Here is a 1,153,433-nt window from a genome sequence, read left to right as displayed (position 1 = left end):
TCACTTCGTCTTCAGGATACAACAAAATAGCAAACAGATATAGCTTTTATACATACCAGATCCCCTTGGAACAAGGACGCCAGCTGCGTGCGTATCCGGGTCACATGGCGCCATGACGTCGTCATCCGGCTGCCGTTGCTATGGAACACCAAGCAAGCGGCGCACAGAACACGCGTCTTCCGCTGTTACCCTAGTTAGAGGTCATCTCAGCTTGGAGCGTCCAAGCTGAGATGACATCTGACCAGGGTAACGGTGGGAGACGCGTCTTCTGTGCTTCTTCTTTATATATATATATATATATAAGCATACACGGGTGGAGTCGGCACTCTTCTAATAAATGGACCTTGGCACCGGTGCCCTCCAAGCCAGCTCTGGCAGTGGTGGCAAAGTATACTTCCAACAGGTGGCACTCGGTTCCCCCAAAAAACAAACTCAGAGGCGTGGGTCACATCAACGTTTCATTTCGCAATCAGGAAATTTCGTCAGGATACAATGAAGCAAGTACAGAAGCTTACCTTTATACCTCCTTGATTAATCAGGTGCAGCTCCGTCCCGTCGCGTCCTCCGCAACGCCATCATCATACGTAGCTCATCTGCGGCGTCACCACGCAGCCAGCATGTCGTGATGACGTCATCGCGTCCGTGCGTCTGTTTGCTATGCGCTGACGGGGCACAAGACGGGACGGGTGCGTCCTGTAACCATAGGAACAAATTACACATATATAAACAAACCGGAAAAAGTGCTCAAATACAAGTGTCAAAAAGAACAGCAGTTACACATAATGTACAGAGTGTATAGTAGGCTTGCAACATACGGCAGATAACATTGCACAATCAAAAGTGCAAAGCTCAGCCATTAATGATAACAATAAAGATACTGAATAAAAAAAATATAGTGAATAAAAAAAAGTCAGTCAGAGAGAAAAGTATGAACTACATCTAAAAAGATGAAAGACCAATATATCTATATACAGTAAGCTTGCAGCAGGGCCCTCCTACCTCCAAGTCTGTCTGTTGTTACCCAGTTTGTCTTATCACTGTCTACTATTGTAAAGCGCAACGGAATCTGCTGCGCTATATAAGAAACTGTAAATAAATAAATAAATAAATCAGCATCAGAAATCACCGAAGGCATGCTAATGAAGTATCCAGGAATAATAATATAGGCATGTAGACATAGAAGCTGGACTAAGAATGATGTATGCAGTGACCAATAAAATTTAAGAAAAACATGATAAGAGGACCATCTCATTCAGGCCTTTTGGGTGGATAACATCTAGCCGATGTATCCATTTGGCCTCACATTTTAATAGGGCATTATCTCTATCGCCACCGCGGCGTGATCGTGCAATATGATCAATCATGCGGTATTTCAGGCAGGATATATTGTGTCTGGCCAACAAAAAATGACGGGCAACAGGTTGTTCACTGTTGCCTGTGGTCAGTGCTGCCTTAATGGCAGAGCGGTGAGCAGCCATCCTCTCCTTAAATTTCCTAGTGGTCTTCCCAATGTAGGAGAGGCCACAAAATCTGATAAACAACATGGCTGCTCTCGCAGGTGAGGTGATGTCTAATGTAATACACATGGCCGTCATGAGGATGATAAAATTTGTCACCTGGAATAAGGAATTTGCAGGTGGTACAGGGACATCTAAAGCATCCCCATTGTTTTTTGGAAAGAAAATTGGTGGATGGAGGAACACCTTTCCCAGATATGTCTGATTTAACTAACAGATCCCTCAGATTCTTGGGTCTAGAAAAACATGGCATCAGTTTAGTCTGCTCCAGGCCTAGAGCAGGGTCAGTTTGCACAATACGCCAATGCTGTTTTGCTACCTTATTGATTCTGTCAGTATGTGGATTATACTGACAGACCCAGGGGATGATTTCTGATGTCTTGTTAGACTGAGCCTCAACACATTTGGACAGCAGATTAGGTCTAGGTATAGTAAGTGCCTTTGCTTTAGTGGCCAACAGATCATGGAGGTGGTAACCCCTATCCAGAAAGCGGCAAATAAGGTTATCAATTTGTACAATAGCTGACTCAGTATTACTATTGATGCGCAAAATGCGGAGCATTTGAGAATATGGTAAGCTCTGTTTAAATTTTTTGGGGTGGAAACTTTTATTATGCAGAAAGGTATTCCGGTCTGTGTCCTTAGAGAACACCGTAGTTACAATAACAGAGTTCTGAATGGAGATCCTCACATCCAGAAAATCTATCTGCTCTTGATGCATGGTATAAGTAAATTTGACGGGGCTAGTGCTATTATTGTGATCAAACAGGACTTTCTCAAAATGATCACGTGTACCCCGCCAAAACAAGAGCAGATCATCAATGTATCTTGTGAAAAATACAATATTATCAGCAATTTCCTTATTGGCAAAAAACAAATCATCCTCCACCTCAAACATGAAAATGTTGGCATATGTGGGTGCCACGAATGATCCCATGGCACACCCCCGGGTCTGGAGAAAAAATTTGCTGTCAAATAAAAAGAAATTTTTGGTCAAGATCAGCTCCAAAAGATGTACAATAATGTCGGTGGATTCTGGACTGAACTCTTCTGAGGAGCGTAGCGAAGCTCTCTTCTTTTTGTTTTTCATATCCTACAAAAATACTGCAAGAGACTTGCACTGGATACATCCCCAATAAGATGTTTCTTAAAAATAATGTTATTTTTAGCGCTCTAATGAGGTGAAGGGCTTCCTTTTTTACATTCAATCCAGGATTGTACCCGTTTCTTGAATAAAAGCACTTTGTTTAAAACACTGAGTGACGCCCCTCATTCTACAGTGGACTGACTGACATATATGGGCTTGGGAAGGCACTGGAGTGAGTAACCTATCATTGGTTTGGAGTGCCGGATACTTCTTTATATATATATATATATATATATATATATATATGTTTTGTTAGAGAAACGCACACTCTTCAGATGAAGGTATCAGAGTGCCAGGTCAATAATCAATAAAGTCTTATACCACTAGCAGTCAGCCAATGATAGGACCAGCACATCCACTTTGTGAATAAAGCAAAAAAGCATACATTTATTTACAGGCAATGTATAAGGCCATGATACTTAACACGGGCAGCAGCAGTTCTACATGAATACAGCATGGATCTTGGAATGTGGCAGAAGCCGTGGGTCACACCAATACCCTGACGGGCCGTTTCGGCGCACAGTGCCTTTCTCAAAGGGTATCAACAGGTATATGCCCAATCTAGCCTTAAATAGCAGTGGAAGAAGCCATACTCACATGTCAGATGCGCCGCAGACGCCATCCTCGCTGTGCCGCTGTAGCCCCGCCTCCCCACTTCCGCCCAGCGTCAAGCACCAGCACCCGGAACCAAGTCACAGGGGCAGGAACCAAAACGCACGTATCCGGAACATAGGGGGCTGTTCAAACAGATGCACCGCACAGGATGTTGTCACTGTGACACATCTATCACCATGGAGACCCGGCGTTTCAATTCAGCATATTATACACACAAAATCATAAGCATACTATAAACATAAAAGCAAGAATAAACGGATATGCAATGTCCAGCGTATCACAGTGGCCAGATGTAAATGGGTGGATGAACTACAATAAGTCAAATCTAACATCCAATTATATCTCCCATAATCTCCTATTAGCGCCACATAATACACTGGGCATGCATTATCAAAATTAATAAAAACCAAAAGGAAACTTACAGAAGGCACATCTAGGTAACAATAAAGATATATAGACGCAATATTTACATAATCAAGGCCAGAGGTCCTAAATACCTACAGGCTCCATTATATGGTCCCACACACACATCTAAATGAATACTGACAGATTCAATTCCTCATTAAGGCCTGAAGGGGCAAGTGACTGCAGGTTGTAGATCCATTGGCTCTCGCGTTGAAGCAATCTCTTATGCAGATCACCCCCTCTTCTCAACGGGGGGATGTGGTCAATTGGCATAAACTTAAACTCGTTCATACGATGGCCACAGCTGGCATAATGCCTCGCAACAGGAGGAGTGGTGTTATCTACTTTGATAAGTGCTTTTTTTATAGAGGAGCGGTGTGCCGCTATTCTCTCCTTCAAAGTTCGGACAGTTTTGCCCACGTATACCATGTGGCAGGGGCAAACCACAATGTACACAACACATTTAGTGTCACAATCCATCCGGTGCTTCAATCCATAAGTTTGGCCAGTGATTTTATGCTGCCAATTGCTGCCCGTGATAATAAATTTGCAATTGAGCACCTGAATGAACCTTTTTTGGTGTCCAGCCATGTACCCACTTTATCCACTCTAGGACTAATGTCCGAGTATACAATTTGCTGTTTAATGTTCTGACTGCGTTTATAGCAGAAGAGTGGTGGTCTCCGGCATGAATCTCCCAATGCAGGGTCTGTGCTCAGTATGTGCCAATGAGACATTATTGCAGATCGCACCAAACCGGATGTGATGGAATATGTATTGGAGAAAACCATTCTGTCCATTTTCTCCTCCTTCTTAGTTGCAGTCTTCAAGAGTTCATCTCTATTTAGAGCCAAACATTTGGATCTGGCATCATTAATCTCTTTGATGCCATATCCCCGCGTCTTAAAGCATTCGCCCATTTTATCAAGAACCTCAATTAGTTCTCCTCGTTGCGATGTAATTCGTACTGCCCTCAGCGACTGGGCGTATGGAAGCCCACGTTTTAGGGGTTGTGGGTGGAAGCTGGTTGCCAAGAGTAAACTATTCTTATCTGTTGGTTTTTGGAACAGTTTCGTAACAAATTGTCCATCCACAATAGATACAGACACATCAAGGAAATCTATGGTTTCACGACTATACGTGTGTGTGAACCGAATGGAGCCTGGGAGGGAGTTTAACAGCAAAACAAACTCATCCAGCAAGTCCTCTCCTCCAGTCCAAACAAAAAACAAATCATCTATGTATCTAACGTACATAGAAATAAAACGAGAAAACTTAACATTGGACATAATGAACTTGCTCTCAAAATCATACATAAACAGGTTCGCATACGATGGGGCCATATTTAACCCCATCGCGGTCCCCTTAAGCTGTAAATAAAAACTATTATCGAAAAGAAAATAATTTTTATGTAAAATAACCTCAATGAGCAAAATCAAAAATTCAATAGCTGGACCAGAGTAATGAGGACTTGCACAGATGGTTCTCCTGATTGCCTCAACTCCCTCCTCATGGCCAATATTTGTATACAGGCTGGCGACATCCATTGTCACCAGCATGCTGTTGGAGAGTGGCTCACCAAATTCGGATAACTTGTTAAGAAAGTGTGTGGTGTCTCTTAGCCAGTATGGAGTATTTTGAACAACAGCTTGTACATGAAAATCTACATACTGGGAGATGGGCTGGCATAATGATCCAATAGATGAAATTATGGGTCTCCCAGGTGGAGACTCCATGGACTTATGTATCTTGGGTAGCACATAGATGAGGGGTATACGCGGATACTCCTGTGTCAGGAAATCAGCTATCCCCTCATCTATCCACCCAGTAGTGAGTCCCAGACCATTGATGGAATCAATCTCCACTTTATAACTGGCGGTGGAGTCAAAACGTAATTTCTTTTAGCAGGTGGCATCCATTAGCTGGCGTAAAACCTCCTTAACATATTCAGCGTAATCCAACACTACTATACCCCCGCCTTTGTCGGCGGGGCGGATGATAATTTCTTTGTTCTCACGCAGAGACCGTAAGGCCAATAGCTCATCATGCGTGAGGTTAGACTGCTGAATATGTGCCTTTTTCAAGGTGGGAATCACTCATTACGTACTAATCTCATGAACGTCTCTATGGATGCATTGTTACTCGGGGGGGGTCGAATGTTTATAAACCAACAAAGGTGGTGTGCCAGAAGACACACACAGTAGTATCCAGATCTCCTGCGCTCTGTATGTTGGAGATCTGGATACTACTGTGTGTGTCTTCTGGCACACCACCTTTGTTGGTTCATTTTCCTGGTGTAGGGTCACCTATTTTGTGTCCAGATCCCCAGCTGACCTGAAGCGCGATTAGTATAACATTTCAAATATTTTCCATTGTGGTCGAATGTTTATAGTATGCTTATGATTTTTTGTGTATAATATGCTGAATTGAAACGCCGGGTCTCCATGGTGATAGATGTGTCACAGTGTAAAAATACAGAATATTTATTCTCTTGTGTGAGTGCTTTAGATGGTGATGTGGTCTCCACGCTGACTGTGATTCCGGCAGGTAGACTCAGAACTGACGGTAACGTTGAAAAGGACATCAGCTGAAGAGGCGTTATATTGCGCTCTGAATTTTGAAATCGCTGCCATCCATTGAGTGGACCAGCACAGGACTGGTATACCTACAACGGTGACCACATCACCATCTAAAGCACTCACACAAGAGTGTATTCCCATATTTACATACTTAACCAAGGTTTAAAAAGCAAATCGATCTTGGTGTACTACCCCTGAAGAAGTCCCTAGGGGACGAAACGCGTAGGGTTTCCTGTATGATCATGTTGCACCTGTGATTGAAGTCATGTACTGAACCACAAAATTGATTATAAACGATTTCAAAACTTGTACATTTTTAAAACTGTTTTATTGTAAAGAATAAATATTCTGTATTTTTACAAATTGTGGACTGGTGAAACCACCCCCTGAGCGCACCTCTACATCTTTCTTATATATATATATATATATATATATATATATATATATATATATATATATATATATATATATATATATATATATATATATAGCTTTTGGTGATGGCCTGGCACTCCACCCAGCTGGGTTCAGCTACCCTGGTGCCCTCCAGAACAGATGGGTAAAGAGGTGAAATAAGGCGGCACTCAGACGGGTTTTCTTTCAACATGTGTATTCAAAAAAAGGACCAACGTTTCGGGGTCTTTATCACCCTTTTGTCAAGGTGCACCTTGACAAAGGGGTGATAAAGACCCCGAAACATTGGTCCTTTTTTTGAATACACACGTTGAAAGAAAACCCGTCTGAGTGCCGCCTTATTTCACCTCTTTATATATATATATATATATATACATAGAAACATAGAATTTGACGGCAGATAAGAACCACTTGGCCTATCCAGTCTGCCCCTTTTTTTAAACATGTTACCTCAAACCATATTTGATCCTTATTTTTTTGTAAGGATATCAATATGCGTATATTCTAGTATAGATGTAATGCATCCCCATGCCAGCCCCATCCACACCAAAAGACCCCGTGCATTGCCCAACCACGGAGGTTTGTCTACGCCCACCACCACCCAGACAACTCACTGAAGGGAGGCACGGCACATACCTATACCTGCAGAAGACACTCCGGTGAGATCTGCAGCAGTATTGGTCCCTGTGACACCCATCCACCAGTGAGGTCACCCCCACCTCCACCCCACCCTGCATCCCTATATTACCTGTGTACGACTTTGTACAAAGTATCAAATAAAGCATTTGTTTTACATTACAGTCTTGCATTACATCTATACTAGAATTAACCAGAGGTCCACAATCATTGGACATATCAGCGAGTGCGCAATTCACCGAAAAATAGATGTATGTAACCCCCGGGTTCTATAGGCAAGAGAACCCAGAATTTGCTGCACCGCAAACACATTACTAATAGTGGAGCGCAATACCAACCCCACAAAACCATAGCCATGAGGTCATACCTTGAAGAAAAACATATATACATGTACAACAGTACAGCACAGCAGTGCAGGTATCACGGAACAATGTAAATACTGTCCAGTCAGAACTGGATACAAATGAATAAGCTAAGTAAAGGGACAGGGAGTCATTCTGCAGATAGAGGGGCGGGCTCGAATGAATGGGAAATTAACCAGTACAATATAGTACTGGCAAGGTAAGTGAATGAGCGGAATGGGAGCTAATGAGCTGACAGCGCAAAGAACTCAAAGGAAGCATCCTAAATAGATGCTATCATTCATGATGATGAATGATAGGTTGAGGTGCCCTGATGCACGGATTAGGCTATCGGGATAATATTACAGATTGGCACGTATAGGGAAGACAGTGGTGTTGAGGTAGTGACATCGCATAGGTGGACAGATGAGACATCTGTCCTGTCTAGATTCCTCATAAATTTATTAGTAAAAAGGCCTTTTTAAGGTTTCCCAAAAAGGTTTTCCTAAATATGCTGAAAGGAAGTACGCCAGCTCAGCTTTTTAATATTTGAATACATTTGTTTTGCACAGGGTCCTGGGTGCTGCCAACTTTGGCTGCATCCCAGTCCCCTTTAAGCACTAGAGCACTTTAGAGAATTTTCATTCTCATCTTTAAGCACTTTTTCATGTTTATAAATATTAATATGAGGTTGTAATTTCTGAATATGATGCCACTTACCAGTAGGGGAGCACAATATAGACGACCAGACAACAGGAGCTGGTCACACAAGAGTGTGTAGATAGGTGCTTCCTTTTTTCACTCGAGTAAGGTACAAGATAGTGTGGAGAGTTGTCCAGGCACTTGGACACTAGTTGATGTTACACATGCACTATAAAATGCTTTTTTATATAGAATGATGATATCCACATGTATGCTATATGCACATTATATGTAAAAGTTTTTAGATTACTGACAATGTTGTACATGGTTATTTGACAGTCTGTGTTTACATTACAGGAGCGTCCCAGGTCACCCTGACAACCACCCCGGAAACCTACGGGCGGCCAGCATATCAGATGCGGCAGGAGCGGTGACGCAGGAGGGGGGCCGGACCAGCCAGTGGAGTGAGAGACCACGGGTTGCCCGGGTAACCGCCGGCATCACTGAGAGGCGGGCCAGTGTGGAAGGCAGAAGCCGGAGAGGTCAGAGGAGTGAGAGTCCTCTGGTCACCCGGGCAACGGCACGAAGCAACTGACGTACATCCGCCCTGCAGCAAAACATACCTGTATGATTGCCGGAAGTCCGGGGCAGGACCATGGAGACACGGGAACGCCGGGGGGCGTGGGTGAGTTGTTTGAAGTGTATTTATTGTGTACCATGTATTTGTCCTGATGAAGGGGTGATATCCCCGAAACTGTAGACCAGTAAAGTTTTCACTTTTTTCACCGTTTAAAGACTCAGAGTGCCGCTGTTTTCCACAAAGGTGATTTATCCCAGCCTCTGGATACCACTGTGAATGCTCCCCTATATTGTGGACATCATTTCACTTCTTATTCCACTCCTTGGACACTTTCATTGGCGGACACCGTGCACAGCTACTCCAGGTTAACAACATCTACACCAGTGAGAACCACCACTGTGCACGGAAGCCACATTCTACATCTGTGCTGAAACATCTACCGGGTACACCGCTCCAGAGACTCCTCCAGGTGATTTGAGTCAATCATCCTTCTCTCACCCCAAAAAGAGGACCGGAAAAACACCAAGTGAGCGACATTTCCTCCAGTGGCAAATATATACAGCCGCAGATATCGTGAGGACCCCCGGTTCTGTCAATCTCAAAGGATCCATATCCACCAATTGGTAACGTGCACTTACCTGCCCCCCAAATAAAGTGATCACTCACAAGGCAAAGTTGGACAAACATTTACTGGAGAAAAACATCCATGGGTACAAATAAGAAATATAATTTGTCTGTAAAATACCAGAACCTACCAAATCAGCAATGGATATCTATACCAGGTTGAACTAGATGGACGCAAGTCTTTTTTCAGCCTTACCTACTATGTAACTATGTAATATATTCCAAACGTATCCATTGAGGCGTGGCTATCATATTCCTTATTTTATTCATTCCAATTTACTTTTACTTCCCCACCCTACCTGTTATATTACTGTTTTTATGCATTATTGTAATTTTCATGTGAATTTTTTATAGTAAAATTTGTAATACTTTTCCAAATATTTGGTATTGTCAATCATTATAAGCGCTGCTCGACCCGCCTAGTATGTGTCTTTTCTCGGGTTTTCCACAAAGGTCTGCATACTTCTGGCTTTCCAGCCAGCACAGAAGGGCAACTGAGCAAGTTACCCCATGGGGGAGTCTGAGTGCCGGGCATACTGGATTGCTATATATATATATATAGATATATATATCTATATATATATATAGATATATATATTTTATATATCTATATATATATATATATATATATATATACTTGATAGAATGACCCGGCACTGGGATAAGGATAGTAGCTTGGTCCCGTGCCCCACATCCACTCGCAGTGGGAGAGGAGAAACAGGCAGGTATAAAATGCGGCACTCTGGACAACTTATAAAAGAATTACTGGACACAAAGCTCCGTTCGTATCAACGTTTCAATTGTATTTTCACAATTTTCGTCAGGATAACAAAAAAGAAGAGACACGCTTACCTTATATCCCTAAGAACCCACACGCCCCGAGTGGACGCCAGCCTCCAGGTGCACGGTCCCGCCGTGTAGTGCGTGACGTCATCGGCTGCGCCGTCGTCGCACAGCGTCTTCGATTGCCAGGTTGCCATGACAAAGACGCCAGCTACGTCTGACGTATCCCCGGCTCCCCACGCAGCGGGCGGGTAACCATGGTGACCATGGAAGCGGCATCTGGAAATATTAAAAACATAGTGAATCACCTCATTTAGGTACATAATAGAAGTAGTAGGTGAAACAGTAATGCAGGATATCAAAATAGTCAGCAATTTAAAAATATACAATTTGTCTAAAGAGTTGTGTAACACAGATAACAAGGAGATCGTATCACAGTATATAAAATAGTGCTATGCTGCAGTGACTGGTATATAGCGAATAACAACATCATACATGAGCCAATATTAAAAAATATAAAGAGATCATGTTTTACTGGAAACAGGAAAGAGTAATATTCTCATTTAAGCCCAACGGGGCAATCACTTTTAAACGGTGTATCCAGGTTCCCTCACGGCGGAGCAATGCTGCTCCTCTGTCCCCACCTCTTAAAGAGGGTGCTATCCAGTCAATTATTCTGTAACGTATAGAATGTAAATTATGACCAGCTACCAGGAAATGACGCGCCACAGGCTGCTCACTAGTGCCATTAGTGATGGCTGCCTTAATGGCAGACCTGTGGGCCGTCATTCTTTCCTTAAATTTACACACGGTCTTGCCAATATAGGCAAGACCGCATGGACAAATAATCTGATACACAACATGAGAGGTCTCACATGTAAAATGCTCCTTAATCGAATATTTAAAGCCATTATGTGTAAAGGAGTCACCAGGTAGTAAGTATTTACAAGTGGTGCAAGGACATTTAAAACATCCAGGACGTTTATTAGATAAAAAATTTTTGGGATCAAGTCCCTTATTCTTTTTCTGGGTTACATCAGCCCTTACCAGTAGGTCACGTAAATTGTTGGGTCTGGAATAGCAAGGCATTATCTGAGTCTGGCTTAGACCCAGGTCCTTGTCAGACTGTACTAGTGGCCACGATTTCCTGGTGTTCTTAAGTATTAGATCAGATTGAACATGGTATTGATTGACCCAAGGAAATTTGTTGGAAAGAGTTTTGGGTGGTTTTTTAACCAAAAGTTGTTCACGTGGTAGCCCCAAAACCTTGGTTTTAGTATTAATAAGCTCTTGTTTCCTATACCCTCTGTCAACAAAACGGTCAATCAATACATCCATTTGGTCAGCTGCTCTGACCGCATCATCATTGATTCGCATAATCCGAAGCATCTGTGAATACGGGAGGCTATATTTAAATTTCTTGGGATGGCAACTTGTGCTATGTAAAAAAGAGTTACGATCTGTCTCTTTTGAAAATACTGTAGTATGTATGTTACCTTCAACCAATGAAATTCTTACATCAAGGAAATCAATGGTATCCCGTTCCATTTTGTAAGTTAATTTAACAGGGCTGTCCCCCAAGTTATGTGCATCCACTAAATTAGTAAATTCAGATTTAGATCCCCTCCAGATTAACATCAGGTCGTCTATATATCTCGTGTAAAAGACGACCCTGCTGGCCATCTGGGTGTCAGTAAAGAACAAATCTTCCTCAACCCCAAACATGTAGGCGTTGGCATATGTGGGTGCCACGGAAGACCCCATGGCACAGCCCCGTGTCTGGAGGAAGAAACTCCCATCAAAAATAAAGAAATTTTTGGTTAAGATCATTTCTAACAACAATAATAATATCTCAACCTGTACACCATCAAACTTGTTGGCAGAAGTGAGCAATGATCTAACTGCCCCCAATCCCGCATGGTGAGGGATTATAGTGTATAGGCTGGTTACATCAGCCGTGATCAACCACACTTCCTCATTACCAATATCAAGGGTGTTCAATTTATTAAGTAAAGAGGTGGTGTCCAATAAAAAGTTAGGTGTTGCTGTACAAGCGGTTGCAATACAGTATCAAGGAAAACAGATGTTGGCTGGAATAAACTGCCACGTGCCGAAATTATCGGCCGGCCCGGAGGGGGATTTACCCCCTTATGAATTTTGGGCAAGGTATAGATTAGGGGTGCCAATGGGAATGCTGGTATCAAGACATCATGTATATCTTGCGATATCAATTTTGAGTCTTTAGCCATCAGGAGTAATTCTTTCAAGTCCTTGGTGAAGGTGAATATATATATATATATCTGTAGAAAAAGTACAGAAGGAAGCGCTCCTTAGTGCAATATCGTTTTTATTAAAAGGCAATCAGCCACTTCATAAAAGGTAAAACGATATACAAGTACTCGTACCCCACAATTCATCAGTGTGGGCTTAGGTACCACATGATATATAAAACATCCATAAGGCAAACGTCACCGTCAGTCTGTGAAGCTGGGGAACCACGCTGGTCTCGATACACTGGATTATGCGTTTCGGCGTGCCTCACCAGACGCTAAAATTCAAACCTGTCACTGATCGGGAGAGGGAGAGCCGCTGCTGACTGGAAGATCCTGGTAAAAATTGCTAATCCAGTGTATCGAGACCGGCGTGGTTTCCCAGCTTCACAGACTGACGGTGACGTTTGCCTTATGGATGTTTTATATATCATGTGGTACCTAAGCCCACACTGATGAATTGTAGGGTAAAAGTACTTGTATATCGTTTTACTTTTTATGAAGTGGCTGATTGCTTTTTAATAAAAACGTTATTGCACTAAGGAGCGCTTCCTTCTGTACTTTTTCTACAGATTGCTTTAATCCCTATGGATCCAGGGATTCCTTACTAGTTGGAAGCTGCGGTTCTGAAGGATTAAGGATCTAGTGCCCTTTAAGCAGACCCTGAGAAAGGACTGTGACTGTTATCAGACCCTAACACTCAGGTGTAGTGGTTTTAAAAAAAGACTTCTAAGCCAGAAAAACCAAGCGCACCTCCTTCCTTTGTCTATATATATATATATATATATATAGATTGTCTTTGTAGGGTGGCACTCTTGGTCGTATGTAGATTTAGGGATATAAGAAAGCTCCTAAGATATCAAAGTTCATTTCAACGTTTCAATTTTATTAATCTTCATCAGGAATAACAAGTGAATGTGAAGGTACAGGTATTTATACAGGTAAGGTAACCTCGTGCTCAGGGTGTAGGTGCATGGTAGTGACATCATCAGTGAGAGACACCTCTGTCAGCTGCCACGTAAAGTACAAATGATTAGCATATATTTACAACACAATGGAGACAATGTACAATAAAAGCATTAGCTGGTTTCATTACAAGGTCTGAAAGCAGACAAAAGAAATAGCATTGCATGGTGATGTGCAGACTTTGTTAATTGACAGAATACAATGTTACAACAAATGGTATAAAGAAGTTGCAATATAAATAAACAACAGAAAAAGCAACATTTTACAGAAAGCAGTTCAAAGACAGATACTCATTTAAATCATATGGTGCTACTGTATTTAAGTTGTGAATCTATTTGGTTTCTAATTGTAATAGTTTTCTTGCACGATCACCGCCCCTTTTATCTTCAGGGACAGTGTCAATCATTTCATATCGTAGGGATGCCAGCGTATGTTTATGCTGCTGAAAATGCTGAGCTACCGGTTGGTCTATTTTCTTCCCTTCTAGGGCAAGTCTGATAGCACTGCGGTGCTGGGCCATACGTTCTTTGAACGTGCAAATATATAACCACACACATCGAGGGTGGCACTCCAGCATAAAAAGAACTCTGCAGTCAAGCTTCGTGAACCAACGCTTCAAATGTATTGATACATTTTTCATCAGGGTGTAATATATATATATATATATATATATATACAATTGGGGGTTTGGATTCTGTATTGCGCTAAATCCTAATGCAGCACCTCCAAAATTCCTCCTGTTAGTGAGGAATAACAAGAAATATAAGGAAAAAAGGGTGATTGGAGTGCGCAACCTAATTGTCTCTATGGTCACGTGAATAACATGTACCACCCAGTTTGTCCAATCAGTATTCAGAAGTCCTTTCTGAAGGTATTTTCTGTGTGTCCAATATTGGATTTGTTTGCAGTAATCATGCGATTTTCTTTTTTGAAAAAACTTTTTATTTCGAAAAGCAACCCGACGCGTTTCGTCTTTACGACTTCATCAGGGGTACAACCGATGTATGATTATATAGATAACCATCCATACAGTAGATATTGCCGATTGAAATAGATTTAAATGTATCAATATGGTATTGAAGATATAGCCAACCTTTTATAAAGAGTTGGGTATTCCAATAAAATTGTGGTGGATCTATTTAGGATATTCCCAATTGGAGGGCGATTAATCGGTCACCAGTTTAGATCAATATAATACTGTGGGTGTATCCCACTTTATACGGACTGTTGAATATTCGTTGGTTTGTGGGTGATAAATCGGTCACCAACTTGGATCTGTTTTTGGAATAGTAACTACCATTAGCGATCTGTTTCAGGAACTCTTCCAAAATGACTACCTCCTCCTCATATATACTCCTATATGGAGTATATATATAAATATAGAGAGAGAAATAAAACTCTGAGCCAAAGTCAATCACTAAATATGTCAAACCGACCCTTGTTAAAGGGTTAAAAGCACCAAAGTCTGTAGATAAGAACTGCATCTGCTTTTCTCTAGTATGGAGCCTCTGGAATCCATAGAGAAAGAGATCTAGATGGGAGCAGAGAAAAGGCGCTTCATGGTGCATTAACCAACAATAAAATTTAATAGAAGAAAAATATCTCCAAGGTATACAAAGCAAGGGCTCGCACCATATAAAATCACACTGTGGACTGGGTACCACACGATATTATATATAGCCAAAGGCAAAACTGCTTGCGAATCACCTGGAAGGATGACCGGACTGACCACACAGGAGCCGCAGGAGCTTGCTTGCTATGCGTCAGACAGGGACGTCACGGACCGGGGGGAAGGCCGCAGCTGAGGGAGCGCCGTAGGCCATATATATCCAGTGTAGTCAATTGCCCCGCTGAAAGGTGCCTATGCTGTGTCCAAATTATCAGTCAGTCGAAGATGCTGAGAATTTTACCCTGCTTAAGCCCCAGCCAGCACATACTACAGGTATGCTCAACATGCCTTAACAACCACTTGCTCTGATCATGGTAGATACTGGTACTTTGGAGTTCACTTGCATATACAGGCAATGACAAAACTCTGTAAGTGGGAAGATGGCATTGATGAGTATATGGAAGTCCACACATTGCAAGGGGAGAAAGAACGCCCCTGCCTGTTTGTTGTCTTGTGCTCATACAGCTGGTCACACAAAACTTTCCTTCAGTCCAAATGCCTCTAGCTTTAATGTGTGTTTCTCAGCCTTTTGTATCTGACAGGTACCTCAGAAGGCATCAGTAAATTTAAAAAAAAACTTGAATCTTATCAACACCCCAAGAAACAAAAATACCACATTCATCATTTCAAAGTCGGTAACCTTCTTTTATCCAAATTGAGAGTGGAGTATTTGAGAAACAGAAACCTTTTTATTTTTAAGAGTACACTAGTACTGCTGTATAAGACTTTAGGGTACTGCTGCTAAAGTGCCTCTAAATCTGCCAATCCAATAATTCTAAGATTAATTTACTGAAATAGATTTCCTACATCTTCGACCCAAGTGTACTCTTACATAGAATGGATAGAATGATTTCTTGCAAGAAATGGTAATGGTAGCTATTATTAATAAAGCACACAATAATTAGAGATTGAGCCCAATTGCCAGAGCTAGAAAATAACTTTATTTTTCCTGTGAGGTTAAATCATCCACTGCGGCACTTATGATTCTTTTTTTGATTGGTCTAGATCAATGCAATTAGAACATATGAAGCGTTGACCTTAATAAACCCTTGTCCTTTTCTGACTATCATGTAGAAATGTAACACTGAACAATATACTTTCAATTCATGGTCCATATTTTAATTAAACTTTGGGTATTACAGTCCCATTGGGCTTGACTCCCGGCTCTGTGGTGACGTGTCATCCCTTATCAGATCATTTAGTTCTGTCCTATACTGAGATGGACAGCCATCTTAAATATATACTAGTAGACACTCAGTTTAGTGATATCACTCAGGTGCGTGAAAGGGAGGAGTGATACTAAGTAAGAGAAAAATACATTGTTTCCCCCAGCACACTGAATAATATCAGTAACCAGATTGAAACACTTGAACCATGATAATGGGGTTGCTCCAAGGTAGGCAGCTCTTAGTTTAGGTATATTTAATAATAGCCATGTTCATGTGGCTCTATACGAGTTCATTATAGATTGGGGCAACATGGGTTTGGGGTGCAGTGCCCATTGATTGGTGTGGCTGGATGGCTTTGAGTGGGCACACTATTACATTATATTTAACACTTTTATCTTACTTTAATATTTTAATTACATGGATTACCTTTGCAGCAATTTTTGTGTATATCTTTGGTTTCTTAAGACAAACATTTATTAGCACTTTAGTTTTTCACTGGTGTGCAGCTCTGGGCTTTCTGGCTTATGCTGCTTTTTGGGGTTCCGCAAACCCACACCGAGATATTGCAATAGGGACCTGCAATACCCAGAGACGCCTATGATGGCTTGGGGTTTAATCATATATTTGCAAATATATGTAACCAAGATCTCTGAATTCTATTATCATGTACAGTAGTGTTTAAATTCTGGTTACTGATATTATTCAGTGTTTTGGGGAAAACAATGTATTTTTCTCTTACATGGTCAGCCATCTTGAAAGTGGTTTCTCCTATTTGGCCACTAGTGCCCCCGTTTTGTTAGAGCCCACTCATATAACCTTGGGGCAACTCTCTATTAGCCATTCTGAAATATGCTTCTCTCTTTTTGATTGGACTCCCCATTCTTTCATACAGCACAGTGTCAGATCCTTGCCTCCAACTGTGCAAGACATCCGGACTGCTACAGCTTTGCACTGTGCTTCTGGTTTGATCTATATTGTGAATTTTCTGCTGCATTCTCATGATATTTTTTCCTAACCAATGTGTTCGCTCTATCCACTTCCCATAGTGTCTCAATTGTTAGAAAATCCTCACTCTTCTTAGGTTTTGCAATTTCTCCTCACACTTGAATTGTTTTCCTGTGTTTCCCACACTCCCTGCTAGTTGAGCCTGAGTTTTCCCAATGAGGCCATGACCTGTGTAAATGATGCAGAGTCCAAATTGCATTGTGGATATCCCTGTTGATTACCAATACTCCACAGTCCAGGAATTGTAACTTGCATACTACTAAAGGAAATGCAATCTACTCCAGCTAGTCCTGATAACTCTAGAATTGCACATGGTGCAATTCTAGAGTTATCCCAAAGGTACTTGAAAGGGAGGGGTTATTCTAAGCAAGAAAAAAATACACAAAACAGGTTTTCCCCAGCACAGCAAATATTAGCAATACAATTTGCCCAAAACGTAGAGGCGGAATATTTAGAGATATTAACAAAAGCCTCCAGGACATCATCAAGTCTTACCTGATGCTGGAGTGGAGTAAACCTGTTTTGGGTATTTTTCTTGTCATGTGTAATTGCACTGGCAAAGCCAGAAGTCATACTGTACCTCAACATGAACAGTGTAATCTGATGCAATTAAAAAAACCATGAGGTGTGATCTACTAGGACATTGATCTTGCAGCACTTTGGTTGTCTTCTGGATTGGCCCAGACCTTGCTGCTTCAATTAGCCTCCAGGCTTCACCCAGGCAACAGCCATAATATGTGAGTAAGTGTCTTGTAATGGATATACCGATACTTGGCAAGTTTGTATAAAAATTTTAATAGTGATTCTACAGAATGTTATTGATTAACATTGTCCCAGTGGAAACATAAGAAGTGGATATTTTAGGTCTTCGCTCTATTTAAATCTTCTTTCTGTGAATATTTCTAAGGGCATTTGCCCACTGGTGGTTCTCATGTGGTTCACATGTAGCTTTCATTTATTTGTGGCTTCAGATGTATTTAGAAATTAATCTGAGTAATTAATGTTTTCCAGTAGGATTCCAAAGGAAAATAAGAGTCATAAAATTGTAGTCATGTTATATAGATAGATACTGTACCATATTGGACTTACTGTACATTGCATTATCTGTTTTTTTTTCATGTACTACTGTTACATTTTAATAAGTTTCTGTTGCAGCCTATACTGAAATTTGTTAATAAAAGTTTATTTAAAAAGTGCAGCATTGCAGTTACAAAGTAAGAACAGATGTTAGAAAATCACAGCACTGCATGTTTATTTAGGTAAATTGGAAAACATATGGTATATTCAGTGCAGAAAAAATGAGAACGATAATTAAAGTAACCTAGTTTTAGTAGAAAGACAGAATACACCTGTAAAATCTGTCTCATTAAGTATTATTTCAGTGTTATTAATAGATTACTCTTGTACAGAAGTTGTGTTTAAGTTATCGTGCACATAAAAGTTATAATTCTAAAACTGTTACAGATCATCAGACACATATTTCTTTTACTGACAAATAATTTAACAAGTTAGTTATGAGAGCAGGTCTTTCAATTTACAGTATATTTGTCTTACCTCCACATCTTCACTAATTCAGTTATGCTCTCTGCCAAGAAATTAAACAAAAGCAATGAAGCGCTGACGAAGCATGGCAGGCTTAAGCCTTATACTATACTGTATGGACTGATTTTGTAAAAAAAAATGATGATGATGACACATGACTGAACATTGTAATGTTGTGGTAGAACTATAATTATTGGCCTAAGTCAGGGATGGGGAACCTTCAGCCCTCCAGCTGTTGTTCAACTACACATCCCAGGATGCCCTGCTCCAGTTTTGCTATTTGGCCATGCTAAAACTGTTGCAGGGCATGCTGGGATATGTAGTTCAACAACAGCTGGCGCACTGAAGGTTCCCCATCCCTGGCCTAAGTGTATAACATTTTTATTACAAACCCATGTCAATACATATGTCTTGGTCTTCTTCAAACCCTAATGAGAAATGACAGCTATAGATTTACTGTAAAATAACTTTCCATCTGGGTTTGTTGGCAGAGCAGTAGACTAATGTAGGCCACAGTGCAGTGTTAAGCTGGTACACATAACAATGTGTGTACCAAGCAACATCACCTGCAGTAGGAGCCAACATCAGCAAGTACACATACACCCGGCAGCATGGCCCTCACTAGTCATGTAGTTTGATGAGGCACGGGAGTGTGCATCATCAGCGACTGAATGGGTACACAATAGACAATGTGCCCAATATGTCGGACCGATCCGCTAGAATGGATGACATATCGTCTTGTGCATTGGTGACCAAAGCTGTTCTCAAATCTACCAACAGTTCATGTTTTTCTGGAAACATGTGGATCTATAAAATGTCAGTTAGGAAAGAATGTAGCATGTTTGAAAATGTGACAGATAGCAATGACTATAGCTGTGCACCAGCTAGGTGATTTGAAAAAGTGAAACATTGGTAGATCTTGAGGACCGGTTTAGCCAGCCCTGGTCTCGTGTGTACCCAGTTTAAGACCAGTCACACACTCCCATGTAGGAGTGAAAAACGCTTGGGATCTTCAAAAGGTCCTGTTTCAAAAAAAATGAAAGCAGGTGAAATATATAGTCATAAGGGCTTAGCATAGTTAAATTACAGTAACTTAACTTATACAGTATATCTTTCTGGTGTTGAGGACATGGATTACATTAAAAATAGACAAGAAAGTGCTTGTGACCCACTCCCAGCCTAACTCCCAGCCTAACCTTGCCATGCATAACTCCACCACCTATATTTTTGAGTATTGGGCTGAGGGCACCTGCCCGTGTTATTTGTATTTCACCACCACAGATACAATAATATGAAAGTGTAAACCAGTGAATATCTTGGTTAGTAAATATCTTTTTATCATTTAATAAATATGATTGGCAAAAAGTAAAGCTGCATATACAACAATAACATTGTAAAAACTGGAACCATTTACCTCCCTTGTTCACAAGACTATTAGTCTGCAATTCCTTGGATATGTTACAAATACATATAGCAATGTTGTAAGATTAATTAACCTGTTTTATTTATTTTACAGACAGTAGAACTTCATAGGACAATAAAAGACCAATCATACTTAAAAGTGATAAACCAGCAATCAAAATGTAATGCTACTAAAAATGAGCTAAGCTTTAATGGGAATTTGTTCAGTGTGTTTCATTCTTTCTGCGAAGATATTATACAGTACAACATTTTTTGGGAAATGAAAGGGGTACAGTGCAGAACAATAAGATTAAAATCAGGATTAGCTGCTGACCAGAATGGCAAAGAGTGTAAACACATTTTCTTGTACAATGTGATGAACGATATTCAACTGGACCAATAAATCACGGAGACAGTCTACTCTTCAATGACACTTGGGGCTATTCATCAAAAGAGAACACTACATTATTTCAGATAAAACCAAGCTGGTGGCAGTAAAACTATTCCAAAATTTAAAATTCCCTCTATTCATTTTGGCTTAAGATGCTATGAATCCACCCTGCTGAGACATCCCAGTGATAACATTTGGAATCCCATTGATTAATGTCTCATCTTCTTAAAGCACATTTGGTCCTTTTAAAAATTGTTACAAGGCATTAACACCAGTTTACAGCAAATACAAGTTTTTACTTTTTTTTTATTCACTGCAAATCTTAATACCAAAGATGTTCAAAGTTTCAAACATAGATATATGCAATCAATGTCAGTGAGAAATTACAATTATTTCTGTTTACAGTATGTGACATATGAATTATCTAAAATGTAAACATACGATCAAAACCAAAAGATCATCCAGAAATATATTTTGTTTTGTATTGCCGAGTGACTGGGCAATTTGACTAATCATGAGTATGTTTTGTTTGGCTGAGCATGCTTAGAATCTCAAATATATTGTTTCGGTAATTTCCTTTGTGTATAGATTAGTGTGTGATTACATAGGACAAAACTGAAATAGTTTGAATAAAATGCAGTTATTTTGTGTGTGTTAACAGCTTTATGACATTACATAATCAACTGGCATACAAAATTTATGATTAACTGAAATTCTGACCGTGTTCTTTATTGATCTCAGTTAAATCTACGTACAATAACCCAAACCAAAATGACCCATTTCAGTTTTCCAGAAAAGTTACATTTGCTCCAACATATTTTTATTCTAACATGCTGTTCGACCCTTTAAGATGATATTTTTTTTTCTTCAAGATGATCTTTTCTCTTTTTATAAAAGATTTAAAAAGCTGGATAACTCTATAGTTTGATGAACACTGTACTGACTATTTGGACTACTCTACAATGTATGAGGCATGTATAATGTATGTCCCCAGTCTATCATTAATAGTTTAATATAGACTTTGAGATTTACTAAGTGAAATTTAAACCAATGCTGCAGAATGTGGATTTTTAAAAATCACTTATTCTAATCAAACATATTGGAAAAGGGAAAGTAGAGTGAAAGTATTACCATGTATAATGGAGGAATGCTCAAACACTACAGGGGTGTATCTTGTGTCACAGAAGTGTGGTCTTGCGGCATGCCACATATCAGCATGACAGCCAAGAAGAGTGCAGGGAGGTGGAACTGACCGGGTTTCAGGCACAGGACCTAGAAGCAATGTGTTAAGTAAACATTGCAGAATGTGGGCCAATTAAATACTAGACAACAAGAGGTGTGGTGGTTACTCGTACAAAAAGGTTTCCCCTGTTCACAGTACATACATTCTTCAGATGTACTGTATATAACATGTAAAAATTTTCCTTATGTATAGTGTCATTGATTCAATATTATCAGAGAGGTGAGAGAAAATAATACCCCTTTTCCACTAGCAAATATAACCTGGGTTTCTGCGCAGAAGCGTAAATGCTCTGACCCGGGACATGAGACCTGGGATTTCTACCCAGCAAATGTTCAGGGTTGAACGCGAGTCAACCCGGATCAGAGTGCAGGGTAACCTTGGTCGATGCGACCCGGGATCCGTTCACTGCAATGGAAAAGTTGCTGTCATCTCCCAGCTAAGGTTCTGGCTCAGGCTCCACCTCCAGTGACGTCAACTGCCTGGCATTATGCCAGGTGGGGGCGCCGTGTAAAAGGGGTCCAAAGCCTGGTCACATTTGGGTTGGAGCCGAGTCCAAAAACCCAGGTGCAATCCAGCTCAAAAAAGGCTGAAAAGCAAATGAGAGAAATCAAAGGTTTATGACCGATTCCAATGCTCTTACTTATTACCATGAAATATCTCAAACTGCATGAAGCCTGCTTGTAATTATAAGTTAGGAACAGTCAGTCTTAATGCAGATGATAGCAAATACTAAATCTGGAATATATTGAAGAGACCACTTGTATTTTGTATATATGTACTCAATATAACTGTGTTTATGATTAAAGAGAGTGCTTGTGCATAATGACAATCCCTCTTAAGAATACATTTCCCATCCATAATGAGAACATTATTATACCGTAGGTTAGTCTAGCAAAACAACTAAGATCCTTGTACATTTTAATTCAACTTCAGCCTCCAATATTTAACTCATTTTGTTTGATAACACAATGGATCTGCAAATGCTAGGAGTTGCAGGAAAAATAGAAGCATGTCATTTGTAAAAAGGGGTCTATTAGGAAATGTAAGTGGCCTTGGAAAAAAATTCAAAAAGGGACCACATAAATTGAAAGTGGGACCATCCAAAAAACCTGATTCTACATACATACTCTCTAATTCAGGGTTCACACAAGATATAAAAATTAAGCACACAGTGTACCTATTTTCGCTCTGTTTGCAAAATGTGACCAAGACCGTAGAAAGCAGACCGTAGCACTGTCTTTATTGTATTACAATACTGTATGTATGTTTTGTATTGTTTGTATTGAGTGTCAAACCTTACATCTATAGATGTTTTGTTGCCCTTTCTCCTACGATAATGGAGACTTTTTAACCCCTTCACGACATTTGACGTATATATACGTCATGGCCGGGAAGTACTTCCCGACACATGACGTATATATACGTCATGACTTTAAACTGTCACTGCGTCTCGAGACGCAGTGACAGAGGGACGATGTCTGCTGTCCCTGACAGCAGACATGTCCCTGCATGCCCAGGGGGGGCTGCGATGCCGCCCCCCCGTCGGCGATCGCTGTGATTGGCTGTTCAGTGTGAACAGCCATTCACAGCGTTTTCCTGTGTTACCAGCGAATCAGACGCTTGGTAACACAGGTGTCAATCACCGCCGGGCGTCAGGGGGCATGAGGGGGTCATCGGTGACGATGACACCTCACCCCACCCTCACCCCACCTGCCCCCAAGGCTGTGATTGGTCCGTGGGACCCACGGACCAATCACAGCCAAGGCGCGACATTTAAACTACCGGTGACTGCGCTGCAGACGCCATTCCGGTCTGGAGTAGCGTGCAGAGCGGTCACCGTGCCTATCTGCCGTGATACTGACCTGATCCTTGCTCATACTTACCTGATCCTTGCAAATACCTTACCTGATCACTTGATCACTGCTTGTAGCGTGCTGGACGCTTCCTGGATCTGACTTCCTGAGACTTCCTGCTGCTGCTGCAGTGTGATAGAGAGATAGAGAGATAGAGAGAGAGAGATAGAGAGAGATAGAGAGATAGTGACAGAGAGAGCTATATTTTGTGTCTGCTACCCCCCCTTTTTGGGGGTGCAGGGTTTTTTTATATATAAATAACTGTCGCTGCTGCTGCAGTGTCATAGTGAGAGATAGTGAGAGATAGTGATAGATAGTGATAGATAGTGAGAGATAGAGAGATTTGTGTCTGCTACCCCCCCTTTTTGGGGGTGCAGGTTTTTTTTCTATATATATAACTGTCAGTGCTGCTGCTGCAGTGTCATAGTGATAGATAGTGATAGATAGTGAGAGATAGAGAGATAGAGAGAGATAGTGACAGAGAGTGATAGAGAGTGTATATTTTGAGTCTGCTACCCCCCCTTTTTGGGGGTGCAGGTTTTTTTTTATACATATAACTGTCAGTGCTGCTGCTGCAGTGTGATAGATAGTGATAGATAGTGATAGATAGTGAGAGATAGAGAGAGATAGTGACAGAGAGTGTATATTTTGTGTCTGCTACCCCCGCCTTTTGTGCTGATCACTATATCTGAGGTGATCAGCAACTTTTTGGGGGCGCAGAGGTTTTTTTTTTTTTATATATACCTGTCAGTTGCTGCCAGTTGCACCAAAGGTTGTGCACCTGCTGCCCCTCACTGGTAATCAGTGTCGCATCACTGATCACCTTTTTTTTTTTTTTGTGGGTGCTGTGTGGTCTTTTTTTAATTTTTTTTTTACACACACTGTGATTTTGTGGGTGTCCTGTGGCCACTGTGCGCTGATCAGTGACGTACATCACTGATCAGCTTTTTCGGCACAGGGTTGATCTATTTTTTTTTTTTTATCAAATTCCTGTTGCCTTTGAGCGCTGTTCAGTGACAGACGTTACTGACCAACATCTGTGCTCAATTTTTGGCGCAGGACCTTTTTTTTTGTTTTTTTAACCCCTTCATTTTTTTTTTTTTAACCCCTTCAATTTTTTTTTTTTTAACCCCTTCAATTTTTTTTTTTTTGTATAAAGTATTTTTTTTTTCTGCACTACATACACACAACACACTACATACCCCCCGGGTTGAAATAAAGTTTGTACCCCCCCCCCTACACTATACACGTGTTGAAACATTTCACTACCAGTAACACAAAAATAAAAATGTCATCCCAAATGTCATCCCAAATGTCATCCCAGTCATCCAGAAGAATGTATTCAGTGGAGGAGGCATATGCCATGCTTGCTTCTGATTCTGACACAGCCAGTGAGGCAAGCGGGGAATTTGAAGGATTCGTCTTAAGCTCCTCTTCCTCCTCTGGTGATGAGGGACCCCCTAAAAGACGCCCCCGTAGAGCAGCTGAGACCCCCCCCCCAATAATTGATCTCGTATGGACCCCACCACCAGACAATTTTGAGCCCCAGGTTCCTGAGTTTTTGGCCATGCCAGGAATCCAATTTGATTCCACAGGTCTCAGAGAAATTGACTTTTTCAAATTATTTTTCTCTGATGATTTTATAAATTTAATGGTGGACCAAACTAATTTATATGCCCAGCAGTTTATTGCTCAAAACCCCACGTCATCATTTGCTAGGTGGACCCCTGTAGATGCAGTAGAGATGATGACGTTTTGGGGTCTGGTGTTTCATATGGGCATAGTAAAAAAGCCACAAATTAGGCAATATTGGAGTACAGATGTTCTGTACAGCACCCCATTTTACCGTATGGCCATGACTCGGACTCGTTTTGAGGCAATCCATAAATTTATACATTACACCGATAATGCACAGTGCCCACCCAGAGATGATCCCACCTTTGACAGGCTATTCAAAGTCAGGCCGGTCATTGATCATTTCAGTGCCAAATTTGCAGAGCTGTACATCCCTGATAAATGTATTAGCATCGACGAGTCCCTTATACATTTTAAAGGAAGGGTTAAATTCCGCCAGTACCTTCCCAGTAAGAGGGCAAGGTATGGCATAAAAATGTATAAGCTGTGTGAAAGCACCACAGGGTACACCCACAAGTTTAGGGTATATGAAGGGAAGGATTCAAGAATTGAACCGCCAGAATGCCCCCCCTCCCTCGTAGGTGTTAGTGGCAAAATTGTCTGGGATTTAATGCACCCCTTCCTGGATAAGGGTTATCACCTCTATGTGGATAACTTTTACACCAGCATCCCCCTGTTTAAGGCCCTTGGTTCAAGAGGTACAGCAGCTTGCGGTACTGTGCGCAAGAACCAAAGAGGCCTCCCCAAAACGCACATTGCCCAAGTAATGAGAAGGGGTGAAAGCAGGGGAATATGCACCGAAAATATGTTGTTGGTCAAATATAAGGACAAGAGGGATGTCCTTATACTGACAACAATTCATGGAGACAGTACCACCTCCATCCCTGTACGAGGTACCAGTACCCACACCTCAAAACCAAATTGTATCCTAGATTACAATAAGTACATGGGCGGAGTGGATCTTTCAGATCAGGTACTGAAGCCGTACAGTGCCCTGCGGAAAACAAATATCTGGTACAAGAAGCTGGCTGTGTATATCATCCAGATGGCACTGTATAACGCTTACGTGCTATTCCGTTCTACCGGCCAGAGGGGGACATTTATGCACTTTCAAGAGGAAGTCATAAAGGGCCTAATATTTGGGAACCAGCAGGCAGAGGGCCCCAGTACTTCTAGTACTGGCCCCCGTATTGTACCAGGGCAGCATTTTCCCAACGAAATCCCCTCCACTGCAAGAAAGGGCAGGACACAAAAAAGGTGCAAAGTTTGCTATAAAAAGGGAATAAGAAAGGAAACTATTTTCCACTGTGAAACTTGCCCCGACAAACCCGGCCTATGTATAAAGGAGTGTTTCAAAATATACCACACATCGATGGATTATTAGGTTCATCATTTCACCGTCCATCGGGGGTCTTGCTAATGCCACATAGCACCCACCATTCATTCCACCAGAATCTGAGCTGCAAAATCCAAAAATTACTCCTTCCCTTCTGAGTCCTGCCATGCACCCAACTGGTATTTTTTGTTCTCATGTGAGGCATTGCCGTACTCTGGAGAAATGGGGGCACATATTTTGGGGTGCTTTGTCTCCTTCATTCCTTGTGAAAATGAAAAATTTTGAGCCAGAAGTACATTTTTGTGTAAAAAAATGTAATTTTTCATTTTCACAGCCCAGTTGTACCAAAATTGGTGAAACCCCTGGGGGTTTGAAATGTACACTATACCCCTAGATGAATTCCCTGAGGGGTGTACTTTGCAAAATGGGGTCACTTGTGGGGGGGTTCCACTGTATTGGCAATGCAACATAGCACCCACCATTCATTCCACCAAAATCTGTGCTGCCAAATCCAAAAATCACTCCTTCCCTTCTGAGTCCTGCTATGCGCCCCACTGGTATTTTTTGGTCACATGTGAGGCATTGCCGTACTCGGGAGAAATGGGGGCACAGATTTTGGGGTGCTTTGTCTCCTTCATTCCTTGTGAAAATGAAAAATTTTGAGCCAGAAGTACATTTTTGTGTAAAAAAATGTAATTTTTCATTTTCACAGCCCAGTTGTACCAAAATTGGTGAAACCCCTGGGGGTTTGAAATGTACACTATACCCCTAGATGAATTCCCTGAGGGGTGTAGTTTGCAAAATGGGGTCACTTGTGGGGGGGTTCCACTGTATTGGCAATGCAACATAGCACCCACCATTCATTCCACCAAAATCTGTGCTGCCAAATCCAAAAATCACTCCTTCCCTTCTGAGTCCTGCTATGCGCCCCACTGGTATTTTTTGGTCACATGTGAGGCATTGCCGTACTCGGGAGAAATGGGGGCACAGATTTTGTGGTGCTTTGTCTCCTTCATTCCTTGTGAAAATGAAAAATTTTGAGCCAGAACTGCATTTTTGTGTAAAAAAATGTAATTTTTCATTTTCACTGCCCAGTTGTATCAAAATTGGTGAAACCCCTGGGGGTTTGAAATGTACACTATACCCCTAGATGAATTCCCTGAGGGGTGTACTTTGCAAAATGGGGTGACTTGTGGGGGGGTTCCACTGTATTGGTGCAACATAGCACCCACCATGTATTCCACCAAAATCTGTGCTGCAAAATCCAAAAATCACTCCTTCCCTTCTGAGTCCTGCCATGCGCCCAACTGGTATTTTTTGGTCACATGTGAGGCATTGCCGTACTCGGGAGAAATTGGGGCACAGATTTTGGGGTGCTTTGTCTCCTTCATTCCTTGTGAAAATGAAAAATTTTGAGCCAGAACTGCATTTTTGTGTAAAAAAATGTAATTTTTCATTTTCACTGCCCAGTTGTACCAAAATTGGTGAAACCCCTGGGGGTTTGAAATGTACACTATACCCCTAGATGAATTCCCTGAGGGGTGTAGTTTGCAAAATGGGGTGACTTGTGGGGGGGTTCTACTGTATTGGTGCTTTGGGAGTCTTGATAATGCAACATGGCACCCACCATTCATTCCACCAAAATCTGTGCTGCCAAATCCAAAAATCACTCCTTCCCTTCTGAGTCCTGCCATGCGCCCAACTGGTATTTTTTGGTCACATGTGAGGCATTGCCGTACTCGGGAGAAATTGGGGCACAGATTTTGGGGTGCTTTGTCTCCTTCATTCCTTGTGAAAATGAAAAATTTTGAGCCAGAACTGCATTTTTGTGTAAAAAAATGTAATTTTTCATTTTCACTGCCCAGTTGTACCAAAATTGGTGAAACCCCTGGGGGTTTGAAATGTACACTATACCCCTAGATGAATTCCCTGAGGGGTGTAGTTTGCAAAATGGGGTGACTTGTGGGGGGGTTCCACTGTATTGGTGCTTTGGGAGTCTTGATAATGCAACATGGCACCCACCATTCATTCCACCAAAATCTGTGCTGCCAAATCCAAAAATCACTCCTTCCCTTCTGAGTCCTGCCATGCGCCCAACTGGTATTTTTTGGTCACATGTGAGGCATTGCCGTACTCGGGAGAAATTGGGGCACAGATTTTGGGGTGCTTTGTCTCCTTCATTCCTTGTGAAAATGAAAAATTTTGAGCCAGAACTGCATTTTTGTGTAAAAAAATGTAATTTTTCATTTTCACTGCCCAGTTGTATCAAAATTGGTGAAACCCCTGGGGGTTTGAAATGTACACTATACCCCTAGATGAATTCCCTGAGGGGTGTACTTTGCAAAATGGGGTGACTTGTGGGGGGGTTCCACTGTATTGGTGCTTTGGGAGTCTTGCTAATGCAACATGGCACCCACTATTCATTCCACCAAAATCTGTGCTGCCAAATCCAAAAATCACTCCTTCCCTTCTGAGTCCTGCCATGCGCCCAACTGGTATTTTTTGGTCACATGTGAGGCATTGCCGTACTCGGGAGAAATTGGGGCACAGATTTTGGGGTGCTTTGTCTCCTTCATTCCTTGTGAAAATGAAAAATTTTGAGCCAGAACTGCATTTTTGTGTAAAAAAATGTAATTTTTCATTTTCACTGCCCAGTTGTATCAAAATTGGTGAAACCCCTGGGGGTTTGAAATGTACACTATACCCCTAGATGAATTCCCTGAGGGGTGTACTTTGCAAAATGGGGTGACTTGTGGGGGGGTTCCACTGTATTGGTGCAACATAGCACCCACCATTTATTCCACCAAAATCTGTGCTGCAAAATCCAAAAATCACTCCTTCCCTTCTGAGTCCTGCCATGCGCCCAACTGGTATTTTTTGGTCACATGTGAGGCATTGCCGTACTCGGGAGAAATTGGGGCACAGATTTTGGGGTGCTTTGTCTCCTTCATTCCTTGTGAAAATGAAAAATTTTGAGCCAGAACTGCATTTTTGTGTAAAAAAATGTAATTTTTCATTTTCACTGCCCAGTTGTACCAAAATTGGTGAAACCCCTGGGGGTTTGAAATGTACACTATACCCCTAGATGAATTCCCTGAGGGGTGTAGTTTGCAAAATGGGGTGACTTGTGGGGGGGTTCCACTGTATTGGTGCTTTGGGAGTCTTGATAATGCAACATGGCACCCACCATTCATTCCACCAAAATCTGTGCTGCCAAATCCAAAAATCACTCCTTCCCTTCTGAGTCCTGCCATGCGCCCAACTGGTATTTTTTGGTCACATGTGAGGCATTGCCGTACTCGGGAGAAATTGGGGCACAGATTTTGGGGTGCTTTGTCTCCTTCATTCCTTGTGAAAATGAAAAATTTTGAGCCAGAACTGCATTTTTGTGTAAAAAAATGTAATTTTTCATTTTCACTGCCCAGTTGTATCAAAATTGGTGAAACCCCTGGGGGTTTGAAATGTACACTATACCCCTAGATGAATTCCCTGAGGGGTGTACTTTGCAAAATGGGGTGACTTGTGGGGGGGTTCCACTGTATTGGTGCTTTGGGAGTCTTGCTAATGCAACATGGCACCCACTATTCATTCCACCAAAATCTGTGCTGCCAAATCCAAAAATCACTCCTTCCCTTCTGAGTCCTGCCATGCGCCCAACTGGTATTTTTTGGTCACATGTGAGGCATTGCCGTACTCGGGAGAAATTGGGGCACAGATTTTGGGGTGCTTTGTCTCCTTCATTCCTTGTGAAAATGAAAAATTTTGAGCCAGAACTGCATTTTTGTGTAAAAAAATGTAATTTTTCATTTTCACTGCCCAGTTGTATCAAAATTGGTGAAACCCCTGGGGGTTTGAAATGTACACTATACCCCTAGATGAATTCCCTGAGGGGTGTACTTTGCAAAATGGGGTGACTTGTGGGGGGGTTCCACTGTATTGGTGCTTTGGGAGTCTTGCTAATGCAACATGGCACCCACCATTCATTCCACCAAAATCTGTGCTGCCAAATCCAAAAATCACTCCTTCCCTTCTGAGTCCTGCCATGCGCCCAACTGGTATTTTTTGGTCACATGTGAGGCATTGCCGTACTCGGGAGAATCTGGGGCACAGATTTTGGGGTGCTTTGTCTCCTTCATTCCTTGTGAAAATGAAAAATTTTGAGCCAGAACTGCATGTTTGTGTAAAAAAATGTAATTTTCCATTTTCACATCCCAGTTGTACCAAAATTGGTGAAACCCCTGGGGGTTTGAAATGTACACTATACCCCTAGATGAATTCCCTGAGGGGTGTAGATTGCAAAATGGGGTGACTTGTGGGGGAGGTTCCTAACTTTTAGCACTTATGGTGCCTAGAATCCTACATGGTGCCTAAAAAAAAATCTCATAAAAAGGAGGCTCCAAAATCAAGTAGGTGCTCCTTCTATTATGAAGCCTGTGGTTTGGTCAACGTGCACACTAGGGCCACATATAGGATATTTTTGAAAACAAAAGAATTGGGGGAATCAATTTTTAGTCACATTTCTCTAGTAAAATCTACTGTATTCGTTAGAAAAATGTATTAAAATTGAAACTCTGCAAAAAAAAAGAAATTTTGAAATTTCACCTACACTTTGTTTTAATTCCTGTGAAACACCTAAAGGGTTAACAAACTTCCAAACTGCTGTTTTGAATACTGTGAGGGGTGCAGTTTTTGAAATGGCATCATTTATGGGGGTGTCTCACATACAAGTCCCTCAAAGTCACATCAGAACTGAACTGGTCCCTAAAAAAATCAGTGTTTGAAATTTTCTTGAAAATTTGAGAATTTGCTAGTCATATTTGAAGCCTCCTAGTGTCCAAAAAAATGAAAAGGAAGTTGAAATAATGATTGCTACATAAAGTAGACATATGGTCTTTGTTAGTTATTAACTATTTTGAGTGGTATGATTATTTGTCTCACAAGCAGAAAATGTGACATTTTGCATATTGCTAAATTTTCCATTTTTTCACGATATTTTGGTATTTTTCACAAAAAAACACAGACTGTATCGACCAAAATTTACCACTAACTTGAAGTACAATGTGTCACGAAAAAACAATCTCAAAATCACTGGGATAAGTAAAAGCAAAAAAAAGTTATCCCCACTTAAGTGAGACATGTCAGATTTGAAAAAAAGGGCTCTGTCATGAAGGCACAAACTGGCTCTGTCATGAAGGGGTTAATTAATCAATCATTTTACAACCTAAAGATGTCAATGGAGTTAGGTCACTAGGCAAGGTGGATAACAAAAGAAAAATGACACGTTAAGGCAATTACAAGAGGCATAAAATATAAATAATTGACATGGATGGTTTGAATTTCAAAGGAAAAATAATTGAATGGAGATGCATTCAACATGACACATGAGGGTAAAACCACAAGGATAGAGAACGGTGGAGATGACAAAACACAAATATATGAACAATATCACAGAGGCCATAACTGTAAGTAGGTCCTTGTAGTAATTGTCAAATAGAGGCTGCTGAAGTTTAAACCACCTAATATACATTTCCCTAAGAGAACAACAGGGACAGAATTCTAGGCTTGTCACAGCCTTTCAGTTTCAGATATAAAAGTGTGTGTACCTGACAGGTACACACTTAAAGTATTTGCCTGCATATCTCTATATAATGGGGTCTTCTCAACAGATTTCTATGTAAATTTAGGCTATATCCCATCTTATTTTGCTCTGGCATCTAGATGCAGACCAAGTTGTATCTTTGTGGATGAAGTTGAGGCATCCAAAGATCACTGCACTTGGTCTCCTATCTGAGGATTTATGTTGTGGACCTACGTGCATAGTATCCTGTACTGCTTGTGTCGGTTTAACAGAGATTGAGTCCAAGATAGGACATATGTTGTAATGAGGCGTTCTGATGGTAGAGCATAGGATAAGGGGGGGAGAGACTGGCTGCTTTATAGAATGGTCAGGGAAGGAGTCTCCCTCTTCACTTACTAGTGCTGTGGTGGCCATGTTGAATCCCATCCTCAGGTTTGAGGAACGCTGTCTCTGCTGCTTTTTCTGGAGCCTGTATATAGTACTCCATCAAAGGCAATGGATGTTTCACTCCAGCCATGTCTGTCATGGGTGGGTGAGCAAGTCTGCAGTGCGACACTGAGGCTGGGTCTGCCATGGAGCTCAGGCTGCTGCAGCTGCGCACATCGACGCCGGAACAAAAGTCCTGATTTTAGCTTTTTTGGCCATTGTTTTTTTTTTAAACACAGATCTTAAACCATAACCAATCACGTGCAGTGGTTTTGAAAAAACTAAAACTAGGAAAAATGGGCCAACGCACATCCATATTAGGGTTCAGTATAATTTCCTAATATTAAAAATACCAAAATACTGACAAGCTTTGTCAGACAGTGAAAACACTGACATGTGCACTTCAGGTGGTGCAGGTGCAGTGGCACCGGCAGGTCAGCGGGGCCCAAGTAAAATGAAGTGGGCATGGTCACATGAGGGGGCATGTCTCTCGTGAAGGGGCATGACCATGCTCCTGTGGAAAAAACTTTGTATATGTGGGCAGGTGCCAGTGTTGGTACGGATGTGATTGCATCCCAATGCAGAAGGGAGAGCTCAGCACACAGCAGTGAGCAGCATCTACTGGGCTGGGGAGAGAGGCTGTGCTGCAGTGGCAGCCTACCATTTCTCTCCAATGGCCCGGCTCTGCAAGTCACTGTTTTTCTGTTTTGCTTATTTGTTTATGTACTATTTAATGGGCAACCATCAGCAAATTCATTTGTTTTAATCATATATTTTTGTCCTTTACTTCATCCAGGTGCATTGGAAAATCATGTATGGCTTTACAGTATGTATCCAAGTTCAAAGTCTTGCATCTTCTTCAGAAATCAGTTATGGTCGTGGCCCCGTTTTTAAAAATGACTTTTCCTGTAAGTATGTTGTGTAAACTGCCTTTTGAAATGTTGGAATCTTGACTTTCCGTGCCACCAATAATCTACTCCAAAGTAGTAAACAGTGCTTCTTTGTTGTTAAATGCTTGTAGACTGTGTCGAAATAGTCGACCCCAAAATCGATCTGTTTGAAAAGAAAGAAATACTGTAGGTTAAGAATTTAAAACCTCTGAGAAAATACAACCCAGTCAAGGAACAAATATTGGGGGTGATTCTGGTTGACCCGTGAAGCTGCGAGATTCTCAGCATTTCCTGTCATCTATGCGCTGCCCACGCGGACGCTCGCCGAATATCCCCGCATGATTGTGAATAGATGTTTAGACATACATTCTCAGCCTTGTGTGCGGAGACAAAATCATTCGATGGTCACCAAGTGATCTAAGACCACCTCTATGTCGATGGTCGATTATTCTTCTAGATCTTTCTGCTGCGTTTGACACTGTGGATCACACTCTCCTTTTACAAACACTACACTCCCTAGGTCTTAATGATACAGCCCTTTCCTGGTTCACATCTTACCTATCTGATCGCTCTTTCACTGTTCGCTTCTCTGACTCTACTTCCTCTTCACTACCTCTGTCAGTCGGAGTTCCGCAAGGCTCAGTCTTAGGTCCTCTGCTTTTCTCAATCTATACCTCCTCGCTTGGCAAACTAATCAGCTCCTTCGGATTTCAGTATCACTTATATGCGGATGATACTCAAATCTATCTATCAACCCCAGAGTTGTCACCAGTGGTTTTGGGCCGAGTCTCTGAATGTCTCTCTGCCATCTCACTTTGGATGTCTTCTCGCCAACTCAAACTCAATATTTCCAAAACTGAATTACTTATATTCCCGCCAACTAAGAACAGTTACCATCCTGATATCTCCATCACTGTTGACAACTCGACAATCTACCCTACCCAACAAGCTCGTTGCTTAGGGGTCACCCTCGACTCTGACCTGTCCTTTGTTCCCCACATTCAATCTGTCTCCAAATCATGTTACATGCATCTAAAAAACATATCCAAAATACGACCGTATCTCACACAAGACACTACTAAATCTCTTATCCATGCACTCATTATATCCCGCATTGATTATTGCAATAGTCTCCTAACTGGACTTCCCAAGAACAGACTCTCACCACTGCAATCCATTTTAAATGCTGCTGCTAGGCTGATCTTCCTTGCAAGACGCTCATCGTCTGCTGATCCGCTCTGCCAGTCCCTCCATTGGTTGCCTGTATATTACCGTATTCAATATAAAACACTTCTACTTGCATATAAAGCTATTAACCATACTGCACCAGCATATATCTCTGCACTTATCACACAATATCTCCCATCTCGACCACTCCGCTCTGCACAAGATTTGCGTCTCTCATCTGAGCGGATCACTAGCTCCCATTCACTATTACAGGACTTTCATCGGGCTGCTCCCATCCTATGGAATGCCCTTCCATGCACAATTAGACTCTCCGCTAGCCTCCAAACTTTCAAGCGTTCCCTGAAAACTCACCTCTTCAGGCAAGCCTATCATATTTAAGTTCTACATGCATAACCCTCCGAGGCACTTATGTATTATATAGCTTCCCTTCTGGACTTGTAACTTGTTGGGACTGCTATGCTATTACTGGTGCCTGTCCTTGTGTTTCCCTCCTATATCCCTATAGATTGTAAGCTTGCAGCAGGGCCCTCCTACCTCCATGTCTGTCTGTTGTTACCCAGTTTGTTTTATCACTGTTTACTATTGTAAAGCGCAACGGAATCTGTTGCGCTATATAAGAAACTGCAAATAAATAAATAAATAAATAATGGTCAGCAAACGCATGTGCAGTTGCTGACCATCACTACCCTGTGCGATTGCACAGGGGAGCGAATGGATCTGAATAAGGTCCATTATCCAGTGTTGAATAACTGACTAAATTAAATATTTTGTTATTTAGTTAAGTTTTTCCATTTGGTATAACTGAAGTCAATTGACCTTGATTTTGTAGAATAAACAACAATAATCTGTAAATTTAAATAAATTCACAATTTGGTCATTTACTGAAAAAGCTGATGGTGTCATTACTGAATTGAACACCTCCTTTACTTCATCCAAGGCCATCCACGTTCTGTAGTTGTTTACCTCAGAGTATCAAATTCTCACACTTTCAAAGCCTTTACCCAAATGCAATGAGGTTTAAAAACTGTATATTGTTGATATTTTGCAACATTATTAGTACAAATTAGGCTGTGCATTACCCTAGTATTTTGAGACAGAAACAGAACAGACTCACTCAAATCACAAACAGAAATTTATTAGCAACCTAGTCATGTGGCTATAGGATCCAATCAAAATCCTCTTGTCACAAGATGGCGTCTAAGCATACAGTGGCATGCTTCTGAGAAAATTAAAGCTTGTTTTAATACTATAAAACTACAAATGTTCATTCATTGGTAGCATAGGCGTGCTCACATTGAGTGTTAAGGTTGCACAGGCACCCCCTAATGCTGTGCCCCCACCCCACACTTATTGCTGCTAGTAATACCAGTAATACCTTTTACCAAAGACTTTTGCTTTTTAGACCTGTATTCCAATAACATAAGCGCCCATCAATCAATTATGTGTGTTTTGCATTATTAATTGTATTACACCATTGTCATATCACTACATATCTGTGCCATCCAGATATGATTTTGACTTTATTTGCACGTACTGTTACACAGAGTAATTAGAAGATTACAACTGAAATAGGCAGGAGATTATGGTGTGGCTGAGAAAAGTTTCATATTGTAGTGAGTGCACGCCTGATTAGCGGTGTTAGACAGACCCAATGGTGGTGTTAGACATGCCCAATAGGTGGTGCTAGGCACACCGCTTTAACAGTGCACCCCCTAATAAAATGTGCTGCGCACGCCTATGATTGGTAGTATTCATTATCTAGTTGATTCACCCAGTGGCATAACTTCATCACTGTTTCCAGGAGGCAAGACAAATGTTGGTAAACCCCCATCCCCTCACACACAGGCCATCCCTCCCCTTGCCCATTCATGGACTTTATAAACCAATTTTAAAACTGACAAGGATTAGGTTAATAATGTACCAGCTATTGGTCATATTTTTACCAATGCATTTGCGGTCTTGCCAACCTATGCCATATTTTTGTATCCCCTACCCCAAAAAGTATACGTATCTTTTTTTCTCCATCCATTAAACCCCACGTCATAGTTACATAGAATTGATAGCAGATAGAAACACTTGGCCCATCAAGTCTTCCCTAAACACATGTATACACACTTACACATAGGGCCGGTAAAAGGTTTTCCTGCAACCTAGGCAAAACTTCAGCTTACTACTTCCACCACCCACACACCTACGAAGACTTTCTAGAACATCAGGTGAAAGTGTGGAAGTGGCATCTTAGAAGTTTAACACCTTCCATTTTGAATAAAGTTCAACAGGGATGCATAAAGCTGATGCCCTATAGATAACCTGTCTACCTAAACAGAAACTGAAAAAAGAAAAATGGAGCAACACTAATCATATATCAATTAAGCAAAACTGACTTAAAAAAAGGGGTGAAAGAGACCACAAGCAAAAGTGTAAAACTAAACAGTTTAATTAAAATAGTAAAAATGCACAAACAATTCATACAAAACAAATGATGTATCCAATTTGAAATACATACTGAGGACCAGCAGTGGGAATGCTAACATTTAGAATACTGACTCCGGTACCCCGAAGAAGGGAATCTCAAAAGGTGTACGGTATGTATACTTACCTTCATCCTGTCCCCCAATCCTCCCTCCCACACAGCCTAACCCTAATCCCCCCTCTGTAGCCTATCCCTAAGTACCCCTCCCTAGTGCCTAAATCTACCTCCCCCACCACCACAAACACACAGCCTACTTAACATTAACCTGCTCTGCAAACTTTCGATTTGGATGCGGGCAGTCGGCATCCTAGTGTTGACATCCTCAGCGATGTCGCCATTCCAGCACCGGTCATCTGGCCCCTAGTTGGGATGCCGACATTGGTATTCTAACTGCTGGCATCCTGTCTACTGTGATCAGCAGCACATCCTGGAAATACAATTTAGAGCAATAATTGAATAGTGCTACCAAAGAATTTATAGGTAAAGCTCCATTTTTAAAACAGCTCATTAGCAGTCAATAGAATTGTAACAGCTAACCTCCAGTAGATATGGGAATATAATACCAGTGACAGTGATTCACACTGAGATGTGCAGCAAACTGCCAGTAAATTCCAAAACTCTGTGCAGGTAAACTGTCTAAGCTGAACGAGCAAAAAAGTAATTAGGAAGCTGTGAGACTACCGCAGGGGCTGGAGCTGCTCAAGCTCTCTTCCAGGCTATTCCCTGCTCTCAGTGCACACCTGCACTGATCTTTTACAGGAAAACAGCCCCCTGTGCAACAGCATCAAAATCCCCAGCATTATACTGCTGTAGCTGGGGCTAAAATCTCTCACTGTCCGAGTCCTTGTCTGTGCCACAGGAATGTTGCAGAATGCCATAGTGCTACAAGCATGTGGCTGGCTTTCATGATGCTGGCCCCATTATAGTGAGTAACAGCTGGCCAGGCAGTGGAGAAATGGCTACTACAGTATGCCATACTTAGTCATGGTCATGGGAGATAGTGGAGGAACTGCCCCCTTCAGGGCTGGAACCTGGCAGCAACTGACTCCATTGTCTCCCACAGTTTCGCCTCTGATTCACCCTATGTACTTTGAAACTGAATAAAGATAATTAATAGATAAGAGAATATTAAAGTTGAATTTAAATATGAAAGAAATACCGGTTTTATGGAACACTCATCCTCTTACGATCAGGAATTAAGGCCAACAACAAACACAACAGAGAAGTTGTAGTGCAGAAATCCAAAATATTTGAAAACATAAAATACAATATTAAAAACTCGTACCTCAATAAAAATATAAATGCACATATAACCATAAATGACTAATTAGTGTAAACAACATGCTTTACAGCGGAGAAATATCCATAGAAACAGTATTTCAAAAGTTCCTTAAATGTAAAATAATAAAGATGAACAAATAATCTCACGGTTAAGAAAACAGATGCACATAATTGTTCTCTAGAAAAATCCAGCAAACATAATAATATTATTTTTGACTCATTTATAAAGCACTGATATAATACTCTGTACAGTGAAGTGGGTGTAACAAGGAGACACAACAGAAGTTAGAGACACGAAACAAAAAACAGTCAGTCATGTAGAAACCATAAAATAGAAAAATCTGTCTTTTACCTTTTATAATAGTTTTACCTCCATCACAATATAATCTATAATATAATCTTGTTCCAACAAAAGCAGTCATGTTACTTGTATTTTGAGTTTCAAAAATAAAAATTCACATAGAAATGAGCATGCAGAAAATGTCATTTTAAAATGTATTAACTATTTTACAATGTAGTATCAAAGTTTAACTATAACATTGTAGTTAAACTACAAAGTACCCACAGACTTATAACAGACAGAAATATTATGGGCCACATCTGCTTGTTAGGCTTCGTACAGGTCAATATTCAATATATATATACTATATTAATATATATGGTACGTGGTATTTCACAGCATATTATTGCTGGACCATTTAAAATAAATGGAAACTGAATATAAATTTAAAAAGAAAGGGGATAGAAAATATGAAAGTTATTACTGATGCTGAAAGTAATATAGCATATGGTATATATGCACAAGCCAATTGAAAACTCAGGGGTAAATTTACTATCATTCAATCAGGGGAATATGCGCTGTCCCCATGCGTTAAGGCAGGGGATAGCGCTTCCCCTGATCTATGAAACCTGCGATGCGGGTGTTTAAAGTGCGGCGGTGTGGGGCAGGAGGCATAACGCTGAGAAGATATTTTAAAAAGAGTGCCTGCACCTTACCTTATGTATGATCCGGCGATGTGGGGCTTCATTCTTTATGGAGCCCCATCCCGGTTCGCCATCTTTTTCTGGTGCTGTGAGTATCCTGCTTCTAAAGTTCAGCGCCACTTGCTGATCTCTGGCATCTTCGAATTAAAACAGCACCAGGTATACAACATCCCCGGCGAACATTACCCGGTGCATGCACAGTTTTTATGAAACACTGTGCATACGCCAGTGACATATCGTGTTTCAGGGAAACAGGCGCATGCGCAGAACACACAGCCGGGGAGGAGCGCACATACATTATGGGAGGATGCATATCCCTATCGGGAGGGGATAACACACTCCCATAAAGAACAATTGAAATATAATACATTCGGGCAAATTTCAGGGCAGCTTCACCATGATAAAATGGTGAAGCAAAAATAGATCAATAAGGAACGTTATCAACCGGTTAATAAATCTACCCCTCAATACCAACTCTGTATGTCACTGGTATTTATATATTAACTAAACAAATAAGGAAATTAACAAAATGAACTAATATTAACTAATTAACTCAATTATGATTTGCTAAAACACCAATAATAAAGTCAAAATACACACAATACCTGAATAGATTATTTAACAGCTATTCCGATTTGGATAAATACATAGGTTATATGTTCTTTCATATAGCAGTTAGCAATGTCATGGCAACATAATGGCATTGCATAAGCATCATAATTATTCTAACAGCCATAGAAATCTCAAATGTACTTCACTAACATTATTATCTATATAACAGTTAGTGAACTGCTGTATTATTTATTTATTATTTATTACCAGTTATTTATATAGCGCACACATATTCCGCAGCGCTTTACAGAGAATATTTGAACATTCACATCAGTCCCTGCCCCAGTGGAGCTTACAATCTATATTCTCTACCACATGATGTACACGCACACAGACAATCAATCTAGGGTTAATTTTGGAGCCAATTAACCTACCAGTATATTTTTGGAATGTGGGAGGAAACTGGAGTACCCGGAGGAAACCCACGCAAGCACAGGGAGAAGATACAAACTCCGCACAGTTAGGGCCAAGGTGGGAATCGAACCCATGACCTCAGTGCTGTGAGGCAGTAATGCTAATTATTACACCATCCCTACTGCCCCTGTATGAATTCCTATTAAATATTAACAAATATTTAAAATAAGTGTGAAATCTGTCATATTGTAATAGAATGAATGATGTAGGAATGATATACAGTAGCTCTATAATGGGTGCTGGGTTTGTGGTGCAAATATTTCATCCATATACTTCCCCTATCTGGAGTCCTGCATTGGTAGGACTGCAAAATCCCAAGTACTGCACAGTTATGCAGCGGACATTTTCATAGCAATCTGAGTATGTGCAGTAGGAAAAAATCCCTGCAAAAATGGCCACTGCTACCCACCAGCATCGCTGGTTAGAAAGCTGGGGGCCCAAAGGAGACTGCTCAATGGCAAATGTTTACAGTAATTGGACTGAATTTTTCTACGGTCACCACACAGGTACAAGTATTATTTATTTATTAACAGTTTCTTATATAGCGCAGCAATTTCCATTGTGCTTTACAATTGGTAATAGGGAAAAAGTAAGACCGCCGACTATAAGGATTTGCAATTTCAGATATAAACTGTCACAATCCCAACAAACTCTTTATTCATTTATTTGCCATTTTTCTGTAAGTTATGCTGGCTACACATCAGACCAACTTTCCTCCAACCATCCAACTAGTTGGTTGGATGGAATAAAAACCTGGCACTGGATAGGAGCAAATGTAAATTGCAATTAAGTCATTTGTTTCCTAAATCGGAAAATGGACAACATCTGTCAGTCAGACACGGTACTGTAGTTGGACCTATTTGATTTAAACAATTTCAGTGAATGTTTTTTGTCCATCCTCCTGAGTTTGTGAGCAAAATTGCTTACCGGCATTTGCCCCATACAGTACCAGATTTTTAGTCCAACCAACCAAATAGTTGGATGAAAGTTGGTCTGGTGTTTGGCCAGCCTTAATGTATTTGCTGATTGCTATCTTTATAAAGTGAAAACAAATGCATTAGAAATTATTGTCTTTCTTTAATTTTCTGTGGAGTTTGCCCTGCCCAAGATCAGAACATGGGACCCACTGGGCTAGTATAACTACATCTATCCACGTAGCCATCCATTGTCACCAGTGAACTTGCCCATAGTGTGGCAAGCACAGAGAGGCCGCGGAGGTACAGTATGCATTTTAATATCCTGAACAAGTTTAGTGTTGTTCTGAAGCAGTTTAGCTATACTAAGCCAGGGGTCCCATGTCCTGAAATTGAACCAGATTGCACTTTTCAAATATATACATTTTTAAATTGCCCAAAAATGATTGATAAAAAACTACAATTTTAACAAATCTAGGGTCAGCGAACATCTAATGATTTTCCTGCTACCGGCTGCGTGTGATGGGACGTGTTCTCCTACAGACACCCTCGCACGTTATCGCTGGGATTTGGCGACTGGTGTTTGGGCGAGCAGCGTTAAGCCGCTCGTTAAGCAGCGAGTGACCGCTGCTTAACAAGCAGTGTTGAATTAGGCCTTAGGTCCTGGAACTTAAAACATCATGTGCTATTACTGGCAGAAACGTTGTTGAATTTAAGGTAATTAAACTCAGTAATGTCTAATTTCCATATTTTTGCGCTAATCATAATTTACATGTTTTTCTAACTACTGAACAGCAAGCATTACTTTACTTTGCTGCTTTGATTGGGCTACCTGTGCTGGTATGTAACGAAATACTTCAGTTCTGACCTGTCTGTGACCACCTAGGTATGTAGTTGAAAAACACAAATCTTCAAACATCTGTTTGCCTTTAATTAGTACATATATTTCCTAATTGCAATAATTTTTGTGAGTCTGGATCCATTTTAATTGAAAGACTGTCTGAAAGAGCAGATGAACAGGTTAGCTCTTGTAATTATTTTGGAAGGTGGTTTCTGTAAAGGCCTGACTTAAAGGTTTCTAAGCAACATTACACAGACCGTGATGTATTGCTTGCAAGTTCTCTTTCATTTAAGACACCCTTTAGCTGATGTAGAATTAGCACTACAATAGTATCCCAGTGGTTCCCAAACTTTGCGCCTAGGCTCCCTGGGGTGCCTCGGAGCACTTGCAGGGGTGCCTCGGTTTGGTTGTCCAGAACCAATTCAAATGATTTATGGTCAATGTAATAGGCAAAACCAGAGCTTGTAGCTTCCGGTTTTAAAATATGTAGATAAACAGAAGTGAATTCTGTCCCTCACCACAAAACTGGACCTAAGGATGACAGATAAGCATAACTTATTTAATTTAATATTGTTTTCTGAAATTCTCGGTAGCAAACTTTGCACCTAGGGGTGCCTTGACAAATATTCTGATAATCTAGTGTGCCGTGAAGCAAAAAAGTTTGGGAACCACTGAGTTATCCTATTGTACTTTGTAAGTTTGTACTGAGCATTATCAGAAAGCGACTTCGTACAAATACATGGTTGCAGAGTGTGATGCATTATTGATGCACCAATGCCTTACCATCAGTCAGGTAATACATGGCTGGCATGGGGCATTGGGGCTAATGTATTAAGCCTGGCGAAGAAATAAACTGGAGATAAAGTTGAGATAATGTGTAAGGAGATAATACACCCACCAATCACCTCCTAACTGACATATTTCAAACACAGCTGATTGGCTGGTGCATTATCTCCTTCCACTTTATCTCAACTTTATCTGCAGTTTATCTCTTCGCCAGGCTTAATACATCTGCCCCAATGTCATCTAGGTAAAGTTCAGTTAGTGTGTGTATCTTATTCTGATCAGTCATTAGGTACATATACCGTAGGTTTGTCAGAGTCAGACTGGTGCATGAAGGGCCCACAAGGGAATTGTAATGGTAGACCACTACTGAAGGAAGGAAGCTGAAGAGGTGTGGTTAGCTGATTGAAGGGGCGTGTCAGAGAGCATCACAGTATGTTTTGATCTGCAGAAAGATGTTTAGGCGACATTCCTTCTGTCATTTCTTAATTGAGATTGTCTTTCTTGTTCAGTTTCATTATTATGGGATAACCAAATTCTTTTAGCATCTATTTTTTTTGTGATTTTTGGTAACGTTTATGGCCAACGAAATTGGCTGTTTTTTGACCAGAAATCACGCATGTCTAAAAAATCACACATCGGGAAAAACATTTCTCCTCTATGACCTGCATTGGCTTTCCTTCTCAGGATAATTTTTACACAATATTAACACTTTAGTCAAAGAGTTTCTCAAAGACATCTTAATACAATAATGCATTCACTAAGCTTGAGTAACTTGTATACCAACATGTATGCATCTCCTATTGCTCCAGTTTTTTCTTTGTACACTAAGGCCCTCATTCTAGTCTGTTCGGAACGTGGCAAATTCGTCTCGTTTTGATGTTTAGGCTCTGCGCATGATCATGTGTAACATAGAAACATAGATGCATAGAATTTGATGGCAGATAAGAACCATTTGGCCCATCTAGTCTGCCCCTTTTTATCCTTCAGGTAATCTCAACCCTTTTTAACCCTTATTTCTTTGTAAGGATATTCATATGCCTATCCCAAGCATGTTTAAATTGTTCTATTGTCTTAGCCTCTGATGGGAGGCTATTCCACTTATCCACTACCCTTTCTGTGAAGTAATTTTTTCTAACATTTCCCCTGAACCTACCTCCCTCCAGTTTCAGTGCATGTCCTCGTGTTCTATTACTTCTTTCCCTTTGAAGAAAATTTCCCTCCTGTACAGGGGCGCTGGAACGTTTTTAGGTTGGGGGGGGCAAGATATAATCTCATTTTGGCGCCCCCTAAATTGCTATATGTTACCCCCTGATAGTTAATACATACATATATATTACACATATACTTCTTTAAAATGTATTTATATCATTGCAAGTCAAAACACACCTCTGCTTTTACAATGCTGCTGCCTGAATTTCTGGGTCGACTGTCTGGGACACTGCAACTGCAAGGCAACCTGCCTCCCTCCCTGCTCAGCTTCCCGGGCTCCTCTGTCTGGCCGTGGCATGGCCTCTCCGGCGTGTGACGTCATCACGTCACACGCATAGGAGAAGCTGAGGCAGAGTAACCAGCAGTCACTGCTGCTTACCCTGTCACTCAGACTCCCAGGCCACTCCCCCGCCCGCCCTCTCATTCCCCAGCCAATTCCCCAGCCGCGCACGGCGCAACCATCCCTCATTGGACAGCCGCCCGCCCCGCAATGTGACTGACTGACGGAGATTGGAGTACCTGGTGTAAGATGCCAGCTCCAGCTGGGGTTCACGGGTCTTCACCGGTGCTGTGTACCCTCCAGGGAATGCTAGTGTGGGCGCCAGGCGTTGCCACACTCAGCTACACAGGATGGCCGGCAGGTACTGTCACTGGGGTTTCCGTGGTGCCTCGCACTCTCTCTGCGGACATCTGTGATGCGGTACCTTGTCGCTGCTCTTTCTGTGTGGCTTGGTCTCACAGCTGCTGGGTTCACGATGCTGCCTCTGTCTGCTGGGCTCTCACAGCTGCTGGGCTCCCAATGCTGCTTCTAGACTACTGGGCTCCTCTCCCCTCAGTGTGGCCGGTTGAGTAGGCCCACACGGCTGCGGTTACGGCCAGGCAGGTGCTATCCCTTAGAGAGAGGGGGGGGGCTGCTTCACTGCCCGTCTCCCTCACTCATGCCCCCTTGCGCAGCTGTCCCTCTCCTCTCTGGGTGCCGCACCTCCCATCTCCCTCTCTTCCCCGCCAAAGGTCGGCGGGGGTCACAGTCTTCTGTGCGCAGTGGCTGCTGGGCGCTGAGGGATTCTTCCCTCTCTCGCCTCCTCAGTGCGTGGCCGGCGCGGCTGACAGGCAGGGAGGTCAGCGGGGGTCACAAGCCTCTCCGCGCTCCTTCTCTGCTGCTGCGGCAGTCTCTCCCCGCCGCGTCTTCTCTCCCTGCAGCTCCGGGTCGGCGGGGGGTCACCGCTGACGTCACCCGCTTCTCCGGCCTCCTCTCAGTTCAGCCGCGGCACTTCTACTACACGCCGGGCGTTGCTCGCTGCTGCTGGGCTTACTCCTCCACGCTTCCCCCGGCTCGCTCCTTCCATCCCCGGCTTCAGCACCCCTCACGTGAGTCCCTACCTCCTCCTCTTCCTCCCTCCTGGCCAATTGGAACTGCTCTGGCACTGTCAGTCACAGGCTGATGGGGCCGCTGGGTTAACCCCCCACGCGCCGGCATTAACCCCTTCACTCCTGGGGCTTACACAGGTTTAGCGCCTCAGTAATTTTGGGGTTGCCTCGCCCCCCCCCCGTTCCGGCGCCACTGCTCCTGTACTATGTTAAAACCCCTGATATATTTGAAGATTTCTATCATGTCCCCCCTTTCCCTTCTCTGCTCCAAACTATACATGTTAAGATCTTTTAATCTTTCCAGGTAAGTTTTGTGATGTAGGCCATGCACCATTTTAGTTGCCCTTCTTTGTACACTCTCTAATGTGTAGCTCCTATTTGCGAACGGAAATCCACTATATTCTAGTGTTAAACTTGGCGCTAATATGACATATAAACATAAAAATAATATTTATATATTTGTAATAATATAGATTTAACTACAACAATATAATGTATTTCAGCTGCGGTCCTCTAAGTGTACCAGTGTGTGTACACAAAAACTGCCTACCTCCTGAACCAATACTACACAGGCACAGGGTATAGACAGAAAAAGCCATGTATAGGAAAAAACTGAGTTTCTGCGCTATTTGTATTTTATTTATTTATTGATAGACACCACGGATGAAGACACTTCACATACACAGTCAACGTTTTAATTAATTTGCTTTTTATAATTTTATTATATAAATAAAAAATCAATGTATTGTTATTATTAATTTGTAGGTGGCTGCCTATATTATGTGTATTGATTTTTTTATTTTTATAATAAATTTATATAGAGCACATTAATTAAAACTTTGACTGTGTATGTGAAGTTTATTCATCCGTGGTGCCTATCAATAAATAAATAAAATACAAATAGTGCAGAAACTCAGTTTTTTCCTATTTGCAAAGTCGCAGAGCCGTTTACAGGGATCCGGGCGGGCCGGCGGCGGGTACGGGGTCGCCCATGGAAACGCCCAATGTTTTATGGGCGTTTTATGGGCGTACACACCCACTCAGGATCAATTCATGTTTTGTAATTTCACTGTTTTATCATTTTTTTTGTAAAGTATTAGCATATTTGTAGCATTTTAGCATTATATTTGGTACATTAGTAGCATATTTATAAAATGGTGGGTGGCAGAGACTTTTAGCCATGAAGGAGCCCACCCTTACAGAGCTGAGTTCAGCATACATTTCCTTTCAGAGTACCTGGAGATATTTGAATGATACGTGACCAGTTTACAAAATGGCAGCAGGATGAGACTACTACTTACGGCAGCATTTACAGTTAATATAGTTTTTTATACAAAAATATTGCATACTTTGTGACAAACCCCGAGCATAGCCTTAAATTCCATCTGCCATCTGGAATTTCTGGCCACCTAATTACACAAGACTTCAGGGTTCCTGCATCAGGTGTGCATGAGATGAGAGGCCTGTGGTCAAGTAGCCATAATGGCCTAGCAGTTAAGGCCAAAGCATGTCATGTACAGAGCCTCCAGGAACAGCTATTTTTTTGATTGTTTCAATGTACTTTTTTTTGTTCATTAAAATGTGTTTATAATATATTCTTTACTGGTGCAAATAATTTGGTGTGCAAATAAAATGCCCGGTCAGTTTCAGACAGAACGAGTTCTTCTGTATGTGTGTGGAATTTGCTTCTCCATCTCCATAGCTAGGCTCCTACTCCCAGACCTTAAACTCTATGCTTTGCCACTCATCCTACATTGGACGCTAAACTACTATTTAAAAGGAAAGTGGTAAATAAACTGCCAGTCAGCTGCATCAGGTGTGAACTGCACATGCGTATACTCTGCACCATGGTCGTGTCATGATTGCATCTCACATGGTAATCCACTTTCAAAATAGCTCCCAGAACGAGGAGGTACAGTGGAGCAGAGCTCCTCATTCTGGTTAGGTACCATGACCGGGGTGGGCAAAAATTGCCTAAAACTGTGGACATACTCCAGGGCCGGCAGAGAGATACCGGATCAGCTGGAGACCAAAGCATTCTTATTTAATATTCTTATTCTTATAAAAAATGTAGCAAATTACCACTCAAAATAATTATCGGCTGCGGCAGTACCTCATCACCACTTTGCACAGAGCCTCTGCAGCATCCTCTGTCCCTGCTGCATCAGGTTGCCCCAGCGTCTTTGAAGCGATTTGATGCGCCGGGGACAGAGGATGCTGCAGAGGCTCAGTGTGAAGCTGCGACAAGGTACAGCCACATCCAGTCATCTCCGGTACATTTTGAATGGTGATTCACTACATTTTTATGTAAATAAGATGCAAATTTCAAGTACAACATCGTATGCTACACCTCTCAGAGTGGTTTGGTTACACTGTATGGTGTATGAATGCTAGTGGTATGAGGACACATCTGTGGGTATGGATTTATAGTGTGGTAAAAGTTCCATGATTGACTGCATAGATGGAAGTCTATTTTTGGGCATGACATTTGGAGGTTGTGGATTATCCAGCTATATACTGTAAATAGGGAGTTTTGAGAGATAAAACTTGGTACACCTGGCTGTTGCCCTACATTGCATAAAGATACTCCTGATGCATTTAGCACAGTTGTAGAGATCGATATAAGAGTTTTATCTTTCCTTATCATACTCTTTAGTATGTATTCATACCTCCCAACTTGTGTCCGGATGAAATAGGGACACTCGCGCGGCGAAGCCCCGCCCGAAAAGGGGACGGGGCGTATGCAAATGAGGGTGTGGCTTATGCTAATTAGCCGCGACCTCATTTTCATACGAGAATAGACGCTGTGCGCATGCGCACAGCGTCTATTCTACTAGATTGGGGGGTCTCCCAACTGCCACCCCCCGCAGCGGGACAATGCCTGCCGCGGGTGGGACGTCGGGACAGGACCCGAAAATCGGGACTGTCCTGACGGAATCGTGACAGTTGGGAGGTATGTGTATTTGTGTTTAGTGCTTCACTAACATAGAATGCTAACAGAAAAAGTTTCCTGTAATACTGCACTAGTTGCCATGGAGACCAGCATCAGGTATTGTTAATAGATGGCCACTCTACTTTATTTTCATCTACTATACAAAAAAAGTAATTAAGGAAAAATTACATTAAACACATGCAAATAACGGCTAGACTTATCAAATGTTTTACATCCTTTAACTCCATATTCGCTAAAATCAGTAAAATGACATGTTCAGATGCTTTTTTTACACGGTTTATTTCAACATACCTGTAAGTTCTTTAACAACGTCAGTCTTTTGGGCTGATTCAGTTGTTTTGTGGATGTCTAAATGCAATAGGCGCCCACAAGAGTAATTCAATTGTGTGTGCCCCTCCATGGCAGCTGCGTCATAGTGCATGGATTGTATTTAGGGGTGATTCTGGTTGGCTCAGTTAGCTGTGAGGACAGCAGCTTACCAAGCACCAAAGACGCCGCCCGCTACCTGTCCAAGCGCCCCATATCCCCCCACCTGCTGCCGATGATTCCCCTCTTTAACTTGCGAGGGGATGTGTAATGAACACAGATCCTCTTGCATGTCTCTGCAGCAGGAGAAATCATTTGATGGAAACTGGCTTTATTTGTGGTTGCCGGGCAGCAGGCATCAGCCACCTGCGTACCCATGGGAACAGCCCCAACAGGCATCAACCCACCTGCATGCCCATGGGAACGGACAGCATTTTCATGGGTACGACCATAAAATGCTGGCTGAGAGGCGCTTCATCTGTATAAACAATGTATAAATGTATATATAAAATGCCCCAGACACTTGCAATTGAATGGTGATACGAGGCACCACTATCAAGTCTCCCGGAAGTTGCTCACTGTGTGGACAAAAAGGCTATTGAGTGCCTTTTTGAGCCACTATTGAGCATCCCTGTGAACAGCAGCACAGCTACATATAGGTGAAGAAAGTGTAGATGCATAGAGTTAGACAGTAGACAGAATATTATAAGAAATTAAGCAAGATGTTTGTGGGAGCTGAATGTGTACTCTGCATGACATGGATGCATGGAGTGAGAAGGATGTTGCTACCCAGTGGGATTGTTGTGGTGTGGAACTGAGTGGGAGTGAAAGTGGGAGTGACAGAGTGGGATGATGATTATGTGAGTGACAGCAATCTCACTTTGTAAAAGTGCTGAATCTGCATTTATACACGTAATGTGCCCAGTAGCAGCAGTGCCCAAACTGGACATTTTGGTGCCCTACCAAAAAGGAATTGTCTCCTCCCCCCCCACACACACACACAAAAAAAGGAACAGTGCACTTTATGCCACAAACCATAATGCCAATTTCGTATTATGCCACACACTGTCATGCATATGACATATTATACCTCACACCATAATGTCTATTACATATTATACCACACATTATAATGCCCATAACTCATTATGCCACACACCATATTTCACTTTACATATCATGCTACACACTGTAATGCCTATTGCATATTATGCCACACATGATAATGCCTATTACATATTATACCACACACAATAATGCCTATTACACATTATAATACACACCATAATGCCTATTACATTTTATACCACACACCATAATGCCCTTTACACATTATATCACACACCATAATGCTTATTACATATTATGCCACATAAGTGCAGATTACCAACATGCTCATCTACCAGGACTTACATGTACATTGCCAGAGTAACATGCTCATTACCAGGGGTTTCTTGCTGGATACCAGGGTTTACAAGCTCAATACCAGGGGTTAAATTTCCAGGGGTAACATGCTCGCTGCCCAGGGGGTGTTACATGCTTATTGCCCTGGGCTGCAGGCTCCCTGACAGATGATAGCATCTGTCTCCTATAAGGCATTGACCATTTTTAAATGGGTGCCCACTTATCCCTGCCAATTTAAACATCAGACACTGGTGATCCAGCAGGGGATAGCCGAAGGAGGGGATTGCCTCTATTCCTTTACCCCCCCTGCCAAGCTTACCCCGAGAACATCTCTCCAGCACAGTGCCTACCTGAGTACCTCGCTGAGCAGGTAGTGCCGGCCCTGGGTATACTATAACTGTATTGAGCAAGAAACACATCCATTAAGGCGTCAGCTAAGATAAAGCATCTCAATATAAACTGTGATACTTGCTTTATTGTGTGAGGTCATTATTACTGGTTACTGGTAGCAGACAGTACAGTTTCCATAACAAATAATAGTCCCAATACATTATACTGTGACAGACTGAGTTACCATCCACTCTTCTTACTTCAAGAAATTGTCTCTGCTATATATGACATTAGCCATCTTCAAATGTCCTTACAAATAATACTTTTGAAATTATAGGGATAACTAGTTTCTACAGAAATGGTAAATTAGCCTGGAAACTAGTGAATAAATCAACCTGAAGTTGCTAATAATGACAACTCTCTTACAGCAGGAATCACAAATGGTAAAGCAGTCTTGGCAGCATTTACGTTTTATATCTTAAACCTAAAGTAAATTCACTGTGATTTTATTACATCTACAGTATTACAGTATTCCAGGGCAGAGCTGATAACTAAAGAGTAAAATACATGTTCAATGCCAATGTGGTGGTAGAAATATAAAGCAAACATCTTAGCAGGGCCATCTTAACAGTAGTGTGGGCCCCTGGGCAAAGCAATGCACTAGGGCCCTTACCCATTCTCCCCTCCTAGGGGTGGGGGGGTGCTATCAGCAGCTTTGATGTCCCACGGGTGGCAGGGGGGGCTCTATCTTCCATTCAACATGTAGGACCTGGAGCAGTAACTTCTGCTAATTACTCCTTTACTGCACAGGTGGTGGGAGGTAGAACACTAACGTGTGGAAGGGGGCACTAAGCTGAATGAAGGGTCCCTTGTAAATGACTTCCAGGGAGGTAGGGGGTATTTTATACGCAGGGGAGGGTTGGATAATGGAGTGGGCATAATATTTGTCATTTTCCGGTGGAAGGCCAGCTTGTTTGACTGCAGATATCGCCATTATCTGGAAATAGATTTCTTAGCCTTTAATAGTATAAAAACTTAGAGACCCAACTTTCAGGAGGTGCTGGGAACTTGGATCAGAGATCAGGAGCCAGAGCAATCCATTGACAAAAATATAAAACTGTACACCAGACGTTTGGAGCTGGAGCAGGGAAGGCTGATATCTCTGGTTCTGGGCATGATAGAGACAAGTTGAAACATGATAGAGACAAGTTGCTAGGTGTGGCCGGAGAGCCCGGCACACGGGGTTAATGGCGGCTACAGCACTGAAGGGGTTAACTCTCCGTGCTTTGCCGTTATCCAGGACAAGGGCACTTGACATGTTTTAAACTGTATGAGTAGCACTGAGCTAGGACTGCATCATATATTGGGTATATTGTATTGAATATTGAGGAGTGCATTCTGGACTTACAATGCACCTTGTACATTTCTGGGGGGAAGAAATTTAGCAAATCTTGGTGATGAGGAAATGAAATGCTAATCTGCCAAACTTGTCAGAAGGTCTGTGAGTGTCCAAAACACAGCAGGGAGTAGGCTCTGTGTCTGAAGCCCTGTGTAAAAGGTGATAAGGAAACAAATTTATGTACTGTCTGTGATGGGTCACTGAACCCAGGCCATCCTGTGTGCCAGGTGTTGGTAATGCAGACATTTGTGTTTCTTTATGTAAACATGTCCAGGAGATTAATATCTCCCCTGTTCCTGGAGGTTATATATTCTAAGGAAATTGGACTCATCCTTTGTAGTATGTAATCTTGGTTCGTTATGCACTGGAAGTAACATGTCAGATTGAGATGCAAATTGTAAATGTATGTGGGAGGATCTGACAATGCCAGTGTGTTTTCTGTCTTTATAAGCAGGGCCTGTGAGCCCAAGTTGTTGTACTTCTGCCTGTATCTGAATGCTGTAACATCACTTGTATGCTGTACCTAATAGGGACCTAGGAGAGGGCTCTTTTCATAGCTTCTACTTGAGCAAATAAACCATCTTTTGCCCAAGAAGTCTGCTTCATCTGCGACCAACAGAATTAATTACAATAATTCCGTTCTCCGGCTGTTCTGGGCATAGCATCCAGCGTCTCCGAGTCTCCGCTCTGCCAGCTACCAAAGCAGAGGTCTGGTCCGTGACCAGTGGGGGACCAGTCGACACCAGCAGCGTGTCGACGCAGGTAGTACTCAGGTGCCAGCGATTGGACCTGAGGAGGTATCCGTGGTTCCAGACACCACGTAGGAGGAGTCTGGTGGTGGCAGCGATAACCCCGCCCACTGCGTAGTGGGTGGAGTCAGTAATAGGCGGTTACTGACGGTAACAGGGAATCCCCTATTGGCCAGGTCCCGTGAGACCAGGAACCGCTATCTGTGGACCCAAAGGGCGTAGCCAGAGCTAAGGGCAGGCGTCCGGTCACACTAGTGTCGACAGAAAGGGGAGATTCACAGCTTTTGAAAAAACTCTAAGTCAGAGAGAACCTGAGAAATATGACTGGGAATTGCAATTAACAGGTCGGATGTGGACTGCTGCTTTGAAGTTGGATATCTCCAGTTCCCCAGTGCCGATTTTCAAAATTCTGGTATCCCTGGAAAAAGGGGATCTTTAGCAATCAGCATAGGGCCCTTGTACACCTGGGGCCCCTGGGCAAGTGCCAATTAAGCCCATACGAAAAGACGGCCCTGCATCTTAGGGCACTATTATAGCCAATAATCAGCTATGATTTGTTTAACTTCTTCAATGTGTCTATACTCTGTACATGGACAGTTCATTTTTTTTTTGGGGGGGGGGGGGGGCTACAAACAATGAGAAAACAGGTGGATAGTGCTGAGCTTAGCTCCTTGGTGATTCTATGTGAATAGTGATCAACAATGTGGTGTAATGGGTAAACAAAGTTGACTTACTGTAATAATCAATACACAAGCATGCATAAAATGTTACAATGTAGGGTGTACAATTAGATAGGATACAATTAGAATACAATAGCTATGTCAATACAGATCGTACAAAAAAATGAGAGATCTGATCTCTGCCTCAGTGTAGTTAGTTCACTTGTTGCAATTAGCCAAGGATATTGGTGAATGGAGAATGGGATAAACTATGGTCCGGTTGGTTATTGGGTGTGTGGTGGTGGCATCCAACACACCTAGTTTGACCACGGTGTCACGCTGGTCTGGACCTGTTTGCACAGATTCTGTGGTAAATATGTTTGGGGTCCAGTGTCGGTACGTGGTGTAGTGACGTTGCTGAGAGGGGGGACGGATGTTGGAAAGCCCAGTGCTGACATCTGGTGGCGGGGGTGCTTTGCGGGATATGGATAAGGGTATGGGAGAAGATGGTACTGTGGACAGTTCCGGATCTGCCGTGGTGTCAGACCGGTAGGGGGAGCGCAGCGGCACCATGGGGGACGAAGACAGTCTAGCGGTCGGCGTGTACGGTAGGCACCCCGTGAAGGGACCAGCCGACCAACCACTCATGGTACACCCTGACAGATCTGCCCTAACTTACCTACTTCTTCTCCATCCCCATTGCGTCCACACTGGCGGTACTTGCTTCTCGGCTAGGCAGGGGCTGTGAACTGCTCGCTTCTCTCCATGGACTCTCTTGCCGTTTGATGTTGGCGTTCACTTCCGGGTTCATAGTGCTCTGTGGTAGAGTTCCTGAACCTATTTTCCAGGAAAATAAGTACTGGTGTGGCATAATGTTAACTATCTCCCGCTGTGTACACATGAAGCAATTAAGGCAAGCCTACTAAGCGATTTTGATGATGTAGTCAAAATCGCTTTGAATTATTGCCCCATGTGTACACCCCTTTAGACTACTTTGGGGGATAGGTCAGTTACACCATTTAGCATGATATGCTCAGTTGCATGCATATTAAGATGCCATTCATTAAATACTATTTTTTTTGTCACACTTTATATCTTTATTTAGAGCATACTGAAAATGAACCTAACTCTACATGAAGATCCATGCAAATAACCTATATACTTTTTATTTCAATATTCATATTCACTTTATAATGCACAGTATGCTCATTGCTCCTTTCCTGGATTGCTGCTACTACTGTAAATGATGTTAGACTGCAATGTACAGATGCTAAATTTGCATTCTAAATACAGAGCTAAACATTTCAATCTAATTTAATCCTTATTAAACTAATCTAATGTCATGTCAGGCCAGCTCCCCTCAGCAAAATGGATTAGCTAAAATGACTAATCAAGCACAGGGCTCACTATTTCAGCCTTCGTCTAACGTTTCTTTCTGTCTTTATTTACAACATATGAAGATACAATAACTGCTGCCGTTCAATACCTTGCAATACTTTGCAAAACACAATGCATAAAAGGATATGCAATAGACTAGAGCAAAAGTTAAAATATCTACATAACAATAATAATGTCATACTATGCAACAAATGCCTCTGGAAAGATGAACTTTTAGGGGCTCATTCTGAATCACAAGCAAAGTGGCCGTGGCTGTCACACATGGGAACTGATCACGGGGCAAGGACACATCTGTATTAGTTGTACATCGTGCTCCATTCTGTGTCTACATGTGCTGTATACGAATACTCACCCTTTGGCGATTGCAGGATGGGAAGTGAGTGCCATCCTGATCCAAGATATATATATAGATATATATATATGAATCCAAATGACTGGCACTCCGGTACTTATAACAACGATGCAGGTGCCCCTCCAAAGAAACTGTAGATATATGTCCAGGGAACGGGACGGCCTCAGCAACACTCAGTTAGGACGGGTGAAAGTATACGCCCCCTTCCCCTTGGCAACCCCAGATGCCGGTGTGAGCACGCCCCCCTACGATGCTGGGCCGTCAGTGCTGATGCGCAGCAATGACGTCACCTGACTCCGGGACGGAGCATGGTTGGTAGAGTGCCACCCGTTCCCTGGACATATATATATATATATATACGTGGGTAGGTGGGCGGCACTCTTGGACCTTGAAAGCATGTGGGGTATGTCGAATAATGACCCCCACAGCCATGTTGTGATACAACATTTAGATTTTATTATCTTCCTCAGGTACCTGAGGAAGATAATAAAATCGAAACGTTGTATCACATGCTTTCAAGGTCCGAGAGTGCCGCCCACCTACCCACGTATATCCAAATTCTTTGGAGAGGGCACCCGGCAGATTACCACCTTTACTTGAGTGCCGAGTACCACTATCGTGTATATATATATATATATATATATATATATATATAGTTTATAAATATATATAAATAGAGTTTCGTATTACTTGCAACCTTTTCAATACATGATCAATCAATGTTTTGGCCAGGCACTGGCCTTCTTCAGGATAGGGCACCACCAAAAGAAACATATAACACAACATCCTTTTGCAAGGTATTATGTATCCACATGAAGTGAGCTGATTTTTTTGCATTCAAGCTTTACTTAGGTTCATTATTACAGATAGAGCAGCTCCCATCAGTTTTGATAAGATATGTGTGGACAAAGTAGGAAGATGAGGCACTGCCTCACCTGCAATAGACTTTTTACTCTAGAGTTTTGACTATAAAAATTATTAGAATCATACAAATAATACATTTTTAACATAGTCTTTGTATTTTCCATATAATATATACAGTATATGCAAATATCCAGCATTCAAATGGAGCCAGCCTCATCTAGCCCTTTAATAGGATTAAGAGAGTTATGGGATTACTCTACTAATCCCCTATTGAATTGTTCTATGTATTGTATTGCAACTGAGAAAAGTAGGCCTTGGCTCAGCATGGCTCACCATGGCTATCCAAAGACAACTAGATGAGGCTGGCTCCATCTGTATATGTGAGTATGCCAGGAAAGGGTCTGCCTCACCTACCTCACCCCACCGCACGCTACTGCCCCAGACTCCCACTGACTCTTTTCATAGGAGTCTGGTGGCGGGCCTAGAAGGAGCGTAAAGCCTTATGCTGGGTCCTTCGATTCCTGGAGATTCCCCCCCACACCTTCATGTGCGCTACCAGAAAAGTGGGCGTAGCTTTGTAAAACGGGCATGACCTCTTCAGAAAAGTGGGCATGGCCTCTAATACAGACATGTATTGAAGTCCTTATTGTTACATTTAATAACACATTTCCCCTACTGACAACTCCTACACAGAGATACCTCATACATCCTCCCCTCACCTTGACACCAGTGACAACAACTTCACATCAACCTCCCCCACCCCCTCACTTCTCTAACATGCATATCTGCCCCAAACACTGACCATCCACACACACAAATCCCCCCCTCCATACTGGTCTCACCATTTCCTCGCCTGACAGTACAGAGGGCTCTGCTGTGGGACGGACAGCAATTCGCAAGTGCTGGAGACACACTGTGCATGCCCTGTGGCCTTTCTGGTGCCCGGAGCTCGCGCTCCGCTGGAATCACCCTCCCTTTGCCCCTGACAATATGCACACTCAGATGGGAGGCTGTGAAGGCTTTCAAAGTCACCCGGTTTCCAGGAGAATCCCAGAATCTGGGAGACTGCAAAAACATCCTGGAGGGTTGCCACCAATCGAGGGAGAATCCAGGAAATCCTGAAGAGGTGGCAACCCTTGCTACTGCTGTGTGTGTGTGTGTGTGTGTGTGTGTGTGTGTGTGTGTGTGTGACCTAATTACACAAACATTTTTCGTTTTTTAGCTCATAACATTTTTTTCATAACATTTTATGTTACCAAGGTTGTTTTCTATGAAAACCATGATGGAACAAGGAAAGTAAAGTGTCAATATTTTACAACATTTCTACTTGTATTCTAAGCACGTGACAGAAGAGAAGCAAAGACTTCAGCACTGTTTTTTCCTCACATCAAATATTACTTTCTCTTACCTAGAGCTCTAACTGCTCGGCATATATTGACCTCCGTCCTAAAATGTCTATTTTTCTCTCTTTTTTTTAAAGGGAAAAATAGCTAAACTTTATTCAATCACATGTTAGATATCAATGATAAGAATCCAGTTATGTTCCAGAAACTGTATTTATTATAGGTGATTAAAGTTGACATTTTCTCATGTCTTCATTATTGGCATTAAACAGTGAGACAACATCTTTCACCACCTCCGCTTGCAGTAGGGCAGTGTCTGACAATATTATCAACAAAATCCTTGCTTCCTTCATCAGAAATCTGTTCTACAAATATGTGTCTGTTCATTTATATTTTATTTTTTTGAAATATAAAGGAAGTAAAAAGCCCACACACACATGTACAGCATCATGAAGCTAGAAAACTAATTGCACTATTAAATAAACACACAAAAAAGTGACTGAAATCAGTGCGATGAGTGCAGGACTTCTGGTGAGATATAGCTCACAGACAATGTACAGGTCAACATTCATTAGGTCAACAGCTAAAGGTGGACATGCAAAAGGTTGACACATGAAAAGGTGTTTTTCACTTTTTGTTGTGCACCAGCGACCAGCTATTTCTAGTCATAATGAGGTAGAGACAGAGGGCCAGATGTATCAAGCTTCAAAAAGTGATAAAGTGGGGAGTGATAAAGAGCCAGTCACTCACCTCCAACCGGTCATTTTTCAAATCCAGCCTGTAACATGGCAGGTAGGAGCTGATTGGCTGGCTGGTTATCCCTCTCTGTTTTATTAAGATTGATCTGAAGATTGATCCATCTGGCCCATTATGAGAAAGAATTGCTTGCAATTTTCAGCCAAAATCGCTGGTCGCTGATGAAAACAGTACACTGAGCCCAAAATTGCTGAGCACCGTGCGTACACAACCTAACTCTCTGCATATGTTACATTTGTTCCACCTGCAAAGCAGAATGGTTTTGTCCATTTGCTAAAATATGTGCTTTGCGATCAAGTCTGAGTTAGGCACTTACAATTGGCTGCTTCGTTTCGGTGTTATGTGTAAAAATGTCCACCTGCCATTTACAATGCATCACCAGTTGGCGAATTCTCCTTTTGCACATGCAGGCTGTCTTGGAACATGTGACCTGCTGGGTGGCCTGGAAACTGTGACAGTTATTTGCAGGCACTCAATAAGCTGGGATTCTTCCAAATTTGGCCCCTAAGGGGGTGTAAAGGGCTAGAATGATCCACCCAGCAAACCTTTGCCCATTTGATACAGGGCACATCAGCTATTCATTGTTATTACACTATGGCCAGAGTTTTTCATCCTCTTTAAAAGAGTTGAATGCTCTATTCCAAGTAAGTGATTAAGTGAAAAATGCTTTTGTCTCAATATTTCGTTTTTTATTGATTTTGTTGACTAATATGTGATGTTGAAACACTTCTTCCTAAACACAGATCTTTCAGCTGTTATTTTTTCTCAAAAACATACTATTGATTAACTGTCACTTCTGAATTTAATTGGAAAACACATTTCCCAACAACCAACAATAAAGATTTATGACTAATAAAATTGTGACTAAACCTGGTTTAATATCATATTTGTGTTGTGAATAAATTCAAGTAGATGCAATGTTTTCAAAACAATAAACTTAAGATATTAGCTAGATTGAAGTGTTTTCCATTTCAGTAATCCTTTAGAAAGACATGATTTAAAAACAAGGTAAAATGAACTTATTGGGAATAATTATCTTAAATGTGCTAGAATCGTAATATGTGTTTGTGTTGTGTTTGTCATTTATTTGCCTATTATTAAGTCATACATTATAAGAAAGCTTTGTGTAGTATTGTGAAAGGATTTAAAAGTATAAGGTCGCGTAGTGAGTACATTCGATAATGCTGCAGGACTAATATACTTTGACATCTATTTCAGTTGTGTTCATTTTATAGGCACATCTAATGCTAAAATTATTAATACAAAAACAGAAGTGGGTTGGTTTGAAATCTAAACTGGGAGACTGTTATAGAATTTGTGACACGAGGTCACACAGGAACGCTGATCTTTATATTGGTGGCAAGTCTCATATTTTAATCTGAGCAAGGTTGCAGCCCCTTATAAAACGATATGTGGACCTCTAGATAGAACACTATGGGAATGGAATCAGTGAAATATTTACTGATACCTGTTAGAGGGCGCAGCTATGCTCAGTGTAATGATCACAACAATGTATATAGTCATAATATTTTTATTAAAAATTAGTAATAATTAGTAAAAATATAGAGAACAGTATCAATCTTGAAGTGCACTTCTAACATAAAAAAAAATGGAAATACAAGACTCACAACATATAACATATAGTCACTGTCATTATTTCTTTATTTATGAGGATGAATAGGCTTAATGGCTTATACTGTAGTCTCAGAACTCCTGCTGATGGTTTTGTTAAGGAGGCAGTACATTTCTATAGTTACCAGTCCCGCATCCTATTTTTGCATCACCAACAACCATATGTTGATGTAACAACAAGTCCTTTCCTGGTGTTTAAAGGCAGTCTTTGGTATGGGTTATAAACGGCCCCTTGCATTCGGATGGACTCCAGACACCAATTATTAGCAATGCAGCGGCCAAATGTAATAGAGACAAGGAACCTCTCAAGTTAAATTCATCCCAGCGGCAGTTATGCAACTTGGCGGTAACCGGACTGTGCAGGGCTCACATACATATTTCTTCGCCTGTAAGATAAATCAGCGGCTTCCTTCTGAGGCCGCTGAATTGCTGTGAGTCTTGTATGTCCATTATTTTATGTTAGAAGTGCACTTCAAGATTGATACTGTTCTCTATATATTTTTACTGATTATTACTAATCTTTTATAAAAATATTGTGACTATATACATTGTTGTGATCATTACACTGAGCATAGCTGTGCCCTTTAACAGGTATCAGTGAATATTTCACAGATTCCATTCCCATAGTGTTATAGAATTTACTTAAATCTATCTTTATAATAAAATGATAAGATAAGCATGGGTGTCGGCTCAGTGATGGGTTGTACCATGCCCCTAGGTAAGTTGTGCATACCTCCACATTCTGCTCTACATGCTGGTAGGTGTGATTGACCGGTGCTCCTCCCCCCGCTCTGCTCAGCTCCTACACTGTTGTTCCTACCCTGCTCCTGTCGTATTGTATGTCTGTCAGAACGGGAAGCGGTCATCTATTGGAATGAACTTAGGTCTACAGTCATTAGGTCGACCCCACTAAGTCGACTGGCAGGAAGGTCGACCTGACTTAAGGTCGACATGGGCCAAGGTCGACATGACTTAAGGTTGAATTTGCATAAAGGTCGACATGAGGAAGGCCGACTGGTCATAAGGTTGACATGGGGTTTTTCACTGTTTTTTGAGCCGACATGTAGTAGTAGTAGTACGTTTATTTATAGGGCGCCGCAAAGTGTCCGCAGCGCCGTACATAGCAAACAATAGCAATACCGCCTGTCGACATGTGCCGACAGGCGGTATTTCATGCCCTACCATCCACTAGGGCAGGGAGGAGGTTATTAAAGCTGTGGCGAGCGAAGCGAGCCACCGTGCCCGAAGCATTGCGAGCGTCCGATTCTCATTGCCAACTGTGTCCATGTCGTGAAAAACCCATGTCGACCTTATGACCAGTCGACCTTCCTCATGTCGACCTTTATGCAAATTCGACCTTAAGTCATGTCGACTTTGGCCCATGTCGACCTTAAATCAGGTCGACCTTCCTGCCAGTCGACCTAGTGGGGTCGACCTAATGACTGTAGACCTAAGTTCATTCTGACAGATGTACCGATTCAGTCAGAACATGGCTCCAGCCTCCATGCACCAGTGTATATACCCCCTGTCTCCAGTGTGTTTACCTGCATCCCTATGTCCATCCCATCTCCAATGTGTGCATCTCCATGAGAACCCCTGGCCTGCCTCCATGTTGTTCCGTCAGTCAGCAATGTGTAAATGTGTATGTCTCCATTCTCCTCCAATGTCACCAATGTGTTAATATCCATTATGACCCCCCAGTGACCAATATGTCTCCATGCCCTACCAGTCACCAATGTCTATGTCTCCATGTTCCATCAGTCATCAATGTGTATGTCTCCATGCTCCCCCAACATCACCAAAGTGTATGTCTCCGTGCTCTTCCACATTCACCAATGTGTACAGTATGTCTCCATGCTCCCCCACCATCACCAAAGTGTATGTCTCCGTGATCCCCCAACATCACCAAAGTGTATGTCTCCATGCTCTTCCACCATCACCAAAGTGTATGTCTCCATGCTCTTCCACCATCACCAATGTGTACAGTATGTCTCCATGATCCCCCAGCGACCAATATGTATGTCTCTATCCATCTCTAAGTCCACAACCCAGTCTACAGTGTGTATGTCTATGTGCCCCCTTCTCCTATCCCAGTCACCAGTGTGTATGTCTCCATATCCTCCATCACCCACCCCTGTCACCAGTGTGCATGTCTCTATATACAGTAAATATAGAGAGTCAATATTTCCTGGGGGGCATCCTTACGATGTTAAAAAGTTGATCTTGTTCCCATATGCTGTGTGATGTGGAGGTCCTATAAAGCAAAAGACACAGGCAGCACTCTCCAGACTTGTTAGATATCAATGTATTGTGTAAAAATAAACATATTGAAACCACTGACATTTCAAGACTGTGGTTGCTCTTTTTATTAAGGTGCTTGTTGTGCATAATCTTACTAATAAGACTTGCAGTGTACCTTAAATGACAGTGATTTCAATATGCTTTAATTTTGCAAAATACACGAGAGAATGCCATTTGTGTTTTTTGCATATAGGAGCTTCACATCACCCAACACATATATATATATAGGTAAGGTGAGTGCAGATGTTAAGTGTATGTATATATATATATATATATACTGTATGTACTGTATATGTGTGTGTGTTTTCTAGTGTAGACACCAACAACCCCATTGGGGCTGATTCCATAAATTTTCTGGGCTGATTTTCAAACCCAATCGACCCTTACCCACAGCCTAACCCTTAAATGGCCATTCTGAGAATGGTGATATTTCACATGTCAACATTTCAAATTTAAATAGGCAACATGTCAACATTAGCAAGATGTTCACATGATGCATGTTGGCATTTCAATAGTGTTGACATAACAGTGTCAGTTATTACAGTGCCTTTATCTGATCTTAGATTATATTCAGTTAGTTCAAGAAACATAAAATATATATTTTGTAAATATATGTAAACCTAAAATAGTAAAGAAAAAAAAAACGCAAATAAGTAAAACCCCAAAAACTAACAAATGCACTCTCATCCACTCAAGGGCAAACTACTTGGACCTTATAAATGCTATAGTTGTGTACCCAATCATCACCATCATCTGTGTTATTTAAATAATAAAATAAATCATAGGAGCTTTAACAGGCTAGACCTAATTTATAACAATTCTGCTCAGAACTATCCAGACAATATAATAATACAATTATTTAGTTAAATATATACTGTATCTATCAATGCATAGGAGGACAGCAGTAAAAGAAGCTTTACAGGATTCACAAAAATGTATACAGCATATTTTGATGACATATACGATACACATTTCTAATACTAACTAGAAATTTTGAGAACCGCAATCCAAATAATTTATCATATATCATCTACAATACTACTAGCTAAAAAATGTCATCAAATTGATGGCAGTATAAGTATAATGTGCTTCCTATTATTACTGACATGCAAGTGAGTGGTAAATCACCACTGATAGGCACCAGTGGCAAATCATCATTAGTGGGCATGCAGTATACAGATGTAAAACCTGTCTTCTTTACAGGGGCTGGTGATTCCATCAATTCTATCGCCAGCCCTTGCCAGCCACCAGCTGTCGCCAGGGGGCGTGCGTGCACAAGACGCTCATGCGCCATGATGCGATGAAGCTCCCAGCCACCATCCACCGCCATCGCTGGTCCCCCCCACTGCCCCGAATTCCCCCTAACCCTGCCCGTCTCCCTGAAGTGGTCCCACCACCCAGCCGCGTCCCAGTCTGAAGGAGTCCTTCTCCGCCGACACTCGCCAGCGGGGATGTTCTGGTGAGCGCCGGGCAAGCATGAGAAGGGATCCATCTGTATCATGATGTACATTATTGTGCCACTGTAATAGTGAACAAACCAGCAGGTTTAACATCCCTACCATATGGTGATGGAGACTACAGGGGAAAAGGACAGTGGGAACATTGCAGGAGGGTGGGGGTGGGAAAGAAAGGAAAAGGAGGGAAGGAGAGAGAGACACTGCAGGGGACAGGGAGGGAGAGGGAGACCGCAGGAAACAGGGCAGGGAAGACACAGAGGGGGACATGGATAGATAGATGATGCAGGAGACAAGGACACCAACGGGGAAAGGGAGAGAGTGGGAGATACTGCAGGGGACAGGGGTACCTCTGTGTTGGCTGTGCAGCTAGCCGGATGAGTGCCAGGCCCAGCCTTCTTCCTTGTGGTCAGGTGTGAGGTGCCAGCAGATGTAGGGACCAGGGTGGGAGAACTTTGAGAAGAAGATATTTGGGGACGGGCTACTGCAGAGCACGGAGGAAAGGGAAGCTGACTGGTCTAGTGCCTGAGGGGGGAACCTGTTATAGGGGCTTGCCAGAGTAGGCAGACTTTTCATAATCTGCCACTGCTGGAAATGATGTATCCCCTTATGGTGGCCCTGTCTGGATGCTGTCTGATGAACAGGACACAGCAGTGTGCACCAATGTGCAGTAGCCTTACAGCCGAAAAACACGCACAGAGCTTTTCTGCCTGTCGAGTATGAGCACACTCAGCTCACAGATGGCTTTATTGCTGCCCCCCTGCCTAGCCCAGTGAGCCCACCACTGGTCAGTGGTCACTAACATTACACTGAGCACGATATGCAGCAGTGTTTTGGCTGCCTCCTGTGCGGACCCTAGCACTTAACTGCAAGGAGAGAAGCAGCAGTGACAGCAGCTAGTGGGGTATATCCAGGAAGTATAGCAGTGTCAGGAGGGGGGGGGGGGTTTATGTAATGTTCAGGTAAGGAGGGGGACAGGACAGTTGTGTAGCACAGTTCTGCTGTGTGCAACCATGGAGGGGGCGAGTTGCTTTGCTGAATGTATTCAGCTGCTTCCTTCAATTGGTGTCTATCCCTGAGCGGCGGCGGCTGGGCTGCTCACAAGTGGGTGCCTGATGGCTGCATGAACTCCTCACCTGTTAAAGAGGCGGGGTTCAATTCAATGCATATACATTGTCAGTGTGCAGTGCAACCCTCCAGTGGCCGGTACCCAAAGGCAATTGCCTAAAGCTGCCTAATGGTGGTGCTGGTCTTGCTTGCAGGTGTTATAATTACATCTGTAGTGTATGCGATATACTGTATTGTAAAAAAAAAAATTCTGCTGCCTCTGACGTAATGGGAGTAATTCTGTCAATTGTCTTGTGCTATCGCTGCAACAAAATAATAAAACAAACATGAAACTTGATAAAGTAGGCAGTAAAAAAAAAAAACATGGTGAAGAAATAACGTGATTTTCCTACTGTTGCATAACTCCCAGTGATGCCTGCCTTATAACAGTATCACGGAAATTACACTTTAAGCCGTAACCTAGAACACTGCCACGGCACAGTTCACATTATTTTTGCAGTTAACTACTCATTAGGATGCAGCAGTCTTATACATCAAAGTTATAGAAAATTAGATATGAAACATACATTAATTTACTTACTGAATTGCACCTGCAAATTCTAGTTGTTGCATTTCAATACAGTAAAATAAAGAACTTTAATTCTGCTTTACATGCAACTCTAAACTTTATATGATTTAATATTAATTAGACCTGTCGGGCCCAAAATGTAAAACTATGTTGTTTAAGTACATTGCTTTTCTTATTTTAATTATATTTCTAGCCAGTGATTCTGAAGCTTTTCAGTGGTTGCATAAAGTACAGTATATAAAGGAAATAAATAAGTCAGCCAGAGCAGCAGGTTGCAAAGTTTTAATGATTGCTCCCTTATCTCCTCCCACTCAATGTGTTTTCTGTCTCCAAAAACTCCTACTTCCATTTTCCAAGCTTTCTGCACTATGGTACATTTGCACTCAGCTCCATTCTTAAGGGCCTTTGAGACAAAAAGTGCCGTCTGTTCTATAGTACTTGACAAGCAGCTTGGCAAAGAAAAACTCATTTTGATGCAGTCTTCTGCTGTATGTGAAATGACAAGCCTGCCAGTATAGGCAACCTGTAAGCTTTAATAATTAGATTTAAAAAAATCAAGCAAATTCTGTTGAAGTAAAAAAAAAATTGTGATGAATATGCATATTTATAAATCTAAATCAATGATGAGGGTATTTAGATTTGAACAATAGACATATTAACAAATAACTGTTAATACCTCATATACATAATTTATTTTGGGGGCATATATTTCAGCATCTTACATAAGATGCCATGTATCCAAGATTCTCTAAATAGCATTGCTGTATGTTTCACCTGCTAACATAGAATAGATTGTTTTGCAGCATGTTTCAGTACTGCACAGTACACAGAAAATGTATTTTAAAACAATAAATATGCCTAGATATGGCATAATTACTATATGTAATGTAAACCTACAGTACATTACATATTACTGTACATTGCAGTTTACAATAGCACATTCATATTCATGTACATCTGTAAGGAAGTAAAAATAAATGTGAAGTGCTCGGTATATTTTTAGTTATTTATTAAGTTAGTTATATAGCGCATACATATTCCGCAGCACTTTACAGAGAATACTTTATCAATCACATCAATCCCTGCCCCAGTGGAGCTTACAATCTATTTTCCCTACAACATGTACACGCACACACAGACATTCTAGGGTTAATTTTTTTTGTTGGGAGCCAATTAAACAGTATATGTTTGGATTGTGGGAGGAAACCGGAGTACCCGGAGGAAACCCACGCAAGCATGGGTAGAATATACAAACTCCACACAGTTAGGGTCAAGATGGGAATCAAACCCATGACCTCAGTGCTGTGAGGCAGTAATGCTAACCATTACACCATCATTGCTGCTCAACATTATAACATTATAAAAAATAATCTCCACAAAAAAAAAATGCATGCTACGTACTGTAAATCACAATAAAGTTTTGTATACAGTACAATAGGTATATACAGTAATAGGTACTTATGTAGTATCTGGGCGTCCGATTTAGGGATCGAAACGCATCGCATAGCATGCGACCAAATCGTATGCGATGCGATGGTCAAGATTTTTCCATAGGATTCAATGTTAAAATGGTCTGAGTCCATTTTAACATAGAATTCAATGGGAAAAAGGGGTCCTTTTCCTTTCCCCACTATCCAAGTGGGCATGGAGTTGGATATAAACCTGTGGCGAGCGTAGCGAGCCACCGAGCCCGAAGCGTGGCGAGCGCAGCGAGCCCCGCGAGGGGACACAGAATAATTTTTAAGAAATATGCGTTCGCTCGCCACGCTTCGGGCTCGGTGGCTCGCTGCGCTCGCCACGCTATATAAAAACAACTCTATGCCCACTTGGATAGTGGGGAAATGAACAGGACCTTCTTAACATTGAATCCTATGCAAAATCGCATCGCATCGCATCTGATTGTATGCCTTAAGGTAAGGTATACAATCACAAAATCGGACGCCCAGATACTACATAAGTACCCAGTAATACCACACAAGGTAATAATGTTTTATAACCTCAATGTACTGTACTGTACACAAAATACAAGATACACTGGGGGAAATTAAAATAAATATAGTCTAAAACAAAATTTTGTGATACTGTAAGTTAGGTTAGGTTGTGCTAGTATCATGTGCAACCTATTATATCTCATAGAGATTGAGGCAATGCCCACCAAGATTTTAAATATGTGTTACCACACCCATTTGCAGCATTGTGAAAAGCTTACTCGCTATTCATCTAAGTGGGGACTTGTGACGTGTTCACTGGCGGATTCAGGGTAGGGGCACCCGGGCACGTGCCCCCCCTGTCATTTTATTTTGTAGCTGAGGACCAGGGCTTTCCAACGAGCCCAGCCCCGTGTCTCTAGCCCCCTGGGAACTGGAGATATCGCCTGGCAAAGCTATAACGTTTTTCCCCATAGAATAATATGGTACCCGTTAATTCCAACCCCCACCTGGTTCCGACGGCTGCCAGTTCCTCCCCTGGCATCACAGAAGCTTGTGGTTGATCTTATTCAATTTCAAATCGCTGGTCCTTCAATATGATACCAGGCTGGTCCATATCGGTCAATCGGTTAAACATAGAAACATAGAATTTGACGGCAGATAAGAACCACTTGGCCCATTTAGTCTGCCCCTGCCCCAGAGATATTGCATGTAAACCGATTTTTTTTATTTTTGAAATGTAATTTCATGGCTGTTCATGTTCTTTGAGGGCATATTACTCTGGAACCAACATCATTCAAAGCCCACTCAAAAGTTCTTCAATATGATACTTGTCTCATGTAAATGGGTCAGTTGGTACCAGAGATATAGCCGGTTAAATGAGATAACTGGTTAAAGAGGGGAGGGGTGGTTTTCTCTCTCCCTCACACCAGAAAATGCAGGGTCTAGGCTGGTGTAAAAGGGACCAACCTGGGAATGCATTTTCTGGTGCGAAAGGGGTATTATTTCAAATAGCCGGGACCTGCAGTGATCTGAATACAGCCAGGCTCTGCCACTGTCAGTGGCTATCACTTCTGCCTGGCGGCGGCTGTCCCCCATTTACCGCAAGCATGTATTCCCCCTTGGCAATGAGCATGTAATCCCACATGGCAACGAGCATGGAACCCTTGGCAATGAGCATATAGATAAGATGCACTTATGTAGCATAAATTTTAATAGGCATTATGGTGTTTGGCATAATACATAATGGACATAATGGCGTGTAACTTAATGTGTAATGGACATTATGGTGTAAATGTTTAATGCACGCCTTTGGTGCACAATGTCCCTGTTTATGAAGCGCATTGTGAATTTTGGCTTTATCTGTGTGGCATTATGTGAATTCTGGCTCAATCCGTGTGGTATTATGTGAATTTTGTCTCAATCCGTGTGGCATTATGTGAATTTTGGCTCAATCCGTATGACATTTTTTGAATTTGTCTCAATCTGTGTGGCATTATGTGAATTTTGACACAATCCATTTGGCATTATGTGAATTTTGGCTCAATCCATGTGGCATTATGTGAATTTTAGCTCATTCCATTTGGCATCATGTGTAAGGGGCAAGTATAATGGAGTCTAGTATTTTGTTGCATAATGTGTAGAAGTTGTATATGGTGTTGTACACTACACTCAAGGACACGCCCCCTGTTGAGTGGCCACATCCCCTTCTCTGGAGCGCGCCTTCGGCGCGCACACAACTACATCCTTCGCTTTTGTCGCCATGGTGGGTCTGCGTATTTTAAATGCCAGGGCCTATTTTCAATCCCATGCCCACCCTCTCTCTGCCGCTCTCTTAGCATGTACACTGGCACCACTAACACCGCCCCTCCCCCACCTAAACCGTCTTTTATCATGGTGCCCCCCCTGTAATTTTATCCTGGATCCGCCCCTGGACGTGTCCTGCTGGAGGTAGAATAGTTGAGAGCTAGGACTAGTTGGAAGCAGAAAAGAGGTCTTCTCCTTGAGAGCTTATAATTCTGCCACAGAAGAGCCAAGTCATTACTATTGGCACTGAATTTAAAAGCCTAGATATGGCATCAGTTGGAGAGAGGAAGTTGTCATTTGTTGGAGGTGAGAAATAGCCAGATGGGAACTGGAGAGTTTTCTGTCATTTAAGAGATACCTGTCACTATATAAGTGTTACAGTGTCAAATGGAGACATGAGGGAATCCTGACCATAAGTAGCAACAGCCATACGAAGTGCTCACAGCTTCTGGCTAAGGAAATAACATTTACAGAACAAGGACTGTGCATTGTAAAAGTGAAAGTAACGGGGTCAGACATTACATTAGTACTCCCTATAGGCTGGTGGATACCCACTATCTGTACTGCACATACAGTATACATGTATATCCAGACAACACTCACATTTCTAGTTAGGCAATATAGGTGTTGTATATTGCAATGAAAGCATTGGGCTAAGAAGTTACAGTAGCGCTCCTTAAAGGGAGCAGGATACATACTATCTGTACTGCATACAATATACATGCATATCCAGACTAGACTCTAGGTAGGCAATCCAAATAAGCACCTAGGGCCAAGGGCCCCCATTAGACATGCAAGTTGATAGGATTGTCTGTATGATTGTTCTATTGTATAGGGTAGTGCCTATGTTGTGAGGATAGAAGAAGGATAGTGAGGCTGGCAATTTAATTCCACTGTGCTGGCAAAAGACCACTGGCCAGCAGTAGATTTTCCTGCATGATTAGAGTCCCAGTTAGAGGACAGTATGCAGTTACTCCTCTGACTCTGACCAATGAGAAGAGAGGTTAAATAGAAAAGAAGAAGAAAGATTGTCTCTTTTATGATGCACAAATATAAATAGAGTATATTAAAATATAACCTTTATTACATGTCCATAAAAAAGTCTTATATGTGATATATCAAATTGTATACAAATAAACTGATTATTAAAAAGCATGTGTCCCTGTGTCTTACTGCTTGTGTAGAAACTAGAGATGTGCACCGGCCACTTTTCGGGTTTTGGGTTTTGGGTTTTGGGTTCTGATTACCTTGAGGTTTTGGGTTCTAATGGGTTTTGGCAAAACACCTCCTAAGTGTTTTGTGTTTGGATTTTTTTGGGTTTTGGGTTCTGATTTTTTTGTTAAAAATGCATAAAAACAGCTAAAATCGCAGAATTTGGTGGTTTTTTTTTGCTCCTACGCTATATTGACCTCAATAACATTCATTTACACTCATTTCCAGTGTATTCTGAACACCTGACACCTCACAATATTGTTTTTATTGCCAAAGTTTGCACTGAGGTAGCTGGATAACTATGCTAAGCCACACAAGTGTGCGGCACAAACACGTGGCTCATGTAAGAGTGGCACTGCAGCGGCAGACATGATGGCAGTTTTAAAAAATAGGCCCATAAAATATACCTATCTGGCTTGATCATGCACTGTTTATCATGTGCAGCCAAGGAGTGGTGGGCATTTTGTGCAGCACAGAGTTTGTCTGCAAGTGTGTAACTGTTTTGATCACTTTAACATCCAACAAGACCCCTATCTGGCTTGATTGTGTGATAATGTAATCTGATTGTTTAATTTTGTGATTATTATTCATTTATTATTACCAGTCGTCTCTTAAATCATTGCCTAATGGGTGTAGGGGAGTGGGCTAATCAATTTTAAGGTGGCAGATGGAAGATGTAATGTAATGTAAACCATCACTAGCATTGGTTGCAGCAGTGGCAGTAACTGATGGACCCGGCTGTGCAGATAAGGAGGATGCTGACAGCGATGATGTCAAAGGGAGAGCCAGCGAACTGTTGCTCCATGCAGCGCTGGAAAACTTCGCTGCCCGTGGTGATGCCATAGGGCATGCGTAACCATCACTAGCATTGGTTGCAGCAGTGGCAGTAACTGATGGACCCGGCTGTGCAGATAAGGAGGATGCAGACAGCGATGATGTCAAAGGGAGAGCCAGCGAACTGTTGCTCCATGCAGTGCTGGAAAACTTCGCTGCCCGTGGTGATGCCATAGGGCATGCGTAGGAAGACGTAGCACCCAATAGGGGTCATGAAGGCAGTAAGCATGGAAGAGGCTCTGTCCAGAGGGATCTGCCAAAACCCACACTTGGCATTCAGGGTGCTAAAGACCGTTGCACCTGGCATGTCAGTGATCACCTACTCGATGGTGCAGAGTGTGTATCTGTTTTGGTCAGTTTAATATTTCATAAGACCCCTATCTGTCTTGATTGTGATTATGATTATTTATAATTAATTTCATCTGATTTTTAATTCGGTGATTAGTAATATTATTCATTTATTATTTATTATTACCATTCGTCTCGTCAATCATTGCCTAATGGGTGGAGGGGAGGGGGCTAATCAATGACTAGGTGGCAGCTGGAAGAGTTCTATCTGGCTGCGACTTCTGTAACTCTATTGATCGCTAGGGTGGATTCAGGTGATCTGGCTCGCTAGGCGGGTGTTCCCTTTGCTCACTGCTTCACATGCGTCCCTCGTGAAGCTGTGCGCTTTGTCGAGGAGGATGTCCTTTTCCGGTAGAGAAGTACTGATCTTTGCTCAAGGTGTTACGAGTAGCTGCACTCCCCTGCTACAACCTCAAAACAAGTACCAAGACCCCTATCTGGCTTGATTGTGCACTGTTTACACAGTGCAGCTGAGGAGCAGTGGGCGATTGGTGCAGCAATCAATTACTCTCATTAGTGGAATGCAATCAGTTGTATGCATTTACGAATGACTCTCAGCAGTGGGCACCAGACCAGACAGGTAGATGAAGCAGTACTAGACACCACACGGTAGATACTGCAGTACTAGGCACAAGACCGGTAGATAAGGCAGTACTAGGAAGTACTAGGCACAAGACAGGTAGATAAGACAGTAGTACTAGGCACAAGACAGGTAGATACGTCAGCAATACTAGTATTGTGCACCAGCAGAATTTATAATAATTAATTTTATTATTAGCTACTGCTTGGCCGTGGCACTCAGTGGCAGACGTCAGTGCACAAGCAGCATGGAATTCTTTTTTACAGTCCCACACAGCACAAGTATTATTTTTGTTTTTATTAAATTAGATATAGCAGCTGTGTGGTTGGAGGAATATGGCCGACGTGTCGCTGGATGAACTGATCAGGAAACGGGGAATGTCCGTGGGCACCGGGATGTACCGCAGGGTCAGTAACAGGGGAGGTATAGGAAACGTTAAATCCAGACTCCAACCATCTGTGAACAATCGTCCACTTGCCACCAGTTTTCAGAGAACATTTGATGCTCGTCAGAAAATTGGTGTGACTGATGCACGCCAAAAACTAGGGATAAAAGATGCCCGTGAAAAGTTGGTGGCCAAAGATGCTCGCTTCCGCATAAGGGGTAAAGTGCAGGACGCCCGTGAAATGCTGAATTCGAGAAAGCAACAGATCATGGCAGGAGACAAGCCTATCAAAGTGATGGACGCTCGTGAAAAGATTACTTTAAGAGGAGTACTCCAACAGTAGCTGCTAAATCACCTATGGCACAAGGTTCATCAGGAATAAACCTCACAAAAACATCCAGATTCCACAACACAAGACCATTTCAGGTCTGAATAACTCTGTCAAGGGAATGCGAATAAATGTGGTCAACCACCAGCAGCAGGTCTCATCTCAGGATGATGACTATGATGATGAGGATGATGAGATGGAACTTGCTCCCATCCCTTCCAAACAGATGAAATTCACAGCTGCAAATACTTTACAGAAAAGACCAGGAACATTGGGCAACCAATTTTCACTTGGCCAAACATTACCTTTCACTAAAGTTGTACAGAATGATACGTACACTGCTCCCAGTGCTACCCCGCCTGCCCCAACAGTACCTTTACTACGGACTAAAACGCTGACCAATATGTCACGTGTTACAAAGGAGGCCCTACCAGCCGTACCACCTCCAACAGAGTCTGTTTTCAGCCCCCTAGAAGGAACGAAAATGACGGTAAATAATTGCAAAATATTGCGCTCAAGGTCAAGCTCAAGTTTAAGCCCCAGCAGCAGCACCAACACACCCTCTCCCAACCCACTACATGACTGGAGTGAAGATGGCGGGCGCGTCAGCCGCTTATAAAGCCTCGCGAAATCCGGCGCCAGGAGATGACTTTCTAATCACGCGGACGGACCCGAGTCAGGTGGAAATCTCCAAGCGCTGCTCGGAATCGGGCTCGGAATGATGACGTCCGTGGGGGCTCGGATCTCTGAAATCCGAGCCCGCACATCTCTAGCAGTAACTGATGTACCCGGCTGTGCAGATAAGGAGGATGCTGACAGCGATGATGTCAAATGGAAAGCCAGCGAACTGTTGCTCCATGCAGCACTGGAAAACTTTGCTGCCCGTGGTGATGCCATAGGGCATGCGTAACCATCACTAGCATTGGTTGCAGCAGTGGCAGTAACTGATGGACCCGGCTGTGCAGATAAGAGGATTAAAAAAGGAGGATAAAAAAATGTAGCCTCCCAAAAAGAAGTGTAATTGCAGCCGCCCAAAAAGAAGTGTAATTGCAGGCCCCCCCAAAGAAGTTTAATTGCAGCCGCCCAAAAAGAAGTGTAATTGCAGCCGCCCAAAAAGAAGTGTAATTGCAGCCTTCCTGTCCCAGCCCTGACTCCCCAGGTCATGGAGATCACATTCTCACCCATGAAGATGGTGATGGTGACACAAATCCAAAAGAGGACAGAGAACAATCTCTTGCACACGAGACCACTGTGCTGGATACAAGACAGACCAGAGTCCACCTAAAGGTGTCGGCTAGTACAGCATCCTGAAAAGTTTCAAGGCTCCAAAAAAAAAGACTGCAGTGGCAGACTCCCAAATTAATGCAGGGTGAGAGCTGCAACCAGCAGTGGGCGATTGGTGCAGCAATCAAGTGGAATGCAAACAGTTGTATGCATTTAAAAGACAAGTCCCTCATACGAATGACTCTCAGCAGTGGGCACCAGACCAGACAGGTAGATGAGGCAGTACTAGTTGTGTGTGTATCTGTTTTGGTCAGTTTAATATTTAACAAGACCCCATATCTGGCTTGATTCTGGTTATGATTGATTGATTGATTGATTATTAATTAATTTTATGATGTGATTGATTCATGGTCGAAACCCCGTTTAACAACCTGGCTGATCCTGACCCTGATGTGCAGTTGGTCTCTGTGCTGAAAGATTCATATTTAAAAAAATGTGTGGCAGCCCACTACAGGATACCCCCTGTGCCCCTGTGCCCCAAAGAAGTTTAATTGCAGCCGCCCCCAAAGAAGTTTAAATGCAGCCTCCCCCAAAAAAGTTTAGCCGCCCAAAAAGATGTGTAACTAATTGTACCCAACTGGTCATCAAAAAGAAACCAATCTTTATTGTGAAAACAAGGTATCAAGTGGCAAAGAAAAGGAAGCCAGTGATGAGAATTTTGTGAGCTGTGAAAGTATTATCAAGGAAACATAACTTTACTTAAGTTTTGAGGAAAGGCTTTATCGGACCATTTCATGAATAAAGAACAGTTGATGAAGAAATAAAAGAAGTATTCATCGTTCTTGTCATTAAATAAAAAGGAGAGAGATGCGAAGGTCAAATCATTACAAAGGTTATCTGATGAGGAAAAAGCAGTTCTCTCTAAAAGGCTATGCACATATGACAAATACTACAAAATGTTTGCAAATCAATTAAAAATTGAAAAGGGGGGCCAGAAGGTTTGTACAGCTTTATCTCCTAAAAAATTTCGAACAACTTGTTCCGAAGCAACTGTGTCTGTTAGTAGGTCAGCCTGTACAACTAACGGCAAAGAAAGTGACTATCTTCAAAACAAAAGGATTTTTGCCGCTTCAGAAACTGATCGTGCTCAAGGTGAAGGCAGTCAGTGTACACCTCAGAATGCTAACCAAATACACAAAGTCCATGCAAAGATAAAGGATATTGTAAAAGATAATTGCACTGACAAGTCTTCAACTTACAAAAACCAAGCTATGTATAAAACTGCAGTAACTGGAAAACTAAAAAAAACTTTAGCCGCCCACAAAGAACTTTAATTGCAGCCGCCCAGGCTTGATTCTGATTATGATTGATTGATTATGATAGATTGATTGATTATGATTGATTGATTATGATTATGATTGATTGATTGATTGATTATTAATTATGATGTGCCTGATCCTGACCCTGATGTGCATTAAAAATGACTCTCAGCAGTGGGCACCAGACCAGACAGGTAAAAAAAAGTGTAGCCGCCCAAAAAGAAGTGTAATTGAGCCTTCCGGCAACAGCCCTGACTCCTCCAGGTCAGGGAGATCACATTCTCACCCATGAAGGTGCAGCAATGAGGTGGAATGCAAACAGTTGTATGCATTGAAAAGACAAGTCCCACATATGAATGACTCTCAGCAGTAGGAATAATGAATGGTGATGCAAGATGGAATTGTCCTTGGGCCCTCCCACCCACCCTTATGTTGCGAAAATAGGACATGCACACTTTAACAAACCAAACATTTAAGCGACAGGGCCTACAAAACTGTGGCTGAAATGATTGGTTTGTTTGGGCCCCCACAAAAAATAAACCAATTCATAATATCTCTCTGTATAAACTGGCTCTACAGTAACAAGATGTCATCGTCACTCATCATCATCATCATCCTCCTCCTCCTCCTCTGATTCCTCGCCCCCTTCAGTGTGTACTTCCTCATTCTCAGAGATTATCAATTCGTCCCCGCTGGACTCCACAATCACAGGTCCAGTTATAATCTCTGGAGGCAATTCCTGGTCTTCATTGAATAAGTGATAATTCATTTTTATAAACATCATTTTCTCAACATTTTTCGGGAGCAACCTCCTTCGCCGCTCACTGACCAGGTTCCCCGCTGCACTGAATACTCTTTCGGAGTACACACTGGAGGGGGGACAACTCAGGTAAAATAGAGCCAGTTTGTACAGGGGTTTCCAAACTGCCTTTTTTTCCTGCCAGTACAGGTAAGGACTGTCTGACATGTCTACTTGGATGCTGTCACCAAAGTAATCATCCACCATTTTTTCAATGTTGACAGCATCCAATGCACCGACAGTAGACATGTCAGCAATCGTTGGCAGGTCCTTGAGTCCGGACCAGATGTCCAAACTCCCTCCTGCCTGCCCTGCATCCCCGCCAGCGGGTTGTGTGGGAAATCGCAGCTGTTTCCTCACAGGCACAGGTGGGGGAGAAAATGAAGGAGGAGCTGGGGCCGTGTCACGGTCCCCTTCAGATGACAATCTCCTGACCAGCAGGTCTTTGCACCTTTGTAGACTTGTGTCCGCCGGAAACAGAGACACAACATACGCTTTAAACCGAGGATCGAGCACTGTGGCCAAAATGTATTCCTGTGACTTTAACAGACTGACCACCCTCGTATCCTGGCAAAGCGTATGGAGGGCTTCATCCACAATAGCGACATGCTTTGCGGAATCGCTCCGCTTTAGCTCCTCCTTCACTTTCTCCAGCTGCTTTTGTAACAGCCTGATCAGGGAAATCACCTGACTAATGCAGGCAGTGTCGGAACTGACTTCACGTGTGGCTACTTCAAACGGCTGGAGAACCTTGCACAACACGGAAATTAGCCTCCACTGCGCTTGAGTCAGGTGCAGCCCCGCTCCTCTGCCTATGTCGTAGGTGGCTGTGTAGGCTTGAATGGCCTTTTGCTGCTCCTCCATCCTCTGCAGCATATAGAGGGTGGAGTTCCAGCGCGTCACCACCTCTTGTTTCAGCTGATGGCAGGGCAGGTTGCAGAGTTTTTGCTCCCGCTCCAGCCTTTGGCAGGCTGTGGCAGAATGCCGAAAGTGTCCGAAAATTTTGCGTGCCACCGCAAGCATCTCCTGCACACTCCTGTCATTTTTTATGAAATGCTGCACCACCAAATTTATTGTGTGGGCAAAACATGGCACGTGCTGGAAATTGCCCATGTTTAATGCCCGCACAATGTTACTGGCGTTGTCCGACACCACAAATCCCCAGGAGAGTCTAAGGGGGGTAAGCCACAGGGAGATGATTTCCCTCAGTTTCTCTAAGAGGTTGTCGGCGTTGTGCCTCTTCTTGAAACCGGTGATACACAGCGTAGCCTGCCTAAGAAGGAGCTGGCATGCAGGAGATGCTGCTGCTGCTGCTGCTGCGGAAGGCGATGCATCTACCCAGTGGGCTGTCACAGTCATATAGTCCTTAGTTTGCCCTGATCCACTTGTCCACATGTCTGTAGTTAAGTGTACAGTGGGTACAGCCGCATTTTTCAGGGCACTGAGGACACTTTTTCTGACCTCCCTGTACATCGCGGGTATCGCCTGCCTAGTGAAGTGGAATCTAGACGGGATTTGGTACCGGGGACACAATACCTGCATCAACCGTTTAAATCCCACTCCATTGATGGCGGACACCGGACGCACGTCTAACACCAACATAGCTGTCAAGGCCGCTTTGCCATAGGATGACTGCTGTCGTATTTCATCCTCATGGAAAATGACTGTTGGACGGTCAATTGCTTAGTGAAAGACGTAGCGGTCTTACGACTTCCCCTCTGGGATGATGACTGACTTCCCCTCTGGGATGATGACTGACTTCCAGGAGCAGCAGCAGCAGCAGCAGCGGCAGTAGTAGTAGTAGTAGGCGTAGTGCTGCAGGATCCTCCGGAGGAATCTATGGAGTCATCCATGCAGGTGAGATGGACTGCAGGACTCCCCCCTATCCGGATCGAGGAGGAATTTGTCGAGGAGGGAGTTGGTGGTGTGCTTTTCAGGCTTTTGGCTCCAAAAGGAGGACCAAGTGATTTAGGTGTCGCTGGACTGCTAGCCGCACTTTCTGGACTAAACACTGAACCATGACGCGTCTTTAGGTGACGTTGAAGGGAGGTTGTCCCTAGGTGGGCAAGATCCTTACCCCTGCTTATTGGAGTTTTACATGAGCTACAAATGGCAATACTTTTGTTGTACGGATGCGGATAAAAAAAATTCCAGACCGCAGAGGTGGATTTATTGGTCCTTTGTCCAGGCATGACGATGGGCTTTTTTATCCCATGGACAACAACTTTTTCCCCCACAGGTGCCTCATTCCCCCCTGGTGCGTCATTTAAGCAAACCAAGTCTCCATCCTCCTCGACAACTTCCTCCTCAGTGCCAGCTACATCAATATCCTCCTCCTGGTGTACAACATCACCTTCACTAATAAAATCTGGAACTAGACTGTGGGTGATCCTTCCAGCATATGCAGAGGGCATACTGCAAATGGTGGAAGGAGCCACCTCTTCACGTACAGTGATGGGAAGGTCCGGCATCACAACCACCGCCATCCTCGGACTCTTCGTGGGGATTTGGGATATGTCTTTAGAAGGAGGAGTTTTTTCCAGATTTATTTTCTGAATTTTTTTCTGTTTTTTTTCTGAAATTTTTTCAGACTTTTTTGACTCGGTGTCAGCCTAACTCTCTTTGATTTCCTATTGGGCGGGGAGAGCGGAGGAGGACTTTCCTCGTCATCTGAAGCTGCACCACTAGTCATGAAGTTAGGCCATGGCCTTAGCCGTTCCTTGCCACTCCGTGTCGTAAATGGCATATTGCCAAGTTTAAGTTTCTCTTCCAACGATTTACATTTCATAATTTTATTCCTTTTACGGAAGTTTGGTTTCAATTGTACATGCCCTCTGCTTTCACAATGGGCATCGGCCGTGGCAGACGACGTTGTTGGCATTTCATCGTCTATGTCATGACTAGTGGCAGCAGCTTCAGAACTATGAGGAAGTGCATCTTCATCTTTCCTTTGTTTGTTAACCTCCATATTTTGGATCTCCATTATTATTGTGGAGTTATGTCACAGAACAGCACCACTGGAGTGCAATTATATATGTCAGTGAGTATGCACCAGCAGGCAGTTATACAGATACAGCAGTATTAGGCAGTGAGCCACACACCAGACAGGTACGGCAGTATTAGGCAGAGAGCCCCAGACCAGACAGGTAGATAATGATATACGGCAGTATTTAGGCAGTGAGCCCCAGACCAGAGGGTAGATACGGCAGTATTGGGCAGTGAGCCACACACCAGACAGGTACGGCAGTATTAGGCAGAGAGCCCCAGACCAGACAGGTAGATAATGATATACGGCAGTATTTAGGCAGTGAGCCCCAGACCAGAGGGTAGATACGGCAGTATTAGGCAGTGAGCCACACACCAGACAGGTACGGCAGTATTAGGCAGAGAGCCCCAGACCAGACAGGTAGATAATGATATACGGCAGTATTTAGGCAGTGAGCCCCAGACCAGAGGGTAGATACGGCAGTATTGGGCAGTGAGCCACACACCAGACAGGTACGGCAGTATTAGGCAGAGAGCCCCAGACCAGACAGGTAGATAATGATATACGGCAGTATTTAGGCAGTGAGCCCCAGACCAGAGGGTAGATACGGCAGTATTGGGCAGTGAGCCACACACCAGACAGGTACGGCAGTATTAGGCAGAGAGCCCCAGACCAGACAGGTAGATAATGATATACGGCAGTATTTAGGCAGTGAGCCCCAGACCAGATGGTAGATTTGGCAGTATTGGGCAGTGAGCCACACACCACACAGGTACGGCAGTATTAGGCAGAGAGCCCCAGACCAGACAGGTAGATAATGATATACGGCAGTATTTAGGCAGTGAGCCCCAGACCAGAGGGTAGATACGGCAGTATTGGGCAGTGAGCCACACACCAGACAGGTACGGCAGTATTAGGCAGAGAGCCCCAGACCAGACAGGTAGATAATGATATACGGCAGTATTTAGGCAGTGAGCCCCAGACCAGAGGGTAGATACGGCAGTATTGGGCAGTGAGCCACACAACAGACAGGTACGGCAGTATTAGGCAGAGAGCCCCAGACCAGACAGGTAGATAATGATATACGGCAGTATTTAGGCAGTGAGCCCCAGACCAGAGGGTAGATACGGCAGTATTGGGCAGTGAGCCACACACCACACAGGTACGGCAGTATTAGGCAGAGAGCCCCAGACCAGACAGGTAGATAATAATATACGGCAGTATTTAGGCAGTGAGCCCCAGACCAGAGGGTAGATACGGCAGTATTGGGCAGTGAGCCACACACCACACAGGTACGGCAGTATTAGGCAGAGAGCCCCAGACCAGACAGGTAGATAATGATATACGGCAGTATTTAGGCAGTGAGCCCCAGACCAGAGGGTAGATACGGCAGTATTGGGCAGTGAGCCACACACCACACAGGTACGGCAGTATTAGGCAGAGAGCCCCAGACCAGACAGGTAGATAATGATATACAGCAGTATTTAGGCAGTGAGCCCCAGACCAGAGGGTAGATACGGCAGTATTGGGCAGTGAGCCACACACCAGACAGGTACGGCAGTATTAGGCAGAGAGCCCCAGACCAGACAGGTAGATAATGATATACGGCAGTATTTAGGCAGTGAGCCCCAGACCAGAGGGTAGATACGGCAGTATTGGGCAGTGAGACACACACCACACAGGTACGGCAGTATTAGGCAGAGAGCCCCAGACCAGACGGTACATACGGCAGTATAGCCAGTGAGCCCCAGACCACAAAGGTAGAGATATACGGCAGTATTTAATTATTTATTAGGCAGGCAGTATTTAATTATTTATTAGCCAGTGAGCCCCAGACCAGACAGTACATACGGCAGTATAGCCAGTGAGCCCCAGACCACAAAGGTAGAGATATACGGCAGTATTTAATTATTTATTAGCCAGTGAGCCCCAGACCAGACGGTACATACGGCAGTATAGCCAGTGAGCCCCAGACCACAAAGGTAGAGATATATGGCAGTATTTAATTATTTATTAGCCAGTGAGCCCCAGACCAGACGGTACATACGGCAGTATAGCCAGTGAGCCCCAGACCACAAAGGTAGAGATATACGGCAGTTTTTAATTATTTTTTAGCCAGTGAGCCCCAGACCAGACGGTACATACGGCAGTATAGCCAGTGAGCCCCAGACCACAAAGGTAGAGATATACGGCAGTATTTAATTATTTATTAGGCAGGCAGTATTTAATTATTTATTAGCCAGTGAGCCCCAGACCACAGACCGCCAGACTGGCAGATTCAGTGCAGGCAGCAGTGCAGCACCAGTGGACTATATATATTTATATTTAATATAATTAATAATTATATATATAATAAATGGCACAGCACAGCACCAGAGGTATGCCCCAGCACAGAGGAGACTGTAGTACTACAGGCAGGTACACAGTTAGACTGTTCTCCTAAGCAGAGGAGAACACAGTACACAGCAGCACTGAGGGAGACAGCCCTAACAAATAAAATAATTAATTACAGCACAGGTCACCAGAGGTAGACCGCACAGAGGAGACAGTAGTACTGTACAAGTACACAGTTAGACTGTTGTCCTAAGCTGAGAACAGAGTACACAGCAGCACTGAGGGAGACAGCCCCAGCAAATAAAATAATCAATTACAGGCAGCACAGCACACCAGAGGTAGACCGCACAGAGGAGACAGTAGTACTACAAGTACACAGTTAGACTACTACACAGCAGCACTGAGAGACAGCACCAGCGATTGCAAAAGCTCAAGGTCAAGCTCAAGTTTAAGCCCCAGCAGCAGCACCAACACACCCTCTCCCAACCCACTACTTGACTGGAGTGAAGATGGCGGGGCGCGGCAGCTGCTTATAAAGCCTCGCGAAATCCGACGCCGGGAGATGACGTTCTAATCACGCGGACGGACCGAGTCAGGCGGGAATCTCCGAGCGCTGCTCGGAATCGGGCTCGGAATGATGACGTCCGTGGGGGCTCGGATCTCTGAAATCCGAGCCCGCACATCTCTAGTAGAAACTATCAATATTTGTATTTGTTATAATGTATTCAGGATTGTAATTTATCTCTCAAATTGTGGAGAGTAAAGGGTCATATAGTTCCAATATCTGGAGTTGCAGGTCACTGGAATCGTATATAATCAATAAAAAGAAGATGTAATAGTGGGGTACACAAATGGGATAGACGCCTCCTTTTTGTGTTTGGGAGATCCAAGTGCTGCATGTGAAGATGCAGCCTTGGATCACCATAACGATAAGTGGACACATCTTGTCTTTATAATAGGGGTGTCGTCATGAATAACAGTGTCGGTTGTCATCCCCGCTTAACCCTTCAAAGACCAGTACTGCACAGGTACAGAAAGGCCTTCAGTCTGCGCAAATCCGCAAACAATGTATTTGTACTCAAACCATTGAATTTAAGTATATGATTTAGGCCCAGTGTCTGTGATTGTGCCCTATATTTGCAATAATACCTCTAGCTTTACTTCATCCATTGCCTGTTGCTCCATTAATTATAGACAGTTATACCTATCCTGTACATTCAGTGTTAGTTTGCACCTTGGGATTAGGTTCTGACTCAGTTCTTGATAAGGATACAGTACATTTTTAATCAGTACATTTCCATTCCATTTACTGTGATTGAACATATAGTAAGTGCTACTTTATGCAAATCTTATTTCATCCAGAAATGAATTTGTAATTCCAAATAATTTAGAATTTCCCCAAATTGGACAGCACTATTTGGTGGGGGAGAGTTAAGCAGATCATCTCCGATTTAGGGCCTAATTCAGACTTGATTGCAAGGTTGCAGAATCGCAGGCCAGGCGATTATGGATAGACTGCACATGTGTATTGCCCATAGTATGCATGTGCAAGGCCATCTTGTGTCAAAATCCTGCTACTTTTTTGATCGGTGGCCTACAAGGACATTGACAGGATGACCAGGCATTTGAATGGAACTCATGTGATTCCAGCTTTGGCACCGAACAGCCTGTTTCTTTTGCATTTTGGCATAAAATTGGAAGGAATGCAGCACTTTATCAGAGATATAATAATGATTTTTATATCGCCTTTCTCAAGCACAACACAACATCGCTTTACAGGCATCAAAAACTTAAATAGAGAAACAATCTAGGCCAGGGGTGGCCAAACCAGTCCTCAAGATCTACCAACAGTTCATGTGTTTCAGGCAACCTGTGGAGCTATAGTAGGAATGAATGCAGCAGGTTTGAAAATTATTATTATTATTATTATTATTTGATTTATAAGGCGCCACAAGTGTTTCGCAGCGCCGTACAAAGGAACAATACAGGGAGACAAAACTTGGCATAACATCGAATAAATAACAAAAATACAGTACAAATAAAGAGCACCACAGTTCAATACACATTACAGCTTAAATGTAAGTAGTGAGGACCCAATCACAATACAACTAGAGGCTTGAGGCCAATGATGGAGATGAGTATGCAGACGAAGATGGTCACTGAGTGTTGGAGTAAAGGAGAGCTGTGAGTGAAATGTGAAGAGAAGTGGGCTTTGACAACAGGAGGGAAGAGGGCCCTACTCGGAGGAGCTTACAATCTAGTAGGAAGGGGAGACAGACAGATTACAAGAGGTGCAAGCTAGGGGGTGGTGGTTAGATAGCAGGATGTAAACAGGCAAGGGGTCGGAGAACCAGCTGGTTTATGCAGTGGAAGGGTACGCTTTGATGAATAGGTGAGTTTTCAGTGCCCGTTTGAAGCTTTGCAAGGTCGGGGAGAGTCTAATGGAGCGAGGGAGTGCGTTCCACTGAAGGGGTGCAGCACGGGCAAAGTCCTGTACTCTAGCATAGGAAGTAGTGATCAGGGTGGAGGAGAGATGACAGTCGTCAGCTGACCGTAGAGGGCGGGAGGGTGTATGAATGGAGATGAGGTTAGAGATATATGGAGCAATGGAATTAGAGATGGCCCTGTATGTGAGTGTGAGGTGTTTGAAGAGGATTCTGTAGGGGAATGGAAGCCAGTGCAGATTTTGTTGAAGGGGAGTAGCAGAATTAGAGTGGCGGGAGAGGAAGATAAGCCTGGCTGCAGCATTGAGGACAGATTGGAGAGGAGCTAGGCTACAGCTGTGCACCAGCTAGGTGATTTGGAAAATGTGGACCGTTGGTAGATCTTGAGGACCGGTTTGGCCAGCCCTGGTCTAGGCTAATAACAGCAAAAATGCCTTTGTGTAACTTTTAACTTTTGTTAAATGATCATATACTCATATAACTCTTAACTTTTGTTAAATTATCATATAAAACATAACTTTATAAAAAAAATCATCCTTAAAAAAGTGGAGTATGAAGACTATTTAGAAATACACAAATTAATAAAAAGCTTTGAATATTATCATAGATAGAAATCATCTCACGGTGAGAATATTAGTTTTAATACATTAAATTAGTTAGCAGAGAAGTCTTAATAGAATGTTAATTTCAATTGGATCCTACAAAAAAATCATCTCGGTTGCTCTCTTTTATCACAGGATTTCAATATATCTCAGATTTCTCCCTTAGGGGGATATTCAATCTCCCGCCGCCATTCCTGACAGGGGAAATGGCGGCGGGGACCTATTCAATGCTATCTTTCCCGACAATATTGAACAGGGAACTTGGCAGAACGTGCCCGACTTCAAAAGCAGTCGAGCACGTTCTGCCGAGTACGACTGGAAATTGATGAGCTCCAGGCCGCAGCCCTCCACGGGAAAGGGTCACGACTGTGGGGTTAGCCTGACAGTTGTGACCCAACATTGAATACCCCTTAGAGTGAATTAGGTAAGGCAAACAGGAAAGATATATCCTCCCCTGCCCTCCTCTCCCCCCCCTCCTTTTTTTATTCTGCTTCTTCCTTTCCCCCAAAACATTCATTCTCTTGAAGATTCAATAAAAACATTTAAGGAAAAACACAGTAAACATTTTCATAAATAACTGTTAACTGCTTAGGCAATTTATCAATGGATTGTGCCATTTTAGAGAAACCTTTGGCATCGTCATAAATTGACAATCCAGTTACAGTAATGAGTTAGTTAGTTAGTTAGTTAATTCACCAAACTAGTTGGTATGAATGTACGTCAGTTGATAATGCACATGTCCCAAGTATTTGCACGGGTAATGTGCCCAGAATGTATGTACATAAAAAGAGATATGTAATTGGGTGGAACTAATACATAATGCACATCCTTATGTTTAGGATAACACTCTCACCTTTTAGATACAGTATATCCAGAAATGCAGCCCTTGTTGCATAGAAAAATCATCAACCAAATATCTTATAAAATATCCAACACAGTATAGATTTAAAGTGCCAATCACGTGGCTGTCTTAACAGCATTGTAAGCTCTGGGCAAAGCAATGCACTTGGGCCACAAGACACGCATTTAGAGAATGTTGTCTGGCCACTCTGGTCACATGACCTCTACCCGCCTCTGCTCGAAGGCCCGTAGAATTGTGGGGCCTTGGGCAAATGCTCTGTGTGTCTATATACTGTATTAAGATGGCTGTGGCCAATCATTTAAAACATTGTAGTTGAGTCAACATCTCTGTGCTTCAGTCCCTCCATTGTACATACTGGGGATACTAATATTTCTGGGTATAGCCTAAAAATGTGTGTTTTGGAGGGCATACAGTAACCCACAAATATACTTTAATATGTTGTTTAAGTTGTGATAGCATACAGAAATATAAAAATAAATTGGACAATAAAACAATATTTAATAATTCTTATTATAAACAACTAATTATACCATTTCTCAAATTAAAATAATTTAAAGTCCTTATTGCAAACTTCAGTCTTCCAATACTTATTGGCAGGACATTTTCCTTTTTTTTTTTTTTTTTTATAAGTAGGCTCAATCGAAGAGCATTTCTGACTTCTCTCAACCTAATACTGTACCTCTATGACTATTGAGGCTGATCCAAGCTTAATGTACGTAAAAATAATTATGGCCAACACATATAAAAAAATGCTGGTAGAGAGCACATATTTGGTATGCATATAAACTTTAACAACTCTGATTGTGTTACTAGATTGTACTGTTGTAAATAGCACAACTATTATGTCATCAACACAAATATGTGTAAAATAAAATGCCTGCACTGGCTAACGAGTGGCATGCGTGCTGCCATAAATGACACAGGGATAATGTGTTTGCATAGTAACTGCATTAGCCATCTCCCTGGAGAGGCAGCCCCCATCTTTTTTCATCCTGCTCCCAGTGTTCCTCTGACACATTGGGGGGGGCAGTAGTCTACAAAGTGTACATACTAATTTGTTTGTGTGGTTTTAGGCCCTTATTCTGGGTCACTCGCAAAGGCAAATTCCTTCTCAAATGGATGAAACCATGTGCGCTGCAGGGAGCATATGTAACATGTAACAAAGGGCCTTATTTTGGTTCATTCTTTCTGACAAAATCCTTCTTAGATGGGCAAAACCATGTGCACTGCAGGTGGGGCAGGTGTTACTTGTGCAGAGAGAATTAGATTTGGGTGGGGTTTTACTTCAAAGTGAGATCTATATTGCAGTGTAAAAATAAAGCAGTCAGTATTTTCCCTGCACAGAAACAAAATTACTCACCCAAATCTAATTCTCTCTGCACATGTTACATCTGCCCCCCCTGCAGTGCACATGGTTTTGTCCATCTAAGAAGGATTTTGTCAGAAAGAATGAACCAAAATAAGGCTTAAAGTGAGATCTACTGTATATCGCAGCATAAAATAAAGCAGTCAGTATTTCCCATGCACAGAAACAAAATAACTCACCCAAATCTAAATCTCTGCACATGTTACATCTACCCCACCTGTAGTGCAGCATGGTTTTGTCCATTTGAGAAGGAATTTGTCATTGTGAGTGAACCAGAATAAGGGCCTCAGTGTAACATCAATCAAGTTGACACATACTGTATTAGCAGGAGCATTGAGTACAGGGACAATGTATACAATTAAAATAAGTATGCCATAGTTCACAAAATGTATGGTTTCTTGCCTTCATGCCATTTTTTTTTAACAGATGCAGCAAAAATATAAAATAGTCCTGGCAAAATTAGTAAAACAGAAAAGAAGGGGGACGGTGAACCGAATCTTAGCGCTGGAGGTCTGCAGGTGGAAATGGAATGCGTGTGGTAACCCCGTACCACAAGGACAAAGTTTTCAAAGGGTAATGTGTACTAGACACATATGTTGCATTCCAAAAAGGCCCTCCTGCGAGCTTCAGATGTATACACGGATGAAAAGAGACGTCCCTATCTTACAAGGAGCGCTCCTCTTCTCCGCCTCAGGAAAGTTTGATGTGTATTCACCAAAGTGTACCCTTATCACATGAGCATATAGAATGGTGTATGACCCTGCAACACACTTCAGAGTAAGGGAAGAGGTACCATACGTCCCTTGTGAGGGATTAGCGTCTCCTCTTCTCCGAATGGCAATATTTTTCACCAAATGCTGGATTATATCGGCATCCTTTCTTCCTCCATAAAATCAACCATATATCGGGAAACCATATAGGGGCAAAATAGAACCAGATATAGTGTAATAAAATCTTATTTATTGGGTCACAACATTAAAAATAAACAAGTAAAAGAATGTGTCCTATGGTAAGATGGTAAATAAGCCGTGTATGGGGATTCAATCAATTACCAGAGATGGTGGAGAACTCGATGGAAAAGTTCTCAAACGAGCATAGAAGGTGGAAGTCCCGGAAACTTCCTACTTCAGGCAGGTAAACACCATAAGATTCCTGGCAGAGAGGTCCCCAAATCGGCAGGTGACAGCTTGGGTCCAACGCGTTTCAACCGCCTGCTGCGGTCTTTATCAAGGATGAAATAATGTGCTGTCTGTTTCCCTATTTAAGGGAGTAAGTGTCCAATCAGATTGATGCGCTTTCTCGCGCCAAAACGTTCCCCGGCGTGTGTGCCGGAAGTCGTCATCGTCATATATGCCCCACTTCCGTCTCCTCAGAGCGATGTGTTCATGCCACACTTCCGGTTTCGTATTTAGACGTGCGGGAATGGTAGATGGATTTTGACGGATCCTTTCCCCTTCGCTTTGTGTTTTATCTGTGTTGAGATCTTAATCAACAGTCAAGTTCATGACACTGAAGTATATAAAGTGCAAAAACGTGCGGCGTGTTTCCTTCCAGTAGATAATTTATACCCAGAAGGTAAGGACTGCTATGGGTACCAGATTCGCTCCAAGCTACGCCAATATCTTCATGGGACTCTGGGAGGAGGAACATGTGTGGAGCGGGCATAGCTTTGGAGCGGATCTGGTATCCTGATCGAGATATATTGACGACATCATCTTTATATGGAGAGGTAATGATTCCGATTTGAAGGCCTTTTGCGACCACCTGAATCAAAATGATAATAATATCGAACTTACCTTTAATATCAGTCAATCTAATATTGACTGTTTGGACATTACCATATTTGATAACAATGGACGTCTTGGAACCAAAACCTATGCCAAACCCACAGACTGTCTTTCATATATACAGAGAAACAGCTGTCATCACAACACCTGGTTAAATGCCATCCCAGGTGGCCAATTTAAGCGCCTTAGACGGAACTGTTCAGATATCACCTCCTATAAACAACAGGCCAATAAAATGGCAGAGAGATTCGTCCAAAGCGGATACACAACTGAGACCATCTCTCGAACTCTGAAAGAGACGGAAGAAATGGAGAGAGAGACCCTTTTACAACCAAAACAAAGATCAGATACAACACAGGGCGATGAAGATTTCCAATGGGCTTTTATAACTGGCTTCAACGCCCAACACAAAATCATTGAAAACTCTTTTAAAAGAAACTGGAAAATCTTACTAAAAGATCCAATCATAGGTGCTTCACCTCCCAAAAAAACCTAAATTTATATATAAAAAGGCACCCAACATTAAAAACAAATTGGTAAGGAGTGCTTTTAATACAGTCAATCCCAGTGGCAGGATCCGTACGAAGGGTTTCCACAGATGCGGTCTGTGTAAGGGGTGCCAGACAATTAAAAGCAACGGTCACTCCAAAACTACCGATTTAACTATAAACGGAAATTCCTTTGTAATAGAAAATGTTATTACATGTAACACTCCAAATGTCGTTTACGCCATGGAGTGTTCATGTAATCTCTTTTATATAGGCCGCACATCCAGACCTCTTAAGACCCGGATAACAGAACATTTGAATAATATAAGGAAAGGTCTCGATACACACAGCCTGTCTCAGCATTTTAAAACTGTTCATAACTCAAATCCCAACCATATTGTCAGGTTTCTGGGCATCAAAGAAATTAAAGATGACCCAAGAAAAAAGAATAAGGCATCGCAACTGGCAAAAGAGGAAATGAAATGCATTTTTAATCTCAACACATTATACCCCAATGGTCTTAACAAAGATTTCGAGATTAAATGGTTTTTATAGTCTTTTAAGAAATTAGAACATTTTAAGTTCCCCCTTTGTCATAATGTTTACATTGCACATATTTTTATCTATTTATTCTTGTATTTATCATATTCTAATTATGTCCCCCCCTTCTTTTTACTCCGCATAAATTATCTACTGGAAGGAAACACGCCGCAGGTTTTTGCACTTTATATACTTCAGTGTCATGAACTTGACTGTTGATTAAGATCTCAACACAGATAAAACACAAAGCGAAGGGGAAAGGATCCGTCAAAATCCATCTATTATTCCCGCACGTCTAAATACGAAACCGGAAGTGTGGCATGAACACATCGCTCTGAGGAGACGGAAGTGGGGCATATATGACGATGACGACTTCCGGCACACACGCCGGGGAACGTTTTGGCGCGAGAAAGCGCAATAAATCTGATTGGACACTTACTCCCTTAAATAGGGAAACAGACAGCACGTTATTTCATCCTTGATAAAGACCGCAGCAGGCGGTTGAAACGCGTTGGTCCCAAGCTGTCACCTGCTGATTTGGGGACCTCTCTGCCAGGAATCTTATGGTGTTTACCTGCCTGAAGTAGGAAGTTTCCGGGACTTCCACCTTCTATGCTCGTTTGAGAACTTTTCCATCGAGTTCTCCACCATCTCTGGTAATTGATTGAATCCCCATACACAGCTTATTTACCATCTTACCATAGGACACATTCTTTTACTTGTTTATTTTTAATGTTGTGACCCAATAAATAAGATTTTATTACACTATATCTGGTTCTATTTTGCCCCATATGGTTTCCCGATATATGGTTGATTTTATGGAGGAAGGAAGGATGCCGATATAATCCAGCATTTGGTGAAATATATTGCCATTCGGAGAAGAGGAGACGCTAATCCCTCACAAGGGACGTATGGTACCTCTTCCCCTACTCTGAAGTGTGGTGCAGGGTCATACACCATTCTATATGCTCATGTGATAAGGGTACACTTTGGTGAATACACATCAAACTTTCCTGAGGCGGAGAAGAGGAGCGCTCCTTGTAAGATAGGGACGTCTCTTTTCATCTGTGTATACATCTGAAGCTCGCAGGAGGGCCTTTTTGGAATGCAACATATGTGTCTAGTACACATTACCCTTTGAAAATGAGTAAAACGTTTGGTAGCAATTATAGGTAGCATAGAGAATATAAAATATATACATTTTTTAAAGAAAAGAAAAAGCCATTGCTCTGCATTTCACACATGAGCTCCTTCATTGTAAAAACAAGAAAACAATGAGTAAATCTCATAATCATGCTATCATTTAACACAACAGTTTAACACATTTAATAGTTTGACTTTTTGTGACTTTTTACATTCTGCGCTTCATTGGCTATACACATTTCCGCTTTCAGAGGATTCCAGTGATAATTTCCCTAGGCAACAAGCCAACACAATGAGATGTAACCTACAGCACATATAACAAGGACATGGGCTCTGGTCCAGTGTTTGCTGCCAGTATTTTATAATGAATTAAAACATTTGAAAATGTGTTAATCTTACACGAGTTCACTTTTTCCTTCTACTGAGCCTCAGCCTGTGCAACTTTGGCTGAATGTCATCATTGATTTGTTATATGATAAATATTGGTTCTGTAAAGGTGTAACTCCATCTACTGTATATCATTAGCAGTGATGTCTCTATATGACTCACAGTTAATGCAGCTTCTACGTGGGCTGTGCAGTCTGTCTACGTACTTTTATATACTTATAGCCCTAGTAAATTCCTTCCGTATTCCCAAGTAAAACACATTGCCCAGGCCAGATTACGTATTTCCACAGTCTATTGTTAATTAATGTATTATTTACCCTGTACATTGCAAGCTTTATGAGTCTTTTCAGCCTCCACATTTTCAAAGGTACATTTTTCTGTAAGAGTAAGCTTCAGAAAGGGTGATTCATGAATCAGCTTAGATCATAATGCTGGGGTCTAGATAACAAGGAAGTGATAGGGTCAGGAAAAGATGACATCATAATCAGAAGAGAATAATGCTTAAATTCAATGAACTATTTGCGTCTGGAGACAAACACAGGCCTCATAACAGTATTGTGAGTGACCAAGAGGAAGTGCTGGTGCAGCATTTGTAACCAATGGTCTACAGGTGTACTAATTACTCACATACACATTTTATAAGGTCCACAGGTGGAGTTAATTATTTCACTTGTGATTCTGTGAGGAGACCTGCAAAACATGCACCGTGTGAGATCCAGAGGACCGAGTTCCCTGACCACTGGTCTACAAAGACATAGCCAAGCTGAAAGTTGCTTACGTCTTTGAGCTGATATATACTGTATTATGCTTTGGTGTGCTTCTATAATCAAAAGTTTAATTTGTTTATTTACTGTTATAAATGTACTACTTATTACAAATAATATTAAAACCAACACTAAACAATTAAATTATATTGTAAGCAGTATAAACTCTAATAGCAGAAATACTATTATTCTAATAACTTCAAACTACTCTTAAAAAAGAAAACTTGGGCGTACTCTGATATTTTCATTGATAGAAACATACAGTAGAAACATAGAATTTGCCGGCAGATAAGAACCACTTGGCCCATCTAGTCTGCCCCTTTTTTAAACATGTTACCTCAAACCATATTTGATCCTTATTTTTTTGTAAGGATATCAATATGCCTATCCCAAGCATGTTTAAATTGTACTACTGTATTTGCCTCTACCACCTCTGATGGGAGGCTATTCCACTTATCTACTACTCTTTCTGTGAAGTAATTCTTCCTCAGCTTTCCCCTGAATCTTCCTCCCTCTAGTTTCAGTGCATGTCCTTGTGTTCTGTTGCTCCTCTTCCTGTGAAGAATGTCTCCCACCTGTACCTTGTTAAAACCCTTGATATGTTTGAAAGTTTCTATCATGTCCCCCCTTTCCCTTCTCTGCTGTAAAGTATACATATTAAGATCTTTTAGTCTTTCCTGGTACGTTTTGTGATGTAGGCCATGCACCATTTTAGTTGCCCTTCTTTGTACAGTCTCTAATGTATTTATATCCTTCTGGAGATATGGCCTCCAGAACTTAACACAATACTCTAGGTGAGGTCATACCAATGACCTATACAGTGGCATTGTTACTTATTTCGGTACTTTCACGGCGCCACTAGATAGGCTAGATAGGATACTAGATAGGATACGATTTAGAATGCGATTTGACACAGGATATCGCATAAGATATAGTATAAGATTTACTATCCATTTCATTACCCCACTATCCACTAGGGCGTGGAGTTGATTTTATATAGCGTGGCGAGCGCAGCGAGCCCCGCGCGGGTACACGGAATGTATTTTATGGAATTGCATGCAAATGGCATGCGATATTGGTGACTTGCTTTGAAACAACATCCGTGTCCCCTCGCGGGGCTCGCACGCCCTAGTGGATAGTAGGGTAATGAAATGGATAGTAAATCTTATACTATATCTTATGCGATATCTTATGTCAAATCGCATACTAAATCGTATCCTATCTAGTATCCTATCTAGTGGCGCCGTGAAACTACACAAGTATCCTTATTTCTTTCTACTGCTGATACCTCTCCCTATGCAACCAAGCATCTGACTTTGCCTTCTTCATTGCTTTGTTACATTGCCTACCTGCCTTTAAGTCCCCTAAAATAGTGACACCTAGATCCCTCTCTTCCTCAGTAGTTTCCATTATAGTGCCATTTATACTATATTTAGTCTTTGGATTTTTGAGACCCAAGTGCATGATTTTGCATTTTTTGGCATTAAACTGTAGTTGCCATGCTCTTGACCATTCCTCTAATGGATAGGATGATATTTTCTCTATCTAAAAATAAATGGACATTAAAGTCAAATAATTTACACAAGGAACAATAACAATATAAAAACACAATCCCTCTTCCTATTTTTTGCAGCACTACAGGTTTTTTTTAAGGTGTCTATACACAGTACAATGGTGCTGTGCGATGAGATGCGATGCGTGCTCCCGCGGGCATCCCATCGCACAGCACATAAAGTCTCTGCAGCCAGTGCTTTTGAACTAGGTCCTGGTTGCGATGCAATGCGATTTAGTTCAAAATGCATGGGAATAATTGTTCTGTGTATGGGCACCTATAGAAGTGATTGTCCTTATGCTAACAGCCTCAGACTGGGCTCTTATGTCACTTAATTTATAAATCACTCCTTCTCCAGTAGGACATAAGGTGCTTAACCCTTTGAGTGCCAAGTGAACTTGTCAAAATAGGTGTGAAAATTGTCAAGCAAACATTTTTATTCATCATAATGACCTGTAATGCTTACCTTATATAGGAAATATTATATTTGTTTTTTACACAACATTTTTGTTTGAATTTATATAACAAATGTGAGCGACGGCGGCGTTTTTAGCGGATATTTTGCACCTCTCACAGAGATGTTAGCACTTAAAGGATCAATAGATAGAATGAAAATAATACAGTATAGAAACAACAAAGTGCAGAAAAGCTTTTCATACAATACAGACGAAACTAAAGAAACATTAAGGAGACGCAATGTTGTCAAATAATACCTTAAAAGAGAACCTTTTCAATTGGTAAAGGTACATTAATGATATTTTAATTATATGGTAAGCAACATCTAAAATAGGGAATTACATTTTTTTTTTAAATGTCAATATCTGAAATAGCCTAAGCTTGTTGAGTGCAATAATTACATTGCAGCTATAGGTCAATAAATGGTTGAGAATGATCCTGGATGTATATTTGAAATGGCAGAGAACAAATATTCTGTGAGAAATCTTTATACAGAACATGGAAAAGTCTTGGTTAGGGAATTTTGAGTAAGGCAATGATACTGCTTTTGAAGACATCACTAAATTGGCGTGGAAGGTTCTCCTCGCTTACAAAGAAAAAGTGCAGAAAAAAGAATGACTGTACATCTGGTAACACAATACAGTAGTTCAGCTGGGGATTCTAAATAGATTTAGAACTGACAAAAAGCTAAAAAATATCACAAAGATCAGTCTTTACATCAAATAGTCACTGATCATACAGATTCAAGTTTTAGTGTCAAGCATCCTGATAAAATATTAGCCCCTTTTACTTTTGATTTTTTGGTAATGTATTTGATGCACATACTCAATACCAGGGCCGCCATCAATGGGGTACTTCCAATCCTGGACCAAGACAGAGAGGATAGCTCGCTCATGGCTCCTACAGCTAGTAGTGTTTTGCCTGTGTCACTGGACTCCCGAGAGGTGGGTGATGCCACTGAAAACTTACCTATGCTGTGGTGATAAGCAGCAAGTAACTACTTGAAAAACTACAAATTCCCTCAATCCCTGTGTTTAGAGGAGGCATGTTTAGCTCTATTGTGACCAGGTGCAATAGATTTGAGTAGAAGGGACCTGATAGGAGGTGGCAAACTCCCCACATGGAGAGGAGGATGAAAAAATAAGTAGGAGTTAACATTCACAGATCTAAAGAAGGTGATTTGAGCAAATGGAAAACAGTGTAATCAGGCCTACCCCGACAAGGTGAGTCAGAGCTGCCATCAGAAAATGTGGGGCCTGGGACTGCCAAAATAGGCAGCCCCCCCCCCCTATTGTTACAAAAAATATTTTAGCCAGTCTCAAGCAGCAAGGCTATAACATATATTAAGTGACTACATGAAAAAAAAATTGTGATGTTTAGATACTGTAATTATTTATTTTGTTTTACGGGCTCACTTAGGGCCAGATGTACAGTATCAAGCTTCAAAGGTGATAAAATGGAAAGTGATAAACAGCCAACCAATCAGCTCCTGCCTGACATTTTTCAAAGACAGTCTGTGACATGACAGGTATGAGCTGATTGGCTGGCTGCTTATCACTCTCCATTTTATCACAAACTTTGCCACTGTGTAGTGAAGACGGGGTGTGCTGCCGGCCATGCGGGCTGCGGGGACAGAGCGGTCCTGGGCCCTGTCCTCTGTCACAGCGGCCAGACCCGGGACAGCTGTCCCCATAGCACCCCCCTAATGTCGGCCCTGAGGTGAGTACAATTCCTATGCAATCTAGTTGGCAACGAGTCACATGTTCTAACTCTCCTTCTATTTCTCTCTACAATGTCCCCTATTCCTTCTAGTCCTCTTCCTTCATCCTATCACTTTTCCTTCTGCCTCACTTTCACTCTTTCTCTGTTCCTCTTCTATCTCTCTCTGTTCTTCTCTCTCTCTCTCTCTCTCTCTCTCTCTCTCTCCCATAAGTACAGAGTAGCAAAGCCATTTCTGGTACCTTATAAATAAAATAATAATAATTATTAGGTCACCACGTGCATTAAGTCGACATGGGCAAGGTAGACAGTCAAAAGTTCAACATGGGGTTTTTAACTTTTTTTATCCCGGATGTCGACATGAACACTAAAAAAGTACACCGCGTTCCCTCGCCATGCTTTGGGCACGGTGCCTCGCTACACGAGGCACACTATTGTGACAGTGTAGTGGATGGTAGGGCACGAAATACTGCCTGTCGGCACATGTCAGCTCAAAAAAAAGTGAAAACCCCATGTCAACCGTTTCACTATCAACCTAGCCCATGTAGACCTAATGCACATGTCGACCTAATGTCCCTGTCAACCTGACGCTATGTTAGCCTTCAGTCATGTCGACCTTCATGCATGTCAACCTTCAGTGGTCTGGTCGACCCAATGCATGTCGACCTTCCTCTTGGCGACCTTCCTCTTGTCGACCTTCCTCCACACAGTTCGGCCATAGCAGGAATTGAACCCATGATCTCATGCAAGAATACTAACTTTATTAGTGTTTGCAAATAAAACACACACATTATATGCGTTACATGTAACCGTTATATGTTTTTTGCTAACTTTACTTATCATACAGAACCTAATATCATTTATATATTAATATATCACAATATACTTTACTGCCAATAATATTTACATGAAATATTTAGCTTGTTTGTTTGCAATTTGTATTTGTATATTGACCATGTGTTTTAGTGAAACAAATGTTCTACTCTTATCTCTGTAAAGAATATCCACAAGATTCTTCCTTGTAACATTGCAAATCTCATTTGAATTTTCATTTAAATTTAGATAGCATATGTGGTTCACCCAGTGGGAGTATGAAATAAAATAATCTTAAAGGATATTAAAGTTTGTTTATTTTTTCACTATGCTCTGGGAAAGAAAAATATGTTGACATGGTTATACGGGTATATGATTATAATGTTTTACTTTTTTGTAAAGGTTCTATTGGTTAGAAATGATAATGTATTTGTTTATATATTGCTATTATAGTTAGTTGGTTCTATGCTACACTGAATATCATTTCTTTTCATAGGCGTGCGTAGCACATTTTATTAGGGGGTGCACCATCAAAGGGGTGTGCCTAGCATTAACTATTGTGCTTGTATAACACCGCCCATTGGGCGCATCTAACATCGCCAATCAGGCGTGTCTACCATCATCTATTGGCACTCGCTACAATATAAAACTGTCTTAGCCACACCATAATCTCCTGCCTATCTCAGTTTTAATATTCTAATTACTCTGTATTACAGTATAACCACATGAAGTCAAAAAGATATATGGATGACATAAAGTAGGTATGTAGTGATATGATAATGTTCTAATACAATTAACAATGCAAAACACCCATAATTGATTGATGGGCGCTTCTTCTAATGGAAGACAGTTCTACAAAACAAATGTCTTTGGTAAAAGGTATTGCTGTTATTGCTAGCGGCAACAGGGGCGGATCCAGGATAAAATGACAGGGGGGCACCATGATAAAAGAGGGTTTGGGTGGGGGGGGGGCGGTGCTACCACAAATATGGCGCCGCAGAAGGCTGCCTCGGAGCTGTGCAGCTCAACCAAACTACATGTCTCCCCTTGTCTCCCCCTGTCCTTGTCCTCGTTCATCACCCCCTCGAGTGTGATGACCCTGCCAAGTGCGGTAACCAAGCACAGCAGAGAAGCCCTTCTGAAATGGAGCTCACCCCTGGTGCAGACCACCCATATGAACCTGACGGAGCGGGACGTGGGCAGATCGGCAGCCCTCACAGTCCATGCTGCCCTTGCTGCCCTGTGCAGAAAGGATGCAGCAAAGTTGAATGGCAGTTGCTGGAGAGTGGACCGGCGACCAAGGAGAACCATTCACAGAGGTAGCAGAAAAGTAAACCCCCAGGGCCTACTTATGGGGGCCCAAAAAGGAAGTGGTGTGACTCAGTGCCCACCTGAGAAGATAGCCAGAACTGAGCCCCTGACAACAATGAGGGCAATCCCAGCCAGGCCGCTGGCTCCCTCCAGTAGGAACAGACATGCCCCTACCACCGCCAAGTGGCCTGGAGGGGCCCCCCACCTAACAGCTAGGCTGACAGGAAGATATGTGAGGCTCAGGACTCGCAATAGGGGCCGCCGTGCTGGGGCCCTAGTTAAGTGGAGACGCAGAGGTCACAGATCTGCAATCCCAGCTATCCTACTCTCAAACACCCGATCCCTTGTAAACAAGATGGATGAGCTGTCCCTGCTAATAAATGATGCAAGATCAGGCACTGCTGGCTCATCTATCCTATGCTTTACTGAGACATGGCTAGATGAACTCATTGCCGACTCCTCAGTGATGCTGCCGGGCTACAGTCTCCTCAGGGCTGACCGCGACAAGGAGCTCACCGGAAAAACCAAGGGAGGAGGTGTCTGCTTCTTCATAAATGAAGGGTGGTGCACCAGCGTAAAAACTCTGAGTAAATCAAGCAGCCCTCAACTGGAGACACTCATCATTAAATGCAACCCATTCTACTCCCCCCGGGAATTTGCCTCAATAGTCCTGGTGGGGGTGTATATACCTCCCCAAGGAAATGCGAAAGAAGCCCAACTCCAACTGGCCACCAGGATAACAGACACAGAACTCAAACATCCAGAAGCACTGTTTATAGTGATGGGCGACTTCAACAGTGCCAACCTGTCCCAAGAGCTACCGAAGTACAGACAGCAAGTCAGATGCCACACCAGGGAAGGACGTACCTTAGACCACTGCTACACCACTATCAAGTCTTCTTACCGGGCTATCCCCCGGGCAGCTCTGGGCCTCTCTGACCATTGCATAGTCCACCTTCTACCAACTTACACCCAGAAGCTAAGGTCAGCTAAACCAGTGGTCAGATCAGTCAAAAGCTGGACAAACGAGGCAAAAATGAAGCTTCAGGCCTGTCTCGAATGCACAGACTGGGGAGTCTTTGAATCCTCCGCTACAAACCTAGACGATCTGACCGACACAGTGACAGCCTACATCAGCTTCTGCGAGGACCTGTGCGTGCCAATCAAAACAGCACGCACCGTCAACAACAACAAGCCATGGTTCAGCAGTCAACTCAGGAAGCTCCGTCGGGCAAAGGAAGAAGCCTATCGCAGTGGTGATATTGTCCTGTACAAACAGGCCAGGAACTCCCTAACACGGGAAATCAAGCTGGCAAAAAAAAGATTCTCAGACAAGCTGGTGAACAACCTGTCAACCAATGACCCCGCGTCAGCTTGGAGAGGCATGCAAGCTATAACCAACTACAAGATCTCTCGAACCCCCTCCACCATGCACCAGAAACTAGTGAATGAGCTGAACCATTTCTACTGCAGGTTCGAGAAGGAAGCTACCTGCATCAGTCCTACCCCTGACCGGGGCAAGATGGCTTGCCCACCCTCCTTCCAAATCTACCACCCCCAGACTCTCCAGGTGGACCAAACAGAGGTAGAAGGAATGTTCAAGAGGGTCAACCCTAGGAAAGCTGGAGGCCCAGACTGAGTGTCTCCATCTGTCCTCAAGACCTGTGCAACACAGCTCGCCCCTATCTTTACCAGGATTTTCAACACTTCACTAGAAATGTGCAAGGTCCCCACCTGCTTCAAAGGCTCAATTATCGTCCCGGTTCCCAAGAGCTCAACTGCGAAAGACCTCAATGACTACAGGCCGATTGCACTAACATCGGTAGTCATGAAAGTGCTTGAACGTATGGTGCTGAACCACCTGAGAGTTGTTACAAATGCTCACCTTGACCCCCTGCAGTTTGCCTACCGAGCAAACAGAAGTGTTGAGGATGCAGTCAACCTAGGGCTGCACCACATTCTACAGCACCTGGACAGTCCAGGCACCTATGCAAGGATACTATTTGTTGATTTTAGCTCGGCATTCAACACTATCATCCCTCACATCCTGGAGCCAAAACTCCGTTCACTAGGAGTCCCAGAACCTACATGCTCCTGGATTACTGACTTCCTGACTGAAAGGAAACAGGCGGTAAAAGCAGGCGCATTCATTTCAAACACATGCACAATTAGCACCGGTGCCCCTCAAGGATGTGTCCTCTCCCCCCTGCTCTTCTCCCTCTACACAAACGACTGCACCTCAGCAGAACAGTCAGTAAAAATTATAAAATTTGCAGACGACACAACGGTTATTGGCCTGATCATGGATGGAAACGAGTCGGCATACAGACGGGAGGTGGATCGGCTAACTAAATGGTGTAGCGGAAACAACCTTGACCTAAACCCCCTCAAAACGGTGGAGATGGTGGTGGACTTCAGAAGGAAACCAAATGCCATGCACCCACTCATAATATCTGACAGAGTAGTGTCGAGGGTCGACTCCTTCAAATTCCTAGGAACAAAGATTTCCTGCAACCTCAAATGGGGTCCCAACATCATTACAACTGTCAAGAAGGCTCAGCAGCGGTTGTTCTTCCTGAGGCAACTCAAGAAATTCAACATCCCGCAGGAGCTGCTGCTCATCTTCTACACTGCCATAGTAGAGTCTTTCCTTTGCTCCTCGATCACAATCTGGTTCGGAAGAGCAAACGAGAATGACAGACGAAGGTTGCAAAGAGTGGTGAGGATGGCAGAAAAGATCATTGGGGCGGAGCTCCCCACTGTCCAAGAACTATACCTAGCCAGGGTCAATAAGCGTGCAGGAAAGATCTTGGCGGACAAGCTACACCCTGGCCACAACCTGTTTGAACCCCTTCCATCAGGCAGACGTTTTAGGTCCATCCCAGCAAAGATGACAAGAACTACAAAAGGCTTCTTCCCAATATGGATTCTTTGGATTATAAGGAAATGGAAGAAGAAGTAATTGAAAAAGTAGCTAAAAATGAACGCGAGCTCATGCAAAAGAAAAAACGAAAGTACATGAGAGACGTAGAGGACTACAGAGAAGGTAGACAACACCTTATCACTAAAAAAGAACGGAATTTTTTCGGACAATATGGGGGAGATAAACATAGGACCCCATCACGGAGACCCAGATGGCGAGAGACTCGGCCAAGGGTCTATGAAAGGGATACTTCAAGACAAAGGGAGAACCGAGAAACAAATAGAAAATTCAGGTCAAGATTACCTTCTAATCGATATAATGAACATCACGAAAATCGTAGACAAGGTAGATATGAACCCCCACACCGGAGGAATAAAAGAAACCAAATTGATGTTCCTGAAGAAATAGGACCCAATTGTGATAGATCTAATTGGGAGAGGTACCCAGGTAAATACAAAAGATCTGACAGGCAGGAATATAGGAATACACCTAACTATCAATCAAGATGGTCAAATAGATTTGAAGTGTTAAGAGATAAGGAGGAGCGGCGTTTTTTAGATTAGACACCAACCCCCCCGAACATAAGAAGACACGAAGGGGGAAAAGAGCAGGAAAGAAAAGACAACATAAAAAGAGAAAAAGAAAAGGGAAGAGACCCTCTGATTTTCCACCAAATGAAGTAGATAAGGAGGGGGAAAACATTAATACTGAGGGGGAAAACTATACGAAGATTTATAATCTAAGTTCACACGTTTTAACCTCCGAAGAAGAAAACGTATTAAAAAAAGGGTCTTAAGTTTGCCCCAACCAGCAAAATGGATCCTTTCGAAACATATGTGGATCTTCAACGTTTTATAAGGAAGTTAACATTAAAAAAAAATTTCGACGATAAACCAGAGGATGTTGGAATCAATAGAGAAACCATCTTTAAACCCAAATCAATATTTTACCCCGCATTTAAGAAGGGATGTTTTATCGAAACTTTTGAAAAACTAGTCAAAGAAGACTTGGAAAACGTAGGGGAAAAGAAATCGAAGGGACCCAAAATATCTAACCTAACAAAGAAAGAGAGAGACGCATTAAAAGCGTTGAATGAAAATCCTGCTATTATAATTAAGCCCGCCGATAAGGGGGGCGGCGTAGTCGTACAAAACATAGAAGACTACAAGGAAGAAATACAGAGACAACTGGCAGATACAAAGACATATAAGAAATTGAGGGGGAATCCCACGGAGACCATTACGAATAAACTCAGTAATTTCCTATCAAAGTACGAAAAGAAAGGTGTAATCAGTGAGAAAGAACGGAAATATATGATGATACTGAAGCCATCAATACCAGTGATATATACCCTGCCGAAAATACATAAAAATCAAAGCAAACCACCAGGTAGGCCTATTGTGGCAGGTACGGAATCCATTACATCTAACCTGTCACACTACATTGATTTCATCCTACAACCAATAGTAAAGAAAACCCGTTCATACACAAGGGATTCGGTGTATGTCATGAATAAATTAGAGGGCATTGAATGGGATGCAGGGTATACATTAGTTACAGCGGACGTAACTTCGCTGTACACTATCATCAATCACCAACAGGGAGTGGCAGCCACATCATATTATCTAAATAAAGAAGAGATGGAAATTAACAAACTGAATTTCGTACTAGAGGGGATCGAACTGATTTTACAGAACAATTTTTTCTGGTTTGAAGACACCTTTTTTCTACAGATTGAAGGAACTGCGATGGGCACCAGGTTCGCCCCAAGTTATGCTAATTTATTCATGTCCCAGTGGGAAGAAACATCTGTATATGAGGGGCATGAATATGGGGCGAACCTGGTGCTATGGACTAGATATATAGACGATATACTGTTCATATGGAAGGGAGAAGAAGCAGCTCTAGAATCTTTTTGTACACATCTTAACAGTAATGACCAAAATATCGTACTTACATTCCAAACCAGTAAACAATCTGTGAACTTCTTGGATCTGACAATTTTTATAGATGACGGTAGAATTTGCACTAAAACATATTGTAAACCTACTGATTGCAACTCATACATACAAGCTGATAGCAACCACCACCCCAATTGGTTAAGATCTATTCCTTCGGGCCAATTCCATCGGGCCCGTAGGAACTGTACTAGAGTTGAGGACTACAAGGAACAAGGAGCCATCCTCACGGAACAATTTGTGGGGAAGGGATACAGCAGAAAAATAATAGAAAAAACCTGTACTCAGTTTGAGGATAAAAACCGAGACGAGTTGCTGAGAATCGACCTATCGGATCCAGATAAAAATAAAAAGGAAGATTTCGGGATACCATTCATTACCCAATTTAATGGTCAACATCGTGATGTAGAAAAAATAATAAAAAGACATTGGAAAGTACTGCTAAAGGATCCCATCATGAAAAAGCATCTGAAACCTGAACCAAAGTTTATATACAGGAAGGCCAGAACTGTAAGAAATATGGTAGTGAAAAGCACCATAAATAAACCGACAAAACAGGAAGTAAAGTCGACTGGCTTTTACAGGTGCGGCTCCTGCATGATGTGTAGAAATTGCAAAAGCAAAAAATCAGTGATAAAAGAATATACATCTACACACAAGGGAACCACTTATCCAATAAAGGACTTTATCACGTGTGACAGTAAGAATGTTGTTTATCTTTTGACCTGCTCCTGCTCGAAGCAATATATAGGCAAAACGAGTAGGAAATTAAAGGAACGAATGGGTGAACACCTTCGTAACATTCGTAAAGGTCTTCTGACTAGTAATGTATCTGCTCACTTTAAAGACCAACACGAATGCAAAACTGACCAAATAATATCCTTTTGTGGCATAAGAAAAGTAGTAGGGAGCTGGAGAAAGGATATTATAGAAGAATCCCTAGCGAAAACAGAAATGCGTGCCATTTTCAATCTAGGGACTTTACATCCTGATGGGTTAAACATGGATTTTGAAACCAAGTGGTTTCTCTGACTTCCCTCAGCATATAGTAGCAGTTCCCTGTACTTTTAGAATATATTGTATTTTTATAATGTACTTTTATAATATATGTTTATGGTCTTTTTAGAAATTCTCTTCCTATTATGAATTTTACCAGTATTAACGTCCGCTATACTTACCTATCAGGATCTTAAAATATGGTCTTAAATATGGTTATAAACATGTCTTTTTTAGATACTGGTTTTAGACTGTTTTATATGTAATTTTTATTTCATGTGTTTTAGATGAATACATGTATTTTATCAAGGAATATGCAATACTTTGTGTCTGTTACTGCGATCTAGCTGAATGGATGCCTCCGCTTGTGTGCGTTCCATTTAATTAGGTGGAACGCATACATTATGATGTGAATCATGGAAGCACGCATGAGCAATATAGGCCACCATCCTGTATAACGCGATGCGTGTCACCAACCCATTTCCGGGTGAAATATGCGCTCCATTGCACGTTTGATAGAAACTATGGAGCTGTATAATAGACGATCGCTCCCGGCATGTCATATCCGGGATGACGTGTATGCGTGTCACTGACGCACTTCCGGTGGACGCGTGCGTTCCACTGCGGACTTATGTGCTGTTTGGGATAATTATTGGGACCCCAACAGCGCTTTTCACATTTATAAGCTAACGACTATCGCATTACCTAACCCCTTAACGCCACTTAATATAGATACATGGCCAAAGTAATGTTACTTAAACATTCTATACGTTTTTAGTACTTTTCCGGTTTCTGTAGCCGGAAACCCTCCCATAGGAAGGGGAGGGACACTAGGAAGGGTATATAAACCCTACTGTTCATCCAGACTCTCACATCCTGAGGAAGACCTGGCAAGGTTGAAACGCGTTGGTGGAGAGTCTGGGACATAATTGGAGACCTACACTGCACATGCACCCACTTCTATTTCAGGGGTATCAGTCCGGACCTGATCCCCTGAACAAAGTTAAGTGTTTATTTTTTCATCTGTACTGTGCAGTTGGTACTGGCCCGTTGTGACCCACATTTTAATTGTCCTTTCAAATAAATTTGTTACCTGTATTATACCGGCATCTTTACCTTTTTCTTTCTGGTATATAACTATTGATATAAGAAAAGGAGTTCTGAATCAGAAGGAAACCACATAAAAGAAACCGAGATAGGATTGAAGCTGCACTGTATTGTGTAAGTGGGGTACGTCCCCAGTCTTATAATTTGTCTATCTCGCACTGGGTGGAGATTCAGTCTGACCTTGGGGGAGAAAAGGCCCTACCTTTGGGCTTGAAAAGAAACCTTTACGTGAGGAGCACATCCTTTTCTTGGTGTGAGTAGGGTACGCTACCCTTCTGGACTTCTACATATATATACTTCCCACTTCTATTTTTAGGGTGGTGGTTACCAAATAAATCACCACTAGTTCCAGAACATACTACACTATATCTCTCTCTCTTTTTTGCTTCTCTTTTATACTCCCGATACGGAGAGAGGTGGAGCGAAAAGAAAGGAGAAAAATTGAAGAAAGGAAGAAAAGACACGTCTTGGAATACCATTCATCTAGGACTGTCTTTTTATTTTCATTAGTTTGTGAGCGCGGTGTGCGACAGGGGAAAATCTTTCTGTTCTTCCCAATAGCTGTCCACCAACTAAACCGTATTGAACATAACAAATACTAAAAACTAACTCGAACTTTTCTAGATACATGTGAAATGTATGTGATGTATGTTTATGCCTCTCTTCCCACCCCCCCCTTGTGTTCCCTGATTGATGCTGCACTGTTACCACAAAAAATTCCAAGCATACGCAAGTATACCTGGCCAATAAAGATGATTCTGATTCTGATTAGTGGTGCCAGTGTACATGCTAAGAGAGCGACAGAGAAAGGGTGGGAATGGGATTAAAAATAGACCCTGGCATTTAAAGTATGCAAGCTCACCATGGCGACAAAAGTGAAGGATGTAGTTGTGCGCGCGCCGAAGGCATGCTCCGGAAAAGGGGGTGTGGCCACTCAACAGGGGACGTGTCTTTGAGTGTAGTGTACCACACCATATACAACTTCTACACATTATTCAACAAAATACTAGACCCCATTATACTTGCCCCTTACACATGATGCCAAATGGAATGAGCCAAAATTCAAATAATGCCACATGGATTGTGTCAAAATTCACATAATGCCACACGGATTGAGCCAAAACTCACATAATAACACACGGATTGAGCCAAAATTCACATAATGCCAAATGGATTGAGCCAAAATTCACATAATGCCACACGGATTGAGCCAAAATTCATAAAATGCCACACGGACTGAGCCAAAATTCACATAATGCCTCACAGATTGAGTCAAGATTCACATAATGCCACACGGATTGAGCCAGAATTCACATAATGCCATACAGATTAAGCCAAAATTCACAATACGCTTCATTAACAGGGACATTGTGCTCCAAAGGTGCGCATTAAACATTTACACCATAATGTCCATTACACGTTAAGTTACACGCATTGCCAAACACCATAATGCCTATTAAAAATGATGCTACATAAGTGCTGCTTATCTACATGCTCATTGCCAGAGGTTCCATGCTTGTTGCCATGTGGGATTACATGCTCATTGCCAAGGGGGAATACATGCTTGCGGTAAATGGGGGACAGCCACCGCCAGGCAGAAGTGACAGCCACTGACAGTGGCAGAGCCTGGCTGTTTTCAGAGCACTGCAGGTCCCGGCTATTTGAAATAATACTCCTTTCACACCAGAAAATGCATTCCCGGGTTGGCCCCCTTTTACACCAGCCTTGTCCCTGCATTTTCTGGTGTGAGGGGGAAAGAAAAACCACCCCTCGCCCCCTTTAACTTGTTATCTCATTTAACCGGCTTTATCTGACCCAACTGATCCATTTACATGACACAAGTATCATATTGAAGAACTTTTGAGTGGGCTTTAGGAGCCCATACACGCTCCTTTTAAAGAAAACATTGTATCGGATCGCATGCCTTGTGCATGCATTGTGCATGCACTGCGATCTGATACGATGTGTAGCTAGTACAAAATGTATGTGCAGCACATACTTTTTGTACCGTACTATGTGATGCGCGCGAGTAGTACAGAACGGAGCGTGTATGGGCTCCTTTAGAATAATTTTGGTCCCGTGAAACTGGAACGTTTGGTTCCAGAGTAATTTGCCCACAAAACACAAGAACTGCCATGAAATTACATTTAAAATTAAAAAAATTGGTTTACCCGCAATATCTCTGGAACCGACTGACCGATATGGACTAGCCTGGTATCATATTGAGGGCCCAGCGATTTGAAATTAAATCAACCCCAAGCTTCTGCGATGCCAGTGGGGGGAACTGGCAGCCATCGGAACCGGGGGGGGTCGGAATTAACGGGTCCCATATTATCCTATGGGGAAAACGTTACGGCTTTGCCAGGCGATATCTCCGGTTCCCGGGGCTAGAGACACGGGGCAGGGCTTGTTGGAAAGCCCTGGTCCTCAGCTACAAAACGAAATGACAGGGGGGCATGTGCCCAGGTGCCTCCCCCTGAATCTGCCAATGAGCGGCAAGGAGGTGTTAATAAGGGTGGGCACGGAATTAGGGGGTGCCTGTGCACCCCTAACACTCATTGTGCGCACGCCTATGTTTATTTTAATGATTTTTTTAAAGGTTGCCACACGGCTTTGAAAAGGAAAATAATCATAGGCACTGAATGTTGTAGGTTACAGGTGAAACTAAGGCATATGGGTAATTTACTAAGCAGCTATTTGGATTAATTGCAGCTTTCAGTGTGTTTTTGGGGCAGGTTACAAAACCACCAGAATTAATAAAGGCAAATTAATTACCAAGTGAAACAGAGATTACTTGAGTACAGCACAGAAAAACAGAAACAAACAGTTGACCCGATCCCAAAAGGTAGGCTCACTGAAACTACCAGATGGAATAATAAATAAATAAAAAAATAATGTGAAAATTCTTAACAGTATCTGGATTCATTGCCTTCTTATAATATTATTCTTATTAAGTGTCAATTTGATGCATAAAAGAAATAAAAGGAAAACATACACAACATAGGTTGGTATTCAACACCGGATGCCATTTCTGCCGGGGGAAATAGTGCCATTACCGAAAGCATTGAAGACAGAATACTACAAAACAGATACAACTTTAAAGCAAATTTGGATCTGTATTAATGGAAACGGCAGCGCATTGTCGAATTTATGGACATTTTCCAACAATCCGAGGCCATTTTTGAAAATTTGTGGACTTTGCAATACTCGACAGTTGGTACATTGAATACTGACTGTCCAGTTCCTGATGGAAGGAACAAATAAGGTCGGGACATCCTGACAGTCGGTATCCGGGAGTGCAGTATTTTTTTAATCCACTTAGTGTAACAATTGTTGATTTAATAGATGAATGTAGACGTTATCTATCAATGGAGGCTGTAGAGGTGGGGCTGCAGCACAGTTCAAAATGTAGGTAAGTTGCACCAACTGCCATTCCAAACTCACTTACTGGCAGTTGGTGTGACTCCCCTATTTGAATTTTAAACTATGCTGCAGTTTTCCCTCTGGAGCTGCCACTGCACTCTATATTATGTGGTATCAATCACCTCTGTGTGCAAATATTTACTAGATTATAAGAATGTTCATTTGTACACTGGTTTTGCTGATCAGTCCAATATATTTACTATTTTTATCACTTAAATCATTAAATTTGCAAACTATATAGCATAACTCATACTTTGTAAATCCTACACTATTTTCACCAGAATACTTCCAGCTTTAGCAATTAAAGAGTCTGGGGTAAATTGAATGATCTATTGAAGATGGGATGTTGCCCATAGAAACCAATAAGATTTACTTCTTATTTATTTAGCACCTTCTAGGAAATAATAATTGGAATTTTATTAGTTGCCCACAGTAACATCACATACTGTATTCAATAGAACTCCTATCTTAGTATATGTACCCCTGTATAGTAAGAAGAAGCCATGGGTTCCTCATTGCTGCAAAAATGGCTTCTGCAATTTGATGTTCCTAAATGCAGTCAGTACTGGATAGTCAGGAAGTCTCTCACTCAACACATTTTTAAATATCATAAAGACCCATTTACTCGTATATACTCGAGTATAAGTCGACCCGAATATAAGCCGATGCATCTCATTTTACCACAAAAAAACTGGTAAAACTTACTGACTAGAGCAGGGGTGTCCAAACTTTTTGCGACGAGGGACAGATTTGATGAGGTGAAAATGTGGGGGGCCGACCATTCAGCCTGACATTCTTAAAATCATTAATCACATCAGAATGGTCCCCCACCCTGTCCTCATTCATTCTATGTCCCCCAGCCTGCCCCTTCACTGTATTTCTCCCAGCCTGCCCCAATCACTGTATGTCCCCCAGCCTGCCCCTCCTTTACTGTATGTCCCCCATTCACTGTATGACCCCACTCTGCACCCATTCACTCTGTCCCACAGCCTGCCCCCCTTCTCTTAATGTCCATCAGTGCCTCCATTCATTGTATGTCCCCAAGCCTGACCCTCCTTTACTGTATGACTCCCATTCACTATGTACCCAACTCTGCCCCAATTCACAGTATGTCCCCAGCCTGCCCCTGCTCCCCCTTCTCTGAATGGCCATCACTGCCTCCATTCACTGTATGTCCCCCAGCCTGACCCTCCTTCACTGTATGTCCCCCACTCTGCCCCCTCCCTTTTCTGTATGTTTCCCAACCCCTTGTGTTAGGCAGAGGAAGGAGAGGCAAAGCAGGCACTGCAAGGACAGGAGATGCTTGGGCTCCCGCTGCTGCCCTCCTCCACTCTGCATGTTACGGGAGCAAGCTTCCCCATTGCTGCCCCCTCCCCAAACACTGCTATCACTGTGATTGTGGAGTAGGGTGATATACGATTGCAGCAGCAGGGGTAGGACGCAAAACACATCTGACTGTGGCGGCCGGCACCTCCTCACTGCAGCAGACAGCAAGGTAAAGGCGTGCTCGCCGGGGGCCCCACCTTTAGTGTCCTGTGCTGTGCTTCCCACATCTGATGCTCTGCCCGCTTCCAGCTGGAGGCTGCGGGCCACTTGAAATGACAGCACGGGCCGCAATTGGCCCCCGCGCCTGACTTTGGGCATGCCTGGACTAGAGTCTAAGCCTAGGGTGGGAAATGCAGCAGCTACTGGTAAATTTCCCTGTAAATTTCCCAGTATAATAATACCAGGCTCCGCCTGCAAAATAACAGGGCACCACAGGCTGCTCCTCCTGCATAATAACAGGACACCACAGGCTGCTCTCCTTGCATAAGACACCACAGGCTGCAACCCCTGCATAGGACACCACAGGCTGCTCCCCCTGCATAGGACACCACAGGCTGCTCCCCCTGCATAGGATACTACAGCCTGCTCCCCCTGCATAGGACACCACAGGATGCTCCCCCTGCATAGGACACCACAGGCTGCTCCCCCTGCATATGATACCACAGGCTGCTCCCCCTGCATAAGATACTACAGGCTTCTCCCCCTGCATAGGACATCACAGGACACCACAGGCTGCTCCCCCTGCAAATGACACAACAGACTGCTCCCCCTGCATAGGACACCACAGGCTGCTCCCCCTGCATATGATACCACAGGGTGCTCCCCCTGCATAGGACACCACAGGATGCTCCCCCTGCATAGGACACCACAGGATTCTCCCCCTGCATAGGACACCACAGGCTTTGACTCACCGCCTCCTGCTGTCCGGCTTCACGGGGTGGAGGGTTGGGTACACATCTGCCGCTGACCCCCTCCTGTGTCCACCACTGCCCTGCTCCACAGCGGTGAACTGCTTCAGGGAGGTAGGGGGGTTCCCGTGCCGATGATCAGCTCCACGGGAGGGAATTGTGGCTGCTGCTGATCTCCACCTGTGTCCGCCGCTGCCCTGCTACGCTCTGTAGTGGCCTGGCCTCCTGCACTAGACATGTCCTCAGTGCAAGTGGCTGGCGGTCATGTTCCCATAGCCGCGCCCATGTTTCCTAAGCCGTGCCTACATTAGTAAAGCCACTGACTCGAGTATAAGCCGAGGGGGGCTTTTTCAGCAAAAAAAACCTTGGCTTATACTGGAGTATATACGGTACTTTCATTCACAATGGAACACAGATTGTATTTCACTTTTCCAGAATAAAACATCAAATTTGAGAAGTGGTTAGCATTCCGTTGGCTTTTACAAGAAAGTCCATTACTTTCCATAGAACATCACATGTAAAACACATATAACCCAGTAAGTAGCAATTAGAAAAGATTCAGTTAAGAAGTTTTTTTTTTAAATAACACTTTAACATATCTTATTAAATCTTAGCAACCTCTGCTTTATAAAAACCAAATTCCAGCCATGTGGGGATAGTGTTTTAAAATTATACACCAATCGTAGCTCTGTTTTTGCTAATTACATTTCCAAGTCTCCTGACCTCCAATTTGATTTAATTTGTTTTATTCCCTAGTTATTTTATATTCAATTCTAAGCACTCGTGGACAATTTTACTATGGGCTGTTACAGGTTGTGTTTCAAGACCCTTACAAATGTTGTATTTGTTGGTCTAATTCCGAGATGTATGTAATCCCAATGTTTACTTCTAGGACGTTCTTATATCTGCGAATGTGATGTTGCTCACAGTATCCCAAACACTGCAGCATGAGTGACTTACTAGTGACATTCGGGTTGATGACAGGCAGCATCACAGATAAATGTGGCGTATTAGCCCTGTTTTCTGAATGCGCCAAGTCCAGTAGTTGTGTTCTTGAATGCAGGTTCACTGGCTCCAACAGTGTACATTTTTTGGACATCCTCAGCAACCTGAGGCTTTCTGTTAGGGAGAACTGGGTGTGTGGACCCGGTTGACGTGATTCTATGGTCCTGCTGGCCTCCTGCTGGCTAAGGCTTCAGCAATAACAGCCACGTTTGTGGAACTGAATTAAGTTCGGTCCCAGACCGGTGCCGCCTGGTCTTGAGGTCCGAAGGAAGTAGAAAACACATCAAGTTGGGGTGAGATGGCATTCACACCCAGTCTACCAATATGTGGGGAAATGAACCCACGTGTGCAACAATGCACAGCTGGAACCTGGAAATTATACAATTCCCAAAAAACCCAAACTAGTCACTACAAAGACACAGCAGGATGCAACCACAGTATGTCCTGGCTAATGGCATAAATGCTACAGTGCATGAATATGGTAATAATAAACACTATATAACCTGTGTGAAGCTGGATGGCAAAAACCCTAATAAGAGAGGACATATACTCCACACAGCTAAACTCTAACAGGGATAAGCTGAAATACTGAAGGTGGAAAAAACAGCACTTACAGTATCTCTCTCAGACAGGGTTTCTCAGACTGCAGCAATGGAGCACAGGCACAGGCAGGGCTTCACAGGACACCCGGAAGGATCTCTCAGACTACAACAAAGGTACACTGGCGCAGGCAGGACTTCACAGGACATATGGCAGGAGTGCTTGCTGCAATACTCCTGACTATGACAAGACTTTAACCAGACTTAGACAAGGCTTAAACAAAACGCTGACAAGACTAAAGCAGAACTATAACCTGCAGGGTCTGCATGCTGGGAGCCTAACTAAATAACCTTGCATGCAGCCAAACCCAAGCCCAAGGTGTGCACGAAACCAAGGCAAGGTGGATCCGCAAAACCCAGAGTACTGATCCGGGGAAACATACAAACTGTAAACAGAATATATAAACTGCAGATATACATTGATCCGCTGGAGGCAGATCGTAACAGTTACATAGATCAGTGGTTCTCAACCTCAGTCCTCAAGTACCCCAACATTTCACATTTTTCAGGTCTCCACACAGAACCACAGGTGAAATAATTAGCTCCACCTGTGAGCTTTTAAACTGTATACAAGAAAAACAAAGGCGGTCGATTGCACTAGCACTAAAATGTATTTATGCGATATAATATATGCAAAAAATCTGGTCAGGTGTGAATATGAATAACACTTTAATAAGAAAAAGCAATCAATAAAATAATTAAAATCAGGAAGATTATTAAAATAATACGAACAGGAGGTCAATAGTCACCCATTTGTAGTTGAAGTAGTATGCCAGTCCTTGGAAGTAACCCAAATGGCTTTTTTGTTGGGATCCGAGGGTAAACAAATATTTGTAATCCAAACTTTTTCTTTGTGTTTGAAAGGGAATGGATACTCCGGTACTGGTGTCACTTTTTCCACAAAGGAATGCCAGGCCTTTAGGAGGTGGCGTACCTCCAATATGCTCTTTATGCCACGGAGTGTGGTAAATGGACCAGTCCACTTTTGTCTTAAGAGACAATGTCTCAAGATTGTCCCTTTGATAAATCTGTCTCAAGATGTCCCTTTGATAAAGCTGTACATTGTTACAGCGAAACGCGTCAGGCGTAAGGCACTTTGGCGACCTTCTTGCTACCTCCATAACCACTTGGTTCCAGATCAGCCACCCCCGGAGCTCACTATCTTCAAAAAATCCGCAATTTCATGGAACTCCATCAAACTCCATCTGAAGACATCTGCATTTATTGCTTTCCTCAATAAGGATTAAAAATCTTCATTTGGACATCCAACTGCGGTAATTATACATCATTTCCTGAGCTTAAACAGACTTATAGCTGTATCCGGACTTTCTTCAATTAACTATTGGCGGTATACTAGGAATGGACCCTCTCATTAGGTAGCCTCAAATAGGTGCCAGAGCTTTATTGGTTCTTTTATTGTGCTTGTATTTATTAATTTGTTTATTAAATTGTACTTTTAATTTATATGGTCTAGCGCTACTATTTTTTCTGTGTTAAATGACCATATGTCCTTTTAGGATAACACCTACGTGTTTCGCTGACCACAGCAGCTTTTTCAAGGTGACTTGTTCTACTGAATGGTGGGGTTTAAATACCCTCTATGATGGCTAATGTCACACACCTGACCATGGTAATTAGTGTATGATCAATTAAAGTTTACATAAAACACATATAAAAATTATATAGATAAAGCTAATGGAGACAGACCTACTTGTATTTGAACACTTCATAATATGGATAATACCTTCAGAATTATATTCGTAAGGTGCCGGGTATACAGACGCGGTGCCGGAAGTGCATTAATCCCGTCACTTCCGGGACCTGGAACGCACACCTCAAAGCGTGTCTGTTTACCCTTCCGTGTATTCATCAGCGGCGCCCAGCGTCATTGCGGCTTTGTGTATTGACATTTTTAGACCCCCGTCGTAGGTACACGTCGGGGGGGAGGAGAACTATTGGGAGGTGGCCAGATTTTTTGTCTATTACGTGTGAGCGGATATCCTATTTCATGGAACGTTTCACAAATGGAAAGCACAGGAAGTCTCTATCTTTGGAACGCATTTACTTGACTTCCTGGGATTTGACACGCATACACGGCATCTTACTAATACGTTATTAAAACATAATTACAAGAAATCACAGAAAATGTATAAGCATGATTCCTCCATATCAAGAGGGTCTTTGGAAATATATTAACACCGATATATATAACTTTTGAACATGATTGGACATACAGGTTTGTCATTCTAATCAATAGGTACTTATGTTTATAAACGTTTTAAGAGATAAACAATACAAATTGGAAGATGAAATAGTCCCAAGGCGCAAAGCCGGAATCCTGCTGCCTCACAAAGGAAGATGAGGATCACCAAAATCCTCTGGTAGTAGATATATCGAAGGAAAACCAAATGTGGAATGGGCGCTGGATTCCTGTTTATCCACTTAGAGTACCTCAGATGTTATTCATGGGGATTTGATATAAAAGAGAAAGCAAAAGGACATGTATCATTGAAGGGTCAAATTTCTATATGATTGGTATGATGGGGAATGAATAGGGTCCCAGATTGATTACTCGTACCCTCACTCACTCGAAAGTGACATGTGACCAAACATATCAAGGTATCTTTTAGTTCGATCACCTCCGTGCAAATGTATGACAGACAGCCAAAAAGCGATGCATACCGTACTCACATGTACGCACACTGTATTCCTCCTATCAAGGTAACCTTATGGCCAAATGCTGTGAGCCAATCACAATGTGATTTTGACCCATGTGTCCAGGGCGGAGGGTATGGAGGGTATATTTGCCCTAAGTGCCACATTGTCACCGCTAACTGGCTTACACTTTCCGATTTCCTCAATTTTTCATTTTCCAAGATGGCTGTGTGTTACATCTCCCGGATATACATGCGGAATGCGTTTCAGCAAAGTGGAAGTAGCTGTTATAGCACATCTAAAGTGCTCCCATCCTTTATCAAGATACCTGATATAATAGAGTATAATGAAATACTCAAAATCTTTGAAAAATTCTAAAATAGCAGCATGCAAACTTTAATATAATAGGATCCAAGTATAAAACAAAAATTTTATTTTATTTTTATTTTAATAAATCGGAAGTTGTTCACAAAGTTGGCAGATTCAATGGGTGACAATACAGGGTGGTTCATAATGCTGAAAAAAGCAAAAAAACATGATCTATATACAGAAAAGATCATCAAAATAACACCAACACCATTACTGTATAGTGGGGTACCCAAATGGTGAATCTGCCTTATCTCCATCTGTGATAGATGTTAATGTCTATATCTGCAGTATTTTGGTTGAATTTGTTCAATTCACAAAAAAAAATGTTATATAGCATTCCTTAGCTTGGTGAACCACTCTGAAATGTTCAGACACTGTATGTATTTTTAATTGTTTCTGAGTATTGTATACCTGTTCGGCTGCACAGACCTTCAGCTGTTTTGATGTCTTACCGACATACAAAAGTCTGCAGTTGCACAGTAGCACGAATACAATATTTTTAAAATGGCAAATTATAAATTGCGCTATAGGGAAACTTTTATTGTTAACTGTAAATTCTGTAAATGTCCTTTCTTTTATCTTCACCATTTTACATATCAGTCAGGAGTCGCAGTGGTAAAACCCCTTAGTCCTAATACTATGATGGGTATCAACATCAGTCAAACTCTATACTATAGATGGAGCCGCTTATTCCTTAGAATAACCCTTAAGTTAAGTTAACATTAAGTCATTGTGTGACTTCATCTAGTTGGGTATTGCAGACCACTTCATCCGTACAATTGCGTTTTATACATGAGAACTGCCCAAATGGGATGGCATCTAACCAATTTGGATGGTGTTGGCTTGAAGTTGGAACATAACTATTTGAGTCTGGATTTTTCCTAAAAGTTTTTGTTTTGATGTTATCATGTTGCACATAGATTTTAGTCCAAAAAGGAAACTTGCTTTTGGCTCAAACTGAATGTCAACTTAATTGTTATTCAAAAATAAACAAAAAATATCAAGATTTTCCTTACTTCCTGATCCTGACCATATAAAGCAAATATCATCAATGAAATGATTCCAGGACATTAAGTCTGCCCCTAGCATGCCACCAGGCCATACAACTTGATCTTCCCAGTAGGCCATAAACAGGTTGGCGTAACTAGGGGCAAACTGAGTGCCCATTGCTGTACCAGTACATTGAAGGTAGAAATTGCCTTATGAAAAAAATAATTATTGGTCAGTATAAATGATGCTATCCAACATAAATGTTTTTAACAAGTCTGACATGGTACTTTGATTTAGGAAATAGGAGACAACCGCCGAGTCCTTCTCCCTATCAATTATTGTGTAGAGTGTACTTTTGTCTGCAGTACACAACCACAGATTTTTGGCCCATTTAACAGATATAGCTTATTCTCTCGTATCCTTAACATAAGCTTCGGTGTTTATTACCAATGGCTGTAGATATGAGTAAACAATTTCTGACAAATAAACTGGTTAAACTATTATAACCTGAGATTATGGGGTGGCCTGGGGGGTTCAGGGGGTCCTTATGGACTTTGTGGAGAATGTATATTTATGGTATACTGGGGTCTACTATGGTTAAGACATCAAATTCCTGTGTAGTTATCATTTAACGCTTTTGATGTTAGAGCTATTAGGCCCTCCATAATATTACCTTTTTAAGTATCCCCAGCAGATAGTATTTTAAAACATGCCATTATTATTGTACATATTAAAATTGTGATATTATCCCCATTAAGTGTTTGACACCTCCATTTTTAGCACAACGATTCCCTTTTTTCCTGTTATCTGTTTGGGTGTGACATCCCTATTTACCACTTCAACTTGGCACACCAGCATCTGCCATAGTGCCCTGTACTGAAAACTTGTTATCACTCCATTTATCATCTATACCCTGGAAATAAACATTGTAGTCTTAAATCACAATCTTTTTTCGAAGTCAGACACAGCCAAAGCATATGAGGGAGAGAGAATACAGCTTTGTTGTGATTGGATGCCAAAGATATTAAGCAAGATGGTTCTGATGATTAGAACAAAGCTGTATACATTTCAGAAAAATGCAAATTGATTCTCATGTGGCATTTTAACTCATAGTGTCAAAGTATCATTCACCGAACGCAACTTTTGTGGCTTTTTTACCTAACAACATTTATATGACCATCTGTTCTTATGATTAGACCTAATTTATCAAATAACCCATTTGTTGACATGCGAGAATGTTCATAATTTTCTGAGTATCCATCTTTCAAAGTTATATATAATACTTGATACATTTCAATAAAATGCATTAATCATTATGACATATGTTTGTGAGCTGTAATCCTTATTTTTATGCATTCCATAACAAAGCTCTCTACTACTGAGCAGAATAAAGGCTTAATAGCCAAAACCATTATATTATAAATGAGGCAGCATTTGAAAGATAATTCTAACATATAAATACACAGTAGCATAACAAATAGCCTTAACTTATATTTGTAATTATGTATTTAATGATTTGCTCTATATCAACCAAACAAACTGCACTATTACTAGCCCTTACTAACCAATAATAAAAAATCCGGTACTCTTTACCTAGAAGGGCGCCAGCGATTGGAATCGCGGGCGTCGGGGGTAAAAAATCGCGGTCATCGCGGTCATCGCGGGCATCGCGGGTAAATCGCGGGTACATAAAAATCTGCTGCCCGCGATGACCGCGATTTTCCCATAGGGAACAATGTTAAAAAGGCTGATTGACCGCGATTTTCATGTAAAATGCCTCAATGCCCGCGATTTGGCCATAGGAATCAATGTTAAATGGGCTACAGAGCCCAAATAGGCACAATTAACCCTTAAATGTCCCCCCAAATTTTTAACGCCACCCCACGATCCACACCAACCCGAAGCGTGGCGAGCGCAGCGAGCCCGCGAGGGGCGGCGGTACGCGTCCTCCGACCTTTTCATGCCCTACTATCCACGTCGGCGTGGAGTTGAGAATAGAATAGTGTGGCGAGCGCAGCGAGCCACCGAGCCCGAAGCGTGGCGAGCGCAGCGAGCCCCGCGAGGGGACGCGGATACCTTCACAGGTAAACGCGTCCCTTCGCGGACTTCACAGGTGTCCGCGTGGCCACGGACACCTGTGAAGCCCGCGAGGGGACGCGTTTACCTGTGAAGGTATCCACGTCTCCTCGCGGGGCTCGCTGCGCTCGCCACGCTTCGGGCTCGGTGGCTCGCTGCGCTCGCCACACTATTCTATTCTCAACTCCACGCCGACGTGGATAGTAGGGCATGAAAAGGTCGGAGGACGCGTACCGCCGCCCCTCGCGGGCTCGCTGCGCTCGCCACGCTTCGGGTTGACGTTGATCGTGGGGTGGCGGTAAGAATTGGGGGGGCCATTTCCCAGTCAAGGTTGCCTATTTGGCCTCTGTGGCCCATTTAACATTGTTTCCTATGCCCACATCGGGTCCATTGAGGCATTTAACAGTAAAATCGCGTCAGTCGGGCCATTTAACATTGATTCCTATGGGAAATCGGGTGCATCGCGTCGCGGGCATCGCGGGTACATTTATGGCCGGCCGCGACGCGACCGACGCGATTTCCATGTTTAACATGGGTTTCAATGGGAAATCGCGGGCATCGCGTCGGTCGCGTCGCGGCCAGACATAAATGTACCCGCGATCACCACGACGGGCGCCCTTCTAGGTAAAGAGTACCAAAAATCCAATATCAAAAACTTATATCATTTTCAACAACATTGGTGGTTTCTTTTTTTTTTTTCTTTTTTTTCTATAAATCATTAACTCCTTTTCTGCACAATAATGTACTTCAGATGGAGCAATTATGCCAAAACAAATCAGATTTTCAAACCAAATCCATTTTTTTACATTCAGATTTTCTACTTCATGTAAAGAATAAGTATGTCCATCACATGGCAAAGATTCTATATCTAATGGTGCCCATAAACGCTACGCTTTTTTGGTCCTATTTGATTTGATTTGATTTTGACAATACAAGTTTTTTCTTGCAGTATGCAATCCTTTCCAATTGGATTGGATGCAATTTGTACTTTGATGCGTCCGATGAGCTCAGATGCGATTTGATTTGATCAGATTTGAACCTATTTTTTTATTGCAAGTTCAAGAACTTTATTTCTGCTAATGTCCACATAATTAAAACAATAAATAAAGTTGTTTTAAACGTTTTGTATCTAGAAAAAAATGCTCCTGAGGTAAAGGATATAAGGGAGAGCTGTGTGATTATGTACGGGGCGGCGTGCTTTCCTACCCGGGGGCCTCTCCCAGTGCTGCGGCTCACCTTACTGCCGGAAGTGCTGGGAGCTCCTTCTCCTCCGCGTGACAGCCTGGCGCGGAAGAGAAGAGGTGACTGGCAGCGGGTGGGGGTGTGCCAATAATCGCATCGCTTCGCATCGCACTATACTACAAAAGTGCATGCGATTCTATGCGATACAGTACAAAAAGGAAGTGCCTGCACATCCTTTTTGTACTTTACTATATCGGGCTCCCGGGGACGCGCATCGCGTCGGATCTGAACGCGGCAGACACTTAACACGCCGCGATTATCGTATATGCGATGCGTTTTGTACTTAAAAAGTACAAAACGCATACGATAATCGTAGCGTGTATGGGCACCATAAGAAAACAGCTCCCGAACCAATTTTCCAGGAGTTACTTACAGTATAAGCATTTTTTCCATATGTATACAAACACAGACATTAAAGTGTTCAAAATAAATGAATGCATGTTTCAAAAATATTATAGTTGTTCTTGCAAAGTAACAGCAAAATGTCTAACTAAACAATAAAACATTTTTTAAATTAAGCTTTGAAAAAATAAGTTACATTTAAGTATGAAAAAAGAGAAAAATAATGAGATTTTTTTCCCCAGCACACCAAAACGCATCAGCAATAAGACTTGAACACTACATAGTAATAGAAATTCGGATATATCCACTGTACATATATATATATATATACAGTATTTGTAAAGATTAGTTAAGCTGGGCTGCTATAAGGGTTCTCTGATACTGGTGGTGCCTAAAGCATCATGATAATACAGATTTAAATATGGAACAAAAACACAAAAATCTAGCATGAACAATTCTATATGACAAAACATCTGCATTCCTACTTGTGAATAATATCCTGTCCTGTCATACTTTTTGGAACTTCATACATTTCTAAATTATCCAGTTGCTGTGGCACCTTCCCGTGTGCCTTACTTATTCTCTAGAAGAGTTGATACACCTTAGAACTGTCATTCAAAGATAACAATCTTGCTTAGCCCATTTCTGTGCAGATATTCCAAACAAAATATAAACCAGGCATATAGGAAGTACATTGTCTATAAATTCAAGAAAACTAGTGATACAGTACTAGAAGCCGATGTTTGATTAAATGTGATGAGAATGTACTATAGAAATTTGATAATGGATTAGATAATTCTCTATGAATTATTAAGACCTAATGTATCTTTTGTCGCTCAATGTACTAACAATGTAGTATCATGTAGTATTACCTGTTGTATGGAGAATAACAAATTATCTCTTATGCTTATCCCCTTATCACCTTTTGTATAATTTTAATACTGTTATTTTTAAGTAAATTTATGTAATAAAATCTTTGCTGTATTAAATATGCATCACATGTAATAACCATTTATTAAACTAAACATAAAATAATATTAAAACATTTTTGAAACCTTGTTTTTCCATTGGCCAATTCCAATATTGTATTCAATCTGTGCTGCTATTTCCACAGGCGCAAATAGCGGCACTCACCTATTCAATGCTGCCATTAGCGACCGCATTGAAGGGCGTCAGATCCAACATTTTTCAAATCAGAAATTTTTTGTCGGAAATGGCCGTGGATTGTTTAATTCACATCCGTTTTGTTGATAATTCGCGGCCTTTTTGCTGATCCAAAGACATTCCAACACTGTTTACTGTCGGATCAGATGAAAACAGCCTGGGATTCCAACTGTCGGATGTTCCGACAGTCGGAATCCTGGATTGAATACCCCCATAATCAGTCAATCAATTTATTATATATTATATATTATTATTTTGCTAAAGCAAATATTGTATGACACAGTGTTACAACTAGACAAAAATTACTGTATATTTTGTTCTCAAAATGTCTAAAGTACCTTGAAAAATATGATATTTCATACTTGTACACAACTGTGCACATCATAATCACATAATAAAATTTGCAGAGATGAGCCATGGGATTTCAATCAAGGGCATGTCACTACTTATTCCAGCCTGAGGCTGACTCCATGTTGTATGTCCCCCTGCTGTAAGTCCTGGTTGCCCAGTTGGTTCAGCATAGTGCTGTTTATTGGTGGACCCTACAATGTTTCCCTCCCTATTTTGCAATACCACCATATGTGCCAGATAAAAAGCCAATCATCTTGGTCAGGATGAACTAATGCTTGAAGCAATGTTCACTTTAACATTCACAAGTTGTTGCATCTGTAGAAAAGTATTGACCAAATATGAACCTGGTGCTTCTAAGATTCGAACCAACATTCAATGCAACATGCAAGAATCAGCCAGTGTGAGTTGCAGGTGGTTCCCAGAAGGCACTACAAACATCAGATGCTTCTGACTACACCTCCTGGTCACCTTGGATTCCATTACATTTTGTATCTTTGACAATTTTTGTCATATTTTTTCTTCTAAACCTGTTGTCACTGATGGAGGCTCAGCTCTGCTGCTAAGATGATGCTAGTATTAAGAAAGTACTTAGCACATCACTGTAGTTTTCATTTGGAAATGTAATGTGTATTTTTACACTATAATGATTTGGCAGACATTTCATAACTCTGTATATTCTTTACAATTATTGGCGATTATCCATCAGACTTAATGCATTCAAATCTGGTAATATAATACACCACATAAAATGTCATTGCACTTTCTTATTAAAAAAAGAAATCTGTTATACAATATATTGTGAGTCCAGCAATCAGCATTCTCACTGCCATTCACTGACTGGATGCTGACTGGGAGGCAGGAACATTGCAGGGCCACTCTGATTGTGTGCAGCTTGACAGCATTTTCTACCTGCCTCCCAAAAAGCTCCAGAGGCATGTCTGAGGGGCAGGCACAATCCTGGGGGGAAGATGCACCCTCCTCTGGACAAAGACCTCTACAATCGTATGGTCCTGGACAGCTACCCAGTGTGCCTGTACATTAAGGTAATTCTGTACTCAGCTCTTGTCTGACAGCAGCTGTCCTGTGGCTTTGCCTCCTGGGTCCATACAATGGATATGATCACAGATGTATCTGGTGCCAGTACTGTCTCCTCTGTTTACAAGAGTGGGCACATGACTATGGAGAAGTTCTGCAGTTGCAGTTACATACTGCTGATATCAGGGAGTTTGCACTTTTGGAAATGTATTGTTATTTAAGGCTCAATCTACAGCACACTGCGAGAACACTAGGCTCCAGCATTACCACATCTTGCCTATTGATATCTATACAGTATGTGCAGTACATAAAAGCCTAACTATGCATCACCTCTTTTTGAGTCGAACTACCGCTAGTGACCACTAGAGGCCACTCAACGAACCAAATTACTCTCAAACATGCTGGATATGGAGGGAGTGAGCTGTGAAGATAGAGACCACATACAGTAGGAGCAGATGGGGACTAAGCCTTCATTTTGAAGGGCTTTTAACTAGTCCTTCTATGTTTAATCCTTTGCTTATTCTGGACTCTCTATATGCAATATAACTGAGACATATTGGAAATTTTACCTGTGTATGATTATGTCTTATTCCTGGCATCTCTCTGCATTAATTATTGTGGTGAATCCTAGACCTTTCTATATATAATCACTACAAGCCTATAACACTAAGAACACAGTACAGGGGTCTGTGATTTGCGTACTGAGCATATCAAAATCCAAACCTATTTGCAGGTATTTATTGCAAGAATCTGCCGTGCATTAGTGCATTAGACTATTTTTATTGTGGTAGCACTAACTGATACATACAAAATCAATAATATATGCTGACTTCCAACAATATTTTATTTGAAAGACAATTACTAAACAACAGAATGTAGCGATTCTCAAGTGATAAGTACTGTACACACTGTGGCCAGTGAGAAAAACTACTCTTGGAGGACACTCCAGTAGAGTACTTAACACTGGATTATGAGTTTCAGGATATCTAGCTTGAGGGCAGATTAGTATACATGCCCCACTAGTCATTATAGTCAGTACACAGGGCTGGACATTGAAACTGCAAATGGCTCATTAAGGGGCAGATGTATTAAGCCTGGGGAAGAGATAAAGTGGAGAAAAAGAGGAAGGAGATAACGCACCAGCCAATCAACTCCCAACTGTCATTTTTCAAACACAGTTGATTGGCTGGTGCATTATCTCCTTCCACTTTATCTCCACTTTTTCTCAACTTTATCTCTTCCCCAGGCTTAATACATCTGCCCCATTATCAGTTATGGTTCCTCTGATTATGATATTTGAATACATGTGAAATAGAGAAGCCGGTAGGTCAGGAGAAAACTTAGGACTTGATTCAGAGTTGATCACAAAAGCCAAATGATCAAAACCTTGCTGTACTGCAGGAGGGGCATTTGTAACATGTGCAGATAAAAAGTTAGATTTGATTGGGGTGTATTTAAACTGAAATCTAAACTGCAGTGCAAAAATATAGCAGTGTTTACCCTACACCGAAAGAAAAATAACTCATCCAAAACTAACTCTCTCTGCACAAGTTACATTTGCCCTACCTGCAGTGCACATGAATTTGCCCATTAGAGAAAGATTTAGCTTTTTCAATCAACTTAGAATCAGACCCATAGTTATGAAGAGATGGCTGAACATTGAGAATGGTATCCAGACACCAAAGAGAATCACACACATGAACCATGAAACAGTAACTGTAATTGGACAGAGAGAAGGTCACCCTTCTGGGCATAAAAAGGCCACAAATGGAGGAAGATGGCTTACAGGTGAACGTATGCCATCCATTATGGTTAACTGTAATAACCCTCACAGTATACTGAGTTAAGGAGCAAATCTCTAATATAAATTGATAGTTGATGCATTATCCAATGAATACAGTAGATACCTTGCCTTGCAGAGATCTGAGCAGAATGAATGTATAAGCAAGCCTTTTGTATAAAATAATGAGTACTAGTTGTCTCTACCATAGTACACCCAATCATGATCAATTTGGATACATTTTAGCTACTTCCCTGTTGTTTTGCAGCTGCTGACCTACAGTGTATTTTACAGGGGCACCAAGGCAAATGCTCGCTCACATAAGTGGTGAGGTAACATAGATACACCTGATCCGATAGATGATCTCATTGGATTTCCCATCACAGGTAGTTTACATAAGATGCGAGTTCTATTAAAGATGAGATGTTGCAATGGGCAACCAATCAAATTTTATTTATTCTCTTCTAGAACAGGGGTGTCATCAAGGTCTACCAACAACTCGTGTTTTTCAGGCAACCTGTGGATTTATAGTAGGGATGAATACAGCATGTTTGAAAATGTGACAGTTCGTAATGACTACAGCTGTGCACCAGCTACAGTAGGTGATTTGGAAAACATGGACCGTTAGTAGATCTCGAGGACTGGTTTGGCCACCCCTGTTCTAGAAGGTGCTAAATAAATAAGTAGATTGGCTTCTATAGGCAACATCCCATCTTTAATAGAACTCCCATCTCATAGCCCTTTTACACCGAGACAAAAACCCAGGTTTTTGCCTTGTGGACCCAAGTCAGCGTTGGTGTAAAAGGAGCCAACCCCGGCCCATTTACACTGGAATCCTACCTAGGTCCCGACCAGGGTGGAACACTGGAAGGACCTGGTAGTGGGCGGTGTAAACAGGTTGGGACATCCGGGTAGTGCTGAAAGGATACCGGAACCATGCAATGTGCTTTCTAGAAGTCGGTGCCATGCATTCCACAGTGCGTTGCAGAGGCTGGGAAGGATGCGGCCATGAGTGTACAGTGCACACAGGATCTGGGCACCCCTGCTACCTGGCGCTCTACATGTGGACCTGCTACAACCCTTTCCCGCACTAGGAAGCAGTGCTGACACCAAGAGCTTAAAGGAGGAGGGTGTGTGATATGCCTCCCACTCCAGTAACTCCATTTTTGGGGGGCTATATACAATATCTACAGAAATCATAATTGGATGCAGTTTCATTTATGTTCTTTTTTGGGGGGGGAGGGGGCTGGGGGAAGCACATGGGAGATTCGGTCTGCTGCTGCAGGGGAAGGGGGCTGGGGGGAGCACATGGGCGATGCTGCACTTTTATACCGCTATGTGTGCTTGAGCACTGAATAAAACTTTTTAAAAAACATTTTACAAAATAAACAAACCAACATTTTTCAATGCTAACTTGTCATGTATTTTCATTTTTAGGTACTTATGTAGTATCTGGGCGTCCGATTTAGAAATCGGATCGGATCGCATCGCATCGCATGCGACCAAATCGTATGCGATGCGATGGTCAAGATTTTTCCATAGGATTCAATGTTAAAATGGTCTGAGTCCATTTTAACATAAAATTCAATGGGAAAAAGGGGTCCTTTTCCTTTCCCCACTATCCAAGTGGGCATGGAGTTGGATATAAACCTGTGGCGAGCGTAGCGAGCCACCGAGCCCGAAGCGTGGCGAGTGTAGCGAGCCCCGCGAGGGGACGAAGAATACTTTTTAAGAAATATGCGTCCCCTCGCGGGGCTCGCTTCACTCGCCACGCTTCGGGCTCGGTGGCTCGCTGCGCTCGCCACACTATATAAAATCAACTCTATGCCCACTTGGATAGTGGGGAAATGAACAGGACCTTCTTAACATTGAATCCTATGCAAAATCGCATCGAATCGCATCGCATCGCATCTGATTGTATGCCTTAAGGTAAGGCATACAATCACAAAATCGGCAGCCCAGATACTACATAAGTACCCATTTTTATTTTAAATCATTGAGGGAAGGTTGACTGGCAAGTCATCCATAGAGAAAAGCAGGGCTGACCCAGGTTCAGTGTAAACGGCACAGACCTGGGTCTGACCTGGGTCACAGACAGTGCTGTGTAAATAGAGTATGAAGCTGGGCCTGACCCTGGAAGCTCCCGTTTTCAAAGACCAGGGTCCGACCAGGGATTTTGGTGTAAAAGGGGTATTAGTAGTGCCTGCAGACACCCTTTCCTAAACATGAGAAATACAATTACTATTATCACAGTGGTTAGCAGGTCTGTTAGACACTACTAGCCAGTCTGCAAAATATATATATATATATATATATATATATATATATATATATATACTCCTCACCTTTCTGTAACATTCTACTAAACATTCTCAGATTTTCACTTATCTCTAAATAAATGTACCATTGAGAAACAAATATGCTGCATTTTTCTGGATTTCCTGCTTGCTAAACAAATAATGCAGGAAACATACAAAGCTTCAAACTTTGCTTTAAATTTCAAGGTAAAGCATAAGCACAGTATCCTGTAGTAGTTGATTTCCTAGTAACAAGCGTTCAGCTTGGTAGACTGATATGTGTCAGTACCGTTGTTTACTGGCACAGGTAACCCCAACAGGCATCGCCAGTGTGTTTGTTCTGCTTCTAATTGGGTTTTACTGTCACTCACAGTATATTTACTTGGACTAAAATTGAATTTCATATATCATCTTGAAAAGTTTTTAGAGTGCCGCTGGGACTTGTGAGTTGGATAGAAAACATTAAGTTATATAATGTGTGTAGTTAAAGGGAACAAGAACTAAAATACTTGTTCCATATTGAAAGAGAAAAATGTTACAATGGTATATGTATACCAGTGTAATAACATGCTTAGACTGTTTGGTTTGTACCAGAAACATGGGGCATATAATTAAGACAGACTGAAGAACTGGGAAAACTCAGCGGATAAATAATGACAACATAAAAGGGTAAGCTTACATGCTCTGTTCATACCAACCTGTGTGATATAGTATACGGTCACTAGGTCGACAAGAGAAAGGTCAACATGCATTGGGTCGACTACTGAAGGAAGACATGCATTAAGGTTGACATGTCTGAAGGATAAAATGGGGTTAGGTCACCAGGGTCATTAGGTCGACACATGCGTTAGGCCGACATGGGCTAGGTGAACTGTCAAAAGGTCGATATGGAGTTGTTAACTTTCTTTTAGCCAACATCTGCCGACAGGCGGTATTTCACACCCTACCATCCACTAGGGTGTGTGCCAAGCGGAGCAAGGTACAGTTGGAGCCCCTGTCAACTGTGTTCCTTAGGTCATGGCTCACCATGGCTAGCCATGGCTAACCTATTGTTCTCAGCAGCAATACAATACATAGAACAATACAGTAGGGGATTAGCATAGTAATCATATTACTCATTTAATCCAATTAACAGGCTAAATGAGGAGGGCTCCATCTGTACCGTGCCTGAAACGAGGGGATGTGGTGCACTTTTTTAGTGTCTACTGTGTCGACCTTCAGACATGTCGACCTTGATGCATTTCAACCTTTAGTGGTCAACCTAATTCATGTTGACCTTCCTCTTGTAGACCCAATGACCCATACCGATGTTATATGGAATATCAGCTTCTAATGTACACATGGGGCAATGGGAGCAGTGTGCTGAGCGATCTATTTAAGCACAGCTCGCTCAGAAGAGCACAGCTTCATTTCTAAGCAATCTAGACAGATCGCTTGGAAATGGGTTTGTAATCACCCCTTGTTTATGGCCCATTAGGGGTGTGGATTATTAAATAGACAGTGTCTACATAGAGTAGACAGTCAATTGGTCAACACCAAAAGGTCACCATCCAATAGGTCGTCAGGGTCGAAAGGCCAAAAGGGTCAAAGGGTCGGCATAGTCAACAGGTAGACACATGAAATGGGCAGGTAACATTTTGGCATTCATATCACAATAAAAATAAAATATTGCAGGATCAGTAGCGGCAGGTGCCAGGCCTTACTAGTGGAATGAAGCTTTTGTCTCATAAAGGTCAAGATATAATTAACTATTTCTAAATTGATTCTTAAAATAACTTCAAAATATTGCTAAAAACATCTGGAACTTGAGTGGGAGACACAGGAGGCTTCAGAGGGTGTGCATAGTGATGTGTCGGCAAAAAAACATAAAGAAATGGGAGTGAGGCAGGTGGAATTGTCCTTGTCATTGTCAGAAAGATCAATGGTTGCCATGTGGCTCAAAGTCAAACACATCCTTTATAGATAGAATACCTTTCTAATACTAATATTCATATATCAATGTATCTAGGGATGTTGGTTGGGTTGCTCCACAATGGAGTATAGTGATAGGAGTATGGATTTAATCATAAGCGCCTGTTAATATATAAGCCATTGAAGTGCCTCAAGAATACCATTGCAGCAATAACATAAATAAATCTGTGATCTAGGTGTACCGTATGACAAAGAGCCACTGGGGTTTATAGGAAACAAGTGTTGCTTTCAAAGCTGTATTGACAAAGTGGTTTGTATGTAGGAGCCAATGTAATGTATGGTGAAAGAAAGCTGACCTTGCAAATGCTAGAACATTAGGCATACATACTCAAACAATGCTGTGACTCAGGAAGGTAGGTAGATAATATGTCAATTCAGCCCAGGCTTTCTGGAGTGCCAGATTAAGCCAGCAAACTGTGTACTACTAAGACCATCTGTTTTTGTGATCAGTATGGGAGCATCTGAAGGGAAATAGGGAATCTTTGGTTAAACCACATTAATAACAGAGATAACTTACAGTTCCAGTTTGTTTATTGCTGTTGTATAATATACCTCCCAACTGTCCCGCTTTTCAAAGGACCTGAGGAAGGCAGTGTCTGAGGAAGGCAGTGTCCCGTGGTGGTGGGGGGCAGTTGGAAGTCACCCCTGTCACTAGTGAATAGATGCTGTGCGCATGCGCACAACTTTTATTCCTGCAGCCTGAGGGGCTGGGGGCATAGTCAGCAGCTCACAGAGCAGCTAGCTATGCCCCCACAGCAGTGAAAATGTGGCGTGGCCTCATTGAAGGGTCACAATTATAGGCCACAGCCCCTTTCCAGTAGGTCACACCACCAAAATTTGGGCTCCTCCTCCAGATTTAAAAAATCGTAGGGTTATATACAAAAATAGTTTATAATTGGCAAAAAGTGGCAACTTGCTTTCACAAACTTAAAAAACTTAAAAAATGCTACTGCTACAGGTTCCAATGTTCCGAAGGGTGTGGTATGGGACTGCCTGGAGTCAGACAGCATGGCGAGTGCAAAAAAGCCCCTTGCGGGCTCGCTGCGCTCGCCATGCTGCAGGTACGGTCGTGGACCCCCACGAGGGAAAATAGCGGGTGGCCGTCGGGCACCTGGCTGTCGGCATTTTGACAGTCGGGATCCCGACGTCGGGTAAACGACTGTCGGGATCCCAACTGTCTGGAACCCGTCCAGCACCCATTCCGAAAGGGGTGAGAGCATTGGTGTCACAAGGGAAGTGCAAACCTTTCAGGGGGTGACACCAAAATGTGGCTCCTCCTCAGTGACAGGAAGCCGAGTGCTACACTGGGGCATTATCATGCAGCACCCCTCTCCTGCCAGCAGTGCAGTCAGACATTTCAGAGGTAGCCCAAACATTCAATTATATTGTAGGAAACATATAATATAGTTTACAGGCGTTTAAAGATAAGAATTTATAGACGTGATAACTTCACATCAAAGAAAACTATCACCTGCTAACTGACAGATGTATTAAGACTTATTAAGAGATAAATGCAAGGGTGATAAAGAGATATAAACATCCAGCCTATCACCTGCTAACTGCCATGTTACAGGCTGTGTTTGAAAAAAGTCAGTTTAGAGTTGATTGGCTGGACGTTTATCTCTCTTTATCACCATTGCCTTTATCTCTTGCATGCATCTGCCCCAATGTCACTTAAGATTCAGTTATTTTAATCCATCTTGTCAGATTGTGAGGCCTCATATTTCTCCAATAAGTACACCTGGGCATCAACCACATCAGTGAAATCATTGTTCTGTGAGGGGTAAAGAGCTTAAATTTATCCGGACAAGGTAGAGCAAATTTCCTTCTTGCCTACATCAGTTGTAACATATAGGAGACAATTATCTGTAGGCTATCAATACCTCTGCGAATAATCCTGGAAAATAAATATGCACTTGCCATCCCAGTGAAGCTGGCTTTTTTCGCGGGTAACTGACCAGATGATTTCTTTATGAATAAAGTTTAAACACCTGAAAATAACAATCCATAGCCTGGTGTAATGGGAATCACAGAAATACAGTATATGCTTATTCATTTTCCAGATGAGAAACTTCTTCAGAATCCCCCTGGAGAACTGGCAGATCAGAGAAGGGGCATTTCTTGAGATCCTTTAATGAACTCTTTGAGGTCCAGAAGACAAACATTATTGCGAGTGCATTTATTTTCAAAGTCATCAACTTCAGAGTGAAGCTGAAAGTGTTTAGTAGTATGTTAAAAGGCCTGTTGTTTTCAGTCTGATATTTTATTTTGATTAGAACCAATTCTTTATTCATTCCAAAGAATTAACATGAAACAGAGGTTAGATGTGCTTTCAGATAACCCTCACACTTTTTGAAGTAATGGTTCCAGTTTCAAAATTGCCCATATTCTCTGTGGAAATAATAGTCCAAATAAAATGTGTGTATTATTAGTAACAGTGTCATCAGGAGGAGGGTTAAAAGATAGCAGTCAATCATGTAGCAGGGGAAATATGTGAGATAGATATCTTTGAGAGACCCATTCAGCAGATGGGATGTGCACCTGAGGAGCAATAATAGATCATTTGAAGGGTTGCCTTGCAAAAATAGTCACTAATGGCACTGATGTGAGAGTATCTTTTTACATAAAAGTCCTACCAGGTGCTTGCAGCATATACCATGGTCTTGGGTCTCTGGTGAAAGTAATACTGTACCTATGGTGCATATGAGATATACTAGTTGGTGAACAGCAGCTGTCTACTTAAGAGGAAGAGCATTACAACACCTCAAAGACCATGGCTGGTTCAGTGTCAGGCTCAATGTGTGACCAGTTTGCTAACTTTATATTTATATATAGCATTTACTACGACATTCATTGCATCACAGCTGGATCCCATTGAACTCAATGGGAGGCAAGTGCATGCACATACTGACTCCAACTGTATTAAATGACATATAGTCTGGGGGTAGGCATGCAGTAAATTAAGACTACAGTACTGCATGCCTGTATTTTTTCCATTCCTGATAATATTTTAAGTAAAATTTGTTAGATTAAACATTGTGTCAGACCCATTCAATTGTAGTTCAGATCCATCTGAATCACACACATTTTCTAGATTTCACACCCATTTAATTAATCATTTAAATATCACTTATTATTTATTCTCTACCTTCTCCTACCGATACCACAATCCAAAGATTGAGCGCAGCACTACCGCCAGACTATAGAATTTAATCCTTGGGATACAGTCAGATCCCACAGTGCATTTGCAGCTCATCACCCTGACTTTTTCAGTGCGCAGGTATAACCAAAAATTTGTATAGTATTAAATGACATGGTTTGAGTGCCTGAAACATACAACACAAATGGACACAAGTGTAGGTCCATTTTTTAAAAGTTCTCTTATAGAACTGATTTTTTAAATTAATTCTGTGATTTAATATTACCTTGAAGTTTTATTTGTAGAATCATACCTGTAACTTACTACATATAGTAAGAGCTGGACAAATTTGGCATCATAATTACAGGCAGAAATTGATCCTGAGATTTGAGATTAATGCAGATTTAAAAAATCTCAAGATGGGTCCAGCTCATCTAGCGTAGCCAGGGCTGCCACTAGGAATTTTGGGGCCTGAGACTGATTTCCAGTCCGGGGGCCCCTCCCCCCCATCCCCCCCCCCCACCTTCACTTACCACCCGACTCCTGCTGCAGGTCCCAAAGCACAGGCGTCTTCAATGCAGGATGCCGGCGGCCAATTAAAATGCAGCACCGGCTGGTGAGCCAATCAGAGCTCATATACCGGCAGCCGCTCTGATTCGCTAATGGTACACGAGCTCTGATTGTCTCAAAAGCCGGTGCTACATTTTAATTGGCTGCCGGTGTCCTGCATTGAAGAAGCAGGCAGCCCAGCGGAGGCAGTTGGGGGGGGGGGTGGCCAAAATGAGCTGCCCGGGCCCTTCTAGAGGCCAGGGCCTGGGACAGCTGTACCCACAGCACCCCCCTGTCAGCGGCCCTGAGCGTAGCCTAAGTGCCAGTTAAACTCTAGGAGAGTCCAGTGGTATATGTTCCTACAGTGGTTTATGCAAATGGTAGTAAATTATAAAGCTCCAGTACACAATGCATTCATGATAATACCTGAAATTTCATACACAAAAGACAGCCAATCAGAAATAATTAGTGTGGCGAGCGCAGCGAGCCACCGTGCCCGAAGCGTGGCGAGCGCAGTGAGCCCCGCGTGGGGACGCATATTACTTCACATGTATTCCACGTCCCCTCGCTTCGGGCTCGGTGGCTTGCTGCGCTCGCCACACTATATAAAATCAACTCCACACTGACGTGAATAGTTGGGGTATGAAAAGGTTGGAGGACGCGTACCGCCGTCCCTCGCGGGCTCGCTGTGCTCGCCACGCTTCGGGTTGGTGTTGATAATGGTGGTGGTGTTAACAATGGGGGTGCATTTAACATAGTAATCACCCATCAGGGTGCCTGTACAATTAAAAATCTGGTCTGATCGCATCGCATGCCATTGTAATGGCATGCGACGCAATATTAAAATTGTACAGTGCGGCTCTTAGGACCCTTAATTAGTGGTATGCGATGGCATACTATGGGCGCCATGGTAGGAAACAAGTACCAATAAACGTTCTAATTAGTCAAAATAAATACAAACTTTCAATGTCTTCCTATTTAAAATGCATATGGAAGCTTGCTGTCTTGGTGTGAGCAGATTACTGATAAATAAATAATGTGAAAATAATGTGAATTGATCTCAGTTGTTACATTAATTATGCTGGGTACACACCTACAGATTTATCTGTCCAATCTATCTGGTGGGAACAAATATCTGGCAATGTATGGGAGCATATGAGACTCAACCATTTGCTCCTAAATGCTGGAAAACAAACAATAGTCATTTAGATAAATTGGTTTGTTGTTTGATTTATCAAATTAAACCAATAATTGTTATGTATTTTTCAGTGTTTGGGAGCAATTGATCGATTGTTATTTTCTCCCATACATTGCCAGATTTTTTATCCCACCAGACAGATTGGACAGATAAATCTTTGTGTGTGTACCCAGCTTTAATAGGCAGTCATTCCCAACCACAGTCCACAAGGAGCACCAACAATGCAGGATTTAGTGATATCCAGGCTTGAGCACAGATGACTTAATTAGTACCTAAGTTATTTTGGTTTAACCATTTGTGCTGAAGCCTGGTACATTTACCAAACTGTGTGTTTGCTGAGTTTGCAGGAACAGGCATACCTCCCAACTTCTGTGCTGATGAAATAGGGACACACGCGCGGCTTATGCTAATTAGCCGCAACCTCATTTTCATACGAGAATAGACGCTATGCGCATGCGCACAGCGTCTATTCTATTAGATTGGGGGGTCTCCCAACTGCCACCCCCCGCAGCGGGACAATGCCTGCCACGGGTGGGACAGCGGGACAGGACCCGAAAATCGGGACTGTCCCACTGTAATCGTGACAGTTGGGAGGTATGCACAGGGGTGGTTGTCCATCTTTTAAAACATGGAAACAAAGACCAAATATGGGTTTGTTGGCTCAAATAGAACTTCAAAATACAGGTGAATCGACAAATACACCAGCAACTGCGACATTTGACTATCTTCCCATATCCGTTGCCTACAAATGCATTATGTCCATCTCCGAATCAGGCCTGATGTTTCACAACCTCTGGAAAAAACAACTGGAAGGCGGGTATAAGCCTTGCTCTGTTCTCTACAAACAGCTTGTGTCTGGCTTTATATAGAAGTGATAAACAGATATTTGTTTTTTGTTGCAAACATGGATACATTCAGAGGCTACAGCAAGAGCACTACTGTGTGTTAAACTAGTGTGATACTTATTCAATGTCCGTACCATCTTATTCCATATGGAGTAGGGCATACAAACAACATTTTCTGTAACAGGATCTGGTGGTGAGTGCTGCATCCAGAAAATTGGATTTTGCCAGCTACTGTGACAGATTCTTGGGTAACATTTTCTGTACAGTATATGCCATAACATAACGTTGTTTGGAAATGTAAAATATGAAATAGAGATTTAATTTTTCTCTGCCACTTATGATATTTAGCATAAACTATATGTTATGGGGTAAGCTTTCACTGTATAATCTAAATATTGCTGACCTAGACACCTTGGCCCTTATTCAGATCTGATCGCAGTACAAATTTGTTCTCAAAATGGGCAAAACCATGTGCACTGCAGGTGGGGCAGATGTAACATGTATAGAGAGAGTTAGATTTGTATGAGTTATTTTGTTTCTGTGCAGGATAAATACTGGCTGCATTATTTTTACACTGCAATTTAGATTTTAGTTTCAACACACCCCACCCAAATCTGCCCCACCTGCAGTGCACATGATTTTGCCCATTTTGAGAACAAATTTGCCTTTTTTGACTTCACTGAATTCTATATCTAGTATAAGGATTATGCTCACCCCGTATTTAGTGCACCTTCCTACAGATTTATGCAGAGTGCCTACACACAGGGGAGATTCCAGGGCATCTCACTACATCGCTGAGAAATTGCCTCTTCTTCACTCCATGTGTAGGGGCCATAGCAATAGCGATGCACGGCCCCGTGCGTCGCTATTGCACGACAATTAGTATCCTGTATGCTGGATATTAATCTCTTAATCGCCGGTCAGGGCCAGTGTTCTCACCGGAGAACACTGGCCCTAACAGATTGCTCAGCGCACAGCCATGACACATCAGTCAGAAAGCTCAAGCAAATCTCTCTGTGTGTAGGCCCAAAGGAAGAATTGGGTGGTATTCAATTGTTATATTGTGCCTGATCTCAGTGGCATAACTATAATATGTGCACCCTCACCCCCGCCGGAAATTACAAAAGTGCCCCCCTATAAAATAAATACCCCCCCAATCCTGCCTTACCCCTCAAATGTGATACCTCCTCACGGCTGCTGCTTGAAAATGACCATAACAAAATGGCTGCCCCCTAACAGCAGACCATTTTTGAGGATGCTAGAGGAGACCGCCTCCTCTATCATCCTCAAAAAGTGTCTGTTGCAAGGAGGCAGCCATTTTGTTATGGTCATTTTCAAGCAGCAGCCAGGAGGAGCGCCGGAACCTGGACTGCAGACAAGGAGATTTGCGGGTCCCGGCGGCGGCATCACATTTGATGGGTAAGACAGGCTGCTGCTCCTGAGCAGTGCAGCATAACAATAGCCCTGCAGACCCCCGGTGCCCACCCTTAACTCAGCGCCTCCCCGCAACCTCTGGGTCTGTGGGGCTATTGTAACGTCACTGCCTGATCTCCCATCTAAAGTAACAGGAGATCGTCGGGCAATATTCAATTGATCTATTTTTTGGAGTATAGTGCACTTGTAGGCACCCGAAGGAGGTTTACCTTATGGATGCGGTGGGGGTCGTGCTTCCCCGATCTCACGGATCTCAGTAGGGAGTCTTCTCGTGATGCAGGAATGGACACAGAACACTCGACTACCGGGTTAGGTTGACCTTTTATTTTCAAACCGGTCACTGAGAACGTCAACCTCTTTCAGTTAATAACTTATTTTCATAACAAGTGGACAAAGTGCAATAGTGTAGAAATGTTTTACCAGATCTATCAACAATATTAGAAAGGTAGACGTTGCACAATACTAACGGTAAATGTAAGCGACAGGGAATGGTGCAACAATCATTCCTCTACAATGCTAGGGGAGGAAACATGTTCCCAATACTTTTCAGTAGCACAAGGAGAAGGAAATGTTTTACCATAATATTAGACAATACACAGAAGGAAATGTTTTACAGTACTACTCAACAATACTCATTACAATTAAGGCCAATCAGTGCTTCTGACCTCTATTCACGGTAGGCTTTTGGCATTCATACAAACTAAGGTTACCGGTAACCGTTACCACTAACTAGAGTCCCAAACTACAGGTCCTAATGACCTGACCCGTGCACAGGGATTTCGGTGGGGCCCAAGCGGTGATCCTATCTGAAGATGGGTCGGGGGAAAACGACACAAGAAGGACTCTTGGATCACTGTTAGAGGGGTCGCTATATTGGGGCGTGGGTAAACCCCGCTTGGATCCGGAAGGATTAGGTCAGTCTCGGGGGTGGTAAGGAGGCCTCTAGGCCCTTATAGTTACTATGTTTCCTTACCGGCGAGGGGGTGTGAGAAGGGCCACAGACCGGGGCGCTACCCTCCTGACATGCCGCGGTAGTTGCCACGGGTGACCGCAACGGGGACTCTGCAGGGGAGCGGACAGTCCATCTGAGGCGGCTGTTTCTTGTCAGGGTCTGCTGTTAAGGTAGGGGCCAGTGAGGGGTGCAAGGCTTCCTTGCTCGGCTGGGTGATGGTCCCTAGGGTGGGAGCTGTCCTGATGGCTAAACCCTATGTGGGTGCTAGGTTTCTGGGTGCCCCCAAGGGGCGAACTCACGGTTAGATTACTTCTCAGCCTTCCCACGGGGGTGGGTAAGATGGCGGCCGTCCCCTTCTACTCTGGGTGCTGCAAGATGCCGGCCATTTCCTTCCTGGCTAGCGGGTGGCTGTCGGATCCCGCCTGCCTCCTCCTGCTGGTGCTGCACTACTCTCCTTCAGGCTCCTTCTGTGCTGCTGCGGCTCGTGGACAGGGGCAGCAGGGCTCACAGCCTGTTCTCCCTGCGGGCGGCAGGACGAGCAGTGGTGTCAGTGGGGGTCAGGCTACTGCCGCGCTGTGGCATGCGGCTGCTGGCAGTGGGGTCAGCGGGGGTCACCGTTTCCCCGCGCTCTAATTGTGGCTAGTGGGTGCCGGACACTGAGGGATTCTTCCCTCTCTCTATCCCCCTCTATGTGCGTGGCCGGCGCGGCTGCTAGACAGGGAGGTCAGCGGGGGTCACCGACCTCTCCGCGCTCCCTCTCCGGCTCTGTGCGGCAGTCTCTCCTCGCCGTGTCGTTCGTCCCTCTTCTCCGGGCGTGACGTCACTCCCTCACCGCGGCTCTCTGCTCCCGGCGTCAGGTCACGGCTTCTCTGCTGCTGGGCTTCTCCCGTCCGCTCTGCCTGGCTCCAGACTCGGTCTTCCTTTTTTCCCACACGCTGCTCTCGCACTTCTCCTCTCCCCACGCTGCTGCCCGGACCTCCTCTTCCTCTTTTTCCTCTCCTCCAATGCGGTACGGTCCTGGCCCCGTCAGTCACAGGCTGTCGGGGCAGGTTTAGATTAACCCCTTGGGCGCTGGGCGCATTTGTCAGCACTGCCATTAACCCCTGGTTATTCTGGGGCTTACATCCGCCCATACTTTTTTGTGGTCGTGTCCTCACGCCACGCTACCGGAGACACAAGTCCAAACCGTTCAAAAGTTCTGAATCAGTAAAGTCTCTTTCACAGTCCAAATACTTTCAGTAAGAAGAGCAACCTACCGACAGTTAGAACAGTGTCATCGTAAATGAACAATCTACATATATACATAAATATATAACATTAGAACGGCATGAGATTATTACAGCTGGAGCTTATTCTCGGTACCGGGCTGGCAGTGTACCCTTAGTACTTCGGGAGGACCGCCTCACCGGTAATGCTGGCGTTTCTTCTTCTGGCGCCGGGGTCACGTAGTCCTCTACAGGTTCTGCGGTCAGTATAGCCGGGATGGACCGTATGCTCCACCCTACGTTCAACAGCAGTTCCAGCGGGTCCCTGGGCATGCTCCCGGGGGTGATGGTAAGGGTCTCCGTCTGTCGAGGGTATGACTTGGGCTGGTTGCGATGTACCCAGTGCAGTCGAGTCCCGTCCGGTTCTCCGCTTTGGTGGACTTTGATTGCTGCCGTCGGGCTCTTGGTGACCACGTAGGGCTCGGCCTCCCATTTATAGTGGAATTTACGCCGTGGACGACTGTTAACGATAGGGGTGAGGGGCGTCCATTCCTTTTCGGTGGCCGGCTTCTCTTCTCTATTGGCGGGGGCAGTGTTCACTCCTGAGGGTGGATGCCTTGGTACTGGGCTGATGGAAATTGGTGCCTCTATCTGCTCCCCGCTATCCTTCACCTCTCCCTCCGGGTGTAGAGTCCATTAGGAGGGAGCATCGGCGTTGGTGTGGCAGCGCCCACCTCGGCACCGGTAAAAACGCCTGCGGGAAAGACGCCTGTCGGGGACAAACCGGTTTCCTTTTACTGCCACCCCACCTGGACCAGTTATGTTCACCGCTTTGGCAACCTTTTCTCCTTCTACCACATCGAATTCCACCGTCTCGCCCTCTCTGATACTGTGCAGGAACCTCTATGGGTGGTTCTTCTTTATGGCGGTCCGATGGACAAAAACATCATCTTTCGTGTCATTCCGGTTAACGAAGCCATATCCCCTTCGGACATTAAACCACTTGACCGTTCCTTGGGTCCGTGTGGTCAGCACTTTCTTCTCCACCTGACTCCTCTGGATGCAGATGATGTGTTGCAGGGTTACTTCCCCAGCCTGATCTTGGTTAACCTGTTCCTGCTTTAGTGCCACAATCAGCTCTTCAGGGCAATTTCTTAGTATGTTCATGCCCAGGATGATGGGGGAAACCATTCCTTCCCCACAGGTGATCACCAAATACTCCTGTTTGGGTAAGTGTGTTTGTCCGATCTTCAGGTCGGCTTCCCAGTACCTGTTGCAGGTGACCTCTCGGCCGTTGGCAGCGACCACTTTTACTTGCGTGGGGGGCTGTTTAAAGGGGACTTCTTTTCCCCAATATTTTTGGAGAGTGGGTAATTGTATCATAGATACTTGCGACCCGGTGTCGATCATGGCCACTGTCTCTATCCCATTGATTATCCCATTGATTAACACTTTGATCCTCGGGCATTGTCCTACATATTGGGCCCACCACTCCTCCGGGTCTGAGCCTACTCCTGGTGTTCTCCCCAAGGTTCGGCCCTCTCCCTCGGGGCATTGGAGTTTAAATGGTCGGACGAGGGACAGCTTCTCTCGACGTGTCCGGCTTCCTGACAGCGTCGACAGATGGGTTGGCCCTGATGGTCGAATTGGTCGGAGGTTCGTCTCCCATATTCTCGGGGTGGGTCCCATCGATTCCGGTTTGACTGCTGTCTTTCCATCTTCCATCTGGCCTCCCTGCTGTTTGAAGCGGTTTGCCGTGTCAGCTGGCGCATGTCTCGCTGCATTGCAGCCATCCCAAGGGCCAGGTCTTCCACCTGGCGCTGGAGGGATTGGTCTGGATTTCCCGCTGGCGGTTGGCCACTCTGGATGGTCCCGGCCTTTCAGTCGGCCGACTTGTTCAGAGCTCGTGGCCACGGGTCCTCGAGCCCCCGCCATCTCCGGGTATTCTACTTCGGGGTCGGCGTGATTCCCGATGGTCAGGATGGCGACGTTCTTAAAGTCGGCAAAGGACTTCCCCGACATCTGCATCTTTAGCATTCGCAATTGCGTCTTGATGTTGGGGTTCGACGCTCCCTACACGAACTGGAGAGTGAGCGCCTCGTCGCTGTTACGCACCTCATCTTTGTCAGCCGCTTGGATGAGCTTCAGGGTCTTCTGTAGACTTAGGGCGAAATCCCGGAGGGTTTCGCCCGGTCGTTGTTTTCGACCGTAGAGTTGCATCTTCAACTCCGGAAGGGTGGCAGTCTCGAAGATCATGGCCAGCCGATTCAAGATCTGGTCGGTGTCCTTCTTGTGGTCGTCATCCCACGATTCGACCTCACTGAGGGCGGAGCCCATGAGTTGGCCGATTAGGATCTGTACCCTCTGTTCTTCACTCCGGGTGTAGAGCTGGGCCATGGACTTCATCTGCTTCTTGAATGCCGTGAACGTGGCTCCCTTGTTGGGGTCCCCACTGTAGGTCAGCATCCATGGGGCCCCAAAGTAGTAGGGTAGTGTGATGGGAGCATGAGGTGTCGTTGCTGGTGCAGGTATTACCACTGGGGCGGCAACCAGTTGTTCGGCGTTGGGGGGCACAACGGGTGCCTGCCCACCCCCGGCCTGTGGTGCGTCCATCCTGGGATCGGATTATACTCCGCGTCGACTAAATCCTGTTCGTAACGCCAAAGAACTGTAGGCACCCGAAGGAGGGTTACCTTATGGATGCGGTGGGGGTCGTGCTTCCCCGATCTCACGGATCTCAGTCGTAGTCTTCTCGTGATGCAGGAATGGACACAGAACACTCGACTACCGGGTTAGGTTGACCTTTTATTTTCAAACCGGTCACTGAGAACATCAACCTCTTTCAGTTAATAACTTAACAATATTTTCATAACAAGTGGACAAAGTGCAATAGTGTAGAAATGTTTTACCAGATCCATCAACAATATTAGAAAGGTAGACGTTGCACAATACTAACGGTAAATGTAAGCGACAGGGAATGGTGCAACAATCATTCCTCTACAATGCTAGGGGAGGAAACATGTTCCCAATACTTTTCAATAGCACAAGGAGAAGGAAATGTTTTACCATAATATTAGACAATACACAGAAGGAAATGTTTTACAGTACTACTCAACAATACTCATTACAATTAAGGCCAATCAGTGCTTCTGACCTCTATTCACGGTAGGCTTTTGGCATTCATACAAACTAAGGTTACCGGTAACCGTTACCACTAACTAGAGTCCCGAACTACAGGTCCTAATGACCTGACCCGTGCAAAGGGATTTCAGTGGGGCCCAAGCGGTGATCCTATCTGAAGATGGGTCGGGGGAAAACGACACAAGAAGGACTCTTGGATCACTGTTAGAGGGGTCGCTATATTGGGGCGTGGGTAAACCCTGCTTGGATCCGGAAAGATTAGGTCAGTCTCGGGGGTGGTAAGGAGGCCTCTAGGCCCTTATAGTTACTATGTTTCCTTACCGGCGGGGGTGTGAGAAGGGCCACAGACCGGGGCGCTACCCTCCTGACATGCCGCGGTAGTTGCCACGGGTGACCGCAATGGGGACTCTGCAGGGGAGCGGACAGTCCATCTGAGGCGGCTGTTTCTTGTCGGGGTCTGCTGTTAAGGTAGGGGCCAGTGAGGGGTGCAAGGCTTCCTTGCTCGGCTGGGTGATGGTCCCTAGGGTGGGAGCTGTCCTGATGGCTAAACCCTATGTGGGTGCTAGGTTTCTGGGTGCCCCCAAGGGGCGAACTCACGGTTAGATTACTTCTCAGCCTTCCCACGGGGGTGGGTAAGATGGCGGCCGTCCCCTTCTACTCTGGGTGCTGCAAGATGCCGGCCATTTCCTTCCTGGCTTGCGGGTGGCTGTCGGATCCTGCCTGCCTCCTCCTGCTGGTGCTGCACTACTCTCCTTCAGGCTCCTTCTGTGCTGCTGCGGCTCGTGGACAGGGGCAGCAGGGCTCACAGCCCGTTCTCCCTGCGTGCGGCAGGACGAGCAGTGGTGTCAGTGGGGGTCAGGCTACTGCCACGCTGTGGCATGCGGCTGCTGGCAGTGGGGTCAGCGGGGTTCACCGTTTCCCCGCACTCTAATTGTGGCTGGTGGGTGCCGGACACTGAGGGATTTTTCCCTCTCTCTATCCCCCTCTATGTGCATGGCCGGCGCGGCTGCTAGACAGGGAGGTCAGCGGGGGTCACCGACCTCTCCGCGCTCCCTCTCCGGCTCTGTGCAGCAGTCTCTCCTCGCCGCGTCGTTCGTCCCTCTTCTCCGGGCATGACGTCACTCCCTCACCGCGGCTCTCTGCTCCCGGCGTCAGGTCACGGCTTCTCTGCTGCTGGGCTTCTCCCGTCCTGGCTCCAGACTTGGTCTTCCTTTTTTCCCACACGCTGCTCTCGCACTTCTCCTCTCCCCACGCTGCTGCCCGGACCTCCTCTTCCTCTTTTCCTCTCCTCCAATGTGGTACGGTCCTGGCCCCGTCAGTCACAGGCTGTCGGGGCAGGTTTAGATTAACCCCTTGGGCGCTGGGCGCATTTGTCAGCACTGCCATTAACCCCTGGTTATTCTGGGGCTTACACACTCATCATGGTCAGGTTTAGTCACGAATTTATGATTTTCAGCTCACCACCCCCAGGGATAGCAAGCTGAAATTCTGGTGAAAAACAATAGAATACCATCTATTCTGTTTGTGTGAGGTTTGCCTTTAAACTGGGTTATTACTGATCTCTATGCCATACAGGAAAACTGTTTGCAGGAATTGTAAGGCTACTAATATACACAAGTGAACAAAGCTGAAACATTATCTAGTATTATTGGCATCGGTACAGGGAAAGGAGGGTGTTCCACATTACTGTAGAAATTTTACAGCACATGAATAATGGGTAAAGTAAACTAATGATAAAAATGGGTGCTCTGCGAAATATATGTGAGGAGTGTGGTATGAATGTCCACTGTTATTATCATCTCAATATTGGCAATTAAGATGTTGACATGTTCAGAATGTTGATATTTAACATGTCATTCACATAGGTGTGCGGGCAGGGGTGCCGGGGGTACCCAGGCACCTCCTAATTGCTGCCACCTCTTCCATCTGCCACCTGTGGGTAGTGGGCATTTTGGAGGGGTTGTCACCTTCCACATGCAGGCGGGTGACCTGCATGTGGAAGGTGACATCCACCCACCTGCATGTGAAAGGTGACAACCCCTCCAAAAATGCCCACTGCCTTCGAGGAGACAGACACTAGAGGTACTGATATACTTCTAGTGTCTTTCGAAATAGCGTGGCCAACACTACCCGGACTTCAGGTAGCACTGGTGCGCTGTTTGAAAAGAACCCCCTGTGCAATGAGCAAGTCCCCTCCTCCCTTGCAAATAACATATTGCAAACAAGCAGGTAACACTCCACCTCCCCTTCCCTCAGCAATTACCATGTAGGACTCCATAGCAACAAGCATGTATTTTCCCCTAGCCATGAGCATGTAACATTCCCCCTGGCAACGAGCATGTAAATCCACCCTGAGCAACCAGCATGTAATATCGCATGGCAACGAGAATGAAACCCCTGGCAAGAAGCATGTAACCCCTCGCAACAGTCATGTAATTACTAGATTGTAAGCTCTTCAGAGCAGGGCCCTCTTCCCTCCTGTCATCTAAGCCCTCTTCTCTTCACATTTCACTCACAGCTCTACCATACTCAAACACCCAGCATCCATCTTTGACAACCAGCCCCTAGTAGTATGTTGATCAAGTCCTCACTGCTTACATTTAAGCTGTAATGTGTATTGAACTGTGGCATTCATTTTACCTGTAATCTATTTTTGTTATTTATTTGCTGTAATGTTAAGTTTTGTCTCCCTGTACTGTTCCTTTTTACGACGCTGCAAAACACTTGTGGCGCTTATAAATAAAATAATAATAATAATGTATCCCCTGGTATTGAGCAATATACCTCTGACAAGGAGCATGTGGCAGCACTTATGTGGTATAATATGTAATTGGCATTACGGTGTGTGGCATTATGTGTAATGGGCATTACAGTGTAAATTTTTGCAGCGCACGCACTGTCCCCATTTTATGGTGTATGTGTGTGAGGGGGGGATCATTTCTTGTGAAGCCCATATACATAAATAAGTCACCTTCAATTTAGTTTGCATTGATGCCTAGTAGGCAGTGATGGACATGCCCAGTAGGTTTTGATAGACACGCCCAGTAGGCGATGATAGACACGCCATTCCAGTGGTGAACCCCCTAATGAAATGGTCTGTAAATTCCTATGGTCATTCACAATGTCAACTCTGACAACATGTGCTTTGGCCTAGCCCTACCTCCATCCCTTTTTGCAGCACAACCTAACTCTAACCCTAGTTGCAGCCCAACCTAACCCATACCGTTATTGTAGCCTAACCTTAATTGCAGCCTAACCTGTTGACATTTATAATTATTTTAAAATGTCAATATATTAAATGTTAGAATTCTGAACATGTTGACTTGTTGAATGTGAACATACTGACTACATCCCGTCTTCTTTTTACAGATTTGTTAATGTTTAACTCCTATAAAAGTACAAAACTTACTAAACTCATATCCGTGATTAAGGTGCTTGCATTCAACCTTTTAACCCTTTCAGTTCCAACGTCAGACTAGCACGATCAGCAGATCCAATGGTGAGCCACTTTAAAATAAGAGCATTAACATCGTTCAACATTCAGTGTAGACCATTTTTTTAAATAAAATAAATAAATTAAAATTAACTTCTACATTTAAACTAGACCTGGGGTAGCCAACCCTAGTCCTCGAGAGCTACCAACAGTGCATGTTTTGCAGGTCTCCTCACAGAATCATAAGTGAGCTAATTAGCTCCATCTGTGTATCTTTTAAAATGTGTTGGTGATTAATGAGTGCAGCTGTGCAGCAGCTAGGTTGTCTGGAAAATGTGAACTGTTGGTAGCTCTCGTAGGCTAGGGTTGGCTACCACTGAACTAGACTGTTTGAAATGCAAAAAAAAAATTGCGAAAGGTTTAAATAGTTAAGGGTAGATTTATCAAAGCCTGGAGGCAGATAACATGGAGAGCGGCAAAGTACCAACCAATGAGCTCCTAAATTATATTTTATATGTGTTTAAGAGGTTAATGAGGAAAATATTTACGATTGCTAAGGTCATTTATGAATTAATGTTTCTTGATATGCATACACAAAGGGCCTAAACCAGATGCCATACATACAAAGCCTATGGTTTAGCCCTATGCAGAGGCAAAACCTGTTGTGTGCATGTGTAGGGTGGGTCTTGCAATATTGCTCGCAAGTCTCTGTCAGCTGCAGCATAATTAAAATTCTTCAGTGTTTGGGAGACAGAGTAGGGGTGGCACATGGCACAGTTCTTCAAAATGAGGATGTTGCACCAGTGATGAAGGCAAGAACTGCGCCGTTACCACAGATTTTCTGGACTTACTGAACTGAGGTGATTAAAATTCACTCCCAAAAACAACATAAAAATTATGCCCATCCATGTTCCTGTCAGTGAATAATTAAATCACTAGTATTGCAATAATAATTATGAATTATGATAGCAGATTCTCTACAAGCATGTTGATACATACTGTGAAATGAAAATAGTTAAAAGAAATCATATGTGCATCATTTAATTTACTTCATGTTCATATTTAAGTCTTTATTTCTCCATTTGACAAATATTGTCTAGAAACTGTACTGTATATCAGTAGGCAGAATGCCATGCTGCTCTGTAAATGTATTTGGTCTATAACTGCAGCAACAGAAATTGAAAAATCCATACATTTATACCTGACAACTATAAACACAATAGAACTATCTCTGCACATGTTACATCTGCCCCCCTGCAGTGCACATGGTTTTGTCCATTAGAGAGTGAATTTGCCTTTGCGAGTGAACCAGAATAACCCCTATATGCAATTACAGAGCTAAGGCATACCTTTCAACTGTACTGATAACAGCGGGATAGTCCCGCTAATTAGCGACTGTCCCTTCCGCAGGTTAAAGTGTCCCGCATTTGGGGTGGGGGGACATTGGGGGGAGCCATCAGTGCAGCCGGTGTTCACCAAATAGATGCCGCTTGTGCACGGCATCTGTTCAGCATGGGGAAGGAGCAGGGGCTGCCCAGCAGCTCAAGGCACACCACCAAATTGATGAAAGTGGGTGTCAGATTGCTTGGCTGTGCCCCCTTTGTCCGTGGCTCCACCTCTTCTGTCCGTGGCTCTGCCCCTTTTCAAGAACAGGTGCACCAGGTCTATATAATCTAAAAGCTGGGAGGTATGGCTAAAGGGTTGATCTATGGATATGCAGACTGGCCACAGCAGTAGCAACACAGAGGCCCCTAAACTGTTAACATCTCCAAATGGCCACTTCCTGTCAATTGCTCTGCATCAAAGTTCTCACTGGGGGAAGGATCCCAACAGTACACTTACGCACTGCGATTGCCGATAATCAATCCGTTGCATCAGCATTGTCCATTGCTTACAAATATGAATTAGTCCTTTTTTACACAAATAATATATGTGAATAAACATAGCATAATGCTACTGTATTATCTCCACAGTATGTACAGGCCCTATGTAAAAAAAAACATGTTAATAATGAATTATACTGTAATCAGGATATGGAGAGCTTTAAACGTTAAGTAATCATCAACACCATGTGTCATAGGAAACACTCATCCACCAGTGTAGAATGTAAAATAATAATTAGCATTGTTGGCATTGTTGTTAATGTCACACATACTGTAAAAAACAGTTGCCAAGAAATGTGGGAAATGGCATTTATCAAAGTCATCTACAATATTGGATATCTCTATGCAGTATTGAAAGATCGGCAGATGATTTCTGCTACATACGTGTTTTGTTTTAATATGAACAGGAGGGAAGATTAGGAAGAAAACAATAACTAGAATTCCGCGCAAAATTCCACTAAACCAATTTCCCTGTGTTTGCTGATCACTGAGTGACCCTATTCTAGTTCCAGAAACTCTGATGTTTCTATTTATTTGAAAATAACAGCTCATTACTCACTGCATGACAAATGCAAAAACGAAAATGTTTGGTGTAGAATATTTGTTAAAATGTTGCTAGAGATGTGAATGTGCTGTTTTCATTCTATCTACAAGTATTTGACACATTTTCAAATTGAATCTTAAACTTGTTCTGTAACATTTTAAGCCAAAGGTTTATTTTATTTATTTATTTTTTAATATGCTTGAGTTATTTAAAGAAATAACATATGTTTTATTAAGTATGTTTGTCATTTCTACATAGATCCAAATATACAAAAAAAAATGTATACAAATATAACCAAATGCTCAAGTATATAAAAAGTATTGTAGACACAACATAAATCTTATGAGGCAGATTATTCGTTTTCCCATCAACCTCTGACTCCCGGGAAGATAGGGCAGACTATGGGTCATTTATTGTGCCTCCATTCTGGGAACAACTCCAGGTTTGTTAAAGAAGATCCCCCACTCTCGCATCAGGCAGTGTTTTGCAGTACCTATTCCAGGGACAGCTATCACAGTGTTTCTGGCATGCCAACAGATGATAATAATAACTTTAACTCTAGAAAGTTTCAGTCAGCCACAATAAACTGCTTAGAGAACACTATTGCCCATTGTATCTGTCTCAGAGTCTTTGAACCACTTGCACTCTAAGAATTGTTTGGGGAGTCATTTTATTGCCAAATGTAGCCCACACTATTGTAATTTCAAACTCAGTTGATTTATGTCAACTGTAAACCTTAGATTATGAGTAGAGATGAGCGGGCTCAGTGTTCTTAAAATGGAATACACCTGAACTTCTGGGATCACAGGGAATATGAGCAATGACTAGAGTTTTCCCGCCAGAATCTGATTTCAAAATGAGACAAAACATTCACTTCCTGACATCAGATGTCGCATTTGGACTCTAGCTAACCACCTCCTGTGGTGATTTGGGTGCCATTTCTCCTTGGATTGGACTGCTAGGGAGCAGTGTGCTGACCTTCTGTGCTAGGGAACTGATGACTGCTGAGCTGACTTAGCTGTCCACTTTTCACACCCAGACTCCTCAGTGTTAATATTGGGTAGACTAGATATAGTAAACAATAGGCAGTTCGCAAATCATTGTTTGTTCGTTTTTTCATATAGTGCAGGAACTTGAAAGTAACACCTATTGGGGGAAATGTATTAAAATGGGAATTCTGTTACACAGGGGATGTTGCTATGGGCAATCAATCAGATACTATATATTATCTTCTAGAAGGTGATAAATATATAAGTAGATTATGATTGGTTGCACATAAAGTAGTAACATCTCATGTGAAATAAAACTCCCATCTTAGTAAATTTCCCCCATTGTCTGGATATATCACACTGGTGTTGTGTAACCCTAAGTGTCACCTTGGTACAACTGCACACTTGAGTAGTGCAGCTGCAGCCCAGAGTTCCAAATAGGGCAGCATTAATCATTGGTGCTTTGCACATTGGTGTTTTTGCCCAGAGCTAATACAATACAGGGTCAGCAATAATGCTTGCTGCAAATTGGTGGTTTTTGTCACAGCCTAGTTTATATTTATATCCAATTGCATCCCATCCAGTAGCATTTATATCTAATTGCATCCCATCAGGACTGTCTTGCAATCTGATGGGACTGCCATGCTATGTAATTCTATCCCTCCTGTTATCCCTATAGATTGTAAGCTTGCGAGCAGGGCACTCCTACCTCCATGTCGGTTTGTATCTACCTAGTTTGTTTAACCACTGTTGTTTCCAATTGTAAAGCGCAACAGAATATGCTGCGCTATATAAGAAACTGTAAATAAAATAAATTAAAAAAATAATAATGCATTGCAGCCAGAGCGGTTAATGTAGGGATTCAGCATTAATACTTTTTGGTGCACAGTGCTCACAAAAGATTTTTGCAAAAAGAAATAAAAAGCTTGAACAAATTTATAGTAACAATAGTTTTGTTTTTGTGAAACTTATGTGCTGTAGGTGAATAAATCCACTTTGTTCACATAAATATAAAAACTGACTCCGCAGTTAGAGTTGTCATTTGGGAAAACATTTTGGCAAAATAGTTTATGATTGTTGAGGATCATGGTCATTTAAGAGAAGAGCAGAGCAGAAGCAGCAAATATATACTAGCACTGTAAAAAAAAAGGCATTTTTGACTGTCTATATGACAGTTGTGCATGCTCTACTTAGGGCTCATGCTCAAAAAAGCAGCAGATATAGTAAAGGGGTCGTCACTCCCCTATAGGAACAAAAAGGTCAAAAGGAAGAAGCTGCGCTTGGAGGAAATAAACTTATAATGCCACACAACGTGCAGATGAGAAATCTATATACAGTGAAGATAAATAATAAATAATAGAAAAGAATAAAAACAATTCATAATGAATGGATACTGGAAAATAGGTTAGGAACCCCTATTAACTCCTCATTAAAGCCTGGCCTTTGATAAAGCTGGGAACCCCAGTCACAGACACCCCAACTCTTTCCTCCAACTTACAATATGGATTCCTGAACCAGGACTTCAGGAGCAGCCATTCGCTCCAAAAGGACAAACAGACATTGGCACCTCTCCAAACAGCTTTTCATCCATCTGCAATGGATAGGGTGTAAATAGGGTGTAAATGTTTAAAGCGCGCCTTTGGCGCGCACTATCCCTGGTTCTGTTTTGTGTGTGTGTCGGGAATGGAGTGTGGGAAGCAGGGACACCAATTTCTTTTCTGGCACAGGACATCAAAATGTCTAGATACGGCATTGCGTCTACTGGGCACATTGTTTGTATACGAGGCATATTACTACCGGCCTATACATACTTTTATTCAGCATGCGCCTTTGGCAAGCGCTGTCTCTTGGTAACGTATTGGAGGGCGCACATCTATAGTTTGCAAGGGGTAGCCAGACACCCTAGCATCGGCCCTGGCTGTGAGTGAAGTAAGAATATGTGAAATATATGCCACATGTATGTATGTCTGTTTGCCAGCCTATTTGCCTTGATTTGTACATATTTGTCAGGTTTATTAATGTTTAATAAAGCAGTAAAAGAATACAAGTGGAGTAATTAGATTTATATGGAATATCATACATATGCTCATCAGCCTATTGCTGTGATGGAGCCTATTACTTTGATGGACAATGACTCCTGCAAGAAGCTCCACAGGCAACTACTGTATATCACACCTGTTTGAAGCAGTAGAATTTTTGCCACACCCAACACTATTGCTTGGGTACATATTGAATCCAAGCCTTTCGACGTCCATTCTTTTTATTCTGCCTGAGGACTACTCATAGACCTCTTCAATTGAATTCCATCCCCTCAATAAGCTATTTAATGTCATGTCACTTAATTCTGCCTAGGGTCTACTGAAAAAAGTTCTGCCTAGGGACTACTGAAAACACATAGACTTCTTTAATTAAATTCCATCTCCTCAATCAAATGCTGTCTCCCTTTAGGAGATATGAGTAGATTCCATTTTATCCTCAGTAGTTTCCCCTGTTACACTAAAGGCAGGTTAGCATAACAGTAGCATAACATAACATGTACATAATTATTTTAAATATCAGGAAAATATATGCAAAATGTTCTTCTTGTAAGCCCCTTTTCATTACTTTGTCCATATTTGCCGGTTCTGCTTGCGATATCTTGTTGGACTTAACCCTACATTAAAGCTTTACCTAAAGATGCCAACAGACAAATGGATTTATCATTTATTCATTGATGTTATCCATGACTCCCAGTGCCAACATGGTGGCAATGTGGAATCAATTTAGTATGGCCCCTAATGAATCATGCTGGAAGAAGTGAGTGAGGGAATAACTGGTAGCTCAACCTCTACTTAAATAAAAGAAGCTGAAGATGCTGCAAAGGGTAGACGTACTAAAACTTCTGAAATAGACAACTGGTGATGTTGATAGCATCCAGTCAGATTGTGTGTATCATTTCTATATTGCATTCTAAAAAATGAGAGACAGAATCTGATTGGTTGCTTTGGGCAACATAACCACTTATATGTTTTAGAAGCTGTAGTAAATCTACCTATAAGTATATAATATATATATATACACACACACACACACACATCTGACTCTCACAAATTTAATCTGCTAAAATAGCTAATTGAAGATAGACAAAAATACATTTCTACATGTAATAACCTTTTTTTTTATTATTTGCTGAGATCTTTCATTGTGGCTTGGACAATAAAAAATATGTCGTTGTAGTCAAAGTTTACACTTCATTAGATCGCCAATTTGTTGTTGAAATGTTTTGCTGATGTGCTTTTACTGGAGCTTAACAAACTATGCGTCCCTCATTCCTCTCAGGTAAGTGGGGGTTTAATTTGCATAATAATTAAGTCCAATTCTTTGTACATACAGTATATATGTACATACAGTACAATTTACTGTAGAACTGTGGAAACCTGACACCATGCATCCTGATTTTTTATGAAATGTTCTTGATGAGTGCAAGAGCTGCTACATGGTGTACCCTGTACAACTGAGTGACGACTGCTTTTTGATTGAAAAGGCAGATCATTATTGTAAATAAAGAATGCAAAAAACAGATGATAATAATGATAACATATATACCGTGTCGCAGCGCAGCCAAAACACAGCATCTATGCATACAGAATAGTACATATTAGAAAATACAGTACAAGATAAACTCACACTATAGACTATACTATGCCCTATGCATTCTAATGTTAACAGTACACAACAGTATACAAGGTTATGGGTGTGGGGCATAGGGGGACGAGGGAGGGGGTATCACAAGCCCAAAGCTTTATTGATCAGACAGACACATATAAGGAGAGGGCAATAAATAGAAAGACATCAAGAAAACATCAGACATTGTGAAGTGAGGGGGAAGGGGCCACGGTCCCAAAGTCTTATAAAACAGTTCAAACAAGAGGAAAGGACTAGAAGAGCGGGGGTTTAGTCCTTTTCTTCCTCAGGGCTATCCCTAATGGAATAGTCTCTGAGCAGGCTGTGAATAGACTTCTGGCAAACCACAAAGCATTCTTAACACAGTTTATAAGGTGCCAGGCTTCCTGGGTCGCACCATATGTATGGGTGTTGGGGAATAGTCCATAAAGTACCAAAGGTACGAAAGACAGTTCTCCAGTTCCCAGAAGAGGTGCATAGATGTTTTTTCGTGAATGAGGCACCCGAGACAAAGTGCCTTATTCTGGTTCACTCTCAGAGGCAAAATCCTTCTCAGATGGAACCAAACCATGTGCACTGCAGGTGGGGCAAATATAATTTGTGCAGAGAGAGTTAGATTTGGATGAGATTTTATTTCAAAGTAAGATCTATAAAATAAAATAAATCTATATTGCAATTTAAAAAGAAATAATCAGAATTTTCCCTGCACAGAAACAAAATAATTCATCCAGATCTAATTATCTCTGCACATGTTACATATGCCCCACCTGCAGTGCACATTTGAGAAGGAATTTGCCTCTGAGAGTGAACCAGAATAAGGTCCAATGTCTGTACCTACACAAGTTTCATGAGTGCATGAATGTGAGGCAAGCCCCCAGAATGGCCATCCAGGACATGTCCTTGTGTATATTTGTGAGCTTTTTTGGAGGCCACATGCTCCATATCAAACTTGACAGTTGCTGAAGGGACAACTGAAATCGGTTCCATAATGAGTTTGGCTCTGATAAGCTTGTGGATAGTTTTTGGCTTTCACGAGTCGCGGTTTAAATCCCTCCATTTGGTGTTCCCTTACAAACTTGGGCACGTCCAGGTAAAACTCCAGTTGTAAGAGATGGAGCTGTCCCACTTGTCCCATTTAAGGGTCCTCCACAAGGGTAGGAGGAAGCGGGACATGCAGGGCCGGTGCAAGGGCTCTCAGCGCCCTAGGCAAATTTTCAGCTTAACCCCCCCCCCATACCCAGCACCTCAGAAGAACAAGGGCAGACGCTGCATTCTATAAGTTCCCCCTCCATTGCCTGATAAATGAGTTACAGTAGCCATTTCACCAATCTCCTGCATACTCAAGGTGCACACTATGATATATTTTAAACAATATTGCAGGATGCAGGTTAATATGACTATATCATCAAGAACCTTATGTACAGAGTGGGGACAAGTGCTTAAGTGTAACTGTGACATAACAGTCTACAGCATACATACACATTTTCTGGCTGCCATAATTCTCCTTATCAGCAGTCTCCTTTCCCACTCAGGCCAGGTCTGATCTTACAGGCTCTGCACAGGAGCTGAATCGGGGAACCCATGCTGGGACATGTACATTACTACTACCCCTGCTGTAGTGTAGGGGAGGGGGTGCTACCAGCGGCCGCAACTGACCTGCTGCACGGGGGGGCTACAAGCCGCTCTGCCGCCGACCTGCTCCACCAGCGGCCACCACTGACATGCTGTACGGGGAAGGGGGTGCCGCCGACCTGCTCCCCCCAGGGGGGGGGGGGGTGTTACACATGTCCGCCGCCGACCTGCTCCATGCGGGCGGGGAATGCGGGCGCTACCTGTGTCCTTTGCTGACATACTGTCCAGGGGGAAAGGGGGGCTACAAGCCGCTCTGCCGCCGACCTGCTCCACCAGCGGCCACCGCTGACATGCTGTACGGGGAAGGGGGTGCCGACGACCTGCTCCCCCCGGGGGGGGGGGGTGTGTGTTACACATGTCCGCCGCCGACCTGCTCCCCCCGGGGGGGGGATGTGTTACAAGTGTCCGCCGCCGACCTGCTCCATGCGGGCGGGGAATGCAGGCGGGGAATGCGGGCGCTACCTGCGTCCTTTGCTGACATACTGTCGGGGGGGGAAAGGGGTGCTGCAAGCGGCCACCACTGACATGCTCCACCAAGGGGGGTGCAGGTACTATCCGCCGCCACCATTGACTGTAGGGGGGGGGGGGTGCTGCAAGCATCAGTTGCCAACGACCTGATCCACCAAGGGGGGAGGGTGTTACAAGCTGCCGTCACTGACCTATTTTGTTGCCGCCAATGACATGCTCCATGCGGGTGGGGGGATTCTACTTGGCTGGGGACAGGAGACCTTCCAAATTCTTGAAGATAGCGCGCTGGCAGCTGTTTTCCTGCTCCTCGCGCAGAGGGTGGCTTCTTTGTTTCCTGCAACTCAGTGCCGCCCTCTAGTGGCCGGCGCCCTAGGCAAATGCCTAAAGCTGCCTAGTGGTGGCGCCGGCCCTGGGGACATGGCGTTCCCTGCAGAGCCGGTACAAGTGTCAATGAGAGTTCTGCGGATACAGTTACATGCAAAGAAGGCTCTCAGCATTGTTGGAATGTCTTGAATGCCTTTGACACCTTTGAGGGGATCTTTGTACATACTGTAACAATCTGCTTCACTCTGTCTATTTTGGAGCCCCAGATGAAGTGGAACATGGCCTGTGTGATGGTCTTGCAGATCGTGGTCATGGATGGCCAGGCCTGGATGGTGTACTGAAGAATGGGAATAATCTCATTCCACAGCACAAGTGTCTTCCATTCGATGGTAAGGTCTCTCAGAGATGTGGGGTCCATGGGGGCTGGCCCCATGAATATCAGGTGGAGCCACCCCGATGGCTCTGTGTGTTCCCGCATTGACTTTGTGTTCACCTCTCGAGCAGTGCAGCAGGTAAGGCATTTTATGGTTCCCTGCTTCTTCTCTGACCACAGAGCCATTCTCTTCCATCTTTCCATCTGGCCCAGGCTAATGGAAGTTGAACTGTGCCCTGATGGAAAGGGAGAAAGTACTGGCTGAGTTTAAGGATACCTTCATCACATGGAAGAATGACAAATTTTATTTTGTTATTTTGACTGTATGTCTGACTGGTGGGAATATGCGAAATCTAACAAAAGTAATTTATGCCACTGTACAAAGCATTGGTTAGACCTCACCTTGAATATGGAGTACAATTCTGGGCCCCACACTATAAAAAAGACATCATAGAATTAGAAAAAAAACAAAGAAGAGCAACAAAGCTTATTAGGGGAATGGAGAATTTAAGCTACGAGGAGAGATTGAGCAATTTGTGACTATTTACACTAGAGAAGAGACGTTAATTGGGGGAACATGGTCAACATGCAAAAATATATTAGGGGCCAATATAAGGAACTGTCAAACACACTTTTTACTTCAAGAAAGGAATCTAGGACACAAGGGCACAAGTTTAGATTAGAAGAAAGAAGATTTCATTCCCTTAGAAGAAAAAAATTCTTTACCGTCAGAGCATTCAAACTGTGGAACTCTCTTAAATATGTTTAAAATAAGGTTGGATAAGCATTTATTGGTTAAAAACATCCACGGATACAAATAAGAATCATATTCTGTCTTTAAAAATATCAGAACATACTATATAACAAGGGATAAGCTATTAAAACCTAGGTTGAACTCGATGGACGCAAGTCTTTATTCAGCATTATCTACTATGTAACTATGTTACATTCGCAATAAGGGGAGATGCTCAAGGGGCATAGGATGGGAGAGAAGAACAAAGAGAGACACATAGTAATGGGGGGACTTTCGAGTGGGCACAGAGTAATGGATAAATGCTCATGGGGCACAAAGTAAGGGGAACACTTAAGGGGCACAGGATGGAGGCAGGGGATTAGGGGGACACAATGTAAGGGAAGGAATGGTCATTTGGCTCAAGATGGGGTGGGGAGCTCAGGGAAACACAAAGTAAAGGTAGGGATGGGCATGGGGCACAGGATGGGGTTGGTAAGCTCAGTATGAAGGAGACAGAACCATTACAATGTCATGAATGCAGAAGCTCACACCGAGTGACGGTAACTGTAAGGTACTTTGGCCAGTGATAGAGGGAACCCTTTAGTTCGGGTGGGTTTTGTTTCCAGGAAACAAGTATATGACAGATCATTGCAGTAAATGCAGTTTATTAGAGTACAACATAATTAATAGATAATACATATATTGATTTAACACTAGCTGTTCAAATGAAGTTCCACATGCAGATTGTACAAGTTAAATAAATAAAATGGAGATTTACTGTCGCCAGCATGCATAAATAGAAAAATAACAAAAGCCTAGCCCTCATGCAGAGCACTACCTTACTTATTGGACTCTAACTTTAAGGAACAGCTAGTCTGCAAACTTCTCACTTTATTCTCATTGTCCTCCCTTTCTCTTGCAGGAATGAACCATATTTACCAACATTACAGCTGCCACATGCAGCCAATTTGGTGAAACAGGGCACTCTCCTCACAAAGGGGTGCAGTGCAGGGGCATGGACATGTGTTTGTGTCATCGTGAATGGGTGTGGCCTCAAAATGTGTAGATGGTGCAGGGATGTGGATACATGTTGACATCATCATGGCCCCACCGCCCACTGTTCAATGCCAGATTACCAGCATTGTAAAGTGAGGACCCAGCTATAATCATGCAAATCACTTCATCGGCCTCAGCAATCCATCATAGGCGGGTGCACGGGGGTGCCGGTGGTGCACTGGCACCTCCGCATGACCGCCAGCAACCCCCCACACGATAGCACGCTAAATCGTTGATTACCGGCCCGCAGCAGCATCGCAGCACCCATTTACCGGTCGGCGGTGGTCAGGACTGCATCACTTGCCTACAGCGGCCGACCTCCAGCCCACATGCCAATGATACAGATCAACACTGCTGTGGCTGGGTTCAGACCAAGTGCTGTGGCACTGGCTGCATTGATGTCACCCCTGTCCTCGCACCCACCCTCTTGCTCACAATCTGGACTTCCTGCTCACACTCCTGCCTACCGCTGTCCTGCCTTTCAGATCCAGCAAGCTACAGAGCCGGCCCCGTCAGCATAGGCATGCGCAGCACATTTTATTAGGTGGTGCATCATCAAAGGGGTGTGTCTAGCACCACCTATTGGGTATGTCTACCATCATCTATTGGCACTCACTACAATTTAAAATGTCTCTCAGCCACACCATAATCTCCTGCCTATTTTAGATTTACTTTTCTAATTACTCTGTGTAACAGTACACGCAAAAACATATATGGATGGCGTGGGTATGTAGTGATATGACAATGGTCTAGTACAATTAACAATGCAAAACACACATAATTGATTGATGGGCACTTTTTTAATGGAATACAGTTCTTTGGTAAAACATATTGCTGGTATTGCTAGCGGCAGGGCATAAGGGTGAGCAGAGCATTAGCGTGTTCCTGTGCACCCCTAACACTCAATAAGTGCACGCCTATGCACGTCAGCACCTCATCACTTCAGTCACATAGATAGTGACAGATAGTGACAGGAAGCCATTCTCTTCCATCTTTCCATCTGGCCCAGGCTAATGGAAGTTGAACTGTGCCCTGATGGAAAGGGAGAAAGTACTGGCTGAGTTTAAGGATACCTTCATCACATGGAAGAATGACAAATTTTATTTTGTTATTTTGACTGTATGTCTGACTGGTGGGAATATGCGAAATCTAACAAAAGTAATTTATGCCACTGTACAAAGCATTGGTTAGACCTCACCTTGAATATGGAGTACAATTCTGGGCCCCACACTATAAAAAAGACATCATAGAATTAGAAAAAAAACAAAGAAGAGCAACAAAGCTTATTAGGGGAATGGAGAATTTAAGCTACGAGGAGAGATTGAGCAATTTGTGACTATTTACACTAGAGAAGAGACGTTAATTGGGGGAACATGGTCAACATGCAAAAATATATTAGGGGCCAATATAAGGAACTGTCAAACACACTTTTTACTTCAAGAAAGGAATCTAGGACACAAGGGCACAAGTTTAGATTAGAAGAAAGAAGATTTCATTCCCTTAGAAGAAAAAAATTCTTTACCGTCAGAGCATTCAAACTGTGGAACTCTCTTAAATATGTTTAAAATAAGGTTGGATAAGCATTTATTGGTTAAAAACATCCACGGATACAAATAAGAATCATATTCTGTCTTTAAAAATATCAGAACATACTATATAACAAGGGATAAGCTATTAAAACCTAGGTTGAACTCGATGGACGCAAGTCTTTATTCAGCATTATCTACTATGTAACTATGTTACATTCGCAATAAGGGGAGATGCTCAAGGGGCATAGGATGGGAGAGAAGAACAAAGAGAGACACATAGTAATGGGGGGACTTTCGAGTGGGCACAGAGTAATGGATAAATGCTCATGGGGCACAAAGTAAGGGGAACACTTAAGGGGCACAGGATGGAGGCAGGGGATTAGGGGGACACAATGTAAGGGAAGGAATGGTCATTTGGCTCAAGATGGGGTGGGGAGCTCAGGGAAACACAAAGTAAAGGTAGGGATGGGCATGGGGCACAGGATGGGGTTGGTAAGCTCAGTATGAAGGAGACAGAACCATTACAATGTCATGAATGCAGAAGCTCACACCGAGTGACGGTAACTGTAAGGTACTTTGGCCAGTGATAGAGGGAACCCTTTAGTTCGGGTGGGTTTTGTTTCCAGGAAACAAGTATATGACAGATCATTGCAGTAAATGCAGTTTATTAGAGTACAACATAATTAATAGATAATACATATATTGATTTAACACTAGCTGTTCAAATGAAGTTCCACATGCAGATTGTACAAGTTAAATAAATAAAATGGAGATTTACTGTCGCCAGCATGCATAAATAGAAAAATAACAAAAGCCTAGCCCTCATGCAGAGCACTACCTTACTTATTGGACTCTAACTTTAAGGAACAGCTAGTCTGCAAACTTCTCACTTTATTCTCATTGTCCTCCCTTTCTCTTGCAGGAATGAACCATATTTACCAACATTACAGCTGCCACATGCAGCCAATTTGGTGAAACAGGGCACTCTCCTCACAAAGGGGTGCAGTGCAGGGGCATGGACATGTGTTTGTGTCATCGTGAATGGGTGTGGCCTCAAAATGTGTAGATGGTGCAGGGATGTGGATACATGTTGACATCATCATGGCCCCACCGCCCACTGTTCAATGCCAGATTACCAGCATTGTAAAGTGAGGACCCAGCTATAATCATGCAAATCACTTCATCGGCCTCAGCAATCCATCATAGGCGGGTGCACGGGGGTGCCGGTGGTGCACTGGCACCTCCGCATGACCGCCAGCAACCCCCCACACGATAGCACGCTAAATCGTTGATTACCGGCCCGCAGCAGCATTGCAGCACCCATTTACCGGTCGGCGGTGGTCAGGACTGCATCACTTGCCTACAGCGGCCGACCTCCAGCCCACATGCCAATGATACAGATCAACACTGCTGTGGCTGGGTTCAGACCAAGTGCTGTGGCACTGGCTGCATTGATGTCACCCCTGTCCTCGCACCCACCCTCTTGCTCACAATCTGGACTTCCTGCTCACACTCCTGCCTACCGCTGTCCTGCCTTTCAGATCCAGCAAGCTACAGAGCCGGCCCCGTCAGCATAGGCATGCGCAGCACATTTTATTAGGTGGTGCATCATCAAAGGGGTGTGTCTAGCACCACCTATTGGGTATGTCTACCATCATCTATTGGCACTCACTACAATTTAAAATGTCTCTCAGCCACACCATAATCTCCTGCCTATTTTAGATTTACTTTTCTAATTACTCTGTGTAACAGTACACGCAAAAACATATATGGATGGCGTGGGTATGTAGTGATATGACAATGGTCTAGTACAATTAACAATGCAAAACACACATAATTGATTGATGGGCACTTTTTTAATGGAATACAGTTCTTTGGTAAAACATATTGCTGGTATTGCTAGCGGCAGGGCATAAGGGTGAGCAGAGCATTAGCGTGTTCCTGTGCACCCCTAACACTCAATAAGTGCACGCCTATGCACGTCAGCACCTCATCACTTCAGTCACATAGATAGTGACAGGAAGCCAGCCACACCGAGCAGGAGCCACCCTGAGCCGCAGCCAGTGTTACTCCCTGGAGGAAGCAAGATAGTATGCTTCGCTTGGTAAGCAAAATAGTAATAAAATATTAAAGTAAAATAAATGACTCTTTACTGTGGCGCAGTGGCCGTGAGCTGCTGCAGCAGTCACTTATACCACTTTTAAACCAAAACTAGGGTTCTTGGACCCAGGTGCGACCCGGCGTTTGTCCCTTTTACACCGGCATTTCCCTGGCAAATTATCCCTGTGTCCCACCTGGTGGAGGAGGGACCCCCGCAACTTCATTGATGCCTAATTGGCGGTGATATATAAGCCCAGTAGGTGGAGATAGACATGCCAAGTGGGTAGCGATAGACATGCCCCTCCAATTGTGCACTCACTAATAAAATGGGATGTGCACGCCTATGCACACCATCCAGTTTTAAGGACAACTGCTGGAGAGAGTAGGGGACTGAGGCCAGTTCTACGAGACTTGCCTACCCTTCCAGTGTCCAGGAACATCACCCAGTTTTCAGGAGCCTCCTCACCGGTCCGGGTCGATTGTCAAGTATGGTCCGGACAAGGGCCATTCGCATGACATGGTTACCTTAGTTTCATACAAACACAGTCTAGAGCGTTATGAAACTCACTGCCTCCTGCAAGTCTGAACACTGGTCTTTGGCTGTCACAGTTTCATTGGGACTAGCTCTGAAGGGCAGTCTGACTGAACCTAAACTTCCCCACCTCTGCTGTTTACACAGGGCAGACCTTAGGTCTACTGTAAGTACAGCCACCATTTCTTCCATGTGAGCACATTCCTCCTGTCCTGTTCCTCTTGTAAAGTTACTTATATGAGAGACCCATCAGATTCTATCAATGATCTTGTAGAAGGTACTAAATAAATAAGCAGTAGAAACTGATGAGTTGCTATGGGCAACATCCCATCTTCAAAAGAACTCCCATCTTGGGAAATTTTCCTCACATAGAGCCAGATGCACTAAGCTTCAAAAGTGATAAAATGGAGAGTGATAGCCAGCCAATCAGCTCCTACCAGCCATGTCACAGACTGTGTTTGAAAAATGTCAGGTAGGAGCTGATTGGTTGCTTGTTTATCACTCTCCATTTTATCACTTTGAAGCTTAGTGCATCTGGCCTGTAATCTATACATCACTATGGCCAACTAATTTAATACTGACATACTAATGACATGCACGATGTGGCAGACAAAAGTAATATAGTACACATATAGTATATTGCAGTGCACAGTAATTTGCAGGGTACAAATTAGAGTATACACATTATAGTAAACAATATTTTCAAATGCTTGCTAACTGGAGAAGCTAAAAAGCTGAAATGACTGTATTTTTAGGAAATCACTTACATATGCTTCCATAGTATTTTTCAGAATCATGACACTGGCTACCTAGCAACCACGTCTTTCTGTACCAGACAGTTTTATTAAAAAGATTTGTTATTGTGGAGGCAAGAGAGCCTTCCTGCAGATAAGGGATATATAAATGTTATTAGTCATGAGGATAAAACTGCATGGTTTTCATTTTTCAAAAGCAAAAACTAGAGCATATAAAAAATATCAATTTTCTCGAAGTCCTTGTAAACATCAATTGCCAGTGATTTGGCTCGCGGTAACCGCTTACATAATATTTCCTGCAGCAAAGCCACAAATTAACTGATGACAATAGAAAATGCCGTCATTGTCATTGTGTACTAGTGTGGTTGTTTGTATACTAGTTTTATTGTTTATATAAACATGTTTCTAGTTTTGCATGGATGTGAGTGTGAAAGATTATGTCTACATTTTCTGACACTAAATTACAGACAGCATACATTTTCTGACAAAGAAAGGTAAAATGTTGAGCATAATATCATCATGAAAAAGAGAAAGAGTATTTAATAACATGAGGTTATCAAAACTGTCCTCATGCCTAATAGAGAGGTCTATATTTTGAATGACTTCCCAAAAGGACTAAAAAGAATTTGTTCTAAGATATGAAAGTACTGTAGTTGAAATAGGGTATACTGTATATAATGTCGGATAATGCTTAGTGTATTGTTCTATGAGTGGTGGTGTATTGTGTGGTTGCAGTGTAGAGGGGCGGCGCTAAATTATGTACAAATGACAGCACAATCACCACCACCACAAAGCGGTCAGCAGAATTGCATAAACCCACTCTCACAAAAATGAGCTTTGCATAAACATGTAACACACTTCACAGGTAGGATACCCACTTATTTATGCCAATATTGTTGACAAGATCTCTAAGTGTTGGTACTGCAATGATACAAGCTACTCCATAGCCAATGTGCCAGTGCTGCGTGTGTTCTCAGTTTGGGGGAGATTCTCTAAAGCAGAAATGTGGTAAAAACCCCGTTATCAGGGTTTTTAACTGCATTTCTGTATGCTCCAATGGCCCTCCGCAGTAACAGCGCTGCGGAAGGAATCGCCAGCAAAGGCTGGCGATTCCCTGTTGAAGCCTATGGGCTTCTTACTGCATCGCTACTGTAAGGGATCTGTCACGGATCCCTCCCAGCATGCCCCCCGTCTCTGTGCGTATGCGCAGACAGACTTCCGGGTCCCGGCACCGCATTGCAAGGGACAGCTCTTATCACAAGAGCTGTCCCTTGCGTTAGAGCATATGCGATTATTAAGAATGCGGTGGCCGGCGAAGGGGGGCGAAAATGGGCAGCGGATGTTAGAACATCCCGCCCTTTGCCTTTAATCTGTTTATGTGAAACTCCTTCAATATTAATTGATGGTTTTCTATTTATTCTCTTTGATTCACTTTAGCAACAACTTTTATAATTTTTTTTCTGGACCTCTAAATAGTTTCTCTCTTCCTTATTTTCAAATAACTTAAAAAAAATGTTTTATTATTATTAAATAAATATCAAGATGATTTTAAATAATTGACTAAAAAAGATTAGATTTTGTAAAATGATATACAAACTATTTGTTCACAACTTGACTTATGTTGACTTATGTTTACTGATGTAGTCCATAGCACATTAAAGTTTAGAGAATTCCTCTTGGATCATATGCATGATAGTATTAGCATTAACCTTTGTGCAGTAGTACACTATCTCAGGACATGCAGTCATACAGTGCACCAGGCCTACACTGGTTTGTTCTAGAATGCAAAGTTAAGGTTTATGTTTGTGAGTGGACATAACTGCACATGTCCTAGAAAGCACTTGGACAATCCAGAATCCAAATGCACACAGAAATATAGAAATGGAATTACAGTATTCAAAAGACATATAATAGACACTTGACTTTTTTTTTTACAAGGTATTGCTCCGAAGGGCCTTTGGGCCAGATATATCAAGCTTCACAAAGTGATAAAATGGAGAGTGATAAATAGCCAGCCAATCAGCTCCTACCTGCCATGTTAAAGGCTGGGTTTAAAAAATAACAGGTAAGAGCTGATTGGCTGGTTGTTTAGCACGCTCCACTTTATCACTTTGTGAAGCTTAATACATCTGCCCCTTTATGTTTTAAAAACTCATCTGGTGTGTACAGGGCTAAACGGTCCTGGACACTATTTTTATGTACCTCCATGAGTGCTTATGTTATTGATTTTTTCTACAGTCTTTATATCATTACATGGATCCCTTCAGCATTCATGAGGAATACTAGATACAGATGGGAATGGGAATTTTTAGGGATCATATAACCTTTTATATATTAATACACATAGGGTCATTGGCATGATGGTAACACTGCAAAGCGTGAGCAGACAGATGGTGAGTTTGCATTGTTGGCAGTATAGTATATGTTAATCAGCCAGTGAATGTTAGCTATTCAGAGTCTATTCTTAGTAAAGCCAATGTTATCAACATTAATTAGAGATCCAATTACCCTTTTAGTTCTTCTTACTTTATTAGCATATCACCAGAAGCTTGCCCAAAACATGTTCCAGTAATACCCCTTTCACAGCAGAAGCAAATTACCAGGTTAAAGCTTTTCAACCCAGGTATTTGCAGAATTTTTTTTTTTCTTTGCTGTGAAAGGGTCAACACGGGTCTTAAATCCCAGCACTCCAACCCTGCTCTTGACCAGGGTTGGTGAGCCAGGATTTAAGACCCATGTTGACCCTTTCACGCCACAGAAAGCAAATTAGGGGTACCCAATAGGGTTGGAAATGCTGCGCTATTATGTTAGTACTCCTTTAAGAATAAATACGCCAGGAGTGAATACACATACACAGTAACAAGATGGAGACTGTCTTAGAAAAATATCAAAATTATTTATTACATATATGGAAAAGCCTTATTTAACCCCTTCCCGACATTGGACGTACATTTACGTCATGGTCGGGAAGTACTTCCCGACACATGGCATAAATGTACGTCATGGGTTAAAACTGTCACCGCGTCTATAGACGCGGTGACAGTTTGGAGATGTCTGCTGTCCCTGACAGCAGACATGCCCCCCCCGGTCGGCGATCGCTGTGATTGGCTGTTCAAATCTGAACAGCCATTCACAGCGTTTCCTGTGTTACCGGCGGCTAAGCCGCTCGGTAACACAGAAAACGGTGGTGATCGGTGCAGCACCGATCACCACCGAGCGGCAGCACCCCCCTCCCACCCGCCGGGCACTCACCCGGCAGCAGCAGCAGCTCCCCCGGCTCCACCGCTACGTCCGGAGCGCACGCTGCGCTCCCCTCCTCCCCCCTCCCCCCCGCAGCAGCAGCAGCAGCAGCAGCAGCATCATGCTGCTGCTGGAAAAGTTAAAAATAAAATAAAATGAAAAATAATGTGCAAATGTGTATATATATATATATATATATATACACACACATATATATATATATATATATATATGTGTGTGTATATATATGTATATATATGTATATATATATATATATATATATATACACACATATATATATATATATATGTGTGTGTGTGTGTGTGTGTGTGTGTGCGTATACCGCACCGATCACCAACGATCGCCAGCCCCCCCCCCTCCCACCCGGCAGCCCCCCTCCCTCCCACCCACCCGGCTGCCGCAGCGCCAGCACCCCTCCCACCCCCCCGCCAGCCGCAGCGCCAGCCCCCCTCCCAAAGCTGGTGACCAAAATGGGGTCACTTGTGGGGGGGTTCCACTGTATTGGTGCTTCGGGGGTCTTGCTAATGCGACATAGCACCCGCCATTCATTCCACCACCAAAAATCACTCCTTCCCTTCTGAGTCCTGCCATGCACCCAACTGGTATTTTTTGGTCACATGTGAGGCATTGCCGTACCCGGGAGAAATTGGGGCACAGATTTTGGGGTGCTTTGTCTCCTTCATTCCTTGTGAAAATTAAAAATTTTGAGCCAGAACTGCATTTTTGTGTAAAAAAATAAATTTTTTTACACAAAAATGCAGATCTGGCTCAAAATTTTTCATTTTCACAAGGAATGAAGGAGACAAAGCACCCCAAAATCTGTGCCCCAATTTCTCCCGGGTACGGCAATGCCTCACATGTGACCAAAAAATACCAGTTGGGTGCATGGCAGGACTCAGAAGGGAAGGAGTGATTTTTGGATTTTGCAGCACAGATTCTGGTTGAATGACCCCCGAAACACCCATACAGTGGAACCCCCCCCACAAGTGACCCCATTTTGCAAACTACACCCCTCAGGGAATTCATCTAGGGGTATAGAGTACATTTCAAACCCCCCGGGGTTTCACCAATTTTGATACAACTGAGCTGTGAAAATGAAAAATTATTTTTTTTCATTTTCACTGCCCAGTTGTACCACAATTGGTGAAACCCCTGGGGGTTTGAAATGTACACTATACCCCTAGATGAATTCCCTGAGGGGTGTAGTTTGCTAAATGGGGTCACTTGTGGGGGGGTTCCTAACTTTTAGCATCTTATGGTGCCTAGAAACCTACATGGTGCCTAAAAAATAATCTCATAAAAAGGAGGCTCCAAAATCAAGTAGGTGCTCCTTCTATTATGAAGCCGGTGGTTTGGTCACCGTGCACACTAGGGCCACATATAGGATATTTATGAAAACCAAAGAATTGGGGGAATCAATTTTTAGTCACATTTCTCTAGTAAAATCTACTGTGTTCCTTAGAAAAATGTATTAAAATTGAAAATCCGAAAAAAAAAATGAAATTTTGAAATTTCACCTACACTTTGTTTTAATTCCTGTGAAACACCTAAAGGGTTAACAAACTTCCAAAATGCTGTTTTGAATACTGTGAGGGGTGCAGTTTTTGAAATGGCATCATTTATGGGGGTGTCTCACATACAAGTCCCTCAAAGTCACATCAGAACTGAACTGGTCCCTAAAAAAATCAGTGTTTGAAATTTTCTTGAAAATTTGAGAATTTGCTAGTCATATTTGAAGCCTCCTAGTGTCCAAAAAAATGAAAAGGAGGTTGAAATAATAATTGCAACATAAAGTAGACATATGGTCTTTGTTAGTTATTAACTATTTTGAGTGGTATGATTATTTGTCTCACAAGCAGAAAATGTTACATTTTGCATATTGCTAAATTTTCCATTTTTTCACGATATTTTGGTATTTTTCACAAAAAAACACAGACTGTATCGACCCAAATTTACCACTAACTTGAAGTACAATGTGTCACGAGAAAACAATCTCAAAATCACTGGGATAAGTAAAAGCAAAAAAAAGTTATCCCCACTTAAGTGAGACATGTCAGATTTGAAAAAAATGGCTCTGTCAGGAACGCAAAAACTAGCTCTGTCAGGAAGGGGTTAATAGACGGCCACCTATAAGCAGTTTAAATCAATTATACTAATAAAATCATAAGTAATTATAATGTGCATAAATTAAAACAATTGACAATAAGATTTGCATAAAAATGAGCTTTGATAGTGATAGCTATTTTTTATATCCAGCTTCCAAATTTAAGCCACAGAGTTTTTCAAATGATTGGATGATATAAGTAAAAATTGCCAAGTAAAGTTGATGTTCATAGATATAGGTAAGTTGGTCGGGCTGTACCTGCAGGTATGCCGGGCCACGGCACTTCACAGTGGGGAGTCTTTTAGGATGGAAGGTAACTCACACATGGACAGTTCACTGCGGTTACAGCAGTGGCTGTGGAAAATGTTGTAGAAAAGGACTGACATGAGGAGTACCAAAAGCTAAACAAAGGCCCTAGTGGCTGAAACGCGTTGGGACATCCACATCGCTGAACTACAGGCTCAGCACATCTTTCCCATTCAAGCTCAGTCTCCCCCACCATAGAGCTGAGCGCACGGACAATTGCGGAGAGCAGTGACGTCATCAGGGCTGGCCGCGATCTCGCGAGACCGGCAACCCGGACATCACCTCCCGACCACAGAGCCTGTGGAGCCGGGATATCGGAGGGCTGTCAGCGGCTGCTACAGCCTCTCACCCCTCCACTAGCTAGACATAGCACGGACTTCCGCCTGCGCTGATCTGCGACCAACAGGGTAAGCGCTCAGAGAGCGTCACATCTTTCACACCACAAACATTGCACCATCAGTTCGTATCGCTGGTACACTGTATGAGACATAAACCAAGGAGGTTTATGGTAGAAAGGGTTCTGCTGACACCCTCATCCCCACCAGGGCTCATATCAGAACAATTTGTACTTTATCTCTCCCACCATTGCCTAATCAACGCTGAGTATCTGGATGAGACATAAACCGAGGAGGTTTATGGTAAAAAGGGTTCTGCTGATACCCTCATCCCCGCCAGGGCTGATATCAGTTTGACTTGTGTACTTTAACATTTGTACTGTATCACTCTCTCCCACCGGCTCCTTTTTGCATGAGACATAAATCACAGGAGATTTATGGTAAAAGGGGTTCCTCTGACACCCCCATCCCCGCAAGGGCTCATAGCATTCCAGACCATCCCCCCACCCTCTCCCCGCCGCCCCCCCCCCCCCACCAGTAATACTGTGAGACATAAACCAAAGGAGGTTTATGGTAAAAGGGCTCTGCTGAGACCCCCATTCCCGACCAGGGCTCCCAGTCTCCTCACCCACCACAACCACCGCCAAGTCCCAGACTTACCCTCCGGACTTAGCACTCTCACTGCATATATTTCATTTGTGATATACTTAATAAATTTATTTATTTTACATAAACAGACGGTATTTCCACATCATTTTTTCATTTAGCATACACACAAGGTGAGCGCATGACAATTTCCTCATTTTTTACTGCACCAAAAGCTAAAAGAAGATATATCTTTGGCCCCCAAATAAAGAGAATTGGTCCATCTTCAAGGCTGCTTTGCATTGATTTGTAGGGAACAGAAAATTGGTAAAATTCTGTATGTGCCATTGTGATTCAGCATATGGACAAGGACAAGTATAAGGTTGTAGAAAGTCAATTAAGATTCACATTTTACATTCCCATCTAGAGTTTTAAACTGAGAACCTGAGTAGTATAAGGGGAAATGTTTTCGAAACATTCTGACAATGGAGCATTACTACCAAGGACTCTGCAATGATGGGAACTACTGCTGGTTCATTTTTAGAGAGACCAATGAGACACCATAGAGAACAGAACGCGTCAGGATGCTATTTCCCTAGAGCAAAGTGACTTTACATTTTGGGGTGTATGCAATTGGTGCCAAGCCTAGACAAAACTTTTCCACGTTTTTAGGTCGATTTTCAATTTGAAAGTGCTGATTTTTCGACTAGTCTAAAAAATTGGCATGTTTAAAAAACACGTGCAGATGCTTTCGAAAGCTTTTTAGTCATTTTTCACTGATACAGTTTTGAATACAAAAAAAGTGAAACAGCATTAGAGAAAAAGGATTAAAAACCATAAAAAAACTTCCACAATTGAACTATAATGGGTCAAATTGAAAACTCCCTTTAATTTTTTATTAAGAATTATATTACGGCTAATTTGGATTATAAACAGTGTCTGAATCAAAGTATCTGCAGGTTTTAAGTGTTTCTGTAGTTGTATTAGTATTTTATAAATTAAAATAATGAGAATATTTCCATTCAATAGAGATTAGTTGAAATTCTTGCTTTTTATTATTTGTGTGTACCTATGAACTGAGACTGAATTCAGCATCCCTACATTATACCCCTTTCAGGGATAGAACAGTAAAGGTAGAAGGTAAGCGGCAGTTGGTCTAAGGGAAGTATGAGAAGAACAGCAGTGGCGGCATCTTGGGCACGATGTACTAAGCCTTGAAAATTGATAAAGTAGAGAGTAATAAAGTACCAACCAACCAACTGACATTTCAAACTCAGCCTGTAAAATGGTAGTTAGCCATTATCGGCTTGCTGGTACTTTATTACTCTTTACTTTTTGACTTTGTAAGGCGGGAGGTAGCCATACATCTACAGATCGATTGTCAGATTGGGTTGGTTGGTGCAAAAACCTGGTAATATCTGAATGACAGTTTTGGGCAGTTTTCCAGCATTTCAAAGAAAATGGTCAATGGTCATTTGCTCTCATCCATTACCAGGATTTTGTTCCAACCAGCCCAATCTGACAATCGATCTCTAGATGTATTGGGCCCATTAGTACATCTGGTCCAATGGGTGTAGACATCAGGGCCAAATGAAAAAGTCTGTACAAAACCTACACAGAGACTTTCAGAAAGTCGCATGGGTGCCAGTGTAAATCAGAGCTCAGACAATTACAATAAATAAGGTTCAGAGATCAGAGCTTTTGGAGAATGAATCTTACCCTGAGGATTGCTTCATTTGGGTTACAAATAGGTCTATTTACTAAGACTTGGAGAGAGATGACATACCTACCAACCAGCTCCTAACTGTAATATTTTTAAGCACAGCCTTTAATATGGCCATAAAGAACTTAGTGGCTGGTACTGTCTACTTTGTCTCTCTCCAGTGCTTAGCTTATGTACTAAAGGTGCCCATACATGGTACAATTTAACAGGTGCAATGCAATGCGGGCTCTCACGCACATCACCTCAGTACTAGATTGCATTGCATTACATCTCATTGCATTGCAAAACATATGCGATGCAATGCGATCTAGTCCAAACTGCATACAATAATTGTACCGAGTATGGGCACCTTAAGCCTTGGAGAGCAATAAAGTCCCAGTCAAATGGCTAACTGTCAAGTAACAGGATGGGTTTGAAAATGACAGGTAGTTGCTGGTTGGTTGGCACTTTATCCCAGTCAGCATTATTTCTCTCTAAAGCAGCCCATACACGCTGCGATGCCGGGCCGTGCGTTCTGTGCTTTGAGGTGCATGCTCCCGCGGCACCTCATCGCACAGAACAAAAAGTATGTGCTTGCACATACTTTTTGTACTTAGTTCTCATCACATCGCATTGCATTGCATGCACAACGCATGCACATGCAATGCAAAGTGATGTGATCCGTGCTATTTAAGCCCACAACGCACGCCCGTATCGGGGCGTGTATGGGCAGCTTTAGTCTTAGTACAATCATATACGCCACTGTCTGCTAATTAAAAAAATAGTGCTATGTTTACTTTTAAGGTGATGTTGCCCATAGCAACAAATTAAATACTGTATAGGGATCAACAGGGAATTCAATTGTTGCTATGGGCTACATCACCACTTTTTCCATTTTTAAATCCCAATGGATCCCTCTGAGTGAACCATGCGTTAAGAAGCCAATAGTCTTCTATTAGGTAACACCATCCAAGCAGCTTGTACATATGAGATATGCTTCCAACTGAAAACTGCATTTTTGGAGGCTTTACATTTTTGATGCATCCTGACACTGTCTGTTCTGGGCCTGTCTTTACCTTTCTGCTGGGGTGTATGGGAGGAATATCTCAGGTGAAAAAAAGACCACAGTTCCAAAGTTTTACTCACCACATTCAATGCACCTTCACCACAATGGGGTAATCTATTTTTACATAAAGTATATTTGTAAAGAACAACTTAAAGCTTTTAATTGTATCGCACTTTAACTGAACATTAAATTCTTGTTTAGAGTTGTGGTATATAAAAAAGGAAAATAATGACATTTTGATTTATTATGGCTTTATATTTCCTCATTGTCATGTGAAAAAGATCTAAAAGAAGCATGCATGTTGGAAAGCAAGATATTGCTAGATAGACTAAAAGCGAAATGATGATTTGAGGAATTATACTAAATATTTCAGGGACATGCGGTGAGGTCAGTGGCTGGCGAGGCACCCGCACCTGTTCACCCCCCACATGAAGTGGTGTAGCTACAGATGGAGCTAGCCTCCCTCTGGTTGGCGAATCGCCAGATTGTCTCCGCTGACAATCCACCAGCGGCGAGGCGCTCCATCTGAAAATCTGACTGAGACGTGCATGAGTCTCACACGCACGCGCGTCTCAGTTTCCGGGCGGCGGGGCGACGGGAACCCTGTCCGTCTCCGCTTCAGGGAGACGGACAGGGTTAGGTAGGACAGTGGGGAGGCGGTGGGGACCCCGGGTGACCGCCGACAAGCCGGCGGGGACCCGGGGGAAGCGCCGTCAGAAGGGGATGCGCGCGCACAAGAGTGTCCCCTTTCACAGAACAGATCTCGGCGATGGCGGCTGGCGGGGGATGGCGGCTGGCGATTCTTCTGCCATCCCCTACAAGGCTGAGCCCTGCTCCATCTGTAGGTGCCATAGTGCCCGGAGAAAGGGCATGTTTCGTGCCCCCCAATGTGTAGTAGGCATGGCTCTTGCGTGGTGAAAAGGGGGCGCAGCCTAACATTATACCACACACCGTAATGCCCATTGCACATTTTAGCGAACTTCATAATACCCGTTACACATAAAGCCACATGCCATAATACCAATTACACGTAAGGCCACACATGATGCCCATGACATACTATATAACAATCCGTATTGCCCATTACAAACTATATAAAAACCTGTAATGCTCATTACACTTTTGACACATAAGTGCCACTTACCTACATGCTCATTGCTAGGGGCTTCATGCTTGATGCCAAGGGGCTTCATGCTTGATGCCAAGGGGGACTGAAATTGCTTGTTGCCAAGGGGGATTGAAATTGCTCATTGCCAAGGGGTACTGAAATTGCTCGTTGCCAAGGAGGACTGAAATTGCTCGTTGCCAAAGGGGACTGAAATTGCTCATTGCCAAAGGGGACTGAAATTGTTTGTTGCCAAGTGGAGAGTGAAATCCTGCTGCGGCCACGCCGACAGCGGGCAAACAGAGCAATGAATTGTCCATCTGTCCGCCACTATTTTCAAGTCTCCTGCTGGATTGCTAGCCAATAGGTGCTCGGGGTCCAGGAGCCACCAATGCTGCTCCTGATTGGCTGATGGAACGCAAGCGCCTATTGGCCAGTGGTTCAGTGGGAGACTTTAATTTGTACAGCTGATATCATGAGTGGGCTGGTAGGGGAGCAGGTGGCAGAGTTTGCGGTGCACGGCTCCGGCGCCCTGTGATCTTTCGCCACCCGGAGCTTGTGATTGGCTGGCTGCAGCCATTGTTAATTTTTTTTTGCAATTGCCCAGCCTGCTATCCCCAGCCACCAATGCTTGCTATGCCTGCTGCCAATGCCCGCTACCCCTACCCACTACCCCTGCCACCCACTACCGCCAGTGCCACTGCCCGCACCTCTGCCTGCCTGCTCATCAAACTTGTAATGATGAGCAGGCTGTCAGACTGACACTGAGCATCAGGACAGCGGATCAGTCTGTCAGTGTGTGAAAGACTGATTCACTGTCCTATTGTCTTAGTGATAGGGGCTTGCTTTGATGTGGGCTGAAGGCACTTCTCAGTGACTGAGGCAGAGGAGTAGGTGCTGCCTCCCTATTGTTTTTCAATGGGCTTTTCTGACACTTTTTGAGTCCGTGATTACCCCCCTAACCCCCTCACCACTCATTCATGACAGGTGAGGCACTGTCTCCCCTGATTGCACATCCCTGTACTATACTTGAATGATAATTTTCATGCTAAAAAAGGAATTCACTGGCAAATAGAAGACATTGGCAAAATATAAAGCATTGTACATTATATATCACAGAAATAAATTGATCATATGCCAACAGATATTTCTGCTCGGGAGTTTGCCAAAACACGGTGACCTGTTGCAGCTGTCTCATGCAGAAAATTTTAGGGTAAAAACAAGAGAATCAATTGAAAAGTTGACATTATGTTGATTCAAAAGCGCAAGTTGTATTTATCTTGTCAGCAAAAGTTCCAAAATACAAATTACAATATTTGTGTGTTAAATTGCAGACAACTGATATAGAAATGCTTTAGTAGGCTGCAATGGAAATTAAACCATTTGTTTGCCACTTCAGACATCAGTAATAGTAGTGGGTACATTTCAGCATCTAGCAGCTGCATGCTCCAATGGCTTGTGACTGCTTTCCAAAATCAAAGTCCTGAGTGTAACATGATGAGGTGAAAAAAGTTCATGTTAAATATTTCATAATTCAATTACATTTTGAATGTATAACAATAAACGGTGTTCCGAATTATTATTAATAGTAAAGATGCATATTATTCATTAAATTAGTATAAGTAATGTCAAATTAAACATAACGGGAAATTTACTAAGATTGCTGATTACCGCCGTTCCACGGTACAAATGAATACGACCAGGATCCGCCGTAATCGGCCCAAAAATATGAATGAGGAATACAGCAGCTTTACTAAGCTGCCTGGTGCTTGTTATAGATTTAGACATTTGATTTTTCCCTCTGTATTTCTGCAACCAGGACCGGCTGAATTAGCCCAGGGCTGGTCATGCTTGGGAGGGGGGGGGGACCCCGTGCTGATTTAAAAAAAAAAATGATTTATTTATTTTTCTATTTTTTTTACACAGAGAAGCTGACTGGTCTGTGCAGGCTTCGGTCAAATACGCCTGGAAAATTAGGAGTATTTTTGGCTGAATTACAGGCCGAATTCAGCCCTATGAATGATACAGTAAATTAACACACCACAAAGAAATCATGGCCATATACGTCCCTGTTCTAGCGATGGTCTATTCACTCGTAAAGCCGGATTCAGCTGACCTTGCCATATACAAATAGGGCAAATCAGCTGAATTCAGCGAAAGCTAATTTATCGGCCGTATATCACATTAAATGGGTACGAATACGTGTATTCATACCCATTTGATCTTAATACATTTTCTCCAACATAAATAAAAGTTGTACTCGTGAGTTTGAGCATGTCTTTACCTTTTGACTTCTTTGTATTGTGTGTTATATAGAGCAGAACAGTAATAACATGGTAGCACTTATAAATAAACGTACTACTACTAGCACTTACTGTAATTCTTTGACAGACTCCACAAAACACTACCAGGAACAGATGGGACTCAGCTGCATGTCATTTTTCAACTACCATTGAATTGCAGACATAAAATACTGGTCTCTTTGAACTGTTGTAGATGACAAATGGCAACTTGTACTGTTTAGAGAATGTGTATATTGTTTTATTTACAACTTTTGTAAATGAAATCAGCAGTCATGTTTCTTATATCTTCCTACTCCATGACTTTCAATGGAAATTTCTATAATATCAACATGATTTTTTTGTTAGATTACACTGGTGAAAACTTGGCAAAATATCTAGGTGCAATTACAGTTGCAAAAATGCAATTCTTTTAAAAATGTCATCTAGGTTTTCCATTGTGTTAGGCCATTCTGCTGGTTCCATGTACAGGACAGGATACATTATACAACACAAAGCAAGGCAGCAACGAGATCCTAATCTGAAAAAGCTCATCACCACTTCACAAGTTGAGAGGACACACAAGATCTTGCCATCAAGTATGAACTACTCCCTCAGGACACAGCACCGCTTGTAAAGCGTTACAACTATGGAAGCAAAAAAAATTTAAATATATATTTATAGTCTAGTGGAAGCACACCCCCAACTGTCATTCTTGACTTCAGTGATACACACTGCAGCATATTAGGGGGTCCACATTCCTCGAAACTTAAGAGGGTCCTGTGCAATTGACATTCTCCATCTACTCTTAGGTATGCCCCGTTCTTGATTTACCTATGTGGTGGTTCTCTCCAATGTAGAACTTCTCCAGAAATTAAACATACCTGGGTAAAAATAGTTTTGCATCTGTTTTCATTATGCATATAGATGATTATGATGTATTAAAGAAACCGGTTTGCATATAAATAAAGCCACTTTCAGTGGCAGTTGCTCTTTGGGGCTAGCATAGTATAGACCACAAATAGAAGAGCCCTCTTATTAAATAACTCTAACAGTATCTTTAATCTAGTTTTTAATATCTATGGGGGTCTGTCTGTGTCTGGCTATCCCCGGGAATATGCGCAGGGTACTACAGCTGCTGTAGCCAAGACATTGCCATCACCGTCTCCTTCCTGTATTTGCCCATTATTATTATTATTTTAATTTTATTTAAAGGGCACCACAAGTGTTGTGCAGCGCCGTACAAAGGAACAGTACAGGGAGACAAAACTTAGCATTACATTGAATAAATAACAAAAATAGAGTACAGGTAAAAATATAGAACAGGTAAAAATATAGTACAGGTAAAAATAGAGTGCAGGTAAAAATAGAGTACAGGTAAAGAGCACCACAGTTCAATACACATTACAGCTTAAACATATGTAGTAAGGACTCGATCAACGTACTACTAGAGGCTTGTGGCCAATGATGGAGATGAGTATGCGGACAAAGATGGTCACTGAGTGTTTGATTATGGGAGAGCTGTGAGTGAAATGTGAAGAGAAGAGGGCTTTGACAACAGGAGGGAAGAGGGCCCTGCTCTGAGGAGCTTACAATCTAGGATCTAGAACCCCAATTGGCTAGTAACACAGGAGTTTGAAAGGGTAGACATATACTGAGGTTACATCATAATTTGCATTTCTTACCCGATCACTCTGCTTAGAGCAAACAGTCCATCTAGTGGAAACAATGCATCGTATATAATTGCCCTAAGAAAATAAATAATATTGCTTATTGCACAGCTAAAAAATATTAGAGATGCATTAATATTTTTAAAATGTTTGATGATCAATAAAAGCTTTCCTGGATTTGCGGTACTGAAAGGAGTGGCACTCTGCATTAGTGCAAATATGTAATTAGTCCTATTATTACCCATAGTGCTGTGTAAAATGAAATAACTAATGAGGTGAACTTGTGCTATAATTTGGATTGCTTTATGGCAGGGGTCTTCAACCTTTAAGACAGTGTGGGCCACCTAAAAAAATCCAGTGAAGCCCGAGGGCCACTAAAATCGCCTACGGAATTTCGGACAGCCCCATAGAATCACAGCTCCCCTATAACGTCAGCACAGTCCTTCATAGATAGTTGGCACAGCCGCCCATACTCAGCACATAACCCCCACACACACACACACACACACACCCTAATAGTTATCAGCAGCCAATTTGGGTTCCAGTGCAAACAGTAAAATATGTGCCCCCCCATATATAATTTGATATTGAATAAATTGCACGCGCCGTAGGCGCGCTCCCAAAAACGGGTGTGACCTAATTATAAGGGGCGTGGTCTAATTATAACGAGTGTGAACTAGCAGGAAAACAATTACCTGACACCTCTTTTGCAACCTGCATGACCAGACATTGGTTACCGCAGGAATGGTCGTTGTCCTCACACGCTTAAGTTGACTGAAGGCTGCACAATGACATATAAACATGAAGGCCCACACAGTGAAATAGTATGCCTCACAGATCAAACCCAAACAATGAAAGGCTACTTAAATCAATATACACTGTTACACTGTTTATCCGTAATGCCCATTACACATTGTGCATCACACCATAGTGTCCATTAGACATTATGCCACACACCGTAATACCTGTTGTACATTATGTCATACACCATAATGCCCATTACACATTATGCCGCACCGTGATGCCCATTACACATTAATCCACACAAAATTATGCCCATTGCACATTATGCCCCACACTGATGCCCATTATGCCACAGACCATAATGCCAGCAGTACTCCTGCTTATACATATGATGCCCCAGCAGTGCCCCTCACCTAATGCCCCAGCAGTGCCCCTCACAAAATGCCCCAGCAGTGCCCCTCACACAATGCCCCAGCAGTGCCCCTCACACAATGCCCCAGCAGTGCCCCTCACACACAATGCCCCAGCAGTGCCCCTCACACACAATGCCCCAGCAGTGCCCCTCACACACAATTCCCCAGCAGTGCCCCTCACACACAATGCCCCAGCAGTGCCCCTCACACAATGCTCCAGCAGTGCCCCTCACACAATGTCCCAGCAGTGCCCCTCACACAATGCCCCAGCAGTGCCCCTCACACACAATGCCCCAGCAGTGCCCCTCACACACAATGCCCCAGCAGTGCCCCTCACTCACAATGCCCCAGCAGTGCCCCTCACACACAATGCCCCCAGTAATGCCCCACACACAATGCCCCCAGTAATGCCTGCAGCTTTGCCAGGTCCCCTGCTCCCGGCCAGATGTATCTCCTCATCCTGCAGCTTTGACGGGTCACCTGCTTCCACCATCCATGCCTCCTCCTGCAGTTTCGCCGGGTCCCCTCCGCCAGCTGTGCCTCCTCCTGCAGTTCCAGTGCCGGGTCCCCTGCTCCCGCCAGCTGCGTCTCCTCCTCCCGCAGCTTCGCCGGGTCCCAACTCCCCAGCTCGTGACCAGACGTGCCTCCTCCTCCCTCAGCCACGCTGGATCCACTCCTCTGCCCTGCCTGCAGCCAATGGAAATCGGGTAGGCGGCACCCAAGGGGACTCCATTACACTGCCTCCCTCGGCAGCATTTTCTTTTACTTAAAAAAAAAAAAATCCTGTGCATGGCGGGCCGGCGGGCAGAGGGCCACCGAGATCAGCTCCGCGGGCCACTCGTGGCCCGCGGGCCATGGGTTGAAGACCCCTGCTTTATGGTACTTGGGTTCCAGAAAATAGCACAATCATAACGTTTCCTATCTTTTATCCAAATAAGTGATATAATTATCAACTGATTGCAATATTCAAGACAAAACCTAGTTAAGTGCAAAATAATTAATAGATAATTAACTGAGACAGAGTTTACATGTGTGCTATAAATGTAACATAATTAGTAAATGCATTAACGTATCATCACAAAACAATGTCATGTGTGGAGTAAGTGGCTTTCAAACATAATATATTTTTAATTGAGCTTCACAAAAAAATTAAAATAGATTGTGTTGTGCTCACATGATCGCCAATCATTATTTACACTGCATTTGTGTGTCAGACAAATCTTAAATTGTTCTTGTTTATCCTTTTGCCTGTTAACTCCTGCATGAGAATATTTTATACCGCTCAGTTTTGCATATAAACCATCTACCCTTGGAGGCAGGGCCGGATTAACAATGGGCCTGATGGAGCTACAGCTCCAGGCCCACTCTCCAAATAGGCCCATTTTGTAGCTGAGGGCCAGGGCTTTCCAACGAGCCCAGCTCCGCATCGCTAGACCCCCGGGACCCGGAGATACCTCCAGGCAAAGCTGGAACGTTTTCCCCATAGGATATCATGGGACCTGCTAATTCCGACCCCCACCCAGTTCCAACGGCTGGCAGGTCCCCCTCCAGCATCACAGAAGCTCAAGGTTGATCTCAGTCGAACCCAAATAGCTGGGCCTTCAATCTGATACCAGGCTGGTCCATATGGGTTCATTAATTCTAGCGATATTGTGGGTAAACCGATTTTTTCATTTCTGAAATGTAATTTCATGGCTGTTCATGTTGTTTGAGGACAAATTTCTCTGGAACCAAATGGCCCAGTTTCACATGACCAAAATCATTTGAAGCCCACATGTAAATGGGTCAGTTGGTTCCGAAGATATAGCTGGTTGTTTAAAGGGGTGGGGGGGTGGTTTTCTCTCCCCCTCACACCAGAAAATGACTAGGCTGGTGTAAAAGGGGTGTCCCTGCATGATCCTGGGACCATATTCCCAGGTAAGTCCCTGCATTTTCTTGCGTAAAAGGGGTATTATTTCAAATAGCTGGGACATGTAGTGCTCTGTATACAGCCGGGCAGCCCCCTGCTCTCTGCCTGGCTGTCAATGGCTGTCATTTCTGCCCTGCGGTGGCTGTCCCCCAGTTACTGCGAGCATGTATTCCCCCTTGGCAATATGCATGGAACCCCAGGCAATGAGCATGGAACCCCTGGACATGAGCATGTAGGTAAGCAGCACTTATGTAGCATCATTTTTAATAGGCATTATGGTGTTTGGTATAATACATAATGGACATTATGGTGTGTGGCTTAACATGTAATGGGCATTATGGTGTAAATTTTTAATGCATCATTGCTCATTCTGTTTGGTATTGTGTGTATTTTGGCTCAATCCATGTGGCAAAATGAGAATTTTGCCTTAATCCATGGGCCATAGTGTGAATTTTGGCTCATCCCATGTGGCATAATGTGTAAGAGGCAAATACAGTATAAGGGGGTTACTATTGTGTTGCATGATTTGTATAAGGGGTATATGGTGTGGTAATCTTAGGTGACCACATAAAAGGTGCTGAAATGTTGTCTACCAAGTTTCGGCTTTCAGTATTTTTTTTATGACTGGAGTGCTGCCTCACCCTGCAAGTATCTTAGGACATTGACATCCTGCGGGTGGACCTTTGGAGGACACCCGTTAATATATCTCCATGCATTTTTGCAATTCCAGCCACCTGCCTTTTCCAGGCATATATAATTAGTTAAAAGTATTCACACAAATAGAGACACACCCATGAGCAGACCACCCAAACAGAACACTGGTCACGCCCCCCACATTATTAGGTGCTGGCCACAACCCCTATTATTGCGCATAATAGGCCCTTGATAATTTTCAGCTCCTGGCCCATTTAGACCTTAATCTGGCACTGCTTGGAGGTAATTATTCTTTCAACATCGATTCAATATTGCTGCAAAACCTGTGAATAAATCTACCCATGTAAATGATGACAAACCTAAAACATTGTTAACAAAGTTTAAAAAAGAAGGAAATGTCCAGAATGCAATAGAATACATAATAAATGTCTATAGAGTGTCAAAAGCAGATTTCCCCTCACTTCTAGCCGTTAAACCAGGCATTCCCAACCACGGTCCTCAAGGCACACCAACAGTGCAGGTTTTAGTGATATCCAGGCTTCAGCACAGATGGTTTAATCAGAATCAATCAGGTACTAATTAAGTCACCTGTGCTCAAGCCTGGATATCTACAAAACCTGCAATGTTGGTGTGCCTTGAGGACCGTGGTTTGGAATGCCTGCGTTATACTGTAGGTGCCCAAAATTTTAGTAAAATACAAAAACTGAAATAAGTTGTAAATGAGAGCATTTGCTGACTGTTACAGCATCCTATAACAGTCAGAGACAAAGGGCCTAATTCAGACTTGATCACAGATCAAACTTTATATCAAAATGGGCAAAACCATGTGTACTGCAGGTGGGCCAGATATAACATGTGCAGAGAGAGTTACTTTTGGGTGGGGTGTGTTCAAGCTGGAATCTAAATTGCAGTGTTAAAATAAAGCAGCCAGTATTTACCCTGCACAGAAACAAAATAACTTAAAAAATGAACCTGTTTGCTAGGCTGACGGGCGCTGATGTAATGTGACTTTATCGGGGAATGCCTGTGTTTCGTGGGATCCGTCCAGCATTTTTCTTGGTGCATTCACCGTTTTTGTTGGTACGCCCATGATGCACCAGGTGCTCACCCCAAAACACTGTCAATCTGTCAATCGGCCAGCGAGGTCCCCGGCAAATAAAAACTTTGCTGAGAGCTCTCGCTGTGGGGGATTGCACATGTGCATTATCGTGCATGTGCACACCTTCCCCATCTAGGATGGGGAAGATTTCGGACCTGTGCAAACAGGTCTGAATCTGCCCCATGGTTTTGCCCATTTTTAGAACAAATTTGTCCTGCAATCAGATCTGAATAAGACACTAAATCATCTGTACTGGCTTTACTGTGACTGTCAATGACTTTGTCATTCCCTCCCACTAAGACTGCAAGTCCAGGCTGTGATTAGTAGAGATAAGTTACCACTCCCTTCCTTATCGCGCAGCCCAATTCAACTTCTAATTGTATCTATAGAGTCGTTTAAACTGGGAAAGTTTACGGGTGTCTGCCCAATTCAACTTCTATGGGCTCCAGTCAGTGCAGGCCATAGAAGCTGAGGGTTTGTGCATGCAAAGTCACACCACTGTGACTGCACATGCGCCAGTTGTGGCACCTGCCTGATCCATTGCGCAAGTGTCGGATTCCCAGGTCTGGTTACTGAATCCTCTATGGACACATAGGTAGCAGCAAATGTAAGTAGGAGCCACCCCTCCTTTACACTAAGTCAAATGCTAAAGAACCTCAATTTTTCATTTATCTGAAAATACTGCTTATTCCATCTCATTAAAAATTTCAGACGAGCTCTCCACTTCGCCCACCTCTAGTTGTGTCATCTGCCTGGGTACACAGCCCTCCACCACTTTCCAGAGGTCCTTCACCTTTCCCTCTTCCTCCTCCAATAGCTTCACATACAGTAGGGTTTCTTGGGACCTACAAACTTCCTAGAAAGGTCATCCACATTGAGGTGCTGTTTCATCGGACAATGCAGCACCTCAAACTTAAGATGCTGTAATTCCAAAAACCAACAGGTCAGACAAGCGTGCACCTCTTTGTTCTTGAGCATCCATTGCAAGTGCGCATGGTCTGTGACCAACAAAAACTCTCATCCCAACAATTAATATTTTAAGGACTCCACTGCCCACTTAATTGCCAAGCACTCCTGCTCTACAGTTTAATACTTGCACTCTCTGGGCAGTAATTGATATATGATAAGTTAGAGGATCGGCTCCTCCTCTTCATCTAACTCCTAGCGAAAGAATTGCCCATAATCCTGTCCCAGAGGCATCCGTCTGCAGAACAAACTGAGCTTGCAAGATAGGCACTGTACAGAAAGTTTGACTTAAGTCTTGCCAAGTGGTTTCCACTGGTCTAGACCACATAATATTGTCTGGAGACTGTTTTTAAGACATTCAGTTAGTGGAACTGCTCTATAGGCAAAAATCCCATATGAACATCATGTCACGATCCCCATGGCAGTTCCTTCGCTCCCAGTGCTGTTCCCGACCTACAGTGCCCTGGCGCTATGCCCTCCACCTTGGCGCTCACCTCCGCTTCTGGTTCCGGTCATGACCTGCAGTGCCTTGCCACTCTGTCACCCACCATGGCGAGTGTTCCTTCTCTGGGTGTCAGTTCTGGTGCGCAGTGTCCTGGCGTTCTGGCTCCGGGCAGCGTGAGGCAAGAGCCACCATGATGGCGTCCGCGTCCTCCTAGGTCTCAGGTTAGGAAGCGCCGTCTGCAGCGCCTCCGCGTAGTATTCCTCGCCGGCTGAATTGTCGCCCTACAGGCGGCAGCCATCTTGTTGGTTCCTGGAGCCTATGCCTCGCAGCACTAATCGTGATGTCATTCTCCCGGCCAATCACGCCACAGCTCAGTACGTAAATATTGACTAGCCGGGCCAGACCGGCAGTCAGTACAATGTTGTCAAATACATAGCATCTCGCTGTGCATCGCCGGCAATTCCTGCAGCTTCTCACAGCTACAGCCTGACTCCCAGCCCTCCAGGTGAAGCCTTCCCATCTTCCCGCTCCTGCTGGTCGTCCACTGCTATTACTAAGTACTACCACGGATTCTCCATTGCTGCCTATTGGGATTTAATGGACATTAGGGCTAACATCCTAAAAGGTGTGATCCTTTCTCCTTTCATCCCGACGGTTACCTTCTGTGGCCCAGTACCCCTGGTCCTCCTGCAGCCACGACCTCATTCAGCAAATCCTTTTCTTCTTCGCTTCATCAGCTTCAAGTTCTTCATTAATATCTTCAGTCATATTATCGTCTTCAAGTTCTTCATTAATATCTTCAGTCATATTATTGTCTTCAAGTTCTTCATCAATATCTTCAGTTATATTATTGTCTTCAAGTTCTTCATCAATATCTTCAGTTATATTATTGTCTTCAATTCCTTCATCAAATATCTACAGTCATATCATCATTGCCTTCATCATTATCGTTGCTCACATTATCATTGTCATCAGTTCTTTCATTATTATCATCAGTCATAATTATTGTATCATCATCATTACTGCTGTATATCAAAATCCTTCATTAAAAGGTTCAATTTTACTCATTGGCCTCCTTCTTCTCTGTTGTCCGTGCAACAGCCCTACATCAAAGCAACCAGCCTCCGCTACACTCCGGCTGGTGCTTCACCAGGTTCACGGAACGTGACACATCACAGGCGACTGCCATGACGGGACATGTTAATTACCCATCCATGTCCGGCAGCAGCGCAGTGCGGCGGTTGGAGGTGTGGCAGTGGGCATTGTTGCATGGACAGGAGCTGGAGGTGGCCGGAGGGGGGCAGCAGAAAGCTGGTGATGCCGGGAGAGACTTGTCAGCAGGGGGAGCAGTGGTTGTTCCGGACGACGCCGCCTCTTGCTTGAAGGCAAAGCATGATATTTACCATAAGCCTCCTTTCATGTCACAGACTCAGCAGTCATTGGAAGCCACCCTCTGCCTATAAAGGGAATCTGCTTAGGCTGCTCTGAGTCAATGTGAAGAGTCTTCAGTGCTGCATGCATCTCAGAGTCCTGGGCATCTTCATCAGTCTGTTAGACCTTCCTGCCTGGCCTCATTGCTTCCACCCCATTAACGCCCAGTTCCGCTATCTTCTTCACAGCCTGCTCCTCCTCCTCCATTCACCAATATCCAATTCCCTTCAGTTCTTCAACTTGGTTCCAGCTGCTCATCATTCTCAAACCACTTCCAGATCTTCCAAACAGATTCAATCACCTACCAAACATCTAACCTCCTTTAGTTATTTATACCGCATTACGCTACCTGTCGAACATCAACCGGAATCAGCAAGTATCAACCTGTTTCTGTGTTTCTCTATTCCCTGTATTTACCAAGATCCAAACTCCTAACGTATTACACAACCAGTTTCAACATTCCTCCAGCTAATACAAACTCTCCCCGTACCTGACTAGTATTTCCTGGAGTCTACTTCGTAGAGTGAGGTCCTGAGGCCCGAGTTTGAGAACATGTGCTTTAAAACATTGCTTAGCATGTACTGTATGCTCAATACTGTTAACAAAGCAAGCTCATGCACATCATTAACGCACCCTTTTCGTCTATGCTACATACCCAATTGTGAATATATCATCAACAAGCAGTTTGGACTGGGTGACGTCGCTGACAATATTGTTTAACAATATTGTTCCGTTTGTACACACAGTATTGTTTGTCCAGGAGCATAAAGTACAACACTGCTGATATCGCTCATGGAGTATGTCGGCTAGTGTGGATGGGGCTTCACTTAAAAATGTCATCCCACATTATGTAACCTTGCTTTTGCATGCAGGTATAACGCAAGGTGCCCAAGTGCACCTAGCTGAACTGAGAGGCTGGTACATTTAATGCATTTACATATATATGCAAGCATTTTATTCTGGATAGGCAAGATGTTTTATTTACTGTAGAACTTACTAAACTTGATATATGTTTACAAACTTAGTGATACAGGTGGCTTTGATTTTATTTCAAAGTGATGATGCTTATAAGTTTATAGCTTCAGTACAGCATTTATGATTTTGAATAAATCATTTGCAGCAGTTTAGGCTATATATTATCAGTGGAAAATTAGACTTTTTTTCCATTATTAATAATGCAAATAAGATTCTAATCTCGGACCTTCAGTACGTCACTTTAACATGTTTCAACAATTCATCTTGGCTTGGAAAAAATTATTGAGAAAATAATAGCACTTTTAGTTCTAAGGCTTCCTGTAAAAATAAATTCACCAAATGACTTTATACCAGGAAAATTCCTCTAATTATACATAGTAAATCAAGTATACAAATTTCTACTTTGCATTGTCTCCTTTTAGTGAACAGTACTAAAGTCAGCAAGTTCACAGATTAGAAGTTATTACCAGTGGCGGCTTCTACATGGGTGAAAGAGGGGGATGCCGTTGGCCAAGCAGCCCTGTCTGCCTACCTCTACCGGCCAGGTCTCTGCACCTACACAATGTAACTGACCTTCACCTGGACCGTCGCATGCACAGTAGTGGGATCAGTACTGAGCATGCGCAAACCCACAGCTTCTATAGACTGTATCATCTGCAGCCCATAGATGTCAGGTACGACTGATGATCAGGCAGGGAGTGGCTTCCTACAGAACACCAACTCTCTGCTTTTAGCAGCCCAGTCTGGCAGTTCTGGAAGGAGGAAACACCTCTCACTTGGACTGTCTGTCATGTGGGTGACTGGCAGGTAGAAATTTCAATAGGAAGTCAATGCCAGTCACAATTAGCCAGTGCAGTCTCACGGACAGCATCTGGCTCATTTACATGAGCTGAGGTGGCACTTAATTATTTTTATTTTCATATTGCATCATATTTAATCACGTGTACACAATTATTAATATTATTTCCAACATATTCTTCAGACATATACAGTAAATGATAGTCTATTTTAAATAACTTAACATCAAAGCAGGAACATAATACCAAGAAGGAGCAGGGGGGGGGCGTGGCTCCTAGGACTGCTTATCTGCTCCATCCAGCTCACCTCACATCGACACTGCTGAACACTACGGAGACTTTTATATGAAGCAGTGAAAAGACTGGAGAAGTGAGGCAATTGAGACGTTGCCCATGGAAACCAATAAGCTTTGGCGTGACATCTATTAAGTGCATTTTATAAAATTATTCATAGTGGCTGATTGGTTTCCATGGGAAAATTCACTGTTTCACTGAATAGACTCCAATGAGAGTTCTCCCCACATGCTAGTGAGAGGGCCTGATAGGGCCTGATTAAAGTTCCAGACATTTGTATGCTTGATTTACTATGTATAATTAGAGGCATTATTCTGGTAGAAAGTAATTTGGCTAAAACACATGTATGCCACATGTACACACATGTATGGGCACTCAGGTACTTACTGTACCATTCATACTGCCCATGTGTATGTAATGAAGGTTATACAACTGGAATGTGCAGGGCCGGTGCAAGGCACCGGAGCGCCCCAGGCGAGTCGGGGTGGGGGCGCCCCGGTGCCGGGGGGAGGGAGGGGGGGTGGTACCTGTGTAAAAAAATTGCTGCCCCGGGCGTCCCTGCAGTGCTGGGGCGGTCAGGGGTGTCCGTGCCGTAGGGGTACCTGCGGCGCCGTCATGTGTATAAAGCTGGCTGCGGCCGGCGGGGTCCCTGTAGTGAATAGCAAATAACTAGCGCCGCCGCGCGCATAGCGCTAGTTATTTGCTATTCACTACAGGGACCCCGCCGGCCGCAGCCAGCTTTAAACACATGGCAGCGCCGCAGGTACCCCTACGGCACGGACACCCCTGACCGCCCCAGCACTGCAGGGACGCCGGGGCAGCAATTTTTTTACACAGTTTGGGGTGAGGGGCGAACTTCCGCCCTCCAGGTGCCGGCGCACTAGGCAAATGCCTAGAGCTGTCTAGTGGTGGCGCCGGCCCTGGGAATGTGTAGGATCTAATGCTTGTGGTGTGTGAAGGAGACTTCACACAGCTGATGCTCTAGCACAATGTACATAAGTGAATGGTTCCATCCGTTTAATACCTGGACTGTCATCTGCAGTATGTCACCTTACTGTGGACATAGTGCTGACATGCTCACCACATACTGCTCTAAAACAGAGATATGGAAAACATTTAATTCTTGGACTGGATTTTGGGAGACACTAATAATACTAGGGTTACCACCTCATCCCTTTAATTCCGGACACACATTAATTACACAGGTTCTGTGGCAGTTTAAAACCAAGTGAAATGGAGTCTTGAAGTCAGCCAGCCACAGAACCTGTGTAATTAATATGTGTCCGGAATTAAAGGGATGAGGTGGTAACCCTAAATAATACCCCTTTGCTAATGATTTTAATTTGGTACTTTTAGTGCTAGTAAAAAATACATTTCAGAAAGTATTTATGCAGCATTCACCCACATTTTATTTCAGAAAAGGTACATTTCAAAAATGTAGATTAGTTCTCTTATTTCTCTTCACACAGTTTTACTTTTAACCAATATTACCACAGAAGAGGGTTTTCCCTTTGCAAGCAGGCCCTTCGTATCTCTTGTTTGTTGTTATTACCCAGTCATGTTTTGTTCCCATTTTTAAAGTGCAACAAAATATTCTGGCTATGGCCAATCTCAAACAAACTATAGAAACCAAAAATGTACTAAATAAATAATTCAGCTCTGTTTTGTCATCTGTTTCATTTGGCCTTGAATGAGCTCCTCTAAGATGACTTACTGTAGAGGCTTGCTTTGAATTCTTTACCATACACCGTAAGTACACCTTATATATGTTTTATATACAGTCTCATTTGGATAATTCTACATTGTTAATGTGTTCCCCACAACTGTGCTGGATTTCAGTAACTCTCCTAAGTATCCAGATGTCCATCTGGTAGATGTTTGGATTTCATCATTTAGAACATTGCATCATACTGTACATGTGATTGAAATGAGACCATGTTTTGCTGGAAGGCACTGGAGTGTAACGCATACTGTATTTATGCAGTGCTCCAGAATCACAGATAACAGCTGTACTTTAACATCTTTATCCAAGGGAGAATTTTACAGTGGATTTCTATGTATAATTACACACACATTCTACCTCATATTTAATAGTTTGGCTTTGTATAAGATAACATTTTTGTTTAGTAGAAATATTGTAGATTGTAGGATATCAGAAAACAGGTATACATACCTCTGATGCATTTTATACTATATATCAGGCATTCCCAACCACGGTCCTCAAGGCATACCAACAGTGCAGGTTTTGTAGATATCCAGGCTTCAGTTCAGGTGACAATTAGTATCTGAGTGATTCTGATTAAACCATTTGTGCTGAAGCCTGGATATCACCAAAACCTGCACTGTTGGTGTGCCTTGAGGACCGTGGTTGGGAATGCCTGCTGTACATGAACATTTTCAATTACCTGCTGTATTTACCATGTGGGTAATGCTCCAGGTTTATTGCTTAGAGCTGTTACAATTTCCTAGCTCTGTAAACCCGTAGGCAGAGCATGCTACCCCATAGATGCCGGAATTTATGGGTTTTGTCCCGCAGGGTACATTTTAAACCCTGCAGCTAATTGTATCTAGAAACCAAATCCAAAGACACACACATTAATTTGTTTTACACGATTCTTTCCTGATTTGCAGTGTTTTAGGGAATTCTGTTCTTGCAAGTATTATCTTGCATGAACTGTTGTAAACCTTTTTTGGCCAGGTAGACCAAGAAAACCTTATTCAGGCTGCCTAATCAGTTTACCAGAGAATCCACTTATGAAAGTCATTATTTTAAATAAAATATTGGTCAAAAACTTGGAAATCAAGACATAGGACCAATAGAAGCGCCGGGATCTTGACATCGCTCCCAATGATGGCTCCAGAATCCCGACTGTCAGCATCCTGATCATAATGCTGGGTAGGGTTAGGGATAGGCTGCAGTGGGATGAGGGTTAAGTTTAGGCAGAGGCGTAGGGAGCGTGGTTCTGGTGGAGCTTAAGCTCCAGGGGCCAAAAGCTTAAGAGGGCTTCAAGCATCCACTGGAGGGAATCTCATCACGGCTAGGGCTGACTGAACCATTACGTTGCTGATGTGTTGATCTTCTCTGCTCTGCTGCCCTCAATAGCCCTCTCCTCTCTCCAGGCAAAAGCATTCCATTGCACACCATCAGCTCTGCAGTTGTCAACTCTGGCCTGGTCCGTTGTAAAGCAGCAGTTCTGAGTTGCTGCATGCTGCTCCTAGTGGAGCAGATGTATTAATCTGCCCCTAACAGTTTAAAAATAATGGGTTCTGCGTCTCCTGCATAACGTGGAGAAGTGCGTAGCGTGCGAATGTATTAACCCCCCCAGCGCCAATAAGGAGAGCCATTTTGCCCAGCATTAATGGCTCTCCTTAACGGCGCCCCCAGCGCATGCGTGAACCTACTTTCCCCCCAGCCGGCTGTAACGGGCATGTGCGAGATCTCGCTATTACTGTGAGATCTCCAGCGCAGCCAAGAGCCAGCAGCAGGGCTAGGGTTGTCCCCACAGTGGGGATAGGACAACACTAGCCCTAAGCTGGCATTGCGGCTGGGGCGATTTAACGCCTGGGCGGATGTTAATACATCACCCCGGTGACTTAACACTGGGAGGAATTAGAAGGGACAGCCCTGCCGAGCGTTACTCATCAGGCTGTCCCTAGTGCACGTTAGGTGCGCTGTTCATACATTAGAAAAAATGTAATCCCCCCCAGTTTTAACATCTGCCCCAGTGTCTCCAGTTCCTCCACTGCGCTCCTCACATTCCATCCATGGCCAATGCCTCCAAGATTGGCCACTGAGAGTGTCTGTGCATCCAGCAAAAAGCATTGTCACAGAGTTGCTGCTGCATGCCTTCATGGTGCAGGTATGCCTCTGTTCCTCACAGCTCTACCTACATTAACAATGAGGCAGGCACATTTTGATCATACATGTAACAATGTCAAGTACATATATGTAACACTGATGCAGGCTGCAGTGAAAAGTGATGGAGCTGGGGGCTAAGGAAGGAGACCCCAGGCCCTGCTATAGATGGCGCCCGGGCATCCAGCAGACTGCTTTCTGACAGACAGCCATTGACAGACACTGACATCTGAAATGCCAATGCTGTCAGCCAGAGGTTTGTTAAGAGCAGGGCAAGCGGGACATGTGCTCAGTCTCAGCTGGGGTGGCAGGGGTGGTCCTTCAACTGCAGCAGGCCCCTACAAAGACCACTTAATAGAGGACAGGACAACATTTCCGGGGCTCAGTTAGTGTGTTCTGCAATCCCCACCACCACCACCACCACCTCCCCAGTAGCAGCTGCGGCTGCGAATGAAGGAAGGCAGAGAGGCCAGTCAGCATCAAGCTGCACCTACCAGTGCTTAGGCTGATGTCGGAAGCCAGGAATCAGTGCTGCTGAACATAGGATGGGGGTCCTTGTAGCAAGGCTGTCATAAAGCATAGACTAGCAAATGATCCTGCAGAAATTCTGTCCCTGACCTGACCCCCTTCTCTGATCCCTGCCCTGACCCCCTTCTCTGATCCTTGTCCCCTGACAAATTAACTGTGATCCCTGTTCAATGCCCCCCTCTCTAAACCTCCATGCCCCCTTCTCTCTGATCCCTGTCCAGGACTCCTTTCACTGATCCCTGTCCCAAATCCCCTTCTATCTGATTTATACCTCCTTCCCTCTGATCCCTGCCTCCGACCATTTTCTCTCTAATATCTGTCCCAAACCCCCTTTTGTTTTCTTTTTTTTTTGTAGCACAATTATGATAATATGCCGACCATGGATGTACCCACCGTAACTGACTGAACCCCCTCAAGCACACCAGATTTTCTCTTGTTACTATTTAATTCCCCTTTTCAGCCTCCCTAACACCTCTCTTGCTCCCCCCCCCACAAACACACACAAATTCCATCCCAAACCATGCACTTGTGTGTGTTCCAATGATTTCTGATGGCAGCCCTGCATCAGGCTTGGGGCTGAGGATAGTGATGGGCCAGGGGCGGATTGGTACTCGAAACCGGCCCGGGCTCTGTCCACCTCTCTTTGATGGGTGGTGCGGCTGTCCCTTCTGACAGGGGGTGGCTGCTTCTCTCTAGCTGGGCAGCGGTGCTTTACTTCCGTAAGCAGAGGCTGGTGAGCGGCAGGGAAACCGCGCTTCTCCCCCTCTGGACCTGTAGAGTTGACCTGGTTACGCTGCCTCAGTGGTAGCAGAGGGGAAACGGGAGCTGGGGGCCTGGGACGTGCTGTGCGTGAATGCGCAGCAGCCCTCCCGCAGCCATTTTGGATTTGGGCAAAGTGCTGCGGCCACTGCCTGTGGCCCAGCCAGCCCAGGGGCGAGTGCTGCCGGCCCCTTTCTGATTAGTTTTGGCCCGGCCCACCAGGAAATGGCCCGGTTTCCCGGTGGGCCAATCCGCCCCTGGATGGGGCTGAGGATTTTGATGGGTGCTGTGGCTGAGAAAGGTTATGGGTGCTGTGGCTGAGGAAGGTAATGAGGAAATGAGGACGGTGCTGAGTGGCTGAGGAAAGTGATCAGATGCTGAGATGATGAGGACTGAGGACATTGGTATGCGCTTTCTGGAAGCTGGTCTCCAGTAAATAGCTCTACAGCTACAATATTTGTTAAAGCTCAGCATGTGAGATTAGTCTTCTGTAGGGTCTGGGAGAAAAGTTTTCTTCTTCTTTTCTTCTGGCTATAGGCGCAATTACTCAATTAGTTATTTTGTTCCTGTAGGAACAATCATTGTATCTAATTATATTGTGTCGGTCATTTGTTTTCCCCAGTGGGGCCGATGTTTAAGGGTGGTATTCAATCCTGGGTCATGACTGTCCATCCGTCCCGACAGCCATGACCCTGACTTTTCGTTTTGTACTACCACAGATCGCCAGGCCCAATTCAATGTCCGGCCTGCTGATTGACGAAAAGGGGGCTTGTCCACATAACGGACGTGGATTGACGATATTCGCCCGCGATAGCAACAATTCACGGCCGAAATCGACAAAACGGGGCTGACTGCTTTTACAGTCGGGCCCGTTCTGTCCATCTTCCTCTTCAATGCTGTTGTGAAAGACAGCATTGAATAGGCGGTAGCCACTATTTCCCCTGTCACAAATAGCGGCCGGGATTGGATACCCCCTTATTCCCTCTAGGGGACAATGTCTGCGTATTGTTAGGGTTAAGAATTAAGAACGGAGGGTTAGGCCGTGAGGGGTGGTTATAGTTAGGCTCTATGGGGGGTGATTATGGTTAGATTGCAGGTAAAGCATGTTAGGGGGTTAGGAAGGGAGGTTAGTATACTCACTAGGGGTTGGTGTCCTAAACATCAGTCTTCTGGCTGCCAGCATCCCAAGCTATGGTATCCTGATACCAACCCCCTATAATTGCTGAAAGTAGAGATGTTGTAGCAGTTTATCAACTTGATTAAAAGTGATGATCTTTTTTTAAACTGATTTTTTTTTCAAATTGATTTAAGTATTGTTAAATTTACAAAACTTCTGCACTTTCTGCAATCGCAGGCTAATATATTTGCCTCAAAGTTTAAAAATATATATTATTTGGCTTGTAGGACTAACAGGACATTAGATCACTTCCCTTATCTAAATGTGGTTTCCAATTTATATTGCTTTGTTTTTACAATGTAAAATATGTATTCATCTCCATTATGCTAATAATATACAATACATAATACACAATACATAATATACAATACATATAAAGTAATTCATTTGTTAAAGTAATTTGCCCTTCTAAAAAGTCACAACCGACTGTCACAAATACAGGGACAGGTGTACTAAGCCTTGGAGAGTGGCAAAGTGGAACGAGATATAAGGGCAGATGTGCTAAGCCTTGGCGAGTGATAAAGTGGAATGAGATATAAGGGCAGATGTGCTAAGCCTTGCAGAGTTATAAAGTGGAGAGACATAAACTAATAACCAACCAGCTCCTATCATTTCTCAGACAGAGCCTGTAACATGGCAGTTAGGAGCAGACTGGTTGGTACTTTATCTCTCCCCACTTTATCTCTTTCCAAGTATTTCTGCCCCAGTGTTTTAATAAATTCTTAATAATGTGTACATACAGTATGCTGTAGCAAATAAGAGACATGTCCAGCATGTACTGTATAATGTAAATATAACATGATGGACACGGATGTACTTTTAATGTAACACCCATTGGTTTATTGTTTATTCTATTTATAAGTAGGGAAGGAAACATGATCTAAACACCACCGTACACCACAATTGCTTGCAATGGTTTGTGGGTAACATCAGTAACAGATGGCTGATTCTGATTGGCAGGAAACAAAAGGTAGATACTGACTACTGAATGAAGTAAATAAATAGGGAAAATGACAGAGAGAGAGAGAGAGGTGTAATCTTGTTAAGTGTTTCATTGTGCATTCACTTAGGCAATGCTAATTCATGCAGATGAACGTCACAGACAGAAATTGGACTTCCAGCTGAAAAATAATTAAGATATCACGGCCTCTGTGGTTAAAGGTTGAACCATTGTTTGTTAACAACACTAAAGTACCTGGCATCATTATTATATCACTGACTGGTGAACCCCGCCAATGGCGTCATTTGAAATCCGGCGCTATTCATATGCCTATTACATAGTTACATAGTAGGTGAGGCTGAATAAAGACTTGCGTCCATCTAGTTCAACCTATGTTTATAGTAGTTTATCCCTTGTTGTATAGTATGTTCCGATACTTTAAAGACAGATTATGTTACGTATTCGTACCCTTAGTTGTTTTTAACCAATGAATGTTTATCCAACCTTATTTTAAACGTATTTATAACTGTTCTGACTGTAAAGAAATGTTTTCTTCTAGATGAACAAAATCTTTTTTCTTCTAATCTAAACTTGTGCCCTCTCGTCCTAGATTCCTGTCTAGCAGAAAAAAGGGTGTTTGACAGTTCCTTATATTGGCCCCTAATGTATTTATACATATTGAGCATGTCCCCCTTTAAATGTCTCTTCTCTAGTGTAAATAGTCCCAGATTGCTTAATCTTTCCTTGTAGCTTAAATTCTCCATCCTCCTAATAAGCTTTGTTGCTCTTCTTTGGATTTTTTCTAATTCTATGATGTCCTTTTTATAGTGTGGGGCACAGAATTGTACTCTGTATTCAAGGTGCGGTCTAACCAATGATTTGTACAGAGGCATAATTACTTTTGAATCCCTAGTTTCAATGCCCCTTTTAATACATGCTAGAGTTTTGTTGGCCTTTTTGTTGCTATATTACATTGAGCACTACACCCTAGTTTGTTGTCTATTTGGACTCCTAGATCCTTTTCGAGTACTGAATTGCCCAATTCATCCCCGCTAAGGTTATAACTAGCACACTGGTTATGTCTCCCAAGGTGCATGACCTTGCATTTGTCCACATTGAACCTCATCTTCAATATTTTTGCCCACTCATCTAGATTGTCAAGATCATTTTAAAGCGTGGTCACCTTCTGATGATTTAATAACTCTGCTCAGTTTTGTATCGTCCGCAAAGATGGATACAATGCTGAGTAACCCCACCCCAATATCGTTAATAAAAATGTTAAATAAAATGGGCCCTAGAACCGAACCCTGAGGCACCCCACTTAGTACTGATGTCATATTTGATATGGCACTGTTCACGACCACTCTTTGTTCTCTGTTACACAGCCAGTTCCCTACACATGTACAGATATTTGCCCCTAATCCCAGGTCCTCCATTTTATTTATCAACCTCTTGTGTGGTACGGTGTTGAAGGCTTTAGCAAAATATAGGAAAATCACATCGAGGCGTTTCCATTATCAAGGTTTTTGCTAACCTCTTCATAGAAACCAAGTAGATTAGTTTGGCATGAACAATTTTTCACAAACCCATGCTGGTTATTACTGAGAAAACTATGAAGGTCTAAATATTGCTGGATACCATCTCTTAAAAATCCTTCAAATAGTTTACCCACTATTGATGTTAAACTAACAGGTCTGTAATTAGAGGGATCCTCATTTTTTCCTTTTTTGAATAATGGCACTACCTCTGCTATTCTCCAGTCTTTTGGTAACTTTCCTGATGATAGTGAATTATCAAAGATATAATGTAGAGGGGAAGCTAATTCCTCCCTTAAATCCATTAGTACCCTAGGATGAATCCCATCTGGCCCAGGTGATTTATTTGTTTTGATTTTGCTGAGCCTCAATATTATTTCCTCGGTAGAGAAATCAATATTGAGGTCCAGCTTGTTCATCCCATTTGTGGTATGTGTGCATTCCACAGTCTGCTCTCCCTTAGTAAACACTGATGAGAAGAACTCATTTAACAGTTCTGGTTTTCCCTTATCCTCCGTAAAACTTTTTCCAGTGATATCAGTTAGTGGGCCTATGTTGTCCTTAATTATACGTTTATTATTTATGTATTTGAAAAACTTCTTGGGGTTAGGGTACTTATGTACTAACTGGGCTGCCGATTTTGAAATCGGGTCCATCACATCGCATCGCATCCGACCATATCGCATGCGATGCGATGCGATGGACCCGATTTTTCCATAGGATTCAATGTTAAAATGGACTGAGTCCATTTTAACATGGAATTTAATGGGAAAAGGGGTCCTTTTCATACCCCTACTATCCAAGTGGGCACGGAGTTGGATATAAACCTGTGGCGAGCGTAGCGAGCCACCGAGCCCGAAGCGTGGCGAGCGTAGCGTGCCCCGCGAGGGGACACAGAATACCGTCCCCTCGCGGGGCTCGCTTCGCTCGCCACGATTCGGGCTCGCCACAGGTTTATATCCATTTTAACATTGAATCCTATGGAAAAATCGGGTCATCGCATCGCATGCGATATGGTCGTATGCGATGCGATGCGATATTGCATCGCATCGCATCTGATTGTATGCCTTAAGTTAAGGCATACAATCAAAAAATCGGCAGCCCAGATACTACATAAGTACCGGGGTTAGTTTTGCTTTCAGTGGCTATGCGCTCTTCATAATCCCTTTTAGTTACTTTGATTGCCCCTTGGCAAATTGTGTTTGATTCTTTGTAATTGGTGAACGCCTCCTCATTTAATTTATGTTTATAGAATTTAAATGCTCTTGTTTTATTGTTGATTGCTGACCTAACTTTTTTGTCCAACCATGGTGGCTTTTTTTATTGAATTTACCCTTATTTACTTTAGGAATGTATTTAATAGTCAATGATTCGAGTACATTTTTTAGAGTATCCCACATTTCCTCAGCATTTTTCTGAAAACTAGGTGGTCATACTGTATGTAATGCTTTCTCATGAAGCAATAGAGTAAGGTATCCCAACCAAAGTACCACTTGGAAGAAGCTGGAGGACACTAAATAAACAGTTCAGTATATTTAATGAAGATTTAGCAGTACAGTTCAATCAAGGAATGCAATAAAATTTCAAGCATATATAATATATGGAATAAACATAATCACTTGATAACTGCAAAGATTTGTAAATATAAGATTTGTAAATATAAGAAGTCCTAAACTGTGAATTACATGGAAGAAGACTGGTGAACTGTAGAAGACTGTAATTGATGAATATAAACTTAAAACTGTGGTTTTGGCTATAGAAGAATACTGCAGATTAAGCTGTAGAAGAATACACTGTGGCTTTAACTATAGAAGAATACAGTTTAACTGTAGAAGAATACACTGTGACTTAAACTGTATAAGAATACACTGTGGCTTTAACTGTAGAAGAATACACTGTGACTTTATCTATAGAAGAATACACTTTAACTGTAGAAGAATACACTGTGACTTTAACTGTAGAAGAATACACTGTGACTTTATCTATAGAAGAATACACTTTAACTGTAGAAGAATACACTGTGACTTTAACTGTAGAAGAATACTTCAGCTTTATCTGTAGAAGAATACACTGTGATTTTAACTGTAGAATACTGCAGCTGTATTTGTAGAATAATACACTGTGGCTTTAACTGTAGAAGAATACACTTTAACTGTAGAAGAATACACTGTGACTTTAACTGTAGAAGAATACACTGTGGCTTTAACTGTAGAAGAATACACTGTGATTTTAACTGTAGAATACTGCAGCTTTATTTGTTTATCTGTAGAAGAATACACTGTGACTAACTGTAGAATACTGCAGCTTTATTTGTAGAATAATACACTGTGACTAGCCGTAAAAGAATACACTGCAGCTTTATTTGTTTATCTGTAGAATAATACACTGTGACTTTAACTGTAGAATACTGAAACTTTATTTGTAGAATAATACACTGTGACTAACTGTAAAATAATACACTGCAGCTTTATTTGTAGGAGAATACACTTTGGCTTTAACTGAAGAAGAATACACTGTGACTTTAACTGTAGAATACTGAAGCTTTATTTGTAGAATAATACACTGTGACTATCTGTAAAAGAATACACTGCAGCTTTATTTGTAAAAGAATACACTGTGACTTTAACTGTAGAATACTGAAGCTTTATTTGTAGAATAATACACTGTGACTATCTGTAAAAGAATACACTGCAGCTTTATTTGTAAAAGAATACATTGTGACTTTAACTGTAAAATAATATATTGTGGCTTTAATTGTAGAAGAATACACTGTGGCTTTAACTGTAGACTCACTGCGACGGTAGACGCACCCTGCAGCTGTAGAAGAACACTACGGCTGTAGACAAACAAACACTACGGCTGTAGAAGAACACTGCGGCTGTATATGCACGCTGCGGCTGTAGAAGAACACTGCGGCTGTAGACAAACACTGCGGCTGTATATGCACGCTGCGGCTGTAGAAGTACACTGCGGCTGTAGACAAACACTGCAGCTGTATATGCACGCTGCGGCTGTAGAAGAACATTGCGGCTGTAGAAGAACACTGCAGCTGTAGAAGAACACTGGGGCTGTAGAAGAACACTGCGGCTGCAGACGAACACTGCAGTTGTGGAAGAACACAGCAGCTGTAGATGAATACTGCAGCTGTAAACAAACACTGCAGCTGTAGACTCATGAACTGCGACCAAAAGACTGTAGTGAAACTGCACCTTGAAGACTGTACTTGAGGACTGCTACTTTAAAGCAAAGGACTCAGGGACTATGGCTAGGAAGACTTGCAAACTCTCAGAGGTGAAGCACTACCAGATCCAGGTTAATACCCCGCCAAGTAACCTGAAGCACTGACAAGGTACCTAAAGGCTGAACCCCTTTTAACAGGGGAAACTGCTCCGAATTGGTTGGAGAACTAACCTTAACAGCAATTGGGCAATCCTGGTCTCCAACATGGCAGCACCCTGTACAGGAGACACATGTGGAACCAGGACACTTCAACATACTACCCATCCTCACGGCACAGCATGCACCTGCTAAGCCAGACTCCATTGTGGAGTTTTTCCACCGAGACCCGGCATCTGCACTCTGTCTCCTAGCTGCCACTGTACCCCGGCACCGCAAAACCAGCACGCGCCCGACAGGGAGACCGCCAGACCTATGAACGGAGGTAAGCCTCCGAATGCTGACACAAGGGAGGTGACAGTAAGAGATATGAAGAAATCCATTTATAGGGAGGGGTGGTCAATAAAGTTGTGCCTATGGGTGGCTTGACCCCCAAACCCACCTCTGCTGAAACAGCCACAACATGTTTCTCTTCCTTGCCTTTTCACAGTTGCCGTGCAGTTCCCACACAGTTTGTCAGGCGTCTCTTACCCATTCGCTAGGCAGCGAATATAGGTTGCCTAGCGAGCTGGTCTGAATTAGGCCCACAGTTCAGGAATTCTGGGTACTGTACATTCACAATGCTACATATACAGCTCACAACACTTGCACTAATGGAAAAAATAGCTTGATGCTGTCGCATTTGAGTCTACTGTATTACTACACTTCATGTATTTCTAATATACTGTATTATATACTCTGACTGGCCTTGAAGTTATTGTCAGTTTGTTCTTGACTAGATATTTCAGACAGGCAGAAAACGAGAGACAATTAGGGTTGTGCATATATATATATATATATATATATATATATATATATATATATATATATATATATATATATATATATATACAAATACATATATATATATATATATATATATATATAAATTGCATAAAATAAATGTTTAAAAACTATATTGCTGCATGGTCCACTTTATGAAACTGATGTACAGTAGCAGTGAAATCTAAAGGTAGTAGGTCAGCTCCATTTACTGCATGCAAACATGCGAATCATTATTGAAATCCCTTCCAGTGACTTCTGATGTTTATCTATGATGAGCAGTCATATAGTGTTTTCAGATATCATTTCCATGGTAGCAGAATGTCATTGAAAATAAAGAAAAACTATAGATTTGACACTGAATGAGTCAATTATGCCCTTGAGGGGAAACTTTCTTTAAAAATAAACTTTATTTTAACAGATTTAGTGGAGTTTGACAAACTTGTATATTATTTTTTATTTTCTCTGTGTTGCTGGAAGTTTTGTGTTAGAAGCTAATTATATGTAGTGAAGTAGACCTGACAGAGTACTGAGACTTTTATGGCTCATGAGAAAGAAGAGTTATGTGTGCAGCGTTTTACTGGTATAAATGTACTTGGTGAAATACACACAACTTACACACATTTAACAATAAAGGATCATATTAATTATATTCAGTATCGATCTCTCTCTAGATATTTAGGAGACACTCCTATTGGGTGTAAGTTAGCTTGTATAAGCAGGGTTTTTTACAGCAAATGACCACTGCGAATTCAAGTTGCATTCCAATTACAAGCTCGCTATTCATTCTCGCTGGAAAATCGTGATTTGTTGTGTGCATTCCTCTAAACAGCACTGGACTGGGCCGCCGAATTGGCCCTGGCATTTCTGCATGTGCACAACCCTTGCTGCGTGCGTGCACGTGCATGCGCGTGCACACATGCACCACGCATGCGTGCGCTGCCTCTTCTGGCTTGCAGGAGAGAGGGGAATAGCAACGTGTGATGCCCCCCTCTCTCCTGGACCTCAGCAGCGCACAGATAGAGCTGCCAGACCCGTGGCAAGTCCAGCGGCTCTCTGTATGTGCCATCGTGAGGCAGAGCCTCCACTTACAAGAAGAAATCGGCCCACCTGGCAATCAGCCCCTCTGCCATTTGCCAGAAGTGCCAGGTGGCCAGTCCGGCCCTGCCCCTAAGAAGCTGCAAAGCTAGGGAAAAGCTTTATTTTAAGGTAAAAATGTCATGACTTGTTTCAGAACCCATCGGACACCACTCAGAGACAAATTAATAGAGGAGGAGGAGGCCTGTGTGTGCACTCCATGGGGGTTATTCTGGTTGATTCGCAAGGCTGTGAATTCGAAGACTTGCGAGTCCACCAAACTCTGCTTTGCGATTGGTTGGCTGGCACCACATATTTGCAAGGACAACTCACTCGCAGGGCCTTGCAAATGGATGTTACGCAGTGACAACCATTCGCAGGGCAGGGGGAAGGTGCACGTATATACAGTTAAAGTGACTACCAAATGCGTGCACACGGAAGGAAATGGGCGGGCAGCTGACATCCGGTGATGTCAGCTGCCCGCCCCCCGCACCCGCGTCATGGCCTCATTAGCATTAGAAAGCACAGCATTGTCATAGGAATGCCTATGAAACGCTGGGTGTTCCCACGTGCTAATGGGGCTGCCAGTTGCCCCATACCCCTCTCTGCTCCGCGCCCGCTGTCCTGGGTGCGTACACCCATTGAACAGTCTGTTCACGATGGGTGCATGCACCCTGCATATGCACCTGAGCAGAAATGAGCAGGTACAGAGCAAAAACATCGGTACCCATGCGTATGCAGCCCAGCTGCGGATGGACCAGAATAAGGTCCCATTTGTGCACAGAGGCAGATTTTCCACAAGGTAACCTAGGCTCCATCAAAAGGGCCCAGCAGGTCTCAATAGCCCAATAAACATATACTTACCATCCAAAACTTTCCCAGAGGAGCCTTGCAGTACTACTGCATGACATCATGACATCACATGGAACTGATGTTCTTGGACAGGATACTTTTTTTTATGGATGCACCAAATGGTTTTATCCACTGTTTGTGAACAGTCAGTTTACTTTAAATTTCACACAGGTACTAAACCAACTTCAAAAGACCTAGAACCTAATTCAGATTTGTACTCAATGTAGATGTTCACGCAGCTGAGCATTATTCGGTGGATTGTGCCTCTGCCAAGGTACTCTATCAATGCCACCTGCAATAGCAGCAAACATATAGTGCTATGGATTGTTGGAGGGTATCTTACACAGGGCCCTATGAGGTCTAAATTTGCCTCCACCTCTCTAGGGCACCATAGACTCTGTTGAGATGGCGGTATCTAATGCCTATACGCAGGTTCTATAAACGTGGCATCTGCGGTTGAAGTGCTGAATCGAGACTCTGAAAAGTTGAGTATTTAAACATGAGTCCTGTATGTACAGTGTGGGCACACAGCACACAAGGAACCCATTATAGAAATGACAATGACACCATCCGTAATGAGAAATTAGGCAATTGGAAGTTTTCAATTATCTTAATTGAGCCTATACATTATTGGGCTTAAAAAAAATGGCCTCAAATTACCCCAAATCAGCTTTTGGTACTTATATGTTAGTTGGGCGCCCACCAAGGGCATAACTACCATAGGTGCAAGGGGTGCAGCTGCTATGGGGCCCAGAGCTGAAGGGGGCCCATCTTTGCTGTCTAAGTAATATGTATTACATACATTTATCACTATTAGTTGCTAAATAGGGGGCCCTTACAAACTTTTGCTATGGGGCCCACGAATATCTAGGTACGCCTCTGGCGCCCACTATAGTTAGTACGCTCATACCTCTACTATCCATGTCGACATGGAGTTGATTTTATATAGTGTGGTGAGCGCAGAGAGCCACCGAGCCCGAAGCGTGGCGAGCGGACGCAGAAAACTAAGCAAATAGCTTAGTGGGCACCCAAATAAAGTATAAGTACCCCGCTTTTTTTGTTTTTTCTTTAATTAACCCCATATTTTATTATTGTTCAATTAAAAAAAAAAAAAACTGCTTAGAATTTTTTTAGGAACATTTTAGTGCCTCAAATCGCTTTAAAATCACATTCTTTTATACTTTTTGGGGGGCATTTTTATTTCATTTGTATTTAAATGAAAGTTTGCTTTTAATAATTATTTTTTTTACAAAAATTATAAATCAGCCAACTTCTTAAGAAGCTTTAGCACTTTCGTTATGCCCACTATCAGCCAGAAGCACTTATAGAGAGGAGGAGGCCCATGTGCAGAATCCTCCTCTCTAGCCAGAAGCGCTGTTTACTCTGGACATTGGAATCACTAGGGGAACCCTACTGTGCTCAGAGTGTACTACACATGTGCAAAGCTACAGGAAAATGAAAGGTGGCCATTTTCACAATGACTTTCTTCAACACCTAAACCTAACAACCAGATTGCAGAATAAAGCCCATGCCCAGCTTTTAGCTCTGTCATCATTCCAATATAATTATGAAACATAACATGTTATAAGAAATAATAAGATAATGACAGTAGTTATTGGGGAATACATTTGTATGGGCGACCTAAAGATGGTCGACAGTCATTAGGTCAACACCACTAGGTCGATATACTGCAAGGTCGACAAGGGTCTAGGTCGACAGGTTATTAGGTCAACACAAGCATTAGATCGACATGATATAGGTCGACAGTCAAAAGGTCAACATGGGGTTTTTCACTGTTTTTTGAGCTGGCATGTGCCGACAGGCGGTATTTCATGCCCTACCATCCACTAGGGCACGGTGGGAAAATAAAATAGTGTGCCCAAAGCATGGCAAGCTCAGTGAGCCATTGCTAGGGGATGTGGTGCACTTAATTCTGTGTCCATGTCAACTGTGTCGACATTTGAGTAAAAAAAAACAGTGAAAACCCCCATGTTGACCTTTTGACTGTTGATCTAATGCTTGTGCTGATCTAATGACCTGTCGACATTGGCCCATGTCGACCTTGCAGTATGTCAACCTAGTGGTTGACAATATGACCCATACCTGTTATTCAATGGGCCATTGTTTAAATATAATAGTAACATTAAATCATAATAAACCATCACTATATGAGGCAACAATAAAATAATATCTTATCATCCTAGAATGGACATTTTTTTATTGTATCACAATGGATTTGTGTTAATAAAAAAAAAGTATTATATAAGCAATATAGAGCATTCAATACGTCCTGGAAGCTCCCAGAGGCTCCCGATAATTGGGGAATCCTTGCAGACCCATAAGAATCCTACTGCGCATGCACAGATCTCTGGTAAAATATGGCGTGGTGGGCTTTTTTCTGGCGATTTTTGCATTGCCACTGCTGCCAGCATTGTGAACTCTGAGCACTACAGAGCTCAGACTCCAATGCGATCACAGGAAAAATGGAGACTGCACCATTTTTCAGGTGATTTCGACAGTGCTCCTGACCCCGGAGGCTAAGTATCAAAAAAATGGGTGCGTCATGTGTGGTGTGGGGGCCTGTGTGCACCGCACACACTGCACCCATTATAAATATGCCAGCATGCTCAATATCAACATTTTGACAAGGGAGATAAGCAACAAAAACAGCCACAAAACAGTGTCAAAATAAACGTAATAAATTACAATATGTAATAGAACCATCTATTGCTTTCTTAACTATAACAAATCTTGGAATCGAGCAATAGAAAAATGTAAGTAAAGATGTGTGAGCAGGTGAATAATGTGGAACAGTGTGTCACTCTGTCAGTTCAAAAAGGGATGAATATCCAATCAAAAGCGAAAAACATGTTAGATTCTTGCTCCAGTTTTTTGTGTTTTCAATTGTAACATGTCTTGATCTTTTTGTTAAACAAGCAGCACTCTTCCCTGCAGTAAGAGCCACTAGAAGCAAGGGGGTTAGGACACAGGGGGCCAATCAGGGCTGAGCTATGCGTCTCCATGGAGACGCATCGACCAACCACGCCAGCAGCCTCTGTTGGGACAGCACTATAGAAGCTGTGAGCAGCACCAGAGGAAGCCGGGTCACCCCACTGTCAGTGCAGTATAAATCTAACCCAGCGATGGTGATGCCTGGACCTCCCTCTGCTAACCAAATACTTGCATTTGCGGATCTTCTGGGAGGGGGCGGTACTAAAAATACGCAAATCACATCATTTAGTACTAGTCCCTCCCCAAAGACCCGCGAATAGCGCCATTTACCGGAATGGGAATGGGACTTAATGGGGAAAAAGCTGCAGTGAGTCTCCTCTTCGGCCTTCTCTTGAAGAGGAGCCAATCAAAGTAGGCAAGTATGACACAGAGTAATCCATGCTTCATTTCTAAGAAATCTTGTCAGATTGCTTAGAAATTGGTCTACAAATCGCCCCATGTGTATGCCGTATAATTCCTGCTATCTAAACAAGCTCATTTATTCAAACAATGTGCAATGTTTTGGAGTTTAATAAATCGGACTGCTTTACAGACCCATTATAAGCCTATGGGTTTACAGCTGCTGTTGGAAATGGAGGAACCGTCGCAGATATGAAAATATATGCTGCATTCCATCCATGCTACGCGGTGTGCGGATGAGCAGTGCAGAGGCAGATTAGACACAATCTGTGTTGTAAACTGTAATCCCAGACTAAAATTCACTGAATAGCAAAGAACCGTTTATAAACAGCACTGCACACACCCTTCACTGAGGAACCATGATCCTCTATGAGATGGGTCTTCAAACTGTGGCCCTCCAGATGTTTTGGAACTACATGTCCCAGCATGCCCTGACAGTTTTGGCATGCTCTTATAGGAAAAAATGTGGCAATGCATGTTGGAACATGTAGTTTGACAACATCTGGAGGGCCACAGTTTGAAGACCCATGCTCTATGACTATAAGAGTGGTCCGCGACAGCAGAAGAATATTAAGTGAGAAGGAAGCACCATCAGAACCATTGTGCTTAGCTTGTAGAATGATGGCATCGGAGCTGGTCCTTGAAAGAAGAGGAGAACTGTGAACAACCTTTTTTGTGGGTATAGTTTGTCTAAACCCCATGGCTTTTAAACACACCCTTTAGAATATAAAGTAGTCATAAAATGAAGACACTACATAAAATTAAGTATAAATGTTTTTTTTTAAAGAGTGAAATATCGTGGCTGATTTTTCAAGCTTATTACAAACTAACTGCAGTTTTTATTTTACTCAGAATGATCTATGCAAATAACATATTAAATATTTAATGTTTATTACTTAATTGCTGTTATTTAATAAATTAGGGGCAAATTAGCAACATATGTGTTGCTCAAATGTGTGCAGTGTTCATGTATTGAACATATTGGATATCACGGAATCATATAAAGTTACTCTAATACAGTATATACAGTATATTCTATATAATAAAAGACTAGTACTGCTTTATGGGAGGAATTCAAGTGTTGTGTGCAGCAGAAGCCACTAGGTGGTGACCGACACAGCAATAAAAGTGTTGCTCCATTCGGGCACACACAGCTGCTGGTGAATTTACTGTTATGATGTTCTATCAATTTGGCAAGCTGGTAATTATTAATTCCATAAATATACAGTACAACCTATTGTACCAGGGGGAATAGCACATTGTGATATAATGGTAATTCCAGTATTCAACTCAATCCATTATAATTCATTACCAAAGGTTACAGTTTCTTATTTAAATTGTGTACTATTCTATTACTTTAGAGTTGAGTTTATTTAGTTTATGATTTCTTCTACTGTACAAAAACAATTCTGATTAAAGGAAATACTCTATAAATGTGCAGTACCCCATTTGGGCCATTTACGTATAGTTTTCACCTGCAAAGTGATTTTGTATAGATTTCAAGTAAAGTGATTTTTGAAGTTCAATTGAAGCTGACAGGTCATCAGTGTTTCTTTCTTAATGTGCATCATATAACAAAGCTGTTTGTTCTTTTATTGAACCCAACATCTCAGACTGCGAAGGTTTTTTACAATGATTTGACAGTTGACTAATATACAGTAGTGTCTGAAATGACTGTTTTCCTACAAAATGATTGTGTTAGATATAGAAGAGGTAGTGACAGATGTTATGTTTGACATTTTTTTTTAATTTTCCTGTGACATTATACTTCTTTTATTGTTACTAAAGTTTAAACATTCCTAACAAAAACATCTTAACCGAACCACATTTTCTATATCATTTAAAACTTTAAAGTACTTACTGTATATAAGTCGCTACAGAATAAATATGTGTTATTTATTTGTTTTATTTTTGCTGTTTGTTTTAAGGCATCAAAAAATAAATTTGGCACAAAAAGGAAATTAGTCTGCAACATTCTTCTCGCTGAATTTTCAATGAATTAAACACTTGTTGCAAAAACCAGCAAATGAAATATTAGACAGCACATTATATAGACAGTAAATTACAAATTAACAGTATTTTTTTTTAGGGGATATAGAAAATTAATAAAAAAAATAATATTGTGTAAAAGATCGATGAATCCCTTGCTCCTCTGATTTTTTTCAAGAAATGGGAATTTGTATTAGATTTTGTAAATATTTTGTAGCTATGAGCTTTCTTCTAGTTCACGCTTTCTGACAAAATCCTTCTTAAATGGACAAAACCATGTGCACTGCAGGGGCCGCAGATGTTACTTGTGCAGAGAGAATTAGATTTGGGTGGGGTTTTATTCAAAATGAGATCTATATTGCAGTGTAAAAATAAAGCTGTCAGTATTTACCCTGCACAGAAACAAAATAACTCACCCAAATCTAATTCTCTCTGCTCATTTTACATCTGCCCCACCTGCAGTGCACATGGTTTTGTTCATCTAAGAAGGAATTTGCCTCTAAGAGTGAACTAGAATAAGGCCCTATGTCTCCACCAGAGACAACAACTGCTCAGGCTCACACCAACCAAACCTGGTCCTACTCTGGAGCATACCTACACTGCCACTGTGGTATGGGCAACCTTAACATATCACATCCCCCTACAATTTCCTAGAACATTTTTTTAAAACATGTGGGAGAAATGAGTAAAAGTGATGCTTACACACCAGCTCTGTCAAACGGTTCACAAAAACTAAGGGAATGTTTATATCATTTATCACTATTAATATATCTCAGTATAAATGTCACAGCACCTAACCACCGTTCCAGATCCAAGCCACGTGCTGAAAAGGGCCCACTTTGCCTGTCAAAGTATCATGTGCTGTATACAATTTTTAGCATTAGGTGATAAATAGGGGCCTTTACAAACTTTTGCTACAGGGCCCACATGTATCTAGTTACGCCACTGAATATACTATAAACTATGTTATTGAATAACGTGCTTTGAGTGGTACCTGTAAAGTAAACAAGGATTAGCATGAATGTTTACACCCTTTTGGGAAGTATTTGTGTTTAAAGTTTGGAGATAGCCGTACTCCGTTCCCTAGCTCACCCTATGTCCGCGGATGTCAGCTGCCTGCCCTGTCCTCGCACAGGGCGCCCGCAGATCAGAGACACCATAGAGGTGTCTCTGATCTGCGAGCACAAGAGAAATCATTCAATGGTCGCCAACCAGAGAATGATTTCTCCCCGGCTGCAAAGGGATGATTTTGCAAATCATCCCTTTGCAGCTGTGTGGGGATTCACAGGGGATCGACGTGGCGTGCGAGGGTGAGGGGTGGCCGGCACTGCGAGCAACGGGCAGTGTCTGGTGGACTTGCAAGGCTGCGAAATTCACAGCCTTGCGAGTCAACCAGAATAAGGTCCATAATCCTGGCCCATACTATGGCCCAAGCACTGCAGCATCTGCACAAACATCAGAGTTTACTGAGTTCCGCAATTTACCTTAAACTTAAGTGCACATTTATCATTGAGAGAAAAAAATTGTGCAGAGAGAATTACATTATTTTGTTTCTGTGCAGGGTAAATACTGACTGCTTTATTTTTGCACTGCAATATAGATCACACTGCACTGCAATATAGATAACACTTCGAAGTAAACACCCACCCAAATCTAATTCTCTCTGCACTTGTTACATCAAGCCCCCCCCCCCCCCGCCCCCCTGTAGTGCACATGGTTTGGTCCATTTGAGAAGGAATTTGCCTTTGCAAGAATAAGGGCCTATGTTTACTTGTAACGCTTCACCTTGAGAGTAATTCTTGTTTGGGATGGGGTTGGTACAGGTGGAGTGAGGGTTCCTTATGTATGTATATTATTTTGGAATATATACATAAGGTACCCAAATGTGCATATCAGAAGTACACCATGTTTTCCAGTTTTGTGAACAAATAAAAACTATTGTTTCAACATATACACACATGCTGTTATTTGTGGGTGTTCTTTTTTTTGGGGTGCAATATCTAACTAAACTTTAATTAATTGACTTGGCTGTATTTGTATTTATTTATACTAAAAGAACAGTCGCTGTGAGCGATGCTGACATATTTAGCGGCTATTTTGAGGATCGCTCACAGCAATGTTGGCACTCAAAGGGTTAAGTAACATAATCTACAGTACAGTTCATATTGGTAGCTAATGCAGTTAGCCACAAGAAAGGATTTTTTTTAACTTATTTTGGGTGTTTTCACAATTTCACAAAGGCTCATGAAACTGAGCATGGTCAGGAACCCATAGACAGTAACTAATATAGGAGCACTTCAGTGCTAAGTACATCAACCATTAATACATTTTTACATAGTTACATAGTTTTGTTTAAAATTGTCATGTGCTCCAACATATGTTTTTTGTGTAGTGAAAACCCTCATTGTCAGGGGTTAGCCTTAAATTTTAGGTATCATCGGAATTTTTTAAGGGTGTGTTGCAGCATATATCGCATATACTTGCTGCAATCCCTTCATTACTGCCTGCAGCTGCAGCCCCCCGTTTTACGATGCTACCAAATTGAACAATTTCCAGAATACAAAGTATTTCTGATATTGTAGCCAATGGGTACACATTGCAGGTGTAGTTCTGGCAGAAACCATCCACCGGAAATGGACATGGTGCAGGGTTTTCAGTGCCTACCATGCATGCACAGCAGCCCTGCCTACCATGCATGCCACAGTCAGCACATCGCATTGCTCCTGCCTGTGGCAGGTGATACATCACCCAAAATTATCGCATTCTGCGATGTAATTCTGGACACTAATATTGCGCTTAGATTGCATTGAAATTGATGGGGCCTTCAACTTCTAATTCCTCCACATTCACTAACTGCTCAAGTGCCCACAAATTTAGTGTGAACACTTGTCCACTGCCTTTGCCACAATGGTGCAGACTCCAGACCTCCATGTGACCAATGCCCAGTCAAGGCCCCTCCCCCATTATGGACCTGGCCCCACTACCTTGAAACCGAACCTGGCTTAATTTTCTCCCACTCTGACATCCTGAAGTCCTGGTGAGCAAAAAGGGAGTCAATGATTACTGTGAGACTGAGCAGTAGAGGGTGGGGCTCTGAAGCAGTGGGAAGGGCCACAATCAGACAAAGTCCAGCCAGCCCCCTCTCCTCATTTGGCCTGCATTCTCTTCAACCTTCCCCTTCTAATCCAGACCTCCAGCTTTCCTCCTCTCATCTTGCTCTAACAGCATGCTGCAGTGTTTCCTGCTCTGTTGGGATGTCCAACCTCCATCCACATGTGTGCCAGAAGTGTAGGCAGCACTGTAGCAGCTAGTTTCATTGTGTGATACAAGCTGTGGGCCCTATAAGCAACTAAGGCACAGTAGCACCCGTATCCCCTGCACCCATGGTAATTACATCAGTGATCCAAACACTGCCAAACATAATCATCTGGGACTCACTGACAGTTGGTTTGGATCCCCTATTTGAATTTTGGACTGCACTGCAGCCGCACCTCTACAACTTCTACTGGCAAGGAGGTCCAGGAAGACAACATTTTGTACATAATGGAATGGGTCATGTTGGAGGGTAGGTAGATGCTCACAAAAGGATTAAAAAATTAGTGTACCTTTAACACCTAAGCAAAATAAGATTGGACAATGCTAAAATACTAGCAGGAATTCGATTAGATAGTTATAATTTCCAGGCATGTATTCTATGATACACCAGATTTTCCAACATTCCTGACAAAAAAATCGAATCCTTAAGAGTTCGACTGGTTAATTGATATGGGACTGACGTGATGGTCTTCCTGTGCAGTAACACTAGTGTTAAGTGCTGTATAAAGAATATGCCAAAGCAATAAACTTTATATTGTTGAAAACCTGTTTGCTGCCTTGTGTATATGTTCTGTTGGATCCTAGTGTAGCATAATTTATTATGTGCAAAGTTATAATCTCTGCAATACAGTCGTTGGTAGAATGTTGCAAGACACAGCTTTATTGTTGGACTACAGACCTGTAATGAGGCAGTTAACACATTTTATGAAGGTTGTAAAACGTGGAAATACCAATATATCTCTATAGAATTGCTTGTTACCGACAGAACTCATATCTACTTACCATCTGGCATGACAAGGCTGACCCTCCATTTCTACAGAGAAGAAAAAGGTTGCGTGTCTGTATGCAGATGATATATTATGTAATGTATAGATGCATAGATTCTATTTAAGTGAATTATTATAATCGTTCCCTTCATTTGAAGATTTTTTTTTAAATTTCTATGTCCTTATGAGTAGATATATATGATTAAATACGCCAATAAATTACTGGTTGGAGTTTGTCACTAATTATAATATACTGTACAGAAAATCAGCTATTAATTCAAACAGAAAGGACAAAAAAATCAAAGTGGGCTACTTATTATATGTGGTTTAACTACCCAAATCTAAAAGTGAGACACTAAGATTAATGGCTTTTGCAAAGGAAGCAGATTAAAAGAGAACTATTTTCCCCAAGTAATAGAATAGCAATCCAAAAAGAGAGCTCAGTTGGACTCAGAACTATTTAACACATGAGATATTATATCAAACTTACAAGAAAGCGACTATTTGACCTAACAAACATTTTGGAATGATCTTTCATAGTAGTAGAGTATGAGACCAGACATGCATATACATACTGGGTGAAATTTACTATGATGTGAAATACACTTCACAGGTCATGTTGCTGTGGGCAACCAATCAGAAGCTACTTTTTATTTATTTAGCACCCTCTAGAAGATAGTAGACAGGATGTGATTGGTTGCCCATAGCAACATGACCTGTAAAGTGTATTTCACCCACTGTAATATCACATATACAGCTTATACTATACTATATAGTTATATTCCTTACAGCAGGCATTCCCAACCACGGTCCTCAAGGCACACCAACAGTGCTGGTATTAGTGATATCCAGGCTTAAGCACAGGTGACTTAATTAGTACCTGAGTGATTCTGATAAAACCATTTGTGCTGAAGCCTGGATATCACGATAGGTGCCCATACATGGTACAATTATCGTATGCAATTTGGACTAGATTGTATCGCATCGCATATGTTTTGCAATGCAATGCTATGCAATCTAGTCCAAATTGCATACAATAACTGTACCGTGTATGGGCACCTCTGTTGGTGTGCCTTGAGGACCGTGGTTGGGAATGCCTGCCTTACAGTGTCAGCCCTGATTTGGACTATCTCAAAAGTGGTACTGGGTTACAATATGAAGCAGATACATCACCAAGTAAATTTACATTGCAGTGTTGTAATCTCAGCTTTCATTGCTCTTTATTTGGGGAGAACTGTTGGCAAATCTATTCAGCAGGGAAAAACATTTATAAGGACTACTATTGGATACAAGTTTGTAATGGCTGGAGGGAGTTTACTGTCACCATCGCTGCACACAAAATGGTACTGTCAATACAGGCTGCTCTTCCTACTGCAGGACTGCACTATGACAAGATATTAAACCTTCTATTAGATGAGGTGGGTCATGTATGCAATTTAATTAACAACAAAATTATAATAAAAAAATCATTATTATTATTATTATTATTATTATTAATAATAATAACAATACAAATAATAAATAAAGAGGATGTATAAATTTGACAGAAAACTATAAGGTATTTACCTAGATATATAATTATCAGAACGTCCAAGAAAGGACAGACAGAATCAGCACATGCATGATAACAACCAACAATATGCATTGTAGCCATATACTGCACCAGGTGCACAACTCAACTCTAACAGCACAAACAGTATCCACTCATCTTCTAACTTGACTACTCATTCATTTGATTGATGTCAAAGCCCCTGTTAAGGTGGCATAGCCAACTACCAGTCAACGAAGGGAACACACCAAAAAAAAAATAATTGCACCTGGACTGGTGAGCTGCCATTATTTTCCCCAACATCAATGTTCTGTGACAGAACCCCTGCACTACTATTATACTAAGCTAGTGCAACGAAATAAACCTGTAACATACCGTCAATAAACAAGACCTTCCTGGTTCTACTGAACCCTGCAGACCTTCATAAATAGTGAAATTTAATACCGACATGTGGAACCACTCCACCACCATTTTGAATTTAGCCACAGCTGCATTAATCTACTGCCTGGCTGCACCTATGGTAACCTATTACCTCACCACATCAAACCTGTATGGGCACTATAAAGGATAATAAGATATTACAAGATAGCCAGTCCAATCAGTGGCGTAAGTTCATCCAAGTTGCCCGGAGGCAAGATAAGTATTGGTACCCCCCCCCCCCCCAAGTAGCTCAATCAGTAAGGTGTCTGTCTCCAGTAAGGTCATGGGATCTAATACAGGGTGTGATACTTGCAAAAATGATGTCAGAAGGAGGAGTCAGCCACATTAGCAATATCAACTGCTTTCAATTAACTGATTCAAACTTGATGGGGAGGAGAGGTGCCCCCTTGGGAGCAGGAGCCCGGCGGCAGATGACTCCATTGCCTCCCAGAGTTCTGCCTCTGAGTCCAATAATGCAAATGCAAGATCAGCAATAAAAGAGCACCATAAAACTAGTACCGTCCTTTTCCCCAGATCATTGCAAATCAACTGGATAAGTAAAACCTGTGGAACACCAAATGTCTACCTAGCACCAACAATAGCTCAATATCCAATACCGTGCACCTTGTGAGAGCCCAGAAAAGTAGGAGCTCCATAAGCAGCCACAAAATTAAATCCCCAAATTGTAGACGTAGCCAACGAACAAAGCATAAATAGATCAAAATGAACACTAATGGGGGAAATTTACTAAGATGGGAATTCTATTTCACATGGATGTTGCTATGGGCAACCAATCAGTATCTACTTCTTATTTATTTAGCACCTTCTAGAAGAGAATAAATAGTATCTGATTGGTTGCCCATAGCAACATCCCATCTAAAATAGAATTCCCAACAGACAAGAGTGACACATCTAAAAATATTTAAATGAGGATCTGCCCGAAAAAAAAAAAAAATTAAAAAAATATATTATTATTTTGGTTATTATTATTATTATTATTAAATGTCAAAAACAAAATTGACACAAAAAGACAAAGGGAAGGGGCGTGGGGGCAAGGGTGTGACAAATAAAAGACAAATAAACTCGTCAAGAAGTAAAAATAGAAGTGAAGGAAAAGCATTACATACATATATATATATATATATATATATATATATATATATATATATATATATATATATATATATATATATATAGGGAAATAGCAAGGTGGCACTCGGAGACAGTGTTCAAACGCAAAAGTGCTGCTTTATTGCAGATTCAGGTGTAAGCACCAACACAGTGTTTCGAGCCGCAGCTCGTACCCTGACGAGGAGCTGCGGCTCGAAACACTGTGTTGGTGCTTACACCTGAATCTGCAATAACGCAGCACTTTTGCGTTTGAACACTGTCTCCGAGTGCCACCTTGCTATTTCCCTATCGAGGACCTTGCGGTTTGTGGAGGGCACCGGGGCAAGCTGCCAGTGTATTGTGTTGTGGAGTGCCGGATCTACATCTCTGTCTATATATATATATATATAGCAGGCTGGATGGCGCGGCACTCACGACACTCACAAGAAGCTTACAAGTTGCCAATTCTGGTTGTCAACGTTTCAAAATGTAATTTGTCATCAGGATAAAAGACAAAGAAACAGTACTGACCTTAAATAGATGCCACCATGTGTAGGTAGAAGCGGGGAGGACTTCGAAAAGGGGCGGAGACAGGCCCCGCTTATTGCTACAAAAAGAATTATGGTGGATCCATCAGTTGGACTACATCGCACCTAAGGGACTGAATGAACAGATCTCCTTATCTGTTTTTCGCCGTTAATTATGTTATGTATCTCCATATCTGTTTGCATTTATTATGCTTCACCCACTGTTCATTTGATACTTTGCTTTTCATTGCTGGGCATCAGATTCTAACCCTTCTGCTGCTACTTCCTGTTTCTAGCATCTCTTGTTTCCTTGGTGATGGTTCTCTGTCACGGGCTGGCGCGTCCAGTGTGGATGACGTCAGCCTTTTAGAACGGAGGGGCATGTGTGCATCCCATCCTCCCCGCTTCTACCTACATATGGTGGCATCTATTTAAGGTCAATACTGTTTCTTTGTCTTTTATCCTGACGACAAATTACATTTTGAAACGTTGACAACCAGAATTGGCAACTTGTAAGCTTCTTGTGAGTGTCGTGAGTGCCGCGCCATCCAGCCTGCTATACTGCCTTCAGTGTGCTGCGGAGGCACCGAACATATTATACAGCATTGTTTGGAGTGCCGGACCCTTCCTACCCTATATATATATATAGTTCCAGAGAAAGACCGCACTCACACTACACAAAGGTAAATAGTCTGGGGTGCCTGGCAAGGGGAATGTGTTTTGACACACAGCACCAATTATATTCCGGGAGTATCCTCCACACTGTGGGTGGGGGATGTCAGGCACTCGCCTTTATAACAAAGATATCAGACTTGTTATAAAATCCAATTTTTCTCCCTGAAGGAGAGGGTCAGGCTCCTTGATAAAGGTCCGCCATTATGGACCGAAACGTCGGGGCACATATGGAAACGTTAAAATTGTGATTCATGCTGACCAAAATTCACTGGATATAATAAAAAACCCGGATTGGATTTTATAACAAGTCTGATATTTTTGTTATAAAGGCGAGTGCCTGACATCCCCCACCCACAGTGTGGAGGATACTCCCGGAATATATATATATATATAAAAAGAACACAAAAATCTCTAAAGTTGCGCTATTAGTTTATATTTTTACTGGTCGCTGTTAACACTCAATCCCCTACTAGTAGGGATTGTAACACCTTCTATACCACACAGTAGTGTCTTCAGCGCCCTATTTTTGTAATGTCCATATATAATAAAATACAATAAAACAATTGAATAGAATACACTTCCGAAGTAGTTCTTTTGAAGAAATTTTTCTTTTTATTTTGAAAACATGATCTAATACCCAACGCGTTTCGCCTCAATAAGAAGCTTCATCAGGGGTTTGTGATCTTTTTATTAGAAATGTAGTGTTTAATACCCTTCAAAGTCAAGATCTTATTTGACGAGATAGAATTTATCTGTGCAGGCCCAATGGTTTTTTTTACCCAGATAGAACCTTATCTGTATATAGACATTGGATGAAAATAGTGAATTTCTTTCAGAAGAATATCTTTAAACTACGGTGGACTTTCTCCTAGAGCTTACTGCGGAGTATGTCCAATATTAGAGATAGAAATGTATTAGATCCATAAAATAATTCAATCCATATATTTAGAAATTTCAACCATAAATTCCTGGGGTTATGGACTTTTTTTTGTAGCAAAAAATCCCTTAGGTGTGGGACATGTGTGCTCTCCTAGGGATCCAAGCAGCAAGTGAGACAAGGTCACTTGCTGCTTGGATCCCTAGGAGAGCACACATGTCCCACACCTAAGGGATTTTTTGCTACAAAAAAAAGTCCATAACCCCAGGAATTTATGGTTGAAATTTCTAAATATATGGATTGAATTATTTTATGGATCTAATACATTTCTATCTCTAATATTGGACATACTCCGCAGTAAGCTCTAGGAGAAAGTCCACCGTAGTTTAAAGATATTCTTCTGAAAGAAATTCACTATTTTCATCCAATGTCTATATACAGATAAGGTTCTATCTGGGTAAAAAAAACCATTGGGCCTGCACAGATAAATTCTATCTCGTCAAATAAGATCTTGACTTTGAAGGGTATTAAACACTACATTTCTAATAAAAAGGTCACAAACCCCTGATGAAGCTTCTTATCGAGGTGAAACGCGTTGGGTATTAGATCATGTTTTCAAAATAAAAAGAAAAATTTCTTCAAAAGAACTACTTCAGAAGTGTATTCTATTCAATTGTTTTATTGTATTTTATTATATATGGACATTACAAAAATAGGGCGCTGAAGACACTACTGTGTGGTATATATATATATATATATATATATATATATATATATATAGTTATTATATAGGATATACTCTAAAGAAAAAATTATGCTTTAAATGTGGGCTATTTAAAGCATCAATTTTACTTATATAATCAATGCAAAATTATTAGAATGTTAACAGGTACCATATTCCCTGCACCACCTTTTTAAAAACACTCGTAAATGGCCAAAATACCGTACTAAGTAAGTAAGTAATTAGGAAATTTTTGTCATCAGTAGCAATAAAACATATGATTTAAAGTACAGTATGCTTGATAATAAATGCCTGAATCTGGAGATAAAAGTATATTAAAATGGCACAAATCACACCAGCATATATAACACTGTATTTAGCTGCTGCTTCTACAGTATGCTGTTTATTTTTTTAGATTTAACATATTTAAAAAAAAAAATTCCTGTGAGACAGGCTTCATATTTGTGACTCAACTATTTGCATTATTCATGCATTTTTTCAGCTATTTACCAGCAGTTTACAATAAAATTCCACATCTGTTTTCAATTTATGCCCATATTTGCTTACCCTTCACTGTCAGATGGTCCCACAATGTTTTCTTTTTCTATCTTCTATTTCCGTGCAGAGATCTTTGCGTGTAGAAGTATTATCAACTTCACTTTTACAGTGTGCAGATTTAACCTCTACATAGCCAGCTGTCTTGTCAGTCTACAGATTTCGAGAATTTGGCCCTACAAAAGTTGCATAACAAATCCAATTTCTGACAGATATGTTACTGTAAATCAATATTTAATATTTGTCACAAAATAAATGAACTGTAATGTTAATTTAGCAAAATTGTCATGCAGAGGGTCAGTCTCTTTCAAAGAAATATTTCCATGTAAATCAAATATATTGAAAAAGCAATCAACCTCTTTGGTATAAAATAAAGTTTCACATAGCAAATGCAGGTCAAACACTTTACTATCCATGAGCGTATGCAATATTCTTGGGAACATACGAAAATACTAATGCAGCATTTATTTAAATATTTCCACATGGACAAATTATTCTGAGCTCCTGGATTGGAAATTTAAAAATGCACGATAACATCTGAACACATAGGGGATCATTTATTTAGAGTTGGACATATTTGTGCTGCCATGTCATGTAGGGAGAAAAAAATATGGCAAAAGAAAGTACTTATCTTAACATATGTCAGACTCAAAAGCTACAGAACTGTACTAGTGAAGCCGTATGTCAGCCTAAAAGAGTGTAGCTACAGATATATCCTCATTTATCATATATCATATCGTATAGAGAGTTAGATTTGTGTGACTTATTTTGTTTCTGTGTAGGGCAAATACTGGCTGCATTAGTTTTACACTGCAATTTAGATTTCAGTTTCAACACACCCCACCCAACTGTTACTCTCTCTGCACATGTTACATCTGCCCCACCTGCAGTGCACATGGTTTTGCCCATTTTGAGAACAAATTTGTTCTGCGATCAGATCTGAATAAGGGCCCAAGTGCTGAATCACAGTTTGGCCCAACCTACCACATGGTCAGACATGCATCATGAATTGTATTAGAATTGTATTAGAATTGTATTTCTATTTTTACCTACAAAATTATACAATGTTTCTTCATTATAGGACCTATGTACTTGGAGAGGGATAAAGAAAATGGATATAAGACCTGATTCAGACCAGTTTGCTGATCTGCATATTTGCAGAGAATTGTGAGGAGTAACCCGCCGGACAGTCTGAGGGCCTGATGTATCAAGCTTCAAAAAGTGATAAATTAAAGAGTGGTAAACAACCAGCCAATCAGCTCCTCGTCATTTTTCAAACCCAGCCTGTGACAAGGCAGGTAGGAGTTGATTGGCTGTCTGTTTATCACTTCCAAGTTATCACTTTTTGAAGCTTGATACATCTGGCCCTGAAAGAGAAGATGCCCCTTGCCAATTTGTGTAAGAATAGCAAATGGAACACTTTGCGCTATCCACTCGCAAATCATGTCACAATTCACAAACCATGACATTTCTTCCAGTCTGTGCAATAGTGAGTAAGCCTGACACTTCCACAACTCTGCCACTGAGATGTGGTATCACTGACATCACAGACCCTTCTCAAAAACGCCTGGGCACACCTGCATTTTTTCCACCACACCCAGAAAACTTCAGGTTTCCATTCAGGAACACCGGCTTTCTGTCAATCAAACTGCAACTACTGCCACCAAACTGCAAGTACAGATGGGGCAGGCCTTATTATTGCTGGCGGAGCGCCAGGACCGTGTCCCTGGCGATCCGCCAGCAATCTGGCGCTCTGGCTGAATGAGACGCTCGTGCGTCTCCCACGCACGAGCGTCTCAATAGCCGGGCGGCGAGGCGGCGCGGCGGGTGCAGTCCTGCCCGTCCCCAGCCTCAGTGAGACCGACAGGGCTGCGGGGGGCTGCGGGGGGCTGCGGGGGACCGGCGGGGACCCGGGGAAGCCGGCGGGGACCCGGGGAAAAGCACCGTCGGAACGGGACGCGCGTGCACCTCGTGCACGCGCGTCCCCTTCCGACATACAGATGGCGCGGGGCGGGGGATGGCGGGTGGCGAGTCCTCCGCCATCCCCAGCAACGACAAGCCCGGCGCCATCTGTACATAGCGGTCAGGAATTTTGTTGCTATATGCGACTGTGAATGTGCAATGTGGCTGATGTGCTTTTCAATAATCAGATAAATTGCAAAGTCGACGATCACCGGTTAACATTGAATCAGGTGAAAGTGCCAACCAAACAACTCAAGCAATTTCTCAAGCAAAACCTGAACATGACAATTAGGAGTTGGTAGGCTGGTACTTTTGTCCACTTTATCACTCTCTAAAGCTTACCGTGTTTCCCCGATTTTAAGCCCGCCCCCAAAAATAAGACCTCCCCCAGATTTGGGCTGCTGCTCCAATATAAGCCCTCCCCCAAAAATAAGACCACTCCAAATACCTAAATTTTCCGTTTAGAAAATCCCCCTTGATTTAGAAGTCCCCGTCCACCAGCCGTAACTCCCCTCACCTGCATCGTGTCGGTATGGTGTGCAGTGGCTTCTACTGAAGCCACTTCTCCCTTGCTCGCGGTCTCAGTCATGCTTTGCGAGCCGCGCATGACGTCATCGCGCAGATCACGCGGCTGCAGAACGGAGTTCTGTGGCGCAGTTCTGTGCTGTGTGTCCCATTACCCGGATTTATTTTGATTCAGTAAGTTTATTTGATTAGCACTGGGGGCATGTTAATTAAGGAACACTGGGGGCATGTTAAGGAGCTCTGGGGGCATGTTAATTAAGGAGCACTGGGGGCATGTTAAGGAGCTCTGGGGGCATGTTAATTAAGGAGCACTGGGGGCATGTTAATTAAGGAGGATTGGGTGCATGTTAATTAAGGAGGACTGGGGGCATGTTTGTTAAGGAGGATTGGGGGCATGTTAAATGTCTGGCACCTGTTTTAGGACATTTGCTGTCAAGGTCTATTAAAATAAGTCCTCCCCCGAAAATAAGACCTATGGTCTTATTGAGGGTTAAAAAATAAATAAGACAGTGTCTTATTATCGGGGAAACACGGTAGTACATACACCCTTTATAAGGCGATAGTATATGGGGAGTACTGTATATACAAAGAGATACAGATTTCAGAACTGTGCAAAGAGCAGATATAAAAACACACCAAATAAAGAGGTCGCCAGACCTCTTAAGACACAAATATGGTAAACAGAAAATATGATGGTCTTCTAATGGCGCTGATGGGTAAGTAAATAGGATAAAGTTTCTCTTGTTCTTCTTTCCTATCTTCTTTGTTCTCTCAAGGGTATATAAAACAAAGAGAAGAGGAAACAATGGTGTAATATGTTCATGGTTACTGATATCTAATGATATCTAAATTGGGGATATAAGTTCTTTCTCATTATGGGTGGTGTGGCAGAGTTACTGTATGGGGTCACCACAGTGTATGGACTTGACAGACGGCTTACATCAAGCTTACATTCATTCTAATATTAATAGACACATACTGTAAAGGCATCTTTATGTTATTCATGTGCACTATATACACGGGCCAATAACAGATGCTCACACAATCGCTTACACCAGCTGGACGTGTTCCCTCCTATCAAGGTTTCTTTTAAATGATTCCTTCTGGCTCAAAAAAAATCCTTTCCCTCTTTATTCAACAAACAGTTTAAAATACAGGTACCACATATGATGACACACTGTGTTCAAAGGTAAAACTGCATTAAAGGTGAAAATGATCCCGACACGCTCACCTCAAGCACCTCACCCAGACTGTATATGTGGACCTTCTTAAAAACAAACACCAACGCATTTCGACATAAGCACTGTCTTTTTCAAGGTTAATACATTCATCTCTCATGGTTCCCCCTTTTATTCCTACTGGAATGATAGGCCCGCCTATGGGGGGAGAGATTCACTTCAGTGTACCGGAAGTTGCTAAAAGGTTCATAACCACATAATGTACACACAATTGAAAACCAAATTATTAAACAATGAATGGTGTATAGATCCCGTTGTGCAAGAATCCTAATAGCGATATGCGTTCCACTTCCGTGGAACGCATACATTTCTGCCAGAAATTGAATTAGCACCGGCCGGAGGTGCCTCGAGCTTCCTCTAGTGAGACGGTGCGCCGGCTGATAGATCTCCATTTGGTATGCGTTCCATAGCTGTGGAATGCATACACTTCTGCCGGAAATCAGCCCGGTGAAGCAAGCGTTCCAATACACAGGAAGCATGCGTTCCATAGAAGAAATACAGAGGAAACATACAAAGATGCATCCTATATTATGCTCCTACTGTAAAATGATCTAGCTGGACTTATTTCAACATCCTAATACAATAAGGATCCACATTAAACATATATACATGGGCATGAGCCTGGGGCTGATAGTGTAAGGAGATTACATACCCACATGAGCATGGGCTTAAGGCTGAAAGTATAGGGGGAATATGTGCCCCCATGGGCATAAGCCTTGGGCTGATAGAATAGTTCACGTTTTCTAAGTCAGCTGTGGATTTTTAAAATGTGACAGTTGGTGGTACCCAGTGCATTGGGTGGGTGAACTGTTAGGGGCACTTGAGGACCAGGGTTGGGAACCACTGGTGTAGGGGGATTACATGCCCACATGGCATTGAACATACCCACACAGTACTGGTCGCATCTCCTCCATTTCTCACAAGGGGCCCTTGATCATTTTCAGCCCCACTTGGCACGCATTCCAGCCCTGCCTTCCCCAGAATAGGCAAGACATGGAATGTTCTAAAATAGTTTGAGTTTTTAAAGCCTATTGTTGCTGAGAGGTCTGTGTTTGATGTCAACATTTTGTGGATCTCATTTCTATGTAAGTGAAAAATAATTCTACAAAATAAATGCTTTGTATTTCTAATCATGAAAAAATACGGAATTACTGCTCCAAATGTTATCAGACAGCTTTATATTATTAGTCTGGACATTTTATTTTCATTTAATCCTAAGCAATTTTTATGTTTATTTTAACATTTTCATGGGTTAGAACTGTGATATATAAGGCATAATGGGGCAGATGTATTAAGCCTTAACAAGAGATCAATGCCAGGGTGATAAAGAGAGATAAACATCCAGCCAATTACCTGCTAACTGCCATGGTACAGGCTGTGTTTGAAAAAGTCAGTAAGGAGCTGATTGGCTGGACAGTTATCTCTCTTTATCACCCTTGCATTTATCTCTTGTTATGGCTTAATACATCTGCCCCACTGTATTTTAACATTGCCAAGCATATAAACTGCTGTTACCCTTATAATAGCTCTCCTCAGCAGCAAGAAAATATTAATGTTATATCCTCTAAGGAAATAGGTGATATCATTAATATTTATTCACCGTCATAAAAATCTCTTTTGTATACTTCCATGCATGAGTAAAGAGGAACACTTTAATTGCGTGTATAGTATAAAGGACTGAGGTGACCATTCTCTAAATGCCCTCAAGTGAATTCCCTTGCAAATTTAGGGACCTTAGATCTGCTGATCATTATTAAAGTAATTGTTCTAATAAATAACTTTAGCGTAAAAAAAATCTGAATATAATGAAGGTTATTCTCTAGTTTGTGATGTTACTTGAATAACATTAATTAAATGTGAAATGAAGGAAAAAAATATTTTACTTTTTGCAAAACATTACAACAATGTGTAGCAAAATACAACTGGTCAGACTTTATGAAAATCCTGTGTGATGAACATGGCCATAGCCTGATTCTGTATCATACAGGAAAAACCAAGCTAAGAAAAATGTTGCAACGCCCTACTCTAACAGCTAACCCTGGATACCAGCAGTGCTAAGGCTTCACCTTTAACAGCCACGTTTGAAGGGGTGAATTAGGTCTGCCCCAACTCTAGTGCCGCCATGTCTTACAAGGAAACAAGGCACCAGTGGAATCTAAAGGAAGACAAGAGGAAAATTTACTAAATAAAACTAGAAGGCTTCCTGAAACACTAAGAAAAAGTGAGCAATAATTGGCACACCAAAACCAGAAGTGACCTCGTCGCACACCAAAGAACAAAAGTGATCTCATCACAAAAAAGGAAGCAGAAGCAACCTTGCCACTAATAAGCGAGTACCAGAAGTGACCTCATCACATACAAAAGAATATTAGTGACAGATAAGAACCCCTAATAACGTGCAAACGTAAAATAAAAAACCCAGACACAAAATATACGTAGAACAACAGTATACAAACAGAAGACCTAGCAGCAATTTGCAGAAGGCTCTCAGGACTCACGATACCCAGAGTAAGTGACTCGTGGACCGGAGGTACAGACAACCAGGAACACCAGAAGATGCATACAGTTAATGCAGGCTGAGATATACTGGAAACAGGAGGCTGAGCTCATGCTGGGAAATGCACCAAGGAGCTGTGCTGTGTGCAGCTAATACTGAAAACTCACTAGGAGCTCAACAGGAAGTATCACCAGTGAGGAGGGGCTGATCAGAATCACTAATGAAGAGTAACCAGCTTATGAGATATCCAGTGCAGGTGGACTGCTGCACAGAGAACCCTGTCCGGGTTGCTGAACAACAGCTTCATGACAAAACCAGCAGCAGCACAACTGACAGGAGGGCAGTTCGTAGTAGAACAATGCAGTAGTGCAGAGGATTTCCAGTTCCCCATTCCTCACCTATTCACATCTTAGCCGTCTCATGGGTGCAGTCAAAAGCCTCTGATAGTTAAAAAAAAAAGCACATAACTTGGTTTAACACATGTACAAAGTCACAGATGAAGCAAAACAGAACTTGGTGTAAGAATGGCTGTCTGAATCAGACCACTGTCTACACAGATTGTGACACACAGATGTACCAATATCATACACCCTTCCAGCTTCTAGTTGTGTTATTTCCTCAAATAAGATGCACATTTTGCGCAAAAAAAGATGAGAGACCATACAAATGATAATTTGTGCAACTGAAGTTACAATATAAAAGAACACATCTGTAGATATGCAGGCTGCACATGCTATATTTGACCCTGCCTGGAAAGATGACCTTATCTTCAATTAACTTTTCTCCTACACTCTTGTTTTGGGTACTATGAATGGATGGTTAGGGTCCGAATGCTTTGTTTTGCCCAAGGCCAAAAATGCTGTTATGATGGTCTTGATGGTGAGTGAGTAAAGCATTATGGGCTGGAATGGATTAAATACACATTGGCCCTGATTTTGATCTGCATGGTATGCTGCAAAGCTCACAGCTTACCAAGCAGTTTTTGCGCCGCCCCGCCGAATTGCCGCCCTCCCCACCGACATATCCCCTCACAACCATGCGGTGGGGATGCATTATGAAAACATATCCCCTCACATGTGCCCGCTGCAAGAGAAATCATTTGATGGTCGCCGGCCATCAAAATATTTCTCCAGGACTCGCAAATATAAGTCAGTGGAAACTGACTTATTTTTTCTGGCTCTGGAACAAAGACAGGGTAGATGGCTGATGTCCCCTGGCATACCGCATCACTCCCGAATTTACTAGGGGATGCCCATGAAACGCTGGGAGTTCCTATGTAGGGGCTCCACCACCTCCCCTGTCTGCTGTCGTCTCACCACCCACCTGTGCGAGCTGACTACAACCATCCGTCCCCCATACAAACGTGTGGGGGACCGAATGGATTAGAATCAGAGCCATTATGTGGTCATTACCCAGAAAGCAGGTCAGATGGTGCTGAGACAAAGAAAATTACAGGTACTAGCCAGTCGGTACACATAAAGGAAGTGCAAAAGAGGCAGAGAAGGTTAGGGATTAGGTAAACAAGGACTCGATCCAAGGTAATCACCAGCAGTACTGGGGTGTAATCTGGAAGGAATTCTCAACGTACCTGCCCACCCATCTTTCATTCTTGAGTGAGCTCATTTGTGTGCGGCATCATGAACACTTCTGACCCATAGCTCAGAGTCAGCCAGTGATGGAATTGGCTGTGGTCCATGAAGAAGGCAACAATCACTAGGACAAAGTTAGCTGTTTCCAGGACAGACAGAGCTATCACCCAGACAGAGAGAGCCATTGCCACTGTATAAAAGTAAACAAGAGCAGTCCTGTTTCTTTATACATGATCACGGACGGTGCTGTGATGTTTGTAAATATAAACAGGCACATGTAAAGCTTCTTGCTATTAATATGCTTGATGCTGTTTTGCCTAAAATGAGACAAATGGTTTTAGAATAAATTTTCTTGCAACACAAAAATAGTTTTTGATCCAGAGCTTGCAAAGATTTAGTTTAATAACTATAGTTGCAATGGGACACAATTAGCATTGTCCGTTTGCCCTATGGAGGATAAATGCATTTATATGCATTATGCACTCGTTTCCTAATGTGATTAATTAAAACTACAAATACTGTAGGGCTAAACTGGACATTACTTCCCTCTCCAGGGCCATGGAACCCTGGCATCATGCTCCACACTCAAAACAGAAACGTAGACATCTGCCTGGCCTTAGCCAAACTGCTGTTACATGAACTTTTCCTGTAATGACAGTTTTTGGGGCGATTGTTCCTATAAACTATTTTCAGCTACAATATGGACTCATTTTTGTATGCTGCTTGTTTATCATGTCAAACTACCCCTATTAAACCCTAGTTCCTAATTTTAGATATGACGGGTGACATTCTATGCTTTGCGCTAAATGCGCATGTTTTATTCGCGCACCACATCGCCGTAAATCGCATTTTTCTAAATCGCACTTTTCAGTCAAAATTCGATTATTTAATGTGATGCGCATTGGAGGCTGAAAAGTGCGAAGAGGTGCGAATTGCGGCGAAGAGGTGCGATTTTTAGTAACAAAAAAGTGCGATTTTCAGTAACAAAAAAATGCGAGTTCTTCCGCCGGTCATGTGCGAGTTTTGGACCAACCGGAGTACGATTTACTGTCTCCGCATGACTAAGAACCCCCAAACCTATTGGCTCCATTATGCATCACACCCCCTATATAAAGGGCCATTGGCGCCATTTCACTCTTTGATAGGAAGTAAGGAGCATGGAGAGGAGCAGTGGAAGCGTTAGTTCAGGAAGAGGTGTTGGTGGCAGAGTGAGGAGTGGCAGAGGGAGCAGTGGCAGAGTGATGAGTGGCAGAGGGAGCAGTGGCAGAGGAAGCAGTGGCAGAGGAAGCAGTGGCAGAGGGAGCAGTGGCAGCAGCCAGTCAAGTGTGAGAGGCAGCAGTGTGGCAGGCAGCATGGCCACAGCAAGGCCAGCCTCAGCCCAGACCCTGGCCGTCCAGCCCCAGCAGGAGGAGGTGGAGGATCCGCTGGCATCCCCATCCTACAGCCAAGCCCTAGACCATACCCCACACCAGCTGCAGGAGGGCCACATGTCAGAGGTGGAGGAAGATGCTGGTGAGGAGGAGGAAGACACTGGCATGGAGGAGGAGGAGGGCGACATGGCTGGTGCTGAAAATGAGGAGGAGGAGGTGGTAGCTGGTCGCACCAAAAGTGGCCGCATGGTCAGGTTTTCTTATGAAGAAAATGTGGCACTTGTACGGGCTATCATGCCAGTGTTCGAGCGTCTGCTTGGCAAAAGCAATTACAAGACCACTGCCCAGCGCAAGCGTGCTATATGGAAGGACATCACCCAGGCGGTGAACTCTGTCAGTCATCACAAGCGCCTGGTCCGCAATGTTAAAAAGCGCTTTAACGATATAAAACGCCAGTTAAAGCATAAAATGGCCCTGGAGATGGAGGAGGCCACCAGGACTGGAGGAGGAAGCCCCACCACTGTCAGCTACAATGTGTATGAGGTGAAGCTGAAGCGCATCATCCCCCCTGAGGTCCTGCCTGGCATGCATGTGGCGGATTCCGACAGGCCACAAACGCCACTGCGAGCTGGTAAGTGTGACCCCATGCAAACTTTATCATACATGCCAATGTATTATACCTGTAATGTGCACTTGTATTGTTATGCTTTGTAAAGTGCTGCTGTGGAACTACATAGCCCAGCAAGGTCATGTACAAGAAAATGGCTGCTCCGACTTTGAAATTGCTGACAATGCTGGGCCTTGTAGTTCCACAACTACTCATATTGATTAACAGTGTACCATTCTTTGCAGCAGACTAACATGTATGTGTACAAAAACCCTGTGGTGTACTGGTGGTTTAGCTGCCATGCCTACATACCACCGATTAACCAATAGTTGTCATGTGTACACTAGTTTACTACTAATTTTTAAATTGAATATTTGACTTTAAACCAAAAAAAGGTGGTCCAGATATAATGCTGTCCTTTTCCATTGGGTATTGTACATTATTGAGAATTCACTGCATGTTTTCTGTAAATGCTTATCCATTGCAAGGTCCATAATGCCTGCCCATCTTTCCTTGTACAGATTGTCCGTCCCGAAGTGCTGCGGCATCCAAGAGAAGAAGGCCCGTTGCTGCGGAATCTGCGGAAGCAGGTAAATGACTAAACAACACCCCATTACACATACAGTACACACACCCATGTCACATCAACAATATCTCACACTACATTCTGCTCCTGCTGCTACATTGCAACGGAAATGAGTGTAATCTGAGCTAGGCATGTGACATATTATTAATGTCCATGTTGCATGCTGTATCGGGGTACATGTGTAAGTGCATAACACCCCTAGGTATGGGCGTCAGCCATCTATAGCCCTATGTAAAAAAGTGTAGACGACAGTGTGGCCTATATATGCATCAATACTTACCTTTTCATCTGTATCCACAGGTGCTATACAACTAGGGAGCAACACAACAGATTCTTCAATAGTGGTGCTAGACGAAATGGACATCATTCTTGATCCGGTCGACACCTTTGCGGCAGAGGAAGAAATGCATACCTCGTCACAGAGTGATCTTCCCCCAAGTGGGGTGTCTCCCAACCCACCCCCAACCACCCAGCAACCCCATACACCAGCTACAGCTTCCCAAGTAGCTAACTCCTTGGTTAATTTCAAGGACAAGTTCATGGCCTCCCAAAGCCTCCAAATTGGTAATATACAGGGGTACATGCGTGACACCTTCCTTCAGTTACGCAAAATTGCACGTAGTGTACGGGTAGGTGTAGGCACTCAAGTGCGCATTGCCAACAGTATTGACACCCGTTTTGCAGAACTAACTGCTGCAATAAGGGAGCAGAAAAGCCATATTGGGAGCCTGGCCCAAAGTCTCACAGCACTAACCCAAACATGCACAGCGCAGACCAATGCCCTACTAGCTATGCAGGCCCAAATACAGCAGCAGCAGGAAGGCAATGTGGGAGGTGGCACTACCTCAACCCTCAGCAGTGTCTCCAGCACCCCAATAAGTGTCTCCCCCACTTCCCCACCCCGTCGTAGTGTGAGGACCCGTGGTGGGCTTAGTGCCGGCTCTAAAAGTGGTGTAGGGCTGCCTGATGCTGGCCGAAGGTATCTGCTACATGAGTGTCTATACTTATTAAAATGCCAAAGATCTTTGTACATGGCCCCACAGCGGGTATTTAGCACATGTAAAAATGCAGAATGCTTTACACAAAAAAAAGTAAAAGTTGCTAACCGCATACCATTGTGTTTGTGTCTTTTTCTCAATATAAATTAATGTGTGATTTATAACATATTGTAATGGTATATGACTATGGGATTGCAGTAAAGTAGTGTGGTAGAACTCCTTGCCTGGCAAAGGTTGTGGATCTACATATTCCAGCAGGCTCTGACACTCATGGTTTGGACTGTAATGGTTGTAGTGTGTCTGGGCATGCTGGCACATGTAGTTCCACAACACCAGTGAGCCATGTTTCACTGCAAACTTCATTCATACATGTACCAAGAGTACTTAGAAGGTAGATATCAGCAAGGGATAGGTCAGCACCACCATGTGCATCCGTTGTGGACTGGTGTTAGGTTAAATGTGGGTGGAAACAGATGGTATTGGTCAATAATTTGTTAATGAATACACTTACAACACTGGTACATTTTGGAGTATAGGGCACATGTGCTTAGCAGAAAAGTTACGGCTGCTGATGTATGTCCGCAACAACTTCTTTAAATCAAGTAACAGTGGAATCAAATGCTTGGACAAAGTGGCCTGTGATACCACCAAGGGCCATGAGGTCACAGACTGAGTGGAGGCTGTGGACAAATAGGAGAGGGCACACATTAATTTGTGCTGGCCAGACACTGCATAGTTGGCACCCACAAAATGGGAAAAATCATATCTCACCTGCTCATATAACTCCTACAGGGTAATGGGGTTCAGCGTAACCATCCCCACAACCTGTTGATCCGACAGGTAGTCCAGGTACAGGTGAGCACCATACATACGTGGGGTACCCAGTAGTGGGGGGGCTAACAGGATCTTTTGCCCAGCTTCCTCCCTCCTGCGTTGCTCCTCCAAATGGGACACATCACAGATAAGCAAGTTTAAAATAGTCATAAAAATCTACATGATTTAAACCCTCACAGGTGTCCTTACTGATGTTGGGGTTAATGTAGGGGGGTTTGGGAGTGATAATGAAGGCCTGTGTTGAAATGAACCATGTGTGCACTTGACCAAAATGAGTTCTGTGCAAATGCGCCAAACAGAACCAGGTCTGAAATAAGTGCGATAAATAGACACCGAAAACGTGCGAATTGCAAATGCGCATAGCATTAAATAAGCGGTTTGTATACTTTTGCATTGGAAAACATCTGGATGCGATAAAAGTGCGAATTAATCTCGCACTTTTGTTCCGCATACCTTTACGCACATAATATGCGATTTCTGTCACTTAACGCATCACGTTAAATTGGCGATTTCACTGAAAAATGCGATAGCGCCATTTTGTGGTCTAAATAACGCCAAAAAACGGAAATCGCATAGCATAGAATGTCACCCGACGTTTCAAATGTTTTTTCTACTTGTTTCCAGAATTGTCAAAAATCTTTCACTCTTTTAGTGTATTGTTACTGTTTTGGTGTAATCCAGTGGTTCCCAACCTTTTTTGTCTCCCGTACCCCTTGATTAGGCTTTTCATTTAGGAGTACCCCCTCGTGAAATTTTCAGGGGCGTGGCCTAAAAGGGGTGTGGCTTAACAGGGGCAAGTCATACTGGCAATGACGAGAAAAAAAAAAGTGCAACCACTTGACCACAATATAAGCTCAGCCCATTCTGCGGAGGGCATATAAAATAACAGAACCTTGTCAAATCTCTATTACTGAAGCAACAGACATTCCAACGGATCACGTTAGCCTTCCAATAGTGCCAGATACACATATGCCCCCAAAAGTGCCAGATACACATATGCTCCAATGGTGCCAGGTATGCCCGCACAGTGCCAGAAACGGGAATGCCACCACGGTGCCAGGTATGACCCCATGGTACTGGGTATGTGCCCACAGTGCCAACAATGCCCCTACAGTGCCAGCAACAAGTATACCCCCATAGTGCCAGCAACAAGTATGCCCCACAGTGCCAGCAACAAGTATGCCCCACAGTGCCAGCAATGCCCCACAGTGCCAGCAATGCCCCACAGTGCCAGCAACAAGTATGCCCCACAGTGCCATCAATGCCCCACAGTGCCATCAATGCCCCACAGTGCCATCAATGCCCCACAGTGCCAGCAACAAGTATGCCCCACAGTGCCAGCAATGCCCCACAGGGCCATCAATGCCCCACAGTGCCAGCAATGCCCCACAATGCCAGTAACAAGTATGCCCCCACAGTGCCAACAATGCCCCACAGTGCCAGCAATGCCCCACAGTGCCAGCAACAAGTATGCCCCACAGTGCCAGCAACAAGTATGCCCCACAGTGCCAGCAATGCCCCACAGTGCCATCAATGCCCCACAGTGCCAGCAATGCCCCACAATGCCAGTAACAAGTATGCCCCCACAGTGCCAACAATGCCCTCAATTTGTTACTTACATAAATGTAGTCAATCCGACCTCCTGGGCCCTGGCTGAGCTGGCTCCAGGCTACCAAGCAGCGTGTGGAGTCAGTGGGTCTGCTGGCTGTCCTGTGCATAACCGCGCGGGTACCTCCCTCCTCTGTCCCCGGCAGTCACCACTCGCATGTCGCACACACAGTGACATAGTCTCTGAGTGGTCTCCCCGGCTGAGGCTCCCTCTATGCCCGCCTCCGCTCCTTCATTCAGCCGCCCAGAGTGTCCCCACCCTGTGCGCCGCTCGGCACTCACAGACAGTCACTGATGCCTGTTAGTCTACATATCAATGTGACAGGCGGCTGTGACTGAGCGCCGAGCGGGGCACATAATAAAACACAGTCTCCCTGCACGGCCGCCATTACAGGCCGGGCCGCGGCGTACCCCCCAGCGTGTGGACGCGTACCCCCAGGGGTACGCGTACCACAGGTTGGGAACCGCTGGTGTAATCTAACATATTATGCACTACGCTTGTACATTCTGACTAGCTATCCTTATGGGTGGTTATTGTAAATGTTTTCAAGTGGCCTCATTCTACATCATTTGTGTCACCTCCTAGACATTGAGCTGGTTTGTATCTCCATATTTTAAAAAGCTCAGTTTACACCAGTTTTCTTTCTAGCTTTAGTTATTTCGATCTCATTAATATTATTTATCTATCTTTGAGTTTTATTATTTATTGTGTGCGTCCCTTCCTTATCCCATGCCCCTTTTTCTTCCTCCCCTCCCTCCCTCCCTCCCCTCTACACTTCTCAAATTGAAGGGTTCTTATTTATGATCTCAAGTGAGTTAGATTTGGCTTAGCTTTGACCTTGATATCTTATACCTGGTACCTCAAGCGGCCTTCATCACAGACCTAGTAAAGATTATATACCCAAATGTTGAAATTTAAAAGACTTCTGCAGGATGACAAGAAAAGGAAAAAGAGAAGGGAACAGCAAAGTGAAAATTGCTAGATTTGGAACATTTTATTACAAAAATTTGCCAAAATGCATTATCCACTTGTAGGAAAGATTGCAATGCTGAAAGCTATTGGTGAGTTAACTGCACTGTATAATTGTACTCATACATTAATAGTTATAATTATCACCTTATTACCATCTTTGTAGGGATGGGCTAAATGTAACAGCCTCAGAGTTTCAGATGTGAAGGACTTTTGGTTGGATTTGCCTTGTAAACAGAGGAAGCTCTGGGGAGGTGTGAGGGCTGCAGTGCAGTTCAGAGTTACAATAGGGGAGACCCAGCAACTGCCACCAGTTATAAGCACTAATTGGACTCACTGTGACTTGTTACTTATAACTACAAGTGAAATAGTGTTGTGGAGTTATTTGGTTGATGTGTGATTATCAAAAACAGGTTCCCATATTAGACATCAATACTGAGATGATTTAAACTCAGTGATGGCATACCAATATGTGGGACCCTCAATTCGGTTTAATCCCAGATGAATTGATCAGCATTTTACAGTATGACCTAACTAATATATAAATGACAATGCTAAAATAGTGCTGTAATGGCCGACTCTCCACTTACTGAAAATATGCCTGGATGCCCTCCCGGGAGAAACAGAAACAAAGCTCCAAGATAAGGTACAGTATATGACAGCGTTTTAGCCGCATAGGGTATACATTCCAAACCTGCATTCCAGAGGCCACCGCAAGCGACGTGTTGAGCTTTAATGCTCATCTTCACACTCAAAGATATGAAACACAAACTCATCTATATATCACCCCCCTCACTGTGCCATGAGTCGCCTTGCTTCCACCTTCCTTCCAGTCATGTGTGGCGTCACTCAGTAGCAACGTGCACCCGCCGGTGCACATGGACTTCCGGATCAGCTTTCTTCAACCCCTATCAACATAAGTATATACAAATATTAAACATACAAACAGCAGAATCTAAGTAAATTAAAACATGAAATAAAGACCTGCAGTTACATGGGAAGTAGCCGCTACTTTAGTGTGTAATACTCTGCTTGCTACAACAAAATATGCATAATATGCATGGTGTTATGTTAATATGGAGGAAATTAACCTCATATGGGCAGACAATATTGCACTCATGAAGAACAATACACATATACAAAGTTAAAGAAAACAATTGAAACTACAGTACTCATTCAGTCCTGATGGATACAATGTATTCAAACGGTGTATCCACCTTGTTTCTCATTGCAAGAGCAACCTGCTGCGATCACCCCCTCTGATATTATGGGGCCCCTGATCTAAAAGTTTGTATCTTAGGGTGGCCAAACTGTGGCCTCGTTCCCTAAAATGGTGAGGTACAGGTTGTTCGTTGGGACCACCTTTGCCCTCAATGGATTGTCAGATTGTGGATCGGTGGGTCGACATTACAGCAAGCCAGTCTTTTAAATTGCGTTGTCGTTTGAAACTGGGTAAGATAGTACAGCGGGCAAAAGATTTCAAACTGGGGTTGGATTGGACTATAGGCCACAGATCTTTGCCACCTTGACAATCTTATTACTAGCTGAATTAAATTTCTGGACAAAAGGAATTTTGGGGACATCTGATTCAGTGACATGTAATTTTGGAAGAAGAGTACGTTCTTTAGGAATCGCCATCACTTTGACTTTAGCAGCTAATAATTTAGTCTTGTTGTAACCTTCCTGCGTGTCATCACAAATGTGGACACGCAAAATCTGGGAAAAAGGTAGACCTTTTTTAATTGACATTGGATGTTGACTTGAAAAGTAAAGTATAGTGTTCCTATGTGTAGGTTTTTTAAAAAGGTCTATTTTTATAATCCTTTATCCAAGGTAATTTGTACGTCCAGTTAATGAACTAGTGGATGTACTAACTTCATATGTGAACTTAATTGTTGACTCAAGTGAGTTTATCATCTCAATCAATTTTTGCAAATTCATGTCTGGATCCTGTCCAGATCATAAACAGGTCATATATATACCTTTTTAGGAAAAAGAAGGTTGCTGACTATCACTGAAAATAATTTATTTATTTTCTACATCAAACATGTAGCAGTTTGTGAATGCCCGGGCTACACAAGAACCCAAGGGCAGCCCGTACCCCTGCCCATTAAATAAAAAGTCATTTTGGGTGAGGGTTAAAATAAGGAGTTCCAAGAACAGAAACAAATCAGGACCATTATATAAAGAACTGCCAGACAACAATCTTCGTGCAGCCTCTATTCCAGCAGAATGAGCTATACTGATATACAGGCTGATGATGTCTAACATACATAACAGACTATTATCTGAAATGACGGGTACATTTTGCAACTTCAAGATAAGCGAGGTGGTGTCTTTGAGGTAAGTCCCCTGCACTTGAATGTTTGGTTGAAAATGGGATACGTTGACTACTATCGCCAATAACTGGTCAAATTGAAATTAAATACTGTATATTAGAGATAACACAAAGAGATTACACCGCAAATAACGTATATTCCTCGGCTAACAATACTGCACCAGGTTTTGTTTTACAACATTCAGGAATTTTGGTGTTTACCTGAATTGTAAATTCCTGCTGGTTCTGCTCTGCCTTGCTCTGCTCCATGCTGCTAATCAACACTGTGTTAAGGTGCCCATACACTAGTAAGATTTATCTTCAGATCTGGCTGGTTGGAACAAAAACATGGTTATGGATGAGTGACTGTTTGTCAGTTTTCCAGCATTTCCAAGCAAATGGTCAACTGTCATTTGCTCTCATCCATAACCATGTTTTTGTTCCAACCAGCCGGATCTGAAGATAAATCTGCGTGTGTATGGCCACCTTAATTAGTCTGAACATTCCAGAATGATTGCAGCACCTGAGTGAGACATGCTCAGCTCTTACAGATTGAGGCACCTCTTTCAGCCTGGTGCTGGTTACAGCCGTGGGGGGGACCCCACGCTGTACTTTTTTTTCTTTTTTTTTTTACACACTGCAGCCTGCACGGATCTGACTGATTCGTGCAGACTGCCTACACTAATTCGAATTAGCGGTTCGTATATATGTGCCACTCATACAAATTACTACGACGGAGGGTTACAAAGCAGTCGTATATGACTGCTTTGTAAATTCCCCTCCGGAACACGACTTTGCATACGGCTGAAACAGCCGTATGCAGTCGTAGTAAGAATACAGATACGAAATATCGTATTTGTATTCTTCGTAAAATTCAACCATAATGTCCACAACTTCTGAATGGTAAATGCTGCGCATTGCAAACAAACGCCGGAGAGCTGTGTGTGAGAGGCTGATCACATAGATATTAAATATGTCCTGGGGAAATCGTGTATTACCATTAATACTATGTGTAGCAGTGCTCGAAGTGGAAATTTGAAAGTGGGGGTATGGAAAAACAAAGGACTTATTTATGCGCGCGCCGAAGGCGCGCGCTCTGAAAAAGGGGGCGTGGCCACTGAAAAGGGGGCGTGTCTTTAAGTGTAGCGTACCATACCACATACCCCTTATATACCACACTAGTAGGACCCCTTATACTATCTAGTACTAGTGCCCCTTGCACATTGTGCCACACTGTAGGAGCCAAAATTCAAGGACAGCAAGGACAAACGGACAGAGTGACAGAAGAGAGAGACTGACAGCGGGAACACAGAGAGAAAGTGACAGGGACAGCCACATATGTATATTGGGCATCACGGTGTGTGGCAAATGTATAATGAGCATTACTGTGTTTGGCATATGCTCATTATAGATTTGCCACACACCATGATGCACAATATTCATTTGCCACACACCGTGATGCCCAATATACATTTGCTACACACCGTGATGCCCAATATACATTTTCTACACACCGTGATGCCCAATATACATTTGCTACACACCGTGATGCCCAATATACATTTGCTACACACCGTGATGCCCAATATACATTTGCTACACACCGTGATGCCCAATATACATTTGCCACACACCGTGATGCCCAATATACATTTGCCACACACCGTGATGCCCAATATACATGTGCAACACACCGTGATGCCCAATATACATTTGCCACACACCGTGATGCCCAATATACATTTGCCACACACCGTGATGTCCAATATACATTTGCCACACACCGTGATGCCCAATATACATTTGCCACACACCGTGATGCCCAATATACATTTGCCACACACCGTGATGGGTGAGAAGGAGGTTAAGCAGAGGAGAAGAGTAGTGGAAGAGGAGAAGGGGGAGAGGAGGTAGGGGGAAGGGTAGGGGAGGAGGTATGGAGGAAGAGGAGCGGAGAAGGGAGTGCAGTACAAGTGGGCGCTGTGTACCTCCTGTCACGATCAGCAGGTAGTTGCTCCTGTTCCCGGGTCTGCTCCTGTTTTTTTCTGCTCCTGTTCCCAGGTCTGCTACACTCCCCCCCCTTGCAGTGCAGGGTCCCCGGCAGCTTTTGTTCCCTGGCGCCACACTTTCTTCTTGGCACCGGGTATTCTTCTCCTGTACCCCAGGCAGGGTCCCTGGAAATCTAGGAAAGAGAGAGAAGTGTGGTGAAAGTGGTGGGGAGGAGAGAGATAGAGGAGGAAGAGAGAGCGAGGGAAAGAGAGGGGGAGAGGAGGAGGGGGTGAGAAGGAGGGGAAATGAAGGAGGGGGAGTGGAAGAGGAGGACGGAGAGTGGAGGAGGGGAGAGTAGGTGAGGAGGAGGGGGAACAGAGGAGAGGAGGAGAGGAAGAAAGGAGGAGGTGGGGGAGTGGTGGAGGAAGGGGAGCGTAGAGGGGGTGAGGAGGAGGGGAAGTGAAGGAGAGGGGGAGCGGATGCAGAGGAAAGGGGGTGAGGAGGAGGGGAAGCAGAGGAGGAGGTGGTGGGGGAGCTAAGGAGAGGAGGAGGTGGTGGGGGAGCTGAGGAAAGGAGGAGGAGTGGAGGAGAGGAGAAGGGAGAGCAAAGGAGGGGGAGAGGGGGTGCGGAGGATAGGGAGTGAGTATGAGGGAAGCAGAGGAGAGGAGGAGGGGAAGCAGAGGAGCACAGGAAGGGGAGCAGAGCAGGTGGTGGGGGAGCTGAGGAGAGTAGAAGGGAGAGCATGGGAAGGGGAGAGGGCCTGAGGAGGAGGTTAAGCAGAGGAGGGGAAACGTGTAGAAGAGGAAGAATGTAGAAGAGGAGGATGAGGAGGGTGGGGGAGAGGAGGATGAGGAGGGTGGGGGAGAGGAGGATGAGGGGGGTGGAGAGGAGTAGGAGGGAGTCGAGAGGAGTGGACATGCGGTGGATGAGCCTCCTGTCAAGATCAGTAGTGTCATTATTTCTTGCTCCTTCTCCCGGGCCTGCTGCATACTCTCTCCCCCCGGAACTAATCATCTGCATCTCATTCATACATACTACACGCACTGCCGCTCCCATTCATACTCTATACACTGACGCTCTCATTCATACTCTATACACTGATGCTCTCATTCATCCATACTACATGCACTGATGCCCTCATTCATACATACTACACACACTGCCTCCCTCATACATACTACACACACTGCCGCCCTCATACATACTACATGCACTGACGCCCTCATTCATACATACTACACACACTGCCGCCCTCATACATACTACACACACTGCCGCCCTCATACATACTACATGCACGGACGCCCTCATTCATACATACTACACACACTGCCGCCCTCATACATACTACACACACTGCCGCCCTCATACATACTACATGCACTGACGCCCTCATTCATACATACTACACACACTGCCGCCCTCATACATACTACACGCACTGACGCCCTCATTCATACATACTACACACACTGCCGCCCTCATACAATACATACTCTATTCACTGACGCTCTCATTCATCCATACTACACGCACTGACACCCTCATTCATACATACTACACACACTGCTGCCCTCATACATACTACACACTGCTGGCCTCATACACGCTGCACACACTGCCGGCCTCATACACGCTGCACACTCTGCCTGCCTCATACACGCTGCACACACTGCCAGCCTCATACACGCTGCACACACTGCCAGCCTCATACACACTGCACACACTGCCGGCCTCATGCACGCTGCACACACTGCCGGCCTCATACACACTGCACACACTGCCAGCCTCATACACACTGCACACACTGCCGGCCTCATGCACGCTGCACACACTGCCGGCCTCATACACACTGCACACACTGCCAGCCTCATACACGCTGCACACACTGCCGGCCTCATACACGCTGCACACACTGCCGCCCTCATACACACTACACACACTGCCGCCCTCATACATGCTGCACACACTGCCGCCCTCATACATGCTGCACACACTGCCGCCCTCATACATGCTGCACACACTGCCGCCCTCATACATGCTACACACACTGCCGCCCTCATACATGCTGCACACACTGCCGCCCTTATACATGCTGCACACACTGCCGCCCTCATACATGCTGCACACACTGCCGCCCTCATACATGCTGCACACACTGCCGCCCTCATACATGCTGCACACACTGCCGCCCTCATACATGCTGCACACACTGCCGCCCTCATACATGCTGCACACACTGCCGCCCTCATACATACTACACACACTGCCGCCCTCATACATACTACATGCACGGACGCCCTCATTCATACATACTACACACACTGCCGCCCTCATACATACTACACACACTGCCGCCCTCATACATACTACATGCACTGACGCCCTCATTCATACATACTACACACACTGCCGCCCTCATACATACTACACGCACTGACGCCCTCATTCATACATACTACACACACTGCCGCCCTCATACAATACATACTCTATACACTGACGCTCTCATTCATCCATACTACACGCACTGACACCCTCATTCATACATACTACACACACTGCTGCCCTCATACATACTACACACTGCTGGCCTCATACACGCTGCACACACTGCCGGCCTCATACACGCTGCACACTCTGCCTGCCTCATACACGCTGCACACACTGCCAGCCTCATACACGCTGCACACACTGCCAGCCTCATACACACTGCACACACTGCCGGCCTCATGCACGCTGCACACACTGCCGGCCTCATACACACTGCACACACTGCCAGCCTCATACACACTGCACACACTGCCGGCCTCATGCACGCTGCACACACTGCCGGCCTCATACACACTGCACACACTGCCAGCCTCATACACGCTGCACACACTGCCGGCCTCATACACGCTGCACACACTGCCGCCCTCATACACACTACACACACTGCCGCCCTCATACATGCTGCACACACTGCCGCCCTCATACATGCTGCACACACTGCCGCCCTCATACATGCTGCACACACTGCCGCCCTCATACATGCTACACACACTGCCGCCCTCATACATGCTGCACACACTGCCGCCCTCATACATGCTGCACACACTGCCGCCCTCATACATGCTGCACACACTGCCGCCCTCATACATGCTGCACACACTGCCGCCCTCATACATGCTGCACACACTGCCGCCCTCATACATGCTGCACACACTGCCGCCCTCATACATGCTGCACACACTGCCGCCCTCATACATACTACACACACTGCCGCCCTCATACATGCTGCACACACTGCCGCCCTCATACATGCTGCACACACTGCCGCCCTCATACATGCTGCACACACTGCCGCCCTCATACATGCTGCACACACTGCCGCCCTCATACATGCTGCACACACTGCCGCCCTCATACATGCTGCACACACTGCCGCCCTCATACATGCTGCACACACTGCTGCTCTCACTCAAACATACATACACTCACTGCTTCCATACATATATCCATCCCACCACACCACATGTCAAGACACACTGAGACCACTACACTACCTGTTGTCCTCTGGCTTCTGAGGCTGCAGGCCGGGCTCTGGCAGCTGTCTCTGTGGGCTCTGAAAATGGTAGAACCTATTGCTCCTGTATACCACAGAGGGGTCCCTACTGTGGGCGCCCAGAGGGGTTAATAATAAAGGTGCTCCTATAGCACGTGTCCAGCGATTTGTGGGGCAGCATTGGTGGGTTTGTGGAGAATGGGCAGGGGTTTTGGTTGGGGAAGGGTACCTGGTGTCTGCTCCTGCCCGTCACTTTCCTCTCCGCGATGTCTGGTAGCTGGCTGTTCAGTGCTGGCAGCGCTGTCCTCTGATCCGCCGGAGGGCGCACTAGTGCGGGCGCCGCAGCGTTGCCGCACTCAGTCGCCCCTCCGGTTCCCTGGCAGTCCAGTCTGGGGTCCTCTCTCTCTCCAGGGTGGCGGCGGTGTCCTTCTCTCGGCTCCTCTCCAGTCACGTGGCCCAGCCGGCTCTGTCCCCGCCGGCTGCTTCTCCAGTACTCCTGCGCACCCGACTCCGTCTCTGTGAGGACTCGGAGGGCTGCTGCGGGTAAGCGTGCACCCGCCTGGCACTCTTCTCCTCTCGCTCGCCTCGCTGCCCTCTCTCTCCTTCCCGTCCGGGACCCCCCTGACCTCCTAGCATCTCCCCTTCTCTCTCTATACGTCCCCCTGCGCTGTCAATCAGCCTGGGGACATCTCTTTGCGCCCTCCGCCGGGGATTAACCCCTTGGGTCCTGGCACCTGTCGGCTGTCCCTGCTATAACGGATACCCCTGGCTGGGGTGCCACACCCGCACAATCACTTTCTGGCTGTGCTCTGTAGCCGCCGGGTGGGGACCCCTGCAGGAGCACTGTGGAGACTGCTGTCCAAAGAAAAAAAAAAAATAGTGTTCGAAGTGAAGTGCCGGTATGACATACCGTTGTATACCGGCCCACTTCGAGCACTGATGTGTAGCGATATTAAACCATATAACTAGATTGTATTATTTGTGATTGTGGAGTATGGTTCTATGTGTATTAGTATGGCTGCCCTTTGAGTTCCCACAATAGGCCTTATTCTACTGTAGTTCACTCTTTGAGGCAAATTCCTTCTTAGCTGGACAAAACCATGTGCACTGCAGGGGGGCAGATGTAACATGTGCAGAGAGATTTAGCTTTGGGTGAGATATTTTGTTTCTGTGCAGGGAAAATACTGACTGCTTTATTTTTACACTGTAATATACAGTAGATCTCACTTTGAAGAAAAACCCCACCCAAATCTAATTTTCTCTGCACATGTTACATCTGCCCCACCTGCAGTGCACATGGTTTTGTCTAACTAAGAAGGAATTTACCTCTAAGAGTGAACTAGAATAAGGCCTAATATTCCTACTGTACTTACTTCTATACACTATTTATTTATATATTTTTCTATATATTTACACTGCGGACCAAAATGACGGCCATAGGATGCTAGTGCAGCGTGGATGCAACACGACTTTAACTATATATATATATATATATATATATATATATATATATATATATATATATATATATATTGTGCAGTCATATAAGTGGCTGAACAATGGGCCTTATTTTGGTTCATTCTTTCTGACAAAATCCTTCTTAGATGGGCAAAACCATGTGCACTGCAGGTGGGGCAGGTGTTACTTGTGCAGAGAGAATTAGATTTGGGTGGGGTTTTACTTCAAAGTGAGATCTATATTGCAGTGTAAAAATAAAGCAGTCAGTATTTTCCCTGCACAGAAACAAAATTGCTCACCCAAATCTAATTCTCTCTGCACATGTTACATCTGCCCCCCTGCAGTGCACATGGTTTTGTCCATCTAAGAAGGATTTTGTCAGAAAGAATGAACCAAAATAAGGCCCAATATATTGTGTCTTACTGGCATTTGATATATCAGGTATATATGTCAGTAGTCTTTACACATTGCACTGAGCAAAAGGCTCGACTCACAGGAGTGTCCAACAGTGTGTACACTGTTGTGTGTATCATTACCATTCATCCTGGAATGATAAATCATCAAAAAAAATGATCTAGCATGTACCCAGTTTAAATTGTTTACATATATTACATGCACATTGTGTTTGTAGAACACCTATGGCACTGATTCACAACAAACGTTTTAGGCCTCTTAATGTACAATATAGTTCTACGTAAGTATCATTTGCTGATTCTTAATCATGTAGAAAATACATATTACACAGCACATGACTACAAATTGTTCTCTATATACTGTGTTTTCTTTGCAATTGCCCATGATTTGATATGCCTATGAAATTCGATCTAGTAGTTTATCTAAATTAACTAATTAGTCTACAAAACTTTTACAACCAAGGCCATTCTGATTGTCATCAAAACAGAGAAAGGAAGTTACAGTAATAACAAATAATGAGCAATAATTATGATTTTCAGCTTTCACATTTAGTAACAAACATAACAAGTAATAATTATACTGATGAATTTTAATGTTTAGTAAACAATGTATTTAGAAATCTCTTTTAAAATGAAAATATCCAGTTGGTGGAAGTACATTGTTTTACATCAAAATATTTATATTTTATACTGTTGTTCAAAGAATATAGTTTTTTCAAGAATTCCTGCTGTTACAGTATAGCTACATTTTTATCTTAAAGTGGCCATACATCTACAGATCGATTGTCAGATTGGGCTGGTTGGAACAAAATCCTGGTAATGGATGAGAGCAAATGACAGTTGATCATTTGCTTTGAAATGCTGGAAAACTGCCAAAAACTGTCATTCAGATATAACCAGGTTTTTGTTTCAGCCAGCCAGATTTGACAATCGATCTGTAACTGTATGGCCAGCTTTACTCTAGCTACATATGTCAGAAAATATACAGTAGTTTTTTTTTTTTATGTATACTTTATTTAATTTTCAAATAGAAACATAGATACAGGCATACAGGTAATACAGTCTTACAGGAGAATAAACAGGTACACTATTCCGAAGAACATACATGGTCAGTATCTAATGAAACATTCCTAAACCAAAGCCAGTTACAATTAAACATTTCTACACAGAAAAGTCTGGCCTAAGTCTGTGGAGAAGTAGAGTACCTTTTCAAGAAAAAAGATTAGGGCCTCTGTGACGGGGTTCTCCGTCAAGAGTAATATTAAGAATAAGTGACATAGCGCGTATGCCTAGGAAAAAGGGAGCACCGTAACATCTCAGGGTGGTACGGTGGGGACCAAAGGAACCGGGGAGATTAAACTTAGGGGGGGGGATGAAGAGGGTTGAAAGGGGGTCTGGGGGCCTTTATATAACTCATATCCATTGAGACCAAAAGGTGTATCTTGTCAAGTGGGACTCAAGTCTATGTGGACTCATTGCTGAGAGAGCCTCAGGGCGTCTTAATTCACGGAACCTGTTCTTTATATATTGCCGATGATTTAAAGTCTATCCATGATGCCCATGTCGCCATATAGTCTGCCTGTTTATCTAATGCATCGTAATAGATATCTTCCATAGTGCAATTAAAGTCAACTCTACAAAACCATTCCCATATTGTTGGGGGCTCTGTATCTCTCCAGTGTGTCGGTATTACTGCCCTGGCGGCATTGTTCAAGTGTTTTAATATACAGTAGTTTATCCGTGGCAGAAACTGGATGTTAAGACACTTTAGAAAACTGATTCAGAGAGGGAAATTTACTAAGATGTGTATTCTACTTCACATATGATATTGCTATGGGCAACCAATCACAATCTACTTTTTTTTTAATTAGCACCCTCTAGAAGATAGTAGACAGGATCTGATTCATTGCCCATAGCAACATAACATGTGAAGTATAATAGACATCTCAATAAATTTCCACCAGAATGTTATCTTCTAACTCTCCCTAAGGGGTTAATTTACTATGATGGAAGTTCTCTTGAAGATGGGATGTTGCTATGTGCGCTATATAAGAAACTGTGGTACTTATGTAGTATTTGGGCTGCCGATTTTCTGATTGTATGCCTTACCTTAAGGCATACAATCAGATGCGATTCAACGCGATTTTCGGCAAAATCGCATCGCATCGCATGCGATGCGATGCGATTTTGCATAGGATTCAATGTTAACAAGGTCCTGTTCATTTCCCCACTATCCAAGTGGGCATAGAGTTGATTTTATAAAGCATGGCGAACGCAGCGAGCCACCGAGCCCGAAGCGTGGCGAGGGGACGCGGAAAACATTTTACGTAATACGCGGCCCCTCGCGGGGCTCGCTGCGATCGCCATGCTTCGGGCTCGGTGGCGCGATGCACTCTTTATAATTTATAAAATCAACTCTATGCCCACTTGGATAGTGGGGAAATGAACAGGACTATGTTAACATTGAATCCTATGGAAAATTGATCAGATCGCATGCGATATCGCATCCGATATCGCATGCGATATCGGATGCGATTCAATGTGATTTTTCCGACCCGATTTTAAAATCGGGCGCCCAGATACTACATAAGTACCGAAACTGTTAATAATAAATAATAATAATAATGTGGAAACAATCAGAATCTACTACTTATTTATTTAGAATATTCTAGAATATAATTGATGAATCTGATTGGGTACCCATAGCAACATTCCATCTTGAAGAGAACTCCCTTCTTTGTATATAAACCCCGTATTATTAGGGAGACTCCCTGAAATAGTAGCAATCTCCCTGACTCCCTGAATGATCAAGAAATCTCACTGATTGCACCTATCCCCCAATATGTACCTGGGAAACCAAAGGAAATCAGAAATATACATTCAAATTGAATCATCAGGGCAATTTCCCGGTATTCTTTATGAGGCACAATGATCCATAGGACTTAAGTTGGATATGTGAAGGTTAAACAATAAATAATTTAAGGGGTATGAATCAGGAACAAAAAATATAGTTCTGTGGCTTGTTTGAGGATGTGGCACTAAACCAGTATCTTGGCTAGGCCTCCTCGAGGTCTATATGGGGCCAGATGTATCACGTGTCAAAAAGTGATAAAATGGAGAGTGATAAACAGCCAGCCAATCAGCTCCTACCTGCCATATTAGAGGCTGAGTTTGAAAAATAACAGGTAGGAGCTGATTGGCTGGTTGTTTATCACTCTACACTTTTTGAAGCTTGATGCATCTGGCCCTATATCTGACCGACTTTCTTGGCTCCTGATTGGCCGCTAGGCGGCCAATAGAAATCATTCTGAGAAGAGGCGCAGAAGATTAAACATCTCTGCGTGTCTCCTCAGTCCGATGCAGAGAGTGCGGGGAGCGCCGACATGCTGAAGAATACCTGGACTACGGCGGATCAAGAGAAGACATCTTCGCCAGAGGACCAGGTGAGTAGGATTTCCTTCCACAGCTCCACCATGAATTACTTCGGACCCAGACACCGCCATGGACCTGGAGGACGACACGGACGCCGACATGGACATGGAGGACGACACAGGACACCGGACACCAGGACCGAGGGCTACCTACGGGCTCAAGATAGGTAAGTATCAGTATGTATGGGCTTTGGATGAATTAAAGTTGGTACTTATGTAATATCTGGGCTCCCGTTTTTCTTATGAGACCGCATCCCCTCGCGGGGCTCGCTGCGCTCGCCACGCTTCGAGCACGGTGGCTCGCTGCGCTCGCCACACTATATAAAATCAACTCCATGCGTAGTTGGATAGTAGGGGTATGAAAAAAAGGGGTGCATTTAACATGGGAGCCCAGATAATACATAAGTACCTTAAAGTTTTATTTTCATTGTGTCAGTGTGTATTTATTTTATTATTTTTATTACTGTGGAACTACAAGTGCCAGCGGGCCCTTTAATGCCTCACAGGCTGGGACTTGTGATTCTCCAAGTCCCAGCTTGCGGGGGAGGCTTGCTGGGACTCATAGTTCCACAGTTTTAAACAATAGTTTTTTATCTATTTTTTTACACTTCAATCAGCCCGGTGGCCACCGCACAGGGCCACCGGGGACAGCACCAGGCTTCATCCTGGTCAGGTAAGTCCTGGAGGGGGGGACCCCTTTATTGGGGGGGTCCCCACTCCCCCAGGGCTCCTGGCCAGGCTGACTGCTCAGTAGGGATGAATGTTTTGGCCGCGGGACCTTATATAATAAGTGTCGCCCGGCTGTGACATTACCCTGCTGGCTGGTTTGGCCTGGGGCTGGTTCTTAAAATACGGGGGACCCCTAGTCATTTTGTCCCCCGTATTTTGGGAACCAGCCCCGGACCAAGAGCCTGGGGCTGGTTGTTAAAACTCGGGGAACCCCTATTTGTCGGGTTCCCTGATTTTTTTTTTTTGCATCGTATATTTTTATTAGAATTATAAACGTACAGGAGAAGAATAAAACAAAGAGCCGGTTATAACAAGGCAATAGCAGTTTCTAATGAGAACGTCAAGTATAGTAGTCGACAATAGGGAGATGGCAAGTAGGAGACGCTGTGAGGGGGATGCGGCTCAGAGGTCGTCTGAAGGGGGATGATGTGGAAGGTGGCTTTGAGAAGGGGTCAAAGACATCCACACAGTGGGTTGAGGAGTAAGCAAGAAAAGAAGAATAGAAAAAGAAAGGGGTGAGGGGGGATTACAAAAGGTAGGAAGGTAAAAATAATAGGGAGGAAAAGGGACTTAATGAATGTACAGAAAGGGATGGGAGGCAAGCCAGGGGGAAGGTGAGGAGTGATAAGAAGAAGAAGTAATATAAGGAGATAGTTCGGTACTTATGTAGTAACTGGGCTGCCGATTTTGAAATCGGGTCCATCGCATCGCATCGCACCCGACCAAATCGCATGCGATGCGATGCGATGCGATGCGATGGACCCGATTTTTCCATAGGATTCAATGTTAAAATGGACTGAGTCCATTTCAACATGGAATTCAATGGGAAAAGGGGTCCTTTTCATACCCCTACTATCCAAGTGGGCATGGAGTTGGATATAAACCTGTGGCGAGCGTAGCGAGCCACCGAGCCCGAAGCGTGGCGAGCGTAGCGAGCCCCGCGAGGGGACACAGAATACCGTCCCCTCGCGGGGCTCGCTTCGCTCGCCACGCTTCGGGCTCGGTGGCTCGCTACGCTCGCCACAGGTTTATATCCAACTCCATGCCCACTTGGATAGTAGGGGTATGAAAAGGACCCCTTTTTCCCATTGAATTCCATGTTAAAATGGACTCAGTCCATTTTAACATTGAATCCTATGGAAAAATCGGGTCATCGCATCGCATCGCATCGTATCGCATCGTATGCGATGCGATGCGATATCGCATCGCATCGCATCTGATTGTATGCCTTAACTTAAGGCATACAATCAAAAAATCGGCAGCCCAGATACTACATAAGTACCGATAGTTCTGTAAGGAAAGATAGGTGAGGTGGTAGGAGGTTAGTATAACAGAGTTAAGTTGAGCCAGGAAGGGCGACATTGTATAGCCTGTACCATGTAGACGAGGTGGTGTGGAAGTTTTCGATTGTCATTTAGAAGGCTAGTTATATACTCCATTTTAGAAATAAACCAAACACGATTGAGCAGCTCCTGGTGGGTTGGGGGGTCAGCTCGTTTCCAAGATGTAGCAATCTGAAATTTGGCTGCACAGGAGATGTGCATAACCAGTTTGTTGTCATGTTTGGAGAGCTGGGTAACTGGGGCGCAAAGGAGGAGAGAGGCTGGAGAGAGTGGGGGACACAAGGGAATTGCAGAGGATATGAGAGATTGAACGGTCACCCAAAAGGGAGCAATAACAGGACAAGTCCACCAAGTATGAAAAAAGGAACCCACTTGACCACAATGTCGCCAGCATAGATTGGAGGAAGATGGGTACATGTGGTGGAGACGTTCAGGGACAAAGTACCACCGGGTGTAAACTTTGTAAGAATTTTCTTTGATGGAGACACTTATGGAACATTTTGATATGTTGTGGCGGATTGCTTCCCAGGATTCTTCCCCCAGGGGTGTACCCAGATCACGTTCCCAAGCAAGTTCATGGTCCGCTAAGGTTGTGTGATCGTGAGAAAGGACTGAGTGATAGATGTGGGAGATGATGCCGCTATCAGTCGGTCGGTGAATGCAGAGGCGTTCCATCGCTGTGGGAGTGTGCAGGGATTTGGGAGATGGGAGCGATGAGGTAACAAAGTTCCGAATTTGGAGATATTGGTAGAAGCAAGACTGTGGGAGAGAATGTTTAACACTTAGCTCGGAGAAAGGAGGGGGGGCCGGTCCGTTAAGGAAGTGTGGAAAGCGAGTAATGCCGGCTGCCGTCCAGGTGGAAGCCATGTGGGGTGAGTTGCCAGGGAGAAAAGAGGGGTGATTCCATATAGGAGTTTGGGGGGAGGGTTAGGATGACAAGGCAAACTTGGAGGACAGTTGGTCCCAGACAGACAAAGTTAGGGCTATTGTAGGTTTTGAGGTGGCTGAGCGAGGCCTATGGTTGCGGAGGAGCCAAGGAAGATCAGAGACCGAGGTGACCTTGCCTAGTTCAGATTCCAAGTTGACCCAGCGTTTGGAACCTTTAGGAGAGCACCAGGCTACCAGCTGACTAGAAGCTTGGTAGTACTTGTGTATTGAGGGGAGGCCAAGACCTCCATCCTCTGGGCGCCTAAAGAGGACGGGTTCCCTGATTTTTAATTACCGGCTCCGGCTCTTTTAGCCTGGTGCTGGTTTCAGCTGTGGGGGGGGACCCCATGCTGATTTTTTTCATTTATTTTTATATTTTTTTACACTAAAACCTGCACGGATCTGACTAATCCGTGCAGGCTAAAGCCAAATACGACAGGAAAATAAGGTGTATTTTCCTGCCGTATATTCGTGGCTGTTTCACGGCAATTAGCGGCCATATTTTCAATACGGCTGCTTAGTAAATCAGGAACCACCATTCTTTTGAATGGTGATTACTGTCGTATTCTAACAATGGTGTAGACATTCGTATTTGTAAATACAAATACGAATGTCCCATCAATATGAATACGAATATTTGTATTTTTGGCATAGTAAATGCCAAAAATACGAATACACCCCCAAAAAATCGTATTTTCCTAGGAAAATATGATTTTTTTCCCACAAATTCATATTAGTAAATTTCCCCTTTCTTACCAAAAAAGTTAAGCTAGGGCCAGTCCTGGGAACACTGCAAAGTATATATGGCACCAGTATACAGATGATGCACTGTATACTGTACTGTTCTCATGGTGCTTTTATTTTACTTTAAGTATTACTTTTCTAGGATAAATTTGACTGTGGATGTAAAAATATGCTGGCTTCCAGTAAGCCTATAACATTTACTCATATATAAATATTTCTATAAACCAAATCCAAATAGAAAATGTAAGGAAATCTGGTTAATTTACCTTTATGGGAATGCTGAGTAATCTCAAAGGAGATTCCTGTGTTGTTTAAGCATCTGACACATGGCATTTATAGCCATGTCAGCAAATTTTTAGAATCTCTCAGCATTAATGGGCATCCACTGGGCAAACAAAACATCACTGTGTTACAGAGACTTCTGCCCAAAAGCAGCGTACACTGCAACAAATGATCACTTACATTAATTGTTGTAAGAACACATGAAGGTCATAGGAAGATGTTTTCATACCTCCCAACTTTTCAGACCAGGAAAGAGGGACAGCTGTGCGTGCCTGAAAATTGGAGGTGTGGCTTAGCGGAAAGGGGCATGGCCTATAATTCCTGCGAGGCCACTGCCCCGTTTTCGCAGCTGTGGGGTCTGACCAGCGGCTCTGTAAGCTGAAGACCAGCCCCCAGCCTCTCTGCTGTGGGAATAGACACTGTGCGCATGTCAGGGTGGGACTCCCAACTGCCCTCCTGCGGTGGGACACTGCCGTCACTGTGTGGGGGGCGTGGGAACGTCCCCAAAAACCGGGACATTCCCGTGGAAAATGGGACAGTTAGGAGATATGCGTGCACTGCTCACAGCTCTATAATATAAAAAAGGGAGAGGACTTCCAATTTGTAAACACACATAAGGCTGTATTCAATGTGGCTGGGGGTTAAATGGCGGAGATTGCTGAAAGCAAGCGATCCCCGCCGTTTAACCCCCACATCGGACGCTCACCCTATTCAATGTGCCATGGCAATCCTCACTGTCAGAGGACTGGGAGAATTCCCATATACAGGTTCGCGGCAAATGCAAGGAGCCCGCTGCATTTAGCCTCGAGCCTCACTGTTTTAGCGAGGGTAAAATGGTGTGCAGGGGGTCAGTTGAATACTGAACCTGCAAGCTGTGACAGTGAGCTGGATTTCTATTTCAACGTGAGCATGGAAATTTAAGGGCTATTTCACACACTCTGGCTCTAGCCAGACGGCGAAATCCTGCACAGCCAGGAAGCCGTGCCGCACTAAGAAGTTTAGAATGGAGGGGATGGCCACAGCCCGGCAGCCGTCCCTTCCAGTGGTGGGATCCGTCTGCAACCGGACGGCCGGGCCATGGCCGTCCCGTGTGAATGGACACAATAGTGTCCATTGACAACTACTTTGCACGGCACGGCGTGTGGCCGGGCAGGATTTCGCCATCCGGCAGGAGCCGGAGTGTGTGAAATAGCCCTAAGGCAGGTGCCCTGTTGATGATCGAATGACCACGCATGCACATGGTCCACAATACACATTCGCAAGGTCCCCCTGTGAACAAAGCCAGTGATGGCTCGCCATTGTTGGCCGTCCGAAAAATGATTGACAGACAGAAGTCATTTGAGGTCGACACACCAGCATTGTCTGGGAGTGCGCTGGAAAAAGAAGGTGGCACAAAGGAGGGAGTGTGGCTGACGTCAGCGGCCTCCATCTCCCCATGGCTATCGCAGTGCCGAGTTAGTCTGTCACAGTGGCTGCAAACAGGGGGAAATTCATTTGATGGTGAGTGATTGCAAATGGATTTCCCCGGTTGCACAGCTGTAAACACATTCGCACCCATGTACAGGGGCAAAGTGATTGACGCCCTAGATGTACACACAGCCACATGAGCCAATACATCTGACACTCTGGGTGAAATTTAATAGGATGAGAGATTTGGTAAGAAATCTCCAGTTTTTTTAAAGTGACAATCATATACACTGCAGTGCAAAACCAATTTGATTTGCAGTGTAAATGATTGCAGCTTTAAAAAAAACACTGAGATTTCTTACCAAATCTCTCATTTTGTGAATCTCTCATCCTATTAAATTTCCCCTGATATCTCTGTGAATGACGCTGTTCACAGACATTTCAAGGCTACACACCCATCAAAGGGCTTGTAATACAGGGTTGCCGACTTTCTTATTCTCCTCTCCGGGAGAAGCCCGGAGAGGAGAGTTTCCGTAGCCGTTCAGGGGGCGGGGCTTAAGCGTGACATCACTAAGCCCCGCCCCATGCTGATAAACCAGCGAATTCAGGGATCTCCGTTAAGGGGGCGGGGCTAAAATGACGCAATTGTGTCATTTTTGCTCCTCCCCCTCCTCTGAGACCCGAGGATTGCGGCATTTTAATGCCGCGATCCGAGGGTCAACGGGGGTCCCCCCTGAATCCGGGAGGGTTGCCCACCCTTCCGGGGGGCCGGGAGGGGGACCCGATTTTCGGGAGGCTCCCGGAAATTCCGGGAGGGTCGGCAACCCTGTTGTAATATAATCTGTGCAAGATTCTTGCAGTGCCTGTCTGATAAACATATCTCCTGGTTTTAAGGTGACTTTTCCTGGCACTTGTAGAAATTGTTTAATTGTTGAATTATGTGAACAGGTTAACATTATGGCCCACCTAAAAACTGTCCAATTTCTGGCGGTGGCCTAGTGATAGGCCTAGTGCCTCCTAGAATGAGTAAAGGACCCGTGTACCATTGGTTTAAGATCAATTTACCTTTTGAGGGGATCAAGGCCTAACATATACAAAAAAGTTTTCGGTAGATCTATGTACGGCACTCCAGGATTTCTTGGGAAAAAAACTCTTTATTAACCCGACATGTTTCGGGCTTGCACCTGTTCTCAGGGATCAATCAAATATACTCTGTGATAACTATTTCAACATTTTGGAGACCCACCCCCAACCCGCCCCTAACACAAACAAAATCATATTTAACAACCTCACCTGCGGCTTCCATTGCCGGCGTTGTCCCCGCCGTCCATCGCAACGTCGCTCCGCCAACGACGTCACATGGAGAGCCCTCCAGCATAGTCAGCTCAATCCTGTGACCTCATCCGTCAGCGCCCCGCACCATGGATGGGTTCCGGGAACCAAGCTTTATCCTGGATACCGCTGTGTACAGTTGGCATGTACACAATAGTGAATCTGTAACATATAACACAGTGCATTTAAGAGGCTTAATATAAGCCAATTCAGAGGCATTTACAAAAATGCCATTATATAGTGTGCAAAAGTGAAAAGTGATATAAAAATGCATATAACAAAATGACGCTGGATAATGCAGGACTATATTGGGTCACTCATTTGGATAACTTATACAATTCAATACAATACATTTATTTAATAATTATCTGGTAATTGTGACACCACTTTTATAGCCTAAAACAGGAACTGCTGATCCTCCCCCAAGAGGTGTTTAGATATAAACAATCAAATACAATTTTGTAAACCAAAGAGAGTTTTTGGGGTACCACTTTCTGGCTGAGCCAGAGGGAGTGTACCCGTAGGGGTGCAATGTACAAGAGCTGCTTTACTAAGTAGCAGCTGCAAAGAAGCCAGGTATGTCAGTCCTGGAACGGGGAAACCAAAAACAAAAAAAAGACAAGTATGCAGCGCTGGTTTAAAAATGTGCCAATTACGTTGGATTGACTTTACAAATTTTTATATTTCAGAAAATGCATGAAAATTTAATACACAATTGTATGGGATATATCACATAGAAAAACAGTAAAAACACTGTTTACAAAAACATTTTAAATCACATCTAAAAATGTGGTGGAGGGACTCTTTAAATGGGTATTGTATGTCCTCACTGGCCGTTCATAGTATTGCCTGGAAAATTAATGGACCAACTCTATAGTGGTTTAGAGTAGTTATATTTACCATCCACCTGTAGGATTGGGGTCATGGATCCAAGTAGTGTTGTAGGTTGTTCCTTTAATTGGTCCAAATGTCCCTTTTGTATCCAATTGCGGTATGGCTTGCAACATTGATGGTATTTGGTAAGCAAAAAAGTTCTGGTCCGTCCAGGCTGGTTTGGGCAGCTGGTTTGAGGTCGAGGATCCCACTGGGGCTTGTAGTCCTCCTCCACTGTGGCTTGAAAACCACCTCCTAACGCATTTTGCTTATAAAGCTTTCTCAAAGGAAGTATGGGTGATCACAGACGATCATATTCAACAGATGAGTGCCGGACACAACAGGTGATTATATGAGTCAGCCCCCACTCCCAGTAATGCTGCCCAGCTGAACCCGGAAATGACGTGCGGCTGGTGTTGTAGTGGTGTGGATCGACAGCCAGCGTCTCTCCCTTCCAGGCAGACACCGGTGAAGTCTCCAGACTGCAGACAGCGAGGGACTGTGAGGACGCAAGGCTTATTCCAGGGTATCAGGTACGTGTAAGGTGCACCATCGGCGGTGCCTGGGACGTCAGCCTTCGGTGACACCTCTGCTTCCTTGACCCATAGACTGTCTCCTGCAAATCAGTTCACTCCTTGTCACGCCGTCACCACCCGCCCGAGTGATCGGACCGACCCAGGCACCCTGCATCACTTCCCCTCCCCCCCAACCACACACTGTGCTTGGTCCAGACCTAATCACCACAAATTGCATCTGTGTGACCGGCAGCAGGTCTCCCGGATGGGAACGTCACCCGGCACAAGAACAGTGCACAGTGTACATATATTTTTATCTTTAAATAAATCAGTGCTTAATTCATCATTGTGTAGAGAGACATCATTTCATTCCATCTTTGCACACAATTTCACACACACCCCACTCCGGGGGTAATAGTGTCATTTATTTATTTGTAGGGCATGAGCGCAGGTCAATCTACCTATTTGGTAGAATTAGTATCTTACCTCTCTAGAGACTTTGTGCTAGATTCTCTAAGCTTCAAAAGTGATAAAATGGAGAGTGATAAACAGCCAGCCAATCAGCTCCTGCCTGCCATGTCACAGACTGTGTTTAAAAAATGTCAGACAGGAGCTGATTGGCTGGCTGTTTATCACTCTCCATTTTATCACTTTTGAAGATTAGAGAATCTGGTCCTTTATGTGTAATGACTGTGCAAACCAACACCAGCAGCCGGCGTACAGGAATTCCGGGTGACCGGACCGATGATCCGCCTCCAGGGGGAGTGTACCCTTCACCTCACTGTCTGCTGTGGACTAACATAAGTAAAAGCATAGTGATAATAACGTACAATATAATATGTGCTTAATTCGTGATTATAAAATTACACATCTAAAAAAAATAGTCAAATGTATTTAAAAGAAGGGAAAAATTCATTTACTTATATCATTATATTAGGGATGTGCAGGCTCTGATTTACTCTGATTTTACTTTGATTTCAAAGCAGGATCTTATTGGCTATCAACTGTCAACAACTGTCATGTGATTTGGGATAGCCAATAAGATCCTGCTTTGAAATCAGAGTAAATCAGAGTAAATCAGAGCCTGCACATCTCTACATTATATTTACATTTACCGGATAAGACCATCGAATCATATCGAAAAAAACATTGGACGGTCTATCACTCCGATTGGTGTATATGGATAAATTTAATAAATTTAATAATGATAAGAAGGAGAATTGCACCCAATTTTAGAGAGTTTTAAAGGATACCATATAACTATACATTTAAATGTAAATTCATGTAACATTTGTAATTTAAATAATTTAAACATGTAATGGTGATGTAGTATTTCAATGTAGTATGTTTTTACAAGGATAATTTAAGTTAAATAAGTTATTGTCATACCGTGTGATGTTGACAACCCAAATGCGTAATATATTACTACTCGCAATATATATGTAGAAAAAGAATAATTTGTAAGGTATGGATTAAGTTATATATCATATAATCAATTTACTTATATATCATATAATCAATTCTCTTAACTCAGAGGAGTCGTGAGTACAACTTAATAACAACATGTGAATGTTTTCCTATAGCAATCATTATGGCTATCATAATAACAACTTACATACTGACAATTTCTATACAGACCCTTTTGTGCTAGAAAATCTCAACGTCCCTTAACTCTATATAAACGTTCACAAAAATAACTTTTCATTCAGTCCTTTGGGAGCCAATGTGTTTAAGATGTGTATCCATTTGGATTCACAAGAAACATAGAAACATAGAATTTGACGGCAGATAAGAACCACTTGGCCCATCTAGTCTGCCCCTTTTTTAAACATGTTACCTCAAACCATATTTGATCCTTATTTTTTTGTAAGGATATATTTTGAATCTTAAACTTGTCAAAGGATGTCCTGGGTTTTATAAAGTGCTTTGCCACCGATTGTTCCATGCATTTGAAATCCTTCCCTAGGATGGCAGCTCGCATCGCATGATCCTTAGGTTACAAGTTGTCTGCCCCACGTATAATAGCCCACATATAATGATATATATGATGAAAGGGGTAGTACATGTAAGTGTATAATTAATTCAATGGTCATATCCAGAATGTAGATTTTTTACATATGTCCCTGGTTCCATATAATTACACGTAGTGCATGAGGGACATCGCACACCTCCCCATATTTTGGGGGTCAAAAAAGTAGTAGGAGCAATAGGAGTCAAATTGTTTTTTACCAATATATCTCTGATGTTTCTCCCCCTCCTATAAGCTGGCATCATTAGTTTGTTCTTTAAGCATGGTACTGTATGTATATATATATATATATATATATATATATATATATATACACACAGGGGAATACCTAAACCGCGCCCAAGGTAAGAAAATAGCAGCAACTCTAATGGACCCCTGTTAGCCGAGTCCAAAATGACAAATAGAGATACAGAAATGGTTTAGAGTGCGCTAAGGAAAACACAACAATTTAAAATTGAACATTTAATAAGTAGTCTTCAAAGAAGACTTCAATCTTTAAAACATAACAGGTCTGTTATTGGTACAGAAGATGTTGCAGGCCTGCAACATCTTCTGTACCAATAACAGACCTGTTATGTTTTAAAGATTGAAGTCTTTTTTGAAGACTACTTATTAAATGTTCAGTTTTAAATTGTTGTGTTTTCCTTAGCGCACTCTAAACCATTTCTGTATATATATATATATATATATATATATATATATATATATATATATATATATATATATATATATATGGACGGTAGTATAGCGGCACTCACGGGAATTAATGACACGTACTCAGCAATATGCAATGGAGGATAAAATGATCTTCGTCACAGACTTCTCGGACTCAAACAGGAAAGTGATGGGCAGAGCCAAGAGACTATGGCCAGTTGTCAACATGGATCCGGAACTCCCTCTCCTTAAGGACACTACACTTGTCCCTTGCTACCGCAAGAATAAGAGCATTAGGGATTGGCATTGTCAAAACCGGACCCATGAAAGTAAAAAAGGAACAAGCAGCCCATTTTCTAACAAAAAAAACAGGCAACTATCGTTGTCTGGGGTGTGCAACCTGTAATTTTTTAGAAATAGGTGACACATTTTCCCACTCCCGAACAGGTAAAATCTACAAAATTAAACAGGTATATTCTTGTAACTCCACTTATGTCATATATCTTATAAAATGCCCCTGCGGCCTTGCCTATGTGGGTAAAACCACTTGCAAATTAAAGGAGAGAATGGCCCAGCACAGAAGTGCCATTAGGCTAGCAGCAGAGGGCAAAGATACGGAACAGCCTGTAGCAAGGCATTTCCGTCTCATGAGACATAACCCTGCCTCAATCAGATACAAAATCATTGATGGAGTGCCAGCCAATCCTAGGGGTGGAGACCGAGCCAGGACCCTTCTTCAAAGGGAGGCTCAGTGGATTTACACACTAGACACAGTTAGTCCACATGGCTTGAATGAACAGCTCAATTTCAATTGTTTTTTTTAGCTACATATAGTAGCCACTTACTTCTCTATCAGGCCCTGTGGAGATTTAATTTAACTTTACCCGCAATACTCGGGATTATGCATGATAGGTTATCCCTATCATTGATAAATTTGTAGCAATATGTACAGCAATATCACCCTCTAAGCTATCTAATGCCTTATGTTTATTGATTGTGTGACATCTCTCTCAATTTGTAACTGTTTATATTATGTTTTGTATGTACTTACACATATTTGTTTATTACAGACACTGGTCTCCCGGCAACTGATGGACGCCGGCAACTGCGTGTTTCCGGTATACTGAGATGTTGCCAGGCAACCTAGTTGCAGGCAATAGGAGGTCATGTGACATACCCGTTGCCTAGCAGCTGATGGACGCTGGTGACATCATCGGTAAGTGCCGAATTCTACACGTGGACGCCAGCGGAAGTAGGAGCCGTGATTGACCGGCTGTGCACCGTCTTGGATCAGGTATTTATTCGTGTCTGTATGCTCACTAAGTTGTTTCTGATGAAAAATCCTAACAAGATTTGAAACGTCAAGTATATTGCTGAGTGCGTGTCATTAATTCCCGTGAGTGCCGCTATACTACCGTCCATATACTGTCTGCCTGTCGAGGAGGGCACCCGGGGCTATGTCATATTTATCAGGGGTGAGTGCCGATATTCTGGACTATATATATATATATATATATATATATATATATATATATATAACAGACGGTAGATCCGGCACTCGTCTGGGTCATATAGTGAAATGCTCCGGTGCCTACTTTGGATGTCAGACTCCCAAATAAAGTTCGAATTGAAGAGGCACTCGTCAGACTTCATAAGATGCAATCAAAAGATTTTTATTCCTACATGTTTCGGGACAGATACTCCCGTCGTCAGGGAACAATTACAAGTGTAACACAGTGCATTTTTATTCAGGCTAGACACCTTCCTTCACCAATCAGGGGAGACCAATCATCCACATCCCGCCCTGTCTGCACCTGTGTCCGGGTCCCAATCACTTGAGAACACAAACCTGGCTCAGACTACAGGTACCTGTGGGATAATTAGTCTCACCTGTATACAAATAACATATAAAATACAAGTGAAAAAATAAAACATTAAAAACACAGCATGAGAACTGCAGATAGTGTTCAAGGACTAATGTAACAACTCTATATATTCGCTGAGTTATAGCAGAAAAGATTAAAGACATTATCATGTAAAGGGTTAATTTAAATACTTAAAGTATATTTCAAAATATGTTTTATATACATTATGTCTGGTTACATATATGCTGATTATAAAAAACAATGTAGTCCTGTCTTCTCATTTAAGCCCCTGGGTGCTAGTGAATCCAATTTAATAATCCATTTGCTTTCAAGCCTTAGCAATAATTTACCCCTATCTCCCCCTCGCCTCAGGGGGGGGACATGGTCAATTATTCTGGTGCGCAAACTGGCAATAGAATGTCCAGCTGCTGCGCAATGTCTGGCCACCGGTTGATCGCTGACACCCGATGTATGGGCCGCCCGTATGGCTGAGCGATGGTTGGCCAATCTTTCACGTAGTGTGGTCTCTGTTTTGCCAACATATATGTAGCCACAAGGGCAATAGATCAAATAAACAATAAATTTGGTCAAACAGGAAAGTACATGATTGATATAGAACTTTTTGCCGCTATAGGGATGATTAAAAAAACTCCCAGTGAGTAGCGAGCTGCATGTAATGCAGCCCAGACATTTGTAGCAACCATTAGGCTTAGAAAGAAAATGTTGCGTGTCTGTGTGTTTAAGCAAATCAGTTACGTCAAGTTTGACCAATTGGTCCCTTAGATTTCTTGGTCTACTGTAAGCAGGCATCAATCTAGCTTTGTGTAAGGCTGGTAATTCACGATCTGTATTAACTACAGGCCACATTCTTTTTACATACTTGGTTATGCCTGTACTTGCGGTGGAGTATTTATTAATCCAAGGGATGAATTTGTCTTGCTTGTCGACACGTGTCGACTCCGTCAAACACTGTTGATGTGAAATATTTAATGCCTTGGTTTTAGAGGCATTAAGGTCATCCCTGTGGTACCCCCTTTCCACAAATCGCTCAATCATGTTGTCCAATGCTTTGACAGTCTCCACCGGGTCACTAGTGATCCGGCGTACCCGGAGCATCTGCGAAAAGGGGAGACCACGGCGCAAGGACAAAGGGTGACAGCTGCTATGTAAGAGTACAGAGTTCCGGTCTGTGTCCTTGACGAACAGCCCTGTTGATATATTGCCATTCATCAACGTGATCTTTACGTCTAGGAAACAGACCGACTCAGCGCTCACATTAAAGGTGAACTGTACCGGATGTGTTGACTCATTGTGTGCATTCAGTGTGTCGACAAGTATGTCAACCGGCCCAGACCACATAAACAATAGGTCATCTATATAGCGGACGGCTAGTAACAGTTGACCGCTGGTCGACATAGGTGCAAACAGTTGACACTCCAGTGCCCACATGTAGCTATTCGCGTACGATGGGGCCACATTCGACCCCATCGCACACCCCAACAGCTGGAGATAATATCTTCCATTAAAAAAGAAATAGTTACGTGTCAGCACCAATTTTAATAATGACATGAAAAATGAGACCGATGTACCTTTAAATAGCTGATTACCAGTAATCAATTTTTCAACTGCCCGCATCCCCTCCTCGTGTGGGATGCAGGTGTATAAACCAATTACATCTGCACTACAAGCCACTAAATTATCCCTACCAGACGGTATCTCCTGTAGTTTAAGCAGAAGATGTGTGGTATCTCTCAGATAGGAGGGTATAGCTTGTACACATGGGTTTAGCAATGCATCCAAGTACACAGAGATTGGCTGATAGAGAGACCCCCTGGCAGATATGATAGGTCTACCAGGGGGATCAACCAACCTCTTATGTACCTTGGGGAGAGTATAGAACAAAGGTACAATCGGGTATTGTACTGTCAAAGCCAAACACAATTCTTGAGATATAATGCCTTCATTTAATGCAACAGACAACAGATCATCCAATTCTTGCTTATAAATGTTGGTAGGATCCTTATCTAAAGCAGCATACACATTACAGTCATCAAGTTGTCGTTGACATTCGTCAACATAAGCAGTTGTTGACTGCACTACCACTGAGCCCCCTTTATCCGCAGCACGGATCACAATGTCTTTGCGTTTACTAAGGGAGCTCAGGGCTTCTCTCTCAGTCTTAGTGAGGTTAGTGTGGACAGGGTTGTCCTGTGGGCTGTAGTCAGCTGCATTAAGTAAAATACGGGAAAAGGATTTGATCGAAGCAGAATTGGAAGTGGGGTCAAAACAAGAAGAATGCGTTAATTTACGCAATGATGGGGGGATAGTACTCACAGTCTCGGTTTCTGGACGTTTTCCAAAAAAGTCTTTAAGACGCAAGGACCTGGAGAATTTATAAGTGTCAATATTCCATTGAACCGGATCATGAAAGGCAGTTGGTATAAATGTCAGGCCTTTGGATAACACTGTAAGTTCCGGAGCTGTTAGAGGCTTATCGGATAAATTGAACACTAGTGTCTCTGGTACTTGCGTGGTCGCCCGCGTCCTCTGGTTTTGACCACCTCTCCGCGTCCTCCTCTTGCACCTCTGCCGATCGCCCGATCTGGAGGATTGGAGGTAGACACTCTCGGGCGTGGATCTAAAGGGGCAAAGTTGGAGGTACTTGCAGAGCTTGGAACCTCAACGTCGCTTTGTGACGTGCTGGAATCCTGGTGTCGACGGTGAAAGACTCGTTCATTACGAGGACGGCGTAGGGGGGGTCTGTGGTCTCCTGTGGTGCGCGGGTTCAGCCACTGGTATACGGCATTCGTATCATAGTCGTGTTGTACCTTCTTGGCCTTGTCCCGCTTGTATTTGATGAGATCATTGGTGTAAGCATCGATGGCCACTTTCAATTTGTCAACCCAATTGTTGTCTTTATCTTTCATAAGTATTGGTTTTTTCTCACCATCAAATACTGCTAACTTGTCACGGACCAGTTGTAGTTCTCGTGCAGACTCCTCCACTACGAGTACCATTAAGTCCATGGAGCACTTATTAAGAATGCCCACCCATTTCTTGCAGAAGGGGGCATTGTGTCTTCCAATCGTGGGAACGTTACGCACCCGAAAACCTCTGGGAATATGCTTTTGTCTATAATAGTCTGACAGCGTTATTCCGTGGTAGAGGAAATCGGTCTCCCTTTTCTTTAGTATACTATATACTTTAAGTATTTAAATTAACCCTTTACATGATAATGTCTTTAATCTTTTCTGCTATAACTCAGCGAATATATAGAGTTGTTACATTAGTCCTTGAACACTATCTGCAGTTCTCATGCTGTGTTTTTAATGTTTTATTTTTTCACTTGTATTTTATATGTTATTTGTATACAGGTGAGACTAATTATCCCACAGGTACCTGTAGTCTGAGCCAGGTTTGTGTTCTCAAGTGATTGGGACCCGGACACAGGTGCAGACAGGGCGGGATGTGGATGATTGGTCTCCCCTGATTGGTGAAGGAAGGTGTCTAGCCTGAATAAAAATGCACTGTGTTACACTTGTAATTGTTCCCTGACGACGGGAGTATCTGTCGCGAAACATGTAGGAATAAAAATCTTTTGATTGCATCTTATGAAGTCTGACGAGTGCCTCTTCAATTCGAACTTTATTTGGGAGTCTGACATCCAAAGTAGGCACCGGAGCATTTCACTATATGACCCAGACGAGTGCCGGATCTACCGTCTGTTATACATGGTATGTGACTGACTTACAGCTGCATATTAATCAAGGCAACGTCTCCAGTACCGTCAGCAGGATACCTTTTTGTACCAGCTTCAAGGACTGACTTTGTGTCCACATTAAGTTGAACATTATGGCGGACGACTTTGATGCTGATTTGTTCACCAACATTGATTCGGGGGACCACCACAGTTTCACCGATACAGAAGTGGAGCGCATTTTATTCACCAGATCTCTCAAGGATGAAACCTATAAACCTGAATGTGGTGACATCTATAAGGAATGGTTTCAACTAAAGAAAAGGGAGACCGATTTCCTCTACCACGGAATAACGCTGTCAGACTATTATAGACAAAAGCATATTCCCAGAGGTTTTCGGGTGCGTAACGTTCCCACGATTGGAAGACACAATGCCCCCTTCTGCAAGAAATGGGTGGGCATTCTTAATAAGTGCTCCATGGACTTAATGGTACTCGTAGTGGAGGAGTCTGCACGAGAACTACAACTGGTCCGTGACAAGTTAGCAGTATTTGATGGTGAGAAAAAACCAATACTTATGAAAGATAAAGACAACAATTGGGTTGACAAATTGAAAGTGGCCATCGATGCTTACACCAATGATCTCATCAAATACAAGCGGGACAAGGCCAAGAAGGTACAACACGACTATGATACGAATGCCGTATACCAGTGGCTGAACCCGCGCACCACAGGAGACCAAAAACCCCCCTACGCCGTCCTCGTAATGAACGAGTCTTTCACCGTCGACACCAGGATTCCAGCACGTCACAAAGCGACGTTGAGGTTCCAAGCTCTGCAAGTACCTCCAACTTTGCCCCTTTAGATCCACGCCCGAGAGTGTCTACCTCCAATCCTCCAGATCGGGCGATCGGCAGAGGTGCAAGAGGAGGACGCGGAGAGGTGGTCAAAACCAGAGGACGCGGGCGACCACGCAAGTACCAGAGACACTAGTGTTCAATTTATCCGATAAGCCTCTAACAGCTCCGGAACTTACAGTGTTATCCAAAGGCCTGACATTTATACCAACTGCCTTTCATGATCCGGTTCAATGGAATATTGACACTTATAAATTCTCCAGGTCCTTGCGTCTTAAAGACTTTTTTGGAAAACGTCCAGAAACCGAGACTGTGAGTACTATCCCCCCATCATTGCGTAAATTAACGCATTCTTCTTGTTTTGACCCCACTTCCAATTCTGCTTCGATCAAATCCTTTTCCCGTATTTTACTTAATGCAGCTGACTACAGCCCACAGGACAACCCTGTCCACACTAACCTCACTAAGACTGAGAGAGAAGCCCTGAGCTCCCTTAGTAAACGCAAAGACATTGTGATCCGTGCTGCGGATAAAGGGGGCTCAGTGGTAGTGCAGTCAACAACTGCTTATGTTGACGAATGTCAACGACAACTTGATGACTGTAATGTGTATGCTGCTTTAGATAAGGATCCTACCAACATTTATAAGCAAGAATTGGATGATCTGTTGTCTGTTGCATTAAATGAAGGCATTATATCTCAAGAATTGTGTTTGGCTTTGACAGTACAATACCCGATTGTACCTTTGTTCTATACTCTCCCCAAGGTACATAAGAGGTTGGTTGATCCCCCTGGTAGACCTATCATATCTGCCAGGGGGTCTCTCTATCAGCCAATCTCTGTGTACTTGGATGCATTGCTAAACCCATGTGTACAAGCTATACCCTCCTATCTGAGAGATACCACACATCTTCTGCTTAAACTACAGGAGATACCGTCTGGTAGGGATAATTTAGTGGCTTGTAGTGCAGATGTAATTGGTTTATACACCTGCATCCCACACGAGGAGGGGATGCGGGCAGTTGAAAAATTGATTACTGGTAATCAGCTATTTAAAGGTACATCGGTCTCATTTTTCATGTCATTATTAAAATTGGTGCTGACACGTAACTATTTCTTTTTTAATGGAAGATATTATCTCCAGCTGTTGGGGTGTGCGATGGGGTCGAATGTGGCCCCATCGTACGCGAATAGCTACATGTGGGCACTGGAGTGTCAACTGTTTGCACCTATGTCGACCAGCGGTCAACTGTTACTAGCCGTCCGCTATATAGATGACCTATTGTTTATGTGGTCTGGGCCGGTTGACATACTTGTCGACACACTGAATGCACACAATGAGTCAACACATCCGGTACAGTTCACCTTTAATGTGAGCGCTGAGTCGGTCTGTTTCCTAGACGTAAAGATCACGTTGATGAATGGCAATATATCAACAGGGCTGTTCGTCAAGGACACAGACCGGAACTCTGTACTCTTACATAGCAGCTGTCACCCTTTGTCCTTGCGCCGTGGTCTCCCCTTTTCGCAGATGCTCCGGGTACGCCGGATCACTAGTGACCCGGTGGAGACTGTCAAAGCATTGGACAACATGATTGAGCGATTTGTGGAAAGGGGGTACCACAGGGATGACCTTAATGCCTCTAAAACCAAGGCATTAAATATTTCACGTCAACAGTGTTTGACGGAGTCGACAAGTGTCGACAAGCAAGACAAATTCATCCCTTGGATTAATAAATACTCCACCGCAAGTACAGGCATAACCAAGTATGTAAAAAGAATGTGGCCTGTAGTTAATACAGATCGTGAATTACCAGCCTTACACAAAGCTAGATTGATGCCTGCTTACAGTAGACCAAGAAATCTAAGGGACCAATTGGTCAAACTTGACGTAACTGATTTGCTTAAACACACAGACACGCAACATTTTCTTTCTAAGCCTAATGGTTGCTACAAATGTCTGGGCTGCATTACATGCAGCTCGCTACTCACTGGGAGTTTTTTTAATCATCCCTATAGCGGCAAAAAGTTCTATATCAATCATGTACTTTCCTGTTTGACCAAATTTATTGTTTATTTGATCTATTGCCCTTGTGGCTACATATATGTTGGCAAAACAGAGACCACACTACGTGAAAGATTGGCCAACCATCGCTCAGCCATACGGGCGGCCCATACATCGGGTGTCAGCGATCAACCGGTGGCCAGACATTGCGCAGCAGCTGGACATTCTATTGCCAGTTTGCGCACCAGAATAATTGACCATGTCCCCCCCCTGAGGCGAGGGGGAGATAGGGGTAAATTATTGCTAAGGCTTGAAAGCAAATGGATTATTAAATTGGATTCACTAGCACCCAGGGGCTTAAATGAGAAGACAGGACTACATTGTTTTTTATAATCAGCATATATGTAACCAGACATAATGTATATAAAACATATTTTGAAATATACTTTAAGTATTTAAATTAACCCTTTACATGATAATGTCTTTAATCTTTTCTGCTATAACTCAGCGAATATATAGAGTTGTTACATTAGTCCTTGAACACTATCTGCAGTTCTCATGCTGTGTTTTTAATGTTTTATTTTTTCACTTGTATTTTATATGTTATTTGTATACAGGTGAGACTAATTATCCCACAGGTACCTGTAGTCTGAGCCAGGTTTGTGTTCTCAAGTGATTGGGACCCGGACACAGGTGCAGACAGGGCGGGATGTGGATGATTGGTCTCCCCTGATTGGTGAAGGAAGGTGTCTAGCCTGAATAAAAATGCACTGTGTTACACTTGTAATTGTTCCCTGACGACGGGAGTATCTGTCCCGAAACATGTAGGAATAAAAATCTTTTGATTGCATCTTATGAAGTCTGACGAGTGCCTCTTCAATTCGAACTTTATATATATATATATATATATATATTTGGATACCTTGAAAGATCGGGGTTTGGCGGAGGGCTATGGCTAAGGGTTCCAGGGCTAGAGCAAAAAGTAAGGGTGATAGGGGGCATCCCTGTCTGGTCCCTCGTAATATAGGGAATTAATCCAATAAAATACCAATGCATAATATTCTAGATGCTGAATCAGCATATAACGTGTTTAGTAGGGTGATGAATTTGGTGGGAAAAGAAAATTAACATAAAACAGAGTATAGGTGGTCCCAGTGGACCATGTTGAATGTCTTTTCAGCATCAAGTGGTAAAATCGCCAACGGGGCATCCGACACAGACGCCTGGGAGTGGTGCAGTGCGGACAAAATCTTCTTGATATTAGTAAGATTCCTACCCATCACAAATCCTGTTTGGTCGCTATGTATTAGAGTGGGGAAAATTAACTTCAATCTCTCTGCAGTCTATCAAGCTTTGGGTTGGAAATTAGATTAATGTCCCCGCATAAAAGAATGGGCAGATGAAGGTAAGGGGTGAGTAGCCTGATAATAGTAAGGAAGAATGATTTAGAATAGAAGTTAAATATGAGGTATTGGGTGTGTGCTATAGTGATGCGGCATAATGTGTATCTACCTTCTGGGTCAGAGTGTAATGTTTCAGCTGTTAGTGGTGTCTGTCTCTTACTCAGGATCGCGACACCTTGGGCATTGGAATTGAAAAAGGCTGAGGATAGGACCTGCCATGGAAGTATTTGGAGTTTTGGCGTCTCCGCCGGGGTAAGGTGGGTTTCCTGCAGGCACACAGGGGGAAATTTACTAAAGGAAATTTGTAAAAAATAGGTGTATTTGTATCCAGAAATATACTTATTTTTGACATTTACTATCCCGAAAATACGGCAATTCGTATTCGTATTGATAGCACATCAATATGAATACGAATTGCCGTATTTTCAGGATAGTAAATGTCAAAAATAAGTGTATTTCTGGATACAAATACACCTATTTTTTTACAAATTTCCTTTAGTAAATTCCCCCACAATGTCAAGACGGAGCTTATTCAAATACATCAAGATACATTTCCATTTTTTGGGGTAGTTTATCCCACCCACATTCCAGCTACCAATTGACAAGGAAGACATCATGGGACATAAGAGGTGGGGTAAAACATAACATTTTATTCGGAGATGAATACATATATATTGAGATCATAAAAAAGACCAAAATTAGTGGAGTAGATGGGGGGAGAATGGGAGGAGGGGATTTCTATAATAACACTAACACTAACGACTTCCTAGTATAAGGTAGAACCAACACGACTCTAGAGACGTGTGTTAACTTGAAATGGAGGGCTCGCTCCTAAACCAAGGAGCCCAAACCTATGAAATAGTAACAACATATTAAGCAGGTCGCTCACCACAAGCGCTTGAGGGAAGGGAGGGGGAGGGGGAGGGCAGTGAGAAGGAACGGAAGATGGAACAGTTAAAAGAGAAGAAAAGGGAGGTGGGTGAGGATGAATGGAAAGGGGGAGGGGATAAGTAGGGGGAGGATAAAGTGGGGGGGTGAGGGGGAGGGAGGGTTTTGATTTTGTGATATATAGTTGTAGGTAATAATAATTAATCAGCTAATTAAAATTAAGTTAGATTATCTTAGTATGTATGTACCTCTGTTTGAGTAATGCAATAAAAACTATTATTAACATAATGAGTAGTACTTAAGCTCAGGATGTAAATACTTGAAGAAGTCAGCAAAACCGTGTTACCAAAGGTAGCACTTAAACTGGATTCACAAAGAATAAGCTGAAGTGCATTTAGAATAGGAGAACCTACATACCACTATTTCAATAATGTTAAACAAACTAATACTAAAAGAATGAGTGATACTCAAACTTAAAACATAAATATCCACGGAACAACATGGTATATGAAAACATTTTGAATCCTTGTGGCCAAATGAGCCGCGAAGAAATGGGTCAAACCGAGTTGTCAAGGGCAACCCTCATGCAGGATTCATAAAGGATAAGCTGAAATTCTTTTAGGAGGGGGGAGTCATGAGTCATTCGCCCAATCAGCAGCTGATTGTGCTGCTGCATCAGTTTCTTTGAGGTATGCTTCTGCACTATGATGCGACATAAAGTCCTTGTACGAATTACCATTAAAGATGCAAAATTTTGCTGGATAAAGCATTGCAAATGTAATGCCGTCCTGTATCAATTTAGAACAAATTGGGGCAAAGTCTCTGTGTGATTTAGAAAGTTCCGCTTGCCAGGTGACATCACATATTTTACGAGAGGCAGACCACAGAAGTTCCTTATGCAGGAAATTCAAGATTTTAAAAATCACAGCCCTGGGTCTGTGGCCCTCCTGTGGTCTGGGTGAGCCCAGGCGATGGGTCCTTTCAATCACGAAAGGATTGCTGCAGGTTGGCAATTTGTCTATTGTTTGTTCTTTAAGCAAAGGTCCTATGGCAACCCTTATTGCAGTGACCATATCACCAAATGTGACAGGGGAGGTGAGGGGAGGTAGTGAATTATCCAGCTCAGGGTACTTACTGTGGGGCTCCCAGTCCCCAGATATCTGTACCGTTTGGAGTGGAGGAGTTGGTCCCCGGGAGTCTGCTTGGGGAGGCTGGTGCTGCACGGCGAGAGAGAGCGTCCGGCGCCATCTTAGGTCCCGGGGTCTGACGCTCCTTCTCTTTTATTTGGTGGCTGTTGGAGCTGGGCATTGCGCTGTAGTAGCGCTTCATGCAGTGCAGGTCAGCGGGAAGGCAGCAGGGGTGGCAAGCAGTCTGCAGAGAGGCTAGGCCCCGTGGAAAGCTGGAGTTTATGCACCCTGATCTACCGCTATCTCCTGCTACCGCTTCATCACCGGAAGACTCGTTTATACAAATCTTTAATAAACTTTAAAAGGGTTCAACTAGTAATATTGAGTAGGCTTCCTTAATTAGCTTTAAAGTTTGATGGATAGTGCTTTCAGCAATGGGTCTTCCACCTACTGTATATAGATGGAAGGAACCCTGTAATAATAGGGCTTGAAGTCAAGATTTAAAGTGTATCTTCTTTATTCTTTATAATATTCTTTATAATTCTTCTCAATACTGATTTCTAATATGTACCCTTCACAATTGGATTATGGTGACCCTATTTGGCCAAAGGATGTTCCACATACAGTGGGATCCAAACAAAGAGAATTAAATACAATAGAGGATGGTACTCTCTATTGATCCTCTAATTTGTATCAATGGTCTTGTCCTCTAAATAGTTTTAGCTCAAGGCAAGAAATTGACCGCTCCTGTTAAGTAGGTGCAAGTGTGCTCATCAGAGTCCAAACAGCAAGTCTTGCATAAATTTAAATCATTATGCGCATGCACAGATAAAACACTGAATGAATCAAAATTACCCCCAATATGTAGGGGCCCTAAAGGCCTTATGTCACAATGATCTTATGTCACATATTATGGTATGCACATAAAATATATCATGTCCAGGAGAGAAAGGGGACTTGTATACAATATCTTATTGCATCCAATCGTTCTTATGTGTACACTTTCTTAGGTATTGATGGATAACAGCATACAGGTCACCCAGAGCCGGCCCTAGCCTAAATGACGCCCTAGGCAAGATTTTGGCTGGTGCCCCCTAGCACCACCACTAGTTCCGCCTCTGACCCTGCTCCCCTTTCCCAGCACCATCAACCCTCATCATAGCAGTCATCATTTTGGTGCTCCTACCTGCAATATTTTAAATAGAAACAGTGCACACATTCGGTGCGCAGCCCAAACAGGGGTGTGTTCTTGCTCGGAAGGGGCATGGCCACCCGATAGCACCCCCAATTCAAATTATGCCACACAGTAGTGCAACTTTATTCACATTATATCATGCGATTGTGTCCCTTATTCACATTACCTCACACAGTAGTGCAATTTTACCTTATGTACGTTACTCCTCACATTATTCACATTATACCCTTAGCAAAAAATCCTGAGAAAATATTGTATTTTAAGCACCTCCATGGCCACACTGCCACCCAGCACAAAGCAGTGTGTGCTGGGCAGAGGAGAAGAGCTGCTGCTGTCACTTAAGGGGAGGGGGCCCGGGGCCCCCACTGGACCCTTCCATCAGACTTTGGCCTGGATAATTTGAACCCCCTACCCCTTTCTCTTGACACCCCTGATAATACCACACAGTAATGCCCCTTACACATAACACACATTAATAATGTCCTTATAACCATAATGCCCCTTACACATTATGCCAACCTTTATTAATGCCCTTCATACACATAATGACACACATAATGCCCCTTGCACATTATTAATGCCCTTATACACATGACACAGATAATGCCCATTACACATATGTTGCACATTATTAATGCCCTTATACACATGACACACATAATGCCTGTTACACATATGTCGCACATTATTAATGCATTTCTAAATAACACACATAATGCCCCTTACACATATGCCGAACACTATTGCACAACCAACCCACCCGCAGAGAGCACTCACACAGACGCTAACACTGTGACCTCTGCCTCTGCTTGGATACAGATGTTTACTCATACATCTTGACTCAATAAGCCATGCAGCTCCTGGCCAGTTCTGCTAACGTTGGGTGCCTTTTTTGCTGAAAATTTGTCTTATTTGCATTATTATGACCAGCACACACAAGGAGCTTCCGATGATTAAAATGATATGTGGCATGAATATATTCTGTGTGCGACTGTGGCTGTACCTGCATACAGAATGCTATGTTACAGTGATTCCCACGAATACACTATTTCATATGCAGATACAGCCTCACTCACACACAGAATATAGGCATGCTGCATATCATTTTAATCAGCAGAAGCTGCTGATGCCCCTAGACATTCCAAATGCCCTAACCCAGGACAGGCCAACCTGTGGCTCTCCAGATGTTGTGAAACTACAAATCCCAGCATGCCTTGCCACCGTTTTAACACTCCCTTATAGCAAAACTGTGACAAGTCATGATGGGATTTGTAGTTTGACAACATCTGGAGAGCCACAGGTCGGCCAGGCCTGCCCTAGGCAATTGCCTAGTTTGCCTATGCCTAAGGCTGGCTCTGAGGTCACCAACGCGTTAAGCTTTCTTCAGAGCTTTTTCAAGGACAGTAGTTATACAGAGCTGATATTAGAGTCTGTTGCAACTAGGTCTGTGGCACTGTATATAACACACAATTCCCATTACATAAACTTATTCTTTATATGTTCATATTTTTAAAGGATGCCTTTTTAAAGTAAAAAAAACAACCTCAATGACTATATTATAATGAAAGCTATATGTCAATCAAGCTGGTGTCCTTGATATTTTCAAATGTTGGCAACCATACAATATATTCCATTTAAAACCAGTAGCATTTTTTAAATATAATAGTTTCATATCTGTTGTGATAGAGGATAACTTGTAGGTAAAGCCCCATGTCTGTTTATGTCTTGCCATTTCACAATGAACATAAGAACATTTAATTAGTTGTTAATGCCGGACAACAAGACTTTGCCAATTACCAGCAGACTTTTTTTCTTTTAATAATTCTGACTGATAGTGTGAAAAACAAACAGGAAATAATTATAACAGTTCATAAATTGTGGGACTTAATTCATGCTGCCAGCCTAATTTGTTACTGCCAGAAATTAGAAGACAAATTATTTGTTGCATAAAAGTTAAAAAAATGTTTCGATAATATTAACCATTGGGATCAACCCAACATTTTCTGGGGGCCTCCAAAGCTACAATGCGAGGTCACATTATAGATTATGTTTCTAAACTAAACAAAAACAAAACACTGCACATTATCAAAATCTTCACGCTTCGTTAACATCAGCTTTAAGGACATTTTTAACTTTCCCTTCTCTTGACTCCCAAACAAATTACACTCAAGCTAGACAACTCTTAAGGCGCGTACACACGGGTGCAATATTTGCTGAAATCGCTGTAATATATGGTCACTGAGCCATATTGCCAGTGATTTGGAGTGCTGCTGGCGATAAATCGCCAGCTGCGCGCTCCTATGTGTACTCCCTAGTGATCGCTGGTCGCAGGACCAGCGGCTTCCCCTGGCGCTGAGCAGGAGGTCAGCGATGGATGGGCACCCATCCCCAGGCAGAGATCAGCGGTAGAAGGATTTTCATCTGTTGCTGCTCCACCCTCTTCCCTGTCACAACCCGGAAGCTGTAGCGCCGCTTACCTGGCTGTGCGGCTGCCTCTGACTAGCAGGGGGCGGGGTGAGTACAGGGAGGTGTTGTCTCGCCCCCCCTTCCCGATGACAGCAGCAGTGTCTGCTGCTCCCTCCTCCCTTCGGGTCTCTACCCCCCCCCCCCCCCGCCCCGTGACATCAGCAGTGTCTCCTTTTCATCGCTGATGAAAAGGAGACACTGAGCAATATGATTGCTGGCGATATATTGCTAGCAATATATCGCCAGAAATCATATCGCCCTGTGTGTACACACCATTAGATGACTTTTTATTATCACAGACAAGATGTGATTTAACCTTCTCGAGATACAAGTACTTCCCTTGGGGCAATAAAACTGGATGGTTGCTAGCCACTAAGTCAAAGTTGAGCGTGCCGAGAAGGCTAATCCCGGCCATTAAAGACCCACACTCTTCATTGGTTGCTACAGCAACTCCACATATTCCAAAGCACTTTGAATCTTATTTTTCTAATTTATATGATGCTCGTCCATTTGAACAGGTCTCACATAACCGTCTGATAACTGAAGCGGCTCTCCCCCCATTATCGAGTTCCCAGAATGAAATTCTCCAACAGGAGTTACCGTAGATGAATTGACTTGTAGAATCTCTAATTTAAAACTGCATAAATCTCCTGGCCCCGACAGGTTGTCTAATGAATATTACAAAATTTTATAGAGTCATATTGCCCCCGCCCTGGTGGAGATATTTAATGATATTCTTTGCAAAAATACACCTTTTGCATCATTTAAATGATGCATACACAATAATGATTCCCAAACCACAGAGAGATCCTCAGCAGATGGATTCTTACAGACCTATTACGTTACTTAACACAGATATAAAAATTCTTGCTAAAATAATAGCAAATAGACTCCAACTAATTCTTCCAGATCTTCTTACGAATCATCAATTGGGATTTGTTAGAAATAAACATTTAGTTAAGGGGATTAGGCCTGCAATAGCAGCAGTAGTGGCATCCCACAGAGAAAGCTGTACTCAAAATATTCTCTTGAATTTAGACACAACAAAAGCTTTTGACACAGATTTGTGGCCGCATTTATTTGCTGTTCTCCTTACCAGGCAATTTGACCCTACTTTTATTAATTTTATACAATACTTATACACTAACCCCTCTACCTCTCTATTAATAAATGGGTGCTGTAGTGATCCCATCACTATGCACAGGGGAACGAGACAGGGATACCCCCTCTCTCCTATTTTATTTAACCTGGCCATTGACCCTTTGCTCCGTATTTTACAAAATGGTACATGTGTACCTACTTTCGGGGGATTAAAATTGGTAATAAGGAAATCAAATTGACAGCTTTCGCAGACAATGTATTATTATATGTCTCGGACCGTCCGAATCTTTGGGCAAGATATTCAATGTTGAATTTGGTTTAATATCCGGTTTCGAGTTAATACTTCCAACTCAATGGCACTCTGTTTGGGAAACCCTTCCTCTTCTATCCCCTTTCTCTCAAATATCCCAATAACATGGGTTTCGACAACATTTCACATATCTGGGAGTACAGATATCTAACAACCCTCATCTTTTTTATGAACTTACTCTTTCTCCAGTAATACGTTCTATCTCATCAGATCTTGAAGGTTGGAAAAATCTCTTATTATGATACCTAAGTAGAATTAACCTGATAATGATCTCATTTCCTATTGTATTTCTAATAAAGATACACAGTTAATTCATTTTAACTTTAGAAATATTTATCTGGAATGGTAAACAGCCATGAATAGGTCTTCACAAACTACAACAAGCTAAAGCCGATGGTGGAACCAATTTCCCTAATGTTCAATTATATTCTTATGCAGCTCATGCTAGATACATTAAAGACTGGCTGTATGATCGAGATATGTATTTAAACACATCTCGTGAGGGAGAGTTTCTAGAAGGAACCAATCTTACTAGTTTTCTTCATATGCACGATCAAGAAATTCCACCTTTGATACAGGACAACCCATTACTTTGGTATACAAGGAAAACCTGGCATATATTGAGGAACACATTTAGACTGAACGCACACACATCTTTGTATTTCACTTTGTATTGCTTACCCTGAATTTCAAAATAAACAGGCTTCCTATCCATTGAACATTTGGCGAACATACGGAGTGGATATGGTGGGAAAATTAATATGCAAATAAGCATGAAGGCCTCTCACGTTCCAGGAGATCAGGGAGCAATACCTCCCCTTGGCAGCTTTTCCTCTTGCCTTTCTCCAGGCCCAACATTGTGTCAGTTCTGTTATCAGACCTTTTTCAAACTTACAGTAGCCTGGGATACCCAGCTAGATTCCATGTTATAAAATGTAACCCTGTCAGGTGGAGCTATTTCAACAATTTATAATTGTATGCGAGTGGTGTTTATTCCTGATAAATCCCCTACAAACTTAGCCCCTGCAAATCCCCTACAAACTTAGCTCATGCATTTTTTACTAAATATTCAGCCAACGTGCCGACAGGCGGTATTTCATGCCCTACCATGGTGGAAGAATACACTTCAACAGTGTCCATGTTAACCTATATCAACATAGACAAACTAAAAACATTAAAAAAGCATGTCAACCTTTTTCCATGTCGACATTTTGTCTGTCAACCTTTTGACCATGTCGACCTTTTTCATACCGACCTTTTAACCATGTTTAGACAGTGTCCATGTTGACCTATGTCAACATAGACACCCTAAAAACCTTTAAAAAGCATGTCGACCTTTTGACCCTCTCGACCTAGTGACTGTCAAACATTAGTGGTCAACCAGATGACTGTCTATCATGAGTCAGTCTATGTTTTATACCATAACCCTCACAGTAGGGCCTGTACACTATTACCCTATTCTTCTTACACTGCCATGTTTATAAATATATTACATAGGGCTTACTTATCTCCCCATAGAAGGTTCTTAACAGGAGATTCAATCTACAGATTGGGTACAAATATGTTACCCAATCTGTGGATTTACACCATTGTCTTTGGGCTTGCCCAATTATTCGTAGATTCTGGCTTCAGGTTATTAACTATGCTACAATCAATTTAGTCAACTATATCCCTATTATTCCAGAGTGGGCCTTGTTTGGTATACTCGCCCCAATGTTTGCATAACACAGGGCGGTAGACGTCTCCTATTGGCCATTGGAGAGGCAGCCTGTAAAGCTACAGTATCCTGCAGTATTTCTTGCAGCCTCTCCCACCCTCTCTCTCACTTTTCAAAGCTAAATTACATAATCTATTTAGAATGCAATAGGTTGAGGTTATATTAGATAAAGAAATTAAGATAGAGACATTTTTTGTTATGTGGGAAACAGATATAGCCACTCTCTCAACTCCTCTACATACAGATACATGACAACTTGAAAAACTCATCCTGGTATATGACACAAATGGCTGCAAATGATCCAACAATCCAATTAGAAGTTATGAAAAACTGGGACTTATTCCTAATTGTTTCATAATGATGTCCAGAGCCGGCCTTAGGCATAGGCAAACTAGGCAATTGCCTAGGGCATTTGGAATGCCCAGGGGCATCAGCAGCTTCTGCTGATTAAAATGATATGCAGAATGCCTATATTCTGTGTGTGAGTGAGGCTGTATCTGCATATGAAATAGTGTATTCATGGAAATCACTGTAACATAGCATTCCGTATGCAGGTACAGCCACAGTCACTCACAGAATATAGGCATGCCGCATATCATTTTAATAATTTGAAGCTCCTTGTGTGTGCTGGTCATAACAATGCTAATAAGACGAATTTTCAGCAAAAAAGGCACCCAACTTTAGCAGAATTGGCCAGGAGCTGCATGGCTTATTGAGTCAAGATGTATGAGGAAACATCTGTATCCAAGCAGAGGCAGAGGCCACAGTGTTAGCGGCTGTGCGAGTGCTGTCTGCGGGTGGGTTGGTTGTGCAATAGTGTTCGGCATATGTGTAAAGGGCATTATGTGTGTCATGTATAAATGCATTATTAATGTGCGACATATGTGTAACAGGCATTATGTGTGTCATGTGTATAAGGGCATTAATAATGTGCAACATATGTGTAATGGGCATTATGTGTGTCATGTGTATAAGGGCATTAATAATGTGCAACATATGTGTAAGGGGCATTAAGTGTGTCATTATGTGTATGAAGGGCATTAATAAAGGTTGGCATAATTTGTAAGGGGCATTATGGTTATAAGGACATTAATAATGTGTGTCATGTGTAAGGGGCATTACTGTGTGGTATTATCAGGGGTGCCGAGAGAAAGGGGTAGGGGGTACAAATTACCCAGGCCAAAGTCTGATGGAAGGGCCCAGTGGGGGCCCCGGGCCCCCTCCCCTTAAGTGACAGCAGCAGCTGCAGCTCTTCTCCTCTGCCCAACACACACTGCTTTGTGCTGGGTTGCAGTGTGGCCATGGAGGTGCTTAAAATACAATATTTTCTCAGGATTTTTTTCTAAGGGTATAATGTGAATAATGTGAGGAGTAATGTACATAAGGTAAAGTTGTACTACTGTGTGATGTAATGTGAATAAGGGACACAATCGCATGATATAATGTGAATAAAGTTGCACTACTGTGTGGCATAATTTGAATTGGGGGTACTATTGGGTGGCCATGCCCCTTCCGAGCAAGAACACACCCCTGTTTGGGCTGCGCACCGAATGTGTGCACTGTTTCTATTTAAAATATTGCGGGTAGGAGCACCAAAATGATGACTGCTATGATGAGGGTTGATGGTGCTGGGAAAGGGGAGCAGGGTCAGAGGCGGAACTAGTGGCGGTGCTAGGGGGCACCAGCCAAAATCTTGCCTAGGGCGTCATTTAGGCTAGGGCCGGCTCTGATGATGTCTTATGGGCGGGGTTGCGATGGAGGAGGGGGAGATGGCAACTATTCAAAACTTAAACAATTCTGGTTTATCGAGACAAACATTTACTTTCTGTAAATTTTCTATGTATTATCCTTAATCATTCCAAAATCTTACTGCTTTAATGTCCATGAATAAAGAACACATCACTGCCATGTCATTATGTCAATCTTAGTTAATTAGCATATATATATATATATATATATATATATATATATATATATATATATATATATATATACATACATACATACATACACGCACATGTTGAGTATCCCATATCCGAAATGCTCTGGAGCAGGAGCATTTCGGATAGGGGATTACTCAAGATTTTGGAATATCTTTTGTTTTTTCATACTCACCAGGTCGCCAGGTGTCCAGTCTATGTCTGGATAGTTGATATCCCCCAAGATTAGTACCTGCCCCTGGTCTGCTGATTTTTTTATTTGTTCTAAAATAAGGGCTTCATCATTTTCGTGAATTTTAGGTGGTTAGAAACATAGAAACATAGAATTTGATGGCAGATAAGAACCAATTGGCCCATCTAGTCTGCCCCCTTTTAAACATATTATCTCAAATCATATTTTATCCTTATTTCTTTGTAAGGAAATCAATATGCCTATCCCAAGCATGTTTAAATTGCTCTACTGTAGTTGCCTCTACCACCTCTGATACCACTTATCCACTACCCCTGCTTCTGGAAGAAATCACGCTCCCTTGCGGATTATCTCCATTTCAAATTCATTCTTTCCTCCTTCAGCTCTGCCCTTGCTCTGGCCAAGGAATCCTACTTTAAGTCCCTCATCCTTTCCCAATCATCCAATCCCCGCAGGCTCTTCGCCACCTTCAACTCCTTGCTCTCCCCCCCTCCTCCAGCTCTTCCGTCCTCCATCGTAGCCGCTGATTTTGCTACCTACTTTTCAACCAAAATCTCCTCTCTCAGGACTGCCATCACTGCTGCCATGACCTCACCCTCTCCCTCCTCCCCTCCTACATCTCCACTCCCCTCCTTCCAACCCCTGTCCTCATTTTACCCCACCACTGCTGCTGAAGTCCACTCTATCCTTCAATCCGCTTCTCCCTCCACCTGCCCGCTTGATCCTATCCCCTCCAATATTATCCGTCGTCTCAGTCCATCAGTCTGCTCTCACCTGGCTCACCTCTTTAATCTTTCCCTATCCTCTGGGATCTGCCCTTCCTCCTTCAAACACGCTCTTGTCTCCCCAATTCTCAAAAAAACAAATCTGGACCCCAACTCTCCATCCAACTACAGGCCCATCTCCCTCCTCCCTTTTGCCTCCAAACTCCTAGAACGTCTGACCTATAATCGTCTCCTAAGCCACCTTACTGCTAACTCCATTCTAGACCCCCTCCAATCCGGGTTCCGCCCTTTACATTCCACTGAAACTGCCCTGACCAAAGTCACTAACGATCTACTATCGGCTAAATCCAAAGGCCTCTTCTCTATCCTCATCCAGCTTGATCTGTCGGCTGCCTTTGACACTGTTGACCACCCTCTCCTGCTCAACACCCTCCGCTCCTTTGGCATCACTGGCACGGTCTTCTCCTGGTTCACCTCATACCTCTCCGATCGCTCCTTCTCCGTCTCCACTCCGAGCTCCTCCTCTCCTACTACCCCCCAGCCAGTCGGTGTTCCCCAAGGGTCAGTCCTTGGCCCTCTCCTCTTCTCCCTCTACACCACCTCTCTGGGCACCCTCATCAGCTCCTATGGTTTTCATTACCACCTTTATGCTGATGATACCCTAATCTATCTCTCCTCCCCCGACTTATCCCCATCACTTCTGTCCAAGGTCTCCGAATGCCTCACGGCCATCTCAGCCTGGATGACCCAACGCTTCCTGAAACTAAACATGGCTAAAACTGAACTTCTAATCTTCCATCCCCCGAACATCCCCTCTTCTCCCACTATCTCCATCAGCATTGGTGAAACCGAGATCACGTCCACCGACCAAACGCGCTGCCTCGGTGTCATCATTGACTCCTCCCTCTCTTTCACCCCCCACATTCGTGCTCTCTCACAGTCTTGCCGCTTTCACCTACGCAACATCTCACGCATCAGACCATTCCTCTCCACTGACGCGACCAAAATTCTCATTCACTCTCTTGTCATCTCCCGCCTTGACTACTGCAACATCCTTCTCTCTGGGCTACCTCTCACCCGCCTCGCACCTCTCCAATCCATTCTTAACGCTGCTGCTAGGCTCATCTTCCTCTCCCGCCGCTCTACCTCCGCCTCCCCCCTCTGTTTATCTCTTCACTGGCTCCCCATTCCTTTCCGAGTTCTCTTTAAACTCCTCACCACCACCTACAAGGCTCTCTCCTCCTCCACAGCTCCCTACCTCTCTTCACTGATCTCTATCCACACTCCCTCCCGTCCTCTTCGCTCCATCGCTGACCGCCGACTGACCTCTCACCTAATCACCTCCTCCCACTCCCGTGTCCAAGATTTCTCTCGCGCTGCCCCCCTGCACTGGAACAACCTCCCGCCACCCATCAGGCTATCTGATTCCCTTACCTCCTTCAAGCGCTCCCTCAAAACCCACTTTTTTCGACTAGCCTATCCCTCCTCCTAACCTCTTTTGATCCTCCTATCCTGCCTCCGTTCCCCTCCGTTCCTACTTATCCTATTGTATTTCGTTCGTCCACCCACCTATTTTTAGTATGTTAACTCTTATGAGCAGGGCCCTCCTTCCTCACGTACTCACCCTACCTCATTACCTCACCTGTGCTCCTGTCCTGTTCTTCCCTTCCTCTACTTCATCTTCGGTCTCCTTGACTATTTTGACACCTACTTCTGAACTGATGCTGATTTTAGTTCTACCAGCTATACCCCTATTTATACTGTATCTTTCTACACACCCTGTACGTTACCTTGTAATTTTTTTTTTTTTTTGCTATGTACGGCGCTGCAGACACTTTGTGGCGCCTTATAAATAAACATACTACTACTACTACCCCTTCTGTGAAGTAATTATTTCTCAAATTCCCCCTGAATCTTCCTCCCACTAGTGTCAATGCATGTCCTCGTGTTCTGTTGCTCCTCTTCATGGGGGTTATTCTAGTCCATTCTTTCTGACAAAATCCTTCTTAGATGGACAAAACCATGTGCACTGCGGGTGGGGCAGATGTAACTTGTGCAGAGAGAATTAGATTTGGGTGGGGTTTTTCTTCAAAGTGAGATCTATATTGCAGTGTAAAATCATGCAGTCAGTATTTTCCCTGCACAGAAACAAAATAACTCACCCAAATCTAATTCTCTCTGCACATGTTACATCTGCCCCCCTGCAGTGCACATGGGGCCTTATTCTGGTTGATGCGTACTTTCCCGAATACTTTCGGATCGCGTTTTTACGGCGTCTGCGCATGCGTGGGGAACGCAAGGCGCATGTGCCAAGCATGGACTCCGTACCTGTTCGTGCTAATCCCATACAAAACTGTGCACCGCAATCACTCGGGAAATATGGGCGTATTGTGGGCGTCATGCGGAATGACACAGGGGCGTAGTTTCAAAGTGGGCAAAACTGGGTGGAAACATGGGCGGACACGGGGGAGTACACTTATGTTGGGGGGCGTGCATTCGGATAGCACTCCGAATGCACGCGAACAAAACCGATAGAAATGTGCGGTGTCCATAAGCAAGTATTGCTTTGCGGAAACCACTCGGTCCTGCGGTAGGCGAACGGAACGCCTAATGACTACAAGCAGTAACAGCTAAACACAATACAATCGACTCCTTTACTCATTACTCACTAATGACACGCTTGTCAGTGCTTCAATTGAAACCATTGCTGCTTCAAGGAACCTTTACTAAACACACACATATATATATATATGCTGTACTTGTCACACACTTTGAAACTGCTAAGAATGGACATCACTGAATATTAATACTATCAATACACATGTGTATTCTACATGTACTAATTAAACCACACAATGTAGGAAAAAAAAATACATTTATTTAAATAAATGTCACAGAAACTGACACTGTGAATAAATCAAAAAGCATGGCAGGAATGTACATAAATAAATTATAACATAAAATAAATATAATTTTACACATTCATAACCACAGCAGAATCATTTGGAACACAAAGGGACTTAGCAACATCACTTCAAGTACAGCAGACAGTAATGGCAGGCAAAAGAGGGCAACAGGGGAACCAAAACTGACATTTGAAACAAGGGCTAATCTGGTTACCCTCAGCACGTGATTGGACACAAGAAGCTGACACACACAGCACAATGAAAGATTTGGGACCACATAACGGTGGAGATTAATGCACCCACAAGTTCATTTGCGGGCACGTTTGCCCTTGGTAGGCTCCTTGGCATGTGCAGCAGCTCTTCGGCCACGGCCACGGCCACGGACAGATGCTGGCCCAGGTGGAGCAGATGCTGGTGAGGGGGTGGATGGTCTTCCCCCTCTGCCAGCAGGGAGTGTTGCTGGTGGTAATGCACCAGAAACGGATGACATTAGGACCCTATTGCTGCCAACTAGCTCCACCATAAGCTCATTATGGTGGAGGAGGAGATCATTTTGACGCGTGGCTTGCTCGGCCAGCACCTGAACACTTGCAGCCATGGCCTGATGCGCCTCAGCCATGGCCTGCATGCTCACAGCGATGGACTGCTGGGTGCTGGCCAAGCTCGCCATGATCTCCTCTGTCCTACGCATCCGTTCTGATGCCAACTCTCCCTGCTGGTTAATGTCTCCAAGCATCTGGGCCAAGCTGGCATAATCGGCTTGGACCGATGGCTGCTGCTGCACAGGCCTACCACTGGGGCCAGGTGGCACGGACTCCTCCACCTCCTGAGAAGAGTCATCACCAAACAGTGGGGTTTCTGTTGAAAATTATAAACACAATTAGGACACATTCTAAGATAATTACTTCCACAATCTTATGGCATGCCAAATATTTACCTTCCACAAAAGCCGCAAACACTTCAGCTGGGGCCTCGCTGTCCATGGTGCTCACCCCCCTGACCTCCTCAACTGCAACACAGCACTCGGCCATCAACTCCAGGGGGGTGAACTCTAGGCGTGATGGCATGGGCCCGGCCCCAGATCTGTGGCTGTGTTCCCACCGCTTGGTCATCTTCCTCTTCAGGTTGGTTTTGAAGTCGTGCCACCTGCAATGTAAGTTGACATATTAATACATGTCACTCCAGATGTTTGCTGTTGCAGCCATTGCTCTATGCTACATATTACGACATGTGGTTAATGTCAAAAACATAACATTAGATTCAACTATGAAATCAACCCTTACAATACACATTCACACTCACCCTACTATAACTATCAACTAAATGACATGTCAATCATGTCTGTGTATCGTACCAACCTCACAGACCATTTGGAAAATCCATCTAAGCATGAATTCACACATTACTGGTCTATTACTGGTCACATTTAACACAAATGAACTTGCCTCTTCTTGACGTGCTCTGCCTCACGAACTTGTGGCGCCACTGCATTAATCTCCGCTGTTATGTCTTCCCAAATCTTCCATCTGCGTGTGTGTGTCAGCCTCTCCTGTGGACACTCGATCCAATCACGTGCTCGCGGAACCAGGATGGCAAGCTCCTGTGCTTCATATGCCATATTTCTGGAACTTGGTTCCTCTGTTGCCGTCGTTCGCCGACGGCCACGGCCACGCCCACGGCCACGTGTCGCTGTACTTGAAGTGCTGCCCATGCTACTATCTTGGGAAGTCACCGGTTGTGTTCCAAATGATTCTGCTGAGGCTGCATATGAGCCAGCTGCAGATTGGCCTGATGTAGATGGGCCAGCTGCAGGTTGGCCTGATGTAGATGGGCCAGCTGCAGGTTGGCCTGATGTTGATGGCCCAGCTGCAGGTTGGCCTGATGTAGATGGGCCAGCTGCATCATCATTTCCCACTGCCTGCCTGTTTAGTGGCACATAGGAGGTGCTGGAGTCCATGCGGGCAAAGAGTTGCTGCAACTCCTGGTCTCCCTCAGATTGAGATCCAGCCATGTTTGCAGCAACTTTGTCACATTCTAATACACCTTTATATACTGTTTGTGTAATTGGCGTACATCACCGACACCTGCGTTCCGTGCGCGAGCGTAACGGCCGCCAGCGTACGGCGTGCTGCTTTCGCGCCGCATACGCCACGCCCATAGTTGCGGAAATTCCATTGTGCAAAACCTGGCGTAACTTATACATTAAATATCGGTCACCTATTATAAGATTGCATATAATGTTCACCTGTGAGTATCGCACAATATACATGCTATTTGGGAATGTTCATGACTACTGTGGTATTGTTGAGATTGAGTGAAATATAATAGTAACCCATTCCCTTAGAAAATCCAGGCCACAAGTCATGCAATACTCATCACTAATGTTATACACAACACATGTGATAGGCCTATAAATAGTGGTTTGATGCTAGAATCATTTGTCTCCAGATCTGTAGTTGGCCAGGTTCTAAGGTAAGCTCTTCCATGGTCCTTGTAGATATGATATACATTAACAATGTAAGTGTATTAATGTATGCACCATTGGCTCACTGAGTACAGATTGTTGGCCCAGCAAAGGCTTTGTAGCATTATTGAAACATGTCACATGTTCACTATTTCACTCACAGGTGTTAAACCTGTGTGTGTCCATCTATTGCAGGACAACATGTCCCAGCAGTAGTTGAAATGTGTCATAGTACATGATGTCGGCATCAAATGCAGACACCTATAATACTCAAGTAGTGTTTAGTAGTTACATGTTGTAAGCATCTGTGTGTTTCGGACGGTGTGTATTGAGTTCATATTATTGTAACATCATTATAGATTAATATGGATCTTCGGGACTTCACTGGGCGGCTGTCTATTGTACGTATTGAAGCATATAAATATATTCATTGTCGGATATGGCCATTATGTGCATAGGTGCATCATTATTTATGTGCATTTATTTATAGGTTGCTGAAGCAATGATGGGTTTCATGGCTAGGAGGCTAAGGGCACTTGCTGCTCTCCCCACTCGTCGGGCAAGGAGGCCAGGACGTGCTAGAATCTATCGCACACGGGTGACACTCTTTGGGATGCCCGATGATGAGGTACTTACTAGGTACCGGTTACCGCCACATGTCATTCTGGATCTTCTCTCGCTAATTGAGAGTGATCTGGAACCTCTTCATGGGATCACGACAGCAATTCCGACTCACACTCAGCTGCTGGCGGTCTTGCATTTCTGCGCCTCAGGATCATTCCAACAAGTAGTGGCAGTACTTGCTGGAATATCAAGAAAAGGAGAGGGTGGTCACCCGCACAGGATCCTCCTTATAGTAGGAGGAAATTGTGGACCCCCCAAGGTTTTGTAATAACTAGCATGTAGTCAACAGAATCTCATTTGTGGGAGGTGTGCGACCACTGGACACTTAGGGAACAACTTTAATGAAGAGAAAGAAAAAAGCGTGTCCTTAACGGGTGCACCTAAAAGGTCCTTAGCAATAAAATTTAACTTTTATTAAATGTTTATTAAAACTCAAGCGAAATATGACAAACACACAAGTAACATAGACATGTGAATACAAGGGAAAGGATAGGTGTGTTTATTTAAAAACGGTGGCCTACTCGTGTCGCACTAATCTGTATAGCAGGTTGTAATAACCACGTTTGTATCTGCACTTTAAAGGTTAATAAAGATATTACCGCGTCGGTGTCTTATGTCGTGTCTTCAGTCATTAAATCTTAGGTAGTGTCTATATATATCCTCAAATCGAATAATGATTCTCTTAACTGAGATGAGAGAAAAATACACACCTGAGGAGTCAGTGCCTTTGTTAGTATAGGCAAAATCACTTCTGTTGATTCTGTGTCGTCTCACAGGCTGTATGTTAAATCTTAGGCCCCTTTTAAATAGTGCCGTATTTATACATCAGGGTGCCAATACATACTATCCAACAATTTTCTGCAACACCTTTATTAAATTCAGATGTTGAAAAATATGTGGTATGTCCACTACTGCTTGTCGACACCAGGTTTTACGTGTGAATACAACAGAAGATGTAGTTATATTTCTAAGCCACAAAATCTGTGTGTAGGATAAATCTCTTTCCTGCAGCCCAATCTTTAATCTGACAAATAGAAATTTTAAGTCAGATTTGTATAGAGTGTGTCGATCGTCGTATGTCGACACAAAGTATATATATGAATCAGTGAGGTGTGTGCTATCTACATCACACTGTAGATTCCTACACAGGTTTGCAGGGGGGGATAGTTGTTTGTTCAGGAAGACACTTTATTTAGACATTTTGCAACATTGTGTTATACGTAAGATCATGAGCTCATGTGGTTTAATTTTGATAATTGTTTAATACATGGTAGTAATATGTTGCATTTGACAACGGATAGTTACAATATCATTGCTGCCTGTACATTTAAATGGGGTAGACTACAATAGTGTCTCCCATTATATATGCAGACACAGAAAAGTGCAGAAATAATAATGATGAAAATTCCCCGCAGCATACACTGTGCACATATACCGTGGAGGTAGAGGGTTTGATTAGCATATGTCTCAGCTCTATGGCTGTGTGGTCAACCCCCTATCTCGCCAGTAATATGCGGGGTTACGTGGTGAGCTATATAATAGACACAGTTACATTAAAGTGCCAGGTATTGAAGCTAAAGTCAGGCTACCGCAGTTGCCCGTCTGGTAGGTTACGGGAACAACAGCCGGTACTAGAAATTAGCCACGCTCAAGTATAACCTGTGGGTAAAAAATGCATAAATCAAAATACAGTGCTAAGTATTGGCGAACGAGTAGGCACCACCGCTAGCCGTCGCGCGCTTCGCCTCCAGCTTTTTCAAGGCTGGAATATCCCAGCCGGCCTTCTGCCGAATCCTGAGGCGTGTGACGTCAGCCATGTTTAGGCGCAAGGGGCACTTCATGGCCATGTCTTTTGCCCAAGAGACCCTTCGCAGAAGCCAGCAGGCCTTCCATCAAATTGCTGGCTTCCCTAATGTGATAGGGGCTGTGGATGGCACCCATGTACCATTTTTGCCTCCATCAAGAAGTGAGAAGATCTATAGGAACCGAAAATTGTTCCACTCACTGAACGTGATGGTGGTATGTGGCCCATCCATGGAAATTCTCGCCTTCAACTCGAAGTTTCCCGGAAGTGCCCATGACTCTCATGTTATCCGACAAACCGGGATTTGGCAGAGACTCCAAGAGCTAGAAGGCCGTGATGCGTGGGTTCTGGGTGACTCCGGTTACCCATGTACGCCCTGGCTACTTACGCCGTACAGCTCCCCAGCACCTGGCCCACAGGAGGCATTCAATCGGGCGCATGTTGCCACCAGGCAAGTGGTGGAGCACTCAATTGGCCTTTTAAAGGGACGATTTAGAGTGCTCCACCGCACTGGTGGTGACTTACAGTATGCGCCTGAAATGGTGTTGAGGATCGTGGGCCTGTGTGTATGTTTTCATAACATTGCTGTGCGGCGTGAGATACCCTTTGATGAGTGGGAGGTTCCATCTGAGCCGCAAGATCCGGCCCTGCGCCCATCCCGCTCCCCAGAATGCCGTAGGGGATACCAGCTGCGGGACTCTGTGGTCCAAAGATTCTTCAGGTACATTTTATATAGTTGAACAGAACACACCAATTATTGTAAAAATCACCCCTTCAAATATGTACAGTGTGTTAGTTGTCAGTCTTATAAAACAACAATTAGGCAGCCTGCCCTCCTAATGGCAAAGAAATAGGAGATATTTATCATATGGCCTTAGTTTTGTTGGAAGTACAATATAGCTGCTCATAATTATACCTTGTGCAAGGGATCTTATGTGTTTGTTTTATCTTCATTATTGTAGTTGATACTATCACTGATGTCTGGTGAGTACATTGATTTATTCTCTTTTTAACACATGTATGTTTGTTATGTGTTGGTGACTTTTTTATGTGTTGATGTATGATTTGTTTGCAGATATATATATATATGATATTTGAATTTATTAACATGTTTAGACATTTCAAGTAGGAGCCAGGCAGGCAGCCAGGCAGGCAGGCAGGCAGGCAGCCAGCGCTGGTGTATAATGGTGGACTCAGGATACCTGCACGTATGTGTATGTGTCTTTTAAACATAAATGTACGCATACACATAGATGCATAGAGTAAGTAATGCGAAGTACAGCTATGCGTTGCAAAGCTATAGCACGCGTTGCTTGGCGGTGCGATGCGTTATTCGATTGGCAAAGTGCATACACACTGTGTTTTATATATATCAGATTTGTTCATTGCCATACATCAGCACTACCGTTGTTAAGGCATGCGAAGTTTTCGCCATTTGTGTTGGCGCAGAGACGCTGTTCATGTAAAGATGAACAATAAAGTTATTAACACAAATAACTGTGATAAACCAATTACAGCACATGATTGGTTGATTGATGCCAGTGCTAACATGGCGGAGTCACGCAGAGCAGACCTATTTTCGCATGCGGAGCTTCGGGCACTGGTCTCCGTCATGGAGACAAGGCTGGGCCGTGCAGGGCCCTTTATTACCAATGGCCAGAAACGGCGTGCCTATGCTGCGGCAGGGCGCCGTATTTACGCCCGCACCCGGGTGCGGAGGAGCATCGCCCAATTGGAGAGGCGCTGGTCAGACCTCCGCAGGCGCCAGCCAGAGCTACTCCAGGAGATTAGGAGGCAAATAGCTGATTGTGAGTATTTACACAAGGAAATTTCGCACTTACATCATAGCATATATAAACTATAAAAATTGTAGAATGTTAAGTGGGTGTCCATGGGTTTAAAAGTCCATAGACTGTTATGTGTGCTTCTTCCTGGTTAACATGCAGTCATGTGGCTTTTATATGTAATTACATAGCATTATTGATTCTGATGCATACAATGTGCCTGATGTAATATGTGTTAACCATTGATAAATGCAAGGGTTGTCATGATTGAACAAATTACTAACAATCACATAATAACTTAAATTTCAGATTTTTAAGTCCATTAACAGTAAGGAGCAACTTTCAAGCATCATTTTCGATCATTATCACCCTTCCATGTATCTCTTGTTATGGCTTAATACATGTGCCCCAATGACCCTACATTGACAATGATGTTTGTTTTCTCCCACACAGCACGAGCCCAAGCATGACAGGCACGGGAAGAGGCAGAGGCAGCCCAGGCCGAGGAGGAGGTACCTGAGGAGATGGAACAGGATGATGTGGAGGAGGAGGTGCCGGAGGTGGTGGAGGAGGAGGATGTTGTGGAGGAGGAGAAGCAAGTGGAGGAGGAGGTGGTGGAGGAGGAGGATGTTGTGGAGGAGGAGGAGCAAGTGGAGGAGGAGGATGTTGTGGAGGAGGAGGAGCAAGTGGAGGAGGTGGTGGTGGAGGATGTGGAGGAGGTGTTGGTGGCGGAGGAGGATGTGGAGGAGGTGGCTGAGGAGGTGTTGGTGGCGGAGAAGGATGTGGAGGAGGTGGCTGAGGCGGTCGTGCCTATTGAGTAGGCCAGGAATGTCGAGGAGGCGGCCGATTCAGAGGAGGAGGAGGCGTGTGAGGTGGTGGAGGGTGAAGAGATCGGTATGTATACATAATGCATCAGTTATTTGTACTTGTATTTGTTATGTAGCACTGGTGAGGATAATTTTTGTTACAATACTATTAATACATAACACAAAGTGGGTAGCTACAGATACAGGTACGGGTTAGATGGGGTGACCAAGGCATCCCTTTCATCCAGGACACATCTTAATTACACAGGTTTGTGGGATGGCTTGGAGCTCCATTTTGACTGCCACATAACCGTTGTAGTTAAACAGGATCCTGGAGTAAAGGGATGAGTTTATCATTTTTGGATTAAATTCACCAGCTGCAAGCGTAGATTCTGTCCCATCATATAGCTGAATATATGTTTTAGGTGAATGATATTTATAAACTATATGATGTATGCTATAAATGGAGTATGGCCAGGCCTGCCTTAGAATGGAGTCACAAGTTGTCAGTGTCCCTGGAGCCTCCTCTACCTAAACACCCCCTGTGGTTCAGATTGTTTTTTTTCCCCTCACAGAATTGTAGGTTGGTTTAGACTGAATAATGATTTTGAGGATGTGTACTGTGCATTCCTGACATTTGCATAACTCCCATGGCACGAACCATCACTGAACTTAGACTGAGGAGATTGTGACAAGTTGTTATTGACGGAGGACATGACATGCTTGTCATTGCTTAGTCATGGGTGGGTTGTGAATCAGAAGAAACACTATGACTGTTAGGTCTTCTGCAGAATAAAGGGTAGAGGGACAAAAACACAGTATGAATTAAATATGTTTGCATGTATGTATATATGTATGTGTCATATATATTTATCTATGTGTGTGTCTCTCTCTGTGTCTCTCTCTCTCTATCTCTCTACATATATATATATATATATATATATACATACATGTCACCTTGCATTTCTTCGATTTATGTAGCAGTATGTGAAATGTATGCATGAATATCATGACTAATTTTTGCCCCTTTTACATGCCCACAGATGCCACAACACAAGCAGATGAGGGTGTTCGTGGGGCCCTCATGCGGATGCGGCACCACTTACAGCTGCTGATTGCAGACCTGCAGGACCTTAGCGACTTGCTATTGTAAATGTTTTTTTTTTTTATATATATATTTAACTGTTGCAAAGTTGTCTGAATAAATCTTTTATGCAAGTTTGAAGTTGTTGGTTTTCTTTTCACATTAAACAGTATATGTGTAGATTGTTTATAATATTTTACACAGGGACAAATACAAACCATTGCACTTCAATTGATGTAAGGGTTAATGTGTGCAATGGATGTGTTAGGCATGGGTTTAAGTATATATTGGCATTTAAGTGATTCCAATTACAAATAAACATTTATTTAGGAGGATAGGTAATTGAATAAGTGGGTCATGTGATGTATTGCAGAGTAGACATAATAGTGGCTAGTTTTGCGTAAATACACCGCTTCGGTGCGGACGCCCCGCTTGGCATCCATTCGGATGCGGTATCACCGTGCATACTCTGTAATACCGTGCCGAATCTGAGTGTGTCCACCGCACACGCATGGTTTGTATGTCGTCCGTAAACACGCCCTGTTCTTAAAGAGTGAGTCCGTCCGAATGCGGAGGACACGTGGGCGTTTCTACGGACGATGCCCGCACGCTGCCGCACAGCGTGGCGTGCGGCCCGCACCGTAACAATTCGGGAATATCCGCACCGATCAGAATAAGGGCCATGGTTTTGTCCATCTAAGAAGGATTTTGTCAGAAAGAATGAACTAGAATAAACCCCCATGTGAAGAATGTCTCCCACCTGTACCTTGTTAAAACCATTGATATATTTGAAAGTTTCTATCATGTCCCCCCTTTCCCTTCTCTGCTATAAACTATACATATTTAGATATTTTAGTCTTTCCTGGTACGTTTTGTGATGTAGGTCATGAACCATTTTTGTTGCCCTTCTTTGTACAGTCTCTAATGCATTTATATCCTTCTGGAGATATGGCCTCCAGAACTGAACACAGTACTCCAGATGAGGTCGTACCAATGACCTATACAGTGGCATTATTACTTCTTTCTTTCTACTGCTGATTCCTCTCCCTATGAAAACCTAACACCTGACTTGCCTTCTTCATTGCTTTGTTACATTGCCCCATGTGACCAGAGTTTCTAGTTCCCCAATCTTGACTGCCAGGCTTCTTGTGTTTGCCAACAAGCATTTCAATTTATTTTCCCCTTTTCCCCAATTGAGGTTTGTTTATGCTCCTTTGTTGTAGCGATTTCTTACTAATTCTAGGTTTTCTCCCCAATCATCCCCCCTCCAGCCTCCATTCTCTTGCTTACCTGCTCCTCGCTAGTCCGTCTTTCTAGCCCAAAGTTTATTTTAGTATCCCCTCCTTGTCTATTTTAAAGCCTCCTCCAACCTTCTGACCATCCTGCCCCCAGCACGGCCGCCCCCTTACCATTCTGCTGCTGTCTATCACTGCTGTATATCTGGCCTCTGTCTGAGAAGTCTGACCAGTGCACCTCTACAATTTTTCCGGGTCCGCCAATCCGGTGTTGGGGCTGGGACATCAAATCAAGGGTGCAGGCCTCACGTATCAAATTGGTGGTTTTGTTTGATAACGTCAGGTGTCGCTCACAAAATGAAATCTGCCCACGCAAAAATAAAACGCAGAATGGTCAGAAACGTGATGCGACAGCCGTGAAACCAATGTGCTGGACGGAGCCCTGCATGTTTTAATGTGGCAGCCCCACATACACTCCTTATGCTCAAATGCATTGTGTGGCCATTGAGACAGGTTTGCGTCTGTGGCAGCAAATGGTGCTCTTGAAAAAAAGCTACCGACTCCTCCTCCGTCTGCGCCAGGTTAAATATTGTCAGTGATTCAGAAGCCATTCCCAAATTAATTTTAACAAGGAGCTTCAGAAATACAGATGCAGTCACAGACGCTTCACCTTCACCTCTGACTGAGTACGCTGACTGCGTAAGCGTTCTGACTGACTACGCTGACTGCGTAAGCTTTCTGACTGACTACGCTGACTGCGTAAAGTTCCATACACACAGTCGCAGTCACTGTCGCTGTTCTGCTATACACTACGCTGGAGGGACTGCCGCCGCCGTGCTGAAGGGACACCACGCTGAATAGCTGACACTACACTGAATAGGACAGTATGTAAACTACTTAACTGACGCCGTGAACTGCCGCCGTCCTGCTGAAGGGACACTACGCTGAATAGGACTGTACGTAAACTACTTAGCGGGTGCTGTGATAATACACAAGTACCAAATACAATACTGATACTCCTGTACTTCAAATTTTATACTTGCATCTCCAAGCGTCAGTGGTCAAATTAACTTCCAGCAGCTCTGTGCTGCCCTCAGCATCCTCTCCTCTTTCTTCCTCCTCAGGTTTCCACCCCTCACTCATCACTTTGCTCTTCACTCACAGCTCTCCTCTGCTCACCCCCTCCTCGCTTGGTGCCATCTGATGCCCACTCATCTTTGTTCACTATTGGCATCCAGCAAATGCTCGCACCATGCCCAGCGATCTGATTGCACGCATTGCTGGTTCACATAGAGCGTCTCATCACATGTGCACCCCCGCAACCTCAACATACAATGACTCTCCAAACTGTCATACGCACGTCCCGGCTGTTGTCAAGCAACAGGCAGACCAGGAAGGATTAGGGCTGCTGCAGCTGCACTCATCTGTAATTAGTTGCTCATTAGCTGCATGGCCTTTTTAGTCTCTGGCTGTCACTCCCAGAATTGCTGGTGATAGTTCAAGTTTATGTGAACCTGTGAGCTGTGACCTTGCCATTGCTCCAGTTTGTCCCAGCTTCCCTTCAGCCCAGATCCTGGTGTGAAGCTTCCACTCAGGCCGGTTCTAAGCTTATCTTTTGTCCTTACATTTAATGCACTGTTGCATTAACTACATTGCAAAGTGTTTGTATCAATTATTTATAACATCCTATGCATTGTTGCATTTGTCTGCACAAATCCTATCTTATCCAGTTGCTGATAACACTCTATGCAGTATTGCTTGTGTTTTACAAACAGTATTTGGTGTAGTTGCTAATAACACACATTGGGCTAGATTCTCTAAGCTTCAAAAGTGATAAAATGGAGAGTGATAAACAGCCAGCCAATCAGCTCCTACCTGCCATGTCACAGGCTGTGTTTGAAAAATGTCAGACAGGAGCTGATTGGCTGGCTGTTTATCACTCTCCAGTTTATCACTTTTGAAGCTTAGAGAATCTGGCCCATTGTATTGTTTCATTCAGTCCTGTTATTATCTTGTTAGCACACCTGGTGCACAGCTGGACTTTCAGGCTGTGGGTTTCTGAGCATGTCCCACTGGGCACAGTTTCTCCTGCCCAGCCTCCAATAGCCACTTTGTCTTTTGGGAAGACCTGGGGACATCTGGGTACGGGGCGGACCTAATTCACCCTGGAAAGGCGGCTGCTATAGGTGAAGTCTTCCGTTGCAGGAGGCTGGGGGATTGCTGGGCATGGTGGAAATTGTGTGGGCGTAGTCAGAGGCCGCTCAGTCACATCAGCTCAGTGTACCTCTCTGACACAAACAGTGTATAGTGCTCAGCACTGTACGCTGTTTGGAGAGACAGTGCTGAGCACTGTACACTGTCTGGAGAGACATTGTATAATGATCAGCACACTTTCAGTCCTGCGCACAGTCTCTGGTCCTCCACACAGTCACTGGTCCTCCACACAGTCACTGGTCCTCCACACAGCCACTGGTCCTCCACACAGCCACTGGTCCTCACACACAGTCATGCTCAGGCACCACTCTGTCCTTCTTGTAGAATCATTAATGGAGATGTTGACAATTCCTCATCTTAAATTGATATTAATTACTGCTACATTAGGAAGAGCAGGTAACTGCCTCTCTGTGCATGTATTTAGGTGGCTTTAGTTGTTGAAGCTTCTGCTGACATCTCTGCCTTGTTTTATTGTTTTTTATGTCATCAGGGACTGACCTTTGAATGAGGCTTATTGACACAGCTGCATTATATAGCTACTGTACCTGATTAAGACAGGCCTGGTCATAGGGTTCACATTCTAGTCATTCTATGATACAACCTATGCTTTTCTGTATCCTCCCTGCAATCTGGTATTTTACTCTTGCTTGTGAGCTTGACTACTCAGTTTTCTGTTTAGTCTAATTTAACCTTATGAAGCTCATTCTGTGGCACTGCGGTTTGGAGCTGGCCTTATCCCAAATTGGTCAAGGATGACCTTAAAGGGCCTTGTGATAAGCAAAGCCCCTAACCAGTTAACTAGTTACTACTAGTTGTCATTAACTAGTACAACTGCCTTATTTTAACTCATGCAATTGCTGTCTCATCTGAATCATTGTCACAGATCTGGGTTTTTGTGTATGTGGCTGAGGTTTTCCAGAGACAGCAGAATTTGCACTAGAAACCTGTAATACCATGGGCTTGATGTTTTGCTAGTACATGAACCAAGAAATTGGATATTTTGCCATGACCCAGAGCAGGGGCGGGGAATTGAACGCATCAGGGGTCTTTACCAGGGACCTTCGCTAGTAAGTTTGGCTGCCCAACGTGCAGGTTGCGGCTCCATGTCCAGGTCCACCACACTAGTTACCATGCCACAGGAAGGACGAGTTGTAACTTGATTTTCTGGACTGGATTTGGAGAAAACACGGAAGCACACCTTAACTATGAAAGAAACTTGAAGAAAATAAATCACCAGGAAAACCGGACCAAACAGACAAAGACAAAGACATATGGAACTGAAAATAAACAAACAGAAAGGACTGCTGAAGACAATGAACTTGGTGAAGCACTGGAACTGGATAATTATCAAGTGAAATGGACCTGACTGAATAGAGAAACTGAAGAAGATGCTGGACTAGAGCAACACCAGGAGAACTGGACCGTACTGCTGAAGAGACTGAAGAAAACTTTGAACTGAGGAATTACCAGGCTGACTGGTCCGGAATGCTGAAGAAGATGCTGAACTGGGGAATAACCAGGCTGACTGGACCAGAATGCTGAAGAACTAAAGAAGATGCTAAACTGAAGAATTACCATGTGGACTGTACCAGACTGCTGAAGAACTGAAGAAGTTGCTAAAATTGAGAACCACTAGGTGGACTGGACTGGACTACTGAAGAACTGAAGAAGAAAGGGAGCACATACTGTAGCACTTACACACAGGCTGACTGTAAAAAAATGTTGCATTGGCCATTTGGAATCATGGGAAGAATCCTTTTAAACCATTTAGTGTTTTCTTATTGGCTGATTATGAATAGCCTATAGTTAATAGGCTATTCTGTCATCACATGATGATGACAACAATGGCTGTGCCCGTCATCAGCATGCAGTGGGAGCAGCTGCTGCCACCTATAACTGACAACTCCGGGATCTGGTGGAACTCAAGCGTGAGTCTTTACCTGCCAGATTAGTACTGCTCGTTGCCCGAGCAGAAGACAGCATTAGATCATTTGGACAGGTAGGCATCACTCCCGCCGGGCCATGACAGTCGTGTGGGGGCTTTTTTGTGTGTTTTATTTTTCATTGCTTATACAGTATTTCACTGTAGTTTCCATTGTATGTGGAGCATCTAAGAATTTATTTTTAATGGTTGTAGTTCAATCGAGATTCAATTATTTCATGATAACTGTATTATAAGAGAAACAATAATTATTATTGTTATTTTAAAGGGTATATATATATTTACCTCCTGGACCTGTTGGACCTAGTAAGGAGAAGCGGCACTCCACGGGCTTAGAAACAATTTTTTCTTATTTATTTCAATGAAGAAGAAAAGTAGTACACATAGTCAACGTTTCAAGACCTTTCGGTCTTTTCCTCAAGACTTGTACTGTGAGTGCAAAGTGGTGCTGTGCTCGTGAAGAAAGCAGAAGTCAGCTGTTTGTGGTGCGCCGTGTGTTCCCGGTGTCCGGCGGTCACGTTTCCGGAAGTGCCTGTGACATCATCCCGCTTCAGCGTGAGGGTCTCCTAGCAACAATCGGACACTTCTACCGCCTCACTTCCGGGTCTCCACAGACTTCAACTGTTAAGACCAACTATAAATAAAGTTGGAAAAAGTGATTGAATATGTGATCAAATTTTTTTTTAAAAAATTCTTACTTCTGCTAGTGCATAGCGATGGCAGAAATGTGTAAATGTGGAGGCTATTTGACGGGCCTCAATAAATTTATATATACATAAATTGGACACTGTCTCCTTTGTAAAGCGCAACGGAATATGCTGCGCTATATAAGAAACTGTTAATAAATAACTAAAATATGGTCCTGCTGGGAGGAGGAGTGAGCCACAGAAGTGATATTAATGGATTTCATTTAACTGATATTTTACACGGAGGGGATGAGAGTGGCCCCTTGGGAGCAGGAGCCCAGCGGCAGATGACTCTGTTGCAAAAGTTGAAGTATTTGCATATTCAGTAAGAGGAAATGTACAGTAAATGAAAAGTATATTATCAGGAACATATTTGTGGTCTGTTAAAAGTTTATTGTGTGTTCTCATGTACATTCCTGAATAATTTCCCTCTACAGTACATAGGAATAGGTGAACATGCAAACTATCTTTCCTGCAATGTGGAAAACATTACAGGGAAAAAGTAGTTTAATTGTGAAAAGAAAATACATGTCTTATCTCCCCATGTAAAATAATATTTTTTTTTTTATGTTCAGTATTGCAAAATATAATTGTTTAAGTGTTATCATCTGGGTAGAAGAACGTATATATGCTCTGCTATGGTAGGTAGAATACAGACAACTGGTTTGGGAGACCGCCTGACCATGATTTGGGGAGAGTGAATGACCTGTATACAGTAACAGGAATGAGCAGGAGATCTTTATTTTCTGGATTACCTTCTGTAGCGGGCAGATTTCAGGTGGCCACTAGAGACTGCAGTGCTTCAAAATAAGCAAGCTTTTATTCCAGCAAGATGCAAGAGCCAGTGCAATCTCTTTTCACACAGGCATACTAACAGCAATTCAGGAAAATAGAGTAAAGCTTAAAATGAAAAGTCACAACAGCATTCACAGCAAACAGATACAGTATGCCAAGGGTCTGCAGTATCCAGGACCCGTCCCACACAGCAAACAGAGTAATCAAGGTCTGTAGTATATACCAGCATCCTCAAACATTGGCCCTTATTCTGATTGACGCGTACTTTTCCGCATACTTTCGGATCGCGTCTTTACGGCGTCTGCGCATGCGTGGAGAACGCAACGCGCATGTGCCACGCCTTGACTCCGTACCTGTTCGGGCAAATCCCGTACAAAACTGTTCACCGCAATCAGTCGGGAAATATGGGCGTATTAAGGGCGTCATGCGGAATGACACATGGGCGTAGTTTCAAAGTGGGCAAAACGGGGCGGAAACATGGGCGGACACGGGGGAGTACACTTATGTTGGGGGGCGTGCATTCGGATAGCACTCCGAATGCACGCGAACAAAAAGGGAAGAAATGTGCGGTGTCCAAAAGGCTACTATTGCTTTGCGGACACCACTCGTTCCTGCGGTAGGCGAACGGACCGCCTAATGACTACAAGCATTAACACCTGAACCCAATAGAATCGACTCCTTTACTCATTACTCACTAATAGGACGCTTGTCAGTGCTTTAATTGAAAACATTGCTGCTTCAAGGAAACCTTACTAATCACCCACATATGCTGTACTTGTCACACACTTTAAACCTGCTAACAATGGACATGACTGAATATTAATACTAGCAATACACATGTGTATTCGACATGTACTAATGAAACCACACAATTTTTGTAAAGTAAATAAATTTATTTATATACATTTCACAGTCAATGCCACTGTGATGCAATGACAAAAAAATAAAATAACCCAAAAAAAAAAACCATGGCAGGAATGTACCAAAATAAATTATAATACAAAACAAATATAATTGCACACAGATGGACTCCAGCACCTCCTATGTGCCACTGCACATGCAGCCAGTGGGAAATGAGGAGGCTGCTGGCCCTTCTACAGCAGGGCAACCTGCACCTGACCATTCTACAGCAGGCCAACCTGCACCTGGCCCTTCTGCAGCAGGGCAACCTGCAGCTGCCTCATATGCACCATCAGCAGAATCATTTGGAACACAACCGGGGACTTAGCAACATCACTTCAAGTACAGCTGACAGTAATGGCAGGCAAAAGAGGGCAACAGGGGAACCAAAAAGGACATTTGAAGCAAGGGCTCATCTGGTTACCCTCAGCACGTGATTGGACACAAGAAGCTGACACACACAGCACAATGGAAGAGTTGGGATGACATAACGGTCGAGATTAATGCAGCCACAAGTTCATTTGCGACCACGTTTGGCCTTGGTAGGCTCCTTGGCCTGTGCAGCAGCTCTTCGGCCACGGACAGATGCTGGGGCAGGTGGAGCAGATGCTGGTGAGGGGTTGGTTGGTCTACCCCTCCTGCCAGCAGGGAGTGTTGCTGGTGGTAATGCACCAGAAACGGATGACATTAGGACCCTGTTGCTGTTAACTAGCTCCACCATAAGCTCATTATGGTGGAGGAGGAGATCATTTTGGCGGGTGGCTTGCTCGGCCAGCACCTGAGCACTTGCAGCCATGGCCTGATGCGCCTCAGCCATGGCCTGCATGCTCCCAGCGATGGCCTGCTGGGTGCTGACCAAGCTCGCTATGATCTCCTCGGTCCTACGCATCCGTTCTGATGCCAACTCTCCCTGCTGGTTTATGTCCCCAAGCATCTGGGCCAAGGTGGCAAAATCGGCTTGGGCCGATGGCTGCTGCTGCACAGGCCTACCACTGGGGCCAGGTGGCACGGACTCCTCCACCTCCTGAGCAGAGTCGTCACCAAGCAGTGGGGTGTCTGTGGAAAATGATAAACACAATTAGGACACATTCTACGATAATTACTTGCACAAGCTTATGGCATGACAAATATTGACCTTCAATAAAAGACGCAAACACTTCAGCTGGGGCCTCGCTATCCATCGTGCTCACCCCCCTGACCTCCTCAACTGATACACAGCTCTCGGCCATCAACTCCAGGGGGGTGAACTCTAGCCCTGATGGCATGGGCCCGGCCCCAGATCTCTGGCTGTGTTCCCACCGCTTGGTCATCTTCCTCTTCAGGTTGGTTTTGAAGTCCTGCCACCTGCAATGTAAGTTGACATATTAATACATGTCACTCCAGATGTTTGCTGTTGCAGCCATTGCTCTGTGCTCCATATTACGACATGTGCTTAATGTCAAAAAGATAACATTACATGCAACTATGATATCAACCGTTACAATACACATTCACAATCACCCTACTCTAACTCTCCACGAAATAACATGTCAATAATGTCTGTGTATCGTAACAACCTCACCGGCCATTTGCAAAATCCATCTAAGCATGAATTCAATCATTACTTGTCTATTACTGGGCACATGTATCACAAAACAACTTGCCTCTTCTTGACATGGTCCGCCTCACGAACTTGTGGCGCAACTTCATTAATCTCTGCCGTTATGTCTTCCCAAATCTTCCATCTGCGTGTGTGTGTCAGCCTCTCCGATGGACACTCAATCCAATCACGTGCTCGGGGAACCAGGATGGCAAGCTCCTGTGCTTCATATGCCTTATTTCTTGTACTTGGTTCCTCTGTTGCCCTCGTTCTCCCCTTGCCACGCCCACGCCTACTGGCACGTGTCGCTGTACTTGAAGTGCTGGCCATGGTGCTATCTTGTGAAGTCCCCGGTTGTGTTCCAAATGATTCTGCTGATGGTGCATATGAGCCAGCTGCAGGTTGCCCTGCTGCAGAAGGGCCAGGTGCAGGTTGCCCTGCTGTAGAATGGTCAGTTGCAGGTTGCCCTGCTGTAGAAGGGCCAGCAGCCTCCTCATTTCCCACTGGCCGCATGTGCAGTGGCACATAGGAGGTGCTGGAGTCCATGTGGTCAAATAGTTGCTGCAGCTCCTGGTCCACCTCTGATTGTGATCCAGACATGTTAGCAACAACATTGTCACATTCTAATACACCTTTATATACTGTTTGTGTATCCTGTTTGGCGGACATCAGCGGCAGCTGCGTTCCGTGCGCGAGCGTACGTCGCTGTTTTTTCGCGCCGCATACGTGGCGGAAATTCCATTGTGTAAAACCTGGCGAAACTTCGACATGAAATACTGGTCACCAATTCTAACATTGCATAGAATCTTCTGATACACCTGTGACTATCGCACAATACACATGCTATTTGCTAGCATGACATGACATTTGGTTCATGACTACTGTGGTATTGTGGAGTTTGATTGCAAGCTAAAAGTAGCCCAATCCCTTAGAAAATCCAGGCCACAAGTCATGCAATACTCATCACTACTGTTATAGACCACACATGTGAGAGGCCTATAAATAGTGAGTTGCTGCTAGAATCATTTGTCTCCAGATCTGGACTTGTCAGGGTCTAAGGTAAGCTCTTCCATGGTCCTTGTAGATATGATATCCATTAACAATGTAAGTGTATGAATGTATGCACCATTGCCTCACTGACTACAGATTGTTGGGCCAGCAAAGTCTTTGTAGCATTATTGCAACATGTCACATGTTCACTATTTCACTCACAGGTCTTAAACCTGTGTGTGTTCATCTATTGCAGGACAACATGTCCCAGCAATAGCTGAAATGTCTCATAGTACATGATGTCGGCAACAAATGCAGACACCTTTGATACTCAAGTAGTGTTTAGTAGTTCGATGTTGTAAGCATCTGTGTGTTTAGGACGGTGTGTATTGAGTTCATATTATTGTTACATCATTATAGAGTCAAATGGATCTTCGCGATTTGACGGGGCGCCCATCTATTGTACGTATTGAAGGCTACAAATCTATTTGTAGTCGGATATGGCCATTATGTGCATAGGTGCATCAGTATTTATGTTCATTTTTTTATAGGTTGCTGAAGCAATGATGGCGTACATGGAAAGGAGGCTAAGGGCACTTGCGGCTCTCCCCACTCGTCGCCCAAGGAGGCCAGGACGTGCTAGAATCTATCGCACACGGGTGACTCTGTTTGCTATGCCCGATGATGAGGTACTTACTAGGTACCGGTTACCGCCACATGTAATTCTGGATCTGCTCTCGTTAATTGAGAGTGATCTGGAACCTCTACACGGGATCACGACAGCAATTCCGCCTCACACACAGCTGCTGGCGGTGTTGCATTTCTGCGCCTCAGGATCATTCCAACAAGTAGTGGCAGTACTTGCTGGAATATCTCAGCCGGCCTTCTGCCGAATCCTGAGGCGTGTGACGTCGGCCATGTTCAGGCGCAAGGGGCACTTCATGGCCATGACATTTGCCACCGAGACCCTGCGCAGAAGCCAGCAGGCCTTCCATCAAATTGCTGGCTTCCCTAATGTGATAGGGGCTGTGGATGGCACCCATGTACCATTTGTGCCTCCATCTCGAAGTGAGAAGATATATAGGAACCGCAAATTGTTCCACTCACTGAACGTGATGGTGGTATGTGGCCCATCCATGGAAATTCTCGCCTTCAACTCGAAGTTTCCCGGAAGTGCCCATGACTCTCATGTCATCCGACAAACCGGGATATGGCAAAGACTACAAGAGCTGGAAGGCCGTGATGCGTGGGTTCTGGGTGACTCCGGTTACCCATGTACGCCCTGGCTACTTACGCCGTACAGCTACCCAGAACCGGGCCCACAGGAGGCATTCAATCGGGCGCATGTTGCCACCAGGCAAGTGGTGGAGCGCTCAATTGGCCTTTTAAAGGGTCGATTTAGAGTGCTCCACCGCACTGGTGGTGACTTACAGTATGCGCCTGAAATGGTGTCGAGGATCGTGGGCCTGTGTATATTTTTCCATAACATTGCTGTGCGGCGTGAGATACCCTTTGATGAGTGGGAGGTTCCATCTGAGCCGCAAGATCCGCCCATGCGCCCATCCCGCGCCCCTGAATGCCGGAGGGGATACCAGCTGCGGGACTCTGTGGCGCTAAGATTCTTCAGGTACATTTTATCTAGTTGACCAGAACACACCAATTGTGGTAAAAATCACCCCTTTCAAATAAGTACAGTGTGGTAGTTGTCAGTGTTACAAAACGACAATTAGCCAGCCTGCCCTCCTAATGGCAAAGAAATAGTAGATATTTATCATATGTGCTTAGTTTGGGGGGAAGTACAATATAGGTGCTCATTATTATACTTTGTACAAGGGATCTTATTTGTTTGTTATATCTTCATTATTGTAGTTGATACTATCCCTGATGTCTGGTGAGTACATTGATTTATTCTCTAATGTGGTGGGGACTTTTTTCTGTGTTGATGTATGATTTGTTTGCAGATATATAGATATATATATATATATATATATGATATTGGGATTTATTAACATGTTTAAACATTTCAAGGAGCAGGCAGGCAGGCAGCCAGGCAGGCAGGCAGGCAGGCAGCCAGCCAGGCAGGCAGCCAGGCAGCGCTGGTGTATAATGCTGGACTCAGGATACCTGCAAGTATGTGTATGTGTCTTTTAAACATAAATGTACGCATACACATAGATGCATAGAGTAAGTAATGCTAAGTACAGCTATGCGTTGCTAAGCTATAGCACGCGTTGCTTGGCGGAGCGAGGCGTTATTGGATTTGCTAAGTGCATACACACTGTGTTTTATATATATCAGATTTGTTCATTGCCATACATCAGCACTACTGTTTTGAAGGCATGCGAATTTGTCACCATTTGTGTTGGCGCAGAGACGCTGTTCATGTAAAGATGAACAATAAAGTTATTAACACAAATAACTGTGATAAACCAATGCCACCACATGATTGGTTGATTGATGCCATTGTTAACATGGCGGAGACACGCAGGGCAGAGCCGTTTTCGCCTGCGGAACTGAGGGCTCTGGTCTCCGTCATGGAGACAAGGCTGGGCCGTGCGGGGCCCTTTATCACTAATGGCCAGAAGCGCCGGGCCTATGCTGCGGCAGGGCGCCGGATTTTCGCCCGCACTCGGGTGCGGAGGACCATCGGCCAGCTAGAGAGGCGGTGGTCGGACCTCCGCAGGCGCCAGCCCCAGCTTCTACAGCAGATTAGGAGCGAGATAGCTGATTGTGAGTATTTTAGCTATGAAATTTCGCACTTACATCATAGCATATATAAACAATAAAATGTGTCTCATGATAAGTGGGTGTCCATGGGTTTAAAAGTCCATAGACTGTTATGTGTGCTTCTTCCTGGTTAACATGCAGTCATGTGGCTTTTATATGTAATTACATAGCATTCATGATTCTGATGCATACAATGTGCCAGATCTAATATGTGTTAAACATTGATAAATGCCAGGGTTGTAATGATTGAACAAATTACTAACAATCACATCATAACTTAAATGTCACATTTTGGAGTCCATTAACAGTAAGGAGCTACTTTCAAGCATCGTTTGCCAACATTATCACCCTTCCATGTATGTCTTGTTATGGATTAATACATGTGCCCCAATGACCCTACATTGACCATGATTTTGTTTTCTACCACACAGCACGAGCCCGAGCACAACAGGCACGGGAACAGGCCGAGGCAGCCCAGGCCGAGGAGGAGGTCCAAGAGCCTGATGAGGAGGTGCCGGCGAGGGTGGAGGAGGAGCAAGTGGAGGAGGAGGAGGAAATGGTGGAGGAGATGGTGGAGGAGGTGGAGGAGATGGTGGAGGAGGAGTATGTGGTGGAGGAGGTGGTGGAGGAGGAGGAGGTGCCTGAGGAGGTGGTGGTGGAGGAGGTGGAAGAGGAGTTGGTGGCGGAGGAGGAGGTGTTGGTGGCGGAGGAGGAGGAGGTGGAGGAGGTGGTGGTGGTGGAGGAGGTGGTGGTGGCGGATGAGGAGGTGGAGGAGGTAATGGTGGCGGAGGAGGTGGCGGAGGAGCTGGCAGAGGAGGTGGCTGAGGAGGCCACGGTTGCCCCGGAGTTGTCTGAATCCGAGGGGGAGGAGGCGTGTCAGGCGCCGGAGGCCCAACAGATCGGTATGTATACATAATGCATCATTCATGAAGTAGTTGTACTGGTATTTGTTATGTAGCACTGGTGATGATAAATTTTGTTAGAATACTATTAATACAGAACCCAAAGTGGGTAGCTACAGATACAGGTACGGGTTAGATGGGGTGTCCAAGGCATCCCTTTCATCCAGGACACCTCTGAATTACACAGGTTTGTGGGATGGCTTGGAGCACCAGTTTGACTGCCACATAACCGTTGTAGTTAAACAGGATCCTGGAGTAAAGGGATGAGTGGATCATTTGTGGATTAAATTCACCTGCTGCAAGCCTCGATTCTGACCCATCATATAGTGGAATCTATCTTTTTGTTGAATGTTATTTATAAACTATGATGTATGCTATAAATGGAGTATGGGCCAGCCTACCTTGGAATGGAGTCACAAGTTGCCAGTGTCCCTGGAGCCTCCTCTACCTAAACACCCCCTGTAGTTCAGATTGTTTTTTGGCCCTCACAGAATTGGAGGTTGGTTTAGACTGAATTATGATTTTGAGGATGTGTACTGTGCATTCCTGACATTTGCATAACTCCCATGCCACGAACCATCACTGAACTTAGACTGAGGAGATTGTGACAAGTTCTTATTGACGGAGGCCATGACATGCTTGTCATTGGTTAGTCATGGGTGGGTTGTGAATGAGAAGAAACACTATGACTGTTATGTCTTCTGCAGAGTAAAGGGTAGAGGGAAAAAAACACAGTATGTAGTAAATAAGTTTGCATGTATGTATATATGTATGTGTCATATCTATTTATCTATGTGTGTCTCTATCTCTCTACATATATATATATATATATATATATATATATATATATAAAATCATATATATATAAAATCAGATATCTCTAGCTTAGACAATACGTATGATCCTTATGCCAACACGCGTAAGGGATGTATAAGATGTACATGTACAACATGCCAATTCATGCTGCCTGGAGATACATTCCAACACCCTTTGAGTGGTAAAACAATGTTTATTAAACATCGACTCACATGTACATCTAAATATGTTGTCTACCAAATTTTATGTCCCTGCGGCATGTCATACATTGGCAAAACTGATTGCCAATTTAAGGATCGTATGACAGCACATAGGTCGGCTATCAGGACTGCGATAGCTAAAGGACATAGCGAACAGCCGGTTGCCCGGCATTTCTGCAATTATCCACACCCTCTTGCTTCATTAAGGTACCGAATGATTGACCATCAACCAGCCTCTATTAGGGGAGGAGACAGATCCAAAAAATTGATCCAACTAGAAACTAAATGGATCTATCGTTTAGGTACACTGTCCCCTAAAGGACTGAATGAACACCTAGGCTTAGGTGCGTTCCTCTAAATCCTAACAAACTGTAATATATGTAATTATGCGCTCATGTTATTACTATTGTATTATATTTTCTTTCCGTTTTCCATTGCTTTCATCCTGTGCATGATTAATTACATCTGATTTAGTAGATGCAGTATGCTTTGCTTTGTACTAATCAGTTCTGTTCTCCGTTTCCTGCAGTATTGTTGACATGTAACCTTGGTGATGGGCTTCACACACTACCTCCTCTCTTGTGAGGTCATCTTATTGCGTCCTGATCCTGAACAGCGCTTCCCGCTCTAAGGAGATGGCGCGCTCACTGGGTGCTTTATAAGGTAAGACGTTTTGTACTATGCATTCATACCTGACGAAAATGCCAGAATAAAGGCATTGAAACGTTGTAAGTTCAACTAGACTGCTTGTATTTATTTGAACAAGACGCCGCGAGTGCAGCACCTCCCCTGCTACCTTGTCTCTACACTCGCTCCGACGAGTGTTATGTACTGACACCCGGCGCATCAGCTGACTTTAGACGGAGAGCCGGTACACAGGATTATGTACTAAAGGATCCACGTTTGTGCATCGCATCTACAAGGCTCCCTCTACCACTCTAACAACATCAGTGAGTGTGTTATTCCGTGACCTGCGCATCTAGATTATACTGGATGCCGTTTTGCTGTGACACTGTACTCGCTACCATCTGTTGCATGGAACCCTAAACTGCAGAGCTTCGTACAGACTGGGTGATTTCAACATGGATACTGTGCTACCATCTGAGCCAGAAACCAGTGGATATATCCATAATACCCAGTCACTGGGAATACTTCACAGCTATTCAGAAGCTGAAGCCAGTGACATTCTCTACACTGAGATTATTGAGGAGCAAGCTGAGGCTAAATCTAATGAGGATGCCTATCACAAACTACTACATTTGAAGCGGAAAGAAATTGATTACTATTATCATTGTATAACTTTAAGTGACTACTACCGTTCTAAAAAAATACCCCGTGGGTTACGGGTAAAAAACTCGCCTACCATCGGCCGTAATGATCCTGCATTTTGTAAAAAATGGATAGGAATCATGAACAAGTGCTCACTTGATCTTATACTCCTTATAATTGAGCAATCCACAAAAGAAATGAATATAATAAAAACCAAAATCACTGAACTCGAACAGACAGTCAGACCATTATTGGAGGAAGATACTGCTACAGATTGGTACACCAAACTGGACAATCAAATCCAGATTTATAAGCGGGAGCTTATAAAATTTAAAGCAGATAAAAAGGCCAAGGTGGAAAGTGATTATGCCAATTATACGGTATACAGATGGACAGATACGACTTATAAAGGCAATTCCAGGGTGCCATTTTTTAGACGCCGACAGCGCAATCCCCGGCAGCTTGATTCATCTAATGAGAATACCTCCACGGCAAGCGATTCAGAACCAGCACCAGCACCATCTTCTACACAGATGGGCCCTTTATCCGTGGCCACCAGAAACAGGGACAGAAGAAAAGTAGACACCGCTGGTTTACCCGCCGTGGCGGACAATGTAAAAGGCAGAGGGCGACTAGGGAGACCACCGAAAAATTACAGGACCTAGTAATAAATCTGTCCGATTATGAACTCAATCCCACTGAACAAAGAGTTCTCACAAAGGGCTTGTCATTTATCCCCACATATAAACAGGACTCCTTGCAATGGCAAGTAGAGAAATATCGTTTACATCGCCAATTGAAAATCAAAGAATTCTTTGCTAAAACTCCAGTAATTGAGGAACATACCGACCCTATTCCGCCTAAATTAATTAAAATTATGCCAAGATCAACGTTTGATCCGTTATCATCTAATGCATCAGTCCGAACCTTTACAAGAATGCTGGATATTCATACTACAGAAATTACAAAAAAGCCTCCTGTGGTTCGCAACAATCTATCCAAGGATGAAGCTATGGCCCTAAAACACCTGGCATCCAATAAAGGCCTTATTTTTCGCCCGGCTGATAAAGGAGGTGCCCTGGTCATCCAGAACCTCCAAGATTATAAAGAGGAGATCAGCAGACAACTGGAGGATCCTGTTACATACAGACTTTTACCTGGAGACCCTACACCAACTTTCCAAAAAGAGGTAGCACTCCTACTCAAATATGGCTTTGACAATGGCCATCTGTCAGAGAAACTACATAAAGCTCTTTTGCCTGCTTACCCAGTGACTCCGGTGCTTTACACCACCCCAAAGATTCATAAATCTTTAATAAAGCCACCGGGGAGACCCATAATTGCTGCTGTTAAATCACTATTCCAACCGATTGCTCTTTATTTGGATTCTATATTACAGCCCCTGATCCAAATTCACCCCCACTTTCTTCTGGACACTAATACGCTACTTAAGCGATTAGCAGAACTGCCTACCTTCGATTGTGATGTGCTTTTGTGTAGTATCGATGTCCAGAGTCTCTATACCGCAATCCCCCATGAGGGAGGGCTGGCTGCGGTTAGAAGACTGCTGGAAACTTCAGGTACTTTCAGTGGAGATTGCTTGGACTTTCATGTAAAATTACTTGAGTTTGCACTAACTAAGAATTACTTTTTATATGATAATCGTTTTTTCCTGCAATGCCATGGGTGTGCCATGGGATCTGCCATGGCACCAGCATACTCTAATGTGTACATGTTTGAGGTTGAGGATATGATTTTTTTCAATAACATCGATGTATCGGCGGACATCTTGTATTACTGCCGATACATCGATGACCTGTTGGTGTTTTGGAAAGGGTCAGCCGAGCAATTTGATGCTATCATACAGTCCCATAACAGTAGGGATCATCCTATCAAATTAACGTATACTATCAGTCCTGAATTCATCCATTATTTGGATGTGAAAATCTCACTTCAGGAGGGTAAAGTATATACCTCTCTGCATACCAAATCCACTGATAGGAACAACTTGTTAATGTTTGATAGTTTTCATCCTAAACCACTTAAACAGGGATTACCCTACTCTCAGCTGATACGCATCAGACGCATAACATCTGACCCGGTATTGGCTGATAAAGAGATGGATGCTATGATTGCAAAATTCAAACAGAGAGGGTACCCACTTGAATTATTGTTGGCAGCTAAAAGTAGAGCTTTATCCCTGGATAGGGATACGCTGATCAAGATTCCACGTAAAGCCAAAAATAAAATGAAAATACTCCCCTGGGTATGTCAATATAACCCAGCTAGTGAGGGTATTAATAAAATCTCCAAAAACCTTTGGCCCATCATTAAATCTGACCCTGACCTCGGCCTACAGGAAACTAGATTATTATCTTGCTACACTAGAGGACGCAACCTTAGAGATATATTGGTAAAATCAGATATCTCTAGCTTAGACAATACCTATGATCCTTATGCCAACACGCGTAAGGGATGTATAAGATGTACATGTACAACATGCCAATTCATGCTGCCTGGAGATACATTCCAACACCCTTTGAGTGGTAAAACAATGTTTATTAAACATCGACTCACATGTACATCTAAATATGTTGTCTACCAAATTTTATGTCCCTGCGGCATGTCATACATTGGCAAAACTGATTGCCAATTTAAGGATCGTATGACAGCACATAGGTCGGCTATCAGGACTGCGATAGCTAAAGGACATAGCGAACAGCCGGTTGCCCGGCATTTCTGCAATTATCCACACCCTCTTGCTTCATTAAGGTACCGAATGATTGACCATCAACCAGCCTCTATTAGGGGAGGAGACAGATCCAAAAAATTGATCCAACTAGAAACTAAATGGATCTATCGTTTAGGTACACTGTCCCCTAAAAAACTGAATGAACACCTAGGCTTAGGTGCGTTCCTCTAAATCCTAACAAACTGTAATATATGTAATTATGCGCTCATGTTATTACTATTGTATTATATTTTCTTTCCGTTTTCCATTGCTTTCATCCTGTGCATGATTAATTACATCTGATTTAGTAGATGCAGTATGCTTTGCTTTGTACTAATCAGTTCTGTTCTCCGTTTCCTGCAGTATTGTTGACATGTAACCTTGGTGATGGGCTTCACACACTACCTCCTCTCTTGTGAGGTCATCTTATTGCGTCCTGATCCTGAACAGCGCTTCCCGCTCTAAGGAGATGGCGCGCTCACTGGGTGCTTTATAAGGTAAGACGTTTTGTACTATGCATTCATACCTGACGAAAATGCCAGAATAAAGGCATTGAAACGTTGTAAGTTCAACTAGACTGCTTGTATTTATTTGAACAAGACGCCGCGAGTGCAGCACCTCCCCTGCTACCTTATATATATATATACACATGTCACCTAGCATTTCTGAAATTTATGTAGCAGTATGTGAAATGTATGCATGAATATCATGACTAATTTTTGCCCCTTTGACATGCCCACAGATGCCACAACACCGGCAGATGAGGGGGTTCGTGGGGCCCTCCTGCGGATGGGCCACCATTTGCGCCTATTAATAGCCGATCTCCAGGACCTGCGAGATTTACTACTGTAATTTATTATTTTATAGTTTTATATTTAAATGTTAATTTTTCCAGCAAATAAATGGTTTATGCAAGTTCACAGTTGTTGGTTTTATTTGCACATTAAACAGTATATGTGTAGATTGTTTATAATATTTTACACAGGGTCTAATACAAACCATTGCACTTCAATTGCTGTAAGGGTTAATGTGTGCAATGCATGTGTTAGGCATGCTTGTAAGGATATATTGGCATCTAATTGATTCCAATTCCAAATAAGCATTTTTGTATGAGGTGAGGTAATTGAATAAGTGGGTCATGTGATGTATTGCAGAATAGACATAATAGTGGGTTGTTTGGCGAAAATACTCCGCTTACGTGCGGAAGCACCGCTTGACTCCCGTTCGGATGCGGTATTCCCGTGCATACTCTGTAATACTCTGTAATACCGTGCAGAATCGGAGTGTTTCTCCCGCACACGCATGGTTTGTATGTCGTCCGTAAACACGCCCTGTTCTTAAAGAGTGAGTCCGTCCGAATGCGGAGGACACGTGGGCGTTTCTACGGACGATGGCCGCACGCGGCAGCACACCGTGGCGTGCGGACCGCACCGTAAGAATTCGGGAATATCCGCACCGATCAGAATAAGGGCCATTGTCCTCAAGGCACACCAACCCTCAAGGTTTTTTTTGCACAGATGGCATAATCAAGCTGGCTGAAGTACAAATTAAGTCACCTGTGCCTAAGTCTAGATAGCCATATAACCTGGACTGTTGGTGTGCATTGAGAACCACGATTGAGAACCTTGGTATACAGAACTGTGGGGCAAATGTATGAAGCTGTTTTATGGAGTAGTGGTGCACTGATACCACTTCTCCTTCCTATATTAACCCTTTGCAGTCCAAATATACTTTTGCAATTCAAACAGTCTGGTTTAAATGTTTAAATTATTTGTAGTTTTTTTATTTTTTATTAAAAAATGGTCTATATTGAATGTTAAACAATGTTAATATTCTTATTTTAATGTGGCTCACCACTGGATCTGCTACTAGCGCTAGGGCAGTTGAGCCTGACTAGACGTTGGACTTGAAAGGGTTAAGGAGATATGCCCTGTGTTGTTTTCAGCTCTGCTATCAACAATTATCCCTGTTAACTGACCTGATCGCAGGTACTACAAAGCGATTCATCCCTACGTCCATAGCTCCGGGAACTTATTTTGGATTCTTTGGGTTAGCGTACGTTAGAGGGTAAATTGATACATGTGGAAAAGGGACTATGATTGAATCGTTTGCATGTGAGCCCTGTGATTCGCCAGCTGGCGTTCTATCATTGGTTCAATGCAATTTTCATTTCACATTTATTTTTTAGTAAATTTGACCAGACTGCATTTCCCATTGAAAGCATGGGAAATGTGATCTGCTTACTAAAAAAAAAAAATATTAAAGGGTTTGAAGCAGTTTATCACAAAAACTGCTCCAAAAGCCCTTTAATACATTCAGGTAAAAATGAATTCTAGCCAATCAGGAGCCGCCTAGCGGCCAATCAGGAGCCAGTAAAGTCGGCTCCTGATTGGCTAGAATTCATTGTTAGTCCAGACGCAGAGGAGGAAACATCTCTGCAGCTCTGACAGACGGGGAGTTTGCTGGAGTCGCCCGGCAGCTTAAAGAAGAAGCAAGAAGATGGAAGAAGAAGGAAGAATGCCTGGACCAAGCCAGAAAAACTTCCATGGAGGACCTGGGTGAGTTGGATTTCCTTCCACAGGTCCACCATGGATTTCTTCGGACCCGGACCTGACGGCGACGCCGACATGAAGATCGACATGAAAAAGAATGGCGACATGGATCCGGAACCAGGACAAGGCACCGGATCAATACTCTGGGACCTAACTACGGGATCAAGATAGGTAAGTATCAGTGTGTGTGTGTGTAATGTATGTATTAAACTTTTTATTTTACATGTGTCAGTGTGTTTTTATTTAACTATTTTTTTAATACTGTGGATCTACAAGACCCAGCGGGCCATTTAATGCCCCGCAGGCTGGGACTTGTGGTTCACCAAGTCCCAGCTTGCAGGGGGGGCTTGCTGGGACTCATAGTTCTACAGTTTAAAACAATAGTTTATTCTTCTATTTTTTACACCAGAATCAGCCCGATGCCCACCGCCCAGGGGCATCGGGGACAGCACCAGGCTTCAGCCTGGTCAGGTAAGTCCTGGAGGGGGGGGGACCCCTTTATTGGGGGGTCCCCACTCCCCCAGGACCCCTGGCCAGGCTCACTGGCCAGAGGGCTGAATGCTTTGGCCGGGGGGACTTGTATAAAAAGTCTCCCCCCAGCTGTGGCATTACCCTGCTGGCTGGTTTGGCCTGGGGCTGGTTCTTAAAATACGGGGGACCCCTATTTGTCGGGTTCCCTGATTTTTAATTACCGGCCCCGGCTCTTTCAGCCTGGTGCTGGTTATGGCTGTGGGGGGGACCCCACGCCGGTTTTTTTTTTATATACATTTTTTTTTTCTATTTTTTTACACTGAAGCATGCACGGATCTGACTGATCCGTGCAGGCTAAAGCCAAATACGACAGGGAAGGCAAGGTGTATTTTCCTGTCGTATTTGCGTGGGTGTTTTACACCAATTAGCAGCCGTATTATCAATACGGCTGCTTAGTACATCAGGAACCACCATTCTTTTAAATGGTGATTCCTGTCGTATTCTATCGATGGTGTAGACATTTGTATTTGTGAATACAAATACGAATGTTCCATCTTTAGGAATACGAATTGTTGTATTTTCGGCATTGTAAATCCCGAAAATACAAATGTGCAAAAAATAGGTGTATTTCTGCCTACAAATACACCTATTTTTTACTAATCCATTTTAGTAAATTTCCCCCATTATTTCAGTAAAAACAATTTTAGTAAATGGGCCTCTAAAGGTGCGTACACACGGGGCGATATATCGCCCGGCGATATATTGCCTGGCGATATATCTGTGAGTGATATATCGCTCAATACCCCCTTTTCATCAGCGACCAGAGATGGTCGCTGATTAAAAGAAACCTCTGCCGGCGGTGCCGCAGAGGTAATCAGCTGGTCGCAGGAGCAAGCTCCTGCGACCAGCGTTTAGAAGGGGGCTGAAAACGGGAGTGCGCACCCGGCGATTTATCGCCGGGGCACACTCCCATCACTGGCGATATGGTCGCCAGCGACTATATTCCCAGCGATATCAGCCCCTATTGCTGCCGTGTGTACACGGCTTAAGTGAGATACTAATATTATGCAATGAAGCGGTCAGAAATTATAGTTTTTTATTAAAAGAATAAAACTGTTTAATTAAAAAAGTGAATAAACAGTGGTACAAACTTTGATGGGCAGAACATCACAAAAATTGTTGATCGAAACACTGCAACCAATGCAACTTGTGTTTCTTAACACTTGGTTTTCTCTAAAGCCTGCTAGGGCTCTACAGGTAATATAAGGAAGGTAGGAGCTGCTTTTTTTCCCCCAGCAGCAGGGCCGGTGCAAGGCTCCGAAGTGCCCCAGGCGGAGGGGGGTGTGCACTGGCGCTCACCCGCTCCTAGTGGGGGGGGCACTAGGCACTGCAATTCAGCACGGGGGCGGGGGGACGGGTATTGCGGTGGCAGGCCACTGCGTCATTCCATGGGGGGGCAGTTGCCAGGGCCGGGAGGTGTCGGGTGATGCGGCCAGTGCCGCTAAGTGTGCCGGGTGATGTGGCTGCAGTCCGTCGTGTCGGTCCACTGGGGGGGATGCAAGGGGTGTCAGGTGATACGGCGAGTGCTGCTAAGTAAGTCCAGGGGTGGGGAGGGGGAACGGGCGATGCGACGGCACCCACCTAGTCGCTCTGGAGGTGGGGGAGTGGCGGCCGGCGCCACTCACCTCCATCCGGGGGGGGACCTGCTCCAAACTGCCACCCTCCAGTGGCCTAGAACTGCCTAGTGGTGGCGCTGGCCCTGCCCAGCAGTTGCTTATGTCTGCAGTCATTGGCTGGGGGGGTGCTACTGGGCTGACCAATCAGCAGTGATCGGCAGCACGGCATGCACTGGGGGGGGGACAACACCAGATTCTCTTTCTGCAGTCACACAATGACCTTTCTGACAGGATCATCATATGTGACCATGTTAGGGAAAGTACAGCCTGGTATGGTCACACCTGATGTCACCATGCCAGGCAAGTGGTCTACATTCTTTGTCAATTTTTGATCCTTGGTCTTTAATTTGAGGGCTCTATAATGTATTATCTCTCAAACCAGATTGTATAAATAAACATTATTCTTAACATTCTTTATACAAACAGTCTCTGGAATTTTCAAGTGTCTATTTACTAAGGCTTGGACGGAGATAAAGTTGACAGACAAAGTACCAAGCAACAAACTCCATTTTTCAAACACAGCCTGTACATGGCAGTAAGATGCTGGTTGGCTGATACTTTATCTCCATCGATTTGGTCTCTGTCCAAGGCTTATTAACCCCTTCCCGCCGCAGCCTGTTTTTGCCTTCCTGACAGAGCCCTTTTTTTCAAATCTGACAGGTATCACTTAAGTGGGGATAACTTTTTTTTGCTTTTACTTATCCCAGTGATTTTGAGATTGTTTTCTCGTGACACATTGTACTTCAAGTTAGTGGTAAATTTGGGTCGATACAGTCTGTGTTTTTTTGTGAAAAATACCAAAATGTCGCAAAAAAATGGAAAATTTAGCAATTTTCAAAATGTTAAATTTTCTGCTTGTGAGACAAATAATCATACCACTCAAAATAGTTAATAACTAACATAGACCATATGTCTACTTTATATTTCCATCATTATTTCAACTTCCTTTTAATTTTTTTGGACACTAGGAGGCTTAAAATATGAATAGCAAATTCTCAAATTTTCAAGAAAATTTCAAACACTGATTTTTTTAGGGACCAGTTCAGTTCTGATGTGACTTTGAGGGACTTGTATGTGAGACACCCCCATAAATGATGCCATTTCAAAAACTGCACCCCTCACAGTTTTCAAAACAGCATTTTGGAAGTTTGTTAACCCTTTAGGTGTTTCACAGGAATTAAAACAAAGTGTAGGTGAAATTTCAAAATTTCATTTTTTTTGCAGATTTTCAATTTTAATACATTTTTCTAAGGAACACAGTAGATTTTACTAGAGAAATGTGACTAAAAATTGATTCCCCCAATTCTTTTGTTTTCATAAATATCCTATATGTGGCCCTAGTGTGCACGTTGACCAAACCACAGGCTTCATAATAGAAGGAGCACCTACTTGATTTTGGAGCCTCCTTTTTATGAGATTATTTTTTAGGCACCATGTAGGTTTCTAGGCACCATAAGATGCTAAAAGTTAGGAACCCCCCCACAAGTGACCCCATTTTGCAAACTACACCCCTCAGGGAATTCATCTAGGGGTATAGTGTACATTTCAAACCCCCAGGGGTTTCACCAATTTTGATACAACTGGGCTGTGCAAATGAAAAATTACATTTTTTACACAAAAATGCAGTTCTGGCTCCAAATTTGTCATTTTCACAAGGAATGAAGGAGACAAAGCACCCCAAAATCTGTGCACCAATTTCTCCCGAGTACGGCAATGCCTCACATGTGACCAAAAAATACCATTTGGGTGCATGGCAGGACTCAGAAGGGAAGGAGTGATTTTTGGATTTTGCAGCTCAGATTCTGGTGGAATGTTGGTGGGTGCTATGTCGCATTAGCAAGACCCCCAAAGCACCAATACAGTGGAACCCCCCCACAAGTGACCCCATTTTGCAAACTACACCCCTCAGGGAATTCATCTAGGGGTATAGTGTACATTTCAAACCCCCAGGGGTTTCACCAATTTTGATACAACTGGGCTGTGCAAATGAAAAATTAAATTTTTTTACACAAAAATGCAGTTCTGGCTCAAAATTTTTCATTTTCATAAGGTATGAAGGAGAAAAAGTACCCCAAAATCTGTGCCCCAATTTCTCCCGAGTATGGCAATGCCTCACATGTGACCAAAAAATACCAGTTGGGTGCATGGCAGGACTCAGAAGGGAAGGAGTGATTTTTGGATTTTGCAGCTCAGATTCTGGTGGAATTTTGGTGGGTGCTATGTCGCATTAGCAAGACACCTGAAGCACCAATACAGTGGAAGCCCCCCACAAGTGACCCCATTTTGCAAACTACACCCCTCAGGGAATTCATCTAGGGGTATAATGTACATTTCAAACCCCCCGGGGTTTCACCAATTGTGGTACAACTGGGCAGTGAAAATGAAAAATTAAATTTTTTACACAAAAATGCAGTTCTGGCTCAAAATTTTTCATTTTCACAAGGAATGAAGGAGACAAAGCACCCCAAAATCTGTGCCCCAATTTCTCCCGAGTACGGCAATGCCTCACATGTGACCAAAAAATACCATTTGGGTGCATGGCAGGACTCAGAAGGGAAGGAGTGATTTTTGTATTTTGCAGCTCAGATTCTGGTGGAATGTTGGTGGGTGCTATGTCGCATTAGCAAGACCCCCAAAGCACCAATACAGTGGAAGCCCCCCACAAGTGACCCCATTTTGCAAACTACACCCCTCAGGGAATTCATCTAGGGGTATACTGTACATTTCAAACCCCCAGGGGTTTCACCAATTTTGATACAACTGGGCAGTGAAAATGAAAAATTAAATTTTTTACACAAAAATGCAGTTCTGGCTCAAAATTTTTCATTTTCACAAGGAATGAAGGAGACAAAGCACCCCAAAATCTGTGCCCCAATTTCTCCCGAGTACGGCAATGCTTCATGTGTGACCAAAAAATGGCAGGACTCAGAAGGGAAGGAGTGATATTTGGATTTTGCAGCACAGATTCTGGTGGAATGTTGGTGGGTGCTATGTCGCATTAGCAAGACCCCCAAAGCACCAATACAGTGGAACCCCCCCACAAGTGACCCCATTTTGCAAACTACACCCCTCAGGGAATTCATCTAGGGGTATAGTGTACATTTCAAACCCCCAGGGGTTTCACCAATTTTGGTACAACTGGGCTGTGAAAATGAAAAATTACATTTTTTTACACAAAAATGCAGTTCTGGCTCAAAATTTTTCATTTTCATAAGGTATGAAGGAGAAAAAGCACCCCAAAATCTGTGCCCAATTTCTCCCGAGTACGGCAATGCCTCACATGTGACCAAAAAATACCAGTTGGGTGCATGGCAGGACTCAGAAGGGAAGGAGTGATTTTTGGATTTTGCGGCTCAGATTCTGGTGGAATGAATGGTGGGTGCTATGTGGCATTAGCAAGACCCCCGAAGCACGGTGAAATGATGAACCTAATAATCCATAGATGTGTGGTATATTTTAAAACACTCCTTTATACATAGGCCGGGTTTGTCGGGGCAAGTGTCACACTGGAAAATAGTTTGCTTTCTTATTCCCTTTTTATAGCAAACTTTGCACCTTTTTTGTGTCCTGCCCTTTTTTCCAGTGGAGGGGATTTTATCAGGAAAATGCTGCCCTGGTACAATACGGGGGCCAGTACTAGAAGTACTGGGGCCCTCTGCCTGCTGGTTCCCAAATATTAGGCCCTTTATGACTTCCTCTTGAAAGTGCATAAATGTCCCCCTCTGGCTGGTAGAACGGAATAGCACGTAAACGTTATACAGTGCCATCTGGATGATATACACGGCCAGCTTCTTGTACCAGATTTTTGTTTTCCGCAGGGCACTGTACGGCTTCAGTACCTGATCTGAAAGATCCACTCCGCCCATGTACTTATTGTAATCCAGGATACAATTAGGTTTTGAGGTGTGGGTACTGGTACCTCGTACAGGGACAGAGGTGGTACTGTCTCCATGAATTGTTGTCAGTATAAGGACATCCCTCTTGTCCTTATATTTGACCAACAACAAATTTTTGGTGGATTGTGCCCTGCTTTCACCCCTTCTCATTACTTGGGCAATGTGCGTTTTTGGGAGGCCTCTTTGGTTCTTGTGCACAGTACCGCAAGCTGCTGTACCTCTTGAACCAAGGGCCTTAAACAGGGGGATGCTAGTGTAAAAGTTATCCACATAGAGGTGATAACCTTTTTTCCAGGAAGGGGTGCACTAAATCCCAGACAATTTTTCCACTAACACCTACGAGGGAGGGGGGGCATTCTGGCGGTTCAATTCTTGAATCCTTCCCTTCATATACCCTAAACCTGTGAGTGTACCGTGAGGTGCTTTCACACAGCTTATACATTTTTATGCCATACCTTGCCCTCTTATTGGGAAGGTACTGGCGGAATTTAACCCTTCCTTTAAAATGTATAAGGGACTCGTCTATGCAAATGAATTTATCTGGGATGTACATCTCTGCAAATTTGGCACTGAAATGATCAATGACCGGCCTGACTTTGAATAGCCGGTCAAAGGTGGGATCATCTCTGGGTGGGCACTGTGCATTATCGTTGTAATGCAAAAATTTAAGGATTAACTCAAAACGAGTCCGGGTTATGGCCATACGGTAAAATGGGGTGCTGTACAGAACATCTGTACTCCAATATTGCCTAATTTCTGGCTTTTTTACTATGCCCATATGAAACACCAGACCCCAAAACGTCATCATCTCTACTGCATCTACAGGGGTCCACCTAGCAAATGATGACGTGGGGTTTTGAGCAATAAACTGCTGGGCATATAAATTACTTTGGTCCACCATTAAATTTATAAAATCATCAGAGAAAAATAATTTGAAAAAGTCAATTTCTCTGAGACCTGTGGAATCAAATTGGATTCCTGGGATGGCCAAAAACTCAGGAACCTGGGGCTCAAAATTGTCTGGTGGTGGGGTCCATACGAGATCAATTATTGGGGGGGGTCTCAGCTGCTCTACGGGGGCGTCTTTGAGGGGGTCCCTCATCACTAGAGGAGGAAGAGGAGCTTAAGACGAATCCTTCAAATTCCCCGCTTGCATCACTGGCTGTGTCAGAGTCAGAGGCAAGCATGGCATATGCCTCCTCCGCTGAATACATTCTTCTGGATGACTGGGATGACATTTGGGATGACATTTGGGATGCCATTTTTATTTTTGTGTTTCTGGTAGTGAAATGTTTCAACACGTGTATAGTGTAGGGGGGGTACAAACTTTATTTCAACCCGGGGGTATAGTAGTGTGTAGTGTGTATGTAGTGCAGAAAAAAAAAAGGTCCTGCGCCAAAAATTGAGCACAGATGTTGGTCAGTAACGTCCGTCACTGAACAACGCTCAAAGGCAACAGGAATTTGATCAAAAAAAAAAAAAATAGATCAACCCTGTGCCGAAAAAGCTGATCAGTGATGTACGTCACTGATCAGCGCACAGTGGCCACAGGACACCCACAAAATCACAGTGTGTGTAAAAAAAAAAATTAAAAAAAGACCCCACAGCACCCTCAAAAAAAAAAAAAGGTGATCACTGATGCGACACTGATTACCAGTGAGGGGCAGCAGGTGCACAACCTTTGGTGCAACTGACAGTGCAACTGGCAGCAACTGACAGGTATATATATAAAAAAAAAACCTGCACCCCCAAAAAGTTGCTGATCAGCACAGATATACTGATCAGCACAAAAGGGGGGGCAGCAGACACAAAATATAGCACTCTCTATCACTCTCTGTCACTATCTCTCTCTATCTCTCTATCTCTCACTATCTATCACTCTATGACACTGCAGCAGCAGCACTGACAGTTATATATATAAAAAAAAAACCTGCACCCCCAAAAAGTTGCTGATCAGCACAGATATACTGATCAGCACAAAAGGGGGGGCAGCAGACACAAAATATAGCACTCTCTATCACTCTCTGTCACTATCTCTCTCTATCTCTCTATCTCTCACTATCTATCACTCTATGACACTGCAGCAGCAGCACTGACAGGTATATATATAAAAAAAAAAAAACCTGGACCCCCAAAAAGTTGCTGATCAGTTAATTTATACTGATCAGCACAAAAGGGGGGCAGCAGTCAGTTGCACACGCAGCACAGCTGTATATATATATATAAAAAAAAAACCCAGCACCCCCAAAAAGTTGCTGATCAGCACAGATATACTGATCAGCACAACAGGGGGGGGGGCAGCAGACACAAAATATAGCACTCTCTGTCACTATCTCTCTCTATCTCTCTCTATCTCTCTCTATCTCTCTCTATCTCTCTATCTATAACTCTATCACACTGCAGCAGCACAACACAGGAAGTCACAAGAAGTCACAAGATCCAGGAAGCATCCAGCACGCTACAAGCAGTGATCAGGTAAGTATTTGCAAGGATCAGGTCAGTATATCACGGCAGATAGGCACGGTGACTGCACTGCACGCAATTCCAGACCGGAATGACGTCTGCAGTGCAGTCACCGTTAGTTTAAATCACCCTCCATGGCTGTGATTGGTCCGTCGGTCCGACGGACCAATCACGGCCTTTGGGGGCGGGTGGGGTGAGGTGGGGTGACACCAGTGTCACCCTTACACCCCGTGGTGATTGGTGCTGTACTTTACAGCACCAATCACCACCGATCCCTGTGTCACCGGCGAACGTTATTCGCCGGTACACAGAAAACGCTGTAATTGGCTGTTCACATTTGAACAGCCAATCACAGCGATTGCCGAACGGGGGGGGCATCGCTGCCCCCCCTGGGCGGCGAGGGGGGATGTCTGCTGTCAGGGACAGCAGACATCTCCAAACTGTCACCGCGTCTATAAACGCGGGGACAGTTTAAAGCCATGACGTACATGTACGCCATGTGTCGGGAAGTACATCCCGGCCATGACGTACATGTACGTCAAATGTCGGGAAGGGGTTAAAGAGAACCTATTTAGTCTTGAAGAAAGATAAAGTACCAGCACAACTGCCATGTTACAGGCTGTGATCTTCCTCTTCTTTATCTCTTTCCACGGCTTAGTACACAGATCCCTTAGGGGTAGATGTATGAAGTGACTGTATGAGGGTGAAGTGGTATATTGCACACTACAATATAGCGGAATCGGTACATCTGTCAGAATGAACTTAGGTCTACAGTCATTAGGTCGACCCCATTAGGTCGACTGGCTGGAAGGTCGACCTGATTTAAGGTCGACATGGGCCAAGGTCGACATGACTTAAGGTCGAATTTGCATAAAGGTCGACATGAGGAAGGTCGACTGGTCATAAGGTCGACATGGGTTTTTCACTGTTTTTTGATCCGAATGTCGACACAGTCGACATGGACACAGTTGGCAATGAGAATCGGACCCTCGCATCGCTCGCTTCGCTCGCAATGCTTCGGGCACGGTGCCTCGCTGCGCTCGGCACACTATTTTATTCTCCCACCACGCCCTAGTGGATAGTAGGGCATGAAATACTGCCTGTCGGCACATGTCGGCTCAAAAAACAGTGAAAAACCCCATGTCGACCTTATGACCAGTCGACCTTCCTCTTGTCGACCTTCATGCAAATTCGACCTTAAGTCATGTCAACCTTGGCCCATGTCGACCTTAAGTCAGGTCGACCTTCCTGCCAGTCGACCTAGTGGGGTCGACCTAATGACTGTAGACCTAAGTTCATTCTAATAGATGACCGCTTCCCAATATAGCACGCTGATGTGCTGGGCAATGTATGAACAGTCCATGGAGCCTACCGTTCCAACACGATTTGAGCAGCAGTTGATGTTGCCCCCAACACCAATCTGCACAGGAAATCTTGTGACGCTAAGGAGAATCTGGTGAAAGCCCAGAGAGTCAGCCGATAAGAGAGACACATGGTATTAGCACAAAGCAGACAAGATGTTCATTTGTCTTGTGGGTGAACCTTCCTACTTCACCTCGGTAAAGAGGTAAAGCATTAAGAGCTATGTGCCGCTATAATACATATATCCCTAAGTGTGTAAAATGTGCTCCTTCTATTCTTACACACATGCAGGATGTGACATATTAAAATTCTGTTTTACATTTTCAGGCGGGTGATAAGAGGTGCCAGTTCAAGAGTAGAATTCCCTGGTGGTGGCATGTCAGGATAGAATACATACATATGGCTGTTGGATGAGAGTTCGACAGTCAAAAGAACAACAGTGGCAACCCGATACACAGAATCCCGACAGAGGTCCGGTAAGTATGCTGACCTACTACCTGGCTCCTCCCAACCCTAACCCTCCTTTCCTGCAGCTCAGCCTTAACCATCCCACCCCTGAAGCCTAAACATAACCCTCCCTGTTAGTGTCTAACCATAACCTTTGCACCCCACGACATAGTCCTCCCCACTTAGTGCATAACCCTAAGTCCTCTTCTTAGTGCCTAATCCTCCCTCCCTGAAGTCTAAACCTAACCTTCAACCCCCAATACCCTAACCTTAACCGCTCCCTTGGTGTGTAAACCTACTCCCCACCCCCCTTTATCCTTGACCTGACCATAATAATCCTAACCCGTCCCTGTATACTTAAACTCAGGATGCTGGCAATATTCCGGTGCCACTCTTATGGCCACGAGTTAAGTTCTCTCATCTGTATATTGACTGCAGGCACCTCAACTATCAGGATGTTAATCGCATCCTATCAGGACACAATGATGGACAGGCTGTATGATTGCATATCCGCCAAATCAAATGTAAATGGCAATTTTATATATTGTTCTCCATAATTGCAGAATGATTTGTAAACATTGAAATAAAGGCCCTAGGCACTACATCTGTTGTAAATCCTAAATCCCCCACCCCCAACTGTTTAGTGAACCATTTCTAAATCTGATCATATCATGCTTATTATAATTCTTATTCATGATACATTATTTGAACTAGTATTTGCTTAAGAAATTTTGATTATTCCTCTGGGGAACACTTGTTGAGTTTTGCTGTAGAACAAATTATATTTCTTTATTAAATAAAATACAGCTTAATTAGCAATTAAAAAAAGACACAACATACATGCAAATTAGGCTAATATAAAAGCAATATTAGAATGATTATTAATAATAATAATAAATAATGTAAAAAAAAAAATACATACTTTAGAAAATCATGCTGCAAGAACTGTCATGTTATAGGAAAACACTAATATAGAATCAATGACATATTGTTATTTGCATAAAAGCTATTTCTACGCAGGTGCTATTTACGGGAAATGTCATTTAAACACTAATAGATATATCTGCAGATCAATAGATCTGCAGATATATCTACAGACGGATCAGGCAGCGTGTTCTCCATACGCACTATCCGATCTGTCCAGACTGACATCACAAATTGGTGGGTGCATTTGCAATCGCCCGCCCACCGAGCTGTCAATTACCAGCGGCATCGGCTGTGCTGCACAGCCAAAACAATATATCTGTGAGCGACTCCGATCATAAATATATTACTCGTACACACTGGCTGATGGTGCATCAATATATCGGATTATCAAAGGCCTGAAAGGCCAATATAACGGCCAGTGTGTATGTACCTTTACAGGCCCAACCCTTGCAACTGGTCATAATGCAGTAAGATGCTTTTAATATTAAAATATGTTTTTATAAAAAATCTAATTTCATTGTTTGAAAAATGAAGTTTTTGTTTCTATACAAAAAAAAAGCAAAATTAGTTATTAGCTCATTTTTATATAATGTAAAATTAAGAAATACCTGTAGGCGCTGAGTATCAGTGTCACTGCAGTTGTGTCTGCTGTTACCCTAAAAAATCCAAATGGTGCTGGAATGTAGGAACAGATTGGTTTGCAGGGCTTATATTACTCATTTGTGTGTCATATTAGAGTTGGATGTAGTTATGCATGGCATGCTCTTTACTTAGACTTGTCTGTAATTACACCTGACACACAAGGTTACTGATTTTGTACCAGGCATTTATCAAGATTTGTGCTGCGTAAACCATTTTACACCTATACTTTTGACTCAACTGCATCCATCTCTAAAAGAGACTAAATTTGTTTAATCATTTGCAGTAAATTAATTGGGAAATTATACAGTGCCACAGAACAACTTGGGTACATGGCTGAGATGCTGGATGAAATTTACTAAGGTAAAATGGCTACGAATACACCTATTTTGGGAACCAGGACCTGCCCTTGAGCCTGGTGCTGGATTTAGAAATTACCGATAACGATAATTATTTAACCCTGAATTTATAAAACCAAAACCGACTCTTTGAGCCCGGGGCTGTTTATAGCCGTGGGGCTATATTTTTTACACACTGAAGCCTGCACGGATCGGACTGACCCATGTAGGCTGATGATTCATATTTGGATACGTATATACAGCCACCAAATACGAATACGAATGCATATGGCCACCTACCCCATTGGAAATACAAATCCCATATTTAGTAAATCTGCCCTATTTACGAATTTTACTAAATATTAGAGTTGATATCGGTCATATGCATTTGTATCCGGCATGGCCGTATTCATATATTTTTTTGAGTAAATTTCGTACGGTATCAGCTAGTATTTCCACAGCCTGTAACACAGGTGTAGACTTTGACGCACTAGTAGTTTTCACCATGGACTGATACAAGGAGTTTTGGACTTTGATTGCCCCAGTACGCATGTGATGGTCCTCAGAACTACTTATTAACATAGTAGTTGGTAATAGAATAGTCAGCAAGGTGGGGCTTGTTATATGAGCCACTGGGTATATGCCGAGAGAATAGGGTTCCAGTGTCGACAGTGTCCTTTTTGGTGTCAACATATTGACTGTCTATCTAGACACTGATGATTCTTCATTTTCTCTCAGTCACACTCTGTTTATATTGTGTGAATACCTGATACTCTGACATCACCTATGTCAGCTGATCTCAGCAGCCTATAACATGCCTGCAGCTGAGTGATACTCCCTGTGAGAATTCCCACTGGTGCCAGAAGCAAAGTGTTGCTTTCCTGAGCTACATGCTAGTCTTTGTCCCCCATGTACAAGTGAAAGATTCTGCTATCAGCCCAGAATTGCAGTTGCTGTAATTCCCTGCACTTCAGCTTACTTCTCTGCAAGTAATCATCCTGCTGACATCCAGCTAGAAAATACTAGCTTACCAAGTTCGTCCTGCAAACTCCAGTGTTATCTGCTTACACAGCTGACTGCAATCACCATCTGCACAGTACCTGGGGAGATAAACTCTTATGCTGCTTTCACATCGCAAAACCTGCTTAGGCCAGGTATTTAAAAAGTTTTTTTTAAATGGGTCAGAGCAAGTTTAACCCCTTTCACATCGCATGTAAATACCTGGTCTAAAGCAGGTTTGCGGTGTGAAAGCAGCATCACAATCTGTATACTCATCTCTTCTTTTCCCAAGCAATGTAACAATGTCTAGCTCTCTGGATCAGTGACAGAACAGTGTAGCAGGACCAAACATCCAGCTGTGCCGTTCCTGCTGCTTTGTTGTTGGTGACCAGCTGCCGGTGGCCGACTGGCAGCTGTTACAGTCTGCGGAGGGTGAGGGGACAGGTCTTCTCCTCGGCGGAGGTGAGAGTGGATGCCGCTGGGGTGGGGGGATTGTGGTGGTAGGTCTGGGCACTCCTTGTGTCCCCGCCACTCAGCCAACTGCGAAGGTGTCCAGTTGTGCACCGTGTCCCTTTTGCTGTTGCGAGTGGAAGGACGTGGAGCGTCTGACAGCGGCCGTGGGCAGGTGGAGCTTTTGATCACTCCTTCCAGCCCTGGTGCTCTGCCTATGGACCGAACCAACTCACCTACCCATTCCCGGCGTTGTTCTCTCTCTTCTGTCCCGCTGCACGGACTCTCTGGCTTCTTTGCCGCGGCCTCTTTGATGATGTCACCGCTCCATGTACCGCTCCGTCTCTGGGTCTTTCTTCCGTGCTGCGGTCTTCTACTGGATTTCTCCATTTGGTCTGGGGTTGTATGGGATGGGGTGTTGTAGATTCTTGTCTTTCTCCAACGTGTTTCGGCCTAGTGCTGGCCTTCTTCTAGGGAGTTTACAGTGTGTCTCTTCCCTCTCCTATTTGTAGGCTGAGGGCGGGTTCTTGTCCCTTCGCTGATTGGTGTTTTAGTCTCTTCTCTGATTGGTGCTCTTGTTTCCAAGGCTGATTAGGTTGCATCTCTGAGCTGGTTTTGTGTCAGTTTCTTCAAGTTAGGTTGAGTTTTTTTCACTTTTCCCTTTTTGTGCTTTAAAATTGCATTCTGTATTTGTGTTGCCATGGTTATGCTGGTGCCCTACTTGTTACACTGCTGTCCCGGACTCGCTGGGACAGACAGTGGAGACGAGTGCCGGGGGAGACGTCGGGGGCGTCGCTTAGCAACGCCCCTAGCTTCCGTCCCCACGGCATCGTCAGCCAGGCGTCGGGGCGTTGCTAGGCAACGTCCCCGAGCTTCCCCGTCGGCGCGCCGGCGCGCTGACGTAATGCGCCCGGCAGTTCAGCGCACGTCAGCGCCGGCAGGGGTTTTTGAATAAATAGCCGGCGTCTGCCCAGGACAGGTGCCGGTTATAGCTTCTGTACCACCTGGTCTCAAGTGTTCCTGGTTCCCAGCCTTCTCTGCTTCTCTGTCCCAGTATCCTGTATCCAGTCATCCCGTATCCTGTTGTTGGTTCCCAGCTGTGTTCTCCGTCCAGTCTCCAGTTCATCCCAGTGTCCGCATCCAGCATCCCGATCCTACCCGTGTCCGTGTGTCGTCTCTTATCTGTCTCCTGGTTCCTGCTGCCCTTGATCCTCTGTGCACAGATAAGTGGGGTTTACCCCCAAAAAGCCCTTACCTTTATTTTGCTATTTGTGGGACACCTTTGTGTATTGTTACACCTCATTGGGATATTGTTGTGTTACATCATTGCGTATTGTTACGCCCACTCTGTTGTCCACTGAGCAGGGTGGCCTCGCCCTTCTTGGGATAGTTAGCTTCCCCCTTGTTTATCCTTGGCCTTGGCGGCGGCGTTGTCAACCGTAAAGACCTGGTGGCATCGGGGGCGGAGCCTGACTAACGGGCTCTGTCGAACGCGGCTATTATAGGTGAAGCCTAGCTCAGCACGCGTCCGCCAATCCCATTCGGTGACAACGGAGTCAGGGTTGGCGAGGACACCCAGCTATCCTAACATTATAACCGGCCATACTATACTCTGGGACTGTACGCTGCCCCTTCAGCCCAGAGGTTCGGTAGTTTCATTGTGAGCCACTATCATGGATCCGGCACAACAGGTTACTGGTCACTCCCTTATGGGACAGATGCACACGCTGACTCAGAAGCTGCAATAGCTCACCCTACGGGTAAACTCACAGGAGGAACGGTCACAGTCTAGCTCCTCCTCCGTCAGGGGTCCGGAGCCCAAGTTAAATCTTCCCGACCGTTTTTCTGGTGACCGGTCCCAGTTCTTTAATTTCAAACAATCATGTAGGCTTTATTTTAAATTGCGCCCAGTGTCCTCCGGTTCTGAGGCTCAACGGGTAGGAATTGTTATGTCACTCCTGCAGGGAGATCCTCAGACTTGGGCCTTTGGCCTTCCTGATGGTTCTGAGGCTCTCTCTTCTGTGGATGCTTTTTTCTCAGCCATGGGGTTGTTATATGACGACCCTGACCGGGCTGCCTCTGCTGAGGCAAATCTTAGGGCCTTGCGTCAAGGGCAGGACACGGCTGAGGCGTACTGTACCCAGTTCAGACGTTGGGCCATTGATTCTGGCTGGAACGACCCAGCGCTTCGAAGTCAGTTTCGGATTGGTCTGTCCGAATCCCTTAAGGATGCGTTAGTGCATTACCCCACTCCCAACACCATAGATGGGATCATGCAGTTAGCCATTAAGGTGGATAGGAGATTTCGGGAGCGGCAGAGGGAGAGATGGTCTGGAGTGTTGCCTTCCTCATCTCTGGACGAGTCTACCGAGGTACCCAAAGACGAGCCTATGCAATTGGGGGCCACTCGACTATCCTCCTCCGAGAAGAACCGCCGACGTCTCAAGGGCCTCTGTTTGTATTGTGGGGGTCCCGGTCACCATGCTGTTGCTTGTCCTCTGAAGGCGGGAAAAGACAGGGCCTAAGTGATACTTGGGGGGTTCACTTGGGCCTGTCGAGTTTTTCTCCCTCAGATTCCATATTGATTCGAGTATCAGTCTCTGTGACCAACCGTTCTTGGAACGGATCTGCCTTTGTGGATTGTGGGGCGGCCGGCAACTTCATTGATGAAGGCCTGGTGCACCAACTGGGGCTCGTGCCTGTACCGTTGGCCAATCACGTCTCTGTATGTGGGTTGGATGGCCGTCCACTGTCCAAAGGCAGTATATCTTCTAGGACTCCTTCCCTTCGTCTGTCGGTGGGGGCTCTTCACTCCGAAGATATTTAATTTCTTATCTTTCACTGTCCTCTCACTCCTGTTGTCCTAGGGCTGCCTTGGTTGAGAAAACACAACCCTGAATTTAATTGGGGGACTGGGGAAATCACTCGGTGGGGAGGGTCCTGTTCGGATGATTGTCTCACTCTTCCTCTCCGTGTGGTGCACCCTGATCTTCTGTCTCTCCCTCCTCAGTACCGCGATTTTGCGGATGTGTTTTCTAAAAAAGAAGCTGACACCCTGCCTCCTCATCGCCCCTTTGATTGCGCCATTGATTTAGTGCCCAATGCCAGACTCCCTAAGGGTCGTTTATATGCGCTATCAGCACCTGAGTCCCAAGCCGTAGACCTTTACATTAAAGAAAGTCTAGAAAAGGGTTTTATTCGTCCCTCGAAATCTCCGGTAGGGGCGGGGGTTTTCTTTGTGGAGAAAAAAGATGGGTCTTTACGGCCTTGTATTGATTATAGAGCCATTAACAAGATTACGGTTAAAAATTCTTACCCATTACCCCTCATCTCAGTGTTATTTGACCAGATTCGGGAGGCAGTGATTTTTTCCAAAATAGACCTCCGGGGGGCCTACAACTTAATCAGAATTAAAAGTGGAGATGAGTGGAAGACCGCTTTTAATACTCACTCGGGGCATTTTGAATATCTTGTGATGCCTTTTGGTCTAGCCAACGCCCCGGCGGTCTTCCAAGATTTTATTAATGAGGTTCTTCGGCCTTTTTTAGGGGGTTTTGCCGTAGTTTACTTGGATGACATTTTCATTTTTTCCAAATCTCTTCCCGAGCATCGGCAGCACGTTCGCCTGGTGCTGCAGAGGCTACGGGAAAATCATTTGTATGCCAAGTTAGAAAAATGTGAATTTGAAGTGTCACAAGTGACTTTCTTGGGGTATATAATCTCTCCTCAGGGTTTCTCCATGGATCCATCTAAGGTTCAGGCCATCCAATCCTGGGCTCGCCCAACCACTCTCAAGGCCATTCAGCGATTTCTAGGCTTTTCTAATTACTATCGCAAATTTATCCGCTCCTTCTCGGACATCGTGGCCCCCATAGTGGAATTGACCCGCAAAGGAGCTGACCCTGGACAATGGTCTCAGCGGGCGATGGATTATTTTGAGAAATTAAAGAAAGCGTTTTGCTCAGCCCCTATTTTGCATCACCCAGATCCCAGTCTACCTTTTTTAGTCGAAGTCGACGCCTCTGATGTGGGTGCTGGAGCAGTCCTGTCTCAGAAAGAGCTACATGCTCAAAAGATTCATTCCTGTGCTTACTTTTCCCGCAAATTCTCTTCAGCCGAGAGAAATTATGATGTAGGCAATCGTGAATTATTGGCCATCAAATGGGCGTTTGAGGAGTGGCGTCACTGGCTTGAGGGAGCCCAGCATACCATCACTGTGATCACCGACCACAAGAATCTTTCCTATATTGAGTCCGCCAAACGCCTCAATCCACGACAGGCTCGGTGGGCACTCTTCTTCACCAGGTTCCGGTTTGTTATCACCTTTAGGCCAGGTTCTAAGAACGTGAAGGCGGATGCCCTCTCCCGCAGTTTCCAGACTTCCCAGAGATCTGAGGTGGAAGCATCTCCCATCGTCCCTCGCTCGGTCATTATGGCAGGCCTGACCCAAGATTTAGCTACCTTAGTGATTGCTGCCCAAGCATCGGCTCCTCAACAGGCTCCACAGGACCGTCTATTTGTTCCCGAGAAATTACGGGAGGCGGTTCTCAAGGATTTTTACTCTGCCAAAAGCTCCGGGCATCCGGGTATTGCCAAAACTTTGGAACAGTTAGCCAGGACTGTTTGGTGGCCCTCTATGAAGCAGGATGTCGACCAATTTGTGTCCTCTTGTCAGATCTGTGCGCGACACAAATCTTCTCGACAGTCTCCGATTGGGCCGCTGTTTCCCTTATCTTTTTCTGAAAGACCATGGTCCCATATTTCCATGGACTTTGTCGTGGACCTCCCTCCTTCTAGCAAGTTCACTACCATCTGGGTTACTGTTGATAGATTTTCCAAGATGGCTCATTTTACTCCATTACACGGGCTCCCTACAGCTAAACTCCTAGCGAATTTATTAATCACCAGCATTTTTAGGCTTCACGGACTCCCGGTTGATATTGTCTCTGATAGAGGTTCCCAGTTTGTGGCCAGGTTTTGGAAACAGTTTTGTTCAGCCTTAGGGATTCAGGTCAGTCTCTCCTCTGGTTACCACCCGCAGTCTAATGGACAGACCGAGAGGGTCAATCAGGCTTTAGAACAATACCTCCGCTGTTTCGTTTCGAAGTGCCAGGACAATTGGGCTGAGCTTATTCCATTAGCGGAGTTTGCATATAATAACTCTTATCATACTCTTATTTTCTGCAACTCAGGTTTTCACCCTAAATGTAGCTCTTTCATGCCCCCGTTGATCCTTCAAGATCCTCTTCCACTGTCTCGTTTTTTAGAAAGGCCTGGAAGAATGTACATATCGCCCTTAGACAATCCTCAGCTCGGTCTAAGATTTTCTTTGATAGACATAGAAGACCGTGTCTCTTTAAAGTGGGTCAGAGGGTATGGTTGTCCACACGCCATATTTTTTTTTTTATTTTTTTTTTTTATTTCTTTTTTTTTCCAAAGATATAGACATCTTTACATAAACAAAATTTCATTATCTTGCCTTTCAATACCTCTTAACAAAACAGATCGCTTGATCTTTATAAACAATTAGGAATACCCATCAGTTTTTCTAATCATATCCCCTCTACTGATTGTTCTTTCCCTCCTCCTTTCTTTTTATTCTGATGGAAAATCTCTCCTTACTTGATAGGAGCTAATGTGTATTGGCTTGATTCTCTCTCTTATTATTAGTATATTCTTAGTAATTTCTGTGGTGTGATATCTCCGTGAAATATACTTGTATTTACCTCCCCCCCCCCCCCCCCCCCCCCCTTCCTCCCTCCTAATTTTTTTTTTTTTTTTTTTGTGTTCTGTGTATTTATGGTCTGTGTATGTATTTTGTGAGAAAAAAATTAAAAATAAATAAACTATATCTTATTTGTGTTAATATTTTGTGCTTCTTATCCTGTTCCCTTCCGGAACTTTGTATAGTGTTCTTACTCTTATGTGAAATGTGTTTCTCTTCTGTGATTTTTATGTGTAACAAACTAAATAATTAACTTACTAATCACTAAATTTTATTTTTCTCTAGCCTCTGCACTTTCTCCTCTCCCTCCCCTTCCCCCCTTCCCTGTATTCCTAATTGTTTTTACAGTGCTCATAAAAGCAAATAAACCAAACAGACATTTCTTCACATTAATTGTCTATATCTTATTTTTTCTATAACAACATAAACCACTCTAGGGCCACACACAAGGGTAGGGTCACATACAGGGGTGTCGCATTGCTATTTATGCTTTTCTTTACAAGGACTGGTTCACTCTCCTTCTCATTTTAGCCATTTTTATCTAAACCTCCTTATTTCTCGCCTTTCTCTCTTACCAAGTTATTATTTCTCGTCACCTCACTGTCCATTGTGTATTATCAAATAGTTTCCTTATATTTTCTCTTGTAACCATAGGTAATGATTCTATATAAGGTCCCCATTTTTTATAAAACCTGCTATTTCCTGCCTCGATATCTGGATGTATAGCTCTTCTTTCCATAAATATTATTTTCAAGACCATTGTTTCTAGTTCCATTATGGATGGGGCAGATCGTTTAATCCAATGGTATAATATTAGTTTATTCGCTACCCCTAATATCACCGTTAATGCTGGTATTATTTTCTTACTCTCAGGCCCCAAATCCCATCCTTGCATATAGAACAAGATACAGGCCTGTGGATTCTTAGTCACTTTCACATGGAACACTCTATTTATATAGCTAATCACCTTGTTCCAGAATACCGCTATCTTTCCACAACTCCAAAAGTTGTGAAAAAAGGAGGCTTTAATTTTTCTGCATTTCACACAACTATCCGATTCTCCCAAAATCATATGGGCTCTTTGTTCTGGTGAGATATAAGCCCTTGACATTATCTTAAAATATACCTCCTGTAATAGTGCTGAATGTAAATTCTTATAATTAGATACACATTTTTCCATCACTTTATCCCATTCCGCTACTTCTGGTATATCTTTTTTCCATTGTATTATTGATCGCTTCCATTTTTTTTCAAAGTTTGTGTTCTGTAACACCTCATAGTATCTTACTAGTCTATATTTATTATCTCTGGTTATACCCATTATTTTTTCCATCGGGTCATTGTCCTCCACATTTTTCATAGGTTCTTTTTGTGTTTGTATATAATGCCTAACCTGAAGGTACATAAAGAAGTGGCCCTTTTCAAGTTCATATTTCTCTTTTAATTCTGTGAATGACAGCATTCTGCCTCCCGGATCAAAGACATCTTTAATCGCTATTATTCCTTTATTTTTCCATCTCAGGAAATTGGTATTCTCCAATGCTGGTTGGAATTGTGGGTTTCCCCATATTGTATTATATTTTGATACTGTAAACTCTCTTTTTACTTGTTTATTTGTATTCACCCATGCATGGTACGTATCTTTAAATAATATTGAGGTCTGTTTATCTATGGGTATTAGATTTTTTGGGGAATGAATCAGTGCTGCTGGTGTGAATGGATAAAATAGTTCTTCTTCCAACTCAAAATTTGTAAATGTCGATCTCCTCCCAAACCAATCTAGTATGTACCTAAAGCAAATTGCTTTACTATATACCTCCGCATCTGGCATATTTAACCCTCCTTCTTTTCTAGGTAATTGTAATTTACTATATGCCACTCTATTTTTACCTCCTGCCCATAAAAAAGATGAAAACATCTTATTCACTTTTTTATTGTCCCCTTTTGTTAATCTTATAGGTAACATTTGTAATATGTAGGCTAATTTGGGGAAAAGTATATTTTTGATTACCACTGCTCTTCCCATTAGAGAGAGTGGCAATGTCGTCCAATTTTGTAGTGTCTTTGCTATTCCCGTTATCACTGGTGTAATGTTTGCTGTATATATATCTGTCAATTTTACTGGTATGCATACCCCTAGATATTTAAAGTGCTTATCCACAGTCGAAAATTGTTTAATAACTGGGTCTACCCTCCACCCTACTTTTTCCCCCGTCAACATCATCATTTCTGATTTATTATAATTTACTTTATATCCCGCAAAAGATCCGAAGTTTTCAATAATTCCCACTATACATGGAATTGATTCTGAGGGCCTGGAGACGAAAAGTAGCATGTCATCAGCAAACAATGCCAATTTCGCCTCCAGTCCCCCCACCCCAACCCCCTTGTATCCTTCCGCTGACCTTAATGCTATTGCCAAGGGCTCTAATGCCAAGGCAAATAACAGGGGTGACAAGGGGCATCCCTGTCTTGTTCCCCTCTCTATATTAAAGGCCTGAGATGTGTATCCATTTATCACAATTTGTGTGCTGGGGTTAGTATATAATCTTCTTATTAATGCGACAAAGCCTTCTGGTATTCCGAACCTCTTCATTGTGTCCATCAGGTGTTCCCATGTAACCATATCAAAGGCTTTCTCTGCATCCAGAGAAAGCACTACTTTTCTATCTGGTCCCTGATTTAGCCGTACCCATTCCATCACCGTCAGCACCTTTCTTATATTTACCACTGACTGTCTCCCCCATATAAACCCTGACTGATCTTGGTGTACTATGGAGGGCAGGATTACCTTTAGCCTTTCTGATAGAATTTTTGTTAAGATCTTATAATCGGAATTTAATAACGATATAGGTCTATACGCACTAGGCTGTTCTAAATCCCTCCCCTGTTTAGGCAGCACCTTAACCTTGGCTGCATTAAAATATAATGGTAATTCTTTCCCCATCATTATGCTATTATATACCTTACCCACACGCCATATTAAACTTTGGCAGCAATGCCCCAAGCTGGGTCCCAGGTTTATCGGTCCATTCCCGATTATCGGACAAATCAACCCGGTTGCATTTAGACTACAGCTTCCCAAATCTCTGCGCATCAATAATGTCTTTCATTGTTCCCTGCTCAAACCTGTCTTCGGAACCCTTCCATCCAGCTCTACACGTACTCAAAGACCTGTCATGGTTAGGGGGCATAAGGAGTATGTGGTGGAACATATCTTGGATTCCAAGTTTGTCAGAGGTCAGCTCAAGTTTCTTGTCCATTGGAAGGGGTTTGGAGATGAGGAAAGATCTTGGGTTCCAGAGAAATTTTTGCATGCGCCCAGGTTAAGAGCTGAATTTTTTTAAAAATTTCTTTGGAAACCTGGTTCTAAGGGTTCGGTGACCCCTCCTCAAGGGGGGGGTACTGTTACACTGCTGTCCCGGACTCGCCGGGACAGACAGTGGAGACGAGTGCCGGGGGAGACGTCGGGGGCGTCGCTTAGCAACGCCCCTAGCTTCCGTCCCCACGGCATCATCAGCCAGGCGTCGGGGCGTTGCTAGGCAACGTCCCCGAGCTTCCCCGAGCTTATTTGAATAAATAGCCGGCGTCTGCCCAGGACAGGCGCCGGTTATAGCTTCTGTACCACCTGGTCTCAAGTGTTCCTGGTTCCCAGCCTTCTCTGCTTCTCTGTCCCAGTATCCTGTATCCAGTCATCCCGTATCCTGTTGTTGGTTCCCAGCTGTGTTCTCCGTCCAGTCTCCAGTTCATCCCAGTGTCCGCATCCAGCATCCCGATCCTACCCGTGTCCGTGTGTCGTCTCTTATCTGTCTCCAGGTTCCTGCTGCCCTTGATCCTCTGTGCACAGATAAGTGGGGTTTACCCCCAAACAGCCCTTACCTTTATTTTGCTATTTGTGGGACACCTTTGTGTATTGTTACACCTCATTGGGATATTGTTGTGTTACATCATTGCGTATTGTTACGCCCACTCTGTTGTCCACTGAGCAGGGTGGCCTCGCCCTTCTTGGGATAGTTAGCTTCCCCCTTGTTTATCCTTGGCCTTGGCGGCGGCGTTGTCAACCGTAAAGACCTGGTGGCATCGGGGGCGGAGCCTGACTAACGGGCTCTGTCGAACGCGGCTATTATAGGTGAAGCCTAGCTCAGCACGCGTCCGCCAATCCCATTCGGTGACAACGGAGTCAGGGTTGGCGAGGACACCCAGCTATCCTAACACTACTGTTCTTTCAGGTTGATCACCGGGGTGTCTTGGTTTATTGGGTGAAGCACAGGGGTGGTTCCCTTCATTCATGTTCAATACATGTAAAGATAGATGTGTGCTGTCTTTGTTGCTGCTTGGATGCAGCAAGTAGCAACATGCTGTTGGCATGTGTCTTTTTATTTATTGATCTTCGGGGGGGGGGGTTAGTTTGGGCTTTTTTATTTTTATTGTGTTAAGATGAAGTTGGTTTCAGTGGAGTCCACAGTGGATGTGGGTCTCGGTGTACTGGGGGTAAAGATGGATAGCCTTTCCATCTTTACCCCAAACCCTAACCCACATCCCCCCAATACCCACAAAAGTCCAGACCCACAGGAGGCGGCAGTTCTGTCATAAAGACAGAACATCACACCCAGCGAATACCCGCACAATACAAGCACAATAATCTGCAGCATTACTGTATTGTATTACATTGCTTTGTATTAATCTTAAAATCTCGAATTTAGCGCATTATTTCCATATTTTTATTTTTTTGTACCAATACCCTGTATTATCTCCTTAAGAATAATGTATATGTATGTATACCTGCATCATTTAAAGTAAAATTATTTATTCTGCACACAAACCCTTTCATTATTCATGAAACCACGCACCTACCCAAACCAAAAGGAGAGGAGAGCTACACAAAAAATTCACCTTTAAAAACTTGCTCAGTCATAAGGCCCTCTGTCTTGTATTTTGGAGAGTAAATAAAGTTATAGGAATAAATAATGTTTCTCTACATGTCCCACATCAGAGTTTATGGCACCTCTTTTGAAGAACTGCAAATTACAGCTTTCACTCCTAGCCATTATAATGACTAGAATAACGTGCAAGCAAGCTGCAAAACAAGAAAAACAAACCTTAAAAATGGTGGCTAGAATAAAATAGAGAAGTTTAGGGTCAATTCAAATATATTTATATATCTACAGGGTACTTGTGTACTAGCATGGCGCCCACGATATTAGGTCGCAAGACATATAATTGCATCGCATCGCATGCCAACGCATGGCATACACCCGATGCACTGCGATGTGATTTAAAATTGTATAAGCCCCCTATACGATGTTTAATTGTATAAGCACCCCCGCGAGGGGACGCGTATTACTTTACATGTATTCCGTGTCCGCTCGCCACGCTTCGGGCTCAGTGGCTCGCTGCGCTCGCCACACTATATAAAGTCAACTCCACGCCGACATGGACAGTGGGGGTATGAAAAGGTTGTAGGACACGTACCTCCGCCGGTTGGCGTTGATAGTGGGGGTGCCGTTGGGGGTGCTTTTAACATAGTGAGCACCAAACACGTTTAATTAACTTATAGGTGCCACTTTTAACATGGGAAAACCCTTTAGGGTGCTTATACAATTTTAAATCATATGCCATTGTATATGCGATAGAATGGGATACAATGCCATACAATTCGATGGTATACAATTTAAAATTGTATACCATTGGCTGCCATCACGCAGCATCGCATCGCATACCATCGCATGCCTTATGGTCTGCGATGCGATGGGCGCCGTGCTAGTACACAAGTACCATCTACAGTATATATATATATATATATATATATATATATATACAGTATATGTATATGTAGCGGTAACGCCAGTGTAATCTAAAAAGAGTTTGTGCATGACACAGACGAACCGGCACAAATACCTGTAAAAGTGCAGAGAGACAACACTGTTGTATTGAAACATTGTATACAGTAAATTTAGTAACATATAAGAAAATCATTACAATATAATATATTTAGTGACAGAATACAGGAAACATTGCAGAGCAGCATACAGGTAACACAAAATCTAAATACAATGATAATAACAATGACAAAAATATAAAAATACAAATCTACAAAAAAGATCTGAAATAAATATTTAACTAGAAAAGCATACATCAAGACACTACAGTGTGTTAAAAGAACCAATGGAAATATGATCAAAAGGAATTCCAATTATTTTTTTTCCATTGAGGCTACCTGCAAAGGTTGTATTAAACTTCATGATCTATTTAGCTTCTTTTATTAGAAGGTCCTTATTCCTGTCCCTGCCACATAGTGATAAGGGAACATGGTGAATGATAAAGTATTTCAAAGAAGACAATGGCTGATTTTAAAGTGTTTTGCCACAGGTTGGTCAATAGATCTACCTGCCAGAGATAGATGGATTGCCGACCTGCGGGCTGCCATTCTCTCATAGAATTTTTTTTATTGTTTGGCCAACATAATAGAGCCCACAAGGGCACACAATTACATACTGTATACCACAAAGGATGTTGACTAGGTAACTACATAGAGGTTAACATATGTGTTATTGACATGCGGGTGTTTCAGCAATGTACAATTTAATAGATGTCTGCACATAGGCGGTTATTCTGGTTCACTCGCAAAGGCACAATCAATGTCTAATGGACAAAACCACATGCACTGCAGGTGGGGCTGATGTAACAAGTGCAGAGAGAGTTAGATTTGGGTGTTTTATTGCTTCTGTGCAGGGTAAATACGGACTGCTTTATTTTTACACTACAATATAGATATCAGTTTGAAGTACAAACCCCACCCAAATCTAACTCTCTCTGCACATGTTACATCAGCCCCACCTGCAGTGCATATGATTTTGTCCATTAAAGAGTGATTGTGCCTTTTGTGAGTGAACCAGAATAACCCCCACAGTGCAGCCACTACACTTGTAACAGCCAGTGGCCTTCTTATACACATTGGACATAACTGGCATACCATGTCCCATGATATCCGTACATACCAGTCTTTCTCTGAGGTTACTGCTATGTTCAAATGCCACTATAGATTTACAATATTTAAATACAGGGAGTTCTGCTTCTGCACTCACAATAAGCCAAAGGGCCCAAGTATCTCTTATTATAGGGCTAGCAACTGTGTAGTCTCCCAAACTCCTTTAATGTTCCTTGACAGGATAAAAAAAATGTTTGGACACACAAAATGGTTTCATCCACTGCTTGTGGGCGGTTTGTTTACTTTAGATGTTACACAGGTATTAAGCCTACTTTCAAAAGACTGATTCCTATTTGAATGCTGATGTTTAGGTAACTGAGCATTTATTGGTAGTCTGCAATCAGCAGCAAAGAGTTAGTGCTATGGACAGTTCGAGGAACAGGAGCCCCAAACCTGTATCTTGCCTAGAGCCCCATGATGTCTGAATCCAGTTCTGGCATCAGCTTGTATCCTTAAGGAATAAATATGTTGCTTAGGAACACAACATTTTTTTCACAGCTTCTTTTTCCTTATGTTATCTGTAGCTGACCAGCAAGCCCGTGCTGCAGCTTTTCATGGTTTGCTTATTCCATAATGGCAGACCTTTTCCCTTCATCTATACAAGCACGATAAGCACACCATTTGAACTTTTTGTTCATAAGATCTATTTCATCATTTAAAAAAAAATGCTTTAGTAGGTGAGAGACTAACTAAAACATCAAACTGAATTACATTTTATTAACATCCTTTTATTTCCAGGTTGAACTAGATGGACGCAAGTCTTTTTTCAGCCTTACCTACTATGTAACTATGGGGCAGATGTATTAAGCCTGGAGAAGAGATAAACTGGAGATAACGTAGAAGGAGATAAAGCACCAGCCAATCAGCTGTGTTTGAAATATGGCAGTTGGGATTTGATTGGCTGGTGCATTATCTCCTTCCAATTTATCTCCAGCTTATCTCTTCACCAGGCTTAATACATCTGCCCCTATGTAACTATGGGCCTTATTTTGGTTCATTCTTTCTGACAAAATCCTTCTTAGATGGGCAAAACCATGTGCACTGCAGGTGGGGCAGATGTTACTTGTGCAGAGAGAATTAGATTTGGGTGGGGTTTTACTTCAAAGTGAGATCTATATTGCAGTGTAAAAATAAAGCAGTCAGTATTTTCCCTGCACAGAAACAAAATTACTCACCCAAATCTAATTCTCTCTGCACATGTTACATCTGCCCCCCTGCAGTGCACATGGTTTTGTCCATCTAAGAAGGATTTTGTCAGAAAGAATGAAACAAAATAAGGCCCTATGTAACTTGTGCTTCTTGGGGTTATTCAGATGTGGTTGGAGTTGCTGTCACTTCTGTTTTCTTAGAATACTCAGTACTTTGCAAGTTGTATTGCAAGAAAAAACAGGCCATATTGAGAGCCTTTATGCATAAAAACAACATTGTATGCTTTATTTAGTTTGCGGCACCTTGAACAATGCAATGCATTGTATGAATCCAGTGATGCCAGTCAGTTACAGAACTGTACATAAGGGGCCTATTTCATCATGGAATGGTAGTCAGAGAATTTGCAATCCAGGGTTAATCAAATGACTGCGCATGCACAAGATATACATTGCGGGTATTCATGTGAATACATATCCATTTGCATAGCTGTCGCAGTTTGATTGACAGGAAGCCAATATTTAGGGGCTGAAACATGGCATTTTCTGGTTGTGTTTGTGAAATCCCAAAGGTGCCCATGCATTTTTTTGGGTGGGTCTCTGATGTCAACCAGCCTGGTTTCTTTAGCAGATTAGTGAAAGCTTTAGGGATAGTTGTATCAAGCTTGAAAAAGTGGATAAACAACTAGCCAATCAGCCTAAATGTCATTTTTCAATCCCAGCCTGTAACATGGCAGATAGGTGCTGATTGGTTGGCTGCTTATCACTCTCCTCTTTTTCACTTTTTGAAGCTTGATACATCTGGCCCTTAGACTTAAGTTGGCCATGCACCTAAAGATTTATCATCCAATCTGACTGGTAATATCTGAATGACCTGTTTCGTCAGTTTTCCAGCATTTCAAAGCAAATGGTCAACTGTTATTTGCTCCCATAAATTACCAGATTTTTGTTCCAACCAGCCAGATTGGACAATAAATCTTTAGGTCTATGGCCCGCTTTACTCAGATGGAAAAACACTCTTTGATGTTTCGATGTTTGGTAATGGATCTGCAAATGCATCGCTATTTGCAATGCATCTGAAATTTTGCAATTGCCGTTTATTCTTACTTCTATATGTCAACTTATTCATCTCAGGCAACTGCTTTTTCTCTAACTAGTGATTTGTGCTAAATTAGACACAGAGGGTGAAATGTAATAGGATGAGAGAATCAGAAAGTGAGAGATTTGGTTAGAAATCTTAAAATTTTAAAGCGGCAATCATTTACACTGCAAAAAAAAACAGTTTGATTTTGCGTGTAAATGATTGCCGCTTTAAAAAACCTGGAGATTTCTCACCAAATCTCTCATTTTCTAATTCTGTCATCCTATTACATTTCACCCAAGATGTGATGAACCACGTTTATATAGCTCAAACTCAGGGAGTAATTAAATTAGGAGTTTTGTGTCCACTAGGTTAGATATACATTTATTTTAAGAAACTGCATTTCACATTTCTTAAAATATACATAAAAAACACGGTACTTGTTTAGTTTCACGTCGGCCGATATATCGGATGCGATATCGACAGATATATCGGCCGATCCGATGCAATTTTTTACCTCTTCATAACCCCACTATCCACTACACAGAGTTGATTTTATATAGTGTGGCGAGCGCAGTAATCCGCATCCCCTCGCCACGCCTCGGGCTCGCCATACTATATCAATACAACTCCATGCATAGTGGATAGTGGGGTTATGAACAGGTAAAAAATCGGATCGGCCGATATCACATCCGATATTTCGGCCGCCGTGAAACTAAACAAGTACCAAAAATACATATATTTTATCTTCATATTTGATCATAAAAATGTTGCCCTTTATATTGTGGACTTGCCCTTCAACAAATAGAGTTGCAATAAGTAATAAACAGAATATATGAAATCAGCACAATCTAACTCTGTGAGAGAGAGAAAGAGATGTAGTTTCACTTGCTACCAAACAGTGTTTCGGTGACACACAGGGCCAGATGTATCAAGCTTCAAAAAGTTATAAAGTGGAGAGTGATAAACAGCCAGCCAATCAACTCCTACCTGTCATGTTACAGGCTGGGGTTAAAAAATGACAGGTAGGAGCTGATTGGCTGTTTGTTTATCACTCTCCATTTTATCACTTTTTGAAGCTTGATACATCTGGCCCACAGACCCTAAACATATATATAGATGATTTGGGAAATGTTGGCTTTAGGCTGATCAGCTGGTGTTGTAGCACAATGTACATATTTAACTCTCTCTATACATGTTACATCTGCCCCACCTGCAGTGCACATGGTTTTGCCCATTTTGAGAACAAATTTGTACTGCGATCAGATCTGAATAAGGGCCATAAAGTAATGGTTCTATCAGTAAGTTACATTGGCACAGCCATCCAGCAGTCACCTTAAGGACTTAAGTACATCGGGATGGGTGATAGCTAACAAGCATGGAATAAATGAAGTCATAATTTTATTCCATGGCTGCCATCTGCAAACCCCCCCCACCCCCTACTGTAGTTTAAAAAATAGTATTAAATGAATGCATACTTAAGTGAGCAAGTCAGCCCTGCCCCCTAAGGTTACAGGCACCAGTGCCGATTACCATTAAAGAAGAAGAATGAATGAATGCAGAGTCCCATTAAAAAGTATTAGGGCGAGATTCTCTATCACAGAAATGCGGTAAAAACCCCGTTATCTGCAGATATTGTTCCTGTTGTTATAATGTGATACCAGCTGCCACAAGCATAGATCAAGACAGTATTTCTGATGTGAATTAGGCCAGAAAAGAAAAACCATGAGGATGCTAAATTAATAGTTTAACAAAGAAATCCAGTGTATGTTTAGGCATGTTAAGTATTACAATCTGAGCGGGGATTGGCACAGTATCACTTTATGCCATACCAGTAGCTTTAGCAGTTACCATCACAGGCTACTCTTTGTTACTTATTTAGGGGTAGAGAGTTTTTTCTTTTTATTATTTAATTACTTGTTTATCTATTTAAATTAAAAAAAGAACAAAACAAAACAAAGAACACGTGGGGCCAAAATTAGTGGACAAAGTATCACACTTTTGATAAGGCTACAAAATGGTTGTATCCTCCAAGTGAGATACAGGGCAGTATTCAATGCAGGGGCGAGCGGCCGGAGAGGGGGTTAAATGGCGGGGATCGCAGAAAACCAGCAATTCCTCACTGTTTAATCACTGTGTCTTCCACTCTGCATTCGAATGTAAACCAAAATGGGTTGATCTTATAGTTGCGCACTTTAAGTATCGACCTCTTGCAGCCTTTTCATATATTAAGGAGAATAAACACCAACTCCTAGGAAAGTATCAAAATAGAGTAGAATATGAAAAATAGGCGCTGAGGTGATACACAATGTTTCCACTCTGCATTCAACTTTCCGGGGGAACCCTCAGCGAGGATTCCCCCAAACTGTGAGTCTCGTCGCTAATGCAGAATCCAACAACGGAGCGAGGGGGAATCGGCGTATGCAGGGGTCAGCTGAATACTGACCGTGCATGCGGTGACAGTGAGCAGGCAGCACTGCTCGCTGTCACTGCTCGCCCCCGACATTAAATTCACCCCAAAATATACTTCACTTTAAATTTAGTAAATATCTTCTACTGTATTTAAAGGTTCAATTCTGCAAGATCTAATAATTGATTGGTGCTATTAGAAAGGAACAATTGGGTTCTACAACATTCCCCTTATTAATGTTGTTCTACTATAAGTCACTACAGTGCTATGGATTCTCGGCACATTGTACTATTGCTAAATCTGAAAGTGGACTGACTACAAGGCAGGACATCTCCTAACCTGACTGCAATGAGGGGAAACATATGGCAATAATATAGGGAAACAGTAAATTGATCCATGTTTCCTTATGGTAAACATTCCACTAATATTTGAGCACCTCAAGGGATCAATTAATGGCTGGATATTTTATCATTACTGGTAATTGCATAGTACAATTCTGTTGTTAGTGCATATGAAATTAAATGGAATTCAAAAGTTTTTTTATACCTTATATACAATGCAAAAATCATGCTCCTACCTTTTCTTGGTTACCATGGCTTCAGACAGTCCATGTATATAGAAACCATGTACAGGAGCAAATGACAATCAATGATTTGCTCCCAAATGCCAGAAAACAGACAATGGGCCTGATTCTGGTTCACTTGCAAAAGCAAATTTTCTCTGTAATGGACAAAAACATGTGCACTGCAGGTGGGGCAGGTGTAACATAAAGTATGCAGAGATAGTTAAGGTGCCCACACACTAGAAAGATCTGCGATCATAAGATGTGCGCATAAATTAGCCTTAAAATCTTTTGTCTGTCCTGGACAAAAGATTTCAGGCAAGCGCACATCTTTACCAAAGATTTTTCTTAAGATCCCATGTGCATTCCTATGGATCTTTTGTTAAATCTTCTGATCTTTCATGCAGCACGTAAGATCAGATTTAGCAAAAGATCCACGGGAGAGCGCATCAGACCGAAATCGGCCAATTTTCGAACGATTATCGGTAAACATCTATTTTTGGAAATCGGCCAATCAGCCAAAAAATCGTTCTAGTGTGTGGGCACCTTTAGATTTGGAAGATCTATATTGCAGTGTAAAACTAAAGCAGCCAGTATTTACTCAAAGAATTAGAGGGTGACATATAATGAGAACATTTGATTTTTGTAATTGTTTTGGTAAAAAACTGGCAAAATTGCACATTCTGAAAGTGCGATTTTTAGTCGCGCTGGAACTCGCATCCAGATGTTTTCCCATTGAAAAGTATACAATTTGCATATTTAATCAGATGCAAATTTGGGAAAATGTGTCTAAAAATCGCCACACATGCAGACCAGGTTCTGACAGGCGAATTGGCCAGAACCCTTCACATATCTTTGAGATCTGTGCATGGTCCTGTGTAAAAAAATGTGTAAAAGTGTTTTTTTTTCTTCCAATGGCGTGGGGTCCCCCCTCCTGAGCATAACCAGCCCTGGGCTCATTGAGCCGGAACTGGTTCCAAAAATACGGGGGACAAAAAGCGTAGGGGTCTCCAATATTTCTGAAACCAGCCCCGGACTCTTGGACCGGTCCTGGTTCCAAAAATACGGGGAACAAAATATCTGGGGTTCCCCCGTATTTTTGGAACCAGGACCGGTCCAAAAGTCCAGGGCTGGTTTCAGAAATATGGGGGACCCCTATGCTTTTTTCCCCCTGTATTTTTGGAAGCAGGTCCGGCTCAATGAGCCCAGGGCTGGTTATGCTTAGGAGGGGGGACCCCACGCCATTTTTTTTAAAATACAAATTCGCACATTTCCTCAAATTCGCACATTTTCATGCCTACAATTCGCACATTATCGCACTTAATCGCACTTTTTTGGCCAGAATACGCACCTCAATAAATATGCAATTTCGCTGCAAAAAATGCGATTTTAAAAAGTGCGATAATGGGCGAATGACTAAGAAACACATTCTACTAAATGTCACCCATAATAACTCACCAAACCTAACTCTCTCTGCACGTTACTTCTGCCCCACCTGCAGTGCACATGGTTTTGTGCACTGCAGGCCCAATGGTCGTTCACACAAATTGGTTAAACCTAGCACAAGTAAATAAATTGACTCAACCTAATGCTCTACTCCTCTACCTTGAGAAAGATCCCAGTCAGGGTTGAAACATGTTGAATATTGGTGGTGAATCCGGAACAGTAAAGAACTGCAGGGCTTTGCCTTTTGGCTGATCTAAGGAGATTACCCAAGACTCCATTGGGATCCCAGCTCATGCCTTTATAGGTCCTTTACAGGACTGTCTGTTGTCAGTGCAGCTGGCAATGGTTTCATTTCATATATATATATTATACTCCTGGCTAAGTGAGTCTGCATCCCAAAACACCAGAAGGGCAAAAGTACCGTTCTTCCGGCGCCGGAGACCAGAGGCACAGGCCTCTAGTACCTCAGCGAGTGAAACTGAGGACTCCACACAAATAAAATCCACAAAAAAACCATCCATCCCTTTAGAGGTAAAAACCCAGGCCGGGATAGATATAAGCCCCAACGACCAACCAGAAGAGGTGGCCAAACGCACCGGCAGACGCGGGCCCAAAACCACCAAAGCCAAATAGAAACCATCTTTAATTTATCTTCAACCCCTTTATCAGCAGCAGAGCAAAGTGTGCTGAGCAAAGGGTTATCTTTTGTTCCCACCAATTATTTTGATTCGTTCCAATGGAAGATTGACAACTTTCGCCTCAACAGGTCTCTTAAGCTAAGGGAATATTTTGATAAGACAGTGATAAACACTGACAACACAGCCGACATCCCCCAAAGGATCCAAAAATTAGGGCCTACTTCAAGGTTCGACCCCATGTCCTCTAATGCAGCCATACGAACATTTCAGCGAATGCTGAAAAGCGAAGGCCTGAGAGATACCCAGCAAAAGATGTATCCCAATCTCTCACTAGAGGATTGCAAGGCACTTAAAAATCGAAGTAGCCGGCAAGATATTATTATACGTGGAGCTGATAAGGGCGGCTTCATAGTGATCCAGGACTTTACCAGTTACGATCAAGAGTGTAACGGTTGCTCAGTGACTCCAACACGTACCGAAGTCTCACAAATGACCCCACAGGAATCTTTCAGGACAAGTTGCAACAAATATTAAAATCAGCGGTGGACCAAGGCCACATTGACAACAGCATGTACAACAAACTCTTCACTAAACATCCAGTTGTCCCTGTATTTTATACAATTCCTAAAATACACAAACATGCAACTGTTCCGCATGGCCGCCCAATTATATCGGCCAAAAACTCGCTGTGCGAGCCAATAGCGATATTTTTGGACTCATTCCTGCAACCTTGTATACAAGGAACCTTTACACACTTGAAAGATTCCAATATGCTTCTACAAAAGTTGTGGTCCCTGAAATCTGTCCCCAGCCATACCAATATGGCCACATTGGATGTCACGAGTCTCTACACCTGCATACCCCATGATGCGGGGGTGGCAGCGGTGGGGAGACTCGAGACAGGTAATGCTGCGTATAAAGGCCCTGACATAGAGTTCATGCTGACACTACTGGAGTTCACCCTAAAGCATAATTATTTTCTGTATAATGGACAATTTTTCCAACAAATCACAGGATGTGCAACGGGGTCTTCAGTGGCTCCAACTTTCGCCAATACCTTCATGTGGGACACTGAACGTGACTTGTTTTACACCAAACCCTCTATTTCATCGCATATCTTCCTATATTATCGTTACATCAATGATCTCCTGCTATGGTGGACTGAGCCGGTATTAAAATTGTCTAAAGTGATAAAAGAGCATAATAGCTCTACGAGTCCTATTAAATTCACATATACAGTCAGCAGTACAGAGGTCAACTATCTCAATATCACTATTAAATTGCAGAATGGCCTTGTCACAACATGTCTTTTTACTAAACCTACGGACAGAAACACTCTGCTCCGATATGACAGCTTCCATCCCCCGTCTGCCACCAGAGGACTCCCCTACGGGATTGTAGGATCACAAATGATGCTGAGGAGACCAAGAGACAGCTACAACATATGACAGAGAAATTTCTACAGAGGGGATATCCACCTAAATTGTTGAAGGAAGCACAGGACAAGGCCTTGCTTAAATCATGGGAAGACATCCTATTTTCCACCAGGAAGTCCACTAAAAGCACTCAGCAAATAATTCCATGGGTGAACCGATATAATGACAAGAGCCATCAGACGGCAAAAAAAGCCAAACAATGGTGGCCAGCAGTAGCAACGGACCCAGAGCTGAAGTCGTTACAAAAACAAAAAACTGATGCCATGTTACACACGAGGCAATAGTATAAAAGACCTGGTGGTGAAAACCGACGTGACATCCTTTGGTCAAAGTAACATACAAAAAAATCCATGCCAGTTCTTGGGACGAAGAAATGGTTGCTTTAAGTGCCTGCGTTGCACAACCTGCAACTACATGGCAACTGGAGATTATATCCTACACCCCCACACGGGCAAAAAAGTAAACATCAAGTGGCCTCTAATGTGCAGCTCGAACTTCGTGATCTATGCCATAATTTGCCCATGTGGCCTTTATTATATTGGTAAGACTGAGTGCCAGTTCAAGGTGCGGATGGCACAGCACCGAAAAGCCATCAGGGCAGCCCTCAACACAGGGGTTGGAGAGCAGCCTGTGGCCAAGCATTTCCTGGCATTTAAACACGGGATGGCCACTCTAAAACACATGATCATCGACCATGTGCCAGCATCCATCAGGGGAGGAGACCGTGGCAGAAAACTGCTTCAATTGGAGTCCCGGTGGATTGATCGACTTAATACTATACGTCCCAAAGGCTAAAATGACTCTTTGGGTCTCATTAATTTTCTTTAGAATAAAAGATTTATGCTGATCTAGCAGCAAATCCATGCACAGGGGTTACTGGGTGACCCGTGGGCTACACAGGCATTGGTTAGTTATGAAACGCCTGAGCCATAACAAGTGTGGACATATCTCTAGTAAATGGTGTGCTTATAGAGGGGACAGGAGTGGCAGAGGTTAACACCTCTCTTCGGGTATAAATGAGGATTACAAGGTCTTTGTAACTATAAATGTAATAGTTCCAGTAGTGCTCCATTCCAACTTTAGTAAGCATAGTGTTTATATCATCATATGCCTTTCTCCTTATGTTTTTCGTATTTATCATATAGTATACTTTTGCACTATGTATGGGAAGTAAGTTCCCTCTTCTTATTTTTACATGCACTGATCTCACGTTAATGTTTCTATTTTCTCTTATGTTGCTCTTACGACGCAGCCGCTCCTGACACGTCACTGCCGCCGGAAGTCGGAAGGAGGGGATGATGGTGGGGCAGACAGCGCGAACAGGCTCGCGGCCGGACGCCGGGGATTGGTAAGTGATCATATTTAAACTGTTTGATTATCACGATTTGGTTAATCTGATGAAGGGGCTGTTAGCCTCGAAACGTTATTAAAGTTTTTGCACATTCACCGTTATACCGGCTGGTTGGTGTGAGTCTCCGAGTGCCACCCGTCACAGCTGCTATACCTAGAGGACGGATAATCCAGGGAAGGCACCGGGGCAAGTTACCCCGTGAAGGAGCCGGAGTGCCGGGGATCTCCAGAGATATATATATATATATATATATATATAAAGAGAGAGAGAGAGAGCAAATGAAAGGCTGGACCGCACCAACCTCTCTCTCTCTATATATATATATATATATATAGCATCCACTCTTTTATATTCTGTTGTGATGTGATGTATTAAACAGCATTGTGCTATTTTTATTATCTTTCATTTTTTTAAATATGTGCACATGGGGCCTTATTTTGGTTCATTCTTTCTGACAAAATCCTTCTTAGATGGACAAAACCATGTGCATTGCAGGGGGGGCAGATGTAACATGTGCAGAGAGAATTAGATTTGGGTGAGTAATTTTGTTTCTGTGCAGGGAAAATACTGACTGCTTTATTTTTACACTGCAATATAGATCTCACTTTGAAGTAAAACCCCACCCAAATCTAATTCTCTCTGCACATGTTACATCTGCCCCACCTGCAGTGCACATGGTTTTGCCCATCTAAGAAGGATTTTGTCAGAAAGAATGAACCAAAATAAGGCCCCTGGTGACATGAGTATATGATACATGGTGCAATCCGAGAAGGAGCAGAAAGAGGAAGTTTCTAAGGATGTTGGAGAATTTGGGGATCTGTTGGAAAGACTTTGGTGTATAATGAAAAGGACTTACCATCATCTATTAAGATAGATGTGTCAAAGATGATCAAAGGAGAACAAAAAGGGGCACGCTTTTAAGAGTCATGATAAATAGATGAATAATGATTTCATTAAAACATAACATTTATTACAAATTTAAAATGACGTCACAAACACAACAATAAAAAAAGATAATTAAAAGAAAAATTAGTTTTATCCAATGCAAACTATCTTTACAAGGACTTCAAAGTTCTTGGTTGGCCAAAATGGTACTTGATTAGGAGACCATCGTGGAATACCCGGTACTGTAATTTCATAGGTGTCACAGACAGCAGAAGCACAGGAGTAGCCCTCAGCGGAGCAATTCTTGCTGCTAATCTATTTACCCTTCATTTTTCTATGTTTTTTTTGATGCGGTGTCATGTGCAAATACTGATACTCACTTGTCCTTTTCTCCAGCTCCATGTTAGTCATTTGTAGCTTATTATTGTAGTACAACTGTACACATTTTGTTGTTGACAGGCTAAGACTAAGGGGAGTATTCAATGCCGGGGGGAGCGGTGACAGCGAGCAGGGCAACCTGCTCGCTGTCACCACTTGTCCCGTCAGTATTCAACTGACCCCCCCTATTACGCTGATTCCCCTTTGCTTCATTTTTTGAGTTTCGCTGTTTGTGAAAATCCTTGCTGTCACAGGATGGCACATTGAATAGGGTGAGTGGCCAGTGAGGTGGTTAAACAGCAAGGCTTTCAACGATCCTCGCTGTTTAACCCCCTTGCCGGCCGTGGTGACCGGTATTGAATACCTGCCTAAGTATCACTGTATTTACCATTTTCTCCAACCAAGAACATTGAAGACCCTGTAAAGATTGTTTGCATTGAATGTAACTAATTGTACTTTTGATAATCTTTCTTTATTGTTGTGTTTGTGACATCATTTTAAATTTTGTAATGTTATGTTGTATTTGACTAATTATTCATCTTTTTATCATGATTTTTTAAAGTGTGCCCCCAAACAACTTTTTGATCTGCTTTTTTATCTGCTTTGGTCATGTTCTTTACTGTTCTATTTCAGTAGTGGCACTGAACAATTTGGGAGCACCACCAACCAATTACCAGGTAGGATCTCAAACAACGTGGTTTTGATATTGATATTGATATCTGATTGTTTGTCTTCTAATATTATGCCAGTACCAATCCTTTCCCATATTATTTTTCCCTCAGGTGCAAACGCAGGATTTTCAGAAGGGGGTTTCCAGAGAGGGGCGGAGCAAATCAAGGATGGACACTTAGGTGACCCAGTATATGCCGGGTCAGTTAAATTATTATAGACAGATCAAATATGAAATATATATATATATATATACACATAACAGCAGTGTAGACCCCTGGGCAGCATAGCAATGTATTGGGGCCCCTACCTATCCTCCAGCGGTAGGGGGTGCTATGAGCGGAAGCTTTGATGTCCCGCGGGTGGTAGGGGGTATTATATCAACCACTCAGCATGTAGGGCCTGGATCAGTAATTTTCACTAATTACCCCTTTACTGCACAGATGGTGGTCGATGGGGTGGGAGAAGGGGGCATTGGGCTAAATGAAGGGGTCCTGATAAAAAACTTCCAGGGTAGTAGAGGTTGTTTAATATGCAGAGGAGTGGTGTAGAGTGGAGTGGGCTTATTATTCATAATTTTCTGGTGGGAGGACAGCTTGCTTGACTGCAGATATCTCCAGTTCCCAGAACTAGATTTCTTAGCTTTTAATTGAATTAAAAACTAGAGAATCCACCTACCAAATGGTACTGGGGAATAGGGGATCAGGGTTCAGGAGGCAGAGCAATCTGCCAACGAGAATATAAAACTACATACCAGGTATGTGATGCTGGAGCAGTAACCAGCTGCTGGAAGGCTGATATCTCTGGTTTTGGGAACAGTAGAGACAAGCTAATAGTGTCCATCAAAGGGGAGAGTCCCAGCTTTTGGAATATACCCTCAGAAAAACTCTAAGTTAGACAGAACCTGAAATATCTGACTGGGAAGAGCAATTAACAGGCTTGGATGGGGACCACTGCTTTGAAGTCAGATATCTCCGGTTCCCCAGTTCCGATTTTTAAAATTCTTGTACCCATGGAAAGAGGGGACCCTCCGCTTTCAGTCTAGTGCCCTTAGATGGGTGCCCTTAGATGGGTACTCAGAAACCCCCCTGCATGCGCCACTGTCCATCATCCATTAAGGTACTGTAAGTAATGTTACTTTCTCTCTTTATAATAATAGCACAGGTGGGAGAGTATACTTTTCTTAATTTTTGTTTGGCAATTTGGTTAAATCCGTTTTGAAACATTTATCTGAAAAATAGTTTTTTGTCCAACGTTTTGGAGCACATGATTGATTGGAATTTGCTCCCATACATTACTACATTTTTACTACTGCTAGAAAGATTGGACAGATAAATCTTTAGGTCTGTACTCAGCTTTACTGCCATTGTATAGACAGTGCTATCTAAATGACAAAAGCTGACTGGTTACTGTTGGCAACTAAGTACTAATAACTCTAATTAGTGCTGTTTATTTGTCAACATTAATTAACATACCCATTTAGAAATTCAAGACACAATAGCCCCCTCTCTATCTTCACACATCATGCTAGATATTTTCATATCATACATACTTTTTGAAGGATTTTTAAGAGATGGGATCCAGGAATATTTAGACCTTCATAGTTTACTCAGTTATAACCAGCATAGGCTCATGAAAAATCATTCATGCCAAACTAATCTACTTGGTTTCTATGAAGAGGTTAGCAAAAACCTTGATAATGGCAACGCTGTAGATGTGATTTTCCTAGATTTTGCTAAAGACTTTGACACAGTACCACACAAGAGGTTGGAGGACATGGGATTAGGGGCAAATATCTGTAGATGGGTAGGGAACTGGCTGTGTAATAGAGAACAAAGAGTCGTAGTGAACAGTGCCGTATCAAATATGATACCAGTACTAAGTGGAGTGCCACAGGGTTCGGTTCTTGGGCCCATTTTGTTTAACATTTTTATTAACGATATTGGGATGAGGTTACTCAGCAATGTATCCATCTTTGTGGACGATACAAAACTGAGCAGAGTTATTAAATCATCAGAAGATGTTACCATGCTTCAAAATGATCTTGACAATCTAGATCAGTGGGCAAAAAAGTGGATGATGAGGTTCAATGTGAACAAATGCAAGGTCATGCACCTTGGGAGACATAACCAGTGTGCTAGTTATAGCCTAAGCGGGGATGAATTGGGTAAATCAGTACTCGAAAAGGATCTAGGAGTCCAAATAAACAACAAACTGGGGTGTAGTGCTCAATGTAATATAGCAACTAACAAGGCCAACAGAATTGTAGCATGTATTAAAAGGGGCATGGAAACTAGGGACTCAAAAGTAATTATGCCTCTGTACAAATCATTGGTTAGACCGCACCTCGAATACGCAGTGCAGTTCTGGGCCCCGCACTATAAAAAAGACATTGTAGAATTAGAAAAAATCCAAAGAAGAGCAACAAAGCTTATTAGGGGAATGGAGAATTTAAGCTATGAGGAAAGATTAAACAATTTGGGACTATTTACACTAGAGAAAAGACGTTTAAGGGGGGATATGCTCAACATGTATAAATATATTAGGGGCCAATATAAGGAACTGTCAAACACCCTTTTTCTCTAATAGACAGGAATCTAGGACACGAAGGCACGAGTTTAGATTAGAAGAAAAAAGATTTTGTTCAGCTAGAAGAAAGAACTTGGTACTTGTGTAGTTTCACGGCACCGGCATGGCGCCGTGCTTCTTCCGGGTTCTACGCTCGCCACAAACTATGTAAAATAAAGTCTCTTAACTCCATGCCAACATGGATAGTTCATACCTCCACTATCCATGTTGGCATGGAGTTGACTTTATATAGTGTGGCGAGCGTAGCGAGCCAGCGAGCCCGCAGCATGGGCGAGCGAAGTGATATTACATACAATTCTAACATAGCTTTACAAGTCATCCTTTAGTAATGATGGTCAGTAAAAAAAAGTAACATTATTAATATACTGTATAACAATTGGTCTAACATGGCATAATGAGGCCCATTGTGCATCATGGCCCTCTTCTACAAAATATGTGTTTGCAAAAGTATGCAAACCTGTCTGTACTGTGATATATGCTGTTTTATCAATAACTCCTTATACATTTTTCTTTTAATGTTGTTTTACATATTTGAAAACACAAATTAGCCAGCACAAATTAGCATCTGATGTTAAAGCCAAGATGACTCATATATAAGATGCAAAACATAATAAATATTTTCCGAGTAGGATGTTTAAAAACAAACAAACTACTGTACTTGTTACTGCATATGGAACAGTAGAGACAGACAGTGGCATCACTATGGTGCAGGGCCGGATTAAGGCTGGAGGTGGCCCCCATACTAAAATTGCTACCAACCACTTCTGAGCACCCTCCTACTCATGTGCACAAATGTTTAAACTCATACTGGACCCACAAACATATATACATTCTTTACCTGGACAACATTGAACATACTACCCACTATAAAGTGTAGCGAGCCCCCAAGCCGAAGCATGGCGAGTGCAGCGCACCCCGCGAGAGGATGCATATTACTTGACATGTATTCCATGTCTCCTCACGCGGCTCGCTGCGCTCACCACGCTTCGGGCTCATTTTGCGCGTCCGCTCACTACGCTTCGGGCACGGTGGCTCGCTGCGCTTGCCACAATTTATAAAATCAACTCCACGCCGACGTGGATTGTGGGGGTATGAACAGGTCAGGAGAACGCGCAACGCGTGTGCTCGCCACACTTTGGGCTGGTGTGGATAGTGGGGGTTTCAAAAGGAGGCATTTGCCAGTATGTTACATGGAGCTCTGGCATTATTGTGCATGAAATGCACTTGCGCCCGCACCCCCATTTGTGCACACACAAGTGCTACCGAACCCCTAACCCCATCTCCCTGAAGCGGTCATGGGCATGGTTGCCGTTCCCTGCCGCAAGAATTACTGAGACGCACAAGAATCTGAGCCGCTCGTGTGTCTCAGGCAGATGGAGCACCTCTCTGCTGGCGCCCGAAAAATCGCCTCCTGACGGGGACACTACGCTGACTACGCAGGGCTGCCGCTGGGACATTACGCTGACTACGCTAGGCAGACGTTGGGCTATGCTGAAAACGTAGCGTAGGCTGGCATCGTGCTAATACACAAGTACCAAATTGTGTCCCCAGGAGGTCCGGTGAGCTATCAGACTTTGTATATTAACAAAGAATTCTTTGATGTCAATTTATTTTTTTCTGCCAGTTTTTTAGTATTTTATATGTTGGTTTTTCTTTTATGGAAATAAAAAGACTGTGAAATATTTTTAAAGAAGAAAGTCGTGAAAATTGTATTATTCTGAAATCTAAAAGTAATTTTTTTGAGTGAACTCTTATCCTGAATAAGTCCTACATACCCTCAAATATATACTTTCAGCACTACAGACAACCTTTCTTAAAAAACCGTTTATGCTTTATTTGGAAATATTGTAGGATTGAACTTTCCATTTAAGGTTCAGCAGCAGCAGGGATAGTGGTCTAGCTAGGGCTCAGCAGCCCTAGCCATCGCGGGGGGGGGGGGGGGGGGGGAGCTGGTGTTATGGGGGCGCAAGGTCCTGGTGCAGTGACCTGCGGGAGCCGGAGTCAGAGTGAAAGTGGGGGGATGTGGCTGCTCTAGTCTCCGGGAGTGGCGGGCTGGGCCAGGGGGCATGGTGCCATCTGCCCCCCAGGCCACTACAGTCCTGCATCAGTAGGGCCGCCCGCTGCAGCCTGTCAGTGTCAAGCTCCGGCTGCTGCAGGGCAGAGGTAAGGATGGCCATCGACCATCGATGATTCAAAATCATTGATGGTTCATGGCCGATGTCAAATATTTTTGCTATCGATGGGAGATAACCAGATGGTTTCCGTCCATCGATGGTTTTTTTTTTCAAAGTGCCAGGTCACAGAGCATAGCTTTGCCCACAACACCTGCGAAGCCCTGCCCCCGTGTTTTGTTTGGCCCATAAGCCAATCAATCAAACATAATGGAAGACCATCGATATGTAAAAATATTGTGTTTGATTGATGGTCATCCATTGCATAGTTTAGCACTATTGACGTCCAGTTGCAGAACTGCCATTGATGGCAACCATCGATGGCAATGGCAACGATGGCCATCCCTAGGCAGAGGTCACACTGTGTCAGGCAGGCTACGGCAGTCCCCTTCCCCAACCCCTCCATAAGCCTTCCTTCCTGTCTGTGCTTCCTCCATAAGCTTTCCTTCCTGTCTGTGCTCTAGTCTCCACTGCAGTAGCCCCGCCCCCATCACTTCTTGGTAATCTTTTTCCTCCCGGGTTCTACTGGCAGCCCAGAAAAGAAGGCTGTCTCTATCCCTGTAGCGCTAATTGCGCGGAGCACAACAGACACAGGCACTCCCACTCCCCTGCTCTCTCACACTGTGCGTCTGTCTCCTGCTGTCCCTCACTCCTCGTCTATCTTTCACACTGTCTGCCTACCACCTGCTGTCTCCCACACTGTCTGTCTATATCCTGCTGTCTCTTACACTGTCTGCCTCTCCCCCTCTGTTTCTCACACTGTCTGCCTGTCTCCAGATGTCTCTCACACTGTCTGTCTGTCTCCTGATGTCCCTCACACTGCCTCCTGCTGTCTCTCACACTGCCTATCTCCTGCTGTCTCTAACAGTGCCTTTCTCCTGCTGTCTCATACACTATCTGCCTATTTCCTGCTGTCTTTCACTTCTCTGCAGTCTCTCCCACGGTTTCCCTCACCCCTGTGGTGTCTCCCTCTCTCCTGCAGTCTCTCCCACTGTCCCTCTGGTCCCTTGCTGTCTCTCACAGTGTCCCCCTATCCTATGATATCCCTCCTACAATCTCCATCTCCACTGTGGTCTCTGCCACTATCCACCTCTCCTCTGCAGTCTCTCCCACTGTCCTTCTCTCTCATTTGGTCTCTCCCACTGCCCACCTCTCTCCTGTGGTCTCTCCCACTTTTTACCTCTCCCCTGCTGTCTATTCCACTGTCTCCTGCTGTCTCTTCCAGTATCTCTCTGTCCCCTGCGGTCTCTCACACACTCTCCCTCTCTCTCGGTGGGATGTATTAATATACATCGCCGCCCAGCCGCCGCAATGCTACTGCATATGTACGAATATATGCGGCTAGCATCGGGGTGCGGTGACGGAGAGCCCCCGCGATACCTGTAATGTGGTGTGCGGGGGTCACATCCCGGCGGCTGTCAGGGAACCCGGCGTCTCCTCCTCCCCCCCTGCAGCCGGATGTCCTACCGGCTGTGATACCTGCTGGGGGAGGAGGAGATCGATGGAGGACGTGTCGTGCGGACGACGGGCATCGATAGAAGCCCATAGGTTTCTATATGGTATCGCCACCCAGATCATACCCTGCCAGGTGGAGATGGGGCAGATGGGTAATAGAACATAGGAAAATGCGGTAAAACCCCTGTTTTACCGCATTTTCCCTTTAGTACATCCCGCCCTCTCTGCGGTCTCTCCCACTGTTCCCCTGCACTCTCTCAGTGTCCCCCTGTCCCCTGCACTCTCTCACAGTGGTCCCTGCGGTCTCTCCCACTGTTCCCCTGCACTCTCTCACAGTGTCCCCCTGTCCCCTGCAGTCTCTCCCACTGTTCCCCTGCACTCTTCCTGTCCCCCCTGTCCCCTGCGATCTCTCCCACTGTTCCCCTGCACTCTCTCACAATGTCCCCTGTCATCTGTGGTCTCTCCTACTGTTTCCCTTTCTCTGCAGTCTCTTACACTGTTTAATGCCAAATTTGATATGATTTGGCTAATTAAATCACACCCACTTTAGAAAGTACACCGGCTTCTGCACAGGGGAGAGAAGGTGACCCAGCAGCGCTGATTGTACAGGGGTGGATGAGGCGACCCGACTCTGAAGGTATATCTTTCTTGGGGGGGTGGATGAGGTGGCGACACTGAAAATAGCTCTTACTGTGTGTGTGTGGGGGGGGGGGGGGGCATGCTGCCCATCCATCTGATCTTCAGTTGCAGTGAGAGAGAAGACTGACTGCTGCTGCAGCCTCTTTCCACTGCTAAGCAAACTTTGCTGTGTGCTGACTGGGGATAGAGGCAGCATCAGAGGCAGGTAGTCCTCTCTACCTGCTTGATGGAGGGAGCAATCACCCACACACCCCCGCCGCCCATCAGAGCTGCCACCAGCACCCTCTGTGCGGAGCACACGCCCACTTCGCAGCTGCACATATAACATACCTTAAACTATTTTCAAAAGATGGGTTGTGGCCTCATATTTTTTTTTTTCAAAACTTTTTATTAAGACATTCCGTGCACATTACATAGTATACATGCCGTAGTAGTTGTCACATTCTTAACATTCAGATGTGTAGAAATACATTTCCATCAATAATGGCATACGTTTGTGTACAGTCATTTAAGTCTTAATACATTTTTCAGAGAGTCAAATAAAATATTGTGTTAGGTCGCAAGTGATCACTGGATAGGGACTGGGGGGTCCTGTGCAGCCATTTGACTAAGGTACCATGTAGTAGATTGCAGGCTGTCATGTATCATTTTCCTGGTATTCAATGGGAGGGTTGGTATATAAGAGTCCCATAACATAAAAAAATTTCCAACTTTTTTACCCCTGTCTACCATGGCCTCCACCCAGTCCATCCTGAACAGGAAATGTAGTTTAGACAGAAATAGGGGAAATTGTGGGGGTGCAGGGTCAATCCAGCCCTGGAGGATAGTTTTTCTACCCGCTGCACTCAAAGCCAATAGTAATTTTTTGCTTTCTTTTGTCATACGGGTGTTTGGGTCAAATATTCCCAGAATTGCCCACTCTGGAGTAAAGGGAACGAAGGTAACGAGTTTTGCCTCTGCATAGCGTTTCACTAGTAACCAGAAGTAGCGAATGATAGGACATGCCCACAAACAGTGATAGGTATCTGCATTGTCTGAGCGGCATTTTTGGCAAGTGTGTGTGTCTGAGGTTCCCATATGGAAAGGTCTGACAGGGGATAAATAAGAATTGTGATAAATGTTTAGAAATAGCTCAATGTACATATTGGCTTTGAGGGTTTGTCTGGAATATAGGAGGCCCTTCTGCAATTGTGAGATCGAGAGCGCAGAGAAGTGATCTAGCCAAGTGGCCATACCACCTTTGATCTTGGTGTAATCCAAGATCTGTCTCAAAAAAGTATAGTGGATGGATATTGCTCTTGAGGTCGGGACCGTATAGGTGAGCATAGTATCCAGGGTGTTATTCCAGTCCTTATTGGAGAAATGACCTTTCACATGTAATACATAGAAATTGGTTTGCAAAAAGGCCAAAGGGTATGGGCTAACCTTAGGATATTTAGCGGACAGTTCTGAGAAACGTATAACTCGCTTCTCGTCTTTTACCACCAGGGAATCAACCGATTTTATCCCCATCTCCGCCCATGCGGTGTAGGGAAGAGCAGCCATGCCGTCCAAAAATGCTGGGTTTTTAAGGAGGGGTAGGAACAGGGAGTGGTGTTGATTTAGTCCTGTTTTGTGTCTTAATATGTGCCAGATCTTTTTAGTTGACCATAGCAGAGGGTTGGTTCTGATTTGGTCAGGTAGCTCTTGATCATGTTGGTGTAGAAAACTGACAAGGTTCATGTCATTTAGGAAGCCCTGTTCCAGGAGAGTGTTGGTATGCACGGAGCTAGAGTGTAGCCAATCTCGTAGATGTCTAAATAAAGCTGCGTGATTGTAGGTCACTATATCTGGGAAGTTGATGCCTCCATTAAATACAGGTTGTGTCAGTTTCTTTATGGCAATGCGTGGACGGCCCCCTGCCCATATGAATTTGCGGGTGATGCAGGTGATCTGTTGGGCATCTTTTTGGGTTAGTAAAATTGGAAGCATTTGTAATGGGTAAAGCAGCTTCAGAATTGCTACCATCTTTAGCAAATAAGCGCGACCCAAATAAGATAGTGGGAGACGTTCCCATTTGGCTATATCATTTGAAAGGGTAGTGATGGCTTTGGTTATGTTTAGGGCATATAAAGTGGCTGGGTTTCGCGGTATCTGGATGCCTAAGTATGGGATATGTGTGGTTTGCCATTTTAGTTTGTATTGCGGTGCCCACGTAGGAGGAACCTTAGGTCCGTAAAGAAGTAAAGCAGAAGATTTATCCATGTTAATACTAAAGCCAGTAATGAGTTCAAAGGAGGTTAATTTGTCTAAAAGTATAGGTAGAGTATGTTCGGGGTCGGCTATATAAAGAAGAATATCGTCAGCGAAGGCTGATAATTTTAGTTCCTGGGTGCCTATTTTTATTCCCTTAAATTCTGACCAGTTTTCTAATGTTCTTAGGATAGGGTCTAATGCTATGTTGAATAAGAGTGGCGATAAGGGGCATCCTTGTCTAGTTTCTTTTTCTAAATAAAAGCGTGGGCCCTTAGATCCGTTTATCAGCAGTGAGGCTGAGGGGTTGTGATATATTGTTCGTATGAACTTAAGGAAATCCGAGTCAAATGCTCTTTTCTCCAGTACGTTGGACAGGTGGGGCCATAGGATCATATCGAATGCCTTATTTGCATCCAAACTTAAGAGCATGTTTCGGGCATTAGGTGAGTTGTGTGATGCTATGGTCGCTGCCAGGGCTTCACGTACCGCCCTGACAGAGTGTCTATTCCGTACAAAACCCATTTGTGAAGAAGTAAGAATATCTGGTAGGATGGTTTGTAAGCGTAGAGCTATTATTTTTGTCAAGATTTTATAATCTACGTTTAGTAGGCTTATAGGTCTGTATGAGGGCATTAAGGTAGGGTCTCTATCTGGTTTGGGGAGGAGTGTAATGAAAGCTTCATTAAAGAGAGAGGATGCAGTTCCGTCTTTATAAATTTTTTGGTAGAGTTCAAGGAGGGATGGTGTGATGTGAGTTTGGAGTATGCGGTAATAGTCTCCCGTGAGGCCGTCAGGCCCTGGGGACTTACCATGTGGGAGTTTAGATATTACCATGTTGATTTCTTCAAGTGTTATGTTCCCTGCCAGGGCGGATTGTTGATCTGGGGTAAGCAGGGGCAGGGCTTCACTTGAAAAGGGTGTTTCTTGAGTGGCTGGCTTTTCAGATGGCGAGGCAAAGAGGTTTTCAAAGTATGTTTGAAACTTTGTGGCAATTTCAGCTGATTTTGTTATATTTACTTTGGAAATCGGATGCTTTAGCATGGTAATGATATTGCGTTTCTTGGGGGGTTTTGAGATCATTGCCAGCAATCTCCCAGCCTTGCCTCCCCATCTGTAGTATCTATGTCTGGTATGATCTAGTGAGTGTCGTGCCTGGGTGGCTAGGTACGTCTCAAACAGTTGTCTAGCTTCTTTGTATGTTTGAAGGGTGATGTCTGAGGGGTTGGTGGTATATGCTTGGAATGCAGATTTCATTGTGTTATTTAGTTGGTCATGTTTTTATTCTAGCTTCCTTTTTGAAACATATCCTATGATATGACCACGCATTACGGCTTTAGATGCGTCCCAAAAAAGTTCTGGCCTGTCCCAATAGTCTAGGTTTTCATCTATGTAGTTGGTCCAGTTATAAATCAGGTATGACTTAAAATCCTCAGAGGCCGACAGATAGGATGGAAATCGCCAGATATAATCTGTTTGGTGCATAAACGAGTGGTTAAGGGCCACCATAACTGGGGCATGATCCGAAATTAGGATGTCATAAATATCGGCTCTGGAAACCTCAGTCATTAGTTCATCTGCCACTAGGATCCTGTCTATACGTGATGAGGATCTATGGACCATTGAGAGGTGTGTGTGTGTGTTCTGTCTGTGGGATTCAGCAGTCTCCATGGGTCGGTGAGGCCCAAAGTGGCTCTCAGTGATGTTAAAAATCGGCTCTGAAAGTCAGAGGTTCTAGATGTGATAGGGGATCAGCCGGGTTGTGGCCTCATGTTGACCACAACCTCTTCTTTACCCGGGCTTGACAGAGCTGTTAGTGCCCCCGTGGAGTATACTATATGAATGTTTTTTGATGTTATTAAAATGTGTATATCTGTGTGTGTTTGTGTGTGTATGTGATGGTATTAATATCATAATCACTTTATTGGCCATGTATACTCTCGTATACTAGGAATTTTTTGTGGATACAGTGCAGCTTCAAGCATGGTACAAGAGGGATAACAGGACATACATACATTGCATCAGTTGCGCATACAAATGACAATTCACATGTTAGGATTTGCAAGGTTAGCTAGAGCAGTTAGGTGTTTAGATTAGCGGTATCCGAGTACATTGTTCAATAGCTGAATAGCTGCCGGGAAGAAGCTTTTTGCGGTTCTTGACGACTTGGCAGGAATGGACCTGAAGCATCTACCTAATGGGAGAATATCAAACAATGTGTTATATGGCAATATTTTTATATTTTGTGTGTGTTTAATATTATAATATTTTCTATTATTATAATGAGTATTTCATGGTATTCATTTGTTTTTTTGTGGATCGTTGGGTCAACCAGAAATAGGCGGACAGTCAAAAGGTCGATCCCACATGGTCAACAATCAGTAGGTCGGCTGGGTCAGCAGCATTAATGGGTTGAAAATGAAAAAGTAGACATCACAAAATGTCAATTGGTATAAAAGGTCAACACATGCAAAATGTCAACATGGAAATGGTCAACACAGAAAAGGTAGCCAAACATTTTTATCGACCATTTGAACTTGTCAATCTTAAGCACTGACCATGTTTTAGACGTCAATCTACTATAACCAATGTTAACCATATGCTAGTGACCTACTGACTGTTGTCCTATCATCAGGAACCCAATGAGTGTGGGTGTACTGTCGGGAGTGGTTCTATATCCCGGCGGTCGGAATCCAGGCGTTCAAAATCCCGACCGCCGGAATCCCGACAAGGGGGGAACGTGGTCAGGATTCCGCTGTTGGGATTTGGAACGCCGGGATTCCGACTGCCAGGATTGTAACTGCATCCCGTACTGTCAGACATGTAGTTAGGATTATAAGGATTATATATAGCGGGAATATTCATGTAATATTTGTGGACAGGGCTATTTGGGGAAGGATAATTGTTACATCAAACCTCAACTTATGTATTGTTGGAGATGATGGGGGAAGTCCTGAAGTGTTCATCTTTACAGCAAGAAGACCCTGCCCCTCACCTCGGACCCAGCTCCTATTTAGGCCTGCTTCCAGAAACTCCTGCCCTGGTAGCCCTGCTCTTTTCTAAATATGAAATAACCCTGTATTCACCCTGTACCAATGCAAACAATTTTTCTATTAGTTTTTAAAGGTATTTTCTAAATGAGTGTTGTTCCTTTAGAATAGGTGCTGCTATCTCAGTCTATGTTGCCAATAATTTTAAATATTAAAAATGATTTCTAGTTTTTAGTTCAAAGAAATCCATATCGCCGCGAGGCGTTCCCGAGCCTGCTGCAATTCATCAATGTCCTTTGGCAAAAATAAAGTATTATATAAGCATCAGCATTTCTCACCTGTTCTAGAAATGCAATCTGTAGCTCCCCTGTTATACAGTCATATTTATGTAATAGAGGAAAAGTGGAACACTACTTATACCAGTGCAGAGGATCAGCCCAGGACATACTGGAGAAAATTAGATTTAACCTTGTATAAAACCAGCCTCCCTCTTCTCCCAGCCACAGGCTCACCCTAATCTACCATTATCACCAGTGTTTGTTATGCCCTCTTCTGCACACCCAGCACCCAGTGTGCACCAGAATATAATGCTGATATATATATATATATATATGCAAATGTAAAGAATCAGAATAATTATTATTATTATAATGACAGGGTGACTCCAGTATTAATGGGAGATGTTATGTAACACTATTATATGCAGTTCTGGATGTGGTTATGGTAATATGTAGCTGCTATAGCCTGCGTGTTGCTGCCCTGCCTGGATGCCCCCTGTGCCCGCTCCCGGGTATGTGCCAGCGTATGGTTACTTGTTGCGTGCTTGAGTTACTAACAGCACATAATAATCCAACCCTGATCTAGTGTCGGCTCCGCACAAACAGCCGGGCACACTGGGGACTTGCCGCACACCCGACAGCACTTGCGATTGCCATAAGCAGGACAGGGCAGCGATGTTGCATCGTACAGTGACAGTGTGCAGGACGGTAGACCCAAGTGCACTCCCTGCATCTGACACACACAGAGTAGACTAGAGCTGGCTGGGGCGGCTGACTGTAGGAGAGACACACACTGCCGTCGCCGCCACTGTGTACCATGTGACTGGTGGTCATGTGACCCGCCGCCTGCGTCACGCTGACATCACGGCTGCTCTCTCTGCATGTGAGCTAGACACTGGCAGCACCGCGCGCACTAGTCTGCTGCTGCTGTTGGCGGCTGTCACTCAGCTGCTACGCCGCGCCTGCCTGTCACTGGCCGGGAGCAGCGCCGCGCACACAGCCGGCAGCCCGGAGCCAAAGCCTGACAGCAGCCGTGACTCCCGGGAGCTGGGAGGAGATGCGCCCGGCGGTACGGCCAGGGTATGGAAGCGCGGTGCTAGCGGGGAATTAGCACAGACCGGAGGAAAAGTTTTCCAACTCCGCAGAAGCCGCCTCCCCGGGAGCGCGGTAGGGGCAGAGGAGAGCTGCGTGCGGGGAGCCGCTCCCGGAGCCCCGGGCTGTTGGAGGGTGTGACTGCTGGACACGTTGCTGGAGCTGTCATCTCCTGGGGAGCTGTACCGGGGTCAGTGACCGGTGGGACTGCGCTCAGTGCTGGGGGGGGGACCAACCTCCGCTCTCCCCCAGCCCCAGGGTCACTGTGCACAGAACTCCGGCCGGAGGGAGGGAGCCGTCTCCAGCCGCCTGTCATGTCCTAAGGAAGGTGAGTGTGTTCTGTGTGTGTGTTTGTTTGTTTGTGTGTGTGTCTGCTGGGGATGCAATAGTGCAAAGTCCGTGTAGCCGCCGCCGCCAGCCCAGACGCTGCGCCCGTCACCAGGCGGCCAGGTAGCAGCAGCACCCGATTCTCCTCCTACCTCTCCCCACCCCGGGGCTCTACCCTAACTACACAGGTGACAACTCTCATGGCTGCCCCCATGTCACTGCACACACATGATCTGTCACCTGTCCGTCTCATGATGATGGTCTGTATGCAGGAGGTGGGTGCTGACAGTAATGCCATACAGTATGGGATTGGTGGCAATAATCAGACATAGGTCAGACATTAAATAGCTCTGTAGGTTGCGATGCATTATGCTATAGAAGTATTGTTTTCTGTGGACTTTAATGGCAATTGCAGCCCAACCTTTCCCGTGCAGCTGCTCGTGTCTGCAACATGCATTTATGTCTATATAACACCTTGTTTGTGTATGTATGTATGTATGTATGTGTGTGTGTGTGTGTATATGTGTATGTGTGTATATATATATATATATATATATATATATATATATATATATATAGTGATATTTCAGTGCATACTTTTTATTAAGTCTATTGTTTCTTGTCTACCCTGTCATTGCTTTGTCCCTTCTGCTATCCTCTCTGATTTTATTATGTTAGTATTTCATCCCTTTGCAGAATATTTGTTTGTTACCAGGATTGATGGTAATTTGCTCGAGCACTGGCAATGCTGAGGTGTGCTCATTGTCAGTGCTTACCCTTCTGTCTCCCACTCTGTAAAAAAGAAATAAATCTATTGCAAAACCCACTGCAACAAAATAAGATGCAGGATGTCTGTTGTGCGGTTATTAGTGTAGTTTAGGTATACAACCTTTCAATGTGAACTCTTTTTCTTTCTCTCCCAGATCACTAATATCTTCTCCTGATACAGTATATAATCTAAATCCCTCTGGTTCAGTTACTTCCATGGATCCTGAGTACGTTTGACATGTGCAGTAATATGTAAATTTCCATGACACCCACTCGCTCCTGTGCTTGCACCATTGTGACATTTGTGTGATAACATTTGTTTATACTGCGTCCCTGATATACACACACATACTCGGGGTTCTAACACCTGTTGCAGTAAATGGTAATCCATTGTTTAAATCATTTGGACTCCAAAACCATAATATAAATAAAACAGGGCAGTTCTATAAACCGGTGTGGTGTACCTGGCTTAAATATAAGTACTATTAATAAGATGTGCTAATTATACAGCAAAAGTGTCTACTTGGCAAACCTCAAATTGTTATATAACATAAAAGTTCAGAAATATTGTTTGTTGCATCAATAAAAATGGTTGAAGATATTTATATTTGTATACGCTATTGTGACATAGCCAGATGATGAAATATAAATCTATTTACATAATAGTATATTAGAATGTACTTCACAGTTGAGGAGAAAAAAAAAAAAAAACGTATCTTTGGCGACGTGGAAATTTCCAGTTCTGTATATACATGCATTATTGCATGCAAGTACAGAGAGGGTTTGAACTTGATACATAGTGCTGGCCTTGCCAGGTAATGCTGAATAAACCACACAGGGCAACAGGCTGCATGCCAAATAGCTGCAGGCCTGTGTGGCTCACTGTGGTGCTGGTGGAGCTTTTAGCAGCGTCTCCTGGAGACTGACAGTGTTTTCATTTAATTCATCTTTGCCCTTTTATATTCCTTGCTAAACCTGCTAGGTCAGTCATGTATTTCCAGATAACCTTCCAATAACCTACTCTGCCTTTCATTCAAACCATTCTGAATCATGCATCCATTTGGAATGACTTTCCGGGTGGGCAAAGGGTGGTAAAACTTATTTCTGAATCAAGTATGCAATGAAGATACTGTCAAAATGGCTTGAAGACTTTTTATCAAATCTTATTCAAGTTCAGTTGGCGCTTGTATATCAGCAAGAGTGTGTAATTATATTGGTATCAAGTAATTTAACACAAAATAGTTACTCTAGAATATTGTAACTGGTACTGTACATACAGTACTGCTTGCCAAAATGACATGTTATACTTACACACCTGTACACCCCGCCCCCCTAAGGAAAAGGGGACACTGTTAATAAAACAGTGACATATATGCACACAAGTTATCTTCCACAAGTGTTTCTGCATAAACTGTTATGGGTGTGTATTCAGCAAGTTTGTTAATGCAGCTTTTAAAACCAAAATTATATTGCATACGTAGAGTATGTTGTTACCAGGGTAGTATGTCTTGGTATATTCCCTCTTTTACTTAGCCTACGTACTTGGCTGCAGGGTAAGATTGTTAATGCACGAACAGTGTTCTGCTTCAGTATCTAAAGGGTTAGCTTTTGTGTGTCGCAGCAAGTTAATATCAGTCATGCCACCCTCCTTATAACTGACAGGTCAACTGAGCCAGTGAGATGCCTGAAAGCACTGAAGGAGTGTCAGGGAGAGAGGAGCAGGGCAGTGTCCAACCAGCACTTACCATGTGACAGGCATCGCGTTTAACCACTTATATACTGGCTGATGTGTTCTGCACTTCCAGTGAGGTTAAAATAGTGTTTGTCCGAAGAAGCTAATTACCACAGCAAGTATGAAAAACACTAGCAACATGTGTGGATGGATGTTGTACTGTGTGAACACTGCTCTTTAACACCGTTCTGCTGCTAACACATAACCAGACTAAATGCCAGCTCTGCTGTTGACAAACTAGTGCTAATCTCTCTCCACTACTGTACTTACTGCACCTGGAGGATATAAGAAATCGGATGAATTAGATCGGAGGGTGATGAGGAAGGGAAAATGCAAAGTAGGAATTAATGCAGGTAGGGAACAGGTGCAAATGTCAGACTTCGTAAGTGAACCACTGGGTCATTTTACTACCTGACATATTTAAATAGCTTTTGTGGTCCATATGGCAGCTTTATGAGCATAGTTTTTAATGTATATTACAAATGAATTACGGTTGATACATATGAATCTAAAATTTTTTTATAATTTGTAGCGATAGTTTTTGAATGATATTTTTAAAATGAGAACTTGAGACACTGGGGTAAAGTTATCTATAGCAACCAATCAGCTGCTACCTATAATTTCATAGAATGCACTTAATAAATATTACTGTAAATGTTTGGTTGCCATAGGCAACTTCTCCACCTGCACATTTTTAACACACTTCACGGCTTCATACATCTCCCCCACTGTTTGCTATTTCTTGGATTCTGGATCAGGTGAGCAGCTTTATTATGGCTTTGCAGTACCTCAGATGGCGTAATTAGGAATTACAGAGTACTGTATGTGTTATATGTGGTATAGATTATAGGCCATCTACTGGTGCCTAGATAAGGATCCATTACTGATATACCCCTTTCACACAGCACCTCGGACCCGGGTAATTACTGGGTTGCTGACTAGTTTACCTGGGTCAAGGTGCGGTGTGAAAGCACCAACATTTATAACCTGGGTCGACAAACACTGCAATTCGACTTGAATTACAAAAGGGGTTAAACCCACTTTGCCCCCTTATACAGAGGGCGACCCAGGTTTAACCCCTTTGGTTATGTGAATGTATCTGACCCGGGATCGAGATCCCTGGTCTGACCTGGCTAAGCGAATGGAAAAGAACCAATAATACAAAGAAATATCACACTCAACAGTAATTATGGACCCACCTTTTGACCCGAACAATGTTCTGTTGTTATATTAATTAAACAATAGAAACTCAATGATCACTTTTTAGTGAAATGTATTTTTCTTACTGCCTATAAAAAAGCTGCTTTTTTTTAAATTTTATTTTGTATTTTAAACTCTGCTTCTCAAAGTTTACATTTATGAAACGTTACGCTACTTTTAAAATTCCTATGGGTGAAATCTTAATATTTGTTCTTTATCCCACTTCATGAACAGTGCAGATCTAATTATTCTGCTTCATCAATTTTCTTCATGTGACACTACAGTATACTGTCAGTTGCCTGATCTATTTCTGAGCATACTATGTTGTATTGATCAGAACACACCCTTCGTTGCATAGAAAAGTCCTACATCTTCACATGTAGTCATTTTGTCTACAATAAAGAGTTCACATGTTTTCATGTGATTTACAGAATGTCACGCTACAAGCACACGACACACACATGACTTGTGTGGATGATCATTCTTTAAACTCCGTTTGGCACTTTTATCAATCCAAGAATTGCACCCTAAGCAGCTCATAGGTCCGTACATATTGGACTAGATCGCATCCCACCTAGTTCAAAAACACATGCGATGTGCTAAAGCAGTGTGCGTTTTGAACTGGATGCAAAGCGATGTAGTCCAAAAAGTACGTGCAGCACATTTTTTGTGCTATGCGATGTGAGCACGAGCTTGCATCACAAAGCTAAAACACTCTGTGTGTGGGCATTTATATTGCCAACATTTGGGGGTGATTACACAGATGTACTGTAATTGCAGTGAAGTGTTTTTTAATAAATGTGGTTTGAGATTTAGGAAACAAGGCGTTAATATACTTGCTGTTAGCAATCAAATATTTACATAGCTAATTAGTAGGTTTAAGGCAAGCATTGGGTCTGTTTCATTGCATCATATCATAAATAAGTTTCACTTGACATGTATAGTCAAGGCCCGTACACACTATGCGATACAGGCCGACTATATGAATGATGGCGATATCTTCAACAATATTATCATGCATAGCTTTCAGTGTGTATGAGTGATAACAATACGCACTCCCGCGGGTCATTGTCTACCCACTTCCTCACCTGTACATGCAGTCAAATTTTGCACTAGGTGCATATCATTCCGTGTGTACAAACGATAAAGATACATTTATCATAAAACAAGATATCACTGGTAAAGCAAACAATATAACTTACTGTATATTTATTGTATGTCAAATTGTTCAGTGTGTATGCACTATATCGTTCATGCCAGAGCTCTGGGGAATTAAAGGCAAATTGTTAACTATATCGTTGACTGAGCACAAAGTTAAGCCCTGTACACACACATCGATTTGCTTTTGATTCGATGTTAGATTCGATTTTCTATTAGATCTGGCATTAGATCTGTACTTTTGCATTAGATATCAAATTCGATATACATTCCTGGAACATTGTACACATTCGATTTACTAGATCGAATTCGATATTTCCTTGGCTGCACCGTAGATTTTTCTGTTCGATTTTGTGAAAACGGGAGCGCGCATCGAATCAAATGTAGATCGAAAGATACACAAAAACAATTCGATTTCGTTTAGGATTCGAATTTGAAAATCTGGAAAAATCGATGCACGTGTACAGGGCTTTAGATGTGGGTGAGTTATTTTGTTTCTGTGCAGGGTAAATACTGGCTTTATTTTTACACTGCAATTTAAATTTCAGCTTGAACACACCTCACCCATGTTACATTTAACCCACTTGCAGTGCACATGGATTTGCCTATTTGAGAAATATTTTGCTTTTGTAATCAAGTCTGAATCAAGCCCAGTGTGTATACAGCCACTGGCCATAGCATCCCTTTCACCTGGGACACCCATGATTTTCACAGATTCTGTGGCTGATTAACCCTCTAAGTGCCAAGTGAATTTGTCAAAATAGCTGTGCAAATTGGCAGGCAAACCTTTGTATTTGATATATAATGTGTATTTATGTGTGTTTGTTTGTGTCCGTGAGTCTCTGAAACACTGCCATAAGCTGGCAGATAGTGAAACTGCATCTCTTTCTCACACATGCACAAACACAGAAGGTAGCAGATTAGGTTTTTAAGCTTTTGCTTCGAGAGGGCTTACAAGTTCATCATTATGACCTGTAATGTTTACCTTTTTTTTTTATACAGGAAAACCTTCTTTTTTTTTTTTATAACAAATGTGAGCGACGCTGACCTTTTTAGCGGATATTTTGAACATCTCTCACGGATGTTGGCACTCAAAGGGTTAAAACCAGGTGAAGTTTGGGCTTGATTTCCTTCAGCCTCAGAACCTGTTTTTTTAATAGGTGTCTCGAATTAAAGGGATTGTATGGCAAGACCATGTATTGTGCTTAAACATAATGGGGGAAATTTACTAAGATGTGAAATACACTTCACAGGTCATGTTGCTATGGCAACCAATCAGAAGCTACTTATTTATTGACCACCCTCTAGATTCAGTTAGTAGACAGGATGTGATTGGTTGCCCATAGCAACATGTGAAGTGTATTTCACATCTTAGTAAATTTCACCCAATAAGTCTTCCCTAGTGATTAGCCAGGGGTGTGGGCAACCAAAGGTTATTTTATTGGCTCCTTAATTTAGTTGTCTTTTTATTATGTTTGTCAAGTAATAGGGTTTCCTTTTTTACTATAGTATACATGTTATTATGTACTTTGGTTTACATATTTATGTGTACCTTATGCACTTTCAATTTATATTTTTAAAATGTTTTTTTTTTTTCTTTATTCATTTGATAACCGAATGAAATGAAAAATCGAATGTATTAACATATTCGGCTTTGTCACCAGTTTGTGCTGTCGGTATAATGTGTTGTTTTTCTTCATTGCATAATGTTGCATGTTCCTACTGTTACTTTCCTTAATTCATTGAGTTGAAGAGTTCAGATCAACACATGGGAAATGGATCAAATACTCAGGAATGGGGATTTTTGTATCAGTATGCATAAACAATGCAAGTACTGTATAAGTAAACAAGGGCTTCATTTTGGGGTTTATATATTGAACATAAATGCCCAAAATTGACTTCAGGATAAATTGTTAATCCCCATACACACTATTTTGTACAGTGTGTACACGCAATATAGGCTTATACTCGAGTATATATGGTAAGCTTAGTGAGCGCCCAACTAACATATAAGTACCGATCTTCCCATAAGGTATTGAATGTGTGTGCGTGTGTGTTTACGTGTGGTAGGTAATATAGCCTGTAAACTCCATTTGGGATTGATGTATTGATGCTAGCGGACAAATGTTCCAGCCGCCCCCCCCCCCCCCACACACACACACTTATTTACAAATATTAATAAATCCTCTAACCTTCATGATATCAATTAGAATATTGGTATTATTATTAATAATGTTTGCAAGCACAAGGTTCTTTAGCCGAAAAGGTTGCCAGTTACGCACCCGCTAGCGATGTTATATAGAGACATATGTAAGTTTTAAACTCTTGCAGGTGTTAAAAATCATGTACAAAAAGGGAATTCAATTTTTACTCGCTCAGAGCTCCTGTCTAAAGATTGTCCAAAAGCTATTCAATTATTTTTTGACTAGCTTATCGTTGATTTTGCTAAAGTGATAACCGAAATACATCTAAAGTACAGCTTTGCAGGACTCATACCAAGTTCATTTGAATGCAAGAGTTCAAATTGAAGTCCAAGTTCATTTACACTTGTGACAAGCATGCACTAGGCGGCCAAACAGTTAAATAGCCCCCGGGCTAAAAACATAATGTAACTTGTGGGACATGTTCTGAATAAAAAAAAAAAGTCCAGCAGCATTTCAATTGCAGAAAACATCCCCCAACACTCATGCATCTGATTATAACACTACTGCAATGCTCAACTTCTACATAATGGGAATCTACTGACGTCATATACTTATACAATTCTATTTAAAAAATGTTTGCTCACTATCATGAGTAAATAATGTTATGATTGGAATTTTCCCCGCCACTGGGCTATGTACCCTTCTTCTCCTTTTTTTTCTCTTATGTGCCTTTCCACCTTATAAAACCCCAGTAATAACTAATTAAAATAACATTTGTAGGCAATGCAATAGGTGAAACGAGTCCATTTTAGGCAATTCAATTTAACATTAAAATGTTGATCTCCTTCACCATGAGAACATTCAACATCCAGATATTAGTGGCAGGTATACACTGTCCAATTATTGAGCTGATCAGTCAATAATTGGCTGATCGGACCAATGATTGTATAGTGTGTATGTAGAAGCGTTGGTCCATAAATGGCTTTAACCCTGCCAAGCAAACATTAGTATTTATCATAATGACCTGTAATGTGCACCTTATATGGAGACTGTAATCTTTTTTTTTTTTTTTTTTGCACAACATTTTTTATTTGAATTTACATAACAAATGGGAGCGACACTGGCATTTTTAGTGGATATTTTGCACATCTCTCACAGATGGGGAGGTCTGTAACTGGTTAGCTGTACTCGCTATCGTGTTTCCGACCTTCTTTACCCCTTAAATGAGATCCGCAATCTAATCACAGGATTTAGAGCATTTATGGGATTAGTGCACACTATTTGATAGTGTGTACCCAGCATTCGTCTGCTTTAAGTAAATATAATAACCTGTTTAGTAAACAATATATAGTTGCCCTGTACATACTGTATATTCACCTCTTACAGAGCAGAATACGGTACATACATAATGAGTACAGTCTATTTGGCTATTAGTAAGTAGTCTAAACTGACCTTTTACTCTGTGAAGATTTTCTGTTGACTTTGTTATTACATTTTTCAGGTATGGAAACCAAAGGATATCACAGCTTCCAGGAAGGAGATATGGAGAGGCGATGGAGTCAGGTGCCACAGTCCATAGAATTCTCAACTTCCAGGTCGCAGACTTCTGATACGTCTTACATGGAAATTGTAGGTGCGAGCTGTGAACCCGGGGTTTTTTCACAAAATGTAACTGAAACAGAGGGTAAAGCGAAACAAGATCTCCTTCCTTGTCTGCAGCAGGACAGTGATCAGTCTGGTGTGTTAACGCAGGAGCAGGAGCAGAAGCCTGAATTGGAGTCAAAAGAACTCTCCGCAACCGTGGCCGAGTCCATGGGATTGTATATGGACTCTGTGCGGGATGCTGATTTCGCATATGAACAGCATAACCAGCCAGGAGTGATTCGATCTGGAAATATGTATCCAAATGTGGAGCACCTTGTTAAATTTTACAAGCAGAACGCTTGTGGCACTTTCTCATTAGACTGCCAAAATCAATCTGTAAATTCTGTACTAAAATCTGACAATACCATGAATGGTAAATTAAACAGTAATACTTTAAGGAGCCCCTCATCCTGCAATGAAAAAAGTTCGACAACAAGTAGCCCTTCCACTATGGCACTTCCTATTTGCAGTCCTCCTGGAATGGACTCTGTTTCCTCAACTACTTGCTCCGCTAGCTTTGGAAATTTAACAGTACATAGTCCAGTTAACCAAGGCACGTCTATTTCGTGCTCACCAAATATGGATAACAGGTGTCCGATTTCACAGAGTCCTGCACATGCAAGCACTGTGGAGTCACCGTTGTCTAGCCCGTTAAGTAGTTTAAGATCACCTATTTCAAGCCCACCAAGTCACTGCAGTATAAAATCCCCAGTATCAAGTCCTCTAAATTTTGCAGCAAGGCCTAATGTGTCTAGCCCTGGGAATATGAACACCAGATGCTCTCTCTCCAGTCCTTCCAATGCCAATAACAGGTCCGCTATTTCTAGTCCCGCTGCAAGTTCCATGGGGTCTTCTATCTGTAGTCCAGCAAACAACTCATTGGGATTTCCTGTGGCGATCCTGCCTACAGAATGTAGAACTGATGCCAATGTTAGTACAGAAACAAAAGACAAAGGTGCTCAGCCTCTCTTATTTCCCAAAATGGAAGCAATGGAGAGTGAAATTACTGACAGTAGTACAAATAGCTTAGTAAAGTTTATTAAGCCAGACCCAGATGGGAATTTTATTGACTCCTGTTTCGGAGATTGTGGTAAGGTTGGTTCTGATACAACTTTTCCTGTCTCTGTAAAGCAAGAGCCAGGTAAAAACACTTGTTCTAATTCTTTCTTTAAAGGTACCCAATCAGGGAACCCTTTTCCTTTTATGGATGGCTCATATTTTACCTTTATGGATGACAAAGATTATTATTCCTTATCTGGAATTCTTGGACCACCTGTTTCATCATTTGTTGGCAGCTGTGAAGGTAGTGGATTTTCTAATCAAGGCATCTCTATGGGAATTAAACAGGAGGCGGATGACAGCAGTTTTTACCCCGAGAGCACTATACCTTCCTCTGCTGTTGTAGGTATTAACTCAGGTGGACAGTCATTTCATTATCGGATTGGAGCGCAAGGCACTATCTCACTGTCACGCCCTGTCAATAGAGAGCAGCCTTTCCAACATTTGAGTTCGTTCCCTCAAGTAAGCTCACTGGTCGACAGTTGGAAAACACATTCTGAATTGTCTCAGAGCACGTTATCGTCCAGAAGAAATGATGGTTTTCCAGGCCCAGGATACATTCCAGAAAACGTGTCAAGGTGAGTAAGCTAACCGTCACATTGTGAATACACCAGACCGTGAATAGACCAGGACTATAATTGCCACATAGCTCAACAAGAGGAATACATTTATGGGTGTGACATGCTTAGACATATTTTAGCTCATTTTTATGTTTTTTTATTTTATTTATTTTTTTATAAAATTAATTATGTAAATATTCAAGGTTAGTTTTTAGGATTTGTATACTGAACTCTTGTTTTGGTTTGCATATTTTTGTTTAAGTATTTTGGTATACACATGTAACCAGCAGGTTTAAAAGACTACAACATATCAAATTAGCTTCTTTGTATAAAATATCTTTTAATTATAAGCCTAAGCGTGTATGTAAGGAGTCAGCATTTTGCAGAGTTGCTGTACAGAACACTGCAGGGGAACCTTGTGTGGCCAAAGTTTGCCTCTGTATTTAAATTTTTACATATAATGTAACATTTTCCATCTTCTGGGGTTTTCATACTAGAGCAGTATATCTTAGTTGTAGTTGCCTTTAACTCTTGTTTATTGTTTTCTTTGATTTTGATTATATGTTGTGCTATTTTTGATCCAGTCTTGCAGAATCTGTTCTTTTAATGGGATCTATACTGCAGCCAACAAAGTTCCTGTCTGTAGCAAATCACACACTTGTAGGTGCAGTGTTGATACCTGTATAAGCAAGTGTTACATAAATTACATAACTTCACTCTTATGAAAAACTGTTGGATGTCCCATATTTGAAAATCTAATATCCATAATATTCTGAAATTCCATTTTTTTTTTAAGCAAGACTGACCTTGTGACATATTTGCTTTCAAATAGTTCAATGTACAGTACACAAACTTTGTTTTTGTGGATACAATTATTAAATATATTGGAAAAAATGTACCTTCAGGCTATGTGTTTTTGACACATAAATGCCTTTTTGAGTTTTAATATCAAGATATAGGGGGGGTGTTTAATCCCGGGTCCAGACTGCTGGCACTCCCCGACAGTCGGAATCATGGCCCGTATTCGGCCCCCTCTCGACAGCTTATCGGCAGGTGGAATTCAGTGTCCCACCTGTCTGTGAAAAGGGGCCTGTCTGCAAAAAACGTCTGTGGGTTGTCGAGATCCATCCGTTTTCGGCAAAACGGGCCTGACTGCTTTTAAAGTCGGGTCAGTTCTGACAAGCTTCCTCTTCAATGCTATCGGGAATGACAGCATTGAATAGGTGCCCGCCGCTATTTCCTGGTGGAAATAGTGGTGGCGATTGAATACCCCCCCGTAGTGATCCAGGTAGCTTTGCATGAAGTGATCATGTAAGGGGGGCATGGCTGTTAGGGGAGTGGGTGTGTTCTTAAGACATCCTCAATTTGTCACTCTAGGAGGGGGGCGTACACTGCAACGGGGCAAAGCACAATGCTCTACTAACACAGCCTAGCATAAAGACTAAATGGTACTTGTTTCCTAGCACGGCCACACCGATTAAGATCGGGGTGGTCGTGCTGAAAAAAATCGGGTCGATCGCACCGCATGCGATTTGGTCGCATGCGATGCGATCGACGCGACCGACCGATTTTTGAGCCGATTTTTTCATTAAATCCAATGTAAATTGGGTCCCTGGGACCCAATTTTACATTGGATTGAATGAAAAAAATTCCAAACCCCCCCAAATTGAAGCGCGTACACAGCGCCCCACGATAGACGGCAACCCGAAGCGTGGCGAGCGCAGCGAGCCCGCGAGGGGCGGCGGTACGCGTCCTCCGACCTTTTCATGCCCTACTATCCACTAGGGCGTGGAGTGAGAACAGAATAGTGTGGCGAGCGCAGCGGATACCTTCACAGGTAATCGCGTCCCTTCGCGGGCTTCACAGGTGTCCGCGTCGCCACGGACACCTGTGAAGCCCGCGAAGGGACGCGTTTACCTGTGAAGGTATCCGCGTCCCCTCGCGGGGCTCGCTGCGCTCGCCACGCTTCGGGCTCGGTGGCTCGCTGCGCTCGCCACACTATTCTATTCTCACTCCACGCCCTAGTGGATAGTAGGGCATGAAAAGGTCGGAGGACGCGTACCGCCGCCCCTCGCGGGCTCGCTGCGCTCGCCACGCTTCGGGTTGCCGTCTATCGTGGGGCGACGACGGGGACATTTATAATGTGAAATGGGTCATATTGACCCATTTCACATTTTTTTACATTTTTACACCATTTCAATGTTAAAATTTTTTTTAACATTGAATCCTATGTAAAAATCGGGTGCATCGCGTCGCATCGCGTCGGGACCAATGTTAATGGTCCCGACCGACGCGATGCCCCCGATATTTTACCGTTCCCGACAAGATTTCAATGTTAAAATTTTTTTTAACATTGAAGTCAATGCAAATATCGGGGGCATCGCGTCGGTCGCGTCGGGACCAATGTTAATGGTCCCGACCGACGCGATGCCCCCGATTTTTGATTCCTAGCCGTCAAAATGGACCTGATTTCAAAAGAAATCGGGTCCATCGGGGTAATCGTGTCCCTTAATTAAGGGACACAATTACTTAAGATTGTGGCCGTGCTAGGAAACAAGTACCGACTAAATATATCTCATTATGGCATGTTTACACGCTGTATGTGTATATAAGGTGGTATAATAAACTATAACATTATTTTGTGTATGTGCACAAATGTTGTTTTATGCAAAAAATTATTAATGTATAAAATTACTCTAAGCTTATGTTTAGTAAACAAATGCATTTTCTGTTTAGACTCATTCCCAAGATATCTGCTTATCCTATGCAAATATTCCAAAAACATCAAATCCTTCTAGTCCCAAGCATTTTAGATATCGAAAATGAACATCCCATTTACAGTACCCCTTAGTCTGCATAACTCTTCCCACTACCCTGGTTAGATTTCCAGGTTACTGGACCCAAGTTGCTCTTATAATGGCTTTAGAATTACTGTACATGGAAATACCAGACCTCCCTTTTGTTTTGCACTAAATATATTATTATGTTTGTGCATATGTGTAATATAGTGTGTTTATGTTGCTGTAAAGATTACTTTAGAAATAAAATGGTACTATTTTATTCTATCAATAAATGTAGAACAGTACTTTTCGTTGGTGGAATTAAGATAATTATGTGTAAATAGTAGAAATAAATCCCAGGCTGACATGTTGATAAACTATGGACCCTGGCACCTGAAATTTATATGGCAATTTTACATTTACAAGATGGCACAGGGGTAGTTTTAGCCTTTTTTTTTTAAGTATGTGTTTGCTGGCTTGCCTAGGGCAGTTATACAAGGCCGTTTCATGCTGGTGAGGCAGAAATACACATTTTATAGGCATTCTTATTATATATACGGTCCCTAAGAATCTTCCACATGTGCCTTTTTTATGCTTTAAAAATGTAATATTTCTTTTAATATTTGGATCCTGGCTGGTATCTCTGACTTACCTGGCTGTATACTTGAAGTTAAATAGGTAGAGTACCAGTTCTGCAGTGAGTTATCTTCATGGTAAATACTGCCCATTGTGGGCTATACATATGCTGGCTAGTACAGGACACATAAATGTTAGTATGCTGCTCTGGACCCCATACTTTGGGGCTCCTCTTCAGTTGGAAATGGCATTAGAATCGCAAGTGCTCAATGCGCTTAGAATAAAGCTAATTGTAGTAGGCTTGCTGAGCTTGGCAAAGGCAGGATATACACTTACTTTAATCCAGGTGACAACAGTAGTGTGTGTGCCTGGTTTTCAGAGCTGCCATCATTGCAGGGCCCAGGACTGACAAAACAGGCAGCATACCAAGCAGCAGTCACTTGACCACACAGGCAGCCTTCTCTCCATCCTCCTTCACATTCCTATCAATGATAGACTCCTCTCCCCTGCAGCCTTTTACTTCGCACTGCAGGGCAGACACACAGCTGGGGAGGCTCTGCTGGGCTCTGAGTGGGTGGGGGTTAGTAAGGGACAAAGGTGGGAGCGGCAGACATGCTAAAAATAAACTAGTTACATGCTATGCAGCTGCTGCTGCAGAGGTCAGAGCCTATAGGGACTGTGTCACTAGTGAAGTGTAACAGATCTCCAATGAAAGGCCGCAATGGCCGCTATTGACATTGCTTCTGTCTCTTGGCTGGCTTCCCGTTCAGACTGCTACCAGCCTGTGCCTCCCTCTGTCTTTGTCCATGACCTCGTCTCCAAGAGCCGGAACCGCCGGACACTGCTCCGGGTCCCGGATTGTCATGCTGGGGGGCAAGTCCAGCACCAAGGTAAGCTGCTGGGCAGCCCCCGTAGACCCCCCCCCCAACAACCCTCATCCAGGAGGTGAAAGGATGCCGCACGCAGGCATCGATTTACCTCCTCCGCTGCCTCCGTGCTGTCTGCAGAGTACAGCAGACATCAGCGGAGACTGTGTGTGCCTCCCATCCAAGCTGTGGACGATGTGGTTCGCAGGTTGAGATTCCCTCCCATTTATGTAAACGGGAGCCGGGTTGGATGACCCGGCGTACCCATTTACACTGTCCTCTACCCAGGTCCTAGCAGTGTTCAACCCAGGTCAGGACCTGGGTAGAAGTCCTGTGTAAAGGGACACGGCGTGACCCATTTACACCGCCGGGTTTTTGCAGCGGTGTAAAAGGGGTATTAGTAACCGAAAAAAAAGTAATTGTAGAGCTTATAAAAAATAAAATAAATGTACCTTTATTTGCGTAAGGATTGACTGATTGGTCCATATTGCCTGAAGTGTCCTTTTCTAAGGTTCAGCCAGGCACTTGTGTGTATGAATGGCTATCAATGGTTGGTAACTATAATGGTTTACCAATGGTTCCCCACCAGCCTTCAGCACTAATAATGACACAAGGAGCTTGGTCCTACTACCTTCCTTGATTGGCCTGCACCCTCCACTGATTTGGCCTAAACCTATAGTGCAATCAAGCACATTGATGGTTCTCTGACAGCCATGTTGAACAATTTATTGGCCATGCCTTAAGCTGTCAATACATAATACAGATTTATTGTCAGATCTGGTTGTCATTCAGATATTACAAGGTTTTTTAGTTTCCAGCATTTCGAAGCAAATGGTCATCAGTCGTTTGCTCTCATCCATTACCAGGTTTTCGTTTTAACCAGCCAGATCGTACAATAAGGGGGGTATTCAATGTCAGGGTCATGGCAGTCGAACTTGCTCGACCGCCGTGACCCAGTCCCGTTCTCGGTCAGCTCGACCGAGAACACGCAGGCGGGATTCAATGTCCCGCCTGCCGGGAAGCGAAAAGGGGGCGTGGCCGTGAGTTGCGGCCGGGAAGAGGCGAGCTGCAGCCGGCAGCTCGTCACTTCACGGTGGTTCTCGGCAGAACGAGCCCGACAGCTTGTGATGTCGGGCTCGTTCTGCCGAGATACCCTGCTCTATGCTGTCAGGGAAGACAGCATTGAATAGGGCCCAGCGGGCATCTCCCCGATGAGAGGTGCTCGCCGGAGATTGAATATCCCCCTAAATCTGTAGACGTATGGCCAGCTTTACTTGTGTAATCAGTGTCATGAAGCTGAGCAACAGGAAGAGTAGTAGTGACCCTAGTGCAGCTCAGCCTCACATTTGGCAAGGTTGCATCCTAGCTCATATCTAAATTGCATTGTAATAATTTGTGGGCAACATGCAAAAATAGTAATTCTATTTTTATACCTTGCATTGCAACATGGTTTGTTCTAAGTTACTACTTTTCATGCTTTATTGTTAACTGAATTGGTCCTGAAGTTTGTGTTACCTCAATATTGCTAATTTGATTTGTTTTGTGTTCATGCATTTTTACTTGTAGAAACATGACAAAAATGTTTAATATTTAAAATACAAAAAATATCTCAACAAGTCTTCAGTATGGGATGCAGTCAGAATCGCAATGGTCACATTGCCTGCTGATCCTTTTGGTAACAAATAGGGTTAGGCTACTGATAAGGATGGTTACGGTGTAAGCTGCCGGTGGGCTGCGGTTAGGGATTGAATACTTGCTGTGATCAATTGCCATTGTTACCATTGGAATTCTGCTGTCAGGGGTTTTTAACTGTACCCAACGCAGTCAGTATGCACAAATCTGGTACACTACCATGCTACCATTATTTACTAGTAGTTTTCATTTCTAAGCATAGTGTTTCTGATTTCTTAGTGACAGATTTTTCCTCAACATACATTTGTTTAATACAAAACCCTCAGACTTCCAGTTTAGTGCTATATATTTGTAATATTTTATCTGCTGAATGGAGCCATAGTGAAATTGTAACCTGTCAATACTCTGTGTTTTAATTTAACAAATACTTTCATTTATCTCCTGTGGCAGTGTTTTCATTGGCAACCTATATACCATCCGGATTTGGAGGATAGCCACACTTAAGTATAGGTTGTTTCATTAAACTGAGATTTAATCAGGTCAACTGTAGCGATTTGTAGCTCTTCTTAAAACCCAGTGTTAAACTGCATTAAAGATATAGTTTTGGAAATTCTATCCTAGGGATGAATTACGAGCACTTACTGTGGAACAAACTTTTCCGTTATTTACACTGATCCGGAAAGAGCCAGTTATGCTGATAGCACCTCCTTTGCAAATTTTAAAACCATTAAAAAGTACATTTATAGTCAAATAATATGTAAATTTGTCAATTAAACATTGTAGATTTGGTTGGTTTAAAAAAATAAAAACAGAAAAAAGCCTATTGTAAGGAATCCCTGTTGCTTGTAGTCTTCATTTAAGTAAACTGAACCAATGCAGTAAATCCCACTCACACAACAAAGGGGGGGGGGGGTGCGGGTGAGTGAATCAGATAAGAGAGCGATGTTAAACCTGCCTAGCATCAAAATTAATTGATGAGGAAAGCTGAGTACACACTTGTTTGATCCCTGGCTGATCTGGTAAACACTACCGGTAACCTGGCTGTGTGTTTTATCCAGCGCTATGACCCACTTTGTCCCCTGTGAGGAGGGGATTAGGGGCTCTTTCTATGGGGATCAGAAGGTGGCATTAGCAGCACATAAGATGCACCTCCTGGTCCCAACCAGTGCAGGAGCTTTATAAGCTGTTGATCGGTTGACGCTCCTGTATCCCACTGCATAAGAACCTATACAATCCTACAGTTGTTCACCCGATATCGGGAGAACTGGCCAATTGTACTTGACTTAAAACACCACCAACACATTGATCAAAGCTTGGATGCTAGTAAGCAGATTTAGCCCTTATTGAATTTGCCTTTCTATATCATTGTTGGGTATGTGATGTACTGCTTTAGTTAAGCTTACTTAGATGAAGATCACAAGCAACAAGAGTGTGGAATAATACAATGAAGCCTAATAACTTAAAATTATTAATGTTAGAAAGCATTAAAACATGGTTGATTTAAGATTTCTAATACATACCAATGTTTCACAGTATAATTATAAAAGGATTACTATTTTTGTTCTTCATTAAAATGTAAATGCAAATAAAAAAATTGGTTTAAACCAACCCCCCCCCCCCAATATTATATAGAATCTCTAAAGCATACATTCTCAACCTGTGCCCCAATTGGTAGATCCGATACAGGGGGTATTTTCAGTCACTTAAATATCTGTCAAAACATTACTTGTAAATACATAGGAAATTGCTAAGAGTAAATGTAATCAGATTAAAGAGTATACTTGAATAGATTAAAATTATTTTGTGAGTTAGTATAAACAAACACACTTTAGGGGGTGCTTGGTAAATATTTTATAGTATTTAAAAAGCAGATGAGAAACCCTGTACAGTTAATTGAATATTACATATTCAAGAAGACAAAATGTCCTTTCTCATTTGGTACCTTTTTATTATATGGCTGCTGTCTATTATGCAACATATGAAAATTAATTTATTATTAATATTTTATTGTTTCGTGTTCACTATTTTTTTTTGGACTGATTTTTAGTAAGACTACATTACACCTGACAGAGTACAGTAATATTTCTTAAGGCATGCTTGAAATATTTTGATACATTGATTGACATCTGTGATTTAAAAAAAAAAAAACTCTTTTCAAAGAGTAGTATTTTATATTTACTTTTCTAGTACATTACATTGGTGCTTTATGTATAATTGTGCTACTTAAGAATTCAACATAGATATTTACTTCTGATAACTGATTTTTGATAACTCTGTTAAGTCCATAGTTTAGATTACATATACAATTTATCTTCTATAAAATGTTATGATGGCAGTGGAGCCATATTCCAAATGGAAGTCAAAATGGCTGCATGGGGACATAAATGCACAGTGCACTGTATGTATTTTTTGTGAATTATTTTGTTGTCCTTGTAAAACTTGCATAGTGAGTTCTATATTTATAATCCAAAGATAAATCAACATATCTATGTAAACTATGTGTGTATGTATGTACTTACTGTATGTATGTATGTGTGTGTGTGTGTGTGTGTGTGTGTGTGTGTGTGAATGTATGTGTTTCCCGGCTTGTATAATTGCAAGAAATCTGTAATGTTTATATAGTTTTCAAATACTGTATTGTATAATAAATACATGGATCAGTGATTAAGACTTTGCTGTTGATTTTGTGTCTACAAATTGGAAACTGTAAAATAGTTGTAGATTTAAATGAATGACATGATTACCGAGACGTTCTTGGTTTGTTCTTGCAAATAATTTCAAGTGAATATTAACCTGAGCTGTCAGATTTCAGATCAAGGAGTATGCCAGATCTTTGCCAGGAAGCTTCTTGATACTTTGAAATGAGAGATAAGTGTTTTACCCAGCAATTACCCAATTCTGACATGACAGAATTAGCATATAATACATAAATATTTTCTTGCAGTTCAACAGAATATTTCTAGGTATGTCTTACATGAAACAAAAACTTGAATCTTTCCAATTTTTTTGTTTGTTTGAGGGTCTCTCTGCCTTCCCACATTGCTTCCTCTCTTCTTAAACTAACATGCCTTATTATGATATTACTAAAAGAACTCGGTCATAGAAACCTTTCAAAATGAGAGACTTAAATGGGCCTTTTCTCAACTAGAGATTTGCAGACTCATGCAGTCAGAAAAAGAGGCTTTTTCTTTGTCACTATTTTATAACTCCCCACCACTTTCCCTTTTTGCCACTTTTTGGTAGCTGTAGTACAGATGCGTCCTCATGCATATAGCTTCAATACGCCATACAATGGCAAGTCCCTGTGCAGCTCTACTAGTACCAAGCATTTTTTATTCTCCCAAAACAAAGACGCAGCACAATGCAGGTAGGTTGCATCAGGATTATTCTGCTGATTAATTTCATATGCAGCACTTCTATATTTGTTTCTATGACATAATATAGTATACCGTCCCTGAGCTAAGAAAACCGCTCCAGTCCATCGTCTTTCAAAGGCAGCTTTTCTAAGCATTTACCTTTTTATATCAACCATAAGCTTCAGAGTAAATAATGTATGTTTAGTTAACTGTATGGAAAACATTAGGTTGCCTATTGCATGGAAAGGTTTCAGTATCCCCGTGAAGAGGTCATAAATAAATCTAGTTTAAAAAACAAACAAAAATCACCAACCTTGTAACAGCAATTAATTTGTTTGACAAGTATTTTGTCAATAGAAACTGCGTGGTCTAATAACAAGCAAGCCCAACTTGGTTCAGGCTCGATTCTTGTATAAGTACATGGTTGGCTGGGTGACAAAGAACAGTTTTATGAATTGTGGTTGATGTAACTTTCCAAATTCTGTTGGAAAATGTCAGATCTGCTTAGAAAAACAGTGCAACTGAAAGCACAGTGACATTTCTTCTGCCTCATCCACAAGTGAGACACTGTTATATCTTATTAGTGCCACATATTGCCCTTTTTTTTTTTTTTTTGTCGCCAAAACACTTTTTATGTCTATGCACATACAAAGGATTTTTTAAAATAACTTTTAATGTTTAGTGCCAGTTGGGTCTCAGCGATTTGCAAATACATGCAGTCATAGACTTTTATCCATTTAGAGGATGATTTGCACCGTCTGTAGAATAAGGCCCATTACAGTGCAGTAATTTAAGAGCAAACAAATGTTATGTAGAAATAAAGGAATAAACCACCTATCCTATTACTGCAGCATGTTAAACATGGGGGAAGTCAGGTGTTGTTAGGCTCTCATAAGTAATGGGCATCTGGGCAGTATTCAGTTGTTTTGCCAATGGGTTCCCATTACATATAGCTCATGTTTCATGAAAATTCATCAGGTCCAGATTTGTGTGTGTGTATAACTAAACACATGCAAAGGGCTTCCTTTGGCCATCCAAAAGCTTGACTCTTGATGTATTTCTGCTTGCCACCTTAGGAAGGTGCAAATACAAAATGTGTGCCCGCAGCGCACACACCCATCTGCAAAAACTATTGCTATCCCCCATTAGGATGGTCTGTACAATACAAACTAATAAATAGTGTTCATTCTAGCACCCTGTATCTTCCAAAAGCGCTCTGCTGTGGTGCTTCTATCACAGTGTGGTTTTTATTTCAGCACTGATATGCAGACCAGACCTGTGCCCTGAACAGACCAACTCAAGTGCCCCACTGCGATACTGTTTGCTCTGCGCTAGGACCCAAAACCGCATCTCCACCCTAGTTTTGTCTGATCTTCTGCTCGTACTCCAGGATGGGTGCTAGCAGAAATCCACTAGTCTGCAGTAGCAGCGCTCTTATCAGACTATTCCTTGGATCTCCCTCCTGCCGCTATTCACATGGTTTTGACTAGAATTGACCCCAATGATTTTTGGGCTGCGATGTCAGTGAAAGCTATCGTTTATGGTTGAAATTTGGTGAGCTGTGACTTATCAGTGACCTGGCTATGACTAGTGTGATATTCCTCTTCAATTCTTCTGTTCTGTGCACAGGTAGATGGACATCTTAGTACTTGGCGCTATCGGGAGGCAGTCTGTTGGAGCAGTTTTTATTGTGTTCTATTTTACCAGGTGTCGCTACATTCACATACCCACTTTTTCCCCCCTTCATTTTAGTCCCTACAGTTTGTTTCTGTCATTATATATAGAAACAAAAATTTGTAAATGAAGAATGGGTATGATATCAGGCTTGCAAATTATTCTGAAGTCACCAGATTTTTATATTCTCAAATTCGCAAATTTTTGAATACTGAAAAAAATGCTCTTAAAGTTTTAATAAACAATTTTTTGGGCACGGTGGCTCCTAAAATAAAAAAAAAATCTTTGAGTATATGGGTTTGAACTAATGATATGGAGGCACCCATAAAAATAAGATTGTAAGCTCGCAGCAAGGCCCTCCTTCCTCCAAGTCTGTCTGTTGTTACCCAGTTTGTTTTATCACTGTCTACTGCGCAACGGAATCTGCTGCGCTATATAAGAAACTGTAAATATATGTTTTTCTTGCCTATGTTAAGCTTCTCAAATTAAAATTTATTTATGGAACATTACTACCAAAAGAATGTCTTATCTGTCTCGGCAAAAAGAATGTGAAACTTGTTTGGGGAGACAAAAAGAAGTCAAGTTTATTGAAATTTAAAAGAACACATCCCAAAGGTGAAATCTGATCCAAGTCATGGAGGGATGAAAACCTTCTGGTCATCAAGTGCAGATTAATTATTACTTAGGCAATAAAAACTTTGCAGTCCGCAAAGAAGTTTCACTAAGCCTTAAAGTAATAAATAGCTGATGTGCGTGCGGTGAGGAGAAGAAGAGTACAAAGAAAATGGGAGTATCGAAAACTAAAAACGGCATTTTCACAAAAGGAAGTGAGCAAAATATGTTGCTGCAGATAATGTATTTGGATAGAAGTGGGCAATAATTCCTGTGATACTTTATCTTTTACTGCAACGTATGTAGTGTATAATTGATGAACCATGGGCGGTACAAGAAAAGGTATTATATATCAAAATAGAAGTACATTGGTGAATCTTGGGGGTGCTGCCATATGAATAACCATTGGAACTTGTGTTTTGAATTTGTTTAGTAAATAAAGGTGGAAATGTGAGACAAACATATAAGCACAGTGGAATATATGCTAGCATTTTCCTCTCTCATGAGAGATAGATTAATTGGAAAGTCTTAGGTGTCCTGGTGTTTTCCTTAGGGTTCTGGACTTGTAAGAACAGGTTATTTTATTTTTATTCCAAACTGCACATGTAAAGTTTAGAAAATGTATTTCCTAGTGAAGGCAACTTCTAAGCTTTCTAATGTTAGATGTATAGGCAGTCGTAATGCCCTACTTAATCGGCTGCCCTACCACCCCCTTTCCACTACACCCATGGATGCTTCTGAAAACCTCATTAGTTTTTGCTTCCATTTTATTAACCCTTTTTTTATGAGGGAAATATGAATACAGTAAACTAATACCATCTGAATTACATACAAATCTTTTCATTGTCAAATCATAGTTGATTGTTGAGCTCTGATTTGATTACCCCAGTATGTCCTTGCTTTTACGTTTTGTGTGACTGATATATGTAACAAATATGGCATTTGTTCTATGGTAGTGGTAGCAGACATGCACAATATCTTTTTGCACATACGGTGTGGAAGCTCAGTGAGTAAGTGCAGTAATAATAAAAGACCAGACAGATGTTATTTAAATTAAAGTGATTACATAAACTCTTCCTGTGTACTTGGTTGCTGAGCTTGTACACATTTTTTTTTCTACACATTAAACATGTATTACACATAGAACATGCTTTTGTATTCAAGACATACACACACGAACACGCACACACAGCTAACATACACTCGCATTAAAACATTCATGTCATATGCTGCGTATCCCTACCATGTCATATGCTGCGTAGTTTAAAAAAAAATCATGTCACACGTTGTGTAACCCTACCATGAATTTTTTCTCAGGGGTGGCCAAACTGGTCCTCGAGATCTACTGTACCAACAGGCCACATTTTCCAAATCACCTCACTGGTGCACAGCTGCAGTCATTACTAACTGTCACATTTTTAAACCTGCTTCATTCATTCCTACTATAGATCCACAGGTTGCCTTACAGACATGAACTGTAGATCTTGAGGACAGGTTTGGCCATCCATGATCTAGGATCATATTTACGTTGAATGAATTAGCTATCCTCCGGCCACGCCACCGGTGCATCAGCGTAGCTGATTGCGTCAAGAGTCCGGGGCCGCGTCACACTGTCTGCTTAAGCGGCACTGTACTAAGCGTGCGTTGAGTGGGAGGATGGAAGAGGCGGAGCCTGGCCTCCTTTTCTTCCGCCTGTGTCCTCCGCGCATCCAGCACCATTACTGCCCATGCTACCTCTCATTCCTTGCTGTGCCTCCACGGGCCCTCCGGTAGCCTATGGGCGTCAATGACTAAGCTTTAGCGAAACGTACGTTAGGGTGAGGCAGGAAGGGTTCACTGAGAATATGTGACCGACCTTGCCTCGTTTCTCTTGTCCGCTGTGTGTATAATGTATTGTACAGGGACAGCCTGGTAGCTGCGTCAGCGGCGCTAATATAGGGACATCCATATATACTGTTTGCAAACTGTATCAAAGAGGGACAGTTTGGTAGCCACATTAAGCGGCGGTTATATAGGGATATGTACCGCTTACAAAGAGTATCTGAAATGGACGGTTTGATTGCCGCACAGCGGCGGTAATATAGGGACAAGCACCGCATATAAATTAAAAGGGACAGTCCAGTTGCCGCATAGCGGCGGTAATATAGATATACATACTTCCCTTAAGAGACATGCACCGCATGTAAAGTATATCTGACGGTGAAACCTAGCAGATATATCCCTGCGAGCGACTATACAAGTGACAGCGGGAATTGCCAGTATAACAGCCGCACTTACTCTGAAAGGAATAGCATATTTGATATCATAACTATAATCCAAAGTTAATAGCGCCTAACAGAGACAGGAATATAAGGGACATATACCCTTTTCATATGTGACTTGTGAGGCAAAATAGGGGCGCCTAGGTTGCTTGGTGCTTATCCACATCACTGAAAAAGAAATTGTGTACACTGCAGCAGGATAAGATAGCTGCTCACAGAGGTAACAAACTCCCACTAGGAACAGTGGGAAACAATACATACATGGATAAAAAATAAATACAACTATTCATGGTGGGGATATCTATGAGATTTGTCAAAACAACCCACCAATAAAAGTACATTCCCGCTGAATATCATCACTTGTGGTGGTGAATGATTGTGGTGCAGTTAGGATTAGTATAGGGGCTGCAGCTAACAGCCCATATTTGTTTCCTTTCTTCCCTTTACCAAAAACCATACCAACTGTCAACAAACATATCTCTCTGTGTAGACCTCATTTGAGGCTACAATGGATACATTGTTGAAACATTAACATACAGTGATTTAAGATACATTAGTATCTAGCGCTTTTCTTACAACAGAGGAGAATACAGAATAAGGAATCAGAGAGAATATTTTGTGGTACATATCCGTAATATTGAATCTACAAGTACAAACTATCCCTAATATTAAAATTTGAATTTTAAAAACGGATGTCCAGTAATAACCTACACACAGCGGACTTGTTTTAAAATATTTTTTATTATTAGTGTATTGCACTTTGTAATGTCTCACTGATATCACCGTCACATGTGTTTTTCATATTTTGGTAATTTTAAATGTGTAATTAATTAAAAGTTTTATATTTAATGTCATATCGGTAAGATATACAAGAATATAGACGGAGTGGGCAACTATACATAATCCAGAAGCCGATGCGGAATTACTAGTTCTTGGCCGACACTTCTAGGGTCGTTGGTATCCTTGCAAGCGGAGACTTCCAATAAATATCTTGGAACTTCGAGCTATCCACCTGGCGTTACTCCATGTAGACCGTTTCCTCGGGGGACGAGCTGTTCGCATTCAGTACGAAAATGCTACGGTTGTGAGATGTCAACCGCCATAAGGGGACCAGCAGCCGCAGGGCCATACAGGAAGTGCGCCCGATCATATAGTGGGTGGAGCGCTGGGCTCAAGCCTTCTTGGCGGTCTTTATCCCGGGGGTGGACAACTGGGAGGCGGTCTATCTCAGTCGCCTAGATCTCCATCCAGGAGAGTGGGCTCTATACCCGGAAGTGTTCTCCCAGATAGCCCACAGCTGGGGCTGACCTCAAATAGACATGATGGCGTCCAGGAACAATCACAAAATTTTAAAGTATTGTTCGAGGTTTCAGGATCTGGCAGCAGTGGTGACTGATGCCCTGGCTGTCCCGTGGAATTACTCCCTCCTTTATCTAATCCCACCATTACTGTGGATACTCAAACAGATGAAACTGGAGACCACCGTTATTGGCCTTGTCGTCCTTGGTATGCTGACTTTCAGAGGCTCCTGGTAGATCAACATTTGTATCTGCCTCTAAGAGACAACCTCTTACAACAAGGACTGTTCGTCTACCGAGACTTACTGTGTCTACGTTTGGTGGCATGGCTGTTGAGGCCATGATGTTAGGTATACACGGGATTCCAAAATCCACATCATTCCTACCATGTGAAGGGCCAGGAAGGAGGTGACGTCTCGGCATTATTACAGTATCTGGAAGGCCTATGTCTTCTGGTGCGAACGTTGCTCTTTGCCCACCTCAGTGTTTATTTTATCCCTTCTGCTCCGTTTTTTACAAACTGGGTTCAAGGCTGGCCTGTGCTTGGCTCATTGAAGGTGCAAGTATTGGCCTTGCCTGTCTTTTTTTCACAGTCTCCTTGCCACCCTTCCCGAAGTACAGACTTTGCTCAATGGTGTTCTCCGACTGCAACCACCGGTTCGGGCATTGGGACTTGACCTTGGTATTGGATTATCTTAAGTCAAGCACATTTTGAACCTTTTGGAGTCCATTGATTTACAGCCTCCTCACTGCTCAGGCCTGTGTGGGTATGTTATAGAATGTATTCTCTCTCTGTCTGTTTGTCTGTGTCTGTCTCGTCTCTTCTCCTCTCGGGCACAGTTTAGTAAGAGGATAGAGGGGGAGGAGCCATGTTACACTTCAGTGTCTTAAATTGCAGACTCCTCCAAGATGCACCCTATCCACAGTGTAGAGACTTTAGTGTCCCCTATGGATTTGAAGAAAGAGTTAACGGTGAGTACCAAATTCCTATTTTTATTGAAATTGGATGAGATTTCGGCAGCCAAAGAAATGCTGTTTGCGGCAACACTTTTCTGATCACTATTAAAAAAACAACAACAAAAAAAAAACAACAGAAAAACAGATGTATATAAGCAGGAAACTTGGGAATAGATGTAATTGGAACATTAGAACGTTGAAAATGGGTAAAATAAATGAAAAGGTTTGAGGGGAAATGTGTGCCTTGACATCTGCATTTTTACGTTTACAGAACTCACAGATGATATCCGACTTTCTGTTAGCAACATGCTTTAAACCACTTAAGATCTGTTATTGGTATAATGGTCCCATGGCTTTATTTAAAGGATACAGCCTGATGAATAGACATCAGTCAATTACACTTTTTTTCTGTATAACGTATGAATACATTCTTCTCATTACTGTGTATTTAATGAATAATTCTTGTTAATAATAATTTAGAGCTGATAGGTACAAGGAACGGCCATCAATCATAGAAATCTGGCTTTTTGCAGTGAATTCCCACACTTGTTACGCATAGGCTAAATGTTGCTGCAGACAACTGACATTTCGGGATTAATATTACATTTATTGTCAAGTAAGCAACGCTCATGTGGCAATACCTGACAAGTACTTGCCTCGCAATAAAAGCAAGCGAGTGGAATGTTAATTAACTGCTGTTAAAAAAAAACAATGACAGTTTGTAATTCAAATGAAACCAGATACCACATTGGTTGTCCCCCCCCCCCCCCCCCCTACTTTGGCCTACAACCGTTCCTTGTGCATGTTAAGGTATATAGGAATAATATCTGTATCTTTGATCAGTCCTTACACAAATGGCCAATTCTTCTGTGCCAATATTCTTTCAAAATACTGTCAAAGAAAGTCACAGATGGCTACAGTGTGCAACATGAGAAAAATTGTCTGCTGACATATTTTACCTTATCATGGGGAAAATGTAAGTCAACGTTTGTTCACTATGAAGAAGATAAGCCGGTTGGTCCACATTACTGTTTATAGCTAATGTGTTTTTAAAAATTACGTACATTTACAAAACAGAAAAGAAAAAAACATCAATTATAGATATCTGGCAGCTCTAGGGCAGGAGACATTTGTTTGGAAATTAGGACAGAGGCCTGTAGGGGTGGGGATTCTGTTGTTTTTTTTGCATGCCTGGTAAGAAGAAATGTGCGAAGAGTTGGGGTTTTTGGTGCCCGAATGGTGCTTTATATGGGATTCATTTATTTACACGACTAAACTCTGCATTTAGGCACGGCAAGTAAGATAAGTTACGGCCACCCAAACCAATGAATAGCTCTGTCAGGTGCCAATATCGTTGTGCAGAAAGCCATTTTTATCTATCTATATTTACTAGTAAGTCCGCTCAAAGCAAATGCTTTGAAAGCAAGTCTGCTACTTTGTGATTGCCTCTGTGTTTATGTGTGAGAGAAAAGATGTGGTTTCACTCGCTGCCAACAGATGGCAGTGTTTTGGAGACACACAATCAGACTGTGTATCATATATAGAGATATCTATCTATATATAATATATATTATTATACACACAGTCCTTGGCAAGTCACAGTGAGGATCATTCTACTGGACCAAAAATCCTGTTTTTCAGTTGAAATATTCTGTGTCCACATTCTGGTAAAGTATACATGTTGAATTCAAAGCTAAGATTCCAGCTTTGGTCTTTATCTATATTTGGAGTTTATATATTGGCTCAACATCTAAGTGTGTTCTCCACTATATTTTGATAATTGATTCCAGTCTTAGGATCTAAGGTGGATATAATAGTATATCTGAAGCACTCATTTTTACGAAGATTATCACCAATTGATCACTGACTTTGCCCCTGATGAAGTCCTAATGGATAAAATGTGTAGGGTTTTGTTATCTCCATGTTCACAACTAATTCATGACTGTAAAAACGTCTGTGCGATTGATACTATGAAAAACCAAAATGGACATCATTTTTCCCATCCTGTTCAAAATTTGTGTGGTTATTTTTGAAAATAATGTTGTAAAAAATCCAAATGGACATTATGTTTAAATTGTACGTTTATGTGAAAAACAAAAAATCGTGATCTTTTAATTTTAATGTAAATTATTTATTTTGTATGTAAACATTATTTCATAAACCAAGCACACCTCTGTATCTTTTTTTTTTTTCCATTTCTTTTATCCATCCTCGACTAACTTATTCTATTGTTTATTATATATTCATAATTATACACACATTCAAGGTAGCAGCACTCAGCAATGAAGTAAAAGGCGAATGCCTGTTTGTTTACCCAGACACAGGCAATGACCGTGCTGTGTGTAATACAGCCAAATCTGCACCCCAACTTACTGTCAATCCTAGCCAATGAGAAACTAGGGGTGGGCTAATAATGCTGCCTATTCCCAGGGACCTGCAGCCATCACATATGCTACATACAGCTCTGCATGTATATTTATGTGCTGATCAGCTCCCCCTGTACTATGTAGTATAGCCACCACTCTTTACAAAGGTCATCAGCCCTTTATCCATACTGTATGCCTCTTTCTTTGATGTGACTGCTCTCTGCCTATAGATAGAGAAATCATTTTTGCAATCCACAGCTGAATTTGGAATAGAAATGACATATTGTTTAAACATGTTGTAACAAATGTGCAGTTTAAGAAATGATAGGAATGTAAGACAGCAGTACAGGGAAATTCCTCTCGGCCTCATGAGATGTGAACTACATATAGAATGATCAGAGAATCTGATTAGTTAAGAAATATTATGGAGAAAGTATTTGTTTGTATATATTTTGTTGTGAACCTATGCAAGTGGTCCTGGACAATATCTGCTAAATGTCTAAAGACATTGGCTTCTACTAACTTAAGGTCCATACACACTGGGCAATTTTGCCCAGCGTGTATGAACAGCTATGACCGCTGTCATCCCTGGGGGGACAGCCACTCAGTGCATACATACTGAGCGGCTTTTTCCCTGTCCGGCGCAGTCAGCAGTGGAGCGGACGGCTTTGCATAGCGCATCGCTATGCAAAGCTGTCCTCAAAGCCACTCATCTGCTGGTAATACCAGCAGATGAACGGCTTTCCCAGCGATGACGCGGGAGCGTGCAGCAGCGCTCACCGCTAATCGCCGAGCCATACACACTGGGTGGCTTTGAGCTAATAGCTGCTCAAACTTGCTGTTTTGAGCGGCTTTCAGCTAAAAGTCACTCAGTGTGTATGGCCCTTTTAGTTTCAGTTTTGTTAATGTTTTGCTTAAAGGAAATGGCGCCCATGATGCATTATCTGTGAGCACCTCCTTCGCCAAAATGACCAAGATCCCTGAGATCAATGCTCTTAACCCCTCTGATTCACAGACATGTACTCCCTTCTCCCCTGCCTCCCTTTATTGGTGTAATGTCTTTAGACTTTTACGAAAGCCTGAAAACGAATAAACTTTCAGTATCGTCATCATTGTAATTCAAGCTGATTAGACATCTGATGCATGTTGGTTTGTCTTCCAAACTGTTGGCATCTCAGGCATGGAATTCCATGGCCTGGGAGGTTGGTGGGGGGTTTCCTGGTGTTCATTTATACTGGGTTGACATTTAATTTAGCATAACCTTAGCTAGAGCATTTGGAAATGACGGTTGTATTGTTGCTATCCAGTTTAAGTGCAAAAAGATTTGTAGCGAGGCAAACGTGGCTACATTAAACACATCTGAAGTTCTTCTCTAGTCTGTTATTGTCATTATGATAAGATATTAGGTTACCTGCTCATGCTCTCCGGCTCAGATTTGTGACCTGGGCTTAGGGAGGTAATTAACTAAGATGCGAGTTCTATTGAAGGTGTGATATTGTTCAAAGCAACCAATCAAATTCTACATATTTATTTACCACCTTCTAGAAAATAGTACATAGAATCTGATTGGTTTCTATGGGCAACATCCCATCTTTGAAAATTGATCACACTGTGTCCACTTTCATCTTGTTTTGCTGTTTTTTTTTCTCATTATTTTATATTGATGGACACATATTTGCTTATAATAAACATCAAATATCTTATCCAGGTTAACTTGTATTCACATATTCTTTGGTGGCCTGGAGTCTGTGACACCCATTGTGGCCAATAGTATCTTCTCCAAATGAAGTGTAATTATCATGGAAAGGGGCGTAGCCATGCACAAGGTCCTAATATAAGCATGATATCACTGCTGTGGCATGCCAAGCAACCCTGATATGCTGGATTGCTCCCGGAGCCTAGTCTCTGCAATACTGGTTCTTTCTCCATCACAGGAGCAGCCCCCCCCCCCCCCAAACTAAAACTAGTCGGCCTGGGCTGGTAATTTTTCCTGAATTAGGAATCCCCACAATAAAGGGGTCCACCCTCTCTGGTGTTCCCCAGGCCTAGGCTGAAGCTTTGGGCTATCCCCCTATATCCCTTGGAGGTGGGTACAGGGTTGATGGTTGTCAAAGAACCACAAGTGTAAGTACTGTATGCTGGACATTAAGGACCTGCAGACACCAGTAATTCCCAAGTAAAGGAAATATTCAAATAAAGAATAAAAGGGGGTAGTGTCCTGTGAGCCTTTATTTTTTATTTTTATGGCTGCCACCCTCACCATAACTTTCGTCGTCTTCATGTGGCATCTTCACCTAGTGGGCATTGGCCTTATACTTTTTTGCATTGACTGCTGCACCCAGGACTTTTTGCTGTCTCCAGGAGGACTTGCCAGCACCACCTCCTTCTCTTTGATTGGCTGCCCCTGCCTTGCATTGCCTCATATATTCCAGGCAATGCTTGCGGGTTGATGATGCATTGAGCTACAATTCGCTCACCATGGTCATCTTAAAATGAAATGAAAATTAAGCAGTATGCAAGTCAATCACATACCCTCCAAAATGACCCATTCCATTTTGTGCAAAATGCTTGCTCCTGGACTTCCTTACCAGTGACAGTTACAGAGGTAGGGCTGCAGCACAGTCCAATATTCAAAAAGGGGAGCCACACCTAATGCCACCCCAAGCATCACAGTCCTGAACTCACTGGCAGTTGATGTGATCCCCCTCTTTGAATATTGACTGTGCTGGAGTCCAACCTCTGTAACTGCCCATGGCAGGAAAGTCCAGGAACAGAGCATTTTGTACCTAATGGAATGGGTCATGTTGGAGGGTATGCAATCATGGTTTGTTTCTAGATCCCTCCAGATCTGGCCACAGGAGGTTCTCGGTATGCCTTGCTCTTAACAGCCACAATCTCTCAGTTGTTCTATTGGTCAAACATTTGACATTTGGTGGCATACAATATAAATAACAATTACCATCCTGATTTTTTTTTAACCAGGTTAAAAATCTGTTTTACATATCTTATTGTAGATGTATAGGCTCTTTAACATATATCTGCAGCCTTCAAACAATGCTGCTGTTTCTCATTCTTCCTCATCGCATACCACTTTATGATGAAAAGACACCAATAATAACAACCACAACAACATCCACAAGCAGAAAAGTATAACCGTATAGAAAAGAAAAAAGAAGGCACACAAATGCACAGGTCAGATAAAGAAAGAATAAACATTCTTCTTAAGGACAAGAGTTGAGGATGTCCAAAGTACAAGAATAAAGGTGAAAAGATAAAAGGTAATGCTAAGCATACATTAATAGTAAACAGATTTTCTAATCAGAGAAATAGACATGAGGAAGATGGCGTTAAAGAGGGTGTTAAATTAAAAAAGGAGAGAGGGTTGCAGTGTGGAATAGCAAGGTGGAAAGGAAAAAAAAACTGCGGCCCTGTTAGGTGTGTGTGTGTGTGTGTGTATATGTATGTATGTATGTATGTATGTATGTATGTATGTATGAATCGTGGATGTGACTCTCTTGTGCCCATAGGAGGGCACACATAGTGGTGAACCAGTCAAATAGTCTTGGGTGCTATGAGCATATCTGTTGCCTGAGTACAAAGTCTGTCTAATGGTGCATACACACTGTAACATTTTTTTGACCAACTTTGTTGAGACCCAGGGTTTTGGACGAAAGATGTTGACAACAGACGAATGACGAATTATGATGTGCACACCCGCCTGGTGTTAATCAAGATTGTTTGTCAACTGTGCATGCAGCTCAAGATATATTTCAAAAAGAGTCTATAAACTGTAGCTAGATCTTCCATCTTTCGTCTGTCGTCAATATCTTTTGTCAACATCTTTCGTCCAGGACACTGGGTTCAAGGGAAATGTCTTTCAACGAAACTGGTCAAAAAAAATTGTACAGTGTGTATGCACCTTTACCAGCTTCTTGCTGGTGTATCCACAGGCTCCAGCCTGGCTTGGCTGCTTCAGATTCTCATATAAAGTCAGAGTTCACCCTGCTTCTTCAGGTATGAACCCCAGCTTCCTTTGACTGCTGTCTCACCTGGACTGTGTTCTGTCTCCACAGGGCAGCAGATACCTGTGCTCACACACACCAAATTGTCGGGCACTGCACTGTAACATCCCATGCAGCACCCAGATTCTGTCAGTATGTAGAAGTTGGCACTTCAGATAAGGCAATTTCTTGGGAAAGCTTGTGTCTCTCAGACCACAGGTGTGATGGAAACGTGCATCCGGACACTTTGCCGTGCCCCTGTACTGAGAAGCCGGGCCTTGCCCCCAGCAACCCTTTCAACTAACCAATTCAGTTAAGTGACACCGCTGTGTGTGTAATAGTTGGCTTCTCTACATAAATTTAGGGTGTGAGAAGTCATTAGTATCTTGTATAACAAAGGCTAACGCTGCTCCCCACCTGAAGTGTTTTGCACGCTGGCATTCACTAGATATCAAAAGACAGAGCAATGTTGTTGCTCCATTCAACTGCACACAGCTGCTGATATTTCTAGTGTTCATTCTAGCACTCGTTATCTTTGAAAACCCATGCAGTTCCTCTTCCCTATTTGGAGAGTGATGAACTCAGATCACCCTGTGCACCCCTAATATGCTGCCTGGGAATTTCTTGGTATTTTCTCAAAACACCTAGTAGAATGTAGGAAGGATAGATGAGAAAAACCCTTTGGCGCAAAATGTATTAGTACATTTATTCCTTAAAACAAAAACAAAAAAATGCATAAAATCATCAATAAAATCCCCCTTACCCAGTGTTGGGGGTGGAGCCTAGGATGGTGAGCAGAGTGTTCTAGGTACCAGATAAACACCCTGCTGGCTCCACAGGTCTGTACTGGGTAGGGTCCTTGTAGAAGCAGTCCCTCAAGGGGCCACTTGAAGGAGTGTTTGTTTTAAGGAATAAATGTACTAGTTCCTCTTCCCTGTCTGGGGTGTCTGTCTGCTGTAGTGCTTCTAGCACAGTGTGGTCTGTATATGAGTACTGATATGCAAACCAGATCTGTGCTGTAAACACCACAGCAGACAGCGACACCCCAGGCAGGGAAAAGGAACTGCATGGGTTTTCAAAGATAGCGGGTGCTAGAATGAACACTAAATTTCTATTATGGTGTTTGACGGACTTGGAACTAGTATGGTATAAAGATGCATGTTATTCACATGGTATTGAAATGCGCCAATGTGTTTATTACGCATAAAGCATAGTCAAAGATATCAGAAAAGTTTCGGGCATAAATCTGCCCATTATCAAGTCGTATATATTTTTTATTACTCTTCTTGTGACCTTCACATGCATATGGTTTATCTTCCTGTCAGTCAGACAGCAGCCTCATTCACATGCTGACTATTGAGGCAGGACTGTGTCTAAATCACATTATTTATGTCAGTCATGCCCTGGTCACATGTTATCTCCCTCCTTAGTGCATTAAAGGAAATCCTTCCACCAATTAAAAGCTTTCTTTCTTCATTTAGAGCCTGATTCTCAATATTATTAAGTTAAGGAATTTTACTGGTTATTGGTGTAGTAGGGATATCTTTTGATGTAGGAAAGGAAGGCATTGCGGCGCATGTGATCTATTCTGTGACCAGACATTGCTTAACACTTGAATGGCAACTCCAACCCAGACGCACCTCAACAGGATATGGAGTGTCTGTGAGCATAGGCGAATCTAGAATTATGGTAATGGGTGGTCCCAGATCTAGACATAATAGTAGGGGGACCTTTGCGTGGCGTAGCCACGTGTCAAAAAGGGGGTGTGGCCTCATGGGAAGGAGGCATGGCATCACAAAAAGGGGTGTGGTATTACACTTTAGACCATACACAGTAATGCCCATTACACATTTTAGCAAACTCTGTAATACCCATTACACATAAAGCCACACACCATAATGCCCATTACACATTGTGCCACACATCATGATGCCCATTACATACTATATAACAAGCCGTAATGCCCATTACATATTTGCCACACTAGCCTAGTCCCTGCATTTTCTAGTGTGAGGGGGAAGAGACAACCACTCCCCTCTCCCTACCCCCCTTTAACCAACCAGCTATATCTACGGAACCAACTGACCCATTTACATGAACCCAGTATCATATTGAAGAACTTTTGAGTTGGCTTCGAATGATTTTGGTCCCGTGAAACTGGGCTGTTTAGTTCCAGAGAAATCTGCTCTCAAAGAACATAAACGGTCATGAAAATACATTTAAGAAATTAACAAAAACGGTTTAACCTCAATATCCCTGGAACCAATTAACCCATATGGATCCAGCCTGGTATCAGATTGAAGGCCCAGCGATTTGGGTTCGACTGAGATCAACCTCGAGCTTCAGTGATGCCGAAGGGGGAACTGGCAGCCGTTGAACTGGGTGGGGGACGGAATTAGCGGGTCCCATGTTATCCTATAGGGAAAACGTTCCAGCTTTGCCTGGCAGTATCTCCGGTTCCCAGGGGGCTAGAGACACGGGGCTGGGCTTGTTGGAAAGCCCCATCCCTCAGCTACAAAATGGGCTAATGGGTGGTCCTGTGCACCCCCGGACCACCCCCTAGATTCGCCTATGTCTGTGAGGTCTTTTGAGTGGCAGTATTTTTTTAATTTTATTATTATTATTATTATTATCCTTATATTTATATGGAGCCACAAGGGTTCCACAGTGCCAAATAGAAGTATATAAACAAATGAGCTAAACAAGACAACAATCAAATTACAGTATAAGACTATGTTAGGCAAGTAATGTAGTACAAATACAGGTCGAGTATCCCGTATCCGAATATCCGTTATCCGAATTATTCCGAAATACGGACATTCCAGAAAGTGAAAAAAAATTTTTTTTTTGCTAAAAACTCACTGGGGACATTTGTAACAGCCTACTGAGGACATGGTATGTAACTGGCACTATATATGTACAAGAAAATGATTGCTTGGCATTCAAATTCAGTGCTGAGATAGTACACACATTTTGTTTCACATTTTGAAACCTTGTTTTTTGAACAAATAAAATATATTTGTGTGTATTTTATGTGGTAATAAAATATATTTGTGTGTATATTATGTGTTTATACAGCATAAATGCAAGATACTTCAAAATACATCATTGAAATATTAAAATATTCCGAAATACGGAATAATCCGTTATCCAAAATTCTCCTGGTCCCGAGCATTTTGGATACGGGATACTCAACCTGTACATGGTATATAAACACTGACATTAGCAGACATTTCACTGAATGAAGCATTGGGGTACTAGAAACCAAGGATTAGGTGCCATTGTATCTAGTAGTACAATGGTTCCTAACAATGCTTTTCAAAGAACCCCAACAGCCCATGTTATACGGATATCCCTGCTTGTGTACATATGGTATAAGCAAGGTACAAGTCAAGTCATCTGTGCCTAAGCATGGATATTCTTGAGGCATGGACTGTTGGGATGCCTTCAAGACAGTATTTGGGAACCACTGGAGTAGAAGATGATCTAAACACATGGGGCGATAATAGCCTCTAAGTGTTTTGTCTAGATTGCTTAGAAATTAAGCACTGATTGCTACATGTGCATACCCCATGGCGATGCGCGTTTCCACGCGTTACTGGCTCAGAAATTAAGCACATGCAATCAAGATCTAGTCAGATCGCCTGCATGTGCATAATAAACACTAGGCTCGTACAGAGGGGGTAGACATTGAGCATGTAAAAGTGTTAAGATTAGAGATGGATGGAAATAAACAGGGATCTCTGGAAAGGTGATGCGAAATACAATGACCCATTATGTACATACGAGATCCTACTGTGATGAAAAGTGTCTAATTTATATATCTAATCTACATTAATTGATTAGGTCTCTTTTCCCGATGAAGAAAAGATTCGAACAAAGCTGTATACAGATTCACAGGTTGACTGATCACAAGAATGTTAGTTTGCAAATGTAAAAATAGCCAATGCATAACGTGTTTTCCCATGCATGCAGATTCACGTTATTTTCTAACTCCAACAACACGTAATGTTAATTGCCTACATCTGCCTGTAGTATATACATGTGATCTTACAATGCATTATTCAAGTTTGATGTTACGCGAAACAAATTGCCTTTATTTCAAGTTACAGACAAATTTCAAACATTTAAACAAGTAATGCTGGTTATTAATGGAGGAAAAATCCATTATTCCTTTTACTTAGGTTTTAATTTTTTTTTTTTTTTTTTTTTTTTTTACTTGTAGCTATAGTAATTGTAGAAATGGTTCTAGTTAACCAACCATGCATAGGAGAGCTTAATTAAATAGCAAGATGACAGCATGCAAATAGGCAGAAGCTTTTCCCCAAAAAATCTCCAACTATTCTATGGATCAATAAATATTAATATCAACTTTTAAGAGACGATCCATTGAGTTGTAACAAATTATGCATCGTGAGGGGAAGCTAAGCTCATTTCAATATTAGATTAAGCAGAATTAAATCAGAAATCTGGTTTAATGACCTTGTAAACAATTTACAGCAGAGACTCTAATTGTTAGGCTATTACACTATCTGAATCAAAGCTAATTAGATGTTTCTCCAATTATAATAAAACAGAATTCTTTAATAGGAAGTATGCATAATTTTTCACACTGTACATCTTATTTTACCATGATGTTATAATGTGTGTGTGTGTGTGTGTGTGTCATTTCACTACACGATAAAGGCTAATGTAGAAATACATTTTATTTAAAGATTTTATTCTTATCTCCTCTGAAAACCTAAAGGGGCATACACACGTATAGATGTGTGCTAAGCTATTTAGGGTAGGTGATTTCCTGGTGTCCAGATCTCCCATGGGGAGCACATATGGGATGCGGTCGAAATACAGACGCCAGGATCCCGACCACCGCAATGCCGGCATTTTGTCCCTCTATGAGTGTCCACGACGCCCTTCGAGGGAGAATTAAATAGTTTTGCTGAGCGTAGCGAGCACAGCGAGCCTGCAAGGGGGGGGGGGGGGGGGGTGATCCACTGCCCCCCTTGTCAGCATTGCGGCGTTTGGGATTCCAGCGCCGGTATTTCGACCGCCGGGAGTCCAACCGCCGGCATATCATACCGAACCCGCAGATACACATGCAGAGATTTGTGCTAAGCAATTTTACTTAAGCAAAGAAAGGCCGGATAGTTGTTCAGAATGAGAGATTGCGATCAGTATCTCGCATTCTGTACACACAGGGAGATTTGCAGTCACTTGCTAAGCAATTTGACTCGATTTTGACTGAATGCACTGACTTGGTTAGCAAGAGATAATTAATCTCTTGCGGCATACACACAGAGAAATCTGTGCTTTCTAAGCAATCTATTCATATTGCTTAGAAAATGGCACAATCGATCCGTGTGTATGCCCCTTAACTGTAAATGTTTTTTCCATGTATTGCTGCATATTTAAAAATTATGATTTCAGAAGAACTTTGAAACAATGGACCTATAACTTATTACTGGGTTCTAGACAAAACATATACATCCTATTGCTTAGCAACTTGCAGATTTTTATGTACAATAGCTGGAGGCAGTCTGGGGATATTCTACTCACAATGCCACCACCAAGTAGTCTCATGCATGTAGAATTTGTATAACTCCTGTGAAGCCATATGTAGCATTTGGGTCAGTATTTAAAGGTGAAAAGAGTAAATGACAGCTGTTATTAAATATTGTACAGAAAAATCAGCAATGTAGTAAAAAGCATAACATTAAAAACTCACACATTTTGAAAGATCTCACCTCGGTTGTTGCTTTGCATAGGCTATACAGGATGTTTTGGGGTTTTTGATTGCCCTATGTAATGGCCTCTGACATTAGACTAGGCACACCAGTTAAAATTTCTAGAATTTGAACACCATAAGACAGAACCCAACCTATATCCTAGTTAAAACAAACAACCCACACTTTGAACAGGGCAGCACGTTTGCCATTAGAAATCAAGGCTATGCAAAAATTAGGACTGTTGGCAGGTATAATTGTGGCTATTGTGGGATTTTAAGATAGAAACAAACACATTGGGGTCAATTCAATACAGTGCACGTGAAAAGCATCGGGAGGGAGCCACCGCCGCTATCCTAATAAGCGCACTGCTAACTCAGACTAGTGGATTTCTGCTCAAACTTCTCCTGGGGTGCTAGCAGAAGTCTGGCGAAACTAGGGTGGCAATGCTATTTTAAGCCCAGCGCAGCGCAAACCGCATCGCATTGGGCACTTAAGTCAGCAAATGCCGGTACTTGCATCAAAAAACCTGCGAGTACCAGCATTCTCCAACGCTGATTATAATAGCTCCGGAAACTTCCAGGTGCTCTTCGCTGTGCACGGTATTGAATCGACCCACTGATTCTATGCTTGCAGAGCTTACATTGCCTAGAACACGATCTTCCATGAGGACTGGAGGACTGGGTTTCTGAAACAAAAAGTGACCTTCTATGGTTCCTGAAAATGCACGAGAACCACTTGGATAGGCTTAGCCACACATTTGTGTAGATGTAGAGGGTTTAAGTTGGGTGAACACTATGCAGCCTATCATAGCGGCGGTTTGAAACAATAATCTGTACATGTCATATAGTATCCCCGATCTACCATTCCTGGCTGTCGTTCATTGAACCACCCCATTGGATGTTCTACATGTCCAATAGGACAATTCCAGTGCTGACCATGTTGTAGATACCTTGTGCCATTGTACGGTGGTGCAATGTATCCTGGCACTGGTTCGCTGACTCCCAGTTGTTTAATGTGTACCAAGTTTTAGCTGGATTGTGGGCTAACTATTGCATTAATCTCAGCCCTCCACCTTCTGAAATCTAATGAACGGTGGTAGTTTGTTAATGAATTGTTTTCTTTAACAAACTACCATCTGCTGCACCTACAGCCAAAAAGTGTTTCTTTAAAATAGATGTTTGTTGGCATAATATCGTCTATGTAGGCTTATATCATTGTGCATCCTATACTATTAGTTTTTTCTCTCTCACATTTTGTGAATAGCTATGGATTGTTTTGTTTTCTGTTATCTCAAGTAGAAAAATATATATTTTTTTATTCTTTAAATGCTGTACTGTAGCTAAGCAAGCCCTTATTACTAGATATACATACACACTTCTTTACTTTAACCATGCAGCAGTAGATTTGTTAAATGATTATTATCCAGAATGATGCATCCTCACAACAAGGTTTGTTATTGAGTGTTTCTCGGCTGTGCGTTCTGGAAACCTCTGTGACCTACTTTTCTTGCACAGAGCCCGTAGCTCGTAGCTTCATTTTATCTGGATTTTATGCAGTTTATCTGTAGTCCACGTTTACAGTAAAAGTTCCAGTATCCATAATTGGGCCCTGACTTCTCTGAATGCTGAAATTGTGCTGATAAATGAATTTAATTATTTCATTGGAAAATGTGATCATTGTTTAAAGGCGAGTTTTTCAGGTCTAGCTCCATCAGAAACAAAAAAGAATATGGTGAAAAGTTATGAGGCAAAGCTTGGTAAGGTAATGTTGCAAATGTGACCGTCAGCATAGACTGCTGAGGGTTGCAGAATGCCTGAATATTCAGGCTGGGAGCTCTGGGTCCTGCTAGTTTTATTGCTGTTTAATTTTGCTGTCAAAGTGGTAGCTATGTAAAATATGTAAAAATGAATTCCTGGGCATGTTTGGATAGCGTCTAAAGCAGATTATTTTTTTGTATGTATGTGTGCTTTTGACTATTAGATGCAGTAGTTTGATAGTTGTTAGACATGCAACACAAATAAACAACATTAATTTTTTTACTATGAATCCTGACGCACACTAAGGCCCTCATTCTGATTGACCTGCAAAATTCTAAATGCTGCCCGCCGCACGCAACGCAAATCTCCCTGTACTCATGCGAATGGATGTTTTGCATAAACTGAATAATAAATACACCATGCCCATTTGCAAACAGAGCCTGCGCAGTCCCAAACCATCGCTCCCCTGTGCCAACATGCAGGGGAGCATATGGATCAGAATGAGGGCCTATATGTAGCTTGCATACCCTAGATTTGGTAGTTGATTTGTTCCCTAGTATGTATATTGACCGTTTTATCATAGTCTATATTCAATAAAGTTTATGTTCTCTGAAAACATGGATCTGGTTTTGATTAGATGATGCAAGTTGATAGTTTCATTGGTGCATTTGTGTGCATGACTGAAGTGAAATAAAATAATTGTAAGGTACAGTACTTCTGGGAGGATAGGATCATTTGTTTTTGGGCACGTATAAGTAATGGACGCCTGACTGGTGATAACCAATAGTTATGCCGATGGTTGCGAGTGCAAGGGGTGCCCATTATTTGCATCAGGCGACATGTTTTTGCTAGTCACCACAGGAGGGTGCAAGCAGAAATTATAGGCACCCATTGGCACAAACAATTGCATAGCTCCAGCCACTTTAGGAGGGAGATGAGCACCTCACAAAAACAAATGGATTCCCCAAGAGTGTAGAACTGTGGTCACCATTGCTGAAAACCAGGGGTGAAATTTAATAGGATGAGAGATTCAGAAAGTGAGAGATTTGGTGAGAAATCTCCAGTTTTTTTAAAGTGGCAATCATTTACACTGCAATACCAGTTTGATTTTGAAGTGTAAATGATTGCCGCTTTAAAAAAACTGGAGATTTCTTACCAAATCTCTCACTTTCTGAATCTTTCATACTATTAAATCTCACCCCAGGTGTTTACAGTACTTTGGGGGAGATTCATAAAATTTTATGGAGAACATGGAGGTGATGCCCACGGCAACCTATCGGATGCTAGCTAGTGGTTTACAAACTTGGTGCTCAAGGAGCATGACAGGCCAGGTTTTATTAATGTCCATGCTTATCACAGGTGACTTAATAATTAGTACCTCACTCTATATGATTTAACCTTCTATGCTGAGCCATATATATCTTTAAACCCTGGACTGTTAGTGCTTCTTGAGTGATCTGCTACATCCATAAAATAATAGCTAGATTCTGATTGGTTTGTAGGGGCAGCATCATCACATGTCCCCTTTAGAAGGTTTGCATCATATTTTAGGCTCCATTCGGGAGTGTGCAGTGGCCAATATGAACAATGCAAGTAGAGCTGGTAACTAGTTCCATATTTATCAATGTTTTTGACAGTTTTTTTTGTCGAATGACTATAAGATTGTAAATCTTAATTTAATACAATTATTTAATTGAGAGATTTGAAAATTTCCCCCAAACATTAGCTCCTTGGAGCTAGGTTTACATAGACTAGTCTTATTCCCAGATTCCTCTTAATATATTTATTTTATGGAGCATATTTATTCAGTTCCCTCCAATCTGCACAGGATGGCGTCTTATTAAAATGGCATTTACTGCCTGCGTAAGTTTGGGTTGTCCATTTACTTCTAGTAACAATCTTATCACGATAATTAACTTTTTAAATATCATGGAAACTTAAGTCGTAATTATTTCTCCATTGGGTTTTATACATTTGAAATGAGCACTATTGTTGGCTTCTTTTTCGGGGCCTCGGAACCCCATGGCTCAAGCAATTTAAGGCGCTTGTTATACCTTGCAATACGGCATGTGTGGGTTAAAGCCTGTATTAGTCAAAAGGAGTGCTTAGCCCCTCCGAGCATTAGTTTGACATTGTCATTGTTCAGATGGAGATTTCTAAAATTAGATATTGTAAGTATGACTGTTGGCTCCAGACTGTGTGAGTAGGAGTTGAGCAGTTTTCTTCCTATATAATTTTTTTTTTAACATAGTAGTTGCTGTTCAGTTATTGTGTTTATGGAATATTAGCATTCATATAAAACTCTTCAATGTATTTCGGTCACTATAGATTTGTATACACAAATAACTACAGTATACTGCCACTACTTTGCGGCTTTGAATAAAAAAATAATTGTTTTGTTTTAAATTAAAGGCAGAATGACAGCCACTTTTGTGTGCCAACTGCATCTAATATCTTGTGTCCTTTTTACATTTTAGAAGGAAAGGGAAAGTGGTATTTTAGCAGTTATCAGGGAAAGAAAAGTTAGCAAGGTCAAGAGGAGTTGACAGTAACATGTTAGTGAACCCTCCTGCTACTGTATGCCAATAAGTACCTACCCACAAATGTAGCAGTTTAAGGTGGCAATTCAATTTGATGCCATAAAGTGTTCTGCATATCGCACGTTAAGTTAACAGGTGATAGAAGTTATCGTCTGTTATCAGGTGTTAAGTCTTTCACTTGATACTTCCCGTATTAGGTATGGGGAAATCTTCCTGTGCATGAATGAAAAAAACATCAAACAAACTAATATTTGATAACAGTATAGAAGTATATTAGTGACCATAATATAAGTATTTGGAGTTCTTAAATTTGTCAAATGGCTGTTAAAATCATTGTGTAATTTTAATCCACTTTTAAAACCAACCTTAAGTTAACACCTCTTTGGGCATGGTATAACCCTCAGACAGTCAGGATTCCAATAGTCTTTTCTCCAACATCGGAATCCCGATTGCCAGGTGCCTGACCGTTGGATGAGTGCATTGAAGCCTCTTGTGGGCTCGCTGCGCTCGCCACCTATTCTATTCTCACTATATGGGGATTGTGTACCCCCATGAGGGAAAATGGCCTGTGTAAATTGGGATTCCAATGTCTGAGAAACGACTGTCGGAATATCGACTGTCGGTAATTTATCCGGCTCCCATGTGATTTGTGCCCTTTTCATCTAATTCTGATGGATTAGGCCAAGAGATCGTATGATATTGTCAAATCTCACGTGTTTCAGCTCAGATCCCGTTTGTATTGGCTCGGAGCTGAAGATTGCAAGGGCTGCACTATAGATTTATCTGATCCGGTATCCCTTGCTAGCATTGCATACAAAACATTGTATGTAAGAGGACCGCATACAATGTATCGTATGAGTTCCTGTCGCCCAGAAAGCAGCCAGGCGGTTCAAGGAGATTGCATACAAATTCTTCTCTCTGAGAAGTCTCCCTAGTGTATGGTTGCCTTAACACCAACCTGCAGTCTTAAAACCCCCCATCCCATTCGTACAGCACCTCCCGTCCCATCAGTTAACCCATTTCTTTTAAATGCATTTTGCTAATTTTCACTCCAAAACCCACTCTATGTAATCTGTTTATCCAGAACAGTCATATATACCAGCTGCAATTTTGCCTCTGGGTCATTATTCAAAAGAGCATGTTAATTTTGGTTAGTAAAGAATGTCTAATAGGCGTGAGTCTTTGCATAACTTCAATAATTGACTGGTCAGTTGCCGCATGTAGTGCTCAAATTGACCTTTTATGGCATGTCTCGACTCTCATCATGGGTTAAGCTGTTGCTTTGATTGTGAAACCTATATTTTTATGGTACAAAGTGTCATTACCTTCAATGTAGATTGTGTTGCTGCTCAATGTATACGTGCTTCTAGTGTCATCTCTGAATTCCTTTTGCCTGCAGTATATGAAAAATAAAGAAGATTTATAGAATCATGCATGTTCTTTGTACAGAATAAAATGCTGACATTATATGAAGGCCATGTTGACTTTAAAGCAGAACTTTCAGATCACCTGGAACAAGTTTTATATTTTTAGCTATAAAATTACCTGACATTTCTTGATGATAGAATTTACCCTCTGTTTGCAAGTTGTTTAGAAACATTGGTATATTGCATATGTGTCCGCAACAATCAGCTTGACATACAGTACTACAAGCTGCCCATTGAAAATAAAGCAGAGTGCACTCGCCAGGGTCTTAGCATAAAATGAGAGCCACATGTATTGCTTACAGAGAGCAATCATCATTAAAAGTCCCAGTTTTGGCACTTTAAGTGACCTTCACCAGGACATATACCATTTTAAACAAGGCAAACATGCATATACACAGTGCTCAGAGTAAATACCAACAGAAATGAACACTACATGTTCCCGACTGTTTAAAGTTTTTAGTCCAGATATTCAAACTGCGCATCACATCTACCGTAGACTTCCAGTCTGCATTCCATCATGAGTGGAAGTCTACTTCTACTACAACGTCCCCCCAAAAGCCAGAAACAGTGGTCATAGGGCAGATATACCAGCAATACTTCCGTCTAGTGCCAACAAAAGGGGATGAACCAGCAAATAGAAAAGAAATAAAACTCAGTGTGGAAATATACCCCAAACCTAGAAGTGTCCTCTTGCATTGGAACGCTGGCATTAATTTTAACCAAAGAGTTACTGTATATGGAAAAAAATAATATATAAATGTAAATAAACAAAAGGGGCCAGCATACTTAAATCAGTCGTGCCAAACTGGGGACTGAGCCAATAAACATACACACTACTGCCACTAAAATGTAAAGGAAACATCCAGATAAGGCACCGACACTTTTGCACTAGATACATAACCAGTAGTGTCCAATCATGCAATTAGGGAGGTACGTATTTAATATATGAAAGTTACATAAAAAAACATGCATTATCTATCTATATTGCACTCTCCCAACTTTTCCAATGTGTGATTCTTCTTCAAGCTTTACCATTAATGATGCTGAAAGCAGAGTGTGTTCAACCACCCAAAGAGTGTATACATTATAACATAGTGCAACCATGCACCCAAAGACCCCCATACAGTTATCCGATTTGGGACGATTTTGCTTGATTCCGACAGATCGGCAGAGAATCTGATGTGTTTGACACCCCATCATAACCGATTCATAGTCCCGTACGCATTGGGTCAGACCCTACAGACTGAACCTGCTGCAGGTTCAATCTATCAGATTGGACCCATTTAGCACCCACAATGTGTTGGTCCGATCCGTAGGTGTGTACCAGCGGTGAAGCACCGTTGGCACACACCTAGGTTAAGGGGCGGGCAGCATGGGGTCCGGGCTGCATGAAGCGTCCGGGGACTGTGGGTGCAGCGTCAAGGCCGGGCAGGCAGTCTGACTCCGCTCCTCCAGGAAATGCTGCTGAGAGCGGACCTTGAAATGTTTTTTTTTTTTTTTTTTTTTAATATAGGGCGGCCGCTGTTTAGTGGAAAGTGCTCTCTCTCTCTCTCTCCGCCAATCAGCAGCCTTGGGGGTGTCCTGTCTTTTGAAAAAAATAATTATTATTCTCCCATCGCAGGTCTGCTCTCAGCAGCACTTCCTGGAGACTGCCTGCCCCGGCCTAATGTATGGGGGTCTTAGTGGGGCTGTAAGTGAGGATCCTTATAGAACTTTCCTGTGAAAATTCCATACACAATGGGGAAAAATGCCCCTCAATCGGTTCAGTGGTTTTGGAGTTTATCTCTTTGAGACGAGCATTGAAGCAGACAGAATTAAATTTATAAAATGCATAGATTGGGCATCTATAGGGATTTCTGGAAAAAATAAGTCTGAGCCATGGAAAGCCCACCCCACAACTTACGGTACTTGAAGGGTCTAACATTGTGGCGTTTGGACACCTTCAGAGGTGTCCATGTCTCTACAGGTCAGAGCTGGGTTAGTGGCACAAGGGTGACCTTAACAATATGAGGCATTATAGATTTAATGTTATAGCTATATTTCTCGTAAACTTTCTGTAAATTTTAGCTATGGTTAACACATTCTTGTTTTAGCACACGTAAGTAAAAAATAAGCTGTGTTCAGGTGCGGCTTCTCTAATATGTGTAGAGCTAGATTTCCAGGGGTAGGTATTAACATTGCCTTGCATTGCTAAGCAGGATTGGAGAGCTTTGTTGCCTGCAGCTAGGTCACATTTTTGGAAACAGGACTTTTTGGGGGGGGGGAGGTCTGAAAATGTTAACCGCTTGCCAAACTATTTCTAGTGTTACTTTAATTTCACAATGCCTGCTGGCTCCTCTGGAAAGGAGTGGCCCCTGTGAATACATTACTGGCATTTAAAGTGAAAAAACCAGTTTGATGCCCGATGGTATTAAATTGCTTTGAAAACCTTTTCTGCTATACATACTGCATCTGCTGCACTTTTGTGAACTGTTCAATGTAAAAGCTGCAAGGTAATTAGTCCTGATAAATATTGCAGGCATGCATGCAAACTAAAGATAATTGTTACCATCCCTTGGGATGGTAATAAAGCATGCCATTGTTAATCATTCTTCTAAATTGTATTGCTACGCATACATGCTTTTGGGGAAGGAAAATTTCCATCTTTAAATGTGCCTCTTGTTAATCAACGTAACTACTCCTGGGAGAGTAATGCTGTGTACACATGAGATTTTGACTATGTAGTCAAAATCTCATCTGGATCGCATGGGTTTTAACCCTTCTGATCCCGATGCGCGCTCCCGTATCCCAGCCAGAAAGTCTTGGCTGCATAGACTATATAGTGCAGATCTGCACTATATAGTCTAATTTGTATGCAGATAGTCTAAATTGTATATATAGTCTAAATACAATGGGTACAATCCAGCATGAGATTTTGACTATATAGTCAAAATCGTATGCAGATCGCACAGGTTTTTTACCTTGTGACCCCGATGCGCGCTCCCGTGACAGCACAGATCAAAACCAAGACAGACAGGGCAGCAATGACTATATAGGTCAAATCGAATGTAGATAGCATGAATTGTATGTAAAAAGCACAGAGTTGGCAAAGCTTGTATAGCAGTTGAATAGTTGAACTTTGGGCAGGTGCCTCGCTCACACTACCTCTGCACAGACTTTACCAAATATCCCCACAAACTCATGTCGGCCCGCTGTGTAGACCAAGGGGTGCTGAACTTTCAACCATGTCCACCATATGGTGTTGACTGTTTATCTGTCAACCTAGACCTGATCAGTCAGCCATTTGCATACCACTAGAAATTATGATCAAATGATTGGCTTTAATAAAGGAGTGTTTAACATTTGTAAAGTGACCCTTTAGTGCATTTTGTTCAGTTCTTTTTAAAGTATTACGTATTTAAACAATGAGAGCACACTGTGTTGATCTGAATAAAACTTTATTAAATAAAGATTATATTTAATCAATTAAAAACATACACACAAAATATATATATACACACACACACACACACACACACACACACACACACACACACACACACACACACACACACACACACACACACACACACACACACACACACACACATCGACCGGCACTCTGGTCTGCAGCCCCCTCCAATGGGGGTGAAGGTTAAATGCCAGGGTGCCTTCCTCTTGATTTAAATAGATGATAAACTGTTCCTTTAGCAGAAACCAGGCAGCACTCCACGGACTTAGTTCAAATGTGCAAAGTGGTGTTTATTGCAGCATCAACGTTTCAAAACCCAATTGGCCTTTTTACATCAGGATAAAAAAACAAAAGCCCAATTGAGGTTTGAAACGTTGATGCTGCAATAAATACCACTTTGCACATTTGAACTAAGTCCGTGGAGTGCTGCCTGGTTTCTGTGAAAGGAACAGTTGATCTAGATCTATATATATATCTTCCAATTCTGTCGATTCCGGAAATATGCTTAAATATTGTGGAGGATATATACTTTTAAATATAACTCAGCTTTGCGTTGCTTTAATTCACATTAGCGGCAATATATAACGTAATGTTCCTTCTATTAATACAAGGATATAATCAGTTTGTAGTTATGATGATAATATTACCGGCTTACATTACTTGAAAGTGCGATGACTGCAACCACTTATTAATCCGCTTCCACCGGAGTGTCTCCGATGTGGGGGGAGATGGTGCCAGTAGCAGACACAGTGGTGTTGGAGGTGGTTATGAGTCCTGCTGACAACCAGCGTAGCTCCAGTGGATTGGGAGCCGGTGCTGGGAGCTGGCTTGGTCACACGATGTAAGTTACCTCGAAGCGTCTGGATGGAAGCAGACGCCAATCACCGCCTTTTGCTCACAAAGCCGCCACAGAGTTTTCCTTTTTTGTGCTACTGGTCAGGCATGAGTTATCGGTCAAAGTGGATGGTCCAAACCAAAGGAAGAATTTGTTAGAGTAATAGTGGATTTCCTGGATGCAAATAGGCCTTGACGCGTTTCTACGTCCCAACTATACTGATGGTTTCCTCAGAAGAAATGCGTCAAGACTCTGAGCAGGTGAAAAGTTGGGAGAGTCCCTAATTTGGGTTTAAAATGTCAGGACAGGGTTCAGAACCGCTTGGCCATCCCCTTTAACGGGACCGCATGTGCCAGCGATAAGCTGCTTTTTTGTGCTATAAGAGCGATATCATTTCCCGTGATCGCACATTGCATTAACCCCACTAATAGGATAGCCCCATTATGTTAAATGAGTAGAGTGCAATTGTACCTTATAATGCACACATCTGTAATAGTTATCCCACAGAGGAAACCTGCAAGCATTTTATGCAATGGCTGCTTCCCATTTTGAGCTTATAGAAGCTGTAGCACACTGGGTTTTTTTCCCCCGTGAAGCAACATATGTATGCAGCCCATACATTCCAATGTGGTGATCTATATTTTCCCATACTGGAATATAGCGATCAAACCGAAAACACATATATATCATCCAACAGAAACATGCATTGCTCTTTTTTTTTTGCTGTTCTGTAGAAGCAAACATCCAGCAATGTATAGTTTTGTTTTTATTTTGATTACTGTGTAATTGTGGTTCCTATAGAAACAAGTTTGCAGTCCTAAAATATATGCATTATTTAAAGGTTATTCTAGTTCTTAAAACAGATGCAGTATCTTAATTATGTACATTACACGCAAGTGAATGGAAAGGCTGACAGTACACAGAGGATATATATGGGGGTGGGGGGGCGCGGGGGTATGACTGTATTCACATTTATCACCTCAGTGTCAATAGCATACCAAATAACTGTTTTGATCGACAACCTCTTTATGTTAACTGCTACCCCTGCTTTTGTTGTGCTGCTAAGAGGCTTAGAATTAGCTCATTAAATGAGTACAGTTTATTTTAATTTCATATATAAATGCTTATCTTTTTCCATTAAATTTATATTCCCAAGATATTTTAGAGTGAGAACAAGATGGCAAGATCACTAGAGAGCACAGAAATTATATACTGAACGTGCAGCAGGGTTTGATATTGCTATCATTTTCTTTGCAATAAATAAACATTTCTAGTTTGCAATTCTCAAAGGCCCTTCACTTGTTTGTTTGTGATTCTTTTCATTTATAATGCATCAAGCTCAAAGTGTTACTATTTATTTGGTACTTGTTTCCTAGAACGGCCACAATCGTGAGTGATCGTGGCTCTTAATTAAGGGACACGATCCTCACGATGTGGCCGATTTTTTACAATTTTTTCACTTTGATTGACAGAAATCGGGTCAATCGGTCGGTCGCGACCAATTAAAATCGGCCGCGATGCGACCGACCGATTGACCCGATTTTTCCATAGACTTCAATGTTAAAAAATCTTTTAACATTGAAATCGGTCGGTCTTGTGCCATTATAATGGCACAAGATGAGATGGACTTGATTAAGTCCATCTCACATAGGGAAAAATGATAAAAAAGGTGAAATGGGCCAATATGACCCATTTCACATTTTTTATGTGCCCGCCATGACCCCACGATAGACGTGAACCCGAAGCGTGGCGAGCGCAGCGAGCCCGCGAGGGGCGGCGGTGCGCGTCCTCCGACCTTTTCATTCCCCTACTATCCACTAGGGCGTGGAGTGAGAATATAATAGTGTGGCGAGCGCAGCGAGCCACCGAGCCCGAAGCGTGGCGAGCGCAGCGAGCCCCGCGAGGGGACGCGTATACCTGTGAAGTTAGACGCGTCCCCTCGCGGGGCTCGCTGCGCTCGCCACGCTTCGGGCTCGGTGGCTCGCTGCGCTCGCCACACTATTATCATCTCACTCCACGCCCTAGTGGATAGTAGGGGAATGAAAAGGTCGGAGGACGCGCACCGCCGCCCCTCGCGGGCTCGCTGCGCTCGCCACGCTTCGGGTTCACGTCTATCGTGGGGTCTAGCACACTTATTAACATTTGGGGGGGCAATTTAAACAAATCTGGTGAAAAAAAAAAAAAAATCGGGTGAAAAATCGGTCGATCGGATCGGTCGCATCGTATGCGACCAAATCGCATGCGATGCGATCGATCCGATTTTTTATCTTACGACCACAACGATCTAAATCGTTGTGGCCGTTCTAGGAAACAAGTACCATTTATTTATGTATGTATTTTAATAACCGTTACGTTTGCAAAAACAATTGGGCAGCTTTTAGGGTTTTCAAGAAACACGTAGTGATAGAGGTACTATAGTGGCCTTATCGCCAAGATGTTGAAAACTTCTCCCTCCGGCAGTCCCCGTCAAAGCTTATAGCCCATCAGCCTAGTTCTGATGCGCTATGTCTCACTGCCAGGCCAGCTTCTCTGGGCAAGCAAGAGATTTTGTTAATCTCACGAGATCTCCTATGTAGCAGGGAGCTGGCTGACAGCGCATCCAGTAACATGCTGTGTATGGGCATGTCGATATTGATAGCTGAAGGTGTCTGAGCAATCACTGACCGTTAATACGTTGCCTCGTGCCATCTTGAAGATGGTAGTGCCAAAAAGTACAAGGGCGTATAGTGCCCCTGTCACTGAACCCGCTTCTCTTCCTTCATACCTATGGGGGTGGAACAGTTAGGGTTAGGCTGTGGGGGAGGTGGGTGAGGATTAGGGTTAGGAATAAATGTGCAGATGTATTAAGCCTGGTGATGTGATAGTGGACATATAGCAGCCAATTGTCTCCTAAACTCATTTTTTAAACCCATCCTGTAACCTGCCAGTTAGGAGCTGATTGGCTGCTGCATTATCTCCTTTAACTTTATCACCACTTGGACACTTTACCAGGCTTAATACAGCTGCCCGCATATACCAAAATCCATCTGGATTTTCAACAACGCTGTCTGGCATTCTGAACCTTCAGAGTCTGTGTTGCGGGATGTTGATACCAATATCAATATAAAGACAACATACGGGCGTAGTAGATGGACCAGGTTGTTATTATCCACTTTGAAATATTATGCTTAGTTTGTTCGGCTTGCATAAATACTGAGCATTCTTTGCACAGTTATTTAAACCTGGATCTTACTGTAAATTATTGCCTCAGAAGATGTGCTTCTGGATTAAAAGACCATACTCTACCATTCTTGTTTTGTGTAGTACCCTATTCCTTATACTGAGTGGTTGCTTCCCTTATTCTCCGATCATGACCGCATGCATCATTGCCTCCTTCATGTCAGAGGTGCAGAGTGCTGTCTGCCTCCCATAAAACACAAGAACTTGTGATTTGTCTCCTGAAATACATGGTCCTGATGTTTACATTGTTGTTCTGGTAGGCTAAAGGTGGTTATAGTTCTAGTCTGCCCACTTGCAAACTGTTTACACGCAGACATACTGTACAAGTAATGAGAGCTGAATAAAATCGGTGCACGGAAATGTCCTTTAGGGCTTTGTAGGTTGTCAATGGAGAAGAAATAACGGTACGTGTTTAGTTTCACAGCGCCAGCATGGCCACCGGCTACTTCTGGGTTGTTCGCTTGCCAAAGTAACTTAACTCTATGCCAACATGGATAGTTCATACTCCCACTATCCACGTTGGCATGGAGTTGATTTTAGATAGCGTGGTGAGCGTAGCAAGCAACCGAGCCCGCAGAGTAGGTGAGCAGAGCGAGCCCCGCAATGGGACTCAGACGCACGGCCATGCTGCCGCCGTGAAACTAAACAAGTACCGGAATAACCCTTGTGCGTTTTTCACAGTGCTTCTAAATTCCACTGTTATGTTGAGTATACTGCCCAATGTATTGGACAATATATCCTGGTTTGTTCGTGTTTTTTTTAGGAATAACAAACAAAGGTGTTGAGTATACAGAGTAGACAGACGCCCAACTGTTTCACACATAGTCACAAGTGAAAATGTGAATATCATGCCCTATCTTTCTTTAACTTTCTTCATTGATTAGCTACGCTTACCTCACCCACTTTTGAAGACCCAGTATCTGAAACTTGGAACAAAAGTCTATATAGAGTCTGTTTAAGAAAGCTGCCTTCTGTGTTCGAAACTATCACATCTTCTTTTTTTTTTCTTTTTATGGCTCTTGAGAATTCAGTATTTCCAGTTTTATAAAAGCAGGAAGAGACTCTGGAAGTTGTGCTGGCAGTGTCAGGTGCTTTGTTTATCAGCCAGACTATTTCCATGCAGCACAGCAGATATGCACAATGTCCTTGGAAGGTCAGATGCCTGCAATTATCCCGAACCCTAGAGCACAATGGACATTCTGGCTGCATTGTAACCTTCACATTTAAAGACCGGTCCTTTTTAAAGACAACAGTATTGACCAGACCGTACTGTTAGTCATTGTGCCTTTAAAGTCAACATAGACTGTAAAATGAAGAAATGAACAGTTTTATTATTGCAACTAATGCACTTTACCCCTTATGGTAAAATACTGTAAATGTGTTTGCTATAGAAGATTGATCATATGATATCCTTGACTCTTATCCATTATATATTTAGCTGCTTGTAAATGTTAATGTCCGTCGTTACTAGGTGACAGGTAACAAAGGAATAAACAGGGGTTAACAGTGTGCAAGGTTGAAAAAAAAAACAGGTTTCTCATGGTAGATTAGATGTGCATTGTTAAAGTGCGGTTAGTGCATTTGGTTACCATGGAAACCTAAAAGTTTGCATTTAAAAATAATCAACCTAATTCAGTGATGGCTGGCTTCTGGTCCTTCGTGTCGCTAACAGAACAAGCTAAACTCTCCATGTCTGCAGCCAAATTAAAGATTTTCTTTACATTTGTCTTTCTGATGGCACTGACACATGTACGGTCTGAATTAAATCCTTTGAATGGCTGTTTTTGTGTCTGGATTCCTTATCATTGATGACTTAGGGCGGCAAAATGTGCCTTTTGTAGGTTCCAGCATTAAAGCTATATAAGTACTCTATAAATTAGTATGGTATTGTATTTTTTTTTTTTTGATGCACCATGCACACAGCTATCGCTTGTGTTTTTAGGAATTCCAGAGGGTCCATTGCGCATGTATGCTTTTGTCCAGCATCTCCATAAGCCGCACTGGACATACACAGGGATCGTTAAGGTTGTGCATAAAGAAGTCAATAGGCTTCTATAGGCAGTGCTCTCGATAGATGTCAATGTCCATCAGGCACAAGATCAATAAAGTTTTGCTTTCCATAGCTTGATACATATGCGGGTTAGAGCTAACCTCCGAATGGTAGTTTGCTAAAGTTTGACTGCATTTCAGTTCATCTTGCCCTATGGATGATTGGAGGCTGCAAACATATGTACATTGACTGACAACTGATTCTAAGAAATTTAAAATGGGCGCTTAGAGCTTTGACACGAACATGATGTTACGTAGCCAAATAACAATTGCCATGTTCTTCCTTTTACTCTGTCATCTTTATGTCTGCTCCTGGAAAAAACGGGATACAAAAGTGTATTACCACTAGGGTAATTCACAAGGTGCTGCACAGGGCTTTTAAATCCAGCTGCAGTTAATATAAGGGATAGTCAGTCCCCATGAAATAAACAAAAGAAAAAAGTCACAAAGGTTTAACTGCGCTTTTGAGGAAAGATGACCACAATTAATAGTTATAACATTTTTATTCACAATTTAAAAATCACTAAAAAAAACATACAAAGAGAATTAAAAATTGCATGTGATAGTGCTGGCCTGATGGAATATAAAGCTCCACTTTGATATATGGGTTAGCTTTTTTGGAAATTGCACCCCATTGATCCTTCTTTGCGGGCCCTGTTCCTATTGGACTCCAATCACACCTATCTAAATACTACTGCACACTCGGTGACTAATAAGGATTGCAGTAGCCAGGAAGTGGAGAAAAAACAACTGCTCACTGTCACCTTTTCATTGGTAGATAGCGCTGGACTTATGCCCCCATTTATTATGCCGTGTCTCCTCACTTTACTCGCCATGCTTCGGGCACACAGATGAAGTGTTAAAAGTTGAAGAAGAAAAAAATATATAGTGAAAAACTCATGTTGACCATGTTTGCGTGGAACATTACCATGTGAACCTTTTGACCACATTGACCTAATCATGTCGACCAATAGTGTTTGACCTATTGATTGTCTACCTAAAGTCTGGATGCCCGTCAGACTATACGTCTCTGAATGTTACTCTCAGAATAAAGGGCACTTCTGAGCGATGTCTTTTAAAAACAAACGTGCTGTGTCGTCGAAACATGAAAGGCCAATTTCTGGTATGTAGCCAACCACCTGCATGGTTGCAGCGGCTGCAGGTGACGTCTGTGTGTATGCACAATATCATTCAGCAGCAGTGCTAGTGAGTACAGGATGTTAGATTATGCTACAATCAACATTGAAGCACAGAATCACTGTGTTTATTGGGGTAGATTCTAGTCTGAATCTATCATTTATTAACATCTGCATCTGAGCTCCTATTGCCCCATTAATTAAAGGCTTGCATCAGTTCTGCAGGGTGTCTGCGTTTGCCACTTAATGTGTAAAGTCTGTGGATAAATTAAGCAATAATTGTTTGCCCTTGAGACTAAAAATGCAAACAAAGGAGTGCAAAATTGTTATGCTAGCAAGAAAAGCTTGGTGTGGGAAGCTCTTGGCATGGGTAGATTCAAGAGCTGTTGCATTTGGAAGTTTTATGAAACAGATTTTATCCTGTGGGACTTAATAGAAGGATACTGCTTCAGCTTCATGTATTTGAGCTGAGGTCAATCACCCCTGCACCATATGTTGTATTCTCTTCTTCAAATTGTTCAAGAGATTTCAAATATATTTCTGTTACTAAACTGCTATTATATCAGACATAAATAAAAACGGAACCTTTTTGTGCTATGTCTCCTAAAATGCAATTTGTGGGTCTTATCAAATTTTCGCTATTTTTTCAAGTGCATGTTTTTTTTTCCGACAGAATGGAATCCCATATTTTAAATATATTTTAGAAGTTCGATTTGGCAGAGGATTGAGTTCCTGTGTCTGCTTTGTGTTCATTGAAGTATATGCCAAGTACAGTTTTACAGTGTGAGGTATTGTTCACAGACAATGGGCAGTGTTCAATGGAGGGGACCAACGAAAAAAAGTTACCCTCACCGCGCCGCCCCTCACCGTATTCAATGTTCCGGGGGAACCGGTGAGGATTTCCTCAAACAGCCAGGCTCGCAGCTAATGCAAGGAGCCTGCTGCAGTTTGCCGTGAGCCTACCCGGTTTTAGCGGCTGCACACGCCTTTTCCACATTGCTGTAAGAACACAGTGACGTGGAAATGGAGTGTGCAGGGGGGGGGTCACTTGAATACTGACCATGCGAGCTGTGACAGTGAGCAGTCATCACTTCTCACTGCCACAGCTTGCAAAAACCATTGACTATACCCCAATGGGGTTGATACAGTTCAGTGTCCTTTGTCTTAGTGCAAACAGCACTAAGGGGCTGGCATTTAAGTTGGAGAATGCTGGTTCCTGGCACTAAGTACTGGCATTCTCCAACATAACCGTGCACTGAATTGAGGGGCAGATTTATTAAGCTCGGTGAAGTGATAAAATGTCTGTTTTTTATCACCGGCCAATCAGCTCCTACCTGTGAAGTTACAGGCTTGGTTTGAAAAATGACAGGAAGGAGCTGATTGGCCAGTGATAAAAACCAGACACTTGATCACTTCACCGAGCTTGATAAATCTACCCCTCTATCGGCCACAATGGCCATTAGTCATTTGGTTGACAGCAAAATGTCAATAATTGAGAAAAAGGTTGACATGGAGAAGGTTGACACATTAAAAGGTCAACATAAGTCTTTCAAAAACATTTTTTTTGTTAATGTCGACACCTGAGAAAGTGGACTCCCAAATAGTGTTCAGTGTATGTTTTGTGACACTTTTTTTGTTCCCAATCGTCTACTTGGATGGTAAAGTAGGAATAAATAAAATGGAAACCTTAAATGTTATTTTGAATTTTTGTGCATGTCGACTTATTGATTGTTGACATAGACATTGTCTGTCAGCCATCCAGATACCAGCTTTACATGTGTATACTGGCAGCTTTGCGTTCATTGCAGTAGACCTGCATAGTGCATACAGTAGCATGCATTTTTCATACAGTTGGGCAGATTTATTAAGCCTTAACAAGAGATAAATGCAAGGGTGATAAAGAGAGATTAAGTAAGTTTTATTTATATAGCGCACTTTCTCCAACAGGACTCGAGGCCACCAGCCGATTGGAGTGTGCACCAGTGATAATTCGCCGGGTGCACGCTCCCGGTTTTAGCACCCTTATGATCGCTGGTCACAGGAGCTTGCTCCTGCGACCAGCTGATTACCTCTGCTGCTCCTACGGCAGAGGTTCCCTTTCATCAGCGACCATCTCTGGTCACTGATGAAAAGGAGAAACTTAGCAATATATTGCTGAGCAATATATCTCCCCCCGTGTGTACGGGGCTTATCACCCTTGCATTTATCTCTTGTTAAGGCTTAATACATCTGCCCCAATGTATTGTACGGACACAACACATTTGAAAGTGACTTCTTTCATGTACAGAGGCAATAACTGCTTTGCATCATTTATAAAAGATCCACACCCTCTTGGTTACTGTATTTGTTTTCTAGATTAAAAATTGATAAGGCTATATTTGCAGCAAAATACTTACTGAGTTTCACATGCAATAGGCATTCCACAAGAAGCAAAGGTCAAGCAATATATTTTTAAGATATCATTTTCCTTAATTCTAAATGATAGAACAAGAGTGTGGGCTCCCCCAGCTACAGGTCCTACTGCTGTAGCTCCAGGAGTGTACTCCAACAGAAGACTCATTAAGAGGCTGTGTATTTCTGTGTCATAGTCCAAATGCAGGTCTAAACAAATTACCTTGAAAAATCCCCTTAAACACAACCACCTACTCTGCACAATTTCCAAAACTTGGAAATTAGTTTTCTGATCATGTGGAAAGTGGGGTCCTGTCACTTATGTGATATTGTCAGTGGGAGCAGGGCTGCAACGTGGGACAAGTGGAGAGTGTTAAATCACCAGTAAATCAGTTCCTAACTGTCATTTTTAAACCCAGTCTGTAACAGAACAGTTAGCAGCTGATTAGTTTGTTGTTTATTACTCTCCACTCTATCACTTTTTCAAGCTTTGTGCATCGGACCCATTGTCAGGAAAGTAAGAAGTGACTACAGTAGGAAGGAACAGGGATCAGAATAGAGTAAAGTAATACTTTTGTCCAGGCTGCCTTGAGATATATTGGTACAAGCCCCATACACACTAGGCTAGGCAGGCCAATTTTGGCTATTGTTCAGTGGGGTCCCGGAGACATCACTGAATGATATAGTTAATAATGATGTTCCGTGTTTAGGCACAATATTGTGCACCTGAGAGAGTTATCAATATATTGGTGTTTCCATGGGCTGCCTAGTGTGTACGGAGCTTTAGTGTTGAATGTACAGCCTATTGAACCAATTCAGTTGTAGTATGGTCCACTTCAGGGCATGTATGTGAATGAGCGGCTATCGGAGTTAATAAACTTTCTCTAATCCGACACCAATTAGTAGACACCTGACATCTCAGTATTTGACGCTAAGCAGCTAAACCTGTTTTAAAGATCTTGATTGGGAATCTGAAGTCTGGGTTTAGGCGCCCAAACTATCAACTTTTTCACAGATTTTTTTCCTCACAAGTTCAGAACCTGTGAGGAATAATTTCAGTTTGTAATCAAAGTCTGCGCACAGTGTCTATTGTAGAATATCACACTGCCCCTAATTTGCAGGGGCATTCCCAAGTTTTGAATATACTATCTATCTATCTACTACAGTATATAGACAGAAAAATAATCTTAATGCAGTTGTCAGACGTTTAATGAGCATATAAAAGTGGAACTGATACCACCCAAGTGCAGCAAATGCAGCTGTTTTGTGGTTTCATCCGGTACTCGGCCAAGTTCAGTTCTTCAGGATACAGAGTGGAGTCAGTGAGGCAAAGGGAACTTAACAAAGTGGTGAGATGTGTCCAGATATTCGTATGTGCTCTGTAAAGCAGTGCTTTGTATTTCACAGGATCAAAAGTAAAGTACATGAATATTCTGTCAGGAGTTGCTGCACTTGCTTAATGTTTTGAAATATTCATCTACTTACACATTTATAAATCACTCTTCATAATTCCCAAAGGTCTGGATTTATAAACTGGAGCTGGAGACCTTTTATGAACTTTTGTTTAGTTTGTGAGTTTGCCTGGAAAAACAACTTTGTTTTCATGGCCGTATATACATCTTCTGCATAACCAAGCTTTTTGCCTACTAATTTTTGTTGCAGACGATGCAGATGGAAGATTCATACATTTATTAACAGGCTATTGCTTACAGATAATCAGATGTACATGTTTTGTATCCATTTTGTTTGCTTGGTTTCTAAGCGGAGTTTGACTAGGGTCAGAACCAGAACAGTCCTAGGAGTAAAAAGCAGCCATGGCATACAGAGTACACTAAAATCAGTGTACTTTTGTATGCCATGTATGTGACATGTCGACTCAGTGTTGTCTTGCGGTAAAACACTCATCCGGTGCAACTAAAGTCTACTCTCTGCAGTAAACTTTGCTCATTCTGGGTCTAGAAGGCTGAGAATGTATTTATTCGCTTATATAGCACAGATAAAGGAAACTGGTGGTTTCTAGGTGGTCTGCTTGATACCACCTCACAGCAATGATACATTGGGGTCAGTAGGAAAAAAAGTGAAGACAGAAGATCTGTGTCTACTGTAATGTGGGGATATAATTGGATATAAAGAGCTTATGATGGGTAAGTGAGCTATTCTGGGTGCAGCCTGAAAAACGTCCTGCATTGGAGCGAGTAATGAGTGGGCATGAGAGATGTAGATCTTTAGAAAAACGGTGAGGTTGGTTCGGGAGATATTTTGAAAACATAAACATTGGTGGTGTTTAGTTAATGGCCTTGTGTGGTAAGACCAGTAAGAAGGCTGTTGCGGCAGATAATGAGTGCATGGATACAAGTTTTTGCAGTATCTTGTTTAAAGTATGGTCATGTTTTGGAAGTGTTTTTTTAGTTGCGTGTAACATGATTTTGAGACAAATTGAATGTGGGGAGCAAAGGACAGATCTGAGTAGTGTATGACACCTAGGTGGAGAGCTTATTGAGTAATCATTTAAACCAGACTGTTTGAATAATAAAAAAACAAACAAACAAACAATAAACAATTTGTACTGCAAAAGGTTAATAAGAAAATTCTGTCAACTCTGATAAACTCCCTGCCTCTCACCGCATATTTTATATAACCATTACACATTCAGTTAGGTCTGATTTTCCTCTGGATTTTTCCTATTAAATTTGAGGGCTGTTTTTTTTTGTTTGTTTTTTTACCTAGGCGGAAAAATCTTGGATTGCTGGTGAATTGTTGATATTTTCAAGGATTTTTTTGGTCAATGCCTTTTTTGCTGAGTAGTGGCAAAAACGTCCATAATTATATAGTCAGGGAACAAATTAGCTCAGTTTTTTCGCCTTTGTGAAAAAATTTAACTAATTGAATACCAATAAGTATGTTTTTTCATGGTGTTTACCTAGAATAGTGGTTCTCCTCTCCAGTCTTGAAGTACCTCCAACATGTCATGATTTCAGGATCTTGGTCTATGGAAACAGGTGGGATCATTACTTTTCAAATAGATCAACTCATCAGTGCTTGATTAAGTAAGCCATAAACATGACACCTGCGGACTGGTTTAATTTTTTTTTTTTTGTTCCTTTTTATATTGGTGCTAATTATTGATTTTCCTTAAACTTTTATACTTTCACATAATAAATCCAAATCAGTCATTTATTAGTCTTTGTATCTATACTTACACAAGCCGAAACACACCACCATATATTCATTTCACTCACTGATGGCCACAGTAGGACTTATTCATTAAACCGCACCTCCTCCTTTTTCCATCTGCCTGGTGCTTCCACATTACCTACCTTTCACAAGTCTAATCTATTCGTGATTTCCCTGTGGCCCCTAATTCTTCATTCTTCTGTGATATTATTCTTGTAGTTCAGCAAGAGCGCTGACAATGACCATTCATCCCCTTTTTCTATTTTTTTTTCACATTGTATTCTGTTTTTTTGGAATTATTACCAGTGGCGAACACAAAATACAGCTCAATAGCATTTTAAACAAAATACAAATGAAGAAAAAGGGCATTTGTGTAACATCTATATTGCTACCAGGCACTGCAACATTTCATGCCAATTTCATTCAAGGGACCCTTGACTAATTGATTAGAGTATACCGATTTACAATGACTCTGATAGGGGTGACTTTTTATTTACAACACTTACAAACAGGAACTTTTATCAAAAAGTTGAAAACACATTTAGTTGAAAACCGAGACTATTTTTTGACCGTATTTCTTATATTCCCCAGAAACAACTCACAAATAAATGGACAAAACACTGCACAGCTGTCAATGTAGCTACAACAGGTTGTCCTCCCAGCAGTCCATTTATTTTTTTGTCACCTCTTGTCCTGTCCCATCTGCACCCCCTCTTCACCCCCACCACTTTACTTTCACTGTGTTTCTCTCAACACTTCATCTCTATCTAGTATTTCTTCTCACCTTGCCAGATAGGCTACATAGAAAGACGGAAAATCTAGCCCCAATCCTCAGTTGCGACCTTGTGAAGAAGCTGATCTCTCTTGTGAAGGCCTTTGGGTCTGCCATACCAAGAACCATTCCTGTGTTCCTCTGATCAGTACTTACTGGCTGAGGGATCCCAGTGTTTTCCTTATATACACTAACGGCGGCCTCCATTGTCACACCGTTTGAACACTGAATGCGCACGTGGGTTTTATTTAAAAGATGGACTTCAATGAATAAGGTTTTTCTGTCACCCTTTTGATTGAATGATACACTAAGTGCCAGCTTTGCATTCTCCTAGGATTCAGCTTTAGAAATATATGTGCATCTTCTGTGACCTACTTTTGGAATTGTAAATTGCTGTTCTCATCTCAATATTTTTTTATTTTTAAAGTTCAAAATTACCTGCGGACAAAATGTTTACTTCAGCAATTTACTGTTACAATAATATGCATCGATAAGTATTCTTGGCAGGCCAGCATTTTTCTAAAACAAGAAGGTGCACAATAGACCAAAGCGGTACAGTAGCCGTAAGATGGACATTGACATAGTGAAATAAAATACAGCCTAGAGGTTTTGTTAGTGGAGGAGCATTATCTGTTTTTGACATCTGTTATTTTATGTATGCAATGCCAGATGTATGTAGAGTTTAGTATAAATATAACAAAAGGTAAATGTTTGTCTCCTTAGACAGACAGTAGCAAAGTGTTGTGGGGGCAGCATGTGAATGTTTTGGAAGCACTGGTCTCGCACACCAAGCTAATGAGTTTATTGCAGGAGGGCTATGCCTGTATCCCACTGTAACAGCAGCGGTTCTATTTGTGGAGCTCGCTGTAATTTTCATATAGCCACAGGCACAACTAATAAATGTAGCACATAATGGGGGACAGTAATGGAAACTGATGCAAAGGAAAAATAGGTGTTGCCAGTAGCAGCTAGTGAGGCACTTTCATTTTATAAGAAACCCAGTTATCATAACCTGCTTTGTTGTTTCCTGCAACACAACTGTACATCTTTGATCAGACGTTATGACGTTCACAGTGTATTTGAGGTTTAAAAGGACTTCATGCTTACAAATCAGGAATTGCCATTTTTTGCAATATACAGCATACAAATAATTTGGGCTGTTCAGTCAGTGTTCATTTTGATATCTCACTATCTATCATTGGAGGATTGTGGATAAACACTGAGAGAGGGATAATAAAGTGGGAAGTTTTAATGTTAAAGTTTTATAGGAGGTGAGTCAATTGTTTTATCCCGTGGCTGTCGATAGAAAGTACAGACCAATTAAATTTGTTCCTCCATTAGGGTACTTTGAGCTCACCGCCTGCTGAGGTGTCAAGGTAAAATGTGTGAAAACGGGGCTCGCCATGCTGTGGGCAGTATTTTTGTGGGATTTTTTTTGTGACGTCTAAAGAAATGGGTTCACAATCACAGAAACCGTTGAATTGCCCCACACAATGTCCTCAGAAAGGAGTGGCTTGTGTTTAGTGAGCTGATACCAGTGATGGAAATTGGGAATGATAAATTTAATTTATAAAGAAAGAAAAATGATTTCCAATTATTGGTAATTTTTACCGAATTTTTAAATCAACATGTGTTCTAGCTATATTTCATACTTAATAATAAGAAAAAAAGTCTTACACTATTTCCCAAAGAGCAGTGAAAAATAATAAATGTATGACTAGTGGTTTATAGAGAATTGGATTTGACTGGTGTGGTAGACTTGGTCAACGTTATGTCTGTCAGCATGAACGGAAGGTCAGAAGTAATGTAGCAATTTGGCAGTGTCTGCATTGTAAATATGGACACTTGGCATGTAAGGCATGCAGCAGCTGTCTATTCCCGGCAGTCCTCCTACAAAACACTAACCGTAGCACATATGTTTCAAAAATAGTTTGAAATACACAATGTCAACACGATGTTACCTTTGCCTTTGTTAACATTATGAACATTGACATATTAAATGTTGACATTGTCAATGTAGACGATCAAACTGTGGGGTCGATGAAATTCAAAGCAATCTGAATAGTGCTGGGAATACTATCCAGGAACTGTTTATATGTCCTCCCTAGTCGGGAGATGTTAATTCTTATACTTTAAATTGGGTGTACAGATGGAGCTGCTCTCATTAGAGAGGCTCCTGGCGATTGTATCACCACGTGCCATCCCCTGCCAGCCGGCGGAGACTGACAATGGGGCCCGTCTTCCTTAAGCGGAGACGGCCAGGAAAGCACCCTGTCCCCGCTGCCTTGCTGATGGGGACGCGCGATGAGATCTGGCGGGCAGTCTGGCTGATGGCAGCTCTATCTGTGTAGACCTGAGAACTAGTATTTTCCGAATTAAGGGCCTGCTGCAATGCTGCTTGCGCCAAGGGCAGAAAAAAACACATCACTGCAGCCATTTTTTTTTTGTTTTGTTTTTACACAGTCAGTCTTTTATTGAGAAAAAAGATAAAGGGAAATCGAAATGACCTTCCCAAACAACATACATATCAAATAAAATACATATATATAAGATCTTGGATTACTGTATCAATGGAAAAAACAATCTCGCAAAAGAAATCTACAGCATTAGAGGTTGCTACACACAAAGTATACACACAAATAGAAACCAATAACATTAGAACATAGAGGAAAGTTGATATAATATAAAGTGAGAAACAATCTAGAAATAAAGGAAGAACAAAAGAGAGAGCAAGAGTGATACTGTGTTTTTTTATTTATTTATTAACAATTTCTGATATAGCGCACACATATTCCACAGCGCTTTACAGAGATTATTTGAACCTTGACATCAGTCCCTGCCCCAGTGGAGCTTACACTCTATATTCCCTACCACATGTACACAGACATTCTAGGGTTAATTTTGTTGGGAGCCAATTAACCTACCAGTATATTTTTGGATTGTGGGAGGAAACCGGACTACCTGGAGGAAACCCACGCAAGTAAGGGGAGAATATACAAACTCCGCACAGTTAGAGCCATGGTCTTTTAGGTTTATGTGGTGACTGTATGGGCTGTTATGGTAGCATAAGTAGTATATTCTGTACTTTCTTTAAAGATCGGCCAAGAATACCAAGTGGCATAGAAAATTACAGGAGTCAATTTAGGCGACAGTGGGGCAGATGTATTAAGCCTGGTGAAGAGATAAACTGGAGATAAAGTGGAAGGAGATTACGCACCAGTCAATCAGATCCCAACTGTCATATTTCAAACACAGCTGATTGGCTGGTGCGTTATCTCTTCCATGTTATCTCCACTTTATCTCCAGTTTATCTCTTCTCCAGGCTTAATACATCTGCCCCATTGTGAGGTCTTCCATGAGCAGATAACTGTCAAATCTTTGGAACCATCGGGATATAGGGGGACCAGTTGATTATCACCAATAACATGATCTAGTTGTCCTGGCAGCATTAATCAGGTGTATGAGCAGTGATTTTTTTGATCTGAGAAATAGGTATATCAATATAATTAAGTAGCCAGACGTCTGGAGCATTTGGCAATGGGAGACCAGTATTTAACATTGGCAGACTCCTAACTGTCTTCCAGTATTCTTCAGCTAGTTCTGGGCATAGCCACCATACATGTAGCAGGGAGCCCCGAGATTGATTACAGCGCCAGCATAGGTCTGATATAGCAGGAAACAATTGATGTATGTGCACCAGGCATTTATACCATTGTGAAATCATTTTGTATGGAGTCTGTAGAACTTGGACTGAAGAGGAGCTGGCAAACCTTTGGGCCAATTCTGGGTATTTTTCTGGTAATTCAGTCTGCCATGCTTTAACAAAACAAGGTAGATCAGTAGACTGTTTCTGGACATAACTGATAAATAACAGATATCAAATGTCACTGAAGCAGTTTAGTCTGGTTTTTGCTCCCAACTCAGGGGGGATGTGAGAAGAAATCCTCTGGTTGGGAGTAATAGTGTCACCAATTGACTAGCTGTGGGACAACCTTCCCGGCACTATTCATATTGCTGTGAATTGAATAGGCTCCTATGTCTGCATTGTGACACCACCATGAGCATGGATTAGTTTGATCGTTTAGACCAGTGGTAGCCAACCCTAGCCCTCGAGAGCTACCAACAGTTCACATTTTCCAGACAACCTAGCGGCTGCACTCATTAATCACTGACACATTTTAAAAGATCCACAGGTGGAGCTAATTAGCTCACTTGTGATTCTGTGAGGAGACCTGCAAAACATGCACTGTTGGTAGCTCTTGAGGACTAGGGTTGGCTACCCCAGGTTTAGACAGACAAATCATAGGATTATCCTGACTTTTATAAATACTACCCCAGTCATATGCCAAGCAACCCTGTTCTCATTTGCACAAATGTGTATGACCTCTCACAAGATAAGCCTACTCCTTATATTGGTCTCTTTACCTTCATGTAATTCTAACCTATGGAAAACTGGGGATAGACAGACTGTAAAAGATGCATGTTGGATACAGAAACCCCCTCAGAGCCTAATCCAAGTCTTTGACAACCGTAATAGAAATTTTAGAATATTGTGATCATCCTACAAATTGTGTTTCTGAAAGACTAACATAATTCCTAAAGCGAACCCCTCATTCCTGCAATGTATTCTAACTATCTAAGTTTTTTATTTAATGTCCATACTGTTGATTCTTCATGGAACCCACTGTAGGTAAATTTATAATTAATAGATTGCATATACACGCAAAAAAGAATTGTGGCGTGATAAACTAATCACTGTGTAAAAATAGACTTGTGTTTGCTTAACAATAGAATGAGTGGGAGGGATGACTAAATAAAGGTTCTTGCGGAGAGAGAATATAAGGGATGAAATTAGTTTGATGTCCTTATAAGTCCTAACAACATGATGCATTATGCACTAAATTATTTCATTCATTCAGTTGCTCATTTTTTGGAGCAGTTGTATGGTATTGAAGTGAAACTTTATTTTAACCTTGGTTAGTTTATACATTTGCAGTGTTTAATCTCAATATACAAATATTCAAAATGAGCAAATAATATAGGACTCTATACATATGGATAGTTGTAGATGCTCAATTAGTTCATTAATACCACTCGGGTGCATGCAAGGGAACGGTTAATACTGAGTAAGTAAAACAAGACATTGGTTCCCCCAGCTCACTGAATGGTATTAGTAACCAATCTTGAACACTACATGATAATAGAATTCAGAGATATTGGTTACATATACCTGCGCAGGTGTATGTAACCAATATCTCTGAATTCTATTATCATGTAGTGTTCAAGATTGGTTACTAATACCATTCAGTGAGCTGGGGGAACCAATGTCTTGTTTTACTTACTATAGGACTCTGTTCACCTGGAAAATGGAGAGGAGAAATGTATGAAAACTTTGTGTATTCCATACTCTAACCTGGACTGCGGCTAAACCCCATCAGTTTGGGTGCAACCAGTGTAATAATAAGTAACCCGAAGCAATGGAATTGCTCCGTCATGCACCCATTAATTTTTGCAGCGGTCAGAAGAATTTTATCCCCTTCTTAAAGTTTTATACATCATATACAGTACATACATTTTTTTAATCTGTGTACTGTTCTATATTTACTTAAACATGTCAAAGTCCACAGTGCACTATTTAAAAAAATGTATCTCTGTGCCTTCCTTTATTGGAATTTTCTAGTAGGATCTCTTACAAAAAGGAGGGTGTAATGATACGCTGTAGGGTTTAGACTGGAATTTCCCTGTTGCCTTTTGGCAAATTGCTTTGTACAAAAAGGTGTGCTTTGTACACCTAGCTGTTTCTAAAAAGTGAGGTGGGCATCAAAACGGCAAGGCTCGTTGCAGCTGTGAACCTCGTTGATCAGGGGAATCCTCGCTGCGCTTTGACGGTGAGGATTTCCCCAGACCATGCAATAGGGCGAGCGGCCGGGGACGGGATTAAACGGCGAGCATGGCTTGTTTTCAGCAATCCTCGACTAAAACAAGCTATTCTCTCCTTTAAAACCCCCTTCACCGGCCGCATTGAATATGACTATCTGCCTACATTTGTACAAGCTTTTTAACTTTGATGAAATAAAAGTGCTAATAAGCATTGCCATTTGGTACCATGTGTTGATACCTTCTGAAATGGACAAACAGAAACCCAAATGCCGTTTTGAAAGAGATGATTGCATTCTTTGTTTAAAGTAGGATGATAGATCATAATATATATTTATTTTACTTTGGAACACTTCAATGAACAGTGATGTCTATTTAAATACAGTTGTAAATTAAACTAAACCCAATACTCGTATGTGTTCATTTTTAGTGAAAGCACAAGATTTGCATTTTACCTATTGCATGATTTCTATGGTTTTATTTATTTTTTAACAATGTTTATATTCTTGTGACATTTATTTAAATACTGACAAGTGTCCAAACAACACAGGTTGTGAATGATTAAATAAGGTTTAAAAGATAATTGACCCCAAGGGCCAGATTAAAAAATGTTAACATATCGGCAGTCACTAGGCTGCCCAACTGAGCTTTTCAAATGTAGCCATTGCTGCCAGCTCCACCCCTTCCTGGGGTAGTGTGCTAAAATGCTTGAAAAGGTAACAGTTTCAACATGCCAACAGGACTTTTCACATTGCGCTCATTAGTTTGGCTGGGTTTAGCTGCTATGTGCACCTAAGCCTGACTTTATTGGGTGTGAGATGCGTGATAAAATCAGCCGTTTGATTATCGCCACCATCTGGCACCTGAATTACTGTTTTGGCAATCTTTGGGGAAAAAAAGGTGACATTCGACTCTCTTATATTGTGTGGCATCTGAACATTCAGTGGGTCCTTTCTTCTACAAATTAGAGATATTTGCTGGTAAGGACTGCCTTGTACTCAAATTTCCAATTTATGCTATATTTTTATGGTCCTTTCTTTGTGCATAGGGGCATTGACATGGTGAAACTTAAAATGACTTCCCAAAACTGACCATTTGCTAGAATGTAATTGAATGCTGTAGCATTAAAATATACCACCAGGGCAAACCATTAATAATCATATTTCACCAAAATGTAGATGACCTACGCCTTTAAAAACCCCATATTTATCCATCAAATATGGAAACCAATCCATGAAATGCTGCATAGCCATTCTAGTGCTAACGTTGCTTCCAGTGTCAGTTTGGAACTCCGAAGTTAATTTTGCAATTAAAGTTAAACTGTTAACTCGTTGCTTGCGTGAGCTGGTCTGCCTCTGTCAGATTCTGTGCTTTAATGCGTCACAACTGAGGTGTTGGAAACATATATTAAAATATAACCATACCATGTTGAAATTAACTAAACTCTTCAGGAGGACTCATTATACTGCTATTGTTTTGGCTATGAATATTGATTTTATGCACCATTTTATATTTGTAATGCAGTTAATAGGAGCTAATTCACTGGAGAGGTTATATCACTTGGTAATTGTGTGGTCATGCTACACAATAATTAATAGTTTTAGGGGTTTTGGAAACTGTTTTAGGATGACATTGCCCATATGCTTGACCTCCTCTTAAGAAACTGCTGCTAAAGTCAGCTCTGTAACAATTTCATGTTCATTTATGGAAATATATTTGTTCTTTCTGTTAAGATCAATATGGAACTTTTGAAGATTGATACTGAACAGTGTTTCTCAGGGTGGCTTAAAGTTACTGGAATGAACTATTCTTCTATGCATTGACTTACAATAAATTATCTTGTGTGAACTTGTTGACAATATTCTTTCCACTTTAACCTCTCCAATTCTGTTTTCCCCATTTTCTTACATAACTTACTGTCATTGTTTTAGTTCTTTTTTTATTGTTTTTTTTTTATTATAATCATATTGTTCGTGTGCATTAATATGGGTGAGACATTCTGTATGAATAAAGGCCTCCAAAATCCGCGGTTCCCTGACCTATCAGCACAATCAATAGGATGATCAGATGCCCATTGGGAATCGGTAAAATTAAACATGTTGAAATAGTCAATATTGGGGAATCAGGGTTTTTCAACAGGTTTAATATTCCAGGGGGATTGGGACATTGCCCCAATATATCTGTGATAGTCTTTAATGGTGTTGCCATGCTTTGTAGCCAAAGGATTATGCTGGCTCTCTGATGTATTTGCTAGTAGTACTTTAATGTGAAGGTACTGTATCCCGCTGAATGCAGGATCATATCATCTAATGTGTAATTTACATTATTTGATTTAGTGATGATCATGTGCTGGGGCAGCTAGGCTGGATCACTGGGTGGAATTTCATCTTTTTTAACTAGCCATGGATATTTTGGTTACTGCACAAATACCAGACAAACCAATAGAGCTGTGCATAAACAATCTATGCAGATTCAACTGGCTCATGACTTCATTTCTGCAACACCTGCGACCTTGATTTGACACCTGTTCCCATCATGCACGCAAGGGAGCACTTTGCTTAAACAATATGGAATTCTGGTTTATTTGTTTTAGCCTCCTTATCCAATTGTTAATTTATGTTGCATCTCTAGTTGCAATATTAATACATATACAAATTGCTCTTTTGTATTCAGAACTACAAGAAAAGGTTCTTAACAAACCAAACTATTATAAGTTGGAAATAATGGCCAGGACCTATTCCATCCTGGCTGTTTTCGGGACTCTGCTGTAGATTCGACTACTTTAAAAGATGAATCTGCATTGTCGTTAAATTGTTGAATTAGTGTCCGTTTCCTACGAAAAAAGACGTAGATTGGAACTGACATTGAATAGGTTGAAGGTAAAGTCAACCAATTTTTGTCTAAAATGGCTGATATTGCCTACAATTTAATATATCGTCCGGCATTGAATACCACACTTAATCATACCCTGATGCAGATACAAAGGCTATTTGATATTTGGTTGATGCTCGCTCACAATTTTACCTCTTTCCAACCATCTCCTGTCATTTCTTTTTGTAAAATGTCTGTAAAATGTATTGTAGAAGCTGATCAGCGTCTAGTACATTAGCTCTTAGTTTTATCTGTCTTTGATAAATATCCCGCTAAATATTTTCTAGTTCAGATGACTGTACTTTTATATTATTTAGTGGTCCTGCTAGGTAGAGTGCCGGCCTGCCCCAATCCTTCCTTTCCTTGTTAATGGATGCCGGCAGCACCAACTTTTACTGTTATTTAACCCCCGGCAAGCCCGAGAATTTTCCGGGCTGTATCCCAGTGCCCAATCTCAGTATTGCCACTGTTTACTGCCGGGCAGCGTTGCTGAGTTCAATCACTGAACTCAGGCAGCTTCAGCACTGCCCGGCTCCCTCCTCCCCCCTCCTCCTCCCTCCTCCCCACTCCCCTCCGGCTTTTGTATTGAAGTCCCCGGCGCCGGCTTGTGACAAGCCGAGCTGCCGGGGACAGGGACGAGGTGCTGGGGTGCAGGTCCGGGCAGTGGCTGATTGACAGTTCAGCAACGCTGCCCGGACCCAGGGAGGTAGTGTTTTTTTTTTTTAAGGGACAATACAGTCAGTGGTGATATATTATAGATGGAGCGCTTCTCATTCAGTGCCAGCTCTCTCCAGATCCCCCTCCATTGGCAGAGAGGCGCTCCGTCATTCCGCGGCGGGGAGCAGAATCCCTGCTGGTCTCCACTTCAGGGAGATGGGCAGGGTTGGGGGGGGGTTGTTGCGGGCACAGACGGGGAGGCTGCGGGGAAGCAATGGGAGACGGCGGTGAGCTCAGACGGAACGGGGCATGCGAGCACGCCCTTCCGTTTGATGACGGGTCCTGGTGATTGGCAATTAGTATTGCCAGGACCCGCAACAAAGAGAGCGGCTCAATCTGTATGATAATGTCAAGGATAAACAGTTTTAATTCTGTGTACATCTATTTATAATACATTTTTCTATGTACTGATTTCTGCAATATAACATTCTCCCTAGGATGAAAGCTTTCACTTTTTAAAAACAATCTAATTATTTTCACCTTTTTAAACCAAGACCTCCCATTCTTATTTTGAAAGGCACAGCTATAGATTTGTACTGCCGCTTGAGTCTTCGAGAACTAAATACTATTTAATTATCTTAAATTTAATATAAATATTTACAGATCTTCCCATTTTAATCTGAAACCTATGTAAAGAGCTTTCCAACCCTCTCATTAATTAATTTTTCACTAAAACGGTTGGTGGTGTTTTTCCCCTTTTGGTATCCTCAAAATATAATAATGAAAAGGTTCTGCTCTAGTGAATCTTATGTTATTCAGAAACATAAACATTCTTTTTCTGCATTAAGCTTATCTATTTATGGAGAAGTACTAAGCGGCTTAATTAGCAGCTGGAGGTATAAATCTTTGTCTGTAGTGCTCATCAGATTATTGAGACGTTGCTAATCCCATCACAGCCTGCTTTATGTGATGATATGTTCGACATATACCAGGGTGGTCTAGATCACATTATATAAAATAATAGCTGGAAGAAACCCAATATAACTGACTTAAACACTATATGCAATTTTTATTTGTATCCTGGTTAGAAACGACTGATGTATTTGTATTCTAGAACCGAAGTCATGTGAAATGTGCTAACAAGTTTAATGCTCTCAGACAAAATTTCTTGTCTGGTCTTTTAAAATTGCATTGCATGGTTAATTGATCACCGCAACACTGTTTTGAGATTGCACATTGTTAGTAGGCAGTTGGAAAAAAAAATCTGAGTTAATCTAGCATGCTCAGACCGGTATCCTAAATGCAAAAGCAGATCCATGATGAGCATCCATTTTTATGCCGGTCACAGCCACTGAAAAACATAGGCCAACGACATTTCAGTGTTCTGATTACCAATATGCAATTACCTCTGATCAAGGATCTGGGGTAACTGTCTCGCCGCAGGGCTATTCGATTATACCCCATAAACCGAGGCACAAGCCGAATTATCAGGGATCATTTTTTTCAAGCATCAAAATCAGATCTAGAACAAAGAAACAAGTGGCGCTATGAATGAATACATTTATTTTATTAATGTAATAGAATACAATACAAAAACCTCCCGAGGTATAACAGTGAATTCATATGTATATTCAATAAACATCACAATAAAATAAAAATCTGCATACTAATTGTTTCTGCTTGTTCTGCAAAGAACTGAATAGATTGTGTCCAAATACTAGCCATAAATGCTAATGAATAAGCACCTATTGTATATATGTATTTACAGTCTTCTGTATTCCATTATCTCCCAGCGGCAAATGGGAAGCGCCAATGTATAGGCCAATTATCGGTATAGCAGCTCAGATACTGTATGTTGCAAGGGCAAAATTGTATATTGCACAATGCTAGCCACTGGGTTGCTAGTGTATATCACCGGACATAGGGGGTTATTTTAGTTCACTCGCAAAGACACAATCACTCTATTATGGAGAAAACCATAAGCACTGCAGGTGTGGCTGATGTAACATGTGCAGAGAGAGTTAGATTTGGGTGTTTTTTATTGTTTCTGTGCAGGGAAAATACTGGCTGCTTTATTTTTACACTGCAGTATAGATATCAGTTTGAAGTACAAACCCCACCCAAATCTAACTCTCTCTGCACATGTTACATCAGCCCCACCTGCAGTGCATATAGTTTTGTCATAAGAGAGTGATTGTGCCTTTGCGAGTGAACTAGAATAACCCCATAATCCTCTAGAGGGTGGTCGGTGGAAATTAACTCTGATGAGGAACTTAAGGAACATGCATGGCCTTCCGGCCTATGTATTTTTGCACAAAACAATAAATATGTTTGGAGCAGAAAAAATGGGGGCTAATTGAATAATGCATAGTAGTTCTTTTTAAACCATACAAGTACCTATGTGCTTAGATACCTTGAGATTGAAGCGTTAAGGCCACTAATATGCTTTTTATCCTGTGCTGTTAGAAGATTATTACCCATCAGGAATGGAAGCATAAATGTGCTGTGCTATCTTGGAGAGCACAACACACTACATGTCATGACCCTTTGGATTCACATGTAATATTACAGCATCTAGATCCCTCCTGTGACTGCAAACTGTCTAAATGAATATTTAACAGATTCTGAGAATTTATGACAAGCGAGTTCATTTTATTGACTTTTTTGACCTATGCCATTGCTATGTCAGAATATTCATGATAAAGAATTTTATGATTTTCCACACCTTATGGGTTATGGTACTGTATTATGATGGATATTTATTCATTAGATTGTAAGCGGTCAGGGGCAGGGCTTACCCCACCCTTATACAATGCTTAATTGCTTGCTTGTTGGTCATGTTGTATGTATGATGATTTCAAACAACCGCTGTGCATGACTAGGCAGTTTTCAGTTCCACATTGATATTTAGCCTTTAGCACACTAGCTGGTGTGTGAATCGGGTCTACTGTTGGTTGTAACGCAATGGTACCTTTTACTGGCTTTAAGGAACAACCAAAGTTGTTATCAAGTAATGTACTACTTAATCCTATCTGCAGTCATTTTTATGTTTAGTCAAGATAGCCTTATTTTGCTAAAACAGTGATAAAAGAATGTACCAATAACACTGTTAACCTGGTTAGGACAGGGGCTTATCTACCCATTTGCTGCAATTTATAAGGTTCAATTTAGGGTTTCAGAGCATATTAGTCACTTACTGTAGGGTGGGCTGTTCTCCATCACGCCACACATCGCAATGATACTAATCACATATGTACTAACATGTTCGTATCACTAAAGTTGCATACATAGGGCTAGATTTTGGCTATGGCCAATTTTGACTATGCGATTTCCCTTGAACTCCCAAGAGCCTAGAACCGTACAATTTTGACTACTGTATATTTAATTTGGATGATTGTGACTATACTAGACTGACTGTGGATGCAATATAGTCAAAATTGGCTTGCATGCACTGTATTTTTTCTTGCGATGCCAATCCAATGGGGTGCACATCGGCAAGCTGCATACACGCTGTGTGATCTGTGCTAAGCTTTCTCGCAAATCACACTGTGTGTATGCACAATTAAGGACAACTGTCACGAAAAGTGCTGCCCTTTGCGCTGGCAATTACGGGTTACGGCCCTGGTAGTCCTTCTAAGAGCACACTTCAGAAAGAAGCTCATAAGCATTGCGGGGCTTGGTGTTCTCTGTAGTTCATCCCTTCCATAGACTGGTATGGGTCATAGGGTCCACCACTATTGGTCGACACATGCCATAGGTTGACAGGGACAAAAGGTCGATGTGGAAAAAGCCAACATTAGTTTAACTTTTTTTTGTTGTTGTCTGTTGTCATATGTCAACACTGATCTAAATCCATGTCCGCTTGGATAGTAAAGCATTAAAAACTACCAAAACAATAAATTTGAATCCCATGTCAACCTTTTTCATGTTGACCTTTCCCATGTGGACCTATTACACGTGTCGATCTTTCCATGTTGACCTAAGGTATGTTAACTTTTTTTCATGTCAATCTATGGCCTGTTGACCAATAGTGGTCGACTATCAACCCTTTTCTTATTGGCCTGCTGACTGTATCCCCCATAGACACATGTTCTCTTGTGGCACAAAATCCAGCCATCAATTCTCTTGTAACTTGTGGTACACTGGAGCCCTAATTGCATCATGCCTCTCTATGCGGTGTCAATATTTTCTATGGAGTGGATAGGCTGCAGTCCCACGAATATTCATTACTCTCCTAAAATAGGTGCCTCTATTGGCAGTAAGCAGTTGGGCAGTTCCCTAGAAAAAGATACCCTTGGCAGACTTTTATTAGGAAGGCTCAGTTGCAGCCTTGCATACAGTACCTACCTGCACGGAGCTTCACATGACTGGATGTAAGCTGGACATAATTGCATCTTCTTCAACCCAGTACACCCCTCTGTGGTTTTGTTCAGAAAAATAATGCATTTTGGGTAGAGGCGTCAATCTCTTTGAAGGCCGCCTATTGTCACACTTTATCAGGTGCAGGCAGATACAATTTATTGTATATTATATAAAGGACACTCTTCCTTGTAGTATGCATAGCAGCATTACCATCACTCTGAGATCATAATGCAGTGCATGTATGGTGGATAGAGCATTAGTATTGGAGCATTGAGCAGACACTATATAATATCAACTGCACGCCGACGTGGATAGTGGGGGTATGAAAAGGTCGGAGGACGCGTACCGCCGCCCCTCGCGGTCTTGCACTCGCCACGCTTCGGGTTCATGTTCATAGTGGGGGTGCATTTAACATTGTAAGCCCCCATTAGGGTGCTTATACAATATAAAATCGCATCGTATGGCATTGTATGCCATATACAATGGTATACAATTTTAAATTGTATACCTTCGCGTGCCTTATGGTCTGAGATGCGATGGGCGCCATGATAGTACACAAATACCATTTAGGTTATATCCTGCTTGTCTGTAATGACTGTCATGTATCAATATCATGCAAATATCATGCAAAGTCACACATCAAATTACCACTGCCTGCAGTGGTCAAAGTATTCTTTTACGTAGCAGAATGATTGTTTGCATTTACACAGCATTCACTTTTCAGCAGAGAATATTTCAACCTTAGAAGTACTACACCGCTGTTTTATTTATAACACATTTATTTATATCATATATTTTTTATGTGTGTTAATACATCTATTATTAATTTCAGATGATTTGGAGGCTAGTGCGTTCCCATCAGGAGAAAAAACAGTGGCTGTGCTAACACATTGCAGTGGTCAGGGGGAACCCTCATCTTCTGTCACACGTGAGCGCTCAGGAGCCTTGCACGCTGCCGCCATGTGACCAGGGATGAGCATTCCCAGTTTTCCTCAGTATGTCAGCACAGATTGCTAGGAACACTAGTGTATTGTTTTGTTTTTTTTCCCCCATTTCAGATGGCACACTTTTAAGCAGGATTACACAATTTATAAATCTCCCAGCTGGTGTCTTCCTTTGCCTTTAAGGTACCAAGAGTACCAAGACAGAAAAGTATATTCATTTCTACCAGGGTCAGAGGAATGGGACATTATCTCCTTCTGAAAGATAAATCTAATTTATGAAATTGTCAAAGTTGGGTCTGGTAAAGTGATTTATTTAAAGTGCATGACTACTGAGCATCTCACGGCTTTCAGTGTGTGGGAATGTAGTCGTTTCCTGAACATCTGTATGCCATGAATAACTGACAGCATAACACATTTAATTGCTTTCAGAAGAAAATAAAAGTAATAGTATATTATAAAGAAAAAAGGAAAAATAACTAAAATGTGTTCTGTCCTGAAAACTTTAGGGATCCGGAGTTGGACCATTTCAGGTAGGAGAAAGGCGTAGTTGTTGAGATCTTTTTTTCTCTGTTCTGCTATACTACTTAATCTCTTACCTGTCATTTGAGCTAGTAACGCATTGCAATGTAATTTAGGCCGTCTTGGCAGCCAAAGGGCAGTGAGGATAACATTTCAGTCCAGCAGAAGGGCTAAGATGTGGGAGAGAGCAGTAACAGCTACACTTTTGTCCTTCCTGTTGGCTCATACAGCCAATAGTTTACTGTAAATATGGCTGGCTGCCAGTCTGTGGCGCAGTGCCTTTTCTTCTTCTGCTTGTAATACTGTAACCTGGCGTGAAGACAAGAATTACAGTTCTGCTTGTTATTTGTTTCTGTTTTCTTCCTTGGTTTAGATTGTCAGAGCTGTGAGTGTGGGAAGAAGTAAAATGCAACATTGGGATTGGTTAAAAATGAAACAGGCCCCCATCTGAGTCACTGTCGCAGGCAGGAAAGACTGTACAGTATGCTTTTATAGCTTTGTGTACATGCTGACCATGAACCTAGACCATTCAGTTCAGTGCTGTGAGATTCTTACATGGCTGAAGTCGGATGTATCACTGATTTTTATTTAGCAGCAGGCAAAGGGAATAAAGTTATTTTAGCCTTTGGATGTCAGCGATGGCATTCGACGCAGCTTCAAGGTCCTGGGTATAACTATATGACTTATAGGGTGATCATACATTACAAATTATGGCTGATTACTTTTGATCAGAGCGAAATACAATTTAGCACAATTTAATGGACTACTTAACCCAGAAATTGAAATTTTCATATATGAAGCATGAAGGTAAAATGCATTGCTCAATGTTAACCTGATTTGCTCATATTCTGCTACAGTTCTGTTAAATAAAAGGCTTACCTTCTCTCTTTTCTCAACAAATATGGGAAAAGTTCTTACTCAATTCGTGTCAGAAAACTGAGTTGCAGGAGAGACCTCCCCAGTCTCTTATGCCTGTCTATGGATCGACCAATCCCACGCAATGAGTTTCTACAAATCCATGGTGTTAATACAATTGCAGTTGCGCTGCATCCCCTGTAACATGGTATTATCACAATTACGGTTGCGCCGTATCCCCTCGCAATCATGCGAGGGGATGTATTAAGAAAACACATCCCCTCGCATGTGCCCGCAGTAGGAGAAATCATACCCCACCAAGACAGTGCAGGTCGGCGAAGGCACCCACACATAAGCCCTGCACATGCGGGGGGGAGCAGATGTAATTAGAATCAGGGCCATAGTTCCAAGAATGATTGTCTGAAGCTATTCAATTCACTTCATCAGGGTCAGCACTTAAGTCGGGAGATGCAGTTTACTAATACCTGCTTCTTAGTAACTGTAAATTGCAGTTAGTGGCCTGTTCCTGCATGCGCTAGCACTGCCACTAGTCCCAAGGCACTACTAAGCATTGGTTTCTACTTGTACCTCAGAATGGAATGAGGCTAAATCTGCTATTTGCAGTGCAGGGAATAGAATGACTCCAGGCTTTCATCCCAGAAGCTACAGTACATGCCCTTGCTTATAATTTAATTCCCCCCATGAATGCCAGGAAGCCAGTCATCCTCTGTCCTGTTTGATAGCATAGTGCGTTCCTTCTAACATGGTAATTGGCTGCAGTGGAGTACGCAGAGATGTATCTGCTGCAAGAAGAAAATGTGCAGCTGTAAATGCAAGTAAAATAAAACTGGTGCTTCATTTGTGTGTTTTACTATACAAAGCTTTTTGCAGATACTGTTTGGAAATATTTTTAGTTTTAAAATGAACCCATTTTTTCACATCCGATAATTCTACCTTGTTTGTCAAGCCAGAACAAATAATTCTGTATTTGTAAAATGCACTGTATGTATAAATACCATTACACAGTAATTGCTTTTGCCTTCCTTGCTCTCCGTGCAATTGTATTTGCAAACAGCAATGTTTTGTAATTTAAAAAAAAAAAAACTTTTTAGAAAAAAATTGACAGTTAAATTTGTTTTAATATAATCCATTTTATGTATCAAATTTGCACAACTCAGTCTAATTCTTTTAGAACATGCGAACTTCAAGCATTAGTGGGGCTTGACTAATGTCGCTCGACATCATTATTTCAGTACATTAATAAGATAAATTGAAGTAGCATTGGTTCAGAATGGTTGATTTCCTCTGGACGTGATAGCAGTCACTTCTAACACTACAGTGTGGCATATCAGTCAAGCCCAGAGATGATTTCTTTGTCTCTCATCTGATATTGTGGGAAAGACACAGAGGACAATAGAGGCAGTGGCTCTTCAGTATACCGAATGTGGCTGGCCAGGTGTTTTGTATGGCAAGGATGGCTTGTTTTCGGTGAGGATCACCGAAAACAAGCCATCCTCGCCATCTAACCCGCCGTTTACACCTTGCTTTTTCGAAACCGCTAGGTGGAAACGGCAAATGCAGAGGGGTGGGTTGAATACTGAGGGCAGACTATGATGGCAAGCAGTAGGCACTGCTTGTTAAATATTAATTTTGGTTTAACCCTCTATACATAGTAAAACTGTCGAAACTGGGCAAATTTTCATTTTTCTTTTTTACAATACACCCTAAAGTCACAAGTAAGATTGGTAAGATTATGTTTTGGGGTCCTGACCTACCATTCCAAACATCAGGTATTTTCTCCTCACTGTGGAGGCATGTGTGTCCCTCGTTTAAGGGTATGATTGGGTGGCATATGCTTATAATGCGGCCATGCCCTTACAATTTAAGATCATCCCACTTTTTCATCATGCACAGACTTTCCCAGTGTACTCATTTACAATGTTGGGAAATATGCCATAAGGCCGGTTTGATGCCTGTAATGTGTTAAGCAGAAAGTCTAGGGATCCAGCTGTTCTGATTATCACTGACTGCTAACATATGAGAAATGTGCTATAATCACCGAATACAGCATTTACCATAAAACACCCTATTGGAGTAGTTTTTAAGTATTTTGTACATGAAAACACGGACAGCAACTTGCTGGGGTTACTGGGCCCTTAAACACTTGCCTGGTATCAGCATAAGTGATACACCACAGCAAGTAGTGCATTATGTGACCAATCCAATAATGTCCATGCTGCAGTGTTGTGTCTGTATGTGGGAGATATGTTCAGGTGCAGACTTCACCTTTCCTGCTGGGGTGTGGTATATTTTCCAGACAGTCGGGATTCCGACAGTCATTAGTCAGACTTCGGAATCCCGATTGCACAGCGTGGGGAGCGCAATTAAGCCACCAATTTTATTCTCCCTCTATGGGGGTCGTGGACCCCCACGAGGGAGCAGTCGGGATTCCGACGTCGGAGGAATGACTGTCGGAATCCCGAGTTTTGGGGCGCCGTCCGGCACTCTTCCTGCTGTGGCCACCTGGGATTGTAGCTAAGGTCTGTCCCTGACGACAAATATGTGAAATGGCACTCCAGAATGTTGTGCTAGCAACACTCTGGGGCGCATGTGCTGGAACTAGACGTGCTAAGGGGGTATCATCCCCCCCAACACAATTACTGTATGCTGATTTCTGCATGTGAGGAGATCAGTTGAAGCAGTGATGCAATGATGATCAGTGCCATAGTCCCGTCCCCCCCCCCGTCCCACAGCCAACTGTTCTATGTGAGGGAGGTTGTTAATCACCTGGGTGGGTGGGGGGGCGGAGATCTAGTATCATCAGTGGGGAAGGGGTATCATAGCAATAGGAAGGCTGAAGGGACGAGAGTTGTGATCAAATAATACTGATCTCTGGATCTGGGGGGTGCAAATCTACATGGTTTATTCTGGTTTGAAAGTAAAATAATTAAAAGATAGTGGTGGGGAAAATACTGTAACCGCTATTTGGTCCAGCACAATAATTGGCATTGGCAAATGTGTAAGCAGAAATCTACTAGTCACAAGTTTACAACACAGGCAATTTAATAGCTCTGGGCATTTGTCCCCGTATCTTAAAATAAAAGTCACGCAGAATTGAATTTCCCTCTGTAGCTTCATTTTTTGTTCACTTGCAAATTGTTGCATTACCCAGACAGTGCCTTTAAAAATTCTATGGAATGGAAACAGCCTTCAGTTTTGGAGATATATGTCCTCTGCATAATTTCAATAGACATTCAACCTTAAATAAAAATACCTCTAAAATACATATTTTCGGGATTTTCAGACCTTAAAAAGAGCCTTGCACGCACAGCATTTATTATACTTAAAATTCTAGAGTGACTTTTTTCATACCTTTTTAAAAAGAGGCTTACAAGCTCAGATTTATTATACTTAAAATTCTAGCGGGCCAGTTGAAGGTATAGTTGATATGTACAAGTCAAATGAACAGAATACAGCTGTAACGTAAAAAAAATTGAAAGATTTGCATAGTATTCCAAAAAAACATACTATTTTCTACATTCTTTAGAAAATAATTCTATAATCAGAACAGCAACAATCACTTACTACTTATTATATAAAAAATGACTTAAGCAATGAATTTCATCTGTTTCTCCAATGCAAAAATATGGCTGTGCTTCTATGTAGCCCTAATCAACTCTATAACTCTGTCATAATATATCCAAAGTAGTACACTTTCCACAGTGAAAGAATAAGGAAAACTATCCAATATGAGATTTTGGAATAATAAATGTGATTTTGTAATTATTTTTTTTTTTTGAATGATGAAAATATGTGGTAAACAATTTCTGTAGACTATTTTTTAAGTTCTAGATTATTTTGCAATTCTGTAGTATTGTTCTCGCTAAATCTGATGTGGGCAGGGTGCTGGGGTATATGTAAAGGGGATGTGGTTTGGCAGGGAGGGGTGTGGCCTTGGCTAGTGTCACTATAGGGGACGGCGCTCGAAGTCACTGATGAGGACGTGCCCCTGCCATCAGCATCACCTATGGAGGTTCTGGGCTCCCCTCAAACTCTATCTTTAACTTGTATGGATGCCGTGCACGAGTGTGTGGCATCCATTCACACGGCAACGTCAAGACAGTGTGCAGACTGTTTTAGCCTAGCATGAACAATTTTTTTCCCCTTAATACTTACACTGTGTGGCCATTCCCTCCAATAATAGACTTAATAGATCTTTAAGTTAGGACTAATAAACTAATCCAAAATCACATTTCATCATTACTGTCCGGTTTAAAATTCTGTAATATTTGGCATACCATTTGCTTAAGAAAACATACCAGGGGGACTTACTTAAGTCTTAGATTATGAAAGTGCTTACTATAGTAACTGTAGTATGTAATGCGAACAGCCACTTTTTACATCAGCCATCGGACACTAGGAAAGTGACAGGTAATAAAATAAAATTCTAAAATTACTTGTGTCTCACTGTAACACATCTATGAATAACCTTCATTTTCACCCTTTTTGAAAGGAACCTGCAATCATGTAGCCATTTTAATAATAGCATATGTAATTATAGAAAGCTGATTTCTTTGGACAGTGTTGCTTTGATTTACTTGTTTCAATCTATCTCTCACCTAAAATGAGCAACAGTGAATCTGTTGATTTAAGCAAACCATCCTGGGGTTTCACTTATCAACAATTTCTGCTTCTTCTGAGGTGTGAGCAGAAACCTACATAAATAAGGGCTTCAGAGTTGGTTGCAAATACGGGGCCTGTAGTAACTACACTGAAGAAAATGTTTAACATGGATGATGTGCATTCGGGGCACAAAAAAACTGCTTACATACATAACCAACATTTGAATTTCTCCCTTAAGTCAAATTGTTTTCACACCATGCTAAACAAGCTTGTGTGTCAGGACTTATTAAAGACCGTTTATTTTCAAGTAGTGACAGTTTGTGTATACTTTATATGTATTATTTGTATGATGTTATATGTATATTTGCAATCTAAAAATGTACCCAGTGGGGGAAATTGCGTGCCACGATGGGTGCTGAGCAATCTGAGCTTAAGCTCCTCACTCAGCATGGAGGTTGAGTTGCCCTGTATGGACAGGGCTTACGTATATATGTAAATTTAGGATTTGCACCTATAGTACATATACCAGTTTTGTATAGATCGAATGCCTCATATATGCTGCTGATATGAATGAGTTTTAACTGTATCTCATTTGATATCCAGATTTTCTTAATACAAATAATATAACAAATAGGCCATACATTGGCAAATTCTCAGCACTACATAGAAATCCAGATTTATCTTAATATATTAAACTTTATTAATAACACACACACATATATACAAATATACATGAACAATTCATGGAATACATACAGATAGTGGTAGATGCTCAAATTAGTTCAGTAAAACTTCTCAGGTGCATGCAAGGGAGGGGTTAATACTTAGCAAGTAACAAGACATTGGTTCCCCCGGCACACTGAATAGTTTTAGCAACCAATCTTGAACACTACATGATAATAGAATTCAGAGATATTGGTTACATATACCTGCGCAGGTGTATGATATGCCCCCAAGCCGCGTCAAGGCTTCTCTGAATATTGGGGGTCCCTAGCGCTATATCTAGGTGCAGGGCGTGGCACCCCAAAAACTATCATAAGCTAGGAGGCCCAGTGCGGCATGCCAGTGAGATACTAAGTGTTAATAATATGCCATACATTGGCAAATTCTCAGCACTACATAGAAATCCACATTTATCTTAATATATTAAACTTTATTAATAACACATACACATATATACAAATATACATGAACAATTCATGGAATAGGTAGTTTTTTCTAAGGATTTTTCGTTACTTATATGTCAGTTGGGTGCCCACTAAGCTATTTGCTTAGTTTTCCGCGTCCCCTTGCGGGGCTCGCCACGCTTTGGGCATGGTGGCTCGCTGTGCTTGCCACACTATATAAAATCAACTCAACTAACATATAAGTACCGATTTTTCTTTGTTTCCTTATATAGAACTTCTATTTTCAGTTGTATATCTCAAACACTACTGGTATAAATGAGCATAAAAATAAGATGTGTTAATTACATTTTTAGAGGTAATTTCAATTAGGGTCAGTCTTCTGGCCTATGTGAGTACCACAGAACTTGCTGTTTTTTTGTTTGCATCCCCCTAATTGAAGTGATCCCTTAGTATTTGATAACTATACTTGGTCCTATGGAGCTTTATTACAGGATAGGATTGAATAGCTCTGGAAATGTAAACCATTGAGCTAAAAGCAGTAAGTACCGTATATAAATTAATTGCCTCCACTGGTTTATATCTCCGTCTATCTGCTGGCAAAGACCCAAATAAAAATAAATGCTACTTACTGTTCTGATGCATGGCAACAAGCAAGTAATGATTAAAAAATGACCTTGGTATTGCAAATCAAGTTTTTGCAGTAAAAGTATAGGAAACTGAATAAGTAACTGTGTCAGGATCCACATTGAATCCTTTCCTCTAGCTATTATGTGTTTTGTAAGAGGCAAATATTGCTCACCTAAGTCCCCTTTGTGGTCAAATCCCTATGATAATCCTGAATAAAATGAATGGAAAAAAAGAAGAATGGTGAGGATGTTTCGCAGTGGAATACTGACATGCGTTTCGCTATTGTGCTTATGCAAGGCATCAAATTAAAATGAAAGGAATGAGATTAGTCTTTAGCTTTAACTATAAGCAGTACATAAACATCTATTAGTTGTGGAGATATAAGATATGATATTTTGTACACTGTCCTGGTGTATCTTTATTTTATAGTAAGATTTTTTATAATTTGCTACTTTTAAATACCACTTCTAAGCCATCAGAGAAATCAATCATTTATTCTCTGTCCTTATTAATTGATCAGTTGGCATTCATCATTTGACCAAAAAAACTACTTTCTTCTCGCTTACTGATATAATGCAGACTTTTGCCATAAATATCCAGCCTTGTGCATCTCAAGTTTAAGCAGAGCTCTGTGGATATTTTTAGTTCCACTACTACAAATTAGCTGGAGACATCAAGACTCAAATAGCCTTTTTAGTTAGGCGAACAAAAGAAACCGCCATAAGGCACATTAAGACTGCAGTTCATTTCCTTCACAAGGCTCAGGTATCATGTCTAACTTTCCGGGTTCTCATCTATTGGAGACAAGCCACTTCTAAATGTGCTTTCTACCTCCTGGGCACTAAGCACTTGAAAAACAATTACTAAATTATAATTGCTTGTAACCCATGGACATCTGAACAGAAAAAAACCCTTTTCAAAGCCGTAATAATGATTTCTTGATACTGAATTGTTTGTGTATATATGTCTGAGTGTGTAATTAGTATATATACATACTGTACATACACACATACACACATACATACAGTACACACACACACATACACACGTGTCCTCAAGCATGTTTTTTTTATCCTTAGGTACTTTTTCCGTTGATATTTTATCATTTTTTATAAAGGGGTTTAATCTCTCCTGCAGTATGGTTCAGTTCCTTTATATTTATATATAATATATATATATATATATATATATATTTAATGAAATTCCAATTGTGTTCTGGAAGAAAAAATGTAAAAATTAAAACCATATTTTTCCTAAGGACAGAATAATGAATTTGGATTTCTTCTCGTCTGGCGGCTATACTGTAATCATGACTTCTGGAGTCTATGTCTAGAGTGCAGGTTATTCCACAAACTTCAGAGGATAGGTAAAATAGGTTTAATACAGTTTCTGATAATTAGCCTGTATTTTATATTAATAAAAAAAAAAAACTTGTGCTCTTTGGTTTTGTTGACTTTCTCTCTTCTATGTATTGCACTAGGGCTTAAGTAGAACTAACTCTTTAACATATTTTATTGAGGTAGTCAGACAGTATCACATAAAACTTGATTGCTTTTGATTTCACATTCTTGATCATGGATAAGCAGAGGTCATGGTAAAATATAAGCTGTAAGTCAGACTTTTATATGGCTTTAGCTAATATGTAACCTATAATGTTAATATCAAATGCTATGTGACATGCTCATGTTTGTTGCCCTGGGGAAAATGTTTGATAAATATGGTAAAGTCCCTCCCACTTTTCTCCTGCCCCCTCATAAAAGTCTTGTTTATGCCATTGCAAGAAAAACACAATTAAGTTTATAATAAGTTGATAGTCAACCCTAACAAGGCTTTATTTTCGTATTCTTGTTAATCGAAAACCTAGAAATGATTAACTGGCAAGTTCGTAAGTGATTTAACATTTTGTTTCTAGACCTGTATGAATGAGTTCAGTTTATAGTAATGGAATTTTCAAATCGAGAAGGCGCTTATAAATTATATCAGAATACAGTATAACAAAGGGAAAACATCACTTGCTTTAATTAGTCATTATTTGCAATTAAACCGTTCATAACATTTGATAGTGATATATAAATGTAACACTTTTGTGCACCATCTTACCATGCTCTTTCTAAAGGTGCATGCACACTAGTTTAATTGCACAGCGTGTATGCACAGCGATGATGGGGAACATTGCTGTGCTGAAAATTACTGAATGCAGACACACTGAGCGATTTTTTGCGGGGGTGCATGACTTTCCATAGCAGAGCGCTATGGAAAGCCATCCATCCCGCCACTGATCTTGAGTGGTGGGGCCAGCGATGATGCGGAAGCGTGCATCAGCGCTCATAGCTGGCCCTTACACACTGGGCGGCTTTAGAGCTGAAAGCAGCTCAAGCACGAAAACTGCACTGATTTCATCTCCAAAATCTCCCCGTGTGTATGGGCCTTTAGAGCTCTACTTTTATATTCTTGTATGAAAAGGTTTTGGCTGCCTACTGAGGCAATGGACGAAGCTGTGAAGCTGACTGAAGTCAATGCAGCAGCTACAGTTTCTCCCAATAAACATGATTACAGACTACTTAACAGTCTCTGTGGAGTTCTCTTGTTCACTTCTCAGTGAATGGGTATAGCTACTTTGCGGTTATTAAAGGATAACCCATCTTTAAATGATATATGCAAATAAACTAATATTTTTACTATATATATATATATATATATATATATATATATATATATATATATATATATATATATATATATATTTATTATAATTTTTTATTTATTTAACTGTTATTGCATTCAAATACAAACCTAGTGGTGGAAGTGCAGATTGCAGCCAGAAAACTGCATATCTGGTAAAATGATTGGTCTGTGCACCTACACAGCATGCATATACCTGTAAAACTCAAACATGGAGCAATAAGAACTAAAAAAAAAATCAGCTTTACAAGCATGACATGTACCCTCATACCTGGGGAAAGCAAAAATAAAAAAAACTGGGCTAATGTTACTTATTTTGCTCTACAGATTTTTTTGTTACACTATAGATAGCCAGGAACAAAGGAATTAAATATTTCTGAAACAAACACAAATAATAAATAATACACTAATTTTTATAAAATGCAACTAGCAGATGGGAGGCAGAAAAATGTTCATCCACTCTTACGGTCTTTTAAACAGATTACCACAACTGGGCATCATCTACTACTACTAAAGGTCCACTAGTGCTTACACACTGAGCGGCTTTCCCCGCTGTCCTGCACCGTCAGTGGGGAGAGGACGGCTTTGCATAGCGCAGTGCTATACAAAGCTGTCCTCAAAGCCGCTCATCTGCTGGTATTACCAACAGATGAACGGCTTTCCTGGCGATGATGTGGGAGCGCGCAGCAGCACTCACCGCTCATCGCCGGGGCATACACACTCTGGGTGGCTTTGAGCTGGAAGTCGCTCATACCTGCTGCTTTGAGCTACTTTCAGCTCAGTCGGCCAGTGTGTATGGGCCTTTATGAGCAAAAATGCAGCATGTGGGCACTGGTGGATGGCGCTGGATTTGTCACCACTGATAAATATGAATGCTGAAACACTGGCATTAGGCAGGGTACATGGGTGTGGTATAAAAAGTTAAAATACAGTATGCCCATATGTTTTAATTGTTAACAAGATAAATGTTGACCCCTGGCATGTCGATAATTCATTTTTCCTTTGTCGGACAACCCTAAAATCAATTAATAACATTCACACTGTCAACCTCGTCAATGGCGACGTTGTGAATGTCAACATTTAATATGAACATTCTCAATGTATGGCAGGGTTATATCCACAGGAATATGGATTAAACAAAAAAGAGCTAAACAAATAGCAGGTGTACACTTGCACAGATAATTGTTAATGTACTACTAATAAATAAAAAATGTACTTTTAAGTGCGATTCCAGTTTTATATAAGCCGCTATATCCTAGTCTTGTTTTATTCGATTCTACTGCCATCAGTGTAAGAAACCTGTTCTAAGGAGTAGCATATTTCGGGGAGAGGCTGCACCTGATTAACCTTATTCAGCTGGTCTCTGGTCTGGTACCACCACCAGTCCTTGTCCCGTTTCTGTCCATGAATCAATGCCTCTGTTGCTCTACACTGTAGTATTTGACACCTACTGATATTTCCTTTGTAGCAATGCAGTATTTAAGGAAACAGATCAATGAAGCAGCTGCTTACCTTTGGTGATAACTGTAATAACCCTAGTCTTGGAAACCTAAAGTAATGTCTGCTGACTCTCTTTATGCATTATTTTACTTTCCCAATGATTTATTGCTGATCAATATGTTTTTTTGCAAGATATCACGCTGTTTACCGCAAAACTTTGTAACCTAAACATGAGCAGAAGTTTATATACAATGTGTAAAATAGAACCGGACAGTGAATCCCCCCCCCCCCAACTCTAACTCAGATGGAGCGTTAAGAAGTGTTATCAGGTCTGGGCAACTTGGGCACTCCAGCTCTCTTGGCTGAGCTGTAATACATCCTCATAGATAAGATTGTCATCAGCCAGACTGCTGCAACGTACCCGGGGAGCAGGTAAAACTGTCATTTGAATTATGTCCCCTGTATTCAGTGTGGAAGACGTGTTTATATCTATAGTAACGGTCTTTAATCTCCTTGGATTATTTATAAAATAAAGCTTTCTTGTATAATAAACAGTGCCAGAGATGTCCTGCCAATAATAGTCTGCAACAAAGAAGTAATGGAAAGTCTAAAGGCTCGTGTTAGAGCTTTTAATGTACTTCCCGAACATCCACCTTTGAAATAGTACGAAACAAAACACTGTGCATTGTGCAGTTCATGTACTTCAATGGTAACATCACATTAGACTTCTGAATGCAGCAAACTATAGTTTTGGTACTATGTGTTATATTAATCAATCTATTGTACAGAGACGGCAGCAAAAATCTTATAGCTGGGATAATAGTATTTAACAAATATTCTCCAGATTCTGTATTTCTGCAGCACTGACTGTAAAATAATATTTTCTGTGAAAGTTGGTGGCTGTACAATCCGCTGTGACAGAATTCTTATTTGACAGGCATATGGAGCCTATGGATAGGGATATGAAATATAGAAACGATAGTCTTGTGCGGAGACTGTGTGATAACAGCTGCTATGTATGCTTTACAGTAGCTGACAGTGACAGAGCATTTCTGAGGGCGAAGCCTTCTGGAGTACAGTAGACAGTCTAGACAGCACTGCTGAATGCTGCAGTACTGTGGATTTAAACTCCTAATGAGAAAAGAGGAAGGAGGCAGCGAGGGAAAGGCATCAGAGGACAGAGAAACAGGCTTGCCTGAGATAAGGTGACCGTATACTGCATGTGACACACAGAAATAGGCCAGGCTCAACGTGATGGGTGTGGTGGAGCCTGATTAATGTATTATTACTATTTAGCTTTGCCGTGCCTTGATCATTATTGTGTATTAAACAAGTCCCACTGTTTAGTGAGATGTGAAACATTTATGCATTTTCTGCTGCAGACTGAGCTGCAGCAGTGATTGGCCATTTTATTGTAGGTCAGCAGTCTGTGTGGTCCTTGGCAGTCTGTACTTGTTTCCTTTTTAATTAACATGATCATATTTACAGCTGAACATATTATAAATCAGTCTTTGTACCTGATATGCTTTCTGTGCACCCTGACAAGTCACAAGCCGTGTTGCATGCATATACAATTGTATATTCATGTTCTTGAAGCAGAAGGACCTCCCTCCTACAGCATTCACAATAAAGCTATCTATCAAAGGCGTGTTACCGCAAAGTGGAGTGACCATGTATTCCAGAAAGTTAAATAAGAGGAAGGCAAGGATTGTCTATTTGTGATGTACAGTACTCAGATCAAATCTAAAATCATTTTATTCATTAAAATCAAACCTTAAAACAAAAGGTAATCTATACAGTCATTGGAGAATAAGGGGGGTATGCAATGTGGCGCCGCTATTTCCGACCTGGGAAATAGCCACGGCTCCCTATTCAATGCTGTCATTAACGACAGCATTGATGCGGGATCACGGCAGAACGGGCCCGTCTTCAGAAGCTGTCTGGCCCGTTCTGCCGATAACGGCCGTGGATTGTCGTTATCTGGGCCACAGATCGACAATCCACGGCCGTTTTCACGGCCGCACCCCCTTTGCACCCATCGGCAGGCGGGACATTGAATCCCGTCTGTCGTTATGCGTCGATCTGACCGCAAACGGGCCAGGATCACGGCTGTTAGCAGGAATAGACAGCCGTGATCCCAGATTGCATACCCCCCTAAGAGTTTAAAGAGATAATTGAAGAATGAAAAAAAAAATGTCTGTCCTTCATAATATAGATCATTTCATTCATGTGAATAGTGAGCTTTTGTGCAAAAAATTACTGGTATTCTATAAATGTTACTGAAAATGTATTTCCCTATACTGCTTACCTCGCACATTGTAACCAATTTATTCCATCCAAGATAGTGGCCTGGGGTCATGTTTATTCAGGTCAGGGCCCATTGGGCTAGCACATTGGTGAAGCTGAATGGGCAATGCTTCCTGCAAACTATTAGCAGTAGCCAGGATATCACAGACTGCCTGAGGATGGCAGTAGCTGTGTATAGCTGCACGGGTGTGGCTAGCTAAGGTTTTGTAGATACAGATGTGTTCCTTTATGCTGCCACAATGCACCTGTGTCATAGCAATGTTACTCCCCGATAGGCTGCGCCTGATTGCACGTTTCCTGTACAGTTGTGAGCATATGCACTCTACCGGAATGTGCATGCATCATGGCAACAACATAGAGACACCTCTGTATGCAAAGTGCAGGAATTCAGGTTTACAGGATTGCACTATGCAGGATTACAGGATTGTACAGTGCTGGGTATTTGTATTGCATGATGCAGAACAGCAAATGTAGAACAGTAGGATTGCATGATGTGAATTTGCAGGAGTAGCAGGATTTGAAGGATAGAAAACTGAAATCTGGAGCCAAAAGTTGCATTGGCACAGGATTGCCAGTTCCTAGAGCACAGATGCTCTAAGTCGGTTCTCGGTATCTTTTTAAAATGTGTCGGTCAGTAATGAGTGCACCTGTTGGGTGACCTGGAAAATGTGAACTGTGTGGGGGCCTGAGGACAGAGTTTGAGAATCTTCCCTAGGGCACATTAATTACTTCTTTTTGGATTGGCTGTAGATCTAAGTGATGTCATTACATGATGGCAGTGCCCATTGACCGGAGTGGCAGCAGTTGCTAAGTAGTATTCCAGTCCTGCTGCATCAGCTGAGGGCAGCAATAGACACTCCTGGATCAAATAATGGCTCCTCTGGAACTGACATGCCCATAGACAACCATGTTTTGAATAATAATGTTATTTGGATAGCATTTTTCTCCCTATAGGACTCAAAGTCCTTTCCATTTGAACTCAAAATAGGATATAAAATAAACTTCAAAGAAAAGAGAACTATTTATCAACAGGTTCTTACAGTATATAGCGCATTAAATTCCGTTGCACTTTACAATTGAAAATCCTGATAAAACAAACAAAGTTTCAAAGATTGACCCCTAAATTACTTAAGCAAGATTCTAGGTACTTTTAATAAACCTTCAGTTACAGATGGCAGTAACGGAGCTGGGCAGTAAGGTTTCAGAAGCTGCTTCTTGTACCTTGGGTCCTGTTCATGTAAGGCTATGAAACTCTGTAATCCAAATTGGAAAAAATTGCTCGCTTACAGGCAGCCAGTGAAGGGAGTAGAGAATGGGTGTTTGTGGCTGGAGCAGAGCTGATTGGTTAAGAGCCTGTCAACTTCATTTATGCCAGCTGCAAGATGTACAATTCTTTTGCTGGGAGATTAAAAAATTAGTTTTTTTGTTGCAGCTGATGCCAGATGTTGAAGTGTCAAGTCCCCATCCAGGACAATGCCAAAATTCCACAAATGCTCAGTGTGTTGTATTTCTGAACAACAAAGTGTAGGTCCAGTTGGTTGGCTATGTTGCAGTCTTACTTTTTGATGGTTTGCTCCAATCATAAGGACCTCTGAATCCTAATAAATCAGTCTCAGCCACTCCTTGGTCTCTGCTAGACAGCCATTTTAGGATGAGTATTTGGCTCACAGTGAGAAAGGGACAAGTACAGTAGTGTATCATCTGCATAACAATGATTGTCCAGGCTATGAAATAATTATGGATTGATATAAAAGTAACCTGGACTTGTTCAGTCTAGTTAATTGAATGTGTAGATGTATGAGTGGCAGATTTATTAAGCTCGGTGAAGTGATAGTGTCTAGGTTTTATCACCGGCCAATCAGCTCGTAACTGTGAAGGGTACTTATGTATTATCTGGGCTCCCATGTTAAATGCACCCCATTCTTTCATACCCCTACTATCCAACTACGCATGGAGTTGATTTTATATAGTGTGGCGAGCCACCGTGTCCGAAGTGTGGCGAGCGGACGCGGTCTCATAAGAAAAACGGGAGCCAAGATATTACATAAGTACCCTGTGAAGTTACAAGCTTGGTTTGAAAAATGAGAGGTAGGAGCTGATTGGCTGGTGATAAAAACAAGACAATTTATCACTTCACCGAGCTTAATAAATTTACCCTTCAGTTCCTTATTGCATAAACTGATTTTGCTTAATACTCCAAGTACACCATTTATAACTGCATGAGCATTGGTTCTTATGCGACCCGCATTAAGCTACAGTATATAGCATATTGGATACGTTTCCTTACTTTAACATGCTTCAACTTTAACCTCAGTCACAAATACAATATACTATATTTCTACTCATAATGCAGTAACATTTTCATACAATATATTGTACCTATTATGGTTATAGTGCATGTATAGTTACAAAGGCAATCAACATAGAAACAAGTATGCAATATAGGGTTTATTTTGTTATATGAGCATTTATATGCCACTATAAAACAGGAGTGTCCTCTACTTTTTGTGCCTTTTTTATAGTCTACAATACTGGCACTTTATTGTACAATGTTTCAATCATAAGGGAGACCAACCTTGTGTGACATATACTAGGTATATTTAACATATTACTAGTGTGTTTTTTTTTAAATCTTTGCTCCGGCAATGCTGTAAAGTTTTATATATTCTATATAGACATATAGTGAACGATTTGATGCTATAATGTGTCTATTTCAATAACCTAATTCCACTTTTTGCTGTCAAATGATAACTTTTGAGTACTTCTATATAGACACAAGAAGTGAAGTAGTAACGGTAGACTGTAGCTATTTTGTTACTGCTTCATGATTATATTGAACTATGTTAAAATGTAAATGTATGAAAAGTTGGCATAATAGACACAAAATAAGTCAAAGGAAAATGTATCTGTCCGAGTAGCATGATTATATGAAATTAAGTGTTTCATCATGCTGTTTCCAAAATAATCGATCATCTTGGTGATAATTGTGTGTGTGTGTATGTATTACTTTGTCAGAGTTTGATACGAAACGCGTTAGAGCGGGGTTGGTGACATCAGCTCTACCTGTGCCAGGCTTCTCCTGCTGCATCCACGCTCATAGTCTCCAACACGCCGTCTCCCCTGGTGGTCAGCTGGCAGCTCGCCTGAGGTCCTGCGGTGCTTTGGAAGGTGGTAGGAGTCTTGCCTGGGTGTTTAATATTGAACCTTGTGGTAACCAGCCCACAGCGGTTACCCGCTCGGTACGGGTCTTTATTGATTTTATGTACCTTACACAGTTCTGTGTTTTATCAATAAAAAACTGTTTTACACTATGAAGCGCACCTCTGCTTGTTTCTAAACAGGTTGTCCCTACTCCTGGAGTCCAGAGTTCCCTTGGAGGTTGCTGCAGTTTTACCATAGACTTAGTGTTCCTACAATCAGTGGGCCTTCTGGTTGATTACAGCTGGTTGGTGGCTGCTAAACAGCGCAGGTTTACCTATATTCTTTTTTTCTATATATATGTATGTATATGTATGTATATGTATATATATATATATATAGCGTGAACAGGCGGCACTCACCAGATTTGATCACTTTGTAAAAAGCCTTTATTGATCCATAAAGGCTTTTTACAAATTGATCAAGTCTGGTGAGTGCCGCCTGTTCACGCTATCTGATTGAACTGGTGCTTTGCACTATTGGAAGGCTACCCCAGCAAGTATTTGGACATTTACAGCCGAGTCCCGAGCCTCCCCTCGCTTGTGTGTGTATATATCTATCTATCTAGATATCTCTCTCTATCTATTTATCTATCTATATATATATATATATATATATATATATATGTCTTTGTTTGCACCTGCTTGATGATTTTATAAAGTTGTTTTTCCACAAGTCTCCGAGTGCCGCCGCTGTGTTCTTCTAGTTATCTACTGTGTATTGGAAGGCACCGGAGCAGAACAAGCATCTAGGACTGAGTGCCGGTCCGCTCCACCCCGCTATATATATATATATATTCTAGATATAGATATAGATATCGATAGATAGATATATATATGTGTGTGTGTGTGTGTGTGTATGTATGTATGTATGTATGTATATATATATATATATATATATATATATATATATATATATATATATATATATATACACACACATATATACTCACCTTCACAAGAGGTGTTTTTCGGAAGGCACCGGAGCAAGTACTGATCATTGAGGAGTGCTGCCTATCACTGAGACTTATATATAGATATATAGATATAGATATATCTTTAGATAGAGGGAAATAGCTGGCACTCCTTTGCTTGAATAAATGGATGGTGCACAGGTGCCTTCCCCAACTCGACATCAGGGGTGGCATACATGCATTCCTTTTAGGCGGCACTCTGACGTCTTTCAAAAGAACTTAAGACCACACAGGTTTCATAAAGATCTTTCGAGATTTATTCTAGTCATCAGCATCATCCTGATGAGACAAAGGGGCTGGATATCCTCAAAGCAGATACTGACACCAATTGGGTGTCTAAAATTGAGAGTAATCTAGCCCTCTTTCACTCTGAATTATTAGCCTTTAAGAAAGGAAAGTACAAAACAGTCAAGGAGGTCTATAAAGAACAGCGTGTATACGCTTGGCTCCAAGGTGGAGATTATAGACCTCCTTGGCGCAACACCAGCAGGCTTAGTCGTGCCAATTGTGACTTCTCTGAAATTGATACATTGGCAAGTGATTCCGACTTCCCGTGCAGGTCCTCCTTTTTTAGGAAAAAATACCACAAAGAAAAGGAATGCAAAAAAACCCCAAACCCTGCAGAAGGGGAGGAGTCAGGTGGCGTGCGAAGAAATCTGACAAGGGCAATAAAGACTTAATTGTCTTTAACTTGTCGGATTACAATCCGACTACCATTGAAATGGCGGTCTTGTCTAAAGGTTTGTCATTTGTGAGAACTTATAGACCAGGCATGTCCAAACTATGGCCCTCCAGCTGTTGTGAAACTACAAGTCCCATCGTGCCTTGCCACAATTTTGCTATTGAGGAATGCTAAAACTATGGCAAAGCATGCTGGGATGTGTAGTTTCACAACAGCTGGAGGGCCACAGTTTGGACATGCTTGTTGTAGACAATCCTCATTTTGAGATTGAGACTGAATTATTTAAGTTCCACCGCATCCTTAAATTGAGGAATTTTTTCTTAAAAAAGCGGAACCAGAACACATCCCAAGCAAATGCAAACCAGTAAGTACGTTCGATCCACCGGGTACCAACCCATCGATCGATAATTTGTTCGCTTGGTTAAAAGAGATGTGTCCCACTTTATTGATAAACAGAAAGTCTCATATTCTAACTTGACTAAAGAGGAGAATCTGGCGGTCAACTTTTTGATAACCCCCATCTGTATGTATGTATGTATCTCTATCTCTCTCTCTATAGATAGATAGATAGATCTATATATATATATATATATATATATAGACCTGTCCTTTACCAATTATTTATCAACACTAGTTCTCATAACCTTGGCTGGAAGCAGAATGATCAGGTTGCCAGACATTGTTTAGTCATCAGATTTCATGACTTTGATGGTTTCCATTAATAGAGCACCTAATTCCGTTGACCTGTAGATACAGTACATAGATGTGATGGCAGATAAGCGCCATGTGGCCCATCTTTTCTGCCCCTTTGAAGGGGTCCAACTTTAATTGTGATGGAAAGGTTTTGGAGTCCTATTGAAAATAAAAGCTCTAAACCTTTTCCACTAATCAATATAGAGTTGCTTTCATGTGATTGGTCAGGGAGTGCGAAAGCCACTCTGTATTAGTTGGTGGCGTTTTATCTTACCACTAACTGCAATGATTTTACTATGGTGTATTTCATTTATTATATATTATATCCCTACGGGGGTATCTGATTAGCCCTGATGCGTTTTTGACCTCCAACAAATGAGAGGAATGATGGTTATTATTGGGGTATCTGAATACTGCCTTGTTTATCGGGCAATAAGACATGGTATCCAGGACAGGTTTCTGGACCCATGTGTTATATCATGGATCTGCAGTCTGCTTGTTGGGGATTATGCTTCAAGTGCCTAAGAATAATCTCGGTAAGTGCCGGCATCAGAGGATCAGGATGCCAGCATCAGGGCTAATTGGATAGCCCCCGGCGAACCTATTATTACCATTGCTAATAGGATATCTCACTTAGTCTACCATGCCTCTCTGCATTCCCTCATATGTATGTTGCCTGAGATCAAGTTCACCTAATTAAGCCGCGCAAACTCCCTCTGTATCAGGCAACTACTTTTTGTCAAATGTATCTGTACGTTCCATGTTGTAGGTCACCCAAAAAAAAGATAAAAAGAGAAATAATATATGTATGTATGTATGTATGTATGCATGTATGTGTGTGTATGTATGTGTGTATATATATATATGTGTATTTATGTGTGTGTATATATATATATATATATATATGTGTGTATATATATATGTGTGTGTGTGTGTATGTATGTATGTATATATATATATATATATATATATATATATATATATATATATATATATATATATATATATATATATATATATATATATATATATATATAATGTATGTATTATTAAGGAAAAGCAGAAAGTAGAAAATCCCTGCTTGATTCCGGTGTAAGGTGATGTTTTCTCCTGTATCTCAGTCCCATCCCTTTGCCTGCCTAAAATAAGATGCATGCCCCAGTTAGAGAGACTGGAATGGCCTAACTAGTGACCATGGCAAACAGTATAAAACCACAGGGAGACAAGACGAAGGTTTCTAAAAGATAAACAAAGTGAAATGCTTGAAAACCACATCACGTGTTTAATACAATGCAGGCTAGGTTTCTGTGGATTTTCAAAGAATCGGACTTGTATAATAACATAATCTTTTAATAATAATCCACCAAAGGATTGATACAGTATTTCTGCCACATGTAGTAGTGACCTGGCACAGTACTGTTCATGTGTGTGCAGGTACAGTATGACTTGTCTGTCTTCTATAAAAGCAGGCAGGTTGAATGGGGGAGAGCATGCTCTGTTTTACATTAGTTCTCATTTGCTACAGTGTTCTGCCTTTGAATTGCTTCTGAGCCACAGTATCTGGCAGGGCTGAGTGGAAGTCATTTAAGGACAACTACTCATTCTGGATTTCTGCCATGTACAGTATACTTGATGATACTGAACAAAGCTGTATGAATCAGGATTATTTACATAGTGTCAATGTCTGCTTCAAATGAACCAACAGGATAAATAGAGCAGCTTTGTTAATGTACAGTATACAAAACCCCACTTTTACTAGCAAATATTATTTTTGTAAAAAGGAAGAAAAAGGGGCTTGTGTTTTCTCTTTATGTTGACCTTTTGAATTCGTTCTTTGCCTAGTCACCGGAGATTAAAATGCATGAAGCATATTTAGCATAGCCTACATCTGTACTTTTTAATGGTCTCTTTGTCTGTGTATTAACCCTTCAAATGTATGATGGATATTTAGCATTTAGTGACAAAGACATAAGCAGTACTATTTTTCTGGAAAAATGGGTCTAGGAACTCTGGGTCTGGGGGTGGATCGATTTAAATATATAGAGAGAGAGATGTATATATTGTATTTAGAAAATAAGGCACTCACAGGGGACTTTAATATAAAACTTATCTTATGGAAAGTACATTTTGGCCCAGGACAGGTTTAGGAACCCAGTTCCTGATGATGTAATATTTAATTAAGAGGTTCAGGAACTGAGTTCCTACTTGTTCCTGCTGAAAAATAGCACTGGACATAAGGTTTGATTGTTTACAATTTATGACAAAATACTTTTTTCAAAAGTGATAAAATGGAGAATGACAAACAGCCAGCCAATCAGCTCCTACTGTACCTGCCATGTCACAGACTATGTTTGAAAAATGTCAGGCAGGAGCTGATTGGCTGGTTGTTTATCACTCTCCATTTTATCACTTTTGATGCTTAGTGCATCTGGCCCTCAAGCTGGTCATATATCATAAAGATTTTAGGGCCGAATGCACAATTTGGACGAGTCCTGGGATGCTTTGTGTGTGTATATTATTGTACATCGTGAGGTGTTTGGGTACAATGCACGGCCCCGCTGATCATGAGGTAGATTCTCAGATCTTATGTGCTACACAGAAGATGCTGCTATCGACCAGTATGCTGGGAGTTGCAGATCTTCCGATAGATCTTAGGTGAAATGACACACATAAGATGTATCGTGTGTCCGGGCAGCTGCCGTGGAAAGCATTAGATGACTCTGATCTGAAGTATCCTGATGTATGGCCAGGTGTATGTGTGGCTGTGATAGGTGCATTGCATACTGCTGATGTGAGGCTTCATTTCCTTCCCGGGTCTGCACGTTTTCTCTCAGCATATGTGCTATGAAGGTTATCTTCTCTCCAGGGTGTTAGCAGAGTAGTATATGTTGCCTGCGTAGGTGGGAAATGCTGGGGGCTAACAACTATTATTCATTTTAGATTTTGCTAATAAATTGGTCTGCAACACATTCATATATCAGCATATGTAGTTTCTGTATTCATTATGTAACCATATACAAGTCTTGAGAAAATTCAGGGTTTTTTTTGTTAAAGAAAAAGGAATGTTATCCACATTTCTTTCATTTTTTTTTTTACTGTCCTCATCTGACCGCTATTGTAGTGCTGTGTTTTTTTTTTCTGTTGCTCTTTTCCTTACAGTACTGCAGCAAGGCATGACCAGCCTCACTCTGCAGACCACATGTAAGCAAACTTTTGTGCTTGGAGGGTGAGATGCAAATGAGTCACCCCATGTGGATGAATATGCAATTCGGGAAGTCTGAAGCAAGATAGGGACTGGTTTGCTGGTGGATGGCTCCAAGCCTTCTTATCTGTCAGAGGAGATGATTGCTTTAATGTCTAATGTTTACCAGAAGCATAACAAAAAAGGCGGGAATACTTGCATGCAGGGGGAAATATTTGCATATTTTTATGATTTTACATCTTATTTTTATTTCAGATTTATTAATAAATATGTATTGCTGATATTTAAATATATTAAACCATGGGAACCTTTCCCTGTATTTCCAAATTAAAAAATAATTTTAAATTTCCACTAACATATAGTTAGGGCTCTAGTTTCCTATCATGGTTTTTCTTTGTCTAGACCAGGGGTGCTCAAACTATTTTGCTCTGGGACCCTGTCACCTGATAAAAATTATTACAGGACCCCAGCAAGTAAGTTACTACTGAATGAGCACCACATGTGTGGTCAGTGAAGTGACCGCAATTGTGACAGGGAGGCAGTGGGTAATGGGAGGTAGGGGTGGTGGAAAAGGGTGACAGGGGTATGAAAGAGAGAAGCAGTGGGTGTTAACTTGATGAGTTATACCCTGTCCTCCCTCCGCAGACACATTAGTCTGATGATCAGCAACATACAGTAGAGTTGTGACCCCATGCTGAGGTGGTCGTGGACCCAGTTTGAGAACCGCTGGTCTTGACATTTGGTTATTGTTTGTTTTGTTCTGTAATTCAAGTTAATATGTTTTTAGGTCTCTGATATAAAGCTTATGCTATGTAATCTACACATGAATACACCATTTTATTGCGGACCAGTTGGCTCTCAGGATATATTTCAACTCCTAAGTCAGTATTTGTAGGTTGTTTTTTTTTCCGGTACTTATATGTTAGTTGGGCGGCCACTAAGCTATTTGCTTAGTTTTAGGCGTCACCTCGTGGGGCTCGCCACGCTTCGGGCTCGGTGGCTTGCTTGCGCTCACCACACTATATAAAATCAACTCCATGCCGACATGGATAGTGGGGGTATGAGCATGCTTACTATAGTGGGCGCCCAACTAACATATAAGTACCTTTTTTTTTTTTAATAAATAAAAACCGTAAACTGATCTTTGCATACAGGTTTTTATCCCCACAGGCTTAAATAACCGCTCAATTGAGGTAAGCAACACCTAATCCCCGATAAGTGACCCACCCACAACTATCCTATTATCCCCCATGTCAGCAGTTTGCTGCAGTAAACTAATGCACTAGTTAGATACTGCTCATAAGAAGGTTGTATTGCAGTTTCTACTTGTATTTTGCATAACAAATTAGTCCTTTAATTTTAACTAGATGCCCAGTCCCTGCTTATGAACATAATCCCCACAATATGACTCAATACTCCACTGATTGTGGCATGGTTGTTCTAATGCCGCTCATACACGTCCCGATCCCGGCGGTGCGATGTGTGCTTTGAGGTGCGCGCTCCCGCGACACCTCATCGCACAGTACAAAAAGTATGTGCTGCACATACTTTTTATACTCGCTTTTCATCACATCGCATTGCATGCACAACGCATGCAATGCGATGTGATGGATGCTATTTAAGCCCACAACGCACGCCGGGATCGCAGCGTGTATGGGCAGCTTAAGAGTGAGTTGTATCAGGTGGGAGAAGAGCTTTAATAAACACCTGGGTTGTCTGTATTACACCACAAATTATCTTTCCTAATTTGGCCCTCTTCAAGTTACTCATAAGTCACCATTCTTCACACAATACCTCTGTTCTCATCATTCATTGTTCATTCGTCGCTTGTATCGCAGAATCCTGGCATATGATGAGATTTGTATCTGACAAATAATTGTCCTAAAATAAATTCTGTCCGTAAGTGGATTATTTGGTGGTCGCGATTCCCCCTTGATGGATCATTTAGCATCGTACAACATGAAAACATCTTTATTTTTCAATTCTACTCCAATTTTGACTGTCTCATTTGCATCTATTTTTAGCTTTGTATTGACACAGATAATGATTTGCTTACAGCTATTGAATGAGTGCAGACAGTGTGCTCACATCAGATGCTTCTTAAAACTGCTGTCTATGGCCTTATGCAGTTTTTTATTGTCAAACTTAAAAACCATCTCCTGTGAGATTATTTGTGTCACTGTTATATAATCTTAGCAGCTGTTAGTTTGTAAGTAATGCATTTGTATATTATCTATGCTGTACTCTAAGGATTTTAGTCATTTGGCTGGTGTATATTAAACGATGTGGGGATCATTTGCAATGTCACAACAGACATGATATCTGTCAACCGTAAACCAAAAGATATAGCGCATGATCGTTCAAAGCCGCATTCAGCAGTATGATATCTACCACCAAGCCATCCCATGGGCCGTGCAGCACAACAAATGGGGGGACTGACATGTCATCAGATGGGAGGGCACAGTAATGTGTACACACTACTCGATATGCAGGATATGTCAGTCCAAACCTTGGATTAGGACAGGACTTGACAAACCCCAGGCGCCAGATTCCCACGGCGACCAGATTCTGCTTCCTGGCGACCAGATTTTTTGAGGGAGGAAGCAGAACCTGGTCTTGGCCCGGCAGGCTTATAGTGCGGTGTCGTCAAACCCCCGGCATTGCAATCCAATTGAAGTTTGTGGTTCGGGAGCCAATCAGGAGTGGCAGTGGTAGCTTGGTTCCTGATTGGCTGTCGGACCACGCTCCGAATGACTCACGATCTGGTGCGAGTTTTGAAATAGCCGCGCTGCGGTATACCTGCTTTTATACAGGGGGAGCAACTCTAGATGACTGCTCTGCCTGACTGTTGCTGTTACCATGGATGGTAACGGCAGGGTGGAGAAGGCGGCTGCCATTTACCTCTTGGCAACAAGCAAGTTGGCCCTTGACAGAGCATGTAACCCCTTGGCAACGAGCAAGTTAGCTCCTGGCAGAGCAGGTTAACCCCTGGCAGATCATGGTAACCCCATAGCAACAAGCATTTACCCCTGGCAGACCATGGTAACCCCATAGTGGCCGACCATGGTAACCCCATAGCAACAAGTATTTACCCCTGGCAGAGCATATTATCCCCTGGCAGAGTATGTTAACCCCATTGGCAATGCCCATGTTAACCCCTGGCATCAAGCATGAAACTCATAGCAACGAGCTTGTAGGTAAGCAGAACTTATGTGGCATAATATGTAATTACGGCATGTGGTATTATATGAAATGAGCATTATGATATTTGGTATAATGTTTAATGGACATTACGGCATGTGGTATATATAATTGCCATTATGGCATGTGTACATTTTTGGCACGCGCCTGTAATTGTGTGAGTTTCCTTTAGGTACTCTAGTTTCCTCCTACAAAAATAAAAATATAGGTGAATTGGCTCCTAGCAAAAAGAAAAAATTGAATTGCATTTTTTTTTTTACTCAATACCTGTAAATTTTCTTGGGGCAGGCTAGATAGGCCAACGGAAATATTTTTCAACAAATTTTTCATTAACTACTATGGACTGTATTCATATGTTTTTTTGCATCGGCAGCCACTAGAGGGCACCCAACAGAGCTATTGGAATGTAGCTCTGTTTAGGCACGTCAGCTGGCGGCGTCTGCTTTTTAGCACGGCGAGCTGAAATGCACGAAAGTCAATTGTTTGAGCACCCATTAGTTGGGTTGGATTAAGCCACTATTCACAGCTAAACCAGACCATAGTTAGAGCTGTATGTGTGAATAAAAACAATAGAATATCGCCTAGCAATTTTCCATAACTTTAGACGGGACATCGGGCGCAAGTAAACATTGTTTCACTGATTTATCGGTATGATGTAGTTGTACTGTATTTATTGTGAAAAATGTTGCGCTTTTTATAATTTTTCCATTTGAGTATCACTGTAATCCATATTAGATCAACAATGATGTTGAAAGAGTATATAGTGTTTCATATTGAGTTCAAGGACATTAACAAAAAGGTCAAGAAAAGTCCCGAGTAGTCGGTGTGCTCCATTAAGGGAACCGCTGCCATCTCTTATATCACAGATAATCTGTTTTGTACAGTTAAGGTTCTCTTTCGCCTGAGGAAACTACAGGATGGTGCCAGTTTTTCTGTATTCCTGATAACCAATAGGTAGGTAACCTTAGCTCCCTAGGTCCTGGGGGAAATTTTAAACCGGTTCGCTTGCTTTTATGTAGTGCCCCTGTACCCTATATCTCTTATGTAATCTTTGCATTTTTTCATAGTTCTAAATGGTTCCTGGCTGTACCGTATTCACAAAAAACACTTCTGTCTTGTGCTTTGTATTTGCAGCATAAAAGGTTAGTGGAATGCTGTACAATATCTGTGCCATGTACTGTACATTTCTCCAAGGCTGCAATAGACGTCATAGCAAGGAGAAAAGGGGCTGGGTTAAAGCAAATACAATTCTATATTGCATGGTTCACCGCTACACTCCTGTGTAATGAACTGATGTTTCTTCTTTTTATTAGTGTAGGTGCCCACAAATTCACAATTGATGTTGGTCATGTTTCTTCATAAGGAAATTAAAAGGTCAAAATAAATCTATTGGTGATTGACATTACTTTATAGTTATGGCTTTATATTTTATATATCAGTTATTTCTATGGTGCTGCAGGCTGTTGGCCTCATGGGCATAATAGGATTTCTGGGACCCAGTAGCGTCACAAGGGCGGTGCAGGCCACATCCGCCTGTCACAAGACCACGGTTGGCATCTTAGTGACACAGCTGGGTGCAGCATTGTAACATTATTTGCAGTACCTGGCTCCTGTCACTGTGTAGAAGCGAGCATTGCAGCTCCAGCATTTCCCATGGCGTGGGGGGGATTCAAGCTTTGAGGCCCGCACCCTTCTAGCAAAGCCACTGCATACGCCTTTGGAGTGCATAGAGAAGTTTAAGTGCCGCACCAGGTGTCCTCATGGCAGTGATGCCCCTGCTGAGTCATAAAGCAGAAAGTCCTCTCTTTGCAAAGGAAAGATTTTCTTGGGTGAGTTGTCCCAGCGGAACCTACATACGGGCTATCACGTGCAGACAAAAGATGGCATGTGAAAATTGATACATTTAACCGTTACATTTTCTTCCTGCTTTTGACATCATGTAAACTGATACCATAAAACCACCATTACCTCACCCATCAGTGCTTGTTAATGGTGTAACTATTTGTGAGAGACATACATTTATTTAATCATAGAGGCAGAGCAGGAGAAACAGAAGGCCACACAGCCAAGCATTTAGTATAAGTGGCAGTCTGGTAAAATACCTGGCATTGGGGGTACAGGTCCACTTTACGACAGCTTTAATATATGCTTGGAACAGGAGCAAAAAATATTTTTGCACAATTTGGTATTATGGTACTTCAGTTATTGGAAATATGGAAGTTTGCTTAACATAACCAAGGTTATTTTGATCTCTAAGGGCTAAATGTTTTCTCTTGTTTATCCTGACTCGCTTTTAGGTTTTGGGAAGTCTGAGAAGAAATGAGAACGGTCACACTTAGACCTCATGCTCCATAAAGTGAAATAGTGCAGCTAGTGTGACAGACCATGTGCTTTTGTGTGCTAGATTGCCATGATGTTACAGTTAATGAATTTTGGAATTCATATGTCATAGCTTTGCAGTTGTGTATGTAGAAAATATTTCTTTGGATAAGTCACAGCTTTGCATTATCCATGCGCCTGTCACGTTGGTTGTGCTTCAGTAAATCTTAGAATGCACACCCGATTTACATGAGGTGCTATCATGCTGGGACTTGTAGTTCTGCAAAGAAAGACATGTGGTGCAGATGCACACTCCATATTATTAATCAAAATCAATCAATAATAGAGGTTCTTGGTATATTCATTGGCCAAGAGATATTTGCCCACCAACCAGCTTCACGGTAACCTCATTTCTGGTGGGTCCCTAATACTAAGAATCTGGGGCGCGGAACCCCAAAAAGGCCAGCATAAGCCAGTCACCCCAGGGCAGCACACAAGTTAAAAACTAAGCTATAAATGTGTGTTAATAAGAAAGAAGCAGGAGCTAGAGGTTAAAAAGTGTAGTGCTAGGAAGTATAATATTAGTGAAAATAAATAGTGCTAAATAAATGTTAGGGTGTGCCACCCTGAAAGCAACTCTGCTACACCAACCCAAGGGGAGCCGCGCCCCAAATCCATCTCCAAGACTAGCAATTAGTGTGAATTTTTAGGTCTTACCTTCATTGTGCCCTCAGTTTGCAGTCTGTGGCTACCAGGGACCAAACTGGTGACCCACCAGAAATGAGGTTACCGTGAAGCTGGTTGGTGGGCAAATATTTCTTGGCCAATGAATATACCAAGAACCTCTATTATTGATTGATTTTGATTAATAATATGGAGTGTGCATCTACACCACATGTCTTTCTTTGCCGACTTTAAAACAAGTCAGAAATGTTTTGACGGAAACGGCCATGGATTGTCGATTTAACAGACGTTTCTTGACAATTCACGCCCACTTTTCGCCTTTCCACAGGTTGTTTTCCTCCTGTTGAGTTGGCAAGTACAATGGCATATTAGTAAATGAGGAACTATTAAAGTGGCCATTATTAATCAGATGTTTGACAGGACTGGGGGAAAGTAAGGTTAGCAGGTGATTGTAATCTTAGTTTGCATGTACAGAAGTCATTGAGTTGCGCAGCCAGACCTGCCTGTATTAGTTATTTTTGGGAAAGTGTCTGCTAGTTCATTTTTATAAAACCGTTTGTCTAAAGGTGTTGAAAGTTATAATAGTCGCATGTAATATTTTTGTTAACATTTTAGTTTAAATGTTCAGAAAATGACCTACAGTATTAGCTGAAAGGGGTCCACAGTGCCTTACAATGTTGTTTATAAGCAGGAACACAAAAAGAAAAAGAGGAAAAAAGTGACATCTGGTACAAAACACTACATTAGAAGGACACAGTTTATACACAATGCTGTAGCCACAATGCAAGAAATAATGATGGTGTAAGGGAGGGAAGAGCACCCTGCTCATGAGAGATTAGACTTTCAAGTGAAATGGGAGACGGGTGGGAGGGGAGATATAGTAATCATGGAGAAGTAGTTTAGGATAAAAGCTTTGACAAAGAGCCTGGTTTGAGGAGAGTCTAATAGGGAGAGAGAGTTCGAGTTGTAGGGAGCAGCATGGGTAAAATATTGGATGTGTGAGTTTGCCTGAATTATTCAGTTGTGAGGAGATTAGAGCTGTGAGTGTGAGTTGTTTGAATTGGGTTTAACAGGTGCTGGTGTCAGTGTAGGGCTTATAGATGTGGTGATTCAGACAAAGGGTCAGATGTTCTAAATTGTAGAGAGAGAAACTACCAACCAATGAGATCTTTTCTTCATTTTTGAAACCCAGACTATAACATAGTTAGTAACTGGCTGGTATTTTATCTCCTATTTTATCACTCTGAGGCTTTGTACATCTCTCCCATAGTACATCTGGAGAGGAAGAGGAGCTGGGCAGTAGCATTAAAGGCAGTTTGGCATGGAGAAAAGTCAGAAACTGGAAGGCCACATAAGAGCTCCTTGCAGTAATCCACTGAGAAAGAATAGTAGGAGAGAGATAGGAGGGCAGGCAGAAAAGGACATTGTCATTCAGTGTGGAGTGGAGAGGCTGAAGGCCAGACTGAAGACGGCCTAGCAGGAAGTGGGAGGAAAGAAAGACAGTAAGACAGATGTAGATAATTCGCTCAAGGGTTTTGGAGACAAATGATGAGAGATGGGGTGTAATTAAAAAGTGTCTGGATCAATGGTTTGTTACGATTTGGGTAGACAAGGGCATGCTTGAATGAAGAGAGGACAGTCTCTGCTGAAATTGAAAATATTGAAGAAATTGAATATAGAAGAATATTGAAGATAGGAACAGGCAATTGCAGAGAGAGTTGAGGTGGTGGGAGTGGATAGGGTCAAGTGGGTTAGCATAAGGGGCCGAGCACTTAACTGGTGCCATGATTTCTTCTCCAGATAAGTGAGAGAAGATAGTCTGAGTAGATGCAATGGATGGGGCAGAGGCAGGTTTGGAAGGATGTATGTGAAAGAGTCTGAATCATCCCATACCTTGATGTACAAATGTTGTATTTTTCAGTATTCCATAAAATGGTGCTCTTTCTAGCACCCTGCATCTTTCAACACCTGTGCATTTTAGCCATTTCTGCCTGGGCTTTCACTCTATGCTTTGGTGATTCTCATCTGTATCTCCGCATTGATATACAGACCAGAGTGTACTAGACGCATGTATAGAGATTTAAAGGGAAAAGAGAATATTTGAATACTTCTGCACTAGTCTTATATTAGTTTTACTCTTGAGCCTCAATTGTAGTTTATTTGTTAAATACCATTAAATCAGAGTGGGGGTGCTGCCATAGACAATGGGCTTATGCAAGAAAAAGAGAGCAGAAAAAAGGATGGTCTCTTTTGTTGGCACACTGATAAAGAAAAGTATAAAAATAACTCAGGATAAAATATACCTTTTTAATTGCATTTAATTGTATACAATTAAAAGGTATATTTTATTCTGAGTTATTCTTATACTCTACTTCAGACCTTCCCAACCACGGTCCTCAAGGCACACCAACAGTGCAGATTTTAGTGATATCCAGGCTTCAGCACAGATGGTTTAATCAGATTCACTCAGATACTAATTAAGTCACCTGTGCTCAAGCCTGGATATCACTAAAACCTGCACTGTTAGTGTGCCTTGAGGACCGTGGTTGGGAAAGCCTGCTCTACGTTATCAGTGCGCCAGCAAAAGAGAACATCCTTTTTTTCCCCTTTCTTTTTCTTGTACTAGAAGCACCAAAGCATAGAGGCGCCCAGGTAGAAATGAGGAACTGCACAGGTTTTGAAATGTGCAGGGTGCGAGAATGATCACTTTAACAGTAATGAATATCTGTAAATCACTGTTCTGTAAATTGCAAATGATTTTGTTTTTCCACCATGTCTACTATAGTTGCCATCTTGATAATTCTGTATCAATATTTCATATAGCTTTTTTAATTTTACTTGGAGATAATAACCTGCGGTGTCGGACATCAGAGTGGTGAATAGAGTGAAAGAGGAGAATGGCTTTTCCTCTTTCAGTGTCATAGCTCTATGATTCATTATGGCATGAATAGAATGACCTTCAGTAGCAAAAGTTCAATGTCACCAGATACTAGAACACTTCTGCAGAGGTTGTATTTAAATCTCAGCCTTATAAATAGGCAAGAACGATTAAGTGAACAGAAGTAATCTTTTGTGGTCATTCTGGGAACACCATATACCACAACATACAGTAGTTTGATTGTGTAAGTAGGTTGTGAAACAGCACTTAATGTGTTCACACAAGTAAACTGCACATCGTTGAAAAGTTTCAATTTCTAAAAAAAAAAATTCAAATGCAGTAATACTGTAACCATAATTTTGATTTATTTTAGCTGATCTATATGCTTGAGGTTAAAAAACGGAACATTTAAAGTTTCCAAAATTCCCTTTCTTATGGGCTGCTGCACAATAGCAAGTGCACCTTTAACATTTTTCTTACTGATAATGGTAATACTTAAAACAACAAAATTATATCAAATCTTTATTTTAGTGATTTATTATTTTGTAAGGTTAATGATTACATATGTCTGTTCTAGTTTGTTTTTAGATGTATTTAATTTAGTCATTGTTTTAATTGTGAAAATAAAATCTCAAATGTATTGAAAAGCTAAGGGCACATAAAGAATTTGTTTGAAAAAATATTTTTGACCCTACTTTCATTGTAATATTTGAAATCATTAGGGAAAAATTATAATTTACTTGCTGGGCTGTAGCTCTATGGTTAGGTGCTCAGAGCTATCCAGTTGACTGTATAATCCCATTTGAGCCAGAGGGAGGCACATTACAGTGAAGAATGCCTGGCGTTTAGTGGCTGTAAACTGCATCTCCAGGGTTGAATGTAGAGGGTGCAGTGTGTTGACTAGCCCAGAGGCGCTAGCTGGTGTGCATTTCTATTTGCATTTCTATTTGCAAGTTTAATGCATTAACAATTGAATAGCTCTGGCCATGTATCCCATGCAATGTTGCACTACTGTAATTCCTAGTTATTTGCTTACTTACATTTCTTATTTTACTTGACCTCTTTTGTCAAACTAATTTTTGCATACAGCAGTCATAGCTGTACACCACAGCAACATTATAACTTTAGGGACAAATGAAGCTCCCCCTTAAACTTCCACTACACTTCTCTTACCTGAATGAGCCTGCCAAATGTACTGAAGCTGTTTTGCACATCACCACTTATAGAGGTAAAGATCACTATTCTGCTCTACATCTTAGTATATTGTCACACTGTAGGTAGCTAATTCAATTGTATTGCTGACCCCATATATAAAATCGGCGCGGAGGCCAACTTAGCAGTCGTGGAAGCTACACATTGCTCGTCTTGGCAAGGTCTGCTATGTTTGGATGTTGAACACTGCAAAGCATCATTAAAATGTATTTTTAGTGGAATCAAACTTCCACTGGGAAATGAAGCTAGTGCCACAATGTGCTAATGCTCCACAACGGTCAGATGAAAGCCCTACATGACCAGCAATATTGCTTATGCCCCCTTTCATGCCATACTGGCATAGGAAAATAGCTACAATACCAAGCAATACTGTGACGAGCCAAAATTATGACGCAGCTCATTGTGCTCAATTGAATTGCCTCCCTTGAATGTCTTTGTATTGACTCTTAAGCTCTCTCTGTAATTTATCCACTTTATACTTTTTTTTCCCCCCAGTGATTCTTTTATTTTTTTGGGCCAGCATTAAACGAATGGTCACTTGTGATTAACCTTTTCGATCTGCACTCCTTCATTTACCAGAATGATTCCCTTTCTTTTTAATGTACTGTATGTACTTTCAGTATCAGTACTGCTTGCACTCTTTTTTTTATATGACCTGCCTCACTAGATTGCCTGGAGTTGTACATGTAGTGTATATTTGAGTTGTTACTGTACTTGGCAAGTGGTACTTTTCTAAAATTACTTTTTGGCAAGTTACAGTGCTTGCTCTGTACTACAATAGTTTGTGACCTATTTTCAGGAGAAGCCTTTACACGAGTCTTACAGTATTTCTTCTGATGTGTATACAATATTTTTATCAATGCTAATCACCGAGATATAAAATTACGTTTCAAAAGTATCTATGAAATATTTCAGAGAGTATACAATACGTATGTTCTCTTTTGCAGGGTCATTCTCTGTTATAAGTCTCGTCTAAGTCGCCCTTCTGTCTCACATTGTTCAGAGGAATTGAAAGGGAGGGGAGGGGTTTGAAACCAAAGAATTTTAATAATGAAAAATATGTATTCCCAAATAATAACTGTACCTGCTTTTATTTTGAAAAGAGCTGTTGTGGGTAAAAAATGTTTTACTTTTTAGTGGTGCACTTTAACTTAGCTCAGGCTTCCACTTCTTCACAGTGACACATTATGCATCATGCGGTGGTGAGTGGGCCACAATGACCATGCTTGCATTGCTGCCTACTTTTCCTACACTCCATTGTATCTTTAGACTTTCTCGAGGTCGGAAATGATTTCCAGACATGTCATGGGGAAATTTACTAAGCTGGGAGTTCTATTTCAGATGGGATGTTGCAATGGCAACCATTCAATGGCAACCATTCAGATACTATCTATGATCTTCTAGTAGATTGTGGTTGGTTGCCCATAGCTACATCCCATGTGAAATAAAACTCCCATCTTAATAAATTTGCCCCTTAGAGTCTCCACAACAGGGCTCCTTATTGCTTTGTGGCCTTGACTACCGTCTAAAGCACCCACCATATATACTGTAGGTACTCCAAGGGCATTTTTAGCTTTTAAAAGGGTGTGTTTCCGATAAGTACACATTTTAATTCTCTTTATATAATTATAAATATTATTTCACTAACGTCCTTGATGGGATACTGGGAATGGTCTTAAGACATTGGGTATTAGAGGGTATCCGCAGGAGACAGGCACATCTATAACTTTGAAGCTGGGTGTACTGGCTCCTCCCCTCTGATTCCCCTCCCAGGAACCAGTTTAGAAAAATGTGCCCTCAGGAGAAGGATGCACACTGCTGGAGCTCCAGAGAGTTTGTCTTCAGTTTATTTTCTTTTATTATTTTGGGGTTACTGTGTTGGACTTCACAGTATCCCTGCTTCGTGGGAGTCAGTTGAGGAGGGTTCAGCTGCAGGCCTCTTAAGGTACCGAGCTGTCCCTGCTGCAGGACCACTGTCCTGAGAGGGTGTTTGTACTCACGGGCATTGCGCTGCAGTGATACTCACCCCCAGCATGCCGCACACTCCTGACACAGTCCGAAGACGTCTGTGGTGAGTAGAAACCGGGGTCCCCACAGTGGGGTACCCCGGCTCATTGTGCGGCAAGATGGCGGCGGCGGCAGACGCGGTACCCTGCACAGGGGCTGCGCAGACCCCCTGTCACAAACTGGCTGCGGGTGACAGTCCCTGGGCTACCAGGGCAGATCCCACTATAAAACGCTGTTCAGTGTAAGGGCGCCATTAAAACTGACAGCCAGCGCCAGTATAAAGATCAGTGAAGCCCCTGCGCCATCACAGGGGGGCGGGGCTTCAGCGGAGCGAGTCCAGAGCTCTGAGCGCGCATACACTACTTCCTGCTTCTCCCTGGGCGCCATTACTGTCTCCAGATACACTCCTCAGCGGTGAGGTGTTGGACAGAGGAAATCTGCAGAAAACAGCAAGTGTATTTAGCGCTAAGATCGCTTAATTGATCACACTGTTCTGTGTTTATGCGTGTTACCAACTCCTAAATAGGAGTTCAGGTTGTACAGGGTGTGCTGGTCTCCTCAGTGTAATCTGAGCGCTCCCCCACGTGCTTGTTAAGCTACACACTTCCAGTGATAGAGCTCACACATATATAGCTACTATACACTGCACTCTGAATATATACATATTTATTTCATTGTGATTGTGGTGTGTTTGTGGAAGAAAGGTTACTCATTCCTTCAACATGGTGAGGAAGTTAACCTGTCTCATTTGCAGCAGCAAGTTTGTGCCTAAATCCACCTCACAAATTACTTGTGAGGAATGCATGTCCACTCAAACGAGTGGGACAGGGGGTTCATCCCAGATTAATCCTCAATCAGACTCTCAGGAGCCTGAATGGGCGGCAGGCATTAAAACCATGCTGCAGGCAGTGTCAACACAATTGGCTGCAAATACAATGCAGACCAAACAGGTGCAGCAGGACTTAACAGTTTTAGCCGCACGGGTGGATAATATAAGCACCACCACGGGCCAGTCACGGAAGCGTGCTGCGACCGCCATGTTGCCTGATTCAGAAGATCTACAGGCTGGTGACGACACAGATGATAATGTGGACGACGGGGCTCTGATCCCTGATTCACTGTCATCTCTTAGAGGCCCAGAACCTCTTATTACAGCAATAAGAGAAGTGTTAGACCTTCCTTTAGCTGACATGCAGGAAGGTGACCCGTTCTTTGGGTCCCAAAGGAAACAGCAAATTGTTTATCCTGAACAAGTTGACCTTGATGAGACGTTTAAGGAGGCTTGGAAACAACCTGAAAAGCGTTTCCAACTGTCTAAAAGGTTTAAGTCCAATTTTCCCTTTGATCCCGCCACTAGAGCGGTGTGGGAAGAGCCTCCGGTTGTGGATGCATCAGTGTCCAGACTGTCCAAGAAGGTGGTTCTCCCCGTCCCAGGGGCAGCAACACTCAAGGATAGTACAGATGCGAGTGGGGCGTCTCAGAGACCTGTCCTCGCCAGTTGTTGGATGGCCAAGTCCATTTATACATGGGCTTCTCAAATCCAGGAAGGCATGCTGGCCGATATGTCAATGGCGCAGGTCGGAGAGAGACTTCGCCATATCCAGGATACTGCAAAGATCCTGTGTGACACGCAGAAGGAGCTTGGAGCTATAAATGCTCGCTCTTCCGCAATGGCGGTTTCAGGCCGCAGGGCCCTCTGGTTAAGACAGTGGGTAGCTGATCCAGAGTCTAAACGTAGCGTGGAAAGTTTGCCTTTTAAGGGAGAAAAGTTATTTGGTAGCGAACTTGACGACCTTATATCCAAGGCTACAGCCGGCAAGTCGACCTTTCTGCCGACGGCTTCCACTCACGCAAAACGTCCCTTTCAGGGCCATACGTCCCAGTCCTTTCAGGCTTCTCAGTCCTTTCGGCCTTCCAGGCCCAGGCAGAGGGCGAGAGGCTCCAGCTCGGCCACCAGAGGGGGCCGTGGCAGGTTCAGGAAGCCCGCCAGCACAGGATCTCAGGATCGTGCCGCTAATGCCTCCGCCTCTAAGCCGGCAGCATGACTCGGGTTCCGACCCTGGAGTCACTTGCGAGGTGGGGGGTCGCCTGTCAGCTTTCAGCCAAGTATGGTCAGTCTCTCACCTGGATTCCTGGGTGAGAGATCTTATTACCAACGGCTACAGGCTGGAATTCGAAAAACCTCCCCCTCACAGGTTCTTCAAATCAGGTCTGCCGGCTCTACAGGCAGACCGAGTGAACCTGCAGCAGGCAATACAACGCCTGCTGACGTCACGGGTTATCACACCTGTCCCATTGCAGGAACAAGGAAGGGGTTACTACTCCAATCTGTTCCTCGTGCCGAAGCCGGACGGCTCGGTGCGCCCCATTTTAAATTTAAAGTCTCTAAACCCTTTTTTAAGGGTTTACAAATTCAAGATGGAGTCCCTCCGGGCAGTAATAGCAACCCTGGAGGAGGGAGAGTTCTTAGCATCGCTGGATGTAAAGGACGCCTACCTCCACATACCAATTTGGGGTCCACATCAGGCTTTCCTGAGGTTTGCGCTGAAAGATCTGCACTTTCAATTCAGAGCGCTGCCATTCGGCCTGTCATCAGCGCCGCGTGTGTTCACGAAGGTGATGGCAGAAATGATGGTACTGCTCAGGAGGTCGGGTGTCAACATTATCCCTTACCTGGACGACTTGCTGATCAAAGCAAGGTCGGAACAGGTCCTGCTGCAGGATATAGCAAAGACCAGGCAGATTTTATCCGAGCATGGGTGGATCCTAAATATCCCCAAGTCCTCCCTGACGCCGTCGCGTCGTATCCTCTTTCTAGGAATGTTCCTGGATACAGAGTTGAAAAGGATTTTCCTCCCTCGGGAGAAGATGGAAGCCATACAATCCCTGGTGATGGTGATTTTGGCAAAGCCTCAGGTGTCGGTTCACCAATGCATCCAGCTATTGGGCAGGATGGTGGCCACATTCGAGGCCATTCAGTTCGGACGCTTTCACACCAGGGTGTTCCAACTGGATCTGTTGGCAAAATGGTCGGGCTCTCATCTCCTGATGTACAAGAGGATTTCTCTGTCGCATCAGTCCCGGCAGTCCCTTCTATGGTGGACTCAGGAGTCGAACCTGCTTGCAGGTCGGAGATTTGGCATCCAGGATTGGGTGCGACTCACAACAGATGCGAGTCTGCAGGGATGGGGTGCTGTGACCATGGACAGAACCTTTCAAGGTCAGTGGACTCGGTGGGAAGCGAGACTCCACATCAATATCCTGGAGCTGAGAGCTGTATACTATGCAGTGTTACAAGCCCAGGATTTCCTCCAAGGTCGGGCGCTCCAGATACAGTCCGACAATGCCACAACTGTGGCCTACATAAATCGCCAGGGAGGCACAAAAAGCAGGACTTGCATGAAGGAAGCTTCCAAGATCCTGACCTGGGCGGAAACGTACGTGGTGGCTCTGTCGGCCATCTTTATCCCGGGTGTGGACAATTGGGAGGCGGACTTCCTAAGTCGTCACGCTCTCCACCCCGGGGAATGGAGCCTGAATTCACAGGTGTTTGCAGCAATTGTGGACCGTTGGGGCCAGCCATCGATAGATCTGATGGCATCCCGGTTAAACCACAAAGTCCCCATGTACTGCACAAGGACCAGGGATCCCAGCGCAGTGGCAATAGACGCCCTGACAATTCCATGGGTGTTTCCCTTGGTGTACCTGTTTCCACCCATACCACTGCTGACAAGAGTTCTAAAAAGGGTTCGAAGTCAGGGAGTGGAAGCCATTCTTGTGGCTCCGGATTGGCCAAGAAGGGCTTGGTTCTCGGACCTACAGAGCCTGCTGATCAAGGATCCTTGGCCTCTGCCTCTAAGGAGAGATCTTCTCACACAGGGCCCTTGCGTCTTCCAAGATTTAGGGCGGCTACGTTTGTCGGCGTGGAGGCTGAGCGGAAAATCTTAGCTCAGAAGGGTCTGCATTCATCAGTTATCACCACGATGATTCAGGCCAGAAAGCCGGTGACAAACACGCACTACTACAAGATCTGGAGAAAGTACGTGGGTTGGTGTGAGGAACAGAAGGTTCCCCCTGCAAAATTCAACCTGAATAGGTTGTTGTGCTTCTTACAAGCGGGATTGGATTTGGGTCTTCGTCTGGGCTCACTAAAAGTACAGATTTCGGCCCTGTCCATATTCTTCCAAAGAAAATTGGCTGTCATCCCGGAAGTACAGACCTTCCTTCAGGGAGTGCTTCACATCCAGCCTCCTTTTGTACCTCCTACACCTCCTTGGAGTTTGGACGTTGTTCTAAACTTCCTTCAATCCTCCTGGTTTGAACCATTGGAGTCAATTGAGTTGAGGTATATCACCTGGAAGGCAGTGGTCCTTTTGGCCCTAGCCTCGGCTAGGAGAGTGTCGGAATTGGGAGCCCTTTCCTGTAAAAGTCCTTATCTGATTTTCCACTCAGATAGAGCGGAGTTGAGAACAAACCCGCGTTTTCTTCCCAAGGTGATTTCTTCCTTTCACCTAAATCAGCCAATTGTGGTCCCGTCTGCATCTGGTTCGCCGGATATTCCGGTATCCCTGGATGTGGTGCGTGTCTTGCGTGTGTATGTCCAGAGGACGTTAAGAATCAGGAAGACAGATTGTCTATTTATTCTGTATGACGCACAAAAGAAGGGACACCCTGCATCTAAGCAGTCCATTGCTAGATGGATTAGGACTACAATCCAACAAGCCTATGTGACGGCAGGCATGCCGACCCCTCCGGTTTTAAAGGCTCATTCCACCAGATCGGTGGGCGCATCCTGGGCGGCTGCTCGGGGTGTGTCAGCTCTGCAACTCTGTAGAGCTGCTACATGGTCGGGGCAACACACCTTTGTAAAATTTTACAAGTTTGATGCCTTGGCCCAAGAAGATACCCAGTTTGGGCAGGCAGTACTGCAGCAGTCTCCGCACGTACCCTCCCTTTCTGGAAGCTTTGGGACATCCCCAATGTCTTAAGACCATTCCCAGTATCCCATCAAGGACGTTAGTGAAAATAGGAATTTAATACCTACCGGTAATTCCTTTTCACGTAGTCCTTATGGGATACTGGGCGCCCGCCCCGTGCGGGGGTCTGGCTGCAGCTTATTCTGCTGTTTAAGTTCAGACGTTCACCTTAGGGTCTTCTGGTTCAAGGGTCTAGTTCAGTGACCTTGTTAAAGAAAATCCACCCAGTTGGTGGTATTATAGTTGTTTATTGTTTTGTATGAATGCGGGTGTGCTGGCATAAATCTCACCACACTATTCACACTTATGTTTACATAGGTGACATATATGTTATTCCTCTCATATGTACATTCTCCTTCGGGCACAGTTTTTCCATTAACTGGTTCCTGGGAGGGGAATCAGAGGGGAGGAGCCAGTACACCCAGCTTCAAAGTTATAGATGTGCCTGTCTCCTGCGGATACCCTCTAATACCCAATGTCTTAAGACCATTCCCAGTATCCCATAAGGACTACGTGAAAAGGAATTACCGGTAGGTATTAAATTCCTATTTTAAATATTATCCTCCTGCAAAATGAGAACTTTCTTTGTAAGTGGGTTTCTAAGTCAGTCTCCTGTGCTCAGCCTAGTCATGCGTCCTTTTATTGTATATTCTTAGATACATAAAGAACATAGACATTATGTAAAGGGTGTTGACGTACAGTACTTGCCTCTTGCTGGATACAATAACCTTTAAATCTGTGCTAGAGAAGCTGCCCATTAGAAGTTATTATACAGTATGGTATTATTGGCTACAAATTTCAAGTTCTACAGTAGCTCTCGCTGAGCACAGGCTGCTTGAATCAGTGACACAAAGTTACGTATTGGTATAGAGCAGGTGTACTGGAGGAGTCGTCACTTTAAGAATTTAAGACCTGAGTCGTAGAAAAAGTGCCTGGAGGAGTCTGTCTCCTGGGCCTGTTCTCCTAAGGTAGATTCAATTTTATTTTGTCTATTTTTAAATTAAGAGGACAGGCGGACCCTTTAGCAAGACTATGTGGGACCCTGGAGGGGCCCGGTGATGTGTGTTTCCAGGACCCAGCCACCAGTGCTTTCCACTCCGGGGACTCGACGCAGCAGCTTGTGGCTTGCATTACGGGTCCACGGCTCCAGGGACATCAGCTACAGGTAAAGGTGCTCAGCGTCACAGTGGGGCACGGCCATAGAGCGCGATGGCTGGGAAGGAGGGAGACTCTGACTGACAGCGGTGGCACGGAGCGCGCTGTCAGTCTCTTAATTCAGCTACAGAGCTGGGTTATGATAGTCTCAGCTCTGCTGATACAGAGTCTGCCTTATTTCAAAACAGGCGCCATTTTACAGGGCGCGGGCGAACAGAAAAGCTGCGGAGCTTCTTCCTGAAGTGACTGGCGCCCTTTTTCCTTGGCAGACATCTTCACAAGCTGCTAAGTACGAAATTCCTTATTTCAGTTGACTGCTATGTTGGACTAATTATTTTTAAAAATCCTTTCAACTTGGAGTATATCCTTTATGTGTACAAGGCACCTTCATTCCACTCCGACTAGTGCACTGGTTCCCAAACTATATGCTGTGTCACCCTGGGGTAACTTGTGGTGTTGATCCAGTACTAATTCTGTTTATTAATGGTCAATGTGTTAGGCAAAACCAGTGCTGTTGGCTGCCAATTATAAAATGTTACCAAACAGAAGTGACTCAATACTTTCACCAGATAACATATCCTAACAGTGGTATGCTATTATCCCTGATAAAACATTGGGTGTGAAATACTTCTGTTTAAAAAAAAAAAAAAATTCTCTGTTATACCAATGATTTTTTAATCGGCCTATCCAATTTAGGTGAACCCTGTTTTTTTCGGGCTGCATTACTACATTTTTAGATGGAAAACAATGCTGCTAATGGGGATTTTGCTTCACCTGCCTGAGGCAGGGGAAACCATATCCCTGATAATCCACTGCATGCGCCAGACTATCAGGGCTAATTAGATACCCCTGGTGAGCCTATTATCAGCGTTGAGACTAATATAATACTACTGTAAAGCTGTGTACACATGGGGCGATATATTTATGAGCAATATATTGCTCAGTCTCTCCTTTTCATCAGCGACCAGAGATGGTCGCTGATGAAAGGGAACCTCTGCCGGGGGAGCCGCAGAAGGAATCAGCTGGTCGCAGGAGCAAGCTCCTGAGACCAGCGATCATAAGGGGGCTAAACACGGGAGCGCGCACCTGGCGATTTATCGCCGGTGCACACTCCAATCGATGGCAATATGGTCGCTCAGCAACCATATTGCCAGCGATATATGCCCGTGTGTACGCACCTTTAGGATGATGTATAAACACAAGTAACAACATTGTTTTCAACATTTTTTAAGATGAAAATTTTGCCCTAGAGATACTGTAAAAAAAATGTTCTTCAAGAGCACCTTGATTCAGAAAAGTTAGGGAAGAACTGTTCTAGATGACTGACATGCAAACATTTTGCTGTGTTCTGTCCTAATTTTATCATGTTTGTGGCAAGGGTATTTTGTGATTGTGTGCTGGATATGCAAAATAAATACTCACCGTTACCGTTTAACAAACGTGCTATGGATATTCAGGATACGACTGGACCAAGTACTGGGTTTTTCAGTTCAGTGACCCTTACTTTCCTTTACTGATGTAAGGAAGGATTGGTGCTATTGAAAAATGTATTTTTCTTAGTACAAATGTCTAGACTGTACGGTTCTTCTACCATACCTTAAAATCCCTTTTTTACTTTTGTTGGGTTTAAATAAAATTTAAAGTGAATGTGAAATATTCTCCAGCAACAAAAGCTGCCAATGTGTTTGCTTGTTATGAAGATTGGTGCATAGTGTTTTATTACCAGCTGTTTGACTGTAAACATCTTCCCTGCGACTCATTTGAACATGCCAGGGTGATCAAACAAAATGTAAACATTAGACTGTGAAAGGTGCATCAGTTAAATAGTAGAACAGCTTATTCAGTTTGTTTTTTAACATCTTCAAAGTAATATGAAATGGAAATGGCTGATAAATCTGCTTGAAATTTGTACTGTTTAGTTTTGTGTTCCAGAAATATCAGTGTTCAGAACCTGAAGGATTCTAATGTAGAAATATGAGTTGTGTCTTTTGGGCATTTACATTGCCGCAAGATTAGGCTTGTACTGAAATATATTTATGACATGCTAGAACATCACACAAGAACGGAGACTGATCAATGACACATATTTTTGGCTCTCTTTAAATATGTAGGTAATCTTGTTAAAAGGGAATGTTTTAAAATCAAATGCTGTAATTCAGACACTCTTTTAAATAGGGTGCCGTAAACAACATTCACTTTGGTACATTTTGCTGAAGTGTTAGAACTCCTCTCTTAAATTTCCTGCAACCTCCACTGAAGGATATGACTTGTTGCTCTAATTTCTATTGTGTAAAACATTATTGTTCCCCCGTTTTTATACCATTCTTGCATACTTTTCCTCCAAAGGGTTCAAGGTGAAGGGTGGTTTGTGGCACTACAGTATAAAGGGGTAGATGTTTGAAGCAGTGATAAGGCAGAATAAGTGAGCCAGAAGGGAAGTGGCCCATGGCAACCAATGAGCACTTAGGTAACATCTAAATTGAAAAGTATAAAATTATACAGAGCAGCTGATTGGTTGCCATGGGCCACTTCTCTGGTTCACTTCTCCCTTCTCACTGCTTCATAGATTAAGATAAACTGTGAATTGCATTCTAATGCTCCTACACACTGCATTGAAAGTCTCTGGAAAATTTGGTAGAGTATGCATACTAACAATTGTATATGTACGTGGATCATTCCGACTGGGCATAAAGACAATGGGGCAGATGTATTAAGCCTAGTGAAGAGATAAGTTGGAAGGAGATAACGCACCAGCCAATCAACTGTTTAAACAATGACAGTTGGCAGTTGATTGGCTGGTGCCTTCTCCTTTCACTTTGGGAGTTATTCTAGTTCACTCGGAAAGGCACAATCACTCTCTAATGGACAAAACCATATGCACTGCAGGTGGGACTGATGTAACGTGCAGAGAGAGTTAGATTTGGGTGTTTTGTTTATGTGCAGGGTAAATACTGCTTTATTTTTACACTGCAATATAGATATCAGTTTGAAGTACAAACCCCACCCAAATCTAACTCTCTCTGCACATCTTACATCAGCCCCACCTGCAGTGCATATGGTTTTATCCATTAGAGAGTGATTGTGCCTTTCCGAGTGAACTAGAATAACCCCCTTTATCTCTTCACCAGGCTTAATACATCTGCCCCCTTGGGTGCGATAGACTTATGCATATACATTTTCTCTCAATAATATAAGGAAGTGTAAAGCCTGCCATAGCACACACATCCAACTCTAAAAGGATAAATGTATATGGACACATCTGCACTTTTTTTTCACTAAATATATATATAGTATACAGTGCTTTGCCATCAGTACGTTCATGAAAGATGAAGCTTAATGTAGCATTGCATAACAGGACAGGATAACCATATTTGACTGTGTAATGCAAGAACTTTATAACAGTACTAACTATAAGTACTGTACTATAGTACGTATTTATTTTGAGTTAACCATCTATACACAATCATTGATATCCTTAAAACCTGGACTGTTGTGTCTATAGGACCCAAGGTTGGGAAACCGTGGTCTAAGGACTTCAGTAATTAGAAACAGTACCTTTTTCCTATTATTTTAGTACAGTAAGTTTTGATGAATCAATTTAAGGACCCGTTTGTTAAACTAAATGCTTCTTTACCAGTGTTATGACTTATACGTCTTTTAGACAGAGAGAAAACGGTGATTTCCCGGTATCGCCAGGGTTGACCTGGGTTTTCTTTCAGTCTCAAAGGTTCTACCCAGGACTAAATTACAAGGATTTAAATCTTACACTGGTTGTGGGCTGTGTGAAAGGGTCTGATCCGGGTTTTTCTAAATGGGTTGTGGTTAACAGCACTTATTGGTTGAAATGACTGGGCACTGGCTGTTTGGCTAAGCGGCCAGATGTCACTAATTGGTTTAGCAGGTGCGGTACTGGCGTTGGGGTCTGATGTCACAATTTTGCTGCAGGAGAGAGGGACCGCATGGCACATAACTAGAAGGAGGAGATCCGTGTGCTGCTTGGAGGAGATATATAAGCAGATCATTGGGGCATTGAAGGATGCCACAGGTTGGACCTAGTCCAGTGCCCCAAAAATCTGACCTGGGTTATGCTGCAACATAAACTACAGCCAGTTGTTATTAAAACCTTTTGGAAAGCAGGCTAAGTAGCACAGATGTCAACTGCTGGTAGAGGGAAGAGCCACCACCAGGCTGTAGTGCAAATGGAGTTTTAAGATGCTTTGAAATGGCATGAAACCAGTGTTCAGTTACCTGGTTCGACCCAAGTTTTTAGATGGGGAAGGGGTATTGCAGGACTAGTACCTAGTTTAGAATTAATGCTGTCATGGACATAGCACAGTGGTTCACAAACGTTTTTGAATCAAGGTGCCCTATAATATAAAAAAGTTATCTATGGCACCTCTAGGCCAAAAGTTTCTTAAGAAAAAGTATGACTTAAATAGTGTCCATATGTCATCTTTAGGTTTAATTATGTGGTAAGGTACAAGATTTGCTTCTGTTTGTCCACATGTGTTATGATTGGCAGCCACAAGCACTGGTTTTGCCAATTACATTGACAGTAATTAATTTGAATTGGTCCAGGACCACCAACTAGAGGCACCCCTGCAAGGGTCCCAAGCAATGTTCCCTCTAATTTTATGAAGGCTGTGTGCGGCAAAAGATTTTGGCTGTGCAACTTTTGAAGGAAATTTAAATTTTTGTGCGTCACTTATATATAACTGGAAAATGACATTCAGCATTTGTGTTAACTTTACTTCAAAATTATATTAAATATTTAAACATTCAAAACCTAGCAGACAATGTAGTTAATGGATGAAACACACATCAATTGAGTCCACAACTGCAAAAACGGACCACTGCTGCTTTGTGCGCTCTGTTGTAATGTCTGTGCGCACACTCGACGAGTTGTGTGCGCGCGCACGCGCGTACAGCTTAGAGGGAACACTGGTCCCAAGGTGCCGCGACACGCAGTTTGGAAACCACTGGCATAATAATCAAATAAAGAACCGGGAGTCGGAAGCCATGGGTGAGGTGCCAGCTTAGCGAGTATGGAGTAGATGATAATATAAGTAAGGGAAGGAAAAGCATATGAGAGGGCTCGAACGAAGTCTTGTAGAGGGAGTGTGTAGAGAGATAACGTTCCAACCAATCAGGTTTTAGCTGTCACATTAAAAAAAAACATACCATAGCAATTGGAGCTGATTTGGTACTTATCTCTCCTCAAAGCTTAGTAAATAGACCCCTTAATTTTTGTTCGTTTTCTTGTTAAATGGGTCGTTTTATATATGCCCCATGGCATTTTAAGTCACAATTTTAACAGTGGAATTTGGTATTATGACAAGGAAAAAAAATGTTTTAGACCAGGAAATCTGGAGTTTGAAACTGGAAACACTCTGTAGAATACACGCCAAGCTTTTCTAAACACTGTATTTTCCCCTCGGCTACTGTAGCACAGCTGGAAGGTTTGTGTGTCCGAGTTAATTGCGAGAATTTTAGGATGGAAAGTAGTTTCCTGCTTAGGTAAGTTGTGGTATCTCTGGTTTTATATCTTAGTAAGCACTGCTTGTAGTTAAAGACATTTTGTAATGTACAATGTTAGCCCTGGGCTTCTACAAATACCAAAGACCTTGTAATCTGTGATGAATTATCCTTGTCGTTTGCATCACGCTGGTGTATTCTACCCCCTATTGATAAAAATGAAAAGCAAGAAATCAATTGAAGTTTTTATAGACTTATATGAGCCTATTTTAAATCACAGCAGTTTACGGTGTCTTTGAATAGCCACTTAATATGTTTTTTTCTTCATCCAAAGGCGTCAATTAGTATAAATGTGCTACTGATTGAGAGCGTGCAGTAAACAAATGTATCTTTAACTTAAAGTGGGATTTTATATTCAGAAACACCCTTAATACCATCCCACACAAACATGCACACAATACCAGTAAAGATGAGAATTGTAGATTCCATAATAGATTGCACACTGATTATAGATGCTATTTATTTGCTGAATTATTTCAGTATTATAGCCATATTTTACATTGCATTTTAAAAAAGCCTACAGAAATACATTTTATCGTGTATATTAATGACGTTCATTGTGCATATCTGCTTTTATTCATAACATAAATGAACTGAAACCATGAAATACATGGGATAGTATAAACAGTGCTAGATTGTACCAGAGGGGTACAGTGGAAATCCCCAGTGAGCGCCACTGCCTGGGGGTGCTTCCTTCTCCTCTAGGTATCTGGTTCCAGACTGTGTAATTTAATTATGCGTGTTACCTTATACTTAACAGGACTATGCTGTATTTTCTACAGTGCACTGCTATTATTAGTCTGGTACATTCTCATAGCAGCATACATGTGTATACATATATATGTTGATATAAGGCAATTTCCACCAGGAAATGGAATCAACTTTACTGTTGTATGTCTTCATTTTAACCAAGTCATGGCGAGACAATTATTTGAGGCTGTTATATTGCCTTTTTTCCATTATATTAACTTTGATGTTGAGATATTATATAATTTAATCAAAGCCTATATTGCCATTGCTTTATATGCAAATAAACTAAAGCTTGCCTATAATATTGTGTCCATTCCTCTATTAGCAGAACAGAGCACTTCAACTGATTGACCATGCCAACTTGAACTTGTGTTGACTTTTTTATATTTTATGTTCCAATTTTCATGGAATTGACCTATAACAGAGGTGTTTTTTAAAGAAAGCATTTTTTTACGATGTCTTTTCTTCCCTAATGCTGGTCATACACTTTGGTGTCTTTTCTTCCCTAATGCTGGTTAGGCTCTTTGGAATGAAAGCCTGGTAATGGGTGAGAATTTTTAGAACAGCTTGTGATACGCGTGCTACCTTTTGGTGAAAATAGAAGTACAGTATGCAGGAAAGTAAATGTCCTAGGATTGCTACAGGGATCGCAAATATGTTTTACCCGATAATTAACACCAGAAACTCAATTATAAGTATAGGTGCATCCCCTGGAATGCACTGTGGTCAGAACAGCGGGCGCATTGCTTCTATTGTTTTTAGAGGGTTCCACTCTGGCTAAGTCCAGCTGCAGGCACCAGCACACATGGACCTCCAGCCGCACTACCATGGGCTAGTCTCTGGCCCAGCCTGCCCAGCCTGCCTCTGGCCCAGCAGCTGCACCAACACTGGCTCTCTCCCCCGCAACCAGCCCACAGCCGCATCACCAGGGCTCCCCCCCCCCCCCCACCTGCCTTCGGTCCAGCAGCTGCACCAACACTCCCCCCCCACCTTCAGCCCACAACTGCCTCTTCAGGGCTCTCCCACTGCCAACCCAGCACTGCATCACCAGGGCTCAGGCCCGCTGCCACACCAGCATGGGCTTGCCCAGCAGCTGCACCACCACGGGCTGCCTCCGGCCTGCAGCGTTAGCACCTCCCACTACTTGCCTGCCTGCAACCCCCCCCCCCCAATCTTTCCCGCCAACCGCATTGGTCTAGGAAGCAAGTGGGGAAGGCGAGGGGGAGGCCAGGCATGAGAAGCAGCCTTTGTTTTGTAATAATGAATATAATTCCTTTTTGTTTTGCTATGTCCAATTTTGTTCTTTCTGTAATATCTCTTATTATCCACTATTTCCCGGTCACACCTGTATGCCAGTCACCCACTATGTCCCTGTAGCTTCAGATATCCCAACTAAATCCCTGTCACCTGCTAAATCCCTGGCACACCTGCCCACCAGTCACCTGCTATTTCCCTGCCACCCCTGCACACCAGACACCTGCTATGTCCCTTTAGTCTCATCTATCCCAGTTGCCCGCTAAATCCCTGTCACCTGCTATCTCCCTGTCACACTTGCTCCAGAGTCACCTTCTGCCTCCCCAGTTACCCACTATCTCCCAGTTGCCACAGCCTCCCCAGTCACCCGCTATATCGCTGTTGCCCACTATTTCCCAGTACCCTTGAGGGTACTATTATGAAACCACACCCAGTTTCTTGTGAGATCACACCCTTTTTTTATGCATGCTGTCCCTTTAAATCTTTGATGGGACCCACAAACAGTGGAGTAGGACCCCAATTTTTAAAATTGTGGGATCCCTGGGACCCACTTTTTTTTTCACTCACCGCAATCATTGTATCATTTACACAGATTGTTATTGGCTGGATGACACTAAAGAACACAACACATAAAGAACCTCATTCTTTATTTCCACTTGTTTCATAGCAGGGCTGCTCTGTCATGTAATCTATTTTAGTAACCATGCAGGTCCTTTTATCTGGTGCTCAGTAGGTAGTTACAGTAGAGTTATTATCTAAGCTTGGTCAAAGTTATGTCTTATTATTGTACTCTGGTAACAGCAAAACACCAGTACACAGCAAACTAGTATAGTTACTAGTATAGGCTTGTAATTGCCTTTATTTGTTTTAAGAGCCTGAAACCTTTAGGTCAGTGGTTCTTGCATCCTTTTTCAGCAAACCCATAACATGATTTCAAATAAAGGACCCTCCGCATTTTGCTAATAGATAGATGTAAAGCTGCAGTAATTAGCTTTGTGTTTGCATTCACATATCTCTGCTTGTTATATAATTGTCTGATTAGCATGCTGCATACATGCTAGATAAAAGGTAGCATAATCCTATACATGCAAATGCATTCAGTACTAGAAAGAGAAGGCACGATTTATGTATTTTTTTAATAGTTTACATAGCATAGCTATTGTTCTGTTCCTAAGATTAGCACATTCTCCAGAAAAATGATTGCGTTTAATATTGCTTCATATAGTGTAGTGTAGATTATTAATGAATAATTGAATGTTCTAGGTTTCTCTTCATCACTTAGATTCCTAGTCTGGATAATGTCTATACATATGGAGGGCATATCAACAGATTAAGTGATACTTAATTGATAAAACTCAAATCTAATTTAGTTTTACCTCATAACATTGTGCATGGGCATTTTGTTACAACCTGTGACTGCACCTGTGTATTGGTGGGCAGCATACATACAAACATAGGGTGATGTCATACCTTGTGGTGGCACGTGCAGAGCTTCTGAATACTACTAAAAACAAAACCCTTTTTATTTCAGGTCCTTGTTTCCTAGCACGGCGCCCACTAAGCAATTTGATTAGTGGGCTATTCTGCGTAGTGAAATCGCTTCGCATCGCATGGGCCATGCGATTTGTGATGACATTTTCCTCTGTAATTTATTCACTGCTCTCTCAGCCCCGCGCCATCGCATCTGCCGCAAAAATCGCATGCGATTTTATAGGGTGTGTGATGCCATGACATTAGGTATACAATCATATGATTGTATGTCCCAAAAAATAGGTTTAACGCGCCACCCCGAAGCGTGGCAAGCAGCGTTGGGATGCGTCCTCTGACTTTTTCATGAACCCACTATCCACGCCGGCGTGGAGCTGATTTTATATAGTGTGGCGAGCCACCGAGCCCTAAGCGTGGCGAGCGCACGCGGAATATGTGTAAAGTAATCCGCGTCCCCTCGCAGGGCTCGCTGCGCTCGCCTCGCTGCGCTCGCCTCGCTTCGGGCTCGGTGGCTCGCTGCGACCATCACACTATATGATATCAACTCCACACCGACGTGGATAGTGGGGTAATGAAAAAAGTCGGAGGACACGTTCCGCCGCCCCTCGGGGGGGTCGCCGGAACTCGCCACGCTTCGGGGTGGCATGGATAGTGGGGGGGGGGGTGCGTTAAATCTATTTTCTCCCTTGGCCAGCAGGGGACACTGCAGTAATCACATATGGGATAGAGTTGGTGAACCGGAGGAGTCGGCACTTTAAGAAAGTTTAGATGTGGCTGGCTCCTCCCCCCTCTATCCCCACCAGACCTCGCACACCCTATAAAATCGCATGCGATTTTGCAGGACATGCAATGCGATATTGTGCTGTAAAATAAAAAAAATTACATGAAAAAAATCGCATTGCATGCCGCTATAATGGCCCATGCAATGCGATGTGATTTCCCTACGGTGCCGTACGTAGAAAATCTGGGCGCCGTGCTAGGAAACAAATACTGTACATTATTTCACTGGTGTATAGGATAAATCCCCTACGTCTACCGTAGAGTACGTTTTCTGGTACATGGCACAAAATCGGGACTGTCGCACTTAAGTCAGGATACGAAATAGAGATGGTGTACTGTATTGATATAGAATTAAATTCATTAATATTAACTTACTGTACAGTGGTGACAGTTTTTTTTTAACGCTTTGAAATGGCCGCTTAAACATGTCCTTTTGAGAATCCATTAGGTTTTTTAACTTTATTTTTCAGATGGTACAGGTAACACTGGGACATTGGTTAGATAATAGAGTCAGTAAATATAAAGCACAAAGTATCAACATTCTATACATACTATATTATAGAATTGTGTATATAAGGCAATATGTAAATTTGTGCCAATAAGTATAAAATTCTATACTTATGCAAGTAAATATAATGCAATAAGTATAAAGCCACACTTGCCTCCACACTTAGATGGACAAAGTAGCAGACCAGCACACAATAGGAATGAAGCAAAAGGTTGTATTGGTGGTTTACATGTGAGCAGAAAACACAAGTTCCGTAATACAGCAGTCCCAATAACTGCTTTGACTGGCCGCTGCCAGCCGTCATAAGGGGAGCTGTGCACCGAGCCAGAGCTGAGTTTTATTGCCAAGATAAGGGCTCAAACCCGCCCCCAGTGATTTGATTCAGCTAGTGGGGTGATGTCCCCCTATTTCGTCGGCAGGGAGAGAGGTTTAGTCTGCCAGATATATGTACATATAACTAGTGTACATAAAGTGAAGTTCCATAAAAACACATTTTGAAAAGTACCAGTCTCAGGGCCAGATTCTCTAAGCTTCAAAAGTGATAAAAATAGAGAGTGATAAACAGCCAGCCAATCAGCTCCTGGCTGACATTTTTCAAACACAGTCTGTGACATGGCAGGTAGCTGATTGGCTGGCTGTTTATCACTCTCCATTTTATCACTTTTGAAGCTTAGAGAATCTGGCCCCAAGTCTTAAGAGATGGTAATGCCACCACGCTGAGTAATTTCTACAGAGGACGGGAATCAGGTAGTCTCCTGGGTTATAAAGCAGGTGTTTGATGTTAATCGCTGCCACAATAGGGCTGCACTGGAAATATCAATTTTTAGCACATTTGGACCACTGGGACAGTTAGTCCAGCAGTTGTGAAAGACTACTGCATGTGTATGGTCAGGTCTGTGTTCGCACACCAACAGGGATGTGTGGTGCGCTGTACAAATAAACAAGTAGGGTCTGCCGTGTCCGATGATCTGTGCAGTGGCAACAAATCTGGATATACAGGTCGAGTATCCCGTATCCGAATATCCGTTATCCGAATTATTCCGAAATACGGACATTCCAGAAAGTGAAAAAATTTTTTTTTTTTGCTAAAAACTCACTGGGGACATATGTAACAGCATCACTGGGGACATGATATGTAACTGGCACTATATATGTGCAAGACAATGATTGCTTGGCATTCAAATTCAGTGCTGAGATAGTACACACATTTTGTTTCACGTTTTGAAACCTTGTTTTTTGAACAATTAAAATATGTTTGTGTGTATTTTATGTGGTAATAAAATATATGTGTGTGTATATTATGTGTTTATACAGCATAAATGCAAGATACTTCAAAATACATCATTGAAATATTAAAATATTCCGAAATACGGAATAATCCGTTATCCAAAATTCTCCTGGTCCCGAGCATTTTGGATACGGGATACTCAACCTGTATAAACCTGAGGAGACAAAAGGTGTGGGCACCACATGCCTGATGTATAGCAATCCATCATACCTGTGAGAAACCGCGCACAATGTCTGTAGGTAAAGTGCACGACGGCACTGACAAATCTTTCCTAAAACAGTACTGCGGTGCTCGGCTACATACCAGAATTCCAAATAACATGTTAGGCAACCCTTTTCAAATGAGCTCACACAGCGTTCAGATGCCTGTCCTGAGGAGTCCTTCTGTATCTGCCACTGAGTGGTTGCCTCAGTGACAGATGTAACTGACATGGTTTGAATCCATAGGTAGGATATAATATATAGGTAGAAAATAATAGTAAATGTAAAGTAATCTTTTGTTGTAGATTTGCCTTTATACAAAGTTCTGTTACTAGTCATTAAATTGACTGCAACCGGGAAAGTCTTACTGGGAAAATCAATGGAATGTAAAGTTAGCTTTTACTTTCACAATAATCCCAGTTTTAGTGATCATGTTCAGTAGAGGACAATACACCTACATAGACTTTATCTCTCAGTTGGATGTGTGTAAATCTTCAGCAAAAAAGTTATCAGTATTTCTGCTATCAAAGTCTAGTCAGCCGTTTGTGAATCCAAAGCACAGTGTAGTCTTGAATTCTAAAGCGGCAAGTTTATAAAATATTTAGAAAGCAAGCTTGGGGTTGTAGATATGACTCCTCGTTTTTCTTCTCTGCAATGCAGTTTCAGAGTTGTGTGCAGAATATACAGGGGGAAAGCTTTTTCACAGTGTTATAGGAAAATAACAAAGAAACGGCAAAGGAAGACCGCTTCGGAGAAATGAACCATAATAAAGCAATCAAAACTACTGTATATGCAGTAAGTCTGCCGGGTGTGCGTGTGTGCGCGTGTGTGTGTGTGTATGTATATGTATATGTGTATGTATGTATATATATATATATATATATATATATATATATATATATATATATATATATATATGTATATGTATATATATATATATATATATATATATATATATATATATATATATATACACACACACACAGACTTGAGGGGGCTGGCACATTACAATACTGTCGGGGTGCCTTCACACTCGCAGGAGTAGTATGCAAACCATCGGAAGGTGCGGCACTCCACGAATAATGAGCAAGGAGGCAGGTTAAAGTGCAACGTTTCAGTGCCGTTTAATAAGGTGATGAAATGCCTTATTAAACTGCATTGAAACGTTGCACTTTAACCTGCCTCCTTGCTCATTATTCGTGGAGTGCTTCGCCTTCCGATGGTATATATATCCGACGTGGATAGTGGGGATATGAAAAGGTCGTAGGACGCGTACCGCCGCCCCTCGCGGGCTCGCTGCACTCACCACGCTTCGGGTTTGCATTTATAGTGGGGGTGGTACAGCCTGAAAAATGACATTTGGGGGCCATTGAACATGTTTGATACTAATTTCAATGCATTTGGATGCATTTCTGTTAAAAACCGCATGAGATCGCAAGCGATTTTTTTTAAACAAATGCTTAAAAACGGCAAAAATCGCATCCCATCGCATGCCACTACATATGGCATGCGATGGGAGCCGTGAAAGTACACAAGTACCCAAACTTGTAACAGGAAACCACAGGTGATGCTAATCTGCCAAACCATGATTCCATCAGATCACTCTAGAAAAAAACGGAACTGGACCTAGTCAGTCACTACATGTGGAACTATTCTGGCCCTTTCACAGTATATTCACTCTAACTGTATGATCCTATATATTAAATGCTTAGTATTTTAAGAAAACTGGAATGAAATTGAAAGTAGGATTAGTAAGCATTTTCTGATGTTATTTAGTGCATGTAAATTGGTCACTACAATGCATTGTACACCAAGATGAGCAGCATGTTCTCACTGCCTCCCTGCAGTAGTGTACTTACTAGTACTTAAAGTACTCCACCATTTTATTGTACTTTTGCACTTCTTAATAATGTAATTTGATAGTGCAATTATCTGGGCTGAATAAATTGTTGATGAGTTGGGTGTTCTTAAAGATTAATTAATGGAGTCAGCCCTGATCCCTGCAGTAGGAAGTTCAGGAACAGAGTATTCTATTCTAGGTGCAATGAGTCATGTTGCATGTTTTGTACATTATATTAATGAATCATTATTTATGTAATTCACATTAGCCGCAATACATTTGTTTGTTTATCTGTCTAACCCAGAGGTAGCCAACTCCAGTCCTCAAGAGCTACCAACAGTTCCCATTTTCCAGCTCACCTCACAGGTGCACTCATTTATTTATTTATTATTATTTATTAACAGTTTCTTATATAGCGCATACAAATTCCGCATCGCTTTACAGAGCATAGTTATGAGCAAACACATTACAAATTACATTACAAGACAGTTTAGGACAAGTACATGGTTAATACGGATAGTTGCATCAGGGGCCAGGACACTGAAGCAATTATCAGGGTGGCAGAGGTTTATATATTCTAAGAAAGGCACATTAAGGGTGAGGGACCATTACTCACTAACATATTTTAAAAGATCCACAGGTGGAGCTAATTACTTCACTTGTGATTCTGTGAGATCTGTGAAACATTAGTTGGTAGCTCTGGAGGACTGGAGTTGGCTTCCCCAGATCTAACCCATCTACAACTGTCCTACTTATACATCAAACCATTATTGTGTAAGAATTGATTGCTTAAAGTTGTGTAACTAAAATAAACTGTATGATCTCACCCTTTAAGCCTAAACATTAAGTTTTGTTTGCTGGGTGTCAGTCATTAGATGGGAACCAAACGAGCCATTCAATTGTTGCTCTTTTCTGGCACATTGTGCTTCTGGCGCCCAGAAATGGCAAGCTTAAATGAGCAAAAAGTGGCCTATTTGAATGCTCAAACAGGACTTTTTGCATCATGAGCATTATTTGGTCTGGTTTAGCTGCTTTACATGGCTAACGCTGGTCTCTATGTACAATAAGTGCAAAAAAGAAACAATTGTAGTTCCGCCTCCCCTGATTTTAACGTACAGCAGGCATTCCCAACCACGGTCCTCAAGGCACACCAACAGTGCAGGTTTTAGTGATATCCAGGCTTCAGCACAGATGGTTTAATCAGAATCACTAAGATACTAATTAAGTTATGGGCATGTGCCCATCTCTAATTCATCTCTAGGCATGGGTGGCTATGGAATGGGCCCTTGGCACCCACCCGTAGGTCATCTCTAGGCATGAGCTAGGTCTAAGGAAGGGGGTCTCCTCTGGGGTTACAAGCACTGTAGCAACAACCCATCCTGTAGTTACCCCTCTGTATGATTTTATGTACTACCAGATCCTGCAGATGGTAAGAATCTGTTCTACGCACAAATCTGTTCCTTATTACAGTAGAAGTGCAGATAAATTGTTCCATATATTAGTGTTTCGACTACATAAAATACTTTTGCACTCATATTGTATATGAAATCTATTTCTCTACAAGTCTTAGGTGTTTGCTCAGAAAGCATTTGCATGAGATATATAATGCTATTGGCTTCATGTGAAGCCTGTTCACGTTGCTGCTGCTGTCCTCTAAATCAATCTGCCGTGCCCTTGAAGAATCACATAAAACATCCTTTTCCTTTCAGTTATTCTCTGCCACTTCCACCCACTTCCCATATGTACAGTTTCTGCAGCTCCTTGGATGAATTAGATTAGAAAAATAAAACTACAGTATGGTAAAATTCCATCATGTTACATTTTGCAGTGAACAACATTCTAAAGTTAAGATTACATTTTTTTTTAATGTTATTGCTTGTTAATAGTGGAACTTTCATTTGATTAATGTATTGGCATATGGGGCCACATAAATGATTACTGTTAGAAAAGTTTTGCTATGGCCCAGCGGCAGCATCCACCTGGTAATTACTGTATGTCTGAAAGGATCATTCATTCTGCATCCAGTCTCTCTCCGACTTTTTTTTTAGTTCACCCACCGATCCTAATTGTCCCAGGACAGCCTTTTTTTTTGCCAGAAATCAATGATGGGGATCATAGTCTTCACTGCTACTGTGATTGGATGCCTGGCTATATTCTGGCTACGCCCTTCACTGTCGCAGATAGGGATGTGGTCGCACTGGACCTGACCAATATGGGATTCCCTCTTGCCATCAGTAACTGCCTGTTACTGGCTACATTCACTACCAAGTGGGCAGGTATATCGCTGCCACCAGACTACCGCGTGGCATCTGGAACCACAGTTGCTTGCTCCTGAGAGCTGCTTGCTGTGGTCTATGTGTCAACATGCTGCTGACACACCTGGCTGGTGTCAGCTGGTTTCCCCCACTGGTCACTGACCACGGATCACGCCCCTTACAGTGGTAGCTGGAAAAGGGCAGAGCTAGAGATGCTGGGCTCATGCCAGAACATGCGGAGAACGACGCTATGTTTGGCATACCCCTGCTAGTCGCAAGATGATTCAATGGTATTTATTTGCTCAACATTATAAATCCTGAAAAGACCCCTCTACTATGATACGATGATACGAGCAGATGTACAATTTTACAGGCCGACCTTGGAGACTTTTTTTAATCCCAATTCCATACACAATACCGCAGGGGGTAATTGCACCTTGTTCTCTCCAAGCAATCCGTTCCTCTGCTTTATACTGTACATTGAGGATTTGCATATCAATAAGACCATCTTTCTTGCAATGCATAAGTAAATCATAACTAAATCAAGATTATATGCCAAAAGGATGCATCCAATATCCTTAGAATGTTTAATTATCAACAAATGTAGAGATTATTTGATTACCTCTTGGACACTTCACAGAAAGAAACACAGAAGTAACACATTGCAAGCAGGAGCTGCAGACACCAAGGCTATTTAATAATAACAACACCTTGTCCTCAGAAACTGTAGACCGCAAGATCTTGCTGTGTATTGTCTCAGACCTCCTGCGAGGAAATTAGCATGTGTCCCGGTCACAGAGTTAGTGACAACTTCCCCAGTGCATTTTTACTTTTAAAATGCATTTCTCAATACTCTTAAATAGATACAGTGTAGTGGCATCCATTTTGTCACTGTGGGACAAGGATTCTGGCCACAACTGCTATTTACTTTTACTAATTGATTTTATGCCTCTTTTTCATGCATGTTACTACATGGGCTGCTTCAGATGTCTCTTCTAACTGGTAATGGACTGTAGCATGCCACTGCAGATCAGTGCTAATGGACTTTGTATCTAGTTTTTGAAGAGTTTCTTTACTAGAACTTTTGTTGGTAGTTGACGTTTTCCTGCACCTCCAATAAAATAGCAGATTACTATGATAAAGACTGCAGACAATAGACAGCAGGATTTTGTGTGCAGCATGCATAAGTCACATCAAAGCTTGCCTATGCAGCACAAACCTTTTCTTCCTTGAGGTTTTTTTTCCCCTACTCCATGCTTTAGGAAAGGGGTGGCCAACCGGTCAGAGGTAAAGAGACGAAAAATATCGGTAGTCAAGCTAAAGAGCCGACATCATGCGCGCGCCGAAGGCGCATGTGCCAAAAAAAGGGGTGTAGTCTATTTTGACCCCTTGTGTGGGTGTGATACAAATATGCCTCCAATAGTGCAGTGCCATATATACATATGCCCCCCACACGGTGCCAGAAAGCTGGTATGCCCCTACGGTGCCAGAAAGCTGGTATGCCTCCACAGTGCCAAAAAGCTGGTATGCCCCACAGTGCCACAAACTGCTATGCCCCCACAGTGCAAATTTCCCAGCAGCAGCACTCACTGTTGTTGCTGCTGCTGCCGCCAGGCGGGGAGAGGACAGTCTGGCGTCCCCCTGCAGTCCTGTGATGTCACCGAGGGGAGGAGAGCACAGCACACCGCGCGTGTCCTTCCCCCCCACTTCCCTGTGACTGGGCCGTCCACCAATCAAAGCTCGCTGGCCGGCTCCTGATTGGCTGCTGGCCCGCGAGCTCTAATTGGCAGACGGCCCAGTCACAAGGATGCACAGTAAGGGGTAGGAGAGATGCGCGATGCGCACTCTCCTCCCCTCAGAAGGAGAAGGGATTCAGGGAACCGGCAGCAGGGGGGACTGGGACGGACGGACGGTGGGTGGCGGGCAGCAGTGGGACCAGGAGCCACACTTTACAAGGGGGAGAGCCGCATGAGGCTCAAGAGCCACAGGTTGGCCACCACTGCTTTAGGATGTAAACCCCTTATATGGTATATAGATGTACTTTAAGTTATACTCTACATTATGAAAATGTATTAAAACAAAAGGTAAAATAATTAAAATAGAATTTAACTATACATTTCCTGAAGGACCAGACCTAACAGAGCAGAACGTTTTGTTTTTTTGTTGGACTAGAAACATTTTCAGCTGCTCACATAGGCCCTTATTCTGGTTGGTGCGGTAATATCCGCGTGCATTCGTACCGCCGATGTTTTGTGTCTGCGCATGTGCAGAGGCGTCTCTGCGCATGTGCGAGCGGGGCGTACGGCCAAATCCCGCATGAAATGTGAACACTCCGAACAGGGGGTGGAGAGGGGCGTGAAAGGCTATTTGGGCTCATTACCATATGCATACGCCCCGCGTTTCATGTATGGTAATGCAGTCGTGATGCACGTGTAGGGGGCGGACATATGACATCGCCGGATGTCAGCTGCCCGCCCAGATCCCTGCTTTTGCACGGAAAAATGTCCATGTGGTCTGAGGTTGCGGTAGCTGGTGGACCACTCTGCGACCATCGAATGATGGGGGAGGTTCCCTGAGATGGAGGAGGCGTATTCCAAGAAAAATACACGTGCGGTCCGTTCGGCCAGCTTCTTACCGCGTACGGACGGAGTTGGCGATCCGTATGGAAGGCGGGGTTTCGCACGCACGGTCCTGGCCGCATATTCGGATCCGGCCGCACCGATCAGAATAAGGCCCATAGTGACCCAGCCAAACCCTGCATCAGATTTAGAGGCTCAACTCCTTGTGGATTCTATGTACAGTACAGGCCAACTGCTTTGTTCTGCAAGTAGAAGGTGTGCTATATATTTGATGGCTGGAATAAGAGCCTTTCACAAACTATATTTTGTATATACAGTATATGTATGTTCTCACCTTGACAAACTGGCATATTTGGCTCTGAAACATTGGTCAGCAGAGAGGTTTTCATGCTGATGTGAATACAGACGTTTACCCCAGTCCCCTGGTGACGCTGCCTATATATATATATATATATATATATATATATATATATATATATATATATATATATATATATATATATATATATATATATATATATATATATATATATATATATATACACAGCGTTTGTAGGGCGGCACTCACTTAAATAAAGACGCTCACACTTGGAGTATTACAGTCTACGTTTCGGAGCTCTTTTAATTAATTCTTTTAATTACACTCCGTCATCAGGACATATGTCCTGATGACGGAGTGTAATTAAAAGAGCTCCGAAACGTAGACTGTAATACTCCAAGTGTGAGCGTCTTTATTTAAGTGAGTGCCGCCCTACAAACGCTGTGTGTTTGGAATCCTGCCGGAGACCAAGGGAAGGCAACGCTGCAGCTGCTGCTGACGAGGAGTGCTGGCCTGTACTGGTGAATATATATATATATATATATATATATATATATATATATATATATATATATATATATATATATATATATATATATATTTATATATATATATATATATATATATACACACACACACACACTATATGGAAGAAGTAACAATATAATATCAATAATCAAATTCAAATGTATAAAAACTTTGTCTGTGTTTGAAAAATATCCATCATTTGCAAATATGACTTGCTCAAACCCATACAACATACATACCTGTAAGCTCCATGCACGGGTCCCTTACTACTTTATCATGGGGGAAATAGAGTAGTGATAGTGTGTTGGCCGTTTCAGTATGACATTACTGTTCTGATTTGTTATAATAAACAATGGCTGAATTATTGCCTTTGATTTTGAGGTTCCCCCATTGTACCTTGTATGAGCCACTCAAGCTGCTCCTGAACATTAGACCCAATGTCAATTACAAACTCCAATTATCGAGTTCACTCTGTGTCTGTAGTTTTGTATACCGACACCTTAAAAAATCATAGACCATATTCAGGGAAGGATATGTAATTGCAAGTGATCTACCTTAGTAATATAATGTATAGACTTGTTTTCATGGACCCATGAGCATCAGGTCATGCATTCAAGTTTCTTTTGGCATTCTGCCAGTACGGGGATCACTTGTTTTCCTCAGATTTTGTATATGAGTTAATTCAATGCATGTGCTTATATTATGTTCTGGTCACATCTTAACTCGCAAGGCCCAATTAGTCATTTGCATGGTCTCTTCATAACTGAGATGTGAACAGCTCTAGGATTGATGTCTGACCATGTATCTTGCCAAGGCCCCAACTTGATGGCTACTTATTTGTGAATCACATGAGAAATACTGTAACATGGTAAAAGGGATAAACGGCAGAAAATGATTGTAACAAAAATTAAACCGATATGTGCAGTCTAACAACTATATAAATTAAAAGGCAATATTAATATTGGTCAACAATAATATTCATAATTACTTTTATGAACTTTTTGAGATTCATATTTTTGTTCCTTTAAAAGACTGGTTATTTTATATTCCTCTGATTCCACAACTGCACCAATTTCATTGGAGTTCAGGTAATATATTCCCTAGTAGGCAAAACGAATTCTGTCAAATGTATTTTTCAACAGCCTTTCCCAAACTTGGAGATCTTTGTTTCAATGTTAATTACACTGGGGGATTGTCTTATAATACAGTCTTACTACCTTTGATCTGCAAGCTTTACCATTAGGGGTAACAGTTCAAAGGCTGGAAAGTCCACTTTGTGTATTTAAATTAGTAAATGCGTTTGCAAATGTAGAGGAAAAGTATCAATATATCCATGTCATGAATATAGTGTATGGGTTATGACTCCAGACGTCTGGCTTTTAGCTGCAAATTTATTAAAGGGTGTTCAGTTGTAGCTCAGTGTCTGGTTAAGATAATATTTCAAAAGTTTTCCAAAGAACTATTCAATCGCAAAAGTCATGCTACTGTACCACTGTTTTTAGTCATTGTCCAATTTGCCAGGACTTTTGTTTTTAAATTAATTTCTCTCATATTCACTTGGACAAGTTAAAGGAAGCAATGTTCACGGATGGGCATGATCAGCATAAGGTCTGTGGTGGGCTTTATGTACCCCTTCCTCCATTTCCAGAGTTGTAGAGTTGGCATCTATTGCTAGGCAGTCAAAGCTAGGTGTGGAGGCCATTAATGGCAAATGATGTCACTCCGGTAATTCAATGTTTTAGGAAGCCTAAATTCATGTAAATGGTAGTGCATGCGCTTCCAAAAGTCACAAAAACTATTTGTGCTGTTCTGTAAATTGCATGTCGCACATGTCTACAACAGTCTGCATGTCTACAACAGTTTGGTTTGTATCGCAACATTGAGATACAAACTAGACTGTTCTTAAAGTACCACATCAGACAGCGACAGAAAGGAGGAACTACAAGGATTTTACAAGAAACAGGGTACTAAAATGAACACTATAAGCCCGCTCAAAGCAAAAGCGTTGAAAGCTAGTCTGCTACATTGTGATTTTCTCTGTTTGTATGTAGTTTCGCTCTCTGCCAGCAGATGGCAGTGTTTTGGAGACTCACGGACACTACTATATATATATATATATATATATATATATATATATATATATATATACCAGTGGACATGCAGCGGCCCTCCCAGTCAAATAAATGAAGAGACTGTACGCTCAGGTAAGCCAACATTTCAAATGTGTTCATTCACATTTTTCTTCAGGGTGTGCATGAATACATTTGAAACACTGGCTTACCTGAGCGTATAGTCTCTTAATTTATTTCACTGGGAGTGCCGCCGCATGTCCACTGGTATACACGGTGAGCAAGAAATCGATCTACCTAGGAGAGGGTACCCAGATTTTATATCAAAATAAGTTGTTGGAGTGCCGACCATTACTCTCTTGTGTGTGTGTGTGTGTGTGTGTGTATATGTATGTATATATATATATATATATATATATATATATATATATATATATATATATATATATATATATATATATATATATATATATGGATTATTATTTTCTCAAATTAACCTGCTAGTAGTTGTACCTTTTTTTTTTTTGCGAGGGGGGGGGGTCCTCAGCCCTGCACCCAGCTCCAGCCCCTACAGTGGGTGGCTATTTATTTTTCCCTTCTCTGGGACTAGCCATGTGCCCTCCTCCCCCCCTCCACTCCCACGTCATATGTTCCTCGGCTATATAAATCCCAGGATTTTTCACGTGCATGCGCATAATTCATACCTACGACTGTCTCTCTTTCCGCAGGAACGTCCCGGTTTTTGGGGATGTTCCCGCCTCCCTTCTGGGGCTGCTAATGTTCCATGCCGGGGGAAGGGGGGAGATGGCAGTTGGGAGTCCCCCCAGACTAAATAGAATCTATTTAATGCTGCAGAGGGGCGGAAAATGGGGTGTGGCCTTAGGAAGCATACTCCCGTAAGGCCATGCCCCTTCCCATAGGCCACGCCCTTTTTGGGTGCTTGTGGCTCGGCAGCATGAGTGTCCCGCTTGCCAAGCTCTAGATGTTGGGATTGTGGCATTATCCCAGGACTGGCATATGTCTGAATGACTCTACCTGGGATTTTAAATGGACCTGCAATGGATTTGGGATTTTAAAAACCCGGGATTGTACCAGGTTTACAATCCTGGGTGGTGTGTCTGAAAGGGGTATCAGGGGTGCCATAACCAAATAAAATGTTGTGTCTCCGCTTGAATCGGAGAGGACTTTCTCTAGTATTTATACTCTGCTGGCATTTTAGAATGATGCCTATGAGGTCTTATGTCAAAATATTTTCTTTTTCACTTAAAAAAAATATTAATGCATATGCAATACACAGTTCTACCGCCAATGTTTTATCTCGGCAATCATAAATGTAAGGGTCTTAAAGAGTCATAAACATCCAGCCAATCCACTCCCAACTGGCATTTTTTTTTAAACAGCCTATAATGTAACAGGAATTGATTGGCTGGACATTTTCTCACCCTTCAGATTTATCTATTTTTAAGGCCCTTAATACATTTGCACCATTATACCAAATGACCATTTTGTCTTCTATTACTGCATGTTTTACACCCTGCAATGAGATGTCTAGATAATTTCAGGTACACAGGGACAAAAATGCTCCAGAGGGTGTAGAGTACAGATCTTGGTAATTTAGAGAAAATGCCATCTCTGCATGTTCTACCAGAGACTAAGCCACCAAATAAATGAACAAAGAATATTGTTTCTTTTCTCTTTTTTTATTTCTAAATGGGAAGCTCCTCGGGGTTTAATTTCTTTAGTGAAATCTTTTGCATTAAAAGAAAAAAAAATTGAAACCTTAATATTTTCTTGATTGCAATTCAAACCTCCACATAAATCATTGAAATGGTGTGGTGTCCTTAGCTTTTAAGGTCAATAACGTTCATTCATACTGTAGCAAAGGGTTTTTTTTTTTTTATACTTTCTTTTGCATAAGGGAAAAATGAACCTGGAAATAATGTCAGCAATTTGGTATTTTAATGTAGTGACCTCATGGTCTAAGAATAGGTTCTAACATATCACTTTCACTGGTTTGTCCTATTCACATTTTGAAAGTTGGTGTATAACAAAAATGGGCACAATGTCATTTCACACAAAGGTCTTTTTGAGCTCTATGTTCAAAGCTAGCAATATATTCTGGTTCAATGGCAAAAGCAAATTCTCTCTACTGGACAGAACCATGTGCACTGCAGATGTAACATGTGCAGTGAGAGTTAGATTTGGGTGGGGTTTGTACTGTCAAAATATCGACAGCTATTGACTGACGGTCAAAAAGTCAACATGACTTTTGGTCGACAGGTCGCAAGGTCGACATGGGTTTTTTCACTGTTTTTTTTACCCGAATGTCTGAATGTTGACACAGTCGACATGGACACATTTGGGAGTCAACTGCAGCCCCTCGCATCGCTCACGATGCTTCGGGCACAGTGCCTCGCTGCACTCGGCACACTATTTTATTCTCCCACCATGCCCTTGTGGATGGTAGGGCATGAAGTACCGCCTGTCGGCACATGTCGGGTCAAAAAGACTGTCAAAAAACCCATGTCGACCTCGCGACCTGTCGACCGAAAGTCATTTTGACTTTTTCACCTGTCTACATTCTATATGTCGGTTTTTTGACCTTGTCGGGATTTTGACCGTCGGTCAATGGTTGTCGGTATTTTGACTGCAGCCCATCCACAGTATATTGCTCTGTAAAAATAAAGCAGCCAGTATTTTCTGCACAGAAACAAAATAACTCACCCAAATCTAAAGCAAGGTACACACCAGAACGATGCAGAACGTGAGAAAATTGTAAGACAATTGTACGATCGTCTCACGATCTGTTGGAGCACATGATCTGAATCCAGTTGAATGGATCTTTTTCAAATCCTACCTGCTACAGGTAGGATCTGAAAAATGACCAAACAAACAATGCGCATCGGATCGGAAATGGCCCAAAACATGCCCAATTTACAAATATATACATGTGCTCACAAGCTATGAAAGCATTCCATAGGTTTATTCTCTATATAGGTGAAAACCTTAAACACTATAATATCTTCAATGGAGATCAACGGAATCTGCTGCGCTATATAAGAAACTGTAAATAAATAAATAAAATATCTTGGTAATATTACAGAAGAATTGGTTGAAGCTGGCACTCACCGAAGACAATAAATCAAAGTTGAATGAAAGGTTTATTTAGGTCATCACAGCAGTCGACGTTTCGATCCTCGACAGGGATCTTTGTCAAGACACAAGCATAATAAATCCAAGGACAGGAAGCACCAGACAGTGTACCTATGCAGTGTCCCTGACAGCTTTTAATGGCATCACTGAATCAATTAAGGCACACTCCCACTTCCTGCTGGTTATAAACCCGGAAGTGTGCTAAAAAAGGGCTTAGATTATACAAAAAATCTATCAAAACTCCCTTAATAGAGAGATACAATAGCGATTAGCTGATAAATTAAATATGAAGCCACAGACCCCTTGGAAGGCTCAAGATGCACGACTACCCGGATCTAATGCGCTGAATAGGCGCTACCAAAAGTCGTGAGAGCGCACAATGATCAGGGAGATAACATGCGCTCCACCAAATAGAACGCATGTCTAGCCGGAAATAATGCGCCGAATTGCCGCTTTACTCGACTCCGGAAATGCGGTGCGCATCACTCATATGGAACTCACCGAAGGTCACCAAAACCGTAAATAGCATGCGCTCCACACTAGTGGAACGCATGCATCTCAGAGGAGTCCACCAAAGGGCCCCAAAAACGGAAATGACATGCGCTCCACTGCAGTGAAACGCATGCATTCCTAAACTATATATTAGGCACTAAAGATTTATATTGGGATTAATGGATATGCGCACCACATACATAGAAAAAGTTGAATAATATCTGAATCACATCTATAATCAGGAGTTAACTAAAGCACAACTGGGACTAAAAAAGTCCGTACTCAGGATGCCCCAAGAGACCATAGGGAAAAGTGACAAAAAAATGGTAATATTATAGAGAGCTACGCTACGTAATTATTACAATTATTGTGGTACCTGTTAATCATACAGGTACCACTCTATCTAGAACTGCCTATAAGTACTAATCACACCACACATCTGCTCAGTGCGAGCTGATGTAATGAGCTAATTCAGACATGAATTAAAAAAGCACAGATTTTCCACCAATGGACAAAACCATGTGCACTGCATGTGGGGCGAATGTAACATGTGCAGAGAGAGTTAGATTTGGGTGGGGTGTGTTTAAACTGCAATCTAAATTGCAATGTAAATTTAAAGCAGCCAGTATTTACCCTGCACATCAACAAAATACCTCACCCTAATCTAACTCTCTCTGCACATGTTACATGTGCCTCACCTGCATGGTGTTGTCAATTTGAGAAAAAACTATTCTTTGCAATCAGGTTTGAATTATGCCCAATATCTCTCGCTGTGTCGCTTTTCCCTTTAAAATGGATTTTGCTGCCTTCTGTCTGTCACCACACACCCACTGCCTACCTACTGTATCTCCATAAACTGTTGCCTGTCTTTCACCCAAAACCATCTACCAGTTTGTTTGTTATGTGATTTGATTAAAATCTAAAAGCAGCACTGACCAAATAATTAAAAAACACTATTATCTTTATTAACGCTATATTGATCGGGTCTGTACCCATAGCATGGTAAATTATACTATACCGTTTTACTTCAGACTAAATTAAATGGTGTTTTGTATTATAGAGAAAGTATTTTGTAAGCGACAATAGGTCAGATATTGATATTATTATTGTTTGATCTCTGTAAAATGCTTTATAATATGTACGCATTCTATGAATAGTGGTTATTACATATATTAGGTAAATTGTTTGGCAAAAAATTGCATAATTCCAGTCAGTCTATACACGGACAATAACTAGGACACTCTTGATACATTTTTCTTCAAATAATTGAAAAAAAGAAGACGAAGGTCATGGTATTTTTTTTTTTTTTAAGCCATAGGTTGTAAATATTTCTGGTTGGCCTTGTGGCTTTGTTCTGTTAAATTCTGCCAACTCTAATCTTTACTGTATGGCATCGGTATTGTCTACTGTAGGTATTAATCATAAACAGTGTAATTATTTCTCCTGCAGATGTCTATATGAGTAGAATAGCGAGTAGGCAGATGGCAACCTATTCATCATCTTCTGACGTATAACTGAAGGATATCTAATGGATGTAAAGTTAACTGACATTTGCGATGACTTACTGTATACAAGTTTGTCTTTGCAGTCGTGCTTGGTGTCCATAGGCAAAATGAAATTGGCTATATCCACTTTAATCTTTATAGAGATCCACTCAAAACTTGTAAGTTGGAATGGGATGCTGATACGGACAGTGGTACAAGAACTTTATTCCTTTTTACATAAACGTATGTTCTGCCTATTTATTTATATTTAATAATCTCAAAATATTATCTTGTGAACCAAAAAAATGAAATGTCTCCAAAAGTGTGTATGCAATAGTGGTTCAGAATACAACCAAATTATTATGCCCTGAACATGGACCACTCCCGATGTCTACAAAGAAATGGACACAATCTTTTACTGAACAGTACTTCTGTTTTTGTGTGCGTTTATTTGTTTGGGTTATTGAGGGTGAGGCTGCACTGGGAGCAGCTCTGAACAAAAAGATTTATTAAGTCTGAGTGGTACACCTCGTATACCATTTTCACATCGCAGTACCGGGTCAGACCCAGGATCTTGAGCCTGGGTCTGGCATTTTCACACTAAACCTGTGTCACCCATTATACACAGGGCAACCCAGGTTTAACCCTCCTTATAACCTGGGTCACATTGCTGGGTTAATCAACCTATTAGGTTTGGTGCTTTCATACTGCATCTTAACCCCAGTTGACCAGGCAGCATCCCTGCAATACCCCGGTTACAGTATAACAGCGGTGTGATTGTTAGCTATTTTGGGCAGGGCAAACTCAATCTCTTATATCCTCGTATGTCTGTGTATCGTGATTCACTTCCTGTACAGTACCGCGTAGCAGGTTGCTGATTTTTCAGTAAAAAATCAGTTGCAACAAAAAACTTGTTATAAAGCAGCCGAATAGCAGGAGACACCTTGGCTTAGTGATACAAAATAAATGAGTGATATTGAGATGATAAACTATTGAGATGTTGATTGTGCCATATGCTACATTGCATAATATATTCAGGAATGTATTTGCTTGCTCCCACAACTAGTGTTAATTGAAGAACCCTTAAATAAGCATGCACTGCATATTTTCAACATCATCCAGAAAATATTCCTCACGCACAGCAGGGTGTATGGGGACTTCCTTTCACTGCAGTGGTGGCATTGGGGAGTTGTCTGTGTATCCTAGCTGTAGTCACGGTCTGCATGCAATGCCTGCATTGGAGCTTCTCTACTTGCTGAAACCAGAGTGCCTTCTATATGCATTTTGAAAGAGTTGTTAATATATCCTAATGGCCAGCCACCATTGGCATGCTGCATTGAGATCTTGGCAAGTGCGGAATTATGCTTTCTGCGCGCCCGTAATGAAGACACTGTAATTTATGTTTTTAGTCCGTTGAATGGTTGAGTTTCATCAGTGTTCTAATATGAAGCCAACTACTTTATAGAGTTTTAATACTTTTTTTGCGTTGAATTAAATTCAACACTGAAAACCCATTAGTGAATAGATGGGGGGGGGGGGGGGGGGACACAAGTCCGTGTGCACCAGTGTCAACAGCTGGAGCCAAGTGCCTCTATTTCTTAATTTATAAAGTACCCGTCTCATCCATGATCAGTATGCCGCTTTAGATGCCCTATATGTTGAGTGTGGGTCACTGTGTTCACTGATGTCAGGAAGGCATGTCGGTTCTGTGCTATGCGCCATGCTATTGTGGCAGCCAGAATATTATCGATTGGTCTATTTTGTTCAAATGCTGTTTGAAGGATACAGTTCACCTAATATTCACTATAGCTATTGTCGCGCACACATACACCCACAACCATTGTGCCTGGCTGTACAGGAAAAAATTCCTAACTACTGCTGAAGTTTTTAATATTTTCTCTTTACAAATGTTTCACCTGCAGTATGAACTACTCTAGCACATTATACAGAATAACAGCGTGTTTCATCCTGGTTACTCAAATACATTTTTATAAATAGATGTTTTTGTGTTGCTTTTGTAAACACTAGGCTTTACCAATGTAGTGGACATATGACTTCTATGGCATTATCTCTATACAGAGAGAGAAAAATAAATGATATAACTAGGGTTTTAAAATCTAGCTGTTGCCTACACATAGTGGGAGGGAGCCTGTTTCAGGGCCGAGGCAATAGCTATCAAAGTATTCCATATATCTCTATTGTACGTGTCTCTCAAAGCTTTTTTGTTCTATACTAGCTTAACGTTAAGTTTTCATACCTTCCAGGATGACCGATTCCATTTCCAGGAGGGAAGAAATGCTCTCCTGGACTTCCTTGCCAGTAGTAGTTGCAGAGGTGGGATTGCACCACTGTAAAAAATTAAATAGGGGAGCCACACCTGCCAGTGAGTCCCGGACTGTGGTTTTTGGGGTGGCAATGGGGCTCCTGTGTCTGAATTTTAGACAGTGCTGCAGCCATGCAATCCTAAAACTGCCACTGGTATGGAAGGGGAAACGGTCATCTGTCAGATCAGACTTAGGTCGACAGTCATTAGGTCGACCCCGGAAGGTCGACTGGCCCCAAGGTCGACAGGGTTAAAGGTCGACATGACTTAAGGTTGACATGGACCAAGATCGACATGGGTTTAGGTCAACAGTCATTAGGTGGACATGAGGTTTTCACTTTTTTTTTTTTTTAACTGACAGGCGGTATTTCATGCCCTACCATCCATTAGGGCGTGGTGGGAGAATAAAATAGTGTGCCGAGCGTAGCAAGACACCGTTCCCGAAGCATCACGAGTGAAGCGAGCGATGCGGTTCAACTCCAACTGTGTCCATGTCGACATTCGGGTAAAAAAACAGTGAAAAACTCATGTCGTCCTAATGACCAGTTGGCCAGTTGACCTTCCGGGGTCGACCTAATGACTGTTCTGACAGATGTACTGCTTCCTATGGAAGTCCAGGAACAGACTCTGGGGTCGATGTATGAAGCAGTGATAATGGAGGAGAAGCGATAAAGTGCCTAGTTCTTAATCACTGGCCAAAACCCAGTTATAGGCTGGGTTTAAAAAGGGACAGTTAGGAGCTGATTGGCTGGTGATAAAGGACCAGTCACTTTATCACTTCTCCCTTATCACTGCTTCATACATCTACACCAGAGCATCTTGTTGCTCCTGGAATGGGTTATTTTGGAGGTAGGAGTTTGATTAGAAGGAAGAGGCAAAATATTTCTCCATTGTCTTAAGTATTTTTTTCCTTACTCGGTTGCATTAACAATATTTACATATGGATACTAGTTTTCTCATCTTGGTGTTGTACAAATGGATATTTTATTTTTAACTGAACTCTGTGAACATGCCGTACATAGATGCCGGCAGGAAATACAATATTTATGCTGATATTATTAATGGCATTCATGGCAAAACATATTTAGCATATCTTAGGGTTCAAGGCAAAACACCAGCTACAGTATATATGCCAGCGGCAACCTTTTACTTGTGTATGTAACTTGGTGTGCCATAAGCTGTAATAAAAACCCCTGCTAAGGGGTATAGTTGGGCAAGTTTTGCCTTCAATGATTATGTTACTTAGTCTACTGTAATATATGATCTGACAGATTGGTACAGTGTAATGTTTCCAAAAAGGCATCTAAAAATAGTTTTTGCTAACGGCAATGTTATCTACGGTATTTTAAAGGGTTATTTATATTCATTTGTGCCAGGAGGTTTTATATTTGTGTAACCAATAAATTCAAATAGGTTAATACGCGAGCATGTACTATATTTTCCTTTACATAATAAGGCAGTTGCACTCTGAGGAGATGCCATCCGTTTCCATGGGTTTGTGACCTATTTCCAGTGTATTGCTATTCAGTGATATGCAGGAAATTAGGTGTCTCACACCTTATGACGAAGCGTAAGCATGATAATACTTGGCATTTGGACAGAAGAGTTCAAGATTATGTTTTATCCTTACTTTTTTAATTACTCATCATCAACTGATACAAATCAGTTCCTGTGTTCCATTTTCTCGTAATTGTGTTCTAAGCGATCTTGCTGAAGCGTTCTCAGTAATCTAGCTTTGCTCAGAACACTTCATCAAAACCCCCCATGTGTAGGCCCCTGTAATACAGACCTACAGTATGGGACTAGATTTATTTTCTTTATTTTTTTTTTTTCCAGGGGGGTTATCTTGGTGGGATGCTTGCTGCTGGTACACCATGATATCAAACACACTTTTATCTACCTAATAAAATGTTTGAGTTAAAAATAAAACAAGATTTAATTAACTTTGAAAACCACATTTTGAAGGTTATTTGCATGTTTCCTGGAGTAATCATCCTGATAGCAGCACTGATCAGTCAGGTGTAAGTTAACTTAGTAAACACTAGCATCTGATTGGTTTCAGTAGATCTATGTTTGTATAATAATCATGACTGTTGTTCATGATCTATTTTCAAAAATGTATATACCCAGCAATTCACTCTCTGGCACCCTGCTTCCTTCGAAATCCATGCTGTTCCTCTTTCCTTTTTTTGAATGTTGCTTTCTCCTATGGTGTTTCTAGCACAGTCTGGTCTGGATCTCAATACAGACCAGACTGTGCTAGAGGCACCAAAGCAGACATTGATACCCCCTATATGAAAGCCAAATGACACCGATTTATATAAGTTGCAGTGTGCTAAAATGAACTCTATCAATCTGGTGTTAATAGGCTGCGTTTCCCATTTTATTATAATTAAGTTAATAAATAAGCAAGTATTGCATACCATGTGGAATGTGCTTCACACAGCTACAGTATCCCAGACAGCTCCAAGGGGTATTTAAACTATTTATTTTAAACTCAAAATAACAGCTTTCAGTGAGAAATAAAATGGTATACTGTTTTAAACCCTTACCTGGTGTATACAGTAAATATTTAAACACCGTTAATAGTATTTGTTAAGAAAATATTGAATAAGTAGTTTGCACCCAGTGTTTATTTACATTTATTTTTAACTTGGCTTAATTTCCAACACTGGATAATATGGCATATGTTTTATTTGTAGAAGCGGACTATGCAATACATTAAAATATTGTAAATGACTTATGCATACAGTAATGGGTGTCGGGTTTATTTGGGGTTTTGTTTCACATACTGTAATGTCTGTACCACATAGTTTACACAGAAAATGTTATTGCTGTGCAAACAATCTTAACTTCATTTTTTGTCTTCTTTAATTGTTGCCTAGCAGCTGCACAGTGTGTTTATCTATGATCATGTGTAACTAATTGTCTACATAACAAAGTCTTCTTATTGTTGTGGTTAAAAAAAAAACATAATAGAACCATTATTTATTAAAATTCTTCAAATGGTAGGGACGAATACAATGTTGTCTTTGAGTCCCAGCCAGTAAAGACCAGGTGTTATTGTTCCTTCAAAATAAGGGACTGGATGTCGCCTCCAGCGCTTTTTTTTTAACTTAGCGTTGATGGCCAGTGGGGCTTGGCAAAGAAAAGTGACAGTCATTGGCTCGGCTATGTATAAACATCAGAGTGGTTTATTCATAATGCAGTGTTCTAAAATGGTAGGAGCTGGTTCTGATTTACAGGGAAAAGTATTTTACTATCTTATATAATAAGCAATTACCGTTGTTGATCACAGGTATCTCATTATAATCCAATTTAATGAGTAAATGCCCAAAATAAGGAATAGTACTGGCAATTATAAACTACTGTTGGTGCAGTAGAAATCAGCCAGTTATACATTTTGTTTCTGTTTAAGGACATGGCAAGATACTTCACCACTCCTTTTTTTTTTTTTTTTTTTTTTTTAGAACAGTTTTGGTGACACTTATGTACTTTCCAACCTTCACATTACCAAGAGAAAAAAAATGTCACCTTTGAACCCCCATAGGCCCTGTTGACCACCAATATAGAACTTTCTTGTGCAAGAAATCCCTTATATACCCACTTGCTTCTAAATTCTCCCACGTGCTACTCAGTCCTCCCACTTCTCTTGTCACTGACAGATTTATTAGTATATTAATAGTATAGTGTATACTATAATAGTTTATTTCTGGTAACTTAGAATATTATCTTTCTTTGAAGCCAGGCAACACCACTAAACAATGACTATTGCACAGTTATGGCAACAACTTTTGTGTTGATCATCTAATCATCCCCTAAATCTTTATTGAAGAATGCAAAAAGAAAAATGTCTTAATTTGCAATCCTACTGTATATACAGTACACATATTAAAGCAGAAAACAAAGGTTCGATACTACTATGCCAGCCTCCCGGAGGAAGGGTCGGGGCAGCCAACCTCCCGGGGGCTTAGTCTTGGCTCATTTTACCCTTCGTTTTTTCCCAAATTTAAACTTTTGAATATCATTTTGAATACCGTATTTAAACAACCCGTCTGAAAAAGACTGCTTTTACTTGGCATTTAAATGCTGTGTAATAAAGCCTGCTGCAGCGCGGACTCTGTAATTTGCTTGTCAATCCGGGTCCTTTTGTAGTGTTAACGGGTCAACATTTCCGGGTCTTCCACCATTCTTTATTTCCGGGTCAACCTGTTCACACTACAAAAGGACCCACGTTGACATACAAATTAACGAGTAGAAAAACTTCAACCGGTAATTTGCTTAGCAGTTTTAACAGGGTATAATTATGTAGTTTACATAAATGCCAATATTCTAACGTAAACGGCTGATAATTCTCTATTTATAAAATTCAAAATAAAATCAGTAATGAAATAACTAATGTCAAGAGGCTATGGAGTAATATGTACCGATTAAAGTGTGTGCTAATTCTATGTGACCTAGAAGTATTGTTTGTGTAAGAATTAGAAATGAATGGGGGGAATTATTCATTTTACGGAGTACAATGGAAGTTCTTTAGAAGTAGTAAATCTATTAATATGCTTCAGAATTGTTTTCATCTCTCAAAATAAATTTATTGCCATTCAATGCAGGAGTACATGAGTAAAACATAATAGGAAGCCACATTATTACACACTAATATCCACCTTTCTGTTATTTTTTTTATTATAGCTTTTCTAGAGTAACATTAGTTTATAATGCAAACAAAAAAGCCACAACAAATTATGGTGTTAATAAGGGTAAGTAAAGTAATGAATTTCATGTTATAGGTATGGATCTGACAGCCCAGGATGAGAACAAGATTGTAACTAAGGGGTTAAATCTGTGGTTTGCAAAAGCAAACTCCTCCTTTAATGGACAAAACCATGTGCATTGCAGATGGGGCAGATGTTACGTGCATAGAAAGTTACATTTGGGTGAGTTATTTGGTTTCTGTGCAGAGTAAATACTGGCTGCTTTATTCTTACACTGCAATTTAGATTTCAATATGAACACACCCCACCCAAATGTACAGTAACTCTCTCTGCACATGTTACATCTGCCCCGCCTGTAGTTCACATGGTTTTGTCCATTAAAGAAGGAGTTTGCTTTTGCAAACCCAGTGGTTCACAGAAGTTTTTTGAATCATGGGGCTGTCCTATAGTACCAGCATTTCAAGGCACTCTGTCAAAAATAATATTTTTTTTTGCTAAAAGCACTACTGGTACTAAATATGTGCAATACAATGATTGCTTGGCATTTAAATTCAGTATCTGAGATGATAGACACACTTTGGAACCTTGTTTTATGCACAAATAAAATATATGTGTGTGTTTCATGTGTTTGTACAACATAAATGTGAGATACCTCAAGGTACATCATTGAAATATATAAAAATATTCTGGAATACGGAATAAGCCGTTATCCAAAATTCTTTTGGTCCTGAGCATTTTGGATAAGGGATACTCAACCTGTGTATGTGTCAGCACCCGGATTTGCTGTTCTCTGTACCGCGGTGCCCTCCAGAAAATGGCATGCATATCATAGGACAAAAGGCGGCAATTCTGTACTATAATAATATAATAATTTTTTTTTTATAGTAAACTGTGATTGCCAGTGGCCAATTTGGTGGTGGACATGGTTGTGGATCTAATTGTCTACATCTTATGATTAGCAACCACAAGCACTGGTTTTGCCCATCATTTTGATTTGAAATTTGGACCATCAACCCATAGTAGCCCTGCAAGTACCTCACGTAACCCAGAGTACCTATGCACCCAGTTTGGAAATCCCTGGACAGATTTTTTTGGAGTCTCTGGACAGACTATTAACTTGAGGTTATTAGATTCTACAAACTTTTAAGTTGATATACTGGGCCGTAAGCAATTGTCATATTGTGATGTGAGATTGCTGGGTGATATGTAATTGTACTTTTTCTTGCCCTTATTGCAGTCATTATAATGGCTATCGATACACTGTCCATGAGTATGTTTCCCAGTACGCATCTGCTAGGCCATCCTGCAATTAGTCCTGTTCGCAAGGTGATTGACAGGGAGTGGGGGTGTGGGGCTGGAAACCGCCATTTTTTTGGGAGTGGCAAGATAAATACTGGATGTTCCGGGGGCGGTTTAACTACTGGGAGTGTCAGGAAAAAGCAGGGGAGGGGTTCTGCTTTTCATTGCAGCACCGTGTAAGTCTCAGGCTATGCAGTGCATGCGATGACTTATGCGCTATGTAAAAATGATTTGAGGAATGAGCCAGTTACAATGGATTTCGGACATATTTGCATGGTTGCGCGCAGATGTGCCCCAGTACACATCCATTTGCACAGCGAGCACACTAATTTGCACAGAGGGATTTACCTGGAACAGGACAGCGGCTTACCTGATCACTGGCTGCTGTGGATTTGCATCCGTATGATCAGGTCTGAATTACCCCCCTAGTACACGTAGCAAGCTATTTAATTTAATTGTCATGAAAGTAGTACAATTATTTTTTGATGCTAATCTCTTGTCAATAGTTGTTAATAAACAGAGTGCTTGGAGTCCTATTTGGAGTCCTATTATGCTTACTCTCTTGGAATGGGCATCTCCTAAATTTCCTGGAGCTTTCCCAGGCTCCAGGAGAGTAGACCATTGCAGGAAAGATGATGCAATTCTACTTCCTGCTGTGCAGCCCTGCAAACAGTGACATTGTACAGCAGGAGTGCTCTGCTCCACACTCCACTTTATTATTTTAGTTCCATGTGCAGCATTATTTAAAAGGTAACTGCGGTATTAAATACGTGATGTGGTGATTACTAATCTACAAGCATTAGGTCGACCGTCAGTCACTAAGTCGACACATGAAATGGGTCTACGTGGTAATTTGGTCAACAAGAAAAGATCGACATGAGTTTTTATGTGTGTTTTTTTTTGTATTTTTAAAAAGATGGTTTTTCCATACTTTACTATCCAAGTGGGCATAGAGCGAGAATAGTACATGCCCTGAAACATAGCGAGCGAAGTGGTACACTTATACAATATCCATGTCGACTTAGGCCGACATAAACAACAAAAAAACATAAAAAACTCATGTTAACATTTTCCATGTCGACCTAATGCTTTTGTCGACCAATGACCATGTCGACATAATGCATGTATCAACCTAATGACTGTCGAATGACCCATATCCATTAAATACATGCATTTTGTACTATTTCATAATCATTCCTGACTGATTTCCTGTTTTTTTGCTTCTATTGTCTCTGTTATGTAACAACAGTGAGAGGCTTTTAGCAAAGCAATCATATGGTGATCCTCCCTGTGGAAGTGTGCTTGCCCTAGACTTGCTCGGTAGCAATTAGCTGTTCTTTTTAATGAGACATGTGTAGTAAGCTAGACTCCCTGAATACTGCCATCTACAACCAACACAGAAAGACCTGTGTTTTGTAATATGCTGTAACCTGCTCTACAAGTTTCCCGATACACTTGGAAGGTCGGCAGTGACTAGAATAATCAGTGAAAGTGTGCATTTCTTAAGACATTCAGGCAATTAAAATGTCCAAGGAGACTTATTCAACACACTTAAGATGTGCTTGTTTATTCATCCAAGTCTTGGACACCGCTTTCACCCACTTTATTTGTGTTAGGTAATGTTTATGGTGCAATTAAAGCATAATGCATAATTACAAAGAATTGTAGTTATTTTGCTGACCAATCACAGGCGAGCCCATTGAGTTGCTTACCGTGGATATTTTGTTGCACGGTCCAGACCTCTATAGTCTGAATTCTGTTCATTTTATTATGTCGACAGCTATGGTCAAGTGAAGTGATTGGGAATTTATCTGACAGCATGTTGCAGACGTGGTGCAAGAAAATTTAATTTCAAGCCATCTGTGAATCCATGTTGTGTAAGGAACAGCTTTCTTGAACAGACTGACTGAATTTAAAGTTAAAGTGTACAGTTTTAATATTGTCACAAAAAAATAATAGCATTTTCTATTGACACATAAAGGCAATGTTGGAATTCTAGCTTATTTGTAGTAAGGATTATCTGCAAATGTATGTGCTTGTGAGTCTGAATCAGGAGCCTACAGTATTTATCTTTATAGCACCTGGAAGTCTTTTTATTGTGGCAATATGATATTTTATTGCTGCCATTTAGAAATATTCAGCTGTCCCTGCAATACTGTCCCAGTTTTGTTAAGGGGTAAATTCTTCACCGAATCCTTGATACTGTAAATGTATGAAATTGATCAAATGTATTTCATGGATGTAAAACATATATAATTTTTAAACTTTTATCAGGGCCAGATGTATCATACTTCAAAAAGTGATATAATAGAAAGTGAGAAACATCCAGCCAATCAGCTCCTGTCTGCTTGGTACAGGTTGGGTTTTAAAACAGAGAGGCAGGAGCTGATTGGATGGTGGTTTATCACTCTCCACTACAGTATATCACTTTTTTAAGCTTAGTACATCTGGCCTGAAGGAGTAGGTGTATGAAACAGTGAGGAGGGAGGAGAAGTGATATAGTGCCTGGTACTTTATCACCAGCCAATCAGCTCCTGATTGTTAAGTTACAGGCTGGGTTTAAAAAGTCACAGTCAGAAGCTGATTGGACAGTGATTAAGTACCAGGCACTTTATCACTTCTCCTCCCTTATCACTGCTTCTTACATCTACCTCTAAATGAGATAAATGTTTTATTCAAGGAGGTAGTGTTACCTGTTGTTGCTGTACTTGGAAATCGTCTTTCAGATTGTGATTTCTAAGGTCAGGATTGTCACCAGCGATAGTTCTGTTATTACTGCAGGTAACGCTAACCCCTAACATGCCTTTTCACTCCTTAATAAATATATATGTGTGTGTGTGTGTGTGTGTGTGTGTGTGTGGGTATATGTATTAGTGTGTATATGTATTTATTATATAAGAATAGGCATCAAAGCTTCAATTCAAATGGCTAATATAAGCAGCAAACACCTTTAATCATAAATGAATGATACTTTACAGCTCCTGGGTATGTCCCAAAGTACCTTGACGGCTGTTTCGGCACACAAGTGCCTTTCTTAAAAGGGTGGCGTGGGTTAAGGTATTTATATATATATGTATGTATGTGTATGTATATATATATATATATATATATATATATATATTATGTAAATCTAGTATATATTTTTGCATTGTTCATAAAAGTATATTTTTCTCTGCAATTTTTAAATACTAAAATCAATTTAATGTAAGTTCAAAACTGTGTTGTGAACCTGGCAAATGAGATTTATACATTAGATATAGGTTCTCTATTTGGGCACTACTTGGAAACTGCAGCATTATAATTGTGTCCCTTTTGGATCAAACTAGCTTATACATTGCCTGGAATATAATTTTCTCTTTGCATATGGCAGTGATGGTGATGTTGCTGCAAACTGGGCATCTAACCAACTCTCCCATGTTCCTCTTCATTACCAACATGCTGTTGAAGGAACAGCAAGACCACTTGTAGGAAGGGAATTCCTTGGTTAATGAAAAGCCTATTTTAATGGGATGAATTCAGTATCCTGGCAGTCAGGATACTGGTGTTCAGTATACAGACGCTGGAATTCTGACTTCCTTCAAAGGACCAGCACAGGATCTTTGAAAGGATTAGGATGCTGGCAGCAGAATACTGACAGCCGGCATCCCAATTGGTGAGTATGCGGAACAGGTTAGGGTCTGGCCTGGGACAGGGGGATTAGATTTAAGCACAAATGTGAGGACTTAAGGTTAGGCTGCAGGAAGGGGGGATACAGTTAGGCCGCATGGTAAGGGGGGTTAGGCACTAGTGGGACAGGAATAGGGGAACAGGCCGGCGGGTGGGTAGTCTACTAGAAGGTATCATTTTGGGGGCTGGGGGGGGGGGGGGGTGTAAATTTACTTTTCTGTAGGGGTTCTCTCATTCAAGATGCTGGCATCAGTTTTCTGATTGGCTCCCTGACCGCTGGTCATCTGTATATATCCCCTTTTTTTTTTTTTTTTTTTTTTTTTTTTTTTTTTTTTTAGTCTTAACATTAAATATGTATATATTTCAATAGTTTTTTTATTGAGTTTTGCATATAATAAGAAATAAAAATGGTACTTATGTAATATCTGGGCTCCCGTTTTTCTTATGAGACCGCGTCCGCTCGCTGCGCTCGCCACACTATATAAAATCATCTCCATGCGTAGTTGTATAGTAGGGGTATGAAAAAATGGGGTTCATTTAACATGGGTTATATATATATAAACATGTTCTGTATATATCCCATTTTAACAAACCATCATTGATACAAAACTTTTCATTGGCATAGTTAACAAATTATTGATAACTAAGAGATTTATTTTCTTTCTTTCAGCTCCGCACTACGGACCATGTCAACTGGGTCCTCAAGACCTTCCAAAGTTTGTCTGGTTTGTGGGGATGAGGCATCTGGGTGCCATTATGGAGTGGTCACTTGTGGAAGTTGCAAAGTCTTCTTTAAAAGAGCAGTGGAAGGTAAATGTTCAAGTGGGTGATTACTTTTTACTATCTTTTCAATGTTTTTGTGTTTTCAGCGCATGATATATGTGTCAACCCATCTCATGTACTGTATAGTCCACTTTGATTGGTTTTGTTGTCCTTATGTGTGATGTGCTTTAATAAATATACTGTAGTAAATATTTAGCATTTTTTCCCCTGCCACTGTTTTTTTGTTTTAAATTTATTGCAATGTTTGAAATAATGCTTAGTGCTAATTTAGCAATGTTTACACAAATTGTGCAATTTTCTAGTAATCATAACACATTATTGCTTTTCTTCCATAGAATTTAAATTGCTTTAATTGTTGATGAAAGGTGTTTTTTTTTTCTAAACAAAGCATATTCAACTCCTTATTTTTTTATTTATTTTTTGCTTTTGTATTGTCGTAGCACAAATTAAATTTTTTGAAATGTTCTGACATTTTTATCTAACGGGCCAATTGCCCATGTCCTTTCTGAACATCGCCATTCCTTATAAAAGTACAAAATGATTATGGGTTACCTTTTATCTTTACTAAAAGCAACCAAGATACTCAAATCCGTTAATATGAAAAGTTTAATTTGCCCATGTTACTCGTGGGCAGCTCTATTTAGAGGCAAATTATCCACAAGGCAACCCAGCTGACTACATAGGGCCCAGCAGATCCCAAGGGGCCCCATAAAAATATCGTGGTCATCCAAAACTTTCCCAGATGAGCACAATGCTCATTTTGGAACGCTACAACAGCGTGATGTCATGACATCACATGTAGCTGTAAACACTCCCAAAATTCATTTTGATAGGCTAAAATATATTTGTAAAGTAAAGCTGGCAGTCAGGTTGGTTACTTTAATTGAGACGCAGATATTAAACCTACCTGCTAGAGCCTGATTCAAATTCGTATGCAGTGCTAATCACGCAGCTGAGCATTAATCTGTTGACTGTGCACGCATCAAGGTAATCGATGCCACCTGCAATCAGCAGCAAAAATAGAGTTGGAGGGAAGAGGGCCCCAAACAAGTATATTGCCTAGGGCCCCATGAAGGCTTAATCCACCTCTAATTCAGAATACCTGTAGGTCTTGCGCAAAAAGTACATTAAAAAAAATATTTGGAATTATTGTAGATGGAGTTTCACTTCTGTGCAATAAAATATAATACTTTGGACATTGCTGACACTTCACAGTTCTACCATCAGCCACCACAAATGTTCAATTACACTTTCTCTGAAGTCATAAGCAAAACTTCACATACAAGGTTCACCACACATTGTTTTGTGAACCTTTGAGCTGCCATAAACTCAAACAAAACACCTCCCAAATGGGTACCTAATGGTCCTCCATTCAGTGTACATTTAATGGAATTTAAGTAAGTTCTAATGCTGATTTTTGCCCATACACTTATCGGTTGCAGATTATTAGATAAACAGTATCTTGATAGACAGTCAGTCACTCCAAAGGGTCGACAGGGTCAAAAGGTGGACAATGCAATAGGTCGACACGGTCAAAATGTCGACATGCGAACGGTTGACACGTGAAAAGGTAGACATGAGGTTTTCTTTCTTTTTTTGGTGTAAATGTCGACAACTGTTAACATGGCCCCTCAGTTACTGTAAAGTGTACCCTTGCTTGGCTTGCTGCACTCGGCACACAATTATATTCTCCCTCTATGCCAGCATGGATGGTGAAGTAAGAACAAGCCTGTTTAATGTGTAATACATTTTGCTTCATATGTCAGAATAATCTTTGAACAATGCGTCTGTATGTGCATATCCACGTTTTATTGTATTTCCAGGAGAACAGGTGTATCTCTTCCTTTTACACTAAATGCAGCGTGTGCCTACGGTTTTTTTTCCTCAGTTCACTCATCACTTCAGCTAATTAATGGTCCAGGCTGATCCAATTAGTGGTGTGCTTCAGGAGCTGTGAGCAAAAGTCCGCAGGAGAGAGGCACACACATGGGCAACACCCATTGATTCTGTAGTTTATGCTGAGTCAGTGAGTTTCCATTCTGTAATGCCCCATTTTAGGTGTGGGTAAAAATCTATTTAATTGAATAGCCTTTTCCCGCACCGGACAGTTACTAGCCAGTGGGGTGGTGGTCTACAGCATGGTGCCAGCAGGAGCCGGGACAACCTACCCTGAACGATGATGGTGGGAGACTTGACAAATGGGGCCAGTCAGAATGCAGAGAAGTAATACTTTGCACTTTGTATTAGTGTTGATATCGACTTAAGCTAAATGCTCAGTCTTAAAGTTTTGGGCGGGCATGAACTTTTATTGAGTGTTTGTGTCTTTCATTACTAAATATTAGTTGCAATAATAATGTGGCTGCAATGAACATTTGGTCTAAATTTGAGATAACATTTCTTGGAGAATTGTTTTCTTTTTTTCTGCTTCTAACACACAACTGCCGTATTGAGCTACATCTTACTGATAAAAGCTAGGAACCCAGTCAGCCAAGCCAATTAGCTGAGCACTTAATCGTTACAGGACCCTCTAGCAATTATAGGCTTGTAAAGGCAGAACAAAATGGATGTACAAATAAATAAAACACTACAATCCAAAGGTTCCCAACACGATGTCGGCAGTCAGTTATGCTTTGGAAAGAGATAAGACAATATAAATAAGCCAGTCTGTGATGACAATCCATCTGCAGGACATTATAATCACATAAACCCTAGGGTTCTGAAGTAATTTTGAGGAGCTCTTCTAAGTTTTGGACCATTGGTATAACTAGCTAAATCCATACAAAACACTTGCACCTGAAGTATGTATTGTGGTACCCCTTGGTAAAATACATTTTACAGGAAAAATAGTCAAGATAGACTTACCTTGTCCCGCCTGCCAAGCGCCGAAAAGGGGGCCTGACAAATCATCGAGCTGTGGCCGGGAGCTCGACAATTCCCGACCGTTCTTGGCCGAACGTGCCCGACTGCTTGTAAAGTTGGGCACGTTCTGCCGAGATCTCTGTTCAATGCTGTCGAAGACCGCATTGAATAGCACCCTGCCGCTATTTCCCCCATCGGGAATAGCGGACGGGAGATTGAATACCTCCTACAGTGTTCAGATGCATGCACTCCCGATGCCGCAAGGCCACAAATTTAAACCACATACATTTGAATACTGTGTGAATTCAACTAACTTGCTATACGAATTTACTATACTGTATACTCAAAATCGATAGCAAATATCGCTCTGTGTGTACACAGCTTTGCATGGCATTCCTGCTACAGAGAGGAGTAAAGCAGCATGATTGCCATACGTAGCGGAGTATAAATACCTGTAACATAGTTTCATAATTTATGTAAAGTAACACAGAAATGCATATTCTATAGAGGCCTATGGATGATACAGGTCGAGTATCCCGTATCCGAATATCCGTTATCCGAATTATTCCGAAATACGGACATTCCAGAAAGTGAAAAAATTTTTTTTTTTTGCTAGAAACTCACTGGGGACATTTGTAACAGCATCACTGGGGACATGATATGTAACTGGCACTATATATGTACAAGACAATGATTGCTTGGCATTCAAATTCAGTGCTGAGATAGTACACACATTTTGTTTCACGTTTTGAAACCTTGTTTTTTGAACAATTAAAATATATTTGTGTGTATTTTATGTGGTAATAAAATATATTTGTGTGTATATTATGTGTTTATACAGCATTAATGCAAGATACTTCAAAATACATCATTGAAATATTAAAATATTCTGAAATACGGAATAATCCGTTATCCAAAATTCTCCTGGTCCCGAGCATTTTGGATACGGGATACTCAACCTGTAATGTGATGCTCCTGAAACCATTGGCAACTATATGTTCTCTGGATGGGGGCATTGTCATCCTAGACCTTGTTCACAATCAAAGCTACAAAATAGAATCAAGGCAATGTAGCATTGAGTAGTGAATGGCATTGACCTTTGCTTTTAATGGAATTATTAAATCATACAGAAAAATTTGTTAATAATCATTTCACTGTTAATTAAACACAAGTTGTCAGGGCTGTAGAGATCCTTAGGTTAGTGTCAGGAATGTACTCCTCGGTTTCTTCTTTGGACTATAAAGCTCATCCATTGCCATTGCAAATTTTTGATTACTAAACTGAATGCAAGACTGCCAGTTCACTTTATGCCAGTAAGGGCTGGTGCTGCCATTATGCAGCTTGGCAGCTGTCTAGAGTGCCCGCCTATTGGGGGGCCCACCGAGGGTGTGAATATTACTGCATGCTGATTATCTAACATCCATGCAGATCTGATGTTATACACTGCTCTCATTGCCATCCCTCCTCCTCTTTTCTCCCCTCCAGTCAGTCTCACCAGTTTTTCACCCCACCTGCAGCTGCTAATGGTTAGGACAGTGTCCTATAAGTGTGTGTGCACTGTGCAGCATAGCCGTTGTCTGAACACACCTCAGAGATCAATACGGCATCAGTCAGTGAAGGAGATAGGCCTGCACAGAGATAGCTGCAGCAGTGGGTTAAGAAAGAGGGGTCTCTGCCGATTGCTTGTTGTAACCTCAGACTTGCTCTTCATATGCTGGTGTACAGGTGATGCTGCAGCAGTCAGTGTAAAATTGATCATTTTTATTAGGGAAGGTACGGCTGCTCTTATCTTATCTGGATAAACACCTGAACAGCTCTACTGCCCAGTCGGAGTGGACAGTACCATTGTTTTGTGAGTTTTGCTAGATTTTTCCTCCCCATGGGTACCTGCTCTCTGTGTCTGCCCACACCACTCCACACCAAGGACACTTACTTTAAGAAGTGATTGTTTGTATACTTCTCCCACCAGTTTTAAATGACTCTTCTAAATGGCTGGAGTAACCTATAGTTCTTTATTATAATGGCATTTATATGATCTTGTAAATTGACAGTGAGGATATGTGTTAATTTTTTGTTGCTATCTATGGGGCCAATTAAATTCAGCACGCTGTGAATATTTCCAATAGGACGCTCTCTGAGCTATTCAAATCATTGCACTATTATGCTGCAGAGTGCTGGTACTCTCGTGTGTTTAGTTGCGGGAACTGGCATACTCTTACTAAAGTACCCTGCGGCAATGCCATTTGCTCCACTCCAGGGCACAAAACAGCATGACCTGGTAGAAGGGTGCAAGCAGAAATCCTCTAGCCGGAATTAGCAATGTGCTGATTTGAAGCTTCCTCTTGGCTCTATTCACAATACGCTGAGGCAAATAGACTCTGGGCCTTATTCTGGTCGGTGCGGATTTCGCCGCATGGGGTCGTCCCGCCGATGGTTATCGTCTGCGCATGTGCAGAGGTCACTCTGCGCATGTGCAGGCGATTTCGCCGCACGTATTCTTTACACGCCGCACAGGGGGAGTAGAGGGGCGTGAGGGGCTACTTAGCCTCATTACCCTATGCATACGCCCCGCGTTTCATGGGCGTTCCCATGCAAACGCGGGGCGTATGCATGGTAATGAAGCCGTGACGCGTGTGTAGGGGGCGGGCATCTGACATCACCGGATGTCAGCTGCCCGCCCCCATACATGATTTCACACGGACAAGTGTCCGTGTGGTCTTGGGTGGCGGGACCTAGTGGAGCGTGCGGCCCTGCATTCGATGTTCGGCGACCATCGAATGCAGGGGCTGCTCCCAAGACGGAGGAGGCGTATCCCCGTCCACTTTCATGCGGATCGCCACATATCCGCGTACGGACGGAGGTGGCGATCCGTATGGAAGGCGGGGATTCGCCTGCACGGTCGTGGCCGCATATTCTGATCGGGCCGCACCGATCAGAATAAGGCCCTCTGTGAGGGAAATTTTACTAAGATGCGAGTTCTATTTCACATGGGATGTTGCTATGGGTAACCAATCAGAATCTACTTCTTATATAGTTAAGCTAGTTTCAATTATTACAAATGTGTACAGCAATTTTCGAAATAGCAATTATAACAGGTACCATTTTGTAGTACAGGTTGAGTATCCCGTATCCAAAATGCTCGGAACCAGGAGAATTTTGGATAACGGATTATTCCGTATTTTGGAATATATTAATATTTCAATGATGTATTTTGAAGTATCTTGCATTCATGCTGTATAAACACATAAAATAAACACAAATATATTTTATTACCACATAAAATACACACAAATATATTTTATTTGTTCAAAAAACAAGGTTTCAAAACCTGAAACAAAATTTGTGTACTATCTCAGATATTGAATTTGAATGCCAAGCAATCATTTTCTTGTACATATATAGTGCCAGTTACATATCATGTCCTCAGTAGTGCTGTTATAGATGTCCCCAGTGAGTTTTTAGCTACACAAATTTTTTTTTCCACTTTCTGGAAAGTATGGTTTTCGGAATAATTCGGATAACGGATATTCGGATATGGGATACTCAACCTCTATATAAATAGATAATGGCTTTGGAGTGGCACTCTAACCCACCCCCACCCCTCACCACTTCAGTTTGCACTTTTACTCTCAGAGATCTGTCAAATGAAATAAGAGGTGTATATACGCACTAATTAGCATTAAACATATGATTGTTGTAAGTAATATTTAAATTCTATTAAAAGATATCTGATTAAATCAAGTAAATGATAAACAGTGCTGCAGAAACCTCACATATCAAGGTTGAGCTACTACTTACAATGTATTGATCATAGTCCATTCTAGTTCCAGTGTACAGACTATTGGGTTAGTGCCAGAGCAACAAAATTCTTACATCAGCTTATACAGTAAATATAGCCTGGAAATGTAGCCTGCTGACTGCAAAACAATCCAATGTCTAATGGGACTGGTAATTCAGTTCATGGATGTATTATTGTTCTACGTGGCACTTGAACTATCTGTCCCTATGTATGCATCTCCAATATTTAGCAACAGGTTCTAGGACAAAGTCCCCATTTCTAGACATGGCAAATGGTCAGCTGCTGCAGTGTAAATAAAGCAATACTGATTTAAATCTTATCCTGAGCAGTTTCATCAGTGGATGAAACGGTTTGTCTTCATATCTTCGGTAAGGTGAATTGATAAGAAAAGCCAAAAGAGGGTGTGTTGTCATATGTTCACATGAAAATTTAGACATGGTCCTAACGTCAGCACATTGACTATGTCAACATTTATCACGTGGACACTGATGAAATTTCAACGTAAACGAATGTTGACCTATCATGCTCCCATGACTGCAGCAGCTCCAGCTGAATCTTCACGGGTCACGTTAACTGTTCAATTCCAGCGGATTCATCTGATGTGGTGTCATTCCCGTTGAGTATTCCTGCCTTAACTCTAATCTTTTGACCTCATTATATGGCCTACAGCAGGGGTGGGGAACCTTTTTTGAGCCAAGGGCCATTTGGGTACTTATGTATTATCTGGGCTCCCATGTTAAATGCACCCCATTTTTTCATACCCCTACTATCCAACTACGCATGGAGTTAATTTTATATAGTGTGGTGAGCGCAGCAAGCCACCGTGCCCGAAGCGTGGCGAGCGCACGCGGTCTCATAAGAAACACGGGAGCCCAGATATTACATAAGTACCGCCATTTGTAATGGGGAAAAATCCTTTGGGGGCCATATATGAAAATGCCACTTACATATTGCCCTGCTGTAGCCCTCCCATGCTCCGTCAGCTGCCGCTGAATAGGACTCCCCCGTACTTGACTCCCGGCCAAACCGCCGGGTGGGGGGGCGGGCCACTCAGACTGGGTACGGGGGCCATAGATTCTCCACCTCTGGCCTACAGTAACGCTAACCGCCCCCTTGTGGTTAACCCCACAGGCTAACTTATGTCAACAGTTCCCATACATAGTGACAATACTGTCCTTTTACATGTTCATCTTATTAATGACCAGCTAAACACTACATCCCTTCAAATAGGTTATGGTTACTTACAGCATTTAAGTTGTGATCAACCCATAATTTCCACCGTTGTTGTTCATCTAATGAAGGATTAATGACGATGTGGTGCTGGGGTAATGAATAATTGTGTTATATCACTCACTCCTTGCTTTTTAGCTGCAAGTGCCTATTTTACATTATTTTAATTGACTATGTGAAAGAATGCACAGTGGTCTGATAGCATACAGTGAGTGATTCATATTGAACAGATGAAAGACTTCTCACTTCAAGGAAAATTTAATGAGAGAATGTGGTTGGAAGCATTTAATTGATTTGGTATTTCCTCCCTTGCTTCTAAATGCCAAAGAAATGCATCTAAATTTCTATGCAAATGTTATGGCTTTCCAAGAAACACATCCCATACTGTTATATTCTGAGGCAACTGTGGTATGTCAATGGTGTTCAATTGATTTGTGCCCAGTCACACCCTCTTGTGTTAGTGAGAGTAGAAAATGAAATGTTGCATGGTCTTAGGTTGTTATTAAGGGAGAAATGCAGCCACACTTCTGACCTAACATGTGACACTTGGAGAACGCTTTAATTTCCAGTATGACGTTTACTAATCGCTTTGAGCTAATTATTACTAATATTGGTGGAAATTTTGAGGTAAATAAATTGATTTGGTTCCGCCCCGTCTGACACCCACCATTCTGCTTGCCCGCGAAGGTATCACATCCATCCCCCTGCGGCATGTGACCCCCTACCTCCCCACCCCCCTCTAGTTATGGCCCTGGCCAAGCATTGATACAGGCCTCTAGAATACACAATCATTTGTGACATGATGCTATGTCAAACATACATCTTTAAGCCCTGTACACCCATACACATAGATTTGTTTTTGATTCGATGTTAGATTCGATTTTCTATTAGATATGGCATTAGATCTTTCCATTCAATTTGGCATTAGATCTGTACTTTTGCATTAGATATCGAATTCTATATCAAATTCGATAGACATTCATGGTACATTGTACACATTTGATTTACTAGATCGAATTCGATTTTTCCTTGGCTGCACAGGAGATTTTTCTGTTTGATTTTGTGAAAATTGAATCGAATGTAGATTGAAAGTGACACAAAAACCATTCGATTTCATTTTGGATTCGATTTCATTTTGCTTCTATAAGCAAAATCGAATCGAAAATCTGGAAAAATCGATGCATGTGTACAGGGCTTTATTGAGTGTCAAAGTAACCGGCTTCTGAGTCTCTCTTATATAAGTGCAGGATGACCAGCATATACTCTATCAGTGAAGCTTGTGCACAAGTTTGTGCAGTGCTGTGTTATACAGGACATACCAACCACTATTATTTAACAAGACTTTTCTGCACCATCCTCATATTACAACCATTACTTAGGATAGTGCAACCCCCCAAAAAATAAAAAAATACGTTCGCTGGCATCCACCTTTATCACAGCTAGAATGGTTAGAATCTTCACCGATTTTATTTTAATTTGCTCAACCAGTTTATGCAATACTTTGGGCCTGATTCAGACCGGTTAGCAAGGCTGCAATTTTTGAAGAAGGCCAAAACCATGCTGCACTGCAGGTGGGGCATATGTAACATGTGCAGAGAGTCAGATTTGGGACAGTTATTTTGTTTCTCTGCAGGGTAAATACTGGCTGCTTTATTACACTGCAATTTAGATTTCAGTTTCAACACACCCAACCCAAATTTAACTCTCTCTGCACATTAAATCTGCCCCACCTGCAGTGCAGCATGGTATTGTCCATTTGCAAAAATTGCAGCCTTGCACTTATGCTTACAAATGGGGCAGTTTAAACTCAATTTCTTACACAGTTGTCGGTTTCACAAATACAGTACACTGCTTTCAGTAATCAGCTGCTCTTTTAAATCTACTCCATTGTCAGAAAGGAAGCAGCTTCAGACCATTTGGATGGTGGGGTGTCTGATGGCCAAAGTTTTCATAGGTGGAATGGATGATAAAGGGGCTAGTGCGATATACACGCGATTTGGCTACATTTTATGCGATTGCAGCAATCGCATAAAAAGTGTCCAAATTGCATGTATTTTATAGCAAGTCCTATGTGATGCGTGGTATCGCATCGGAGCTACTAGGTTGCACATGCTGCACATAGGATACTGTATGTTGGATCACATTCCATACTTTGTATGCAAAAAGGACCACATACGGTGTATTGTATGTGATTCTGCCCCGGGAAGCTGCTGGGCAGTTCAAGGGGGATTGTGTAATGCTGTGTACACTTGGTGAGATTTGACTGTAGATTTTGACTATATAGTCAAAATCGCATGCAGATCGCACAGGTTTTTTTTACCTTGCGTTCCCGGGACAGCACAAATCGAAACTGATAGACAGGGCAGCAATGACTATATAGTGCAAATCGAATGTAGATTGTATGAATAGTATGTAAATAGTACAGAGTTAGCAAAGACTGCATAGCAATCGAATCTTAAGTCGAATAGCAAGGGAATCTCACCGTGTGTACACACCATTAGACTTCTCTCCGTGGAGAAGTCGCACAAGTGTATTGTCAGCCATAGAAACATGAGCTTTCCAACGACTTAACAAATCTTTACTTTCTACCTATTATATGAAGTTATTAAATTGTGCTTATGTTACTCCCAAATTATGTTTTTTTAATGGGTATCTCTTCTGATTCTGTTTGTTTCAAGTACCATGCTCCAGAGGCAGACCTTTACCACTGTATTTGGAACTGCCCATAACTCAATAAATTCTGGTCTGCTATTCATTCCTATATTTGAGATACAGATGTAGCGGGATTCATCTTTGCAGGTGATGGCGATGGCGTCGCCATCCCCTGCCCCGCCGCCATCTGTATGCTGGAAGGGGACGCGCGCGCATGAGGTGCGCGCGCGCGTCCCCTTCCGACGGTGCTGCCCTAGGTCGCCCGTGCCCACACCGGGCGACCGCACACCCCCCCCAGCCTCCTCGGGTCCCCCCCAGCACTAGCGAGCGGGAGGCGGACAGTATTGCGTCCGCCTCGCCGCCCGGATACTGAGACGCGCGTGCGTGGGGGACGCACGCGCGTCTCAGTCAGATGGAGCACCGTGTTGCTGGCGGATCGCCAGCAGCATGCTGCTGGCGGTTCGCCAGCAAAGATAAAACCGGCCCCATCTGTACTCTAGACCAGTGGTTCCCTACCCTGGTCCTCAAGTACCCCCAACAGTGCATGTTTTGCAGGTCTCCACACAGAATCACAAGTGCTATAATTAGCTCCACCTGTGGATCTTTTCAAATGTGCCTAAATACTGAGTGCACCTGCCGGGTGACCTGGAAAACGTGCACTGTTGGGGGTACTTGAGGACCAGGGTTGGGAACCACTGCTCTAGACATAACCAAAAATATTTCCCCTGAAAGGGCCCTTTATGATATATACACCCGAGCTCCCAGCAGACTAGACGTCCTCTGGGGCATTGCATTTTATTGTTATATATAAGTTGTGGGAGGAAAGAAAACTATCCATTCACAGTGAGTTTTATCTGAAACACTAACTTAAATTTATTGGTGCCCCACGTTTCTTATTTGTTTCATATGGATAAGCTCAAAATGCCACTCAACAAAACAAGTTTTTTGCAATATGGCTGCCATATGTCTCTACTCTGCCCTCTTCAGTGGACACACTTTGGTAGGCAGTAATATTAACCACATGGTCTGATCTGGAAATATTTCAACTGGCAATCCTCCATTTTCTATACCCCTTTGTATGCATCTCTAGAACAGATGGGTTTTTAGCAGCTCTTTAACTCCATTCATATCTTTTAAACAGTCTAATACCAATATATATATTTATCTTGCTCATAAACTATTGTTTCCGCTTTAAGATACGGTACATATTGTATGTTGTTTACCTTTTGTAACCCCTGTGCAGTTCTCCAATAAACTATTTTGAAAAGAAAAAAACATGAATTACATTTTTAATTATCCTTTTTATAGATTTATTTTTCATTCCTATACATTGTTAGTCAAAAATGTAAAAGGATGTTTTTGCATCATATTTTACAATATAGTGTAAATAATACTTGTACACCCTTAAAAACGTATTATTTATCACCTTGGCCTCCATCTGCATTCTTCTGTTCAAACTCTGAAACAAGTTTTAATTAATGTGGACTTATAATGTCGCTAACAATGCGCATCCTCAGTGACATCATCCATTAGGAGATATTGCTAGTGAGGGCCACCATCGGCACTTGTGTATGCACTTGTCGATTTTGGTTCCCCATTGTGTATTATGTTGTTGGGTACACACATACATTTACACTGAAAGCAATATGAAAAATCTTGAAATGAAGGAAATAAAAAATATTCTTTGTTACCCGGTTTTAAATTCCCTTTTTTATTGGGGTAATGGAGAATGATAAAAGTAATTACTGAGCTGAGTAAAAGCATTTCATGTTTTTTATTAGCATTTTCCTTGTGTTCACGAAAGGAGCAAGCTCTTGTAAAATAACATAAGTACTGTTTTGTAAACTTGCAGTAAAAATAATTCGACTAGATTAACTGCAGCTAAAATAATTTTAGTATAGTGCAAGCAAATCTACACATAGAAACATGAAATCAGAAAATAATCTAATAGGATACAAGATAATAATCTCTTGACCCATCTAGTCTGCCCTACACACATATACATGCACACTTACACATTAAGGTGATTTTTTTAAATTGATGTCAGGAGCCAATTAACCTACCAGTATATAGTGGGAGGAAACCAGAATACCTGGAGGAAACCCACACAAGCACAGGGAGAATATACAAACTCCACACACAGTTAAGGCCATGGTAGGAAGTCAACCCATGCCCACAGTGCTGTGAGGCAGTAATACTAACCATTACACCACATGTTATACCCTTCTATATCCTTTACAGTCCCATGGTCCATTTGGAATCGCCAGTTTGCACATATCACCTTGGCATCTACTATTTAGAAGTCTTTTGATTGTGAGGTTTCCGGACCAGGGTTTTTTCTTTTAATTTATAGCAATGTCTAAAACCTACTAAAACATATTTAAGCAGCACCTTGTTTTTCTTCATGTTGCCCCGGGCATTGCTTAGTAGTGCTCCTCGTAGTACCTGAAGGAGGAAACATATATGCAAGTATAGTATATTATCTTTACCTGTAAGATTTTTTTATTTTTTCTCTTTAAAATCCATATAGGAGGTTATATAGTAGAACCATGCCTAACTTGGTTAAAATATGAATTTAAAAAGAAAAGGAAAAAGTTTCTTGTTGGATGAACGAGGATAAGTAATTTTTTAGTTGTATGTTTCTGTTCCTCCAGGCAAAACATTATTTATGTTCACAGGTGCACTTTATTTATAAAACATTAAATATGTTTTATTGTAAGTTTATCAAAGTAAATATTTTTAAATTTAACAATTTTATTAGCACGTAGTGCCGTATTCATATTGTACATGTTAAAGGAGAACTTACCCAAATATTACATACATTTATAAAAGTTTAATGCCTGAGAAATTGCCAGGCACTTTGTTATTAGTGGCCGCAACATTCCTACTTTATTTGAAGTTCAATTTATATATGGCTTCTAACAGTCTTAGCTTGACTTGGCTTTGGTATCATGCAATTTTGAGAATTGGGTTGCCGATGCATTTGCAAGTACAAATTATTCAGTCACTTGAAGATATATCGACCTTTATAACATACTTCAAGCTGCAGACAAACTGCCTAAGAAATAAATTGACTTTCTCAGTTAATAGTTAGTGTTCCTTCTAGGAACCAAACGGGGCAGGGCGCTGGAGGGGCGGACCAGGCACGGTGACGGCACATATGGGGTGTGCCCGGGCCGGCGCGTCACAAATGGGGCGTGCCCAGGCCGGCGCGTCACGAATGGGGGTGTGCCCGGGCCGGCGCATCACAAATGGGGGCGTGCCCGGACTGCCGCGTCACCGAAGGAGGCATGCCCGGGCCACCGCGCCACCGAAGGGGGCGTGCCCGGGCCGCCTCATCACCGAAGGGGGCTTGTGCGGCCGTGACTACGTCCCCGAGCTGCCGGGAAAGCGCCGTGCACTGCAAACTATGGCGGCGCTGGGCTTCACCGGTGCACTCCGGCAGGACAGGCAGCAGGCTGTTTTAGCGGGGCACTGCTAGAGGGGCAGGGCGCATTTTGCCCTTTAAAAATCGGGCAGGGCGCAGCGCCCCACTAAAACAGCCTAGCGGGAACACTAATAGTGACGAATAGCTCTTTATGACCACCTTCATTTAAATAAGTTTATAATAGCCTTGTACCCATTAAATCCTAAAATATTTTGAATTTTTTTTTCTGCTTCTTCATGTTGAATCTGACTGATTTCCGGGTATTATGAACTTTCCTCCATGCAGTCTTAACATTTATATAAAGAACTATTAAGCCAACTCGAAGCAAAAGCTTTGAAAGTTCGTTGGGTACTTGTGTATTTTCTGGACTCCCATGTTAAATGCACCCCATTTTTTCATACCCCTACTATCCAACTACGCATGGAGTTGATTTTATATACTGTAGTGTGGCGAGCGCAGCGAGCCACCGTGCCCGAAGCGTGGTAAACGCAGCGAGCCCCGCGAGGGGACGCGGTCTCATAAGAAAAACGGGAGTCCAGATATTACATAAGTACCGTTCGTTGCCTCTGTGAGCGATAAAAAGATGTAGTTTCACTCGCCACCAACAGATGGCAGTGTATATATATATATATATATAAATGATCCTGATCACAAGTATTCAACAGTGGCTTCCTATGGGCTACAGTAGTTCACACTTAAGCAGTGTTGTACTGGAGAATTAATGTCCCACCAGGAGAAGGCAATGGTAGGGACCCATGCTACACATACAGTAGTGGTAGGTTGGGTATTCCTGACTTTTAAACTTTATTCTAGAACTGCACAACTTGTATATTTTGTACATTGGTGTTGTAATGGTTTGGGTTATTAGGGAGGATGACAAATCCTTGGTTTTAACCCTCTTCTGGCTAACAAGATCACACGACCCTGGAATGTTGCTTCTCGTCCGATAATCTTCCACTTGTTGTCTATATGGGATTATGCTAACAAATTTAAATTTGCCTCTAGTCCCCCGTTATCTTAATTCTTCACAAAGCTGACTACCCTCCAAATAAGAACCAGATCTTCTTTTTTTTTTGTGTGTGTGTGGAAAAAGGGAGATTTTTAAATTGTATCATGAAAGATGAAAATATTCTCCAAAATTCTAGTAGAGTCACTTTTTCAATCTCTACAACTCAGACCCTGAAACAGCTCCCCCTAGTATACTTTGCTTGTTGAAGATTCTTCTTTACACAATTCTCATGACTTAAGTAGTAGTTTGTTTATTTATAAGGCGCCACAAAATGTCCGCAGTACCGTACATAGCAAACAAAAAACAAATTACAAGGTAATGTACAGGATGTGTTGATAAAATAGAGCATAAATAGGGGTATAGCTGGTAGTAATAAAATCAGCATCAGTTCTGAAGTAGGTGTCGAAATTTTTCGAGGAGACTGAAGATGAAGTAGAGGAAGGGAAGAACAGGGCAGGAACGCTGGTGAGGGAAAGAGGTAGGGTGAGTACATGAGGAAGGAGGTTGCATGTGATGCGATTTTTTCCGACCCGATCAAAAAATCAGGCGCCCAGATTTTACACAAGTACCCTCTATTCTGTATGGTCCATATTTTCCTCCCTCTAGGTTTCTCTACTTTGCTCTACTGAAACATACAAACAAATGCTCCATATAGTTGCTTGCCTGTTAGATTGCACAGATAAAGAAGTGGGTTGTTTCCAATCAGTCAGTATTTTTTACAGAATCTGATGCTTCTACCGCATGGTGTATATGATTATTATTAGTCACGCTTTTAAATCATTTGACAAAAATATAAATCCCTTGGTTAGCCATTCAAAATGCGCCCTCCCCTTGCATTGTAACCAACTCTAAACCTTAACTGGGCTGTAGGTCTCAAGGTCACATAGCAACAAAAAAGGCCAACAGAATTCTAGCCATGTATAAAAAGGGGTATGGAAACTAGGGACTCAAAAGTAATTATGCCACTGTACAAGGCATTGGTTAGACCACTCCTTGAATATGGAGTACAATTTTGGGCCCCATACTATAAAATGGACATCATAGAATTGAAAAAAAAAAAAGGAAGAGCAACAAAGCTAATTAAGGGAATGGAGAATTTAAGCTACGAGGACAGATTGAACAAACTGGGACTGTTTACACTAGAGGAGAGAAGTTTAAGGGGGGACATGCTCAACATGTACAAATATATCAGGGGCCAATATAAGGAACTGTCAAGCACCCTTTTTACTGCAAGGAAGGACTCTAGGATACGTGGGCATGAGTTTAGATTTGAAGAAAGAAGATTTCTTTAGTCAGGGCAGCTAAACTTTGGAACTCTCTTCCAGGTGAGGTGGTGTTGGCTGACACAATAAATACATTTAAAATAAGGTTGGACAAACATTTATTGGTTAAAAACATCCAAGGGTACAAATAAGAATCATAATCTGTCTATAAAAAATACCTGAATACACTACATATAACAAGGGATAAGATATTAAAATCAAGGTTGAACTGATGGACACAAGTCTTTATTCAGCCTTATCTACTATGTAACTTATCTACATTTCAATCCTAGGGACTCGCCCCAGAGGTTCTCCTCACGCCTTTCTTTTTCTTCTGTCCTTCTTCTTTTCACCTTTCTTTTCTTCTATGTGCTATCTCATCGTAGTGTATGCTGGAGATTTTGTACAAAGTATTATTATTTAGAAATGGATCAGGAGTTTGATTGTTTTTGTATAGACTATTGAAAATTCAATAAAGTTCTTTCAAATAATGTTTTAGTTATCAGTTGGTTTCAAAGGTCACTACATTTTTATTTGTCTTGATTGCTATAAATATTATACTAATATCTCATTCCATTATCCTTCTATCATTATTATAATTGTTTCCTTTCAACCTTTTTCAGTTCTTATGCCTCTGTAAAAATATTTATAAAACTCCTTTTAAATTTATGAAACCTACTGCTAAACTTTGATTGCCAATGTTGCTGTGAGATGTGCAGACTATTTGGTAAAAATGCCAGGGTCACAGTCAAGGAAGATGAATCAATTTAGTTATTGCCTGCAAAGGACCTGAAGTCAATTAATTAAAGTTTAGGTAAATATTGTGCCAAAACAAGAACAGTTGCTATGAGCGATGTTGCCATTTTTAGCGGATATGTTGCATATCTCATACAGCGACGTTGCACTTAAAGGGTTATTAAACTTATTGACTAATAATTCCTATATAATAAAACGCTATCTCTGCTTCTCAATTTTATAAGGGTAATTCAACAATGGCCACTGCATGACGCAATTTAAGTGTGCTGACATTACTGTTATGATGATCTGTCATTTTGACGGGCTGGTAACTAAATAGTTCTCTGTACAGTTAGTAGTCTGAACAATTACTGGACATTATATTGTATCTATCCAAACTACTGTAAAATAAAAAGTAACCTATGCAGCTTAAGCTATACGGGTAATGGTTGATGAGCTTCATAGAATTCACTTGATCAAAAGAGATGCTTGCTGCAATTGAATAGAACAGGATGAGCAATCCTTTTTGAGTTTCGTTATACTGTAACATTCTGTAGCATATCATCAGATTTTTGACCGTTATGAAGCCAGTTTTCTTTATGTTTAAGTAACTAGGTACACAGGACAAGTAGACACACATTTTAGTGCTTTGATGTTCTTCACATGATTAATGTTTTTATAAACTCTAGTAAAAACTGGTCTGGAGCTATCTTTCAAACAAACCTAATAACCAGTAGATAAAACAAGAACTCCCCTGTTTTCCAAATTCGTAGAGTATGCAATCCATCATTAGATAAGCCATTTGGGTGCTGTCTGAAAGTGTAAGTTTAGAGATTTGATTTCTTTTTAGCTGCGTTAAATTACAAATGTGTCCTCCCTTGAGATTTCTGTCTGTGATGTATGTCATTCTGTGATCTTTTGGGATAGAAATCACACTAATTATAACGTGCTGTATCAGTGGTCTCATTACAAAATAGTATTTTATTCAAAATACATTTCTCCTGTTTCCATCCTTTTTCCCCCTTATCTGATCAGTTGAAGGAGAGCAGATATTGTGTATAAATTAATTATAAAAAGAAGAAAGTAAGTCCACACTCATCTAGAAGATCCTGCTGGGGTGTCACTCCCAAGTGCAACTGAACGTGCCCAATGTAAAATATATTTATATGATATACAGGTGGAGTATCCGTTATCCAAAATGCTCGGAACCAGAAGAATTTTGAATAAGGGATTATTCCGTATTTTGGAATATTTTTATATTTCAATGATGTATCTTGATGTATCTTGCAATTATGTTGTACAAACACATGAAATGCATACAAATATATTTTATTTGAGCATGAATAAAGGTTTCAAAACATGACACAAGTTGTGTACTACAGTATGTCAGGTACTGAATTTAAATGCCAAACAATCATTTTCTTGCACATCTTTAGTGCCAGTTACATATCATGTCCTCAGTAGTGCTGTTACAGATGTCCCTACTACTGTTTTTAGCAAGGAAAAAAAAAACTAAGGGATACTCAACCTATATACATATGAAAAGAGAGAGTTCGTTTTCACCAGGTAAAATTTTTGCCTGTTTTTAGGGCAAATTCGATTTTCCATTTTCAATCTACATGTCAATTTGTCGCCTGGGTAAAAACCAGGTGGATCAATGAATTTAAAGCAAGTACACGTGTATTGGCGAATTTGCAGTCTTTTTCATCCTTTTTGAAGTCTGTTTTCGCCCATACCAATTTGTCCAAAAAATGAAGTGAATTGGCATGGGAGAAAACGTACAAAAAAATTGGTGAAACCACCGGTGATTGAATACTGATCGACGATTCATAGTTTGAATACCCCCCATAGAGAGAGAGTGAGCGAGACCTGTAAGAGTAGTTCCTGAATAGAATGTATATCCTGTTATTAATTTGACATTACTACACTGGCTGTACAGTATGCACTATGATCGTTGTATTGTTTTAATTAAAAAATTTAAAATTATTTTTAAATTACAAATGAAGTCTTTGGACGATTGCTGAGAGGTTTGGAATTGAAGGTGACCACATTTTAAATCTTTTTTGACGCTGCTGACAGTATTAGGCACTTTGCCCCTTTCACTTTTTCAAATGCTTATTTCTGTTGACTACCACCACTCTGTAGTTAGCTGACATTCTGAGATCAGAGAGGAGTGTCCATTTGGTTTCTTGCACTTATATCAGTCACATCAATTCAAATACACTGTTTGTGATACATTGTGGGGGTTATTCAGATTTGTTCGGTCCCCGTAATCTAAGTGTTTCTCTAAGACAGTATAGTATATACAGATGGAGCAGGTCACATTAGAGCTGCTTCTGGCGATTTTATCGCCAGCCACCGCTGCCAGCCACCAGAAGGGGGCAAGCACGTGCCCCGTTCTGGTGGAGCCCGCCTCTGCCGGCTCCCTGCTGCTCCCCCCGTAGCTGCCCACACCCTCACTCGCCCTGCCAGTCTCCCTGTAGTGGAGATGGCAGGGAATACGCTCCCCGTCGCTGTGCTGGCGGAGACGTGCAAGTGTGTGAGATGCTCGCGCATCCCCATCAAATGGTGCTCCTGTCGCCATCCTGCGCCAGCTCATGAGATCTGGCATATAGTACAGGCTGGTTGACAGGTGCTCCATCTGTATCTTCCATGTGCATATAGAAATCAATACATTGAAACCATTCCCAATTGTAGGTGTATAGTAGAGCACCTATATACATGGACAATGGCTCTGGAGGCATTATTTAAATGTTTGAGGAGAGATTGTTTTCTACATTTTCTTTCATTTTGCCCTTTATTTATTAATCCTAGGTGAGAATAATGTATTTTGACAGTAGTTTAAAACCCCCTCTGTATAGAATGAGAATGGCTGTATGAAGACATTATAGAAGACATTCACATATGCATCAGCAATGTGTTAACATTTAGTAAACAGTGGCTGTAAATGTTTTATTTTCACAGCAGTGTAAGAGAACATTTTCAGTTGATGGCATATTTGGATTGCAGTATTCCTGACATTTGCCATTTTAGAACAGGTGTGTTCTCTCAGGAAACTGTGTACTGGGGTCAGCAGGATTAACTGCACTTTCCATATGCTAATCCTTTCACCCTGATAGGACAGACACCCTTTTATGTGAGAGCTTTGAGCTGTCAAATTGTCATTTTATTTCTGTTATAGAACTAATAAGGACACATATAATATATATAAACTGCATTGTTTTCTTATGCATTTGAAATTAGTATTCTGTTATTTAAATTAATTATAAATGTTAGTTAAATAACTGATAGCAATTATAAATAGGGAATGCTAATGTCAATTATTGCAACATTTGTTTAGATGGCTAATTGAACTAAAGTCTTACCCATTTGGTCAGTCCTGCTCTATCACATAGCAACTGCTATTGCATTAGTGTGCAGGAAGCATGTCTTACGTTTAAATAAGACTACAGTAGCTTCCTGCATGCTCATCTGCACACAGGCTTTTAACCCCTTGAGTGGTGGATTTGGTACTTATGTAGTATCTGGGCTGCCGATTTTTTGATTGTATGCCTTAAGTTAAGGCATACAATCAGATGCGATGCGATGCGATATCGCATCGCATCGCATCCGATATCGGATGCGATGACCCGATTTTTCCATAGGAATCAATGTTAAAATGATTCCTATGGAAAAATGGGTCCTTTTCATACCCCTACTATCCAAGTGGGCATGGAGTTGGATATAAACCTGTGGCGAGCGTAGCGAGCCACCGAGCCCGAAGCGTGGCGAGCGAAGCGAGCCCCGCGAGGGGACGGTATTCGTCCCCTCGCGGGGCTCGCTTCGCTCGCCACGCTTCGGGCTCGGTGGCTCGCTACGCTCGCCACAGGTTTATATCCAACTCCATGCCCACTTGGATAGTAGGGGTATGAAAAGGACCCATTTTTCCCATTGAATTCCATGTTAAAATGGACTCAGTCCATTTTAACATTGATTCCTATGGAAAAATCGGGTCATCGCATCGCATCGAATCGCATGGTCGCATGCGATGCGATGCGATCTCCCGATCCGACCCGATTTAGAAATCGGCAGCCCAGATACTACATAAGTACCGTGGATTTTGCTGGTGCAGGGCAAACCTACCAGGGCAGGTTTGTCCTGCCCCAGCAAAACCATCCACAGAGCGTAGCCGAGTGTCCGGGCACCCCCTCACCTCTGCTCTGGCATTTGTACGCCGGAGCTCCTCTGCCACTGCCCCAGCTGTCAGTCACAGCAATGGTCAAATGCTGTTGTAAGGAGTAGAAGATAGTAAGAGAAAGAAAAGCACAGGAGGGAATAGCGCCCTGCTCCTTAGAACTTCTATTCAAAAGGGGAGGAGCAGACCCACACGAGTGACAGATGGGGTAGACTGTGAGCATGGAACAGAGGGTTACCATGAGAGATGCCTGAATGTGATCAAGAAGTGGGTCTTGAGAACCTTTTTTTTGAAGATTTTGGCATTGTCTAATAGGAAGCAGCACATTAAAGGGTAGGAGTGGAAGGCAATCACCAGTAGACAGGAGAGGTGATGTGCATTTATGGAGTGCAGAGGATTGGTGGGAATGAAATGGGAGACTGGTCCAGAGATTTAAGTAGGAGAGGAATGGGTGAGGGCTTTGTAAGTGAGCGTGAGAAGCTTGACTTTGATTCTGAAGGGGTGTCAGTGTCCAATGAAGGGCTTGTAAAAAAGGTAGAGACAGACAGTACTTTTGTAGAGGATAGATTGGAGTAGAGAGAGGCGGTCGTCAGAGAGGCTAGGTAGGGGGAGATTACAGTGGTCCAATCTGGAGATTGCCAGTGAGTGAATGGGCATGTTAGTAGCATTCGGTAAGAAACGGTTTGATGTTAGTGAGAGGTACTGTATGTATGGTTTGATGGAGAGTTGGGACTCAAGGATAAGAATCGGATTTTGATTACAATATGTTGGGACTCAAGGATAACTAATACTGCACAATTTAGGTTAAAGGAGATAGTTTTTTCCATCAACAGATGATGAAATTGTGGGAGGAGAGGTTATGCAGAAGTGTGGGAGATGATCAGCTTAGTGTTAGACATGTGACGTGTAACATGGCTTCATTCTGGTGGAAAGTTGTTACATGGACACTAAGGTGGGTCATTATGGCATGGGTTCATTTTATGCCTGATTTTGCCATTTTAAGGATGACTTTAGAAGATTAAACTTAACCTGGGTGGTACACACCTACAGATTTATCTGTCCAATCTATTTGGTGGGAACAAATATCTGGAAATGTGTGGGAGCAAATGATAATCAAAATTTGCTCTGGAAAACAGACAACAGTCAAGTCAGTAAGTCAACTTGGTTAAATCAATCTGATATAACACATTTATCCAAGAAATAGTTTTTGTCTGTTTTCCAGGGTTTGTGAGGAGAGGTTGATTGTCAATTGCTCCTATACATTTCTACATTATTATTACCACCAGACAGATACTGTCAATCTTTGTGTGTGTACCCAGCTCTAAACGTGAAATCCATTTAGCTTAATTTGCCCCACTGGCCAGTGCAATTAGCACGGTTTACCCAGAGGTGGACTTTTCCTCACAGTTTGTGTATCTGCATGAAAAATATATAAGAAAATATACCCTGATGAGGTTTAATGCCCAGGGAAGCCATTAACTTGCATTTTATGCAGAATTATTTGGTAGCGCATGTTAAATCCTCATTTACTTCTCAGGGAAAAGGCTGTTTTATTGAGGAGCTTCAGGCAAAATATATATATAAAAAAAAAATACTACAAATATTTCAGAGGGATACAATTACACACTCAATAATTTGGAAAAGGTAGATTTCTTAACAGTAATCATTGCTGCAGTGTTCAGCCAAGTCTGTAATGTTTAAATCAATAATTCACTTTATTAAAAAGAAAAAAGAAAAAAAAACCACGAAAAACCATACAGACAAAATAAGGTCAGCCTTTTTTTTATTTGATTGCCTACTCCATTTATTGTGAGAGGGGTGATTGAGAAAAAATGTGCGAATTGATGTGTGCGCGTGTTTGCATTTTATTTGAAAGCTATTTTTTTCCGGAAAGGAAAGAAAAACTGCAGTAAACTGACTTTGACTTTGTTTTCTTTTATTATTTATTTAGAAAAATAAATCAAACCTAGGTCTTCTTTCAGATGAATAGTAGATATGCCGCCTACTGCCAGGAGGCACTCTGTGTTTTGCTTGTGCTGGCATGATGGATAGATAGCTGTGTAAGGCTTAAGGTGCCCACACACTAGAAAGATCTGCGATCTTAAGATGTGTGCATAAATTATCCTTGAAATCTTTTGTCCATCATTGACCAAATATTTCAGGCAAGCGCACATCTTTACTAAAGATTTATTATAAGATCCCATGTGCGTTCCTATGGATGTTTTGTTGAATCTTCGGATCTTTCATGCAAATCAGAAGATTTAGCTAAAGATACGCTGGAGCGCGCATCCAACTGATATTGGACGATAGAAAATCTTTCTAGTGTGTGGGCACCTTTACTTAGTACAGCTCAGTATTAGTAATTACAGAACAGGAAGCCTAGGGCCTTCAACCTAAAGCCCCATACACACGGGACAACGCCAGCCTCCATGCTGAGCAACGGGCTTAAGCTCGATCATTCCGCACACATCGCAGTACATCCACAATGCACACCACAATTTGTGCAGAACGGGTTTTTGTTCATAGCCAAAGCCCCATTATCTAGCAGGAAAAATAGTGCAAGTGCCATCTTTCCCTGTGTGTGATGGTGATGCACGGGACCGCACATCTTCGTCGTCTAGAGCTATACACACGACGCGGTCAGTGCTCCATTTCTAAGTGATCTAGTCAGATTGCTTAGAAGTGAAAATCGCCCTGTGTGTATGCCCCTTGACTCTATGACCATAAACAGAATTCGGCTTACATGAATGTAAGTTCAGTTGAAACCTAAAGATTTTCTCTTTTTCCTCTCTCCTCCTTTGGCAAATACAAATAGAGTTAACAGTTGGCCTGAATAATTTCTGGTATCCAGTCCACAGCGACTATGTCAAAGTAAAGATGGTTAACACATGTAAAGCATATGTTTGTATCTCTCAGGAGAGGTTTTTCCTACTTGATGTTGGAGGGAAACAAATGAATAAGTTAAGAAGTTTCTACTCCACCTGAGTAGAAAAGACCAGGTACTTACATCGCTCAACCATAAGATTAAAACCACAGACAAAGTGGATAACATTGATTATCTTGTTACAATGGCACCTGCAAAAGGGTAGGCTATATTATGCAGCAAGGGAGCACTCTGTTCTTGAAGTTGATATGTTGATAGCATAAATAATGATTCAATAACTTTACAAGGGCCAGATTGTCATGGCTAGATGAGTGGCCTCAGCATGTCCAAAAGGGCAGGTGGTGTGATGTGCACAGATGTACGGATGTGATATTATACCCTATTGCTGCAGTAACGTCAAACAGCCCTTCAAGGAATAACTCTGCTGCGCTAACCATCTTCTCTTCCCAACAATTTATTATGCAGATGTAATTATACCTCATTGCTGCACTCACACCAAGCAGCGCATCCTGGTGTTTCAGGTGCTGCGAGAATCTGCTAGTGTTGGGCATCCTTTATTTTTATTTTTTGCTTTTTATTTTCAGGGGACACTATTTTTATTTGCTAAGCGACACTTGTATGCAAGTATTGCATATCAGCAATACTAAGCAGGTGGTCTCATTGTTATTGCTGATGGGCTGTAGTTTTAATTCCTTTTTGGAAGTCTTGTCTGTAATGGGTGGTATTGGAATTCTGGCACCTGGGGTGCAGGCAGTCAGAAGAGAGCAGCATTCTGATGGTCAGGATCCCAACGCCTCTTAGCTAAGCATTATATTAATTATTAAATGGCAATCCTATTGCTCCACAAGATAAGCCCCAATCCACCATCTCCTTTGAACAGTAGGGTGTAGACTTTGAAAGCCCCTTAGGACCAGCAATCTTGACCCGCACATGCATGAGCTTACTCATAAAAGCTAGCCATGTGATTTGCAATAAATGGCATGCATTGCATTTCTGTATTTGTTCACTGGGGAATGGACACCTGTGTCTAATAAGATCATTTGTAATACTTACGGCCCATACACACTGCGTGATTTTGAGCTGAAAGCCGCTCAAAACACCAAGTTTGAGCGGCTTACAGCTCATAGATGCCCAGTGTGTATGGCCCGGCGGTGAGCGGTGATGCACGCTCCCGCATCATCACCGGGAAAGCTGTTCGTCTGCTTGTATTACCAGCAGATAAGCGGCTTTGTGTGGACGGCTTTCCATAGCGCTGCGCTATGCAAAGCCGTCCTCTCCCCACTGACAGCGCCGGGCAGGGAGAAAGCCGCTCAGTGTGTATGCACTGCGTGGCTTTCCTCACAGCGATGACTGCAATCATCGCTGTCCATACACGCTGGGCAAAATAGCGCAGTGTATATAGACCTTTAGTTAGGTAAAACATAAAGAAAAAATGTAAGTCTCCTTTAAGTTAAACCTGTATTCCGTAGTTTCTCACTTTTAATAGTATACAAATAGAGAGTATATTAAGTTTTGCTTATTATTTTATTGCAGTCTCGTAGATAGACACAGTATAATCGTTATCTACATGGGTAAAAAAGGGGACGATCATGCAGCTTTTGAAAGTCATCTATAATTTTGCAACGAAAGTCTTGATTAAAATCTATTTATCTTGTTTGAAGTAATCAAATTTTAATCACATTGTTTCAGTTTAATAAATGCATCACTGTCAGTAATTCGATTTTGACTTACAAATAACTTCATCATCTGGGGATATGTTTTTGTATTTTCGATTTGTTAAATAATGGAAATTTTCACAGGTAAGGCAGTATGATAAATGCTTGGGCAGTTCCAAATGTCTGAGATTTGAAATGATATGGTCAGTATGTTGACACCATGATATTACCATGATCTAGATGTCAATCTTTAATATGCTGATATTAATAATGTGGGCACAACGTAATGTTGACATACTGTATAAAGTACCATATACTGTGCAAATACAACTCCAATGTACAGTATATTGTTGCATTTGCTCTTGATGCAATGGGGTACAGAATACTTGCCATCTTTGTAGTTCTCCCCTCCCTTATGGCATAATTCTGCAAATTGCAGGTTTATGAAAATAGATGTTTCGGTACTTATGTATTATCTGGGCGCCCAATTTTTATTGCATTGCATCGCATCGCATCGCATGCAATATAGTGGCATACAATGCAATGCAATGCGATTTTTTCATTGTAAAGACCCGATTTTTAATTGTATAGTCACCCATGGGTGATTTCATGCCCCCACTATCCAACTACGCATGGAGTTGATCTTATATAGTGTGGCGAGCGCAGCGAGCCACCGAGCCCGAAGCGTGTCTGCTTCTTTACCACCGGCCAATCAGCTCCTGACTGTTAAGTTACAGGCTGGGTTTAAAAAGGGACAGTTTGGAACGGATTGGCCAGTGATAAAGGACCAAGCACTTTATTACTTCACTGCTTCATACATCTACCCCACAGTGCGATGTGTGCTAGGTGCGATTTGAGCTATACAATGGGGGAAATTTACTAAGATGGGAGTTCTATTTCACATGTGATGTTGCTATGAGCAACCAGTCAGATGCTGATATTTATTTAGCACCTTCTAGAAGATAATAGATAGAATCTGATTGGTTGCTCATAGCAACATCACATCTGAAATAGACCTCCCTTCTTAGTAAATTTCCCCCAATGTGTGCTATGCAATTTGAACTTTATACACTGTGCTATTTGAAGTACCTGTACAGTACATACGATTTGGACTAGACTACACTATGCAAGTACTTTTGCATGCGATTCCCAACACAGGTTGTGATTTGAACTAGACACGATGCGATGTAGTACAGAAATACCTGCCTGCACATACTATTTTGCCTTGCGATATGGACTATACAGGAGCGCTCATTGCAAAGCAAAATCAACACGTGTGTGGGCTCCTTAACTCTAATGGAGTCAGATTACTGCTGAGGTCTCTATAGCATGTAATTTTCTATATGAATATGAAATACTGATATTTGCATGTATGCAGAGCTGTACGCATATGTATAATTGCACCATACTTAAATATGAAATTGGGGTCGGATGTAATGATACCCGAGCTAGACAGCTGTGCAGGTTGTTTTTTTTAAAAGTAGACATCACAAGGCATGATTTTTTTTAAAAAGATTGCCCCTTTAAAAATACATCCAAGTTCTGATGGCATCCCGCACGGCCACCGAACTCGGGCGGCATTATATACCACCAATGGTTTTAGAGAAATCATCATCCATGCAACAGCACTTTCCTTAATACAGAAAATCCATACATAGCCCACACCTGTCTATATGCCATTGACAAACATTCACTTAATCTTTACCTATATGTTACCACTCGGTTATGCCCCTTCACTTGCAAGGGGAGTAAGGTTCTGCATGCCTTACATTTACATAGACTGTGCTCCTCAGCAGGTGAAGAGCAAAAACGCATGTGAGATCCTCAAACCTGAGTTGTGTATACCTTGGTGTCAACCCCATAAAAAAAGCTTATCTCATCTGAACAACTATGTATATGTGGTAGGGATGGCCATAGACCAGGCATGTCCAAACTGTGGCCCTCCAGCTGTTGGGAAACTACACATCCCAGCATGCCTTGACATACTTTTAGCATTCCCTAATAGCAAAATTGTGGCAAGGCATGATGGGACTTGTAGTTTCACAACAGCTGGAGGGCCATAGTTTGGACATGCCTGCCATAGACCATCGATGATTATAAATCATCAATGGTTTATGGCCGATGTTGAATAATTTTGCCATCGATGGGGGAGAACCAGATGGTTTCCCACCATCGATGTGAAGCTTAAACGAATAGTTTCATTTTTGCTTTAAACCAAGGAGCTGGGACACGGCGCTTAGCTCCGCCCCTGACACCCACAAAGCTCCGCCCCTGTATTTTTATTGCCCCACAGGCCAATCAATCAAAGAAAATGGATGACCATCAATATGTAAAAACATTGATGGTCATGCATTAAATAGAAATACACTATCGATGGTCAGTTGCACTTTTGCCATCGATGGCCATCCCTAATATATGGACAGTCAGCGTCTCATTGTTTTATTCGCTCATGGACACGCAAAATACTTATTAAAAATGGTCATATGTTCCTTTTTCTTTTGCAGACATAGCATTTAATAAGCAATTAAGTCACATTGCATTTCTTTATGACACAGGGTTGCAGTTTTCCCTGTCTTATATTTGTCTCTTCTTTCCATTTCATTGGAAATTAACTGTTAATCATTTTGACATTCAATTAGTTATGATGTCTGAATAATTAACGTCCTAGCCAGGAAATGTATTGCCAAATCTGCAGAGATGGAGAAAACTATTTCGGAAGGTTTCTGGTTTCCAAAGTCAAATTCTTTTCAAAAACTAAATGGCTGCACCTGTAGTTATGCTATGTGTCCTTCACCAATCAGCTGTTACTGTGCCTTAGCCCTCAGTGTGCCTGGTTCCCTAACTCTGCTGACCACTCTCCTCCTCTCTGTACTTCCCTAGCCAAACAAAACCATACTCTTTAGAAAATCGATTGTGGGAATTTGCATGACTGTTTGTACTTGATAGCTTACTGGTCTCATGCTTTGGAAAATGTTCTAGGTTACTGTGCATTTAATTCAATTTAAAACCTCAAGTCCACCGGCCGTGTAATAAATGGGGTATGTTTTGTTTCTTACTAGATGCGAAAATATCTCGGAGATGTTACATTGCATCTGTCCTTGCATATGTAAATCATGCACTTACCACAATAATAAATCAGGTTTATCATTCTAATAGATCACATAAACAGTTTTTTATCAGCACAAATGACTGCACATTTCTGTTAGGCGAATGTATTTTATAACTCTCCAGATAGCTTGTATCATCACAGATAGTTTTCAAATGGAAAAATAAGAAAAGCGTCTCCTTATCGGAATCTGAGGTCCCTGAGGTATAAGACAGTAGACTGTTTACAGACAGCTTTTTGAAGTATTACTGCTTTTGTGAATTTAATTTACTTCTACTATATGATGTGGTACCTGGTATACGGAGATGTGGAGAAAATAAACTTCTGTGTAAAGAATTACAGAATGTATTCTAATGAGGGACTACAAATGCACCTGGACTCATAGTGATCTAGCAGAACCACACAAATTGTTTTTACGAGATTTATTCTATTTTAGTTTTACTTGCTATCTCCTGTGGAAGACCTTTGGATATTTTGAGGTCACATCTGGTAAATCCTGTTAAGGAGATATTTTTCAACTGGATTTTATTTCCACGTTGGTTAAGAGGCTTCATATTGTCCTCCTTTGTACATGAAGACCACTTTATTTGTCACTCTGTTAGTCTACAGCTGTAGGGGGAATGCAGTCAGGATCATTCTTGGCAATCAGAATACCAACAGTTGGACCCTGATGGTTAAGATCCCGAAGATGAGTTCTAGAGTTAGGGTTAGGCACTGGTGCAGGCATGACCAAACTATGGCCCTCCAGCTATTGTAAAACTGCATGTCCCATCATGCCTTGCCACAGTTTTGCTGTTAGGGAAGGCTAAAACTATGGCAAGGCATGCTGAGATGTGTAGTTTCACAACAACTGGAGGGCCATAGATTGGACATGCCTGCACTAGTGGTTAGGATTAGGCTCCGGGTGGGGGGTTTAGAGTAGGCTGCAGGAGGGGTAGGGTTAATACTTTACTGGGTCAATTAGGATTCTGACCATCTGGATGCCGCTGTCTGCATCTTCACAATAAGGTTGTCATTCACAATCCCTGTAGAAAAGTCAAGCTATTATTACATTTATTGTAAGACCAACTAATTCATCCTGTGCACATTTACTCTTTATGAGAACACATTTCCCAAACCCTAATGTTGAGGCTTCATGCAATGTGTTTTTCAGCCACCAGATGAAACCGTGACACAATCCTGCTATGCATTGTCAGGTGAATGACTAATACATAGCACCTGTGCACTGAGCTTTTGTGACTTAAATGACTTTAGTGAATGATTCAGCAGCATCTACAGCTGAGTTATGCTGATGCTCAATCACCACAACTGACCGTTTGCTCTGCACATCATACAACTGTTGCACTGTGTAAACACATTTTTTTTAAATGGCGCCCTCTGCTGGTTATCACTATAGGGGAGGTCAGTGGGATTCCCTGATGCACTGAAATCCTGCCACAAGGTGGTCAGAACAGACCTATTGATCCTATGGAATAGAATGCACATACTGAAGATGCAGATTGGTTTAGGTTGCACACATTGTCACCCCTTACTCCCAAATTAATGGCTCATTGTGCCAAAAGGGTAAGTACGGCATAAACAAACACTATACGTCATCATATGAGGGTCAGCTCAGGATTCATATCCATCATGCTATATTATGGGGAATGCCTGTATCTACTGTATCTTACCTGCCATCAGATCCTAGCAGCCACTGAAAGCGTTCTCTGGGGACCACAGATTTACGATACCTGGCACTGAAAATGTCTTTCAGCAAATAAACTGAGCGTAGTCATGAGAACATAATGAAACATTTTGTAATTAGACAACTGACAAGTAATTTTAGGTCTTCTTTTGTACTCCTTATTTGAATCCAGATTTTCTGATCTGAAACATGCACCGCATGCTGCACATTAAACGGCTACATTGAGTTATTTACTGACGTGAAAGTGCCTGATATTTTTAACACAATTTGCTGCTAAGCAGAGAGAGCGAGGGAAAAAAAAAAAACACAACGAAAAACAAGTTTTCCACCCACATAGACTACTCAATCAAATGTCATCTAGCTGTGCATGGTGACGTCTCTGCTCATTTTCTTGCCATAGTGTAGAATAACATTAGGGAAGACAATTTACACAGAAAAAGTGTTTGTAGTTAGTAGCACACCTATGCTACAATTCTTCTAGGTCTGGAAGCATCAACAATTTTGTATCTGTATTGTGTTTCCATTCAGCTCCCAGACAGATCCACTGATGTTAGAGAATGTTAGGCACAGAACTAAAGGCAGTTTGCTTCATTTACGCTTTTATTTAGCAAAATTACATTTGAATGTTTCTCCTGCAATAATGGTTATTTACAGAAGTAAATATATTCAGATGCAGTGTATTTCTTTTTGTGTAAATGGGATGTGCACATACTGAGGGGTACACTGTTTTTGAGAGACATAGAATCACTTGTGGGATTATATGGTTGAAAGCATAAAAGTAGCATTTCTCCGACCTGTCTGCTCAAGTTCGAAATTAAGTCAGAAGGCCGTTATGAACTTAAAAAAGGTGCCGTGTTAGGAGTCATATTAGTGTGTACCGTACCTCAGCAGAGCACGCAAGATGCGGTGCAGAAGTTGAGAAAAAAACCCTAACAAACTTTTAGATATATAGAAAATCTAAACAATTAGTTGCAGTGACACAAATACTAGACTATATACTAATACACTAGCACACACAGGGACATCACCATGACATAAAATAATATATATATGTATGTATGTGTGTGTGTGTGTGTGTGTGTGTATGTGTGTGTATGTGTGTGTATATATATATATATATATATATATATATAAGAGAGAGAGAGATCTATAGTGTTGTTTTATTCAAGTACAACAGCACAGTATTCAAAGGTGTACACCGGTATGTGGGTGGAGGCGGGCAAGAGGGGGTCATTCTGGGTCATGGGGTGCAGTAGAGCACTGAGGGAACTTGTACCACTTGTCTGTTACCTGCATGGGTGTCGGCCATCTCTGCTTTTCTGGGTCTATCTGTTTTGACATTACCTTGAAGTTTGATTGCTGTCTGTATGTTTTGAAAAAGATCTGTGATCAGACCATACCGGTGGTGAACTTTGCTTAGTTGAAAATAAATAATATGAGATGATTGATAGTCTGGCCAGTGCTCTTTCCAATAATGCAATAGAATAGGCATATACAGGTTGAGTATCCTGTATCCAAAATGCTCGGGACCAGGAGAATTTTGGATAACGGATTATTCCGTATTTCGGAATATTTTAATATTTCAATGATGTATTTTGAAGTATCTTGCATTTATGCTGTATAAACACATAATATACACACAAATATATTTTATTACCACATAAAATACACACAAACATATTTTAATTGTTCAAAAAACAAGGTTTCAAAACGTGAAACAAAATGTGTGTACTATCTCAGCACTGAATTTGAATGCCAAGCAATCATTGTCTTGCACATATATAGTGCCAGTTACATATCATGTCCCCAGTGATGCTGTTACATATGTCCCCAGTGAGTTTTTATCAAAAAAAAATTTTTTTTTCACTTTCTGGAATGTCCGTATTTCGGAATAATTCGGATAACGGATATTCGGATACGGGATACTCGACCTGTAATAGACTCATCAATGATAAGCGATTATGGGGTGTATGCCATTACCAGCGATAATTGCTTCACTGAGCAGGTGTATTATTGTGTGAAAAGGTTTTTTTTTTCTTTTGTGCGATGTAGAATAGACTCCTAACAAAATATTTTTGGAGAAAAATTGGTATAATTTGCGAAAACTGTAAATTTCCGCTCTTGGTGTTCTTCAATAATTTAATACTTGTAGGTTTTTTTAGTAATTACTATATGTAGTACAGTTGTTACTGTGCATACTAATAGTGCATAATGCACCTACAATATGACATTATTTATAGTACTTTCTGATCTACTCAATATGAAATTAAGTAACTGTGGCAGATTAATTTAAAAATTCGATATTAAACAGAATGAAAGATAAATTTATAATTAAACTTTTTCGTTACATAGAGGAGTCTCATTTTCACGTTTTTGTTTATTTATGCATTAAAGAGGATGTGGTACTCTCATTTGTCAAGTTGAAAGATGAAGCTCTGGTGAAGTGTCAATCTACAGTGTTGGTTTACCTGTTACAAAAAGTGAAGCATTTGTTTTCGTGTTTTATATGTAAAAGTGAAACCATGTATGTAGGCAGTGCTTTAGTTACATGGTTTAGTTTTCTGTCGGTTATTAACATCAAGATACCCTTTCCACCAATTAATACCATACTTGCCTACCTAACCCTCTCCTTCAGGGAGAAAATGCTCTGTTCCTGGACTCCCCTGGTAATGTGCGATTGCCATCACCTGTGGGGAGCTACTGTTGGTAATTGATAAGAAAGGTGTTTCACCACAGGTGATGGCTAAGGTTAACAGTGTTGGAAGGTTGACACAAGCATAAGATCAACACTCTAGAGAACGAAATGAGGTTTTCACGTTTTTGTCCTGTTGACATAGTGCTCATGGACACTGTCAAAGTGCAGCGTGTCCCCTCGCTTGGATCCCTCATGCTCACCATGCTTTCGGCACACTATTTTGTTCTCCCACCACGCAGTTGTGGATGGTAGGGCATGAAATACCTCCTGTCCGCACATGTCTGCTGAAAACGAAAAAATTGTGAAAAACTCATGTTAGTCTTTTTGACTGTCTACCTTCCCATTTGTCGACCTAATACTTGTGTTGACCTTCCAATCCTGTCGACCTTAGCTTACCTTTTTCATATGTTGACCTTCAGTGTTCGACCCAATGCATGTCGACTTATTGACTGTATCCCATTTCTAGATGAAATAAGGTTTGCCTTCTCTCTTCTCAGATAAGGTATATATTATACCATTCAGTATATATTATACCATTCATTCATATATACCAATGGTATATATTATACCATTCATTCATATATACCAATGGTATATATTATACCATTCAGCTTAAACATTTTGTAGACATGTTTAAGGATCATTTAAATATTTATACTCAAAATTCCAAAGTGGTGTCATCTACAGTGAGTAGGCTAAAGCCCCACACATTTCTTTCCAATACATGTTTGAGCTCTTTTCCATTTGCCATGCTTTAAACTGAGCTGGCAAGAGCTTAGAAGGAAGATTACTTATCTGTTGTAGCAAAAAGACCATACATATCAACTTTTAGAAAACAGTCTTAACAGAGCAGAAATGGTACATGGAATGCCTGATGTGATCCACAGACTGTATTGTCTGAGTGGTGTAGAAATGTGGACAGAATGTCCGAGCGGTAGTGGAAATGGTGCACAGAATGTCTGAGTTGTGGAGTAATAGTGAACGGAACGTCTGAGAGGTGGAGAAATGGTGCATGGGATGTCTGAAAGGTGGAGAAATGGTGCATGGGATGTCTGGTGGAGAACTGGTGCACGGGATGTCTGAGAGGTGGAGAAATGGTGCATGGGATGTCTGAGTGGTGGAGAACTGGTGCACGGGATGTCTGAGAGGTGGAGAACTGGTGCACGGGATGTCTGAGAGGTCGAGAACTGGTGCACGTGATGTCTGAGAGGTGGAGAAATGGTGTATTATTTCTCCAGAAAAGAAATGGTGCAAAGACTGTTCAGGATACATGCAGGGTTATTCCATAAGCAATAAAAGGGAGAGGTCCTGCATGATATAGTTATAGAACATTTGTTGGAACCATAACCACATCTACTATATTTACAAAAGCAAACTTACTTTTGTAGTGTCACACTGGTTGGTGGCATTGTGGTTAGATGATTCAGCAGCAGTGGTAACTTGATGACTGATATGATGCAAGGTGGTCATCTGACATTCATCAAGTTGGGAACCACAAGCTCAGCTGTGTAGAGATCAGTCAGTAGGTACCTTATGTGTAAGTAGAGTGCTGTATACTGTAGGTGTCAATGTATTACAATCCAATGAAAGTCTGACACAGTTATTCCTCAAAGGTCTGTTATTATTACTGTACAACAGTACAGAAGCTTTTATGTTTAATGTAATAGTGTACATCCACATTGAACAATATCGCCAAATTGACCTGAATGATTGGTAGATATCAATTTTCGCTAACGATACGATGAGCGCACATCGTTAACGATATCAGATGATATTGTGAAAAGATATCGTTCAGAAAGCCCTTTCTGAATGCTAGATTTCACTTTATCTTCTAGTGTGTGTGGGCCGTAACAAATGGATCCTCTACTACACAAATGAACAGACAGAATGAAATTAGAGCACTCACTGGCAGTTTTATTGAAAATCACCACCAGATACTATAATCAATAACTAAAAATCGGTAGATGGTGTTCTATCTTCCGGTTTGTGTCAGGTGGTCCGCTGCTTTTTGTCACATGTGATTTTCCAACAAGTTTTTGTGCTCTGTGCTTCCTAGTAATAACCTTCCCCTCCTGTCTCAGCCAGATGGTTATAAAACCATAGCAATATACAACATTTGAGTGTTAGAAACAGTGATGTTAATGGAATACAACAGATTATTCTATATCTGCTGCGATCAAATCAAAATAAAAGCAATGAAATCAGCGATAGTAAATATATTTACAGAGGGAACACAATAGAAACAAGTCACAGAAATTGGTATACGGTCGTTAGGTCGACACATATTAGGTCAACAAAGTTGGAAGGACGACACGAGCATTAGATTGACAATAGCTAAGTCGACAGTCAAAAGGTTGACATGAGTTTTTCACATTTTGTTTGAGCCGACAGTTGGTATTTCATACCCTACCATCCACTGGGGCGCGGAGGGAGAATAGTATAGTGTGCCGAGCGTAGGGTGGAACGTGCCCGAACCGTGGTGAGCGCATTGGTACACTTGCCGACAGTGCCCATGTCGACATTCAGGGCAAAAAAAAAGAAAAACTCCTGTCAACCTCTTGACTGTCAACCTAATGCATGTGTCGACCTTGGCCATGTCAACCTTCAGTGGTCATCCTAATGCATGACTAACTAATATGCATCAACCCAATGTCCCACACCCCAAAAATTATAGTAAAGGTTTACTTCATCTTCAGTCTCCTTGACAATTTTGACACCTACTTCTGAACTGATGCTGATTTTAGTTCTACCAGCTATACCCCTATTTATACTGTATCTTTCAACACACCCTGTACGTTACCTTGTAATTAGTTTTTTTTTGTTTGCTATGTACGGCGCTGCGGACACTTTGCGGCGCCTTATAAATAAACGTACTACTACTAATATAAGCATGTCTATTCCATCCGATTTATGTGACATAAAGTATGATGAACGATCTCCTGCCAGTTGGCATCTATGCTTCAGTAGTGCTACCACACTGTATCATGTAAGAGAACGTGTTGTTCTCATACATGTTGTTGTTGTTGAAGACGGTATCACTAGAGTGTAGGTTTGCAAAGTAAGAATGCAGAACTGGGAATACTGGGCGGTCAGTGGAAGCAGCACTTCCTCTCTCTTTATTCCCCGTGCTCTGAGAGCGATGACATTTATTAATGGGCCTTATATCATACATAATAAAGAGAAATGATTGGGCAGTTAGGAATCCTCTTTGTTAAAGTTTTCCCTTCCAGATATTCTCAGAGTATCTAGAAACTGCCCAGCAACAGCAGGCTGAGCTTTCAGTCTTTCTTTTAGGCCACATCACATGTCTGTTATATAACACTGTTTTACCATTTCTCCACTCCTAATAAGCCATGAAACAGACCTGGGCTGCTCCCATCAGTCATTGTGCCAAGTCAATTGTATGGACCATTTGCTCACCACGACTGAGAGCTTGGTAATATTATTATTTTTTTTTTCTATTTATAGGTCACTTATTAGGAAAGATCGTAACACTGGATAATAAACTTCTTCATTCCAGTTTAAACATGTTCCAACTGTGCTAAAACAAACACAAAAAAGATTCAACCTTGATTGTATAATCAAATGTAGAACAAATCCAAAATGTTTTTTTTTTTGTAATCCACTGAATTTGATACATTTTGAAATAAGTAAATTGGCAAGTGAAGCCAGTATTTGAATTGAATGTTGATCAAAATATTTGTGTTAATGAACTAAATAGTATGCATACAGTATGCTATACAAGCACATGCCACTTCAGATGTTTGCCATATTAGCAGGAAGATGCCCCTGGGAGCAGGCAGACAGTGAATTCCGGGTTTGTGTATTTATACCAAAGAAATACAGTACGTATTGTGCACTGTTAAAATGATAGCAAGGGGGAGAGCCAGTGATATCCCAGCAGTTCAGAAGGGTGTAGTCTTGTGCCTGCTGCTCACTGCAACCATATTGGCACAATTTCTAGTTTCCGGGCAAATCTAATGACATCATGCATGCCATGACATGACATGACATGACATGCTCCACGGACAAAATATATTGCTGACGATGTCATGCTGCTTTATTCTGCATGGCATGTAAGCTTATGCCATTGTACCACTGCATCATGAAGTGTGTGCACAGGGTATGATATGCCTGCCGCCATTTTGGCTGTGAACACCTGGTTCTGATGTGTACTGTACCTGGCCTTAGATTTTTGAACCATTTTGAGATTCCGTAGAACCACCTTCAGATTTTGTTTATGCACTGGTAAAATGTGTCCCAGCATTTCGTTAAGTGGGATTGCATCATTCATTATTTCTCAAAAAATACTACTTGTTCTAGCTTAACCAGGAGTCTTGCAAATATACATGTATTTGTGCATTTGGAGGGCTGGATAATAAACATATCAGGGCAAATCAACTAGCATAGTGCAATAGTTATAGCTGGGTGAGCATAAAATGCATACAAATTCAGGATGTCCAAGATTAATCTGTAATTAGCAAAAAATGGGAGATGACTAAGTAGATGAGTTTGAAGAAACTCAGGGAGCCCGAGGTGTGCTCCCACCACAACCAGTGCTGTGCCTAAACACGTGCAAAGGGGGCAGCCGTACGAACGTTTGGACCCTCTCCCAAAGGAGAAAGGCCCCATGGTTCCCCTAACCCCCCTCAACCATAAGGCCGAGGAAGGGAAAAAAGGGATCGGTGGGTCCTCTTCGCCGAAGCTCAGAGAGACCCGCTTTTCCTCCACCCCCGGAAGGGTTTTGGACGGTGGGTCCTCCGCACCCGAAGGTTTGGAGAGACCCGCTTAGGCTTCCCTCCGCCTTGCGGCTCGGGGTTGCCCTCGAGGGGACCGGGACTCTCCCCAAAAGGTGAAGAGTCCCAGCCACGTTTGGGGAACGGAAGGCCCGTTAGGGACAGCCGCACTACCCAAATCAAAAAAACGTGACAAACTAACGAAAAACGTGAAGTGCTCAAAAGTGCAAATCAAAGAAATAAATAAAAGAGGCCCTAGCCAGAAGGCCGGGGTGGGGGTGTAAAAAATTGTCCTACCCCATCCAAAAGGACGAGGTAAGGACGTGTAGCCTAACCTAGAGGGAAGTGCGCAGTGTGTGTGCCATTCAGTGCATGGTGCTGGACATCACCAGTGCAAATCAGGCACCCCCGAGTTTCCCCGGGGGCACAGTGCAGCCTCGGGCTCCAGGCAGCCGACCCTTCAGCGTCCGACCAAGCTTTTCTCCGTCTCACCAGCAGGCATTTTCCAGCCCCCGGCATGGGAATGGGTACTCCACTGGGCTTTTCGAAAGACTCCCTTAGGGGCTGCACCCCCCTCGGAAGAGCAATCTACTCAGTCCCAGTGTTTCTCTGCTCCCAGGGTTAAGATACTAGGCTGAGCTTTTCGCTGTGCCCAGGCTGGTGGTTAGCCAACCTGGACCAATCTACTCGGTCTCAGCTTTTCTCCGCTCCCTGGGAATGGATACTAGACTGAGCCTTTCGCTGACTCATCCTTCGGGGGCTACGAACCCCGTCAAGAGAGTCTACTAGGCCCAGTGTTTCTCCCCCCCTCTTACCAGTGGATTTACGGAAACAACACCTCCTACCAAAGGCAGAGGTGAAGATACTTAGTGAGACTTTTCACTGCTCCCGGGAAAAAACAGAGGGGTCCCACACCCTCCGCCCATCAGAGCAGCTACTCAGTCCCACCTTTCTCTATTCTCTGCCAGAGGCCAGTCCATACCCACTGATAAGAACAGATACTACACTTGATCTTAGCCAAAAGGCCGATGACTAAGTAGATCTCTATCCTCCAAATATTTTCCATTGAAGAAACTTAGTTATTCTTTTATTAAGACTCCACATAGATGGTATACAGTATAGTCGACAGGCATAAGGAGACATTGCCGATTTATTATATGCACCATAACAGTACATGCAAAAGTTTGGTGGAATTACAATTGGAAATCATCTGGCAAAAAATGTGCCAGAAAGGTGGAAATGGGCCTTGTTAGCTCTCCCTAAGTCCTCTGTCCACCCTTTGAATCTAGTTTAAATATCTCCTTGACATGTATTTCTTTACCTGTAGGCCAAATACCATTAAGTTATTACAGTCTAAGTTTTACAAATATCCATGCTTGATCACAGGTGACTTAATACCTCAGTTCAGTGGTTCCTAAACTGTGTGCTGTGGCTCCCTGGGGTGCCTCGGGACACTTGAAGGGTTGCCCCGGGTTGGTGGTCCAGGACCAATACAAATTATTTACGGTTAATTATTTATGGGCAAAAACAGTGCTGGTGGCTGCCAATCATAAAATATGTACTAACAGAAGCAAATTCTGCCCTTTACCACATAACTGACCCTAAGAATTGCATATAAACCCAATCTACTTAATGTTATATTTATTCTGCTTTTTTTTTGGCCTAGGGATGCTGGGGAAATATTCTGATACTCTAGGGTGCTGTGATTCAAAAAAGATTGGGAACCCCTGCCTCAGTCAGTTTGTTTTTAACCATCTGGACTCGAGCATGGGTATCCCTCAAACCTGCACTGTAATAACGAAGTTTAGAAACAGATGTAAGCACAGCACAAGGCTCATGGGAGTTCCTTAACTTCTTTCAACAACAATAATCCCAGATTTGCTTGTTTCCTCTCATAATAAGAATTGTTATACATCTCTGCAGTGGGTGCCATTAGGATATCTGTACAGAATGACTTGCAGTTTTTGTTGAATATTTATGGGGAAAAGGTAAAATAGTTTGTACTAATGTAGTAAATTGGGTGATATTCTCATTTTACTGCAATACAGAGAACAAACAAAGATACGTCTTTATCATCTACGCTGCAATTACATATGTTATTTATGAGCATGTTCTAATAAATTGAAAGTTGTTATAGATTAGCAGTTTTTTGCTAGATCAACAGGATGTGCTAATTATAAATCTAAAAACCAGCTGTATTCTGAAGACTGGGGTTTCCCCATTTAGTCTTTAATGTTATGTTGACCTTTAAAATTCTGTTACTACATGTAATAATTTCATCATAATTATTACCATACAGTTGATGCCTAACTTATAACAATCAGTCTCCATGAGTTTGTAATGGAGCTGCTTTGTACAAATGGCCGAAATGCTAGCGGGAAACTAGTTTAGGTATGTGGACTGTGTATACACTGCCTCCCATTTTCAGGGAAAAAGCAAGTCAAATTGTTTTGTGTGTATTTATTAATATTTGACCAGAATTAAATGTACATACTTGCCTACTCTCCCAGATTTGCTAGGAGACTCCCGAACGTTGGGTGACTCTCCCGACCACATGGAAGGGTAAACAAGTCTTATGACTTGGGCACCTCCATAACCCGGCCACCCACTTTGCAAGATAGAATCCGGTTGTACACCTCTTAGAGCAAAATGCAAAATAAGCACATGGGTGTTGGACAACACCATCTAAAGAAACGGCATCCATGCCCCAGAATGTCACATTTTAGAGCTTGGTATATATGTGGCAAGCCACCAAATCTCTAAAAACTGAATGTTTAAAGTTTTGAACACCAAATGCATTTGATGCATCTTGTCCAATATCCTGAAGAGCCGACAAAAGACTTACCGATGCACCCATGTGCAGTATCAACCCAGGAATAACCAGGTAGAAATCATGATGTGAAAGACGTCTATGATTGGACAGGGATTGGGATTTTTGTGTGAAAGGGGTGTTGGAGAGCGACATACAGTAGACAGGTTTCTATTTGATTCAACTGGTAAAATTAGTTTTAATCCTATTTTGTAAATTTGCTTTGCAGTTCAGATACTTTGTGGTTGTTTAAGGTTGGTAGAAAACAGATAATTAAAATAGTTTCACAGTAAACGACATAAATTGAAAAGGATCAATCTGTCTACATAACAGTGATGTCTTGTGCATCTGTATTTCCCAGCAAGCTGCAATGCATCCATCAGTGTCTTTATTTTTCTGTACTCCGTCAAAGTTTTTGTTTCAGTGTGACCCCATTTCCCATCGGTTTTGAAAGTCATCTTTTTTAATGTTATTCATGTTGACGTAAAAGTGTATAAAGCAATATATGCTCCGAAATGTGAAAGCATTGTGATGGAAAATAAATGGTCCCTGTGTATTTTTCAGGGCAGCACAGCTATCTGTGTGCAGGAAGGAATGACTGCATTATTGACAAGATTCGGAGGAAGAATTGTCCTGCATGCAGATTACAGAAGTGTCTCCAGGCTGGGATGAATCTAGGAGGTAAGGAGTGCATTAATACACTGTAGATCCTGTGTGTTGCCTGGCGACTGATTGCTTGGCTTAGCGCTGCTATACAATTTACTTATAGGATTGTAAACGTGACTAGCAACACAGTATAGAAAATTGGTTCATAGAACAGCTGTCTGATAAGAAGTCACAAAGAGCTACACTACAAAGCACATGTGACTTCTCCAGACTCTGTGCCTGCAGGTTTGCACAGACACTCAGGTAACAGATTCAGTATAGGTCATATGTATCCGCAGAACACTTAATCTGGGATTCCAAACAGTCTGAACATCCCAACAGTCGGAATCCCGTGCCGTTTTCATCTGACCCGACAGTAACTCTACAGTCGGAATTCAATGTTATGGCTGTCAAATGTCGGAAAGTCCGTGGATCGGTGAAAATAAACTCATATTTTCGAAAAAACGTCTGTGAATTCGACAATCCGCTGCCATTTCTGAACAAAACAGATCTGAGTCAGATCTGTTTTGTCAGAAACTGCCTTCATTGCTGTCGGAATACCCAACATTGTATGTATGAGGGCCACTATTTCCGCCAGCGGAAATAGGGGCCGGGATTGAATACCTCCCTTAATGCTGTAAGCAGATTTTGTAATGTAGAGTCAAACATTGTTCATGTATGATATATTGGGGCAGATGTTTTAAGCCTTAACAAGAGATAAATGCAAGGGTGATAAGGAGAGATAAACGCCCAGCCAATCACCTCCTTACTGACTTTTTTCAAACACAGCCTATAACATGGCAGTTAGCAGGTGATTGGCTGGGCAATTATCTCTCCTTATCACCCTTGGATTTATCTCTTGTTAAAGCTTAATACATCTGCTCCATTGTTTTTATCTCACCCAATCCTTGTTATACAATACAGTTATAAAAGAGTTTCGCTTTTGAAATACTGTATATGCAAGTTCCACCCAGCTTCCGACTGGTGCTGCTACCATTTTATTTGTTTGTCTGGCATGATCATTTTGTTTGTCTACGTACTGTACAAGACCGTTTGTTCTGCCACCATACTACACCTGTTGACTTTGTGGACCGATCAGTTTATTTAGTGTCAAATATAAATTCTATGCAGGTGACTTAGGCCAGTATTCAATTAGCAGTTTGGTCACCCAAAAACACAAAGGTTCAGTGAAACCTGTGTATTTTAGCAAGCCACAGGCCCAAATAGCCCCAGCTATCATGGGTGATTGAATACACCCCTTAATCTATGGACACATTTCAGTTTTACGTGATATGCTAAAGAGTCTTTCCAGAACAGTGTGAGAATGGGCTTCATGTTTACTTACTGATTTTTAGATGTGCCCTCTAGAGCACTGGTTTCCAAACTCTGCACTAAAGGACCCCCCCAAAGTGCATGTTTTGAAGGCATCCTCTCAGAATCACAAGTGAGATAATTAGCTCTACCTGGTTTTTTTTATTTATTTTTTATTGTTAGTGAGAAATGAGTACACGTGCACCTGCCTTGTGACCATGAAAATGTGAAGTTTTTGAGGACCAAGTTTTAGAACCACTGCTCTAGGGTATGCAGCAAAATGTTCAGATTCCTTACCTTATTAAGTGGCAGTGTGCACAGTCTGCCTCACAGTGTTGTCTGGTAATACAGCAGTTAGTAACTGTTTCAATATGTGCAGCAGAAAACCTCAAAATTAATTGTTTATGCCTGAGGTGATCACCATACATGCCAAATGTATTGTAACAAAACCTTCAACTGTCAACAGTAATGATGCTGTATGTCATCCAGTGCCTAAAAATCAGTGTCTGGATGTTATCGCTTAAGCCCCATACACACTAGGTGACCCCACCAACGCCAATATCGCTGGCAGCAGCAGGGACCCAGCCATCTCCAAAGTGAGCAACGGTGGGGGAATCGATGGCCGTCCTGCTGTTGCACTGTTAATGAGGACCTCCCTCATCTGAACATGCTGGATGAGGGAGGAAGTCGTTAACGATGTGTGAGACTGGGCATTGTTAACGATATTGAGTGTACACACTAGAAGATAAAATGAAAGATATCTTTCAGAATGGGCTTATCTGTTACTTTATTTTCTATTGTGTATGGAGCTTTAGTTCTATGTTACTCGTATGTTTGGGGGTTTTTGTTTGCTCAGAAGAGGGCAAACACAAGACAGAAAAAAGGCTTTGTGGGCGCACTCTTGTTTTTGTATATATGAAATTAGTTTAAAACTTTGCATTTATTTTGATCTTTTAATATAGAATAACCAAGGTTTTGAAAAAATATCCAAGGTTTTGAAAAAATAAGGAAGAGAGTACAAAGGGTGAGGAAAGGGCACCAATTGCATGAAACATATAATACATAAAATGTTGTGTGATGGCACTTTTCACTTTTCACACCTTACTCTCCATTCAGCTCATTACGTCCTTATCATTGATATATGGACACTGTGATTATGGGCGAAAATGAATGGTTTTAGTCCCCTGTAGGTTTAGATAACCTGTAGGGATATATGTTGCCCCAGCAACGGTACTTATGGTATTTTCACAGCTTGTATTGCTCATGCAGTAGGCGTGTCCAGTGCAATTTAGTTAGGGATACCTCTACCTTCTATTAATACCACACCAGATGTTCTTCAGGGGTCTCCCACAAGAGTACTATTCTGGCCCGTCACTGCTTAGCTTCCAAGTTCGGGAAGTTTTTGGGCAGTTCCAGTGAGGTATGGTGGTATTTTTTTGAGGATTACTTCCCAAAATTCAAATTGCCTGGTTAACTGCGGTTAGAGCATTAATAGCTGACCGGATACCCGACTTGTATGACAACCAATGGATTTACAGCTAAATACTTGTCCTCAAAATTGCTGCAATTATGAAATAAAAAAGGAAAACAATAAGAGGGGGGAGTATGGGGAGGAGACGGGAAGTTATGGGATTGGGAAGGGGGGGGGGGGTAGAAGCAATTAGTAGTTAATAAGGCAGATATGCTTGGTTGATATAGGTAATGTTATAAATTTGAGGTTCGTTGTATAACTGGAATTAAGGCCTGAGGTGGTATTTGGTAAATGTAGAGTTAAATGCCTCTGCGCTTAGTTTAGCTTGCCTGCTGGTTTCTGGTGGTAAATAGCAAATGGGGTTCTCCATTATCCACAGTTATATCCACAATGCTGCTGCCTCAAAATGTAGCTCAGCTCCAATGCTGGCTACTGCACAAACTTGCTAACAAAGATACAATCACCACTTGTTACAATGTAGACATAAGTGTTTGTACCAGTTTGTTGAAATGAGGAAGTGTCGCTCCACTGCCAGACGCAGATAGAGGACACTTGTACCTGGGACGCCGCCGCCAGGCGTCAGTGTGTGGAGTCCAGGGGAAGTTCTCAAATTTATAACATTACCTATATCAACCAAGCATATCTGCCTTATTAACTACTAATTGCTTCTACCCCCCCTTCCCAATCCCCTAACTTCCCGTCTCCTCCCCACCCTCCCCCCCTCTTATTGTTTTCCTTTGTTATGTCATAATTGCAGCAATTTTGAGGACAAGTATTTAGCTGTAAATCCATTGGTGGCCATACAAGTCGGGTATCCAGTCAGCTATTAATGCTCTAACCGCAGTTAACCAGGCAATTTGAATTTTGGGAAGTAATCCTCAAAAAAATACCACCATACCTCACTGGAACTGCCCAAAAACTTCCCGAACTTGGAAGCTAAGCAGTGACGGGCCAGAATAGTACTCTTGTGGGAGACCCCTGAAGAACATCTGGTGTGGTATTAATAGAAGGTAGAAGTATCCCTAAGTAAATTGCACTGGACACGCCTACTGCATGAGCAATACAAGCTGTGAAAATACCATAAGTACCGTTGCTGGGGCGACATATATCCCTACAGGTTATCTAAACCTACAGGGGACTAAAACCATTAATTTTCGCCCATAATCACATTGTCCATATATCAATGATGATAAGGACGTAACGCGCTGAATGGAGAGTAAGGTGTGAAAAGTGCTATCACACAACATTTTATGTATTATATGTTTCATACAATTGATGCCCTTTCCTCACCCTTTGTACTCTCTTCCTTATTTTTTCAAAACCTTGGATATTTTTTCAAAACCCTGGTTATTCTTTATTAAAAGATCGAAATAAATGCTAAGTTTTAAACTAATTTCATATATACAAAAACAAGAGTGCGCCCACAAAGCCTTTTTTCTGTCTTGTGTTTGCCCTCTTCCGAGCAAACAAAAACCCCCACTCAGTTGCCATACTGAAATCGTGGGCGCACCACCAATCATTGACTATTAGAATTTACTCATTATAGTCCCCATGTTGGTCATCTAAATAATAAATAATAACAACAAATTAATTAACGTCAGTGCGGCTCCAAACCCTACCCTTCACTTCTATGTTTGCCACATAAATTGCGCATAAATGTAACCACCCACTTCCTCTTTTCCAGTATTGGGTAAAGGTCCCCATACACCAGGGCTGGGCAACACCGGCCCTCCAGATGTTAATGAACTACACATCCCAGGATGCTTTGCATTAGTTTTGCTATGTGGCCATGCTGAAACTGATGCAAGGCATGCTGGGATGTGTAGTTCATCAACATCTGGAGGGCCGGTGTTGCCCAGCCCTGCCATACACTTTGCAATTTGGGCCTGATTTCACCTGATTCTGGCGTATCGAGGCGAGAAATGGACCCAAATAGTATGTGACATCCAATACTATGCGTGGTCCCATGCACATTAGACCGGAGTCGGAGGTTGGACAGGCTGTACGTAAAATAACAGTGCAGTCGTTAGCAGATACTTGGTGTGTGCCAGTTGCACCGCACTGCTTGCACACACCTCTCTGCAGAGTGAGAAAGCAGTGGGCAGGAGAGGGTGCTCTGCCCACTCTGCATCTCCGTTGAGCCGGTTTTTTTTAAATTCTCCTAAACACCACATGTAGCTCCCTGGGAGTAGTATTACATGCGATATATCGCATGCGATTTATTGCATTAAAAACTGGTGCCTCGAGTGTCAAATCGTAAGTGAGCCCTCCTGGGGAGCTGCTTGTGGGGAGCTCAACAAAATGTGGGTCTGACTTGTCTTTAGATTGTTTTTTTATTTTATTTTTTAAAGTCTTTGGTCCTTCACTTATTATTTTCTCCTGTTTCAGATTTGCTTCCCAGTGTCATCCTCTTATTTCCCCTTTCAGTCTTGTAAAGATGATATTACAGGAATTCTTCTGTGTCTTTCGTTTTCATCCAATTAAATTATGTCTATGATACTACATCATGCAGCCTTTCACTCTTGCATCTAGTTATTCAGTCCTAATTTCCCATGATAACTCGCAACTTATCATGGGAGTTCTCCACCCAATTATGTATTCTACACAAGCTCCATCTAATCATCACTTACTCAGGGAAGCAGTAACATTATTCTGTATTTCCTGTATCATAAGCCATTTGTTTACACAGAAATATATCTATAATCAACATACTAGTGATACTATTTTATGCATCATTTATGTAGGGCACTTCAGAAATATACAGTAAGGAAAATAGAGTTTACGCAAAACATCTTACAAGGCATTCGAGAAACAGATGTGTCCTAGTATGTGTAGCCTCAATACGCCACGTAGTGTGAGGGTGCTCACAGGCCCCATGCAAACACTATTGGCGTTGAACATCTTTTTTGCCAAAATGGAATCTTAGAAGAGGAAATGTGACTAAGATGAACCAGGAGACTTTGCTGATTAATGTGATATGCAACACTTATATATTGCATGTGACGGAGTCCGTATATGGAGCACAACGGAACTTGGCATGGAAAAATCTACGGTGATGCATTGTAGCCGTTTGTGTTCTGAGACTCGGTCGCACAGATAAGTGTTGCATATCTGCCAGACTCCATTGAGGACCGATGCTGGCAGAGTTCTACCTGGAATTAGCATAAAGCTGATAACAGATAACATACAGATGTGTCTTCATACAACTAGCCTCAGTACACTATGCAGCATGAGATGCCCAGTGTGTGCATGAGCTGCCAGGTCTCATGCAACTCTATTGGAGTTAGTCATCTTTTTATTATTGTTATTTTTATTGTTATTTGGGGGGGGGGGGGGATGCATCATAGACGCAGCACAGTGTGACTAATACCTCTTTCACTCCACAAATGCCGGATCGCACCCGGGAACAACCTCGGCATTTGCACAGTTATAAGCTACCATAGCGACCCAGCAATAATCCGGATCACTGGCTTCAGATGGGGGGTGGGGGAGAGCATCATCAGGGGTGGAGGCAGTGCTTGAAGGGGACACGGTCTCCTCCATAGTGTGAATGGGACCCGGGTCACTCGACCCAGGTTACCGTTCACACTGCACAGCAACCCGGGTCAGGGCTGTGTTCAACCATGGTTGTGTCCAGGGTTGAAATGTCAGGTTACTTGACCCAGGATTTTGATCAGTGGTGCATTCATACCGCAGATCAACTCGAGTTGACTAGGCAATAACGCAGGTTGATTTTGGGGTCTAAAAAAGTTATAGGGATGCACAAGGAGACTGCACTGGGCCCTCCCATCAGACTTTGGGCTGGGTAATTTGTACTCCCTACCCCTTTCTCTCGGCACCCCTGATAATACCACACAGTAATGCCCCTTACACATGACACACATTATTAATGTCCTTATAACCATAATGCCCCTTCATACACATAATGACCCACATAATGCCCCTTACACATATGTTGCACATTATTAATACCCATATACACATGACACACATAATGCCTGTTACACATATGTCGCACATTATTAATGCATTTATACATGACACACATAATGCCCCTTACACATATGCCGAACACTATTGCACAACCAACCCACCTGCACACAGCCGCTAACACTATGACCTCTACCTCTGCTTGGATACAGATGTTTCCTCATACATCTTCTCTCAATAGGCCATGCAGCTCCTGGCCAGTTCTAGTAATGTTGGGTGCCTTTTTTGCTGAAAATTCATCTTATTTGCATTGTTATGACCAGCACACACAAGGAGCTTCCTATGATTAAAATGGTATGTGACATGCCTATATTCTGTGTGCGACTGTGGCTGTACCTGCATACGGAATGCTATGTTACAGTGATTTCCATGAATACACTATTTCATATGCAGATAGAGCCTCACTCGCACACAGAATATAGGCATGCTGCATATCATTTTAATCAGCAGAAGCTGCTGATGCCCCTAGGCATTCCAAATGCCCTAGGCAATTGCCTAGTTTGCCTATGCCTAAGGCCGTCCCTGGGCTGATCTAGTTGGACAACTTCTTGGGTATGCTGTAGTGCAGTGTAACAAGACAGCAGGGTTATTTAGTATTTGTAATCAATCTTGATAACAGAAATATGTTCATGTTTTTTATTTTGTTTGCTTTACTACAGTAATTCATTATTACTTAAATAGATTTTACAAGGAGTAAATATAGCATTCAGTAGTATACTCAGAGAAGCTTTACAAGTGCTTCTGGTTTGTTTGGTTGAAAAAATTCCCATTGAGGGATGATCCAGGGTTGGGAGCAAAAATAAATAGTGTCAACTTTGCACCCTATGGAAAACACTGCAGTTAGGGGAGCTTTGAAAACCCTTTGAGTGCCAATGTAATTTGTCAAAATAGGTGTGAAAATTGGCAAGCAAACCTTTTTTATTAACCCTTTGAGTGCTAACATTGCTATGTGTGATCCTCAAACCATCCTTTAAAAATGCCAGCGTTGCCCATAGCGACTGCTTTTTCTGGGCGCAATATTTAATCTTCAGTTAGTTGACTTTGCTGTTTTTGTATTTATTTATACTATAAAAGTGCAGTCGCTGGCTTTTTTTAGCAGATATTTTGAGGATTGCTCTCAGCAACGCTGGCATTCAAAGGGTTAATGTGCAGAGAGATTTCAGTTTGGGAGGGGGCTCATATATATTGCAGTGTAAAATAAAGCACATTAAGGGGGGTATTCAATGTGGGGGTCACGGCAGTCGAGCTTGCTCGACCGCCGTGACCCAGTCCTGTTCTCGGTCAGCTCGACCGAGAACATGCAGGCAGGATTCAATGTCCCGCCTGCCGGGGAGCGAGAAGGGGGCGTGGCCGTGAGTTGCGGCTGGGTAGAGGCGAGCCGGCAGCTCATCACTTTCTGTCCGTTCTCGGCAGAACGAGCCCGACAGCTTGTGATATCGGGCTCGTTCTGCTGAGATACCTTGCTCAATGCTGTCAGGGAAGACAGCATTTAATAGGGCCCGGCGGGCCTCTCCCCGATTTGGACTCCTCCCATACTAATAATGGTATCTATTTTACATCTTCCATTTGAACTTCAGCATGGGAGAACTTTTCTACTCTACCCATTGTGAAAAATAATAATTTGACATAATTTTTGTCCTCTAAGTCTCTCCCACCCATCTTCACAAAGCTATTTTGTGCATTGACGGGAGGGGAAGTCTGAACAATCGGCTACTAGGGCTATTAAGCACTTTTATATGTAAAATCGGCCCACTGCCAGTGATTATCTGTATTTTAAATCTGTGTATTGCTGAATCTGTCTACACACTCTTATTTATATACTGGAACCACTCTGGCAGTAGACTGAAATTGTTGGGCCAACAAGCATTAAAGAGACTGTAAACATTTCTGTAAAGTGGCAAGCCTTGGCTGTAACCTTTTTATATACTACCACATCAGTAAATGTATGGATTAGGAGAAGACTGTGCCGTTCAGTAGGCTCAGTTTGTTTCAGTTACATTTGGAGTTTTTACAAGGCTTCCAGAATTCAGCGGAAAACCATCAAAATGAAAAAGGAAAATTCTTGGTCACCTTTTGTCTGGGATACATGTACAACCTAGGATCAAAGTGCCTAGAAGTAATAACTACCTGTACTTTGCTATGTACAGTTTACTAGATACTGTAGCTACTGTACCTGAACTATCTTGTCCTTATCTTTGAGGATAGCATTTACAATCTTTTGACATAGCTGCCTCCCAACCTCATTCCAAAACCTCTTCATACTTGCTTCATACTTGGATTTGGGGACAAAGCTAGACTTTCCTTCACCTCGGACAGTAAACCAGAACGGTGCCCAACATTTATTGGTACTCTTTACCTAGCACGGCGCCCGCGATTACAATCGCGGGCGTCGGGGGTAAAAAATCGCGGGCATCGCGGGTAAATCAAAAACGGGTGCGACGCGATGCCCGCGATTTTCCCATAGGGATCAATGTTAAAAGTCAGATTGGTCGCGATTTTAGCGTTAATTGGCTCAATGCCCGCGATTTTTACATAGGAAACAATGTTAAATGGGCCACAGAGCCCTAATAGTCCCCCTGAAGTGTGAAATGGCCCCCACAATTTTTAACGCCACCCCACGATCAACGTGAACCCGAAGCGTGGCGAGCGCAGCAAGCCCGCGAGGGGCGGCGGTACGCGTCCTCCGACCTTTTCATACCCCCACTATCCACGTCGGCGTGGAGTTGAGAATAGAATAGTGTGGCGAGCGCAGCGAGCCACCGAGCCCGAAGTGTGGCGAGCGCACGCGGATACCTTCACAGTTATACGCGTCCCCTCACGGGCTTCACAGGTGTCCGTGGCGACGCGGACACCTGTGAAGCCCGCGAGGGGACGCGTTTACCTGTGAAGGTATCCGCGTCCCCTCGCGGGGCTCGCTGCGCTCGCCACGCTTCGGGCTCGGTGGCTCGCTGCGCTCGCCACACTATTCTATTCTCAACTCCACGCCGACGTGGATAGTGGGGGTATGAAAAGGTCGGAGGACGCGTACCGCCGCCCCTCGCGGGCTCGCTGCGCTCGCCACGCTTCGGGTTCACGTTGATCGTGGGGTGGCGTTAAAAATTGTGGGGGCCATTTCACACTTCAGGGGGACTATTAGGGCTCTGTGGCCCATTTAACATTGATTCCTATGTAAAAATCGCGACCAATCTGACTTTTAACACTAAAATCGCGACCAATCTGATTTTTAACATTGGTCCCTATGGGAAATCGCGGGCATCGCATCGCACCCGTTTTTTAGTGCATGCGATGGTCGCGATGGGCGCCGTGCTAGGTAAAGAGTACCCATTTATTATTTATTTTATTTATTAGCAGTTTCTTATATAGCGCACACATATTACGCAACACTTTACAGAGAATATTTGAACACTCACATCAGTCCCTGCCCCAGTGGAGCTTACAATCTATATTCCCTACCACATATACACGCACACAGACATACTAGGGTTAATTTTGTTGGGAGCCAATTAGCCTACTATTTTTGGATTGTGGGAGGAAACCGGAGTACCCGGAGGAAACCCACACAAGTATGGGGAGAATACAAACTCCACACAGTTAGTCATGGTGGGAAGCGAACCCATGACCTCAGCGCTGTGAGGCAGTAATGCTAACCACTACACCATCTGTACTGCCCAAACATGGCTTTGTTTTGTTTTTTTAAAACCCTTTTGACCCCAAAATAGTGAAATATACAGGTATACAGTCAATATAATACAGGAAAGTGCATCCAACCAACCATAGTCTGAAATCCAGTTTAAACCCCTAGTCAAATAGTTAAGTTACATATGACTGCGGAAGACTAGGTGTATTCAGAAATGGTCACTTCCATATGACTTTCAAATTAACCCTTATAACTGCCAACGTTGCTGTGTGAGATGTGCAAAATATCTGCTTAAAATGCCAGCGTCACTTACAGCGACTGTTCTTTTTTTGGTCCAATATTTAGCCAAACTTCAATTAATTGACTTCAGATCGCTTGCTGGCAATAACGAAATTGATTCACATTCCTCGACTCCAACCTTGGCATTCTTAGAGGATATTTTGCACATCTCTCTCAGCAACGTTGGCACTTTTAAGGGTTAAGGAGACTGCAAAGAAACACTCTGAAGGGTTTCCACTAGGAGGCCATAACCTATACATTCTTTATACTCTAGCTCTCCTTGCCACTTCATAGCTACTGTGTGAAAGGTACAGTATTTCCACTCCTGATTTTACAAACTGTCATCAGTGGTCAAAGTGGAAATGTTGAAGGAGGGGGTATGGAAATATACAAACGCAGGCCCAAATCCGAATCCCTCTTATATTTTCATACCAATCAATTTAAAATGACAGTGACCTGGGCTAGGGTGACAATCTCTCTGACTGCCTTCCAGTGCACCACAAGCCTGACTACACCCACAGGCCCACTACCTAACAACCCTGCTCTTCTTAAGAAGGGTTACATAAGTGAAGGTGACCCGAAGCTGTGTACGATGGTACTGGGAGAAGCTTTCTTATGCTGATCTGATTTGAAATGTGGGCCTGATTCAGAGTTGATCGCCAAAGCAAAATCTTCTTAAATGGACAAAACCATGCACACGGCAGTGATATAACATGTGCAGAGTTAGATTTGGGTGGGGTGTTTACAAACTGAAATCAAATTGCAGCGTAAAAATAAAGCAGCCAGTATTTACCCTGCACAGAAACAAAATTACTCCCCCAAATGTTTTTTTCCATTTGTGAAAGGTTTTGCTTTTGCGATCAATTCTGAATGTCATTGCAGAATAGGTAATTCTACAGAATATTCTAATGCTGCAGTATGTGATCAGTACACTGTATTAGGTAATCTGTTTTGCAAAATCATACATGACCTAAGTTTTAGCTATGCCAATGACATTGGCCCTTATTCTGATCCGATCGCACGGACTGTTCATTCACATGATGTTTGGCGCAGTCGCATTTCTGAGCATGTGCATAGGCCAGGTGCGTGCAGCCATGGCGAACAGATTATACAGAAATGGCTTCCCCTGTCGCACACCGCGCTCACAACCTATATAGAGTATATATCTTTAAATTATCTGTAACTTGATCTGGTTCAGATGTGGAGCTTCTTTTTTCTTATTTTCTATTTTCTTTTTCTCCAAAACGGGAGTATGAAAGAGAAACAAAATAGAATATGGTATAGTACATTTTCACAAGGTCATTAAATAGATATGACGACAACCTTAGATAGAAGTGGGTTTTTATTAGTTCAAAGGGGTAGCGTACCCTACTCACACCAAACAAAGGATGTGCTCCTCACATAAAGGTTTCTTTTATCTGTAAACAGGACCGCAATTCGCTTCAAAATGACATGTGGCCTCTCCTGTTGATATTTATTTCCCAGAAAGTGGATATACCATCACCCAGTGTATATTTTCAATCCTATCTCTGTTTCTTTATAGGAGTGCCCTCCTTCCAATTTCCAATCCTATCTCGGTTTCTTTTTAGAAGTGCCCTCCTTCCGCACCCAAGACTGCGGGCATGGGGCAGCGGGCGGATAGTTGTGCGCATGGGAGTCGGCGGGTGACGGGGTGCGGGCAGCTGACAACACCGGGTTTCAGCTGCCCACCAACTTCCTGCCGAATGTCCATGCAGATCTAAGGTTACCTCAGAGTAACCTTAGATATCCGTGGGCCTTTCACATCATTTGATGGTCGGCGACCATCGAATGATGTGGGAGTTCCCCCTCAGCCTGCAAATGGATGTTTATGTTAAACATCCATTCACACCCCGTGCATAGAAACACGGCAGACGATGGGGGGTGCGTATCGGCATTCGCAGGGCAGCGTTTGGTGGACTCCCAAGGCTGGAAGTACGCAGCCTTGCGAATCAACCAGAATAACCCCCGTTGTGTAGGTTATTATTTTTTTTTTCATGATTCATTTATGAGCCAGTTACACTTTTAGTTTTGGTGATTCATTGATTTACATCTGATTTCTGAAACACGTTGTTTCTTAGTTTGGTTATACTATTGTCTGATAAACTGTATATCTCCTTGGCAGAGATGTGACAGATCCTAGAATTAGGAGTATCCGTGTTTTACTAGGTGGAGTTTCACAGCCCATAACATGCAACACACATAATAATACACTTTGAATAACCACTGCCCTTAAACATACTGTATTTATAGTAGCTAATAATTTTTTAAGCATATTGATCATGTCAAGTGCTTACGTATGGAAGACTATCTGGAGTCCACATATATTCATCATTAAAATACTTACAAAAATACAGTATATACATCTATTTCTATATGTGTTTTCAATCTCCTTTTGAAATGCAATTTTCTGTGACAATTTGTAATTATTGTAACCTATATCTGATGTCTCAATAAAAAATGTAATAAAAAAACGGTACTTGTTTAGTTTCGCAGCGGCCGTGCGTCTGAGTCCCCTTGCGGGGCTCGCTTCGCTCGCCCACGCTGCGGGCTTGGTGGCTCGCTGCGCTCGCCACGCTATCTAAAATTAACTCTATGCCAACGTGGATAGTAGGGGTATGAACTATCTTCATTGGCATAGAGTTCATTTACCTTATTTTTGATAGTTTAGTAAGCGCAGCAGCCAGGAGTTCACGGCGGCCATACTGCCGCTGTGAAACTAAACAAGTACCAAAAAAACTTACAAAAGGAAATGACTAAACTGTAAAATCCAAAAGTAGAAATACTAATACTAAAGTGTTCAAATTAAAATATGATTTTGTTATACAACTTAAGTATCCCTTATCCAAATGCTTTGGATAACTGATTAGTCCGTGTTTTGGAATATTATATTTGAATGCGGTATGTTGCATTTATGTTATATAAACCCATCAAATACATGAAATACACACAATTATATTTTATTTGTGCACGAAACCTGGTCATGAAACAAAATTTGTGTACTATTTCAGACATTGTCCCTTATTCAGATCTGATCGCAGTACAAATTTGTTCTCAAAATGGGCAAAACCATGTGCACTGCAGGTGGGGCAGATGCAACATGTGCAAAAAGAGTTAGATATGGGTGGGGTATGTTGAAACTGAAATCTAAATTGCAGTGTAAAATAATGCAGAATAACTCGCATAAATCTAACTCTATCTATACATGTTACATCTGCCCCAACTGAAGTGCACATGGTTTGGCCAATTTTCAGAACAAATTTGTACTGCGATCAGATCTGAATAAGGGCCATTGAATTTGAAAGCCAAGCAATCATTTTCTTGCACATATTTATTGACCGTTTTATATAATATTTCCCCAGTAGTGCCAGTTATAGATGTACCCAGTAGGTATTTAGCAAAAAAATAAAAGTGCATTTTGAAAACTGTTTTTGGAATAATTTTGATAACGGATATTTGGATAAGGGATACTAAACCTGTATTGCATTATGTAGCGTTATATGGTATAGGGCTTGATGGTATAGTTCCCTAACAAGTATTTTTTTATGTGGTTTCCAGTATGCAAGCCCCCTATATTGCATAAGCCAGAGGTTCCAGAGCACTTGCATGTGTTCCCTGGGTTGGTTGTCCAGGACCAATTCAAATTATCTATGGTCAATATATTCGGCAAAACCAGTTCTTGTGGCTTCGAATAATAAAATATGTAAACATTAGCTAATCCTTTCCCTCACCACATAACTGAGCTTAAGGATGACCTACAAACACAATTTATTTAGTTTAATATTTTTTCGAAAGTACTCAAGGGGGTGCTGATTCAAGCTGCTGTATAAAATGGGGATAATCATTCCCACAGATATTGATACAAATACAAGGAAATGCTATTCCGTGGAAGAATTAATACTTATGGGATGACATTAATAAAAATATTTAATAACTTAATGAAATCACATAACGATAATTAGGCATATTATTGATGATAATTGGGCATATGTATTGATGGTTAGGGACACCAGAATCTGGAATTAATGTGTCTCTTGGGACAATTCTAAACCAATGGGGAGCAATTTTCCCGTTCCTAGGGTAACCTCATAGTGGGACATGACATGGAAATGACAGTCCTGTCACAGCAATCTCAATAGTGGAGGGTCCACGTGGCTATACAACCACATGAGAAGCTGGGTGTCCCTGGAGTGGAAGTAGAGGGCTTGGAACTGTTGAAAGGTTGAGGCCTGGTTCGGGTTGTGCTGTCCTAGTATCCGTTCCAATGAGTAATGATTGTCCAAAAAGTCTCAGTGCTGGGGTATCTCTGACACTTTTCGCTGGGTTACCAGTTTTATCACACATCTTTTCAAATGAGTTTATATCTACCTTAAATTGTTAAATGTTTTCTTTAATTTCATCCCTTGAGTATTAATCCGTGGAATAGCGCTGGCTCATTTCCTTCTATTTGTAATTCGGGCAGCATTAGACGGTGTAATGGTTAGCATTTCTGCCTCACAGTACTGAGGACATGGAGTCGATTCACACCATGGCCCTAACTGTGTTGAGTTTGTATATTCTCCATGTGTTTGCGTGGGTTTCCTCCGGGTTCTCATGTTTCCTCCCACAAACCAAAAATATACTACTAGGTAAGTATTTTGTGTTCACACATGATTCACATCCTCAAGATACCTCATTGAAATATATTCCAAAATACGGAATAACCCATTATCCAAAATGCTTCTGGTCCTGAGCATTTTGGATAAATGATGCTTAACGTGTGTTTTTGTGTGTATATGTGTGTGTGTGTGTGTGTGTATATGTGTATATATATATATATATATATATATATATATATATATATATATATATATATGGTCCAGAACCTCTTTTAATCAGGACACATCAGCTGCTAGGGGGAAGTAAGGCTGTGGGAGGGCTCAGATAGGCTTGGGGCAGCTATGGGAGGGCTCATTTAGGGCTATTTCACATGCTCCGGCTCCTGCCGGGCACCGAATCCCCGCCGTGCCGCACACAGTTGGCCACGGCCCGGCCGCAGCCGGATCCCACCACTGGAAAGGACGGCTGCCGAGCTGTGGCCATCCCCACCATTGTAAACTTCTCAGTGCGGCACGACTTTTTGGCCGCGCGGGGATTCGCGTCCCGGCAGGAGGCGGAGCGTTGAAATAGCCTTTAGTTTTGCTTTCTGTCAGTTGCCAGTCTTATTGCACTAATTGTAGCTTCATTCTTCCAAAGTTGTTTTGCTTCTCCTCCATACCTGATTGGCTGGCAGTGTGGCTCTTGCCTATTGCATCACTGCCTAATGCCAATCTCCAGATCAGGGGATGATGCCCCCTTTCCCACTTGAGCCTTAAGTCACCCGAAACTCTCAGGAGAAGCTATATGTGGTACATTACATTCATTACATTCCCTTATTTTTCTTATTTTTTTTTATAATGTTTGTAAAATATAAATGATTTCACCAGAAGGACTGGAAGATGTCCGCAAAATCTTATGTAAAATCAGTGTTTCTTTTTTTGTAGAACAGATGTTTCTTACCATTACCTTCCAAATTCAATCTTACAAAGACAAATATTTGTTAAATACTAATCATACTGTAAATGAACAAGACAGTCACAAAAATAATGTAATTCTGCAGATAGGCTATTCATTTAGATATGTAATTAACAAAAAAAAAAAATCTTTCTTTGTTTCACAATTGGAATGATAATGTTGGCATGTCTTAAACAATCTCTACAATTACTACATAGAAGGGTATCAGTGATTCAGCCACAATCATGAAACTGTCTATTTTATTAATGAGGCAGAAACCTGAAATACATGTTCCTCATTTCTGCTTTAATATAATATCCCTTATTATCTTCTAGGAGTTCACCTCAAATGCCCTTTCCAACGAGGGCAGATTAAGATGAATACTTTAGTATAAAGAAGACTTTCTAAAAGTATTTCACAAGTTCTTGTAGTCTTCCCGTATTTTACACGATTTAGTGGGTTTGAATAATTTTAGACTTTTTAAAATAGGAATCCCTACATATTATTTTGCAGCTTATAAATAAATAAGTAAATGTGAAGATGAATACCTCAGCAGATCTAATTAAATGAGTATAATTTATTTCTAGTGCACTTTGCTGCGTTCTGCAAATTCCAGATTTGGAGAGTTTATAATGTCAGTGTTTCAGCAGAAGTTCACAAAAATGAACCTCGGGTAAGAAAGAACGTTTGATAAAGACTCTCTAAAGTGATTCTTGAAGGGGCGTTTATAATCTTCTCTTTAGTGAGAACAGTTTAAAAATTCCTGACATTCAGTGTTCAACCACTAATTGGCGAATTCCCCATACTTCTCCCTTATTAGGGGTGAGCCTGTTTACAAATGTGAGGCAAATTCAAATAAACAAATAGAACGTACTCCTTTGCTCTGTGTAGCCATTTTCTCATGAGGTTTGATCTATTTTAAAATCTGAAAACGTATCTAAAAGTTTGTGTTGGAAACCAGTTTTAACAAAAGATACTTTCTTCAGATACGTTGTTTTTATGCTTGAAAGATCTTCTATTAGCAGTTGACGCATTTAAACAAGTGGCTGTGTATATGAATGGTTTCTTCAGTGATTACCAAATTTTCTTACCCCATTGGTTCCACCATTGTATTCCAGTGTTCCATTGAAACCATTACTTCAAACTAATTTCTATGAAAGGGCAAATTTCAACAAATATATTTAGCATTGACAATACCTATCAAGAAAATTGTCTTGTAAATTTATGTGGAAAATTACAATAAATATCAACACTGCTTTCAGGTTGAAACCCTTCCTTAAAGTCGATGCAGGGGAAGAGTACCATGTCACTTGGGACTCTCTTGGGTCTCTTTATATCACTAGTGCTTGTCTGATCTCTAATTAAACTGACTATTCAGATTTTCCTGATTAGTGCTCTCTGTCCCTCTTTCTAGAACTGACCTGCTGCTCCCCCAGCCCACACTGCCTTCCTATTCTTTCTACAACCCCTGCACCCCCTCCCCCGACTCAAGTCTTTCATGCACCCCACCCCACAGTAGCCTGCTCTATTCCCATAATGTCTGGCCTTGGCTCCACCCCTCACAGTCTTTGAGGTTACATCTGTATTTCACGGTTTAGCATCACACAAGCATTCCACCCGTCTGAACGACAGGCAGGATAGTATGATGGGATTAGATTATCTCCGTATGCTGGTGTTTCGTTGCCTTTTATTACTTACTTAGTGCAATCTAGCACCACCCGCAGGTGGTACTGCCTACTTTGAAACTCATTAGTTTACTTGAATTTTTTCAATTATTGCAAATTGAATCTGCGAGACATCGATACCCTTTTTCAATACATACTATCTGCTATGGCAGCCATATATGCCTACGTTGTATATATTAGATTACTTTTCTCAAGAGACAGAATAATTAATGTTTCTTTGTCATGATGTATTGCATCTAATTTTTGTTTCTGAGGAAGCATCCACTTGTAAATATAGGTGATCATTAGGATATATAAACACCAAAAAAACACATTAAGTGACAAACCCTTCGTCACTATATTACACTTCGAAGTTGTGAAGTATGTAATGATTGATATTTAAAATCTGCACAGTGCCATTGATTCTAGGGACTGGATACTGGGTGCTTATTCCCTATATCTACACTTCCAGACATTTGCTAGGTTGGTACTGGCTTGGAAGCACCATCAAAGGGTTTCTGTCTGGAAGGCATCTATTATGGGGTTGTCATGGCCAACTCCAGCCACATGATTTTCTGAAATCACTGTAATTGATGACTTTCGTTCTACATACAAAAGCCCAACCAATACTCGAGCAGCAGAACATAGTTAGGGTGGAGAAGTTAGAGGCCTAAAAATGTATTCCTTTAGTGCAGTGGTAGCCAACCCTAGCCCTCGAGAGCTACCAACAGTGCACATTTTCCAGACAACCTAGCTGCTGCACAGCTGCAATCATTAATCACTGACACATTTTAAAAGATACACAGATGGAGCTAATTAGCTCAATTGTGATTCTGTGAGGAGACCTGCAAAACATGCACTGTTGGTAGCTCTCGAGGACTAGGGATGGCTACCCCAGCTTTAATGCATTTCCTTCTCTAGTGATTTGACAGATAGTTCTGATATCTGTGTTCACTGTGCTTGTGATTAAAAAAAAAAGATGTCTGTCGATCAATGGAATCCAAATGCACTTCTGTACATTCAGGCAGAACATATGTGCATTGCTCACGCTAAACTTTTCCAGGATATGTGACACATGGCTGTGCGGTAAAATTTTGTCCAAAAGTTTTTGGCTCATCACCTGTTTTAACAAACTATGGACAGGTTACATGAGGGAACTTGCCTGCTTTGTACAATTACAGGTACTGCTTTGGCCAGTTTTCCCCATATATTGTTTGTCAGAATCAGGCAGTACTTGCGATGTGCAGTGCACTGGAGGAGCCCTGCTGCTCAGCCAGCCTCAGCCCAGCAGTAAGAAGAAGCGCTGCAGGGCAGGCCTGCAGCAGCCACCCATAAGAGCAGAGACCAGATAATTAACAAACTGGGCGGAGCTGAAGGACGGAAGCTGGTGACGCGGTGACACGAGGTGACGCGGCTGAGTCCAGGAGAGAGACTGTTTGTACAGCGTGCTACGTTCCAGATAGCCCTAGATTGGTGATATATTCATGCGCTTTTGTGTTATTGTGATAACACCTGTACCTTTGTGAGTGAACCTTTTTATGAGTAAAGATTGATGCTTTTAAATAAAAAAATACTACACTATTGTGCGCCTCTTGTTCTTTCTTTTTTCTACAAATCTACAGATTGGGCTGCTTGGAAGGGCCCACACAGGAGAGCTGCACCAGTCTGATTAATTAAAACCTGGGACATTACATGTTTGCTACAGCGATCAGCGCTTTTTGAGGATAAACTGTTGTTGGATATATATATATATGATCTTTATGATTAAAGAGTCCACACATTCACCTTGTTACCCGAGTACCGCTTAATTTACTTTTTATTTGGGAGGACCGCCATATCTTCTCTAAGAGGGCACCAGAGCACAGTACAACTGTGTCCTGATTTGGACGTGACGCTGAGACCTGAGTGCCGGGTCCATCTGTTTGACACACATATGATAAATTTTATTGACTTCACCTGTCAGTGGCTTTAATATTATATCTAAACGGTGTGTGTATCTCAGGGCAATAATCATTTGATGCTGCTGATTACACTCATTGTCGCGTTAAGCCGCGTAAAGCACATAAAACCGACTAAACTAATCGGCACAACCTGAAAGTCCTGTTGAAGCATTCAAACTGCACTTTTTGTTGCTTAATTCAGTGTGAACTGAAATGCCGGCACTGGCAGCCCATCTTGCCCAAATAGAGCAATAATGAAATATTGAAATAATAGCTCCATTGGCTACCATCTCCTGGATACCAGTGTGATCACGATTGAATTCCCCCTTGATTTATATATATAATATAGTGCAGCAGTATGGGGAGATGGTCAGATACTCATTTAAGTAATAAAGCACTGAAGACTTGAGCCCCTTCTATCAAGAATCAATATATAAGGTCAATTATGATAGGGGAACCTAGATCTCGAGGACAGCTACATGATGGTTCTTCTTAAATTACGGTGACATTTATATTGTCTTGTTACTCGTTTACTGTGTCCCAGTCATCACTACTATATACAGTACATGACCTATCTAAATTTTCAAATCTTAATTGAGTTTCCTCTGTAAGTGTAGCAATCTATGGGGCAGATGTATTAAGCCTTAACAAGAGATAAATGCAAGGGTGATAAGGAGAGATAAACGTACAGCCAATCAGCTCGTTACTGACTTTTTTTCAAATACAGGCTGTAACATGGCAGTTAGCAGGTGATTGGCTGGACATTTATCTCTCCTTATCACCCTTGCATTTATCTCTTGTTAAGGCTTAATACATCTGCCCCAATGTATGATACATAGTTTATAATTATCAATAGAGAAAATTGAATGAAACTGTGCTGGACACAATAACTCAAAATGGGGTTAAAAATATCCACCTTATACTGTATGTCTTTTGAGTTTCACTAGATTTTGCCATATCTGCATGCACAAATACTGGTATTTATGATTTGGCAATGAGATTTTTTACTGAATCGGATAGAGAACAGATGCTCCATGACCAAACCCCTGGACAAACTGGAATATTTTTTTTATTTTGAGCATCAGTATTTCAAGAGCAATGAATATAATACTGGAGCTACATCTAGATAGAAGTAAGTGAGGTAACTGGGGTTGTGTATGTCGAAATTAGCATATGCAGTCAAGCTTTTTCCAGAATTTTAGTATTAGACTGATAGTGAGGTGTGGAATACAATGGAAATCCTGCTGTGTGACCTTTGTTGAGAGTAGCGACTGTTCTCAAAGTAAGTATATTATAAATTATGTCACTGCACCTGATGACTTAATGGCCTGCATAATGTATTTAAGTTTTGTTGCTAGAAAATAAGTCTTACAACATTTATGATAACTACATATAAGCATATTGTTATGGTAGTGGAATATGCAGTAACACAAAAAGATTTGACTGTAATAAGATAGGTCCATTAAATGTAATGTACTGTACAAAAAAGTAAAAAAAAAAAATCTTGCTAAAAATACTCCCACACAATACTATATGCATGGACAATAAGGAAAGTGTTAGTCCGCTTCAGTGGCGAATGTGCCGTCAGCCAATCAGAATCTGTTAGCCAGTGCTGGTGAGCGTTCTCCTGTGTGTGTGTTTTCCTCCTGGAACCCACACTTGAGTGAGCTTTTTCCATTCATACTTTTTACATGCGTGTTTGTTCAGGTCTGCAGCTTTTCCCATTTGCACTAATACACCATGACTGTACTCTGCCTGCTTGACTGCCCCATAAAACTTCTCCTTTCATAAGCACGTGCAAGTGTCAGATGAACAACTGTGCCATCTTTTAAGTGGGCAAGCTCAGTACAGTTTAATGGCTTTGTATATGGTTAAACTGATTAACAGATGCTGGTAATAAGATAAAATGATCTGATAAATATATGGACTCTGCAGCATCTGTGGCCTAAGCAGAGGTAATGGTCAGTCAGTTGCAGATAAAAACACATGCAGCAAGGTACTACACTACAAGTAATGGATCCTCTCTTCACTACACTTTGTCGTTAAAATAAATTGCGATTTGCCTCCTCTGTCAGTCCTAGCACAAGTCCATTTGGGCTTCCTTTGAAACTATTTTAAAGTGTGAGGTACTTATCTCTTGTGAAAGCAAAGCCCCGATTCTTCAGTATAGGCTACCATGCCCATACTGAAAGTTGCCATGGTACAATAAAATCCCCCGAGGAGTAGGTGACGATACAATCAAGACAATTGTTCTATCTCCTTAAAAATATAAGACTATATGGCTAGAACCAATCTGTCAGCTACAGTATGAGCAAACACGTCATCTGTCACTATTTGAGAATGATGTTATATTTGAATTGTGTGGTTGATGCAAATAGATGCGCGATCAGGAACCCTCTCCAAACAAACAATCACACACTGTAGGCATCTTTAAGCTGTATGTGCACTTACAGTGTGGTGAACAGGCAACTTATGATGACGACTATGGTGGTATTTTAGCTAATGATGAACGGTGTACAGAACTAGTTATTGATCAGGATGAAACATATGATAATTTAGGTGGGGATTACTTAGCAGCCATTGAACACTCTATGCTATTATGAATGCAAAATGGCAAGCATATTGACATTATGAAGAAGAAATGATTATATAATCACAACCCTTTTTGATATATGTTTTAAGTTAATTATGGGATAGTGCTAGATGAGTGGTAAATTGGATACAGCAAGGAAGTAAAATATGTCAAAGGAGCATAATTAATTTACAAAGTACCATATCCCCTTATGGAAATCTATAACCAATAAAAAAAAAAAAAAAAGTGTAGCTCCATGGGATAATCGCTCTATAGTATGTTACCTGATTATTATATCAACAGCCAAAGCTATATCATTGGCCAAGGTTATCAAGCTTTGCCAATAAGAAGCTTATCTGACTGTTTCCTGGTGTATTGCCATTACAAATGTGTATACAGTGCTACCTGCCAGTGTTCTGTAGCCAAAAAGTGCAGTCTGGGCATATCGATCATCAATAGAAAAATATTTATTTGTATCATTCCATGTGTGATTTGCTAGACCAGGAGTGGGGAACCTCCATCCTGCAGGCTGTAAACGGCCCCCGTAGCCAGTGTGATTGCCCCACCCGGCGGTTTGGCCTGGAGTCAAGTATGGGGGAGTTCTCGCGAGAGGTCGGCAGTTCTCGCTAGATGCCCCTTAATCAGCAGCAGCCGGAGACGGAATCCTATTCAACGGTAGCGGCCGGAGCGTGGGATGGCTGCAGCAGGACAATTTGTAATGGGGAAAAATCCTTCGGAGGCCGAATATGAAAATGCCACTTACAAACGGCCCTTGGCACAAAACAGGTTCCCCACCCCTGCACTAGACCAATAAATGCAACATGTAAAATAGGTTGGTTAAACTAATTTCAGTAGATCTAAAACGCTAAATGCTATTTGTTTTCATAAATTTTTACAGCAGAATGTTCTTAATTTGGATGACTGGTACACCCAACCGTTTATATAAATGCACAGCACTAGCAATGCAAAGGGAAAACTATTGTCTACTGCTTGCAATTTGTGTGTTTTTTTTTTTTTTATTTTATTTTATCATCTATATGCCACCAGCTATTAATGAGTTGTCAGTGAACACAATCTCTGCCCCAGTATCTTAAAAAGTCACCAGACATCTTACGCAATAAGGCTTACTGTTCTTCCTTTAATTTAATCAATGAGATTATATTCCATAACCTGTTTTTGCTATGTATTTGCTAGTGATGTATACAAGATTGGCCATACTAATTATTTTGCTGATGTTTTGTGACGCAGTTGTAAATCGAATAATCTATGTGTTAGAAAGATGTCCGCTGATGATTATGATAATGCACCTACTCAATTAGTATGAATGAGCAATAGTATTCGTACAAAGCAATCCTTATACTGTATATGGGTGAGTCACTGTGCTTTTACTCAGCATGAGAATAAAATCCTTCTTTTATTGGGTTGTATATGCTTTCCTGCTTTAACTTTCAGTATTTGAACCGCATCAAAAATAAATCTAGAAAAAATACAGGTTACAGTGCTTCGTTGTTTCATGTCTTTTTTTCAAGCACAGTTCGTGTGGATATCTTCAAAATAGTACACACAAGTTGCCTGAGCTCACAGACAAAAGCAAGGAGCTTTCATGATGCAAACTATATAGAAAAAACTCCACTCGTGCAGTGTAGAAAATCACTTACTAAACATGAATTTTATCAGACTTTGCATTTTCTCAAAAACTGAGATGTAAAACTTCACTATGGAAGTACCCTCAGGGAACGAAGATGTAAAAGGAACACCGTATGGGCTCTTACCCCTTATTTTTCAGTCCTAATAATTCATACATAAATACATATAAAATCAACATTCTAATAGGTTATTCCTGGACATAGGTTGTATTTGGGTTCTGCACCAGTAAAGATGTAATCACTATGTCTAAATCAGTCCTTAATATAACTGTACCTGGAATGTGGACTGTACTTGGGAAAATGGATAGTGCTTTTATAATTCAGGTTCTTCAAATCACACCAACCGCCATATTTCATAGCGCAGTCTTTCACAACAGACAACGCGTTTCAAGACACAGTACTTTACACGCACAATGTGTTTCAAGGCAGTCCCTCTCAAGAAACATAAAATGTTAATATCAATATAGTATGTTAATAATATTATCTTTCCAGATTAAAGAACCTCTCTGGTTCTTTTCAGCAAGGTGGAAATGGCGAGTGTGCCCATTAAAACGGTGAGGCTTGCCACAAAATGCAGCGATCTCGCCGAACTCGTCGTTTAAGGGAATCGTCGCCGTACTCTGACGAGGATTTCCCTGGAACATTGAACATGGCGAGTGGCCGGCGAGGGGGTTTGAAGGCGTGGATGGCTTGTTTTCAGCGATCCTCCCCCGAAAACAAGCTATCCTCACTACACAAACCCCCTTGCCGGTGGCATTTACTACCACCAGACTTAACAGACCTATTAAACAAACTGACTTTTTTCTCCTCTGTGGCAGCAGTATTTCACGGTTTCTCCTTTCTAGTAGCTCTAGTCACCTGGATTTGATTGAATAATACACATTTTGTATGCCTACCTGCATGGATAAATTTGATGTTTTCCTCCCACTTTCTAAAGTCATTGCAACTATTCATCCACTCAGCACAATACTGGTGCAAGATATACATCCAATATAAGACTGATGTCTGTATCCACTCAACGCCACATACTGTACTCCGCATTTGTAGCTGCATCCCCACAAAATGCCATCATAACACTTTACAGATGGAGCCACTCTCTTCATCGTCGACCTGGGGGGGGGGGGGTTCAATCATAATGGGGCACGTGAGTGTCTCCTGTGTGCACGCCTCCTTCCGACAGCTGGCGATAGAATCACCAGCCCCTGCAATAGAAGCACGCTCAATCTGTATATGGGAGCACCCATTTGCTGGACAGTTACATCCCATCAGCCAGAAGATACATATGACTATTAATTGCCTGTAATTGCTCATAGTCCATAGATCCATCTGTAACACAAACTTGCAGGCAACTCTTAATCATGTAATATGAGTAAGAAAAGTATGGGTTGTGCTAGAAACAAGAAATACTATTTTGCCCTCTTATTCTCATGCTATACAGGTTGAGTATCCCGTATCCGAATATCCGTTATCCGAATTATTCCGAAAACCATACATTCCAGAAAGTGAACAAAAATTTTTTTTTTGCTAAAAACTTACTGGGGACATCTGTAACAGCACTACTGAGGGACATGATATGTAACTGGCACTATATATGTACAAGACAATGATTGCTTGGCATTTTAATTCAGTGCCTGAGATTGTACACAAACTTTGTTTCATGTTTTGAAACCTTGTTTTATGCACAAATAAAATATATTTGTGTTAATTTCAAGTGTTTGATGTATATGTACAACATAAATGCAAGATACCTCAAGATACATAATTGAAATATTAAAATATTCCGCAATACGGAATAATCCATTATCCAAACTTCTCGTGGTCCCGAGCATTTTGGATAAGGGATACTCAACCTGTAGTTCTTATTTTTGTCAGACACCTGTAATACATTTTTGCAAAGCATTAGGATTGTTGTATAGATTACTCAAGTGATGAGCAGGGCCGGATTTGTGCCTAGGCCCGTGAGGCACCTGGCCTCAGGGCGGCACCAATTAAGGGCAGCAGGCAGGCTGACATTCTGTTAAATAGAAGCATGGCACAGCAGGTGGGCAGCGGCGAGTGACAAGCGCCGCCGACGCAGACATGAATTATCATATGTCGGTGGCAGCACCGCTCGTCACCCGCCACTGCCCACCCACTCTGCCATGCACATTACATCATCGGGTACTTGTGGAGTATCACGGCTCCCACGATGGCCATCGCACAGGAAAAATCGCATGCGATCGCATGCGTTTTTTAACAGAAAAGCATCCAAATGCATTGAAATTAGTATCAAACATGTTCAATGGCCCCCAAATGTCATTTTTGAGGCTGCACCACCCCCGCTATCAACGTGAACCCGAAGCGTAGCGAGCCCGCGAGGGGCGGCGGTACGCGTCCTACGACCTTTTCATACCCCCACTATCCACGTCGGCGTGGAGTTGAGAATAGAAAGTGTGGCGAGCGCAGCGAGGCGAGCCCCGTGAGGGGACACGGATACCTTCACAGGTATACGCGTCCCCTCGCGGGCTTCACAGGTGTGCGCTTGCCACACTTTCTATACTCAACTCCACGCCGTCGTGGATAGTGGGGGTATGAAAAGGTCATAGGACGCGTACCGCCGCCCCTCGCGGGCTCGCTTCGCTCGCCACGCTTCGGGTTTGCGTTGATAGTGGGGGTGGTACAGCCTCAAATGACATTTGGGGGCCATTGAACATGTTTGATACTAATTTCAATGCATTTGGATGCTTTTCTGTTAAAAAACGCATGCGATCGTATCGTATGCGATGCGATCGAATGCGATTTTGTAAAAAAAATGGTTAAAACCGGCAAAAATAGTATCCAATCGCATGCCACTATATATGGCATGCGATGGGAGCCGTGATAATCCACAAGTACCCATCATCGCTTAGTGGCTGGGTCCGACGGTCCCCCTGCGCGTCCGGAAATAGCTCAGGCTCACTGCTGCCGGCTCCCGCCCATTGGCTACTCTACACACACACACACAGTCTATTGGCTGCTGTGTATCCAGCAGCTGAGATGAGCAGCACGCAGATCCTCCCTGCGCTCAGTCAGTCACAGTGTGTGAGCCAGAGAGAGACTGACAGAGACACTGTGCTAATCACTGTACTAATAAGTGCCTCCTTCCGGGTCCTCCGTACAGTGAGCAGTCCAGAGTGCTTAAAAAATATTAAGGTGGGCTACAGTTAAATTTTAATGAAATATATAAATAACAATGTATATACATATATGATTACATTAAAATGGGGGGGGGGGGGCTGACCCCTAAATTCGCCCCTGGTGATGAGGCCACATGTTCTCCTTGTGTTTGCTTGGGTTTCCTCCAGATGCTCCAGTTTCCTTAATCTAACTACTATACTGTACAGTACTGGTAGGTTGATTATCTTGTGGCAAAGTGAAATCTAGTGTGTGTGTGGGGTAGGAAATTGTTCATTTACAATGTTGCATGGACTTGGGTTCTTTGTTTTCTAAATTGAGCTGCTGAATAGAATTATGCTGAAACAATAATAAGGTTGGGGGTTAGTAAGCAAGGTAAAAACAGCAGAACATTGGTGTACACATCAGTGGTAGGGTGGTTAGAGTAGATCAGGGGAACACTTAAGGTTCTGGTTTTTTTTATCACTAGCCACATAAACCTTCATGTCATGATGTGGCTGATCTTCAATGTTAGGAGGTACAGTATGTGATGGTAAAATACCAGTAATTAAAAGACAAATAGTGTTAGAGCTTTATTCAAGAATTACATAACCTATCAATTTTTTTCCATGTGTGAATTATGACAAGAGACATGCCCAAATGATATGGTGCAACCACACCAGCTAGACTGCCCTGCTAATTTGGAGTTTTGGGTAATTGAGTTGAACCTTGCTTTATAAAATGGTGGTGGATTTGGCTTGTCCCATATGTGACAACTAAATTGTTTTTGATGATATAGCAGATATTTTTTCTACCTAAAAAAAGCCTAGTTAGGCATTTTACTGTTGCAACCAAGACAAGAACTTCCTTATATTCAGTTGTAACAAATATGGATAAGTTCACTACAAATGTTCTATACATGCCATTGAAATGGCACTAAAACATACTTCCGATTGGTGCAAGATTGCCTGTGGCTTCATTCAAGGAAGGCGGTGTGGGGGTGTTAATGCTTGATCGTGGCTATACCACTGTTATACAATGCCCAGATTAACATCCTTTTAAAGTGCAGGGCTACGATGACAAAATTCTGTGCACTTTTGCGGTCTGGTGCAGGAGAGGGCTATTGGCTGTGGGTGGCTGCGACCGGTGAAGGCAGAATCCAGTTGACTTCTGTTCCTGCAGTGTAGAAAAATATGTCCAGTTCCTTTTTGGGGAAGATGTACTAAGCCTTCTACTGGTTAAAAATTAGATAAACAAAACTACCAGCCAATCAGCTCCTGCCATGATATAGGCTGTGTTTTAAAAATGACTGATATGAGCTGATTGGTTGGTAGTTTATCTCCCTCCATGTTATCACTTTCCAGTATTTTGTAAATCTGCCCCATGTTTTCCAATTCAAATGTTCTGGGCAATGTGTGGATTTATACTTGTTCTTTACAGTTTGTGTTCCCACTTTAACTGTAAAGTAGAGACAGCCATTTTGTTTGCTGAACTGCTATTTCTGAGTGCCACCTCCAATCACCAAATTATTACTATTTCTCATGTTTTGGTCTAAGGTTATTTCACACACAACATGACTAAGGTCATTGAGTGTTGAGCTTTAATTTCACAATTTTCTGATATTCTCAGTGACCCGCCATCTTAATGGTAACCGTATTTCTGTGAACCAATTATAAAATAAAGTATTATTAATGCATACAAAAAGCCTTACTATTGTGGTTATAGGTTAAGTAGTATTTGAGCTGCAGCATAGATAATGAAGTGGCTGGTTCTTTAAATTCAAAACATCCTTCCCAAAGGCCTGGCTCTGTGCACATGACTGAGAGATAGACACCATATGGTCTGTCCTATGCAATCAACCAAGCGCAGCCCAAGGAGATAATTCCGTCTGTCACAAAAAAGAAGGTTGTGCTGATTCACAATTGAGCAGGCTTTTTTTAGACTTATTTGCAGTTCTTTGGTTATAAAACATATATTCAACATTCCATCATTTCTGTTATTAAAGATAATTACATTACTTGAATATTAAACAGCCAGTGATGTCTATAGTTAAACTATTATTATAGTCCATCTACGATATTAATTTAAAGTACACAAACAACTGCTACTGTTTAGTCACTTTTATACTGTTAGATTAATTTTAACATCTGGGCTTGGAAACAGTTCAGACACAACTTGAGATACCAATCATGGGATCGGCGGGATCCCCGGATTTGGGACATTTTGGCTGGGGTTTGAGCAGAGCTCGGCTCAACAGTTGCCCAGAAGACATGCTGTGCAGCTGTGCAGCATGATGATAGAGGTCACGCTGCACAGGCACACACTGGCCGCCCCATCGCTGCTTCTACAGGTCCCCGCCTGCACGGTATCTAGCCGCACATCCCCTTCTCATTCCACTTGTCTGCTGATCTCCCGCCTCGTCCGGTAAGCCACAAAAGGACTGCTTCTAAGCACTCAGGATTCCAATCTGGGAATCCCTGGATTGACCGCTTTTTCAATCCCAGGATTCAAAAAATGGTCCGGGATTGGCCTCCCTACACACAACTATTGGTCCCTTCAATTTTTAAAGATAATTTTTTGTATTCTCACTGCTTTTGTCATACATTTTTTTTAGTACTGCTTTATTATTTTGTTCATCTTAATGTCCAAACTTTTTGTTAACTACTTTTCTAAGTTTGTAGATATCTGTGATAACTTAAGGATGCTGGATGAGCACTTCAATATAAATCATGGTAGTTGCCAGATATCCGTCATATAAAGCAGCCAGCGTATCTCTCCAGTGCTTTTTTGTTTACCAATAAGTCTGCACGGAGGTCAGAACAATCTAAAAGTAATGTATTATAAACTGTACATTTCAACTATGAGATGAACATTTTTACTTCCATGGTCCACTTAAGGCAATATCGAAAAACAACATAACTGAATACCGACAGAATAGACTACATTTAAGTGAAGGATATTATAACTTGTTTTACATGTTTGATTGTTTCTGGCCTCCTATTGTGTTTTTCATTATTCTTACAGACAGGAAGTAAGATGGTTATATTGAGAAATTATTTTCTTACTGTATATATCATGAAAGTTTTCACACAAATATCTCTATGGCTCTGATAAGGTCAGGAAATAAAGTTGGCATTCTCCAGCTCAACGAGAGGACTTAATAGGTCAAAAAGCTTGCCTTAAATAAATGTCACAAAACTTGGTCTCTTATTGAGTTTCTATAGGAATGTCACATCATACTCAATATGTATTTCTTAAAATATGAAGTCAGAAATGCCTGCTAGACTGAAAAGGTAACCTGTTTTCCAAATCGGCTGTGTTCATAATGGTAAAACTGGAAACGTGGGTTGGTCATATTGTACAACTTCTCATGCATGAATGCTCTAAGAATAATTCCAATGGAACAGTAACCCTTTGAGTGCCAACATCTCTGTGAGCAATGCGCAAAATATCTATTAAAAAAAGCTAACATCGCTCCCACATGTTACATAAAAAAAAAAAAATTAGGTTATATTTCCTATAGAACAGTGTTTCTTTACCTTACGGCACACTAAATAAGATTTTAAAATGGCAAAGGCACACCATGAGATTCCCACAGGGCAAAACACATTTGCCCCCATAGAAAAGAAACTACCCTATTGGCCCCCATATAAAAAAAACGATCACACTGGTCCCCACAGGTAACAAAAATAAAATATATTGGCCCCATACATGAAAAGGAGAGACCAGTAATTAACAGTTGATCTGGTGGTGGCTGTAAACTGGTTTGGGCATCTTTAGATCTGGGGGCACACTTGAGAACAGCTCAAGGCACACTAGTGTGCCACGGCACAGTGGTTGAAAAACACTGCTATATAAGGTAAACATTACAGGTCATTATGATGTATAAAAAGGTTTGCTTGCCAATTTTCATACCTATTTTGACAAATTCACTTGGCACTCAAAGGATTAAGTATACTTAAGAAAAGTAGTGGATCAAAGGGGTAACCGCTTCATGAAAGTAACATTAGGGCAGGGAAGGGGAACCTTCGGCCCTCCAGCGGTTGTTGAACTACACATCCCAGCATGCCCTGCAACAGTTTTAGCATGGCCAAATAGCAAAAATGTAGCAGGGCATGCTGGGATGTGTAGTTCAACCACCACTTTAGGGTGGAAGGTTCCCCATCCCTGCATTAGGGCATATTAATCAAAGCACTATAAACCTGTGATGGGGCTTGCCCTAAACTTTGAGGTTTTACTGCCATTTATAACACTGCTATTGCAGGTAGCAATTTTCACCAATGTTAGCTTCTCCATCTAACTAGTTACAATACTAGTCAACAGAATAATTTTTTATTTTTTTTGTAATGGATTAGTATGAAACTATCACCTGGCAAATGGATGTTAACCTATCACTCTGCGGACCTGGCAATGTTTTATTGATCGATAGATAGATAAATAAATCTAAGCAAAGTCCACCCACAAGGGTTCCTGACGAGGAATCTGTTTTAGAACCGGTAATGCCTGAAACCCATGACACATTGTAGTGTTCCCTCTAGAAATGAGGGCGGGCAGGGTGCCGCTGCATGGGGGCAGCGCAAGGGGGGCAGACCGGGCCCACGACGTCACAATTGTGGGCGGTCCCGGGCAGCGACGTCACGAAAAGGGGCGTGCCCAGGCCGCGACATCGCTAAAAGGGGCGGGCCCGGCCGGCGCCATCACTAAAGGAGGTGGGCCCGGCACCGCCGAAGTTACCGTGCTGCCGGGGAAGTGCTGGGAATCGCCGTCTAAGGCGGCGCTGCGCTCCCCGTGCACACAGCCAGGGCAGGCACCACGCTGTTTTAGCGGGACGCTGCTAGCAGGGCAGGGCGCATTTTGCCCTGTAAAAATCAGGCAGGGCGCATCGCCCCGCTAAAACAGCCTAGCGGGAACACTAACATTGTAGGTAAGATCAAGGGTGCAGCTGCCATACTGTAGGTGCAGAGAGAAGTCCACCTTCACTGTCAACTTCACATTTGTTACATATAATTTTCACCATTGCGTGTTTTATAGGGACCCTTATACACTTTGGGGTACTACAATATACAGATGTGTCCCACTACAATCTTGCTGCTTTTAGCTGCTTTCTGTAGTGAAAACGCTATGCCAACACAGCATGGCCTGTCGCAAGCATTTGCATCAGAGCAGGGTCCCAATTAAGTTTATTGGAGCCAGATGCATGTGCACACCGGATCCCATTCGTCTAAAGGTGCCCATACACGTTACAATATTGTGTGGGGCACCTTAAGGCATAGCAGGAGCATGCTATCCACACAATGAAAGGCATTATAATGCTACATTTTATATGAACAGGGGCACAGTAATGTGTCATAATATGAACAGGAGACACTATGTCATAATGTGAATTTGGGTGTAGTGCATAATGTGTATTGGAAGACCTATACTGTGACAGAACTTGAAAGTGGGCACTACTATTCGTCATAAAATTATCCAAGACATAGGCCAGTATTCAATGAGAAATGTTCTCCGTGCATGGCGAGAGATTTTTTCTCTCGCCATGCACTCTCCGTGTTCCGGAGCCTCCTGCTCCCACTATTCAACGTGTTAAAGACTCGCCGCCACTCGCGGCGAGTCTTAACCCCTGCAGCGGACGAGCGTCCGCGGCAGGGAGCTGTCAGGGAGCCGGGGGACGTAGCAGCCAAGAGAGATTAAAGTCTCTCTTGGCTGCTGCAGGGGATATGGGGAGGGGAGCAGGGCTCCCCGGGACCCAGGCAGCACAGGCTGCCCCCCCTATAGCCAGCGGGGGACCCAGTATTCACTGTACCCGAACGTGCTTCGGGTGCAGTGAATATATGAATATCTAATGAGCGGCTCGAGCGCTCCGGCCCCCTGCTGGCTGCACTGTGTAAAAAAAAAAAAAAAATTGTAAAAAAATATTTTTTTTTAAATTAAATATATATTCATGTGCTATAGGCACATGAATAAAAATAACATGGCCCTTCACAGAAAAAAAAACCTGATTTTTTGACACCAAAATTAAAAAAAAACACCCTTTTAGTTTAAAAGTTCACATTCCTGCTCTCCATCAAAAGATGGAGAATTTCTACACGGAGAGAGACGGCGAGAATCACTTAGAAAGACGGAGAATATTTCACATTGAATAGGGTGGCTCACCTTTGGAGAAAAAAAACCTCTCTCCACCGCGTGAAAAGCACAAACTCTCCAGAAATCACAGCGAATTTTTCTCATTGAATACTGGCCAGAATATTAACTGTTACATAGAGGTGTCTCTCTAGAAGGTGAGGACCATTAAAAATTGTTGCTGGAGTGCCCACACAGTTACACCCTTCTAAGACCAGATCCTTACAAGTCCTTATCAGCAGCATACTGTACATTTTTCATTTACACAGAGTAGCAGGTGATTTAGCCATGTTTGTAAGCCTATACGTACTATTAAAGTGTATAATTGTAGTAATTAGACCTATTTCCCTGTATCTGTTTGTGCACATAACCTCGGAAAAGCACTACTTCAGTGGTGGTACTAGGAGGGTTTGAGGCACACCACCGTGACTCCTGCTCAGTAACAGGTCCCTGCATCTCTCGGACCCCACAGTGGGGAAAAAAAATGCTTGTGGACATCTAGGCCAAACTGTAAGAACAAGTGTTCCCTGCAACCTAGACTGTATTCTTTAAGGGTACTCAATGCCACTTGGCTAGAGAACCACCCAGACAGATCTCAGTCAGCTCAGCCATCCATATATGTTAAGGTATCATTATAACTGTTTTTTAGAGATCTTTTAAGGTCAGTTTTTACATTTTTTATAACTGGTATCATATGTGAACACAAAAGTCTTAAACATATGTTCGTCTAAATTGAGAGTGATTGGAGGTACTTAAGAACCATTTTCATGTAAGGATAGAAGTTAACATGAATACCTAATTAGTTCTGTGTGCTTATGTGGGAGTACTATTATTTTATATTAATTGTAATGGTTTCTGTAGTAATGAAAATGTTTTCATTTTGTTTTGGCCTTGTTATTGAGTCGTTCATTTCATTAGCAGATAAACAAAGCATGAGTTTTCCATGTATTTGCTTCCTGTATATATATTTAATTGGTTCCCTGCCAACATTGTAGACTTCCATTAACAAACAATAATATTGAGAAATGAGAGCAAGTCTCTTACAAACATCTCCGGCATGGCACTAGTACTCTGAGGCTTAAGGTCTTTTCATAAACTAGCACTAGTACCATCTTATGTGACCTTCAGCATGGAATTCTAACTGCCTTTGTCATGCACTTATTGGTCACCTAGGTAACCGTTTCAAGATCGCAGTCATTTCAATATTCCTGTATTTAAGTCCATTTCTATATGTTTGGTGAAATCTAAAGTAAAGACAGGAAGTGTGGCTTTTGTGTGTGTGTGTGTGTGTGTGTGTGTGTGTGTGTTTAAAAAAACAACAGGTGAATATAAGGCAAAATACATTTTAAGATTCCCATTTATAATGTGAACAAACAAGTTAGCATATCTGCATATATTCATATTTATTATTAATATTATAGTGAACACAACATGCTTGAAATTGTCACAGGGCCAAGAAATAGGGAAGGAGGGGAGGAACTAACATTTATGACTCATGTATGGATGGTTTTCAAGCATACTTGCCGATTCCTGTGTGACTCCTGAAATAGTGGGTGACTACATCTGTTTTGGAGAAAGCTGGCCATTTTCTTGTTTCAAGGGGAATGAATGCTCAGTTGGGTCTTCTAGACCCCAAAATGGGTCTGTGCTTTGTATCGGACTACAGTGTGCTTACCTGCCTGCTTGTTTGTGGGAGATGCAGGAGGTAGCTAAGAGGTGAAGAAGTGGTTAGTGCTGGAATATAAAGTTTCTGCCATCAAGTGGGTAGGACAAGACCTGCAAATTATTTCCTGTGTGCCATTCTCAAATTTCTCGACCACTCGGTGGTAACCTGCATACAAAATATTTTCATATTATAGAATATTATAGCCATAGGATGGAGCTTATAAGATACTGGGCTTGTTTATCTTGATAAAGGAGAGCTTATGCATGTCACCAGCTTGCCTCAGTTGTAAAATGAGTAATATGTGTATATGTGTGTGCAAGGCTGCTTACCTGGAAAACTGGGTTCTTCACATTTAGGCCTGATTCAGTACTGACACCCACTAAGCAGCGGCCGTTTGCTGCTTTGACCAGTGGCTTAATGCCATCCGGACAATCGCAGGCCCTCACCGCCACCGAATCCCCTCGGTAACATGCAAGGGGATGTATGCAAACACACCCAATCGAATGTGGCCGAAGGGAAGAAAAGTCATTCGAAGGTTGCCGACCAGGCAGGCTTCGGCCAACCTGTGTTCCAAGGGAATGCCTACCGTTTTCATTGGGACCCCAATAAACCGCTAGCCGTTCCTCTGCTCTGGCCCCTGCCCTCCCTCTCCTACCTGTGCGAACACCTCAGCGACTATAACAGGCATTCGCACAGCCGCCCTACACATGCGTATAAGCAGCCATAGGCATATGCAGAGCCACACTATCACTCCCCAGCGCGCATATGCTGGGGACCGATCACTCCGGAATCATCCCCTTTAAGCCTTGCATACCTTTTCAGTTTTGCTTTTGCTGTTGCTGTTGCTCTGCTCCGGCCCTCCCCCAGATGTATGGATTTGCATCGCTTGGAGCCTTGTCACTTCCAAGCCCCATATGAGGCACATGAGCTGCCACATAGTTATGTCACTTAGAAGAATCCTGTCAAGTCACAGTCTGCTTCACCTTTTTCAGCTTCAGTATCACAATGAAAAGTAAATATAATGGCTAGAAAGCAGGAACATTTCCCTATTGGGTTCCTTTCTAAAACTACACCATTGAACAGTTAAAAGGAGAGAAATAGACATGAATGTCCCTGAGCACTGCAGCAGATTTTCAAATAGGCAGTGGGCTGGATTTCCTCCAATACAGACACCACTTTCCCTGCAACTAATATTCTTTGTTCCTCTTTAGAAGTGAAGTGTCACATGGAATTTGCTCGATTACTTTTTGACCGTTGAAAATTTAATTTGGCAAATATTCATCATCGCTTAGTTCTTGTAAAGTTTTCAAGAACACTCATTTGAATCTATTAAGATCACATTCTAAAAATGACATGCAGACATGGCAGTTCACAGAGGAGAAATGAAAACATGCCACTAAGCTGTTCTATATGATTGTCTGTGATTGCCTACCAGGGAAATGCTTGTTATCATTTTTACCAAAGTTTCAAATCAATTAAAGCAGCCCAGAGGACCCTGCGGCTCGTCTCATTGCAAGCAAATGACATGTATGTATATACCCTATAGTTGTTTGTATGCAAAGCACTCCTCAATAGTAGTTCAAGGATATAGAACAGCAAGCGCCCATCATTCATAATTCCCTGTGTAGAGGTCAGATACATAACCCTTCCAAATGCGGCAGCACTCTGATGAAATTGTTATGAGCAAACATTCAAATGTTGGTTACACTGAGCTGCTTATTTGTTTTATTGCATTGTGTGCCGCTGCAATTATAAGAGGTAGGTAAAGGCAGCAAATCTCCACTATTTATTATCAGTTAATTTAGTGTGTGCAGAGCCCCTACAATGTCTGTTTAAACAATGTGGTCACAAGCCATAGGGCACCCCAAAACTAGGAAAGGTGAGTGCCGATGTTTAGTGTGTGTGTGTATGTATGTATATATATAGTGTGTGTGTGTGTGTGTGTAATAAAATATAGAGGTAGGTGCAGCACTCATCTTAATCCAAATAAAACAACGACAATGCTGTCTCTGTTTATCAATGCTGCATTGCTCTTTTATTTGGCTCTATCGTCAGGATACGTATTGACAAAACGTCAATACACCTGATGATCAACAGCCAACGTTTCAATAAGTTTTTTATATATATATATATATATATATATATATATATATTACGCATCTCTTCTTACGTGTGTTCATTCATTTCTACCTCTGACAACCTGACCCTATTAACATGCAGACTGCTCCTCTGCTTCCCTATATCTAAGCTGTATTGCGTACTAAGAATTGTGCTTCTAATTGTAACCTGTGTTCTGTTTGTGTTCTTCAGTTACTGTTATGTTTAGTTCCGTGTACCCTGTATTGTTCTAATGTGCGCTATATGTGCGGTGCTACCAACCACTTGTTGCAGCTTATAAATAAAATGTAATAATATCCCAAAGACTACAAATCTGCCACATGTCCTCTTTTCTTTAGTGACGCAAGATAGACACTTTTACTGCCATGGTAGCTTTTTAATTACTGTATCACAAATAAGTAAAACTGTGATAATTTGCAGACCATGGAAAAAATAATTGTTATATTTTATGTCTACAAAGATTAGGTCTGTTCATTGTACTTCACATCTAACCGCGTTTTATTTTTACCTTTTATATTATCCTTTCAGCTCGAAAGTCGAAAAAGTTAGGAAAATTAAAAGGAGTTCATGAAGAACAGCAGCCACCACCACCACCACATCAACAGCCCCCAACACAAAGTGTGAAGGAGGAAAATACATACAAATCCGCATCAAAAGAGACCTCTGTATCCACAAACACAACTATCGTTCCAATCATATCCGCTGTATCCCCTGAACTTTCCCTGTCAGCAACTGTAATACTTGAAAACATTGAACCTGAAGTAGTGTATGCGGGGTATGACACCGCTCAGCCAGATACAGCGGAACACCTTTTGTCCAGCCTCAACCGTTTGGCAGGAAAACAGATGATACAAGTGGTGAAATGGGCTAAAGTGATTCCAGGTACAAAATTCACTGTTTGGTAGTGTTTTTTTCTACTTGGAAAACAGATTTTTTTTTTTTTAATAGATGACTGGATATTCAAATTACTATACTAAGGAAAATGATATCCTGATTACAGGAAAATATCCTGTAAAATATATAAATTGATTACATACAATTCTGATCATGAATTGTCGTATTCAATGCTCTGACAGAGTTTTCAGCTCTCTCCCCTTCACTCTCTGTTTCCACCTTGCTGGTTTCATTCAGCGAGGTGGAAACGACGAGTGTGACCATTAAACCGGTGCCGCTCGCCACAAAATGCAGCGAACTCGCTGCATTTGCGGCAAACCTCGTAGTTTAAGGGTATCCTTGCAGTCTTCTCACAGGGAGGATTTCTCCCTTGTGTTGAATATGGTGAGAGTGGCTTGATTTCAGTGAGGAAAAGCCATCCTCGCCGTACAAACCCCCTCGCCGGCCCGCATTGAATATTGCCCTATATTATTATAGTATTACACTACATAATTATTTTACTATAACATAGTGGGAGAACACACGTAAAATGTATTAAAATAATTAATGTTATTAAAATAATGCTTTATTTTCTTTTAAATGAATGTGCTTTTATGACCTGTAAATCTCTTCCAACCACTGCCAGTCTGTATCACGGGGAAGCTGGGCATCTCTCTTCTGCCCAAGTGATTATTTTTCATTTTTGTTAAATTGTTGCTGGATAATGCTATTTTCTATATCTACCTTTAAAATGTTTGGGTTTTCTGTAAAAGACTAAAGCCATTCATCTACAGATTTATTGTCTGATCTGGCTGGTTGGAACAAAAATCTGGTAATGGATGAGCGCAAATGACAGTTGACCATTTGCTTTGAAATGCTGGAAAACTGCCAAACTGTCATACAGATATTACCAGGTTTTTCTTCCAACCAGCCAGATCTGATAATCTGTAGATGTATGGCCAGCTTTAGTCCAATGGTTTGGACGCTTAATAATATTATAGAAAAGCCTACATTTTTAGAATATCACCTCTACATGTGGGGCTGTAACTGTACTTTTCTCTATTGCAGAATAGTAATAGCACTCTGGAAACATCATCATAAAGGCATACTCGCCTCTTGTTTGCTTTTTTTGGATTCAACAACTAGTGATTACTAACTGCATTATCAGCAATTTGGCTTTTTGGTTAGATAGTCTTGATGAAAGATTTATGAATGAAAACTGTAGTGTTGGTCTGTAAAAATATTGGGTTATTTGAGCAATCTCAGCCAATCTAATGCTGGGGACACACCAGGACGACAAGGGTCCGATCTCATCAATCTAGATCCAATTCCGACTGATTGGATGTAGATTGTGTGGTGATTGGGCCATTTTCTGTCCTGGTGTGGACCGATACCGATCTGATGCGCGGTCCCTCGGGTCGGTCAGTCAATATTCAGATCCTACCTGCAGCAGGTAGGATCTGAAGAACGACCATACACCCCGGTGCGGGTCGCCGTCGGATCGTGCACATTGTGAGTAAGTTGTCGCCCCCCCCGCGTGTCATCATGAGCAGGTCGGAAGAAACACTGACAACCCGCTCACGATGTGCATCATGAGCGGGTCGTCATGGTGTGTACCCCACATAAGAAGCGATGTCTACAACCAAGTGTAGTAATTGGATGTGTGTAATCATGTCTCCCCTATTGTGGTTTCTTGGAGCTATCTTTGCAATATGCTCACAGCTCTCTAATAGCGCAATTTGCAGCATTACACTTTAATTTCCAGGCATTGTTACAGTCACAGCCACATATGATTTTGTGGAGCAACCGTACTTATCTCCTGGAGGGATGGGCAGAAAAGTCAGCAGTTAGTGCCTACACACAATATTGAACCAACAAGTTACATAGAAACATAGAATTTAACGGCAGATAAGAACCATTTGGCCCATCTAGTCTGCCCCTTTTTATCCTTCAGGTAATCTCAACCCTTTTTAATCCTTGTTTCTTTGAAGGAAATCAATGTGATTACTAGATAAGTTCCTGGTGTGGCCTCGATAGCAGATCAAATTATATTACATTATTAATGATGCTTATAATATACAGTTATTAATAGCTAACTGAATGGGATCATTGGATAGACAGTAACTAGGTCATTAGATCGACATGACTGAAGGTCGACAGTCAAAAGGTTTTTTGTCCCAAATTTCAACACTGTTAACATGGACACTGAAACGTGGCACCACGGCCCCTCGCATGGCTCGCTATGTACGCCTTGCTTCGGACACAATGCGCTCAACACACTATGTCATTCTCCCACCACACCCTAGTGGATGGTAGGGCATGAAATACCACCTGTGGGCTCATGTTTGCTCAAAAATAGGTGAAAAGCCCCATGTCGACCTTTTCACAGTTGACTTTCCCCATGCTGACTTAATGCTTGTGTTGACCTAACACCTGTTGATCTTCAGTCATGTCCACCTTGATGCATGTCGACCTAATGGTGTTGGCCTAATGCTTGTCGACCTAGTTACTGGAGACCTAGAGACTTTAGTGCATACATCCCTACTGTCAAATTTTGAGATTGAAACTATTTCAAGTCAGTTCTCGTTTGAACCTATGTCCCGACTACAGGAAGTTGTGTCCTAATCAATATGTCGCCGACAAGCTGTCAGACTGGTGCCAATGCATGTGGTAATGCAGTTTGTTTGTATTTTTTTTTAATGGCTGAGGCACCCTTACAATGCAGAAGCATTAGGTACGTTGTCAAGAATGGCCCCCAGAGTGGCATGGCCAAGCCCTTTCTTTTTCTCTCTGAGACAGTGTTGGGAGGTCTCATGAAGTGATGCAGTAATCACAGAGATAATGCTGGGTATTTAATGGCAAGCATGGGATATTATATTTTATAGGGTTTACATTGCTCATTTACTGCTGCAATCCTTTGAAATCATGGAGATTAGTGGTTATCCTTCCCTGTTGAACTACGATAGAAAGTATGGCCTTGACATGTCTTAGTAAGTAGCCCTCATGTACATATATAGCCCTGTGCATACAGCGAAAGTACTATAGTAAGCCAGTTCATAAGCAGCAGTTCATGAAATATATAGATTAGTTTGTTATGCAGTCAGTAGATAGACAAGGTTTAGGTTGACCACTAATGGTCGACAATCAAAAGGTTGACATGAGCTTTTCATGATATTCTTCGCAGCTGATGGTTAAAATGGTGTGCAATACTGTTTTCTACAATATATCTATATATAGATATAGATATATATAATCTCGAAAGTGGGGGTGTGGTCCTTTTTCTGCGCTGATGTGCGAGCTGCACTTCTACAGTACCTTGCTGTTAATAAAGGTACAAAGGGTGAAAGATGGAAAGAAGAAGAAATAGAAGTGCGCTCTATATATTTCACCACTTTTGTATATTAATGATCATACAATTATGTGTAAAAACTGTATTTATTCAGATTTTTTACAAAGACAAGATTAAATAAAAACAAATTAGTATATGATTCAATGGGTAATCCCACATTCAGACACGGTTCGTTCAGGTGAATGTCTATTGATCCGACATCTAAGAGCAATTTTATATATATCTATATATATATATAGATATATATAGATATATATATCTATATAGATCTATATCTATAGATATATATCTATAGATATATATCTATAGATATATATCTATATATATATATATAGATATATATCTATAGATATATATCTATATATATCTATATATATAGATATATATCTATAGATATATATAGATATATCTATATAGATATATCTATATAGATATATATATATAGATATATCGATCTATATATATATATCTATATGATGTCCACATCAGTGTGATTACTTAGACCCCAAAAAAGGCATGAAAACTGCACCTTTTGACTATCAACCTGGCCTATGTCAACCATCGGCTTGTGTCAACCTTAGGCATGTCAACCTTTTTTTTTTGGTGTTCACTTAGTCTTTGTAGACCATTAGTGATCGACCTAGTAAATGCCGACCTAGACATTGTCTATCATCTATAGTATAGATTCTATACCGTAACAGGATAGTTAAAGGGGATTAAGCACAGATAATGTTGCCATCATCGCATTTTCATGGCTATAATAGAACTTTAACCCTTTTTTTGTTCCTTGTATTTCTCCCTTTAATAGAGAGTGGTTTCTTCCATAGGAAATGCCTCTCTGCTATCAGAGACCCTTGCCGAGACAAACTGTATAAATTTGCTGGAGTCATGTCTGTTTTACACATTTAGCAGCAGTCAGGTTGGGAGGCATTAAATAAACATTCATTTTCTGCTCCCTGAGCAACAGGAACAATTGCAACATTACTGTTCAGGATTGCTGAGTATTGCCTTGTTTTTCTTGTATGTCGGGTCATTTTATCGCAATGCTGCCAAGCCATCAGGCATTTTTCATCTATTTCAGGTAAATCTCATATATGGTTTTTTTTCAGTTGGCTTCCAAACGCTTCATTTCTAAGTTGGTTATCAAGAAATAAAAGTGCAAGTTCCTTGCATACACAACTTCTAGAACATTGCTATTATAAGTCGAAGGTGTCATATAAAATATATGTATGTATGAGAATATAAAGTACATTGTATAGGATGATTTTGCATTTGAATCGCCTTCCATAATGCTTCATGTGACACAGATAAGCCAGACCTTTCCTTGCAGACTGTTGTCTTTGCGTTATTTTCTCTTTATGTACAGTAGGCTGTATTTTCAGAAATCAGACCCAGCCCACCATGCTTCATTTCAAATAGAGTGCATTTAATTAAGCATTGCCAATCCAGGCTTAAACAGAATATACATATCCGAACATAAGTGATATATCAATAGTGGCCCAACAGCTCCAAATTTGTAAACCTTTGGGAAAGGTGGAAGGCTTAAATGGCTGTTGGTCCAGTGGTGATATGACACTTGATGATTGTTAGATGCCTTTTGTTAATGTGAGTCCTATGATTATGGTGAAAGTAATTATTTCGCACGTCTGCAATTGTGTGTGTGTGTGTGTGTGTGTGTGTGTGTATGTATGTATGTATGTGTGTGTATATGTGTGTATATATATATATATATATATATATGCACAGATGTAGTGTGGCTCGCCAGACCACCCCCGCTGGCGAGTGGACGCTACATCTGACTGGGACGCGCGAGCGTTCCAGTTTCTCGTCAGTGGGGGGTGGGAACCCTGCTAGTCTCCGCTTCAGGGAGACGGGCAGGGTTGGGGGGGGGGGCATGGCAGGGACCGGCAGCGGGGGGAGCTCCGTTGTAAGAGGATGCACACGCGCGTCCCCTTCCGAAGGCTGGCACGTGTCAAATCCACAGCCTGCCCCTGCAAAGATGAGCAGCGCTACATCTGTGTATCTCTTTCTTTCTCTCTCTCTCTCTCTATCTATCTATCTATCTATATATATATATATATATATATATATATATATATAGCTCTATATATATATATATATCTATATATATAATATACCTTTTGCAATCAGCTAAGAAAAGACGGCACTCCACGGTAGGTACAAATGAAAACTTTGTTAAAGACTTTCAGTGATACAGTACATTACAAATTACTCCTACATGATGGAGTCATTTGTAATGTATCACTGAAATTCTTTAACAAAGTTTTCATTTGTAACTAACGTGGAGTGCCGTCTTTTCTTTGCTGATTGCAAAAGGTTCTTGTATACAATGTTGTGGACAGGACACACTGGGCGCTGACTACTAATTTATCCAGAGTGCCAAATAGTGTACCAAAGTACCACTAGTGTACCAAACATAGGGCCTTATTTTGGTTCATTCTTTCTGACAAAATCCTTCTTAGATGGACAAAACCATGTGCACTGCAGGGGGGGCAGATGTAACATGTGCAGAGAGAATTAGATTTGGGTGAGTAATTTTGTTTCTGTGCAGGGAAAATACTGACTGCTTTATTTTTACACTGAAATATAGATCTCACTTTGAAGTAAAACCCCACCCAAATCGAATTCTCCCTGCACATGTTACATCTGCCCCACCTGCAGTGCACATGGTTTTGCCCATCTAAGAAGGATTTTGTCAGAAAGAATGAACCAAAATAAGGCCCATAGTTCCAGGAGGCTGAAGAGAATGAATCAGCCAAGAGAGGGCACACTCCAATAGTCAGCAATAAAAGATTTATTGATACATCACCAATCAAGTGAGAATTTGGTCGAAGTTTCGGACCCCATCAGGTCCTTTATCAAGACCGCATCAAATCAGAACATCAGCTCAACAGCAATGCACACTACCCTCTACTACACTACCCCCATCATGATTGGTGATGTATCAATAAATCTTTTATTGCTGACTATTGAAGTGTGCCCTCTCTTGGCTGATTCGTACTCTTCAACCTCCTGGAAAAAAATAAAAATAAATAAATAAATATATATATATATATATATATATATATATATATATATATATATATATATATAACCACCCATTAGTTTCAATTTTTTTATTTTTGTGATTTTATTTTTTTCCAAGGATGGACGCGAGTAAAAAGCTAGTTTGTGATAAATTCATATCTATTGACGTGGAATAATCACATTTGAATTCATTGACAGGGCTTTCAAACAATAGGAAAGATAATTTACTTACATTTTGCATTCATTAAAGAACCTGCCCTTAGTGGTGCACACAGCAGCGCACACTCGGGGCATTCTAGCTAACAGTTTTTCCAAAGTCTCAGCTCCAATTGCCCTCCACTTCTTTTGCAGTTCCCCCACAGATGATTTTTACTCAAAATTTGCTCGTCTCGGACACATTTGTCAAGGTGATACCACACAAGCAGGACTATCAACATATCATTTGATTTGCTGATGTTGATATTCTTTGTGGTCCGTATGTATCCGTTTTATCTGATTGCAAATACATTTTTATTGAATAATCACTCTCTGCATTACTTTTATATTGCATATGTTTATACAACACAATGAGTTATTTCGGGAAAAGGAGAAGACACTGACCTAAAGTTAAAGATTTTTAATGCTTATGAAATAAATCATGCTCAAAAAAGTATTGTCAATGACCAGCATTCGAGCTGGGACTTGTGGTTCCATTATATAATGTGGAGTGAACTGGTTAAAAGACACCAATCATTGTTGTGTTTTTTATAATGTATGTGTGTATGTACTGTATGCATGTATATAGATATACTATTATATTGTTCATTGTTATTATTTTTTATTCATTTCAGGATTTAGGAACTTGCCTCTTGAGGACCAAATTACTTTAATTCAGTACTCCTGGATGTGCCTGTCATCATTTGCTTTGAGCTGGAGATCCTATAAGCATGCAAACAGCCAATATCTGTATTTTGCTCCAGACCTGATATTTAATGAGTAAGTATTAGATTAAACTACATTCTCTATTCTTTTTCCACTTATACTCCAATAACATGTGTTGCCGATATGTAGTAGGCATGTTTCAGTTATTTTTTACTAATTATTGTGGCAATAAGCAGGTTTTATTTACACTACACCTTCTTGCTATACATCTATATACAGTGCATACTAAAGCACCGCAGGATCCACACACCGTCAAATCCGGAAGACCTCAGGACGCGCCGGACGCACTGTACTGGTTATTTGACTTATAGATCACTAGGATTATTCTAATTATGTTAACAATACAACAGTGTTGACATGATGAATATTGACATGGTCAAAGTCAATATGCTGCATGATGACTTACAACATATACACCCAAAATAATTAATTTAAAAAGAGTATGTATTTGAGGATGATAAATAAGAAATATGCAGGTAAAATGTTTAAATTATACCTGGACTATTTACCCTTTGAGTGCCAAGTGAATTTGTCCAAAAAAAAGTGTGAAATTTCCAAGCAAACCTTTTTATTCATCTTAATGACCTGCGATGTTTACCATATGTGGAAACTGTTTTTTAACACAAAATTTTTGGATTTATATAACAAATGTGAGTGCTGGCATTTATTAGTGGCTTTGTTTTGCATCTCAGAGATGTCGGCACTCAAAGGGTGGAGCGTGACTTGACTGAATTCACATAACGCATAGACGTACACAGTGTATGCGTGTTTGGATTGGTATCTTTTACACCTAAGTAGCGTAGAGCAGGGGTAAGTTTGCACTGATGTCTGCTAGTCAAGAACCAGGAGCACATACCCATCCCATCTAATCTTGAGAAGTGTTCAACCTCACATGCAGTATGTACAGATTTATGTAAATAAATACATGTTAAAATATAATCCTTTTTTCCATAAACACTTATTTTCCCAAAGCTTCAAGCATTGGATATATGCTTTTGGGTGGTACAAATATGAGTGTAACACCTGAAATTGCTTACAGTACATTACACTAATTTGTTTTATAATCATTGGAAAGGATTCCACAGGTTGTTGTTTTTAATCTCTGTAAAAATTAACGGCTGTAAACATATTTCCACTGTAATCAAAATTACTACAGATACTTTACACACAAACATACATGTGTGTGTGTATGTATGTATGTATGTATGTATGTGTGTGTATGTGTGTATATATATATATATATATATATATATATATATATATATATATATAATACTTTTTCGCACACAGAGATATTCTTATATAGCTAAAACCCCACAATGTACTGGAATTCATTGCAGCCCAAGGCAATAAGCTTTTCACAGTTCCAGTGAGTGAATGGGATTTAATGCATACAAGTTAACTTGTGGGAAAACCAATTTCAATCACAAGAGTCTTCCCCCGCCCATCTTTCTTACATGTTAAATATTTGTACTAAAGAGCATCCCACTCAGGGAAATGAGAAATGAAAATAGTGAATAAGCAATAAAATGCATATGCTTCTTAGATAAATGGAAAAATAAAAATCAGCGCTGAAAAAAATATATTTGCTCAGCAAGATTATTTTATACAGAAAAGAGTAAAATTAACTTGAATATATTGGTTTAAACAGATAAAATTCCTACTCATCCTGGGATTCTTAATAAATTAAAAATAATGTATTTTCCATGCCACATTTTTTAACGTAATTTTTTTTTGGGGGGGGGGGGGGGAGGAAAGGTACTTTAAACAGCGGTACTGAAACAATAGATCTTTATGATATGGAAATTATACTGTTGTTTAATTAATCTCTTATAACTCATCATTGGCTTTTTATGATGAAGTCACTGTCCCATTAATGTCTGAACAGTTTTAATAAGACCCATATGGCAAAAACAATGGTCACAAAGACGTGTCATTTATTTGTGAAAACCCATACACACAAAGACAAAAACATTAAATATGGACTATGGTGCATTCTAGAATAAAGTAGACCTATTCACATTAGATATACTTACTGTAAGTAATCATAAAGTGGGGTGAGTACAGGACTCTCATATCTCCCGTTTGCAAAATACTTTTTTTTTTTTTAGCCTTGCACTGGCAGTTGTAGTTTGGCAAATCCTTGTTAAAATACGACTGACTCTGAATATGGCTTTAAAATTTGTAGAAGTGCACACACACACGCACACACACCTGTATGATTGAAAACAGTTGTGTGTATGTGAATATACATAGTCTCCAGCCATGACAAGTCTCCTTCAATAAGTGCAACAATATTAAAGATCAAATAGCTCACAAACTTTATAGAAAAGCCTTGACTTTATAACAGAGTTATGTCTTTGGGATTGTAAAGGATGCATCTTGCTGTATTTTATGATAAAAAGATGGATGTACTGGATGTGGACACATCTGTACAGAGGTTAGAGAACATTTATGGTAAACAAAAGCAGAGATGAGTAGAAATAATTTGGCTGCACAGCTGTTATGAACTACACATCAAATCATCATAAAGTTTATTCCATATCTTAACACGTTTATACAGTTCATTAAAATCAGGCAGAAATTAAATAATGATGGCAATTATTTCTTACAGGGCATATTAATATAGTGCAGGTTGAGTATCCCTTATCCGAAATGCTCGGGACCACGAGCATTCCGGATAAGGGAATATTCCGGTTTTTGGAATATTTTTTTTTTTTTAGCCATACTTACCTGCCCCTGGTGGGTCCCCGATGGTCCCTCGGCATTCATGGAGTCCTCCGGCGTCCACGGCAGGCCACCAGCACTGTCTCCGGCGTCTCCAGCGGTCCCAGGATTGCTTTGCGCAAGTTCCCAGGCACGCCGGTGATGTCACCGGCGCGCGCGCACTCACGCAAAGCACTCCTGGGACCGCCGGAGAGGATGCTGAAGGCCTGCTATGGATGCCGGAGGACTTGGTAAGTATTAAAAGAGGGTTAGGGGGGGGAACAAAAAAAAATTTGAATTATTCCAAAAAAACACGGTTTTTGGAATAATTCGGATACGGGATGCCCGGATACGGGATACCCGACCTGTAGTAATACTGTATATTATGTTGGTTTTACTCTCCAGTGCTTCATATTGTTGTACCTTTTTTTATGATTACAAACTGAACAACTACCCTGAAGAGAGCATGATATATTTGCTTTTCTTTAAAATGACTTAACACAAAGCAGCGCCTCTTAATATCCTACAGTACTGTAGATTACACATGACATATTCAGCATGTTGATGCATACTGTACAAGGGCTCTGGATGAATGTGGTTTTTTGCCTTCCCAAAATAACTTCCTAATATTCAAAGCAATTGACTGCACTAGATTGAGTCATTCAGTCTATTGAGAATAAACGGAAATAAAACATGGTGTAATCGTTAGAGAGATGAACTTACATGAACTGTTTCTTCCATAGGAGGAACACAAGTGTTTTATTTCACCCTGCAGATATTTTTAGTTGAACATATTACCTAAATATTGATCTTATAATGTTCAAAGCTGTGCAAGAAGTTACTTTCCAAATTAAATCAGAGAGCTTAATTATCTGCAAATTCAAGTTTAAAACCAACAGCAATCTGTATGTGTGTGTGTAATTAATATATATATATATATATATATACATATACATACACACACACACACACACACACACACACGCAGGTCAGGCCTCCCATATCTGTGTATTCCAAAACAAAAATATTCCGAAAACCGTGGGGTGTTTTTTTTTTTTTTTTTCGTTTTTTGTTGATAAAGAGTGGCCAATAAAGAATTCGCTTTATTGGTCTGGTATTCTTGCTTATACTAGGAATTAGATTTGGATTGTTGTGCTTCAGCCAGGGTGGAGACAAGTAAACAGTGAAAGTACAGATATGTATCACAGGTACAGATATCCACTAGACCTGGGGTAGCCAACTCCAGTCCTCGAGCGCTACCAACAGTTAATGTTTTGCAGATCTCCTCACAGAATCACATGTGAAGTAATTAGCTCCACCTGTGGATCTTTGAAAATGTTTCAGCTAGTAATGAATGCACCGGTGCAGCAGCTAGGTTGTCTGGAAATGTGAACTGTTGGTAGCTCTCGAGGACCGTAGTTGGCTACCGCTGGTCTAGACTTATCCTAATGAGGGACACGGACGTGGGAACATATATTCGCTGAGCTGTACGGCACCCAGGTAGCTAATCCGCAGCACCACTTGGTGACTACACCAGCCAGGTAGCTAGACAAGTACAAACAGTACAGATATAGGACATGTACAGATATGCAATAGATGTATCCTGGTGAGGGGCATGGACTTGGGGGGGGGGGGTGCGAGAGTCAGTGAGGCCCGGGGCCAATTAAATAATGGGGTTTTAGTTCATGAATTGAGTAATACATTTAAGCTTGAAGCCCATCGCCAAGGGACTCCACTTCACTGCAAGTCTTACACAATTGGTCTCTTAAGAGCCTGGCAACTGCTGACACATGATAGGTGCATTCTCACCTTTAACCCAGGCGTCTGCTGGGGTGCCATTTAGAGAGTACTGTAATGAGTCCGCACTCCCAATTATATACCCAGAGATCCCAAAAGAGAAAAAAAACAGCACTCACCAGTCTTCTCATGAAAGTATAGGTCCAGAGTTTAATCCAAACAAAATGATAGCCTGCTAATGTTTCGGTCCTGGTGCAGACCTTTATCAAGGTGATGGCAATGCAAGCAGCAGTAAACAGCAAACCAAGAGGTACTGGGATGTCATTGTGTATCAAACAAAGGAGTGGGTTTCAGTGGTGGACTCCAATGTGTGTACAGGTCAAAACAAAAGGCAGTGACCCAAGTCTACCTCTACGCCATAAACACTCCAATGAGTTCCAATCCTACATACAGATGTGTCCACATACATCTTTACTCTATAAACTTCAAGTCGCTTTATACATAATGCGTGAGCTCCGAGTTGCTTGGTTGTGTCGAGCGTCTTTGCATGCAACCTGTTCCATTAAAATGCTGAGAGCGCTGTACCATAGCGTTTAGTATGTAGTAGTAGTATAGTACAGCAGCAGTAACACACAAAATACAGTTGATCACCAGAAAATGCTTGTGCATCAAGTTTAATGAATTTTTTTTAAATAAGATGCATTTTAGGAAAAAGGAAAAAGTCGCAAAAAGGAGGCTAGATGTATGTGGATACATCTGTATGTTGTTTTAGTATCTTTAATTATGGTCATCACATTGGTTAATGAAGTTACCACAGCTGCAAATAGTCTTTGGTGCTGGGGAGAAGTCATTCAATGATAGTCTGAGACACCTCATATCTGGTTAAATAAATAATTATATAACATGAGTAAAATATTTTCTGTTTATATTCTGAGCCAATAAGGAAATTAAAATACAGTATATTATACTCTCTGCTCTCACATTCCTTAGTGCCTGGTTTGAATATTGTATAATCTGTTTGGAAATGTTGTATGGCTAGGAATACAAAAACAGCTCACCGTTTGTATTATATATGTAGTCAAATATTTTGTTTTTCTTTTTTTATGTATAATTCCTGAGTTAAAGTATCCATTTTATGTGGCACAACATTACTTATCTCTCCACCCTTCCTCTTACTGCCTGAGCGTAAGGAATCAAATACTATATAAGGCCCTTTTTTAATCACATTTAAACAACATATGTGCTGTAAAATATAACAATCAATTGAAAAATTGCTTTAACAAGGCTGAAAGTTATAGTAATAAAGGTAAACATCTAGTTAGCTGTTAAGGTTAGCGGGATGTTTGCAATTAAACTTTTTTGAATGATTATCTTGAATAATCTGTTACCTTTTTTAAATTTTCACTAAATCATGAGACAGTAGCTACAGTATGCAGTAGTATGTTAGGCCCAAACATGGGTAATGCTATAGACATAGGCCGGTGTTCAATCCACGATTTTGACTGTCAGAACACCCTGACAGTCAGAATCCCAGGCCGTTTTCGCCCAGCTCAATAGTTATTTGACAGACTGAATTCCATGTCGACCCTTGTCGAAAAGGGTGCATGTTGGCAAAAACGGCCGTGGATTGTCGCAAAACGGTGTAAATTTGACATCCCATTGCAGGCGGATCTGTTTTGTTTAATTCCGCCTTAAATGCTGTTGGAAATGCCAGCATTTCATCTGTCGGAAATAGCACCCAGGATTGAATACCCCCCACAGAGTGTATCTTTACATTGACCAGTACACATTATACTTTGCATATACTATATACAGCATTGCCCATATATAGATTGCCCAGAAATTCAGTTTTTCTAGCTGTGACTACATAGCATATGTATCGGAGGTGCACCCTAGAACATGCAAAAGTTAATAAAACAATTGCTTGCATGCATTAAAAAAATGCAGGTTACAAACAACTGCAAGGGATATATGCATAATTAAGAAAAGATCATGAATAATTTGGAGACGATGCATTTTGCAATTAAATGATCAGTTTTAAAATCATCTTGTTTAGAGCAGCTCATTGAGTGTGTAGCTGTGGGGCATAAGAATGGAGCTTGCAAATCGCCAGGTGCAGAAAAGCACACCGCAAATTACTTGACATTATCATCAGAAACGAAATTATGACATGCAGCTAATAAGCAAAGCAAAATTAAAAAGCTGTGTTAACTCTGCAAACTGACATTCAACCACAGTAAATATGATATTCATCATTTACGTGTCTGTGTTTTCAGATGATAATTTGTTTGCAGCCTGAGAAATTTCGGATTAGCATTGCATAATGTTCTATAACACCTCAGCTCCCTTTTAATGACCTTTTAGTTATAAAGCCTGTAATTCTTCTTGGTATTCTGATTTCTATAGTAACGGTAAGCAGGATAAATTCGCACAAGCTGAATGTTGAAATTACTTTATTTTCCATGTTTGCTTACATGTTTCAGACTAATATCTCACCGATTTTATATTTATTGAATTCTAAAAAAAAGTTTTACAAAACTTTTTATTTGGACATTGCACATTAACAGGATTACAAAAGTTACTGCATTGAAAGTTTTTAGGTGTTTTTTTTTTTTTTATATACTCATTGAACTGTAGTCATGTTTGCAAGGAAAGCAAAAAGAAATACCAGCAACTGGGAAAAACAATGTGCAGGTTCGGATTTACTCGGTTCTTATCAAATTATCGTAAATTCGGATTTTTCTGGTTATCGGCTTTCACGTGTTTTGGATAGGCAATAAGATCCCGCTGTAAGGACCGAGTAGATCCGGGTAAAACCAAAACCGCACATCTCTAGTAGAGAGTGATCTATTTGGGTGAGGCACGTTCAAACTGAAATCTAAATTGTAGCATACACATAATGATGTCTAAACATGGGCTACATGTACAGAAGTAGTCAGTATTTGCCCTGCATGGAAACATTATCACCAACCTAAATCTAAACATGTGTACAGATGGGGCCGGTTTTATCTTTGCTGGCGAACCGCCAGCAACAGGGCGCTCCATCTGACTGAGACGCGCGTGCGTCCCCCACGCACGCGCGTCTCAGTATCCGGGCGGCGAGGCGGACGCAATACTGTCCTCCTCCCGCTCGATAGTGCTGGGGGGGACCCGAGGAGGCTGCGGGGGGGGTGCGGTCGCCCGGTGTGGGCACCGGGCGACCGAGGGCAGCACTGTCGGAAGGGGACGCGCGCGCACCTCGTGCACGCGCGTCCCCTTCCGGCATACAGATGGCGGGGATGCAGGTGATGGCGATGGCGACGCCATCACCTGCAAAGATGAATCACAATACATCTGTATGTGTTTTACCCAGTTGTGTGTGTGGTTTTTTTTGTTTTGCTTACAAACATGAATCATACACATTGTGTTTTATGTAATTATGTTCATTATTAATGAGTTAACATACTAAACAGATTCCTGAAAAATTATCCTAAAAATTTAATATCAATATTATGTAAACATTCGTTTTCAAAATTAATTTAAGTAAAACTTAATTATGTGATTGTAGAGAATTAATTCACATGTGTGATAGTTGGTTGCCCAGCCAGCATTGGTAAACAAATAAAATGTAAAAAAATGTTTTGAATTTTATTGGCCCTGTGCACGAATCGGCTAATTTATACATAAGTATATATATATAGGCCATTCTGGCTTCTGTTATGTACAACAGAAGATGGAGGAGTCTACATTTGAAAAGTCACAGAAGCTTCTCGGACTCATTTTTAGACTGGTGAAAAATTGCGGCAAATTTGACGATCCACTAGGGTTTGGCACATACCAGATTATCACACAGATTATCAGACACTTTTGACCAAATTTGCAGGGTTTTTTTTTTTATACTATGGGGTGTATTCACTGTTGGTCGTTAGGTCCATTCTGTCTAAAACAGCATATTTTACGCCTGAAAAAAAAGTCTAGATGAATTGTAGTATTCACTATCATTTTTTCTAGACAGTCTAAAGCATTTCACCTGTCAACTCTTTTCGTTTGCCTCGCCTGTCTAAATGAGTCATTTGGACTTTTTGTTTCACTTTGTCTAAACTCAGCCATGTTAATCTGATTTAGCCTATTCAGTGTCCGATTGTCTAAATGGATTCTACAGTTTTCAGGCAGGCTTTAGACAAAGTGAACTAGACAATTTCTTCTGTCGGGACTAGTCTACAAAACATAAAATATTATTTAATTTATGTAGTTTTTTTAATTAATCAATGTCATTTATTTTCATTTTGCTTATAAATACATTATGTATGTTTATTATTGTCTATATGAATATATTTAGATTTCTTTCATTTTTTTTTTTTTTTTACTCTACCCATGTAGCATTGTGTTTTACTGCAGTGTTGTACCCATGTGATGTTTTTACCCAGGATTCTGTTATCCCTCACTCCCATTTTGAGACTGTCAACTTTTACGTAACCACCATGCCGACCTAACCACCTGTCATCCTAATGACCATGTCGACCTTCCACCATGTCGACCTAATGACCCTGTCAACCCTCCACCTGTCAACCTAACCCCCATGGTCGACCTAACCATGTCGACCTTCCACCATGTCGACCTTCCACCATGTCGACCTAATCCACATGTCAACCTAATCCACTTGTCAACCTAACCCCCATGGTCAACCTAATGACCCAGTCAACCTTCCACCTATCGACCTAACCACCATGCCGACCTAATGACCATGTCGGCCTTCCACACGTCGACCGTCCACCTGTCAACCTAACCCCCATGGTCGACCTAACCATGTCGACCTTCCACCATGTCGACCTAATCCACATGTCAACCTAATCCACATGTCAACCTAATCAGGTGCAGGTGGTCAGCAGGGGGGGGGGGGGGTGTGAAGGAGGCCAGCAGGGGGGGTGAAGGAGGCCATCAGGGCGGGGGGGGGGGGGATGAAGGAGGCCAGCAAACGGGGGGGTGGGGGTGAAGGAGGCAAGCGGGGGGGGGGTAGGCAGAGTACACAGATACAAGGGGAGGGAGCATACAGGCGGGCACTCCAGGAGGCATCCATGCCGAGATCGCGGCTGTGCTATCACAACCCTATATCACCTCCGTCCCCATCCACCCACCATGCAATGCCCGCTCTGCATCTAGTAATCCCCCACCTGCCCTGCAGCTTCTAATCCCCCGCGAGGTGTCTGCCCGCTGACCGGCTGCGCACAGCGTGCGGGCACTTCAGGTGGCTGAGATCGCGGCTGTGCTGTCCTCCTGCTGTCCGCCCACAGCGTCTAGCAATCCCCCGTGAGCTGTCCTCCTGCTGCCCGGCGGTGGCAGCCGGGCAGACAGCGGCCGGACAGCTCACGGGGGATTGTAGACGCTGTCGGCGGACAGCAGGAGGACAGCATAGCCGCGATCTCAGCCACCTGAAGTGCCCGCACACAGCGGTCAGCGGGCAGACACCTCGCGGGGGATTAGAAGCTGCAGGGCAGGTGGGGGATTACTAGATGCAGAGCGGGCATTGCATGGTGGGTGGATGGGGACGGAGGTGATATGGGGTTGTGATAGCAACCAGGCAGCCAGGCAGCCAGTCAGTGGGCAGACACCTTGCAGCGGGGGATTAGTAGATGCAGGGCGGGTGGGGGATTACTAGATTCAGAGCGGCATTGCATGGTGGCTGGACGGGAACGGAGGCAGTTGTACCCGGAGACCCAGCAGGGAGGGAGGTATGGAGGGATTGCTGTCAATTGAACTCCCCTGCATGTGCATGAAAAGAAGCAGGGGAGTTAGAAGAAAATAAAAGTTTACATTCACATAGCACCTCTCCAAAAAACCAAATGGAGTGTGTGTGTGTGACTGTCCAGGGCTGCAGGCGAATTGGACATGCCCCCTTTCGCCTCATTGGTTTTTAACGCCAGGAGGTGTTCTGAACTGATTTCACCCTGAATACACTAAATGGTGAAAGGGTGAAACACAATTCGCCTGTCTAGCTGATGTAAAAGCTAGAACAGGCGGAACTACATCAGCTAACGACGGACCCTGAATATGCCCCTATGTGGGCAAATTAGTGCAGTTTTTTTGGCTAACCAAAAAAAAGGCACTTAATTGAATACCATCCTATACCTTTCAAAAACCATGGATAAATGTGTTTTTAAAAACAGCAACAGTAGCCTTTACCGCTACCAAGATATGTTCCAGGGCCATATTAGAAATGGTTTATTTTCTTTTTCACACACACACATATAGATCAGTACGTGTCACAAAAAACCTGCGTTATAAATTTATTTATTTAATTTTATTAATGTTCTTTATGCATACTGAGTAGTACACATTGGCAAAGTTGACCATTGTGTGCTAATTTTCATCTGACATTTTTTTTAAACAACACTAATGGGACCTACACACGTAGCGAATTAGGGGCATTTTCTAAACCTTCTCAATAGATGGCTTACAAAATGCCCCTACATTGCTCCTTGTGTAGGGGCCATAATAATAGTGATGTGTGACCCTGCCAACAGCGTCGAAACGTGGGGCATGGCCTCTTGGGAACGCTGCTAGTATAGACATGCCCCACATAAGCGGCCTTATCAAAGTTGGGAGGTATGATATCGCCCAGCAATTACTGTCCAGCATGCTGAATCGGTCAGGGCCAGTGTTCTCCTCTGAGCACACTGGCCCTTACAGATCATTTAGCACACAGTGCCTACAAATTACTGTGTGCTGAGTGATCTAGCATCATTTAGCATATCTCCACGTGTGTAGGCCCCTTTACAATAACTGTGCTTTAAAGGACTTTAACCTTTAACACAATTGTGCCTAGCAAAGGAAAATTTGTAAGGTGATCCTTCTATGCTATCAGTTACTGTAGGTAATTATTTGCATGCATACTGTACAAACATACTCACAATGCACATGGTTTATACCGGACACATACAGTAGCTGCTTGGGCACTACGTTTTACTATAAACTTTAAGATCCAAAAATGATGAAAGAGAATTTGCTATTTATTTCAAGAAATAAACAAGGGGAAATAGCTTTTATAGACTGGTAGATGTAATGCAAGGTAAATGCCAACATAGATGTGCAGCACTGTAGAGAATAATGTACATACTGTACTGGGGAATTAAAAAGCGGCTTTCTGGCATGACATCCCATTGCAATATTTATTTAAAGTCATTGTGTGGTCTGTGGTGATATCTCTGTGTCATGCAGTAAAACGCTTTGCCCTTTCTTCCTTTAGAAACCAAACAAGATAATTCATAGAGCCCTTTCCAGTTCAATATAGATTTTATGACTGGAGTTCCTCCCGCTATGAATTTGAGAGCAGCACACTACAGTTCATGTACAATATTGTTTTTGAAGCAAACCATAAACCACTTCCTTATATAAATTAATGAAAATGTATATATATTTTTTATTTTAATATTAGGACTTAACGTCTAACTTTCTTGATCAACGGTGAAACTTTGAGAGCTCATCCTACCCTGGTTTAGGTAGCGCACAGCTATGAGACTGAGTATTATTGTATTTATATGGTGTTATTCTTAGTACCATGTATAATATGGGTGAAACATAACCTAGGAATATGTTCTGGAATATAACAGGATGAAAACTGATCTTTCATTATTATTCTTGGAGATGTGAAATTATCAGTTACTAGTATATTTGAATATGTCTTTGTCTACTTTGGAACTAAACTTGCCCTTCTTTGTCTACATACAGTATGCATACTTTATATGTCATTTTTGGTGCAGCTTTGTTTACATCAATTTTTTTATTCTATTTTACTTTGCAGAGAAAGGATGCGCCAGTCTGCCATGTACGAGCTGTGCCAAAGTATGCAGCATATAAGTCTAGAGTTTAACCGTTTGCAGCTTACCTTTGAGGAATACTCGATAATGAAAGTTTTGCTGCTGCTAAGCACAGGTAAATTAAATTTAATTGCTATCCTACAATGCACAGTTATTTTATTGTAACTATTCTATCCTCCCCCTGTGGGCCATAATCACACTCTCTGAAAGCTTTTCAGCTGCATTTGACTATTTAAAAGTAAGCGGAGTGAAGCACCCAGCTAGCACATGTGCCTGATACAGCCAAGTTTGCAGATTCAAAGCCCACGTCTTATTTTTTGGAGCGCCTTGCAATTTATTTCTTTTAAATATTTTTCTTGATCTAGAACTTTGGTGATGCTGGCACTGGGGAGGCAGAGCTTCAACTGTCATTCTCCAGTATACTGCAGAGATTTGACTATAAAAATTATTGGAAAACAGAAGTAATCTATAACTTAAAAATATCATCTTGGTATTGTGATCATTTTTATATTCAGAACAAATTTGCAATCCTGAGCTGGAAATACAGGGACTGTGGGGTCTATTTACTATACTTTGGTGATGGATGTCTATTTACTAAGCCTTGGGGAGAGAGAAAGTTGAAGGAGATGGTGCTAGCGAATTGGCCCCAACGGCCATTTTACAGGATGTTAGAAAAAGTACAGTTTGGAGGTTGGTGCTTTATCTCTCGCCAAGGCTTTGTAAATAGACCAATGTATCTGGCTTTAATACAAGCCAGGAACTTCCCAACCATTGACCTCACACCATCTCCCTGAGCTAAAAGATGAGAGGTGTTTGCATTTTTTTCAATCCCGGGATTGAAAAATGCTCAATCCCGGGATTGACTTCCCTAAAAAAAAATGCCCTGCATGTTTACTTACATGGAGCCCGGTGGGTGGCTGGGTATGGTGATGTTGCCGGGTGGGGTCGCCGGAAGGGTGGGCGGGGAGCCAGGAGGGGTCTCAGGGAGCAAGGAGCCGGGTGGGTAAGCAGGAGCAGGCAGGAAGCCGGGTGGGGGAGAGAGTTCTTTGTGAGCGGGGTGGGTAGGCATGGTCTCCGGGAGCCAGCCAGCAGCACGTTCAGGACACTTCTTGGCTGTCTGTGCGGCCTGCACAGCGTGACCTATGACCTCGCCACGCTGCGCAGGGCCGCACTGCCGGGTACAGGGGAAGTCGGGCAGTATCTGAGGGATGCTCAGACGCTGTCCGACATTAGACTGTGCATTCTAATCCCGAAATCCTGGGATTGGATACATCAATCCCGGGATTGAAATCCCAGTGTTTTGGGGGCGAAATCCTGGGATCCCGTCAATGTCGGCATTGGCCATCCTACTTATGCGGGAGGCATGTACACTGGATTTGATGTCACAGCCCCAATGCCGGATTGGTGGGCCTGGCAAAATAGTTAAGGTGGATGAAAGCTTATTTGTACAGTGAAAAAATCATGTTGGACACGTCATGCCTCAACAGCGGCTGTTTGGTGGCATATCCCGTGAGATAGGTGAATGTTTTGTAACACCTGTGGCCAGCCGTGACACCAGCACCCTGATGTCCGCCATCCAGACGAATATTGAACCGGGTACCACTTTATACTCTGACTGTTGGCGCGTGTACAACACTCAACAACTTGAACAGGCGGGTTACCATCATGCGCGCGTCAACCACTGCTACAATTTCCTGGACCCAGACACTGGGGGTCATACCCAAAACATTGAAAGGCTCTGGGGGTCATGCAAGTGGAGGGACAAGAGACACAGGGGCACTGCGTGCCAATGCCTTGACTTCTACCTGCAGGAGTTTATTTGGCGCAAAACACTTGGAGCACAGAACGCTTTCCTGCGCATTTTACATGCACTAACTTTGATCCCAGCCGACAAATCAACCGACACAAATGCTGACGCAGCTGCATCAACATTAGCTGCATTTGAAGGCATTGCAGAAAGTGAAGAATGTTTTCTTTATTGTTCACTAAAATCCAGTTACAAGTTAACACATGTCGTCATTACTGTTTCAGATATATGATATGCCAGGTGTGACTGGCATATCCACTATCCACGCCAACCCGAAGCGTGGCGAGCACAATGCATTACGCGTCCTCCCGACCTGTTCATTCCCCCACTATCCACGTTGTCGTGGAGTTGAATTTATAAAGTGTGGCAAGCATAGCGAGCCACCGAGCCCGAAGCATGGAGAGCGCACGCAGACTATATTTGAAGTAATCGGAGTCCCCTTGCATTGCTTCAGGCACTTTATAAAATCAACTCCACGCCGACGTTGGGCTACGATGACGTCACTTAGGCTTCCGACGTGAAACTACACAATTACTATATGCCCTTTAGTAGCACCTGTTACAATCGCAATAGTCCTGTTAAGAAGCAGGCTCCAAGAACTTTTACTGATGAATGTAGACAATAGCAATATAGAAAAAATGTATATTCCTGCTTGATGAAAAGTACAATCAGAAGGCTTGCTTCTGTAAGTATACACTGACCCATTGTATGCAGTGGACCTTTAGTTTGCTCCGACAATGTAGGTGGCTATAAAGTTTTATATCACAAAGGAGTGAAATATGATTGTTGACATCACACATATCTTCTAATAAGTTTACCTTCAATGTATCACATACTGTACTTCCAAACCCATCTGGTATTTTTGATCCATTGTATGGTTGTGGTAAATAATTCCAATTAGAGAATCTTGGCAGTTCTCCATAATGCTACATTTTAAGTTATTTCCGTAGGTTTGTAGAGTTTATTTTACTTTTCATTCTAACCAATGTTGTTGCAACATTTGATAAAAAAAAAAAATGGTTGGAAAAGCAGCAAGAATGTTTCTGTAACAGAGGGGTAACATAAGGAACACTTTTGGGTCCTATTGATGTTTACAATTCAGTTGATCATTAAGAGTTTTTTTTTTTATGGGGGGTTTTTCCTGTCTGTTTTCTATATTTACTGATTTATATTTTGAGTCTCGTAACTGACAGATATATAAATCTAGAGTTAAAGCCTTAATTTAGTTTATAACAAAAATAAGCTACGTGAGTGTGCCTGTCTTTCTATCTCTCTGGAAACACTTGGGTCAGATTCAATTAGCCAAGGGGCTTACTGCATGGCTGTAGCTGTACGCTTACTGTACTTTGCTTATGTCTGTCTTCCACGTCCCATCTGTACTCTGCCTTTCTAAGTAAGGGAAGGTCATAATAATAATATGCAAGTATAAAGGTGCCCGTACACATGTCCAATTTGGCCCAAATCCGACAGTTCGAGACAATATATTGGTGAAATTAGGAGGTCCGATTTGATGCGCATTCTCGTGTGCATCCGATAATAGCCTGGAAATCTCATGTGCAGCAGGTAAGAGGATTTTGACTCAGATCAGAACAGAAACATCTCAGGAGTATCGCACCCGTATAGTATCGCTTCAAATTTCCTTTGAATTCCCCCAGCAGCTCCCTGAGAGTCCTTTTTACATGCGATAAACCTTGTGCGATTTATCAGATTTTAAAAAAAATGGCACATCAAGTGCCTAGTCGGAGTTAGCCCTGCCGGGGGAGTTCAAGGGCAAAACAGGTCCGACTTGTGCCTTTGACAAGTCGGACCTGTGTATGGTCACCTTAACTCTTTTTTGTTTTTGTGCCCAAGCTCTGTATGGAAATGTGTTTTTACACAAAAAAAAATTATTCCATCTTTACATTTTCCTCTTAGACAAATGGGTATCCAGGTAGCAGCTAGTCAGTAGGTTAACACCAGACAGTAGAAGGGGTCAATAGGTAGGCCTTTTCAACCTGTCAACTGAAGACCATGTCAACCACTTAACTGTTGATCTTTTGACCTTGAAAATCTGGTGTTGATCTGTTAACTGTTTCTACTGTTAATTTTTTAATCCACACCCATACAAATTAAGTATTCTATATTTATAGAGAGATTTTAGTTAAAGGTCCATACACATTGGGTAAAGACACCCAGTGTGTATGCGCCTTAACAGTGGGCTTTACCACACAGCTTTCTCTGCCAGGTAAATGGTCGGCGCTATCCCACTTGTCCCCAGGGCTGTATTTGAATTGGATTTCTTCTCACCTCTACAGGGTGCAGGCAGAAACCTGCATTAAGTGCATCTTCCAGGCTAGTCACAGGCTGCTAATTGAATAGCTCTACACAGATAATTAAATTCCCCTCCTTGACTTATGCTGAAAGCTTGTTTCACAAATGTTTTCTTTTACTTATGTCAATAGCTGTAGCTGTTTACATATGGGAATCAAAACCTATTACATAGTTACATAGTAGGTAAGGCTGAAAAAAGACTTGCGTCCATCTAGTTCAACCTGGTATAGATATCCATTGCTGATTTGGTAGGTTCTGGTATTTTACAGACAAATTATATTTCTTATTTGTACCCATGGATGTTTTTCTCAAGTAAATGTTTGTCCAACTTTGCCTTGAACGCATTTAATGAGCCAGCCGTTACCACCTCTCTGGGAAGAGAGTTCCAGAGTTTGACTGTTCTGACCATAAAGAAATTCTTTCTACTAGCTGAATTAAATCTTTTTTCATCTAATCTATACTCATGCCCTCGTGTCCTAGATTCCTGTCTAGTAGAAAATAGGGTGTGTGACAGTTCCTTATATTGGCCCTTGATATACTTGTACATGTTGAGCATGTCCCCCCTTAAACGTCTCTTTTCTAATGTAAATAGTCCCAAATTGCTTAATCTCTCCCCGTAGCTTAAATTCTCCATTCCCCTAATAAGCTTTGTTGCTCGCCTTTGGACTTTTTCTAAATCTATGATGTCCTTTTTATAGTGTGGGGCCCAGAACTGTACTCCGTACTCTATTGATTTGGTGATCACAATAAAGCAGTGGTTCACAAACTTTTTTGAATCCCGGCACTCTAGAGAATCAACAATTTTCATGGCACCCCTTTTAACAATATTAATTTACGTAATTTTTTGTTTTTATGTCATTTTTAGGTTCAATTATTTGGTGAGGGACGGGATTCACTTGTTTGTCCACATAAATTATGATTTGAAGCCACAAGCACTGGTTTGACCATAAATAATTTTAGTTGGTCTTGGACCACCAACCCAAGGCACACCTGCAAGTGTCCTGAGGCACCCCAAGGTGCCACGGCACGCAGTTTGAGTACCACTACAATGAAGTGATCATTACCTACAGTAAATCTATATGAAAATGTGTGATTGCATTTTATGGAGAGAGATCTGTAAGGTGCATGGTTACATTCCATGGGAACACATTACGGTGTCACAGTATGATAAATGACAGAGCAGCATATTGCTGGTCTTTGTCTCATGGTGACATATATGGTACTTTATCGAACTTTTAATTGGTTTACAGTATGAATGAATACTTAACCTTTAGCTCATTTGGTTATTTTTGTTTTTTTTTCTTTTCAACCAAGTACCTAAAGATGGACTTAGATGCCAAGCTGCATTTGAAGAAATGAGAGTGAACTACATTAAAGAACTGAGGAAAATATTAATGAAGAGTCCCCACAGTGCTGGACAGAGCTGGCAGCGATATTTCCACTTAACTAAACTCCTGGACTCCATTCATGATGTAAGTATAGTGGAGACAGCCTGGAGGATAGTCTGGGTGTGTCACGCTCATGATGGTAGCATTAAAGTGACAGCCTGACTAGTGAAGAGGAAAGGGGGGCTGCGTCTGACATGACTCAGCCAGGGAAGACACAACACACCTAGTATCATCTCATGAAAGCAACTTGCTTTGTGTTAAATTGGAATTTGTGTATTACAGGGTAATTGACCCTCTACTGTACAGGTTCTTAAACTCGGTACTCAGGACCCCCACACAGTGTACCAGGTCTCCTCACAGAATCACAAGAGAAATTATAAACTCCACCTGTGGATCTTTTAAAATGTGTGTGCACCTGCCGGGTGCAAAAACCTGTGCAATTGTTGGGTGACCTGGAAAACATGAACTGTGTGGGGTCTTGAGGACCGAGTTTGAAAACACCTGCTCTAGTGTAAGTTTTGTGACTGAGACCACCTGCTTCTAGATGGTCACAGAACTCCTTAGTGGCTTCTAATATACTTCATTTTGTGTCTTGTGTTTTACCCTAGTAAGTTTACTTAAAGATCCTGCTTTTTTATATAGATGTTGTTTGGAGAAAGGCCCATACTGTATTTATTGCAGTGGGAATCACTGGAGTACCGAGGCACTATATATTGAGCGCACCAGCCTGCTTGGGATGTATATAGGGCCTGATTCAGATTTGATCGCTGCTCTGAAAAAGTGCAGAGCCCTGCGATCAGATAGCCGCCACCCCACTAGAGTGAACGCCTGCCCAATCCAAGACTGCAAATGGTTTGCAAAAATAGTGCTGATCGGCGATTTAGCTGCAAATCCATTCCCAACTTACTCACCAGTGCACATTAAAGAAGGAGTTTGCTTTTACACATCAACCAGAATCACCCCCTCAGTGTGATGGATAATCGGCACATATCACTTTCCAGCAAACCACTCTTGAACTACTATTGCAAAGATTGTAGGCTACCACACTGTGCGGCTCATTTATCATCGAGTGATAGTAATTGTGAGTGATAAAACACTGTGTATAATAAACGCTGCTCCAGCCAATCCGCTCCCAACTGACCATTATTATCATGAGTTGATAAATGAGCCCCATATTTTCTATTTACAAATTTTTGTCTAAACTTTGAATTCCATGTCTTGGAATGTGCTGTGTTGATCCCAGAAGTGGATGGATCTGGACTTTTCCTTGTTTTGTAAATTACATCAATATTTTTGGCTGCATTTTCCCTTTAATGCATATCACACTCTATTTTAGAATGTTCAGTGACCAGTTCGTGCAGTTAAGACCCAGAAAAGTGCTTCACGGGGTGTGCACTGTCCCATTGCTGAGGACCAGCATTGCCAGGCCTTCCCCTAAGCATTCACTGAGCTGAGTATTAGAAACACTACAGTATTGTTACTCCTATGCCTTCCGATGTTTTGTTGGATAGGTTAAATCACCTTAATTCAGGAGTCACATGTGTTTCTCATACTGGAGTAACTTTATTTGTATTGTGCATACTTCTATTTGTGGAAACATGATGGCTGTAGATCACTTTTGCTTGAACTTTTTGCAAATGCAAATTTGCAGCCTGAAGAACAGGGGTTGGAAATGTCTGTGATGGCAGTTCAGTAAGTGTAAAATGGAGGATGTTCCTCCTGGTGCTATAAAAATGTGCCCTGCACTTACCCGTCTGTCTTGCCACTATGCATACAGTGCAGCTGTTGGTTCACGCTTTTAATAATAATATATATTCTCTTGCTTCAGACCCAAACTTCTAATTAAAATCCAAAAATGTAATATAATACAGAGCATGATAAAATATTAAAACCAAATGAAATTTAAGCTCCAGCACATCTTTTATTAAAAAAAAAAGTATTAATTTCTGTGCGCCCCTTGGGTCCTCTCATAGTTATTACAGATGACATCAGCATTCTTTATGGGTGACCTAATGTGTCCAATGTTGCCACACCCATTGTCATTGGCTGAGCAAGCTGACATTCTATACTTCTTGGTGACAAACATCTGAGGAAGGGAACAATGATTTTATTGAGAGCTCTTATTATGGGTATTGTTGAGTTTGATTATTTCTGTCTGTTAATTAGAAATATATATGTGCATGTCTATCTCTATAAAGATTTAATATGTGTATATATAGATAAAAAGATGGAGACTGACTCGCATTAATAAAAAAATACAAATAGCGTACGGGTGCCTTCCAGCAATAAACCAATATTACACAGCCATCAAATGGCGGCGCTTAAAGACTAGATGGCCCTGCACCCCAAACGGTATATAGCAGCTGGTCCATGTGCCAGAATCAGTATTATCCTAAAGGCAGCGATGGAAGACAAACAGCAATCATGGTGTGAGATGTGTAACGGTGTAACAATGAGATGTGTAACGATGTTGTGTATACTGCATGTATGGATGTTTTATTGCTGCATTTCTGTAAATAGATAAGGAATTCCGTAATTGTAAACTTCTGTTCAAGTTATTGCAGTGAGTAGTAAAGCGAAAATGGAAACTACCTTCTTAGAGAATGGAAAGGATTATAGTTTGACTGCGCTACCTTCACTCCTTATCACTCTTTCTGGTCATTGCCAAGTTAAATTCATGCGCTAAGACCTTTTATTTCCTTTTCCGTATTTCTAATTCTTTTTTTATTTTCCTTGAATGCAGTTTAACGTTTATGAGAGGTAAAAAAATAAAGCCCAGCACGTTGGTAATCTATATCTTGGAGCAGACACAAGTGATCTGTGTCTATCTTGCTGAAGCAATATGTGGTCACTTTATTTGATGCTGAGCTCAACTTCTGACTGTACTGAGGCTTGTTATATTGCTGCTGGCATGCAGAAATACCTCTGACTTCAATGTGTGTTCATTATTTATGTCTCCTACACGATCATAGGGTGAGAGGAGTGCACTTCAGGACATGCTGTAGCGCTACAGCTTGGTGTTGTTTAAAGAACTTACTGTACATATGGAATAATTTTCCTGAAGTATTTTCTGCTCCTCTTCACAGTGGGAGGAAGAAAAACATGATTCCCCTGGCAATCAGATTTTGTTAAAAGCACATCTTCCTTATACAATGCCAGAGCCAGGCACACAGCCTATTGGATTATGTTGTGTGACAACTTTGTCAGTACTACCCAGAGATTCCTGGGCTCTGCTCCTTATTTCTTTATTTTTTATATTATTATGTATTTACCTCACGGTTTTCATGTGCGTTGCATTGGCAAACACTGGATTTTTACAGTGGGGTTTCCTATATCTCTCTCTCGTATATCATCTATATATATGTTTAGTATCCGTGAGTCTCTGAAACACTGCCATCTGCTGGCAGAGAGTGAAACTACATCTCTTTCTCACACATGCACAAACACAGAAGGTAGCAGACTAGCTTTCGCTCTGAGCGGGCCCCCATTTGGATATGGTTCAATAAATGCACTTGTTCCTTTGGAATGCTTTCCTGTATTTATGGAGATGATGGCTTTTTGTACTCCGATCTTGAAAAAGGCCCAATTCCTGACTGAAACTTCAATGAAAATTCTGGAGAATTTTAGCCTTTTAAACTTTGATTAACCAATAGTTCTTTTGGACTATATTTCTCTGGATCCACATCCACCTTGGAGCACCCCAAAATTTACTATAGAGAAGATATGAGTACGAACGAACAGTAGAACAATATACTTATACATAAACAATATATATATATATAATCTAACACACAAATGCCCACACACCCACATCTTTCACAACATAATTTATTAAAGAGGTATAACCCCCCTGACATGTGAGTCAGACACATATCTGCATAGTGCAGACCCGGCCAGCTTCAAAAACTCCCGAGCCTCTCACATCCCCATGGTACAGTAACTTAATCTTCCTAAGAAGAGCTCCCCCTACTGTACACTCAGCCAGCCTCATTGTAAAAGTATTAAGGCGGCAGCTGCCGTGCTATGCACACGGCAGCAGCCTGCGGAGCATCTCTGTGTGCAATAAATATCGGACAGCTGTACACAGAATCATCATTCAGGGGGGTACTTCCAGGTACTTGGAACCCCTCCCCCCTATGTATGCGATATACATGCTTTGAACACTGACCATATATGCAAGTATCCTTACTGTCCAGGCATGTTACTGTACACATGATCCCACAGCATCCAATGACCTTCTTATGCTGGGTACACACCAGGACAACTAGGGCCCGATCCCCACAATCTAGATCCAATTCCGATCAATTGGATGTAGATTGTGTGCTGATTGGGCCCTTTTCTGACCTGCTGTGGACCGATACCGATCCGATGCGCGGTCCCGCGGGTCGGTCGTTATTGAGATCCTACCTGCTGCAGGTAGGATCTCAATGACGACCATACAGCCGGGTGCGGGTCGCCATCGGATCGGACCCGCTCACGGTGCACATCGTGAGCGGGTCGTTTCCCCCCCCCCCCCCCCCGCGCGCGTCACCGTGAGCGGGTCGGACGAGACACCGATGACCCGCTCACGATGTGCATCGTGAGCGGGTCGTCCTGGTGTGTACCCTACATAAGTCCTCCAGCTACTATGTGATCACAGGATGGCAGATCTAGTTTAAATGCCTGTTAATCACTCTGCAAATGTGCGTGTGCTAATGCTGTAAATAATAAAACTGTATACATGGCCCAGTCCTTACATAAATGTCAGAGTATAGCAACAACATCATACTACAGAGTTCAAACTTTTACATTTCAACTCTATCCACCATGTGGTGCTATCAGCTGCAATGTTTTGGAGCCCAGCAATCTGGTAAACGCCACCCTGCCGCTGTGTCAGTCTCCCAGAAAACGATGCGTCCCCGCCCCATACAACCATCAATCACGCAAGCTCCCGTACGATGGCTTACTGTCAAAATGTGCAGTCATCACAGCCCTGCTTTCCAGCCTGAATTGGGCCCTAAGCCATGGGAATAGATAACTGGATCATCTCATTGGACACAATCGGTGTACAGTATTTGGTACTTTGAATGTTGTAATGTAAACAGCAAGGTGGAACAGATGAGTTAAATTAAGTACTTTATGGCATTGCATCAGTTTGCAAGTTATTTTTGAGTACAGTACTTGCATTCATCACTTTGGACAATTGCCAAAGCTGCACATGCAAATTCCACACAAGCTGCAAGCGAATCAATTCTATTCCTAGGCTATGCGATATGTGGATATTACTTGCGTCTTATCTGTCTGTTTATTTAAGCTCTGAATAGCAACGGTCTGAGTATATTACCACCATTATTACTGCTTATTTGTAAAGCACCATGGTGATGCACAGAGCAGGGTAGTGAGTTAAGAGTAAATAAGTGTAAAATAAAATGACATGCTGTATATGGACATGTTGGGTGCAGATGTAAAATGTGTAAGAGGCAATATGCAGGGGATAGAAATACATCAGATAAGAAAAGATTGCAGAGTTTGGCATAGCAGGTAATCTGTACCAGTGAGAGAAGGAAACTTAATCTGTTGGTTCTCTTTAGTTTGCCTTAAGAAATATACATTTTCTGAGAGTGTTTAATGATTTGGGAGATGGGGGAGTCTGATAAGACATGGTAAGGATTATCATAATATGATTGGGGAATGGGACCAAGCCTGGCAGGACCAATAGAAGGAAAGAGGCATAGGTCAGAAGCAGATCATAGTCTCGCGTTTTTCAGTTGAGGGTTGAGCTATAGGAGGAGTGACATTAAGTGGCATTCTAAGATAGGGTGAGGATGTTGTATTCATGAAAGTATGGTTAGCTAGGCCATAGCTTCCAAAGCTCTGTCCTCGAAGAAGCACAATAGCTTCAGTTAGTTTCTGCACAGATGGTGTATAATCAAACTGACTGAGGTACAGTACTTTACAAAAGCATGGATATCCTTAAAACCTGGACTGCAGGAGGACTGCATTTGAAACCACTGAGCTGGGGATTTACAAAAGTGAGAGAGAGCGCCAAATGGACCAGATGTGTAAATGTAGGTGTCTGGTCAGTAATGGGGAGCATAATCTTTACAATTCTGGTTTTTAACACTAAATGCAAAGCAGTTAATGGACCTAATATTTGAAGTAGTGCAGAGTTTAAGTGCAAAGTGCTTTGGTTTTGTCCGAGTTTACTTAGATCAGAGTTTCCAAAACTCTGTCCTTACACAGGTCACGTTTTTACAGGTGCACTGTATCACCTACTGTCACATTGCAAAAATCCACAGATGACCTGGAAAACATGAGCTGTTAGGGGACCTGGAGGACAGTTTGGGAACCACCGGCCTAGATCTTAAATCGCATATAAAGATGGATACCTATGCGCTGCTTTCTGGAATTACTACTGAAACCTAGACCAGTGGCGGATAAACATTTGTGGAACCATGAACTTTGAACCGTTATGGGGGACCAGCAACATCCAACCATATCCAAATGTCTGTTTCTCACAGCAACCATACCTTCTAACATGAACATTTCCAGGGGGATCAATATGCTCTGTTCCTGGACCTCCATGCCCGTGGCAATTGCAGAGGTGGGGCTTCAGGAAGGTCGTGCAAAAATAATCACATCCTACAGCAAGAAACATGCTTAAAATGTGTTCTCGCTAGTTTATTATATTAATCGCACATCATGTGACATCAATGTTTTTTTAGGTGCACCAGTTTATTTACCCCTGTTTTTTTTTTTTTTTCCCAGGCCTATTATTACTCATCCCAACTCCGCCAATCAGTTGGTGTTAACTTTTGCTCCTCCAAAAATGCCTCTGTCTAGCTTCACAAAACAATGGTTTTTGAGAGAGAAATTGGTGCTGCATCTGGCTCATTGTTTTACACACACTGATTGTACCAAGTATATTGTGGCTAAGCAGTCTTCCCTAATATCAGCATTCACATGTCCATCTGGGGGTAAATTTACTTAAGCTTTTAAAAATGAGAGGAGGTGATGTTGCTGGCCACTTGGTGCCCTGGTCCTCCAGCTGAATGTACTATTAATTAGTACCGGTTGCCTTGTATTTAATATGAATGAAGAAGGTCAGATGTTATAAAGAACATAAAGCAATTACGGTTTGCAATGTAACAAATCTCTGGTTGAGGGTAGATTGACAGTTGACAATAGCTGCTTTTATCTTGTATGGAAAATCTTTTTAGCACTCATTGGGGATCTTAAAAAAATAAATTGCTGTTTAGATATCAATATTTTGACATTTAATAGATAAAGTGAAAACCATTGTGAATGCAAGAGATAGCTGTACATAATCTGTGATTTACAAGTGGAAACAATAATATAAAAAAAAAGTGGAGCGCTGACTAACCATTGGAGTAATTGACTGCAGTGAATGGATTAGTCGTAGCTAGGCAACCCCAAAAGAAAAAGCGGCAGGTGGCTGCTTTGCAGAGCAGCCGCCAGGTGGAGGCAGTCAGCAGGTGTTATATCGGGCACCTGAGTTTCTAGTGTGCCTGCCGGGAGCGTTCGTTGGGAGGCAGAGGGTTCCAGCGGTGGAGGTACGGCCTGCGCAGCATGACCTATGACCAAGTCACGCTGCACAGGGATGAGATGGGCATGCACAACTTTTTGTTTTGCCTACTTGTTAATGAACTCTGTAACTTGGCACTGCAGATCTTTTGTGGCATAATATAAATTATCATTATACACTTGTCAATTTTAAACTGGGATATTTACCCTTGTACAGTATTCTATACAGTATGTGTAAATAAAGGTCCATATACACAATGGGCGATTTTGCGATGATGGGGAAAATCGCTGGGCTGAAAAACTGCTCCGTGCACACATACGGAGCGTTTTTCTCCCGTTTTAGTGATTTTTCCCAGCATGGACGACTTTCTATAGCAGGACGCTATGGAAAGCCGTCCACTGCGCCGCTCATCTGGCAATACCTGCAGGTGAGCGGCTGGGCCAGCGGGAGCGAGCATCAGTGCTCACTGTCCATCGCTGTGCCTGTACACACTGGGCGACCTTCAAGTCGAAAGAAGCTCAGATGAGTAAATTGAGCTGCTTTCAGCTCAGTCGCCCACTATGTGTATGGACCTTTAGAATGGTATGGAAACATAATCCACTGCATGTTACATTAATCTGTTCTCTCAGTACATAGTGCTATTTACAGATTAGTGAAATTAACTGTTGTGATTACAGTGTGTGTTATTGCATTGTCAGGTGTTGTACACAGTACAAGGATCATTAGCGTGTTGTCAAAATACAGTCTGTAACGTCTAGGCATAATTTATGTGACTTTTAGAGCATTTCAGGGTAGCAAATCCTGGCAGCAGCATTTAATGCAGTGACTGTTCCGTTACCTTCATCTTACTTCTCAATCATCCCCACGATTATGAAAGCATTATCTAAATTTACTAGAGAGCTCTTTGTGGTAGTATTCCAAATTCTCCCATTTGTGTTATCCCTCTTCTTGAATCAAATAGTAAGTAAATACTTTGATGTTAAAGACTATAAAATATCTAATAAAGTCCTTTCCACTCTGACCATGCCTACATGCAGCATTGCACAATTGGTTACATATATGAAATACATATATTTATAAATTGTAGTGTTCATTCTAGCACCCGTCACTTTGAACACACATGCAGTTCCTCTTCCCTGCCTGGGGTGTCGCTCTCTGCTGTAGTGCTTCTAGCAAAGTGTGGTCTGTATATCAGCACTGATATTCAAACCAGACCTGTGCTAGAAACACCACAGCAGATAGCGACACCCCAGGCAGGGAACAGGAACTTCATGGGGTTTCAAAGATGGTGGGTGCTAGAATGAACGCTACATTAGATAGACAAACTCATCAGAGGGAACTGGTTACAGCAGAATAATTTGCTGGTTATTAGGTATAATTAAAGGGCCCAAAAACAGATAAAATGTTGAGAAATAAACTACACATGTATTCTTTGATCGTAATTAAACTATGGCAGATGTGTTTGCATGACCAAATCAATGCAGTTTTGTGCAAATTTGGGATACGGGCCTTGGGATGTTGTGCCTTTGCCAGCTTTTAAATGCTGTTGCTAAAGCAATTTGCACCCTTCCCCCGCAAATTATTTCCTATTTTGTATCTACTTTATAGAGAACACGACCAGATGGTCCAAGGTCCTGATCTCGGAGAGTTTATTGTATGTTATATTATTTTTCCTATTTATAAACAATTTCTTATCCTACCATTGTGTAGTCTCAAATTCTTCTATGTTACCCAACAAATAAATAGGAAGCGAGATGGACCACTTTATTTCTAGAGTGATAAATAGGTTAAAGAATTCTAAATATATTACTGTGGCTTCATTTAAACCTCAAACATTAATATATTTCTAAAAGATAGGGCATCACTGACGGTGTAACGATTAGCATTACTGCCTCACAGCACTGCGGTCATGGTCTCGATTCCCACCAGTTCCCTAACTCTGCAGATTTTTTATATTCTCTCCGTGTTTGCGTGGGTTTACTCCGAGTACTCCGGTTTCCTCCCACATTCCAAAAATATACTGGTAGGTCAAATGGCTTTCAACAAAATTAATCCTAGAATGTCTGTGTGCGCGTGTACATGTGGTAGGGAATATAAATTGTAAGCTCCACTGGGGCAGGGACTGAAGTGAATGTTCAACTATATGCTGTAAAGTTATATAAGAAACTGTTAATAAATAAATAAAAGATAGCAATAAATAGGGCCAAAGCAAAAAGCTATCGGAATTACATTTGTGAAAGTCACATCCAAACCCCTTGAAAGCCTTTTGAAAATCTGACATTGAATAGCAAAAAAACAATATTTTATCATTAGACAAATTTGAAAGTTGGACCATTCCAAGGTGGAAAGAGATTTGACAACTGGAACATATTTGAAAGTCGGAAACACAGGGATTGAATAGTTAGCTTCAAAAAGTAATAAAATGGGGAGTGATAAACAGCCAGCCAATCAGCTCCTAACTGTCGGGTTACACTGCCTTGGTTTAAAAAAAAAACAGGTAGGAGCTCACAGGCTGTTTGTTTATCACTCTCCTCTTTAAAGGTGTGTAGACACGGGACTCGCATCTCACGGCATGCTAGGGGGGCACAATTTACACTATATAGTGCAGATCTGCGCTATATAGTGTTGCCTGCCATCTCTATCTGGCTGCCGTTTTGCGCTCACACGGGAGCGCGCATCAGCAGCGCATCGGGCTCGCAAGCCCTAAAAAAGCATGCGATTTGCATGCGATATGGCTTCCGATGTTCATTATATCAGGAACATCGGAAGCCATATCTTACCCCCTACACACTATAACACTTTTTAAAGCTTGATACATCTGGCCCACAGATGCATTCAGCAGTGCCATTTTGTTAACCTGTGTCCCTTGTGTCTGATGCAAACACATTTTATTTTTGTGACATCGTTGTTTTTGTTGTTACAAAGCTTTGCAGCTATATCATACCACTGTAAAACATACAGTTAAACACGGGAAGTTGTGTAGGAATGTCACAAAATGTTTGCCTCCCAGATGACCTTAAGAAAATGCCATATTTCCTACTATTTCCCTTAAGTGCTGTAGAGCAGATAACAAACAGACTGAATTAACCATAAATAAATGACTGCCTTTAGACTTAGAAGATTATTATAAGGAGGCACCTTTAGCACTGTTGTCATATAAATAGAGAGAGAAGATATCAAAATAATCCATCCTCACTGAAAGGAATGGAGAAGAAAAGCTTGCTTGGCATATTGTATGTTTACAGAAAGCGTGAGTGATTCACACTTCCTGTTCGTGAGAGAGGTAGATTTGTTAAGAGATAATAATTAGTTATTTGTGACTGGTGTGTGGTAATGAAAGTAGTGCTTCTATTATGTAACCTTTCCAGCTACCCACTTTAAGTGCAAAACCCTTTTGTAAGTCAGAATGACAAAAGTGAGATGAAGATGATCGTTTATTACATAACTATGTAGGAAATAATTGCAAAGCTAAAGTTACTTATGAACTCATTTATGTAGTGAATAAAATGGCCGTGTCATTGCTTAGCATTTCTCCATAAGCTAACACTGCCTCAGAATGGCATTGTGTGTTTTAGCAATACTGTACAGTAGGTACCAAAGCTGGAGTGTTTCTTTTTTTGGTGGGGGGTGGGGTCCCATACCTCCCAACATGACCCTTTCCAGGAGGGACACAGTGCTCTGCTCCTGGACTTTCCTCTTAATCTGCCTGTGGAGTGTGGCTGGATGCATTGCAAACAAATTGCAATGCTTGCTGCTTCCTGCTCGCAGGCTTCTTTTAGAAAATGACAGGAGAGGACTGGCTGCAGCGTTATCACCTTCCTCTTATCACTTCTCCAGGCATAATACATCTGTCCCTTTGTTTGCTATGTCAGTTCTGACCTGACTTGGGCTGCATGGTCAGGGCCGGATTAACAATGGGCCTGATGGAGCTACAGCTCCAGGCCCACTCTCCAAATAGGCCCATTTTGTAGATGATGGCCAGGGCTTTCCAACGAGCCCAGCCCCGCGACGCAAACCGGAGATACCGCCAGGCAAACCTGGAACGTTTTCCCCATAAGATAACATGGGATCCGCTAATTCCGACCTCCACCCAGTTCCAATGGCTGCCAGTTCCCCCTCCGTCATCACAGAATCTCAAAGTTGATCTCAGTCGAACCCAAATCACTGGGCCTTCAATCTGATGCCTGGTCCATATGGGTTCATTGGTCCTAGAGATATTGCGGTTAAACCAATTTTTTTTTTTTTTTCATTTCTGAAATGTAATTTCATGGCTGTTCATGTTTGAGGACAGATTTCTCTGGAACCAAATGGCCCAGTTTCACGGGTCCAAAATCATTCGAAGCCTATATGTAAATAGTGAAATTGTGAATTGTTTTGTTACTTGGAGCCTGCAACTTCCCCCCTCCACTAATTAGCCTGTTGAGGAATTTGTGCAAACACCAGCCCCTCCCCCTGTACCAGCTGACCCAAACTTTCCTTTAATATTGGAAATGTTTGCAAGCCTGCTTTAAAGGCTTTGCCTGCTCTTAGCCTGCATCGTAAGCATGGCAACAGAAGCATGAGTTTGACTGGAGTTTGGACTGGATTTGGACTTACACCCGCACATGGCATCATTTTATTTTTCACCAATTACCATCTCTCTCAGCCTCTAAGCCGATGAAAGCTATGTATTTTCTTTGTTTACTGTCTCTTTACAATGATTTGTACCATGTACCTCCGTAACCACTGTTTGCAAAGCCTGTATGCTGTACCATCACTAGTTGCACACCCGTTGAACAACAAGCTGGCAGGGTGTGCCAGCTTTGGAAGAAAAGTGCTACAACCAGTCGAACTCATGCTTCAGTTGCCATGAAAATAATATTATTACTGCTGCCTTTGAGCAGCATGATCAAGATGGCGCCGCTGATGGCTGCCTAGGAGCTGTGCAGCTCAGCCAAATATGTTCCATGTGTGATAACTGTACTGTCTCTCTGCTTGTATTGTTACCTACCTGGCTGTTTCTGTGACCAGTGGCGCCGCTGATGGCTGCCTAGGCGCTGTTCAGCTCGGTGGGTATGTGCTCCCTATGTGATAACTGTACTTAATGTTACCTTCCTGGCTGTTGCAGCGACCAGTGGCGCCGCTGATGGCTGCCTAGGCGCTGTGCAGCTCGGTGGGTATGTGCTCCCTATGTGATAACTGTACTTAATGTTACCTTCCTGGCTGTTGCAGCGACCAGTGGCGCCGCTGATGGCTGCCTAGGCACTGTGCAGCTCGGTGGGTATGTGCTCCCTATGTGATAACTGTACTTAATGTTACCTTCCTGGCTGTTGCAGCGACCAGTGGCGCCGCTGATGGCTGCCTAGGCGCTGTGCAGCTCGACGGGTATGTGTTCCCCACATGTAATGTCTTAATGTAATATATGTAATGCCTTCACCCCCCCACCTTCATCCCTGCTTGATGCTGCACTGTAAATCCACAAAAAATTCCTAGTGTGCGCAAGCATACATGGCCAATAAAGTTGATTCTGATTCTGATTCTGAAATGAGTCAGTTGGTTCCGAAGATATAGCTGGTTGTTTAAAGGGGGGCGGGGTTGGTTTTCTCTCCCCCTCACACCAGAAAATGCAGGGACTAGGCTGGTGGAAAAGGGGCCAGTCCGGAAATGTCCCTGCATGATCCTGGGACCATATTCCCGGGTAAGTCCCTGCATTTTCTGGTCTGAAAGGGGTATTATTTCAAATAGCCGGGACACGCAGTGCTCTGAATACAGCCGGGCAGCCCCCTGCTCTCTGCCCAGCTGTCAATGGCTGTCATTTCTGCAAGGCGGCGACTGTCTCCCAGTTACCACGAGCATGTATTCCCCCTTGGCAATGAACATGTAATCCCACATTGCAATGAGCATGTTAACCCTGGAAATGAATATGTAGGTAAGAAACACTTATGTAGCATAATTTTTAATAGGCATTATGGTGTTTGGCATAATACGTAATGAAGATTATGGTGTGTGCTTTAACATGTAATGGGCATTATGGTGAAAATTTGGCGCGCAATGCCCATAATTATGAAGCATATTGTGCATTATTGCTCAATCTGTTTGGTATAGTGCAGGCATGTCCAAACTATAGCCCTCCAGCTATAGTGAAACTACAAGTCCCATCATGCATTGCCACAGTTTTGCTATTAGATCATTCTAAAACTATGACAAGGCATGCTGGGATGTGTAGTTTCACAACAGCTGGAGGGCCACTGTGTGGACATGCCTGGTATAGTGTGTATTTTGGCTCAATCAATGTGGCAAAATGTGAATTTTGACTCAATCCGTGTGCCATAGTGTGAATTCCATGAGGCATAATGTGTAAGAAGTACAGTATAAGGGGGTTACTATTGTGTTGCCTGATTTGTATAAGGGGTATATGGTGTGGTAAACTTAGGTGACCACATAAAAGGTGCTGAAATGTTGTCTACCAAGTTTCGGATTTCAGTATTTTTTTTTATGACTGGAGTGCCGCCTCACCCCGCAAGTATCTTAGGATATCGGCATCCTGCGGGTGCACCCACCAATATATCTCCCTGCCTTTTTCTTATGCCAACCCCCTGCCTTTTCCAGGCATATATAATTAGATGAAAGTATTTACACAAATACAGACACACACCCATGAGCAGACCACCCAAACAGAACACTGGTCACGCCACCCACATTATTAGGTGCTGGCCACAACCCCTATTATTGCACATAATAGGCCCGTGATCATTTTCAGCTCCGGGCCCATTTAGACCTTAATCTGGCTCTGTGCATGGTATCTTTGCTAGGAAAAGCATCAAATAGACCCATTTGCTGGGTTTTGTTTTCAAAATAATTGTTACATTTCTATAAGAAAACATCTATTACAGTGGAACCTATACTGTTCCAAACATAAACATCTGGCACCTGTATGGATCTGCATGGTTTCAACAGTCACATATTATGTTAAAGGAAGCATAGTAAAAAAAAAACTAGCTAGAGCAGCCAGTAAGAGAGCCTCCTGCACAGTCACCACCTAGGGGTCTATGTAAAGGACAATGTTTAAACATCTGTTGCTGAAATCAAAATTGTTTGTGTAGAATACATTGTTGCTACTCATACCTGTTGCTGACATGTGAGTAGCTCCAAGGTTTTGAACTCTAAATCAAAACTCCCATTTAAATAAAACCAAAAAATACTACAGTAATTGTAATTCAGGCAACGATTCATTCATTAGCCCTATCGCATCACCCGAACTGTAAGTTATTGGCTTGGTGTTCATATTGCCCACAATTTGTTGCTAAAGGCTATTGTAGGAAAATATAAAATGGACCTTTCTTCTATAAAACATCCCAATCTACTAGAGGGGGTATTTCTAGATGGTATCAACACCTGATTGAGGCCAAATGGAGAGGGTTGTTTCCTTCACAGTCTAAATGGGAATTTGACCTCCCTAATGAATTTACTGAAACAATTTGGAAAGACATCTTAAAATCTTGTTTTAAAATCTCCAAATGTAGAACTCATTCTGAGATGTACTTCAAGTTAGTACATAGAGTTTACTTCACTCCGGTAGGACTCATAAGATCTGGCCTGAGACTTCTCCTTATTGTTGGAGGAAATGTGGAATGTGGGAGACATACTTCATAATTTTTTGGCGGTGCCCATTAATGCAGCCTCTTTGGCGGTGCCCATTAGTGCAGCCTCTTTGGCAAGAGGTTTTTTCTCTAATTTCCAAGGTGGTGGGAGTGAATCTCCCGGTAAATCCCCTTTTAGTTTTAGTTTTTTATTACCCCAATAAAATGTCAAGGGGGGACAGATATCTTATGGGACATATTCTAATAGCTGCAAAGGCTTCCATAGCTCAACTGTGGAAGTATGCCACGGTCCCCGATATATTAATAATTGAGAATAAGATCCATAAACACTTGGTCTTCGAGACAGCCGACAGTAAATATTCCTCCTCAACTTCCTCCATCCACATGAAATGGTATAAGTGGACCATACATAAGGAGAAGTCCGGTCAACCTTTTATCTATAGTACTCCTGTAGATCTATCAGTACTTCACTCTCCTGGCCTGACTACGAGCTCTAGTAATTTACAGTAGCATTAGTGAATCTAATTATATTGCTATATCACTGAATTATATATGTAACCGTATATATTTGTACCTGATGTTAAATGTCCTTTAATGTTGGTCTAATGGTGTGTACACACGGTGAGATTCCTTTGCTATTCCACTTGCTATACAATGTTTGCTAACTCATGTACTATTTACATACAATTCATGCTATCTGCTTTAGATTTGCACTATATAGTCATTGCTGCCCTGTCTATCTGGGTTTCGATTTGTGCTGTCTCAGGAGTGCGCATCGGGATCACAAGGTATAAAACCTGTGCAATCTGCATGTGATCTGCTTACGATCTGCATGCGATTTTGACTATATAGTCGAAATCTCATGCTGGATTGTACCGTGTGTACACAGCATTACTCTCTTTACCCCCCTTCTTTTGTTTTTTTGTTTTGTTTTGATACATAATTGTACATAATTGTACTATGGAAAACTTTAATAAAAAATATTCTTTAAAAAAAAGAACATATTAAATGAGAATAAATGAGATAGGCTTGCTGTGCTACTGTACATACTGTATAAGGCATTTGTTCTGCATATCCCATACAGCTGGCGTGATAATACTGTATATTATAATATATAATATATATTTAGTCTAATAGGCATTATCAGTAATACCTATGATACAGAAAGGACTTCACATAGAACCTACAAAACATCATAAAAGGAGTATTCTAATATTACATGAAAGTATAAGCATACATCTCCCGTGTTATATTCTGAAATAAGTCAAACTCAGACTAAACTTTATTTATACTGTATAAATGTACATAGGTTGCCATTATAGAAAATATATGTTTATGCCTTAGTAAATCCACACATGAGGCTTAGGTATAAGGAGATGCTTACCTGATTCATGGATAAGTATGTGTGCTTAAACCAAATTGAAGATCTGGTTAACTCTGTTTGTTCTCATTGGTGGCAATAATCAGTTTGCTAAACTTTAATCCATTTTAGTGTTACCAATTAACTATTGAAAACAAAATTAGAAAGGTCCGCAATAAGTTTTTACATTTTATTTTCCCACATCTGACTCGTGTTATGTTACATACAGTATACCTTTAGGGGGTTTTATTTATATTGTTTACACACTTGTTTTGGAAAATGTTTGCTTAGTACTCATACTGCATTTCACTGTCTCTCTAAATACCACCTAATTACTGTTCTATTATTCTAAGCACTTAAAGTAGAGGGTACGAAATAAATGGTTACTGTACTTGGCATTCACTAAAAAACACATTTGTTTTAAATATGTTCATTACTTTACCCTGGACATACACTACACACAAACCCAGTGGTTCTCAAATTTTCTTGAATCTAAGTGTTCTCGATTTTCGTCATTTTTTTTCATGGCACCCCAAGATAAAAGATTATAATTGCTATATTTTGGGGGGGGGGGGGGGGGGGGAATAATTTGTGCTTAACGGTCATCCTTAAGACCAGTTTTATGGTGATGTACAGTTGTGCTTCTGATTGTCCATGTTTCATGATAGCCAACCACTAGCACTGGTTTTGCCTATCACTTTGGCCATAAATAACTTGCTCTGGTCCTTGTCCACCAACCAGAGGCATCCCTCAGGTTTGCCAAGAGCTTCAGAGCACCACAGGGTGCCAAGGCACACAATTTGGTAACTACTGTGGTAACCAATTTGTACAAACAACACCTTTAGTCAGTTTTCCAATATTAGAAAGCAAATGGTCATTTGCTCTCAACGACCAAATTTTCATACCAACCAGCCAGAAATGCTAGATAACAGTGTATTGTATGCCTAGCTTTATATAATAAGTTGTTTTGAAATTTAAGTAACCCTTGAATCTGTCTTCTATACCCGTCAGTACTTACCACAAGGTAACCAGTCTTGTTGCTTTTTATATTTATTTTACATAAATAGTAAATAAAATATTTGCTTTGATTGAACTATTAAATTTGAGCTTAAAATAACTTATTTTTGATGTTTTTTTTGGTTTGAAATTGCAAACCGAAAAGAAAAAACATTCTCGACATTCATGTAGTGTATATATAAATCTGTAAACACATTAGGAAAAATAAAGCTGGTTTTGTCTGTATGTCTGTGTACATAATGTAAATGAGAAAGCCGTATAGGGCTGTATACCAGAAATACCGATCACTTACATGTAATGTACTTTTTGCTGTAAAGTTGAAGAATATTATTAGTAACATAGGTGTTCTGTGACCATATAAAGCTTTTACACAATTCTCCCATGTAACTTTTGATTTATATAATATTTTTAAATGGGTTGCACACTATTTTTTTTCACCTTTTTCTATTGATGACTTCATAATACATTTCTGCTGATATTACCTATGTAGCGTTAATACACCATGCAGCTCAAGATGGTTGGTGCCAGTGAGCTGCCGGGGTACAGTACATGCAACTTTTTCCGGTATTGTAAGCGCTGTCCGGATTCCAGTGGCACAATTGTAATCGTCGCATGGTTATGTTTAGGATGCCAACTACATTCCCATTGAGGACCTCTCTTGCCTCTTGTACACTCTTCACTGCGTGATCACTTGGACACACACATTTATTAGCCCACTTCACATCTCTGCTGTGTCAGTGGTACTGGCTAGTTAGTATTGGTGTATTGATTTTCTTAGCATTTAACTGATGATGACCTGAGGATAGTTTTAGATATTAATGATTACCATTCATGCCATCAGGGAAAGAAGTTAAAAAGGTCACATCCTAGATTTAGCATTCACTCTTCTGACACGTCATGTGAGGTAGCGTGTCAGAGGAATGTGTGCTAAGCACTGAAGGAAGGCATTCTGGATACGTGTTACTTTTTTATTAGGGCAGTGAACTGCATGTACCACCCAAATACACAGGGATTCAGAGAGGATGGGGGGATGTATGAGGGGAAGTAAGGTGAAACAGGAGGGAGAAAGCAGATCAAGGAAAATGGATCAGGAAGAGTGAGTATTGTAATTCTGCCACCCAGCGCGCAATTTCCATTACAAGTGCTATTCCCTGTTCTATTGTGATTGCCTTCCATTCTTCAGATACTGTAGTAGGGCCTTGATCTTTTTTTGTAGTGTAGGGAAAAGGTTGGTGTTGGCAGAGAAAAAGCAGTGTGCATTGCTTAGCGCACAAATAGGCTTGGTATGTGTGCACACTGGTGTCTTTATTATACAGTATGGCTGTCATCGGCATCATTTTTGTGTTCTATATTGATCACTTGAATGCTGTCTGTATTATATGCACACAATTTGATTCTTTCCTTATTGGAAGGCAGTCACTAAATGCTCCCTGTTCTATTTTCACAGTGACTAATATTTTCTCTCTGGTGATGTTTGGTCCCCAGAATGCTCTCTGTATTGTGCTCAGCTAGTAGATGACACTAATCCCCCACTTGAGTGTAACTCCAATCTTCCAAGATGGACAGTCTAAGTTCTACATTAAGAAGTGACCAATTGTAGTGCTTATAGGCAGTCACAGTTCTATTAAATGTGTGTGGGGTTTTTTATATACTGTATATATTTATTTAAAAGCCTGGAAGGATGGAATTTAAATTTTGTGACAAGGGCATGCCAACTATGCCTAAAACAAGTTAAAGCTTTGGATTAGGAGTAGGCAGGTGCAATGTAATTTATGTTGTTCATCGACTTGGCGGCTGGCGAGAACCATGAATGAATAATCTAAATTACAGTGACCATGTAACAGCAAAGACTTCCCTTCCCAACTCCTACTGTACTTAACTTTCCTGAACATCAGTGAAACTCATGAAAATTTCCACATACATTATCCACCTTGAGTGGATTGTCTGCATATTGTCAAGTAAAACATTAGAAACTATGTTCAGGTTTATGAAAATATTCTATATGCCCCCCCCCCCCCCCCACAGTCTTCTTGTGGCATTATAGACACTCCATTGACAGTAGGTGACAAGTGGTGTGTTGAAACGAGTAATCATACAGTAGCTTTGCATTACGTCCATAAAAGAAGATACTGTGCCAGTCGGTCTTTAAACAGAAACCTTTTAGTCATAGGAATATACAGTAACTCCTTCACTGCATATATAATGACGGAAATAATTAGAGACTCACACTTATACAACATGATGGAATTATACATTTTATACAGTTTTTCTAAGTATATTCTTCATTGGTGTATTAACCGTTACAGTATACTGAATGTATAAGTGATCAGTCTTGTGATCCACATGTAGAGAATAATGAAGCAGCTTAGTATATCCATTCAGAAGTTGCTTTTTGGCATATGTATATTTCTGTGGGGATCCTGTCAGCAGGTCGACAATAAAAAGGGTGAGTCAACATGTCCATGTTGAAATATGCCGACATAGACACCAAAAATTGTTACCCTTTCCATGTCGACCTATTACTTGTGTCAACCTTTTGACTTGGTCAACCTAAGGCATGTTGACCTTAAACATGTGTCGACCTATGGCCTGTTGACCTATTGAGTGTCCGACCCTATGATCCATCAATCTGTCACAGGCCTTCGATCACCATATGAAATGCCAACAGCTGCTAAATTGGTGTAAAGCAGACCTCCATTGGACTCTAGAATAGAGAAAATGTGTTTGCTAGAAGAAAAATAATGCGTTTCCAGTTTGGCACATACTGTAAATCAGGGTTTTGTGGATGCCAGAAAACACTAGCTGTCTAACTGCATGCTGCCAACTTTGAACTGAGTTAGAGGAAGAATAATAGTCTGGGGTTATTTTATGTGATTTGGCAAGGGCTGCTGAATTGTAGTGGAGGACAGCCGTAAGAGGAGGGAGCAGCAGCCCCTTTTCTCTACCTGCACAGTGTGCCACTGTACAGTGACCCACTGTGGAGAAATATATAATCGCCTGCCCCCTTCTAGATCCTCCCTTGTTTTGTCTTTGTACAAAAGAATCTTCATTCTACGCATACCATCATATTATGTAGAGTTGTGCACTTCCAACAGTTTTAGGAAGACCCTTTTTTCATATGGCAATGCTTGTGCTGCTACAACAATGATGATTTGCCAGGTTTGGTCTGCCTGAAGGTGACTGGCTTATACATATCTTCTAAAAAGTGTGTTTTCCCTTCATAGTTCAGAAATTTTTGTTTGGTAACCGATGGTTGTTTTAGTTATTTTAAGGTCATTTGTAAAAAGGCAAGGTACTTGTGTAGTAGCAGGGCGCCCAATTAGCATACGTACGCTAGCGTAGGGAAATCTCATTGCATGGGCTGTTTTAGTGATGCGATGCGATTTTCCTATGTAATTTATTATCTGCTCTTTTGACCCTGGCGGATCTTATCGCATCGCATGCGATTTTATAGGGTGCATGCCATTACATTAGCTATGCACTTGTATGACATGCAATGAGGTTTTAGGCACCCCCACACTATCCACGCCACCCCGAAGCGTGGCAAGTGGAGCGGAACGCGTCCTCCCGACCTTTTCATACCCCCACTATCCCGTCACCGTGGAGCTGATTTTACGTACGTATGATTCTGGAGACTTTCTGTACTGCAATGTTCAGATACAGTATTTAGGGTTTGTGCATATGGGCGCTTAGGTGATAGAAACAATTTAGATGATTATATAATTACATACAATCCGGAAATCCACCTGTCTGTCTGGTTGAATTTTACCAAGACCTCAACAATCAGGAGATACACCTGTCTTTCTGGTTGAAATATCAGGACCTCAACCTGATAAAACACAAACCGATGCAAAACATAATGCAAATCGGTTTAACATGTATAACAATTTATTGGTCTCACAGGACACTTACAAACAAACAGGATAAAAAGCATGTAACCACCGACTGTGGTAAGAATTCCTTAGACACCAAGGATGTTACCGTCCGCAGCAGGTCCCAAGAATGGAATCAGGGAGAGTGAGGGAGAGGGTACCGGCTCCACTTTCCTCCACAAATGCTGTGCGTCCAGAATGTATCCGTTTGGTCTAGGTTGCAATGTCACCAGCCTAATGCATTTCGGACACTCCAGTCCGTCATCAGAGGCACCTAAGCGCCCATATGCACAAACCCTAAATACTGTATCTGCACGTTTTTAAGGCCTGTGGTGAAGGTCTTGTGTGTAAGGTCGGCTGCACTGGTGTAGTATTTGCGCCATCTGAGAACCAAAACCAAAAGCTATTTTGTACTGCAATGTTCAGCAAAATCAGGACACACGTCACATTGTGAGAAGCAGAGAAATTGCTGGATTTAAAGTTGAATAGGAATAGTTAAGAGCAGAAATTCAATCAGTATTTGCTGTACGAATGTCAAAATCAGGTGTTACACAATAAAGAAAAATACACACCCCTCAAGAAGTCTGACTAAACGCGTTATTGTTGAAGAGACTTTTGGACTTCTAACAGGAGTTAGCCACTTCTCAGTGTTTAGACCTTGTGAGGGGTATGAGACAGTTTTAAGGTTTAACAAGAATTCCAAAGACAAGGTTTTACCAAAATAGTTTTGTGTCATGTAAGATTGATCAGAACTTGCTTTGGAATGAAGGATAGACCAGGAGAGGACTCTTCTAAGAAAAGCATTGATCGTTTAGTTATCGCACTTTGAATTTTTACACAGATGCCAATCATAGAAACTTAGCTATGTTTGTGTTAACAATCTCCTATTCTTCTATTTCAGGTGGTCGGTGACTTGTTGGAATTCTGCTTCTATACATTTAGGGAATCTCAGGCACTTAAAGTGGAGTTTCCTGCAATGTTGGTGGAAATAATTAGTGATCAACTACCAAAGGTGGAATCGGGGAATGCCAAGCCATTGTACTTTCACAGAAAGTAACTGCAAGTCTTATAGGAGAACTTTGCCTTAAGTTTCCTCTGATGTTTCATACTCAAGCTGAATCTGAGAGAGTACATTTTTCATTCAAAAATGGATGATCCACTCTTAAGCTAAATAATGAAAACAAATCGCACTGTTTGGGGACAGGAGAAATACCAGGAAGGAAGAAAGATGCAGCCAGCACCCCCCCAAACACTTGAAAATTACTCCTATTCCTATGGATGAAAAGCCATATCTTAGTCAATAACTGATTAATTTTGATATTTTGACATTTAAATTTTAAAATATGCCATGGAGTTTCTGGTTTTGTTTATTTTAATCTGGTTTATGGACAAAGAAAGACTTTTTAAAAGCTTTTCCTCGGTTTGCACACAAAGTGTATGGTCATTATGGGGCATTAAATAGTCTTTCCTTGTATGACAAAGAAAAAGTAAAAAAGAAGAACATGTATAAACTATTAAGGAACATTTGATGTTAAATACTCACCTCCTACTTGTGACATTTTTTGTCCCATGATATCATTCATACTGTAGAAGGAAAGCCATGGCCTCCTTTTATGTTTGCTGCAGAGATAGAGTTGAACATTGGGCCTGTGGGCAGTCCTCTCCCCCCCCCTCCCCCCACTACAGAGCGCAGTCCAGAATTACTCTGCCGTATAAGCATGCAGCAGTCTTCACATAAACCCCCTATCGTGTAATGTAGACATTTTATTTAATTAAAAGGAAGATGGTAAGATGTTAAAACAAATGTCCCAGTCTCGGTTTTATATTAGCTATATTGTGCTGGCTTACAAATAATTTTACGCAGTCTATGCTGTACTGTATATTGCTGTATATGTATAAATTGTGAAGGACCTGAATCAAAAATAATTTACAGTCACTTTGTAAATGAGATGAAAAAAAATCTTTAATGACTAAGGATGAATGGAAAGTATAGGAAAGTATTTTTGAAAGAATTCTATTTTGATGGAGAATATTTAAGTACTATCTTTGTCTAAGGTAATTTTTTTTTGTAAAGTGAAAATGTTTTGCATGGATTCTGAACTGTTTACAGTGTATTTAAGGAAGGGAAAGCTGTGCCTTTTAGCATCATATCTAATTTACCATTTTGCAATATCCATTTGTAAATAGATTCACTAACTCCCTTTTTCAGTTATATTTAAGCTTTTCTACTTTTTCTGTAAAAAGAAAAAAAAGGTTCTACTTTTTTGTGTACTGCTTGCAAGTAATATTGGAGCACACTTTCTTGGAATCCTTCCTGTTTCCTTGTGAATTACAATATTTTATATTTCAAGGTGGACTTACTGTAAGTATCTTGAAAACTAGCTAAGCGAGGGGTAAAGGCTTCCTGAGAAATTACTGAACACAAAGCCCTTTTTTTTCTTAGTTCATTGACTCCCCTTTGTATGCTTTTTTTTTTTTGTTCCTTGACTTTATTTTTTTTTTTAAAGATGTGCATATTTTGTAATAATATTTCTCCATACATTGGTGAAGGTCCAGTTTTAAGGGTTATGAAAAAGCGAGGTGTGAAGAGGCATGCCAAAAATTAACTTTTTTTTAGAGTGCACTTTACTTGCTGTATCACGTGATCCTAATTATCCCTATATTGTATATTCCACATTATATATGTAATTGGGTTGAATTGATAGTACCTGTTGCCATGCCTAGTCCATGGTGCAGTACATTTAGGCTGGTATGTAAGAGTTTATGAAAATTATATGCATTTTGTACAGGAGGAGATCTATTTGAAAATAAAATTTAATTTTTTTTTTAATGTATGGCATTACCGAATAGTATGGATACAATTGCACTTACCAAATAACGTTAAAAGTAAGAGCCTTGGAAATATTTTTCTATTCTTTCAAAGTTGGATATTTTAGGCAAACAGAGGGTCAAACTTGTAACGTGAAAACCAGTACGAATTTAGTATTTGGCACGTAAACAAAAGTACTATTGGATATTTACTGCTTAAATTATTGCACTGTTCTGTTTGAATAATTTGTAAAATAGAAAATAATGAATAGCACATCCGTTTGCAACCTGCGATTTACAGAAGCAAACTACAATCCCTGAGCATTTCAAATAATATCATCATGATGATGATGAGAGCGTTAGTTGCATTAATATTCATTAACCATAATTCAATTTTCCTTTGTTCTTGCCGTTACGCTAATAGAATCGATCAGTTGGCCAATTCAAATACAGCATGGGATCACTTAAAGAATGGAAATGGGGTGTTTTAAATTACTCACTATTTACAACATGGCAGCTCTCTGCCTGAGTATTTATCCTGTTGGGTACTCAGAACATGACACAGGCCACATTTCTATATTACTTATATAGACATAAAATATATTACTATATTACAACCACTTCTAAAAGTGAAAAATATCGATTTAGTGGGTAATAATTTGGAGGTACTTGAAAAGGTCTTTGATGGTACATTTTACACCATTTTTTTTTCTTTAAAAAAAAAAACTAGTTAAAAGAAAAAAGTTTAACTTGGCTATCTTAAGAAAATAGAAGTTTACAAATGGTGTTATTTATTTTCACACATTTGCTTTTTATGGATTCAGCAATCCACAAGACAATATATGACTCCAACATATTAGACATGGAAGTGACAGCAAATAATACAGTAGGAGTAAAGTAAGGACAATCCCATCTCTTTGATAGAAAACCCCCTATAAGTGCCAGCATGTAAATTACATGTAGCAAAAGTTGCTAATGAAAATGTTGTGAATTTATATACCGCATGGAAAACTTGTAGTTTAATATCAATATGATACATTTTCCTTTTACCATCAATAATTTTTATGGAGACAGGAATTTTTTACTATAAATTTTCTTTTATACAAAATGTCAGTGACCAGTCATTCAGCTGTCCAGTTACTAACAGGACATAATATGAGCTTGACTAGAACTAAAATCATAAGCTAGTCTGTACCAGGCTAGTGAACCCTGTAAAGTACATGTATTCACATTTTTATAAAAGCTGATTTGCGTAGGAGAAGAAAATCTTGGTGCAAGCAGGTAACTCAGAAAGCTGTATGTGAGTTAGGTGAGCAAGTTCTTGGAAATATCAATTCATAACACTGGAATAACACTACACGAGGGAGCACAGATTTTACAGCAGACTCAAGGGTACATTTACTAAAGCTTTGAATATTCTGTCTATCGTTTCTCTATTGCGTCCTACAAAATTATAGAATCTGGTTGTTCTGGCCAATATCACCTCTCCATTTTTAGAAGCTTTATTAAATGTACCACCTTAGTAATAGGGGCAAATGTATAGAATATTATATTATTTTTTTGGTAGCATCTGTGGGGCAGATTGGCTAAAGAGAAGAATAAAATCCCCCACAGAAGATATACACTGTAGAGAATGGGAATTCCACTGGTAAATCATAACAACCCTGTTTTAAACTTTCCTACAAAATAAATATGGCTTATGTACAAAGCACTGCACACCAAATACTTCTTTCCATTTGCACATCAAGGCATGAGATGAAAAAGCCTTATGCTTCTATTGTACAGATGTTCAGGATCTTTATTGGAGATCCTAAAGCCGACACTAATACAGGACTGCTAGTGATACCCACAATGAATCCACGTATCACGTTACAGTAAATGCTGGGACTGTCTACCGGGAGCAATGCGGTAATGTCCTAAGCAAAGGATAGGGTCATATTCTTATGTTCATATCATTCTAAAAAAGCAGGGTATGGTGTAATTAATCACTAACTTTTATCATTTTTACAAAAGAAAACAATAATATTTAAGGGTGTTTTGATTTTTTTTTTTAACACAGTTGTCAGGTAATTTTTTGCCACACATTCGATTCATTTTTTTATAGGATCTGAACTACATTACTTGGTGTCACAAATATTGTTAGCTTAAGTTGTTGCTATTTTTTTTTTTAGCAAGGTTGTTTCTGCAATCTGGGTGTAATATAACAGTGAAAAGCTGGATATAGGCCCTTATTCTAATCGGATCGGTACGGCCCGCGTGCGGCCGTACCGCCGATGTTTTTACTCTGCACATGCGCAGAGGTGAATCTGCGCATGTGCAGCCCCCTTCGCCGCAGACGTATTTCGTCCGCCGCAAAGGGGGCGTATAGGGGCGTGAGAGGCATCATGCCCTCATTTCCCTATGTGTACGCCCCGCGTTTCATGGGCGTTCCCATGCAAACGCGGGGCGTATGCATGGTAATGAGGCCATGACGCAACTCATGGGGGCGGAAAGCTGACGTCGCCGGATGTCAGCTTTCAGCCCCCATACAAGCTACCACACGGACGATTGTCCGTGTGGTCTCAGCTTGCGGGAGCTGCCGCGGCGTGCGGACCTGCCTTCGATGGTCGACGACCATCGAATGCAGGGGGCAGCTCCCACCATGGTGGAGGCGTAGCCTCCACCATTTTTATGCGGATCGCCAGCCGTCCGTGTACGGACGGCCGTGGCGATCCGTAGGGTGGGCGGGGATTGGTTTGTGCGGCCGGAGCCCCGTGTGCGGCTCTGGCCGCACCAACCAGAATAAGGGCCATAGTCAGTTGAGAGTTGGACATGTCATGGGGTCCTACACCAGGCCCCAGTTTGTCTCATGACAGTATTGTACCCAGGCTTTTGGAAGTGGTAGTGCAAGACACTATGTTCCCTCTTCCACTGCTGACCCAGGTTCATGACTGTTTAGGACTCTTTAAACTGATGCTATTTACCGCCATAATTGTGTTGCAACCTCAGTTGAAAAAGTGGCGGTATTAAAATCATGAAAAAGTGTGTGAGTTATTTTTGTTGAAGGCCAAACTCCGTTTTTATTTTAACATTTTCTACTAATAAAAAAAATCCTTGCATTATTTTTGCTGTTTTTTCCTGTTAATTGCCGTCTGTGATTACCTTCAAGCACACCACTTTTCCTGTCCATTTTTTTTTTCATTCAAGCACATACTGTATGGTATTCATTGTCTAATCTTTGTTAGTAGTCTGTCACAAGAAGCAATGTCACAATGTTATCTTGGATACAACTTTCATTTGACTATGCTAAACATTACACTGCTATTATACAGTACCTCATTTTTTTTAGTTTATAACTTGAATGTTGAACTAACCTTAATTATTTTAAAGATGTTTCAGTTTTCTAAAACGTATGCATATTGCAACATTTTAATATAGTCACCTCAAAAAAATAATTAAAAAAAAAACATTTTAGATGTATCTGATTTTAATGTGGAGTTAACAACCTGTCTACAATTTCGAATAAAATACACAATTTGGTAGAAAATACTGTGATTTTAACTGGAATAAAGGATAAATGCTAGATATAGCATCTATAAAGAGAGCATTTAGAACATATAACCTTTGTTGTATAATGCATTATTGAAAAATTCAATATAATGTACTTAAAATACCTTTTTTCTTTTAATGTCCATGTTTATAGAAAAGGAACAGGTTGGACAAAGTACAGAAGAGGTCTTGGATAGGGAATGTAAGAAGGAAGAATACATATTTTCCACCTCTAAATAAATAGCTTACAAAGTAGAATGTTAATACAGGTTAAGTACCTTTTATCCATATATCCATTTTCCAAATTATTCCGAAAAAACATTCTTTTCAGAATGTACTTTTTTTTGTTGTTGTTGTTGCTGCTAAAAACCTACTGGGGATATATCTGAAACTGGAACTACTGGGGGCATATAGATAGATAGATAGATAGATCATTATTATTACAGCATAACAGATGAACGGTGGTCCTCACTGTACCGGATGGTTAATGCTGTAAAAAAAAAATCTGAAAAAAGTAGTCACCCAATAATGTGTTATCACCTATCAAAACCTTTATACACCGATGAGCAAAATATTTCTATGTATTTCATATGCATATTTATCAGCGCATTTGAAATATATTTTAGTAATACGCTATTTACACACATGGTATTTGAAATTAGGCAAGTACAGTAGGTCAACAGACACCAAAAATTGCATCCTTAACTGTGTGAAAAACAAAAACAAAGGTGGACGTCATGATTTCCCCAAACTTGCTCCCAACTTTTTTAACATTGTTTCTAAAAAAAAAAAAAAAAACATTTTAGGAAGGTGGGCATCTTCTAAAAGTCTGGATTTTTATTTCAAGGTGCTTCATAGATGGACCTGGAAAGGCAGAATTAAAATTTAGGATATGAAATAATTGGGAGTAGGCATAAATTAATTTATTGAGGGTTATAAACTGATCTTGATGGTGTGTAAATTGATCAATTACATTGAATTGAGAGTCTGCATTTCTGCAGATAGCAGCCTATGGGGGGTATTCAATCCCGGGTCACGACTGTCAATCCGGCCCGACAGCCGTGTCCCTGCCCCATTCTCGTTTTGTTCGACCGCAGATCCCCAGGCGCGATTCAATGTTCCACCTGCCGATCGTCCAAAAGGGGGTATGTCCACGTAAAAGGCCATTAATTGTCGATATTCGTCCGCAATCGTGACAATTCCCAGCCGAAAACTACAAAACAGGGCCGACTGCTTTTAACGTCAGTCGTTAACATTTTGTCGATTTGCCTCTTCAATGCTGTCAGGAAAGACGGGAAATAGCGGCTACCGCCTATACAATTTTGTCGCAGATAGCGTCCGGGATGGAATATCCCCCTATGGATGAATCCAGATCTCACTGTCTGCCAAAATATACAGTACAAACACATGGTGTAGTGTATAAGACACATAAATATGAACGTACAGTATAATTTATGGATATCCAGTGGTGTATCTATAATGTATTGTGTGCAGGGCACACAGCCAGTGGGGATCATACAGCACCATGTACTCAGGTCAGATTTGTACTGTACCATGCAGCACCCCTCTCCATACCTACTGCACATGGTGCCATTTTCTGATTCATAAATGGAATGTGAAGTGACTCCCATTCAATAATTGCACATGATATCCTAGAGTGCCACCATCGGAGTAGCTGCTAAGGGTATTTTGTTTACATGAAATACATATACAGTAATAACCAAAGAAATGTAATTTCTTTTCAAGCACATTATACTACTTTAGCCTAATGAATGGGGTGGGGTGGGGGGGTGTAAAAAGCATTACTGGGGACATATGTAACCAGAACTACTGGGAACAATATGTAACTGGTTCTAAATATTTGCAAGAAAATGATTGCTTTGCATTTAAGTTCAGCCAAGGATACATGGGCTTTGGGATGTAAGTAGAATACAGTACATGAGGAGCTGGTGGTGGAAGGATAGCATGTGGCATTTGCAGGGCTGGCTCTACCATTAGGCAGCCTTAGGCAACAGCCTAGGGTGCCAGGATCTGGGGGGATGGGGGTGCCACCAAGTCTGCCTATCAAAAAATCAAGGATGTCTATGAGGATCTTTGTTGTACTTAATGCAGGTGTCTGCTGTGGATCTTCTAAGACCTCACCTCCATACTTACCCTTGAGGCACACTGTCCTAGTTTGCTGCCCCCTACTCCTTGTATTCTAATGTGGATGGCAAAGGGGGGCCTCTAGGGGACTTCCCCACTTTCCCGGGGGGGAGACTGGGCGGATCACCCAACTTTTGGGAGCCTCCCTGCCATTCCGGAATGTTGGGCAAGTATGCCTTAAGGGGTTGGGTATTGGTCACAGTATGGGGGGGGGCAGTAGGGTGACATTTTGCCTCGGGTGCTGAGAAGCCTTACACCAGCCCTGGGCATTTGTGAGTAAGCATAGAAAAAGGTCACATTTGTACTGGTTTATTTATACCTTACTACCAAGAAACATCCTCAAAGCTACATCATAATTGTCTTCTTGTAATCTTTTACATATCATCTGTGGGAATGGTAAATGGAGTTCATCTATTTTTTTGGTATACTGTATATGGGTATTGTGTATTATGCACTGTGTCAAATGTTTGTACTGAGTATTTTATATTGCTCTGAGATCAGGTCAGGCATTGACATTGTGCTGGAGGAGCACTTACTCGCTGAGGCAGGAACCCACTGGTGTTATCACAATATGGCTAAACGTAGAGGTGGGCTACTTTCTCTTTGGGTCAGTAGGTCCCTTCACACCGTGGAGAATGTTCCCTGGTGATTTTAAATTTATGGAACTGCTGTGTCACCTAGTACAATCTCACAATACTTTCAGGTTTACTGCCCTTTTCCTGGTACTCTGCTAGAACATAACGGAATGTTCTGGAAAAGTAGGTGCCCACCACCACAAGAATCCTCTTTACATTCCTTGTTCCGTTCATTTCAACAGGAAGTAATCATGTGATTTTTTAGAGAATTGTCATCTTCACACTTTCCTGGGACCCAATATTTTAGGCCCTTATGCCATGAAGGAAAAGGACCTAAATTTGATAAGTGCTTAGCTCTGTGTTCATCTGCATCTCACCTCCGTCCACTCTTCTGGCAAGTATGGAGTGAAGATATCATGATGGGTTATGTCCTGGTCTGCTTCTCCTTATGCCAGCCCTGTCCTGTAGCCAGACTGATGTGACCTAGCTCATCTCAAAGTCTTCTGGTAGGTACTTCATATACACTAAATGTTCATTTTAGCCTAGAACTAAGCATGCCTATTCTGGTGCATACGGTGGGTCACTTTGATTTAATCTCCAGTATGGAGATGATGTCAGCCATTAGATGTGAAACACTTCCATTTTTTGTAAATATGTGCCAACCTATTCAATTGCGCACTCAGGTCGGATGGGGACCTGACCTTCAGGATGCCGATGGTCAGAATACTCAAACTTGAATCCTAACAGTAGGCTTAACATAAGTAAGCCTACTCCTAACCCTCTCCCTTATGCCTCATACACGGGGCAATGGGAGCAGTGTGCTGAGTGATCTGTCGCTGCCCGTGTTTTCAATAGAGAGAATATGGGTGATGACTAGATTTACAATGCATTCAGTATATAAATCTAGTCAGGCGATACACACGGAGTGATCAGGGCTTCATTTCTAAGCAATCTAGTCAGATCGCTTAGAAATGGAGCTGTAATCGCTCAATGTGTATGGCCCATTAACCCTAACCCTTCCCTCTGTTACTTATGATTGAAATGTCTGCTGTCATAATTCAGACATTGGGATTCCGGCACCACTTTTCTGTCTACGACCTGAGCGTCAGGATGCTAACTACATACCAGCCTAGAGTACCAGTGTACTAGGAGTAGGAACAGACTGACACCAGGCCATGCCATGGTGAATGGTGTTTACACTAAAACAAAGACAACACTCAAGGAATTAAAGTCTGGTGGGACATGATAAAAAAGGTCTAATCTATAAAGGTTTGGAGTCCCAATTAATTATAGATTAATAAAATGCCCATCAGACACCCATCCTCCTCACATTCACCCTATAATGTTCAGACTACTGCACATACAACTTATAATGTATAAGACTGACCTTTTACCGACATTCACTGTATAATATCTATAATCCCCCCTCACATTCACCTTGTGTGTTCTGTGCCTCCCCACCTCACATTCACCTTATGTGCACTGTGCCCACCCCCCCCCCCCACCTCACATTCATCTTATAGATGTCTATAATGCTCCAACAAGCCCCTCCCCCCCAGTCCATCTTATAATGTCTATTGTGCCCCTGCTTCCCTTCTACACATTCTCCTCACATCTGGAAACTTACACTTACACCTGGCCAGTGGTCGCTGCAGTGCTGGCAGCTTGATCCCCAGGAAGCAGGAGGAGGAAGACGGACTGAAGGAATAAGAGAACAATCTGAGGCATCTCTTGGAGTACTGAGACTGCTGCTGTCCTGCTGCAGCGGGACCCTCTACAGTACACCCATCCCCCACATGACAGAGCAGAGGAGGGTTGTTGTTATGGCCAGGAAGAGGCATGTGATGCATGAGGCATGCTGCCCCCGCCTCCTTTTGCCCCCAACCCTGGCTGGCCTGTACTCCACTGAGAAGATGCTACAGCATCAGGGCAGCAGGGTGCAAGTACAATGTAAGAGAACCAGTGATCCCACCCAGCACACTGCTAATCTCCATTACTCACAAAGCCTGGTGACAGCAGGGGTGGGTTACAGTATCACAGTAGGGACTATGCACACAGCCTAAGCCCCTGCCAGCAGAAGTTGCTGTCTGCACACCCACAGCCTCGTCCAGTGGCTTCACCCGCAGTCTCTCTTCCAAACAGGGGATTTCTCTCAGCCCACGGAGGAGCTGCTGCATCTCAGCATGCGCAGAAGCCCTTCTCCTACAGCTATATTGTTTTGCTTTAAATCAGGCATGTCCAACATTGGTCCCCCAGATGTTGTGAAACTACACATCCCAGCATGCTTTGCCACAGTTTTGCTATTAGAGAATGCTAAAACTATTGCAAAGCATGCTGGGATGTGTAGTTTCACAACATCTGGAGGGCCAACGTTGGACATGCCTGCTTTAAATGTATGTAACATCCACAGCCACTGCACTAGAGATCCCAGCCTAGCTTCTGCATAATCTTCTGGCATGTTTTGCTTTAAATGTATGTACATCGATAGCTAATTGTATTTGTTAGATGTATGTATAGATTGAAACCTGCTAAGCAAGCCAATATTAGCATACCTCTTGGTTGGCCAATCAGGCTAGTTTATGATCTCTGTACAATTAGCATTTCAATCAGGTGGGCAAATGGTCTGGCCTGGCCTTGCTCTTAATTTGGGATAATATTTCTGTAGGGTTAGAAGCAAGGCAGCTTGCTGTTTTAACAAAGGGTGTTATTAACTAAGGGTGCCATCTGAACAGTTAAAGAAACAGTTGAACAAACATTGAAGAACTACATAAAGAAATATCGGAGGAACACAGGAGGACATAAAAGTAAACATCATCCACTGATAATCCTGAATTCTGCAGTGAGTTACCTGACCCAGCATCACCTACAGTCTGCACAGCCAGGACAATGAACACGCTGAACTAATCTCTGTACCAGAGCCATGGTTCCTCAATCCTGTGCATTCCCTATTCACTCTGCATGCTTTCTGCCCCCTAGCAGGGAGCAGGCCCGGCGACAGGGGGGGGGGGGGGGGTGTTGTGTCAAGAGGGACATCTGACCCGGGCCCCAAGGGTCGGAGGGGCCCCATGATCAGTCACAGCCTCTGTGTTTAGTAGAAAACGGCAGCGGCACCTCCTCCCCCCAGACGCCGGTGATGTGTGCCCTGCGCTGCTTTCTCCCGCCCCCAGACATTGATGATGTCATTGGCACCCTGTCTCGCCCTCTTCCCTTCCCCAAGGCGCTGGAGATGTGCGTGCGCCTTGCACCGCACTCTTAGCTCCCCAGACGCCGGTGCCTCCCTCCTCCAGCAGCAGCCTATGTTCAAGGTCCCCCGGCGCACAGACTTCTGCCTGTCACGGACCGCAGAGTCTCTTCAAACCTTCACTGCGCGCCGCCAGCCCTGCTGGAACGGACAGTCAGTGGAAAACAAGTAAGCGCAGCAGTGGTATGCTCACTTGCATACACGTTGATGCCTCTCTCATACTTGGGGGGGGCTCCCCGGTCACCCCCCGGTCAGGCCCTAGCACCCCCCTCAGCAGTGGTAGCAAGATTATTAGCAGCGCGATCCCCGCTGTCCCTGGCTGTGGTGAGTCCCTGCCTATATATATATATATATATATATATATATCTTTTTGTGGTAAAACTTCTGCGCCTTCAGTGTTGACATATAATCAAGACGATTATGTGATAATCCTTAAAGTACTTTCTATGTGCGTACCAGATTGTTTCAGGCAATATCGCACGTAGAGGTATCTTTCACTCCGAAGTGCTCCCTCTTCCTTTTATTTTCAGGCTCCGCCGATTGCGTAGGGCATTCGATTGCGTATGAAAATTCCCAGAAGGAGATATTAGGAGTTTACAAAATATTTGTGAACATAAGTGCAATCAAAGTGATGCCTTATAATAAAGTGCTTGTGCTTGTGCAAGAAAAATTATTATTAGGGGTGAACAAACGCCACCTTGTGGCTATCCTTATTTAATTTTCACACGTGTGATCACCCTGTGATAAAAAGACTTTTTTTCAAAAAAACAGGTACTGAACTCACACTGTGAATGTCTTTATCCGGATGTATTTCCCTTCGGGAGTAGACCCTTAAAACCAAAAAAAGCTCCCACCAAGGGAAAGGCTGATAGCGTAATATTGTTTCATAAAATACATTTATTTAAAAACAAACACGCATATATAGAAAAAAACAGTAAAAAATGGACCCGTACATTTGACTTAAAAAGACATGCTTATCTGATATAGGTCAGCGGGAATGGAGAGGTGTATAGGGCTATACACCTCTCCATTCCCGCTGACCTATATCAGATAAGCATGTCTTTTTAAGTCAAATGTACGGGTCCATTTTTTACTGTTTTTTTCTATATATGCGTGTTTGTTTTTAAATAAATGTATTTTATGAAACAATATTACGCTATCAGCCTTTCCCTTGGTGGGAGCTTTTTTTGGTTTTAAGGGTCTACTCCCGAAGGGAAATACATCCGGATAAAGACATTCACAGTGTGAGTTCAGTACCTGTTTTTTTGAAAAAAAGTCTTTTTATCACAGGGTGATCACACGTGTGAAAATTAAATAAGGATAGCCACAAGGTGGCGTTTGTTCACCCCTAATAATAATTTTTCTTGCACAAGCACAAGCACTTTATTATAAGGCATCACTTTGATTGCACTTATGTTCACAAATATTTTGTAAACTCCTAATATCTCCTTCTGGGAATTTTCATACGCAATCGAATGCCCTACGCAATCGGCGGAGCCTGAAAATAAAAGGAAGAGGGAGCACTTCGGAGTGAAAGATACCTCTACGTGCGATATTGCCTGAAACAATCTGGTACGCACATAGAAAGTACTTTAAGGATTATCACATAATCGTCTTGATTATATGTCAACACTGAAGGCGCAGAAGTTTTACCACAAAAAGACATTTTTTCGGTCCTACGGGAATTAGGCCAACCACAAAACTTTTGCAGACACAGTATATAGTCTGGAGTGTTGTTTATGTATCACGTATTTATATTTAATATAACAGTCACTAATACTAGTACTCACTAAGTGAGGGTTAGCGCTTTTTGTGCAATACACAAATATATATATATATATATATATATATATATATATAAATATATATATATAAATATATATATATATATAAATATATATATATATATATATGTAGACAAAAGGACCGGCTCTCCACGTAGTGCAGTATAGTCCACCTGGGTGCCCTCCCTGGAGGGTATCCAAATGCAGGCAAGGGTGTGGGTGGTACTCCAAGGAATTGAAAACAGGACCTTAAACAGGTAACATTTAATGCTTCAACGTTTCAATCGCCAACACTAGCGATTTTCGTCAGGATGAAATGTGTGTTGAGGGTTGTCAATTGGGTTTATTTTTTGGGAGGGGGCCCGGAGATTTCTGTTGCCGGCCCTGGCAGGGAGTGTTGTGGCATTGCCCACGGTGCAAAGCTGTTCGGGGTCAAGGGTGCAGGTGGAGAGGAGGATATGAGGAGGGAGATGACTACTTTGTCCATTCTCTCTACCTGCTGCCTCATGTCCTGACCATCCCTGCCATGCTCACTTGCCTCGGGTCTCCTTACCTGCACCTCATGTCACCTGTCTGTCTCCCCCTCCCTCTAGATTGTAAACTCCTTAGAGCAGGGTCCTCTTCCCTCCTGTTCTCATAGCACTCTTCTTGTATTTCAACTACAGCTCTCTTACTCACCTGCAATCTACACCTGCATCTATTCTCATTCACTTCCTTATATCTCAGCTGTATTGTGTACTAAGAATTTGTGCTTTAATTGTGTTATGTCTAGTTCTGTGTACCCTGTACTGTTCTAATGTGTTCTATACAGTATGTACGGTACTGGCTGGTGCAATCCTCATGTGGCGCTGATGAATGGCTGCCTGGGTGCTGCACAGCTCAGTAATTATATGTTCCCCATGTCCGTGTCCCTTATTAGAGTATATATATATATATATATATATGTATGTATGTACTGTTACTGGCTACCTATCTGGCTGTGCAATCACCATGTGGCGCCGCTAAATGGCTGCCTGGGTACTGCACAGCTCGGTAAATAGGTTCCCCATGTCCGTGTCCGTTATTAGTGCGCTATATAAATAAAAGATACTTGTGTAGTTTCACGGCGCCAGCCCCTTGCGGGGCTCGCTACGCTCGCCCTTGCTGTGGGCTCGGTGGCTCGCCACGCTATCTAAAATCAACTCCATGCCAACGTGGATAGTGGGGGTATGAACTATCCACGTTGGCATGGAGTTAAGTTACTTTATTTTAGATAGTTTGGCGAGCGTACAACCCGGAAGTAGCACGGTGCCATGCTGGCACCGTGAAACTACACAAGAACCAAATAAAACTTACTTACTATATCACAAGTATGTCCTGACTCCCGGCCCGATAGCTGAGCCCCGACCACTGTAATAATCACTGTTCGGCCACGCAAGCGCTGCGACCTGGCAGGGTGGTCCGATGCCCCAATCCTCCGCTGCTGCTTGTGTCAAACTGAGCCGACCCGAGTCTTGAAAGGCACGCCCCCAGGCATTCCAAACGCCCTAGGCATTTGCCATGTTTGTCTATACCTAGGGCCGGCTCTGCTTTCTTTATATTAAACCATTATGGGAGATCTCATTTCTTTAATTCATTTCTTGCAATAAAGCACAGCATATATTAAAGAACTAATCTTTTATTTGTGATAAAATTACATTTTTGGCAGAAACTATACTTTAAAAACAATAAAATTTAACAAGTGGGAGCTTAACAATAACAAAAAACATCACTGTGACTGCTAAAAAAAGAATTGATGTAAAAAGTTATATAAAATACTACCAATGTGCTTTTGAGTCCATTTTTACAATAAACTGAAAACTGTAGCATCAAAAGCCTTAAAATGTGCAAAAATATTGAAACATTGCATTGAATGGCTTCCAAGAACCATATATCAAAAGTGTGCTGTTTGTGAACCTTTATAGGTGGTTTGCATTACTGTAGATCTGTAGCCAAGGATGGCCATACATCACACGTTTCATTTAAATATAATTACACTAGATAATCTCATTAGCAAGGAATGAAATTGTGCAATGAGTGATACAATAATCAAATGTTATGCTCACCAGCAGTGCCTGCTAATAAAAAATAAAAATATACAGTAACAAATGCAAACATTAAATAAAATGTGTCATTTTAGTTTGGTAATATTGCATGCCTATTCATGTAGAGGCATTTTCCAAACTGAAGTCTGGTCAAGTGGTCTAAGCAGTCACAAGACACGCATTAACAGAGCAGAAATCCATGGATACCATGTACAGCTTCTGAGCAACAAGTACATACAGCTAGAGAAACTGGACATAATTTTGTGGAATAAGTCCCCGTCTGCCATTCAGGGTTCCCTCAAGCCATCCTGGCTCCAATGAGTTATGTACTGAAACGGAGAGAGAAAAAGAGGTCATTATAAATGACAAACGCCCTCCAAAATATAATAAAGAACCTGCCTAAATCCTGTTGATTTGGAAATCACATACCGTAGTATTATAACCTCACACATCACTGTGACGGGGTCAGGATAATGATGATGACCAAAAATCATACAAATTTAAATTTGCAAACAAGTAATATAAAGATGCTAATGTTACGGCAATTACATAGGGATGTGGACTAGTATACAAAATGTATCCACGTTCCTAAAATATATTATCTATCAGTCCATCACCTGGGTTGTATTAGATTCTTACTAAGGGCCTAATTCAGACCTGTTGGTTAGGCGGTGTACACTTGCAGCCTAGCGAACAGGCCAGCACTGCCCTGAGGAACATCCGCCTGCCCCCATCCCCCATGCATTCCCTCCCTAGCATGTGAGGGGACGTTTATAAATCTAAACTGACTTTTATTTCAGATGGAGATGGCGGGAAAAAAAAAAGGGCGCTGGGTGTTCCCCTGCTCTGGCACGATGTCCGCCCCCGCTTGCCCCATCTGGAGAGAACGGCTTGGCGAGTGTGAAACTCGGCACAGCCATTCACTCCCAGGGTTTGCACACGCACATAACCGCGCATGGGCAAACCCCCCACCATTGGACAAGGAGATGAATTAGGACTCGAACAAACGAGTCTGAATTGGCCCCCTCGTGTATGTGAATAACATTAGTGAATAGAACTTACTGAGTAAAACCTGCTCTCTAGTTTAATATTGATGAAATGGGGAAGGCTGCAGATTATCACAATTCAAGTAGGCAAGTAGACAAACATAAAAAATGGGAGTCCCAAAATGTAATAATAGCAATCATTATTAGAATAATATATTTACTTCAACATTACTCAGATAAAATAAAAAGTGCTACTTTAATAGACAGTTTTTCACTTGCCTAAAATTTAATGGTAAAATATTTGAAATATAATATTTTTAATGGCGTAGTATACTATGTATCTTTTAAGAAATAAACCTTTTAATTAATTACAAAGCAGAGCGTTCAATTATTAGCACAGACTTTCAGATCAGAACAGTAATTGAGCAACCCATTGAACCCTGTAAAAACACTAATGGATTTAAATTACAAGCACAAGAAAAAAAATCCAGAGAAAACATCACAATTTGCAATAGCGGCAGTAGCAGCGTGTAATGCTATACCATTCAATTATCAGGAAGCAGAGCACACAGAGGACTGCTGCTACCTTATCGGCACAGGCCAGGAAGGAATACGGAGCATCCACCTCAGAATAACAGGGAGTGCTAAACATATAATGAAAGAAGCTGTTCTGAATTTATTTAATGGATATTATTTTAGAAATGAATACTGTCCGATGGTGGGAACAGTAAGCAGTGGACTGGTGTAGTAGATATAACATGGTCATAACTGCATATGCATCACTGGAAAGACCACTATAATCTGGTAAACTGTGGTTATATCAGCAGTAGCAGTCAATAGCTATAGTCCTGCACACACAAATAAATGCCGGTTACACATGTAACAATACTGCCACAGACATTAGCAGACTTGCCGATATTAGAACAAACAATTATAAGTGGAGTCTACACAGCGCTTGTGAATGATAACAATGAATATAAATATACGTCACTTTCCTTTTGTAGTTTAGGATCTGAAGGTGCAGATGATCCTAGATATCTCAGTAGTATCCTATGAGAATGTTCATATCGGGAGGCATTAAAAAGATGAAGACAATGTACTTTGCATCAGAATACATGTAACTATATATAGTAAAAAAGCCCAAGGTGAATCACTCTCAGAGAAAGGTGTTTTGATAGGTGTCCTTCCACCATTCAATTGCATGAAACAATGTCGTACCGAGAAACTTACTTCAGTGAGGTGCAGAACCCACATATAAAGGTATCTTTAAGGCTATTGAAGAATGGGGCACATTCTTAGTGAATGGGGCACTTGAATATATGTGTTTTAGTATATATTACATGTAATTTTATGTAATTATGTAAATCCGGAAACCGGAAGTGGGTGAACTTCCGGTTATATGGTATAAAAATCCCATCGTGGAGACAAACAGCATCCCTTGACAAAGGTCCTTGTGGATGCGTTGGGAAACTGTGGAGGCACCTTGACCCCTTGCCTGCTGGGACTGATACACACTGGACCTTACCATCTATGTGGACAATCCGGATCTATCCACACCCAGGTTATATCCCATCTTTTGTGTATCCAGCCTCACTTGCAAGTTGGAGAAAGGCCTTCCTCTAATTATTGTATTGCACTTTTTTATCTTTTACATGTTGGAGTGTTTTTTATGAATAAATATCTTTTTGGACACCATCTTGAGTGTCATAAAGAAACCTTGATGAGAGTCGCACTTCATTTCCCACAGTGAGTTGGGGTACGCTCCCCATGGAAATTTCCCTTTAAAGATACCTTTATAGGAAATATCTGCTTTTCTTTACTGTGAGTGGGGTACGACCTTCAATAGCCTTAAAGATACCTTTATATGTGGGTTCTGCACCTCACTGAAGTGAGTTTCTCGGTACGACATTGTTTCATACACTTGATGGTGAAAGGACACCTATCAAAACACCTTTCTCTGAGAGTGATTCACCTGGGGCTTTTTTACTATATATATAGTTACATGTATTCTGATGCAAAGTACATTGTCTTCATCTTTTTCATGCCTCCCCATATGAACATTCTCATGGGATACTACTGAGATATCTAGGATCATCTGCACCTTCAGATCCTAAACTTCAAAAGGAAAGTGACGTACATTTATATTCATTGTTATCATTCACAAGCGCTGTGTAGACTCCACTTATAATTGTTTGTTCTATTATCTGTATTTGTGGGGAAGGTGATCCCCGATAAGCATTAGAGTCAGACATAGCAGCTGCGCAAGGAGGAGAAGGAGCTGTAGCCCTTTGTACAACAAATAGCAGACTTGCCCATTACTGTGAAGTGTGGCCCAGTACTGCACATTGGAGAATATTTTGCAGTTGTGTGTAAGCTATGGCAACAGCACACAAAATCACGCCTCTCTCAACCCCTCCTAGTGCCGGACCTTTACTAGCAAGTTACACAGGAGTTGGCAGTACTGTAAGTGTGACATACAGCAGCACTTTACTTGCACCTGCATATTAAATAATTGTGGATAATTGGACTCCCCCGATAGTATTCGGGGCATACTACCAGGCTCTGGGTGCCAACATCTTCTAGTTGCTCTAACAGGCTCCTATATAATGCAGCCACTCCATCTAAACACTAGATGGCGAATCTGCATCATATAAAAAGTGATAGATAGAAAGATAGATAGAAAGATAGATAGATAGATACACAGACAGACAGATATTTACTTAGCAAGAAATCCCCCCCATAAAATCCCAAACCATGGAGTTTTCACACATTTCAGCTCGCACCTCAGGAGGCTGCCATTGGATATATGTCTCCCTGGCCCTGTGCGCCGAAATGGAGAAACAATTGAATTGCTTCTTTGGTCATTATCTAGTGGTAAGAACAATTGAATCGGCCACATAGTGTCAAAAGTTTACTTACCATTTTCAAACACTTCTCCTACTGTAAATGATAACTCTGAGGTGTGCTCTGCCTCACATGGGTACACGGCTTTGGCCTTTCTCCCAGGGATGCTGTAACAACCAAGTATTATTACACAAAAGTAATAACTATAAGGATACTTATCACCATAGCAATTAAAGATTAATATCACAGTTAATATCTATTCCAGGAACAGAAAAACAACCATTTGTATTCCATCTTACTCAGGGGCCTATTTATTCATCTTTTTCTGACATTTTAATAATGTGAAAACAAGGATTTCTGCATGATAGGAGATACGAGACTGACAAAATAAGAACACACCACCATTCTCCTATGACAATTTCTAAGACTCAAAAAATACATTTGTAAACCTAGTTCCCAATAGCATTAACATGTGCTATCCACTGGAAAGAGACAACTGTATGTATCAGGATCTCCTCCAATCTCTTCATCCCATCCAAGCCCTCGAGCGGGTTACACGTGCTCAGGAGCACTGCCTTGATAGAACCTGCCTATGTAACCTTTTGATGCTGCGGTAAGGGTTTTGCCATCAATAGGATTGGTAATCATTCGTGTAGCCGATAATTAGCTGTGAAATAAACATTCTTTTTTTTTTTTTTTTTAACATTCAATCTTTATTTCAAATTTTTCATCTTATGAAATAAACATTCTTAACCAGAAAATCTTTTATTTCCAGGCCCCTTAAAATTTAAGAAAGGGACATTCACATTTTGTTATTCTGGTATAGTAAAGATTACAGCAGGATTTTCTGGAATTAATATGCAGCGTATTGAGCTCCAGGTGGAATCAGTATGAATATTCCTAAATTACCACAATTGTAAAATATGAGTACTTTAGATACAGTAAAGTAATTAAGAGGTGGCTTTTGTATATTCTTTGGTGCATTGCCAATCCCACTCTAACTTGGCCCAAACTAGACCAGGATGTCTTTGTCTATTACACATTCAATGTAGACCATTTTTGAACAATAAAAAAAAAAATACAATTTATTTAAACATTTAAACCAGACTGTTTGCATTTTATTGTTCTTTGGCTATAAAGTACTATTAGCCTTTTACAGTCCAAATTCAAAGACACAGCACATATCAAACATGATCAGTTATGTAACAGTCAAATCATCCCGTAGGTGCTGACAGGTCACTGCAATTGTAAAAGCAAATATTGCCAAATTCATTCTAGTAATACATGTATAAAGGTTAGAGCAGTACCTGCCTGACGCCAGAGTAGTAAGGAGTGCGGGTGATGCGTGTGTGTGATCCGCGGTGGGCGGTGCTTCAGTCACCATTGGAGAGGTAGGTTCACTTGTTGCTGTTGGAGTCTCACTATTTATCCACGATACCAAAGGACACTGAACAAGTGTTGTTCTGAATAAAGTAGACACAAAAGTGCTGCCATCATTATTCTTGCAACAAAGTTTGATAAAGTTAAACGATATCTTATGCACAAGTCATAGTTTGTCTGTTTTCCATATTTTCTTACCAAAGATACCAGAAATATAATAACAACTAACATACTGTAGCGGTAACCCTCAGATTGGTTTTTAAACATCTTATACAGATTTGTTGTACACACCTAGAATTATTTTGCCAAATGGTGCAAGGTGGCTGCCATGTTTTAGACAGTCTGCCATGCGTAGTGCAGGATTGTTTTTTCTTACATATTGTGTCTTAGTTGCATAGTCGCCACAAATGGTTACACACACACACACACACATATATATTTATATATACATACATAACAAAACGTGGCGTGAGGAACAGCTGCTCATATTAGAACCTTTTCTTACAGACATGTGACTTAGTTGCACATACATGTACAAGTGTGGAGAGCCCCAGTGATTAGTGGACACTAACATGTCGGTTTATGTTTGGTTAATGTTTTCAAGGAGTGCCAAGGCCAGTGGCTGCATCCTTGAACACAGCTTTACTGGCCACGACAGTGTGACAACACCAGCCACCATGAGTAACCTGATATTGATGCAGAGTGAGCCGATGCTGCATCAAGAGGCGTCTATTTAACAGGAGATGCCTCCTGTGGCATGTGCACATAATTACAAAGTCACACTGACTGTGGTATAGTGCCCATCTCCGAATCAGGCCCCTATGCTCATATACATACTGTATAAATACCCCCTTATTTTTAATCTCTGAACCAGAACAGTTTCTGATACAGAACAGCTGAATTTTCCCTCACACGAGCCGTTGCCATGGCATTTAAAATGTAGGTGTAGTAGGCTTTACGTTTAAAACTTCCCAAACACACATTACATCAATTTACTGCAGATAGATTAGTGAATGATTTGGTTTAATATACCTGGGAATGCGGCTTGACCCAAACTTGACATTTAGTCTGCATATTGATTTACTGACATCTAAATTATACTCCAAACTGAGATCACTTTATAGAAATAAACCTTCCCTGGCAAGAGAATGCACTGTTAAACATTTACTAATGCTAGTGGTGTATAGGATATCTTTCTACAGCAAAATGTCTAACTCTATTAGGTTTCTGCTTTACCCAATGTTCTGTAAGTTATCACAGAGGAAACAGACAAATTGAGACCCTGTCTAATTGAAAGGCACAACTCTACAATGTTCTATTTGTAATGTAAAATGAAAAATCCCATGCTGGACCCTAACCACCTCCTTTAGGACATCACCAAGTCCATCACAAGTATTACAATATGTATTATTTCCTGAAGTATTCTGGTGTCTGTAATTCAATGTCAGCAAGAGAGAGCTTGAGTGAAGCAGTTAATTATAAGCACAAATCCTACAGCTGCATTTACCTCTCCATCTGATTCTATTAGCTGATGACATATCACCAAATCCTAGTCCCTCCCATTTATGGCTGATTCATAACAGATTTCTACATTCAGTAAACCTCACGTTTACCATCACCCTCCAAAATCAACACAATGTGTTGGACACTCTGTTTCTAACAAACTAACATTGTTCCATGACCTCTTTATCTCAAACTACTGCCAATAACAGAAACATGGCTCACACAATCACTACCTTTTAATATGACATATCCAAATGTAGATGAGCCCCAAAGCAGTTAGTAAGAGCTACTATACTTGGTAAAGTGCTGAAAAATGCTGATGATTCAGTGTAAATGTATCAATCTCTCATTCCTTTTTCTCCAAAAAATGTAACAGTGTAATGTGGGCTAGGTGACATGAGGGAGATTGCTAGACTAATGAGGGAGAGGGAGATTGCTGTTATTTCAGGGTGTCTCCTGCAGAATTCAGGAAGGTAGGCAGCTCTGCAGCACTTTAACAAGGTGGTCTCCACTCCACACACCCTTCCAGGCCTGGTAACAGGAAGTGAGGTTGGAATATTATTGTACACACAGTTCTACCACAATTTCCATCACTTGTAATTAATGGATCACATTATATCAATTCTAAAGTATTTTTGCTGTGTTCTCATGTTGCTATACCCCACCTGGTCCAAACCAACAATTTCATGAACATTTTGTGCTTGGCTTCTCACTTCTTATCCTCGGACATCCCCAGCATCACCATCATCATCATTATTAAATTCAATATCCCTATTGATAGTCCACTATCGCTTTGTGATTCCAAATGACTCTCCCTAACATCTCTCTCAGTGGACTGACACCTCTACTCATAGAGGGCCAGATTCTCTAAGCTTCAAAAGTGATAAAATGGAGAGTGATAAACAGCCAGCCAATCAGCTCCTACCTGCCATGTCACAGACTATGTTTGAAAAATGTCAGACAGGAGCTGATTGGCTGGCTGTTTATCACTCTCCACTTTATCACTTTTGAAGCTTAAATAATCTGGCCCAAAGACTGTTACTGCCCTGATCTTGTATTCACCAGACTATGGGCCTAATTCACGTTTGACTGGAAATACATATGCAATTGGGATTTATTTACGGCCATAAAACCGTTCTCTTCCATGCTTCTGTTCAGAATCTCCCATTGTGTATATGGTGAGGGATAACCAACATTCATCAAAATCACAATCACCTAGACATATGCAAAGAAGGGCATGTTCACTAGAGTATATGTGCCCAATGCATTTACAATCTGTGATGCACTGAAGATAGCAGTGTCATCTGCTTAACCCCAGTTCTCTTCAATGAACCCATTAATCATCACATCAGACATCCCCAACCCTGGACCTCAAGTACTCTTAATAGTTCACATTTTCCGGGTTACCTGTGTGACAGTTGATGACACACAGTTCACAGCTGGGTTACTTGGAAAACGTGAAAGGTAAGGCGTACCTTAGTGAATGCAATAAACAGAAAGGTTTATTTTTTACATTTAACAGTGCATATTGCATCACGTTACTTCAAAACATTTCTATTACCAAAAATGTAATTGTTTAATTCTAGCACATTGTGCCCTCTGATATCAGCATTCTTCCCATTGCAGAAAAGCAGCATCTACAGTAACTAGTACATGGGGGGATGTGTAGAGTCAGAAAGAAACATTGTTAGTAAAAGATTAGATGGGTTGTAAAACACAGCATTACAAGTAATAACCCTTCCTCCACTTTTAGGGGGAGATAGGTAACCAATTACCGTAAAAAGATTTAAGTGGATTTCTGGATTGTAACCAAGGCAACAGCAAGAAAGAGTAGTTGAATGTTGAGAGCTGGAGAGAGGGTTACAGCTGTCATAAATCTACAGATACAGATCAGCTAACACTTAGAACAGGAACCTGACCAACATCTTCATTAATTCAACCAGGAAAAAACTACATCCATGTAAATGATCAGGAAGAAAGAAAATATATAAAGTTTATAAACCGACGATGTAAGGCAAAGAGGGGGAAAAAAATGTTTAAAAAGGTGTAAAGCGGCAATCATTTAGTTGTTATAGTCTCCTCCTATGTCCCTATAGATTGTAAGCTTGCAGCAGGGCCGTGCCGGATGACTCGCCGCCAGTCGGGATTCCGACAGTCATTACCCCGATGTCGGAATCACGACTGCTCCCTCGTGGGGGTCCACGACCCCCATAGAGGGAGATTAAAATAGGTGGCGAGTGCAGCCACCCCGCAAGGGGCTTCGTTGCGCTCCACCGCTGTGCAGTCGGGATTCCGACGTCAGGCTAATGACTGTCGGAATCCCAACTGTCGGTGTGTTATACCACACCCGGCCCTTTTACCCCCAAGTCTGTCTGTTGTTACATAGTTTGTTTTATCTCGGTTTACAATTGTAAAGCGCAACGAAATCTGCTGCGCTATATATGTATATGTTAATAAATAAATATAACCAAAGGGTCATGACTGTTGGTCTCACAGTTGTAAAGCCTTGCTGTAATCCTGGGAGAATGTTATAGAGCATGCATATTGAAGGAGATCATTAACAATATTGTTTTGTAATGTCACATGCCCCCCTCCTGGCTCCTACCATGCTTCGTTGTTGATAGAGTCAACACTGAGCATGCAGCACAGTCGACGAGGGCATCTGTTAACAATTCGTGGGAGCTTGCATAATTAACAATATTGAGCATACACACTAAGTAAGCGATATTATTAATGATATAATTTATATTGTTTAGTGTGTATGGCACTTTATTCGGGAAAGGGAAAAACTGCAAGACAAAGTAGGATTAGCTGGACCTGCATGTTTGTCCCTGGTTTACGTAGGACTCTAAAGTTAGTTATATTTGGGGAAAACCCAGGAATTAACCAGAACGGCAATGAGGGGGTTGGCAATAGAATTTGACAAGGTGTGGCGAGTTGACCCAGGTCCTTTTTACTGTATATCTGATGGGTCAGACTTTGGTTGACAGTCCAAATACAGCGCCTACAAACTACACAGCTCTCATTATACAGTGGGTTCATTATACAAAGTTCCGCAGGCTACTCCCCCTAATCCTAGTTGGAAACAGGTAATAATCTAATGTGTTTCATTCTGATATATAATGTGATCAAAAAATATTACATATGAAATGGTTAATGTGAATACCAGAGGTCTTATAGCGATTACAGAAAAATACATATGTCAAAAACACACAAAGCTGCTGTATTTCAAATCCCCATTTGAAGTGGCTAATGCCTATGCTGGAGAACGCAGAATGGAAACACTTTGGTTATTGTGGATATTAGCTGACTGACAGCAGACATAACATTAAGACTAATGGGGATCCATTCACTTCTCTGATATACTACAGTAATTATACTCTGCGGTTTTGTTCCACTTACAGCACCGATTTCCCTATTTGAAAAACCAGCAGTTTAAACTTTGAAATGAAAAGATCGACTGTATTAAGAATTTCTTTTCCACTTTCTTACAGCGAAAAAAATAAAAGTTTTGAAAGCAAAGTACAAAGACACACGGCACCTCACTTGAAAGGATTACGCTCTCCAGTGCAATCACAGAGCGCCATTATCTTGTTTATGCTGTGAGCTGGCAGGGAAACGATGAGTTTTCTATTTATCTGGGTTTTTAAGTCTCTCAGTAAGGCCAAGTTACCGAAAGTGTGTGGGTTGTGATGGGAAGGAACAATGCATGCTCATGTCAGGTATAGACATTTCCTTAATCCCGAACAAACCATCGGAAGCATTTTCATTGTGCTCTGCCAAGGAGTATAAGTAACTGGTCAGTGACATATCTGTAGGATCACAAATAGGTATTACTTCCCATTACATTATTGAAAAATATATACAAACATACTTGATACAGAAAATGACTATCCATGTAATGAGATATAGATCAGATAACTGGCTCACGTGAAACTTAAATGACAAATATAGGAATGTTTAGGAGATGATAGAAACTTGGAGTTTGGTTAGATTGTGGGTGGGGCTTATTTTGTCTAGATTCCCAGATTTTCCTGTTGGGACATGATAGAGTCCTCAAATCACATCCTCATGGATCCTAAAAGTACAGGTTTACCGTATCATCTAGCTGTTGCACAGGTGTTGTTAGCAACTTACTATATGACCAGATCTGCAAGTGGTATTACAGGTTGAGTATCCCGTATCCGAGTGTCCGTTATCCGAATTATTCCGAAAACCATACATTCCAGAAACATTTGTAACAGCACTACTGGTGACATGATATGTAACTGGCACTATATATTTGTACAATACAATGATTGCTTGGCATTCAAATTCAATATCTGAGATAGTACACAAATTTTGTTTCATGTTTTGAAACCTTGTTTTTTGAACAAATAAAATATATTTGTGTGTATTTTATGTGGTAATAAAATATATTTGTGTGTATTTTATGTGTTTATACAGCATACATGCAAGATACTTCAAAATACATAATTGAAATATTAAAATATTCCGAAATACGGAATAATCCGTTATCCAAAATTCTCCTGGTCCCGAGCATTTTGGATACGGGATACCTGTATTTAATTTTTTAGAGACCTGGGAAAACAGGTCTCTTCATGTCTGGTGACTGTGCCTTGAGGACCTGATTGGAGAAACTACTGTAACGTATTAGCTATACTGTAGCTCCATTAAATAAATCACCAGTGTGCATTTTCCAATATACATATAGAAGCATAAATACGAGTACAGTGGTTCTTTTAATCATAACTCAAGCTATAAGGCTGGCTGGTGGTATAAAGGTGGTTCTCAGATCCGACCCTCAAGTTTTACCAAACGGTGATGTTTTGAGGATTTCCATCTGCAGAAGCCGGTGGGATAATTCTTAACACAGCAGAAAATATAAATGAATCTGTGCATGGATAGCAACAGCCACAAAACATATCCTGTTGATGGTACTTGAGGCCTGGAGTTGAGGACCACTAGTATAAAGTTTTTGTTCTGGTAGAAACATAGAAAGTAAAATAATGTTATGCAGAAATGTATTTAAAATGAATAAATGCAGTATATTACGCTGTCAAAACAAAGATATAAAGTAAAATGACACGCTCACAAAATATATTGATTAATAGCGTACACCAAGTATATCACAGAGCAGAGTTTACCAAACTGTTTCATTCCAGTCCAAAGCATTAAGGCTATCCATGCTTGAGACCATGGGCAGTATTCAATGTCTTTTTTCGGCATGTGCAGCGAATCCTGTTTAGGATTCGCTGCACATTCGCCGCATTCTGGAGTGCTGGAGCATTCACTGCCAGCCCTCCCTGTCTCCCAATTCAACGCCGCAGGGGCTCGCTGCCCCCTGAGGGCGATATTTAACCCCTGCGGCAAACTGGGGGATGGCGACAGAAAGGGAGAAAAAAAAACCCTTTCTTTTAAAAGAACACTTTCCAGTTCACCTTAAAAAGATGCAGAATGCAAAACGGTGGATCATGGCAAAAATCATGCTGCAAGCAGTTCGCCATCCTAGAATTGAATACATTCTCAGCGAATCACAGTGAAAATCCCATTGAAACAAAGAACTGGCCGGCATTCACTGTTCGCTTTCGGTGAACAATGAAGACTGAATAGGGTGAATCAAATTTTCAGTGAAAAAGATTCACCGCAAGCAGTGAAAACAGCCCGATTTGCCCCAAAAAACGGTGAATCGGGAGCATTGAATACTGCCCCATGAGCGGTCATTTTGATTGATCCGGTCCCTCATACGTTTGCACGGAGGAGGTCTGCGCATGCACATAATTAATTGTGCGCATGTGCAGGGTCGTAGGCAAAGGAACCCGGTGACTGTCACTGATCCCATGGGAAAACCGAGTGTTTCATGGGCGTCCCCATAAAAACGCCGGGCGTTCCCATTGGTTTGCAGGCGGACATCAGCCACCCGCCCTGACTTCAGCGGAATGGTTGCAAATATAAGTCAGTCTCTACCATTGAATCCTTTTGGCCACCCACGCAAGGCTGCAAATGGATGTATATGCAAATCATCCATTCGCAGCACTGCAGGGAAAATTGTCATCCAGGCGGGGGCGGCCGTTCATGCGGGCAGCGTTTAGTTGGCTCGCAAAGCAGCGAAATTCACTGGTTAGCAAGTCAACCGGAATGACCTCCCATATGGATAAATTAAATTGAGGTACTAATAAAGTTACCTGTAGTCAAGCATGGATATCCTTAAAACCTTGAACTGTAAAAACAGAGCTTGGGAAACAATGTCATAGAGTGTCCACCACACAACGAGTGCTTATATGCAGTTGATTACTATTATTAGAATTTATTTATACAGTGCTAGCATATTCTGTAGTGCTTTACAACTGGGAACACAGTTACTGGGTGATAATACCAAAAATAGAGAAAGTAGTGAATTTGCAAGGTCAGCACTCAGAAGTCGCTATGTTACAAGGTGAATAAACCTTATATACTTATACAATACAGATTGACTGGATTCACAGGTTGATGTGATACAGGTTTTCAGATCCTTCTTTTCTCCCCTATTAAATATGCAGGAGAGACAGAATACAACACAACATAGTGCAGATCAATTGAGTTTAAAATAATTTAATACATGAAGCGCACTTACAATAGAGTGACTTTGATAAAAGCATTAGACAAGTCCTCCTCAGGCAAAACAGCAGGCAAATGATCTTCAGCTCCACCAGTCTGGGTTCCTTGCTCCGGAAACAGGCAGCCACAGTCCAGGGGTCCACATCGCAAGCCTTTTAGGATGCACGAGTCCACAATCCAAGCATAAACACGCTTAACGCGTTTCGGAACATATTCCTTCTTCAGAAGCGTGTTTTTCAAGTGTCCACAAACAGCTATATATACATACATGTACAGCTGAAATCAAGCGCCGCTAATCGGCGTACAACTTCCGACTTCCATGTAAAAAAACATGGCGGTGCATTCCAAATAACCGGAAACGCGTCACCGCTTGTTCTATTGATCCCGGAACTCTATGTGTATCAACTTATTCAAGACGGAGTCGCCAACACATCTCGTTATCTTGGTTCCGTCTGTTGGTAACGGTACATTGAAATAGCAGAACCTACGTCACCACCTATTAATCGGAACCTGGAACTCTGTCTTTTGCGTTCCACCTCATTCATGAGAGCGTCACTTGCGTTCCAGGGCTTCCTGTAACTATATAGAAGGCGAAGTAGGTGTATTTACAAGGAAATCGGGAATTGTGTACAATCAAACAGTTTTGACTGTCCATAAAGTTTGCAAGAGAATAAAAAAAGAATTAAAAAATACATCAACACTTATTGTTATGTTACCCACACCAGAAATATAGGGAAGAGATAGATATTCCACACTAGGTGAGAAATGGTTTCAACTCAAACTCGCTATTTAATCCTCTAGGGCAGGGGTGGCCAACCGGTCAGAGGTAAAGAGCCGAAAAATATCAGTCGTCAAGCCAAAGAGCCAACATCATGCGCGCGCCAAAAAGGGGCGTGATCGGGGGAGTGGTCAGGGGCGTGGTAATATGACACAAGGAGAGTGGCCACATGACAAAACTTTATGCCCCCAGTGCCAGATATGCCCACCACAGTGCCAAACATCACATGCCCCCCACAGTGCCAAACATCACATGCCCCCCACAGTGCCAAACATCATATGCCCCCCACAGTGCCAAACATCATATGCCCCCCACAGTGCCAAACATCATATGCCCCCCACAGTGCCAAACATCATATGCCCCCCACAGTGCCAAACATCATATGCCCCCCACAGTGCCAAACATCACATGCCCCTCAAAGTGCCAAACATATGCCCCCCACAGTGCCAAACATCATATGCCCCCACAGTTAGGAAGCTGGGCCCTCCAGCACAGGTGTTGCCCACAGTGCAACACCTATGCTGGAGGGCCCAGCTTCCTAACTAAAGGGCCCACCTAGAGGGCCAGGAGGGCCCAACAAATAAATGAGCCACGGGCCAAGAGGGCCCGACTAATGCGCACACAGGCCAGAAGGGCCTGAATTTGCCCACGGGCCTAGTGCCCGACACCCGGTGGTCTAGGGTGGATGGAGGGTAGGAGGCCAAAGGCCCCTACCTGGTGTTGGGAGAGGCCGCTGGGGGGAGCTTCGTCAGCTCTTTTGCTTCCCACCCCCGCTGGCCTCTCCGGGAGCCATCTTCTTTTTTCTTGCAGAAGGCGCCGGAGATCTTCTGTCTTGATCCCGGCGTCTTCTGGCCTCTTCAGCGGCGCCGGAACTCTTCTCCCCGCCGCCGTCTTCTGCGCCATCCTCCGGCGGCTTCTCGCGTCTTCAGGAGCGCTCCTGCGCTCCGCCGGCGTGGAGAAGACTTTTCGCCCTCCCGCTGGCGTCTGATGTCAGACGCCGGGGGCAGGGCGGAAACGGCGCGGCGAGCGCAGATTGGCTCGCCGCGGCCGTTTCCTATTGGCCGCCGATGCGGCGTTTTGAATTTGGCAGCCGAATTGGCACCAAATTCAAAACCCCGCTTTGCAGACGGGAGGCTGGAGCCGCAATTTACAGCGCGGCGAACCGCATGCGGCTCGCGCGCCGCGGGTTGGCCACCGCTGCTCCAGGGACTAGTGTGCCAAGGTGATGTATCCATCGCAACTCTGTCCTAGAAAGTCGTTTGGCTACATCATTAGTGCGGCTCTTGGGAAGAATCTGCTCAATTCCACAAAAATTCTTAATATGGCATTCGTTAGTATTATGTGCCACTCGGAAATGTTCAGAGACAGTGTGGGTTTTAAGTTGTTTGCGTATATTATAGATGTGTTCTGATGTGCGAGTTTTTAATTGTCTTGAAGTCTTGCCAATGTAGGCAAGACTGCAACTGCACTGCAGGACATAAATAACATTACGGGAATGGCAAGTTATGAATTGTTTGATAGGAAACGATTGTCCATTTACAGAGAATTGATCGAATTTCCTCTCTTTTACTTTAACTGTCCTGCACATAAGGCAGGAACCGCAGCGGTGGAAACCGATAGTTCTAATGGTTTGACGAATCATCAGAACACATCTATAATAAACGCAAACAACTTAAAACCCACACTGTCTCTGAACATTTCCGAGTGGCACATAATGCTAACGAATGCCATATTAAGAATTTTTGTGGAATTGAGCAGATTCTTTCCAAGAGCCGCACTAATGATGTAGCCAAATTACTTTCTAGGACAGAGATGCGATGGATACATCGCCTTGGCACACTAGTCCCTAGAGGATTAAATAGCGAATTTGAGTTGAAACCATTTCTCACCTAGTGTGGAATATCTATCTCTTCCCTATATTTCTGGTGTGGGTAACATAACAAGTGTTGATGTATTTTTTTATTCTCTTGCAGATTTTATGAACAGTCAAAACTGTTTGATTCTACACAATTCCCAATTTCCTTGTAAATACACCTACTTCGCCTTATATATAGTTACAGGAAGCCCTGGAACGCAAGTGACGCTCTCATGAATGAGGTGGAACACAAAATAAAGAGTTCCGGGTTCCGATTAATAGGTGGTGACGTAAGTCCTCCTATTTCAATGTACCCTTACCAACAGACGGAACCAAGATAACGAGATGTGTTGGCGACTTCATCTTGAATAAGTTATACACATAGAGTTCTGGGATCAATAGAACAAGCGTTGACGCATTTCCAGTTATTTGGAACGCACCGCCATGTTTTTTACACGGAAGTCGGAAGTTGTACGCCGATTAGTGGCGCTTGATTTCAGCTGTACATGTATGTATATATAGCTGTTTGTGGACACTTGAAAAACGCGCTTCTGAAGGAATGCGTTCCGAAACGCGTTAAGGGTGTTTATGCTTGGATTGTGGACTCGTGCATCCTAAAAGGCTTGCGGTGTGGACCCCTGGACTGTGGCTGCCTGTTTCCGGAGCAAGGAACCCAGACTGGTGGAGCTGAAGATCATTTGCCTGCTGTTTTGCCTGAGGAGTACTTGTCTTATGCTTTTATCAAAGTCACTCTATTGTAAGTGCGCTTCATGTATTAAATTATTTTAAACTCAATTGATCTGCACTATGTTGTGTTGTATTCTGTCTCTCCTGCATATTTAATAGGGGAGAAAAGAAGGATCTGAAAACCTGTATCACATCAACCTGTGAATCCAGTCAATCTGTATTGTATAAGTATATAAGGTTTATTCACCTTGTAACATAGCGACCTCTGAGCACTGACCTTTCAAATTCACTACTTTCTCTATTTTTGATGTATCTTTTCAGCAGTTAAAGGTGTTTCTGCTGAGTGAATTTGTGTCTAGCTGCACTTTTGGTTTTATTGCGCACCATTTGGTTATAACCTCTGTACTTTCACTGGGTGATAATAGGCAGAGAGGTAAGGAAGTACAAGCTTGCAGCATACTTACCTACTTGGCTGACCCCATCTCCAAGAGGGGTCAGTCCAGTCGGTGCATAGGGTGTGAGGCCGGCACACAGGGGAGCTGGTAGAATGACTATGTTATCGTTGGTCCATCCCTTCCCCCCTCTGCAGTGCAGCGGAAACAAGTACTATGTAGTGAGTGTGTGTGTGTGTGTGTGTGTGTGTGTGTGTGTGAGTGTGTGAGTAGGGGGTACCAGCAATCCAGCACATATAGTGTCATTGGGTTCCTTCAGCCTGTCCTTCCTAAAGTAGGAAGACTTGCCCACCTTTCTGGAGGTCACGGAGTGCCACCCAATTTTTTAGAGCCTCGGGGCAATTCCTGAAGGGTAGGCAAGTATGGCTTGTAGTCTATAGGGAATTAATAATTTGATACCTGACATAATGCTAAATACAACATATTGGGGTGACATTTAATAGGAAGAGAGATTCAGAAAGAGAGAGATTTGGTAAAAGAAACTCGTTTTTTTGTAAAGGGGCAATCATTTACACTGCAAAATCAAACTGGTTTTGCAGTGTAAATGATTGCCGCTTTACAAAAACTGCCACTTTCTGAATCTCTCATCCTATTAAATTAAAACCAGAATGTGCTTATTAAATTGAGAAACCATGGCAAAGGACAAATCTTTTAAAAATCTGAAAGTAAAGTAGCAGTTAGGGATAATGTTAATGAATGTATACAGATAGCGTGATCAGACAGACTGAAAGCTTCTGAAAGCAGAACTGAAGTTCATACGATCCTCTGTGACAATTAAAGTTCTCAGCATTGCTCCATTTATGATTAAGTACCATGGAGTTGTAATTAGTTCTACTTGTTGTTACCTAGGGAAAATCCCATTTTGTTGACCACAATACACCCGTGGTTGCAGGAATAATGAATTGTTCTCATGTATCCTAAATAATCCTAATTTAAAACATATTTAGAGGCAAATGTCTCGATAAACAATGTAAACTTGCAAATCTGCTCATAAGCAACATCAAACTATAATAATTTAACGTGCAATACAGCAAATACCCAACACAAAAGTAAAAAAAAAATACACAGTATGGAAATTAGTAATTAATAAATAAGCCCCTGCATAAGTTAATAATAAAAGGTGCTATACACAAAACACTTGTTGGTAGATATTACTACTGAAGTTTCATTAGCTTTCCCATATGTCAGGGTTTCCATTGGTAACAACAAATCAGCCAGTTTTTTACCAAGACAGCAGGCAAGAAACATATGGACTTAGTGACATACACACATTACATCTGTCATTTAAAGTAAACATTTAAATATCTGTATAATAATGTATTTGTCCATTGTGAAATAGATATTTCATTATATAAATTATTCTTTATTTTCCATTTCAGAGCCTCCAGCTTACTACGAGGTTGATAAATAATATTATAATATATATACATACATACATAATATCTATATATCTATAGATATATATATATCTATAGATATATATATCTATAGATACGTGGGTACAGAGAGGCCACTCGCCAGACTGGGTACAGATGTTCATTTATCTTTATTTAGGCACGCTGGAACATCGTTGGTCAACGGTTCGGCTCTTTCCTGAGCCTTTATCAAGACTTATTGACAGCCATATGGATACACATCAAGTGTCAAATCACCTATAACAATACATACAAAAAATATATGTGCATCAGTCCAAAGAGTTGCGCAAGACGTAATTCAGATAACAATGCATCAAAGTGCTAAAGTGCTTTTTTTAAACAAGAGAAGAAAACAGCCATCAATTACTTCAAGGTGTATGATAGTTACCAGAGTCGGGTGGGCGACATCTTGAGCCTCTTAGTTGTTAAACGGAGGTGCACGCCATCCTGCACGTGCCAGCGCGTCTGTCTAGCTTTTAGTTCCTCAAACGGCGTCTATTTCCGTCCAGTGGAACGCACTGAGACGCAAGACATCATTTCCGTTTTTGTGCGCGTGTGTTCCCTCTCTACGCGCACAAAAACGGAAATGACGTCTTGCGTCTCAGTGCGTTCCACTGGACGGAAATAGACGCCGTTTGAGGAACTAAAAGCCAGACAGACGCGCTGGCACGTGCAGGATGGCGTGCACCTCCGTTTAACATCTAGGAGGCTCAAGATGTCGCCCACCCGACTCTGGTAACTATCATACACCTTGAAGTAATTGATGGCTGTTTTCTTCTCTTGTTTAAAAAAAGCACTTTAGCACTTTTTATAGGAGTAGTTTGCATCTCATGTGATAACGGAAATTGACAATGGCTACTACAGTAGTCTTGTATATGTATAAGTGATGCATTGTTATCTGAATTATGTCTTGCGCAACTCTTTGGACTGATGCACATATATTTTTTGTATGTATTGTTATAGGTGATTTGACACTTGATGTGTATCCATAAGGCTGTCAATAAGTCTTGATAAAGGCTCAGGAAAGAGCCGAAATGTTGACCAACGATGTGGCAGCATGCCTAAATAAAGATAAATGACTGTACCCAGTCTGGCGAGTGGCCTCTCTGTACCCACGTATAAATTGATACTCTTTTCTTCATGAAAGGAATATTTTGAGTGTACACCCCAGCATAAATGGACGATTTCAGTGAGTGTCACCTAACCCCCCGGATATATCTATATATATATATATATATATATATATATATATATATATATATATATATATATATATATATATATATATATATATATATATATATAGGGATGAGGGATAAGCTGCACCCACACACTAACTTCAACTCCTGAGTGCCCGGCACAGATATGTTGGATTTATATATGCATATATGACACAGGACATCTATAAAAAGCACTGGCCATTGGTGACCAGCGACCCTGCTCTCAAACTGCAGAAATTCAAACCACCCATGAATTCCTATCGGCGTGGACGAAATTTACAACAGCTCCTAATGAGACCTACGCTGTATCCACCGCTTGGGACAGGTCAAGCTACAATGACCATGAGAGGGGGTTGCTTTCGATGTGCAGGGTGCACGACATGCCACTCTATGAATAGTGGGACCTCAATTCGACATCCCCACAATGGTAACAGCATTAAAATCAAGTATAGGCTGACGTGCACCAGCACACACGTGATCTACGTGTTAATATGTCCATGCACATTATACTATGTCGGCATGACGACACGGTCCTTTCGAGATCGTATGGCGAATCATCGCTACTCGATTAGGACTGCATTATCCACAGGAGTCTCAGATAAGCCAGTGGCTAAACACTATTTGGCCCTGGGACACCAGACATCCACCCTACGCTGCATCTTGGTTGACCACGTACCTCATTCGACCAGGGGGGGTGACAGGAATCTGCTGCTACGTCGCCTTGAAGCACGATGGATACATCGACTCAACACAGTGACCCCGCGTGGGCTCAACGAGCACAATCCTTTAAATTGTTTTCTGCCCACATAACCGATTGCTGGCTTTGGGTGGTAGTTTTCCGATAGGCGCCGACTAACCTTCCATCTGTCCTAACATTTTTTTGGACGGGTGCTATACCATTGTACATATGTAAATATTCTATGTTTTTGTGTGTATTTGATTTTGTATTATATGTTTGTGTTGAAGAATTGATTATCATGCTTTCTTATGGCTATCTTGGGGTGACCTGGTTGCGCCTCTTTATTGGTCTATGGTCTGGGCTGACTGAGTGTGAGCCCCTGACAACTTTTTCTTATTGCTCTGTTGACTAGTGTTAAAATAAGGGTGACACTATATATGCCTTTGGTTTGCTGAGAACCCCCCATCCAAGCCCATCTCCACCTTACCCCCGTGCCTCGTTCATAATTAACACTGAGGTCTGCCCACATTAATGGTGATTTGAAGACTTATGTCACTAACACTTTAACGACACAATGGTCGACATACAGTACAGTTTACCCAGCACGAACGCGCATACAGCTATTTGGAACGCATGTATGCGGAAGTGACAGTACGGTGGACCGCACCGACGTCACTTCCGGGTTCTGTGCGCCCGAGCTGAGCGCTCGCTCTGTGTCTGTGCGCGAGGGGATTAAATTACTGGTGGACCGCACATACGTCATGTCCGCTGTGCGGCTGTCCTGACAGGACACCCGTTACTGACTGTCTAACTATTGGCGCGCTTGAGGGATTCTCAGTGATACAAGGTATGTTGAATTGAGCCATGCAGGCTCCCGTTGCACTATGTATCTGACAGCTTTCCAGCTGCTCTTAATGAATGTAATTTAGGACCTTTATTAGGGGCGCCCCAGGCTCAGCACATCACATTGCCTCCTGCATTGTTGCTGAGCTGTTGAGTTACAGTGTTGTTGGTCTTGAAAAAGGACTGTGCCTAGTCCGAAACGTCGACTTGCTTTCTTAATAATGGTGATGTATTAAACCATTTCTTTTTTGCTGAACTTTTTTGGTGTGTGCTCTCTCGGCTTACTTATACAAAGATTAGCCCACAGACTTATATATGGTACACCTGTGGTACCTTAAGTGAAGCACCCCACTGTTGCCTACCATCCTGATTGGGAGTGCGGACCTACCTAATATATATATATATATATATATATATATATATATATATATATATATATATATATATATATATATATATATATATATATATATATATATAGGTCTTGGGGTAGTGGCGGCACTCGCAGGTAATCAAAATAACGACACTACGCTTGGTAAGCCTACCAAGCGTAGTGTCGTTATTTTGATTACCTGCGAGTGCCGCCACTACCCCAAGACCTCTATATTACCTACATCCAGGAGGGCACCCAGGGCCGTTTAACCACAAGATTAGTGGAGTGCCGACACCCACCCTGTCGACTATATATATATATATATATATATCTTATATATTTGGCTACATCTGTCACTCAAAGTGTGTCTGAAGCTGTAACGCTGGGTGGAGCCTCTGACTCACATGACTGACTCACATGACAGAGAACCAGCCCAGTGAGCCCACAGACACCCTCTGCCTCTCCATGTTACACAGCAAAGACACAACTACTCACCAGATACACCAGGTGAGCGCCCCCCACCTCCATACCTCCCAACATGACCCTCTCCAGGAGGGACAGAATGCTCTGTTTGTGGACTTCCATCTTAATTTATGATTGTTTTAAACAGGGTAATTGATAAGAAAGGTGTTTAAGCACAGGTGATGGTAATCCATAAATTAAGAAGAAAGTCCAGAAACAGAGCAATGTATCCCTCCTGGAGAGGGTCATGTTTGGAGGTATGCACCTCCCTCCCTCCCCCCCACCCCATTCACGGCAACCCCACGATTAAATGGCACATGCAAAACACTGACATGGCTATGGTCGACAATGAAAAAGGTTGACAAGATTTATTTTTCACTTTTTCAATGTTTTCATATTCATTCTCATGTGTCGACATGGACACCAATGAAGTGCCACACTTATGTCAACATTTATATGTGTTGACCTTTCTGTGTTGATTTTTTCTTGTGGCGATTCGCGGCACCCCCCCGCGACCCCCCTCCCGCGATTTGCAGCACAACCCCCGCAATTCGCGGCACCCCCGGTGACTCCCGCGATTCGCGGCCCCACCCTGTGACACCCCCCCTCCTGCGATTCGCGACACCCTGCGACCCCCCCTCCCACAATTTGCGCCAACCCCCCGGGCCCCCCTCCCGCGGTTCACGGTGCCCCCCACGACCCCCCCCTACCGCGATTCCCCACCCCTGACCCCCCCTCCTGTCATTGCAGCAACCCCCCGCCCCCATGACCCACCCTCCCGCGATTCACTGCAACCCCCCGCGCCTCCCACGATTCACGGCACCCACACCCCTCCCGCGACACCCCCCCCCCCACCCGCAATTCACGGCACCCACACCCCCCCCGCGACCCCCCCCCCGCAATTCACGGCATCCACCCACAACCCCTCCTCCCGTGATTCGCGGACACCCCTCACGTCCTCCCCCCCCCACCCCCGCACGCGATTCACGTCAACCCCAGGATTAAATGGCATATGCAAAACACTGGCACGGCTATGGTCGACAATGAAAAAGGTTGACATGAGTTTTTGAAGATTTATTTTTCTTTTTTTGAATGTTTTCATATTCATTCTCATGTGTCGACATGGACACCAATGAAGTGCCACACTTATGTCAACATTTACATGTGTTGAACTTTCTGTGTTGATTTTTTCTTGTAGCAATTTTTTTCCAGTGACAACTATGTGCACGTCCACCTACATATCATCAACCAATTCTTTGTATAATATATAACACCTGTTCTGTTTTACTGTAGGTGTTTTAAGTCAGATCTTTTACTGCTACTATTACTGTTTATGTAAATGCATTCTGAATGACAGCAACATCCTACCATCCTTCTACAAGAATATATAACTAGGTGATTCATCGCGCCCCGTGCCCCCCCCTCCCGCAATTCACGGACCCCCCGCGCACCCCCCCTCCCACAATTCACGTCACCCCCGCGCACCCCCCCTCCCGCAATTCGCAACCCCCCCTCGCGCAATTCACGCCCCCTCCCATGCTTTGCAGACCCCCGCCCTCTCCCGCGATCCGCGGACACCTGCGCCCCCTCCCTCCCTTGATTCACGGCACCCCCGCGCCCCTCACGCAATTCACGGCACCCCTAAGCCCCTCTTTAGTCCCCCGTATACTCACACACCCCTATCACTACCCAGCTTCCTGCTCTCCTGAACCGTAACTTCCACCACTGGGGAGTCGCTGACGCTGTTTTGCCCACATGCCCCTATCATGCCTCATAGCCCAGCCTCCTGCTCTCATGCACCTGAACTCCCACCCAGTAGGAGGAGACACTGACTGAGGGCCACCATCCTGTACTCCTGTACTGTCATGCTGGACCCTCACCCACTGGCAGAAGCTGCACAGTATCTCCCACCCTCCTCTTTAGTCCCCCTTATGCCCACACACCCCTATCACTACCCAGCCTCCTGTTTTCCTGTGTCGTGACCTCCGCCAGTGGGGAGCCGCTGACTCAGAAACACCCTACTATACTAATGCACACACACACCTAAACAACATGCACACACAGCCCCCCACACCCACAAATGTCACTGTACCATCCACACTATCAATGTACATCTTACTCTGTAACCGCTTTTTAATTAAACAAAACAATACACACCCCCTTCCAAATCATATGCTCTCTATCACATTTCACCTATAACTCAAATTGCAATACAGGCATCTTTCATACAATTCTAACCATATTTCTCATATACAAACGTACACAAATTAAGGGGGCGCAGCCCCTTACGCCGGTGTGAAGAGCGCCCGTAGGGCGCGATGAATCACCTAGTATATATATATATAGCAATGGTTTCCAAATAAATGAAGACTGGAGGCGGCACTCTCAGTGAAAAATGACAAACTTGTATTCAAATCATAGTGAAAAAGTAGATACAGAAGTACCAACACACTCACCATTCCTAAGAATGGGGTGCAAACAGCACCCACTTCCCAGGATGGGGTGCATTGGCCTGTGACCACACACTCTAGTAAATACAAACACAGGGGGCCCAGCACTCACTACAACAAACTAACTCACCTTAGCAGTTAACTGCTTCTTGGTCATTTTCTGCGTGATTGTATGCATCTGATTGACATCCATTCCTTTGGTTTACATATTGTCTTATTCGGATGGGCACCGGAGCCAGTTGTAGCATTATTTAGAGTGCCGGATACTGTGGGACATATATATATATATATATATATAGATCCAACGAAGGTGCGGCACTCATAGCTTTCAATAATGAACACTTCACACAGTGGTAGTGATCAACGTTTCAAATTTATATCAAATTTTTCATCAGGATACAAGTGATACATTACAAGACAGTTTTTATAGTGAACACAGCAAGTCAAAGTGAGTCAGGTGGGGGCAGGTGAGCAACTCCCACTTCCGCTGGTGGGGTGAGCTGTCATAGCGGGGAGCCGTTGAATAACATTAGTTTACAGTGTAACCATGGTGATTTTTTAAAAAAAGGGGGGGAAAAATAGACGAGAATGCATAATAAAAAGTACAATAAAGAAAAGTGCATATATACATAAGGTGATAATGCGCAATTACTATAACCCATGTGGGCTAGTATTATAGTAAGTCAAAAGAATTATTTTACAAAAAACAGAGAAAGTAAACACAGTCGCGTATTCACAGAGACGATCATCCAATCAATGCAACAAGATTTTTAAAGAATTATTGACAAAGGGCGATAAGCATGATGAGGTAGCACACCAAATATCAGAAATGTGAACTTTCTATCTGAAGATAGAATAAGACACTTGCTCATTTAAACCCCGTGGGGAGACCACGTCTAAACGGTGAATCCACCTTGCTTCGCATTGGAGAAGCTTCAATCCCCTGTTACCACCTCTAATGGTTGCTGGTATGCAGTCAATCATACGGTAACGTAAGCTTGATAAGGGATGTTTATGATCTAAGAAATGTTTGGCCACCACATGATCGCTTTTACCCGATGCCAGGGCTTGTCTGATGGTACTTCTGTGCATCGCCATTCTATCCTTGAATTTACATTCGGTTTTACCGATGTATTGCATGCTACAGGGGCAAATTAATTGATAAACCACGAAAGTGGAGTTGCATGTAAAGTGGTGTTGTATTTTAAATATCTGGCCCGTGTGTGGATGTGCAAACGAGTCACCTGTGAGCATGAATTGGCAGGTTACACAAGTGCATTTAAAACAACCTTTGCGTGAAGGACCCAGCCAAGAGGGTTCCACAGCAACAGGATTGTAAGAGATTTCAGTTTTAACAAGGAGATCTTTTAGATTGCTTCCTCTTGAGTAGCAGGGCATGATACGTTTATTGTTGAAAGGCAACTTATTGTCTGATTGGATAATGGGCCACTTAGCTTTGATGGATTTATTAATTGCTTCCGAACTGGTGTTAAAGCGGTTTACCCACGGGAGGGTAGTATCTATTGTGGTATCTCTGGTTTTAGGTGACAGAAGGGATACTCTGTTGATTTTGAGGACTTTTGTTTTGCACTGGAGTAATTCCTCCCTTTTATAACCTCTTGTAATGAGTTTGTCAATCAATTCATCAATTTGCTTGATGCATTGCGCTGTGTCACTATTAATGCGTCTGTAGCGGAGCATTTGTGAGAAGGGTAAACCTCTCACAAGTGCCGGGGGATGACAGCTTTGTGGTTGAAGCATAGTATTCCTGTCAGTTTTTTTGATGAACACACTGGTACTTAATTGGTTGTTATCACACACAATGTCGACATCCAGAAAGTGGACACTTTCCCTGCTGATGTCGAATGTAAATTTGGTGGGACTGTCAGAAAGGTTATGATTGTTAATGAGATTTTCGAGATCCACTTTATCACCAACCCAAATTACGAACAGGTCATCTATAAAGCGTTTAAACAACAACAGTTTTGAGTTGACATCAGGGTTGGAAAAAAATACATCGTGTTCTATGGCAAACATGAAAATGTTGGCATACATTGGGGCTACAGAAGATCCCATAGAGCAACCCTTAATTTGTAAATAGAAATTGCCATTATAAATAAAGAAATTATTATGTAAAATCAATGACATGAGGGAAATAATAAAGTCAATCAGTGCCTCACCGAAGTCGCTCTTGTCTCTTAGGAATCTTTCCAGGATACGGAGTCCCATTTCATGAGGAATGGTGGTGTAGAGGTTTACCACATCGATTGTGGCTAACCAGGTATTATCAGGTAAAGTTCCCAAATTGTTTATGTCATTAAGGAATGCCATAGTATCCAAGAGGAAAGTCTGTTGTTCTCGAACAAGTGGTTGGAGTAAAAAGTCCAGATAAGTGGCTGCAGGTTGTAACAGGGACCCTTGGGCAGAAACAATGGGGCGACCCGGGGGAGGATTTATACCCTTATGGACTTTTGGTAATGTATACAAAATCGGGGTTGTAGGAAAGTCTGGTAAAAGTACTGTTTTAAGCGCTGGGGTAATGATGTTGTGGACAATGCCACGATCAAGGATAGTTTCCAGCTGGCGTTGTACTTGTGCAGCCGGGCTGCGGGATAATCTTCGATATGTCGTGCTGTCTGATAATTGGCGCACGATTTCCTGGTCATAGTCATGGATGTCTTGCAGAACGATTGCGCCCCCCTTATCAGCGGGGCGTATGATCAAGTTCTTATTGCTTCTTAGTTTTCCCAGAGCAAAACGTTCCTCTTTGGTTAAGTTGGGGTGTAGGAGGCGTGCGTCCATCGTTAATTTGGGGATGTCTTGATCTAGGAGACGGGAGAAGGTCTTGATGCTTGCATTGGATGATAATGGTTCAAATGTTGATTTTTTACTGAATTTCTTCAAAGCTGGTGGGATCGGCACTGTTGTTGTGGTAGTAGTAGTAGGATTGTTAGCGAAGTATTCTTTTAATTTGAGATTGCGGATAAGTTCATGTTTTTCAAGTTTCCACTGAAAATCATTGAAAGGTAATGAGGGTATAAAGGATAACCCATGGTTTAGGAGCTTGGTCTCGCTTGTAGATAAGATATGTGAAGAGAGGTTAAAGATTAATTTTTCTTGTTGGACGGAGGGCGACCCACTCTTCCTCTGCCTCGAGTTTTGCCGGCCCCTTCTTGTTCTGTGCCTTTTGTACGGTCTAGGGGAGAACCTCTGCCCCTGCGAGTGGTAACCCCTAAAGGGTGACTACCAGTGTTAGTAGATTCGATTTCACTGTTAGAACTTCCCGTGTCACGGGAGGAGTCGGTGTCAAATTGGGATAGGCCTTTTTTGGAATAGGGTCTGTTCCGTCTGAAGAATGGACGTCTTGGACCCTCGGATGGATTGCCAGAAAGCCATTTGTAAACATTATGGCGATCATAGTCCCCCTGGACCTTCAATAGTTTCTCTTTTTTAAAAAGAATTAGTTCTTTCTTGTATGCAGAGATTTGGATTTTCAGGCGGTCCATCCAGTCTGTCTCAGTATCTGCTACCAAAGTTGGAAGGTGTATTTCCTCAAATGAGGCGATTTTTTCTTTGAAGATATTCAGTTCTTTGGTTGATTGCTCAATAACGAGCACCATTAGGTCGAAAGAGCATTTGTTGAGTGTACCCACCCAACGTTTGCAAAACTGTGCATCAAAACGGCCGATGGTTGGGCAATTGCGTACCCGGAATCCTCTTGGGATCATTTTTGCTTTGTAGTAGTCGCTCAGCGACAAGGCATGCAGGTGAAAGTCTATTTCTTTTTTCTTTAAGCGGAGCAAGTCTCTGAAGATGATGTTGGTGGAAAGAGCTTCGACCTCGTCGTTTATGCCTTTCACGCACAGAATGGAGTTGATCTCGACATCCGAGAAAGTATGTGTATAGTCATTAGGGAATTGGAATTCACCAATGGCATTCTCGTTTGCCATGTTGATTGTGGTGATGTCGACTGTTGGATGTCGTCTCCGATGGTGTCAACTGTAGTACCCAGGGTGCGGAACCGTGGTCCAGTGATGGTGGTTAGAATAGTCGGTGTAGAGCCCGTAACCAGACGTTCCTTGATGTGCTGGGATGAGATGACGGGTGCCGTATCCAGTAAATCACACTATGAAGTGCAAAATACAATGTATAGAGATGGAGGGATCGGCACTCCTTAGAACCAATGTAACTGCGCCGGTGCCCTCACAATAAAAGTAATTGTAGATCCAACGAAGGTGCGGCACTCATAGCTTTCAATAATGAACACTTCACACAGTGGTAGTGATCAACGTTTCAAATTTATATCAAATTTTTCATCAGGATACAAGTGATACATTACAAGACAGTTTTTATAGTGAACACAGCAAGTCAAAGTGAGTCAGGTGGGGGCAGGTGATAGATAGATAGATAGATAGATAGATAGATAGATAGATAGATAGTAGATAGATACAGCACTCCCCTCCTTGTAGATAGATCTGGCACACCTTCAGTGAATAGACACGTTTTCAAGACAACATTGAACACTTTAACACTTTGTCAGGTTGCATGTTGTCTTGAAAACGGTGCTTTAAGCACTGAAACATTAAATTTTGGAACGCAAAAGCTTGCTGACAGCACCATCTGACCCTAAGCTAAAGAACAGAGGACCGCCTACCATTTGTAACCAAGCTGAATACAGCCAGCGCCATTCTGCCCAGGGCCACCAAAGCCCTATGGCCGATTATTAATACGGACACCAATCTGTCAAGCTTAAGTAACAAGACCCCCATGTTATGTTACAAAAAGGGATGTAGCATAAGGGACATCATCGTCCATAACAATGTAACCGGCTTTGCGGAAAACAGTACAGTACAGCACAGAAACTTTTTGACTCGCCCTTCAGGGTGTTACAAATGTATAAAGTGTACAACTTGCCAAGACATGCTGACTGGGCCCACTTTCGTCCACCCCAGTCTTTAACATCAAACATGTGCTCAACTGTATGTCGTCACACATCATCTAAGTGATAAAGTGTACATGTAACCTGTTATACGTGGGAAAGACCATCAGGCCCATGCGGGAGAGAATGGCACTGCACAGGTCCTCCATCAGCCAAGCAATCAGCAAGAAGAAAAACAGTAAAGGTCAGGAACAACCGGTGGCCAAACACTTTTGCGATATGAAACACAAGTTAACAGATCTTAAACACATGGCAATAGATCATATTCCACAAACCATCCGTAGAGGCGATAGGGACAACAAGCTGCTGAGATTGGAAGCCCGGTGGATCTATAGACTCAATTCCACCAAGCCACATGGATTGAATGACAGATTACCGCTAAATGTGTTCCTATAAAGGCACAAGCGCATCAAATGGACGGATCCTTCATAGTTATCCCAGAAGAGAGTGGAATCCACGACAAGTACTCCACAAACCAAAGTGTTCTGTTAACATGCTGTATTGTGTTGTCGGTCAGATTCGAAACTGCTACATAGTATAGAAACAACACAGCTTATGATCATCAGCATTTGAAGCTGATGTAATTCTGCCCACTGGGCCAAAATTACAAATGACGCTTAGTATACTCTCCGCTAGCATTGAGCATTTTTTCAGAGTATTAATTTTAATCACTGCACATTATCGACAGTTATTAGTTAGGCACTGTCGTCTTAACCGGTATGAATTTATTGAGATCTGCACAGATCACTTATTATTCATTCTTAAACACCATGTTTTATATCAAGATATGTTTTCTCTGTCTTCACTGTTTATATTTAACGCACCATGTAAACCCTCTCCCAATCTTGTCTTCCTAGGCGTCCAAAATGACTCAGGGGCTCACTATTCCACATTACCAGTTTTGTCACCATGACAACCCCCCAGCTTGCATTTCAGCAAGCGCTCCATAGACCGGAAAGATTGTTGGTTTGCTGTTTACTGCTGCTTGTATTGCCATCACATTGATAAAGGTCTGCACCAGGACCGAAACATCAGCAGGCTATCATTTTGATTGGATTAAACTCTGGACTTTCATGAGATGCCTGGCGAGTGCTGTTATTCCCTCTTTTGGGATTTCTGGGTATATTTCTGCTGACTCATTACAGTACTCTCTAAATGGCACTCCAGCAGACGCCTGGGTTAAAGAGGAGACTGCAGGGCTATTGGTTTCATATATACTGTATATTCTGGACACACACACATATACATGCATACATACACACCCTTTAAATCCTGTGGGCAAAAGGGCCACTTACTACATTTACCCCCTAACCTCATTGGGCTGTATGGTAGACAGAGTTCTTATGTCTCTGACTCAGCTTCAATAAGTCTATTTATAGACAAAGTGAAAAGAGAATTGTGACATTTCACTATATTGTACATAGCATCAGTTCAATGCAAGATACCTGTACAGCTTTGGTAAGTGGCAGTTCATGTTCATTTCTGGTGAGTTATCTAGTATCCATAGCCCTGGTGACCCTGCAAAGTGTAGAGTCATCAGCCAGATCCGTTGTAGGCATGCACTGGTGGCTGAGCTCAGTAGGGAAGGGGGGGCGTATGCTGGTATATCAAGGGGATGGAGCTAGTGCTGAACAAAGAGCATGGAGGTAATAACCCTAGCTTCCTTTTTCACAGGAAAGGGGGGGGGGGTGTCTGCTGGTATATCAAGGGGATGGAGCTAGTGCTGGGCACAGAGCAGGGAGGTAATAACCCTACTGTAGCTTCATTTTTTACATTGATGTTCGAACTCCCGAGAGAAACAGGAAGCCAAGCTTTCCGTCCCTTCATGACATATCGTTACCATACTAAATTATGGTTATGCCATTCAGCCAAAGGGCGGTGATGTAGTTGGAGAAGTCAGGAACTTCACCGTGGAAATCCACCCAAAGCCCTGACAACAGAAGGGTTATTTATTAACAGTTTCTTATATAGCGCACACAGATTCCGCAGCGCTTTACAGAGAATATTTGAACACTCACATCCGTCCCTGCCCCAGTGGAGCTTACAATCTATATTCCCTACCACATGTACACGCACACCCAGACAATCTAGGGTTAATTTTGTTGGGAGCCAATTAACCTACCAGTATATTTTTGGATTGTGGGAGGAAACCGGAGTACCCGGAGGAAACCCACACAAGTATGGGGAGAATATACAAACTCCGCATAGTTAGAGCCATGGTGGGAATCGAACCCATGACCTCAGTGCTGTGAGGCAGTAATGCTAACCATTACACCATCCGTACTGCCCTGTTTACAGCATAGAAATATCATAGTGTCCGTGTGTAACTGAAACATTGCCATATGCTGACAGCCAGTGAAACGACACCTCTTTCTCTTTCACACAGACAGAAACACACAGGCAATTACACATACAGAAACACAGAGGCAATCAAAAGGTAGCAGACCAGCTTTCAATGCTTTTACTTGGAGCGGGCTTAGCTAGTAGAGCATACAGCTAAAATGGATGATGTGATCTTGACTGTTTAATGTATATTCAGTAAGTAGGGTTCCAGTAATTTAAAATTTAAAGGAACAATTTATAATTAATAAAGGGCTGAGGGTATCTCAGGGAGAGTAAATGCATTAAATTTAATTGGAATATAAGGATAGCTGGTATAACATCAGAAGGATGGTGTAATCGTTAGCATTACTGCCTCACAGCACTGGGGTCATGGGTTTCATTCCCACCATGGCCTTAACTGTGTGGAGTTTGTATATTCTCCCCGTACTTGCGTGGGTTTACTCCAGGTGCTCCGGTTTCCTCCCACAATCCAAACATATACTGGTAGGTTAATTGGCTCCCAACAAAATTAACCCAAGAAAGAATGTGTGTGTACATGTGGTAGGGAATATAGATTGTAAGCTCCAGTGGGGCAGGGACTGATGTGAATGTTATATTATTCTCTATAAAGCGCTGTGGAATAGGTGTGCACTGCATAAATAACTGGTAATAAATAAATAAGTAAATGGTGAAAGCCCGATGGTCCACTTTAAAAGAACATTCGCAGATATATAATTGTATCAAAAGATTTACTTCTACTTCATAAAAACTTTCGGTAACATTATTATACTGAAATGTGCAGTGGTCTTGACTTTACAGCAGGGGAACCTTTCACACAACAGTTCAAGAAAACCAAGAATAGAGAAATATCTTCTGTATGCAGATCTCAGGAGGGAAAGGCAGAGCACAGAACTATGAGACACGGGGAAAGTGCTTCTGCACCATCTGGGCACTGTCGGGAATATCATTCTAGAATTTCAGAGGGAAGGTTATCACAAAAGAGCAAAGGTCAAAAAGTATAATAATTAGCTACATACAGCACTAGCAACAATGAGAAAACATACCTTGAACCTTTGCAGACAATGTGCTTAAATACATTTTAAGTTCCACAGGTAAAACATGGTACTACTATCATTTTACTATATTAACTAAAATAAATGTAAAAAATCCCCTAGTTATTAACAAGCCAGGCTATTACAAATAAATATATATATATATATATATATATATATATATATATATATATATATATATATAAAATACAAAATCTGAAATAGCATAATTCTGAATTTTATTTACAAAAATAAAAACTCATACAATTATTTACAAAAATAAAAACTCATACAATTAACATAATAAATGTAACACATTTTTCCTCTGTATTTGTAATTTAATAATTATTTTTAATATGATCAGACTGTTAACATGTCATCACTATATTTTTAGTTTCCAGAGTTAATGTCCCTGCGTAGCTCAGTACAGCAGGGAAAGAGTAGAACTTTTAGTTTGGTTATGGTATATTAGATCGGCATGGTCAAAAGGTCTACACGGTCAAAAGGACTACATCAGGGGTCTTCAACCTTTAAGACAGTGTGGGCCACATTAAAAAATTCAACGATGCCGAGGGCCACTAAGCTCTACTGTGGTATTTAGCACAGCTCTTAATAGATAGACAGCACAGCCCCCGCATAGATAGTTGGCACAGCTGCCCATACACATAAACCCTGCCCCCAATATATAGTCAGCACCAGGGTTATTTCTAAACAATTAGGGTCCCAGTGCAAACAGAATAAAAATGCAGCCCCCCATAAATAACTTGGTATTTAAGAAATTGCGCGCGCCTACAGCGCGCGCTCCCAAAAGGGGTGTGGCCTAATTATAAGGGGCGTGGTCTAATTATAAGAGTGTGAACTAGCAGGAAAAAAAATTACCTGACACCTCATTTTTGCGACCTGCATGGCCAGACATTGGTTACCGCAGGAATAGTTGTTGTCCTTCCATGCTTAAGTTGGCTGTCTAAAGGCCGCACAGTGACATCTAAACATGAAGGCCCATTACACCATGATGCTCATTGCACATTATGCCACACACCGTGATGCCCATTGCACATCATGCCTCGCACCATGATGCCCATTGCACCTTGCACTATAAGGCCCCCAATACTCCTGCTTATGCATATGATGCCCCCAGCAGTGCCTCTCACAAAATGCCACCAGTAGTGTCCTTCATAAAATGCCACCAGTAGTGTCCCTCACAAAATGTCCTAGTATTGCCCTCCATAGTCAGCACTGCATTGCACAGCATGCCAGCCCTCCCTTAGTCAGCTCCACATTGCACTGCCAGCCCCCCTTCCCCATAGTCAGCACCCTCCCATACACAGGGCCACATTGCACTGCCAGCCCCCCCTCCCACATAGTCAGCACTCTCCCCATACACAGGGCCACATTGCACTGCCAGCCCCCCTCCCCCATAGTCAGCACCCCCAAAAGATTTCTAAATGCAACCAGGTCACCTCACACACAACCCCCCCCCCCCGCCCCACCCCCAAAAAAAAACATTTCTAAATGCAGCCTTCTAAGCAAGCTCACCTCACCCTCGCCAGCTCACCTCACCCTCACCCTAGCCAGCTCACCTCACCCCCACCCCCACCTTCAACAAAACAATTCTAAAAACAGACAGCTCACCCTCTCCTGAGGCACCTGCCTCAGTGTCCCTTGCAGAGGGCTGCTGCTGGCGGTGTCGGCGTCTGTCTTCGCTGCTAAGAAGGGACAGGTGCTGAGGTGCAATGCAGTGCAGTGCGCGGCTGGCGGCAGTTGTCAGTCAGTCTCCTCCCGGCTGTCTGGAAGGGCGCGGGCGGGACGTGTGCGCGGCGTCAGGAAGTAGACAATGCGCATGTCTGTACACAGTCCCGCCCGCCCCAGCCTCAACGTCACCCAGCAGCATCCTCCGCCGCGTCCCTCTGCTAAGAGGACAGCACGGAAGGATTTTTTTTTTTTTCATACAGCAAAAATCTTTTGACTGGCGGGCCAGTAAAAACAAGACGGCGGGCCACTCGTGGCCCGCGGGCCACGGGTTGAAGACCCCTGGACTACATGGTCACCGCATACGTGTACCAAGTCCCCTCTCTGACCTCCCTATGCTTCGGGCATGGTTCCTCGCTGTGCTCAGCACACTATCATAATCTACCTCTATGGCCCCCTCCCCAAAATATCATGAAAAACTCATGTCGATCAATGCCAACCTTTTTCATGTCTACCTTTTGACCATGTTGACTGTTTGACTGTTGACCTAGACACTATAGATTTAATACCTTAAGTTTACATCATTTCTACTCCAAGTCTACTGTGCTGTTATGAGTGTCTCAAGTGGTGGAGTTGGATGTTTTGGGAGGATGCCCAGGTAATGGCCCATAGATGTATGGCCCCAGAAATGTATTGGGTAAGTTGCAACAATACAATGAAGAGAGGCAGAAAATATATGTACAAAGCAGCAAACATCAAATTGAGCCGCTATAACTGAATACTTGAAAACATTATACTTAAAAAAGAGTGCATGGGTATTAAAAAAGATTGAAAATACATACATGTCCAGGTTACAATGTTATGAAAAAAAAGATTATTGGAGGTGTCAGTGTATTTCATGGTTAGGAGTCTATGACCCTATAGATATGTCTATACAATATGCTATTACACCTTGCGTTTATCATTATAAAGAACACAGCAGCTTACAGTATCTTAGCATATTCTTCTGAAGATTTTCAAGGAAAATAAATAACGTTACTTATTATTAGTGTTAATCATCACTTAAGACTTGTCAGATTATGGTTCAGAGTTCTAGTATAATTAGATTTTCTTCACTGCATGGCTAACATGATTGATGCAGTTTATAAATAAGACAGGAAATTAAACTTATAAGCATGTATACCATTGGCTGCACTTTGCCAACGCAAAATAATATAAATAATATGCAGATTTATGGTGGGGCACAAACCAAACATGGATTTGCTTATCTGTAGGGTTTTCGATGTTTAGCAATAGATACAGTTGTCAGAATGAACAAATTGATCTATCCGACCTAAGCCTTGTTTATGAAATCAACAATGCATAAAATGTAACAAATTATATTCGGGGGTGGATAAACTGACAAATAAAGGTAAACTGACAGCTACAAGCATGAAAAAATGAATATTTGTTATTACATCTCTGGTTTCCTCCTTGCATACCTGAAGTCTCTGCCTTATTTACGGGAGCTGAAATGTATGGAGGAAAATGGCTATAAATGCACTCTCTGTGCATTGTTCCACGCCTAGAACCAAAACTAGTACAGTTGCAGTAGATGTGTATATTACACTGGATATCTGATATGTTCTTCATATTCCTAAACACTACAGACAACTTAGTTTATCTGTAGTGCCAGAGATTTTGGTATGTTCCGCAAGCTGTGAGCTGCGATCAGGACTGAATGCCCAGTGACGATAGGGCAGAAGATTGGAGGTATTTATTATTGACACTTAAGAAAATATTTTACTTTGTTTTAACCATAGTTTGTAATGGATAACTACAGTCAAAATGTAAAATATACTTTTAAAGACGAAGGATTGCCACTTTAAAAATACATAATGTATTAGGTTAATATTACAGTGTTATACAGAAGCTGGGCAATCAATTTGTATGTAACATCCTTTTTTGGGTACAACTGCATGTGGATCTGTCCATGAGTTTCCTTCTTTGTTGAGGTGAAAGGTCTGGATGTAGGTATATGTTTCAGTTGTTTGACAGCTGTTAGACCTGATCTGACATAAAAAGATTCTCTTTTCCTAGTCAAAAATAGGCTACTCCGTGGCATCATATTTTGATGAAGTTTGAAGTCTGCAGAGTCAAATGCCACTCACACAGCCTTTCACACAAAACAGCTGCCAAGTAATACAATGCTTTAATGCGAAAGTCAGTACCACCACTGTATGCTTCCTGGTGGAGGATTATCAGATTAACATGAGTACACCTCTTTACCTAAGCATATTCATGGAAAAAGCTTGCAGGGTTATTTTATATTTACTGCAATTGACAGTTCGGGACAGGTAGTCGAGAGACATATAGTCATTTGTATTCTCTTACACTCGTCTACAGCGTACTGAGCTGCAGTATCTAACGTTCTTGATACTAAAGTTGTACATGAGGAGTGGAACAAAGATAATAACTAAATGACATTGTCATTTTACAGTAACTATCACAATGTGATTTCTATTATTTCTGTGCTCCTGATCATGAATATGCCATGCTTAATTTTCAATTGGCTTTTGCGGCATACATATGTTTTAACATTTATAAAAAAAATTCTTAAAACCGTTTAAAAAATATATATTTTTTAGTCTGATTCAATTTGATAAAAAGGTTATAAAAAGACACAGGATAATTACATACATAAATGTTAGGAAGCTATGGGAACTGTTGTTTTTTGTAGTATTTTATAATCTTGTTAAAGGCAGACTCAAACAGTAAAACGCCTATCATGTGCCAATCCCACCTTCCTTGATATCCTGGTGGAACATTCACTAGGTTCTTTACTTAAATCTCCTAGACTGTACAGGAAGTGATCTAAATGGCTGTGCAAAACATTTAAAAATATGTACTTTAATACTCATGTTGGCACCTACTTTGTTGAAACACTTTAACATGTTGTGGACTAATCCCTGATAGCGGTCTACCTTGTGATTGCCTGAAGAATTTTGAATGACCGACACATAACTCAGCCATGCTTCTGATTTGGTTTCAGTCGTAGATGTGGTAAAATTTGGATCGTTTACCAGTTTCCATATCTGTGGGCAATCAAATATTTTTGCCTTTCATTTTTCAATACTAAAGGTCCGATTTGAACACTAGTCCGATTTGGGCTGTTTTCTCAACCGAATCCATTGGAATCGGGTTACATCAGGAGAGAACAGACCAAGTCGCTGGTGTTTGACATTCGATCCGATGCGTGGACCTGTGATTATCAGATTCAGAGATTGAACCCCCAAGAATAAATTGGAACTGGACCCATCAGTGGAACATCACAGGTGTGTTTTAGAACCTGCGATGTCCCTTGAACTCCCCCCGGCAGCTCTTGGCAGTCTTTTTAGATGAGATAAATGGCATGTGATTTATTGCATGTAAAAAATAGCCAAGTGCCAAATCGTGTGTGAGGACTCCTGGGAAGCTGCCAGGGAAGTTCAAGGGAAATCTGGTCCGACTTGTGGGGTCCCTAAAAATGGAAATGTTATACAAATATATGTGCACCAAATACCTGACTAGTCCGACGTTTTTATATATTGTTTCATTAAACCCAGTTTGATATAGAGAGGCAACAGTATGATTTTTTTCCTGTTGATTAAGGGCTCATGAATGATGCTGGTTTCTTCTACAGTTCTATACTTGGAGGCCATACGATTTGCAGCCAGTGCTTTAGTTTTACACAACTATTCCATGAGCATATGCGACAAGAATACAAAGTATATCCACTTTGCTGCTTCCGTGATCCACTCTGCTGCTCAGGAAGAAATTTTACCATTTAAATTGATATTTTCATGCTGTTAGGTTCTGTTGAATGACCAATAGGAACCGATGCAAATGTACAATATTCCCTTTGTTCAGTAATACGGACATTAAACTCCTTTTAAGTATTTAATAGGAGCCGCGTCTTCTGCTCGATATTCTGCTAAACCAATCATCTGGGGAATTTCAGGAATATTGTTGCAATACACAAGAATGTTATCTTGGCTAAAAAACTGCAGTAAGGCTTGCTCTCTATTTCGATACAACGTTATAGTCACATCCGCCTCAAGACAGTGCTTTTCTTCAAATCTGGATGCTAAAGCTCAGCTCCATATTTCGATAGATTAAAGTCACTAATTAAATCGTTTAGTTCCTTTTGAGAAAATTTGTTTGGGGTTGAACTTTCTTTAAACTCAGTTTCATCTGTGTTGTCACTTGCACTGAATGAAAGTAACATTTGCACATCATCACATTCAACTTTGAACAAAGAACTGAAGGATGGTACAGGTAAATCTTGTTAGCAGAATTCATACTTGGGTATTTCCATTTGCGTTTTATTAAATTAATTCATACTCTTCACATTTGCAGCACAAAAATAGCAGTCTCTAAAGTGATCTTTTGGCTCACACCACATTATAAGTATGCCAAAATGAATTCCTTTTCCATCACCTTTATTCCAATTCAGGAGTGATTCCATGCAGGTTTTCCAAACAATGGAGCAGATGTATTAAGCCTGGAGTAGAGATAAACTAGAGAAGAAGTGAAAGGAGATAAAGCACCAGCCAATCAACTCCCAACTGTTATTTTCAAACACATTTCATTGGCTGGTGCTTTATCTCCTTTCACTTTATCTCCAGTTTATCTCTACTCCAGGCTTAATACATCTCCCCCATTGTGAAGCACCACATTCTCGTCTTGCTGGCTTATTGGACATCCAAAAAAAAAGCCTTATACGCTTGTTTTGCAACACTATAATTACCACAAATATAACAAAAACAGGGTTGTTAATAAACAGTCTTTGAGAAGAACGAATATTTATGGCAAAAAAAAAAACGTTTTGTTTCACAGATTCAGTGCTAACTCCCAACAAAAGCCAAGGACGTACTGAACAATATAAGCCCAACCGGTGGGGAATTGGTTGTGGTGGGAAAGAGAGAGTCGAACAGAGGAACAGGAGGTGTGCTAACTGCATCAGTCAGTTTTCTCAATTGCTCCTATACTCTCTAATATGCTTTTTTTCTCTGGGATGAAGTGTATTAGAATGCAAATAACAATTAGTGCAGGTAATCACCAGGTTAGCACTTTAACAGAGTCAATTGTATTGTTTTTTTTAGTCAATCCTCATACAGTCCGGGTATTTGAATAAAAGCAGCCACTTAATTTCTCATTGTTGGTCGCAAATTTAGGAATGTCCTACATTTGCAACAGATGATGAGACATTAAGTAGCTGCTTTTATTCAAATACTTCCGGAATGAAGTAGTACCTTGTTATACTGCAGCTGTGGAGGGTGATCTTTTAATTATCTACTTCCCTTAACACTTAACTATTTTTAATTTAGGAATAGTTGTGGCTGTGGTCTGAGAAAGTTAGCAGTGAACGGTCATGCCCCCATCCAGCGATAGTGCAGAGATATGAATGTGTTATGTTTCTCAAACGTGACTATCAGCTATGTTATCACAAATAAATCTAATTCTTGTTATTGATAAAAAAGCAAAGCTAAGTTAATTCTGTTCAGTAAAGCTGCATAGACTATTAAGGTACTTCAAATGGAGAAAATAATTGAATTTAATAATTTTCATTAATTTGCCAATTCAGCTATAACAAAGATCTAATGCGAAAATAGGACTTACAGTACGAGCACTCGCAAATGGATCTTAAATCTTTAGCGAGAAAAATATATATTTAATGATTAAGCTATACCACCTCAAACTGTCTTTTAACCCTTTGAGTGCCAACGTTGCTGAGCGCAATCCACAAAATACCTGCTAAAAATGCCAGCATCGCTCACAGTGACGGTTTTTTATAAATACAAATACAGCCAAATCAAAAACTATAATCGCTGTTAGTGGCAATGGCATTTTTAACAGATATGTTGAGGATCTCTCAAAGCAAATTTGGCACTCAAAGGGTTAATAAAAAAAACATTTGCTTGGCAATATTCACACCTATGTTGACAAATTCCCTTGGCACTCAAAGGGTTAATACTGCTTATGTAGCAGTGAAGTTAATTTGTCAAAATTGTTGTGAAAATTGCCAAGCAAACATTTTTATTCATCAGAATGACCTGTAATGTTTACCTTATATAGGAAATATAATCTTTTTTTACACAATATTTTTTATTTGAATTTGTATAACAAATGTGAGCGACGCTGGCAGTTTTAGCAGATATTTTGTGCAGCTCTCACAGAGGTGTTGGCACTCAAAGGGCAGTATTCAATGAGAAAAATTCTCCGTGTTTTATGGAGAATTTTTGCTTTTTTCGCCTTGGACGGAGCATTTTGCTCTCCAAAAGTGAACCACCCTATTCAATGTGAAATATTCGCCGTCTTTCTAAGTGATTTTCACCGTCTCTCTCCGTGTAGAAATTCTCCATCTTTTGATGGAGAGCTGGAATGTGAACTTTTAAACTAAAAGTTTTTTTTTTTTAATTTTGGTGTAAAAAAATCAGTTTTTTTTTTTCTGTGAAGGGGCATGTTATTTTTATTCATGTGCTTATAGCACATGAATATATATTTAATAAAAAAAAAATGTTTTACATTTTTTTTTTTTACACAGTGCAGCCAGCAGGGGGCCGGAGCGCTCGAGCCGCTCATTAGATATTCATATATTCACTGCACCCGATCGTTAATATGCACGATCGGGTGCAGTGAATACTGGGTCCCCCGCTGGCTATAGGGGGGGGCAGCCTGTGCTGCCTGGGTCCCGGGGAGCCCCCTCCCCTCCACATATGTTCTGGGGCATCCAGGGAGACTTTAATCTCCCTGGATGCCACCGTCCCACGGCTCCCTGTCAGCTCCCTGCCGCGGACGCTCGTCCGCTGCAGGGGTTAAGACTCGCCGCGAGTGGCGGCGAGTCTTAAATACATTGAATAGTGGGAGCAGGAGGCTCCGGAACACGGAGAGTGCATGGCGAGAGAAAAAATCTCTCGCCATGCACAGAGAATTTTTTTCATTGAATACTGCCCAAAGGGTTAAAGAAGAACACCAAATGCTACAGTCTATCATCCATTTTTTTTAAATTACTATTAATTCAATATAAAGAATGCAGTTTGGTCTTATGATGACAAAGTCAGAAGATAACTACATGTATGGAAGACACAGATCTTGCCAGGTGAGATTTGCCCATTGTCTTAACAACTAAATAAAATGCATCAGCTGTTGACTAAGACGATATTTATGGGTTCTTAGAGCCCTATTTATCCCAATCTGTATAATTTGTTTTGAAAAGTTTTTTTATTGATTTTCACATTTTTTTAAAACAAATAGAACATTAGTATGCTTGTATAAATGAGCTTTGTACAATTTGGTGCATAAATGTCAGGGCCCAAAGACATGTTGGGTCCAGTGTCTATTTAGACAGAGCATAACATTGTGCTTTAACTTTAGCTTAAACGATTTGTCCATGAATTCCCGTTGGGGACCAATCTGTATAATTAATACCAAGGGGATCAATATATTTTATATTGAAATATAGCCTTAATCTACAAAATGATACAGTAATACACATTTTCACACAAATTTAGCAATCTCCTCTTGTCGGAGTGCAAGTTCTATTATGTTAAGAGCTGGAAGCAAAGTCATAGCTTATGCTATCACTCTGTTTCTTGGGTTGTCGTTGGCACATGTCCTGTGCATGAATCAGTAGGGGCCATCAGACAGTGATCCGGAAGATTCCTTTCTAAAAGACCCTGCAATACAGTAAGCCAAGCTCTGGAAGCTGTTGGTAAATCGTACAGCTTGAAGAAAACTATGGGGAGGGGGGCTGTGGTTGAAAATGGTGGGACCAAGGAGAGAGAACTCTTACATGCCTCAATCTTAAATCCCAGAGAGACGTTACATTTTTGGATGCCCCTGAAAATACTGCCAAATTTACTTGAATAAATATGCTCGATAGACACTTATCTCGGCCAACTAGTTCAAATGTACGCACACCAACGAGAGAATCCTGTAATATTTAATAAACATTTTTAGAAGAGAAATATATCACAATAGTTGTACAGTGTCTGGAACTGTAGCCTTTGATTGATTTTTGTAATGTTGTATTAAAAATGGACTTGCATGACCTATTAAAAATAACACAACATCTCTCCACCATCCTTCCTTGGCATGCAGCACACTACTACAGAAATGCAGCTTGTACACTTTCATTTATTGCTCTGCCTCACTTAAAATATCCTTCATATTCATAAGTAGAGAACATCTCAACTTCAGTTACACAAAGGTCATTGTACATGCAGTGACAACCAGCATATGAAATTGCAAATAATTCCATGCAAAATTTAGAAGACTTGAAGCATTAATATGATCACCATAGGCATGTGCATGGGGAGTGCAGGGAGTGCCCAGACACCCCCTAATGACTGGCACCCCTAATGAGCAGTTCTCCGCTCACCCTGACAGGCAGAGGCGGGGAGCTAGCACCGCAGTCTGTCTGCGGCAGCCACTCGAAAGATGGCTGCCACCTTGGAGGAGACAGATACTAGAAGTCGGTATGACCTCTAGTGTCTGCAGAGGAACACAGTGTGCCCAGCACAGCGCTACCCAAAGTGCAGATATTGGTAGTCCTGTGGAGCTGTTAAAGGACTCCCCTAGGCAACGTGCAGTCCCCTTGGCAATGAGCATATAAGTCCCCCTAGCAATGAGCATGAAAATGCTGGTCAATTTGGATATATAGCCAATGACCCTGCATGTTCAGCGGGTCCCAATGATGTCACTGAACGATATAGTTACAGGCATTGTAGCTATTGTGGAGATCATGACAAATTCCAAAGTAGGAACCACAAGGTGGTTTCAAACACCTGCATCATTTGGAGTGGAGCGATCCAATGTAAGGGCCTCATTTTTTATAAAAGAGGCTACACCAGTCTCCATGGTCATAAAAATGGTGTCTAATATAGTAGTCACTGTTGCAAAGAAAGGGATTGCTTGGAATCACCTTCTTTGCAACAGTAACTACTAAAGTTAAAAGGGGGACAATGTCCTTCTTATTCAAACTCAAGTTCAGGTCAGAAAAATGAGCGGGTCACTTTTAACACTTAAATTGAAAATACTGATGAAATGCACCACTTTACCCTAAAACTTAGGAATTTTAGAACATAGATAAAAATTGTTACAAAAGCTAGCATATCCTCATCTCCATTTTAGGCAATCATCTGACTCCTCCACAACCATGAAATGCCTGTGAAATCGAAACTCTGTTTATAGTTTTGAGAAGCACATTCTGTAACCAGAGCAAGGCAGGGACCTCAGCATAGAGTCATAATTATTAAACAATATCTCTGGAGAGGAGATTGATGGTATATCTCTGCCCCAAAAGGTTATAGTTCTCTTCCAAACATGAGTCTGAGGGGAACCGGCAAGGCCTATACTAAGATATTTAGTCTTACAGTATATGGATAAAACATTATAAATGTTAACAAATTATGTATTAGGTCAGATACTCATGCTCGTGAATATGGTGGCATAATCAAGCAGACATAATGAGTCAATTGTAGATACATATAGAATTGTTTATGAGGCACCTGAAACTGATCATGAAGAGTGCTGAAAGGTAGAATCATGGCACCAGGGTTAAAAACATCCTTAATCCTAGCTATAGGGTAACGTCCAAAGGAGTCAGCATAGGAAGCATGTGATTGAGGAGAAAGGTTTTTCCTAACTAGCTTGACCACATCCCTTTTCTTCCATCATAAGAGTCTGAGGACACCACCATATAAAATTAAAAGTTTCAAAAATTAAGAAGGTACGAGGTGGGCCTCTTGTAACAACTCAATATAAATAGAAAACAAACAAATACCCCATTTTCCAATGTTTTGGAGCAAATGGTTGACAGTCATTTGCTCCCAGTCGTTGCCAGATTTTTGTTCCCACCAGACAGATTGTGTACGCAGCTTTACAGCAGCAGGTATAATATAACTAGGTTATCTGAAGTTTGATTCTAATATCATAGCACAGACGCTATGGATGTTGGGTGAGAATCTGGGGACTAGTTATAAAAAGGGTCATTTGTAATAAATAACATAAAAAACAACCAATAGAACAACATAAACAAAACAAAGAAACTTACTCTGAGGTAGCCCACTCCAGGAGATCACTGGTGTCTGCAATTAGATGATTTCTCTCATGTGCAGAATTGATGCACGTAGCTGTAGGTGTAAGAGACTCTGGAGACAACGAGTCTGTGCTACCTGTAGGGGTTTCTTCCTTAGTAGAGTTGTTATTATCTGCTGCAGAAAGGAACAAATAAATAAAAATAAGTGATTCTAAAGAATGTGGAAAACGTATACTGCAGATTCTAATAAAACACAATAGGAGAAGTTAAAAGAAGTCTCAATAGAAAAAAAAACATGCTGCTACATTTTATAAAATAATAATAATTATAAAATAATAATTATATTTTGCAAATAATACACTCAAAGTTGAAAGCATTTTTAAATCCTTAAAGGATATATTGAAATATGGTGACATCTCCATGGTCTAACACAGGGGTGGGCAATAAGCCGCTCTCAACACCTGCACACATGAAATTATAACCTATTTACAGTAGTTTGATGTCTCACTCAGAATAGTGGTCGGTCTGCGGCTGATATAGGACTACTATTTTGCAAAGCTACTGAGGATCTTTCTTTTTACCCATATATCCACTTTCAGATGAAGCAATAAAAAAGAACTTCCATTGTTTCCCTATATACCCCAGTTGAAACAATATTAATAATATTACAGTTGTTTGTTTTATTGCCATCTCCACATAAAATTGCTATAATCTATATATATATATATATATATATATATATATATATATATATATATATATATATATATATATGTGTCTAGTGTCCGTGAGTCTCTGAAACACTGCCATCAGCTGGCAAAGAGTGAAACTACATCTCTTTCTCACACATGCACAAACACAGATGGTAGCAGACTAGCTTTCAAAACTTTTGCTTTGAGCGGGTTTACTAGTTGGTAACAAGCAATCAATGAATGAGAACCCAGATGACCTGTCTCAAGTGATACATTTCACATTCACCTCTCTGAAATTGATTCATATCATCTACAAATGAAGCCCCGCTCAGTCATGGGGCTCTTGGTATGCCAAGTGACGAATGAGGCACGCGTACATGCTTGCGCACCCCATTCGCAACAATGGACGCATAAGTGCGTGAGACACTCGCACTTTCCTGTCTCTGCATTCGGTGCACCAAGATGGGTCATCTCGCCACTACAGATAAACGTGGCTCTACATACAGAGATTTGTAACCAAGTGACTGCACATAAGACTAACATCCAATGTGTCCACAGCTTATTTGTACATCTGGCCCAGTTACAGTATTACAAGTTAGTCTTAAGTACCCAATCACTTCTGGCATTCGTTAGTGTAGTTCAATGATACAATCCAGAAGCAGTATTTGCATTTTGCAAGTCAATATTTCAACACGACTTATTAAATGATGAAAACAATTTGATTGCATTAATAGTAGAATTGTATTTATTTCTAGAACACAGCTAAATAATAAACAAGAAAGTGTCTGTCTTTTATGCATGGCCAGAGTTTTGTAACTAGACCCAAACTGCGGGGCAGAAAGACCTCTAATGACCGTTACTAGCAATGGACTGCAATGAAAAACAAACAACACTTTTTTTTATAACTCATTATTGAGGAGGGAGTGTCTAAATACTCAGTAGAAATGGTTCAAACCATGTTAACAAAAAGTCTGATAATATTCAGAATCAGTAAAACAGGGTTCTAGGCAAAGACAATGTAAAAAGCAAAGACAATGTAAAAAGCAAAGGCTGCAAGTTTACTTCAAAGTTGATTCTTCAAGTTGGCAAATGCCATGTATCCCAATCCTCGTCGTTTATGTATTAAAGTGCACTCCAACCTGTAAATGGCGATTGCAGGTTCCGCATTGCTAGGAATTGTGGGTGGGTTAGATATCTGTAGGTGTATGTTTGAGCAAATTTGTATCAATCTTTTATTACAATTTTTATCAATCTGTTTATAAATGGCAGAATGGATCGGCCTTCTTCTATCCGGATAAAGACTGCTCTGGTGCCCTCCGCCACACACACCAGCTGGCAAAGGTTTTTATGGTTCTTAATCCTTAATCAAAAACATTCTGCGTTATAAAGACACAATTTACACTGTTCCTTTTTTGCAGCCTAAAACTGTAGAGCAGGAATATTGGTAAAAGTGTTAAAATAGAAAGTTATTCAGCAGGAATGAAGCAAAGTAACATTTCTAAATAATAAGGGCAGCCAAAAAAAAATCAGAATGAGGTCAGCTAGTAAAAACAATCCATTTTCTGCAACAGAGGGAAAAAAGTCCGTTTGTGCCAGGGCTTCATTAATCATAGTGAAAACTTCCAAATGAGCAGAAGTGAAAGTAGAACATGTTAGAAATACAAAATCCAGAGGAGTGCTAATTTACAGGTGCCCAAATATTGGGCAAGAAAAACACGGACACGATCATGTGAGCTGTTACAGTGCTTCTGGATGATGTATGTACTGGCTGCAATGCAAAACTGTCTGCACATATACCCTAAGATTAACACCAAAGCTGATGCCCAGGGGAACCCTCACATAGCAACAAGACTAGCATGGGGGCATTATGGCATATGTGCACCGGGGTTTCTGTGTGACAATGTGGACTGGGGCACTATATTTGTGATGCTGGTAATATTTATATATTTTACTTAATTTTATTTTTTTAAGGACAAAAAAACTATTGTTTTTTGAAGTGTACATAAAAAAGGTACAATACAAAGGGTAACCACAGTGCCCACGTAACTAAATTGCACAAACAACATAAACAGATGAATAAACCCCTAAGACTAGACTAATGCTGGGTACACAGTACACAACTTGTGTATGCAGGAATCCTGTTAGCGGTGGGGATTCGTAAGGGGTGTGGGGATGTCAAGCAGGGTAATGGCGACATCCCACAATTAAGCTTCATGTCACACAATAGGTGAAGTCACTAACGACCTGTGGGAGTGTGCATCGCTAACGACATAGCGGGTACACACTACATGATTTTATAAATTCGTTGTAACGTCATCTAGTTATTGGATAATTATTTCAATCGTCTATGCCACACAACAATTTGCTCCCAAACATGGAATACCGTGACCTAAACATGGAAAACCGACAACAATGGACATTCAGTTAAATCAATTTATACTGATGACCGCTTTTGTGAGCAAATGGTTGACTTGTTTGTTGTAATTTGCTCCCAAAAACTTACAGATTTTCATTCCAACCAACCATATTGGAAAGATAATCCTAGTGTTTATGGGCCTTTATAGTGTGAATGATATCACAGCAAGAGAATTGTTTTGCAATCACACATACAGAAACAGAGGCAATCACAAGGTAGCAGACTAGCTTTCGAAGCTTTTGCTTGGAGTGGGCTTAGCTGGTATATTTATATAAATACATGCTAGAAATGATACTGTATTGTTGTACAGTATGTACCCATAATGTGTGCATTTTGTTCAGGGTAGACGCTTTGGTGGTATAGTGTAATCTCTCAGTGCTGAGACGTTTCTAGAGGCTGCACGCATGCTCAGGTGTCAAATTCCATGAGAGACCAGTGTCGTATACCAATGGCAAGAATCTTACCCCCTCGAACAGAGGGGTCATGCTACCAAGGCACAGTGAAGTTATGTATACCATAATGTCAATGTACATTTTGTGACATGAGGAGTGGTGGGTGATACATCTATCCATTGAGTATATTAAATAAAATAGTAATTTAAAGTGTGTGTGTGTTTCCTGAATAAATGTCCTTGGAGGGAAACAAGGAAAACCAAGGAGAAGGTTTTTATGTAAGCTTAATTATATATGGTAGGTTATCACCCACACCACATCCTACCTTAAGAAAAGGTGGTGTAGACAATACTGGAAAGCATCATAAAAAGAGGGCTCCTAATACTTACCAATATTTGGGTGGAGCCTCTGAATAATATAGTTAGATAACACTTTCATGGTAAAATAATAGTCTGCATCCCTAACAGGGAGGGGGGTATACTTCTACCTGAGCATACATTTTAAGTAGCCAATAAAATTTCTTGGCAATTAGATATAAATATTAAACTAATTATTGTTTAGATCATTTACAAACTCATTGAGTATCACTCTATCCCCCCCCCCCTCCCCCAGATCACATAATCTGTAAATTCCTATATTTTCTCTATAAGGGCTTTCTCTATAATATAATTCTCTTATTAGGACCCAATCTATAAATTTGCTAGAATTGTAGCAAAATGGTTGCCACATTGCTGGTTATAGTACACCCATTTGAACTCTAAATAAGTATTTTTCAATATAAAAAACATACAATCTATGAAACCTTTCACATTACCATACACCTTAGGATACCTTTCTAATTATGGCCCTACTGCTGAGTTACCCTGTTCATGATTAAACTTTAAATATAGGCATTCTGTGTCAATGATACCCCAACAGTTACCATCTTCCTAGTATATAAAATTTGTAAAATATCAGTTAAATCTTTTATACACAACCTAAAGCTAATAACATACCCTTTTGTGTGTATATATATATATATATATATATATATATATATATATATATATATATATATTCCAAAAGGTGGCACTCGGTTCCCCCAATAAACACTCAGAGGCAGTAGTCACATCAACGTTTCAATTCTTGTTAGAATTTTCGTCAGGATCCTGACGAAAATTCTAACAAGAATTGAAACGTTGATGTGACTACTGCCTCTGAGTGTTTATTGGGGGAACCGAGTGCCACCTTTTGGAATCTGTATTGTGCCATTGCTGGCTGGACAGGCACCGGTGCCAAGGTCTCACCATTGGAAGAGTGCCGACTCCTTGCCATATATATATATATATATATATATATATATATATATATATATATATATCTATATATAGATAGATAGATATATATATATATATAGATACATACGTACGTACGTACGTATGTATAAGTATTCCTATGTTTTGCGCACAGTCCAATTAAGGACTGCAGCCGGTGATAGACTTATCTGTTCTGACTATCTTTTTTGGGAAAATCCCTTTCAGACCAGTTGATTTTAAAAGAACGTTTATGGAAACTGATGCCGTTTAATTATGCATCAATATTAGCATCCTCATGAAATCAGAAGGTGGAGAGAAACGGGGGTTCAGTATGGGGTCAAGACTAACCTTTGGAGGTTCTCTCCCTGTTGGTTACACTACACACCGGGGTCAATTCACCATTATGTGTGCACTTCTTTGATGGTCAGTGGTGCACCCCGAGTTATAAATAGTTAATTAAAGCAACAAATAAGAAAAAAAAAAAACTCGGTGGGGTGCACACTAGACCCCTTAAACTAATGTGCCTTATTGCAGTTTAAAATTTTATTAGGTTAATTGTTTATATGTATTCCCACACAACAGGAAAAAAAAGAGAAAAAGAAAAATTGGAAGAAACTTTTATGTTTCTCATATGCATGCCTTAAGTTTGCGAATATTTGCTTTCAGCCGGTCAAGTTGTAAGGAACACTAACAATTAACCTAATAAAAGGTTTTAAACTGCAATAAGGCACATTAGTTCAAGGGGTCTAGCGTGCACCCCACCAGAGTTTCTTTTTTCCTCTTTATCAGAAGGTAACAGACTAGATGGGCCAAATGGTTCTTATCTGCCGTCAAATTCTATGTCTCTATGTAAACCTACAGTGAATTCTTATACTCACTGTACAACATCTTACAGAAAGTTACCCCTGAAGGAGTCGTCCTGACGAAACGCGTTTGATGTTTTCCTTGTCATATTAAACTGAATGATTGACTTCAAACAGATGAAACAGTTTTTTTAATTGTTTTATACAATTTTATATTAATTGTCATTTGTCTGTAATTATTACAGGTTTTTTTTATATCTGGTGGTGGAGCTATACAACAGTGGCGCACTCTGTTTCTGCTTTTCTATCCATTTCTATTCTTCCCCTACTAACAGGGGGGACAAATTGATTTGCTGCCAAAACCTCATCCAGCGCATTGAAAGAGTACCCCATTCTCTCTCTCTCTCTCTCTCTCTCTCTCTCTCTCTCTCTCTCTCTCTCTCTCTCTCTCTCTCTCTCTCTCTCTCTCTCTCTCTCTCTCTCTATATATATACAATGTCTTTGTAGGCTAAGCACATCCCCAATGCAGGCAAACAGTGTCCGGTGCCAGCTGAAGGCTGTTACCAGCCAAATATAAATACTCACGCTGCCGAAGCAGCCGCAGCAGCACTCTGGAAGAAGTCACTTGAAGCAGGTGATAAACAGCAACGTTTCGATTTTATTTCAAATCGTCATCAGGCTTAACAAACACATAAAAACACTGACCTTATATCCCCCTCCAAGTGTAAGACGTATCGCTACGTTTCCCGCGGTCCCTGCAACAACGTCATCAGAGCGCGTCATCCACGCGCACAGAGCCATGGCAACGCATCCAGCCAGGGACGCGTTACCATGACACCGGCGCTGCGCGACGACGTCACCTCGTCAAACTTGTGCATAGAGAACCCGCCGGTTTAAACGCACAAAGTGAGCTTAAAAACATAAAAACCCCCAACACATGGCTATTCAGAGGGACATATATGGATCCAGCAAGCATAGTAAAGGTGATATAACTGTAATATCAGATATAGACATAAGAGACAATGTCAATAACGCGGAGAAATACATATACACAAAAGATATATACATGGCAAACAAGACACAAAATATGGGTATCACACAATAACAATCCTAAAGAAAGGCATGCAAACCCAAATGATCATTAAGGCCATACGGTTGCATAGTCCTAAGTCGGTGAATCCAACGAGATTCACATTGAATCAGGGCCAAGGGACGATTACCACCACGCAGGCGTGGGGGTATGTGATCAATAATAATATACTGAAGATTGGCCATGCTGAGGCCAGCCTGTGCAAAGTGACGGGCAACAGGCTGGTCACTAGCACCTGTGGATAATGCAGCCCGGATGGCCATTCTATGATTGGCCATTCTTTCCCTCAGTGTACACTGGGTTTTACCCACATAGTGGAGGCCACAAGGGCAGGAGATAAGGTACACAATGTACTTGGTAGTACATGTGACCCTATGTATGATCTTATACATTTTGCCACTGAAAGGGTGAAAGAAACTGTCACCAATCTTCAAGCTTCTACAGGTAATGCAGTTGAGGCATCTGAAACAACCATTGCGTCTACCAAGGAAATTAGACACCGGGTCAGGGTCAAGAGAACTAGAAATATCTGTCCTCACGACCCAGTCCCTGATGTTTCTTCCCCTGGTATAGCAAGGCATCAAGCGGGTCTTAGATAAACCCAAATCTCGATCAGTGTTAAGGATAGGCCAATGCTGTTTAGCAATGTTCCTAATACCAGGGCTAAGTGGACTAAAGTGATTAACCCAAGGCATAACCTGTGTATTAGCGTTCTCAGACACAGGCTTAGGAGTAAGTAAAGATGCTCTAGGGGTGTTCAAAGCTTTAGTCTTGGCCCTATTAAGAAGATCCAGGTCGTAACCCCGTAACAAGAAATTCTTAAGCATGATATCAATTTGTGCATTGGCCTCAGCAGGGTCACTACAAATCCTGCAGGCACGAATGAACTGGGAGAATGGAAGGCCGTACTTAAGGGGAGCAGGGTGGAAACTATATGAATGCAATATAGTATTGCGATCAGTATCCTTTTTAAAGAGTGAGGTGGAAATAGAACCATTATCCATGCTCACTGCCACATCAAGGAAATTAACCCTAGATGGGCTGATGGTATAGGTAAATTTAAGCGGGGAAGAGGAGCGATTATGTTGACCAATGAATTCCCCAAGTTCGGCCTCCGATCCTGTCCAGATCATAAAAATATCATCGATGTATCTGGTATAGAAAAAAATCCTACCAGATACATCGCGATTGTCAAAAAAGATTTATTTTTCAGCCACAAACGTACGCATTGGCGTACGATGGGGCCACATTGGACCCCATCACACAGCCGGAGCGCTGCAGGAAGAAACAACTGTCATGTATAAAATAATTGTGAGTGAGTAACATAAGTAGCAAATCACATACAAAATCATCAGATGGACCAGTATAAAGTGAATTGGAAGCAATCAAATCCCGTACAGACTGGACACCCATCCCGTTGGGTATCACCGTGTACAGGCTCGATACATCGATACTGCACAAGAAGCTACCCGTAGGGACCGAGTGTACAGCCTGCAGTTTGTTGATAAACAAAGTTGTATCAAGTAAGTAGCGTGGATGATGTATAATGCACGGTTGTAGCAGAGCGTCAAGGTAGACAGCAGCATTCTGAAATAGTTATTAGCGGCTATAATGGGCCTCCCGGGGGGCAATGTGGGGTGTTTGTGTACCTTAGGTAAGGTATATAACACAGGTGTAACAGGCCATAACGGTACCAATGCCTCACCCAATTTCTTGCTGATAACCTTATCCTGAACTGCCCGATTAATGAACCCACTGAGCAGGGATGCATATTCTTTAGTAGGATCCCTAGGTAAAGCCTGGTAGACCTCATGGTCAGACAATTGTCTTGTTATTTCTTGCTTGTATGTCGCCAAATCCTGTATCACCACCGCCCCGCCTTTATCAGCAGGGCGGATGATGATGTCACGATTTTTCGACAGATTTTTAAGTGCCTGTAATTCTTCTAATGGCAAATTATTAGGCAACCTCTTAGAATGAGATTTAACATAGATACCAACATCATGATCAATCATTCTAGTAAACGTTTTAATCGACATATTGTTAGATAATGGGTCAAAGCGTGATTTAGGTAATACTTTACGTAACTGAACAGGAATATCAACAGTGATATCAACATCAGTGGAGGGTCTCTCAGGTGTAGATTTTAAGTAATGTTCATGCAGCCGCAGCTGTCTGCCAAGGCGGTACTTCTCAACCTGCCAGTCAAAGTCATTAAAGTTATTGGTGGGTACATACGACAAGCCACGGCTAAGTACCTTAACATCCGCTTCAGACAGGACATGGGAAGAGAGATTAAATATTATTGTGGCCTCCTGTTGAGAGGCGGCCTTCCTGGCTTTCTATATATATAAGTATAGCATGACATGCATGTATCAGTTGTCACCCCTCTTGATAAAGGTGCAGAGGCACCGAAACGGCCGTCGAGGAGACGCTGTTATGAACTTGCTGAGAATGCTAACTATAGCCTCACTTATGCCTGTTGGGTGTTTTGAATTGTTTTTCTGACATGATCATGGCTGATCGAATTGTTTTTGGACATTAAATTTATATTGATTTTTTTCATTGGGACTGGTGCTGGTCTTTCAAATTGATTTTTGAATATCTGTGAGCCTACTTATTGTGGACCTGGCACGGTCATTATTTGCTTTATGTGAAGCTGGTGCGATATCAAATACAAGCTATAAATATATATATATAATCTCAACTAATTTAAAGAGTTTTAAAGTTGCCGACTAATCCCAAAACAAAGGCCTGTGGGGGGTAATAATACAATTCTTATGTAATGTTGTCAGGTAAAAAAATCTTGCCATTCTTGGGGTATTATTCTTTAAAATTCAGCAGTATTTAAAGCATTACTCCTTAAACCTTTTATTAATAACTTTTCCAATTCAATGAAAATTCCTTCCCAGATCCTTCTCCAATATAATATACGTACTTGCAGTGGTTCTTCTATATATTTATCTGAATATTAAAATGACAATCCCACCACTCCTCCTTTATCAGTGCCCTTAATAACTATAAGTGTGGTAACTTTCTAACTGCTTAATATTTTCTTTAATTTTCTTTAAAATATCCTTAACCCTTTTTTATTCTTTACATAATTCATCAAAATCCTCTTTTAATTAACTTTGAAAAAAAGTTTCCACATCATTTCCACATCTTACATTCGACAGCAAAAAAAGTAGACTTTGGATTTTAATCATGGTTCTCTCTCTCTCGCTCTCTCTCTCTCTCTCTCTCTCTCTCTCTCATTACAATATTTAACAACAACATTCCCTTGTATATCTTGTTTTGCAAAATGTCAATTAGGAGTAATATTTTTTATACATTTTCCTACATCCACAAAAATGTTAGAACTACTTGGCCCTCTATTTGACGTAAAACAAGAAAAAAACATTCTAAAATACTTTGTCAATTCATGCCTAGACAAATGTAAACATTCATTATTGGTGGTGCTGTACATCATACCCCTTTCACATCGCACTTTTAAAACGGTATATTGCCATTTTTTTTCCATTTTAAAACGTTTAAGGGTGCAATGTGAAAGTGCCAAAGTTGATTTACCGGTTAAAGTTAACGTATGACAAAATCTGTGATAATTCAGTACAACAGCAGGCCCGATGGGGGCCTGCTGTTGTACTGAATTATCACAGATTTTGTCATATAGATTCTTATATATGATTATACCATCACTGTATTTTCTATGAGCCGTGTTGTGGGCTTTTATTAAATTTTTATATTGTGTAAAAAAAAGTTGTGTACTTTCACCTTTAAGCGCACTCTGTTCCTGTTCTGTATATATATATATATATATATATATATATATATATATATATATATATATATATATATATATATATACAGGTCGATTATCCCGTATCCGAATATCCGTTATCCGAATTATTCCGAAATACGGACATTCCAGAAAGTGAAATTTTTTTTTTTTTTTTGCTAAAAACTCACTGGGGACATATGTAACAGCATCACTGGGGACATGATATGTAACTGGCACTATATATGTGCAAGACAATGATTGCTTGGCATTCAAATTCAGTGCTGAGATAGTACACACATTTTGTTTCACGTTTTGAAACCTTGTTTTTTTGAACAATTAAAATATATTTGTGTGGGGGCGTGGCCTAGCAGCCATTGTGATAAGCAGCACTTTGCCTGAGCTCCTACATACAGCCAGGAAAAAGTGGGACTCCAGACACCATCCCCAATCCAGAGGACACACAGAGAGCCCCCTGCACCTGTACACCCCTCTGGAGGTCAGCCCGAGCGGCAGCGGAATCGGGAAGCCTATTTTTAGGCTTCTGCAGGTTGCGGCCTACTCGAGGCTCCGGAGCCGGGACATAGATTTTGGACGCCTGCTGGGACTCGAGCTCCGCGGCCGGGAGACGCAGCTGAATCCTTTTTGGGACCACCAGCAGACCACCCAGGCATCCCCAGGCCCCCCTGGACACCCCCCTGAGCCGGGACTAAAGCAGGGAAAGCAGGTACACTGCGTTTGCATCCCCCCCAGCACTCACCCTGTAATTCGCGGCGGCCATCTTGGATGTGGCATGATCAAAAACGCTACTGAATCCTTGTCTGAGACCACCAACAGACCAGCCAGGCATCCCCAGGCCCCCCTGGACACCCCCCTGAGCCAGGACTGAAGCAGGGAGAGCGGGTGCATTGCGCCTGCATCCCCCCCTGGCCCAGCACTCTCTCTGTGATCAGCGGCGGCCATCTTGGATGTGGCATAAGCAAAAACGTCACACACAGAGATCCCCTGGATGCATGTGAGGACTATACTGAGGTGGCCTATGCGGGAGCTCCATCTAGTGGCCAGAACCAGCCTTCTCCCTGTTCTTTTGATGCAGACTTCATACCAATGCCATTTGCTGTTTAGCTGTACAACACAAGGAGCTGCCATACATTAAAGTGCACTAGCTGGGGGCACCCTACACAAAGTTTTGCCCTAATCTGCCATCGCCGGATGATGCAACCCGTGATGGATGAGTGACCTTCGGCGGCTCCACCCACCTCCCGGGGCTCCATAACGTGGTTAACCTGGGGCTGACTCCCCGCAATGCACTACTAATTTGTATTAGCGGCCAATCTGACGAACATTCTCACTTGTCCCTTCCTTCAAGCTATTATGCCACCCAAGAAAAGCAAAGCGCCCCAATCGGTGTCACAGATTCCTTTCTTTAAGGTATCCCCACATCCATCCAACAAAAAAGATATGGACAGGCCCTCTGATGTGTCACCCACCTCGGCCCCACCAACGATGCCGAAACTGCCTGTTGACAATCCTACGAAGATGCCTTCTACTTCTGTAAAAGACTCGGATGCCCTCACGGTCGGCACCCTGAAATTACTTTTCTCGGAATTCAAAAGCGAGGTCACTGCGGAAATTCGCGCCGCAATACAGAATTGCCAGCAATCTGTGGACGAGCTTGGCTCCCGCACAGACCACCTCGAGACAAAAATGGAGGAAGTTGTTGGCTCTCATAACGGGCTAATTGACTCACACGACACTCTCGAGGCGGAGGTCAGGGCACTGCGGGAGAAGGTGGCCGACCTTGAGGACAGGTCTCGGAGATCCAACCTTAAGATCCGAGGCATCCCGGAAAACATCTCAAACAGTAGTCTGCACGACTACACCATGGCAGTGTTTAAGAAACTCTTACCGCAAGCTTCAACAGCAGATCTACTCATAGATAGGATACACAGACTCCCTAAAGCCAGGGCGGCTCCTACATCTGCTCCCAGAGACGTGCTTATGAAAATGCACTACTTCCATATTAAAGAAGCATTAATGAAAGCGGCCAGACCTTCATCAGAAACGGCGCCGGCTCTGGGAGAGCTCCAACTATTTGGGGACTTGTCTACAGCTACCATCCTCAGGAGACGTTCGTTCCAGCCCATAACATCGGCACTGAGAAAGGCGAACGTACCCTACAGGTGGGGATTCCCAACGAAGCTACTAGTTTCCAGGGAAGGCACCACGATTGCTATCTTAGAACCAGAGGATGGACAGAAGCTTCTGTCATCGTGGAACATTCCTAGCACCGGACCTGGCCCTTCCTCCCCACGTCGACTTCAGCAGGACTGGTCTACAGTGGGGTGAGGTAAATTGGGCTGTCCAGGTGTGACTCAGTATTCACCATATCTTAGCTCCCTTGCTATATATACTTCTCACGGTTGTTATCGGGACTCCTTGTTTGCTACAATGCATTATAACTAAACACTGTTGTCGGGCTGCCTTGAATGAAACCCGAGCATAGCTCTACTCCCTATCTTACATTAAGGCTCCCCATTGGTATTGGTATTAATGTTAATGTTTAGATGGTTAGCTTAGAGATTGGATATACAGTTATACGGTTTTATGTTACCACAACACATTTTGTGGCCGTTATTAATAACCTAACTACACCCCATAGGGGGAGATTGGCCTTTAACTTTAACCTTATTCTACTAGAAGTGGCCTTTAACTTTAACCTTATTCTACTAGAAGTTGACTGTTCTGCTCCCCGGGAGGTGGGAAGCAGGCTGCTACCCCCCACTCGAGATGGTACCCAGCCAAAGTCGATTGTTGGCTGGTATTGATCCCAAAGGGGATCACTTCAACCCCTTAACCCCCTCTTCCCCCCCCTATTACCCCCATACCCAACTTAAGTACAAAGACACTGTATTCAGAAATAGGCACCTACTGTTTATATTGCTTTGGGACCTCCTTGATTTAGGCAGTTCCACAGAACGTGTTCAGCATCTCCCCCCTCAGGACTATGGTTAAGCTGTTATCATTAAATGTAAAAGGTCTAAATTCTCCCCAGAAACGGAAACTGGCACTAAATTACTTCCACAAAAAAAGAGCGCAGGTGGTCGCTCTACAGGAGACCCACTTCCAAGCGTAAAATCCCCCCCTATTCACCGATCATAGATACCCAGTATGTTATAGAGCCAACGGCCCAAACAAAAAAGCCGGTGTGGCTATCCTGATATCTAAAGACTGCCCGTTTGTTTTACTTTCCCAATGCGCCGACCCTGAGGGGAGATACCTGATCCTTACCGGTCACCTAGACGGAGTAGAGGTGACTATTGCATCCTGCTATGCCCCAAACACTAAACAGTTGAAATTCCTTAGGAAATTTCTGAACGCACTGCAATCCCAGGTTAAAGGGGCCTTAATGATCTTAGGAGACTTTAATACGGTTCCTGACCCCTTCTTAGATAAGTCAAAACTCCCACGCACATTTAGACACAACAGGAACAGAGACAACTTACCTAACCTTAGTAAAACCCTAGCAGAATTCGAACTTTATGATCTATGGAGGGTTAAACACCCCTCAATGAGGGACTACACCTTCTTTTCACATGTACATCAGTCTTATTCGCGTATAGATCTGGCTCTAGTGAGTAGATGGACCATTCCCTCGGTATCTAAGATAGACATCCTGCCGTCCACCTGGTCGGACCACTCCCCTTTGTTGATCAACTGGGAGGTATCTAAGCATAGAATCCCACCAGGCCCCTGGAGGCTGAGGCCATCCTTGCTAAACCAGCAGGAGGCCCTCCAGGCCCTACAGTCTTCGCTTGACACATATCTGGACACAAATAGTACTGATGACACATCGACCTTTGTTCACTGGTGTGCGTTAAAGGCGGTTATGCGCGGCACCTCAATCCAGATGGCCTCTAGACTTAAGAAAAAATATAAAAAAGATCTTCTAGAGGCGGAGCTTGAATTAGCAGGTTTAGAGAGTGCACATAAAGCGGACCCGTCCAACAGAGATAAGTACAAGCAATTATTAGCTGCCAGGGACAGGGTTAACTTACATACCTTAGCGGAAGTCCAGCGTAATATTAATAAACTGAACCAAAAGTTCTATACACTGGGCAATAGGGCAAACAAACTCCTAGCGCATAAACTAAGGGGACGCAGGGCTTCTACTCGCATCCAAGCCATATACACCTCTAATGGGACCAAGGTATCGGATCCCTCTGATATCGCTGAGACCTTTGCTAACTATTATGCCAATCTGTATAACCTAAAGCAGGATCCAGAAACACATCAGCCCTCCCTTTCGGAGATCAACAGGTTCCTCCAAGCTCAATCCCTGCCCTCCCTGGACTCCGATGAGTGTACCCGTCTGGATGCTCCTTGGAGTGTTGAGGAGGTTGAACTAGCCATAGACGCGCTGCCCTCAGACAAGGCCCCAGGGCCAGACGGATTCCCCACTAACTTTTACAAAACTTTTAAAACTAAACTAGCCCCTACCCTAGTCCCAGTGTTTAACGAGGCCTCCTCTGCCACCGCCTTCCCTAAAGAGATGCTAGAGGCTCGCATCGTAACAATTCCCAAACCAGGTAAAACACCCACTAACGTACAGAATTATCGCCCGATAGCACTTCTCAATGTAGATGTCAAAATTTACGCAAAACTAATTTCTAACAGAATCGCTCCCCTGCTACCCAAACTGGTCAACTCAGACCAAGTTGGATTTATAGTTGGCAGACAGGCACCTGACAATACGCGCAGAATTATTAATGTCATGGAGTACTGTCAGAGGCAGAAACGGCCCCTCCTAGTTCTATCGCTCGATGCCGAAAAGGCTTTTGATAGACTAAACTGGGATTACCTACGTGCCACCCTTCGGAAGTTTGGAATCGGGGGGAGAATGTTTCATTCCATCCTAGCCCTGTACTCCCTCCCATCAGCAAGAGTATTAGCAAATGGCAGCTCCTCTTCGTCCTTTGATATAACTAACGGCACACGCCAGGGATGCCCACTCTCCCCGCTAATATTTGCCTTGGCGATTGAACCCCTGGCAGAAGCTATCCGCTCCCAGGCACTTATACAGGGACCTGTTATTGGGGGTATATCCCACAAGATTAGTCTGTTCGCAGACGACGTATTACTTTGTCTGGAGGAGCCAACCTCTTCTTTATTCCATTTGCACAAAACACTAGAGGCCTACTCTAAGGTATCTTATTATAAGTTAAATACCACAAAAACAGAGGCCTTCCCAATGGACATATCGGAGGTAGTGCTTACGCGCTTAAAAAATGACTATAGATATGCATGGAAGACCAAGTCCATCAAGTATCTGGGCATTAACCTAGCTAGAGAATGCGACATTCTGGAGATTAACTATCTACCTCTCCTACAAGCTTTTGAAGCTCTGACCAAGGAGTGGATGATGCAAGAAACCTCCTGGGTGGGCCGCATTGCTGCAGTAAAGATGGTACTACTTCCCAAATTGCTCTATATTTTCCGTACCATCCCTCGTCCCTTCCCCACCTTCATATCTAATAAGTTCAACAAAACCTTATCCACCTACATATGGAAAGGTGCTAAACCTAAGATAGCAAAAACCACTCTCGCCCTTCCTAAGGATGCGGGGGGAGTTGGATGCCCAGATCTCGTCAGATACCACACCGCGTGTCTCCTAAGCCAGGCTAAGGAGTGGCTCCTTGAAACCCCAACTAAGCCCTGGGTGGTGATAGAGAAGGCCCTTGTGCACCCCCTCCTTCTCCCGGATTTGCTTAGACTCCCAGCCTTATCCCCCCTTCCTCCAATGATATTACCAAAAGCAGCACGCACTACCATATCAGTTTGGCATAAACTGGTCGCCCAGGATGGGGATATCGAACTTCCCTCCCCTCAACTCACATTGAAATCTATAGCTGCCCTAATTCCCGACCTATCAATCCAGTCTTGGGCCGGGTTGGGCTTAAACTCAGTCCAAGATCTCATAGCGGATGGAATCTTAATGTCATTCTCCCAACTGCAGCAGTCATACCTTGTCCCCAGGCAGGACTTTTACAAATTCCTACAGATTAGACACTGGCTAAATGTTAATCTACCTAAACCCTCTACTAGGAAGGGAATTCCAGGCCTTCTGAAGTCATTTTTTGAGTCTACTAATTCAAGAGGAGGTATCTCCAAATGGTATAATTATATGTCGGTCCCGAGCATAAATAAGAGGTTCCCCTCGCAGATTCAGTGGGAGAGAGACCTCCCAGACACATTTACGGAGGAGGTATGGAGGCGGATATTCCAGTCCTGCTTTAAAATTTCTAAATGTGTCAACCACGCAGAAATGTATTACAAGCTAATGCATAGGGCATACCTCACACCGGCCCGTTTACATAAATTCTGGCCCTCCATGTCCCCGTCATGCTGGAGGAATTGTGGTGGGAGGGGGAATATCCTACACATATTTTGGGAGTGCCCGGCACTGGAGTTATTGTGGAGAGATATCTTCCTGTTTACCGCTTGTGTGCTCAAGCAGGACATCCCTAGGAACCCACTAACTGCTTTGTTCCATATCCCCCCGGAGACACTTCACCCGGGAGACGCATACTTATTGGGCCACATAATGGTAGCAACCAAAGCCGCAATTGCCCAACTTTGGAAGTCGGCGGAAACGCCTTCCCCCCAAACGATCATTAACAAGATTCATAGACACTTCCTTTTTGAAACAGCGGGAGATCTGCACCCTCCCAGGGCGACTCCTGTACACCTCAGGTGGCGCAGATGGGCGGAGTATAGAGAGACTATGGGCCTTCCGAGAGGATATAGCCCAATCACTGACACCTCAGCTCTCCACTCCCCAGCCCAGAATGATTAATGGATTCCCCCCTTCAAATAAGTTCCCTATGGGATGTCCTTCTCGGTGCCTCTTTAATTAACTACCTACTACAACCTAATTGCCATAATGCTGCCTTAAAAATAAAATAAGCCCTAAGCAGTTTCCATTTGTATGTGACATCTGTGAATAGAATATATTATTGTGTATTTGTACCTTCCCTAAACATCCCTCCCCCCCCCTTTTCCCTTCCCCCCCCCCCCCACCATCCTTAAAAAAAAAAAAAAAGTCGATTGTATTATGTGCAGCTTTGTTTATGAATAATCCCTGTCTTTTATTTGAAAATCTCAATAAAATTTAATATGAAAAAAAATATATATATTTGTGTGTATTTTATGTGGTAATAAAATATATTTGTGTGTATATTATGTGTTTATACAGCATACCTGCAAGATACTTCAAAATACATCATTGAAATATTAAAATATTCCGAAATACGGAATAATCCGTTATCCAAAATTCTCCTGGTCCCGAGCATTTTGGATACGGGATACTCAACCTGTATATCCAGCATACGTTGGCACTCAGTAAAGTAATACACAAACACGGCCTTGGACGCCAACGTTTCAATGTTATTCACATTTTCGATAGGGCAGCCCTGACGAAAATGTAAATAACATTGAAACGTTGGCGTCCAAGGCCGTGTTTGTGTATTTATTTCTTTACTGAGTGCTGCCATATGCTGGTTTTATATATAAATATAATATGACTCTTGCTCTAATGTTCTAATTTAATGAAATGATTTTGGAAGCGTGAAAGAGAGCTAGATTACCTTGAAATTATGTAATTAATTAAACTATTTGCATGTTTAGCCCTGCCCCTTCCCCAAAAAAGCTTCAAATCAAGGTAAATTAATGCTGCGGCCAGGGAGATGCGGACGAGGGGTCCTGCAGAATCCGGGAGGATTGCCCACCTTTCCGTGGGATGGAGAGGGTAGGCAACCCTGCATTAATGTTAGACTTCAGGAATCCTTTCTGGTCTAATGCTCATCACAGCAACTATGCTTTTGAAAGGTGAGGCAATTACCAGCACACCTGTTGCAAAGCACCTAGTTTCAAGATGAAAGTTAAGGTTAAGACCTGCATACTGTACATCAGTAAGAAGTCCTCTTTATCAAACAAACAGATAAGTACAAGACCGTTTTGACATGCAATGGTTTCTAGTTATGATTTTATAGATATATCACCTTGTACATAATAAAAAGTATCAAACCAACAATAATTGGTACTCTTTACTTAGTTGGGCGCCCATCGTGGGGATCGCGGGCATCGCGGCCAGAACATTAACGGCCGCGACGCGATGCCCGCGATCCCCGCGATTTCCCATAGGGTTCAATGTTAAATTTAGTGCTGCCCGCGATTTTACATTCAATGCTTCAATGGCCGCGATTTGGCCATAGGAATCAATGTTAAATGCCCAAATAGTTAAATTGTGCCCAAATAGGCACAATTAACACTTAAATGTCCCCCCAAATTTGTAACGCCACCCCACGATCCACGCCAACCCGAAGCGTGGCGAGCGCAGCGAGCCCGCGAGGGGCGGCGGTACGCGTCCTCCGACCTTTTCATACCCCCACTATCCACGTCGGCGTGGAGTTGAGAATAGAATAGTGTGGCGAGCGCAGCGAGCCACCGAGCCCGAAGCGTGGCGAGCGCAGCGAGCCCCGCGAGGGGACGCGGATACCTGTGAAGCCCGCGTAGGGCCACGTTTACCTGTGAAGGTATCCGCGTCCGCTCGCCACGCTTCGGTCTCGGTGGCTCGCTACACTATTCTATTCTCAACTCCACGCCGACGTGGATAGTGGGGGTATGAAAAGGTCGGAGGACGCGTACCGCCGCCCCTCGCAGGCTCGCGGCGCTCGCCACGCTTCGGGTTGGCGTGGATCGTGGGGTGGCGTTACAAATTTTGGGGGACATTTAAGTGTTAATTGTGCCTATTTGGCCGTGGATCGTGGGGTGGCGTTACAAATATTGGGGGACATTTAAGTGTTAATTGTGCCTATTTGGGCTCTGTGGCCCATTTAACATTGATTCCTATGGCCAAATCGCGGCCATTGAAGCATTGAATGTGAAATCGCGGGCAGCACTAAATTTAACATTGAACCCTATGGGAAATCGCGGGGATCGCGGGCATCGCGTCGCGGCCGTTAATGTACTGACCGCGATGCCCGCGATTTCTTTACCCGCGACGCCCATGATGGAGATCGTGGGCGCCGTGCTAGGTAAAGAGTACCCAATAATTTATATAAATACAAATGTGGCAGATTTGGTAAGTATATTTGGTAAGTATAACTTACGTTCTTCAGTCGTGTGACAAACATCTGCTTTCAATTGCTGGGGACAAAATTACATTAATGCAAAAAACACAATTATTGATTTTGTTTTTTTAATGTAAGACAAAGAAAACACCAGTAAAGGAAATGCTTATAATTTGGCTTTGGAATATTATCCACAGTAGTCAAAAACATGGCAATATTCGTTTGCTTTAGAAATGCTATAAAGCTAAAGCAGTTCGTACTCTGCTAGTGCCAGTAATGAGCGCTTCAGGTTTGAACTACCAAACACCTGCTGAATTGTGCTGATTATAGTGCTGAGAGGCAACCTTGGGGTTTGCATGGAAAATCTAGTTGATTTACAGTAAATATCAAGCAGAGTCTTGATTTAGTGTTTTGGTGACAGTGACATCTCATGAGCACAGTATGGGATGATATTTTAAAGATAAAGTTGTAATTGCAACACTGTCGTGTGCCTGGGTCATAATGAATTTTTTATAATGAAATTGAAGAAGTGAACATGGTTTACAACTGTAAGATGACATGGAAACATAGAATTTGACGGCGGATAAGAACCACTTGGCCCATCTAGTCTGCCCCTTTTTTTTACCTCAAACCATATTTGATCCTTATTTTTTGTAAGGATATCAATATGCCTATCCCAAGCATGTTTACATTGTACTACTGTATTTGCCTCTACCACCTCTGATGGGAGGCTATTCCACTTATCCACTACCCTTTATGTGAAGTAATTCTTCCTCAGATTTCCCCTGAATCTTCCTCCCTCTAGTTTCAGTGCATGTCCTCGTGTTCTGTTGCTCCTCTTCCTGTGAAGAATGTCTCCCACCTGTACCATGTTAAAGCCCTTGATATATAAGAACGTTTCTATCATGTCCCCCCTTTCCCTTCTCTGCACTAAACTATACATATTAAGATCTTTTAGTCTTTCCTGGTACGTTTTGTGATATAGGCCATGCACCATTTTAGTTGCCCTTCTTTGTACAGTCTCTAATGTATTTATATCCTTCTGGAGATATGACCAACACACTTCCACAACCTTTATGTTTTCATTTCCAGTGCTCCCACTCAAACATTTTACTGAGCTTCTACTTCCCTTCAGTAAAGTCCCAGTAAGAGCATCTTTGTAGATTCATTTTCAGGGTTCATTGTATTTCTGTAAAATGGGTCCTGGCTTATTTGGGTTGATGCACATTAATGCATACACAGTATGTCTGACAGACAATGCACTATGGGCCTGATTCCCATATTTATGGAACTGCACAGTGAAGTGGGAAGCGGCTGTGCAATTTATTTATTACCAGTTATTTGTACAGTGCTTACATTTCCACAGAGAATATTTGAACATTCACATTAGTCCCTGTTCCACATGTGCACGAACATACATTATAGGGTTCACTTTCTGTTGGGAGCCAATTATCCAACCAGTATATTTTTGGATTGAAGAAGGAAACCAATGTACCTGGAGGAAACCCACTCAAGTATGGGGAGAATATACAAACTTGGCACAGTTAGGGCCATGGTGGGAATTAAACCCATGACTTCACTGCTGTAAGGCAGTAATGCTAACCATTACACCATCGGTGCTACCTATTCCATACAAATAAAATGTAAATGCACCAGGAGGCATCTATTAGATATAGACAACTCCTGTAAGCATCTGCAAGATCCAAGGGCTGCATCAGAGGATGCAGCATTGTATGGTCATGACTGGTGATTGTAGCAGACAGAGGTCAGTCTACGTAAGCCTCTTATTAAATGTACATAGGGTTTGAAGTCTACTGCCCACCCTTATATATCCTACATATAGTACAGTATGTACACTTGAAGGGTAGAGACTCCTTCAGCCTGGAGTAGAGCCCCCACCTGTCCCCGATTGTGTTTAAGTAGAATCCTTGCAGTTGCTGACTGAATATTGTGCAAGGCACAATTCTATGTTGGACCTATCAATTTAAATATGTCAATTGTCGGCTGAGTTTTGGGCATTTGGGCCCCTTGAGTTGCTTTGACTGCTTCAAGACATCACCATGTAACAATTACTTCAGCACTTTATAGCACTTTGGGTTTTTTATCCATGTAACATCTTTCACCACGTAACACTCCTGACAAATAAGTTGTTTTCACTTATCTAACACATCATTTGCTATCTCTCACTACTGTGCTGCTTTGGTGTGGTTTGGTCTAGGTGGCTGCCTTAGGGGTGTTCCACACCCTAGACTTGAAATCTTAGAATGTCTTACCTGTTGACGAGGGTACCTGGATATGGGCCCTTATTCAGTTCTGATCCCAGTACAAATTTGTTCTCAAAATAGGCAAAACCATGTGCACAGCAGGTGGGGCAGATGTAACATGTGCAGAGAGAGTTAAATTTGGATGGGGTATGTTGAAACTGAAATCTAAAATGGCAGTGTAAAAATAATGCCACCATTATTTACACTGCACAAAAACAAAATAACTCGCACAAATCTAACTCTCTCTATACAGGTTGCATCTGCCTCACCTGCAGTGCACATGGTTTTGACCATTTTGAGAACAAATTTGTACTGCGATCAGATCTGAGTAAGGGCCATGGTGCGTAACTTTGGCAATGATCATGCAAAATTGATGACTAATGGGAGGCCATAAAATAAGTGCTTCCTATTATTGTGGAAACACCCCCATGGGCAATGGTTAAACTACTGGCTTTTTTCAATGTTGTGCCACCCCAATGCCCTAGGCACTATGTAAAGGGAAAGTGATTGGAAGGTCAATAGAGTCTAGGTAGATAGTCAAAAGTTTGACACCACAAGGTCAACATACAATATCTCAACACAGACAAAGAGTCAACATACAATATGTCGACACAGACCAAAGTACAACACGGAATAGGTTGACATTGACACAAGGTCAACATAACAATAGTCAACACATGAAAAGGGCAACTTGAGTTTTTCACATTTTTTTTCAGATTTAGGACTTTTTCATACTTCACCATATGGACAAAAATTAAGAAAGGTGAAGTGTTTCGAGCGAACCACCAGCAGAGTGACGAAGCAGAGTGAGCCATACAAAAGGTACGTCCTCTACTAATTAGGGTTCCATTTAAAAAGGTGTTGATATTTAAAACAAAAATGTATGGGTCAGCCTTTTCAAGTGTTGATCATTTCAAAGTCTACTTAGACATTGTAGGCCAGGCATGTCAACCTGTGGCCTTCCAGCTGTTGTGAAAATACACTTCCAAACATGCCTTGCCGTAATTTTTCCCTAATAGCAAAACCATGGCAATGCATGCTGGGATGTGTAGTTTCAGAACAGCTGGATGGCTGCAGGTTGGACATGCCTGGTGTAGACCTTTCTATCCACCCCTCAGTAAAGATAGAATAAATGCCATAAAACTTTAGCATTTAACTAGGAGTGTCCTGATCAGGAAATTCCTATACTATAATCTATTTTATTTGTAAAAATATATTTACCTAAACGTCTACTGTGTCTGTTTACTTCTAGAGTGCAACACTTTCACCATATAAAATGTTGGGATACATGGCAGTGGCATGCATTGGTAATATATGCACATGTACAGTATATGAGACCTCGGAAAGCTGTTATAAAAAGAAATGTGTCAAGCTTTTTCATTCTACGTTAGAAAGTAACTGGATGTGTTTGTATGAAGCCATGATGTCCAGTCCCCAAACACTATATAGTCATTAATAGATTTAGGTCACAGAGTACCTCTTAGCTATAGTCTACTCTATTGAAACACTTCCTGCATCGCTCTCTCCTGAGACTTTTTGCAGACGATGATTTACTTTTTCTTAGTTTTTCATTTCTTAAACTTGTAAATACAGTTCCAGAACCAGAAATCTAATACCTGCCTGACATAATTCCATGAGAACAGCTGGGAAAAATATGTTCAATCCAATCATATTTCACACAGAGCTGCCAGGTGGAAAAATACCAATGAAAAAGGCCTCACTGTCTTCTGAGCTATATCTACTTCACGACACTATACAAGAAACAGATTTCTTACCAAGAAGATTTAAAAATTAAAAAGTCTTTACAGTGTTTCATTTATTTATATTATTATTCATACATATGATAAATGTCAGTCCTGTCCAACAACCACTTATCCTATAAATTAGATTAGCCAAGAACATAAAAGTATGGAAACATTTTCATCTACTTGTTTGTCCCAGTGACTTATTTATGTATATCAACACTTTTATTTGGAAACGATTACATATTAAAACATTTATAAACTTTAAAAAGAGCACAAATGTGTTGTACATGAAATTAAATGGGAACATTTAAAAAAAAAAAAAAACATTAGTGAAATAGAAAAATATAAGAAAACTGAAAATGTGGGGGAAAAAAAAAAGATAAAAGTAATAATATTCCACAAAAAAAAGCACACATGCTTCCAGCAAGAAATCGGACTTGGCTTAACAGGCTTACTATTTGTTTAATTCATTTTATGTTCAATATCTTGTGTGTTCTGACACTCATACAAACAAAATACATTATTTATTTAAAGACTATAAATAGGAATAATATACTGTAGTAGTCCAAAAATTCCTACATATTTGAAAAATCAAAAACTACTGCTTAGAGCAGTGGTTCCCAAACTGTGGTTGGCTGACTACTTTTAAACGAGGGTGGGTGCTCTACTTGTGTCAATGCCAATGTGTAGGAGGAAAGGCCCATTTAGAGCCCTATCCCCTTGCCTCTATATATTTGTAAATTATGATGGATCCACAATTATCCAGAAAGGAATCTTTATGACACTTTAATTGTCAAAATCAGTAACCTAATAGTAGAATATTTTAATTGCAGAAACTAAATATATTTTCCTTGGATAAAAAACAATGTTGATAAAGAAAGAGTTAAAAAGCCAATGTTGTTTTCTACAATTTGCAGCTTGGAGCAAAGTAATTATATGCACTTTGGTAAACCGACAAACTTAAGAGCCTAATTCTATAGTGGTTGGAATGGGGGGAATTTGGCCCCGTTCCGACGATCAGGGGTCTGCACACAAACAAGCGCATCTCTGCAATCTAGATCTAGAAGAATAAGAAGTGAGAATGGCCTTTAGATTTAGCAGGGGCCAGATAATTTATTACTTTAGTCATTGCAATCTTTGTGGAGTGTTGAGAGCGAAAGTCCGACTGAAGTGGGTCCAGTAAGTTATAGTCATGAAATGAAGAGATGGGATGGTAGTTAGAGGGACAGCTTGGATCAGATTTTTTTCAGAATGGGAGTAATAAGTGCATGCTTGAACAGAGAAGAAAAAATACCAAGATAGAGAGATTACAGATTTCAGTTAGGTTTGGGATAAGCACAGGAGACAGAGCTTTACTAACTTAAGGGTATAGAATCACGTGAAGAGGTAGTGTAGTAATGTAGGATGAGAAGAGTGTTGATACTTCACCCTCAAGTGTGGGGTCAAATGAGGAGAAAATACCAATGGACTCAGTAAAGGAATTAGACAGGTCACTGGTTGAGGAAGAGCTTGCCATTTCATCTTGGATTGTATCACTCTTGTCCTTGAAGAAGGAAGCAAGTTCTTGTGCACTAATAGTAGCTGGTGGAAATGGTGCAGGAGGGTAAAGAAGTGATTTCAATATATTAAAACGTCTCTTGGGGTTTTTGGCATGAGAAGAGATGAGACATTGAAAATATGTTTGTTTAGCAATGTCCAGAGTATTACAATAGGAGTGGTAGGTAGTCTTGAATGTGAGGAAGTCACTTGGATTCCCAGATTTACACCAACAATGTTCTACTCAATGTGATTGTTTTTGTAGGCCTCTTGTTAATTTAGAGTGCCATCATTGGCACCTAAGCCTACGTGGATTGTGAGGAGTAGCTGGAGCAACTTCCTCAAGGGCTATGCGTAGAGTCTGGTTCAGGTGGGATACAGCTGTCTCAGGACAGGCAAATGTAGAAATTGGTGAAAGCAGTTGCTGCAGAGAGGTACAAAGTTGTTGAAAATGAATAGCATTAGTATTTCTGTGGGTTAGGAGAGGCTTGCATGATTTTGGTTTTATAGAGTTTGGAGAAATGGAGATGGTTGAGAAGATAATAATGTTGTGATCAGAGAGAGGGAACAGAGTGTTAGTGAAATCAGAAACAGAGCATAGCCTGGTGAATACTCTCAACGAGGACCACTGCCTTGATCTTGTAGAGTCAGACCATTGAGTGAGGCCAAGAGAGGCACTTGGATATAGGCAGAAGATATGTTTATTTCACCCAAAAGTGACATTTACATAATACCCACTGGTGGCTTTTAAATTGTATCCAACAATCAGAATTGGAATGCCACAGTGGCAGTAAGAGTGGGAATCTTTAATGTCATATTGTTTTGTTTAGAGAAAACTTTTTTGTGCTCTCATCCACCCTTTTATAAAGGCATCTAGGAGTCTTAAAGGAAGAAAAACCAAGTCTTTGGAAATATTGGACTTTTCAATGTCTACAGCAGGCATGTCCAACGTTGGCCCTCCAGATGTTGTGAAACTACACATCCCAGCATGCTTTGCCACAGTTTTGCTATTAGAGAATGCTAAAACTATTGCAAAGCATGCTGGGATGTGTAGTTTCACAACATCTGGAGGGCCAACGTTGGACATGCCTGGTCTACAGTATAACACGGTTACCAGATAAAGTACCCCATCAGAAAAGCTATACGATCTGGATGTTTCTGCGCTCAGGAAAAATACCTAGTTCACTTATTCACATGTATTCAATGCTCCTATGTCGCCGTAAATAACGGTGAGCGTGCATGTTTTTTGGAGAGTAGTGAACTTTTCTCTTCTATTTTGTGCTTCCCTGTATTCAGCTCTGTTGCTTCTCCAAAAATACTTTGCGAAGCTAACTCAGTTCACCCTGCACTTCTCCCCGGTGTTCGCAATGTCTGTTCAATGGAGATTTTAGTATCTCTCTCAAAAAGTGTATTCAATGCACAAATTGCGAGTCCTGCTGGTTTCTTTTTAAGAGATGTTCTCCATTTTTCCCTCGGCATCTTTTTTAGGTGAACTGTAAGGTTATCTTTGTTAAAGTTGTTATTTTTTTTGTTTTTTATGGCTTATAAATTTAAAAAAATGTACTCTAATGTATTTATTGCAAGTGCCATAATGCTGTACTTCTATATTAATTTATTTGGAATTTAATAAGTTATTTTAATGGTAACCAATAAGAAATCATTTTGGAATGCTCCTAGTAATTTCCCATGCTTCCTCTCTTCTTCCTCACCTAACTCCCAAACAGGCTTTTAAACACGCTAACAATTATAAAATAAATTAAATAAAAACACAGGGCAAAGAAACAATGCTAAAAGCACAACACAAGGATAAAGGCCAAACAGAACATTTGTTGTAAAATAAATACTGAACAAAACATTAACCTTTCTAAACCTTTGTAAAAAAATACAAGTCCACAAATGCGAGGAACACGCTGCTGAGATAAACACCCTGCTCAGGAATATCCTGACCAGCTCACGTGGAGAGCAGGAGAAAACAGATGTCTCCAGTTACAGCACTCCCATTTGAACTCGCATAATTATGCTAAGTTCGCAAAAGGGGCCGGCGAGCTGGCCACACGTTGAATACTGAGGAAGTCAGAAATGAGGAGATGAGAAAAAGTGCCGAGCGCTTCAGCGAGATCACAGGGACACAGAACAGTGAGCGGTGAGCCAGACTCTCAAAAAACATTGAATACTCATCATTGACTACAAGGAGGCATGTCAGTACAGTCAATGTTCGATAAACATGCATTTCCAGTTCGGCAATTACAAATATTCATTTGATGGGAAATCATTGGTACTGAAATGTATACAAAATTATGAGTTTTCCAAGTGTTTCTGGAGCCATTTCTTCTCTAGGAATAAATCCTAATTTGGGAGTCCATAATTTGGCTCCCCCAGAATGGGATCAAAGACATGAGATTAATGAATTATCATTACCTATGCTTCTGCACATGTTTACATTACGATGATCACATATGCTTTATTATCCTGCTAATCCATTTCTTGAGAACGGATTCTTGGCATAACCACAAGTGCTCTAGAAATGACAATTACTTCCTCCAACACGATTGATTCCTATTTTCTGAGGAAACCAAAATTACATGACTGAGGGTTTCTATATTAATAGAACATAGGAATGAGCATTTGTTCTCCTTAGCTATACCACAGCCCACACAGACGTACTGTAGAAATCTGAGAAAACAGTATTTGATAAAAGCCTTTATATATTTCCTTATAGAGGCTCAAATCATTTAAAAATAAGTGATTTTACGGAATTACTAAACCTAAATGCAATTAAAAAAATTCCATTCATAAATATAAAGATCCTTGGGAAAGTATTAAACTGTTATTTTATATTTCATATTTTGTTGCCACATATTCTGAATGAATAATCCACATTGCAAAAAAGATATTTTACAAGCTTTCCAGAATTTATTAAAAAAGAAAACAAATGTTGAAATTGTTCCTGGCCCTTTTTCCTTACAAACTCAGATTGTAGAGGTACAATACATTAAACATACTTTAATAAAAAGTTATGATAATTGATTATAGAGCAAACATATTGAACATTGCTGCCCATTGTATAAACCTGGAATTTGTGTGAAGCTACTCTCGCAAGATCAGTTTACCCCAATGCCCCAAATATAGTTGCCAGACAAGAAGCATGAGAACAGAGAAGCCATATAACAAGTAATGTCATAAAAAATCAGAAAGATCCAATTCAAAGAGACAAGCATAACTATGGAAACAAGGACACCTGTCCACACAATCAGTAAGACAAGAGTGAGTAAGACCAGAAAGTTTGGGACACATGGCAGCCCTTCCTACCATGCCAAAAGGTACAATCAGAAGCCAGATATTGTGGACAACTAGAGTCATACATCCAACAAAATGTAACAACTAAGAAGTGCTGAAATATCAATCAATAAAAAGTTGAATGTGTTGGAACCTCGATGATACAGTAGCCCTGCGAGGATTAGCCAAGATACTGTAGCATCCCAATGCTCATCAGATGGGGTACCTCTCCCAACAGACTATTAGTTGCGACAGGTCTCCCTTGCAAGACAAATAGAGGGAAATAAAATCCAGCCCTCAAGGTCCAACCTTTGAAGAAGCGTTTGAAACAGGTTATTGGCTAACATTCTTGTTACGCTCTTACATACACACTATACAATTATCAGCCTGATACTCGGCCTTACTGGGGGCATCAGTTTTTGTGCCAATGGATTTCTTGGTTGTCAATGTGTGTATTGCTAGTAACACCTAGAAAAGCAGTTTATAAACAGCCACTTATATATAAACATAAAACAAGCACTAGCACATTTTAACACAGAAGTTATAACTGTACAAAATAAAAACAGACTTTGAAGTTTTTCATTAAGCACTACTACTTAGGTGGTATAGTTGATCGGAAGGTTGTTATGCATCAAACTGCATAATGGGTTATGCAAAAAAAGCTTTTTTGATGGCTTGGAAAATAGTAATATGCAGATAAATATTTCCTCTGCAAAGGATATTGTTTTCCACACTCCAATGAGACCGGGCTCAATATTGCCAGCAAACAAATGCTGTCCTTGGAATATATATGCACAATAAATCCACTGTATATCGAACTTGATGTTAGTGCTATCAAAAATGCAGCTGTAACATACCAAGGTCAAAACAAACTCTTAAATTAGTCCAATATGAATAGGATCTGATATTCTGCCTTATAGCACAAAAGAAAAGAATATACAGAGATAGCTCTATAGTTATGCCAACATTATATGAATTACCGTGTTTGTCCTCACAGGCCCAAGGCTGATATATTAAGTATACTTATTGCACCAGAACAAAAATTAATATGGGTTTAGCTTGCGTAAAAAATACACCGGGCATGATCCAGAGGAGGAAGCAGCGTGCAGCTGATCGATTATTTGGGGTGTGGATTAGATCACAGACAATGTTACATATTAGCGAGGTTAAAAAAAAACACATTTGTCCATTGTGTTAAATCTAAAATAAATATACGTTTGGGATTTTGCAAAGTAGGTATAGCAGAGGCAACCCTAAATGTGACTTAAGTAATTGTCAGTTACACATCCACGTGCTTTAATAACATTGTATTACTGACCGGTCCCACTAATGTACATTACCCCAATTAGTGTAGCACATACTGTATGCTCACCATGCTTTGGGCCACTTTACCATTACCAATCACATTCCAACGTGGATGGCAAAGCATGAAAATGTCTCACAAAAACAACAATCATGTTGACCATTGCCATGACAACCTTTGCCTGTATTGACCTCTTGTCATTGTCAACCTATTGCAGTGACATTTTGTCAATGTCAATCTAGTGCATGTTGACATCTTGTCAATGTCTACTTAGACATGGTCTGTGAGCCATCTGGATACTGATTATTTGCTTTGGCACATGTGCAAAAAGTCCTGAAAGCCCATACATGCATTTCCCTTACTACAACTCTATGAGAACTGCAGACACCATCCCAGAGGACAACATTGCTGCTCTGTAGGCCATCGTTGAGGTGGACACCAGGGTGACTGTGGCCCAGTTAGAGAAAGAGGTCAGAAAATTATTGGGATCCATCCACTTGATACTCCACAAAAAGCTTGGCCTTAGCAAGCTTTCAGAATGCTAAGTTCCCCATTAGCTGACTCAAGAGCAGGAGCAGGCTTGGGTGATTTGATGCAACATCCTGGGAGATCACCAGTGGCAATGAATCCTGGATCTACAATTTTGACCCCAAGACCAAAAAGTCAGCCCACTGGACTCCAGTTGGAGGTGTGCTGCCACACATATAGGGAGAGATCCAACTACCCATGGTACTTTACTGCAGGTAATTGACAGAGGAAGTCCCTGACCTTTGTGGGTGGTCATTCAAAAGGCTTTTCTGCCTGTTAACTTCACGTGTCAATGAGCGTTAACAGGGATTGTTGGGCATTAACATGAAAAGTTCATGAATTCCCAAAATCTGCAATAACTATACAAAGCTATAAGGTTTTTTTTTCCCACTTAAGTGCCAGCGTAGGTGTTACTAGCCGGCACTTAAAAGGGATTTCAACTAAAAAAAAATTAGTTGAAATCCCTCTTAATTGATTTAGATATTAATGTATGTCGTCTTTCACAATATGTATGGTTTCAATTATAAGAGAAGCCACTTTACTGTGTATTTGCTCTATGAATAGATTGAATGTGGTAAATAGAGTAAAACAATCTACAGTATATTTCTAGAATACACAAACATTTTTTAACCAGTCTTTAGGTATCAACCAACCATAATTTTAAAATGACTACTACCCATGTGAACACATTGCAAAGCTGTAGCAGATGAAGTCACGGAACCAGCACTAATAAAACTTACACCTGACATAAACACATGTCCCAACTAAAATGAGGGCTCAACACATACCTTAGAATCTAGCATACACAGCCTAATTATGTATATACTGCCAGACAAACCTGCAAAAATATTTCTATGGTATTTGCTATCGCGCACCACCCTTAATCCCTGATCCTCAGTTGCACGCACTGCCGATGTTGGACGCAGTGGAGCAATTTGTTTATCCTGCACATGCATACAGTCAATTTACATAGAGCCACGTTGATACTCTACTTAATTTCTCTCCTGAGTCGTTGTAACCCCCCACCCCCATGTCCAGGCTTTGTGTGTTTTTTCTCACAATACCATATTACCTGCCATTCTCTTATCAAAGTAACCTTCAATTTAACATATGCCGCACACTCTTATTGTCCATCCTATGCCCCTCATGATAATCAACTTGCACATATCATAATAGTTCACAAGCCTATTTACAAATTAATCTTTAACCCCTTATTCCTGACAGAGCTGGTTTGTCCATGAGGCAACCAGTGCATCAGTTCTCTTGATATGTGCCACCATAAAACCTAAGCCTGCTTGATAAAACAGGAAACTGATTTGTGATCAGTTCTCTAAGGAAATTTTAATCTGGGTTCCATTATGCTGAACTGTGTGACTGGGGTTCCAGTATGCTGAACTGCGTGTGAATGGAGTTTCTAGAATGCTGAACTGCATGTGAATGGGGGTTCCAGTAGACTGAACTGCATGTGACTGGGGTTCCAGTAGACTGAACTGCGTGTGACTGGGGTTCTAGTATGCTGAATTGTGTGTGAATGGGGTTCCAGTATGCTAAACTGCTTGTGACTGGGGTTCCAGTATGCTGAACTGTGTGTGAAGGGGATTCCAGTAGACTGAACTGCGTGTGAAGGGGGTTCCAGTATGCTAAACTGCTTGGGGACTGGGGTTCCAGTATGCTAAACTGTGTGAAAAAAATTATTGTCCATCAGTTACATGCTGATGTCAGAGCAGAAATTTGAACACAGACTTTTGTGCTGCATTGTACAACCAGCCTGCTCTCCCAAGAACCCCTGTGCTAGTTGAGACATAGATCCTCAGCAGTTAAGTGCGGTGTCTTTATTTGTGAACCATTGTGAAATGCTTTGTGCGGGCCCACACTAACACCTGGCCTTTTCTTGTATGTGACAGTCCAGTGGAAGAGGGTATGGTGTGGAGGTACATTTTTGAAGTACTCCAGTAAAAGAAATAAAGCAGCAGTTGGAGAGGAATTGGAGCAAGGTTATGTATAGGTATATAAAAGTGGGCAGGTGAGCAATGAGCACGTAACCTGAAATCGAGCATGTAACTCCTGGCATTGAGAAAGAACCCCCTAGCAATGAGCATGTAGGTAAGCGGCACTTATGTGCCATAATATGTAAAGGGGATCTCAATGTGTGGCATATGTATTATGGGCATCACGGTGTGAGGCATATCTATAATGGGCATCACAGTGTGTGACATATGTATAATGGGCATCACAGTGTGTGGCATATGTTTAATGGGCATCACAGTGTGTGGCATATGTATAATGGCTGTGTACAAATCAAGGGGGTAACATCTGCGTATCTAAATATGTTTTAAAGGAAAAAGATAAAATAGTTCCCTGACCCCTGCTCTAATCCATATATTAACCACATAGATGTGCATGTCCATCTCCCATATAAGGATGTGGTGAATGGGAATATGATAGGGGTGGAATCATGTACATGTAACCGTCTACTTGTTTGGGTTAGTAATTACTCTACCATAGATCAAAATTATTAAAACATGAGATGCAGGTTTTGTGAGAGGACTGAATTTGGGAAACAATGTATAAGACTGAAAAGGTGTCACTATCCCCTGCTCTTGCATTCAGTTGTTTCTTGCTAAACTGTGCATGTATCCGAGTAATAAGATAAATTATTGGCAGACCGCATATGTCTTTTTATTTCAATATATTCAAATATATTAATACTTGATGCCTCACAAAACAGTATTTGTATTTCATTTTGTTTGTTTTTTGTGATTTCTTTTTCTATTGTTTTCTTTTGATGAGTCTGTCCAAATTGTACCCTGGGCTAAAGCTTCGCTGTAAATGACTACTTACATCTCAGCGTTGCAGAGTCTGATCCAATAATTTCTTAAAACTTCCTATAACATACTAGCCAAAATATGGAATGTGCTAGATCTTAATTAAAAAATGTTATGTTTTCACTACGTTCACATTTGTAACAGATAATAAAATTCCCCAAACTCAAATCCTCATAGATAAAAAGTAAGAAATATCTCCTACAATCTTGTCCTGTTGCACTGCAACTGAAGCGTACGGTCAGATCACGGAGTAGCCTTTTCTTGCTCTGTAATAGATCTCCATTTTCAGTGTAATGTTTATGGTAGCAGTAGGTAAATGAGTGACAGGGGACATATAAAACAGTGTCCTGTTTTTCACACTGTCATCGTGAGTTTGTAAGAAACCAGTGTTGTTTCAGGTGGAGATGACTAGTTTGCTGCTGATTATTTCTATATGGACACAAACACATTCTATGGGGTTTACCTTATCTATTGAAGATGAGATGTTGTTATGGGCAACCATTCAGATTATCATCAATTTAAATTCATCTATTATCTTCTAGAAGGTGTTAAAAAATAAGTAGTAGAATCTTTAGAAGAATGCTCATCTTAGTAAATAAACCCTCTATATCCAGAAAAATTCGCTACCCCGATTATTTTAGGCTAAGATCATAAGTCAATCACAAATTAACATAGTAGCATTACTATGTTAATTTGTGAGTGATTTATTATTAAGTGCCACTTGGTTTGTGCTGTTGACTAATCCTATTCATATTCACAAATACGAATTTATACGCCATTGAATGAATACGACTTGGAATCACCATTCATTTCCTAATTTCCTAATTAATGGGATACGGCCGCTAACTGATGGCAAAATACACCTGGAAAATACAGTTTATTTTCGAGGCATATTTGGCCGAAGCCTGCACGGATCAGTCAAATCCGTGCAGGCTTCAGTGTTAAAAAAGAAAATTAGAAAAACAAATAAATAATTTTAAAAAATGGAGTGGGGTCCCCCCACAGGCATAACCTGCCCCAGGCTCAAAGCGCCAGTCCTGTTAGTACATATGCGATGAGCATCGCGGCGATGGGCGGCTGGATTTATGCCACTCTTTGGTACAATCCGGCCTCAGAGAGTGTTATACTGAGGTACTTGAGATCACCTTACCGTTCTCTAGCTCAAGGCAGAGGTTGTACACAGCAAGAGGCCTCTTGTTACGCTGTCTTCTTGACTGTCTTGGTGGAGCGCGAGGAGACAGAGATGTTGGCTCTTGCATGGAGTCATCTGGAGGGTTGCTAAAAATCTGAAACCAAGCATACAAAATATATTACATTTAATTATAAATTATTGGCAAAGGGGCCTTATGGAATGGAGCATGAAACCTGTATCAAGTTTGGAGCCTATACAAAAGAGGTGTAAGGGAAGACTAAAAACCTCAGACTACAGTGTATTATAACAGAGCTGTATAATCAGCACCAATATGCATACCTCCCAACATGACCCATTCTAATACCACTTTTACACCAGAATAACGGGTAGGACCCGGGAAATCGAACACGGGAAATTGCCAGGGCATGCCCTGCCTCAGACCCCATTTACACTGCAATTCAATCCGGGTTATTCCCGGGTAAGGCCCTTTCACACTGAAAACGGATGAGCCCTGTCTTTCCTTGCTAGTGTCATTAAAAATGGACCTTTGGGCTGTTTGAGATGAGGTCACAAGAAAGGGAAATGGGAGGGGGTGGGTTCTGCTCCCAGCATTGCAGCAAAGATGGCAGACGGAGTAGCTGTGTTGCAGTTGCAGATATGATGGTGCAGATCAGGTTTCGGGTCAGCCAAAGTGGAACACACTGCGTGACAGCCAGTGTGTGCTGCAGCAGATGAGGCTGTAAACACAGTGTGGAGTGTGCTTGCAGCACAGAGCATGGTAACGCTGCTGCTGCGCTGCTATGTGCGCCCTGTGCGGGTCTCCAGCAGATGACATCATCTGCCAGAGCCGCAGAAGCACCAATCAGCTCTTTGTGCCCCTCTACCCACCAAATAACCCGGATAATGACCATTTACACCACCCTGAGCCCCGGATAAGCCCCGTGTCCGACCCTGAACATTTGCCGGGTCAGATTCCCGGGAAACAGTACCCGTGTTATTTTTTTTCAGCCCATTTACACCATGCCCTGCCCCGGACTAGAGCGGCAATATCCCGGGTCCAACCTCTGGTGTAAAAGGGGTATAAGAGTGACAAATGCTCTGTTCCTTGACTTTCACATCAGTGGCAGCTGCAGATGCAGGGCTGCAGCACAGTCCAAAATTCAGATAGAGGAGCCACACCGACTGTCACCCTAAACACCACAGTCCAGTATTCACTGGCAGGTATGGCTCCCTTATTTGAATGTTTGACAGTGGTGCAGTCCCACCTCTGCAAATGCCACTGGCAAGAAAGTCCAGGAGCAGAGCATTTTGTCCCTCCTGGAATGGGTCATGTTGGAGATATGCATATGTACCAGGTAGTGATACATAGTGATACATTGTTTATATGTCTTTTGTGTCCTTCACAAATAGCTGCCTTTTTGTTTAATAGCACATGTCGGTAAATTTACTAAAGCTGAAAAGTTTCAGTCAATCATTTATATATAGCATTTCTGGATTCTCTAACGCCCCTCCGCAGTGTCAGCGTTGTGGAGGGAATTGCTAGCAAAAGCTGGCGATTCCCTGCAGAAGCATATGGGCTTCTTATCGCAGAGTTGCGTGAGGGATCCGTCACGGATTCCTACCAGCATGCCCCGCGGCCAACGCTATGCTCTGCGCATGCTCAGACGGACTCCCGGGTCTCAGACAGGGAAGTCCAGCACCGTGGCCGCATCGCAAGGGACAGCTCCTATCGCAAGAGTTGTCCCTTGCGCTATAAACAGAATATGTTAGAGCATATGCGGTTATTAAGAATGTGGTGTCCGGTGATACAGGGCAGCGGATGTTAGAACATCCCGCCCATAATCTGATTGGTTATAGGAAACCACCTCCTTTCATTTTTAGAAGCTTTACCCCATCATCTTGCAGTCTATCCTTTGAATATTGGAGTCATGCTCAATATATCAGAAACACATCAAAAACGTGAATGTACTGGTTTATATATTTACTAGACAACACTAGAGGCCCAGCTTTGACCCAATTGTATCATATACAAAATTATTTATGTGTTGCATACTATGCCCTGCTACTGCAGGATTTTTAGGCTGCATTGCCAATGAAAGGGTTCTGCACCCTCCCAGACCTACTGTATGAGATTGTTGTTCCTTGAGAACCATAACATACTTGTTTTCTGATTGGGGGCCAGATTCTCTAAGCTTCAGAAGTGATAAAATGGAGAGTGATAAACAACCAGCCAATCAGCTCCTACAGATGGAGCAGGGCTTGTTATTGCTGGCGGAGCGCCAGGACCGTGTCCCTGGCGATCCGCCAGCAATCTGGCGCTCTGGCTGAATGAGACGCTCGTGCGTCTCCCACGCACGAGCGTCTCAATAGCCGGGCGGCGAGGCGGCGCGGCGGGTGCAGTCCTGCCCGTCTCCAGCTTCAGGGAGACGGGCAGGGCTGCGGGGGGCTGCGGGGGGGCGGTGTGGACCGGCGGGGACCCGGGGAAGCCGGCGGGGACCCGGGCAAAAGCTCCGTCGGAACGGGACGCGCGTGCACCTCGTGCACGCGCGTCCCCTTCCGACATACAGATGGCGCGGGGCGGGGGATGGCGGGTGGCGAGTCCTCCGCCATCCCCAGCAAAGACAAGCCCTGCGCTATCTGTACCTGACATTTTTCAAACACAGCCTGTGACATGTCAGACAGGAGCTGATTGGCTGGCTATTTCTCACTCTCCATTTTATCACTTTTGAAGCTTAGAGAATCTGGCCCTATGAGATTTATCTGATAGAAATTGCAGACACCATGACTTTCTGGTGTGATCTATGGTGTTTGGGGGGTGGCCTGAACAGTTGTTTACCTCCCCCCTGGGCTTTTTGAGCCAGTCCTGGGAAAAAATTATGTAGCGGTTCCCCATATTTCATGAACCAGCACTGAGCTCTAGGACCAGTCCTTTTTACAAAAATTATGGGGGACAAAAGCACCAGCTCAAACAGTCAGCAGTGCAATGCCACAGCTCGGTGACACTTTTTATACAAGGTCCCCCTGGCCAAAGCATTCTCACTGTGACTTGGGGAGTGGAAACCACCCCAATCAAGGGGACCCAACCCCCATTGCACCCATGGGCCAGGGAGAAGCCCGTGGCTGGCTAATTTCTGTATTAATAAAAAATATTAAATACATTGGGTTGTGCTGTGGAACTAAAAGTTACAGCAAGCCTACCCTGCATGCTGGGACTTTGAGAACCACAAGTCCCAGCATGTGAGCATTAAAGTGCCCTCTGGGACTTGTAGTCCCACAAATGACCAATGTATTAAAAAAAAAAAAAAAGACACTGACGCCCTGACAAGTACAATTTTATTCAAACATGCATATACACACTAAGACATATACCTTTTCTCTAGTAGAAGTAATCAGACTGACAAGAAGGAGAATCCTACGAACAAGTCAATGGGATTCTCCTCATCCATCAGGGCAGAGCTCCGGCGGAGTACGACTTTTGTGTTAAATTCTTATAACATGGGAGTCTATGGAGAGCCGTACAGCCAGTCAAGCGCCGTAATCCGCCCGAGACCGTCCATGATTCGCTGTGCAGCTGATTGGAGTCACACTGTCACAGTGACTCACTTGAAAACTGCCTCAGGATGCCGCAGTGGCTTCTTTCCGGTGAGTCTCCTCTCTGTTTCTTCAAGTGTCAAGTGCTGCAGCAGAGGGTGGGAGGAGGGTCCAGACTCCAGAGCTACAGATAAGATATATCATATCGGATATATCGTGGGTGCGCAGGTGCAAACGCAGAATTTTCAGAAGGGGGTTTCCAGAGGGGCGGAGCAAAGCACAGAGATGGACACTTAGGTGACCCAGTATATGCCGGGTCAGTTAAAGTATTATAGATAGACCAAATGTATATAAATAACAATTATATATATACTGTATATATATATATATATATATATATATACACTGTATATATATATACACTGTATATATATATATATATATATATATATATATATATATATACATATACACACACACACATACATACAGTATATATATATATATATACACACTATATATATATATATATATATATATATATAAAAAAGGTTTCTTTCAAAACGGCACTCAAATAATCCAATGGCAATGGTGGTGCAGGGTCCAGACAGAGCAGAAAATAGAGACAAAACTTACCCAACCTTGCAGAAGGGAAGAAGACAGACCAGCACTCGTTTGTGAAAAAAAGTTGTATTAGAAAATGTTCACAGCATAGTAAACATCTTAAGAAACATCAGACAGACCCGACAGTCTGTTTCAACTGGGCTCTAACCAGTTTTCCTCAGGGGTACAAAGCACAAGCTCACACAGGCAGTATTTAACATGAAAAAGGCGCCAGAAACAAATGAGCATGCAAATTAGCGCTGTCACTCAGCACCACGAACGGAGCTGAGAGGCGTCCAGTTGCTAAGCAACAGGGGCTGGTCTGTGCGCGTCACCAGGGATATATATATATATATATATATATATATATATATATATATATATATATCTGTTTGCGCTGGCCGGCACTCAGATGGCTGTGCTGTATTACTTGCCCGGTGCCTTCCGAAGTTTCCCCTCAAGCGAGGGGGGAGAATACAGTGTGGTGTAGTCTGCGGCACTCCCAGACTGGGAAATAAGGAACAACGAAATGCCCAAATGTGGATCAACGTTTCAGTGCCTGTGCACTTTTATCAAGATCAGCACTCTGCTGATCTTGATAAAAGTGCACGGGCACTGAAACGTTGATCCACATTTGGGCATTTCGTTGTTCCTTATTTCCCAGTCTGGGAGTGCCGCAGACTACACCACACTATATATATAGAAAATGGAGAAGGCCTGGCACTCCCGCAGCGGGGTCCGAATACCCCGGTGCCTTCCAGGACAGGTAGGTAGAGGAATGGAAGAGGCGGCACTCAAATGGGATTTTTCAAAAGTGTATTGTGGCAAAAGAAAGGACCAACGTTTCGGGGTCTTAATCACCCTTTTGTCAAGGTGCAAGTGGAAAAAAAATTTTCCACTTGCACCTTGACAAAGGGGTGTTTAAGACACCGAAACGTTGGTCCTTTCTTTTGCCACAATACACTTTTGAAAAATCCCATTTGAGTACCGCCTCTTCCATTCATATATATATATATATATATATATATATATATATATATATATATATATATATATATATATATATATATATATATATATATATATATATATATATATATATATACGTATACATACATACATACACACACACACACACACACACACACACATACATACATATATACATACACATACATGAAGTTCAAAGGAAGTAAAACTATGCAATAAATTTGAAGTTTTACTTCCTTTGAACTTCATGCTGCAGTGACGTGTTATTCCTATGGGATCCTGACTTCTACCTAACTCTACAAAGGCACGCAGCGCACCTTTACCTTTATTTTGTGGGAAGTGCCGGTCCGCAAGCTGGATATATATATATATATATATATATATATATATATATATATATATACACACACACATACATATATATATATATATATATATATATATATATATATATATATATATATATATATATATATATATATATATATATATATATATATAGAATAGTGGAGGTTGGTCGGCACTCTCGTCGAAATGATTAAATGCCCAGGTGCCTTCCTCGCAATCATACCCAATCATACCCTTTTCAGATCCCCTTATAAATAAGAGCATTATACATAATCATCACCGATTTGTAGCTCCGGGACCCAATTGTGAATCCCGTTTTTTTATGATATTTTTATGATACCATTATGCCCAGCAATACCCAACACCATTTTTTAGTAGTTCACTTTTCAATTTTTTAATCTTTTGTTTTATTATCACATATTTCCAACAGGTTGCTCCTGTTGGTCCTCTTTACAGCACACAGCGAGCTGAGCCGTGACAGCCTAACAGCTAGCGTCTGGGATCACCTAGCAACGACCCCGGCATGCAGGGAGACGTGAGCGGGTTTCCGGATACACGCATAGCGGGTGCCTCTGACGGACCCAGCAGCGAGCGTCCGAAATCTCCTAGCAACGGCCCCATGACGCGGGGGGCGTGAGCGAGCGGCCCGGAAGTGCACGCTGCCGGCACCGGCGACGCGACCTGACACACCGTTTCATTGTAATCAAGCTACTAGATATAAGGTAGGAGAGCGTTATGCTCTGCTTCTTTTCACAGCACCTTATGCACTGTATATGACTTTACACGTCCTGAAGAAAAAGCCGACACGGCTTTGAAACGTCGACACCCTTATATGACTGCATAATCTTATAAAAGTGGATCTTCTCCATAGCTCTTTGAGTGCCGCCTGGTCTTTTTGGGGTCTACCTTCCAGGGATCTCCGGGGGACCTATATACTGTATATATATATATATATATATATATATATATATATATATATATATATATATATATATATATATATATATATATATACACACACATATATATATATATATATATATACACACACATATATATATATACATACATACATACATACATACATACATACATACAGGGGCGTCAACCGCAGTGTAGACCCCTGGGCATAGCAATGTATTGGGGCCCCTACCGATCCTCCAGCGGTAGGGGTGGGGGAAGCTTTGATCTCCAGCGGGTTATATCAACCGCTCAGCATGTAGGGCTTGGATCAGTAATTTCCACTAATTACCCCCTTACTGCACAGATGGTGGGAGATGGGGTGGGAGAAGGGGGCATTGGGCTGAATGAAGGGGTCCCAATACATAACTTCCATGGTGGTAGAGGATGTTTAATACGCAGAGGAGGGGTGTATAGTGGAGTGGGCTTATTATTCATAATTTTCTGGTGGGAGGAAAGCTTGCTTGACTGCAGATATCTCAAGTTCCCGGAAATAGATTTCTTAGATATTAATGGAATAAAAAACTAGAGAATCCCACCTACCAAATGGTATTGGGGACTAGGGGATAAGAGTTCAGGAGGCAGATCAATCTGCCAACAAGTATATAAAACTACATGCCAGGTGTGTGGAGCTGGAGCAGTAACCAGCTGATGGAAGGCTGATATCTCTGGTTCTGGGAACAGTAGAGACAAGCTTCTAGTGTTTATCAAAGGGGGAGAGTCCCAGATTTTTGAATATACCCTCAGAAAAACTCCCTGCATGAGCCACTGGTGCTTGAAAGCACCCTCAATGTGCCCATAATTGGTCAGAATTCGATATATCTTATGTTCAGCAGGTCCGACCTCCTGATCCAGTCAAATGCACACAGGACCGCACATTGGATCGGATCGGGTGTCACACACATGCTATTTGGGACGATTTCACACGATTAATCGGTCCAAAGTGACCAAATCAGCCCAAAATAGCATAATGTAAGGGGGCTTTAAAAGTTGAAACTACGCTGGCGAAAACGGTTGCACTAATTCAAGATCCACGTGTTTTCTGTCAGTGCCGATGTTCCAACAGTTAAAAATTAGCACTTTAATTGAATAGTTCAAATATAAATTCAACCTAACGACTTTTGGGAAAATTGCCAATGATTGAATACGCCCCTATATTGTATAAATGGAAAATATTACAATAAATAAAGAATGAATAAGGAAAAATAAAATAAACAAAAATATTTCAAAATGGCAGAATCTCTGATTAATATACTGTACATGATGGCAAACTTAATATAAAAATGTATTAATTCCTAGAATTTTCTTTGAGCACCATAGCTTGAACATATGTTAATACAGTGGTCAAGAAGCCTACATTGCTTCCTTCCGCAGTACACATTGACACTTCTCTGAATGCTTGGCAGACAAGGAACAGAGCTTGTTCTGTCCCTGATCCATCAAGCGTTTGTAAGGCTGTCACTCTTACCACTTTTACTATAGGGGACAATGAACTACTAAAAACTGCTGTTTCGAGCTGCAGCATTCACAGTTCACACAGAAAGCACAATCAATTCATAGAAAAGTCTAAAGCTCCTTACACACGGAGAGGTTGGTCACTGAGCGATGGCCTCTGATGAAAACAATATACTGCCGGGGGAAGCCGCTAGGGGAAACCACTGGTCGCTGGGAAGCCACCGGGGTAAGCCGCTGGTCGCAGGAGCATGCAACCACTGCAGGGCTTGTCACGGGAGCGTGCGACCGGCAACAGTTGCCCTGTACGCACAGGGATATGGTCGCTCAGCAACCCTATCCCTGGCGATTCTGGCTAGATCGCCCGATGTGTATGGGGCTTAGGTAACATTGCCATGTATGATACAATAACAGTATAAAAACATATTTAAATACAAACAGTGCAACTTAAGACAGAGTTGAACCTTGCACTTTATACAGGAGCTCCGACAGCTATGCTGGGCCTAGGTACTCTAGGGTGCGAGATCGATCCCCCCTGCACATAACACAAGAAGAGAGAGGAGTGACTGCTTCTGCAGCTGCCTCTCTCCCTAACACAGCACAAATCAGCATGTGTACTCAATCCTTTCCCCTACACCCAAGTGCTAACATTAACTACAATGGGGAAGGGCGGGCAGTGGGACCCTCCTAAAAGGCCCAGGAAAAAATTACACGAGCGACCACCTTAAAAATCAGCCAAGAGTGCGTCACATATGCCTGTTTAATATTGTGCCTCCATTGTGTATGTAAATGTTTTTCCTCCCTCATGAAATGTTTTTACTAATAATGCCTGGAAAGCATGGAATTAATTGAGCAAATCGCCGGATATGAAGTCCTAGCCCGGTGCGCCATGCAGCATCACAGCAAAGATGAGCATGGCTACATCTGGACCTTCTACCCAACTACACATCATTACTACAAACAATGGATCAGAATGTTAGTTATAGGGATGTTGGCGAGCCATAGTAACAAAGAGCTTTTAGATTGGTCATAACAATTATTCTGAGGGAGTGATGGTGAGGTGGAAGCACCAGCGACAAACCTCACTACGGAGTTCACCAACACCAGCATCAGACAAATCATGGACAGTTCATCAATAAGGACACGGAGCATGAAACTATATGGTAAAGCGGCTTTCTTGTCACGATTTCCACCTACAGAAAACTGCTTCATCAGAAGGCAGTCAGTCAATTATCGTTGCCTACTTCAAGAAGAAACCAAGGTAAGAGGAGAACCCAGTGTACTGTAGCTCTTCCTCTAAGAAGCAAACTGCACTTGATTCCCTCACTTTCTTCATTGCTACACTGATAGTCGGATACAGCATTTATTTATCTATGAATGAAATACTGTTCATTAAGGCATGCAACCCCATTGATGTAGTATAGAATTAAGACACATATTATAGATTTACCTATTGCTCCATCTCCAAGGAAGGCACCCTCAGCGGTAAGCTGGGTCTCCTTGTATACCAACATTAAATAATATATCCCCAAGATTCCAAATCGCGCCAATAGCCTGTTTAACACACTTAATTAATAGATATCAACATTAAATAATGTTAACCTTTAATTGACACAAAATTAGACGCTGGTCCTTTTACCATTTTCAATGATGATTGGGTATCTTATTATAAGAGAAGTCAGCTTAATTTAGGCAGAAAGCTAAATCTATAAATATCCTACTTTCTATTATCTGAAAGGGTGTTGGATGGCCTTCCGACAGTCGGGATTCCAACGGTCATCACGCTGATGTCGGCATCCCAAATGTTAAAACCCCCAACAGTCAGGATCCCACCTGACAGGCTATTCTCCCTTGTGGGGGTCCACACAAAGGGCTTTTGTTGATTTGCCCTGATCTGAGTCCTGGCAGTTGGGTTCCAATGTTGGAACGCTATACCACAACCCATCTAAAAGGAGGATATTCAAAGGTATGTGACATAATAAAGGAACGAAGGAAAGAAGGAAGGAAGGAAGGAAAGAAAAATAATACCCCCTGTATAAAGTACAAGCATCTGTCCTAGGACAGGAAACCAATAATGTTGCTGATACACTAACCCATGAACTTGTCAATCACATACCCATGTTTTCAGCATGCAGGCATGTTAAACTTATCTCATGCAGTATATGCTCCAGAAGTCAGAGATCATTGCTATCCCAGGCTGATAAAGGTGTAGTGGCAACTGAGCTTGCATTCATTGGAGTAGAGTGCTTTAGTTTAATCCCGAGGCTGCTAAGGTGTATTGAACTTACCCACGTCATCGTACACAAAACAGTCAAGCTTGGGTTCAACTCACGACAGGGATAATTAACTGATTATTGCCCACTGTGACCAGTGTGTGTTCTTATAATGAAGTAGCTTGAAACGTAACAAGTTAAAAGTACGCACTTCTCACATCATCACTTCCAGGCAACGAGCAGTGAAAACATTGACAGACTCAAAATCTTTGTCTCTAGTTCAGAAAAAAATGGGAGCAGCCTTCTTTGAAAGTGGAAAGTTCCATCTTCAAAACACGATGGTCTCTATTTAATCTCTGCCTGTTGATCAGCGGGCAATAACAATGTTAATGCGAGGAGGGCTATAAAACAAACATTTCACTCCAGATTCAAAATAAAAAGTGCGGTTTTGCACTATTATGTAGTGTAGAAGATCATTTTTATTTTTGCAAACTTCATTTGCACATTGTAGTATAGAAGGGTTAGAGGCGGGAAAAGTTTATAAGGATAAATATTGTGATACAGTATAGCAAAATCAGATCTAAAAATAAAAAGGCAATCATACTGTATATGCCATTTACATATATTCATGAACTGAGAAAAACAAACAAAAACCCCCCGAAAAACATGAATTAAACTGGCATAAGACTGTTGCGTAGGAGACGTGTGTAATAAAATCAGTGTATCATAATCCCTAAAATATAGATGAAAGAAGTAGGATATCTTACAGCTGAATAGAAGGATTATGTAATAATATCTGTTCAGTAGTGACTGAAAAAAGTCGCCGATCAAATTTGCCGATGAACATGTTTTTTTCGGATGCTAGATATTTCCCCCAGGCCAAGGTCTGGCGAAAGCTTCGGCAAGGATTGAATACCCCCTCTTATTAGAACTGGAAAAAAACTTCATGATATGTGTTTGTCATGTATGTATTATGCATGAACACAAAAGAGTACAGTAAATGTTAACCTTTATACTATAGAAGCACAGGTAAAAATACAGAAAACTATTTCTACCTGTAGGCCTATATCTTCATTTGCACAGATTGCTGCTCTGTTTAAACAACATGTAAATCGGTTTGTGGAACGTGGAGCTTCACACTAAACAGTGCATATCCTGTTGTGTCTCACTGCTAAGATACCATAAATTCAAAATATTCATCACCTGCATTCAAAGAATTTGTCTGCTAAGCTTTTATTTTTCTTTCTTAAAAATGTCTGCTCTTCAGTTAGGTGATTTTCTTCCTTGCGGTACCACACTGCCCTCTTATGAGTACTACACAGGACAAAGCAGATTTTACCAGCATTTTCTTGTCAAGCAAGTTCTCACCCAGCAATAGAACATGATTCTTGCTCGCATACATGCACAGCTACACCAATATGTAGCCTGTACAGTGAATTTTCCTTAATCAGGATTCTTGAAAGCGAATGATATTGGTTTTAAATGCAAGAACATACACAACGCCGGACAGATTTTCTTACAGTCATAGAATATTTAGGCATGTTTTCAGTTAACTATTATGCAATCATGCACATGGTCAAAAGGTTTTTTATGCTCACTCTTTAAAATACAAAGAAAAAATAAATAAATGATAAATTTGCAATCAAATATTAAAAATTGCCCGTAATAGCATATTAACCCTTCGAGTGCCAAGTAAATTTGTCAAAATAGGTGTGAAAATTGGCAAACATTTCTATTCATCATAATGACCTGTAATGATTACCTTATATACTGTAGGAAACAATCTTTTTGTACACAGCATATTATTTATTTTTTTACACAATATATTTTAATTAAATCAGCAGCAGCCAGAAACGGTCAGTCCTATTCAGCGGCAGCCAGGCGGAGCGTGGGACGGCTGCAGCAGGACAATTTGTAAGAGAAATTTTTCGCAGGATTTTTTCCCCATACAAATGGCCCTTGGCACAAAAAAGGTTCCCCACCCCTGCTTTACTGTAAAACAGACACATAATGAGCCTGAAGTACTGTAATCCTGCAATGTAGGCTCTTATCTAAATGAATTACTCATTAACACTTTTTGGTGTTAATATTGTATATTGCAACATAAACAATTACATTTCATCTCAGAATCATATAGTATGTTGGAAACAATACACAATGTCCCGATGATGTACACAGATACAGAAGTGCACGGGCTATAGGGTTCACCTGGCCACTGTTGCCTCCTCTCTCTGGAATGACTAAACTATTGTACATTGCATTTAAGTCATTACATGCTGCATTACACACTTTCATGCTGACAATAAGTCACTTGTCTGGTCTGTTCTGCTATTGCCAGTAATACAAGTATTTTCCTCCTACAAATGAAAATTGGCTTCCTGGCCCTTTCTCGTGTCCTGATGTCACCTCATTTGACTCTAAATCTGTGGTGTGCTGTACCGCTTTAGGCAAATAGTTGAGGTGAAGCCATTAATAGCAGATGTGTGGGTATGGGGGGATGAAGCCATTTCCCCTAAAATTTCATATCCATCAAAAAAAAAAATGTGTTTACTACGGACAGAGTTTTTTTCTCCTTTTTGTTGGCACAAATGGAAATAAGTGCCAGGTTTTTGAGTTCATACTAAATCAGCTGCCCAGCCTGACTCCAATGTATTCTAACATCACTTTGAGCAACAGAAGCTCTGGTACAATATCCGGGCATGTGCTCATCATTAATTCATATTCTGTGCTAGATTTTATTTCTAGATAACATGTAGTTGACAATGTGTTTCCACGCAATTATATTCACCTGTGAAACTTCCATTTGATTTTTAATATTAAATATCTTAAAAGATTTTTACAAGGTAGGAAATGTTATATTTCCTATGGATACAGCAGGAATAGCTGTATGACAATAATCTAACTTCAGCAGGAAAACTGAGGTTTGTACAATCGCTGAAGCGGTATAATTACCTTGTCGTGGTTTTCAATAAGTATTTCAACAACAATGTTCTGAAACTTTAGGTCCATGATCCCGGCGACCGTTTCCTCTTGTGGCCTCATCAAAGTCGGACCAAACACAACTCCCAGATTAGCTACAGTCATCAAATTCTTCTTGGCATTGCTAGAGACACTAGAAAGAACAATGTAAAATCTTGTTATACAAGAAACATCTGTGTGGCTGTGTTTGGATTTTTGGCACTAAGAAATTAAACTGGTTACTAGATCTGCTTGAACTGACTGTACACAAGGGCAGGTTAAAAAAAAAGAGGATATACAGGATATGCATTTGACCTCTAAGATATAGGGCATTTCTATGCACTGATCCCGATAGCCATTGAGCATTTTAGATTTAGGATACTTTTGTCCCTTAACACTGGCAAATACAGTATAGTATTTTTGCTTTGCATTGATAACAGTCAAATGATTTACTTTGTGCATTGGGAGTGACATATAAGATATCTGGTATACTGTCAGCAAGGTGCTGTTCACTATGCTGTTACCAGAAAGTCTACAGTTATGCCGACATGGTTAAAATGTCAACATACACACATAACACGTCAACTTGTCGACGTTAGACAGAAGTACAAAAAAAAAAAGAAGCATTGTTGACATTAACATTTCATCAGCGGTGACATGGTCAAAGTCAACGTGAAGATGTGTCCATCCTCATCTAGCCTCTGTACTTAATAAGTTTGCGTCCATCAACATTTAGTCTCTGTACTTAATAAGTTGCGACACATAGGGCACACAAGAACAGACCCCATCTTTCACATCACAAATGCCGGGTCGCACCAGGGGTTTGGACACGTGTCCGTCCCGGGAGCGGCCCGGCATTTGCAGTGTTTAGCTGCTCACACAGACCCAGCTTATTGCTAGGTCACTGACTTCATCCGGGGGGTTGGGCAGAGCGGTGGCGCATCAGGATTGGGAGGAGGCAGCATCCTCCCCCGCCTGATGTGCCACGGCGACCCGGGCCAACTTGGTTATTTGTGTGGTCTGAAAGGGGTATACCGGTAAATAGCTATGTTAATAATATGCAAAAGTAGACTATGATGATTAAAATCATATGATGCATGTACATATGCTACTGTATGTGCGAATGCAGCTGTTACATTACAGTGTTAGTTGAAAGCACTGTAATACCCCTTTCCCACTGCAGCTCCTAAAGGGTATAGGAGGGGGGGGGGGGAGGGCAGGTACCAGGGGAGGGGGGGAGGGGTATATTACTGGTTAATTACCATTTTGTACCCTTCACAACGGGTTCAATGTGAAAGGTACTAAAACGGTAATTAACCAGTAATATACCATTTACTACATGCAATGTGAAAGGGGTTAAAACCTGCTTTGACCCGTTTAAAGAAACATTTAAAAAACCAGGTCAAAGCCGATTTGGCAGTGGGAAAGCAGCATAACATAGAATTTCATATGCAGATACAGCTGCAGTTGCAGAATATACACATGCCGAATATCACTTTAACCAACACAGGCTGCTTGAGCACCTTACTCACACCGCACTGCTCACAAAACACATTTGTGGGGATAAAGACACATGAAAAGATCCTCAGCATTAATAAACATACTCGGGACTAGGTGTGACTAAAAGGGCTGTTAACCGTGATTGCAGCAAAGATGAGGGAGGACAGAAGTGGAACTACCATGGGTGCAGCAAGTGCAGTGTATTGGGGCTCCCTGAGGACTAATGGGCACACTGCTGCCCCTTTTACACTATGCCCCCCCACCCCCTCCACTGTCACCCACTGCCATTTTGCATATTGTTAGTTTGTTACACTTAGTTTGGGGTGGTGAAGAAGGGCATATTTTTGCACCTGGGCTCACCACCCACAAGTTCCAACACTGAGGGAGGACACATCTATAATATACTGCATCTGGATATCCCTGTTCCTTTAGCCAGACAAATATACAGTAGGATACATTGCGTACATGCACACCAACAGATATAAGCTATGCATTAAGCCTGAGATAGGCTTGCCAGAATATAATTTTAATCCGGGACACCTATAAATTACACAGGTGCTGGGGCTCGCTAAATTTAAGTCAGCAGGTCAGCTGGTTAAAGTAACCATAGAATCTCTGTAAATCAAAAGTGTCATGAAACAAAGGGATATTATGACAAGCATAGATATAGGAAATTTTTGGTACCTTGATTCTGACAGATATACAGTACTGTAGGTATTTGTGTGTCTGGACACTGAAAGGGTATTCATGCACCTTAACCCTGTCAGATATAGCTCTCTACAATGCTTTAAAATTGATCTAAACAAATATAGGTTATTAACAGGGTGTTAACCTGAAAGATAAGATATAATTAATGGGCCTTCACATTGATGTTATATTGGTCAATTTTGTGCCTAGACCAGGGGTGGGGAACCTCCGGCCCACAGGCCGTAAACAGCCCTGATAGCCAGTTTGATTGGCCGCCCACGCACTCGGCCGTTTGCTCGGGAGACAAGAAAGGGGGAGTTCTCGTGTCAGGTGGTGACGTGGGCAGGAGCTAGTTATCGCGAGAGGTGTCCAGCAGCAGTAGTCGTCTCTCTTCGCACTGTTATTCAGCAGCAGTCGAAGCAGGGGACTTTTTAAGTTGCTTATTTTTTACATGGCTCCTGAAGGATTTTATCCAATTCAAAATGGCCCTTGCTAGAAAAAAGGTTCCCCACCCCTGGCCTAGACCATGGCAGATATTGATTTTTTATTTTATTATTTTTACTAACAGATAGGTCTAACGGACATAGTGCCTAGGATCTGAAAGAACATTGAACTTGTACTCTGTAACCCTAATGCTGTGTGATTAAAATGACCGTTTACACTGAAGGTAAAGAAAAAGCTACATACTTAGCCAAGTGCTTGATGAGAAGATCCAGCATTTCTCGGTTTTTCTCAGGCAGCTTGTAAACTAAAAAATGAACAGCATTCACCCGAGACTCCGGACTTCCACTTTCTGTGGGTCAGAACAGGAGAAAGCATCCAGTTACACCTTACATTAAGGGGAAGGATTTATTTCTATCTAGATTTATTTCTAGAAACTCTTTTTCTAACAAGTTACAGTAATGATGGCCGTTTTTTTTTTTATTCAGTCACTAGCATAACAATTAGGATATTTGAAATCAAAGTGCTTTAGATACTATCTCTATATTATACTTAATATTTTGAAATACCTGACAAATAAAAATTTGAAGGCAGATTATTAACAGTAAACTAGCACTGGGCTGTTTACTGTATGAAGTTAAAAACTGGTACTCAGGGCAGTTTAATGAGACCTGCAAACCACAAGAGGTGAGAGAAGCAGCACGTACTGGATCAGACATCACTCATTATTCTGGGCACATCACCTCTCTTTTTCATTCTGCTGAAATCTATCCAGGTCAATAAGCAACATCATTTGATTATTAAAATGCCCAAAGGTGCCAGGGAATTATTTAAAATGAAAAGCATTTATTACACAGACATGTTGATTAACATACAAATTTCATATTAAAAGAACACAATTTTTTGGACGTGTTTTATTATGACATATATAACAAGACATCCTTGGTAGCAAGTGGTCCAGTGTTTAAAGCAGCTTTTATATTAGGAATGGAGGAGCTTATACGCAGGTTCACTCTATGCCTTAATTATCGTAGAGTTCTATGCCCAATAGTGTGCCAGCAGGGGTTGGTTCTGAGTTGGGTGCAAAACAAGCAAGTAACTAAGGGGTGTGATTCAGACTCTCTCGCTGCAGGCTGAATTCAGTACCCCGGTCGACGCCCAGCATTTTATGGGCAGGCCCATAGGAATGCTGGGTGTACCCCTGCAAAAGCAGATGTGCCCATGCGACCATTAAAGTTTTTTCTGCCATGCATGTGGGCACCTGTTCGCTAGGCATGAATATGTCTGAATCAGCCCCTAACTGTTCATCTAGACATTACAAGTATTAGTTTTGTATGCAGGGTAACTGCTGGCTGCTTTTGCATGCCATGTAAGGCACTAGGGCAGGGGGATTTTTTTTGTGCCAAGGGCCGTTTGGATGGGGGGAAAAAAATCCTTCGGGGGCCATATGTAAAAAATGTCTCTTAAAAATTGTCCTGCTGCCACTAAATAGGACTGGCTGTTGATTAAGAGGAATCTCGCGAGAACTACTGACCTCTCGTGAGAATTCCCCTGTACTTGGCTCCCTGCAAAGCCGCCAGGTGGGCCCCTCAGACCGGCTATGGGGGCCGCATATGGCCCCCGAGCCTGAGGTTCCCTACCCCTGCACTAGGGGGAAGGCTAGGGTTAGGCTGCAGGAAGGGAAAGGTAGGTAGAGGAGATGGTTAGCATACTCAGGCATCTTAGCATTGGATTTGTGACACCAAAATTGTAGGCATCGGAATTCTGTACACAACCAAAAACAACAAACTTTAGTATTCAATTGTGGACCTTTTCTGTTGAAACTGCATCGCCAAAAAATTACTAAAACATGGTCAAAAATAAATGCAATTTTGCAGAGGGTCTTCCAGCAGAAGGCAGGCATTCAAAATCATGGGAGGTAAATAATCAATGGCATTCTCCCATAGTTACCAGCAGATAAGCAACTAGGTGGACGGCTTTCCATAGCGTCCTGCTATGGAAAGTAGTCCACCACCAGGAAAATCGCTAAAAGGGCAAAAATCTTCTCCCAAGCTGTATAGATGGCAACAATATTAAATACCTTTAGTATCGAAATAAACATATTTAATTTAAATGATGTGTACAGATACTGTATAATGTAGCATAGGCCCATGCATTATTTATAATGCTTTGTCTGTATGGCTTCAGGAAAGATCAAGAAGTGAAGTGAGTATTTACTGGCAGGATTGATGAACTGCTCATGAAGGTCATACGTCATCAACGGCTCTGGCAGGCTCCTAAAACAGAAGGACAGCACAAAGTTAAAATTCCCTCTGTTAAGCCAATCCTGTACATATACAGTAGGTCATGTAATACTGTATGTGTAACTCTCAGAGCTGGAAGAATTAGTAGTCTTGCAGGGGTACACTCTAACCTAAGAATATTGACAGATAAATCAATTAGGGTTTCTATAAATGATAAAACGTACACATTATATCAATTTATCATGGACCATACAGTAGTATAGAAGTTTTTTCAGTAAAAAGACAATTGACCTTAAATGTCCTTCAACAAGATACAGAAACCTCTAGTTACAGAACTGTACGAGGGTAGAGAAAGGCTATTTAATTAAATAGCCTTTTTCCTACAATGTAAAAAAATGCGATTTAAGCGCAGAAAACCCACTGATTTTGCATAAAATGTAGAATCCATGGGTGTTTTTCTCACACGTGACCCAATTTTGTAGGTTTTTAACCAGACTACCTGTTCATTTTGACTACGGAGACTTCCCCGCAGGAAGGTAATTGAATACCTCCAGCACTGGCAATTAGTTTATCCTGCAGCTAAATAAATTTTCCCTTAACTTACCTTACCACTCAATACAGTGCAACAGATGCCAGGTATATCTGACAATATGGTGCAAGGTATATTAAATATAATACATTTGTAGCTTATTATATATAGTATGCCATGCAGTGCTTACCGTGTATACATTTGACATAGTTCTTTAAAATAAAAATACAGATACAACCATGCTGGTAAAATCATGTAAATGCCACAGGAAAAAAAAAGTTTGAGTCATGCTTCATACTCAATTTTAACCTCTTCCTATCTTTTAGCCATCTCCCCACAAATCTGACCCCTTTGCCATTTTAGAGCTCTGAACTCTGCAAAGTTCTCCGCTTCTGTCTCATCATCTTAAATCGGGTTGCTCTTCAGCCACGGATTTGTGTAGCAGCTTTGTCATTCCTTCATAGGCCAATCAGAACCCTGAAAACAGTTAACCCCTGTGACTAGATCACTAACCTTAAATATAGTTTCAGAGCACTGGTGATGGACTTGACCTCCCATTCTCCTTCCTCACACAAATCCACATCACTGCCAGTTTTCACATCTCCGGGAAGAAAAGATTACAAATATACATGTTCATTATATTTAATAACTCACTGAATGATTTACCAAACATAACCATTTCTGCACAACAAATACACTTTCAACTAGATACATTTTTTTTAAATGCAACTAAATGTAATTAAATGAGAAATAAAAGTAAATAGAAACATTAAAAGAAAAAATGGCTGCCAATTGGTATTCGGTAAACACTAGGCGGCTCTTATCACTCAATAAATGGAACGTTCTAAATACGGCTATTTGACTGGCTGTAAATGTAAGATCAAAAATGGAGATCAAGCTCCTCTGTCATTTGTCATTTCTTCTGTTGACTACAACTAATGTTCTCCTGGTTTTTTGACACCCCAACCACATAATAAATATCTTTGCAAATTATAAAACAAATCTTTTTTATACATTCTGTGACAAACCGTTTTCACTTTTAAAGCACCAACATTGTATTCTTGGGAGGTATGGTGAGCACAGCAATATAACAGTTCTCAAGAGAGAGAAGCAAGATAACCATGCCCCAACTGTGACAGTTGGGGCATGGTCGTAAGCTGGGGGAGCTGCAAGCACTACAGCTTATCCCCCTGACACCCTTCTACCCAATGGTTGCAGCTCCACCAGCTTACCTGAATACTTTGGCAATTACCAAGGCTATGCTGTAAAATGTTTGTGACTTTTTGATATTGCACCATGTGACCAGTCTTTTCAATACATTTTAATTTTCTTCATAAAGGTGGTATGCTGGTCTCTGCTCCTCTACATGCATATGGAATGGAAGTTCTGATATATATATATAGATATATATAGATATATATCTATATAGATATATATCTATATATATATATATATATATATATATATATATATATCTATATCTATATCTATATATATAAACCCTCTCCGTTATATTATGGAAGCATTGTAGCAGTGAGACGATAACCCTAAAATCGAAGGTAATAAAGCACCAGCCAATCAGCTCGTAACTGTCAAATTACAGTCTGAGTTTGAAAAATTACATACTGTATGTTTATATGTCATCCTTTATCCCCATGCACACTACATAATTTTATATGGTCAGCGACTGCATGCACAGCCGCATACCCGGTGATATCACTGAACGATATCTGTGTATGCACTCTCAGTTGGCCAGGGGCACCACTGATATAGTTTACTATATAGGCTGTGGTGCTAGTCGGCAAGTGTGTACGAGGCTTTAGGTTTAATTATGCCTGTTTACACACAGGCATATTTTATGATTGACAGCTACCAGTGCTGGCTTTATCTATTACATGGACAATAAATAATTTGAATTGGTCCTTGCACCCCTGCAAGTCCATAGGTTTACAATTCCCTCATGTGCCTCTTTCCTTCTCTTACTTAAACCATCCTGCGGTTTTCTGCCAAGCTGATACATATTCTAGTATTGTCTGCTGATGCAGCTATGCTTATGTACCATGTACTTGTCATCTATTGCATTCAACTATAAGCCACTGTTTTGCTTATTTGACTATGTACTGTAATTGGGCACTGCTGATCCCTTGTGGCACTACATAAAAAAAGGAAGTAATAAAAATGCATTTAAAACCGATACTGTATGTCGCAGTGGACAGACAATTTTCCCTGGTGATATCACTTCTAGATACCAAATATGCCCTCTGAAGACTTTCAGCTGTAAATAAGCTACACCGTTTTCAGTAAAGTGGGACTCACAGCTGTAGCACGAAGAGACATGTTTTTTAACCAACCAAAAAGACAAAATGTCAACAACAAAAATTCTATATATAAAAAAAAAAAGACAACACTACAAATAGGTTCAAATATAAAGTACAGTATATACAAGATGTCAGATAATAGATGTTTTTACATACAACCATGATAACTCTTTACCATCCAAAACTATATTAGTCCATAAATAATAGAAGCATTTGCCATGTATGTAAATATATTCTATTTCACTTCAAGTGAAGAAGAAAAGGCAGAAAACAATTAATATCACACAAAGTCAGGTTGACTGCTATTAATAATGTACAAGGTCTAATGTTGATGTTTAATCATTACGAGTCAAGTGAGTGTTCATAACAATTACAGGAGGACTCTTAGATGCAGCATTAAATTGATTGCAGCGTATGATATACAAACAATTTGTCATTCTCATAATGTCCAGGGTAATGAAATGAATTCGCTCTCTGGTTTCCTCCAGTCTCCCGTGCCAAAGAACACTGTGTTATCAGCACAGATGGAGCATGCATGGACCTGGAAAACAGCCTGCTTGGAACACGCGTCTCAGAATACCAATGAATCCCTCAAAGTCAGATCTGTTCTGACTAAGGATAGTTGAGGACATACCAACACTAAGCAGATCTACCTTTGCAATGCTACATTAAATGCATAGAATCAATTGTTTGTAGGAGAAATACACATAAATTAGCCTATTAAAAACTGCAATCAACAATGGAAGGTAACGATACCTGACCGTTAATAAATTAGTATTGCAAAAAATATTTATGTTTGGCCCAAGCAAAGTTTGATGAAATGGTATCTAAAAAAAATAAAAATAAAATATATGTCTGCTCCTACTGTATTTATGAGATAATTAACTTATCTTGTTCGCTCTCATCTTACAGTACACAAATGAGAGGATTATGAAGATGGCAAAAAAAACTAAAACACAATATTTTATTTTATTTATTTGATATTTTTGGTCAAAGCCTAGGAAATAAAAGCTAAAGCCCTTGCCTGATCCCTCTGTCTGCTCCAAAGTACTGATCACAAACACAGATCTTTTCTTACATAGGAAGTTAACACACACACACACACACACACACACACACACACACTTTTATGTATATTCTTGTTTTGCTCAAGACTGGCACACTCTGTATATTATTGCCTAGGAAGTTAAAGACTACTGCATGAGTGCAGGCCATCTGGGATATTATATATACAGTACATTTTGAAGTTTACGGTCCCCTTGACAAACATTGACATGTTAAGCTGCCACATGCTGTTGCCAAATTAAACTTTCTTGTTTTGCTCTAGATTGGTGAGTGCATCCTCTTTATATTATTTCCGATATGTATGTATGTGTGAAAAAAAAATATATATATATATATATTTTTTAAAGTGGAGATGAACTACTGTAACTGTTGGGTAGGAGGCAATTCTATACTAGAGGGAGTGGATATCTCTGAGGGGGAGGGGACTATTCTATGCTAAGCAGAGATGATGATCTAGAGTAGATGATGTTCTGTCTGAGGAGGGGGGGTTTATTTATTGCTAAAGGGAGATCATGTAAATGAGGGGGTCTTCTGTCGTAGGAGAGCACGCACTCCTTATACCTGCCACAGCTAGCTAGCAAATCAACTTCCTTCCTTCTATCATGGTGCCCCCCCCCCCCCCTTTATCTTCTTCTGGATCTGCTCTTGCACAGTATGCTTGCAGTTGGTACTCCGACACAGATATCCTAAGTGATGCCGGGATTCTGGCGCCTGACTTCTGGCCACTAGTTAGTATTCTGACTGCCAACATCTGATCTTCCGGTATACTAACTTCATCCCTCTCTAAATCCCTATTTTCCGATGTGAGCGATTTGTCAGTCCAATGGATCGGATTACATACAGCATTGGTCAGTTTGTACCCAGCTTTTAACAGTTCAAAAGCTGTGTTAGTAATCAATAAACCAATCAATTTATGTTATGATGGTTAATTTTAATATTTGTTGAGTAAAAACTAAAAAATAGTGTGGTTCTTTACTTTTAAGTATTACATTTGCAACTAATGTGGCTGCACTGCCCAATGTATAATGGGGCATTATGTGTATAAAGGGCACTATATGTTCATAAGGAGAATTTTGGTGTGATGTAATGTGAAAAAGAAGAGTACAGAGTGGTGTAATGTGAATAAGGAGTGATATACTGTGGTGTTATTTACGTAATGATGTAATGTGAATAAGAAATCATATGGGATGGTGTAATGTGAGTAAGGAGCCATACAATGTGGTGTAATGTGAATAAGGAGCAATACAGTTTGGTATAATGCGAATAAGAAGCCGTATGGTGTGGTGTAATGTGAATAAGGAGTGATACGGTGTGATGTAATGTGCGTAAGGCATAATATGGTGTAATGTGAACAAGGAGCAAAACGGGTGGTGTAATGTGAATAAGGTGCGGTATAAAGTGGTGTAATGTGAATACAGAGTGATACAGGATGGTTTAATGTGAATTAGGAGCACTATGGAGTGGTGTATTGTGAATACAGAGCAATATGGTGCTGCGTAATGGGAATAAGGAGAGATACAGTGTGGTGTAATGCGAGTAAGGAGCCACACAGAATGGCGTCATGTGAATAAGGATTGATACGGGATGGTGTAATGTGAATAAGGAGCGATACGGTGCAGTGAAATGTGAATAAGGAAAGATACGTGTGGTGTAATGTGCAAAAAGGGGTGATGGAATGTAAGTAAGGAGCAATATGCAGTGGTATAATGTGAATAAGGATTAATATGGGGGGGGGGGGGATATGTACTGTAGCTTGAAAAACGGAAACTACTATGTGACATAATGGGGAAGGGTGCTGGGCCAGAGGTGGAACTAGCAATGGTGCTATGGGTACCAGCCAAAATCTTGTCTAGTGCATCAAATTGGTTAGGGCCACAGTCTCTAACTATGGAAAGTGGTTCACTGCCCGTAAAAATCACTGGGTTAAGTGAAAATTGCTCAGTGTGTATGCAGCGAGAGGGTTTTTCTGGCTAGTGATGATTTGCAAATCATCGCTCAGTGTGTATGTACCTTTACTCAAACAATATTTTGTTACAAAATGTTTGTGAGTCACCTCAAATTTTCTATTTTATTACGAAGAACAAATAAAGTAAATAAGTCTGTTTTTGATTTAATTTTCAAATGGTATGCGCGTTTCCTGAACTTACAGGGGCTAACAAAAGTACAAATTTACAGCCACCAATTAGCTTTTAGTGGTATAGTTAATCATTAAAAGCAAATATCTCATTGGTCAGTCTTTCCATTTGCCTCATAGTACCCACCCTCATCTCTATCTGTTCACAGATATGAGTGAAATGGTGCAAAATATAAGAATAAGGCAGTTTGCAAAAAGGAATTTGCGGCACGAAAATCCTAAAGAGCCAGCAGCTATAACTGGTAAATGCTTTCTGTACGTCCGCTACATAACCGATAACATACAGCCTAAATATTATTACAGATTGTGTACCAAAATGATTTTTTAAACTTCTCTAAATGTGTCATGTCATGGTACTCATATTGCATAACGTAAGCAGAGCAGAGCTGAGCCCCTATCACACAATGCATCATTGGTGCTGTACAATTAACTGCACTACATAGCAACCAATGAAGAGGGCAATTCAGTTTAACTGCCCCAAAGGACATTGTTGTACCTGCAGCCCGGCTTCAGTCATACAACTTTGAGGTTGAGAAATGGGGCCCACAAAATGTGACAGCATGTGTCTAAGGAAAACCTGAAGCCCATAAAGAAATGGCTGCAATTGCACCTCCATACCATAATGAAAATAAGTGGCTTAGGAACAACCCATACACAATTTCAATGGACATTAAGGGGGGTATTCAACATGGGATTCTGACCATCGAAACGTCCAAAAAGTCGGAAGCCCAGGCCATTCTTGGTTCATCCGACAGTAACTTTACAGTCAGAAGTCAATGTTCCAGCTGTCGAGTGTCAGAACGTCCGTGGATCGGCTAAAACGGATGCAAATAGTTGAAAAATGTCTGTGAATTTGTTTGTTTCCGATAAAATGCCCTTCAATGCTGTCATTGACGGGAGTATTGAATAAGTGAGTGCAGATATTTCCCCTGTCGGGAAATATCGCCACATATTGAATACCCCACTATATGTGACACATTTTTAAGGTTTTTTTCACAGGAATATAATGTGTAAGCAACAGGCTTACTTTAAAACTCTAAACTACTAAACAGTAAAAAGGATTAAAATGGTGGCATACCCATTAATAAACTCAGAAGTCTCTGGACCTTTGAACTCACCCCCACAACCCTGTACAATCCTTGGTCATTAATACCTAAAAAATAGAGAAAAAACAAACCGTATTATAATCACAAAGATTAAATTAAACATCTATTTATGTATGTTCTATATTAATCAGCAATAAGCAGTTATGATGTTACACGGAAAAATAGCAGGGTTTTTAGTTTAGATTGATGATAGATAGGCCAGTTGGAATGTCGACGGTCAGAAAGTCAACATCGAGATTATGTCAATATATTATTAAAGCTGATATTTATATAACCAAAGAACAATAAGTGAAATGCGCAGTTTACGTACTTATTCCGTAACTTGCGTACCCTTTATTCCTAGCTACGTGCGAACAAAACGTAGCGCAGTGTAGCGTACATTTTCCGTGTATTGTACACGCTGAATCAATAACAGTAATGGGAAATCCCTTCGCAGTACTTAGTCTCTAATCTGCGAATACCTTTTAAGGACAATGTCCGTAGTATACGTTATCGCTAGATGCGAATAATAGACGAGACCACGATATAACAAGTGAGGAGATAGATTCTCCAAAATAGTGTATTTAGTCCCTAGCGGACAAAAAGGGATTACAGAAAGAAGAAAATACAGGATAACACGTGATACAATTATCTAACAATAATAAGCATACTTTAAAACACTAACAAAGGAACAGAAACAGATACAATTATAATCAGCCACATTACACAGAACAGGAATACAAATGTTACCGTCATGGAATAGCGCAGCGCAGTCCAGTCGGAGCTCGCTATATTCAAATAGAACTATAGCCCGGGTCAATGGTGAGGGGATAGCAGCAGTGCCAAAGTGACAGAGCCAGCCCAGGGTTTGCTATCTTTATAGGGTAAAAAGGGGGAGGTCAAATGCCATTCCTATTGGTCCAGTGTTCGAATGCCCAGTCCTCAGTGATTGGGGCAAAGTATTAAACCTGGTTTGGATTGTGCAGGGGGAGTGTACTTTGGTGTCCTTTGTGTGTTGGCATCGTCGTCGGGGGTCGTAAACAGCAACAAGAACCGGTTATAACTGGATTCCTTTGTCTCACACAGTTTAGCAGAAATAGTCCTTGAAATATGGATTTTGTCCATAATTATCGGACCATATGAGTTGCGAAGTTTTCGCAATGACCAGAGTGCTGCGCATAAGAAACGGAACATAACGATACTAAACATTATACAGACATAGTGTGTATTGCTGATTAAACTATGTGTAGTGCTCTAGACCTTTAATTAACTATATTTTATTTGGTGTAAGTATGGTATTATGAATTTATGTGTATTAGTATGGCTGCGCTTATGATCCACTTTGTTACACAGACTCGGGTATTTATACTTTATTTGCGCAACTCTGCGAACCAAAATGGCGGCCATACTATCCTAAAATGGCGTGTGTGCAACTCGACTTTAACAATGTCAAGACATATATATAAGTGCATGCCGACAGTCACAATGCTAACAATACATTTAGTGACGCATTTTATTTCAGAGATAGGTTTAAATAGTGCAAATAATATTTTAGCTACTTTCAGCTCAAAATTGGCTAGTGTGTTTGGCCAGGCATATAGCAACAAACTGACTGTCAACATGCACAATATCGACAAAATGGATTTGTTGACATTTCTGTATTTTGACATTTCATGTCGATATAAAGTACATGTTGACATTTTGACAGTTTTTAACAATGGTCACAGTAGAGGTATATAGCTAGGTAAATAGAATGATACAGATATATACGATAGTAAATGATATTATAATACAGTGCGGTATAAAAGTTTTCTTTATCTCTGTCGAATTATGATATCACTTGTTAACAAATACCATAATATCCTAAGGCCTCCATGTTCAGGCATATCTCATAAATAAAGTTAAAACTGTGACTTTAAATAATCTACTGTACCATTCCTTATTCCCTTATGAAATATACCGTGCTCACACATTACACTGCTCAAGGCAGACACACAAATAAATAATGCTGGGTATGCACGAGTATGACTGATTGGCCAAATGGCTGATCTGCCAACCTATCTGATAATTGGTAAGTGCATACACACTTACAAATCACTGGACAAATGTGTTGTGCCTGATATCAAAACTGGGCAGGCATTGCGATGTGCCCACCCATTTGGTATTGAGTCACTGCTGACCTCTACAGAAATAGAGTAACAGTGTGATGCACTGATAGCCGCAGATATATCAACCATGCTGCAGAGCCAAAGCCACCTGCTGATGTCATTCAGACACATAGCTGGTACACACCTGCTGATGTCATTCACAGACACATAGCTGGTACACACCTGCTGATGTCATTCACAGACACATAGCTGGCACACACCTGCTGATGTCATTTACAGACACAAAGCTGGTACACACCTGCTGATGTCATTCACAGACACAAAGCTGGTACACACCTGCTGATGTCATTCACAGACACATAGCTGGTACACACCTGCTGATGTCATTCACAGACACATAGCTGGTACACACCTGCTGATGTCATTCACAGACACAAAGCTGGTACACACCTGCTGATGTCATTCAGAGACACATAGCTGGTACACACCTGCTGATGTCATTCAGAGACACATAGCTGGTACACACCTGCTGATGTCATTAACAGACACATAGCTGGTACACACCTGCTGATGTCATTCACATACATATAGCTGGTACACATCTGCTGATGTCATTCACAGACATAAAGATGGTACACACCTGCTGATGTCATTCAGACACATACAGTAGCTGGTACACACCTGCTGATGTCATTCACAGACATATAGCTGGTACACACCTGCTGATGTCATTCACAGACACAAAGCTGGTACACACCTGCTGATGTCATTCACAGACACATAGCTGGTACACACCTGCTGATGTCATTCAGAGACACATAGCTGGTACACACCTGCTGATGTCATTAACAGACACATAGCTGGTAGACACCTGCTGATGTCATTCACAGACATATAGCTGGTACACACCTGCTGATGTCATTCACAGACACAAAGCTGGTACACACCTGCTGATGTCATTCACAGACACATAGCTGGTACACACCTGCTGATGTCATTCAGAGACACATAGCTGGTACACACCTGCTGATGTCATTCACAGACACATAGCTGGTAGACACCTGCTGATGTCATTAACAGACACATAGCTGGTACACACCTGCTGATGTCATTCACATACATATAGCTGGTACACATCTGCTGATGTCATTCACAGACATATATCTGGTACACACCTGCTGATGTCATTCAGACACATAGCTGGTACACACCTGCTGATGTCATTCACATACATATAGCTGGTACACATCTGCTGATGTCATTCAGACACATAGCTGGTACACACCTGCTGATGTCATTCACAGACACATAGCTGGTACACACCTGCTGATGTCATTCACAGACATATAGCTGGTACACACCTGCTGATGCACTACTGATCTATTGGCCATTCAATTCAATAGCCAATATAATGGCCTGTGTTTATGAAGCTTTAGCCACTTCCAGCTCCTCCCTTTTACTAAGGCCGATCACAGACAGATGAAGAGAATAATTTTTGATGAAAAAGAAAATATGCAAAAATAAATAGAATACATAATTTATATAATGACTATTGAATTAAAATGGTTCTATTCCTGCTACTTAAAACTACTTACATATTACAAGAATGTACCATGAAATAAGATACTAAAAGTCACTCCTCATTCTCCCAGTAGGAGATTCCCCTCTAAGATATGAATACAGAATGTGCCTGATCAGATAGGTACAGTAATTGTGTGTGTGTGTGAGCCACGCATAGAAATTGCACTAGTTATACTGTTACTAATAATGTTGTCATTCAGGCACTCTTTTACATAAGATCTATTAAATTACTATCCAGTGTTTTTTGTATATGTTCAGGTCTTTGTTTGTATTTTATTTATTTACAGTTTCTTATATAGCGCAGCAGTCTTTCCCGACAGCATTGAAGAAGCATGTCATCAGAACGGACCTGACTTTAAAAGCAGTCGGGCACGTTTTGCCGAAAACAGCCATGGATTGCCGAGATCATGGCTGTATCTTGGCAATCCACAGCCGTTTTCATGGAGACACCCCCTTTTCAGTAATCGGCAGGTGAGCAGGCCAAAAACGGGCCAGGGTCACGACTGTCGGGACATGTTTCTAGAATCTCCCTAGGGGAGTCTTAAAATCAGGGCAATTGGGTCTTAATTATTCATTTGCTGTAGAAAAAAAGAACAGGCCTCTATATTCAGGATAGTTGTGGTTCAAATCCATTTACGAGATTTGTCTAATTACAAAGAAGGCGGCAAGGAGTATGGATACAATATAAAAATTCCTCTGTAGATCTAGACTAGTGTGAATAATATCCTACAGGATATATAGGAAATAATAGAAGTATGTAAGATGGAGTACTGGATCATTAATTCGTGTAGCTTTGGTATCACAAAAAAAGACTTTTGCACCTATGGATGCTGACCTGTGATTTCCTCCATCACCCAGGGCTAACTACATATGACTAGATTTGTCCGGGATGCCAAAATGTATGGATTTTAAAACGTAACTGTAACATAATGTATCTATTTCTGGTAGGATTTGCTGGTACAGATGTGTTCTTACACATCACTGCTGCAGTCACCTCAGGTTCCGTGAGACTCTGCTTGTATCGGGCATCTTTATACCATCTTCTTTTTTCTGAAAATGTATCTTTAGCAACACAATGGGATTAGGATGCACCAGGCGATTTCTGATATGTGGCAGTTACACATCTGTGTGCAAATGAGTCTCTGAATCTGTATATGAAGTGCAACATTGTAGCAACCGAAGCTTTATTCCTATACAAGTTCAGTTGTGACTCATATACAACTCAGTCACACACATTACACAAGTGTGGCATATCAAGTTATTCAGCATACAGTAGGTATTGTGTGTCTGCGGCATTACACTGAGGAAGTTCAAATCAGGCTCTGAAACATGAATTCAACCTTCTTGTAAGCTCTTTTATTTGAATGCTTCTAAAAACAGACAAGTGGAGATGTTGCCCATAGCAACCAATCAAATCTTGTCTATCATTTTGTAGAACACACTCAGATAATTGATAGGTAGAATCTGATTTACAGGCAACACCTCCAGCTGTCTGATTTAAACCTAAACCATAGCATGCCCAGGACACTGCTCTTTTTCTACTTTACTATATACAGTATACAATGTACTAAAAGCTGAATAAAAGGCATTTGTATTTACTTCTCATACTGTACTTTATTTGAAAGCCGCTCAAACCTGCTGTTTAGAGCGACTTTCAGCTCAAAGTCGCCCAGTGTGTATGGGCCTTAACACAATTCACAGGCCATTTCATAGATCACCATCTACAACTTATTGTACAGTATGTACACTTCCTTTGTATCTCTACAATTCTTCTGATTTTTTTAATCATATGTATATCTTTGATAATCTTGGGGCTACTAAAGCATAGTGCTGTTGCCCATAGATTCTGCATATCATGTGCTAGGCTACAATATAGAAATGAAAACTAGAATCTCCACTTTTCACTTTTAGAAGCTTTAGTAAAATGACCCGCGTGATGTTAATGATGTGCTATTGCTGTGTAATAAGAAGGGGTTGGCCATACTTCAGTATTTATTCATAATAAAGAGGAAATATTGACTATTTCTATTAACTGAATACTTGGATGTAACTATTTTCCATTTTGTTAAGCTTTTTCCAACAACTCCAGGGTGTGGCCGGTGATTTTTATCTTTCTATATTAAGCTGTATATGACTGAAGTTGAGAAAGCCGCCGTTTCCGTTAGCCAAAGTCTACTACATAACAATCATTTAAGTTTTTTTTATTTTTTTATTATGTTGACAATCTGTAGAATGGTGAATGGGTTTTAAGATTTTAATGTATCTTTGGCTGTAATTAATATAATAAAATTCAATACACTATTACAATTTTTGAGCTGGTAGTAAGGAATGGAAGTAATTGGACATAAAAGATACAAAAGTAAAGGGAGTTTTTGAGATTTTGTTAAGGTAGATTGTTTTTACCCTAGCATTTTGAGTGAACCCTTGCTTAGGGGTCAGTAGTAGCACACTGAAATATCGCAAAAATCTTATCGCAGCCCCCTCCCAATTTGATGGACAGGAAGTGGCAATTGGAGATAGCAACCTGCTGTTTTCTGGGAGTATATTTACGAACAATTTGGAAGAGTGTAAATGGAGTGGACTAAATTTTTTTTTTTTTTTTGCATGGACAGAAGCCTCAATGATGGCATATAATTTAACCTTGAAAACTGCAGTATAAATTAACATTTGTTTGAATTTTATTACTAACAAAAGACATTGAATTCGAGAGGCGCTCCATCTGTCTGAGAAGCAGGTGCGTCTCAGTATTATTGCAGTAGGGTACGGCAACCCTGCCCATGTCTGCTTCAGGGAGAGCCTCCTTTTCAAACACCCCACTATCGATGCCAGCTCGAAGCGTGGCGAGGGGACGAGTTACCCCGACCTGTTCATACCTCCACTATACACGTTGGCGTGGAGTTGTTTTTATAAAGTGTGGCGAGTGCAGCGAACCTGAAGCGACCAAAATCACAGCTGCATATGTAACTGCATACACCTCCGTATCAGGCCCGGTGTAATCAATGGATGGCCCAATAGTCTAGCACCATCTAAAGTCAGTTTCTTTCTCTGCAAATTTTCTCTGGATTGCAATTCCAACTGAGTATTGCAGAAAAACACATACTCGATGCTTAATAAATCTTCCCCGATGAGTAATGTAGATTAAAGAACACAGAATTCTGTAATATTTTGTACAAAGACCAGTTATATCAAATGTGTAACAAAAAAGGATTAGACAACTATTTTGTTCTAAACAAAGATGCTGAAGCTTTGCCTGTTTGTCTAGCAGCCAATGCACTGCCATTATTAATGGAGAGAGTAGCTAACACCCTGTCAGGTACTATAATTGAATTAAATGTTTGTTTCTGCCCAGTCAAAGGGGATAATTTATCTCATAAAGTGTCCATGTGGAAAGCGTACATTGTAGCTGACAGAGCTGAACAGCAAAATAAGGAATGTCTCTGGTGATACTGCTAGAACCACACGATCTAAGCTGTGCCCAGCAAAATATTTAGTAGACAGGCCCTTTTGCAGGTCAGAAGTTGCCTGCTAAAACAAGCTGAAATGTCAATGTGAGAAAGAGACAGCAAGATACTCTTATGCCCTTATGTCATGAACACTACTGGATACATTGGAAACTTTTTATGCTATGGTCATTAATACAGATTATGTGCCTAATTCAGACATGATCGCAGTAAAAATTTGATCTCGAAATGGGCAAAAACCAGGTGCAGTGCAGGTGAGTGAGATGTAACATGTGCAGAGAACGTTAGATTTGGGTGGGTTAGATTGTCTCTATGCAGGGTAAATACTGGCTGCTTTTTTTTTTTACACTGCAATTTAGGTTTCAACTCACCCCACCCAAATCCAAATCACCTGCAGTGTTAATGGTTTTTCCCATTGTGGGAACAAATTTGCCTGCTGTGAATTAGGCCCTATGACCCATCATGCTTCTTTTAAGTTGAGAAAGGGGGGGGGGGCGGGGGTTCGGATGCGGCAAAACACTACTTATATAGTAAAATATTGATAGCCCAAAATGCACCATGTGTACACAGCTTAGTTTATGCAAATGTCTTTTTTTTTCTAATTTAAAAGAAAAATGGATTCATGAGTGTATTGGGGGAGTTCGATCTGTGATTTTGTGCATCTCTCTTTGTAAATGTCATTCCATTAACGACGGAGGCATTTATTATCTGTCACTGTGTACTATGCCTCAATGCGCTTGCCTAATTAGCTCCCAATCGGTTAGGAAAGACACAGAGAATTTAGTCTCAACCCAATTATCAGCTAGAGTGGTGATGCAGGGAAGGTTTTCAGAAGGTGTTTTCATTAACATGTATTGCACTTCAGGAAAGAGGTTATCCTGAAACTCGTGACCATATTGTTTATCACCGTTATGCCTCAAGCTGTTACATCTGAATAAATATAGCTAGGTGTATCATTTGCTGATGTCTGCAAGTTACTTATTGCGGGGAGGGGGCGATCTGTGCAGGATCACCTATGTTCTTACAGCAATAACTTGTGATATCCCCATAAAATGGTGGTCACTTTTATTAGTGTCCCCCATTGTTCATATTCAGGCATTACATTTACTGAACTCCTTTCTCCAGAGCCCTCACTGAGCAAGTGCAGGAGTCTGGCAATGTCCCTATGCAGGCCAGCAACCCAAATCCCCCCGACATGTTTGGGGACTCGGGTCATTGTGTTTGAGAGGAGAATTGACCTAAAGGCTTAATTCCCTGATCATAACCCGAACCTTGTTTTTGTAAGTACCCTACACTCAATTTCATGTTGCGGTATGACTTCAAGGTTATTAGTAAGAGAGTATTATTATTTTATTTATAAGGCACCACAAGTGTTTTGCAGCGCCGTGCAAAGGAACAGTACAGGGAGACGAAACTTAACATTACAGTAAATAAATAACATAGATTACAGGTAAAATGAATGCCACAGTTCAATACACATTACAGCTTAAATGTGAGGACTTGATAAACATACTACTAGGGACTGGTAGTCAAAGATGGTCACTGAGTGTGAGTATGGGAAAGCTGTGAGTGAAATGTGAAGATAACAGGGCTTAGATGACAGGACGGAAGAGGGCCCTGCTCAGAACAGTTTACAATCTAGTAGGAAGGGGTTAACAGTCAGATTACATGAGGTGCAAGCAGGTGGGTTGATGGTAGGCAGATAGTGTCCACTCTATCTTCACACACACACACACACACATATTAAGGGCAGTATTCAATGAGAATTTTGATGATGTGCAGCGAATCCTATTAAAAAATGGCGAATCAGCCTCATTGAATACTGCCCATACAGTTGTGCTCATAAGTTTACACACCCTAGCAGAATTTGTGATTTTCTGGCCATTTGTCAGAGAATCTGAATGATAACTCACAAACTTTGGGTGAAGCCATTTATTTTCAGACAACTGTGTGTACTCTTTTTAAATCATAACGACAACAGAAAATACCCAAATGACCCCAATCAAAAGTTTACATAACCCCAGTACTTAATACCGTGTATTACCCCCTTTAACATCAATGACAGTTTGAAGGCATTTGTTTCTAGATGTGGAAGAGGCTCTTTATTTTCTCAGATGGTAAAGCTGTCCATTATTCTTTGCAAAAAGCATCCAGTTCCGGTAAATTCTTGGGCTATCGTGCATGAACTGCACGTTTGAGATCTCCCCAGATTGGCTCAATGATATTGAGGTCAGGAGACTGAGATGGCCACTCCAGAACCTTCACTTTATTCTGCTGTAGCCAATGACAGGTCGACTTGGCCTTGTGTTTTGGAACATCCAATTATGTCCCATGCGCAGCTTCTGGGCTGATGAGTGCAAATTTTCCTCCGGTATTTTCGGACAACATGCTGCATTCATCTTGCCATCAATTTTGAGCAACTTTCCAGTGCCTTTGTAGCTCACACATCCCCAAAACATCAGCGATCCACCTCCGTGTTTCACAGTAGGAATGGTGTACCTTTCATCTAGGCCTTGTTGACTCCTCTCCAAATGTAACATTTATGGTTGTGGCCAAAAAGTTAAATTTTGGTCTCATCACTCCATAACCTACAGAAGTTTTAAGGCCTGTCTCTGTGCTATTTGGAGTATTGTAAGAGGGATGCTTTGTGGCATTTGCAAAGTAATGGCTTTCTTCTGGCGACTCGACCATGCAGCCCATTTTTCTTCACATGCCTCCTTATTGTGCATCTTGAAACAACCACACCACTTTTTTCAGAGAGTCCTGAAATTTTTGTTGGTCTACCTGACAGTGATTTGGTTTCCACAGAATCCCTCATTGTCCACTTCTTAATTAGAGTTTTAACACTGTTGGTTGGCATTCTCAATTGCTTAGATATCTTTTTATATCCCTTTCCTGAATTATACAGTTTAATTACCTTTTCACTCAGATCCTTTGACAATTGTTTTGCTTTCCCCATGACTCAGAATCCAGACACGTCAGTGTAGCACTGGATGAAAGATGCAAGGGTCTTTCAGGAGACCAGAAACTCACTGACCTTTTATACATACACACACACACACACACACACACACACTGATTACAAGCAAACAGATCACAGGTGAGGGTGGTTACCTTTAGTAGCCATTCAAACCCATTTGTGTCAACTTGTGTGCATGTTATGAGGCCAAAATCTCATAACTTTTGATCTTTTGATATTGAGGCCAAAATCTCATAACTTTTGAACTTTTGAGTATGTAAACTTTTGATCAGGGTCATTTGGGTAGTTTCTGTTGTCATTATGATTTAAAAAAGAGTAAACACAGTTGTTTGACAATAAATGGCTTCACCCAACCACTAACCATGAGTGAAAGAAAAGTTTGTGAGTTATCATTCATATTCTCTGACAAATGGCCAGAAGATCACAAATTCTGCTAGGGTATATAAACTTATGAGCACAACTGTGTGTGTTTGTCTACCTATACTAAACTGGCTAAGGTAACTGAAGCACTTACCCATGAACAGACTTTATTAGCCCAGGACACAGAGGGGGTGAAACTCTCGACACAACCTGACCCACCATACACTGGGAAGCTGTGTAAATATCGCCTCCCTGATGATTCTCCCTGGCGTCTGCTTTTATAGATTTACACAGGTCTCCAGGAGGGCTGGGTTTGCTTCGGCGGGAGAAGCAACTCAGCAGACCTATAGTCTGCATGCAGGAGGAATTGATAGATGCTGTAACTCACGGCCCCAGGGCTGAGGAGGGCGGGGCTGTCAGTGCAGATAGAGAGACTGCAGTCCCCCCCCCCCTCCCCACCATAATACTCATTACATATTATACCACACGCTTTAATGCCTATGACACATTATGCTACATGCTGTAAATGCCATTTACACATTATACCGCACACTGTAATACTCATAACACATTATGCCATACACCGTAATGCTCATTACATATTTTATTACGCGCTGTAATGCCTATTACACATGTCACATGCTGTAAAGCCCATTACACTTTAAGCCCCACACTGTACACCTCGGCAACCTATGGAATATCATCCTGAGTGTCGGACAAACACATTGAGAGAAGTGGCCCCTTGATTTGGCTGACATCAGGTCATTGGTGAATTTTTCCAGGGCGGTCTCAGTGGAGTAGAGTGGGCGAAAGCCAGACTGAAGGGGATAAAGGATGGAGTGGTCAGACAGGTAGCCGGTAAGACGCCTGTAAACCAACCGTTCCAGTAGTTTAGAGGCGAATGAGAGAAGAGAGATAGGCACCTGCAGTGCACATGGTTTTACCCATTTTGAGAAAGATGTTACTTTTGCAATAAACTCACCACTCATCAGTCAACGCACCATGGTAGCTTGCAGCTAGGAACTGGTTCAATGGGGTCAATTCAATTCAAATTGCTGTGAACAGAGCTGCGAGGAAACTCCCAGAGGTATTCCAATTAGCACACTGCTAAGTCTGACTAGTGGATTTCTGCTTGTACCCTGCCTATTCACAGCGCTGAGCATTGACTCTACCTTAATGATTGAAAGCACCTGAGTACAATGGGAATTTAAAGCTAGTGGAGAGATATGATAAATGCTTAAATGAAGGAACAAAAAAAAAAAAAGCTAAAAACAGTCTTTATATTCTTGCTTACTCTCATAAGGGAAAATTCAATTAGCCACAGTAATTTACCATGGGCTAAATGATCCCAGAACGCACTCCACAGGCTGCAATCAATGAGGATTTCTTTTTTGGCCTGAGCAGACCCAAAAATAAATCCTAGATAAATAGCCCGTTATTGGGTGACCGGCCTACATTAACACATCTGTCCTGGAACTTATCCAGGTTTCTATGGGTAAAATTCAATAGGATGAGAGATTCAGAAAGTGAGAGATTTGGTATAAATCATTTAGGTACTTGTGTATTTTGGCGGCGCCCCCGATGTCCATCGTACGATGAACGTATCGCATCGCATGCCATGTACCTGATGGCATGCGATGCGACGCGATTTTGACCCCCTATACGATAAAAAATCGTATAAGCACCCTAAAGGGTGCTTTTGAGCACCCTAATGGGGGCTTACAATGTTAGATGCACCCCCACGCCACCCCCCCACTATAAACGTGAACCCGAAGCGTGGCGAGCGCAGCGAGCCCGCGAGGGGCGGCGGTACGCGTCCTACGACCTTTTCATACCCCCACTATGCACGTCGGCGTCCCTTCGCGGGCTTCACAGGTATCCGCGTCCGCTCGCTACGCTTCGGGCTCGGTGGCTCGCTGCGCTCGCCACACTATTCTATTCTCAACTCCACGCCGACGTGGATAGTGGGGGTATGAAAAGGTCGTAGGACGCGTACCGCCGACCCTCGCGGGCTCGCTGCGCTCGCCACGCTTCGGGTTCACGTTTATAGTGGGGGGGTGGCGTGGGGGTGCATTTAACATTGTAAGCACCCATTAGGGTGCTTAACATTGTATAAGCACCCATTAGGGTGCTTATACAATGTTTAATCGCATCGCATCGTATGGCATTGTATGCCATGTACAATGGCATACAATTTGAAAATTGTATGCCATCGTGCACTATCGTACGATATCGCGTCGCATACCATCGTATGCGTTATGGTATGCGATGCGATGGGCGCCGCCAAAATACACAAGTACCAGCATTTACACTTCAAAATCAAACTGGTTTTGCAGTGTAAAGAATTGCCACTTTAAATCCCCCCCTATGTGTTAATGCCCGATAATGGTAATCTATCGAGCAAGAAAAAAGTACTCTAACTGAATAGCCCTGGGCATTAAAGACTGAGGATACCACACTTTTTGAAACACAGTAAATTAGCGTGTCTAATTGAATTCACCCCATTGTCTGTTTGCAAAATGGTCCTATCATTATAGGACCATTATATTATACAATTGGTCAGAATTAAATATGTGGAAGTAGATATTTTATCTTTACCTAATTTGTTTTTTTCATTAACCCATAATTACGGTCTTTATTTCTGCATATACCCAATTAAAATCTATCACATGCTGAACGTACCAAGTATAAATACAAGTCACAACAGAGTTTAACATAAAAAACATCAAATACTAAAAGATGACCGAACTAAAACACATTTCTGCTCTCACTTATCAAGCACTTTCCATAGATGACAGTTTTACAGCTACCCCCATCAACATGTCAAAGGCTCACAAACGGTAAACCATTTTACCACAAATTAGTTTTACAGCGGGGCCTAGCAATAGTCCTAAATAGACAAAGTTAGGATTGCAAACCCCGGAGTTTATGGTCGAAAAATAATATAATACATTTCAAAAACCTATATAACTCCATCTGTTATAAACAACATTTCTGTACATCTAGATATCCAGACAGTGTATGGGTGGCAGATGAGAAAGAAGCATTGGCGTCTGAGAATTTCTTGTTTATTATGTCATATGGCAGATACTACATTTTCTTGTAATATTTGTGTTTGGCATTGAGCTTCTTCTATTTTCATATAATTTCACAGATTATATCACAGCTCTGTCCTGAAACTCTCCAAGGGCATTTTCTTTCTCTGCTATTGTCAGCTTGTGAATACTGGATAAAACATTTGTTATACAATATATCCATTTGCAACAAATGTAAATTAATGACAGACCCCGAGGGAGTAAATATACTGCGAAATAAGAGGCTTGAAACAGCATTTCCATTCAAGGCACACTAGAGATGCATAATGCTTTGTACGCTACGCTCGGCAATGTGTGTAATGGGGGGGAGGGGGGCAGAATAATCTCTTAACTTTTTATAAGCAAACATAATTGCTACTTGAGTTAATGTTTTTAGGAGTAGTAATCAACAATAACAGTTGCATAAATAATGACAGACTTTGTTCTTCCAACATGTCATGTTATGAAAAGATGTAGTCTGTGGTTTCTAAATAATAATAAAAATACATTATCTATCAACAAGAAACATATTTTATTGCTCAATCTGCAATAAATACTAATTTTACCTGTCATAAAAGAAAAAGTGTGTACATTCCATTTGTCAACAAAACACATATTCAATAAGCACCAATGCTATTATTACAAATTAAAAATCACATTGTAGGAGGTTAAGTGTAGAATAATTTCTACAACTAATATAAGTCACTTAGAAAGTGAAATAAAATTCATAACTAGGCTCAGGACATATAATTAAAAACCAGTAAATGATGTCAAATTAATGCTGCTCCTAATCTAGTAAATTGTACTAAATGTTATTAGATTAGATATCCCTAAAGGTGCCCATACACTGAGATGATTTGGGCCAATTACAAGGAATCGGGCCTTAAACTCAGCTCAGTTCGATGTCCCCTCAGGTACGAAGTGTGGTCCCGTACACATTGGACCCGTACAGGTGGTCAGACCTGCTGGCCGTCCGACCACCTGACTTGGGTCCTCCTTCCCAGTGTGGCAGGGGGCGGGCAGAAGGGGTCCGGCTAGCTGGTTGTGGTGGCAGGGGCGCAGGCAGTGGGGACCGTCCGAACGGCGGCGGCGGCTGGAGCTTGTAGCTGACTTTTGTTGGGCGGCGGGATGCGGCTGCTGAATATTTTGAAATGACTGGCCGGACATTGATTGGCTGACTCAGCCAATCAACGACCGGCCAGTCATTCAAAATATTCAGCAGCTGCATCCCGCCGCCCGGCAAAATGCAGATACAAGCTCCAGCCTCCCAGCCGCCTCTTGGACAGACCCCACTGCCCGCCACTACTATGAGCTGCAAGCCCCTCCCCACTGTCCACCCTCCGCCACCGCAGAAGCTCCATGGGGCAATTACATGCAATAAATCACTTGCGATTTATTGCATGTAAAAATGGCACATCTAGTGCCAGATTGCATGTGAGCCTCCCGGGGAGCTGCCAGGGGTGCTCTGGGCAAACTGGTCCAACTTTTCCTTAGGACAAATCGGCCCAGTGTATGGGAGCCTTAAGAAGTGGAAATGGTGATTTACTAAACCACCAATCAATATAAATGTAATTGTGCTTACGTAAAAATATCACATTTGATAATACATTAAAGAACAAACATACATAGACCAGTTTTTAGGAGGGTTTTTTCTCAATTATATAGTATATGAATTTTATTGTGTCAATTTTATATATTAAACTTATGAAATCAACCATATTTCTATGTAATAACAGTATATACTGTAGTTCAAATTTATGGTGTACAAATTTATATTAGTGCTACTATTCTGTAAGTGATCGAGACAGTTTATTTAGAAATCGGATTAAAATCACCCCCGTGTGTATGCTCCCTTGGGCTTCAGTGTGCTCCATGTTACAGACATATGCAGATTGTTTTTATCCAAACCAACATAGACCCCCATCTGTAGCAAAGCTGGGAAGGCCAAATTATCACCAAGTTCTACTGTAGATTTCTCAGGAATCGGGACCTTTTCAGCTGTCCCTTCATAAGGAGTTTACAGAAACTTCAATGGTGTGTGAGGTAAAAGCTCACATATCTTTCCCTAAACTAAGTTAATGCAACCCAAAAAGGGGGCTTGTCAGTAGCCAAATTATATGGTAGAAGAAAAATAAAGAAAAAAAATTACAAACCCAAACTTGCAGTGGTGCCAAAGCTCAACTCTGTGCTGTATGGTAGTATCTGTAGAACACAATGGACCTTCCCTTCATGTGTGGTCCAAAGATCAAGTCATACTGCTCCCCCCCCACTACAGGAAGCCTAAATGTCTGGTCCAAGGAGCAAGTCATACTGCACCCCCGCCACAGGAAGCATTTAGGTCTGGGTTCAAGTAGCAAGTCATACTGCACCCCCACCACAGGAAGCATTTATGTCTGGGTTCAAGGAGCAAGTCATACTGCACCCCCACCACAGGAAGCATTTATGTCTGGGTTCAAGGAGCAAGTCATACTGCACCCCCACCACAGGAAGCATTTATGTCTGGGTCCAAGGAGCAAGTCATACTGCTCTCCCATCACAGGAAGCATTTATGTTTGAGTCCAAGGAGCAAGTCATAATGCACCCCCACCACAGGAAGCATTTATGTCTGGGTTCAAGGAGCAAGTCATACTGCACCCCTACCACATAAAGCATTTATGTCTGGGTTCAAGGAGCAAGTCATACTGCACCCCACCACAGGAAGCATTTATGTCTGGGTTCAAGGAGCAAGTCATACTGCACCCCCACCACAGGAAGCATTTATGTCTGGGTTCAAGGAGCAAGTCATACTGCACCCCCACCACAGGAAGCATTTATGTCTGGGTTCAAGGAGCAAGTCATACTGCACCCCCACCACAGGAAGCATTTATGTCTGGGTCCAAGGAGCAAGTCATACTGCTCTCCCATCACAGGAAGCATTTATGTTTGAGTCCAAGGAGCAAGTCATACTGCACCCCCACCACAGGAAGCATTTATGTCTGGGTCCAAGGAGCAAGTCATACTGCTCTCCCATCACAGGAAGCATTTATGTTTGAGTCCAAGGAGCAAGTCATAATGCACCCCCACCACAGGAAGCATTTATGTCTGGGTCCAAGGAGCATGTCATACTGCTCTCCCACCACAGGAAGCCTTAATGTCTGGTCCAAAGACCAAGTCATACTGCTCTCCCACCACACCCACAGGAAGCCTTTACGCAACATACAGTAGCTGCAAGCAGGTCTACACCACACTCTAGCAAAATGGCAGGGGGCTCCCATACATCGATGATGACGATGATGATGATGACGACTATGAAAAAGCTATTTTGTCCATATTCATAGGTCTCTTGTTTAGAGATTATTATTCGCACATTAAGTAAAAACTATGATAAGGTCATGTCTGAGGACAAAAACAACCAGAACCTGAAAATGAAGTAAAAGCTAATACTGCATAAAACAAAATTAAGTTACTGTAAATGAACTACCAGAACTACAATACTACTTGCAAAGCTACTAAGCCAATCATACTTATACTCATGTACAGTATGTGATCTGCAGACCCAATATCCAGAGATCAGTCTCCTACAGATCATTGCTGCGACCCATACGCATTGCAGCAAAATGAATGAGCAAGACGCACGCACGTGTCATACTGTACATGTGGGCACACTCATCCATGCCGCAATGAATGGGTGAGCATGGCTACATCTGTATTTGTATATGACTAGTGCTTTCATATTTTGACATTTTAAAACACCACTACGCTATTGTGGAGAGGATTTATTTCCATGTTTATTTTACATAAATACATTGAGACTCTGAAGATTAAGTTATTTGAAGACACCACCTGCCATTTCTCACGCGACATATCTAGCTTTCGCCATAGCTTTCCTCTTCGGAAAACCTGCAGATTTCCTTCCAGAACTCTATACTGTTATATACTACACATTGGGGCAGATGTATTAAGCCTTAACAAGAGATAAATCCAAGGTTGATAAGGTGAGATAAACGTCCAGCCAATCACCTGCTAACTGCCATGTTACAGGCTATGTTTGAAAAAAGTCAGTAAGGTGCTGATTGGCTGGACGTTTATCTCTCTTTATCACCCTTGCATTTATCTCTTGATAAGGTTTAATACATCCGCCCCATTATTATTTTCTTTCTAATAGAAGACGGTCACAGTAGTAACATGTACAATACAGATTATGAGGCTGATTCAGAGGAGAGTGCTGTTTCCATTCTATCACAGATAGACAATGTTTTGAGACTGTCACAGCCTCAGTGCACGTGCCTGAACACAGCTGTGATGATGTAATGGGGGGGTCATTTTGTGAGAGTGCCAAAATTTCGCAAAGCAGCTTTGTATGTCACAGCAAAATTTGCATCCATCCCCTGAATCAGGCCCTATTTGTTTTGACTCTACAAGGTTGCAGGTTTTGGAATTTCATAATAAACCATTGGCATCTCTACTTATCATATATTTAGGAAACATCCATTAATTAAGTTTTTTTTTTAATCAGAGAAATCAACAATAAATTCAGTATGTCCACTCAAACATCGGTAAAGAGCTGCATGCAGTGTTCGCCATTGTTATATTTGTTTTACTGCAACAGAAACTTACACAGAGGGAAGAATAAGCACCATATGTTTTAGTGCAGGTTTCTCAGAGGAGAGAACACTGCTCGTTGGTGCTAGCAATATGAAAGAGGTGCCAATTTCCTTTGGAGCAGTTGCGATTTTCATACTTGTGGATATTCGCTTTAATAACTACTGGGCATTGCGTTATTTGGTACAAACGCAAAAACCGTGCCGTTAAACATGGGATATCCCAAAAGCATGTAAAGAAATTTGTGTGTACCTTAACACTAAAGATGGCTTCACGAAAAGGAGCAATAAAAAAATGAATCAACAAAACCAGGACATCATGTATCCATGACATGTAGTAATAAAATACGTTACCCCTTGTTTCTATAGCATTGATGCAATTTTTCACGACTGTAAACCCATGTTGGTCTAGCTGAGCACCTACAACAGAAAAAGAAAGTGATTTAGAAAAGGCAACAAAAACGTCCTTAAACCTTCACACACATTGGCACCAATAACCCATCATTTTCATTTTCTAAAGTATTTTATTGCATATGAGCATTTCATATTGTGGCTTATGACACCAGTCTGAAGTGGGATTAGCTGTGGATGACTTTTAGAAGGCTGTACTATACTAAGAAAATGTTTTTTTTGTTGGTGGAACTTAATATAAATGATGCTACAATGTCTAGCTTTACTTACCCAAGGACCAGTACCCCCTTCGTTTACGCACAGGTCTCCATAAGGATTTACCAAACCAGAGGTGCTCTCATTTTAGATACTATCCTATGCCTAACACAAATACATTGATGGGGAAGAGGAGCTTAAGCCCTGAACCACTTAATCTTATCATATTCGTTGGAACGTAAATACATACAAAGTAGACTTCTAACTTGTTGAACTGAAGGCAAAACTAACATTTTATGTTATTTTTTTTTCCCTGCAGGATTATAAATTAAAGTTTAAATCAGTGGTTCCCAAACTGTGTGCCCTGTGGTGCCTCGGGTTGGTGGACTGGAACCAAAATAAATTATTTATGGTCAAAATGATAGGTAAACCATGCTATTGGCTGTAAATCATAAAATATGTTGCCACTTAGAACAACTATGTCCACTATAACTGACCCTAAAGGTTACATGTAAGACCAATTTACTTAATTTAATATGTATATTTTTTAATTTAACAACAAACTTTTGGACTATGTGTGCCTTGAAAATAAAATGCTGATACTCTAGGGTACCGTGATACAAGATAGTTTGGAAACCATTGTCTTAAAGGTTACTAACTTCTGGGAGGGTAACCATCAGGTTATAGTTTTAGTACCATTTGTTTCTCACATAAGAGGTTAGAATTTCCAGTAATATAAATAATGTTTTGCAGGTCACAGCCCACTTCATAAAATAGTAGACTTCTAAATATTGAACAGATTCTGGATTACTTTAGATCTCAAGGCAGCAAGCTTGATCGGTTATCTTTTTTTAGAGGAAGGTCACGGATTTCAAATTTGCACTAAACAAATGACACATTGGTCAGCTCATGACTGGCTCTAGCTTAAATTTTGGCACCCTTGGGATGAACTTTTTAAAAGGACACTGCTTCCTGAAAAAAGGGGTTGTTCTCAAAAGAAAGATGTGTGAACATACAAAAGTAACTCCAAGGGTACAGGTGAGGCAGGGGTAACCGGAAGATGGAGCCCACAGTGCTTTCCGTCTCTGGCTCCCCCACTGACTGGAGGGGTGCGAGCACATTTCGGGAGAAGACTGCAAGCTAGCATTCAAGATGAAGAATGCAGCATAGCCCTGCACAGTGTGGCGTTCGCAGCTGCATACCTGGCGTAATAGTTTGGCGAGCGCTGGGTCAGCTCTTCCTCCTAGTATCAGTTCAGATTTCATACAAGTCTGTATTGCATAGTAGAGAGTCCAAATGTCCTGTACTACAACCATTCTAGGTACTACGACCATTCTAGGTCATCTACTTGTACTCCTGAAACAGAATTAAGAACTCTCCTATGAAATGAAGTGAGCTCAGACCTGATTAATGTGTCATTTATTAATATTGTTGGAAACAAATGGCTTTTATGAAACACTCTCTTCTCCAATATCTGAGAAAAATGACAAATTAACTATTACAGTGCTGGATTATTCAAAGTGTTCATTATTAAAGTATACCAAGTATATTTTTGCTAGGGATGTGCGAGTTCAGATTGGGGAAACCGGACACCCCTGGAGAGCCCCAATCCAAACTCGCGCTCCAAGCCCATTTGGGAATTTACACCAAGACTCAGAGCGCGGGGCTCCGGACCTCGCGAGATCCAGACCCTTTAAAGGGGCTGACTGCTGGATGACATTTTCATTCCAGTTTAGGAGAATGAAGAGGCAGCATGTCCTGGCCATCTGCCTGACTGTTCACCCGCCTGCCGTTCAAGTCCAGTGATAGTGCTGTATAGTCAAGTCCAGTGCCAGTGATACTGCTGTATAGTCCAGTCCAGTGACACTGTGTCTATAGTCCAGCCCAGTGAAAGTGCTGTATAGTCCAGTCCAGTGATACTGTGTGCGTAGTCGTTTGAGGAGAAACATAAGCTTGCCAATATACCATTTACGACACCGAGTGGGCAAGGAACGGCTAAGGCCCTGGCCTATGGCCATGACTAATGGTTCAGCTTCACACGACAATCTAAGCCTCCCCCCCCCCCCCCCAGAGAAAATGTAAGAGTGTTAAGCTGTAACCAAAAACACAGCAAACAACTGTGCCTTCTAAAGACATGGTATCCAAAATCCCCAAGGAGAGTCCAAGAGTGTTGGTGGTTGTGATGCCTGACCTTCCCATCACTGTACAGGAAGAGGTGGCTCCTTCCACCATTTGCATATGCTGGAAGGATCGCCCACAGTACAGTTCCTGATTTTGAGCTTGAAGGTGTCAATGTTATACACCAGAAGGAGGATATTGATAGCTGGCGCTGAGGAGGAAGTTGACAAGGAGGATGCTGCTGATGGCTGTGATTTTAAATGTGTTTAAATGAGGCACCGGGCGAGACAGTTGTTGTCCGTGGGATGCAAAAGGCCATTGCCATGCCTGGGCAGAAGACCAAAAAATCCACCTTTTTGGTCTGGAATTATTTTTATCCAGATCCGGGCAACAATTGTCACACCATATGTAGCTTATGTAAAGCTGCAATAAGCAGAGGTAAGGCCGTTGGCCACCTAGGGACATCGTTACCTTAAGTTCGTTCAGAAGTCACCGTTTAGTTCAGAAACTTCTTTAATGGTGGATTCCAGTGGGGACTAATTGATAATCTGTGAGGATGAGGATGTATGTACTGAAGGGGGTGAGGGATCGGTAAATGAGGATGAGGACGACATCTTGCCTCTCTAAAGCCAATTTGTACAGGGAGAGATTAATTGCTTATTTTTTGTGGGGGTCCAAACAAACCCCTCATTTCAGCCACAGTCGTGTGGCAGACCCTGTTGCTGAATGATTGGTTTGTTAAAGTGTGCATGTCCTATTTACGCAACATAAGGGTGGGTGGGAGGGCCCAAGGACAATTCTATCTTGTACCTCTTTTCTTTGGCATTATGTGGCATATGTCTCTTTGGGGCCTAGTTTTTCAAACTGCCATCCTGTCTGCCGCTGCAGTGCCATGCCTAGATGGGCCACGTGTTTGTGCTGCTTAGCATAGTCATGCTGCTACCTCTGTGCAACCCTTTGGCCCTTGTGAGGTATTCAGGATAGACTGGAAATTAGTGGAAATTAAACAATAGCGTAGAAGAAAAAAAAATTCTGCGATTTTTAGCTTTTTTTAGATTTTTGTTTAAAAAAAATAATAATAATACAGATACGAAACACTAAAAGTAGCCGGTGCACATCCATACTTTTTGGCCATTTCATAACACTGCAATGATTATATGGTGAAAAAAATATTTTTCTGTGAAAAATAGTTTAATTTGTATCCACTAGATGGCAGCAGTTCTCAAAATCATTAAAATTACTTCAACTTTGAGATACTTTTTCTCAAAATTGTCTTGGCTCATCTAAGCAGTGGACACTCTATGGCAGGCCTGCCTAACATGTGGCTCCCCAGCTGTTGTAAAACTACAAATACCAGCATGCCTTGGCACAGTTTTTCTAATCGAGAATACTAAAAGTGTGGAAAGATTTGCTGGGATGTGTAGTTTTACAAGAGCTGGAAAGCGACAGGTTGGCCTGGCCTGCTCTATGGTATATCCAAAAGAGTCTTACTGTAATTCTAACTGTACAATTGAATATTAGAGATACACATTGTTCTACTAACCCAGGAGTAGCCAAACCAATCCTCGAGTTCTACAAACAGTTCACATTTTCTAGGCCACCTAGCTGGTGCACAGGTGCAGTCATTACCATTAAATTTGCAATCATATGCTGCATTCGTTCCTACCAGACACATTCTACAAATCCACCAACGGTCTGGGAAACATGAACGGTTGATATATCTGGAGGACCGGTTTAGCCACGACTGTATTAACCAAACTGCAGGAATTCTAGATTGACTTAATATATCTTTAGAAGGCAGCAGGCAACACGTAATTTGCATGGCGTTGCAGCTTTCATTACACATTGGCCAGCTCTTTCCTCCCCATATCAATGTGGATTTCATACCCAACTCTATAGTCTATAGTGGAGAGTCTAGATGTGCTGTGATTTGTGATGGAAGAAATAACTGATCAAATCAGCAAAACTCGGTCAAATGATCAATCAGCAATTAATTTTATTTATTATTTATTAGCAGTTTCTTATATAGCGCACACATATTCCGCAGCGCTTTACAGAGAATATTTGAACATTTACATCAGTCCGTGCCCAAGTGGAGCTTACAATCTACATTCCCTACCACATGTATACGCACACACAGACATTCTAGGGTTAATTTGTTAGGAGCCAATTAGCCTACCAGTATATTTTTGGATTGTGGGAGGAAACCGGAGTACCCGGAGGAAACCCACACATGCACTGGGAGAATATACAAACTCCGCACAGTTAGAGCCATGGAGGGGATCGAACCCATTACCTCAGTGCTGTGAGGCAGTAATTCTAACCATTACACCATCCGTATTGCCCAATAAAAAATATGTATTTTCATGCATTCTGGCGGTTATTTTGGTTCACAGCCTTGCGAGACCACCAGACCGGGTCTCATTAAATAGTAATTGAGTGCACTAATAGAATATGACACTATGTATACAGTTGTGCCCATGTTCATCTTGCACATATGCACCTGCCTCCTGTGTACACATAGCAGCAGCAATTATGTTCACTAAGCCACGACCAGTAGTAGTGTGTGTAGCTCTATGCTTTCCTATGGAAGCAGCTGCGTACGTATGTCCCACTGACATTCCCAGGCACACTATTTGCATTTGCCCTGACGTATATAGACTTTGAACAACTGCTATTAGAGTTTTGCACACCCCATGAGAACATAGACACTATACTATTTGTATGTATGTGATATGTGTTCTTACATGATTATGACTATACTAAAAATATACTTTTGAAAAGAGGTGTTCATGCAAACGCAAATCACTGAAATGAGACCAGAGAAGTAACGAGGTGCACACAATACAGCAATATCTTAGGTTATATTTACCTCCCTCTGATCTTGTGATGGATCTGCTGAGGCTAAGAAACCGCTGCAAGGAAATAAACAAATAAGTTCAAAAGCAATGTAAACAAGAAAACAATCTGGTATTGCTTAAATAATAACAGCAATTATTACCACTCATCTCCATAATAATAGACATGACAAGGATAGTGGTCAATGTAGGATTATTTTCTTACACTGTGCCCAAAGATTTCCATAGGAAATATGCTCCTACCCTTTACGAAAAAATAGACACTTGATCTAGAGCTCTCCTGCCAGTAGGTTTGCTACATTTAGGGGGGATGCAATTGTGCCTGATAATTTTTTGGCTGGGGAAAAAAAGGGTCTGTTATTGATTTAAGCGAGCAAATAAATTGCAGCCTGTTTTTTTATGGGTGAAATTAACCAATTCCATGCAAAAACACATGGATCCGGGATAAGTTCCCACATCCATATGTGTTTGCAGCCACGATCATGAAAGTGGGTCAATTATCAGGGATTTAGTTTCACCTGCCTAGGGGCAGGTGAAACAAAATCTCTGATAGTGCCAATTGGATAGCCCCCAGGGTATCAATTAGCCACAGTAGTTTATGTGCCTCCTTAGCATGATTAAATAAGGACCCAAAATCTCAAGTGGGCCTTCATTTACCCAAAAAACAGTGACATACAAGATTTTCATCATTACTTATTTTATTCAACTTTACAGATTGTGGGCAAAGTTAGGCTTTGGGTTATGTCCCTTGCGTATGTTTACAGTTCACAAATAACTCAATTCTAGTGTCAGTGTACATGGAACATCAACAATGATTTCACTGCTTACTATCGACATTATCACATATACTGCATGTATTCACATATATTCTCACACGTCTTTACTGTACATTACATAGCAGTTAGCACATAGCAATCACTGTGATCAGGGTTTGTAAATCCTTGCAATCAAAAGACTATTACTTAGAGTTACAGTGCAAAAAGGTGTAATTGTATCTGTGGCACAGAAACAGAAAACTGCTAATCCGGCATTATCCTGTGGGGTGACTGACATGTCACTGAGTACTTTAAGGCCCAGCAGCCCTGTGAAAGAATACCGGATTAAAGGGACAATTTTCACTACTTCTGACAAAATAACAAAAGGTGAGATACAGTACCCAAGACACAGCTCTACAGCAAAGTAAAAAAAAAAGCGTTTTAGCATTTTAACTGCTGTAAAAGAAATAACTAAGATGTGTGTGTCATGGAAGAAAGGGAATGATGTTTGAGAATTTTGCAAACAACATAAAACATACAAATGTAAGTACTCAATCAAGGTTTTATTTTCTTACCGCTGCTTTTCCACCCAGAACTTCCATCCAGAGGTGCCAGTCTTCCTCTGAAAATGCTTGCATGGTAATAAGAAGGCCCGGCCTAAGCAACAAAACCAAAGTCACATTAAAAACACTGAGTGCAAAGGTCACCTCAAATATAGGTTACAAAGGCTTATAACACGTGGGGTTTTTCCATATTAACTCACATTTTAAAGAGACATAGGAGGATATTCAATTATCCTCAAAGCAGATTTGACCGTTAAAAAGAGCCAGACATTGCGATTTATGACGGATGGACATTTAGGTTTTATCCAATTAGACTCGCGATCATCCCTGAGCCCATGCGCTATCCCAGGTCTAGCAAGGAATTTATGTGAAATTATTCTTTACAGTACAGGAATTTCTATCTGTTTGATATGCTACAATGTAATGTGAGTTACCATGACATGACATGACCCAGGTGGACAATGTTGTTTATATTAACCATTAATTAAAAAGAATAAGACATTATTTATGATGTTGTTGATACTGTTGTATGACTAGGAAAATAAGATATAAGACGTCTATTATTATACATTTCCGATGATTTGGATAGTGTAATGTAGAATGGGATTGTGGAGTCTTCCCTTTAAGTTGGCTACACACTGCAAAATCGTACCCAGCAAAATCAGCAGCAAATAGGACTCGGAGGGTGCTGAGTGTATACGCACTTGCCGATGCCAACCGTGAGGAGTGATAGCGGGGGCCATGTTGCATTCCACATATGCTAGCGAATGACGAGTGGGAGCATGCATACTCAGCAACATTGTGCGTACACACTGGTGAATATTTACATTTTTTGTTCCAACCGATCATAATTGGCAAAATTGTAACTATTGTCGTCCGATGTGTACGCACCTTTAGTGTAAGGCAATCCTTTGTGGGCTGCTAAGAGCCGTGAAGCACTACAATCTGTTAAGTTATTAATAGGACTGGAGTTGTGGCCTTAATCGGGTTCAGAAAAAAACAAACAAAAAATCTTTCAACAAAAATAAAATTGCCTACATAATAAAATTTGTGATGTGCTATATATCTTACCTCTCTACGGCTTCCACGTCAAAACAGAACCTCCTGTCTATTGTGTCTGTGTTTCTTTTCGTGCAATACTTAAGTATAAAACTCTCCCCTTCACCCTAGCAAAATAAAATAAGTTAAAAAATCACATTATATTAAAAATACATGATTGGCATGTGATCATTTGCTGCATAAATGTATAATATGAAAATATATTTGCCACATTCTCCCAAAATGTCTATATACATGTAGTGGAATGATACCAATCACAAACATCTACCACGGGTTCTCTCAAAGTATAATAACGAAATGTGGTGTTTAACAGAACCTCAGAAGCTTCAAAAACCACTTTACGGTAGGGTAAGAGGTCTTCTGGTATCACATGAACTAGGCTCCTTGCGAAGCGGAAGGGTTGGTCACTTTTATTGGTGGCCGAATGACAGTAATTACAGTACACATTTCCGCGCACTGTGGCACATCCAATTAAAGGCTAGAAGCTTCACGTGAGGTGTGCTTTGAGTGCACTTACTATTTTGCCTCCTGATCTGTGTTCATAGGGAAACATAGAGAATGTTTTGGATTCCTTCTTATACATGCAGTAGTGTTTCACCCAGCTTGAGCCAAATGGAGCAGGACCTATATGACAGGAAAAAAAGGAATAAGGGCAAATGGACACAATGTTACCAATTAGATTTGAATACAAGTGAGGACCTGTAAGCGTTGTGGAGACTGATCTGCACTTACTGTACATGATGTGGGCATGTTACCTGCAGCCACAACTCTGGGACTCACAATTGTGAATAAAGGATGCTGGTTATCATCCACAAAATGGATCTCAAAAACCTCTTACAAAGGTTTGTGACCTGATATACACAGTAGGTTACATGGCACGACTTAAGCACAGAATGTATAGGTAACACATAGGCGGTGCTTACGTTTCTCCTGAATGTAGAGATATCCCTCCATGGCATACGGGCTGACCCGCTTATGCTCTTGTGGGCTTTGTCTAATTTTGTTCATTAATTCCTCTACCTCTGATCGTGTCCCTTCAAACCGGTTCCGTGTCTGTAGAATGCAAAGCATTATTCAATAGTGATTACTCTAGGTCATATAAATACAAAGCAAAAGCAGAACTCCTTCATGGAGTACACACACACAGAGGAATGCAGTTTACAGTGTAACAAATAGAAGGCATGTATTCACTTTTACTCCATCCCTGCTGGGTCTACATACCTCCCAACATGACCCTCTCCAGGAGAGACACAATGCTCTGTTTCTTGACTTCCCTCTTAATTTATGATTGCCATAACCTGCTTTAAACAGGTTAAGTCAGTGGTTCCCAAACTGTGTGCCGTGGCACCCTGAGGTGCCTCGGGACAATTGCAGGGGTGCCCTGGGATGGTGGTCCAGGAACAAGTCAAATTATTTGTGGCTAAAGTAATAAGCAAAACCAGTGCTCGTGGCTTCCCATAATAAAACATGTGGACATTCAGAAGCAAACCCTGTCCCTCATCACATAACTGATCATAAGGAAGTCATATAAACCCAATTTTATTAAAAAAAATTCTACATTTTCCAATAATAAACTTTTGACTTGTGTGTGCCGTGAAATTATTTTTTTATACTTTAGGGTGCCATGAGTCAAAAAAATTTGGGAACCACTGGGTTCAATTATAAGAAAAGTGTTTCGACAAAGGTGATGGCAGTCATAAATTAAGAGGAAAGTCAAGGAATAGAGCATTCTATCCCTCCTGGAGAGGGGCATGTTGGGAGGTATGGATCTAATTTGCACACGTTTCAACATTAAAATCAATAATTATGTAAACTCTACCCAAATAAACAAAAATCAAAAACTTTGATGACTGTGAATTGCCAGAAAGTATCATTAGTTTGCTTATTCCTTCTCATAATCAGTGATTACCAAAAATGCTATTTATTGATACTGCCAGAAAGTGAAGTAAAAGTAAATGTATATTTTTTTAAACCACCAGCAATATATACTTTATGGCTCTTGCTTCAGCATTAACCCATTTTTCCATAAGAGCAAAAAAGCTAAATTCTATACATCAGTTATCATAACAAAATCAGCACTTTAGTAAGATATTTGTCCTTTGCAGTAAAAGGACTGATAACTGCACAGTAAAAGTAAAATAATCAATTCTAAATAGTTTGGTTTAAAGAAAAAAAAAGCTTTTAGGCTAAGACTGGAGCTGGGAAAGAAGGCGGGTTACAGATATTTAACAGTATTAGTTGTGTGCTTTGGTTTTCAGGTCTCCTATGTTTATCCTGAATGTTATTGAACTACATCACATATAACCCCCACAAGCAAGAGCTACACAAACAGGTACATAAAATTAATTATGTATCAGATCCCACTAGACTGACAACGTAAGCATACACCAAACGCTTAAAAGAAGTGAATGGATCATGTAGCTGTAGCCACTAAGGGGCAGATTTATTAAGCTTGGTGAAGTGATAAAGTGTCTGGTCTTTATCACCGGCCAATCAGTTACTACCTGTCATTTTTCAAACCAAGTCTGTAACTTCACAGGTAGGAGCTGATTGGCCAGTGATAAAAGTACCAGCCACATTATCACTTCACCGAGCTTAATAAATCTACCCCTGAGATTACACATTATTTATGTTCAGTAGCCTGTGAGCAACCAATCAGTAGTGTATTGCTCAAGCTTTGGACACACCTCAGCCCAACCCTTCACTCAGGACCAACAGGATCAAGACACCCTCAATCTCACAGGTTTTCATGCATCCAAAGGCCTCACAGACCTAGACTCAAATGAAAACTAATTGGCAGTGACCAGCATTAGTGCATACCAGTGTCCAAACCCGCAGAAGGGTGACACCAAAATGCCAGCTGCTCTTCAATTACAGGAGCCAGGTGCTGCACTGTGACATGCAGCACCTGGCTTCTGTCAGTGTAGGAGCTGACACTGCAGACAACACTCAATGGGAACGTCCAGCATCTCCAGGGACACCAGAGTGACTAAAACGTTGTTGGGGATGCTAAGCCATGCACCTTTTTGCGCCCAACGCATAGAATAGTCAGGATCCCTTCTTTCCAAATTCACCAATAGGAAGTGGGACACTTTCTATCACAGCAGCTCCGGACTACCAGGTTACTACCTCTGAGTGCAGATTCCCTTCTCCACTGCTGCTCACTGCCACTGAAGGGTCTAATTCTAAAACGGTTTACTATAATGTATCGGCACAGTTGGCACAATGAGTGTGTCTATATCTGGTAAAGTAGCACTTACAGCACAGGTCCTTCATAGGAAGTTATCACTCTAATGAGTTAGTTTCAGCTAATGCTGATTTGAAGCAAGCTGCTCCCTTCTTTGCGCATGTGCGAGCTAGTAGGGCCACGTGTATGCACAAAACAGTTCAGCCAATTGTGGCCTGAGCATACGCGGGCATTCCAGCTTGTGCAGGCTGATGAAACCAATCAGCTGACTGCAGACTATGAATGCTCAAACCATAGTAGTAATTTACAGGTCACATTAAAGACACATTTTATTATTGCCTTTAATTTTTCTAAAATTCACCAGTCCTGTATCAAATGCATATTCCTCTAGGTGGCAGCATATTGCCACACTAAAATAATCATTGAACTAAGGCATTGGAAATGAAATAATTAAGAACTTTTAAACAGTTGCTTGGAGACTTGGTGGTTTATTTATGAATCAGTGGATTTTGAAAAATGCTTCTTCTTAAAAAGTGTTAATGCCCAAAAGCAGCACTAATATTAAGTGCACAGCTATGGCGTTTTGCACTTAAAGTTATTGCTGCTTTAAATTTTGAACTGTTACCAGCTGGGAAGCGGTTACAGTTCAAATATACCCCCCAAAATGGACATTACTTACCACTGTATATCACAGCAATAAGTAATATTTCTACAGGTAGATTTAGTAATATGAATTTTTTGGGACATGGGTTCAGTTAAGAGCCCATACAGGTAATCGGTAAGAAGTAAAGCGATATGTTCTCACTCCTGAGTTTGTATCTGTTTGCAGAACGGAACATATGTAACCATCCAGCTGCAGAGTGGGAGACTGGTCACGGGCATTGATGTCACTCCAGCCCACCAGTGAGGGATCACAACATTCCACTCCATCCGCGTTACACACTACTTAGCTTCATGCAATTCCCAAAAAGCTAAGATTTTCTAAGCTAGTTAAATAGATCCATGTGATTGGCGGCTATAAACGCTTTACAGCTTTGATAAATCAGTGTAAAACTCTCCCATAAACATCTGGAAACCGTCATATCTACAAGTATTGAAGGACAGCATTAGTGGGACAATCAATCTACTTTTTTATATGATAATAAAAAAAATCTTACAAACGATAAAACAAAATGCTACTTTATTATTTCCTGTATACATTTCCTATTTTACGCTACAGAAAAGGTCACATGACTCCAGGTTTAGGCCGATTTGTTACATCATTAAGTAACCGTACATTTCATTCATTATTTCTTAATCACGTCACTTAAATGGCATGTTACATAAAATACACAGAAACAGGCCATTCAGGATTAGAGGTCCGAGGGGGATATGGTCGCTAGGACACTATGAAGGTCAACATACATTAAGTTGACCACTAAAAGGTCAACATGGTCGACACAAGCATTAGGTCGACGATGGGAATATAGACATGAGTTGTTGTTGTTTTTTTGCCAAATTGTGCCAACAGGTGATATTTCTAAACCTACTATCTATTAGGGCGTGGAGGGGGAATAACAGTGCGCCCTTAGCACTGGTAGGTGTCCATGTCGACTTACATCAAAATTCAGAATGAAAAAATTGTGAAACTCATGTTGACCTTTTGACTGTTGACATTCCCACTGATGACCTACTGTAATGCTTGTGTCGACCTTCCAACCCTGTCAACATGTAGCAGTCAACATTCATAGCGTCGACCGTATGACCAATACACATCTAAGATGGCTGCCTAATATTCAGAAAACTCTGTGGGACAAAAACTTGAGATGCCGCTTGTTCCCGGAGCCCCACTTCTCCCCGTGGGAAGGAGTTATGGGGATGTGAACAGGCATCCCTCCTCCACCTCATCACTCCCTGACCAGCAAAGTCGGATCACACATGCACAAAAGCTGGCATTGGTGGAGGAAAGTAGTCCTGTACTACAGCATCAGTGCCACTGATCTCCATCTCCGATGATGAATAGGCCCCCAAATCCGTTATACAAAATAAAACTGCAATAAGCAGCACAATGTTATATAATATAACGTTCAAACATTCAAAGGCAAAACATTATCTACTATAGACATAAACTGAGTATCCTGTTCTACAGTGGACAATAATGGGGCAGCTGTATGAAGCTTTAACAAGAGATAAATGCAAGGGTGATAAGGAGAGATAAACGTCCAGCCAATCACCTGTAACATGGCAGTTAGCAGGTGATTGGCTGGACGTTTATCTCTCAATTGGGGAAATTTATTAAGATGTGTATTCTACTTCACATGTGATGTTGCTATGGGCAACCAATCAGATCCTGTTTATTATCTTCTAGAGGGTGCTAATTAAATAAGAAGTAGATTCGGATTGGTTGCCCAAAGCAACATGACATGTGAAGTAGAATTCACATCTTAGTAAATGTACCCCTTTATCACCCTTGTATTTATCTCTTGTTAAGGCTGAATACATACGCCCCAATGTTGCTTACATTTTGAATGTTGATCTGTAGCTCCAGTTTGTAGTGGTTAAAATCTTTAGCAAGTTCATATCCTTGGTGATAGAAGGTAAAAATCCCTTGGAAGAAAGACAGCATCTAAAAACCAAAGAGAATTATTAGAAGAATAAAGCACATGGACAAGTCAGGTCAGAGGGATATGCGGCACTCCGCAGGAAGAGAAACCTCCGCACAACACATTCTCAGCCCACAGACGCGTGCAGCCTGACATGACAGTGATATCTCATGGCAGTGTGACACCATACTCATCTAGGTATATGGACGTTGGGTGGACCCGCCAAAGGTCGACATGCATTGGGTCGACCACTGAAGGTGGACATGGCTTAGTTCAACACCTCAAATAGGTCAGTATGCCATAGGTCAACACGGATGGAAGGTCGACACAATCATTAGGTCAACAATGGCTAGGTGGACAGTCAAAAGGTCGACATGGGTATTACATTATTTTTCTGCCGACAGGCGTGTTTCATGCCCTACCATCCACTAGGGTGTGGAAGGAGAATAGAATAGTGTGCGGAGTGTTGTGAAACACTGTTCCCAGAGCATTAGGTTGACCTAACCATCATCGACCTTACACCCATGTAGACCTAAGGCATGTCAATCTATTTGAGATGTCGACCTAAGACATGACGACCATCAGTGGTCGACCTAATCCATGTCAACCCTTACCCCATCCTCTCCCATCACCACTTTCCCTGTCTGTAAAATCGCTGGGCCTGCATCTTTTTTGCATTGTCCAAAAGAGGGGTGTGTCAGTGGTAGGTGCTCTATACCTTTAGGGTGCTGCATACAGACTCGGGTACTTGTTTCCTAGCACGGCGCCCAGATTTTCTACGTACGCTAATGTAGTACAATGGCATTGCATCGCATTCGCTTTTTGCATGACATGCGATGCAATGAGATGCTCCATATTTTCATATATTTCAGTAAAAGTTACAGTTCTTACTTAACACATGTCGCCTTTACTGTCTCAGATGTTTGATATGGCTGGTGTGAATGTGTTCCTAAAACACCCCCACTATCCACACCCCCCCCCCCCCCCCCCCCCCGAAGCGTGGCGAGCGAGCCCCGCGAGCGGCGACGTTATGCGTCCTCCGACCTTTTCATACCCCCACTATACACGTCGGCATGGAGCTGATTTTACATATAGTGTGGTGAGCGCAGCGAGCCACCAAGCCCGAATCGTGGCGAGCACCTCGAGCGGACGCGCTTTACTTTACATGTATTCCGCGTCCGCTCGTCACGCTTCGGGCTCGGTGGCTCGCCACACTATATAGAATCAACTCCACTCCGACGTGGATAGTGGGGGTATGAAAAGGTCAGAGGACGCGTTCCGCTGCGCTCGCCACGCTTCGGGGTGGCGTTGATAGTGGGGGTGATGCAATGGCATAGTAAGCACCCATCACATCACATGGCATGGGTGCTTATACAATGAAATATCGCATCGCATTGCATTTGGTGCCATGCGATCCTATGCGATTGTATAAGCACTCCTGTGCACTTAATATGGACATCGCATTTTCCTGCGCAGAATAGCCCACTAAGCTATTTGCTTAGTGGGCACCGTGATAGGAAACAAGTACTCAGACTCGTTGCTTTTGCGATTCAGATGTATGACTGCTGTGATGGAAAAAGGGGGGGGGGGGGGAAGGGAGGAGAGAGAGAGAGAGAGAGAGAGGGGGGGGAGGGGGGGGGAGAGAGAGAGAGAGAGAGAGAGAGAGAGAGAGAGAGAGAGAGAGAGAGAGAGAGAGAGAGAGAGAGAGAGAGAGAGAGCTGCAAGTACAGTACACTGGGAACAAAGCACTGCTGAGCTCTGCTCTGGGCCACCATAATAGACCTTTGATATTGGTCCGTAGCTTGGTACTATTGGCTACTGAACTTATTTCACCTTGTGGTGTCTGGCCTCTTCTCCAGCCATGCAAAAAAAAAAAAAAAGATCCGCAACAGGTATTCCATACTCCCTTACCTCTACTGGGTAAGTGTTTTATGGGACTTGCTACATGTTAAATTATAATTACAAAGCGGGCAGGTTTTATTTTAGATGCCACTATGAAACCAACCAAGAACACCACACAGAATTAGCACCATAGTCAGTAAATCCGTATAACCCTGAACCTTGTTTCATATAGGTGCATCTGTTCGCACATTCTTCCTGCATCCACTTGACAGCAGCCTCACATACCTAGTCTGTTCTATTGGGGATCCAATTCCCTACAATATTTTAATTTAAGCCCAGCTGTCACTCCTCACGAACATAATCACACAACTGGCTTTGATTTATATATACTTATATTTAAGTACTGTATTAAGTTATTTTGACAGTTAATATTAAGCCACGGAAAAAGGACCAAATAATTGTGAAGAAAATAGAATTTAAAGACAAAAAAAACAAAACTTGCTGCTAAGAGTTGAGTCGCTGCCAATAATAACTCACAGAACCAGAATGAGAGAAAAGACAAAGCAATCATTTTATGTATACAATTGTCCATACTAACAGGTTCCACAAATTCAAATTTTTTCCGCTCCTGGATTTCCTGAAGTTTACACACATACTCAAGCGACAGCTCGTAAAAATGTTGCCGATTCTGCTCCACTTGGACATCTGCCTAAATGAGAGAAAGAAAACAGCTGCTTAGAGTTCCAGAATAACTGCACTGTACATTTCATGCCATACCCTTTAAGGAATAGATTTGTGCATCCCTGAAAAGCAAGTCCAGAGCTGCACTTGCATTATAAACATGCTTCCTAATCAAAAGGAGCCTAGAACTCTATATATGGATTTTCACTGAAATCCTATATTAGCAAAAGGAATATATATAAAGAGATCAGGCTCTCATACAGAAAAGAGCTACATGAAGTATTGCTGCACATTACATCATTGCAAAGTGGAAAGAAAAATAAAAAAATTTTGTCAAACCATTACATATTCCTAAATATTAACAGGAACACCTGCTTAATCTAGCCACACACACATGCCATGACATTCATATAGAAAGATTACTGAACTACCGGCTACGTGGTCATTTTAAATGCTCAGCTAACAATATAGATTCCATTCAAGACATGCATTTTATTAAATACTAATTAATAAATGTATGTTATAACTGAATAATTCAAAACTAATTTACAAAAAATATTTCAGGCTTCCCTGTTAATTATACCCCTTTCACACCAGCCTAAATTCCCGGGTTGGGTCCGGGAACAACCCGGGACTAGCTCTGGTGTGAAAGGTTCCAGGGACAAATTCCAGGGTTAATTTGCCAGCAATTCAACCCTGCTAGGTAGCAGGGTTGCTCCCGGGTCCTTCCAGGGTTACTGGCTGGTGTGAAAGGTGCAGCTAGTGCTGATTTGCTAGCAGGGCAACTTCCTGTTGTGGTGGACACTCACAGACACGCCCAGAGACAGCATGCAAGGAGACACTGTGCATGTTCTGTAGCACCACAGACCCCAGAATTTCCTTTTAACCCCTGAAAGCCTGCAAAGTGTGCCATGTCTTGGACAAATGAGGAGGTGAGAGAGCTATTAATCATTAGAGGGGAAGATGCTTTCATATGCCTTTTAATTTGTTTTATACAAGTAAACAAAGGCTGAAACACTACAAATGTTTTGTGTCTTAATTATTAATAATCAATAATCTAATGTGAGCCTAAAAAAGGCCATTTTCAATGCTATTCTCATAGAAATGCAGGGTCATCCCGGGTTCAGTGTGAAAGGTGCCGACCCGGGTTGTCCCTGCTTGAAAAGCATGTGTGAATGGGTCCCAACCCGGGAATGTCCCTGGAATTTAATTCCCGGGTTTGTCTCTGCATTTTATGGTGTGAAAGGGGTATTAGTGTGAGTTAGCAAGGACTGTTGGATTGTTGGTTTCCTCTCTAGCAGAGGACCACCACACTCGTTGCCGCACTGCCTCTAGTGGAAAGCATCAAGGATCGGCTACATTAATGAATTTGAAGTGGTGCTTTGCTCCCTAATTTTAGTTTACAAAACTAAGTACTGAGGGCTCCAAGAGGGTGGCATGCTTGCTAACATGGAAACGCCTATCTCCAGCGTGTGGGGTGTCAGGAAGTGCAAGAGATGGAGAACCGGAGTATCCTTGGCTATACTTCTGTGACATCCTGAGCTTATGTGTGCTGGGAGCTTATGGTGCCGATGCTGGATGCTTCAATAGCCCATTTATATAAGTTTATAGTAAGCAGGCGGAGAACCCCACAGAATGTAGTGTGATTAAATACAAAACGCGCACTGTGTCTTTTGGAGTATATCGCATCACATCTACTTCAAAAAGTAAGTGCAGCACATAATTTTTGTGCTATACGATGTGCGCGGGAGCGCCCATCGCACTGCAAGCCCAAAACGCACCTTATTTGGGCACCAATATGGAATGTCAGGCATGGCCACTAATATTTGGAACCCTGCGATCAGGTATACGCCGCCCTGCCATAGTGAAATCCCACCCTGTGCAAGCCTGCGATTTGCTTAGCATGCCTGAGAATAGTTGCAAATCCATTTGCAATCCGCTCAATAACTAATGATTTTTCCAGTGTGTGCAGGCTGTGCGTAGACTAGGACAGGCTGTTCGGGGCTGAAGCCAACATCAACACAACATCCCATTAAACATCTGGGCACGTTTTCCCTGATACTCCCAGGAAATGGCCAGTGACCCCCCCCCCAAACACCGATTTCCTGTCAATCAACTTGCACAGGGTGTTAAATAAAAAAGTAGCAGGATTTTAATCGCAGGATGGTCTCACACGTGCGTACGACAGGCCCTACGCATATCGATAATTGCCCAGCCAGGTCTGAATTACAACCCTATGTGTACAGCAGGAGGACCTCATATCTGTTGCATTGTGTTTTAATTAAGGATTTCATATGAAGTTTAAACGTTTCTGTTACAAAGGCAGTGTCTGTGAGTAACAGTCCAGAATGAGATTTACCGCAGCGCTATTGTACATTGTAGTGCCAGGGAGAATCTGCGGAAACATAAACACCCAGCACTGGGAATTGCAATGCTCAGAGAGATTAGTGGAAATGTGGATCCTCTTTTCTCTGGTAAGGAAACCTTGTCAAAGAGGTCACAGGCACATCCTTTGCTTGGTTTCTCATACATTCCTCCTTAGCAGTGCTCTGGGGAGAAGCAGGACCATAGGAAAATAACCTCTCTGGGGAGAAGGCGGTTAAGAAAAACACTGTTTTCTTCTAACAAGATCAAGATCTTCCATTAATAGAAGAACATGGGGACAGTGCACCAAATGCAGAACAGACAACGTGCCCATGATTATACCGCAGGTAGCTGGAATCCAAAAGTACTTGGCAGCTAAGAACCAGTTTTACACATTTCCTTCACCACACACATTAACAGGCAATACTCACATAATAAATTAGTATATACTGTAGCAGAAACGCTCTTTAAACTACAACTGTATAAGAGGCTAAAGAGATCCATCATCACCATGCAAATGATAAAGAGCAGAAAACTTTGCAGTGGCTTCTAATACCACTACTTATTTAGTGCAGAGGTACAACTTGCACTGCTCATGCTTTTCATTGACATTAAAAAGAAAAAAGTCCATTGCATACATATAGAACAAAGTAATTTACACACAAAATAGAAATTAAAGTTCACACACAAAACCATGTTGTACTGCAGGTGGGGCTGATCTAACACATAGTTGCTGACTTCTCATCTGCCCTTTGTGGTAGAGGGTAGCCAGTTACAGGAAATAGGGGGCGTGGGCGCTCTCAAATGTAATTTGGATAGCTCCGCCCATGGCCTCGCCCCATTTACAGCATGCAAATGGGGCGGGCCATGGGCAGAGCTATCCAAATTACATTTGAGAGTATACTGTAGCCACTACATCTTTCAAATTTGAAATCCTTCCTCTTCCCTCCCTCCGCGCTGCTGCAGCTTTATAAAGAAGAATTGTTCCTCTCCCCCTCCCACTGCTTCATAAAAATGTTAAAAGCAGTGGGGAGAGGAACAATTTTTCATGAAGCTGCGCTGCTGCAGCAACGCGGGGGTCTGAAGAGAGGGGGGGAGAAAGAGCCTGAGGAACCCTATTAACGAAAACAACTGGGAGCAGCGGGAGTGAAGCACCGAAGCAGCCAGTCACTAGCTTACCATCCCGTGCTGCGCTGCCACTGCTGCCAGGGCCATGACCACGTCCCACAGAACCCCGGCCGGCATTATTAGGACAGCCGTGAGGTCAGCCCCTGCACTTCGTGACTTGCGCATGCGCAGTCACTGTTTTTTGCCAGGATCAAAAAGCGGGATACTGCTGCTAAATGCGGGAAGGTCGGCAACCCTGATGTACAGTAACATATTTTTTTTTTAATCAAGTGTTTTTTATTGAATTTTTTAAAATACATGTAGTACATTTACATGTCTAACCATACAAAAAGAAAATAATAAAGAAAGAAAACTTAAACATTACTTGTGTGTTACATTATTCCAGGTTAGAAAAAGGATAAAGCATATTTGTCAGATTTGGACATATACATTTGCATTTTGTCATTGGTCAACAGGTCTCACAGGTGGTGCATACAATGGTATCAGGGGGGAAGGAAGAGATAAGATCTCAGAGGACCATCAACCGAGTTAAAACACAGATAGGGACTCAACATTTCTGTAAATATAGGCATCTTTAGTGAATTACTGGCATTGGTCTTGTAAGTACAGCGCAGATGTTTGCCATAAGCTCCAGATTTTATTGTATTTCCCCAAGGAGTTTCTTTTAGTATACATAAAACGTTCATGGGATATAGTGGTGTTAACCAGGGCTACCCACATAGCATGCGATAAGGGGGAGGGACCCATCCAAGTTCTAGCGATACATACACGGGCCAGGGTGAAGAGGGCATTTACATAATTTTTAGGGAGCAGTTCCTCCAATTCTAGTCCAAAGACACAGATGCGAGGGCCAATGAGCGGGACCTGCACACCCGTGTCCCGGACACTAACCAAGATAGCCTCCCAAAAGGAGTACACCTGTGGGCATTGCCACAATAGGTGCCAAAAATCAGCATCTGGACTCCTACACTTGGGACATGCATCAGACCCGGTGCCACCCATCCGCATCAACCGATGGGGGGTCCAATAAACCCGATGCAGGATATATAACTGAATCTGTTGGAACCGTGCAAATGCCGTGGCCTCCCTGGGGGAGCTCAGCATATGAGACCAGTCTTCGTCCTCAATGGGCCCCAGGTCTACCACCCATCTAGCTCGTAGGCCTTTCAGCTGATCCACCCCAGAGAAGGTGAGGAGAGGAGAGTACAGAGCAGAAACCCTCCTTCGATCTGGGAGTTTACTGACCAATGTGCGGACCGGGGATGTAGCAAGTTCAGGTATAGCCCCTCTCCACTGTGCATTCACTGCGTGTCTAAGCTGAAGGTACTTATAGAAGTAGTGTCTTGGTACTGCATATTTGGTTACCATTTGTTCAAAGGAGTAAAGTATTCCGTCTTGAAAGAGGTGGCCTATCTCAGAGACACCAAATGACGTCCAGTCTGGGCCTGCCCTTAATTTGCAAAGCTCGGGAAACTCTCTATTCCTCCATATGGGAGAGCAGGAGTCCACTACCGGATCCCCCCGTATGGTCCCCACCGTCACCCACACCCTACGGGCCTGCTGCAAAAGGGGGGGGAAGCGCCTTTAGTGTGGTTCTTGCCAATAGAAATTGCAAGGGTGTAAAAAACAAATTTGCCTTGCTCAAGAGAGCAGTGGGCAAGTTCCAGTGATGTGTTGTGTGATCCATTCTACTAATTGGGCCAGTTGTGCCGCCAAGTAATACAGCCTTAGCTCGGGGAGCGCCAAGCCTCCATCATATCGAGACCGACATAGAGTTCTAGCTGCCACCCGGGAGCGTTTGTTCCCCCATATGAAGGAGTCTATGTGTCTTGTAATAAGCTGAAAATGGGAGATAGGTATGTATATGGGTGAATTCTGCAGAATATATAGAAATTTGGGCTGGACTGTCATTTTAATGAGGTTCACCCTGCCCGTCACCGACAAGGGGAGCGTCTGCCAGGTGCGGGCTCTCTGACGTAGATGGTCAATCTGTGGGGTCAGGTTCAGGGATATAAATTCAGTGGGGGAGTGGGAAACTTGTATGCCCAGGTATTTAAATTGTGTGCACCAACGTAGAGGACAACTGTAAGACAAGGGCTGTTGTGTGGTAGGGAGCAGGGGGAACACCACCGATTTATCCCAGTTTATTCCTATCCCCGAGAACCGGGCATATTCCGTCATCAGGGTAAGTAATGCTGGGAGGGAAGAGGTCATGTCAGACAAGTACAAGATCATATCATCCGCATACAACCCAATTTTTTCCTCAGCATCTCCTATCTGAAACCCTTTAATTAGGGGGGATGCCCTGATATGGCAGGCCAATGGTTCCACTGCGAGTGCGAAAAGCAAGGGGGACAGGGGGCACCCCTGCCTGGTTCCCCTGCCCAAGTTAAAGGAGGCTGTGGTAAATCCATTAACCATCACTCGGGCGGCCGGCTCAAAGTATAGCAGTTTGACCCATGACAGAAAATTTGGACCTATTCCAAACCTGCTCAGCACCTCCCATAGGTAGCCCCACTCTACTGAATCAAAAGCGCGAGCTGCGTCCAAGGAGACCACAACCGCATCGTCCATTCCCTCCCTAGCCCACTGCAGATAGGTAAAAAGGCGACGTAAGTTAAGAGTTGTCGATCTACCAGGCATAAAGCCGGTCTGATCAGCATGTACCAGTTGGCGTACAGCCGCATTTAGACGCATTGCTAGCAGTTTAGCCAATATCTTGACATCGGTAGATAGTAAAGAAATGGGTCGATAAGAGTCAGGGGACAATGGGTCTTTACCAGGTTTTGGGATAAAGACTATCAGCGCCTCCGCCATAGACACAGGGAGGAAGCCCTGCTTCAACAGATGATTATAGAGGGCCAGTAACTTGGGGGCAAAGAAGGTTATATGGGTTTTGTATAATTCAATAGGGAGCTCATCCACACCCGGGGTCTTAGAGTTAGGGAAGGCTTTAATTGCCGCTTCAACCTCTTCCAACGTGAGGGGGGCATCCAAGAATTCCTTAGAGTCGGTACTCAGACTGGGGGTCGTGATCTTATTCAGGTAGTCAGTCAATTCTATCGAACTATAGGTTACCCGGGATTTGTACACCCTCCCAAAATGATTATAGAAGGAAGTTGCCACCGGGAGAGTCCCGGTGCATATCACACCATCCTCCTGTCGTACGCAAGCAGGGGCCCCACTCCAGCAGGCAGTCTCTTAGTATAAAATGGCAGGGTGGGGGGGTAGAGCACTGTACATCAAAGTCCTCTTTCCACCACGCGTGTAGTGCCTGATAAAGGAGATTATAATGTATGGGTATCAATACCGGCCGTTGCTTATGGGGTGCGGGGCTCCCGATGGATCACAGGGCCCAGGGGTGTGTAATGGGCGCTGAGTCGTCTATGTCTCCCCTCTGCAAAATGGCGGCAGGTCACTCACCATTCCCCCCGGGGTCCGGCCGACAGGCAAGGGCTGTTGGATGTTTCACAACCGGAGGAGTCGGCGCCCCCCCGTCTCTCCGCCCGACCTCCGGCGTCGTTGTATCTCAGGAGGGGTGTCCGGCCAGGGAGGGACTCTCCCACCGCCGCGCCTCACAGTCGGCGGGCGGGCGCACTCCGGGTTTGCAGGTTCTATTCGGCAGGCCTCAGGGTTGCGGAGATGCCGCGTCCACGTCGGCGGAGGGGGGTTTTGGGAGCCGCAGTCACTTCAGGAGCGTCTGTATCCTCACCGGCGCTGTGACTTTCCGCCGGCGCCGCAGCGTCTCACTCTGTCCTCCTTTGCAAGATGGCGTCGGGCAGCGTGTCTCAGGAGGGGCGAACGCTTCAGGGTCTAACACCGGGCGATCCAGGCAGCACAGGCACCTCTTTTCCGGGTCAGCACCATCAGGGGTACATAGGCTACCGGTATTCACCTTGATAGAGGCTCTCCCCGCTGATATAGGATAAAAGCAGGATTATACGGTCAGGAGCTCAGCAGGGACACGTCCTACTCCATATGCCGCTAGGCCACGCCCCGATGTACAGTAACATTTGATTAGATTTGGTGATTTATATTTATTCAGTGAAAAATTAAATATGGTCTGCTTAATTTTTATACCGCAATTTAGATTTCAGTTTGAACTTGCCCCACTGTAATCTAAATTTCACGGAACAGGTTACATCTGTCCCCATGCAGTGCTGCATGGTTTTGCCCAGTTGTGTGCTTTTTTCTTTGCCAACAAAGCTGAATTAGGCTCAGTGTCAGGGTTCCAGCAGCAAAACCTACCAGAGGAAGTACTAAGGAATCATTGCTACATATTTCAATTTAGGTCCCCATCTATTTTATCAAAATAAGATCCCCATAATATGTGCCCATTTTTCTTACAAGTTACAAACAAAAAACAAAATAGCAGCACAGATGTGTAATGATTAGCATTACTGCCTCACAGCGCTGAGGCCATGGGTTCTATTCCCACCATAGCGAACTGTGCGGAGTTTGTATAGCCTCTCTGTGCTTGTGTTGGTTTCCTCTGGGTACTCTGGTTTCCTCCCACAATCCAAAAATCTAATGGTAGGCTAATTGGCTCCCAACAAATTAACCCTAGAATGTCTGTGTGTGCGTGTACATGTGGTAGGGAATATAGATTGTAAGCTCCACTAAGGCAGGGACTGATGTGAATGTTCAACTATACTCTGTAAAGCGCTGCGGAATATGTGTGCGCTATATAAGAAACTGTTAATAAATAAATAAACAAAACCCATGAACAAGGTGGTGTTATTTTAGGTCTACAAGCAACTTTAATCTACACATTTACTCTGCTTCACCTATGACCAGAAACAACAGAGGTGTATGATTTCTTACCAGTAGTATTGGATTTGCCCTATAATGGGTCCAGGTCCTTCTGCATCCCTTCCCCGCCCCATCCAACTACACTTACAGTACCTTCTACTCAGTTGTCACACAGATACATGGACACAGGAAGCACACCCCCATACAGTGCTTCCACCATCGAACCAAGGAATGGTTCCTGGCATGTGCAGCACTGATCTGTAGCCTAGTGTGCTTGACAGATTTTATAAAACACCATAAAACAGAATGCACTTGTGTGGCAGGGTTGTAACCCCTACAAGTACAATAAGAAAATAAGTAGCCAAAACATTGGGCAATGATCTACAGAGTGATTGTGTACAATTGCAGGTCAGTGTGGCTGGCTAGAGTTCCACTACTCACTCGGCCGCACAGCACTTTCCTTTACAATGTCTTTAGTTATTGGAGGGATACCCACATGATTTGATGGTAGCGATGACATTAAAATGGAGCACCGATGTCCATCCCTAGTCATGTCTTTCCAACAGTGGGAGCCATTGGGGATGGGGGCACCCCACTGCAAATGTCAGAGATGTGACAGCCATCCACAATTATTATATATGCACATTTACTCACGGACACGGACAAATATAACTCTGCACATATATAGGTACTTGTTAACCTTTCAGCCCATATAGACACAGCACTACAGTACCAAACATGAAATCTGTATACAAACCAGAAGCATATTTGCCATTTACACAGAAGAAGATCCTGTGACATCACCGCTTAGAAGTAAACAGTGAAGCGGAGGAGTCAGGCTGAACTTATGCTCAAACTAATGAATAACTCCAGGGCTTCCCTACCTCCTGTAATTGTGGCTCTTTCTTCTTAGAGGACATGCTTAAATGTTTATCCAGATTGCTGTAGTTCTTTTCGGTCTCTTTATCAAACTTCTTTTTTTCTTCCTATAAAAAAAGAGATTAAAAAAATTGTCATTCTTTAAAAGGGAATAGTAAAATGTTAAAAAGATATTATTTATTTAGGTGAAAGTTTATTCGGAGATGCACCAGTCTTCTTAACCCTTCTTTATCCTCTCCCATTACAGCGGATCTGTTCCATGCACACATTGCCACTTCCTAGTCATGTGTGCTGCACTGTGGGAGGCACATCACAAAAAATGGCTGCCTTTGTCAAAAGGGATTCACAGAGGGCAGTATTCAATGTAAAATATCGCCGTGTGCAGCGAATCCTGGCTGCCACTTGCTCTCCCTGTATTCAATGTCGGAGGGGCGAGTTGCCCCTTGCGGCGAATCTTAACCCCTGCAGCGGACGCTCGTCCGCTGCAGGGAGCCGTGGGACGTGGCAGGCAGGGAGATGGAAGTCTCCCTGCCTGCCCGAGAAGGTATATGAGGGGGAGGTGGGCTCCCCGGGACCCAGGCAGCACAAGCTGCCCCCCCCCCCCTGAGCCAGCAGGGGACCGGGTATATTTACTGCCCCCGATCATGCATATGTAATGATCGGGTGCAGTGAATATATGAATATCTAATGAGCGGCTCTTGGCTCCCAGCCCCCTGCTGGCTGCTCTGTGTAAAAAAAAAAATAAAAAAAAAAAATTAATAATAATAATAATAATAATAATAATAATAATAATAATTATTATATATATATATATATATATATATATATATATATATATTTTTTGTTGTTGTTTTATTAAAATATATATTCATGTGCTATAAGCACATGAATAAAAATAGCATGCCCCTTCACAGAATAAAATTCCTGATTTTTTGACACCAAAAAAACTTTTATTTTAATAGTTCACATTACACTTCTCCATGAAAAGATGGAGAATTGCTACACGGAGAGACACGGCGAAAATCCCTCAGAAAGACAGCGAGAAGTGCACATTGAATAGGGTTGCTCGCTTTTTGAGAGCAAAAGTCTCCGTCCAACGCGAGAAAAGCACAAACTCGCCATAAAACACTGCTAATTTTTTTCATTGAATACTGCCCAGAGTCACATTATACCCCTTTCACATTACAAGCAAAACCCCAGGACTGCACTCGCACCAACCAAAGCTTTTGTATTGTGTGAATGCAAACTATACCAGAGTCAGGGCTGAGGACCAGAAATTTGCTGGATATTTAAAAGTATAGGTAACCGCACATAGTTTAACCTGCAGTCAACATATAGGCAGGTCTACAGGCTTTGCTTGTCATTTACTTATTTTATACAACATTTAGCACACCAGTCATGGCAATGTATTATTTTATTTACAGTTTCTTATATAGCGCAGAATATTCCATTGCACTTTGCAATTGGGCAATTGCATTATAATAAGGCATATAACCAGAATCAGGGCAACGTTCTCTAGCAGAGTTAAGGCTTTGATTTTTTTAGTATGTGATATTTGAGGAATGAATGGATGGTTAACATAATACGATGAGCATTTGGTGCAGGGGTATATAATAAGAGAGGAGGCAGCCCATGTGCACTCTCCGTCAGGTCCTCCTCCTCTCTAGCTGGCAGTAGTCAGTGTGAACAATAGAAGACTCTAATCTGTGCTAGAGTCTCCTGCACATGGGCAGATCTCTGGGAAAATGGCGCCAGTAATATTTCTACTGCGCATGTTCAAAACACTAAAAATGAGCAGGGTTCTACAGAGTTGTTGCAGTGGATGAGGCTCTCCAGAGAGGTGAAATGGGTGCAGAATGTGCCCATGTGCACCACACTCATTATAGACACACTTTCCTTAGCATGCCGTGCTAAATGTGTAGTCTCCCACTATCTGATGAAGTCCCCACAAGGCTCTGTTCTAAGATCTCATTTCCTCACTGTACATACAACATCCCTGAGGCATTCATTTGATTATTTAGTCTCCAGTATCACTTGTACATAAACAGCATATATTGTATAAAGATTTAGCCATGCTCATCTATCACACAATACAAATGGATGGTGCGACTAGTGTGCCCGCATATGATGCTGCAGTAGCAGCCTGGCATGCCATAGGCATTAGCGGTGTGTTTGCAGGGTTATAAATAATCGTGGTCCAAAGCGCCATGTAGCTTGCCACAATGTGCATCACTGCAAAGTGGAGAACGGTTTAATCTGTATACACCTCTCCTCCACAGACCTCTACCCTTGTTGTGTAAGCAAGGGTCTCTGTGCTATATCCACATGGATGTCCCAATGCTACATAAAGCTCAGCATGACTTAACCTTTCTCCACCCAAATATACTACATTCCCTAATTTACTCTTTACATCAAGGTGTAGATTAAAGGGTGTGGTTGCCCATAGCAACCATTCAGTTTCAGGTAGATAAATCAATTTGAAGCTGACTGACCGGTTTAAGCAGCTTTATCACTCTCCAACTTTCATACATTCCCCGCCAGTCTCTCCCAGTTCCATCATCTCCAACTTCGAAATAGTGTCTTACCCAAGATGCTACAAATATGTTGATGGATTCTCTCATAACCTCCCACCTTGACAGGGCTTGGTCACATGTGCAGGATTTTTCATCCCCAAATCCCCCCTGACATTTAAAGGGAAAGAACGCCCAACAGAAACAAAAATCTTCTCAATGGAGATTAGTTTATAAATGAAGATGACCCCAATAATCCCAATTTGTCTAAAAGAGATGTGGTGCACCTCTTGGTCAGTCTTCTTAAGGAACTAGGACATCAAAACTACTAGTGAGGATTTACAGCCAGCAAACTGCTTGTGAAAGATGTGGTGCAGTGCTTTAGGTCTACCATGTTCTTAATATTTACATTTTTTTAAACTTCGGGGCAGATGTATTAAGCCTGGTGAAGAGATAAAGTGGAGATAAAGTGAAAGGAGATAAAGCACAATCAACTCCCAACTGTCATTTTCAAACACAGCTGATTGGCTGGTGCTTTATCTCCTTTCACTTTATCTCTTCTCCAGGCTTAATACATCTGCCGTTTATGAGAAATTGGCTATTTCACATAACGGTTTTCATCTAGCTATATGAACTGAATATATATTTGCAAAAATGTAGTGAAAACAATACAATTGCTACTAAAAAGTGGTGTGCTAATATTTGCATGAATTGCTCTTAACGAGCCTAGTTATAAAGTACTCATCATACCAAGGACATTTCAATCCGAGATAACAAAACGACACATACTGTAAACCATAATAAACATGCTTCATTTGGCTAAACCAAGTTATTTCTCCACATAAGAAATTCCACTCATTATCCTGTACTGTGACAGTGCTGCCAAATAAAAGCTGATGCATCTCCAAGAGCCGAAGACACAAGTTGTTCTGAAATTCCTTTTTTGGATGAGGAAAAGGAGTCAGTACCCCAATCCAAGTGTGTTGCTGAGAAAATATTCAGCTTTGAAAACAACTCCGCCATGATATTGGAAGCCGTCACCGCCTTTGTTGTATATCAGTAAGATGATGTAACATGCAATAATATTGCTCTCAGGGGGGGTACATCAAACAGATATGTACAATAAGTGAAATATGTATTTTGCTGGATACATGTGCGCTTTATTACAGCAAATGTTTTCTTAATAAGCCAGCAAGCAGGACAAGTGTAAATACATCTTTATTTTAGCTTTTACTTTCGTAATGCAGGCGTACAAGACAATTTTTTTTAATTAGTACCATACATAAGTGGGGCAACAGAAATAGAATTTTCCCTTTCTATTGGTGTGTACATTTGGTATGTATTTTTGTGGTTATACACATATCAGCATTAACAGGAAGACAGCGATTTCTACATAACTTCCTTTCACAACACAGTGACCTTTATATGGTAACTGTAACAGGAGGATTTTTTTCATCTTTTAAAGTTCTAGTATGGAATCCATATTTCTCCTGTGTTTAACGTGTCCTTTGTCTTTCAAATTTATTTCTAAAAACAGACCAGTGGGAATATCATAGCAAGCTATGAGCCTATAGATTTATCCCAGTATTGCATCATGTGGTGAGACACCGAAAAGGGTACTAAGCAGAGCAGAGAATCTTATGCACATAACAGGTTGCAACAATAGTACACTGCACATGTACCCTGAAGGGTGTGGTATGGTGTTTACCAATAATAATGTTAATATGAGAATGACAACATGTTCAAAAGGTCAGCGTGGGGCAGGTTGGTGGCCCAGCAATCTCTTATCAGGTCCCAATGGCTGCAGCATCACCAGTGCGAAATAGCATTGGGGCCAGATCGGTGGCTGTCTAGTCAGAATCGCTGGTATTTACTGCTGAGGGAGATATTCACTAGATCTGCAATGAATACCAACCAACTATGTTTATTCTAGTATAGTTAAAATCGTCCATAGACAAAATTGCTTAGTCAAAATCGCTCAATAGCAAAAATCCCTCCATGTGTACACCCCTTTAACCTCTGTACACACAGGATGACCCAGCACTTCTGCTGAGGGACGCGCCTAAGCACGATCGCTCAACACACATCACAGGTGTCCTGCAATGCTTTGTGCTGAGCGTTCATGCTCAACTGGGCTTTACCTATTTTTAATAGACAATGTCCCACAATCTGGCTTTCCCTGTGAGAGATAATGCAGTGATGCAGTGCATCACCATCGCTGCAGGGCATGCACACGGATCGATCCGTGCTCCTTTTCTAAGCGATCTAGTCACATTAGAAAAGGGGCTGAAATTGCCCTGTGTGTATACCCCTTTAGATCGAGATAAACTACCAACCAAACAGCTCATGCCATTTTTTCTAAAAACAGCCCGTAACATGAAGTCAGAATAGGATTGGCTGATACTTGGGGCCAGATGTATCAAGCTTCAAAAGTGATTAAATGGAGAGTGATAAACAACCATCCAATCAGCTCCTATCTGTCATTTTTCAAACCCAGCCTGTAACATGACAGCTAGGAGCTGATTGGCTGGTGGTTTGTCACTCAGTTTTATCCCTTTTTAAGCTTACATATGGCCCATAATCTCCAATCTCTTTAAAGCTTAGTACATCACCCGCTGAGGCCAACATAGAACCAAGTAAAAATATGTTGGAAGCAACTATGGAAACAGCATAAGTGTCTACAGCCTTGATGGCTAACCTTGACACTCCAGCATGTTGTTGAACTACACATCCCAGCATGCTCTGCTTCAGTTTTGCTATTTGGCCATGCTAAATCTGATGCAGGGCATGCTGGGATGTGTAGTGCAACAACAGCTGGAGTGTCAAGGTTAGCCATCAAGGGTCTATAGCGTCAGTTTTCACACAAAGGCCGCAATTTTGCTAATATACATATATATACACACATACATATATACAGGTAGGTGAATGTCCGGCACTCCTCGCTTATCGATGATTTCGCTTGCCCGGGTGCCTTCCTATGTGGCGTTGCAGCCACCAGTACACTTTCCAAAATAGAGGCGTCACTCCGGGACTTGTGAAAGCAAAAGTGATTTAACCGTTGTTGCACGTTTGACTGTCTTCTGGTCCTGACGAAGGGTTAACTCCCGAAACGCCGTTGACCACCTAGAAGCTAATAAATCACTTTTGCTTTCACAAGTCCCGGAGTGACGCCTCTATTTAGGAAAGTATATATATATATATATATATAATTTTTTTTTTTTTTTTTTAAGGACTTCTCTTTTTTTTTAACACACTTTATTGGTTGGAACATGTCAGAATACAAACAGGTTAAAGTACAGCGACATGGTTCAAAAAAGGATTGCTAACATTTTACAGGTCTAGTTTGCCACATGGTCATGTTCCAGGAAAAAAGGAAGAAAAATGGGAGAAGGAAGGAATTTTCAGATTTTTATAAAGAGAAGTGAGAAAAGGGAGGAAGGAAAGATAAGAGAAAGAGGAGAGAGAGAAAAAGAGAAAGAAAGAAAGAGAGGGTCCTCCCAGTGGCAGCAGGGCACACTGCCCCTTTTGGTAAGGCCAGGTGGCGTCTCAGTAAGACATTGAGAGGGGATGTGGGGAAAGGGTAGGGGGAATTAGGAAGGGGGGAAGGATGAGGAGGGGGGGTGTGGACCTCCATTAACCTGGGTCAAATGGAGGGGGGGAGTTCTGGAAGGTCAGCCAGGGTGTCCACACCTTATGAAAGGATTTGAGAGAGAGTGGCGTATTGTCGCAGTCATATATTCCATTCTATAAATATACCATATATGGGCGGATATTGCTTGCATTGGGGCCGGATCTGTTTTTTTCCAGTCGGCTGCAAGTTGGCAGGTCATAGCTGAGGTGACATGTCGGAATAGTTTATGCTAGTGCAGTGGTTCCCAAACTGTGCGCCTAGGCTCCCTGGGTGCCTCGGGTTGGTCATCCAGGACCAATTAAAATTATTTATGATCAATTATTTCTGGACTAAACTGGTGGCTGCTAATCATAAAATGTGTACAATCAGAACCAAATCCTGCCCTTTACCACATAACTGAATCTAAAGCACAAATAAACACAATCTACTTAATTTGATATATATTTTTTGGGGCCTAGGGTTGCCTTGGAAAAATTCTGATACTCTAGGGTGCCGTGATCAGAAAAAGATTAGGAACCCCTGTGCTAGTGTAAGGTAAGCATGGGAGGTTTAAGTGGGAGAAGAAAGTATTTGGGGTCTAGAGGGACGGCAATACCCAACAGGTTAGAAAGCAAGGTTGCCACCTCCTTCCAGATTACAGCTATCTTTGGACATGTCCACCATATATGGAGGAAGCTACCCTCCATAGAACAGCCCCTCCAACACCTATCCGATGCGCCAGGAAACATCCTGTGCAGTCTGGATGGGACATAATACCAGCGATAGAGGAGCTTATATATGTTTTCTTTGATTTTCACGCAAATCCAGCTGGAGGCCGCATTGTCACGAATTTCCTCCCAGTCCTCATCATCTAAGGAGAGACCTAGGTCTCTCTCCCATGCCATCTCATGTGGAGCCCGGGAGAAAGCCGTGCAAATGTCCAGGAGGGAGTAAAGTGTTGAGATTAGGCCCCTGGAGGAGGATCGCTTCCAACATATGTATTCGAAAGATGTTAGGGGTCTGGATGTAAGGATTGGTGTGATTTTGGAGTGAAAGTGCCGGATCTGTAGGAAGCGGAAAAAATCCATGTTCGGGATTGCCGTGCCCTCTCGCATTTCGGCGAATTGAGGGAAGCTAGCGTCAACTGAGACGTCGTTACGGTAATAAATTTTATCTTTTAGCCAACTGGAGAGGGGAGAGCGGTCCAGGCCTGGAGGGAAGGCTGGGTTGTGGAATAGCGGGATTAGAGGAGAAGGGAGTGGGGCTAAATTATATACTTTGTTAACCTTGTCGCAGACCGATAAAGCACGGGAAACCACCGGATGGGATGCAACTGCGTGTGGACGTTTGGTTTTGGGTAGCCATAGCAGGGAAGACAAAGTGGATAATCCTAACTCATCCAATTCTATGTTTACCCATACCTTCTGTGCTCCCCAGGAGTTACACCATTGAACATTCTGAGACAACCGTGAGGCGTAGTAGTACCTCCGGAAGTCTGGGATTCCTAGTCCACCCTGATAGGAGGGCCGCTGTAGTAGTTTTAGCCTTATTCGGGGGCGTTTTTTGTCCCATATAAACTGAGTGGTTTGGTGCTTCCCAAATGATGTTGGGGGAAAGGTCAGGGGAGGAATTTTCTTTAAAGTAATGAGTGATAGCAAGTTTAACTTCTGCTAACGAAGAGGGGTGTTCTAGTAAAGAGTGGTCTAGTCGCCATCTATAGGTCCTAGGGGGACATTCATAGAGATCAATGAATATATAAATACCTGCATGATCTGTCCAGGAGAACGGCGTTATACCTGCCTCTTTCACTCGAGGAATCAAGGGGGAAGAAATGTGGATCATGTCGATCCTAGAGTATTGTTGGTGGAGGGCTGAGTAGTGGGTATAATCTTTAGAGTGCGGGTGCTTTAGTCGCCAGGAGTCGCTCAATCCATAATGTTTTAAGGCTGCGATAAGGGTGCGTGAAGCTTTAGGGATATTTGACATTGAGGTATGTGGGGGTGGGGTGGACCTATCTAGTAATGGGTCGATAATAGTGTTAAAGTCCCCTCCAATAATTATATGGCCCTGTGCAATTCTACCCAGACGTTTAAAGAAAGTGTCAAAGAATTGAGATTGGTCCTGGTTGGGGGCGTATAAAGAGACCAAGGTCACAGTCTCTTTCTTGTGTTTTTACAAGAACAAACATTCATTGGGTTGGGCCGGGTGTGAAAACTGTGGAGGAATGTGTTACATATGTCTAAATAAAAAAGAAATGGTTACAATGCACTTGAAAGTCAGTTCTTTAAAAAAACTGTTTATATTGAGTGGGATTCAATCTAAACCACAGACATTTCTCACTTTCTTACATTCAAGTTCCATGTCCTAAATATATATTACATCTATTCTTTTGTTACAGGAGAGGTGTCGCAAATGGCAATTTAATTTCAGTTTAGAGTTTAATATAACACATTTTATATATGGATATCAATGAACCACTTAAGTAGACTGATGATGCAATGGGGGTATTATTTACTAAGCCTTGAATTGAAATGAAGTGCAGAGAAATTAAAGTAACAACCAACCAGCTCCTACCTGTTATGGAAGTTCGAAACCGATTAGCTTATATTTTTAGCTTGATCCACATTATCTTTCTCCAACAAGGTAATGTAATAGGGTCCGAGTTTGTGGAGGTCTGGCATTTTGACCAGAGTGGTTGTGCCTTGCAAATGATTGGCAGCTTTAACAATACAGGCAAGCTTGGCTGAAATCTGCAAACTCAGATCCCATTCCATTTCCCCGCAAGGTTCAGAACATAAACTCCATGGCCCATACAGTAAATAAATATAACCTAGCCTATATAGGAAAAAAGAGAAAGAACATGACGGCTGTCTGCAAATCTCAATGCAAATATGAACTGCAGTGTTGTTTATACTGTATTTCATGGCACATCTCTTCTAGTGGTTCAGAAGTGATCTGACCTAGAACCACAATACGGATGCTTGTCGTCATAGGTCATGCAGACGTACACTAGACTTCAGCCCCATAGTGTTTTCTGTAATTCTACAGACACAAATATACACAAAATTCTAGGTGCTAATATTCAATAAATTATTATGCTTACATATAATTCTTATTACACATCATAGCTGCAAAATCCTTTCTGTGCTTGTGAGTGCACAAGCATACTTGTTTATTACACTGATCACAATCAGTGAAAAAAAAATGTGGGTCCCAGGCCTCCCCAGGCTCCGGAAATATCACAACTCCTGACACTTCCACTTCTGTACTGTTCGACAAACGATGTCGCCTTCATGTCGGTAATGCCCTTTATTATACTTATTTGACTGGACACTCACAACTATATACAGATGTGATTCTTTCAACATAATAGGTGAAATTTAATAGAATGCGATTTTATCGCACTTTTAAAAAATCGTCCATTATCGCACTTTTTAAAATTACATTTTTTTGCTGCAAATTTGCATATTTAATGAGGTGCGTATTCCGGAACAAAAAGTACGATTAAGTGCGATAATGTGCGATTTTTAGGCATGAAAATGTGGAATTTTACATATGTAACATTGTTTTATGCAGGAGAACTACAAGTGCCAGCAGACCTCCCCTGCAGGCTGGGACTTGGAGAACCACAAGTCCCAGCATGCGGGCATTAATGGGCCTACAGAGTTAGGAAGCATGGAGAAAGGAGGGAAGCTAGAAAGACTAGGGGAAGAGAGAGATAAAGAGGGGGCTGAAGGAAAAAAGCAGGGGGAAGAGAAAGGGAGGCAGAGAGAGAATAAGGACAGCAGGGGAGAGAGAAAAAAAGGAAAGTAGGTAGCGAGGTGATGGGGGCAAGATGATGTGGTGAGATGACAGGACGAGGTGATGTGTTGTGACGGAGGGCAAGGTCATGGGGGAGAGGTGACAGTGGTGGAGAGGACGTGACGGTGGGGGGGGGTGTAAGGTGATGAGCGGCAAGAGGTGATGTAGTGAAAGGGGGTGAGAGAAGTTGAGGTGATGGGTGGTGAGATGAGGTGAGGGGGCGAGTTGAGTGGGGAAGAGGAAGCATACAAGCATTGGTGGGCCTCCATTGCCCTGGGTGGGTGTCGCTGCTGCTGCTCTTCCCAGCCGGGAGCCACTGCTGCTCCATCTCTCGCTGTCTATTCCTTCCTCCTCTCTTTTTGGAGATATCAGGCATCTCCAGATATCACAGGATTTCTGCAGCAGAACGCATTCCCAGGGACCTGCTCAATTTCTAAAACAGTCCCTGGGCCGCAATTTGGAGTAAAACACGCGCTATAGCTTGTATTTGCAATCACTGTATTGACAAGAGCAAAACGATTTTAAAATTTTAATTTGCGCTAATAATACCTCATACAGTATATGAAATAAATCACACCTTTTATTATATATTATTCTATTTACATTTAAAGACCTTTCCTAAAGGTAAATAAATGCAAACAGTACCACATCTCTGTATATTTCAAATTGTAATCCCTACTGCTCTGTGGTAATACCCTGTATAGTCCAAAAGGCCAGAGACACCGATCCTCCACAACGGGAACTTAAGTCCAACTCCCTCAGGGTTCACAATACAAAATACCTATCCGGCTACAAGAAGCCTGTCAGCCCGACACTGTGGCTCAATGCAATATGAACCAGTGGCTGCTGCTGTACATTGTCCATACTATTATATTTACTTGAGATTTTGACTATGGATGATTGGCACTACTAGAACACTAGACTGTATACAACATAGTTAAAATTGGCTTGCCTATTTTTTGTTATGATGCCAATCCCACGGGGCCAAGCATCAGCATCACAAGCTGTATACACACTGTGCGATTTGTGCTACCTTTTCATCTGATTTTGACTATATAGTCAAAATCATAAGCTCAAATAAGCTGATAGAAGTGAGCAACTGCAGATAAAGGGGGTTATTCTAGTTCATTCTTTCTGACAAAATCCTTCTTAGATGGACAAAACCATGTGCACTGCGGGTGGGGCAGATGTAACTTGTGCAGAGAGAATTAGATTTGGGTGGGGTTTTTCTTTAAAGTGAGATCTATATTGAAGTGTAAAATCATGCAGTCAGTATTTTCCCTGCACAGAAACAAAATAACTCACCCAAAATGTAATTCTCTCTGCACATGTTATATCTGCCCCCCTGCAGTGCACATGGTTTTGTCCATCTAAGAAGGATTTTGTCAGAAAGAATGAACTAGAATAAACCCCATAGTCTCCAGAAGAGATACTATGGCGAATGAAAACTTAAACCTTTAGTGAAACCCTTGGAAATACATAAGAAAAATAAAAAAACGGCAGTTATAGGTCATCAAGTACAGCTCTGTTTGCTTTCTCTTTCCCAAAATCGCTTTATCCCCTTCACAAGATCTTCAGTCGTATTTTGATGTGAGGGATATGATTGGCAGGAAGAGTTATGTGTGATCATTTACGGTTATGTCCTGCCACAAATTACATTTTACACCCCTTTCACATCGGCCTGTTTTCCCCGGTTGGCCCTGGGAACGACCCAGGAATAGCGCTGGTGTGAAAGGGTCCCAGGCCAAAATCACGGGGCCGATGTCCCAGGATTTCAACCCTGCTAGGTAGCAGGATTGCTCTCGGGATACAGGCCAGTGTGAAAGATACTTTCTCAGCTTCCCTGTCGCTGGCCGTGGTGCTGGAAGAGAGCGCTGCACACTCCGGGAGATATACTTAAGGCTGTCGGTGACACAGGTGCTGGGGCATCCCCTGGCTGGCCCATCCCCACCTCTCCACTTGCCCTGCTGGTGACCCCATTGCATTGTGGGGTGAGAGATCAGAGGCAGCCAGGGAATGGATGGCGGCGGACTCCGATGGCTTGAACGGCGGCGGGAGACCGCTGGTCCCCCGATCCTGCCACGGGCAGAGCACTGTGGTCATCCGGGAGCTGATGCCTTCAGGTAATGGAGGAAGTGGGGTTTCTCTCCCCCTCTCACACCAGAAACTGCAGGGACTGGGCTCGTGTGAAAGGGGCCATCCCAGGAATGTCCCTCATGATCCCAGGACTGTATTCCTGGGTAAGTCCCTGCATTTTCTGGCTAGAAAGGGGTATTCGTTTATAGCTTGCTGCGTGAACATACCGGCAGCTCTGTGTAACCAACATCTGTGAGAAATGAACACAGCGCTGTAAGTACCTCCTCCTGCACATCACTGTAGGGGAGATCAATCAAGTCTATGAAAGAGACGGAGAAGTTGCCCTTAGCAACAAAGCAGCTCCTACCTGTGACTTATCTAGCACAGTCTATAAAAAGGCAGTTAGTAGCTAAGTGGCTGCTATGATCAACTGTTCTGCTTTATATATCTTGAAAACTTGATCCCCCTCCCCCTGTGAGACCTATGCCAGCTTGCTTGGTCCTTTCCGAATTACAGGGATTATTATTATATTTTTATTTATAAGGCGCCACAAGTGGTACGCAGCACCATACATATAGAACACATTAGAACAGTACAGGGTAAACAGAACTAGACATAACAGTGACCGGAGATCAAAAACAGAGCACAATCAACAGCACAAATCTTAGTACACAATACAGCTGAGATATAGGGATGTGAGTGAGAAGAGATGCAGGTATAGATTGCAGGTGAGTAAGAGAGCTGTAATTGAAATGCAAGAAGGGTGCTGTGAGAACTGGAGGGAAGAGCGCCCTGCTCTAAGGAGCTTACAATCTAGAGGGCGGGGGAGACAAGCAGGTGACATGAGGTGCAGGGAAGGAGACCTGAGGCAAGAAGTGAGCATGGCAGGGATGGTCAGGACATGAGGCAGCAGTGAGAGAGAATGGACAATGTAGTCATCTCCCTTCTCCTCTCCCCCCTCCACCTGCACCTTTGACCCCTAACAGCCCTGCACTGTGGCCCATTCCACAACACACCCTGCTAGGGGGCAGAAAGCATGCAGAGTGAATAGGTATAGCACAGGATTAAAGGAACCATGGCTCTGGTACAATAGTGTATTTCAGATAGTGTCAAAATAGAGAAAAGAAAATAAGTCCAGAGCTAGGGTAGGTAGTGTGAGAAGCAGGTGTAGAGGGACATATACAGTGCACAGAGAACTTATGTGGAATCTGGCACACTGAAATGGAAACAGAGAAAATATGACTTGTGATATTAGGGTGAACAGAAAGTACTGGCCATGAGCATAGATCTTAGAGACCTGCAGGCAGGGAGCTCAGTGAAAGGCTGTCCAGGCTGTGCATTCAGAATGTGTTGGAGGTGGTGAAGTCCTTAGCTCACAGAGATCTTTGTGCAATTATGCCATTTTTTAGATTTTGGACTTTAACCCTTTGCTTTTCACACCTATTTTGACAAATTCACTTGGCCATCAAACATTTGTTTTCATCATAAGGACCTGTAATGTTTACCCTATATAGGAAATATTATCTTTTTTACACAACAGTTTTTATTTTAATTTATAAAACAAAGTGAGTGGTGTTCAAAATATCCGCTAAAAATGTTACTCACGTGAAATCTTGGCATTCAAAGTGCTAACATCTCTGATTTATGCTGTACTTTACAAAAATCAGTTCTACATAATAAAGTTCTACAGTACAGTGCAGAAGAACAGCAAACCACAGCAATTCAGCTTAAACATTGATGAGAAATGTCTTTATACAGGTAAACCAATGCACAGAAAGAAAAGTGTTCCCATCATACCTTTACAGCCCCTAGCTGTTCCTTACGAAATCGCTCCAAGGGTTTAATCAGTGTTTCAGTCACGCTCAGTGCCTGGTGAAAAGCAATAAATAGTTAAACCTGCAATATGTGCCAATAGAATACATAACAAAAAGATAGAAGTAATAACTTTTGTAAATACAGTAACACCTGTAACAATCCACCATTCACAAATAGGTTACTAGGTATTTAAAAACTCGTGGGTACATACTTATATAATATACCATATATACTCGAGTATAAGCCTACTTTTTCTGAATATTTTTTATGCTGAAAAAGTCCCCCTCGGCTTATACTCGAGTGAGGGTCCCACTTGAGTCAATAAGTTTTCCCAGTTTTTTGTTGTAAATTTAGGTCCCTCGGCTTATATTCGGGTCGACTTATACTCCAGTATATAAGCCCAATTTGTTTTTTCTGGGTAAAGTGAATCGACAAATTGAGCGCACAGAGGTGTCCTCAGCCTCAATATGCCATGCAGCATGATATGCCTGGTGTGAGTGAGCAACCAGGTCTTGTCCAACTGGTAACATCAGGCATCCTTTTGTGCCCAATATGTGTCCAATGCTGTGTACACACAGTACGATTTGCACTACTGATTTTGACTATATAGTCAAAATCGAATAGCATATATTTTGAATGTAGAAATAGACTGTGCAGCACAGTCTATTTCTACCATCTCGGAATGAGCGCCATGCTGCTCAATGCAGCATGGCCCCCGCTCACCCCCACTCCATCCCTCCCTGCCAGCCGTTGCCAGCACCCCGCCGACCACCAATATCGAATAGATATCAGCATGCATATTGACAGGCCTTTGCATTACCGTGGATATACAGAATGTTACATTAAAATGCACAACATTATAAACATTGGACCTCATTTTTAAATAATAGACCACCTTTAAGTAGAATAAACAGGAAAACATGCACAAGTTTGTCATGAATACAAATTCTGGAAAATCAAAATACTGTAGAAGCATCAGACTGACAAATCAGGAACGTAACTTCAGACGCAAAAGGAAAGATTTACACTGGCAACCAAACAACTCACCATTATCTCCCTCTGCTCTTCAAGGTTTTGTAAAAATGTAGAAAAAAGGTGTAGAGACGCATCTGCAAGACAGTGAAAAGTGATCAACCAACCTGGTGGCAGACTGCAAAACCCATATGCCAAAACAACAACAGACTCAGTAAGACCAACATACCGATACATCGCTCATCATCAGTCTCAGCATCGCCAATGAATTCAAATTTAAAATCCCTGAGTGAATTGGCAAATTTTCTCTGAGCTGTAGATAAGTCTGAAAAGGAGAGAGGTATTAGAATGATTCTGAAGAACTACTATTTGCATAATCTAGCAGTGTATCAGTAGAATATACAGTAAATGCATACAATACACATATATGCACAAATAACACACTTTCAATGCAGAAAATATGTAATGGCAATCTAATAAAAAATATATTTCTTAAAATTCTTCATAGGGCTTCCTTTTCTCCCAAAAGATGCCACCTGATGGGTGTTGCAGATACCTTTGACAAAGCTGCACTTAGTTGCAGGGAAACGCGTCAGGAGCCCTGGACATTGTACCCAGCACTTTTATCTAACTGGATCCGGACCAGCCACCACTTGCGCCATTACTGCGCACCTCTGCAAATTATTTCCATTGGACTTTGGCACCTTCACCTGAATTGGAGAGATAGTGCTGACATGCACTCCGAATGGAACAATTCCTCCTGGTGACCCAATTGTGGCAACTGTGGTAACTATCCATCTATTACCAGCATACCACTAACTGGTGCCCATTGTATACCTTTCTTTGGATATTATTGGAACCGTTATTTCCAGCAGTGGCATTTATAGGAACGGATCCTGTGGTTTTATATTATCAATTTGTTTTTAATTCCTGTCATTAAATATTATCATTATTAATGTTCATTGGTGTTATTAGCGCTACTTCCTTTTTGTTTTTTGTAGGTGTTGCAGATACCTCAGATTGTCCAAAATGTCACTCCCCTCAAGCTGATCTCTATCACTGCCTTTGGGAATGCCCTCACATACAAATATTCTGGAACACTATACATAACTACGCCACTTCCTCTCATTAACCCCTTCATGACAGAGCCAGTTTGTGCCTTCATGACAGAGCCCTTTTTTTCAAATCTGACATGTCTCACTTAAGTGGGGATAACTTTTTTTTGCTTTTACTTATCCCAGTGATTTTGAGATTGTTTTCTCGTGACACATTGTACTTCAAGTTAGTGGTAAATTTTGGTCGATACAGTCTGTGTTTTTTTGTGAAAAATACCAAAATATCGTGAAAAAATGGAAAATTTAGCAATATGCAAAATGTCACATTTTCTGCTTGTGAGACAAATAATCATACCACTCAAAATAGTTAATAACTAACAAAGACCATATGTCTACTTTATGTTGCAATCATTATTTCAACCTCCTTTTCATTTTTTTGGACACTAGGAGGCTTCAGATATGACTAGCAAATTCTCAAATTTTCAAGAAAATTTCAAACACTGATTTTTTTAGGGACCAGTTCAGTTCTGATGTGACTTTGAGGGACTTGTATGTGAGACACCCCCATAAATGATGCCATTTCAAAAACTGCACCCCTCACAGTATTCAAAACAGCATTTTGGAAGTTTGTTAACCCTTTAGGTGTTTCACAGGAATTAAAACAAAGTGTAGGTGAAATTTCAAAATTTCTTTTTTTTGCAGAGTTTCAATTTTAATACATTTTTCTAACGAATACAGTAGATTTTACTAGAGAAATGTGACTAAAAATTGCTTCCCCCAATTCTTTTGTTTTCAAAAATATCCTATATGTGGCCCTAGTGTGCACGTTGACCAAACCACAGGCTTCATAATAGAAGGAGCACCTACTTGATTTTGGAGCCTCCTTTTTATGAGATTTTTTTTTAGGCACCATGTAGGTTTCTAGGCACCATAAGTGCTAAAAGTTAGGAACCTCCCCCACAAGTCACCCCATTTTGCAATCTACACCCCTCAGGGAATTCATCTAGGGGTATAGTGTACATTTCAAACCCCCAGGGGTTTCACCAATTTTGGTACAACTGGGATGTGAAAATGGAAAATTACATTTTTTTACACAAACATGCAGTTCTGGCTCAAAATTTTTCATTTTCACAAGGAATGAAGGAGACAAAGCACCCCAAAATCTGTGCCCCAATTTCTCCCGAGTACGGCAATGCCTCACATGTGACCAAAAAAAACCAGTTGGGCGCATGGCAGGACTCAGAAGGGAAGGAGTGATTTTTGGATTTTGCAGCACAGATTTTGGTGGAATAAATGGTGGGTGCTATGTTGCACCAATACAGTGGAACCCCCCCACAAGTCACCCCATTTTGCAAAGTACACCCCTCAGGGAATTCATCTAGGGGTATAGTGTACATTTCAAACCCCCAGGGGTTTCACCAATTTTGGTACAACTGGGCAGTGAAAATGAAAAATTACATTTTTTTACACAAAAATGCAGTTCTGACTCAAAATTTTTCATTTTCACAAGGAATGAAGGAGACAAAGCACCCCAAAATCTGTGCCCCAATTTCTCCCGAGTACGGCAATGCCTCACATGTGACCAAAAAATACCAGTTGGGCGCATGGCAGGACTCAGAAGGGAAGGAGTGATTTTTGGATTTGGCAGCACAGATTTTGGTGGAATGAATGGTGGGTGCCATGTTGCATTAGCAAGACTCCCAAAGCACCAATACAGTGGAACCCCCCCACAAGTCACCCCATTTTGCAAAGTACACCCCTCAGGGAATTCATCTAGGGGTATAGTGTACATTTCAAACCCCCAGGGGTTTCACCAATTTTGATACAACTGGGCAGTGAAAATGAAAAATTACATTTTTTTACACAAAAATGCAGTTCTGGCTCAAAATTTTTCATTTTCACAAGGAATGAAGGAGACAAAGCACCCCAAAATCTGTGCCCCAATTTCTCCCGAGTACGGCAATGCCTCACATGTGACCAAAAAATACCAGTTGGGCGCATGGCAGGACTCAGAAGGGAAGGAGTGATTTTTGGATTTGGCAGCACAGATTTTGGTGGAATGAATGGTGGGTGCCATGTTGCATTAGCAAGACTCCCAAAGCACCAATACAGTGGAACCCCCCCACAAGTCACCCCATTTTGCAAAGTACACCCCTCAGGGAATTCATCTAGGGGTATAGTGTACATTTCAAACCCCCAGGGGTTTCACCAATTTTGATACAACTGGGCAGTGAAAATGAAAAATTACATTTTTTTACACAAAAATGCAGTTCTGGCTCAAAATTTTTCATTTTCACAAGGAATGAAGGAGACAAAGCACCCCAAAATCTGTGCCCCAATTTCTCCCGAGTACGGCAATGCCTCACATGTGACCAAAAAATACCAGTTGGGCGCATGGCAGGACTCAGAAGGGAAGGAGTGATTTTTGGATTTGGCAGCACAGATTTTGGTGGAATGAATGGTGGGTGCCATGTTGCATTAGCAAGACTCCCAAAGCACCAATACAGTGGAACCCCCCCCACAAGTCACCCCATTTTGCAAAGTACACCCCTCAGGGAATTCATCTAGGGGTATAGTGTACATTTCAAACCCCCAGGGGTTTCACCAATTTTGATACAACTGGGCAGTGAAAATGAAAAATTACATTTTTTTACACAAAAATGCAGTTCTGGCTCAAAATTTTTCATTTTCACAAGGAATGAAGGAGACAAAGCACCCCAAAATCTGTGCCCCAATTTCTCCCGAGTACGGCAATGCCTCACATGTGACCAAAAAATACCAGTTGGGCGCATGGCAGGACTCAGAAGGGAAGGAGTGATTTTTGGATTTGGCAGCACAGATTTTGGTGGAATGAATGGTGGGTGCCATGTTGCATTAGCAAGACTCCCAAAGCACCAATACAGTGGAACCCCCCCACAAGTCACCCCATTTTGCAAAGTACACCCCTCAGGGAATTCATCTAGGGGTATAGTGTACATTTCAAACCCCCAGGGGTTTCACCAATTTTGATACAACTGGGCAGTGAAAATGAAAAATTACATTTTTTTACACAAAAATGTACTTCTGGCTCAAAATTTTTCATTTTCACAAGGAATGAAGGAGACAAAGCACCCCAAAATCTGTGCCCCCATTTCTCCAGAGTACGGCAATGCCTCACATGTGACCAAAAAATACCAGTTGGGTGCATGGCAGGACTCAGAAGGGAAGGAGTGATTTTTGGATTTTGGAGCACAGATTTTGGTGGAATGAATGGTGGGTGCTATGTTGCATTACCAATACAGTGGAACCCCCCCACAAGTGACCCCATTTTGCAAACTACACTCCTCAGGGAATTCATCTAGGGGTATAGTGTACATTTCAAACCCCCAGGGGTTTCACCAATTTTGATACAACTGGGCAGTGAAAATGAAAAATTACATTTTTTTACACAAAAATGCAGTTCTGGCTCAAAATTTTTCATTTTCACAAGGAATGAAGGAGACAAAGCACCCCAAAATCTGTGCCCCCATTTCTCCAGAGTACGGCAATGCCTCACATGTGACCAAAAAATACCAGTTGGGTGCATGGCAGGACTCAGAAGGGAAGGAGTGATTTTTGGATTTTGGAGCACAGATTTTGGTGGAATGAATGGTGGGTGCTATGTTGCATTACCAATACAGTGGAACCCCCCCACAAGTGACCCCATTTTGCAAACTACACTCCTCAGGGAATTCATCTAGGGGTATAGTGTACATTTCAAACCCCCAGGGGTTTCACCAATTTTGATACAACTGGGCAGTGAAAATGAAAAATTAAATTTTTTTACACAAAAATGCAGTTCTGGCTCAAAATTTTTCATTTTCACAAGGAATGAAGGAGACAAAGCACCCCAAAATCTGTGCCCCCATTTCTCCAGAGTACGGCAATGCCTCACATGTGACCAAAAAATACCAGTTGGGTGCATGGCAGGACTCAGAAGGGAAGGAGTGATTTTTGGAGTTTGCAGCTCAGATTCTGGTGGAATGAATGGTGGGTGCTATGTGGCATTAGCAAGACCCCCGAAGCACGGTGAAATGATGAACCTAATAATCCATAGATGTGTGGTATATTTTGAAACACTCCTTTATACATAGGCCGGGTTTGTCGGGGCAAGTTTCACAGTGGAAAATAGTTTCCTTTCTTATTCCCTTTTTATAGCAAACTTTGCACCTTTTTTGTGTCCTGCCCTTTCTTGCAGTGGAGGGAATTTCGTTGGGAAAATGCTGCCCTGGTACAATACGGGGGCCAGTACTAGAAGTACTGGGGCCCTCTGCCTGCTGGTTCCCAAATATTAGGCCCTTTATGACTTCCTCTTGAAAGTGCATAAATGTCCCCCTCTGGCCGGTAGAACGGAATAGCACGTAAGCGTTATACAGTGCCATCTGGATGATATACACGGCCAGCTTCTTGTACCAGATATTTGTTTTCCGCAGGGCACTGTACGGCTTCAGTACCTGATCTGAAAGATCCACTCCGCCCATGTACTTATTGTAATCTAGGATACAATTTGGTTTTGAGGTGTGGGTACTGGTACCTCGTACAGGGATGGAGGTGGTACTGTCTCCATGAATTGTTGTCAGTATAAGGACATCCCTCTTGTCCTTATATTTGACCAACAACATATTTTCGGTGCATATTCCCCTGCTTTCACCCCTTCTCATTACTTGGGCAATGTGCGTTTTTGGGAGGCCTCTTTGGTTCTTACGCACAGTACCGCAAGCTGCTGTACCTCTTGAACCAAGGGCCTTAAACAGGGGGATGCTGGTGTAAAAGTTATCCACATAGAGGTGATAACCCTTATCCAGGAAGGGGTGCATTAAATCCCAGACAATTTTTCCACTAACACCTACGAGGGAGGGGGGGCATTCTGGCGGTTCAATTCTTGAATCCTTCCCTTCATATACCCTAAACTTGTGGGTGTACCCTGTGGTGCTTTCACACAGCTTATACATTTTTATGCCATACCTTGCCCTCTTACTGGGAAGGTACTGGCGGAATTTAACCCTTCCTTTAAAATGTATAAGGGACTCGTCGATGCTAATACATTTATCAGGGATGTATAGCTCTGCAAATTTGGCACTGAAATGATCAATGACCGGCCTGACTTTGAATAGCCTGTCAAAGGTGGGATCATCTCTGGGTGGGCACTGTGCATTATCGGTGTAATGTATAAATTTATGGATTGCCTCAAAACGAGTCCGAGTCATGGCCATACGGTAAAATGGGGTGCTGTACAGAACATCTGTACTCCAATATTGCCTAATTTGTGGCTTTTTTACTATGACAAAAAGAGTGACTTCTGTGAATTTGTGCGCTTATATAAACACCTATTAGCAGCTGGATATACAGTCTTTAAGGTGCCATTCAAAAACGCCTAACAACAATAGTACAAGAAAGAAAAAAGACAGTTCTCCAGCGCTCAGGTGGTTCCCATCAGATAAATCACCAATTAAAGTGATTGGGTGAATATTTGAAAGTTATATCACCATAAAGTCCTTTTCATAGACACTGTATGAATGAGTCCAAAAATGAAACACTCCTCTTCCACAAATGGTACCATAGAATGAGAAAGAAAAAAACAGATAGTGCAGACTGATAAACACTTTATATATTTAATCAGGATGTACACTTACAATTGTGGGGGGGTATAAAAACACATAGATATCCACAACCAGGGGCAATGCAGGATACAAGGCAGTCTCAGCGGCAGGGCAATCCAGTCTAGATCTGGTCAGAGTCCTTCCTGCTGAATGTCCGTTCCTTAACAATGGTCCCAGGTCCAGATAAGGCAGAATGTCCGGGGTTAGGTGGTGCTAAACGCATTTCGGATCATATAGATCCTTTGTCAATAGCATTCCTAACTAAATCTCAGAGCGCTTTAAATAGCGTTACTAATTACACATACTTCCGCATTCTGGGCGGAAACAATATGGCCGTGCGTTCCATACGGCCGGAAATGCGTTCCACAATGTTAATCGTGGACGCGCATATATATTGCTGGGCGCACGCTGGTTTTAGAAATGGCTGTGCGTTCCAACTGCTTGCGCTGTGCGTGTCACCAGCGCAATGTAATGAAATACCTTTAGGATAACATTTTATGCATATCGCCAATGTGATTTTGCATATACTTATAATCAATAAAGTGCAAAATTATGTAGAAGCAGCAATAATAAGGATAATATTAACAATAAATACATATATAAAAACATTTTGTGTAAAATATCATATATGTAAAATTAAGTTAAAAAATCCTTAACTCATTAATATATTTAAAAAAACAGTAATATATTAAAAAGAATACATTAAAATGATGATTATTACAGTATATAAAAAGATGATTTTTACAATATAGAAAAAGGGGAGGGATGGTCATTTTAAGACAAGAAATGTTTGAGTTCGAATTCACCATTTAACCCCCCTGGACCGAGGGTATTAAGGCGGTGAATCCATCTCATTTCTGTCTGAGATAGCCTTTTATCAATGTCTCTTGTACGCCATCTGGGAGTAATCATTTGAATGCCACAAAAATTTATTAAAAAACATTCCTTGGACTGATGGTGACTCTTAAAATGATTTGATAAGTGGTGAGTAACTAAACCTTTTCTAATGTTATATATATGTTCAGCTAGACGCACTTTCAATTGGCGACTTGTCTTGCCAATATAAAATAAGTTGCAGGAACATTCTAATAAATATATTACGTTCTTGGAGTGGCAAGTTATAAATTCATTTATCAAATATTTCTTATCTTTAACTTTAAAATCGACTATTTTACGGTTTGGATTTTTTACTGATTTGCACATCAGACAATCGCCACATCGGTGGAAACCTTTGGTTCTAATACTTTGTCGTGGTACATTGTCGATAGTGCTTTTAACTAAATGGTTCTTTAATGAATTAGCCTTCCGATAAATAAAAACTGGTTTTGGAGGAAGCAAATCTCCCAGAATTGGGTCCTGTTTAATCAAATGCCAGTTTTTCTTAAAAACATTCTCGATTTTAAAATGTATATTATTATACTGTGAAATAAAAGCCCATTGATATTTATTATTGGTGTCGTTCTTAGGCGTTTTTTCAGTTAAGAGATCATTTCTATCGATGGCTTCAATTCTATTTTTTGCCTTTGTGAGAATTTCTGTGGTGTATCCTTTTGCCTCCAATCTTTCTGTTACTTCGACAATTTGTTCAGAACACACCAATGCATCAGAGCAGTTTCTTTTTATTCTTGTATATTGCCCAAATGGGATACCATCCAGCCAGTTTTTATGGTGTTGGCTGGTTGTGTCTATGTATCCATTAGAATCAGTGGGCTTTCTGAAAGTCTTAGTATTGACCTGGTTATTGTCAATATAAATAGTCAGGTCCAAAAATGAGATTTCTGATGTACTAGTGTTAAAACTTAGATTAATAGAAAAGTCATTAATATTTAAATTCTCACAAAAGGTTAAAAGGCTTTCTTGACCATCCCTCCAGATAAAAAATATATCATCAATAAAACGATACCATAGGACCAGACCCGCCCCCAGCTGACCGCCCTGCCACACATGTAGATGTTCCCAGTAAGACATGAATAGATTGGCGTAGCTAGGGGCGAATCTGGTACCCATGGCAGTGCCCACACACTGCAGATAGAAGTTCCCTTCATGATAAAAATAATTATTAAGAAGGATAAAATCAATACTTTCAATAATAAAATTCTTAAGGTTACAGGATAGTGGTGATGTTTCTAAAAAATATGAAACTGCCCTTATACCTTTATTTTTCTCTATTATGGTATATAGGGTACTTACATCTGCGCTACATAATATATCGCCTTCTCGCCATGTATAATTGTTTAGATTGCGAAGAAGGTGTCCAGTATCTTTCAAATAGGCTCGGGTGCTAACTACAAGTGGTTGTAGATAATAATCTACAAAGGCAGATAAGTTACTTGTTAAACTATTACACCCAGAGATTATGGGTCTACCAGGTGGTTTGTTCGCATCCTTGTGGACCTTAGGTAAAATATAAAGTGCAGGTATAGTGGGTTCCTTGATGTTCAAAAAGTCAAATTCTTTTTTTGAGATAGTTTTATCATTAAGGGCCTTGGTGGTAAAAACCAATAATGCTTTGCTTATTCTGGTTGTAGGGTCATTTTTCAATTTTTTGTATGTATCACCTGATGATATTTGTTTTTCTATTTCTTCCAAATACATTTCTTTTTTCATCACCACTACCCCTCCTCCTTTATCTGCAGGTTTAATTATAAGCGATTTGTCATCTTTAAGTGTTTTTAGTGCATTGAATTCGTTTTTGTTTAGATTGCACTTTTTCCCATATTTTGTATCGCTTTTCTCTAAGATTTTATTGATTTCTTCACAAACCACTTTATTAAAACAGTCTAAAAAGCTTCCCCTGCAGTGTGTGGGATAAAAACTTGATGGTGGTTTAAAAGGTGTACAATCATTCATGGGGGGATTATCCTCATCACTTTCCCTAGATTCAAAGAACCGTTTGATTGTTAATTTCCGGATGAATTTTTGAACATCCAGAAATAAATCAAAGCTGTTGGGCTTACAGGATGGTGCAAATTTCAATCCTTTTTGTAGGATTTTTATCTCATATTCCGTTAATTCACGGTCTGATAGGTTGAAAATTTTACCAATGTTTTCTTTAGAGGGGGATTTATCTGATGTTATAATAGTATTGTTCCCTCTTTTCTTTTTCTTTTTCTTTATCTTTTTCTTTTTTATCCCTGCCCTTTTACCTCTTTTTCGGGGGTTTTTAGGGTTTAATGTCTCCAATATTTCTGGCGGTCCTGTTCTAAAAAAGGAATGGGACGGTTGTTTCTTGGGTTGTCATTAAATTCTAAAGGGGTATATCTATTTGTTAAATCTAGATTATACTCTTCTTCCATATTGTGTCTCTGGCGGAAGGGGCGTCTTGGGGTTTCCCATCCGTCTGAGTCCCTAACTGGGTAATTCCTTTTTTGCCATCTTTGATGTTGGTTTTTATTTTGTTGGTTATGGGGTTTTGTATTCTTTCTATATGCATTGTCCTCATATACTGGTAACTGCATACGGTCCTCCGTTCTCATGTTAAATGTCTTTTTTCTCCACTGGGGAGCTTTTCTATAGGGTGTTGTATGTTTTTTAAAAAATTGGTTATTAACTGTTTCAGGTTTAAGGGGAGGCATTTCTATGTCTTTATTGGGATTGGTATCCCTAAGGAATTTTTTCCCTTTTCTTTCCCTCAATTCTCTGGTACTTTTTCCTATTTTGTCCAAAAGGGATTCTTCATACAATGCGAAATCCTCTATACCTTTGAAGGGTTTCACCATCTCCTGAAGATTAGCAATCTCTTCATTTAGAGTTTTTAAGGTATTATTCCTCTCTTTAATGATGAGATTCATTAGGGAAAATGAACATTCATTTAATATGGTGTCCCACTGATTTTTAAAGGAGTCATCTGCTGAATGAAATGATGGTGGTTTGGTTATTTTCAGTCCCTTAGGAACTACTTTGGAGGCTAAATAATGCTCCAATGTAACCATCTCCCACCAAATTTTATTTTCTTTCATCATCACTGACTCTAGTTTGAAAAATACAGACCCTAAGTTCTCATCACTGATATTTATGTTTTCGTCTTGTGATACGAAAGTATTTTTTACCAATTGGTTACGCATGTCTCTAAATGAGAACATATTGAGCAGCACTTATCACAAGAAGGCTTGAATGGAAAGAACAAGATATGACAAAAAGAGTGACTTCTGTGAATTTGTGCGCTTATATAAACACCTATTAGCAGCTGGATATACAGTCTTTAAGGTGCCATTCAAAAACGCCTAACAACAATAGTACAAGAAAGAAAAAAGACAGTTCTCCAGCGCTCAGGTGGTTCCCATCAGATAAATCACCAATTAAAGTGATTGGGTGAATATTTGAAAGTTATATCACCATAAAGTCCTTTTCATAGACACTGTATGAATGAGTCCAAAAATGAAACACTCCTCTTCCACAAATGGTACCATAGAATGAGAAAGAAAAAAACAGATAGTGCAGACTGATAAACACTTTATATATTTAATCAGGATGTACACTTACAATTGTGGGGGGGTATAAAAACACATAGATATCCACAACCAGGGGCAATGCAGGATACAAGGCAGTCTCAGCGGCAGGGCAATCCAGTCTAGATCTGGTCAGAGTCCTTCCTGCTGAATGTCCGTTCCTTAACAATGGTCCCAGGTCCAGATAAGGCAGAATGTCCGGGGTTAGGTGGTGCTAAACGCGTTTCGGATCATATAGATCCTTTGTCAATAGCATTCCTAACCAAATCTCAGAGCGCTTTAAATAGCGTTACTAATTACACATACTTCCGCATTCTGGGCGGAAACAATATGGCCGTGCGTTCCATACGGCCGGAAATGCGTTCCACAATGTTAATCGTGGACGCGCATATATATTGCTGGGCGCACGCTGGTTTTAGAAATGGCTGTGCGTTCCAACTGCTTGCGCTGTGCGTGTCACCAGCGCAATGTAATGAAATACCTTTAGGATAACATTTTATGCATATCGCCAATGTGATTTTGCATATACTTATAATCAATAAAGTGCAAAATTATGTAGAAGCAGCAATAATAAGGATAATATTAACAATAAATACATATATAAAAACATTTTGTGTAAAATATCATATATGTAAAATTAAGTTAAAAAATCCTTAACTCATTAATATATTTAAAAAAACAGTAATATATTAAAAAGAATACATTAAAATGATGATTATTACAGTATATAAAAAGATGATTTTTACAATATAGAAAAAGGGGAGGGATGGTCATTTTAAGACAAGAAATGTTTGAGTTCGAATTCACCATTTAACCCCCCTGGACCGAGGGTATTAAGGCGGTGAATCCATCTCATTTCTGTCTGAGATAGCCTTTTATCAATGTCTCTTGTACGCCATCTGGGAGTAATCATTTGAATGCCACAAAAATTTATTAAAAAACATTCCTTGGACTGATGGTGACTCTTAAAATGATTTGATAAGTGGTGAGTAACTAAACCTTTTCTAATGTTATATATATGTTCAGCTAGACGCACTTTCAATTGGCGACTTGTCTTGCCAATATAAAATAAGTTGCAGGAACATTCTAATAAATATATTACGTTCTTGGAGTGGCAAGTTATAAATTCATTTATCAAATATTTCTTATCTTTAACTTTAAAATCGACTATTTTACGGTTTGGATTTTTTACTGATTTGCACATCAGACAATCGCCACATCGGTGGAAACCTTTGGTTCTAATACTTTGTCGTGGTACATTGTCGATAGTGCTTTTAACTAAATGGTTCTTTAATGAATTAGCCTTCCGATAAATAAAAACTGGTTTTGGAGGAAGCAAATCTCCCAGAATTGGGTCCTGTTTAATCAAATGCCAGTTTTTCTTAAAAACATTCTCGATTTTAAAATGTATATTATTATACTGTGAAATAAAAGCCCATTGATATTTATTATTGGTGTCGTTCTTAGGCGTTTTTTCAGTTAAGAGATCATTTCTATCGATGGCTTCAATTCTATTTTTTGCCTTTGTGAGAATTTCTGTGGTGTATCCTTTTGCCTCCAATCTTTCTGTTACTTCGACAATTTGTTCAGAACACACCAATGCATCAGAGCAGTTTCTTTTTATTCTTGTATATTGCCCAAATGGGATACCATCCAGCCAGTTTTTATGGTGTTGGCTGGTTGTGTCTATGTATCCATTAGAATCAGTGGGCTTTCTGAAAGTCTTAGTATTGACCTGGTTATTGTCAATATAAATAGTCAGGTCCAAAAATGAGATTTCTGATGTACTAGTGTTAAAACTTAGATTAATAGAAAAGTCATTAATATTTAAATTCTCACAAAAGGTTAAAAGGCTTTCTTGACCATCCCTCCAGATAAAAAATATATCATCAATGAAACGATACCATAGGACCAGACCCGCCCCCAGCTGACCGCCCTGCCACACATGTAGATGTTCCCAGTAAGACATGAATAGATTGGCGTAGCTAGGGGCGAATCTGGTACTGAAAGTTCCCTTCATGATAAAAATAATTATTAAGAAGGATAAAATCAATACTTTCAATAATAAAATTCTTAAGGTTACAGGATAGTGGTGATGTTTCTAAAAAATATGAAACTGCCCTTATACCTTTATTTTTCTCTATTATGGTATATAGGGTACTTACATCTGCGCTACATAATATATCGCCTTCTCGCCATGTATAATTGTTTAGATTGCGAAGAAGGTGTCCAGTATCTTTCAAATAGGCTCGGGTGCTAACTACAAGTGGTTGTAGATAATAATCTACAAAGGCAGATAAGTTACTTGTTAAACTATTACACCCAGAGATTATGGGTCTACCAGGTGGTTTGTTCGCATCCTTGTGGACCTTAGGTAAAATATAAAGTGCAGGTATTTTTTTTACTATGCCCATATGAAACACCAGACCCCAAAACGTCATCATCTCTACTGCATCTACAGGGGTCCACCTAGCAAATGATGACGTGGGGTTTTGAGCAATAAACTGCTGGGCATATAAATTAGTTTGGTCCACCATTAAATTTATAAAATCATCAGAGAAAAATAATTTGAAAAAGTCAATTTCTCTGAGACCTGTGGAATCAAATTGGATTCCTGGGATGGCCAAAAACTCAGGAACCTGGGGCTCAAAATTGTCTGGTGGTGGGGTCCATACGAGATCAATTATTGGGGGGGGGGGTCTCAGCTGCTCTACGGGGGCGTCTTTGAGGGGGTCCCTCATCACCAGAGGAGGAAGAGGAGCTTAAGACGAATCCTTCAAATTCCCCGCTTGCCTCACTGGCTGTGTCAGAATCAGAAGCAAGCATGGCATATGCCTCCTCCACTGAATACATTCTTCTGGATGACTGGGATGACATTTGGGATGACATTTTTATTTTTGTGTTACTGGTAGTGAAATGTTTCAACACGTGTATAGTGTAGGGGGGGGTACAAACTTTATTTCAACCCGGGGGGTATGTAGTGTGTAGTGTGTATGTAGTGCAGAAAAAAAAAATACTTTATAAAAAAAAAAAAAAATTGAAGGGGTTAAAAAAAAAAAAATTGAAGGGGTTAAAAAAAAAAAAAAAATTGAAGGGGTTAAAAAAAAAAAAATTGAAGGGGTTAAAAAAAAAAAAATTGAAGGGGTTAAAAAAACAAAAAAAAAGGTCCTGCGCCAAAAATTGAGCACAGATGTTGGTCAGTAACGTCCGTCACTGAACAGCGCTCAAAGGCAACAGGAATTTGATAAAAAAAAAAAAAATAGATCAACCCTGTGCCGAAAAAGCTGATCAGTGATGTACGTCACTGATCAGCGCACAGTGGCCACAGGACACCCACAAAATCACAGTGTGTGTAAAAAAAAAATTAAAAAAAGACCACACAGCACCCACAAAAAAAAAAAAAAGGTGATCAGTGATGCGACACTGATTACCAGTGAGGGGCAGCAGGTGCACAACCTTTGGTGCAACTGGCAGCAACTGACAGGTATATATAAAAAAAAAAAACCTCTGCGCCCCCAAAAAGTTGCTGATCACCTCAGATATAGTGATCAGCACAAAAGGCGGGGGTAGCAGACACAAAATATACACTCTCTATCACTCTCTGTCACTATCTCTCTCTATCTCTCACTATCTATCACTATCTATCACTATCTATCACTATCTATCACTATCTATCACTATCTATCACACTGCAGCAGCAGCACTGACAGTTATATGTATAAAAAAAAACCTGCACCCCCAAAAAGGGGGGGTAGCAGACACAAATCTCTCTATCTCTCACTATCTATCACTATCTATCACTATCTCTCACTATCTCTCACTATCTATCACTATCTCTCACTATGACACTGCAGCAGCAGCAGTGACAGTTATTTATATATAAAAAACCCCTGCACCCCCAAAAAGGGGGGGTAGCAGACACACAATATAGCTCTCTCTGTCACTATCTCTCTCTATCTCTCTATCACACTGCAGCAGCAGCAGGAAGTCTCAGGAAGTCAGATCCAGGAAGCGTCCAGCACGCTACAAGCAGTGATCAAGTGATCAGGTAAGGTATTTGCAAGGATCAGGTAAGTATTAGCAAGGATCAGGTCAGTATCACGGCAGATAGGCACGGTGACCGCTCTGCACGCTATTCCAGACCGGAATGGCGTCTGCAGCGCAGTCACCGTTAGTTTAAATGTCGCGCCTTGGCTGTGATTGGTCCGTGAGTCCCACGGACCAATCACAGCCTTGGGGGCAGGTGGGGTGAGGGTGGGGTGAGGTGTCATCGTCACCGATGACCCCCTCATGCCCCCTGACGCCCGGCGGTGATTGACACCTGTGTTACCAAGCGTCTGATTCGCTGGTAACACAGGAAAACGCTGTGAATGGCTGTTCATACTGAACAGCCAATCACAGCGATCGCCGACGGGGGGGCGACATCGCAGCCCCCCCTGGGCATGCAGGGACATGTCTGCTGTCAGGGACAGCAGACATCGTCCCTCTGTCACTGCGTCTCGAGACGCAGTGACAGTTTAAAGTCATGACGTATATATACGTCATGTGTCGGGAAGTACTTCCCGGCCATGACGTATATATACGTCAAATGTCGTGAAGGGGTTAAGATACAACTTAAATGTAATGAATCCTGTGCGCTGTTTGGATACGTGGCTGATCAACCATCTGTGCCAAAAAGCGATAAAAAACTCATGATAATTCTTTCGGCAGCAAGCAAGAAAGCTATATTGCAACAATGGATCCATGACACTGCGCCCTCCCTGGAAATTACAACTTCTAGACTTCTTTTTTTGTTTACCATGGATTGGCTGGAGACTTCTCTACACAAAGAATCTATGAACCCAGCCTTATTTAAATGCTGGGGGAAATACATCCAGACTTTACCATCTGGAACTAAGTTGGCAATTCAGACCTGTTTCCAGTCCACTTCATGGTACACTATACAAGCCCTTCAAAAAAAGAGCCCCTATTGCACTTTAACTGCTCGTAATTGACCTTTCTTATATTTTCCCTTTTCTCTCTTTTCCATTATTTTCTGCTGGTTGGCTGGATCGGTCCATGGATGGGTATATGGCCTGGGGGCGGAACCGGGCAGATATTTCTTGTGTTTTTTCTCTAGTTATACGTTTCCTTTTGATGTTGGTGTTGTTGATATTTTTTATTTTGTTACTACCGTGCTACCAATACTATTTACTGACTATTTCTTTGAATTTTATCATTCGTGACTGCTGTTTGGCAGTGGTTTCGCTGTGAGTCATATATTTAAACTTCTGTCCTATTCTATGGGTGTGATACAGGGGTCCGACAGTCGGGATCCAGACAGTCATTAGCCCGACGTCGGGATCCTGGTGAGCGCAACTAAACCCCTTGCGGGGTTGGGCAGTGGGCACGGTGACTCGCTACGCAAGCATCCTATTCTATTCCCCCCTATGGGGGTCGTGGACTCCCACAAGGGAAAATAGCCGACGGCCATCTGGAACCCGGCTGTCTGTGTTTTGACAGTCGGGATCCCGACTGTCGGGAACCCGTCCGGCACCCTTATTCTATATACTCAAATTTCTATAGGAGTTACCTCCTTCTTGATACCTATTTCTTTATTACTGTTTGACAGCAAAAGTCACGTTCTTAAATTTTTCTTGATTGTTTTATAGTGTTGGAAAATATTGGAAAATAGACCTTTCCTTCACATTCCGTATATGCTTAATGGCATTATATTGTGCAAATGTGGTGAAAACATAATTTGTTGGAACTCTCCTCGAACCAACTCTGGACAACTTGTTATTCCATTGCTGTAGGGGTACACAAAGGGCTTCGATAATCACTAAGCACTGCAACATAGTGGTTGCCAGTCAACTACATATTCCTTCAGGGTCCAGTTAGATCTGTCACAAGTCCAAGGTGCTATGTCCAGTGTCGTAGTGTTTACAAAGGGGGGTGGGGGGTGATACTCTGGTTGGCCTTCTGCTCCCATATCCCTTGGAAGCTGGGTGGGGAGGGTAAGTATACTTGTCTGATCCCTGAAGAGATTCCACCCATTAAGGTGCCGGCGTCAGTATTCTGTCAACATCCCCGCTGCCTGTCATCCATATGTATCATATTATAGTGCAAGTGGGCAGTCAAACAGGCATCGTGCTGAATTAAAAACAACTCCTGATGAAGACGCGAGTTAGCGTTGAAATGCGTTGAGTTTACATCCAGGATTCCCTTCCCCCATCGTTCAGCAGCTACAAGCAGCATTATACCAGGTATTCAAACCTAAAGGACTGCCTCACATGAACTGGCTCTGAACCTACCTGGACCCACTGGGAAATTATCCGGATTGGACAATCTATGCAGCTATATTAGCAAGGTGACCCCCGATTACCTTCCAGTAAAACTGGTAACTATCATCTGCTGGTGCAATAATTTATGTGGAGCTTACATCTATATATTCTTGTTCACAAAAATTGTTTTTAACTTTCATTATTTTTATTGTAATATGAGAATTCTCATGAAATTGTAATATATTATTAAATGTACAAAAATCTAGCGCTGTACACCCAATCCTTTTTTCTCTCACATGTTATTGGGAGATTTACACACTCCCTGTACAGCAGCTTTGGCCCTGCTTGTGGTTCCTTTCCTATTTTATAAACCATCGTGCTGAATTACCTCATAATAACCGCTGTACAAGGCTTATTTATTATTTTTATTTATTATTATTACTATATTATAATGAGCTGCATTATATGTCATCTAATTCTGAACAAAGCATTACAAATCATGGCTAAAAGCCAACTTTACAATTCAGGAAATGAAATAGAACAGTGCACACAAACATCTCACAACATGTGACCTGTTTTCGTTTACTGCCAAAAGGGAAACCTAACCTCTATTGTTTCACTATTCGAGTACCAATAAAAATAAGGTAACTCATGCGCCAATACCATGGAAAGCGTTGACAGATTGTAAAGCAGCCCAAAATAGTGTGTAACCAGATAAGACCACCATTTTTATCACAAAATTTTTCTGATATAGGTTTGTTTAAATAATTAATCTAAAAATAACCAACGCGCTAATTATATTTTTTGGAATTGCTTATACAAATGAATAAAATACTCTTTATATATATTCTTATTTTTACATTTAACCAGTTGTTATAAGAACATAATCCAATTAAATATTGCAGTAATGACATAAACCAAGATTATAACATCTGATAAAATCTTTTAACTAAACAGCTTTGGTGGATCATACTGTATTTGTATTCTCAATACCCTTGATAGATCTCTGATCAATAGCTATTGAGGGGGGGTTTCAATGTGTGCCGATATTTCAGACATTCGACAAAATTAGCACACACCTATTCAATATGGTCACATTGAAGCCATGCAGCCTCAACTTTAAAAAGAAATTGTAAAAAAATTGGGCGCTTATATACAAAAAATTAAAATTCTATAAAAAGACAACTTCTCTGCCCAGCTGTTGCCGTTACAGCGGATGGTAACGGCAGGGTGGAGGAGAAGGCTGGCATTTACCCCCTTGACAACGACCAAGTTAGCCCCTGGGAGAGCATGTAATCCCTTGGCAACAAGCAAGTTAGGCCCTGGCAGAGCAGGTTAACCCCTTGGCAATGAGCAGGTTAACCCCTGGCAGATCATGGTAACCCCATAGCAACAAACATTTCCCCCTGGAAGAGCATGTTAACCCTGGCAGACCATGGTAACCCCATAGTGGCAGATCATGTTAACCCCCGAATACCATGTTAACCCCACTGGCAATGAGCATGTTAACCCCTGACATCAAGCAGGAAACCCATAGCAACGAGCATGTTGGTAAGCGGAATTTATGTGGCATAATATGTAATTACGGCATGTGGTATTATATGTAAAAAGCATTACGATGTTTGGTATAATGTGTAATGGACATTCCGGTGTGTGGTATATGTAATGTGCATTATGGCGTGTGTACATTTTTGGGGGGCGCCTTTGGCGCACACGATCCCTAGTTTTACTTTATAGTTTATAGTCTCCCGATGCATGCGTGGGTTTCCTCCGGGTACTCCGGTTTCCTCCCACAATCCAAAAATATACTGGTAGGTTAATTGGCTCCCAACAAAATTAACCCTAGAATGTCTGTGTCTGTGCATGTACATGTGGTAAGGAAAATATACAGTAGATTGTAAGCTCCACTGAGGCAGGGACTGATGTGCATGTTCAAATATTCTCTGTAAAGCGCTGCGGAATATGTGTGCGCTATATAAGAAACTGTTAATAATAATAATAATAATAATAATAATAATATTTAATTGGATGTTTTAATAACAACCAGTTGAAAGTAAAAGTAAGAATATCTACAATTTATATAAAAATCAATACAAATTGAGTTTATTACAGGTATTGTATTTTATTCATTTGTATCAGTCATTTAAAAAATATAGAAATTAGCGCAGTACATATTTTTAGTTTAGTAGCTTTTCATACCCATGAGAATTGTGGGCATGATATGTTGGCACAAACAGTCTGCCGCTGAAGATATTAGGGTTATAAAAACTGCATTGGATAATTACAGAATTTACAGCGTTTGATCACTTGATGTTCGTTTAAATAGCTCAATTAAAAAAACAAAGTAGTGGAAAAGCAAAACATCATCATTCCCCATAAAATATACTTTATGGGTTCTGTGAAGCTGAATACACATTATGGCAGATTTTGTGAGCAAACACTGCCAAACATTGCAGACTGCTCTTAAAGGGTTCCATGGTGGAGCTTTTCTTGGAGTCAGTCTATCCCCTTGGTGAATCATTAGAGAACTCCAGTAAATAAGTTCTTACAAACAGGTCTTCTACTTCAAGTCAGCAGAACCATTAGTTAAATATGTTCTTATTCAAACTCAAAATGACATACAAAAATATTTTATAACAATAACGAAGGCTAAAATGATATTATATCTGTTCACAAATAAATCAGCAAATTTAGCGTCTCCTGACATAAATAACTATTTATTAAACAAAACACATAAAAATTAAACATATAAAAGGCACGAGTAATTATGGAGCTTGGGCTGATACCTTGATACATCAAATAAGTAAAACAGTTGCATCTCTTTGGAGGCAGTTGGTATAGATATAGACAGGGCTGGTGTAAGGCTTCTCAGCACCCCAGGCAAAACATCAACCTACTGAATACCCAACATCACACTACTATCAATATCCACTTTACAACCCCTCAAGTGACGGTGTGGAGGTGGCATCTTTTAGAAGTTCCACAGCCACCACCTGCATTTAGTACAGCTGGAAGAAGAAGCCACTGTTGAGACCTGGGTGGGATGCACAAATTGCCGCCTAGTATGTAAATAGTCAAATCAACTTCATGAAGATAAAAGAAGGCAGTATATCACATGCCAGATGATATAGGCTGGGTTTGTCAGCACTGATACAGCTCTCCTCTCCCAGCTTTCCACTCTGGAAGGACCTATGGTAGCCTTCCAATAATTGTAATCATATCAGAGTTTGTGTCTCTTATTACTCTGGCAAATCCCCATTCACTGCATTCATTGGTGACATGTAATATCCTTCGGCTGTACAGTAGACCAAACCAAGGAGCATTTGTGTCTTTTTGGATACTTTCATGTATTCACTCACAAGAAAGATATTTTTACAAGCGTGAATCATCAGCAATTACAGAAGAAGTTTCAGTGTGAATCAGCAGCAGTCACATGGTAGATCATGTGATAAAAAGGGAACATTCATGAAAATAAGAAAAGTTTGTATGATGCTATAAAAAGACTTTAACCACCACAATATTCTCGCATTAGTTAGGGGAGTGACATCAATTGCTGTGGCTTTCATATTCATATTCTTAGTCTGTACATTCGTAATTTCCTCCAATCTCCTCATATAGGGGGATAGATGTAGAAAGCCTTGAAAAGTAATAAAATGGAGAGTGATACACAACCAACTGCCAGCTCCTAACTGTCCTGTTTCAAAAAAAACCTGTATCATGGAAGTTAGGAGCTGATTGGCTGGTGCTATATCACTCCATTTTTAGTTTGATTCTGGCTATCATTTCATAGAATGTACTACATAAATGAAACCTGAAATTTGATTAGGCAACTCCTCCAGGGTGCTCATCGGGATGCGGCAGTTAAAGATGGACAAATAAAAAAAGGTCAACATGCATTAGGTCGACAGTGTCAAAAAGGTCGACACAAGCAGCAATAGGTCAACATGCATTTTTCAAAAGATTTTACAAAAAATGGTGGTTCTTCATAATTTAACTGCTTCGGTGGTATGTCCGGAAATTTTCCGGGCTCAGCTGCGCTGCTGCAGCGGGATGTCCTGGGCATATCCGGGAATACCAACACTGCCGACGAGCACTCCCCCGGAAATTCAGGGCCTCTTGGGAGCACTCGAACACATGAGTGCCCGTACACCCGAGTGCACTCCTTGCTGCTGCCACAACTGCCCCTCCCCCCCAGGGGCCCTGAACTTCCCCAATTTGCGCACTCGGGGCCACTGCTGTTTCTGGCTGCAGTACCACTACCTGCAGAAGGTAGTGGCTGCAGCTTGACAGGTGGGTTTTCATGGGGCAGGACTAAACTGGCCTGGTAGGTTTGTCCTGCCACAGGAAAACCCACCACTCAAGAGGGTAATATCCAAGTTGGCATATCATTTGATTATAACATGCAGTGTCGACGCTGACCTATGTCGACAGACACAAAAAAACATAAAACCTCATGTCAATCTTCTTTTCCTATTTGTCCATGTCAACCATTTTCATGTATGAACCCTTTGACTATTATAGTGGTCTACCTAAAGACCCTATGACCCATACCCGTGCTCATCCCAAGCAGCCATTCAGAAAATACTTAAGATATTCTACTAGATATAACTTGAATGTCAACATGGATGAGCATGAGAAGAATGATGAACACGAATTTATACCCTAGCAAAGCAGTAACTTACTGACACGGGATCTTAAGTACGCCTCAAAATCTATTAACTGCAACAATATTATCGGTCTTACATAATACATATATACATACCACATATAAAAGGCACAAAGTAACTATAGTCCATGTGTTCTGTAATACTAACAACATAAATAAGCTCAACATTTCCCAGCTATTATCACGATATCTCGAGCGCAGCCCGGAGCCCAGCAGCAGGGCTAGTGTTGTCCCTGCTGTGGGGATAGGACAATGCTAGCCCTGGGCTAGCAAAGAGGCCGTGGTGATTTAACGCCTTGAAGGCTGTTAATGCATCGCCCCGGCCGCTAATTGCTGGCAGGGATTGCAGGGGACAGCCCAGCTGAGCGTTACTTGGCGGGCTGTCCCTAGCGCACGTTAGGTGCACTGTTAGTACATTTGTAAAAACTTAACCCCCCCCCCCAGTTAACTAGCATTAAGTGTAGATATGCACTTAACGGAAGTTGATACATCTGCCCTTATGTTATGAAATGGCAGCGAGTGAAGATCCTCCTCTGCATCTATATCGGGAAAAGGGAGGGGGGGGGGGGAGTGGCAGGGGAGTTGGTAGAACAGAATATCCTATACATCCCTATCTATCGTCCTTTGATAGGGGGGATTCCTTATTGTATGGTGGATATGTGTGATTCCCAGACAATAGCTCTTATAGCAATGCACAGTAAAGAGACTGGTTGAAGCTCTCCCTTATCCTGGTTTCCTCAAATTCAATGGAACTCATATCTGAAAGAGGGCCACGTTTATCAAATGATGTGGCCCCTGAGTAGATGACTTTCAGACTCGCATGGTCACATGGGGCCTTATTTTGGTTCATTCTTTCTGACAAAATCCTTCTTAGATGGACAAAACCATGTGCACTGCAGGGGGGGCAGATGTAACATGTGCAGAGAGAATTAGATTTGGGTGAGTAATTTTGTTTCTGTGCAGGGAAAATACTGACTGCTTTATTTTTACACTGCAATATAGATCTCACTTTGAAGTAAAACCCCACCCAAATCTAATTCTCTCTGCACAAGTAACACCTGCCCCCCCTGCAGTGCACATGGTTTTGCCCATCTAAGAAGGATTTTGTCAGAAAGAATAAACCAAAATAAGGCCCATGGTGACATAATGCATTACTTTTCCTCAGATGTGGCGAGAAATCTTATGCACAGATCTCATCTATTTTTAATATTAGAAAAAAAAAAAGAAAGAAAGAAAAACCTACAACCGGTGATCACTCACTTTCTATGTTTTGTTACATCAAGGAAACTATCAAGACCTTTCCTAATAATTTTCAAGTGCAGATTTTCATGAAAATTATACCCCTTGCAGACAGAAAAATCCCAAAGACCCGGGTTTTTCCTGGATGCAACAATCTGGGTAGGACTCTGACCCCCTTTCACACAGAACATATAACCCTGGAATTTCCCATGTTGACCCCTTTCAAACAGAAGCCTGATTATCCCTGCTCTCTACACATAGCAGGCAGATTTGGGAAGCTTGTATAAATGTACACTTACTGGGTATAATCAGAGAAATACAGCATACGAGGGTGCTGTCCAGCCAGGGAGAACCCCTGATCCCACTATAGACACATCTCCAGGAATAGCGTGTGGAGCGGGGCCAGCACAACTTCACTCTGGGATGCTGATTTACGAGGCTACTGCTTGTGCCAAGTTCCTGCATAGTAAACAGAGTACATAGGAGGGCACATTGGGAGCGTAGTGCCTCGGCACACACAGAGGGGACACTGGCAGTCTGCGCACTCACTGCTGGGCCACAGCCCACAGACATGCCAATGATCCGCCCCAAACACTGGAAGCAGGCCCTCTACACTATCCACACAGTGCCTGCATACTGGTAACACCCGAAGCACAAAGCCTGCTGCTGTCAGTGATCAGTGCCTTTCTGAATATTGATCCCAAAAACCCGGGCTGCTCCCTTTCAGACAGCCACGACCCCGGTTTTTGGGATTAAAGCCCCAGCATTTTAGATCCGAGCTGACCCTTTAAGACAGAAACCTGGACCAGGGTAATTCACGCTTTTTTTCCCTTAAGTTGAAAGGGGTATTACAAATATAATCCTGCTTTTTTATGTTGGAAAAGTGATTAGATTTGGTCATAAAAGAGGGTATAAGAAAATGAAAGGCTATGTGCTATAAAAAGAAGAGAATCATTTTCAAGGGTACTGCTTAGAAAAAGTATGGATAGAAAAGTCTCCACCAAGGGGTGAGAAAAGCCTCAGCAGCAATCGGGCTAAAAAAAAACAACATAATACTGCAGTTTCCCAGCACAGTGACAAGTTCTTCCTTGTTAATGAGGTATCCCGTTGTCTGCAAGACGAGCAAATGATAGTGCAATGCTCTCTGAGAAACAGAGAGGAAGTGTTTTTAGCACTGTAACAATACAACAATGCTTTCCCTGTGTGCTCGTCTATGCTGTGGGCGAAATCTGTTATTCCAATCCTGTATTCGCATCCTCACCTCGCAGACTTCCTAAAATGAGGTCATCCTAACGGAATATTATAATCTGTAGACAGTATAGACAAACAGTGCCAAAACACATGGACATAACCTTTATGAACATGGTGCACTACATATGTAAAAGAGCAACTAAAATGCAAATGATGTAAATATGCTACATTACTACTTAATCCTTCTCTAACTTGGAGCTTGGTCATATGTACACATGACAAGAACTTCATAATCACACAGTCACAACAGCTTCAGAAACACACATGCAAGATGCACATAAGCAGATAACCTCTAGCAAGGAGAGGTAAAAGTAAAAAGGCACATAGCAATAGTCCCAAACATTTTCAGTTTGAGGCACCTTTAAGGCCCCATACACCAGAGCACAGTATTGCATTCAGCCTCGCATGCGATACTTCAGCAATTCCCCACCAGGGAACCTAGGTCTTTTGCATACAATGTATCACATGCGATGCCATTCACAGACCCAGGATTCAATGTATCCATGAGGCAGCCATGCCGTGTGGCAGTAAATTACATATGCTATGACACATTTTCACACGATTTGGACCCATTGGTACGATAAATCGTGTGAAAAGGGCCATATTGTACTAACTAGTATGTGGGGGACGTTAGGGTCTTTATAGTTTTAGAAGACACCCCTAAGCCAAAATAATTACAGAGCAGTCCATTTTTAGATTGTAAGCTTGGGCAGGGCCCTCCTACCCTTTGACTGTCTGTAAATACCCTGTTTGATGTATCACTGTCTCCTTTTGTAAAGCGCAACGGAATATGCTGCGCTATATAAGAAACTGTTAATAAATAAAATAAAGAAGTTGCGTAAAAATGTAACAAATAGGTCAGGATAGATTTTGGGTACCTGGTGCACTAAAGACAGGAGCACACCTATGACCTAAAACAAGCGTTTGCCTGTGGCATCAATCATGGATGTCTGTTATTGTTTAGTGTAAAGCTTCTGGGTTTTTTTCGGGATTGGTACGAAATCCCGGCGGCCGGAATCCTGTCGATCAAAATCCCGACGACAGAATACCGACCGCCGAAATCCCGACATGCGCTCGCCTCGCAGCGGGCCCGGTGCCTCGCTGTGCTCGGCACACTTTTTTTCTCCCTCTATGGGTGTTGTGGACACCCATAGAAGGAGAAAGTGTCGGGATTTCAGCGGTCGGGATTTTGACCGCCGGGATACACCCGCCGGAATTCTAACTGCATCCCTTTTTTTCTACATTGCTGCTCTGCCTGATTTCATATCAAGATTACCAATGCCTCAGGTTCTTTCTAGGTCTCTCAGCTATAGAGGAATGAAAACGCAATAAAAAAAATGTAACCCATAGTTTTTGTGTGATGATGGTACAAAAAGGCATACAAAACTTCCCTTGCAGACACAACCCTCTCTTACTAAATTTTAATGCAAAGTTTAAGGGTGAAATTTATTAGGATGAGAGATTCAGAAAGTGAGATATTTGAAAAGAAATCTCCAGTTTTTTAAGCGGCAACCATTTACACTTCAAAATCAAACTGGTTTTCCGGTGAAAAGGATTGCCGCTTTAAAAAAAAAACCTGGAGATTTCTAACGAAATCTCTCACTTTCTGAATCTCTCATCAGATTTCCCCCCCCCCCCCCAAGTGTTTTCTAAATTTTTAAGGCTGCTATAATTTGAGTGTCCTTAAAAATGCATACAGTAATACAAAACAATATATAATCTACCAATATACAGACAGCTTAAAGTTTCAGAGCTGATGTTGCACTTAGCAGATATAAATAGTCCCTTCTTGCCCTTTCAACACTTCACTGAGAACAGTACTAGCATTACTACAGGTTTAGATAATGGTCTTATAGGATCCAACCACATCATTAAGGGTCATTTTCTAAGGATATTTATTTCCTTCAAACCAACCGTAGACAGCTGACAAGTGACCCTAGGGTACATGTATGCTGGTGTTGTAGCAAATACAGACCGTAACAGCGCAGGGACTGGTGGGAATGATTAACCATGCATACTAAACAACAATAATAATAATGATAATAAATAAATATATAATGCCTGCAAAGCACATTAACTAACACAATTTAGAAAAAGCATTTTGACTAGCGTATGAAGCGTTCCCCAAGGCTACATTCAACTAAACGGCATTTCTTGAAAAACAATTCCTATGTATTAAAATAATTTTTAACGTTCCGTAGACCAGCTGTTCCTGTTTCCAATACAAAAAGGGTGCCATGCTTGTGAGACTCGGTTCATTAAAGGGGTATACCCAAATAAATGTGTGCAACATATCGATCTACAGTATAAAAGGATTGCAGGACCCAAACCCCTTATTACTGATATAAGTCCCTATAGTCCTGTAGTAAATTATTGCATCAGTAAAACATATAGATATTCATATTTACAAATATGACCATTATGAATGAAGGATTCAGTCTACTTTATGGCCCATAATAAATGGTTGAGGTAATCCATGGATCATTTTCAAACATTCCAGTAAGAGTTCATATAAAGGACACTGCATTTATTAGACATACACACGATAAACGATGGAAAATCTGAACAAAGACTAAGAATACATAAACAACAGTGATAATCTGTATCTCCAGTAGTTCCAAATAAAGGAATTGTCTAAAAATGAATGACACACAACACTATACATATTATCACTATTGAATGTTTAAATATTCTCTGTAAGGTTCTGCGGAATATGTGCTTGCTATATAAAGAAGTGGTAATAATAGTGTTCATGCTATGCTGTTTTAGCGCCACGCCCTGCCTAATTTTTAAAGGGCAAAACGCGCCCTGCAGTTTTTGCGACGCCCTGCTTAAACAACCCAGCTCCTCCGTTTCCGCTGCGGGACTCCGGAGGTCAAGCCCCAGCTCAGACTACTGGTGACATCGGCGGGCAAGACCGCCCACATTTTTGATGGCGTTGGGTGGGTCCGCCCACATTTGTGACATTCAAAGTGCCCCTTGCACTCCAGCACCCTGCCCTCCTGTGATGCTGGAGGGAACACTAAATAAATAAATAAATAAATAAATATTACTATTTTTTTTTTAAGTATGTGCCCCACTCAGTTTTAGGTTCTCAGCATATACAGGTATCTGGTGCATGCCAACTTGTTGATTTTGCACAAGTGTTAGTAAGAAAGATAATTTGGACATGGATGTCTTACTGTTCTTTGTATGGTGCCACAATGGTTCCACAGTGCCAGCAAAGTATATAAACAGATGAGCACAGAACAAGAAAATAGCGACTGTCAGTACAAGACAATGCTGGACACGTAAATGGTATATAAACATTTCTGCAACAGTTATCAGAACACTGAAAGTAGTATCATGCTGGCAGAAACCAAGTGTAAGGTGTCAATGTAGGGTGTATGGAGTAGATGATCCTATAAGTGAGGGAATGAAAAGCACATAAAGGGAAGAGACAGTGGGCAGATATAGTAAGCCATTAAAAGAGATAAACGCAAGAGTGATAAACGTCCAGCCAATCAGCTCCTATCTACAATTTTTTAAACCCAGCCTGTAACATGGTAGTTAGGACCTGATAGATTGGATGTTTAGCACGCTTTATCACCCTCGAGTTCATCTCTTTATAAGGCATAATACATCTGCCCCAGTATTCCAAGGTGTCCAAAACCCGTGCCCGAATTAAACTGACCACATCAGCCAATGAAACAGACACTACCTGTTGACAGCTGTGAAAAGCTGAAAAACAGTCTAGATCTGGGGTAGCCAACCCTAGTCCTCAAGAGCTACCAACAGTGCATGTTTTGCAGGTCTCCTCACAGAATCACAAGTGAGCTAATTAGCTCCATCTGTGTATCTTTTAAAATGTGTCAGTGATTGATGAGTGCAGCTGTGCAGCAGCTAGGTTGTCTGGAAAATGTGAACTTTTGGTAGCTCTCGAGGGCTAGGGTTGGCTAACACTGGTCTAGATCATAGGTCTTCAAACTGTGGCCCTCCAGATGTTGTGAAACTACAAATCGCAGCATGCCTTGCCACAGTTGTAACACTCCCTTATAGCAAAACTGTGGCAAGGCATGCTGGGATTTGTAGTTTTACAACATCTGGAGGGCCATAGTTTTAAGACCCATGGTCTAGATCAGGCATGTCCAACGTTGGCCCTCCAGATGTTGTGAAACTACACATCCCAGCATGCTTTGCCACAGTTTTGCTAATAGAGAATGCTAAAACTATTGCAAAGCATGTTGGGATGTGTAGTTTCAAAACATCTGGAGGGCCAACGTTGGACATGCCTGGTCTAGATGGTTTCACGGTATCCGGACTGATCATAGACCGACTCATGATAGACAGTCATATGGTCGACCACTAATGGTCAACAGTCAAAAGGTAGACAGTCAAAAGGTAGACAGTGTTTAAAGGTCGATACACAATAGGTCGACAGGGTCTAAAGGTCAACATGGTCAAAAGGTCGACCTAAAGGTAGACATGCATTATTTTACTAAATTTTCAGCCGACAGGCGGTATTTCATGCCCTACCATCCACGCAGGCATGTCCAACGTTGGCCCTCCAGATGTTGTGAAACTACACATCCCAGCATGCTTTGCCAGAGTTTTGCTATTAGAGAATGCTAAAACTATTGCAAAGCATGCTGGGATGTGTAGTTTCAAAACATCTGGAGGGCCAACGTTGGACATGCCTGCTAGGGCATGGAGGGACAATAAAATAGTGTGCCGAGCGCAGCGAGCCATGTAAGGGGACGCGGTACACTTAGACAGTGTCCATGTCGACCTATGTTGACAGACACCCTAAAAACCTTTAGACCCCGTCGACCATATGATGAGTCTATCATGAGTCAGCCTATGTTTTATACCATAACCGGTTTCACTTGGTTGGTTCTAAATCTTGTCCAGTTTTCTTCAGTTATTCAGCTGCCACCAGGCACTGAATGGAAATCATCTCTATAGCTTTCAATGTAGAAGTATCGTGCGGTCACTCCCCAGCATCAGCTGCACTATAATATAATCTAGGGCTGTTACATAATGACACTTTACATACATGGAAATATTTACATGAAAACCAAAGCCCTCAGCTTCGGCACTGCCACTGAAGATATTTCAGCACCTCTTTACTACCAAACATTGCTTTAAAATCTAGAAATGATCAGGTCCAATAAAAAAAAAAAAATACATATTTTTTTCGTTTCCATATAGTTTTTCCCTACGCGGAGTATCAGCACATTTATCTCACAAGCATTCAAGCATGTGTCTAAAGATTTCTCTGGAATATAGCCATGCACATGACATGCTTTGGCATACACAAACACCACATAATCCAAGTGAACACACACATACAATGTGAAAAAAAAAAACAAGCCAAGTTTTTAATCAAACCTTTCAAGCAGATGTTTTCAATACCTTACAATGAGAATGACTAACGATTCAGTACGGAAAAGTTGGTATTTACTTTTCGGATGAAGCACACGTTTACAAACCCAAATATTTATCCCACACGTAAAACTACCCAATTGGAAGGAAACCATTTCTTGTCCTTAATTTCAATGTCATAAATATGTCATCAGGACAAATCCACTCACCCAATGGAATTTGCTTTTAAATTTAAAATTTGGACGTTTAAACACAATATTGCTACTGCAGGTGGCAGTCACCCGAAGAACAAAGGGTCCTGTTGTCAGTCCTCTTTATATTCGTTATAATAGTGCCTTAAATATGGTATCAAATTCATGTGTGTTAAGCCAGTGGTTAGGAGTCCATAAAACAGGGGTTGGGATCGTTTGGTCTACAGCATTAGGTCGACATGGTTCTAGGTCGACATGGGACAATGTCAACATGGGGTTTTTCACTTTTTTACCAGAATGTTGACACAGTGCACCGCACCGGCTCGCTATGCTTGGGGCACACTATTTTATTCTCCCACCAAGCCCTAGTAGATGATAAGGCATGAATTACTGCCTGTTGGCACATGTCGGCTCAAAAAACAGTAAAAAAAACATGTCGACCCTTTGACTGTCGACCTAGACACTGTCAACCTAATGCTTGTGTCGGCCTAGTGATCTGCCGACCTAGATCCATGTTGACCTGATGGTGTCGACCAACATGCTGTAGACCAGGCATGTCCAAACTATGGCCCTCCAGCTGTTGTGAAACTGCACATCCCAGCATGCCTTGCCATAGTTTTAGCATTCCCTAATAGCAAAACTGTGGCAAAGCATGCTGGGATGTGTAGTTTCACAACATCTGGAGGGCCATAGTTTGGACATGCCTGCTGTAGACCAAATGACCGTATCCCTAAAACAAACACATACATGAATACAAAGAAAGAATAAATTATTGTATATGTATCAGTAGCATTCGCATTCTTACTCTATGAGCACTACATTTTGGTGAAGACACCTAATGGGACCTACACACAGGGTGAAATTCAGGGCATTTTCTATGTGATCTCACTAGAGATCCTAATGGACTTTACCGTGGATTGAATTCACAGAATAGTGCTCACAGCCCTGTAGGGTAGCGAACAATTTGAACAAATTCAGGCTGAAACCTCCGCAATAAAGGGAAGAGACTTGTTTCCATTAACTGACCCTAACAAAAGGGTTTAAAAGAGGAGAATGGCTACAATTAACATACGTAGCAGTCATCATTGACAATAACAAGGACCTAGTCTTCTTCTCTCGACATTCTGAGTGTGTAAAATCTGAATGCTGCTCTTTATTTGTTTTCTTCTCTGACTGGTTCTACTCCCAAAAGTGCCTGCTACCATCAGTAGTGAACAGTTTATTATTATTTAACTGACTTCTCTGGAGATGATAACGGACTGGTTATTTCATACATTTAGAAGACAACATGCAAGGCATCAAGACACCTGTCCCAAGAGATCAATACTGACTGGTTAGTTGGAAAAGTAGTAAAGCATGTCTACATAATGACTAATCATTGTGTGCCCATGTCATTGTAATGGATTTGCACTACTAGCTACCTATTAGCCACTCCTTGCTGCATTTCATCTGCAGCTTGGGGTCAGTTAATCATTTAAAATTAAAGGATACATATACAATTTACATACATTTCAAACAAAGACAAGAAGCATGCACTTACTACATTTCTTGTATACAATGCCATTTAATCATCAAAAGTTACCGGTAAGCACTAAAAATTCAAAATTTAAACACAAAACTTGCACCCACTCATCTTTGGAACAAAATGATTACAACTTACAATAGAAAAACTGTGCAATATAACAAAGTTATATTACAAAATGTTTAACACCTGCAGAAACATTTCTTCTTTGAAACACATATCCAAATTATAGGAAATCAAATTTTTTCCCCCAATGTACACAGACTCGATGTCCCACCTCACTTCTATTTCAGTGGTAATTAAAGCTTGGTCAGCTGTCTCTTGGGTTAAAGTATGTACCAGTGACTCTCAATCATTCAAACCAGTTAAAGTTACAGTATATTAAAAGGTGAGTAGTTCACACCAGCAAATATTTACACAGAGCAGACACACCTATGCTCACATTTTCAGCAGACCACAGTATATAGGAAAATGCATAATCCCTTTGTGCATTACAAAAGACAATTGTAACTTGCTAACTAATACCCCGTTGTCACTGCCGCAAAAACCCGGGTTTCTGCCAGTGCAAGCAGTAATTTCCGGTGTCCTGTTTTAGTGTGAAAGGGGCTTTTTGAAATTCCCAGGTGTTATGCCCCGGGAATTACACACTGGTTTTTTGCAGGGTTTTTCCTGGGTAATACACGGGTGTATGGCAGTGTGAACAGGTTAGACCCGGGTTTTTCTCACAAAATGCAAAAAAGCAAGTTCATTGCATTGCTCAAAGCTGCTTTTTAAACAGCCAATCAAAGATACTTTTGAAACATCCAATCAAAGCTGCTCTTAGATGGGAAGCAGTGTGAACGGGGCAGACACAGGAATTTCCTGGGTCTAAGGTGCAGTATGAATGGGTTCTGTAGAGCTGAGATGCTCTGTGCCCCACCAAAAACATGGGAACAAAAACCCGGGATTTTGCAGGGGCGGCAATGAGAACGCAGCATAAAACTACAATTCCCATGTAAAGAAAATGAACCCCTATATTTAATGTAATTACAAAATCAAGGTCTGCCACAGAATAATGTTATCCAAATATTGGACTTCCAATCATAAAGAGGTACATTGCGTTATTCCATGCAAATTGTAGACCCTGATTCTTTACTTCTCAAATGTTCAGTCTGTGTCTTCCCATTTGCACCCTTCCCACGTCAATGCTCTGTCCTTACTAACATAACACAAGTGAACAGGTAAACACATCTTATAATATTAATATAAACTATGCAGGTTTGTCAGACACTGTCGCTAACAAAATCAGACTGAAAACTCTGACTAATAAAAATAAAGGATAATAAAAACTCCAATAAAAAAGGGCCCAACGTAAATAAATAAATATTTTGTTATCTTAATACGGTGGCACTATATAAATAAATACCAATAATAAAAGCATCTTAAATATATATATATATCAATTTGGTTTCAGAAAGGCAGGGAAGCCACTGCCCATACAATGTGGAGGACCCTTCCAGGCTCCTATAGCCAAAACCTGTGCAGTGCTGGCTGCTGTTACTGTGGCTGAGGAGGACGGACTCCTATGCAGGGTCTGGGAGACGCCTGGTGAGCAGCACTCTCGCTCTCCCTCCTACACACCATGAGAGCTGTATGTGAGCAAGCACAACAAGTCCGGGTACCGTTCTGCACACTTCGCCCCCTCTTCCAACTATGTGCACGCCTGAAACCTCCTAGAGTTCCCCTCACCTGAGAAGTCAACCCCTGACTGGCACACACAATCCGGGGTGGGGAAGGTAAGATCTACATGACTGCTGAAAATATGTCAACATGCATATATCCTCTACGCGACACGATTCTTGTAAGCTCTGTGTGACTTTGCAGCACCGGGCATCCTTTTTGCAACCTTTTCCTTTAAATACAGTATCACACTGTAATATTCCATTTCTTATGCAGATACAGCAGGCCAGATCATATTAGTGTATAGGCACCTTCGCGAATGTTGTATACTATGCTATGCACGTATCATTTTCCCATATGCCTTGGATCACCCACAGTGTAACCTTCATAGTGTGCCCAACATAGCTGCCTCAGGTTTGAGAGAAGATGGCAGGGACTGAGTTTGGTACAGGTGTTTGAGAGAGATGGTTGAGGTAGAGCTGCCATTAGGGCATACTTGCCTACTTTTGAAAACTAATTTCAGGGAGATTTGAGCTGCTAAAAGAACGCAACGTGTCATGCTCCGCCCAGAGGGCATGTCTAACTTAACCTATGGCCACTATGGGGTTTTCGTGCAGTGGCAGAAGAAAACTCTGGACCACTTTGGGCCTGATTCAGTTACGGATGTTGCTTCCTTGTCACACTGCACTACACATGTGAAAGACAACTTCTGCCTCTTTTGCTGCCTATACATATATAAGTATGCATTACACACATCTACCCCACAACCCTCCCCTCATATTGTAGTCAGTACACACCACTATATTACATTACACACATTCCCCCATATTACACCCAGTACATACATGCTATTACATTACACCAGGGCTTGGCAAATGTTGAAAAATGGTAAGGGGGGTGGGGTAGAACCCGCACAGACTGAAAATTATGCTATTAATTAAAGAACCAATATGAAGGACTATCCATAGTAAATTCTGCTAGTCATTGATTGGTGGTGCGCCCCAAAATTCAGTATTGTAACTGAATAAGGGGTTTTTGTTCACCTGATAGAGGTGAACCAAAGAAAGAAAAAAGCTTTGTGGGCGCACTCTTATTGTATGTAAATATGATGTTAATTTAAAATTTAACTTTTATTATGATCCTTATAAAATAAAGTAACAAGAGCCGTTACAAGGAATGGAAGGACAGAAAGAATAGTTAGAACAAGGTCTATAGTTAGATTTATATAAAATGTAGTGTGATAGCACTAGTAGCTTTTTCACACATTAATCTCCATTCAGCGCATTAGTTCCTTGATCATCATTGGTATGTATACACAATGTGATTATAGGCGAAATTGAATGGTTTGTATCCCTCAATTGGAAGGCTGGAATTGCCTTAGGGGGATATCGGTTGCCCCAGCGACAGAGTTTATTGGTATTTGTAGCTTGTATTGCTCATACAGTAGGCGTATCCAGTGCAATCTATTTGGGGAATATACTTGTCCAATTTTTGGATACCACACCAGTGATTCTTCAGGGGTCTCCCACCAAAATACTGAACTGGCCCTTCACTGCTTTGCTTCCAAGTTCGGGAAGTTTTGGGCAGTTCCAGTGAGGTATGGTGGTATAATTAGGACTAAATTCCCATTCAGCAATTGCCTGGTTAACTGCAATTAGAGCATTTATAGCCAATTTCATACCATATTGTTTACAAAGAGATCCACGGAGGTCAGTATTTGGCAAATGGCAACTGTATGTGGCAACAGAGATTTACCGTTTATTGGGAGCCGTGTGTACCTTTGGAAATATAATCGTAAATGAAGAAATAGGCAAAAATGCAAAAATTTATGAAAGGGAATAAAGTGAAGAAATGAAAAAAAGAAATGAAAAAAATATATATTTATATACAGTAAAATTACAGAGCGAGAAGTACAAGAAAGAAGAAGAAGGAATTAGGTGGGGGGGGGGGAGAAAAGGGGGGGGGGGAAGAAAAAGAAATTAGGTGAGGAGCAGAGAGAGGTGAGTGGATATAGGAATTAAATTTTTGTTTTATGCAGGACTTAAATCACAATCTAGGTGGTATAGTCACAATTTAATGATCACCAGTATTTGGGCAGTGAGAAGAATATTATTAACCTGTATTCAGGTAATAGAGTATATCAGCCACTCAACAATATTATCCCCTGGCAAATAAAGTTATTCCATTTGGAGCTGCTGCTGCAGGAGAAAAAAGCACTGTGACCCAACGTTATTATCAGTGGTGCATTGCAGTTATTGATGTTACAGGTTTAGTGTCCTGGATATTTTAGCACTGAAATTGTGCTTTTGCTGCAGATCGGAGAAGAGCACTGTAACCCAGCGCTGTTGCCGGAGGTGCTGGCAGTACTTTTATTTTTTGTCCGACTAACACATGAGCTAACGTACTAGAGACATTGACACTGAATTAGTGCGTTAGTTAGATAGAAAAGGGGTGTCACTCTGCCGCTAAGTGCAGGCAGGGGACACCAATACCTTAAACGCCGGGTCCTGGCGTTTGGATGTAGATGGACCTCAGGGGCCCGTGGTGAGGGGCTGGGGTGTCCAAAACTGGTGGGGGGGATGGTGGGCACTGGATCGCTGCTGCTGCTGTAGCTGGGGTCCGTTAGAACACGTGTTTTCGCCGTTTTAGGCTTCTTCAGTATGCGCCATTTTGTTTGAGGGCAAGTGCCCTTAAATTGGACAAGTATATTCCCCAAATAGATTGCACTGGATACGCCTACTGTATGAGCAATACAAGCTACAAATACCAATAAACTCTGTCGCTGGGGCAACCGATATCCCCCTAAGGCAATTCCAGCCTTCCAATTGAGGGATACAAACCATTCAATTTCGCCTATAATCACATTGTGTATACATACCAATGATGATCAAGGAACTAATGCGCTGAATGGAGATTAATGTGTGAAAAAGCTACTAGTGCTATCACACTACATTTTATATAAATCTAACTATAGACCTTGTTCTAACTATTCTTTCTGTCCTTCCATTCCTTGTAACGGCTCTTTTTACTTTATTTTATAAGGATCATAATAAAAGTTAAATTTTAAATTAACATCATATTTACATACAATAAGAGTGCGCCCACAAAGCTTTTTTTCTTTCTTTGGTTCACCTCTATCAGGTGAACAAAAACCCCTTAAATGTTGAAAAATGTAGGAGCCAGGATGAAAGTGTGGGAACTAAACAAGTAAAAAACCGAAGGCACGGAAAAATTTACACCGCAATGCCTATTATACATGCTACACACCCATTACATATTATACCACTTGCTTGATGCCAGGGGTAACATGCTCTTTGCCAGGGGTTGCATACTCTTTGCCAGGGGTAACATGCTATTTGCCATGAGGGATTACCCCTCCTCCTCTTCCCTCTCTCTCCCTCCCCACCGTTACAATGCGCGGTAATGACAAAAGCTGGGCAGAGTAGGGGACAATCCACCTGGCTCCGGCTGTATTAGATCAGGTCCGTGTCATGGCTATTTCAAAACTTTAGGGCCAATTGGAGCTTGTGGTCCGACAGCCAGTCAGGAGCCACCACTGTAGCTCCTGCTTGGCTCCCGAAGCGCGAGCTCCGATTGGTCGCAAGCCATCTCCACACTGCGGACTTGATCTGACACAGCCGGAGCCAGGTGGAATCAGGTGGATTGTCCCCCACTCTACCCGGCTATTGCATTAACACAAACCACCACTCTGCCCAGCGTGATCAGATGCCTGGCAAATCTGGTCACCAGCAGGGTCTGGTCACCATGGCGACTTGGCCCCGGGGTTTGTCTAGCCCTGCATTACACACAGCTCCCCCATACACACAATGCCACATAACACACATAATATTCAATTAGACACAGCACCCCATATTACAACCAGCACACACACACACACACACACTGCTATTACATCACACACACACCACACCATTACACAGTAATACATTATGCACCCCCCCCCCCCCCAAAAAAAAATCATATTAAAGCCATTAAAACCTCTGTTTTAAATTACACACAGCCAACTCCTAAATAACACACACACACACACACACACCTTTTATACAGCCCACCCTTTGCCCCAGGAGATACAGCTCTCACCTGGCTGTGTTCTCCCTCCTGTGGAAGTGCAGGGATCCGGCAGTGAAATGGAGCAGGCAGCTGAGCTCTCCGAAGGCAGACATAGGAGCAGGAAGGAAGAGGCAGGAGCAGGGCTTGCTCCTGATACACGGAGCCTGGCTGCTGCTCTGAGTGTGGTGGGCGGGGCCAGGCTCAGCCGTGCAGAGCCCTGGCTGCTGTCAGTCTAATGCGGGGTACACACCAGGACGACCCGCACACGATGCACATCGTGAGCGGGCCGTCAATGTCTCGTCCGACCCGCTCACGATGACGCGGGGGGGCACGACCCGCTCACGATGTGCACCGTGAGCGGGTCCGATCCGATGCCGACCCGCACCCGGCTGTATGGTCGTCATTGAGATCCTACCTGCAGCAGGTAGGATCTCAATAACGACCGACCGACCCGCGGGACCGCGCATCGGATCGGATCGGTATTGGTCCACACCAGGTCAGAAAAGGGCCCAATCAGCACACAATCTACATCCAATTGATCGGAATTGGATCTAGATTGTGGGGATCGGGCCCTAGTCGTCCTGGTGTGTACCCAGCATTACTCTCTCCTACTCCCGCTGATCAGCCGCACTAGAGTGACTACCTCTCAGCTCGGCCACCATTACTCGCGGTGGCCGGCTGTGATGCGCGCATGCGCAGTCTGTCTCTCTAGGGAGGGGGTCCCAAAAAAGGGGAGGATAGAGCCGGCTTGCAGGGCAGCGGGAGGCTCCTGTAAAATCCGGGAGCCTCCCAGTATGCATTAGGGTATTTGTGTTTCATACTGCGGTGGCTGCGGCAGGGCTGAGGTATCATGTTTTATGTGTTAGAATGACATGTTCTAATACCACCCACCCCTATAGAACAAACTTTGACAATTTAAAGCAAAAAAATGGTTTATGCACCAATTCATTCCCCTCCCCCCACTGTCGCTCCACTAAAATGATGTAAAGCTTGACCCCCAGGGGCCCTGCTTATTTTGTCAGTCCTCAACCCACAATTTGTGATGGCATCCCTACAGATAGCACTGTATTTACCATTTAGGGATGCACTGGACATGGGGCAACACTGTTAAAAGGGGTTGTGGAGTCCCTCTTTCCAAGATGATCAGTTTGGTGTGAATCTGATAAATGTGGATTGTGCTGCCTCAGACGGCTGTAATGTCAATAACTTTTATCTTTACTGCGAGGCACTGCTTAAGCCCCATACGCACCAGACGAAATAGTAAAATATATCGCTCAGAAGGGCCCTGCTGAACATGCTCTATAACAATCTCATCTAGTGTGGACACAAAATATAGTTAATGATGAGTGCCCCACGCATCCTGAAAATATTGGGAAATAGCAGTGCTAAAAAAGTTGAATAAATATAAATGGTACTTATGTAGTATCTGGGCTGCCGATTTTGTGATTGTATGCCTTCCCTTAAGGCATACAATCAGATGCGATGCGATGCGATTTTGCATAGGATTCAATGTTAAGAAGGTCCTGTTCATTTCCCCACTATCCAAGTAGGCATAGAGTTGATATTATATAGTGTGGCGAGCGCAGCGAGCCACCGAGCCCGAAGCGTGGCGAGCGAAGCGAGCCCCGCGAGGGGACGCATATTTCTTAAAAAGTATTCTGTGTCCCCTCGCGGGGCTCGCTATGCTCGCCACAGGTTTATATCCAACTCCATGCCCACTTGGATAGTGGGGAAAGGAAAAGGACCCCTTTTTCCCATTGAATTCTATGTTAAAATGGACTCAGACCATTTTAACATTGAATCCTATGGAAAAATCTTGACCATCGCATCGCATACGATTTGGTCGCATGCGATCCGATCCGATTTCTAAATCGGACACCCAGATACTACATAAGTACCATATAAATAATAAAAGATTGGATAACCTTTACATTTTAATAAGAAAATGTATATATCAAACAATATTATTTTTGCAATAAAACGTAACTGTATAGCAGTAGTTAGCAACAAATGTTTAAACTGCACTTATTCATCCTATTATAGTAAATATTATCAGTAGTACACCAAATGCATGCTGGTAAGTTGATTCAAGCTGTATACAGGTGGAGTATCCCTTATCCAAATTATTACGAAAACCATAGTTTCGAGAATGTCCCCTTTTTTTGGGTTAAAAAATACTAATGGGGACATCTGTACCAGGCCTAGGGGGAGTGGCTATGCGCTTACGGTCCACAGTGTGTTGAGCAAACCAGATAATGGATGAATTAATTAAAAACAAATTAAATATGACTTAATTAGGCTTGTTAGTCAAGGAGCAGTTGCGTGTGGGTACTCCACAAAACAGGAAATAAAAACACTGAAAAAGACAAGACTGTTAGAACAACAATTATTAATACTTAAAAAATGAATAGACTACCGATGCCGAAAAAGCGTTTGACAGGATCGACTGGAGCTTCATGACAGGTATCCTTCAGCACATGGGATTAGGCCCCACTTTCTCCCAACACATTCTCTCCCTCTATCGTACTCCATCAGCCAAGATCAAGGTCAACGGCTCTTTATCCACTTCCTTTAATATTAGGAACGGCACTCGCCAGGGTTGCCCCCTTTCACCACTAATATTTATTCTCTGCATGGAGGCCCTAGCCCTCTCTATAAGAGCGAACCCAGATATTTCTGGCTTCACCCTCCTTGACCAGGAATATAAACTAGCCCTATTTGCTGACGACCTACTCGCTACACTCACATCTCCGATCATCTCCCTCCCTAACTTAATGGAGGAGTTTCGTCTCTTTGGGGCCCTTTCCAACTTTAAAATTAATTACACAAAGTCAATTGCGCTAAATATTTCCACTTCCCCTAGTATTATCTCCAGTCTTAAATCAGCGTTTCCCTTCACCTGGCATGACTCCCAATTAAAATACCTAGGCGTAGTCATCACTAGATGCCCCTCCCGACTCTTTGAAGCTAACTTCACACCCCTCCTTACGAAACTGCGGCACGACTTGTGTTCGTGGAGAGCTCGACCTTTTTCATGGTTTGGTAGATTGGGGATCCTGAAGATGAACTTCCTCCCCAGGATCTTATACCTCCTCCAGACCCTCCCCATTAAGATCCCCCAACATTGGTTTAAAGATATACAGGCCATAATACGTGATTTTGTCTGGGCAGGAAAACGTCCGCGTCTGAGATTAGATCTCCTACATAGATCAACATCTAGGGGAGGCTTAAGACTCCCATATATCCAAGGATACTATCAGGCCTCGCTACTAACTAGGATCATTGAATGGTCGAGAAGAGATACGACAAAACAATGGGTTCGGATCGAGCAGCAGGAACTACGCACCCCGGTATACATAGCCCCATGGCTCCCCTCCTTACCTGGCTCAAGCCATCCCACTATAGGGCCCACCATGCAAACATGGAAATCCCTTAGGAAATTCCCCTCCATTTCCTCAAAGACCTCCCCACATAGGTCCTTTCTTGCACTTAGCTGCTTTCCTCCTGGTACAGATCTGTCGGCCTTCAGCCGTTGGTTAGATGGAGGACTCTTCCGAGTAGGACAGTTGGTGAGCGCGGGCCGTTTTCTGTCTTTTGATGAAGTTAAAGCTGAATGGAACTTACCAGATGTGGAATACTGGCGGTACCTACAGGTCCGTCACTATCTCCACTCTCTCGGTCCCTCCAACACGCTAACCAGCCCCCCATCACCCTTTGAACTCCTTTGCGCCAATAAGACCCCCCACAACACACCATCTCCACACTATATAATCTTATCCTGGCAGATACCAGCCTCAAACCTCCCCACTTTACGGTAGCCTGGGACCGAGAACTAGGAGAGGAGATAGGTGACGCCAACTGGGAAAAGATTTTATGCCTGGCTCACGCATGTTCCACCAATGTGGGAGTTCGCGAAACACAATACAAATTAATATCTCGCTGGTACAGATGCCCAGACACCCTCTCCAAAATGGGCACTGGAGCTCCCAATATCTGCTGGCGCTGCTCCGGGGCCCCAGGAAATCCACTGCACATATGGTGGCAGTGCCCTCTTATCCTACCTTTTTGGTCGGAGATTTTCAGATTGTCTGCGATTATCCTGGGAGACCAGATCCCCACTGACCAACTATTCTGGTTATTCCACCTCTCGCCAGCCCCCATATCGAGATACAAAAACTCCCTGTTATGCCACCTGAACAATGCTGCTAAATCGGTTATCCCGGTGAGATGGCGCTCCTCCTCTCCTCCAACAACAAAGGACTGGTTCAAAAAAATAGACTCTTACATGGACATGGAAGACATCCTATCCTCAGCTGAGGACAGACACGCCCAGTTCAGGAATACATGGTCCCGCTGGCTGCTCTTTAAGGACACCAAGACCTACAAAGAAGCAATAACACCCTAACCCTCTTGGTGTCCCCTCCCCCCCCCCCCTTTTTCTAACGGCCGGGTTACCGCTCGCCCCCCCCCACCCCCCCCACGCTTACTCTCCCGCTGACCCTCCCTGTCGAAAGTGGACGAAGACCCTCGAACACGACTATACTTTTTATCTTAACTACTGATAAACTACATTTACGAACCGGAATACCCCTCCCTCCTTCCGATACCCATTTCTTCTCCTTTCTTTTTTTCCCTCTCCCCCGTACCAGTTTTTGCATACTCCATTAAGCTATTGTACTGCTCTACAATTGCCAATCTTACAATGGATTTATACTGTGTTTGCTATACCTAAAAACAATAAAAATCTATTTGCAATAAAAAATGAATAGACAGTGTGACTGGCCGTCAAAATAAATCACATCAATTACCAATAAAAAAAATAAAAAGGTAAACATAGCTGATGGTATAAAGCCAGTTAGTGAAGTTGATTGCTGAGTTATATTGATCTAACGCTAATATTTAGCCACATAATGTCCCATAGGTTAGCGCATGAACTGAGAGTTAAAGTGCCTATACACGGTGCAATGTGTTGTAGGGGGATGCAGTTATAATCCCGGCGGTTGGAAACCCGGCGTTCCAAATCCCGACGCCGAAATCCCAACACTTTCTCCCTCTGTGGGTGTCCACGACACCGATAGAGGGAGAATAAATCAGTGTGCCAAGCGTAGCGAGCCACCGTGCACACTACGTGGTGAGTGCAGCGAGCTTGCAAGGGGGGGGGGGGCACCCACGTCTCCCCCTTGTCGGGGTTTCGGCGGCGGGATTTTGAACGCTGGGATTCCGACCGCCAGGATTTTGTATCAATCCCGTTGTAGGTGTGATTTGAACTATACAATGGTGCTGTACCATTTGAACTTCAGTGCTATACAAAGCTATGCCATTTTGCTATGCAATGCTATGTGATTTTAATTGTATGCCATTTGAACTGCATTAGTTCACATGTATACAATATGCAACAACAGTGATGCAATTTAGTACAAAAAGTATTGCCTGCACATACTTTTCTATGCAAAACCATGTTAGTGGGGAGTGCATCGCAAGCCCTACAGAAACACAGTATGATTTACACTACATGTGATGCTGGTATAGTTACCACTCCTGCTGCATTCGGTAATTGTTGCTTGATGTACAACAGATAATTAAAAGTATGAACGAGGGGCCACCCAGGTGGTGATGAAAGGGTTAAACAGCTCCCGGCTTAGTTAGCACTGCAATTCCTGCCTGATCTGGATCCGCCCTCAGAGTATTCACCACAGGGTTAGCAGTTGAACACTGGTACCAATAGCATGGACTCCTTATGCGTTTCTCCACCTCACAGCATCTCTGGGGAAGCCGCCTATGCTGTGAGGCAGAGAAACGCGTAAGGGGTCCATGCTATTGGTACCAGTGCTCATAAGATGGTACATGAATGCATCCAATACGGTGTTTAGGTGTGTGCCAGCAGTGCAACACCTATATTCTGCAGAGCAGGGAAGCACAGGGCAGGAGAGTTGCCTTGCGCTAACGAGACCCTGCAAACCCTTCGCCAGCAGCAGAGAGAGAGGCTGCAGTACGGCGGGCAGGTAGGAGATTTCAAAACGCCTTTTCAAATGAATGACTGGCTGGTAATTGTCTGAGAGAGCCATTTTTTTTAAAAAATTTCCCCGCTGCTACCGCAGCCGGTTTCCCGACAGCAGCACCCCGAGAGTCCTTTACATTACGATAAATCACATGCAATGTATCGCAGGTTATAAATGGATCATCAAGTGCCAAATTGTATGTGAGCCTTCCAAGGGAGCTGCCAGGAAAATCAGGTCTGACTTGTCCTTAGTCCGACAAGTTGGCCTAGTGTATGGGGGCCTTTAGGCTATGTTAAGTACTGGAACATTAACAGATTCCCCCCAGTGCAAATAATCAAGCTGGGATTAAAGCCTTTTCGCCATGCTGTACAGAAAACCTTTAAGCCCCATTCACAATATAATTGGTTTATTTAGACAAAGCTACAATGGTTCCATGAGAGCATGTTTTAAAAAAAAAAAAGTCTGCAAGTGCAGTTACTGTACAAACATGAATCTCCTAAATGTGGAACTCCGACCTCAATGCAAAAAACACAGTGGCTGAATCAGCTAGCTGTGATTTAATAACCTTTATCTCTGCTACAATGTACAGCTAGAACTTAAAAGCATAAATCTTTACAATAAGAATCATATTTTAAGGATTATTTATCAAATTAATCATTATGCAGGCAAGAAGTTGGATGACCTCCAATTAATAAATCAGTTGTTCTCACAGGAGTCTGACTTACAATATGCTTTCAGATGTAATTTCATAGGGGGCCAAGAGAAATGACAGTTAAGATATTTAGCCACATACCGTACATGGGGGATTATTCTAGTTCACTCTGACAAAATCCTTCTCAGATGGACAAAACCATGTGCACTGCAGGGGGGGCAGATGTAACATGTGCAGTGAGAATTAGATTTGGGTGAGTTATTTTGTTTCTGTGCAGGGTAAATACTGGCTGCTTTATTTTTACACTGCAATATAGATTTCACTTTGAAGTAAAACCCCACCCAAATCTAATTCTCTCAGCACAAGTAACATCTGCCCCACCTGCAGTGCACATGGTTTTGTCCATCTAAGAAGGATTTTGTCAGAAAGAGTGAACTAGAATAACCCCCATGGTATTTTGGTGTGATATGTCTGCTGATATTAAAATTACAGTGAGATATCCACAAAAGCATCAAGTACCTACTTTACTCTGCATGGCAGTCATACTACAGAGATTGGTATCACAAAAAAATATATATCAAAGGCGGTGATAAAGCTATTGAAGTAGTGAAATGTGTAAGGACCCTGATAGACACCTACCTCAACTTACAACATTTGGAGAGTCCAGACCAGTCTTAAGGAATTGCAGCTTCGCAGGTAGCCTAGATCCAGCCTACTTTTAACCATTGGCTGGGGAACCCAATTGAAGGCCATTCAAGTGCAGTCCATCCACCCAGTCTCTTCCAACTACATTCCGGCTTCTGCAATAAACACCATTCATTCCAATGCCAGTGGGACTTCCAAGCCACCAGCACAAGTCAGAGATCAATGGGAAAGGACTGATACCTGCTTTCGTCACGGATTTTAATTATACTGGTATAACAATTGTACCACCTACCAACTTATGCAAAGAAAATAATGCATTTTTTGGTTGTTATGCATATTTATTTTATTTTTTTAGTAGCTCTTCAGGCGGTTTTATTTTGTCGCGAGTAGCTCACGGCCCAAAAAGGTTGGAGACCACTGATTTAGACTACCGTATATACTCGAGTATAAGTCGACCCGAGTATAAGCTGAGGCACCTAATTTAACCCCCCAAAAAACTGGGAAAACTTATTGACTCAAGTATAAGCCTAGGAGACAAATGAGAGGGGGAGAGGATTGATGGGGGGAGGATTGGGTAAACCGGAGGAAAGTGGTAAAGATGCCAGAGCCAGTAGTAGTACACACCAACAGCAAAATAGATAGCAGCACAGATAATGGTCAGAGGCTGGCCGCGCTGGAGCAGGAAGACTAGCAGCACAGGAGGACCCACCACAAGAGACAGCACGACACAGCCCACTGACTCACCGCAGCCAACAGCTGCAATCTGATGTCTGCACACCGGCAACGCTCCCTGCAGCTGAAAGTGACAGCTGACAGTCACTACAATGGGCGGTATTCAATGTGGATTTTGGCGATGTGCAGCGAATCCTGTTTAGGATTCGCTGCACATTCGCCACTGGTCGCCGTGTTCCGGAGCCTCGCCGGCTCCGGTATTCAACGAGTCAGGGGCTCGCTGCCCCTGACCAGCGAATGCCGCAGGGAGCCTGAGGACGGTGGCAGGCAGGGAGATGGAAGTCTCCCTGCCTGCCCCAGAACGTTTGTGGGGAGGAGGTGGGCTCCCCGGGAGCCAGGCAGCACAGGCTGTCCCCCGGGGGTGCCAGCAGGGGACTGGGTATATTCACTACACCCGATCATGAATATGTAATGATCGGGTGAAGTGAATATATGAATATCTAATGAGCGGCTCGGCTCCGGCCCCCTGCTGGCTGGTCTGTGTAAAAAAAAATATATATTTCTTTTTAAATTAAATATATATTCATGTGCTTACAGCACATGAATAAAAATAGCATGCCCCTCCTCAGAATAAAATTCCAGATTTTTTGACACCAATTGTAAAAAACAAAACACTTTATTTTAAAAGTTCACCTTCCACTTCACCATAAAAAGATAGCGATTGCTACTCGGTGAATCTTGGCGAAAAAAACCTTGAAATGTATTCGCCATCTGGTCATTGAATAGGGTGAATCACCGTTTTAGTCAGAAATTCGCCTTATAGCACAAAATCGCCATAAAAACCTGGCGAATCAGCCTCATTGAATACCGCCAAATGTGTGTGCTTCCAGGCCACTGAGTCTGCCCACCTCACCCTCCCCTGCTGGTGGAACACTGCTGGCATCTGTGGTTCCCCTTCTACCCCCACTCTGTGGGACCTGCGCTGCTGCGGAGTACCTGAAGTGTGCTGGCGCGCTGTGGTGCTGCAGCGCCATGCGAGACGCCATCCCTTTTTTATATCTTATGTTGCCCAAGGTAATGGAAACATAAAATGAATATAAAGGCGCAGCACACCATTACTAACAAAACGAGTCACCAGGATAGATTCTGTGGTTACAGCAGAAAGGTGAATCATCAGTCTGCAGACAGGCCAAACATATGGCATAAAAATGTCATCCCACAAGGTTAAATAAGGAAATCAGAAAACATTACATTTTTTTAAGTATTCTGTAACTCTGAAATTCTGTAATTCTTTTAACGAGAACACTACACAAATAAAATGGTTCTTCTATGCTCATTTTAACAAATGTGACTGTTTTGCTCCCAGATTGTTAGGCAGGACTCGCATCAATTATATTGCTATACACAAGCTAAAAGGGAAATAGAAGATTAAAGCTAAGGATTACATAAAGAACCGAACAATACAACACACACCACTCTGCATGGCTATCTCTCCATATTTCAGGCATGTGCCTATTAACCCCTTTAGGGGTGAGGTTTTAGGGGGGGAAACACAATCTTCCCAGGGCAGATTTGTTCTGCCCCAGAAATACTCACCACTGAAGGGGCTGCCGCTTGTTCCCTGTGGCTGCATCTGCTCCACCTGGGGCTTCCGCTGGTTCCATGCCTCAGTCACGCGTTTGAGGAGCTTGGACATTAGGGTGTTTGGCGTCAGGGAACGATCGTCAGTGGGCAACTGCGGCCCTCGGCGTGTGATCGATGGGGTGAGGGGGTGCTGCCAGATCGTGCAACCCAGAAGGCACCACTGGCACACAACTATATATCAGTAGCAGCTGGCAACGCAGTCCAGAAAATTTTCAGGCATACCACCAAAGTGGTTAATGGTGTCCACACATCCAAACAGTATACAAAGCCAGGAAGACAATCTTTGCAAGCATAATAGGGTCAGCAATAAGAAAGGTCAGCCCAAAAAGCACAAGGTACACATTGAGAAAAGGTCTACACAAGCAAAAAAGTTAGAGTTGCCTACCCTCCTGCATTCTGCAGGAGACTCCTTAACATACTGTAGCAGCAATCTCCCTCTCTCCCTCATTAGTCTAGCAATCTCCCTTATGTCACCTAGCCCACATTACACGGTTACCTTTTTGGGGTAAAAAAGGAATGAGAGATAGATACATTTACGCTGAATCATCAGCACCATTTCCCAGCACTTTACCAAGTATAGTAGCTTCTACTAACTGCTTTGGGGCTCATCTACATTTGTATATAAGTCATTTTAAAAGATTCCTCTCAGATGTAGCAGTACACAGCCACGCTTCTAGGTGCCACGTTCACAATCTCTTCATATATGGAACTAGACACGCACTTTGGGTGGAGCATTACACGTCCCCCTCATTGGGGCGCTGTGCAAAATTCTGCTACCAACTATGATGTCCCTGAAACTAGTTTTCAAAAGTAGGCAAGTATGAAAAAGGTCAAACGCATATAAATGTTGACATGGTGGGTTTAAAAGCTGTTCTAGGTCAAGATCAAGATTTCAGCAAATGGACCCCATATTAGTGTACTGCATCCCATTGCCATGCCTAACCGTTCCCAATCAGAGTCCACATGAATAGCAAAGTATGAAAGCGCTCTCAAAGATTTTTGAGAAACATTCTATAAGTAAAGGCAGAGTTCGGCCTTGGTCAACTTTATCTTGAGTTTCCATCTGGGAATGCCATTATGAATATACAAGATGTGTATGAGAACTAATTCTGTTTGGCATACTTGTACTAGGAGGACGAATCACAATTGAACTATGCATCTCAATTTTCTCACATAATGAGCTTGACAAATGGGGTAAGTGTGACCGTACTGTTCTGCGGAGTATGGGTCATTCAAACATGAAATAACATCTGTCGGCACAAAAAAAGTGAAAAACTCATTTCGACTTTGACTTCCCATTGCCAACCTAATGCTTGTGTCGACCTTAGCCATGTTGACCTTCAGTGGTCGACCCAATGCATGTCAACCTTAATAGTGGCGACCGTAATCCATCTTGCTAGGGAGGTAAATCTTCATGCACACTAATCCGCATTTACTGCTGAAATCATTCCCCCTTTTGCTGACGAAAACGAAAGCAGCACATATGTATATGAGGTAAGGAAAGTGCTGATATCTCAGCTGCAGTCAGCTAAAGCATTTCCTCTTGTAACATCACCATGAGAATATAAGAATATAACTGTATGCAGTGTATATAATAACAATGACTAAACAAAAATGTAGTAATGTAACGTAAGGATAGTTGGGGCCTGTGTAAGGATAGTTGGGAGTGTGTGTCATTTCTAGAATTACCCATCTTCATAAACAAGATCAAGTGCTTATAGAAAACCCATAAAAATATCTACAGGTTTTCTTTCTGCGTGGTTACTTGCACAAATAAAGACAATTATATAGTCAACATGTGCTGACTATTCCATGGCTTTCATTGACTTCATGTGGAGAAGCTGCTACCTTCACTGAAACCACATTCACAGATTCAAGATCCATCAAAAGAAAATACAATGTTGTGTAATACTATATTGTGTAAAGAACTAGCTAGCAAATGAATGTTGCGCAGTACACTGGGCTGTGATACATAAACAGTCCTGGAGCACTGCGATAGCAACAGTGATGAAGGATACCTGGTGACGATGATAATACTTCCAGATGCAAGTCATTTTACATGCAGCTCCAGAGGAAACAATGTACGTGTTTTATGTTAATTTGTTATCTTCTGAATGTCTAGCTTTATTTTATTCCTGGCCTAAATACTGTTCTTTGTAAGCCTTCTTGTAAAGAATTATGGGCTGAATGTATTAAAATACATTGCCGCCCCTCGCAGTGATGCTAGCGCATATGCGACTAGCATCACAATGTGGTGACGGAGGTCCCCCACGATACCGGTGATGTGGTGTGCAGCTAGGGGGAGGAGGAGTTTGATGGAGGATGGGACGGGACTAGTGGGGTCGGCGTCTGCGGCAGGTGGCGATAGAAGCCCATAGGCCACCTTTGGATGGCGATACCCTGCCTGGCGAAGACGGGGAGGCCGGGTCTTAGTACATTTGAAAATGCGGTAAAAACCCAGAAAAGGGGAGGTTTTAACACATTCTTCCCTAAGTACAACCTGCCCTATGTCAGGGGCATCTAGGAGTATCCCTGTTTGACTAGGCCACAACCAATAACCAGATCACCTGACTGCACATGTTACATTTGCGCCACATGAAGTGCAACATGGTTTTGTCCATTTGCGAAAAAATGTGCTTTGCGATCAGGTCAAAATAAACCTAATAGTCTGATCTTTGCATTTTTAATAGGACCATCTACTCTGAAAAGAAGCTGAATATTTTGGGTCTTGAAGAATTATGGAGAATTAAACATAATTGCAAAAAAAGGTATCCAAAATAGAATTACCTGGATTTCTGCATAAATTGGTCATAAAATGTGTTCTGATCTTCATCTATTTCACAACAATAGACAAACACAGTCTGCTTAAACAAATACCACACAAACAATTATATGTGCTCATTGAACACACCATGTAAACATTCACAGTGCACGGTGGACAAAGTATGTAAACCCTTGGATTTAATAACTGGTTGACCCTCCTTTGGCAGCAATACCTCAACCAAACATTTCCTATAGATGGATATCACTGCATAACAATCAGGAGGAATTTTGGACCATTCCTCTTTACAAAACTGTTTCAGTTCAGCAATATTCTTGGGATGTCTGGTGCCACAGCATCTCAATCAGGTTGAGGTCAGGACTCTGACTGAGCCACTCCGGAATTTTCTTCTGTTGTTGATCTACTTCTGTGCTTTGGGTCGTTGTCATGTTGCATCACCCAACTTCTGTTGAGCATCAATTGGTGGACAGGTGGCCTTAAGTTATCCTGCAAAATCTCTATATAAAACTTGGGAATTCATTTTTCCATTGGGAATTCATTGTTCCATTGATGATAGCAATCTGTCCAGGCTCTGAGGTAGTAAAACAGCCCCAAACCATGATGCCCCCTCTGCCATACTTCACAGTTGGGATGAGGTTTGTGCTGGGCCTTTTTTTCCTACACATATACAGTAGTGTTGGGTGTTCCTTCCAAACAACTCAACTTTGGTTTCATCTGTACACAGAATATTTTACCAGTAGTGCTGTGGAACATCAATCAACCGAGTAACCTAGTATACAATTTGAGTTTTTGGTATGAGGAGCCACCGAATAGCAGCAGCTTCTGCTGGTAAGGGTAGTCAGACCTCAAAAAAACAGAAACAATTTTATCTGCAAATGTGGAGTGCACATGAGCATAAAAAGCAGCGCTGAGTCAGTTTGAATACAAATTAACCAATTTTCATAAAAGCTTTTGCAGACTTCAAACGTGCAGCAATGTTTTTGGTGGACAGCAAAGGCTTCCTCAGTGGTGTCCTCTCATGAACTCCATTCTTGTTTAGTATTTAAAAATCGTAGATTCATCAACAAACATTTTCGCATGTTCCAGAGATTTCTGGAAGTCTTTAGCTGACACTCTCGGATTCTTCTTCACCTCATTGAGCATTTAGCAACAGTGCTGAACTTTCTACATCTACATTTATAGACAATTTGTCTTACCGTGGACTGATAAACATCAAGGCTTTGAGAGATGCTTTTGTAACCATTTCCAGGGATTCGGTATGAAATCCCGACGGTCAAAATCCCAACAGGGTCAAAATCCCGAATGGGTCATAATACCAACAAGGACAAAATCCCGACATATAGAATTTACAGGTGAAACCGTCAACATGACTGTGTCGACAGGTCGACAAGTTTTTTTTCACTGTTCTTTTACCCGAATGTCGACACATTCGCTCGCGATGCTTCGGGCACGGTGCCTCGCTGCGTTCGGCACACTATTTTATTCTCCCACCACGCCCTAGTGGATGGTAGGGCATGAAATACCGCATGTCGGCACATGTCAGGTCAAAAAACTGTGAAAAAAAAACATGTCGACCTCGCGACACAAAGTCATGTTGACTGTTTCACCTGTACATTCTATATATCGGTATTTTGACCTTGTCGGGATTTTAAATGTCGGGATTTTGTCCTTGTCGGGATTTTAAATGTCGGGATTTTGACCTTGTCGGTATTATGACCCATTTGGGATTTTAACTCTGTCGGGATTTTGACTGCATCCCATTTCCAGCTATATGCAAGTCAACAATTCTTAATCGTAGGTCTTCTGAGATCTCTTTTGTGCGAGGCATGGTTCACGTCAGGCAATGCTTCTTGACAATAGCAAACTCAAAATGGGTGTGTTTTTTTTAGGGCAGGGCAGCTTAAACCAACACCTCTAATCTCGTTTCATTGATTGGACTCCAGGTTGGCTGACTCCTGACTCCAATTAGCTCTTGAAGAAGTAATTGGCCTACTGGATCACATACATTGTCCACCCTGCACTGTGAATGTTTACATGGTGTGTTCAATAAAAAAAAGTGAATGAGGGCGGTCCAGGAATAACCACGGTTAAATGTGCTATGGAAAAGTGGCTAAGTGCTGCGAGGGAGGGAGGGGAGGGGGGGCAGGCAGGCGGCCTGGCATTCACCGGGCAGGGTTTGGAAGACTCAACCAGAATAACCCCCATAGTTGAGGTTGAAAACCCAAGCTTTTATTGCATGATACCTCACAAACCAGACTAAGGGGTCTCTTTTCCTTGGCCCTATGGCAATATAGAATTTACTGATACCATTATTTAGCAATGGGGAAAACCCTGCAATTCTGTGAGGTTTTCTTTGCATCACTGAGGCCTGGGGTTAAAATAAAGAGCATATACTGTACTGTAAGCGACCAATACACTAGTTTAACCCAGTTTAGTTCGAATCAAAAGCATTTTGTTCCCCATTTCCAGGTACAGATAACCCTATCGCCTGAAGGTGGAGTCACCTGCAGTTTTATACAGAGCACAGATACAACATTTCCTGAAGCAGACTATACTGTAGGTACGATTTAACCTAAAATATACATGACCACAACAGAAGGACGTCATTTCTCTTTGGTGACTCTGTTGCATAATGGGAAGCGGTGATCATCCATTTTTTTTTTTACAAAAGTTAGGACAGTTTGAAGGAGAGGAAAATAGCAAAGGTGCAGCACCAGAGAAGTCATGTAGATGTCGAAAGGAGGGAAAAAAATACAGAGTTCCCTTTAATTTTGTTATAAGATAAATGCCAAAATGCTACACAATGAAATTAAGCTGGGTATACACCTAATGATTTCTCTGTCCAACCTATCTGGTGGAAATAAAAATATGCTAATGTATGGGAGCAAAGGACAATCAACCACAAAAAAACTCTTTTAATTTAAGTATAAAGAGATTTTTCTTTCCCTTATTTACTGGCAGAGGTGGAGAACACTGTCTGGTTGTCTGATCCCACCCTACGAACACACCTTCAGGGGCCTACACACGGAGTGACACGGTGAGTTGCGGTAGGTTTTAGAGAATCCCACAATGCGGTAAAAAGCCTGATAACGGGATTTTTACCACATTCCCCCCCCTATTGAGATTGCTTAGAAAATGCCCTGAAATCACCCCGTGTGTAGGCCCTTTTACCTCTATCTTTATAAACTATTCCTCCCTCATTCTGTGTTCGCACCTGCCCTATCTGCCATTGTGTTGCAGTTATGGTCATTATTTTATATGCTCTAAAGTTGACTTCCTTATTATACATATAATATACAACTTGTTTGTATATTTGTTTTTGTTTTTCCTTTTTGATCACAGATGCTGTTTGCTATTCTCTTATTTTTATTGTAGCTATGTTTTATGCACTGACAAAGCAGACTTTAAATAAAAAATAAATAAATAAAAAAGAGCCCACAATTGGTAAAGTACAGTATACAGATTACTTTTACAAAATATGTCTTGCGAGGAAGCTGGGAGACAAAAATCGGTACTCTTTACTTAGTTGGGCGCCCACGATCTCCATCGCGGGCGTCGCGGGTAAATAAATCGTGGGGATCGCGGGCATCGTGGTCAGTACATTAACGGCCGCGACGCGATGCCCGCGATCCCCCATAGGGTTCAATGTTAAATTTAGTGCTGCCCGCGATTTCACATTCAATGCTTCAATGGCCGCGATTTGGCCATAGGAATCAATGTTAAATGGGCCACAGAGCCCAAATAGGCACAATTAACACTTAAATGTCCCCCCAAATTTGTAACGCCACCCCACGATCCACGCCAACCCGAAGCGTGGCGAGCGCAGCGAGCCCGCGAGGGGCGGCGGTACGCGTCCTCTGACCTTTTCATACCCCCACTATCCACGTCGGCGTGGAGTTGAGAATAGAATAGTGTGGCGAGCGCAGCGAGCCACCGAGCCCGAAGCGCGGCGAGCGCAGCGAGCCCCGCGAGGGGACGCGGATACCTTCACAGGTAAACGTGGCCCTACGCGGGCTTCACAGGTATCCGCGTGCGCTCGCCACGCTTCGGGCTCGGTGGCTCGCTGCGCTCGCCACACTATTCTATTCTCAACTCCACGCCGACGTGGATAGTGGGGGTATGAAAAGGTCGGAGGACGCGTACCGCCGCCCCTCGAGGGCTCGCTGCGCTCGCCGCGCTTCGGGTTGGCGTGGATCGTGGGGTGGCGTTACAAATTTGGGGGGACATTTAAGTGTTAATTGTGCCTATTTGGGCACAATTTAACTATTTGGGCATTTAACATTGATTCCTATGGCCAAATCGCGGCCATTGAAGCATTGAATGTAAAATCGCGGCCAGCACTAAATTTAACATTGTACCCTATGTGAAATCGTGGGGATCGCGGGCATCGCGTCGCGGCCGTTAATGTACTGGCCGTGATGCCCGCGATCCCCACGATGGGCGCCCAACTAAGTAAAGAGTACCCAAAAATCTACTATTTCTGTGAAATTTCAGTTTGCAAATTATGAGAGGCCTAGCTTTCTGTGGAAGTCTTTTAGAGGTAGATGTACTAATATGGTAAAACTATGCACAGAAAATAGTTCCAATACATACTCAATGTAGCCCCACTTTAAAGGAAAACAATGTGCGCAAGGTTAAATAATTAATTATAGAACAAAAAGTATATGACAATAATGAAAATATCAATATAAACTCACGTGATAAGGGAGTTGGCCCTTAGCCTAGAGCTGTTTGCACCAGCATAAAGTCTATCCATGCTGGAATAGTGCAGGAGCCGCACAGCACAACTGTTCTACAGAAAGATACATATGACAACTGATGGAATATACTGGAGTTTATGTACTGTACAAGTGATAAAGTGGAGAAAGATAAAAGTACTGGCCAGTTAGCTACCTGCCAAGTTACAGACTATGGGTGGGATGTATTAAAACACATCGCCACCCCTCGCCGCCTGACCGCAGCGATGCTGGCGCATATGTATTAACATATGCGGCTAGCATCGCAGTGCGGTGACATAGGCCCCCCACAATACCTTTGATGTGATGTGCGGGGGGTCTCAGTCACATCCCTGGGCGCCTCTTTCTCCCCTCATGCCGGGAGGCCTAAGCAGGCTGTCCCTGGCACCTCCTCCCCCTGCAGCCGGAAGGATGTCCGGCTGCGTTGCTAGGGGGAGGAGTTTACCTTCCGGGTCCTGGAGGGAGATAAGCAAGGGGGAGGGTGGGGGCGGCAACAGCTGCAGAGGTCAGTGATAGAAGCTCATAGTCTTCTATAGAATATCGCCACCCAAAGGTGGCATTACCCTTGCCGGCAAAGACAGGGTGGCCGGGTATTAGTACATTTGAAAATGCGGTAAACCTGCAAAAATGTTTTCCCTTGGTATATCCCTCCCTCTGTTTGAAAAATGACAGGAGCTGGTTGGTTGGTAGTTTCGCTCTACTTTATCATTCTCTAAACTTAAAGCCTCATACACTGGCCGGGAGTGTTTCCTCCATCCCAGCGATTTTCACAATGGCCTTTTTTCAGATCTGATTGCAGTACAAATTTGTTTGGAAAATGGGCAAAACCATGTGCACTGCAGGTGGGGCAGATGTAACATGTGCAGAGACAGTTAGATTTGTGTGAATTATTTTGTTTCTTTGCAGGGTAAATACTGGCTGCATTATTTTTACACTGCAATTTAGATTTCAGTTTCAACACACCCCACCCAAATTCTCTCTCTGCACATGTTACATCTGCCCCACCTGCAGTGCACATGGTTTTGCACATTTTCCAAACAAATTTGTACTGCGATTAGATCTGAACAAGGGCCAATGGAAAGTGGTTCACTCGGATGGTAAAACATGAACGGTGGTTGCCGGTGATGATGCAGGCATACACACTGGGGTATTTTTTTAGCTGAAAGTAGCTCAAAACACTAGGTGAGCTACTTCCAGCTCAAAATCGACCAGTGTGTATGGGCCTTAAGGCTTAGTACATACGCTCTTATGATTTGGAGTTAAATAAAGTTGATGGAAATAAAGGACCAATCAACCAGCTCTTAAAGCTACATTCACACTACCCAACACTGCCCATGTCTGACACTGGTCACGGACGCCCGATATTGTGCGTACACCATAGACAAATTGACGCGTGTCCCTATCGCCTGATGATTAATATCCAGCATGCTGGATATTAAACGATCAGAGCCAGTATTCTCAATGGAGAACACTGGCCCTGACACATCACTCAGTACCCATTGCAGACACATCGCTCTGTGCTGAGCAAACTTGCTGAGCCATCTAGCATTGCTCATAATGCTCAGAAAATCTCCCCGTGTGTGGGCCCCTTTAGTGTATAGACCCAATTGTGTCAGAAATTGCCATAAAGTCTTAGCTCGCCGTCACAGCTCACTAAAAAGCATTGAATATACCTAAATATAGCAGCCGCAGCATTATTCCCCAATACAAGTTCTGTATAGACTCAGTCAAATAATATAAAAGTATCATATCGAATTAATCAGCGCAGTCTCCTAGTGCGTTCTAGTGTAGTCACACATTTTTTGACAGGAAAGAAAAAAAAAAAGATGCGACATTAGCAGAGTTGCACACAGGACACGGATGCTCATTCACACTAAAGCTTCTTTCACATGCTCCGGCCAAAAGCCATGCCGTGCACAGTAGTTAATAATGGACACGATTGTGTCCATTCACACGGAACAGCCACGGCCCCTGCCGCCCGGTTGCAGACGGATGTCACGACTGGAAGGAACGGCTGCCGGTCTGTGGCCATGCCTACTATTGTAAACTGCTGTGTCCGCTTCCTGGCCGTGCGGGGTTTCGCCGCCCCGCAGGAGCCGGAGTGTGTGAAAGGGGCCTAAGCATCTCATACTGCATGACATACTGAGAGGCTGGATATATGAGGAGTACAAATGTACTCCTTGTTCTGCCAGTGTCATTTTCTGTGGCATGTACTGAACTCTACCATGAAGCCTGTTATACTGTATATGTTTCTCTGCCTAAAAGTGAGACAGATCCTTGTTTTTATCATGGGTGGAACTATGACAAGTGAGTGACAAACTTCAGAAGATGACTAAGCAAAGTTTCTTATCTCAGCATACTGTACAACAGCACTTACGCACTCATGTAATTGGTGTGACTCTCCAAGTCCTGAGCGTGTGCTTGGATGTCACATGAAACTGGAACAAAAAGCAGAGAACCAATTTAAATAAAGAAAAAAAAAACACTATAGGGAGGTCATGGACAACAGGTAATTGGTTCGCCAGGGGCAATCCAATTAGTCCTGATGACGCAGTCCGTAACTCCAATACCCGCAGTTATCGGGATTCTGCTATGCCTGCCTCAGCCAAAGAGCAACTGTCAGACCTGCAATAATCCCTAACCCTGATCCCTTGAGTTTTCGCCTGATAGCAGGTTCGTTTAAAGCCATTAAAAACAGCCTATAACTGGATCACAAGAAAATGACCATCAGTCATAAATCGCGATATCCAACCATTTAAGGAATGAAACTGCTTTGGAGATAATTGGATATCCCCCATAAGGTTTTATGATGTATGGTCTTTAATAACTGCTACTAACAGAGTACAAAGGAAAAATGTTCACTACCTAGAGATGCACATTAATACAGACTTTTCTATTCTCCAGTAGTGTGCACCTCCATGATTCTCCTGAAGCCCACCTTATATGGGTGCTGGATGACCTCCTGACAGTCGAGATTCAGGCGGTCAGTATACTGACATCAGAAACATGACTGTTTAATACCAGTCAGTGGGGATTTGGACTTACAGAGGCTTTTCGCCCTCGTCGCCACCCCCCCCCACCCCCATGTCGGAGTACCCGCAGTCAGGATTCCGATGTCGGTATACTGACCATCGACCCGCTATACCAAACCCATCTTATACAGTATGAGGTAGATGTACTAAGCCTTAGAGAGTGATAAAGGGGAGAGATATAAACTACCAACCAATCAGCTCCTGTCATTTTCCAAATATACAGTTAGAAGCCGAATGGCTGGTTCTTTATCTCTCTACATTTTATTCACTCTTCAAAGTTGAGCACATCTCCCATTATGCGAGTTCCACAATTAAAACGTTGACAATCAGGGTGAAGTAGTAATGCAGATATGGACCTCACACTGGGCCTTATTCTAGTTCACTCTTAAGGCCCCTATACACTACTCGATATGGACCGGATTTCAACCGATTCTGGAGGATCAGGCCAAGAAATCGGGTGAAATTGCCCAAATCGCATAGGGTATGACATCAGATCTGATCCGATACGCAGTCCCGTGGGCATCGGATCAGATACGGATGTCGGATGGTCTACACATAAGATAAATCTTATGGGAGCAGGTCCGGGGGAGTGAGGACCAGAGACCGCAGAGCATGGTGCGGTCCAGCTGCAGGAGGGGTAGTGAGCAGAAGAGGGAGCGGGGACCGCAGAGCAGAATCCGGTCCCCGTGGCAAGCGATGGAGAATAGAAAAAAAATCCTATTCAAAAGACTGGGCGGCCGCTGATTGGCTGAGCTCTCAGCCATTCAGCGGCCGCCTAGTCTTTTGAATAGGATGTTTTCTATTCTCCCGCTCACCGCTACCCTGGACTCTGCTCTCAGTTCGCCGCGGCGAGAAAGAAAAGAGGAAACATCCTATTCAAAAGACTGGGAGGCCGCTGATTCGCTGTGAGCTCAGCCAATCAGCAGCCATCCAGTCTTTTGAATAGGATTTCTCTTACTATTCTCCCGCCAGGGGGATCAGGGTCCCCACTCCCTCTTCTGCCACTAGCTCACTACCCCTCCTGCAGCTGGACCTGACCCTGCTCTGCAGTCTCTGGTCCCCGCTCCCCACCAAAGACCCGGACCCTGCCCCCGCCAAGGACCAGGACCCTGCCGCCACCCCGCCTGCAAGCTCCCCCCCCCCCCGACCCTTCTCTCCTGCAGCTCCCCCGGAATTACATGTGATAAATCGATCCAATTTATCACATGTTAAAAATGGTACATCAAGTGCCAAATCTTATCAGGAGCTGCCGGGGGAGCTCAGGCGAAGTTGGGGCCAATATTAGCCGGATTGTCTTTAGGACAAGTCGGCCTAATGTATGGGGGTCTTTAGAGGCAAATTCCTTCTCAAATGGACAAAACCATGTGCACTGCAGGCGGGGCAGATATAACATGTGCAGAGAGAATTAGATTTGGGTGGGGTTTTTCTTCAAAGTGAGATCTATATGGCAGTGTAGAAATAAAGCAGTCAGTATTTTCCCTGCACCGAAACAAAATAACTACCCAAATCGAATTATATCTGCACCTGTTACATCTGCCCCCCAGCAGTGCACATGGTTTTGTCCATCTGAGAAGGAACTTGCCTCTAGAGCAGGCATGTCCAAACTGTAGCCCTCCAGCTGTTGTGAAACTACACATCCCAGCATGCCTTGTCATAGTAATAGCATTCCCTAATTGCAAAACTGTGGCAAGGCATGATGGTACTTGTAGTTTTGCAACAGCTGGAGGGCCATAGTTTGAACATGCCTGCTCTAAAGTGGACTAAAAGAAGGCCCCCTGTCCCCATGCTCAGTGTTAACATTTTGACTGTCGAACATGTCCCACCCAGGGTTGCCGACTTTTGAAAGCTCCTCTCCGGGAGAAGCCCGGAGAGGAGACTTTCAGCAGGAGTTCAGGGGGCGGGGCTTAAGTGGGACGCCATTAAGCCCCGCCCCCATGAAGGAAAGTGACCGTGTTTGCTGATCTCCGCGAAAGGGGCGGGGATAAATGACGCGATTATGACACTTAGCCCTGCCCCCTCCCCTGAGATTGGCAGATAAGGTTATTTAAATGCAGCGGTCAGGGGCGGGGAAGCCGCAATCAGGAAGGAGGAGCGGGGGTTCCCAAGAATCCGGGAGGGTTGCCCACTTTCCGGAGGGGCCGGGAGGGTGAACAGATTTTCGGGACCCTCCCGGCCATTCCGGGAGGGTAGGCAACCCTGGTCCAACCCATACCATCACAGCAAATATACATTTACTTTAATGAAATATGTGTTACAAAAAGAGGACTATGATTTATTGGCATTCTAATTTCATAGTAAAAAGCAATTCCTTTCAGGTATTACTATGGCTTCATCTCCTTCAACTACACTCACCCTTCCCGACACAGGAAACATGTACATTTTAGGAATCGTAAGGTCATGGTTATTTAAAAACGGTACAATTTTCTATAAGGCAGCAAAAAAAAACAAAAAAAAAAAACAGAACAATTAGCAGCACCATTATGTACCCTTCCTGCCAAGACCGTTAATGTCCATACAAACTTCAAGCCATTTCTGGATACATTAGGATTAATGAAATCTTTTCAAAATCTAGTGTCTCTCTCCCATATAAATATATTAAGATCTCCTAACTCTTTATCCAAACTTGTTATTTTCTGCATTCAGCTAAAGTGGTTAATACAGAAAACAAACAGATTTAAGCTGGTTTCGGATTGTTGGGCAAAGTCTGTGAGCAGCCTGTAATGTAATGTATATTACATTAATGAGCCAATTAAATCAGCAATGTACCTTTTTAAAATAACAAATGAGTCTTAAGCATCTATGTATCATGAATTTCACAGCACGGCGCCAACGATTTTTATCGGGACCAAAAAAATTGCGTTGATCGCATCGCATGCAACCAAATCGCATGCGATGGACGCGATTTTTACATTGGAATCAATGTAAAAAGGTCCCTGAGACCATTTTACCATTGGGCCCAATGTTAAAAGCCCCCGAAACCCCAATTTTAATTGCAAGCCCCCCTCATGGGTGAAATGGTCCCCTATTGTTAACGCCACCCCACGATGAACGCCAACCCGAAGCGTGGCGAGCGCAGCGAGCCCGCAAGGGGCAGCGGTACGCGTCCTCCGACCTTTTCATACCCCCACTATCCACATCGGCGTGGAGTTGATGTTATATAGTGTGGCGAGCGCATCGAGCCACCGAGCCCGAAGCGTGGCGAGCGCAGCATGCCCTGCGAGGGGACGCCCATTACTTCACAGGTATTATGTGCCCGCTCGCCATGCTTCAGGCTCGGTGGCTCGCTGCGCACGCCACTCTATATGCAATCAACTCCACGCCGACGTGGATAGTGGGGGTATGAAAAGGTCGGAGGACGCATACCGCTGCGCTCGCCATGCTTCGGGTTGGTGTCAATAGTGGGGTGGCGTTAACAATGGGGGGGGGGCATACAATAAAAAATGGGGTCTGGGGGCCATTTAACATTGTACCCTATGTAAAATCGCGTTGATCGCGTCGATCACATCGAATGCCATTATAATGGCATGCGATGGACGCGATCAACGCGATTTTCTCTTTGCTGGCAATAAAGGCTGGTAATTGACAGAAAATCGTAACTTAAGGTATGCAATTAACCCCGACGGGCACCGTGCTAGGAAACAAGTACCAAAATATGATTTTTCATATGAATTTCACTAGGTAGCGAATACATTAGAATAAATATTTGAAATTATTTTTGTCACCAACCATACTCCACTTTAAATGTCTTTTTTTTCCTTTATCCCTCATGGTTTTCCAGTGCCAGCCCAGCCTCAGGTAGCATTATTAACCATTTTTAGGCATCGCATTAAGTGGTCAGGAATCGAAGTAACTTCCCAATAATTTCATATTTGTTAGAACACAATTGTTGGGCTAATTCATAATTGCTTTTTACCCAGCTCCCTGGAGAAGTTGGAACATGGCACAATGTCTACCCCACACAGCCACAGACCACCACCTTCTGGAAGTGGTAATCTTCTGGAGGCTGATCTACTTTCCCAGTAGTGTGGCAGAGCGTGCATCGCCCGCATGTCCCAGAGAGTAGGACATTATAATGAAACTATTATCCAATTCTCTATGCATTTATTAAACGCATAGAAAATGAATAGGTATAAACAAACCCCATAACAAAAGAAACAAGAGAACAATATTTTCCTTCTATGTAATACAGGCATTCCCAACATCGGTCCTCAAGGCACACTAATGGCCCTACACACGGAGCGATTTAGGGGCATTTTCTAATCAATCTCACTAGATTGCTTAAAAAATACCCCTACATTGCTCCGTGTGTAGGGACCATAGCTATAGCGACGCCCGGCGATTAATATTCAGAATGGTGGATAATAGTCGGTCAGGGACAGATCACTCAAAACGCTCAGCAAATCACACAGTGTGTAGGCCCCTAACAGTCCTGGTTTTACAGATATCCATGAGAGCTGAATTAATACTCGGGAGCTTCATCACTAAAAGCTGCATTGTTATTGTGCCTTGAGGAATGAGCTTGGGACTTGGGAATGCCTTTTGTGGCGCCCCCACTCCTTCCTCCACATACTGTACACCCTTTCCAATGGACAACCATTGCATTTCTAGCAGATGTATTGACACACAAAAGTTATAAAAGACAAGAAAAGTGTACAGACTTTTGACCTAGAAATACTTTTGTCTTTGGCCTTAGGTGACAATAGTTTAAGTGCAGTCAGAACCAGGTATGTTTTCTTCCTTTTAAAAAACCGTTTGAAGTGTGATCATTAAAATGTCTCAAAGTTTCCCTGCCACAAGGTGCATTATTTACTTTACAGAAATGCCATAACTGAATGGCATTTTTTAAAGAATTTTTGCTTCTGAACATAGCAAGGACTTTGGGAACATGCACTGAACACTTAAAAATAATGCCTATTGATAGGTTATGTATAAAATAAAAATAAACTATATAACAAAACTTTATAATAGTATACCTGACACCTGCAATAGACTATGGGGGGTATCCATTGTGCCGCCGCTATTTCTGATGTGGGAAATAGCGGCGGCTCCCTATTCAATGCTGTCATTAACGACAGCATTGATGCAGGATAGCGGCAGAACGGGCCCGACTTCAGAAGCTGTCGGGCCTGTTCTGCCGATAATGGCCGTGGATTGTCGTTATCAGGGCCGCAGATCGACAATCCACGGCCGTTTTTGCGGCCACTCCCTCTTTGCACCCATCGGCAGGCGGGACATTGAATCCCGTCTGTCGTTATGCGGTCGATCTGACAGCAAATGGGCCAGGATCACGGCTGTCGGCGGGGATTGCCAGCCGTGATCCCAGATTGCATACCCCCCCCATATACTGAAAAAGAAAAAAAGAAAATGAATGCAGTAAACTCAAAATATCCTGTGTAAGTTGTAACCCATGGATCTTTATACAGACAACACTTCTTTACACAAAAATATAATACAGCAATGCATTTACTAGATTTTATTTTGCCCTCAGGATATCTGGAATAAAGGTGCCCATACACTGTGCATTTTTTGGTTGTGATGCGTGCTCCAACACACATCGAGTATGTGCGGCACATACTTTTTGATCTAGATTGCATTGTATCTAGAGTACAAAAAGAACGCTGCTGTAACACATTGTATGCTTTTTGTACTAGATGCGATGGGATCTAGTACAAAAAGTACGGGGCACATCGCTCTGTGTATGGGCACCTTTACCCGGGTCACCCCTTTTGACAAAGATCCCGATTGCCCCAATTAACAAGAACTTGCATAAACAGTATAAAACTATGAAGTAAAATAATAAAAATACTAAAACCATTACAAAAAAAACATATGAAAAAGACACTTTTGCAAGATACTAGTTGATTTTACCCACAGAGATCTGTACAACAAACCCAAAAGAAATTACTGAAGGATTGACGAGACATCTCCCAATAGAGGAAGATGCCAGGTGCTTTCATCTCCAATAAAACAAATTACAAATAGCAAAAAAAAAAATATATTTACGGTCAAGCCCGGCAATAGAGGGGGGGGGGTATTGTTTGTCAAAAGGGACACCCATTCTGAGCCCCAAGGTTCAGAGGGCTCCCGAAAATCTGGCACCAAACTCAGGCTGCAGCAACAAACTGTATGTGGGTTCCAGCAAATTACGTGAAAATGAGTTAACAGGCACAACAAAGGCCTCCACCATGCCATCAAATTATTTGGTCCCGGTCCCCCATGTTGCATTGCTGATGTTGTGACATCAATATGCATAATGCCGCACCGAGCCCTGCCTGTCCCTACCACTGCGGACGAGCCGTGCAGCCCTCTGAAGAAGCAGGTGGTGTGGGTGCGAAATATATTTTTCAGAGTACAGACTCCAAAAAATGTCTGTTGCCAGCCATGTTTACAGTACACAAAGCTTTTCCATTAAGAGCAGTTCCATTGCATCAAGTATTTTATACAAGTTAAGGAGAGGAAACAGTGGTGACAATATACATTCACACTCACTTTCAGCAAAAGAAAAAAAATGGGATTTTCTTTTTTTTTAACATGTTTCATTTTACAGAGGAATTGGGGCTGTGGTTTGCTAGTGTATGACAACTATCAACAGATATACTAATTTGTCATTAGTATACTGATGAGCCTATCAAGGTTGACAGATCCGGATTTGCTGAAAATGATTTATAAATCAATGAAAAGTATCTAATGTATGAGTGCAAAATATATATAAAATTTGTGTTTGCTGACGTATGGGTGGGCTTTAGATGTATTAGGTAAAGGAGTGCTGTCAGGCTGAAATATGATCACTACGTCGACAAGCATTCGGTCGACATGAATGAAGGTCAACACAAGCATATGGTCGACATGGAGTTTTTCACTTTTTTTTTAGCCAACATGTGCCGACAGACGGTATTTCATGTTCCCGAAGCATGGCAAGCGCATCGAGCCATGCTGTTCACTTCTTTTTGTGTCGACATTCGGGACAAGAAAAGTGAAAAAAAATCCATGTTGACCTTTTCACTGTCAACCTTCCCCATGGCGACCTAATGTTTGTGTCGATCTAATGACCTTGTAGACCTCACCCAAGTCAACCTTCAGTCATGTTGACCCGTCTGTCTATCCTATGATCCATACCCGTCAGGCTCTACCTGTAATTAGCATTTGATGGGCTCAAAAGACAAATACATATAAAAATCAACTCAAAATGAATGGTTTCTAACCAAACTGGAGTATTTTTTCCATATAAATGACATGCGTGAAAACTGGGTAAAATAAACGGATAACTGTGGTGATTACATTTTCTGCTATGTTTATTTTGGAATGGAGATGTACACGTTTGCTTGTGTTTGCCTGGTTTGTTTATTTTATTGGAGAACACAGGGCGTTTTCATTCATGTGTGTGCCCTGAGGAAGTGGAATTACATCAGTGGGCTGCATGTCCATTTGGAATACATGAGTGGAAACCTAAAACTGTATCAAAACAGACCCATCATCATTGCATATTATGCTGTTTAAGGGCTTCTTGGGGCACGTAGGGGCATTTTCTAAGCGATCTCAGTAGATCGATCGCTAATACCCATTTCACACCGCACTTGTTAAACGGTAGCCATTTTTTTCCCCCATTTTAAAACGTTTAAGGCTGCAGTGGGAAAGCGCAAGAGTTCATTTACCGGTTAAAGATAACCGGTATTTCAAAACGTTTAAAAAGCAGAGTCCTACATGTTTCAGAGCTGTTTTTTATGCAGTGAGAATGGCTCTGAAACGGTATTTAGTAAAATCAACAGATTACAGACCTGTGATAGGCTGTCCCCTGCATGCTGCCTTGAAACGTGTTCAGGGGATTAAACGGGTTGACTGATGTGAATGGTATTTAAAACGGTAATCTACTGCAATGTGAAGGATCAGAACCGTTTCAAAATACCGGTTTTTAAAACGTTTAGGCAGTGTGAAAGTGGTATTAGAAAATGACCCCAGATCTCTCCGTGTTTAGGGGCCATAGCGAGAGTGATGTGTGGCGCTATCGCCCAGCAATTGATATGAATTGGTCAGGGCACAGCGATGTCTCTTTGCTGTGTGCTGAGCGATCTTGCTGAAGAATCTAGTATCACTCAGAACACTGCACAAATATCGCTGTGTACGGGCCCCATTAAAAAAAAATTAATTCAGAGAGGAAAAATCAGAGCTCTAGCAGGGGAATGGAATCATTGGATAGACATGTTGATACCACTAGGTCGACATGCACGAAGGTTGACATGACTGAAGGTCGACAGGGTCATTAGGCCCACACAGTTTTTTTTGTCCCGAATGTCGACATATGGACACTGAAACGTAGCACTGTGCTCGCCATGTTTCGGGCACACTATTTTATTCTCCCACCATGCCCTAGTGGATGGGAGGGCAGGAAATACTGCCTGTCGGCACATGTCGGTTCCCCCCCAAAAAAAACATGCTGACCTTTTGGCTGTCTACCTTTTCCATGTCGACCTAATGATCCTGTCAACCTTCAGTCATGTTGACCTAGTGGTGTAGACCTAATGCTTGTCGACCTAGTGACCGTGTATCCTAGCAGGATGGGAGCATTTTATAGCATGAGCAATGCTTAGGGTTAGGAAAGATGCCTGCATTAAATCCTGTAATACAAGTCGGAATAAAGGTTATTTATATCGGGGTAGGCGCTAGAGAGAGGTTACATTTAAGAACTGTTTGAATTTTCTACTTTCCAGGACAGCTTATGATTACATTGGTCAAACGTGGGAGGAAATAAGTGTCTTCTCGGGACACCAGGGATTTTACATAGAACCTATTTATGGGCTCTGCAATTCAGGAACTAATGCTAGGAAGTTTAATGGTAAGCACAGGACAATTGCCCATTTATTAGATCCGCTTAATATGATCACATTTATGACTTCTCTATACATGTACCGTTTATATCTCTGATATTGTAATCTGCACAGAGTACAATGTATGAATGGAAAAGGCATCAAGCAGCAAACACATGGTGCAGAACAGACACAGCGTATTGTGCGATGTGTCACTATTTCCATAGGTTTGGAAACTAAACATTAAAAGGCTCTGTACAAAAAAAAAAAAAAACATTAACAACTTGATGGCCATAAACTCTGCCCACATTCATTTCTGGTCTAGTAAGGGCGCTGGAATTTGCCGGACTGAACCTTACTTCATACATTTTAGGATACCCATGTGCAAAACAGAAGCATGTTAGCAGGTTATGATACTAATGTAGAACAATTGCTGTAGATAACATTGTAGACTGACATAGATTTCATTTCTTGCTCTTGAAAACGTTTTCCATATTCAAGCACCAACTCTACTATTAACTTACAGAACTCTTGGCAAATGCCCAAGTACGACTATCTCTAAAGTCACCACTGATTTACACATTAGCTCCATAACCTCTTCTCACTCACCCCTACAAGTCTTCTCTCGCACTGCACCTATCTTTAGGAAACCTCTTCCATATACAGTACATACTACCAGACTGTCAGAGTTTCCAGTCAATTTCTAACAATTCATATTAGCAAGCAGACTCACAAAGTGACCTACTAATACCCATTTACACCAAAGAAATAACTAAAGCCGAGTCAACTCGGGTCCGTGCTTGGTGTAAATGAGCTCAAAAAAATAACTTGGGTCCTGTTACCCGGCGGTTCAACCCAGGAAATATTCTGGGTTGAACATGGATTCAGGGGCAGTGTAAACTGGTAACCTGGGTCATTCGATCCAGGACCTGTTTACGCCAATGGGTGGGCCCATACCTCCTGACTGCCGCGTCTTGCTCTCATTCCGGAAGTTGGGCAGGGGGCACATACAGCCTCCGCTGCTGTACTATGCAAACAGCAGCAGAGCCTCACGGACGGAGACTGGGGTAGATGGGCCTGCTCCCAGGGTGTCGGTTGGCTTTGTGGGAGTCCTGACTGGTGGATTTTCCGGTACTTGGAGCCTACACCCAAGCTCTGTTTTTATTGGATACAGTGTCCGGTGCAGGCAGGGAGGCTTCTCCGGGGGTGTGTGTGTGTGTTAAAAATTGCCGTCAGGGGCAGCGAGCCCCTGTGACGTTGAATAGGGTGAGAGGCAGGGCTGGCATGGAATGCTCCAGCCCTCCGGACCCCAGCGATTGTGCAGCGAATCCTAAACAGGATTCGCTGCACATCGCTAAAAAAAAACATTGAATACTGGCCAAAAAAAGGACAAAGTACAGGTACCATTGGAGATGGTTTAAGTAAGAGAAGGAAAAGCACATGCTTGTGAGAGATTACATTGTAAATATATTGTTGGTAAGAAGATATGCACTTCTCTTCTATTTTTGTCTGGTCATATTAGCTGTGTGTACTAATCTTAAAACATTTACAAGCAATCCTAAAGCTGGGTACACACCTGATCAGCACATCAGTCGACTAGTCAACACGCCAACTAAGCAACCAATCAAGCTAAGTTACCGATTGGTTGCTTGAAGTGTCGGTCACGATTCCCAGCTAAACTGGCATTTTGAATTTGCTGCTTAGTTGTGACGCCAGCTCCCCACAAAGTAAGTGTATAGGTAGTCAGTGGACAGCCAATACACACAGCCAGATGCGACAAGCTCTCTCAGATGTAGTTGGTGAGATCGCAGAGATGCATATGGGTCCGAATAGAAGCATATTGTGATCACAATACTCAACCCAGAAACAAGGCATGATGGTGCAAGCTCTAAATTTATTTTAGGCATGACCAGGGTCATTCTTTTACACACATAGGGCGGGATGCTCTAAACCAGAAATGCGGTACCACATTTCTGTATTCTCTAACCCCTCTCCGCAATGTCAGCGCTGCTGCGGAGGGAATCATCAGCAAAAGCGGGATCCGTCACGTGCCGTTTTCACGCTGAAAACTACACCCAAATTAACCCCATCTCGCACCCTTCACAGAGCCGAATTCGCTGAAAATTGCTGGCACCCCGAGGCAAATTCGGCCCGCCGTAAAGTGCGCCCGGTGTCATGATGATTCCCATTCGGCGAATCTTCCGCACACATTGGGGTTAATAGGATCCACCCCATTGTATGTGGTCCTTTTGCATACAAATATGAAGCAAAAGTCTGTTTTCCTTAGCGCAACAATCAAAAAGTTCTGTAGGCAGCTGTGAGAAGACACCTGGAGCCTCCACCAAAAACTCCAAACAAATTCACATGCAAAAGAAAGTTGTTGTGCTCTCAAATAGCGCCACCAATAGAGGCTACAAGTCACTTGACCCACATCTGAGGAACGGAGGTACCGTCTAGGACTACAAGTAAGGAGTCACAGCTTGGACTATCAGTTACCGGGACTGATTTTTTTATATATGAAATGTGAGTGTAATTGTTCAATAAAGTGTTCTTTTAAATTACACAGCAGTATTGCACTATGGATATTTGTTTTTGAGATCTTACAGTGTCTATACGGAGGGAAGCTACACTCTGCAATATCCACATATGGTGGACCTATATGCGATCTTAAAAATCTGAAATTGTGAGTGTAAAATTAAACCAGTAACTACAACTATGGTGTATAGATGATATTGCACTATCATTATCTTTTGAAGTTTACAGATCCAGTATATGAACCTTGATAATCATATTCTGAAAGCCTTTCACTGGAAGGAGAAAGGAAAGTTATATTTACATTTCTGGTGGATGTTAACATCTGGTGGCGCTATTTGAGAGCAAAACCCCTTCCTTTTGCATACAGTGTATCTCATGCAATCCTAGCAGGGCTAACACGCTGCGACAAATACACATGGGAATGCACCTCACATCACAGTCGCAGGTAAATGACATGCAATGTGCCTCTTTTTAAGTGATCCGTTGCAGCAATGTGTTGGAAACGCATAAAAAGTGGCCATAGCGCACTAGTGGATGGGGCCTTTAATGGTAACATAGGCTACCTAAGCAACACAGACCCAAGCGGTATAGGACTCCACCAAAACTAGTAATAATACAGATGGAGCACCTCTCATACAGCTGGCGATAGCCTCTGCCAGCCCACGCTATCCGCCGGAAGGGGGTACGCGTGCACGAGACACTTGCGCGCCCTGTTCCAACTGAGCTCTCAGCAGCCTCATCGCACCCCACCCCCCCCCCAACTCTGCCCGTCTCCCTGAAGCGGAGATGGGCAGAGATTCCGCCGCCAAGCGACGGGGGCGCGCGTGAAATGCTTGCGCATCCCCGTTAGATGGCATGCCTCTCCGCCAGCAGATGGCACGCCTCTCTGCCAGCAGAGGGCATATGGCGAGGGCTGGGGATGTATGAGAGGCACTCCATCTGTATGTGGTATTATGTTGGCAGATTGCCCGGCGTATCTTCTTTAAAAAAAATAGCTGAGCTATGGTAGAGCCATATCTTTCTTGTCTGGGCAACTATAGTGAATCACATGAATGCGGCCATCAACTAACTTCTGTGGAGCTTAACATGTCAGAACATTTCACTCTGCAACTGCACTGAACTATCTCACTCCACTATCCACAAAGCTGCAATAACATTATAACGTGGGTGTAAGCAACCTACCAAGTGTTATACTGCATGGATTTAAAGGTCCCGAAAGTGACTTGTTGTTCAGAAGTAATACTACACTGGCAATGGCAAATCTATCTGCTATGCTACAGACTTTATTGCTGACATGTGACTGCTAAGCTCTGGAACCTAGATCACCATGAAGATAAACACAAGTTTGTTGTGCCATACTGTCAGATTACAGCAAAACAGTCAATAGAAACATGTGACATATTTATTAGAAACAGTATGTAATGCATGCAGGTCATTCACATAATTGGGTAGATGTATTAAGTCTGGTGAAGTGATAAAGTGGTAGGTGATAATGCAGCAGTAGGCTCCTAACTGACATGTTACATGATTTGAAAAAAATGACAGTTGTGAGCTGATTGACTGCTGCATCATTATATAGTACATCTGCCCTACTGCTCACACACATAAGAGCATGTTCATAGGAGACAACCCACAGTCATAACATTGGTTATAAACAAAATGACATGCAACACGTTAAACAAACAAGGTAGCGTAATGCCTCTGCTCGGTACTTGTGAGTTATCCGGGCTCCCGATTTTGGGTACTTGCGATTTGCATGCAATTTGCTATCCGTTTCATTATTCATCATTACCCCACTATCCCCTTAGCGTGAAGCGTGGCAATCAACATGAACCCGAAGCGTGGTGAGCGCAGCGAGCCCGCGAGGGGCGGCGGTACGCGTCCTCCGACCTTTTCATGCCCTACTATCCACTAGGGCGTGGAGTGAGAATAGAATAGTGTGGCGAGCGCAGCGAGCCACCGAGCCCGAAGCGTGGCGAGCGCAGCGAGCCCCGCGATGGGATGCGGACACCTTCACAGGTATCCGCGTGCCCTTGCGGGCTTCACAGGTGTCCGCTGCGCTCGCCACGCTTCGGCTCGGTGGCTCGCTGCGCTCGCCACACTATTCTATTCTCACTCCACGCCCTAGTGGATAGTAGGGCATGAAAAGTTCGGAGGACGCGTACCGCCGCCCCTCGCGGGCTCGCCACGCTTCGGGTTCACGTTGATAGACACACTTTGGGGATAGTGGGGTAATGAAATGAATAGCAAATCTTATGCAAATCGCATGCTAAATCGCATGCAAATCGCATGCGATATCGCATGCGATCTAGTACCAAAATCGGACACCCAGATAACTCACAAGTACCCTCTGCTCTGGTGGCAGAGTGGCATGATACCCTGGCACCCAATTGGTATGACTACCCAATTCAATGCCTTGTTTGTCCTTTTGTCACAGCTGTTATGAAAGATAAACAAAGCTATTGGGCCAAATGCATCACGCTTCAGTTAAATGATAAAGTGGAGAGTGGTAACACACCAGCCAATCGGCTCCTAGCTGTCATGTTACAAGCTGGGTTTGAAAAATGACAGTTAAAAGTTGATTGGTAGTTCATCACTATTTGAAGCTTGGTGCACCTGGCCCCTTATCTAGTGAAAAATCATAAGTATGACATTAGTCTGCAGCAAGACATCCAACTATGTCACAGACACATAATCTTACAGTATCGAGTGCCTTGTTAATGAGCTCACTGGCAGAGCCCCCTCAGTGTGCAGTGCATTAGTCTGCAGGGGAAGTGGCAGAGCAGCACAGCCCTGACTCCAGCTGACACCCTGAGAGTAACTGCACTTGTACAACAATAACCGGTGGTATACATCATTATGAGCTCACTGCACTGCTCTGTAGTAGCCCTGCAGTCAGTGCTGGTGTGAGTGCACACTTACTTTTAGTGGCAGTAATGAGGTTTTTGCCATCTTTTACTAAGTCCTTGATGAACTTGTTTGTTTTGTCCAGCTCCGCCTCGTGTGAGCGTATCCTCTCCCGCAGCCAGGGGCTGTCCAGGTAGCAGTCACTGAACTCCAAGGGCTGCAGCCCCATGATGCTGATCCCCAGCCCTGGCTCAGCCTCAGAGCCGCTGCGCTGCTGCTGCTACCGCCTCCTCCTTGCAAATCCCTTAATAGGCAACCGAGTCTCAGGCACATAAATAGGCGGCTGCACGGCCGGGGCTCGGATCAGCTTGCAGAGCAAAGGGACAGTCGGGGGGGCACTGGGAGTGACACAGGGACGAGAGGGTTAGCGGCTCACTGACACCACCGCCATGACGAGCATAAGCTCCATCCAGTGGGACGATACGAGTTTGGACAGATAATTCACAAACCCACCAAGCCCAGCATCCACATTCCTCCACAGAGTTCCACCCCCAGCACAGCCTCCTGCTCCTCCCAGCACTAATACCATGTTCTCCACTCCCTGCTGTCTCTTTGTGCAACCCCCTTCCACCACCTCCCCTTTCCTTGTCCCCTTCTCCTCTGCGTCTTCCCTTGTAAGTTGTCACCCTGTCCTTCCTTCTGTTCTAGTGTCGCATCTGTCACACCTCGTTCTGGGCTTCTCCTGCTACACTTTTCTTATGTTTCCTGAGGGATTTCCTTACTGAATCACCCATGTACTCTTATGCTGCTTTCCCACTGCCTACCCGGGTAAAGACCCGTTTTTTTTAAACGTGTCTTTACCCGGGTAATAGCCACAAAGACCCTTTCCCACTGCAGCTTTTAAACGTTAAAATAACGTTTAAAAGCAGTTTTTGTCCCATTCACACTTACCCGTGTAAACCACAAAGCAACACGTTTAAACTCTCTAGTAAACCTTGCCTGTCATTAAAAACATCACATGCACCAATCATGTTCTTAACCTTTATTATTATTTCTAAATACCGTTTAAAACCCTTTCCCATTGCCAAAAAAACGGCTCTTACACGGTAAAAACACTGCTTTTTACCCGGTTAACAAATACCGGTATTTGTTACCCGTGTAAAGCAACCTGGAGCTTTCCCACTACAGCTCTAGCCGTTTAAAAAGGCTAAAAAAACGGCATTTTACCGTGTAAAGCCTGCAGTGGGAAAGGGGCATTAGCTAACTCCTTATAATGAAGGCACAGTACAGGATGCATTCTTATACATCCTGTTACATGCTCCTCTCCTCTTGCTGAGACTTGTAGTTCTGCAATAGGTACATGAACACACACAAAAAAAAATATATGTATTATATATCTATGGGAAGAAGGGGGTTTCAGAGGGCGCTATTCAATAGTCAACAAATACAGATCGGAATTTACCGTTTAATATAAAAATAGAAATAAAAAACCCATAATAGGGTATCACAAATACATATGGTGTACAAATACAAATAAATGCTGCTCAATTCAGAAAAAGATAGCGCATATGCTGTACAAATACAAATAAGTGCTGCTCAATTCAAAAGACGATAGCCCAACGCGTTTCGTCAGTTCCTGACTTCATCAGGGGCAGATTATGTAGCCAGCAGAAACTATATGTGTCCTATACAGATAGAGTCTGGAGGCAGGTAATTCATAAGGCGCTCCGGTGGGTTTCCAATATTCGGAAAAGATCAGGAGTGGCTTTTAAATTGCAAGAGTTTCACAGCAGATTATTCTGATGTACAATCTCATCAAAATATGGGGATCATGAGGAGGTAACCAGCAGCAGGGTTTCACCATTTCCTTTCCCATAAGAAACATGGATGTTTCAAATGTCCTTGTACCACTTGTAAATTTATGGTACCTGGAGATGTGTTCTGCCATCCCCATTCTGGGACCAAATTCCAGATTCGCCATCACCTCACGTGCGAGAGCTCATTTGTGGTATACCTTATCAGTTGCCCTTGTGGACTCTCGTACGTGGGAAAGACCAGCCGTAAGTTCAAGGAAAGAATGACAGCCCATCGGTCGGCCATTAGAGATGCCATTAATTCTGGTTCCAGTGAACAGCCTGTAGCCAGGCATTTCCTTGAACTTCGGCATGGCCTTACATCTCTAAAATATCGCATGATAGATTTTATCCCTCCTCTATCAGGCGGAGGTGATAGGAATCTGGTCTTAATGCGCAGAGAAGCTTTCTGGATCAATAAATTAGATACGATTCATCCCAGGGGGTTAAATGATACTATGCCTATTTCTTGTTTATTATGATGTATTGGCGTTATCTTTTTTTGCTGTCACACTTTGTATATAATTACAGCCCTGGACATAATTCGCTTATTTGATGATGATCAGCACCGGGGGGACGGGACAACCCAGCGTGTGGTGGGGATATAAGGTAAGCATGTTTTATGATTTATTTGTAATCCTGACAAAATTCTTTAAAGAATGAAACGTTGATTGGTGATACACTGCTTCAAGAGTCTCTTTTTTCAAGTCGCCGTGAGTGCCACGTCCATTGCACCATATATCTATATATATATATATATATATATATATATATATATATATATATATATATATATATATATATATACAGTGCTATTTTTGTAGGAAAATAGGTTCAGGAACTGTGGGCGTGGGCAGAAAGTGGGCGGTGATGTGGGAGGAGCTACAAAAGGGGCGGGGCATTACAGAAAAATAGAAAAGAAAAAGAAAATCATAATTCCTCACTCTGTCACGCTTATTATAGATATGCCACACAGAGATTTGCATTATACATATGCCCCACACCGTGATGCCCATTATACATAAGCCCCACACCGTCATGCCCATTATACATATGCCCCGCTCCGTAACAGTTATTATACATATGCCACACACAGAGATGACCGTTATATATAAGGCCCACACCAAGATGCCCGTTATTCATATGGCCAACACAGAAATGCCCGTTATTCATATGCCCCACACCGTGATGCCCATTATACATATGCCGCACACAGAGATGCCCGTTATACATAAGCTTGCTTGCTCTCTTGTATAACTATCCTGAGTGTCAGGATGGTAACTACATCCCATTCAGTGTATATTTTACAGTCTTGGATAAAGAACCCATAGAACATACATCTAACACCCAATACAGTTTAGACCTACAAGCCACACAGTATCAGAGCATCCAGTTATGATACAATCCTGTATAAATGGCTGTACGGTTTTCCACTATTAAAGTTATGATTTTGTGACTATTTCAGGGGTGCACGGATTCAGCTGTGAATCCTCATTATGGCTCTTACAGTTTCTTACTTATCTTGGGATACATACCTGCAGGGACAGATTGGGATGGATACATACATACATACATACATACTGTACATGCAGGGACAGATTGGGATGGATACATACATACATACATACATACATACTGTACATGCAGCGACAGATTGGGATACATACATGCAGGCACAGATTGGGATACATACATGCAGGGACAGATTGGGATACACACATGCAGGGGCAGATTGGGATACACACATGCAGGGGCAGATTGGGATACATACATGCAGGGACAGATTGGGATACACACATGCAGGGGCAGATTGGGATACATACATGCAGGAACAGATTGGGATACACACATGCAGGGACAGATTGGGGTACACACATGCAGGGGCAGATTGGTATGCTGGGCAGGTCTCCACCTGACCTGTCTCCTTAGTGGCTACATAACCCCTCCAATAGGCCAGTCTACAGTGATTGGGGCAGCATTAGACCAGTAAGTCACCACTTACCACACCACCTCCAGCCCATCAGTCACCTGCGCCCTCAGGCAGGCAGGCGGAGGGAGAGTGACTCCTTGGGGCGCTCCAGACAGGCGGGCGGGAGAGAGCAGCAAGAGAGGCGGGCGCCGGGCGGGACAGCGTGTATCGGCGGGTGTCGGGCGCGGGAGTCACCATAGATGCGCACTGACACTGACGTCAGGCGCATCCATGGAGTAGGAGGTCAAGGGGCAGTCGCAGGAAGTACATCTTCCTTGCCGCCGTGGAAACAGAGATTGCAGACAATCTCTGTGCTGCAGCCTGCGCCCGGCGTTGAACTTCCGGAACGCCGTTCCTGGTGAGGTCATTTTTCAACTGAACTTCAGGAACGGCGTTCCGGACCGTTCCGCCACAAATATAGCCCTGTATATATATACACACATACAGGGGCGGATTTACGGGTGAGGGCGCCCCTAGGCACAACAATAACCGCTGTGTGTCGTCGTTGCGCTGAAACACTGCCACCTGAAACTACATCTTTCTCTTTCACACATACAGAAACACAGAGGCAATCACAAGGTAGCAGACTAGCGTTCGAAGCTTCCACTTCGAGCGGGCTTAGCTAGTGTATACATATTTACCAAGTAGGAGAGTACAAGGCAGTATCTGCGTGTCCTATCCATTTACACTCTATTCAAGATGGAATATGGTACAGTATAGTGGACAGTTTGCATTTATTGGTAGATTTTAGGCTGACAGTACTATCACAAGCATCCAAGTGCCACGCCCCAAACATGTGCCGCGCCCCAAACATGTGCCGAACATGTGCTCGAAGTAGAAATTTAAAAGTGGGGGTATCCAGAAAGGGGCGTGGCCAATTAAAAGGCGCGTGGTCAATTAAAAATGCAGTGTACCCAATTTCCTAAAAATTAGGATTTCAGTCCATCATTGCAAAAAAAGATTTATAGTGGGAGAAGAGGAGGAGGAATAGTGGGAGAGGGGAAAGGATGAGGAATAGTGAGAGAGGAGAGGGGAGAGGAGGAGGAATAGTGGGAGAGGAGGAGGAATAGTGGGAGACAGGAAGAGGGGGGGGGGTGATTGGTAGACAGGGACATAGGGTGAGGGGAGTAGTGCAGGGCGAATGAAGGTGCAGGGTAAGAGGACGCAGGGTTAAAGATGGTGCAGGGTGAGAGAAGATGCAGGGTGAGGGGGGTGTGGTGCAGGGTGAGAGAAGACGCAGTTTGGTGGATGACACCATACATAGGCGAATCTAGGGGGTGGTCCGGGGGTGCACAGGACCACCCATTAGCCCATTTTATAGCTGAGGGATGGGTCTTTCCAACGAGTCCAGCCCCGTGTCTCTAGCCCCCTGGGAACCGGAGATACTGCCAGGCAAAGCTGGAACGTTTTCCCTATAGGATAACATGGGACCCACTAATTCCAATCCGCACCCAGTTCAACAGCTGCCAGTTCCCCTTTCTGCATCACTGAAGCTCAAGGTTGATGTCAGTCAAACCCAAATCGCCGGGCCTTCAATCTGATACCAGGCTGGATCCATATGGGTTAATTGGTTCCAGGGATATTGAGGTTAAACCGTTGGGTTTTTTTTTTCATAAATGTCATTTCATGACTGTTTATGTTCTTTGAGGGCAGATTTCTCTGGAACCAAACAGCCCAGTTTCATGGGACCAAAAATCATTTGAAGCCAACTCAAAAGTTCTTCAATATGATACTGGTCTCATGTAAATGGGTCAGTTGGTTCCGAAGATATAGCTTGTTGGTTAAAGGGGTGTAGGGAGAGGGGAGTGTTTGTCTCTCCCCCTCACACCAGAAAATGCAGGGACTAGGCTGGTGTATAAGGGGTCAGCCTGGGAATGTCCCTGCATGATCCTGGTACCACATTCCTGGGTAAATCCCTGCATTTTCTGTTGTGAAAGGGGTATTATTTCAAACAGCCGTGACCTGCAGTGCTCTGAATACAGCCGGGCAGCCCCCTGCTCTCTGCCCAGCTGTCAATGACTGTCACCCCTGCAGCTTCCGCTCCAATTCTTCTCCCCGCTTTCACCTTAGCCCGCCCCCCCCCCCCCCCTTTAATCATGTGGTGCCGGCGCCCGGAGTGCTTCCCCGACGTCACGCACAACAGCGCGCATAATATTTCAAATGTCCACTCGGCTAGAGGGGACACCAGGAGGGGAGTGGGAGCGTGCTCTGCGCTGCGCTCTGCTCCTCTCCCCATAGAAGCAGCTGCACCGCTCTCCATCTCTCCCTGCAGCAGCAGCGAAGGCTCATATAAAAATTTACAGTAAGTGGCACTTTTGGGGGCATTGCTTAAGGGACGCTACAAGTGGCAGTATGTGGGGGCATTACGCATAATGTGTGGCTTAATGTGTAAGGGGCATTACGGTGTGCAGCATCATGTGTAAGCGGCATTATGTGTGCAGCATCATGTGTAATGGACATTATGTGTGCAGCATCATGTGTAATGGGTACTATGGTACGCGGCATCATGTGTAATGGGTTCTATGGTGTGTGGCATCATGTGTAATGGGTACTATGGTGCGTGGCATCATGTGTAATGGGTAATATGGTGTGTGGCATCATGTGTAATGGGTACTATGGTGTACGGCATCATGTGTAATGGGCACTATGGTGCCATCAAGCAAGAACCCCCTAGCAATGAGCACGTAGGTAAGCAGCACTTATGTGACAAATATGCAATGGGCATTACGGTTTGTTATATAGTATGTAATGGGCATCATGATGTGTGGCACAATGTGTAATGGGCATTATGGTGTGTGGCCTAATGTGTAATTGGCATTACGGCGTGTGGCATTATGTGTAATGGGTATTACGGAGTTTGCTAAAATGTGTAATGGGCATTACCGTGTATTTTCTAAAGTGTAATACCACACCCCTTTTTGTGATGCCACGCCTCCTTTCCATGGGGCCACGCCCCCTTTTTGCGGCGCGGCTGCGCCGCGCAAAGGTCCCCCTGCTGTTGTGTCTAGTTCTGGGACCACCCATTACCATAATTCTAGATTCGCCTATGACACCATATTAGAGTAGTTTGGTGCAGGGTGAGGGGATGCAGGGTAAACAATGGAGAGGGAGGGTGGAAGGTGACACTACTAGCGGGCAGTGGCTGCAGGGTGCAGCTGGCAGAACTTCACTATGGGCAGCAGCTGCAGGGTGCAGCATGCGGGACTTCACTACTGGCTGGCAGCGGCTAATGCGTAAACTCCAGGAAAAGAGGGAGGCTGGAAAGTGCAGGAGGCGGGACTCCAGCAGGGAAGGTGAGGAGCAAGGAGGGCAGAGAGTCAGTGACAAGGCAGTGTAGGGCGGCTGTGGCACCATCACTTGTCAGCAGTCACTCGTGCAGGGGACCGCTGCACCATGCTGTCTCTGCGGCTCTTCCTCTCTCCCCACTGGTGCGCCGGATCACTCTGCCGTCCTCTCACGCTGCCTGTTCCTACCGTCAATCACCGCTGGGAGCCACTGAGGTGTTCTCGCTGTTCCTCAGCTCCACACTGCTAAACAGTGTAAAAAAAATATAAACATTTCCGGGTCAGTGGAAGAAAGGTGCCGGTATGCTATACCGTTGTATACCGGCCCACTTTGACCACTGTGTATATATATATATATAAATATATATATATATATATAATGGCTGTATGGGGGTTTGCTGTGGCACAAACGGAGGCGAGTCAGCTTTGCAAAGAAAAGTTTACTGTGTATCAACACATATCTCAGGTGCCGACGTTTCGGGGTCCCGTGTGCCCCGTTTTTAAGGTAAAGAACACCCGTGGGTGCTTAACTTAAGTAGAAGAGGAAAGAGCCCTCCACCATACGGCTGCTCCGATCACTTTCCGGGAAGGGCAGGGTCAGGGGGGAGTCGCGTCAACGTGCTTCCGCCTCCCTCCCGTCGCACCATTCTGACTCGCCGGGTAACCAAGGTGATTGCTCCGGCGTCCCTTCGGCGTCATCATTTGCAGACCAAACACCTAGCGTGAAATGAGAAAAAAGATTTTGTAAAAAACAGATACACGGATGTACATATATACACTATAGTACATTAGCGGTATGTCATGAATTCTACAGTCCGATGCTGCACCTGAGATATGTGTTGATACACAGTAAACTTTTTTTTGCAAAGCTGACTCGCCTCCGTTTGTGCCGCAGCAAACCCCCATACAGCCATTATTCAATACTGGCTGTGGGCACCGGAGCACATACATCGCACTGAGCGGAGTGCCGGACCACCTCCTTCAGACATATATATATATATATATATATATATACAGTGGTCAAAGTGGAAATTTTTAAGTGGGGGTATGGAAAGGTAAAGGCTGTATTCATGTGCACGCCTAAGGCGCGTGTGCCATAGGTGCCAATTTATGTTTTTGCTGGTGGGTGCTCAAGCCAAAAATATAGGGGAGTGGCTTCATGGTAAAGGGGCGTGGCCACAAAATAATACTGATTTATATTATGCAGCACAGTTGTCTCCAATATTCTCCTTATACAATACAATAGTAGACCACTTTATACTTGCCATTTACACACGCAATGAGACAAAATTCACATTATGCCACACAGAATAAGCCAAAATTCACACGGAATGGCAAAATTTCACCTTATGTCACACAGATTGAGCCAAAATTCTAATTATGCCATACTGATTTAGCAAAAATTCACACGGATTGAGTCAAAATTTACATTATGCCACACAAATTTAGCTAAAATTCAGGGAAAGAGAGAGGGATAGCAGGGATGCAGGGGCAGAGAGGGCAGGGACAGTGATGTGGAGATGCAGGGGCAGAGAGGGTGGGGGCGCAGGGGCGGAGATGCAGGGACAAACTGCGGAGGCATAGGGACAGAGATAGCAGAGGCACAGAGACAGAGAGGCGGGGGCGCAGGGACAGAAATAGCACTGGTGCAGGGCAGAGACAGTGGGAATGCGGGAACAGAGATGATGAGGATAGATGGCAGGGGTGCAAGGACAGAGACAGCAGAAACGCAGGGGCAGAGATGGCAAGGAAGCAGGGGCAGAGATTGCAGGGACACACTGCAGGGACAGAGATGGTGGAGGCTCAGGGAAAGACATGGCTGAGGGGCAGAGACAGAGATGGTGGAGACAAAGAGACAGAGATGACGGGGGTGCAGAGACAGAGATGACAGAGACAGAAATGGCAGTGGTGCAGGGACAGAAATGTGCAGAGAAGGCGTGGATGCAGGGTTAAAGGTGGCGGAGACTTGTGCAAAGTCTCATGGGATTTAGTCAACTCCCAGTAATGCACTACACACTTGTGCAGCCAGTATGCCTCAGCTCCCAGTGCTCAACACCATTAATCATTGTCACATTGTCAAATAGGTGAAGATGCAGCACTATCTCACTGCCCCTGGCTACAGGGGAGCAAGACTGATTGATAAAAAGCAAGCAGGAGAGGATGAGCTGCCAGCCTGAACTACTGTAGGTGAGTAAAATGTGAGCGTACTACTGTCGGCAACTGGTGTGGGCATATGCATGGGCAGCGTAACTACACTCGACAACTGGTGTGGGCATATGTATAGGCAGTGCTACTACCGTCGGCAACTGGTGTTGGCATATGTATGGGCAGTGTAATTACTCTCGGCAACTAGTGTGGGCATATGTATAGGCAGCACTACTACCGTCTGCAACTAGTGTGGGCATATGTACAGGCAGCATTACTGACACCACCAACTGGTGTGGGCATATGTACAGTCAGCGCTACTACCGTCGGCAACTGGTGTGGGCATATGTATCGGCAACGCTACTACTGGCGGCAACTGGTGTGGCCATATGTATGGGCAGTGTAACTACTCTCGGCAACTAGTGTGGGCATATGTATAGGCAGCCCTACTACCGTCAGCAACTGGTGTGTGCATATGTACAGGCAGCACTACTGCCATCAGCAACTGGTGTGGGCATATGTACAGCAGTGACGTGCGGTGGTTGCTGTGTACAGAGAGGCACAGTTACATGCCACCACCGCCGCCCCCACCCCCCGTGCTGCCGCCGACACCCACCCTCACCTGCCGACACCCGACCATACCCCCTTCATATATTTTTATCACTCACATTAAGCAGAGGGGCCGTTTAAAACCCCAGGCTGCATCAGGCTATCACCGGGTACTCCTTGTCGGCAGCCTGCTGCTGGCAGATGGGAGCCCCAGGGACCGGCGCTGGACATGACAGGGGACTGGGATGAGGTGCCGAAGGTACTGGCAACATACCCTCCAACGGTACCGATTTAGCCGGTACAGTACCGTTTTTTTTACGGTCTGTACCGGCTAAATAAACATGCACCGAATGTACCGATTTTTGTCGATCAGGGGCTGGCCTGTTCAGACCGTCGGTGGTAAACAGCCAATCACAAGCGAAAGTGGCGTCGGGAGAAGAGATGCTGGCTGCAGAGCGAGGCTTGCCTTGCACCGCAGCCAATCACAGTGCAAGGAGCTGGGAGGCGGCAGTTTTATGAGAAGAAGGGCAGTCTGGTCTCCTGATGCTCTCCAGCTCAGAAAGCTGGGGACGCGTCGTTCCGCACACAGTAATTGCAGTCCACTTACTTCTATGTACGGCCACATGCCCCCAAGCTCTTGAGACTGCTTCCTCACTTGTCACTGGTCTGTCTGGCTGGAAGCGGCAGGAGAACAAAGTGTGACTTGGATCACACGCAGCGCCGGCGTCTCACACCACCCGCCTGGCTGCTGAGCACTATAGAGACTTGTGCCGTCTATCGATGTGCACTGCCTATATTCTCCCAGTTTATTGGGGAACACTGGTGAGCTCATCATCTCTTCTGCAAGACGGGGGAATGGAGACAGGGGTGGGACGGCCCTAATAGCCCCCACCAAAGCCATCCCCCTCAATGCCCTCATTCAATATATTTTTTAGGTGTCTTAGTATTCCTGTCAGTGACACGCCCCTTTTTTACATTTGACACGCCCCATTTTGCCATTGGACATGCCCCCTTCGGCACATGTACCGATTTGGGTCTGTCAAAAGTTGGAGGGTATGCGGCAAGCTACACTGCAGGCGCTGCGGCACGCCCCTGTCACTGAGGCACCTGTAAAGGTGCCGCTTCGGCTTGCATTTTTAGTGGACTTTTACAGCCCTCTGTTTGTCCCCACCCCATGCCCTCCCCCCTGCTTCTATCTATTTGAACAGGGCAGCTGGAGGCACCCCTTTTGGTGCCTCCAGATCAATTAACACACGATCTCACAATTAAAAATGATTAGATTAATATAAAGAAAATACTTATGACACAGAATATGTGTCATAAGTATCTTCTTTGTATTATTTTAATCATTAATGACAGGGGAGGCACTGCCTCCCATGCCTCCCCTGACTGCACGTGCCTGATGTACAGTCAGCGCTACTGCCATAGCCAATTGATGTGGGCATATGTATTGGCAGAGCTACTACTGTCTGCAACTGGTGTGGGCATATGTATAGGCAGCGTAACTACTCTTGGCAAATGGTGTGGGCATATGTATAGGCAGCGCTACTACCACTGGCAACTAGTGTGGGCATATGTACAAGCAGCGCTACTACCATCGTCAACTGGTGTGGGCATATGTATAAGCAGCGCTACTACCATCGGCAACTGGTACTTTATATGACCACACCCCTTCCCCATGAAGCCACGTTCCTACATTTTGCCGCGCGCTGGTGCTGTGTAAGGTGAATAAGATTGTGCTACTGTGTGGTGTAATTTGGAATGGGAGTACTATTGTGTGGCCATGCCCCTTCCTTGTGAGACCACATGTCTTTCTTTCCTTTGTATAGTTTGGGAGGGTGCAAATTTATATTTTGCAGGAGAGCACCAAACACCCTAGCACCAGCCATGCAGACAGTATATCTGTATAAGCTTCAGAATTCATCTGGCTGCTTCTGTCACATTGTCATGATGACTTGTGACCCAATGCCATTGGTAACCAAGCAGAAACATGCCATCACACTGGCTCCATGTGATTTACAGAAGATGCTACATGCTTCGTATCATGAACTGTTCAATACTTTCTACATAACTCTTTTCTATCGAATATTCTGGTGCAGGTTGATCTTAAGGTGCCCATCTTAAGGTGATCTTAAGGTGACCACAGCCCAGGGTCACCGGGGACAGCACCAGGCTTCAGCCTGGTCAGGTAAGTCCTGGAGGGGGGGGACCCCTTTATTGGGGGGGTCCCCACTCCCCCAGGGCCCCTGGCCAGGCTGACCAGTCAGGGGGTTAATGTTTTGGCCGCAGGACCTTATATCATGTGTCCCCCGGCTGTGACATTACCCTGCTGGCTGGTTGAGCCTGGGGCTGGTTCTTAAAATACGGGGGACCCCTAGTCATTTTGTCCCCCGTATTTTGGGAACCAGCCCCGGACCTGGAGCCTGGGGCTGGTTTTTAAAAATCGGGGAACCCCTATTTGTCGGGTTCCCTGATTTTTAATTACCGGCCCGGCTCTTTCAGCCTGGTGCTGGTTATGGCTGTGGGGGGGACCCCACGCCGTTTTGTTTTTTTTTAATTTATTTAATTTTCTATTTTTTTTACACTCTGCAGCCTGCACGGATCTGACTGATCCGTGCAGACTGCCTACACTAATTCGTATTAGCGGCCAAATATAGAGCCAGCTAATACGAATGGTTACACCATCGGAGGGTTACAAAGCAGTCGTATCTGACTGCTTTGTACATTCCCCTCCGGAACACGACTTTGCATACGACTGAAACAGTCGTATGCAGTCGTAGGGGAAATACTAATACGAAAAACTATTGGTAAATTTCCCCCTAAATGTCTAAAATAAGTGTATTTCTAAATACAAATACACCTATTTTTTACAAATTTCCTTTAGTAAATTTCCCCCATTGAGTCAAAATTCACATTATGCCACACAGATTAAGGCAAAATTCACATTTTTCCATGTGGATTGAGCCAAAATACACACTGTACCAAATTGATTGAGCAATAATGCACAATATGCTTCACAAACAATGTACACCCAATGCCCATTACATGTTAAGCCACACACCATAATGTCCATTACGTATTATGCCAAACACCATAATGCTTATTAAAAATTATGCTACATAAGTGCTGATGACCTACAAGATCATTGCCAGGGGTTCCATGCTCATTGCCAGGGGTTCTATGCTCATTGCCATGTGCGATTACATGCTCATTGCCAATGGGGAATACATGCTTGTGGTAACTGGGGGACAGCCGCCGGGCAGAGAGAGGGAGGCTGTCTGGCTGTATTCAGAGCACTGCAGGTCCTGGCTATTTGAAATAATACTCCTTTACCCAGCAAAATGGACCCAGGATCATGCAGGGACATTCCCAGATTGGCCCCTTTTACAACAGCCTAGTCCCTGCATTTTCTGGTGTGAGGAGGAGAGAAAACCACCCCTTCCCCCTTTAATCAACCAGCTATATCTTTGGAACCAACTGACCCATTTCCATGAGACCAGTATCATATTGAAGAACTATTGAGTGGGCTTTAAATGATTTTGGAGCCATGAAACTGGGCCATTTGGTTCCAGATAAATCTGCCCTCGGAATTAGCGGGTCCCATGTTTTCCTATGGGGAAAACGTTCCAGCTTTGCCTGGTAGTATCTCTGGTTCCGGGGGGGCTAGTGACGCGGGGCCAGGATCGTTGGAAAGCCCCAGACCTCTCCTGTTTGGAGAGTGGGCCTGGAGCTGTAGCTCCATCAGGCCCATTGTTAATCCGGCCCTGATATTACTCGGATTTAAATACAACTGTAACTTTATTAGTTCAGATGGTAATTGTTAATATATGCATCTGTCTTTTAGTAGAAAGCCACTGCATGTAATGTATCCACAGTATTATCAAGTATAGTCCCGAATAATAGATTAATCAGATATTCTCTGTTCATTATACATATACTTAAATTGGTTCTCCATTGAGCAAAAAGTCTCCAGTGAGCATCCCCAGCTGCTGGTGCAGTCATATAGCATCGCTCAGATCGCTGTGTGTGTGTGTGTGTGTGTGTGTGTGTGTGTGTGTGTGTGTGTGTGTGTGTGTGAAATAAACAGGTGAAATAACAGGAGAAAAGGAGAAATAATAATGAAGGTGTTGTGTAGTTATTCAGGCTGCTGGGATGAAGCTGACCTGTTACAGGGGGTGTGGGTTGTTAGGTCTACACCAACTAGGTCGACAAGCATTGGGTCGACACCACTAGGTCGACAGGCAGCATGTCCCCCCATGTCGACCTAGCCCATGTCGACCGAATGCTTGTGTCGACCTAATGACCTGTTGACTTAGACACATGTCGAACTTGATGACCCATGTCGACATAAACCCATGTCGACCTTGCTGCCTGTCGACCTAGTGGTGTCGACCCAGTTGGTGTGTAGACCTAATGACCGTATCCTGTTACAGGATACAGAATAAAGCCAGCATGCAGTACATCACTTAAGTCAAAGGAAAGAACAAATACACCACACCCAAGGTCATTGGGACTTTGTATACAATATCTTACACGTGCCCAGCTCACTCACCAATCAACATACATTTGAAGAATGAAACAATTACTTTAACTTCCTTCTGTCATTACTTATTGTTAAGAGCTTCTTATTCTTTGTTTCTTCAGTTTTGTCGAATACTTTAGACAAATACAATTATTAAAAAGTCAGATGGAAAATTTAGTCTCAAGCACCTTTTTCACCTTGCAGCTGCTGATCCGCCAAAAGATAGCTCAACCACACACTGTTAAAAATACTATTAAAACATGTATTTTAGGAGGATCATGGACAGAATAAATGAATAAATTATTGGACATATAAATAGGGTGAAATGTAAGAGGGTGAGAGAATTAGAAAGAGAGATTTGGTAAGAAATCTCCAGTTTTTTAAAGCAGAAATAATTTACACTGCTAAACCATCTTGATTTTGCAGTGTAAATGATTGCCGCTTTAAAAAACAACAACAACGAGATTTCTTACCAAATCTCTCACTTTTTTATTCTCTCACCCTCTTACATTTCACCCATAGAGTTTTTTACTCCTACAGACATTTCAAACATTGAAGCTCAGCAGCGGGATACGCTTCAATATATGTTTTAAAAATGATTAAATTGTGTATTTTGGTCCATTACAATTTTGATCAGAATCAGGATAAAAGGAAAACATAGGTGGGCTTAATTCATAGGTGGACACTACAGGATCCGCATTTGTATCTATGAGCATGTACACGGGGATGATAATATGCCCCTACTATTTTCAGTGTAGATGCCTGCTTCTGAAAGTTCAAGCATTGAGACGTTCGCTTTATGTGCCCTTACACATGATTCTAGACACACCACCATCAGCGCAACCTCACGCCACCATCAACTCTTGCATTATGGCAGCTGCAGTGCCTGTTTATAAACACAGGGTGAATATTATTAGGATGAGAGATTCAGAAAGTGAGAGATATGGCAAGAAATCTCCAGTTTTAAAGTGGCAATCATTTAAACAAATTGGTTTTGCAGTGTAAATGATTGCCACTTTAAAAAATCTGGAGATTTCTTACCAAATCTCTCACTTTCTGAATCTCTCATCCTTTTAAATTTCCCCCATGGTCTCTGTAGCACAGCACACCACACAGCACAGCACACCCATAATACAAACACAAAATGGATTTGTTGGCATGTACTTCAGGACATCCATCAGTCACTGCCCAAAAATGCCAAGCACTTGTTCACCATCTTTTTAGTATGAGTTGGGTATAATATCCTTAGCTTAGCATGCTGATGAGCAGAATCCCAGCAACAGAATTCTGATTTTCAAGATGGTATTGTAACCCTAACCCTCACTGCCCATAAATGGCTATCAGTTGTCCGCCACAGTATACTTTTGCCCTTATGCCTTAAGACTAATATATAAAATTAACTGGCCTGTTTGGTTGTCTTTCCGGTTGGGTGTGGGTTGTTAGGTCTACAACAACTATGTCGATAAGTATTGGGTCGACACCACTAGGTCGGCAGGCAGCAAAGTCAACATGGGTCTAGGACCGATGTCTTCCTGCGCTCGCCCTGGTTCGGGCACGGTGGCTCACTACGCTCGGCACACTATTTTATTCTCCCACCACACCCTAGTGGATGGTAGGGCATGAAATACCGCCTGTTGGCACGTCTTGTCGACATGGACACCGTAACGTGTCAGTCACCTAATTGGTGAGTTGTAAGAGCTAAGCTGCTTATTAGTTATAAAATGATAACCTACTAACTTGAGATGTAAACCCAGGCAATGCCGGATACTTCAGCTCTTTAGCTACTAAGTAATATGTAGGATTAATGCTTAACATTACCTTATTCCTACTTAAATTTACTCATGTCTGAGCATACTGTACTTTGTATGATTTAATGGTACTTGTGTATTATCAGGGCACCCGGCTACGCTACGTTTTCAACGTAGGCTAAGCTACGTTGTTAGTGTAGCCGGCGCCGTGATAATACAAGAGGCAGCACTGGGAGCAGGGTGGTGTGGTTTATACTTACCCTCCTCCGGGCGGCGATCCCCAATGACTCCCCGGCGGCAGCAACGGTCACTCCCCGGCGGCAGCGTTCGGTCACCCTCCCCTGGCACTCGCAGCAGACGCTGTATGTAATTCAGCGTAGTGCCGCTGGAGGCGCATCACATGGTTTCCCTGCTCCCCCAGCGGCAATTGCGTACAGCATCCGTGGCGAGTGCCGGAGCAGGGGGACTGAATTCGACTGCCGGGGAGTCACCGTGGATCCCAGCGTGAGTCAGCGGGGATCGACGCAGTGCCCGGCCCGGAGGACGGTAAGTATAGACCATCCACTTTACCCCCACTATCCACATCATACCCCCGGTATCCACGTCAGCGTGGAGTTGATTCTAAAAAGTGTAACGAGCGCAGCGAGCCCCACGAGGGGCTGCGTACGCGCGTCCCCTCGCCACGCTTCGGGCTCGGTGGCTCTCCGCGACTTTATAAAAGTGTGGCGAGCGCAGTGCCGACGTGGATACTGGGGGTATGATGTGAATAGTGGGGATATTAAGCATTGTATAATTTTAGGGCTCCATAGCCGTAGTTTACATAGCCAGCATAGTGCTGTATTGGTATTCTGAATACACCACTATGTAAACTACATAATGGGTGCCCTGATAATACACAAGTACTGATTTAATATGTTTACTCTATTTACATACAATATGTTCAGATGTAATAAGAATAATAATCAGTAAAAACATGTTTTATTAAAAAGTTAAATAAATCATATCAAAGCATACTAGAGGCTATTTCACACTGTCCGGTTCCTGCCAGACGGCAAAATCCCGCATGGCCAGGAAGCCGCACTGTGCACAGTAGTTGTGAATGGACACTATTGTGTCCATTCACACGGGATGACCACGGCCCGGCCAACCGGTTGCAGTCGGATCCCGCCACTGGAAGGGACGGCTGCCGGGCTGTGGCCATCCCTTCCATAATAAACTACTGTGTGCTGCACAGCTTTCTGGCCGTGCGGGTTTTCGCCGCCCGGCTGGAGCCGGAGTGTGTGAAACCGCCCTTACTGAATTGTTATTGCTAGAAATCATTAAAACATGTTTTCTTAAGAATACAAAACAATGTTTCACAGTATTACTATAATAAGCAGGAATCTGTTTTTTTTTTTACTTCAATGCCAAGATCTGCTCCCATAACCTGCATAACCTTCGTTTCTTCAAATAATTCCCTGATTGCCGATCTTTGTAGAAGGAAATCAGCCAGGATGTTCCTGATTCTTTGGCGAGCATCATGCACCATTTTCACATTAATGGAAAATTATTGTTTTTTTGATCATGAAAACACTCTTCTAGTGGTGGAGCAGAAATCACTGCCAATCTTTGCCAGCCCTGCCACCCTTCATATTACATGAGGGTATTTGGAAGTTCTGGATGCATTGGGTACTGCAGGGTGCATGTTCCGGGCAGCACTGTAGGAGGGTGCTATTACAGGCATTTTGATAGCCAGATGCAGGGGTCATGTGGCAGCAACGGTGAACCCTATGGCCCTGCACTTTGGTGTGGATGTGTGAGTGCCACATTAGTACAATTAGGCAAAATATCACTTTTTACCTCTCTCCTCTCACCTTCTGCTTCTGATAAATGAATGACATTTCAGGATGCTTTTTTATCGGCATTATCAATTGCTGTAATGACCTACTGTAGAACAAGTGTGATGTGAAAATACAGCCACCTGTGAAAAAGTTGGCTGGAAATGAAAAAATGCAATTTTGATAACCATGAACAGCTTTGTTAGTGATAGGCTAGGAGGTCAAGCTCATATGTCACATAAATAGTCTCTGGCTGTCCTCTCACTGGCCCTTATTCTGGTCGGTGCGGATATATCCGCGTGCGTTCGGCCCGCCGATGTTTTGTGTCTGCGCATGTGCAGAGGCGTCTCTGCGCATGTGCGAGCGGGGCGTACGGCCAAATCCTGCATGATATGTGAACACTCCGAACAGGGGGTGGAGAGGGGCGTGAAGGGCTATTTGGGCTCATTACCATATGCATACGCCCCGCGTTTCATGGGCGTTCCCATGCAAACGCTGGGCGTACGTATGGTAATGCGGCCGTGACGCACGTGTAGGGGGCGGACATATGACATCGCTGGATGTCAGCTGCCCGCCCAGATCCCTGCTTTTGCACGGAAAAATGTCCGTGTGGTCTGAGGTTGCGGGAGCTGGTGGAGCACTCGGTCCTGCATTCGATGGTCTGCGACCATCGAATGATGGGGGAGGTTCCCTTAGATGGATGAGGCGTATTCCGTGAAAAATACACGTGCGGTCCGTTCGGCCAGCTTCTTACCGCGTACGGACGGAGTTTGCGATCCTTATGGAAGGCGGGGTTTCGCACGCACGGTGTCACGGCCTGGACTGTCTGTGTTCCCGGCACTGACCTGGGTGCGCCAGTGGAGGGCGCAGGGAACTGGAAGCGAGGAGGCTTGAGGTAGCTGGAGCTCATGCACGGAGGCTGGAGGGAGATGACCTGCCGGGGACACAGAGGATTGGCTGAGACCTAAAGCAGAGGCGCGGGGTCTAAGCCGACAGTGGTATTCACCAGGGACCCCCGCAAGGGGATATGGACTTTGCTGCAACTGTCGACCAGGTCGCGGCCCTCTGCCCAGGTTCCCCTGTGGCTTTGGCAGAGTTTGGATAACAAGAGTCTTTAGAGGGGTACTTAAACCATCGATGGTGATCGATGGCACTGAATGCTATACAGCAACACGGAGGGTACTTGAGGAATGTGAGATGCGGCCTAGAAGCCGGGGATGACACGAAGGTAACACAGGGAGACGCTGGAGACACTGGGAAACACTGGAGCGGCTAGGGAGCCGGTACTTGAGATCACTGGGGATCGCTGGAGCGGCTAGGGAGCCGATATTTGAGATCACTGGGGATCGCTGGAGCGGCTAGGGAGCCGATACTGGAGATCACTGGGGATCGCTGGAGCGGCCTGGGAGCCGAGGGGAGACGGGCACAGAACCCACTGCTAACCGGACACTGAGTGAATAACCTGGGCTGCACAAGAAGACAGGATCACACGGCAGATGGAAACACGTGGAGACTTCTGGCAGGAGTGGAATGACCAGGACGCTGAGAGTAACACAGGTGACAGCGGACTCAGGAAACCGGACCTCTGGAGCACGTGGGGAGTCTTGACAGGAGCTTAACGCTGGAGAACTCACAGGTAAATTGACGAGTTGTTCAAGACAAGGAGGAGTCTGTGAGCTAGGCTTTTATCCCTCCAGGTGATTAGGGAATCAGACGCAGGTGATGGGATTAGCCGCAGCAGCAGCACACAGACCAGGAAGTAAGTTGGAGCTTTACCTGGATCATGTGACCCGCAGCTTGATCAGGGAATACACCTGGAGCTCACAGTGACGCAGGGGCGACTTGGAAACAAAAGACATCACGCCAGGGATTGCCGACTGTGCCGGCAGCTGATCTACGGAGGACACTACCCCAGCGTGCCGGTAAGGGGCGCATGCGAGCAGTGCGAGAACCGGGGTTCATGACAGTACCCCCCCTTTTAGGGTGGGCACCGAACACCCTTTGGGCTTACTCGGGTTGTCTTAATGAAAAGCTGCAATCAAACGGGGAGCATGCACATCTGCAGCATTGATCCAGCTTCTTTCTTCTGGGCCATAGCCCTTCCAATCGATGAGATATTGGATGTTTCCATATCTTCTGCGAGAATCCACCACCTTATCGACCTCGAATTCAACTCTCGATGGGTATAAACTCTGGGGAGCTCGGGAGTAGCACTTTGGAACCGGTTGAGAACAAGAGGTCGCAATAAGGATATGTGGAAGGAATTTGGGATTTTCAGGTATGGTGGTAGCTTCAGCTTATAAGCTACAGGATTGATCCTTTGGATCACAGGGAATGGCCCGATGAATCGTGGGGCGAACTTCATGGACGGGACTCGTAAGCGAAGATTTCGAGTGGAGAGCCATACCTTGTCGCCAAGCTTTAACTGAGGAACTGCCCTCCTTTTAAGGTCAGCAAAGAACTTATATCTTTTTGAGGCTTTCTTGAGAGAAACATGCACATTTTTCCAAACTTGTGAAAAATGCTTGAGTGTGGAAGATGCAGCAGGCACTTCCAAGGCTGGTAAAGGCTCAAAGATCGGTGGTCGAGGGTGCTGACCGTACACTACGTAGAAAGGAGAGTAGCCAGTAGCGGTGTGGTATCTGAAATTGTGGCCAAATTCTGCCCAAGGCAGCAGACTGACCCAGTTATCTTGTGACGAGGAGACATACAGGCGAAGGAATGCTTCCAGATCTTGGTTAACCCTCTCTGTTTGCCCATTAGACTGCGGGTGGTACGCTGTGGAAAAGTTCAATTTTACCTTCAGGGCAGAACAGAGAGCTCTCCAAAAGCGGGCTACAAATTGCACTCCACGATCGGAGACAATATCTGCAGGGAGTCCATGAATCCGAAAAATATGTTGGATGAAGATCTGAGCGAGCTTGGGAGCAGAGGGCAGACCAGTCAACGGGATGAAATGTGCCATTTTGGAGAACCTGTCTACCACCACCCAGATGGTATTACATTCTTGAGACTTTGGGAGCTCGGAAATAAAGTCCATGGAAATGTGCGTCCAGGGACGCATGGGAGTGGGCAACGGAAGGAGAGCCGGCAGGGGATTGACGATGGACTTTATGCTGGGCACAAGTAGGACATGAGGCCACGAAATCCTGGACATACTTTTTCATGTGAGGCCACCAATATGACCGGCGAAGAATCTCCAGGGTTTTGTGAACGCCTGGGTGACCGGAGAAGGACGAGGCATGAGCCCAGGATAAGATTTTGGGCTGGAGCTCTGGTAGAACCAGCATTTTTCCTCGAGGTGGCACAGGTGACACATGGGTGGCGGCAAAAGCCGTAGGACTGATGATGGGACGCTGTTCTTGCAGCACTCTGTCATCTTGCATAGAGCGGGATAGTGCATCGGCTTTTGCATTCTGGGACCCAGGACGGTAGAAAATTTTAAAACTGAATCGTGAGAAAAATAAGGACCAACGAGCTTGATGGGAATTTAAACACTGGGCAGTCTGGACGTACAGTAAGTTCTTGTGATCTGTGAAGATGGACACGGGAAACTTGGCCCCTTCTAACAGATATCGCCATTCTTCCAGTGCAAGTTTAATTGCCAACAACTCTTGATCGCCAATGGAGTAGTTTTTCTCGGCAGGGAGGAATTTTCGAGAGAAAAACCCACAGGGGTGCTGTTTGCCATCGTCTGTAACTTGAGAGAGCACAGCTCCAACACCCACATTCGAGGCATCGACTTCCAAGAGGAAGGGTTTATCTGTATCTGGCTGCCGGAGGATGGGGGCAGATATGAAGGCTTGCTTTAGCAGGTGGAATGCGGACAAGGCTTCTTTGGACCAGACAGCTGGGTTGGCACCTTTTTGGGTGAGAGCTGTTATGGGAGAGATGAGGGTAGAGAATCCTTTGACAAATTTTCTGTAATAGTTGGCGAAGCCAATAAAACGTTGGACTGCTTTGAGAGTGGTTGGTAGGGACCAACTATTGATGGCTTCAAGTTTTGCAGGATCCATTCGCAACTCTGAGCCAGACACGATATACCCTAGGAAGGGTATCTGGGGGACTTCGAACGTGCACTTAGAGAGTTTACCGTACAATTTATTAGCATGTAAACGGGATAGCACTTCTTTGACTTGAGATCGATGAGACTGGAGATCTGAAGAAAAAATCAAAATATCGTCGAGGTACACAACAAGATATTTATATAGGACATCTCTGAAAATGTCATTGATGAATTCTTGAAAGACGGCAGGTGCATTACTGAGACCGAAGGGCATCACTAGATACTCGTAATGCCCATCTCTAGTGTTGAAGGCAGTCTTCCATTCGTCGCCTTTGCGAATTCTGATTAGATTGTACGCCCCTCTGAGGTCAAGCTTGGTAAAATTTTTTGCACCTTTGATACGATCAAATAACTCAGTGATCAAGGGAAGAGGATAACTGTTCTTGATGGTTATCTCATTGAGACCTCTATAATCTATACATGGGCGTAACCCTCCATCTTTTTTTTTTACAAAAAAGAATCCTGCACCAGCAGGGGAGGTCGAGGGTCGGATAAAACCTTTCTGGAGATTTTCTTGGATATACTCAGACATCGCTTTGGTCTCAGGGATTGACAGAGGATAGGTACGCCCCTTAGGAGGGGACTTCCCAGGGAGGAGATCGATGGGACAATCCCATCGGCGGTGTGGAGGCAGCACATCAGCGGCTTGTTCACTGAATACATCGCTGAATTCATGATACACAGAGGGAAGACCCGGAAGGCTTTTAACTGCAGAAGATCGAAACGGAGTTACTTCAGTCAAGCAAAGTTTCTGGCAATATTCGCTCCATTCCACAATTTGGAGGGATCTCCAATCGATACGGGGGTTGTGGAGTTGTAGCCACGGCAACCCTAACACAAGGTCATAGGAGGATTTAGGAATGACTAGGAAATCCATACATTCTTGATGAAGAACCCCTACGTGGAATGAGACAGGAACTGTCCGATGCACAATATCACTTCCGGGAATCCTGCTTCCATCCACCGCTGTTAAGTAATGAGGCTGGGAAAGAGGCAGAATCGGAATTTTGCACTTTTTTACCAGCTCGGCTAAGATAAAGTTCCCTGCAGCCCCGGAGTCTGCCAGGGCTGAGACTTGCAGGGTACCCACAGGGGACACAAGGGCAACAGGTAGAATCAAGTCAGTGGTGGGAGGAGTTTTACTGAGACAACCTAACCTGACTCCCCCACTGCAGGTTAGGGCTTGGCGTTTCCCGGACGCTCGGGACAGGACCCAATGAAGTGGCCGGGGGCGGCACAGTAAATACATAATTTTTCCTTTTGCCTCCTGGACCGTTCCTCTGTAGATAACCTGGATCTACCTATTTGCATAGGTTCTTCTGTAGCGGTTGTCGCAGGACGGTGCTGAGGCGGAGGCGGAACTCGGGGAACTACTTTCTTTAATCTTTCTAAACCTCGCTCTCTTAGGCGCAGGTCTATTTTGACACACAAGGAAATTAATTCTTCAAGCTGCTCAGGGAGATCTCGGGTGGCAAGTTCATCTTTGATGCGTTCTGAGACGCCCAGCCAGAAGGCGGCTGTTAACGCCTCATTGTTCCATTTGAGCTCGGAGGCAAGAATCTGAAATTGAACCACGAATTGACCCATGGAACGAGAGCCCTGTTTAAGGCGGAGAATTTCTGTAGAGGCTGATGCAGGTCTTCCTGGCTCATCGAATATCCGTCGGAAGGTAGAGACGAATCTGTCATAATCGGTGAGAATTGGATCAGATCTTTCCCAGAGGGGTGATATCCAATCTAGGGCAGAACCAGTCAGCAAGGAGACAATATATGCTAGCTTGGTTCTGGCAGTCGGGAAGTTCTGCGGTAGAAGTTCAAATTGGATGTCACATTGGTTTAGAAAGCCTCTACAACCTTTGGGGTTGCCATCATATTTATTAGGAGTAGGCAGCTGAAGACGAGGAATATATGCTGGGGCATGAGTGGCAGGCTGATTAGATACTGGTGGCGGAGGTGGCCGGAGAGACTGCTGGAGGGAATCCAGACGAGTGGATACATCCTGGAGGTATGTAATCACCTGCTGCTGCGTCGCTTCTTGTGTTTCTATACGCGAGGTGACATCTTGGAGAGCCGCTGGCCCCACACTATGGTCGCGTGCCGAGTCCATCGGTCTTGAACAATCTGTCACGGCCTGGACTGTCTGTGTTCCCGGCACTGACCTGGGTGCGCCAGTGGAGGGCGCAGGGAACTTGAAGCGAGGAGGCTTGAGGTAGCTGGAGCTCATGCACGGAGGCTGGAGGGAGATGACCTGCCGGGGACACAGAGGATTGGCTGAGACCTAAAGCAGAGGCGCGGGGTCTAAGCCGACAGTGGTATTCACCAGGGACCCCCGCAAGGGGATATGGACTTCGCTGCAACTGTCGACCAGGTCGCGGCCCTCTGCCCAGGTTCCCCTGTGACTTTGGCAGAGTTTGGATAACAAGAGTCTTTAGAGGGGTACTTAAACCATCGATGGTGATCGATGGCACTGAATGCTATACAGCAACACGGAGGGTACTTGAGGAATGTGAGATGCGGCCTGGAAGCCGGGGATGACACGAAGGTAACACAGGGAGACGCTGGAGACACTGGGAAACACTGGAGCGGCTAGGGAGCCGGTACTTGAGATCACTGGGGATCGCTGGAGCGGCTAGGGAGCCAAAACTTGAGATCACTGGGGATCGCTGGAGCGGCTAGGGAGCCGATACTGGAGATCACTGGGGATCGCTGGAGCGGCCTGGGAGCCGAGGGGAGACGGGCACAGAACCCACTGCTAACCGGACACTGAGTGAATAACCTGGGCTGCACAAGAAGACAGGATCACACGGCAGATGGAAACACGTGGAGACTTCTGGCAGGAGTGGAATGACCAGGACGCTGAGAGTAACACAGGTGACAGCGGACTCAGGAAACCGGACCTCTGGAGCACGTGGGGAGTCTTGACAGGAGCTTAATGCTGGAGAACTCACAGGTAAACTGACGAGTTGTTCAAGACAAGGAGGAGTCTGTGAGCTAGGCTTTTATCCCTCCAGGTGATTAGGGAATCAGACGCAGGTGATGGGATTAGCCGCAGCAGCAGCACACAGACCAGGAAGTAAGTTGGAGCTTTACCTGGATCATGTGACCCGCAGCTTGATCAGGGAATACACCTGGAGCTCACAGTGACGCAGGGGCGACTTGGAAACAAAAGACATCACGCCAGGGATTGCCGACTGTGCCGGCAGCTGATCTACGGAGGACACTACCCCAGCGTGCCGGTAAGGGGCGCATGCGAGCAGTGCGAGAACCGGGGTTCATGACACACGGTCCTGGCCGCATAATCGGATCCGGCCGCACCGATCAGAATAAGGGCCACTGTGATATGCTGGTATTACAGGCATTGCATGGCGGTTGCTGGGGCTACAATGACACATCATTTGGTCCCACGAACCCCCGCCGAGGAAAGGGGGGGGGGGTTGCGAGTGGCAATGCCGACTCAATTTTCTGGCAGCCTCTCAGAAATACCAGGAGGGTAAACAACACTGAGTATATGGCTTGAGAGGAGAGGCAAAAAACTATTGCCTCTGCCTCTGGAAACACATCCATTAAGTGTCTTGTATAATGCAAGCCGGTCCTTGGTAACTGAGCTTACGGAAAAGATGGAGACATTCTAGCTGCCACATTCTGTCCATCGAGTTTTCATTTTTGTTGAAGCTCATTAGGCCCCCTATTGCTTCAATCAGTATAACACACTAACTTACATCATATACAGTACCTGTCCCTGTTCTGCTTTACATGAAGTGATGCTGGATGAACCAAACTATAGTTTTAAGGGAGGAGTTTTTTTTTCCAGTAGTTGAATGGAATATTCCTTTCATATCTGTTGCACTTGTCACTTCTCGCAGTCCACTGACATACAGGAAAAAAACATGCATTAACTAAGTTCAGTATTGATGTGTGTTGCATTTTCATTTAAATAGCTTTATCTCACTCTTTTCAATGGGCTGGTGCACATTACGAGGAGTTTTCTCACAGCATTTTCATGCACAGAAACATTTTTTTTTTAATACTGAAACGGCACAGGGTTAATTCTCAAATTATACTGTAAACAGAGCCGGCCCTAGGCATAGCAAACTAGGCAAATGGAATAATGCCTAGGATAATTAATTTCAAGCCTGGGGGTTGGCTTAGAGTCAGCTTAATTCAGTGGGCAGCGGTGGGATGGGCAGGCAGCATTGGAAGCTCTGCATTTCCTGCCCTACTGCAATCAGTGCAAAGCTCTGATCTGGTGGTAGCATATACAGCTGAGCTGGCAGCAGCAGTAAAACCAGAGTAGGGAGCAATGACTGGGGGTGATGTGTATTTGGCAGTACTGTGTGGCATTATGTGAGTAAGGACATTACTAATTTAAAGCAAGAAGTGTGAGTGGCAGTACTTTGTTTCAGATTTGTATAAGATCATTACAAATGTGGGGAATAATGTGTAAGGGACATTACAATGTTGCATTATATGTATAAGGGGCACTACTTCTATGTGGCCTTATGTGTGTAAGGTGCACTAGCTCATGGCATTATGTGAATAAGGGACACTTCTGTGATATGTAACATGTATTTTCTAAAGTGGTAATACTGTAAGGCATAAAGTTAATAAGGGACACTAATATGTGATGTAACGTGAATAAGGTTGCTATACTGTCTGGCATCATTTTAATTTGCGGGATGCTGCATAGAAACCTACAGGGGATGCGACTGCCAGCAGAAATGGAGGCAGGTACTGGAGATCGTAGAGGTCTCTCCATTCCTGTGGTCCCTCCTTCATCCATTCCAAGGATACATAAATTTGTGGCTAACACCAGAAAGCGTGTGTTTTCGGCTAAATAGGTGAAAATATGGTATGAGAAATAGGTCCCTTTGTTCTTATGTATAAGGGGCACTACTTCTATGTGGCCTTATGTGTATAAGGTACACTACCCATGACATTATGTGAATAAGGGGCACTTCTGTTAGATGTAACATGTATAAGTTAAAGTGCTAATACTGTAAGGCATAAAGTTAATAAGGGACACTACTGTGTGATATAAAGTGAATAAGGTTGCAACACTGTCTGGCATCATTTTAATTGCAAGATGCCCCCATAGAAATCTACAGGGGATGCGACTGCCAGCGGAAATGGAGGCAGGTACTGGAGATCGTAGAGGTCTCTCCATTCCTGTGGTCCCTCCTTCATCCATTCCAAGGATACATAAATTTGTGGCTAACACCAGAAAGCGTGTGTTTTCGGCTAAATAGGTGAAAATATGGTATGAGAAATAGGTCCCTTTGTTCTTATGTATAAGGGGCACTACTTCTATGTGGCCTTATGTGTATAAGGTACACTACCCATGACATTATGTGAATAAGGGGCACTTCTGTTAGATGTAACATGTATAAGTTATGTTAATGGCGATTTAATATGACCAAAGAAACAATAAGTGAAAAGCGCGAGTTACGTATTAAGTCCGTAACCAGCGTACCCTTTATGCCTAGCTACGTGCGAACAAAACGTAGCGCAGCGTAGCGTACCTTTATCGTGTATTATACACCAAAGAACCAATACCTTAATAAGAGATCCTTTCGCAGTACTTTGACTCTGATCTGCGAATATACCTTTTAAGGACAGAGTCCGTAATAAACCTTTATCGCTAAATGCGAATAACAGACACAACCACGGTATAGAAGTAAGGAGATAGGAACTCCACAAAAAGATGTATTTAAGTCCCTAATGGACAAAAGGGGGTTACAGAAATAGAAAATACAGGTATAACAAGTTATACAATAGTCTAACAAAGTATATACTATACAGGCTCTACTCAGGGAAGAAAAACAGATACAAGACACAATCAGCCAACAATACACTAAGGATAAATACCGTTAATGCAACCGTTACCGTCTCATCAAATATGCGAAGCGCAGTCCGGTCAGAGCTCGCTATCGTTCAGGGATGAACTATAGCCCGGTGGAAAGTCAGGGAAAGGTAGATGTGCCGAAGTGACCGGGCAGCCCTGGGTCACCTATCTTATAGGGTCAGAAGGGGGAGGTCAAAGGCCATTCCCATTGGTCAGAGATCGTATGTCAGGTCCACTGTGATTGGGGGTAAGATGATACAACTGGTTTGACTAGGTGCAGGGGAGTGAACTTTAAGAGTCCTTTGTTTGATGGTTTCGGCGTCAGCAGTGATAAGAACCAGTTTCATCCAGATTCCTTTGTTACATACTTTCAACAGAAACTGTCTCTGGAATATGGATTATGTCCATAACTATCGGGCCGTGTATATTGCGAAATATTCGCAATGACCGGAATACTTCGCACAATGAACGGAACGGAACGGTACTAAACATGATACAGACAGATGTATGCAGGGCTAACTAAGCTATGTGTGGCGTTCTAAACCTTTAACTACATTTTACTTAGTGTCAGTATGTATTTATGAATTTATGTGTGATAGTATGGCTACTCTTCTGGTCCACTTTGTCACACATACTCGGGTATGGAAACTTTATTTGCGCAACTCTGTGAACCAAAATGGCGGCCATACTATCCTAAAATGGCGTGTGTGCAACTAGACTTCCACAGTTAAAGTGCTAATACTGTAAGGCATAAAGTTAATAAGAGACACTACTGTGTGATGTAAAGTGAATAAGGTTGCAACACTGTCTGGCATCATTTTAATTGCAGGATGCCCCCATAGAAATCTACAGGGGATGCGACTGCCAGCGGAAATGGAGGCAGGTACTGGAGATCAGAGAGGTCTCTCCATTCCTACGGTCCCTCCTTCATATATTTCAGGGATACATAATATGTGTGTCTAATCCCAGAAAAGGTGTGTTTTGGGCTAAATAGGTGCAAATATTGAATGAGAAATAGGCCCATTTGCTCTTGCTGTGGACATTTCCATGTGTTGACCATTGCCACGTCAACGTGTTGCTTGTGTTGGCCATTTGACCATATGGTGCTGTCCATGTGGTGTTGACCTGGACATTATCTGTCAGCCGTCCGGATACCTACGAGAATAGTGCAAACTTTAATACTTGCAACTACTGTATATCTAACTTCCCCATAAGGTTTTGTTCTACTAATCAAAACAACCTGTGATAACTTACATGGAAACATTTAGCACGAAACATGCTTTACCTTCTACTTGACTTCTGTAACTTTGGCCAGCTGCCCAGAATACTGTAGGACAATAATATTACCATAGCCCTCCCTAGTGGTGTAGGTGTCCTTAATACAGTAATGGAAATACTAGGATAAAAGGGCTTTTTTCTTCTTATAAAATTATGTAGGAACTGTATGCATTGTTGCTAATAACTAAATGCAATAGATTTGTGTCCATTAGTTTACTCAATCTTTATATGGTTTTAACTGCTTTAAAAGGGGCATACAGATGTAGCGACCCGGCTCTCTTGCTGGGCGACGGGCTTAAGCATGATCGCTCAGCACACATCACGTTACACCCGTGCTGCACCTGGAAATGCTGTGCGCTGAGCAATCACTCTGAGCGGGGCTTTGATTATTTTTTTATAAGCAAAGCCCCACAATGCGCAGGACGATAGCAATGCGCGGGACTGCATATCACCATCGCTACGAGGCATACACATAGAGCGATTTAGTCAGATCACTTAAAAATGGGGCTGAAATCACCCCGTCAGTATGCCCCTTTAGTCTATGAAGGCTTAATTGTAGAAGAGAGAGCTTCCAATTCCTCTCCTGTAGCCTACATCCCGCAGTGGAAACTGACACTGGGCCTGATTCAGCATGGATCAAATCTCCTGAGCTGCTCGCTGCAGCACCACCTCCTGCCTGCATTTGTGTAAAGCATTGCGACTATCCGTTCCTCTGCAACTGCAGCCTGAGTAAGTGTGCCCTTACTCAGACTTGCAGTCGCAGGGCAAGGCCAAGGGAACTGCGTGTGATGCAGTCCCTGGCCTCACCATGACCGAGAAACGGGCAACATGCCTCCAATTTACCAAAAGCTGGCTACCCCCATCCCTCTCTATGAAAGCCTCTGCCTGATTGCATTATAGTGGTATGAACAAAGGACCCATACTGCACATGCGTACATAGGTGAACGTGTGTGTGTGTGGGGGGGGGGGGGGCACTGGAATAACCATTTGCCCAAAACATCCTCCGCTGGAGCCCCGGCTCCTTTTTTTCATTAAAATGTCATGCAGGCGCGGAGTGGTGCAGAGTCTATATCCAAGTACAGACAGAGTCTCTGTGCCCCTCCAAAAATGTCCGCCACCTTGGAATTGACAGACACTAGAGGTTCTCCTGCACCTCTAGTGTCTGTCAGGGTGCCCAGTGCTACTCGGAAGTGCGGATTCCAGGAGCACTGGCGCGCTGTGCACCTGTAAACCCCTGGGCAATGAGCATGTAACTCCCCCTGGGTAACCCCCCTGGCAATGAGCATGAAACCCCTGGCAACAAGCATTTAATCCCTGGCAATGAGCATGTAACCCCCTGTGGCAGAAAGAATGTAACCTCTTGGCAAGGACCATGTGTGGTAAGGTGTAAAGTGTGTGGTATAATATGTAACAGGTATTACGGTGTGTGTGTGTCATAATGTGTAATGGGCATTATGATGTGTAGCATAATATGTAATGGGCATTACAGGGGGCGCACAAATTTCTTTTCTGGCACAGGGCACCAAAATATGTCTAAATACAGCACTGCTGGTAGGCACATTATGGGGTTGATTTTGGTTGACACGCAAAGCTGCCCAAACGAAGGCCCGCCCCTGCTCGCACGGCGAATATCCATTCGCAGCCTTGCATGCAGGGACAAAATCATTCGATGGTCGTCAAATGATTTTGCAAGCGCTCGCAGATCTAAGACACCTCTGCAGGTTCCCTGTAGAAAAGGCTGGGCATTCCAATAGGCACAGTTCCTCACCACCGCCGCCCCACGCCATCACTGGTGTGTGCAAACGGGACGGCGAATAACCAATTTGCAGTGCCCACTTGCACCAAGCGTCTGCACATGTACATAAAAGTTTATGCACATGCGCAGTGGTGAAACATCGCTCCCATTAGGTTTTGTTCTCACCCGCGCACATGGCGTGATGACATCACACCACATTGTAGTGTGACTAGTGCCCCACGTGTGTCCATCAAAGCCTGCTTTGCTAGCCCCCACCCTGCAGTCCAGTGTGTGACTCTGATATTGGTGTGTTAATGTCAGGGGATTAAAAATGTACAATTTTAGAGAATCTGGGACAGCATAGTACACTGATCTTAATGTGTTGGATAATGTATGGAGTATAAGGTAATCTTTTTGTGCAAGACCATGACCATTGCAGCAAGGCCATGCCCTTTTTCTGCACATGCACCTACAGCATGCACTATTTATTGCTTTAAAAGAATTGGAAATTTTGAACTGGGACCACCTATGACCAACTTTCTAGTTTCACTTATGCATGCATAGAATGAGTATAGTGCATGCATAGTTTCCTGAACATCGGAAAACTGCATGGGGAATCGCTTATGGGACCCCTGCTGAATTAGGCCCACACTGCCAATATGTAGTGTCAGATTACCGTAGAGGAGTAAGGCAAGATTTAACAATGCCCTGTGATCATCTCCCTGTGATTAGATTGCTGCTGCCTAGTCTGAGTGAAATCCCACCCCCCATGCAAGCCTGCGAATATATCGCAGACCTCCCATCAGCTGCAAATCCATTCGCAACGCACTTGCCATCAAATTATTTTCCCACTGTGTGCAGTCTGTGTGTAGCTCTGGACCTACTTAGCAGGCACGATAGAAACATGAGTAACGCGGCGAAAGCAGATGTTACACACCCTCCCTTCAAATGTCTGGGCCGAACCAGTGCCGATTTCCCACTAGGCACATACCTAGGGGTGGCACCTGCTGGGGGCGGCACGTTAGCTTCCCTCCCTGCAGCGCAGCGGGAACGAGTCAATGCATGGGATCTAAAGGCAGTGTGGGGTTCTAATTCTCACTTGGGGGCAGATGCAGTGGCGGTTTTTACCTATTGGCTGCAGGGCTGCAGCCCCCCCCCAGGTAAAATCCGCCACTGTAGTGAAGCCAGATGCAATCTGTGAGACTGCACTGGCTTCGCTGTGACTTCCAATTGGAAGTCCGACCTGCCAGTCACAAAAGCAATCCCATTGGGAGATGTTCCCTCCCTCCAGGATGCCTTGTGCAAAAACGGCAATTGCGCATGCGCAGTACCTATATCGGTACTGCGCACGCGCTGGTCCTGGCGCCTGTCATTTGTATAGTACAGGCGCCAGGACCAAGATTGCTTCTATGGGCTGTTGCCCACGCAGCCCATAGAAGCTGGCCGCATGGGCAGTACACATGTTTGTACTGCGCATGCGCCAGTCCCGCACTTGTCATCACAGCTCCATACCTCTCAACATGACCCATTCCAGGAGGGACAAGCTCTGTTCCTGGACATCCATGCGATTGACAGTTGCAGAGTTGCGGGGCTGCAGCACAGTCCAAAATTCAGATAGGGGTGCCCCCAGTGGTGCAAGTATGGTGGTACGGCGTACCGCTAAAACATATGGTGCCAGTACCCCGTACCGCCATGACAAATGATCTGACACTCACTGTGGATGCACAGACAGTCGGCCGGTTTCCCCAGTGGCTGCAGTCTCTGTGCGGGGTCGTGGAAGGAGGGATCCAAGGGGTCTGCACCATCCACGGAAGACTGCGCCCACAGCGGGAGTCCCAGGCAGGTGAGCGGCAGCAGACTAGAGGATTTCTGGCCACCGACAGGTCATGTCTGCGGCCGCGGCCACTCCCGGAGGTCAGCGGCGGCTACGGGAGCTACTAGAGTCCCCGGCCTGGAGGCAGCAATCCACGGGACCTTAAAATTGCAGCCTGTACCCAGCACTCCAGGAGGGATGCGGAGGAAGCTGAAGGGAGGAGCTGTGCTGTACGGGGGGGAGCTCTAATCGGGGAGGCCCTGACCGGGGACCCGCTGCACCGGCTGCTGCTGGAAAGGCCCTGCAGCAGGTAATGGCCCAGTCACTTAGGGGGGTTATAGAGAGAGATAGGACATGTAGTTCCACAGGGGACCCTAGGAGATCCCACATCCTGACAGGCTGTCAGGATGTGGAATCTCCTAGGGTCCCCTGTGGAACTACAGATCCCAGCATGTCCTGTCAGTGATGCCTGTCCCTAAGCTAGCTTCCTTATAGCGACAAGCTGCTGTCATGCCTCATCTGGCATTTGCATGCAAGCCCTGGCAGAGCATGTAACTCTTGGCAGAGAGCATGCAACCCCTGGGCCCTGGCATACAGCATGCAACCCCTGGCACAGAGAATGCAACCCCTGACAGAGAACATGCAACCCCTGGGCCCTGGCAGAAAGCATGCAACCCCTGGTGGAGAGCATGAAACCCCTGGCAGACAGCATGCAACCCCTGGTGGAGAGGATGAAACATTGAAACCCCTGGCATTGAGCATGAAACCCATAGCAACGAGCATGTAAGTAAGCGGCACTTATGTGGCATATTATGTAATGAGCATTACAGCGTGTGGTATTATATGTAATGGGCATTACAGCGTGTGGTATTATATGCAATGGGCATTACAGTGCGTGGCATAATGTGTAATGGGCATTATGGTGTTTGGTATATAACGTGTAATGGGCATTACGGTGTGTGGTATTATATGTAATAGGTATTACGGTGTGTGGCATGTGTAATGGACATTACCATGTGTGGCATAATGTGTAATGGGCATTATGGCATGGGTAATATATATTGAGTGTGTGACATGTAACAGGCAGTACTGTGTACATTTTTGCCGTGCACCTTCGGCGTACAATATCCCTATTTATAGTTTGTCTGGCTCCTACACTTTGATCCTGGCTCCTACATTTTGTGTGCAGGATGCAATGCACAAGGCCAAACAGAAATGTCATCGTGTTCTAAAGTTTTGTCATGTAGCCACTCCCCCTAGTGTCATATGACCACGTCCTGACCACGCCCATTTTCAACGCACGCTTTGCGCGCGCCACAGTACCCCTAAGACATTTTTTCTACTTGCACCACTGGGTTCCCCACCAACTGCCACCCCCAACACCACAGTCTGGGACTCACTGTGTAACTCCCCTATCTGAACTTTGGACAATGGTGCAGTTCCACCTCTGCAACTGCCACTGGCAAGGAAGTCCAGGAGCAGAGCATTTTGTCCCTCCTGGAATGGGTCATGTTGGGTGGTATGCAACACAGGCGCCGGGGACGGGAGAGGAGGTAGCGGCAACAGGAGGAGGGGGGTGCCTGAATCGCAGCACCCCCGCTGCGGCCAGAGGCAGCCCCCTCCCACAATAAGGTACGAGCCGCCACTGGGCAGATGTATGAAGCAGTGATAAGGAAGGAGAAGTGAGCCAGTGGGGAAGTTGCCTTTGGCAACCAGTCAGCTTCTCTGTATCATTTTATAGTATGCAAATTATAGCATACTCAGTGCTGATTGGTTCCCATGGGTAGCTTCTCAAGAGGCTCCATTCTCCTCCCTTATCACTGCCCCTAAAGGAAGGGGAGACTATTATATTCTATACTATGAGGAGAGGAAGGCACATTATACTGTATAATATAGGGAAGGGGAGGCACATTCTATTCTATGGGAGCACAAAGACAAAACATTATTATTTTGGAAGGGGCGGCTAATAATGTTGTGCCTAGGGGTGGCCAGACACTTAAATCAACCTATGGGCACTTTTTTCTGACACTCCCAGAAAATGGCCCGGTGACACCCATAAACGATGCCTTCCTGTCAACCACTTAAGGCCTCCATACACTAGTCCAACTTGTTCTAAGGAGAAGTTGGACCAGTTTGCCCTTGAGAGCCCCTGGCAGCTCCACCGGGAGGCTCAGTTACAATTTGGCACTTGATGTGCCAAAATTACATACCGGGGAGCTGGCAGGGGCAGGCAGCGGGGTCTGTGAGGGGCGGACATTGGGTCCCTTCGGCGGCTGGGCAGTCCGCAGGGTCCCTGAGGCGGATGGGCGGTCAGCGGCAGGGTTCCCACTGCAGATTTATTTATTAACAGTTTCTTATATAGCGCAGCAGATTCCGTAGCGCTTTACAATAGTAGACAATGATAAAACAAACTGGGTGACAACAGACAGACTTGGATAGGAGGGCCCTGCTGCAAGCTTACAATCTATAGGGCTATAGGAGGGAAACACAAGGACAGGCATCAGTAATAGCATAGCAGTCCCACCATTTTACAAGTCCAGAAGGGCAGCTATATAATACATAAGTGCCTCAGAGGGTTATACGTGTAGAACTTAAATATGATAGGCTTGCCTGAAGAGGTGAGTTTTCAGTGAACACTTGAAAGTTTGGAGACTAGTGGAGAGTCTTATTGTGCGTGGAAGGGCATTCCATGGAACTAGTAGCAGTATTAGTGGCGCAGGAAGCGGCTGCGGAATGTAAAACCATATTTTGAAAAGATGGGAAGCTGCTGATTGGCTGAGAGAATTCTCTCAGCCAATAAACGGCTGGCCAATCTTTTCAAAATATAGTTTCACGTTCAGCAGCCACTTCCCACCCCGCCAATAGCGATACTAGTTCCCATCTGCCGCAGGGGCCCCGCCGCTGACTGCCCACCTCCCGCAGGGACTCAGCTGTCTGCCCATCCACTGCAGAGACCCCTCTGCCTCCCCAGCGCTGCACCGACTCCCCAGCCACCGAGCCAATTTGCTGCCCGCCTCAAGAACCCTGCTGGTGCACATAGGAGGGTGCCAGCAGTGCTTCACCATTGGCACACACCTGGGATCAGACCCAATACATTGCGGGTGCTAAAAAGCACCCGCTATGTGTCAGTGATGGGTCCGATCCGATAAATTTAATGTGCTGCCCGTCCGACCCGATGCTCATGAGACCGCGCATCGGGTCGGACGGGATGTCTGCACATGCAATTTGGGGCGATTTCATGGCCCGATCCATCCGAATCGGGTGAAATCGGGCCCAAATCGCAGTGTATGGGGCCCTTAACGAATGGCAATCAATTTAAAAAAATAGCAGGATTTTATAACAGGATGGCCTTGCGCATGCGCATTACATACACATGTGCATTCATTCGATAATCGCTCACTGTGCAATCACATCCGTATGCTACATTTCCACTGAAGTGAAATAGGATTTGTATTTTGTAGGGCACACCATAACATTATATAGTGGTGGCCAACATGCCTCTTTCATCCAGATTCCAGAAGGCAAATACTGTGTTTACTACTTAATTTCTAAATGCAAGAAAGCATGCTGCATTCATTAACAGAGGTAAAGGCATTTCTAGCTGGACCTAACTAGCTGCCTTGCCCTTTGTAAAAGTGATACAGAAGAAAGACTGACAGGACAGCAGAGAACTAATGTGTGTGTATATACTGCCATGGGAACTAGTCTCTACCCTGGGGTCAGGACTCTGTCTGCTACTTCCTGGAAGCTAGCCCCGCCCACCACTGACTGAGCTCTGAGGCCAGCAACAACTCTGCAGCTCTTCTCCCTGCGGTGAGTGCTGTGTGTCCTGGGGAGTCAGGGGCTGTATATAATTTGTGTGATTGGGTGTAATATAATACAGTGGTGTGTGTGCTGGGGGCTGTATATAATGTGTGTGGGGGAGGGGGGGACTCTGATGTGTGTGCTGGGGGCTGTATATAATGTGTGGGGGGGAGGGGGGACTCTGATGTGTGTACTGGGGTCTGTATATAATGTGTGTGTGGGAGGGGGGCTCTGTAATGTAATACAGTGATGTGTGTACTGGGGACTGTATATAATGTGTGTGGGGGAGGGGGGACTCTGATGTGTGTACTGGGGTCTGTATATAATGTGTGTGTGGGAGGGGGGCTCTGTAATGTAATACAGTGATGTGTGTACTGGGGACTGTATATAATGTGTGTGTGGGAGGGGGGCTCTGTAATGTAATACAGTGATGTGTGTACTGGGGACTGTATATAATGTGTGTGGGGGAGGGGGGCTCTGTAATGTAATACAGTGATGTGTGTGCTGGGGGCTGTATATAATGTGTGGGGGGGAGGGGGGACTCTGATGTGTGTACTGGGGTCTGTATATAATGTGTGTGTGGGAGGGGGGCTCTGTAATGTAATACAGTGATGTGTGTACTGGGGACTGTATATAATGTGTGTGGGGGAGGGGGGCTCTGTAATGTAATACAGTGATGTGTGTGCTTGGGGCTGTATATAATGTGTGTGGGGGGCACTGTGTGTAATGTAATTCATTGATGCTTGTACTTAACTAGCTGGGGGGATTTGTATAATGTAATATAATAATGTGAGTATTGAATGTAATATGGGGGCGGATGTATGTAATTTATCAAAGTGGTGTGTATACGGGGTGTAATATAGGGGGATGTGTGTTATGTAATGGCAGTGTGTACTTGCTGTAGTATGGGGGGAGGGATTCTCTTGCAACCTGTGGAGAGACTCCCAGGCGAATGCAGAGTCTTCCGCTGCCCAGAAAGCCACATAATTCTAATGGATTAACCCATTGCCATCGCGAATATAGGTCATCTGGATGTTTCAGAGTCCCCACTGCCCCGGCCAGATAGAAAGAGGCCGGGCACTGCAGAGTTAGGAGTAGTGGAGGCCGTGCCTGGAAGCCGTACCTTACTCTGGCACTGTGCCTGTAGCAGTTCCTCAAACTGCAGCAACAGGTGGGGGCCTCTCAGAGTGGGGGTTCCGTGCCCATGAGCTCCCCTCCTCAAGCCAGCTCTGCCAACTGTTCCACCTAAGAAAATCAGCTGAAGAATTCAAATTGGTGCAGCGCAGCTCTCGTGGATCCTCCATGGTTACTGGTGTGTGCAGGGTGAGACTGGTCCCTCCAAGGTGAGCAGCCATCTTACTGCATACAGCAGCTATATACAGTATGTGCCTATTCCTATCCTTGCTGGCGGGTCGCCAGAATGTACGCGCTGGCGACCCGCCAGCAGCCTCGCCAGCGAGGAGACTGAGACGCGCGTGCGTCTCACGCGCACGCGCGTCTCAGTCTCCGTCGCTAGCGCGACGAAAACCCTGTCCGTCCCCGCCTCAGGGAGACGGACAGGGTTAGGGGGGGTTAGGGGGGGTGCGGGCAGGCGGCGGGGACCCCGGGTTACCGCCGGCAAGCCGGCGGGGACCCGGGGAAATGTATGGAAGCGCCGTCGGAAGGGGACGCGCGCGCCTCTCGTGCGCGCGCGTCCCCTTCTCACGATCGCCATGGCGCTGGCGGGGGATGGCGGCTGGCGACGCCAGCGCCATCCCCTGCCAAGATGGGAACAGACCCATCTGTAGGTTCCTCCTTCTTTCTCTCTCAGATTCTCCTCTATCCCTCTCACACTTTCCCTCTATCTCACACCCACACTCTCTCTCTCACACACACTCTCCTCTATCCCTCTCACACTTTCCCTCTATCTCACACCCACACTCTCTCTCACACACACTCTCCTCTATCCCTCTCACACTTTCCCTCTATCTCACACCCACACTCTCTCTCTCACACACACTCTCCTCTATCCCTCTCACACTTTCCCTCTATCTCACACCCACACTCTCTCTCACACACACTCTCCTCTATCCCTCTCACACTTTCCCTCTATCTCACACCAGCACTCTCTCACACACACTCTCCTCTATCCCTCTCACACTTTCCCTCTATCTCAAACCCACACTCTCACACACACTCTCCTCTAATCCGCTCACACTCTCCTCCCTCTTTCTCACACCCACTGTTTCCCTCTCTTTCACACCGACACACTCGCTCCCCCCCTCTCTCTCACACACGCAGTGAGGGAGTGTATGTGAGACACACGCTCTCTCCTAATTTCGCACTTCCTCTCACACTCCCTCTCTCAAGACTTTCTCCCTCCCTCTCACACTCATTCTCTCCCTCAGATCCACTCTCTCCCTCTGTCTCACACTCTATCCCTCCCTCTCACACTCTCTCCCCTGGCTCCCTCTCTCACACACACACACACACACACACACACACACACACACACACACACACACACACACACACAGGCAGAAAAAAATTCTTTCAAATGTTTAGTGAAGTGCTACAGTCAGCAACACCCACATCTTACCCAGGCCCAGAGTGTTCCACAGTTTTCTTCTGCCACTGCAGGACACCCCCCTTAGTGACGATAGGTACGCCCACAAGTGAAGTTAGACACGCTGGGCGGAGCATGACACACCTTCTCAGCGGCACAATGCATTTTTTGAGCATTCAAAATCTCCCTGAAACTAGTTTTCAAAAGTAGGCAAGTATGGAGTACATGTGTGGAGAAGTGAGAGCAGCAGAGGCAGTAATGGGTATAGTACTCAAAAATAAACAAAATGTATCCCAACAAAGAGGGAGGGGTAAATTGCTAGGTACCTTTACACAATGCTGTTGTCATTTTATGAAGCTGATACAGACATTACTGTACCTGTTCAGATTGTCTTTCAAGCAAGAAACTGTAGGTCACTACAATTCAGTAACAGTGGAGGGGGAGATAGCTAGGTACATATACTGTATACGTACATACATGTTACTGTATCATGATGTATGTAATATATGTGCTTGGTCGATCCCCCAGGGATCACCAGCGCTGAGAGCATCAGGCGCTGCAGCTGGGAATCAACATAAACATCTATGCACTGTTAAGCCCACCCCCCAGACTACTCATTGCTGGCGATCCCTGGGATATCGATCCAGTACATACATTACATACATAATTACATGTATGTATATATGTGCCTAGCGATCCCTCCCTTCACTGCTTGGTCGTGCAGCACAAACTGAATTGTAGCATGACACAGGGGTGTTATGTGTATGGGCACTAATCTGGGCATTATGTGTATCCATCTCTACTCTGGGCATTCTGTATATGGGCACTACTCTGTACATTATACAAGTGTGCTACTCTGGGCATTATGTGTATGAGGCACTATGGACATTATGTGTAAGTGTCACTACTTTGTGCATTATGTGTATGGGGCACTACTCTGGGCATTGTGACAGCGCAACTATGCATTGTGTAAGGGGGGTGCTTCTGTGGACATTATGGGAGTTTTTGTGGTTTACTCGCAAAGGCAAATATGGACAAACTGATATCTATTGCAGTGTAAAAATAAAGCAGCCAGCATTTACCCTGCACAGAAACAATATAACACCCAAATCTAACTCTCTCTGCACATGTTACATCTGCTCCACCTGCAATGCACAATGGTTTTGTCCATTAGACAGTGAATTTCCCTATGCGAGTGAACCAGAATAACCCTCTATGTGTAACCTACACTACTCTGGTCATTATGCATAAGCAGCATTACTGTGGGCATTATATGTAAAAGGCACTATTACTGTTGGCACTATATATATTAGGGGCACTACTGTGTGTAAGGGAAACTAGTGTGTGGTGTGATGTGAATCTGTGACACTACATGCAGTGTAATTTGAATAAGATTGTCCTGCTGTGTGCCGTAATATGTAAAAACACTCCATATGAGAACATACCCCTTTTTTTTATCGTGCGAGCCTCAACCACGCACTGTCTCTATTATAAGGTATGGGAGGGAGGGCGCAAATTTATAGTTTGCAGGAGGGCGCCCAACACCCTAGCACCGGCCCTGCACGAGGGAAATAAGGAGTGGAGCCACCAAACAGACTACGGCATACCTCCCAACTGTTCCAATTTTTGTGGCACAGTCCTGTTTTTTGGGGACTGTCCTGCATCCCACTCACGGCCGGCAGTGTCCTGCGGTAAGGAAGGCAGTTGGGAGTCCTTCCTGGCTGTTACTGCTCTGCTGAGCGCATGCACACAGTATCTAATCAGGGAGACAAAGAGGCTGGAGGCATGGACATGCACCCGCAGCAGCGAAAATGGGGGTGTGGCCTAGCGGATTAATGCAATTATAGATTTTAAGGCCCCCATACTCTATGCAACTTCTCTAAGGGGAGAATTTGTATCCGATACTCCTAGATACATTCCATGCTGTCCTTCCACATGTAATGTGTCGCATACCACCCCCCCTCCCTGCCTACGGGAGGGGGTCTTACTCAAATGGCTGGACGTGCAGCACGTCTGACCTCTGGTTTCTTGCACATGGGACTGCGCATGTCATACACCTGCGATTTGGGCTGATTTCACACGATTTCTCAGCCAGATCTGCCGGAATCGGGTGAAATCAGGCCTACTGTGAATAGTGTATGCAGCTGCCTAGATTCGTACCATTATGTTTAGTGAAAACATTTATACAATTGGTTTTTGGATCCCCCGACAGGAAGTAGATAAAAGCCTCGCCAATCTGGAATAATAATATCTCTGTGTTTCCCTCCTTACCTAGAGTAGTCTCTCTCCAATCCATACAGAAAGTGCACAACAATATGGTCGTAAATACAGCTAAAGGAGGAGGAGGAGGGTCACTATATTATCACATGTGCAAAATACATCTGGGAGCAATGCTGACATAACGAGCAGTAACTTCTGCTCTCCTGTAACAGTCGGGGGAGGGAGAAGTAGTCCCCAGAATCCGCCATTCTGTTGCCAAGGCCCAATAATCTGCTTTTACTAGAAACATTTATTTATTTTCATTCTTTTGGATTCAAAATTTACGTTTGTTCTATTGGGGGAAATGTTTGAAACCTGCAACAAAAAATGCTGGAGAAGTTGCACATAGCAACCCATCCGCTTCTACAGCACAGTTCTCCTATGTATCTAGTACATTAAATACAATGATTGGTAGACTCTGGTTGCTAAGGGCAACTTCCCCTCATGTTCTTCCTAGAAGGTTTGATACTGTACTGTACATCTGTCTCATTAGAAGAACACTACTCCAGTGCTGCATCTATAACGGTTGCAAAATGTACACAGGCCCTTCGCTCCAGACGGGGCCCACACTGCACACCCTGCATCCATTGTTGCTTCTCACCTGCCTCTCTCCCCAGTGCAGCACACAGCAGGGTGTTTGCTGGTACTGGGGAGAGAGTCGGCTGCAGCAGTGTCTATAAAAGTGGGCGAGGGGGCAGCAGGACCCTCCAATATGCCAGGGTCTGGATAAAGAGTACCCGCTATCCGCCTCTTGGTGCCACTGGTCACGCCCCTACACCCTGAGGTCATGCCCTCTTGTTTAATGCATACCCTCCAACAGGACCCATTCCATTAGGTACACAAAAATGCTCTGTTCCTGGACTTCCCTGCCAGTGGCAATTACAGAGGTGGGACTTCAGCACAGACCAAAATTCAAAGAGGGGGGGTCACATTAACTGCCAGTGAGTCCAGGACAGTGATGTTTGGAGTGGTAGTAGGTGTGGCTCCCCTTTTTGAATATTGGACTGTTTTAGTAAAAAAGAGAAAGAAAAGTAGTCATGGCGGATGCACACCACATGTATTTTATAATTATTGGATCTTAATGAATAATGTTTACGAATTTTTATATCTTATGTGGGGAATCCTTTTAATCTTTATTGTGAACTGGATTCAGGATATACCCACAGTAGTTAGGCAAAATACAAGAGGTTAAAATTACTTACATAAAACAAGTACAGATATTTGGTGATAAAGATAAGAATAAGTGTAGAATAGTATTAAAATATAAGTAGACCGGATCAGTATGGTGTGATGCCTGTCTTTTTAAGCTTGTGATTTCTGTCCCAAGCACCATCAGAGCCATCCCCAAGGGGGAGATGATAAGAACGAAGCGTAATTGCTCTGATCCCAATATCTTCAAACAAAGAGAACAAGAACTGTCCCAACGTCTCATGGAGAGAGGATATAGCAGGAATCTTATCAAAAAATCACGTAAATCCATCGAACAGACATCTCGTGAATCCCTGCTTATACCCAAAAGACGTAAGACCAAAGAGGAACCCATACGTTTCATTGGGACATACAATAACCATTGGAGAGAAGTACGTCAAATACTACAAAAGCATTGGGCAGTACTACAAACAGACAACGATCTGAGAGAAATCCTCCCTCCAACGGTACAAGTTAGCTGGCGACGGGCCAAGAATATCGGAGACCGATTAGTACACAGTCATTTAATGGAACCACCGCAGAAACACACCATCAAACAAGGATCCATCAAATGTGGCAGATGCAAGGCCTGTAATTACATGATACCCAAGCAATCCTATACCGACAGATTTGGAAGAACCAGGAAAATTAATGAACTCATCACGTGCACCACCATAGGGGTAATTTACCTCCTACAGTGTCCATGTGACAAATTATACGTGGGCAAGACGAAAAGACCTCTAAAGGTACGGGTATTAGAACATATAGGTTCTATCCGGAATGCAATGAAGGATATGGACAAATTCAAGAAGCTCACGCCTGTCGCCAGACATTTCTGGAGATTTCATGAAAACAACCCCGCGGGCCTCAAGGTCTATGGCATGAAACACATTAGGATGGGAATCAGGGGAGGAGACTTAGATAAGGAATTACTCAAAGCAGAAACAAAACTCATTTTCCTTATGGACTGCCTACAACCACAAGGACTGAATGAATTCAACAGCTACACCCCATTCCTGTAGCACAGAACAGCCCTTTCCTCTCCCCTCTTTTCCCTCCGGCACCCGACCTACATGTGCTGCCTCAGCCGGTCACTCTCTTCCTCCTCAGCACCTTTGTAAATCAGCTCAACTATATTTGCTGATATCAAATCCATTTCATCAGATGGAGTCACCTATATGGGTACAGGTCTATCCTGCCCACAAAATATAGGTATGGCAGACCATGTGATGCCCAAAATATATCTCCCAAAAGGGTTAAGAATACAATCCTAAAGATTAAGAAGAAAGGTTCAAATATTTACCGTATATAACGAAGAAAAGGGTCTGGACAGCAGCATTTCAATTCCACGGATGGGAGTGCCACCAGATGGCTACGTCTCCCATATTCTTCAGGCCAAGTCGATACACCTATACAAAACAAAAAGTTATTACAATAATAATACTTACCAAAATATATCTAGATCCAGGAGACACCTAAAATCATGGGTCAATGCTAGCGTTAGAAATTTTACAAACCCAATGAGGTGTTAATATGTATGAAAACCTCATACATGATCATACATATCAAATATATGATCAGGTATACCATCAAAAGAAATCATACCAACTTAATAAGGTCACAATATGTGAGAACACCTCATATATGATCATACATACTAACCACGCATAGGAAGAGACTTATCATATTGAGTAATTTATGAATATCATAAATCCAGGTCATTCATGAGACCATGTATATACTCGAAAATAGATACCCCATGCCATACATTATATCTTATATGGCAGCATACAACCCCCAATATTCAACATAATGATTTATCATCTCTCCCTAAAGTATTCACACATCACGTCACGTACACACCTATTACTAAGCCACCTATCACCTGAAATCCTCATATTTATATAATGAGGCACATATGAAAAATTAATCACAAATATTCACTTACCATGCCCCATTCCATCACCCCCAACAAACTAATCACATCCTTTCAAGAATCAGACACGTGAATAATTATATTCTGTCACTATGTATTTTTCATTTATTCCATGGTATAGTATATTTATTTTTCACACACCATCCACGTTTTTTCGTTGAATTTTTATCACATTGTTTTTTTTGTTTTTTCATTTTCACTATTCTTTCACATCTTTCCAAGTAAATAATTCAGAGAAAGAGAGGCCACAACGAATTATCTTCATATTTATTTTCATATTTATTTATTATTATCTTTTATTCACCCACTGACAACAAATCAAATGCATGCATTGCATATAATATACACATAACACCTAGAATGATTATTCACAAGATAATACACAATAATACTAACAGGAATCAGAATTATATACTATACAGGGAATGGGGTTCTAACCCGGAACGATCATATCTAACAATATGAACTCATGACAGACCATACAACAAAGACCTGGACCCCGATAGCAAGGGAATGAATAACTAGACAGCTGATTCTCTTCGTGAAGTAATCAGGGGCAATTGTAATTAGAATTAAAGTCAAAATGCCTGCATAAAATCTCAAACGTTATGATACGTGCTCAATACAGGGCTCAACCCCGGACAGCACAGTCTTGGTGTATTTCATTAGGGAAGTCTCATTGGTCCAAAGTGCATCACATGACCAAAGATGCACTTATATAGTGTACAGATAACAGGGTTATAAACCTGTAATCAGCTTGCTTAACAACACGAAATCATCAAGTATCCAATAAATGGAACCTCAAGACCCCAATACTCAAGGGAGGAAGAGTCTGATAGACGATCTGTCCCTGAAACAAATAGAGGGAAATCTGACCAAAATTGGAGCCAGCATATTAATATAGAACTCCGAGTGTTATTACATATGCGCGATACGGGGCTCAACCCTGTACAGCAGAGCTCTGGGATCATATCACCAAAGACGCTCCCATTGGTGGAGCGCACATCACGTGACACGCGACGCAGGTCAGGTGACCTGCGCAATGAGGTCACGACGCTGAAACGTAATTGAAAGGGCGGAAATAAGCCTTAATGACGCCAGCATCTCCTACACACTCATTGGCTAAACACAGATTGTGACCTGAACCATGCCTATTGATTGGCGGTTCTAACTAATAAATAGCGCATAGGTGAGATCATTCTCTGGTTAGCTTGAAGAAGCTAGTGCGAAACACGTGTTCTAATCTGTGTTTATAGTGTAGACACAGAACTGTATGTGTGTGTAGTAGGAATTATACCTCAGTTAAACTGTCAAAATAATTTTTAAGCTTGTACTGTGTGACTGTGAAAATTCTGGAATTTCGTGGGTGCATAACTTGTTTCCCACCAGTAGGTGGCAGCATCTCACTGCATACTGGATTAACAATATAAAATTACAAACCAGTAAACGCCCAATAACAGTCTAACCTAGTTAGCCACATTGTAGTGAATCACATTCTGATGCAACAAACTAGTCAAAGATACTGCAGTGATATAAATACACTCAACTTAGACAGATACTTTCTAGTTTGTTATTAATCAAACCTGTTCAGAATTAACAAATAAAGTTAAAAACTGCTGCAGAGAGTATTATATCTCCTCAATAAACCCTAACAGCATCCACCGAATGTGTAATAAAATCAAACACGAATCTCACATGAGAAAATTCATCTGCATCTAAGGGGTTGGCTATATGCCACAGGTTTTGCACAGAATATAAGTAATCTCCCACCAATAAGGGCTAACGAAGGTCCAGTACTGATATCCAAACTCTGTAATCTGATGTGCCAGTATAGGCAATATATAAATTACTGATACCCACAAGGGATCGTATCGCATCAGCGAGTATATCAGGGGACAGAAATCCCAAGCTTAAAAAGACAGGCATCACACCATACTGATCCGGTCTACCTATATTTTAATACTATTCTACACTTATTCTTATCTTTATCACCAAATATCTGTACTTGTTGTATGTAAGTAATTTTAACCTCTTGTATTTCGCCTAACTACTGTGGGTATATCCTGAATCCAGTTCACAATAAAGATTAAAAGGATTCCCCACATAAGATATAAAAATTCGTAAACATTATTCATTAAGATCCAATAATTATAAAATACATGTGGTGTGCATCCGCCATGACTACTTTTTTTTCTCTTTTTTACTAAAACTACTATACTTAGTCGATAGGATAGCACCCCCCGCTAGCAGAAAAATATATAGCGGTTGAAATACCCTGATTTTACAGGGCAAACAATTTCCTTCCTTTGTGTGCAGATGTCAACCCCACCCCCCTCCTGAATATTGGACTGTGCTGCAGCCTCACCTCTGCAACTGCCACTGGGAGGGAAGTCCAGAAACAGATCTTTTTGTACATAATGGAATGGGTCATGTTGGAGGGTATGTATAATGACATCCTACCATGATGACTATATCTACTCCCTTTGCTTTATCACTGTCCCCAATTGTAAGGCACAACAAAATGTGCTACCCCGATATAAGAGACTGGTAATTAAAATAATCCTGGGTGTCAATAAAAGTATACTGACAGGAACATACTGTAGTAACAGTGATTACAGACAGTTGGTGACTATGCAGCCATATTAAGGCATATTTGCCTACCCTCCCGGAATGGCCGGGAGGTTCCCACAAATTGGGTCCCCCTCCCGGCCCCCTAGGAAGGTGGGCAAGTCTCCCGCATTTTTGCCACAGCCCCTGCTTCCCTTTCCCTGTGGTATAAAACTCTGAATTTCGCAGGTCCGTGGGGAGGGGGCGGGGCTAAAATGATGAGAACCGCGTCATTTCGCGGCATTTTAGCCCCTACCCCATCCACGGACCCGCAAATTGATGTGGCTGTCTGTCATGGGGGCGGGGCTTGCCTCGACCGGCCCCCAAAATGAAGCCTCTACCCACCCCCTTTCACTCCTGTCCGGGCTTCTCCCGGAGAGGAGTTTTAAAAAGTCAGCATGTATGTATTAAGGGGAATGTTCTACAAGTTATTTTTTTTATTACACATTTTATGGCATAGGTTGTAACAAAAAAATTTCAAGGAGACATTATTTTCCCTGTCAGACAAATTGCACCGTGCAAGTTAAACTGACATGACTTCCTGATATGTAAACAAAATTCCATGAACATAAACTAAAGATTTCGATAAGATATCTCCTCAAGGTTTATAAAAGACAAAATAACACTACTTAACTTTTTATTGCTCAAACAACGGAGTAATATGCTTAAGCGGAACCTAAACAAACAAGACAAGACAAAAGGGAAGAAACATAAGGGAGAGGGTGGTAAGACGCCTATATTTACATTCAAGAATTGAGTCGATTGTTGAATATAGCTCAGTGTGGGACGGATATATAATCTTAAGCGAAGGCAGATATAGGCATATTTAATCATTATGTAGTACTTAATTGTAGTATGAAATATCATGAAGTATTCTTATATAGGTGTTGGATTTGCGTCTGGGTCTTGCTAGGTAGAGTCTATATATACCGGACCCATTTTTTGTAGAATCTCATTACTCCCGTTTCTATATCAGGCAAGGTCACCCTTCTTTCCATATATAAAGTATTGAGTAGTATACGTTTGGTTTCTAATATGGTGGGGGCTGACGTTTGATCCAATATTTCATGTTCAATTTTCTCGCTATTCCCGGAATTACTGTCATAACTGGTAGGAGAGTCTTTTTCCAACCGTTCCAATCCCACTCACCCATCACAAGTAATAATCACACCTTGGAGTTCCTAGTCACCTTTAATTTAAATATTTTATTGATAAAGGCAATAAGTTTGTTCCAGAACGTTACTATCTTTGCCACACTCTCAAAGGTTATGGAAAAATGTAGCTTTTCTCTGGACACATTTGACACAGGAGTCAGAGGGTGTGGATCATTTCCTAGACCACATTTAGGTCGACTGTCATTAGGTCGACCACATTGGGTTGACAGGGGGGGAGGTCGACAGGGTTGTAGGTCGACATGGGTCAAGGTCAACAGGTGTTTAGGTCGACATGGGACAAGGTCGACATGGGTTTAGGTCAACATGGGTCAAGGTCAACAGGTGTTTAGGTCGACATGGGACAAGGTCGACATGGGTTTAGGTCGACAGTCATTAGGTCGACATGGGTTTTTCAGTTTTTTTACCCGAATGCCGACACAGTCGACATGGACACAGGTGCCTCGCTGAGCTCGGCACGCTATCTTATTATCCCACCACGCCCTAGAGGATTGTAATTGAAATACCGCCTGTCGGCGGAAAAAAACAGTGAAAAACCCATGTCGACCTAACGACTGTTGACCTAAACCCATGTCGACCTTGTCCCATGTCGACGTAAACACCTGTCGACCTTGACCCATGTCGACCTTCCCCCCTGTCGACCTAAGTGTGGTCTACAAAATGACCGTATACCGAGTCAGATTCCCCAGGAATCATATGGGCTCTCTGTGCGGGGGCCACATATGCTCTGTACAATATTTTCAAATGTACCTCTTGAAGGGAGGCAGAGTGCAGATATTTTAGTGTTTGTTGGCAGTGTTTCAAGATTTCATGGTATTCCATAAGTGAGGGAACATCAGCCTTCCAGGTCGCCATTGAACTACCCCACTTTTTCTCCCCATAAGTGACCAATGCTACCGTATAATTATAACGTAGCCTAAATACTCCCGTGTGTGCCAATGAGAGAATAGTATTAATTGGGACAGTCTCCGCCCCTGTCAGACCAGCTGGCGGCAGAGATGGCAGAGACGGCTACAAATGTCTGATTTGTAGATACATATAAAACTGTGTTTGTGACGAGTCATGTTTCTCTTTCAGATCAGCAAAAGTCGAAGGTGGCCCCCCGGATCATACACATCCCTGATAGCCGACAAGTCCTTTTCCCTCCAAAGCAGGAATTGGGGATTATCCAGACCCGGAGTAAATTTTTCTAGGAAGCAAACCCCGGTATAATTATAACCTCAGTGTTATAAGCGTTTACAGTAACTTATTACTACTCTCTTCTGTGCTGCTGGACACCATGGCAGCACAGCGCAGCCTGCTGCTGCTCTGCACCCTATACCTCATCTGTGGTGTGGAGCTGAGTAGAAGCTGCTACACTTGTCTGAGGACGAGTAAGGACAGGGCGAGCATCTGCCAGTATGCCAGCTCCACAGGCAAGATGGAGGCCCTAGAATGCCTGGCAAAATTAACGAGAGGATTTCTACCTATGGACGCCCTCGTTATCCCGCTTTCACAGATGACCAACATCAGAGACCATCTAGGAGGCTTTAATAAAACCGTCAGAGGGATCAATTGATCGCTCCCTGCTAAGGACTGGACTGCGGCATTTGACCAGAAGATGAAGGAGTACATAATGGACGTGAAAGCGATTGCGGCAAAGAACCCGGCTAAGAAACGTATAAGCGTCTGCGGGAGACAGAAAGCGGCACAGCTGTTCCATTGTGACGATTGCTCAGTGCAGGAATGCCAGGCGCCTGCACAGTGTCCGCTGCAAGACATCTACGCCATGGAACCCGCCGAGACCTACATATTCTGCACTCCGCCTTTTCCCCTCCCCCCCGCAGTAACCGTCACATGGAAGTTTGCGCGGAACATCAGGGTGGCGGACATCAGTTATTTTAAAACCATATCCACAGGACATGACCTGCACATCCATATTAAGCCAACCCGTAAATACCACGAGGGGACGTATGCGTGCCAAATACAAGACGAGGACCATTTCGTAATAGCGCAGATGTTTTATTTCCTCAATGTGACCCGGAGTCGTGAAATAGAATACTCGGAGATGGAGGAGATCTTCAATGATGCCCTGTATTCAGAGGTCAGTCCTGAGCCAGAGCCGGAACATATTGAACAGCAGGAGCCGGTGATCCTCACTATTATGGAGCGCTTTAAGGACAAGGTAATGACGAGTCTGCCATTCTGCGTCGTAGTCACCCTCTCCATGGCGGCGGTGCTGATAGCGTTCGCTATATTATTCATGCACGAATACTGTCCAACAAAGAGCACAAGGCATCGGGGTGACATAGTGTGACGCACTACAGAGGTGTCCTCCCTCATCATGGGCCGCAGTCACATTAACTAGAGATGTGCAGGCTCTGATTTCAAAGCAGGATCTTATTGGCAACAACTGTCATGTGATAGCTATTAAGATCCTGCTTTGAAATCAGAGTAAATCAGAGTAAATCAGAACTTGTAGCCGCACCTTGCCGTCAGCATGTGACTAGGACTTAGCGCCGACTCCGGGATGCCGCAGCAAACAGCGCTGCCTCAAATACTCTGCGCTGCCTCCAGTACTCCGTCATCATCATCTAATAAAATCTTGTTACATCATATTTTTTTCTCATTTCGTTCTTTAGAGTGCGGCTGTCAAACTGCGCTCAGATGCGCCCTGAATTTCGCATACGATATAATTATATACCTTGTCTCCGCATTAAAGTTATGAATCCCATTGGTTATTGGGCAATAAGCCGACCTCCTGCATATTCCTGTAGGCATCTCGTTGGCATCTCCAGTGATGTTGGGATTGCGGCACTGGAGTTGTGGTAGGTCGGGATATCGACCACCTGCATCCCCTTCACCGGCATGGGGCCCGATTCAGACTTAATCGCTCTTGTGCAAGGTGATTGATAGGAAGCCGGCATATGGGGGTGGGAACCGTCTGTTTAATGAAAGCACCAAGAAAAACACAGACGTGACTGAATATATGCAGGTGTGCCCAAGCGTTCAGTGCCCATACACGGTGCCTTTTGCCCGTGCAATGCGATACGCGCTCCTGCGCACATCACATTGCACAGCACAAATAGAATGTGCAGCACTGACTTTTTCAACTAGATCGCATCAAAACGCACGCTGCTGTAGCGCATCGCATGTGTTTTGAACACGGTGCAATCTAGCTCCATACACACAGAGTAAATCGCCCTGAGTATGGGCACCGTGAGGGCTGGTAAAGCTTTTAGCACAATGGGACACTGTTAAGTTAACAAGGTAGAGCCAAGGAGTAGACAATAATTCCACGTACAAAACCATGTGCACTGCAGGTGGGGTAGATGTAACTTGTGCAGAGAGAATTAGATTTGGGTGGGGTTTTACTGCAAAGTGAGATCTATATTGCAGTGCAAAAACAAAGCAGCCAGTATTTACCCTGCACAGAAACAAAATACCTCTAATTCTCTCTGCACGTGTTATATCTGCCCCCCCCTGCAGTGCACATGGTTTTGTACATTTGAGAAGGAAATTGCCTTTACGAGTGAACCAGAATAAGGGCCTACTGTAAGTGTGGATACACAAAGGTAGTAAATGACAATAACACACAACACATCGCTATGGAGTAGGCATGGCCGGCACGAGGGAAATAAGGAGTGGAGCCACCAAACAGACTACGGCATACCTCCCATCTGTTCCAATTTTTGCGGCACAGTCCTGTTTTTTGGGGACTGTCCTGCATCCCACTCACGGCCGGCAGTGTCCTGCGGTAAGGAAGGCAGTTGGGAGTCCTTCCTGGCCGTTACTGCTCTGCTGAGCGCATGCACACAGTATCTACTCAGGGAGACAAAGAGGCTGGAGGCATGGACATGCACCCGCAGCAGCGAAAATGGGGGTGTGGCCTAGCGGATTAATGCAATTATAGATTTTAAGGCCCCCATACTCTATGCAACTTCTCTAAGGGGAGAATTTGTATCCGATACTCCTAGATACATTCCATGCTGTCCTTCCACATGTAATGTGTCGCATACCACCCCCCCTCCCTGCCTACGGGAGGGGGTCTTACTCAAATGGCTGGACGTGCAGCACGTCTGACCTCTGGTTTCTTGCACATGGGACAGCGCATGTCATACACCTGCGATTTGGGCTGATTTCACACGATTTCTCAGCCAGATCTGCCGGAATCGGGTGAAATCAGGCCTACTGTGAATAGTGTATGCAGCTGCCTAGATTCGTACCATTATGTTTAGTGAAAACATTTACACAATTGGTTTTTGGATCCCCCGACAGGAAGTAGATAAAAGCCTCGCCAATCTGGAATAATAAAATCTCTGTGTTTTCCTCCTTACCTAGATTAGTCTCTCTCCAATCCATACAGAAAGTGCACAACAATATGGTCGTAAATACAGCTAAAGGAGGAGGAGGAGGAGGAGGGTCACTATATTATCACATGTGCAAAATACATCTGGGAGCAATGCTGACATAACGAGCAGTAACTTCTGCTCTCCTGTAACAGTCAGGGGGAGGGAGAAGTAATCCCCAGAATCCCCCATTCTGTTGCCAAGGCCCAATAATCTGCTTTTACTAGAAAACATTTATTTATTTTCATTCTTTTGGATTCAAAATTTACGTTTGTTCTATTGGGAGAAATGTTTGAAACCTGCAACAAAAAATGCTGGAGAAGTTGCACATAGCAACCCATCCACTTCTACAGCACAGTTCTCCTATGTATCTAGTACATTAAATACAATGATTGGTAGACTCTGGTTGCTAAGGGCAACTTCCCCTCATGTTCTTCCTAGAAGGTTTGATACTGTACTGTACATCTGTCTCATTAGAAGAACACTACTCCAGTGCTGCATCTATAACGGGTGCAAAATGTACACGGGCCCTTCGCTCCAGACGGGGCCCACACTGCACACCCTGCATCCATTGTTGCTTCTCACCTGCCTCTCTCCCCAGTGCAGCACACAGCAGGGTGTTTGCCGCTACTGGGGAGATAGTCGGCTGCAGCAGTGTCTATAAAAGTGGGCGAGGGGGCAGCGGGACCCTCCAATATGCCAGGGTCTGGATAAAGAGTACCCGCTATCCGCCTCTTGGTGCCATTGGTCACGCCCCTACACCCTGAGGTCATGCCCTCTTGTTTAATGCATACCCTCCAACAGGACCCATTCCATTAGGTACACAAAAATGCTCTGTTCCTGGACTTCCCTACCAGTGGCAATTACAGAGGTGGGACTTCAGCACAGACCAAAATTCAAAGAGGGGGGTCACATCAACTGCCAGTGAGTCCAGGACAGTGATGTTTGGAGTTGCAGTAGGTGTGGCTCCCCTTTTTGAATATTGGACTGTGCTGCAGCCCCACCTCTGCAACTGCCACTGGGAGGGAAGTCCAGAAAAAGAGCATTTTGTACATAATGGAATGGGCCGTGTTGGAGGGTATGTATAATGACATCCTACCTTGATGACTATAACTACTCCCTTTGCTTTATCACTGTCCCCAATTGTGAGGCACAACAAAATGTGCTACCCCGATATAAGAGACTGGTAATTAAAATAATCCTGGGTGTCAATAAAAGTATACTGACAGGAACATACTGTAGTAACAGTGATTACAGACAGTTGGTGACTATGCAGCCATATTAAGGCATATTTGCCTACCCTCCCGGAATGGCCGGGAGGTTCCCACAAATTGGGTCCCCCTCCCGGCCCCCTAGGAAGGTGGGCAAGTCTCCCGCATTTTTGCCACAGCCCCTGCTTCCCTTTCCCCGTGGTATAAAACTCTGAATTTCGCGGGTCCGTGGGGAGGGGCTAAAATGATGAGAACCGCGTCATTTCGCGGCATTTTAGCCCCTCCCCCATCCACGGACCCGCAAATTGATGCGGCTGCCTGTCATGGGGGCGGGGCTTGCCTCGACCGGCCCCCAAAATGAAGCCTCTACCCACCCCCTTTCACTCCTGTCCGGGCTTCTCCCGGAGAGGAGTTTTAAAAAGTCAGCATGTATGTATTAAGGGGAATGTTCTACAAGTTATTTTTTTTATTACACATTTTATGGCATAGGTTGTAACAAAAAAATTTCAAGGAGACATTATTTTCCCTGTCAGACAAATTGCACCGTGCAAGTTAAACTGACATGACTTCCTGATATGTAAACAAAATTCCATGAACATAAACTAAAGATTTCGATAAGATATCTCCTCAAGGTTTATAAAAGACAAAATAACACTATTTAACTTTTTATTACTCAAACAACGGAGTAATATGCTTAAGCGGAACCTACACAAACAAGACAAGACAAAAGGGAAGAAACATAAGGGAGAGGGTGGTAAGACGCCTATATTTACATTCAAGAATTGAGTCGATTGTTGAATATAGCTCAGTGTGGGACGGATATATAATCTTAAGCGAAGGCAGATATAGGCATATTTAATCATTATGTAGTACTTAATTGTAGTATGAAATATCATGACGTATTCTCATATAGGTGTTGGATTTGCGTCTGGGTCTTGCTAGGTAGAGTCTATATATACCGGACCCATTTTTTGTAGAATCTCATTACTCCCGTTTCTATATCAGGCAAGGTCACCCTTCTTTCCATATATAAAGTATTGAGTAGTATACGTTTGGTTTCTAATATGGTGGGGGCTGACGTTTGATCCAATATTTCATGTTCAATTTTCTCGCTATTCCCAGAATTACTGTCATAACTGGTAGGAGAGTCTCTTTCCGACCGTTCCAATCCCACTCACCCATCACAAGTAATAATCACACCTTGGAGTTCCTAGTCACCTTTAATTTAAATATTTTATTGATAAAGGCAATAAGTTTGTTCCAGAACGTTACTATCTTTGCCACACTCTCAAAGGTTATGGAAAAATGTAGCTTTTCTCTGGCCACATTTGACACAGGAGTCAGAGGGTGTGGATCATTTCCTAGACCACATTTAGGACGACTGTCATTAGGTCGACCACATTGGGTTGACAGGGGGGGGGAGGTCGACAGGGTTGTAGGTCGACATGGGTCAAGGTCAACAGGTGTTTAGGTCGACATGGGACAAGGTCGACATGGGTTTAGGTCGACATGGGTTTTTCAGTTTTTTTACCCGAATGTCGACACAGTCGACATGGACACAGTTGGAGGTGAGCCGCATCGCTCGCAATGCTTCGGGCATGGTGCCTCGCTGAGCTTGGCACGCTATTTTATTATCCCACCACGCCCTAGAGGATTGTAGGGCATGAAATACCGCCTGTCGGCGCAGAAAACAGTAAAAAAAACCATGTCGACCTAACGACTGTTGACCTAAACCCATGTCGAACTTGCCCCATGTCGACGTAAACACCTGTCGACCTTGACCCATGTCGACCTTCCCCCCTGTCGACCTAAGTGTGGTCTACAAAATGACCGTATACCGAGTCAGATTCCCCAGGAATCATATGGGGTTATTTTCATTCTTTTGGATTCAAAATTTACGTTTGTTCTATTGGGGGAAATGATTGAAACCTGCAACAAAAAATGCTGGAGAAGTTGCACATAGCAACCCATCCGCTTCTACAGTACAGTTCTCCTATGTATCTAGTACATTAAATACAATGATTGGTAGACTCTGGTTGCTAAGGGCAACTTCCCCTCATGTTCTTCCTAGAAGGTTTGATACTGTACTGTACATCTGTCTCATTAGAAGAACACTACTCCAGTGCTGCATCTATAATGGGTGCAAAATGTACACGGGCCCTTCGCTCCAGACGGGGCCCACACTGCACACCCTGCATCCATTGTTGCTTCTCAGCTGCCTCTCTCCCCAGTGCAGCACACAGCATGGGTGTTTGCTGGTACTGGGGAGAGAGTCGGCTGCAGCAGTGTCTATAAAAGTGGGCGAGGGGGCAGCGGGACCCTCCAATATGCCAGGGTCTGGATAAAGAGTACCCGCTATCCGCCTCTTGGTGCCACTGGTCACGCCCCTACACCCTGAGGTCATGCCCTCTTGTTTAATGCATACCCTCCAACAGGACCCATGCCATCAGGTACACAAAAATGCTCTGTTCCTGGACTTCCCTACCAGTGGCAGTTACAGAGGTGGGACTTCAGCACAGACCAAAATTCAAAGAGGGGGGTCACATCAACTGCCAGTGAGTCCAGGACAGTGATGTTTGGAGTGGTAGTAGGTGTGGCTCCCCTTTTTGAATATTGGACTGTGCTGCAGCCCCACCTCTGTAACTGCCACTGGGAGGGAAGTCCAGAAACAGATCATTTTGTACATAATGGAATGGGCCTTGTTGGAGGGTATGTATAATGACATCCTACCTTGATGACTATAAGGCGTCTAATGCATTATTGAGATTAACCTTTTCTTTCAACTTAAACCTTGATTACCCCTAGCAGTAAATCACACGGACACATGGGCCCTTATTCTAATCGGAACGGTACGGCCCGCGTGCGGCCGTACCGCCGATGTTTTAACACTGCACATGCGCAGAGGTGAATCTGCGCATGTGCAGCCCCCTTCGCCGCAGACGGATTTCGTCCGCCGCAAAGGGGGCGGATAGGGGCGTGAGAGGCATCATGCCCTCATTTCCCTATGTGTACGCCCCGCGTTTCATGGGCGTTCCCATGCAAACGCGGGGCGTATGCATGGTAATGAGGGCATGACGCCCTCATTACCATGACATGGGGGCGGAAAGCTGACGTCGCCGGATGTCAGCTTTCAGCCCCCATACAAGCTACCACACGGACGATTGTCCGTGTGGTCTTAGCTTGCGGGAGCTGCCGCGGCGTGCGGGCCTGCCTTCGATGGTCGACGACCATCGAATGCAGGGGGCAGCTCCCACCATGGTGGAGGCGTAGCCTCCACCATTTTAATGCGGATCGCCAGCCGTCCGTGTACGGACGGCCGTGGCGATCCGTCTGGTGGGCGGCCCTTGGTTTGTGCGGTCGGAGCCCCGTGTGCGGCTCTGACCGCACCAACCAGAATAAGGGCCATGACCTGAAATAACTCACACGGACACGTGACCTGAAATAACGACACGGACAACCACTGCATAAGTTTAAAAAGGTAAAGGGTATTTATTGTGGTATGACCCTATTGTAAGGGATGGCCTAGAGAGCGCTTGACGACCAGCCAGTCATAAAGTTAGCAATGGCGGCGACTGCAACGCCCCAACTTGTAACTGGGGCGAAGAAACCGCCCCCATTGAATTCAAAGCCAGCCTGCGCTGTGACTGTCTTGCCGCCCCTCCTAGGGCCTAATGAGGACAGTTCTAAAAGTGTCCTGTGTCCCCCCTCGGGGGCAGAACTCACCAGCCTTCCTGGCAGAGGGTGGCAATACCTCACAGTGACCACCTGTACTTCAAACTGGACTGCTGATCGAGAGCGCCCTCCCGCCAATTAAATTAAAATTGATGAGAGCCAAATTTGGGTGACGGCCAAAAGGCCATGTGGTAGGTTAGCACAAGGGAGGGAGGGTGGGAATCCAGACTCAAGAGGAAGATGGATCACCTGACTACCTCTTATATACCTCCACCTAAGCTACCACCCCTTCTACACCTGATTGGCTACCCCATCTACACTGCACTTCTATGGGTAAGTGAAACTCTGATTTCTATCTTTGTCATACCATCCCAAACTGCACCGACTCTTATATTCCCTCATGCCTAGGCAGCCCTCGCTCTCTCTAAGGCGTCTAATGCATTATTGAGATGAACCTTTTCTTTCAACTTAAACCTTGATTACCCCTAGCAGTAAATCACACAGACACATGACCTGAAATAACTCACACGGACATGTGACCTGAAATAACGACACGGACAACCACTGCATAGGTTAAAAAAGGTAAAGGGTATTTATTGTGGTATGACCCTATTGAAAGGGATGGCCTAGAGAGCGCTTGACGACCAGCCAGTCATAAAGTTAGCAATGGCGGCGACTGCAACGCCCCAACTTGTAACTGGGGCGAAGAAACCGCCCGCATTGAATTCAAAGCCAGCCTGCGCTGTGACTGTCTTGCCGCCCCTCCTAGGGCCTAATGAGGACAGTTCTAAAAGTGTCCTGCGTCCCCCCTCGGGGGCAGAACTCACCAGCCTTCCTGGCAGAGGGTGGCAATACCTCACAGTGACCACCTGTACTTCAAACTGGACTGCTGATGGAGAGCGCCCTCCCGCCACAGCTGGGTTCAAAAATTGCCACTTAAAGACAATTACTGTAGAACCCAAGCCCGTCAAACCAATCAATAACTAAGTCAACCAGAGTAACACAAACCTAATCCCCTATCTACAACAACTGCAACAAGTCCTGAAGTAGAACGGCCATGCCTGATTCCGACAAGTGTACACCATCCCTTCTGTAGAAGGATGGGGTCTCCAGGGCTAAAGAGGGGTGTCTAACCGCTGTGCCTCCCATGGACGTGACCGCTTTGGAGACCGCAAAGTTGACCTTGCGTCTGATCTTCTCTAATGACTTGGGGTTCCAGCAGCCCCTCCAGTTGAAACGAGGCACTATGTCGGACCAAACTATCCGCAATCCAGGCCAAAGGCCTACCAGAGTCTTAAGATCAGCCTCGATCCTCAAAATAAGGCCTATGCTGGTTCCCCGGCCTAAGTCGTTACCTCCTAGGTGTATCACCAACACATCCGGGCGACCCCAGCGACGCTCTTTATCAGACAATAATGATAAAAGACCATCCCACTGGAGACTCCTGACACCAAACCAATGTACAGCCTTCGCCCCTAGCTCTGCCCGGGCCCTGACAGCTAACTGATGGTTGGATGCCCAGAAAATGTATGAATGCCCGACGAACCAGACAGTGGCATGAGTCGTTGAAGGGGGGGGAAGGGCTGAAAAATAAAACCCTAACCGGTTAGCATTAAAACTTAAACTGTATAATGCACAACGTAGGGTTAGACATATAATGCACAACATGAATTAGTACACTAGAATCCAAGTGAAGGGGAAAACCTTAAAAAACCTCCGGTGGACTTGAGGGGGGGAAGCCAATTGTAATTAGCCCACTATCGGAGGAAAAAGTAAAAAATTCCCTTCACACCGTCGATTCCGTAACGCTGCCGTTACAAAACCGATTGTAAACATAGTTTTTGGATCCAGCGCCGAAGGCGCGTGCTAAACCTTATCTAAACGTATATAAGATTTATAAGCGGAGGACTTCCAGCGGCCGAGTTGCTGAATGGCATTCACTGGAAGGCCCTCCGCTGCTGCGTTGGTGGCCGCATCAATACGAAACGAATGCATCCCGTAGTCGGCGACCTCCAAACCCAACGCAGCCACACAGCGCTTAAACACAGCAGTGAATTGAAAGCGCGTCAAGGGTGATGCATCAGCGTGCGCGAAGAACTGTGCCGGGGGTGCCGGCCTCAGAGGCAAATAAGCCGCGGCAAGGCGCACAGGGCATATGTCCCCTTCTGGCTGGGACCTCAGGGTGACCCAGCGGCCCTTGCCCAACTGATCGGTCTTGGACCGGCGGATTTTGCAAAGGACTAAACCTTCCTGGAAGACCATGTCTTCATACCGCAAACCGGAATCAGTGGCACTCCTATTGGCCGCTACAAGCTCGCTCACCCTGAAGGCCCCAAAGAACGCAAATGAGAACGCCGCTCGAAAGAGCGACGCCTCCTCTGCGCTGTCCGCCACGCTCTGCACACAGTTAATTAACTGCCTGAGCATACGCGGGTCGATTGGCTTGCGCGAATCCGCTGCTACAGGGCGTTCTTTAGCCCACCCACGCAAGGCCTTAGTCAATACAAAGGACTTGGTGGGATCACGCACCCCGAGCAATTTGGCGTGGAAGGATATCCCCGCTAGGGCTGATGACATGGCGGATTTAGACCTGCCAGCTTTGTAATGGCCCCATACGAACACCAGCAAACGGTCATCGACCGACTTACCGCTGCTCGCCGGGGACTCCTGAAACGCCTCCCAGTCTTGCTGTGCCGCAGCGTACGCCCTACGGGTGGAGGGGGCCAGGGATCGCAATGCTAGCCCCATCATGTCTGCTCTACAATCTGCCACACAGAACATGGACAAGAAAGCCCAAGGGGAGATGCGTTGGGTGCCAACTCACGAAACTTCGCGAAGTTGAACCGAGACAACGCATCAGCTATGCAGTTATCTACCCCCGGGACGTGACGCGCCATGAAATGTATGTTGTGCTGCAGGCAGTGCAGTGCTAAATGCCGCAACAGATGCAGGGCTTGGGGGGATGAGGTGCGCTGGTTGTTAATAGCGTGTACAACACCCAGGTTATCGCACCAGAACACGATTGTCTGGTTCGCTAACCTCCGTGCCCATAACCCCACTGCCACTATTATGGGAAAGAGTTCCAATAAGAGTAAGTTGGCAGTGAAACCTCTGTCGACCCATGACTGAGGCCATGGCGCGGCGCACCACTCCCCCTGGAAAAACGCCCCGAAACCTGTGGACCCTGCGGCGTCAGTGAATAGCCGAAGCCTGGCATTCGGCGCCGGTTCAGAGGGCCAGAGCAATTCCCGGTTAAAGTTAACCAGGAATGATGCCCAGACGACCATGTCGTCTCTGATTTCCCTGGACAACCTGACCATGTGGTGTGGGTCCCGTGTCCCCGCTGTGGCCCTCTCTAACTTGCGGCAAAACACCCTGCCCATCGGTATGACCCTGCATGCGAAATTCAGGGAGCCCAGGAGTGACTGTACCTGCCGCAGTTGCGCTTTCTTACGCGGCGAGCATTCCCTTATGAGCCCCAGCAATTTGCTGACTTTGTCCGCCGTGAGGCGACAACAGCCTGCCGCAGTATCGATGCCGAGATACGAGATCACGCATGTGGGCCCCTCCGTCTTGTCCGCCGCGATGGGCACCCCAAGGGTTTGGAACACCCGAATCGCCGCGGACAACACAAAAGCGCAAGTGTCTCCGCCTCCAGGTCCCACAAAGAGAAAATCGTCCAGGTAATGTGCCACCCCGGGGCACCCTGAGGTTTCCTGGACGCACCAATGTAGGAAAGTGCTGAATTTCTCAAAGTATGAGCAGGAGACGGAGCAACCCATGGGCAGACATTTATCGAGGAAAATCCCCCCGTCTAAGCGGAAACCCATAAATCTGAAGGATTTTGGGTGTAACGGTAGGAGTCGGAAAGCGGACTCAATGTCCAGCTTTGCCATTAGGGCGCCCCTGCCGAACCCCCGAACTAATGCCAGCACCTCATCAAACAGCTGGTATTTGACGCTGCACAACGCATCGGGATGGCATCGTTAATGGATGCCCCATGAGGGTGAGACAGATGTTGTATAAGTCGATACTTCCCCGGAGCTTTCTTGGGCACCACGCCTAACGGCGAGAAACACAAGTCACTCACTGGGTCAGAAGTGAATGGGCCAACCATCCTGCCCAACGCCACTTCGGCCTGTACTTTCTGTCTCACCACCTCGGGGAACTCCATTGCCGATTTAAGGTTCCTGTGGGACACTACCCCGACATCCTCTGGAATTGGCAAACTAAAACCGTAACGAAAACCGTTTAACAAAAATGAGGCATCCTCCCTGTTAAGGTAGGATCGCAAACGCAGCTCTAACTGCTCTATGACTATGGGGGAGGGGGCTTTACTTAGCGCCGGCGCTGTGCTCGCCCCCCGTGCCTGACTTACAGGACTTGGCCGGGTGGTTGGCTCCACAATTGCGGCTTTCGTGGCGAAAACGGCATTACGCACCCCTGTCGCACTTGGAGTCGTTGAACGCAAAACACCTGCCTTTGGCGGCGGGTTTGGCCGCCTTCTTCCCCCCAAGAAAGGGCTTCTTGTGTGTTGCCTCTGCCCCTGTGTGGCCCTTCCCAATGACCTCCAACCAAATTTCCACGTGCTTAAGGCCCATGGGCATTACTCGGGTGCCGTCGTGCGCAAGACGAAACTTGTCGTCATAGTCTCTCCACGCCGAGCCCTTGTAAGCTATGAACGTCTCGTTCACCAAATAAATGTACCTAAGGACATTGTTGTGTTCCTCAGGCCTGGTGTCGAGGTAACAAGACCCAAATATGAGGAAGCCCTTCAGCCAGTTGTGAAAGCTCCTGTAAGGGTTTTCCCCTGCCCCAGCAGCTTTCCTTGCCTTTTCGTGCTCCTCCTTTATTTCGGTCGTCAACATAAAGACGTCCACGAATTTCCCCTTGGCTATTTTGCCTTTTATGCCCCTGCGCAAGCCGCGAGATACCGCTGTGTTGCTGCAGTGCACCATGTCAGTGGGGGGCTGTGTTTTCTCTGCAGGTTTAGCCTTAGGGGCCTGTTTGCTACCCCCCACCTTTTTAGCCACTGCACGCGCAACTAACCGGGCTAGTTTACGGGGGCGCCTACCGGTATCTGACCCGTCACTGCTACCAGATGACTGGCCAGATGTGGAACAAGCAGAATCGGCATCATCGTCATCGTGCTCACCATCACCCGGTATGTCTTCCGCCCCAAGAGACCCGGCGGCCTGAGATGTTCCTGCAGCGGCTCCTGAGGTGCCCGATGTTGCTTCGGCTGTGGGAGCCGGCGTCGTGCGTGTTGTTCGCCGTTCCTGTTCAGCCTCACAGTTGCCATCTCTGGAGGGACGTGCCTCATCTGGTATCGCAGTCTGCTGGACGGCCGACACCTCGGAAAAAGCAAGACGGGTTAGTGAGGCATTGGGGACACCTGGTAATACACCCTCCCTACTGCGCTGTGGCGCCGTGGCAGACGTGACGGTGGCGCTGCCGGCCGCCAGGGCCTGGGATGTGAAACCCTGTGGGAAACTACCGTATGGGCCTGGCGGGTACTGCGGGGTAAATTGCTGTTGCCCTGCCCAACCATGCCCCAAGTAATTGGGGTAGTGCCCTCCTGTACCGGGGCCCTGGAAAACCTGGGGGCCTGGGCCCGCCGTGTGGGGGTACCCCCATTGCAGCTGGTAGGCCTGCTGCATGTAGGGGCCTAGGGCTGGCTGTGTGGGGTAGGGCCATTGGTGGGAGAACTACTGCCCTCCCAGCTGAGGGAACACCGGGGGAAAGCGGGGAAGTGACCCGGGGTAGAGTCCCTGTGTTTGGTCCCCACTGATTGTGGCCCCTTGTGACTGGGACCATGGTCCCCCTTGCCCCGGGGGCGGCAGCGTATGGAGCTGCTGAATGGGCCCCACCAGAGGGGCCCCGGAGGAAGGGGTGCCCTGACCCTGCACAAAACCCCCTATATGGAGCCTTATGGGGCCTTGTGCTAATGCTATGTGCCCAGCAGGTGGCGCCAGAGCACTGTGAGTAGCTCTGTGGCCACTCTGCTGGGATTCATTTGCACCCATATCCATGGGTGTCCTGGCCCCCCCGTGGATAATAGGCCAGGCTGAACTGGCACCCGGGGTGGAGGAGGGCTGGGAAGCCGCAGGAGTAGACCTCCTGTGCGGCGATGTATGCCCCCCTGCTGCCGCTCGCGGCTCATAGTCTGCCGCGAGGGGGCTGGGGAGGGTGATGAAAAGATCCGGGCTGCTCTGAGCAGCGCGCGGTGAGCCGGGCGGCGGTGCGGGGATGGGGGGCTGTGCAACCATGTGCACACCCCGCGCCCCGTCCGGCGCCTGTGTCAGGCGGCGTGAGAGGTCCAGCGGCGAGCCAGGCGGGGACCCGCCATAGACGCTCGCCGCTGAGCTGGGGGAACGATGTGCAGCAGCCGCTGCAGGATACAGGGAGCGTGTAGGGCTGGGGGTATTGACGGCGCTAGGCCGTGGCTCACGCGCGGTGACCCCCCGTGCTGCTGCGGCAGACAGGGGTCGCGCTGAGTCAGAGAGCCAGCGGGGAGGGGGTGCCTGTCTTTGGGACCGACGCATGGCTAAAATACAGTAAGTAGGATTAACTATTTATTGAAATGTACTTAGCTCTGTGTTTCTGTCCCTGCAGCTCGACCTGTCCCTGATCCTGACCGAAATCCAGACTCAAGAGGAAGATGGATCACCTGACTACCTCTTATATACCTCCACCTAAGCTACCACCCCTTCTACACCTGATTGGCTACCCCATCTACACTGCACTTCTATGGGTAAGTGAAACTCTGATTTCTATCCTTGTCATACCATCCCAAACTGCACCGACTCTTATATTCCCTCATGCCTAGGCAGCCCTCGCTCTCTCTAACTACTCCCTTTGCTTTATCACTGTCCCCAATTATGAGGCACAACAAAATGTGCTACCCCGATATAAGAGACTGGTAATTAAAATAATCCTGGGTGTCAATAAAAGTATACTGACAGGAACATACTGTAGTAACAGTGATTACAGACAGTTGGTGACTATGCAGCCATATTAAGGCATATTTGCCTACCCTCCCGGAATGGCCGGGAGGTTCCCACAAATTGGGTCCCCCTCCCGGTCCCCTAGGAAGGTGGGCAAGTCTCCCGCATTTTTGCCACAGCCCCTGCTTCCCTTTCCCCGTGGTATAAAACTCAGAATTTCGCGGGTCCGTGGGGAGGGGGCGGGGCTAAAATGATGAGAACCGCGTCATTTCACGGCATTTTAGCCCCTCCCCCATCCACGGACCCACAAATTGATGCAGCTGCCTGTCATGGGGGCGGGGCTTGCCTCGCCCAGCCCCCAAAATGAAGCCTCTACCCACCCCCTTTCACTCCTCTCCGGGCTTCTCCCGGAGAGGAGTTTTAAAAAGTCAGCATGTATGTATTAAGAGGGGAATGTTCTACAAGTTATTTTTTTATTACACATTTTATTGCATAGGTTGTAAAAAAAAAATAAAAAATTCACAAATTTCAAGGAGACATTATTTTCCCTGTCAGACAAATTGCACTGCGCAGGGTGTCTTGTTAACATTTTTGGTTTTGAAAGTAAACAAAATACACAATTTGGAATTCGTTAAACTGACATGACTTCCTGACATGTAAACAAAATTCCATGAACATAAACTAAAGATTTCGATAAGATATCTCCTCAAGGTTTATAAAAGACAAAATAACACTATTTAACTTTTTATTACTCAAACAACGGAGTAATATGCTTAAGCGGAACCTACACAAACAAGACAAGACATAAGGGAAGAAACATAAGGGAGAGGGTGGTAAGACGCCTATATTTACATTCAAGAATTGAGTCGATTGCCACGGGAATCGCCTTGGCTCCATCCGCCAAAAACATTACCAAGTCGTCGGCATACAAGGACACCACCTCAGTGCTGTCCCCTATACTGAACCCTACCAAGTCAGAATGGTTACGCAAGTGACAAGCCAAGGGCTCTATCGCCAGAGCAAAAAGGCTAGGGGACAGAGGACACCAAGAAAAAGCAGCGCTCACATTCATTAATGAGTGATTCAAGATTTAGTCTAAAATGTAAGCAATTTATTAATTATATATTATAATTAGTTTGCACATATATTATCAAGCACATATAAACACATATAAAAGTGTACACTGTAGCAAAAAATATATAAAAAAAAAATGTTGTTTTAAAAATAATGATAATGGAACCAGATCTCACGTTATCCGGGCAGTCCCCAAACGGGGTGGAGGAATAATGAATCCTGCAATGTCCACACTGTATTTGTAATCCCAGTATTTGGATGGAGTCCAAAAACGGCAGAGAGTGTCCCTGTAGGCACACTGAGGGAGTGGCTAATGTTGTTGCTAGCCTACCTACAACCTCGCGGCCAAATGTCCAGGTCAGTAGTTGTAATTAGCCGTAGACTTCCGATTTTTTGTCCGGGGAGCGCAGTGGTCACAGAATTAAGCAGGTAGGTCCTCCAAGAATTACCCAGGGTCTGGTGTCCAGCAGTACCAACGCGTTTCGCTGTTCTAACGTCAGCTTTATCATACCTTGATAAAGCTGACGTTAGAACAGCGAAACGCGTTGGTACTGCTGGACACCAGACCCTGGGTAATTCTTGGAGGACCTACCTGCTTAATTCTGTGACCACTGCGCTCCCCGGACAAAAAATCGGAAGTCTACGGCTAATTACAACTACTGACCTGGACATTTGGCCGCGAGGTTGTAGGTAGGCTAGCAACAACATTAGCCACTCCCTCAGTGTGCCTACAGGGACACTCTCTGCCGTTTTTGGACTCCATCCAAATACTGGGATTACAAATACAGTGTGGACATTGCAGGATTCATTATTCCTCCACCCCGTTTGGGGACTGCCCGGATAACGTGAGATCTGGTTCCATTATCATTATTTTTAAAACAACATTTTTTTTTTATATATTTTTTGCTACAGTGTACACTTTTATATGTGTTTATATGTGCTTGATAATATATGTGCAAACTAATTATAATATATAATTAATAAATTGCTTACATTTTAGACTAAATCTTGAATCACTCATTAATGAATGTGAGCGCTGCTTTTTCTTGGTTTTCCCCTTTTTTTGCAATTTTGTGGAGACTGACCCTCTCCACTTAAGCAGCTGCTTCAATTGAGTCAGCAGCTCTAGATACAAGCGCTCCCAGGGTTATACACATTAAGTGTATTAACCCAATTTTTGGTACTTTTTTTTTAGGGGACAGAGGACACCCCTGTCTGGTTCCTCTATATAGGGAGAAGGGTTGGGAGATACTCCCATTAATTGCCATCCTGGCCTTGGGATCTGAGTACATTAGCTGCACCCATTTAATAAAGCCTGGTCCCAGCCCAAACGCCCTCATTACTGCCCAGAGATAGTGCCACTCAACCGTGTCGAAGGCTTTGACCGCATCGAGTGACACCACCACCGGGCAGGGATCCTGTTCTCTAGGAGTCTGTAGATGAGTAAAAAGTTTACGTATGTTCTGGGAAGTTGATTTTCCGGGCATAAAACCCGTCTGGTCACTATGTACTATTTCTGCAATGTGACGGTTCAGTCTTATTGCCAGCACCTTGGCCAAGATTTTAGCTTCGACCGAGATTATCCCCGTGGCCCTGGAAGAAATGGAGAATTTTGGAGACTACTCTGGATTCAGGGTGAATTGGAGGAAATCATGTGTTCTTCCGATTAACCCTGAGACATTAGAAACATTGCCCTCCCATTTACCCCTTAAATATGTTAACACCTTTAAATACCTGGGAGTTTGGATATCCCGTAATCCAAGAGACTTCGGAGGGCTAAATCTGGATCCCTTGACGACCCATCTGGCCGTAAAATTAAAACAATGGGCCAGACTACCATTGACAACAGTAGGAAGAGTAAATCTCTTGAAAATGTCAATACTACCTAAATTCCTGTACATAATGCAACATTCCCCTTGTTATATAGGAGATGCCTTCTTTAGGAAAGTAAACAGTATGTTTTCATCCTTTAAATGGAACAACTCCCGACCAAGAATAAGGCTCCAAACTTTAATGAGGAAGAGGGAGAAAGGGGGTTTGTCCCTTCCAGACCTTAAAATGTATTATTTATCTGGACAAATAAGAGCACTAGCTGGGTGGATGACTGGAGATGAGGAGAACGGCAGGATAACGAAAATGATAAAATCAGAGAGAAAGGATAATACTCCCCTGCAAAAATTAATAAAGGGACAGACGAGTAAACAAGATCCCCCCCGCGGTTAAGCAGGCGGTTAGAGTTTGGAAAGAAGCAAATAAAATCTTGAAATTTCAAATGATGGAGGTAGAGCACCCACTAAATGATTTTAGAAGGTTAGCTGAGTTAAAAGCACTCCAGGTCGATAAGGTGTGGGGACCATATAATATAACAATGGTGAGTCAACTATTTGTAAATAAAGATTTAAAGCCCTTTAATCAGCTGCAGGAAGAGTATAAGGTCCCCTCAACCCATTTTTTTAGATACATTCAATTGAGAAGGGCCCAGTATATACAGTTCAGAGGAGAGCCCCCGGAATTCGGGATATCCCCAGTTAAAAAATTACTGTCAGGGAATAGTGACTGTAAAGTTGCCAAAATATATAGTCAGCTCATGCGGGAGAAGAATGAAGGAAGCCTCCCACAATTAAGGGAAAAATGGGAGAAAGATATTGGCCCTATGGATGATGCAGAGTGGGACAGTGCACTGTCGTCAGTCTATAAGGGTACGAACTCAATCAGGGTACACCAAGTTCAACTGTATATACTGCACAGAGTGTATTTAACTATGGAGAAGTTGATGGAATTTGGGGGAAGAAGCTCGGATAAGTGTCCGAAATGCAATAGTGCTGTAGGAACGTTCTATCATTTGATATGGGAATGCCCCCACCCAGAGCTATGCCCCCTACTAATATCTCTATCACTGTTAACAACACCATCATCTCCCCCGTTCCCCAACTCCGCTGCCTGGGTGTCACTCTTGACTCCTCCCTCTCCTTTGCACCCCACATCCAAGCCCTGGCCCATTCTTGCCGGTTCCAGTTACGCAACATTGCTCGCATCAGGCCCTTTCTCTCACAGAGTGCAACTAAGCTGATCATCCACTCACTGGTCATCTCACGGCTCGACTACTGCAATGTCCTCCTCACCGGCCTCGCTCGCTCCCAACTGGCTCCTCTCCAATCTGTCCTCAACGCTGCAGCCAGGCTTATCTTCCTCTCCCGCCGCTCTAATTCTGCCACTCCCCTTCAACAAAATCTGCACTGGCTCCCATTCCCCTACAGAATCCTCTTCAAACACCTCACACTCACATACAGGGCTATCTCTAATTCCATTGCTCCATATATCTCTAACCTCATCTCCATTCATACACCCTCCCGCCCTCTACGGTCGGCTGACGACTGTCGTCTCTCCTCCACCCTGATCACTGCTTCCCATGCTAGAGTACAGGACTTTGCCCGTGCTGCACCCCTTCAGTGGAATGCACTCCCTCGCTCCATTAGACTCTCCCCGACCTTGCAAAGCTTCAAACGGGCACTGAAAACTCACCTTTTCATCAAAGCGTACCCTTCCACTGCATAATCTAGCTGGTTCTCCGACCCCTTGCCTGTTTACATCCTGCCATAGAACCTTCACCCACTTGCTTGCACCTCTTGTAATCTGTCTGTCTCCCCTTCCTACTAGATTGTAAACTCCTCCGAGCAGGGCCCTCTTCCCTCCTGTTGTCAAAGCCCACTTCTCTTCACATGTCACTCACAGCGCTCCTCTACTTCAGCACTCAGTGACTATCTTTGTCCGCATACCCATCTCCATCATTGGCTTCAAGCCTCTAGTTATATGTTGATTGAATCCTCACTACTTTATATAAGCTGTAATGTGTATTGATCTGTGGTGCTCTTTATTTGTACTGTTTTTTGTTATTTATTCAATGTTATGCCAAGGTTTGTTTCCCTGTATTGTTCCTTTGTACGGCGCTGCGAAACACTTGTGGCGCCTTATAAATAAAATTATAATGATAATAATAATGTTATACAAAGGTTTTGGGACGGAGTAAAAACCACCCTGGTGAAACTGGGGATAAATGAGAATAGCCTCACGCCTAGATGTTGTTTGTTAAACATAAACGTTGCTAGCATAACAAAATGGGAGGATAGGGTGTTTGTTATGAACTCCTGTGCACTAGCCAAAGTTATAATAGCTAGAACATGGATGGCAAAGGAATCCCCGGAGCACGCGAAATGGAAGGCATTGATGGATTATACTGTGGCACACGAGAAACACCTTTACAATAATAGAAACACAATAAATACATTTTATAAAATATGGCACAGATGCTTAAGGAAGTGATCTATTAACATGATCCTAAATCCTTATCTGAACACTGAGTGGAGAGAAAGGGAAGGAAGGGAATCTCTTTTTCCCCATTTTTTCTTTTTTTTTTTCTCTATGAGTGGAAATTTATGGATAAGAAGGGGAAATCACTAGGGAAATGGGGAGGGAGGTGGGGGAATGGGTAAAACGCGAACGGGAGGGAGGTTCTGAGGGTGGGAAATAGGAATGGGGAGAGAGGGGGAAATGGGAGGGGCGGGTAGGGAAGGGAGGGATGAGGGTGGGTGGGCTAGTAAGAGGGCCAAGTAAGGGTTAAGCGAGGTAAGTTTAGAAGGGTGGGGCACGGGGATAGAGGGTGGGAAAGGAGGAGAAAGAGACTGAATGGGAGTCACTTAGAGAATAAAACAAGAAGACACATAGGATGCACATCGGCTAACAAAATAATGGTCACTTACGTTATTAATTATAATTAACACTGTAGAATCCATAAAGAAAAATCAATGTAAAATACGGACCGTGCTCTATAAAGATACTTAAAAGGAGGTCGTCACAGGAGAGCTAATAAACACCCAGGTACATAGAATCTAGACAAAGCACCCAGTTATAGAGTGTATAAGATTTAGAGGAATAATAAAAGGGGATAAAGGTAATCAGCACTGGACATGGAGTGTTTGTGTAGGTATGTGATGTAATGTGATATTGTAAGATACAGTGACAGCCCATGTAAAGGATTATTGAAAATCCGGATAAACGATTGGGAAAGTCGTATCGGTGGAAAATATGTGAATTTCCAATGTATCTATGGCTTATATTTATTACTGTATCACTTGTATGTGTAATTGCTTGTAAATGTCTATGTCTTTTGCAAAATTTAATAAAAAGAAAAAAAAAAAAAGAATTGAGTCGATTGTTGAATATAGCTCAGTGTGGGACGGATATATAATCTTAAGCGAAGGCAGATATAGGCATATTTAATCATCATGTAGTACTTAATTGTAGTATGAAATATCATGACGTATTCTCATATAGGCGTTGGATTTGCGTCTGGGTCTTGCTAGGTAGAGTCTATATATACCGGACCCATTTTTTGTAGAATCTCATTACTCCCGTTTCTATATCAGGCAAGGTCACCCTTCTTTCCATACAGTATATAAAGTATTGAGTAGTATACGTTTGGTTTCTAATATGGTGGGGGCTGACGTTTGATCCAATATTTCATGATCAATTTTCTCGCTATTCCCAGAATTACTGTCATAACTGGTAGAAGAGTCTCTTTCCAACCGTTCCAATCCCACTCACCCATCACAAGTAATAATCACACCTTGGAGTTCCTAGTCACCTTTAATTTAAATATTTTATTGATAAAGGCAATAAGTTTGTTCCAGAACGTTACTATCTTTGCCACACTCTCAAAGGTTATGGAAAAATGTAGCTTTTCTCTGGCCACATTTGACACAGGAGTCAGAGGGTGTGGATCATTTCCTAGACCACATTTAGGACGACTGTCATTAGGTCGACCACATTGGGTTGACGTGGGGGAAGGTCGACAGGGTTGTAGGCCGACATGGGTCAAGGTCAACAGGTGTTTAGGTCGACATGGGACAAGGTCGACATGGGGTTAGGTCGACATGGGTTTTTCAGTTTTTTGTACCCGAATGTCGACACAGTCGACATGGACACAGTTGGAGGTGAGCCGCATCGCTCGCAATGCTTCGGGCATGGTGCCTTGCTGAGCTTGGCACGCTATTTTATTATCCCACCACGCCCTAGAGGATTGTAGGGCATGAAATATCGCCTGTCGGCACATGTCGGCGCAGAAAACAGTGAAAAACCCATGTCGATCTAACGACTGTTGACCTAAAACCATGTCGACCTTGTCCCATGTCGACGTAAACCCCTGTCGACCTTAATCCATGTCGACCTCGTCCCATGTCGACCTAAGAGATGGCAGAGACGGCTACAAATGTCTGATTTGTAGATACATATAAAACTGTGTTTGTGACGAGTCATGTTTCTCTTTCAGATCAGCAAAAGTCGAAGGTGGCCCCCCGGATCATACACATCCCTGATACATACCTCCCAACATGACCCATTCCAGGAGGGACAAAATGCTCTGCTCCTGGACATCCTTGCCAGTGGCAGTTGCAGAGGTGGGACTGCACCACTCTCACAAATTCAAATAGGGGAGCCACACCTGCCAATGACTCCCGGACTGTGGTATTTGGGGTGGCAGTTGTTTGGGCTCCCCTATCTGAATTTTGGACTGTGCTGCAGCCCTGCAACTCTGCAACTACCACTGGCATGGATGGCCAGGAACAGAGCATCTTGTCCTTCCTGAAATGGGTCATACTGGGAGGTATGCTGATAGCCGATAAGTCCTTTTCCCTCCAAAGCAGGAATTGGGGATTATCCAGACCCGGAGTAAATTGTTCTACAAGTTATTAATAGCAAAATAACTGAATGAAAATATCCTCAGATTAGTAATAAGGGGCCAGATGTACTAAGCTTCAAAAATGATAAAATGGAGAGTGATAAACAGCCAACCAGTCATCTCCTGCCTCACATTTTTCAAACACAGTCTGTGACACGGCAGGTAGGAGCTGATTGGCTGACTGTTTATCACTCTCCATTTTATCACTTTTGAAGCTTAGTGCGTCTCCCCCAAGGTCTGATTATCCTACAGCAGGCATGATTTAGCTGGTAACAACATGACATGTTACAAAGCCATTGTGACATCACAGATTGTGACATCACTGTTTATGACATCACACAAGCTCTACTACTTGAGGAGAACACACTGGCTAGGGAGACTCATATCCGTTTGGGAAGCCGACTGAATAGGAAGCAAACCCCGGTATAATTATAACCTCAGTGTTATAAGCGTTTACAGTAACTTATTACTACTCTCTTCTGTGCTGCTGGACACCATGGCAGCACAGCGCAGCCTGCTGCTGCTCTGCACCCTATACCTCATCTGTGGTGTGGAGCTGAGTAGAAGCTGCTACACTTGTCTGAGGACGAGTAAGGACAGGGCGAGCATCTGCCAGTATGCCAGCTCCACAGGCAAGATGGAGGCCCTAGAATGCCTGGCAAAATTAACGAGAGGATTTCTACCTATGGACGCCCTCGTTATCCCGCTTTCACAGATGACCAACATCAGAGACCATCTAGGAGGCTTTAATAAAACCGTCAGAGGGATCAATTCATCGCTGCCTGCTAAGGACTGGACTGCGGCATTTGACCAAAAGATGAAGGAGTACATAATGGACGTGAAAGCGATTGCGGCAAAGAACCCGGCTAAGAAATGTATAAGCGTCTGCGGGAGACAGAAAGCGGCACAGCTGTTCCATTGTGACGATTGCTTAGTGCAGGAATGCCAGGCGCCTGCACAGTGTCCGCTGCAAGACATCTACGCCATGGAACCCGCCGAGACCTACATATTCTGCACTCCGCCTTTTCCCCTCTCCCCCGCAGTAACCGTCACATGGAAGTTTGCGCGGAACATCAGGGTGGCGGACATCAGTTATTTTAAAACCATATCCACAGGACATGACCTGCACATCCATATTAAGCCAACCCGTAAATACCACGAGGGGACGTATGCGTGCCAAATACAAGACGAGGACCATTTCGTAATAGCGCAGATGTTTTATTTCCTCAATGTGACCCGGAGTCGTGAAATAGAATACTCGGAGATGGAGGAGATCTTCAATGATGCCCTGTATTCAGAGGTCAGTCCTGAGCCAGAGCTGGAACATATTGAACAGCAGGAGCCGGTGATCATCACTATTATGGAGCGCTTTAAGGACAAGGTAATGACGAGTCTGCCATTCTGCGTCGTAGTCACCCTCTCCATGGCGGTGGTGCTGATAGCGTTCGCTATATTATTCATGCATGAATACTGTCCAACAAAGAGCACAAGGCATCGGGGTGACATAGTGTGACGCACTACAGAGGTGTCCTCCCTCATCATGGGCCGCGGTCACATTAACTAGAGATGTGCAGGCTCTGATTTACTCCGATTTACTCTGATTTCAAAGCAGGATCTTATTGGCAACAACAACTGTCATGTGATAGCTATTAAGATCCTGCTTTGAAATCAGAGTAAATCAGAGTAAATCAGAACTTGTAGCCGCACCTTGCCGTCAGCATGTGACGAGGACTTAGCGCCGACTCCGGGATGCCGCAGCAAACAGCGCTGCCTCAAATACTCTGCGCTGCCTCCAGTACTCCGTCATCATTATCTAATAAAATCTTGTTACATCATATTTGGTACTGGTTTCCTATCTGGGCGCCCGTCGCGGGCATCGCGGGTACATTTATGTATGGCCGCGACGCGACCGACGCGATGCCCGCGATTTCCCATTGAAACCAATGTTAAACTTGGAAATCGTGTCGGTCGCGTCGCGGCCGGCCATAAATGCACCCGCGATGCCCGCGACGCGATGCTCACGATTTCCCATAGGAATCAATGTAAAAAGCCGCGATGGACCCGATTTTACTGTTAAATGCCTCAATCCACCCGATTTGGCCATAGGAATCAATGTTAAATGGGCCACAGAGCCCATTAACCCTTAAATATCCCCCCCAAATTTTGACGCCACCGCACGATCGACGCCAACCCGAAGCGTGGCGAGCGCAGCGAGCCCGCGAGGGGCGGCGGTACGCGTCCTCCGACCTTTTCATGCCCTACTATCCACTAGGGCGTGGTGTGAGAATATAATAGTGTGGCGAGCGCAGCGAGCCACCGAGCCCGAAGCGTGGCGAGCGCAGCGAGCCCCGCGAGGGGACGCGGATACCTTCACAGTTATGCGCGTCCCCTCGCGGCCTTCACAGTGAAGGTATCCGCGTCCCCTCGCGGGGCTCGCTGCGCTCGCCACGCTTCGGGCTCGGTGGCTCGCTGCGCTCGCCACACTATTATATTCTCACACCACGCCCTAGTGGATAGTAGGGCATGAAAAGGTCGGAGGACGCGTACCGCCGCCCCTCGCTGCGCTCGCCACGCTTCGGGTTGGTGTCGATCGTGGGGTGGCGTCAAAATTTGGGGGGGACATTTAAGGGTTAATTGGGCCTAATTCAGGGTTATTATGGCCAAATCGGGTCAATTGAGCCATTTAACAGTGAAATCGCGGTCAATCAGCCTTTTTTAACATTGTTCCCTATGGGAAAATCGCGGTCATCGCGGGCATCGCGACCATCCAATTTTACCCGCGATGCCCGCGATGACCGCGATTTTTACCCCCGATCAACGCGATTTTGATCGTGGGCGCCCAGATAGGAAACAAGTACCTCATATTTTTTTCTCATTTCGTTCTTTAGAGTGCGGCTGTCAAACTGCGCTCAGATGCGCCCTGAATTTCGCATACAATATAATTATATACCTTGTCTCTGCATTAAAGTTATGAATCCCATTGGTTATTGGGTAATAAGCCGACCTCCTGCATATTCCTGTAGGCATCTCATTGGCATCTCCAGTGATGTTGGGATTGCGGCACTGGAGTTGTGGTAGGTCGGGATATCGACCACCTGCATCCCCTTCAGCGGCATGGGGCCCGATTCAGACTTAATCGCTGTTGTGCAAGGTGATTGATAGGAAGCCGGCATATGGGGGTGGGAACCGTCTGTTTAATGAAAGCACCAAGAAAAACACAGACGTGACTGAATATATGCAGGTGTGCCCAAGCGTTCAGTGCCCATACACGGTGCCTTTTGCCCGTGCAATGCGATACGCGCTCCTGCGCACATCACATTGCACAGCACAAATAGAATGTGCAGCACTGACTTTTTCAACTAGATCGCATCAAAACGCACGCTGCTGTAGCGCATCGCATGTGTTTTGAACACGGTGCAATCAAGCTCCATACACACAGAGCAAATCGCCCCGAGTATGGGCACCGTGAGGGCTGGTAAAGCTTTTAGCACAATGGGACACTGTTAAGTTAACAAGGTAGAGCCAAGGAGTAGACAATAATTCCACGTACAAAACCATGTGCACTGCAGGTGGGGTAGATGTAACTTGTGCAGAGAGAATTAGATTTGGGTGGGGTTTTACTGCAAAGTGAGATCTATATTGCAGTGCAAAAACAAAGCAGCCAGTATTTACCCTGCACAGAAACAAAATACCTCTAATTCTCTCTGCACGTGTTATATCTGCACCCCCCCCCCCTGCAGTGCACATGGTTTTGTACATTTGAGAAGGAAATTGCCTTTACGAGTGAACCAGAATAAGGGCCTACTGTAAGTGTGGATACACAAAGGTAGTAAACGACAATAACACAAAACACATCGCTATGGAGTAGGCATGGCCGGCACGAGGGCAGGGCCGGCGCTACCCGCTCAGCACATCCTGCAAAGCAGGTAGGCGCTCCCCCCTCCACCTTCCCTCTCACTCCTCCACATGAGTGAAAGCGGCCATGGCGTCGCCCTCCTGTCTGCACACTATTTCCAATTCAACGGCTCCTCAGTCAGGCTCGCACACTGCACAGTGCAGCCTGCAGAGCGCCGAGCCTAGGACACAGAGGGGGAACACCGACATCATCAGAGTGTTCCCCCTCTGTGTCCTAAGCTCGGCGCTCTGCAGGCTGCACTGTGCAGTGTGCGTGCCTGACAGAAGCAGCCTGACTGAGGAGCCGATGTGCCGAGTTTGAAACAGTGTGCAGGCAGGACTGGTGATGCTGTGCCACTGTGAGTACATCAGGCTTGCCTTAGCTGTGATGTAGCCGGAGCTGCTGCGTGCTGACAGGAACTTAAGTCAGTCTGTGGCTGTACATCGGGAGAGCACTCAGAGCAGAGAGCAGTGTTGCCAACTCTGAAACGTAAAACAAGCAACTGATGACCAAAAAACAAGCCCAACCTAATCCTAAAAAGCCCAAAAACAAGCCCAACTTACATTTGATTATAGATAGATATTTTACGTATTCATACCTCCCAACTTTTCATTGGAAGAAATAGGGACACTCGCGCGGCGAAGCCGCGCGAGCGCCCGAAAAGGGGGCGTGGCGTATGCAAATGAGGGCGCGGCTTATGCTAATTAGCCGCGACCTCATTTTCATACGAGAATAGACGCTGTGCGCATGTGCACAGCGTCTATTCTACTACATTGGGGGGTCTCCCAACTGCCACCCCCCCGCAGCGGGACAATGCCTGCCGCGGGTGGGACGTCGGGACAGGACCCGAAAATCGGGACTGTCCCGACGGAATCGTGACAGTTGGGAGGTATGCGTATTATATATACAATCTACAAGTAATGTCTTAACAATGATATTTTATAAGGCGCCCAAGGGATTATGTAGGTTACCCTTTGTTGTTACCCTTACATTACTTCCTAGAAATAATTCACGCGGACACCTTATCTAAAAATAAGACTCAGACAACCATGGCATAAGTTTAAAATGGTCAAGTTATTTATTTAGGTGGTATGACCCTTGTTAGTCTATCAAAGGGATGGCCAAGACAGCACTTGAGACCAGCACCAGTCAGAGGTGTATGTCAATGGCAGCGACTGCATCGCTCCAATCTAACAAACACACCCCTTACGTAAGGTACAGCCTGCACCGTGACGGCTCCCCGCCCCCTCTAAGGTAGGGCGCGGACACCTCAAGGAAGTGCCCACCGTCCCCGCTCATTTCGGGACTCGCCCACCGTCCTGGCAAGGGGGGGGTAATACCGCACGGTGACCACCTGACACCTCACCCGACTGCTGGTCGAGAGCGCCTTCTCGCCGATTTTTAAACTAAATTAAATTTTATCAATTGTTTGGACAGCCCGAAGGCAATGAGCACCAGAGAGAGGAAAGAAAAGAAGGGATGGGAGGGTGGGGATCCGGATTCCAAGAGGAAGTTCCTCCCCTAAGCTGGACCCTATATACCCCACTCAAGCTACCTCCCCTCTTGGTGCTGATTGGCCCCAATGCACCACATGCTAACTTGCCTAAGAATTACACACTGCTCTGTGCTGCATATGCATCTGCGTTTAACCCCCAAATCCCCGGGCTCTTAACTGCACTCTGTCCTATGCTGCCCTCGTTTTGCCTCAGCACAAAACTGGCTTTTAAAGAATACTATAACACTTCCTGTTTGCCTCATTAATGAGGCGAAGCAGGAAGGGACATCGACAAGATGTTTTAACATTCTGGGCCAGATTCTCTAAGCTTCAAAGGTGATAAAATAGAGTGATAAACAGCCAGCCAATCAGCTCCTGCCTGACATTTTTAAAACACAGTCTGTGACATGGCAGGTAGGAGCTGATTGGCTGACTGTTTATCACTCTCCATTTTATCACTTTTGAAGCTTAGAGAATCTGGCCCCTTGTCTGCCGAAGTGGGCGAGAACAAGCTCCCCCTGCCTGTACTGGGCATGCGCAAGATCTCGCTATTGGGGGGGCGTGGCCTGGCGGGCTTGCTGTGTACACGCGTCTTGGAGCAGCTCCCGTGGCCCAACTCCACTGATAGCCCCAAAAGTCACTTCCCCACCTGTAAACCCCGACCCTGCCCTACACCCTGAACGGGCACTCACCTCCCCTGGCTCCGGTCGAAAGACCCGCCGGCTGCAGAGCCGGGGTGCGCTTTTAAGCGCGCCTGCAGGTTGCGGCCTGGTGGTCACGCTGAAGCCGGGGACTAAAGTTTTGAAGCCGGCGCCGCTGATCCGTGACGACGACGCGGAGAGAGCGGGCGATTCCCGCACTGCCCGACCCTCCGAGAGGCTTTCCCCCGCCCTGCCCGCCCTAGATGACCTCTGTGGACGGCTCCGGAGACCCGCCGCTGACCGCAGCCTGCTGAGGGACTGGGTCCCGGTGTTAAATGGAGAGACGCGGCTGGAGGCGGGCCTGCACCCGCAGACAGGTGAGGGGGGACCTGAGTGTAGAGGCGGACGGCCATATAAGCCCCTACCTGCAGCCTGGGGCTCCCGGACAGGACACTGTAGCCCTGTGTCTGCCGGACCCCATCATTGTAAAGGCACGGCCGCCATCTTTAGACCTCAAACTGCACTGCACTGCCCTGTCCTAGCTTGTAGGACTCAAGAGGAGCCTGCCTCCCCGGCCTGGTGAGGGGCAGAAATTTATTACAACTGGGGCACGATAGGCTAGCTGGTTCCCTGCAAAGCAGCCCCACAGACACAGGGATCTCTATACCTGAGGCTGAGATCCTAAACAAGAAGCAGGAGATAACTGAGCCTGGATTGTTATATAACAGCCTGTAAAGTGAGGCCATTCTGCTTTGATTCCATGCACTTCCCCATCTAGATTGCTGTCCTGGATCGCCACCTGGTGACGAAGGCGAATACAGCACCCTGATAAACTATTCTAAATCACATTCCACTACATCGACCTAGCATTACAGATCTTTTGCATATTGGATAATCCTACCTTTCAAGAAGCATACCCTCTGAGTGACTCTCACCTTTACAGACAAACGCCATAAGAGCACCCCCGTGAGAAGCCTCCTGTCCATCGTTGGTAAGCCACCAAAGCAACCATGACCTGACAACAACAGTGAATCACAGGCCATGACCCCCTAAACACCCACACAATATGGGGTGATGCAGTCGCTAGTCTACCACCGGGCTAACCTTATACCTTAACTCCTCCAATGACATAGCACGCTGTCAGGGCTGTTCATATACACACCTTCTTTTAATAGCCCGTCTACTTATGGGGAAGACCAAGAGAGGCCTACAGACGCCGGTGTCTAAAAACCCGAGCGACAGTCAAGCTAAACCCAATATCTTCCAATATCTAACTCAAGGCACTGGGACTACTGCCGACGTGATTCAAACGCCTTCAGACTGCCCACAGTCATCACAAGACTCTCTTCAGATGGATTCCTTACCGAACCCCTCCAACTCGCAGAACGCAGAGGTCACGCTGACAGAAGTCCTAACTTACCTCCGCACTCTACCTACCAAAGCTGATCTCCCATCTAAAAGGGATTTTCTTGACTTAGAACAGTCACTACGCGAAACAATTAAAATGGAAATCTCGACAATCCAATCTGACCTTAGTCACACGACGCAAAGAGTCTCAGACCTAGAAGACCAAACCGGAGATATTGCCAATTATCAGGACAAACTCTACGAAACTGCCGCCATACATGCCCAAGAACTGGCAACTCTCCAACGCCGTTTAGATGATATCGATAACAGGGGGAGGAGAAATAACTTGCGGGTACGAGGCCTTACAGAGGATATTCAGGGCCCTGGCATAGTGGATGCGCTCACAAAAATCTTTAATGAGATAACGGACGCCGCACCAGACAACTCCATCGTTTTTGATCGAGCTCATAGAGCCCTGAGACCTCATGGGCTGCAATCGGATAAACCTAGAGATGTCATCTGTCGCCTTCACTATCATAGAGTGAGAGAAGACATCCTGAATAAGGCCCGAAAGTTAGAATCCATTGAATTCAACGGAGACAGAATCCAAATATTCCCAGACCTCTCATGGAGCACCCTCCAACAGAGACGCCTTCTTAAACCCCTTACTGACCAACTTAAGCAAAAGAACATCAGATTCCGCTGGGGCTTCCCACTGAGCATTCAGGCATCCCATGAAGGTAGACTGGTGACTCTGCACACTCCGGAGGATCTAGAATCATTCTGTAGCGCCCTTGACATCCCCAGACCGCACCTCTCTGAGTGGCTACACCTAACAAAACGGCTGGACCCTCCTCGCCCCCCATCCGGTCACACACGCTGGCAGACGGTGGGCAGGAATACCAGTACAACTACGCCATCCGGGGCGGCCCAACCTGACACAATAACTTGAACATGGCCCCTCCCTGAGGCACTGATCCACAACTTCGGAAGGAAGATCTGTTGGACTCATTTAAATGTTTCATTCTTAGTTTCAAGTTCTGTCCTTGTTAATGTTGATGACTAGTTACTTGGGCCCCTCCCAAACATCCAAGGGAAGGACTAGGGGATTAGGGAAGAGTATAGTTAAATCTTCGGTAATTTGATTGTTTTTAAATAGACCAGAACCCCCTAAGCCTTAACATCTAGGCCTAACTTTTCCCCATGGGTATACGAGCAGTCTTCCCTTCCGTTTCAGACTTTATCTGTAGTAAAAAAATTTTGTTTCACCCCCGAGCCCACTAACTTCGGAGGGGATAGACTCCGACTTAATCAACACCACCAGCTCCCCTCATCTACACATGCAATGCTCTGAATGGGTCGATAACCCGTGACTTTATAGGGAAAAGTGATTTGGTGAAACCTCTCCTTTCTTGTGGGAGTTTATACGTACCAGAAATGGATAGCCCTTAATTAGCATATTTTGTGTTTATAGTGAAGTCAATTAACTTTAATTGTTTGAATTAGCACTAGATTCATGTTTTTGTATTAGACTTACCCCACGCCCGGTGGGGACTGTGTGCACTTACCCCAGTTAGGGTGAACCACACTCTTTTTGGACTGTGATGCCCAACAATGGCATCGTTAGTTCCAACAGTGGTTATACATTTTTCTTGTTAAGAATCTGTGAATTTCTAATTTTTTCTAATGTTTCTCTCTTTGCTCTCTTCTCCTCCCTTGCCCTCTCCCCCCCCTCCCCTCCTCTCCCTTTATCCGGGGACCACTCCACCTTCAAACACCTTGACTGGACCTGGACATGGTATGTGAAACTGTGCGCTAGTCAAACCCGACATGCCCCAACCTAATACAATGTCACTCAATTTCTGCTCCCTAAATGTGAAAGGGCTTAATGTGCCAGAGAAAAGGTCCTCTTTAACTAGAGAACTTAGGTCTAGAAAGATTGACGTGGCTTTTCTACAAGAAACGCATTTTAAACTAGGTGCTTCGCCCAGGCTGACTAATCATTTCTACCCTCTAGTATACTCTAGCAGTAATTCTCTGGGGAAAACCCTAGGGGTTTCTCTGATGTTGTCCCGCAGGATACGACCGATTGATATCTCACACCATATCCTAGTAGAGGGACGCTGCCAAATATTGAAATGCACAATATCTTCACAAAAATACACATTTGTGAATGTCTACTTCCCTAATACAAGACAGAGGCAATTCTTTGGCAGAATCCTGCGGCTTATTGAGCCGTTCAGAGAAGGTTGCCTTGTGATAGGTGGAGATTTCAACTGGTCCTTAGATCCTTCATTGGACTGCAACCCCACCCCAAGCTCCCCTCGTCTGCGAGATCACCGTAAAATTAAGCAACTTTTACATGACCATCAATTGATAGACGTGTGGAGGATTTTCAACCCCTCAGTTAGAGACTACACTTTTTTCTCGTCCCCTCACTCTGTCTACTCTCGCCTAGATTATTTTCTGATTGATCACCAGTTTCTCCAACATTTTACACATAGTGAAATTGGTCAGATCACCTGGTCTGATCATGCCCCTGTTTATGTCACAATGAAAGTCCCATCACCCTCCCCCCGCCCATGGTCCTGGCGGTTTAATGAGCTCCTTCTTTCCGACATCAGATTTAAAAAGGAACTGGCCACAGCAATCTCTGATTATATCACCATTAACGATAACGACCTAACCTCTCCAATAACGGTGTGGGAAGCACATAAATGTGTACTTAGAGGAAAGTGTATACAGCTGGGGTCATTAATGAAGAAAGAGAGGGAAGCAAGAAAGGAGGAACTAATTGCACAGATAAAAACGTTGGAGACATCCCATAAATCTACACTCTCCCCAGACACGCTAAGAGATTTAACTGAGGCTAGATCGATGCTCAACCAGTTAATGCGAGATAGAACTAAACTTGAGTTGCGCAAGTGTAGACACAAATATTACCTCTGGGGTAACAAACCCAGTTCCATGTTAGCAAGAGCCCTGAGAGCCCAAAGAGCACAGGCTTATGTTCAGAATGTCACTGACGCAGAGGGGAAACGGGTTCATACCTTCACCCAGATAGCAAAAGCTTTTGAGGAGTATTACACTCGGCTGTATAACTTAAGGAGCGATCCCTCCCCATCAGAAAAAACTTTACTTAAACAAAAGATCAACAAGTATCTAACATCAGTGCAATTCCCAAAACTCTCTGAGGCAGACCTGACCTTACTAGAGAGGTCGTTTACTATAGAGGAATTGGAGCAGGCCCTGGCCAATACCCCCTCTGGGAAAAGCCCGGGCCCGGATGGTTTCCCGATAATCTACTACAAATCCTTTGGCTCGACACTGATGCCCCTCTTTCTGAAGGCATGTAATGCCATCTCAAAGGAGAGGATCTTCTCCCCACAAAGCCTAGAGGCCCATATCTCTATTATCCCAAAAGAGGGGAAAGACCCGGCTCAGTGCTCGAGTTACAGGCCTATCTCACTTTTAAATACAGATCTGAAGTTATTTGCTAAACTTCTCGCTCTAAGGCTTGGACCGCTTCTCCCGGAGGTGGTACATGGGGACCAGGTGGGCTTTGTCTCAGGAAGGGAAGCAAAAGACAATACAACCAAGGTGATAGATCTGATACACTTTGCGAGGCTTGGGGAAGCTCACGTGGTCCTCCTGTCCACTGACGCGGAGAAGGCATTTGATAGGATAGACTGGACCTTCATGGAGACCCTTCTGGAACACATAGGATTGGGCCCGAAATGTCTTCACCGCATTTTGGCTCTATATAGTACCCCCACGGCCCGAATCCGGGTTAATGGAGCCCTAACGAACTCGGTCGGGATACGGAATGGCACCCGACAGGGCTGCCCCTTATCCCCCCTGATCTTCGTGCTATGTATGGAGGCCCTGGCGCGTGCGATACGGATGAACAATAATATCAAGGGTATTCAGGTCGGCAGACATGAGCATAAATTGGCACTATATGCGGACGACCTATTAGCTTCCATCTCGAGTCCAACCACATCGCTGCCGTCTTTGATGTTGGAATTCGAGAAATTCTCACTTCTAACTAACTTCAAAATCAATTTTGCCAAGTCTGTAGCCCTGAATATATCTGCCCCAGATGGCACAATCGAAGGTCTTAAAAAGGCCTTTCCCTTTCATTGGCATCCAACGCACATCAAATATTTAGGGGTCCTGTTGTCCAGGGATAATTCAAATCTTTACCAACTTAATTTTGTACCTCTGCTTGCTAGTTTAAAAGCCTCTATTTCAAAATGGTCAGTACTTAAATTATCCTGGTTAGGCAGAGTTAACACGATTAAAATGAACTCCCTCCCTAAAATACTATTCCTCCTTCAAGCGCTCCCAATTGCAATACCCCCCTCCTTTTTCAAAGACCTGCAAAATATAGTGAGTAAATTCATCTGGATGAATCGCAGACCTAGGATCTCCCAAAGAGTCCTTGTCCAAAGCCACGACAGAGGTGGCCTACAACTCCCCCACTTCCTCAGCTATTACCACTCGGTCCACATTACCAGGATTGTGGAAATGTCCAGGCCTACACCATCCAAACAGTGGCCGGCTATTGAAGGTCACTCAGTGGGAGTGTCCCCAAAAGTCATCCCTTGGCTCCGGAAGATCCCTCCGGTAGGGCACCCCACTCTGTCCCCAACACTTTCCTGTTGGGGTAGATATAGAGGTTTGCGCTATTTTGACCCAGGTGTGACACTCCTTACCCCGCTAATTAACAACCCTGAATTCCCACCGGGATTTGAACTACGGAATCTCTGTAGTCGCTTTTCAGTCGAGGTGACGCACCTGGGTCAATTGGTAGATAGGTCTGGCCTTCGTTCCTTTGAGGACTTACATAAAGATATTGGTCTCCCGACAGGTCTTTTTTGGTTCTACCTCCAGATTAGACATTACGTCTCCTCCCTGCCTAAACGAAAACAAAGCTGGGAACCAACTCCCTTCGAGTCGCTAATACTCTCCAGAGAGGCCCCAAAACACTTGATTTCCAAATTTTACCAGGTATGCCTTAGTAACCTACCAGACCCAACACCTGCATACACAGTGGCCTGGCACAAGGAACTGGGTAGAGAACTGTCGGCAGATCAATGGAGTCAAATATTTCAATATGTTTTTGTATCCTCCTCTTCAATCCAAACTCTAGAAACCCAGTATAAGATATTATCCCGCTGGTACAGATGCCCCTCCTTATTACACAAAATGAACAATACTATTTCGGACCTCTGCTGGAGATGCGACCAACATTCTGGCACCCCCCTTCACATCTGGTGGACCTGCCCAGTTATCCAAGACTACTGGCACCAGATTCACACCATCTCTGAAAAGATTATTAATTCCTCTCTTCCATTTAGCCCTGAATTCTGGTTGCTGAACCTTATGGATATGCCCATCTCCCGATATAAGAAATCCCTAATTAGGCACCTAATGAATGCGGCTAGAGCGGTCATTCCCTGTCACTGGAGATCTAGCAGGGCCCCACCCATCACACACTGGTTTCGCAGAATAGACCTATATATGTCCATGGAGGACCTGTCGTCCTTTTTGAAGGGTTCGCCCCAGATTTTTACTGCAACTTGGTTGAGCTGGCTCACCTATAAAGAATCCTCTGATTACTCCCATCTAACTACTCAAGGACAGGTTGCCGAGATGAAGTGACCCCTGGATGCAACCCCCCCCCCTCCCTCATCACCCTGCCTCCTCTACCCTCCCCCCTCCCTCCCTCCACTTCTCTCTTCTTTCCTTCACTTTCTTATCGTTACTCTACTTTCTTTCATAATCAGTACATCTTATTATGGGACTAATCACATTGTCAATAATTGGTTTGTTGAATATTTACATATTTTACTCTGAAAGACAAGCACTGCACTCAATTCTTGTAATTGTCTTTATTGTTTTCTTAAGTACATTGCATTGCATTTATTTCACTTCTAAGATGTATTGTGATCTTTAATAAAAATTGATTGCATAAAAAAAAAAAGATCTCGCTATTCACGTGAGATCCCCAGCGCAGCCCGAAGCCAGCAGCAGGGACAGTGATGTCGCTGTTTTGGGTATAGGGCTTAATCACCTGCAGCTGTTGAAGCGGTTAGTGGCAGGGGGTGGAATGGTCAGCGCTGTTTACCGTTCATACATTTGCCTTATTTACATTGGGGAGAAGCGGTATCAGTGCACATAACACGCACTGATACCCCCTTCTTCCCCATAGCGCGCGCCTTTATACAACTGTGCCAATATGACATATTTTACTTTCCTTTTTTTCTCTAAAGAAAAATCTTAAGTGAACATTGTCCTTTGTACGCACTGAGAAATATTTACCATACATGGTGCGACAGGCGCTGTACGTTTTGTACTAGATCGCATGCATTTTGAATGCAATGAGATGCAATGCAATCGAGTGAGCACATACTTTTTGTGCTGTGCAATGTGCGCGGGAGCGCACATCTCACCCGTTAAATTGTACCATGTGTGGACAATCTTACTACAAGCATCAGTGTTAAAATAAGATTAGCCCTAATTAATACACACAAGCAGCAACATAGATAATGGGAGTCATTACCTTTTCTATAAGCCTAGTTCTCAAATGTGTTTGTCCCTTATCTCTGTGCTTAATAACTGAATTACAGAGAAAAACACCACCAAGCCCAAAATAAAACAAGCCCAAAACAAGCTACTAAAAAAATTATAAGCCCAAAAACAAGCAACAAGCGACCAGCAAAAAAAATAAGCAACTCATGAAAAAAACAAGCCCAAATCCGCTTGTTTCAAGCTGACTTGGCAACTATGGCAGAGAGCTGTCAGCCTGCCCTGGGCCTGGGGTCAGGACTCTGTCTGCTACTTCCTGGAAGCTAGCCCCGCCCACCACTGACTGAGCTCTGAGGCCAGCAACAACTCTGCAGCTCTTCTCCCTGCGGTGAGTGCTGTGTGTCCTGGGGAGTCAGGGGCTGTATATAATTTGTGTGATTGGGTGTAATATAATACAGTGGTGTGTGTGCTGGGGCTGTATATTATGTGTGCATGGCTCTGTAATGTAATACAGTGATGTGTGTGCTGGGGTCTGTATATAATGTGTGTGGGGGAGGGGGGGACTCTGATGTGTGTGCTGGGGGCTGTATATAATGTGTGTGTGGGAGGGGGGCTCTGTAATGTAATACAGTGATGTGTGTACTGGGGACTGTATATAATGTGTGTGGGGGAGGGGGGCTCTGTAATGTAATACAGTGATGTGTGTGCTTGGGGCTGTATATAATGTGTGTGGGGGGCACTGTGTGTAATGTAATTCATTGATGCGTGTACTTAACTAGCTGGGGGGATTTGTATAATGTAATATAATAATGTGAGTATTGAATGTAATATGGGGGCGGATGTATGTAATTTATCAAAGTGGTGTGTATACGGGGTGTAATATAGGGGGATGTGTGTTATGTAATGGCAGTGTGTACTTGCTGTAGTATGGGGGGAGGGATTCTCTTGCAACCTGTGGAGAGACTCCCAGGCGAATGCAGAGTCTTCCGCTGCCCAGAAAGCCACATAATTCTAATGGATTAACCCATTGCCATCGCAAATATAGGTCATCTGGATGTTCCAGAGTCCCCACTGCCCCGGCCAGATAGAAAGAGGCCGGGCACTGCAGAGTTAGGAGTAGTGGAGGCCGTGCCTGGAAGCCGTACCCTTACTCTGGCACTGTGCCTGTAGCAGTTCCTCAAACTGCAGCAACAGGTGGGGGCCTCTCAGAGTGGGGGTTCCGTGCCCATGAGCTCCCCTCCTCAAGCCAGCTCTGCCAACTGTTCCACCTTTCTAATTTTATTTAGGTGTAAGAAAATCAGCTGAAGAATTCAAATTGGTGCAGCGCAGCTCTCCTGGATCCTCCATGGTTACTGGTGTGTGCAGGGTGAGACTGGTCCCTCCAAGGTGAGCAGCCATCTTACTGCATACAGCAGCTGTATAGGTTCCTCCCTCTTTCTCTCACACACACTCTCCTGTAACCCTCTCACACTTTCCCTCTATCTCACACCCACACTCTCTCTCTCACACACACTCTCCTCTATCCCTCTCACACTTTCCCTCTATCTCACACCCACACTCTCTCTCTCACACACACTCTCCTCTATCCCTCTCACACTTTCCCTCTATCTCACACCCACACTCTCTCTCACACACACTCTCCTCTATCCCTCTCACACTTTCCCTCTATCTCACACCCACACTCTCTCTCTCTCTCTCTCTCACACACACTCTCCTCTAACCCTCTCACACCCACACTCTCTCTCACACACACACTCTCCTCTAACCCTCTCATACTCTCCCTCTATCTCACACCCACACTCTCACACACACTCTCTTCTAATCCGCTCACACTCTCCTCCCTCTTTCTCACACCCACTGTTTCCCTCTTTCACACCGACACACTCGCTCCCCCCCTCTCTCTCACACACGCAGTGAGGGAGTGTATGTGAGACACACGCTCTCTCCTAATTTCGCACTTCCTCACACACTCCCTCTCTCAAGACTTTCTCCCTCCCTCTCACACTCATTCTCTCCCTCAGATCCACTCTCTCCCTCTGTCTCACACTCTATCCCTCCCTCTCACACTCTCTCCCCTGGCTCCCTCTCTCTCACACACACACACACACACACACACACACACACACACACGCAGAAAAAAAATTCTTTCAAATGTTTAGTGAAGTGCTACAGTCAGCAACACCCACATCTTACCCAGGCCCAGAGTGTTCCACAGTTTTCTTCTGCAACTGCAGGACACCCCCCTTAGTGACGATAGGTACGCCCACAAGTGAAGTTAGACACGCTGGGCGGAGCATGACACACCTTCTCAGCAGCACAATGCATTTTTTGAGCATTCAAAATCTCCCTGAAACTAGTTTTCAAAAGTAGGCAAGTATGGAGTACATGTATGGAGAGGTGAGAGCAGCAGAGGCAGTAATGGGTATAGTACTCAAAAATAAACAAAATGTATCCCAACAAAGAGGGAGGGGTAAATTGCTAGGTACCTTTACACAATGCTGTTGTCATTTTATGAAGCTGATACAGACATTACTGTACCTGTTCAGATTGTCTTTCAAGCAAGAAACTGTAGGTCACTACAATTCAGTAACAGTGGAGGGGGAGATAGCTAGGTACATATATACGTACATACATGTTACTGTATCATGATGTATGTAATATATGTGCTTGGTCGATCCCCCAGGGATCACCAGCGCTGAGAGCATCAGGCGCTGCAGCTGGGAATCAACATAAACATCTATGCACTGTTAAGCCCACCCCCCAGACTACTCATTGCTGGCGATCCCTGGGATATCGATCCAGTACATACATTACATACATAATTACATGTATGTATATATGTGCCTAGCGATCCCTCCCTTCACTGCTTGGTCGTGCAGCACAAACTGAATTGTAGCATGACACAGGGGTGTTATGTGTATGGGCACTAATCTGGGCATTATGTGTATCCATCTCTACTCTGGGCATTCTGTATATGGGCACTACTCTGTACATTATACAAGTGTGCTACTCTTGGCATTATGTGTATGAGGCACTATGGGCATTATGTGTAAGTGTCACTACTTTGTGCATTATGTGTATGGGGCACTACTCTGGGCATTGTGACAGCGCAACTATGCATTGTGTAAGGGGGGTGCTTCTGTGGACATTATGGGAGTTTTTGTGGTTTACTCGCAAAGGCAAATATGGACAAACTGATATCTATTGCAGTGTAAAAATAAAGCAGCCAGCATTTACCCTGCACAGAAACAATATAACACCCAAATCTAACTCTCTCTGCACATGTTACATCTGCCCCACCTGCAAGGCACAATGGTTTTGTCCATTAGACAGTGAATTTCCCTATGCGAGTGAACCAGAATAACCCTCTATGTGTAACCTACACTACTCTGGTCATTATGCATAAGCAGCATTACTGTGGGCATTATATGTAAAAGGCACTATTACTGTTGGCATTATATATATTAGGGGCACTACTGTGTGTAAGGGAAACTAGTGTGTGGTGTGATGTGAATCTGTGACACTACATGCAGTGTAATTTGAATAAGATTGTCCTGCTGTGTGCCGTAATTTGTAAAAACACTCCATATGAGAACATACCCCTTTTTTTATCGTGCGAGCCTCAACCACGCACTGTCTCTATTATAAGGTATGGGAGGGAGGGCGCAAATTTATAGTTTGCAGGAGGGCGCCCAACACCCTAGCACCGGCCCTGCACGAGGGAAATAAGGAGTGGAGCCACCAAACAGACTACGGCATACCTCCCAACTGTTCCAATTTTTGTGGCACAGTCCTGTTTTTTGGGGACTGTCCTGCATCCCACTCACGGCCGGCAGTGTCCTGCGGTAAGGAAGGCAGTTGGGAGTCCTTCCTGGCTGTTACTGCTCTGCTGAGCGCATGCACACAGTATCTACTCAGGGAGACAAAGAGGCTGGAGGCATGGACATGCACCCGCAGCAGCGAAAATGGGGGTGTGGCCTAGCGGATTAATGCAATTATAGATTTTAAGGCCCCCATACTCTATGCAACTTCTCTAAGGGGAGAATTTGTATCCGATACTCCTAGATACATTCCATGCTGTCCTTCCACATGTAATGTGTCGCATACCACCCCCCCTCCCTGCCTACGGGAGGGGGTCTTACTCAAATGGCTGGACGTGCAGCACGTCTGACCTCTGGTTTCTTGCACATGGGAATGCGCATGTCATACACCTGCGATTTGGGCTGATTTCACACGATTTCTCAGCCAGATCTGCCAGAATCGGGTGAAATCAGGCCTACTGTGAATAGTGTATGCAGCTGCCTAGATTCGTACCATTATGTTTAGTGAAAACATTTATACAATTGGTTTTTGGATCCCCCGACAGGAAGTAGATAAAAGCCTCGCCAATCTGGAATAATAATATCTCTGTGTTTCCCTCCTTACCTAGAGTAGTCTCTCTCCAATCCATACAGAAAGTGCACAACAATATGGTCGTAAATACAGCTAAAGGAGGAGGAGGAGGAGGAGGGTCACTATATTATCACATGTGCAAAATACATCTGGGAGCAATGCTGACATAACGAGCAGTAACTTCTGCTCTCCTGTAACAGTCGGGGGGAGGGAGAAGTAATCCCCAGAATCCCCCATTCTGTTGCCAAGGCCCAATAATCTGCTTTTACTAGAAAACATTTATTTATTTTCATTCTTTTGGATTCAAAATTTACGTTTGTTCTATTGGGGGAAACGTTTGAAACCTGCAACAAAAAATGCTGGAGAAGTTGCACATAGCAACCCATCCGCTTCTACAGCACAGTTCTCCTAATGTATCTAGTACATTAAATACAATGATTGGTAGACTCTGGTTGCTAAGGGCAACTTCCCCTCATGTTCTTCCTAGAAGGTTTGATACTGTACTGTACATCTGTCTCATTAGAAGAACACTACTCCAGTGCTGCATCTATAACGGGTGCAAAATGTACACAGGCCCTTCGCTCCAGACGGGGCCCACACTGCACACCCTGCATCCATTGTTGCTTCTCAGCTGCCTCTCTCCCCAGTGCAGCACACAGCAGGGTGTTTGCCGCTATTGGGGAGAGAGTCGGCTGCAGCAGTGTCTATAAAAGTGGGCGAGGGGGCAGCGGGACCCTCCAATATGCCAGGGTCTGGATAAAGAGTACCCGCTATCCGCCTCTTGGTGCCACTGGTCACGCCCCTACACCCTGAGGTCATGCCCTCTTGTTTAATGCATACCCTCCAACAGGACCCATTCCATTAGGTACACAAAAATGCTCTGTTCCTGGACTTCCCTACCAGTGGCAATTACAGAGGTGGGACTTCAGCACAGACCAAAATTCAAAGAGGGGGGTCACATCAACTGCCAGTGAGTCCAGGACAGTGATGTTTGGAGTGGTAGTAGGTGTGGCTCCCCTTTTTGAATATTGGACTGTGCTGCAGCCTCACCTCTGCAACTGCCACTGGGAGGGAAGTCCAGAAACAGATCATTTTGTACATAATGGAATGGGCCTTGTTGGAGGGTATGTATAATGACATCCTACCTTGATGACTATAACTACTCCCTTTGCTTTATCACTGTCCCCATTTGTGAGGCACAACAAAATGTGCTACCCCGATATAAGAGACTGGTAATTAAAATAATCCTGGGTGTCAATAAAAGTATACTGACAGGAACATACTGTAGTAACAGTGATTACAGACAGTTGGTGACTATGCAGCCATATTAAGGCATATTTGCCTACCCTCCCGGAATGGCCGGGAGGTTCCCACAAATTGGGTCCCCCTCCCGGCCCCCTAGGAAGGTGGGCAAGTCTCCCGCATTTTTGCCACAGCCCCTGCTTCCCTTTCCTCGTGGTATAAAACTCTGAATTTCGCGGGTCCGTGGGGAGGGGGCGGGGCTAAAATGATGAGAACCGCGTCATTTCGCGGCATTTTAGCCCCTCCCCCATCCACAGACCCGCAAATTGATGCGGCTGCCTGTCATGGGGGCGGGGCTTGCCTCGCCCGGCCCCCAAAATGAAGCCTCTACCCACCCCCTTTCACTCCTCTCCGGGCTTCTCCCGGAGAGGAGTTTTAAAAAGTCAGCATGTATGTATTAAGGGGAATGTTCTACAAGTTATTTTTTTTATTACACATTTTATTGCATAGGTTGTAAAAAAAAAATTTCAAGGAGACATTATTTTCCCTGTCAGACAAATTGCACCGTGCAAGTTAAACTGACATGACTTCCTGACATGTAAACAAAATTCCATGAACATAAACTAAAGATTTCGATGAGATATCTCCTCAAGGTTTATAAAAGACAAAATAACACTATTTAACTTTTTATTACTCAAACAACGGAGTAATATGCTTAAGCGGAACCTACACAAACAAGACAAGACAAAAGGGAAGAAACATAAGGGAGAGGGTGGTAAGATGCCTATATTTACATTCAAGAATTGAGTCGATTGTTGAATATAGCTCAGTGTGGGACGGATATATAATCTTAAGCGAAGGCAGATATAGGCATATTTAATCATTATGTAGTACTTAATTGTAGTATGAAATATCATGACGTATTCTCATATAGGTGTTGGATTTGCGTCTGGGTCTTGCTAGGTAGAGTCTATATATACCGGACCCATTTTTTGTAGAATCTCATTACTCCCGTTTCTATATCCTGCCCTGCGGGTTGTGGCCTAGTGCCTCGAGCGAAGCCGCGGCCTAAATTTCAGATCGCGCCCAGAAGCTGAGCTCCAGGACCCGCCGGCGGTGGAAAACGGCAGCGAAAAGGGATCCGAGCAGCGCTGGGAGGTAAGCAGAGACCTCCCCTACCAACGCAAGCAGGCCTCACCTGCCAGAGAGCACCCGACGGTCTGTAGCAGGCCGGGAGCTGCGGGACCTCCTCTCTCTCCCTGGTCGCGGCGGCCATCTTGGAAACGGCCGGCGGCTCTTAAGCTATCCTGGGGCTGTGAGGGTGGAAGTGCACAGCTAATACCCCTAAAAACGAGGGGGGCGCGGGGGGAGGGCTGCCCCTGGAGCCTGGGACGCCATCCCTGAGCTCCCTTCTGATACTGCAGTGGTGGCCATCTTGCCTCTGCTGCACTGTGACCCTGCACAGCCCATAGGCGAGGGAGCCTGCATGCTGCCGTCCACCCTCATCTCTGGAGCCTATTTAGAATAGTGTGATATCCTGCACTCAGCCACAAACCCCTCTCCTGGCTGGCATCACCCCTGTAGCATTGTATGCCCCCCTGGTGCCACACATATAGCCTTATCTGGAGGTGCTGGGGTGCTTAACAAAAGGTGCCTCTGAGCCCACCTGCACTGTCGGTCAATTCATATAATAATATTACACAAGCTCTGTGGACTCTCGGTACAAGAAGTGCCCACTATTCCTGTTCTCTGACCGGCACACCAGCAGTCTATCAGTAGGAGCTCCACCCTGTGGCCAACTGTGTCAGTACACTAACTTGCGTCAGACAGATATGCCTAATGGGTCACGGAATGTGATCGGACTCACCACTATGACCGATTAATTCCCTGTTTCTCCTACCTCCCATGGTTACTACGGAATGACTTGCATGTAACTAGCTTGGTGGATCCGTACCTCTACCCCGTGTAATATTTCAACCTGCACCTCATCTGGGCTCCTCACTATGCCTCCCAAACGCAGCAAACCACCCCAGTCTATTTCCCAGATTCCGTTCTTTAAGGCTTCACCCCACACGTCTCGCCCCAAGAGCACAGATAAACCTACCGCCGTGTCTGACCCACCGGACACACACACACTGTCTGCGTCTTCCCCTGTTACAGCTGTTACTCTACCGTCTGATCCAGTGGGAGACTCGGACGCCCTCACAGTTGGTACCTTGAAACTCCTTTTTAAAGAATTCAAGAATGAAGTCACGGCGGAAATTCGGGCTGCGGTGCAAAACTGCCAACGTGCGGTAGATGAACTGGGTGGTCGCACCGACCACCTTGAGACCAAGATGGAGGAGGTTGTTAGCTCTCACAATGGGTTAATCGACTCACATGATGCCCTTGAAGCAGAAGTCAAATTACTACGGGACAAAGTTGCTGATTTAGAGGACAGGTCCCGAAGATCTAATCTTAAGCTGAGGGGCATCCCGGAAAATATCTCTAATAGTAGCCTGCATGATTACACCATGAATCTATTCAGGAAACTCCTACCCCAAGCCTCATCAGCGGATCTTCTTATAGACAGAATACATAGACTGCCTAAAGCTAGATCCGCCCCCGAGAATGCCCCTAGAGATGTGCTTATGAAAATGCATTACTTCCATGTCAAGGAAGCCTTACTGAAAGCAGCAAGACCATCTGCCGCATCGTCTGACCTGCTGGGTGAACTCCAACTTTTTGGGGATCTATCGGCAGCCACGTTACTGAAACGACGCTCCTTCCACCCAATCACCTCAGCTCTTAGAAAGGCGGATATCCCGTATCGGTGGGGCTTCCCTACAAAGCTGCTGGTTTCACGAGAAGGCTCTACAGTCGTCATTCTAAACCCAGAGGAGGGCCTGAGGCTTATGGCATCATGGAGCGTTTCCAAACCCGTGCCCGGACCTCCTTCCCCTCGCCGACTTCAGCAGGACTGGTCTGCAGTGGGGTGAGGACTGGTTGGGTAACGAATGTGCCCTCTATTCCGTGCTACCAGTTGCATTCTATCCAGGGGGCCTGCTGCTGATATAAGCTAATAGCCCAACATTCAGACTTTGGACAGTTGGTTTGTTCCATGTTAGCGCGCAGCTTTGGTTACTGGATAGACCTGCATAAGTTAGTTGGGGCTTTGGCTATATATACACTGGTTCTGTAAAATGTCCCTACTAACTTATCTACAATGTTTCTTCTTTATAATTACCATATGGGTCTTAGTTTCTGCCCTCTTATATGGGAATGTTACACTTATACATGCTAATTCCGTAGATTAATATAAGCTCACCTTTACGTTAACATAGTTGAACCTAAAATTCTAGTAGGTTGTTTAAGGTTAGCTTGCCTTGTTTGAAGGGGACTCCTTTTTTCCCCCCTACATATGGGAGGTGGGAGATTGGCCACTACCCCCACACTTTCATTACACCCAGCCGCCTGTTAGTGCAGGCTGGTTTAGATCCCAAGTGGGATCTTCTATCCCCTTTTTGTTTTGTCTTGTATCTATTTATGTATTTTATGTCCTTATTTGTGTTCATATATTTAATCACCACTCATATGTCAGGTTACTACTACCCTCGCTTCAACATGCCCTATACTACTCGCCCTTTTGTCCTAGATTATGGTTAAAGTAGTTTCTTTAAATGTTAAGGGGTTGAACTCCCCCCAGAAGCGAAAATTGGCACTGAACTATTTTCACAAAATAAAAGCACAGATAGTCGCCCTGCAGGAGACGCACTTCCAAAAAAATAACCCTCCCCTCTTTACAGATCATAGATACCCACATTGCTTTACTGCCAATGGGCCAAACAAAAAAGCTGGAGTGGCTCTCCTCATAGCTCGTCATTGTCCTTTTGTTCTGTCCTCCCAATACGCAGACCCTGATGGGAGATTTCTGATACTGACGGGTCACTTGGACAATGTTGAAGTGACTTTGGCCTCCTGCTACGCCCCTAATACTAAGCAGGTCTCCTTCTGCAGGAAGTTCCTTTGTGCCCTACAGAAAAGAGCAAAAGGGGCCCTCCTTATTCTGGGGGACTTCAATATAGTTCTCGACCCCACCCTAGATAAGTCGAAATCACTCCACTCCTCTAGCTATATCAGACAGCGAGATTGCTCGGCTAGCTTCCGTAAGGTTCTAGCAGAGTATGATCTCTTTGATTTGTGGAGAGCAAAACACCCCTCTGAGAGGGACTACACATTCTATTCACATGTACATCGCTCATACTCACGCATAGATTTGGCCCTGGTTGATAAATGGACCCTGCCCACAGTCCGTAAAGCTGATATCCTACCAATTACCTGGTCAGATCACTCCCCTTTGGCGATCCTCTGGGATGTAGCTGAGCGTAGGGTCACTCCGGGCCCTTGGAGGTTGAGTGCCTTTCTGCTGGCTCAGCCGGAGGCCCAAAAAGCTATTCAAACTTCCCTAGACCTTTATGTAGACACCAATCGCATGGAAGACACGTCTATTTTTCTACACTGGTGTGCCTTGAAGGCCGTCCTGCGAGGCTCAGCGATACAAATAGCAGCTAGGCTCAAAAGACAATACAAAGAGCGGTGTGCTGATGCAGAACTTGAGGCAACCAATTTGGAAACTGCCCATAAGGCTGATCCCTCAAATAAAGCTGTATATAACAAACTGCTAGCCGCCAGAGACAAGGTTAACTCCTTTTCTCTTGCTGAAGTACAGCGCAACTTGCACCGGCTCAATCAAAAATACTATCTGCTTGGGAATAGAGCGGGCCGTCTCCTAGCGCGCAAACTTCGAGGCCGCAGAGCGAATGAACGCATCCAGGCCATACACACTTCTAGAGGAGCCAAAGTTACAGATCCCACAGAAATAGCAGAAGCTTTTGCTGAGTACTACGCACAACTCTATAACTTAAAAAATGACCCCAACACGCCCCAACCCTCTCTGTCCGACATTAATGAGTTCCTGCAAAACCAATCCCTTCCCTCTTTGGACTCGGCTGCCTGCGATCTTCTTAACACACCTTGGTCGCTAGGTGAAGTGGAGGCAGCTATAGACTCCATGCCGCTGGATAAGGCCCCAGGCCCAGACGGTTACCCTTCCAATTTTTATAGGACCTTTAAAGCTAAGGTGGCCCCTACATTAGTCTCGGTTTTTAATGAAGCTTCCTCAACCACTGCTTTCCCCAAAGAAATGCTCGAGGCCCGCATAATTACTATCCCTAAACCAGGTAAACCTACTACCAATGTACAAAACTATCGTCCCATTGCCCTCCTTAACGTTGATATTAAACTATATGCCAAGATGATAGCCAATAGAATATCCCCCCTATTACCTAAATTAATTAATCCCGACCAAGTAGGCTTCGTATTGGGCAGGCAAGCGTCGGATAATACGCGTAGAATTATTGACATTATAGAATACTGCCAGACTCATAGACATCCCCTCCTGGTCCTGTCGCTTGATGCTGAAAAAGCATTCGACAGACTGCACTGGGTATACTTGTGCTCCACCCTACAACGCTTTGGCTTCTGCGGAAGGATGCTTAGCTCCATCTTGGCCCTATACTCAGCCCCAGGCGCAAGGGTGTTTACGAATGGGTGTTTTTCTTCACACTTTAACATCACAAACGGCACTCGCCAAGGTTGCCCGCTTTCCCCGTTGATTTTCGCATTGGCAATTGAGCCTCTAGCTGAGTCTATTCGCTCTCAGGAGCGCATCCGGGGACCGGCTATTGGGGGTACCACACACAAGATCAGCTTATTTGCAGATGATGTCCTGCTATGTATTACAGAGCCGGCATCTTCTCTTCCCCATTTACATAAGATTCTGGAGGCTTACTCTAAGATTTCGTACTACAAGCTAAACACCACTAAAACAGAGGCTCTCCCACTAGACTTGCCAGATAATATGCTAGCAAGCTTAAAAGCAGAATATAAATACGCTTGGAAAGCTAAGTCGATTAAATACCTAGGTATCAATTTGGCTAGGGACTGCGATATCCTAGATGCTAACTATGATCCTTTGCTACGTGCTTTCGATACCCTCACTAAAGACTGGATGATGCAGGAAGTATCTTGGGTAGGACGTATCGCTGCAGCGAAAATGGTACTTCTGCCCAAGCTGATGTACATCTTTCGTACAATCCCTCGACCTTTCCCACCTCTTATTTGCAACAAGTTTAATAAGTTGCTGACCGCTTATATTTGGAAGGGGGCTAGGCCCAAAATAGCGAAAACCACACTGGCTCTCGCTAAAGACAAGGGGGAGTAGCATACCCTGATTTAGAGAAATACCACTCAGCATGTATCCTGAGCCAATCTAGAGATTGGTATACGACAGATGGCAACAAACCCTGGGTTGCGATTGAACAAGCTATAGTGTTCCCCCTTCGCCTACCGGATTTATTGAGATTACCAACAGCTGTTACCATACCTCAGATCTATTCATGTAGAGCGGTCCGCACAACTATCTCGGTATGGCATAGGCTAGTTGCGACTGACACAGACATCTGCTTACCCTCCCCACAATTATCGTTAACGTCCCTAGCGGCCCTAATTCCCGACTTAAGTGTAGATTCCTGGGTCCCCTTAGGTCTATTGGCGATACAAGACTTCCTCTTGGATGGGAGGGTAGTGCCCTTTTCTCAACTTCAACAGCAATACCAAGTCTCGAAACGTGACTTCTACAAATACCTACAAATAAGACATTGGCTTGGTAATTTCCTGCCGAAAGCCCCGGCTAAGCTCTGTGTTCCTAAGGTCTTGATGTCATTCTTCGATTCTACAACCGCAAAGGGAGGTATTTCTCGCTGGTATAGACACATGATTTCTATAGGTTCAAACAAGAGGTTCCCTTCTCAGCATCAGTGGGAGGCAGATCTGCCAAACACTTTTTCTGAAGAGGTGTGGAGATCCATTTTCCGCACCTGTTTCAAAGTGTCAAAGTGTGCAAATCACTCGGAGATGTATTTCAAGCTGGTCCACAGAGCTTACCTTACACCCAGACTGACTGTCTCCTCTCTATGCTGGAGGCAATGTGGGGGGGAGGGGAACATTTTACACATCTTTTGGTCCTGTCCGGCCCTAAGCTCCTTATGGAGAGAAATTTTCCTTCTGATAGCTAAAGTACTCAACCAATCCATCCCTATGAACCCCCTAGTCGCACTCTTTCACTACTACCCAGGGGTGTTGCCAGCTGGCGACAGATACGTCCTTGGCCACATTTTGATAGCGGCTAAGGCCTCTATAGCCCAACTTTGGAAGTCCTCAGATCTCCCTAGTATACAAATGATTGAAAACAAAATACATAAGCATTTCCTATTCGAAACCTCAGACGTAGCTTATTCCCCTAAGGCGTCTTCCATTCACATTAAATGGTTCAGGTGGACCGAATACAGGGAACAGCAAGGTCACTCAAGCGGACGCAGCACTTATTCAGATTTTTCAGTGCTGAACTAGTCTAGCAGCTTGGCAGTACCACAAGTCCGACTTTTTGGGGCTTCACTCGGCAGCTTCTGACCTGATCACCATTAGATACAGCGATGTATTGCTTTAACCTGATTTACCTGACATATTTTGCATGTGAGTTATGCACACCTACCTTATTTTTTATTTTTTATTTTCTTGTTATATTGTATTGTATTTTATTTTATTATTCATATGTATCTTAGTTTGTTTTCCCTATGTATGTCTGTATTGTTTTTCTACATGTTTTGTGGTCCAACTAAAACTTCAATAAAAACTTAATTGAAAAAAAAAAAAAAGTATTGAGTAGTATACGTTTGGTTTCTAATATGGTGGGGGCTGAAGTTTGATCCAATATTTCATGTTCAATTTTCTCGCTATTCGCAGAATTACTGTCATAACTGGTAGGAGAGTCTTTTTCCAACCGTTCCAATCCCACTCACCCGTCACAAGTAATAATCACACCTTGGAGTTCCTAGTCACCTTTAATTTAAATATTTTATTGATAAAGGCAATAAGTTTGTTCCAGAACGTTACTATCTTTGCCACACTCTCAAAGGTTATGGAAAAATGTAGCTTTTCTCTGGCCACATTTGACACAGGAGTCAGAGGGTGTGGATCATTTCCTAGACCACATTTAGGTCGACTGTCATTAGGTCGACCACATTGGGTTGACAGGGGGGGAGGTCGACAGGGTTGTAGGTCGACATGGGACAAGGTCGACATGGGTTTAGGTCGACAGTCGTTAGGTCGACATGGGTTTTTCAGGTTTTTTTTACCCGAATGTCGACACAGTCGACATGGACACAGGTGCCTCGCTGAGCTCGGCATGCTATCTTATTATCCCACCACACCCTAGAGGATTGTAATTGAAATACCGCCTGTCGGCGGAAAAAACAGTGAAAAACCCATGTCGACCTAAGGACTGTTGACCTAAACCCATGTCGACCTTGTCCCATGTCGACGTAAACACCTGTCGACCTTGACCCATGTCGACCTTCCCCCCTGTCGACCTAAGTGTGGTCTACAAAATAACCGTCTGTGCGGGGGCCACATATGCTCTGTACAATATTTTCAAATGTACCTCTTGAAGGGAGGCAGAGTGCAGATATTTTAGTGCAGGGGTCTTCAACCTTTACGACAGTGTGGGCCACATTAAAAAATTCAATGAAGCCTGAGGGCCACTAATCTCTACTGTGGTAATTAGCACAGTCCTTCATAGATAGACATCGCAGCCCCCATAAAGCACAGCCCTTTATAGATAGCACAGCCCCTGCATACATAGTTGGCACAGCTGCCCATATACATAAACCCCATCCCCAATATATAGTCAGCACCAGGACTATTTCTAGACAATTAGGGTCCCAGTGTGAATAGAAAAAAATTCAGCTCCCCATACATAATATTATATTGATGAAATTGCACGCGGTGTAGACGCGCTCCCAAAAATGGGTGTGGCCTAATTATAAGGGGCGTGGTCTAATTATACGAGTGTGAACTAGCAGGAAAACCATTACCTGACATCTCACTTTTGCAACCTGCATGACCAGACATTGGTTACAGCAGGAATAGTTGTTGTCCTTCCACGCTTAAGTTGGCTGACTAAATGCCACACAGTGACATATAAACATTAAGGTCCACACAGTGACCTAGCTCGCCTCACAAATCAAGCCCAAACAATGACAGGCTACTTAAATTAATATACACGGTTTATCTGTAATGTCCATTACACATTGTGCCACACACCATAATGCCCATTACACATTATGCCACACACCATGATGCCCATTGCACCTTGCACTATAATGCCCCCAATACTCCTGCTTATACATATTATGCCCCCAGCAGTGCCTCTTATAAAATGCCACCAGTAGTGTCCCTCACAAAATGCCACCAGTAGTGTCCCTCACAAAATGCCACCAGTAGTGTCCCTCACAAAATGCCACCAGTAGTGTCCCTCACAAAGTGCCCCAGTATTGCCCCCCATAGTCAGCACCACATTGCACAGCCTGCCAGCCCTCCCATAGTCAGCACCACACAGCCAGGTAGCCCCCCCTCATAGTCAGCACCGCATTGCAGCCCATTCACCCCCCCATGTTCAGCACAACATTGCAGCCAGCTCACGCCCCCCCCCCCCCCATAGTCAGCAAAGCATTGCAGCCAGCCCACCCCCCATACTCAGCACCGCGTTGCAGCCTGCCCCCCGAAGTTAGCACTGCATTTAGCCAGCTTCCCCCTTCCCTAAGAAACTTGCCTGAATCTTCTGCAATGTCACAAGATGCTCCATGTCCCTGGCAGAGGTCTCAGGAAACAACAGCTTCATCAGAGGACTGGCGGCGGCTGTCACTGCGCTCTGAAAGGGCGCAGGGGGGGACAGGTGCACGGTATCAGGAAATACACAATGCGCATGTCCGCACACAGTGCCGACCACCCCAGCCACTGCACATCCACCTCTGCCGCGTCCCACATGCAAAGGGGACTAGCGCGGAATGTTTTTTTTATTTTTTTACACAGCAATGAGAGGCGGCAGGTGGAGGGCCACTCAAAACAACTCAGTGGGCCACTTGTGGCCCGCGGGCCATGGGTTGAAGACCCCTGTTTTAGTGTTTGTTGGCAGTGTTTCAAGATTTCATGGTATTCCAGAAGTGAGGGAACATCAGCCTTCCAGGTCGCCATTGAACTACCCCACTTTTTCTCCCCATAAGTGACCAATGCTACCGTATAATTATAACGTAGCCTAAATACTCCCGTGTGTGCCAATGAGAGAATAGTATTAATTGGGTCAGTCTCCGCCCCTGTCAGACCAGCTGGCGGCAGAGATGGCAGAGACGGCTACAAATGTCTGATTTGTAGATACATATAAAACTGTGTTTGTGACGAGTCATGTTTCTCTTTCAGATCAGCAAAAGTCGAAGGTGGCCCCCCGGATCATACACATCCCTGATAGCCGACAAGTCCTTTTCCCTCCAAAGCAGGAATTGGGGATTATCCAGACCCGGAGTAAATTTTTCTAGGAAGCAAACCCCGGTATAATTATAACCTCAGTGTTATAAGCGTTTACAGTAACTTATTACTACTCAAAATAACTGAATGAAAATATCCTCAGATTAGTAATAAGGGGCCAGATGTACTAAGCTTCAAAAATGATAAAATGGAGAGTGATAAACAGCCAACCAGTCATCTCCTGCCTGACATTTTTCAAACACAGTCTGTGACATGGCAGGTAGGAGCTGATTGGCTGACTGTTTTATCACTCTCCATTTTATCACTTTTGAAGCTTAGTGCGTCTCCCCCAAGGTCTGATTATCCTACAGCAGGCATGATTTAGCTGGTAACAACATGACATGTTACAAAGCCATTGTGACATCACAGATTGTGACATCACTGTTTATGACATCACACAAGCTCTACTACTTGAGGAGAACACACTGGCTAGGGAGACTCATATCCGTTTGGGAAGCCGACTAAATAGGAAGCAAACCCCGGTATAATTATAACCTCAGTGTTATAAGCGTTTACAGTAACTTATTACTACTCTCTTCTGTGCTGCTGGACACCATGGCAGCACAGCGCAGCCTGCTGCTGCTCTGCACCCTATACCTCATCTGTGGTGTGGAGCTGAGTAGAAGCTGCTACACTTGTCTGAGGACGAGTAAGGACAGGGCGAGCATCTGCCAGTATGCCAGATCCACAGGCAAGATGGAGGCCCTAGAATGCCTGGCAAAATTAACGAGAGGATTTCTACCTATGGACGCCCTCGTTATCCCGCTTTCACAGATGACCAACATCAGAGACCATCTAGGAGGCACAAGGCATCGGGGTGACGCAGTGTGACGCACTACAGAGGTGTCCTCCCTCATCATGGGCCGCGGTCACATTAACTAGAGATGTGCAGGCTCTGATTTACTCCGATTTACTCTGTATTCAAAGCAGGATCTTATTGGCAACAACTGTCATGTGATAGCTATTAAGATCCTGCTTTGAAATCAGAGTAAATCAGAGTAAATCAGAACTTGTAGCCGCACCTTGCCGTCAGCATGTGACGAGGACTTAGCGCCGACTCCGGGATGCCGCAGCAAACAGCGCTGCCTCAAATACTCTGCGCTGCCTCCAGTACTCCGTCATCATCATCTAATAAAATCTTGTTACATCATATTTTTTTCTCATTTCGTTCTTTAGAGTGCAGCTGTCAAACTGCGCTCAGATGCGCCCTGAATTTCGCATACAATATAATTATATACCTTGTCTCCGCATTAAAGTTATGAATCACATTGGTTATTGGGTAATAAGCCGACCTCCTGCATATTCCTGTAGGCATCTCGTTGGCATCTCCAGTGATGTTGGGATTGCGGCACTGGAGTTGTGGTAGGTCGGGATATCGACCACCTGCACCCCCTTCACCGGCATGGGGCCCGATTCAGACTTAATCGCTGTTGTGCAAGGTGATTGATAGGAAGCCGGCATATGGGGATGGGAACCGTCTGTTTAATGAAAGCACCAAGAAAAACACAGACGTGACTGAATATATGCATGTGTGCCCAAGCGTTCAGTGCCCATACACGGTGCCTTTTGCCCGTGCAATGCGATACGCGCTCCTGCGCACATCACATTGCACAGCACAAATAGAATGTGCAGCACTGACTTTTTCAACTAGATCGCATCAAAACGCACGCTGCTGTAGCGCATCGCATGTGTTTTGAACACGGTGCAATCTAGCTCCATACACGCAGAGCAAATTGCCCCGAGTATGGGCACCATGAGGGCTGGTAAAGCTTTTAGCACAATGGGACACTGTTAAGTTAACAAGGTAGAGCCAAGGAGTAGACAATAATTCCACGAACAAAACCATGTGCACTGCAGGTGGGGTAGATGTAACTTGTGCAGAGAGAATTAGATTTGGGTGGGGTTTTACTGCAGTGAGATCTATATTGCAGTGCAAAAACAAAGCAGCCAGTATTTACCCTGCACAGAAACAAAATACCTCTAATTCTCTCTGCACGTGTTATATCTGACCCCCCCCCCCCCCCCCCCTGCAGTGCACATGGTTTTGTACATTTGAGAAGGAAATTGCCTTTACGAGTGAACCAGAATAAGGGCCTACTGTAAGTGTGGATACACAAAGGTAGTAAATGACAATAACACACAACACATCGCTATGGAGTAGGCATGGCCGGCACGAGGGAAATAAGGAGTGGAGCCACCAAACAGACTACGGCATACCTCCCAACTGTTCCAATTTTTGTGGCACAGTCCTGTTTTTTGGGGACTGTCCTGCATCCCACTCACGGCCGGCAGTGTCCTGCGGTAAGGAAGGCAGTTGGGAGTCCTTCCTGGCCGTTACTGCTCTGCTGAGCGCATGCACACAGTATCTACTCAGGGAGACAAAGAGGCTGGAGGCATGGACATGCACCCGCAGCAGCGAAAATGGGGGTGTGGCCTAGCGGACTAATGCAATTATAGATTTTAAGGCCCCCATACTCTATGCAACTTCTCTGAGGGGAGAATTTGTATCCGATACTCCTAGATACATTCCATGCTGTCCTTCCACATGTAATGTGTCGCATACCACCCCCCCTCCCTGCCTACGGGAGGGGGTCTTACTCAAATGGCTGGACGTGCAGCACGTCTGACCTCTGGTTTCTTGCACATGGGACTGCGCATGTCATACACCTGCGATTTGGGATGATTTCACACGATTTCTCAGCCAGATCTGCCGGAATCGGGTGAAATCAGGCCTACTGTGAATAGTGTATGCAGCTGCCTAGATTCGTACCATTATGTTTAGTGAAAACATTTATACAATTGGTTTTTGGATCCCCCGACAGGAAGTAGATAAAAGCCTCGCCAATCTGGAATAATAATATCTCTGTGTTTTCCTCCTTACCTAGAGTAGTCTCTCTCCAATCCACACAGAAAGTGCACAACAATATGGTTGTAAATACAGCTAAAGGAGGAGGAGGAGGAGGAGGGTCACTATATTATCACATGTGCAAAATACATCTGGGAGCAATGCTGACATAACGAGCAGTAACTTCTGCTCTCCTGTAACAGTCGAGGGAGGGAGAAGTAATCCCCAGAATCCCCCATTCTGTTGCCAAGGCCCAATAATCTGCTTTTACTAGAAAACATTTATTTATTTTCATTCTTTTGGATTCAAAATTTACGTTTGTTCTATTGGGGGAAATGTTTGAAACCTGCAACAAAAAATGCTGGAGAAGTTGCACATAGCAACCATCTGCTTCTACAGTACAGTTCTCCTAATGTATCTAGTACATTAAATACAATGATTGGTAGACTCTGGTTGCTAAGGGCAACTTCCCCTCATGTTCTTCCTAGAAGGTTTGATACTGTACTGTACATCTGTCTCATTAGAAGAACACTACTCCAGTGCTGCATCTATAACGGGTGCAAAATGTACACGGGCCCTTCGCTCCAGACCGGGCCCACACTGCACACCCTGCATCCATTGTTGCTTCTCAGCTGCCTCTCTCCCCAGTGCAGCACACAGCAGGGTGTTTGCTGGTACTGGGGAGAGAGTCGGCTGCAGCAGTGTCTATAAAAGTGGGCGAGGGGGCAGCGGGACCCTCCAATATGCCAGGGTCTGGATAAAGAGTACCCGCTATCCGCCTCTTGGTGCCACTGATCACGCCCCTACACCCTGAGGTCATGCCCTCTTGTTTAATGCATACCCTCCAACAGGGCCCATTCCATTAGGTACACAAAAATGCTCTGTTCCTGGACTTCCCTGCCAGTGGCAGTTACAGAGGTGGGACTTCAGCACAGACCAAAATTCAAAGAGGGGGGTCACATCAACTGCCAGTGAGTCCAGGACAGTGATGTTTGGAGTTGCAGTCTGTGTGGCTCCCCTTTTTGAATATTGGACTGTGCTGCAGCCCCACCTCTGTAACTGCCACTGGGAGGGAAGTCCAGAAACAGATCATTTTGTACATAATGGAATGGGCCTTGTTGGAGGGTATGTATAATGACATCCTACCTTGATGACTATAGCTACTCCCTTTGCTTTATCACTGTCCCCAATTGTAAGGCACAACAAAATGTGCTACCCAGATATAAGAGACTGGTAATTAAAATAATCCTGGGTGTCAATAAAAGTATACTGACAGGAACATACTGTAGTAACAGTGATTACAGAATAGAATAGAATCTTTATTTATCATAAAACGTCCAACAATGAACATTAAACGAAAATAAATTGTAAACAATATAGATACAGAAACATTAAAAGAGGTACATATAACTACAGGATTGTGCAAATATCGTGAATAACCCTAGGCATTTAAAATATTTAAAGTGCGAATTGCTACTGGAAAAAAACTCTCCCTATAACGTTTAGTTTTACATAAAACTGAGCGGTATCGCCTATTTGAAGGAAGTAAGGAGAAAAGGTCACTATTTGGATGGGTGGAATCCCTCAGAATACTATTAGTCTTAGAGACAAGTCGCTTTTTAAAAATGTCTTGTAAACTTGGTAAGACAACTCCAATCGTTTTACCTGCAGTTGACACTACCCTCTGTAAAGACTTACGGTCAGTTGCCGAACAGGGGCCAAACCATGCCACAACACCGTAGGTGAGGATACTCTCGATCACACATGAGTAAAAGTTCACCAAAGTTCCCTCACTCATGCTAGCCAAGCGCAGTTTCCTGAGAAAATGTTAGGAACTGGGGGTATCCCCGCCAACCCTAACTCCGTTGCCTCTGGCTGGAATCGACGGACGTGTGCAGTGCTAGGCTTCACCTGGGCCCGTCTCGGCTGAAGGGCGAATTAAGTCCGCCCCACTCCGCTACAGGCAGGTCTTATGTAGGGACAACACGTCCGCCGAGGCCAGAAGAGGACAAGGGGATAAACTAGCTAGACCAAACAATGGCGGGGAACCCCAGAGCCACTGAGGAGTAGTTGACACAGGAAGATGGTGACACAGTGGTAATCCACAAATGACCTGACTATGGGGAGTACAGGTGGACGCAACAATGCGTATAGGTCTAACAATAATACCAAATGACAACAGGGCCTAGATGACTAACCCAATAGAGAATAGCAACAATGCTAAATAGGTGGTACCAATAATTATAATATCTCACTGACGTACAGGAGTAAAAGGATATATTGGGGAGGACCCCAGGGGGGCGTCCCACCGGGACTCACGGTGAGACGGGTGTCTCGCATAGGACCCACAAGGACCACGGCACCACAGCTACCTTCGCCGGTATGGAACACTCGAGATGGTAACAGGTTCTCAGGACAGAAGCAGCAGGTGTCTCAGGATAAGGACGGTGCAGCAGATCGAGGATCCACAAGAGGCCAGACACAACTCAGCAAGACAGACTGGAAGATCAGGAAGACTCACTATAACCGGCGTCGGTCTGAGGTCAGGAAAAGGTCTATAAAGGGGCCTGGACCAATCGTCTGCTGCGAGACCGCCCTCCTGATTAATTATCCCCCATGTGTGCCGCTATTTCCCGCCTGCCGGCGGCTGCCTGGCGTCCCCGTTGCCTAGGCAACCGCTGCGGCAGTGGGGGGACGGGAGCCGGACTGCGTCACGGTTGCCTGGCGACCGCAGCCGGAAGTTCGGGCCCGGAAGTATGCTGACGTCCCGGCTGCTTAGCAACAGTCGGGACGCATACTCTGGGACCCGACGGAGCGTCTGAGAAGCTGACGCCGCGGGTCCCAACAGAAAAAACATACGCTGGTGGGCCTTTTTAACGATAATATTAATATGAGTGCTCCATGTAAGATCTTTAGATATATTTACACCCAGAAATTTAAAGGCATCAACAGTCTCCACCTGTTGACCATTCAAAACCAATGGGCAATATGTAGTCTTGTGTGATTTCCTAAAATCCACAATCATTTCTTTTGTCTTGCTCACGTTTAGGATCAAACAATTTACACTGCTCCATGACTCCAATTTGGATACTTCCAACCTATACTTTGACTCATCATCATCAGAGATGAGCCCCAGTATAGCAATATCATCCGCAAATTTAATAAATTGAACAGAATCAGAGCTGGTAGCACAGTCATAAGTGAATAATGAGTACAACAAGGGGCTCAGAACACATCCCTGGGGGACACCAGTGTTGACTATCAATTCACCAGATACCTGGTTCTTCACCCTAACGACCTGGGGCCTGTTAGATAAAAAATCCAGAATCCATCCACACATGGGCCCACTTAATCCAATACTGGAAAGTTTGCCCACTAGTGTGGATGGGACTACAGTATTAAAGGCCGAACTATAGTCTACGAATAAGATCCGGGCAGAAGATTCCTTTGAGTCAAGATGAGTAGAAATCTTATGAACTAACATAAGCACTGCGTCATCCGTGGATCTATTAGCCTTATAGGCAAACTGAAAGGAGTCAAAGCCAGGAGGGATGCTTTCCTTAACGTGAGCAAGGACCAATCTCTTGAACGCCTTCATAATCAAAGATGTTAAGGCGATCGGTCTGTAGTCATTCAGACTATCAACTTTCCCTTTTTTAGGGACCGGCGTAATAACTGTAGATTTAAAGCACTTAGGCACATAACAGGCACTAAGAGACAAGTTGAAAATAAAGGTAAAAATCCCAGCAAGCTGCTCCGCACATTTTTGCAGGACCTTCCCTTGTATCCCATCAGGGCCTGCGGCCTTTCCTACTTTTGTCCTGGAGAGACACTTCCTAACAGACTCCTCATCCAGTACTAAAAGAGCCCCATCCTCACAATATCTCTCCAAAGGGGGGGAAGACATGGCTTGTTTATCAAAACGGGCATAAAAGGTGTTTAGATCATCCACTAAAGCATCATCGGCAATAGAGTTTTTGTTCGCCTTGTAATCAGTAATATGCTGAATGCCTTTCCAAAGGCATTTCGCATCATTATTTTGGGAAACCATGCGTTCTAGTTTTACAGAAAAAGCCCTTTTTGCTCTAATAATTCCCTTTTTCAAGTTTAACCGGGCAGCTCTAAAGGTAGACAAGTCGCCAGATCTGAAAGCTTTATCCCTCGCCGCCAAAAGGGAACGGACTTCCCCGTTTATCCAGGGTTTGTCGTTTGGAAACAAACGAATTTGCTTCTTAACAGTCACACTATCCATGCAACAATTTAGATATCCCAACACCATTGATGTTAAAGTATCAATATTAACCAAGTCGTGTGTATCTACAGACTCTTCGATAAACAAGTTCCAGTCAGTAAATTCTAGCCTGTCCTGTAACTTAACTAAAGCACCGTCTGGCCAAACAGTTATAACGGATTTTGATGGTTTAACACGCTTTACACAGGAAACATAGGTCGGGATTAAAATCAAAGACACATGATCAGAATGGCCAATATTTGCCTCTCTAAAGGAGCAGTAAGCATCCTTGATATTACAATAAACGTGATCGAGGACATTCTCTCCCCGGGTAGGGCTCTTAACGTATTGATAAAACCGGGGCAGGACAGACTTCAACCGTGCTTGATTGAAGTCTCCTACAATCAGGAATATCCCATTTACAAATTTTAGTTCCAAATTCATTATAACTGAATGGAGTTTATCTAAAGCAGACTCCACATGGGCCTGCGGGGGGATGTACACAGCAACAACAATTACTATGGAAAATTCCCTCGGTAAATAAAAGGGGCGACATTTGACAATCATAAACTCTATGTCAATTGAGCAGAATGAATTCATTAAACTAGCATCAGTACACCACTTATCAGTAACATATACACATAAACAACCTCCTTTAGACTTCCCCGAACTAGCCGTCCTGTCAGCTCTGAACAGGGACCGATCCGAAAGCTGAACAGAAGAGTCCAAAACAGAGTCATTTAGCCAGGTCTCAGATAATATTTTAAGCGAGCAAGATCTAATAAGCTGCTGCCTAGCAATTCTAGCTTGAATTTCGTCCATTTTGTTTGGTAGAGATGTAACATTTGCTGTGAATATACTAGGTACAGCTGGCCGGTAGGGGCACAAACGAAGTCGTACTCTAATACCTGCCCTCTTCCCCCGCTTTTGCTTCCGATCCCTCCTGGGCCTACGTTTCCAGTTTGTGGCGAAAGCCCTCCAATGGTACCCAGAACCCCCCCTCCTATGATGCTCCTGGTCCTGCCGAGAGTGTCCTGACCAGCCGGAGTCCCTTGTACCTCTATGTTCTCCTGCCAAGTTCTCATAGGCAGCCTCAGGGGTCCCTTCTGCTCCACGGGAGGTTTCTGTCCTCCCTGAGCTCGCCTTAGGACACCTGCATTACGGTTTGACAGGTGTACCGCCCCAGTCAAACTCCCCACCTGCCAACAGACAGTTGGTGACTATGCAGCCATATTAAGGCATATTTGCCTACCCTCCCGGAATGGCCGGGAGGTTTCCCGCAAATTGGGTCCCCCTTCCGGCCCCCTAGGAAGGTGGGCAAGTCTCCCGCATTTTTGCCACAGCCCCTGCTTCCCTTTCCCTGCGGTATAAAACTCTGAATTTCGCGGGTCCGTGGGGAGGGGGCCGGGGCTAAAATTATGCGAACCGCGACATTTCGCGGCATTTTAGCCCCTCCCCCATCCACAGACCCGCAAATTGATGCGGCTGCCTGTCATGGGGGCGGGGCTTGCCTCACCCGGCCCCCAAAATGAAGCCTCTACCCACCCCCTTTCACTCCTCTCCGGGCTTCTGTCCGAGAGGAGTTTTAAAAAGTCAGCATGTATGTATTAAGGGGAATGTTCTACAAGTTATTTTTTTTATTACACATTTTATTGCATAGGTTGTAAAAAAAAAATTTCAAGGAGACATTATTTTCCCTGTCAGACAAATTGCAGAGCGCAAGTTAAACTGACATGACTTCCTGACATGTAAACAAAATTCCATGAACATAAACTATAGATTTCGATGAGATATCTCCTCAAGGTTTCTAAAAGACAAAATAACACTATTTAACTTTTTATTACTCAAACAACGGAGTAATATGCTTAAGCGGAACCTACACAAACAAGACAAGACAAAAGGGAAGAAACATAAGGGAGAGGGTGGTAAGACGCCTATATTTACATTCAAGAATTGAGTCGATTGTTGAATATACAGTAGCTCAGTGTGGGACAGATATATAATCTTAAGCGAAGGCAGATATAGGCATATTTAATCATCATGTAGTACTTAATTGTAGTATGAAATATCATGACGTATTCTCATATAGGTGTTGGATTTGCGTCTGGGTCTTGCTAGGTAGAGTCTATATATACCGGACCCATTTTTTGTAGAATCTCATTACTCCCGTTTCTATATCAGGCAAGGTCACCCTTCTTTCCATATATAAAGTATTGAGTAGTATACGTTTGGTTTCTAATATGGTGGGGGCTGACGTTTGATCCAATATTTCATGATCAATTTTCTCGCTATTCCCAGAATTACTGTCATAACTGGTAGAAGAGTCTTTTTCCAACCGTTCCAATCCCACTCACCCATCACAAGTAATAATCACACCTTGGAGTTCCTAGTCACCTTTAATTTAAATATTTTATTGATAAAGGCAATAAGTTTGTTCCAGAACGTTACTATCTTTGCCACACTCTCAAAGGTTATGGAAAAATGTAGCTTTTCTCTGGCCACATTTGACACAGGAGTCAGAGGGTGTGGATCATTTCCTAGACCACATTTAGGTCGACTGTCATTAGGTCGACCACATTGGGTTGACAGGGGGGGGAGGTCGACAGGGTTGTAGGTCGACATGGGAAAGGTCAACAGGTGTTTAGGTCAACATGGGACAAGGTCGACATGGGTTTAGGTCGACAGTCGTTAGGTCGACATGGGTTTTTCAGGTTTTTTATTACCCGAATGTCGACATGGACACAGTTGGAGGTGAGCCGCATCGCTCGCAATGCTTTGGGCATGGTGCCTCGCTGAGCTCGGCACGCTATTTTATTATCCCACCACGCCCTAGAGAATTGTAGGGCATGAAATACCGCCTGTCGGCACATGTCGGCGCAGAAAACAGTGAAAAACCCAACGACTGTTGACCTAAACCCATGTCGACCTTGTCCCATGTCGACGTAAACACCTGTCGACCTTCCCCCCTGTCGACCTAAGTGTGGTCGACAAAATGACCGTATACCGAGTCAGATTCCCCAGGAATCATATGGGCTCTCTGTGCGGGGGCCACATATGCTCTGTACAATATTTACCTCTTGAAGGGAGGCAGAGTGCAGATATTTTAGTGTTTGTTGGCAGTGTTTCAAGATTTCATGGTATTCCAGAAGTGAGGGAACATCAGCCTTCCAGGTCGCCATTGAACTACCCCACTTTTTCTCCCCATAAGTGACCAATGGTACCGTATAATTATAACGTAGCCTAAATACTCCTGTGTGTGCCAATGAGAGAATAGTATTAATTGGGACAGTCTCCGCCACGGTCAGACCAGCTGGCGGCAGAGATGGTTGAGACGGCTACAAATGTCTGATTTGTAGATACATATAAAACTGTGTTTGTGACGAGTCATGTTTCTCTTTCAGATCAGCAAAAGTCGAAGGTGGCCCCCCGGATCATACACATCCCTGATACATACCTCCCAACATGACCCATTCCAGGAGGGACAAAATGCTCTGCTCCTGGACATCCTTGCCAGTGGCAGTTGCAGAGGTGGGACTGCACCACTCTCACAAATTCAAATAGGGGAGCCACACCTGCCAATGACTCCCGGACTGTGGTATTTGGGGTGGCAGTTGTTTGGGCTCCCCTATCTGAATTTTGGACTGTGCTGCAGCCCTGCAACTCTGCAACTACCACTGGCATGGATGGCCAGGAACAGAGCATCTTGTCCTTCCTGAAATGGGTCATACTGGGAGGTATGCTGATAGCCGATAAGTCCTTTTCCCTCCAAAGCAGGAATTGGGGATTATCCAGACCCGGAGTAAATTGTTCTACAAGTTATTAATAGCAAAATAACTGAATGAAAATATCCTCAGATTAGTAATAAGGGGCCAGATGTACTAAGCTTCAAAAATGATAAAATGGAGAGTAATAAACAGCCAACCAGTCATCTCCTGCCTGACATTTTTGAAACACAGTCTGTGACACGGCAGGTAGGAGCTGATTGGCTGACTGTTTATCACTCTCCATTTTATCACTTTTGAAGCTTAGTGCGTCTCCCCCAAGGTCTGATTATCCTACAGCAGGCATGATTTAGCTGGTAACAACATGACATGTTACAAAGCCATTGTGACATCACAGATTGTGACATCACTGTTTATGACATCACACAAGCTCCCCTACTTGAGGAGACACACAGGCTAGGGAGACTCATATCCGTTTGGGAAGCCGACTGAATAGGAAGCAAACCCCGGTATAATTATAACCTCAGTGTTATAAGCGTTTACAGTAACTTATTACTACTCTCTTCTGTGCTGCTGGACACCATGGCAGCACAGCGCAGCCTGCTGCTGCTCTGCACCCTATACCTCATCTGTGGTGTGGAGCTGAGTAGAAGCTGCTACACTTGTCTGAGGACGAGTAAGGACAGGGCGAGCATCTGCCAGTATGCCAGCTCCACAGGCAAGATGGAGGCCCTAGAATGCCTGGCAAAATTAACGAGAGGATTTCTACCTATGGACGCCCTCGTTATCCCGCTTTCACAGATGACCAACATCAGAGACCATCTAGGAGGCTTTAATAAAACCGTCAGAGGGATCAATTCATCGCTCCCTGCTAAGGACTGGACTGCGGCATTTGACCAGAAGATGAAGGAGTACATAATGGACGTGAAAGCGATTGCGGCAAAGAACCCGGCTAAGAAATGTATAAGCGTCTGCGGGAGACAGAAAGCGGCACAGCTGTTCCATTGTGACGATTGCTCAGTGCAGGAATGTTGGCGTATAGGGGCCTGCACAGTGTCCGCTGCAAGACATCTACGCCATGGAACCCGCCGAGACCTACATATTCTGCACTCCGCCTTTTCCCCTCTCCCCCGCAGTAACCGTCACATGGAAGTTTGCGCGGAACATCAGGGTGGCGGACATCAGTTATTTTAAAACCATATCCACAGGACATGACCTGCACATCCATATTAAGCCAACCCGTAAATACCACGAGGGGACGTATGCGTGCCAAATACAAGACGAGGACCATTTCGTAATAGCGCAGATGTTTTATTTCCTCAATGTGACCCGGAGTCGTGAAATAGAATACTCGGAGATGGAGGAGATCTTCAATGATGCCCTGTATTCAGAGGTCAGTCCTGAGCCAGAGCTGGAACATATTGAACAGCAGGAGCCGGTGATCATCACTATTATGGAGCGCTTTAAGGACAAGGTAATGACGAGTCTGCCATTCTGCGTCGTAGTCACCCTCTCCATGGCGGCGGTGCTGATTGCGTTCGCTATATTATTCATGCATGAATACTGTCCAACAAAGAGCACAAGGCATCGGGGTGACATAGTGTGACGCACTACAGAGGTGTCCTCCCTCATCATGGGCCGCGGTCACATTAACTAGAGATGTGCAGGCTCTGATTTACTCTGATTTACTCTGATTTCAAAGCAGGATCTTATTGGCAACAACTGTCATGTGATAGCTATTAAGATCCTGCTTTGAAATCAGAGTAAATCAGAGTAAATCAGAACTTGTAGCCGCACCTTGCCGTCAGCATGTGACGAGGACTTAGCGCCGACTCCGGGATGCCGCAGCAAACAGCGCTGCCTCAAATACTCTGCGCTGCCTCCAGTACTCCGTCATCATCATCTAATAAAATCTTGTTACATCATATTTTTTTCTCATTTCGTTCTTTAGAGTGCGGCTGTCAAACTGTGCTCAGATGCGCCCTGCATTTCGCATACAATATAATTATATACCTTGTCTCCGCATTAAAGTTATGAATCCCATTGGTTATTGGGTAATAAGCCGACCTCCTGCATATTCCTGTAGGCATCTCGTTGGCATCTCCAGTGATGTTGGGATTGCGGCACTGGAGTTGTGGTAGGTCGGGATATCGACCACCTGCACCCCCTTCACCGGCATGGGGCCCGATTCAGACTTAATCGCTGTTGTGCAAGGTGATTGATAGGAAGCCGGCATATGGGGATGGGAACCGTCTGTTTAATGAAAGCACCAAGAAAAACACAGACGTGACTGAATATATGCAGGTGTGCCCAAGCGTTCAGTGCCCATACACGGTGCCTTTTGCCCGTGCAATGCGATACGCGCTCCTGCGCACATCACATTGCACAGCACAAATAGAATGTGCAGCACTGACTTTTTCAACTAGATCGCATCAAAACGCACGCTGCTGTAGCGCATCGCATGTGTTTTGAACACGGTGCAATCTAGCTCCATACACGCAGAGCAAATTGCCCCGAGTATGGGCACCATGAGGGCTGGTAAAGCTTTTAGCACAATGGGACACTGTTAAGTTAACAAGGTAGAGCCAAGGAGTAGACAATAATTCCACGAACAAAACCATGTGCACTGCAGGTGGGGTAGATGTAACTTGTGCAGAGAGAATTAGATTTGGGTGGGGTTTTACTGCAAAGTGAGATCTATATTGCAGTGCAAAAACAAAGCAGCCAGTATTTACCCTGCACAGAAACAAAATACCTCTAATTCTCTCTGCACGTGTTATATCTGACCCCCCCCCCCCCCTGCAGTGCACATGGTTTTGTACATTTGAGAAGGAAATTGCCTTTACGAGTGAACCAGAATAAGGGCCTACTGTAAGTGTGGATACACAAAGGTAGTAAATGACAATAACACACAACACATCGCTATGGAGTAGGCATGGCCGGCACGAGGGAAATAAGGAGTGGAGCCACCAAACAGACTACGGCATACCTCCCAACTGTTCCAATTTTTGTGGCACAGTCCTGTTTTTTGGGGACTGTCCTGCATCCCACTCACGGCCGGCAGTGTCCTGCGGTAAGGAAGGCAGTTGGGAGTCCTTCCTGGCCGTTACTGCTCTGCTGAGCGCATGCACACAGTATCTACTCAGGGAGACAAAGAGGCTGGAGGCATGGACATGCACCCGCAGCAGCGAAAATGGGGGTGTGGCCTAGCGGACTAATGCAATTATAGATTTTATAGCCCCCATACTCTATGCAACTTCTCTAAGGGGAGAATTTGTATCCGATACTCCTAGATACATTCCATGCTGTCCTTCCACATGTAATGTGTCGCATACCACCCCCCCCTCCCTGCCTACGGGAGGGGGTCTTACTCAAATGGCTGGACGTGCAGCACGTCTGACCTCTGGTTTCTTGCACATGGGACTGCGCATGTCATACACCTGCGATTTGGGATGATTTCACACGATTTCTCAGCCAGATCTGCCGGAATCGGGTGAAATCAGGCCTACTGTGAATAGTGTATGCAGCTGCCTAGATTCGTACCATTATGTTTAGTGAAAACATTTATACAATTGGTTTTTGGATCCCCCGACAGGAAGTAGATAAAAGCCTCGCCAATCTGGAATAATAATATCTCTGTGTTTTCCTCCTTACCTAGAGTAGTCTCTCTCCAATCCACACAGAAAGTGCACAACAATATGGTTGTAAATACAGCTAAAGGAGGAGGAGGAGGAGGGTCACTATATTATCACATGTGCAAAATACATCTGGGAGCAATGCTGACATAACGAGCAGTAACTTCTGCTCTCCTGTAACAGTCGGGGGGAGGGAGAAGTAATCCCCAGAATCCCCCATTCTGTTGCCAAGGCCCAATAATCTGCTTTTACTAGAAAACATTTATTTATTTTCATTCTTTTGGATTCAAAATTTACGTTTGTTCTATTGGGGGAAATGTTTGAAACTTGCAACAAAAAATGCTGGAGAAGTTGCACATAGCAACCATCTGCTTCTACAGTACAGTTCTCCTAATGTATCTAGTACATTAAATACAATGATTGGTAGACTCTGGTTGCTAAGGGCAACTTCCCCTCATGTTCTTCCTAGAAGGTTTGATACTGTACTGTACATCTGTCTCATTAGAAGAACACTACTCCAGTGCTGCATCTATAACGGGTGCAAAATGTACACGGGCCCTTCGCTCCAGACCGGGCCCACACTGCACACCCTGCATCCATTGTTGCTTCTCAGCTGCCTCTCTCCCCAGTGCAGCACACAGCAGGGTGTTTGCTGGTACTGGGGAGAGAGTCGGCTGCAGCAGTGTCTATAAAAGTGGGCGAGGGGGCAGCGGGACCCTCCAATATGCCAGGGTCTGGATAAAGAGTACCCGCTATCCGCCTCTTGGTGCCACTGATCACACCCCTACACCCTGAGGTCATGCCCTCTTGTTTAATGCATACCCTCCAACAGGGCCCATTCCATTAGGTACACAAAAATGCTCTGTTCCTGGACTTCCCTGCCAGTGGCAGTTACAGAGGTGGGACTTCAGCACAGACCAAAATTCAAAGAGGGGGGTCACATCAACTGCCAGTGAGTCCAGGACAGTGATGTTTGGAGTTGCAGTAGGTGTGGCTCCCCTTTTTGAATATTGGACTGTGCTGCAGCCCCACCTCTGTAACTGCCACTGGGAGGGAAGTCCAGAAACAGATCATTTTGTACATAATGGAATGGGCCTTGTTGGAGGGTATGTATAATGACATCCTACCTTGATGACTATAGCTACTCCCTTTGCTTTATCACTGTCCCCAATTGTTAGGCACAACAAAATGTGCTACCCAGATATAAGAGACTGGTAATTAAAATAATCCTGGGTGTCAATAAAAGTATACTGACAGGAACATACTGTAGTAACAGTGATTACAGAATAGAATAGAATCTTTATTTATCATAAAACGTCCAACAATGAACATTAAACGAAAATAAATTGTAAACAATATAGATACAGAAACATTAAAAGAGGTACATATAACTACAGGATTGTGCAAATATCGTGAATAACCCTAGGCATTTAAAATATTTAAAGTGCGAATTGCTACTGGAAAAAAACTCTCCCTATAACGTTTAGTTTTACATAAAACTGAGCGGTATCGCCTATTTGAAGGAAGTAAGGAGAAAAGGTCACTATTTGGATGGGTGGAATCCCTCAGAATACTATTAGTCTTAGAGACAAGTCGCTTTTTAAAAATGTCTTGTAAACTTGGTAAGACAACTCCAATCGTTTTACCTGCAGTTGACACTACCCTCTGTAAAGACTTACGGTCAGTTGCCGAACAGGGGCCAAACCATGCCACAACACCGTAGGTGAGGATACTCTCGATCACACATGAGTAAAAGTTCACCAAAGTTCCCTCACTCATGCTAGCCAAGCGCAGTTTCCTGAGAAAATGTTAGGAACTGGGGGTATCCCCGCCAACCCTAACTCCGTTGCCTCTGGCTGGAATCGACGGACGTGTGCAGTGCTAGGCTTCACCTGGGCCCGTCTCGGCTGAAGGGCGAATTAAGTCCGCCCCACTCCGCTACAGGCAGGTCTTATGTAGGGACAACACGTCCGCCGAGGCCAGAAGAGGACAAGGGGATAAACTAGCTAGACCAAACAATGGCGGGGAACCCCAGAGCCACTGAGGAGTAGTTGACACAGGAAGATGGTGACACAGTGGTAATCCACAAATGACCTGACTATGGGGAGTACAGGTGGACGCAACAATGCGTATAGGTCTAACAATAATACCAAATGACAACAGGGCCTAGATGACTAACCCAATAGAGAATAGCAACAATGCTAAATAGGTGGTACCAATAATTATAATATCTCACTGACGTACAGGAGTAAAAGGATATATTGGGGAGGACCCCAGGGGGGCGTCCCACCGGGACTCACGGTGAGACGGGTGTCTCGCATAGGACCCACAAGGACCACGGCACCACAGCTACCTTCGCCGGTATGGAACACTCGAGATGGTAACAGGTTCTCAGGACAGAAGCAGCAGGTGTCTCAGGATAAGGACGGTGCAGCAGATCGAGGATCCACAAGAGGCCAGACACAACTCAGCAAGACAGACTGGAAGATCAGGAAGACTCACTATAACCGGCGTCGGTCTGAGGTCAGGAAAAGGTCTATAAAGGGGCCTGGACCAATCGTCTGCTGCGAGACCGCCCTCCTGATTAATTATCCCCCATGTGTGCCGCTATTTCCCGCCTGCCGGCGGCTGCCTGGCGTCCCCGTTGCCTAGGCAACCGCTGCGGCAGTGGGGGGACGGGAGCCGGACTGCGTCACGGTTGCCTGGCGACCGCAGCCGGAAGTTCGGGCCCGGAAGTATGCTGACGTCCCGGCTGCTTAGCAACAGTCGGGACGCATACTCTGGGACCCGACGGAGCGTCTGAGAAGCTGACGCCGCGGGTCCCAACAGAAAAAACATACGCTGGTGGGCCTTTTTAACGATAATATTAATATGAGTGCTCCATGTAAGATCTTTAGCTATATTTACACCCAGAAATTTAAAGGCATCAACAGTCTCCACCTGTTGACCATTCAAAACCAATGGGCAATATGTAGTCTTGTGTGATTTCCTAAAATCCACAATCATTTCTTTTGTCTTGCTCACGTTTAGGATCAAACAATTTACACTGCTCCATGACTCCAATTTGGATACTTCCAACCTATACTTTGACTCATCATCATCAGAGATGAGCCCCAGTATAGCAATATCATCCGCAAATTTAATAAATTGAACAGAATCAGAGCTGGTAGCACAGTCATAAGTGAATAATGAGTACAACAGGGGGCTCAGAACACATCCCTGGGGGACACCAGTGTTGACTATCAATTCACCAGATACCTGGTTCTTCACCCTAACGACCTGGGGCCTGTTAGATAAAAAATCCAGAATCCATCCACACATGGGCCCACTTAATCCAATACTGGAAAGTTTGCCCACTAGTGTGGATGGGACTACAGTATTAAAGGCCGAACTATAGTCTACGAATAAGATCCGGGCAGAAGATCCCTTTGAGTCAAGATGAGCAGAAATCTTATGAACTAACATAAGCACTGCGTCATCCGTGGATCTATTAGCCTTATAGGCAAACTGAAAGGAGTCAAAGCCAGGAGGGATGCTTTCCTTAACGTGAGCAAGGACCAATCTCTTGAACGCCTTCATAATCAAAGATGTTAAGGCGATCGGTCTGTAGTCATTCAGACTATCAACTTTCCCTTTTTTAGGGACCGGCGTAATAACTGTAGATTTAAAGCACTTAGGCACATAACAGGCACTAAGAGACAAGTTGAAAATAAAGGTAAAAATCCCAGCAAGCTGCTCCGCACATTTTTGCAGGACCTTCCCTTGTATCCCATCAGGGCCTGCGGCCTTTCCTACTTTTGTCCTGGAGAGACACTTCCTAACAGACTCCTCATCCAGTACTAAAAGAGCCCCATCCTCACAATATCTCTCCAAAGGGGGGGAAGACATGGCTTGCTTATCAAAACGGGCATAAAAGGTGTTTAGATCATCCACTAAAGCATCATCGGCAATAGAGTTTTTGTTCGCCTTGTAATCAGTAATATGCTGAATGCCTTTCCAAAGGCATTTCGCATCATTATTTTGGGAAACCATGCGTTCTAGTTTTACAGAAAAAGCCCTTTTTGCTCTAATAATTCCCTTTTTCAAGTTTAACCGGGCAGCTCTAAAGGTAGACAAGTCGCCAGATCTGAAAGCTTTATCCCTCGCCGCCAAAAGGGAACGGACTTCCCCGTTTATCCAGGGTTTGTCGTTTGGAAACAAACGAATTTGCTTCTTAACAGTCACACTATCAATGCAACAATTTAGATATCCCAACACCATTGATGTTAAAGTATCAATATTAACCAAGTCGTGTGTATCTACAGACTCTTCGATAAACAAGTTCCAGTCAGTAAATTCTAGCCTGTCCTGTAACTTAACTAAAGCACCGTCTGGCCAAACAGTTATAACGGATTTTGATGGTTTAACACGCTTTACACAGGAAACATAGGTCGGGATTAAAATCAAAGACACATGATCAGAATGGCCAATATTTGCCTCTCTAAAGGAGCAGTAAGCATCCTTGATATTACAATAAACGTGATCGAGGACATTCTCTCCCCGGGTAGGGCTCTTAACGTATTGATAAAACCGGAGCAGGACAGACTTCAACCGTGCTTGATTGAAGTCTCCTACAATCAGGAATATCCCATTTACAAATTTTAGTTCCAAATTCATTATAACTGAATGGAGTTTATCTAAAGCAGACTCCACATGGGCCTGCGGGGGGATGTACACAGCAACAACAATTACTATGGAAAATTCCCTCGGTAAATAAAAGGGGCGACATTTGACAATCATAAACTCTGGGGGACATTTACCAAAATGGATTCGTAGAAAAAAGGTGTATTCGTAGGGAGAAATACACCTTTTTTTTACGAATTTGTATTTTCGGGATTTACAATCCCAAAAATACAACAATTCGTAGTCCTAAAGATGGAACATTCGTATTTGTAGTTACAAATACGAATGTCTACACCATCGATAGGATACGACAGAAATCACCATTCAAAAGAATGGTGGTTTCTGATTTACTAAGCAGCCGTACTGACAATACGGCTGCTTAGTGGTGTGAAACACCCACGCAAATACGACAGGAAAATAGAACACCATTTTCCTGTTCTATTTGCGTTTTAGCCTGCACGGATCAGTCAGATCCGTGCAGGCTGCAGTGTAAAAAAATAGAAAAAATAAATAAATTAAAAAAAAAAACGGCGTGGGGTCCCCCCCACAGCCATAACCAGCACCAGGCTGAAGGAGCCGGGGCCGGTGTAAAAATCAGGGAGCCCGACAAATAGGGGTTCCCCGATTTTTAACAACCAGCCCCAGGCTCCAGGTCCGGGGCTGGTTCCCAAAATACGGGGGACAAAATGAGTAGGGGTCCCCCGTATTTTAAGAACCAGCCCCAGGCACAACCAGCCGGCAGGGTAATGTCACAGCCGGGGGACACTTATAATATAAGGTCCCGCGGCCAAAACATTCTCCCTACCGACCAGTCAGCCTGGCCAGGGGCCCTGGGGGAGTGGGGACCCCCCCAATAAAGGGGTCCCCCCCCTCCAGGACTTACCTGACCAGGCTGAAGCCTGGTGCTGTCCTCGATGCCCCTGGGCGGTGGGCATCGAGCTGATAAATGTTGTAAAAAATAGATAAACCATTGTTTTTTACTGTGGCACTACAAGTGCCAGCAAGCCTCCCCAGCAAGCTGGGACTTGGAGAACCACAAGTCCCAGCCTGCTGGGCATTAAAGGGCCCGCTGGCACTTGTAGTTCTACAGTTAAAAAAATAGTGCACAAAACACACTGACACACTTTTAAAATAAAACTTTATTACACACAAAGCCCACACATACTAATACTTACCTATCTTCTCTCCGTAGGTAGCCCTGATGTCCTGTGTCGGCGTCTTCTGGTCCTGTGTCGTCTTCTTCCTCCATGTCGACCGTCGCTGTCGCCGTCCGGATCCGACGAAATCCATTTGGGAAGCTGTGGAAGGAAACCATACTCACCTGTCCCAGCGCGACGTAGTCCAGGTAAGGGTCTTTGCAAAAAAACAAAACGCACACCCGAATCCAAGCGGACACGACGGAGACACACGTGTGTTTGTTTACATCGTGCGGCTCCGCCTCCCGAATGCCGCTATTGGCCGCCTTGCGGCCTAGCGGCCAATCAGGAGCCGCTAGGCCGCAAGGCGGCCAATAGCGGCATTCGGGAGGCGGAGCCGCACGATGTAAACACCGTGCGGCTCCCTGCTTGTCCGGCTGGATTCGGGTGTGCGTTTTGTTGTTTTGCAAAGACCCTTACCTGGACTACGTCGCGCTGGGACAGGTGAGTATGGTTTCCTTCCACAGCTTCCCAAATGGATTTCGTCGGATCCGGACGGCGACAGCGACGGTCGACATGGAGGAAGAAGACGACACAGGACCAGAAGACGCCGACACAGGACATCAGGGCTACCTACGGAGAGAAGATAGGTAAGTATAAGTATGTGTGGGCTTTGTGTGTAATAAAGTTTTATTTTAAAAGTGTGTCAGTGTGTTTTGTGCACTATTTTTTTAACTGTAGAACTACAAGTGCCAGCGGGCCCTTTAATGCCCAGCAGGCTGGGACTTGTGGTTCTCCAAGTCCCAGCTTGCTGGGGAGGCTTGCTGGCACTTGTAGTGCCACAGTAAAAAACAATGGTTTATCTATTTTTTACAACATTTATCAGCTCGATGCCCACCGCCCAGGGGCATCGAGGACAGCACCAGGCTTCAGCCTGGTCAGGTAAGTCCTGGAGGGGGGGGACCCCTTTATTGGGGGGGTCCCCACTCCCCCAGGGCCCCTGGCCAGGCTGACTGGTCGGTAGGGAGAATGTTTTGGCCGCGGGACCTTATATTATAAGTGTCCCCCGGCTGTGACATTACCCTGCCGGCTGGTTGTGCCTGGGGCTGGTTCTTAAAATACGGGGGACCCCTACTCATTTTGTCCCCCGTATTTTGGGAACCAGCCCCGGACCTGGAGCCTGGGGCTGGTTGTTAAAAATCGGGGAACCCCTATTTGTCGGGCTCCCTGATTTTTAATTACCGGCCCCGGCTCCTTCAGCCTGGTGCTGGTTATAGCTGTGGGGGGGACCCCACGCCGTTTTTTTTTTTAATTATTTATTTTTCTATTTTTTTTTACACCTTGCAGCCTGCACGGATCTGACTGATCCGTGCAGGCTGCTAGAAATAATTCGTATTAGCAGCCGTATATACGGCCGCTAATACGAATCATTACACCATCGGAGGGTTACAAAGCAGTCGTATCTGACTGCTTTGTAACTGATCCTCCGGAACACGACTTTGCATACGACTTAAACAGTCGTATGCAGTCGTAGGGAAAATACCAATACGAAAAACTAGGTTTTTCATATTGGTAAATTTCCCCCTCTATGTCAATTGAGCAGAATGAATTCATTAAACTAGCATCAGTACACCACTTATCAGTAACATATACACATAAACAACCTCCTTTAGACTTCCCCGAACTAGCCGTCCTGTCAGCTCTGAACAGGGACCGATCCGAAAGCTGAACAGAAGAGTCCAAAACAGAGTCATTTAGCCAGGTCTCAGATAATATTTTAAGCGAGCAAGATCTAATAAGCTGCTGCCTAGCAATTCTAGCTTGAATTTCGTCTATTTTGTTTGGTAGAGATGTAACATTTGCTGTGAATATACTAGGTACAGCTGGCCGGTAGGGGCACAAACGAAGTCGTACTCTAATACCTGCCCTCTTCCCCCGCTTTTGCTTCCGATCCCTCCTGGGCCTACGTTTCCAGTTTGTGGCGAAAGCCCTCCAATGGTACCCAGAACCCCCCCTCCTATGATGCTCCTGGTCCTGCCGAGAGTGTCCTGACCAGCCGGAGTCCCTTGTACCTCTATGTTCTCCTGCCAAGTTCTCATAGGCAGCCTCAGGGGTCCCTTCTGCTCCACGGGAGGTTTCTGTCCTCCCTGAGCTCGCCTTAGGACACCTGCGTTACGGTTTGACAGGTGTACCGCCCCAGTCAAACTCCCCACCTGCCAACAGACAGTTGGTGACTATGCAGCCATATTAAGGCATATTTGCCTACCCTCCCGGAATGGCCGGGAGGTTTCCCGCAAATTGGGTCCCCCTTCCGGCCCCCTAGGAAGGTGGGCAAGTCTCCCGCATTTTTGCCACAGCCCCTGCTTCCCTTTCCCTGCGGTATAAAACTCTGAATTTCGCGGGTCCGTGGGGAGGGGGCCGGGGCTAAAATTATGCGAACCGCGACATTTCGCGGCATTTTAGCCCCTCCCCCATCCACAGACCCGCAAATTGATGCGGCTGCCTGTCATGGGGGCGGGGCTTGCCTCACCCGGCCCCCAAAATGAAGCCTCTACCCACCCCCTTTCACTCCTCTCCGGGCTTCTGTCCGAGAGGAGTTTTAAAAAGTCAGCATGTATGTATTAAGGGGAATGTTCTACAAGTTATTTTTTTTATTACACATTTTATTGCATAGGTTGTAAAAAAAAAATTTCAAGGAGACATTATTTTCCCTGTCAGACAAATTGCAGAGCGCAAGTTAAACTGACATGACTTCCTGACATGTAAACAAAATTCCATGAACATAAACTATAGATTTCGATGAGATATCTCCTCAAGGTTTCTAAAAGACAAAATAACACTATTTAACTTTTTATTACTCAAACAACGGAGTAATATGCTTAAGCGGAACCTACACAAACAAGACAAGACAAAAGGGAAGAAACATAAGGGAGAGGGTGGTAAGACGCCTATATTTACATTCAAGAATTGAGTCGATTGTTGAATATACAGTAGCTCAGTGTGGGACAGATATATAATCTTAAGCGAAGGCAGATATAGGCATATTTAATCATCATGTAGTACTTAATTGTAGTATGAAATATCATGACGTATTCTCATATAGGTGTTGGATTTGCGTCTGGGTCTTGCTAGGTAGAGTCTATATATACCGGACCCATTTTTTGTAGAATCTCATTACTCCCGTTTCTATATCAGGCAAGGTCACCCTTCTTTCCATATATAAAGTATTGAGTAGTATACGTTTGGTTTCTAATATGGTGGGGGCTGACGTTTGATCCAATATTTCATGATCAATTTTCTCGCTATTCCCAGAATTACTGTCATAACTGGTAGAAGAGTCTTTTTCCAACCGTTCCAATCCCACTCACCCATCACAAGTAATAATCACACCTTGGAGTTCCTAGTCACCTTTAATTTAAATATTTTATTGATAAAGGCAATAAGTTTGTTCCAGAACGTTACTATCTTTGCCACACTCTCAAAGGTTATGGAAAAATGTAGCTTTTCTCTGGCCACATTTGACACAGGAGTCAGAGGGTGTGGATCATTTCCTAGACCACATTTAGGTCGACTGTCATTAGGTCGACCACATTGGGTTGACAGGGGGGGAGGTCGACAGGGTTGTAGGTCGACATGGGAAAGGTCAACAGGTGTTTAGGTCAACATGGGACAAGGTCGACATGGGTTTAGGTCGACAGTCGTTAGGTCGACATGGGTTTTTCAGGTTTTTTATTACCCGAATGTCGACATGGACACAGTTGGAGGTGAGCCGCATCGCTCGCAATGCTTTGGGCATGGTGCCTCGCTGAGCTCGGCACGCTATTTTATTATCCCACCACGCCCTAGAGAATTGTAGGGCATGAAATACCGCCTGTCGGCACATGTCGGCGCAGAAAACAGTGAAAAACCCAACGACTGTTGACCTAAACCCATGTCGACCTTGTCCCATGTCGACGTAAACACCTGTCGACCTTCCCCCCTGTCGACCTAAGTGTGGTCGACAAAATGACCGTATACCGAGTCAGATTCCCCAGGAATCATATGGGCTCTCTGTGCGGGGGCCACATATGCTCTGTACAATATTTACCTCTTGAAGGGAGGCAGAGTGCAGATATTTTAGTGTTTGTTGGCAGTGTTTCAAGATTTCATGGTATTCCAGAAGTGAGGGAACATCAGCCTTCCAGGTCGCCATTGAACTACCCCACTTTTTCTCCCCATAAGTGACCAATGGTACCGTATAATTATAACGTAGCCTAAATACTCCTGTGTGTGCCAATGAGAGAATAGTATTAATTGGGACAGTCTCCGCCACGGTCAGACCAGCTAGCGGCAGAGATGGTTGAGACGGCTACAAATGTCTGATTTGTAGATACATATAAAACTGTGTTTGTGACGAGTCATGTTTCTCTTTCAGATCAGCAAAAGTCGAAGGTGGCCCCCCGGATCATACACATCCCTGATACATACCTCCCAACATGACCCATTCCAGGAGGGACAAAATGCTCTGCTCCTGGACATCCTTGCCAGTGGCAGTTGCAGAGGTGGGACTGCACCACTCTCACAAATTCAAATAGGGGAGCCACACCTGCCAATGACTCCCGGACTGTGGTATTTGGGGTGGCAGTTGTTTGGGCTCCCCTATCTGAATTTTGGACTGTGCTGCAGCCCTGCAACTCTGCAACTACCACTGGCATGGATGGCCAGGAACAGAGCATCTTGTCCTTCCTGAAATGGGTCATACTGGGAGGTATGCTGATAGCCGATAAGTCCTTTTCCCTCCAAAGCAGGAATTGGGGATTATCCAGACCCGGAGTAAATTGTTCTACAAGTTATTAATAGCAAAATAACTGAATGAAAATATCCTCAGATTAGTAATAAGGGGCCAGATGTACTAAGCTTCAAAAATGATAAAATGGAGAGTGATAAACAGCCAACCAGTCATCTCCTGCCTGACATTTTTCAAACACAGTCTGTGACACGGCAGGTAGGAGCTGATTGGCTGACTGTTTATCACTCTCCATTTTATCACTTTTGAAGCTTAGTGCGTCTCCCCCAAGGTCTGATTATCCTACAGCAGGCATGATTTCGCTGGTAACAACATGACATGTTACAAAGCCATTGTGACATCACAGATTGTGACATCACTGTTTATGACATCACACAAGCTCCCCTACTTGAGGAGACACACAGGCTAGGGAGACTCATATCCGTTTGGGAAGCCGACTGAATAGGAAGCAAACCCCGGTATAATTATAACCTCAGTGTTATAAGCGTTTACAGTAACTTATTACTACTCTCTTCTGTGCTGCTGGACACCATGGCAGCACAGCGCAGCCTGCTGCTGCTCTGCACCCTATACCTCATCTGTGGTGTGGAGCTGAGTAGAAGCTGCTACACTTGTCTGAGGACGAGTAAGGACAGGGCGAGCATCTGCCAGTATGCCAGCTCCACAGGCAAGATGGAGGCCCTAGAATGCCTGGCAAAATTAACGAGAGGATTTCTACCTATGGACGCCCTCGTTATCCCGCTTTCACAGATGACCAACATCAGAGACCATCTAGGAGGCTTTAATAAAACCGTCAGAGGGATCAATTCATCGCTCCCTGCTAAGGACTGGACTGCGGCATTTGACCAGAAGATGAAGGAGTACATAATGGACGTGAAAGCGATTGCGGCAAAGAACCCGGCTAAGAAATGTATAAGCGTCTGCGGGAGACAGAAAGCGGCACAGCTGTTCCATTGTGACGATTGCTCAGTGCAGGAATGCCAGGCGCCTGCACAGTGTCCGCTGCAAGACATCTACGCCATGGAACCCGCCGAGACCTACATATTCTGCACTCCGCCTTTTCCCCTCTCCCCCGCAGTAACCGTCACATGGAAGTTTGCGCGGAACATCAGGGTGGCGGACATCAGTTATTTTAAAACCATATCCACAGGACATGACCTGCACATCCATATTAAGCCAACCCGTAAATACCACGAGGGGACGTATGCGTGCCAAATACAAGACGAGGACCATTTCGTAATAGCGCAGATGTTTTATTTCCTCAATGTGACCCGGAGTCGTGAAATAGAATACTCGGAGATGGAGGAGATCTTCAATGATGCCCTGTATTCAGAGGTCAGTCCTGAGCCAGAGCTGGAACATATTGAACAGCAGGAGCCGGTGATCATCACTATTATGGAGCGCTTTAAGGACAAGGTAATGACGAGTCTGCCATTCTGCGTCGTAGTCACCCTCTCCATGGCGGCGGTGCTGATTGCGTTCGCTATATTATTCATGCATGAATACTGTCCAACAAAGAGCACAAGGCATCGGGGTGACATAGTGTGACGCACTACAGAGGTGTCCTCCCTCATCATGGGCCGCGGTCACATTAACTAGAGATGTGCAGGCTCTGATTTACTCCGATTTACTCTGATTTCAAAGCAGGATCTTATTGGCAACAACTGTCATGTGATAGCTATTAAGATCCTGCTTTGAAATCAGAGTAAATCAGAGTAAATCAGAACTTGTAGCCGCACCTTGCCGTCAGCATGTGACGAGGACTTAGCGCCGACTCCGGGATGCCGCAGCAAACAGCGCTGCCTCAAATACTCTGCGCTGCCTCCAGTACTCCGTCATCATCATCTAATAAAATCTTGTTACATCATATTTTTTTCTCATTTCGTTCTTTAGAGTGCGGCTGTCAAACTGTGCTCAGATGCGCCCTGAATTTCGCATACAATATAATTATATACCTTGTCTCCGCATTAAAGTTATGAATCCCATTGGTTATTGGGTAATAAGCCGACCTCCTGCATATTCCTGTAGGCATCTCGTTGGCATCTCCAGTGATGTTGGGATTGCGGCACTGGAGTTGTGGTAGGTCGGGATATCGACCACCTGCACCCCCTTCACCGGCATGGGGCCCGATTCAGACTTAATCGCTGTTGTGCAAGGTGATTGATAGGAAGCCGGCATATGGGGATGGGAACCGTCTGTTTAATGAAAGCACCAAGAAAAACACAGACGTGACTGAATATATGCATGTGTGCCCAAGCGTTCAGTGCCCATACACGGTGCCTTTTGCCCGTGCAATGCGATACGCGCTCCTGCGCACATCACATTGCACAGCACAAATAGAATGTGCAGCACTGACTTTTTCAACTAGATCGCATCAAAACGCACGCTGCTGTAGCGCATCGCATGTGTTTTGAACACGGTGCAATCTAGCTCCATACACGCAGAGCAAATTGCCCCGAGTATGGGCACCATGAGGGCTGGTAAAGCTTTTAGCACAATGGGACACTGTTAAGTTAACAAGGTAGAGCCAAGGAGTAGACAATAATTCCACGAACAAAACCATGTGCACTGCAGGTGGGGTAGATGTAACTTGTGCAGAGAGAATTAGATTTGGGTGGGGTTTTACTGCAAAGTGAGATCTATATTGCAGTGCAAAAACAAAGCAGCCAGTATTTACCCTGCACAGAAACAAAATACCTCTAATTCTCTCTGCACGTGTTATATCTGACCCCCCCCCCCCCCCTGCAGTGCACATGGTTTTGTACATTTGAGAAGGAAATTGCCTTTACGAGTGAACCAGAATAAGGGCCTACTGTAAGTGTGGATACACAAAGGTAGTAAATGACAATAACACACAACACATCGCTATGGAGTAGGCATGGCCGGCACGAGGGAAATAAGGAGTGGAGCCACCAAACAGACTACGGCATACCTCCCAACTGTTCCAATTTTTGTGGCACAGTCCTGTTTTTTGGGGACTGTCCTGCATCCCACTCACGGCCGGCAGTGTCCTGCGGTAAGGAAGGCAGTTGGGAGTCCTTCCTGGCCGTTACTGCTCTGCTGAGCGCATGCACACAGTATCTACTCAGGGAGACAAAGAGGCTGGAGGCATGGACATGCACCCGCAGCAGCGAAAATGGGGGTGTGGCCTAGCGGACTAATGCAATTATAGATTTTATAGCCCCCATACTCTATGCAACTTCTCTAAGGGGAGAATTTGTATCCGATACTCCTAGATACATTCCATGCTGTCCTTCCACATGTAATGTGTCGCATACCACCCCCCCCTCCCTGCCTACGGGAGGGGGTCTTACTCAAATGGCTGGACGTGCAGCACGTCTGACCTCTGGTTTCTTGCACATGGGACTGCGCATGTCATACACCTGCGATTTGGGATGATTTCACACGATTTCTCAGCCAGATCTGCCGGAATCGGGTGAAATCAGGCCTACTGTGAATAGTGTATGCAGCTGCCTAGATTCGTACCATTATGTTTAGTGAAAACATTTATACAATTGGTTTTTGGATCCCCCGACAGGAAGTAGATAAAAGCCTCGCCAATCTGGAATAATAATATCTCTGTGTTTTCCTCCTTACCTAGAGTAGTCTCTCTCCAATCCACACAGAAAGTGCACAACAATATGGTTGTAAATACAGCTAAAGGAGGAGGAGGAGGAGGGTCACTATATTATCACATGTGCAAAATACATCTGGGAGCAATGCTGACATAACGAGCAGTAACTTCTGCTCTCCTGTAACAGTCGGGGGGAGGGAGAAGTAATCCCCAGAATCCCCCATTCTGTTGCCAAGGCCCAATAATCTGCTTTTACTAGAAAACATTTATTTATTTTCATTCTTTTGGATTCAAAATTTACGTTTGTTCTATTGGGGGAAATGTTTGAAACTTGCAACAAAAAATGCTGGAGAAGTTGCACATAGCAACCATCTGCTTCTACAGTACAGTTCTCCTAATGTATCTAGTACATTAAATACAATGATTGGTAGACTCTGGTTGCTAAGGGCAACTTCCCCTCATGTTCTTCCTAGAAGGTTTGATACTGTACTGTACATCTGTCTCATTAGAAGAACACTACTCCAGTGCTGCATCTATAACGGGTGCAAAATGTACACGGGCCCTTCGCTCCAGACCGGGCCCACACTGCACACCCTGCATCCATTGTTGCTTCTCAGCTGCCTCTCTCCCCAGTGCAGCACACAGCAGGGTGTTTGCTGGTACTGGGGAGAGAGTCGGCTGCAGCAGTGTCTATAAAAGTGGGCGAGGGGGCAGCGGGACCCTCCAATATGCCAGGGTCTGGATAAAGAGTACCCGCTATCCGCCTCTTGGTGCCACTGATCACACCCCTACACCCTGAGGTCATGCCCTCTTGTTTAATGCATACCCTCCAACAGGGCCCATTCCATTAGGTACACAAAAATGCTCTGTTCCTGGACTTCCCTGCCAGTGGCAGTTACAGAGGTGGGACTTCAGCACAGACCAAAATTCAAAGAGGGGGGTCACATCAACTGCCAGTGAGTCCAGGACAGTGATGTTTGGAGTTGCAGTAGGTGTGGCTCCCCTTTTTGAATATTGGACTGTGCTGCAGCCCCACCTCTGTAACTGCCACTGGGAGGGAAGTCCAGAAACAGATCATTTTGTACATAATGGAATGGGCCTTGTTGGAGGGTATGTATAATGACATCCTACCTTGATGACTATAGCTACTCCCTTTGCTTTATCACTGTCCCCAATTGTAAGGCACAACAAAATGTGCTACCCAGATATAAGAGACTGGTAATTAAAATAATCCTGGGTGTCAATAAAAGTATACTGACAGGAACATACTGTAGTAACAGTGATTACAGAATAGAATAGAATCTTTATTTATCATAAAACGTCCAACAATGAACATTAAACGAAAATAAATTGTAAACAATATAGATACAGAAACATTAAAAGAGGTACATATAACTACAGGATTGTGCAAATATTGTGAATAACCCTAGGCATTTAAAATATTTAAAGTGCGAATTGCTACTGGAAAAAAACTCTCCCTATAACGTTTAGTTTTACATAAAACTGAGCGGTATCGCCTATTTGAAGGAAGTAAGGAGAAAAGGTCACTATTTGGATGGGTGGAATCCCTCAGAATACTATTAGTCTTAGAGACAAGTCGCTTTTTAAAAATGTCTTGTAAACTTGGTAAGACAACTCCAATCGTTTTACCTGCAGTTGACACTACCCTCTGTAAAGACTTACGGTCAGTTGCCGAACAGGGGCCAAACCATGCCACAACACCGTAGGTGAGGATACTCTCGATCACACATGAGTAAAAGTTCACCAAAGTTCCCTCACTCATGCTAGCCAAGCGCAGTTTCCTGAGAAAATGTTAGGAACTGGGGGTATCCCCGCCAACCCTAACTCCGTTGCCTCTGGCTGGAATCGACGGACGTGTGCAGTGCTAGGCTTCACCTGGGCCCGTCTCGGCTGAAGGGCGAATTAAGTCCGCCCCACTCCGCTACAGGCAGGTCTTATGTAGGGACAACACGTCCGCCGAGGCCAGAAGAGGACAAGGGGATAAACTAGCTAGACCAAACAATGGCGGGGAACCCCAGAGCCACTGAGGAGTAGTTGACACAGGAAGATGGTGACACAGTGGTAATCCACAAATGACCTGACTATGGGGAGTACAGGTGGACGCAACAATGCGTATAGGTCTAACAATAATACCAAATGACAACAGGGCCTAGATGACTAACCCAATAGAGAATAGCAACAATGCTAAATAGGTGGTACCAATAATTATAATATCTCACTGACGTACAGGAGTAAAAGGATATATTGGGGAGGACCCCAGGGGGGCGTCCCACCGGGACTCACGGTGAGACGGGTGTCTCGCATAGGACCCACAAGGACCACGGCACCACAGCTACCTTCGCCGGTATGGAACACTCGAGATGGTAACAGGTTCTCAGGACAGAAGCAGCAGGTGTCTCAGGATAAGGACGGTGCAGCAGATCGAGGATCCACAAGAGGCCAGACACAACTCAGCAAGACAGACTGGAAGATCAGGAAGACTCACTATAACCGGCGTCGGTCTGAGGTCAGGAAAAGGTCTATAAAGGGGCCTGGACCAATCGTCTGCTGCGAGACCGCCCTCCTGATTAATTATCCCCCATGTGTGCCGCTATTTCCCGCCTGCCGGCGGCTGCCTGGCGTCCCCGTTGCCTAGGCAACCGCTGCGGCAGTGGGGGGACGGGAGCCGGACTGCGTCACGGTTGCCTGGCGACCGCAGCCGGAAGTTCGGGCCCGGAAGTATGCTGACGTCCCGGCTGCTTAGCAACAGTCGGGACGCATACTCTGGGACCCGACGGAGCGTCTGAGAAGCTGACGCCGCGGGTCCCAACAGAAAAAACATACGCTGGTGGGCCTTTTTAACGATAATATTAATATGAGTGCTCCATGTAAGATCTTTAGATATATTTACACCCAGAAATTTAAAGGCATCAACAGTCTCCACCTGTTGACCATTCAAAACCAATGGGCAATATGTAGTCTTGTGTGATTTCCTAAAATCCACAATCATTTCTTTTGTCTTGCTCACGTTTAGGATCAAACAATTTACACTGCTCCATGACTCCAATTTGGATACTTCCAACCTATACTTTGACTCATCATCATCAGAGATGAGCCCCAGTATAGCAATATCATCCGCAAATTTAATAAATTGAACAGAATCAGAGCTGGTAGCACAGTCATAAGTGAATAATGAGTACAACAGGGGGCTCAGAACACATCCCTGGGGGACACCAGTGTTGACTATCAATTCACCAGATACCTGGTTCTTCACCCTAACGACCTGGGGCCTGTTAGATAAAAAATCCAGAATCCATCCACACATGGGCCCACTTAATCCAATACTGGAAAGTTTGCCCACTAGTGTGGATGGGACTACAGTATTAAAGGCCGAACTATAGTCTACGAATAAGATCCGGGCAGAAGATCCCTTTGAGTCAAGATGAGCAGAAATCTTATGAACTAACATAAGCACTGCGTCATCCGTGGATCTATTAGCCTTATAGGCAAACTGAAAGGAGTCAAAGCCAGGAGGGATGCTTTCCTTAACGTGAGCAAGGACCAATCTCTTGAACGCCTTCATAATCAAAGATGTTAAGGCGATCGGTCTGTAGTCATTCAGACTATCAACTTTCCCTTTTTTAGGGACCGGCGTAATAACTGTAGATTTAAAGCACTTAGGCACATAACAGGCACTAAGAGACAAGTTGAAAATAAAGGTAAAAATCCCAGCAAGCTGCTCCGCACATTTTTGCAGGACCTTCCCTTGTATCCCATCAGGGCCTGCGGCCTTTCCTACTTTTGTCCTGGAGAGACGCTTCCTAACAGACTCCTCATCCAGTACTAAAAGAGCCCCATCCTCACAATATCTCTCCAAAGGGGGGGAAGACATGGCTTGTTTATCAAAACGGGCATAAAAGGTGTTTAGATCATCCACTAAAGCATCATCGGCAATAGAGTTTTTGTTCGCCTTGTAATCAGTAATATGCTGAATGCCTTTCCAAAGGCATTTCGCATCATTATTTTGGGAAACCATGCGTTCTAGTTTTACAGAAAAAGCCCTTTTTGCTCTAATAATTCCCTTTTTCAAGTTTAACCGGGCAGCTCTAAAGGTAGACAAGTCGCCAGATCTGAAAGCTTTATCCCTCGCCGCCAAAAGGGAACGGACTTCCCCGTTTATCCAGGGTTTGTCGTTTGGAAACAAACGAATTTGCTTCTTAACAGTCACACTATCAATGCAACAATTTAGATATCCCAACACCATTGATGTTAAAGTATCAATATTAACCAAGTCGTGTGTATCTACAGACTCTTCGATAAACAAGTTCCAGTCAGTAAATTCTAGCCTGTCCTGTAACTTAACTAAAGCACCGTCTGGCCAAACAGTTATAACGGATTTTGATGGTTTAACACGCTTTACACAGGAAACATAGGTCGGGATTAAAATCAAAGACACATGATCAGAATGGCCAATATTTGCCTCTCTAAAGGAGCAGTAAGCATCCTTGATATTACAATAAACGTGATCGAGGACATTCTCTCCCCGGGTAGGGCTCTTAACGTATTGATAAAACCGGAGCAGGACAGACTTCAACCGTGCTTGATTGAAGTCTCCTACAATCAGGAATATCCCATTTACAAATTTTAGTTCCAAATTCATTATAACTGAATGGAGTTTATCTAAAGCAGACTCCACATGGGCCTGCGGGGGGATGTACACAGCAACAACAATTACTATGGAAAATTCCCTCGGTAAATAAAAGGGGCGACATTTGACAATCATAAACTCTATGTCAATTGAGCAGAATGAATTCATTAAACTAGCATCAGTACACCACTTATCAGTAACATATACACATAAACAACCTCCTTTAGACTTCCCCGAACTAGCCGTCCTGTCAGCTCTGAACAGGGACCGATCCGAAAGCTGAACAGAAGAGTCCAAAACAGAGTCATTTAGCCAGGTCTCAGATAATATTTTAAGCGAGCAAGATCTAATAAGCTGCTGCCTAGCAATTCTAGCTTGAATTTCGTCTATTTTGTTTGGTAGAGATGTAACATTTGCTGTGAATATACTAGGTACAGCTGGCCGGTAGGGGCACAAACGAAGTCGTACTCTAATACCTGCCCTCTTCCCCCGCTTTTGCTTCCGATCCCTCCTGGGCCTACGTTTCCAGTTTGTGGCGAAAGCCCTCCAATGGTACCCAGAACCCCCCCTCCTATGATGCTCCTGGTCCTGCCGAGAGTGTCCTGACCAGCCGGAGTCCCTTGTACCTCTATGTTCTCCTGCCAAGTTCTCATAGGCAGCCTCAGGGGTCCCTTCTGCTCCACGGGAGGTTTCTGTCCTCCCTGAGCTCGCCTTAGGACACCTGCGTTACGGTTTGACAGGTGTACCGCCCCAGTCAAACTCCCCACCTGCCAACAGACAGTTGGTGACTATGCAGCCATATTAAGGCATATTTGCCTACCCTCCCGGAATGGCCGGGAGGTTTCCCGCAAATTGGGTCCCCCTTCCGGCCCCCTAGGAAGGTGGGCAAGTCTCCCGCATTTTTGCCACAGCCCCTGCTTCCCTTTCCCTGCGGTATAAAACTCTGAATTTCGCGGGTCCGTGGGGAGGGGGCCGGGGCTAAAATTATGCGAACCGCGACATTTCGCGGCATTTTAGCCCCTCCCCCATCCACAGACCCGCAAATTGATGCGGCTGCCTGTCATGGGGGCGGGGCTTGCCTCACCCGGCCCCCAAAATGAAGCCTCTACCCACCCCCTTTCACTCCTCTCCGGGCTTCTGTCCGAGAGGAGTTTTAAAAAGTCAGCATGTATGTATTAAGGGGAATGTTCTACAAGTTATTTTTTTTATTACACATTTTATTGCATAGGTTGTAAAAAAAAAATTTCAAGGAGACATTATTTTCCCTGTCAGACAAATTGCAGAGCGCAAGTTAAACTGACATGACTTCCTGACATGTAAACAAAATTCCATGAACATAAACTATAGATTTCGATGAGATATCTCCTCAAGGTTTCTAAAAGACAAAATAACACTATTTAACTTTTTATTACTCAAACAACGGAGTAATATGCTTAAGCGGAACCTACACAAACAAGACAAGACAAAAGGGAAGAAACATAAGGGAGAGGGTGGTAAGACGCCTATATTTACATTCAAGAATTGAGTCGATTGTTGAATATACAGTAGCTCAGTGTGGGACAGATATATAATCTTAAGCGAAGGCAGATATAGGCATATTTAATCATCATGTAGTACTTAATTGTAGTATGAAATATCATGACGTATTCTCATATAGGTGTTGGATTTGCGTCTGGGTCTTGCTAGGTAGAGTCTATATATACCGGACCCATTTTTTGTAGAATCTCATTACTCCCGTTTCTATATCAGGCAAGGTCACCCTTCTTTCCATATATAAAGTATTGAGTAGTATACGTTTGGTTTCTAATATGGTGGGGGCTGACGTTTGATCCAATATTTCATGATCAATTTTCTCGCTATTCCCAGAATTACTGTCATAACTGGTAGAAGAGTCTTTTTCCAACCGTTCCAATCCCACTCACCCATCACAAGTAATAATCACACCTTGGAGTTCCTAGTCACCTTTAATTTAAATATTTTATTGATAAAGGCAATAAGTTTGTTCCAGAACGTTACTATCTTTGCCACACTCTCAAAGGTTATGGAAAAATGTAGCTTTTCTCTGGCCACATTTGACACAGGAGTCAGAGGGTGTGGATCATTTCCTAGACCACATTTAGGTCGACTGTCATTAGGTCGACCACATTGGGTTGACAGGGGGGGAGGTCGACAGGGTTGTAGGTCGACATGGGAAAGGTCAACAGGTGTTTAGGTCAACATGGGACAAGGTCGACATGGGTTTAGGTCGACAGTCGTTAGGTCGACATGGGTTTTTCAGGTTTTTTATTACCCGAATGTCGACATGGACACAGTTGGAGGTGAGCCGCATCGCTCGCAATGCTTTGGGCATGGTGCCTCGCTGAGCTCGGCACGCTATTTTATTATCCCACCACGCCCTAGAGAATTGTAGGGCATGAAATACCGCCTGTCGGCACATGTCGGCGCAGAAAACAGTGAAAAACCCAACGACTGTTGACCTAAACCCATGTCGACCTTGTCCCATGTCGACGTAAACACCTGTCGACCTTCCCCCCTGTCGACCTAAGTGTGGTCGACAAAATGACCGTATACCGAGTCAGATTCCCCAGGAATCATATGGGCTCTCTGTGCGGGGGCCACATATGCTCTGTACAATATTTACCTCTTGAAGGGAGGCAGAGTGCAGATATTTTAGTGTTTGTTGGCAGTGTTTCAAGATTTCATGGTATTCCAGAAGTGAGGGAACATCAGCCTTCCAGGTCGCCATTGAACTACCCCACTTTTTCTCCCCATAAGTGACCAATGGTACCGTATAATTATAACGTAGCCTAAATACTCCTGTGTGTGCCAATGAGAGAATAGTATTAATTGGGACAGTCTCCGCCACGGTCAGACCAGCTGGCGGCAGAGATGGTTGAGACGGCTACAAATGTCTGATTTGTAGATACATATAAAACTGTGTTTGTGACGAGTCATGTTTCTCTTTCAGATCAGCAAAAGTCGAAGGTGGCCCCCCGGATCATACACATCCCTGATACATACCTCCCAACATGACCCATTCCAGGAGGGACAAAATGCTCTGCTCCTGGACATCCTTGCCAGTGGCAGTTGCAGAGGTGGGACTGCACCACTCTCACAAATTCAAATAGGGGAGCCACACCTGCCAATGACTCCCGGACTGTGGTATTTGGGGTGGCAGTTGTTTGGGCTCCCCTATCTGAATTTTGGACTGTGCTGCAGCCCTGCAACTCTGCAACTACCACTGGCATGGATGGCCAGGAACAGAGCATCTTGTCCTTCCTGAAATGGGTCATACTGGGAGGTATGCTGATAGCCGATAAGTCCTTTTCCCTCCAAAGCAGGAATTGGGGATTATCCAGACCCGGAGTAAATTGTTCTACAAGTTATTAATAGCAAAATAACTGAATGAAAATATCCTCAGATTAGTAATAAGGGGCCAGATGTACTAAGCTTCAAAAATGATAAAATGGAGAGTGATAAACAGCCAACCAGTCATCTCCTGCCTCACATTTTTCAAACACAGTCTGTGACACGGCAGGTAGGAGCTGATTGGCTGACTGTTTATCACTCTCCATTTTATCACTTTTGAAGCTTAGTGCGTCTCCCCCAAGGTCTGATTATCCTACAGCAGGCATGATTTAGCTGGTAACAACATGACATGTTACAAAGCCATTGTGACATCACAGATTGTGACATCACTGTTTATGACATCACACAAGCTCCCCTACTTGAGGAGACACACAGGCTAGGGAGACTCATATCCGTTTGGGAAGCCGACTGAATAGGAAGCAAACCCCGGTATAATTATAACCTCAGTGTTATAAGCGTTTACAGTAACTTATTACTACTCTCTTCTGTGCTGCTAGACACCATGGCAGCACAGCGCAGCCTGCTGCTGCTCTGCACCCTATACCTCATCTGTGGTGTGGAGCTGAGTAGAAGCTGCTACACTTGTCTGAGGACGAGTAAGGACAGGGCGAGCATCTGCCAGTATGCCAGCTCCACAGGCAAGATGGAGGCCCTAGAATGCCTGGCAAAATTAACGAGAGGATTTCTACCTATGGACGCCCTCGTTATCCCGCTTTCACAGATGACCAACATCAGAGACCATCTAGGAGGCTTTAATAAAACCGTCAGAGGGATCAATTCATCGCTCCCTGCTAAGGACTGGACTGCGGCATTTGACCAGAAGATGAAGGAGTACATAATGGACGTGAAAGCGATTGCGGCAAAGAACCCGGCTAAGAAATGTATAAGCGTCTGCGGGAGACAGAAAGCGGCACAGCTGTTCCATTGTGACGATTGCTCAGTGCAGGAATGCCAGGCGCCCGCACAGTGTCCGCTGCAAGACATCTACGCCATGGAACCCGCCGAGACCTACATATTCTGCACTCCGCCTTTTCCCCTCTCCCCCGCAGTAACCGTCACATGGAAGTTTGCGCGGAACATCAGGGTGGCGGACATCAGTTATTTTAAAACCATATCCACAGGACATGACCTGCACATCCATATTAAGCCAACCCGTAAATACCACGAGGGGACGTATGCGTGCCAAATACAAGACGAGGACCATTTCGTAATAGCGCAGATGTTTTATTTCCTCAATGTGACCCGGAGTCGTGAAATAGAATACTCGGAGATGGAGGAGATCTTCAATGATGCCCTGTATTCAGAGGTCAGTCCTGAGCCAGAGCTGGAACATATTGAACAGCAGGAGCCGGTGATCATCACTATTATGGAGCGCTTTAAGGACAAGGTAATGACGAGTCTGCCATTCTGCGTCGTAGTCACCCTCTCCATGGCGGCGGTGCTGATTGCGTTCGCTATATTATTCATGCATGAATACTGTCCAACAAAGAGCACAAGGCATCGGGGTGACATAGTGTGACGCACTACAGAGGTGTCCTCCCTCATCATGGGCCGCGGTCACATTAACTAGAGATGTGCAGGCTCTGATTTACTCCGATTTACTCTGATTTCAAAGCAGGATCTTATTGGCAACAACTGTCATGTGATAGCTATTAAGATCCTGCTTTGAAATCAGAGTAAATCAGAGTAAATCAGAACTTGTAGCCGCACCTTGCCGTCAGCATGTGACGAGGACTTAGCGCCGACTCCGGGATGCCGCAGCAAACAGCGCTGCCTCAAATACTCTGCGCTGCCTCCAGTACTCCGTCATCATCATCTAATAAAATCTTGTTACATCATATTTTTTTCTCATTTCGTTCTTTAGAGTGCGGCTGTCAAACTGCGCTCAGATGCGCCCTGAATTTCGCATACAATATAATTATATACCTTGTCTCCGCATTAAAGTTATGAATCCCATTGGTTATTGGGTAATAAGCCGACCTCCTGCATATTCCTGTAGGCATCTCGTTGGCATCTCCAGTGATGTTGGGATTGCGGCACTGGAGTTGTGGTAGGTCGGGATATCGACCACCTGCACCCCCTTCACCGGCATGGGGCCCGATTCAGACTTAATCGCTGTTGTGCAAGGTGATTGATAGGAAGCCGGCATATGGGGATGGGAACCGTCTGTTTAATGAAAGCACCAAGAAAAACACAGACGTGACTGAATATATGCATGTGTGCCCAAGCGTTCAGTGCCCATACACGGTGCCTTTTGCCCGTGCAATGCGATACGCGCTCCTGCGCACATCACATTGCACAGCACAAATAGAATGTGCAGCACTGACTTTTTCAACTAGATCGCATCAAAACGCACGCTGCTGTAGCGCATCACATGTGTTTTGAACACGGTGCAATCTAGCTCCATACACGCAGAGCAAATTGCCCCGAGTATGGGCACCATGAGGGCTGGTAAAGCTTTTAGCACAATGGGACACTGTTAAGTTAACAAGGTAGAGCCAAGGAGTAGACAATAATTCCACGAACAAAACCATGTGCACTGCAGGTGGGGTAGATGTAACTTGTGCAGAGAGAATTAGATTTGGGTGGGGTTTTACTGCAAAGTGAGATCTATATTGCAGTGCAAAAACAAAGCAGCCAGTATTTACCCTGCACAGAAACAAAATACCTCTAATTCTCTCTGCACGTGTTATATCTGACCCCCCCCCCCCCCCTGCAGTGCACATGGTTTTGTACATTTGAGAAGGAAATTGCCTTTACGAGTGAACCAGAATAAGGGCCTACTGTAAGTGTGGATACACAAAGGTAGTAAATGACAATAACACACAACACATCGCTATGGAGTAGGCATGGCCGGCACAAGGGAAATAAGGAGTGGAGCCACCAAACAGACTACGGCATACCTCCCAACTGTTCCAATTTTTGTGGCACAGTCCTGTTTTTTGGGGACTGTCCTGCATCCCACTCACGGCCGGCAGTGTCCTGCGGTAAGGAAGGCAGTTGGGAGTCCTTCCTGGCCGTTACTGCTCTGCTGAGCGCATGCACACAGTATCTACTCAGGGAGACAAAGAGGCTGGAGGCATGGACATGCACCCGCAGCAGCGAAAATGGGGGTGTGGCCTAGCGGACTAATGCAATTATAGATTTTAAGGCCCCCATACTCTATGCAACTTCTCTGAGGGGAGAATTTGTATCCGATACTCCTAGATACATTCCATGCTGTCCTTCCACATGTAATGTGTCGCATACCACCCCCCCTCCCTGCCTACGGGAGGGGGTCTTACTCAAATGGCTGGACGTGCAGCACGTCTGACCTCTGGTTTCTTGCACATGGGACTGCACATGTCATACACCTGCGATTTGGGCTGATTTCACACGATTTCTCAGCCAGATCTGCCGGAATCGGGTGAAATCAGGCCTACTGTGAATAGTGTATGCAGCTGCCTAGATTCGTACCATTATGTTTAGTGAAAACATTTATACAATTGGTTTTTGGATCCCCCGACAGGAAGTAGATAAAAGCCTCGCCAATCTGGAATAATAATATCTCTGTGTTTTCCTCCTTACCTAGAGTAGTCTCTCTCCAATCCACACAGAAAGTGCACAACAATATGGTTGTAAATACAGCTAAAGGAGGAGGAGGGTCACTATATTATCACATGTGCAAAATACATCTGGGAGCAATGCTGACATAACGAGCAGTAACTTCTGCTCTCCTGTAACAGTCGGGGGGAGGGAGAAGTAATCCCCAGAATCCCCCATTCTGTTGCCAAGGCCCAATAATCTGCTTTTACTAGAAAACATTTATTTATTTTCATTCTTTTGGATTCAAAATTTACGTTTGTTCTATTGGGGGAAATGTTTGAAACCTGCAACAAAAAATGCTGGAGAAGTTGCACATAGCAACCATCTGCTTCTACAGTACAGTTCTCCTAATGTATCTAGTACATTAAATACAATGATTGGTAGACTCTGGTTGCTAAGGGCAACTTCCCCTCATGTTCTTCCTAGAAGGTTTGATACTGTACTGTACATCTGTCTCATTAGAAGAACACTACTCCAGTGCTGCATCTATAACGGGTGCAAAATGTACACGGGCCCTTCGCTCCAGACCGGGCCCACACTGCACACCCTGCATCCATTGTTGCTTCTCAGCTGCCTCTCTCCCCAGTGCAGCACACAGCAGGGTGTTTGCTGGTACTGGGGAGAGAGTCGGCTGCAGCAGTGTCTATAAAAGTGGGCGAGGGGGCAGCGGGACCCTCCAATATGCCAGGGTCTGGATAAAGAGTACCCGCTATCCGCCTCTTGGTGCCACTGATCACGCCCCTACACCCTGAGGTCATGCCCTCTTGTTTAATGCATACCCTCCAACAGGGCCCATTCCATTAGGTACACAAAAATGCTCTGTTCCTGGACTTCCCTGCCAGTGGCAGTTACAGAGGTGGGACTTCAGCACAGACCAAAATTCAAAGAGGGGGGTCACATCAACTGCCAGTGAGTCCAGGACAGTGATGTTTGGAGTTGCAGTAGGTGTGGCTCCCCTTTTTGAATATTGGACTGTGCTGCAGCCCCACCTCTGTAACTGCCACTGGGAGGGAAGTCCAGAAACAGATCATTTTGTACATAATGGAATGGGCCTTGTTGGAGGGTATGTATAATGACATCCTACCTTGATGACTATAGCTACTCCCTTTGCTTTATCACTGTCCCCAATTGTAAGGCACAACAAAATGTGCTACCCAGATATAAGAGACTGGTAATTAAAATAATCCTGGGTGTCAATAAAAGTATACTGACAGGAACATACTGTAGTAACAGTGATTACAGAATAGAATAGAATCTTTATTTATCATAAAACGTCCAACAATGAACATTAAACGAAAATAAATTGTAAACAATATAGATACAGAAACATTAAAAGAGGTACATATAACTACAGGATTGTGCAAATATCGTGAATAACCCTAGGCATTTAAAATATTTAAAGTGCGAATTGCTACTGGAAAAGAACTCTCCCTATAACGTTTAGTTTTACATAAAACTGAGCGGTATCGCCTATTTGAAGGGTGGAATCCCTCAGAATACTATTAGTCTTAGAGAAAAGTCGCTTTTTAAAAATGTCTTGTAAACTTGGTAAGACAACTCCAATCGTTTTACCTGCAGTTGACACTACCCTCTGTAAAGACTTACGGTCAGTTGCCGAACAGGGGCCAAACCATGCCACAACACCGTAGGTGAGGATACTCTCGATCACACATGAGTAAAAGTTCACCAAAGTTCCCTCACTCATGCTAGCCAAGCGCAGTTTCCTGAGAAAATGTTAGGAACTGGGGGTATCCCCGCCAACCCTAACTCCGTTGCCTCTGGCTGGAATCGACGGACGTGTGCAGTGCTAGGCTTCACCTGGGCCCGTCTCGGCTGAAGGGCGAATTAAGTCCGCCCCACTCCGCTACAGGCAGGTCTTATGTAGGGACAACACGTCCGCCGAGGCCAGAAGAGGACAAGGGGATAAACTAGCTAGACCAAACAATGGCGGGGAACCCCAGAGCCACTGAGGAGTAGTTGACACAGGAAGATGGTGACACAGTGGTAATCCACAAATGACCTGACTATGGGGAGTACAGGTGGACGCAACAATGCGTATAGGTCTAACAATAATACCAAATGACAACAGGGCCTAGATGACTAACCCAATAGAGAATAGCAACAATGCTAAATAGGTGGTACCAATAATTATAATATCTCACTGACGTACAGGAGTAAAAGGATATATTGGGGAGGACCCCAGGGGGGCGTCCCACCGGGACTCACGGTGAGACGGGTGTCTCGCATAGGACCCACAAGGACCACGGCACCACAGCTACCTTCGCCGGTATGGAACACTCGAGATGGTAACAGGTTCTCAGGACAGAAGCAGCAGGTGTCTCAGGATAAGGACGGTGCAGCAGATGGAGGATCCACAAGAGGCCAGACACAACTCAGCAAGACAGACTGGAAGATCAGGAAGACTCACTATAACCGGCGTCGGTCTGAGGTCAGGAAAAGGTCTATAAAGGGGCCTGGACCAATCGTCTGCTGCGAGACCGCCCTCCTGATTAATTATCCCCCATGTGTGCCGCTATTTCCCGCCTGCCGGCGGCTGCCTGGCGTCCCCGTTGCCTAGGCAACCGCTGCGGCAGTGGGGGGACGGGAGCCGGACTGCGTCACGGTTGCCTGGCGACCGCAGCCGGAAGTTCGGGCCCGGAAGTATGCTGACGTCCCGGCTGCTTAGCAACAGTCGGGACGCATACTCTGGGACCCGACGGAGCGTCTGAGAAGCTGACGCCGCGGGTCCCAACAGAAAAAACATACGCTGGTGGGCCTTTTTAACGATAATATTAATATGAGTGCTCCATGTAAGATCTTTAGATATATTTACACCCAGAAATTTAAAGGCATCAACAGTCTCCACCTGTTGACCATTCAAAACCAATGGGCAATATGTAGTCTTGTGTGATTTCCTAAAATCCACAATCATTTCTTTTGTCTTGCTCACGTTTAGGATCAAACAATTTACACTGCTCCATGACTCCAATTTGGATACTTCCAACCTATACTTTGACTCATCATCATCAGAGATGAGCCCCAGTATAGCAATATCATCCGCAAATTTAATAAATTGAACAGAATCAGAGCTGGTAGCACAGTCATAAGTGAATAATGAGTACAACAGGGGGCTCAGAACACATCCCTGGGGGACACCAGTGTTGACTATCAATTCACCAGATACCTGGTTCTTCATCCTAACGACCTGGGGCCTGTTAGATAAAAAATCCAGAATCCATCCACACATGGGCCCACTTAATCCAATACTGGAAAGTTTGCCCACTAGTGTGGATGGGACTACAGTATTAAAGGCCGAACTATAGTCTACGAATAAGATCCGGGCAGAAGATCCCTTTGAGTCAAGATGAGCAGAAATCTTATGAACTAACATAAGCACTGCGTCATCCGTGGATCTATTAGCCTTATAGGCAAACTGAAAGGAGTCAAAGCCAGGAGGGATGCTTTCCTTAACGTGAGCAAGGACCAATCTCTTGAACGCCTTCATAATCAAAGATGTTAAGGCGATCGGTCTGTAGTCATTCAGACTATCAACTTTCCCTTTTTTAGGGACCGGCGTAATAACTGTAGATTTAAAGCACTTAGGCACATAACAGGCACTAAGAGACAAGTTGAAAATAAAGGTAAAAATCCCAGCAAGCTGCTCCGCACATTTTTGCAGGACCTTCCCTTGTATCCCATCAGGGCCTGCGGCCTTTCCTACTTTTGTCCTGGAGAGACACTTCCTAACAGACTCCTCATCCAGTACTAAAAGAGCCCCATCCTCACAATATCTCTCCAAAGGGGGGGAAGACATGGCTTGTTTATCAAAACGGGCATAAAAGGTGTTTAGATCATCCACTAAAGCATCATCGGCAATAGAGTTTTTGTTCGCCTTGTAATCAGTAATATGCTGAATGCCTTTCCAAAGGCATTTCGCATCATTATTTTGGGAAACCATGCGTTCTAGTTTTACAGAAAAAGCCCTTTTTGCTCTAATAATTCCCTTTTTCAAGTTTAACCGGGCAGCTCTAAAGGTAGACAAGTCGCCAGATCTGAAAGCTTTATCCCTCGCCGCCAAAAGGGAACGGACTTCCCCGTTTATCCAGGGTTTGTCGTTTGGAAACAAACGAATTTGCTTCTTAACAGTCACACTATCCATGCAACAATTTAGATATCCCAACACCATTGATGTTAAAGTATCAATATTAACCAAGTCGTGTGTATCTACAGACTCTTCGATAAACAAGTTCCAGTCAGTAAATTCTAGCCTGTCCTGTAACTTAACTAAAGCACCGTCTGGCCAAACAGTTATAACGGATTTTGATGGTTTAACACGCTTTACACAGGAAACATAGGTCGGGATTAAAATCAAAGACACATGATCAGAATGGCCAATATTTGCCTCTCTAAAGGAGCAGTAAGCATCCTTGATATTACAATAAACGTGATCGAGGACATTCTCTCCCCGGGTAGGGCTCTTAACGTATTGATAAAACCGGGGCAGGACAGACTTCAACCGTGCTTGATTGAAGTCTCCTACAATCAGGAATATCCCATTTACAAATTTTAGTTCCAAATTCATTATAACTGAATGGAGTTTATCTAAAGCAGACTCCACATGGGCCTGCGGGGGGATGTACACAGCAACAACAATTACTATGGAAAATTCCCTCGGTAAATAAAAGGGGCGACATTTGACAATCATAAACTCTATGTCAATTGAGCAGAATGAATTCATTAAACTAGCATCAGTACACCACTTATCAGTAACATATACACATAAACAACCTCCTTTAGACTTCCCCGAACTAGCCGTCCTGTCAGCTCTGAACAGGGACCGATCCGAAAGCTGAACAGAAGAGTCCAAAACAGAGTCATTTAGCCAGGTCTCAGATAATATTTTAAGCGAGCAAGATCTAATAAGCTGCTGCCTAGCAATTCTAGCTTGAATTTCGTCCATTTTGTTTGGTAGAGATGTAACATTTGCTGTGAATATACTAGGTACAGCTGGCCGGTAGGGGCACAAACGAAGTCGTACTCTAATACCTGCCCTCTTCCCCCGCTTTTGCTTCCGATCCCTCCTGGGCCTACGTTTCCAGTTTGTGGCGAAAGCCCTCCAATGGTACCCAGAACCCCCCCTCCTATGATGCTCCTGGTCCTGCCGAGAGTGTCCTGACCAGCCGGAGTCCCTTGTACCTCTATGTTCTCCTGCCAAGTTCTCATAGGCAGCCTCAGGGGTCCCTTCTGCTCCACGGGAGGTTTCTGTCCTCCCTGAGCTCGCCTTAGGACACCTGCATTACGGTTTGACAGGTGTACCGCCCCAGTCAAACTCCCCACCTGCCAACAGACAGTTGGTGACTATGCAGCCATATTAAGGCATATTTGCCTACCCTCCCGGAATGGCCGGGAGGTTTCCCGCAAATTGGGTCCCCCTTCCGGCCCCCTAGGAAGGTGGGCAAGTCTCCCGCATTTTTGCCACAGCCCCTGCTTCCCTTTCCCTGCGGTATAAAACTCTGAATTTCGCGGGTCCGTGGGGAGGGGGCCGGGGCTAAAATTATGCGAACCGCGACATTTCGCGGCATTTTAGCCCCTCCCCCATCCACAGACCCGCAAATTGATGCGGCTGCCTGTCATGGGGGCGGGGCTTGCCTCACCCGGCCCCCAAAATGAAGCCTCTACCCACCCCCTTTCACTCCTCTCCGGGCTTCTGTCCGAGAGGAGTTTTAAAAAGTCAGCATGTATGTATTAAGGGGAATGTTCTACAAGTTATTTTTTTTATTACACATTTTATTGCATAGGTTGTAAAAAAAAAATTTCAAGGAGACATTATTTTCCCTGTCAGACAAATTGCAGAGCGCAAGTTAAACTGACATGACTTCCTGACATGTAAACAAAATTCCATGAACATAAACTATTGTTGAATATACAGTAGCTCAGTGTGGGACAGATATATAATCTTAAGCGAAGGCAGATATAGGCATATTTAATCATCATGTAGTACTTAATTGTAGTATGAAATATCATGACGTATTCTCATATAGGTGTTGGATTTGCGTCTGGGTCTTGCTAGGTAGAGTCTATATATACCGGACCCATTTTTTGTAGAATCTCATTACTCCCGTTTCTATATCAGGCAAGGTCACCCTTCTTTCCATATATAAAGTATTGAGTAGTATACGTTTGGTTTCTAATATGGTGGGGGCTGACGTTTGATCCAATATTTCATGATCAATTTTCTCGCTATTCCCAGAATTACTGTCATAACTGGTAGAAGAGTCTTTTTCCAACCGTTCCAATCCCACTCACCCATCACAAGTAATAATCACACCTTGGAGTTCCTAGTCACCTTTAATTTAAATATTTTATTGATAAAGGCAATAAGTTTGTTCCAGAACGTTACTATCTTTGCCACACTCTCAAAGTTTATGGAAAAATGTAGCTTTTCTCTGGCCACATTTGACACAGGAGTCAGAGGGTGTGGATCATTTCCTAGACCACATTTAGGTCGACTGTCATTAGGTCGACCACATTGGGTTGACAGGGGGGGGAGGTCGACAGGGTTGTAGGTCGACATGGGAAAGGTCAACAGGTGTTTAGGTCAACATGGGACAAGGTCGACATGGGTTTAGGTCGACAGTCGTTAGGTCGACATGGGTTTTTCAGGTTTTTTATTACCCGAATGTCGACATGGACACAGTTGGAGGTGAGCCGCATCGCTCGCAATGCTTTGGGCATGGTGCCTCGCTGAGCTCGGCACGCTATTTTATTATCCCACCACGCCCTAGAGAATTGTAGGGCATGAAATACCGCCTGTCGGCACATGTCGGCGCAGAAAACAGTGAAAAACCCAACGACTGTTGACCTAAACCCATGTCGACCTTGTCCCATGTCGACGTAAACACCTGTCGACCTTCCCCCCTGTCGACCTAAGTGTGGTCGACAAAATGACCGTATACCGAGTCAGAATCATATGGGCTCTCTGTGCGGGGGCCACATATGCTCTGTACAATATTTACCTCTTGAAGGGAGGCAGAGTGCAGATATTTTAGTGTTTGTTGGCAGTGTTTCAAGATTTCATGGTATTCCAGAAGTGAGGGAACATCAGCCTTCCAGGTCGCCATTGAACTACCCCACTTTTTCTCCCCATAAGTGACCAATGGTACCGTATAATTATAACGTAGCCTAAATACTCCTGTGTGTGCCAATGAGAGAATAGTATTAATTGGGACAGTCTCCGCCACGGTCAGACCAGCTGGCGGCAGAGATGGTTGAGACGGCTACAAATGTCTGATTTGTAGATACATATAAAACTGTGTTTGTGACGAGTCATGTTTCTCTTTCAGATCAGCAAAAGTCGAAGGTGGCCCCCCGGATCATACACATCCCTGATACATACCTCCCAACATGACCCATTCCAGGAGGGACAAAATGCTCTGCTCCTGGACATCCTTGCCAGTGGCAGTTGCAGAGGTGGGACTGCACCACTCTCACAAATTCAAATAGGGGAGCCACACCTGCCAATGACTCCCGGACTGTGGTATTTGGGGTGGCAGTTGTTTGGGCTCCCCTATCTGAATTTTGGACTGTGCTGCAGCCCTGCAACTCTGCAACTACCACTGGCATGGATGGCCAGGAACAGAGCATCTTGTCCTTCCTGAAATGGGTCATACTGGGAGGTATGCTGATAGCCGATAAGTCCTTTTCCCTCCAAAGCAGGAATTGGGGATTATCCAGACCCAGAGTAAATTGTTCTACAAGTTATTAATAGCAAAATAACTGAATGAAAATATCCTCAGATTAGTAATAAGGGGCCAGATGTACTAAGCTTCAAAAATGATAAAATGGAGAGTGATAAACAGCCAACCAGTCATCTCCTGCCTGACATTTTTCAAACACAGTCTGTGACACGGCAGGTAGGAGCTGATTGGCGGACTGTTTATCACTCTCCATTTTATCACTTTTGAAGCTTAGTGCGTCTCCCCCAAGGTCTGATTATCCTACAGCAGGCATGATTTAGCTGGTAACAACATGACATGTTACAAAGCCATTGTGACATCACAGATTGTGACATCACTGTTTATGACATCACACAAGCTCCCCTACTTGAGGAGACACACAGGCTAGGGAGACTCATATCCGTTTGGGAAGCCGACTGAATAGGAAGCAAACCCCGGTATAATTATAACCTCAGTGTTATAAGCGTTTACAGTAACTTATTACTACTCTCTTCTGTGCTGCTGGACACCATGGCAGCACAGCGCAGCCTGCTGCTGCTCTGCACCCTATACCTCATCTGTGGTGTGGAGCTGAGTAGAAGCTGCTACACTTGTCTGAGGACGAGTAAGGACAGGGCGAGCATCTGCCAGTATGCCAGCTCCACAGGCAAGATGGAGGCCCTAGAATGCCTGGCAAAATTAACGAGAGGATTTCTACCTATGGACGCCCTCGTTATCCCGCTTTCACAGATGACCAACATCAGAGACCATCTAGGAGGCTTTAATAAAACCGTCAGAGGGATCAATTCATCGCTCCCTGCTAAGGACTGGACTGCGGCATTTGACCAGAAGATGAAGGAGTACATAATGGACGTGAAAGCGATTGCGGCAAAGAACCCGGCTAAGAAATGTATAAGCGTCTGCGGGAGACAGAAAGCGGCACAGCTGTTCCATTGTGACGATTGCTCAGTGCAGGAATGCCAGGCGCCTGCACAGTGTCCGCTGCAAGACATCTACGCCATGGAACCCGCCGAGACCTACATATTCTGCACTCCGCCTTTTCCCCTCTCCCCCGCAGTAACCGTCACATGGAAGTTTGCGCGGAACATCAGGGTGGCGGACATCAGTTATTTTAAAACCATATCCACAGGACATGACCTGCACATCCATATTAAGCCAACCCGTAAATACCACGAGGGGACGTATGCGTGCCAAATACAAGACGAGGACCATTTCGTAATAGCGCAGATGTTTTATTTCCTCAATGTGACCCGGAGTCGTGAAATAGAATACTCGGAGATGGAGGAGATCTTCAATGATGCCCTGTATTCAGAGGTCAGTCCTGAGCCAGAGCTGGAACATATTGAACAGCAGGAGCCGGTGATCATCACTATTATGGAGCGCTTTAAGGACAAGGTAATGACGAGTCTGCCATTCTGCGTCGTAGTCACCCTCTCCATGGCGGCGGTGCTGATTGCGTTCGCTATATTATTCATGCATGAATACTGTCCAACAAAGAGCACAAGGCATCGGGGTGACATAGTGTGACGCACTACAGAGGTGTCCTCCCTCATCATGGGCCGCGGTCACATTAACTAGAGATGTGCAGGCTCTGATTTACTCCGATTTACTCTGATTTCAAAGCAGGATCTTATTGGCAACAACTGTCATGTGATAGCTATTAAGATCCTGCTTTGAAATCAGAGTAAATCAGAGTAAATCAGAACTTGTAGCCGCACCTTGCCGTCAGCATGTGACGAGGACTTAGCGCCGACTCCGGGATGCCGCAGCAAACAGCGCTGCCTCAAATACTCTGCGCTGCCTCCAGTACTCCGTCATCATCATCTAATAAAGGCCCTTATTCAGATCGGCACGGTACGGCCCGCGTGCGGCCGTACCGCCGATGTTTGTGGTCTGCACATGCGCAGAGGTCATTCTGCGCATGTGCAGCCCCCTTCGCCGCAGACGGATTTCGTCCGCCGCAAAGGGGGCGTATAGGGGCGTGAGGGGCTTCAGCCCCTCATTTCCCTATGTGTACGCCCCGCGTTTCATGGGCGTTCCCATGAAAACGCGGGGCGTATGCATGGTAATGAGGGCATGACGCCCTCATTACCATGACATGGGGGCGGAAAGCTGACGTCGCCGGATGTCAGCTTTCAGCCCCCTTACAAGCTCCCACACGGACGATTGTCCGTGTGGTCTGAGCTTGCGGGAGCTGCCGCGGCGTGCGGGCCTGCCTTCGATGGTCGTCGACCATCGAAGGCAGGGGGCAGCTCCCACCATGGTGGAGGCGTAGCCTCCACCATTTTTGTGCGGATCGCCAGCCGTCCGTGTACGGACGGCCGTGGCGATCCGTCCGGTGGGCGGCCCTTGGTTTGTGCGGTCGGAGCCCCGTGTGCGGCTCTGACCGCACCAACCAGAATAAGGGCCATAATCTTGTTACATCATATTTTTTTCTCATTTCGTTCTTTAGAGTGCGGCTGTCAAACTGTGCTCAGATGCGCCCTGAATTTCGCATACAATATAATTATATACCTTGTCTCCGCATTAAAGTTATGAATCCCATTGGTTATTGGGTAATAAGCCGACCTCCTGCATATTCCTGTAGGCATCTCGTTGGCATCTCCAGTGATGTTGGGATTGCGGCACTGGAGTTGTGGTAGGTCGGGATATCGACCACCTGCACCCCCTTCACCGGCATGGGGCCCGATTCAGACTTAATCGCTGTTGTGCAAGGTGATTGATAGGAAGCCGGCATATGGGGATGGGAACCGTCTGTTTAATGAAAGCACCAAGAAAAACACAGACGTGACTGAATATATGCATGTGTGCCCAAGCGTTCAGTGCCCATACACGGTGCCTTTTGCCCGTGCAATGCGATACGCGCTCCTGCGCACATCACATTGCACAGCACAAATAGAATGTGCAGCACTGACTTTTTCAACTAGATCGCATCAAAACGCACGCTGCTGTAGCGCATCGCATGTGTTTTGAACACGGTGCAATCTAGCTCCATACACGCAGAGCAAATTGCCCCGAGTATGGGCACCATGAGGGCTGGTAAAGCTTTTAGCACAATGGGACACTGTTAAGTTAACAAGGTAGAGCCAAGGAGTAGACAATAATTCCACGAACAAAACCATGTGCACTGCAGGTGGGGTAGATGTAACTTGTGCAGAGAGAATTAGATTTGGGTGGGGTTTTACTGCAAAGTGAGATCTATATTGCAGTGCAAAAACAAAGCAGCCAGTATTTACCCTGCACAGAAACAAAATACCTCTAATTCTCTCTGCACGTGTTATATCTGACCCCCCCCCCCCCCCCCTGCAGTGCACATGGTTTTGTACATTTGAGAAGGAAATTGCCTTTACGAGTGAACCAGAATAAGGGCCTACTGTAAGTGTGGATACACAAAGGTAGTAAATGACAATAACACACAACACATCGCTATGGAGTAGGCATGGCCGGCACGAGGGAAATAAGGAGTGGAGCCACCAAACAGACTACGGCATACCTCCCAACTGTTCCAATTTTTGTGGCACAGTCCTGTTTTTTGGGGACTGTCCTGCATCCCACTCACGGCCGGCAGTGTCCTGCGGTAAGGAAGGCAGTTGGGAGTCCTTCCTGGCCGTTACTGCTCTGCTGAGCGCATGCACACAGTATCTACTCAGGGAGACAAAGAGGCTGGAGGCATGGACATGCACCCGCAGCAGCGAAAATGGGGGTGTGGCCTAGCGGACTAATGCAATTATAGATTTTATAGCCCCCATACTCTATGCAACTTCTCTAAGGGGAGAATTTGTATCCGATACTCCTAGATACATTCCATGCTGTCCTTCCACATGTAATGTGTCGCATACCACCCCCCCCCTCCCTGCCTACGGGAGGGGGTCTTACTCAAATGGCTGGACGTGCAGCACGTCTGACCTCTGGTTTCTTGCACATGGGACTGCGCATGTCATACACCTGCGATTTGGGATGATTTCACACGATTTCTCAGCCAGATCTGCCGGAATCGGGTGAAATCAGGCCTACTGTGAATAGTGTATGCAGCTGCCTAGATTCGTACCATTATGTTTAGTGAAAACATTTATACAATTGGTTTTTGGATCCCCCGACAGGAAGTAGATAAAAGCCTCGCCAATCTGGAATAATAATATCTCTGTGTTTTCCTCCTTACCTAGAGTAGTCTCTCTCCAATCCACACAGAAAGTGCACAACAATATGGTTGTAAATACAGCTAAAGGAGGAGGAGGAGGAGGGTCACTATATTATCACATGTGCAAAATACATCTGGGAGCAATGCTGACATAACGAGCAGTAACTTCTGCTCTCCTGTAACAGTCGGGGGGAGGGAGAAGTAATCCCCAGAATCCCCCATTCTGTTGCCAAGGCCCAATAATCTGCTTTTACTAGAAAACATTTATTTATTTTCATTCTTTTGGATTCAAAATTTACGTTTGTTCTATTGGGGGAAATGTTTGAAACTTGCAACAAAAAATGCTGGAGAAGTTGCACATAGCAACCATCTGCTTCTACAGTACAGTTCTCCTAATGTATCTAGTACATTAAATACAATGATTGGTAGACTCTGGTTGCTAAGGGCAACTTCCCCTCATGTTCTTCCTAGAAGGTTTGATACTGTACTGTACATCTGTCTCATTAGAAGAACACTACTCCAGTGCTGCATCTATAACGGGTGCAAAATGTACACGGGCCCTTCGCTCCAGACCGGGCCCACACTGCACACCCTGCATCCATTGTTGCTTCTCAGCTGCCTCTCTCCCCAGTGCAGCACACAGCAGGGTGTTTGCTGGTACTGGGGAGAGAGTCGGCTGCAGCAGTGTCTATAAAAGTGGGCGAGGGGGCAGCGGGACCCTCCAATATGCCAGGGTCTGGATAAAGAGTACCCGCTATCCGCCTCTTGGTGCCACTGATCACACCCCTACACCCTGAGGTCATGCCCTCTTGTTTAATGCATACCCTTCAACAGGGCCCATTCCATTAGGTACACAAAAATGCTCTGTTCCTGGACTTCCCTGCCAGTGGCAGTTACAGAGGTGGGACTTCAGCACAGACCAAAATTCAAAGAGGGGGGTCACATCAACTGCCAGTGAGTCCAGGACAGTGATGTTTGGAGTTGCAGTAGGTGTGGCTCCCCTTTTTGAATATTGGACTGTGCTGCAGCCCCACCTCTGTAACTGCCACTGGGAGGGAAGTCCAGAAACAGATCATTTTGTACATAATGGAATGGGCCTTGTTGGAGGGTATGTATAATGACATCCTACCTTGATGACTATAGCTACTCCCTTTGCTTTATCACTGTCCCCAATTGTAAGGCACAACAAAATGTGCTACCCAGATATAAGAGACTGGTAATTAAAATAATCCTGGGTGTCAATAAAAGTATACTGACAGGAACATACTGTAGTAACAGTGATTACAGAATAGAATAGAATCTTTATTTATCATAAAACGTCCAACAATGAACATTAAACGAAAATAAATTGTAAACAATATAGATACAGAAACATTAAAAGAGGTACATATAACTACAGGATTGTGCAAATATCGTGAATAACCCTAGGCATTTAAAATATTTAAAGTGCGAATTGCTACTGGAAAAAAACTCTCCCTATAACGTTTAGTTTTACATAAAACTGAGCGGTATCGCCTATTTGAAGGAAGTAAGGAGAAAAGGTCACTATTTGGATGGGTGGAATCCCTCAGAATACTATTAGTCTTAGAGACAAGTCGCTTTTTAAAAATGTCTTGTAAACTTGGTAAGACAACTCCAATCGTTTTACCTGCAGTTGACACTACCCTCTGTAAAGACTTACGGTCAGTTGCCGAACAGGGGCCAAACCATGCCACAACACCGTAGGTGAGGATACTCTCGATCACACATGAGTAAAAGTTCACCAAAGTTCCCTCACTCATGCTAGCCAAGCGCAGTTTCCTGAGAAAATGTTAGGAACTGGGGGTATCCCCGCCAACCCTAACTCCGTTGCCTCTGGCTGGAATCGACGGACGTGTGCAGTGCTAGGCTTCACCTGGGCCCGTCTCGGCTGAAGGGCGAATTAAGTCCGCCCCACTCCGCTACAGGCAGGTCTTATGTAGGGACAACACGTCCGCCGAGGCCAGAAGAGGACAAGGGGATAAACTAGCTAGACCAAACAATGGCGGGGAACCCCAGAGCCACTGAGGAGTAGTTGACACAGGAAGATGGTGACACAGTGGTAATCCACAAATGACCTGACTATGGGGAGTACAGGTGGACGCAACAATGCGTATAGGTCTAACAATAATACCAAATGACAACAGGGCCTAGATGACTAACCCAATAGAGAATAGCAACAATGCTAAATAGGTGGTACCAATAATTATAATATCTCACTGACGTACAGGAGTAAAAGGATATATTGGGGAGGACCCCAGGGGGGCGTCCCACCGGGACTCACGGTGAGACGGGTGTCTCGCATAGGACCCACAAGGACCACGGCACCACAGCTACCTTCGCCGGTATGGAACACTCGAGATGGTAACAGGTTCTCAGGACAGAAGCAGCAGGTGTCTCAGGATAAGGACGGTGCAGCAGATCGAGGATCCACAAGAGGCCAGACACAACTCAGCAAGACAGACTGGAAGATCAGGAAGACTCACTATAACCGGCGTCGGTCTGAGGTCAGGAAAAGGTCTATAAAGGGGCCTGGACCAATCGTCTGCTGCGAGACCGCCCTCCTGATTAATTATCCCCCATGTGTGCCGCTATTTCCCGCCTGCCGGCGGCTGCCTGGCGTCCCCGTTGCCTAGGCAACCGCTGCGGCAGTGGGGGGACGGGAGCCGGACTGCGTCACGGTTGCCTGGCGACCGCAGCCGGAAGTTCGGGCCCGGAAGTATGCTGACGTCCCGGCTGCTTAGCAACAGTCGGGACGCATACTCTGGGACCCGACGGAGCGTCTGAGAAGCTGACGCCGCGGGTCCCAACAGAAAAAACATACGCTGGTGGGCCTTTTTAACGATAATATTAATATGAGTGCTCCATGTAAGATCTTTAGATATATTTACACCCAGAAATTTAAAGGCATCAACAGTCTCCACCTGTTGACCATTCAAAACCAATGGGCAATATGTAGTCTTGTGTGATTTCCTAAAATCCACAATCATTTCTTTTGTCTTGCTCACGTTTAGGATCAAACAATTTACACTGCTCCATGACTCCAATTTGGATACTTCCAACCTATACTTTGACTCATCATCATCAGAGATGAGCCCCAGTATAGCAATATCATCCGCAAATTTAATAAATTGAACAGAATCAGAGCTGGTAGCACAGTCATAAGTGAATAATGAGTACAACAGGGGGCTCAGAACACATCCCTGGGGGACACCAGTGTTGACTATCAATTCACCAGATACCTGGTTCTTCACCCTAACGACCTGGGGCCTGTTAGATAAAAAATCCAGAATCCATCCACACATGGGCCCACTTAATCCAATACTGGAAAGTTTGCCCACTAGTGTGGATGGGACTACAGTATTAAAGGCCGAACTATAGTCTACGAATAAGATCCGGGCAGAAGATCCCTTTGAGTCAAGATGAGCAGAAATCTTATGAACTAACATAAGCACTGCGTCATCCGTGGATCTATTAGCCTTATAGGCAAACTGAAAGGAGTCAAAGCCAGGAGGGATGCTTTCCTTAACGTGAGCAAGGACCAATCTCTTGAACGCCTTCATAATCAAAGATGTTAAGGCGATCGGTCTGTAGTCATTCAGACTATCAACTTTCCCTTTTTTAGGGACCGGCGTAATAACTGTAGATTTAAAGCACTTAGGCACATAACAGGCACTAAGAGACAAGTTGAAAATAAAGGTAAAAATCCCAGCAAGCTGCTCCGCACATTTTTGCAGGACCTTCCCTTGTATCCCATCAGGGCCTGCGGCCTTTCCTACTTTTGTCCTGGAGAGACACTTCCTAACAGACTCCTCATCCAGTACTAAAAGAGCCCCATCCTCACAATATCTCTCCAAAGGGGGGGAAGACATGGCTTGTTTATCAAAACGGGCATAAAAGGTGTTTAGATCATCCACTAAAGCATCATCGGCAATAGAGTTTTTGTTCGCCTTGTAATCAGTAATATGCTAAATGCCTTTCCAAAGGCATTTCGCATCATTATTTTGGGAAACCATGCGTTCTAGTTTTACAGAAAAAGCCCTTTTTGCTCTAATAATTCCCTTTTTCAAGTTTAACCGGGCAGCTCTAAAGGTAGACAAGTCGCCAGATCTGAAAGCTTTATCCCTCGCCGCCAAAAGGGAACGGACTTCCCCGTTTATCCAGGGTTTGTCGTTTGGAAACAAACGAATTTGCTTCTTAACAGTCACACTATCAATGCAACAATTTAGATATCCCAACACCATTGATGTTAAAGTATCAATATTAACCAAGTCGTGTGTATCTACAGACTCTTCGATAAACAAGTTCCAGTCAGTAAATTCTAGCCTGTCCTGTAACTTAACTAAAGCACCGTCTGGCCAAACAGTTATAACGGATTTTGATGGTTTAACACGCTTTACACAGGAAACATAGGTCGGGATTAAAATCAAAGACACATGATCAGAATGGCCAATATTTGCCTCTCTAAAGGAGCAGTAAGCATCCTTGATATTACAATAAACGTGATCGAGGACATTCTCTCCCCGGGTAGGGCTCTTAACGTATTGATAAAACCGGGGCAGGACAGACTTCAACCGTGCTTGATTGAAGTCTCCTACAATCAGGAATATCCCATTTACAAATTTTAGTTCCAAATTCATTATAACTGAATGGAGTTTATCTAAAGCAGACTCCACATGGGCCTGCGGGGGGATGTACACAGCAACAACAATTACTATGGAAAATTCCCTCGGTAAATAAAAGGGGCGACATTTGACAATCATAAACTCTATGTCAATTGAGCAGAATGAATTCATTAAACTAGCATCAGTACACCACTTATCAGTAACATATACACATAAACAACCTCCTTTAGACTTCCCCGAACTAGCCGTCCTGTCAGCGCTGAACAGGGACCGATCCGAAAGCTGAACAGAAGAGTCCAAAACAGAGTCATTTAGCCAGGTCTCAGATAATATTTTAAGCGAGCAAGATCTAATAAGCTGCTGCCTAGCAATTCTAGCTTGAATTTCGTCCATTTTGTTTGGTAGAGATGTAACATTTGCTGTGAATATACTAGGTACAGCTGGCCGGTAGGGGCACAAACGAAGTCGTACTCTAATACCTGCCCTCTTCCCCCGCTTTTGCTTCCGATCCCTCCTGGGCCTACGTTTCCAGTTTGTGGCGAAAGCCCTCCAATGGTACCCAGAACCCCCCCTCCTATGATGCTCCTGGTCCTGCCGAGAGTGTCCTGACCAGCCGGAGTCCCTTGTACCTCTATGTTCTCCTGCCAAGTTCTCATAGGCAGCCTCAGGGGTCCCTTCTGCTCCACGGGAGGTTTCTGTCCTCCCTGAGCTCGCCTTAGGACACCTGCGTTACGGTTTGACAGGTGTACCGCCCCAGTCAAACTCCCCACCTGCCAACAGACAGTTGGTGACTATGCAGCCATATTAAGGCATATTTGCCTACCCTCCCGGAATGGCCAGGAGGTTTCCCGCAAATTGGGTCCCCCTTCCGGCCCCCTAGGAAGGTGGGCAAGTCTCCCGCATTTTTGCCACAGCCCCTGCTTCCCTTTCCCTGCGGTATAAAACTCTGAATTTCGCGGGTCCGTGGGGAGGGGGCCGGGGCTAAAATTATGCGAACCGCGACATTTCGCGGCATTTTAGCCCCTCCCCCATCCACAGACCCGCAAATTGATGCGGCTGCCTGTCATGGGGGCGGGGCTTGCCTCACCCGGCCCCCAAAATGAAGCCTCTACCCACCCCCTTTCACTCCTCTCCGGGCTTCTGTCCGAGAGGAGTTTTAAAAAGTCAGCATGTATGTATTAAGGGGAATGTTCTACAAGTTATTTTTTTTATTACACATTTTATTGCATAGGTTGTAAAAAAAAAATTTCAAGGAGACATTATTTTCCCTGTCAGACAAATTGCAGAGCGCAAGTTAAACTGACATGACTTCCTGACATGTAAACAAAATTCCATGAACATAAACTATAGATTTCGATGAGATATCTCCTCAAGGTTTCTAAAAGACAAAATAACACTATTTAACTTTTTATTACTCAAACAACGGAGTAATATGCTTAAGCGGAACCTACACAAACAAGACAAGACAAAAGGGAAGAAACATAAGGGAGAGGGTGGTAAGACGCCTATATTTACATTCAAGAATTGAGTCGATTGTTGAATATACAGTAGCTCAGTGTGGGACAGATATATAATCTTAAGCGAAGGCAGATATAGGCATATTTAATCATCATGTAGTACTTAATTGTAGTATGAAATATCATGACGTATTCTCATATAGGTGTTGGATTTGCGTCTGGGTCTTGCTAGGTAGAGTCTATATATACCGGACCCATTTTTTGTAGAATCTCATTACTCCCGTTTCTATATCAGGCAAGGTCACCCTTCTTTCCATATATAAAGTATTGAGTAGTATACGTTTGGTTTCTAATATGGTGGGGGCTGACGTTTGATCCAATATTTCATGATCAATTTTCTCGCTATTCCCAGAATTACTGTCATAACTGGTAGAAGAGTCTTTTTCCAACCGTTCCAATCCCACTCACCCATCACAAGTAATAATCACACCTTGGAGTTCCTAGTCACCTTTAATTTAAATATTTTATTGATAAAGGCAATAAGTTTGTTCCAGAACGTTACTATCTTTGCCACACTCTCAAAGGTTATGGAAAAATGTAGCTTTTCTCTGGCCACATTTGACACAGGAGTCAGAGGGTGTGGATCATTTCCTAGACCACATTTAGGTCGACTGTCATTAGGTGGACCACATTGGGTTGACAGGGGGGGGAGGTCGACAGGGTTGTAGGTCGACATGGGAAAGGTCAACAGGTGTTTAGGTCAACATGGGACAAGGTCGACATGGGTTTAGGTCGACAGTCGTTAGGTCGACATGGGTTTTTCAGGTTTTTTATTACCCGAATGTCGACATGGACACAGTTGGAGGTGAGCCGCATCGCTCGCAATGCTTTGGGCATGGTGCCTCGCTGAGCTCGGCACGCTATTTTATTATCCCACCACGCCCTAGAGAATTGTAGGGCATGAAATACCGCCTGTCGGCACATGTCGGCGCAGAAAACAGTGAAAAACCCAACGACTGTTGACCTAAACCCATGTCGACCTTGTCCCATGTCGACGTAAACACCTGTCGACCTTCCCCCCTGTCGACCTAAGTGTGGTCGACAAAATGACCGTATACCGAGTCAGATTCCCCAGGAATCATATGGGCTCTCTGTGCGGGGGCCACATATGCTCTGTACAATATTTACCTCTTGAAGGGAGGCAGAGTGCAGATATTTTAGTGTTTGTTGGCAGTGTTTCAAGATTTCATGGTATTCCAGAAGTGAGGGAACATCAGCCTTCCAGGTCGCCATTGAACTACCCCACTTTTTCTCCCCATAAGTGACCAATGGTACCGTATAATTATAACGTAGCCTAAATACTCCTGTGTGTGCCAATGAGAGAATAGTATTAATTGGGACAGTCTCCGCCACGGTCAGACCAGCTGGCGGCAGAGATGGTTGAGACGGCTACAAATGTCTGATTTGTAGATACATATAAAACTGTGTTTGTGACGAGTCATGTTTCTCTTTCAGATCAGCAAAAGTCGAAGGTGGCCCCCCGGATCATACACATCCCTGATACATACCTCCCAACATGACCCATTCCAGGAGGGACAAAATGCTCTGCTCCTGGACATCCTTGCCAGTGGCAGTTGCAGAGGTGGGACTGCACCACTCTCACAAATTCAAATAGGGGAGCCACACCTGCCAATGACTCCCGGACTGTGGTATTTGGGGTGGCAGTTGTTTGGGCTCCCCTATCTGAATTTTGGACTGTGCTGCAGCCCTGCAACTCTGCAACTACCACTGGCATGGATGGCCAGGAACAGAGCATCTTGTCCTTCCTGAAATGGGTCATACTGGGAGGTATGCTGATAGCCGATAAGTCCTTTTCCCTCCAAAGCAGGAATTGGGGATTATCCAGACCCGGAGTAAATTGTTCTACAAGTTATTAATAGCAAAATAACTGAATGAAAATATCCTCAGATTAGTAATAAGGGGCCAGATGTACTAAGCTTCAAAAATGATAAAATGGAGAGTGATAAACAGCCAACCAGTCATCTCCTGCCTGACATTTTTCAAACACAGTCTGTGACACGGCAGGTAGGAGCTGATTGGCTGACTGTTTATCACTCTCCATTTTATCACTTTTGAAGCTTAGTGCGTCTCCCCCAAGGTCTGATTATCCTACAGCAGGCATGATTTAGCTGGTAACAACATGACATGTTACAAAGCCATTGTGACATCACAGATTGTGACATCACTGTTTATGACATCACACAAGCTCTACTACTTGAGGAGAACACACTGGCTAGGGAGACTCATATCCGTTTGGGAAGCCGACTGAATAGGAAGCAAACCCCGGTATAATTATAACCTCAGTGTTATAAGCGTTTACAGTAACTTATTACTACTCTCTTCTGTGCTGCTAGACACCATGGCAGCACAGCGCAGCCTGCTGCTGCTCTGCACCCTATACCTCATCTGTGGTGTGGAGCTGAGTAGAAGCTGCTACACTTGTCTGAGGACGAGTAAGGACAGGGCGAGCATCTGCCAGTATGCCAGCTCCACAGGCAAGATGGAGGCCCTAGAATGCCTGGCAAAATTAACGAGAGGATTTCTACCTATGGACGCCCTCGTTATCCCGCTTTCACAGATGACCAACATCAGAGACCATCTAGGAGGCTTTAATAAAACCGTCAGAGGGATCAATTCATCGCTCCCTGCTAAGGACTGGACTGCGGCATTTGACCAGAAGATGAAGGAGTACATAATGGACGTGAAAGCGATTGCGGCAAAGAACCCGGCTAAGAAATGTATAAGCGTCTGCGGGAGACAGAAAGCGGCACAGCTGTTCCATTGTGACGATTGCTCAGTGCAGGAATGCCAGGCGCCTGCACAGTGTCCGCTGCAAGACATCTACGCCATGGAACCCGCCGAGACCTACATATTCTGCACTCCGCCTTTTCCCCTCTCCCCCGCAGTAACCGTCACATGGAAGTTTGCGCGGAACATCAGGGTGGCGGACATCAGTTATTTTAAAACCATATCCACAGGACATGACCTGCACATCCATATTAAGCCAACCCGTAAATACCACGAGGGGACGTATGCGTGCCAAATACAAGACGAGGACCATTTCGTAATAGCGCAGATGTTTTATTTCCTCAATGTGACCCGGAGTCGTGAAATAGAATACTCGGAGATGGAGGAGATCTTCAATGATGCCCTGTATTCAGAGGTCAGTCCTGAGCCAGAGCTGGAACATATTGAACAGCAGGAGCCGGTGATCATCACTATTATGGAGCGCTTTAAGGACAAGGTAATGACGAGTCTGCCATTCTGCGTCGTAGTCACCCTCTCCATGGCGGCGGTGCTGATAGCGTTCGCTATATTATTCATGCATGAATACTGTCCAACAAAGAGCACAAGGCATCGGGGTGACATAGTGTGACGCACTACAGAGGTGTCCTCCCTCATCATGGGCCGCGGTCACATTAACTAGAGATGTGCAGGCTCTAAATTTACTCCGATTTACTCTGATTTCAAAGCAGGATCTTATTGGCAACAACTGTCATGTGATAGCTATTAAGATCCTGCTTTGAAATCAGAGTAAATCAGAGTAAATCAGAACTTGTAGCCGCACCTTGCCGTCAGCATGTGACGAGGACTTAGCGCCGACTCCGGGATGCCGCAGCAAACAGCGCTGCCTCAAATACTCTGCGCTGCCTCCAGTACTCCGTCATCATCATCTAATAAAATCTTGTTACATCATATTTTTTTCTCATTTCGTTCTTTAGAGTGCGGCTGTCAAACTGTGCTCAGATGCGCCCTGAATTTCGCATACAATATAATTATATACCTTGTCTCCGCATTAAAGTTATGAATCCCATTGGTTATTGGGTAATAAGCCGACCTCCTGCATATTCCTGTAGGCATCTCGTTGGCATCTCCAGTGATGTTGGGATTGCGGCACTGGAGTTGTGGTAGGTCGGGATATCGACCACCTGCACCCCCTTCACCGGCATGGGGCCCGATTCAGACTTAATCGCTGTTGTGCAAGGTGATTGATAGGAAGCCGGCATATGGGGATGGGAACCGTCTGTTTAATGAAAGCACCAAGAAAAACACAGACGTGACTGAATATATGCATGTGTGCCCAAGCGTTCAGTGCCCATACACGGTGCCTTTTGCCCGTGCAATGCGATACGCGCTCCTGCGCACATCACATTGCACAGCACAAATAGAATGTGCAGCACTGACTTTTTCAACTAGATATCGCATCAAAACGCACGCTGCTGTAGCGCATCGCATGTGTTTTGAACACGGTGCAATCTAGCTCCATACACGCAGAGCAAATTGCCCCGAGTATGGGCACCGTGAGGGCTGGTAAAGCTTTTAGCACAATGGGACACTGTTAAGTTAACAAGGTAGAGCCAAGGAGTAGACAATAATTCCACGAACAAAACCATGTGCACTGCAGGTGGGGTAGATGTAACTTGTGCAGAGAGAATTAGATTTGGGTGGGGTTTAATGCAAAGTGAGATCTATATTGCAGTGCAAAAACAAAGCAGCCAGTATTTACCCTGCACAGAAACAAAATACCTCTAATTCTCTCTGCACGTGTTATATCTGACCCCCCCCCCCCCCCTGCAGTGCACATGGTTTTGTACATTTGAGAAGGAAATTGCCTTTACGAGTGAACCAGAATAAGGGCCTACTGTAAGTGTGGATACACAAAGGTAGTAAATGACAATAACACACAACACATCGCTATGGAGTAGGCATGGCCGGCACGAGGGAAATAAGGACTGGAGCCACCAAACAGACTACGGCATACCTCCCAACTGTTCCAATTTTTGTGGCACAGTCCTGTTTTTTGGGGACTGTCCTGCATCCCACTCACGGCCGGCAGTGTCCTGCGGTAAGGAAGGCAGTTGGGAGTCCTTCCTGGCCGTTACTGCTCTGCTGAGCGCATGCACACAGTATCTACTCAGGGAGACAAAGAGGCTGGAGGCATGGACATGCACCCGCAGCAGCGAAAATGGGGGTGTGGCCTAGCGGACTAATGCAATTATAGATTTTAAGGCCCCCATACTCTATGCAACTTCTCTGAGGGGAGAATTTGTATCCGATACTCCTAGATACATTCCATGCTGTCCTTCCACATGTAATGTGTCGCATACCACCCCCCCTCCCTGCCTACGGGAGGGGGTCTTACTCAAATGGCTGGACGTGCAGCACGTCTGACCTCTGGTTTCTTGCACATGGGACTGCGCATGTCATACACCTGCGATTTGGGATGATTTCACACGATTTCTCAGCCAGATCTGCCGGAATCGGGTGAAATCAGGCCTACTGTGAATAGTGTATGCAGCTGCCTAGATTCGTACCATTATGTTTAGTGAAAACATTTATACAATTGGTTTTTGGATCCCCCGACAGGAAGTAGATAAAAGCCTCGCCAATCTGGAATAATAATATCTCTGTGTTTTCCTCCTTACCTAGATTAGTCTCTCTCCAATCCACACAGAAAGTGCACAACAATATGGTTGTAAATACAGCTAAAGAGGAGGAGGAGGAGGGTCACTATATTATCACATGTGCAAAATACATCTGGGAGCAATGCTGACATAACGAGCAGTAACTTCTGCTCTCCTGTAACAGTCGGGGGGAGGGAGAAGTAATCCCCAGAATCCCCCATTCTGTTGCCAAGGCCCAATAATCTGCTTTTACTAGAAAACATTTATTTATTTTCATTCTTTTGGATTCAAAATTTACGTTTGTTCTATTGGGGGAAATGTTTGAAACCTGCAACAAAAAATGCTGGAGAAGTTGCACATAGCAACCATCTGCTTCTACAGTACAGTTCTCCTAATGTATCTAGTACATTAAATACAATGATTGGTAGACTCTGGTTGCTAAGGGCAACTTCCCCTCATGTTCTTCCTAGAAGGTTTGATACTGTACTGTACATCTGTCTCATTAGAAGAACACTACTCCAGTGCTGCATCTATAACGGGTGCAAAATGTACACGGGCCCTTCGCTCCAGACCGGGCCCACACTGCACACCCTGCATCCATTGTTGCTTCTCAGCTGCCTCTCTCCCCAGTGCAGCACACAGCAGGGTGTTTGCTGGTACTGGGGAGAGAGTCGGCTGCAGCAGTGTCTATAAAAGTGGGCGAGGGGGCAGCGGGACCCTCCAATATGCCAGGGTCTGGATAAAGAGTACCCGCTATCCGCCTCTTGGTGCCACTGATCACGCCCCTACACCCTGAGGTCATGCCCTCTTGTTTAATGCATACCCTCCAACAGGGCCCATTCCATTAGGTACACAAAAATGCTCTGTTCCTGGACTTCCCTGCCAGTGGCAGTTACAGAGGTGGGACTTCAGCACAGACCAAAATTCAAAGAGGGGGGTCACATCAACTGCCAGTGAGTCCAGGACAGTGATGTTTGGAGTTGCAGTAGGTGTGGCTCCCCTTTTTGAATATTAGACTGTGCTGCAGCCCCACCTCTGTAACTGCCACTGGGAGAGAAGTCCAGAAACAGATCATTTTGTACATAATGGAATGGGCCTTGTTGGAGGGTATGTATAATGACATCCTACCTTGATGACTATAGCTACTCCCTTTGCTTTATCACTGTCCCCAATTGTAAGGCACAACAAAATGTGCTACCCAGATATAAGAGACTGGTAATTAAAATAATCCTGGGTGTCAATAAAAGTATACTGACAGGAACATACTGTAGTAACAGTGATTACAGAATAGAATAGAATCTTTATTTATCATAAAACGTCCAACAATGAACATTAAACGAAAATAAATTGTAAACAATATAGATACAGAAACATTAAAAGAGGTACATATAACTACAGGATTGTGCAAATATCGTGAATAACCCTAGGCATTTAAAATATTTAAAGTGCGAATTGCTACTGGAAAAAAACTCTCCCTATAACGTTTAGTTTTACATAAAACTGAGCGGTATCGCCTATTTGAAGGAAGTAAGGAGAAAAGGTCACTATTTGGATGGGTGGAATCCCTCAGAATACTATTAGTCTTAGAGACAAGTCGCTTTTTAAAAATGTCTTGTAAACTTGGTATGACAACTCCAATCGTTTTACCTGCAGTTGACACTACCCTCTGTAAAGACTTACGGTCAGTTGCCGAACAGGGGCCAAACCATGCCACAACACCGTAGGTGAGGATACTCTCGATCACACATGAGTAAAAGTTCACCAAAGTTCCCTCACTCATGCTAGCCAAGCGCAGTTTCCTGAGAAAATGTTAGGAACTGGGGGTATCCCCGCCAACCCTAACTCCGTTGCCTCTGGCTGGAATCGACGGACGTGTGCAGTGCTAGGCTTCACCTGGGCCCGTCTCGGCTGAAGGGCGAATTAAGTCCGCCCCACTCCGCTACAGGCAGGTCTTATGTAGGGACAACACGTCCGCCGAGGCCAGAAGAGGACAAGGGGATAAACTAGCTAGACCAAACAATGGCGGGGAACCCCAGAGCCACTGAGGAGTAGTTGACACAGGAAGATGGTGACACAGTGGTAATCCACAAATGACCTGACTATGGGGAGTACAGGTGGACGCAACAATGCGTATAGGTCTAACAATAATACCAAATGACAACAGGGCCTAGATGACTAACCCAATAGAGAATAGCAACAATGCTAAATAGGTGGTACCAATAATTATAATATCTCACTGACGTACAGGAGTATTATTATTATTATTATTATAATTTTATTTATAAGGCGCCACAAGTGTTTCGCAGCGCCGTACAAAGGAACAATACAGGGAGACAAAACTTGGCATAACATTGAATAAATAACAAAAATACAGTACAAATAAAGAGCACCACAGTTCAATACACATTACAGAGTAAAAGGATATATTGGGGAGGACCCCAGGGGGGCGTCCCACCGGGACTCACGGTGAGACGGGTGTCTCGCATGGGACCCACAAGGACCACGGCACCACAGCTACCTTCGCCGGTATGGAACACTCGAGATGGTAACAGGTTCTCAGGACAGAAGCAGCAGGTGTCTCAAGATAAGGACGGTGCAGCAGATCGAGGATCCACAAGAGGCCAGACACAACTCAGCAAGACAGACTGGAAGATCAGGAAGACTCACTATAACCGGCGTCGGTCTGAGGTCAGGAAAAGGTCTATAAAGGGGCCTGGACCAATCGTCTGCTGCGAGACCGCCCTCCTGATTAATTATCCCCCATGTGTGCCGCTATTTCCCGCCTGCCGGCGGCTGCCTGGCGTCCCCGTTGCCTAGGCAACCGCTGCGGCAGTGGGGGGACGGGAGCCGGACTGCGTCACGGTTGCCTGGCGACCGCAGCCGGAAGTTCGGGCCCGGAAGTATGCTGACGTCCCGGCTGCTTAGCAACAGTCGGGACGCATACTCTGGGACCCGACGGAGCGTCTGAGAAGCTGACGCCGCGGGTCCCAACAGAAAAAACATACGCTGGTGGGCCTTTTTAACGATAATATTAATATGAGTGCTCCATGTAAGATCTTTAGATATATTTACACCCAGAAATTTAAAGGCATCAACAGTCTCCACCTGTTGACCATTCAAAACCAATGGGCAATATGTAGTCTTGTGTGATTTCCTAAAATCCACAATCATTTCTTTTGTCTTGCTCACGTTTAGGATCAAACAATTTACACTGCTCCATGACTCCAATTTGGATACTTCCAACCTATACTTTGACTCATCATCATCAGAGATGAGCCCCAGTATAGCAATATAATCCGCAAATTTTATAAATTGAACAGAATCAGAGCTGGTAGCACAGTCATAAGTGAATAATGAGTACAACAGGGGGCTCAGAACACATCCCTGGGGGACACCAGTGTTGACTATCAATTCACCAGATACCTGGTTCTTCACCCTAACGACCTGGGGCCTGTTAGATAAAAAATCCAGAATCCATCCACACATGGGCCCACTTAATCCAATACTGGAAAGTTTGCCCACTAGTGTGGATGGGACTACAGTATTAAAGGCCGAACTATAGTCTACGAATAAGATCCGGGCAGAAGATCCCTTTGAGTCAAGATGAGCAGAAATCTTATGAACTAACATAAGCACTGCGTCATCCGTGGATCTATTAGCCTTATAGGCAAACTGAAAGGAGTCAAAGCCAGGAGGGATGCTTTCCTTAACGTGAGCAAGGACCAATCTCTTGAACGCCTTCATAATCAAAGATGTTAAGGCGATCGGTCTGTAGTCATTCAGACTATCAACTTTCCCTTTTTTAGGGACCGGCGTAATAACTGTAGATTTAAAGCACTTAGGCACATAACAGGCACTAAGAGACAAGTTGAAAATAAAGGTAAAAATCCCAGCAAGCTGCTCCGCACATTTTTGCAGGACCTTCCCTTGTATCCCATCAGGGCCTGCGGCCTTTCCTACTTTTGTCCTGAAGAGACACTTCCTAACAGACTCCTCATCCAGTACTAAAAGAGCCCCATCCTCACAATATCTCTCCAAAGGGGGGGAAGACATGGCTTGTTTATCAAAACGGGCATAAAAGGTGTTTAGATCATCCACTAAAGCATCATCGGCAATAGAGTTTTTGTTCGCCTTGTAATCAGTAATATGCTGAATGCCTTTCCAAAGGCATTTCGCATCATTATTTTGGGAAACCATGCGTTCTAGTTTTACAGAAAAAGCCCTTTTTGCTCTAATAATTCCCTTTTTCAAGTTTAACCGGGCAGCTCTAAAGGTAGACAAGTCGCCAGATCTGAAAGCTTTATCCCTCGCCGCCAAAAGGGAACGGACTTCCCCATTTATCCAGGGTTTGTCGTTTGGAAACAAACGAATTTGCTTCTTAACAGTCACACTATCAATGCAACAATTTAGATATCCCAACACCATTGATGTTAAAGTATCAATATTAACCAAGTCGTGTGTATCTACAGACTCTTCGATAAACAAGTTCCAGTCAGTAAATTCTAGCCTGTCCTGTAACTTAACTAAAGCACCGTCTGGCCAAACAGTTATAACGGATTTTGATGGTTTAACACGCTTTACACAGGAAACATAGGTCGGGATTAAAATCAAAGACACATGATCAGAATGGCCAATATTTGCCTCTCTAAAGGAGCAGTAAGCATCCTTGATATTACAATAAACGTGATCGAGGACATTCTCTCCCCGGGTAGGGCTCTTAACGTATTGATAAAACCGGGGCAGGACAGACTTCAACCGTGCTTGATTGAAGTCTCCTACAATCAGGAATATCCCATTTACAAATTTTAGTTCCAAATTCATTATAACTGAATGGAGTTTATCTAAAGCAGACTCCACATGGGCCTGCGGGGGGATGTACACAGCAACAACAATTACTATGGAAAATTCCCTCGGTAAATAAAAGGGGCGACATTTGACAATCATAAACTCTATGTCAATTGAGCAGAATGAATTCATTAAACTAGCATCAGTACACCACTTAACAGTAACATATACACATAAACAACCTCCTTTAGACTTCCCCGAACTAGCCGTCCTGTCAGCTCTGAACAGGGACCGATCCGAAAGCTGAACAGAAGAGTCCAAAACAGAGTCATTTAGCCAGGTCTCAGATAATATTTTAAGCGAGCAAGATCTAATAAGCTGCTGCCTAGCAATTCTAGCTTGAATTTCGTCCATTTTGTTTGGTAGAGATGTAACATTTGCTGTGAATATACTAGGTACAGCTGGCCGGTAGGGGCACAAACGAAGTCGTACTCTAATACCTGCCCTCTTCCCCCGCTTTTGCTTCCGATCCCTCCTGGGCCTACGTTTCCAGTTTGTGGCGAAAGCCCTCCAATGGTACCCAGAACCCCCCCTCCTATGATGCTCCTGGTCCTGCCGAGAGTGTCCTGACCAGCCGGAGTCCCTTGTACCTCTATGTTCTCCTGCCAAGTTCTCATAGGCAGCCTCAGGGGTCCCTTCTGCTCCACGGGAGGTTTCTGTCCTCCCTGAGCTCGCCTTAGGACACCTGCGTTACGGTTTGACAGGTGTACCGCCCCAGTCAAACTCCCCACCTGCCAACAGACAGTTGGTGACTATGCAGCCATATTAAGGCATATTTGCCTACCCTCCCGGAATGGCCGGGAGGTTTCCCGCAAATTGGGTCCCCCTTCCGGCCCCCTAGGAAGGTGGGCAAGTCTCCCGCATTTTTGCCACAGCCCCTGCTTCCCTTTCCCTGCGGTATAAAACTCTGAATTTCGCGGGTCCGTGGGGAGGGGGCCGGGGCTAAAATTATGCGAACCGCGACATTTCGTGGCATTTTAGCCCCTCCCCCATCCACAGACCCGCAAATTGATGCGGCTGCCTGTCATGGGGGCGGGGCTTGCCTCACCCGGCCCCCAAAATGAAGCCTCTACCCACCCCCTTTCACTCCTCTCCGGGCTTCTGTCCGAGAGGAGTTTTAAAAAGTCAGCATGTATGTATTAAGGGGAATGTTCTACAAGTTATTTTTTTTATTACACATTTTATTGCATAGGTTGTAAAAAAAAAATTTCAAGGAGACATTATTTTCCCTGTCAGACAAATTGCAGAGCGCAAGTTAAACTGACATGACTTCCTGACATGTAAACAAAATTCCATGAACATAAACTATAGATTTCGATGAGATATCTCCTCAAGGTTTCTAAAAGACAAAATAACACTATTTAACTTTTTATTACTCAAACAACGGAGTAATATGCTTAAGCGGAACCTACACAAACAAGACAAGACAAAAGGGAAGAAACATAAGGGAGAGGGTGGTAAGACGCCTATATTTACATTCAAGAATTGAGTCGATTGTTGAATATACAGTAGCTCAGTGTGGGACAGATATATAATCTTAAGCGAAGGCAGATATAGGCATATTTAATCATCATGTAGTACTTAATTGTAGTATGAAATATCATGACGTATTCTCATATAGGTGTTGGATTTGCGTCTGGGTCTTGCTAGGTAGAGTCTATATATACCGGACCCATTTTTTGTAGAATCTCATTACTCCCGTTTCTATATCAGGCAAGGTCACCCTTCTTTCCATATATAAAGTATTGAGTAGTATACGTTTGGTTTCTAATATGGTGGGGGCTGACGTTTGATCCAATATTTCATGATCAATTTTCTCGCTATTCCCAGAATTACTGTCATAACTGGTAGAAGAGTCTTTTTCCAACCGTTCCAATCCCACTCACCCATCACAAGTAATAATCACACCTTGGAGTTCCTAGTCACCTTTAATTTAAATATTTTATTGATAAAGGCAATAAGTTTGTTCCAGAACGTTACTATCTTTGCCACACTCTCAAAGGTTATGGAAAAATGTAGCTTTTCTCTGGCCACATTTGACACAGGAGTCAGAGGGTGTGGATCATTTCCTAGACCACATTTAGGTCGACTGTCATTAGGTCGACCACATTGGGTTGACAGGGGGGGGGAGGTCGACAGGGTTGTAGGTCGACATGGGAAAGGTCAACAGGTGTTTAGGTCAACATGGGACAAGGTCGACATGGGTTTAGGTCGACAGTCGTTAGGTCGACATGGGTTTTTCAGGTTTTTTATTACCCGAATGTCGACATGGACACAGTTGGAGGTGAGCCGCATCGCTCGCAATGCTTTGGGCATGGTGCCTCGCTGAGCTCGGCACGCTATTTTATTATCCCACCACGCCCTAGAGAATTGTAGGGCATGAAATACCGCCTGTCGGCACATGTCGGCGCAGAAAACAGTGAAAAACCCAACGACTGTTGACCTAAACCCATGTCGACCTTGTCCCATTTCGACGTAAACACCTGTCGACCTTCCCCCCTGTCGACCTAAGTGTGGTCGACAAAATGACCGTATACCGAGTCAGATTCCCCAGGAATCATATGGGCTCTCTGTGCGGGGGCCACATATGCTCTGTACAATATTTACCTCTTGAAGGGAGGCAGAGTGCAGATATTTTAGTGTTTGTTGGCAGTGTTTCAAGATTTCATGGTATTCCAGAAGTGAGGGAACATCAGCCTTCCAGGTCGCCATTGAACTACCCCACTTTTTCTCCCCATAAGTGACCAATGGTACCGTATAATTATAACGTAGCCTAAATACTCCTGTGTGTGCCAATGAGAGAATAGTATTAATTGGGACAGTCTCCGCCACGGTCAGACCAGCTGGCGGCAGAGATGGTTGAGACGGCTACAAATGTCTGATTTGTAGATACATATAAAACTGTGTTTGTGACGAGTCATGTTTCTCTTTCAGATCAGCAAAAGTCGAAGGTGGCCCCCCGGATCATACACATCCCTGATACATACCTCCCAACATGACCCATTCCAGGAGGGACAAAATGCTCTGCTCCTGGACATCCTTGCCAGTGGCAGTTGCAGAGGTGGGACTGCACCACTCTCACAAATTCAAATAGGGGAGCCACACCTGCCAATGACTCCCGGACTGTGGTATTTGGGGTGGCAGTTGTTTGGGCTCCCCTATCTGAATTTTGGACTGTGCTGCAGCCCTGCAACTCTGCAACTACCACTGGCATGGATGGCCAGGAACAGAGCATCTTGTCCTTCCTGAAATGGGTCATACTGGGAGGTATGCTGATAGCCGATAAGTCCTTTTCCCTCCAAAGCAGGAATTGGGGATTATCCAGACCCGGAGTAAATTGTTCTACAAGTTATTAATAGCAAAATAACTAATTGAAAATATCCTCAGATTAGTAATAAGGGGCCAGATGTACTAAGCTTCAAAAATGATAAAATGGAGAGTGATAAACAGCCAACCAGTCATCTCCTGCCTGACATTTTTCAAACACAGTCTGTGACACGGCAGGTAGGAGCTGATTGGCTGACTGTTTATCACTCTCCATTTTATCACTTTTGAAGCTTAGTGCGTCTCCCCCAAGGTCTGATTATCCTACAGCAGGCATGATTTAGCTGGTAACAACATGACATGTTACAAAGCCATTGTGACATCACAGATTGTGACATCACTGTTTATGACATCACACAAGCTCTACTACTTGAGGAGAACACACTGGCTAGGGAGACTCATATCCGTTTGGGAAGCCGACTGAATAGGAAGCAAACCCCGGTATAATTATAACCTCAGTGTTATAAGCGTTTACAGTAACTTATTACTACTCTCTTCTGTGCTGCTAGACACCATGGCAGCACAGCGCAGCCTGCTGCTGCTCTGCACCCTATACCTCATCTGTGGTGTGGAGCTGAGTAGAAGCTGCTACACTTGTCAGAGGACGAGTAAGGACAGGGCGAGCATCTGCCAGTATGCCAGCTCCACAGGCAAGATGAAGGCCCTAGAATGCCTGGCAAAATTAACGAGAGGATTTCTACCTATGGACGCCCTCGTTATCCCGCTTTCACAGATGACCAACATCAGAGACCATCTAGGAGGCTTTAATAAAACCGTCAGAGGGATCAATTCATCGCTCCCTGCTAAGGACTGGACTGCGGCATTTGACCAGAAGATGAAGGAGTACATAATGGACGTGAAAGCGATTGCGGCAAAGAACCCGGCTAAGAAATGTATAAGCGTCTGCGGGAGACAGAAAGCGGCACAGCTGTTCCATTGTGACGATTGCTCAGTGCAGGAATGCCAGGCGCCTGCACAGTGTCCGCTGCAAGACATCTACGCCATGGAACCCGCCGAGACCTACATATTCTGCACTCCGCCTTTTCCCCTCTCCCCCGCAGTAACCGTCACATGGAAGTTTGCGCGGAACATCAGGGTGGCGGACATCAGTTATTTTAAAACCATATCCACAGGACATGACCTGCACATCCATATTAAGCCAACCCGTAAATACCACGAGGGGACGTATGCGTGCCAAATACAAGACGAGGACCATTTCGTAATAGCGCAGATGTTTTATTTCCTCAATGTGACCCGGAGTCGTGAAATAGAATACTCGGAGATGGAGGAGATCTTCAATGATGCCCTGTATTCAGAGGTCAGTCCTGAGCCAGAGCTGGAACATATTGAACAGCAGGAGCCGGTGATCATCACTATTATGGAGCGCTTTAAGGACAAGGTAATGACGAGTCTGCCATTCTGCGTCGTAGTCACCCTCTCCATGGCGGCGGTGCTGATTGCGTTCGCTATATTATTCATGCATGAATACTGTCCAACAAAGAGCACAAGGCATCGGGGTGACATAGTGTGACGCACTACAGAGGTGTCCTCCCTCATCATGGGCCGCGGTCACATTAACTAGAGATGTGCAGGCTCTGATTTACTCCGATTTACTCTGATTTCAAAGCAGGATCTTATTGGCAACAACTGTCATGTGATAGCTATTAAGATCCTGCTTTGAAATCAGAGTAAATCAGAGTAAATCAGAACTTGTAGCCGCACCTTGCCGTCAGCATGTGACGATGACTTAGCGCCGACTCCGGGATGCCGCAGCAAACAGCGCTGCCTCAAATACTCTGCGCTGCCTCCAGTACTCCGTCATCATCATCTAATAAAATCTTGTTACATCATATTTTTTTCTCATTTCGTTCTTTAGAGTGCGGCTGTCAAACTGTGCTCAGATGCGCCCTGAATTTCGCATACAATATAATTATATACCTTGTCTCCGCATTAAAGTTATGAATCCCATTGGTTATTGGGTAATAAGCCGACCTCCTGCATATTCCTGTAGGCATCTCGTTGGCATCTCCAGTGATGTTGGGATTGCGGCACTGGAGTTGTGGTAGGTCGGGATATCGACCACCTGCATCCCCTTCACCGGCATGGGGCCCGATTCAGACTTAATCGTTGTTGTGCAAGGTGATTGATAGGAAGCTGGCATATGGGGGTGGGAACCGTCTGTTTAATGAAAGCACCAAGAAAAACACAGACGTGACTGAATATATGCAGGTGTGCCCAAGCGTTCAGTGCCCATACACGGTGCCTTTTGCCCGTGCAATGCGATACGCGCTCCTGCGCACATCACATTGCACAGCACAAATAGAATGTGCAGCACTGACTTTTTCAACTAGATATCGCATCAAAACGCACGCTGCTGTAGCGCATCGCATGTGTTTTGAACACAGTGCAATCTAGCTCTATACACGCAGAGCAAATCGCCCCGAGTATGGGCACCGTGAGGGCTGGTAAAGCTTTTAGCACAATGGGACACTGTTAAGTTAACAAGGTAGAGCCAAGGAGTAGACAATAATTCCACGTACAAAACGATGTGCACTGCAGGTGGGGTAGATGTAACTTGTGCAGAGAGAATTAGATTTGGGTGGGGTTTTACTGCAAAGTGAGATCTATATTGCAGTGCAAAAACAAAGAAGCCAGTATTTACCCTGCACAGAAACAAAATACCTCTAATTCTCTCTGCACGTGTTATATCTGCCCCCCCCCCCCCCCCCTGCAGTGCACATGGTTTTGTACATTTGAGAAGGAAATTGCCTTTACGAGTGAACCAGAATAAGGGCCTACTGTAAGTGTGGATACACAAAGGTAGTAAATGACAATAACACACAACACATCGCTATGGAGTAGGCATGGCCGGCACAAGGGAAATAAGGAGTGGAGCCACCAAACAGACTACGGCATACCTCCCATCTGTTCCAATTTTTGCGGCACAGTCCTGTTTTCTGGGGACTGTCCTGCATCCCACTCACGGCCGGCAGTGTCCTGCGGTAAGGAAGGCAGTTGGGAGTCCTTCCTGGCCGTTACTGCTCTGCTGAGCGCATGCACACAGTATCTAATCAGGGAGACAAAGAGGCTGGATGCATGGACATGCACCCGCAGCAGCGAAAATGGGGGTGTGGCCTAGCGGATTAATGCAATTATAGATTTTAAGGCCCCCATACTCTATGCAACTTCTCTAAGGGGAGAATTTGTATCCGATACTCCTAGATACATTCCATGCTGTCCTTCCACATGTAATGTGTCGCATACCACCCCCCCTCCCTGCCTACGGGAGGGGGTCTTACTCAAATGGCTGGACGTGCAGCACGTCTGACCTCTGGTTTCTTGCACATGGGACTGCACATGTCATACACCTGCGATTTGGGCTGATTTCACACGATTTCTCAGCCAGATCTGCCGGAATCGGGTGAAATCAGGCCTACTGTGAATAGTGTATGCAGCTGCCTAGATTCGTACCATTATGTTTAGTGAAAACATTTATACAATTGGTTTTTGGATCCCTCGACAGGAAGTAGATAAAAGCCTCGCCAATCTGGAATAATAATATCTCTGTGTTTTCCTCCTTACCTAGAGTAGTCTCTCTCCAATCCATACAGAAAGTGCACAACAATATGGTCGTAAATACAGCTAAAGGAGGAGGAGGAGGAGGAGGGTCACTATATTATCACATGTGCAAAATACATCTGGGAGCAATGCTGACATAACGAGCAGTAACTTCTGCTCTCCTGTAACAGTCGGGGGGAGGGAGAAGTAATCCCCAGAATCCCCCATTCTGTTGCCAAGGCCCAATAATCTGCTTTTACTAGAAAACATTTATTTATTTTCATTCTTTTGGATTCAAAATTTACGTTTGTTCTATTGGGGGAAATGTTTGAAACCTGCAACAAAAAATGCTGGAGAAGTTGCACATAGCAACCATCTGCTTCTACAGTACAGTTCTCCTAATGTATCTAGTACATTAAATACAATGATTGGTAGACTCTGGTTGCTAAGGGCAACTTCCCCTCATGTTCTTCCTAGAAGGTTTGATACTGTACTGTACATCTGTCTCATTAGAAGAACACTACTCCAGTGCTGCATCTATAACGGGTGCAAAATGTACACGGGCCCTTCGCTCCAGACGGGGCCCACACTGCACACCCTGCATCCATTGTTGCTTCTCAGCTGCCTCTCTCCCCAGTGCAGCACACAGCAGGGTGTTTGCTGGTACTGGGGAGAGAGTCGGCTGCAGCAGTGTCTATAAAAGTGGGCGAGGGGGCAGCGGGACCCTCCAATATGCCAGGGTCTGGATAAAGAGTACCCGCTATCCGCCTCTTGGTGCCACTGATCACGCCCCTACACCCTGAGGTCATGCCCTCTTGTTTAATGCATACCCTCCAACAGGGCCCATTCCATTAGGTACACAAAAATGCTCTGTTCCTGGACTTCCCTGCCAGTGGCAGTTACAGAGGTGGGACTTCAGCACAGATCAAAATTCAAAGAGGGGGGTCACATCAACTGCCAGTGAGTCCAGGACAGTGATGTTTGGAGTTGCAGTAGGTGTGGCTCCCCTTTTTGAATATTGGACTGTGCTGCAGCCCCACCTCTGTAACTGCCACTGGGAGGGAAGTCCAGAAACAGATCATTTTGTACATAATGGAATGGGCCTTGTTGGAGGGTATGTATAATGACATCCTACCTTGATGACTATAGCTACTCCCTTTGCTTTATCACTGTCCCCAATTGTAAGGCACAACAAAATGTGCTACCCTGATATAAGAGACTGGTAATTAAAATAATCCTGGGTGTCAATAAAAGTATACTGACAGGAACATACTGTAGTAACAGTGATTACAGAATAGAATAGAATCTTTATTTATCATAAAACGTCCAACAATGAACATTAAACGAAAATAAATTGTAAACAATATAGATACAGAAACATTAAAAGAGGTACATATAACTACAGGATTGTGCAAATATCGTGAATAACCCTAGGCATTTAAAATATTTAAAGTGCGAATTGCTACTGGAAAAAAACTCTCCCTATAACGTTTAGTTTTACATAAAACTGAGCGGTATCGCCTATTTGAAGGAAGTAAGGAGAAAAGGTCACTATTTGGATGGGTGGAATCCCTCAGAATACTATTAGTCTTAGAGACAAGTCGCTTTTTAAAAATGTCTTGTAAACTTGGTAAGACAACTCCAATCGTTTTACCTGCAGTTGACACTACCCTCTGTAAAGACTTACGGTCAGTTGCCGAACAGGGGCCAAACCATGCCACAACACCGTAGGTGAGGATACTCTCGATCACACATGAGTAAAAGTTCACCAAAGTTCCCTCACTCATGCTAGCCAAGCGCAGTTTCCTGAGAAAATGTTAGGAACTGGGGGTATCCCCGCCAACCCTAACTCCGTTGCCTCTGGCTGGAATCGACGGACGTGTGCAGTGCTAGGCTTCACCTGGGCCCGTCTCGGCTGAAGGGCGAATTAAGTCCGCCCCACTCCGCTACAGGCAGGTCTTATGTAGGGACAACACGTCCGCCGAGGCCAGAAGAGGACAAGGGGATAAACTAGCTAGACCAAACAATGGCGGGGAACCCCAGAGCCACTGAGGAGTAGTTGACACAGGAAGATGGTGACACAGTGGTAATCCACAAATGACCTGACTATGGGGAGTACAGGTGGACGCAACAATGCGTATAGGTCTAACAATAATACCAAATGACAACAGGGCCTAGATGACTAACCCAATAGAGAATAGCAACAATGCTAAATAGGTGGTACCAATAATTATAATATCTCACTGACGTACAGGAGTAAAAGGATATATTGGGGAGGACCCCAGGGGGGCGTCCCACCGGGACTCACGGTGAGACGGGTGTCTCGCATAGGACCCACAAGGACCACGGCACCACAGCTACCTTCGCCGGTATGGAACACTCGAGATGGTAACAGGTTCTCAGGACAGAAGCAGCAGGTGTCTCAGGATAAGGACGGTGCAGCAGATCGAGGATCCACAAGAGGCCAGACACAACTCAGCAAGACAGACTGGAAGATCAGGAAGACTCACTATAACCGGCGTCGGTCTGAGGTCAGGAAAAGGTCTATAAAGGGGCCTGGACCAATCGTCTGCTGCGAGACCGCCCTCCTGATTAATTATCCCCCATGTGTGCCGCTATTTCCCGCCTGCCGGCGGCTGCCTGGCGTCCCCGTTGCCTAGGCAACCGCTGCGGCAGTGGGGGGACGGGAGCCGGACTGCGTCACGGTTGCCTGGCGACCGCAGCCGGAAGTTCGGGCCCGGAAGTATGCTGACGTCCCGGCTGCTTAGCAACAGTCGGGACGCATACTCTGGGACCCGACGGAGCGTCTGAGAAGCTGACGCCGCGGGTCCCAACAGAAAAAACATACGCTGGTGGGCCTTTTTAACGATAATATTAATATGAGTGCTCCATGTAAGATCTTTAGATATATTTACACCCAGAAATTTAAAGGCATCAACAGTCTCCACCTGTTGACCATTCAAAACCAATGGGCAATATGTAGTCTTGTGTGATTTCCTAAAATCCACAATCATTTCTTTTGTCTTGCTCACGTTTAGGATCAAACAATTTACACTGCTCCATGACTCCAATTTGGATACTTCCAACCTATACTTTGACTCATCATCATCAGAGATGAGCCCCAGTATAGCAATATCATCCGCAAATTTAATAAATTGAACAGAATCAGAGCTGGTAGCACAGTCATAAGTGAATAATGAGTACAACAGGGGGCTCAGAACACATCCCTGGGGGACACCAGTGTTGACTATCAATTCACCAGATACCTGGTTCTTCACCCTAACGACCTGGGGCCTGTTAGATAAAAAATCCAGAATCCATCCACACATGGGCCCACTTAATCCAATACTGGAAAGTTTGCCCACTAGTGTGGATGGGACTACAGTATTAAAGGCCGAACTATAGTCTACGAATAAGATCCGGGCAGAAGATCCCTTTGAGTCAAGATGAGCAGAAATCTTATAAACTAACATAAGCACTGCGTCATCCGTGGATCTATTAGCCTTATAGGCAAACTGAAAGGAGTCAAAGCCAGGAGGGATGCTTTCCTTAACGTGAGCAAGGACCAATCTCTTGAACGCCTTCATAATCAAAGATGTTAAGCCGATCGGTCTGTAGTCATTCAGACTATCAACTTTCCCTTTTTTAGGGACCGGCGTAATAACTGTAGATTTAAAGCACTTAGGCACATAACAGGCACTAAGAGACAAGTTGAAAATAAAGGTAAAAATCCCAGCAAGCTGCTCCGCACATTTTTGCAGGACCTTCCCTTGTATCCTATCAGGGCCTGCGGCCTTTCCTACTTTTGTCCTGGAGAGACACTTCCTAACAGACTCCTCATCCAGTACTAAAAGAGCCCCATCCTCACAATTTCTCTCCAAAGGGGGGGAAGACATGGCTTGTTTATCAAAACGGGCATAAAAGGTGTTTAGATCATCCACTAAAGCATCATCGGCAATAGAGTTTTTGTTCGCCTTGTAATCAGTAATATGCTGAATGCCTTTCCAAAGGCATTTCGCATCATTATTTTGGGAAACCATGCGTTCTAGTTTTACAGAAAAAGCCCTTTTTGCTCTAATAATTCCCTTTTTCAAGTTTAACCGGGCAGCTCTAAAGGTAGACAAGTCGCCAGATCTGAAAGCTTTATCCCTCGCCGCCAAAAGGGAACGGACTTCCCCGTTTATCCAGGGTTTGTCGTTTGGAAACAAACGAATTTGCTTCTTAACAGTCACACTATCAATGCAACAATTTAGATATCCCAACACCATTGATGTTAAAGTATCAATATTAACCAAGTCGTGTGTATCTACAGACTCTTCGATAAACAAGTTCCAGTCAGTAAATTCTAGCCTGTCCTGTAACTTAACTAAAGCACCGTCTGGCCAAACAGTTATAACGGATTTTGATGGTTTAACACGCTTTACACAGGAAACATAGGTCGGGATTAAAATCAAAGACACATGATCAGAATGGCCAATATTTGCCTCTCTAAAGGAGCAGTAAGCATCCTTGATATTACAATAAACGTGATCGAGGACATTCTCTCCCCGGGTAGGGCTCTTAACGTATTGATAAAACCGGGGCAGGACAGACTTCAACCGTGCTTGATTGAAGTCTCCTACAATCAGGAATATCCCATTTACAAATTTTAGTTCCAAATTCATTATAACTGAATGGAGTTTATCTAAAGCAGACTCCACATGGGCCTGCGGGGGGGATGTACACAGCAACAACAATTACTATGGAAAATTCCCTCGGTAAATAAAAGGGGCGACATTTGACAATCATAAACTCTATGTCAATTGAGCAGAATGAATTCATTAAACTAGCATCAGTACACCACTTATCAGTAACATATACACATAAACAACCTCCTTTAGACTTCCCCGAACTAGCCGTCCTGTCAGCTCTGAACAGGGACCGATCCGAAAGCTGAACAGAAGAGTCCAAAACAGAGTCATTTAGCCAGGTCTCAGATAATATTTTAAGCGAGCAAGATCTAATAAGCTGCTGCCTAGCAATTCTAGCTTGAATTTCGTCCATTTTGTTTGGTAGAGATGTAACATTTGCTGTGAATATACTAGGTACAGCTAGCCGGTAGGGGCACAAACGAAGTCGTACTCTAATACCTGCCCTCTTCCCCCGCTTTTGCTTCCGATCCCTCCTGGGCCTACGTTTCCAGTTTGTGGCGAAAGCCCTCCAATGGTACCCAGAACCCCCCCTCCTATGATGCTCCTGGTCCTGCCGAGAGTGTCCTGACCAGCCGGAGTCCCTGGTACCTCTATGTTCTCCTGCCAAGTTCTCATAGGCAGCCTCAGGGGTCCCTTCTGCTCCACGGGAGGTTTCTGTCCTCCCTGAGCTCGCCTTAGGACACCTGCGTTACGGTTTGACAGGTGTACCGCCCCAGTCAAACTCCCCACCTGCCAACAGACAGTTGGTGACTATGCAGCCATATTAAGGCATATTTGCCTACCCTCCCGGAATGGCCGGGAGGTTTCCCGCAAATTGGGTCCCCCTTCCGGCCCCCTAGGAAGGTGGGCAAGTCTCCCGCATTTTTGCCACAGCCCCTGCTTCCCTTTCCCTGCGGTATAAAACTCTGAATTTCGCGGGTCCGTGGGGAGGGGGCCGGGGCTAAAATTATGCGAACCGCGACATTTCGCGGCATTTTAGCCCCTCCCCCATCCACGGACCCGCAAATTGATGCGGCTGCCTGTCATGGGGGCGGGGCTTGCCTCACCCGGCCCCCAAAATGAAGCCTCTACCCACCCCCTTTCACTCCTCTCCGGGCTTCTGTCCGAGAGGAGTTTTAAAAAGTCAGCATGTATGTATTAAGGGGAATGTTCTACAAGTTATTTTTTTTATTACACATTTTATTGCATAGGTTGTAAAAAAAAAATTTCAAGGAGACATTATTTTCCCTGTCAGACAAATTGCAGAGCGCAAGTTAAACTGACATGACTTCCTGACATGTAAACAAAATTCCATGAACATAAACTATAGATTTCGATGAGATATCTCCTCAAGGTTTCTAAAAGACAAAATAACACTATTTAACTTTTTATTACTCAAACAACGGAGTAATATGCTTAAGCGGAATCTACACAAACAAGACAAGACAAAAGGGAAGAAACATAAGGGAGAGGGTGGTAAGACGCCTATATTTACATTCAAGAATTGAGTCGATTGTTGAATATACAGTAGCTCAGTGTGGGACAGATATATAATCTTAAGCGAAGGCAGATATAGGCATATTTAATCATCATGTAGTACTTAATTGTAGTATGAAATATCATGACGTATTCTCATATAGGTGTTGGATTTGCGTCTGGGTCTTGCTAGGTAGAGTCTATATATACCGGACCCATTTTTTGTAGAATCTCATTACTCCCGTTTCTATATCAGGCAAGGTCACCCTTCTTTCCATATATAAAGTATTGAGTAGTATACGTTTGGTTTCTAATATGGTGGGGGCTGACGTTTGATCCAATATTTCATGATCAATTTTCTCGCTATTCCCAGAATTACTGTCATAACTGGTAGGAGAGTCTTTTTCCAACCGTTCCAATCCCACTCACCCATCACAAGTAATAATCACACCTTGGAGTTCCTAGTCACCTTTAATTTAAATATTTTATTGATAAAGGCAATAAGTTTGTTCCAGAACGTTACTATCTTTGCCACACTCTCAAAGGTTATGGAAAAATGTAGCTTTTCTCTGGCCACATTTGACACAGGAGTCAGAGGGTGTGGATCATTTCCTAGACCACATTTAGGTCGACTGTCATTAGGTCGACCACATTGGGTTGACAGGGGGGGGGAGGTCGACAGGGTTGTAGGTCGACATGGGAAAGGTCAACAGGTGTTTAGGTCAACATGGGACAAGGTCGACATGGGTTTAGGTCGACAGTCGTTAGGTCGACATGGGTTTTTCAGTTTTTTTTTACCCGAATGTCGACATGGACACAGTTGGAGGTGAGCCGCATCGCTCGCAATGCTTTGGGCATGGTGCCTCGCTGAGCTCGGCACGCTATTTTATTATCCCACCATGCCCTAGAGAATTGTAGGGCATGAAATACCGCCTGTCGGCACATGTCGGCGCAGAAAACAGTGAAAAACCCAACGACTGTTGACCTAAACCCATGTCGACCTTGTCCCATGTCGACGTAAACACCTGTCGACCTTCCCCCCTGTCGACCTAAGTGTGGTCGACAAAATGACCGTATACCGAGTCAGATTCCCCAGGAATCATATGGGCTCTCTGTGCGGGGGCCACATATGCTCTGTACAATATTTACCTCTTGAAGGGAGGCAGAGTGCAGATATTTTAGTGTTTGTTGGCAGTGTTTCAAGATTTCATGGTATTCCAGAAGTGAGGGAACATCAGCCTTCCAGGTCGCCATTGAACTACCCCACTTTTTCTCCCCATAAGTGACCAATGGTACCGTATAATTATAACGTAGCCTAAATACTCCTGTGTGTGCCAATGAGAGAATAGTATTAATTGGGACAGTCTCCGCCACGGTCAGACCAGCCGGCTGCAGAGATGGTTGAGACGGCTACAAATGTCTGATTTGTAGATACATATAAAACTGTGTTTGTGACGAGTCATGTTTCTCTTTCAGATCAGCAAAAGTCGAAGGTGGCCCCCCGGATCATACACATCCCTGATACATACCTTCCAACATGACCCATTCCAGGAGGGACAAAATGCTCTGCTCCTGGACATCCTTGCCAGTGGCAGTTGCAGAGGTGGGACTGCACCACTCTCACAAATTCAAATAGGGGAGCCACACCTGCCAATGACTCCCGGACTGTGGTATTTGGGGTGGCAGTTGTTTGGGCTCCCCTATCTGAATTTTGGACTGTGCTGCAGCCCTGCAACTCTGCAACTACCACTGGCATGGATGGCCAGGAACAGAGCATCTTGTCCTTCCTGAAATGGGTCATACTGGGAGGTATGCTGATAGTCGATAAGTCCTTTTCCCTCCAAAGCAGGAATTGGGGATTATCCAGACCCGGAGTAAATTGTTCTACAAGTTATTAATAGCAAAATAACTGAATGAAAATATCCTCAGATTAGTAATAAGGGGCCAGATGTACTAAGCTTCAAAAATGATAAAATGGAGAGTGATAAACAGCCAACCAGTCATCTCCTGCCTGACATTTTTCAAACACAGTCTGTGACACGGCAGGTAGGAGCTGATTGGCTGACTGTTTATCACTCTCCATTTTATCACTTTTGAAGCTTAGTGCGTCTCCCCCAAGGTCTGATTATCCTACAGCAGGCATGATTTAGCTGGTAACAACATGACATGTTACAAAGCCATTGTGACATCACAGATTGTGACATCACTGTTTATGACATCACACAAGCTCTACTACTTGAGGAGAACACACTGGCTAGGGAGACTCATATCCGTTTGGGAAGCCGACTGAATAGGAAGCAAACCCCGGTATAATTATAACCTCAGTGTTATAAGCGTTTACAGTAACTTATTACTACTCTCTTCTGTGCTGCTAGACACCATGGCAGCACAGCGCAGCCTGCTGCTGCTCTGCACCCTATACCTCATCTGTGGTGTGGAGCTGAGTAGAAGCTGCTACACTTGTCTGAGGACGAGTAAGGACAGGGCGAGCATCTGCCAGTATGCCAGCTCCACAGGCAAGATGGAGGCCCTAGAATGCCTGGCAAAATTAACGAGAGGATTTCTACCTATGGACGCCCTCGTTATCCCGCTTTCACAGATGACCAACATCAGAGACCATCTAGGAGGCTTTAATAAAACCGTCAGAGGGATCAATTCATCGCTCCCTGCTAAGGACTGGACTGCGGCATTTGACCAGAAGATGAAGGAGTACATAATGGACGTGAAAGCGATTGCGGCAAAGAACCCGGCTAAGAAATGTATAAGCGTCTGCGGGAGACAGAAAGCGGCACAGCTGTTCCATTGTGACGATTGCTCAGTGCAGGAATGCCAGGCGCCTGCACAGTGTCCGCTGCAAGACATCTACGCCATGGAACCCGCCGAGACCTACATATTCTGCACTCCGCCTTTTCCCCTCTCCCCCGCAGTAACCGTCACATGGAAGTTTGCGCGGAACATCAGGGTGGCGGACATCAGTTATTTTAAAACCATATCCACAGGACATGACCTGCACATCCATATTAAGCCAACCCGTAAATACCACGAGGGGACGTATGCGTGCCAAATACAAGACGAGGACCATTTCGTAATAGCGCAGATGTTTTATTTCCTCAATGTGACCCGGAGTCGTGAAATAGAATACTCGGAGATGGAGGAGATCTTCAATGATGCCCTGTATTCAGAGGTCAGTCCTGAGCCAGAGCCGGAACATATTGAACAGCAGGAGCCGGTGATCATCACTATTATGGAGCGCTTTAAGGACAAGGTAATGACGAGTCTGCCATTCTGCGTCGTAGTCACCCTCTCCATGGCGGCGGTGCTGATTGCGTTCGCTATATTATTCATGCATGAATACTGTCCAACAAAGAGCACAAGGCATCGGGGTGACATAGTGTGACGCACTACAGAGGTGTCCTCCCTCATCATGGGCCGCGGTCACATTAACTAGAGATGTGCAGGCTCTGATTTACTCCGATTTACTCTGATTTCAAAGCAGGATCTTATTGGCAACAACTGTCATGTGATAGCTATTAAGATCCTGCTTTGAAATCAGAGTAAATCAGAGTAAATCAGAACTTGTAGCCGCACCTTGCCGTCAGCATGTGACGAGGACTTAGCGCCGACTCCGGGATGCCGCAGCAAACAGCGCTGCCTCAAATACTCTGCGCTGCCTCCAGTACTCCGTCATCATCATCTAATAAAATCTTGTTACATCATATTTTTTTCTCATTTCGTTCTTTAGAGTGCGGCTGTCAAACTGTGCTCAGATGCGCCCTGAATTTCGCATACAATATAATTATATACCTTGTCTCCGCATTAAAGTTATGAATCCCATTGGTTATTGGGTAATAAGCCGACCTCCTGCATATTCCTGTAGGCATCTCGTTGGCATCTCCAGTGATGTTGGGATTGCGGCACTGGAGTTGTGGTAGGTCGGGATATCGACCACCTGCATCCCCTTCACCGGCATGGGGCCCGATTCAGACTTAATCGCTGTTGTGCAAGGTGATCGATAGGAAGCCGGCATATGGGGGTGGGAACCGTCTGTTTAATGAAAGCACCAAGAAAAACACAGACGTGACTGAATATATGCAGGTGTGCCCAAGCGTTCAGTGCCCATACACGGTGCCTTTTGCCCGTGCAATGCGATACGCGCTCCTGCGCACATCACATTGCACAGCACAAATAGAATGTGCAGCACTGACTTTTTCAACTAGATATCGCATCAAAACGCACGCTGCTGTAGCGCATCGCATGTGTTTTGAACACGGTGCAATCTAGCTCCATACACACAGAGCAAATCGCCCCGAGTATGGGCACCGTGAGGGCTGGTAAAGCTTTTAGCACAATGGGACACTGTTAAGTTAACAAGGTAGAGCCATGGAGTAGACAATAATTCCACGTACAAAACGATGTGCACTGCAGGTGGGGTAGATGTAACTTGTGCAGAGAGAATTAGATTTGGGTGGGGTTTTACTGCAAAGTGAGATCTATATTGCAGTGCAAAAACAAAGAAGCCAGTATTTACCCTGCACAGAAACAAAATACCTCTAATTCTCTCTGCACGTGTTATATCTGCCCCCCCCCCCCCCTGCAGTGCACATGGTTTTGTACATTTGAGAAGGAAATTGCCTTTACGAGTGAACCAGAATAAGGGCCTACTGTAAGTGTGGATACACAAAGGTAGTAAATGACAATAACACACAACACATCGCTATGGAGTAGGCATGGCCGGCACGAGGGAAATAAGGAGTGGAGCCACCAAACAGACTACGGCATACCTCCCAACTGTTCCAATTTTTGTGGCACAGTCCTGTTTTTTGGGGACTGTCCTGCATCCCACTCACGGCCGGCAGTGTCCTGCGGTAAGGAAGGCAGTTGGGAGTCCTTCCTGGCCGTTACTGCTCTGCTGAGCGCATGCACACAGTATCTACTCAGGGAGACAAAGAGGCTGGAGGCATGGACATGCACCCGCAGCAGCGAAAATGGGGGTGTGGCCTAGCGGATTAATGCAATTATAGATTTTAAGGCCCCCATACTCTATGCAACTTCTCTAAGGGGAGAATTTGTATCCGATACTCCTAGATACATTCCATGCTGTCCTTCCACATGTAATGTGTCGCATACCACCCCCCCTCCCTGCCTACGGGAGGGGGTCTTACTCAAATGGCTGGACGTGCAGCACGTCTGACCTCTGGTTTCTTGCACATGGGACTGCACATGTCATACACCTGCGATTTGGGCTGATTTCACACGATTTCTCAGCCAGATCTGCCGGAATCGGGTGAAATCAGGCCTACTGTGAATAGTGTATGCAGCTGCCTAGATTCGTACCATTATGTTTAGTGAAAACATTTATACAATTGGTTTTTGGATCCCCCGACAGGAAGTAGATAAAAGCCTCGCCAATCTGGAATAATAATATCTCTGTGTTTTCCTCCTTACCTAGAGTAGTCTCTCTCCAATCCATACAGAAAGTGCACAACAATATGGTCGTAAATACAGCTAAAGGAGGAGGAGGAGGAGGAGGGTCACTATATTATCACATGTGCAAAATACATCTGGGAGCAATGCTGACATAACGAGCAGTAACTTCTGCTCTCCTGTAACAGTCGGGGGGAGGGAGAAGTAATCCCCAGAATCCCCCATTCTGTTGCCAAGGCCCAATAATCTGCTTTTACTAGAAAACATTTATTTATTTTCATTCTTTTGGATTCAAAATTTACGTTTGTTCTATTGGGGGAAATGTTTGAAACCTGCAACAAAAAATGCTGGAGAAGTTGCACATAGCAACCCATCCGCTTCTACAGTACAGTTCTCCTATGTATCTAGTACATTAAATACAATGATTGGTAGACTCTGGTTGCTAAGGGCAACTTCCCCTCATGTTCTTCCTAGAAGGTTTGATACTGTACTGTACATCTGTCTCATTAGAAGAACACTACTCCAGTGCTGCATCTATAACGGGTGCAAAATGTACACGGGCCCTTCGCTCCAGACGGGGCCCACACTGCACACCCTGCATCCATTGTTGCTTCTCAGCTGCCTCTCTCCCCAGTGCAGCACACAGCAGGGTGTTTGCCGCTACTGGGGAGAGAGTCGGCTGCAGCAGTGTCTATAAAAGTGGGCGAGGGGGCAGCGGGACCCTCCAATATGCCAGGGTCTGGATAAAGAGTACCCGCTATCCACCTCTTGGTGCCAGTGGTCACGCCCCTACACCCTGAGGTCATGCCCTCTTGTTTAATGCATACCCTCCAACAGGGCCCATTCCATTAGGTACACAAAAATGCTCTGTTCCTGGACTTCCCTACCAGTGGCAGTTACAGAGGTGGGACTTCAGCACAGACCAAAATTCAAAGAGGGGGGTCACATCAACTGCCAGTGAGTCCAGGACAGTGATGTTTGGAGTGGTAGTAGGTGTGGCTCCCCTTTTTGAATATTGGACTGTGCTGCAGCCCCACCTCTGTAACTGCCACTGGGAGGGAAGTCCAGAAACAGATCATTTTGTGCATAATGGAATGGGCCTTGTTGGAGGGTATGTATAATGACATCCTACCTTGATGACTATAACTACTCCCTTTGCTTTATCACTGTCCCCAATTGTGAGGCACAACAAAATGTGCTACCCCGATATAAGAGACTGGTAATTAAAATAATCCTGGGTGTCAATAAAAGTATACTGACAGGAACATACTGTGGTAACAGTGATTACAGACAGTTGGTGACTATGCAGCCATATTAAGGCATATTTGCCTACCCTCCCGGAATGGCCGGGAGGTTCCCACAAATTGGGTCCCCCTCCCGGCCCCCTAGGAAGGTGGGCAAGTCTCCCGCATTTTTGCCACAGCCCCTGCTTCCCTTTCCCCGTGGTATAAATCTCTGAATTTCGCGGGTCCGTGGGGAGGGGGCGGGGCTAAAATGATGAGAACAGCGTCATTTCGCGGCATTTTAGCCCCTCCCCCATCCACGGACCCGCAAATTGATGCAGCTGCCTGTCATGGGGGCGGGGCTTGCCTCGCCCGGCCCCCAAAATGAACTCTACCCATCCCCTTTCACTACTCTCCGGGCTTCTCCCGGAGAGGAGTTTTAAAAAGTCAGCATGTATGTATTAAGAGGGGAATGTTCTACAAGTTATTTTTTTTATTACACATTTTATTGCATAGGTTGTAAAAAAAAAAAAAAATTCACAAATTTCAAGGAGACATTATTTTCCCTGTCAGACAAATTGCACTGCGCAGGGTGTCTTGTTAACATTTTTGGTTTTGAAAGTAAACAAAATACACAATTTGGAATTTGTTAAACTGACATGACTTCCTGACATGTAAACAAAATTCCATGAACATAAACTAAAGATTTCGATAAGATATCTCCTCAAGGTTTATAAAAGACAAAATAACACTATTTAACTTTTTATTACTCAAACAACGGAGTAATATGCTTAAGCAGAACCTACACAAACAAGACAAGACATAAGGGAAGAAACATAAGGGAGAGGGTGGTAAGACGCCTATATTTACATTCAAGAATTGAGTCGATTGCCACGGGAATCGCCTTGGCTCCATCCGCCAAAAACATTACCAAGTCGTCGGCATACAAGGACACCACCTCAGTGCTGTCCCCTATACCGAACCCTACCAAGTCAGAATGGTTACGCAAGTGACAAGCCAGGGGCTCTATCGCCAGAGCAAAAAGGCTAGGGGACAGAGGACACCCCTGTCTGGTTCCTCTATATAGGGAGAAGGGTTGGGAGATACTCCCATTAATTGCCATCCTGGCCTTGGGATCTGAGTACATTAGCTGCACCCATTTAATAAAGCCTGGTCCCAGCCCAAACGCCCTCATTACTGCCCAGAGGTAGTGCCACTCAACCGTGTCGAAGGCTTTGACCGCATCGAGCGACACCACCACCGGGCAGGGATCCTGTTCTCTAGGAGTCTGCAGATGAGTAAAAAGTTTACGTATGTTCTGGGAAGTTGATTTTCCGGGCATAAAACCCGTCTGGTCACTATGTACTATTTCTGCAATGTGACGGTTCAGTCTTATTGCCAGCACCTTGGCCAAGATTTTAGCTTCGACCGAGATTATCCCCGTGGCCCTGGAAGAAATGGAGAATTTTGGAGACTACTCTGGATTCAGGGTGAATTGGAGGAAATCATGTGTTCTTCCGATTAACCCTGAGACATTAGAAACATTGCCCTCCCATTTACCCCTCAAATATGTTAACACCTTTAAATACCTGGGAGTTTGGATATCCCGTAATCCAAGAGACTTCGCAGGGCTAAATCTGGATCCCTTGACGACCCATCTGGCCGTAAAATTAAAACAATGGGCCAGACTACCATTGACAACAGTAGGAAGAGTAAATCTCTTGAAAATGTCAATACTACCTAAATTCCTGTACATAATGCAACATTCCCCTTGTTATATAGGGGATGCCTTCTTTAGGAAAGTAAACAGTATGTTTTCATCCTTTATATGGAACAACTCCCGACCAAGAATAAGGCTCCAAACTTTAATGAGGAAGAGGGAGGAAGGGGGTATGTCCCTTCCAGACCTTAAAATGTATTATTTATCTGGACAAATAAGAGCACTAGCTGGGTGGATGACTGGAGATGAGGAGAACGGCAGGATAACGAAAATGATAAAATCAGAGAGAAAGGATAATACTCCCCTGCAAAAATTAATAAAGGGACAGACGAGTAAACAAGACCCCCCCGCGGTTAAGCAGGCGGTTAGAGTTTGGAAAGAAGCAAATAAAATCTTGAAATTTCAAATGATGGAGGTAGAGCACCCACTAAATGATTTTAGAAGGTTAGCTGAGTTAAAAGCACTCCAGGTCGATAAGGTGTGGGGACCATATAATACAGGGGTGGGGAACCTCCGGCCCGCGGGCCGGATACGGCCCCCGCACCCAGTTTGTCCGGCCCGCCCGCCTGCCTATATTACAGCCGCCCGCCCGCCAATACTACAGAAGTATCATCCGCCCGCCGGCTGCCTACATTTCATACCAGCCGCCGGGGATGGCTGCTGCTGCTGCCGCCGAGGAGATGTGCAGAAGACGCGCCCGCCAATCACTGCCGGCACATCCCCTCCACAGCCACTGTGATTGGAGGGCGCGTCTTCTACACATCTCCCCGGTGGCAGCAGCAGCAGCCATCCCCGGCGCCTGGTATGTAATATAGGAGGGCGGGCGGCTGTTAATATAGGCGGGCGGGCGGCTGGTATGAAATGTAGGCAGCCGGCGGGCGGATGATACTTCTGTAGTATTGGCGGGCGGGCGGCTGTTAATATAGGCGGGCGGGCGGCTGATACAGCGGGCGGGCGGCTGGTATGAAATGTAGGCAGCCGGCGGGCGGATGATACTTCTGTAGTATTGGCGGGCGGGCGGCTGTTAATATAGGCGGGCGGGCGGCTGATACAGCGGGCGGGCGGCTGGTATGAAATGTAGGCAGCCGGCGGGCGGATGATACTTCTGTAGTATTGGCGGGCGGGCGGCTGTTAATATAGGGCGATAATCACCCTCCCTTCCCAGGCAGTGACTGACACATCCAGGGGTTGTCATTTACCCCTGGATTCACCCCCAAACAGGTTAGGAGGGCGGGCGGCTGTTAATATAGGCGGGCGGGCGGGCGGCTGGTATGAAATGTAGGCAGCCGGCGGGCGGATGATACTTCTGTAGTATTGGCGGGCGGCTGTTAATATAGGCGGGCGGGCGGCTGATACAGCGGGCGGGCGGCTGGTATGAAATGTAGGCAGCCGGCGGGCGGATGATACTTCTGTAGTATTGGCGGGCGGGCGGCTGTTAATATAGGCGGGCGGGCGGCTGATACAGCGGGCGGGCGGCTGGTATGAAATGTAGGCAGCCGGCGGGCGGATGATACTTCTGTAGTATTGGCGGGCGGGCGGCTGTTAATATAGGGCGATAATCACCCTCCCTTCCCAGGCAGTGACTGACACATCCAGGGGTTGTCATTTACCCCTGGATTCACCCCCAAACAGGTTAATGTGATTATGTCTGATTCTCATAATCAGACATAATCACATTAACCTGTTTGGGGGTGACAGCCCCCCTTCCTCCACACTGTCACTTTTTATGTCGCTGCCCGTGTGTATAATGCCCACAAGTATATGCCGCTGCCCGTGTGTATAATGCCCACATGTATATGCCGCTGCCCTTGTGTATTATGCCCACATGTATATGCCGGTGCCCTGTGTATAATGCCCACATGTATATGCCGCTGCCAGTGTGTATAATGCCCACATGTATATGCCGCTGCCAGTGTGTATAATGCCCACATGTATATGCCGGTGCCCTGTGTATAATGCCCACATGTATATTCCGCTGCCAGTGTGTATAATGCCCACATGTATATGCCGCTGCCCTTGTGTATTATGCCCACATGTATATGCCGGTGCCCTGTGTATAATGCCCACATGTATATGCCGCTGCCCTTGTGTATTATGCCCACATGTATATGCCGGTGCCCTGTGTATAATGCCCACATGTATATGCCGATAATTGATAATTTTTATATGGCCCCCGAAGGGTTTTAAAATTTTCCAAATGGTCCTCGGTAGAAAAAAGGTTCCCCACCCCTGATATAATATAACAATGGTGAGTCAACTATTTGTAAATAAAGATTTAAAGCCCTTTAATCAGCTGCAGGAAGAGTATAAGGTCCCCTCAACCCATTTTTTTTAGATACATTCAATTGAGAAGGGCCCTGTATATACAGTTCAGAGGAGAGCCCCCGGAATTCGGGATATCCCCAGTTAAAAAATTACTGTCAGGAAATAGTGACTGTAAAGTTGCCAAAATATATAGTCAGCTCATGCGGGAGAAGAATGAAGGAAGCCTCCCACAATTAAGGGAAAAATGGGAGAAAGATATTGGCCCTATGGATGATGCAGAGTGGGACAGTGCACTGTCGTCAGTCTATAAGGGTACGAACTCAATCAGGGTACACCAAGTTCAACTGTATATACTGCACAGAGTGTATTTAACTATGGAGAAGTTGATGGAATTTGGGGGAAGAAGCTCGGATAAGTGTCCGAAATGCAATAGTGCTGTAGGGACGTTCTATCATTTGATATGGGAATGCCATGTTATACAAAGGTTTTGGGACGGAGTAAAAACCACCCTGGTGAAACTGGGGATAAATGAGAATAGCCTCACGCCTAGATGTTGTTTGTTAAACATAAACGTTGCTAGCATAACAAAATGGGAGGATAGGGTGTTTGTTATGAACTCCTGTGCACTAGCCAAAGTTATAATAGCTAGAACATGGATGGCAAAGGAATCCCCGGAGCACGCGAAATGGAAGGCATTGATGGATTATACTGTGGCACACGAGAAACACCTTTACAATAATAGAAACACAATAAATACATTTTATAAAATATGGCGCAGATGGTTAAGGAAGTGATCTATTAACATGATCCTAAATCCTTATCTGAACACTGAGTGGAGAGAAAGGGAAGGAAGGGAATCTCTTTTTCCCCATTTTTTCCTCTATGAGTGGAAATTTATGGATAAGAAGGGGAAATCACTAGGGAAATGGGGAGGGAGGTGGGGGAATGGGTAAAACGCGAACGGGAGGGAGGTTCTGAGGGTGGGAAATAGGAATGGGGAGAGAGGGGGAAATGGGAGGGGTGGGTAGGGAAGGGAGGGATGAGGGTGGGTGGGCTAGTAAGAGGGCCAAGTAAGGGTTAAGCGAGGTAAGTTTAGAAGGGTGGGGCACGGGGATAGAGGGTGGGAAAGGAGGAGAAAGAGACTGAATGGGAGTCACTTAGAGAATAAAACAAGAAGACACATAGGATGCACATCGGCTAACAAAATAATGGTCACTTACGTTATTAATTATAATTAACACTGTAGAATCCATAAAGAAAAATCAATGTAAAATACGGACCGTGCTCTATAAAGATACTTAAAAGGAGGTCGTCACAGGAGAGCTAATAAACACCCAGGTACATAGAATCTAGACAAAGCACCCAGTTATAGAGTGTATAAGATTTAGAGGAATAATAAAAGGGGATAAAGGTAATCAGCACTGGACATGGAGTGTTTGTGTAGGTATGTGATGTAATGTGATATTGTAAGATACAGTGACAGCCCATGTAAAGGATTATTGAAAATCCGGATAAACGATTGGGAAAGTCGTATCGGTGGAAAATATGTGAATTTCCAATGTATCTATGGCTTATATTTATTACTGTATCACTTGTATGTGTAATTGCTTGTAAATGTCTATGTCTTTTGCAAAATTTAATAAAAAGAATAAAAAAAAAAAAAAAAGAATTGAGTCGATTGTTGAATATAGCTCAGTGTGGGACGGATATATAATCTTAAGCGAAGGCAGATATAGGCATATTTAATCATCATGTAGTACTTAATTGTAGTATGAAATATCATGACGTATTCTCATATAGGCGTTGGATTTGCGTCTGGGTCTTGCTAGGTAGAGTCTATATATACCGGACCCATTTTTTGTAGAATCTCATTACTCCCGTTTCTATATCAGGCAAGGTCACCCTTCTTTCCATATATAAAGTATTGAGTAGTATACGTTTGGTTTCTAATATGGTGGGGGCTGACGTTTGATCCAATATTTCATGATCAATTTTCTCGCTATTCCCAGAATTACTGTCATAACTGGTAGGAGAGTCTCTTTCCGACCGTTCCAATCCCACTCACCCATCACAAGTAATAATCACACCTTGGAGTTCCTAGTCACCTTTAATTTAAATATTTTATTGATAAAGGCAATAAGTTTGTTCCAGAACGTTACTATCTTTGCCACACTCTCAAAGGTTATGGAAAAATGTAGCTTTTCTCTGGCCACATTTGACACAGGAGTCAGAGGGTGTGGATCATTTCCTAGACCACATTTAGGACGACTGTCATTAGGTCGACCACATTGGGTTGACGGGGGGAAGGTCGACAGGGTTGTAGGCCGACATGGGTCAAGGTCAACAGGTGTTTAGGTCGACATGGGACAAGGTCGACATGGGTTTAGGTCGACAGTCGTTAGGTCGACATGGGTTTTTCAGTTTTTTGTACCCGAATGTCGACACAGTCGACATGGACACAGTTGGAGGTGAGCCGCATCGCTCGCAATGCTTCGGGCATGGTGCCTCGCTGAGCTTGGCACGCTATTTTATTATCCCACCATGCCCTAGAGGATTGTAGGGCATGAAATATCGCCTGTCGGCACATGTCAGCGCAGAAAACAGTGAAAAACCCATGTCGATCTAACGACTGTTGACCTAAAACCATGTCGACCTTGTCCCATGTCGACGTAAACCCCTGTCGACCTTAATCCATGTCGACCTCCCCCCCTGTCGACCTAAGTGTGGTCTACAAAATGACCGTATACCGAGTCAGATTCCCCAGGAATCATATGGGCTCTCTGTGCGGGGGCCACATATGCTCTGTACAATATTTTCAAATGTACCTCTTGAAGGGAGGCAGAGTGCAGATATTTTAGTGTTTGTTGGCAGTGTTTCAAGATTTCATGGTATTCCAGAAGTGAGGGAACATCAGCCTTCCAGGTCGCCATTGAACTACCCCACTTTTTCTCCCCATAAGTGACCAATGCTACCGTATAATTATAACGTAGCCTAAATACTCCCGTGTGTGCCAATGAGAGAATAGTATTAATTGGGACAGTCTCCGCCGCTGTCAGACCAGCCGGCGGCAGAGATGGCAGAGACGGCTACAAATGTCTGATTTGTAGATACATATAAAACTGTGTTTGTGACGAGTCATGTTTCTCTTTCAGATCAGCAAAAGTCGAAGGTGGCCCCCCGGATCATACACATCCCTGATACATACCTCCCAACATGACCCATTCCAGGAGGGACAAAATGCTCTGCTCCTGGACATCCTTGCCAGTGGCAGTTGCAGAGGTGGGACTGCACCACTCTCACAAATTCAAATAGGGGAGCCACACCTGCCAATGACTCCCGGACTGTGGTATTTGGGGTGGCAGTTGTTTGGGCTCCCCTATCTGAAATTTGGACTGTGCTGCAGCCCTGCAACTCTGCAACTACCACTGGCATGGATGGCCAGGAACAGAGCATCTTGTCCTTCCTGAAATGGGTCATACTGGGAGGTATGCTGATAGCCGATAAGTCCTTTTCCCTCCAAAGCAGGAATTGGGGATTATCCAGACCCGGAGTAAATTGTTCTACAAGTTATTAATAGCAAAATAACTGAATGAAAATATCCTCAGATTAGTAATAAGGGGCCAGATGTACTAAGCTTCAAAAATGATAAAATGGAGAGTGATAAACAGCCAACCAGTCATCTCCTGCCTGACATTTTTCAAACACAGTCTGTGACACGGCAGGTAGGAGCTGATTGGCTGACTGTTTATCACTCTCCATTTTATCACTTTTGAAGCTTAGTGCGTCTCCCCCAAGGTCTGATTATCCTACAGCAGGCATGATTTAGCTGGTAACAACATGACATGTTACAAAGCCATTGTGACATCACAGATTGTGACATCACTGTTTATGACATCACACAAGCTCTACTACTTGAGGAGAACACACTGGCTAGGGAGACTCATATCCGTTTGGGAAGCCGACTGAATAGGAAGCAAACCCCGGTATAATTATAACCTCAGTGTTATAAGCGTTTACAGTAACTTATTACTACTCTCTTCTGTGCTGCTAGACACCATGGCAGCACAGCGCAGCCTGCTGCTGCTCTGCACCCTATACCTCATCTGTGGTGTGGAGCTGAGTAGAAGCTGCTACACTTGTCTGAGGACGAGTAAGGACAGGGTGAGCATCTGCCAGTATGCCAGCTCCACAGGCAAGATGGAGGCCCTAGAATGCCTGGCAAAATTAACGAGAGGATTTCTACCTATGGATGCCCTCGTTATCCCGCTTTCACAGATGACCAACATCAGAGACCATCTAGGAGGCTTTAATAAAACCGTCAGAGGGATCAATTCATCGCTCCCTGCTAAGGACTGGACTGCGGCATTTGACCAGAAGATGAAGGAGTACATAATGGACGTGAAAGCGATTGCGGCAAAGAACCCGGCTAAGAAATGTATAAGCGTCTGCGGGAGACAGAAAGCGGCACAGCTGTTCCATTGTGACGATTGCTCAGTGCAGGAATGCCAGGCGCCTGCACAGTGTCCGCTGCAAGACATCTACGCCATGGAACCCGCCGAGACCTACATATTCTGCACTCCGCCTTTTCCCCTCTCCCCCGCAGTAACCGTCACATGGAAGTTTGCGCAGAACATCAGGGTGGCGGACATCAGTTATTTTAAAACCATATCCACAGGACATGACCTGCACATCCATATTAAGCCAACCCGTAAATACCACGAGGGGACGTATGCGTGCCAAATACAAGACGAGGACCATTTCGTAATAGCGCAGATGTTTTATTTCCTCAATGTGACCCGGAGTCGTGAAATAGAATACTCGGAGATGGAGGAGATCTTCAATGATGCCCTGTATTCAGAGGTCAGTCCTGAGCCAGAGCCGGAACATATTGAACAGCAGGAGCCGGTGATCATCACTATTATGGAGCGCTTTAAGGACAAGGTAATGACGAGTCTGCCATTCTGCGTCGTAGTCACCCTCTCCATGGCGGCGGTGCTGATTGCGTTCGCTATATTATTCATGCATGAATACTGTCCAACAAAGAGCACAAGGCATCGGGGTGACATAGTGTGACGCACTACAGAGGTGTCCTCCCTCATCATGGGCCGCGGTCACATTAACTAGAGATGTGCAGGCTCTGATTTACTCCGATTTACTCTGATTTCAAAGCAGGATCTTATTGGCAACAACTGTCATGTGATAGCTATTAAGATCCTGCTTTGAAATCAGAGTAAATCAGAGTAAATCAGAACTTGTAGCCGCACCTTGCCGTCAGCATGTGACGAGGACTTAGCGCCGACTCCGGGATGCCGCAGCAAACAGCGCTGCCTCAAATACTCTGCGCTGCCTCCAGTACTCCGTCATCATCATCTAATAAAATCTTGTTACATCATATTTTTTTCTCATTTCGTTCTTTAGAGTGCGGCTGTCAAACTGTGCTCAGATGCGCCCTGAATTTCGCATACAATATAATTATATACCTTGTCTCCGCATTAAAGTTATGAATCCCATTGGTTATTGGGTAAAAAGCCGACCTCCTGCATATTCCTGTAGGCATCTCGTTGGCATCTCCAGTGATGTTGGGATTGCGGCACTGGAGTTGTGGTAGGTCGGGATATCGACCACCTGCATCCCCTTCACCGGCATGGGGCCCGATTCAGACTTAATCGCTGTTGTGCAAGGTGATCGATAGGAAGCCGGCATATGGGGGTGGGAACCGTCTGTTTAATGAAAGCACCAAGAAAAACACAGACGTGACTGAATATATGCAGGTGTGCCCAAGCGTTCAGTGCCCATACACGGTGCCTTTTGCCCGTGCAATGCGATACGCGCTCCTGCGCACATCACATTGCACAGCACAAATAGAATGTGCAGCACTGACTTTTTCAACTAGATATCGCATCAAAACGCACGCTGCTGTAGCGCATCGCATGTGTTTTGAACACGGTGCAATCTAGCTCCATACACACATTCCAGGGACAAAATGCTCTGCTCCTGGAAATCCTTGCCAGTGGCAGTTGCAGAGGTGGGACTGCACCACTCTCACAAATTCAAATAGGGGAGCCACACCTGCCAATGACTCCCGGACTGTGGTATTTGGGGTGGCAGTTGTTTGGGCTCCCCTATCTGAATTTTGGACTGTGCTGCAGCCCTGCAACTCTGCAACTACCACTGGCATGGATGGCCAGGAACAGAGCATCTTGTCCTTCCTGAAATGGGTCATACTGGGAGGTATGCTGATAGCCGATAAGTCCTTTTCCCTCCAAAGCAGGAATTGGGGATTATCCAGACCCGGAGTAAATTGTTCTACAAGTTATTAATAGCAAAATAACTGAATGAAAATATCCTCAGATTAGTAATAAGGGGCCAGATGTACTAAGCTTCAAAAATGATAAAATGGAGAGTGATAAACAGCCAACCAGTCATCTCCTGCCTGACATTTTTCAAACACAGTCTGTGACACGGCAGGTAGGAGCTGATTGGCTGACTGTTTATCACTCTCCATTTTATCACTTTTGAAGCTTAGTGCGTCTCCCCCAAGGTCTGATTATCCTACAGCAGGCATGATTTAGCTGGTAACAATGTAATGGTGTGCCCCGGTGCTGGGACAGCTCCCCTGCTCCCAGCACCGGAGCAGCAGCAGCAGGGACGAGGAGAGGGAGGGCTGGGTCCCCCACGGGACACCACCTCCCCCGGCGCAGGGATTAGCTGTCTGATCCCTGTGCCAATAGGGCAGACAGCGGCGGACAGGAACAGCGCTGGGATCAATGCACCGATCCCAGCGCTAACAGTGCGGGCGGCGAAGTGCCGCTCGCGTCAGTTTGAATCTCCCGCCGTTCGGGAGCCAATCATGGCTCCCGAATCGGCGGCCAATGGCAGACGGCCGCGGCGAGCCAATCAGCGTTTGCCGCGCCGTCCTAAAGCCCGCCCCCGGCGTCTGACGTCAGACGCCGCCGGGAGGCGAAGAAGGAGAAAGGTCCCACGCCGGCGGAGCGCAGGAGCGCCCCGGCTGAAGAGAGGAGACGCCGCAGAGAGCAGCAGACAGCGGCGGCGGAGACCAGAGTTCCGGCGGCCGCTGAAGAGGCCAGAAGACGCCGGGATCAAGAAGGGAGATCTCCGGCGACTCCTGGAAGAGCAGAAGAAGCAGCGCCACCGCTGGCCAGGACAGGCCAGTGGCAGAAGAAGGAAGATGGCTGCCGCGCACGGAGAGGCCAGCGGGGGTGGAAAGCATCAGAGCTGAGGAAGCTCCCCCCCGCGGCCTCTCCCAACACTAGGTAGGCGGCCCCAGGTCACCTACCCCTACCCTTGACCACCGGAAGCCGGGCACTAGGCCCGTGGGTATTTTCAGGCCCTTCCGGCCTGTGGGAATTGAAGTCGGGCCCTCTTGGCCCGTGGCCACATGATTGTTGGGCCCTCCTGGTCCTTGTGTAGTTTGCCAGGCCCGAGACCCAGATAGCCGGGCACTAGGCCCGTTGCACAGCAGCCGGGCGTAAGGCCCGAGGCCCCCATAGTTTGGGGGGGCTAATTGAATCAGGCCCCTAGGCCTGTGCCCCAGTCAGGCACTAGGCCTGTGGACCCAGACAGGCACTAGGCCTGAGCTGTCAGTTAGGAGCGATTGTAGTAGCGAACTGGTACTGTTTTGAGTGAGCATACGCTGGCCAGCTCTAGCCAGGAAGGGAGTACATCTGAATACAGGCAGAGGTTAAAGGAGCAGTTGGTTGGTAAGGTCTTGTACTGTATTGTATGTTGTCCGTGCAGAGCAAAGTTGTTTAGATTTTTGTAGTTGTGTTGCACCACACACACTTAGTCAGTTCTAGGGCTTTGTGTTGTAGTTATGTAGTCGTGCCACGTTTAGGTTTGTTAGGCTCTGCACGGGTCTGGTGTTTGTCTCCTTACAGGGACCTGTGAGGAGAACCGTGGGTTAGAGTACAAGAGTGCGGACGCAGTACAAGAGTGAGGACGGTGAGTGTTGTCTTGTTTGTTTGTGTGTTCCTGCCTATCTCCCTTCCTTCCTCCATCCAGGGCGTACGCGGACCTTGTACCCCGTGCAAGGTTAAGGCCTCACCTAGGTGCGCAAGTGCCAATAGGTGACACTCCGGGCTCTGAGGAAGTGCGCCGATGATGATGTTTCCCGGAGCCCGGAGGGTGCCACTGTAGAGACGTCGCGGGACGGAGGGCGCATCGGTCTTCGTCCAGGAGGAACAGCTCTCACCTACTCTCCTTCCTCCTAGGTGTTCGTGTCCGGGTGCCGGAGAATTCCAGGACCGTGATTTGGCACGGCCTGAAGGTGAGAGGGTGCGGCGTCAGGTAAGTGGTCCGACGACACCTGCACGGCAGCAGGCACCACACCGCCCCTACACCCATCTCACATTTGGCGTAGTTGGCAGGATACGCACCGCGGACACGATGTGGAACGTCCCCAGGAAGACCCCCCAGCGGATTGCGTCGGAACCGATCCACGCCCCTGTGGTTGACGACGACGGATGGGCGACTGTGACAGGAGAAGAATTTAGGATGATGGTGGAACGGTCGATACAGAGAGCCAAAGAAAAGCGCCGGGAGAAGGGGCGCAAGAAGGCTGCCGTCACCCCCTGTAGGACGTGCCAACAGGTCGGACACTTCGTCAGTGATTGTCCCTGGAGAGAAACTGCGATAGAAGGAGCCTGCCGGACGCCTCCGAGGAAGACGACCCAGGATGTCGTTCCAAGGCGTCGACAGAAGGCCCCGGTGAAGAAACAGCCCCGTTGTAAGCTCTGTGGGGAGTATGGACACAAGGATTTTAGCTGCCCATGGGAGGAGCCGTATAGTGAAGATGACATTGGCCGGTGTGAGTTATGTGAAGATCCGAGACATCTGCGACCGGACTGTCCTTTTGGGGACTGGCCGCCGAAAACCAAGTGGACAGAGAGGCCACAGACTAAACCACGATGGAAACACGGGGACTCAGACCTGATGGCTAAAGAGTGGATGATCCCCGATGGCGGGGTCCAGAAACGGCAGGAAGAAGCCAGAGCAGTGGAGCGGAAAAGCCTGCTTGAAGTGAGTTCGCAGGTGCCCATTTTGTCTGTGCCAGCGCCGAGCAAAAGATACCCTTGTGTGGAAGAGGTGGCCGCTGTGATTCCGGAGAAGACCGCGTCAATGCCCCCCTGTTGGAAATGTCGGCGACAGGGACATTTGGCCCACGAGTGTCCCTGGGAAGACGCCATGGTAATGTTGTGCCCAGAAAAAGAGACCTCTGGAAAAGATTTTTTCCTGTTGAAGGCCGACGTGAATGACCGGGAGGTGAAGCAACCACGCATTGAGGAAGAGCGTGAAGACCCAGTGGCAAAGAAGCCCAGAAGTTCCCGAGGTTGGCAGAGTCCTCAACCTAGACGGTTGGAACAGGAGTGCCCTGGGTATCGTGAAGTGCCAGCGGAAAAGAGGGAGTACGCTGAGGAAGAAGGTCGGCACCTGGCGCCGGAGTCTGTGGAGAAGAATCCAGACTCTGAAGTGTTAGCCATGCCTGAAGAACCAGATTTGCAGGATGTGGAGCAGTGTTCGCAGTCGATCGCCCTCGGGGAAGAGGAAGAGAAGATCCTGGCGCAAGACCCCCTGCTGAAAGGATGGACTTCGATGGAGGAAGGGGAAGGAGAGGATGGTGATGCCATGGGAGGGACCGTTCCCAGAGATATGGAACCGTTGGAAGTGCCCCATGAAGAAGCTTGTCCGATGGTGACGATTGCCCGGGAGGAAAGAGATGCCCCGGAGGAATTTGCCATAGGTTGGTGGTCAGCTCCACCCCATGGAGCCCGCGATGACGACCCAGACCAGGTGGAGGAAGAAGCATGGGTGAACGCTGCACCCATTGAAGAGGATTCTCCCTGGTGGCCTATGGTGAATGGCCATAACAAGCAGCCACTTCCCCAGAGGATCCGGAGAGTAGTGTCAGGAGGGACGGAGATTAGTCCGGAGCCAGTGGAAGAAAGTGGGGCCACAGTCGGTCCAGACTGGGCTCCCGAAGACAACTTCCCTGAGAGGACTTCAGAATGCCCTGACCCCCGGATATTGGTGAGTGAGGACTTTGTAGGGACTACAAAGGAAAAAGGGGGGGGAAATGTAATGGTGTGCCCCGGTGCTGGGACAGCTCCCCTGCTCCCAGCACCGGAGCAGCAGCAGCAGGGACGAGGAGAGGGAGGGCTGGGTCCCCCACGGGACACCACCTCCCCCGGCGCAGGGATCAGCTGTCTGATCCCTGTGCCAATAGGGCAGACAGCGGCGGACAGGAACAGCGCTGGGATCAATGCACCGATCCCAGCGCTAACAGTGCGGGCGGCGAAGTGCCGCTCACGTCAGTTTGAATCTCCCGCCGTTCGGGAGCCAATCATGGCTCCCGAATCGGCGGCCAATGGCAGACGGCCGCGGCGAGCCAATCAGCGCTCGCCGCGCCATCCTAAAGCCCGCCCCCGGCGTCTGACGTCAGACGCCGCCGGGAGGCGAAGAAGGAGAAAGGTCCCACGCCGGCGGAGCGCCCCGGCTGAAGAGAGAAGACGCCGCAGAGAGCAGCAGACAGCGGCGGCGGAGACCAGAGTTCCGGCGGCCGCTGAAGAGGCCAGAAGACGCCGGGATCAAGAAGGGAGATCTCCGGCGACTCCTGGAAGAGCAGAAGAAGCAGCGCCGCCGCTGGCCAGGACAGGCCAGTGGCAGAAGAAGGAAGATGGCTGCCGCGCACGGAGAGGCCAGCGGGGGTGGAAAGCATCAGAGCTGAGGAAGCTCCCCCCCGCGGCCTCTCCCAACACTAGGTAGGCGGCCCCAGGTCACCTACCCCTACCCTTGACCACCGGAAGCCGGGCACTAGGCCCGTGGGTATTTTCAGGCCCTTCCGGCCTGTGGGAATTGAAGTCGGGCCCTCTTGGCCCGTGGCCACATGATTGTTGGGCCCTCCTGGTCCTTGTGTAGTTTGCCAGGCCCGAGACCCAGATAGCCGGGCACTAGGCCCGTTGCACAGCAGCCGGGCGTAAGGCCCGAGGCCCCCATAGTTTGGGGGGGCTAATTGAATCAGGCCCCTAGGCCTGTGCCCCAGTCAGGCACTAGGCCTGTGGACCCAGACAGGCACTAGGCCTGAGCTGTCAGTTAGGAGCGATTGTAGTAGCGAACTGGTACTGTTTTGAGTGAGCATACGCTGGCCAGCTCTAGCCAGGAAGGGAGTACATCTGAATACAGGCAGAGGTTAAAGGAGCAGTTGGTTGGTAAGGTCTTGTACTGTATTGTATGTTGTCCGTGCAGAGCAAAGTTGTTTAGATTTTTGTAGTTGTGTTGCACCACACACACTTAGTCAGTTCTAGGGCTTTGTGTTGTAGTTATGTAGTCGTGCCACGTTTAGGTTTGTTAGGCTCTGCACGGGTCTGGTGTTTGTCTCCTTACAGGGACCTGTGAGGAGAACCGTGGGTTAGAGTACAAGAGTGCGGACGCAGTACAAGAGTGAGGACGGTGAGTGTCGTCTTGTTTGTTTGTGTGTTCCTGCCTATCTCCCTTCCTTCCTCCATCCAGGGCGTACGCGGACCTTGTACCCCGTGCAAGGTTAAGGCCTCACCTAGGTGCGCAAGTGCCAATAGGTGACACTCCGGGCTCTGAGGCAGTGCGCCGATGATGATGTTTCCCGGAGCCCGGAGGGTGCCACTGGAGAGACGTCGCGGGACGGAGGGCGCATCGGTCTTCGTCCAGGAGGAACAGCTCTCACCTACTCTCCTTCCTCCTAGGTGTTCGTGTCCGGGTGCCGGAGAATTCCAGGACCGTGATTTGGCACGGCCTGAAGGTGAGAGGGTGCGGCGTCAGGTAAGTGGTCCGACGACACCTGCACGGCAGCAGGCACCACACCGCCCCTACACCCATCTCACAACAACATGACATGTTACAAAGCCATTGTGACATCACAGATTGTGACATCACTGTTTATGACATCACACAAGCTCTACTACTTGAGGAGAACACACTGGCTAGGGAGACTCATATCCGTTTGGGAAGCCGACTGAATAGGAAGCAAACCCCGGTATAATTATAACCTCAGTGTTATAAGCGTTTATAGTAACTTATTACTACTCTCTTCTGTGCTGCTGGACACCATGGCAGCACAGCGCAGCCTGCTGCTGCTCTGCACCCTATACCTCATCTGTGGTGTGGAGCTGAGTAGAAGCTGCTACACTTGTCTGAGGACGAGTAAGGACAGGGCGAGCATCTGCCAGTATGCCAGCTCCACAGGCAAGATGGAGGCCCTAGAATGCCTGGCAAAATTAACGAGAGGATTTCTACCTATGGACGCCCTCGTTATCCCGCTTTCACAGATGACCAACATCAGAGACCATCTAGGAGGCTTTAATAAAACCGTCAGAGGGATCAATTCATCGCTCCCTGCTAAGGACTGGACTGCGGCATTTGACCAGAAGATGAAGGAGTACATAATGGACGTGAAAGCAATTGCGGCAAAGAACCCGGCTAAGAAATGTATAAGCGTCTGCGGGAGACAGAAAGCGGCACAGCTGTTCCATTGTGACGATTGCTCAGTGCAGGAATGCCAGGCGCCTGCACAGTGTCCGCTGCAAGACATCTACACCATGGAACCCGCCGAGACCTACATATTCTGCACTCCGCCTTTTCCCCTCTCCCCCGCAGTAACCGTCACATGGAAGTTTGCGCGGAACATCAGGGTGGCGGACATCAGTTATTTTAAAACCATATCCACAGGACATGACCTGCACATCCATATTAAGCCAACCCGTAAATACCACGAGGGGACGTATGCGTGCCAAATACAAGACGAGGACCATTTCGTAATAGCGCAGATGTTTTATTTCCTCAATGTGACCCAGGGTCGTGAAATAGAATACTCGGAGATGGAGGAGATCTTCAATGATGCCCTGTATTCAGAGGTCAGTCCTGAGCCAGAGCTGGAACATATTGAACAGCAGGAGCCGGTGATCATCACTATTATGGAGCGCTTTAAGGACAAGGTAATGACGAGTCTGCCATTCTGCGTCGTAGTCACCCTCCCCATGGCGGCGGTGCTGATAGCGTTCGCTATATTATTCATGCACGAATACTGTCCAACAAAGAGCACAAGGCATCGGGGTGACATAGTGTGACGCACTACAGAGGTGTCCTCCCTCATCATGGGCCGCGGTCACATTAACTAGAGATGTGCAGGCTCTGATTTACTCCGATTTACTCTGATTTCAAAGCAGGATCTTATTGGCAACAACTGTCATGTGATAGCTATTAAGATCCTGCTTTGAAATCAGAGTAAATCAGAGTAAATCAGAGTAAATCAGAACTTGTAGCCGCACCTTGCCGTCAGCATGTGACGAGGACTTAGCGCCGACTCCGGGATGCCGCAGCAAACAGCGCTGCCTCAAATACTCTGCGCTGCCTCCAGTACTCCGTCATCATCATCTAATAAAATCTTGTTACATCATATTTTTTTCTCATTTCGTTCTTTAGAGTGCGGCTGTCAAACTGCGCTCAGATGCGCCCTGAATTTCGCATACAATATAATTATATACCTTGTCTCCGCATTAAAGTTATGAATCCCATTGGTTATTGGGTAATAAGCCAACCTCCTGCATATTCCTGTAGGCATCTCGTTGGCATCTCCAGTGATGTTGGGATTGCGGCACTGGAGTTGTGGTAGGTCGGGATATCGACCACCTGCATCCCCTTCACCGGCATGGGGCCCGATTCAGACTTAATCACTGTTGTGCAAGGTGATTGATAGGAAGCCGGCATATGGGGGTGGGAACCGTCTGTTTAATGAAAGCACCAAGAAAAACACAGACGTGACTGAATATATGCAGGTGTGCCCAAGCGTTCAGTGCCCATACACGGTGCCTTTTGCCCGTGCAATGCGATACGCGCTCCTGCGCACATCACATTGCACAGCACAAATAGAATGTGCAGCACTGACTTTTTCAACTAGATCGCATCAAAACGCACGCTGCTGTAGCGCATCGCATGTGTTTTGAACACGGTGCAATCTAGCTCCATACACACAGAGCAAATCGCCCCGAGTATGGGCACCGTGAGGGCTGGTAAAGCTTTTAGCACAATGGGACACTGTTAAGTTAACAAGGTAGAGCCAAGGAGTAGACAATAATTCCACGTACAAAACCATGTGCACTGCAGGTGAGGTAGATGTAACTTGTGCAGAGAGAATTAGATTTGGGTGGGGTTTTACTGCAAAGTGAGATCTATATTGCAGTGCAAAAACAAAGAAGCCAGTATTTATCCTGCACAGAAACAAAATACCTCTAATTCTAATTCTAATTCTGCACGTGTTATATCTGCCCCCCCCCCCTGCAGTGCACATGGTTTTGTACATTTGAGAAGGAAATTGCCTTTACGAGTGAACCAGAATAAGGGCCTACTGTAAGTGTGGATACACAAAGGTAGTAAATGACAATAACACACAACACATCGCTATGGAGTAGGCATGGCCGGCACGAGGGAAATAAGGAGTGGAGCCACCAAACAGACTACGGCATACCTCCCATCTGTTCCAATTTTTGCGGCACAGTCCTGTTTTCTGGGGACTGTCCTGCATCCCACTCACGGCCGGCAGTGTCCTGCGGTAAGGAAGGCAGTTGGGAGTCCTTCCTGGCCGTTACTGCTCTGCTGAGCGCATGCACACAGTATCTAATCAGGGAGACAAAGAGGCTGGAGGCATGGACATGCACCCGCAGCAGCGAAAATGGGGGTGTGGCCTAGCGGATTAATGCAATTATAGAATTTAAGGCCCCCATACTCTATGCAACATCTCTAAGGGGAGAATTTGTATCCGATACTCCTAGATACATTCCATGCTGTCCTTCCACATGTAATGTGTCGCATACCCCCCCCCCCCCCCTCCCTGCCTATGGGAGGGGGTCTTACTCAAATGGCTGGACGTGCAGCACGTCTGACCTCTGGTTTCTTGCACATGGGACTGCGCATGTCATACACCTGCGATTTGGGCTGATTTCACACGATTTCTCAGCCAGATCTGCCGGAATCGGGTGAAATCAGGCCTACTGTGAATAGTGTATGCTGCTGCCTAGATTCTTACCATTATGTTTAGTGAAAACATTTATACAATTGGTTTTTGGATCCCCCGACAGGAAGTAGATAAAAGCCTCGCCAATCTGGAATAATAATATCTCTGTGTTTTCCTCCTTACCTAGAGTAGTCTCTCTCCAATCCATACAGAAAGTGCACTACAATATGGTTGTAAATACAGCTAAAGGAGGAGGAGGAGGAGGAGGAGGAGGAGGAGGGTCACTATATTATCACATGTGCAAAATACATCTGGGAGCAATGCTGACATAACGAGCAGTAACTTCTGCTCTCCTGTAACAGTCGGGGGGAGGGAGAAGTAATCCCCAGAATCCCCCATTCTGTTGCCAAGGCCCAATAATCTGCTTTTACTAGAAAACATTTATTTATTTTCATTCTTTTGGATTAAAAATTTACGTTTGTTCTATTGGGGGAAATGTTTGAAACCTGCTACAAAAAATGCTGGAGAAGTTGCACATAGCAACCCATCCGCTTCTACAGTACAGTTCTCCTAATGTATCTAGTACATTAAATACAATGATTGGTAGACTCTGGTTGCTAAGGGCAACTTCCCCTCATGTTCTTCCTAGAAGGTTTGATACTGTACTGTACATCTGTCTCATTAGAAGAACACTACTCCAGTGCTGCATCTATAACGGGTGCAAAATGTACACGGGCCCTTCGCTCCAGACGGGGCCCACACTGCACACCCTGCATCCATTGTTGCTTCTCAGCTGCCTCTCTCCCCAGTGCAGCACACAGCAGGGTGTTTGCCGCTACTGGGGAGAGAGTCGGCTGCAGCAGTGTCTATAAAAGTGGGCGAGGGGGCAGCGGGACCCTCCAATATGCCAGGGTCTGGATAAAGAGTACCCGCTATCCGCCTCTTGGTGCCACTGGTCACGCCCCTACACCCTGAGGTCATGCCCTCTTGTTTAATGCATACCCTCCAACAGGGCCCATTCCATTAGGTACACAAAAATGCTCTGTTCCTGGACTTCCCTACCAGTGGCAGTTACAGAGGTGGGACTTCAGCACAGACCAAAATTCAAAGAGGGGGGTCACATCAACTGCCAGTGAGTCCAGGACAGTGATGTTTGGAGTGGTAGTAGGTGTGGCTCCCCTTTTTGAATATTGGACTGTGCTGCAGCCCCACCTCTGTAACTGCCACTGGGAGGGAAGTCCAGAAACAGATCATTTTGTACATAATGGAATGGGCCTTGTTGGAGGGTATGTATAATGACATCCTACCTTGATGACTATAACTACTCTCTTTGCTTTATCACTGTCCCCAATTGTGAGGCACAACAAAATGTGCTACCCCGATATAAGAGACTGGTAATTAAAATAATCCTGGGTGTCAATAAAAGTATACTGACAGGAACATACTGTAGTAACAGTGATTACAGACAGTTGGTGACTATGCAGCCATATTAAGGCATATTTGCCTACCCTCCCGGAATGGCCGGGAGGTTCCCACAAATTGGGTCCCCCTCCCGGCCCCCTAGGAAGGTGGGCAAGTCTCCCGCATTTTTGCCACAGCCCCTGCTTCCCTTTCCCCGTGGTATAAATCTCTGAATTTCGCGGGTCCGTGGGGAGGGGGCGGGGCTAAAATGATGAGAACAGCGTCATTTCGCGGCATTTTAGCCCCTCCCCCATCCACGGACCCGCAAATTGATGCAGCTGCCTGTCATGGGGGCGGGGCTTGCCTCGCCCGGCCCCCAAAATGAAGCCTCTACCCACCCCCTTTCACTCCTCTCCGGGCTTCTCCCGGAGAGGAGTTTTAAAAAGTCAGCATGTATGTATTAAGAGGGGAATTTTCTACAAGTTATTTTTTTATTACACATTTTATTGCATAGGTTGTAAAAAAAAAAAAAAAATTCACAAATTTCAAGGAGACATTATTTTCCCTGTCAGACAAATTGCACTGCGCAGGGTGTCTTGTTAACATTTTTCGTTTTGAAAGTAAACAAAATACACAATTTGGAATTCGTTAAACTGACATGACTTCCTGACATGTAAACAAAATTCCATGAACATAAACTAAAGATTTCGATAAGATATCTCCTCAAGGTTTATAAAAGACAAAATAACACTATTTAACTTTTTATTACTCAAACAACGGAGTAATATGCTTAAGCGGAACCTACACAAACAAGACAAGACATAAGGGAAGAAACATAAGGGAGAGGGTGGTAAGACGCCTATATTTACATTCAAGAATTGAGTCGATTGCCACGGGAATCGCCTTGGCTCCATCCGCCAAAAACATTACCAAGTCGTCGGCATACAAGGACACCACCTCAGTGCTGTCCCCTATACCGAACCCTACCAAGTCAGAATGGTTACGCAAGTGACAAGCCAAGGGCTCTATCGCCAGAGCAAAAAGGCTAGGGGACAGAGGACACCCCTGTCTGGTTCCTCTATATAGGGAGAAGGGTTGGGAGATACTTCCATTAATTGCCATCCTGGCCTTGGGATCTGAGTACATTAGCTGCACCCATTTAATAAAGCCTGGTCCCAACCCAAACGCCCTCATTACTGCCCAGAGGTAGTGCCACTCAACCGTGTCGAAGGCTTTGACCGCATCGAGCGACACCACCACCGGGCAGGGATCCTGTTCTCTAGGAGTCTGCAGATGAGTAAAAAGTTTACGTATGTTCTGGGAAGTTGATTTTCCGGGCATAAAACCCGTCTGGTCACTATGTACTATTTCTGCAATGTGATGGTTCAGTCTTATTGCCAGCACCTTGGCCAAGATTTTAGCTTCGACCGAGATTATCCCCGTGGCCCTGGAAGAAATGGAGAATTTTGGAGACTACTCTGGATTCAGGGTGAATTGGAGGAAATCATGTGTTCTTCCGATTAACCCTGAGACATTAGAAACATTGCCCTCCCACTTACCCCTCAAATATGTTAACACCTTTAAATACCTGGGAGTTTGGATATCCCGTAATCCAAGAGACTTTGCAGGGCTAAATCTGGATCCCTTGACGACCCATCTGGCCGTAAAATTAAAACAATGGGCCAGACTACCATTGACAACAGTAGGAAGAGTAAATCTCTTGAAAATGTCAATACTACCTAAATTCCTGTACATAATGCAACATTCCCCTTGTTATATAGGGGATGCCTTCTTTAGGAAAGTAAACAGTATGTTTTCATCCTTTATATGGAACAACTCCCGACCAAGAATAAGGCTCCAAACTTTAATGAGGAAGAGGGAGGAAGGGGGTATGTCCCTTCCAGACCTTAAAATGTATTATTTATCTGGACAAATAAGAGCACTAGCTGGGTGGATGACTGGAGATGAGGAGAACGGCAGGATAACGAAAATGATAAAATCAGAGAGAAAGGATAATACTCCCCTGCAAAAATTAATAAAGGGACAGACGAGTAAACAAGACCCCCCCGCGGTTAAGCAGGCGGTTAGAGTTTGGAAAGAAGCAAATAAAATCTTGAAATTTCAAATGATGGAGGTAGAGCACCCACTAAATGATTTTAGAAGGTTAGCTGAGTTAAAAGCACTCCAGGTCGATAAGGTGTGGGGACCATATAATATAACAATGGTGAGTCAACTATTTGTAAATAAAGATTTAAAGCCCTTTAATCAGCTGCAGGAAGAGTATAAGGTCCCCTCAACCCATTTTTTTTAGATACATTCAATTGAGAAGGGCCCTGTATATACAGTTCAGAGGAGAGCCCCCGGAATTCGGGATATCCCCAGTTAAAAAATTACTGTCAGGGAATAGTGACTGTAAAGTTGCCAAAATATATAGTCAGCTCATGCGGGAGAAGAATGAAGGAAGCCTCCCACAATTAAGGGAAAAATGGGAGAAAGATATTGGCCCTATGGATGATGCAGAGTGGGACAGTGCACTGTCGTCAGTCTATAAGGGTACGAACTCAATCAGGGTACACCAAGTTCAACTGTATATACTGCACAGAGTGTATTTAACTATGGAGAAGTTGATGGAATTTGGGGGAAGAAGCTCGGATAAGTGTCCGAAATGCAATAGTGCTGTAGGGACGTTCTATCATTTGATATGGGAATGCCATGTTATACAAAGGTTTTGGGACGGAGTAAAAACCACCCTGGTGAAACTGGGGATAAATGAGAATAGCCTCACGCCTAGATGTTGTTTGTTAAACATAAACGTTGCTAGCATAACAAAATGGGAGGATAGGGTGTTTGTTATGAACTCCTGTGCACTAGCCAAAGTTATAATAGCTAGAACATGGATGGCAAAGGAATCCCCGGAGCACGCGAAATGGAAGGCATTGATGGATTATACTGTGGCACACGAGAAACACCTTTACAATAATAGAAACACAATAAATACATTTTATAAAATATGGCACAGATGGTTAAGGAAGTGATCTATTAACATGATCCTAAATCCTTATCTGAACACTGAGTGGAGAGAAAGGGAAGGAAGGGAATCTCTTTTTCCCCATTTTTTCTTTTTTTTTTTCTCTATGAGTGGAAATTTATGGATAAGAAGGGGAAATCACTAGGGAAATGGGGAGGGAGGTGGGGGAATGGGTAAAACGCGAACGGGAGGGAGGTTCTGAGGGTGGGAAATAGGAATGGGGAGAGAGGGGGAAATGGGAGGGGCGGGTAGGGAAGGGAGGGATGAGGGTGGGTGGGCTAGTAAGAGGGCCAAGTAAGGGTTAAGCGAGGTAAGTTTAGAAGGGTGGGGCACGGGGATAGAGGGTGGGAAAGGAGGAGAAAGAGACTGAATGGGAGTCACTTAGAGAATAAAACAAGAAGACACATAGGATGCACATCGGCTAACAAAATAATGGTCACTTACGTTATTAATTATAATTAACACTGTAGAATCCATAAAGAAAAATCAATGTAAAATACGGACCGTGCTCTATAAAGATACTTAAAAGGAGGTCGTCACAGGAGAGCTAATAAACACCCAGGTACATAGAATCTAGACAAAGCACCCAGTTATAGAGTGTATAAGATTTAGAGGAATAATAAAAGGGGATAAAGGTAATCAGCACTGGACATGGAGTGTTTGTGTAGGTATGTGATGTAATGTGATATTGTAAGATACAGTGACAGCCCATGTAAAGGATTATTGAAAATCCGGATAAACGATTGGGAAAGTCGTATCGGTGGAAAATATGTGAATTTCCAATGTATCTATGGCTTATATTTATTACTGTATCACTTGTATGTGTAATTGCTTGTAAATGTCTATGTCTTTTGCAAAATGTAATAAAAAGAATAAAAAAAAAAGAAAAAAAAAAAAAAGAATTGAGTCGATTGTTGAATATAGCTCAGTGTGGGACGGATATATAATCTTAAGCGAAGGCAGATATAGGCATATTTAATCATCATGTAGTACTTAATTGTAGTATGAAATATCATGACGTATTCTCATATAGGCGTTGGATTTGCGTCTGGGTCTTGCTAGGTAGAGTCTATACCGGACCCATTTTTTGTAGAATCTCATTACTCCCGTTTCTATATCAGGCAAGGTCACCCTTCTTTCCATATATAAAGTATTGAGTAGTATACGTTTGGTTTCTAATATGGTGGGGGCTGACGTTTGATCCAATATTTCATGATCAATTTTCTCGCTATTCCCAGAATTACTGTTATAACTGGTAGAAGAGTCTCTTTCCAACCGTTCCAATCCCACTCACCCATCACAAGTAATAATCACACCTTGGAGTTCCTAGTCACCTATAATTTAAATATTTTATTGATAAAGGCAATAAGTTTGTTCCAGAACGTTACTATCTTTGCCACACTCTCAAAGGTTATGGAAAAATGGATCATTTCCTAGACCACATTTAGGACGACTGTCATTAGGTCGACCACATTGGGTTGAAGGGGGGGAAGGTCGACAGGGTTGTAGGCCGACATGGGTCAAGGTCAACAGGTGTTTAGGTCGACATGGGACAAGGTGGACATGGGTTTAGGTCGACAGTCGTTAGGTCGACATGGGTTTTTCAGTTTTTTGTACCCGAATGTCGACACAGTCGACATGGACACAGTTGGAGGTGAGCCGCATCGCTCGCAATGCTTCGGGCATGGTGCCTCGCTGAGCTTGGCACGCTATTTTATGATCCCACCACGCCCTAGAGCAGGGGTCCTCAAACTTTTTAAATAGGGGGCCATTTCACTGTCCCTCAGACTGTTGGAGGGCCGGACTATAGTAAAAACAGAAACGGCAGCCACCACAACAGACAGACGCGGGGGATGTACAGTGCATGCTGCGCAGTGTACATATATATATATATATATATATATATATAATACATTTATTTATATTAGTATAAAAAAAACGCACCTCTAACAATAAGAAATCAGTCAAGAGTAGACTGTGTGAGGACTGGGACACTGTCTGTCCATACAGTGTCTGCTCAGTGCCACTGCTCCCTCCCTGCTGGCTTCCCGTCCAGCTCCTCTCTCTGGAAGCTACTCTCTTCTCTCCAGCGTGTGACATGATGACGTCACACGCATAGGAGAAGCTTAAGCAGGAGAGAGGCAGGGAGAAGGGTCGGACCAGCAGACACTGCTGCTTCCCCTGACGCCCAGGCCACGCCCCCGCCCGCCCATTCACCAGCCAGCCTTCCCATCCATCCTGATGCCAATAGCCGGCTTTGAGGCAAGTGAGTGACTGACTGTGATTGCCGCGCCGCCTCCCTTGTTGAGCCAGCGCTTGGGCAGCAGCATGAGTCTTATTTTGACATAACCCGGTGGGCCGCATAAAAGTCCTCAGCGGGCCGCATCTGGCCCACGGGCCGTAGTTTGAGGACCCCTGCCCTAGAGGATTGTAGGGCATGAAATATCGCCTGTCGGCACATGTCGGCGCAGAAAACAGTGAAAAACCCATGTCGATCGAACGACTGTTGACCTAAAACCATGTCGACCTTGTCCCATGTCGACGTAAACCCCTGTCGACCTTAATCCATGTCGACCTCCCCCCCTGTGGTCTACAAAATGACCGTATACCGAGTCAGATTCCCCAGGAATCATATGGGCGGGGGCCACATATGCTCTGTACAATATTTTCAAATGTACCTCTTGAAGGGAGGCAGAGTGCAGATATTTTAGTGTTTGTTGGCAGTGTTTCAAGATTTCATGGTATTCCAGAAGTGAGGGAACATCAGCCTTCCAGGTCGCCATTGAACTACCCCACTTTTTCTCCCCATAAGTGACCAATGCTACCGTATAATTATAACGTAGCCAAAATACTCCTGTGTGTGCCAATGAGAGAATAGTATTAATTGGGTCAGTCTCCGCCGCTGTCAGACCAGCCGGCGGCAGAGATGGCAGAGACGGCTACAAATGTCTGATTTGTAGATACATATAAAACTGTGTTTGTGACGAGTCATGTTTCTCTTTCAGATCAGCAAAAGTCGAAAGTGGCCCCCCGGATCATACACATCCCTGATACATACCTCCCAACATGACCCATTCCAGGAGGGACAAAATGCTCTGCTCCTGGACATCCTTGCCAGTGGCAGTTGCAGAGGTGGGACTGCACCACTCTCACAAATTCAAATAGGGGAGCCACACCTGCCAATGACTCCCGGACTGTGGTATTTGGGGTGGCAGTTGTTTGGGCTCCCCTATCGGAAATTTGGACTGTGCTGCAGCCCTGCAACTCTGCAACTACCACTGGCATGGATGGCCAGGAACAGAGCATCTTGTCCTTCCTGAAATGGGTCATACTGGGAGGTATGCTGATAGCCGATAAGTCCTTTTCCCTCCAAAGCAGGAATTGGGGATTATCCAGACCCGGAGTAAATTGTTCTACAAGTTATTAATAGCAAAATAACTGAATGAAAATATCCTCAGATTAGTAATAAAGGGCCAGATGTACTAAGCTTCAAAAATGATAAAATGGAGAGTGATAAACAGCCAACCAGTCATCTCCTGCCTGACATTTTTCAAACACAGTCTGTGACACGGCAGGTAGGAGCTGATTGGCTGACTGTTTATCACTCTCCATTTTATCACTTTTGAAGCTTAGTGCGTCTCCCCCAAGGTCTGATTATCCTACAGCAGGCATGATTTAGCTGGTAACAACATGACATGTTACAAAGCCATTGTGACATCACAGATTGTGACATCACTGTTTATGACATCACACAAGCTCTACTACTTGAGGAGAACACACTGGCTAGGGAGACTCATATCCGTTTGGGAAGCCGACTGAATAGGAAGCAAACCCCGGTATAATTATAACCTCAGTGTTATAAGCGTTTACAGTAACTTATTACTACTCTCTTCTGTGCTGCTGGACACCATGGCAGCACAGCACAGCCTGCTGCTGCTCTGCACCCTATACCTCATCTGTGGTGTGGAGCTGAGTAGAAGCTGCTACACTTGTCTGAGGACGAGTAAGGACAGGGCGAGCATCTGCCAGTATGCCAGCTCCACAGGCAAGATGGAGGCCCTAGAATGCCTGGCAAAATTAACGAGAGGATTTCTACCTATGGACGCCCTCGTTATCCCGCTTTCACAGATGACCAACATCAGAGACCATCTAGGAGGCTTTAATAAAACCGTCAGAGGGATCAATTCATCGCTCCCTGCTAAGGACTGGACTGCGGCATTTGGCCAGAAAATGAAGGAGTACATAATGGATGTGAAAGCGATTGCGGCAAAGAACCCGGCTAAGAAATGTATAAGCGTCTGCGGGAGACAGAAAGCGGCACAGCTGTTCCATTGTGACGATTGCTCAGTGCAGGAATGCCAGGCGCCTGCACAGTGTCCGCTGCAAGACATCTACGCCATGGAACCCGCCGAGACCTACATATTCTGCACTCCGCCTTTTCCCCTCTCCCCCGCAGTAACCGTCACATGGAAGTTTGCGCGGAACATCAGGGTGGCGGACATCAGTTATTTTAAAACCATATCCACAGGACATGACCTGCACATCCATATTAAGCCAACCCGTAAATACCACGAGGGGACGTATGCGTGCCAAATACAAGACGAGGACCATTTCGTAATAGCGCAGATGTTTTATTTCCTCAATGTGACCCGGAGTCGTGAAATAGAATACTCGGAGATGGAGGAGATCTTCAATGATGCCCTGTATTCAGAGGTCAGTCCTGAGCCAGAGCCGGAACATATTGAACAGCAGGAGCCGGTGATCATCACTATTATGGAGCGCTTTAAGGACAAGGTAATGACGAGTCTGCCATTCTGCGTCGTAGTCACCCTCTCCATGGCGGCGGTGCTGATAGCGTTCGCTATATTATTCATGCACGAATACTGTCCAACAAAGAGCACAAGGCATCGGGGTGACATAGTGTGACGCACTACAGAGGTGTCCTCCCTCATCATGGGCCGCGGTCACATTAACTAGAGATGTGCAGGCTCTGATTTACTCCGATTTACTCTAATTTCAAAGCAGGATCTTATTGGCAACAACTGTCATGTGATAGCTATTAAGATCCTGCTTTGAAATCAGAGTAAATCAGAATAAATCAGAACTTGTAGCCGCACCTTGCCGTCAGCATGTGACGAGGACTTAGCGCCGACTCCGGGATGCCGCAGCAAACAGCGCTGCCTCAAATACTCTGCGCTGCCTCCAGTACTCCGTCATTATCATCTAATAAAATCTTGTTACATCATATTTTTTTCTCATTTCGTTCTTTAGAGTGCGGCTGTCAAACTGCGCTCAGATGCGCCCTGAATTTCGCATACAATATAATTATATACCTTGTCTCCGCATTAAAGTTATGAATCCCATTGGTTATTGGGTAATAAGCCGACCTCCTGCATATTCCTGTAGGCATCTCGTTGGCATCTCCAGTGATGTTGGGATTGCGGCACTGGAGTTGTGGTAGGTCGGGATATCGACCACCTGCATCCCCTTCACCGGCATGGGGCCCGATTCAGACTTAATCGCTGTTGTGCAAGGTGATTGATAGGAAGCCGGCATATGGGGGTGGGAACCGTCTGTTTAATGAAAGCACCAAGAAAAACACAGACGTGACTGAATATATGCAGGTGTGCCCAAGCGTTCAGTGCCCATACACGGTGCCTTTTGCCCGTGCAATGCGATACGCGCTCCTGCGCACATCACATTGCACAGCACAAATAGAATGTGCAGCACTGACTTTTTCAACTAGATATCGCATCAAAACGCACGCTGCTGTAGCGCATCGCATGTGTTTTGAACACGGTGCAATCTAGCTCCATACACACAGAGCAAATCGCCCCGAGTATGGGCACCGTGAGGGCTGGTAAAGCTTTTAGCACAATGGGACACTGTTAAGTTAACAAGGTAGAGCCAAGGAGTAGACAATAATTCCACGTACAAAACCATGTGCACTGCAGGTGGGGTAGATGTAACTTGTGCAGAGAGAATTAGATTTGGGTGGGGTTTTACTGCAAAGTGAGATCTATATTGCAGTGCAAAAACAAAGAAGCCAGTATTTACCCTGCACAGAAACAAAATACCTCTAATTCTCTCTGCACGTGTTATATCTGCCCCCCCCCCCCCCCTGCAGTGCACATGGTTTTGTACATTTGAGAAGGAAATTGCCTTTACGAGTGAACCAGAATAAGGGCCTACTGTAAGTGTGGATACACAAAGTTAGTAAATGACAATAACACACAACACATCGCTATGGAGTAGGCATGGCCGGCACGAGGGAAATATTGAGTGGAGCCACCAAACAGACTACGGCATACCTCCCATCTGTTCCAATTTTTGCGGCACAGTCCTGTTTTCTGGGGACTGTCCTGCATCCCACTCACGGCCGGCAGTGTCCTGCGGTAAGGAAGGCAGTTGGTAGTCCTTCCTGGCCGTTACTGCTCTGCTGAGCGCATGCACACAGTATCTAATCAGGGAGACAAAGAGGCTGGAGGCATGGACATGCACCCGCAGCAGCGAAAATGGGGGTGTGGCCTAGCGGACTAATGCAATTATAGATTTTATAGCCCCCATACTCTATGCAACTTCTCTAAGGGGAGAATTTGTATCCGATACTCCTAGATACATTCCATGCTGTCCTTCCACATGTAATGTGTCGCATACCACCCCCCCCTCCCTGCCTACGGGAGGGGGTCTTACTCAAATGGCTGGACGTGCAGCACGTCTGACCTCTGGTTTCTTGCACATGGGACTGCGCATGTCATACACCTGCGATTTGGGCTGATTTCACACGATTTCTTAGCCAGATCTGCCGGAATCGGGTGAAATCAGGCCTACTGTGAATAGTGTATGCAGCTGCCTAGATTCGTACCATTATGTTTAGTGAAAACATTTATACAATTGGTTTTTGGATCCCCCGACAGGAAGTAGATAAAAGCCTCGCCAATCTGGAATAATAATATCTCTGTGTTTTCCTCCTTACCTAGAGTAGTCTCTCTCCAATCCATACAGAAAGTGCACATCAATATGGTCGTAAATACAGCTAAAGGAGGAGGAGGAGGAGGGTCACTATATTATCACATGTGCAAAATACACCTGGGAGCAATGCTGACATAACGAGCAGTAACTTCTGCTCTCCTGTAACAGTCGGGGGGAGGGAGAAGTAATCCCCAGAATCCCCCATTCTGTTGCCAAGGCCCAATAATCTGCTTTTACTAGAAAACATTTATTTATTTTCATTCTTTTGGATTCAAAATTTACGTTTGTTCTATTGGGGGAAATGTTTGAAACCTGCTACAAAAAATGCTGGAGAAGTTGCACATAGCAACCCATCCGCTTCTACAGTACAGTTCTCCTAATGTATCTAGTACATTAAATACAATGATTGGTAGACTCTGGTTGCTAAGGGCAACTTCCCCTCATGTTCTTCCTAGAAGGTTTGATACTGTACTGTACATCTGTCTCATTAGAAGAACACTACTCCAGTGCTGCATCTATAACGGGTGCAAAATGTACACGGGCCCTTCGCTCCAGACGGGGCCCACACTGCACACCCTGCATCCATTGTTGCTTCTCAGCTGCCTCTCTCCCCAGTGCAGCACACAGCAGGGTGTTTGCCGCTACTGGGGAGAGAGTCGGCTGCAGCAGTGTCTATAAAAGTGGGCGAGGGGGCAGCGGGACCCTCCAATATGCCAGGGTCTGGATAAAGAGTACCCGCTATCCACCTCTTGGTGCCACTGGTCACGCCCCTACACCCTGAGGTCATGCCCTCTTTTTTAATGCATACCCTCCAACAGGGCCCATTCCATTAGGTACACAAAAATGCTCTGTTCCTGGACTTCCCTACCAGTGGCAGTTACAGAGGTGGGACTTCAGCACAGACCAAAATTCAAAGAGGGGGGTCACATCAACTGCCAGTGAGTCCAGGACAGTGATGTTTGGAGTGGTAGTAGGTGTGGCTCCCCTTTTTGAATATTGGACTGTGCTGCAGCCCCACCTCTGTAACTGCCACTGGGAGGGAAGTCCAGAAACAGATCATTTTGTGCATAATGGAATGGGCCTTGTTGGAGGGTATGTATAATGACATCCTACCTTGATGACTATAACTACTCCCTTTGCTTTATCACTGTCCCCAATTGTGAGGCACAACAAAATGTGCTACCCCGATATAAGAGACTGGTAATTAAAATAATCCTGGGTGTCAATAAAAGTATACTGACAGGAACATACTGTGGTAACAGTGATTACAGACAGTTGGTGACTATGCAGCCATATTAAGGCATATTTGCCTACCCTCCCGGAATGGCCGGGAGGTTCCCACAAATTGGGTCCCCCTCCCGGCCCCCTAGGAAGGTGGGCAAGTCTCCCGCATTTTTGCCACAGCCCCTGCTTCCCTTTCCCCGTGGTATAAATCTCTGAATTTCGCGGGTCCGTGGGGAGGGGGCGGGGCTAAAATGATGAGAACAGCGTCATTTCGCGGCATTTTAGCCCCTCCCCCATCCACGGACCCGCAAATTGATGCAGCTGCCTGTCATGGGGGCGGGGCTTGCCTCGCCCGGCCCCCAAAATGAAGCCTCTACCCACCCCCTTTCACTCCTCTCCGGGCTTCTCCCGGAGAGGAGTTTTAAAAAGTCAGCATGTATGTATTAAGAGGGGAATGTTCTACAAGTTATTTTTTTTATTACACATTTTATTGCATAGGTTGTAAAAAAAAAAAAAAATTCACAAATTTCAAGGAGACATTATTTTCCCTGTCAGACAAATTGCACTGCGCAGGGTGTCTTGTTAACATTTTTGGTTTTGAAAGTAAACAAAATACACAATTTGGAATTCGTTAAACTGACATGACTTCCTGACATGTAAACAAAATTCCATGAACATAAACTAAAGATTTCGATAAGATATCTCCTCAAGGTTTATAAAAGACAAAATAACACTATTTAACTTTTTATTACTCAAACAACGGAGTAATATGCTTAAGCAGAACCTACACAAACAAGACAAGACATAAGGGAAGAAACATAAGGGAGAGGGTGGTAAGACGCCTATATTTACATTCAAGAATTGAGTCGATTGCCACTGGAATCGCCTTGGCTCCATCCGCCAAAAACATTACCAAGTCGTCGGCATACAAGGACACCACCTCAGTGCTGTCCCCTATACCGAACCCTACCAAGTCAGAATGGTTACGCAAGTGACAAGCCAAGGGCTCTATCGCCAGAGCAAAAAGGCTAGGGGACAGAGGACACCCCTGTCTGGTTCCTCTATATAGGGAGAAGGGTTGGGAGATACTCCCATTAATTGCCATCCTGGCCTTGGGATCTGAGTACATTAGCTGCACCCATTTAATAAAGCCTGGTCCCAGCCCAAACGCCCTCATTACTGCCCAGAGGTAGTGCCACTCAACCGTGTCGAAGGCTTTGACCGCATCGAGCGACACCACCACCGGGCAGGGATCCTGTTCTCTAGGAGTCTGCAGATGAGTAAAAAGTTTACGTATGTTCTGGGAAGTTGATTTTCCGGGCATAAAACCCGTCTGGTCACTATGTACTATTTCTGCAATGTGACGGTTCAGTCTTATTGCCAGCACCTTGGCCAAGATTTTAGCTTTGACCGAGATTATCCCCGTGGCCCTGGAAGAAATGGAGAATTTTGGAGACTACTCTGGATTCAGGGTGAATTGGAGGAAATCATGTGTTCTTCCGATTAACCCTGAGACATTAGAAACATTGCCCTCCCATTTACCCCTCAAATATGTTAACACCTTTAAATACCTGGGAGTTTGGATATCCCGTAATCCAAGAGACTTCGCAGGGCTAAATCTGGATCCCTTGACGACCCATCTGGCCGTAAAATTAAAACAATGGGCCAGACTACCATTGACAACAGTAGGAAGAGTAAATCTCTTGAAAATGTCAATACTACCTAATTCCTGTACATAATGCAACATTCCCCTTGTTATATAGGGGATGCCTTCTTTAGGAAAGTAAACAGTATGTTTTCATCCTTTATATGGAACAACTCCCGACCAAGAATAAGGCTCCAAACTTTAATGAGGAAGAGGGAGGAAGGGGGTATGTCCCTTCCAGACCTTAAAATGTATTATTTATCTGGACAAATAAGAGCACTAGCTGGGTGGATGACTGGAGATGAGGAGAACGGCAGGATAACGAAAATTTAAAATCAGAGAGAAAGGATAATACTCCCCTGCAAAAATTAATAAAGGGACAGACGAGTAAACAAGACCCCCCCCCGCGGTTAAGCAGGCGGTTAGAGTTTGGAAAGAAGCAAATAAAATCTTGAAATTTCAAATGATGGAGGTAGAGCACCCACTAAATGATTTTAGAAGGTTAGCTGAGTTAAAAGCACTCCAGGTCGATAAGGTGTGGGGACCATATAATATAACAATGGTGAGTCAACTATTTGTAAATAAAGATTTAAAGCCCTTTAATCAGCTGCAGGAAGAGTATAAGGTCCCATCAACCCATTTTTTTTAGATACATTCAATTGAGAAGGGCCCTGTATATACAGTTCAGAGGAGAGCCCCCGGAATTCGGGATATCCCCAGTTAAAAAATTACTGTCAGGGAATAGTGACTGTAAAGTTGCCAAAATATATAGTCAGCTCATGCGGGAGAAGAATGAAGGAAGCCTCCCACAATTAAGGGAAAAATGGGAGAAAGATATTGGCCCTATGGATGATGCAGAGTGGGACAGTGCACTGTCGTCAGTCTATAAGGGTACGAACTCAATCAGGGTACACCAAGTTCAACTGTATATACTGCACAGAGTGTATTTAACTATGGAGAAGTTGATGGAATTTGGGGGAAGAAGCTCGGATAAGTGTCCGAAATGCAATAGTGCTGTAGGGACGTTCTATCATTTGATATGGGAATGCCATGTTATACAAAGGTTTTGGGACGGAGTAAAAACCACCCTGGTGAAACTGGGGATAAATGAGAATAGCCTCACGCCTAGATGTTGTTTGTTAAACATAAACGTTGCTAGCATAACAAAATGGGAGGATAGGGTGTTTGTTATGAACTCCTGTGCACTAGCCAAAGTTATAATAGCTAGAACATGGATGGCAAAGGAATCCCCGGAGCACGCGAAATGGAAGGCATTGATGGATTATACTGTGGCACACGAGAAACACCTTTACAATAATAGAAACACAATAAATACATTTTATAAAATATGGCACAGATGGTTAAGGAAGTGATCTATTAACATGATCCTAAATCCTTATCTGAACACTGAGTGGAGAGAAAGGGAAGGAAGGGAATCTCTTTTTCCCCATTTTTTCTTTTTTTTTTTCTCTATGAGTGGAAATTTATGGATAAGAAGGGGAAATCACTAGGGAAATGGGGAGGGAGGTGGGGGAATGGGTAAAACGCGAACGGGAGGGAGGTTCTGAGGGTGGGAAATAGGAATGGGGAGAGAGGGGGAAATGGGAGGGGCGGGTAGGGAAGGGAGGGATGAGGGTGGGTGGGCTAGTAAGAGGGCCAAGTAAGGGTTAAGCGAGGTAAGTTTAGAAGGGTGGGGCACGGGGATAGAGGGTGGGAAAGGAGGAGAAAGAGACTGAATGGGAGTCACTTAGAGAATAAAACAAGAAGACACATAGGATGCACATCGGCTAACAAAATAATGGTCACTTACGTTATTAATTATAATTAACACTGTAGAATCCATAAAGAAAAATCAATGTAAAATACGGACCGTGCTCTATAAAGATACTTAAAAGGAGGTCGTCACAGGAGAGCTAATAAACACCCAGGTACATAGAATCTAGACAAAGCACCCAGTTATAGAGTGTATAAGATTTAGAGGAATAATAAAAGGGGATAAAGGTAATCAGCACTGGACATGGAGTGTTTGTGTAGGTATGTGATGTAATGTGATATTGTAAGATACAGTGACAGCCCATGTAAAGGATTATTGAAAATCCGGATAAACGATTGGGAAAGTCGTATCGGTGGAAAATATGTGAATTTCCAATGTATCTATGGCTTATATTTATTACTGTATCACTTGTATGTGTAATTGCTTGTAAATGTCTATGTCTTTTGCAAAATTTAATAAAAAGAATAAAAAAAAAGAAAAAAAAAAAAGAATTGAGTCGATTGTTGAATATAGCTCAGTGTGGGACGGATATATAATCTTAAGCGAAGGCAGATATAGGCATATTTAATCATTATGTAGTACTTAATTGTAGTATGAAATATCATGACGTATTCTCATATAGGCGTTGGATTTGCGTCTGGGTCTTGCTAGGTAGAGTCTATACTGGACCCATTTTTTGTAGAATCTCATTACTCCCGTTTCTATATCAGGCAAGGTCACCCTTCTTTCCATATATAAAGTATTGAGTAGTATACGTTTGGTTTCTAATATGGTGGGGGCTGACGTTTGATCCAATATTTCATGATCAATTTTCTCGCTATTCCCAGAATTACTGTTATAACTGGTAGAAGAGTCTCTTTCCAACCGTTCCAATCCCACTCACCCATCACAAGTAATAACCACACCTTGGAGTTCCTAGTCACCTTTAATTTAAATATTTTATTGATAAAGGCAATAAGTTTGTTCCAGAACGTTACTATCTTTGCCACACTCTCAAAGGTTATGGAAAAATGTAGCTTTTCTCTGGCCACATTTGACACAGGAGTCAGAGGGTGTGGATCATTTCCTAGACCACATTTAGGACGACTGTCATTAGGTCGACCACATTGGGTTGACGGGGGGGAAGGTCGACAGGGTTGTAGGCCGACATGGGTCAAGGTCAACAGGTGTTTAGGTCGACATGGGACAAGGTGGACATGGGTTTAGGTCGACAGTCGTTAGGTCGACATGGGTTTTTCAGTTTTTTGTACCCGAATGTCGACACTGTCGACATGGACACAGTTGGAGGTGAGCCGCATCGCTCGCAATGCTTCGGGCATGGTGCCTCGCTGAGCTTGGCACGCTATTTTATTATCCCACCACGCCCTAGAGGATTGTAGGGCATGAAATATCGCCTGTCGGCACATGTCGGCGCAGAAAACAGTGAAAAACCCATGTCGATCTAACGACTGTTGACCTAAAACCATGTCGACCTTGCCCCATGTCGGCGTAAACCCCTGTCGACCTTAATCCATGTCGACCTCCCCCCCTGTCGACCTAAGTGTGGTCTACAAAATGACCGTATACCGAGTCAGATTCCCCAGGAATCATATGGGCTCTCTGTGCGGGGGCCACATATGCTCTGTACAATATTTTCAAATGTACCTCTTGAAGGGAGGCAGAGTGCAGATATTTTAGTGTTTGTTGGCAGTGTTTCAAGATTTCATGGTATTCCAGAAGTGAGGGAACATCAGCCTTCCAGGTCGCCATTGAACTACCCCACTTTTTCTCCCCATAAGTGACCAATGCTACCGTATAATTATAACGTAGCCTAAATACTCACGTGTGTGCCAATGAGAGAATAGTATTAATTGGGTCAGTCTCCGCCGCTGTCAGACCAGCCGGCAGCAGAGATGGCAGAGACGGCTACAAATGTCTGATTTGTAGATACATATAAAACTGTGTTTGTGACGAGTCATGTTTCTCTTTCAGATCAGCAAAAGTCGAAGGTGGCCCCCCGGATCATACACATCCCTGATACATACCTCCCAACATGACCCATTCCAGGAGGGACAAAATGCTCTGCTCCTGGACATCCTTGCCAGTGGCAGTTGCAGAGGTGGGACTGCACCACTCTCACAAATTCAAATAGGGGAGCCACACCTGCCAATGACTCCCGGACTGTGGTATTTGGGGTGGCAGTTGTTTGGGCTCCCCTATCTGAATTTTGGACTGTGCTGCAGCCCTGCAACTCTGCAACTACCACTGGCATGGATGGCCAGGAACAGAGCATCTTGTCCTTCCTGAAATGGGTCATACTGGGAGGTATGCTGATAGCCGATAAGTCCTTTTCCCTCCAAAGCAGGAATTGGGGATTATCCAGACCCGGAGTAAATTGTTCTACAAGTTATTAATAGCAAAATAACTGAATGAAAATATCCTCAGATTAGTAATAAGGGGCCAGATGTACTAAGCTTCAAAAATGATAAAATGGAGAGTGATAAACAGCCAACCAGTCATCTCCTGCCTCACATTTTTCAAACACAGTCTGTGACACGGCAGGTAGGAGCTGATTGGCTGACTGTTTATCACTCTCCATTTTATCACTTTTGAAGCTTAGTGCGTCTCATTCAAGGTCTGATTATCCTACAGCAGGCATGATTTAGCTGGTAACAACATGACATGTTACAAAGCCATTGTGACATCACAGATTGTGACATCACTGTTTATGACATCACACAAGCTCTACTACTTGAGGAGAACACACTGGCTAGGGAGACTCATATCCGTTTGGGAAGCCGACTGAATAGGAAGCAAACCCCGGTATAATTATAACCTCAGTGTTATAAGCGTTTACAGTAACTTATTACTACTCTCTTCTGTGCTGCTGGACCGTCACATGGAAGTTTGCGCGGAACATCAGGGTGGCGGACATCAGTTATTTTAAAACCATATCCACAGGACATGACCTGCACATCCATATTAAGCCAACCCGTAAATACCACGAGGGGACGTATGCGTGCCAAATACAAGACGAGGACCATTTCGTAATAGCGCAGATGTTTTATTTCCTCAATGTGACCCGGAGTCGTGAAATAGAATACTCGGAGATGGAGGAGATCTTCAATGATGCCCTGTATTCAGAGGTCAGTCCTGAGCCAGAGCTGGAACATATTGAACAGCAGGAGCCGGTGATCATCACTATTATGGAGCGCTTTAAGGACAAGGTAATGACGAGTCTGCCATTCTGCGTCGTAGTCACCCTCTCCATGGCGGCGGTGCTGATAGCGTTCGCTATATTATTCATGCATGAATACTGTCCAACAAAGAGCACAAGGCATCGGGGTGACATAGTGTGACGCACTACAGAGGTGTCCTCCCTCATCATGGGCCGCGGTCACATTAACTAGAGATGTGCAGGCTCTGATTTACTCCGATTTACTCTGATTTCAAAGCAGGATCTTATTGGCAACAACTGTCATGTGATAGCTATTAAGATCCTGCTTTGAAATCAGAGTAAATCAGAGTAAATCAGAACTTGTAGCCGCACCTTGCCGTCAGCATGTGACGAGGACTTAGCGCCGACTCCGGGATGCCGCAGCAAACAGCGCTGCCTCAAATACTCTGCGCTGCCTCCAGTACTCCGTCATCATCATCTAATAAAATCTTGTTACATCATATTTTTTTCTCATTTCGTTCTTTAGAGTGCGGCTGTCAAACTGCGCTCAGATGCGCCCTGAATTTCGCATACAATATAATTATATACCTTGTCTCCGCATTAAAGTTATGAATCCCATTGGTTATTGGGTAATAAGCCGACCTCCTGCATATTCCTGTAGGCATCTCGTTGGCATCTCCAGTGATGTTGGGATTGCGGCACTGGAGTTGTGGTAGGTCGGGATATCGACCACCTGCATCCCCTTCACCGGCATGGGGCCCGATTCAGACTTAATCGCTGTTGTGCAAGGTGATTGATAGGAAGCCGGCATATGGGGGTGGGAACCGTCTGTTTAATGAAAGCACCAAGAAAAACACAGACGTGACTGAATATATGCAGGTGTGCCCAAGCGTTCAGTGCCCAAACACGGTGCCTTTTGCCCGTGCAATGCGATACGCGCTCCTGCGCACATCACATTGCACAGCACAAATAGAATGTGCAGCACTGACTTTTTCAACTAGATCGCATCAAAACGCACGCTGCTGTAGCGCATCGCATGTGTTTTGAACACGGTGCAATCTAGCTCCATACACACAGAGCAAATCGCCCCGAGTATGGGCACCGTGAGGGCTGGTAAAGCTTTTAGCACAATGGGACACTGTTAAGTTAACAAGGTAGAGCCAAGGAGTAGACAATAATTCCACGTACAAAACCATGTGCACTGCAGGTGGGGTAGATGTAACTTGTGCAGAGAGAATTAGATTTGGGTGGGGTTTTACTGCAAAGTGAGATCTATATTGCAGTGTAAAAACAAAGCAGCCAGTATTTACCCTGCACAGAAACAAAATACCTCTAATTCTCTCTGCACGTGTTATATCTGCCCCCCCCTGCAGTGCACATGGTTTTGTACATTTGAGAAGGAAATTGCCTTTACGAGTGAACCAGAATAAGGGACTACTGTAAGTGTGGATACACAAAGGTAGTAAATGACAATAACACAAAACATATCGCTATGGAGTAGGCATGGCCGGCACGAGGGCAGGGCCGGCGCTACCCGCTCAGCACATCCTGCAAAGCAGGTAGGCGCCGGCCCCGAGAGGCGCTCCCCCCTCCACCTTCCCTCTCACTCCTCCACATGAGTGAAAGCGGCCATGGCGTTGCCCTCCTGTCTGCACACTATTTCCAATTCAACGGCTCCTCAGTCAGGCACGCACACTGCACAGTGCAGCCTGCAGAGCGCCGAGCCTAGGACACAGAGGGGGAACACGACATCATCAGAGTGTTCCCCCTCTGTGTCCTAGGCTCTGCGCTCTGCAGGCTGCACTGTGCAGTGTGCGTGCCCGCCCTGACAGAAGCAGCCTGACTGAGGAGCCGATGTGCCGAGTTTGAAACAGTGTGCAGGCAGGACTGGTGATGCTGTGCCACTGTGAGTACATCAGGCTTGCCTTAGCTGTGATGTAGCCGGAGCTGCTGCGTGCTGACAGGAACTTAAGTCAGTCTGTGGCTGTACATCGGGAGAGCACTCAGAGCAGAGAGCTGTCAGCCTGGCCTGGGGGTCAGGGTAGTGTCTAGATCCCATGCAGTTTTGGAATTTTTCCCATCATGCCCTGGGTCCATGTATACCTGGCGGGGGAATATAAATCTGTGGCGAGCGAAGCGTGCGAGCGTACAATGCTTCAAAAATAAAACAAAATATCCGACACCTACATGAATTACACATAAATTCAAAAAACGTTGTGAGGGCATCTAACAACTTCCGCCCTCACTGAACGTCACTTCCTGTAAGCAATACTGCATTGATGTCTGGTCTCACTCTCCCCCTCCCTCGTGTGACTCGGTGTACAGGAGACAGAGGCTTGGGCCTATCACTGCCGCCTGTGTCATATTGCGGCGCCGCCAGCCAGCTCTCTTCCCCGCCTCCTGTGTATTCCTGGCCAGGATACGAACCTGCTGCAGTCTCCCACATCCTATACTGATGGCAGTCGCCGCCTCCGCCTGAGTGAGCACCATGGCAGAAGCGGGTGCAGCTGGCAGCAGGCGGCCGCGGAATGGACAGGCAGCCAGCAGGAGGGAGCTGATCTCCCGGTCTGTGCTGAGCGCTGAGCAGTGCCTGCGGGACCGGGACTACGGCACTGCCTATGCCCATTTCCTGCTGGTGCTCAGCCTGGCCCCCCAGCTCCAAGATGAATTTAAGGTTCGGCCATTTATCATGCCGTATATAGCTACGTGTGTATGGTTCTTTTGAAATGTTGCATAGGGTTTGGTATCATGAATGCGCATTGAATGGAGCAGGAAGTAGTAGAAAAACATATATTGCAAGGAAAAAAGATAACAGGTACGGTAACATTGAAAACCATAGAATCCACTGTAAAGGTGATACACTAGTGTAATTGGGACCCTTTTAACCATAATTTCAACAAATCTGGGCAACGCAGTGATGTGCGGTGAGGTTTGTGGTTGGTGAGGCACTGGCTAGGCGGAGCCAGTGCCACCAGGCTCTGTGGGGTGCATTGGGTTCGGGATGTTTCTGCGCTGACAGGCAGGTGCAGTAGCGACTTGCCAGAGCAGCTCCTGCCTGTCAGCGCAGAAACAACCTGGACCCAGCGCTTGCCACAGACCCATCGTTGCTGGCTCCACCAAGCCACCATGGGGTCTGCCCACATACCTTTTCACTTGTGACAGAGGTGTGTATGTGTGTAAAGTGACAGAGGTGTGTATGTGTGTAAAGTGACAGGTGTGTACGGTTTCTGTGTGTTTGTGTAAAATAAGTATATTTTTAAATGAAGTAAACAGTATTGGCCCAATGTACTGGCCTCTGAGTTCACTGGCTGTGTGGGGTGCTGGCTGAAACTGAGGTTTTTTTAAAAGGGCAATTATTTACAATGCATGGTTTTGCCTTGTAAATATTTGCCTCTTTAAAAGAACTCAGAGGCCAGTACATTGGGCCAATATACTTAATTTAAAAAACACACAGAAACAGTACACACCTGTCACATTACACAAACACACACCTGTCACTTTACACAAATACAGATACACACCACAACAGCGCAAACACACATGCCTTTTTGTCCCTTAACACAAACATAAACGAACACCTATGCCACAAAAAAAACACAGCCCCCAACCTCCACAAATTACCATTCAGCGTATACCAAGGCAGCCTGGCAGCAGTGACCGGCTCAGCAGTGACCGGCGCAGCGTCTCCTGGGACAGGCAGCCAGACACCGAACAAGAGCGCCGGGCGGGAGGCAGAAGAGAGACCCGCCCGTCCCCGGACAGTAAAGGGGAGCAGCAGCAGAGCATGTGCCGGTGCCTGAACGGCTCGGCGCCGCTCCGCCCCCCCACCCCCGGCAATACAAGTCAGTAGACGAGCTGTGCAGCGGTTGCACAGCTCGTCCACCTTTAAAACTTAAACTGTGCTATAAGCGGCATCTCACCTATAGAAGTGCCATCGTTCAGGGAGGCGCTTTCTGCCTTTATGAAAGCTTCCCCTGTCACTGAGACAGCGCCACTCTGTCCAATCACAGCTGCCTCAGTGACAGGGGCGTGCTTTCATATAGGCAGAAAAGCACATCCCTGCCACCGAGGCACCGCTATAGGTGCCGCCTATACACATTTTTTCAAATGCGCTTTTACAGCTCAGTTCCCTGCCCACTGTCCGCCCCTGTATCAGTTCATTTAATATGGACAGCGGGAGGCACCGCTCTTGGTGCCTCCTTAGCTAATAAAAAAAAAGAGTAAAAGTGATTCTAATAATACAAAGCATATACTTATGACACATAATATGTGTCATAAGTTTTTTCTTTGTATTGTGTTATTATATTAAACCTAAATGACAGGGGAGGCTCTGCCTCCCCTGCCTCCCCTGACTGCACGTCCCTGGGGCAACGTATTCTGTGAAAAGTGTCAAATCATATGACTTACTTCTGGATCCGGAGATTGTCACGGCTGCCACAACAATTTATTGTATGCTGTAGCAGAAAATGGGATCACATGCAATACATCATATGCAAAAGGACCGCATATGATGTATCCCATGCGATCCACCTGTCGGGTCAGCTACTGGGTTATCCCATGCAGTATCTCACACTAGTGTATGGGGACCTTTATCCTTTTGCGCTAGCATTAAATATAGAAATAAGCACTTTTCATTTTACCACAGTCAGGGTGAGGTCCTGGACATATCTTTTTGATGCAAGATGCACTAATTCTGTTTTTGTGTTTTGTTCTTTTTTTTTATAGGAAACTTTCCAGTATTCTCTCTTCAAATGGGCAGAAGAGTTATATGCTTTAAATCGGAGTCAGGATTTATTTAATTGCTACGAGCAAGCTTTGGAGCTCTTTCCAAATGATGACGTTATATGTAACAGTATGGGAGAGCATCTCTTCAGGTGAGAGATACCTGGTCACTAACTGAACTAAGGGGGTGATTCAGGTTGGTTTGCAAAAGTAAACTTCTATGGACAAAACCATGTGCACTGCAGGTGGGGCTGATGTAACGTGCAGAGAGAGTTATGGTGTGTACACAAGGTCGACGGCCGTGCTATTCGATCTTGATGTGATCAAATTCCACGCCACATCCCTATCACGCTCTAGGAAGCAGTGCTGACAGGCAGTAGCGGGACCAAGAGCATAAAGGAGGAGAGTGCGTGATGTGCCTCCCACTACAGTGACTCCATTTTTGTTTGAGAGATATACCCTACCTACAGAAATCATAATTGGATCATACTTGCCTACCTGACCCTCTCCGTGAGGGAGAAAATTCTCTGTACCTGGACTTCCCTGGTAATGTATGATTGCCATCACCTGTGGTGAAACACCTTTCTTATCTATTACCTAGCTCACCACAGGTGATGGCAATCATACATTACCAGGGAAGTCCAGGAACAGAGCATTTTCTCCCTCATGGATACTATTTACAGCAAGCGATGCCGGACCAAAGCCAGGAAGATAATACATGACCTCAGCCATCCCAACAATGGACTATTCTCGGTACTTGTTTCCTAGAAGGGCGCCCACGATTTTGATCTTAGGCATCGCAAGGAAAAAAATCGCGTCGGTCGCATCGCATGCTGACAAAAATCGCATGCGATGCGACCGACGCGATTACCGCGATTTTACATAGGGAACAATGTTAAATGGCCCACAGACCCCAAATACCCACCCTGAAGTGTGAAATGCCCCCCCCCCCAATTGTTAACGCCACCCCACGATCAACGTCAACCCGAAGCGTGCCCACGAGGGGCGGCGGTACGTGTCCTCCAACCTTTTCATACCCCCACTATCCACGTCGGCATGGAGTTGAGAATAGAAAGTGTGGCGAGCGCAGCGAGCCCGAAGCATGGCGAGCGCACACGGATTACTTAACATGTATTCCGCGTCTGCTCGCCACGCTTCGGGTTGACGTTGATCGTGGGGTGGCGTTAATAATTGGGGGGGGGGCATTTAACATTGTTCACTATGTGAAATCGGGTCAATTGGGACATTTAACATTGTTCCCTATGTAAAATCGCTGTAATCGCGTCGGTCGCATCGCATGTCATTATAATGGCATGCGATGTACATGCGATGGGCGCTCTGCTAGGAAACAAGTACCCTATTCTCTCTGTTGCGGTCAGGGAAATGCTACCGCTCATTGAAGGCAAACACAGAGCGCATGAGAAGGAGCTTCTTCCTGCAGGCCCTTAGAGCCCTCAACCAGACCTCCTAGTACCGGGACTTTTTTTCTTTCTTTCCTTCTGGACCTACCCGACACATTCTCTCTACAATCTTCCTCAGCTGAAGTAATGTAGGACAGTTGTATAAAAAAAGCATTTCACTACATATTGTACTATGTATGATTTTTGTATGTGACAAAAATTTGATTTGAGGTAGGCAAGTATGAATTGGATACAGTATAATTTATGTTCTCTCTTTTTTTTTTTTTTTGGGTGGGGGCTGGGGGGATCACATGGGAGATTCTGTCTGCTGCTGCAGGGGAAGGGGGCTGGGGGGAGCACATGGGCGATGCTGCACTTTTATACCGTTATGTGTGCTTGAGCACTGAATAAAACTTTAAAAAAAATTGTTTTTACAAAATAAACCAACTTTTTTCAATGCTAACTTGTTATGTCTTTTAATTTTTATTTTAAATCATTGAGGGAAGGTTGGCTGGAAGTTTATCAGCCGTAAAATGGCCAAATGTAATGTCATCCATAGGGAAAAGGAAAAGCAGGGCTGACCCAGGTTCAGTGTAAACAGCGCAGACCTGGGTCTGACCCAGGTTGAAGTGCTGTGTAAATGGGGGTCCAACCCTAGAAACTTTTTGGTGTATAAGGAGCATTAGATTTCAGTTTGAACACACCCCACCCAACTCTAACTCTCTGCACGTGTTAATCTGCCCCACCTGCAGTGCAGCATGGTTTTGTCCATAAAAGGAGTTTGCTTTTGCAAACCAACCTGATTCACCCCCTAAATGTGTTCACTTTGCTCTTTCCAAACATGCCAGCTCACTAGAGTTATCGGTGTTGGCATATGCCACACTAACCTGTAATCATTAAACAGTGGGCTTAATTGTGTATAATCTTTATTTTTTTTTATTTTTTATAGCTTTATTTATTTCCTCTTTGGTAACATGATGTTTCCTGTGTCCATAACAGGTTAGGATTTCGAGATGAAGCCGCTGGTTATTTTTACAAAGCTGTGAAGTTGAATCCAAACTCAGCTGATGCCAAAGAAAATTTCTATCGTGTAGCTAATTGGTTGGTGGAGCGCTGGCATTTTGTTATGCTCAATGACATCAAGAGAAATCAGATGTATCAGAAAGCTATTCAGAAGGCTATCCAGACTGGCTGCAAAACTGTGTTGGATATTGGAACTGGTACTGGAATCCTAAGGTTGCCTTAGTATATTACTGTACTAGAAAATCATATAAGCCAGTGGTTCCCAAACTTTTTTGAATCATGGCACCCTAGAGCATCAAAATGTTTTCAAGGCACCCCTAGGTCAAATGTTTCTTAGTGAGAAATTTTGAAAAAATAAAAATAAATGAAGTGCATTGTGTTTATATGTCACAGTTATCTGGTGAGGGACAGGATTTGCTCCTGTTTGTCCACATATATTATGATTGGCCGCCACCAGCACTGGTTTTGCCTGTTACATTGACCATTAATAATATGAATTGATCCTGGTCCACCAACCCAAGGCACCCCTGCAAGTGTCCGGAGCCACCCCAGGGAGCCTAGGCACACAGTTTGGGAACCACTGATATAAGCTGTTAATTTGTTTTCTTTTTTTTTTGTTTTACTCCCTTAAATCTTCTGGAATTCTTGCATAATATTTGTGTATGTCCATTATGAATATAATGTTTTTATGTTGTTTTTGTCTCCTGGTCTCTAGCATGTTTGCAAAAAGAGCAGGTGCCCCTCATGTTTATGCCTGTGAGCTCTCCAAGACCATGTATGACTTGGCCTGTGAGGTGAGGGCAGCCAATAACATGGAAGGCGAGATCAAGCTTTTACATATGAAGTCTCATGATGTACTAGTCCCCGAGCACATCCCTGAAAAGTATGTACTAAATAACAAATTACCACAATTACGTATGGCTATATTTTGCTCATTCTTTCTAGATCAGCGGTACCCAACGTTTTTCTCTCCCCTCCCCCTTGATTAGGCTTTTCATTGAGTACCCCCTCCTCTCAATTTGAAATATCCACAGTACTTATGAGTGGAGTGAAAGTGAGCAGTATGCGTGTCTTTATGTGGGTCCTTATATCAAAGAGTAGTGTGCGGTCAGGAATAGGGTCCCTCTGTGTACTGTCTCCGGGGTTTCCATGTTCACGTGGGGCAGATGACTGCAAATGTCTGAGTGCAGCGCAGGTAACTCCCAGTGGATTGTTTGTCTGGGGAAAAGCTGGTGATGCTGTAGACCATCGGTCCTCAAACTGCGGCCCTCCAGATGTTGTGAAACTACAAATCCCAGCATGCCTTGCCACAGTTTTGCTATAAGGGAGTGTTAAAACTGTGGCAGGGCATGCTGGGATTTGTAGTTTCACAACATCTGGAGGGCCGCCGTTTGAGGACCCATGCTGTAGACGGAACAGGAAGTGGTGTGATGTGATTCATCTCCACGGTAACAGGAGACTTCTTTCGCCATCGGAAACCTTCTTCCTCTTCTTCCACCATTATTAATATTATTTTCAAGTACCCCCAACAGGTTTGCGCCGTATCCCCAGGGGTATACGTACCCTAGGTTGGGAACCACTGTTCTAGATGATTAGAACCTTAGTGTTGTTTTATTTTAGCCTTTTCCCTTATAAAGTCCAGAAGACTACTGTCCATATTCCAGTCTTTTTAGGGTATGAAGTTGTGTGACACTTAGGAGTCGGTGAATAAGACAGAGTATCCAGCCTTCCACCATAGTCCGCTGTATATACTGTACCTTTGTGGCTTTATGGCGTCAACAACCCAGGGGACTGTCCAGGCCATGCACAGGTGGGCCTAATCCCTAGCAAAGTCCTGGCATCATGTTCCCCTGTAATGGGAAGTGTAGGCCCACGTATATCCTGTGTTTCCTTCCCAGAATCTGCTAATCTGCTACTTAATTCAGTCAGGACCTGTTACTGATTTATGAATAAAGGGGGTTATTCTGGGTCACTCCTTCTGGCAAATTTCTTTTTAGATGGACAAAACCATGTGCACTGCAGGTGGGGTAGATGTTACTTACTTTAGAATGTAAGCTCTCACGGGCAGGGCCCTCTCTCCTCATGTGCCTTTCTTAGAATATATAAACCACTGCCACCCTGATAATTGCTTCAGTGTCCTGTACTCTGATGCAACTATCTGTATTAACCATGTACTTGTCCTAAACTGTCTTGTAATGTAATTTTGTTTTGTGTTTGCTCATAACTATGCTCTGTAAAGCGCTGCGGAATTTGTATGCGCTATATAAGAAACTGTTAATAAATAAATAAACTTGTGCAGAGTTAGATTTGGGTGAGATTTTACTTCAAAGGGAGATCTATATTGCAGTGTAAAAATAAAGCAGTCAGTATTTTCTCTGCACAGAAACAAAATAACTCACCCAAATCTAATTATCTCTGCCCTCCTGCAGTGCACATGCTTTTGTCCATCTAAGAAGGAATTTGCTAGGAGTGAACCAGAATGACCACCAAAGTAAGAGAGCAAGTAACTGTGTACCTGAGCAAAGCCTGTAATGCAAAGGGTGCAAATACACACAATTTGTTTTCATGTGGGATAAATATTGGCTGCTTTTGCATGAAGCCCCCAAATTTTACATGGGCTTACACTTAAATGTATGCTACTTTCAGACATGTGACACGGAATCTGCCAGATCTTGCAAGCCAGCAAATTCCCGGGTCTTCACTCCACAACCCCGAATGGGAGCAGGATCATTTACCTGGGACCTGATTCACACTTGATCACACATCTGCGGATCCGCACAGTGGGCGATTTTCATTACACTACGCATGCGTATGTTTCACAGTACGCATTCGCAAGGCTCTCCTGCGATTAACTCCTGCAAATAGTCCTGTTCGCCGGCCGTTTGCAAGTTTATGACAGCGAGTAGGCATGTGGGGGTGGAAACTGACCGTTTTTTTGGAGTGCTAATAAAAACACTGGGAGTGTCAGGGGGAACGCAGATGTGACAAGTTGGCTTAGGGGAGGATTTGTGATGTCTGTTTCAGCCTGGATGTGCCTGTTTTTAATGGTGGCGCCGAGTAAGTCTCAGGTTACGTGGCGCTTGTGATCACTTGTGCCCTACTCGCATGGGTACGGACAGATGTGCCCCAGTACACAACCATTCGCACAGTGAGCACATTCATTTGCAAAACAAGATTTCACTTCGGTAAGGCGGTGGCTTGCTTGCTGCTGCTGCGAAATGGCAGCCGTGCAATCGGGTCTGAATTACCCCACTAGTCCAGGGCTGTTTCTTTTCAGACATGCAGAAATCCTGGGTATCTGTGATATAGGTGCACATGTCAGTGGGGTATTAGATTTCAGTTTGGCCCTTTCCAAATTTAAATTTTTCTCTGCACATTTTAAAACTGACCCACGTGTACTGCAACATGGTTTAGCCCAGGGGCACAGCTCATTATTTCCAAAACAGAATCCATCACGCAATCTCTAATCTTTGTAATATTACAGGTACTTCCCAAAGTACAATCGCCTCTGAGGTTGGCATCCTCTTGAAGCATTGAGCAAATGATTTAATGACAAGTTTTATACTTCTTCCCCCTCCATCTTTTACACCAATATGAGCAATGAATGGCTTTTATTAGCAAGTTATTCCTTACTAGGATTATTATTATTATTATTAGGTTTTGAAACCATTTTTACATTCAACGATTGGGACTATAACAACTCCTATTCATATTAGTAAATGCACACGTGTAAATTCTACCTGTAAAGTTTGCCTAATGCTTACAGTGGTGGGGGCTTAATAAATATTAAATATCCAGTAATATTGTTTGTGTGGCATTGCTGAGGTTTAGTCATGGCATCTGTTCACCAGGGTGTTGGCACAGGGATGATTTGTTCTGGCAGACTACATTTCTCAGACAGTAGATGTAAGGCAGCTGATGGTGAATCTACCATGAATACAGTAGTTTACATTTTCAATTGGATTAGTGGGGGTTGTGGCAATGCCATTGTTGAAGGCACTAAATCACTTTAAAATTGGGCATTTTATTTGGCAGTACCACAGAAAGTGTATTCAAATGCATCAGTGTTGGTGCTAGTGTGTGTGTGTGTGTGTGTGTGTGTCTGATGTGCTGTCCCACAAGTAATAGAATTAACCCTGTCATGACTGAGGGAATTGCATTAGGCTGAGGTCTTTGTAATTCTGTCTTGCTAAAAAAAAAAAACTATCCGTACACTGCTGATGTACCTAATAAATTACATTATTATTGTATTTAGATATCATATGACAATGAAGTGTTAATAAATGAACAATGTTGGAGGGATATATTGGCTATGTGGCTTTCCTGCCATTTTTGTGAGACGGATGAAATGAGAATTCATGACGTGGGAATACTGAGTTACTTCACCTGCACCTCTATGTATCTGCCAGTGTACACTTTTTATTTTACAAGAATATGTCCATCTTTCTTGGCACTACTATTGTAATTTGCTGGTAGCTCCACTGCTATTTTTTGTACGAGGAACACTCTTTTCCACTGCCTTGAAAAACCCAGGTTTTGCTCTCAGCATGGTGATTGGGCCAATATCCTAGGTTATCCCCACAGGGGCAAAGGGGTTAGTCTCCGGTCTGACCTGGCTTGAAACCATGGGGTAGATGTATGAAGCAGTGTTAAGGGAGGAGAAGTGAGCCAGTGGAGAAGTGGCCCATGGCAACCAATTAGCTGCTCTGTATATTTTTATATTATGCAAATTATAGATGTTACTTCAGTGCTGATTGGTTGACTTGGGCAACTACCTCATTGCCTCACTTTTCCTCCCTAATCATGCTTCATACATCTGCCCCCATGTTCCATATGCTTAGTCAGACCCAGGACTTTGGTGGAAAGGGGTATAATTGTCAAACTAGTTTTGTGTTTACATCTTGCAGGGTTTCACTGGTTGTAACAGAGACCGTAGATGCTGGGTTGTTTGGTGAAGGTATTGTGGAGACTCTGATTCATGCCTGGAAAAACTTACTGTTACCGCCAAAGGTCAGTACAATGACTGCGTGACTGTTGCATAGGGTTCTGTTGAAAGTGGTGTGCAGGCGGATGTTTTAGTGTTTCTGATATTCCCCTGACAGTGTCCCGTCATTGATTTTAATGGTTCTCTGTCCTAGCCCACATGTGGCAATGGTGAGGGGTATGGGCAAGTCATACCTGCGGGCGCAGTTGTATATGGCATGGCTGTGGAGTGCTCCGAAGTACGCAGACATCACAGGTGAGCATACAACTGGCATTGCAAAATGCAGTTATATCTGTCCAACATGGTGTATGAATAATAAAAAGTAACATTTTTTTTGATTGATCTTTATAATAAAATATATAAATACATTTATTTTACTTTCTTACACTGTGTGCTGAGGAAATAGGATCTGCCAACATGGCATACTAGTAATGTTCTATGGGAAAAGCCGTAAACGCCTAAAGATATACTGGTCAAAGTTGCATTGTTTTCTGCAACCTATTTTGGTTAAATGATGATCTCATAGAGCAAATGATGAGACTGCTATATACCTAAACCTAGACCATATACTAATTATACCTTGTGCTCTCTGGTGATACTTAGCTTAATTGTGCAGTTAATTGAATTAGTTCTTAATTATTAATGAAGAGTATGAGTCAATTAATGGTTTGACAAGTTATTTAATTATTGTATTAATAATTAATGAATAGGGTGCTGTCCATTAGGGAGCAGATAATTAACAAATTTCTTTAGATCATAAGGATCTTGAGAAAGTCCAGCGCAGTATCACTCTGTGCTGACCCGATGTTGAGGGTTTAAGGTTATCTTTTAGGGACTCCCTTAACCATAGGTCCCTCACCTGGGACCTATGGTCAGCCACAGGAGACTGGAGCGGACCATTGGAGATAAACTTGGATGTGATGGAAATTGGGGAAGAGGGTAATTGCCTATGGCAACGTCTGTGCAGAAAGAGTCTTATAATTTTTGTCACAGTCTTTATGGGTGTAAAGGCCCCCATACACTGTGCGATAGCACCATCCGATGCGCGCTCCCGCGGGCATCGCATCGCACAGTACAAAAAGTATGTGCTGCATATACTTTTTGTACTGCCCGTCGATCGCATTGCATGCAAATTGCACGCGTGTGATGTGATTTAGTACTAAACGCATGGGTGCTATCGCATCATGGATGGGCACCTTAAGGAATTTACTGTCTGAGCGACATCCCGCTAGACAGTCTCTTACCCCAATCCGTCGTTGTCTCCTTAATGTCAGAATCTAATGCTGGTAGGAGGGATCGCTAAATTTTGACTTGCTGGTACCTGTTCTATCTCCGTGGTGACTTTGTGCCGCTCAATGGAGAGAGCCTCTGTGCTTGCTGCTGACTGCGAGGTGGGAACTTGCTGGTGCCTGTTCTATCGCCGGAGTGACTCAGCGGAGGGAGGCCCTGTGCTCGCTGCTGGCCGCGAGGTGGGAGCTGGATGTCAGAGCCGGGAGACAGATGATTTCAAAAGCCGGCAGCTGGTCTGGGTGTCCACAATTAGTGGTAATAGCCCGCTTTTTGTTTCAGTATGTCTTATGTTACCGCAACTATGCTATCTATGATCAGTCCGGATACCTTTGCAGCACTCCAACCACTAAGGTTTTAGAGCGCAGGCATTACATTTATTCTAATCATATACCTAAACCTGTATAAAGAATATATTTCCTGATGATAAGGTGATGGAATATAATGTACAATTCAATCTGTTTCCATTTGCCTAGAGTGTTTATGAGTGAGGTTGCTGGTGTGAACTTAGAAGCAGCAGTGCGGTTTTCCAGTCCCGTACACAGCAGTCACAAAGCGAACGATGTAACCGAGCCATATTCTTCAGAAAAGATGGGCCGAGTTCCTGGGGGTTATAAAGCACTGAGCCAACACTTCCAGGCACTGTCCGTGGACTTCAATAGCCTCCAGGTACAGGTTTTGTCACTGGATTTTCTATTTTATGCTAGTCTAACTAGGCTGGTGGAGTGTTCTTTTCCTGTCCAGCTGTCTCTGACAACTCTAAAATGAATGTCAATTGTGCTTCTTTTGGTTTCATTTATGAAACAGTGGGGTAATCAACTATAAAGGAAGGGCAAGCATATCTGAGATGTCCTAAAGAAGATTTATTCTGACTATATGATTTCAGATAAATTCTTGTTCTTGACTTACCGTGAGAATCTAAATAATTGGGATTACGATTCATTGTTCTACTTCACCACCACTACTAATCAGTTTTGAGATTACCGTCAGAAAGTGATGCTGACCTATTGACAAGTCCTAAGAAGACTTTGCTCTAGGCATGCCCAATATCCCTTTCTTGGTGCACCAGGGACTTTTCTACTTAGACTACCATTTGTTTTCTCAAGACGTATTCACAATGCAAAATCTGCAAGGCGCAACAAAACTACACTGCTGGGGTTCACTGACCATTGGGGCTTGCAGCACTGTGTGCAGCTTAGTCACAAATATGTTTCCAATATGGGCAGCCATGTCTAATCCTCCTGTCACGTTCTGTTTTGATGAATCAGTGACTTTGTACATACTGTAGGTTGTTCCCTTGTAACAAAAATCGCAGGTTTTATTGTACACTATGAGCATCTATTTATGTGAGTACAATTTGACTAAGATGCAATATAATTATGCTCACCTTTTTGGGTGTAACTCAGTCGCACCAAGCGTGTTGCATGGTATGGCCTAAAGACGCTAGGTGTATGAGGACACATCTGTAGTCTTCTGGTGGCAACATCTGAGAGACCAATATCTCTCTGACCTGGTGATCCGCACGGTGCTGGAGGTTGATCTTCATGCCGCACTACTATTTTTCCAGCACTTATTCCATCCAGTTGCATTTTTTTTTATCTATTTAGTGGAAATATGTCAGTGGGAATCTCCAGCTCACTAATAGGTTACAAACCATTTTAATATGTTGATATTTGTACCAGAAGTAACGATAGCAGTTATTACAAATAATCGGTACTTATGTAGTAACTGGGCTGCCGATTTTGAAATCGGGTCCATCGCATCGCACCCGACCAAATCGCATGCGATGCGATGCGATGGACCCGATTTTTCCATAGGATTCAATGTTAAAACCATTTTAACATGGAATTCAATGGGAAAAAGGGGTCCTTTTCATACCCCTACTATCCAAGTGGGCATGGAGTTGGATATAAACCTGTGGCGAGCGTAGCGAGCCACCGAGCCCGAAGCGTGGCGAGCGTAGCGAGCCCCGCGAGGGGACACAGAATACCGTCCCCTCGCGGGGCTCGCCACGCTTCGGGCTCGGTGGCTCGCTACGCTCGCCACAGGTTTATATCCAACTCCATGCCCACTTGGATAGTAGGGGTATGAAAAGGACCCCTTTTTCCCATTGAATTTCATGTTAAAATGGACTCAGTCCATTTTAACATTGAATCCTATGGAAAAATCGGGTCATCGCATCGCATCTGATTGTATGCCTTAACTTAAGGCATACAATCAAAAAATCGGCAGCCCAGATACTACATAAGTACCAAATAATCTTAACTGAAAAAAGTATCTTATTGATGGTGCACTGGGTTACTTACGGCTTATATGTGATCAATAACATAATGACACCTGACAAGCAATATGGAAAGGATCGAGCTTCTTTCACTTTGCACTCTAATGCTAGGACTTGGAGAGCATTGCATCGGGAAAGTCCTGCAGGATCTCTGTGCCGGTCCATGAACAAGGGCAGTTCGACTGCTTTATAACCTGGTTTGTCCTCCATCTGGATAGTGAACACAATTTGTCAACTGGACCCAGTGAGGAAACGTGCTGGGAACAAGCAGTCTTCCCCATCCAGAACCTCTCTGGTGAGTAAGTGCTTGGTATGCATTCTGGTTACACACAAGATTTGGCAAGTTTATTGTCCTGCAAAAGTTGGTACGTGAAAAAATTATAAAGCAGACTTGCTGTAAAAATAAATAATAGAATCGTATGGAACTGGGAGATGATTTGGGAATCATATGGAACTGGGAGATGATTTGTTCACTAACAGGCCTATACTTAGGACACGCGGGCATGTACTGAGGCACAAGGAAAATAAATTCCGTACTGAATTAGGAAGAGGATTCTTCACCATTAGAGCAGTAAAATTCTGGAACTCATTGCCGGTGGGGGTGGTTACAGCAACTACTATTAATGAATTTAAATCAAAACTGGATGCATTTTTGGCCACTGAGGGAGACCTATAGATATGACTTACTCAATTCAGAAGTTACAAGTTAGATAGGTTGAACTCGATGGACTAACGACTTTTTTTTCAGCCTTAATTACTATGTTACTATGTTAATATTGAAAATATTGCTTCTTGCACCATTGTTGTAAACTTGGTCTTGTTAAAGTAATCCGTAATCTGTTTGTCCTTTTCACAGCTGACGGCTATTTGGTAAATCCGGGAGACACCGTCGTAGTGGACGTTTCCTGTCCTGACTGCTATTTAAGATTAGATCTAGTTACAGTTATCAGAGCTGGGGAGATGGTCAGTAGCATGCCTTGTAGTAAGATTCTGGCGGGAAACGAGACCGAGCTGTGTGATGCATTAGCCAGTCTTCACACAACCCATCAGGAGGATAACGTGAAGGAACCCTGCATCCTGGAACCCAGTGAGATCTCCTTGCTGAACAATATTGCATACCATGAGAGCTTCAAGACTGCTATTAGTAAAGTTATGTCATCCCTGATGCCAGAGGAGAACTGTTCATTTAGGACTAAGAACAACGTATCAGCACCTGAAGATCACTTGGACCCTCTGTACATACTGGACGTATCTGAAGGTTTTTCTATCCTTCCTCTGATTGCCGCACAGCAGGGGAGAGTGAAATCTTACAGCTCAGTTGAAGAAGAGCATCATTGTGTGGCCTTGCAGAGATTGTCAGAGAGGAATGGAATTCCTCAAGAGAGCCTGGAATTTTGGCTGAACCAGCTGGAAGCAGATGATGATGTTTTACAGAGACCTAAATCTGACAAGTTGTGGAGCATCATCATTCTGGATGTGATTGAGCCGTGCGGCCTGATCAGACAGGAGGTGATGGAAAAAGCCGCGATAGCTAGGTAATTTACCTAGTGCAGATAAGCTTTTTGTGTTCTGGTAGGCAAAATTTTATGCCAAAAAATGTACTTCTCACCAAGATCGCTCAGCACACAGCGCTGCACAGTAATGTGTCGGTGATGTGTGCTGAGCGATCTGTCAGGGCCAGTGTTCTCCAGCGAGAACACTGGCCCTAACTGGCGGTCTGTCTAGATTTATCCAGCATGCAGGATTTCCATAGCCTGACGATATCGACGTGCGGGGCCAGGTATCGCTATGGGCCCCTACACACAGAGCGTAGGATAATTTTCTAAGCGATTTAGCCAGATCACTTAGAAAGAGGTTTCACATCACCCCAGTGTGTAGGCCCCATAACATAAGTATCTTTTCATGCCTTCTTAATTGGACACTTTTCAGTGTCCTCAGTATTTGGAGGATGAGGCTGTGCTATGTGTGACAGGAAGATGGTGCATTTTTGCTCCTCGCTGGAGACCTTATGAGGTTTGAATGAGACATTACTTTTGCCTGGTTTACAGGTTCTTTTAACAATAATATACATACGTTCTGCTTAATGTGTTGTGAAACTGATTCACATGTATAGCTTTGGATTCAGCCAGATAAGGAAATGAACTTGTGCCTGAATTTGGGTGTATAATATGAAATCATGCACCCTACTGTGTTATAGAAGGATATTGGTTCCCATGTTTTTGTTTTTATATGAGAGAGGAGGAGCAGCTGCTGGCATGCAATAGTATTGTATGTAGAACTGGATTCTGTGACTGATACAGCATGCTAGATGGGGCCTGTGCAGAGCTTCTGTTGGATTTATTATGCATGTGTAAAATCCATCCAAAGTAAACTTGCTGGAGAAAATGAGGCAGAGAAGCTGCAAGCAGTTTTTGGATACAAAGAGAAGAAAGACTGTCATGTGCGTGGCGCACCAATGGTGTACAATGGGGCACATGACAGTCTTTCTTCTCTTTTTTCCAATTCTTGTCCAATTACTGTTGAAGTGGCAGCACACCCCAACACAAACAAGTGAATAAATTAAATTAAAACAAAGGGGTAACCTGTAAATCCACCTGTTGGATTGACCAAACCCTTTTCAGTTGTTTGATACAACCTGTAACATGACAGTAGATGGTCCAAGCTTTGATTAAATCTCCCATGTACTGTATGAGGGATTTTACCTTTGGCATGGATAAGGTCTGACTACTGTACTTATATATTCTCTTACTAGTAATGTAAGTATATGGAACGCAGGGCTCAACAAACCCCAGGCGCCAGGCTGCCACGGCGACCAGATTCTGCTTCCTGGCAACCAGATTTTTGTGGGGAGGAAGCAGAATCTGGTCATGGCCTGGTGCATGGCAGAGCAGGTCTGCCGCGGCTATATGTCAGCTAGAGCCAGCATTGCGGTACTGCAGCCGCAGCAGCCCGGCCTCCGCAGCAGCTCCGGCTGGTTCACCCATGTACCCAGCTGCCGGCGCTGTCAGAGCTCGGTCTCCCCCGCCACACAGAAGTAGCTCCAGCTCCTCCTCCGGGTGGATATGCACCATATGTACACGGCTGCCGCTGTCAGAGCCCGGCCTCCCCTGGACACAGCAGCAGCAGCTCTGGGTGTAACCACCGCCACTGCCACTAACCCCCAGCTGCTGTCAGACTATGGCATGGCAACAAGCAGTTTAATCCCATGGCAATGAGCAGGTTAATCCCTGACAGAACATTGTAACCCCATAGTAACAAGCATATTAACCCCGGCACAGCATGTTAAACCCATTGGCAATGAGCAAGTTAATCCCTGGCAGATCATAGTAACCCCATAGCAACAAGTATATTGACCCCTGGCAGAGCATCTTCACCCCATTGGAAATTAGTATGTTAACCCCTGGCGTCAAGCATGAAACCCATAGCAATGAGCATGTAGGTATAAGCGGAACTTATGTGGCATAATATGTAATTACGGCATGTGGTATTATATGTAATGAGCATTACGATGTTTGGTATAATGGTCATTACGGCCCGTGGTATATGTAATGGCCGTTTTTTGGGGGGCACGCACTGTCCCTACTCTTAGTTTATCTGGCTCCTACATTTTCATCCTGGCTCCTAGATTTTAAAGAAATTTGTCAAGCCCTGATGGAAAGTAAATGGTGATCTACATTCACACCATATTTGTTTAATAAAGGGATATTTGTGCGTGCAGTGGTTAGTGATTGCTGGTACGTTGTGACCCCTGCTGGGGATAAAGTGCAATTACATGTCTTACTCTTATTCAAAGCATGGCTCTCTAGAAATTAAAGCTTTTTTAATAAGCAGGTTCTATCTAGTCCTTTTATGTGAGACTTGAGCTTTGTGGTTTTTTTTTTTTATGTCACACTTATTTCACATAGACTCTCTACTTTTTGCCCTAGGTGTTTACTACAAGTTGGAGGCAAGATCTTCCCCCATTCTGTAGTGATATATGGGGTACTGATTGAATCCCACACTCTGATGCAGGAGTGTGCTGTACAAGGCACAGAACCTACGCTTGGCTTTAATATCGCACAGTCTATTAATCAATTCAAGGTAGGCTAAAACTGGCAGCAAGGTTCTTCAATATTGTGACTTTATTGTAAAATACAGACAAAGCCTAGTTGAAGGAACCCTGAAAGATTTCAGGTCTAGTCTTCCAACTCAATGCGCAGTGTCACCTTGCAGCAGTGTAAATATGTCCTAACATTTGCAGCTCCTTGCTCTGGTAGATCCGGCATCTCTGCAGCCATGAAAAGAAAAGAAAAAATAAATATGCGTTGGAATGTGAAATAAGACGTGTAGTAATGGCCTTGGAATTTTGCTTCTGATGGATTTATGGCCATGTATAGTATGTGAGAATGTAAATGATCTTTTTATATCTCTCTTTACATGAATGTATTTAGCTTCGTACAGCATCACTTTAGTTTACTCGATGATCTTGCTCCGCCCCAATAACCAGATTGCTAAATAATCATGAACCTTTAAACCATTAATTACAAGTAATCTTCATCTAGTTACCTCCTTTACCCTAATTGCAGGTTTCGGGTGTGGACCATTACCTCTTACAGCTTGCTTGGGCATTGGACCCCTTCAATTTCATGTCCACGGTGGGAGGGGTCTCAAGGCTGGGGGGGAAGGGTTACAATAAAATGGTGGAATTTGTCTTAGATTTTAAGTTCGTTTGAGTCCTGTACACTTGTATGAAATATACCTAGTACATTTAGGCAGACAACTTATTGTGTTCTTATTTGAGAATACATATGGGATGGTGGTGGTCAGAAGACTGATAGAGGCATCCCGCTAATCAGAATCCCTATAGGGGCTGGGTAAGTACTTACTACACCCCCTACTTAACCCCCTAGAGCCTCAATCTAACCTGCACACCTAACCCCCCTTAGGGTCTAACGCTAAGGGAGGGGTTTCAGGAGGACTGCACTCGCTCAAAAGGCGCTGCACATTGCCTGCTACAAGAACATGCAGGAGATGTACAGGGCCTTCTGAGCGAGTGCTCTGAATTTACCAGCATGGATGTTATGCATCGCTGCCCAAATCAGGGCTACGCTGTTACATTGCTGTGTGGGTTACACACAGCAATATTCTGCCGTTTTCTGAGCAATTTATTAACCCCTTCCCGACATTTGACGTACATTTACGTCATGGTCGGGATGTACTTCCCGACACATGGCATAAATGTACGTCATGACTTTAAAGTGTCACTGCGTCTAGAGACGCAGTGACAGAGGGACGATGTCTGCTGTGATTGACTGTTCAGTGTGAACAGCCATTCACAGCGTTTTCCTGTGTTACCAGCGAATCAGACGCTCGGTAACACAGGTGTCAATCACCGCCGGGCGTCAGGGGGCATGAGGGGGTCATCGGTGACGACGACACCTCACCCCACCTGCCCCCAAGGCTGTGATTGGTCCGTCGGACCGACAGCCAATCACAGCCAAGGCGCGACATTTAAACTAACGGTGACTGCGCTGCAGACGCCATTCCGGTCTAGAATTGCGTGCAGAGCAGTCACCGTGCCTATCTGCCGTGATACTGACCTGATCCTTTCAAATACTTAACTGATCCTTGCAAATACCTTACCTGATCACCTGATCACTGCTTGTAGCGTGCTGGATGCTTCCTGGATCTGACTTCTTGTGACTTCCTGCTGCTGCTGCAGTGTGATAGAGAGAGAGAGAGATAGTGACAGAGAGTGCTATATTTTGTGTCTGCTACCCCCCCTTTTTGGGGGTGCAGGTTTTTTTTTATATATATAACTGTCAGTGCTGCTGCTGCAGTGTCATAGTGATAGATAGTGAGAGATAGAGAGATAGTGATAGAGAGTGCTATATTTTGTGTCTGCTACCCCCCCTTTTTGGGGGTGCAGGTTTTTTTTTATATATATATATATAACTGTCAGTGCTGCTGCTGCAGTGTCATAGAGTGATAAATAGTGATAGATAGTGAGAGATAGAGAGATAGAGAGAGATAGTGACAGAGGGCAGTATTCAATGAGAAAAGTTCTCCGTGTTTTGTGGAGAATTTGTGCTTTGTTCGCCTTGGATGGAGCATTTTGCTCTCCAAAAGCGAGCAACCCTATTCAATGTGAAATATTCTCCGTCTTTTTAAGTGATTTTCTCCGTCTCTCTCCGTGTAGCAATTCTCCATCTTTTGATGGAGAGCTGGAATGTGAACTTTTGAACGTAAAGGTTTTTTTTTTTAATTTTGGTGTAAAAAAATCAGGTTTTTTTTCCTGTGAAGGGGCATGTTATTTTTATTCATGTGCTTATAGCACATGAATATATATTTAATTAAAAAAAAAAATATTTTTTTAAATTTTTTTTTTTTTTACACAGTGCAGCCAGCAGGGGGCCCGAGCGCTCGAGCCGCTCATTAGATATTCATATATTCACTGCAGCCGAACGTAACTATGCACGAACGGTGCAGTGAATACTGGGTCCCCCGCTGGCTATAGGGGGGTGCAGCCTGGGTCCTGGAGAGCCCCCCTCCCCTCCACAGTCCTCTGGAGCAGCCAGGGAGACTTTAATCTCTCTGGCTGCTTCCGGCTCCCTGAAAGCTCCCTGCTCCCTGCAGGGGTTAAGACTCGCCGCGAGTGGCGGCGAGTCTTAACCACATTGAATAGAGGGAGCAGGAGTGGCAGCGAGCCCTCCGGAACACGGAGAGTGCATGGAGAGCTAAATAAAACGCTCTCCATGCACGGAGAACTTTTTCATTGAATACTGCCCAGAGAGTGATAGAGAGTGCTATATTTTGTGTCTGCTACCCCCCCTTTTTGGGGGTGCAGGGTTTTTTTTTTATATATATATAACTGTCAGTGCTGCTGCTGCAGTGTCATAGAGTGATAGATAGAGAGAGATAGTGACAGAGAGTGATAGAGAGTGCTATATTTTGTGTCTGCTACCCCCCCTTTTGTGCTGATCAGTATATCTGTGCTGATCAGCAACTTTTTGGGGGTGCAGGTTTTTTTTTTTTATATACAGTATACCTGTCAGTTGCTGCCAGTTGCACTGTCAGTTGCACCAAAGGTTGTGCACCTGCTGCCCCTCACTGGTAATCAGTGTCGCATCAGTGATCACCTTTTTTTTTTTTTTTGAGGGTGCTGTGGGGTCTTTTTTTAATTTTTTTTTTACACACACTGTGATTTTGTGGGTGTCCTGTGGCCACTGTGCGCTGATCAGTGACGTACATCACTGATCAGCTTTTTCGGCACAGGGTTGATCTTTTTTTTTTTTTTTGATCAAATTCCTGTTGCCTTTGAGCGCTGTTCAGTGACGGACGTTACTGACCAACATCTGTGCTCAATTTTTGGCGCAGGACCTCTTTTTTTTTTTTTTTTTTTGCACTACATACACACTACACACTACATACCCCCCCGGGTTGAAATAAAGTTTGTACCCCCCCTACACTATACACGTGTTGAAACCTTTCACTACCAGAAACACAAAAATAAAAATGGCATCCCAGTCATCCAGAAGAATGTATTCAGCGGAGGAGGCATATGCCATGCTTGCCTCTGACTCTGACACAGCCAGTGAGGCAAGCGGGGAATTTGAAGGATTCATCTTAAGCTCCTCTTCCTCCTCTAGTGATGAGGGACCCCCTCAAAGACGCCCCCGTAGAGCAGCTGAGACCCCCCTCCCCAATAATTGATCTCGTATGGACCCCACCACCAGACAATTTTGAGCCCCAGGTTCCTGAGTTTTTGGCCATGCCAGGAATCCAATTTGATTCCACAGGTCTCAGAGAAATTGACTTTTTCAAATTATTTTTCTCTGATGATTTTATAAATTTAATGGTGGACCAAACTAATTTATATGCCCAGCAGTTTATTGCTCAAAACCCCACGTCATCATTTGCTAGGTGGACCCCTGTAGATGCAGTAGAGATGATGACGTTTTGGGGTCTGGTGTTTCATATGGGCATAGTAAAAAAGCCAGAAATTAGGCAATATTGGAGTACAGATGTTCTGTACAGCACCCCATTTTACCGTATGGCCATGACTCGGGCTCGTTTTGAGATAATCCTTAAATTTTTGCATTACAACGATAATGCACAGTGCCCACCCAGAGATGATCCCACCTTTGACCGGCTATTCAAAGTCAGGCCGGTCATTGATCATTTCAGTGCCAAATTTTCAGAGATGTACATCCCTGAAAAATGTATTTGTATTGACGAGTCCCTTATACATTTTAAAGGAAGGGTTAAATTCCGCCAGTACCTTCCCAGTAAGAGGGCAAGGTATGGCATAAAAATGTATAAGCTGTGTGAAAGCACCTCAGGGTACACCCACATGTTTAGGGTATATGAAGGGAAGGATTCAAGAATTGAACCGCCAGAATGCCCCCCCTCCCTCGTAGATGTTAGTGGAAAAATTGTCTGGGATTTAGTGCACCCCTTCCTGGATAAAGGTTATCACCTCTATGTGGATAACTTTTACACTAGCATCCCCCTGTTTAAGGCCCTTGGTTCAAGAGGTACAGCAGCTTGCGGTACTGTGCGCAAGAACCAAAGAGGCCTCCCAAAAACGCACATTGCCCAAGTAATGAGAAGGGGTGAAAGCAGGGGAATATGCACCGAAAATATGTTGTTGATCAAATATACGGACAAGAGGGATGTCCTTATACTGACAACAATTCACGGAGACAGTACCACCTCCGTCCCTGTACGAGGTACCAGTACCCACACCTCAAAACCTAATTGTATCCTGGATTACAATAGGTACATGGGCGGAGTGGATCTTTCAGATCAGGTACTGAAGCCGTACAGTGCCCTGCGGAAAACAAAAATCTGGTACAAGAAGCTGGCCGTGTATATCATCCAGATGGCACTGTATAACGCTTACGTGCTATTCCGTTCTACCGGCCAGAGGGGGACATTTATGCACTTTCAAGATGAAGTCATAAAGGGCCTAATATTTGGGAACCAGCAGGCAGAGGGCCCCAGTACTTCTAGTACTGGCCCCCGTATTGTACCAGGGCAGCATTTTCCTGATGAAATCCCCTCCACTGGAAAAAAGGGCAGGACACAAAAAAGGTGCAAAGTTTGCTATAAAAAGGGAATAAGAAAGCAAACTATTTTCCAGTGTGACACTTGCCCCGACAAACCCGGCCTATGTATAAAGGAGTGTTTTAAAATATACCACACATCTATGGATTATTAGGTTCATCATTTCACCGTGCTTCGGGGGTCTTGCTAATGCCACATAGCACCCACCATTCATTCCACCAGAATCTGAGCCGCAAAATCCAAAAATCACTCCTTCCCTTCATGAGTCCTGCCATGCACCCAACTGGTATTTTTTGGTCACATGTGAGGCATTGCCGTACTCGGGAGAAATTGGGACACAGATTTTGGGGTGCTTTTTCTCCTTCATACCTTCTGAAAATGAAAAATTTTGAGCCAGAACTGCATTTTTGTGTAAAAAAATTTAATTTTTCATTTTCACTGCCCAGTTGTATCAAAATTGGTGAAACCCCTGGGGGTTTGAAATGTACACTATACCCCTAGATGAATTCCCTGGGGGGTGTAGTTTGCAAAATGGGGTCACTTGTGGGGGGGTTCCACTGTATTGGTGCTTTGGGGGTCTTGCTAATGCGACATAGCACCCACCAACATTCCACCAGAATTTGTGCTGCAAAATCCAAATATCACTCCTTCCCTTCTGAGTCCTGCCACTTTTTGGTCACACATGAGGCATTGCCGTACTCGGGAGAAATTGGGGCACAGATTTTGGGGTGCTTTTTCTCCTTCATACCTTCTGAAAATGAAAAATTTTGAGCCAGAACTGCATTTTTGTGTAAAAAATGTAATTTTTCATTTGCACAGCCCAGTTGTATCAAAATTGGTGAAACCCCTGGGGGTTTGAAATGTACACTATACCCCTAGATGAATTCCCTGAGGGGTGTAGTTTGCAAAATGGGGTCACTTGTGGGGGGGTTCCACTGTATTGGTGCTTGGGGGGTCTTGCTAATGCGACATAGCACCCACCAACATTCCACCAGAATCTGAGCTGCAAAATCCAAAAATCACTCCTTCCCTTCTGAGTCCTGCCATGCACCCAAATGGTATTTTTTGGTCACATGTGAGGCATTGCCGTACTCGGGAGAAATTGGGGCACAGATTTTGGGGTGCTTTTTCTCCTTCATACCTTCTGAAAATGAAAAATTTTGAGCCAGAACTGCATTTTTGTGTAAAAAAAATGTAATTTTTCATTTTCACTGCCCAGTTGTATCAAAATTGGTGAAACCCCTGGGGGTTTGAAATGTACATTATACCCCTAGATGAATTCCCTGAGGGGTGTAGTTTGCAAAATGGGGTCACTTGTGGGGGGGTTCCACTGTATTGGTGCTTGGGGGGTCTTGCTAATGCGACATAGCACCCACCAACATTCCACCAGAATCTGAGCTGCAAAATCCAAAAATCGCTCCTTCCTTTCTGAGTCCTGCCATGCACCCAAATGGTATTTTTTGGTCACATGTGAGGCATTGCCGTACTCGGGAGAAATTGGGGCACAGATTTTGGGGTGCTTTGTCTCCTTCATTCCTTGTGAAAATGAAAAATTTTGAGCCAGAACTGCATTTTTGTGTAAAAAATGTAATTTTTCATTTTCACTGCCCAGTTGTACCACAATTGGTGAAACCCCTGGGGGTTTGAAATGTACACTATACCCCTAGATGAATTCCCTGAGGGGTGTAGTTTGCAAAATGGGGTCACTTGTGGGGGTGTTCCTAAATTTTAGCATCTTATGGTGCCTAAAAAATAATCTCATAAAAAGGAGGCTCCAAAATCAAGAAGGTGCTCCTTCTATTATGAAGCCTGTGGTTTGGTCAACGTGCACACTAGGGCCACATATAGGATATTTATGAAAACAAAAGAATTGGGGGAATCAATTTTTAGTCACATTTCTCTAGTAAAATCTATTGTGTTCCTTAGAAAAATGTATTAAAATTGCAAATCTGCAAAAAAAAATGAAATTTTGAAATTTCACCTACACTTTGTTTTAATTCCTGTGAAACACCTAAAGGGTTAACAAACTTCCAAAATGCTGTTTTGAATACTGTGAGGGGTGCAGTTTTTGAAATGGCATCATTTATGGGGGTGTCTCACATACAAGTCCCTCAAAGTCACATCAGAACTGAACTGGTCCCTAAAAAAAATCAGTGTTTGAAATTTTCTTGAAAATTTGAGAATTTGCTATTCATATTGTAAGCCTCCTAGTGTCCAAAAAAATTAAAAGGAAGTTGAAATAATGATGGAAACATAAAGTAGACATATGGTCTATGTTAGTTATTAACTATTTTGAGTGGTATGATTATTTGTCTCACAAGCAGAAAATTTAACATTTTGCAAATTGCTAAATTTTCCATTTTTTTACGACATTTTGGTATTTTTCACAAAAAAACACAGACTGTATCGACCCAAATTTACCACTAATTTGAAGTACAATGTGTCACGAGAAAACAATCTCAAAATCACTGGGATAAGTAAAAGCAAAAAAAAGTTATCCCCACTTAAGTGATACATGTCAGATTTGAAAAAAAGGGCTCTGTCAGGAAGGCAAAAACATGCTGTGTCAGGAAGGGGTTAAAATGATGTAAAATCGCTCCGAAAATGGAAGAATATCGGCCAGTGTGTAGGGCCCTTAAGAGACCCTGGCATACTGGCTGCCAGTCGGGACTCCGATGGCTCCAGGATTTCAACCACCGGCATCCTAAATGCATTCTCTTATTTGTGATCCAAAGAGCCCTTTTCTCCTCCTAGCGCTAAGGTTAATGCTAAATGTAGTAGTTACATCTGTTTTGGTTCTAGCTAAGAATTGATTCATGTTGTCCTTTAATACCAGTATTTCTATGATTTCTCCCAGGTTCCTGTGCACGTGTTCCTGAATCTCTCTACCCTGCCTTGTGTCCATCTAAGTGAGCCAGTAGAACTGCTGAGGCTGGATCTAATGAACCCATATTTAAACAGTGTTAGCTTGGCAACTGAAATAAAGGTAATATTTTCATTTGCAATCTGTTGGTCATTCTACAAAGGTTGTTTCCTGTTATTGTATCATTTAAACCCAGACACACAGTGGGACAGATGTATTATGCCTGTGAAGAGATAAAGTGGAAGGAGATAACGCACCAGCCAATCAACTCCCAACTGTCATTTTTCAAACACAGCTGATTGGCTGGTGTGTTATCTCCTTCCACTTTTTCTCCACTTTTATCTCTTCTCCAGGCTTAATACATCTGCCCCAGTGTGGGCTATTTTGAAAATTGTTGCTTTAATTTTCCAAAGTGCACTTCTCACATGACATAAGTGACTGGCTGGTATTGTGTTGGCAACAGCAGAGAGATAAACCTGCATGAAATCTTTCCTGTGTTCTTAGGAGTTTCCAGTGTGAAAGTATGCCTTGTGTGTCTGTACAGATCTAGCTATGGATGGTGTTTGTCACTTTTACAGTGCTCACTTTTTTTCTTCTTTGGTGTACAAATGGGTCAATGATCCTTAACCAGTAAACTGAATGCATGCTCCATGATATAATACTTTCACTGTGGAAGGTTAATTCCATCCTACGTGATGTAAAGCAGCACTTTCTATTGGCATGTCTAAGTTTTCAATAAGTATTTGTATATTTATCATTCCTGGTTTAGGTTAAAATCTGTAAAACCGGACAGGTGACCGCTATTCCTTTTTGGTATCATCTCCACCTGAATGAAGACGTGTACCTGGATACTACTGGTGCGACATCACATTGGAAACAAGCAGCCTTTGTATTGGATACACCGCTCAGTGTGGTTCTTGGGGAAGAACTGTCACTTGGAGCTCATTTCCAGAACAGTAATGTTAGTATGACTCTGAGGCGGCCATAGGAAGAACAACCCAATGTTTGAGCATTAAATAACAGAGCATTTATCATTGTTACTTTATTAGACTTTTATACAGACTATATTTTGACATGTCAAATCATCGTTGAAGCAACAAAAATGTTTTTTTAGAAACAATGTTTTTATTGTTACATTAACCACTGTGGTGAAAAGTCGCCATTCTCTGGTAACACATTTTATTTTAAATGTCTACCACTTTTATTATTTATTTGGAGGAAAAAGCTTTAGAAGTCAACTGAAAAGTGTAGTTTTTGTTTTGATATTTTTAGGTAGTAATTTAAAATACACATTTCAAATAAAGAATGACATGTTTCCTCCCCAAACTCATTTTTATGTTGTTGTGTGAAAAGTGTTGTGGACATATTGCCCTATACACACAAATCTTGGTGGAGAAGAAAATAGTATTTACTCCGAGTTTCCTGTCCAGTTCCCAATGCTGACGATCATTCTTTCTCTCTTCTTGAAGTGTGTAGGCCCACACGGAACAAATGGACTATTATCCCATGGCACACAGGAAAATCCTGCTTATCGGTAACCAGAGTGAGTCAGGGCGATTCCTTGTCTGAATTATGAGTAGGGTATTCATATTTCCTGGCCTATTAGTATTTGTAGGACTGAGATGTTGATGCAGTGGGGGCACTACTAGTAGGCTCAAATCCTAAATCACCGTTGCCAACCTGGCCATATTACCAGGAAACATATAGATTCATTCATCTCTGTTTGAACCACTGGTAGAATCAGAATGCTACTACAGGTTGAGTATCCCTTATCCAGAATTCTTCTGGTCCCGGCCATTTCGTATAACAGATCATTCTGTATTTTGGAATATTTTTTTATTTGAATGATGTATCTTGCATTTATGTTGTATAAGCACATCATACACATGAAAAACACACAAACTGTTACGGACTTGGGGGTTACCCACCGTGGAAATCCGGAGGCAGTACGTGAGGATGCAGGAGGCAGGGAGCTGGAGATCAGGCGTGAGCCCGTAGCCGGGACCGCTGGTTAGAACGGCCACAGCGAAACCCTACACTGACTCTGTTGAGTCCCCCGGGCAGATGGAATACCCCTGCGGTAGTGCTAGGCTTCGCCTGTAGCCGCCGCGTTCGAAGGAGCCGGTTAAGCCTTCTCCGACCCCGATGCAGCCAGGTGTTATGTGGTGACAAGGGGTGAGCGATCGCCAGGGGGTATCTCAAAAGGCAGATCTAACTAACGGGCCTACCTGAAAAAAACCCTGACTAACCGGCACCAGGCCAAGGACGGGACAGCGCGACCGAGTCGCAAAAACCAGAACAAAGCAACAATAGGGTGCCACCAAACCAAACACACGCCAACATAAAAATAGTACTCTTAAAGTGACGGTACCCCAAAACAGACGTAAACCCACAGTTGTGGGCCTCTCCGAACCACGGAGAGCAGAACCAGGATAATAATGATTATAACTAAGGAGGAAGGGCCGCTTGCCCGTAGGAATAAAGAATAAGGAACCAGGCTCCACTGGAGCACTTACGTGACCGGCCCAAGACTGGACACTGACCGCAGCAATCGGGCGGCTGGATAACGGCTGGACTACGGCTGCACAGTGACCGCAGTGAGACGGCAGCTGGACAATTACTGATTAATTAATTAATTAGTGATTAATTACACCTAAAGATTCAGGGAGCTCCCAGGCTAGTGCTTAATTAGCTTAATTATCTCACAGCCTAGTGAATAAATTAAGCTCCCAGAACACAAAGCTGTAATGGCAACAGACCTGCCACTGGAGGCCACCAGTGAGTCAAAATGCCAAACAGAAACTGACAGAAAAACAGACTGGTTCCTGACAGTAACCCCCCCTTGAGGAGGGGTCAACAGACCCCAAAATCCAGACCTCCAAAAATTAAATGTATCTGGATTCTGGATAACGGGGCAAAGGCAACAGAAAGATGAACACAAGCTAAAACCATGGCTTGTCTCAGTGCCCCCCCTAGAGGGTGACCACAGGGCACAACCAAAAAGACAAACAAGATGATCCAGGAAAGCGAAAAAAGATTAATGCTTCTTTTTCTTTTTCCTAGATTTTGATGGAATCAGCAGTTTAAGGCCCCACACATTATCAGATCTGATGGTACCTTCTATCAAATCACAGCTATGGGTTACCAAATCAGAAACAGAGTTGAAGTCTCGATCTGAGGAGATCATGAGAGTCTTTTTAACAGATGGAATCTCAGAAAGGGAAGAATGTCTTAATTGGCCATAGGCAGAACTCTTATTGGATTCCCTAGACCCAGAATTACAGGTACCAGATGTGTCCAAAAATTTTTTGTCAGGAGTCAGTGAGACAAAACCAATAGCTAAACTCCTGGATTCCGGACCAAGCGATGAGGCAGAAGAATGAACAAACAGAGACTGTGAGTCTCCAGAAGCCAGGTCCTTAAGCCCCTGGCTTATGCTGGGCACCACATTTCCAGGAGCTGGTGGAACCCCATCCTTCTTTTTGGGACTGAACTTCTTAATAACAGCATCACAAAAAGAGGAGAGATCCTGAAGGCAAGGGTCACAACACCTGATCAGCTTGTAAGCCCATGTCTGAGGTCTACCCCTAAAGGCAGAAATGAGGAGGTATATAATATTAGTCCAAGTGACCCCTGAAGCTGGTCCTGATTCAAAAAGGGAAGTATAGTGTTTAACCAGGGCAATAAAATGGGCAAGATCTCCATCAAAAATGATGGACGTAGGGACATCCACCTCTGGGACCTCAGAACTGGAATTCTCTATGGGAACAACAACCTTTGGGTCTAAGATTTCTGAAGCCTCCCGAGAAGCTAGCAAGACAGAAATGCTCACTGGGTTTGCGACCCTCAAGAGCCTCGCTGAGGCTGTGGTCTTTGGGACCTCAGACAAGGATATGGCCACCCCTTCCGGGGACACAGCTTCTATGATACCACTTGAGGCTAGATGGACTGAGCCCCCCTCAGGGACCGGACTGGCAGAGCCCCCCCTCAGGGACCGGACTGGCAGAGCCCCCCTCAGGGACCGGACTGGCAGAGCCCCCCTCAGGGACCGGACTGGCAGAGCCCCCCTCAGGGACCGGACTGGCAGAGCCCCCCTCAGGGACCGGACTGGCAGAGCCCCCCTCAGGGACCGGACTGGCAGAGCCCCCCTCAGGGACCGGACTGGCAGAGCCCCCCTCAGGGACCGGACTGGCAGAGCCCCCCTCAGGGACCGGACTGGCAGAGCCCC

At 43.2% G+C, this 1,153,433-nt stretch overlaps 5 protein-coding genes, 1 long non-coding RNA gene and 2 pseudogenes across 16 annotated transcripts; 6 read left to right on the top strand and 2 right to left on the bottom strand.

Moving 5' to 3' along the window:
- Positions 1-360,384: 360,384 nt before the first annotated feature.
- NR3C2 (nuclear receptor subfamily 3 group C member 2) lies at positions 360,385-649,086 on the top strand. Of its 3 annotated transcripts, none has more exons than XM_083171448.1 (10): positions 360,385-360,938; positions 369,441-371,220; positions 517,322-517,461; positions 558,715-558,831; positions 596,420-596,773; positions 603,992-604,136; positions 616,303-616,433; positions 621,750-621,907; positions 644,079-648,209; positions 648,780-649,086. In XM_083171448.1, exons 2-9 carry the CDS (start codon positions 369,443-369,445, stop codon positions 644,232-644,234), a joined length of 2,979 nt encoding a protein of 992 aa, XP_083027574.1. In that variant the 5' UTR covers positions 360,385-360,938; positions 369,441-369,442; the 3' UTR covers positions 644,235-648,209; positions 648,780-649,086. The 3 variants fall into 3 exon arrangements, with proteins under 3 accessions (XP_083027574.1, XP_083027560.1, XP_083027567.1); XM_083171434.1 differs by having other exon boundaries at positions 517,322-517,473; XM_083171441.1 differs by lacking the exon at positions 360,385-360,938 and adding an exon at positions 361,112-361,212 and having other exon boundaries at positions 517,322-517,473.
- On the bottom strand, positions 561,421-561,540 carry LOC146040020 (5S ribosomal RNA; annotated as a pseudogene).
- Positions 562,462-562,581, top strand: LOC146040009 (5S ribosomal RNA; annotated as a pseudogene).
- A 9,838-nt stretch (positions 649,087-658,924) lies between the features above and the next one.
- On the bottom strand, positions 658,925-945,066 carry ARHGAP10 (Rho GTPase activating protein 10). Of its 6 annotated transcripts, none has more exons than XM_083171381.1 (24): positions 944,945-945,066; positions 918,847-918,980; positions 821,699-821,794; positions 821,545-821,606; positions 820,480-820,551; positions 806,691-806,792; positions 797,480-797,590; positions 794,958-795,062; positions 790,194-790,323; positions 789,788-789,894; positions 789,283-789,377; positions 788,224-788,305; positions 786,908-786,950; positions 781,666-781,731; positions 763,161-763,235; positions 757,079-757,166; positions 756,011-756,069; positions 754,040-754,145; positions 751,160-751,319; positions 738,129-738,264; positions 703,923-704,082; positions 664,459-664,614; positions 663,227-663,318; positions 658,927-659,650 (listed from the first exon to the last, which is right to left on the bottom strand). In XM_083171381.1, the coding sequence occupies exons 4-24, from the start codon at positions 821,545-821,547 to the stop codon at positions 659,562-659,564; spliced, it is 2,037 nt and encodes a 678-aa protein (XP_083027507.1). In that variant the 5' UTR covers positions 821,548-821,606; positions 821,699-821,794; positions 918,847-918,980; positions 944,945-945,066; the 3' UTR covers positions 658,927-659,561. The 6 variants fall into 6 exon arrangements, with proteins under 6 accessions (XP_083027485.1, XP_083027478.1, XP_083027471.1 ...); XM_083171373.1 differs by lacking the exon at positions 944,945-945,066 and adding an exon at positions 933,738-933,818; XM_083171365.1 differs by lacking the exons at positions 918,847-918,980; positions 944,945-945,066 and adding exons at positions 875,908-876,002; positions 876,243-876,347.
- On the top strand, positions 895,546-943,889 carry LOC146059280 (sperm acrosome membrane-associated protein 6-like). Of its 3 annotated transcripts, XM_083171397.1 has the most exons (3): positions 895,546-895,623; positions 902,352-902,454; positions 942,370-943,889. In XM_083171397.1, the coding sequence occupies exon 3, from the start codon at positions 942,893-942,895 to the stop codon at positions 943,586-943,588; it is 696 nt and encodes a 231-aa protein (XP_083027523.1). In that variant the 5' UTR covers positions 895,546-895,623; positions 902,352-902,454; positions 942,370-942,892; the 3' UTR covers positions 943,589-943,889. The 3 variants fall into 3 exon arrangements, with proteins under 3 accessions (XP_083027523.1, XP_083027519.1, XP_083027526.1); XM_083171393.1 differs by lacking the exons at positions 895,546-895,623; positions 902,352-902,454 and adding an exon at positions 929,529-929,594; XM_083171400.1 differs by lacking the exons at positions 895,546-895,623; positions 902,352-902,454 and adding an exon at positions 930,847-930,928.
- A 20,401-nt stretch (positions 945,067-965,467) lies between the features above and the next one.
- Positions 965,468-966,770, top strand: LOC146050427 (sperm acrosome membrane-associated protein 6-like). The gene has a single exon (XM_083167470.1). The coding sequence runs from the start codon at positions 965,754-965,756 to the stop codon at positions 966,768-966,770; it is 1,017 nt and encodes a 338-aa protein (XP_083023596.1). The 5' UTR covers positions 965,468-965,753.
- A 12,736-nt stretch (positions 966,771-979,506) lies between these two features.
- Positions 979,507-995,374, top strand: LOC146059295 (uncharacterized). The gene is made up of 3 exons (XR_014470212.1): positions 979,507-979,557; positions 980,456-980,555; positions 995,157-995,374. It is a non-coding gene; the product is annotated as an uncharacterized LOC146059295 (long non-coding RNA).
- A 128,484-nt stretch (positions 995,375-1,123,858) lies between these two features.
- On the top strand, positions 1,123,859-1,150,531 carry PRMT9 (protein arginine methyltransferase 9). 2 transcript variants are annotated; one of them, XM_083171323.1, is made up of 12 exons: positions 1,123,859-1,124,271; positions 1,126,323-1,126,471; positions 1,128,719-1,128,955; positions 1,129,458-1,129,625; positions 1,133,650-1,133,752; positions 1,133,881-1,133,981; positions 1,135,490-1,135,682; positions 1,137,406-1,137,589; positions 1,138,151-1,138,829; positions 1,141,221-1,141,374; positions 1,149,200-1,149,328; positions 1,149,975-1,150,531. In XM_083171323.1, the coding sequence occupies exons 1-12, from the start codon at positions 1,124,086-1,124,088 to the stop codon at positions 1,150,191-1,150,193; spliced, it is 2,502 nt and encodes an 833-aa protein (XP_083027449.1). In that variant the 5' UTR covers positions 1,123,859-1,124,085; the 3' UTR covers positions 1,150,194-1,150,531. The 2 variants fall into 2 exon arrangements, with proteins under 2 accessions (XP_083027449.1, XP_083027453.1); XM_083171327.1 differs by lacking the exons at positions 1,123,859-1,124,271; positions 1,126,323-1,126,471 and having other exon boundaries at positions 1,128,809-1,128,939.
- Positions 1,150,532-1,153,433: the final 2,902 nt, after the last annotated feature.

Source organism: Crinia signifera, chromosome 1 (assembly GCF_055691185.1).
Source record: "Crinia signifera chromosome 1, ASM5569118v1, whole genome shotgun sequence".
NCBI classification, from domain to species: domain Eukaryota; kingdom Metazoa; phylum Chordata; class Amphibia; order Anura; family Myobatrachidae; genus Crinia; species Crinia signifera.
The sequence above is the reverse complement of the archived record's forward strand: the minus strand, read 5'-3'. Positions and strand labels throughout refer to the sequence as shown.

Bases quoted from the DNA above. Each gene is read 5' to 3' on its own strand.
- LOC146059280 (XM_083171397.1), top strand. From the start codon at position 942,893: ATGAAGGAGTACATAATGGACGTGAAAGCGATTGCGGCAAAGAACCCG.
- PRMT9 (XM_083171323.1), top strand. From the start codon at position 1,124,086: ATGGCAGAAGCGGGTGCAGCTGGCAGCAGGCGGCCGCGGAATGGACAG. The intron at 1,133,982-1,135,489 runs GTGAGCATACAA...CCATTTGCCTAG, and splicing joins GAAGTACGCAGACATCACAG to AGTGTTTATGAGTGAGGTTG. The intron at 1,137,590-1,138,150 runs GTGAGTAAGTGC...TCCTTTTCACAG, and splicing joins CCCCATCCAGAACCTCTCTG to CTGACGGCTATTTGGTAAAT.
- LOC146050427 (XM_083167470.1), top strand. From the start codon at position 965,754: ATGGCAGCACAGCGCAGCCTGCTGCTGCTCTGCACCCTATACCTCATC.
- NR3C2 (XM_083171434.1), top strand. From the start codon at position 369,443: ATGGAAACCAAAGGATATCACAGCTTCCAGGAAGGAGATATGGAGAGG. The intron at 558,832-596,419 runs GTAAGGAGTGCA...TTATCCTTTCAG, and splicing joins GGCTGGGATGAATCTAGGAG to CTCGAAAGTCGAAAAAGTTA. The intron at 616,434-621,749 runs GTAAATTAAATT...TTTTCAACCAAG, and splicing joins TTTGCTGCTGCTAAGCACAG to TACCTAAAGATGGACTTAGA.
- ARHGAP10 (XM_083171345.1), bottom strand. From the start codon at position 893,390: ATGGGGCTGCAGCCCTTGGAGTTCAGTGACTGCTACCTGGACAGCCCC. The intron at 789,895-790,193 runs GTAAGCACCGCC...CCTGTCATATAG, and splicing joins TCTCTACATTCAGGAGAAAC to GTCCTGCTCCATTTGGCTCA. The intron at 786,951-788,223 runs GTAAGAAAATAA...ATTTCCTTGCAG, and splicing joins TTCTGGGTGGAAAAGCAGCG to CGGTTTCTTAGCCTCAGCAG.